This window comes from Felis catus, chromosome C2 (assembly GCF_018350175.1).
Source record: "Felis catus isolate Fca126 chromosome C2, F.catus_Fca126_mat1.0, whole genome shotgun sequence".
In the NCBI taxonomy this organism is placed as follows: Eukaryota; Metazoa; Chordata; class Mammalia; order Carnivora; family Felidae; genus Felis; species Felis catus.
The window spans coordinates 122,320,821-123,396,383 of record NC_058376.1 but is presented as its reverse complement, the minus strand read 5'-3'; the positions used below and the strand labels follow the sequence as shown (position 1 = coordinate 123,396,383).

Below are 1,075,563 nucleotides of genomic sequence, written 5' to 3'. Positions count from 1 at the left end.
CTTAGTCTTCTCTAGGAGGAAGTCTGCCTTCTGGGCACAAAATAGTGTCTCCTAGTGGTAGGAAGTAAGAACCCCACACAATAGCCACACTTACCCTAACCTAAGTAAGGGAGAGGCAGGGGTTGAGAAATCCATCTGGAGAGACAACTAGCTCCTAATATTTTAGAAGGGGGAATACATATCAAGATGAGAGTCATGTCCTTTGCTTGAGGGCATGAAGTGCTACTGGATTATGGGTTTAATGGGGATAAAATTTTTGGTAAGTTTCATCTCTCCTGAATCCTATCACCATGATGGCTCAGGCAGGAGGAAGATTTCACATAAAGCGTGTCTCAGTTTGAGTCCTTTGGAAGCAGATCCTGAGACAAGGATTCAAGTGCAAGCAGCCTATTTGGGAGATACAGGGAACACCAGCAGAAGAATGGAATATGAACGGAGGGAAGGAAAGGCAGGATGCATTGTTAAGCCAGCTACCAGAACAGGTGATTGGAGCTTAATCCTGTGGGAAAACTCTAGAAGTTATTAAAGAACATGCCTCAGAATTATCCCACCCAAGCAAAGGCTGTAAGTGGGAGGTATCTAAAGGGAAGAAAACTGCAACAGACAGATTAGCTCATTTTTGAACATTTTTCAAACTATTTCCAGGCATAAAAATGTGGCTACCCAGTGAGATCAAGCTGTAACACTGTCTGCACTTTCCTTCTATTACCTAACGGTGTTCTGACAAAGTTTCAGTAGGAGCATTTTGGGCAGTAACCAATGTGCAGATGGCTGAGAGTCAGTGTCTCAGGTCTAGAAGTGTGCCCTGAAGGACATTCTGGAAAATCTGCTCTTGGACAGATTATGATAGGACTTTACCTGGGTCAGCCTCTGTGTTTAGATGCGCCCATAACCTTGACTTCTGAGCTCTCATGAGAAAGGGCACACTTTGAGGAAAAGTAACATGAAAAAAAAAAGAGCCTGGTGGACTTTTAAAATGACCGAAGAGGGCAAACTTTTCAATCACTGTAAGCACCTCAGAAGATGGGTGTTTTCTCAGAAGCAGTGAACAGATAATGCCAATGCTGACTCTCTCTTATGTGGCCTCTTGAGCAGGATTCCATGAGAAAACTGTCATTTTGTCAACCTGGCTCCATCAGCCATACTTACTATTGAACTAAAGTGATCCTTTTAAAACATGACACAGTTCCCAGTATGCCTCTAGCTCAGAAGCCCTCAGTGGCTCCCACCACAATTAGGGTCAAATCCCAAGTCCTTCCCAATGGCCCAAGGCCCTCACAAGATCTGCCCCAACAAACTCTTCCTAATATTGTCTCCTGAAAATAACCACTAGGCATTCCTCACCTCTGGTCTCCTTGGCTTTGCTGTTGCTGCTGGAACACACTGGGTCTGTTTGTACCCCAGAGTTACTGCACTGCTGTTCTCACTGATTGAAATGCTACACTCTCCCGACTCTTAAGGTCACTTGCCCAATTCATCGGCTTTCTAATGGTAATCACTACCTAACAACAAACACTGCACACTGCCCCATACATACCACTTGTTAGCTGTCTATGGAATATATTTTTATTTTTTATTTGCATAATAAATAAGTATGAGGTCCAAAAAGAGCTGAGTCTTTATATACATATGTTGTTCCCTAATATATCCCCACACTTAGAACAGTGCCTGCTGCCTGGTAGGTATTTAATAAATATTTGCTGGATGAATCAACCAATTGAATTGAGTGAATGAAAAATATAACCAAAATCAGTAAATACATAGTTCGAAAATATTCTAGAATGTGGACTTTCAACTAATCTAGACTGGATTCCTTTCAGAGAATTGTTGGAGTGTAGAGAGAAAAAATCAAATGAAGTGGTTGAGAAGCATTACATAATTGGACTCACAATTACAGATGAGTATTGGATTGAGGACCTTTGCTGTTTTGTCTTTGACCTGATGTCTGTGTTAAATATTTAAGAAAAGGCTAGCTTGAAAGGCTACATACTCATTTAAAAGTAGTAAGAAGGAAAAGGTTCCCCTAGTTATTTTAATAATTCAGAATGGTGTTCTGTGGCTCCTGGTGGCATGTGAGGGCCCATGATGGTAACTGCTTACCTGAAAATAGAGGCCTTGATCAAATATTTAAGATCTCACTTATTTTCATTTTCTGCATATTTTTTATGCCTGCGTCTCACTTCTTTTTACCCATTCTGCAGCTGCACATTCACACACTAAAGCTAATAGAAATGTTTCATGGATTATTAAATGCAGCTAAGCAATGAGCTTTTGCGAGGACGTAAGGCCAAACTGGGGCCACTTTCCTGTTCTAACAAACTAATTTTTCCTTGAAGGTGCAGCCTATAAATTTACAGAGGGCTCTCCCCTGTATTCTGAAAAATTTTAAGGCAGTTGCACATCTGCTGCAAAGAGATTTTGAAGTGGAAAACAAAGACAGGTTTTACAGTAGCGTGGTTAAGCTGTCTTAGAATCAAGAACAGCTGAAGTCATAGAATTAATAAGTGGACCCTTGAAATTATGGCAAGATGACACTAACTGGTATCTGTTTGCTAATGGAAACATTGTACTCTGGTGTCACCAGCAGTGGCCTGGGTTTGGGTTAGTGTCTACCTAGGCTTAATTGCCTAAAGAATGTTCCAGTACCAGCACCCCAGTGCTGTAAATTATCTTTTCTAATGGAGCTTTCCTATTCTACCCCTGTAGCTAAAACTCTAATTCAGGCTTTGATGTCTGTCTGGGCCCACTTGGTACAAAGAAGTCCTTTGAAGGAGGTCAAAGTCATAATACATTGTTCACCATGGAAAAGTACTTTGGGAATACTCCTCATTTTTCGATGAGGAGAGAGTGCCCAAAGAGGTTAGGTGATTTACTCAAAACTACACACAGCTGGTCAGAGATGGGGCTGGATGGTATCAGTATTTTTTGTTGTTGTTATAAGCAACAGAAACAGTCTCTGCTAACTGAGCAAAAGAAGCTTATTGGGAATACTGGCCCTTCAGAATGTACAGGAAGGTTGGGGACCCAGGCTTAGAAAGGGATGGGAAGAAAGCAGTTCTGAGAAGCTTGAAAGTGAAAACCCTATGTATTATCTCTAAGCAGAAATGGTCTAGTCAGAATGCCACTGCAGGCATAGGTGATTAAATTCCGACCACTTCATGCGTGATTCAAAGTCCTGGGAGAGCCCGTCTGATTGGCCAAGTTGAGGCTGTGCTCCCCTGGCTGTCCTGGGGAGGGCGTATGCAAATCCTTTTGACTTTGGATATTGAGAGGAAGTACCTGACTTTACTCTCACTAAACTCTCCTAGTGGAGAATGGCAAATCCCCTAAAAGAGCCCCAAAGATGCTGTTAGGAGTAATTCAAGGATGTGCAGAGCCAGGATACAATGAAACCCCTATTTAGTTTAGAGTGGTAGACCCCTGTGCAGCTAGAGGTGGCCATGGGAACCAACAGAGATTTGCTTGGGATTAACAGGAAGGAAGGTTTTGCTTTCTGAACACAGGAGTTCCTCGTCCCTTTCCTCTTTCCTTCTCCTGTCTTTGAATGTGGATATAAGCCTGGAGGGCCAAGCAGCCATCTTGAGTCTATGAGGTGACAAGCATGAACTCCAAAGTTACTTGCTAAGTATGGCTGAGTGGATAGATACCTGATATGCTAAATACACCACGGAACTGCTGTCCAGTTCTGAACTGACTACCTGCAGACTTCTTATTTTGTAAGAAGATTAAAAACCAGGCCACTGTACTTGGGTATCAATAATGTGCAAACGTGCATCGTCTGATAACACAAATTGGTCCTCGAACTCTCGATCCCCTATGTAGTGCCATTACTGTTCTGCTTACAAGGACAGGATTCCTACCTTTGAGGAGCTTATGGATGAACTGAGGCTAACATAAGCCTCTTTAGCAAGGAAAGAGCAAGAACCTGTGATGTATAATACATTCCGAGAAGTAATAAAGTTCTAAGGCCAGCCCTTCTGCCCAGTCCACTTCATCCTTCTGTCCCGGGGCTCTGACTGGACTAATGTTCTCTTCTGTATCTTCACCTTCACCTCTTCTTTGCTCCTTCCTCTTTGCTTGTAAGGAGACTGAAGCTTGTAAGGAGACTCCCATCACCAACGGCCTCTCTCACAGTCAGTCTCTTGCCTTCTCTTCTATCCAAACTTCTCAGAGGAGTGATCTGTCCACACCTTTTCCTCTCCCATTTAATCCTCAACCCAGAGCATCTAGTTACTGTCCCTGCCTCCACCATGAAATTGCTCTACTGATTGCTAATTCCTGTTGGTAAACCTTTGTCCTCATTTGACTGGCCCTTGTGTGCTGCCTTTGATAATACTGGCCGCTGCCTTCATAGATCTCCTCATTCGGCTCTGTGACCTCCTTCACCTTCTCCTGGTTCTCTTCTTTCCTCTTAGAATGTGCATATTGTCTTCCAGGACCTCCCAATCAAGGCATCAGACCACACCCTAGCTAATGGGAGGACACTGGACCTCTCCCTAGAAACGGAATCACAAGCAGAGAAACTCACACACTAAAAATGGTGGCATTCTCCCATGTTCATGGTGGTGTCCTTGTGGAGTTGTGGAAGAGCTCATGCCACCCACGGTGCCAGAGTGGCCAGGTTTCTGTCTGCCCCCTGCTTGGTTCTTCAGCTTCTCTGTGGCCTACCCACAAATCTTTTCTCTTATATAATCCAGAGTTAGTTTCTGTTGCTGGTGCCCAAGGAGGCCTGAGTGATGGTCTATGCTCAGATCTCTAAACACACATGTGCAGAGCAGGCCATGGGCCTGGTTTGTACATGTGTCCTTGGGGAGCTCGCTCTTCAAGGCTCAAGTCAAATCCCTCCTTCTCCATGCAGCCCTTCCTGATCCATGTCCTTGCAGTCAAACCATATGTTGTTGCTCCCACTACTTTACTGCCTGGCAAGCTCTTGACCTTCAGTGGTCCCTTGGGCCTGCGGCACTCAATGGCACTTTCATACTCAACTCCAATGCTCACTGTCAGAGTAGCCTGTCCAGGGCCAGTCTGCCCAGCTGGGATATGTCCTAGCCTTCCTCACTAAGCTAGTGTCTCCTAAATGGTGCTGACTCCTCTCAGGTAAGAGCTTTATGGATGATAGGACTCCTTAAGGCATACTCAGCCCTTAACTTGGATCTGTCGTCTTAGAAGGACCTGGCAAGAAACACTCAGACTACAGAGCTCCTAGCATGAGAGGAGCCTGTTCATTCTCTCCTCCCTCCCGCATTCCAGCTGCCCTTCCATGCCTGTTTGGTTTTCCACGCAGGAGACACTGAGAGGGAGTTAAAGGTGCAAAAGGTTTACAGGGGAGTGACACCCATGAGCAAGAAAGGCCAGAAGCAGGATTGGACGGGGCAGCCGGCAGAACATGATGCCGACCCAATAGTCTTGGCAGGCTTGAGCAGCTCTGGAGCTCAGGGTGCCCGCTAGCATTCTGTGTTGGGTAGAAATGGCCAGATATTGGCTGGGGTCTGCCCTGAGAAGAGCTGCACCTTGGCTTGGAGACTGGAGCAGACCCCGAAGAAGCTAACAGCTAGAGGCTGTCAGGAAGCCATGCCCCTCCCGCTAGGGGAGCAATTCTTCTGAGCATCAGGTCTGCCGCACCTTCCACCCTGACCAGTATTTGTCTACAGGAGCTCGTGGAATGGCCTACGGTCCCACATGGCTCGTGGCTCTGTGCCAAAATTTTTGGCAAAGTGAGGCAGGGGTTAGGGCTCTATCTGTAGCAAGGGAAAGGTTTGTCCATATCTCAGACCCTGAAATAATAGCTAGAACTGAAACCTCACCATGGAGTTCTTGTTCCCTAGTATAAAAAGCTCAGCTGTGGATCTTGACTCTGTGTCCTTCCCTCCCCTGCTGGGTCCTACCCTGTCCCCTTGCCTGTTCCTCCTCTGGATGCTGTGCAGGCTGTTAATATCTGAATGGTGTTTTGCTCAGAGGCCTCACTGACTGAATCGGTGAAGGAATGAATGAATTACAGAATGAGTGATGGCCCCAATGAAAGGATCCAAGAATGATGAAATAGCCTGAGAAATTCAGAGCAAATTGAGTAAAGATACTTCAGCAAGAGAACTACCACTTGAGTCACTTAGGGATGAGAGGATCATGTCCAGCCCACAGGGATTCTTTGAAAGAATCACTTGACTATTTCATCTGGTGGTGGAAGCAGTGTCTCTGCTCTGTCCTGCCTATTCCCTGGTGACGACAGCTATTCTCTTTACTCTGAGTCCTCAGCTTTTTGGTTAAGTCACCATTCTTTCCTTGAAGGCAGCTTTGCTAAATGCATGGAGTGCGCAGATTGTCTGTGAAGGCTGTGTGGCTCCCTGGATCTCAGACCAAAGGTGGTAATTGACTGCACTACCCCCGAGCCTTCCTTCCATCCGTCTTTATTGCTTCATGCTTTGCCCAGATGGCACCTGTGCCTCGAGCCTCCAGTTGGTCAGAGCTCAGTGGCCCTCAAGGGGAGAAGAGCAGTCTGACTGCTCCCTTCCACATGGTCCTGTAATGACTTAGAGCCATGCACTAATTGGCCTGCCTCTCCTTGGGCAGTTCCAGAGACTATAATTGGGACTGATTCCGACAGCCTGCCCCATTAGGAGGGCGTGCTTCAGGAATACACCCTAGAGGAGGAGATCATTTTCCCAAGATCGTTTTCAGAAAGGGCAAGTGGGACTTCACACTTTGCTTTGCAAGACTCCTGTTGTTTCCGTCTAAGAGGAAGAAGTAGGAAACACATTAGCAGCTGCCTATGCAGTTTTCACGTACTGAGTCCATCAGCTTAGGCTAAACTATGCTGTGGTAACAACCCCACATCTCAGTGATTTACAAAAGCAAAGGTCTCTTTCTTGCTTAAGCTACATGTCCACTACGGGTCAACCACAGCTCTGTTCCACTTCCCGTTTACACACAGACCTTCTTGGGGACACTGTCTGTGACAGAGGGGAGAGAGATGTGGAAAACCATTAGCTGGCTCTCACCGCTTTTCTGCAGGAGTAACATGGCCTTTCCATCCATGTTTTGTTAACCCAGGCAAGTCATGTGCCATTTCCGAGTTCAACAGGTTCCGGACATATAGTTCTCCTGCAGGTTACAGACCCGATGTAAGAGAGTAGAATCCTCCCCAAGGGAAGGCTAATACTGTGAATCATAGGGTACAGAACCACTTGCATTTACAGCGAGAAGTCAGGCGAGGCAGCCCAGATGATCTAGTGAGATTTCAGGTGTGCCAAAGGCTCTGCACCGGCAGGTGAGATAGATGACGGACCTCTACAAGCGGCATGATTCAGTGACTGAGGGCCTAAGTCTAGTTTGACTTCTACCTCTGCTTGTGTGACCTTGAGCAAATCACCTAGCCCTTCTGAACCTCTAAATGGGCTATTAATATCCACCTCTTAAGGCTGTTGTGAGGCTTAAATAAGGTATTTGGCAGGTGCATAATACATCGGAGATTTTATTGAGATGAAATAGTTCGTGCTTGCCTGGGACAATTTGGGAAACTCGGAAAAAAAGGAAGAAACAAAGAACACTAAAGCATTTCTTGCCACCCCAGAAACAGCCAGTGATAAAATTTTGGCAAGTTTCCTTCAAAAGATGAAAGCATGCCATTTTTAAAGCTGCAGCTGTTTCTGCATTTGGGCGCAAGGACAAGGAAGATATTTGTTTGGGAAGACACCTTAATGGGCTTATTAAGCTCCCCTCCCTCGATTTCTCTGGTGAATCTGGATGGGAAACGTTGCAAGAAAAGTTTTCTGAATTCTCTGCATACTAAGGAAATCGAGTTTTTTTAGTTTTCTGTTGAAAGCAGAGGGGAAGGGAGGTTCCATTTTTGAGGCTCTGGAAATTGGAAAAGGAAGGATGTGAACACAGTGGGACGCCTAAGGTTATGTGAGACAGAGAGACAGAGGAAGAAAGTGAGGGATACCCAGAGAGAGATAAGGACAAAGGGGGATGGAATGGAGACCCAGAAGGATACAAATGGGAGCCAGAAAGAAACAGGAACACTTACACAGGCAGAGGGTGACACCCGGTGACACCAGCATCAGGCTGCCTCTTCAGGGACAAGAAGTTGGGCCGATTTTGCTTGTTGGGGCCGGCATGTCCCAGTAGAACTTCAGAGCCAGAGGCCCAATTTTTAGCTTCCAGCATTTACCCCCCTGCTGCAGCCGACCCTTCCTGTCCTCAAACCTTTAGGGCAAACCGTCTGTTTCACAAAACAGCCTGATGTCGCTGGAGCCCTTGGGGAATGCAGGAGAAGGGTCCTTCTCTCGAGAGATAAAGTGACTTAGGGAGAGGAGCAGGGAAAAGTGGAAATGGGCAGAGATCTCTCAAGTGGATTGATAACTGACCCAAGAGGAGGGTTTGGAATAAGAAGGGACAACCTCTACAAAAGGAAATCCCCCTCCCTTTTTTTTTTTTAAAGAGGGAAATTTTTTTTTTTCAGCGTTTATGTATTTTTGGGACAGAGAGAGACAGAGCATGAACGGGGGAGGGGCAGAGAGAGAGGGAGACACAGAATCGGAACCAGGCTCCAGGCTCCGAGCCATCAGCCCAGAGCCTGACGCGGGGCTCGAACTCACGGACTGCGAGATCGTGACCTGGCTGAAGTCGGACGCTTAACTGACTGTGCCACCCAGGCGCCCCGGAAATCCCCTTTTCTCAGAGAGTCCTCGAAATCTCAGTGAGGAGGATTTGGATCCCTGTGTTTCTGTAAGATTGAGGTTTGAGTTAAATTTAGGTATTTTAAACATTTGTTCATTGATACATATTAAATCTCAAATATAGTAAAATATCATCATGGCTTTATATCGATACATATTTAACATAGTTGAAATCATACTGTCCACATATTGTATATCCTGTTTTTTCTCCTAAGCACTGTACTTAAAACATTTTCTCACATCGTTAAAACCTCTCCATAAACATCAGTTTAGGGCACTTACTTTCCAACAGCCATTATGTTGCCCTCCCTCTGCTTACCCTCCCTGGACCTCCTCCCAGCTCCCCTGACCCACCTGCTTTGTTTTATGAATTCTTCTCAGCGGAGCTAGAGGAGGGGCCTCTGACAAGGTCCTTCTTGGGCTCAATTATGGAAAACATGGCCTGCGTCACGAGATGAATGATTGTCGTGTCCCTCCCGCCTGTTACAGGAGCCATCATGAAGATGCTTCCGGAGTGCGGGCCCCAATTCTGTTATTTGCCATTGTGGTTAATGAAAAGACAAAATTGGAGCCTATGAGCACGACATGTAGGCAGCACCATAATTAGCCCTTTGGAAGGTGAAAGATCCACTTTAAAATAAAAGAAAATAGCTTTACTCCCACAATGAAATGGCTGCAATTTTCCAGCTAATGCAGACCCTGCAGTATTTCTGTAATTCTTTCCCTAGGTCTTCTATTCATTATAATCTCTCCCTTTCTTTTACTCTCTTTTTCCTCTCTCCTTCTTTTTTTTTACTCCTAAGTAAATTCTATTTGGTACAAAGAAGGCTAAATAATATTATTTGCAAACAGGAGGAAAAAGCTCTTATTCACATGATAAATGCATTTTATTTTGAAAGGGAAGAAATAAAAGGCCAAATAATTAAATCCTTACCCTAGCAGAGCTTTACTTTTCTAAAATTCAGCCAGACTGACACGGGTGACACTTAGCGTTGTTTCTTCACGGAAAGACAGGCGCCCTGAGGAGGAAACGTAGATTCGTGGGAGGTGACTGACAGTGGTGGCAGATCACAGGCAGGATGGAGCCACAAGGGTGGTGGGGCCAGACAGCCTGGGCTCTGCCCCAGACCTCAAATCTCTCACCTTGCCTCTCCCTGCCTCAGTTTCCTCACCCGTGAAATGCCTAAAGCCCCCTGCCTTGCAGTCCATTGCCAGAATGGGAAAGTACCCAGCACAGTGCCTGAGTCATGGTCAGGGCTCAACAGCACTCCTTACTCCTTTTACCCTGTGGCCATTGGCTGAATGAACACGTAACTCAGACACAGAGAGCCTGAGCCGAGCGTGACTTACTCACTGGCTTCAGAAGGGTTAGGGCTCCAGGAGTCTAGATGGTGGCCAAAGCAAAAAGCTTTTGATTTTCCCAAAGCAACACCGTGAGGAGCTTTGCAGCAGTCTAGTAAGACAGGTGCTGTTTCTCCGTGTTACTCTTCAGGAGACAGGGACTCAGCAACTTGCCCGAGGCCACGTATCTTGTAAGCGGCAGAGGCAAGACTCACATCCCATTCTAGCTGCTACCAGAGCCTATGCACATTTCTCTGCATCTTTACTCAGATCCTGCCCTGCTTCTACCGTGCACTAATTTTTTATCTGCAAAATGGGTGTGTTGCTCGTTAGCGTGGTCAAGTGCATGGTCTTTGTTATCGAGCAGGCCGGAATTCAAGCTCCAGACCTCCCATCGCCCAGCTGTTCGACTTTGGGCAAGCAACCTAACATCCCTGGGCTCCAACTGTGATGTAAAAACCTGAATAGAACTTATCTCAAAGATGCTGTGAACATAAATGAGATAGTGCTTATAAAGCAAGTGTGTGCCGTGCCTGGCATCTTGTAAGCATCCAGGGAAATAATAGCTTTAGTGCTATCTCCCCCTTTGTTGTTGTAAAGATTCATTGAGGTCGCAGACATAAAAGACTTTCTGACTTGGGAAGTCTAGATCCACATTGGCCCTTATGACAAACGTCATTTCACCAACCATGCCCCTCCTGGTAATCATGGCCCTTATAACTTGGCACGAGAAAACCACCCCCACACCTCTTATGCTCTGAACTACCCCCAGACCTGAAGGGACAGTTACCATATGAAAATGTTTGCATGAGGCTCAGCAGCCAGTGCAGAGGCTTAAGCAACAATCCCTTTCCTGATTAGTTTCACCGCAGAGCCTAGTCAAACAGAGTCCCACTCCCTCAGCACAGACAGCACTGAGACCTGTCAGGGGCAGGGGGAGGGGGAGCGGCTGATCTGTGATTAAAAATTCACCACGGATCATCAGCCAACAAATCGTGCCCTTCGGGAAGACTAAAAATTGACTGCAGTGTCAATTTACTGCCCCAGCCTGGGAATCTGTGCCCTGATCTGGGGATAGAGAAATCGGTGTCATTGCCAGCGCTGAGAGTCAGGTGGTAGTGGAGGTCAGACCAGGTAGGGCTAGAGAGGTGGTATGCAGACTTATGGGGCCAGGATTCCTTCCTTCCTTCCTTCCTTCCTTCCTTCCTTCCTTCCTTCCTTCCTTCCCACAAATAACTTTTTAAAGTCTTTATTTAAATTTCAGTTAGTAAACATACAGTGTATTACTAGTTTCAGGTCTCCCAGGGCTCATCACAAGTGCGCTCCTTAATCCCCATCACCTATTTCACCCATCCCTCCATCCACCTCCCCTCTGGGAACCATCAGTTCCACAAATAATTCTTGAGTCCCGACTGGACCAGGTTGTGGTCTAGGCTCTGAGCTAGGGAATGAATCTGAGCAGTCTGGCCCCGAGGGATACAGAGAGGTAAAGGACAATGACATTCATTGGTCAGCCATGATAAAAATAGGCACAGGTGCCGTGGGAGCCCAGAGGGGAGCTCCGCCTTGGTGGTGGTGTGGGAGATGTCTAGGAAAACCTTCCAGAACACATGACATCTGAGCTGAGATTTGAGGGGTGTTAGACAGGGGTAGAATTTAGAAAAGCCTAGGCAATGACCTGGTGACACTTGGGGCCTACAGATAATTCAGCATGAGTGGAAGGAGAAGTGGCAGAATAGGGACAGCAAGACTGGAAAAGGTAAAGCCAAAGAGTCTGGCTAGGGCTGGCCATGAAGCATCCAATAAGCCAGGCTGTGAGAGGAATGAGTCAGGCCCGTGGCACGTCTGAAAACCTTAGGTCCTAATTCTGCTACCCCGCTGTGTAGCTGTGGGTCAGTTTCTCATGCACAAGGCTTAGTTTCTCATCTATATGAATGGGAATGCTAATATCTACCTCCTAGGGGTAAATCTCCAAGCCAGACACTGGCCCATTTGGACACTCAGCAAATGGTATCTCTTTCTTTTCCCCAAGTGTGAGGACTGGGGACATTGTGGGACAGGAAAACAGCAGACCAGTGCCTGCCCAGGAACCCTTTCCTCCCCGGTAGAATCATCTATTGCCAAGCCCTTTGAAACTCACACTGTAGCTGGAGCCATAGAACCTGTAGTCCCTCAGTGGGCTCCGGGTCTAGCCACTCTGGGAGGTGTGAGGTTGCAGGGGGGGCGCCCTCTGTGTTTGTGCAGCCTAGAGGCAGTACCAGTCATCAGCCAAACTGGTGTGTGTGCCACATGGCTGAGGTCCTTGCCTTAGGAAGAATGGATGTTTACAGGCTGAGGGAACATATATGGGTTTTATTTATATCTTCTCACTAGAACAAAGGATCTTTGAAGGGCCAAACAGGGTGTACTGTAGCACCCAGCAGGCCCTGGAAATAGGTGTTGGGGGTCCCCCCAGCAATGCCTACCCCACTGAGTACTGTGGGAAGCCCAGATCACGGGTCCAGGAGGTCATTCTGGGAAGCAGGTTTTCCCATTACCCTCCCAGTATTCTGCTCCCAACTGCCCCCCAGAGAAGATGGGAGGCTTGGTTAAGCATGCGGGGGTTTGATCCCTCTTCTCGGAAGGGCTCTTTTCCACATTCCGGGTAGCACTGTGCCATCTTGTCATAGCACTGAGGCCTGGGGCAGACAGGTTGTGGGATAGGGGCTTCCTAGAGCCACCAGAGGCCACATCATCCTGCTCTGGTTCCTAATGTGCTGAAGGTCAGTTTTACTCTCTCATGCTTCCAACTGCTTCCGCTCCTCTTTAGGAAGCCCACCCGAACTCTCTTCTGGTCTCCATCCCATTTTTAATAGCAAGGTTTCCAGCTGACCTGTGCTGAGATTTTGTGTGCTCTAGAAGCAATACCTCCAGACCGAAGCTGCATCAGAACTTGCTTCCTGTCCCAAGCCTGGGTCCACCGTTGCCCCTTCACAGCACCTTCAGAGATGACCGCTCACCTGGGTGAGCACAGCCCTCTGCAAGGGGATGGTATGCCTTGAGACGGTGCTTATCAGCTCACACCCCTACCAAGAGGCACAGATCGCAATCCCTGGCCTCTGAGCCCACTCTGCGCCATTGGGCAGTACTCACCTTTCCATTCAGTTTCGATTGTAGGAGGGAAAGACCATGTTCTGTATTTATATTTTATTATTCCCTTAAGGTTAATCACAATGCTGTGCACATCCTAGGGACTGAATGAAGGAATTCATGGCAAAAGAGATCAAAAGTCTTTGGTCATTAAGGACACAATCATATGTTGCATTCCTACTCCCTGGTTAAATGTGTAGACTGTGGCACCAGACAGCCTGTGTTCCAAGCCCAGTTCCACCACCGGGTGTGTGACCTTCAGCAAGTTGTTAACCTCTCTGTGTCTCAGTTTCCATAGCTGTAATTTTGAGATAATGACTTTACATGATTGTTGGATTAAATAATAGGTACAAACACAACAGAGCCTGCATTGTAGTAAGTGCTGCGTAAGTTTGTTATTATAGCTAAAAAAATATTGGGTGTTCATTTTCCAGCTTGACTATTTTGGAAAAGAATAACAAAGGGAAAACACTAGTTGGATCCTGTTCATTCTAGAGGTTTTGAGGTCTAGGCAAATGGTTTTGAGGGTATTTTAACAACTTTGCTGATTAGTGAAAAAAGGAATTGATCGGCGGGCCAAACCTTCCCAATCTTGGCCAAGGTGCAGATTTCATTGTAACTGTGGCTTAAATCCAAGCTCTGGCAGCCCCAAGAAGCACCGGTGATCCCCAGCCCCTGACCCTGGGCCCACGCTAATTTGCCTGCCTGCATTCAACTCAGCAAAATGCAACAAGTCAAAGCAATGAGGATGATAAAGTCAGAAGCATTTTCCCTCCCCTGCATCTAACAGAAGAGTAGAGTCCCTTAATAGAATAAATACATTTCGTTGTCCATTTCTTTAGGACAATCACTAAAATTAAAAAAAAAAAATTGATCTCACATTCCCCAAGCAAGGGAAATTCTGTTGACAAATTCAAGTTACAATAAGAAGGCAGCCTTGACATCTGATGCTGTGGCTGGAAATTTTAAATAAATGGACACGTTTATGAAACAATTCGCCAGCTATCAAATCATATGCTCAGTTTCTATAAACAACTGGAAGAGATATTTCCCTTGTATCCGCATGTCCCCCATTTCATGGGGCAATACTATTCATGGCTGGGCAGAAGGAATTGGGCCTTTCTCTGCTGGAGGGTAATTCCACTCCAGCCAGTCATCTGCTTCTGGTGCAAAAATAGCCAAGATCATTGCAATGGGTAAGAACAGTTTTGGAATAAGTTCTCCCCTACCCGCTTTTAAATCCATAGCATTCATGCCATGTCAAACTCGCTCAGTGCGTGAGCCCCAGGATAGAGACGGTCCTTCCCAGGAGAGCACCCTGCAGGACTGTGTACCCAGTTCATTACAAAATTATGCACCATTTGTGCCATTTGTGGTGCTGCCCAAATTCATAAATCCAAACCAATAAAGGCAAGGCGGAAGTTCTTTAGGAGGGAGCAGGGATTTTCCTTCTAGTACAGAGAAGTTAAGACATATGCATTTGCTAATAGCTGCTTCCCCAGCCAACACATCTCAGCCCAGTTTCCAACTGGGTAGCTCCATGGCCTTAATAAGCTGTAAGGGCGTTCATTTTTGTTAATTTTGCAGTCGACAATTTCTTCACTGGTTTAAGCGGCCTGCAGACTGTGATTTGTTAGTTCTCATTAGAAGGGAAAAGGTGTAGTCCCGCACTCGGCGGCTTTCATAAATCACATTTTCAGGTGGCTTTAGCATGCTAGAACATTTCTGAGCACAGGGCCTGACGTGAATAATCCCAAGGATGTGGCTCTATGCTGGGCAGCAGCACTTGAAGCCCGTCCACGATCCCATCTGTGATTCACCGAACATTCGTGCTGAGGCACAGACAAAGGTGAATTAGTTCCAGACAAAAATGCATCGATGCTCTATTGAATAGTCAATTATTAAGCACATAATGGAATCTGTGGTTAGCAAGGCATGCTGAAGATGTGCCATGTTTGCACAATTTCTAACAGAAAAGGAAGGCTGGCTTGTAGCTTTTGAAAAATGAAACAATTCAGTGGCATTTAAGGCCAACTTGGAAACACACCACTTTCCTTACAGGTGAGTGTGAGCTTTCTGTTCATTATTCACACTTTATTCCATTTCTCCCCTTAAGTAGACCTCATGGCAGTCAACTCTTAAAACTCAACAGTCAGCGAATAAGCGTGGGTTGTCCAAAGTGGTACACCACCCAAAAATCTTTATGTTCTGGGTTTGTTTTGGCCTTTATTCAGCTTATGGGTAAATATGGATGTGTGAGTTCTGAAATTCACAGGGCTTCAAGCAAAAGACTGCACTGTGAAACTTGCCTATCCTTGGTCCCAAATCCTCCAATGGATGCAAAGCATCCCTTAGGAGGCATTCTCTTCAATCTAGGCTGGCTTCCACACTCTGCCTCAGGCCATCCTGGAAGGTGAGAGGGGCCATTCAGCAGTTTGGATTCAGAACGCTGTCCTTGTAGCCTGAGCTGGAGGATTAAAGACAAGGTCAGGTAGAGGTGCTTCCTTTAACGCTGGCAGGAGTCAGCGGATGCCAGTTCTAGGTTCTGCTACGACCTACGTGTCTTTGAAAAAAACACTTCCCCTTTCTGGTTTTACCCATCTGGAAAATGGGCGGGGATGATTAAAAAAAAATCTTTGGTTGTTCATACATACATTGAAAGTCAGATGCCAAGATTTGGGTGCGTGAACGGTTTATCGAATAGTCCTAATATATGGGGTAGAAACATGAGATGTCATATTTCTCTAATCACCGCCCCCAACTGTGATATGCTGACTCTGCTCTGTCCTTAGAAACATCTTGGGCAGATTCTACCACTTTCCTGTCACATTGAGTAATTAGAAATTGAGTCCATTTAAAAAAAATGTTTATTTATTTTTGAGAGAGAGACAGAGAGCTCATGAGTGGGGGTGGGGCAGAGAGAGAGGGAGACACAGGATCCAAAGCAGGCTCCAGGTTCTAAGCCATTAGTGCAGAGCCCTACACGGGGCTTGAACTCAAGAGTTGTGAAATCATGACCTAAGCCATGATTGGTTGGACGCTTAACTGACTGAGCCACCCAGGTGCCCTGGAAATTGAGTCCATTTTAGACATTCAATCTGAAAGTCCATTTAGATCTCTCCTCTCCTCCCTTGTGTATACTTAATGCATGTGGTATATTCTGAATGTTTGTGTCCCTCTAGAAGTCATATGTTGAATCCTAACCCCCAAAGGTTATGGTATTAGTAGGTGGGGCCTTTGGGAGGTGCTGAAGTCATGAGGGTTCCAACTTCACGAATGGAATTAGTCCCTTACAACACGTCCTAAGGAGCTCCCTCACCCTTTTCATCACATGAAGATACAATGGGCAGTCTACAACCTGGAAGAGGGTCCTCACCTGACCTTTGTGACATCATGAACTCAGATTGCCAGCCTCCAGAACTGAGAGAAATTAATGTCTGTTGTGTCTAAGCTACCTGGTCTGTGGTGTTTTCTTAGCAGCCTGATGGACTAAAACACCATGACTCTGGGGACCTATAGAGGGGAAGGGGGTAGGGTTTGCTCTCTGGACTGGTACCTGATCTGAGGGTGTGGAGTTTGCCTTTCAGATACCCGCTCCCCTCCACCTGTTAGGTCCAGGGATGAAGACAAGGAGAAGAAAAGGAGGGAGCAGAAGTCTTCTTCATCCCTGATAACTGGTCAATGGAAGTTGCTGTGTGCTGCTGGCCTTACTGAGATTTGGTCCAGGACTGACTCTGGATGGAGACTAATATGGTGGTCCCCACATCAATAGTGGACACAGGCTCTGGAGGCAGAGTTGAGCTTCTCCAGAAAGGGGGAAAAATAGCATTTCCTTTATTTTATCCATAGTCCATGTTTATTCCTTTCCCAGTGGGACATGCATGGATCATGGCCTCACCTGGGCCATTGGTCACCAGAATGACCCCTAGCTTCTTCATGCTACCACACTATGGTAACAAATAAATCTTCAAATCTCAGTGGCTGAGTGTGACAAGAGTTTACTTTTCACTTAGATAAAGTCTGATATGGGTCAGCAAGGGCTAGCCTCCACCTGGTGACTCAGGGCCCCAGACTCCCTCTGTATGGGATGTCGCCACCCTAACACACATTCTCCGAGATCTTCATGACAGAGGAAGAGTGGAATGGAGCAGGTCTCTTTCTGAGTCAACCTTGGATGCCCTGGGCTTTAATTTCCTTAATGAATGCTACATTTCTTCTTCACAGGCACTCCTAGACATTTGTCATGTGTAAGGGATATTTCTATCTCCACAATAGATTATTGTAATGCACTTGCCCAATAATGTTACAATGAGTTAGGACCAGACTTGTCTGAGCCACATTCGATCTGGTAATGACACTGTGCATTTATATAGCCCTTTTATTTTCCAGGAGCTTTCAGATTTATCATCTCATTTCACTCCTTCAACATCTTTCTGAGGAGTGAAGACCTGCTTCCTCCCTGTACCGTCCAGTTGAAGAATCCAGGTTCAGCAAGACTCTGGGCCTCACCTGTGCCCCAAAGGTGTGGCCGACTGAGCCAATGGTCCAGTGGCACCATGAAATTGGGGTGACAACAGGTGGAGGGACCCTCATGTCCCTCTTGGATCTTCCTCTCCTTTCTGTCTCCCACTTCCTGTTCAGGCTGGTCTTCACCACCTGACTGGCACCTGTCTCTTTGTGTTCACTGCCACCAGCCTGGGTCTTTCAGGGACATCAGTGTCCAATTTAATAATGTAGTAATAATTCCCATTGAATACTTAATTATTACATCCTAAGCGGAACAGAGTTTGAGGTGGAGTGAATGTATCCTTTCTTGAAATTCCCAGAAGAGAAATTTTTTAGGCTCTTATAAAATGTGTTAGAACTGTAAAATGTAAGAAATTTGGCATTTTAAATTGTGAGATACAAATCACAGCTCTGTTTGGTATGAAACAATATAAAATTGCAATTTTTGAAACAAAAGAAATAAAAATAGGGACTTTGAGTTAAACAGGGTAGTTTGCACACATTTGCATTCATCCGTACTGCCTCCTGAAATACCAATAAACGTGGCAGAAAAGGGAATATAAATGGAATACATTTGCCAAGACAAAGGGTTTAGGAGTAAAGAGGACAGTGGACAAGAGAGATTAAGGAATTTGGGAAGATGGGCCGCCAGTGGTGAGATAGCTGAATGCATGTGTCTGTAGCCTGGATGCCTACAAGAACATCAGTCACACCCAGAGCCAGAAGGTTCAGGGATGGGAAGGCCCAGGTATTTCTGAACACAAGAGGAAGACTCAAGACAGGTAGACAGAATACAAGTCTGTGTAAGGAGCAGGCAGACCCCAGACCTCCTCTTTGGTTTGCTATGGGAAATGGCTCTGAAGAAACTCTACCAGGTAGTTCCTAAGTTCAGGACATCTGATACAGAGCAGAGGGGACTCTGGGGATGGCACTGAAAACAGAAGAATCAAGACAAAGTCTGTAATTGATTGGCGACAGCCAAGCCCCCTTCCTTTGCTCAGCCCCTACAAGCATGCTGACTGCCTAGCTTAAAACACCCATACAGAAGGCAGGGAAAGTATTCCAGAAAGGAGAACAAAAAAAGTAGAAATATGATGAAAAAAAGAAAGGAAGGAAGGATGGAAGGGAGGAAGGAAGAAAGGAAGGAAAGGAAGGGAGAAAGGAAAGAAAGAAACAAAGAAACAACATAAGGGAAGAAAGAAAGGAAGGGAGGAAGGAAAAGAAAATCGTGGGCTCACTCAATCTACAAGGTCTAAATCTAACTAATAGGAGTTCCAGAAAGGGAGAACAGAAAAGATTGGTGGGGAGACATTATTGGTGGGGAGTACATTTCCCAGACTGAAGCACTTGAGTTTCAGATAGAAAGGGCTTGTCACATGCCCAGCACAGTGGATGAAAAATGACCCATGCCAAGGCCAGAGCACTAGAGATGAAGCAAAGATCCTAAAATCTTTTAGGGTGGGAGGAGGGAGGGCGACAGAACGCATTACACAAAATAAGTGTGAACCAAAATGGGATCAGACTTCTTAGCAGCAACCCAGGATGCTGGCACATAAGGAGCAATCCTCCAAAATCCTTAGGGAAATGTTCTCCAGTCTAGAATTCTCTGCATGACCAAACTGTCAAGGATAGAACAATGACCCCTCATGCACCCATTTTTCAGAAGGGTGTGCTCAAGAAAAATGAAGGAATCAATAAACAAGCCAAAGCAATAACCATGGGATCTAGGAGACAGAGGAGCCAACAGAGAGGTGAAGGGAAGTTGCAAGCTGCAGACAAAGGATGCCCTTGGTGACAGATGTGCAGCAGCTCCAGACAAGTGCAGGAGGATGGAGGGATCCAGGAAAGATGTTATCAGAAAAAGAAGTGGAGTGTAGAGATTACCTCATACATTTACCTGAGAATTGTTGTACAACCAGGTCAGTGTTTAGCATGAATTAGTGATTGATGCCCAGAAAACAAGCAAACAAAAAAGCAAGGCAATTCTAACTTCAGGAAAAATGAAAATGTGTGCAAGAAAAGATACATGTAATTATAATATGCTATTTGTCTCGGTTGTGAACAATGTCTATGTGGTTCTAGAAATAGACACACTACAGTAATTCATCCAAAAATCGTGATGTGATTCAATCAGGAGGATGGGAAGGAAAGGTTGTGGGATGGCAGGGGGAGAGGGAAGGAGAGAGGGCTCATTTCTCACCTTTTATAATAGGAGTTGATGGATGTTCCCTGAAACAGATCAAGGACTGGCCTTATGAGTGTCTTACTTAGCGAGAGAAAGACACATGCCAGAGAAGATGTGCAGAAGAGTGGGAATTATTTTTCCTCTGAGGAGAAGGGCTAGGGGATGAAGGACTGGGGGTGAGGAGGTCAGAGGGGGGCAGATCTAGGTTTTACAGAACCTGAAACTCACGCTTTGGGGGCCATCTAAGAAAAAGAACTACAAACACAAAATTAGGAGCAAAGATTAAGGAGGGGTTTGTCAAAATGGGAGTCTATGAAGATGAAGCATCAATCATGGTGTCAAGATGCAGACACCTCTTCAGAGGTCAGGGGATGCTATTTATCACTAAATGTTAGGTCATTACTTTTGCTTATTATCATATATGTGTATTCTTTCATGTATATTTTTTATTTTATTTTAAAGTTTATTTACTGAAAGAAAGAGAGAGGGAGAGAGGGAGAGAGAGCAGGGAAGGGGCAGAGAGAGAGGGAGAGAGAGAGAATCCCAAGGAGGCTCCACACTGTCAGCACAGAGCCTGATGTGGGACTCGAACTCTCCAACTGTGAGACCATGACCTGAGCCAAAACCAAGAATCAGATGCTCAACCTACTAAGCCACCCAGGTGCCCCTCTTTTATATCCATTCTTATAAAAAGAAAAATGGTGAACACATTGCTAAAACCCAACTGATGATGTCACTTGAGTGAAACCATTTCTATGTGGTTCTACCTAGTGCTGTTGGGACCAAACCAATCTGTGCCTGTTCACACTTGCTCAGCTCCTGGCACTGCATGGTGCACAAAGTCTTTCCCCTTCCATTTGAAAAGTTTTAAAGTGGTTTTTCTTATAAAGTTTTGTGCCTGTTTAGCCAAGCGCCCTAGCCCTAGTATGTTAAAACAAAATCTGTCCCTCTTCTCTCATGTGCTCTGTACCCAAGGTTCAGGCGTGCAAGGCTCCTTTTGACACAGGGACAACTCCCTTTCGTCCTAACAGCCATCACATCTGTCGGGCTAGTTCCCCTGAGGAGTGGAAATCCTTTTTTCAGAGGAAAGGTCAATTGGCACCATAGAGGTTTTGTTTCAGTCGAAGAACTCAGACCAGAACTCAGGGAAGTAGGCAGGAAGGGGGCATCAGATGGCTAAACATGTGGGTGGGACAGAGATTTCTCCCAAGCACTCCTGTCAGCCCCCTTCCAATAGGCTGCCTACAGTCATCCAAAAAGAAGGCTGTCATTCTGTAAAAATGGTTCAGCTGTATTTGATTATTCAAAATGTTTTAGCCTCATTCAATAGCCATGCATTGAATGTCAACTGTATACAGGGCATCATGCAAGGCCCTGTGCTGGAGGTACCCCAAAACAAGAATTGGAGGGACCCCCACATGAGCAACAAGCTGGCTTTGCCCTTGGAGAGTCTGTGATCCAAGACCCAGCCTTGCCTAGCTCAGTTCAGCTTTGAAGCTGCCCTCCACCTTCCAATATGAATTGGGCCCTTCTGTGTGCCAGACTCTGTCTTCAGAGCTGGAGATTCACACGCAGACAGAAGAGATGAACTTTCTCACCTCTGGGAGGTCACTGTCTTGTCCTCACTAAGTTGTCCCTGCTTCTGAGAAAGCAACAGTCCAAAGGTGAACATAAAGCACACTCGTATAACTCTGTAGCTGGGAGAAACAGAATTCAGAGAAGGTGAATGAAGTGCCTGTAATGAGGGAATTTCTTGTAGACAAGGGTTTTGTCCTTTTTCTTTGACCCAGATTTATAAAGTTTACAAAGAAACGAAGGAAAAAAAAACACTACGTGCAGAGGTATTATGAGCATTATTGATCAAATAAACTTGAACTTGTAGCCACTGCAGTTTCCCCCACTCCTGGGATATGTATTGACTGTGTCCTGAGCCAGGGATGCCTGAATGACTTCTGTTAAATCATTAAGAGCCAGCTTGGGTCCTTCTTCCAGGAAGGCTTCCAGGACATCCAGGTTGAGCCAGCCCTCCCACTGTGCCCCCAAACCTCTTGTGAGACCCTCTATAAAAGCACAGATCGCATGGGACAGAAACCACCTGTTTCCCTCCAGACTGTGATCGATGAAGTTCAAGGAATGGTTGCACGACTGTGGTGCCCAGTCCAGAACCTGGCACATGGTAGATGCTCAGAGGATGCTTCTTACATGGAACAGGGCACAGTCTGATCCCCTGCTCTTGCACATGTAACTGACCTCCCTCGGGCTGGCTGGTGACTGAGGGTGAGGGAATAGGCAGGTGGGTGGAGAACAGGGTGGGGCATAAAAGCTCCCCCCAGGTGTGAGTCATTTCCAATTCTGTTGCCTCTAGAGCAAGTTGGGCCTTTGTCCCACAGGCAGGCACCACTTTTCTTTACTCTCAGGCTGGTTCCCACTTTGCTTGCAAGGCTGTAAGAAACATGGCCAGCACTGATCTCCTTCACATGTCTGGTGAAAAATGGGCATTCAAAAACTCTGGCTTGCAGGACTGAAGCTTAAACTTGTTTTCCTACCAGTTCGTATCTGTCCCTCTGGCTGTGTGATGATCTGTTATTTTCCATCTACACTTTGGGCTAATGTGAAAAATGTGGTGCCATTAGGGGCATGGGAGTCAAAAACATTTTAAAATGAGTATTTCTAGAATTGACGGGTTAAAATATTTACTAATCCTAACGGAATTGGAAGTCAATCTATTTAACGGGTTAAAATTCAAGCAGGCAAATGACCTAATTTAAAAATGGGCAAAGAATCTGGAAAGTTTCCCAAGGAAAATATACAAATGGCCAATTAACACATGAAAAGATGTTCAACATAATTAGCCATTAGGAAAATGCAAATCAAAACCTCGTTGAGATATCACTTCCCACCCACTAGGAGAGCTGTAATCACAAAGGCAGAGAAATGTTGGCAAGGATGTGGAGAAACTGGAACTCTCATACACTTCTGGTAAAAATATAAACTGGTAGGGCCTTTTGGAAACAGTCTGGGTATTTATTCCTCAAAATGTTCAACACAGAGCTACCGTATGACCAGCAATTCCACTCCTAGGTATACACCCAATATGAATGAAAATATGCCCATACAAATACTTGCATCCAAAGGTTCACAGCAGCATTATTCATAAGAGCCAAAAAGTGGAAACAGCCCACATGTTCATCAACTGATGAACGGATACACAACATGTGGTATTTCCATGCAATGGTGCATTAGCTGGCCATAACAAGGAGTAAAATACTGATAGATGTTGTAACGCGGAACATTATGCTAACTGAAAGAAGACAGGGATCAAAGCTCACACACATTGTATGATTTCCTGTGCATGAAACATCCAAAGTAGACAAATTTATAGTGACAGAAAGTAGATCAGAGGTTGCCTAAGGCCGGGGAAGGGAGAGTAGCGAGTGCCTGATAATGGGTACAGGGTTTCTTTCTGGGGTGACGAAAATGTTGGAAAACTAATTGTGATGATGTTTCTGCATAACTGCAAATATGCTAAACAATACTGAATTGTGCACTGTAAGCGGGTGAATTGTGTGGCATATAAATTATATCTCAATAAAGCTGTCATACAAAGGTCTGAGTGGGCATCTCTCTGCAGCCTGCCGTGATTGCACAGGCTCCCTTGCCACTGAATCCACGCAGGGGCTTCTCCCCAGCAAGGGCTCATCTGGTGCCGGGACTCATGTCAGGCACTAGGCTAGTTTCTCCCACTGGATTGTGAGCTCTTTGTGGGGTAAATGTGGTACCTTCTGCTTTGATTCTCCCTTTGAAAGTAAACACAGTGCTGAGCGCCAGGAAAATCACTCGTTGATTGATTGGTAAATATTGATAAGTTGATATATGTCTCTTAAAACGCAGAGAGGGAAAAGAGAAACAATCCTCTACATCTGCCATTATCAACAGGTTGTGTCTGTCAGGGGAAGGGAGGGACATGGCTAGAGCAAGAAAAAGAATGTTTGGATGTTTGAGTGGGAGTTGTTCTCACCTCTGCAATCCTTGTAAAGCTGATGGGCTGGTGGGGGTGGGGGAGAAGAGGACAAACAGTGAGGAATGGAGGGGCCTGTGTTTTCAGTCCAGCTCAGCTGATAGCTGGCCTGCAGCTTGGGTTCTGGGACTCAACTGTCCACCCATGAAAGAAGGGCCTGGAGGCTACATCTCAAGGATGCTTTATAGCCTGCACACTATGTGATTGAGTTTAGGGGATAGATCCTGATTGAGGTCTGGAATGTTAGCTCTGCCACAAGCTTTCAAGGGTTGAAATCCCTTTCCCTGTCTGAGCTATCATTTTCCTATAGGTACTGATCCCGGCTGGGCTTTGGGGACTCTGTCTTCTTCCATCAGTGCCCTTCCAGATGGGAGCACAACCAGATTGAGACCTTGGGCCCTCATCTGCTGGTTGCCACATTGACTTGAGTCAAGGATGTTCCCTTCCGTTCCCCAATCCCAACTTGATTTCTCACTTCTCCTCTTGCAAAAAAAAAAAAAAAAAAAAAAAAAAAGCAAGATAAAGAGGTGTGATTAGAGTAAACCAAGAAGGAGCAGGAGGTGGTGAAGGAGGGGGAGGAGGAAGAAGAAGAGGGAGATGAGGAGAAGGGGAGGAGAAAGAAGAAAAAGCCCCAGTGGCCAGAGCTGCAGGGGGGTGGAGTGGAGCGGCTGGTATTGGCAGCAATGTCTGGCGAGGAATTCGGGGAGGGATGGGGGCTATACTAGGCAGAAGGTGGTGGGCAGCGGTCAGCTATTCTTCGAGCCACTTTGGGTGGATGCACGGCAGCATCCACTTTGAGATGTGGGCTGGTAGCACATGCCTGTCTTTCCCCCCAGATCAAGCATCTGTCCACCTGCCCAGGGTGGTCTTTTGTGCCCTGACTTAACCTGCCTCCACAGGGTCTTCTCTCCCAGGGATATCATAACAAGAGCAGTCACACCCACAGCATCAGTACCAAGCGCTGCAATTCCTTGCCATATCCCCATGAGGCAATTATCATCATCCCTACTTCACGGATGGGGAACCAGAGTGCACCGAGATTAAGGCCTTGTGTGGAAGTGCCACAGAATCCAGGTGTACCTGCTTTTGCAGATCCAGCCACCCCCACCCGTGATGCTGGCCCTCAATGGCCGGGCTGGGCTCTTCCCTCTCCGCACAGGCCCTCCTGCCTGCCAAGCCCACCACCTGTGGACAAAGGCTTTCAGCCAAAATTCGCTGACATTTTAAGGTTTGACCTGGACTTGATCCTGAAGAGACAAGGCTCTAAAAAAGAACTGCCCTGGGGTATATCCTGGAGGGGCCTCATTCATAGTTCCCAACAGAGTGGTGGGCGCTGCCGGAGGAATGACCTCTCATGTAGCCGATCCCGCCTCGAACTCCAGGGAGTATCAGCTGCAGGACAGAGACCTGTAGGGCTTTAGTGTCAAACCAACACCATATTCCCAAAGGGTGCTCCTGAGCCAGTGTCCCTGCTGCCACCAGGGAGGGGGCCGCAGTCACCGGCTACTTGGTTGGAGCGGGGTCAGATTTCACATGCTGACTCTCCAGGGCTACATTCTCCGGTATCCATAATGGAATCTGTCAAAATGCTTGTGAAGACTATTTTTAAAAAGTCCCATTTAGCATGGAAGTGATGCCAGAAATGCAGCTTATAAAGAAAGACGACAAATGATCACTTCCTCTTCCAATTCTGTCCGAGGCCTGAAGCTGGAACACTTACTGCAGAGTCTATTCTTAGATGTTTGAGACAGAAGTTTCTTTTTTTATTATATATTTTTAAAATGCCGATCAGCATGTAATGTTATTAGCACACTTTGAGAGTCAATAGATAGTATGTGAGCCAATGAGGTAGATTATGATCAACAGAAGAACTGTCATTATGGAGATAAAAGCAGAGTGTTATGGCGACATATATATATTGATATGGGTGAAAGCCAGTCTCTAGCTGAATGCCACCTTCCAGTGGTGTCTACGGGGCCTCTGTGGCATGCGAGAGAAGACCCACAAGCGATGTGTCCTGAAGGCCCTAGATGATGGTGGCAAACACTTTTGCCATATTTATATCTTTTAATCCTTATAATCACAACAGTAGGTCAGTACTATTATCTTCATTTTACAGACAAGGAAACAGAGGCTCAGAGAGGTTAAGCAACTTGCCCAAGGTCGCACAGTTGGTATGTGATAGAGCTTGGATTCAAGACCCAGGTTTCATAGTGTGAGCTCTTAACCTGTACACTGGCCATCTCTCAGATGCTCAGATGTATTGTGAAGGTCAGGCCAGCAGGGTCAGCGGAGGGTCCCTGGAGGTGGCGGATGGAGCACAGTAGGAGTACTGTGGCTGGGCGCTGGAAAGGGGGTATCCTGGGCCTGGGCCTTGGGCTCTCTTTTACTATTTTGCTGACCCCACTGTGTTTCTAGCCCTTGTGGCTGGTCTCTCCCCGCCATCTCTCCTTCTTGCTGGCTCCGTCATAGCAGAAGCTCCGTGTTTGTCTGTCTTCTCTATGCCCCTGGCCCCCCACCCACGTTCTGGCCCAGGGATGGAGATCAGTGAACTTGGCTGAATGGAGCTGTTGACAAGAGGTGGAAAGGAGTACAGTAGGCGGCTCAGGGTGCATATGTGAACACAACTATGGCAGTGGGAATGAATGGGGGGTTCGGCAGAGGGTCCGGTGGGAGTAGAGGGTTCATCGGGAGTCTAGGTCAGAGAGGAAAATTGTGGAGACAGGGACTTGAATACGAGGGAGGAATCAAATCCAACAAGGGTAGAGCCACTCTTGAGCACAGGGACTTCAGGCACGTGAACAGTCTGGAAATGTAAACTGATCTTGAGGCCGTGGGGGAACATTGGAGGTGTCTAACCATGGACCATCAAGTGTAGACAAGAGCCCTGTCTAATATCTGTGAGAGGGAGGCTCAGAGGAGAAATCGGAGAAATTGGCAAACTCAGAACAAACTCTAAGTCAGTTAAAAGAAAAAACGGATGGGAACTTGCCCAACTGAGAAACAGGCGATGCCTTCAGTGGAATTTGGGAAGCACTGGCCAAAGTGGCTCGCAGCCGGCCTTCCTCCCTCCCCGCTGCCGCCCTGGGGAGGAGGCCGGGGATTCTGGTCAAAGTCACCACTTGACCAGATCCTGCTGGAGCCCATCAGCCCCACACGGTGTTGCTCTTCGAGGTCACCCTTGCTATCACACCGGCTGTGCCAACAACCCTTCATCTCTTCCCCAGGGCTGCAGCTTCAGACATATTTTCCTCTGGAGAAAGGGACGCAGCTCTTTTATCCCACTCCATCATGCTGGAGTAGGAAAAAATGCTCATCCTCAGCAAAACTGATGCAAATGCCAACTCTGATTTGAAAACAGTCCCGTCATTGGGAAGCTGGGTTTCTCTCCTATGAGATCCTCTCGAGTTCCCAAGGGAAGTAGAATAATCATTTATAAGAATAATAAAATCATTTTCCTGATCTGACAGTGTCTGCTTTCCAGCATGCTCAGCTGTGAAGCAGGTGCTGATCCCCAGGGCTCTGTTGGGCTAACAGACCCTTGCTTTTAAGCACTGGAGTCTTTCCACACTGGAAGCCCATTGCACAACCCAGCTAGTGACTTAGAGGCGGAATTGAGGGCCCCTTGTAGACTATACACATGCTATTCCCTCATCTTTCCAGCTTTGCTAGGATGTCCTCACTGAATGCAGACTGGCCCATCCTCCCCTCTCCCTAGGGCTGTCAACTGCTGGCACTAGTAATAGTAGCTGTAACTATTTACAAAGCACCAGCCATATGCAACTTTGTGGGAAGAGTATTTTTATCTGTGTTTAGGGATACAGACAAGAAGACACAGAAAGGTTATGAGCACAGTGAGTGCAGATCCAGGACGCAGAACAAGGTAGGTGTGTGAGCCATGCCCTTCTGTGCTCTCCTGTCCAGCTCTCTGCAGCATTGCCAAGGTCCTGTCTGATACAAAAAAGGTAGCAGTGGAGGCCATTGTGGTTTCCAGGGAGAAGGTGGTTGTAACAACGTCCAAGGTGGAATGCATATCCTGTTGGTGGAATGAAATGATCTGTGCAATGGCTGATTGAAGACCCCACGTGTGTGTTCATTGTCACATCACTTTAGGATTTTAGAGTACATGACGATACTACTGAATGCAGAACTGACATAGAGACAATTATGGCTAATGTTCACCGAACCCCGGCTACATATTGGGTGCTGTGCGTACATGCCATGTAACTGTTCAAGTGATCCTTTGATGTAGGTTTTGCTAGCATTTCCATTTTACAGTGAAAAGGCTGAGGCCAAGTCCAGTGAAGTAACTTGCTCATGGTCAAGTCTATTAAGTGGCAGAGCCAGGATTAGAAACCAGGCAGTTTACTCCAGGGCCGCCATTAGCAAGCTGATTCTTGTGCCCCTGTGCTTTCCCTCTAGTGGTCTTCCCCTTCTCTCTGCAGTTAGGACCTTGGCTCCCAAGGTGGAGCTCTTTATGCCCTTGAGTTCGTACTTCACCATCATCATCCCTCCACACAGGGCCCCCCTCCAGGTCTGTTTGTTTGCTACTACTTAGCTGTTTATTTCCTCTCCCATCCATCTCTAGTCTCCACACACCCCCCGCCCCAACTCCCAAGAAGTTCTTACTGTGACTAGTTTTATGCAAAAACTTGAATATGCAGGGGTGCCTGGGTGGCTCAGTCAGTTAAGCATCCGACTCTTGGTTTTAGCTCAGGTCGTCATCACAATTTTGTGGGTTTGAGCCCTGTATCAGGCTCTGTCCTGGAAGCACAGAGCCTGCTTGGGATTCTCTCTCCCTTCCTCTCTGCCCTTTCCCCACTTGCACTGTCTCTGTCTCTCTCAAACAAATAAATAAAAACTTAAAAAAAAAAGCTAAATAAATAAAAAACTTGAATATGCATGTCTCCTTGTAAAATACCTGGAGTTATTTTATGCATACTTGGCTTTTAATTTATTTAAAGAGTACCGTGGTGTAAAACCCATTCTGGTTCTGACTCCACCCATTCAAATGCATGCTTTTAAGATCTATCTATGTTGATTTATATGCATCTAGTCTGCAGCTTCTCACTGCTGCTTGGTATTTTATTCTCCAGCACATTTCGCTTAATTATCCCTCCAGTGATGGAGCCCCAAGTTTAAGTTCCTACCACTAGAAATAATAACACTGTTGACAAACATCCTCATACTGGTTCCCTTATTAGATTTGTGGAAAATCTCTGGGTTGTATAAATGGGAGTGGAATTGCCAGATCATGGGACATAAATACCCATAATTTTACTAAATTCTGTCAAATTGCCTTCCAAAACAGCTGTACCAACTTAGAATTCCCAGCAAGCAGTGCACAAGCATTCCTGTTCCTCAAGTCCTCACCTGAACTATGGATTACCCAGTTTTCTAATTTCTGCTACTGTGAGGGCTGCAAAGCACGGTCTCATTCATCATTTAATTTGTATATCTGAGACTACTAGAGAATAATAATATTCACCTCATTATTCATTTTGTGTGAATTGCCTATTCATATCCTTCCTCCTTTAAAAATAGTGGGTTTCCTGTCTTTTTTCTTGATGACTTGGAGTTCTTGTTAGAGTCTAGGGTAGCTTTTAAACCATTATTACTATTAGATAGTGGAATACCTTCTTCTGGTCTATCATTGATCTGTTAACCCTGGCTGTGGTGCCAACAACAAGCTCTTGTTAAACCCCATGATGACCAAATTGTGATGGCTACCTATTTTTGTCTTTTTAGCCCTTACTCTGTGCTTTGGGGTATTTGATTGTAGATATTCAACTACATTTTCTTCTATGGGGTTTATAGTTTTACTTTCCATGGTTAGGTGTTTGTTGTATCTGGAATCTTTTGGCATACGATGACTGTGTAGCATTCTCTGCCTCCTTATGATAAGCCAGTTTCCTAACACCACTGACTACACAATCTTTTCTTTCTCTCAGTATATGTGGTTTTACCTAGATCACCTGTAAACTTCCCATACGTATGTGGGAGCTGCTCCTTGACACAGAGTGCTCCTTCTGATGTAGACAGGCATTTCTTTGTCCTGTGCAGGCAGATCAGGAGAGATCTGCACACTCATGGGTGCCATGATTAGGAAGGACAGCTCTCAGATGGGGCTGCTGACCTCTACACTATTGTAATACACAACAGGATGTTAATAAGGACCTGGGATGGCCTCAGCCTCTAGCTCAAACCTGGCTGCAAAGGAGCAGACTGTGTTTTATACACATGAGTATGTGCAGAGACAGACTTGGATCACAACGACCTGAGTTTGAAGCCCAGCTAGCTGTACCACCTATAACGTGGGTGAACTTGGGCAAAACACTTAATTTCTCTGAATCTTAGTTTTATCACCTCTAAATGAGGGGCTAAGAACACCTATCTCACAGGGCTATCAAGAAGATCAAATCGGGGCGCCTGGGTGGCGCAGTCGGTTGAGCGTCCGACTTCAGCCAGGTCACGATCTCGCGGTCTGTGAGTTCGAGCCCCGCGTCGGGCTCTGGGCTGATGGTTCAGAGCCTGGAGCCTGTTTCCTATGCTGTGTCTCCCTCTCTCTGCCCCTCGCCCATTCATGCTCTGTCTCTCTCTGTCCCAAAAATAAATAAACGTTGAAAAAAAAAAAAAAGAAGATCAAATGAAATACTTTGCACATTTCCTGGCACATGGCAAGTGCTTCACAAATGATAGATACCTGGGTGTCAAAAAAAAAATCTTCACAGAAAAGGTGGTTGTTGAAAGATGAATAGATGTTTGCTAGGCAGCTGTGTAGGCAGAGCTTCTGGGCAGGAGGGAGCAGTAGAACAAAGGCCCTGAGGCACGAAATAGCCTGACATTTCAGGAAACTATAAGTGGTTTGATTTGGCCGGAGCATAACGTAGAGGAGAGAAGGGACATGCCTTGTCCCATAGACACATAGACAGACACATAGACACATAGACAGTTAATTACAGATTTTCTTAGGTGTTGTCTAATTGCTTTGCATGTGAGTCTGTCATCTGGTGAAGACGGCTCTTTCCACGGTTTAGAGGCTCTTGTCTGGTACCCTGCTTGGACGCAGGATCAGTCTGGACATTCCTGACAAGGCTGCCTCTTCAGATTCTGGGCTCAGCCATCAGCAAAGTGAGTGGTGGCTGGGCTGGCAGGGAGGCTTCAGAAGCCTTGGTCTGGGGTAATCTCCCAAATGCTTGACTCTGAGGGACTCCAGCCCACCCCTGGCCAGAGCCTCCAGCTGCCTCTCCACAGTCTGGAGGCAGGTTGCAGTTTGGGGCACCCTTTGACCACATACTTCTTCAGCTACTGCCTGCCATTAGGTTCCAAAGCCAATGCCATTTATTTTTGTTTTCTTCTGTAGCAGCATCACTTCTCCTGCCAATTTCTGTATTAAGACTTAGGAAGTGTCCATGTCCCCACATAAGGGGTTTACTGTAAGAATTAAATTTTTCATAGTTGTGGGTGGAACTGGGAAGTGAAGTTCTGTGTTGTGAGCTGAATTGTGTCCCCCAAATTCACACATCAAATACGAACCCTCAGTACCTCAGAATGTGACTTTAGTTGGAAATAGAGTTTTAAAGAGATGATTAAAGTTAAAATAAAGTCACTAGAGTAGGCTCTAACCCAATCTGATCAGTATCGTTACAAGAAGGGACTAGGACACAGACTCACACAGGGGGAAGAGCAAATGAAGACAAAGAGGGAAGATGACCATCTACAAGTCAAGGAAAGAGGCTTTAGAAGTGAGCAGTCCTGTCAGCACGTTGATCTGAGACTTTCAGTCTTCAGAACTGTGAGAAAATAAATTTCCAAGTCACCCAACCTGTGAGTACTTTGATACAGTAACCTGAGCAAACTAATACAGTCTGGAAGGGGAGGTTGGACGATCATAAAAAGTCATTATCAGGGCTCCTGGGTGGCTCAGTCGGTTGAGCGTCCGACTTTGGCTCAGGTCGTGATCTCATGGTTCGTGAGTTCGGGCCCCGCGTCGGGCTCTGTGCTGACAGCTCAGAGCCTGGAGCCTGCTTCGGATTCTGTGTCTCCCTCTCTTTCTGCCCCTGCCCTGCTCACACTCTGTCTCTGTCTCTCAAAAAAGTGAATAAACATTAAAAAAATATTTAAAAAAAAGAGTCACTATCCATCCTCCGGAAGCACTGATATGGATTGGAAAGTTGGAGCTTGAAAGGAAAACTCTGAGAATCCAGCCAGGTCCCACTGCTGAAGTGGAAATGTGAGGGGGAGGGCATCATGGACAGGTCTGTGGGCCACTGTTGCATCTCTAGCTGCCACCTCTGTGGTTATGAAGAATCTAGTGTTGAGCCTGGGGTCACTGTTGGTGATTTCAGCTAGAAATGGGGAAGAAGAGCTAGCTGGGCACAGAGTCATGGGGAACAATGAGTTGGAGCCCATCAAGCATCTCTGTGTTGTCTGTCACCTTCTCTGACCTCAGAAACCTCTAAGAGAGAAATGGCTATGGCTGCACGTCTACTTCCCAAATCTTGTGCAAGTTCCACTTTTAGCCGACTTGAACTTGGAACCCTAGAGAGGAGATTCTGGGAAACATAGCTTCCAACCCGATCTAGTCAACAAAAGAGTAGTGCATTTGATTGCACTATTGAGATGCTCTGGAAAACAAAGAAAAGGAATCTGAGATCTAACAGGCTGTGTCAAGTACCACAAACTATAATCCTCATCATAGGAACATTAAACACTCTCAAAAGTCTTGTTGAAAAGAGGCCCATTTAATCTTGATCAAGTATTCTTTGTCCACTAACACTTCTGTCTCCTGGGCATAGCGACTATGGACAGCCTGAGCGCACTGGATGAATGAACATTGGGCAATTAGCCACCCTTCTGCTCAATCCCCTTCTTGGCCATGCTCACCTCCCAGATAGCATTTCCTTCCTCAGATGGCCCTTTTGTCCAAGGGTCCTCCCCTGCCTCACCTTGCCAGTTCCTGTCCTGCCCCTGGGGTCACACAGCATTCACCTGAGTGTCGAACCCACCATGCTCTCCTCCAGCCACAGTAAGCATGATGAATGAGGCAAGGCTGAGCAGTACTAACCTTGAGTCCACGGACAGGTCAGGGGAAATCATATGCGTGGAGGGTCTTTGGAGGAACTTGGCCAGTGAGTTACTGGCTGCCCAGTACTCAACACAGTCCGTCCCTAAAAATTGTAGTTGTGACAGATTCACTTTTTGAACAGATTAGAGCAGATTTCTTGCTATTCCCATAACAGCATCATGCTCACTCCCTTGCACGGCAAGATGCTTCCTTGAGTGGGAGAGGATGGCAATGGCCACAGTGGAGTCACGAAGGAACATTCACGTGGCCTAGGGAAGTCCTCGGGAATGTAGTCCACACATGGCTCTTACTCACCATGTGGGTCTAAGTGCAAACAATATGAAGCCCAGCTGTTTTAGACAAATGATAGGGATTGTCATTTGGATAACACTTTAAACAATCAACCAGATGTTTCCAAACATATTGCCTCGGGGCCCAGGTTATTGTGATGTTTATACTTTGTCCTACCAGGTCCTGTGGATCTGAACAAATACATTCTCCATTATCAAAGGTGCCACAAATGCCCGCTGTCAGCCAGTCAGAAATGGGAGCACAGGCTGGCTTTGCGCTCTGTACTGATGCCTCTACTTTCGTTGTCCATTCAAGCACTCATTGAGGACTTTAAAACTAAGTTTTCCCTAAACCTGATCACACCCAGGGATTGGAAAAATGAAAATAAAAAGACAGACATATTTCTGACAAGACTGTAGCAATTGGTTAGCTTGACAGGGCTTTAAATAGCTGTTATTGGGATAGAGCTGAAGAGTCTAAAAAGAGCGCATTCCGGCTCTCCCTCCTGCACCCACTCCCCCAGGGTCAGGGCGGGGGAGCTATAATTACACCTCCAGTGTTTTTAATACAAGGAGGGAATTCTGAAGCCCTAGGTTAGAACAAAAGCAGAGGCCTCTGTTCAGTTGGGCATAGTTCACAAATCTCCTAGCTTTCTCCAGATAAAAACAGTCCCCAGAATTCTTGAGGGACAAGGTTCCCTGGAGGGGGCCAAGAGATGGAAATAGATGCATTTATTTTAAGTAGCTTGTAACTCTGGACTCAAAGGCCATCTCTTCTCCACCCTTAAAATTTGTGTAAATTAGGGCTTGGAAGACAGTGTGTTTGCAGTGATTTTCCGTACTCATAGGGAAAAGTACTCTTGGGTGAAATTCCAGTCTCTTCCTGAGGAACCAATCACTGCAAAGACCCCATGTGTCTGGGTGGCCGACTAGGTGTGTTCAGTACAGGGCCGGAGGGAGAGATGCCAAGCGGTCAGCTTGGCTCACGGCTTTCCCTCAGCCTCCCGGCTGTCCTGCCCAGACCCTGATCAGGAAATCTGTGACGGCCACCCCAGGGACTCCAGAGAAGAGACGGAAAAGAAGAAGGACCTTGTGGAAACTAGCTTTCTAGCATAAAATACCTTCCCTGAGGCCAGTTCAGTCTGGAGCATAGACACCTGCCAAGCGGACGCATTTTCCAAAGAACCAGCAGAGGGAGCTTCGAGTGGAAGCCAACAGCCCCCAAGGGCTTCAGAAGGGACCATTAGCAATTCTGATTTCCATCTGTTTCTCTCTGGTTTCCACAACTCCCAAATAACAAAGGACCCCTCCTCGAAGTTGGAGGTGGGTTTGCAGTATGCAGCTGACGGGAGGCGCTGGTCCCGCTGGGCGGCGGGCTTCTCGCGGAGGACGGCAGCCTTGACCACGCAGTGTCCGGTACGCTGCCAAGCCAAGCTCCGCCCCACTGCCTGATGCTGGGCGTGGGGGACGGGGCATAAGAAGACAGGTGGTGGGTGGGGGGTTGGGGGAGCTGTCCCCACGGTGGAGAGATGGAGAGAAGGGCGTGCTGCCAAGACTGGATCCCTGAGGGACAGGGTGGCCTCTCAAGAAGGAGGCCATTCTGGTAGGCACGTTTTCCAGAACCAATATGAACAGAGCAGGGTGAGCAGGGTGGGAAAGACTCAGCCCCTAGAGGGAGGGATGACACCTTGGATGTCTGGAAGCACCTTCCGCTCAGCTGGGGTGGGTGGGGGCAAGGAGAAGCTTGGGAAAACTTTGATGCAGCTTCATTCTATTATTACTTTTTTCCTTTTTATTTGAGATATAAATATCATAAATGCATAGAACGCACCAATCTTGAGTGCAGAGCTTGATGAGTTTTTACCTTTGTGGATGCCCAAGTGACACTATCCAGATCAAGATATTCAACATTTCTGGCACCCAAAAACTTTCCTTTGTAGAATTTCCCATTAGTACCTACCCTCCAAAGATAATGACTATACTGACTTCATCACTGTTGATAAATTCTGGTAGCTGTTGCATGCATACAGTGTGTTTGCTTTTGTGTCTAGATTTTTTTTTTTTTAGCCCAATTTGACATCAGTGTGATTTGCCCATGTTGTGTTGGGCACCAGTAATTCATTCTTTCCAATGCCAGGTAGCATTCCATTGCAATTTGTTTATCCATTCTTCCAATGATGGACACTCTGGTTGTTATCAGTTGTGACTACTGTGAATAAAGCTGCTATGAACACACATTCTTGTACAAGTCATTGTTTGGACATATGCAATCATTTCTGTTGGGTATATGTTGAAAAATGGAATTGCTAGTTATAGGGTAGGTTTATGCTTAGTTTTAGTCAATATTGCCCAACAGTTTTGTAAAGTGTTGAACCAATTTACACTCCCGCCAGCAGTGAGGGGAATTATACTGGAGAGCATTTAAACCAAGATTGTCATGGCCATACCTCTAATCTGACTCTCCATTGTTTTTCTGGCTCTCCTGCAGGCTCCACCTAGGTCAAGACCTTACTCTAGTCGTGACTAGGATCATGGATAGGGAACTATCCGAATGAACTTCGGAGCACAGTGAGCTCCAGGTGGGGGTCAGTCCTGGTCAGTGCTAGGGATCAGTCTGTGGCCAAGGAGAGAGCAAGCCCGTCTTCTGATCCAGGCACTGAACCAGTCTTTTTGCTGAAACTTGGCGCTCTTCATTCACTGTGATGTTGGTGTCTGGGATGCTGGCGGCTATGGGTACTGCTAACTCAGCCCCTAGCATTGGGCCACTATCTCCTCCAGTCCTCACACTAATTTGATGTGGGGGATAACATTGTTCTTGCTTAAAAACTGAGGAAGCCAAAGCTCAGCAAGGTTAGACAGCCCAACTCAGGTAGTCAGTAGGTAGAAGGGCTGAAATTCATACCCTCATACAAAACTCTTGCTTTTCTTTCCTTTTGTCACGTCACTTATTCTTTGAAAATATGCATTGGGGCGCCTGGGTGGCGCAGTCGGTTAAGCATCCGACTTCAGCCAGGTCACGATCTCGCGGTCCGTGAGTTCGAGCCCCGCGTCAGGCTCTGGGCTGATGGCTCGGAGCCTGGAGCCTGTTTCTGATTCTGTGTGTCCCTCTCTCTCTGCCCCTCCCCTGTTCATGCTCTGTCTCTCTCTGTCCCAAAAATAAATAAAAACGTTGAAAAAAAATTAAAAAAAAAAAGAAAATATGCATTTGGCACAGATTGGAAAGGATACAAATAGAAAACAAAAAGAAAGAGTAAGCTATCCTTCTACCTCCTGTTCCCATCCCATTCTTCTCTCCTAGAGCAAACCAGCATTAACTGATCCTTGGGTGTCCTTCCAGAGATCGTGCATTTATAAACATAGGCAGATATTCAGAACGTTGTTTTTCCCCACGTTGTCCTGCATCTTGTTTTCTTAATTTAACAAAACACACTGGATAGCTTTTCATTTAGGTAGACACAATGACATCTTTTTCACAGCTGTACTATAATTTAATCTTCCTCTTTTGATGGACATTTAGGTTGTTTCCAATTATTTACTATTATAAACAATGCTGCCTCAAATATCCCTGCAACTGTACCACCTTGCACATGTGCAAGTGTATCTGTATGAAAAATATCTGAAAGTCGGATTTCTGGGTCAAGGATGTACACGTCTGATGTTCTAAATATTTCCAACCTGCCCTCTGTTAAGCAAAACCCATGGCTCAACCCCAGATACTCTAGGAGACATTTGATCTCAGAGAATTGAAATCCGCACCATCAATCAATCTGCAGGGTTGGCACATGGTGTTTGTTGAATGTGTGAGCGAAAGAACCACTCCCCTTGGCCAGGCATCAGGAGGGGTTGCTGTAGCTGCTACCAGCTCCCCCAGCACCATGGCTATTCCTTCACTTCTCTCTGATGCTTTGCCCTTGTGGGGTTGTCTCCCAGGTTAGGTAGGAAAAAGACCACTAGAAAAGACAACTTTATCAGGCTCTTGGAAGAATGCAGAAGTTCCTGGTGCCTTTTCTACTCTCCACTCAACCTTCTTAAATTCTCCCAAATTAGAAACAGGATTAGTCTCAAAGATAGGAGTGAGCCCTGAGAGATAAGCCGCCTGTGGGTAGGAATGAATTGAGCCAGTAGTGGTGGGATCTCAGGCACTGTATCAGACAAGTGGCAGAGATACATGGGGTGTGGGGGCTTCTCAGTGCCCCTCAGACCTCATTTACAGATGGCTGTCCATACAAAGGCCCAGCAGGTCTCACCCTCCATCCTGAGCACCTCCCTAAATTGTAGGCTGCAGGAGAAGGAGATACCTCCTCTTCTAGGACAAAAGGTGCCTGCCAATCACAGTCTTCATTTACATTTTGTCGACTTATTAAAGTGAGGTCCAAATGTCTCATTGCTCTCAATTACACTTATTAATGGAAGCTAAAAGCTTCTGAGGGTGAAGCTTATTGGAACATATGGTCAACCTTCCATTCTGAGAGCCTGGGGCTGAGGAGCACAGGGAGGCAAGAGGCTGGGATTTTAATAATTTGGCTTTTCCTGATCCTCTTTTCCCCAAATAATTAAATAAAAAGAGGTCTCCTTCTTAACTTATGAGGGAGTATTGGACAATTTAAATCATAAAAATCAAGAATAAGCTAGGAGATCTACTCAAATAATGTTACTAATACCTGAGGATATAGATTTCAGAGTTATTTCTCAGATTTTGCCTTATTCCTCAATTGTTTTAATACTCAACTGGAGAAAGGTTGTGAATTTTGGGCTCCATAAGAGACTTGATCAGTGCCTCATTCACAGATGAGCAAACTGAGTCTCCAAAAAGTGACCATGTCCAGAGGAAGAGCTCGAACTCTAAGAAAGAGAGAGTGGCTGATGGGTTGGGGTCATCAGGGAAGCTTTTTGGGAGGAGACGGGCTTGGGTTTTGATTTGAAGAATGGATAGAATTTGGTCACATGAAGGGCAAGGAGAAGATACCGAGGTGGGGGACACTGATAGAGCAATTGTGCAGAAACAAGGCCAGGTAAGATGTGTGTGTAGACGATGAACATGACAGTTTAGCTTTAAAAAAAGGTTCATGTGGGGTGATAGGAAATGAAGTTATAAGTGGAGGTTAAGACTTTGGGGGAGATGGGTCTGTGTTTGCATTTTACCTGTGAGTGATATTTTAGGGGCTAGCACGTGGTGGGGTATGGAAACAGATAATCAGGTCATTCATCTTGGATCTTGTCCAGGAAACATTCACACAGCATGCTCCATGTGCCAGGCATTGAGGATGGTACTGAAGACACACACAGGAAAATGCCAAGGCCTAGCCATGAGGAACTTGCAATGTCACGAGGGAGTTTGGTGCAAAGTGGGAGCCAAGGAAGATTAATCAGGAAGAAAGTTGCAGGTGTGAAAAGATGTGGGCTTTTGTAGGTAGTGATGGAAAGGAGGACAGATGGGGGAAGACTCTTGAACAAGGGGCTAGAGGTTAGGGGGGTGATAGGACTTTGATGATGAGGTGAGGGGCTAATGTTATTAGTTATTGAATTAGTTATTGAATGCTTCCTGATAACCCTGTGAGCAGGGTTTCTCATGCTCGGCACTGCTGACAGTTAGGGCTGGATAATTCTTTGTTGTGGAAGCTGTCCTGTACCGTGTAGGATATTTAGCAGCATCCCTAGCCTCTACCTACTAGATGCCAATAGTATTCCCCACAATTGTGACAATCCAAAGTGTCTCCAGACACTGTTAAATGTCTCCTGAGGGTAAACATCACTCCCAGTTGAGACCTTTGCCCTTTGAGGTAGGTGTGTTATAATCCCCACTTTGCAAGTGAGTAAGTTGAGTCTCAGGGAAGTCAAGTGACTTCCCCAGGATCCCTTAGCTAGGAAGCATGGCAAACAGATTTTTTTAATATGAAATTTATTGTCAAGTTGTTTTCCATATAACACCCAGTGCTTATCCCAACAGGTGCCCTCCTCAATGCCCATCACCCACTTTCCCCTCCCTCCCACCCCCAATCAACCCCCTCAGTTTATTCTCAGTTTTTTTTTTTTTGAGAAAATGTCTTACTACCATTTATTTATTTATTTATTTATTTATTTATTTTAATATGAAATTTATTGTAAAATTGGTTTCCATACAACACCCAGTGCTCATCCCAACAGGTTCCCTCCTCAATACCCATCACCCACCCTCCCCTCCTTCCCACCCCCATCAACCCTCAGTTTGTTCTCAGTTTTTAAGAGTCTCATGTTTTGGCTCCCTCCCTCTCTAACCGTTTTTTTCCCCCTTCCCCTCCCCCATGGTCTTCTATTAAGTTTCTCAGGATCCACATAGGAGTGAAAACATACGATATCTGTCTTTCTCTGTATGACTTATTTCACTTAGCGTAACACTCTCTAGTTCCATTCACGTTGCTACAAAAGGCCATATTTCATTCTTTCTCATTGCTAAGTAGTATTCCATTTTATATATAAAGCAGATTTTGAACCTTAGCAGTCTGGCTATGAAGCCTGTGTCTTTAACACATTGAGGTTGTATAAATGGGGGAAATAGAAATGATTTCAGCTAGCATGTCGGAAGTGGCTGCTGAGCCTGCTGCCTTCCAAAAGCCATTCCCTGTCAGTGCACTTGAAATGGGGCTAAGTAGCAGGACAACACAGCCAAGCACGTAAGGAAGAGACAGCTGATCAACTAGAATTCTCCCAAGCTGGTAACTCTGAGCATTAAGGAATCAAAGAGAGAAACATTTATTTTTTCATAAAGCTAGGCTCTCAGGCTTCAGGATATTTGTTACCGATAAGTTGCAATATTTCAGAAGTGATTACCTAGCTTGCTTTGGATTAAAATGCATTTTGTGGTTAAAAAGTTGATAGGCCAAAAGAAAAATATTCTAAATCAGGAGATCATGTTTGTTTCTCCCCAAATCTAATTCAGGCCTCACACTGCCTCTATAAAATCTATTGATCTGTCAGTTCATCTCACATTGAAATAATGTAAAGTAAATTTATAAACTCAAACACCTGGTAAATCAGTTAAAAAGCACATTGCTTCCCAGAGTACCCTCCCTGCCTCTTCCAGCCCATTTCAAGCTGTTTCTTTCTTTTTTTAAAAATTTTTTTAATGTTTATTTATTTTTGAGAGAGAGAGACAGAGCGTGAACAGGGGAGGGACAGAGACAGAGGGAGACACAGAATCTGAAGCAGGCTCCAGGCTCTGAGCTGTCAGCACAGAGCCCAACACTGGGCTCGAACTCATGTACCGCGAGATCATGACCTAAGTTGAAGTTGGATGCTCAATCAACTGAGCCACCCAGGCGCCCCCATTTCATGCTGTTTCCTAGCATTCATTTATTTATTTGACAAATGTGACATTGTGAATTTAATAGCATTTAAGTTTGGAGTTAGAGATATATAGACAAGATACAGTTTCTCCCCTCAGGGAAGTCACAGTCTATTGATCAGTCTGGAGCAAGCACGTGCATGACAGAAGGGGTGTAAGACAGCCCAGAGAGTGGGCACAGCATGTGCAAAAGCCTGAGGCATGACAGACCTGGAGTTTTAGAGGAATTGCATATCTGTTAGGCTGACTGCAAGGCAGAGTATAGGTAAGAACACAGCATGCATTCCAGGCAAGGTTCACCCCACAGGGTCCTCATTCCTTTCTATTCTGGTCTTTGTTTCTGTTTTCTGCCCCACCCCCTCTACCTTCCAATACTTTGCCCCCTTTCAAATATCAAGTCTCCTGTCCACCAAGTCTTCTAAGTACTACCATGTTCCTAGCCCCTTCTCAGGCTCCTCATAGCTCCTAGCGTCCACACCCTCCTTTTGGTAATAATCTAATTTTTATCAATAGACTGAGATGTTTTAAGGGCAGGAGTTATGTCTTGTAATTCTCTGATTTCCCAGCAGACATTTAGGAAAGGGCAGTACTCAGCAAACACTCTATTATTTATGTCTTTCGGAATTTCACATCAACTTGAAGAGTTGGTGCTGTCGTTCTGGGCGAATTTGACTGAACCCCTATTTCTGTGCATTCTGGCTCTATCGGGTACAACCTGATATCACACTCTCCTGGGTTTCCTACCATTTCTTTGGTTTATCCTTCTTGGTCTCCCATGACACCTTTCCTGCTTCCGTATGGCCTGGCATCCCCAAGGATTTTGGCTTTGGATCTGTGGTCTCTTCACTGTCTATCTGCTACCTGGTCAAGTTCCTAGCCCATGGCTTCAGCTACCACTCACTTGCTGAAAACTCAGTCCAGCTGAGGACTCTGCCTGCACCCAGATCTATCTTCACCAGGACTGCTCCTGCTCCCAGGACCTCCAAACTTACCATATGCAAAATAGAATTCATCATCCTCACTACCTCATCTACCCAAGCCTTCTCCTCCTTCTGTATTCTGCAGCCTGACCACTGGCACCATGTAAATTCAAGATGCCAATCCAGGAATGTAGGTAACATAGAATTCTTTTTCCTTTCCCAATTCGACCAGACACAAACCCAACAGAGTCTCCCATCAAACTACTTGTGGAACCGGCACCTATCTCTCCATCTCTCTTTACTATTAGTTTAGAATTCCTTCTCTCCTGCTGACATACTTGCCCTTGACTGCTCTTCCTGTCTCAATGGGAGTCCCACTATCTTTCTGAAAACCAAGGCTGATCTTTCCATTCTTCCATTTAAACATTTCAGGCAAATTTTAGGGATGATATTTAAAGTCCTCAGGTGAAAGCTCATAATCTCACTCTTGTCATCCTTCCCATCACATTACTTGGATGGCAGAGACCATGGAACACAGGGACTCCATAGTGTTTGTTGAATGCATAAACATATTTCCATTCTACTGGCTGTGATGTGAGTGTGTTTTTAGCTTGGGGGTGAATAACATAACCTCCCACCTAGCATCATCTCAGGGTCTTGTTCAGATTAACAGGGTCTGACCTGAGACCTCTCTGCATGTTCTGATACCTCACTATCTGTTCCAGGGAAGGTAAATTTCCTGTCCTGTCATTAGGTCATTGTCCAATGTCCTGCCTTATCATTCAGGGTATGTCAGGGATGAGTGTTCTTCAAAAGGGAACTGGCCTCTTTTTTATTAACAGGCTTGGCTGATTCCATGAAAAGAGGACTTAGAGCCTTACTCTATTGTATTTGTGAGAAAATCAGAACCCTAAGAGATTTTTATTTGGTAGGAATAAATCTGTCTAACCTGGCAATGCTTACTGCAGTATTTATTACTTTGCTAGCAATAATATCTTATGTGTTAATGCTTTCATGATACAAAAGTGCTTTCTCATGCAGTATCTCATTTTTATTGTTGATCTTTGTGTGGTTGGCATGGCAGGTATTACTATCTGAGGAGCAGAACTGGGATTTGGACTTGAGTTCAGTGGACTCCCAGTCCAGTGCTCATTAGACTGGGGCCACAGTGTTGTCTTTGAAAAACAACTCACCTTTGTAACACTGCAGTGTGTGTTTTTCTAGTTTATTTTATTTGAGGAAAAATTTTCACTTTCTGCTTTATTTCTTGATTTCGATCTCATTTTCAGCACTGGTAAGATAGTTGAATAAAATAGTGGCTGAGGTTCTCTTTCTGTTTTAGCATTTTCTGGTGACTAACCAGAGAAACTACTGCCCTGATATCAGTATTTTAGGGACTGTATGGGACTCAAGTCCCTGCCTGCAAATTCTTACCCAAATTTCAGTCATGGGAGATGAAAAAGTTCTAGAGGTCTGTTGCACAACCATGTGCCTATAGTTAACACAATTGTACTGCACACTTAAACGTTGATTAAGAAAATAGATCTTGTGTGCTTTTTTTTTGTTTTGTTTTTTAGCACAATAAAGAAATTCTTACCTGAGCATTTATAGGTATCCTTGCCATATTTGGGCACCAAAAAGCCATTGCAACCCAGAGAACCTAGACAGAAGACTATGCTAGAGGCAGGGCCAAGGAGGACACGTGAGGAACTGCTTAGCAATCCATGTTCACTTTCTCTGTCCTCCAGCTCTGCTGACCAAACTCTAACTCTTCAAAACTCAGCTCAATTATCATCTCTTCTGGGAAATTGTCTCTCATCCTTCAACTCAGAGTGAGTTGCTCCTGCCTGGGTGATCCCATAACACTTTTGGGTTCATCTTTCAGAAAAAGGCAGTGTAGCGTAGGGTCAAAAACTTGGATTCTGCGACTGCGCTTCTGGGTTTGAATCCCAACTCTACCGCGCACTAGCCTTGAGACTCTGGGTGAGTTATTTCACGTCTTGACTTTATTTATGAAATGGAGATGATGATGATGATGACGGTGATGATGATACCACCTATCATACAGAGGTATTGCAGTGAACAACACATACCAGCACCCTGTGACCACCATTATGATTGGCACAGTTTGGCCACTAATAGAACTACTTATGTGAGTCCACTGCACTGAGCACATAATTGATTTAAGAAGGTATTTGTTGAGTTTCACTTTACATAATAGATGCTCAAGAGGCATTTGTTGAATTGTTTATTGGATTTAAATTAATCAAGACTTATACAGGAAAATAGTATTGAATCAGCCAACCAGTCAATGAAAGTTTTGTTAAGTGCTGACCAAGGAATTAGACTGTGAAGACTTGTAGGCCTTAGTATAGTATAAAATGTAGTACTCTCTGTCATATAATTCTGGTGTTTACTATAATTATAAGTAGTAAATTTTTTTAAGGACCAAATTCAGAACAGAAGGGGATACTTCATAGACATTTAAACAAATGTCTAGTGAATTAAATTTTTCTTTGAGTTAAACTAAAAGGATCCACTTATTGAAAAAAACGTCTGAGTCACCCAAACTCTTTCAGGGAATAGTCCCATGTGGCAAATGGTGATAGCTCCATCGTATTATGTGCCATTCACTGAGCAGCATAGAAATTCCTGGTGTCTCTCTTTGATTTTTTTGAATCCTTTTGTTTTAAAATAATGACCAATTCACAGAAAGTTGCAAAGACAGTGCAGAGATGTCCCATGTCCCCTCACTCAGTTTCCCCCAGTGGTTACATGTTTTACGTCCCTCTAGTACAATATGAAAACGAAGCAAATTACATTGGTACAATGTATTAAGTGTAGTTCTCTTTCGGAACCGTGGCCTTGTTTTAACCAAGAAAGCAGGAGGGAAAGCTTCAGTGGAAACAGCACACAGGCCTCCGAGTAGGCACTGGCCTACGAGGCACTGGAGTGGGGGTGTCTGGGCACCCCACATCCTCTAGAGGCCCTGCAGGAGACCTGTTAAGGAGCTTGAAGACTGTCCGGGCTCTCCACCATCAGAAAGGCAGAAATGTGGGTATGGAGGAAGAAGGACATATCAGACCTTGAGATTTGTGTGCTCGTTTGTCCAAACCTTGTCTCAGTTTGCTTTTCCCTCAGCTTAGAGATTAACTGTGTCCCAGGATATAATTCTTCAATGGACCCCCGATCCTAGGCTGGGCTTGGTGCCTTCTGCTAGGCTCATAAACACACTGTTCCAAGAGCCCGAGCCACATTTATGAGAAGGAACCAAGGAAGAGCCAAGTGTGGCTGAGATACCCACAACTCGCCTTGTTTATGAAGCTGCAAATAACCCGCTTACTGAGGTGTCGGCGATGGTATTTTATAGGGGTTTAGAACACCTCATAAAGGACTTTTATTTAGCATGCTTAATTTTAAATAGATCCTTAAATTGTAGGGCATCTAAATGCCAGTGTTCTTTGAATATTTATATACCTTCTCTAAGGAGAAAAACAGCAGAAATGGCCAAGCCAAGGGGAAAGCCCAGGCTGCCATCCCTAGCTGCTTCAAAGGGAAAGCTTTGGGAATGACAGGAGGGAGCTTTCTCTCTTATTAGTGAGTTTGGGGGAGAGATGTGGCTTTTAAGAGCTCTCTGGCATCTGTGTGCTGAGATTGTGGCCGAGAAACGTCATCCTGCAAGTAACATGCCTCGCCTCCCCGAATATGTCTTAACTCATCACCTAGGCAGAGCTCAGTGCCAGGCACATAGAATACATTTGACCAGTGTTAACTCCCATCATTATGGTATTATTATCTTTTATTAAAAACACTTATTGCGGTGCCAGGGTGGCTCAGATACTTAAGTGGCCAATTCTTGATTTCAGCTTAGGTCGTGTTCTCGTGGTTCATGTGTTCGAGCCCTGCACAGGACTCTGCACTGACAGTGTGGAGCCTGCTTGGGATTCTCTCTCTCTCTCTCTCTCTCTCTCTCTCTCTCTCCCCCTCCTCTGCTGTGTGTAAGTGTGCACACATACTTTTCTCTCAAAATAAATAAACTTATTGAGTATTTATTATGTGCTGGGGACTCTTCCAAGCACTTTACAAGTCTTCAATCATTTGGTCATTAGAACAAGCCTATGAAATGGGATCTTTATCATGTTACAGACAGACAGAGGCGAAGGTACAGAGCAGTTAACAGAGTGGCTCAAGATCACACAACTAGGCAAGTGGCAGAGCTGGGGCTCAGACCCAAGCAGTTGGGGTCCAGAGCCTCTGCTCTGAACCACTGCTCTGTGCTGCCTCTGTGTTAGGTTTGCTGCTTCTGGGATCACTGAGTATCAGTGATCTATAAGAACTGCTGGGTCTAGACTTGAACATGCACCAGTATTACCTGGAGGGCTTGTGATACAGATTGCTGCCCCACCCTAGAGTTCCTGATCCAGTGGGTTTGGGGTGAGACCTGAGAATGTCCATTTCTAAGAAGTTCCCAGGTAATGCTGATGCTGCTTGTCTGGGGTTCTTACCTTGAGAACTATGGGTATAGAGTGAAGGCCAGGCTTGTTCTCTCTTGTATCCACCTCTGGGTAGGCTATCATAGACTTTCTCCTCCTCTTGCCTGTTCATGGCTTCCTAGATTTCATCTCCTCCTTGTGTTTACTCTCATAACCTGTTTCACCTGCTCTTCTTTTCTTGACCCTGCAGAGATCCTATGGTTAGTGAACCTCTATCCAGCCCAGGGCCAGCCTTGTGGGTGTAGTCACATAGGGTCCTCCATTTATTTATTTTTTTTTTTAATTTTTTTTTTCAACGTTTATTTATTTTTGGGACAGAGAGAGACAGAGCATGAACGGGGGAGGGGCAGAGAGAGAGGGAGACACAGAATCAGAAACAGGCTCCAGGCTCTGAGCCATCAGCCCAGAGCCCGACGCGGGGCTCGAACTCACGGACCGCGAGATCGTGTAGGGTCCTCCATTTAGAAGGCCCCACACTAGGGGTTTAATGCTCTATGACTGCTGTCTTGAAATTTGTAATAATCTATGTTTGAATTGGTGTTTTGTAAGTGAAGTCCTATGGGACAATGGACTTTGTCTCGTTTTCTCATTCATATATTCATTTACTCATTCAACAAACTTTCACTGACCAGGGATGAGATTTAAGAACAGGGGATATGGAGATGATAGAAAACCCCTCCTCCAGAAGCTCATACTACAGTGGGGAGGGGTGGGGACACAGACAACTAGGCTATAAGACAGTGACACTCTAATAGGGAGGTGCAAGGAAGCATGAAGTGATTAGTCAGCCCCTCGTCTGCCATCCTCCTCTCCTTCCTTCTGCTGGAATGACAGATTTTATGGGGGAGGGAGGGTTTCTCTGTATGTGAATTATCTTCAGAGAAGTGGGAAAGCACTTCCTTGGACCAGGTGCACTCAATCAGGCCTTCATGGCCCTGGTGGTCTAACCACTTCACAGTTTCTCTTGCTTTTGCTGGTGATCCCATGAAGGATGAGAAAGAACACCATCAGGAAGTTACTTTCCTGGGATGTGTTAGAAGAGTAACAAGCAAAGTTAAGGATAATGGATGGCCCCAGTAGAAGAAAGTCCAGGGAGCTTGGCTTCTGGGTGAGGGCACTGTGTGAGGCCCAGACAGAGAAGGGTTGTAGACCTCGTGTCAGGTGGGAGTAGAAGGCATTCAGGTGGGCACCGATGAGAGAGGCAGAAATCTGCCCCAGACTCTGTTCTAGGAAAGTCACTCCGTGAGAGTAGTTATTTATTTATATTAAAAAATTTTTTAATGTTTATTTATTTTTGAGAGAGAGAGACAGAGCGTGAGTTGGGGGAAGGGCAGAGAGAGAGGGAGAAGCAGAATCTTGAGCAGGATCCAGGCTCTGACCTGTCAGCACAGAGCCCGATGCGGGGTTCAAACTCTTGGGCCATGAGATCATGACCTGAGCAGAAGTCAGATGCTTAACCGACTGAGCCACCCAGGTGCCCCAAGAGTTAGTATTTAAATATGGTGTTTGTTGCCTGGAAAGGGGCCCATGACAGCCACACGCTGCTCAGTCACATGGCCACACCTAACTGCAGGAGGGGGAGACACACACTGTCTAGCGTGTGCTCAGAGCAACCATCAGCCAGCTTCTGCCAGGGGTAGCACATGTCACATGAGGTTACCACCACTGTAGCACAGGTCATCCACCCAAGGGAGAGCTGGGAGCCTTTTTATAGAAAGCTGGGAACCTCAAAAAGCACATCAGGTATTATGGTGATGAGAGAGGGATGTGTCACTCTTGGAAGGATCTGTTTTAGTTTCTGCCACCCTTTGCCTACACTAAGGCTTTGGCTATCTTTGTCACCCATTAATTAGCTCATTTAAAAAACAATGTAGTGGCCACCAGCAGGTGTGACAGTGACCCTCAGATGTGTGGGGATGCTGCTGAGCTGTGAGCTCTTCCCTGCCTGTGGAGCTCAGTCTGGTGGAGATAGAGATAGACCTAGAGACAGAGATGGGGAACGGGGATAGAGAAGGGGTGATGCATGCCGTTTGGGACACTCTGTTCCAAGTCTGCCTGGGGGGCTGTGGCGAGGGAAAGGAGAAGCTACTGGCAGGGTCAACAGGAGTCAGGAGAAATCTTGGAAAAGAGGGGAAGCAAGAACTGAGTCTGGAGTGAGGAGAGCCTAGCCATGAAACATTCAAATTTTAAGAGCAGAGAGTTCGTGGTGAAAGAGATCTCAGGCCAGAATCCTAGCTCTGCCACTTAGCTGTGTGGCCCCAGAGAGGTTACTCAACATCTCTAAAGGTCGAGCTCCTCTTCTGTAGAATGGATACAATAAACCACACTTAGCAGTCATAGAGTAATAGTTCTCCTTCCATGGTAGCTCACATGATGACTCAGATGTGGAGGGAGCAGAAAAGGCACCGCAGCTGTGGGAACAGCCAGAGCACGGGTGAGCATAGGGCAGAGGCCAGCGGCAGCTGGAGGGCTGGGTGTAGAGATGAGGGTAGAGTAGGGGCAGAAGGTAATGAAGCTGGATAGAGAGTGTTTCTGAAGGGCTCTGTGGGATGGCGGGTGGGGGTGGGGGTCTTTGAGGGTTTCTTTTTCTCTTTTTATTGATGCATCAATAACAGTGTCCTATTGGTTCTACGTGAACACTATAATGATTCAACAATTCTGTACATTGCTCAGCGCTCATCATGGTAAGAGTACTCTTAACCCTTCATCTACCTCACCCGTCCCCACCCACTTCCCCTCTGGTAGCCACCAGTTCTCTGTATTTAAGAATCTGTTTTTTTGTTTGTCTCTTTTTTTCCCTTTGTTCATGTTTTATTTCTTAAATTCCACATATGACCGAAGTCATATGGTATTTGTCTTTCTCTGACTTCTTTCACTTAGAATTACACTATAGGTTCATTCTCGTTGTTGCAATAGAAACAGCAAGATTCTATTCTTTTTATGACTGAGTGTGTGTATATATATATATATATATATACTCAGTCATTAAAAAATATATACATATATATGTACATATACGGCATCTTCTTTATCCTTCATCTGTTAATGGACACTTGTGTTGCTTCCATATCTTGGCTATTGTAAATAATGCTACAAAGACATGAAAGTACATATGTCCTTTTTTTTTTTTCTTTTTTCACTGGGTGTGAAGCCTAACATGGGGCTGATCTCATAATCCTGAGAGCAAAAATTGGATGCCTAATTGACTGAGCCACCCAGGTGCCCTCAGATGCATATATCTTCTTGAGGTAGTGTTTTTATATTCTTTGGGTAAATACTTAGTAGGGGAATTACTAGATCATATGGTAATTCTATTTTTGATTTTTGAAGGAATCTTCATACCATTTTCCACAGTGCCTGCACCCATATACATTCCCACCAACAGTGCATGAGGGTTCCTTTTTCTCACATCCTTGCCAACACTTGTTATTTCTTGTGTTTTTTACTTTAGCCATTCTAACAGAGGACCTGAATGGGTATTTCTCCAAAGAAGAGACACAGGCGGTCAACTGGCACACAAAAAGATGCTCCACATCACCAATCGTCAGGGAAATGCAAATCAAAACCACAGTGAGATGTCATCTGGCACCTGCCAGAATGGTTCTTTGAGGGTTTTAAGCAAAGGAATGGCACGTCGCGTGAAGCAGCGCTAGCTCTGGATGCTGAATGGCCCCGAAAAGCGCTCTGTCTGGGGCCCTGTTTTCTGGCGGCTGCAGTTGTAGAGAGAGGCTGAAATGAAGGCAAGCACGGCGTCCGTCCTCCCCACCATTGTTGACTTGCCATGCCCACGTTGTGGGTGTATGAGGCAGTTGGTCGGCACGTCCCCGGAAGGGCAGATGGTGTCACAGCATTGCTATATACACCAGGAAAAGCCTCTAGTGGAGCCATTTAGAAGGGAGCCAAGAGCTGGCACACAGAGAGAAGTCAGGCCCAGTTCACTAAATATACCAACTTCAAAACAAACAGAAGATATGGGCTCTGCAAACGGCGTGGGGAAATATCAACATGCATAAACAGGAAGGCATAGGAGCCATATGTTGGCCGCTCTCCACCCACATAACTTCCCCAGAAGCTGGCCGTTCATCCAGTGCCATCTGAGGATGACCGGCAGGGAAGCATACATACGGATCAGAAATGAGCAGACATATCAACTCTACAGCGGCTGCTGTCACCGTGACCCTGTCTCTGCTGTCTATGCCACCGTGGGCAATAGTGCACATGGCAGCCTCTTGCCCAGGTGGGTAGGATGACCCATCTTGGGGGAATTTGTGGGCCCTTCACTTTGGTCAAGCGAGCCCATTACCCACAATCAGAAATGCTGGGTTTAGGAGTTAGTTCTGCCCCTCACTGGAAGGGTAACTTCAGACAGTTCGATGGACCTTTCTGACTGGATTTCCCTTAACTGTAAATGGAGATAATAATCCACCCCCCCCCCCCCCACACACACACAAGTGAGTCACTCATTCTCTCAGCAAATATTTCCTAAGCACTTACTCTGGTTCAGAGCATATACTGGGCCCAAGAAATGGGGGATAAATAAGATAGGCCCACAAGAAACTCCCAGTCTAGAAGGAAAGGCAGCCCCCCAAATAGGTGTTCGTGCTCAGGGCTTCATGGCAGCCCACAGCGGGCGTGTAACCCAGCTTAAGAGGCCACAAAAGAAGCTTCCCGGAGGGTGTCCATTTCTGTGTGAAGCAGGATACAAGAGCTGAGGGCAAGAGGTGTGAGGGGTGGTAGGATCTTAAGGAATATGAGAAGGGTGTGAAATGGATGAAGCACTCAAACAGGGATGGCCAAATGGTGGCCAAGAGAATCATTGGGACAATTGAAGGAAGCTGTATGGATGAAAGCAAGGGATAAACAGGCAGGGGCAACAGTGCTGTCAGTTTTTGCGAAGTGTTATGTTGGAACTTTCTGATATTTCTCTATATGGAACCTTCACTTGGCATACTCATTGGCTACAGTGACCTCACTGCTCTATGTTCCCTGATGCATCCATGTATATTTCTGTCCTGTCCTTTTGTTCACATGCCCTGCTCCCTGTCTCCATTCAGATAAACCCAGCCTATTCTCCAAGCCTCTGCTCTGGGCCTACTTCCTCCAGGAAGCCACCTGGAAGCCACTGTTGCTCTGTCTGCTGTGTGAGTACCTTCTCTTCTGACTGGGGGGTGCAATAGCCCTGGCTGTTAAGACCTCTCACTTGGCTAAGTTCATATTTCCCTGGGTCTCTCTTAGATGGCTTTCTGACTCCAGTGGTGCACCCAGAGACCATGTCTGAGAAGAACTGGCGGGAGGGTCTACCCTCAGAGAGCTGAGTGATGAGGTGGGAGACAGATCATCTCAAGGGCTGTACATCTGTGCGATACAGATTCCTCAGGTCTTGCAGGAGCATGGACCACTTCTTGTCCATCTCTCGCTTCCAGATCCCAGCACACACGAGGAACTCTGCTTCCTCCTTCCCTCTTTTCCTTTTGATTCCCTAAGACTTTGCTGAACACAGACACTATGCAAGGATCAGAGGTTACAGAATTGAAAAAATTGTCCCCCAAACTGTACAGTCTTCACTCCTCTGGTTCCTGGCGTATCATAGCCACTCCCTAAATATTTGTTAAGTTGGATTGAAGTTTCTGCTGAGGAGAAACTTCTGACTATCTCAGGATGAATCCCTGATGCCTCTTCATTTCTACCATCACTCAGCTGACAAAAACACTGGGCTTCTACTCCATGCTCTGGGGTCTTCTGGCTTCGGGGATGAGTAGCCAGTGGGGAGATGGAGCAAGGGCACCAGAACCTCAGAGAGTTGAGCTGTGGGGAATTTTCCCAATGCATAGAGGCTTCTAGAATACCTGAGTATGCCATCAGGGCTACATTTTTTATTCTTCATGCTCTTATCTGCAGGGTATGAGACTCTTGATGGGCTGGGGCACTGGAGGGGGGTGGTTTGCTGAATAGTCTTCGTGCTATTTGAGGAAGCAGGAAGCAGGAAGGTTTAAAACAGGATGTCTGACAGAGAGCAGCAGAGACTCAGCCCCCTCACGGAAGCGTGCACGGGTAAGGACGCGTTTTCCTAAGAGAATGATATACCCAAACACCCCAAGGGCAAAGGGAGTCAGGAGGGAGGGGTATCTCAGTCACTATAATGCAGTACCCAGGGCTTCTAGGGCACCAGCAACATGCTGGGATTATCTTGCTATCTTTCCAGGGAGGTGTCTATATATTGTGGAAAGGAAGCTCAACTTGGAGAAGTGACAGGACCCGTGAGTGGTGGAGCTGGGATGCAGTCCGGTTCTGCCTCAGTCTCCTGAAGACCAGCAGCAAGTCAGAGGGGACTTTAGGCATTAATAGATGCCATGGGACTTGGTTAGGTTAGCAAATCCAGTAAAGAATCAGATTCTGTTTATTATACTTTTGCCACCTAATGGCTCCATTTATTATACTAATGCCTCCATCGATGAATGTAATGGGAGGGGCAGGTGGGGTGGGAACCAGGTCAGAAGGAGAAGGCGGTCCAGCCAAGCCATCTGGGCCACCTGCCACAAGCCCAGTCACATGAGGGAAGGCCGGTGGGCCATGCTGAGGCATGCAGACTGTCCTGAGGGCAGTGGGCCTGTTGAGGGGCGCCTGGGTGGCTCAGTCGATTAAGTGTCCAACTCTTCGTTTCAGCTCAGGTCATGATCTAGTGGTTTGAGAGTTTGAGACCTGTATCAGGCTCTGTGCTACCAGTGTGGAGCCTGCGTGGGATTCTCTCTCTCTCCCTCTCTCTTAAAATCAATAAATAAATTTCCATAAAAAAAAAGAAGAAGAAGACCTGTTGAAGGGTTTTCAGGAGGGGCAGGCAGTGAACGTGATAGTTTTAGGAGGCCCATGGGATGGGAGAGCTGGCAGGGCAAGAGGCTGTGAGATCCATCACGGTACTGTTCTGTGGAGGGTCTACGCCAGGTACTGTGGGGAAACAGGCTTGGAATATCTTGGTCTTGCCCTCACAGCCTGGGGAGCAGACCTGTGCAAATCCCTAACAGATGTTCTCATATTGCAGGTGAGATAGGCCAGGGGAGAGGGTGGAAAACACCTTTAGGATCAGAGGAGAGTGATCAGGGAGGCTTCCCAAAGGAGGGACATTCACACTGAGCACTGGAGCACTGGAGCACTGACAGGTCAACACGGGTAAGACGAAGCTGGCCAGGATAACACAGGAAAGGGGGGAGGCCTGGGGTGTCAGATATGGCTGAAATTGGCAAGGCTTTCTCTTTGGCTAGAGGAGAGCAGAAGGTGACAAAGCTGGTGAGGGGTCTGGGGCCTGCTGAGGAGTCATCATCGTGTGGAAACTGAGAGGCTCAGAAGGGTTCTGAACACTCGAGGGTGTTGTGGGAGGGTGGGTTGGCAGAGGGCAGCAGTGGGGCACTGGGTCGGACAGTCTGGAGGGGAAAGAAAGGCCACACCACACAGGTGGGTGGAGCAAACTGAATGTGCTAATGGCTTTGGAAGTCGTGGCAGCTGCAAGCACTGGTAAGGTGGGATGCAGGACAAAGGGGAGGAGCCTGTCAGCCCACGTTCGAAGCTACTTCCTGGGTGCTGGAGCCACAAGGTTATGCAGTTGTGGCTGGAGATACCAGCTGAAACAGAGAGAGTGAGGGAGATACACAGCCTGGCTTCTGTCTTCCTCCTGTTTTCCCCACTGGCTGAGCCAGTCAGAAGACAGCTGAGCCAGAAACTTGGGAAATGCAGCCCAATGTTCTGTCTTACAGAGCAGAGTGGGGGAAGAGCCAGCATGGGCCCCACCCCAGTCCAAGGCTGTCCATATGGCAGAACCCTCCACAGACACCCTGATGGATATCCTGACTCTTGTGCTCTGGTCTTTGTATGCCATCCTTGGGGGCTGTGGAGTCCTGGGGTGCAGGCTCAGCAGCCTGGTGGTAAGAGAAGACATGGGGGGTGACCCCCCCCCAGGACATAATGATCAATGAGACCTGCCTGTGGGCTCCAGGCCTCACCTTCCCACCACCTCTGGGCTCCTTACTGCCTACACCTCTCACTCCCTTTTTACCCAGTCGGCATTTCCCTGCCTCTTCATAGTAATCACCATTGACAGCTATCGACTGGTGGTGACTGCCTGAAAACTAAAGGTGCAGGAGTGGGCAATTTCCTTGTGTTCTGGTTGTGCTGCCCCAGATGCAACAAAGTGAGGTGCTTATCTCTCGTCCACATCGTGTCCAAGCCTTGTGCTCAATCCCCATTTCTTTTCCTAAAGAGGTCCTCTTTGGTGTCCAGGTAAGGACACCATCACCTCCTCCAGAAAGGCTTCTTTGACTGCTCTAGCCCACAGGGGCATCTTCTCCTCGCTGAAGTCTGACAGTAGGTGTGATCAGCATCAACCCTTTAATGCCAGGACTAGGCTATCTTAAGGCAGAGTTTCCCAAACTCAGTGTGCATCACATCACTGGGAGGCTTTGTTGAACCACAGGCTTCTGGGTCCCACCCTAGGGTCTCTGATTCACTAGGTCCAAAATGGGGCTGGAGAACTTGCATTTCTAACAAATTTCCCCAGTGCTGTTGCTGCTGATGGTCTAAAGTGATAATTACTGCTCAGTGGGCTCTTGCCATTTCCTTAATGACCCTGTAAGAGCTCGTGGGCCCAGGGGACCCTAACTATCAAGAAGGCACTTATCTAGAGCTCTTCTGGTAAAAACAGGTGCTTAATAAGTCATTGTTCATATAGTACCCAGGAAAGGTTTCTTTTTTTTTCCCCTGTGAGTGGCAGGGGCAGGGAAGAGAGAAGACTTTAAGGTTATTGGGCTGAATTTTATGGTTCTGTAAAATCTTGAAACTTACCATGTATAATGTCTCTTTCTTCTTCTACTAAATGAGTTAATATGTGAAGTGTTTAGAATAATGTCTGCAACATGTTAAGCACCACAGAAAGTCTTATCATTATCATTATTGGTGTGTGTGTGATTGTGCTGAACTCCTTGGCTTGAGGCATAATCTCTGTGCCAGGACACATGGTGACAACAAAGGCCGCCTCGGCTTTGGACTAGTTAAGATTTTCTCTTTTCCTGGGTTGAAACATGCCCAAATGTCAGCAGTACCTACCTTCTGAGGGGTGGATTATGGATGATATTTATTTTCTTCTTTATACTTCTCTGCACTTCCCTAATTTTCTACTGCAAACATGTATTATCACCATTAGAAGCAGAAAAATGCTATTTACAAAACCCTGGGCATCTCCCAACACAACAGTACACTAGACTCAAGTTCAATCACTTCACCACCAGCATGAACACTATACTGTTCTATCTGGGGCTAGGGCGCTTCTGATCATTCTTTCTTACTTTCATGTATTCATTTATTCACTTAAAATATTGATTGGGTGTTCAGCACGTGTTACCCCTGTTCTAGGATTCAAAGATACAAAGGCAGTGAAGCAAGCAGTTAAGGACATGACTTTGCATCAGCAAGACCTCTAATCCGAGCTCTGCCCCCTCTAGCTGGGTAACTGAAAAAAATTACTTGCCTTCTTCCTGTCTCAATGTCCTCAACTGTAAATGGAGACCATAATGCTAGCTGCATTACAGGTCTCTGTGAGGATGAGCTGTGGGAAAACCCATGCCCAGCATGTAGCCAGCACTTGGCTAAGAGTCCTTGCCCTGAGAGCTGGTTTCTGTTGCGATGTTGTAGTAACACCAGGGATCCAAGAACACCCACAAAGGTGACTTTCTCCGCCCTCAGAATGCTTGGTTTGGTGGGGATTATTGCCCTCATCTTTGAGGTGGGGACTATGAAGTCTAGGGGGTGAAGGGAGTGACTCAGTGCCACACAAGCCCCCAAATGCCTGGCCTGATGGGAATCCTGTGTCACATCATTGGGCATGTAGGATGACACAGAGTGGCAAACTTTCTCAGCTGATGGCTTTGTGTTTTGCTTTGCATCAAAGAAGTAAGTCAGTTTGGCTGCCTTTTGTGCAAATTCTGCAGCTGCAACATCCACTGAACTAAGGGAGACCTTCCTTTCTAAGAAGTGAAGGCCAGAAGAATGATTCTAACTTAGTCCACATTGGGGACATCCCACACCTGCCACTGCAGAAATGAGGCCTCATGGCACTACATTGTGTTAAGCTGCAACAAAACCCCTTAGGAGCTGAAAGCTGCCACCTGCAACTAAGTATTCTTATCTCACGAGCACAATGAAGCTTAAAACACTAATGAAAACATCCTTCAACATTAATAATAAGATTAGAATAAATTGGGCAGCAATGGCATGCCAATGAAAAAGTAGGTGCCTGGGAATGTTAGAGCCAATGGATTGCGTGCAGAAAGCTTGCTTGCTTCATGTGGGGAGTGGTATTTTAGAGAGGGTGGTGTCATTTCTCCAAGGGAGAGTCCACGTGTGTCCATCCAAGGCCATCCATTGGTGCCTTTCCCAAAGAGGAGCCAACATGGGTAGGTGTAAAACCAACTTCCCCGCAAGGGAGGTGAGAGACCCAGGCTGTGTTCCCAGCTCCAGTACCAACCAGCTATGTATGTGGCTTTGGGTAAGTAAGTCACTTATCTCTGAGACTCAACATTCTTATCTGTAAAATAAGAGTAAAAATGGCATCATCAGAGAGATGTCAGGAGCATGAAATTAGAGAGCGTGTATAGAATTTGCCCGAGACCTAGAGGGCACCATATAAATGCCATTTTTTGTAATAAAAATTTGGTGATGCTTCATTTTTGGTGGTGTTAGGGGCCAAAGTCTCCCAGAAATGAAAATCTTCAGTTAGATGGCACTTATGTGGGTTTTGTGATTTATTCTTTTATTGAGAAAGCTCTTTTCACAATCTCTTGTGGAAGAGATTTTAAGGGAACCTCTTGTGGAAGAGATTTTAAGGGAATCTCTTCCACGCCTCTGCCTTCTTAGGCACTGTCTATTGCTCATTGCTCTTCTGGTCTTTTGCTTCTCTTCACTATGAGGCTGTCAGCTGTGATTTTTTTCTTTTATTTTTCATTATGGAAAATGTCAAACATATACAAAAGTAGAGAACATGGCATAATGAACTCCCATTTGTCCCTAATCCAGCTTCGATACTGATCAATTCATAGCTAGTCTTTTTTCCTCTATACTCTCTACCCACTTCCTTTCCCTCCCCTCTAAGGTATTTGAGAGTGAATTCCAGCTATTGTATCATTTCAACACTAAATATTTCAGGTTATACCCGTTAAGATAAAGACTTAAAAAATCATAGTCACAATACTATTATCACATTATAAAAATTAGCAATAATTCCTTAATTTCATCAAATAACAAACCTGTGGCCAATTTCTCTGAATGGTTCATTCATTTTTAAATAGTTTGAATTGTGATATAAATAAGGTCCAACCATTGTGATGGGTTGATAGAACTCTTTTGTTTTTAATGTTTTTATTTTTTACTTTTTGAGGGAGTACAAGCAAGGGAGGTGCAGAGAGAGGGGGACAGAGGACCTGAAGCAGGCTCCACACTGATAGCAGAGAGCCCAATGTGGGGCTCGAACTCATGAACCATGAGATCATGACCTGAGTCGAAGTCAGACACTCAATTGACTGAACCACTCAGGCACACCATGGGTTGATAGAACCTTTAAGTTTCTTTTTGTCTACAGGTTCTCCTGTATTTTTGTCGCTTACAGTTTACTTATTGGAGACACTAGTCTGGGTCATCTTCCCTGGAAAGTTTATCAAGCTTTGAACTTTGTGGATTGTGTTCATATGCATAGTTTAATAAGTTCCTTTGTTGCATGTATTTCTTGTAAAGTGGTAGTTAGATCTAGAGGCATGATTATATTCAGGTTCAGTTTATATGACCTGTCACAGGTGGTGCTGTATGCTTCCATCAGGAGTCAGAGTGTCTGGCTGTCTCTGTCATGGTAGCAGACAGTGATGTTCGTTGCCTAGATCTGTTAATTCATTGGCAATGGCAAAATGTTGCTACACCAATTCTGTCATGCCGTCTTTGTTCATTAGCTGGAAACATCTATAAATAGATCCTTCTCTTCATCAACTCTGCTGTTACCCTGAGGGATAGTTCATTTAGGAAAAGCAAGATAAATGCTTGATTGTTTCCTCTTCTCTTCACCAATTTTTAAGATAATTAGTTGGCTCATTTGTGCCTTCCAATGATGACTAAATTGCTTATTTTTGATTTTTAGGAACACATGCATTGAAACCTATTTTATATCTATTAATCTATTCCAATTTTTATCATTATTGAAATTCATATTGCCTCCCTACTGGCCAATGGGCCCCGTTTCAGGTTTGCTCCAGAGTCCTTCCTACATGACCCTAGAAGACTTTAAGAGTTTCCTTGCTTAAGTATGACCTACTCTATGCAATTCCTGCCTGAACCTTTAATCAAACATTTCTACAAGAATTCTTGGCTTCTTTTAGTGGGAAATGGGCATGAGGACTGCTCCATGTTGCTGATTTAGTCTTTGTTTCCAGGGTTTTTTAGTGGACTATATACATATATATATATATATACACACACATATATATATATGTGATGAAATATACTGTGAGTTAATGAGTTAATTCAGATATAGGATGATGAAATTATACTTAAGCTCATTGGTCTGATGTCTATATGATTTTTCCTATTGTGAAAAAACCATTTCTTAATGTCACTTCTGTGCTTTATTGTACAACATACACACAACAACCTAAGAATAACAATAAAACACCACCATGAACGTTTGGATTTAAACATGGGTTTAAGCATTTTTTGCGGTTCTTTTTGTCACTAGGGGTGGATGTGGAGTCAAATTGCCCTCTTAAAATTTCATGGATTAATCCCTCTCTGTGTAGTTATGCTACCAACTAAGTATAGAGCTAGGTTCACTTATTTCATTTTGCTTTCGATTTTAAGGGAATTACTTTTCTAAAATTTAATTTTGTTTTCTACTTATGTAAACTATTCACATGGTTCCAAAATTAAATCTATAAAGCAAGGTATGTTTAAAGAAATCTAGCCCTGATTTGCTTTTAATATAAGCAAATATGTTTTACATATATATATATATCTTCCTCTTGTAGATAACTGGAAGAATAGCATACATTTTCTTTGCCTTGCATTTTATACTTAATGTATCCCAGAAATTTCTCCCTAGTAGTGTATGGATTTATTTTTCCTTCCTTTTTATATATGATCCCATTTCTTATCAGTATCCCTATGCCTGTCTCTAGCAATCTATCTTCTGCATTAAAGTGTTGAGTCTTTGTCCCTTGGAGTGTAGATCTCCTAGCTTATGAGGATTGTGTGTTAAATAAGAGTTAACAGATTCTGAGTAAGGACTCATGGAACTCTATAGTAAGGAATTGGTCTCATCTTTCTGCTAGGTATTGGAAATGTACCTCTGGTACATTTATTGCTCAGTAAAAATTAGTTGAATCAAATTGCTTCAAAATGTTTCAGACCATTTTGCAATGATCAGAACAGTCACTGTGACAATAAAAGCCACTACATTCATGTTAGATTTATCCATGGCATTTGGTCCCTTTGGCTGACAGAGACATTGGTGTCTGAAAAATCATTATTTTTCTATTAGAATTTCTTTTGGAAAACCTGTCATATCTGGGGATCATGCAGGCTTAAGGATAAAAAACAGCATTTGGCAGGATTCATCCTAATGAGTTTGTTCTGTAAACCAGGAAGATGTCCATTGTTTTTCTTCCTTAGCATTATTTGACTGATTGATCAATTCATCCATTCACATGTTCACAATTTATAAAACAGTTGTGTGTGTGTGTGTGTGTGTGTGTGTGTATACTACATCGAGATGCCATGTTGGAAATTGGAAGTTTTCTTTCCTCCTGTGAGTACATGAGCATCTGTCCTCATTTTCCTGGGATGTTCCTATATGACCTGTCCATTCTTGGTCCCAGATGCTGATTTCTCCTTCCTTAAGCACACGTTGAAACCCAGGCAGGGGGTGAGGACTGGCTCATGTCTGCAAACACTTGTTCAGATGTAAAGGAGAATATTGGATGCCTTTAGTCATGTGCCTTCAGTTCATCCTGCTGAAAGCATCTGTTTATTTCTCATAGTTAAATCTAGAATGAACTTAAGTCAAATAGATTCAGGTCTTCATAAAGTACTTAGGCTTGTTTTTAAATGAAACTTTTATTGCTTAAGCATTAATAATGTAGTTGTTTGTGGCACGAAATAATTGGCCCTTTTCTAAATATAAACTCTTCTCTGTTTTCTCACAGCTGGCAGGGTCTTCAGTCCTGGGCCACAGTTGCCTCGTCCTCTGCAGAACCAACTTTTTTTCCAATAGAATATAAATGGGTTAGGCATAGTACTGAGATAAGAAAACTGAAGGACTCCATAAAAATCTACTTTTTCCTCCTTTTCTAAATTCTATTTTTGCTAGGACCTGTATCCTATTTTACATGTGCCTCATAATGCAAGTATTGTATGTCTTTCTCGTAAGGGACAAGAAGTTCATGATTTCTTTAGAATAGATAACATCCAAGGAAGCACCAGGTAAGAATTACTGGACAGAGTCATCATATATGTATTCCAGACCACTGGCGCTAGACAACTCAACACTCTGGCTCCAGGGGATAACACCTGAGCCCTCATCTTTGTCCTATTCAGCAACAGACTCTCCATCTCTATGGTAAACCCAAAGGACTGGCTTTGGCAGCAAACTCCAGCCCCAGAAGCAATGTCTGGGAATCAAGGGGGCATACTCTCTGCTCCCCACCTGGGGAAAGTGAGATAGAAAGGGGGCCTGGGACTTGCCCAAAGTCATCCAGGGAGGTCACAGGTGGCTGAGCACAGTCTAGAAGCTGGCTCCCCCCAAAGCTTGGCCAGTCAAGCTTTGCGCTGATGTGACTTGCTTGACACTCCCAGGAAAAGATGCTTGTTTCTGGTTTCTAAACATTTTCTGCCATTAATGAATCCTTTAATCAAACTCATTAGTTGTATTTTTCATTATCTAAAATGACCCCTGGAATAAGGCCCCCTACACTGTTCAGAGGAAGTAGCTGTATATTTTGCATCTCATTTATCAAACTTTTATGAAGTAGCAATTATGTGCATGCTTCACGAGCCAGGCACGCTCTGAAATTGCTGGGAATGTAATTTTTCTGAGCACTATTTCATCGCTGCCTCTCCAAGTGACAGAAAACAAAGCTGATGGTACAAGGGAGACTCTGTCTTCAGAGAGGAAATTAAAGAACCGCTTGCTTAGCGCATGTCCTTTCCCTGGAACACCAGATCTACACTGAGGTTTTGCTCTAGATGAAAGGGATTAAAAAAAATTTTTTTTCAACGTTTATTTATTTTTTTTTGGGACAGAGAGAGACAGAGCATGAACGGGGGAGGGGCAGAGAGAGAGGGAGACACAGAATCGGAAGCAGGCTCCAGGCTCTGAGCCATCAGCCCAGAGCCTGACGCGGGGCTCGAACTCATGGACCGCGAGATCGTGACCTGGCTGAAGTCGGACGCTTAACCGACTGCGCCACCCAGGCGCCCCGAAAGGGATTTAAAAGCCAGTCCCCACACCCTGGCAGGGGCCCCCGCCCTGTGTCAAGTCACACCACATAGAGCCATGGCCACACAGACCGGTCCTGCACCAGCCATCCCTCACCCAGTGGCTCTTTTCAGCCTTCCGGTCAAGGACTTTGAAGGATCTGGAGATAGGAGGTTTTATTAAGAATTATTTTGCATTTATCTGAGTACCCCATGGGTCTCCTGTGTCAGGCCCCTGCTGGCTACTGCGCTGTGAACCCATTTCCCTTCCTTTCTTCTGAGTAGTAGTTCTCAGCGTGTGGTGCCTCTGCCAGCATCAGCCTTACCTGGGAACTCTTCAAAATGCAAACACTCAGGGCCCCAGCCCAGACACACTGAATCAGAACCTGTGGGGACTGGGGCCCACGGCGATCTGTGTTTAACAAGTCCTCCAGGGGCTTCTGATATTTGCTCAGGTTTGAAAACCAATGCTCCAGAAAAGAGGGGGAAAGAGACATATATGTCAGCCCAACGAGCTTTTTCAGAGCTGGACTCAGCTGAGTGATGGAGAAAAAATTCCGTGAGCAGCCATGACCTATTTAGGTGGGGTGGGGGGTAGGATTTGACACACTGATCCATGCTGTGTCACCAGGTGGGGTGCAGTGACAGAGTGGGGCAGTAGAGGGTCCCTTGGCCTCTTCACTGTAAGAGGGCCTGCGAAGAGCCATGCCTAACCCAGGGGCTCTCAAGCTTTGCCACATGTGGGAGTCACCTGGGGACCTTTAAAACTACTGATGCCTGACTCCCACCTCCAGACATTCTGATTTAATTGATATGGGGCGTGTCCTGAGCAATGGGAGTTTTAAAACTCCCCAAGTGATTCTAATGTGCAACCAAGCTTGGGAGCCAGTGGTTTAATGTGTTAGGCACCCTAGTGGTGGCATTTCAGATGGTGGGAAAGGAGGATGTGGAAGGCATTTAGCTGCCTTTCTGCTGCCTCTCCGATTACGTTTAGGAGGTCAACTGTGCTGCCTGTGTAAAAAGCTGGCGTTGGTGGTCAGAGTTACCTCAAACGAATGCACAATGTGTTTAGAGAGGAGGTTCCAGACAAATCATGACTTTTCTGAGATGGAAAACACGTAGCTGCTCACCTTGTTCACGAGGCTGTGGCCGTGCTAAGTCCAGGCTGGCCAGAGGCCCTCGGCAGCACTTCGATGACAAGACTGCTACAGTGTCCTCAGGTGTCCCCAGGTACTTGTTCCTTGTCAGCCATCCCCTGTGGTGGGTGGTATCTTGAAAAGGATGAGGGCTCCGGGGCCCCACTGGCATAGGCCCCCACCCTGCTTCTTTACTCCCCCGAGCTCTGAACCTCTCACTTCAGACCTGAGGAGACTAAAGCCCCCTCACGTGTCTGTTGTAGGGGGAAGGATGAGGTTCGGCTACATCAGTGGTACACCTGGCCCCTTGCAGGTTCCTCCATACCTGTGTGCTGTCCTCCTGTTCTCAGACTGGGCCTACCCTCACCAAGGTGTGGGTGCAGATCTGTTCACATGACTTCGTGGTGGAACACCTAAGGAGTTAAAATGCTCATGCCTGATTCCTGTCCCGCAGGTTCTGATGTAACTGGCCTGCTGTGGCCTGTCCTGGATTTTTAAAATCTCCCTAGGTGTTTTTACTGTGCAGTCAACGTGAAGCATCACTGGTCTGCCAGAATAAAGAATGACCTCCCTTGATGTGCTCCATGATGTCTGAATTAGGACCCAGGGAGTCTCAGCCCAGAGGAGCATGTGAGGGTGGTTTTGGGCTCTGAGGCAAGCCAGAGAGATGGGTATTTGGTAAGAGGGGGCCCTCTTCACCCCCACCTCAACCTCAAAGGCAGTGGCCTCCTCTGCCTTCTCAGAAGGCCAGGCTTGGTTTAGGCATGTGAGGCCGGGCTGATGCCTGACCCCCTAACTACGCTCACATTTTCCAGCTGCCACAGATTGCTGCCTCAGCAGCAGCCTTGCATGACTTCTGATCCAGAGGGCGGGAGGTCCTCACACACCTACATCTGCTGGCATTCTGTGGCCTAGCCAAGTCTCCTCTTCCCTCCTCTGCCCATCCTCACTGTGTGCTGGGGAGACAGGCACTGCTCCCTTTGTTTCTCCTTTGCAGACTTAGCCACGATGCTTCATTTCTGGTTGGTTTGAGAAGAGTGGAGTTACTTTAGGCCAGGTGATCCAAAGCCAGAGTGACATGCAGGAGGACAGTGTTTTAGATATCCCCCAATAGGAAGACGACTTGGATTAGGCCAGCATTGTGGGAAGTCACAAGTACCTTGTGCGTGGAGTTGGTCTAGGGAGGCTTAAAATGAGAACTGATCATTGTTAACCAAGAAGCTTGGGGAAAAACTTCAGCACTGGCAGTTGGATATGCCACAGGAGTCAAGCCCTCATCTGAATCTGGCACAGAGAGAGCATTTCACCAAGTTATTCTGCGATAAATTTGCTGGTTCCCTCTCACTCACCATTGTCCCAGCATCACCACCAATCTGCCCAAACCTCCCTCTGTTATGACAGTGGTATAGAGGGAGGAAGGTCATGGGGAGCTGGATACATTACCTTGCCTTAGACTGAAAGTTTCTGCTCATTTCTCAGTGAGGCTCAAACGTTGGACGTGTTCCCACCTTTGACCTTCCGAAGAGGTCACATCTAAAGGCCTTGGTGCGCACAAACCAAACATCCACACATGAGCTAGAAAGCGGGCACCGGATGTCTGACTCATCCAGGTGTGCCCAGAACTCAGGCTAGGGCCTGGCACATGGTAGATACTAATTGAACATTTGTGAAGGATGGTGGTGGGTGCTCCAGCCATGTATCGACAATAGCATAATGGCGAGGCCATTTGGTCAAACAATTGTACTTGGTGCCTAACTTGTGCCAGGCACTGGGCTAAAGCAGTGAACAAAAACATATCACATCCACACCTTCAGGCAGCTTACAGCTTGGAGGGGAAGGAGGGCAGTGGGCAGATCATCACACAAGTGCAGTTTTCAGGGTGGGTGTCTAGTCTGGTTTGGGGATGGGGATTAAGAAAAGCCCCTGAGGACATGACCTTGGAAGTGAAATATGAAGTGAGGATTAACTGGGTTGAGAGTGGGGTGACAGTTCTCCCTGTGGAGGGAACAGCTTCTGTGAGTACCCTAAGGTAGGAAGAAGCATGGTTCCCTTCATTTCCTTGTGGCTGGAGCACAGACAGCGGAGGAGAGAGTGGGGTGAGATGTAGTTGGAAGGTGGGGACTATAATCTTCAGTGATCTTGAAGGCCATAGACTAGGAGTTTGGTTTTTATCACAGAAACCACTCTCAGCCAGTTCTGTTACTGCAGGTGTTCTGTGTAGGGCTAGACTGTTTGCTGTCACTACAATCCTTTACTCTCCTTCATGCAGGAGGCCTGAGAGTCAATTTGTAAAAAGCCCCCTGTCCCCAGGTGATTCTCATGTATTCCCAAGTTTTGGAACCATTTACTTAATAAATAAATTGCTAACTGAGCCTAGTTAATTCTACTTAGGCTCTACCAAGGGACTACCAAAGAATCGTGGGATACTGTCTCCTGGTAGGTGGGGGCTCATAAGCTCTGGGGCAGAGCCCAGGGCAATTCTGGAGAGAATGGGGCAGCAGGAGCCATTAGCAACCCACACTCACTGCAGTGGGGGATGGGCTCATCCTCCCACCTCCTGGAGCTAATTCAACCCCATTTTTAAAAAGAAATATTTATTTATTTTGAGAGACAGAGAGAGCTTAAGTGGGAGAGAGAGAGAGAGAGAGAGAGAGAGAGAGAGAGAGAGAGAGAATCCCAAGCAGGCTCCATGCTGCCAGCAGAGAGCCTGACGCACAGAGCTCGATCTCTCCAACCCAGGAGATCATGACCTGCGCCGAAACCAAGAGCCAGATGCTCAACCAACTGAGCCACACCAGCGTCCCTCAACTCAATTTGACAGATCCAGATAAGGTTGTTGTACCTTTCCTACACCATACCCCTATCTCCTCAGAAAAAGTTCACACCCTCCCCCTCCAACCCCTACCTCCCTTCCCCGTGAAACCACACCCATCACTCAGGGTAGTACTAGGATGGAGCTGTCACCCCTCAGCGAGACTCCTTTTTGGTTTCTGAGAACTTCCCTGGGACTTGCCAGGATCTGGGTTTCACCTGGGGAAGAACTCCACCTGCCACCGGAAAAGAGATTCTTCCAGGCGGATCTGGGGTTCCACACATGTGATACACACTGGGGAGGCCCCGGTGCTTTCACCCAAGGACAGGGAAAGACCAGGATTGGGAGGCAGGGCCTTGGAGTTCAGTCTTGGTCTTTTGTTGTGCCCCTGGGTGAGACGTTGGTGGCCAGATGTGCTGTGCCTATTTCCTCTTTTATTGATGGCCAGTGAATGGCAGTTTTCATTTTGAGTGATATTTTGGGTTGATTGGCTGTGCTCTCTTTGGAGCAGCACATTTCTGGGCTTAGCTGAAAAGAGTCCCATGGTTGATTAGAGGTGCTGCCATGGCTGAAGGAGAGGCTCCTTTCTAATAATTATTTTCTTAGGTGGTTCTTCCAGCTCAGGCCAACGAAGAACTTCTATGAAACTTTCCTTGACTTGGCCAAAACACATTCTTTGTCCCTTTCCTTGAGCTCATGAAGTTTGTTTGCTTGTTTTTCTTATTCAGGCCCATTGGCAAGTACAAACTACTGCCTAGTGATAGTTCTAGTTCTATTTGGATATATGATTGGACACGTCCATGATTGTGTAATTTTCTTATTTACCATTGGACTCCTTCAGTACATTATAGCTCCCTGGGGGGTAAGTTCTCTGGTTGCCCTACATCCCCTAGATGGCTTCCTACGCAGATGGTCTTTAATACAGGTCTGCTGACAAGGATGTGGAAAGGCCTTTCGGATTTGACTCAGTTTTATCTGACTGTGGTTAATTGTGAAGCACTTGGCACCCAACTGTTTGCAAATTTAATTTATAATTTTTACAATGATGATGGGTGCTGTGGTGCCCTGCTGAGATCCCCTTCACCAGGTGTATGCACCCCAAGTGCTGTGTGTATTGAATTCTCATGGTTCACAGCTGCTGTTTCCCAAAGAATTGCCCTCAGCTGAAAGGGAACCACTTTGTTCAGGAGGCTATATCAGAAACTGTCTACCAAAGACTGACTCTGATTTGGGGGACGCATATACAAATGGGTGGGCCCCTTGACTCAAGGAGGAACTGACTTTCTGGTTCAGTCTGCACTTCAAAGGTCCCCATGGGATGGGGCTGAGACCACAGTGTGCTCAGATCTTCCCCTGTTCCTTGTGCTTCCCTCACTCCTCTTTCCCTGAGGGCACAACCCCAGTGAAGACCCCATCTCCAGCTGTTTTCCTGGGGAGCATGCTCTAAGACAATGTTTTCATTTTAGATTCATTTGACTCTTAATTTCATCCATCAGAGAGAGAGAGGGAAAAAAAAGGATCTATTCAGCCTCCTGTGTTGCTAGTTCTGGGCTAGGATCTGTGGAAAATTTAATGAGAAAGAAGGCCTCGTCAACCTACATATGCGCCTTTCTAGCAAATTCTCATTTGAGACATTTTATACCAGAGTCTCCCTTAATTCTGGAGATGACAAGGAAGTTCAGTATTTCTGCTTGTTCCAGCCTGACCCTTCCAGGCAGCCTCCTCCATTTAGAATTAGCAACCAAAGTCCTTGTCAACCTTAGGTTACCATAGTTATTTCCCTAAATATGGTCACTGTGTGCATTTTCTGAGTTACAAATTGGGACTCGTGGTAAAAATAGAGCAGAACATGTCCCCAGTTTAAAGCTGCAGTACCAGAAAAATTGTGGGGGTGTGGAATCCCTCTGCCCAGGAGACTATGCAGGTGGTTGCTGACCTGTCCAAGCTTTACAGCCCTAGAGATTCCCTGGCTGCCTGAGGCCTATTGATGGGGTGTATACTGCACATGCGTGGGCTGAGGAGGTCAGGGAAGCCAGGGACCTAGACTGGACAACGTTGGAAGAATCCAGACCTCAAGAGCAGGGTATTGGAAGCCCATGGCATCTGCCTAGTTTCAAGCCTTAAACTACACAAATGTGCACATTCCCCATGAAGGCAGAGGCTTCTTGCCAGGGCTGGCTGGGAAGGCTGGTTGGGGTATTCTCCGTTAAGAGAAACCCAGGAATCCCGATGGTTGGAGAAGCCGAGGACCCCTTCAGGCAGCCAGTCCAAATGTGGACTGATGGTCACCACTTTTTTTTTTTTTTTAATTTTTTTTTCAACGTTTTTTATTTATTTTTGGGACAGAGAGAGACAGAGCATGAACGGGGGAGGGGCAGAGAGAGAGGGAGACACAGAATCGGAAACAGGCTCCAGGCTCCGAGCCATCAGCCCAGAGCCTGACGCAGGGCTCGAACTCACGGACCGCGAGATCGTGACCTGGCTGAAGTCGGACGCTTAACCGACTGTGCCACCCAGGCGCCCCTGGTCACCACTTTTAAGCTATATCCTGAAAAAGATTTTTGGGGCTGGGCTCCCTCAGCCCAGAAGGCTATACAGGTGGTCAGGAATGGACTGAGTTTCACAGGCCTTTAGGGCCCAGGCTGCCAGATGACATGTGCATACTACACGTTGGCAGGCAGCACAGGTCATGTTAGCCAGGGACAGTTACAGGTAGTGGTGGGAAAAGCATGGTCATGGGCATGGTTGTTAGGAGTTGGAGGCATCTAGCTTATTCCAAGCTCTAACCTGCACAAATGTGCCTATTCCTCCTGAAGATGGGAGGAGCTGGAGGAAACTGGACCACCTTGCCAGGATGGTGTCAGGCAGACTGACCGACTGACTCAGGGTGTCCTCCAATAAGACACATGTGACAGTCTTAATTACTATAAAAGCCCAGGTCCCCATCAGGAAGCCAGTCCAAAGGTAGACTGATTGTTGACCAGTTTAAAGGTACCACAAAAGAAAGATTATCAGAGGTGGAATCCCTCCACCTAGGAGGATATGTGGGAGGTTGGAGACAAGGTTGAGATCCAAAGGCCTGGAGACCCTTGCTACCCACAGCCATCTGATATGGTGCCTACTATGCACGGGTAGGCTCTGCAGGTTCTTGATACTTGAACATACAAGTATCAGGAGAGGCTGCATCTTGGGAGAGAGCTTTCAAAGTTTTGTCACCCACTTCTTACCATGCTGTGATGTGAGGTCTATACATGGAAACCTCAGGATCTGGGAAAACCTCACATCCTAATAATTAGACTACCCGCACCAGTCTTTCCAAGGCCTGGGATGGCTTAGAAGGTACAAGCAGGAGTGGACAACTGTGGAGAGCCTGTAACTCAACTCAGGACAATGGGTCTGGAAGCCATGCCAGAGGGTGGAGAGGGCTAGCGAAAGAGAGAAGATTGGCAGCTTGGGGCATGGGGAAACCAATGGGGTCACACAGATCTGGGCCCAAATCCCAGCTCTGTCCCTTACTAGCTACATCAACTTTGACAACTCAAATAAATTTTCAGTTTTTTCTATCATGAGATAGGGTAATATCTACTCTGCAGACCAGAATCCAATCTGTTGTATATAAGATGCCTGAGGTATCATAAGTTCTTGACAGATACAACTGGGGCTCTATTTATGGGTCAACCTTTCTAGGCTGGTTTTGTCTGCAGCCACGTCCCTCCCAGTCTGGTCCCTCACACTGCTGACAAAGTGCTTGAGCAAGGCTACAAGGTTTTCTCCATTGTGGGCTGGAGGATGAGGCCCCAATTTACAGAGAAAGGCGCTTGTTTTGATTCTCTGAAGTTGGTTTAGCCCGTGTGGCCCAATGCTGTGGGGTTTGCATTGCTGATAGTCTTGAGATTCCCTGGGTATTTCCCTGGAGTCGGCCCAGGAGAAGAACACCATGGCAGAATGTGGGCAGAATTTAGCCTCACTCTCCTGCCCCAAGGCCTGCAGCAGCTGCTCTCCAATTAAGCATTTGGTTTGGACAAGGCCGCTGACCCTCAGTTCACCCAAGTAAATCCACTTCCTCAGGAATGCTGGGGCCTTCACACAGATCTCACATGGCTTTCCTTGGGGTTTTGAGGTTTAGAGACTTTCTATGATCATAGGCTGGCAGCACTAGTTATTGGGGGTGGCTCTGTCCTCAGAGCCCCAAAGCTGGAAGGGCACACATTTCCCCATCAGCTGAACTATGGCAGTCTGTGGGTGAAGCTTCCTCATCTGAAAGTGGGTCACCCTCTGGAAGATTGTCATGACTTTGCCCGCTCCAGCCTAGTTCACCCTTAGTTCTTGGAGGCCCTTCTCCATGGTCTGAGATGCCCCTCACTAAGGGTCGAAAACTTAGCTCACGGGCCAAATATGGCCCACCACCCATTTTTGTAAATAAAGTTTTATTAGAGTATTGCCATGCCCATTTGTTTACATCTTGTCTGTAGCTGCTTTTATGCTATGACAGCAGAGCAGAGTAGTTGCAACAGATACCATATGGCTGCAAAACCTAAAATATTTACAATCCAGCTCTTTACAGAAAAAGTTTGCCTACCTCTTCACTATATCATTTAGGCAGGCTTAGTACCAAATCATACCCTGGGATAAAGAGGGGATGAGATTGGGTCACAGCTTCCTTTATGACAAGAAGCCTCCTCTCCTGGGAAGCATAATAAACATCTGGCAGAGGAATATCTTAGGCTGCATAATGCAGGCTGTCCAAGGCAAGTTCTGTAGCCCCCTAGTCCTATAAGGTGCCTCCAGATAGAGGGTTTCAAAATCAAAGATGTTCAAGAAACACATTGTTTAACTTCCTCTTGAAGGGTCACAACATATGTTAGTATACTAAAGGCTCTGAGAAGTCCTGTGGGTAACAAACCTATTTACTATGTATAACAATGTTTTTTTAATGGACAGCTGATCACAAAATGTTTTTTTTTAATTTTTTAAAAATGTTTATTTATTTTTGAGACAGAGAGAGACAGAGCATGAATGGGGGAGGGTCAGAGAGAGAGGGAGATACAGAATCTGAAGCAGGCTCCAGGCTCCGGGCTGTCAGCACAGAGCCCGACGTGGGGCTCAAACTCACGGACCGCGAGATCATGACCTGATCTGAAGTCGGATGCTTAACCGACTGAGCCACCCAGGCGCCCCACAAAATGTTTTTTTAAACAAGTATACTCCAACCATAGCCCACAAAATTTAGAAACAGATTTGGGAAACAACTGTTTAAGAGAAAAAGTTGATTTTGGGGGTTTTAGATATTATTTGTTAACCCTCTGGTACTCTCACCTAGTTCTGGAAGAGGGTGGAAAGACCACTAGTACAGTCTTTCCCTACACAAAACCACTTTTGTGGATATTGCAGAGTCTGGGATGCCAAGAGTTCTGTCTTTCTCTTGATGACTTCAGGGAATTAGGGAGGGGCCTCAACACCAGCATTGTGGATGGTGAGGTAGGATGGCAGAGAGAGGTCTTTGCATCTGAGGTCACTTTGGGTCTTCCTGCTCCTCCACTCTCCATGGAGAAGCATGGTGTCTTGAAGGCAGGCAGCCCCACTGGAGAGTGTGCTAGAGGGTGGCATGGGCTGTGCATGTGCCCAGCCCTTCTTGCCAATCTCCCCCATCTCAGATGTTGGCAGGAGCGACTAGGAACTGGAGGAAGGAGACACACCTCTAAAGGGTAGTTCTGGCTGGAGTTTGGGGCTGGACATTCCTATTTGGGACCAAGGATACAGAGAGTACTTCAAGGAATGGACTGTCTGGGTGGGGAGGAAGACTGGTAACGCGATACAACACTGTTCTGGCTGCCAGACCCTGATGCGTGATGCTGTCCCAGAAGTCTTTTAAGATCGTGAGTCAGCAAAGGAGAAACCAGACAGAGCCACAAGATAGACAGTCAAGGCAGGAAAGTGACGACATTTTGCAACCTTTAAACAAGGGCCAGAGAAGGAATTTTGGTTCAGTTCACCACTGTAGGTTCAAGCCCTGTGTCTCTGGAGATTAGATATAAGATACAGGTTATGCAATGGAAAACAAGCAAATCTGCAAAGTGGAATTAAACCCACTGAGAAAATGAGCAGGACAAGTAATTTTAAAAAGCTGAATAAAAGAAGCAATGAGAATCCATTTTATCTGGATCAGAATAGCAAGACTTTTAGAAAGAAAATAAATGTTAGAAAGGCTGCAGAAGCTTGGCCCTGTCCCACACTGCTGATGGGAAGGAACACTGTTGCCACATTTCTCTGCACAGCAAGAGCCTTCAAAATGTTGCTACCTTTTGACCAGATGGTTTCATTTCTAGAAATCTGTCTGAGGGTATGATCAGAAAAGGAGAAGAAAAAGCTTTATGAACAAAGATGTACATGTAATACAATTTATAATATGGAAATATTGGAAGTCTTCTAAGTGTCCAATAGTAGGGGAAGGTTTAAGTAGGTTGACCCTCGCATGCTACGGAATATTTTACAGACTGTAAAATGATGGCTACAAAGATGTTTTTAAGGACCTGAATTTGCACTGATATAGCATTAAATGAAAAGTGCAAAACTGTAGAGAACTATCTTAACCAACTTATATAGGTATAACATGGAAGCTAATAAAACATTAAAAATATGTATTTATGAATGGCAAGACCATGAATAATTTTCAACTTCTTAATGCATTTCCTAGGTTTTCTTCCTTTTTAAAAAATGTTTATTTATTTTTGAGAGAGAAAGACAGCACCACTGGGGGAGGGGCAGAGAGAGAGGGAGACACAGAATCTGAAGCAGCTCCAGGCTCTGAGCTGTCAGCACAGAGCCCGATGTGGGACTCGAACTCACAAACTGTGAGATCATGACCTGAGCCAAAGTTGGATGCTTAATCGACTGAGCCACCCAGGAGCCCCATATTTCCTAGGTTTTCTACAATGATTATATATTATGTTTATAACCAGAATATTTGAACAAATCCTTTAGCAGTTCAGAGATGGGAGAGAATGCTGGCCCAGAGTTATTGCCAGATGCTCCTGAAAGAGCTCAGAGTTGAAAAAGGCTCCATGTAAAATGACTGGTGCTCCCCATGAGGTAGGCCAGGTGGGTCTTAGCGTTCCCACTTGACAGCTATGGAGCCCGAGTCCCATGGGTAATGCTTGCTCAAGGTCACTCACCAGCATTAGTAGTCAAGATGCTACCCCACCTCCCCATTCCAGGCACGTGAGTTTTTCATTAGGCCCAGCTGCCTGGTGACAGGAGGAGCCCACGGGCAGCTGCTGTCATCTCTCAGCCCTCAGCCTCTGATTGTTTATCTGGAGTGACTCGGCAGAAGCCAGCCTGGGATGCCTGCCCCTGGCCAGGCTGCGTTGCTCACGTGCAGCTCCCCGTATGTCTCAGTACCAGCCGCTTGGCATCCCGGGGGCCCCTGGTGGAGCTGGCAGCCTTCAGGAACGCACGACTCCCAGGTTCGCTGAGACTAAATCACCCCCAATGCGTGAGCACAGAACAGGCAAGGTGTGTTTCCATCAACGGTGTCTTATGCCGGGCGTGACTCGGTAGGCCCTGGGGTGCCTTCCAAAAGCAGCTATTTGTTTGAGCAACACTTGATCAGAATGTGCATTCTGGATTTTTTTTTCCTTTTGCAAGGTTTTCTGGGGAAAGCAGAGGGAGAGGCGGTTGCCAGGAAGCTGAATGTGTTGTAAAACAGCCCACAGAAAAAGAGTGGGTGACTTGGTGTGAAGAATAGGAACTTTGGTGGTAGACAGACTTGGGTCTGAGCTCTGCCACAGCCGCCTCCCAGCTGAGGCTCCTTGATCAAGTCACCGAGTCTTTCTGAGCCTCAATTTTCCTTATTTGTCAAATGGGCATGATGATTCCAACCTCACAGAGAGAATTAAGCAATACGGTAAGGATGCTCCATGAATGTTGTACCACGACTAATGACCTTGATGACTTTATTAAAACAAAACAAAACAACTTTGGTACTTACTCTGAAATATAATTGGGTAATATTTGGTTTAATTCTAAACATGTAAGCGAATGGTGCAATGTGGAACACGGAGGCACAGTTTAGATCAGTTGGAGCCATCTCTCCAGGAGACTGTGGGGAGGACGAGCACATTGCAGTGGCTTTGAGGAGGACAGCATTGCTAAGTTGGGGGGGGGCAGTGTAAACCCAAAGGCAGACTGCAGCAGGCCCCAAAGGTCTGCCAAGATCGAAGGACCTATGAAAGGGTCTGAGTTTGCCTTGCGTTGGGTCCTTGCTGCAGGAGGGAAGCAGACGCTATGTCCCTCATTCTGTTCATGGGCCACCTTCCCATCATGTGTCTCTGCTCACATTATGCTCAGCCTGGAGTGGCTTCTTGGCCTCTCTGAGTCCCTTCATCATTCCAGACCTGCTTTTGCTGCTCCTACCCCTGCCTCTCCAGCCAGGGGTCACCAAGTGGGTCTACATGGTTTCCTCCTGTCTCTGCCACTCAAACTATACTTCTGCGTGAGAGGTGGTGCAGGGTAGTGGGACAAGAAGGGGTACCAAAGAGACCCAGACCATCTGCCACATATCCGTTCTGTGGCCAAGGGCAGGTTATGGAACTGCTCTGAGCATCAGTTTTATTATACAAAAATGTGAATCATAATTATAGTTATCAACTCTTGAGCCCTTATTATGTGCCAGGCATGGTACAAAGTGCTGTAAAGTCATTATTTCCCTAAGTCTCAGTGCATACGAAGTAGGCAGTGGTGTGCTGGTAGGTGTTTAACAACTGACTCTCTAAAGAGCAAGCCTTGATGCATAGTTTGCCAATGTCTGGAGTGTAAATATTTTCACCATGGTTAATTTCGACCTGCCGACTTGACGTCACTGATTCCAGAGCTGGGAAAGGGGTACGTGACTGACCCCACAAACCATGAGAGCCGGTATCCAGCATACCTCTGGAAGGAGGGAGGGACATGCCGTCATCCCTGTTCTGTGGGTGAGAGACTGAGTCTCAGAGGCTTCTGTGACCTGCCTGAACTCCCCCAACCAGTGACTGAGACCAAGGCTGTCAGTGTGCATTCCTTCTGCTTCACTCTTCTATGACACTGTTACAGGGATCACATATAATGTGGCACATTGCCCTGCACACAGTAGGTGCTCAAAACCAGTGGCTACTGAAATGATTGTCAATAATAACATCACCAGCCGGTTTTCCAGGCCTCCTTGGCGGATGGGTGTGAGCATCTCTGGAAGAACTGGGGAGGAAGTCTCCCAGGCTGCCCTCCGCCACCCCGCACCCCCCCCCCCAACTCTGCCTCCCTTCTGCAAGAAGGTCCTACCTTTACCTATTTCCCTGGCGAGAACACTGAGAAATGCTTTCTCAGTGGAATAATGACCACTGCAGCTGCATGAGGGCAGTTTGTCATTTGACACCATTTAGCCCAAAGTTTCATAAACACATGTTCAAGAGGATCCATTCTCCAAAGAAAAGAAATGGTCAATAGTCCTGCTGGTCACTGTGGAGTAGGAGAGGAAGAGGGAACACAGTCAGTCCTTGGTGGTCATTGTTGGTGACAGAAGCTTCCCAGGGATCTGTGTGATCACCCCCCTTAGTGATTAAGAGAAGATCTCTTTGTACCCAAGTGTATGCATGCATGTACTCACACACACACGCACGTGCACACACACACACAAACTTCCAAACATAACAGGGTTGGCACTTCTGGTCTCACTATTGAGAAAAGGGTTACGAATATAGACTGAGGGTTCCTTTGAGTATCACCAAGGAAAGTACTGAGGAAACCATATGTGTCCTCATAGTGAAATGTAGATGGGACATGGCTTCCTTTGGCATCTGGGCTGGAAGTGGGATTTTCTCCACGAGAGCAGCTTCCTCCCAGAGATCAGTCTTAGGGCACATGACTCTGAGTTGGGGGAGCCCAGGTAATAGTAAGACCAATGAAAATAAACACACCAGATACCCTGTGAATCACCTGTTTTAATCCTCACCACAGCACAGTGACATAGGGGCTACATTTACCCTTACTTCATGGCTGAGCACACTAAGGTTCATGGATGGAAACAACTTTGCACCAGGTCAGACACACAGGTAAGGACTTTACAAGGACAACATCTCATTGGACTTACCCAGCCCACCATGCAGTTCGTGCTACTGGTTTTCCGTTTGATAAAAATGGGGGCTCAGAAAGGTTATAGTCAACCGCTGAGTCACAGGGCTAATAGTGATGGAGTGAATAGTACCCAGGGGCCTTTGATTCTGGGGTCTGTACACATAATAACCAGCTGGAAACTCCCCTGGAAAACCTGAGATTGTTGACCTCTCCCATGTCCTGGCCTCCAGGCTGCCTTCAGCTATAATGCTGCAGCCCACATTCAGCCTGTGCACGGCCTGGGGGAAAAATGTGTTCTGATTGTTGGATGTTAAACCCCCAAATGCCTTCTCATTGTCTACAGGTGCCACACAGGTTCCATCTCTCTGTCTCCCATAGCATGCCAAGGGGATAAGACCCATTCCTTCCTCGTCAGAAGTATCATTCCAGCCTGGCTAGAGGAAGGCAGTGTATTTCTTTTGTCTCTGGACCCCTTCACTCAGTCAACCTTGTTTTGTGGTAGACCTACAACAATCGTCTACAACCCCAGACCCTGAGCTTAGCCAGTGCCCAGGACTTTGGGAGGCTGGAAAAATGGGTGGTGCTTTCCCAGTGAGAAGGGTCCTTCTCTCCTCATTGGCTCATTCAGTGAGCCCTCATTCAAGCTCCATTATCTCTCACCCAGAACTGGCTGTGTAATTTTCAAGACCCAGTGCAAAGTGAAAATGCAGCTCTTCTTGTTCAACAATTAGTAGGAATTTCTAGACAATGACAGTAGAGCATTAAACCAAGGGTGGTCCTTTCTAAGCTTGGGGCCTGTGCAGTCACACAAGCTCCACACCGATGAAGTCAGCCCTGTCCTGGACAATGACCACTGTCTGCCGACTGATCTTCCTGCCTCCCTTCTCTTGCCCTGTCTTCAAACCATTCTCCACACTGTAGCCACAGTGACAGTCCCTGACTGTACTTTCATGGAAGTCGGTGCACTGATTCATACCTCTAAGGAGTGAAGGCCTGGGTGAACATGGGAGGTACTCCAGAACCGTTCCCTCTAGACCCTGTTTCTTTGCCTCAGCACTATTGACGTGTTGTGCCAGATAATTCTTTGTCATGGCAGGTTGTCCTATGCACTGTAAGATATTTAGCAGCATCTAAATATCTAGATATTTTGCCTCTACCTTCTAAAGGACACTAGCATTCCCCATTCTCTCCCTTGCATATCATGATAATCAAAAATGTCTCCAGACATTGCTGAATGTCTTGGCATGGGGTGGGGGTGCACATGATCCCCAACAGGCCCAGAGGCATGGAGTGGAGCAGAGCTCCTGGGAGGCATGGGTGGCAGGTGAGGAGGGGGTCACGTAGCACTTTGCCCTAGACATCACCGTTCAGTCAGGGTTTGGTTCTGTGGGGGCTTTTTTGGGGGTACAGTTGTGCTTCCTGACATCTCTACCTCCTCACTTATACCTAAACACATCCAGGTAAAACAGCAGGTCTGAGTCCCTAAAACCTTTTTAAAAAATATGTTACAACTTTTGGCTTCTATTATTCTATGGATATTTTAAAGGATTTTAGCGATTGCTTAGATGAGGCCAATCACCTGTGTTATAGATGAGGAAACAGAGTCCCAGGGGGGAGGCACAGTGGGTTTTCAACATGGTAGACATCCAACACTTTTGCTGGCCTTCCCATTCCCCTTATATAAGGTAGCATTGCTGTTATTTTCCTTGAGGAGCTACTTTCTTGGGGGAACCAAATTCCCATGTCAGGTGGTAGGCTTGAGCTAACCCTATCTTCCTGCTTTGGGGGTTATCATCTGGCCCCAAGCTGACCAGTCGGAGTTAATGCTGGAATTTGTGCTGACAATCTTGGGAGTGAGGCCCCTCTTTTCTTCCAGAGTCCTTGCTGAACTGGTAGGATGGAAGCCTGGAGTTGTTGGGGGAGCACACGTGCAGGGAGGCCAAGTGAAAGTGGGCACATGGGGGAAGGCAGAGCTGAGAGACAGCCCGTGTCCTGTAGGCCTCAGGCGACTCCTGAGACTGGTCAGGCTTGCAAGCAGATGTACCACTGCACTTTACAGTTTTGTGAACCCGTAAAATCCTTTTTGTACTGCAGCCAGCTGAGTTGGGTTCCTAACACTTGTATCCAAATGGATCGTGACATACCTCGGGTTGCAAGCTCAGGGCTTATTTACAGCAAGATGCTGCTCATAAAGGCTTGTGAAAAAGCTTTGAAGGGGTCGACTTTGTTGGTGATGGCCCCAGGAATCCGCTCCCGCCCCTGGCAAGGGTCACAACGAGACAGCGCTCTGGTGGCACATACTTACCACGCTGCTGTGAGGTTTCTTTACCACTCGTTAATGCATTCGTAGGGAACATCTACCCAGAGACACAGCAAGGCGCGGGGCTCATAAATCTTTTAAACTGACATGAAAGAAAGGCTTTGATTTTTCCAAATCCAGGGTAGAAAGGGTAGCTTCTCTGTTTCAAAAATATTTATCTTTTAAGCATCTTCAGGTCCAGAGTTCATCAAGTGAATCTTCCTTTTAGCCATTAAAGCGAGCTGTTAAAAGTAGCTTGAATGGAGACCTATTTCTCTTTCATTTTGCTACCCCATGGCTCCAGCTCTTACAATGGGTCCCTTCTCGGCAAGCCCAGACTGTTCTGGCCAGTGCTCTGGGGTTTGCATGATCTTTTCTGGTCCCAGGGCAGCTCCCATCCAGTAGGGGAGACACAGAGTAAATAGGAAATTGAAATACAGGGGGCTGAGTGTGCCTTAGAGGGAAGCATGGCAGCTGTTTGAGCTCAGTGGCTGGATGCCCTGTCCAGCTTGGGCATCAAGAAAGACTTCCTGGCAGAGGTGACAGCTTACTTGAGACTTAGAGGATGGCAGCAATTAGGTAGCTGGAAAAGAGGAGGGCACATTCCAGCCAAATTAATGAGTATGTGAGTCTGTCTGATTGGGGGTAGCCAAGGAGAGCTGTGTTTATTCAGCCCCTTACTGAAAACTCCCTGTGTCCAGCATTTTTGGAGCCCAGTGAAATCTATATCTTTGAAACGAAGCAGGCAGGAGTCATAGCCTTGGTCCCGAAATAGTAGGGCACAGTCTTAAATCTGGTGGGGGTGGATGTGTAGGCAAAATGGACAGGTGACAGCTGGAGGTGCAGGCAGGTGGCAGGTGATTCATTTGTTACCACTGCCAGCCCACATTTGTCACTGTTTACTATAAGCAAGGCCCTGGCTGGGCTCTGGGGACACAGAGACCCTGCCTTCGAGGAATTCACAGACCAAGTGAGTGAACAGATGTCAACACTGTGTGAGGACTCTGGAGGTGTGGGCACCATGTGATGACATGTCTGGCTGTGGCAGGGACAGCATAAGGAGCTTGGGACCCCCAAGGAGGGCAGTCCAATCTGCCTGTAGAAGTCTGAGAAGGCTTCCTGGATGAGGTAGCATCAAATAGAGGCCTGAAAGAGAAATAGGAGTTATCCGGACGAAGAAGAGTGTGCAGAGAGAAACTTACCAGGTATAGGAGGTATGGAGGGCAATGTCCTAGAGAGGAGAGACAAATTTTCCTTCAAGACATTGAAAATGGCTCCATGTAGCAGGAAGGCAGGTTTTTGGGGGGAGGAGCCATGCCTTAGGCCACTTAGGAGTAGACTGGGGTAGATGGTGAAGGACAGCGTGGGGCAGACATGGGAAGAAGGATTGAGAAATGTTACACAGGTCGAATCAGCAGGACTAGGTATTAGGGTCCAGTGCTTGTTAATAAGGAGGGAATGTAGGAGGAGGAGGTTTGGAAGATAGTGGACAAATTCCATTTCACCATGTTGGGCTGAGATGTTGTGGGATATCCCACACTGGTGGCTGGAACTATGGACCAGAAGCTCTGTGGAGGCGAGGGGGAAAGACAAGTGTGTGAGTCATCGTCAGGCAGTGGACGTTGAAGCCAGGAGTCAGCTATGTTCATGCGGTAGAGGATGGGGGATGGAGGGCACCACTGGAATGGAAGCAGATCTGGACACTAGCAAGAGCCAAGTTCTGGAAAAAGATGAGCCAGAGAGGGGATGGGGAAGGAATCAGGAGTGGGGGCCAAAGGCCAAAGAGTGAGTGGCCTCTGGTGTCCATGACCACAGAGAAAGCGGGTATGGGGCCTGGCTTAGGTAGCATTATTCTGCTCAGCAGACAGGCTAGCACTTGGGGTCTGGAAAGTCTGTGTCAGGTCTAGAGGGCACCTGGGGCTTTGTCACATGGTGGGAGCCAGTTTCTAGAACATGCACAAAAAATAGGTGGTTAGCTGCTGATTTGAAGCTGAGTTGCTGAATGACCTAGATGTGGGTGGTGGTTATGGAGTGTCTTCTGGGGGGCGGTCCATTGCTTTTTGACTTCTTCTATTGTTCTTCTCTCCCACATCATGGCATCCTGGCTCTCTCTCTACTTCATTCATTCATTGGCTAATGCTTAGAGAGAGCTTAGAACAGTACTTGGCACATAGTAAGAGCTCAGTAAGTGTTAGCTTTTGAAAAAATTATTTGGGGGCACGTGGGTGACTCAGTAAGTTAAGCGTCCGACTCTTGGTTTCAGCTCAGGTTATGACCTCATGGTTTAGGAGTTCAAGCCCCACATCGGGTTCTGCATTGACAGTGCGAAGCCTGCTTGGGATTCTGTCTTTCTCTCTCTCTCTCCGCCCCTCCCTCACTTGCACTGCCTCTGTCTCCCTCAAAATAAATAAACTTAAAAAAATAAATAAAAAATAAAACATTACTTGTCATTTTGAGTTGCTGATTGTGGCAGACTACTGTAAGGTGATCCCTAGTGAGTCGTTCCCTTGTATTATCCCCTCCTCTTGGGTGCGGGTGGAATTTGTGCCTTGTTTCCACCCAGCAGAATATGGCAAAGGTGATAAGATATCTTTTCTTTGATTAGGTTACATTATCTCAGCAAACGTGATGGGATTAACTCCTGTGGTCATATCAATGATGTTATGTGAGACTCCTTAGCAGATGAGAGGTGGGGGGGAGGGGTTCTCCTGCTGGCCATGAAATAAGAGCAGCTATGACCTTAGTATCTAACATGGCAGGGACACATAAGCCAGCTGTCCCTAGGATCTGAGGCCCTCAGTCCTACAACCACAGGAATTCTGCACAACCATGTGAGCTTGGTAGAGGACCCCAGCTCCAGGCAGGAACACAGTGCGCCTGACACCTTGATTGCAGTTTTGTAAGACCCTGAGCAGGGCATCCTTTGAAGCTGTGCCCAGACTCCTGACCACAGAAACCATGAGGTAATAAATGTATGTCGTTTCAAGTTACTCAAGTAGTAATTTGTTAATGCGGCAACAACAACCTAACACATTGATACTCACTCAGTGAACAAATGGTTATGAAGTGAACATCAACTAGCACAGTGTTGGTTGCATTGCCAGGAGTAGACACATAAGACATAGTGCCTATCATCAGGGGCTCCTAGTGAGCTCCTGAAATAGCAGTTTGCAGAGCAAGAGTTTGCCTGTCTGCAGGACATGAGAGCATTAGGAAAGACTTCTAGGCAAAAGGAAGAGCTTGTAGTAAGGTCCACAGGCCTGAAGAGGCTTGAGGATTCTGTCTGGTGAACACTTTAATGGGGGAAAACTTGGTACTTGGAATACAGCTAAGTGGTCTTCGTGTCTCCTATGGCCTTCATAGCCACACAGAAGCTGCAAGAGTTCTGGGTGGGGAAATGACTGGGGGGAGTGGATGGTGGGTTGAAGGCAGGCAGCTTGGTCTTTGCTGTTGGTGCAAGGCCAGCATGGTGCTGGTCTGCTTTTCCTGAGACATCAGCTATCAGCTCCATGGAGCCCACCAGGCGGGACAAGACCGCGGACAGCTGGAGACTGCACTGTTACCTGTCAGGGTTCTTGGAGCACCCCATGGATGGTCCCTCTTCCCAGAGCTGTGGCTACAGTCAAGGCATTCTGGGTCTTCAGACCTTTCTCGATTGCTGGAGGAAGTGTTTCTACTCTGTGCCACATACAGGAGGGAAGAGATGCATCAAGGAAATCTAGAGGAGGTGATGCTGGCTCCTCACTCTAGCAGCAGGGATACCGGGAGACCTCTCCCTGTCTCTTCCATCAGCTCTCCAGAAATCCAGAAGCAGGTCATGGGTTTCCATGCAGGCATACGGTTTAATGTCTTAACTAAGCCTTTCTTCTCTACCCAGAGCCTCTCTGCTAAGAAGAAACACTGACGCTGAGTCTGCAATGCACAACGCTCTGGTTTCTCTCGCAAAGAAGTATTTACTTCTTGCCAGGACAGGGATGGAGCTGGGGCAGTGTTTCATGGGCATTTACGGGAAGGAGGTGAGCATGAGCTCCGCGCCCGGATCAGATGTCTTCCTCCCACCTCCCCTCACAGGCAGCTGTGCCTGGCTGTGCCTGCTGGATCAGGGTGGCCTGGAATGCAAGCAGGAGGGCCTGGGCCAATGGCCATTGTCTTGCCAGCCCGAGACCGACTGGCAGTTGTTATTTTTGTTTGGAGGTCTTGGTGCTGTCAGACTGGCGTCGCCTCCCGTCTCAGCATGAGCCTTGGGAATCGCACGCTCAGTGGCAGCTGTGTTTCTGTAGATGTGACAGTAAATATCCAGAAAATTGAGTGCTTTCTGGTCCTCAATTTAAGAAGTCATTTGCTGGATAGTGCTAACTAAGAACAGTCATTAAACTTGAGAAAGCACCCTTCTGCCTCACTCCTTAATTAAATGGAAGAGAGAAACAAAAACCCGGCTTCGGGAAGCCCCAGGCTCTGAGCAGAAATGCCTGCAAGGGAGGAGGAGACTCAGATGTGGTGTGGCCACTGCTTCTCTCACAGGTGTGGCTGGCACGGGGGTGAGCAGGCAGGTGGATTCAGACACCGGGGTCCTGCGCGATTGCATGGCTGCAATCACGAGGCAGGGGCAAGATGGTGGCGGGGTGGGCAGGAACGGCCTGAAGAAGCAACTGCTGTGTGCTGGATTGTGTCCTGTCACCATTCATGCCGAGGTCCTAACCCATGGCATGACCGTATTTGGAGATTGGGCCTTTAAGCAGGTAATTAAGGTTACACGAGCTCACAAGGGTGGGGCCCTAATTTCCTAGGACTGGTGTCATTTTAAGAAGAGGAGGAGAAGTCAGGGTGTGTGTAGGACACAGAGAAGTCTGCCATCTGCCAGCCAAGGAGAGAGGCCTCAGGAGACACCGAACCTGCTGACACCCTGATCTTGGACTTGCCAGCTTCCAGAACCGTGAGAAAATAAATTTCTGCTGTTGAAGCTCCCCACCCCCACCCCCACTGCCGTCTGTGGTTATTTTGTTATGGTGACAAGAGCTGAGAGATACAGGAACCATCCCGAGATCAGAGCAGGAAGCAGGGGAGAGCGCAAGGCTTAGAGGGTCAGGCAGGCCTCAGAGGCCAAGTCCAGTGAGACCCCCTCACTCTATCCACAGGTGGGTGGTAAAGGCTTAGGTCTTAGGGGTGGGGATTTTGCTGGGATGGGCATAGGCTTTGAGGCTCTCTGGTTTGCGTGAGGTGTGGCTCCTTCTCTTAGGCTTTCCGTCACCTGCAGTACGTCCTCTTTTGGGAACTGTCTTTGTTGGGCATTCTTCTCTGGTTTGGCTAGCAGAAGAGCCCAGGGTCTGCTCGGCTCAGGAGGACATACCTCTCCTTGCTTGCCTGTGAGAGGCCAGGGAGGAACCCACTCAGGTGTCACTCATGCAGGGAGGCCTGGGGTGCCTGGCTTAGGCCAGTGGTCTTGGGCCGATGGAGGAGTAGGAAGGCCCTGGAGGGCAATACTGGGCCATGGGCCTAGCAAATGGGTTCTGGAGCTGCTGTGGCTTTTATATATTAGTGTGGCTTAATCCGGTCTGTGATCTGAGCAGAAGGAATCTTCCTGCTCTGTGGGGCTGCATGCAAAGGGCTGGGGCTTTCAGTGATAGTGTTATGGGGTTGAGGTAGCCCCTCTGCCCCCTTCCTCAGGAACCTTTGGGAGCGGTGGACACCTGGGGTGGGACACAGGTCATGGGTCCTAGCCATGGCTATTTCTTACTAACGCAGAGATTGTTAGAGGGGGTGTTTCACATATTTCCTTGGGCTACCAGGAGGCTTGTCATATCCAGTGGTATTTGCCTGGTGGCTGCAACACTAGTCAGGGAGACCCTGCCCATCCCCCCCAGGCAGAAGCTTCCTAAAATGAGCAGTCCTGAGGCAGTAGGATGTTTGTGGCCTGGGTACCTGACCTGGACTCCCCACCACTCCAGGGTCCTCAGCAACTCCTTCCTTGACCTTGGGTTTAGCCACTGTGGGCCTGCCTGAGACTGGCTGTCTGACCTCTCTCTACACCCACAGCCAAGTCTCCTCCTCTGCTGTGGGGCCTGGGGGGGGGGGTGAACACGAGATTCAACACCCCGGCTTTGACCTGTAGTGCGGCACGGTGCAATCTCCTGTTTGATCCGGTGATGCGAGCCAACACAACATGGTTTGAGAATGGTTTCTATCAGATAGCATCCTGACAAATCCTGTGAATTTGGGCTCTTTTTTACCTTTGTCTTGTCCTCAAAGTGAGGCTAATACAATGTACCTCAGGAGATGTAGTGGGGATTAAGCAAGTTGCCGTGTGTGCAGTCTGTAGTTGGTCCTTGGACCGACATAGTGATCACTCAAGGAGCTATACCCTTCAGCCATGATCATTAGTGATGCCACGGCACTCTCAGTGCCACTGTCCGTCCAGCCCTTCCCTGTGTTCTCCTCTCTCCGGTCTTTGTGACCCGCCATGGCACCAGTTCTTCCCAAATTGACTTACTACACTCTTGTCATCATCATGTCACCGACGCAGAGGGCACCAGCAGGTGGCTGAGGGTCTGACCCACTCCCTGCTCCTGTGTCTACTGTTCTGACTGCACCCCTACTACACCCAGAGTCCCCGCCTCCTCACCCCTTGGAGGGGCTCACATGATTCTTCCTGACACCCATGCCATCCATGAGAGACATGATAGTTTTCATATTTGGATATATTCTTTCTACAGAGAGTGTACTATTCCAGTGTGTCTGAAAAGATCAGCGTTCTAAGTTGTCTCATGTGAAAAACTGTGAGGTGATAACCTGTGGACTAATGAACACAACACATCAGGCATGAAGTCTTTATCAGTGAACTTTGTGCTTCCTGAAAATATGCTTTTGGTAATAAAATATAACTATTCAAAAATGAAAACAATAGGTATATATTTGTTGGTGAAGTGTCCTGTTGTCTGAATCTTCTTTAAAATAGCTTGGCCAAACTGGGAGTGCCTGGGTGGTTCAGTCGGTTAAGCGTCAACTTCGGCTCAGGTCATGATCTCACAGTTTGTGAGTTCAAGCTTGATGTTGGGCTCTGTGCTGACAGCTCAGAGCCTGGAGCCTGCTTCGGATTCTGTGTCTCCCTCTCTCTTTGCCCCCTCCCCCGTTCATGCCCTGTCTCTGTCTCAAAAATAAAATTAAAAAAACATTTAAAAAAATAGCTTGGCCAAACTATTTGAGAGAGTGAGTAAGCATGAAGAAATTATGTGGCCAAAATGTACCTTGATTATAGATGAGGGTATATGAGTCTTGCTAACACTGTTGGCTTTATTTTCCCTGGGATTCACATTTTCTAAGTTAAATGGGAGAAAAAAAGAAGGGGTGGGTGCCATCAGAGGCAGTGCAGAGTAAAAGTGGGTAATGTTAATTGTCGATAAACATCCAAATCAGGTATACATATATTTTGAAAGTGACACATTTTGTATTAGGCATTTCAGGTATTTTTGTGGAGCCATCTGGCATCTTGAGTCATGTTCTCAGCACTCACAGCTTTACTTCGGAACATTTTGCCCTGACCTATTTCTCCCACCTGCTGTGTTCTGCCGCCCCGTACCCTTGGCTGTGACCTGGCGGCTCATTCTTGTTTTTCTGTCCTTTCCTTCCCTGGCTTTGAAGATGGGTCTTTGGGAGAGTGGACCTAGCTCTTAGAGCTGACCACATGGTCTCTAACGGCCTTAGGTAAAGACCCCAGTCCTGGTGTTGAGAACCTCCTGGTCCTCAGGGGCCTCCAGCTGCACAGACAGAAATGGAACTGCAATTTATATAAATGAAACCAAGTTTTCCAGTGCTTATCTGTTATTGTGTAACAGAAGTGGTAGGTTTGGTTTTCAGCACACTTAGGGAGTATCTTTGGGATGGGCTGCCTTAAAGTACAGGCCACGTGTCCTCTGTAAAAAGGGGGTGACAGGGGGCACCTCAGAGCAGTATACAAACTGCTTCATAGCAGCTGAAAGAAAGAATAAAGAGAGGCCTGGGAATGGCTGGCTGAGGACACACAGCATGTATTGATGCACTGTGGGTCCAGAAAACAAACATAGTTTCCCCCACATACACTCCTAAACCAAACATGGCAAGTGCCGGTCTTCCCAGGTACACAAATTGACTTGTGAGTGAGCCCCGCCACCCCTGCCACCAGGTAGCTTCACACAGCGTGCTCCCGGCTGGGTAGCAGCAAGGACTTCATTCTTACTAATTGTAGACAGTTACAAACAACACAAGGCAAAAGCTGGTGAGAAAGACGGTGAGCCTGGATGTCCCGTAGCACCTCCTCTCAAATGGTGCAGTGTCCAGGTCCAGCTTAGGTCCTCCTCTCCCCAGGAATCCTTCCCTGCCTTCTTGGCTGATGGGGAGTGGTCCCCTGGGCTTCTTGTGCTGTCACTCCCTGTGGCCCATCCCCAGCTGTGGGTCTTGTCCAGAGTGATCATTTTGTGGTTTTCTATCAGTTTGCTGAGATGCCCCGGCTGTCCCTGATGAGTTGGCTTGTCTGCGACAGGACCTTCACCTTGCACAACTTCAGGGGATTCCATTCACATAGAATACAGTGTTGGGAGAAGAAAAAATTGAGAAAAGCCACGTGCACTGTGGCTTATGCAGTGAGGTAGCCCGGGCCCTTGAGGTAGAGCACCTGACCTCTTGAATGTTATAAACAATTTTTAAATTTAATTTTTTTAATGTTTATTTATTTTTGAGAGAGAGAGAGAGTGTGTGTGTGTGTGAGCAGGGGAGGGGCAGAGAGAGAGGGAGAATCTGAAGCAGGCTCCAGGCTCTGAGCTGTTAGCACAGAGCCTGATGTGGGACTTGAACCCATGAACCATGAGGTCATGACCTGAGCTGAAGTCAGACACTCAACCCACTGAGCCACCCAGGTGCCCATCATCTCCTGACTGTTATGCACAATATTGAAATCTACTCCAGTGGTGGAGCTCTTGCCTTGGCTGGCTGCAACCCTTTAGTATCTATCCATCAGCAAAATATAAATGAAACTAGAAAGCACAATCTTCAAGTGGACCCCAGGGTGAGGACGGCGTCCATTCAGAGGTCACAAAGCCTGGGGCTGCAGAGCTCTGCTTTTCTCCTGGCCCTGGATGGCTGTGGCTGCCTGGGACCCTGGTGATCATGGAAGCTGCCCACCCAGAGACAGGAAGACTTGGATTAGGACAACATGTAGGAGAGGCATCTAGTGTGCTGAAGAGTGTCCATTCACACAAACAAGGACTCACTTCCTCTGCCAGAGCTTCTAGGATTGGAAAACAGTCTTTGGGGAGAGGGTATAAATGGCATTTAGGACTGGGATTGTTCTCTTGACAGCCATGTTTTTGAGGAAACCATGCACCCCTGCTTAGAACATAAGATCTGGGAGAGGATTCTTCTCCTCTGTCCACCCAAATCCTGCACATTGATCCACCAGCATTGGCCTTAAAATCTGTGTCTGCCCTCAGGAATGCCTCGTGGGTCCATCCCCAGGGAAAGAGGACTGAGAAGAGGCCCTTGTCCCTGTCCCCATCTTGTTCCCAGAAAAGACACCTGGGACATTGCCCTTCTTAGGTGCTATATTTGATTCCTAAAACTGCTATAATAAATTGCCACAAACTGGTGGCTTAATACAACCAGAATTTATCCTCTCACAGTGCTGGAGGCCAAATGTCTGAAATCAAGCTGCAGGGCCATGCTTTCTTCAAAGGCCTGAGAATCCTTTGCCTCTCCTGGGCTTTGGTGTCTCCAGATATTCCTCATCTTATGGCCATATACTTCAATCTCTTTTGTAAGAGATTTTGTGTCTCTTTTGTAAGAATGCGTATGGTTGAATTTGGGATCTACCCAGATAATCCAGGATAATCCTGCCTCTCAAAATCCTTAACTTAATTACACCTTTTGCCAAATAAGGTAATATTAACGGGTTTTGGGGATTACAACACACGCACATCGTTTGGGGTCCACCATTCAACCCACTACACGTTATTATCTACTGGAGTGGTCTGCATTTTATCATGCTCTCCGTGAGTGAGCACAAGGCCTGGCATTCAGGGAGTATCGTGTGACACTTGTAGAAAGGACGGATGAGTTGCACATCCAGAGGAGCCATGAATCTTAGGAGGCATCAGCGGCTAGAAGGAAGATGGTGTTAGTTCTGTTTCTGTTCCCGTCTTTGACAGAGCAGCCTCCTTTCCTGGTAATAGGTTATGAGACAAAACATGGCTGAGTCTCTCAGAACCATGTTTGAAGCTGTCTTACATTCCACAAGTCATAAATATTTGTGGGGTGGGGGGAGAAAAATCAATTCCTGTAGCAGTTGTGGAGGGCTGGTAAGAGGGATGTTAGATTTTTATTCTGGCCCAATCAAGAGGACATGTGCTGGAATGCAAGATCTTTCTTTGTCTTCCCAGCAGGGCGATGGCTGTACTTTGATCACCTGGGGTAGACTGAAGACTCCCAGGAGGTGGGGCTTGATCTCTGGCCATCCGGCTCCTGGGATGGAGATACCAGCTGTTGGCCCTGGGACCTCTGCCAGCAATGGCTGTCAGGGAAGAATGAGATAGGTAGATGAGATCATCAGGAAAGCCAGGATGGCCATGGGTTTCTGGAGTGGGTTGAGCCTGAGGAAAAATGAGTAGAACCAGAAGTGAGATGGGTGTGGCTTGAAAGGCAAGGCCAGTTGGGAGAAGTTGGTGGGCACAACAGTCCCTGCATACCCCAGAAGATAGAGTTTGACTCCCTCAGCTGCACTGGGTCTCTTCACTGCACACAGCAGCTGGCATGGTTGGGAATGGTAATTCAGCCTCTCTCCTTCTTGGCTGTATGGAGCTGCTACTTGGAATCTATTGTGGTCTCCCCAGATTTGCTGTGTGACCTCTTGAGCCCTAAGCAAGAAGTAGGATGCAAGCCCCTCTGCCTTAGTTTCCCCTTGGCCTCTGTACAATTCTGCCCCATCTGGAAGTGGGGCTCCAAGTAGACCTTCCCATCTGTTTCTATTTGTTCCTCTTTCTGTTTCTCTTATTCACTAAAGATGGGATTCCTCCTGCTGGTTCCTATGTATGTATTTATTTAATTTTAATGTTTATTTATTTTTGAGAGAGACAGACTGTGAGTGGGGGGGGGGGAAGAGGGGGGGTAGGGAGAGACACAGAATCTGAAGCAGGCTCCAGGCTCTGAGCTTGTCAGCACAGAGCTGTACACAGGGCTCAAACTTAAGAACCGTGAGATCATAACCTGAGCCGAAGTTGGACACTTAACCGACTGAGCCACCCAGGTGCCCCTGCTGGTTCCTATTTAAAGGGCTTTTCCCTTATACCATTTCTTCTCCTCCTTTTCTTCCACCATAATTGTTGGCTGGATGCTGTAGAACACCATTAATGCAGAGGAGGGTAAAAAGCACATCAATGTAACATTTTCTAAACATTAACCCTGTTTTTTAAATTTTATCTATGAGGATGTATGGTTGTGTGCTTTACATAGAGTTGTGTCAATGATACTTTCTTTCCTTGAGGGACTCACATTTAGGAAGAAAGGAAGAAAGAACTTTAACTTAAAAAATTTAAAAAAAAAGACAGCAAACATGTAAGGAAAACCAACAGCATAGAGCTAACCATTCTAATCAGGGAGGAGAGCAGAGCTCTTGCTTCTCTGTGGCATAGAATCTCCAGCATGGAATGGAGCTTGGGGTTAAGAGTCAAAAATGATGGTGGCTTCCATCTCCATGTTTGCGATGTGGAGGTACAATAACCAAAACCATTTATGGGGGTTTTCTTGACATCCCATTGTCAAGGGGACTCATTTGCCTCCTTTATATTAGAGGAATATTGCCAATGTATGTGTGATAATGAACTTGTCTTTCCTTGCAAAGATTCTAGTTCAACTGCATGTTCCTGTGGCTAAATGTCTGACCTTCCTAAGGGAAGTATAAACAAAATCTTGACTTCCAAGTATTATGAGCATTCCTGCTGGAGACATACATTGGCTCCTCATACCAACCTTGACTATTAGATTCTTATGGAACACCAGATTAGCTGGTTTGCAGTTAATTCATCCAGTTACAAATTCTTCATAGTCAAGGGCTTAACTATGAATCTGATGCCATATCTATTTCATGCAGTTTTAAGATGGTCCAATTATTTCGCTTAAAGGTTGCACACTATTCAATTGATAATTCACAGCTCAAATGTTTCCAAAAGGGGAAAAAAAGCCATTTCACAAACCAATTTCCCCAACTGTTCAATTTTTTTGTCATGAGTTCTCAATTTAACCACTGGAACTGGATCATTAAAAAAAATCTATTCTCAAATCATAACATCTGAGAGGCCAGGTGTACTCCTTAAAAACAAATGTCAAAATAGTCTTTTAATGTTTCTAATTATTTGCATTTATTTTAAAAAGTTTTTGTGGTCAAGAACAAAGCATGCACATTGTGGAAAAAAGTTAACTATAAAAAAGCACAAACTGATTATCCTTTTGAAATCACTAATAACATATCCACAATTAGCATTTTGGAGGACACCTATCAGGCTTTTTTTTTTCCCCTGTTAGGTTGAACTACATGAAATTGCCAATATTCAATCATGTTTGGTCTACAGAATGGCAGTTTTATACGATTCCACCTAATACAGATACATGCATACAAAGCTCTATATTTATTTCAAAACTTGATTATTTTTGCCTAATATGTCTAAAAAACTTCTCTATGTTTAAAGATACATTTGATAAAAGTTTTTCCTGGATTTTGTTAAATGAATATCATAATTTAATTAGTTTCCTTTTAGTGGACATTTGCTACTCCCTCTCCCCACTTGTAAAATGTCCTGTTGTAAATAAGACTGCAATAAACATTCTGGTTCCCGTCTGACTGTTTTCTAAGGATAACTTTTTGGAGGTAGATTTTCTGGGCCAACAGGTTTGAATGTTTTAAATAATATTGATAGGTGCAGACCAGAACAAGGTGGGTGTCAGGTCTCGGAAAGAGCATTAGACAGGGCTTTGCACACGCCTGGGTTTGAAAGCTGCCTCGGCCAATTGCCTGATTTTATCCTTTGGTAAATGGTGTTATATTGATTTTAAAGAGTTGATAGAAAGGTTAAATATCTTGTATCAAGTGTCTACTGCACTTCTGATCTCTAGAACAAGTTCTGAAGAGGTATCTCCGTTCATACTAAGGCTCACTGGCAAAGACCATCGCAGTGTTTTGTCCAGAGGAAGGTAGCCTTTGATGATGGGACTTCAGATATGATGGAGGCCAGTAGGAGGCCTAATACCTTTTCCTCTTTCTTCTTATTTTTAATGTCTCTTCCTTTGCTCCCAGTTCCCAAATTCCAGAGACCAGTTTTTGTCTCTCTCTCCTCGAATTCTTGGGAGGCTAAGCCTTTCTAGAAATCACCCCACCTCCAACATGAGAAGAAGGAGGCAAAAGCAGTTCAGTGTAGGTTTCACAGCACAGGGATGCCTGGAGCCAAATCCCAACTCACCTGCCCTGAAGCCCTATGATTTTGAGCAGGTGACTTGACTGTTTTATGCTCAATTTCCCTCCTTGTGAAGTAGAAATAAAAATAAGGCCCCTAGATGACCAGAAGAAGTTAGCACAGGTAAAGCACTTAGAAAAATGCCTGGCACATAGTTAGTATCCAATAAATGTCAGTCATTTCCACTCCTCCCTCACCAGAAAACAAATTCTGGAAGAGCAGAGATTTTGACTGTCCTGCTCACTGCCAATTCCCCAGTTCCTACAACAGTGCCCTGCACGCTGCAGGCCTTCAGCCAGTATTTGATGACTAAATGAGCAGTTCTCTGAACATTTTCATTACAAGAACATGGCTGTAGATGCTGTTGGTGCCACATTGTTGTTTTTCACTCATGACAGAGCTATTCTAGAGATATCTCCTAACTTCTTTCTCTGTGGGAGAAAACATATAGTTTCTCAGGCATACATATTTAATGTGTCTTTAGCTGCAGGAGCACATTCCTTTAGTGCATTTGAGTCCCTCCTGTGTCTGCAGTCTAACAGGCACTTGCTGTATGCAACAAGTATTTATTGATCTGATCCCAGTGCAGTGGCCCAGACATTTCACCCATAACATCCTATGGGAGGGCCATCTCTAGTTATCAGACACCTGGCTTTGAGCAGAGCAGACACACACACATGTGCCAACATCTCCTGCCCTCAGTCAGGGCCCAGTCTAATGGGAAGCATTTCTTCTGCTGAGCCACAAATGGCACAAAGGATGATGAGAACAGGAAGAGAATGGCAGAGGGAATTCATGGTGGTGAGCAACATCTCAGAGCACTTTAGCTCAACCAACTCTTCACTGAGTGGTGCCATGTGCCAGGCAGGGACTGAAAATCGGGAAAAGATATGAACAAGACACAGGGATAATTAGGAGTCCAGGGGCACCTGGGTGGCTCAGTCAGTTGGGCTGCCAACTTCAGCTCTGGTCATGATTTCATGGTTCGGGAGTTCAAGCCCCACATCGGGCTCTGTGCTGATGGCTTGCTCAGAGCCTGGACCCTGCTTTAGCTTCTGTGTCTCCCTCTCTCTCTGCCCCTCCCCTGCTTGCATTCTTTCTGTCTCTCTCTAAAATACGTAAAAACTATTTTTTTTTAATTTAAAAAAGTAAGGAGGCCATAAGCCTGCCAAGAGAAGGTACTCTATCTTATTCATCTCTGTATCCCAGGGTCACAGGGTCCCACACAGAGCAGTCTGGAAATGTTGAATAAATATACCAATGCAAAATGAGTGCTCAGCTGTGGCTGGATTGTATGTGTCCCCCAGGTGTGTGAGTGGAAGTGGCATCTGTTTCTGCAGGGATTGGGATGACGCATACCCAAGAAGTTGCCTACGATGCAAGACTCTAAAAGAAAAGTGACCCTGGATTACAAAGAGTCATTTTTTTCCGCCCCCAAAATAATTGGGATGCATGTCTTTTGAAAAAAGAAGATTTTGAATTAGGGCTGTGTGGTAGTCGGAAAAATGTCAAACTGCCCATGTCTTAATCCCTGGAATCTGTGAATGTTTTCATTTTAGCCAAAGGAACTTCAGAGATGTGATTAAGTTGAGGAAAGTGACATGAGGAAATAATCTTAAATTATCTGGTGGGGGGGGGGTGGTTGGTTAATGTAATCACAATGGTGCTAAGAGGGAGGCATGACAGTCATAGTCAGAAAAAGTGATGTGTTGCCAGTGGCAGAGGGAAAGAGACTGGGGATGCTTTGTTGCTGACTTTGAAGACAGAGGAAGGGGCCACCAGCCAAAGAATGTATGAGGCTTCTAGAAGCTAGTAAAAGCCAGGAAACAGATTCTCTCCCAGATTCTCCAGAAGGAATGTAGCCACTTTGATTTCAGGACTTCTGACTTCCAGAAGTGTAAGGGAAAAAAATGGAATTGTTTGATCCACTAAGTTTGTAGTAATTTGTTATAACTGTAAGAGGAAACACATACAGGTTTTCCTGGAAAATCTGGGTATAACACTGATTGTTACAACATATGCATATAACATATGTGTCATGCAAACTGTTTCACATACAGAGAGGTCTGTTTAGGAACTTCGGCTCTTGGGAGGATAGAGTATCTAAGCACAGCCACAAAGAATGGACTGGATTTTAAAGGACAAAGATTGGGATCAAGGGGTGAGGATTTTCAAAGGGGCTGGGTAGTAGGGAAAGAAAGATGCCATCAACATAGAGAGAAATACATATCTTTTTCATTGAGGATGTGCAGGGGTCTTGGGCTTTAGGGTAGTGGCAGTGAGAGATGGACCTGGAAAGATGGGCTGGGATGATTACTGTGGTCCCTAAGTGCCAGGTCAGTATTTTACAGTTAGTTATAATTTCTCTCATTCTTTCCAGAACTCTCCACACTCAGTCTGTCTTTCCCACAATTCCACCAGACTGCTCTTATCCAGGCTACCAATGACTTCCATGTTGCCAGGTCTACTGGATAATTCTCATCTAACGTGACCCATCAGCCCATCAGCCGCATTTCACACAGTGTATGGCTCCTTCCTGGAACTCTTTATCCACTCAGACAACACACTCTCCTGGATTTGTTCCTCCTCCCAGATTCTTCCTTCTCACTCCTCTGCTGATTTCTCCTCATCACCTTAATGATCCCCAAGGCCCAGCTCCTGATCCTCTTTTCTTATCTATCTACACTCACATCCTAATAGATCTCATCCAGTCCCATGATGTAACTACATACTGATAACCTTCAAGTATTTATCTCCAACCAAGACCTCTACCCTGAAGTTTTGGCTCATCTATCCAACTGCCCAATGGATGTCTCTACTTGGATATTTAAAAAGCATCTCAAAATTAACATGCCTCCAATTAAACTCTTTTTACCCTAAAAATGTTCTTCCTACTGTCTTCTTGATCTCAGTAAAGTCCAACTCTATTCTTCCAGTTTCTCAGGTCAAAAATCTAAGAGCCAACCTTGGCCTCTCCTACCTACACACTATATCTAATTCATTAGCAAATATTTTCAGCTCTACCTTTAAAATATAGCCCAGAGTTCTATAAGCTTTAATGACCTTTACTTCTGTGGTTGAAGTCCAAGCACTAGTGAGTTTTTTGCCTGAACTATCATTATGGATTCCTGGTTGTTCTTCTGCTTCTTGCCCTATCCTCCATGGAGCAGTCAATACAACTTTTCTAGAACAAGAGTCAGATATGTTTGTGTTTGGCTCATAATCCTCCAATATACGTGACTCTTACTTAGAATAAAGCTCCTTACATTGCCTTACAACATCCTACGTGAAATTGTCTCCGCTACCTCTCTGCTCTCATCAGTCAGTTCATCCTTTGCTTACTCTGTTCCAACCACATAGGTCTCTGTTCTTCCTCAGGCACACCAAGAATTCATGTTTAATGCACTTTTCCCTCTACCTGGAATGTTTCTCCTTCCACTATCCACCTTACTTCCTCCTTCATTCAGGTGTCTGCTCAAATGTCACCACCCCCCTTTACCCTGAATAAAATAGCACTCCTTTGTTACTATTTCCTCACATTGCTTAATTTTTCTTCATTGATTGTTATCACCTAATGTTTATTTGTGTCGTTACTCTTGTTTCTTTCTATTGGTCTCCAAGCTCTGTGAGAGCAAGGACTTTGGTTCATTGCTTATATCCAGGGTCTAGGTACTTAATAGATCTTTGAGTAACTGAATGAATGAATGAATGAATGATAAGAATAGTAAAAAGTGACCTTTCATTAACTATTTTCAGTGTGCCAGGCACAGTGTTAGATACTTTGGCATACTTTCATTTTATGATGTCATCATCATCATGGAGCTTCTATCAAACAAACCTGAAAAATAGGTAATAATAATCCTATTTTGTACCTGAGGATGTGCTTCATAGGTCATGGGGATCCATCAAAGCATTTTGCACAGAGCAATGATAAGCTCACTTTATTTAGGAAAAGACAACCCAGGGCGGGCAGAGGGAGCAGGTCTGGGGGCAGGAGCACCATGGCCAAGACAACACCATTCTCTAGACAGGAAGGGTGAGGTCCTAGAGTGTGTGAATGGAGGAAACAGATGGACACAAGAGATTTTCCAAAGTGAGAATAATATGAGTTATAAACACAGAATTCAGAAGACATGTTTCTTTGAGGCAAGAGGTAGTCTGATTGAAGCAGAAATAGGAACCCAGGAGAAAATCTTATTTGAGCTTGGTTAGAGGTAGGTTGAGTTTTCGGGGTCTGAAAGACATCCAGGTAGACATGGGAAGAACACAGAGGAACATCAGAAGCTGGAGGAAGTTGGGGACACTGCAGATATAGGTTGGGGAGTTAAGAGGGTATAGGGCAGATGTAAGTGCTAAGGGTACTTAGGACTGGGGAACAGGAGAGGTAAAGGGAAGAGATCAGTCCACCTAGACTACAGTGGTTCTGTTTTCATGATCAGGAACACTCTCAGTTCTGGGCCAATGAGAGTTAGAAACAACACCTCTCTGGATGCTATGTGTGTAGTGGAGAGATGTCAGCAATGGTCAAGACCAGAAAGGGAACCCAGGCTGTGGGCATACAGAGAGAGAACCACCAGAGGGAGTGTGATAAGATGCACTTTCCTTTCAGATCCCTTCTCCAGATATATGAACACCCATGTTGAGTAACTTCCCTCTGAGCATTGTGTGGGCTACACCATGTGGGCATGTGGACTTCATGTTGTTGGATCTTGCAGTCTTACAGGAATATCTAGAAATCTGGATATTAAGGTAATAAATTATTTTAAAAATTTATTAACACTATAGGCAAAAGAAAACATGTCTGTAGACCTAACTGAGCCCTTGGACCACCTATTTTGTAATCTCCACAAAGACCCCCCTTTGGTCTTTTGTGCCATTTTGTGCCAAGCAATTCAATAACCTTAAATAAAATTAGATTTCCCCCAAATTAGCTTTGCTGACTCAGGGGAGTTTTGGGGTGGCTGGGAGCCTCAGGGGTTGCCTCTGATGCTGTGTCTGATTTCAGAGGCCACATTCAATTTACTTATTCAACCAATATTTACTGAGCTGAGCTCAGCATTAAAGATACAACGGTAAATAAGACAAATATGACAAACATGCTTTTAGGAACACAGAGTGTACCAGGAGGCATGTACAACAGGCAACTAATCACATTAATAAATATAATTAAGTGGCACATGCTAGGAATGAAAAGCAGAAGGCGTGAGAGAAGAGTGTAATGAGGATTAAATTTAACCTGGGGAAAATGGCCAGAGAAAGCCTGAGGAAAGCCAGGTGATGAACAAGGAGAACCTTCTGGGCTGGATGGGAATCAGCCTGTCCAGGGCTGGTGTGGGTCTGAGGAATTTGATGAAGAACTAGTGATATCTCAGATGCTGGGGAGCATGGGGAAAGAGAAAAAGAGAAAATGGCTGAACTGGCTCTCCTGTGCCTTGTGGGATGAGGCAGAATTTCAGCAGGGAGAGACCTGATCTACACGCCTCAACAGGCACCGTGATGCTGAGTGTGGAGGAAACAAGAGTGAACGAAGGGAAGATAATGACAGTGGCCCACATGAGAGAGGACAGAGGACAGGACTAGGGTGGGGACATGGAGAGGAATAGAAGTAGTCAGAACATATATTTGGAGTTACAGCAAATTGAACACAGTGATTACTCTATTTCCATTAAATATTACTGCTTGAGATAAGCTAAGAATTGCTTGCTGCTGCTGGCAGCAAAATCCCTGGTTAGACTGGATCCAGGTGGAGGATGATAATTTGCTCTTTATTTCTCAAGTGCTGTAGATGACTCCTCTTTCCTGAGAGGAGCACTTTTGCCCCATGCACCCACAAACCTCAGTACATGCTGGTTCAGTGTCTACAGGTTAACATTTATCTTCTGAATTTGGTGTTAACCAAGTGGTTGCCAAACACTTTACACAGGTATGGGGACACACACCAGAGATTCTCTACTTGTCCAGGAGAGTAGTGATAGTTGTTAGTTCATTAAATGCTTGGCATTGTTCTAAATGCCTAACATATAGTTGACTGATTTAATCAGGCTGTTATCCCCATTTTGCAATGAGAAGACTGAGGTACAGAGAAGCTAATAACTTGCTCTGGCTGGTATGTATAGAAGTTGTCAGCACTGGTAACTGAACCCAAGCAGCCTAGTTCAAAGTCCATGCATTTAAGCCCTACTCTACATCTGTGAGTGATACAGCATTCTTCAGATAATGGGATGTCATGAGTACATTTCACTTTGTATTGCTGTGAAGTGACCTCCATCAGACCACCAGTAATGCAGCCAGAAGGGATTTATCCTGGATATGCCTATCTTGATGTTTGCTTCTGCAGCCAGTCTTTCTGCAGCCCAGCCCGGGGTGCTCTGCCCTACTCCCTGCTGAAAGAAGCAATATGGCGTTGAGCCTCCTGCAGGGGATGCTGCTGATTAGAACAGGGATCAGCACTTGATCCAGGAGGGATCTGTTAATGGGGTGTCAAGAGCCAAGAAGTGGTCAGCAATGAAGGGATGGCCCATCAAGGGGTATGATCCTGAGCTAAGATCATAGCCATTTCCCTGTAGGGCTTTGGCTGGCCCATAACCAGCATTTGCATAACAAATGCAACTGGCCCATAACTAGCAAGAGGCCAACAGGGCAGACACACAGAGTATAGTGAGGAAGATGAGCAAGACAGCAGGCCATACTTCCAGGCTGGAGTTTCCCTTTCCATACATTCCATGTGAACAGCAATGCATTTGTCTGATAATGAGGTTTCTCAAAAGGCTGAAAATGCCTCAGGAGGAGCTATTCTGATAGGATGCTGTAAGGCAAAGGGGCTGCCCATGCAGCCAATAGAGACTGGCCAGCCACTCCAACTTTCATTTCCGGGAAGCTAGTACAGGTGAAATTCCAGACTTCCCAGCAGATGAAATCTAGTTTTCTGATTACAGACCCCTGTGACAGAAGGGCCCGTGTCTTATTATTCCACTAGTGTGGGGTTGATTGGGATGGATGGCCCAACTCCTCAAGCTCCTTGAGTATCATCATTCCTGGGGCAGCGTGCCTTTGACAGAGGCAGTATTTTTGTCATTGTTTTGCATCCTCTTTCAGATCCTTAAGTTTATGAGATGCAACCTTTTGTAAGCTGGTCTAGGACTGTTTTCTAATGTGTTCGATGAAACTCTAGACTTAGGATGTTCCCCCTTTCCATTATTAACCTCCCCCTACCCTTAAGTGTTCCAAGTATAAACAAGTTTGGGAGGCACTGTCTGCTACTTTGCCCTTAGAGACTCACAGAGTACATTAGTGTGTTACATAGCTCTGAATTCCATAACAAGGAAACTTCTTTAAAATTCCTCTCCTAAGGTTCCCCAAATGTAACTGACCACAAAAAAACTTTTTTCATACAATTAGCTATTAATAGCCCATGGAACCAAGATTCTGTGGAATAGACTTTGGAAAATTATACTCTAAGAGATAGCAGGCATAATCATTAAGCATGCAACAGACTACTGTAGCTAGTTCTATCTCAGGCCTTATGCCACTCACAGGGGCCACAAAAACTTCAGGCTCAAACCCTGTTCCTAGGGAGGTCAGCTGGGTGAGGGAGACAAGAGGGAAGAACACAAAGAAGGTGTTTCAAGGCCATCCCGAGGTAGTGAAGGCTTCCTGGAAGAGGGGACACTTGAGATGAGTCTCCAAAGAAAAGAGTATTGCACTAAACAAGGGCCCAAGGTTTACAGGGGCTGTATTCAGCACAGAGGGTATAATTAATACAAATCATTCCAGAATGGACTGAGCGCAATAGTTGTAGTAAATGCTTAACCATCACTTTCCAGTTAATGGGGAAAAACTATAGATTTTGGTTCTCAGCAAAAGCACCTTTAATGATTAAGCTATAGACATTTTTCAGGCTCATTTCCTTTGTAATTGAGAAATCGGCGATTTGGAAGAGCCATCTTGGACCTCTACACAAAACTTACTGACCTGTTTCTGACTTCACTGGAGCATGTGGAGCTGACGTTGCCAAGGGCCAGTTTAGATAAGACTGGTTTAGATAAGACCTGGCACAAACATGTCTGTCTACCTTTGCAGAAAGTGAGCAGATGGAGGGAGAGGTTTATGCTTTCTGGACAGTCATTAATAAGCCATTTAGAAACCATATCAATTCACTCTGCAGAGAACCAATTTGTTCTAAGTGGTTTAGGACAGAATGTAGTATTTCTAATACCTACTATGTACCTAGCACTCTGCTAGATGTTTTCAGACAAGTTATCTCATTTAATTCTCTTAATGATCCTATGGCAGTAGGAAGATAATGTGTTCATTTTATTTGTGAAAAAATTATGGTTTAGAAAATGAAAGTGATTGGCCAAAGGTGTGGCTGGGACTCTGAGGAATGTTTGAGGGCAGATCCAAGTCCCTATCACACTGTCTTATGGTGTCTCTTTGTAAGATAGGGAAGTGGAGGTAGTCAAAGAAAACCCTCTGATTCACACTTTCCTCGAGATGTAGATCAGGTGCACGTGAACAACCATTCCATATCTTGGAAAGCCAGGGCCTAGACTCCAATTTGTCACCCCCTCCTATCTCCTTATGACAGAGGATATTTTGGCCTTTACCCTCCTATACTTTGTGCATATGTGGGTGAACTCTCCCTTGATGTATGAGGTGATTCCTTCTATAAATCTCCCACTTCACCATCAAAAAAATCATCAACACCAACTGTGGTTTATTGGATGCTTTATTGGCATTTAGTGGAGAATTAAGAAAATATTAGAGCCCTTCCTTCATCTCTCTTTTCATTTGTCATGTCTTGGAGGTGAGTGGTATACCTTTATATTTAGCATGCTATTAAGGCTAATTATACCTCCGAATCAAAGGAGATCGTTCAAACTAAATGGGAAATGATTAAGTGCAGCAGAGGCTGATTTTCTAGTAAGAGGAGGCTCCAAAGAAACCTAAATGTAGAGCTGAGATTTCCATCAACTGGGGGAGATGAAGGCATAGCACTCACATGGGCGGAGGGGTGGAGGAAGTGAAGCTGCATTCTCCTGCTGGGTCTCTCTTTGGGATGAGCAGCCCAGAGTTAAGTGCTGTCCTTGGTGCTGAAACACTTTTTCCACAATGATGAGGGAGGGCACAGAAAACCAGGTCAAGAGCTAGGACCTTGGAAAAGTTGGGTTTTCACTTCTCTTATAAAGTCATAGGCTCTCTCTGGAAACAGAAATTAGCTCAGTTTTCCTGATCTGATTGCATTATTCCAACACTATCGACACCTGAATGTCTGAAACCAGGAGGCTTTTGTTGAGTCTGGGGCTCCATGGTACATCTCCCCTCCATAAATACTTCCAATACTTCCATACTTCCAATAGGGAGTCACAAGCTCCAGGAAGTATAACCCAGGTTAGAAGGCACAGACTCTGGGATATGGATGCTGGTTTAATGTTTTCCAATTTGTTTTTAGATGCAGAATAGTTTATTGAAAATCTTAAATAGATTCTCAAGATGTAAAATAAATTATAATTCCCTGCTTTTTTTTGAAGTAGGGGAAGTGTCTGAAGCTGCAGCTACATAGTCATACCCCCAGGAAGCTCCTCAAGAGTTTATGTGGATACCCAATTGATTGATGGTGCAAGCCTGAAAACAAGTAATTTCAGTTCAATCTTTTCCTTGATTTTGACTGCTTGTTTAATTTTTTTCATTTGAAACTAAGCTCAGAGTACCTCCTGTAGGAAGCTTTCCCTGATTTTTACTGCGAGTTAGAGGCTGTGCTCTCCCAGCCCTATACTCCCTATTATCATTACACTGATCACTCTGTTGGGTAACTGTGTGTCTCTTTTACTGGACCTAGAGGTTTTTGAGAGCCAAGATTATGTGCCTGGAACATGGTAGGTATAAAAAGAATACTAATAGGCTGATGTTTAATGAGCCTCCCACTCAAGGCAAAGCGGGAATTCATCTACAGCATTTTCAAGAAATAATTTCACAGCCTCTGCATCCACATCTCCAGAGATAGGGAAATCACACCAAACTGAGGTATCCTTTTCCATATTAAAATTCTTGTGATAGTAAATGTCTTCCTCTTCATATTTAGCCCAAACTCATCTCTCTGGAGCTGCTACTTTCTAGGGTTATATAGAAACTGGTGTCACTCCTATTCCACAACTGGACCTTCAAGTAATTGAGGAGAGGCATCACATTCCTCATGTATGGGCTAAACCCCATCTCTTCCTCATGGGACATTATTTTGAGTCCCTTCACCTATTTGCTATTAGCTCCTGCACACAAAAAGTTTGTCTATTTCCTTCCTAAAACCTGGAGTTGGATTTTGAACGTTGTGTATGTATAAGCATCTCACACTTACTGCTCTTAGCTTGTTGAGGTATTTTTTAGTTTCATCCCATTGCTCCAGTTTAGCATCGCCTCTAGGTTTGCTCCTCTATGCTTTTAAGATCCTTCTCTGTCTCATACTGGAAAACTTTTAAATTCAAAGGTAAGGAGATATCCCATGGCCCTTTGCTTCTTTTAGCAGAGTGACTGTTGGTGTGAAGCCAGTATTTCTTTTATATAGGTTACTTTGAGTTGGAATTAAAAGGCAGGATTGGGACACCTGCGTGGCTCAGTTGGTTAAGCATCTGACTCTTGATTTCAGGTCAAGTCATGATCTCATGGTTCACAGGATGGAGCCCCACATCAGGCTCTGCACTTACAACTCAGGAGCCTGCTTGGGATTCTCTCTCCCTATCTCTCCTGCTCCCCACCCCCCTGTCACTTTCTCTCTCCAAGTAAATAAATAAATATTTTTTAAAAACAGGATCTTTAGGAGCAGGGAGATTTGTCTGCTTTGTTCACTCATATTTCCCCAGTACATTGAAGACTATTGGGTGTTTCCTAGGTGTTCAAGAAATATTTGTTAAATAATTGAAATATGAAACACTAATGCTTCCACTTCCTGGACCCAGACACAATGGAGATGATGCCAGAACTCACGTCAGGAGAATTAATTGACTATCACCCAAGGATCTTCATGCTTCAATATGCAGTGTAAGATCCTCTCCCACCCCTTGCTCATGTCTGCAAGGTGGGGAGGTGCTTAGGACAGGGTTAATTTATTTCCAGCAAATGGTGCTTAACAACATAGGAAAGCCAAATGGAACCTGATGATATGAAATTAGTAGAAGTATTGATAAAAAATACCAAGGCTAGTATATATTTTGGGGTTTTATTATGTATTTAACACTTCACATGCATTTCTCACTTGAATGCTCTTAGTATCCCTATTATTTTAGAGGGACAACATAATTCATGAGTCCACCATGTATTCATAGCACAGATCCCCTCAAGTCCTGACAAGCTATGAGTTTCCTGAGGGCAAGACCTGACTCTAGACTTGGCTGAGTCACTACTATGTCTATGCACAAAGCTGACCTTAGGGAAGATCCATTTGCCTGAGACAAAGAAGATAGATGAGATCAGGGGCAACTGGGGAAAATGATACCTATTGAGAAGGTGTTCATATTCCTGGCATCGGGAATGACAACATGAGAAGAAAGGGAAAAATGTGTTTGTGTGTGTATATGTTGTGTACACACACACACACATACACACACATTTAATAATATATGCAAACATGTTTTCTTATAGCTAGTTTTAGGTAATTGAAATTTAATGCTTTGAAAGACAGTATTGTCTTTTTTTTTTCTAAAGCAAGCATGATCATGGTATAATTTAATACAGAAAATCCACCTCTTTTAAATGTATAGCTCAGTGAATTTCAACAAATGTATGCAGTCATAACTACCTCTACAATCAATATATAGAAAACTCCATCACCTCCAAAAGGTCCTGTGTGTCTCTTTACATCCGATCTTCTCCTACCTCCATCTTCTGGAAACCATTGATCTTATATTTTTCTCTATCATTTTGTCTTTTTCAGAATGCCACATAAATTGAATCACACAGTATGGAGACTTATGTCTGACTTCCTTCACTTAGCATAATGCTTTTTAGATTCATCCATGTTGTTGCATGTATCCGTAGTTTGTTCCTTTTTACTACTGCCTCTTCTATTTTCCAGATGAGATTATGCACTTGGTATCATTTCTTCCTAAAATGTTTTGTAGAATTCTCCTGTGAAGCCATCTGAGCCAGAAAGGTATATTTTGAGGACTGGGAATTCATTGGCTATTTTAGACACTTGGACATTGGGTGCAGGGATCATCATGCCCTTTCTTCCTTCTCCAGGGAGGCTGGAGTGTCCATATATCCCCCGAGGGCCTCCTACTTGCTGCTGGGTGGGTTGCAGATCATAATGTGCAGGGTGGGGACAGGAGAGAAGGGAAGAAACTGGTGGCAAGAGTGAAATGTCAGAGAAATGGCAGCCACGGGTTTCAGAGCAGAATGCAGGAGACAGCAAAACAACAGGCTTCACACCTCCTCATGGCCTGTTTATTTAGGAGAGAATCACATCATCAAGGTCACATTGTTGTTTGTTTGCTATTTCCATCTTCCCTAGAAAGAGAAAAAAGCAAGCTTCAGAAAGAAGCTCCTTCTCAGGAGATTTCCAGCCTCGTGTCCAGATGAAAGTGGTTCGGATGAGCTTTAGATAAATATCTGATTGCTTTTATGGGCTTGGTGAAGCAGAACTTCCAGATGCTTTGAAGTATTCCTGATGCTACTAAAAATTCTCAGTATTTAACACCCTGGGGTCTTCCCAATGGGGACAGTATTGATTTGAACATCCCTGGGCTCGTGTCTTAAGGACAAACCTCTGTGGCTTCTCTCAGGTAAGTTTGCTGATATTCAGGCCCTGGAAAGTACTTCACCAGCTAAAGCTTAACAGGACATGGATTGTGAAGGGATGCCCTACTTGAGTGCTCACGGCAACACATACTGCTGGTGTAAGGTGTGGCCATCTCTGATGTTCTGATTACAGTTTACTGCTCCAGAAGGCAGGGGCTTTTAAGAAATCAACAAGTGTGCTAGACATAGACAACACTAGCCCACTAAGGAAAGGGGTACAGAGGGCATTTGGGCACCAGGACCAAGTATCCTTAGGAAGTTCTCCAGGGATCTTGGTCTCACCTCCTGTCTTACTCTCATCCCTCGCGTTAGCTCCTCACATTCCACCTCCTGCCATTAGTCTCCCATCCACTCTGCCTTCCCAGCTCTTCAATAAAGTTTTCTGGATTTTGGAGGGGAGGGGTTTACTTCCAATAAGCTGTTGCCCAAACATTTATTGAGCAATCCTTCTATTTGTTTGAACCATGCTCCATTAGAAGTCCCATCTTTGTGCTCTCAGAGCATCATCAAGTCATAGCTAAGGAGTAACACACCTCTCCTGGGTACACTTGCCTGGCTGATAGGTAGGCTATTAATAACCCATTAGGATGGCTATTATAAAGTGAAACAAAGTAGAATAAAATATCCATTGGTGGACATTGGAGAAATTAGGACCCTTTCTGCATTTCTGGTGCAGCTGCTGTGAACCATGGTATGACAGGTCCTCAGAAAATTAAGCATACAGTTAGCATATGATCCAGGAATTCCCTTCTGGGGATACACCCAAAAGAATTGAATGCAGGGACTTGAAGAGGTATTTGTGTACCCATGTTCACAGCGGTCTTTTCACAATAGCCAAAAGGTGGAAGCTACCCATAATCAACTGATGAATGCAAAAATGTGGCAGACAATGAAATATTATTCAGTTTTTTAAAGGAAGGAAATTCTGACATGTGCTACAACACGGATGAAACTTTTTAAAGACGTTATCCTAAGTAGAAGTAGTCAGTTACAAAATGATGAATACTGGATGATTCCACTTATGTGAGGCACTTAGAGCAGTCAAATTCATAGAGATAGGAAGTAGAATGGTTGCTGGGCACTGGGGGGCAGGGCTAATGGGGAGTTGGTGTTTAGTGGGAAGAGTTTCAGTTGGGGAAGATGGTGTAAGGCTGTACAATATGAATGTACTTAATGCCACTTCAAAATAGTCAAATTGTCAATTTCATGTTATGTATATTTTACCACAATAAGAAAAAGCAATACATTCAATTGTCTTTCCTCCTCAATAGAAGAGAGAATAAAGGCAGGCTTGCCAAGCTGCTTCTAAATGCTTACTGGGAAAATACATGAGATGAGCTCTCTATCAGTTCTTTAAGTATCAAGTACCATCTAAATAAAAGGAAATAATATAATATATACTAACATATAATACGATTTAATATAATACCCTGGATGGCAGGGGGTATGGATTAGCTAGGATGTTTTGTGTTGCAGTTAATAGAAAATTCAACATAAACTGGCTTAGAAAATAATGGGGATTTCCTGGATTCCTTAAGTAGAAATGTCCAGTGGTAGGTGTAGTTCATCAGGACCCTGACTTGGTATTTCTTTATATTCTTCTATCCTGCCATTCGCTGAGGGATGGCTTCACTATCTTCCAGGTTACCATCAAGTAGCAAAATAACAGTTACCTGAGAAACAGTGTCTCCCATGTGCTGAGGGAAGCAGAGAAAAGAAATGGAGAAACAGTCCTCTTGGACTTTTGCTAGTTTTCCATTCCTGGTTACAGACCTTGTGGTCTCCAGCTGCATTCTTATCCTTAAGTGCTGAGAGCCAACTCACACCCTTAAAATAAATTATTTTTTCTTAAGATGTTATTTTATTTTTATTAAATGTTTATTTATTTTTGAGAGAGAGAGAGAGAGAGAGAGAGAGAGAGAGAGAGAGAGAGAGAGAGGAGGAAGTGGAGGAAGGGCAGAGAGAGGGAAAGAGAGAATCTCAAATAGGTTCCACACCATCAGCGCTGAGCCTGACTAGGGCTCAATCTCACAAACTATGAGATCATGACCTGGGCTGAAACCAAGAGTCAGATGCTCAACTAACTGAGCCATCCAGACACTTCTAAGATTTTATTTTTTTTAAGTAATATCTACACCCAACACGGTGGTCAAATTTACAAACCAGAGATTGTCACACATCCTACTGACAGAGCCAGCCAGGTGTCCCACAAATCCTCTTTTTCTGTTTAATGTAGCCTCAGCCAGTTTTGTTACTTGTAATCAGAGTCCTAACAAACATGGTGAAACTCCTCCTTTAGTTTATATCTTGTTTTCTTTTCTTTTCTTTTCTTTTCTTTTCTTTTCTTTTCTTTTCTTTTCTTTTCTTTTCTTTCTTTCCATTTTTTTTTCTTAATCCTTTTTGTCTAGGCTTCTGAATGAGTTATTTCTGCTAAAAGAAGCAGGCTCTGGAGCCAGTCTATGTTCAGAATTATTCACCACACCCCATGCTCTCCCCAGCATTAAACTGGCTCATTGTCCTACAATCAAACCTGTGTGGTTTGACTTATTTTCTAAGAGGCTTCCAAGCCTCTTGTATTTAAGTGCCCCTACAAAACACAGCCAACTGTCCTCTTGACAATTTTAAAAGGGGCATATTTTAGGATCAGGGTGTGGCCCTTACTAACCATGTCTCCTCAAATTTATGGTAAATCCAGGTGTTGAGTCACCCACTTCCTGCCTCCTCCTAGGGCCCAGCATGGAGTCAATGCCTACAGCTGAATCTAGAGAGAACCAACTGATTGATTAATGATGTAGAGGCAGTGTTACATTTCTGATTTCTCACTAGCAACTGCCTTCCTTTACAAAATAGATCCCTTGGCATGATCGGAAGTTATATTAGTTTAAAGTAATTGCTTACACTATTCAAATTGCTCTGCTTAATTGCTTCTAAAAGTGAATAGAACTCAAGAAGAGAAGAGCTGTAAAGGCTGAGTCTGTTCTCCAGCTGGATCCTCTTACAAGCAAACATGAGTGATTTCTAGTTTGTAAGAACCTGGGTGAATTAACTAGAGTCACGTCTAGTTTCCATTAGGTCCCAAGGGTAATGAAAAAGGGAGGTATCTGTTCTGAACAAAACAATGTTTGGTTGTTTAGTCTCTTGTTATTAAATCAAACTGTGGACCTTCCTCCCTCAGAAAACAAAACAAAACAAAATTTTGTTAGTGATTTGCCCACTCTGACATTGTTCTGTTGTTTCTTTATATTCCTATGGAGCTGGAATCTGGGGGAAACTGGTTCTCATGAATGTGTTTGCCCTATCATCTGTCTATCTATCTATCTATCTATCTATCTATCTATCTATCTATCTATCATCTATGTATCTATCTCCATCATCTGTCTATCTTTCTAATGTTTAATAAACTGAAGTGAATTAAGTATGTAGTTCCATTAAGCAGGTAAGGTAAACTCTTTAGAAGGGGATAGGCAGGCAAATTAGGAAAAGAGTCTGATGAAGTTTTGTGTGCTCAGTCCAGGACTCTTGATCTCAAGATGTGATAAAGTGGAAGGATAGGTCTAGGAATGTAGGAGAAAATAGTAATTGCCTTCTTTGAATTGGAAAGAGAGAGCTGAGAAAGACAGAAGACCTCCCAGAAGTCAGCCTTCATGAGTTTTGAATGTAGTTATCTTGGAAGGATATTAAGAAAATAGGTGGTGGTAATGGGGGTAGGGGGGTAGGGAGAGTTATGGGGAAGATGTTTTTGAAAAACATTAGGAGAGAGAAGAGCAATTTTCAGGCTTTTCTATAGAGTCTAAAGCACAGCTTGTATTTTCTGTGCAAAATGATCAAAGACAAGATTCAGGAGGGAAAAGCCTCAACCAGCCTAATCTTCAGCAAGAGTTCTGGCTGATGATAAAACTTTCCATGGTTGGAAATGACTGAGGTGTCAGCCCAAGTCTTCTTCATCAAAGCCATTACACAGATGTTCATTAGAAGAGGATAGATAACCATCTGCTGGTCATGGTCACACACTCTCCTACTTAGAGAGGACCTGGACAAGGGGGGGGGGGGTGGTCACTGGCCAGACCAGTCTACTTCAGCTGATGAGGTGCCCAGAGAGTGCCTGTAGCCATACACAGAGATTCCAAGGGGTTGTAATTTAGTCTGGGCCTAACCATGTGGGAGCTTGGAAGGGCATGCCCCCACAGAGCCTCCTGGAGAATGAAAGACAGTGTTATGGGGTCCAGGGTTTTGTTGTTTGAGCAGGCAAGGTATGGAGCTTAGATCTCTCCTCTTTCAGAATCAGCCACTCCCAGATAAGAACTATTTCCTGAGAAAACAGGATTTCAATTTTGAATGTAGGTCTCAGTTTCTGTCATCTGTCATATCAAGGTCATCATGTGCCTATATTATGAAGTTGATGTGATGTGAAAAATAAATGAAAACACCTAAAGACTTAGCACATGCTTGGCACATATACGTGCTCAATAAATTTTAGATACTGTTGGTATTACTGTTACTCTAAGTATATAATATTTTCCCCAGGACACTGCCTATCACTCAGAAGAACAGAAAACATTCTAGATCTTTCAAATAGAGGAATTCGATAGGGAATTGCTCATGCAAATCATGGAAGAGCAGAGAAGCCAAACCATGGAATGGTAAGGAACCCCAGAGTTTAGCAACAACAGGAAGTTGCTATCAGTTTCAGTGATGGAGGGGAAAAACGAGGAGAGCCCAGAAGCCAAGGCCATTAGGCTGGATTGAGAAACATGGTGGGGCCTGGCCAGTGGGAGGTGAACAATAAAGGGATAGATTTAACAAGAAATGCACAAGGCCTGCTTGAATAAAGCCATAAAACCTTCCTGTTAGATTTATCCCTCTGTCTCTCCAGAGTTAGTGTCATAGGAAAAAAGTAGCCCTTGTTGCTCTTCCTTGCTGAGACACCACCAGGGTTAATGCAATACAAGAAGGAATACTATGATTTCTTCTTTCTTTCCACCTTCCAGTCTTCTGTTAGTGTTCATATCACCGGAACCTACCTGGGAGTAAGTAGGCAAGGAAGCCTGTGGAGTGCAGCTCAGTATCATACAGAGAAGAACAGAAAAAGAGAAGGGAAAGAATATGGGAGCAAACAAGCCAATGACCTGCATTATTTACAAAGCCTGGAGTGGTGACCCACTGTAATCTTTGGAAGGTGGTAGAGATGGTCTTTAGTCTCCCCAGCCTTTCTGCCTTTTGCCTTGTCCTCTACTGTTATTTCATGTGTGTCTTGCTCATTTAAGCCTACTTTCAGGGCATTTCTTCTCTTTTAGGAGTCAATGGCTGGCAGTGGTTTACAGAGCTGCCTATAGGGAATTTCCACTATAGCCTGAGCATGCTATAGACCATGAGGAAAGGGAAGATGGCCTAATGGTGACATTTCAGGCTTTAAGTGCATGAGAGCATTGTTTGGGTTCTTTCTTTTTATGTTTATTTATTTATTTTGAGAGAGAGAGAGGCAGAGAGAGAGGGAGAGAGAGAACCCCAAGCAGGCTCCATTCTTTCAGTGCAGAGCCCAATGTGGGGCTCATTCCCATGAACCGTGAGATCATGACCTGAGCCAAAATCAAGAGTCAGATACTCAACTGACTGAGCCACCCAGGCTCTCCCAGTTTGGTTTGGTTTTTAATTCTAGAATCCTGAGAATTACAACATCTTTACACTATCTCTCCCCATTCCTATGTTCCTCCAAGCTCTGTTTGTATATACAGATTACTTCATTTGTCATTACAATCCTGTGAGGTAGATAGACAGGGATTGATCTCCCTTTTTTCAAAGAAAGTTCGGTGGGGTGAAGAAAAGTGTTCAGTGTCATATAGCTTTAACTGGTAGAGCTGGGATTCATATCCAGGTTTCTCCATTCCCAAGCTGGGAGTGTCCCCATTTCAAATGATGCTTTTCTCAAGGGAAGAAGATTGGGTTCAAAGACAATGACATTTATTGGAGTAGTTCATTCTTTCTGCTAGTGAAGTGCCTCCTCTATCACGTATTAAATTCATATATATAGTCTCTTTCTGGAATATTTTATTCTCCCCAATTTAATCTATTTATCTAATCCTGGATGAATACGATGCTGTTTTAATTACTTTCATTTTAGAGTATAATATATGGCAGAGAATGTCCCCTCTCCCTTCTCCTTTCCCTTCCTCTTTTTCTTAACATTTTTCTTCATTCTTCTTGCATATTTTCTTCTCCATGATAAACTTGGAATCTGCTCATCAAATTCCAAAATGAAATCTATTGGAATTTTGATTGGAGTATATTGAATAGCAAATTAATTTGAGGAGAATTGTCATCCTTGCAATAGTGAATCTTTCTATGTAACAATATGGGCTATCTCTCCATTTATTCAATTCTTTCTTATATCCCTTGGTGAGGTTTTATGGCTTTATTCAAGCAAGTCTTGCACATTTCTTGTTAGATTTATTCCTGGACTTATTACAGTTTTGGTTGGGGACATGAATAAGGTATTTCTTCCCATGACATTTTGTAATTGGCCATGGCTGATGTAGAGAAAGCTCCTGTTTATTGTATACTTTTGTATCCAATCACCTCCCCAAACTCACTTGGTTTTAATGGCTCTTTAGTGCACTATCCTGGGTTTTCTAGGTAAGGAATCAGATAGTTTCTCCTACCACATTTAAGCTGTTCTTCCTTTTATGCCTTAATTCCCCCACATGTGCTCTATAATTTATCTTATTGCCTTTATATCCTGTCTTGAATTGTAGTAATGTCTGTGTATTTTATTGCCTATAGTAGATTGTCTGAGAGTAGAAATTGTCTTATTTATCTTTATACTATCTCTCCCCATTCCCCCAAGACCCTAGCATATTACTTGGCATAAAGTGTATAGTATATGATCAATAAATGTTTCTATAATAGTTAGGCATGCCTTGTAGTGTAGTGAATTATGCATATTAAAATCAGATTAGATTGTGTGTTAAAATAACATTTTGTTTAAACCAACCATATCATGACTTGATTTCCTTGTATCCTGAAGCTTTTCCCCCAGTTCAGGCACTAAATTGGAATCACATTGCCCTGGAGTGGGAGGGCCTCAGAGTACAACAGAGAAAAAAGATGTCAAATTCTTAGCTTTGAAATTAAAAATTCAGGCCCAGAGAAAAAGGCAAGCTTTGTGGTTCAATGGAATTTCATTTCCCTTCCTACTCAGTCCAACACACACACACACACACACACACACACACACACACACACTCCCTAAGACTAGAACAACATTCTAAGAAGAGGGAAGGGAGGGACAGTGAGGCTGCACAGAAGTCAGCAGAAAGAGCCTGGTGCCTGTAGCTCTGTCAGAGCAGTGCCATTGGTGACCCCAGGGAAGATGTTATTCTTTCTGTGCATGAGCAGAGGACACTGCCCCAGCTGAGGAGCTGTGTTTGTTGCCCTTTAAGATGCAGCCAGGGCATCTGGCTGGCTCAGTCAGTTGAGTGTCTGATTCTTGATTTCGGCTCAAGTCATGATTTCACAGTTCGTGAGTTCAAGCCCTGCATCAAGCTCTGCGGTGACAGCAAAGAGCCTACTTGGGATTCTCTCTCTCCCTCTTTCTCTGCCTTTTCCCCTCTAATTTTCTCAAAATAAATAGATACACATTTAAAAAAAGATACAGCCAAAGAAGATCACCCCTTGGTGTTAGTCAGTAGGTCAATGTTAATGAGTTAACAGGAATGATGTCCTCCTGGGCCCTGAGGCTTTGCTACATCTCCACCCTCCCCTCCCCATGCCAACACTTTGCTTTTCATGGGCTAGGGCACTCCTAAGCTCCCAGAGAGGACAGAAGACCAGTGGCGATGACCTAGAAAGAAAAGCCGTTATGATCTGCAGCAACCCAACCCTTGGCAAGGGACCCTAGAAGAAATCTGCTCCATGCCTCCCACTTGGTGAAGGCAGAGAGAAAACAATCATCTGTTTACAAGTAATCTTTTGAGGGTAGAGATTGACTGAATCAATGGTGATTCCTCCTCTGTATGTGTCCACCACCCTCACAGCCTGGCAAAGGGTCTGGTGCATGAAGGATATTCAGTAGCTATCTGCTAGATGAAGGTGTGAAACTCAGCCCAGGGCTGCTCCAGAGATGCAGGTGGAGGGCTAGCTTAGAACAGCAGGACCAGACACAGCCCCTTCCTCCCCTCCTCAGACCAGCCACTCACCCTACCACTCTGTCCTATAAGGTGTTATCAGGGGATGAAGCTGCTGGCTGTCTGCTGCAAGGGCCTTCCTGGGAGCTGCACTAATGGGTCCAGAACCTCAGTCTCTCTAGCTCTTCAGCCCCAGGGAGGAATTAGCTACAGGGAAGTGGGCCTGGGGGTGGGGGTGGGGTGCAGTGGTACATAGTCTGGGCAATTGAAATGGGTGCCATTAGGGTGTTTCAAAATGACCCACACCCCTAAATAAAAACTTGAGAAAACCAGAGAATGTCTAAACTGGGAGGGCTTCAGAGGTGCTAAGTCCAGCTTAATTCTTGTATTGCTGGGGCCCCATGAGGGGCAGTGGCAGGCCTGTGGTCCCATAGACAGCCAGTGTTACCTCCACACACCACCCTCTAGGCATGAAGCCCTTTCCACCCCTCTGATCACAAAGCAGCCCTAACTGCCTGTCTTTGCCCAAACTATTGCAACTTTGTGTTTCCATCTGCATCACCACAGTACCATGAGAGCAGGGGCATCTTGCCTTCTCTCCTGGAACACCCAGCATGCAGACTAGTGAACAGCCAGAAGTCCATGGGTGTTTGTTGAGTGAGTACATGAACATCACTCCCTCAACTGCTCAGTCAAAATAGGGGGCTGAAAGATGAAACAGAGCCACTCTACCTCTCCCCACCCCTCCCCCGACAATTGTGTGCCCTCAAGTAAGCCAAGTAGCCTCTCAAGGCTTCTTCTGCAAAATGGGAGAAATTGTGGATGCTGCAAGGGCCCAGCGGGAGCAGGCAGCACAGAGTTCCAGGAGTGTCATCTTCCCTGGTATCGGTGCGCTCTTCCTTTTACAAACGTGCATGGCTCTCATGGTAGTGTCCTGGGGCTGCCATTACAAGTGCCACAGATAAGGTGGCTTAAACAACAGACGTTTATTCTCTCGAGATTCAGGAGGCTGGAAGTCTGAAGGCTAGGGGTCAGGGGAACTGCTTCCTTCCAGAGACTTTGAGGGATAGTCAGTCCTTGCCTCTCCTGGTCTCTGCTGGTTGCTGGCAAGCTCTGGCATTCCTTGGCTTCTAGATGCATCACTACAACCTCTGCCTGTCTTTACATCAACTTCTTTTCTGCCTCTCTGTTGTCATTTTCTCTCTTATGAAGGCGCTCTTATTGGATTTAGGGCTGCCCTAATCCAGTATGCTCTTATCTTCTCAATCCTGCCTCTAATTATACCCGCAAAGTTCTTATTTTCAAGTAAGGTCACATTCTACAGTTCCAGGTGGACGTGGATTTTCGGGGACACCATTCAATCCACTGTGAAGTTGTAATTCTATTACCCAGATTTGGTTCTCTGTTCCTGTTCATCCAGGCGCGTGCTTCTAGTGAGAGTCAGGTTTGTGAGTGATAGCCCCCCATGCTTGCAAAGGAGCAGGAGGGGAAGGAGACTGGTGATTGCTTCTTAGGGGTCTACATGTGTCCAGGGCCCCACCAGGCTCTGTACATCCCTTACTTTATTTAATATTCCTAGCAGCCTCCACAGGATATTTCCCTCATCTTCCTAAAGGGAAAAGTACAGGCTTGGAGGAGTGAAAAGGCATCTGAGATTGTACAGGACACACTAAGGTTCAAGCCCAGGTCTGTCTGACCTAAAGTCCATTTATTTCTATTACACCCATTATACAGGAGTGACTTCTGGCTCTAGGGATATGACAAAGGAAAAGGCTCCATAACATGGACCTTACATTTTGTGGCGGGGACAAGCAATGAATACACAGGACGATACTAGGAGGGTATAAGTGCTCTGACAACAACATGCCAGGGTCATGTGACAGGGACCTAGGAAGAGTGGCTCTCAGCAAAGACTTCTCTGAGGAGAGACACCTAAACGGTGTCAAGAAGGAGCCAGACATGGGCACAGTCCAGGCAAGGAAAGTGGGATATGCAAAGGCCCTGAAGTAGAAATAAACTTCACAAGTTAGAAGAGAGAAAAAAAAAAAAAACAGTGGTATTGGGATAAAGTGGGTTGAGAGTGGATTGAAGGAGCCAAAGTTCAGATCAAGCAAGGCCTTATGAGTGGAATAAAGATCTTGCATTTTCTTTGAGGCCTTGAGAAGGACAGCATTGGAGGTGGGGTGTAATGTGCTCTAATAGGTGTTTTAAAAAATTATTCACAGTCTCCTATAGAGAACTGATTACACCAGGCCAAGTGGGGAGCCAGAGGATGGTTAGGAGGCTATAGTGAGTGTCCAGGTGAGAGAAAGCAAGGCCCTGGAGCAGGATGGATGCCGTGTAGATGCCCAGAAGAGGTGGACAGAGAGAGTTTGGGGGCAGAGCCGGGTTGGGTGATGGTTAGATACACACTGTGATTTGAAGGAGGAAACGGGGGTGGCATGTCTGATGAGGGTGAGAATTTGGCCGTGTGTGGGAGGGGGCAAGAGTGGGGATGCAGAGCCATCCCACCTCCCCCATCCTATTTCTCCCCCCCCCCCCCCCGGCAACACTGGAAGACATCAGCCACCATCCACTTCCTAGTGTACATTGGGCCATCACACAGTTTTCCCTTCTGTCAGCTCCCTGAAAGTGGAGTGTGGAAAACCCAAGATGGTGTTGGATGGAAGGTGAAGGGAGGGAGAATTCTGAACCTGGTACAGCTCTGGGAAGCGGTGTGTGGGATGGGGGTGGGGAAAAACTTCTGGGGAAAGTTGAGGGCAGGCACTGGGGCCTTTTGGGAACAGGAGAGCTGTAGGGATGGAAAAGAGGGGCCCAGAACCAGGAAAGTGGGAAGGGGAAGAGCAAATGGCACCAACTGGCTGGTGGCAGCAGGGTCATAAACTGAGAGGGTGGGGAGCAGGCTGGAGGTGGCGGGAGCCACAGTGGCACCAAGAGTTGAGAACTAACACCGGGACCTTTGGCGAGGCAAGGTACACTCTTGGCGTGGTGCTAGCTGAGGGCAGGGTGCAGCCGCTCGAGTGGCCCCATCCCCCGCCCCCGGTAGACCATGCCTCCTGGGGAAGGGATCTGCTGAGCAGAGGTACACCAAGGTGGCCACGTCTGCAACCAGCTTGCGTGTGACACTTCCTCCTTCCCACCTTCTACATTTCCTGAGGGATTTCAAGTTTAACCGGTAACGAAAATGGAAAGCTAGAAGATCAAACTCTAACTGTGGTATATCAGGTGTCAGCCAGCAGCGGGGAAAGTATTATCCCCCACACATGGCGCTCGTCCACACCCCTCAGATCACACCATGCGAGCTGCCAGCCTCCGGCTCCACGTGTGGGTAGGCCTGCTCATCTCTTTCCCCGTGGGAACAGTCTATTAATCGGAACATTTCACTTCCCAAACACACGTTTTCTGTATCAGGAGGGCTGCGTAGACGTTAGGTTGAAACGTAAATATTTAAAAATTGTTATTTATTTGTACCTATTCCCAAAAGGGATCTGAGGCAGCTTATGCATGAATTAGGGCAGTTAAGACAAAGATCTTTAAAAGAGCTTGCCGAAAGTACATAAAAAAAAAAAAAAAAAAAGGAAAGAGGAAACTGCATCAGGAAATCAGAATAGGAAGTAGTGATCTCTAAATTTAGCTTAAAGCTCATGGCATCCCTAGGAGAAAGCTTGTTTATTTAGTTTGCTGTATCAGAACAAGGTGAGGCAACACACAAATAAACATCTGGGGAAGCAATGTGCCCTACTGGCGGGGAAAGTGCTTTCGAGACACACAGAGGTCTAAGATGCAGGTGTGACATTGGAGGAGGCAGTAACTTCTTTGAGCAGGAGGTTCCTTATCCGTAAAAAAAAAAAAAAAAAAAAAAAAAAAAAAAAAAGGCAATTATTGTAAACAGGGTGCCTGGTAGGCACTCTTCCTGTTCCTGGCTCATCATTCTAGGAGGAAACGTGTCATGGAGACCTTATATAAGAGCCAGTGGGTAACACAAGAGACAGTGCCATCTGGTCACATCCACCTCCATTCTGGCCTGATGGCCCAGCCAGCTCTCGGAAGAGCAGCCCTCCCAGAGGAAAGAAAAATACCCCTGGGCCTGGGAACTGGGGGCAGAGAAGAGCTCTGTGCCTGGGGCTGCTGTTTCAGGGCCCCCGGGGCTGCCGAATTGGGGGCGGGGCGCTTGTTTGGGAGCAAAAAGTTAGCAGCACTGGCGGCTGCCACCGGCCCCGCTACTCCTTCGGAAGCCCAGACATAACCGCACTCCTCTGAGGCTGGCCAAGCTTCTCTGTCTGGATCATCCTCCAGGTTCTGTGGAGAGAGAGTGCCTGCTCTCTCTGGCACTTCTGCTGTGGCTGACCATTGTCCTGATGGGACCTCTCTCCCATCCCCTGTTTCATAACAGGCTCCCAGGACAGAAACCCAGTCACAAAATTGTTTCTGCCTGCTCTCCTCTCATTAAAACTGGCCCGCCCTTCTGCCCTTGTTGAGGTCCTGCTCTCTGCTAGGGACATTGAGAAAAAGTATGGAGAAACAAGTTCTCCATAAGGAAATAAGTAACAATAATATTGACAGCCGCCAGCATTTACTGAATGTTCACTGTGCTAAACACTTCATAAAGATTTTCTCGTTGATTCTACCTCCATTTTACATGAAGGGAACTTGAGGCTCAGAGAAGTTCAGCAATTTGCCCCGGGTCACACAGCTGATGCATGGTGGGGAAGGGAGTGAGTTCATGAGTCTAAAGTATTAACCACTTCACTTATCCATGTAGTTACTGGTTACTCCAGGTGTTTCCTACTGGGGACATTTCATTGCAAAAGAGCTTTTCGCTTTTGTCCAAAGAGATGCACTAATGGTAAAATTAGCTATTCGTGGAAGAGGTATCTTGAGTTCATGAACTACCTTCCCAAGCCCTTTAAATAACATCATGGGTATTTAGCCTGTCTGTACCTAGTTTCCTCCTCGATAAAATAGGAACAGTGATATGTACAGATTTCAGGCATTGTGGTGAAGTTTACAGGAGTTACTATGTGTGAAACGCTTATAACAGAGCTGGGACAGGGTAGGTGCTGTGGGAATATGATCATTATCACAGTCACTATGGTCAGGGCAGTGGCTTCCATCTCTTGCCACATCTGAGGGCCATCCTTCTACAGGGGAGCAGGCAGGGAGGACAGTGGTAGCTCCCATCCACACTCCCCTGCCCTGCCTCCTCTAGGCAAACTGATCTTGGCGGCCAGAGGGAGCAACCCAGGAGCTCTGGCCAAACAGGGCGAGAAGGCTCCTCCCCACCAGGCCACTTCCGGTGTTCCTCATCCGGGGACTCAGGCCCCTGGGGCACACATGCTGGGTCATGCTGGATGTTATTTCCTATAGCAAGAAGGGAAGAGGACTCTTTGGTATTCCTTACATCTGAGGGGGGGGAAGATCAGGTCATTCACAGAGCTGACTGTCAGGTGTCACCTCTTCTGTGTCTGAGTCCTGTCTCCTCTCACCCTTGCATTCTTGGTTGCATGGTTTGGTACCTGTGGACAGGGCATGCGATGAAGAAATGTGGGGAAAGGAGAATCTGCTCTCGGTATAGTATCATGGTCTCCCATCCCCCTCACTGTTGGGGTCCACAGCTCAGCGGGTATGGCTCCCTGCTGCTTGAGCTGGGCTCCCACATAAGTCTGGCCCTTCTGGAATACTCTCCTGGCAGCCCTGCATTCATGCACATCTACAACCCAATTGCCAGCTTCTGGGGGTAGCCGTTGAGCATCTGACTCCCACTGTGCACATAGCCCTGAACATCACAGGGCACAGATGACCCTAGGGAGGCTGGGGCTGCAGTGGGCATCAGCACCCCTCCTCTGGGGAGGTGGAGCTATTCTCACAGACCCATACCATATCAGGAAACTAAAAATGCGGGGTCATTCAAACCTGTCACAATTTCCAGATGCTCCTAAATAACCTAATTAGTAAGATCCAGCGGGTCAACCCACCACAGTGCCAGCTCTTTACCTGGATTATTATTCAATTCAGGAAACGCTTCCTGAGTACCCACCACATGACAAGCTCTGCTAGGGCCTGGGATACAGAGTGGAATCAGAGAGGCAAAGATCCCATCCCCTGAGACCTAGAGGAGTGAGGCCCAGTGGGGAGACCTCTGTGGAGGTCTCTGTGGAGACAGAGAAGTGACAGGTGGGAAGCACAGCGCCACGTGCAAGGCTTAGCACGGTGACCAGTGTGTGAACCTTGGGCTGTTGCCAACTGAGAGTCCAGTCCAAGCTCTCCCTCTGTAGTTGTGCAGTCTCGGCAAATGAGGTGGCCTCTCTGAGCTCCAGGCCACACCTGTAGATGAGAACTAATGACACCCCTGCCGTAGCACCGTCGTGAGCAGTATGGGAGCAGGTGTAATGTGTATTAGCTGACTCAAACATCCCAATGGACTCACAGCCTGAGGATTGTTAACCATTTTATTGTACGCTGTGAGTGCATGACACATTTAGTTGCTGCTGCTGTGGCTGTTGTTATTATTATTAATTATTATTACTACTATTGAAGTAAATTCAGATTAAGGAGGACAAATTCTCTTGGTAGATGGTCAGAAAAGATTGCACAGAAGAGGTAAGGTCTTTGCAGAGATTTGCAGGGTGAAAAGACGTTCACCAGGCCGTCGTCAGGGAGAAGGGCATTGGTGTGTTCCAGGAGCCAGGCAGCAGCACTGTGGCCTGGCCAACCACCCCATGGACATTTCAGTCCTTCCCCTCGGGCTTATGGAACTGAAGTGTGGAAACAGCTTCCTGCCCCACTTCTGATAGGAGATTCAGACACCCATCCAGTCCCATGCTGCCTCCCGCACAGGTGGGTTGATGGGTCACTCTGCTGGTGACTTTCCTGTTCTATCAGCTGCTCTATGCGGCTAGCCTGGAGCCCCCGCACAGCCGGCATGGGGACAGCTAATTGGCACTGAGGCATTGCAGGAGGCCCAGCGTCCTGGCCCCTGGCTGTCCCCAACGCAGTGGCAGATGGCCTGCCTTCTCCAGCCCCTCAGAGACGCCCCCTCACAATTACCACTCCACAGCTGCCATGCGCGAAGGTTAGCTTGGTGCTTCAAATGTGTGCCTGGAAGATTATGTAACCTGCTGGCAGGAGAAAGCCGCCACACTTGGTGAGTTTAGCAAGATTAAATGTGTCAACAGTCGGCTTTGAATATGAAATAATGCAAATATCTTCTTAGTCTCATTTGAATTAAAAAACGTCAAGATCAGTTCATGTTCTGTCTAAAATGCTATGGTTTGAGGATGTGTTTTAACTCATCCATTCATTCCACAAATGTACATTAAGGGCTTATTTTGTTCCAGACAATGTGATACATCAAGAATCAAACATAATTAAAGATTCTTGCCTTCAAGGAGCTTACATTCTAGTAGGGTGAGATAGACAATAAATAATAAACACAATAATTGCATGCAATACCTAGTAGAAAGAAGCAGAAAAATGTCATGGAAGAAATTAAAAAATAAAGCAGGGGGAAAGAAATCAGGGGTTCAGAGTAAGGGGAAGATATTGCACAATAAGTAAGGCAGTCAGGTTTCCAATGAGAAAGTGGATTTGACATAGATTGTGGTTAAGGTACTTTTCACTGTCCTGGTTGACAGATGTTTAGTAGGTAAGTCTGGGTGGTCTTGAGACATCTTCCCCAGTGTCATGGCAAGCTTGCTGGGGAGGCTTGGAGAAGTACATCCTCCCCACATAGGGTGACCACCGGTCTTGGGTTGTTTGGGATGGAGGGGTTCCCAGGACATGGGAGATTCAGAGCTAAAACCTAGAAAGTCCCAGGCAATGGGGGCAAATGGTCGTCCTATCCCCACACTAGTGCCTCAGTAGAATCTTACTTCTAATCCAGCCCTGTTGAACCATCAGCCTAGCCACACAAAGTAGACTGGCTGTCTAAGATTCCAGCCTTGTCTTATTCATCTTTAAAATTCCCTAGTGCATTGTTACAAATATTTCTTGTCTTAAGCCCAATCATTTCTTTTGATGGATAAGCTGGTTCAAGATTTCATCAAGATCAAACAGCAGAAGAGCTTTCTCCTCTCCCCCTGTGATTTTTTAGCTTACCTTGGGGCCCACAGAAAGAGGAAAGAAGCACCCATTTCCAGTGTGCTTTTGCAAGTCTCCAGGGAAATTTTACTTGCAGACATTGTGGAACTGAAAACATTTGCCTCCAGTGAAGTTTGAATGTTCCCCAAAGATTCCCATTGTCAAGGCTCCTGTGGAGTCACATACATTCAGGGGTGGATTGACTTCAGAGCTCCTCCAAGAGAGGGATTGCCATGTTCAGCTGAGGGCTTCTGGTGCTGAGCAGAGGGTCTGGCCTCTGGCAGGATGTTAGTCCATACCTTATTGGTCCTATTCTTTCCATCACCCGGGCACTTCAAACTCAGCTTGTTACAAAACAAAACTCAGCAATCCCCATCTCCCTGACCCCTAAATGAGCTCCTTCTCCAAAGCTCCCACTCCAGTGAATGGTCACCATCCTCTAATGAGCCAAACCGGATGCCTGGCCGGTCTTCTTCCACTCACGCCCACAGCCTATGCATCACTCAGCCTTACCTCTCTACTCTGCTTCCTAAATCAGCCTTGCTCTCATCCACATGACAACTGCTTGAGTCTAATCCATCATCATCTGGCCCTTGGATGACAGCAAGGGCCTCCTTATGTCCTCCATGAACCGTCTTCAACACCAACAAAGGGATCTTTTAAACATACTCACTTGATTCTGTCACTTCCTTCAAAGACCTCCAATGGTTTTCCATTATTGATTGGATTAAGTCCAGACTCAGAATGGCATACTGTGCCCTCCAGAATCTTGTCTGATTATCCATCTGGCCTCAATCCAGCCCCATTTCCTCCTGCTCAGTGCTCTGATTGGACTCAGTAACTTGACATTCCTTGGGAGGTTTTGCCAAGCTCTTTTTACTCACACCACTCACTCTGAAGAACCCTCATTTTATCTCTTGTTTCAAGACTCAGCTGATGTCACCCCGGAGGAGACTTGTCCTGATCCTTTTAGTTAGAACTGTGTGCTATGTTACCAACTGTCTGCTGATATTCAATCCCCTCCCTGGTTTTCTAAGCTTATCCTTCTATCACAGAGGCTGAAAGTCTGGAAACTACATTACCCAGATTCCCTTGCCAGGAGAGTTCCAGTTTAAATTCTTCAAATGACAGGCTTGTGCGTGAGATGTGGAAGTCAAAAGAAAAGGATAAATCATCATTTACTTCCAGGAATGGCAGAGAGTTGCATGGGCAGATGGCAGATTTTTGTAGTGCTTTCACTGCCTTATTTTCCTGAAAGGCAGCATTGGTTTTCCATTGTCATTACTTCCCCAGATCTCCCATCAGTTTGACAAGCATTGAATCTTTTGCAATAAATCCCTGCCTCTTGAAATACGGAGAATGGTTTCCATTTCCCTGATATGTGTGTTCCCTACTTTTTTCAAGTGAAATTGGTCTTCACATATCCAGCACCTAGTCCAGTACCTGGCACTTAAATATTAAATATTGTTGTCACTAAGTTAAATTGAGTCATAAGAAGAAATGAAAACACCATGGGTCATTTTACTCTTCAAGGCTGCTCCATGAGGTGTGCCTTTTTGCTCATCTCATTGCATCTGTTTCTTCCCACACTCCCTCTCTGTATTTGCAATGTCATATTGTGTATTGAATGAGAGACAATGAAAAGGGAAAAAATTTTGGAGTATGAGAGTCAGGGGTTCAAATCCCTCATCTATCACTCATTATATGTGTGATCTTGAATAAGTTGTTAGCTTCTCTGAGCCTTAGTTTTCCAATCTGCAGAGTGAGAAAAATTATGCCTTCCAGAGTACTTGTGAGAACAGATGCTCATTGACGTGAATTCCTCTTCTCTTCCCAGGTAGAAGAGACATGGACTTACGATGAAAGTGGCCTTAAAGATTATGTTACCTCATCCCTTGTTTTACAGATGAGGAAACAGAGGTCCATAGAGGAAAATTGACTGGTACAAAATTATAGTTTTTTTTTTTTAATTTTAGAGAGAGAGCACAAGTGGGGAGAGAGGCAGAGAGAGAGGGAGAAAGAGTGAGAGAGAGAAAGAGAGAGAGAATCTCATGCAAGCTCCATGCTCAGTGCAGAGCCTGACATAGGGCTTGATCCCACAACCCTGGGATCATGACCTGAGCCAAAATCAAGAGTCAGATGCTTAAACAGACTGAGCCACCCAGGTGACCCCCCTCCAAATTACACAGTTATTAAGTGGGGGGGGGCAGTACCAAGATAAACTCTTCTGACTCCACCTACAGTTCATTTTCCTACTATAGGCATAGATAATAATGATGAAAACAAAAATAATAATTTTATGATTGCCAGAAGTACCGAGATAGACTTTCCCTCAGTCAAGGTCCCCAGACAAAGGAAATATACAGCAACATACACTTTGTTCCCAGATGTCCTGTGACATACATGAATAAGCACTTACTGTTTGGCTACTGAGATTTTGAGGTTGTTACTACAACATAACCTAGGCTACCCTGAGCAATGCAGGATGTAAGTTGTGTGGGAATCCTTGGCATTTGAGAGATGTGGGATACAGCAACACAGACTGAAGCCACCGTGGGCATTGCAATATGAACTCCTAATGAGATGCCTGGGACTCTGACTTACCAGAAACGTCCATGTTCCCTATGGGAAGTGAGAACTAGAGAGTGAGGTAGGCCTTAGGATTTTCCAATTGTCAGGGCCAGGCATTAATGGAAGAGGAAGGCTTTCTTGTCTCACGTAGTGTTATTTGGAGTCTTGTGTTAAACTGCATCCAGGACCAAGAAAGATACTTGTGAGTCGATCTCACATCCATGTGTGTGATTCACAGGTTCCTGGAGCCACCTCCTCTCTGATGCTCTCAAGCTGGCTTTTGATTATTCTTTGCATGAGGTCTGAATATCCTGGTGGATTCAGGGACCTGAAATGTGGAGTTTTCCTCAGAGAAGTAGAGGATTTTAATCCAGGCATGGACAAAGACGCATGAGGATTCTGGTTATACAAGGCAGATGCCATTTTCCTGGATTAAGGTGCCAAACATTAATAAATGGAATTATTATGAACTCTATGCCTAAGAAAAGAAGTACAAGCTTTAGCTAGATAGATTTTGTGCTAAAAGTTATTGGGGAAGCCCTGCTTGAAGACTGGGGTAGGCTAAAGAATGTTTGCATAGATTGGAAAGGGGAAGAGGAGAACAGCCCTGGGAGAATGAGTGGAGCATAGTCAAGCAAACTTCAAGGCAGGATACCACCAACAGGAAAGGGAGCCTGGCACAAGTTTTGAAGAGATGTTTCAGAAAACACTTGGAATTAGGATTGGCCGGGAAGCCAGGGGGTCCAGGTAGCAGAGTCACGGCTGAGCCAAGTCTAGGTTAGAGATCAGATTGGTCCCCTCCTGAGCGTGAAGCCCGGGAGGGCAGGGACTTGATCCTGTTGGCTGCTGTCTCCCTGCATCCGGGACGCTTTCTAGAGCATAGTGAGTCCTCCATAGATATTCGCTGGATGAATCACTGTTGAGAAGGTGCGTCCTGGCCTCTTTTGCTTCTCAAAGAGGAAGTGACAAAAATAGGCAGGCTATGTTTGCATAATGGATACTTTTGCCTCTAACTTGACCTTCTCTCTTACTATGTGGGGCCACACATAACCACTCAAGAGAAGGCTAGGACCATAAATGTCTGGGGCTGAAAACAAAGAAACAGGAAAACAGAAGAAAGCACTAGGACCTAGCAAACAGCGCTAGCCCTACACAGGGGAGAGAAGGAAAGAGGCGAACTGAAGAGGCAAGTAGACATTTTCAAACTTAGCCTGAAAGGAGTCAGGGAATGCCAGAGAAGATGGAACACCAGAGGGCTATCCCACTGTTGCAGGAGAGGGGGCGGTGGGAAGGAACCAGATGAGGAGAGGTGAGGTTTGGGAAGGAGCCCATGGCACGAAAAGATGGTCTTCTCCAGAAGCTTCAGCAGCAGCTTTGGTTTCTGGTGTTCTTGCAGCTGAGTCAAAAACTAGGGAAAAGGAAAATGCCCTGATATACAGGGCCTTCAAGGCCTGCGCAGGAGTCAGAAACAGCAGTGAATGCGGGGCAAAGGGAGAAAATAATCAGGATACAGGGACAGTGGTAGAGAAGGGGGGGAGGTAAGAAGCAGAGCCGCACGCATTTGGCTTGGGCTGGTTCCTGCTCTCAGGGAGGAAGGGACAGGCAAGACCCATCACACAAAGCTGCCCCAAAGGTACCAGGAACATAAGGCTCTAAGGGATCAGTGGGAATTAGGAGGTTTTATAAATACTGTATGGGTTGGATGCGGCTGAGATGGAAACTCCAGTAAGACATGGAGGTAAGGGGTTGCACCTTGGCCAATGGCAGTCTTACTGGAAATTCTAGTGAGTCTGAAAGCCAGAATACTTTCTTTCTCTGTCTCACATTTGTTTTCTCCATCTCCTTTCCCCCAGATGTCACCAAGCATCTGCTACATCCCAATGGCTGGCAGCAGAAACATGGGTTCTGAGAACATCACGTTACTGTCTAAATTTGGTGGGTGTGGGGCTGGGGCTAAGATATTCTTGGGTGCCCTATTGACTTTCAAACTTTTTGAAAAGCGGGACACATGAGTGATTTGAGATTGGATAAATCTGACCTCCCTGTCCTTCTGGGAGCCACACCCATTGTGGGTAGACCAGGCAGAGAGCAGCTGCTCCTGGAGGAGACACTCAGACTCTAGCTGGGGGAGTTTCACTGGCTGATACCCGGGAAGATTCAAATCCAGATGGGGGAGGGGCTTTTATTTCTTGGGATTTTAATGTGCGAAAGAAAGGGAATGGCAGTCTTGAATTTTGATTTCTCTCTTGGAATTTAATAATGGGGCGGGCTCCACAGAGCTCAAGTTTAGGGTATTTTTAAGTTGCTGGTATGGTGCTCCTTGGGGTATTTTTACGCTATCATGTGGTGTTTGTGGTATGGCTTCCTCTGCTGAGCTATATTGGACAGTGTGGCTTGAAATTTGAGATGGGAAATATAATCGGGGTGAATTTTTGGCCTAGAGTGCAGTGGGGACTTGAAATGATTTTACTTAATACCCTGTTCTGACCATTTCAGGGGCTTCTGGGGGTAACAGCTGAGCCGCCCATCCCAAGACCCTGGGTAGTGATGAGCAGTGTGGCCGGAAGTTGTGAGGGCACAGCTCTTCTGCTGGCCTTCTCCTCCCTGAGAGGACAGGTGTTCCTGGGCTGACCACAGGCTTGGCTGTTCAGCCCATTTGGAGCAGTGGGCAGACTCTGGGGGGAGTTAGGGCAGAACACTATCCTGCCTATCTCCTATTTCCACAGAGAAGAAGCTTCCTCCCTGCCATCTGCTAACTCAGTTGTCTCAAGGACGACAGAGCTGCTAATATTCAGAAGGCCATGTGTTGACCAGGAATAGGAATGTTGAAGATACTGCTCACAGACAACAAGGTGCCTCTGTGTGCATTCAAAAATGATGCCCCATCTGGGTGGGCAAGGTTTGACAGGAACAGGGGTTGGTGTGTAGATGACATATTTGTGCAAGGACAAATGTGCCCTTTTGCTTCCATAGGATGCTTGGTGAATGGAGCTGGGGCTAGACTGCACTCCCACTTGCCCCCTCAGGAAATGCATTTGTGCAGTGCACAACCTGCACAGCCATACACAGCTGCCCTAAGTACCCTTTCCTGTCCTTGCACTGGCCAACCCCCAGTCACCAGGGGCATTTACATTTGAAAGTCTCCATTCTGCAGGGATCATTGCCTTTGGAGGCCCAGCTCAGTGCACTCCTCTCTGTTCAGCTTCTCAGAGGCTGTGGTCTTCCAGTCACAGGAGGACAGTGAAGAATGGCATCGTCTTTGGCCCAGCTCATCCAGGGGCTCTTGTGCCTGACACATGAGTAAAATATCTGCATGTCCCTTCCTAGCTCCATCTCTTGCGATGTTCTCCATCTGCCAGACTCCAAAAGGGCAGGAGGGATGAGAAGAAGAGACCATACTTTGCTCTAATCCCCAGCAATAATAACTAACAATATTTGTCCCTTGTATAGTATCAACGACGGGGTCTTGTGATGTTCAGCCTGTTTGTTTTTTGTTTTTTTTTTAAAGGTAGTTTTATATGTGGCTTCTGTCAGGAATGAATGATGTATAAACCTACACTTGGATCCACTAGGAGAATCACTTTTGCCTCTCCCTGAGCCCTATCACCGCCTGGGCTGCAAAACCCTATTTGTATCATAGGGAACACACTGAGCCTCATTAAGACAGAACTTTATAAAGGAGATGCAGAAGTGGGGGAAGACCAGGGGTAATTAAAGTAGCATTTTAACCAGAATGTTACTCCAAGAGTCAGGCCACGTCCGCTCACATATGACAGGATCCGGGAGGGTTCTTTAATTAAGGACTTGGTGAGGTGGACACAAAACTGTATTGAACGTGACTGAGCCCGGCCCACACAGAGAGAAGAAATAAATACCCTTGTCAGAGTTCTATACATAAACTACAAGCTTCGTCGTGAGGGCTGAGTCCCATTTCCACGTCCCGCGGGAACTCGGCCGAACCTGGGAGCTGGCAGGAACTCCTCCTCCTCCTCCAGCCTCTCCTGTTCACGACTTTGGGGAACCTCCAGAGCTGCCTGCGCTGGGAATTCCACCTTTTCCCTCCAGGCATTCAGTGCCAAGTCCGTGGTCTTTGTTTCTGCAAGTCTTCAACGCTCCTTAGAAGCACAGCCTCTGAGGAGGCTCCGCGGTCCTCCCGTGAGCTTCGCATGATCTGCTGTAGGTTTAATCCGGGAAAGGCGGCTGAGGCTGCGGCTTGCGCTTGTGTCTAACCCGAGTAGCTGGCGGCTGGGGCTGCCAGGGACAGAGAGGCTTCCGGGATAGTTCTTCCGGTCAAGTTCCGGGCCGACCGGCGCGTGGTGGTCACCCTACCGATTACCCGGATTCTCCCCTCATTCTAGCATCTGGGTCCTCTGCACACTGATGATAATTCCCTGTTTGCTAACACCCACCCCCCATCCCCATCTCGCCTTCCCCAAGCGGCTAGCACCTGAAGCCTGAGCACACTGCATATAGCACGCCTGCCTAGGAAGAGTGAATGTGAGTTTGAGTTATCATGGATGAGTAACCTGAGCGGCTTCCTTTTTGTGTTTCCAGCGTCTTACGGAGACAGAATGCCTCCCAGACACAGGTGTTGCTATATAGTCTTCAGGGTCCCGCTGCAAGGCTGATAGAGCCTTGCCTAGGGTTTTGCTTTAGCATGCAGCCCCCTTAGGAACCCGATCAGAAGGTAGAAGTTTTGCTGTGTTTCCCTGGGTTAAAATAGCGTCTCTGCTGCTGCTTTGCAAAACTGGCATTTCTCCCTGTTTCAGATTTATTCCAGGCCAAACATTCTGAGGTTGGCCTGGAGTCCTAACACTTTCCTCAGTTTCTCCTGTTTCCATGGTACTCATATGGCCAACTAGGAAATCCCTAGGCTGTTTGGTTCTTTTCCAGGGGTAAAGGGAGTCTGATCTGTTGCCACGGGCCTAAGGCATAGAGAACCTTGCCGTGGTGAGTAACCACGTGACTTGACCAGGTGGCTCAATGCAATTTATAGGATCTGCCAGGAGTCACGTGGCAAACCCATGCACGTGAGTTTGGGGTGAGTATTGTGCTGATAGCATCAACTTTGGGGCAGGGGTAATCTGTTTGCAATTCTAAACTCATTATTTCTTTATTTGCATTCGGTATCGAAAAGCCAGTCATGAGAAACACATTTTTAAAGCATCATTACTATAAAATTTGTTAAACCAAGTGTAAACATTTTATCAGCAATATGTTCTGGAGGTTTTTTTTTTTTTTTCCTCCCCTTTTATTTTTTTGTTTTTTAACTGAAACATTATTTCACAGCTGCCTGGTTCCTAGGCTGGGTCACAAGTTAATAATGCCTGTACCTTGGAATGAACTTGGGCTGTTGCTGGCTGTCTTGCAAATTAGGCCATGAGTTTTTCATTCCTACAGCTTCGGCAGGAAGCAGTGCATCATTAGGAAGCTTTCTTTTTTGCTTTATCTTGTACCATCAAGTGTAATCAGAGGATTAGGAGGGCCTGTGCTCCTTGGAAGAAGATTGCAGGCACACAAACGTTTGGTTTACTGGTCTCAGTGGGGCCTTGGGGCTCCTCATACAAGGGAGTTTGCGTGGCACAAATGTTATGCAGGCAGCAGAGATGTTCTTGAAAAGAGAGACCTTTCAAAGAGCAGAAGTAGATTCCTGTTTGGCAACGTCCTAGAGCTGAAATGGCTTTGGCTGTTGCCCTATTCCAATGTTACAGCTTAGGTTTATGAGCTTAGAATTCAAGGTTGTGTTAGTCTCTTCCCAGGCACCTTGTTTGCAGATGGAGTGCAGAGCATCATCAGAGGAACAGAGGAATGGATGCTCTGAACAATTTATTTCTTTTGTTTTTTATTTTTTTAAATGTTTTATTTATTTTTGAGAGTAACAGAGCATGAGCAGGAGGGGGCAGAGAGAGAGAGAGGGAGACAGAGAATTGGAAGCAGGCTCCAGGCTCTGAGCTGTCAGCACAGAGCCTGATACGGGGCTCAAACCCATGAACCGGGAGATCATGACCTGAGCTGAAGTCCGACGCTTAACCGACTGATCCACCCAGGTACCCCTAAAAAATGTATTTCTGTGTAAGGGGGAGATAATCGCCAGATTCACCTGAGTTTGAGTCCTGGCAGCATCCAGCTGTGTGACAAGTTACTCAGCCTCTCAGTTTCATTTTCCTCCCCTCCGAAGTAGAGATAATAATGTTCAGCTTAGAGGCTCGCTGCCACATACACATTTCAGCAGCGGTTATTTGCTACTGTTGTTACTCTATCAGCTGCCACCTCTGAGGAGACTCCCAGCGTGCTGCAGGGATCAGCGTGTGCAGGGGCTGTGAGAGCAGGGGGCACGGAGACCATCAAAGATTCGTTACTGAGAATAGCCTCATCTGTTCCAGTCTGTGCAACAACCACAAAAGAGTATTAGCTGCTCCTTATGTTTGTACGATCATTCCGAATGAACTTTCTACACGCACATTCCTCACTCCAGTCCTGTGGGTAGGACAGAACTGATTACCCACATAGGCTTTAAGGGAAGAGATCACTTTGGGGAGAAGCGCACACTTTTATAGATCATTTGGAAAGCACTTGCAGCCAGATAACAGCTAGCTTTACCCTTTGCCTGCAGTTTGAAGAAGGGCCTCGGGGAGTGTGTTCCTTATACTCACGACCTTCACAGGGTTTGGAAACGGAACCCTGGGGTTTTATGCTGGTCTTGAGTTGGTGCAAAGGGGTGTGGGGCTCCAGAGGCTCTGGGGTTGAGTGCAATTATCAGCACTCCATGGAGACTGGCCTTTCCCTGGGGACCCATGTGGTTGCAGGCAAACAACTATAGTCCCAGAGTCCTTGCTTGAGTTCTGGGATGACTGCATCTTTAAAAAAAAAAAATGCTGAGCTTCTGTTCTCAGGATGCTGCTTGCAACGCCATGTCCCAGCCACCAATCCTCAAATGTACCTGTAATGTGTTAGCTGTTGTGCAAAGTGCCAGGGGAATGTGGTCCCTGCCATCAAAGAATTTCTAAGTTGGTGTGGGAGGTATGTATGTAAATATATAATCACCACACAGCATGATAATGCTCGATAAGGGGCATATTATGTTAGGAGAGGGATCTAAAGAGGTCCTGAGAGATCCAGAGAGAACCTATTGAAAGACAAGTTTTCTGAAGACTGGGTGAGAATACGCTAAGTGCAAGAGAGTAAAGGTGTCGTAAAAGGGAAACATATGCACATTTCAGGAGGTGGTGAAAACATGGTGCATTTGAATAATTAAAATTAACTTACTGTAGTTGAAGGACAAGTGCTCCCTGGGGTTTGGAGTGGTGAAGTAGCAAGTGTAGAGGAAAGCAAAGGTCAGGTGATGATGGAATTTATAACAGAGAAAGTTCATTCCATGGTGTGGAGTATGGATGCAGGCTAGAGGTGATGTTGGCCCTAACTAGGGAAATGACAGTGAGTAATGGATAGTGAAGCATAAGTGTATTGATAGGCTGAGGAAGATATAGGAATCAAAAATCAGACCTAGGTTTCTAAACTGAGTTACTGAGAGGTCAGTGGTACAAGATTCCTATTTTGGTTTTGTTTTGTTTTTATTTTGTTTAGATTGTAATTCTCTGGTAAAATGATCCGTATATTTATATATATTTTTCCTTGATCATAATAATTTATTTTAATGTACATGTCTGATAACTCCAATATCTGGATCACTTATGGGCCAATATATTGACTCTTTTATTTTGGGTTTCATAATTGGTCTTATTTCCTGGTATGCCTGGTAAACTAGGTATTGAATTCTGGACATTGTGTTTAAACAGTTTTTGAGACTTGGGATGGTGTTTTCTCTCTTCAGAGAGAAATGTCTTTTTTTCTTCTTCTTTTGTTTTGTTCTGAAACTTTAATGAGAAAAATATACATATCTATGTCAAGTTCAAGAAAATGTGTGTTTGCTGTGTCATTGGGTCACAGGTCAAGTCTGCATATGATAGAGCCAGCAAAACAGGAAGTATATAAGCAAAGATACACATGTCACAGAATGAAAAGCTCGTGCCTGGCATGGTTAAGTGTCAGTCTCCCCATTGCTCAGCGGCATGTTAGAGATCCCACCGGTGATGGAAACAGACTCTGGACATTGCAGAATTCCCTCCGACGTATCTACCTCCTACAGTGTGTGGTGTATCTTCCGCAGAAATTTTTCATCATGCTCATACCTATAGACTGACTATTTGGGCCCCTCTCAAAGTGCCTCCCACTCCACCTTGGGTATCACACATGCTTTAAAGTTGGAGTTGAACACCACGGGGTTGATGCAGACCTCAGTGGCCTGGAGGTGCAGGGGGAAACCATAGCTCCACCTCCCACACATGGGAGCTCAGCAGATTGTGGCAATTTGCTCTCTCCAGGCTGGAACTGGAAAGGGAATAAGTCTTCTTGCAAGCAGATGAGCTATGGCAAAATCACCTCGATTTGGTAGAGACTCTTCTATTTCTGATTTGCCCTTACTCCTAAGAAATAGCTTTCCTGGGGTCTCATGTGAACCCCTGGGTGTTTACCACGGCCTTCCTCATGGTAGGCACCAAACTCCAATTCCTGGCTTTCTAGCACTGGAAGGCTACAACATGCCATGCTTAGACTTTTATTGTCTTGGCAGCTTCTTCCCCTTGGCTTCTCAGTCTTATCCAGCAGGAAGCTTGGAACTCATAAAATGACTCCAGTGAATTCAGACCTAATGTCAGCTTCACCTGTCTGTGGTTCCTTTTTCTTTAGGATCTTGGACCTCACGTCTTGGTTTCTTTGTAACTTGAACTCCGTTTTTGCCTATCAGGCCCAGTGAGACTGCTGTCAGCTCCAGACCACTGCTTCCCTCCCCACCCCCACCCCGCCCCCCGCCAGTCTATATTCTTTGCCAGGAATTGATAATTGACTCAAGGGGAAAAAGACTATGATGAATGCAGTGCTTACCACAAAGCATTTCCTCTTTTCAGAGATCCTTTTACATTATAATTCTCTCGCAAAATGGTGTATATTTTTATATATTGCTTTTTTCAGAGATTTTGGCCCCTCAAGTCTTGGATACTTTGGTTATTCTCTGATGTTTTTGGATTATGGTCCATCTCTTCTAGTCTTTTCTTAGCCATAGAGTTAGTTTGATACATTCTACTCCATCTTATCTGGGAGTGTGAGTCTGGACTTAAATTTAATATATTTCTTAAATGTGTATAATCATAAACTAGATCAAGGTTATTATATTGATAGGCTTATAGAAACAGAAACCAAAACAAATAAATTTAAGCCAATTTAACAAGTTTAATTAACAAATTTAATCAATTTAAAAATCATTAGTTAAAATTATTGTTGATTTAATATGACAAATGATGGATTATGATGTGTGACTGTGTCCTAATATATCAGATTTTTATATCAGATTGTGATACTTCAATTCTCCTATCTTTTTGCTCTATTCCAGCAACTAAATAACTTAAACTCCAATTTATACCATGTGCTGTGACATTATTTGGCCTTAACTTTGCATAAACATTACATTTATGCATAGATTCAAATATGTTACTTTCTGGCTCTGAGCACTTACAATAGTGTTTTTTTGGCACCAACAATTATGGAAATGAACACAAACGTAGGCTCTGAAATGGCAAGGCAGTCCTTGCATATTGGTGGTCATCTTGATATTTCAAGATGTCCTCATGTTAGTGTTCTTAGATGATCAGTGAAATGAACACAAATTTAAAAAATTATCCTTATTGAGGCATTGAAGGCTCTGTGAATACGATAGTGGACTCCAATTATTGAAACCGCTCAACCATGGGCCCCAAATCTCCTACCCTGATCTCAGCCTTTCAAACCCACAGATAAGGAATGCACCAGGCCCAAGAACCCCTTCTTGAGATCCCAGGATCCCTTGAACCAATCTGTACCCAAGAAAACCCTCCCCATACCCAGTCCTTGGCCAGTACCATTTGCTCTTCCTCATTAATAAGGAGCAGGTGGCCGAGGCACTGAGTTTCTCTTCCTGAGAGCCTGGGAGACAGGAATCCCTAGTGAGACCGGTGTCGCTTCTGTCTCAAGCTATTATTTGTCTTCTTTTAATAGGTGTGTGTTTGTGTTAAGCACAGTTAGGTGTGGATTGCGTGTGAGAGAAGGAGAGAAAGAGTGTGATGGGCTGAATTCTGTTCTTCACAATTCTATGTTGAAGCCCTAAGCCCTCAGTAGCTCAGGCTATGTATGACTATATTTGAAGATAGGGCCTTTAAAGAGGTAATTAAGTTAAAATGAGGTCATTAGAGTGGGTCCTAACCCGGTATGCCTAGTTTAAGAGTTTATAAGCATCTATGACCTTATAAGAAGAGATTGGGACACAGACATACACGGAGGAAAGACTGTGTAAAGGCACAAGGAGGGTACAGCCATCTACAAGCCAAAGAGAGAGGCCTCCAAAGAGACAACCTTGCTAACATCTTGACCTTGGGCTTCTGGCCTCCAGAACTGTGAGAAAATTAATTTCTGTTGTTTAAGCCAGGCAGTCGGTGGTATTTTGTGATGGCAGCCCCAGCAATGAAGAGAAAAGATGAGAAAGGGGAGAGAGAGGGAAGTAAAATGAAAAAGGACATGGTCGTGGTGGCTGATGGGTGCAGCAGACAGAGTTCAAGGCTGAGGGTGCATCCCAGTCTGGCTGCTCCCCATCAGTAAGGGTCCATGCTTTCAGAGAAGACAAGACACTGCTTGCATATTCAGGCTGTTATTCTGGGATCTGTTACACAGCAGCAGCAAGAAGTTACGGGCAACCTTGCTGTACCTTGGCCCGTCTCCCTTCTGGGCCTGCCTGACCATGGGATTGAATAGACAGGAGGGAAAAGGCACAAACTTATGACCAAGAGCAGGAAGGAGCAGGGAGAGGCCAAGAAACTAGAGGAAATGGACTTGACCCAGATCTAGGTGCCATTTTTAAAATCTTTTATATATATATATATATATATATATATATATATATATATATATATATATATATTTCACCCATCCTGCTTACCCCCCTCCCCCCCAGGCAACTACCACCTTGTTCTCTGTATGTAAGAGTCTGTTTGTTTTGTTTTTTAGATTCCACATATAAGTGAGATCATGTTCTTCGTCTCTTTACAACTTCACTTAGCATAATACCTTCTATGTCTATCCGTATTGTTGCAAATGGCAAGATCTCATCCTTGTTTAATGGCTGAGTAATCTGCTTCCATATCACCTCAGTTTATCCATGCATCTATCAGTGGGCACTTGGGCTGCTTCCATAATCTGGCTGTTGTGAATAGTGCTACAGTAAACAAAGGGGTGTATGTATCTTTTCAAAATGGTGTTTTTTTCCCCCCTTTGGGTAAATAGTATTGGAATTACTGGGTCACATGCTATTTCTTTTTTACTTTTTTTGAGGGATCTTTATGCTGTTTTCCACAGTGAACCAATTTACATTCCCAGCAACAGTGCACATGGGTTTCCTTTTTCTCCACATCCTCACCAACTCTTGTTATTTCACATTTTTTAAATACAACCCATTCTGACAGGTGTGATGTGATAACTCACATTTTAAAAATAAGCACATTTTAAAAATCATAGCACACACACACATGTAAGCAAATCTCCCATAATGTGGCCATCAGTGGGGGGTAGTGGGAAAAACACTGGTCTTAGAGTCAAGGAGACTTGAATTTAAATTCCAGCGCCGAGACTGACTCGTGTAAACCTTGGGTGAGTGCTTAACCTCTCTGAACATGTGTTTCTGAATTTGTAAACTGGAGGTACTGATGCCTGTTTCACACATTCTGGAGGATTAAGTGAGAAAAAATGGGTGGAAAAGGGCTTAGCCCAGCATCTGGCACATAGTAGGAACTTAGCCGATAAGGACTTTTCTTCTTAGAGCAGAAACAAAGCCTTTCCTTCCACTAGCAAAATGCAGTCCTTACTTTGCAGCAGCTGCTGCGGGGCCCTGGGCTGGCACCCGCAGTGTGACACAGTGGCATACTGATTATTTTGAATCGAAGCTATTTGGGAAACAGCCAGTTCAAGGACACTCAGACCCTCCTGTGTCCCCCTGGAAGCAGAAAACCCATCTCCCATGTGAAAAATGCCCTCCCTGTGCTAAGAAGGGAAAAGACGAACTTTAAAGCTGAGAAAACTATGGAAACAAACCTTGTCACTGTTCTACTAATCTACCACCTTAGCCTAAATTCCACTCAGAATTCCTTACTAAGGCTCCCCACTCTTTGTCTTATCCTGTAAATTCCTCACAAATTTATCATCTCGTTTTCTAAAAGGTATAAAAACGGCCTGCTGTGGTCATTTCTTTGGGTCTCAATTTCCTTATTGGGCCTCTGTGCACGTGTCATAAAACTTTGGTGTTTTTCCTCTTGTTAACCTGTCTCATGTGAATTTAATTTTACGTCCAGGTGGAGGGCCCTGAAGGGGAGAGGAAGAATTCTCCCTCTCCTGCACCACGTTAAAGTGCAAATGAAAGATCCCCGAGCAAAGCTGTGGCGCATCAGGACAGAATACCAGAGTGAGTGCAAGTGGAGGCCGCTGGGCACAGCAGGCAGGTGAGCACTGAGGAGGGAAGAGAAGTCCTGGGGCACCAGGGGGGTGGACTTCACCATCACAACAGCCCAGAGCGGTCATGCAAGGAGCCCCTCTTATACTCCTGCTGAAATACCACAGGGTAGGTATCCCTGGAAGTGAGTGGAGTGAGCTGAGGTGAGCCAGGTGTCAGCACCTTGGGCAGCTGACGGAGAAAGGCCTGGTTGAAGAGTTGAATTGGGCTCAAGCTGGAAAGGGTCCGTCAGGAGAGGGGCACGATCTGGGAGAGCAGGCAGTGGTCTTCGCGTGGTTTCTGACACCTGTCCTCCAAGCGAAATGCTCCATCCAAGGGAGTTAGACGCTCCCTAAGGAAGCCTGGGACAGAGACTGGGCAGAGTCTCTGTCTTAATCACTATTTCTCAGCAGAGAAGGGCAAACATAAACATTAACCTACAGGTAAAACCTATGCTGGTAAAACCACACAAGGGTTGACTGTCACAGTGTTTTCAGTGTAAGAGAAAGCTACTAGTATGAGAGACTCTAAGGTACGTTTGTTATCTTAAGTGTCTTCTTTAAGGGATAAAGAAACCTTGAATAAGGCCCCAGGTTGTCGGGTCTCCAGTGAGACAACCCCAGGTTGTGAATGTAAGGCCCCGAAGATGCGCCTCCATGGGCTGGTGTGGGATTCTGGTGACGGTGTGTCAGTGTGGTGTTCCTGTCCTCCTGTCCAAACGGGAAGGAGACCTAGAGCTGTGATTAGCCAGCACCACTTCTAGTATGTGCTTGTGGGGGTGGTGAGCGAAGGGAAAAATGGGGAGAATGCTTTTCATGTTACTACTCGTGTGTCTGCCCTAGTATCTAGCCTAGGGCCAGGCCCTTGCTAGGTGGTCAGTACTTGCTTGTTGAAGAATGAAGGTGGATGGGCTGTGCAGGGGCAGGAGTAAGGAGCTATCACTAAAATAACTGACATTGACAGAGTGCTTATTATGTGCCACTAGGAGATTTCCAGATATTCACTCTAATCTACCTCTCCCATCATCTTTGTGAGGTAGGATGGTGATGATCATCCCCATTTTATTTTATTTTTTAAAAAATGTTTAATGTTTGTCTTTATTTTTGAGAGAGACAGAGACAGAGCACGAGTCGGGGAGGGGCAGGGAGACAGGGAGACACAGAATCCCAAGCAGGCTCCAGGCTCTGAGCTGTCAGCACAGAAGCACGAGATCTTGAACCATGAGATCATGACCTGAGCTAATGTCAGATGCTTAGCCGACTGAGCCACCCAGGCGCCCCTGTCATCCCCATTTTAAAAATGAGAAAACAAGTACAGGAAAGTTGAGCAATTTGTCTAAACTCTGGGATTGCCAGTAAAATATAGGATGTCCAATTAAGGTGGAATTTCACACCAACAGTGAGCAATTTTTTTTTTTAGTAAGTTGTGTCTTAAATATTGCATGGGAATATTTATACTAAAAAATAATTGTTTATCTAAACTTCCAATTTCACTGGGTGTACTGTATTTTTATTTACTAAATCTGGCCACCATACTCAAGTGCAGCAATCAGTGAGTGGCAGAGCAAGGATTAAAATCAAATCTTTAGTCTCAGCTATCACACTCAGAATTTAAAATGTGCCAACTGGTTTTTTGGGGGGGGGCATCTTTGGCAGCTTAACTTTTTCCCTGTTTTTGTGGTCTGTTTAGGTTTTCTACTCTTTGAGTCAATTTTGGTAATGTATGTTTTCTTAGAAAATCCACCATTACATTTAGATTCTTAAGATAGTTATGATAGTGCATTGCCTTAATTCTAAACTCTTTGTAGTGTTTCTAATTTTTTCTCTTGTTCTCAAGGCATTTACTGTCTTTACTCTTGTGAAAGGCATAGCCTTTCCATTGTCTTAAATAATGAGGTTTGTTCTGGAGAAAAAATTTATGACCATGATTTTGTTTTCTGTATTTCAATAATTTTTCTTTTTTTTTTTTAATTCTGTCTCTTTTCACTTTGCCCTGTACTCCCTCCATTTTCTTGGATTAGAGGTTTAGTTCATTATTTAAAATTTTTCTTATTTCCTAACACATAATGTGAAGGTTATACATTTTCTACTGGATTTCACTATTTGGCTGATTCCCATAAGGTGTTAATATGCAATCATCTTAATATTTTCTAAATAGAATTCTGGTTTTGATTTTTTAAATTCACAGGTGATTTAGAAAAGAGGTTTCAAAATTTCCTAATGGATTTTTTTTTAGTTTACTTTTTACAGATTAAATTTTTCTTGTTATTTTCAATTTTTTTGTATGATATCTATTTATTTGAAAAAAATAGCTGATTTTTTACTTGTGCCCAAATATATAATCAGAGTTCTAAGGATGTTTGAAAAGAATGAACATTTTCTATTTGAGTATGAAATGTGTGTGTGTGTGTGTGTTGTTTATTATTATTCAAGCCCTCTATAATTTTATTTCATATTTATCTACTAAATTTTATAAGTTCTGAGATAAGTGTTTTAAGGTGTATTAGTTTCTTAATAGGATTGTGGATTTGCCTGTTTGTATTTTTGGAAGTTATTGCTTTATATATTTTAAAGTTATGTTACTGGTTCATTAAAGCTTTCCCCCCCCCCCCTCATTTCCTAATTTTCCTCATTTCCTGTCAGAATATCATTATGGATTTTACCTTTTATCTATCATTACAGGATATATACATATATGCATATATATACATACATATATATATATACATATACATACATATATATATGCATATATGTGTGTGTGTATATATATATATATATATAGTTTTAAAATTCACTTTATATGACATAATACTGCCATCCCAGCTTTCCGTTCGTTTGCTCTTACCACCCCTTTTCAACCTCTCTCCACCATTTTCACGTATTTGTACAGATTGTACAGAGCATAAAATTGGAGTGTGCTTTTTCACCCAATCTTAGTCTTTGCTGTTTTTAAAAACAGCTTTATTGAAGAATAACCGATGTACAATAAGCTGTACATATTTAAAGTGCACAATTGTAGACCCATGAAGTAATCACAATGATGATTTTTTTAGTGACCTCCTAATGATTTTTTCATTTTTAATAGGGACAATTAAATACAGTGGCCATAATTGAAATAAAGGACACGTTTGGCCTTATTTTATCCTATTTTGTATTTTTAGCACTACTACGTATTATTTGTTCCTTTCTTTTTTCCTTAAACCAATTTTTACTGCATTGATAGAGTTTTTATTTTTAGTTACTATTTTGGCCTCTGGTGATTTGGAACCTTTTCTAGGTGTTTGTATTTTTAGGGGGGTATGTATGTTTTGAAGAGTATATTCACGTCTGCATTTCTCTATCAATATATTAAATGTCTCAATTTCTCAAGAGGAGACTTTTAGTATAGTTTTTATTCAGTTCAGTTCCAGCCACATACCCCACATGAGAATGAAGCTGTTAGGTTACTTCTCCACTCCCTCTGTCCTTCTTCTCCCTCTAACTCCTGAGTGTTGTAGGACTCCTCTTTTACTCTTTATTTTTGTATCCTTATATTGCAGCTGGAAATCCCCTTACACTCATCTATTCTGATTTAGTTGTCACTGTCACTTGCTCAGTCCTCCCAGTTGCTGTCTTCATGCCTTTATCCTGTTCCCTTGCTTATTGATACTTTAGGCACTGGACTTGCCATTCCATCTTCCCCATTGTGGTCTTCATCACCTGTGCTGGTGACCCAGCCAACACTCTCTGAGTTCATGCCCTCTTCTCCTCCAGTGGAGTTTTCTAGATGTCCCTTCAGTTACTGACTCAGGTGCCCATGCCTAGACTGTCATCATCCATAAGTAAGCTCCGTCAGCCATTGTGATGTCATCTCTCCCTTCAGCCCCTTGCTCTGGTTCTCCTGCTCAACCACTCTCCAGTCGGATCTCACTACTCTTTCTTCTCCATGACCTTCTCATGTCTTCTTCTCCCTACTCTTCCAGCTTGGATTCCATGATCCAGCCCTATATCTTCCTTGCAAATCCTTTTAACTTACTTGCTCCCCCATGCCCCTAATCCCTGCTCCTTGTAGTGAGTTGAAGAGTGACCCCTCCCCAAAGGTATGCCCACATGGAGTCTATAAATTTGAACTAATTTGGAAAAACAAATCTGCGGATGTGATTAAGTTGAGGATCTTGAGATGAGATCATTCTGGATTAGGATGGGCCCTAAATCCAATGACAAGTGCTTAGAAGAGAAGACAAGGGGAAAAAGACACAGAAACCCAAAGAAGAGAAGATGGAGGCAGAGATTGGAGCGATGTGTTTATAAACCAAGGATTGCCAAAGATTGCTGATGGCCACCTGCAACTAGGAGAGGGGCATAGTGTGAATTCTCCTCTAGAGTGTCCAAGAAAGACCCAACTCTGCTGACATGTTGATTTCAGACTTCTGACCACTGGAACTATAAGAGAACAAATCTTGTTTTTAAAAAATATTTTTTTTATGTTTATTTATTTTTGAGAGAGAGAGAGTGTGAGCAGGGGAGGGGCAGAGAGAGAGGGAGACACAGAATCCGAAGCAGGCTTCAGGCTCCCAGCTGTCAGCACAGAGCCCAACTCAGGGCTTGAACTCACGAATTGTGAGATCATGACCTGAACCGAAGTCAGATGCTCAACCAACTGAGCCACACAGGTGCCCCCAAATCTCTGTTGTTTTAAGCCACCAATGTGTTACAGCAGCCCTGGGAAAATAATACATACCTGCTTAAGCACCTGCCTGGAAAAGCCTTGAACTATTTAAACCAACTACTTGCTTACTCCTCACTTACACCCCAACAACCAAACATTACTGGAAAAATCCCACTAAGCTCCTGGGAGCCTGCACTAGCCAGGCTTTTCTCCTACCTCAGTGGTACTCCTTCATCTCCTTTGGATGCCTAAGAAATATCTCAGATTTAACAGGAACAAACAAATCTTAATTTCCCTATTGCAGTTGTCTGCACTTTGGTAAATTACCTCAAATTCATGAGTCATCCTTTCTTCCCCTTTCTTACATCTGATGTTTCTAAAACATCTCTACTTCTAGAATTCCCCCAATGCAATTACTTCATAGCTTCCCATTCTCTAGAGTTCTGCTCTGAGCCACAGTGATGTTTTCTAAGACTATGGCAGTGGCCCCCTGACTGATCAGGAGCCCTGCCTCTAGATTCTAGAATGTAAATCTGATTATGTCATTTCCTTCCTGAACTTCCCCCCCCCCCAACCTCCCCCACACATTCCCATTACACCCTAGCCCTTTCTATTACGCTGGTAGAGAAGTTCAAACTCTATACTGTGGTCTCTCACGATCCTGCCTACCTGTGGTTGTCAGGGTTTGCTACCTGCTGTAATAGATTTGTCTACCTAATACTCAACAATGGCTCAAACAGTGCATTTTTTTTGTTTCTTGCTCACATAGCAGCACTGAGGTAGGTGACCAGGTTGGTGAAGTTTTTCTACACACAACCATTCAGAGATACAGGTTGTCCTCATCTTCAACATGTGGCACTCTTTCAAAGTTACTCTTGGGGCCATTTCCATTCTAACTAGCTGGATGGGGAAAACAAAGAAGAGTGCATATCAGTGGTTTTTAGGGGGATAGAATTGAATGTCACTTCTGTTCACAGTGCTCCGGCTGGAACTCTCATGGCCACACCCCATTTCTAGGCAGGCTAGGAAGGTGGTCTAACCACACGTCCGGGAATAAGAGGAAGAACCAGATTTTAGTGAGCTGATGGCAGTCTCTGCCACAGTGCCTCCTCCCACCCAAGTTTCCCACACACAGCCACAGTGGTTTTCTTTCTGCAAGAAGGGACACACCATACTTCTTTCCTTCTCAGAGACTATGCATCTTCTGCTCAGAGAGCTTTTCTCTAAGTAGGCAAAGTTGCCTCCTCCTTATAGTCCGTTCTCAAATCTAACATTGTCTCCAACTCTGCCAAAACAGCATCAGTGTACTTGTCCCTCTCTTGCTTGGTACCACACTAAATCTTCTTCACAATACTGAGTTTCTGAATAGGAGCTTCTGGAGGGCTCGGTCTTGTCACCACTCTACCCTAGAACAAACTGTGGACTTAATAAAAAATTTTTTTGACTGACTCCTACTTTTTGAATATTTCATTCTACCTTGAGATTTTTTTATTCTGATTTTTGTAAAATTAGAATTCTCCCTAAAGTAATTTACTTAGATATACGCTTGTGTGGCATACCTTTGAGTCTCAATGGATTAAAAAAACCTTTCTCTGCCCATATGAATGTTTTATTGGATTATATAAGATTCTTGGATCACATGATTTTTTTTTTTTTTTTGGAAAACTGTATATTATGCCACTATCTTCTGGTGTCCAAAGTTGCAGATGAGAAATCTGTTGCTTCTCTGATTCTTCTGCCTCTGAAATGCACCTTCTCACTGTGTTTGGAAACCTGTAAGCAAATCTCTTTATCCTGAGTTCAGGAATTTTATCACGTGTGTATCTGATTTTTCATTATTTCTGCCTGACACTATATGTGCCTTTTCAGTATAAAAATGTATATCTTTTTCAACTCAAAAGAATCCTCCCCTCCTTTTTTTACATTCATGCTTCTCCTAGGTCTGTTGATTACCACTTCCTGCAACTCTGCATTTTGCGTCTTCATTCTCCTGGATCTACTCTTCATGTCTTCTGTTCCTTTTACCTTTTTATTTATTTATTTATTTGTATTTTTTTTTTTTTTTTGCTCTTCCATAGTAAGATATTTCTTGGACTTGATTATGAATTCCATGCCCAATTGAATTCTATTTTTTAGTTCTGCGACTGCATTTTTCTTTTTTTTATGTTTATTTTTGAGAGCAAGAAACAGAGCATGAGTGGGGGAGAGGCAGAGAGAGAGGGAGACAAAGAATCTGAAACAGGCTCCAGGCTCTGAGCTGTCCGCACAGAGCTGGACGTGGGGCTCGAACTCACGAACTGTGAGTTCATGACCTGAGCCAGAGTTGTATACTTAACCAACTGAGCCACCCAGGAGCTCCTGCAACTGCATTTTTCAGTGTGTATTTTCAAAAAATTTACTGAAGCTTTGAAATAGGCAGAAGACATGAATAGACACTTTTCCAAAGAAGACATCCAGATGGCCAACAGACACATGAAAAGATGCTCAACATCACTCCTCATCAGGGAAATACAAATCAAAACCACACTAAGATACCACCTCATATTGGTCAGAGTGGCTAAAATTAACAACTCAGGAAACTACAGATGCTGGCGAGGATGTGGAGAAGTGGGAACCCTCTTGCACTGTTGGTGGGAATGCAAATTGATGCAGCCACTCTGGAAAACAGTGTAGAGGTTCCTCAAAAAATTAAAAATAGAACTATCCTACAACCCAGCAATAGCACCACTAAGAATTTTCCAAAGGATACAGGAGTGCTGATTCAGAGGGGCACATGTACCCCAATGTTTATAGCAGCACTTTCAACAATAGCCAAATTATGGAAAGAGCCAAAATGTCCATCAACTGACGAATGGATAAAGAAGATGTAGGTTATATATACAATGGAATACTACTTGGCAATGAGAAAGAATGAAATCCTTTCATTTGCATTAATGTGGATGGGACTGGAAGGTATTATGCTAAGTGAAATGCGTCCGAGAAAGATATCCTATGTTTTCACTCATATGTGGAGCTTGAGAAACTTAACAGAAGACCATGGGGGAAGGGAAGGGAAAGGAATAGTTACAAAGAGGGAGGGAGGCAAACCATAAGAGACTCTTAAATACAGAGAACAAACTGAGGGTTGATGGAGAGGGGGGAGAGGGGAAAATGGGTGATGGGCATTGAGGAGGGCACTTGTTGGGATGAACACTGGGTGTTTTATGTAAGCGATGAACCACAGGAATCTACCCCCAAAACCAAGAGCACACTGCAAACACTGTATGTTTTTATATTAAACAAACAAAAAACCCTCACAAATATCAAAACTGCATACACATGTATATTATATTATAGACTTAGTACGTGCATTTATGTGCATAATTATCTTGTATATTAAAGAATATAAATATATAAATACTTTAAAAAATAAAATTCTCTAATTACATAGTTTTATGCAGTTCTATGATTTTTATTTAATTTTTTTTTCTGTTTCTTTTAGTAAAGCTTCCTCATTAGGAAGTGGTCTGGCTCTTTGCTTGGTCTCTCTTCCCATTCCATCTCTTGACTTGAAATATTCCATGCCCATGCCCATGCCAGTGGGTATGGCTTCCTCTAACACCTGTTCAGATCAGGCTGAGGGTCTCAGACAGCAGAGGGTTGGAGGACTGGAGGGCAAGAAGCAGGAAGAAATGAAGGGCTGTGTTTTTCTCTTGGTGCTGCCAGCAGTGAGTGGGTGGCAGCTCAGTTCTTTGTGTGCCTTGGGGAGCTCGCAGCTCAGTGTCTTGTGCCTGCTCGTGCTGCTGGGTGGTCAGATGTCTTCACCTCAGACTTTTCCAGAAAGGGTCCCTCCTGTCTGATCACTGGGGCCCACATCCTGCAGGTGATAGAAGCACATCCCACTGCCCACACCTTTCCAGTCCCCTTGGAACCTGACACCTCAGACAAGTATCACAGCTCTTTGGGATTCAGCAATAGGGCTACCCCATCTTCATGGTCAGTTTTGCTCACTTGTGTTACTGCTGCAGGGAATTTGGTGAGAGAGGGCAAATATGGGATACAAATGTGGGGTCAGGCTGCTATCTTCTCAGATTTCCCTCTTGGTCCTTGTCCAGCGTGTACTTGTAATCATGTTCCTAACCCCATTCCCTTCAGGTCTGGGCCAAGAACTTGTCAAGAACAAGGACTCTAATGAACCATCACCTTGTTCCACAGGGATGTGAGTGGGATTAAGGGTTAGGGACATAAATGGAAGGAAGAAAGATGGGCAACTTCTGTTGTCTTACTCTCAGGGGTGCTGTGGTCAGACGGGTGTGAGACCTGCTCAATGGGCATTATCCCAGCAGCAACCAGAGAGGCAAACTGGGGCAAGAACAGGACAGTTTCTTGGGCCTCTGGTACAGGACTCAAATCAGAGGGACAGGAGGGGTCCTAGATGTTTCTCACTTTCTAGCCCACTCCCCAGGTAGGGGAGTAGTTGGGAAGCAGTATTTTTCTGAAGTGAATTTTCCTAGAGTTGTCATTCTATTCTGCTTGTAGGATTTAGCAGAAACATATGGGAAGTAGATTGGCCAGAGATTTGGGATGCAAATATTGGCCATCTATCTTAAGAAATGCAACAAAGCTTTCTGACTGCTGAATACAATTGAGAAATGTAATATATTTGGAAAGCAGGTTAAAGTTCATCTGGGAAGAAGAAATTGATTCTTCTTTAGTGTTTATATGTCTTTAAGGCTTAGACAATCTATACAGTTTATCAGAGAAGAAGAAGGCTAATGCTTCTTTCCAAACTACACTGATAAAAATCAAAAGTCAAGGAACCACATTTGTAATAGAAGCTGAAGTAAACACAGATGATCCCCAAGACCTACCAACTCAGGCTCTGCTGGTATCAGTATTCTAACTACATCGACTGTTTAGCTGTCTGTCTCCTGTGTGCCTGGATGTGTGCTACATGCTGAGGATACTGAGATGTGTAAGATGAGATTCCTATATCCAGAATTTCCCATATTGGGACAGGGTATGGATTGGGGAAAAGCAAGAAAATAAAAAAAAAAGTGGGATAATAAAGGGAAGCATGGGATCTTAGAGGATAGGAGACCCAACTCAGTGGGGATCAGGAAGATTTCCACAGATATACTTAGAGTCACTGGGAAAGCCAACTGTGCACCTTTGGGCTGAAGAAACCTGTGATATTATGCACAGGTAAGAAAATAATCCAGCTCAAGAGAATCTGAACTACCTCCCCACAGTTTTACTCTCAGCCCCTATGCAGAGGCACCAGGTAGGTCTGGTCAGTGTTTGGATCCTAGAAGCCTGTGGCTGGGGCCATGCACCTACACAGGTGACCAGGAATGGTGAGCCAAAGGACAAAGAATAGAGCATAAAGGGCTGAGTGCACCCAGAAGCTTAGAGGGCGGAAGCAGGCCAAGAATTCCAGGCAGAGACACGATTTCAGGGCCAAGGACTTGAAGGGGAGCAGGTTGGAGAAGTGGAAGGAGTGTTTGCAATGGCAACTGTCATGATAGTGTTAAGCCACATTGTTGTGTATGCATTAAAGTCATAGGAAAATGACTGGGACCACAAACAAAGAGAGGCTTGAGTTGAATGGTAGTTCCATCCAAGACTCCAAAGGATAGAATGAGTCCTATGTAATACACACTTCTCAAGGGTCAATTTTTAAAAACCTCTTAAGCTTATAAAAACTGCCTGAAAGACCCTAAATATTCTTGAGTTTCCAATAACAATTTTCAAATTTGAGAAAATATTCTCCCCTTTTGGAATTTTTGCTAGTGTCCTGGAGGCACTTGTTAACCTAGGTCTTCTCCTCTTCCTCTTCTTCCTCCTCTTCCTAATGGCTTTACTGAATATAATTTGTATACTATAAACTGCATATATTTATGTGTGAAATTTGATGAGTCTCACCACATGCACACACTCATTTAAGCAGCACCACCAACAACCTCAAAAATTTCATCATGCTCTTTTGTAATCTTTCCCTCTCTCCCACCAATCTCCAGGCAAACACTGGTCAATTTTCTCTCTTAATGTGTTAGTTTACTTTTACTAGAGTTTTATATAAGTGTACTCACACAGTGTGTGCTCTTTTTTTGGTCTGGCTTCTTTCACTCAGCAAAACCATTTTGAGATTCTTCCATGTTGTATGTATCAATAGTAATTCTGTTATATTGCTGAGTAATACTCCATTGTATGGATATACCACATTTTGTTATCCATTCACCTGTGAAGGGGCATTTGGCTCATTTCTAGTTTGGGGATATTACAAGTAAAGGTACAATGAACATTCAAGTACAAGTCTTTGTAAAAACACATATTTTCTTCTCTCGAGTAAATACCTAGGAGTCCAACTGGATCACATGATAAGTGTTAAGTTTGTCTTTTAAGAAATGGCCAAACTGTTTTCTAGGTGGTTCTCCTATTTTACATTACTATCAGTGGTGTGTGAAAATTCTATATCTTTGACAACTCTTGCCATAATGAATATTTTTCGTTTTCGTTATGTTAATGGGTGTGCAGCAGTATTTCATTGTGTTTTTAAAAATATTTTTTAATGCTTATTTTTGAGAGAGATAGGGAGACAGAGTGTGAGCAGGGGAGGGACAGAGAGGGAGACACAGAACCTGAAGCAGGCTCCAGGCTCTGAGCTGTCAGCACAGAGCCCAACTCGGAGCTGGAACTCACAAACCAGGAGATCATTACCTGAGTAGAAGTCAGACACTCAACCAGCTAAGCCACCCAGGTGCCCCATTGTGTTTTTAATGTGTATCTCTTCAATAACAAATGATCCTGAGTTCCTCTTTATGTGTTTTGTAGCCATTTATATATCTTCTTTGGTGAAGTGCCTGCTAAAATCTTTTGTCCGCTGTTAAAATTGTGTTTTTATTTTCTTACTGAATTTTGAAAATTCTTTACATATTATAGATACATGGTTTTTTAAAAATCAAATATATAGTTAGCAAATATTTTCTCCTAATCTTTGGCTTGTCTTTTCATTCTCTTAACTCTGTCTTCTGAAGATTTTAATCTTGATGAACCCCAAACTGTTAACTTTTTTCTTGAATGGTCTATGGTTTTGATGTCATTTCTAAGAAATATTTGCCTAACCCAAGGCACAAGAATTATTTTAAGGAGTTTTGGTGTACAAGCCTGTCCAAAATTAGAACTCAAGTACATTATTCAGGAAAAATCCCAAGTCTCTGATTTATTCCTATTTTCTTTGAAATAGTTGCATTTTCTTGAGACTTGCTTCATAGTCTGGATCAGCCTTTGGAGCTGTCACCCAGAATTATTGCCTCCCAGAGGCTCTGTTATATTCCAGGTTATCAAGAGAAAATGTTCTCTCATGAGGACTAGAATGGGAGCCTTCATGGGCACTGATCCTTGCCTTCCTCTGCTACCCACTCATTCTCATGCCCATACCCCCAATCAGTAGGGAAATAGATCTTATAGAAGAGTGTATGTTAAAGTCTGATGTGCTGTGCCCAGGATTTCCTGGCATGTGCTTTCTTGAGATTTAAGGGACAGGAGGAGGGGAAAAGTGTGCTCCCAGCACTGCGCAGGTCCCTATGCAAAAGTGACCATGTCCATCGAAAGGGAAAAGGGAACCACCGTCACTGAACATCTACTCGGTGAGTCAGCTAATAGAATCCTTGCCATGACCTGTGAAGATAAACATTATTGTTCCTACTACACAGCCAGTACATAGGCTCAGAGATGTGATATAATGCGGGGAAATAGGTTCAACTTTTAAAAATGGGTTAGAAAAAAGCTCAGGGCAAAAAGCCGCCACCATGGGGTGAAAGCACCCAAGGTTAGCTAGTGAGATATTGTAATGGGATCCCGAGAAACTTGTTATGTCACCTGCAGGAAATTACTTTCCATCTGGCGCCAATGTACCTTGATCACAACCTCCACTTGCCCCCCAGACCCTTTGCTTCTTACACGAGTTAATGATTACTGTCTCATTGTTTTCTCCATGTTCACCTGTGTAAGATCTTGTTTTCTTCTCATTCATCACATGGGTAATATCTTGTGAACTCAGTAAATACGGAGATGAAACCCGTTTGGGTCTCTTGTCTCCTCCTGGATATTAGCGTCTCGTATTCAATTCTATATCCGCTCTCTTGCTGGACAAGAGAGAACTTCAGACTCATAGTCTGTGACAATATAATATCTCCAACTTACCCTGAAAATAAGTGGCAGATTTGGGCTAGAACTTGTGTTGCTGTAAAGTCACTCTAACTAGAAAGCTCTTCCTGGGCACATCAAGCTGTTCCAGGGAGTGGTAACCAGTTTGCACTTGATACATTCAAACAGAGGGATATTTAATTACAACTATCCTCAGCGTAGTCCTCTGTTTCCTGTGGCTGTGGACGTTGTCTCTGATTGGGGCCATAGGGCCCATGTAAAGATCACCTGCTGCTACCATTGTTCAGAGCAGGGCAGCGCTCTGGGAAGAGCCTGGGTTTTGGAGTCCCAGAAGTAAGTTCAAACCTCAGTCTCACAATTTATCAGCTGTGTGATCTTGAGTTAGCTTCTTAATGTCTCTGAACCTTGGTCTTCTCAGTTAGAAATAGAAATTTGAGGGGCATCTGGGTAGCTCAGTCAGTTGAGCTTCCAACTTCAATTCAGGTCATGATCTAGCCGTCAGTGAGTTCGAGCCCCACGTCAGGCTCTGTGCTGACAGCTCAGAGCCTGGAGCCTGCTTCAGATTCTCTGTCCCCCCCCCCCCTCAAAAATAAATAACATTAATTTTTTTTAAAAAGAAATAAGGAAATTTGATACATAAGGTCCTGCTGCTTGGAGCAGTGGCTGATGTGAAGCTCCTTTGCATTGGAAGACAGGTGCATGGATGCAGGCACAGGGAGTGCTTCTTGACTGTTTGGAAATATCCAAAACATCACTGCAGACAGGAACTGTGAGCAACCAGTATGCGTTCTTGTTCCAGATAGGAGTTGAGTTCAGAGACAGAGGTTACAAAAGTAAACCTTCCTACTCAACCTGAACCTATAAATAAAAATTCCAAAATCCAAGAGAAAAATCTAATGCTAAGAAATATTGACAATTGTGAGTGAAATCCACGACAGGTGAAACAAAGATGACAGTGTGAAAATTACTTTAAAAAAAGTATATTTAGGATCCTCAAAGAGATAAAGAAATGGCATCTATTAATAAAATAGAAGTTTATGAAATTAAATAGGCAAAATGAAACAGGGCCAGTGGATATGAAAAACAAAACATTTGAAATCCTGTTAATTCAAACAAATAGAACATTAAAACTATTAATGGAATCAACTTCAGATTGAAAGTTGAAGAAACTGGAAGGTAGTAGACTTGAATTCACTTGAAACACAGCATAAAAGGAATAAAATAAAAAGTCAGTTGAGACATGGAGAGGCTTTGAAATGTGTTAGAATTTTTAAGAAAAAAGAGAATAAAGGAAATGTTGGCGCAATTAAGTATGCATCTTAAAAAAAAAAAAAAAACAGAAGAAGAAAACATAGGTGTAAATCTTCCTGACCTTGGATTAGGCAATAATTTCTTATATGGCACCAAAAGCACAAAGCAACAAAAGAAAAAAGTAGATAAATTGAAAATAATTAAACTTAAAAAAACTTTGCGTTGCAAAGGACGTGTCAAGAAGGTGAAAAATTTAACACGTGGGGAAAATTTTTTCCAATTATAGATCAGGTAAGTGACTTTATCTAGAATATATGAAGAATTTCTATAACTCAGTAATAAAAAGTTCTAAAAACATTTAAATGGGCAAAGGATATGAATAGACTTGTGTTCAGAGAGGATACATAAGTGGCCAAAAGCACCTAAAAAGATGCTTAACAACATGAGCCATCAGGGAGGTATGAATCAAAACCACATGAGATAGCACTTCGTACCCCGTAGGCTGGCTAGAAGCAAAAAGCCAGATAGCAAATGTGAGGATGTGGAGAAAATGGCACTCTCCCACCCTGTTAGCTGGAATGTAAAATGGTGCAGCCATTTGGAAAACAGTCCAGCAGTTCCTCAACAAGTTAAATATCTAAATTCTGTTCCTAAGAATACCCAAGAGAAAGGTATATGTTCCCACAATAACTTGTAACTGGATGTTTATAAAAGCATTATTCATAATGACCCCAAAGTGGAAACAATCTCAGTGTTCATCAGCTGATCACTGGATAAATAAAATGTCGTATATCCACACGATGGAATAGTATTTAGCAACAAAAAGGAATGAAGTATTAGTACATGCTATAGCATCAATGCAACTTGAAAACATTATGCGTAGCGAAAGAAGAAGCCAGTTGCAAAAGACCACATAACGTGCGATTCCATTTATAAGAAACGTCAAGTTTAGGCAAATCCATAGAGATAGGCAGTAGATTAAGGTTGCCCAGGGCTGAGAGGTAGGGGTCCAGGGAGAATGGTGAGTGACTGCTACTGGGCATGTGGTTTGTTTTTGTGGTGATGAAATGTTCTAAAATCAATTGGGGTGATGGCTGCACAAATCTGTGAATATATTATAAATCATTGAATTGTACACCCTGAATGGGTAAATTATGTAAGAATTATATCTCAATAAATATTTTTATTATAAGAATTTAAAGGTAAATGTAAATAGAGTAAAGAAGATTAGTCCATAACTTATCAATCACATAAGGGGAAACAGGAAAGAATAAACAAAGCCTGAGTAATTTAACAGAAGACAAGAAAGTCAAGAAAGGAAATTAAAAGAAGCAAAGAAGCAAGCAAATAAAAAATTACCTGGTAATAAATAAGTCTAAATATATCAGCATTTAAAAGTTTAAAATCACCTACCAAAAGTAGAGATAATTGATTTAGTACAAATAATAAAAATCAAGTTTTGTTGTTCATTAAAGACATTTATAACACAAAGTCAGAGGGAATATTTGCAAATAATGAAATGGGCCAGATAAGCCCACCAGTATAAATCAAAAGAAAGAAATCTATATGGCATTTTCAATATAAGAAAACAGAATTTAATGGCAGGAATATTATTAGGAATAAAAAGTCCTACATATTGATCACATATTCCAGTAATAAAACAAAGCAGTCATGAACATATAAGTCATGATGTATTCATATAATGGAATACATCATAGCAATGAAAATGTATCAACATTGATAAATCTAAAAAATGCATTGAGTGAAAAAGCAAGATATATCTAAAAATATAAAGAATGACACTTTTATATCGGTTCTAGAACATGTAACAATGTATATTGTATACAAATAAACATATGGTCCATGACTTTATAATTTTATGACATATTTGAATAAAGGCTTGCATCAAGTCACTGCTCCTTTAATACAGGAATTTCAGGGATTGAAGAAAATGGTCCCCTGCCAACCACCGAATCTACAATCTACAGTCTACAATTTTCACCAATAACTTAATTAAATTTCTACTCTGATTAAAATTCCAGAATGCCTACAACTTCCCTGGTCTGCTGTTCTGTGCTGGGCATAGGGAAGGTGAATGAGATCCAGCCGCTGCCCTGAGGGGCTCCCAAGCATCGGGGCTGAAGGAAAGGTAGGCAAGACGATATGACAGAGAGGAGAATGGGAGAAGTCCAAGAAAGCACATCTGTTTGTCTCTGTGAACTCAGGGAAGGCTTTCTTGAGATGCCTCCTGCACAGTCTTAAAGGATGAGTATAGCTCTCTATGTGAAGGTAGTGAGGGAGGCTGGCATGAAAGCATGCCCCAGAGCAGCATGGGGTATGTAGGTACCTGTACCTACATGGTTTGGTCCCTCTGGTTAGGGTATAAAGTACAAGGTGTAGATAGCAGGGATTGGGGGATCTAGCCAGAGAGATGGGCAGGGGCAGATCGCCAAAGATCACATAGGCATGCCAAAGAACTGGACCTTGAACCTAGGGGTAAAAGGGGCTTCTGCAGGGTTATTAAGCAGGGCAGGAGCACTGCCAGACTTGCGATTTAGATACCTCGTTCAGGCAGCCAGATGAAGGGCTTGGACCAGAAACCAGAGATGCCTTTGAGAGTTGTGGAAGATCTGAAACAGAACCTGGGGCTGGTTGGAGAAGTAGGTAAACTTGATAGGATTTAGTGTGATTGGCATGAGGAGAGGAGGAATCTGGAAATACAACCAGGTTGGGGCTTGGCTGATTGCTATGGGGTCATCAGTACATGGGTGGACGGGGAGAGAAAATCATGAATTCATTTTCTGTTGCTTTACAGTCCTGAAGGTTATGAGGCGTTCAGTCAAACGCCCTCATCTTCATGACTGCCGGTTGTGCAATTTATGCAGGTCAGTGACAAAAAGTGGAGCAGGGGGGAAGTGATTTGTAAATTATTTCAGCTTGTGGCTTTTTGATATTTCCTTGTAATAATTATCTTCAATTCATATTATCTATGACAAGGAACAGTGACACAAGGATTGCAGTGCGAACTTAAGCATCACTGAATTGTATTGGAATCAGAGGATTGCTAACGTGTGTTCCTGACATTTTAGCAGTATCAGATCTGATTTTGTCACATTTACAAGGTACTGTGAGCCGGGATCCAGAGGCGGTGTGTTATCATCGCCTAACATAGTGTTCCTTAATTATCAGCACTCTCACGCTTCCTGCATAGCAGATTGGAATCGCTAGAAATAGCACAAACTTGAAAATTAGAGTTTTTCTCTTAAATAATCAGGATGCTATATTTATAGTGTTCATGGGATGGGTGTCTTAACAAAGGTAAACGAATCTCACACTCAAAGGTGAAGTTTTTTCTCTCTCACAGTGTGATCCCCCCCCCCTTGTCTAGGGTCTTTTTTTTTTTTTTTTCAGTTTCTCAAAATTTCCATAGCATGAATAAGTCTCTCCATTGTCCCCTCCCCAATGGGGTGTTTCTGCGCTTGGCTTGCCCTTGTGATAACTCACTATGTGGGCAAGGAGCCCATGATAGAATGGAAGATTTTGCTTTTCTTTACAGTTATTCACCAGCCTGTGACATTAGCAGTGCTCGATCACATGAATTGCAACAATTTTTAAACTTCAACAGAAGTTCAAGTGCCTTGTCTAGGTCAGTGAGCTCTAAATCACACATAAACTATTGTCCATCACCTGGCAGTTAAGTGAGAGAACAAAAGAAGAAAATTAAACAGGGAATAATGGATGGGCAGAATTCTGAGTGGCCCCTGGTCCAGAAATGAAGTATATGGAATCAGCATTTGGAGGTTCTGTCCCCCTCTGGGTCTTCATCCTTCTTCTGTACCCATGTTATCTTGCATCACAGGCACAGGATACCCTTTAGGGATTCCCCATGCAGGCCCACTTCTCTAACACGAATATCTACTAGAGAAGCCATCCTCCACCACATCAAAGCTGCCTCCTTGCCTTTTGGTTGATACCATTCATCTTCAGAAGGAAGCAACCTTTCGGAACTTACCTATGTCACATGCCTGGCATCGAGCGCCCTAGTGGTTGTCACGTTATAGGAATTTTTCACAGTGGGAAGAGGTGAAGTGAGGAATTTCAAGCCCTGGGAAGAGTAAGATATTCTCGGGGCTTGGAGGCCTTCTTAATGTTATGGAAGCCTTCAGCTAAGCTGTCTGTGCACAAGGCCAGCCTGGGGAGAAGGCACAGCCTGCATTGTCAGCATCACTCACTTTGCACTTACATGTTACACTTGTGCTGTAAGCTTCACCATGAACGATAGGCTCTTTCTGGCAAAGATACTGTGAACTTGAGGGAAGGGATTATAGTTAATACATCTTTGTTTTTGCAATGTGTAGCTGGGCACAGTGCCTGACTGTTGTGGGTGTTCAATAAATAGATGCTGATAATAGAAAGAGAGCAAGACAGAGGCAGAGAATGACAGAAACAGAACAGGGAAGTCTTTCAGATGAGAAGGTAAAGGAATGTTAAAATAGAACATTGCTGAGAAGAAGGGACAAGAGACTAAAAGGAAACATAAGAAAAAGTAAAATATAGGAGTGCCTGGGTGGCTCTGTTGGTTAAGCCTTGGACTCCTGATTTCAGCTCAGGTCATGCTCTCGTGAGTTTGAGCCTCTCATTGGGCTCTGTGTTGACAGCGTGGAGCCTGCTTGGGATTTTCTCTCTCCCTGTCCTTCCCCTGCTCACACTCTGTCTCCCTCTCCCTCTCTCAAATAAATAAAGAAAACAAAACAAAAAAGAAAAAGTAAAATGTAAAACAAAAGAGAAAACTCAAATGATAAGTTCTTAGGCTTACAGCTGGAAGAGACCTGGGGGGCGAGGGGCTGAAATCTTTTCCATTCCAAATCGGGTTTCTGTACCTGAATCTTGGGAGTCTTTGCCTAGTGTCATTAAGAATTCAGCAGGGCCGCATACTCAGGCGGGGTCCCTCTGAAGCTGATGGACATTGTAGGTGTTGGTCACTGGCCCGTGATGTAAGGGCTTCACATGCGGAATCACAACTCTAAAGGGAGGCTGTGGTGAATATTTACTGTTTTTGCTACGTAGCATTATGTCCTAGCACCATGAATTGGGGAACAGTTCACTTCTGGAGGCCCAGCCATCCCTGAACTCAGGCTTGTGTGTTCCATGGCCACTGTGAGTGATTCAGGGATAGGCATACCACCCAATCCCAGTCCTAGACAAAAAACCACAACCTGGTGCTTCTGGAGCTATTGAGGAAGAAGCCCAGCTCCAACCCATCATAAACATAAAAAGTGATGTCAAAATATTGCCTAGCAATTTCCAGCATGGAGGAGCAAAGAGATCTGTAAATCATTTCTTCAAAACACAACTAAGGAATGGGAAAAAACTGTCAAAACAACCATTTCAGAAGTCTGGAAATTGACCAGAGGCAAACAACATATTGAGAAGTGCTTATTCATGCAAACATCCCTGTAAGCACTGTGGGAGTCTGTAGCACTGTTGCCTGGGACTATTCTTGTTCCTCATTTCCCTCATTTTAAGATTGGGTGTCCAGGTGGTTCAACCAGGGTGGGGTATAGCCTGAACATCAGAAGCTTAATCATGCCTGGGAGGAAATATTTGTAAATTATATATATGTAAAAGTTTCATATTCAAAATACATAAAGAAGTTTTACAACTCAATAATAAAATATCAACTCAATTTAAAAACAGGTAAAAGATCTGAGTAGACATTTCACCAAGGAGATATGGTAGATAGCACATGAAAAGGTTGTAGATATCATTAATTATTAATGAAATGTAATTTCAAACCAAAATGGGATATCATTAACCCCACTAGGATGGCTCTAGTCAAAATGACAAAGTCCGGTACTGACAATGATACAGAGAAACAAACCCTGTACGTTGCTGGTGGAAAATAGACTGGTATAACCACTTTGGAAAAGTTTGACACTTAAAAAGTTGAACATAAATACCTTATGACTTTGCAATTCCACTCCTAGATATCTACCCAAAATAAATAAAAATACATGCCCACACAAAGACACATACACAAATTTTCATAGTAGCATTATTTATAACAGCCGAAGGTAGAAACCATCTAAATGTACATCAACCGGTGAATGGATAAACAAAATGTGGTATATCCATAAATGGAATAGTATTTGGCAATGAAAAGGATCAAACTACTGGTAGACTCTACAACGTGGATAGGGATGAACACTGATGGCAGTCTAAGTGAAAGCAGCCAGACACAAAAGACTGCGTATTACATGATTCCATTTATATAAAATGTCCTAAAAGGAAAACCTGAAGCACAAAGCAGATTAGTGGTTGCCTGGAGGTGGGGCAGGAATTGATTACAAACAAGCATGGTGAAACTTTTTGGGGTGAGGAAAAAGTTCTAGAATTGGATTAGGGTGATGGTTGCACAACAATATAAATTTACTAAAAAGTCATTCAACTGTACAGTTGCAATGGATCAATTTTATAGTATGTGCATTATACCTCAAATCTGTAATAAAAAGATGTCTAGCTTCACCAGTGGACAGAGACTTACAAATTAGAGGATCAAAGAAATAACATTTGTCCCCTATCAGATGGCAAAAAAAAAAAAAGTTAAATATCACTGGTAAACATGCAAGGAGAAAGAATAATTGTTTTAGCTTTTTAAAAAATAAATATGGAAATCATGATTATAATGAAAAACATCTATATTCTCTGGCTCTGTAATCCTATACCTAGAACTCAAAATTCCTAGGTATAAAAAAAGATACAGCATCTAAGTCTATATTTTAAAGGGTTTTGTTGCAGCACTATATTTAGCAGCAAAATTAAAAAACGAAACCTAGAAACAAAATGATTGTCTACCAATGTGGAATGAATAAACTGTAATGCTACATTCTGTGGCTGCAGAGTTCAGTTCCAGTTGATTGGAGGAGAAAGGGAGTTGATATGGAGGACTGGGCAGGTGCCCAGTCCTTGGGAGGGCTGGAGGAGTGGGGTCTAGGTTGAGTCTCCAGGAGTGACTCTTAGGACATCAGTCTATAACTTACCCACAATTGTTGCTCTCTGTGCATGAACATAGCAACAGTGGTGGATTGCATTATTCTCAATTATTTGCTCCCCTTCTTTGTTAGAGGATTCTACTTCTCCACTCCATTAGCATTAAGCTTGGCCACATGACTTGCTTTGACCAATGAAATGTCCGTGGGAGGGATGTGTGCCAGTTCCAAATAAAAGCTCTAAGTGCCTTCGTATGGTTCCACCATCTCTCTTTTTAATCTGTCACAATGGCATGTCCTAGATAGGTGCTCCTTGGTCAGCCTGGACCCTAGAATAATGAAGACACAGGGGTAGAGTCAAATCAAACCCACAGCCAGTGCATGATATCAGGGAGAAATCACCCTTTGTCTTAAACTACTAAGAATTTTTTTTAAAACATCATAACCTAGTAAAAGCTAATAAAGCTAGACATTCAGGAAGCTCCAGCTCCAGTTGCTAGATTCAATATACACTGCAGCAGTTGTATAACACAGCAAAATAACTGCCCTGTGCCCTGACCCTTGCAATCCGTGAAGCTAGGCACCAGTCACTGGGATTTCTAGGACAGCTCCCATGTCTCAGCCTCCACGACTGTGCTAAGAGAAGAGGCCAGAGCGAAGTTTTTCCATGCTTTTGGCTTCCAAATCTCTCTCACGGGCCTGTTTGGTAGAAACTCAGTCAAATGAGGAATTTAGTATAGTTAACAGGGAGAAGAGGTAGTTGTTGGCATGTGTCATGTAAGACACACTGAGAGGATTAGAATACAGTTGAGTGGACTCACCTGCAATTTCTGATGTTCATAGCATGAACTATCGTTCAGGCTTTAAAAGAGTGAGCTAACCCTGATCACTTCGGTTGTGTTCTTCAAATGGCATTTCATACTAAGTGGCAGCTATCAAGCATTAATGGTGCATGTCAAGAGAATGCAGGAGCCAATCATAGGGACTCCCATTGGCTAACGTTGGGAAAGCTTGAGTAATTTTTAAAAATTGCAAAAGGTAAAAATGCATCAAATATATGCAAATGAGTTTTAATGATGCTAAAAGAATGTTAATGAAGTGATAGATTTAGGCAGTGGACTCCCCATATCACAGGGTGAAAGGCTTTTGGGAAACTTTATGAAGGATAGGTAGGCTGGCAACACATGAACCACCAATCCATTTCATTGTCACTCAAAGAAAAACAATCACGTGTAATGCCAACAGGAAGCCAAGAGAATTGAATATAAATCTCATCAAGCCTCTAGATCTAACTTCCATTTTATAGGAAATATTCAAGATAGAACAACATGTTAATTGCTACCTTGAGGCTGTGGTCACCTTAGTTCAGAATGTGGCAAATTCTGAGCAAATGACTAGGTTTTTCCACCAAAAAAAAAAAAAAAAGCCTGTTTAGAAGGAGATAAGAGAAAACTTATGAATTAAAAGTGACTTAAGAGAAGTATCAATAAAATGTAACTTGAAGACTTTCTTTAGAACCTGATTAAAAGTCAGAGAAAGAAAGGTATCATATGTTTTCACTCATATGAGAAACTTCAACAGAAGACCATGAGATCTTGAGAAACTTAACAGAAGACCATGGGGGAGGGGGAGGGGAAGGGGAAAAAGTAGTTACAAACAGAGAGGGAGGGAGGCAAACCATAAGAGACTCTTAAACACAGAGAACAGACTGAGGGTTGATGAGGGAGAGCGGAAAGTGGTTGATGGGCATTGAGGAGGGCACTTGTTGGGGTGAGCACTGGGTGTTTTATGTAAGTCAATTCGACAACAAATTATATTTAAAAAAAGAACCTGATTAAGTAAAACAAGTATCAAGAGAGGCTTTTTTTTTTTTTTTAGACACCAAGGAGAATCTGAACACAGACTATTAGATGATGTTAAACAATTATTTATTTTGTAAAGTATAACAGGTATTGTGATTGTTTTTAAAAATCCTCATGTTAAAAATCTATGGTAAGTGAAATATTTATAGGTAAAATACAATGATATCTGAAATTTTGTGTAAAATACTGCAGCACCCACCAGAAAGTAAGGAAAGAGAGAAAGAAGGAAAGGAGAGGGAGAAAGACAGGAAGAAAGAAAAAGAGAGAGAAAGAAAAAGAAGAAAAAGAGAAAGAAAGAAAAGGAAGGAAGGAAGGGAAGAAAGGAGAAAGAATAAAAGGAAAGGGAGGTATATTCATTTTTTTAATTGGGTATATTAGTTTTTCACTGTTGTTGTAATAAATTAACATAAAGTTAGTAGCCCAAAAACTCCTTGGGCTACCTTGCAGTCCTGTAGGTTAGTAGGGTGACCTGGTTCTCCAGGGGCTAACCTCACAGTGTTGTCAGCGCTGTGCTCCCTTCCGGAGGCTCTAGGGAAGAATCCATTTCCTTCTTGTTTCCAGCTCCTAGAGGCCCTGGTTCACTGCCATTTTTATCTTCAGTGCCATCAAGGTTGCATTTCTCTGGTCATTCTTCCACGGTTACATCTTCTCTAACTACAGTCAAGAAAGATTCTCCAATTTTAAGGATTCACATGATGAGGTGGGCCCCCCTAGATAATCCAAGATAATCTCCTCATCTCAGTGTATTTAACATAATCACACCTGCAACATCTTTTTTTGCCATGTAAAGTAACATATTCTTAGAGGATACAATGTGAACACCTTTTGGGGGCTATTATGATGCCTAGCACGAGAAGGATTAATGAAACAAGACTGGCAAAGTGTAAATATTGATAACTGTTGAAGCTGGGTGATGGATACGTGAGAGTTCATTACACTTTTCTCACTTCTTTTGTGTATGTATGAACATTTTCTTAATAAAAAACGTACAAAGAATATGTTAGGTATATTACAGCTGACTACAGAGGATTTACGTAATAAATTATAAAGTGGCAAAAGCAAACTTCAGAGGAGTATAACATAATCCTAGTTTTATAAAATAACGACTAAAATTATGTAGATTTGTCTTCTCTCTCTGTCTCTCTCTCACCTATCTACAATTAAGTGAACCTGGAAAAAGCTAAGATAGGATGTTAAGGTAAGCTATTAATATATAGGTTATGTAAGATGTGTGCATTGGAGTAGGGGAGAAGCAGGCAAAACTCAAGTAAGTTCAATAGAAGCAGTCATTGGATTTAAAAAGCAAATGCATAAGTCCACTTATGAAAATTTTATGTATGAAAATATAAACATATATGCATATATCTTTATATCTGCATATAGAGGTACATGAATGGATGGTCACCTAAATCTCATTATCTCAGGGTAGAAAGTATTTTGGGTGACTTTCATTTCTCTTACACTTTTATGTATTGTTTGAAAATGGTTTACACTACACATATATTGTGAAAAATCCTGACAGATACAGTAAAGGGATTTTAATTGTGGTAAAGAAAACAAATATGGGGCGCCTGGGTGGCTCAGTCGGTTGAGCGTCCGACTTCAGCTCAGGTCATAATCTCCCACTCTGTGAGTTCAAGCCCCACGTCAGGCTCTGTGCTGACAGCTCAGAGCCTGGAGCCTACTTCAGATTCTGTGTCTCCCTCTCTCTCTCTGGCCCTCCCTCATTCATGCTCTGTCTCTCTCTGTCTCAAAAATAAATAAACGTTAAAAAAAAAGAGAAAAAAGAAAAAGGAAAACAAATGTAAGTGAGTGTTCTTGATATTCCTAGTGTCAGAGGCTTGCGCTCCATCCTGTTCCTTTCCTGTCTCCCACCTCCTCAACAGAGTAGATCACCAGTATCAACACTGAAGATGATCCCATGTGGTTTAGAAGGAAGAAAGTATGGCATACCCAAACATTGGACTTTGTTAGAAAATATACCCAATGAAAGATAGGTACTATTAAAATTTTTTGAGCAAACACTTAATAGAAACAGATATTACAACCATCAAACAAAGGACAAAAAAGGGAGGGGGTGAAGAGAAGTCAAATGTAATCAAATCAGTGAATAAAGAGAAGCTCAGAAGAGAGACATTATTGACAGGAAAGACAAGTTAAGCAATAAAAAATATATATTACTAATCTAGGTGTAAAGTTTTTCAACTAACCCGTTAAATACAGGGACTATCATGTTGGCTAAAAATCAAAGTCATAAAATCCATTTGTTTGCTGCTCATAAGAGACACAAATATAGAAAAGTTAAAAATAAAGCATGGAGGGGCACATGGGTAGTTCCATAGGTTAAGCATCCGACTTCAGCTCAGGTCATGATCTCACGGCTCATGAGTTTGAGTCCCACATCAGGCTCTGTGCTGACAGCTCAGAGCCTGGAGCCTGCTTGGGATTCTGTGTCTCCCTCTCTCTCTGTTCCTCCCCCACTCATGTTCTCTCTCTCTCTCTCTCTCTCTCTCTCTCTCTCTCTCTCTCTCCCTCCAAAATAAATAAACATTAAAAAATTATAAAAAAAATAAAGAGTGGAAACAGTCTATCAGGTAGATGCTAGCCCAAAGAAAGCTGCTCTTTGAGACAAAATAGATTTTAAGGTGAAAAGCATTAGATGCTGCATGATTACTGATGTCATTCATCAAGATATAATTATGACCTTACACTCCTAATAACATGACCTAAAAATAGGATTAGAAGGAGAAATGGACAATCCCCAGTCTTAGTAGGAAGTGTTAATAAGGAGCTATTATACACTGCTGGATAAAGCAGACAAAAATCAGTCTGGGGCTCTCAGGCTCATGGGTCCTGTGCACAGAGGCACACTGCCATAGACTGAAGGTTTGTGTCCCCCTCCAATTCGTATGTTGAAACCTAGTCCCTGGTGTGGCGATCTTTGGGGGCGGGGCCTTTGGGAGGTGATTAGGTCATGAGGGTAAAGCTCTCCTGAGTAGGATTAGTGCCTTTGCAGGAGTCCAGAGAGCTCTCCCACTTGAGGACACAATCTGCTCCACTTCTCAGTCTTGGGAAATGTGAGAAATAAATGTGTGGTGTTTGAGCTGCCCTGTCCATGGTATTTTTGTCATTGCAGCCTGAATAGACTAAGACATAAATGGGAGTGGGTAGGGAAAAGAGAGATTTGGGGTCCGTGAAGCCTATTTCCAGTCGCCCCCGGGACATCTCAGTGAAGGTCATATGAGCATCACATTTTATCTTTGCTCTGTGCTCATTCTAGTTGGATTTCTGGAAGAATCTGTCACCCGGTCGTCTAGGAAGGTCAGCCAAGTCTTTAAGGCCAAATCCCAGCCAATCCAGATATTGGAAAACAAATTGAAAAACATTATTTGCCAACCCGATACATTCTTTCAAGTATATATAAGTTTTGGATCAGGGACAGATGAAGGAATGTTTCACTCTGCAAATGAAGGATTGAAAAAAATAGTATTAACATGAATGATGTTTACAATGTGCTGTTAACATTCCTTGTGAGTGAAACTCAAACGCTAGAGTGATTACTCACTCTACAAACAGCTTGCTAGCTTTGCCTTTGCGAATGGTTTGCCACAGGGCACCTTTGAGTAATGAGCTCCTTAGTGCTTTCTGCACAGGGCTCCTGTTCCCAAGGTGCAGCCAGCAGCAGCTCTGGGACCCAGAATCCTCCAGAGGAAGGCACCTTTAATTGTGTACACTTAGATTTTTGCAGAAAGAAGCTGAGTTAGTTTCCTGCCATTGGGAATAGAAACCACAGCCCTGGGACAGGCATTGTCATCAGGCTGCATACTCTAGGTGGTGCTAGGGAGGCAGGGGCCACTGGTGTTCCAAAGTTCCCATCCCTGAATTAATTGGTTACAGGTTATAAGCCCACACAGTAATGAAACTGGAGAGGGTTATGGTTATGATGCCAGCCTTAGCAAAAAGTACCAGGCCAAGGGGATGGGGGGTTTAGAGTCCACCGTGCGTGAAACATTCCTAAAAAAGATGTGTTAGACCGTAATCGGATTGGAAAATCAGGCCCATTTTAATAAGTTTTAAAATTAAATGGATATTAGAGGTCCACTGTGGAAAAATATGAAAATATGGACAAGCAAAAGGAATAAAATATCTTATAATTTTCCACCCAGAGATAGATAATTGCAATTAACATTTTGGTATTTTCATTTAAATTTTTTCTTTTCAATGAATATATATCTCTATAAATTATGTGTGGTTTCTCAAGAAAAGTAGTCTCACACAACATGTTATATTCACCTAACTGTAGAGTAAATATTTCTTGTATACATGTATAATACCATGTATATATGTATAATACGATATTCCATTGCATGGAAATATTATACTTTGTTTCACTCATCTCCTGAAGCTGGACATTTAACTTGTCTCCATTTTTAACTGTTGTGTTAGGTGTACTTAGTCACCTATCTCTGAACACTTCTCGGTTTGCTAAGGGTAAATCCCCAGAAGTATTATGTCCAGGCCAAAGGGAGTGCACATTTGTCAAATCACCATATGAGGAGATTTACCAGTTGGTTCTCTCTCCACCAAATGTGAGAACATCCAACATCATTTCACCAACCCTGTACCTCAACATTTATCTTTCCAGTGACCTGCATTTGTTTAAGTTTGCATTTATTCCACAGCTGCTGAGATTGTGTCATTTCTGAGCGTAGGTGTATTTGTTGCTCTCTTGTACCTCTGCCATCATTATGAGCACATATCCAGGAGTGTGACAGACACATGGAAGAGAGTCAGATCATTCCAGTTGTCTAACAGAGGCCAGCCTGGAGGAGCAAACAGCCAGGTGGCCCCCAGAAGTGTAAAGAAGCCCAGAAAGAGAAACACATACCTGATCCCAGGTATGTGAGCAATGAATGCTTATTTCTGTGAGTATTAAGGTTTTGTGATTGTTTGTTATGCAGCGTGTTAAAAACTGTTACTGAAGGTGGCTGTTGCAAGCGAAATGTGTGTGTGCGGGGGCAGGGGACACCAGAAGGATGGCTGAACACATGTAGCAAAAGCAATAAATGCCCATTATGCTGATACATTAAGGCCTTGCGGCTCATCTTCAGCTGTTGACATTTTGGATGCAGAACCTGAAGGAGGGAAACACTTAACTCCAAGGGATGAATCCATGAAGATGGCATTTCACATGGTGCTGGAGGGAGAGTAGCCTGGTCTCCTTTTGCCAAATTGGGTTTTGTGGCCAGGCCAGCGTTCTTCCAGGGATCCTAAGAACATCATTTAGTGGGGGGTAAAAATGAATAGTGGATGTGCTTTTAGCAGAAGGGCAATAAATTGAGAAAAGATTTTTCTCTCTTCCCACCGAGGAGTCTCTCCTCTTAATGGTCGTGTCGATGGTGTCTCTTAGGAGAGACCTACAGTAAGTGGTATTTTTAGGGAAGCTGATTGCAAAGTTCAGCCCTACGAGCTAGATTCTGAGAGCTAGCTGGGATTAACAAGAGACATAATTACAATCCAGGGGGGAAATCTCTTATTTGAGTTGTGTACATGATGTTAGATTTCTATGGCACTTTACCCCCTTATTTATTTCTCAATTACATAGTACATTTCTTGGAGGAAATGGGATAAAATTGCAGCGAGAGACATTTATGCTACTAATAAGAATTGATTTCATATTGTTATGATCATCAGACTTGGGAAGGGGATTTTGTAGGGCAGTTGTGAAATTTCTCCCCCACGAGGCTCATAAGAACAGGGTCAGCCTTTGGCTGCTCTGGGGGTGGAGGAACTGGTTGGTCAGCTTGGTTGTCATCTTTTCCAGAAGCAGAAACAGAAAGATTGGAGAAACTGGCACCCTAAAATCTCCGCGCCTGCTGTTTCCTCTTCCCGATCCCCACTTTGTTCAGCTCCATTAGATTCTGGGATTCCTTCTCTCTGACCTGCACACCTGCTTCCTAGTAAAGGGCCACTTTTGACCTTTGCTGTTGCTTCCATTTGCACCACAATCTGTTCCCCAAGTTGAGTTTGGGAGCCATGAATGGTGCCACCGTGGACAGAATGGGTTCTGGGCTCAGACCTCCAGTCACCCACATACATTGCATGAGGGCTTGCCATGGGCCAGGGATTGTACACAGCACATGATTCAGAGCAGTATCTTGCCCTCATTCTAATGTGGAAGACAAAAATAAACCAACGAGCGAAAATAGAGGTAATCTGCCAGGTAAGGATAAGTGGTAGAAACGAAGCAGAGGGAAGCATCAAAAATGATAAGTAGAAAATGGTGCATTACAGATAAGATGGTCAAGAAGGCTTTCTTTGGCAGGTCACATGAGCGGAGACCCGAGTGAAGTGATGCATAGGCCTAGTGGAAATGTGAGGAAGCTAGTGCCCGGTCCTGCGGTTAGAATGTCCTGGGAGTGTTGAGGAAACAGCAAGGAGGTCGATGTGGCTGAGCTGGACGAGCAGACCGGAGAGCTCGGATGGGGGCTGGGCCATCTGGGGGCACGTAAGAATTTTGGATTTTGTCCCGAATGATGTGGGACTGAGACCGCTTTGAAGGGTTTTGAGCTGGGAAGTGACGTGATCTGACTCACATTTCCACAGAGCGGGTCTGGCTGTTCTGCGTGTGTGTATGTGGAGGGGGATGGGGAGGCCAGCGAGAAGGTGGTGGCCGCAGTGCAGATGAGCCACCATGTGTGCTTGGGCCAGGGCAACAGCGGGCGAATGATGACTCACTTTGATACTGAGTCTGAATTCTGGCACTGCTTCTTACAAACTGTGACCTTGGGCAAGTTCTTTAGCTTCTCTGAACTTAAATTTCTTCTAGGAAAATCAAGGATGAAGTCGCTTCCTTTTTTACAGTCACTTGGTGCACTGCAGGCCCTCAGGGACCTAGTGACCTGACAGCCCCCCATCCCCCTCCTGGACATTGTCCTTCTCCCCCTGAGAAGGAACCCTTGTAACAGTGTTAAGCCTCGGGTGCAGAGGGTTGAGTTCATACTGGTCATCAGCGTGCGTGGCCCATAACCGTCATGGTGCGTGCAAGGTCCTCCCCACCCCTTGTTTTATTTACTTCTTCTCCATTCCTTTCTCCCACTCTGCTTTCCTTTTACCCCAGCCAATCATCCGAGTGTTCAATGTGTGTCCTCTTGCAAAGGCCTAGAGGTGTTCTGCGTACATGTGTTTTAAATGAACCTACATAGTGTCGTATCATATATTTCACGTTCTCTCTTGTTTTGCCGAACTCTGTGTTTTCCGGATCCATCCTTGCTGCCATGTACCTATTTGGTTCATTGCTCCTCACTGCTGACTGGTACCTATGCATGATGTGCACATCCACCACAACTTACCTAGCCACACTTCCACCCCCTTGCACCCTGGAATAACTCAGCAGCCTCATACTTGGGTCTCTTGGACTCTGTGAGAATTTCTTGGGATATAGACTCAAGGAACAGGGTGGCTGGGTCATAGGTATTTGCATATCTAATTCGACTAAGTACTCACCGAACCTTTCCAGAATGGCTACGCCACTCCCAGCAGCTATACGTGGAAATTTGCATACCCCACAACCCCTCCAGCACTTGGCATTATCCAGTTTTCCAATTTTGCCAGTCTAATAAGTATAAAGAGATGACACTTTGTTAATTAGAATTTCCCTGATTACTAATGAGTTTGAACATCTCTTTACATGCTTATTAGCCTTTTGAATTTTTCTTTCTGTAAATTGCTAAATCATATCCTTTGAACATTTTTAATTTGGGGTTGCTGTCTATATTCCCTTAAATTTACAGGAGTTTCTTGCATATTCTAAATAATGAATTCTCTGTTGATATTAAATGCCACAAGTATGTCCGTTCACTCTGCCATCTATTAACGCCACAATCTCTTTCACTGAGTTGGAAAATACGTAATTTTGATCTGATCAAATCCATCTGACTTTTGCCATGTGGTTTGTGCTTTTGAGGTATTGTTTAGGAATTGCTTTCTTCCTTCTATGTCAAAACAATAGTCTACATCTTATTCATTTTAGATGTTAGTCTTACACATTTAGATCTTTTAACTATTTGGAATAAAGTGATATTAGGTAGGAATCCAACTTTGCTTTTCTTGTGTCCCAATTTCTCAACACTGTTACTAACCAGTATTTTCTTTGATTTATGGTGTTATTTTACCATGTAAGAGGTGTGATAATAGGACTTCCTTGGCTCTCTATTCTGTTCTATTGGCCGTTATCTGCTTGTAGAACAATACCAGACTGTTTTTATTACCAGGGCTTCATAGTATACTATATTATCGGAGAAAGCAAGTTTCTCTTCTTTTTTTAAGGTTGTCCTAATTAACTATAGTTTTTTTTTATCCTTCCATAGAAATTATTGAGGCATAAATCAAAAGTTACATGTAATTTTCAAAATTTATTTAGCTGAATACTTATGATCTTTCCATGTTTTTTATGTGTAAAATTATATCTCAAAAATATACACAAAGAATAAAAGTCCAGAATTAAGCTAAGGCACCCTTAAGATATAGAATAGTCTACCACACCAGAAATTTTTCTTGTGCCCTGTGCCAATTCCATCCCCTGCCATGATTGTTTTAGAACCTCACATGAATGGAGTTAGCCCATAGTCTTTTACATATAGATTCTTTAAAAAATAATTTTAGGGGCGCCTGGGTGGCGCAGTCGGTTAAGCGTCCGACTTCAGCCAGGTCACGATCTCGCGGTCCGTGAGTTCGAGCCCCGCATCAGGCTCTGGGCTGATGGCTCGGAGCCTGGAGCCTGTTTCCGACTCTGTGTCTCTCTCTCTCTGCCCCTCCCCCGTTCATGCTCTGTCTCTTTCTGTCCCAAAAATAAATTAAAAACGTTGAAAAAAATATAAAAAATAATTTTATTGCAGATGTGGTATGAAAAAGAGCAAGAGAGTCTGGGGTAAATCTGTCTATCTCCCAGGGCAGGCATGGACCTTCTGCCAGGCCACTAGTGGGTGGGAAAGGCTGAATAAATCTCACCTCTAATAGAACTGAGTCCAGGGTTTCCTTGTACCTGTAATTTGATTCAGTTACCACTGGTTTCAAAGGGTTGGATCAGGACTTCCCCTTTAGGAGGAATGGGGACCTGGGGACCCAGGGCCCTGAATATCCCTGTACTTTACAGCTCAATTGCCAGCTTTGTGTGCCGAGGGAACTCTCTGCTATGGGGAGTTATCATTGGTCTCCATCCTCTCCCTTTCTTTGTGTCAGAGGAGACCTTTTTCTGTCCTCCTGCCCTGCTCCAGTTTTCAGAGGGCTGACGTGGTGCACCTGCTGAGGCCCAGGGTACTTCAACAGGTTTTAGCTTTTCTGCCCTGTCCTCAGCACATGGCACACACTGCTTGTGAAGGCCCAGAGCTCCTCAGAGTAAATTCTTTCAAGTTTTTTATTTCCATGGAAAGTATAAAGTTTTTTTTTTTAAACCCCACCTGGAAAATTGATTGTAATTGTCTTGAATTTATAGGCTGAGGGGAAAAATTGATATTCTTGTAATATTAAGTTGTCCTATTCATGACCTTGGAATTTATTCATTTACTCAAGTCAGATATGCATGGATTTGTATTTATTAGAATTTAAAATTTTACTTCCTCTGGGTTTTATTTATTCTTACATATTATACAGGTTTTGTTTCTCCTGTGAATTATATCTTTTTAAAAATTATATCTGCTAATTGGTTATTACTGGTGTAAAGAAATGATAGTGATTTTCCGAGGTTGCCCTTAAATCGAGCAATTTTGGCAAGCTCTCTTTCTTATACTGTTTGATTCTGCTGGTGTTTCTAGTTAGGTGTTTATAATATTTCCTACTAGTGAGCATCTGTTTTTCAAAGTCTCTTATCTTCTTTTCTTTGCCACTGGCCAGGACCTTAGTGCTCTGTTGATGAGTAGCGTACAATCATTTTTATGACACCTGACATTTCCCTGCCCCTGCTTCATGCCTTCCTGGCCACAGCTGAATTGAACTAGAAATTAGTGCCTGACCCAAGCTGGGCCAATCAGATCCTCTCCCCCAGGAATTTGAAATTGGAATTTTGAATTGGTGGTCGGTCTCTGCTAGGCAGGTGAGTTGGAAGGTGTGGTCAAAGTCGGATAGGAGCAGCCGCATTTCATCATTTTCAGGGAGAGCAAGAAACAAGCATGTTAAAGGAAACAGTGCAAGAGACAGTGCAGCCAGAGAAAGAGACAGACAGACAGATGGACAGAGACAGATAAAAGCACAGACACTCCTAATGCATGAAGAGAGAAAAAGCAGAGAAATGATCATGGAGTGCGAGACACAGGGAGAGGCACACGCCCACACACGTAGCCACACGTTCGGAATGAGAAAGAGACGCAAAAACCCAAATACTAATAGACATGGAGAAAAATGCAGAGACAGACACAGCAGACGCGGAGAAAGAGAGACGGACACATTGGAGTCGCAGACTCAGTGGGGGCTGTAGGAGTTCGTCGCGTGTACAAAGATGGGAAGGCTGCTTTGGCTCCCGGAGTGCACAGGGCTTGCCAGGCTTACCTGTGCCCTCAGGTTTGGTGACATTCCTCTGAGTCCTCATAACAAACCCCACTTTACTTAAGCTCACCTGAGGGGCTTCTCCCTAACATTCAATGCACAGTTCAGCCCACAGGTCCCCTCCACACTGCAGTTTTGCACAAACATGACTGTACTAGAAGGTTCAAAGACATGAAAAACCCAACCCTTCCAGATCAGAACTCTTGATTGTTCCCTCCAGAACCAGACACCTAGGAGCCACCTTTGATTCTCCCCTTTCCCTCAGCCCCTGCTGCCAATCAGCACTTTGTCCCATTAGTTGTGTCTGATCCACCCTCATTTGTCCATCTCCTGGAGGTGAGGATCTAGCCATCATCATCTCTTACCTCGATTACCATAGGAGCCTCTAAACTGGGCTTCCTCCTTTCATTTTTGCCTCCCATTCTTCACACAGCTGCCAGGAGTTGCCTTTTAACATTTAAATTTTCTTATAATATGCCCCTGCTTACAACCCTTTAATAGCTTCCCATCTCACTTTGCACAAAACCCAGCTCCTACCATGGCTTGCTAGGCCAACATGACCTGCTCCTGCCCCTCTCTGTTCTTACTTCAGGTGGCCCTCCCTCAGTCACTGGGCTCCACCTCAACACATAAATTCACGTTAACCTCAGGGCCCTTGCACATGCTGAACTCTGCCTGGAATGGTACTTCCTATGGCTAACTTTTTATCATTTAGTTCTCCTTTAAGTGTCACCTCCTCAGGGAGAATGGAGAGACAACTTAGTGCAAGGCCATCTGAAGTAGACCTTTCTTTTATAGCTGAAATTTCAATGGCTTCCTTTGCAGCCCTTATCTATATTTACCTTTACTGGTCTTTTTACTTTGTATGTGTGCATGCAAGTGCATGTCTGTGTGTGTGTGTGTGTGTGTGTGTGTGTGTGTGTGTGTGTGTGTGTGTGTCTGTTTACTACTTACAATGCCCTCCCATGTGTCTGGAAGTCCTTGATCCTTGATGGCTGCAAGGTTCCACACACTCCTCAGCTGTTAGGGATCTTACCTCCTCTGAACCCCCAAACCACTTACCTTCTAAGTTCTTGCAATCACACTGGCAAGGGGGTATGTTTTGTCTCCTACGTATGTATGTGTCTGTCTACGTCACAACTTCCTCCTATTTGGACAGAGTGATGCCCTATTGCCACAGGGGTAGGGTCGGGAGCTGGTTATACCATGTGACCCATCTCTACATATCTGCCCCACCGCTGATTGGACCAGGCTGGACAGCTGACCCAAGATGGGACTCCTACTTAGGGCCTGAAAGTCATTGATTTCGGACAGTGTTTTGGGTGTGGCTGGAGCTAAGCATGTGGGACAGCCACATGTGGTCTGTGCTGCAGGGAGTGTTCACCCAGAGGGAAAAATGAGGTGGAAGGAAAGGCAAGGGGGAGCTGCTTCTGGTCTCTTGAACCAGCCCTCAGGGAGGCCCAGCTGCTCGGCCTTTTCCTTGGCCCCTGTCACATCTGAATCCTGACCACAAACACTGTCATGGCTTACATCTGTAACCACTTCTAAACTAATTTGAACAAGCTTCTGCTACTGATGACCACACACCTCTGACTCACTTGGATTTTCACATAGTGTTTTATAGTTACCTCATCTTTCCTCTGCGTGTTAAGGTCCCAGAGGGCAGGAACCTGATTCCATACATCCTTGTATCCTCAGGGGGCCTAGTCCAGTGTGATACAGGTAGTAGGGATTCAGTTACAAATTTGCCAAATAAATGGACTTTTCATAGTAGAAAATATATACAGGCAACCTTATTTTGTCTCTTACAGAGAAGCACATACATAAATAACATTTTTCAAGAAACAGTGGTTAGTATTAAAAATGTTTAGTATTGGGGTGCCTGGCTCAGCCAGTTAAGCGTCTGACTCTTTCAGCTCAGATTATGATCTCACAGTTTGTGAGGTTGAGCCCTGCATCAGGCTCTGTGATGACAGTGCAGAACCTGCTTGGGATTCTCTCTCTCTCTCTCTCTCTCTCTCTCTCTCTCTCTCTCTCTCTCCCTCCCTCCCTCCCTCCCTCCCTCCCTCCCCCACTCACACACGTGTGTGCATTCTCTGTCTCTCAAAATAAATAGACATGAAAAAAATTATTAAAACATGCTTAGTATTGACACAATGGATACTTAAGAAAGTTATCATTTTAATGCAAACTTGGGAAACCATGCCTTATAAGTAACAATTTTGTCAGAATCCCATGCTCCAGTACCTTCGGTGACTTCTAGTGACTACTACACTACATTCAAAGTCCTGGAGCTGAATTCAAGACACCCCCCACCCCCAGCATATGGTCTTGGGTTCCTTTCCATTCTCTCTCTTGCCTCATCCTCCAGGTACCATGGCTCTCACCGTAGCCCTCCTCTTGCCATCTTGCTCAGTCTTGTTTTACTACTTACAATGACCCCTCATCTTTATCTCCCATCTCTTCATGAGGCGTTTTTTGATTGCTAACAATTCAACCAGCTCCCTCTTCCTCCAGAACTTCTCAAAGCAGCGGGCAGAGGACCACAGTAGGGAGGAGAATACACACCCAGGGCAGTGAGCTCAAAGCACTGAAGGGCAAGCAGTGATCCAGACTACAAATATCACATTCCATCAATGAAATAATTCCCATGAACTCTTCTGGAGTCCTTACCATATGCAGACACTGTGTCGATTTGCTAAGGTTTTCCTTAATCTTCCAGGGGCCCCTTCCCAACGATTGTTGATGTGGACAATTGATATTTCCACAATCCTTCGTAAAAGGATAGAAAACTACAGCTTCCAGGGGCCTTTACACACCAGATTGAAGCCCATTAACCCATTCCTGTACAGGCATTCTGTCTTCAGTAAATAAGTCTTCAATAAAAAAGAACTTTAAGGGTTTAAGCACTTGAAACTGTGGGAACACAGAGATGAGACACTACACCTAAGGATACCAGGGAGGACTTCCTGGAAGAAGCCAACTGAATTAAGTTAGAAAATTATGGGCAAGTTTGTTTCCTGGCAACTCATTTTAAAACCTGCCTTTGTGGTCTTCTGACCCCACTGTCTCTCTCCTACCAGGCCTGGAGAGGTGACTGAAGTTTGGGTGGTTCTCCTGCAGACCCCTTAGGTAGACCAAAATTTCCCAGTGACATGTACACGCACACTTAACCTTTCTGGACTTTATTTGCCAAAGTCCAGCATTATGCTGCTAAAGTGCAGCTTAAAGAGCAGCATTGTCTTCTCATTTATTTCTGGTGCTAATTCAGACTTTCAGAAATTGAGTTTGCTGAAGGTGAGGGGCCGCCGGACACAGGGTGACAGTTGGTCAGGATCAGAATCTGATGTTTTCTATATTCAGCATCTTAATGTGGCTGGCAAAAATCCATGCCATGCGGTTGCTGCCTGCAGCACAAGTCTCTTTGGGTCATAGAAAACTCTATAATACTCATTTTTTGGAAATTGAAGGTTTCCCTTCAGGTAACACATCAAGATTTACAGTACCTTGGACAAAATTAGGCATTAGATTAGGAATTCAATGCATGACAATCTATCTTCCTTCCAGAGAGATATTGTTGCACAAATCAGAAAATCATAGCCTGGCTGTATAATCAACAACATTTCATTCCAGAAAGCATATTATAGCTGGAGTGATAAGGCCTATTGAAACTGCAGATGGCATTTCCTGAGGTTTCTGAACAGCTATGCTTTCTGGGAACCCTAGTGGCTTTTCCAAATACATTTGAGGATTTTCAAGTCAGCTCTGTTTCCTTATAACCAGAGCTGATACAGCCAAGGTCGCAGGTTCATTTCAACAGGGGACAGTTTTCTTCACTTTCTACAGCTATATTTTCCATCTCTGAACATGCTCCAGTGAATCTATTCCATGTTAAAAAAAAAACAAAACGAAACATAATTCCATTAACCCCACATCCCATGCTTGCTCCAGTCTTATATTTCAAATCCTTTATGGCCAAGCAGCAGCAATAATATGTGTCCTGTTTACCACAGCTACCCTTTATTCCACACCTACTATTTGTCAAACATATTGTTTTACCTAATTTCACTTAATCACAACAATCCCGTAAGATTGGTATTAATACCCTTATTTCTAGGTTTTAAAAAAATGGAGGTTCAAAGAGGTCAAGAAGTTTGGTCAAGGTGCTGCAGCTAGGACGTTGCACTGTGGGGGGAGGAGTTTCTCCACCTCTTCCCACTCACACTTCACCACATGGCAGCCCAGCTTCTTCTTCCATGGGGCCACTACGGTGGCTCTCCCTGTGGGCACCAGTGCATATTGCTAAATCCAATGGAAAGTGTTCCTTACCTTGGAGGACCTCTCTGCAGCATTTGCCAAGGGCACCTTCCCTCAGCCTCCATGGCCCCAAGACTGTTGGTTTTCTCCATCTTTTCCTGTCCTCTGAGTGACTTTTCTAATTTCTGCTGCCTCTTAATGTTGGTGTTGCTGGGAATTCTGTGCTAGGTCTTCTGCTCATCCCACAGTGTCCCCGTCCTTGGGTGGTCTCACACATTCCATCTACAAGCTTCCAGCTCCCAAGTCTGTGTCCCCAGAGTGGTCTCTCTTTTCTGTCTCAGACCTGAAGCTCCCACCACCCACTGGACATCAATGTCTCAGCTGCCCTGTGGTCACCTGAGGGACAACCCAAAGAGAAACTGTGACACAGCAGTCCTAAGGGGTGATCAGGATTTACCTCATCAGGCCCTCCATCACTGTGGACTTCAGTCACTGGATCTCTTTCCTCATCTCTGTGAGCTCTGTGTGGCCGAGGCTCCCCACTGACTTCCCCCCTTTAGATCTCCCTTGTGCTCCCTCAAAAGCAGAGACCTCTTCTCTGAATGATCCCTCCACCTTCTTGTTCTTGTTGACACCCGATTTTCCTCCAAAGACACGGATTCCTAAGCAGCCTTCTCAAGTGAAGGCCGTCTTTTGCCCTTCAGAACCAAGACTCAAGCCTGATGTCCTCTTTGTCCTTATTCCATTTCCTGATGATCATTTTTTCTTTCTTCCTGGACAGGCCACCACCCTGTTTGACTTGCATATCCTCAGATTATATGCCATCTATCTTGTTTGTTGCAATTATATACTATCCTCTTAGTTGTTTTCAGGTTTCAGTCATCGAAGATTTTTGTCCCTGGCTCACTGTATTTATCTCCTCCACCATTACTACCATCATTTTTGGTGGCTTGGACATTCATGGAAGGAGGCACCCAACTTTTCGACCTCTTAGTTGCTTAACTGCCTCACCTCCAGTGCTATTTTCATCCATTCCACCTCAGTCACCCCTCCCACGGGCACACCAAAGACTTTCTCATTAGTAATCACTGCGCACTCAAAGTCGAAACTCAGAGCATAGCCAACTGACCACTGCCAGCTTTCCAATCAGTTTCCTGTGCTGCCTTCAGTCCACCAATTCTTGGACTCCCTGGGATTCTAACATTGCGTCCTGCCACATTTTCCCTACTCATCAGCCCTACTTTGCTTATTTTCAAACATATGTTTTATTACTATTTACTCTTGAACACACCCTTGCTTTTCTTTCCTTTCATTGTACTTCCCTGGAGGAAACCCAAATCCTGTTGGTCGAAGCCAGCTTTCCATCTATTCTACACATGCAACTAAACAGACAATCATGGCTGGAGAGACACATCAGATCTCACTTCAAATTTATCACTGAAGATCCCGAGTGGGTCCCCAGATTTAGACAGTATTTGCCATGTTCCCTCTTTTCTCAAGCTTCCAGCATCTCCTTACTCCCAGTTTGTAATCATGCACTTGTTTTCACCAAGACAAGAGAAGGAGAAGAGAACTGCTTTGCTCTTCTACCAGAATGCCCATTAACCTTACGTGTCCAAGTGCTCTGCCTTTCTCTCTGTGAAAATGACCTCACTCCTCCTGCTTCTGTTGGAAGCCAACTGTTCTGCCTACAGGCAGAATTTTCTCCTAGGGGTTTCCTTCCTTTCCTTTTTGTAATATGAAAATGCCCTCCTCTACTGACTCATTCCCATGGGTATACAACCCTGCTGCAGTCTTAACAGCAAAACCTTCCCTGACCCCGTATTCCTCTCTACTGCCCTAGTCCTCTGCTCCCTGTTGTAAAGCAAAGGTCTTTGAGAGAGTATACACTCACAGTCTCCACACCTCACCTCCCACTTTTCTGAGCCCACTCCAAATAGTTGCTGTCCTCACCACTTTACTGACTCCACTCGTGTCGACCTCAATCACCTACATGTTGCTGAATCCAATAATCTAGTCTCAGTCTTTGGGTTCCTCTGTCAGCAACATCTGCATTGTCAATCACTCCTTTCTTGAAATCCTCTCTTCACTTGACCTCCAAGACACCAGGTGGACTTTTTGTCCTGAAATCTAGATTATGGCTACCTCTTCAATAGCTCCATTCTTGTGTCTAATTAGCATTCCACGCTTAGCAATATTGTTAATTTCTACCCAATCTTATGTCTGAATCTTGGCTCAGCCACTCAGGAGTTATGACATAGTGGGAAAAAGTGCTTAATGTCTCTGTGCCTCAGTATCTTATTTGTAAATTAAGCATAATAATATTACCTAACATAACATTGTAGTGAGGATTAAATGATGTAATAACATGAAAAGCATTGATCTTAATGCTGGCATATAGTAACAAATAAGTAACAATAAGTAATAAGCAAGACAGTTTTTCTTATGTTCCCTGCTCCACACTGGTGCCTTCTCTTGAGTGTTCTTCATTCAGTGACAGCCATCACTCAGTCACCTGAGTCATAACCTGCTATCACCCTTGATTCTTTACTTCTCCCTAACCTCCCACATCAATTGATAATCAAGAACTCTCAAGTATACCTTTACAATTTTTCTCCCCCCTCCCCTGTTTTCCATTCTTATTGCCCATTCTTCATTTTGCATCTTGTCTGGCTGTAGCTCCCTATTGGTTATCCAGACCTTCCCTCATCCAGCAACCAGAGTGAAGTGATCACTTGAAAATGCATATCTTGGGGCACCTGGGTTTCTCAGTCAGGTAAGCATCCAGTTCTTGGTTTCAGCTCAGGTCATGATCTCATGGTTCATGAATCTGAGCCCTGCATTGGGCTTCACTGCTGACAGCACAGAGTCTGCTTGGGATCCTCTCTCTGTCTCTCTCTCTCTCTGTCTCTGTCTTTCTCTCTCTCTCTCTGCTCCTCCCCCACTCATTCTCTCTGTCTTTCTCAAAATAAATCAATAAACTTTAAAATTCATATTTTCCCATGTCACTCCTCTTCAATGTCTCCCCTTTGACCTCAGGAGAAGATCTAAATTGCTCAGCCTTACTATGCATTACTGTTACAACACAAGGCTTGTCAGAATTTGGCCTTGGCCTCCTTGTCCAGCTTCCCCTCCCATTGTTCCCCATTCGATCTCCAAATTCAGGGTTCAGTTTTTCAGAACCCCTTGCCATCCCCCAAATTTGCCCTGAGTTCTCACCTCAAGGCTTTTATACATATAGTTTCTTTTGTCTACACCATGCTTCCACCCCTCACTTTACCTGGCTAACTCATGTCTGAGACCTCAGTCCAGATATTTCCATTTATAAGAGGCTGGCATTGCTTTCCCTGCTTTGGGTTAACTGCCCCCTCCCACCAGTGCTTATACAGATTCCAGTACTTTGCTTATGATTTCCCATTTAGTTATCTGTTTACTACCATTTAAATTATCTGTTTCCTCACCAGAACTTGAACTCCTAGAGGGAGAGACCTCATGCTCAAAACTCCTGGAAGGATGCACATTTTTAGTCCTTTGACCTTATTAGAAGATTTTCCAGTTTTGTGATATTTTATTTTATTTATTTATTTTAATATGAAATTTATTGTCAAATTGGTTTCCATACAACACCCAGTGCACATCCCAACAGGTGTCCTCCTCAATCCCCATACCCACTCTCCCCTCCCGCCCACCCCCCCACAACCCTCAGTTTATTCTCAGTTTTTAAGTCTCTTATGGTTTACCTCCTTCTGTCTCTGTAACTTTTTCCCCCCTTCCCTTCCCCCATGGTCTTCTGTTAAGTTTCTCAGGATCCACATAGGAGTGAAAACATATGGTACCTGCCTTTCTCTGTATGACTTACTTCACTTGGCATAACACTGTCCAGTTCTACCCATGTTGCTACAAAAGGCCATATTTCATTCTTTCTCATTGCCAAGTAGTATTCCATTGTATATATAAACCACATCTTCTTTATCCATTCATCAGTTGATGGACATTTAAGCTCTTTCCATAATTTGGCTATTGTTGAAATTGCTGCTATAAACATTGGGGTACAAGTGCTCTTATGCATCAGCACTCCTGTATCCCTTGGGTAAATTCCTAGCAGTGCTATTGCTGGGTCATAGGGTAGATCTATTTTTAATTTTTTGAGGAACCTCCACACTGTTTTCCATAGTGGCTGCACCAGTTTGCATTCCCACCAACAGTGCAAGAGAGTTCCCATTTCTCCACTTCCTCGCCAGCATCTATGGTCTCCTGATTTGTTCATTTTAGCCACTCTGACTGGCGTGAGGTGTTATCTCAGTGTGGTTTTGATTTGTATTTCCCTGATGAGAAATGATGTTGAGCATCTTTTCATGTGTCTGTTGGCCATCTGGATGTCTTCTTTAGAGAAGTGTCTATTCATGTTTTCTGCCCATTTCTTCGCTGGATTATTTGTTTTTCGGGTATGGAGTTTGGTGAGTTAATTGAGTGTACTACACAAAGACTGATACGTGTGCCTGGGAATTCATTCTTTCGATATTTGTAATGAGGCTGTGGGATTATATGGTCTCTGGGGTTCTTTTCTAGTCCTAAAATGCCAGTAAGGACTCCATGGTGAGTTGGGCCTGGTGATGGGGCCAGGGTGTCACCCACCAGAATAAAAGGGCTGAGGATGCTGGGGAATTCTGAGACCATCCCTACCTGGTCTAAAATGGATGAGCAATGGACTTACTTTCTACTTTTCCATCCAGTTGTTTACAAACCCTGTGGACATTGTCGAAAAATAAAGTTATTAAATTATTTACTTTGGGGAATGACATACTGTTTCATATTCATTTTCTACCTCAGCTTCTTAGAATAATGGAGAAGGCCAGATAGAACAATTAAATGGTGCCGCTCCCCAAAGGCCACTTGCTCCAGTTTATAATCGTGTTCCTGCCACACGATAGCAAATGATCCTTCCTACAGTGGCTTCCCCCTTGGTGTGTTAACGAGTTTTCATGCTTAGAAACTGATGCTACCACAGGCCTCGCTGACTCTTTGGAGGAGGCTAGGGTTGAGCAGTTGTCTGGCATCTAGATGAAGCTCATGATGGAGAAACAAACTTAGTCATGGGCTTTCAGAGAAATTAACTTATCTATTCCGGATGCCCACTCCATGCTGGGTCTCTGTGTAATTAGTCTGGCAAAAATAAAAGAGAGGGGGTGATAAAAGGGCATTAAAGATAGAGGAAAAGAGGCAAAGCATGTATAGAAGAAGTCTGATATAAGAAAAGATAGCATCAGAGACCTGCATTAATATGCATTTCTCTGAGGAAAGGCGGTAGGTATGGAAAGGGAGGAGAGTCGAGAAGTGACATTAGGGAGCCAAACATGAAGACCTTGTAGGAAATAGGGAATTCTCTGGTGTTAAGAGTCCTCCAGTTTCTAAAATTCTAGGACAAGCTAGTAGTTGGCAGTATTTGGGGCCAAGGTACTCCCTGATAGAATGGTAGGCTGAAGATACTGTAAGATTCTGAGACCATATCTACCTGTTCTAAAGTATCCAGGTAGTTGGTTACACTTTCTCCTTTTCCTATTTAGTTGTTTGAAAACCATGTAGATACTATATGAACAGAAGGTTATCAAGCCGCCACAATGAAGAGATTTGCTTGAATTGTGAAGGCAGTGGAGAACGCTGGAAGATGAAAGAAGGAAGTAGTGCCGTGTATGTGGTCCTGTCCTATCACCTTGGTCACCAGTGTTTCTTCCTGACTGCCCCACCGCTGGTTCTTTGAGCCAGCCCAGTCTACCTTGCCTCAGACCCAAGCTCCTTACCCTCCTGTCCCAATCTGCCCTTCTCCCGCTTGCTCTGTTTTGGACACTGGCATGGCTATCCCTCAACTTCCCAAGTTAGAAGCCTGGCCTGGATTTCTCCCTCCATGGTTTACATCCAACCGACCTCTGAGTTCTGCCAATTTTACTTCCTGAACATTTCTAGATTCCGCTGCCCTCAGTCTAGCCCCTGTTATCCCTGGCCTGGATTACTGCCAAGGATTCCTAGTTATTTGGCCTTCCTAGGCTCACTCTCTCTTTTGGGAGCTAGTCAGTAATACCAGAGGGACTCTTCTCCTGACTCTCCACTTCCTCCTCAGGAGACCATCCAAGCTGTTCAGCGTCTCCTGTAAAGCTCCAGCTCCTGCCCAGCTATTATACCCCCTGCTCTGTGCAGAATGTTCCTGTAGCTCTGGGTGAATTGTCTTTTGTTTCTAAACACTGCTTTGCTTGCTTACAATCTTCCTACTTTTGCTCATGCTGGGTCCTCTTTCTGAGATGCCCTTCTGATTCTCCATATCTCTCTGTACCAAGTTGTTGCTGTTCCCCTTTTAAGGCAGATCAGGAATCAAACTCTCTGAGAAGCCTGGCCTATCCCCAGGCTGGGTCAGGGGACCTTCCTTCATGATCCAACAGCCTCCTGGCTCCCTTTCTCATAGCATCTGCCACCTGTGCTATAACTGCTTTCTCTTCACTCATTGCTTTGTACGTCCCTGAAGGATGGTAATTCTGTTGGGTTTATTCCTGTGAGACCCAGAGCACAGGCTTGACACAGTTTTACTAAGCACTTAATATATATTCGTTGGAGAAATGAATGAAATGACAGGCAACGTGTACTGAAAGCTTCTTGTCTGCCTGTCCTTGTGCTGAGATGATCTCATCAGCCCCATGTCATCCCTGTCAGGGAGGTATTATTACTATTACCCCCTTTATAGGTGAGGAAATGGAGGTTTAGAAGTTTAAGTGTCAGAGCCAGAATTTAAAAATGTTTTTAATTACGTTTATTTTTGAGAGGCAGAGAGAGACCAAGCACAAGTGGGGGAGGGGCAAGAGAGAGGGAGACACAGAATCCGAATCAGGCTCCAGGCTCTGAGCTGGCAGCATACAGCCCAACACGGGGCTCGAACTCAAGAACTGTGAGATCATGACCTGAGCTGAAGTCAGACACTTAACTGACGGAGCCACCCAGGCACCCCTCAGGGCCAGAATGTAGCCCAACCATATCTGCTCTGGAGCTTGCATTCTTTGTCAGAAATGAAGTCCTTCCCTACCACAATGAGGAAGGCTGGGATTCCAAGGCCATTATCACTGCAGAGAAACTGCCCTCTGGAAATAAAACACGGGTGAGAGGACAGGCTCAGGGGCTCGCCTGCCTGGCCTTCAATATCACATAACTGATTGCATATGTGGCTCCCCACCCCCCTTCCTTCTGGGCCACCAGCCTTACTCCTCAGTTCATGTCCAGCCATGACTCACCTCTTCTCCTCCCTCTGCCTCTGGATGGGGTTTTTGAATTGCCCTCTCCCTCCATGTTGCCTCCTTTGAAGGGCTTCTGATGTAACTAGACACAGGCAGACTCTGGGTGAATAGGCTGGAAACGCACTCTAAAGGCTGACATGTTCCCAAATCCCAACCCAGCTGAGGCCAGGGTTGGGATCTACCCGCAGCCTAGTTCATCTTCCTCTCTGGCTAGAGCTATCAGTCCATCCCATTTCTATCTTTTATCCTGTGTACTGCTTAGTCTAGCTCAGGCTTTAGGCACAGCAAGGAGCTCGATAAATACTTGCTGAATTCAATTGAAAACTATCCTGCAAGCAGAGACCTGTGATTTGCTGCCTGGCCTGCTGAGGGATGTTCCAGCCATTCCCAGAAGGGGGTTTTGTGTAAGATGTCCACTGGCTCAGCCTCCCAGCATCTAGGTAGGGTAAACTCCCCATGAGACCCAGAAGATTAACCTCCAAGGAAAATCATCATAATACCTTTATTGTTCCTACTGAAGTCATTTTCACATGTGGGACTCTGTTAAGAAGCAGGATTGAGTCATGTTTATTTCCACATCAGCGAATCAAATCTCAGTTTTTTTTTTTTTATAAGGTTTGCATATCCTGGGGGAAAAAAGTTTGTGTGTGTGCATGTGTGCATGGTGAGTATTTTAAGGCTAAAGGGATTAGTTTTTTTGAGAGCTCAAAATTGGGGGGTTTTGTGTCTATACGTCTGAGGCTCTCCAATATTTGAGATATAATTATTTATTTGATATCCAATCCATGGTCATCTTACTACTTTCTGTAACACATTTGTAATGCAGAATCACTCATTTTAAATTTCTTTTGAAAAGCAACAACCTTCCAACAAGAGGAAAGATTTACATATCATCTTTAGCTTCATTTGGAGTGACCTGCGTTTGCCATAACCTCTTTGTTAGGAAGAAGAAGAGGCCAGCTGCCCACACTGCCGACATGTATACTTCCGTTTGTTTCTAAGCTGCCAAATGGCACAGAGAAAGCTCTAGTCATGAGGCCAGGCTGGGCTCCACAGTTGGGAGGGCGGAGAACCTGAAGCTCTGTGAAGACTATTCTGTCAGACCAGGCTAGGAGGCATCAATGGCCTGCAAAGCACATCACAGTCTGAGGACAGAGGCACAGAGTGGATTCCAGACTGCCTACCACCAAGGGCTTGTGTGGAAATGGCCAAATCAGACACTTCCTCACGCATGGCCAACATCTAACCAGTTTAATTTGGACATCTCTGTCCAATCCACAAGAGCACAGCTTGTCCATAACTGTCTTATCTTTTTTTTGTTACCAGTGTTTCAGGATATGTGCTCTCTTCTTTGAGAGCTGTCAGACCACATTCCATGGGTCAGAACTACCAAATTCATCCCTTTTCAGAAGTCCGTGTTCATCTCCCTCAATGGTGCTCCAATTTTATTTTTATTAAATAGGAAAATTCTGCAACTCTTTCTAGTGCATTTCTCATCCACGGAGGCTTATTTTCCTCTCTAGTCTTTGGGTAGGCATGAGATTTGGAAGTTTCTCTCCAGCTGGGGCCATGTCCACTCTACCAAGAGTAGAGGTGATCTGGAAGGAAGGGTCTTGGCATCAATTAAATCAAGTTGCCTCCTGGACTTTCTCAACATACACCCCATTCTACTCCACTCGCATCTGCTCAACACAGCCAGGAGAGGCTTCCACCTTCCCCTGACTGACTTGATCTTGCCTGTGCAAATGTCCCATGCAGAGATTTAAGCAGAACTGCCATGACACGTCTCAAAACAATGTGCCACTTTGGATATTACCAGACTCATGAGACCATATATTTTCCTAAAACCCCACTTTGTAATTGGATGGGATGTAGTTGGTGATGCAGTGCTTGTAGGAATAATTTGGAGCTGGAATCTTAGTGCCTTACTGTTATTTCTTCAACGGGAAACCTGACTGGAGATCTAGGATCTATAGACGGGGAGTGACATCTGATATGCCTTTGTTTCTGCTGTGATGGCAGCAATCTACCTTCAAATGGCATGTGGCTGCTCTCCTTGGTATTTTAAGAACCTGTCTTGAGCTCTAGTTACTCATTAGTTCCCCACGATGTAATTAAAACCGGCAGGCAACGATGATCTCCTTTTTTCATAGCCTTGATTACACATGGAGCCTGATTCCAGGACAGTTAGCCTCTGGAGTCTGGAATCTTGGAGTCTGGAAGTGAAGTTGTTCTTTTGAGTCAGCCTCTGCTATGAAAGACCCTGGCCCCAGGTTTCAAATCTGAGCTATTTGATTGTTGTTGTCTGTAAAACCTCGTTCGGGGACTCTGCTCCCTCTCTGTTCTTCTGGGAGTCTTGTCTATGCTGGAAGTATCTCTCCCTTGAGCTGGTAACAGCAACCAGCGCACAGCTGTGAAAACAGAGTGGCAGATCTGCTGGATGTGGGATAAGTCTCCTTCAGAAAGTGACAAGGCAGAGACTAAATCTGGAACATGACCATGCTTGCTCCCCTACCGACCTAAGAGTGACAAATTAGGCCGCAGAGAAATGTTGGCTTTTTAGGCCGTTCTCACCCCGTGTCTCCACCAGGCACCCTGTGTCCTGTGGAGGCACTGACAGTTGTCTCCAAAACCCTCTGAGATATATTTGGAAAAGAGATTTTACAAGCCCCATCTGTCCCGCTTTGTGGTTATCCACTGTGCAACTTACTCCAATGTCCCCCAGCTTCCTTGGGAAATGCAGTCTCCTAGTGAGAAACATAGTCCCTCTGCCACCCTGGTCGCTTCTGCCACTCCCGCTACCCTGAAGTCAGCTGCCTGGGCAGAGCAGGACCTGATGATTCCATTAATGGAGCTGAAGGGGCCTGTCATGTGGGCAGTGTATGTTGGGGGGGGTTGTCACATGGGCAGTGGGCAGAGATGCTCAGGAGGGGAGGCGAGGAGAGGAGATGAGACTGGGCTCAGCAGCCCTGATTCCCATCTTCCCATGTTCAGCTTTTCCTTGGAGACTCCTGGCAAGTCAAGGCTGCATCACCACGGCGGCCTCAGGCAGTGTCACTGCCCTTCTGAATCCAGTGACTCGCGGCTCTTTGCTTATTTCCCTGTGGGCGGCAGCTGGCAACAGGCAGGAATAATTTAAGTGAGACTCCACTATAAGTGCCTGGATAACACTAGGGAAATGAACACACAGTAACTGGCAGCTCAGTCCATCCGCGGCCTCTGGGAGGCCTCCAGGACCACCTCCCTTCACCAGAGGCCATCTCTGCCTACCACTCTGGCCAGCACATCCAAATCTCTCGACTCCAGGCTCCTCCAGCCTCCTTCCAAGATACAACCTCTTGTCAGATGACCATCTGCTTCCATGAGCGATGCCCCTCACTGCCTTTCTCAGGTTTCCTGGCCCCCACTCTCATTATTAAAATCCAGCACGAGTTTCCCAGCCTCTCTTGTGTCCACTGAGGAGCAGTGGTGGGAGCAGGGATGAGGGGCAGGTGAGCTCAGAGTGTTTCCTTCTAGAAGAAGTAACTGGCAACCAGTAGGGGTAAGTAGAAGTGGTAAGGTTTGGGTTACCTTCAATTTCTCCTCCCTTCCCTCCTCACTGACCAGACTTTTTCACCCAGACCTTCTTTGGTGTGTGCTGGTAGAAGACTGAAGGTCCTGTTAAAAGCAACTCATTTTTGTAAGAGATGTAACATCGTTAATCATTAGCAATGCTTTAATGCCCTATCCTCTTGTGTCATTGTCTCTTTTCCTGCCTCCCCTTCATGATATGAGACCTTTGTGGGGAAGTTCTGGGGTTCTGTGCTGTTCTTCTCCCTCCCTCCCTCCCTCCCTCCCTCCCTCCCTCCCTTCCTTCCTTCCTTCCTCTTTCTTCTCTTCTCCTCTTCTCTTCTCTTCTCTTCTCTTCTCTTCTCTTCTCTTCTCTTCTCTTCTCTTCTCTTCTCTTCTCTTCTCTTCTCTTCTCTTCTCTTCTCCCCTCTTTCCTTCCTTCCTCCCTTCTTTCCCTCCTTCCTTCCTCCCTCCCCCCTCCTCCCCCCTCTTCCCCTCCCCTTCCCTTCCCTTCCCTTCCCTTCCCTTCCCTTCCCTTCCCTTCCCTTCCCTTCCCTTCCCTTCCCTTCCCTTTCTTTCATCCATTGCCTAAAATACAAATGTTGCCTATGAGAGCTCTCTGCAGACACTACATGAAAAGTCATGACTAGTAGACGATGTTTTGTGATTGTCCTACTGGAACCTGTGGCCTGGAATGGAGATGAGGTTAGGCCACAAAGTGTCTAACAATTAAATTTTAATAATTTATATTGTAGATACTATAACATCTAATTAATAAAAACTTCTTGTGTGTCTAGTCTGTGCTAGATGCTGCAGATAAAGAGGAAGATACTTGGTTCCTACCCTCCAGGGGCTTGCAGCTCTGCAGGATTTTGTCATAATCATTTCTGTGCTTTGCTTTACACTTTTACCATATATGAATCCAACCAGAAGAAATACAATTTCCTTTTGCCAAGGTTTGAGATTTTATGCGAATGGCATAATACCCTAACTCACCAGTCTGTTGTGTTGGGCTTCTGTTGCTCAACATTGTGTTTTGGGGATTTATCCACGGTTTTGCTTTTGAGTGTGTAGCCGTACTTTGTTCATTTTCATGGCTTTATTTTATTCCATTGAGTGAAGATGTTACAATTTGCTTATCCCTGTTGATGTGGATTGACATTTGGGCTGTTTGCAATTGGCAACTGTCACAAATGGTGTGTGGCAATAAGTGCTCTTGTACATGTCTCCTGGTCCACGTGTGCAAGAGTTTCTCCAGGGCAAATATCTATAGAGTAGTGCTTTTGGGTCACTGGGTATGCATCTTCAATTTTTACTCTGTAACGGTTTGTCAAAGAATTGCAGCGCCTTCCACCCCCATCAGTAGGATAAGGTAGTATCATTACTTCAGGTTGTCGTTAATGTTTGATAAGAGCAAACTTTTCTTTTGGACAATCTGCTGGTTATAATTCTCATTATAAATTAGGAAGAGTCTACATATATTTGGGATACTAGACCTTAGTTCAGTTAGATGTACCACAAACATCTCCAGTTGTGACTCCTATTTTCACCCTTTTTATGATACTAGATGAAAACATATGTTTAAGCTAATGTAATCATATTTACTAATTTTTATTTTATGATTAGCATTTCACATACATATGTATTTTTAAAACTCCTCTACCCTTAAGTCATGAAGATATTCTCCTGTATTATCTTCTAAAAACTTTATAGTTTTGCCTTTCATGTAGGTTTTTTATGCACTTGGAATTGGTGTAAGGTAGGGATAGAATTTCATTGGTCTTTCCTTATGCATATCTCATTGTCTCAGCACAATTTATTGAAAAGGTATCAAGTCCTCATTGGCATATCTCTTTATCCATATATCTCTTTATCCATATATGCATGGGTATGTTTCCTTATACTCTATTCTAGTACACTGGGCTGTTTGTCTCTGAGCAAATAGCACTCTATCTTAATTACTATAGCATTATAATAATTCTCAAAAATTTTTTAATGTTTATTATATATTTTTGAGAGAGAGAGAGAGAGACAGAGTGTGAGTGGGGGAGGTGCAGAGAGAGAAGGAGACACAGGATCTGAAGCAGGGTCCAGGCTCTGAGTTGTTAGCACAGAGCCTGACACTGTTTATGGGAGCTCAAACCCACAAACTGTGAGATCATGACCTGAGCTTAAGTGGGACACTTAACTGACTGAACCATCCAGGAGCCTGGCATTATAATAATTCTTGAAACAAGGATTTAACATCTAATTCTTGAAACAAGCATTTAATACCTACCACCTTGTTGTGCAAGAGTGTCTTGGTTTTTATTGGCCCTTTATACTTAATAAATATATTTTAGATAAGGTTATAAAGTCCCACTACATAAACAAATAAATAACCTTTTCAGATTTTTACTGGGATTGCATTGAATTGATATGACAGTTTTTAGAGAGAAATGACATCTTGAATATAGAAAAATACTTTAAATCTCATAACTTGGTATCCCTAAGCATTTATTTCAGTCTATTTAATGTCTCTTGATGTTTTATAACATTCTCTATAGAGGTCTCTTATTATAATTACTCCTAGTTATTTTTTGATGGTTTTTAAAGAAATATTTTTAATTATTGTGGCTTGTATACAGAAAGACAAATGATTTTTGCATTTGTTTTGTATCCAATAATCTTGCTAAAGGCTCTTATTGACTCTAATGATTTTTCTATGGATTTTTTTACTTCCACATTCAGTCATATGATCTGCAAACAATAATTGTTTGTTTCCTTTTTTACCTCCAATCTTTATACCTTCTTCTTCTTTCTTTATTTTTTAAAATCATGTTAAGTCCTCCAGCGCAAAACTGAACAAAAGAAGTGAGGACAGCATCTTTGCCTTATTGTTGGTCACAGAAGAGAAAGCTTGCAGCTTCATAATTAAATATAATGTTTAACATAAGATTAATGCATGTATTAAAATATCATGTTTGATATATATTACATATATAGATATGTATACAGATTACATATGTTCATTTGATGAGGATGTGGAAGTTTCCACCATAGTTTTTATACTCACAGTTTTCTGAGACTTTGTAAAAATCATGAATATATATTGAATTTTAAAAATACCTTCTGCATCTTTTAAATTAGCATTCCACTTATTTCTTTAAATATGTTAATGTAGTAAATTACATTACTCTACTTTCTAAAATAAATGAACCTTGCATTTCTGAAATAAGCACCAATTTTTAATACTCTGTTAGGTCAGCTTGATTATTTTTTTTCTGGAGAAGGGGAATATTTGCATCTGAGTTTACAAGTGAGTTTGTCTTGTAATTTTCGTTGTTCTGTACTGTCCTTATTGGATTTGGTCATCAAGATTATGTATACTAACAAAATGAATTTGGAATCATTTGCTTGCTTTTTTATAATTTAGAAAATTTTATGTAAGATTGGAATGATCAATTCCTTAAAAGTTTATTAAAACATTAGCCGAGCTTTTTGTTGAGAGAAGATTTAAATTACTGGATGACTTCCTATATTGTTTGAGTTAATATTGTTAATTGTGTTTTTATTATAATTCTATTGTATGTAATGTTTACATTGTTCATTTACATTTAAATTATTTTGAAAATTTTCAAACTAGGGGCGCCTGGGTGGCGCAGTCGGTTAAGCGTCTGACTTCAGCCAGGTCACGATCTCGCAGTCCGTGAGCTCGAGCCCCGTGTCAGGCTCTGGGCTGATGGCTCAGAGCCTGGAGCCTGTTTCCGATTCTGTGTCTCCCTCTCTTTCTGCCCCTCCCCCGTTCATGCTCTGTCTCTCTCTGTCTCAAAAATAAATAAACATTAAAAAAAAATAAATGTTTTGAAAATTTTCAAACTATCTAGAAGTTTCAAGAATATCTTAATGAACATTCATGTACCCTTCACCTAGATCCACTGATTGTTAGCATTTTGCCACATTTGTGTTCTGTTTTCATGAACTCCCTCCTCCTCCCCCTCTTCCTCTATCACTCTCAGATACACAGAAACATGCATGACTATGTATACATATACATTTTGTATGTGAGTCACTTAAGAGTTAGCTGTAGATATACTATATCACCCGTGAATCCTTCACCATGTAGTGTTTTCCTATTAGGTCACAGGTAATTTGGTATTGATATTACTCTATTCTCTAATATTCAATAGTATTCACATTTCCCCTAATGTTACAGTAATAGCATTTATAGGTTTAAAAAAAGTTTTAATGTTTATTTATTTTTGAGAGTGGGGGGGGAGGGGCAGAGGGAGAGGGAGACACAGAATCCGAAGCAGGCTCCAAGCTCTGAGCTGTCAGCACAGAGCTCGATGCGGGGCTCAAACTCACCGACTGGACCGCGAGATCATGACCTGAGCCAAAGTTGTATGTTTAACTGACTAAGCCACCCAGGCACCCCTTAAAATTTTTTAAATTGATTTGGTCTCCAAGAAAATAATCACATGTTGCAGTTTTTATTTTTCTTTAGTTTCCTTCTCACTAGAATGATTCCCAAGCCTGTTAAAAATATCTGTCATAATATTGACACTTTGAGGATGATTTTCAGCTTTTTAGGAATTTATTTCATCAGTTTTAAAATTTATCAGCATAAATTGTTTGTAATATCCTCTTATCCTTTTAATGTCTGTAGCACATGTAATTTTGTCTTCCTTTTCATTCTTAATATTGCTTATGTTTAATATTGCTTATGTATTCTCTCTTTTTTTCTGGATTAATTATTTCAGAGTTTTGCCTTGTTCAATAATAGTTTTCAGAGCATGATTCTGGCTTCATTGTTCCTCTTTTTGTTGTGTGCTTTCTATTTAATTGTTTTCTCATTTTATCTTTATTGTTCCTTCTATTTTGCTCGATTTGGAAGCTATTTTAATGTTCTTTGCTTGGCTCATTAAATGTGAATAATTTTATTTTCAAATATAACCACTAAGGGTATAACTTTCCTCTCAGTGCTGCTTTGGCTGTGCCCAAATGTTTGCTATTTAATATTTTTGTTCGGTCTTATAATTTTGGTATGTTTTCTTCTTCGATTTATGAGTGTTTTTGTTGTGACTTCCAGCTTCCAAACATAAAAATTTAAAGCTATTTGTCTTCTTGTATTTTTGCTTTTGTTTTATAACTTAATTGTGTTAAATACAGAGAAAACAGTCATATGTCAGTCTTTTCATTGACTGGAGACTGGCAGTCCTGACTAATGCACAAGGTTCCTGTGTGTTTGAAAGGAATGCATATTCTTTGATTGTTGGGTGTGATGTGCTATAACATCCTTTTTATTCATCTTAGTAGTTTGCGATTTATATCTTCTATACATTTACTCATTTTTTACCTACTTAATGCCTACAAGAAGTTACTAAAAGAAGTCTGGTTAAGTTCCCTACTGTGAATGGTAAATATTTCTTGTTTTCTCTTAGGTCCTTCAACATTTTACCTCGGGGTACTTTGAGGCTCTGTTATTAAGAAACTAGAAGTTTAGGGGCACTTGGGTGGCTCAGTCGGTTAAGCATCTGACTTCAGCTCATGTCATGATCTCACAGTTGGTGAGATCGAGCCCCGCATCGGGCTCTGTGCTGACCACTCAGAGCCTGGAGCCTGCTTCAGATTCTGTGTCTCCCTCTCTCTCTGCCCCTCCCCGACCCTCGCTCTGTCTCTCTCTGTCTCTCAAAAATAAATAAACATTAAAAAAAAAGAAACTGGAAGTTTAGAACTGTTTTGTCTTCTTTGTGAATTGAATGTTTAATATTGATGTAGTGAACCTTTTTATCTGAAAGCCTACTTTGGCAGATGTTAATAGAACTACTTGTGTTCTTTTGGTTAACATTTGCTTCAGCTATCTTTGAATTTCATCTTACCGAGTCCTTATGTTTTAGACAATATGTTTAATTACATCTCCTGAAATCAATATATAGTAGGATTTATTTTCTAATCAGGCAATCCTTGTCTTTTCACTGAAGAATTAGTGACTGAAGAGCTTATGTTTTTAAAAAGTTGAGTTTATGTCTAAGCTCTAAGTATGTACTTTCTATTTGTCCCACTGTTTCTGTTTCTATTCTCTCTTACTCTTTTCTTGACTTCTTTGGATTGACTGAATTGCTGTTGCTAATATTATTTATTCTTCTAATTTTATTTTCATCAGTGTAGCTGTTTGGCAGTTATGTCTTCTGTGTTTACTGTTTTGGTGGTTACACTGCTATTTCAGCATGTGTGCTTAGCAAATTATAAAGAGTTTCTAGTGACTCTTCTACCTGCCCTTTGTCCCACACAGCTGTCCTAGAACCACTGACCAAAGCTGCCTACAGAAGTGTCTAGACTCCCACCGACAGTGGCCTTTCCACTTCCTGTTTTGCAGGAAGCAGCAGCAACTTCCTCTAGCACCTCCCAAATTCTGAGGCTTATGCCCACCTGACTGCGGCCTTTAGTGGCACCCCAGAGGGCAGATGCTAGCAGGTCCTATCAGCACTGCACCTCAGTGAATTCTCTGCTGTCCAGTGAGCCAGGCTTTGCCTTTTCCAGTGGTGTCTGGATCTCAGTTCTGGGGGAAACATGGAGGACTCTTCCTTGGCAATCAAGCCCACCCAAGAGACAGAGGTTGTTTCTTATATCTGCCATTCCTGTATTATTTATAACTCTTTTTCACTCTCACTAGCTAATTCCATATTACTCCAGTAGCCATTAATAATTCTTTATGCCAAATTTTCTGTGTTCAAATCACTGTGATGTTTCTAATCTCCTGTCAGGACTCTGAGTAATATATTCTCTACAGTATGTATGCTATTATTGTCCAATATTTAAATTCAATCCCATTTCCTTCAAAATTGACAATGCTCTTATTATTTTACACTGGGAACATTTGTTTACACATATTTATCAATACCTTTGCTCCTTATTTGTATTAGTTTCCTATTGCTGCTGTAACAATTGGCTGCAAACTCAGTGGCTTTAACAACACAAAGTTATTGTCTTGCATGCAGTTCTATGGTTCAGTTGTATGTGTCTCACTGGGACCCCGATCAAGGTGTCAGCAGAGCTGCATTCTTTCTGGAAGCTCTAGTGAGAATCCATTTCTTTGCCCTTGCCAGCTTCTAGAAGGTGCCCACATTCCTTGGCTCCTGACTGTCTTCCTCTGTCTTCACAGTCAGCATGTTGGGCCAAATCTTTCTCTTGCTTCCGTCTCTCCAGTCTCCTCTTCTGTTCCACATTTACGGACCGCTGTAATTACACTGGGTCCACTCCAATGATCCGGGACGTTCTCCTTATTTTAAGGTCAGCTGAATGGCAGCCTGAATTCCATCTGCTACCGTAATTCTCCTTTGCCATGTTAGGTAATATATTCACAGATCCCAGGATCAGGATGTGGGCATCTTTAGGGGCATTATTCTACCCACCACACCATTTCTTCTTGTAACGAGTTTCCATCTGGGATTATTTCCCTATTCCTTTATAATTTCTGTTAATGAGAGTATTTTTGGTGGTAAGCTTTTTCTTTTTCTTCTTTTTTTGGGTCTGAAAATGGTTTTATTTCATTCTCATTCTTGAAAGACAACTTTGCTGGACATAGAACTATAGCTTGGCATTTCTTTTCTTTCAGCATTTGGCTCCCACTGTTGCTATAGAAAAGTCATCAAACCGTTCCTTGTCTGCTTGCTTTTGAGTCCTCTTTTTCTACAGTGTTCTCACATTTCACTTTGATGTATTTTGACGTGGGCTTCTAAAAATATTTACCTATTTTCAAATTTATTAGAATTTCTATGCTGGAGACTTGGCGACTCTCAACAATTCTGGAGTATTTTCAGAAATTATCTATGTTTACATTATTTCTTCCTTTTTTTTTTTTCCTCTTTTGTCTTCTTCTGGAATTCTAATTATATTGGATTTGCCCTATATCTTTCCTTTATTTTCACTTTTCTTTTATATTTTTTAATTTCATCGTCTCTCTGGCCTGAATTTTTAGTAATTACTGGGATCCAGTTTGCAGTTTGAAATTTCTCTCTTCAGCTACGTGTATTTGTTGATTAATTTTTCCATTAATATGTCCACTTTTGTCTTCTATATCTACAGGTGTACTCTATATTTTCTATTCTGTTGATATTGCCAAGCTTCTTTTTTATTTCCTTAGGCATATTACACATACTTACTCAGATTTTTGTGTCTCTAAATTCCAATGCCTGATGTTTGCGTGTGTCTGTTAACCTGCTATCTGCCATCTGTCATTTGTTTCTGTTAGTTTGTAATCATACTTAGGTGAAAGTCGAGTTTGTGCTGTTTGTCTCACTCCAGACTTTACCTGTGGGGGTCTCTGGGAGACTCAGTCGGCTGAGCATCCGACTCTTGATTTTGGCTCAGGTCATGATCTTGTGGTTTCATGTGTTCAAGCCCCATGTCCTTCTCTGCATGCTGACAGCATGGTGCCTGCTTGGGATGCTCTGTATCCCTCTCTCTCTGCCCCTCCCCTGCTCATGCTCTCTCTGTCTCTCTCAAATTAAAGAAACTTAAAAACACAAAACAAAACTTCACCTGTGGTGATTCTTTGAGGCCTATGTTAAGTGTGACACCTCAGTGTATAAATTTGTTTCTGCCACCTACAGATGCTCCCACCATAGGACTTTCATTTCAATTTTTTGCTTGATTTTTTTTTTTTGAATGCACAGTTAACATATTTCATGTATGCAGGGATAGATTTAGATACCAAAAGTCCTTGCTGTTCCTTTCTGCATGGTCACTTTTATTCCCCATTCTCTCTCATAGTAAAGGTGTGACCTCCTAGACTGGCACAGATGTTAGGTTCTGAGCAGCACGTGCTGGACAGACATGAAGTAAATCATTTAGGGCCAAGCCAACTCTGTTGCTCACACCTTTTCCAGGGGTTCTGGTTTTACTTCATTTTGGATTTTATAGAATCCTTATTTTTGCATCAGTCCTACAATGTATTGAAAACTCTTCTGTTTTGTCCATTACTGAAATACGTAATCTATTATACTGTTGAAGATGGAAACTTTCGATTTTTATTTTATGATTATCATCCTGGATTTTGGTTTTCCCATTTGCTATGAATCTTTTTTATTTTTTCCTTCTTTTATTTATTTTGAGAGGGAGAGAAAGAGAGAGAGCATGAGCAGAGGAGGCACAGAGAGAGAGGGAGAGAGAATCCCAAGCAGTCTCCATGCTGTCAGCGCGGAGCCCAATGCAGGGCTCAATCTCACAAACTGTGAGATCATGATCTGAGCCGAAACCAAGAGTCAGAGGCTTAACTGACTGAGCCACCCAGGGAGCTCTGTGAGTTTTACTTAATTTTATTTAACTGCTATGTAATATCCCATTGCGTGAATATTTCATAACTGATGAACTCATTTTCTGTTGAAGATATTTATATTTTCCTATTTTCTTTAAAAAAAATTTTTTTTTCAACGTTTATTTATTTTTGGGACAGAGAGAGACAGAGCATGAACGGGGGAGGGGCAGAGAGAGAGGGAGACACAGAATCGGAAACAGGCTCCAGGCTCTGGGTCATCAGCCCAGAGCCTGACGCGGGGCTCGAACCCACGGACCGCGAGATCGTGACCTGGCTGAAGTCGGACGCTTAACCGACTGCGCCACCCAGGCGCCCCTATATTTTCCTATTTTCAAAATTATGAAAGATGCTGCAGTGAACATTTATATGCATGTTTTCATGTGTATATTTTAGAATTTGTAACTAACAGATACCTTCCTAAGAAGTCTCCCTAACTCCCCGTACTCAGAGTGTGACCTTATTAAGAAATAGAGTGCTTGTAGGAATGATTAGTTATGGTGAGGTCATCCTGGAGTAGACTGGGCTCGTAATTCAAGAGCACATGAAGATGGCCATGAGAAGACACAGAAACACAGGGAGAAGTCCATGTGAAGACAGTGGCAACATTAGAGTTTGCTGCCACAAGCCAGGGAGCACTTAGGGCTACCAGAAACCCAGAGGGGCAAGAGAGGATCTTCCCCGAGAGGCTTCAGAGAGAGAGAGAGCATGGCCAGATTAACATCTCGATTTCTGACGTCTAGCTTCCAGAATTGTGAGAGAATAAATTTCTGTTGTTTGAAGGTAGCCAGTCTGTGGCACTTTGTTATGGCAGCCCCCGGAAACTACACTAGATTGTAGAAAATATGCATATATTCAGTTTTCATAGCTTCTACCTAATGCTTTCTAAAGTCATTGTACCAATTATATTCCCACTTTCAGTAGGAACATTCCCATTGCTCTCCATTCTCATCAGTGTATGGTATTGTGTACTTTTTAAACTTTTTAAATTTTGATATGTGTGAAATGGTACCTGTTTGGGCCCGTTCAGGCTGCTATAATAAAAGACCACAAACGGGGCAGTTTACAAACAACAGAAATTTATTTCCCACAGTTCTGGAGGCTGACAGTCTGAGATCAGGGCTCCAGTGCCCTCAGGTGAGGGTCTCCTGGGCTGCTGTCTAATCCTTGCATTTTCACCGGGTGGAAGGGGCTTGGGAGCTCCATGGGGGAGGAGGCTCTTTAATAAGGGTGCTAATCCCAGCCCTTAGGACTCAGTCTCTTCCCCAAATCCCCACCTCCAAATACCATCACCTCAGGGGTTATGTTTCAACATACAAACAATGAAGAGACACAAATATTTAGACCAGAGCAGTATTTTCTTATCATTTTAAATTTCTGTTTCCCTGATGACCTGTGATATTGAGCATCTTTTTGTGTTTATTTGCCTTTCAGATTTAGTTTTCTATGAATTGCCAGTTTACAGATTTCCTCTAGTTTCTAATTGCTTAGTTTATTCTTATTGATTTGTAGGAATGCTTCATGTATTCTGGTACCAGTCCTTTGTTAGTCATAGAGTTGAGATTATCAATTTTCCTGTCATGGTTTCACATTTCACTTTATTTATGGTGTCTTCTAATGAACCAAACTTCTTAATTTTAATGTACTAAATGTATCAATACTTTTCTTTATGATTTGTGCTTTTTGTTTTGCATTTAAGAGATTTTCCCTTACTTTTATGTTGTAAAATTATTCTAAAATTTCTTCTAAAATTTGTAATCTTGCATTTTTCAGATGAAGCCCTAGTTCTATCAGGAATTCTTTTATTACCATTGACAAAGTAATCCATCCTTTCCTTCATTGACTTCTAAGCACATGTTCTGTTTTTATACATGTATCGATCTATTTCCGGGCTCTCTATTCTATCCTATTTCTTTGTTTATCTGTTGCTTCAGCAATATCACACAATCCTAAGCACTATCATTGTCCATTTTCTAACTTTTTGTGTTTCATGCTCCACTGAAAACTCTTCAGAATTTTTTCTCTTCCCAAATCACTATTAAATACTATTATTTAAAAATGCCATGTTAGCTACATTCTATAAATACTATTATGTAGTATTTTCACTATTGTTTAGTTCTAAATGCTTTTTAATTTAGGTTTTTATTTTCTCTCGGAGCTATTAACCATTTAGAAGTTTTCTGCTCAATTTCCAAGTATGTGAGCATTTTAAAACATTTTTGTTATTAATTGTATTTTAGCATAATGGTGATAAAAAATGTCTATGTGATGTAGATACCTTAATATTTGTTGCCACTTGCTTTGTGAATATACAATTGTGTTTGAATATTAAATTATATAATTTAATTGTTCATTGCTAGGTTTAAATTGGCCCATTAAGCAGAATTGCTTGTTGTTCAAAAATTCTCTATTCTTACTGAATTTTACAAGTTTGACCTACAAATTGTAAAATGAAGACTCTTTTCTTTCAAAATTTTATTTAAATTCTAGTTAGTTAATATATAGTGCAATATTGGTTTCAACAGAATTCAGTGATTCATCACTTACATACAACACCCAGTGCTCATCCTAGCAAGTGCCTTCCTTAATGCCCATCCCCCATCGAGCCCACCCCCCACCCCAGCCCTCCATCAACCCTCAGTTTGTTCTCTATCTTTAAGAGTCTCCTATGGTTTGTTTCCCTCTTTTTTCCCCTCCCATATGTTCACCTGTTTTGTTTCTTAAATTCTGAATAGTGAAATCACATGGTATTTGTGACTTTCTGTGACTTATTTTGCTTAGCATAATAAACTCTAGTTCCGTTCACATCATTGCAAATGACAAGACTTCACTCTTTTTGATGGTTGAGTAATATTCAATTGTATATATGTACCACAGTTTTATCCATTCATCAGTCAGTGGACATTTGGACTCTCTCCATAGTTTTCCTATTGTTGATAATGCTGCTATAAACACTAGGATGCATGTACCCTTTTGAACCTGTATTTTTGTATCCTTTGGGCAAACACCCAGTAGTGCAATTGCTGGGTAGTGGGGTAGTGCTATTTTTAACTTAAAAAAATTTTTTTTAATGTTTATTTTTGAGAGAGAGAGCATGTGCACAAGCGGGAGAGGGGCAGAGAGAGAGAGAGGGAGACACAGAATCCAAAGCAGGCTCCAGGCTCTGAGCTGTCAGCACAGAGACCAATGTAGGGCTTGAACTCACAGACCATGGGATCATGACCTGAGCCAAAGTCGGTCCTCCAACTGACTGAGCCACCCAGGCACCCCTATTTTTAACATTTTGACGAACCTCCATACTGTTTTCCAGAGTGGCTGTACCATTTGCATTACCACCAACAGTGCAAAAGGGCTCCCCTTTCTCCACATCCTCACCAACTTTTGTTGTTTCTTGTGTCATTGATTTTAGCCATTCTGACAGGTATGATGTGGTGTCTCATTGTGGTTTTGATTTGTATTAAAATTAAGCACCTTTCATTATGATTGCGAATTCATGAATCTTCCTGTAATTCTGTAAATTTTTGCTTTATATATTTTGGGATTATGTTATTAAGTATGCAGAAGATTAGAAATGTTATATCTTCCCGGCAAATTTAACATTTTATCTTAATGCAATGACCCTCATTGTTTTTAGTAATGCTTTTTTATACTGATATGTGAATGTAAAAACACACAGTGTAATTTTCAAGTTTTCTGTGTTTCACTTGTAAACAACTTATGGCAGCATTTAAAAATATCTAATTTTGAATCTCTATTGTTAGTAGGTAAGTTTATACCTTTCATATTTAGTAGTGATATACTTGGGTTTATTATATCAATTTACTTTGTTCTAATAAATATGTATCTTCTATGCATATTTTTTGTTCCTTTGCTGGCATTTATTGAATTGATCAAATTTTCTACTATCCCCCTTTTCTCTAATAATTTTAAAGTTATTCTGTATTTAATCTTTAATTGCTTACCCTTGAAGTTTGAACAAAAACATTTGGTTAGCAGTCTAAATATAATTCCTGTCTCTATTCTACCTTGGAATACATGGAGCCTGAAATATTTTAATTCTGATCTTTCCACTCTAGTTTTCATGTTATTTTTTCCCAGGATTTTCTTGCAATTTTGTTTGTATGCCACTCAAATTATTCATTTTTTAAGTTTATTTATTTATTTTGAGCGAGAGTCGGGGGTGGGGGAGGTTGCAGAGAGAGAGAATCCTGAGCAGGCTCCACGCTGTCAGCACAGATCCCAGTGTGGGACTCAAACTCATGAACTGTGAGATCATGATTTGAGCTGAAACCAAGAGTCAACAGTTTAACCGCCTGAGCCACCCAAGTGCCCCAAATTACTCATTATCTTAACTACTGTTTTTTATTTCCTTTGAATATTGTTTAGATCTCTCAGATGTTCTTTACTGTTCTCTACTTTTTCTTTTATCTGAGAGTTTCCTTCCATGAGGGTCTGCTAGTAAACTAACTCTGGGTGTCTTATAGTGTCCTCATTTCATATCCACCCCTGAATAACAGCTCAGGCATTTAAAGAATTTATTAATTATAGACATGTCTTAAGCATTTTGGAGATACAGGCATCTGATCAGTTTCTATGAAGAGTTTAAAAGAAGCCCTGATCTCTGTTTGTAAAGTAAAAAATTTCATATTCATGTATATGAATCGTGTTATATAAATCCACAGAATCCTTCATCATTGTTTGCGTAGCTGCTCTCTGAAAACCCTTTGTCCCCTCTCTCTCTCTTCTAAGTAGATGCAGTATTAAATCAATCTTTAGACCAATTTTAGGGAAATGTATTTAGTTTGGATTTTAGTAGTCTGATTTAAGAGTATTCATCCTCAAACTCTAAATCCAAAAAATAGCTTAATATTTTTTACAATAAAGTCAGTTTCCAGTATTCAGTTGCTCATGGACTAAAGCAGGAACAGAGCCACAATTTGCTATTTCGCCAAGGCTCGGGTTTTTAATGTCCTTCAATTCCTCCACTGGCGAATACGTACCATTTATCATGTGCCATCCACTCAAAACCGGTTTCTGACATTCCCAGGTGTTGTAGAACATTGTATGAAGGTGATATAATATATCTTGTCCCCTTTAGACACATGATTCACTACACATAACCATGCCAACTTGGAAAAAATTTCTTAAATATTGAGAAATTGAAAGGCATAAAACTTTAAAATACTTAGGTGGACCGATTTCCTTGGAGCAGTCTAGGAAGTCAGCTGTTACCCTTAGTCTAGAAGGCTCTGAAAGTGGAGCAGACATGGGTAGCCTTTTTCTCTGAATTGTGAGAGCAGCAAAATGCTATCCTGTCACTTTCACAGGGACTTCTCCATTGAGATGTTTTGTGTGGAAGGCATTTCCTGACTCCTAGTTCAGTCTGCTCCAGGCATTTTAAGCACTGGCGTTTGTATACTTATTAACCCTCCTTATGTAAGTGGGCATGGTGTAGAGAAAGAGCTCTGAACCAGAACTCCAGACAATGAGAACCTAGTCCAGGGTGTGTGACCCTAAGCCAGGGCGTAACCTGTCTTCACTTCCATTTCTTTGTATATAAAATGAAAACAGTACCTGCACTGCAAACCCCTCAAGATATCCTCTTACTCTCTACCACCACCCACCATCATGGATATTTTGAATTTTCCAGCAAAATGCTCAAGCCTCATGAAAATATCAGTTCTATGTTTTTTATAAGAAGAGTGTACTTTTAAGTGGTTTTGCAACACAGTGTTTGGTGAAATCGAGCGATGCAGAAGAAAAAAATACTCTGTTTAGGGAAGGTAAACCATTTATTCATTTAATAACTCTCTAGCACTCAGGTACCAGGCACATGAGTCTCTCCTCTTCTAAAATCTGTATTATACTGAGAAGAGACAAGAAAACATGAGCAAGTAAATTCATAAGGAACTATCTGGAGAGATGACATTTAAGATGAGATCTGAATGCCATGTGATGGTCAGAGGGAAGTACAATTCCAGGAAAATGTTCACCGTTAAGGCAGAGAAGAGCTTGTCACGTTCATTAGACCAAAGACCAGTGGACAGGAGTGAGGAGTCTGAGAAGCAAGCAAGAGCAGGTCAAGTAGGGCTTTGTGAGTTAGCCTAAAATGTTTTTGTTTGACTTCAGCTTTGATGGAGAGCTTCTAGAAGACTTTAAGATAAATACGTGCTGGAGAGTTAGGAGAGACATGTGTTGAAGGTAGGAGTGAGTGGGCTATGTGGAGAGGAAGAGGGAGAGACTGCAATAGGTGTATTCATTTCCTGAGACTGCCACAACAATGTGCCATTGACTGGATGGCTTAAACAACCTATTTCTTACAATTCTGGAGGCCAGGATCTGAGATCAAGATGTTGGCAATATCGGTTTCTTCTCAGGCCTCTCTTCTTGGCTTGTAGGTGGCTGTCTTCTCCCTGTGTCTTTACATGGTCTTCACTCTGTTCAGTATGTGTGTTGAAATTCCCTTTTCTTATAAGGGCACTGGTTATACTGGATCAAGGTCTATCCTACTGACCTCATTTTACCTTAATTACCTCTTTAAACACCCTCTCTACAAATACAGTCACATTCTGAGGTGCTGGGAGTTAGGATTTCCACATATGAATTTGAGGGGTGGGATTCAATTCAACCCACAGTAGTAGAGGATATAGTGTGAGCTAATGTGTAGAGGCAGGATTGGCATAGAGCTTTTTGACCGACAGTTTAGACAGCATCCAGAAGCATACTTTACACATAATGGAAGTCAGGTTATCAATAGAAGTAAAAGCCAGGCTGGTAAGACTCTTGAATGTAGGTAAGAAACTTTGATCTTCTGTTACAGGTCATGCGGAGCCTTGGGGGATACCTGAGCAGTGGCAGAGGGTTGAGTATCCATAGTTAAGTTGATTGTGTGAACACTGGGTAGTAGGCAGATAGGGATAGGGGAAAACTTGGGGCGTTGGACTCAAGTCAGACCCTTAAAAACAGAAAGGAAAGAAAGTAGGAAGGAACATTCCAGGGAAGACCTGCCAGTGGTGATTTAGGCAGCAAGGAGATAGGACTTTATCGTGGGAAACTGTGAAAGCTTACTGAAAGGCAAAGTCTGCTGTGTAAAACTTGCATGGGTGTTATGGTCAGGATTGACTCAGCAGGACAGCTCACCTGGTCTCTATCCAAACCCAGCACCTAAAGTCATAATGGAAGCTGGACACATTGTCTTATTTGGCTGGAAAAAAATACAACTTCAGAGGCAAGCAGACCTCAGTTCAAATCCCAGCTCCTTCATTTGTAGCAGTATGTGATGGTTAATTTTAAGTGTCAACTTGACTGGGCCATGGGGTATTCTGGGTGTTCCTGTGAGGGTGTTTCTGGATGAGATTGACATTCAAATCGGTGGACTGAGTAAGGCAGATGGCCTTCCCTAATGTGGGTGGCCCTGGTCCAGTCAACTTAAAGCCTGAATAAAACAAAAGGCTGACCCTCCCAGAGTAAGAGAGGATTCCTCTTGCCTGATTACCTTTCAACTGGGGCATTGGTTTTTTCCTGCTTTTGAACTTGAACTAAAATACCGGCTCTTCCTGGGTCTCAAGGCTGTCAGCCTTTGGACTGAAACTATACCATTGACTCTCCTGAGTGTCCAGGACCTAGATCTTTGGACTTATCAGCCTCCACAATTACATGAGCCAATTCCTTATTATAAATCAATTTCTTCTCTCTCTCCATATTTATTATCTATTTATCTATCATCTGTATCAGATATAGATATATAGATATATATATCCATCTCTCTCTCTTTCTCTCTCTCTCTCTCTCTCTCCCCCACCCACCCTTTCCCACTGATACCATTTCTCTGGTGAACCCTCACTAACACACAGTATAACTTAATGTCTTTGAACCTTAGTTTCCCTGGGTGTTTGATAGGAGTAATAAATCACCTTTCTGATCTGTAGGATGACAGAGGTAATGTATACATTGTCTGACTTATAGTAGGTGCTCAGTAAGTGGTAGGTTCCTTCTTATCCCCTTTAGTGGAACAAAGCCCAGAAATGACAGAACAGATACATGTACTGAACTGCTCTGGCAGTGCATGTGGATTGATGCTTTCCTTAGAGTGTTGGCAAAGGTGCCGGTAGGGCTTGAGCTGGTGTGGTGCTATGTGTGGAACCACATTTTGCCTGCATAGGAAACACCAAACCCTGGAGTAAAGATCAGGAAAAAGGCCACCAGCAACCTGTGTGGCCCTGGAGGAGTTCCCACTGTCACTATTGATGGCTCTATTTACTGTATCTCTACCATCTGGCAGGGAAAAGATTCAGCTCTTTATACAATTCATTTAATCTTAAAAACAACCTTATTGGGACGCCTGGGTGGCTCAGTCAGTTAAGTGTGTGACTTTGGCTCAGGTCATGATCTCTTGGTTCATGGGTATGAGTCCCATGGGCTCTGTGCTGACAGCTCAGAGCCTGGAGCTTGCTTTGGATTCTGTGTCTCACTCTCTCTGCCCCGGGCCTGCTTGCGCTTTGTCTCTCTCTCTCAAAAATAAATAAACACTAAAAAAATTAAAAACAGCAAAACAATAACAACAACAACAACCCCACAACCTTATTAGGTTAGTTCCAGTTTGTAGATGAGGAAACTAAGGTCTAAACAGAATAAGTAGCTTTCTGGAGTCATACATGGTTAGAGAATGGTAGAGCTGGGTTTGGAATCTAGGTTTGTCTGATTCTGGAAGTCATCCTCTTTCTACTAAGCTCTGTTATTTTGCCTCTCCAAGTCCTCATATTTGAGCTACAAAATGGAACTAATCACACATGACTTACCTCAGCATACTTTTCTTTCCCTGGTCTTCGTTGCAGGGAACAAATGAAAATATGTTCCGGTTACTCATGATGCATTAGAAACCACCCCAAAACTTAGTGGCATACACAACCATTTTATTGCACTCATGGATTTTGTGGGTCACAAATTTAGGCAGGGCATAGTGGAAATGGCTTCATCCTGTTCCATGATGTCTGAGGCCTCAGCTGAGGAGAGCCAAAGAGCTGGAAGTGAGTCCGTAGCTAAGAAATGGAATTATCTGGAGGCTCTGGGATGACTCAAATGTTGGAATTAGCTGGGGTTGTCAGCCCACCTGTATGCGGTCTTCTTGCATGGCCTGAGATCCTCGTAATATGGCAGCTTCAGGATAGTCGGACCTTGTACCTGGCAGCCCCAGGCTCCAAAAGTGAGCATCCTAGTGAGAAAGGCAGATGCTGCATTGCCTTTATGATCTAGTCTGGGAAGTCACGTAGCCTCACTCCTGCTGAATTCTGTGGGAAGAGGCAGTCACAAGTCGGCTCAGATTCAAGGACAGGAGCAATAGATTCCATCCCTCAATGGGAGAAGTGTCACTGGATTTTATGGCTCTGTTTTTTGTGTTTTGTTTCTTAAACCACCACCACAGGGTACACAGGTCCAAGGGAAGTACAAGAGAGCATACTGGAATAATTCCTTGCTATAATCAATGACATATTTGTTTTTAGTCGGGGCACTCTGCCTTGCCAAGCATAAAACACTCATGTCTAAACAGTGTTGAACATGAACCGGATTTGGTCACGAACAAGCTTGTCTTGCTTTTTCCTGAAGAGAAATGCTTGAACTTTAAAAATCTTCTTTGGCAGTGTCTGCACTAGCATCAAAACATCTGAGAGATGTTGAAAATTCTGTAACCTCTCCAATTGCTTGTGGGTCATAAAGACCTGGCTTTACCTGCCAAGATGGGGGGAGGGGAACAGTAAACAGCTCCAGCTCTTTAAGGATCAGATTTTCAACCTTTCTTTTAAGGTTAAATACTTTTAATGGAATTAAGTCCGGGTCCTGTAGAAAGCCTCTGCTTGATTTTCTTTTTAAAAATAAGTTTCCAAAAGCCGCTATAATTTATTTATTTTCTTCACTTATCCAGCTTAAATTATTCAGGGGCTGTGTTTTGGTGCTTAATTGGGCAAAGCATTAATGACCCTGGTGAAAATGAGAGGGTTTGGCTGGGTTGGTGTCAGGCCTGTTCCTGTTAGATTCTATTTTCTGAAACAGGAGAGTTATTTATTTATTAAAAACTATTGACCCAAATAAATTGTCTGAGATTCATTACTGCACCACCAGGTGGGACCCTGGGCTTGGGGCATAAAGTGACCAAGGCCTTACATCATCCCACTCACAGGTTTTTGAGCCTGGTCTTAAAGGAATATGTGCCAATAACAAGTCAAAAATAAAGGGTACAGCCTGAACAAATTCGGAGATTTGTATTACTACTTTGGTGACAATCGGTTATTTATTACTCAGAGGTGATGGTGAATAAAGCTTTAAAAAAAATCAAATCACCAAAGCTGCCTTTTCTCATATGAAACTATTTTTCATTGCTTACTTTTCCTACAAAACAATGGTGTGTGGGAGAAAGATGGGATTTGGAATTAGGCAGACACTAATTCATATTCTGCATAATTATGTGAATGTAGATAAGTTACTCAAACTTTCTAAGCCAGTAATCTGGTTATAATAAAACTAGAAAAAAAAATACCTGCTGTTGCAAGGATTAAATGAAATGTGGAATGTAAAAGCCCCATTGCAAAGCCTGGCACCGAGTGACACATTAGCTAGTGGGTTGCTTTACCTGCTTTCTGCATCTGCAATGGCCCAGAAGAAGCAGAGGGCACAGCAGTGCTCCACACAGATGACGTGGACTTGAAACTCTTGTGGTCTGAGTACGTCCAAGGCTGAACTTACTCATCTTCATCCCCTCAGTGAGGTTGGTAGCTTTCTCCCAAAGGAAACAGTTATGAGTGGCATTTCAGAGACTTGGGAAATAGGTTTAAGAGGGAGACATTTTTATATTTATTGGATGTTGACTATGTGGCAGGCAACGTACTGAATATCTCACATACATTTTCTCATTTACTTTTTGGAATGACCTTGTGAAGCAGGTGTAATGCTTTTTAATCAACCCCTCCCCAAAACATAGTGGCTTAATACAACCACCATTTATTATTTCTCATGAGTCAGCTGGGTGTGGGCCAGGCTTGGCTGATCTTGCTGGGCTCGTTCATGCCTCTTGTGGTCAGCAGGTGGGTCAATTGCTGTTGACCAGCCTTGGCTGGCCTTGGGTGCCAGCACAGCTCAGCTCTGCTCCTTGCAGTCTCTCAACCTCCTGCGGGTGATGCTGGGCTTGTTCTTATGGCAGTGGCAGGGGTCCAGGAAAGAAAAAGGAAACATGCATGTCACGGTCCTATTGGCCAAAGCAAGTCATATGGCCAAACCCTAAGTTGGGGTGGGAGAGTATATCCAAAGGGAATGGACTCAGGGAGACATGAACAAATGAGTGCCATTAGTGCATTTCATCTCCTGCAAAAGGCATCATTATACACCTATTTGTAGGGGAGGAGATGGAGGCTAGCAGTACTGGGTCGCTTGGTCGCTGGACTGCTCCCTGGTACCTCTCTGTTGTGTTCTTTCTTGGTGATCTACTGTATAGGGTGGGGATGTTTTCCAATCAGCTGTATTTCCTCTTCTTTGTCATTTTTTAGTCTGTGTTTGAAATTTCATGTAAATTTTTCAGGACTAACCAATTGGTCCTAATGAAACTCTGTAGAATGATATCAAGGGACAGTGCAGGTAAGTTACTAAGGTAAGTCTAATGATTAGAGAAAATGAAAGATAGGCAGATATGTAGTTGGATGGAGTGCAAATGGAAGAAAATGAGACAAATTTATATTTCTCCTGTATATGCCGGTTTCCTTGACTTTGCCTGGGTCAGCTTCCCTTTCTCCGTGCCATCCTTTCTCAATTGGATCCCAAATCTTAAAAAGGCAAGATTCTGGTGTTGGCCTAGGCATTTATTAGCCCTTTGATCTTGGGCAAGGAAGTTACCTAACTTACCTTCTTTCCTTATGTGTGAAATGATAATAATAGCACAGATGTTGGTTGTGTAGGTTAGAGGAAACCTGCAGGTGAATGCCCTGCCTGGCCTGAGCCCTACTGCAGCCACCACAGTTCACTGCTGCCCCCTCCCCCACCCACTCCTAAGCACCTCTTTGTGCCTGGAAATGCAGCAGAGTTGGCCTTCACCACTGCATCGGCTCTAGATGAGCTGCCAGGTTGGTGCAAAAAGGCTGAGCAGCGTGAGGGCTGTTAATGCATTTTATGGCTTTGTTGAGCACCCTAAACAACAGTTATTAATTATAGGATGCTGTTTAGACACTGTTGCAATATATACATTTTGTTAATTGATTTGTATAGGCTCATATCTAGCAACATAAAGAATGTGCAGGACCATAACATTTACAAAGCATTGTAATTGCCTTTTACTGCGCTCTCTTGCTTCTCAGATAGGAAACAAAGGCTGTAAGAAGAGGACAGACAACTCTTTTTGGCCATTGGACCCCCAGTATCTAATGAAGTGCCCAGTGGCAGGGTAATACACCCTGTCTAGGTGCTCAGTAAATGTGTTGAATCAATGAATAAGTAACTTTTGTTTCTCTATTTCTCTTATTTCTTTATTCTTTTTTAAATGTTTCTTTTTGAGGGAGAGTGACAGAAAGTGAGTGGGGGAGGGGCAGAGGGGGAGAGGGACAGAGGATCCCAAGCTGATTCTGGGCTGATGGCAGAGTCCCATGTTGGGGTTCCAATGCACAAACCACCAGATCATGACCTGAGTCAAAGTCAGATGCTTAACCCACAGAGGAGCCATCCAGGCACACTTCTTATCTATCCTGTATGAACCTGCAATTGTGTGTGAAGTTTGCACTACATATACCCAAATATGGCCAAGATTTATTCTGAGCCATTAGTTAATGTTAATCGAGTACTTTTATGAACCTTGAGTGGCCTTGGGGTGGTGGGGGATCATCAAGACATGCACAGCCCCTGCTCTCAGGGAACTGATAATTACTCAATGGCATGAAATGTTGCAAGACATGACGTCAGGTGGCATGGTCTCAGATATATGGGAGTGACAACAGAAAGGTGGTAACTTCTTGCTTAGGTACCATACTGCAGGGAAGTTTATGTCCCCACTGCTGCCTCTGCAGGCCCAGAACCCCAAGTTTGCTTTTCGGATCTGGTCCATCAGCCTCGGAGAGCCATAGCTGCACCTGCGTCTCCAAGATGGTGCGGAGTCTGGCCATTGCCTTCCAGGTCCACTGAGATTTACCCTGCCTGGCAGGTCCAGAGCAGCGCTCACGCTCTCCAGCTCTCGCGTGTGCCTGGCGCCCTCCCCAGACCAGGCAGCACGAAGCGTCCAGATGCCTGGCCAAGGGCAGGACCCGCAGCACACGCGCCAGCCCTTCTCCACACGGATGTCAATTCCAAGGGCGTGGCAGGGCAGAATCCCCTGCGCCCCAACAGACGACTCGCAGACTCCAGTGACCACTTTCTGAGGGGGCCTGCCATCCCCCGAGACAGTTATTTGGGGAGACGGAACGGGGGCGCGGGCGGCCCGGCTCCGCGCACCCACCCGCCGCGGTCCTCCGGGAGCCGAGTCCTGCCTGGAGCACCAGCGCCCAGGAGGGTGAGGACGCTGGAGGAAAGTTGGGGGTCGGAGCCGCGGAGCCGGGAGCGCGGAAGCCGGGCCGGTGTCCGCGTCTCATGAATATGCAGGAGCCACCTCCCTCCCTCCGTGACGTCACGGGCCGTCCCGGGGTGAGCGCCGGAGCCGCTCCGGGTCCGCGCCAGTGAGCGCGGCTGCTGGCGGTGAGCGAGCGAGCGGCGCGGCGGCGGGCAGCTGAGGCCGAGCGCGGCGGCGTCCGAAGCGCACCCAGCAGGCAAAGCGAGGCGGCCGCGGCCCGGCGGGCGCCGGAAGGCGAGAGCCGGTGCGGGCAGCAGGCGGCAGCGGCAGCTCGGCGGCGGCGGCGAGGATGTTGACCGGGAGGCTGTGCTGGGTGCCGCTCCTGCTGGCTCTGGGCGTGGGGAGCGGCAGCGGCGGCGGAGGGGGCAGCCGGCGGCGCCGCCTCCTCGCGGCTAAAGGTGGGTGCTGGGGAAGTTTCCTCCTCTCGGAGGAGGGAGGCAGGGCGGTCTGACGGGTGCAAGCGCGGGGACCCGGGCTCACGCTAGATTTGTACGCCCTCCCTTGCTGCAGCTAACCCCGGCTTCTTGCGCCAGGGATCCCCGAAGTGAGCTCCCTGCACCCCGAGAGGCTCCACCTGCAGACGCCGGCCCAGCCCTGGGCGGGGTCCAGGGACCGAGGAGAAGGGGAGGTCTGCGAGGTCGGGACAACTTTGGGGACTGTCTGTGGCGGGGTGGACGCGTAGTGCGGGCGTCGCGGGCCCCAGCCCACGGACAGCTTGAGCAGGGCGCGGGCGCCGGGAGAAGAGGCAGTTGCCTGCTCTCGCCCTGAGGGAGGGCATCGGCGGGGGTGCCTTCAAAGGAGGGAGCAGAGTGTGTCTCCAGCTCGGAGGTGGGTGGAAACTTGTAGGCTCCAGGGAAGGTCCCCCGGCTCGCCCCAGGTTCCCCCAGGGCCGCTGTGACTCTCCTGGGAACGCGCGCCCTCCGGGTGGGCCGTGGAGTCCGGAAGAAGTGCAGGATGTGACGCCCCCCACAGCCTCTCCGACTCGACTCCGCTCCGGCTGGAGCCGGCCGAGGTGCCCACCCGGTGCAGTGGGAGATCCTGACCTCCCCGCTGCTCCCTCCCAGACGGAAGCAGGGTCCGGGTAAACGCCCGGCGCTGTTAGAAGACTGTAGGCTGGCGAGCAGGGCGTACTTTGACAGCTGTCTTGGTGCGTGGAGACAGCGCTGGGTTGGGGGCGACCAGAGGGCGGATCTGAAAGAGAAGGTCACGTGCGGGCAGGACCGTGAGGGGAGGGGCGAGGGGAGAGCGGAGAGGGAGCTGGGTGGCGGTGGGCTCTGGGGAGGTGGTGGGAGAGCTGGGCTGGAGCGCCCAGCTTAATGATAACTTGTTGATTCTTAGCGCTGTTGACGAGGAGGGTGTGCGCTTGGCTTGGGGGCTGTGGCCAAATTTGTCAGGTAACGAGGAGGGGGGCAACGTGGTCCCTGGAATCTTGTCTGACCATCATCAGGGGGCGGAAGGGTTTGCACCTGTAGATAAACAGGCTATTAGAGGCAACATGATTTGCAAGCTGGCTTTGAGCTAGAGCTTACCAGTGGCTCAGGGAGGGAATGTATACCAAGTTTAATTACTCTTGGAGGGTGAAGAGAGTGAGAGGTAGATGGTTTGCCGCCTCTGGACCTCGGGGTTGCTTCTCCCACAACTTGTGAGCGATATATTGAGAATAGAGTTTCTGCTTATTCTCTAACCTTACATTTTTGGTGACATGGTTTTGAAACTATAATCAGACATGCTGGGTTTTTTTGTTTGGTTTGTTTGTTTGTTTGTTTGTTTTCAGCCCCCTCGTGTATCCTTGAGAAGCAGTTTCTTTTTGGGGAAGACAAGGAAAAACTCATTATGAAAATTTCTCAAAGTGTGGTAAAGGAGTCGCTGATAGGAATCATTCTGACAGACTGTTGTTTTGGTAAAACCAAGGAGCTTCCAAACCTTTTGCCCTCCTTCCCCCATATAGGCACTTTGTTTTAAACAGGCAAATGACATGTTTTTGAAGATGTTTCATCATTTTGTAGCAGAGCAAATGGTATATTTATAAGCAGATGTCTGCAAACGGGGGAGCTCGCAGCAAGTAAGGAAAAGGGAAAAGCGGTGTGCTCATGCATTGTGGAGTTCTCAGGTCAGAATAGAAAGCTTTGCAGAGATAAGAGAGAAAGATGAAAAGGAAAAAAAAAATCCAGACTCCCAGTGATTCACGTGTATGTGTATAATTATGTGCATTTGAACCAATACTTTTCATCTTCCTCACTTAGAACATATTCATTTGGCGGTGAAAACAAGCCATTTGTCTTTCCCGTGTAAAAAGTTGATTGGCCCTGGAGGGGTCAGGGTTGCTGTGCGAATCCCCCTTCTTCCTTCTTTCCTGTTCCAGCCACTGGGGGGCTGCAAAGAGCGCTGTTAGCTGCCTCTTTTTTTTTTTTTTTTTTTTTTTTTTTTTTTTAAAGACAAATGTGTAATAGTTGATCAAAACAGAGACATTTATTATGACACGTTAGTTGTTATTTACAGGACTGACTTTCCTTATTACAATGCACTTGTATTTTATGTTTCCAAATCTCACAGATTCTCTGAAGAACATGTGAGACAATAAAGGTATGCTTTCTACTGCCAGTGACGTTGCTGTTTTTAAGGTTCTTATCATTATTACTCCCATCACTGAAAAAGAGAAAAGTCAGGAAGACATGAAGAAGATGGAACAAATAATAGCTTTCTTCCTGAATACAATTCTGTATTCATGTGTAGAAGAAAATTGGGAGCATGGCGTCACGCTGCCTGGCAGAGTTGAACGCGCCCTTTGGACAACTGTCTGGAAGCACGCCTTCCCAGCTTTGGGCTCCTGTAAGATGTTGTGTCTGTGTGCACAGCTCATCTTGCCTTTGCGTTCCTTGCTTCTTGCTGCAGAGAATCGAGGAGCTAATTCTCCACAACTATTTGGGTTTTTCACCAAATCACTCAACTTTCAGTGCAAACGTATTCCTGATTTCTGAATTAATTCAGTGGCCAGGCAGTTATTATAACCGGTTCCCTTTACCTTTCTATATCTTGGCTATTCAAAAACGATGAACACTTCTTAGATTCCTTGAAAAGACCAGATTCCATTCATCCTGAATTGGCTATGGTTACTGGACTGGAATATGCTCATGGATCCTCTGGATTATGTCTTCCGACTAGAAGATCACTTTCCTCGGTCTAATTTCTTCTGTTACTCATCACACAGTCAGGCTTAGACATGGCCTCCTCTAGGAACCTTTCCTGACTGGTCTCCCAGGCTGGTCACCCCCAGAGAACTGTGGCTGTCCCTCTAGCAGGCCTGGGCTTCTTGTCTGGCCCCAGCTCTGCTCTGTGAGCCCTGAGGGCTGGAATCTCCTCCTAACTCTTCCTGTATCTCTAGGGCCATGCTGCTGCCTGGTCTCCAGGTATAAGTGAACCGTCAGTAGGGATGGGTTAGTGACTATACCTGTTTGCAATTAAAGTGCTATCGTTTCTTGATTGAGATGTTTTAGATGTTTTCTCCTCTCCTATATAAAGTGAAAGTTGGGCTTAGAGAAACCTGGGTTCCAATCCTGGTCCTACTGCTTCCTAGCTAGATAATTTAGGGTAAATTTTCCTTATCTATAAAATAGGGATACAAAAATCTACCTTGCACAGTGGTTGCCAGGAGAGGGCTTGGAAATCATTTAGTTCATGGCGTGTAAACGGCACTAAATACACAGTGACTAATTATTTGTCACTTAAACACTAGGTTCTGACGTCTGAGGTTTGGTGAAATCCCCTTTTTGACCTCTTGGCAATTCATTAGCTTTGTTTATATCTTCTCTCAGCTCAACTCTGTTGTGTGTGTGTGTGTGTGTGTGAATTGTGTGTGTGGAAATACTGTATAGAAATATAAGTGCACATTCATACACATTTGGCTTCAATTGTGAGAACATTTACCACTTTCACTAGTCTCTGGATGCCTTCGAGGCCAGGGACCCCTTCTCATTCATCTCAAAAGCCCTGACACTTAATGCAGGGCCAGCCCAGAGTAAGGACTCAGCAATGTGTGCTCCATAAATAAATAAACATGTCTCCATGGGCCAGCTCTGAAGGTGTGGGGGTTCTGGTCTGTGGAGGAAGAACTTCTGTGGTTGATTTGGACTGTTAGGAGAGTTCCCTGCCCTGTCAGCACTTTCTTCCCAGGTGTGCTGTTCCAGGAAGCAGAGAAGCATTCTTGTTTTGCCTAAGGCAACCTCTCTGATGATGCATATTTACATGGAAGGAGGTAACCAAAGGTATGATAACCAAATGGCAGCTTGAAACAGATCATTTGTATTATTTGTTGTCTGGCCCACCACTAACTGGACCCTGTGGAAATGTTTCTGTTGGCGTGATAAATTTGAGATGGACCAAGAGAGCACTGGATCGGGAGAAGGCTGCTGAGCTCCAAGACACATACTAAGTAGGAGAACAGAGGGTCACCATCTTAACCAGTTGGGGCTGTCGTAACAAAAATCCTGTAGACTGGGTGGTTTATAAGCAACAGCAATTTATCTCTCACAGTCTGGAGCCTGGAAGTTGCTCTCAGGGTGCCCTCAGGGTCAGGTTCTGGTGAGAGCCCTTCCAGGTTGCAGATGGTGGACTTCTCATTGTACTCCACAGGGTAGATGGCAGAGAGAGGAAGCAAGCTTTCTCCTGACTTTTACAAGAGCACTATTCCTATTCTTTCGAGCTCCACCCGCATGACCTCATCTAACCCCTTTCATCTCCCAAAGGCCCCACTTCCTAATGCCAATACGTTTGGGGTTGTGTTTCAACATATGAATCTTGGCGGGAGTGGGGGCAAATGTGCATCTGTAACAGCTGTGCTATGAGCTTTGCGGGAGCATCAGGCAGAAGGCAGGGGGGACACTGGTCTGAGAAGGATGCCTTGGGTGAGAGGCCACTGTAAATATGCATGGGCCCTGTTCTTTAGCCTTACCAGCCAGTAGCTACTCCTCAGTCTTCTGTTATTCTCTGTGAGGGGAACAAAAAGATAAAGCAAGTTCCAGATATCAAAGAGTTCACACTCTGTTTAGGGCAAACATCACACATGACATGAACTATTGGAGAACTTCATAGCTGACAGGAAAAGGGTAGATTGTGCACTACAGACATCAGAAAAATCTTGGAGGAAAGGAAGAAATTGGCAAGGATGGGAGAAGTCAGGAAAGATTTATGGAGCAAATGAAAGGAGTTTTGATGGGTGAGTAGGCACTGGGTAAGCAGATAGGAAGGGGCAGGACAGTGAATGCAGGGTGGTAAGAATGTACATGATTGGTATACAGGCAGGAGTGAAGAGGGAGCTCAGCCATGGCCAAATACATTTCTGCATAAGGTTACAGAGCTAATAAAAGAGCGAATGTTTATTGAATGCACACTATGTGCCAGGCACTATTTTTAGCATTTCACATGTCCGTTGGTTTGTTCTTAACCCTAATCCTATGATGCAGGTAGAATTACTGTCCCATCTTACCAGAGGGGAAAATTGAGGCCCAGAGAAGTGAAGTAACTTGCCCAAGGTCTCACAGCTTGGAGACTGTGGAACTGAGATTTGAACCCAGAACAGTGTCGTTGACGTGGATTTCCCATATCACCCAGGCTTACCTACCAGCATGATATGATGTCTGCTCTGGGGAAGGGTCTGAATGAGGTCAGGGAGGCTCTTGATTCCCTGAAAAGGCATCTCCTCAGTGTCTGAGAACATTTGGGTATCACTACAAATTGCTGAAAGAGTCAGTTTCTCTGGAAGCCTCATTCTCTGATTCACTTCTCCACGAGGAGTAAGCATAGCCTCTTTCTTCTGGTCCAGACAGCTTGAAGCCTTCCTCACTTCCTATCATGCTTGACCTCAAGCAGAGAAGATAGCTGTCTGCATTGCATGGTCTGAGATGTGCTTGTCGGGGTCTCCTGCATTAGGAAGAGCTCCCTGGCTGGTCTTTCGTTTGGGTTAAGCATGGCCCTCTTCTGAATCCTTTTGTAAGCATGCAGGGTGAATAAAGGATACCACAAACACTTTCAAGTATATTAGATATACTTGAAGGCTGGACACTGGGGAGAAGGAGGGAGGATGCTGAAGAGTGGGTGTGGCAAGGGTGGGAGGAGATGGTATAGATGGAGTAGCAGGTACCTGACTACTCATAAGGCCTCCTTTTCTTCTAATGTCATAGGATGATTATACGTGTCAATTGTTCTTTTCACAAATACCCATTTTATAGGTTAATAAAGGAACCCCATGGGGCATGCAGCAACAGAGCCACCAGAAAGCAGACCAAGGGGACTTCCAGCTTGTGATTGGTTATGATCCAGCACCAGAGAGCCAGGTGATGTCACTCAGAGCCCACTTCTGCCTCTTCCTAGTGGTTTTCTAATCCTTGGAACAGGCACTTGTTCTTAGGCATTCTTAGGACCTTGCTTGTCTCCAGCTCAGTGCCTTCTGCTTACATCAGTCCTCCAGGGGTATCTCTGGCCCTGACCAATTTTCCTTGTAGCTCATCTTGAGCCCCACTCTGAGACCCACTCATTGTCTGCCCCTGCTCTAGGATGTTCTGGGGTACCACCAGCCCCATGTATGCCCAAACTTTCCCTCCAGGAATCTGCTGCTTACTCAGTGGCCTCCATCTGGGTAAAGGGTACCTCTGTGCACTCACCCAAGTCAGAGCCCCAGGAATCCTCCAGCATGCTTTGCTCTCCTCCTCCACCATGCCCCATCCTTCATCGTGTCCAGTTGATTCTTCTCATAAAGATCTAGAACCTTCCCACATCTCCCCATGCCCATTGCTACTGCCTTATTCAGCAAGTTTTGCATATGGAAGTGCTAAATTTTAATTTGGCCCCCTCCTCACCCCTTCGCTCACACTGCTGTCAGGATGGGTGATACCAACTCCAGTCCCACCAAGCCTGCAAGAAATTCCATCCCAGTCATCATGAATCCATCCTTCACTATCCTTGCTAGGGGCTAGTAGGGTCCCTGGTAGGTTTTGAGAATAGCTTCACACTCTTGGAATTGCTTCAAGTTTTTGTCTCTTGCAGGCTACCACTTGTGATGTCCACTGTCTGGACAGCATGGCCCCTTGATGTCTCCAGCTCTCTACTTCCACAGGTAGCAGTCTCTTTGCTACCAGTGGGGCTCCAGCACTGGAAATCCAATTCCTGTAACACGATTTGTAGCCATTGAACTGGGGTGGGAGAGGGTGCTGTAGGGATAGGAGAGGGAGTAGGAGACCAGTTCCTATTCTGGAGGAAACCAGTCCTTTTCCCAGGTCTGCCTCTTCCATCTCTACCATAACCCCTGCTAGCAGCTCAGATATTCTTAGAACAAAAGCTAGGACAGGAAGTGTCTGTGGAAAACTTATGGCTACATTCTTGCAACCCAAGCCGCCTCTCAAGTGAGGATTCATGAGGGCCCAGTTGCCTTCTGAGAACAGGGAGCCTCACTCGTGATGATGGTTGCTCTCAAGATAGTTCTAAGCTCTCCAGTCTCGCATCAAAGTTGATGGTTTTTCCCCTCAGTTCTCATCTGGCCTCCTCACAGGAACTTTCCAGAAACTTCCAGCCATCAAATACAAACATCTAACAAGAGCTTACTGTGTTTCAGGCAGAGATCTGGGTGCTTTATAGGTATTAATACTCTTTCAGACCTCTAGCCACTCAATCAGATGTGTGCTTTTATTATCCTCACTTTAAAGGTGAGAAAACCAAGGCCAGGAAGGTTAAGCTACTTACCCAGTTCACCCAACTAGTAAAACAGTAGAACTGGGAATCGAATCCACCACATCTAGTTTCAGAGTCTACCCTCTCCTCTCTTGTGTCAGTGATTCTCAGCACCCAGTGTTGAGTGGGTTGAGAACCACTTAGGACAATTGTTAAATAACACCAATGCCTGGAACCCACCCCCAGAGATTAGGCTAGGATCTGGGATTTCCTTTAAAGTTCTCAGGTATTTCTGATGCTCAGCCAAAGCTGAGAAACACTCCCATTGGCTGCTAACAGTTTCCCCAAGGAACCCTTTGTTTCTTTACATGGGTTGCAAGGCTGCTTCCAGGTGGAGACCTTGTTCCTCCATATTTTACCACTTTTAGTTTCCCCCATCAAAGTGCCTGTTGACTTCCTACATCCCTAGGCAGACTGTGAGCCCCTCAAGGGGCAAGCGTCCTGGCCATGTCTTTGTGCCCAGTGGCCAGCACTGTCCAAGGTCCATAGTGAATGCTGAGTGTGGAGGGGGCCGGGAGTGTGTGCCAGGGTGATGCCACCCATGCTGGCTTCGAGGCCCTGAGGGCTCTGCCCTTGCAAATTTCTCCTGCTGAGTGCCCCTTCCTGCTCTAGGTCACTGGTAGGAACTGCTCATCAGGCCTCTCCCCTTTAGTTATCTATCTTTCCAAACCAATTAACAGCACTCACTTTGTAAAAGTTGAAAACACTCAGCTCTATAGATGAGAGAACATTAACCAAAACGTATGAGGGTGTCAAGTCCTGCAGATGCCGTTGGAATTCTCACTGAGAAAGGCTATAAACGCCATTCTCATTGCTTCTAAAAATGCCTAATTGGCTGAAATTTGACTTAAATTTTTCTGATTAAAAAAACAAAACACACATCATTTTAGTGACTTCTGCTTTGCTTTCCCATGATGTCTCTTGTAGTATATAGTTAAATCTGCAGTCTTCAAACAAGTCTGACAGGGTTCACTGTAGAGAACGAAGGAAAGCCTTGTGACCTGGACCCACTGATGAGTGCGAGGCTGGGGGGCAAATCACTCACCCCTTTGGGGTCTGCTTGAGTAGGCCCTCTTCTGCCCAAGAAAGTTCTGAGTATCCACATGGAAGTGGATCACAAAAGAAGGTGATTGGATCTAAGAAATTTGTTTTGAGACTTGGGGACTCTCCCAAACAAAACCCTGCGTCTTTCTCTTTTTACACTGCCTTACCTCTTTAGTTAAGTATATTTTCAGGAGAAGTTTGAATTTAGTGTTAAGTCCCTTCCCAGCTCTTTGATGTACAGCCTGCATATGTCACACAGCTGGTGGTCACCATGGTTACCCAGGAATGCAGCAGCTGCAGGTGCATAAATTTTCAGGGAAGAACCAGTCAAAACTGTTAATATTATGTCAAGCTGATGTGTCATTTTCCAATTTGCATGGATAACTGCATTGCAGCAAATTAATTAAAACAGATAAATGTTAATCTAATGCATGTCTCCTTGTAATTAATGAAATATAGCCATTACAGGGGTGTTTGATTTATGATTTTAATTTATAAAATGCTGAATTCTCCTATAAAGTTAGATATAGTAATAGGAGAAGCTGACCCATATATAGCATTAGGAAAAATAATCACATTTCTATAAATTAATCACTCTCTAAAAGGATATAGTTCATTAACACCATGAACTGAAAGTGTTAGATGTAAATTAGATTAACCTTTTTAGTGACACTTCCATTTATATTGCATATTCTCTTCAAACCCAAAGCACTTTACATATATTAATTCAATTAACCCTCCCCAGACCCTTGTTAAGTAAGTACATATATCAAAGTTGGAAGGGAGGAGAAATGAAACCCTTCAAAGATATTGAAATCCTGGTCTTAGGATGCATTATTTATGATTTCCTCTGCAGAAGTACAGTTTATCCTGGACTTATGGAGCTTGAGAACATGGGTGGGTATACAGGCTCACTCTCTGGGCTGCCACAAAACACTTAGCATGTCGCTCTGTCCCTGAAGCCAGAGACACTTCTCCCTGATGCTCAGGCCACATGCTCAAAGGAAACTTCTATGTATTTCATCAAAGGTACCCCAGTGACCCTGGGTTTGGCTGTGAACAGGGCATCTCCAAGTAGGTGTGGGTGATGAGAACTTAGTTCTCCACTGAGGCATCCATTGGGTCATCTTCCTCTGGGCTGGGTTGTCCCACAACCCCTACCCTTGACCTAGACACTGAGGATGGGGCAGAGAACAAGACCTTGGGATGTGAATGGGAGAAGAAACAATGAGTGACATGGAAATTGAGTTTACCCTTTCATCTGGGGTCTCTCTTCAGGACTGCCTGGGTAGGTGGTAGAGACAGATGTCCCCTCACTTGCTGGGAGAGAGCTCGAGGCCCTGAGAGAGGAAAGATTTGTTCCCTGTCTAGCTGAAAGATGAAAGTTTCCTGAGTGAGGATCTGGGTCTTCTGCTGCAGCTTGTCACCAGGAATGTCCCATCAACATGGGGGCCATGCCTATGTGCAAGACTTACTGTCTTTGCTCCAGTCCTGAAGGCAGGCACACAGGGGAGAGGACAGGGAAGGGGACTTGCATTAGGCAAGCTTACGGAGCATGAGGGATGGAGACTCTAAGCATTTGCTTAGCTTGATTGAATGGTTGTTTGAGGTTCTGAACGTTTATTTTTCCAGCTCTTTCTGCTTCAAGTTCTCAAATCACAGGTGCTCTCTTAGGGGCAGATTCTCCCTATATTCCACACGCCAGACCCTTTTGAAATGCAGCTCATGTCAGGTAACAGCCTGCCCTGTAGCTAGTGGTTCCAAACCTACCATGGGCAACGTTAACCTGAAGGGATGAATCACTAATGGTTAGACGTGAAATAGAGTGGAGAACAAGTTTGGAGTGTGGGAGATTCTTTTTCTTGCCGCTGGAGTTGGAAAATCACTTACTCTAGTCCTTCAGGCTCACATGCAAGGGCAAATTAAGCCCACACAGTTCTAGAATCTCAGCTCATTGTTCTCTGCCAGCACTTCTTGGCACATAGCTCTTTACTGCAACGTGCCCCAGCTTCTTCCCTCCAGACCCTGTCTGGGAGGGGTGAAGAATCAGGACTGAGCCAAGAGCTAAAAGACAAGCCCCCACTCAGAAATACACAGAAACTCTGGGCAGTGAAAGAAGTATTGACTTTGTATTTTAAGAGACTTCCCTCTCTCCTTCCCTCTCTCCTTCCCTCCTTCCCTCCTTCCCTCCTTCCCTCCTTCTTCCCTTCCCTCCTGCCTTCACTCCTTCCCTCCTTGCTTCCCTCCTTGCTTCCCTCCTTCTTCCTTTCCCTCCCCTCCCCTCCCTTCCCCTTAGTTCCTTCCTTCTTTCCTTCACTACCTGTTTCCCTCCCTCCCTCCTTTCTTTCACTTTTTGGTGTTGTTTTTATTTTGCTTGTTTTTGTTTATGGGAGATGGATGGTCATTTGGAGTAGGAGAGGAGGCTGAAATTATTCATAATAGGAGTAGAATTTCAAATCCAAGACCTAGATTTTACCTTTCTGGCTTTTTTGTTGGTAGTTTTTCTAAAGGGAAATCAATGATCTCTGCTTTATTGCACCATCATCAGAGATATCAAGATGGTTATATCTTGATTGATTATTAATTTTGAGACTTTTTAGTGATTTTGTTCTTCTAATTGGATATCATGAATACAGCATTTTTATTTTATTTTATTTTTTCCTCTTTGAAAAACCCCCTGCCTCCTTCCCATCCTAATTTTCCAGTAGTTAAATCCCAGCCCTCCTACCTAGAGGAACTCAGGTCAGAGACCAGCCAAGGATCTTTGCTTGAAACTTTCGCTTTTTCTGGAGTTTTGCTTCCAGACGAGTCCTACCACCTCTTTGTTCTGGAGCCCAGGGGCGGGGGGAAAGGGAAGAGATGACAAAATTGTCCAGTCAGCCTTCAGTACCTCTGTCATTCCACCTTTTCCCCATCCTGTGATTGCTGTTTCTGCTTAACCCCACCCCTCTGGGTTGTCTCTTATCAAGACCTTAGTGGCACTAAGTTCTGCTTTTGGAGGTAGAGTTTGGCAACTCTCAGGAGCCACTCTTTAAAGTACTATGAATAATAGTAGAATCATCATCATTTTCACCTTACAGTTTGTTTTCTTGATCCAGTGGAAAATGTGAGAAATTATCTTTGGAAAACTTTGCTGCTTCTGTTGCCTGGAACTACCCACTCTTACTGAAGACTGAAGACTTGCTATGTAGCCACAGCTTCAAAACAAGTAACCTGGTTCACACGTCCAACTCAATGGGCTCCCAAATGGAGTTTGGGGCCACCATGACTCCTGCCCCAAATCCACAAGACACTGGTGCCTAGAGCTACTTATATCATCTTATCAGAGAGGAAGCACATGTGACTTGCCGGGAAAGTAAGGTAATGAGACATGATGCCTGGTCTCGTTTGGTGATGTTTGCATTTATAGAAAGAGACAGTGCAACTCCACCCATAGGGTTAAACAGTCACAATTGGTGGCATTTAAGACAGCCTGGAGGGTGTAGAGAATGTGTGAAGCAGGTCTCTGTCATGGTGTGATATCGGTTCCTGTGCCCAAATTGTGTGGACCCTCCAGGGATGAGTCTATGAGACATACCTTCTGGCATCTAAAAGTTGATAGTGGCTGGCCACAGATCTTTGGAAACTGGGCTCCTCCCCATGCTGACTGCCAGTGGTGGTGGGTCTTGAGTGCCTTCTCAGTCTTGGGTCCTTGTGTGAGACAAACTGATATTTAGTATGGATAGCTTCTGTGGCTATGGGTGACCCCAGTTCCATGCCTTGTGGGCCTTCCTTGTGCCTCTGTGTTGGTTGCTTCACACCATGCCTTATCTGCTGCTCCACTTTTGCCCTGCCTGGCAGTCTGGCAACACCCCTCAGTGTGGGCACCTTTTCTGGGAATCCATCCGTTTCCCCCTGGCCAAGAGAGGTATTCTTCTTGCCCCATTACGTAGCTGCTGTACAGACTTTCGCAGTGGCACTTATCAGATTGTATTGTTATTTGCTTGCCCGCCCCTCACTAAACTGTGCAGAACTCAAAGTCAGGGTCTATGACATCCCCATTCCTGTGTTCCCAGATGTTTAGGGTGTAGGGAGGGTGGATGAGTGTTGGCTAGAGCTCCCTGGAAGCCACCTCTTTGCCTTATGTGGGATGCAGGCTTGGGATGGAATTTTCCTTGTTAAATCCTTCTCCTTCATCCTCCTGGGTCCCCAGTGCCCTTCTTCCCAGTGCAGACACACCCAGTGCAGAGTAGGGCTGGTGGGGCAGGATGATTTGCTTAGGAAAGGCCAGCATCACATGCTGGCTACTGGCTACCCCTGGCATGTGCTGGTGCATTCCAGGATGGGGGGTGGAGCCAGGCTGGAGATGGGTGACCTTCTGGGTGTGAGGCAGGTAAGGGGGAAGCCAGATGGTTCAGGGCCTTGTACCTCTGAAGCTGATGATGCTGGGGTCCATGGCCAGAGTGTATCTTCTTCTGGGATAAGTAATGTAAATTAACTTTCCCATCAGTGAAATGACTTAGTCATAAGTTCCATCTTTGTAGCATTGAACATTTGGGAGAACATTTTTTCTGTCACTGCACTGATGAGAATTTAGTTGTGGCTATAGACTGCTGTGGGTCTAACACTCTCCCCACCACACTCTTCTGTGTCATCCTGGGGATCCTGCGTGTTCCCATCCACATTCTATTAAACTCTAGACTGTAGAAATCCTACATAATGTAAAGCATGCTTTCTTTTCCAAACAGGTCATTAAAGGCACTTTGCAGTTTATGATGTCAGATGCATGGGTATGTAGAGGCAAGGATGAAGTTTTAAGTAGAAAAGCTTTGTCATCAGTTAAAATGGGACCACCACATGGGACGAGGCCCATGGAGTTCTCCCACCACAGCTAGGGAAGCAGGCAAGCAGGAAGAGGTATTGACTTCCAGCTATGCTGAGATTTCTAGGCCGTGTGTGTAGTCCACAAAAAAATGAGCAATTTGGAATCTCTCCAAAGTCAAAACATTTACTTCTGGATCTAAGGATCTACTGGTTCAGTACTGAGCATTAAAGCTTTGACACTGTGCACAGGGAAACCCCACCTTCCCCAGCCAGACCAGAACCTAGAACTTCTGAGGCTAGCATTGGGAAGGAGAGCTCCTGCCCTCCCCTCCACCTCGCCACAGGGATGTGGGTTGTGGGGCTGGTGGCTAACAGCTCTGACTCTGATCCTGATGTCTCCCTTTAAGGGGTAGGGGTTTTTCTGTGGATAATGCTGCCACTCCCTGCATGTTCTGGGGACCCAGACCAGATGGAGATACCCTCATCCTGGAGCTCTGGCTCAAGTGAGAACATTTCCCTGTATTCCCACACCAAGAATAGAGCTTGGACCCAACAGAGTTTTACTAAAGTCTCAGGGTCCATAACAGGGAAGTAAAGTGAAAGGATTATGGATCCAGACACTGCTTTTCATCCCTGTCAGAACCAACGGCCCCTTTTTACAACAAATATTTTGTAGTGCACCCATTGTTATCCTGCAATGAAATTTACTGATACTATTACCTGCTTGTATACATAATTTAACAAATCAATGTAATGCCTTAACTGAAATATAAAGGAACTCAGAGGAAAACGTATATTAAAATAGTATGTAATGCCCTGGGCCCAACTCTACTGGAGAGAGCAATGAATTAGATGCTTGCTGTGAATCCCACAGCTATAAATGCGCATGAATCCATGTGTGTTGTATTGGCAGTTCAAATGTCATGGGCAGTATTGGAGTGATGTGTTGTTTAGATATAGTGAGATATTTCTGGTGAAGTCCTGAACAAGAAAAGTATGCTCTGGCTTCAATTTATAGGGTGGCTGTATTCCTGGAAAACTCGGGGTTTATTAAAGCTATACAATCAATATTTAGCTGACTCATTCCAGGGCTACTGGCATAAGGAAGAGACTAGGGAGCTCTAGATGATGTGTTGGGGGATATTCAGCCCAAGAGATACCTGGACACCTGCAGTTCACTCACTCACTCACTCACTCACCCACTCACTCACTCACTCACTCACAAATTCCCAGATCTAGGAGACACCAAAGATGGATCCAATATGTACTTACAAGTTGACATTGTCTTAAAGGGTAGACAATTTCTGGAACTATAGTCTTTCTGGGTACCTTTTGGGGGAAAAAGGGAAAATGCCACCTGGACAACTGAAAGAAGTTGTCACATTTCACAAGAAGACCTTCCCAAGAATAAGGCTTCCCAGTGAGGCATGTTGGAAGACCGCATTAAGCCCATCAACCATGTACTGGAACATTATTTAGACCAGTGGAAGAGAGGGCTGCTGCTTTGCCTTGAGTTAAGTATAGAGGTATCTGCTGGTCCTTCCCCTCTTCTGCTACTCTACTCCATAATCACAAGAGCAGGTGGGAGGGGAGGGAAGGGGAGGGGAGGGGGCAGCCACACTGGACCCCTCCATCAGAGACTTGGTAATGCCTTGCCTTTGTAGGGAGGCGGGGAGAATAGATTTTTGGATCAGATGGGAGATTGATGTTAAAAATGACCTGGATTGAGCCTTGGGAACTGAAAGAGAGTGAAAAGCTGTGGAATGGGCTGAATATCCTTGAGGCAGTTCCTACCCAGTGGGAAAGAGGAGGTTGGACATAGCATAGTTGGGGGTGGGGGGGCAAAAATACCATCATTTTGTGTTTATAACCCAATGGGTTAAACTCCAACAAACAGGATAGAGTACTTATTATGGTCAGTATGGATATTTCAGAGTTAAAACCCCGTGTTCTTGGATGGAAAATTCTTCCTTAGTGTTCTCATTGATAATGTAGAGGATGAGCGTTCTTTATTGTGTTGTTTTTAATCCCTAAGTGTCTTATTTTTCACCCTCCCTTCACATAAGCTTGAGGTGTTACTAAGAGAGAGGCTGAATTGCCAAAGAGAGTTTCTGTAACTTTGAGATGAAAATGCATTTTAATAGTTAGATTTCATAGGAAGTGGTATATTCCCTTAATAAGTAGTTCAGTGACATTTGGTAGTTCTGTAATATTTGACTTGGAGTGGAGTTTATAAAAATTTCAGCCCAACAGTAACTTCAGGGCACTAAGGGATGTATGTATTTCTGAAATGAGAAGACCTGGTTGACATTCTGATTCTAAAATCAACATCATCTCTTATGCGTCACCATATTTTCAATTATAATGGACTATAAGCTGTGAATTTAAAAGCAGCTTCCCAGCAAGTTCCCGCACAGACCCAGCTTGTGTGGAATAAAGAGCCTGGGTGGGAGGGAGAGTTCTCACGCCCACTCTTCTAACTTAACTTACTAAAATGCTTCCTTCTCTGAGGCGGCTTTGGTTCCACCCCACCCCCACCACACATTGGTCCCTTGGGGATTTTCTTGAAAGTGGCATCTTTTCTAACTTCATGGGGGAATTTGCATCCTGATTTGCCTGAAATGGTTGAACTTGGGAAAGGTAAAATCATGGCAGTAACAGCCTGAGGTTGTATAAAATACCTCTGACAGCTAGACAAAAGTATTTCTTACAGGAAACTTGGGGATTAAAACAAGTGTCTAGGGCATGGTGTTCTGTTACCTCTTTGGCATTTCAGGATGAGTTCAGACTTTCTCTGCTTACTTGTTTCCCATTTCATCATCATCTCACTCTCCAAGTTAAAAAAAGTGCCCTAAAAGGATTATATCAGGTTCCAGGAGTTGTAGTCTTTGGCAGCAGTTAAGGTCAGGGGTTACCCTTAGGCAGTCCTAGGATGCAGGGGTTTTGTGGAGTACTGTAATTTTTTTTTCTTTGCCAGAAGGCTCAGAAGCAGACCTCTATGCACCAGCGGGTGGTTCCAAAACCATGCCTGTGATGACCAGCCCAGGATGAAGAAGGGCCAGCTCTTTTCCCTATCTACCCCCATTCAGCAGGACTAGAGGAATACAACAGCTATTGAGTTAGGTGAACCTACAACCATTGGCTTGGAATTAGGGGCTCCCTCTCCTGAGGGGATGGCACTCCAGGCTGGAGGTTATGGCAGGCCTTGACCCCCCTCTTTAGCACGTGTTGTCATCAGACTCAATAAGATGCAGGTTGGATAGAGAGACTGAACAGTAGCCGGGGATGTGTGGGGGGAGGGGATTTATGTGGCTGTGGAGGATTGTAATAGACACCATCAGTTCCCTGCCCACATTCCCTCTGCATCTGCCATTTTCATGCTTTCAGTCCCTACTTCCAGCACCAGTGGCCCTTTGTCTATGGCTTTTTCTGGCTACGAGACCCTTCTCTTTCTGTATGTGTGCCAGGTCCGAAGACCAGGAATTAACACCCACAGGAATGGTCCTCCACCAATGACTGACGGGAGTTGGTGGACCAGTACCCTGGCACCCTCGCCCCACTGGTGAGAGAACATCTGCAGCCTTTCACACAGTTCCCTCAGGTCCCTGGAAGCCTGGGCTCCACTTGCCCATGGTGGTGACTTTCTTCCATCCTTTGTTCCTGAGTCACTGCTCCTCTCCCCTACTGGTCTTTCCTGACATCACCTCCCAGATAAACCACCTGCACCCAAAATCCTGGACTCAGGCAGCGCCTGCTTCTGAGGGACCTCAAACTGAAAGTGGAAGTGAACAAGAGAAGGTAATTTGTAGGGGATGTGTGCTGTGCTCTTTCTGGACTCTTCCTCTACACCATCCCCGGGGGAAAGTCTTAGATTTCAGGATCTGAATGCTGGGCTGGGGGGGTCCTTGGCACATCCAGGCAGACTTGCTTGGCAGCTCTGCGTTCTCGAGGGACATTTGGAGGATGCTGCTCACTCCCACCTTGTGTCTCCCTTCAGTGAACGGTGAGCACTCACGTGTAGTGCTTACACACCCCTTCACACCCACTGGGGTTAGGAGGTCTTCCTGCAACAAATGCCCCGTGCAGTGCTCTGCAGCTGGGGCAGGCACCGGGCCCGGCAGTGGTGGCAGCTTTTATTCTGGGCCCAGGACTCTCAAGGCTCCTTGAGGGCGGGGTGGCCCCCAGCTCCTTCCCCAAGATCTGGGCAAAGGTACATCCCTGCCCTCTTGAGGTGACAGGAGTTGAATTAGGCTGAGTGCCTGCAGCACACAATCATTCACGTGTCTGGGGGAACATCTGGCCTCTGCTTGCAGCCAGATTTCTCGAGTGTCTATTTTCAGCATTCTCCCAGAGCACCTATAAGTGAATTTGCAAAGCAGGTACCTCTGTCTGTGGCACTTCCTTCACTGATGTGGAACAGCTGGCAGAAGTGAAAAACCTCCCCCACTACACTCACCTCGCTTGCCCACTGGTCTGAATTCCTGCTGTCATTCTGTTATTTCAGGTGAGGCCCTGCAAAACCTGACTGATACAAATTCTGCCCTTTCTCTGAGAGAGTTAATGCGCTGAGCCATTGTCAGCTGAGCGGTTTGATGTGAATTAGTCCCTCAGCTTAGCTTCGGTCACATGGCCTGGCTCAAGTGCACGGGATTTAGCATTTTTTAATTTTTCTTGACAATAGAATGACTTTATTTCAATGGTGAGTGTTATCAGCATATAAAATGTATGTAAATAGGCCGTTTCAGGTGCTGAACACAACATCTGATTTATTTAAAAAGTTCTCTTAATTCTGAGTGGCTGACTGATGTGCGGTGTATAAATAGCATATGGATCCTGGTGTATGGATTGGTGTATTGGTCCTGATTACGCCACTTAGAAGCTATGTGATCTTGGAAGAGTTGCTTAACTTCTCTGAGAATCAGATTTCTCATCTCTAAAATGGGTATATTAAGTCCTATCTGAAGATGCTGTTATAAAGTGCGTCCAAGGACATAAAACATTTGGTATACAAGAGTCTGGTGTTCTGGTTATCTTCTGCTGCCCAGCAAACTACCTCACAGCTTACTGATACAAGGCAATCATTTTATTATGCTCATAGATCCCCTGGCTCAGAAATTTAGATAAAGGGGAGGGAGGGAGGATAGCCTGCCCCTGTTCCCTGATGTCGGTGGTCTTGAATGACTGGGAATTGGTTGGGATCACCTGGAGGTTTCTTTATTCGTGTGCCTGGGCAGGTAAGGCTCAAGGTCTGAGCTCAGCTGGGACTACTGACCAGAGCCTGAACACGGCCTCCACTGTGGTTCTGCTTCCTGCCTGCGTGAAGACCTTGGGATGGTCATACTTCTCACCTGGTAGCTCAGGGCTCCAGTGCACAGAGTAGAAACTGCATGGCTCTCATGAACCCAGCTGGACCCCTCTCCTGAGTCATCTAGGAACAGGTCCTTCTCACCTCAAGGGTGACTCTCACTAGATGATTCTTCCCTGGTTCTGTTTGTCTCTGACTTTGGCCTTCGCCAGAGCGGTCATGGCTTTCCCATGGCCCAAACAGGAAAGGATAGGGGATGCCTGTTTCCTAGGTACCCTGTGTGGGGGCGAGGGCAGGTGCAGCATGCCTGGCAAAAACTCTGGAGGACAGACAGGTCCCTGTAGGAGGTTGGACCTGAAGGCCAAAGGGGGGTGTGGTAACAGTGGTAAGACTTGGGGGTTAGCTGTCTTTGTCCTAGAGACTTTATACACATCAGCTCACATCACCCTCACAGGAGCCCTGTGATGTGCCTCTCATAACTTCCCCATTTTGTAGGAAGAAGCTGAGTCTCTAAGCTTTAGTAAGTCTGTCAGCACTGGCCTTGGGACTGGAAGCCAGATCTGTCTGACTTCAGAGCCTGTGCCCTTAACATCGCTGTGGTATGCAGCATCCCACTGGATGACATATTTTCCTATTTTATTCTCTACTGTGCATTAATCATTTTCCCTGACTCCTCTTCTGTACTCACTGAGGGCAAGAGTATGTCTTTTCCTCTTCTATTCCCCTCCTGTGCACATGGAAGGCCCTCAGAAAATAACACTGGGGCTTGGCAAAGAGGCCACCATCTCTTTTCAGGGGCCCAGCAAAATGATGGTCTTGTTAGCCACACAAGGTGGGCTCGGGTGGGTTGAGAGCAGAGAAGGCATTGTTGCTTATATCCTAGTCTCCAAAGGAAATTTTGTTCTAGTTTATTGTTGAAGTATGGGTTTTGAAATTGAAACACAGAAGGTCTACTAAAGGGATGTCCTATTTGGAATGGGCTCTCTTTTTTCCCCTGTTTTCAGGTTAAAAGCAATAACCAGGAAGCAAACAGAATGAAAACCCTCTAAAGAATATCGTGAATGGCTCTGACAGGTTAAAGCTGCTGGATAAATGTGGAATTTACATGACAAAAACCTGAGCACAATGCTGATTGTCATTCACCAGTAATAGCATTCCCTGAAAAACTAAAAATCTTAATTAAAAAAAAAAAGACCACATAATTTATATTTGCTGATAAGTGTCCCTTTGCCTGAGGAACTTCTCAGACTAGACTCTGGCTCTCCCCAAATTGAACTTCACCAAGGCTGGCTCATTCCTCCTTGACTCCTCACCCCCACTTCCTCTTCCTGGGTTTGGAAGGCTGCCTAGAGCATAGGAGGCTACCGGAATGATTGCAGAGACAACTCTCTGCCCTCAAGAAGACGTACATTTTAGTGAGGAAACTAATGAGCTGACAGATTAAAATATTAAATGGTGATTCTGAACAGGAGGGCAACACAAGCATTAAGTGAGGCTGGAGTGTCAGGGCTGGTAGAGTTGAGGAAAGGTGAGGAGGGAGAGGATGCCTGCTCTGAGCGGGAGTAGGGGGATGACTGCCAGCCACAGCTGACTCTTAGAGCAGGGGCAGACAATTGTTTTGCCCTCAAGGTCAGCCCCACCTCCTCTGGCTGTAGGACTGGGTGTCCTCCTCTGCTCCCTACCCACAACCTCCATCCCAGATCTGCACTGGTGGAGAGAGATCAAGTCTCCTCTTCTGCTCATCTGGGATTTTCTGTGAAGCTTTACCTTTCTCCTCCCACAGTTGTGCCTGCCCTCACTCTAACCTGTATGTACCTCAAAAAGACTTCAGGCAATCCTTTTTTTTTTTTTTTTTTTTTTTTTAATTTGAAAAACTGAGTTTGCCTACCAGATAGTGGTGAGGTCTGTAAAGAGGCAGAGCTCATGTCTGAATTCATCGATGTTTCCCAGCCTGGTAACCAATTGTCAACTAGGTGAGGGCACAAAGGGATGAATGGATGTTGATTCAAACATGCCTTGGAGTATGTGGGACTCTGAGGGTTCTGGAGAAAGGAAATGGTGTCAGTGAAAGTCCCAAAGTCAAGAGAGAGCATGTGCTGTGTAGGGTACATGCTAATACCGGCCTGTTTGCCACAGGCTTCCATATGAGGCCTGGGAAGAACAGCACCCCCTTTCCAATGTTGGGCTCTAGGGCCCTGAGCTAGCGGGGCTGGGCTAGCATAGGAAATGTTCTCAGGCACAAATGGTCTCAGGAATACCACAGAAGCTCATGTGTCAGACTTATCAAAGGCAAGCACTTTCCCTTGTTTTTCTGGTTCTTTTTTCCTGCTGAGTTACTGCCTGTGAGTTACTTCCCATCAGTGGGGGACCCTGTGTGTTTGATGTTGATCCACTCTGCAGATGAGGCCAGGGCCATACAGAGACAGGGCCTAGTGAGGGTACCAAGGCTGCTTGGTCTCCTTCCCAAAGGGAACCTGGGACCAACTCTAACTCAGAAAGCTGGCCAGAGCACATACTGTTCCTGGCTGATTGTATACATTGTTGTCCTGGGACAGATTATGGCCACCAGAACCCTTACCCCATGGTAATGTCTTGTAGGATATTGGGGGTGTGATACTGTCAATGAGGCCAAGAATATAGCTGACCCACTTTGGGGAGGGCTTACTGGTCACATGGTGTAGGTGCCCCCACCTCCAGCACTTGTCCAAGAGGTATGGGAGTGAGTGATGCATGCTCTTTTTTTTCTGAGCTTTATCTTTCTGCTGTTCATATTTCTCTTTCCTCTGCCTCAGTAGTAACTTTGGTCATTTGGCACAGCATGCATTTTTCTGTACAAAAGACGGAAATGCATTGTAGCACGTGTTGGGGGAAAATGAATAAAATAATAAATTTGATTTTTGCCCAGGGAGGCATGATGAACCTGGAAGATGCTGCTGGCCAAGATGTACTTGGTGGGCTGAGGCAATAAGCCCTGGGGGAGGAAGATGCATTAGGAACCTCTGCACAAATACACCTGGCAGTCCATGCCCCTTCCAAGGGATTGATGTGTATCTCTGTAGAGTCAAGATTGGACAACAGTCTCGTGCAAAGAAAACCCAGCATGTCTGGGAAAGGAGGTACTCTGTGAAGCATTGTGTGTCATGTCTCCATAGGTATACCATATTCATCAATTCTAAGACAATTTTTCTTTCAAATGTTAACGTCTCTAGAATCAGGATGAGTCTTATAATAATGTCATAAATGTCATGAAATGTGATAAACGGCAGGTAGCATCATTCATCTGCCTGTTTGCTGTCAGATCTGTTCCTGCTTTTCTGTTGCTTCACTCTGTATGGCAGGGAACTGTGTTCGCCAGCTGCCTTGCCAATGGCTTCTGGTTAGGTACAACCAGTGGGGGGTACTGGTGGAAGACTGGGGAGAGTGGAAAAGGGAGAAGCCAAGGTATTCCCCCCTCTCTTCCTCTGCCTGGGGTGATCTCATTGCTGCCATATATCTGCCCTTGCTAATTCCCCTCCTGCAGGGGAGGCCTGGCAGGCTTTCAGGTTGGGCTCTGTTGAGCCTTCCTTCCCCACTTGTCCCTCCAGCCCTGGATGGTAGTGGCTTCCTGCCTTGCCATTTGCTGTTTAACTTCCCTATACTCCATTACTTGGGTAACCAATTCTTTGCATTAAACTTCCTTTCTTTGAAACACCTACAGAAGTTATTGTTTTCCTTGTTAGATCCTGACTAATACATTGACATATCATCACAAGATTAAACACTGAAGAACCATTACTTCTCTTCCCCAGATCCTTATATTCTACTGAATCTGGTTATGTTGAGGTTACCAACAGTCCCTTTGATGCCAATCTCAGAAGATTCTTTGAGGTCTGTGGCACTCGACAGTGTAGCTATCCCCTTTTGTTGAATTTCCCTTTTCCCTGTTTCCTGGGGTATCTCCCCTTCTTCCCCTTTGCTTCTTAAATTTCCTCAATCTCCTTTGCCCAGACACCTCTTCTGCAACTCCCTTAAATGTTGGGTTTTACCGATTCCCAGGATTTCTCTGCCCTTTTTTTCACTCCACCTGCCCACACCCACAGCTTTAAATACAACCTTTCTGCAACATGGAACTCTATCCCAAGCTTCAGACACAGAATTCCACTATCCTTGGGTTGTCTTACAGATCTCCAAAATTCAAAATGTTCTTGGATGAACTCCCTTTCTCCATTCCTGACTGTATACCAGCTCATTCTCCTGTATTCAGTATCTCAAGGAATGGAACCTCATCCATCCTGAGATCCAGACTAGAAACATCAGAGATCCTGTAAGACTCTTCTCTCTACCTCCCCAATCCAGCTGGTTTCCAAACTGTATACCCAATGCTGTGTATAAATATTTAACAATCAGCTCTCTCTGATTCATGGCACTTACCAATTTTTTTTAGTGGCAGATACTCCCATCATGGCTGTGATTTTGAGATACCAGTGTGACATCACTGAACATGCATTTGGGAAGGGATGTGCCCAGTCAGTTCTTATGAGCTGGTAAACACCTGCTCCACATACCACTGTACTATTGCCATCCTTACATCCCATCTTCTGTCTCAGCCTTGTCCAGGCCCCTTTTGAGATGCCTCCTTGCTGCCTTTTCAGTCTCTCCCTTCCAAGCATTCTTCACCAGAACTGAGCATATCAGCCCCTAACCAAGAAGCTTTAGGAGTTCCCCATTACTTAGGAGAATCCCAGAGGTGGAGTCTTCTTGGACTTGATCCTGGAGGATGCGGCCATGCCTATTCTCCCAGACCTAACACTGGGCTTGAGTCACTAAGGAGCTGATTCTCTTGATGTTTTGCTTTTCTTTTCCTTCTGTGTCTGTCATCACTTTAGCTGTTTTGAGTGTGCAATCATATATTTGCTTGTGGGCTATGCATTCATGACCATGTAAGAAGTCTGGGGATGATTCAGCTTTGCACCTTGGGGCTGGCAATGCGGCCAGGGGATTCTTATGATAAGGGGGTGGATATTTTGAATATGTCAATCATTTTGGGTGGCTGCAAAGACTCATGAACCAAATTATAGTTTAGAGGGAAATTATTAATCTTTGGGACATTATGCAATAGGTCATGAAAAACTGAAGATTCTCTTCGATATGTGTTACAGTTCGAGAAAACAGATTCAGATGCATAGCCATACCGTCACCTAATTGCTAACCTGTTCTTCTAGAAATAACAAGAATTTGCCAAATGCCTGCTTGGGTTGGGCACTGGAGATACAGAGATGAGCAGGACATGGCTGAAGCTCACAGGCTATTGAGTGACCATGACTCCATGGTCCCAGTACTTCTGTCTCTTGTTCATATAGGAAAGTCAGGGAAAGACTTCTGAAATCAGTTTCAGCCAATTAGCACTTTTGCCTCATTTTCCCCTTTATGCATGCAGCAAAAGTCCCATCAACCCTACCGCCCACCTCCCAGGGTTCTTGTTTTGTTATGGTTTTGATTAAAATAGGAGATGACTCTGAAAAGCTGACTGTGTATAAGAATACAGAATTTTTCATTTGTGTCATCATTGTGTGAGCGAGCATGTGTGCGTGTTCTTACCTCTTTCCTAGATATTATGGCATTGTGGGGTGGGGGTGATGGGAGGTGTAAATGCAGGAAAAGATCCCACCTCTGCCTTTCAAGGGGCTTACACTCAAAATATGGATAGAAATGGAGTTTCAACAAATTGTAGAGTAAAATTAGGTGACAACATATGGTGTGCACCAGTTGGTTCTCTAGGTGGTCTAAAAGTAGAGAAAGGGAAATGGATTCAAGTTACAGAGTGGTAACTTGCAGTGAAGACATTTCTACATTTTCACAGATGCAAGGATTAGAGAAATGCAATCTGGTTCTTATCCCTACAGCAGGGTTTGCTTTTATACGGAACAAGAAAGACTAGAGGGTTTCTTCGAATATTGTTTATTATATTTATTTTGTAATTTAAAAAATACATTCTCCTTGTAGAAACTTAAGGAAATATATGAAAACATAGTAACAATGGTTAAAAATTTGCATGAAAAGATTAAAAATTACCCATATCCCCCATCACTCAGGGATAATCCTAAAAATATTTCAGAGATTTTTCTATGCATATTTTTACATAATTTAGTTCCTACCATATATACAATTTATATCTTGCTTTTTTTCACTTAACATTATCACATAAGTATTTTTCCAAGTTATAGTCCTTATATGCATTGCCTTTAATGGCTACAAAATATTTCAACATGTGAGTATACACTAATTTATTTGAGCAATCATTTTGTCAGATATATTAGTGGTTTCCATTTTATTTTGTTATAAATAATCTTGCAGTGAAAACTTTGTGCTTTTTATGTCTTGGGATACAGGATACAGTTCTAGAAGAGGTTTCAAAGGATAAGGACTTTTAAGGTTCCAGATATGTTTTGCCAAACTGCTCTCCAAAAAGGATCTGTTGGTTTATATTCCTATGTATCTCTCTATTTCTGTATCCTCTCTTATCATTTTTTAACAGGTATAATTGATATATAATAAGCTTCACATATTTCTAGTATACAATTTGATAAATCACGATAGATATATATATACCATGAAGCCAGTGTCACCACAAAGATAATGAGCAAATCTGTCACCTCCCAACTTTTCCTTGTGCCTCTTTGTACTCCCTCCCTGTAGAAAACCAGTGTTCTGCTTTCTGTCACTGCAGGTTCATTGATATTTTCTAGAATATATATAAATAGCATTATACTATATGTATTCTTCTTTTTGTCTGGCTGCTTTACTCAGCATAACTCAGATTCATCTGTCATAGCATATATTAATCATTCATTCCTTTTTATTACTGAGTAGTATTCCGTTGTGTGGATGAGCCACAATTAGTTTATCCATTCAGCTGATGGACATCTGGGTTGTTTGCAAATAAAGCTGCTATGAACATTCATTTACAAGCCTTTAGTGAACATATGCTTTAATTTCTCTTGGGAAAATACCTAGGAATGGAATGGATGAGTCATATGGTACTTGTATGTTTAACGAACTAGCATCTTTTGTTAGTAGTAATTACCTTTTAGGATAAAACATAAATGCATTATAATGATAATAATAATTATTATTTTTAAATGATTTTAGCTAGCTTATTGGACAGTGCACTGGTTCCCTGATCAAAGATGAGGTGAGGGAGGAGTGGAAGTGAGGAGGGGCACAGAGACCCCTTTCCTGCCCCACTTTTAGGTGTTCAGCAGACAGTGACCAAGGGCAATGGTCTGTGCACACTTTCTACAACCTAGTGCTCCCCACAGTGGGTCTGTAGCCCTGGCCCTGCTCATGATACCTCTGGACCCCTCCCCATTTTCCTCAGAAGAACAGACTCAAGTCCTCTGGTCTCTGATTGAGGTATTCTACTTGGGTTCAACTTTCTTTCTCTTTACAGTACTTTGTGATGAAGTGACCTAGACCTTCCCTCATAAGGGAAAAACTAAGCATCATCAGCCGTCAGAGGAGGGAGTGATCAAACCTACCTCCCTTGGGCACTTGGAGAAGGGCTCCTGAAGCAATACAAGCTACAACACAGAACCTTAGATTGTGTGGTTCAGGGAACAATAGCAGAGGAAGGGAACTGCATTTCTTCTTCAGGAAACTTTCTGTACACCATAACATTGCATGGTCATAATAAACACGTGGACTAGATTATCATCTCCATTTTTCTGATGAGGTAATGAGACTCAGAGGGCTTGGGAAATCTGCCCAATGTCCCAGCTAATAGGGAGTGAGCTGACAGAGTACACTCCCTCTTTGAAGGACCGGGGTAGGCCTTGAAATGGCAAGAAAAAGGGTGAGATCATTTTTGTCCTCTAAGTGGTGTGAGAACATTGATCTTTTTCCATTGGTCCTGGGAACATGAACCCCTGTGCTCTGCAGAGGAACGTGCCATGGCTGAAAGGGCCTTTACCTCCTTTTTTTGCTCTTCCTCCTGGGAGCACATTCTGTGGTAGGATGTGAGCTGGGACCGCTCCATCTGGCCACTGAAGTAGCCAGAGAGTGTCCGGCTCCCACATGGCCTACACTGGGGCCCTGCATCCCAGCATCTCTGGGGTTATTTAGGAGCCAGGAAGACAGAGAATGGTATTGTTCCTGTGCCAGTCTTTCTTTATTCTTTTTTGTGTCTTCTCAGAGTCACTCAACACACTGATCCTAGAGACGAGTCTCTGATGTATCTGATAAGCTCTTTTTTGTGAGTTCTGTGAACTGTTTTATGTTTGTTTCTTTGTTTGGGAACTGCAACCCTAACCAGAAGGACTTTGCTTCCTGGCTTCATGTTCTGGCCTGTGGGAAGGACAGTGGCCGTGGTCTGTGTGTCTCTTAGCTTGACAAAGAAGTGTTCCTAGGCAGTGTCTTACACAATACTGGGAAGGGTGCTGGAGCAGGGCCTCGCCCTTGAGAAGCCCATCTGCATGGCCCAGTGCTGAGCACAGGGTCTGGCACTCAGCAGACACAGGAGTAAATAGCCTTGAAGGCTGGTGTGCATACCAACACCAGTACAGGCCTGGGAGCTGTCTCCTGTACTCTCTACACTAACCTCAGGGCACAGATTCCCCCACTTTCTCAGCTCACTGCATCCTTTGGGTCTTGGTAAATTTTTTACAGTATCCCTAGGCAAAAAAAAAAAAAAATACCCAATGGTTGTGTTTATTAAATAGATCAGTCCTCAACATTTGATATGTATTTATGTTCTAACAACTTGTACCTATAGGACACTGAACAGTGTCCCAGACGATGGAATCACAGTGGACATTGCCATACTCATGTTTTGTTCCACACTGGTTTTCACAGAGTACTTGCCTTTTATCATAGCAACCCTGAAATCCAAGGGTCACCAAGATGTGGCATCATGGAAAGAATGCGGCAATCTAATGTTGAAATTGAACTACCTGGAACCAGTCGTTTGCATGGTTTCTGACAGATGTTACCATATTTCCCTTGAAAATCTAAAATTTCCAGTGGCAACTCTGTGAATTTGCTGGGGCTCCCCATGCTGCATCAGCTTGCAGTTTGGGAATGATGGCCCTCATGTCGCTGTCCTCCCTCAGCTCACATGAGTGATTGTCTGGTGCTGACAGTGTCCTCTGTGTCAGGGCTAGAACCCCGCAGAAAGTGCTTGCACGGGTCTCCTAGTCTAGGGGGATAACAATTACATTATAATCCAGTCTTGGCCATGCTGGAGATCAGGGCAGGTGTTATGCAAGACATGTAGAGAGGTCATTCCATCTAAGAGAGTGTGTTGTGGGATAAGGTAGGTGTGGGATATGCGGCCAGCACATGTTCTAATCCAACCTGAGAACCAGACAATGCTTCTGGTGGGGGCAACACTGGAGTTTGTTGTCACGATGTGAACTAGAGGAGGAGCGGAGAGAGTGTTCAGGGATGAATGTGCTTCTGTACCAGCCAGTATGCAGTCAGGCCATCCAGGAGGAGCCAGTGGAGGCTTGGAGTTGGATGGAATCTGCAGTTGGGGTCTGAGCTGCCTTCTGAATAGGGGGTGAGTCAGGCTCATGCCCTGAAGGGCTGAGTCCAGTGTCTTCCCAGAACCTGCCAGCAATATAGCCCCAAACCTTTCCTGTGATGACTCTTTCTTCATTTTTAGTCTGACAAAAGTGAAATGTATTTTGCCAGTGCTGTAAACTGCCTTCCAGGAGGTGTATTTGCATCTCCTAACCACATGTCTTTGGCCCATTGCAGGTGCCTCTTTCTCTCCAATTGGGGAACGACCTGCTTTGTCCTTCAGAACAACAAATTGACAAATACCATCTGATGTCGCTCCCAGGCACCCCCATCCATCTTGATGACAGGCTTGAGACACCACCACCACATTGAGATCTTATACTTTGGGAGTTTTCTTCAGTGATTTCATTTCATGTGTTCATGATTTTTAGTGCCACCTTCTCTTGGTCCCCAGAAAGTTTACGTGATATCTTTTTGGTGAAGAAAACACTTTTCTGCAATTCCATTCAAAGGCTATTTAAAGAATTAATGAAAGGCTCTATCATTTGCCCAAGCCTGGTTGTGGGCAATGGTTCTACAGGTGAGGGATTGGCATTGATTTCTCCTTTGACAACAGAACTGTCTGAACCGACTTCTCCACTTTTGTGCATTGGATGCTGTCTCTCACAAATTTTGCAGTGGCCTGGAAGGGAGGCAGAGAAATAGGAAGGGGGCATTTGGACTTCTGAGCAAGCCATTTGCAGCTCTGGGGCAGAGCCAGTCTTCTCTGTCTCTACTCTTAAGCCCTCCCTGGTGTGGAGTGGGAAAGACCTCCTCCATGCCTGAAACTTGGGCTTCTGGGTTGTGGTGTTGAAGCCTCTGCTCTGGTGAGCACTAAGGGAGAAGGTGGGCAGGTAAATGGCCATGGTCCACCTAGATGCAAGGCAGGGGGACCCCCTCTGTTAAACGGTATCAAGAGACAGAGAAGCAAACCCATTTCTTTCTCAGAGTACCAACCTCAGGTCTGGCACAGCCCTCTTGAGAAGGCACCAGAGCCCAGCTTCCTTCCATTTGGGGGCCCGTCCCTTTCTCTTGCAGGAGCCCAGAGCCCTCACATATTCTCCTGTGTTCTCCAACAGTCTCTTGCATCCTTTTACATTCTCATGAAGCTCCAGTATGTCCCAGCCATATTCTGAGGCATGCTCATTCACACACTACCTATAAATCCCATGCCCTTCTCTCTCTCATGCCTCTCTCTCAAGATCATCTGCCCTGACAACCTGTTGGGCAATGTTTTGATGACTGTCCCATTGAGGTAGCATTGTCTGTTTACCCCTGGAATTTGTGGGAACTTCATCAACACTGATCTGTGGAGGACAGGAAGGTGCTGGAGTAATGGGGGCCAAGAAAATGGACCAGATAGTTGAAGAGGTGCCCTGGGCTCTGACTTACTGATAAATGACAGAGGAATACGTGGGCTCTGCAAGACCAGTGTTGCCATCCAAGTAGGTCTTAGCTGAGGGTGGAGGTGACACTGAATTCTAGTCTCAGTACCCCACCTGGAGTGAGGCATCAGCCCAATACCCAGTTCATAGCTTCTGCGGTCTTCCACAGTCTACATACCATCATCCGCTTTGCAGCCATAGACATCATCCTCTATGCCAGATATCACTGAGCCACTCTTTTGCTTAAGTCCTTTCAGTCACTCCACTTGTATTAAGGATAAAGTCAAATCTCTTTAACCTGTGTCTATGCTCCTTTATGATCAAGCCCCAGTTAACAGTAGGTCCCGTGGTGGTTGGTTGTTCCCATGCATACACCATGATGGCTATTATCCCTGCTCTTGCTTATTCTGTTTCCTCTGCCTGAGATGGCCATTCTTTTCCTCCCTGTCTGCCATCCAAATTGCCTGCTAATTCCTATTCATCTTTTCAGACTCATCAGGCCAGGCTTCCCCCTCTCCAGGAAGCCCTCTCAGGGTGCTGCTAGTTGGGGTTGGAGCCACCTCTCTGAGCTTGCATAGCACTGTGCTATTCCTTGGAGCATGCACCACCCTGAAATCTCATGGTTTATATATTAATTTGTCTCCCTCACTAGAGCATGGGATAGTTGAAGTCAGGCATTGCAATCCTCATAGGTACATATGTGTTTGTTGACAGACTGAGCGAAAGAAGGGAAGATGCTCAGAAGCAGGGCTGTGGCTAAATCATTTTTGGGTCTGTTTGTGTGAAGTGGCTGGCCCTAAGCCAGAGGCTGGGGGATTGAGAAGCAGGGTCCCTAATAACAGTGAGGCAGGGGTCAGCACCTCATCCTGCAGCTGGGATCCTAGGCTGTCACCACTGGGAAACCAGAGTGTAAATCAGGAGAGGAAGCTGTGTAGGGGCATAGACGTGTGTCAGAGTGTTGAGGGTGGAGGAAGCCTGCCTCTTATTAAGGCTCTGCATGAAAAATTGCCACCATCCCTGGTAAAAGACCTTGGTGGGGCTGGCCTTCACACCAGTGCTGCTGAGCACCTGCCCTTGATGATGGAAGAAGCCAGGGACTGACTTGGAAGCCACAGGGATGATGGATGAATGGGATGCAGTTCAGGAGCAGTGGGATAAGGGCTACTTTTGAGAGATCTTGTGAGTAAAAGGCCTCCTGCCATTTCTCTGCCTTCTTCGACCATCAGCCCAACATCAACTTGCAAGGTAACCTTGTCTTTTAAATTGTGCTCATTAGGATGTGATTAATTCAGTTGTTGATGCCTCCACCTGACCTGGGCATTGAGGTCAGATAAGAAGTTGCCAGCAGTGGGTGCTGGCATCTGCACCTCAACAACACTAGGTTTCCGAGGAGGACTGCCAGAGAATGGTCATGACCGTCGTCCATGTTTGCCCTTCAGGAACAAGACAAGGGGATTTGGCATGTGGGGCTCAAGGTGACTATAGAAAAAACTCCCATACATTCCCTGGGAGCCTAACTGTACTTTCTCTGTATGATTTTGTTTCCAAGACTATGAATGCCTTTCTGTCTTCCCCTTTGCTTTAGGAAGGGCTGTTTTGTTATCAAAACTGGAGTGCCAGTTTATTATTTTTTTCCATGAAAAATAACTCTCAGTTTTCTGAGAATAAAATATTCCAATTGTTTTAGATGTTTTGAAATTATGGGCAAATTGTTATTTAAAAATGATGATGTAACTCCAACTCCATGTTTTTACACATCTCACTTATGGAGATTTACTCATGATAACATGCATGCAGTAACAGACGATTCCGGTTTGTTATGAAGATAAAATATGGATGTGTGTATATACATAAAACACATATATACACACATTTACATATATACATATGTGTGTGCATGTGTGTGTGTGTGTGTAGCAGCAAACAATTAAAATATTTGGCGTAATAAAAATACTTAATAATTGGTTATTTGGTTAAGAATAGGTTGAGAACCCCAAAATGGCCTCTCTACTTGAATGGCAGGTATGCCTTCTTGAACTTGTGAAGCCCTTAGAGAATTTAGCACATGGGAGCCACAGGGACTGGGTCCCTTGGAACTCTGGAATGCTCGTTAATGGAATCCCAGGGATAATTGAGAATTACTCTTCAAATCTGTTCTCTTTTGAAGACCCTTTGTGTGTTTTAAGTTTCAAGAACTACAATAGATTGAAGACTCTCTGTATAAATATTATGACCCTTATGGCCACCGTCTTCTAAGAACTCCCATAACTGATTTCTTTCCTCTTAAGATGAAGAGAGAGGGTAACTTTTTTTTTTTTTTTACAACTTTGTGTGCTGGTGAGTTTGGATCTTGAAGTATTCCAGAAACTCAGTACGTAGAATATATTGCCACATAAAATAAGGGGAAAATGTAAAAAGAAATTAAATATATTTTAAGAAACTCAAATGAAAAATTATTGACATTTTAATTCAAATTCATGTTGGTAAGTCTGTTCTCCAGCAGCAGCAAAAGACATAAACTCTTTTAATTTGTTCATAACTTTGAGCTATAAAGACATCATTATTAACATTTTTTTTCTCATATGGTAGCATAGCCTTCAAGTTTAAGAGCTTGGGAAAGTAAAGAGAACATGCAGAGTATTAATAACATGAAATTGTGTGGGGCTTTGTATATAATGCTTTTTTACCCCTCTGGACATTTTCACGTGCGTTTTCTCATTTGAGGCCCCAGCCTGCCTGTGAGATGGGCAGGGAGGGTTTTGTTATTCCCATTCATCAGAGCTGATAATAAGGCATGGAGAGTTAAGTGACTTGCTCAAGGTCACTTAATTAGTAAATGACAAGGCTGCTGACAAAAGCAAGGCCAGACACTGCCAAGTCTAGTCCATTCTGCTATCTGATGGCTCTTACTCCTTCCAGTCTTACTACCCTACCCTGGGTCAGTTATTAATTCTTGGGATGGTTCCATCCTCCTCCCAGGTGAACTTCCAACCCAATCCACCTCATCTCAAATATTTTCTTGTTCTCCAGTAGTCCTTGAGTGCCTCCCCTGTGCCACAGCCATATGACTCTTCCTAGAGCATATCCATACTTACATCATTGCCACTCGGAGGATCTTCAGGGGCTTCCCTTTGCTAAATACATAAATCGTCACTTCCTCCCCACACCCACCTGTCTTCCTACACTGCCTTTTCCTAGTCTCTGGGCATCCTCAAAACCCCAGCCTAAGTGAGCGACTTTCTCCACTTGGTCCTGCCAGCTCTCGGGCCTACCTGCTTTGTGCATGTCGTAAGCTTCACCTGTAAAAGCCACCCTCCACCACCATACCATGGATCTGTGCCTCTGGGCCCCTTTCAAATGAGACTTTCCCAAAGTCCAGAATCTCTCCTCCCTTGAACTCTATAGCCCTTTGGACCCACTTCATGGCATTGATCGACTCTGCCCTGTGACACTGTAGACTGGCTTTGTTCCTCTTATTAGAGTTTGTGGACACTTGAAGCCAGAAACCTCTGGGTAGAGTGGCATAGAGGTTGGGAGGCCAGTTCTGGAGCCAGAGCCATCTGGGGTCAAGTCACCCTGTTCCCCTACTACCAGTCATGGGATCTTCAGCCAGTCATTAGCCCATTACTGTGATCACCTCTGGGCCTTAAAAATATGATTTGCATCTCCCTGTCAGAGATTTGGCTGTAGTTTGGTCTGGGGTGTGGTCTGGACATTAGAATATTAAAAGCTTCTTGATTGATTCTGATTGATTCAGTTTGAGAGGCACAGATTTAACCTGCTTGAGTAAGTAGGCCAGAGTCTCCTCTCGGATACAATGGCTGTCTCTCAGAATTCCTGGCACCATGTGAGATGGAATGCGAAAAGTACCTGGTAGGCTGTGCTCTCCATATGCTGCCCATAAATGGGAGTTGTTATTAGTATGAGCCAATGCTGTAGCCTCCACAGCACCTACATAAGGTCCCAAACAGAGCAGGTGCTGGAAGCCTAGTTCTCAGATAGGAAACAAGAAAAATATGTGCTTTTGTGACAGAGGTGTGACCTGTCAGTAACTCTGGGGGCCATTCTGATGACAACGGCTACCGCAAGTGGTCTCTAAACCACTTTGTGTTGTGCATCCTGAACGTGGCTGCAGTTGGCCATGGTCGGCCTGGGCCGGGCCACCTGTGGGTGCGTGCGGCCAGGCCACCTGAGGCCTCCTTCTGCAGCCCCACATGGGAGATGCTGACTAGGTGCTGACACTGCTGTTTTCAAGGGGAACAGTGGCCTCTTTCTTTTCCAAGTCGTGATGGGCCAGTGGCCACAAGAGGACACACATTTTAAAAATAGCTCTTAAACATAATGGTAGGATTTAGCTTCCGGAAAAGCTAAAGGAACAATGAGGAGACCCATCATCCGCCTGCCCTTTGCCCGTGTCAGATGTTCTGCACCACGTGACGGAGGGCCAATGGTCTTTGTAAACACTTGGGTAGGCGATGTTGCCTTTAATGATGGATTTTTGCCTTGAGGAAATCAATCAAAGGGAAGATGATGGCTTAGAGTTATCAGGCTTTCTTTTTGGTATTCATTTGTTTTTCTCAGGACTGAATAGCTATTAGTAGTCCTTCCTGATGCCAGAGAAAAAAAAATGACCACTGAAGATTTGGGATCTTAGTGCTGTTAAATGAAATGCTTATGGAATAAATAGTACCTCTGATTATGAAGTGTACTGAGGAGCTTCAGTGCTCTGCAGGGCTGGAGAGAAATGGGAGGAGAGGCCTCATAAAAGAGTAGTCAATTATTTTAAAGATGAGTTGGCATCTTTTAATTCTTCTCCGTATAATGAAATATCTATTTGGGCCTGAGGCCGTTGTACCATTTCTGGTATATTCAACAAAATTTATTCAACAATCATTTATTGAGTACGTCTCCGTGCCAGACCTTGGGCTGGGGGCTGACGGTCCACAGAGGAATGAGCCGCAGACACTGTCCATGGAGAGGTCTGTGTCTGCTGGAGAGAGCTTGGGGGTGGTGGTGCAGAGCAGTGTAGACTTCCTGGAGGAGGTGTGGCTAGCTCAGGCTTGAAGAAGTAGAGGGGTTACCCAGGAGGGAAGAGTTGTGAAGTAGGGTAAGGGGTTTAAGTCCCTGTGACCTGGGCTTACCCAGGGATGCACCACTACATTCTCAGCCCATGCGTGGCTGTGGAGTGCAGACCAGGCCCACACCATGCTTATAGGGCTGGGCACAACGCAGCCTCCTTGGTGAGCTTGCAAGGGAGCAAGGAACATAGAAGACACAGAAGCTAGCCCCGGCTTTGCTTCATGGCTGTGTATGACATCATCCACTGAGATCCACTGGACTCCAGTGTCACCATCTGCCCAGTGCAGCCTGTGACAGGCTCTGAATCCCTGACCATAGGTGCCGAAGAGGGTCAAGGAGGCTATATCTGCAGAGGCTTCCTGGAGGAAAGGGTTTGATGGGGCCCTGGGGCATGTAGCTCACAGTCTGGGCTTTATTTTCCTTCAGGCCTCCTGAGAGAATTTCAGTTCTCCACCTTTCCCCCAGGCTCTAGGCAGGGGCTGCATTGCTGAAGGGAGTAATGGTGTTATTGTGAGCATCTCTCGGAGGATCTGAACTCTTTGTAAGTTCTGAGTCTTGAGGAATGGACACAGCATGGGCTATGGATCCCCACAGCAGGTCGCACGGGAAGGTCTGCTGCTGCTGGTGACGCCACCCAGCTCCTCCTCAGAATCTTGCTTTTTCCTCAGTAACATGAGGGTGATCACCATTAAGTAAAGGCTTGTGAGGATTCCATGAGATCATCTATGAAAGCCCTTCGCAGAGGCCACAGTCCATTGCCAGCGCTCAGCGTATTGTGGTCAGTAACATCCATGATGCCATGGCAGTTCTTACGGTGAGGGGGGTGCGTGATGAAGAACGCGGGCAGCAGCGCTTGTGGTGCCTTGCACGGTCTCAGTCCAGGATGAAGAGTGTGAGCGTTGGAGAACCATTGCTTTCTCCTGCCTTGGCCCACAGTTAGCCATTAGCAGTGCTTGTTGAATGAATGACTGGATGGATGGATGAATGAATTAATTAGAAAGAAAAACAAAAAAAAAAACAGAACTGCCCCTCTGGTATTTTTAGCTAGGAATTTTGTCTGCGCATCTGTCTTGATTGTTAGAAATTAATTGCTCCTTTAGTCTACCTTAAAAGTAAAAAGGATTCCTGCAGAGTTTTATATAGGAGTGAGATGCTGGAGAGTGTGATTCTTGGTGAGGCTGGTGGGAAAGGGAACCTGCACTTGTTTGGTACTCACTGCGAGCTGGGCACTGGGGGCCTTCCTCATTCGAGGCCTTGAAGCCGGGGACCCTTGCTTGATCCAGAGGTTTGCAGGCCTGAGGTAGGCTCTGGGCATGGTCTGCCAGGAGCCATCCCCACACCTCTGCTAAGTTTCCTCCATCACTGAGAGGCCACATCTCTGTGACTGGTGTGGAGGAAAGCCTGTGGCTGAGAAGCAAGGCAGGTATCTGAGGCCCCAAGCATTGAGTTCCAGCCATAGCCTCATTAGTAGCTGGCTCAAGTTTGTGGCCTAGACTTAGAAACTCAGCTGAGGACTGGTGGACTCATATCAGATGATGGCTTCAAGAGTGTGTGTGAGTGTGTGTGTGTGTGTGTGTGCGCGCGCGCACGCACACGTGGGGTGTCTAACCTAAAGGCATGGTGTTAGGAGAATGGGGTCGGAGGGGGAAGGATTTATCCTCAGGCACAAGGGACTGTCAGTGGGTCTGGAACACCTGAGATTAGGCTGTGGGGCAGAGGGAGGCTGGGAACTTGGGGTCTGAACCTGCCTGGCATTTTCAAGAGGAGCATTTTCAGGAGGCTGACATGACCTACTCAGGCAGGTTTCTGGGAAAGGATGGGGCCCGTGTTGTGCCTGGCATTTTTGAAGTCTGATGCTGAGATTGTGGTGGAAGCTGCTGAATTATTCATGACAACCCTGCCTTTGTTGTTCCTGTCCCAAGTGGCTGGTTCTGTGGACCTTCCAAGCCCAGGGTGCTGTGACCTGGGAGAAAGCAACTTGACGTAAGCATTCTGAAGAAACCTTGCTATGAGAGGGTGAAGTTGCAGGTGTGGGGCCTTGGGGTAACTCCACTTGCCCTGTGAGAACCAGTTTGGGAATGGGAGCCAGGGGCAAGGACTAAAATCCCTGGTCCTGTGGACCCAACCTGCTGTGAGGCTCTCCCCCTGCAGTTCTGCCTATGTCTAGATCCGGCCCCAGTTACTTTGTCAGCCGTTTTGCTCTGGGGAAAGTGACACCTCAGGCCTCATTTGGACCTTGCCCCTCCCCTGCATTCCCAGAGGTCGCTATGTGATCTCCCAAGAGCCCTGTGAAAGGAAGATGGGGTGTCCACGGAAAAACAACAAAGTCCCTTAGGGAGCTGCATTGGCCGAATTTACATTCATGCTAAATGTGTTACAGTGTATGTTGCACTGAGTAAATTGAAACCGGGCAGGAAGGTTTTTAACCAATTTATCAGTCCAAGTAAACCCCTGTTAAGAGGCAGAAGTGAGCTCTTATGGGGATAATAGCCACAGGAAAACAAAATGCAATAATATTCTTCTCTTTCCAAATTATGTATAAAATCAATTGATGGGCCCCTGCTCACAAGCCTGATGTCTTGCGCTGTAGTTTATTCCAGGAAACCAGGCCTGAGTGGTGTTTGCACCCTGGCAACCCTCTGGGCCATACAGAGGTCTCGGGTGTTTGTCTTAAAGAGATGAGCTGAGGAGGGGGTATGCTGATTGTGTGAGTTCCGCTGGTTGGTAATGGTGTGGCCTCACAGTGGGGCCCCAAGGAGAGATGGAGGTGCTACCTGGCCTTGAGCACTGGCAGGGCACAGCTCATGCTTGATCTCATCCAATTGCTGGAACACTGTCAGTCTTCAGAGTTGGAAGCTGAAGTTCAGATCAAGGAAGTATCTCCCAAAATGCCTCTCAGCTGATGAGGGAGAGCTGAGAGTGGTATCCTCACCCCTGGGCCTAGCTTTGAGAGCTGTAGCTTCCTGGATTCCTAATTGGGGGTGGGATGGGGGGACACGGCTTCAAGAACTGGAGCAGGAGGTACAGGAGCAGCAGGAAGGCTGAAGGACTCTCTGCAAGGCAGACCCTTGGGCAAAAGATCCCTCAGGCACTGGGATGGGGCTATGGGAAGGCTGCTGGGTTTATGCTTGACTGAGCCCTCCTTCAGGGAAGACACCATCTGTTGTGGACCCACTGGCTCCCAAGAGCACGGAGTACATGCTTTTTAAGTGTGAATGAATGAATGAATGAATGAATGAATGAATGATACTGTTGTCTCTAGCGTTGATTGTAAATATGAAATAGGAGCATAGGTACAGATCACTCAACTAGAATCAGGACTAAGGGACTGATGAGGTTTGGGAGATCTTGTTTCTAAGAAAGGACCTGTGGTGTCTGACTCTTAGACACAGTGCTGAGGAGGGAAAGCTACAGGCTTCTGGAAACAGTTTCATGAAGACCAGGAACTAGGTACTGATCATACGAGTGTGCTAGCGTCCAGCCTAGGCTGACACACAGTGGGGCTTGGTGTGTGTGTGTGTGTATGTGTGTGTGTGTGTGTGTGCGCCATAAGCAGGTGAATGAATGGGCCATTTCCCTATCACCTTTCTACATGGAATGCTTCCTCATGGATCAGAATGGCCCCACTGCCATGTGCACAGACCCTTCTCCCTGGTCTCTGGGGATCTAGCTAAATCATGGGCACAGTCATTACAACAGCAGCCACAGCCCAGGAGTTGCCACATTGAGCTCTTACAGTGTACCAGGTGCTTGCCGAGGGTTTCCACGACAGTCAGGAGACAGGTACTGAGACTGAGGTTTGGGGTAGCCCTGAGCTGACTTTTCCACGGTGGGGCAGGGGAGGGGAGGGGAGTTCCAATCAAAAGTCTGCAGAATACAACTAATCAAATTTTTATGACCCCTGTGCATAAATCATTGACACTTCAGAAGCTATCCAAGACCCTGTCACGAAATATTTCTGCAGAACAGTCATGGCCAGCCGACCAGCCCAGAAACTTTGGGAAGAGCCTGTTCTGCTACCCTGAGGTCAGGAATCTCCCGTGTGACTGTGCGCTTGGTTTCTGGGCCCTGATCCCCTTGTCTGGGGCCACCCAAGGATTATAGTTCAGCCTGGATGGACAGAGCCATCTAAATTTGCCACGAATCTGAATGTTAAGGCAAAAAGTACTAGCATCTGCCACTTAAGGGAGCAGCTGCTGTGCTTAAGGACCTGTGCCAGGTGCTGCACATGTGGAGTCTCAAAGAATCCTTAAAACAATGCAGGGAGTAGGTACTGCTCTCTTCAGTGTGCAGATGAGGGAACCTGAGGCACAGGGGACTTAAACAACTTGTCCACGGCCACTCAGCCAATGATATTAGAGCCAGGTTTCAAATTTCAAATGGAGTCTGCCTGAGCCCAAAGTCCTGCCTTTTCCACCCACCCTCACCGTAGTGTGCCATGCACAGTCATGTGATGGATGTACTCCAGGCAGATGACTGGGGCAGAAGATAGAACAATGGTCCTGGCTCCTGGCTCAGCACGTAGCCTGCCTTCCACAAGTCATCTCACTTCTGCAAGCTGCTTCTTCCACATCTGTAATGGAAGGGTGCTCAATATGCTGAGGGTTGATGCATCTGGTGGGGGGGATTGTGCACTGCTATGTGTGTATTGATGTGAGTACATGTACATGTGTGGGCGTGTGCATGCGCACATGTGCACTGGCAGGTTACAGACCTCCAACCCTTCTTGGCAATCATACTTCCTAGAAGAAAAATACGCAGTCTGCTCCTTTGGAGACCTTTAGTAACGAAGTGCCCGCCCCCTCCATCTGCCTCCTCTTCCTGCCGCAGCCACTTGCCACCTGGGCCCCAGCCCTGGGATGGACCACCAGCCACTTGCAAACATGAATCAGTGGGTAGGAAAAGACAAAACTGCCAACCTTCCTGAGCCTGCTCAGCACGCAGCGATAACATTTGATTTGTAGGTTAGAATAGGAGTCAGTGTTATTCCTGCTATTTTCTCAGATCTTCCTGGGTCCTTTTCTGATCTATCATCCCCACCGCATCTGTTCATGAAAGGCTTGGGCACTGCCTCTGAGCCCCGTGGGCAAGCCAGCTGGAGGTTTGTACAGGGCAAGAGATAGATGGAGTAGGAAGGGCCACTGAGAATACCAGCTCACAGTGGGGGGACCCCTACAGGTGGGGCTAGTCTTGGTAAACACCCATGGGCCCTGCCTCCCAAGACTTCCTGAGTCTCACTAGCCTGCCCTCTCTTCTCTTGTTCCTTCCACAATCCCAGATTTGTCTTGAGTGAAATGACAGCATTGGCCATGAACAGTGTCAACTAGTGTGGATTTTGATACTTTCTTCCCTCACTGCTGAGTCTCTGAGGAGCCTGATAGATTAAGTATTCTGGTGTCAGTATTACCGGGTTTCTTCTGTATCATTCCGATTCACACAGTGCAGAATTTGAGGGACCCTCTTTCTTTGTATTGACATTTTAGTGGGTCTGTTTGGCATGCAGGGTGGAGGCAGTGCCTAGACCAGGCAGCCTGGGCACTGAAGAAAAACCACTGCCTGGCATGGAACAGACCTGCCTTTGCTTCTATGTATTGGCCAGGGCAGAGGACAATCACATTATTTTTTATTCTTCACCTGCTGAGAAAATATAGCTTTGGGATTGAGGTTATTTACCCATGCTCTCTGCTCAGCATGTTCTTAATATTTCTCTTGCTGGCATATTTCTGTGACACTTGATGATATGGGAGGGCATTTAGGTATTTCTCATTTTGGCAGTGAAAGGGGCTGGTTCTGAGGAAGGTCCCCCCAAACAGTGGCTTCAGCCTCTGGGGAACCCTTTGTGGAGTTCAAACACCAGAGAAAAGGCTTGTGCAAGGTTGAGAGATGACCAGAAGGGACATTTTGTCTTAGCAGAACTAGGAAGCAGAGAATAGCAAAAGATCCTTTTGAGCTCATCTGTTCAGTAGTTCAAAACACTTGAGTTCAACAAAACAAGTACCTGCTGTTGTCAGGCATGATGCTAGGCCTTTCTCAACCCTACTGGTTATATAACTATTTTTTTTCATGGTATGGTTATAAATTTGTTTTTGAAATATTGCTCTGGGGATAATATCTCCTTTCTGCCTAAAAACTCTCTGATATGTGAGTGCACAGGGCAGAGGGAGTTAGAATGATTGTATAAACTTAAAGTTTACAGGTTTAGGTTCTGTTTAGTTACATGTTTCTGCACAGAAAGCACACAGAGAACAAGAAAGACAGAAATCAAGATAGATCTTACGTTTTGAAAACACATAGTGTTGTACAGAAAAGAGGAAAGTGACTAATGCTTTCATGTGACTTAGCTGTGAATGATATTTACATAATCATAACCATGTCCACACAAAATATTAGGCTAATCAGAATGTAACACAGCTAACTATTGGGAGGATTGAAGATGAGGTGTGTGTGTGTGTGTGTGTGTGTGTGTGTGTGTGTGTGTGTGTGTGTGCATGCCTGTGAGAAGGTGCATGTTTATGTGTGTATATGCATGTACGGGTGTGTCTGCATAGGTGTGTGCATGTGTACGTGTGTTTAGATGTATGGAGGAGAGAGAAAACAAGAGGTAAATCCTCATCTTCCAAAGTGGAAAGTCAATAGATGATGCTGGTGAAAAATGAGGTAGCAACATAAACCTGTGTATTTAGAGATACAGAGGTAAATAATGAAAGAACCATCTAACACAGTTAAAAGTGGTTGCCTCTGGGAAGTGGGAAATAGGGCATGGAAGGTTCAGGATACTGCCATTTTTTTTTTTTTTTAATAACAAGCCCTGTAGAATGATTTGACTCTTTCAACTGTGTGTATGCAGAACTTTGATAAAAAGTAATCACAAATTAAAAAAAAAAAGGATAAACATGAAAGAGTGGATATATTGTACCCAGTGGATCCCCTGCTCCTGCCCCAGGATGTACACGCTGACTTTGGAGGCCCACCCTAGAGCACTGTGAGCCCTTGACATCTGACTCTGAGGCCCCGATGGCAGTGGCCTCTGGTCCACAACAACTGACTGGGGCTCCAGGCCGGTCTGCACTGACTTCCAGGCTCCTGCATCCTGTGAGGGCTTCATTAGCAGTGACTCCTGCCTAACATAGCAGAGCCCCTGAGATTTGTCACCTGTTCACTGAGGGTGTCCAGGGTGGATGTGGGACAAATCTGCTGTCATTTACCGTTTACATTTCCTTGCTCACGAAACTCAAAATAACTTCAGTCCATTTCTTTTGCATCATGCAAGTAGCTGATGACCAGGTTCTTATAGAGTACTCCAGAGGGAGCTTCTTGCTTGCCTCTGTGAGGAAGACTTTTTATTTTTTGAAAATGGAGAAGAGCTGTTTGCGTGCTTTCTACTGCATCACCATCATTGCCTTCATCATCGTTGTCATTGCCATCATCATCGTCGTCATTGGCCAGTATTTATTTCCCACGCTGAGCTCTTGGCTTCTCCTCTCAAGCTTATCATCCCACCCCCTCAGTGACCCCTATTTCAGTCAGGGGACTCCCCTTCCCCCACTTGTTCAGGCCACCTTCTAGTCATCTTTGACTCTTGTCTGTTTCTCTCACTCCACATCTCATCCATCAGGATATCCTATGAGTTCTGCTTTGAAAATGCATCCATAATGTGTCCATTTCTCTCCCCAGACAGTCCCTACCCTCTCCAGGCCACTGTCGTCTCTCACCTGGATGACCGTAGTAGTCTCCTGGCAGTTTCCCTGCTCCCACCTTGGCTCTGCAGTCTGAAAAAAGCAAATCTTAAACTCGAATACCTTCCAGGGACACCTGGGTTAGAATCTAAAGTCTTTACAGTGATTCTCAAGGTTCTACATGATCTGCCCACCTGTGTGGCCTCATTTCCCATCATTCTGTCCCCAGCTTCTTTGCTGTGGCCACATTGCCCTTCTTGAAGTTCCCTGATCACTTCTTCTGCCTCAGGGCCTTTTACCTGCTGTTCCCTGATGGACTCTTCTCCCAGATATCCACATGCCTTGCTCCTTCATTTCATTTAGGTCTCCTCTTAAATGTGAGGTCATCAGAAAAGCCTTCCATGACTATCTTAGGTAAAGTGGTTACCTCTCTTCCCCTGCATATTACTGTCATACCTTTCTGCTTTATATTTCTTCATGGCACTTGACATTTCTATACTATATTATACACGTGTTTATTTATCTTCCCCTTTAGACTATAATCTTCATGAGTCCTTTTGTCCTTTGATCCCCTGATATATCCACAGACCCAGAACAGTGCCATCACACTGTAGGCACTTGGTAGACATTGCTGAACGTCCTAGTGAATGAATTCTGCTTCCAGGCACTACACAGAAGCATTGGACTGGTTTCTGAATCCGATTTGTCACACCCTTGGAGAGTTATGTGACCATGGGGAGTGGCCCATACTGACTTCCAGCAGGAATTGTGAAGGTAGTGTACTGCCTCCTTAGTTCCCTCTTATAACTCTTGCCTGAAGGCTGGAATGAATGGTGTGTGGTATGGGGGTTGGGGCAGAAAATGGAGCAGAGAATTCCCTGCTGTTAGGAAGCCTTTATGAGTGTGTTTGATTGGGCAAATCAAAGTGACCTCTGTCTATGGGTCACCTGCACATATTTGAGTTTACTAATGTATCTCAGTGGTATCATCTCTTTCTCTCAGCCTCTTGGAAAATGTCATTCTTTGAACTGACTTTTTGAGAAAATTTGGCAGAGTGCATGGGGAGTGATACAGCCTCCACTCCCAGATTGCCCTCTGTGAACATGTAGTGATATTTAACAAATATTTTTGAGCATCTGCTGTATTCTTAGCTCTGTTCTAGGCAATAGAGATACAGATGGAACATTAGCCCTGGAGCTCAGGCCTCTTCTCAGGGGCAAGAGTGACCCACAGAAAAGAGCATACGTCTTTGTGGGTATTGGTGCCCTTTGAAAGTATAGGCCTCCCGTGTAACTTTTATCATTGCCTATGCTTCAATATGGCTCTGCCAGGCTTCCATTACTTGGACTTTCTTCTTCAACAAATGGAATACCAGACATTAATTAAATGTCAATGACTATTCCTGCCAGCTCAATTTTCTGGCTCTATCTAATTAGAATTAAATGGTGAGAGAGGTTAGGCAGACTGAATCAAAAGAACAAAAAGAGTTCAGGCTTCCAAACTGTGTCCCTACATTGCTAAATCAATTTCAATTAGTTGTACAAAGCTGTCTGGCTGCCTTGTGAAGCAAGATGGTTGCCTTTTCTGAGAGAATCTCCGTTCTTCCCACTAACTACATTGACTTTGGGCCATCCAGTGGCTTCCTTTGGGCTTGTGATGTAAGATAAGCAGGTGAAAAGGCAGGTTTCTAGACCAGGACACTTAAGTGGGGGAGGCAATTCTGTCTTTTTCCAAGGCTGCCCGCCCTGGCTCTTCCCTATCTTGCTGGTCAATATCTACCCTCAGTACTCAAACATGGCTGGTAGGAGAGTCATCATGATTTGTGCATTCCCTTCCCTCTATTGGCAGATCAAGGAAGAGTAGGCCCAAGAGATGAGGAGCATGATATTCACCCAATAATAATTTATCTGCTGTTTCAGAGAAGCCAAATGCCCTGTGGGCAGCTTTTCACAACCAAATTCGGCATTCATTGGCAAATTAAAACGTGCTACTAATTTCTTGTCTGTGTGTTTGTTTCTGGCTGAATTTTTGTGTTTTCAGGTATTACTGGTATTACTATTCATTTATTTTTAGATTACAGCTGAGCAAATGAATGTATCACATGCTTCAGTTATACTTTAAAAAGTCAGTGTTAATTTTTAATATGTTTGTACTTGTGAACGATAGTATGTCATATTGAGATGTCTTAAATTTTTTTTGAGAGAGAGAACACGAATGGGGAAGAGGGGCAGAGGGAGGGGAGAGAGAGAATCTTGAGCGTCTCTGTGATCAGTACGGAGCCCGATGCAGAGCTCAGTCTTAGAACCGTGAGATCATGACTGGAGCTGAAATCAAGGGTCAGATACTCAACCGACTGATCCACCAAGGTGCCCCTTAAATGTTTTTTTTTCTTCATTTTTTAAAAATGTTTATTTATTTTTGAGAACGATAAAGACAGAGCACAAGTGGGGGAGGGGCAGAGAGAAAAGGAAACACAGAATCCGAAGTAGGTTCCAGGCTCTGAGGTGTCAGCACAGAACCCGATGCGGGGCTCGAACCCACAAAAAATGAGATCATGACCTGAGCCAAAGTCGGACTCTCAATCAACTGAGAGGCACCACCCCAAATGTTTTTGTAATTACACAATTCTCATGGGTTCCTAAGTGAATGTTATACCCTTGGCATTAAAATGCTTCTCTGCAGACTTAATTTCTGCTGATGATTGTTGATGGTTAGAAATGCTGGGTCTTTAACAGTGCTTAGAGGTGCTTTTTTATTTGACATCTGCAACTTAGAAACTTCCATAGATCTGAGAAAGCTTGCACCAGGGTAAAGGCTTGCCAACTCTGCCCCACCACTAGGTGGCAGGATTCAGAACCTAACCTGTTGGTGAACAGAGGTCCATCCATAGTTTCCTAGTGCTGCTACTAAAAATCCTTTTGGGATGTTACTTACATCATGGATAAAGTCTAAAACCAGCTTTTGTTGCCTTCTGGGAAGAAGAAATGTGTATACAAGAGCATAAGAGAAAAAAATCATTAAGGACTATAAAAATTAATAAGAACTAGGTATCACTAAATAATATTAAGGTAAGTTGACTAATGTTGATGTTGAGCAGATTCCAGATCCTGACTCAAAGAAAAATAAGTATCTTGATGTCTGTGCACCCGGGCACAAAACTCCAAAGCAGCTTTTGATAGTTTAGAAACAAAAGCAACAAATAAAAACCTCAGAGATTAACTCTTTCCTATGTAATGTCTGCCTCTCATCGAGTATTTTTTTTCCCCTAAAGTTTCTGGCGGGATTTGGGCTTGGTGTTGGCGCATTCTGTCTGCGTGCTTTCGTAGGCGAAACCTGATTGTGTGTGTTTTACTCACCTTTCATAAGCAGCCACTCATGTGGAAATCTGTTTACAAAAAGAGTGGTGGACTGGAAAGAAAGAAAAAAAAAAGATGGGAAGGATGGTTTTTATCTGATTTAATATAATCTAACTGCATTAAAATCTTAATTAGAAAAGAAATCTTAAGCTGTGGGTCTCATCTGGAGAAATATGCCTGAAAGCACTCCTAAGAGAGAAATGAGCTCTTTTCCTAATTCACTATCATAACTTGGTGCACATATTCCCTCCAAGGCCTTGAAATAATCCCTGATTTTAACCTTACGGCCATGAGACTCAACTGTATTATGAACTTCAGTGATAGGAGACATTATTGCATATTACTAAGACTGTTATCCATTAGATTTCTAAAAACAGAATTTATGTGTAGAGCCTATTTTTATTAAATCTTTAAACACTCATGTGATTTAAATTCTTTGGAGAATCAAGAGGTCACATTTTTTCCACTGCATTATAGTATTAAACTGTATCATTATTTAATACATAAAATTTAATATATTTTACAAGTCAACTCCCAGCTTATTTAGAAGATACTATGCACTTTGTATTGTGTAAAGCACTTCACATTTTAGACGGGAGCTTCCTGATCAATGGCATGTTAGTAACTTTGTATATTTGTAGTAACGTGAAATTAAAATCCAGCAGTCCGATGCTTCTAAAATAATGAATATATAAAGCAGTATTATTCCTTAATCATTTGTAATTTGATTCAAGCTCCTCAAATCTTCTCCTTTCATTATACTTCTTTTTTTCCTCTTGGTTGTCCCTGAGAACCCGACGTAAAATTTTGTGAAGTCCGTCCATGAATTAATCCATGTCTTTAATGAACTGAGCAATGGGCTATTTATAACAATGACATGGTCAAAACACCCCTTATGGAAGTTGAGCTGGGGAGAGGGGGAACTTGTGAGGAAACATGTCTGAAGAATCATTGGGGACCAGAGGTTACAGATACCCATTGTTTGGCAACTGAGGAGATTCACAACTTCTACTCTTAGCCAAGAACCTGGGTTCTTCCAGGAACTATTCTCCAGGATGATCCATGGTCATGGAGGCCACAGGTGGTCAGTGTCCCTCATGAACAAGGGTAGTGTCATCCAAGATGTTGTTCCAAGAGAGTAAAGTACCATCCACCAGCAAGAGATGCATCTAGGTGCTCGATCTGTTCCCTTTCTCCCTCCACCCCATTCCAGTTTGGTGTCTGTACTCACGCACCACTGGCTATGTTCTCTGCTCACTGCCTATTCCAGTGGACCCTTCTCCATTCTTCTATTCCTGGGTTTCTCAGCAGTATTTAACATATATGGCCACCTATTCCTTCCTGACACCACTTTCTCTTTGCTCCTGGGGCACCAGACTTTCTATTCCTCTTCTCTCCCAAATCACTCTGTCCTGGTCACCTTTCCTCTTTCTACCTCCTCTGACCATTTCGTGTGGTTTCTTTGGGCTCTGTTTAAGGTGCTTTTCTCAGCTTTCCCTGTATCACTCCCTAGGGGATCCCATCCAGCCCTGGGATGAGATGTCTTAAATACCATAGCAACATGAAAGTTTCCAAAAGCTACATGTCTCACCCCAGCCTCCTGTCTCCAAGTCTCTGCTTGATATTTCTACTTGGGTCCCAGCTGTGTATCACAAAGTTCAAAGAAGAACTCTTATTCCCCTGCTCTTCATTCAGAATGTACTGTAAGTTCCAGAATGTATTGTAAATTTTAAAGTAAGTTATTACATGTGCATAAAGGTTTTTGTGTGAATCATTACTGTAATTATTAATGATAACAGTTACCTTTTATTACACATCTTCATTGCATGCTTCCGTGGTCCTGGGTATTGTGCTCTGTTATCCATTACTTCTCCCCCTGCCCTTTGAGGATATATGATCTGGTCCCAGAGAGGCTCAGTATCTTATTCACTGTAAGTGGTACTGTTGGGCGTCTATCCTTCCGTTGTCTGCACTCTTGCCGGCAGTCCCTAGTCCCAGCTATCTGTTACTTGATGCAGGGTCCAGTATACTGTGGGGTGGGGGTGTGGTCAGTCCACCTCTGCTGGCCCTCTCAGAGGACCACATTCAGCTTTCTGTCATGTCTAGTGGCAGAGACTTTCTCTGGTTTCCCCTGCCCTTCAGCCCAGAATGTTCAGAGCCTAACTTGAGTTTTCTCTGTTGCTCTGGGTGGGTCTCCACCAACCCTACTTTTCTTCATGGATTGTTCATTCCTTTACTGCTTAATCATGCCATCTCTGCTGTTAGTGGCTGGTCAGTGTTGATGGGCTCCTTCCGGGCTATCGGGAGAGGTATGTCTCTCGGGATCAGCGCAGTCCGGCACCAGAACATGGTGCTCCAGAGAGGTGTGTTAGTACCACCCATTGTGTACTCTGAGGTTGGTTGTGGCCTGGTGTTACTGGGCCATATTTGAAAGTTGGCAGACATGCCTGAGACACAGGTTTGGTATGAGGGCTTGGTGTCCACAGGGAAAGATACATCTAATCCTCAGTGAGGGTTCTTATGCACCTTCTTTGTATCATACACATCTGTTGTTTAGCTCGATGCTGTTTGAAAGATTTCTCCTTGGCATAGCAGTCCTAAAGAGAGAAGGCACCCTTACTGATTTTAGTGCCTGTCTTTTAGAGAGTCAGGTATTCTTAATAGTCCAATTAAAGCACACTGAAAGTATAACTGCATCTTCCTTATATGATGTGAAAAGATGCTAAACAATGACCATGCCCAGTGCTGAGCCCTTACAAACTGCTGGTGACAGGGTGCTTTGGCAGGACGTATCAACTGGTCTTAAAATGTTGCTAGCCCCAGGGGCGCCTGGGTGGCTCAGTCGGTTGAGCATCTGACTTTGGCTCAGGTCATAATCTCTCAGCTCTTGGGTTCAAGCCCTGCGTCAGGCTCTGTGCTGACAGCTCAGAGATTGGAGCCTGCTTCAGAATCTGTCTCTCCCTCTTTCTGCCCCTCCTCCACTCATGCACTATCTCTCTCTCTCTCTCTCTCTCTCTCTCTCTCTCAAATATAAAATAAACATTAATTTTTTTTAAATTGTTGATACCCCTGAATTCAGTACAGTCATACAAATTTACTCTAAGGAAAGAATATGAGAAAGGGGAAAAACTTATATTTTAATAATAATCATGGCATTTTCTACAATAGGAAACACTGGATGGAGATTGGAACCACTAAAAACAGATAACACAGTAGCTGGTTCGGTTCACCCATCCTAGGTTTCAGCCTGCATTTCAAACATTCCCACCTTTCCTGCCACTCAGGATCTTTTGCCAAAGGTTACCTGGCATTATGTCATTTGTTTAGAGCTTATATTTTATAGGTAAGAGAGAAATTAAATAGAAAAGGAAAAGCAAAAAAAAAAAAAAAAAGCGCTTCCTTAAAACTATTTTTCTGCAGCCCAAGAAACAGCCCAGGGATACTGTTGCTGGCAGTGGGATTTATCCACCTTGGGTGGTAGAAGGTTTCCAGGCCTCCAGCCTCCAGCGCCCTTGATCCTCCTGGTGGTCCTATCGAGGTGTCAGGAACACAAAAAGTCAAATTGTGCACCTGGAGGGCAGCAGGTGAGTCACCAAGCCCCTGGTGAGTTCAGCCTCTGAACTGCAGGAAGTGGAATAAATTAAATAGGTTGCTTTCAATTTTGTCCTTGGAAACCTGCATGGCCTGTATAGCAGCTGCAGGTGTTCCTCTGAAGTCCAGAACAGTGAGGAAGAGGGAAGTGACTCTCCCAAGGAATGAGGATGGTCCCTTGGAATTCTCAAAACCATGGAATGGGCTAGATTCCAACGTGGTGCTGAAAGGCCAGTGCTAGATACACCCAGCCTTTCTAGTTGTATTGGCATTGTGCAAATGGCATCTTTTTCTAAAGACATCTTACTGGAAATGCTACTTTGGGGACTTTAAGGACATTTGCAGAGTGGGGATGGAACTGATGTAGCTCCTAACTGCCCTCCATTTTCCCTTTCAGGGAAGCACTGACTTAGAGCCACTAGCAGGGGTGGCAAGCATTTCCTTCACCTTCTTGGGCCCAATTAGACTGTCCCTTTACATTTCATGCATTGAAAATAAATTACAAAGAAACAAGAAAAAAAAAAAGGATAAATCATGCTACCTTCACGAAGATAGGCAACCTGCAGCTAGGTGGAATTTTGAAGCATTATATTGAGAGCAAAGCACTAGCATAATGAAGAGAGCCCCCAAATACGGGGACTCCTTGGTCCCTACCCCCCGTGTTTGTTGAGAATCGTCACACCATTAATTTCCACTTATCACATGTTTATGAAGCATCTATTGTGTACTGGCTGCTCTGTAGATAGTGAGATACGAGAGTGAATCAGAGGTAGTTCTTGCCCCCAAGGATTTCATGGTCTTCACGGGGAGGCTAAGAAGTAAACGGACATATCTGGAGGATATGGGAGCACTGGGGAGGGCACCTGACTTGGCCTGCGTGGTTAGGCAGGCTTCCTGGAAAGGCAGGGAGATAGTCCTTTAGGGAGTAAGGGGTGGGGAGGATTTTAAGCAAAGAAAGTTGCAAGTGGCTATCAGAGAGCATAGTGGGGCTTGAGTATTGGTGGGCTAAGTACTATCCCTGTGCAAATAAAAGTCGATAGCTGCTTGGTGGGGGCCTGCCTGGATTTGAAAATGTTTATATAGGTAAATTCTATCAGCGGTCTGGGGCTTGCAACACAGACGGATTTGCTTTGTAATTACTGAGTCACCCCTGGTAAGCTTAAGGACAGAATGTGATAGACAGATGTCATCTTGTGTGTATAATGTGCAGAGGAGTCCAGCTGCAATCCTGCCTCAGCAGGTACAGGGAAAGCTCTCCTCTCATTTGCCTTACAATTTGGGGAGGGCTGGACTTCTTGTGTTATTCAGTCCACCTCTCACAGCACCTCTCCTCACCTTTGAGGACAGAGACAATAATAGCCCAGGTCACTTGGGCGAAAATGAGCAGGTTGGGTCCAGGACCTTTTTGGGGTTTCAGGTGTGATTTGTAACCCCTCTCAATACCCTGCTCCTGTGGCTATCTTGCCCTTAGGCCTGGCGTGGGTCTGGCAGGCTCCTTCACAGCTACTGGGACCCTTCCTTGCCACGGCAGGGCCAGGATGTCGCTAGTCTGCATCTCATCATAGACGACACTTCCTCTTCTACTCCCTGTTCTCCCTTGCTCTGGGCCTGCAGTTCCTCTCCCTTTGTCTTTTAGAGGCTCTTCACTCCCGTGTGGGTTTTTGCTCTCCACCTGCAGAGAGAAGCTGCCCTCTGCATGCAGCTTGTGCCCCTTACATCCACATGACCTGTCACAGAGCTCCCCCACTGTCTGTCCCTCTGAGCCTGTCTTTGCTCTGTCTGCCCTCATTTCCCTGTGCCTAAAGTAGGGGCTGCCTTCTCCTGGGGCCTGGGCTCTCAGAAACTGCATCGGGGAGAAAGTCTGGAACCTACCTGAGCGCTCCGATTTTTTACCTCTATAAAGGAGATGTGAGAATCAATTGGAATAATATATTCGGCAGTTCTGCCCTGAGCCTTACTGCATCTGAGGTGTCTCCTCTGGCAAGCTCTTTCTCTCCACTTTGCAATTAGTGAGCCCCCTACAAAGTACTACCACAAGGCTTCTCCCATCCACCCTGCAGGTCCATGGTCCTCCCCAGTGTCCTCCCTTCTGAAAGATCCCTGCCAGCAGCAATGCAATCCATATGCAGTTGAATTAGCAGATTTGAAAAATGTGATATAAAAGTTTTAACAATGTCCCTTTATGTACAAATTTGGAAATGATTTGATCCTCCCATTTCTTTTTTCTTACAAATTGCCTGATTTCAAAGCCAGATGGCTGAACTATAAACTGCACTCACCCTTGAGCTGGTAAATAGAAATACCCCATTCTTTGTTCACATCCTGGGAATCCTTTTGTTGCTGGCATGCATTGACAGGCTGTGAGTCATTTTGGTAACCATCGAGCTGTTATTTTAACATGCACTGTTATTATCATTGAAATACATTTTTTATACCCTATAGAGGTATAAATATCATTCAAGTGCTCATTAAGAAGCATTATTAGTCCTGAAAATTATACCTGAATGTCAGTAAGTTTGGTCCAGAAGGCAGACCTGATAAAATACCATGAAGGAGGCCAGACCACCACCGCCATGATATGCTGCCTGGTAATACAGGTACGGGCACTCATGGACCATTAGGGCCAAGCCTGAGAAAATAAATAGCAGCTTTAAAATAAAATATGTGAGAGTGTTTGCAGATTTATGGGCTTCTAGGGTTCATTCCCTTTACTTTGTACTTACCCCTAGGTCTGGAAAGGTACTAGTTTTAAGTTGTATCCTTTGCTTAAAACACAATTGTCCGGCATAATCAAAGAGGTCATCTACCATGTAAAGGTTGTTTCTAACTTTTTACTGCCAGGTTCAGACTCTATCAATAGTAACTCAGTGCTTAATAAAGAGGAGAAATTTCACTATAGGGAGGTCCAAGGTGGAGGCCCCATCTGGTTTGTTAAACAGGTAGAGGACATGTGACACAGGTAGGCTCCGGAAGGTGCCAGACAGGACACCCTTGGAATTCTACTGGGATGGTTTAACTCAAAAGTTTCCCCTAAATGTGCCATTGCTACCACTGTTGGTATGTAAGAGACTTTAAATCAGTAGAGATAAACATTTTTTATGTTAATAGCTATATCTTTATTTTAATATTGTCTTAAAGCATAGCTAGCGTATCAAACTCATGATATAAAGTTTTCTTTTTAAAATAAAATTATTTAAATGAACAAAATGGGCCTATTTAAAGAAACATTGTAAGTAAATAATAGTATAGCAGAAATCATGGGTGTATTATGCAAATAATGAAACGCTGGAAAATGTTGGTTTTATTTAGGTAAATATGGGTGTCAGGTTGACAGAAATCCTGGCAAACACGTATTGTTCTTTTGGGGCAATATATTGCATAATTGGATGTAGTGTTATTTTATATGTGGCTAATTTCAGAAGCTAAAACAACCATATCTATTAAATGCTATTTTATTTGATTAATAAAAATGCTAGATTGTTTTAGGATTGAATAAATATAAAATGCTAATTGGATATAAAATCCTTATTTATGTGATCATGGGCATCACCATAAAACTATAAGACAGTTATTACTGTTTAATATTGCTTTAATTAGAAGTGCTCTTCTAAAAGTTGGAAGACAATAAGCCTCTCCCCACAGCAGCTCCCAAGGAACCAAAGTGATGTCACAATGAGATTGGAAGTCAAAGTAGCACAGAGAGATTTTCTTTTTCCCAAGAAGGCACAGGTTGATGTTATGGTTGTACTTTTCCGGGCCGGTGTTTAAATAGGCTGCCTCAGAATTATTGAATTTAATGTGGTATTTACTTAATGTCTACTATGTACCATGCTCTATTAGGTCCCTGAGGAGGTGGTGATGTTTGTATGAACCAGGATCGTTTGAACCAGCAAGTGACAGAAAACCTGACTCCAACTGGCTCAGACAAACCAAGAATTTATAGGTTCACACAATGAAACATCTAGGCGTGGACTTCAGGCATGGGTGAATCCACGTGCTCAGTCAGTATTATCAGAACTTACAGTCTCCTCCATCTCTCAGCTTGGCTTTCTTCTTTACTCGCTGAGGTTCTGTTCGTGTGGTAGCCCCTAACAATTTGAGGCCAGCATCCACTGGTTTCAGGTATAACAGAAAGCTCTACTCTGTAGTAACTTTGACATAATTCTCAGAACTGAGACTTCTTGGCCAGGGTGCTTGCCTGTTCTGTTTCTGGGGTGAGGATTGGATCACTTGTGTGGACTGAGGGTGGAAGTAGGGTTCTTCTGGTGCTGACAACCAGAAGAATGAGAATGGAAAACAAATTGTTCTGTCTTCAGGGAACTCTTTGACAACTAGGTGGAAGGTGCACTTGAGTCAGTCTTTTAACAAAAGTGCAAGTGTGGAGGGGATTTTAGGAAGAGGGTCAGAAAGCACAAAAGCATGGAGGTATGGATGGGGATGAGGCATCTGGAAAACTAAAAATCAGGGATTTCTAACACTGACTCTAACACTGACTCTCAAGGGTGCCATGTAGTCATAACAGAATCCCCTGGGCATTAAAAGAGTATCCTGCTATTGGACAGCTCCCTACTCTTACCCTGTGAAAGAGTGTGAGAATAGTGGGCACAGAGCCTCAACTGGAGGCTTGGAGTCTGTCTGTACAAAGCTGAAAGGAGAGGGCTCTCCAGAGCCGAAGCTCTCCTGCAGCGGTGCCAGTCTCTTATACTCTTGTTTCTGTAGGCAAAATAGAGAGTCTCAGCCAACAAGTACTTATTGAGCACCTACTATGTTCCAGGCTCACTAATCAAATCAGAGCTTTGCTGCCCCTTTTCTGCTGCACCACCAAGTATGCACCAAGCACCTCTGGGTGCCTGGGAGCCCATGAGATGCCATGGGAGAATCAACCAAGAGAAACAAGGGTAAGGAGATTCATGGGGGGCTGCCAGGAACTCTGGAGAGGAGGAGGAGGCTCTTGGGAGACAGATAACTCAGGACTATGAGAGTTGGAGAGTTGAAGGCTGCTCTCCTCCATACTGCTTTATCTCTTCTCTGCTTCCCTCCTCTCCGTTCCCGTGGAGGAGCCCAGACTACCCTTAAGAGAGGAAGTTCAGAGCCACACTAGCATTCATCAGGGCTCAAGACCACATGGGGTCTAGAAAAGTCCTTGTGTTCCTCCTCTCACTCTTCGCTGTTGCTCTCTCTCAGCCTGCTCCTGTACCCTCTGAGGTGCTCTCTCTTGCATCCTGTCGGGGAGGACAGGGAGTTAATCATTTCAGGTTCTCTTCTTGCTGTTCTGCCTCTCATCCCAAGCCCATTTTCAATTCCCCTGCAAGGGAGGAGGAATGAGGGGTCAGTGCCTGAGATCTTCACTGGGCCACACAGTTCTTGGCGTGTGTGTGTGGAGGGCACTGGGTGACAGGCTGGGGCACAGACCTTCTTTCTGTCTTGTGCCCCCAAGGGAGATCTAGTCTGGTCCCTCCTTCTCTTCTAAGCATGCCATTTGTGGGTGATTTAGGTTCAACCCTCCTTCTGGGCCCAATGGTCTCTCTTTCTCTGTCTGCATGCAGAAGTTCTGGAACACACGGTCCCAAGATTCAGATCCATGTGGCTCTAGCTCCATGGGGCCTGTGCCTCATGTCCCAGCTCAGCCTGCACCACAGCCTCTGTACTGAGGGACACCCAGTGCTCTTTGTATTCCATTACCACTGCTTCTTCACCTGGAGCCTGTAAGGAAGAGGAGGGAGGGAGCAGGGCCAGCCTGGCTAGTCCTGGGTCTGTGGACAGTGAGCAAGTAGGCATCAAAGCCTCACCTTCCACCCCCCGCCCTCTCCTGAGGGCCTTTTGCCTAAACAGTATGTTCCCACTTCTTCCATGCCTCAAAAAGAAATTCATGAACTGTGCCTGCATCCTCTTGCATATTAATTCATTAATTAACACTCAATAGTTTATTAATACAAATACCCCAAACCATGGATAAAAGTGTAGGCTTAGTGGGCACACACGTGTTTCGTTTAAATCCTGACTTTGCCACAAACCAGTATGTGATTCGGGGCCAACTTAAGGCTCAGTTTGCTCATCTGTCAAATAGGGATAAAAGATGGACCTGGTAGGGTTAGGAGGAATCAAAAAAAGTATATGACGAGCAAATGGTAAAGGCAGGCTGCTGCATTACTGAGTCCTGTGATTGGTATAATGAACCTGTAAGAAGCAAGGCCAGTCCCTGCGAGCTGCTTGCTGGGGGCCGCCTGGGGTGGCCCCACTGCTTGCTGTTGCACAACCCACGGGACTTCTGTGGTGGGATCGTCACAGGGATCCAGGGAAGGTCTCCCAGTGAAGCGCTGATGTAGCCTAGCTCAGTCCCCAGGGATGATGGGTCATCTGCCCTTTGTACCTAACAGTGTTGGAAGGGAAGAGAGCAAAGCTGCTCACAGAGATGCTCAGCCAGACCCTGTACTTTTCTGCCGTGCCTGAACCAGCCCAGGTCTTGGGTTTGGGCATTGAGTCTCCCTGGACTGAAATGTGTTCATCTTTAAGAACTTTCAGCTTGTCTATTCCCAATCCCATCTTTGGGTTGGCTTAGAAACTGCCAGTGGCCTTTCCTCCTGTTTCTGTAATGTTCTATTCCTTTCCTTATACCTTCATGTCCATATCACTTGGTCCATACACAACCTTGGTAGGCATTGTACCATTTGAGAGATGAGCAAACTGAGACATAATGTCTTATTTTTAGATTTCCTGATTTCTCATCTCATGCTTACTCCATTTCTCTGAGCCATATCTGGCATTTGGTCTAATTGCCACATGGAAATGAGTTTTTTTGTGACCTCTTACTGCTTTTATTATTCTCAGTTGAGATCCTAGGGCAAGCAGCCCTTCCAGAATGTTGAGAGGACTATCCCCTTAGTGCCCTGCCTTCCCCTTGCTCACCACTCCCTCCCCCGGTCTCTGTTCCTATTCAGTGTTTATATGATGCTAACACTGTGCATGTGATACTAATTCTGTGCATATTTCCTGTGCCTCTTGGATTGTAGAAATTAATTAGGCAATCAGCAGCAGTTAGTGAGAATATATTCTGTTCCATAGACTGCTAGGCCGTGAAGGTGATGTAAGAATTGAGAGATGTTTCCCTTGCCACTATGGGTTTACAAGGAAGAGATGGTTCTTTTGTTAGGGTTTCCTCTCCCCCTTCTCTTCCTTAAAATGTTGATGCTCTTCCTAAAAGACTCAGTTCTCAAGCTCAAAAGAGTTTGGTTTTGAACCAAACTGATGTCTTGGCCTTCATCTGTCTGACATTTGCTGGCTGCTTGTTCTGAGCTGCGGCTCTGACTCTGAGGAGTTTGGGGGGCATTTGAAGAGTTGAAGACCAGCCATATCAGCCATGCCCTTGGGTCTTCTGTGGCATCCACCTTTCCGGGCTAAGCTCTTGCTTGTGGTGAGGGCCTAGGGATGCATTAGAGGAATCACATTTCCTTCCTGAGCTGCGAACATCCAATTTTCCCTCAGGGACCCAAAATGATCCAGTCACCCATGAACAGAGATATTTCTTTGGGAAATTGGTTTCCATTTCCAGCCTCCACACCTCACAGCATAGCATATTTGCCACATGTCAAGCTAAATATGCTGTTGTCTATCCTGATTTTCCCTTCCTCTCAGGAACCAAGCAGGCAAGGGCCTGTGCTCAGGGCTTTGTCAACCAGGGAGCCACGTGGCAGTTTTATGGACTCTGCATCCTACTCTGTCAGCTGACTTTTCTCCTCTCTTGCCTGTGGTCCCTTGAATTCTCCTTCTCTGCATTGCCTAAAGTTCTGGACATGCTGAATGGGCTCCTGGGTACAGAATTTACCCACTTTTGTACATACTTCCTCTCAAGTGACTGTGGGGAGAGCTGTGTGAGAAGGTGGGAGTCATAGCAGGTTCAGTGCTGATACCTGTCACAGTCATGACTAGGAAACGTTGTAGAGTTAACATGGCTGCATATCCATCTGCTACTGATGTTCAGGTGTAATGGGGGCATGGAGAACCTTTGGCTCAAGTTTCCAGTCTGCAGCAGTATAGACAGTAGGTCGGTGCTAGTCATAGATGACAGTGTTCTGACAATCACCAATATTCCATTGTGCATGTATTCCAGATTTGTAAAAACTGGACCTCAAGTGTACAGAATTGGATTAATCATAGTTGTTTTTATGACCCATGTTATCATTGGTTCTCTTTTACTTTTTAAACAATATAATAAACACTTGTAAACCCACAACTCAAATAAAAAATTGTGTATTTTCAGTAACTTAGGTCTACCCATGTGCTCCTTCCCCCATCCCACTATCTGCCTTCCTTACCCCACAGGGGTGATCATGATTCTGAAGGTTGTGATTATTATTCCCTTGTTTGTTTTTTAAAAAGTTTTTTTAATCACACATAACACCTAAACCTTAATTATTTAGTTTTCCTTGTATTGAGCTTAACAAAAGCTCTTACTGATTACCTTTTAAGATAAAAACGGCCTCTGTTTTTCCAGTCAACTTTAAGATTTACTGTGTGTATATGTGTAACATTGCAGTGTGTGAAATATCCACACTTTCTTTGTCCATTATGCTATTGATGGGGTTTTGTTTGGTGACTGTCCAAATTTACAAGACGATGATGCCAAATTGCTTTTCAAAATACTTGTATCATTTTACACTCTTATTGGCAGTGTATAAGATATCCACATTAAGTGGCATTCTTTTGGACATTGAGTATTATCAGACTTGTATTTTTCTAATTGAATGAATGTACAGTGAAATCTCATGATCTTGATTTTCCTATTTCCTCACTGCTATTAAGGCATAACATTTCTTCATATGTTACTGGCGGTTAAGTATTTCCTCTTCTGTGAAAATGTCTGGTAGGGTCTGTTGCTTATTTCTACTGGGTTTTGTATTTTTCTCAGTTTTTGTAGGTACTTTTTATAGATTCTTGATGTTGGTCATTTATTTCACAGATACCTGCTGTGTGTTGCAGTGTGATCTTCCTTTGAGTCCTTCTTTGATGAATAAAAGTTTTTAATTTTAATGAAATCAAATGTATAAATTTTTTCTTTTGTTGCTAGAACTTTCTGAATCTTGTTTAAAAAATCTTTTCCTATCCCAAGATCGGAAAGATACACACACACACACACACACACACACACCACACACACACAAAGTTGATTTTTGTGAATGATGAGTTAGAGATCCAATTTCAATTTTTACACATGGAGAACCACATTTTCCAGTTCTGTGGATTGAATTATCTCCACTTTCCCCTGTGGTGATCATGCTGTGTCTTTCATATATTAAATTTCCAGATAGGTAAGGATCTCTTCCTGGGCTCTCTATTCTGCTTTGCTGGTCATTTTTTTTCTAGTCCTATACCAATACCATTCTATTTTAATTATTATACTTCTATATTTAGTCTTTCATCTGGTAAAATAAGTTCCTTTATTTTTCTTCACAAGTAGTGTGGGTATGCTTTGTCTGTTTCTCTTCAATATACATTTATAATCAATTTGCCAACCTGATTGAAAAAGCTTGTTTTGAATGGAGTTGCATCAAATTTATAGGTCCATTTGGAGAACAGTGACATTTCTCTAAGTATTAAAATTTCCTTTCCATGAATGTGGTATGTCTCTCATCTCTCCATGAAGAGGCTTGGAATTTATAGTTTTCTTAAGACCCTGGAATTACAAAGCACATGTTTAGAAGAGAGTGTCACCTTCTTCCTTCTTGCCATTTGAAAGTTTGTACAGTCTTACAGTAGGAAAAAAAAAAAAAACATTAACAGACATCTGGGCTGTTCAAAAAGTTTTCTTCCTTGTACTCAGGTAGATTGTGAGAATTCAGATGAAATCATGTCCATAGAGGGCCTAGGGAAGTGTCTGGTCCAGGGGGATATCTCAGTAATCAGAACAGAACACGATGCAGGGAAATAAGCCTTCCTGAGCTTAGAAATCAGACAGACCTGGCCTTATTATATCCTTGCACCTACCAACCAAGAGGCCTGGAGTTGGGACTGCACATCCCCACACCCCAGGTTCCTTTATTTAAACTGGGGACAAGAGTGTGTTCAACACAGGGCTTCTGGGAAGGTTCTGTCAAGTATGCAGTTCAATGTTTGGTGCTTGGTACAAGATGGGAGCTCAGTAAAGAGTGGTTCTGTCATTGAGTGTCCAACTTTGGCTCAGGTCATGATCTCACGGTCTGTGGGTTAGAGCCCCACGTCGGGCTTTGCTCTGACAGGGCTAAGCCTGCTTTGGATTCTTGGTGTCCCTCTCTCTCTGCCCCTCCCCTGCTCACATTCTTTCTTAAAAATAAATAAACATTAAAAAAAAACTTAAAAAAAAAAAAAAAGAGTGGTTACCTTCCCTGAATTGAGACCAGGCCAGGCCAGGACATGAACCATCTCCCGTCCGCTTCGGGAGCTGCACAGGTTCTTCCCTTCAGGTCCTTCTACCTGCCCTGGCCTGACCCAGAGTGGTCTCAGAAGCTGACAACCCTCTTTCCTCAGCTGACTTTCTGACTTACATTCTAGTCACACACAAAGGCTACACAAAAAGGTTTCTGGAAACCTTGAGGCCAAGTTTAAAATGAGATTACCTCTGATGGGAAGTGCCAGAGCTTCAGATTCAGCTTTCCTCTTTTGCCTGGACCTTGTGATTTTTTTTTCTTTTTAATTCTGAATCCCCCTATGACCCCATTATGTTTACCTGTCCCCATGGCTTGCCTGGGGCAGATACACTACTGTGCCAGCCCTTTGGAGAGGAGCTGTCTCCAGGCATCAGGCACTTGGGGCAGTCTCTGTGGTGATGGCCTCGGGTGACCTGACATGTTCTGATCCAGACTTCAGGGGACCCTGGGGCTGGGGAATAAATCCTGCATCTCATACGTACCTGCCTTAGGCCCTAGGGCGGGCCTTCTTCCACCTGTGCAACTCTCTAAGGAAGAATCTGAGCCTTGATTGGGGCCCTTGTGGTTAGCTGCTTGGTCAGGGCAAGATAGCTGTTCTGGGCGCCTCAAATCGATCTTAGATATGCCTGCCAAGAATGGGACCCTGACACTAAGATATATCCAAGTAATCTCTGATGTTCTAGCTTACAACCCTAAACCAAATCAGACAGACACATTTGTCTCTTACTTAACTTATATTCAATACATGAAAAGGCACAAGAGGAGTAGATGCTCCTTAGTTTCGTTTTCTGTGTAAATTATATATAATGAATATATGTATATAAATATATGTAAATATGTATATGTGTTATATATTATATATAAATATATATCATATATAAATATATATTACATATATATTTATATATAATATACAATATATATGTGTTATATATTATATATTTATATATGTACTATATATGATTATTATATATTATATATATGTATTATATAATATGTATTTATATATATTGAATATAATATACATTATATATTACATATATATACATATTTTTTCTGAGATCTCCATTGCCACACAAAAGCAGGCAAGAGACAGCATGTTTAATGAGTGTTGACAATGTGTTGATTACTGTGGTGGTCATTTTATATAATTATCTCTTTTAAACTTCACAGCAGCACTGTGGGGATAACGATGGTTAACAACATGACCATGTTGTAGAGGAGAAACTGAGCACCAGACATTACTGTTTAGTTTCAATTAGACCAAGTATAGAAGTTCTTAACATATAGTGGCATTTAACAGATAATACCCATTTCTTGTTGATGAAGAACATTGTTTACTGGGTGAACTTGAGGAAGATATTTAATTAGTATGTATTTTAGAAGGTTGTTGTGATAGATGAGTTAATATGCATGTGAGATGTTAAGATCTAGCACATAGTATGCTCTCATGAAGTATTAGCTATGCATGAAATAATATACAGTAGGTCATAATCAGTAATTAGTATGATCATGAATAATAATACTGAATATTCGAATTACTGCCTTGTCTTATCCATGTGTTGATCCATAAAACACGGACTGCCCAAATGGAGAGGGTCAGATAGGAGGCTTAAGAGTGTCAGGGCCCATGTGATCTCCAGGTACTGGCAAAGGACACTCCTTGCTCTGATAGAGCAGCCCAGGATTTATGTCGTATGCTTCCCAGGCCTACATTATCTCTCTTTTCTCCAGTTTCCCATCCTGTTCCATCTCTTGTTTTGCCTGGGAGATAGGAAAACCCACTCCATGAGTCTGCATCCCTAGTTTTCCATCTTTTACACTACCCAAGTTCTTATGAGCCTGGAAGTCCAGTATTAGGGGCTTTTATTCCAGGGTTCTTCAGTTGTTGGCATGTGTCTTGATCCTGGGGCAGAGATCATTTGGAGAAGCACACACACACACAGAGATAATTTTTCAAAATATCTTGTCCCACATAAAAAAGGCTCCAATATTGGCTGATTTGCTGCCATTTTACATCCAGAAACTGAAGGTCAGAGGAGAAAGGCCACCTACCAGGCATACCATTTACTCATCCAGCAAGTGGTCCCAGAGAAGGTAAGATTCAACCCAGGTCTGTCTGAAGTTAAAACACAGTACAAGTTTCATGACGTGTATTAGACTATTTGGCTGTTTCCCACATATCTCTGATGCTATTATCTCTTTCTCCCCCATTCTTTCTTCATTCTGCACAGTAGTGTGGCTGTTTTTACCTGTCTTGTCATCTACTTTGCCTAGTTTGCTGTCCTGATGAATCCTTAACTTGATACGTTGCATGTTTCAATTGTAAAATGACCTTTTAAAACCTTTCTTACACTTTGCAGTTTCTGTTGCAATTCTGCCTCTTTTCATCCGTTTTCCTCATTTTGCCTTCTGTTTTCAACATGTTAATCATAATTACTTTATTTTCTTTTAATTTAAATTTTAGTTATGTATGGTACACTATTGGTTTCAAGAGTAGAATTCAATGAGTCATCAACTTACATACAACATCCAGTGCTCATCACAAAAAGTACCCACTTAGTCATAATTATTTTAAAGTCTTTGTCTACTAATTCAAATATCTGGATAATCCATGGGTCTGTTTCTACGATCTTTCTTCCCTTGATGATTGGTCTTTTTTTTTTTTTTGGTTCTTCTAATGTCTAGTAATTATTTATTGTATGCTGGTTGTTACATACAAAACACTGTAGAGGCTTTGATATTATTTCCTATCAGATGGGGCTCCCCCTTTTTTCTGTTAGGTACACAGGGTGAGAAAACAGTCACCTCAACCCAATGAAGCATACATGCACACACATTACATACCAACTGGCGTCCAGTGCCTCTTTGAGATTTCTGTGGTCATGCAGTCTTCCTCCTTGCAAGGAGGAAGTTATAGTTTCTTTTACACCAGTTAATTAAACAAGTAGCTTCATTAACATGCAATTCTCTTGTTTAGTCACAGAATTAAAGCAAAAGAGAGAGAGAGTCAAGGTGGCTTTCTTAATGTAAGCAGATGACTAATCTGACCTTGGTTTCCATTTATGACAGGTGCCATCTGGAGAGCCTCTGGGTGGCAGGAGGGGGCGGGGAGGTAGAGACATTGATGAGGTGGGATGTGGGAAAACAGTAAATCTACCTCTGGCCATCTGGATCCAAACAGGGAAACTCCATACAGCAGTCACCACAAAGAGCCCCACACTGGGGCATTTGGAAGGGTGGAGCTTTAGAAATATTTAGGAGGTTTTTCTTTAGAGACCTTCTCTGATGCTGGGGCTCTCCCAGGGACCTAGTCTTCTATCTTCACGGCCTTCCAGTAATTCACTAGCATAATGACGCTCTTCATCTGGGAGTGAATCCTTGGGGAAGATGTTCAAATTGGAAAAACAAACAAATTTATAGTCAGGAAGATCTGGTTTCTAACCCCTTAAACCGATACCAGTAAAACTGTGAAGAGCTTCTTGTACTAATTTGGTTGTAACCTTTGTCCAGTTCGTAAAAGACACACTGGATTTATTTGTAGGGGGCTCCATGGATTTTATTGGGTGCTGAGCAAGTTACAGGAGTCTAAAACTCTTCATCCTAGAGCAGGCACTGTTGTTCAGTGGTCCATTGGAATCAAAGTTTATGATTCATAAACAAGTACCATTGCATTACATAGTCTCCATCTCCTGTGGCCATTGGAGAAGGCTAGAAAAGAGAATGGTAACCAGTAGCTAGCCCTGGATATCACCACAACTGGGAAAGGTAGGGCTTAAGCTGGGTCTCAGGAACCAGGACAAAGGAGCTAAGCACTACACACATTGCCCTGGAGATGCAGGGATTTCTTGGCAGGGTGTTTCTGAGGAGGACAGTGCCCCATGATTTCTTGGCCATCAGAGTGACCTTCAGTGCCCTCATGTCAAGCATGGTCTTGGTCCTAAACCACATGCATGGGTTGATTTGCATCCCCCTCCTTGACTCCAGATTTTCCCAGCTTGTGTTGTGATTATTGCTTACCCTGTTTATAGCCCTTCCTGTCTGTGCTTGCTCTGTGAGGACTTGGCCTCCTTCCCTATCACTGGTGTTAATCTAGCCTCTGGCTACATTTCCCCAGGTTTTCTGAAATAGTCCTACCAGGCTTCTTGATTTTTCTCACCCTCTGCCCACCAGGATTCCCACACAGAGCCCACTACCTTTCTTTGTGTCTCCTTTTGGCCCTAGCAAACCTAAGTGATAGCCTAATGTGTGCTCATCCCTGAGCTGAGTGCAGTGAGAATAAGTGAAACAAAATTCCTGCTGTTGAGCAGCTACATTCTACCTGTGGAGACAAAGTTTTCCCAGTTCTTAAGATGGGGCTATATTGGGTTATGTGCTAAACCATGTAGTGCTGATAAGCGCTAGAGAAAATCTGATGAGAGAAAGTTCATGTGTATTTAAGTGGGAAGAAAAGTAGATCTTGACCTGGTGTGTGTGCTCTGACACACTTCTGAACTTTGGCCAGTGTCATTACCAACTGGCCAGGTGTCTGGCAAACAGCAATGACAAAAGAAATGAAATGATAAACAGAATTTTAGAGGTGCCCATCCACACATAGCAGAATGGTGATAACTCATAGTCTCTACTGTGGACAGCTAACTTTGAACAATAGTGTGATATAGTCCAGAATTAACGGTATCTAAATTCTCTTAGATATCTAATATCTAACGCCGCTGCTAGTATTAGCAAAATTACGGTTTGGGAGCCAGAGTTGATATACTGAATTTCAATATAACATACACATTCTTGAAAAAAGGGCTCTACTTAAATCTACATTGAGCTTTTGTGGTTTCTCAGTGAGGTTTCCATGGATCCCTAGATGTTAACGAGACTGTGGTATTCTTGAGCAGATAAAGAATGCTGACCAATGGCTTGACATCACATTAGGTATTTTTCCTATATTTTGTTTTATTCTTTCTGAAAACTTTAAATTGCCAGAAAAATACTTTTGGTCACATATTTCATAATAATCTTCTCCCCACAAATCTAAAATAATCTCATGAAAAATTCAAAGCCTGGTTTTTAAAATCCCTACCCGGCTTTCTTCAGTACGTGAATCCTCTAGCAAGGGAAGCCTTTCCTTAGTCCTTCCACAGATATCCACAGAAGTGGTTGGTCTGCACAGCCCCCTACAAATCTCTCTGAACCTCTGTAGGAACCATGGGTCCACTCTTAATCTCTGTGGCTGGCTGTGCTTTGCCACGCTTCCCTGTGTCATCTCTGTCCTAAATAGGATGCACACTTGGTCGGTGTTTTCTAATCAAGAGTGGTCCAGTTCACTCCGTGCTGAATTTGTGTCCCCACCACCTCTTATCAGCTGTGGGACACTCCCTATGCTGTTTTCTTTCCATGCCTGCTTCATTTCCCCAATTATTAAATAGGCACATTCCTAACTACTGATGAGACTGTTGTGAGACTTATATATAATTTTTATAAGTACAGTGTCTGGTGTATTACTTATACTCAACAAACAGTAGCTCTATCACTAGGGACTAGAGGCACAACCCACCCCTACTCCCCCCCTGCAGAACTAAAGTAAAATTTTAATGCAGTATTTTAGAAAATCTAAATTTATGTAAAAATCCGTGATGTTAGGGCACCTGGGTGGCTCAGTTGTTTGAGTGTTCAACTCTTGATTTTGGCTCAGGTCATGATCTTATGGTTTTGTGAATCTGGGCCTCGCATTAGGCTCTGTGCTGACAGTGCGGAGCTTTCTTGATTCTCTCTGTCTGTCTGTCTGTCTGTCTCTGCCCCTCCCCTGCTCATGCTGTCTCTGTCTCAAAATAAATAAATAAACTTAAAAAAATAAAAAACTCCATGATGACAAATGTTGAAATTTTAAATAAAAATAAGATCAGTGTTCCTGGTTTTTCCTTTGGCTCCAAAATGACTTGGCATGGCAGTGGTAGTGATGTGTGACTACATGTGGGTACCCATTCCTCACCCTTTGTTCCTGGCCCACCAGGAAGTCCTGTTTCCTTTTCACCTACTAGGGATCTGAACATTGGGTGGAGTGGGTTGGGGGATTGTCCATCTTGCAGGAGTGTTTTCACCAAGCTGTTGGCTTGCTGAAGAAATAGCTTTCAGAAGACCGTGGGTGTGTCCTGGAGCATGTGGGCCTGAGTAGAGACTGAAGAATGAAAAGTGTAAGCCCAGGAGGGTGTAGAAACAGGACACAAGGTAGCAGGAGAGGAGGGTGTGCTGGCAGCTGGTGTGGTGCACGAGTGGTGACAAGGGGGCTGCTGGCCAGGGCTGTGTTCTAAAGGGGAGGCATTTTCCCTTCCCCCATCCCATCCCATCCCATCCCATCCCATCCCATCCCATCCCATCCCAGTTGCTTTTTGAGTTTATGGTAATCCATTTCAGGGAGTGCAGTTGAGTTGCATCATTCATGAATTTAATTCCTTCATTTATTTGTATTACCAACAATTTGAGAAGGAGAGAAAGAGAAACAGTTGTAATAGTGCTGAGAATTCTCTCCACCATTCCACTCTGAACAGGTAGGCCCCAGAGTAAGCATGTGTGGAGGCAGTGGGAGGCCTGGCCTGGCCTGAGTTCCTAGGTACCCACTGCGGTGTGAGAACCTTGTGATGCCCAGTGCATCCTTATGTTTGTGTACTTGTGTGTGCATGTGTGAGACTGTGCACCTGCTAACTCTGTGTGAGCTGGATAGCCAGTTCCTCTGGCTTTCAACAGAAATGCCAATGACCTTGTCCAGTAGTGGAAGAAAGATGCTGGGTGGTTCCATATGTACCTTCTGGGCAATTTAAGGAATTTCTTAGAGGTAACTTAGCCAATCTGTGATTTTCACAGGATGTGGATTTAGTACTCAGCCTTTGGGTGAGATACAGTTTTGTTATTTCATACATTCATCAACTTATTTAACTGCCAATTGGTACTGATTAAGGACTCTTGGTCTAATACTGTGCCAGCTGCAGGGATGCCAAGCCTAGTAGGATATGGTCCCAGCTTCAGGAGCTCATGTTCCAGTAGAGAATGACTATAGTTAAACAGCTGATTCCAGCATAGGTGTTGGGGACATGGTTCTGTGGGGGTGATGGCCTCTCTTCTTTCTTAAGTCTTTTGAGTTTATCCCATAAATAAATGTTTCATGTTTCTTTAAGGTAGCAGCTCTGAGTGTCCAGCTGTCCCCAGGAACTATATAGTCTAGATCCTTGCAGTGTCTGGTATGACCATGCCTCTGGCATCCTTTTCCCTTTGGCCAGTAACCTAAGTCTCAGCTCACCTCCTCTTCCTGCATTGTGCCTCTCCTCATTTCTTTAGCCTCCTATGAACTCTTTCCATGCTGTACTGATTGAGGAGGTGCAGCTTGGTGGGTGGGGCAACCCCAAGAAGGTGGGGGCTGCAATGCTCGTGTGGGGCCTGGGAGGCTACGTAAGATACAGGCAGCTGTTCTTGCAATTGATGGGGGTCTCCAGGGCCCAGAGCCCACCATTTGGCCAGCTTTCCATAGCACCTGCTGTCTGCCTTCTTCAAATCTGCCAGGAGCAGAGCCAATGCTTTGCCTCCATCCAGAGTTTCAAAGTTAACAGAATTGTCCTAATGATATGAACAATCAGAGGATTACAATTTGGCTGCAGAAGGACATCGGAGAGTTGGTAGTGTTTATTTGCCCAGCACTTGTTTTTAGTGATGGTGACAGTGTAGCTGCTGCAATTGTGCCCAGCCACTGCCTTGGTTGTTGAAGGCCACATTCTTTATTATGCTGAAACATCTGGGAGAAATGTGGACCACGCAATCAGTCACCCCAGAAATTGATCCAAATGGCATTTGTCTTGCAGATTTTTCCAAATATTTAGATGTTTGGCATAAATAGACTTTTTTTAATGTGAATTTTTTGGCATCAGACAAACATAAGCCTTGTTGACTTTATTTTTGCATCAATGTGGTTTTCTCTACTAATATTTAACTAATGTGCTGTGTTACAGATAGCTGAATAAATATGAAATATGGAGTGGACTTGTGTAAATAGTTTTTGGCTGTGACATTGAAGGAAGGTTTGTCTCTCTCTGGTGTTTCGGAGAGGAATATTTTCTTATCCATTATACTTTTCCAGCCATGCTATTTTCTGTTCTTTGTTAAGGTCCTATTTCCTCATTATAAGTCTTGAGATTTAAAACTGACCTTGGTGAGGCATTGTTTGCTTTGGAAGGATTTCTTATTTATTCCTTTTTATTGTGCAAGTAATTCATGTGTATTGTACAAAAATTTAGATAGTTTAGATAAGCAGATATAGAAAACAATTTAAAATCACCAATAATCCCATCACCCAGAAATAATGACTCCGAACATTTTGTTTGGTGTTTATCTGTTCAGATATATTTACTTGCCATTCATTCAGCAAATATTTATTGAATTCCTATTTTGTGCTCAATACATGGAATTATCCTATATATATTCTTCGAGACCAGTTTATTTCTTCTAGATGTGTACATATTTCCAAGTCAATAAATGTGTGTTTACATTTTCTTTTTAAATGTTTTTTTTAGTTGCAAGGGCATATTAACATATTTTGTTGTTATTTTTCAGTTTCAATTATTATAGGTTTCTGTTATTATAAACCTTGGTTTATAAGGTCCTTATAAATATTTATTTGCATGCTTATCTGACTAGTTTGGAAGGTTTTTCACATGTATTTATAGCCAAATTATAAAAGAAGGTTAGAATCCAATACAATTATAGCCCCTACCCCCCAAAATACAGCAATATTCATGAGTCACTGGTAACGAATTTGCTGTCTCAGCAATGGGTTTTCACCTATGCTGTTGCCCAGACTCTGCTTCATGAGGTTTCCTTTTGATCATCCTTCAGTTTAAATTAAACATGAGAGAGTCTTTCCTGAGTCTCCATTAGACTGGATTTGTATTATTATTGCTGCCATCCCCAGCCTCAGTAGTGTCTGTACCTCTCCTGTCCTGTTAAGATCACTGCAGATGGGGATTTTGTGTATTGGGCTCACTACTGTCTATGCAGCCAGTTAATGTGCCACTTGGCTTATAACTAGTTGTCAAATGAGTGAAAAAGTAACTGTCTGTGGTTGTCTTATGCTTTTCTTTGATTTTCACTTTTATCTTTGGCAGATTTCTCTGCCCAATTAGGCAGCCTTGGTTTTTACTCTTTGGGTTAGTGTTGGTGTAGAGACTCTTTCTATTGTTACTAAGATGAGAGAATATTGACTCACAAACATGAAAATTCTGGAAGTGGGACTGGCTTCAGGCATGGCTGGATCTGTGTGCTCAGTTACATTCCCAGAAATTCATCTTTCCATTCCTGGGCTTGGCTTTGCTGCAAGCCGATCTCATTCTCTGGCAGACATTCCTCTGGTGAGGGACAACCTTGGTTGTTTTGGGTTTGCATCTTGGTTTTTCCTGAGAATTCCATCAGACATCCCAGGGAGGATTCTGAGAGGCCTGACCAGGATCACAGGCCCTTCCCTGGACCTTCTGTTGTGCGTTTTAGGGAGTCTTCTGGGAACTCCTCCTGGGAACCAGAAACCAGTAGGAAAGAGAAGAAGACAAAATTGATTGTTACTACCATCCAAGCACTTTAAAATTGTTGTGAGATCTTTAGCTGGCCTCTCTGAGCCTGGCTTTGTTGTTGCTGATGGTGTTCATGTAGAAAATTGGAAAAGTAATGCTGGCTTTATCATTGTGGAGACCCAATGAGATAATGAATATGAAGGCACTGTGGCAATTATAACACAATTTGCAAAAAGAAGGTCTCTTCATATTGTAGATTTAGGAATCCTTTTTGTTTTTATTCCCCAGGTACAGCTGAGTGGCCTGTGTGTTCCAGAGATTAATGGGTGTCAGCTAGAGGGCTGGAGTCTGAGCTCTTGGGCAAAGCCAGGTCTTCTCCACCACCTGGCGACATCTCCCTGCATGCAGTTAGAGCATGAGCAGAACCTGTTGGACAGAGCCAGGGACCCCACCCCAGTAGCTCTGGGCTTGAACTGTGGCATGCTAAACTAGTAGCTTGTTTCTAGAAATCTGTGATCTCTGATTGGTGACGTGGCTGTGGGTCTCTTACCATTCCTCCTCTGGTGTTTTGGTGGGTACCTGGCTTTAGGAAGGGGTCTTAGCATAGCTAAGGAGCTAGCAGCAGGGTACAGGGGGAGATGGCTATCCCCTGCTCCAAGACATGCCTGCTAGCAACCTTAACCTGCAGACCACCGGCTCCTGAAATCCATTTCTCTTTACCTCCTACCACCGATCTGCTCCCTATTTGCACTCCTGAATCTCTCTGAACCTTGGAATCCATTCTCTGTAAAACTATCCCAATTGTGCACTTTAAAATGAGATGATACATGGATACCACCTGGTCCAGGGCTTAGTGTGTACTGTTGAGCTTACCCAGTGCTCATTATCTCCCTGGCTAGTCCTTCTGATGACTCCCCACAGGGCTGTTTGTTTCTGGATGATGTGCCAGAATATAATGCTGGTCCTTTCTCAACCTCTGGACTTCGGGGGCCCCTTTCCCTTGCTTCTGTCACCCTCATGGCAGAGTTTTACTAAGTCACGCAGGAGGGGTGGGTGTCTAGGCAGCAGGATCTAAGGGCTGAGCTTGGGGTTGGGTGAGTAGGACAGCGGGTGTGGCCTGGGAGCAGGGGTTGTGAGGGAGAGGACCCCAGCTCTGGAATGGGGAACTGCCCTGGTCAGGAGACTGAGGCCAGAGCAGCCTCTGGGAAACCTGAGGGCCATTGCGGTAGCTCAAGGGAGAGCACTTGAGTTTCTGACTTTGCTCGAGGTGTGCAAGAAACCCTGCGAGAAGGCAAAGAGAACAGGTGGGAGACTTGAGGCTCTGCACTGATGACTACACAAGGTGAAACCTAGCCTGGGCGCTCCCGCAGTGAGTGTGTGGCTGGCTCCTGCTTTCTCTCCGGCCTGCAGTAAAGAGCCTGTGCAGAGTGGGTGCTCAAGAAGCGAGCACCTGCTAAAGCAAGGGTGAGAGGAGGGAGGGAGGAAGAGACAGAACAGGAGAACAATTGAGTAAGAAGGTCTGTAAGCAATGGGAGGGGGCGGAAAGAGGAGAAATAAGAATGAATTCAGTGTATCAGTAAGGATGCTCTCACGGCCAGCCCAGAAAATACAATACCTCTTTATCTCTCAGGATAAACTGGCTGGAGGCAGGCTTGTCCAGAGCTTGAGTGGCAATAATAATGCCACCCAAGTGCCCGGCAGTTTCTTCCTCCTTCACTCTTACAGGGTAGGGTCTTAGTGTGGAAGCAGCTGCCCATACACATCAGTCTTGGGAGAAGAAGGGGGAGAGGCAGTTGAGAGCAGGAGGGATGACCAGCTGCACGGGGGCCACACTTTCAGGAAGGCAAACCTTTCTCAGGCACCTCAGCAAACGTTGGACAGAACCGTGTCTCCTGCCCAAACTACCAGCTGCAAAAAAGAAGGGTCATTAGCTTTTGTAGCCTGTGCAGGGAGGCAGGTGAGTCAGAACGGTTGGAGAAGGCTGGAGAAAGCTGTGTGAGGGACAGGTTCTGTTGATCCCATGGGGTTAAGCCTGGGTGACTGAGGGGCTGCAGCTGAATTCACCCCGTGGGGGAGATTAGGAAGCAGGACGGATTTTACAGGGAAATGGATGAGCCTGAAATTCCCAGGTGCATCTAAATAGAACCAAAGCTGGCACTGGAAATGCAGTGGGCAGGGTGGGGGCGAGGGGATAGATGTGGAGGTGGCCCAGGCGACTGCAGGGTGGGCGTGGCCTTGGAAGAAAGAGTGCTGCCTTTGTCCAGGCAGCTGGAGGGAGAGGGGCCCCAGGCTGTCATGGCAGGACAGGGTGGTGGAGGCTGAGGCAGGAGAGCCTCTCCTCTGGCTGGGTGAGGCCAGCAGCCCAGGAGTGCACCACTGGGGAGAGTGGGGTGCCGGTGGGAAAACCATATCAGTTCGGGCAGAATGTTTTAGAGAGCGCCTAGCTAGAGCGCCTAGCTGGGAATTGAGGCATCACATTCAGGTGGAGGAAAGCCTTAGAAGGGGTGCAGCTCTGTGGGGGGTTGGGGGCAGGGCCGAGGGCAGAATCTGCAGGATGTGCTGTCCAGGGCCCAGCCCGCGGGAGGTGATGAGGTGAGGAAAAGGCTTTGAAGAAGGGCCCTCCTTGTTACCTCTCCCAGTTCTTTGTTTTGGCTCACAAGGATCTGGAGGGCATCGCTGGGAGTGTGGGAATAGAAAGAAGTGCATGGAAACGTGTGGGTGATATGGAAACAAGATGCTTTGGGTGCCAAATATTGAAATATCTTTTCTTTCTGAGGCTTTTGCAACCCAAATATATAAACTGCATATATGAACACACCATGGTACGTTGTAGACAATCTGAAGCTTAGGTCTAAAGTTTTAATTTAAGAAAATTTAATTGCAAAACACTAAAAATAATCGGAAACATAAATAGCAGAGCAAGCCTGTCATGATTGCCAAACTCAAAACCGTAACTGGAAAGAGTATAAGATGCTGTAGAGAATGTACCAGTTGAAAACAATAAGCAGACTTTCAGATGTCGCCAGCCTGTGCTAGAGGTGGGGGGCAGGGTCCTTGTGCCCCTGCAGTTGCCTAAATTACTGTGGTCTGAGCCTCCTTCCAGCTGCCTGGCCAGAACTCAGTGCTGTGCCACATCTCCCTCAGCAAGGATTTCTGCAGCAGCCCGGGGAATGCTGACATTTATACTGTCCAGTGCTAGTCACCCCTTGCTCCCTCTACCAGCCTTGAGGACCGGGCCAGTGCTCTGCCCTTTTGCTGAATAAAAAGCTCCATCCTCTCTCTGCTATTGTGTTCCCTGATGCCATTTCCCCATTGCACAGCTAAGAGAGCCTCAAGTGCACTCCTGAATAATGTCATTGTGAAGACTGGGGCTGGGACCAGGGCAGTTTGCCTGGGGTGAGGGTAGTGGTGACACCTGGTGAACTGATTCAGGAAGGCCATTCTTGAGGAGGGACCTACCCAGTGGGGATCTGGAGGCTCTTTGGGGACCCAGGGGTAAGGAGGTAGTGTTGAGGACATATGGTGGCAGGGAGGATGCAGTTTTAAATAGGAGGCTCAGTTTGGTCTCAGAAGGTGGTGTTGAACAAAGACATGATGGAGGTGAGGGAGTGAGCCATGCAGATGTGAGGAGAAGAGTACCCAGCTAATGGAACAGCAAGTACAAAGGTCCTCAGTAGGGCATGTGCCTAGCGTGCCTGTGTCTGAGGGACCGTGAGGAGGCCATAATGACTGGAGGAGGGTGAAGGATGGGGGAGGAGAGGAGGCATAATGGTGGGTGGGGATGGGCTCATGCATGGCCTTGCAGCCATTGTGGGGACTTCATAGTTCACTGATTGAGATGAGTGTCCTTGCAGGAGTTTGAGTAGAGGACCTGAATTAGATATTAAATTAGGACTCCAAATGCTCAGTGTCAAGAACTGTAAGGGTCTGCTTCCGAGGTAACAGTCTCATCTGCCACAGTTGCACAGATGCTGGCAGACGTGAGACTCCTGGTCAGAGATAAACGGTTTTATTACTCACGGCAGGCAGTGCAGCTTGAGCTTCTTGTTCACGTCGACCCCCCTGCTCCCCAAGTCCCACGTGGGTGATTAGGAGCAGCCCAGGTGGATGCCTTGCACACGGTGGGCCTGCATCACAGTGGAAGAGCCCCCAGTCTTAAAAGGAGCTATTGGCAAACCTGCCCCAACTTGCCCTGGAATCAGATAATATCTTTTTTTTTCTTTAATGTTTATTTTTGAGAGAGAGACAGAATGCGGCAGAAAGAGAGGGAGACAGAGTATCCAAAGCAGACTCTGAGCTGTCAGCACAGAGCCTGACATGGGGCTTGAACCCACGAACCATGAGATCATCTGAGCCAAAGTTGGATGCTTAACCAACTGAGCCACCCAGGTGCCCCTCAGGCAGTATCTTTTTGATCCTGTTCAGGAATCAATCTGCTCTCTCTCCAAGAAGGAGATACTCTTCCTTCTGGGGCATTTGTATATAAACATCCTTGAAATGGCAGTCTAGGACAAACTTGTTACAAAACATACCGAAATGCCAAGAAGAATTACCCTCCAGCACCAGGATGACTACAAACTGGGACGAGGCAGGAAAGCAGGAGGTCCTATCAGGAGACTGTTGCAGTGACCTGAGAAAGAGATGATGGGGCTCAGACCAGGGTCTGAAATAAAAGCCAAATTCTGGTTGCACATTGCAGGTGACGTCAACAGGAGTTCGTGACAGATTACGTGAGAGTGTCAGAAAAGAAAGGGGTGAGGACTCCAAGGGTTTGGCCTGAGCGATGGAAGGATGGAACTGCTGTCAGCTGAGCTGGGGAACGTGGTGGGAGGAACATGTTTGGTGGGAGAGAGCCAAAGTTCTGGACGTGATCAGTTTTTTCCTATTAGTAAATGGCTCAGAAAGCAAGGCTTTGGAAACTGCGGCCAAGGCCCACTGATCAGACCTCTCTGCCCAAAGCAGCGGCTGTCATGATTGTAGCAACACTTGTTCTGGTCAGGAGAGAAGGATGCCAGGCAGGCAGAAGATGCTCTCAGCCACCGCTCCACCTTTCCAGCCACGTGTCCTCTCAGGCCGCTGGGTTGACTTTCCCTTTCAGTTCCCCATCCGATACCTGTAGGGCTGTGCCCAGAGGTGCAGAGCAGGACACCATGCCAACCTAGGAGGTCACGGTGTCTGGTGAAGGTGTGCTGATGAGGTGTGGGGTCTTGGAGGCCTTGAGCTCTTATCTAGGTGCAGCAGTGGGGAGGGCTCCCTAGACAGGTAGTGGTGGGTGTGGTTTGGAGGGGAGCTTGTTCTTTTAAGAGCTACAGGGTCTAGGACTTGCCCCACAGCTCCCAGGCACATGCATAGGGTGGAGCACACAGTGGAGGCCCATACTGCCTTGAGGCACCAAGCGGGGGCAAGAGTGGGAAACGGTGACCCATTAGCCCCTGGACTTTAGTGTGAAGGGACTCCTTCCCAGGATGAGGGATAGGAGTTGGCGTTCCCGAAGCAGCAAAATGGAGAGGAGACCTGGAATGTGATTTTCTTCCTTGTTTGAGCCTCCTGCGATGAGCCAAGGCCACCACAGGTCTGACTCTGGCCTTTCCTTCCACCTGCAAGTGATGTGGGCAAGGGTCCCACTCTGGGTGTCTGCGCCAGGGCCCGGAGCTGCTTTATTGCCTCATCCTGGAATATTTATGAGCACGGGGTCTACGCCAGAGATTGTGTTCCTAAAGGACTCTGGCTGTGGAGGGAGATGCTCTGCAGACCACGCAGAGTACAGTCTGCTTTGGTTTTTGTTTTTCTTCTTTTAAGGAAGGACGGAATAGAGTGGTTTGCCTTTGTGAGGCTGAGTGACGGGTCTACGCTTATGAATAAAGTTTCGGGACACCCCTTTTCTCCACATTTTTAAAGAAAAAAAGTCTGTCTTTCTTTCCTTCCGTTCCATTGTATCTGCTGAACGGCTGGCTGTAGTTGTTGCAAGTGTGCCTCTGGAAGATGCTGTTGATCATGCTTCCCTTCATGTCTACCTGATTGCCAGGTGAAAATCCACTAGCGGCTGTGACATGATACTTCTCTGAATGCATCCTCTGGTCTGAGTGGGATGCTTTAGCCTTAACTTGGGGAACACTGTGTTTATAGCTGTCTTTGCTCAAAGAACCTCTCCTGCGAGGGGATTGGGGTCTGGCTGTAATAAGAAACTTGTACAGAAGCTGGGGAGGTATCTGATCTGGGTTTTTGAAGGAGTGCCTCTTTTAGGGCTGCTCCGTGGGGCGGTGTGGAGCCCTGGGTCTTCAGGAGGAGCTGTGGGTCCCAGAGAATCAGTGTGCTTTGCCGGCTTTCCCGGGAAGAATGTGGGGGTGGGTAGAAGAAAGAAGGTAGCCTGTGGGTTGGCTCAGGTGAAGGCTGAGCTCCTTGCTCACTGCCTGCGTGGCCTTGGGCATGGCCTTTCTGTCTGTGCCTGGTGTTCTTCCTCTGTCTGTGGAGTAAGTCCTACTTAGTGTGTAAAAAGTGCCATTTCTAAGTTAGGGAGGAATTCTCATTCGTCTGTCCTATATACTCTAGATAAGGCCACCTAAGAGGGAAGTGCTGGCCGTGGAGACACAGCTTCAGGACAGGTCTCGCCAGCCCCAGCCATCCTCTTCTTGCTGGATTGCTGCCCTTGAAGGAACTCCTGACCCCACCATGCACACAGGGCCTGGCACCCAGTAGGTATTGGGCCCTGCTTACATCATATGGGGACGCTTAGCTTTTCTGTTCTTTCATATTACTCATTAAAAAAAAATTTTTTTTTACATTTATTTATTTTTGAGAGACAGAGCACAAGTGGGGGAGGGGCAGAGAGAGAAGGAGACACAGAATCTGAAGCAGGCTCCAGGCTTCGAGCTGCCAGCACAGAGCCTGACGCGGGGCTTGAACTCACAAACCATGAGATCATGATCTGAGCCGAAGTCTGACACTCAACCAACTGAGCCACGCAGGCACCCCTCATATTACTCATTTTTAAATGCTTACTGAATTGATTTGCAGTGTGCCTCACCTTCTCAATTAATGGAATGTTACATGTCTGTGCCTTGACCCCATCTGGGCCTCTCTCTTCTCATTGCTGCATGAGAGGCTCTGATCAGATGATCCTGGGGGTCTCTCCATCTCTGAAGGTCTGGCTTCCTCTGCATAGAGATACTCAGGGGACCCTGCACTGGTCATGCAGGAGGGAGGTAAGCACTGCTTGCTTCCTAAGGCCTCAACTCTGTCGTTGTAGAAAAGAGCTAGTGTGATGGTTAGTTGTATGTCAACTTGTTGGGGCCACAGTATGCAGTTATTTGGTCAAACATTATTCTGGATGTTTCTCTGAGGATGTTTTTAGATAAGATTAACATTTAAATCTGTGGACTTTGAATAAAGCAGATTGCTCTCCATAATGCGGGTGGGCCTCATCTAATCAGCTGACGGCCTGACTAGAACAAAGACTGATCTCCCTTGAGCAGGGAATATTCTGCCAGCAGTCAGCCTTTGTACTGTAACTGTAACATCAGTTCTTGTCTGCTCTTTAGCCTCCAGATTTTGGACTTGCCAAACTCCATGATTGTATGATTCAGTTCCTTAACATTTCTGTCCCCCTATTGATTCCTCTGGTTCTGTTTCAGAGGAACCAATTGTTTTTGTTTCTCTGGGAAGCCCTGACTAATATGGACAACATGATTGGGTCTTTTTAAGAAATGTTTGTTAGACTTGTTCCCAGGCCAAGCGGTGTAGCCTCAGCCTGATTTTGGTGGGAGGCATTGAAGAGTTTAAAGCAGAAAAAGGACATGATTGGGCTTATATCTTAGAAGGATGCTGGGGAGGGTCAGGTAGTGGGTGGGGGAGCCTGGTGGGAGGGGGCACCAGTGTACTTACCCAGGTGGGAAATGATGGATTCGATGGCAGAAATGGGGATGGAGAGGGAGGCCGAAGTGGGCAGATGTTGAGGCAGTGGAACCTAATAGGAATCAGGACCCATCGCATGAGGGGTAAAGGAGAGAGTTAGGGTGAGCCTGGTTCCTGGCTCAGGTACCCTGGGGCTGCTGATGCCGAGGGCACAGGGGGGAATTGAGTTGGGGAAGTAGGTGAGGAGGGTGCTGAGTGTTCTGAGGTGCACATCAAATTGGATTAGCCTCTGGGACGTCCTGAGGGAGGTGCCAGGGCAGGGGCACAGATTTCAGAGATGCCCAACTTGGGGGGTTCCGGGTGGGGTATGTAGAGCTTGTCTTTTTCCACCAGAGCATCGTTTGCCATGGGATGGCCGTCCGCGTGCCTTGCCTGGCATGCCCAGGCCTTCACCCAGGGGCCCAAGACAAAGAGCAGGCTGATAATGCCGAGAGGGAACATTCAGTACCTTGTCACTGGGACTCAGCAAAGGTGGTAAACACCATCTGGTGCCAGCCAAGAAAAAAAAAAAAAAAAGACTCTGAGAAGATCCTACGTGGAAGGGAAGAGGTGCACTGGTTGTGCTAGAGGGAGTGGGAGGCGTGTTGACTGTGTGTGTGTGCCCACACTTGTGCCTACTCAGGTGGAGCCCTCATGCGTGTACGCATGTGCACTTATGAATAATTGAATCTCTGTAAACCTACCATCCACTATCTCATTTCAGCTTCCCAGACCTCTTCCCCTGTCCCCTGTGACAGCTGTATTGTGCATTGACAGAGGAAGAGAATGAGGGCCACCTGCCTGCAGAGAGTCTCAGAGTGCTCCAAGGGACAGAGGCAGCGGTTCTGGGCCTAAATCCCTTGGGGTGCACCATGGGCCCATCTCAGGATGGCCTACTCAAGGCCAGACAGGCTCTGGGCTCTCTGGTGTGACCGGGAATGGCATCCCTCCTCCCCCCGGCTGACTGGCCTCCAAGGCAGGACTCTGACACCAGGGTTATAAATGCATCTGTCTGGGTGCATTATCTAAATTGTTATGTATCACCCTGGGTAATGGCAAAAGTAAAAACCGCTGTTAGCTCAGTGAATAAATCCTTGGTGTTGATCAATCATCGCATGGCGTAGACTCTTTTAATAGGCACAATTTACACGGAGGCTTGGCAGACTGCTCCGGCTTCTAATTGCAGATGGAAAACGGATGCCGATCTCTGCTGTGCCGTAAAAATGTAAACTATAAATGACTTAAATGCTCATGTGCTCCCTTCTCCACCCAGCACTCATTTTCACCTCGTATTCAGATACAAATCGGAGAAAAAACTACTCTCCTGCGAGATAATAACTTTTATGATGTGGGGCTCCACGCTCCTCCCATCCGATGCCCCACAGGCTTCCTGGAGCCATGGTCTCCCCAGGTCTCGGTCCTTGGGGGGAAGCATCATCGTTAGCTCTGCAGACAATCCCCAGGCCCTTAAGTGTCATGATGTTATTACAAACTCTTAAGTACTCTGAGTTACTGCCCCTGTGCTCATGAATACTCCTGTGGGCTGAAGGGATGGGAAGCTTTCTGAAGAGTTTAATTCCAGCCTGGAGCCCTGGGAGACAGTGGAGTCTAATGGCAGCTGTGTGCCACTGATGGGCTGAAAACAGGTTAGCACAGTTGACTCAGTGATGTGGTTTACCTGCGGCCTTGCCAGGAGCCAGGCTGTCTTTATTCTGTGTGTAGCTCTCAGACACCAGCAAGCCCCATTCTGTTAGAAAATTTCCCTTCCAGGGTTAGAGCCATGGGGTGTGCCTGATACTCTAACATGGCCTGGGTGGGCTGTGTGTACATGAGTGTGTCCCTGTGTGTTGGGCTGGCTTTGAATTCCTGTTCCAGGAGTGCTAAGGAAGTATGTGTGACCATTCTGGGGTGATTTGGGGTACTATGAAGTCTCCTCTCCTCAGGGCTCCCAAATTTTGACTTACCCACATGCCATTATACTTGATATTCCACCTGGAAGAAATGCATTTCTTTGGGGGTTACGTCTAAAAGACCCCCGCATTGAAATCCGGATAAGAAAGCTACACTTGAGCCCTTCTCCTTGGTTAGTACATTAGTTCAGATTAGAATGTGGAGCCCGGAATGTTAAACACCAGGCTGTGCTGGCCAACATGCTCACTTCTGGGGCAAGAGGCACAAAGACCAGAGAAGGAGTACTCTTCACCCAGCCGTGCGGTGGGCAGAGTGGGGGCCCAGGCACAGCTCTTCTGACATGAGGTCACTGAAGGGCTGTGGGGCCCGCACCAGGCTGTGTTGGTGGGTGAGAGTGAAGGGTCTGTTGGGAACTCTGCGTCCCTTCCAGGGTGGAGGGGACCGGGACACGGAGTAGCCTGTGGCTGAGTAAGCAGCCTGGATGCTTGAGGAAGCTCTGAAAAAGACAGGAGCCCCATGGGCTCTGCTCGTGGGCCCTCCCTCTCCCAGATGCCTCTAGAAGGAGCCTGGCAGTTTCTGGGGATGATGGGGAGGGGGTGGCGGCAGGAGCACAGGCCACACAGAGCCCCAGCCATCCCTGTGTGCAGATGAGAGGAGCAGGAGGACTACTCCTCCTCCTGCATTAACTACGTAGGCTCTGGTCAGCCTCCGACTGTCCCCATGGCTCGCTGAGCGCCTAGCCTCCCTTTCAGGGGCCCCCACTCCTGCTGCACGTGGCCCCAACAAGGAGGGGGCAGACCTCGGTGGGCCCATCAGCCCTTGTGGGCCGTTGGGTTGTTTCCCTGGACTGATGCAACGGTCTGTGTGTGATCTACCAGCAAAAAGGGCTCAAGGACGTTTTTAAGTAAGAATTTTTTAATAAATCAAGTGATTAAACATGGACACATAAAGGGGCCTCATTAAAGAAATGCAACAGATGTTCTTGTGCTCCTTGTATATTTTATAAGCCCCCACACATTTATGAAGGTCAGTTTGTCCCTAGGCCTGGCCCCTCTGGTAGTTTCAGAGCTGCACTGGGCTCCAGCTCTACCTCTTGAGAACGACAGCGGGAGGGACAGAGAGACAGGCAAAGAGTCATCACAGTGTTATGGTGAGTGGCAGGACCAGTCTATGCGTGGTGCGCAGGGAAGCTCTGCAGACCCTAGAGACGGAGGCGAGCTAGCCGGGAGAGGTGCCAGCTGATCAGGGAAACTGGAGGGAGGGTACCCAGCAGAGAGAACTGCATGTGGGGAGGCCCGGACAATATGGCAGTGTGGGCAAGCCGGAGGTCCTAAGGCTGAAGCAGACACTGAGAGACCTGGGGTGTCAGGAGGGGAGGCTGACGGTGAATTAGACAAGGGCTATTTGGTGAGGGTTGCACTTGACATTCAGCATGGAGGTCACGGGGAAGGCTGAGGGGTCTTCAGCGGGAGTGACAGCTCTGCAGAAGGGTACTTGGCCTCGCTGTGTGCAGAACGGGTTGGAAAGTGCGCCAGACCCCTGTAAAATAAGACAAATGCCGGTGTGACTGGTACAATATTAGATGACTTTGTTATCATTGTGATGGCTGGCCGGCCCTGTGACAGCTGGATCATTGACCTCCGCAGCTGGGCCCAGAAGTGGACCTTCTGAAAAGACATGAGAAGTGCTCCCTTCTCCCTGTTTGGGTCCCTCCGAGGGCTGGTGTCCTCCCGACCCCACCAGGACTCCTGCAGTTTAGGGAAGTGCTGAGTGTGGGAGGCAAGTGATGCAGAATTGGGAGGGGAAGGAGTTAGCCTTCCACGGTGACCTCTGCCTGTCGGTGGGAGATGTGCGTCTGGGGGAGCCCCCTCCTGCCCTGCTAGATGCTGTATACCACTACTCACCCAAGAAAAGTGGGTCAGGGAGCATACATGGAGTTTCACAGATCTCACCCCCAGGGAAAGGGACCCAGGCCACGGGCAGCAAGAGGAGAGACTGTCCTGCAGGTCGGAGCTACATTCTGGGAAGCTTTTCAGAGGGTTGCTGGTGCCGCTGTCCAGGCAAGTGATGTTGGTGGCATGAGTGGGGGAGGGCAGCCCTGGAAATCCACTCCCAGGAATAACTCCAGGCTGTGCCAGGCGTCACTGGAAGAAATGCACAATCTCAGAAGGGGTCTTCCCTGAAGACCCACTGGTTTGTGAGATGCATTTCTGGTATGGTTGTGAAAATGTAGTCTCTTTTATTAAAACAAAAACAAAAAGATGATTGGATGCCCACCATGTGCGAGGCTCTGCTAGGCATTGGGGATACACCAGTGACTATGACCCCTACCCACCCTTGCCTTTTTGGGGTAACTGAGTAGTGGGAGAGATGAGGAAACGAACCCCACAAAAGCGATTTGATTACCCCCATGGCACACATCATGATGGTGAAGCCCAGGATCTCATTATTTGTGAGTCTTCTATCTCTTCCTCAAATATGACCAAAGAATGGAGTCACAAGGTGGTGAGGACACTGGGGAGAACCCCACTTCTGAGTGAGGCCCCAGAGCAAGGCTCAGAAGAGGCCATTGCCTTCCCACTTGAGAACTGGACTGGCTCCTGTCCCCACTTTCTTGGCTCTGGACTCCTTTCTGAAATGCAAACGCATTGAAGAGAGTGGGGGGAAGTTCTTCATATGGAAGTGATCTGGTGGTGTTTTCCTTGAATCTTTTTTTTTTTTTTTCTTTAAGAGAGAGAGGCCACAAGTGAGTAAGGGGCAGAGACAGACAGACAAACAGAGAGAAGTAGGGCTCGCCCGGGGCTCATGTTTACTCAAAGCAGGGCTTATGCTCACCCAGTGTGTGACTCGAACTCACCAACTGTGAGATCATGACCAGAGGCTAAGTCAGATGCTTAATGACTGAGCCACCCAGACGCCCATGTTGTCCTTGAATCTTAAAGAAGAATTGCCATTTGGTCCTAGAGTGGCCCTTGCTTTTCTGAGCCTGTGCCCCATTTGTAACAGGAGTGCAGACTAGATGATCCTCCAGGGGTGGAGCTGCTCTGTGTCCCTGACACTCTGGGCACTTGCCTCCCATTTTGTGGGGTCACCTAATGCCCCCATTCCCTCAGGAGGGCTCTGGTCTGGCCCCCAGCACCTCTGTACAATCAGCCTGCAGGGGACAACTTCCCTGTGCTCAGGGTCCTGGTCCTATCTTCATGGGGCAGGCACAGAGCCTGCTTGTATAGCTTTCAGTATCATGGGCTGATTTTGCAGCCCCAGGAGGTGCTAGAACTGGGCACCAGGGCGCCTTTGTGGCATCCAGGGGCCACAGGGGAGCTCTGAGCAGGCTCCTTGTTTACAGGTGGCTTTTCCAGGACACATGGTGTCCCTGCCACCTCCCCTGCCCCATTGGTTTCAGGCACTGTTGCTTCTTGGCAGGAGTCTTGTCCCAGGGAAAATGAGCTCCGGCTGGAAGCTCTTGGTCTCTGCCTGGCATGGAACCTGAGGTTCTGGGCCCTGCCTGCTCCAAGCCTCAGTGCAGCTCTCCTCCTGGATATTAAGCACTCAGCCCCTCAAACCAGATTGCCTGGGTTTGAACTCCAGCTCTGCTAAATGTATAGTGCAGCCAATCTGGGTCTCAGTTTATTCATCTGCAAAATAGGGATAATGATACCTAGTTTGTAGAAGGTGGGGATTTAATGAGGGAGTGTATGTGAAGCCCTTACCACACTTCCTCATGCAGCATTTGTACTCATTAAATGACGGCTGCCTTGTGGTCATTACTAATAAGACCTTGTAAAGTCTGAGAATGGAGGAAGGAGTGCTCCCCAGTGTGGGTGTCCCATGGCACAGGATGCTTCCTACCTGCGGTGCCCACCCGTGACTGTCCCTCACACTGTGGGCAGCCTGGGGACAGTGCTGCCCTCCCCCAGGGAGACCCGGACTAAGCCTCAGGCAGGGCCCACCTCAGCTGGGTGTCCTGTGTCCTGTGAGATGAGGGTTTCTTTTCTCTGGATATCACTGATGGTGTCATATGAGTTTTAAACCTGCTGGGCACCCTTGGCCTGACTCCAGCAGAGGGCCAGGCGCTAGCCGACACCCTGTGGCTGGACCTGAGTCTGGGTGACATACAGCTGGCTGTGTATAACAGCTACTTGTCAGTGCAGGGCAATCCATTTGGAATCTGATGGTGTCTTGTAAGTGAGGGAGATACACACTGTGGACATAGAGATGTGAAGACCCAATTCTCAACTCTGTAGCCTGAAGAGAGTCACATGAGTTTTCTGAGTCTTGGTTTTGTCTTCCATAAAATGGGGTTGGTAACCCTCATCTTACGGGGTTGTTTTAAGATTTAAGACACCGCATGTAAAGCACCTGGCATGCATTTGCTTTCCAATAAATAGTAGTTGCTGCTCTTTTTGTTAAATAAGTATAGCCAATGCCAAGGATTTTACCTCTTTAGAGTAAACCTTAGTGATCACTCACAAAATCATTTGAATTAGACTGAGAATTGTAGAGCTGGAAGCAGACATTTGGCGGAGGAGAAATTAAGGCCCAGAGAGGGTACTTTGTCCAGGGTCTCTCTGGCCAGGAACATTGCTGTTCTCCGATCCTTTGCCTTAAGCTCCCTAGCGTGTGTTTGTCAGCACGGCTTTGAAAGTGACGGCAGTTTTGTTTTTCAAGTGGTTTTGTTTCCACTTACTGTCTTGGGTTCATTAGAAATTTGCTCGGCCAAATCCGCTCGTGGGTATGCTGACCCAAACCAGAGATGTGTGCATCTAGCCGTGGGCCTTCAAACACACCCACAGAAATGAGGGGCGCGCAGAAAGGTGCGCTTTCCTCCAGGTGATCACTTTGCAAGAGTGGAGGTTGGGAGGCTCTGTGTGAGGCTCCTGACTTGCTACTTGGGCAGCTTGTTCAGCAAGTGACTCATCCTGTCTGAGCCTCAGCTCCCGCCTGAGATGAAACCAAACAAACAAAGAGCTCAACCATTTAGAGTTTCCGTTATTGCTATTATGGCTGTTTCTAATCTCTCACTGCCTCCTGATGGATGTTCTTGTTGGTGGGGTTGATACATGACAAGGAAGGCACTAATTTGTTCTTCGTGAGAAAAGCAAGAGGAGGAGAAGAGAGAGATGAGACAGCCGGTGGCCAGAGATGTCCAAGGAAGTTTTGAAAGATGTTTCCAGTGTGATGTATGATGTAGCCCCTCTGAAATCTTTCGTAATATCTGTCTTGTTGGGTGGACTACACGAAGTTGGGTTCACTCTATCGGGATAGGACTGGGCGCAGGAGCAGCTCCAGGGGGCCAGGAGCAGAAGTGATATGTGGCCGGGCTGGGTGCTCGCTCCGGGGAACAGAGGAGGTACGGGGCACAGAGTCAGGGAGGTGAGATTGGGGACTGTGGCTGCCACTCACTGCCAGTAATAAAGGCGATCCTCCCCTCCTTGCAGGTGCCCAGTCCTGCTGGTCCTGTAGGTGGGAGTGACTACAGATGCACCTCTTCTCCAGTCTCTGTTCCCCCTGCAACCCCTTGTGGGGTGGGAGGAGATTAAGTTCCTAACCCCACTGGCAGGGTATTGATGAGTTCTCGTGGATGAATTCAAGCCTCAGCACTTCAGTATTCTTGACATGAGGATATATCGCCATGGAAAATATTGGAGTTGGGAACTATTAAAGTGTTTTCTGAAGCCAGGCTGTGGACCGCAGATTTATAGGGAAGGGTTTTGTTAGGGGGGAAAGTGCCGAGAGCATAAAAGCCGACCATACCCAATATCTTTCCCAGACAGAAATGATATTTCAGTAGGTAAAATAAATAGTATATGGAAAGGCTTGCAAATACATCACCGCGCCCTTTATGTACTGTGTGGGGTGTGTATGTGCTGAATGTGTCCCAAGGCTCAGAAAGCAGAAAAAACTAAACGGACAAAAAAATTTGCCTTTCCATAAAGGGCCATCTTTTCTCAGCTTCCTCTTTCTGTCACAGAATGCTGTGGAATTTGAGGAATGGAACTGCCACTTGTTTCTTGTTGGATTGGTCATAGGGACAGGAGGGTGGTGGCTGGAGTCCATGCCTCGGAAGATCTGGGTCCTCAGGTCCCTCAACTCCTCACTGCAAGGTGGCGCTCCAGGGCTGGATAGGCCGAGTGTAGGACCTTCTCCATTCCCGAGGCCCTCTCCTCTCCATTAGCTCACTGTTCCCAGTCAGGAATGTCTGAGATCCAAGAGCTGGTTCCTTGTTTTACAGATAGGTACAGGGACTCATAGGCAGCTGGTGAGACTCCCCATCTCAGAGGGCTCCCCACTTGACACTCCCCATCCCGAGACACCACCTGCTCTTGATTGAGAGTCCAGATGCCTGAGCCAGAGGCGTGAGAGTGACCGTAGTAACTTCATCCCCCAACCACCATGGGGTGATAACCTTTCCCACAATGAATGGAGCACCAGGGATTACTGCTCATGGCATCAATGGGGCTGGTACTGAAGCTTGCCTTCAGCTGTGTATGTCAGTAGAACTTTGAAAGTGAATGTTGGTTCTTGTGAGGTCAGCCGAGGGACTGCATCACAGCCACACTGACCAGCAGGCTGGGTGGAGGGCGGGACAGTCAGCTTTGCCTTAGACTTAGTAGTGGGTCATCTAGTGTCCCTCTCAATTCATATCCACCTATACCTTGGAAGGTGGGCTTATTTGGAAATAGGGTCTTTGTAGATGTCATTGGCTAAGGTGAGGTCACACTGAATTAAAGTGGGATCTAAATCTAGCTACTGGTATGTTTATAAGAAGAGGAGAGGGTACCTAGAGATACAGGGGAGGTGACCAGGTAGAGATAGAGGCAGGTCCAAGCCAAGGAATGCTGGGAGCCCCTAGAGGTGAGAGGAGGCATAGACGGACCCTTGCCTAGTGCCTTCAGAGGGAACATGGTGCTGACACCTGGGCTTTGGACTTGTGGCCTCCCAAACTGTGAAGGAATATGTTTCTCTTATTTTAAGCCTCCCACTGTGTGGTGATTCGTCACTTCAGCTCCAGACTCTAAACAGGTAGAGAGGGGCAGCTTCTGGGTCTCCCTCCTTGAGGAAGGCAGATGGAGTGTGGGGGCTCTGCCGAGGGGATAAAGTTTGAGAAAACAAGAATGTTCCAAACTGGATTTTCTGTCTTGGAAGTTGTGTTAGGCTTCTTCACGGAAACAGAACCAATGGGATTATATAAATGAAAGGATTCGTTATGAGGAGTTGGCTCATGCAATTACAGAGGATGAATGAGAAGTCCTACGATCTACTGTTTGCAAGCTGGAGCCCCAGCAGAGCCAGTGGTGTTACTGAGTCTGAGTCTGAAGGCCTGAGGACCAGGAGCTCTGAGAGCAAGAGAAGATCCTTGTCTCAGCTCAAGAAGTCAGACAGAAAACAATGAATTCCTCCTTCCTCTGAATTTTGCTCTTTGGACCCTCAGCAGACTGGATGGTACCCACTTGCATTGGGGAGGAAAACTGCTTTACTCAGTTCACCGATTCAGTGCCAGTTTCATCTGGTAATTTCTTCACAGACACATTTCAAAGTGATGTTTTGCCAGCTATCTTGGCACCCTATGACCCAGTCAAGTTGACATATAGATGAACCATCACAGAAGCTATGGTTAATAAGGGCATAACTCCTGTAGAGTGAATGGTGGAGCTTCTATGATACATTTAAAAAATACAGCTGACTAGTGTGGGATAGGTCATGCAGAACACCTAGGCCTTCTTTCTGGAGTTGTATGATGCATCTTGTGGGTTGCTTCCACATTCATGCTGTGTTTTGTTTAAAAATTGTTTCCATTTCCTCGTTTATGCGGGTTCTTCCCCAAAATCTCATAGGATACGGAACATTCTCATTCTGAGAATCCAGTAATTCTCTCAGGCATTCTAGAAGGTTCTTTCAGTCTGTTTGGAGGGAAAATAGGAGTGGTCTGGAATAAATGGAAGAAGGAAGCATTGACTTTTTTTTTTAAGGGAAATGAATTCTCTCCTTTGTTGGTTTTTTTCCTTATATTTTTACATTTTAAGGATGCCAAAAATAATGTTTTTTTTTTGACTAAAAGTCTGGTATACATATGGTATGTATTCACAGTTGGATTTCGATCTGTAGAAGATGCTGGGAAAACAGAAGAACTGATGAGAATATCTGGCTCATGTGTGCAAGGCCTGTGCCCCACATGTTGGTTTTTAACTTTATTGTTTGAAATTTGAAGTCGTTGTCATAAAAACACTGTGAAGCATCAGAACAGTCTTCCTAAAACTATTTAACTCAATGCATTAAGAAGTTGATAGAGAATCTAGGCTTGGGACTATCTATATGTGAGAAATACACAATACAAAAGGGATAAGAAATGCTATAGTACAGATATCGAGATAGTATCAATTGTAAAATTAAATTTCTTCCAAAGCTCTGGAATTTGGAGTATTTTCATTTCTTGTGTCGGAATCATTACTCTTCAATCCTTCTAGGATTCTTCCTTGTTTCTGCTTCCCATCTGATCCCTTTGTATCACCTGATTAGTTAAAATGCAGATCTTTGAAGACCCAAGTTAGAAACAGAGTGACTTTCAGCAGATACCCTGTGGCGTCCCTGAAGGCTGAGTTCAGACAAGCCAAAGCTATTTCTGAGAGGTCACAGCTTAAGTGGGTTCTCTTAGCGTTTCACCTTGGCCCCACCTTTTCTGTTTTCTGTTCAGTGATAAGACGCATTTCCACCACTGCATTCGGCAGCACCAATAATCGTCAGGAGTTGTGTGCTGGCAAAAACAGCAGAGCTGGGAACAGCAGTAGGACCACGGAGAAGAAGTCACCAGTCCCTGTCTGGAGTGCTTCTGAAGTGTTGGCACTATACCAGCTGCCTCACCTCATGTCATGTACCTCTCTCATGAGACAGATGATATGATACCCATCAGAGAGATGGAAGTGAAGAGTTAGGTAACTGCCCCAACGTTCTACCTCCAGTGTCCTCAGAACCCCTGCTCTTTCTTCTTTCCCTGACACCGACTCTCTAAAACTGCATATGTGCTGAGCTCTATCATCAGGAAGCAAGGAAGGAGACAGAAGGTGGGAGTTGTGGTTCACTCTTGCAGGCTCCATTTCTTTCTAAGGAGCCCAGAAGGCTGAATCCCACCACATAGGTGAGAGACTCAGAGCACATTGGGCCAAAGGGACTGTGGAGAACCTGTCCCCCACATGATCCCATGGAGGAAACAGCCTTAGCATGGGAAGTACACAGGGCTAGTCAGGTACCTGGCACACAGTGTTTTTCCACCCCCCTCTTCAAGTCTTTTAACAGGAAAAAGGAAGGGCACCAGGGTGGCTCAGTCAGTTAGGCATCCAACTCTTGGTTTTGGCTCAGGTCTTGATCCATGGTTTGTGGGTTTGAGCCCCACGTCAAGCTCCATGCTGACAGACTGCTCGGTATTCTCTCTCTCCTTCTCTCTATGCCCCTCCCCTGCTTACGTGAGCACACATTCTCTCTCAAAATAAATAAACTTAAAAAAAGAAAAGAAAAAGGATCCTGTCATCTTACGGGAGATAATTTAACTGAAATCAAAACTCCTTAATACACTTTTGGAATTGTTAATTAAAAAATACATGCCCAACAACATTTTCACTAAGTACCCCAAATGGCAGATAAATTGTATCTTCTGCTTTGAATTCCCTTTATTATTAAAGGGAATTATTAAAGTCATTATTATTATTATTATTATTATTATTATTATTATTAAAGTCACATTATTAAAGTCAGAGAAACAGCATAACGGCCCTGCAGCATAAATTAGGCTGAGGGAGAGAGGAGACCCAGACAAATGGATGGATTTTCTTCCTTTTTTCATGTCAGGTCTTCTGCTGGGGAGGCGGGGGGACGTCAGCTTTGACACTGCCTCTTCATACTTTTATTCATCTTGGAAAATCTCAACATGCCATGTCAAAAGGCTAGGACACCCTTCTGCCAAAGATCTCAACAGGCATGCGAATGTTTTTTAAGGGCCTCAAATAAATCCAGTTGAGAGGCTGGCATTCCCAGGAAGCCAATGTGAGTCATGTTTTGCTTCTGTTTGGTTATGCTGTAAACCAAACTAGATTTTACATGTAGTAAAATAGGGGAAGACATTCTGGACCATGAAGATATGAAGAGCCTTGTTTAGTTATTCCTGGTTCTTTATTAATGAGGAGTAACATACAGTTCTCAAGTGGTAGAGGAAAGTAGCCTCCGTATCCCTGAAGTGGCTAAAGTATTGACTCCCTAAGTCATGGTGGCCACTTGGAAGGGTCCCTCGGAGCATCTCGCGTTATCTGAACTTTAGTTATCCAAATTTGGGTTGATTATTTATTTATTTATTTTTAATTTTTAATTTTTTTTTCAACTTTTTTAAATTTATTTTTGGGACAGAGAGAGACAGAGCATGAACGGGGGAGGGGCAGAGAGAGAGGGAGACACAGAATCGGAAACAGGCTCCAGGCTCCGAGCCATCAGCCCAGAGCCTGACGCGGGGCTCGAACTCACGGACCGCGAGATCGTGACCTGGCTGAAGTCGGACGCTTAATCGACTGCGCCACCCAGGCGCCCCTGGGTTGATAATTTAGATAGGGATGCCTGGGTGGCTCAGTTGGTTAAGTGTCCAACTTCAGCTCAGGTCATGATCTCACAGTTGATTAGCTCAAGCCCCGCGTCCGGCTCTGTGCTGACAGCTCAGAGCCTGCAGCCTGCTTCAGATTCTGGGTCTCTCTCTCGCTCTGCTCCTCCCCCACTCATGCTCTGTCTCTGTGTCTCTGTATCAAAAATAAAGGTTAAAAAAATTTAAAAAAAAATTTAGATAAACATTCTGTGGTAGGGGAGGTATCCTTTGCTATCCAAACTCTTACTGCTTTGCTCTCCAACTTTAGGAACTAAATAGATTCAGATAGTTAAGTGACTTTCTATATTTGGGAGAAGCACCCAAGTTCTTGCTATCCAATTGTATAGGTTTGAATATCAAGGGATATTTGTAATTTCCCTCTTCCTGGCATTTCTTGACAATGAGGACAATTTACATGAGTTGGAATTTGGTGTAATGGAGCGAAGACAGACTCAGAAGATCTCTGTTAGAGTTGGGTCCCCACTGCGACAGCTAAATGAGATGGTGCCTCCAAAGCTGGTCCTGGGAAGAAAGCAGGTGGCTTGCAGCTTGCACGATTTGAGATGTGCCAGAGAAGATTCCTATGTCTTCGAGTAACTCTGTGCTAAGCCTGAATGAATTTGTCCAAAGTTGCATGGTTAGTAAGAGGCAAAGCTGGGATTCAAACCAGGCAGTCTGGCTCTATGCCCTCAGCCACTGCACAGCTGACTGATGATCTCGGGCAAGTCGCCCCTCTTTCTGGACGTCCAGGCCCCTCTGTAAAATGGGGAGGTTAGACTCGCGGATTTATTCCCTCTCATAGTCCTAGTACTCTGTGGCTCTGGGAACACTGCAACATGCTGCTGTGTACCCAGAGCAAGCCCAAGGAGAGGTAAGGGGGACCCTTTGACCTCCTTCTCCTGCACCCCAGATAAAAGGAGAACGAAAGGAAGATGCTGCCCCTTAACATATTGCATAGGGCTTGTCGTGAAAATTATGTCTGTGCAAAATGAAAAGGCTTGCTGGGGAGAAGAGGCCCATAAATTTACTCACAGGGAGAAATTAATTTGTTAAAAAATATATTTCACATGTAGCCTTTTTATGAGTCTTCCTAAAATTTATTATTCTTCTGCTTTGTCTTTGCTCCTATCAAGCCTAGTTTCTAGGGCCAGTAAGTATCATAACTGCCTGCCCCCAGCGGGGCATTGGGCATGCTGCAGGATGTACAGTGGCCCAGGGACCAGGAAACCAGCTTCCAGGCCCACATCCACCATTTCCCATCTGTGTGACCTTGGGCAGGTCACTTGGTCTCACTGCCCCTCAAGTTCCCCATTTATGAAATGGAAGTTGAAGTAACAAAATATTCCTCTGGGTATTAGTGCTGTAGGGATGGGAGAGGCATCCTGGCCCTTGGATTAGAGCAAGAGCATTGGAGTCAGGTGGCAGCTGAAGCTGCCCGTACCAGTTATTAGCCGGTAAGCCAGCACGAATCTCTTCACCTCTCTCAGCTTTGGTTTTTTTATTTGTAAAATTGGATTAATGACGCCTACTTTAGAGAGTTGTTTCAGTATTAAAAAGAAGTAGGCCTGGCACATAGTAGTAGTATCTAAAAACTGAGACATGTTCTGAGACACATCTTGAGAGAATACTGGTGTTGCACAGACCTCCTATGTAGACCAAAGGGACAGAGCCTGGTGGTGGGGTCAACATAGGCGCAGCAGGGACCGGGCAGGAATCCGTTGCTGTGTCCGCAAAGACAACAGCTCCACAGTGATTGCCAAAACCTATTTATTGAACACCTACTGTGTGCCAGGGGCTGGGCCGTGGAGAAGAGCCTGCCTTTTCTGCTGTACTTTCTCTGGGATGCCAGGCGTGATGTCTCTCTCTCTCTCTTTTCTCCCATTCTAATGGTGCATTTATCAAAATGTCCCCTCTAGAGGCCATTAGCTGATTTTTAAAGTGTGTGCAGAACACCTGATAATTTAGTTGGTGAGCAGGAAAATAAATACAAACACTGCTCATTCTGCAAGCCTCCTTCATTCAGTACAGATGCCACTAATGAAACAAGCCGCCATCAGTTTAATAAACAAATTAGTGGACTAAGAAAAAAAAAAAAAGAGAGAGGCAGAATATTCTTTAGGGCTCCTAGGCTGTCAGGTGAGCCAGGAAATATATGTGAAATTGTCTTGTATGTCTGTGCAAAATTATCTTTTCTGTGTGCAAATGCGCATACCTGAGTAAAATGATGGATTTTACTGGGGAGAAGGTCCATAGTGCTCTTCATATTCGTAAAGGGCTGAAGATCAAAGATTACATTAATCTACTGAGTCATTATTATTTTTAGACAGGAAGAGATTGAAATAAATCGCTGCATCATAATATATGGAAGAAAACATCTCTCATTAGCCCCTTAACAGCTTTAGGGGGTGCAAACTTTCAAGACTTCACCGATGAACGTTTTCAATTAATGTTGAGTAAATTTGCATTTTGTAAATGTGATAAAATGTGTATGACTCTGTATTAGAAACGTTTCCCAGATCTGACAGAAAGCACAACGCCAGAGCAGGGGGGTTAACACTGGCAATCCCGAGTCAACTCTCTGTTTGTTTTAGAGATAGCTCTGCGGTGCATAGAAATTAATAAGTAATTTTCTTAGTGACAGCCTGAGGCAACTGAATGAATCCTTAAATCCAAGTGTATGCAGTGTGAAAAGGAGCAAATGATTTTTATAGAGAGTGTCTATTGCAGTGGGGGAGAGGGTGGTGCTATGGGGAAGCATCTCATGGGCATTCTCATATTTCAGTCATTAACCTATAACAGGGATGTCATCATTCTGTCAGAGAAAGTGGGAATGAAAATCCCAGAGGCCATAGGAGTCTCAAATGCCAAATCAGAATCAAAGGGTGAAATGGGGCTTGTCCTTGCCATAGAGGTACCCTGTGCTGTTCCTGGGAAATGATCCTCATCCTTCCATAATGCACTGCACATGTAGCATGCCTAAAACTGCTGGGTCTGACCCCAGAGGGCTTGCAGGCTTAGGGGAGGTTGCCCTACTGTCCCCTCCTTCATTGGCATCTTCTTCAGCTGGAAATCTAGCGTGTGGTGTTCCAAGAGAGTGAGGAGCATGGAGGAAGGACCGCGGGTTCGGGGGGCAGTGTTGGAGTTTGACATCCATTGATAGCAATCACCTTTTCCCCTCTAACCTCTTCACTCAATAATTCATTCATTCTAGAGGTGAAGACTCTAAGTCAAATAAAACCTAGATCCAAACACACTTTTTCATCCTTGAAGTGGGGATTGTGATGCCTACCTCTCAGGGTGGCTGTTAGGCATATTACTGATGCAAAGCCCAGGGTGTAGAATAGAAGTTAGAACTGAAAGACTGTTACCCTGTTCTGGGGAAGATGCAATCTATCTGCACCCAAGGCTCCTTCCCTGGGCATTGCCATCCCATTCTTGACCTTCTGCCCCTAGGGGTCTTCATAGGAATTCTCAGGAGCCTACCTTTAACCCAGTTGAGAGATGACTGACACACAAAGGACATTGTTTCTGCGTAATCATACATATTGAAACTCTTCTGAAATAAACATTTTCCTTGTGGGGCTTTGAATTCTGGCCGGAGTGCCAGCCCCATGACTATGTCAGCTAATGAACTTTTACTGAATCTCTGCCTCCTTAGGAATTCTGATCAGTCTCAAGACTGGAAGAGAGCTTGGAGATCCTAGTGGCACCTTATCAAGGGAATGACTAAGTATGGCTTAGTGGCTCAAAAGTTGGAATGTTTTTCTCCATGGTGCTGTAAGCTTTTCGTCAAGTGCATAGGGCAATAGGAAATGGGTGATGTAATAGTCTTTTAGATGATCTTTTCCACCCTGCCCCGGCTGTCCATTGCCAACACTGGTCAGTTGAACATGGAGAAGCGACAGAGCAGCATGGCAAGAGGGCGGGCTTTGGAGTCAGGGTTTGAGTCCAAGCTCTACATCTAACTAGTCACAGGAACTGATGTCTTATTGACACTGGAGTCTTACTGATCTCCTTCTGCCCTGATCACTCCACCTCAGTTTGATAATAGTGCCTGTCTCATAGGGCTGTTACTCAGATTAAGTGAGAGAATCCTTATAATTCTCAGGAGGGTACTGATTCATCGAAGTGCTAGGTGATGTCGGCAATTATTACTATGTTGTCAGTCATCTTCCTACAATGCTTCATTGGCCTAAGACTGAACTTTTTAAAAATTATTTTTATTTTTCTTATTTTAATTCTAGTGTAGTTAACATACAATGTTATATTAGTTTCAGGTGTACAATATAGTGATTCAACAATTCTATACCTTACTCAGTGCTCATCATGATAATTGTACTCTTAATTCCCTTCACCTATTTGACCCATTCCCCCATCACCTCCTCTCTGGTAACCATCAGTTCTCTGTAGTTAAGGGTTTGTTTTTTGGCTTACCTTTTTTTTCTTTGTTTTTCAAATTCCACATATAAGTGAAATCATATGCCATTTGTCTTTCTCTGGCTGACTTATTTTGCTTAGCACTATACTGTCTAGATCTACCCATGTTCTTGCAAATGGCAAGATTCGCATTGATTTTTATGAATACGAACATGAAATTGAATATTCTAATATATTCTAATGTGGTTGAGTATTCTAATACATATGCATAAATTTGTATATGTATGTATGTGTGTATGTATGTGTGTGTGTGTGTGTGTGTGTGTGTATATATATATATATGTATAAATCTCACTTGTTTTTCCATTTGTCTATCGGTGAACACTTGGGCTGCTTCCGTAATTTGGCTATTATAAATAATGCTGCAGTAAACATGGGGGTGCATGTATCCCTTTGAACTGTTTTTGTATTTTTTGGAAGACTGACCTTTGTAATATGGCCTTTAGGTCCCAGTAAGATCTTCCCTCTGCCTCCCTCTAGCCTCATCCTAAGCTCCTCACATGGGGTCCAGTCACATTTGTTGTCTTTTTGTGCCTGGAAATTACTACCCTAGAACAGCTTTTTTCTTCCTGGTGCATTTTCTTCCAACTCACCTTCCTAGCCGCACGGATGGCATGTGATACTTTTATGACTTTCACATCTCAGCTGGAAGAGGTCTTTCCTGAGCATCCGCATGGGGCCAGGCCCCCTGTCATGCTTACACCTTGTTCTTTCTCTTCATGGCTTTTATCACTACTTGTAATTATATACTTGTTTCTTTATTTGATTAAAACCTGTTTCTCCCAGGAAATTGTGAGCTCTGTGAGGGCAGGGGCAGGGTTAATTTGCCTATCATTGTTGCCCAGTGCCTGGCCTGACTAGATGCCGAGTAGTATATGGGGAATGAGTGGTTGAACACTTACCTTCTGAAGCACTAGCAATCATGTACATTATACTTATGTTCTGTTGCACTTTTTACAACTGTTTCCATTCTGTTATCTAAAATATTTACAACCCACCCCAAATCCATAGAGTGATTTATGCTGCTTTTAATGAGAACCAGATCTGAGATAGCTTGCTCAAGCCTAGAGGAAGCCCATGACCTCACCAAGTGTTTGTCCTGGAGAATCAGATGGCACTGTACATCTATACTTTTTCTTATTGATACTTCTGTTTGAAGTAAGTGGGAAATAATGATATCCTGAGGCACTGTCTCATAATACAGATGTGTAGGTAAAAAGCCTGAAATCTGGGTACAACTCAAGACATTTGGAAATGTTTGGATTTGCATTGTAAGATTCTGCTCTTCTTCCTGATGGTGCGTGAAGTGAACACAGTGTCAATGTCCACATCACAGCATCACATCATCACATCATCAAATGCTCTGCTCACTCTCATTACTCTTATCACATCAGTGAGGATGCTAATTTATTTTTATAGGAGGTGGCACACCAGATGAAATGCAAGACATTCTGTCGCTCATCAGAATGTTTCCAATGTTTAGCATATTATCATGAATTTTGACCTACATTTTAGATTATATTGATTTAAAAAAAATTTAATGCTTATTTATTTTTGAGATAGGGAAAGCCACAGAGCGTGAGCAGAGGAGGGGCAGAGAGAGAGAGGGAGACACAGAACCCGAAGCAGGCTTCAGGCTCTGAACTGTCAGCACAGAGCCTGATGTGAGGCTTGACCCCAGGAACCATGAGATCATGACCTGAGCTGAAATCAGATGCTTAACCAACTGAGCCACCCTGGTGCCCCTTATATTATACTGATTTGAGGACAGTCTAATTCTTGAACACTGTAACGCTGCTAGATAAAGCAAGCAATATTTTTTTATTAAAACATATATAATTATATAAAGTACAAAATACAGAAATGTATACAGAAAATAAAAAAGTTACATAATCCCTACACCATGAGATAATTACAGCCTGCATTTTGGAGTATATAATTTGAGTCTTTTCTCTTGTGTTACATACACAACTATATTTATATACTAATCTGAAGTCATGCAGTAAATGCAATTTTATAGGATCTTTTTTTCCTGAAAACGAGTACATTAAGGGCACAATTCAACATTCTTAATTATTATTTTCAAACTTTAGAAAAACTTTTGAACCTGGAGAATTTCAAACATCAATAAGAAAAAAAAGAACACTGTTATAAACCTCTCTGTACCTGTTACCCGGGTCCAGCATTATTGGTTATCTGCGGCTCTCTTGCCTACCATGGAGGTATTTTGAAATACCTGTCAACCATCATATCATTTCCTCCATAAAAATGTGAGCCTGGATCTCTAGAAGATAAGGAGTTAGTGTATTAAATACATACACACGATGCCATTATCTCTCCTAAAACACTAATAGTAATAATTCCTTATGATCACAAAGCATGTAGTCACTGTTTATAAGCCCTGTTGGCTGATAAAAGATTTTTATAGTTTGTTCGAATCAGGTTCCAAATGAAGTCCATAAATTGCAATTGGCTGATAGGTCTCTAAGCATCTTTTAATTTAAAAGTACGCTTTTGAGACACACAAACTCACTCTCCTCTCTCTCTCTCTCTCTCTCTCTCTCTCTGTCTCTTCCTTTCTTGTAGTTTATGTTAATCTATTCTGTAGGGTTTCTCACAATCTGAAATTGTGTCTCGGTGGTATCCTCATAACATATTCCCCTCTGCTCAATATTTCCTGTAAATCGATAGCTAGCTCTGGCAGTTTGCCAGGGTCTGGTACAAAGTTTTGGTAAGATGACCTCATGTGTGGTATAGCATATTTACATGATGGTATGGAAGTCTGATTGTCTTTACTTTTGCTATGTCGGTAGTCAGTGATGCTTATTGCCTAATAAATTATTTTATCGGTGCCTGTGGAATAGTGATATTCCAATTTTATCATTCCTTCTGCACTTAGTAGCTGCAATACCTCTGTTAAGATAAACTTCCCTTCATTAATTATTTGGTGAGCAGTTTTCAAAATAGAGAATTAGTTCCTTAATCTTTTCTCCTGGAAAGAAACTAACACATGTTTTGTGTTCTTCGAATGCATGGATTTAATATATTTGATGTGCTTCAGTCCATTTCAGTTAATATTATTGATGCTCAAATTGTCCCATCTTTGGTTCGTGGAAGCTTCTTAGGATGACACCTGTGTTCTCTGAGACACAGTTCCATAGTCTTTGATGACATCCTTGGTTTCTGTTATGACAGTATATTCTAGGCTTATCTTGTTCATCTTCTGTCCCAGACCTACAATTAGCTGTTTTACTAAGGAGTCTTTTTTTTTTGGAAAATGTTTTTTTTTTTTAATTTTTTAAATATTTATTTATTTTTTTGAGAGAGAGAGAGAGAGAGAGAGAGAGTGAGAGAGAGCGAGCGAGCATGAGTAGGGGAGGGGCAGAGAGAAAGGGAGACAGAATCCAAAGCCGGCTCCAGGCTCTGAGCTGTCAGCACAGAGCTCAACACAGGACTCAAACTCACGAACTGTGAGATCATGACCTGAGCTGAAGTTGGATGCTTAACTGACTGAGCCACCCAGCAGCCCCTGGAAAATATTTTTTTAGATAGTAGGGGTGCTCATGGCTACTGGGTTTTCATTGTTTCTAGTCTTTTCATTAAAGATAGGGAAGATGTATTTGGTTACACTATATGAAATTGTGTTATTGGTTAAAGTGATCCAATATTGACAATTTCACATGGTACAACCAGTTGTTAAGAGAAAGCACATTCTGTGCCAAACTGATCTATCCCAATGAGATTTCTCTTACTTAACTTCATTAATCCCGACCATCTGAGCCACTTATTCCTAGTTATTTGGCAGGCTAGTTCCTACTCCTTGCTTTTCTTTGACAGGTTTTTGTTCATTCGTTCATTCATTCATTGGTTGTGTCATGGGTGTGAGTCCATCACTTGCCTACACCATAATTTATTTAACCCATTTACTTTTCCTGGATATTTTGATTCTAGTTTTTCTTTACTGTAAATGTGGCTGTGGTAAACCATACTTGAATATGAATCTTAGTTGTGAATTTCTGAGTATATTCTTAAGATAAATTACTAAAGTATGGAGTTTCTGGGTCAAGGGGTAGAGAGAAATTTTAAGGCTTTTGGTACATTTTTCCAAATTACTTTCTTCTGCTGCTTCCATTCCTGTGCATGCTTAGGTTTTTGGGTCTAATTCTCTATTCCTTGTCACATGGATATCTCTAGTTTGTACTTCCATCTTTTGTATATTAATATCTTTGTTATTATTACTAACAATATTAAAAATATGCTGACCTATTTGTAAATAAATTAGTTTTTAATGTATTTTAAACCCATGCACCACATTTTCATGGCTAATTCAGATTTAGGGCCTGCCTTAAAAACACTGTTGATTTCCTTCTTCACGACAATGCCCTGATGTCTCTCCACCGCCAACAGGTAGTTTGTGGGGCTGAAGACAATTTGAAGGCTGGATTTTAAGCTCGAGGAGGAAGTTCTGTCTGATGTGTATAGATGTATATTTTATGTGTGTGTATGTGTGTGTGCGTACACATATATAAAGTAAGTGCATATGCATTGTAAAGTATGTAACTCACTAAATAAGTATAAACAGATGAATTAAACCATTTCAACTCAATTGGAAGACAATAGCAACAACAACTTACTAAGGATCACAAATGTTGAACTATGCCTAGATTATTTTGAGTTAAACTGGAACTTTCTTTCCCTTATTTTAAGCTGCTTTAAGAAATCAAAGCTACAGAGGCGCCTGGGTGGCTTAGTTGGTTAAGTGTCCGACTCTTGGCTCAGGTCACGATCTCATGGCTTTGTGGGTTTGAGCCCCACGGGCTCTGTGCTGGCAGTGCGGAGCCTGTTGGGATTCTGTCTCTCTCTCTCTCTGCCCCTTCCCACTCGTGCTCTCTTTCTCTCTCAAAGTAAATAAATAAAAACATGAAAAAATATATAAAGAAATCAAAAGCTACAATATTAAGTATTATTTTGTACAGTAAAATTCCCTGTTCATCTCCTGTAATCCAGACATTGTACTAGATGAACTTACATAACTGACAGTATTGCTTACTAAGCTCCCGATGGTAGAGTGTTTGAATTCATCTAGTCTGAGCCTCCTCTGTCTTGCGCGTCAGCCATTGTCTGTAGCAGGGCCTTCCTTCCCATATCCGGGGAGCAATGTCTTCCTTAAGCAATGCCCTGTGCACACAGCTGGGACAGTCTTCCCCCAAAACAGACTCTACCACTCAATCCAAGTTCTCTTTGGCTCCTTTGTCATTTCTCATAGAAACACATCACAAAAGTTTTCATCAACACTCTTGAGGGACTAATGTGCAAACAAAGGAAACTTTTGAAGGAGCCAGAAGGCTCATTTGCATAGGTGAGATGTGGTCAAATTATTTAATGGAACTGTTACAAGGTATGATATATTCAGAAGCGGATTTCCACCCCTAGTATGATTCTTGTGTGCTCTTTCTGTGCCTGGGAGGTAGAACAAGAAGACCGGAGACTAATGTCCCCACATGTGCACATGTTAGTATTCCTTCACCAAGCAACCTGATCCTCTCGTATCCAGATTTTGCCGGTGGTCTGAATGTTTTTATTCAGTGCTGGTGGCTTTTCCCACTGGTGGAAAGAAAGTTTGAGTAGTCAAGCAATTTGAAGAGATTAAAGAAAATGGAACACTTCTTTAGAAATGTGCCTTTACTCCTATTCAGTTTGAACCCAGTGGCAAGAGAAAAAGAATAAAGTCTTGGCTTGGAGGCTGTTGATAATGCAGTGCGAGTGACAGTCCCAATGAAAGGGAGAGAGTATTTTTCACAATTACAAGGTAGAGTGTGCTGAATCTGGCTGTTGGGCAGACCCAGCTGTGAATCCTTCATGTCTCACATGATGGGGGTGGGGGATGAGGAAGAAAATGGGGCTTTGATATCCAACTTCTGTCATGGGTGGCAGTGATAAATGCAGGAAATAAGCATCCTCCAAATCAGGCAGCCCAAGTGGAGAAGTCTCATAATAGAGCTTGGAGATGCCTTCCACTGGAGCTTCTGTGAGCTCTCCATTCAGTATATTACCCCTGCCATTTATCACATTAAATCCAGAGATCTGGGGAGATGTAACTGTTCATTTTTATCATCTTGAGATGTGCAAGCTGTGACTTTAATTGACTGACTTGAACAACGTTGATTTAAAGCCACTTCCCAACCCTCTGTGAGAGTCACTTGGCCACGTACAGCCAGCTTACGGTTGAGATGGCCACCTCTTCTGTACAACCATTCGGTTCACATCAGCAGGAGAGGTTTCTAGGCAGGCTCTGCTCTTTCCGTGTTCCGAAGGTTGGGAGCCAACAAGAGAACTCACTTCCACCTTAGAAAGATCTTTGGTGAAGACAGTCCCAGAAGAAATGCAGTCTTCCCTTTATGGGGAGAAGTGGGGAGGAGAGATGGGCATCTGGGCCTTGGCAGATGTACCGTCATCAGGGGACCATGGCCCTTCATGCCTCTGTCTGTCTCTCTGGATCCATTCCCTTTGGCACTTATATTCTGTACAAACTCCTGGCAAAGCCTTGGTCCCCTGCCCCTATTGTTCCTTCTACCTAAAGTCATTTCCCCACTTTCTGGACCTGACCATCTCCTGTGAAGTTTTAAAGGCACATCTATATCATTTATGCCATTAGTGTTATTGCTTCTCTCGGTTCACCAGGAAGGAACCTGCACCAAGGCAGAGGCCTTGTCTGTCTGGATTTCCACTGTGTCCACAGTATCCCTAGCCGCAGCATATGCACAAGGGGGTGAGAGAAATCTCTGCTCGGTTGGGGTGAGGAGGCTAAGCTGACCTCAGTCATGGTCCCTCTTTCCTGCTCTATCCAACCCCCCAGCCCTGAGTCTTTTTTTCTTTCATATGACAGCTTTATTAAAATAGAATTCATATGCCATAGAATTAACCCATTTTAAAGAGCATGATTCAGTGATTTTTAATATATTCACAGAGTTCTGCCACTATTAGTACAATCAATTTGAGAACAGTTTAGAATTTCTTGGAACATTTAGAACATCACTAAAACCCATACACATTAGCAGTCAATTCACAGTTAAGTTCATTTGATTCATTATGTATTTGAAACCAGAAAGAAACCCTATACCCATTAGTAATCACCGCCCCCCTTTCCCCATCCCCCCTCCCTCCAAGCCCCTGGCAGTCACTAATCTACTTTCCATCTCTATGAATTTGCTTATTCTGGTCATTTCATAAAAATGGAATCACCTTTTGTGACTGGCTTCTTTTACTTAGCATAATGTTACGGTTCACCTATGTTGTAGCATGTATCAGTACCCTATTCCTTTTTTTTTTTTTTTTTTTTACCAAGTAATATGCCATTGCATGTATACATCATATGTTATCTATCCCTTCATCAGTTGACGGATGCCAACCCTGATTCTTTTTTTTTTAAAGTTTTTTTTTCAACGTTTTTTATTTATTTTTTGGGACAGAGAGAGACAGAGCATGAAGGGGGGAGGGGCAGAGAGAGAGGGAGACACAGAATCGGAAACAGGCTCCAGGCTCCGAGCCATCAGCCCAGAGCCTGACGCGGGGCTCGAACTCACGGACCGCGAGATCGTGACCTGGCTGAAGTCGGACGCTTAACCGACTGCGCCACCCAGGCGCCCCCAACCCTGATTCTTAATGAGGTCTGGTGTCACCTCCCCCAAGAGGGCTTTCCTGGCTCACTTTCTCTGTTTCTCACTCAGACATCACACTGTGTGGGCAGGGGCACACATATCATTTCTACATCCCTGCAACTTGGCAGCTGGTCTAGCGTGGTGTTGCCTCCCATCCCCCCACCTTAGCTGTCCCTTCTTGTGAGTTTTGCACATTTACATACCATCTATGTTATTATTTATGGTGAAAGATTTAGAAAATAAAGGAACAGGCAAGATGTTAAGTAAACATCCATGTTGCTTCCAATCCAGATTGCTAACACAGTGTCAGATTTCCTTCAAGTCTCTGCCTCTCTCTTTAAAAAAAAAAAAAAAGAAATTTAAAAATTTAAATAATTTATGTTTTCTTTGAATATCAGTCATCGTCACAAGCCTTTCTCTTTCCTCTTTATTGTTCATGACAAACACTGTTCTTCTAGTCCCTTTTGTATACCTTTACAAATGCATATATGTAGTCATGAAAAGTATTAGTAGTAGTATTTTGGATATATTTTAAGTTTTCCATAAATGATGCCACTAAATATATATTTCTCTGCAGTGTTCTTTTCATTCAGCTATATGTCTTAACTATATATCCATATTGATACATAGGCCTAGTTCACTCGTTCTAACGGCTGCATAAATTCTACCTGTGCTTTCTATTTACATAATATTTCTTTAATCTACCTTCTTATATAAATTAATTTAAGGAAACTTTGCCAGCCTGACAAATGAGAAATAATTATTACTTGCCTTAAATAATGATACAGAGAAATAAAGAAATGCATGGTTATTAAAGTTAAAGTACAAAGTATAAAAAATTGACCAGAAGGATATTATTCCCATGGCGACCGAGAGGCGAAAGGAGGAGGAAGGAATATGGCTAAGGAATGTGATCTAAAGGGGGACTTAAACTTATCTGAGATATTGTCATGATTTACTTAAATGGAAAGCTGATCTTTCTTGCCTTAAATATTGATATAAGGAAATTTTAAAAATACATGCCTGTTAAAATAGTGTAACTCGTACTGTTGACTTGTGTAGCACAGTTGTACATGGAACATACTTTGGAAGATACAGCCCAGTCCATAGTTAAATGAACGAATGCAAGATTGAATGTTCTGCTGTAGAATTTCGAGCCTTGTGCCAGCATCCCCATGGTGAGCTATGGTGAGACTGAAGGCTTTCCTCAAGTCCTGCTTGTGCACAGGGTGGCCTCAGAGTTGGCCAGCATTCTGCGAGCAGTAATGGCAGCTGACCCAGTGTAGCACTTACCAGGGGCCAGCCCTGTTCACGTGCTTTGCGTATATTAATTTAGTTATCACAATAGCCCTGTTAGTGCTCTTTTTATCATCCCCACTTTACATGTCAGGAAACTGAGGCAGAGAGGTTACATAGATTTCCTAGGGTCACACCACTAGTGAGTAGAGCTGGCTGTGAGCTTGGGCATAGTGACTTCAGGCTCCCGGATCTTTCCCTCCACCCCATTGGGGCCTCTCTCCATCAGTGGGTGGAGCTATGCAGAGCCCCTCCTCTGGTGGTGGTCCCTGGGTTAAAGTCCTCAGAACAGACTAGAGGGGAGCCTGCAGACTCCCTGTCCACTCCTACCCAGGCCAAAGCCCTCCTGCTGCCTCAGTTGGTCCCTGGGGCCCTGCCACACTCAGTGGGAAAGATCAGACTCAGATCCTGCTCATGATTCTGGCTCACCTAGACTTATTTCCTGGTCTCTGGCCTGTTTCATCATCTCCATTCCCTCCTAGTTTGACCAGTGGTGCTTAGCTGGATGGTACTAGTAAGCCCCCCACCCTCCCACCCCACCCCGTGTTGGTCTTTGTACACTGGCCCCATCTCTTGTGTGGGGGGGTGGGGGGCACCTGCAGTTGGGAACTGGAGTTTGAGCCAGAGCAATAATCAAAGGGATCTGGCAGTGTGGGGAATGGGGAGTTCATTCTGACCCATGTGCAGAAAGCGTCTCTAGGGAGGACACAATGACCAGCAGGCCCTGCAGAAGGCCAGTTCTGCGGGGGAATAAAAAGGAATAAATTGTTTTTAACTCACTCCCTCTGAGAGGCCTTTGACTGACTTCTTTGTCTTCTTGAAGCCCGTTGTCAAGGATATCCTGGAATTTAACAGTGAAATCAAGAAAACCATCTTTTAAGGCAAGTTTTCTAACCCAAGGTGCGTAAAATCAATATATGATAAACAGTTTTAGCCTCCCTTCTTAAACCAGTAATTATAATATCCAGATTAGAAATATTATTTCCAGAATGAGGGAACAGAACCAGCCATTTATTAAATGCATATTAGGGGCTACACATTTTATTTTGCCATCTTCTTTCATCTTAGCTCCTCTGAGGGGGCTGTTACCACCCTTCAGGGGTGGGCCCTGAGTGCAGGGGGCCAGGTAAGGGGTCTAGGGTATAGAGCTAGGAGGTACAGGTGCCAGGCATTTTGTCTACTGCATCACTTTAAGAGAAGTGCAGTGGGGTCCCCGGGGATGGACAGGAACTTAGAGTCATGGGAAGGAGATGCTTGAGAAAATGGTGGCTTTGGTGACCCCTTGAAAGGTGACATCCCCTCCCCCAGGGACATTCCCCTCCCTCCAGTAAAGCCTGGCATTATCCAGGCTTACTGACCCCCACCGGTGTGGCCCCATCACCTGTTAAAGCTTTTTTGTCTACCTCATCTTATACTAAATCTGTCAGTGCCAGTGACTGACACAGTGTCAGGGTGAGATAGTTCAGTGGGAAGGAACACGGGCAGAAGAGGCAAGCAGATGTGGGGGATACAATCCATCTTGGATTAAGGGTCTGCAGTCAGGCAACCTGCCCAGTGCTGGGCCCTTACAGTATCTTTTTTAATCTTCAACAAAAGTACGTGAGTTTGTTATTCCCCTCCTGTCCCTCCAGGCTCATTCTCGGCCATGTCTGTGGTCTGCTCTGCGTCCCGGGAGGCTACCTGTGTAGACTCCTTGCCTTTTTGCTTCTGGCTGAGTCTGACCAAAGGGGAGTCCCTGGGTTAGGCGCCAGGGGAAGGTTATTCTTAACTTTCCCAGTCCCTGAAGTCCCCCTTGGTAAAGTGGGTACAGTGGGTAGTCATTTATCTCCGTTTTGATGACTAAATGGGATCCTCTGTATGAACTCTTAGTGCAGTGCCTGGCACACAGGAAGCACTCAGCCTGTCATTATTTTCTCAACCTTACGCTAGATGACCTTGGACACATCTGTGCAGCTTTGAGCCTGTTTCTTGCCTGTGAATGGATGCTAACAACATCTCACCAGGCCTGCCATGTGGCTTGTACAGGGCACAGAGGCCCACTTGGAGGGATTAACTAAAGAGAGTTTAAGGAAGGGACAATTTACTAGGCTGAACCATATAAAATTTCTAGTGATTTGGCCGTTTTTGACCTACAAACAGTAGTTTCACATGGTTCAAAAGTATGGGCAATGTAAGGACACCAGTGAAGGGATAGCCAAACAGCCAGGCTGGCAGTGTAGAAGTCACTAGCACCACGAGGCTGAGGGGAAGGGGTGAGCACAGTTAGCAGGGGCAGTCGCTGGGGCTACAGGAGAGGAACTGGGCTGCAGGAGCTGTGACCCTGTGTGGAAGTACAGGGGACCACCCTGGGACCCACAGAGAGGGGGACAGATCAAGGATCACCCCAGCCTGTCACTCCTCCTGCCCCTCACTTTCCTTCAGGTGCCTCCCTTTGGTCCAACCCAGCCAGAGAAGAGGGCAAGGGAGCTTGGATGAAGCAGCCCCTACATGTCAGCCTCCTGCCCTCAAAAGAGAGAGGTGGGGAATGGGTCTGCAAGGACAAGAAGAAAATCACCAGCTGCCCTGGGCCTAGTGCCGGTGGCTGCTTCCTTGTCATCCTCATTGTTCTTACTGTTAGGTATGGAAGGCCAAGTCGAGGTGAACATGGATGCAAAGGCTCGGTGACATCAAAGAAAGAAACAGCAAGACAAAAGGAGATTTTGGAGGTTGTCCTGGATGTCACACAAGCCTTCAGAGTTCCCAGGCTGGGGCCTGACATGAGCACCCACTCCTTGGCACCCGCCCTCCCCCTGGGCCTCCTTCAATTCCAAGGAAACAGGAAACTTGGCTTCCAATGCCCATTCAAAGCCCAGACTAGGCTGGTAGTGTGAACAGCTTCAAGGTCTTTGGTAGAACTGGGGTTTCAATGGCAAATTGCCCTAGGGAGAGGCTGTCAGGAGAAGCCATCAATCTTGTGGCCTGTGCAATTGGCACAAGTTTGCAGACCTTCAGGACTTTTTCTGATGGATGAGAAACAATCAGACCTGGATGAAATATCACACACCTTTTTGAAGCCCCATTAAAATCAAACTTGGAAGCCCTTTTCCTGCCTTTGGTCAGTTCTGGATCCACCCTTGGCACAGCCACTGTGCATCTTCCTGAGCAGCTCTCCTGTCATTCATCCACGGCCACCTGCATACTTGCTGGGCCCTACCCCACACATGGGGGGAGAAGCAGGAGTAATAGGGCTGGCCGCTGGCCACAAGGATCCATGAGGAGGACGTGTTCACACCTGGGTTTCTCCATCTGTGGTCTTAGTCCAGGCGCTTCACTCCCTGCAAGGACCATGGGATCATCTTTGGAGTACAGTGCTTCTCATCGTGGCCGTACCTGAAAAGCTTCAAAAAAGCACCGAGGCCTGCATCTCACCTCATTTACATCAGAGATGGGGAGGCCCTCGATCTGGAGCGTGGTCTGGGTTTCAGGATTATTGTAGAGCCTCCCCGGGTGACTCTAGCGTGCACGCATTCTTGAGGGCCATTGCCTCAGAGTCCCCTGGCGGGCTTGGAAACACAGATGACTGAGCCTCACCCCCAGATTTGCTGGTGGTTCTGGGGTGGAGCCTGAGAATTTGCATTTCTCTCAAGTTCCCAGGCAGTGCTGATGCTGCTTGTTTGGGGACCACACTCAAGAACCATTGGCTTAGTGGGAACTGAGGGTCAGGTTTAAATTACTTGCTTGAGGTCAAATGCCCCTCAATGGATGGAGAAATGAAGTCTTTATCTCTCTCCAGGCCTGGCTGGTTGAGCCTATATAGAGGACCAATATTTTCTTCAAATGTTTCTGGTATCAAATTATCACAGGGCCCAGATCTGCTTCTCACTCCATTCTTGGTTTATTCTTATAGACCTGTATTTGCCAGATCATAAGTTTTCCTGGGAGGATGGGGAAAGGAAGCCCTTGCTTAAAATCTGTCTTTCTAGCTAGCTGTATCTCCCACTACCATGAAGTGGGTTTGGAAACACCCCATAAGGCACGCATTTGCCTCTCTGAGCTTCCCTTTAGAAGTGTAGCCCTTCCTGCCTCCCTCTTGGAAAATCTTTGGCATGGGCTCTGTAGCCCAACAAGCCTGGATTCTTTCTAAGCACAGGTTCTCAATTCATAAGCTGTGTGGCCGTGGACATGTTACCTAACCTCTCTGAGCCCAATTTCCTTCCCTGACAGCCCCACTCTATACAATGAGGATTTCAGGAAGATTAAAATAGCATGCCTTGGGTGTGGGCACAACATGTAATTTCTCCCTCCCCTGTGCAGGGCAGAAGCAGGCTATGTGGTAGGGACAGACACAGCTGCCATCAAGAAAGCACAGCCAACCATGGACGTACAGGGGTGAGCACAGACCCCTCCTGTAGGTGGGATTGGAAGTCAGGACTTTGATTATATCCCCCTGGGGCTCCCTGTCACTCCTGGGTGCAGGGAGGACACAGGAGCCTGAACACAAACAGTTCCCCACCCAAGAGACCAACCCCTCACAGTCTGCAGCCCCGCTGTGCTCCCATAGTGCCTCTGTTGTCCTCTGAACTCTGGGCAGGAGGTAATTTCACGCCCCTGGCTCTCTGCACTCCGGTGATGAATGTGTGTAAGTGACCTTGGCCCCTCCAGCCACCATCGGCACACATGATGATGTAATTGAATTTGTATACACTGTAAATTTTATTAGAAGAAAGCAATCTAGTTCCAATTCTGATTCTCGGGAGTTACTGGATTGTATTTGAGGATAAACTCGCTGGTCAGCTGGGTGGGGACAGAGATCAGGGCCACAGCAACTCTCTCACTAGGTTTCACTGGGCATGATAAACAAAGTGTGCAGCAAGTCCCAAGAGTGCCAGTGCCTCCAGCATGATGGTGAGCCTTAAGGGGAGGGATGTAGGCAGAGGCCAGTTCAGGGGCTGTTCAAAGCAGGAGCTCAGCAGAGAGAAGAGTCTAGATTTGTCTTTCATGTTTGACTCTCGGAGTTCTGTCTTCGCCACTCACCACCTCCCTCCTCTCTGTCTTCCCTTCCTCCCACTATGGTCTGCTTCCAGTTCTGTCCCTCTGAGCTGTGAGGCTCTGGAAAACAACTAGCTCACCTGCCTGAGCCTCAGTTTCTTCATCTGTGAAAGGGACTCAATAATACCTATCTCAGAGAGCCGTCATAGGGAGGGAATGAGATGATTACTGTAAAGTGCTTGGCACGTAGTAGGGACGCAGTACCTGCAAAGAACCTTTCCTTCCCTTAGCCCCACTCCCCTTGACCTCACTGCCTGCTGCCTCCAGTGATTGAATGCCTTGTCTGTAAGATTCATAGCTACTAATTGCCTGTGACTGAGGCTTGGGCCCAGTGCTCCTGGGTTACTATGGCCAATTCTTGGGCAGCTACAGTCTGCTAGGAAATCCCAACCCCCATGGATGCTTCTCTCTCACAGGACAAGGGTCTGAGTGGTCACAGACAGAGGCTAGTGGTGACCAACCATACCACAGAATGCACGGGAGGGAGATATCCTTGGGGATCCATAGTCAGGGAAGGCTACCTGAAGGAGGTGAAGGTGAGCCGGCCCTTCAAGTTGGGCCAGATGTGGGGAGGGTGAGCACAGCATGGAGGCCAGGCATGTATCCAGAGTGTTCCCTATTCCAAGAACTTTACACTGTCATTTTATTTAGTCCTTACCCTCAACCGAGAAGTAGGCAGGCTTTTCCTTCCTTGACAGGCGCTGAGACATTGGTGATAATGAGAGGGTGGGTGATTACACCCCAAGGGGCTGGGCGAGGAACATATGATATGGAAATCCCAGGGCACGTCTTACTTTCTAACCTGGGAAATGTGGGAGTAACTCTCTGACCTGGATCTGTCTGACCCCACAGACTTTGCTGGAACCACCTCTCATACCATTTACACCCCCACCTGCCCCCTGTCTCTGCCAGAGGTCCTTACCTGGTAACCAGAAGAGGAGACAAAAGCCCCACATACTGAATGACGAGTGTAGGCAGATCTGTCTGTAGGAGAGCCAAGGCACAAGAGTCTGCATTGTGCGTGTGCTTGTGTGCGTGCACGGATATGTGTATGGATGTGCATACATGTGTGTGCATGCACATTGTATGTATACGTGTGCATGTGTGTGTGTTTTCTTCGTAGACAAATTTATTAGAGAGGTTGACTCCCTGAGGGCGCCCCTGTGCACTTGAGCATTTGTTGGCTACTGTTAACTCCCTGTGAAGGACGGCCCTGGTATGGGTGGGCAGGAGGAGTGCGCTTAGGAAGAAAACACCGCTCCTGTTCCATCCCAGTGACAAAGGCAGCTTCCTCATGTGGGTCGTAGGGACTAGTTCATCCCAAGTTTGGTTTCCACCCAAGTTCTTAGAAACACAGCTATTTCTGGAACATTCCTGGGGAAACGCCTGTAGGTTTATGTACTGTTGTTTCTGAACTTGACAGAAAAAGTGGCTTTGATTTTGCTGAAGGTTTTCTGTTTTATTAATGTTGGGTTTTCCCTCCAGATAGGAAGGCAGCTCAGTGATGTGTAAAACCTCCATTTTCATTTTCTTTCCCCCCTCAGAATTTCATTTCACTTCATCACCTGCTGCTTCCTATCTAAGGTTTCTCCGAGATGGATGGCAATGTCCAGAAACCATTTTCTTATTCCTCTTATCTTACTTGCTTAAACCCTGGCTCAGAGGGGCCTACCTCTCCCTTGAGGAGGCCCTGGATTTTCACCTGATTTCGAGCCACCATCGCACGGCAAACAGGTTTTGTTTATCTTTCCAGATTGCAGCATTTAAGCAGGTCTTTGGAGGTAGCAAAGGGCATGCGTTCTTGAGAAAAACTGTGGTGGAGGAAGAAGAGCTTAATTTTCTGATTCACATAGCTATGTTTAAATCCCAGCTTTGCCACTTAACTAGTGGTGAGACCCCCCAACAGGTTAACCAACCTCCTTGAGCCTTGATTTCTGCACATACAGCCAAGGAAATAAAAATGCTTCCCTCAGGGTTGTGGTGGAGGTTAAAAGAGGGATAAAACTAAGGCATCCAGCACAACACCTAGCATGTAATAGACGCTCAGTAAATGATTCCTTTTTTCTTTCAGCCCCTCGAACAAGAAAATAAAACATGCTCTGGTTTCATGCTACTCTTAGAACAGTGGTAACAAGTAGGAAGAAGCATTCATTTCTGGCACCTAGTTAACCATTCTCCCAGGCTTCTCAGTGTCTGGTGTTGTCCTTGGCACAATAAGGTATAAAAGAGAGAGGAAAGTGGGATTGGCTCAAGGGAGTCGAATAGGGATACAAATGAGGAGGTGAGTGAGTGGCCCCAGCAGGAGCAGATGTGCACAGTGGGGTCTGGGGAGAGGCTGAACTTGAGTGTGCCAATGGCTTTGAGTTGAACTCAGATGGGGAGAGAGAGCCTAGAATGGAGGGGGTGTTTTGGGAAGAAAGGCCACATTGGGGAAGTTATGTCAGGGAGGCAGAATGGACACGGGTGTGAGTGACTGGAGTGAGCCACAGGACTCTCAGATTTGGAGGAGTTATGGGAAAATTTAGGAGTATAGCCTCAGTAACTAGCACAGTGCCTGGTACACATAGGAGGATTCGATAAATGATTGCTGACTGATGGCTGGATGAATGGCTGGTTGGATGACCAAGACTCAGCTTAAGTGTCACCTCCTCCAAGAAGCCTTCTCTGACTCTCTTGCCAACCTGTCTGCTGTGCCTGCAGGGTCCCGGGTACACCTGTGTGTCAAAGGCTATGTCCCACAGAGTTAGCCTTATCTGTCTCTGGTCCGTCATCCCCATTGGACTCCTGTCTTCCCTGGGACAGGACTGTGCTCTGTATCCTCGGCCTGGCTCATAGAACCCAAAGGTTGGATCAATGCCCACAGACATGGGTTAGAGTAGGGAGCGGTTCCTGGATGGGAACCGAGAAAGAGGGGCGGGAGAATGTTTGCAAAGCTCAGAGACCCTCAAGGACTACAAACTGGACTGTTTAATGGCAGTGCAATTATGGGCACCTATATAGCTGTGTACCCAGTAAGTCAAGAACAGATCACATTTGGAGAAGTTGAGGCTGTTTAGTTACAAACTGTTTGGGGAAAAAATGTGAACTCTTTTGTAGCCTTGAACAGTGCTGGGTTCCTAAAACTATGCCTTGGAAATTGTTTAGTGAATGCTGTCACTTTATGGACTTTGAAAGCATGGCACCAGTGCCCAAGATCACTTGGCTTGAGCTCAGAGAGTGCAGTGGGGCCCAGGTTCCTGACTCCTGACTCCTTCTTGCTAGAACCCCTGCCTTGTGGCAGAGTCTCCTCCTGCAATAAGAGATGCCTCACGCCCTCCCTACTCTGCAGCTGCAACAGCAATTTCTTCAGGACACTCTGGCCTGCGATTCTCCATACCAGGCAACCTCTGTGCACATTAGCACATGTGATTCTCATAGTCCATGAGGCGGGAAACGTTATCCCCATTTCATAGACACATCAAGCTATGACATCTACCACCGCAGGCCACTCAGCTGTGACTCATGGAGTTGAGATTTGAACCCAGAACTCCTGATTTCTGAGTTAATGCTGTTCTATGAGTGCCACATTGAAAAAAATTATTCAAAACAGCACATGTACAGCAGCCACTCCCGGGAGCATTTATAATGGCAGATGTATCCTAGCTAGGCAGATCACACTGGAAAGAAATGGATGCTTTTCATGGTCGTCTCTGCTCTCCTTGGCTTTCCCTGCCAGTAGCAATGTCTTTTCTTCTTAGATCCCTTTGGTCACTGATGCCACCAAACTGAATTTCTTAGCATGGAAATGTTACATTCAGGAATTGAGTTTCCTGCATAATATTTCTAGAAAAGTTAATCGCCTCATTAGTCATGTTTACATTCTGTTTTTAATTGCATCCTCGAGAGCGAATGTATTCATTTTTCTCCTATGTGATGGTTCTTACTTTAACAACCTCTTAACAAAGCAGAGAGACCATCAGAGCACATGAAGTGTGCCTGGTTTTCTTAAAATACGCCAGCCACCTCCCCAAAATGTAGGGCCCAATTATCACTGCGGCTATAAGCTAATTATTAGGTACAAAATATGGATCACAGCTAATTATCAGGATCTGACCTTATTTCAAAGTCATAGATTCCTGTAAACTAGGTTACCATTACTAACAAAATGGAGATTCAAGTAGGAATTCCAGAACTGCAGTAATGAGTGGGTATGAAATGTTTATATTTCTAACAAATGGCACAGGCAAGAGATAATTTTTCCTAGGTTTATGTCTGGTGAAATTTTCCACAAGTCCAGCCTCTGCAAGGCCTTATTAGTGGGGCCCAGATGATGAAAAAGTCCATTTCATTACCATCCAGGATCTTCTGGGTTTTTTTTTTCCAAATCCTGAACATTTTGTGCCCACTGTTTACAGAGCTCTGTGCTAGATGAAGTGAAAGATTGCAAGCCAGCCAAGGCCACAAGGGGTCTAGTCAGGTAGGTGGAAATGAGATGTGGTCTCAAATTCCCAGCAGGGGAGCACTGGAGTCCCATGTGGGGAGCTGTGGATGAAAGCATTGAGGGAAAACCCTCCTCTAGCTTAGTAACGTTGGAACTGGGGTTTTGATGCATCACTAGGATTTATTAGATGGGAATGAGAGTGGAGGAAGCATCATGGACAGATAACATGGCGTGAGCAGATGTTGGGAGGGGGATGGAAAGACACATGGCATGTTCACAGAATTAAAAAGGAGAATAAGATTTGTGTGTCTATGGCAGAGGTTTTCACAGTGACAGTGTGAGCTGGGACGGTCCAGAAAGCATGTGCTAACTTTGGGAAGAGCTCGTACATGCTACTTTCCTGGGAAGGGCTAACTTTTGTTGACATCTCAAAAAAGCCATTGATTCCACTAAAATTTTAGACCCCCTGGCCTGGAGGATAGCTTTTGTGAACTGAGCATTGGTGAACAGAAGGAGAAATGTAGAAATACATTAGGACAGACTGCAGGGGGCCTTAAACACCAGGGTTATATAACTAGATATTATTTGGGGCTCAGCTCCGGTGGGGTGCAGGACGGAGTAGAGGTTTAAGAGGCGAGGTGGGAGGAACTGGGCATGGGGCTAGAAGAGGCAGGAGGGTCTGAGGGAGGCTACTGTGCTTCCAGAAGGACAGGATGAGGGCCTGAACCAGGCAGAAGGAAGATAGTAGAAGGTAGAGCATGAGTAGGCCAGCAAAGCTGTGGAGGAAAAGATCAAAGGGTTTGATGTCAGAGAAAAAAACAGAGACAGCAGAGTGTGATGGGGGGTTAACTCTGGAGCCAGGTGACTGGTTCAAACCCAGCTCCACTGCTTCCTGCCTGTTCACCCTGGGTAATTTATATAGCCTTCCAGTGCCTCAGTTTCCTTGGCTGTAATACTTCCTCCTCCATCAGAGTTTTGGGTGGGGGGGGGAGCGAGTGAGCGAAGTTTCAAGTATCTGAAACAGCCCGTGATGAGTGCCCAGGAGCATCAGGTCTTATTTCCAGAAGACTGGCAGCTTTATGAAGGCGGGGCTTTGGCGCTGTGTGCAAAGCTGGCTCCGCAGGGCCAGAAACTGTGCTTGGAATACAGCAGGTGTGTGTTCAGTGCTGAATGGAGGATACAGTGTAATGTGGCAGGGGACTGGGACTCAGGCATGCTCTTGGGGGAGGTAAGTGTGCTCATGAGCAGGGCACCAGTGAGAGCTACTTGGGGACCCATGGAGGTCCCAGAGGACCGCAAGGCCCCGACCGGGCTGCCTCCGCAGGCCTGTGCGGTGGGCCCTGGCACACCCGCCATCTTGTCTAATCCTCGTGGTGGCGTCCTTTGAGCATGGCAAGATGGATATGGTTATCCTAGTTTCACGTGAGAGACTGAGCTCTGGGCAGTGAAGAAGCTGACCTGTTGATGCTACTCTCGCTAAGATGGGTCTGGTCTTTGGCCTCGTGTCTTCCTCTTCCCATACTACTTCCATGGATCCTCAGTCTATGATCTCCCAAACTGCAATGGAAGCAATTAGTTCATTAGAAAGCAAATGTCCAAAGACAACATTTTAAACAAAAATTAGGGACTCTTAGTAATGTATAAAGAACTCACGTAGAAAGAATGGCTTTGCTTCATAATAAGGTTAAGAATAACATCATCTCAGACAGATTCAGGAGGAACTGACATTGTAGACTTGCCACTGACCAGCTCTGTGGTCTTTGACAAACTGCTTAATTTCTCTAAGTCTCAGTTTCCTCATCTGCAAAACGAGGATAATGAGACCCCTTTGTGAGCAGCTGGGAGAACTAAGTAGCATGTTTAAAAATAACTCAGAGTCTTGGCATAAAGAAAGAGTTCAATAAAGGGTTGTTATCATTCAATTTTTTATTATTATACCTTGTTTGTGCTGATAGCCTGGCCCCAAAGGGATAATGTGATGGCTGTAAGGCTAGTCCTCCAGATACAGGAGAGTAAATTTGGCATGAGGTCAGGTGGAATATCCCTGGGGGTGTGTGCGAGGATGCGAGAGCAGGAGTCAGAGGAAGGAGGCCTCCCATGACTATTACCAAGGCTGCCCCACTGCCAACTTGCAAAATTGACAAGGAGCTGCCTCAATACACTCCCCAAAGTCCTCTTATGAATGGTCTCTGCGAGGGCAAGGGCCGCCTCAGCTTTCACAGAACTGTGGGAGTCCTGGGCCTCAGGGGGTCCCAGCTCTGCCCCTCCCTGGCTGGCTGAGAGACCTGAACCTCGCATTGGCAGGGCGAGATGGGATGACTGATCTAGTAGGGCCTAATGGATGTCTAGCTCAGTGGAGTTGCTGTGGTCTGGCTGTTAGAGCAAGCCCATCAGTATCTGAGTGCATCTCCAGGGGGCTTCTGAATGTGAGATTCAGAGTAACAAAGCCTGTGGCTGAGCTGGGTAACTGGTGTTAACCTGTGGTGGGCAACACAGGGAACCATTTGGGCTTCATAGACATAACTACTGAGCTCTAGATCTGAGTTTCATGGCTGTGCCATTTGACATTTTCTGAGCATCTCTTGGGACCAGGTCTGTGCCAAGCCAAAGGGACCTGGAAAAAGAGGAATCTTGATCCCTGCCCTCAGTGGGTTTCTAGCCTGAAGAAAGAGGCAGAGGAGTGGACAGACTGTGACTGGACACTAGATCAGTGCTCTGGCAGAGGGAAGCCCTGAGCAGAGGGGGAGAGGAGGAGACACCCCTTACTCAGCCTGGGGACCAAGAAGCAAGATACCCCCATGGTTCTCCACAAAGACTAACCTTCTCAATTCACATGGAAATAGTTAACGATCATTTTCTCAAAGTGAGCTTTCCTGGATCAAATTCTGTTTTGCATCCCATGTGGTAGATAAACCTTCAAGGAGAGGAATTAGAGGCAGGTGGATACATGCATGTGAATGGACAGTTTCCTTTATCTGGAGCAGTAGTCAGTTGCTAACACAGGTTCACAAATCCATTCAAGCCCCCATGCTCTACAATGATGTGAAAGAAAAGAAAAGCTCATAGGGCCCAGCACTGCAGAAACTCAGTTTGTCCATCCCCTATCTGATGTTCCTGACTTTCCAGATGGGGCATCTCTGGATTGCCCTCAAGGGTCCATGGTTGTGGATTGTGAAAAGAAGGCTGGCTTACACTTCCTGACACCAGCCTAGCTTCTCTTCAGGTCTGGAACAAGTATTCTCCTAAGGCTGGAGGTCCAAGTCCCCTGCACCACTTTCCTGGACTGGAACCTTCTCCAAGAACACTCTCCTTACTTTTCCTTTCCTGTCAGAACTACTGTCAGGCTCTAAGACCAGAAGAAAGTCTTCCTCTCTGAGAAATCCCATCCATACTGTTGCAGCCTGCTGGGACATGAACACAGTTGCATTCTGCACTGGGAAGATGGAAAGTACTGCTAACGCCTGAGTGGGCCACGCTATTTCTTGCCGTGGTACCTTTTTGCATGTGTTTTTCTCTAAGCCTGTTCTCCTTTGGCTTCTGTACTTCCTCAGGACTTGGCAAAGTCCCCAGAAGCCTGTGCTTGCTTGCCCCTCCTAACATTGATCACACAGTGTTTAAAATGGTTGTTGATGTAACAGCCTCCCTTATAGACTGAGAGTTCCTGCCTGCTAGTAGTTCCAAGCTATCGGAAATGTTACATCATGATGAGGATGATAATAGTAATAGTTTTATTAATTAGTATTTATTAATAGTTTATTGTTATTAATTAGTGGTGGTGGTGAAGAAGTATAGAGAAAGAATTCCAAGTGAGGGCTCAGCATGAGTGAAATGAGTCTGGCATTCAGGGAAGGCCAGGAGAATGATGGGTATGTGCTGGAAGTCCCAGGAGCCCAGTTTACAAAATGCTGGGTGCAATGATGTCTGTCCTCCCTAAAGAAGTGAATATCCTCCTCTGAAAAACACATTCTGTGTTTGCAAGTTATTGATCTCTGCAATTCTCAGCAAAGAAAAGGACCAAGTTGGGGGCTTCCTATCCTATGGGCAAGCATGAACCCTTGTGAGGTATTAGACTGAGGCACTATATGATCTCCCTAAACGGCTCAAATACAATTACAAAGAACACAAGTACGTGATGTGAGTTTTAACTATAAAGACAAATCAAGCCCCACCACCCTCTCCTGTGGCCACTGAAGGATCATTTAATCTATTACTTGGTTCCACGTGAGCAGACTTCGGGAAAACAAATAATAAATATTTGTAATTGCTGCTCAGAGGGCCTTCCTGGCTGAGCAGGCAGGGCTGCAGACTGTGCAGGCTGGCTTTACATTTCCCTAGTTCCCCCTGCCCTTGGCTGAGCCACGCCCCCTTTCCCAGAGCTGTCACAAGTCTAAGCTGTGACATAAGAGTGAGCTCTGTGCTTACTGCCTGCATCCACATGTCCCCCACTTTCTGTAAGATCATCGCATGCTAGTAGGGTTGCAAGATTTGGGTTCTGGTCTTAACTCTTTTGTGTGACCTTGTGTGGATCACTTCTCCCTTCTGGCCCTATTTCCTCATCCTTGACTGGGGTTCTTCAACATGTTTTTGTACCATGGACCTCTGTAGCAGTCTGGTGAAGCATTTGAACCCCTTCTCAGAATAAAAACTAAAATACATTAGACTATAAAGGAAACGAAGTATATCAAAATAGTTGTCAAAATATTTACATATGATATTGGAATACATACATTTATTTATTAACACATTAAGTGACACAATCTGTTTGTAGGTAGAAGGAGTGATGCATATAAATTATGAAGTAGTGATGCTTATAATTGATATTTTGAGATGTCTGTGATAACTGTGATGTGCCACACAAACACCTCTGATTTCTATTGGTCACAAAGTCCCAGGTCCTAAGTCCATGGCTTACTATGGTCTGTTTCCTGCATGCATAAGGGAGGAAGTTCTAAATTGCTGTGAGATTAGTGAGGATAAAGGTACAAGCGTTTCCTGTCTGAGTTCTACCCATGGATGCCAGTAGTGAACTGCTGGACTAGATTGTGTCTCTGGGCTCTTTCAGCCCAGGCACTTGACTGTATCTGACTCTGCAGGAGTAGGCCAGATCTCCCAGCTTGAGCCCCAAGGTAAAGGGAGAAAGGAGTAAGGGAACTTTCCCAACCCCATGTATATGGAGCCCCTGCCATATGCTGGGCAACCACCTTAAACTTTTCATATGCCCTATAGTCCCCAGGGCTGGGCAAAGTCACCTCTCATCTTAGAAAAAGAGTGTTGGAAATAAGTCATGTAAAGATTGTATTTTCAAGTGATCTCCGCGCCCAACATGGGGCTTGGATACACAACCTCCAGACCAAGAGTCGCATGCCCCACTGACTGAGGCAGCCAGGTGCCCCGGAAATCAGTCATTTAAAAGTTAAATATGGAAACAGAGATTCAAACCCCTGGCATAACTCTACACGCCCATCTTTTACAGTTCCTGCAGAAGTCTGCTCTGAAATAGGCATTTCTAAATCACCGCCAGACCCTTCTGCAGTATCTTGCCACTCTTTTGTAGGTATCATCCTACTCCATCAATCCTGACCTGGAGTAAATTCCTTAATCTCTCTGAGCCTTGGTTTCTTTATCTGTGAAGGGGGCTGGTTACTATTTCATAGGGTGAAACTATACAGTCATGGAGTAGTTCATCCAAAGTGGTATGGACACCTGCCCCATCTGGACAATCTATCTGCGACATCTGGATGCTCTTCTTTCACCTGGACAGCTTGTGTTACAAAGACCCTCCAAAGCCTTTTCTTCTGCTGCTCTGGACCTGCTCTGAAAGATGGGGCACTGACCATCTGCCACCTTACATCTTGTGGGGGGAAGGGGCGTGAGCAAGGAGCAGGGTGCTCTGATGGGTGCATTCACAGTATGACTTGGTGGGGTACCTTTGTGCCTTATTATAGGCCCTACCCCTAGCTGCTAAAATCCTTACACTTGCCTCCCTAGCCCCAGACAAGGCCACCAGTGATTTTGCATTCTGTTTTGCTGAATAAGCATCTTGGAGAGTATCTACTTATGCAGAAGGTTTTGAATCTCATTTTTCCTTTTCTGATTTCAGTGGTAATGCCCTCTGAAGCTTTAGGCTGGTTGCTTAACTTTGCTATGCTTCAGGTTCTTCCTCTCTGAAAAGTGGGGTAAGAATGTCTTCCGTGCCTGTGGAGAATTGTGCTGTAGCACTTACAATGAAAATCAAAGCAAAATAAAACCTAATCACATGGAGAGAAGAAATGAAGCTTTCTTAAATGGCTTTTGGGTACAAATGAAAATCAAAACTACAATTACAGGCTATTAATAGAGCAACGTTATATACCAAAACTTATGGAATGTGACCAAAGCTGTACTTAGAAGCAAATCCATAGCCTTAAATGCTTCATGATCAATGAGAAAGAATGAAAATAAATAAAAATTCAACACAAGAAGCTAAAAAAAAGAGAAATCTGAGGAAATTATGAAGCAATAAACCACAAATATGGTAGAAATTAATGTATTAGAAAATAGAAAAACATTAGAATTTATAAGTGAATCTAAAAGCTGATTCTTTGAAGAAACCAATAAAATGGACATGTTCTTCTTAGGTATAATCAAGAAAATAAGAGAGAAAGCACAATACTAAAGATGAGAAAAGGAGTATAACTGTGGATATGGAATAGATTAAATCAAATTGCAAGAGAATAATACACAGTGCTAGGCTACTGAAGCTAAGATATTAGAAAATTTCCGAAATGTCCTATATTCAGAGAAACTGTATGTTATTGGATTTGAATGAAAAAGTTAACTTGGCTAACAGCCATGGAATCAATTTAAAATAATGTTCAATGAATTATAAAAAAAAATGAGTTTGAGAGAAGGCTCCAAACAGTCTTAGGCAGGATTTTACTGGAGCAGATGAATGGATGAGGCAAGACAGTGAGCAAGCAGTCAAGGTGGAAGGCACTGGGGAATCAGGTGGTCAGGGCCGAGGGCAGGTGTATGGGAGGTGAGGGCAGCTGTGAGCAGGGCCTGGGACATATTGTACCTGGAGATCAATCCCCAGTGTACTTTTGAGACTTAGCTGTGGCCATCTGAGTCCTGTCTCTGTCTCTGTCTCTCTCTCTCTCTATGTTCATGTTCATCCGGGGTGATAGCCCCTCATTACCTACTCACCCCTGAGTTTCAGTGGGAAAGGGTTTGGAAAACTTAAGTACTTGTACAAATGCAATTTTAACAGTAATTTAAGGGAAAGAACTAGCCTCATTGTAGTTAGATTGATTCCTACGAAGCTATTGTATTGGTAACTCTAAGACTTCAAGCGCTTCCTGTATGTTTGAATGTGTTCACCTCAGAGGGGATGCCAAGAGGGCTGGGACAGAGGGAGATGCCCTGGGAAGAAAATTCACTTTTCTTTCTGGATCTTCTCCAGCCTTAACTGGCCTCTCAGACCTCCGTAGAGTCTCCCTGGAACCAGGAGATCAAAAGATGTTGGGATTTTAAAGGCCCAATTCCCAGGGACCATTAAATGCATCACCATTCATTTAAAAGATGCTGTTAGCAGGGCACCTGCATGGCTCAGTCAGTTGAGCGTCTGACTCGGTTTCAGCTCAGGTCATGATCTCACTGTTCACCAGTTGGAGGCCCAATGCACTGACAGCACCGAGCCTGCTTGGGATTCTCTTTCTTTCCCTCTCTCTCTGCCCCTACCCATTCATGCTGTCTCTCTTACAAAATAAATAAGCTGTAGACTTAAAAAAAAAAGCTTTAATAAAAAAAGATGCTATTAGCAAATACAGCCTCAGGAGTGACGGGCACCAGACCTAATGAGCAATAGAAGGCTGCATGGGAGGGGCGCCAGCGTGGCTCAGTTGGTTAAGTGGCTGACTCAGGTCATGACCTCATGGCTTGTGAGTTTGAGCCCTGAGTCAGGCTCTGTGCTGACAGCTCAGAGCCTGCAGCCTGTTGGGTTCTGTGTCTCCCTCTCTTTCTGCCTCTCCCCTGCTTGTGCTGTCTCTTTCAAAATAAATATTAAAAAAAAATTAAAAAGCCTGTATGGGAATATTCTATCTTAGTTGGCTATTTTTAATTGTGTGGTGAACTCTGATAAGTAATAAACTCTGGTCCTATGGAAGGATTAATCTTGTATGATCTGTTCAGCTGTGGTATAGAGAGAAAGGAATAGTTACCAAGTTCTCATGAGATTTGCCACCCACTTGACATTCACTATCCCATATAATGTTCACCTTTGCCAGTGGATATGCAGTCATTATTCTACCTATTCAATAGAATGGGTAACGAAAGAAATTAACTTACCAATGGTCTTTCAGCTGGAAAGTGGCAGGAATGTGGTTTACAGCTCGGGTCTAAAGTCCCCTTGATTTAAAAAAAATTTTTTTTTAATGTTTATTTATTTTTGAGAGAGCAAGAGTGAGAGCGAGTGGAATAGGGACAGGGAGAGAGGGAGACAGAATCCGAAGCAGGCCCCAGGCTCTGAGCTGACAGCTCAGAGCCTGACACAGTGCTTGAACTCACTCACAAGCCATGACCTGAGCCAAAGTTGGACGCTTAACTAACTGAGCCACCTAGGTGCCCCAAGGCCCTTGATTTTTGCACTCCACCATCCTACAATTTTCCAGATAGGCACAAACCCAGAAAGCATATTTTCTGAAATGTTCCATCCTGTCCTCCATGGCGCCTGTCCGGGAGCCCAGAAGCAGCCTGTCTGTTCTCAGGAACAGATGTGAGCTGGAGAAGAAGTCTCTCACTTTCTACTTCTACAGGGAGGCTACACGGCCTCTCTCCTGGTGTTTTTCCAAGACTCTTTCTCCCATCTTTCTCTGATGCCTGAAATTCTGTTTTCAGGCATCAAACTTGTTCCATAATGTGAGAAAAGGCTAAGGGAGGGAAAGGCCCTGTGAAAGGAGACAAATGGCTGTATATTAACATAAAAGCATGACTGATTTCTGGGAGATGCTCTCCGGGAAGAAATTGTAGACAGAAAGGTGATTAGGGCTGAAGGCACCAAACCTCTTATGAAGGAATATTTCCATCAGAACGGAGTAGGAACAAACAGAAGAGGCTGCTGATTGTCAAAACAGACTTCCCATTGTACAACTCTGCCACCTTGGGAGAAAAACCCCTCTACTTGGGCTCCTGGTATTTAGTTAAGCCAAAGGTGTAATGTGTTGTTGGCTTCCATTCATCTGTGATCGCTGTGACCTCCAGATCACCTTCTACTGTACCGCCTTCATTGCCCTTCACCTACAGACACTCACAGATGCTTAGCAGTCAGAAAATGATGGAGAGGAAGTAGGCTGTGCAGCACTGTTCTTTCCCCTTCTGTGACGATCACCCTGGACCAGTTGTCAGTGGCCCTCCTATCACTCACATTTCCATGTCAAGGAGTTTGGTAATTTATCATCAGTGTATTTTAATCAGAGCAAGAGATGCCTGGAGTGCATTTCATCAATCTTGAGGGAGGAGAGGTTTGACCCCCAACACTTCCTGCACCCCCCAGTCTATGTGACTCCATGATGGATTACACAAGGTAATGGAAAGGCATCTTACTGTCTCACAGAGGGATGTGGTAATGTCACATAGGCTCTCTGAGCCATGGCCTCTTCCTCTGTACACCAGGGACACCATGTCTTCTGAGAGGGCCATTCATGTACTGGTACATGATTGGGGCAGAACAGCTTTGAGTTCCTTACCCCTTGTAATTTATGTTTTTAGAACACTTTCTATTGTTTTTCTCTGGAGCTAGCACATTCTTGTCCAGTTATCCTGCTCTATTGATAGGGCATTGCACAGCCTTCATCTGCTTCCCAGTTCTGGACAAATAACTCCCAGCTGGTCTCTGCTGTCCTCTGTCAACAATGCCTCTTCAGCCCCAAGAGGGAACAGCCATACTGAGAACCTACTGTGAACCAAGCATGTTGCATATATGCTCTTATTTAAACCTCCAGGTAGTCCAGGAAAGTGGACATTACACCTGTTTTATAAGGAAAAGATGTAGTCTCAGAAAGGTTAACTGATTTCCCAGTGATCACATATTGTCAAGAGGGATGTAAATTTGAACATATATTTGAGTGTGCCTGACGATTGGCTGCCTGGAATGCAGGCACTGGTACCCCCTCCGATCACAAGGGCTCCCCTGTTGGTGACCCTTTAAAGGAAGGGCACTTGCCTGGGAGAAATGAGCCCGCTTCTGTGGTTGGTATCTGTGCCTCACTGGCTTCAGGTAGTGGAAATACTTGAACACTTGAAATAACCAGTCTCCTCACTTTATCCGGCTACCTTCCTAAAACCAATAAAAAGCAACATGCGTTAGGATAACTCTTTGTTGTTGACATGAAGGCTCTTCCCTTTTGGCAGAGGTTGTGCCTGTACAGTCTTGATACTATTTGTATAAAACTTATTCTTCTATTACAGGTTTGGGGCTGACATTATGGACATAGCTCTGTTATTCTAGGACTCCCACACCCATGGCAGTGGCAGACACATATTCAGATACTCCTCGGGAGATGGTTTCAAGGGAGGCAAAGAGGAGGGCCTTACTCCAGTTATGCAAGAGGCAGGGTCTGTCCTGGGCATATGCCACTCTTTCTGTGGGCACCCGTTGCAGCCAGGTAAAATGTAGTGCTAAAGTTTGGTGGTAAGGGCCTGGAGCCACCTGCCTTTGAATACCATACCTGCTTATAAGCTGATGAGCTCCAGGAATCAAGACAATTCACTTAGCTGCTCTTGACCTTAGAATCTTCATTTATAAATGGACCCAAGGGACACTTTCAGAGTGAAGGTCCAGATAAACTGATACCTGGAGGTTCTTAGCAAATTGTCTGGCACCTGGTAGATTACTCTGAGGCTCTATATGGACTGTTTACCTCTAGTTTATGCCTTTACCTTCTTTTTCCCATCCAGATGGACTTGAAGTTTCTCTGAGTACTTGCATTTTATATGCATTTGATATTCATGTGCATTGTTTCTCTTTCCACTGAAGAACTGTATACATATTTGTTGAATCAAAGTCTACGTTGTGATAATTTGTTTTCTGAGCAGGCATTAGCTGGGGCATGACCTTTTTGAATCATCCTGATGAGATGACCAGTTTCCATTAGGTTGTCTGGTTCCTGATGGAATGACCAGTATTGGAAGATATGTCCAGTTCTTAATGTGATGTCGAGTTGTTAAGAGGCCAATTCCTGATGGGAGGGCCAATTTCTGCCTCAAGAAAGGGCAACTATCATTTATTAAATATCTACCATGGACTTCACCTGGTACAGGCAATGTGTGGATTATATGGGATTTAAAGCATTCCATGAGACTGTCATATAGGTGGATGCAGTTAATAGCCTAGCTTCTAATGTCATATTACCTGGTTACAATTTCATTGTTGCCACTTCAAACATGTAACTTAACCACTGTGTGCCTCTGTGATGATAATAGAATCTCTATCATAGGGTTTTGGGGAGGAATTGTTTCCTGCCACATAGTCCAATAGCATTTAGCAGCCCTTATTTTTATCGGTATCTTGTAGACAGGGAAACCAAGGCTTGGGAAGTGACAGTGGGGGAGTCTTTCTCTTCCAAGAGGAAAATTCAAATTTAAATCTTGCCTGAGATCCAATCTGAATGTCAGAATTGTCCCATATTCATTTTCAGTTCAGGCCAGGTCTTTGCAATGTGAGGACATAACCTCCCACTCAGTGGGAGTGATTCCTATGGGGGGCATCCTGGGTACAGCATGACACTGAGAGCAGGCTAATGGGAGGGCCATGGCAAACCTAAGTATAGACTGGTGATACCCCCACAGAAAACAGACCCTGTTGGTGGGAAAGGGTAGAGTTCAGAGTCTTCATAGGTTTAATGGGTAGAGGCTAAGCTTGACTGGTGCCATTTGGCTGTATGAGAAGTGAGTTACAACCATCCATTGCTAAATAAAAAACTTCTTGTCATAAGAATGACTTTAAGCTTTTGTACATTATTTCTTTTGATCCTTTTAGTCATACTAGGGAGGTATAAGAAATTTACCATAAGAAAGCTGAGGCCAGAGAAGTTCACATTTTGCCTTATGGCACATGTTGGCAAAGGCAAGATTTGAACTTGGGTTTATTGGATCCTTTCGCCTAGGCTCTCCCCCGGCCCCAATTACTGCCTTTTTCCATGAAGATAGTACTTCAGGAGTAGTAAAAAGGGTTCTGGCAGGAGATGAAAGAGCTGTTCGCAGCAGACGGTCCATGATCCTGATAAGCAATTAGGTAGATCAAGGCTCCATAGGAAGGAGGTGACATTGGGCGTGGTATAGAGAGTCTATGATAAGAGGATACCTCAGTCTGAAAGTCCAGGAAAGTTAGAAGAGGGCAAGATTGATGACCTTCTGGGATGCCTGGGCCCTCAGCAGCACTGCCCACATGGACAATGGCAGGAACAAGTGCTCCATAAACCTGGCTCTCGTTCTACTCTCAGCCAGGGCAGGTTGGTGGCTTTCCCTCTCTCTGGCCCCACAGTCAGTATGTTCCCGGTCACCTATATCTGGATTGTTTCAATGCCAAAGTCCTGGCCTTCACCTACCTTCAGTCAGGAGATCTGCTTGCAGCAGGGGAGTGAGCTGGCGGTGATCTCGAGATTCTGCTGAAACCTACACACTCTTCCTAGGAAAATACACTTCCTCACAAATGCTGCCTACAGTTTCAGAGGATATCTAGCTCCCATGAGATTTCACCATCAATCCCAGGAAAGCCTATAGATTTGGTTATAAGCTTTGCATTAAATTGATAGGTTGAACTGGTGGGTTGAACAGGAGTCAATGGGAGCATTTTCATGTGCAGTGTTAATAAATGCAAAAATAAAATACTTCACACAAGAGGAGAAATGTGCACTAGTTATGAAGAAAACTTCAGAATCTTACTTAGAAGCAACAGTGAAACTTTGAATAAGTGGAAAGAAAGAATAGGTTCTTGGATGGTGGGAGTCAACATTTAAAAACGTAAATTCTCCCTTTATTAATCATTTATTTCCAAGCAATCCTAACCCATAGTTCAACAAAAGATTTGGTCATTTAGGTGGGGGTCATTTGGTCATGCTAGGGTTCATTCAGAACAGAGGCTGGCAAACTATGGCTCACCGAAATCCAGCCCACTGCTCGTTTTGTAAATAAAGTTTTATTGGAACACAATCATGCTCAATTGTTTACATATGACCTGTGGCTACTTTCCAGCTACAAAGGCAGATTTGGTAGTTACTGTGGAGGTTGTATGGCCCCCAAAAGCCTAAAATAATTACTGTCTTGTTACGTAAAATTTTGTAGACTTCCGATCTAGAAAATTAAACACATGAGGGGCGCCTGGGTGGCGCAGTCGGTTAAGCGTCCGACTTCAGCCAGGTCACGATCTCGCGGTCCATGAGTTCGAGCCCCGCGTCAGGCTCTGGGCTGATGGCTCAGAGCCTGGAGCCTGCTTCCGATTCTGTGTCTCCCTCTCTCTCTGCCCCTCCCCCGTTCATGCTCTGTCTCTCTCTGTCCCAAAAATAAATAAACGTTGAAAAAAAAATTTTTTTTGAAAATTAAACACATGAAATGTCTATGAAAACATAAGAAAAGATTGATATGGGCAGACTGGCCTTACCAAATTTCAAAGTTTCATAAGTACATACCATTTCAGTCAGTTTGGCATTGGCATATGAATAGAAAATTGTTCAGTGCAACAGAAGGTGCAGAAATAAGTCCAAATAATGAGGGAACTTACATCTAGTATATGATCGGATGACATTTCAAATCAGGAAAAGATGGACTCTTCAATGATCTATGTTGATATCTAGAAAAAGGAAAAAAAATCTCAATACTATCTTCATGGCTTAAATGAAGGAAATTCTAGATGAATGCAATATTAAATGATAATGGAATCCTAAAAATGTTACAAGGAAGCAAAAGTTACAAAGGAAAGAACGTTGATGTGTTTTACTGAAAAACTTTTTTTAAAGCCTACCCAGTAAATTTACTATAGTGAAGCCGAAAGACACGTGAGAAACAAGACAGAGTAACCTTGTCTTGGGAGACAGCACTTGAATACAAAGAGAGCCAACCAATCAATGAGAAAATAATAAAACAACCTAATAGAAAATCAGCAAAGAGCATCAACAGGCAGTTCAGACATACACAATAAAGAAATGAAAAATAGCAAATAAACATATGGAAAAATGCTCATTCTTCTGTTGATTAAAGAAGGGCAAATTAAAACAACTCTGATATATCTTAATTTACCTGTCAGATTAGCAGATTGGCCAAGATGTGAGAAGTGTCAAGGGTGTGTGGAAATAGACATTTGCATACATAGTTTGGAAAGAGTAATTGCAATCTTGTCAGAGGGTAATTTGACTGCACTTATGAACACTGTAAATTCACCTACACTTTGGCCTGGCATTGCCATATTTAGAAGGTTATCTTACAGGTATGCTCACATGCACAAAAATGCTTGGAAGAGGAGATTAATTGCACATTGCTTGTAAAATAACAGGAAACAACCTAGATACCCATCATTAGGGTTTCCTTGAGAAACACTCAGTGTTTCTCAAACCTGAGTACTGTATTGATTCCAGTTAAGGGAAAAAGAAGTTCTCAGAAATTCTTTCTGTTGAATTTAATTACTTTTTATGCTATTTCTCCAAAATGTGGAACCATTACTAAGTACAAGCCTCATAGGTTTATAGTTCTTATAATTCTGTATATCAAAATTGAATGTGTAAATTATATGTGAACAAATAAGAAACCAATAAAATTCAAGATAACAATATTGTTTATAAGATGCATGGTATATTCTGCTGAAATAAAGTGTAGTTGTCAGGGCACCTGGGTGGCTCAGTCAGTTAAGGCTCTAGCTTTGGCTCAGGCCATGATCTCACGGTTCTTGGGTTCAAGCCCCACATCGGGCTCTGTGCTGACATCTCAGAGCCTGGAGCCTGCTTCAGATTCTGTGTCTCCCTCTTTCTCTGCCCCTCCCTGGCTCATGGCCTGTCTCTGTCTCTCAAAAACGAATAAACGTTAAAAAAAAAAAGTTAAAAAAAATAAAGTGTAGATACCAACAGTGGAGTTGTGTACACATGGATTCAATTTTTCAGTCCAATCCCTAATGAAAGGAAGGATTCTTACATAAATGGGCTTTAAAAACTATATTAATACATGTAAACTTTGCTTGTTTGTTCAGGCTACTCAGATCCATGATTAATAAAAACCCTCAAATGCCAGTTTTAATGAGCTGTCATTGATAACCCCATGAAGGTACTCGGTTTATTTGAAGATAAAGTTAGCATCATGGCCTATTGAAATGTGTGTTAAATAGTATTGAATCTAATTATCACTGGAACTGAGTGCAGAAACATTCTTTCTGGGGTATTTATTACCATGCTTGTTGCTAATGAGTTGAGGCACGCTGTCTGGGCATAGGCGCAGGCTGCTGTGAAGGCTGTCATTGAGGCTCTGTTTTTTCCTGTTCTACCAGGAGATCTCAGTTTCCCTCCTTTACTTTTCCCCTTTCAAATGACTCTGAAATCTTTCTTTCGCAGGCTGCCATGATGTGGCGAGGTCTTTACTTGCAGTGGCTCTCCTGGTTAATACAGATGGCTGTGCAGCAACTTTGGGCAGGGGGTGGTGCTTTCTAAAATCATCCTCTGGATGATCCACAACATGGCTTTTTACTCCCTTACTCTGGAGATAACATCAAAATGAAAACTCAGAATCAGCGAAGTCTGAGCTGACTTCCAGGCTCACTGTAATATAGTGAAATCTGAAAGAGAGAAGGCGGGGTGCGGAGTGGAGGGAGAAAGCATTCCCGACTCCAAAGTCCCAGTCACAGGATAGGTTTCCTGGGTAGGCTTGTAGTGTGCCTGTTGACAATGTGCCTGAGCTTTGGAACCAGGACAACATGGGTTCGGGGCTGGGCTCAACCACCTACTCACCAGCTGACTGATTTGGGGCTTGCAGAATGGTGAGTGCCAGAGCTGGCTATGTGGGCACCTCAGAGCCACCCACCTCCTTCTGCCAGGCCTAACTGACTCCAGCTCCTCATTCATGATGACACCCAGCACCCTGCCACTCAGGGTCCCTTAGGGCAGTGGAGGGGTGAGGGAGAAGTGCACCAGGGCTCTCCTTAAAGATTGGGATGACACAGCTCTGGGGGCTTAAGTAGATGTTGGCAGAGAGCATTTAAGCATTTAAAATCCTTACATCAGATGTTTTCATGCACTTCCCTGCCGAGAAGTGCAAAGGGTGCTTGGTTTAACTGTGGTTATTTACAGCCCAAAGAAAGTGGCTGGCACTTCGAGGGAAGCCAAGGGTTTTATTTCTCACTCCTGTTTTCCATTTCTGTGATTTATGGTCCTTGGGCCTGGCAGAACGCTCCTGAAAAGCTCTGAGCTCAGTCCACTCCTGCCCTAGCCCTGTGGAAAGCAGCCCCCCTCTAGAGGCTCAGGAAGGCATTGGGGCTGTGCCTTTGCCAGAGAAAGCCTGGATGCTGGTCCTGCTGCCTGGGGGTGGTTGGTCAGTCAGGCTGTCCTCCTCCATTTCTGACCCTGGAAACACCAGCCCCAGAACTCTTGGTGTGAAAACTGAGGTCAAAGCTGCCACTCGCCATTGGTTTTCTTCCATCTGTCATTTGATCTCTGATTTTCCTTAGGTAAAATGTTTATTTTCAAAAAAAACTGCCACTTTTGCTCAGGGCTATTATTATCCATTTTTGTCTTGATTCTTTGACACTCGAGTATCTGAGAGGTATTTTCTTACCTTGCCTACCCCTTGGCCATGATGGTATTAGACAGGAGGCCCAGTCTGTCGGCCTGGGCATTGACCAAAGATGCCTGTCCCTTCTAGGCAGCTCCTAGACAACCTGGGTGGGACTGGTGGTGTTCTTGGCACATAGGAGGCATTTCATAAAGGACTGCTGAGGGAATGGAGGGGTGAGGGATTACCCGGCTTTCTGGGCCTATTCACAGAAATGCCGTTCTGCCTCCCTGCCCACATTGATACATTAAACTATGTTCATAGAGGTGTAAAAATAATAATCATATTCATAGTAATATTGAAGGCAACTGAGCATGCACCAATCTCTTCTAATGTGCATTACTACCTTGTAAGGGAGGTACTATTATTACTTTCATATTACAGATAAGGAAATAGAGGCTCAGAGAGGTTAAGTAATTTGTACACGGTCACAAAGCTAGCTAGTTGCAGAGATGGGATGCAAACTCCATTCCGTTTGACCCCTACCCTGAACTTATGGCCACTATGAGATACAGTCTTCCTTCAGATCATCTGAGTATCTATGGATAGTAAAAGCACTCATTGTAGGAGCTAGCAGGATTTTACTTTTTTTTCTTTTTTCCTTCTTTTCTTTCCTTTCTCCTTTTTTCTTTCCTTTCCCTTTCCCTTTTCTTTTTCCTATCTTTCAGAGAGAGAGCATGCAAGTGGGGGTGAGGGGCAGAGGGAGAGAGAGAGAAAATCCAAAGCAGGCTTCACGCTGAGCTCAGAGCCCGACGCGGGGCTCGATCCCATGACCCTGGGATCATGACCTGAGCCGAAACCAAGAGTCAGTAGCTCAACTGACTGAACCACCCGGGCGCCCCAGGGTTTTATGTCTGATACCACTTGAGTAGCTTCCATGGCTTCCTAGTTGGGGGCTCTTTCTCCTCTGCACCTCCTGCCTGAAGTACTCACTTGCCCCAAATCTCTCTCTGATACTTTTCATGGACACGTGTCTCTCCCCTGCATCCCTGCATTTTCATCCCTGGAGCAGAGGCCACGGCTTCAACTGTGGGAACACCAGTCATGCTCAGCCACACAAGAAGTTTATCACTTTTATTAGCCTTTTCAAAGAACCTGCTATTGGCTTTCTAGTCCTGCCCTAAATTATGCTTATTATTTTATTAGTGGCTACTTTAATCGTTATTCCTTTTTTTCCCCTTTGGGTTAATTTTACTCTTCTTTTTCCAGTTTAGAGAGATGGATGTTTTAGCTCATTAATGTTTGTCCTTTCTTCACGTGAGGCTCTACATTTTCCTTTAAATTGTGCTTCAGCTGCATCCCACGTGTTTTGATGCATATATTTTTTATATCATTGAATTCAGGATATTTCCTGCTTATGTTATGATTTCTGACTCATGGATTATTCAGAAGCATGTTTCTTGATTTGTAGACAAATGGGGGATTTTTTGGGTTTATCTTTTGGTGACTGATTTCTCCTGAAGTTTCTAATGCACTTACATCCAGCAGAAGCAGGCTCCCGGTGACCACGCCTGACCTGTGGCTCCCTACACCCTCCCTCCTCAGGCAGTGTCTCTTTCTCCAAAGGAACTGACGGTAAAGTCTTTGCCCGATGTCCCTCAGCTTGTGTGCCGGAGTCGTGGGTGTGGAGAGAGGAAGGGGGTCCAGTCAAACCCAGTTCCTCTGGTTTTGAAGCTCAGCTCTGCCCTCTCCTTCTCTCCATTCCACAGTCACTGGGGATGTGAACAAGTGAGAGTTTTAGTGTCCGCGGAGAAATAGGGTCTGCACCGTCATCGCACGGTGGGCACCAACTCCTGCTGCCCTGCAGTCAGTCACCCCTTCACTTTGTGGCTTGTGCTTGCTTTCACTAATGAAAGTTCCCTCTCCAGACTCACGGGGGATTTTTTGAAAACAAACTCAGGTTCTGGTCACTGGCTTTCCTCGTTTCTGCCACCCACCGCAAGGAGCAATGTCCTACAGTCAGAGCAGCAAAAGCGACTTATAAAAATGCAAAAATAGCTTGAAGGAAGGGCCTGCCTTGGGATGTGACATGTCATTTGAGCAGCCGAAGGATGTCAGAGCCAGCCTCCCACACTCCACTTGATGGGCAGACCTGTCGCCAAGTGGCTCCTTTATGATTCCCATCATAAAACAAGTGCATCTGGGTGGTTCATCCTTAGCAAATATTAAGGAGAAAAATGAGGACTCTGGTCATTATTTGGCACACAGGTTTTCATTATTGTGTTGTCCCCCAGCATGTTTTTCTCTGCCCGCTTGGAGGTAATCTCTTTGCTGTCAAATTACTCAAGTCAGCTGGAGAGAGAATTTGCTCCTGTACATGTCCTTTCCAGAGATCATCAATAAATAATAAATAAACTTGAGAGTTTCTAGAGCCTTCTGTTTTATAATGAGGTCATTTGAGCTTGAAGTAGTGAGAGGATAGTTTCTTTAAGGAGAAATGCAGAGGAGAGATGCTCCAGAGATCCTGAGTGTTAGGGATCTAACCTGCCAGGTGTCCATTCTTCAAAAGGCTTTAAATTGGTGGAGTTTGCTGATTCCACAACGGGCCAAGGGCTGGGGCAGGCTTGGGGCAGGTGATCCCAGCTGCAGGGCTGTTCCCAGGGAAGATCATTCTGAATGCCATGGAGCCTTCACTTGCTTTATGTGAGCTAGGCAGGCAGTTTAGTTTGTGGTATTTGTTCAGAGTGTGTATGGGGGTGGGAGGGACTGTTCATTTTTTATTAAAATAATATATATTTTTCTTATACAAAGGGAATGCATATTTTTTGTTTATTTATTTTGAGAGAGAGAGAGAAAGAGAAAGCATGAGCTGGGGAGGTGGAGACACACACACACACACACACACACACACACACACACACACACACAATCCAAAGCAGGCACCAGGCTCTGAGCTGTCAGCACAAAGCCCAATGTGGGGCTCAAACTCACGAACCGCCAGATCATGACCTGAGCTGAAGTTGGACACTCAACTGACTGAGCCATCTAGGTGCCCCTCAAAGTTAATGCATATTAATTCTGGATAACCCTCCTACAGTTTCAGCATTTGCAGATAATCACTTTTGTAGGTAAATTTTTTAGACCTTTCTCAAGGAAAAATATACTTGTACAAAATGGATCTTACTGTGTTCATTTTCTTTTGAATCTTACATTTTCAAGTCACTATATAGTAAAGACATATTTCTTTGTCAGTATATATTCTGGTATAATATGTTAGTGGCTGCATTGTATTTCATTGTATGAATATACTGTAATTTATTTAGCCAGTATTTTATTGTTGGGCTTCCTCTCTCTCTCTTTTTTTTTCTTTCTTCTGTAAACAGTGCTGCAAGAAAGAACCTTAGAGCTAATTAGATATGTACATCTTCACTCTTTGTAACCTTAGGATAAATCCCTAGAATAACTGTTGGATCAGGTAGTCAGCCTTCTTTTTAATGTTTTTGATCTGCAACACTTAAGAGGATTCCATTAGAATGTGAAGAGTCTCTATGTTCTCTGTCCTCAATATCTGACACAATAGACAAACTGGATGAATATTCCCAGGGCTGGTGGGTATGCATGTCCTGAGCACAGCTTCACGATAGCACCTAACACTAAATTGAGCTCATATGCTTACTCCTGTCTCTCCAGCTGGACTAGAAGCTACTTGAGATGAAGGATTCTTATTTATCTTTATAATTTTAGTGCCTGGTACATTGTAGGAGCTCAGTAAATATTATTTTGTTCACTCGTGTCATAAGTATTTACTGAGGGCTGACTATATGCTGGGCATTCTTCTAGGCACGAGAGATACCCCCATGAGTGTCCCTGCTCTCGTGGAGCTTGAGTGGAAGTGCCCTGCGTAGTCAGTGACTGCCCTACCCACAGTGGTGGTTTCTCCACCCTTCAAGGCCCAGCTTCTGACAATGCCCCTGACCCCCACAGGCCACACTGCGCTGCCTGGGAACTCAACAGCAGTGAATGCCTGCATGATTTATTTGGCACTTAGCCTATGCAGTGTGAACTGTTTTCTATATTTTTATAGCTCTCTCTGGCCTCCCCAGCTTGACCAAGGACACCTCGAAGGGTGAGAACACCATGAAAATGGAAACCACAGTGTTTGCATCTGTGGGCTCAGGGCTCCAAACGCTGCCTTACCCGGAGCTGGCTTACCAGGTGATGCTGCGCACGCCCGGCCACACCCAGCCACACATGGTGCTTTGGAACTACAGGTGACCCATCTTCTCTGCTCTAGCTCCTTGGCCTTTGATGCTTCAGTGGCATGTTGTCCCTGGAGCTCCCAAGGACAGTTGGTGCTAATTCCCTCAATGAAAAGGAAGCACAGGAAACTTAGGAGAACCAAACTTAAGCACCAAATGCATCTAACCCACCACCCATGGTGATCATGAGCCCAGAGTTCTCTCGGACAGCCACAGGTAGAGTAGGAGAAGGGCCTGCCCTGCATGGTTGGTGAGGCTTTCCTGTAAAAGCCCATCGTGCTACAGAGGAAAGGGTTTTGTTAGCCTCCCCTTCACTGAGAGAAGAGGAAAGAAGCCCACTCCGTCCTGATGGTTTGAAAGTACTCAGCACTGAGGTACTCTTCCATCCGCTGCCACAAAGCCCTTTCTTCGTGTGTCCTTTAATTTCATATCAAATGCCCACCTAGCTGTAGCTGCCAGCATTTGGAGAGGCTGACTTGCTCCTCTTCTGGGACAAAAGTGTTTGATGATTTACATGTGGACCCTCCTGGAATCCAATCCAGGTCTGAATGTGATTATTCAAGCTTGCAGCTGCATCTCAGGGCAAGTGATTGGAGCTGGAGGGCAATGAACCGACCCTGAGAAGTTGCTAGGATTGGTGGAGACATTCCCCTGCAAAAGATCAACTGAGAACTTTAATTTTTGGGTAACAGGGGTGGAGAGGAGGGAGGGACGATGGAAGAGAGAGTAGGGATTATTGTGTATGCTAGTGCATTTGGGGACTCCTTTGAGCTCTGTCTTCTGGACTCGCAGAACACCCTCCCCCCATCCTCCTGTAGATCAAGGTCAGGAGGGGCTTGCAGCAGCCCCCCTGTGATCAGCTCTTACCCTTAACCTTGCCCCCTGTGTTTGGCTCCTCTCCTCACTAAGGCGGTCAGCACAGAGACACTGAATTAGTTTCTGCTGGTTGATTGCAGAATTAGCAACTCAGATCTGAGGCTATCCAGTGCATGGTGTCTGTCACTGTGGTTTGGGGGAGACGGTTGGAGCAGAAATGACCCATATTTTTGCCAACATGGACCCAAAGTGTGATACAATATACTGCTGTTAGCACGAGAAAATTAAAGGTGACTTTTCAATCAGGATTGCAAGCTGACAGCAGCCTGTCTCAGGAGCTCCGTGTAATGAGTATATTGTCTCCAATAGGGGGCCTTGATGACTGATAGGTGGGAAGCTCCACCCCAGCCTGGAATTATTATGCTCACTCACAGAAGAGGGCGAGTGACAGCGCAGTGATCTATTAGTGCTGTCTGTGGGGTTAATGGCAAGCTTTCCTGCTGCTCGTGGTCTATAAAGAGAGCAAAGAAGAGGGAAATGGTGCGGGGGGGGAAAAATCAATAGTATTAGCAGAGTCATGGTAATAAATGCAATCATTTATTTCTGGGATGGTTTTTATCGAACTGGTTATGAACTTGATACTTCTTTTTAGTTTATAGGTTGGAGAGAATGGGAATTTGGGGGAAAAAACTAACTTTCTCGTAGACACAGCAGCCATGTTGCGTCGATTAAAGCTAATTTTCATAGCCTTTAAAAAGGTGAACGGAAAAATGAATGTATACGCAGATGGAGGAATTCAAGGAATCCTGCGGACGGAATGTGTGATATTTGCTGTCAGAAGGACCTGCTTTTTGAAGCCTGGTTCTGCTTCTTATTAGCTATATAAACATTGGCCAGTTTCTTCATCTCTGTAACAGGATAAGTATATCTCTCTAGCCAGGCTGGTTGTAAGGCTGAAATAGCATCATGCATTTTTGCGAAGGCATCCAACCCTGCACCTACTAGGCAATGGGTACGCGTCAAACCATGGATATGGTTTGCCAGTGCCATCACCATGCTGGTTTAATGACTTCTGGGCCACGAGTTTAATGACTTCTGGGCCACCAGTTTAATGACCTCTGGGCCACAGACCAAGAAAGACTTGGGTGGTATAGGTGACCTTTCGACTCTGTTATTAACAACACTCACATTCATATCTAAAGTTTAAGAAGTCAGCTTCAATCTCTAAGTGATGTAAAAAGTCCCTCTAAAATGTAACAGTAAGCCCTAGAAATACCTCAGCAGAGGCAGAATATTCATATGAGTGCTGTAGAAAAAGATTATGAGGGTGGATGGAAAGCAGGAGTAAGAGTTTGCATACAGATTATTTTTTAAATGAGGTTAAAATAGTTTAAAAAAATGTTTTTAATGTTTATTTATTTCTGAGACAGAGAGAGAGACAGAGCATGAGTAGGGGAGGGGCAGAAAGAGAGACACAGAATCCGAATCTGAGTTGTCAGCACAGAGCCAAAGCGGGGCTCGAACTCACAGACTGCGAGATCATGACCTGGGCTGAGGTCGGACACTTAACCGACTGAGCCACCCAGGCGCCCCTAGAATAGTTTTTAAAAGCTGGAAAAACTGAGGCAAAATGATATGGATTTTCATGTTTAGCTTTTTTTTTTTTAAGTTTATTTATTTTGAGAGAGAGGGAATGGGGGAGGGGCAGGAAGAGAGGGAGAGAGAGAAAATCTCAAATAGGCTTCACGCTTAGCATGGAGCCTGACACAGGGCTCTATCTCACAACCTTGACATCATGACCTGAGTGGATATTAGGAATCAGACGTTTGGGGCCCCTGGGTGGCTCAGTCAGTTGGATGCCTGACTTCCACCCAGATCATGATCTGTGGTTTGTGAGTTTGAACCCCACATTGGGCTTTCTGCTGTCAGCACAGAACCCGCTTTGAATCCTCTGTCTCCCTCTCTCTGTCCCTCCCCTGCTCATGCTCTCTCTCAAAAATAAATAAACATTGAAAGAAAAATAAAGAATCAGATGCTTAACCAACTGAGCCACCCAGATGTCCCCATATGTAGCTTTTTAAATGGTCCAGTGCATAGAAGTTTGAGTATTCTTGATTATGTGGCAGAGAAGAATTAACATACCCTTATGGTGGCAGATGTGTTTATGTATATTATTTTTACAGTTCAGTGATATGAGGCATGCTATCCACATCTTACAGATGAGATTAAGAATGAAATATTTAATGTAGACTCAAGTTGCACAGCTGGAGTGAGGCTGAGGTTCATACTCCAGTCTCTTGGTCGTCTTGCTGCCGTAAGGAAGACGTAAGGGATATTGATACCTTGTCCAGCAGCCTTGCTAAGCTCTGACAGTGTTTGGGTCTTCTGCCGTCACCCCACTTAACTCACTGTATTGTTCTTGTCTGTTCACTAGTCTTAATCTCTAGAGTGAACTCTACAATTGCAAAGATTATGTGCTTATCATCTCTGGACCTCCAGGACCTTCTTGGGGTGGCTGGCAGGTATTAGGTGCCTGGGCAACATTGAGTGAATGTTGGAAGACAGCACCCAGTGTCTAGCTCCCAGCCCTTTCCTTTGAGCCACAGTGGCTCTCCACTTCATCTGTGCAGGGTCCTGTCTGGGCTCATGTTCATCCCAACTCAACCTTTCTTCCCTGGTCCACGGGTCTCTTTTCATCGAGACTAATGCTCTCCCAGCCCAAGGCTCCTTGGGCCTCCTACGATCCTCAACTTATGACCCAACCCCATCTTTCTTTTGGATGTCTCCACTCTGTCCAAGATGCCACCTCCTTCACAGCCTTCCACAACCTTACCTGCCACTTGAGCTTCCTGGCTGGGTCTGCCCATTCCCCACCATGAAGTCTCCAGAAAGCCACCACTCCAGACTCCCTAAAATCGATGCTCTTCCACACAGGCTAGGTGACATCCTTGTTCTGCCATAAGAACAAGATGAGTGCAGGTTTGCCACAGGATAAGTGCAGTCATGTGATGGGGAAGATTTCAACCCACTTCACCACTTCTCATCTGTGGGACACCTAACTCCCTAGCCCCTTTATCCTCATCTGAGAAAGAGGGCCAAAGATCTCTATCGGGCAGTAAGTTTACAAAGCTCGCTTTGATTCCAACACTGTGAGAATACTGGCAGTTCTGTGTGTACAGGTGAGTCCCAAGGGTGGCTGGTGGCTGGCTGACCTCCCACATCCTCAACTCCACAGTATGCACAGTGATCTAAGGGTGGCACGAGCATGCAGTTTCTTTATGGAAAATGGGCCTCCAAAAGAAAGGAAGAAGCTCCTGTTGATGACAGAATGGGACAAGCGGTGGAGATGTGTGAGAAAGTGATGGCTCTCTGCAAGAAAAGAGACATTCAGTGGGGGACATTTTGTACTAAAGTGGCATTTGTCAGTTTGGCTTTTCTCCCCCTTAGGGCAAATCCCTCACGGCTGTCAAGACACTACTAAAAATGAACAAGGAAGAAAATATAGAGAATATGAAAGTGTTGAAAGCATTGGGAAGCTTCATTTGTTTCTTTGTTTGGAAAGATTCTGTTCTGAATGCCAAGGTTGATGTTTCTCCTTCTGCCCGTTTGTCGTTAGTATTCTGCGTGAAAAGTTAAACACTTGAAACGGGTAAAGATTACCTGCCAATGCTTTCCTCATGAATCAGATTGAAAATGCAAACTGTGACATGAGGCAGAGGCATTTATTTTATTTAGTAGGGAATCGGGAGAGGAAATTGCTGGGTCCTTGCACTGAAGCCCCAGGCGCTGGTAGGTCACTCCAGCAAATTCCTCACCCCCCTTCCCTGCCTCCACCCCCACTCATGGCCTCCCCTTCCCTCTTCCCAGCTGTATCCCAGTACTATGCCACCACTATCTCCTTAAGAAGCACTTTTGAAATCTTTAGAGGGGGAGACTACAAGAATCTGTCTGGGGGAGGGAGTTGGGTTTTGTTCATTTCGATCTGCTGGATGTAGCCATCTTTCTGCTCTGGAGGTCAGAGAGAGTTAAGTTATTAAGCTCTATCACTTAATAGTTGTTTGGCCTTCAGCAGGTTGCCAAACCCCTCTGTATTTAGCTTACTTGTTTATTATTATTTTTTGTATGGAATACAGATACAACCACCTATTGTCTGATTCATTTAACTCACTGTACCCCCCCTCTCTTGCTCACCACCCTCCACCTGTCTATAGTTAGCGTCTGGGCAAGGTGTTTCTCCCCAAGCATTTGGAGACCACAAGCCTGTTAGGAATGCTTCAGTAATAAAACACCTTAACTGGAGCAGCAGGTGGAGGCCAAGTACGCTCCAGAATCCCAGCAGGTGGGTGCTCAGTGAGCACCTTTTTGTGCCCCAGGACAGGAAAGTAGTGCAAGAATGTAATCCTGTCTGTTCTTCCATAAGAGGCATCTGTGCAGCACACGGCCGTGGGTAATAACAAGAATGGGAATATTGGTATCCATGTGTCCTGAGCTCAGCAATCGTTTTTGAGGAATTTTTCCCTTCTATCTTTAAAAAAAATGTTTTTAAGTGGTAAACTTTGATCTCCTGCCTCCATTCAGTGAGCATCAAAGATGGAGTCTTGATACTTAAATTTTTGATGTGACACATAAATCAGACGTTGGTGGGAGATATTCTTCGTTGCCTTTAGAAGGCTCTGACCAAAGAGAAGTAATAAGTTTTCTTGACCTGGGATGTAGACTTTTCATGTTGTGTACATCCCCAGAGGAAGAGGAGGTCAAATCCCAATGAGTCAGCATATGTGGTATGTTCTCTGCCTTTCTTGTGGCAAATTGGGTACATGTGCATCTCCCTTCTGCCCTCCTGAGAGGCACCAACACATGCTTGCAGCCTCTCTGTCCTGTCCTGGTGACTAAAAGACAGAGAGGTATGTATCTGGGGCCAAAGGTGAGGATATGATCATAGTAAATAAATAAATACAGCCTCCTTTCTTACTCCCTGAGGAAGTGAGTGGAGTAGTGGGCAGGGGATGGGAGGGTGGGTTTCCTATTCAGTGAAGCCCTTAACCAGCTGTGTGAGCCTTGGCAAGATCTTTAATGTCTGTGGGCTGTCACTAATGTGAGAAGTAGGGGTGTATGTGGATAAATACACATTCATACGTATTCCAGCTGCCTGACAAAAGCTAATTTCCTACAGTAGCTGAGAGTCTGCCAACATCTGTCAGAAAGCAAGCTCATGGACAGCTGCAGTAGAATGTGTTGCTGTTTTGTGGTTATTTTACTCAATTCACAGGTTCAAGGAGATGATATTTGAGAGTTGTCTGGTATACTACATGGTACAAGGCACACTGATGTGGGATACAACCTATTGCTAAACTTGAGAAAATCTAGAAGCAAAAATTCTAGGGCATTTGAGGGAAGCCTGAAGGGAGTCCTTCCATCATATACCAGGATCCCCTCTCCGGTGTCTGCAACAAGCATTTTCTTTCTTTTTTTTTTTAATGTTTATTTATTATTGAGAGACAGAGAGACACAGATCATGAGCAGGGGAGGGGCATGGAGAGGGAGACACAAAAGCCAAAGCAGGCTCCAGGCTCAGGGCTGTCAGCACAGAGACCGATGCGGGGCTCGAACCCACAAACCGCAAGATCATGACCTGAGCCGAAGTCAGACGCCCAACCAACTGAGCCACCCAGGTGCCCCTGCAACAAGCATTTTCTATGCCTCCTTCCCCACCTTCAGTGACAGGGAATATAGTACCCTTCTGATGAAGGCCAGTCACTGTTTGAATTGGGGGTTATGTAAACTGTGTGTGTATGTAAGTATAAGTATGTGTATTTGTATGTAGGTGTGAATATGTGAGTGTGTAATCCATGCATTTGCTTCCAGTGCATATGGCTGAATCTCCTACCATTTACCTTTCTAACATTTCCAAAGAGAAATAGGGTTTTTCTAGGATTGTCAGGTATTTTGGATTCTTGCAGCCTCCTTCTACTGGTACAGTTAATTGAGGGTTGATTTTGTTTGCAAATGTTATGCATTATTCATCCAGGGTCTCTGTGGACACCTCATTTCCTGCCTTAGAAAAGAAATCAACAAACAGATGGGTGTCATTGCTGTTGCATTGTTTGACTGAAAGAAAAATGGTGGATTGGAGTATTTTGTCCCTCTGTTGCACAAGGAGCCTTTTCCTGCCAGCAACTCAAAAGGCTCACTGTCTCCCAGGGAGTTTTTTTGACCAGCATTGGATCTACTTACTTTCCTCATTACGTATATGTATGGAGGGCCGTTGTCTAAGATGATATTTGATATCTGGGGACATTGTTCACAATCCTACTCTCCTGGGACTATCTTCATCCTGAACTGCGGGTGGGGGGCATTTGGGCTCTGGACACCTTTTGTGAGAATCTGAGTCCTCTGAGTACAACTTACTCCATCCAGGGAGCTGACACAATTAATGGTCTGTGTCTGGGTGCTGGGATCTGTCTGGTGACCCTCAGGTGTTATTTTGATGTAACTGGCTCTCAACATCCTGGCCAGGGCTCTGCTTCCACTTGTGCCTCTTGCTCCATTGCTGCCTCCACAGTCTCACAGAAGCCTGGCTAGTTACAGGCTCAATAAAACTATGTTTAGAGACTAAAAACTTGGCCCCTGAAGACTCCCTAGGACTTACAGACCCACAGGAAGTTTTGAACTATGTTCTTCTGTGTTACTCAGTTGTGTATTTGCCAGATCCTATGATTCAGGCCTTTGTGCAGGTCCTTGACCAATCATGCTATACAGAGCCAGCTAAAGTACAAATCATTTGCAATGACCCCTAGAGATCTCCTTAGATGGGCATTGACCCATTCCTGAGATGTATGATGTTTTTACATGTGTTCAACCAGCTACAAATATAGGGCTGTTACCTACCTAATTTATAAGAATACCATCACAGATTTTGCTTACTGCCCTATGGTCATTTGAATATGTTATGCCAATGGCAGGAATGGCAAAAGGATTTCCTCTGGTGTACTGATGCCCATAATTTAGGTTGGGTGCCTCTGAAGTGCTATCTTGAGAAGAATATGGAGGCTGTGTCTCTGGTCAGTGGCAATGAAGGCTGGGATTGATTAGCAGTGTCTGCTGTGGTCGTGTACTAGCAGAGTGGTAGTGTGTGTGCTAGATTTAGTGTCATTCATGGGACACAGGCTCTGGAGCTGCATTTCTTCAATTAGAATCCTCGCTCTGATACTTCTATAGTTACGTGTGATCTTATGCAAATTACTTAAGTCCTCTGTACCTTAGTATTTTCATCTATAAATTGAAGATATTGATAGTACCCACCTCATAGGGCTACCCCCTGGCTTGAATCGCCTAATAGGTGTAAAGTGCTTAGAATGATTCCTGGCACATACTAAGTATAACATAAGTATTTGCTGTTATTATAATTATAAATGCATATGCTTGACATTCAATACAATGAAGGAATTAAGGTTAACCTGGTGTGTTTGACATAAATAAGTCCGTTTTGGGTCTTCAGGATTACCACTTTTTTTTTTCTAAAGTTTTATAAACTGTCTCTTTAAGATATTTCCTACATTTTTCCTTGGCACCATTGTGTATCTTACAACATGTATTTTTGGATCCATGCTTTCTTATTTCTTGAAAATTAAGACTTGTGCCATTGCCTAATCTCTAGGCATTGCTCTCATTCTGTTAGTACACAGGTGTCTTTGCAGATCCTAGTGACATATCAAGTGCCATTGTGTATCACACACAGTTTTAAGAGCTTCTTATTCATTGTCTCATTTACTCCTCAAAATAGTCTTTTCAGGTCGTCACTGTGATCATCTTCATTTTATCATTGAGAACACTTACACACTCCAATATCTCTAAGATTTGGAGAACTTAAATGTCTTGTCTGAGATTGCTTATCTGGGAAATGGCAGACTGTGAATTTGAACCCAGTCATTGCTCACATGAAAAGTAGTTTGAAGACCTTTTGTCTTGTAGAGGAGACCTTAAGAGGATCACAGCTAATATCTGAGACAGGATTTTGGAGCTGGGGTAAAGTTCTGGATCAGGAGCCAGTGTCACTTAAGACCAAGCAGATAAGAATTGTGATGTGCCCATATTGCCTTTGTTGAGTTTAAGGGAAGGAGGTACAAAGAAGATTGTGAAATTAGACTCAGTTTTCCCAGTATCTCAAGGAACAGGTCATGGAAATTAGGACAGAGTCCAGGTAGGGGTATGGTCAAGGATTAGGCACAGGAGCCAATGAAAGTTTAAAGGGGCATGTGGGTGGCTCAGTTGGTTAAGCATTCAGCTCTTGATTTTGGCTCAGGTCATGATCTTTTGGTCATGATATCAAGCCCTACATTAGGTTGCATGCTGAACATGAAGCTTGGGATTCTTTCTTTCTCCCTCTGCCCTTCCCCTGCTCACGTGCTCAAAATAAATAAACTTAAAAAAAAGTTTAAAAATATGAATTTCAGCCATGCTTCTTATTGCATTTATATTTTCTTTTAAATTTTTTTAACGTTTATTTATTTTTGAGACAGAGAGAGACAGAGCATGAATGGGGGAGGGGCAGAGAGGGAGGGAGACACAGAATCGGAAGCAGGCTCCAGGCTCTGAGCCATCAGCTCAGAGCCCGATGCGGGGCTCGAACCCACGGATCTCGAGATCATGACCTGAGCTGAAGTCGGACGCTTAACCGACTGAGCCACCCAGGTGCCCCTGCATTATATTTTTTAAGGTCATAGGTAAATTTATAATAGCCACTGCCTATAGAGCTGTCATCCTGCCTTGGAAGAGTCCATTTTTCTACCTCCAAGAATTAATTCTCTGTGTATATGTTCATCCTTCTACCCACCCAAGTCTTCATCCATTCAGTCACCCTTAAGCTGGGCTGTCATGTTGTGGACACGGAAGTAAGTAAGATATATCCCTGTTTTTTTGGAATGTACTTTTAAAGGTAATCAGAGAAAGCAAAAAAATTAAACTCACTCACATGGTAAGTTGAGGCTTATCTAGAGATCATTGTTAGGTTCTGTGGAGTCCCCAGAGGGAACACCTAACCCATCCAGAGATGGGAGAGGAATGTTACTGAAAGTTTCTCACAAGAGGAAAGGTTTGAGTTAACCTGGTACGATAAGTCATTTGTAGCATGGGAAGGAATTCAAGAAAGCAGCATGTGGCAAGTCAGGGAGATATGGTAATGTTTGGAACATTTGCAAACTGCAAAACGTTGGCATGGTTAGAGTATAAATTGCAAAGGCTAGACTCAAGCCATATCCCTATGAGTCTCTTGGTCCAGGTTAAAGAGTCTGGATTTTAAGGAGTTTGGAGCCTCTGATCTCTGTGAGTTGGATGAAAGGCTGAAGGCAGGAGAGTTTGGTATCTCACCAGCCAATCATTATGCTGTGACACTTCTGACACATTTGATTCTTTTGTGGCCCATTATTTTTCCCCCTAAGAAAACCAGATGCAAACACAATCACTTGTTTAAAATAAGATTTAGAACATTTTTATCACAGAAGAGATGGTGCTATCATAAAAGTCTCTGTCCCACAGGCAACATTTTCTATTAACAGTGGAAGATTTAACAGATGTCCATTATCTGAGAATGGGATTTGTTCTGATAATGGCCAGACAATGAGTTCCAGACACAGTTTATAATCCAGAGTCTCCTTTATTCTTGCACAGAACACGTATATCAAGATTGACTTTTATGTGACACCTGGACATGCCATAACTTGTTGGGGGAGATATTTTTTTTCTGAAAGTCTTATATTTTTAATCTAGAATACAGCTGAGCCACAATCCTCCACCCCACCCCATTTCACATTTATGTCCACCAAGTCTATGCTGACATTCAAGGTCATTTGAGCTGACCTTCATAGAATTATAACTACAGAAAAACAAAGGAAGCCAGCTCTCCATGGCAGCTGTCACTTGGCCCCCTTCTATCACCTACCGTCATCCCAAATATTTCTACCCCAATGTTTCTGAATGCCTGAGAGACTTTCAATACCAGGATAGCTTGACCTGTCACAATGGATGTGTTGATGTCATGAATCATCCCTGAGTCTCTTCCTGGGCTCTCTGGGAGAGAACTTCACAGCTTACAGTAGAATATTTGAAACAAAACTTGCAAATGAGATTTCACTGATGCTTTCTCTGTTCTCCTATTCACTCAATCTCTTTAGGTTTTCCTGGAGACCTGTCAGCTTAAAGGCTACACATGTACAACATAGCCCAAGCTCATAAGCATTTGAGCCCTGCACTGTGCCCACCCTCTCACCTCACATTTCATTTGCCCAGACCTCTTGGCATTCTTACTCAGGGCTTGTTTTCCCATGTGTGGCTTTGTGCCACCCTTCAGAAATCAAGCTTTGTCCTGTTATTTTTGGGTTGACCTCTGTCTTTCCTTCTTGGCCGAGGTTGAAATTTGACCTTGGATTATGTGATCTCTGAGTTCCCTCATTTAAATACTTAGGTGACTCCCTTCAGTACAGGCCTTTAAGTCTATACCCCAACCTTTGCTTCTCCAGGAGAGGACTGGTCCCAGGGGAGCCCTTTGTATGTGCCCAATGGAGAAATGAATAGTAGTTCAGCAGGATGTCCGTACTTAGGACATTCAAAGAGAATTGGAGCCCTACATTTTCAAGTCTACTCCATTTGGGTCTTCCTTTTCAGCTTCTTAAATTGACCATTTTCCTCCACCTAGGATCAATGGGGAAAACTAAGAAAAAAGCAGGGCATTTTTAATGGATGGACAAATGCAAGTCAAGTGCTTGCTGGTGTCTGGCATAGTGTCAGGTGATATGGGGGGGGGGGAGATAGTGAGATGAAGTTATGACACCTTTGCCCTGGGAACTTAAGTCTAATTAGAGACTAGTCTAGGTAGAGACACAGCACTAACACACAGAATGTAATTAGGGCATAGTGAATTCTCATGGGAGGAAATGGCTAGATCATCCAGGTGAAGGTGAAGGAGGTATAGCTGAATGTGATCCTTGAAGGATAGGACAAGCTTAGCCTTGGGAGAGGGGTAAAGTTTCTAAAGGAGAAAATTAAGGTTCGGAGGCAGGCTGGACATAATATGAAAGATAGGAAAGGAGATGGGAGGTGGGGAGGATGCTGTTTAGGAGAGTGAAACAGAGCTTTGTGGTAGAAAGTGGGAAGCCCCCAAATGCCATGTTGTAAAATGTGAATCTGACCATGACAACGGTGAGAAGCTTTGAAGGCATGCAGGTCAGGTAACCTGATGGAGGAATCTTGAGCAACACTGGGCTTCTGGTGTGGTGGAGTGGGTGGAGTAGGGCTCTGTCACCAGCTGTGTTACCTTGGGCAAGTTTTTACCTAGAGCCACTCCCTGTCTTTTGATTTTAAAGTTGGGCTGATGACAGTGACCTCCTGAAGGTGTTGTGGGGATCGCTGTGAACAAACACCGAACACAGAATGTACCACAAAAGATAGTCACTGCTTAATACAAGCTTGGTCCCAATGGCATGGGGTAGACTGTGTGCAGGGAAGCTCAGGGGAGGACAAGATAGACAGGATACTGCAAGGCCAGGTTGCAAAACACGCCTTGGTGACGTGACTTGAACAGAAGCTCTTTAGCTTTAAACAAAGGGTGCAGGATCCCAAGACAGAAAGAAATCTACTCCAGCCATTCTCCTCAGATTTTTGGCTTCCAAGAAGCTATGCCTTTGAACAGGTTTCACATGTTTCATCCACTGGGTAGTGTCAGCCCCCAGATATTTGTGGGAGAAGGAATTTCTAGTAAACATCTGAGCCTGGGTGACATGTGACAGTCAGAGAACCTGAGAACATTTCATTACCAAAATCTGTTTACAGTTTGAAGGCATTTTGAAAACGTTTATGGTAACTTGCTGCACTTCTCTATGAAATCACTTTCCTGAATCACTCAGTGAATGAAACATTTCTTTACTTTCTGTTGTTGAAATGTACCAAGCATGGGCCAACCATGACTCCAGGCCTTGTGTGGCTCCTCTGAGCCAAGCACAAAGCCTCAGAAACGAACACAAAAGGAAAAATATCCTATTAGGGTTTCTGTTGATGTGCCTGAAAGCTATATTGTGTTTTAAAGCTTGATTAGGAATGGGAACAATAGCCCCTGCATTCACCTTTATTGCCCCATCCCATAATAATGCAAAATCCATTCACATTATCTGATTGCTTCACTTCTTGGTATTCCTAGTCCCAAGAAAATGCCCAGTCCGTAATAGGTGCTCAGGAAATGTTTATTAAATAAACAAGGATGAAATTAGTCAAGTCTGGCTGTGCCTCAAAATCACCAGGGGGCTTTTAAAGAGAGCATATCCTGGGCTTCCTTCCTGCCCTCTGGGTCAGCTGCTCCCTCAAAGTCTGTCCATGGAGGTTGCTGTGGAAATGATTCAGGATATCCATCATCAATGAGACTTTGAGTCTCCTGGGAATGCAGTGTGTGCCCCTCAAGCCTCCTGTCCCTACCTGGAAATGTCTAGACCTGGGATGTGGTCTTGCTGTTCAATTCGCTAAGGAATCTTTCCAGAATTGTCACCTGGGAACATGCTTTTGGATAAGCCAGAGATAATCCTACTGGGAAAAAGTACACCTTGGTAAGAGGACAAGGATGACAGTGAGGCTGTGTTCTGTGTCCCGCACACGTGGGCTAGTGATCAGTTCACTTAGCATGTGCTTAGTGTTTACAAATGTTGTTCCTTTCCTCCTGGCAGGAGCCTTAGAGGCAAGTGTTATTGTTTTATCCTGGGGAATCAAGAGGATGAGGGTCTTGCCCAAGGTTGCAGAGCTGGGAGGCAGAGCAGGTGCTCCACTGAGGATATCTGACTCTGGGGCTATGCTCGCCCGCACTGCAGTGTGCTCCAGGCTGGCGGAGTGGAGAGACTGAGATGAAATCACTTTGCAGAGAGCAGTGGGCTGGGAATCAAGACGACCTCTGTCTGATTCCTGCCTCTGTAGCCTTAAACAAGTTAATTACAACATGCGGGGGATGTGCTAACAATGGAGATTGTGCTTGCTATGAGCTCACTCAGTGCTTACTGTCCTTGGACGTGGGAGAAGGGACAGAGCAATAGAGAAGATAATCCTGAGAGAGCTTCCACCCCAGCATTCCCTCCACAGTGTGTCTCTGACCATCACAGGGAAGGGTGGGCTGGGTGCTGCCTGGGATGGATGTTCCTCCTAGCCATGTGTCCTCCTGTCTTAGCTAGCTGGCCAGGGGGCCAAGGAACAGGGATGAGGGGTGGGTGGGCTTCGCTCTGCTCTTCTGGGGGCCAGCAGATCCATCCATCCTTCTCCACGATGTGTGTACAACATCTGGGCTCCTGGAAGGATTTAAGCCCTTCATTACCCTAGGTGGGGGCTATAGAGCTGTACAGAGATTGAAAGGAAAGAGAAAGTCACAGGTTTTAAACCCATTTTGCTACCTAACTGTCAATCCCAGCACAGCCCAGGCTTCCCCAGGTGAGTGGGGGCAGGAACACTGCCCCCTGTGGTTGTTCTCTGAAGCATTATTTCACAGATATGATTATTACTTAAGGCTAAGTAAAAACCAGAGTCTACTTAAAGTCAAGTAAGTGAAAGTCAAGGTAGTAAATAATGGCACCAGGCCATCCAACTAGGAGGTGGCCTTACCGCATGCCCCACCCACCTTGGCCTGAAGGTGTGCTTGCTGTCTCCTCGCATCCCTCTTATCAGTTTCTTCTTTTAATCTGTGTTCCACTGCCCTCCCCATCCTTTCCCCTCTCTACTCTCATCCTTAAAAAATGGAGTCCACTTGCCCTCACGTCCTCTCTGGATTGTGCACAAATTTCATATTCTTGGGTGTTGAGTTTCAGCATCCCCCAAGACCAATGACTGAGGGTTGGCACAGTGAGGGGTGGGTTCTGCTCAGCCTCTGCAGGGTGTGAGGGGTGGCATAGATGTGGCCATTTGAGAGATGAGGTGGGAAGAAACTATGGTTCTCTTTAACTCTCCCCTAGAGAAGTATTTCTGAATGAGCAGTGTGCCAAGTGATTTTGAATGGCACAGGGTGAACATGGGTGATTTATAGTTCTGTATCTAATTATATATTAAAATACATACAAGTAGCATGTCAACCCTATTCTCAGATATAAGTGATAATATCTGAAGGCAAGGGCAACCCAGTAAAGTGGATTTATTCAAGTCAAGTAAATAATAAAAACAAAGAATAAATAAAAGTACGCATAGTGTCCAGTATGGCAAAAATCTAAGAAGGGAATGTCAGAGTCATCCAAGTGTTGAAAACACTGCCCCAGAGGATCCACCGTAAAGGATCTCGTGCCCAGAGGGTGCAGTTGTTTCTGAAGCCAGCCCATTTTTTCCGTGGGAGAAATTCAAACCTTTTTCATTAGCAGAGCTTCTAAATCCAGTATGGAGTGGGGCACAGGACCTTGTCCAGGGTCACAGACTCAGGATCCAATGGGGAAGGGGGTGGAGGACTTTCTCCAGGGTCACACCTTCAGGACCCGGGTTGGGGGTGGGGAGGGGAGCGGAGGACCTTGCCCAGGGTCACAGACTCAGAAAGCAGCAGAGCCAAGTGTCAAATCTGCCTCTGTCTGACTTCAGAACCCATGTCCTTTGTCTTACTTTCCTAGAGGAGCTGTAAAGTCTCTTCAAACTCTATGAAACCTATGACTTGAATTACGGGTATTTTAATTTCTCTCCATGCCCTTTGAAAAATAAAATTGACCTTATATTTTCCCGGGGCTGGCTGATGCCTTAACTCTCACAGGCATTTTAATTAGCATCAATTCCATGTATTCAGGGAAATGAATTTTTATTTCAAATGGTGCAGGAGCCTCTGTAGGGAAGAAAGGAAAAACATATTAGCAAATGAAATGTTCAACGCTCAAAACTCTTTCTAATTTAAAAATGCAACATCATAAGTACCTAAATTAAGCCGCCAGTGTGCTGTGCAATATTAATGCTATATCCTTCATTCTGCATCAGGATTGACAGATGCACGTTGGAAAAAAGCAGAAAACATGCCCCCCCCCCCATATCTGGGCCCCCAGGTTAAACTGTCAGGCTTGAAGCTCCCTTTAGGCATGGAAGTTGGCAGTATTCTGAGGTCTGGTGAAGACACTGTCTTCTTGTGGCAGGTTTCATTTGTAGCAAACTAACTTCTCACGAATGATGTTCTCTAACACGTCAGTGATTCTCCTGCAGCCAGGACTTTGTAGCCACTGCTGAAACCAGTGGGATTATCAACGCCTTTCTGAGGTCTTGGAATAACTTCAATTAAGACCAAGACTGGTTATAGAAATTTAAGGAGATGTTATTGACTGCATGATGTCCCCATATTATGGGAGGCAGGTGGTATCCTCAACCCTACGAGAGACTTTCACGAAGATTTTATGGGCTAAATTTCTTTATCCCTTTCTGATCGGTTCTGTCCCCCTCCCAACACCACACCATAACTGCTCATATATTAAGGATATCTGGGGTTAAGAGCAATAATGGTGGAGAGAGTATTCATGGAGTAATAGAATAAATTAACCTGTAATATCACCTTTTGCTCTGAAAGTTCTCCATGAATTATCACCATGTGTAGAGCATGGTCTTTGAAACTGTCTTGTCAAGTGGCCATGCTCCTTATTTTCATATTCCAGGTTGCTTGACCGTATTCCTTGATGTTCCCAAGCCAAACGTCAAAGTGAAAAATCACTTAGGTCTTACATGTCCTGCTAATGGGGACAACGTGTGTGGGTGTTAAACACAGGAAGGCCAGTGCCACTAGAAAACTGGTGGATCCAGTGGGCTGTTTAAAACTCTTCCATTCCAGATAACGTCAGCTAATGGAGAGCAAGCGACATGCATTTTCTGCCTCACACAATAATTAGCATCAGGCTTTGGCATGGTTATTAATATTATTCCACTTCAACTGAAAACACTCCCACTTTTCATAATGTGTACAGAGACTTTGTCTGATGTCCTGATTATGAGTGTTGGTCATGCTGCATGAAAATTTTTGCACAAAATGGGGAAGGAAGTGTGCGTGGCTGGAGGAGAACACGTGGGGGCTTGGGACAATGTCAATGACCAGTGACAAACATCTGTGTCTCTTCAGTGCTATGTGTTTTCCAAGGACAGTGACAGTCACTCCAAACCCTGTAATATTAGCTTTAGGATTGGAAGTAATTGAGCTACGAGCTGGCACCCACACTGTTGGTGAGTAGGCTGCTGTTTATATGTCTACGACGGGCTCTTGTTACTGATGGTTGTGCAGTTGTGTTGAGCTGCTCTCCTAGGAGACAAAGCACAATGGATGGAGGAGGAAATTTAAGGACCCTGGATGACGATTTAGTCAGCTTCTTGGAAAAACAAAAGCGTCTTTCCCAGAGAACAGATTCTAAGGGAAAGTAATTTGATTTTACTAAATGACTTCAAAGTCCAGTTTCAGAGTTCTCTGACAGCATCATATTTACTCCTGCCTTCTCGCTCCTAAAATCTCATTTTCCCTCAGTGTCCAGGGTTTTCATGATGTCTCCAGTCCCCCAGTTCAGGGCATAACTAATTCTGCTTCCAACCCCTGCCTTTTTCCCTCTCAAGCCAGTGCTGTCTAATGGAAATCATGTTCTTCTTAGAAGTTTCTATGTTTTCCCAGTGGAAGGTTTCAGATAGTCCAATTGACACTAATGAGTCATAGCGCTATAAGAACATGTCCCAAGAGCATTTGTGATGCTCCAGAGGATAAATGTCATAGCTGGAAGGATTGAAGCTCTGATGGCAGGCTGTGGCACTGGAGGTAGGGTGCTGGAGAGAGTCCTGGCAGGAGTACTTTCTTGGTATTCTACACTTTTGTTGAATAGCAGGACCCCATTCCCATGGCTCCTTCTTGTGAGATGAGTGGGAGGAAATCTTCTAGATCTTGGCCCAAGACCATATCTGCTAGGATCTTTAGCTGGCCATGTATTCAGTGCAGGTGGAGATCCACCAAAGCCTCCTTTGTACCCAGAGGTACATATGGCCTATGTTGGAAGCTGGACAGTGGACCTGGGCTCTTGATTCAGAGGGTCTTGTTTCATCTAACAAGGAATCTGTGGTATCTTAGCGTGGAAGTAGTCGGCTATACTGTGGGGCAAACCAGAGAAGAAGGGACAGGTCTCATTGTATGGACTTGGTGTTCTGTTTGGAGACATGAAGTGATAGTGGCAGTAGGCAGGGGTAAACAGAGCCCTCATCTGGGTGCAGGAGCCTGGAACTCTAGCCCTTGCTCTGCCATTAACCTTGAGTAGGCTAGTTCCTGGCTAAATTTGGGTAGTCCAACTTCATTCTCTGAGTCTTAGTTTCTTGATCTGTAGGATGGGAGATTGGATCAGCTGAGCTCTCTAACTCCTTCCAGCCTCAACAATATTATGGGATTATTACCTCAAATAGGTGGATACTTTGAGTACCTATAATGTGCCAGGGCTTTACATGTATTTTTCTAATATAATAACTATGTTATTACCGTGGCTTTATACATGAAGATGCCCAGCATCAGAGGGTTTGGATGACTTAGGCAAGATTACAAAGTAGAAGTCTTCGGCTGTGGCTCAGGTTTGCCTGTCTCCAGGCCCAGTGGTCCTTTCTTCTCTCCACCCCATCCTTAAACTGGAGGGCTATACCACCCATCTGGTTTGCACCTTCTGCTTCTCTGCTTAAGGATTTCTTTTCCCGGCCTTATCTAGGGGCCACATTTCTCTTTTGATAACCATCGTCATCATAATAATCAAAGCAGCTAATCTTCTTTGGTCCTTACTATGTGCCTTTGAGCAGCTTACAGTCAAGTTGAGGAGATAAAGCATGCTAATATGAAATGTTTAGGTAAAACCACACAAATTGTCCAAAAAGATACACAGTTGCACATGTGCTTTCAAATTGTAGAAAAGAAATAGAAAGGGTGGGCCAGAGAGCCCACACGTACCCACTCCTAACTATCTTCACTTCCAGTGCAGTTACAGGGCTGGAAGGCACTAGTATTAAAGTCTACAGATGAGATCCATTGAATAATTTGTGTACTTGTACATTTTCATTGTCACAGGTGTTGGGAGTTTCCAGGAAGTGATTTAAGATCAGGAGATAAAGAATGTAATTATTTTCCCAAAATGCAAATGGGCAGCTTTGATTACATTGGATGTGAGTCCTTGTATTTTTGTTCTCCATCTAAGATACAATGAAACTTTATTTCCTGCTATTCCTCTCACAGAAATGAATTGCCTAAACACTTAGCACAATGCAATGATATAAGACATTGGGCAGAATATTCCTGAAAACAGCATTGGGAAGATAATATAAGTGGAATAAATTCGCCTATTCAGCTTACAGGCCAATAACAGTGAGAGTGCAGATAAAGGAGACACCAATGAGAATCTTTATTCTGTGCAAGTGTGAGAGCCAATCTGAGGTTTCTAGAACCCCACGAAGCAAGCCACATTGTCTTGCAGCTTGGTGGATACCTACTTCTGCAAACTACCATTGTTTTTACAATTGCACTGGGCCTTCCACAATCCAAGTTGGTATTTTCTACCAACTTTGCAAAGATGGTACAATCTGCAAAGTTAGAATAAGCCTTTTCCACACCATTAAATTTTAACATTTCACATTTCCAAGTATTTGGCTACTAACACAGCATTACTTTTAATGAGAAATCTCAAAGCTGATTTCTCGCCAGCTGTCATTGTTAAATTGCTTGACGTTAAATCCTTCAGCAAGACTGAGGGAGAGAGAGAAACAGCTATAAAGTGACATTAATGACTTAATCAAAATATGTTTGTTTGGAAATGTATAGACACTGCATATTTACTATTTTGAAGGCAGTAAATTTTTGTTTTTGCTGGAGATTTTATTCATTACCCTGGCTTTGGAGGCAATTACCAAATACTCAAAATATGCAATCCTCCCTGAATGAACTTCATTGTTTTACGATAGACATGAAGTTCCCCTGTTCTCCTTCCATCTGGCTTCCAAACATCTTATTCCATGGCTCTGCATTACTGAGCTATAGACCCTGTGTTCCTAAAACTATTATTATTATTATTATTATTATTATTATTACTTTATATTCTGCAAAAGCATTAGGAGTTGGCCCACCTAGGAGCAGGGGAAGAGGTAGAATTCACTGGACTGCCATGGCAAAACAAACAAAAAGCAAAGTGAACTTTCCAGGCCAGATCATAAATCCAGAACTAAAGCACAGGTTCGAGCCGTACTGAGAGGTAAGATCATATGTGGACATCTGAGGTGACAAGACTCCCACGTCGGGACAGTTAGCTGAGTGAGGGGTGTGTCAAATGCCACACAATCCAAAGGACCAAGAATCTGCTGGTCCCCATGTGGCCCAGCCAATCTTATCCAATAGAAGCTTTTTCTCCTGGGGCAGGTTTTAATGAACAAAAAGGGTGAGAGAGTGGCTGCCAGCTTTTAAGGAACTCTCTGGAGGTTCCTCTTTATTCATTTCCCTAGGGCTGCTGTAACCAATTATTGTGAGCTGGGTAGCTTAGAACAAGAGAATTTGTTCTCCCACAGCTTGGAGGCTGGAAGTCTGAAATCAAAGTGTTGGTAGGGCTGGGATCCCTCTGAAGGCTCTAAGCAATTCTAGCCTCGCTCTTGCAGTGTGTGGGGGCTCCAGGCACTCCTTGGCTTGTGGCTGTCACTCTAATCTCTGCCTTCGTCTTCACCTGGACTTCTTCTCTTCTCCTCTTCTGCCCTTGGTGTATCTTCAATAACAACACTTGTTATTGGATTTGGGGCCCACCTAGAAAATCCAGGATCATCTCATTTCCAGAGCTTTAATTCAATTACATCTTCAAAGAGCCTTTTTCCAAATAAGGTCACACTCACAGGGTCCTGGATGGGGACACATCTTTGAGGGCCACTCTACTCAACCCATTACACTGACCAAACTGCTTCCTCCATCTCATTGGCAAGAACTGAGCCCCACGGCCTTCCTGGCACATCCCTGTCTACAAAGGAGAAAGAGAGATGCACGTTTTTAGCTGGATGCATTTCTCCTGTGGAATTCCTCTTAATGTAATGCTGCAGGTTCATTTAGAGCTGGTGAAGCAGATGAAATCTATTTTCCAAGCCTAAAGAAAATGCCTGTTGCAGGTTAAGGGGCAAGATGAACACAGGAGCCAAAGGCGGATTTAGAAGACTGGGTCAGTCTGGTCTATTGTCAGCCAGGCTCTGGGTCACACTGTAAAGAGATGCTCCTGGGCAGTAGCACACTGCTCTTGCTACCTAATTTCTTTGAGAATTGGTAATCAGATCTTCCAGAGATCTGTCTAAAGCCTGGCAGTGTTAGACTTTCTCCATCCCTTTTTTCTCCTCCTGGAAGGTTCCACAAAGTCTTCCTTCCTGTCTCCCACAGAAACACATGTTCCCATACACATGCTCAATACCTCTCTCCAGACTCCCACATCACCAGCCTCTATAAATTACATTTATTTTTTTTAACTGTGAAACTTTTGTGAATTCTATTTTGGGAAGTCCCAGCTCTTCCTACTTGTCCAGAGGTCTCCTCTCTTCCTTTCATTTCCCTTCTTGACTCGACATGGAGCTTTTTTCTGTTATTTCTCTCCTCCCTTCACATGATGTGGAAGTGGTTCCTGCCCAAGCCCCTTAGCTTTCTGTGGACTGTACCAAGGTATTAAAATTACCATCTGTGACCCCAAGGCAATGCACCTCATTCTGTACCTATTCACTTTGGGCAGTGATCAAGGTGGACACATTTTTCTTAAGCAAAAGAAAATGATTTAAAATGTTGCTTTCAATATTCACTTTTAAACTCTAAAGATAGGAGGGAAAAACTGGAAACTATTTCTCTTAAATTCTCTTTAAAACATGACCTTGTGATAGGAAAATACAAATTTGCAGTCACTGAAGGTTTTCACTTTCTTCTCTTTCTTAAATGTACTTCTTATTACCCAGCCTCCTACACAACCCAGTGTGCCACTAAGGGTCCAGACTGAATGTGAGGACTCACACACAGTCCTCTCTGTAGGCAGGTAATAATTGCATGTGTGTGACCAGCAGAGGTGGGTTATGAGGCTCACATTCTATCTAACAAAATGTGAGCAGCATCATTGGCCGCCAGGTTGCTGTGGAGTTGGGAGTAGTCTCACAGCTGCCATACACCCCAAAGTGATGCTTCCTGATGGCACCCGTGCCCCTATGTGATTCTGATTTCCCGTCTGCTCTCATCTCGTGTCCCTGATGCTCCTAGAGAGGATGCCAAGACAGTATTTACTGTAGGTTTTCTGATGCCCCTTGTGGTCAGGATGTATCACTGCAGGCCTTTGTAGATGGCAAAGGGAAAGGCAAGGTTATAGGAGCCTGTTAGGAAAAGAAAGCAGGTGTGCTGGGGTGAAACCTGGGTTTCACTCCTGATGTTGGGCACTATCAGTTGTATGTCCTTTAACCATTCTGTCAGTTTTCATTTGTAAAATGGGTTTTTACAAATGGCTACTATCTACTTCCTTATTAAGAATTTTATAAGGATGGTGCACCTGGATGCTCAGTTACTTAAGTGTCTGACTTCAGTTCAGGCCATGATCTCACGGTTGGGGAGTTTGAGCCTCATGTCAGGCTCTGTGCTGACAGCTCAGAGCCTGGAGCCTACTTCAGATTCTGTGTCTCCCTCTCTCTCTGCCTCTTGCCTACTCACGCTCGCTCTCTCTCTCAAAAATAAACATTAAAAACAATTTTTAATGAAAAAAATAAATACACACATAAAAAAGAATTTTATATGGATCAAATGAGGCAGTGTTCCTGGTACACAGTAAATACTCATTAGTTAGGCATGAATTTCTGTCTCCTGCCTTCCCCAGTGGACTGCATTGCTTCATGCTGGCCACAGACTGACCTTGATTGCCATTTTATCAGTCACCAACTAGTAGTCATATTAATGTTAATATGGGTCATCGCTACATCGCCTAAGCTACTGCAATGTGCTAATGTGTGTGTACTCTCTCCTAGGAGATAGTTCAGGGATTCAGGGTTGTTCCATCTTATAGCTGTGCTATCTGGAAGATGTGGCCAAGGAATGTGACAGAATGATAGAAAAGGTGCATTTTGACTGCATTGGCCCAGAAATGACACTACTCAGTTCTGCTCATAGTCCACTGGCCAGAACTACTTTAGTGCAGTTCCAACCCAGTTGTGAGGGAGCCTGAGACGTGTAGGAGAGCACGTGGCTACTTGGTAAACATGGATGATCTCTGCCACACTGCTTCATACCCAGTGTCCCCAACTCCCTGTTATTTTCCCTGAGGCCTTCTTAGTTCAAATTCTTATTTAAGTTTCTTTATTTTCAGAGAGAGAAAAAATGAGCAGGGGAGAGTTAGAGAGAGAGAGAGAGAGAGAGAGAGAGAGAGAGAGAGAGAGAGAGAGGGAGAGAGAGAGAATTCCAAGCAGGCTCCACTCTGTCAGCATGGAGACTGACACAGGGCTCAAACCCACAAACCGTGAGATCATGACCTGAGCTGAAACCCAGAATTGGACACTTAACCAACCGAGCCACCCAGGTGCCCCTCTTAGTTCAAATTCTTAATGAGAGAGGCTACTTTTCCAATTCTTCATTTCAAGCCAGACCACACATGTCATACAGAGGTTGCTGGCTAGTCAGTGGGCTTCCTATAAACAGCTGTCCACCCTTGGGACAATCCTTTGTGACTAGGAGGGTGACAGTCACATGGTCTGCTGCCTCCTTGGCAGATGCTGTGTTAGGAGCATGTTCTCTCAGAAGGAGATACAGGTGGAGCTGGCATTCCCAAAGAGAAGTTGTACCAAGGAGCTTAGTTTGTTCTTCCTAGGGACCATGTAGGACCAATTGTCCAGGATTTGGGGGCAAGAAACCTATTACGTACAGGCATCGTTTCAGGCAACCCAAACCTTCCATGATCATTGCTTTTCTGCAGGCCCTCACTTTAAGCCAGACTGATCTCTGTAGTGACTGAGCAGCCTCCTTTTTTCAGGCCCTGGAAAGCAGAGCAGTGGGCAGATAGACATATTGATTTTGCCTCTGAGTCTAAGTAAAAACTTAAAAAATCTTACTGTGGGTTGCCTAGCAAGATTTCTTGTAAGCAAGAGGTAATTCCCTTGTATAGACAACAAAAACTCAACTGAAAGCTGTCTTCCCATGACCCAAATAACTCCTTTGTTATTTCATGTTCTTAATGATACTGATACCAAAAGCTGGGAAACAGTGACCTTAGCGCCACCTGGGTGTGATGGAATTGCCTTGGGAAGAGAATTCTGTGGTATTCAGAATGGCATATGCAGTAAACCAGGAATTAATACGTAGAATAGCTACATAGTGTCCAATAGTTGAAAGAGCATTGGAGTCAAATTGGGGTCCAATACTTAGATCCAAAACATACTGTGTGATAAACAATCCCTCTGGCCCTTGGTCTCCTTACCTGTCACATAGGGACATTAACAACTATTTTTGTTATGAACATTTCAAACATTTCATTCTCATTGTCTGGAAGAGAATAGCTTCTCATTAAAGTTTGCAGCTGGCATTATTATTTCATAGTCCTTTGAAGGCAGACCTCTCTGGGCCTGACCATGCTCATGGTTCCCAGACATCTGTTACAGCTTAGGCTGTGGGGTTACAACAGCTAGATGGGACACCTGGAGATACCTCCTTTGGGAAAAATCCTGGTCTGTACCTTTAGCCAAACCAGGGATTGCTAACTTCTGCAGTGCCTTCACACTGTCTTCCACACCCTTCACTGCAGAACTGAATGATGGGTGCACAACTGGCCTACTGTGAGTGAAGAAGAGGCAGTTGCACCCTCCACAGTGAGCTTTCAGAGGGGATAGGAAGCCTCCGCCTACAATTTTTGCTCAACCTCCGTGCCAGCCATAGTGCCTACAATTCCACGTCACAGGCTGTGTGTGGCATCGTTTAGAGATTGTGGATTTGTCTTTTCATCAGCAGCATGGATAAGTGAGTTATACATTCATCTTTTTCAGGGCCCTGTGATCTCAGAACTCTAGTCACAATGTAACAAATTAAGTGTAAGCCAGGTAGTATGCTTAACCATGTCCAGATTCTCAAAAATAAAATACAAAGTGATTTTCCAGCAGAGCTACATTCTTTTCCATTGTTTTCCATGGCCTAGCTGGAGTTCTAGAGGATCATACCCAATGTGGCAGGTGCCTACTGTGTACTCAGCCCCAGTTGAGCTCTCCAGGAGGTTTTGCACTAGTTGGAGAGAGAAGATAAACACATGAGGAAAGGATCCACACTGTCACTGTGGGATTCTGATTTCCAGAGAACTGGGGTGTGATTGATGGAGAAGGTAGAGGGAGCTCTGAAAGTTGCTTAGAACTGTATCTTCTCCTTGTTCTTATCAGGGAACAAGGATGTACCTGTTCACATTAAAGGCTGGTAAATTTAGCTGAATGGAAGGAATTGTACAGCTTTAATCAGAATATTGCCAACTCATACAATTCACTATCATGTGGCCAGTAAGGATACCTTTCCCCCCTGCTGACTCCTACAGTGGTAAGGGTCAAACGGGACACTTCAAAGGATGATCTGGATTCTTTCAAAGACAGTCCCTCCCACCTGCCCTCTTCTTCACAGAGCAGTGGGCTAGGGACACCGGAGAAAGAGAACTGTACCCCCCATACTTGAAGATCATTGTTTTTCTCCAAGTGAGAGCTGCCAGCAGAAGAAATTTCTTTCTGTTCCCAGCCCAAATATCAGAGAATACCTAGGATCCTTTTTCTTTGTTTCCAACTCAGTAACACCTAGCTGAGAGGAGCTATGATAGAGTTCTTCTAGCTGACTTAACATTTGACAGCTGTGCAAAATATTATACTTCTAGCTCACCCCAAATGCCCATTGATTTACCCCAGAAAGAGTAGCTGTTCATATTGACAAAAACCCCAAATCCAGGTAGGATAAAAGAGAAACTTGCTGCAACAGAAAACAAAAGGCGAAGGAATCTTTTTCCAGGACAATGACTTGGGGTGGCTTAGAAAGACGTGTTCTATTAGAGTCTTGAGGTATTTCCAGGTTTAGATTAAGCAGTGACTAATAGTTAAGAATTAGTGAGATAAGTACTAAGTTTATCCAGAGGCTTATTTCTTTAAATTTCTCCTCTTAAGATGTATTCTCTTTCAAGAATCCGGGGGTTTTTTGAGGTGCAATTGACACTTAATGTTACATTAGTTTCAGGTGCACAACTTAGTGATTCAACAAGTGTATGCATTATGCCATATTTACCACAAGCAAAGCTACCATCTGCCATCATACGACATTATTACAATACCCTTGACTATATTTCCTGTACCTTTAATCCCATGACTTCCTCATTCTTTAACCGGAAGCCAGTACCTTCTATTCTCCTTCACCCGTTTTGCCCATCCCCTCACCTCCCTCCCTTCTAGCAACCATCAGTTTGTTCTCTTATTTATGGGTCTGTTTATGCTTTTTGTTTATTTATTTATTTTTCCTTATTTTGTTTTTTGGATCCCACATATAAATGAAATTATGTGGTGTTTGTCTTTCTCTGTTTGACTCACTTCACTTAGCATAATACCCTCTAGGTCCATTCACGTTGTTGCAAATGGCAAGATCTCATTCTTTTTCATGGCTGAGTAGTATTCTAGTGTGCGTGTGTGTGTGTGTGTGTATGTGTATGTATGTGTCTCACATCTTCTTTATCCATTCACTATCACTGAACACTTAGGTTGCTTCCATATTTTGGCTGTTGTAAATAATGCTGCAGTAAACATAGGGGTACAGATATCTTTGTGAATTAGTGTTTCTGTTTTCTCTAGGTAAATATCCAATAAAGGAATTATTGGATCATATGGTAATTTTATTTTTAATATTTTGAGAAACTTCAATATTTCTGTAATACTGTACCAATTTATATTTCCACCAACAGTGCATGAGGGTTTTTTTTTCCTCCACACCCTCACCAACACTTGTTATTTCTTGTGTTTTTGGTGCTAGCCATTCTGACAGGTGTAAGGTAATACCTCACTGTGGTTTTGATTTACACTTCCCTGATGATGAGTGATGTTGAGTATCTTTTCATGTGTCTGTTGGCCATCTGTATGTCTTGTTTAGAAAAATGTCTATTCAGGTCTTCTGCCCATTTTTAGTCAGATTATTTGGGTTGTTTTGGTGTTGAGTTATATAAATTCTTTATATATTTTGGGTATTAACCACTGTCGGATACATCATTTGCAAATATCTTCTCCCATTCAGTAGGTTGCCTTTTAATTTTGTTGATTGTTTCCCTTTTTTTTTTTTGCAAAAACTTTTTATTTTGGTATAGTCCCAATAGTTTATTTTTGCTTTTGTTTCTCTTGCCTGAGGAGACATATCTAGAAGAATGTTGCTAAGGCTGATGCCGAAGACATTACTGCCTATGTTTTCTTCTAGGAGTTTTACAGTTTCATGTTTCATGTTTGGGTCTTCAATCTATTTAGAGTTTATTTAAATACTCTATTCTCTTTGACTTTAATCTTTTTTACTGAAGTTATTGACAAAATGCCTTCGTGTGCCTGTTAAGAACTATGCCATGACAGACCTTGGCAGAACGGCAGGCTTTCATCATGGCTCATTCCCCAACAAAACACATAGTTCCCAGAATGAAGGCATCATATTCTAAGCTCCAAATGCTCAACCCAAACATTTAAAGGGCCAGCACATAACACTCATTTTGGTAGTTTTAGTAATAACTAGTAATTGCACAGTAACCTCTGTTCTTCCTCTCCTAGGCATGTGGTCCCCCATGGAAAGGTAACATGTGCATTTCTCCTAAGCTACTTGGTTTTTGTACCTTCTTTCACCTTCAGCACAGTGGAAGGTTTGATGACCAACTCCTGGCATCTACATCAGGCTGATTTCTTAGTCTTCTTGGACAAACCTTTACTGAGCACCTAATCTGTGTCAGGCTCCTTCTGCAATGCAGGTATATCACCCAGGAACATGAGGCAGTGAGGGATGCTGTTTCCTCAGACCCTCAGGCACCCTGGACTTGAGCCTGCTGAAGACTGTGAGATGTAGCAAGCCTTATAGACAGACCCCTGGAAGTGCACATTTTGTGTCCCGGGACAAGCACTTGCTTTCCCTTTGTTCCCTGGCATGTGTACCACTCTTGGAGAGGGCTGCTGTGGGTCAGTTTGCTGCCTTGCAGCACATAGGGCTTCCTTTGAGCAGAAGTCATGTTCAGTAATGTAAGAATTGACAATTATTGGGTCTAGTCTCCTTCAGTGCAAAATCACCCCCTGCTCAGTCTTTGAGGACCCCAGTGGTGGGCCTGGTCTTACCTGTAGAGCACCTGTACAACACAGCAACTTGTGGGCATCTTTTCCTTTTCAAATAGCCACGTATATAGCAGGCATTTGAGGTTGCCTCATAGTATCAGATTTGGTTTTTAAAGTCCATATTTGTTCTATCTCTTTTATATACAGTCCAACTCTGAGAAACTCACCTTCCAGATAGACAGATTCTCTGAGTGATAAGTGACCAGGCCCATTTATGCTCTGGACAGAGGATTCCCCAGATGCCTAGCACTGTCTTTAACATGTGCTTCTTCCTGAGAGCCAGTCCCAGGAACTTTCCCCAGAGCTTGCCAGAATTCTCCAAGGAAGGGGCAGATTTGATCAAAAAGGGGGGCGCCTGGGTGGCTTAGTTGGTTAAGCATCCAACTCTTGATTTGAGCTTGGATCATGATCTCATGGTTTGGAAGTTCAAGCCCTGCATCAGGCACTACATCAGGCACTGACAGTGTGGAGCCTGCTTGGGATTCTCTCTGTCTCCTCTCTCTTTTAAAAAAGGCACCAAATATAAAAAAGAGCTTTCTTCCCACTAGCAGAGTAAGCCCAGAATTGTGTCCAAGTCCTCAGCCTGGACCCAGTAGATCAGAAGACCACTTGCTGTCATCACAGAGGACAGCCTCCCTGACACATGGGCCAGAGCTGGCCATCCCACCCTCAGTTCTCCCTGTGTCTCATGTCCCTCTCTGTCCCCCCACAGTGGCACTACTCACAGCACCAGTTTCTGTCTGGAATTCTAGACATTGGTTCCTTCCGGAAGATAAGGGCCCTCACAGGATGGCCCACAAAGAGGTGGGAGGGTCAGCTAAGTCTCCCAAACCACCACACCACAGAGGACAGTGTACAAGGCCCTTGTTCTTTACACATAATTTATATGGAAGAAAGGCTCCTTCTGAAATGAAGCTTCATAAAAAGCAAGATAGGAAAATCTCATGGTAGATTTTTAAAGCACTGTTATGAAAAATGGAATTAGGAATTATGAAAGCATGTTAATTTTATCTTCTATTTAACAAAAATGGTATTATAATTGCACCTATGTGCTACTCATGCTAAGTCGAGTGTTGAGTATTTTCCCCCAACACTATTGTTAAGCAGCAGGGGGGACATCTGAGTGGGAACTCACCTTCTAAATGACCATTCAATTAATGATGTGACAACTTTTCTTTTTTTACACAACCTCACAGTCCAGGCATTGATGATAAAGATTGTCTTTAAGAGGGCTAGGAATCCTTGTGAATTCTTTCGCTGAGTGCTGAGCCTGCTGGAAAAAGGGCAGACAAGAACAGACTAGAGGTCTCCCTACATCAGCATTTCTGCAGTGCCCACAGGGAATTTCCGCATTGATATGGTCCTTGGTGATAGAAGCTATTGGGGAGCCCCCATGTCCTATCCTGCCCTGGCTCCCCAAGGGTAGCCTGTCTTTGTGGTTCTTTACATTTTTCTCCTACTTCTCAGGTTCTTTCTCACTGTTTTCTCCTAACACAAGGAGGTGTTTCTTTTGCTCCATTCACCTCTTCCCCAGCTCTTCCCAAATTGTCCTTATTTCCTATGGGAGCAGCTCTCAATGTCCCTGTTCCTTATTTGCATACAAAATCATCTTCAGGATGGAGTCTTACAGGGGGCAGATTTTCAGGGGAGAGGTTTCCTGCCTTCCCACCCTTCACACCCAGTGGGAGTGTGAGATGGGACTGTTGGATCAGACATCTACATATGCATCTCTCCAGGGTGACAGTATGATTCTGAGAAAACCTGTATCTCATCCTGCCAGCGCAAGGAAACTTCCCTGCGTATCTCGCTAGCCAGTGGCTCCCCCTTCAGGTGGCATTGCTGAAGTCCATGGGCAGTTGCAAGGTTTGGTTCCTTACCCCTCAGCCTTGGAAATGAACCCAAGGAAAGGTTCAGGAGCCTGGGTACGATCTCATGCTGCTCCCCTTGTTACCCCAAGAGGAGTGGATTCACCATTCTCTTTGGATTCATGACATGATTTTGTTCTCCTCAGTCTTCTAATTTTCTTAAGCCTACAGAGACATGGGTGTTCATCTCCCAATTTGGTAACTGAGAAAATGAAGACTAAAAAAGTTAAGGGAATTCCCTGAGGCAACACAGCCAGACAGTGGCAATACAGGACCTCTAACTGAGCCAAGTGCATAGTTCTTACTGTGCCACCGTGTGCCAGAGCAGTGAAGAGTTAATGAGGGACCCCTCTCACAAAAGAGTGGTCTGGGTGCTCTAGGCAGTCAGTATCCCTCTCTAGTAAGCAAAAAGTACAGAAATTAATTTTTCAGACTGGATCCTCTTCTGAAATTTTAATGTTGACTCTCCTAGTAATTATGCAAATGCAGGTAGAACCACCATATCAACAAGTCTGGGAGCTGACATTAGCCCTTTCAAACCGTCATAACTTGCTTGGGAAAATTGGAGTGGGTTCAGGATAAAATTCGGTTGCTCTTTAAAGTATTAAACCATAGTGCTTAGTATTGTCTGATGTGCAACTGCTTAGAAATAGAAATCTCTGTTATAGTTGCCCAAGCCATAAGGAGAGCTCTTCGGAGATTCCTGGAGCCAGTGGAAGCTGGGAAACCTGCCACAGTGCGAGTGGGGCTGAATCCACCCCTCCCTGTCTCTCTCCCGACTCTTTTCCAGGCACTTCTCTCTCCTGTCAACCCAATGCAGTTCCCATAGCTAGGAGCCCCATCTCTTCTTTCAAGAAACATGCATCTAAATACATTCACTATGTTCCCTCTTTGGACATACTCCCTTTAGAAGGTGAGCCCAGAGAGGGAAGCTCTTCCCTAAAGGGAAAGGAAGAGATCAGCATTTGTTGCAATGCCGCTAGGTGCCAGGCACTGGGAGGACTCCATTTCTATCCTCTCGTCCTGGGGATGAGCTGAGTGTCATTAACTCATTTTAAAGGTGAGGTAAGCGTTCCTCAGAAAGGTTAGCTAACTTGCTTCAGCCAAGCAGCTGTGAAGTCATAAAGCTCAGATTTGAACAGAAGACACTTGGTTCTGTAGCTTGTAACTAAGAAAGTTTGTTCTGGGCATGTGGGTCTCTCATGGGTTTCAGCATGCCATGTATAGAAATGCCTCCTTTCTCTTCCTTGTTCAAATATAACAGGAGAAGGCCATTTGCACCATTGCTCTTTCCCCAGTCTGAGGCTTCTGGCTCAGGATGGCTCTCCCTGATTTCCCATAAATCCATGTCTTGCTGTGGAGGATCCCTCCCCCTGGCAGTGTGTGTCTCTGATTGCTCCCAGGGAAGTCTGAGGCTTGTGCTTGGGAGAAGCCTTAGCTCAGCCTGTGCCCTCAGGAGCCTTGATTGCCTCTAGCTGGAAGCAGTGCTAGTGCTGCCTGACTGAGGGTTGGATAATTGGATCAGGCTTAGATAGAAGTGGGTGGGGAGTGTCTTCCTGTTGGCTCTGGAGGCCAGCGATGGATGTGGCTGGGGCATGAATCTTTCGTGAAAAGATTACTCCTTGGTCTTTTCGGGGCTATTGAGTTTAGGGAAGTCCTAAACTCATGGTGTCAGTGCTCTATTAAAGTCCTGGGTTCTGCACAGTTCTTCAGAAGCACTTGGAGAATTCTGTGGGCACTAGAGAGTCCCCAGGGTTGGTGGAGAGGTTTCTAGCAGAAGAATTTCATAGTGGCACAGAGACAGGACCAAAGGGTCTTCCTAGAGCAAAAGTGATGGCGAGAGCTTCAATTTCATGTGACCTAGTCAGTGGGCCATGTTCTACTTCTGGTTTGGCAGTCAACAGCCAAATGACCTTGGGAAGTTATGCTCTTCTCTGGGGCTCATCTTCTTCAGCAATAATCAAAAGGAACTTGTTAAAGCTTCTCCACATTTCCTCCCAGTTCAGCCATTTGATCACGGACCTCCCTCCAACTCTTGTCATGCTAACCCTCAGCATCCTTCCCAGAGTCATGGTCCTCACTGTGTATGCCAATTTTATATCAGATTTTGCTAAAATATTTATTTTAAAGGGCTGGCAATTTCAAGCCACTATCGCCACTCATCTTAAAGTCTGCAAATACTGGAATAATTCCACCTTAATATTCAGGTTTTATCTTGAATCTCTTAATCCTTTTATTTTGAGGAGCTTGCTACTTAGATGGCTGTATGCTTATTTGAATTCCAAATGGTCATTAAGATGACCAACATCATCCTTAAAGAGCTGCCCACTCCCAAACTGTTAATGCAGGAAATTCAAAAGATTGAGGAATGGACCACACTGCAAGTCAAACATCAGAGTGTATTTGCATGGTAATGTTTTGGCAGTAAGCAAAGAGAGAAATGCAAACATGAAGTACCATGGGCATCGTGTTATTGAGTTAAGAAATTAATTTCTACATTTCTGTGGAGAAGATAGAACTTTAATTCTAAGGTCAGGACTTTTTTCTGTACCTTCTAATTTTATTTGTTCTTTATTATTAGAGAAAAATTTTATTTGTTCTTTATTATTAGAGAAAGATAAGAAAGCTAATTATAGATGTTCTAAAATAATTCCCTTGGAGGGTAGATATGTTGCCTCAAATGTTGGGATTGCTATTATCATTATTGTAGATATAGAAAAGCCGAGGTTGCTCAAGGTTCACTGACCTCAGTCACTCAGAGAGTAAGGGCTTGGCTTTCTGGTTCTTAGTCCTGAGTTGTCCCCACTGGTCCTCTGCCTCTGAGATGACTCCAAGCTGTCTACCTGGGAGCCCTGCCTCCCAGCCACCCACAGTAAGCCTCTCAATGGCTTCTCCTCCTGCTCTCCTTGCAGCCCCTAGATGGGGATGAGACTTGCAGTTGGATCCCAGAAAAAAAGCAGGCTAGTTGAACAGGGCCATTGTCTAGTTTCTGATTGTGCTCCAGAAGGATCCTGGGTTCCTCAACCCTTTCTCCTATTATTCTCAGGGGAGAGAGCTACATATTCAAGGTTCAACGTGTATCCCTCCATGCTTCCCACCTCATGTGCTTGCATTCTTCAGTCACTATTCCAAGGAATAACAGTGACTCTGTTGGATAGTCTGAAGTAGTCCTGTGCTCAGGGATGACATCTCTCTTTATGCTTTATATGTACCCCTGTCCTCACAGACATGGCCCCTGCCCTGTTGTGTGTCTATTATTCTTGCCTTGCCCTCTCTATCTGAGTTTCATTGTTTCTCTTCTCTGGCCAGATCCCTCAGTCCATGGTCAAGAGCTCATAGTTGTGGGTTTGGAAAGACCCCATCTTTGTTAGCCAAGTCAGAGAGGTGATCTGTCCAATGGAAATGTGAGTCACCAGGGCAGGCCACCTGAGGAGATTTCTTACTCTGAGACCACCTCTGAAGCCACGTGTTTGAGGAGCAGAGTCCCTGCTTAGGTCTGATTCAGGATGTCTCCATCTCACACAGGAGACTCTCACTTCCCCCCAAGAGGGCCTCCTTTTTATCTGGGGCCCAGCTGTCTTTCTTCTTGTTCCCACCTGCCGATTCATCAGCACATCAGTTTATAACCCCTTACTTAGCACCTATACTCTGTGTGTTCCTGGGACCTCCAAGGGGAGAAAAATGGCTCAATCCATCAAGCAGTCAAAGCATAATTGAAAGACAGGGTGCATACATTGGATCAGCTAGAGAACTGTAGCAGACTATGAGTCTGCAGTTCTCTCTTGTCCAGTAAGAGAGCAGACACAGGATTGAATACGAGAGAGGCTAATGTCTGGGAGGAGGCAAGAGCCCCAAACAGGGGTTTTGTCTCCTTGTTTATTGAGCACTTAAGATCTTACACACATGGTGATCATAGAGAAAACAATATGATCGTAATCGTTAACTTGTGTGTGTAAGAATCAAAGGGTCTGGGGGACAAGTGAAGTTTGAAGTTGTGATCAAAGTGTATTGGTGCCAGATGGGAAGTAGTTTCCTGCAGGTGGTATAACAAGTTACTCATGATCCCGTCATAATATCTCGTTAACTAACCTTGGGAGCTTTTGTCCTGTGGTGGCGGCTTTCTGCCTTAAGCTTTTTTAACCCATTTATGTAAATATAAGGAATTCTTGAGCCTAGTTCACCACAGAGAACATCATCATCACCCATTATGGAGTGCCTACTGCACCAGCAGCCACTGTACTAAGGGTTTTGCATGCACATCGCCTTTGGCCCTTGAAACATCCCTGGAAAGTAGACTGGCTCTGCAGATGAGAAAACTGAGGGGGAGGGAGTACAAGGGACTTGGCCAAGGCTGCACACCTCCTGGGCTGCAAAACTGGGCTTCAACCCAAACTCTGACCCCCAAGGCCTGTGCTCTGAGTCTTCACTCCACTCCTCTCTCCACACAAAAGTGTATGCAGGGTGTGGAGGTGAAGATGCCAGGTGTCACTGGCATAGCTCAGCTCCAGATCCCCACAAGAGACATGAAGGGGCTTCTTTATTTTGTTGAATCCAAAGTATTCCTTCAAATAGAACCTTCTTTCATTTCCTGCTTAAGAGGAAGAGAAAGAGTCATCTTGATGGAATTCTCCCTTCTGTGAGGAGCGGCAAAGAGAAGAGAAAGCATCCTTTAGCAAGTTGCCTTCTAAGCAGTTCCAGGAACACCCTTATTTTTGAAGTTTAGCTTGCTTTCGATCCCAGAAGTGAGGTAGAAGGACGAGGAACAAATGTTAGAAATGTGTTTTTCACTGCACTCCAAATAATTACTTTTCCCCTAAATTTCCTGGCAAAACATATACATTTTTAAAACCTTCAACAAGGAGGGAGCTTATAATTCACAGGAGCACATCATGGGGAAAACTCAGAGAGTGAGTGGTGGGGAGGCAGGCAGCCACACACTGTGTATCACACACAAGGTCATCAGTTCCTTTGTAAACTCGGTACATGCGAAAGAGTTATTCCACTATGGATGAATATAAGTCTGCAGTCACTCTCACCTCCGGCTTCTCATGGATGCGTTCAAGCCAGGGGAGGTGTTGGGTTTTAACCAAAGGTAGATGAAATTGTGCTAGGACCACATGTCTGACTCGGCGGGCACTGGAGAGGAAGAGTGCACATTCTGCTCTTTAGAGCTCTAGGCACATCTTGCTTATGGACACCATGGAAAGGCACATTTGAAAATCTCTCTGCTTTGTAAACATGCCTTTGGAGACAGAACAAGAGAAGAGCACATCATAAAAATCCCTCTACGGCTCATTTCCATTTAACCAAACTGAAGTATGAATGCTTATTACTGAAAATGGCTCATAATCTGCTTGTGGTAATTTTCTGGAGAGGCCTGGAGATGCCAAATGCATCCTTCTGACGGCTGCCTGAGTGTTCCACTGGAGCCAGCTCTGCCAGCTTGCGGGAACTGATTGTTAAAAATTCTGGAATTTTTGGAGCCAACTTTTAAGCCGTTGATGGCTTAAAATTGGCCATGGTTGGGGTTTTTACACCATGGAAATGGGCAAACACTACGATTGAGGTTTTTGCTGGCCTTCTGGAGGGCCTGTTTACTAGTCACTGTGCCCAACTGACATCAAATTCAGACCATCTAGCCGCTTTCCTCAAAGGTCTGTGGTAACCCTCTGAACCCTGGGGCTACAGCCACAGAGTACCCGCACACCAGGCACAGACCCCAACTTTCTTTCTCAGCACTTCTGGCTCTTGGGTGATCGCTACAGCTGCAGGATGGAGCTGCCCCCAAATCTGTATAGCCAGGGGTTCCCACACTGCATGCACCTGAGTTCCCATATCTGCATGACCCCCAGTGCCTGAGAGATGCCTCTCCTTCTCCTGTGCTCCTCTCGGCCCAGCCGTATTCCTCTCTGCCCCTTTTCCTGCCCTGTTTCTATACCTTCATAGGTGGGAGACAGAGCTGTATGTGGGGTTTAGAGTCTCAGCCACATGATTCCATTAGCCTCAGGTTACATTTTTCAAAGGTTCCTGGGAAGCATCTCATTTACCATCAGAATCACCCTCCAAGTTAAGTTGGTCATGATCATTCCTATTTTATAGGTAAACACGATAAGATGGGGAGCAGTTCGGATGGGGAGGTTGTACAAAATTGTGAAACTGATGGTAGCGGAGGACTCTTCAATTGAGCAAGAAGATTCATTTTAAACAATAAAATGAACGAAACAGATGCACATGTGTGCACCACATAGGAGACAGCGGCATGAGATGTAGGGAGTCACTTGCAGCTGTGGGGAAGGTGCCGGCTGCATGGCATAACTGAGGTGGGTCATGCCAGTGAACCTGGGATGCACTGGGGGTCTATGGCAGTCTGCAGTAGCCTACAGCTGCCTCTGAGCAGACATGGATGGTTATGGTCCATCTAAGTCTCCTTGCTGGCCTTTAGGGTAAGGCCCAGATTCCTTGCTTCTATCTACCAGGCTTCCAAGCACCCCTCCCTGGCAGAGCTCCTGTCACTCTCGGGTGCCTTAAGATTCCCATCCCAGTGCGGTGCTCCCTTCTCCTCCTACACCTGCTCCAGCTTTCCTGAACTGCTCACCTTTACAGCTTCACATCTGTTGTTTCTTTGCTCAGGAAGCTCCCCATTACATCTGTCCTCAGCTGCAGGCTGGGTTAGGTCTACGCTGTGGTGCTCCCACTGCCGCTGGTGGTCACGACCCTCACACACAGCCTCCTGTCTTTTGTCTGTCTCCCGCTCATGCCCATCCCTAGCCTGTAAGTTCTTGGGGGAACAGGTTTGCATGAGGCTAGTCCCTAACGCTGCACCCCCCCCCCCCCAGCTCACGCTTCTCAGTACGTTTGTTTTGGGAGAATGCAGGGATGGTCTTAGACACAAGGATAATAACTCTCACGATAAAATCCATCTGATTTCCCCAGAAGAGCTTGTACATTTCAAGTGAGTGCTTTCCTTCAAACGGCCACTATACCTACTCCAGGTATGTGGGCCACTGGATTCTAAGGATCTTGGAAGCAGAATGTAATACTTCCATCATTTCTATCCCTGGTGCTGGGCACACAGGAGGTGCGTCACTCAGATATGTATTGGATGAACCAAAATAATGAATAACAAATGAATTGGTATTGTTTTCACCATCCCCGCTAGACAACGGCCTTAACCCTTTGTTAACCTGGCTAACATCCTCCAATGTCTGCTTTTCCAGGAGCCATCCCTGGAACCCTCTCCGTCATAGTAGCTGTGGTCTCCCCTCTCCTGCCTGATGTGACTTCCATGTCACCTTTTCCAGACCCACTCCTGGGCCCAGATATTATCTGTTTTCCTTCTTTGTAACAAGGCCTTTGGTTTGGCCAACAATTTACCATTTCCAGTATGCTTTCTGATGATTATATATCGGTTGTTCTCTGAAGGGAGGAAACATCAGCCCATTTTACCATTGAGGAAACTGAGGCTCCAAAAGTTGCAAGACTTACTCCATTATCATATGCTGTGTGCAAGTGAGAGGTGGGTCTGGAAACCATACCTCACTCCTCAGCCTCTAAACCTATTTATGCTCATTCTGCAATTCTGTCTTGGCCTTCCCAATTTCAGGACACTGTAGTCGAGTGCATGACATTTCCTTAAAACATGCATAGCTTTTTTTCTGTCTGCATTTACAGTGTTCAAAGGGATAAAATCACAAAATGCTAGGCAACCTCATTCCTACTTTCAGGGGGAGTCACATATTTCCTGGACCCTCACCCATGCTTCTGCTTACCAGGGCTAGAAAAAGACCTCATTCTTCATTCCTACCGGCACAGGGCTGAGCAGGCAAATGTGAACAAAAGGTCATTTGCAAAGGGCAGACAGAAAAAAAAAAAAAAATCTCTACTTCTGATTAGATTTTCTTCCCAAACCAGCTTGTCCCCTTCTGATCTCTGCACCTCACTGGGCAGGGCAGCCTGGGCCAGAAGCTTTTGTGTTTGAGATCCTTTTCAAGTGAAAGCACCAGGGCCATATCCTCATTGGTCACCAAGGTGTCATGTCCCAAGACACAGGTTGAAACAGTAAGGATGTCTTTACCAAGAAACTGTCCCCATTCTATTGTTCTCACTGAACAGCCACTTGTCAGAGGCTCTCATGCTTCAGGAAATAAAAAGTGGCTTCCTAGGTTTGATCAGAAATCCTCTGTGCAGAGGAGCTTGCCAAAGAGACTGCAAAGATGAGAAACCCTGGGAGCAGCGAGCTTCTGAGATTGTTTCTATGGGAAATGTAAACCCAGTGTCTTTGCCTGAAACAGAAGTCCTGCATTCTGCTGTCCTGGGGCAAGAGTGGCTTCTGGTGTGGTGGCCAGTGTCTGGTGCATTGGGCTTACTGCCAGGGACATGTGCTTCCTTGCCCCTCCCGGACTAACCTGTTCCATTGAAGAAACAGCTGTGCTGGGGAAACCTAGCATTTCCCAGCGGCTTTCACACTCCTGCCTGTATGTTTCCTCATCGGCATATCCTCTGCTCTATTTTTGACTTAATATTTTTCTCCAGTTAAATATATTTTAAGAGGAAACTGCGTATGTCGACCTTGAGTGGAAAACTAATATCGCTTGCTATAAACCTGTGAAAAAAAATATGGTGCACTGAGAGCAATTATTAAATTCTAGCCAGACATTGTTGCCTGTAGGGGGCTGTGAGCTTGAGACCTGCTCACAACCATAGAGAGTGTGGCCGGGTTGGGAAATATACTAGGCTTATTCCTGCAGAAATCAGGGGGATTTGATCATGAATTGAAAGAGGCTGGCTTTCTCCCTGTGAGCAGGGCCAAGAGTAGAGTGAGGTCAAGGTGCTAAATTAAGGAGGCACTCACCCTCCGGCCCATGATTCCCTGGCATCGGTGCTATAAGGGCACACCTCCCTAATTAGCTCCCTGGGCTCCTCACCTGCCTTACTCTGGTTCCAGCCCTCTCTGAATGGGTGTTATTCCACACCAGGTCCCCTGCCCACCTAAATCTGTCACTGGAGTGCCAGCCACAGCCTTGGGAAACCCTGACCTCCTCCAGCGTCCTGCCCAATCAGGAGCGAGTTTGAATTCGCATGTTTGTGCCCAGGTATCTCCTGACTGTGGCTGAACTCTGTTCTAGGTACTCCCTCACCACCTATTTAGTACCCAATAGCAAAGCGCATGGAGTGTTTTTATCAGGTTGTCCAACTCCAGCATCCAGAATCTACCATTTTGCCCCCTTTGAAACCGGGGTACTGCTTGCTTTTGGCCAATCTTCTGGCATCGCTTCTGTATTCCTGATTCCTTCTCTTATGCCTGCTTCAGCTCCCCTCACAGGCAGGGGAACAGTTTGTTAGGATGGCTCTGAGCACACCATGCTGTTTTGTGCCTGCAATGTACAGCCTGAAATTTCTCAGCCTGCTTCCTTCTCAGCCCTCAGAGCCCTGCTCAGGTGTCCCCAGTCCCTTGTGAGCATTCCTCTGCCCAGTGCTTAATGAAGATGACCCCTGCTCAGTCTGCTTCTTCTGTCTTCCATTGTGCATTGCATTTGGCGGCTTCTGCAGCCTGTGATCCCTTCAGAGGTGGGCTTGTGCCTCACACAACTCAGCGCCCCCAGGACACCAGAGCTAGGTCCAGTGCAGGGCCAAGGGCACAGGCTCTAGAATCAGAAGCTGGGGTTGTGCATGCTTGCTGCATATCCAAACCTCCTGAGGCCTGCTTTCCCCACCTGTGAGCCACAGCTGGCAGTACTACTACCTGGGTAATGGCAAGGATGTCCCCAGGCAGAGTGGACAGATCCCTTGACCCAGAATCTGCCCATGACAGCCCCCAGAACTGCTGGCTCCCCCGGAAGCGAGCTAATAGAAGAGGTGGGTCTCTGGTCAGCATAGGGAGGGGCAGGAAGGTTCCATTTTCTGTAAACACTTATCACTGCTTCTCCTTTCAATGGAAATTTTATAACCCACCGTGTGGGTGCAATGCTTTTAGCTTCTCAAAGAACCTTCACAACCGTAGATTTATAGGATTAGCAGAGCAGCTCTGGGACAGGCCAAAAAGGTAGAGTGGTGCCCGTTTTACAAATAAGAAAATCAGGGAAGTGAGGTGAGGGCTCAGAGCAGAGTCAGGCCTGGAATTCACGTCTCCTAACTGGGTTCCATATACCTTGTATTTGGTCCCTTTCCCTCTGGGGAACCTCATTATTGGGATGCCCTGCTCTAAATGCCTCCTTCTTAGGCATATTATGGGCTGAATCATGCCCCCTCAAATTCATATGTTGAAGTTCTAACCCCCTGTACCTCAGAATTTCACTGTGTTTAGAAATAGGATCTTTAAATTGTAAATAAGGTAAAATGAGGTCATACAGGTAAACCCTAATCCAATATAACTTGTGTCCTTATCACAAGAGGAGATTAGGACACAGGCAGGACAACTAAGTGAGAATGCAACAAAAAGGTGGCCATCTGCAAGCTAAGGAGACAAGCCTCAGAAGAAACTAGATCTGCCAACACCTTTATCCTGGACTTTTAGCCTCCAGAATTGTGAAAAAATAAATTTTTGTTGTTTAAGCCATCTCGTCTGTGTTATGGAAGTTTCGTTATGGAAGCACAAACTGACTAATAATATATTAAAAGACAAAAAAAAAAAGGAGGGGTGATGTGGGCCAGGGGCACGAGAGGAAAACTTCTCAGTTCCAGAACAGAGGCTCTCTGACGTATTTCAAAACACTCTGGAGGACCTGGGTGATGCTGAGGCTTGGGAAGGAAACCATTAAGTTTTCTCTCATAATCAACGTGAGGTTAGAAGAGGCAAAAATGAATGTGATTCCACATAGCACAGTCTGAGCCCTCTCTTGGGAGTCAGGGTCAGGTAAAGGACAGGTGGTGATCCTCAGAATGAGTTCTGCTGGGAAGTTTGCACTGGGGTACATATGCTTCCATTTCAGATACTCCTGGGTTTTGAATTACAGACATGGGGCGAGTTACTTAACCTCTTCAATGCTCAGTTTCTTCATGTTTGGAATACGGGCAATGTGTTCTCTCCTAAAGCAGGAATATATGTGTCGTGTCCGGACTAGACCAGAGCCTCTGCAAGTGGTGGCCACCATTGCCATGACCACATTTGTTAACAATTCCTTGGGTCTTGTCCTTGCATTCCCAGGACAGAGAGCACAGGGGTGGAGGGGCTGAAGGCAGAGAAGCAGCCTCAGTGGCCAAAACCCAGCAGAGCAGGCAGGTAGGAGCCAAGGGGGGCACAAGGGAGAGGTAGAGACAGGACCTAGTTCTGCATAGTCATGGGGCCCAGAAGGGTTGAAATGCTTTCTCAGGAAGTGGGGGTGGGGGTGTCATGCTCATGTTTCTTCCTCTGCCCACTGCCTACCTCTCCAAACTGCTTTCTTCTGGTTTAAGAACAGAAAGGACAGGATAGGAGTTCATGGTCCCTGACTTGGCAGAATCCCAGAGTCAAATCAACCCAGGGTCAATCAGAAATTGGTAATGATACCCTTTGTGTGTGCTTAGCTTAGCACTAAACACTGAGAAGCGGAAGCGGGGAGAGGCCTGGGTCCCCCCTGTGACCCGGACGTGGCTGGTGAGATGTCCAGACAAGACACGCTTAAGTGAAATAATGGGTGTAAGCCACCTAGCGCATGATAAATGTTCAGTTCGTGGAAGCTGTGAGTTAGAACACAGTTAATTGCTGGAATGTGTGGGCAGCAAGGCATCCTGTGTCTCAGAGGGAGCGCTGACTTTCAAGTCCTCAGCTGCCACATGGGTACTGAGTGGACGTTCCTTGAGCCTCCATTTCCTCACCCATGAAATGGGTGCATTCAGGACTTTCTCCCTGGGTTTTGAAGTGTGCCCAGTGGAGAGCTCTTTGCCTCCTGGGTTGGAGGACCTCTGTATGGAGGACTGTCCCGTGTACTGCAGGTCACTGGGAATCTCTGTGCCCTGGCCTCTGAACACGCTAGCAGCCAAATATGCCTACATTGTCAATGTCCCTGAGGTGTTGCAGATTACGCACCAGTTGAAAATCGTGATAGAGCACTGTACCAATCTGGGCTCCCATGGCAAACAGATAACACACTCAACTGATGTATTTTGAGGAGAATTTAATAAAAGGATGATTTTGAAATGTGTGGGCAGCACTAGGAAAGCCCCAGGAAATAGTGCAGTACCCGAGGGCTAGTAACAGCGAGGCATTCCCCCTGGGCTAGAAGTGACTAGGGGTGACAGGGAGCTTACGAGGCAGAGGGCTCTCAAGGGGGGTTATGTATGGCCTTCAGTGGATGGGTGCAGCCAGTGCAGAGTGCCCTGCAGGGAGAGACAGGGCAGTCATAGCCCAGCGTGCCTGATGGCTGAACCTAACCAGAAGCCAGAGGCAAGGGAGCCTGCTGATACAGGCTGCACAGGCTGGCCTCCCAGGGCCCAGAGCAGGAGGAGAAGGGCAGAGGGCCAGGTGCAGACCAGCACAAACACCCAACACACCATATGGACTCAACAAATACAAAGTCCTCCCCTCTGGACAGAAACCTTGCAGGGATTCAAAGAAAAGAGAGGCCACGAGAGCAGGCTCCGTTTAAGAATAAGCTGGGCTGGGGCACCTGGGTGGCTCAGTCAGTTAAGTGTCTGACTTCGGCTCAGGTTATGATCTCGCGGTTCAGGAGTTCAAGAGCTCTGTCAGTGCAGACTCCTCTTCAGTTCCTTTGAGCCCCCCTCGGTCTGCCCCCCCCCCCCACTTCAAAAATAAACATTTAAAAAAAAAAGAGGAAGAGGCTGGTTGGGTCTCAAGTCTCAGATCGAGATCTATGAGGTGCTGGGACCACCCCTCCAAATCCTCAGTACCCTTCTCAGCTCTGCTTGAGTGCAAATAGAAGGCCGATGCGGGGACATGCTATGGTCGAGAGAAAAGGCATGTGGCTCAGCTCAGACACTCTTCAGCGAGCAGTTAGCACAAGGCTTGTCACCTGGACCATCTCCCCTGTAGGGGAGGGCCCAGCTCTGCAGATCACTCTGGAAGATTGGGGCCTGGGCGTTCAGGGCGAGGCCTCCAAGGGTGGGCAAGCATGGGAAGGCTGTGGCCTGCTCTTACCTTCCCTCCTGAGAAAACCAATTCTCACCAAGTCTGAACTGGCGGTAAAATACGGAAGCCTGCTGGTTGGAGTTGACAGCAGTAATAGCTGTAGCAAGTGTGAGACAGCAACTGTCGTGGGGCAGGCGGGGGTCGTTAATTACATTTCTGATCCAACCAGGAGCACAGCAAAGCCAAGGGTGCTGCATCCCCTCCAGGTTCTCTGCCCTGTGGTTGTGCCTTGCTGCCCTCGGAAAATCACAGAGGTTTGACTACCATTCCCACTCCCTCGGGTGCACACCAGCTTGCAGCACGTGCTTTGCAGTCGGAGGACATCTCTCCCGGCTGCATGAGCTTGTCAGTGCGTCTTTAACAGTATGAATCTATTAGCTGTGCAGGGTTGGCATTTAGGAGGAGGCAATCCTGGATGGCCCCTCTTAACTTCAAAGCCAGCAAAATGCAGCGGATGGATACGAGGAGAAGAGCATTTGGTATACAACAGAAACTAAACGGCAAGGAGTGGCGGTAACTGCTAATGGAATCACGTTAGCTGAATCATGGACTCCTGGTTCACAATATAACTATTTTATTAGGTCATAAAGAATGTCTTCACTCCCAAGAAATGGATTCTTTGGAAATTCCCATGAAGAAACCTCTTGAGCACTCTGCTATGTACCACATTAGCTCCCCTAATGGGCTGGAGACGTGGAAGTAATGGCTCAGGGCGAGTGTGTGCCACTCTGGGTTACGCGGGAACAGCGTCTGCGTAAGGCGTGGCAGAGCAGTGGGCACAACATGCTCCCCTGAGGGCCACTGAGGCACGGGCATGCCCTCCTCTCACCTTGGTCTTTTTCTGTAAGCTTTTTCTGTAAAGGGTCAGATAATTTTAGGCTTTGCAGGCCATACAGTCTGTCACATACTCTTGTTGATTGTTCCTCCTCCTTCGCTTCCTCCTCCTCCTCTTCCTCCTCTTCTTCTTCCTTATCTTCTTTTACAACCCTTTAAAAATGCAAAAACCACGGGTGACTGGGTGGCTCAATCAGTTGAGTCTGACTCTTGATTTCGGGTCAGGTCATGATCTCATGGTGCGTGAGTTCAAGCCCCACGTGGGGCTCTGTGCTGACAGCGCAGAGCCTGCTTGGGATTGTCTCTCTCTCTCTTTCTCGCTGCCCCTCCCATCCCAAAATAAATAAACTAATTTTTTTTTTTTTAAGTAAAAATGCAGAAACCATTTTTAGCTTATGGGCTGTACAAAACCAGGCCACTGACTGGGTGTGGCCATCGGGCTCTTTGCCCAGACTTTTGTCATGGCGGATGGTGAGCCAGTCAGTCCGTGAGCCTCCCAGGTGGGGGACAGGGCCCTGAAGGAGACCCGTTGGGAAATCAGTCTCTCAGGCAGTATGTCTCCACTGAGTGCCTGGTGCACACCCACCACTGTTCTAGGACATGTGGGGTAGGCCAGTGGGCAAAGTAAACAGAGGTCTCTGCCCTTCTGAATCTCACATTCTAGTGGGGAGGGGGAAACAATTAAAAAGCATACTAAGTGAGCATGTAGGTGGGTGGTAAGTGCTAAGAAGGGTGTAAATGGAACAGTAGGAACTGCTGGACAAGGGTGGATGGGGAAAGGAGGGGTCTGGTCTACCTTGTTTAAAGTCTAGCTTGACTGGTATTTGGCTGTGTGATCTTGGATGATTTTGTTAACCTCTCCGAGTCTCAGTTGCCTTTTCCATGAAAGGAGGATAATCTTCAAGGGCAGTTGTGGAAGTAGATGAGCATGTGAAGTACAGGGCCCCAGTAGGTGACTTTCAACAAATAGTACCAGGTATCATCATTGTCACGTTAGCGGTAGTATTTGTAGCCATAATGGTAGAGTTACCAGTAATACAACACCAGAGTTAAGCTCCCAGATCGTCCACCCATTCATGTCAAGGCTGCCACACCATCACGTGTGGTTGGAGGGCTGATGAAGTCATCATGTTCCAAGTCCTCACTTCACCATCAAAGAAACTGAACCTCTACAGAGTTGGCCTTGCTTAAGGTCACACAGTGAGTCTCAGGGCACCTTCTGCTCCTGGCCCCAGCACATGATACCCCTTTACTCCTATGCTAATAACTTCTCTTTAGCTTCACCCACCACCAAGTGGGCCTGTAGAAGGCATCTCCTCCAGTGCCTTCACCTGAGCGCTAGTCCCCGCCTTGGCATGTGCCAGCTGTAGGACCTTGGGCGAGTGACTTAGTTTCTCTGTGCTTCAGTTTCTTTACCCGTAAAATGGGGATGATGATAACAAATCTAATCTCATGGGATTAGGATGAGGTTGACATATGTTAATATTCGTAACACACTGAAAGCAATTCTTAGAGCATGGAAAGTGCATCGTAAGTCAAACAAAATAGCGCCGTAGAGAAAATAAATAAATGAGGAGGGGAGCCACCAGAAGTGGGTGGCTGCTTTTAGCTACGATGGTCAGGAAAAGCCTCTCTAAGGAGATGGCACTTGGGCTGAAATGTGAATGCTGAATGCTAAGATGTGACCTCTAAAAGATAGAGGAATAGCATCCCAGGCAGAGGGAGCAGCACATCGCAAAGACCTGGATGGAAACTCATCCGGTGTATCGTAAAACAGAAGCCTAAGTGTCTGCTCAGCATTTGGGGGTGGACAGGCAATGAGCTGGAGAAGAAAGCCAGGGCTGAATCAGGGAGGGAGGGCTTCGTAACAGCTGATTTTTATTTCACGTCACCGTGCAAAGGCACTGGTGGTGGTAGCAGACTGCTGCGGGAGGGCCAAGCTGTGGCGGGCAGTGGTGAAGGCAGAGAAAGCAGGTGCCCTCCACTGCAGTAGCCCAGGCACGTGGTGGCAGTGACGTGCACTGGGGTAAAAGCCATAGGAGGTGGTGAGACGTAGATGGATTTGTGGAAGAATTTCAAGGTCGAACCACAGGCCTTGCTGATGAATGAGATGCGCAGACAGCATGGAAAGAGGAGGTAAGGATGACTCCCCAGTGTTTGGTCTGATCGGCTGAGTGCACAGTGGTGCCAATGACCAGGATGAGGCAGACTGGGCCGGAAGCAGTTTCGGGGAAGCAATCGGGAGTCTAGTATTGAGCATGTTGAGGTCCCCATGAGACACCCAAGCAGAGATGTTGGTAGAGACGGCCATTGAATATTCAAGTCTGAGATCAAGCACAGAGATAAAATGGTGCCATCATCAGCATATAGGAGGCACTTAAAACTCATTGCAGCATGAGAATGTGTAGGAAGTGAGCGTGTGTAGAGAAGAGGGCCGGGGGACTAAACCCTCGGCCAACACTGAAGTTAGAAGAGGGTAATCAGCTAGCTATAGAGACAAGGGCCATGGGGTAGGGGGAAGCCCAAGGAAGTGTGGAGACATAGAGGCTTAGAGAGACAGTGTTTCAAGAAAGCCAGTGTGATCCTGTCAGAGGTGAGCTGTGAGAACTGACCCTTGAGTTGAGCAGAAGAGAGATGACTGATGACCATGAAGGATGCACCATCAGTGGAGGAGTGAGAATGGAGCCCTGCTGGAGTGGGCTGAGGAAGGATTGGGGGGGGAGGAAGTGAGAACCATGGTGTTGCCAACTCTTTTGAGAAAGGGTGCAGTGAACAGCAGCGTGGAAATGGGGCAGTGGAGTTGTAGGGTGAGTTATGTTTCAGAGTCAGTGTTAAGGCGTGTTTATGTGTGACTATGGAGTTGACGCCTTCAGAGACAGAGAGCGGTTGCAGGAACAGAGGCCGTAGGTGGGCAAGCAGGATGTATCTAGGGCCCAGCGACAGGGTCGGCCTTAGGAGCAGAGAGGTTCTACTATGATTAAAGGGAAGGTAGGGTACGTAAGAACAAATGCTAGTTAAGTCAGAGAATTTCAGGATGGAGATATGAGGTCGTTCCTGATTCCATCTCTTTGCTTTATGAAATACCAGGCAAAGTTACCAGCTAGAGTGAGGAGGGGGAGGGAGTGTTGGAGATTTTCAGTAGAGAGAGGAGGGTGTGAAATGCTCAGATGCGGAGTGAGACAGTGCATTTGCTGGAGGAATGGCAGCCTGCAGTGCTGAGCACATCTGCCGGAGAGCTGGGTCCCATATACAGACCAAGCCTGGTCAGCACCATCTACCTGGTGATCTCCAGACACATGTACATGGGTGCGGACCAGAGAAAGGGGGGCCCTTGGGTTAAATTGGGGGTGGAGTAAAGCCAGGAGAAAAGGAAGGAAAGAGAGACATGGCTGGTAAGCAGGTTTACAAGGGAAGGTGGTCTAGACAATGGATTCTAAGCAGAATGAGGATGGATATGGGGACACAGGGTAATGGTTGAGGGCCAGTGGTGTCAGAGATTGTTAGTGCATGTACATTGGAGTGAGGAGCAGAAGGGTGAGAAGTGATGGTCAGGAATGGGTGATTGGAATAGAAAGTTCATTATTGGTTCAGTGATTGTACCAGATGATATATGGCCTTAGGAGTAGGTGCTCAAGGTGAGAAGAGAAAAAAAATTAGGTTGAGGAGGTCAAGGGACTGAGAAGCCATGGTTATAGAAGAAGCATTTCCATGGATGTTGGAATCTTCCCATAAGAAGACAGGGAAGCAGTGTAGGGCATCGGTGAATGGCAGGGACCGTGAAGTTGGAAGATGACAGCAGATGACGTGTTTCAGAAAATCTGGGGGGTTTTAATGAGGAAGGCAGGGACAGGGTTTGAAGTGGCAATGGGGACCTGCAGGGTACCTGCTCACCTCCAAACCCTGGGCTGTGAGAAATTTGCCTCTGCTACTAGAAAGGTCTGTATTAAGTGTCCAGAGGGACTTCTAGGGTTCCGTTAGAATAAGAAAGTGGAGGAACTATCCAGTGCTGAGCCCCACCTATGGGATTGAAATGAGTTTGCTTTTGACTTTCTCTAAGTTCCACAGGGCCAGGAGATGGGTTTGAAGATCACAGAAGGATAAGGGGAGGCACAGGCTAGGGTGGTCTCTCCATCACTTGCTTCTCCTTCCAAACCTTTTGCCAGTTTTTCTTTTCTGGTTACCTGGGCCTTTGAAACTTACGGGTCATTCTTTTAAACTTCATTCATATATTCTTGCATACGTTTATTTAAATGTTCAGGGCGCCTGGGTGGCTTGGTCGGTTAAGCGTCCGACTTCGGCTCAGGTCATGATCTCACGGTCCGTGAGTTCGAGCCCCGCGTCGGGCTCTGTGCTGACAGCTCAGAGCCTGGAGCCTGTTTCAGATTCTGTGTCTCCCTTTCTCTCTGCCCCTCCCCTGTTCATGCTCTGTCTCTCTCTGTCTCAAAAATAAATAAACATTAAAAAAAAAATTAAATGTTCGCTAAGGGCCTAGGCTGTGCTGGAGACACAGAGATAGTCATCCCTAGACCTTGCCCAACATTGTGGGCCCCTGATACCGTGTGCAGATGCACAAATGGGTTGGTGTCCCTCAGGAGGTGCCAGGACTGTGTTCCCATTGAAGGCTGAAACAATGCAATTAGCAAATTATTGACTTCAAATAATTTAGAGGCTAATTCAATGTTATCATTATAATGTCAGTCTTCCTCGCTTCCTCCCTTTCATACCAGGATGCATTCTCGAGTGGGGGAGAAAGGGGTGATTCTAGGGCCAGTGGGCTGGGGGATGTGGGAGTGTCCTACAGCATTATCTTAACCCTGGAAGGCTGTAGTAACCTGAGGGCAACCTGTTAGGGTTTAGCTCCCAGATCCACTTCTTAGCCATTTGACCCAGGGTAAATTGCTTAACCTCTGTATCCTCATCATAAAATGGGAATAGTAACAATCTACTTTTTTAAAATTTTTAATGTTTTTATTTATTCTGAGAGAGAGAGAGAGAGAGAGAGAGAGAGAGAAAGAGAGAGAGAGCGAGCGCATAAGTGGAGAAGGGGCAGAGAGAGAGAGGGAGACACAGAATCCGAAGCAGGCTTCAGGCTCTGAGCTGTCAGCACAGAGCCCGACGCAGGGCTTGAAATCGTGAACTGCGAGATCATGACCTGCGCCGAATTCAGATGCTCAACCGACAGAGCCACCCAGATGCCCCGAGAACAGTAACTCTCTTAATGATAGAATTGTCAGGAGGATTAACATAAGTATAATGCTTATGAAATACTTAGGACAGGGCTAGTCCAGTACATAGGAAGTTGTCAATACATTCTGGGTTTAATTATTGTTATTAGCATGCTACAGTCTCTATTCTGAGCCAAGTGTGTCATAGTGGGAAAGATGAACACCACTGGTCTGCCAGCATGCACAATATGCACAAATAGGTGGCTATAAGGCAGACAGCCAAGTGGAGGCATGGTCCTCAAAGCCAAGTGCTATGGAAGTAGGGATGAACAGACTGACAGAAATCTTAGCTCTCAGACCCTTCCTGAGTCCAATTTCCTAGTAAGGAAGTGACTTCCCTGGTCCTCTTGGCCAGAAAGAGCCAGAGTAATCTCAAAAGCTTGAGGAGACTAGGGTACAATAAGAACAGGACTGACATTGTTGTGTGTTTGTGAGCACTGAATGAGTTAATGTTTGTAAAGCAGTTAGGCCAGTGCTGGGCACAGAGTAGGGGCCATATACGAGTTCCTGTTGTTTTTCTCTTCTGTCCTTTATTTTATTTTATTAAAAAAAAAATGTTAATGTTTATTTATTTTTGAAAGAGAGAGAGTACAAGCAGGGGAGGGGCAGAGAGAGAGAGGCAGACACAGAATCCGAAGCAGGCTCCAGCTCTGAGCTGTCAGCCCTGAGCCCAACATGGGGCTCGAACTCACAAACCACAGGATCATGACCTGAGCCAAAGTTGGACCCTTAACCGGATTGAGCCACCCAGGCGCCCCTCTCTTCTGTCCTTTATAAGCTACTAGAATCTGGGTTATGAGATCGGTCTATGAGCTTGAGCCCTGTGTCAGGCTCTGTGCTGACAGCTCAGACCTGGAGGCTGCTTCAGATTCTGTGTCTCTCTCTCTCTCCCCCTCCCTGCTCATGCTCTGTCTCTCTCTCTCTCAAAAATAAATAAACAGAATCTTTGTGTTTCATCCCAGATCCTCGCCATACCGCCTGGACTTGTAAATCCAAGTGACATTCCCATTTAAATCGTCATTCTCGTAATAATAAAGCATTTAGAATTGACTGTGTCTTGAAATTAGGAAGCAAGTGCTCACATTACAATAGGATTCTCTGCTTTAATAAATAATGGATTCATTGCAGGGGGTCTTAACCTGTGGTTTATGAACCAACCACCCCGAAAATTTATGCAAATATTTATGAAAACATGCATTTGTATATTTTTCTAGGGTGAAGGTCTATAGCTTTCATCAAATTTCCTGAGAGATCTTTGTCCCCCAAATAGATTAGAAAACATTGAGCTTTCCCAGTTAACATAGAATTCCATTTGTAAAACCAAAACACAACAATTTAAATACATTTGCCATAAGTGCAACTCTTGGGCAAGTGAAAAGATATTCAGCAGGGTAGCTCCCACCCACTGTGGGCCTGGCCTCACTCTGTGGTCGATACCAGAGGTAATGAAACAATACATGAAATATGGCTTCTGCTCTCAGAGATGGTATCAGACAGCATCCTGGAAGGAAACAGATTGCACCTTCAAATTAGGTAGTTGGAAGAAAGGTTAATAAAGGCATTATTTACAGAAGTGTGGGTAGGATGTTGTGAAGGACGAGAGAGAGGGTGTGGTGCCCTAGTCTAGACGTGGTGGGCATGGCGGCCACCCCCAGACCTGAAGAGGGGGACTCGATAGGGAGCCTGAAGACAAAGCTGGGCAGGGAAGATCTCCTGACAGGAGCCATGGCCTTCCTTTTAGTGGAGGGAGGCAGCCATGTTGTAGCAACCTTGGGAGGGGAGGCCAGGGTCAGTAAAATACCCCAGCTTCGCCTCTCCCCTCCTTCCTTCGGTCCCCACTGCTGAAACCAAACACAAGAGGGCAGGCAAGGGGACTAATTTATGGGGACCATGTGGCCTTGGGGCACAGAGCTAAGCAGAAAAGGGAAGGTTCAGCTGGAGGGGTCCATGGAAGATGTCTAACTCTGAGACCTGAAGAAGGGGGTTGTGTGAGATTAACACACGAGGTCGTCAGAAGTACAGACATGATGCAGAATTAAATTCTCAGCAGGAAGAGTCGATGGTGAGTGTTTCCACAGCAAGGAGGTTTGAGAGCATGAAGTCCTCACATTTTAGGGGATGTGAACTCCTATCTGAAAACTTGTAATCCTAGAATCTGAGTAGCCATCTCGGTTTCTCTTAACAGTGGCAAAGAAAGAGCTGACCCCAATTTGGGTGTTTAGTGTTAAATTAAATTGATTCCTCCCACTTTTTTAAAACTTTTATTTTGAACTAAGTAGAGGCTCCTAAGAAGTTGTAAAGAGAGCACAGCCTCTCCTGTGGTGACATCTTATTTGAGTACAGCGCATTATCAAAATTAGATTCCTGCCAGCTTTTAGAGTATAACTTGTGCCATTGTGTGAGGGTCACATTTGGGGACGGTTTATTCAGAGACACCCACTTTGTAGACCAGAGGCCTGTAAACACGTCTCCTTGCCACTCCCATGGCAGCCCAGTGGGGCTCTTGGGAGACTTGGTGATGCAGCATACCATAGTTTTCATCCCTTTAGTAAGCTGTGTGTCCTTGGTTAAATGTCTTAACCTCTCTGGTCCCTGGTTTCCTCATTTGAAAAACTGGGAAAGTGATATGAGGTTGTCATGAGAATAAAGATGGACAAAGCATGTAGAACATCTGACACATTCTAAGGGACTACTTGTACATAGCTACTATTGTCTGCACGTCTGCAAAGAACTACTGGCAAACTACAGGTTTTTGTTCTGTTCTGTTTTGTTTTCTAATTAGCCATGAGGTCGCGGCTTGGTTAGTTCATCTTTCTTGGTCTTAGTTTTCCCACTCTTTATGTGAAGATTATACCTTACCCCACAGGGAAGTGGTGAAGCGTCAAGGAGACGAAGCACGTACAGTATCTGATACACAGTAAGTGTTCAATAATTAATGCTTTCATTATTGGGTGAAAGGTAGGGACTATAGCTTTCCTCTCTATCTGCGGTATCTAGCGAGCACCGGCTTGGACAGGTGCTCAGTCAGTTGTTAACAAGCGAGGGAATGCATGAGGGACTGGATCTTGAGTGGGTCGGTGTTCTTGAACCCCTAATCAGCCGCCACATCTGCTGGGCCTGGCGTGTTGAAACTCGGTGCCATTCCAAGCCCTTTCTCTTGGAGCCCCATTCATCAATCGTGACTTCTGCGTGCCGGCAGAGCGAGTGATGCATCGCCCAACCCCTTATCACGCGTAGGAAGCCCGCTCTCCAGACCCCCTCTCATGTAAATGCAACCAGAACCCCATTCATCAAGGGGACACCGAGTCTTCCTGGTAAACTGAACTGCCTAATGCACAGAGAACACGAGTTCCCTCCGCAGCATACAGAGCAGCCTAAGCAAGGCGCCCAGTGGGGCGGATGTTGGGTTTGGCTGCTGACATTCAGGAGATAAAACTCCTGCATGTCAGTGTGATTGTCTCTGACACAGGTTTCCAGACGAGGGCAAGGATGAGAAAATGGAGGAGAGCAGGAGCTTTGCAGTTAGAGAGGTGCAGCCAGCTCTCCTCCACTCCTTCCAGTGTGCTCTTGGAAATGCCACACACCCTCTGTGAGCCTCAGATTCCATCTCTGCCTCACGGGAGTGGCAATACCAGACTCTCAGTGTGGCGGTGAAAACCCCTTTTGGGGGGCCTCTGCAGTCACCCTGTAATATGGCTGCTATGCAGTGTGCCCAGATAATGAGCACTCCACCAGGGATTTTTAGGGAGACATTGAGGGTAGCTTTGGTCATGCTCAGAGTACATATTAAAGGCACATTCCAGGAGACCCTCACCAAGGCCCTGCCTGGAATCAGAGATCGTGCCCTCAGGGAAGGTTGCCTGGGGTATAATGCACGAACAGGCATACTTTTCTTCATTCATTCTTTCAGTGAACATACCGAGTTACAAACTATAGGCCACCCTGGGGGGAAAGACATGAATACAATAGCCCCTGCTCTTAGGGCTGGAGTTCTTGTAAAATGTGTCAGCTGGATGAGTGCGGTGATAGAGGGAAGTACAGGGACTGGGTGGGGTGGGGGCCTGGCCCAGCCTACGGTGTCCTCTATCCCAGGAAGCAGGAGTGGGTGGGCGGGTGATGTTTTTCTATATGGAGATGCAGATTTTATACTTGGTCTCTTTGTTTTCAAGAAGTTTTGACCTTTGTAGTTTTGCAGCCTAATTCAAAGCCATGTTTGCATCCTGGGTTTAATTGAGTTCAGCACTGACGGTCTTTTAAGCCACAGTTCTCCATTCTCCACTCTTAGTTTTGCTTCTCTTTGATATGATGGCCCAAGTTCACCCCCATGGATGTACTTCGATACCATCACCACCCAGAAGAGCACATCAGGGACAAGCTTTCTGGGCCCTTATAGACTGAAGGTAACCTTTTCCCTGCCTTGAAGGATGGACATCATGGCTGCTGTTCCTGCTTTGAGTCACAACCACTGTATCCCTTACAACTTGATAGATCTGTGACTGGCAGATAGTGTCCCAGAGGAAAAGTCTGAGGGCACTCTATTTGTCTGGCAGCAAAGCCGTTTTGTCATTTTTGCTTGGGTACTTATTAGACCATGTTTTGTCCTTTCATATCCAAATTTTTGCAGGTTACTAAGAGTGAGTTTCTCCAGGGTTTTTTGTTTTTTAATGCAGTGATCCTCTTAGGTCATTTTTTTTCCCCACTCAGCAAATTTCTTCTTTTATATCTTTATTTGTGGCTTCTACAGAGTATGCTCTGTACTGGTATTTTCTTCTGGAATGTAAGTTATGTGTATGTTTGATGATTGCAGTCATTTGTATTTATCATTTTCTGTATCGTGACTTTTACCTTTTTTGTCCTTTTCTTCTGTATTCCTAAGAGAGGTTGTCAAGTTTGTGCTTCACATCTAGAACGGCCATAGCCCCTTAGAGGCAATAAGCAGACAGTTTTAGCCTGACATTAACAACTTCCAGTGTGATCCTGCTTCTCTCTGTAGATAGTGGAAGGATGGGATGAGGTAAGATGGGCAAGTAATGGCTGGATGGTGAGAGGTCTTATGCCTCGTTGGTGATGGGGAGCCAGTCAAGGCTTTTGTGCAGGGCATGGCTCAGGCAGTTCTATGTTTTAGGAAGCTCACTGTGGCATTTGTGTCTAGGAGGGGAGACTGGAAGGAAAGAGACAGGGGTTGGAACACAAGCACAGAGAAGGCCCTAAAAATTGCCCTACAGTTGACCAGTGTCTTGTCTGAACTGGATGGCAATGGGGAATTAATGTAGACACAGGCAGCGATGTTAAAAACATTGAGGACTAAATAGATCATTGCAGCTATACTTGTGTGTGATTTAAAAGCAAGTGATACAACACCCCCAAAGTAATAAGCTTCTCTGAGAGATGAATTAGGATTCAGTCTGGCAATTACATTAAGGTTTCTGATAGATAGCTCACATGGAGTGCTGCAATTATGATACATATCGCTATTCTGCATGGCGGGCTCACATAACTCATCATGTTGGCTGAAGTTTAACAGGAGGAAAGAATGTAAAAGACTCCTCACTTTGAGGGGAAATGCGTTCCTCTGATTTCTATGATTTTTACCGACAGCACTTAAATAATTGATTCTTTTTTCTATGTTTGAAGGTGAATAATAAATAGATCCATATTTTCTTCTTATTTTTTCAAGCTAATACAGGTAACCTCACTTACAATGCATAAATCTTCTAAAAATACTTTGTAAACCAACTTTGTCTCCCCATAGAGGAAGAGAAAATAATCCTCCTGTGCCTTTGAAATGTAGAGGAGAGAAAGTATGGGATGGGAGCAAATGCTGGGACTGTGGGCTTTGTGGGACCCAATTTCCGGTCCCTGTTCTAGCACTTGCTAGGTGTGGAAAGTTATTTAGGGTGCCTGAAATTCAGTTTCCTGGCTGAAGTTGAGCACAGTAGGACATCATGAGGATTATACCAAATGACACGTGACAGTGTTATGCAAAGTAGGTGATTCAGAGAAGTGAGTTTTTTTAATATTTTAATATGTCTTAAAGTTGAAAAACATTGTTGATAGCAAAAGCCATCTAAAAAACTCTTATAAGAGCAACACAACTAATATCCACAGTTAGAGAATAGTCACTCCCTTGCAATTGTGTCTGTGTTGTTGTGGGTGGCAAAGCCGTCCCCTTTAGTCCACCCCAGGGATGTCCCAGAGGGAAGATACTCCATTGAAAGGTGTGTTCTTGGAAAGTGATATGTTTTTGTCATTTTACAGGATTTCTAAATGTCAAGATGGGGTACATTTTTAAAATGTTTGCTTGGTGGGGCAGGCATCTATCTGCTGACTTTGAAATCACACAGAGGCCTGATTCTGCAGTGGAATCACAAAGTCCTGACCCAGGCCTAGGCTATTTGCATCTATAGCCAAGGTGTCTCCAGAGAGACCTGGAGGCAGCTAACACTTGGTCAACCAATACCCAAGGACTGGGGTAGAAGCATGCCTGAGAAAGGCCCAGGTCACTCCCACACCGTCTGAAGGCTTGACGCCTGGAGAGTGGCAAGGGTGTGGCAGCCAGGAGCCTACCTTCATCACCAGGTTTGAGAGCATACACAGATACTGTCACTAGGAGGCTAACCACATTATACAGTACTGAGCAAGCTTGGGACGTGGGAATACATGTGCCGTTCAGCACAGCAACAGAACTCTTGGGCATTTCTTGGCAGATGAGAGCATAGTGTCTGTCCTTACAAAAATATTCACAGCCCACCATGGAGGCAGCAGTACACATCTGACTACAATTTGGATCTTGAGAAGTCAAAGGTTTGATGGGATATTTCTGTTCCCCACCCACCCCCCCCAACCCATGACCTTTGGGTAACTGGTTGCAGTTAGAGTGACATGAGCAACTGACTTGGAATCAAAGATCTCACCTGGCCTGGAGCCCCATCTCCGAGGGGCTTGCCGATGGTGTCTCCAGGAGATAATGTCACTGCCTCTGAGTCATTGTTTCCTTCATTTATCAAATATTGGTAAGCACTGAAGATGCTTTTATTTTTCCTTCTTGCTTGTATGCTTATACTCTGAACTGGGTATTCCCCATCTGGACATGGAAGAAGTCATTCCACTGGAATTGTACAGTGCTCTGCAGCCTGAGTCTGTCTCCTGCTCAGATGGCTGTCTGCTGTCTTGATGATATCAGACAGGGCAGCTCTTCTCCATGAGACAGGACTGTCTTAGCCCCCACACCAGTCAACTGGCTTCTTGGGAAGAGCAGCCATGCAGAGGGCTCATGAGGCCATCCAAATGGTCTGGACACTCTCCTTGAGATAATGTTTCCATAGAAACATGGCCTGTGCTAACACTGGAAAGCTTGGGGTTTTAATCAGGCCTCTTCGGGCAGAGGGAATTATTATCACTTGGGCTTCAGCTTAGGAGAAGATAGTTTGACCCTTGATGAGTATTGCCTTTACATATTTCTTCCAGTACAGCACAGGGGCCACCAGACAACAGCTTGTGCAATGCAGACCATCAGTGCGGAGCTGGGCTGGGTGGGGCATAGGGAGCAGCTGTCATTTAGTACCTGAGATTCATGTGCTGCCATTCCAGTAATCCATCAGGGAACATCACATTCATCAAACGCTCCAAAATACATGCAGCAAACCCCTCGGTGATGGCTTGTGAAGAATTCCCCAAGCTGAGTTGTAAAAAGAAGGTTGAGAAGTGCATATAAGAATATTTCAGAATGGAGAACACATGGAGTTTCTTGCCCCAGGATGTGTTTGTTTTGCAAAGAAAAATGGGTTCAAGAAAGGTTGAGACAGCTTTTCCAAGAGGTTGTTCCACATAATATCTATAGTCCAAGGTTATACCTTTTAAAGGATTAGCTATATTGGGATATACTGGGTATCATGGTCACTTCTGAGATTTATACAGTGCCTATTTACACATAAAAGACTGAGACCTTTGGTAAAGATGCCTGTTTAATTTTGTTTCATTAGTATTTCCCAAACTTATTAATGCTAGAGCTGTTTGATGTCCCTAATTGCATCCCATCCTTCTTTGTTGGCACATACTTGGGAAACTCTGGACAGTTTCCATCACACTTTTCCTCCATGTGATCCTTGTGGCCAGCCTCAAAGGTAGGATCTGGGCTGAGTGGAGAGTGAGTTGACCCAATGTGTCCTTTCTGAAGTGTTTTTATTCTCATGCTCTTTAAACATGAACTAGTTTGGCTGGGAGAAATTCATGAACACCCAAGCTTCTAGAAATATTGAATAAAAGCATCTGAAGGGGGCACATGGGAGCAGATATCATGGGACCATACGGCCAGCCTGTGTCATTGCCTTATCATACACTGAGAGCAGAACCATAGCAGAACACATGTGATCACGCATGGCATAAACACATTTGGCTTTTTGACAAATGGAGATGTTAATCTGGTGGTGCTGCCTATGATACTGAAGCTGGAGTCTATGTCTCAACCTGTTTTTGATAGCTAAAGCCAGCTTATAAAAGAATGACCTGTGTTGTACGGCTGTCTTCCTGTCCAGGACCGCCTCCATTTTAGGAATGTTACTTAAACCCAAATCCCTAAAATATTATAGCCCCAAACTAAATTATATTCTGCTGTTCACCTTGAGAGCACTGGTGAACGCAGCCCTATGCTTAGGAGATTTAGGTTTCTATCTTGGAGCATTAATATGAGTAAGTCATTATTTATCTTGGACTTAAGAAGATTTGAAGGTTTTAGATTCAGAAAGGCAGAGTGAGGGTCACTGTCATTTTTAATGAGCAGTTTCTTTAGAGCTTATGAAGTACAGTGAGGCTCACTATGCCTGTCAGCCACAGCTTCCTAGAAATGATTTGGATGTATAACAGTGCTCTAGTAATTAAAAATATATATCCCTTTGAGTCCTCAAGCCCCCGTAGGATCTTGGTTTCCTCTTGAAAACAGGCACATCTCCCCACCCAGCCCCCTTCGATTCTTGCTGCATTTGTAGTTGGCACTGAAGTGGTGTGGCAGTAAGGGAACAGGCTTTGGAATCAGTCAGACTTAACTCCACAACTTAGTAGCTGGGCCTTAGAGAAATCACTCAACCTTTCCAAACCTCAGGATCACATGTATAAAAGCGGGGCAACGGTGTTTATCTTCTGGGAATTGCTTCTGGGATTAAGTAAGATGACAGTACCTTGTCTTGTCAGTGGGATGCATGATACACAATATACAGTAGTTTTGTTGCTACTGTTATTATTATTTGGTCTGTGGCCTCCCCCCCCCCCCCCCCGACTTCAGCCCAGGTGGAGGCTTGACCACATGTGCCAGGATTTGGGCTAGCTACAGGGATGCGTTGGTTTATTCTGAAGAGGAAACCATTGAGGAGGGCTAGCTCTGTAATCAGGGGCAAGAAGAAATCCATCTTCCTCCTGTCCCTGCCCCAGCAGAGGCTCAGGAGCCCAGTACTATGAAATCGCTTGGGCAAGAAGCTGAAGACCTTTGCAGATACGAACCTGGGTGGAGCTTCAAGCGGTACATTTGTTCTTTGCTCTGTTTCATTGTACATACTGTTTCTCTGCTTGCTTAGAAAGTTCCCACCATCCCCAGCCTCCCAGCCTGCACCATTCTTATACATCCTCCTGAGAAAAGCTCAAGGGTACCTCTTCCCTTCGTAAAGCCTTCTCGGACCACAGTCTAGGTTAGTTGTCCCTTCTCCGGAACGCACATTCCCTTCCTGCACTTCCTTCCCTCTAGTTTAGCACCCACTACTCAGGGTCCTCTGACTGGACACATCTTCCTCCTAGACCCAAAGCTCTTGATGTGGAGATTCTATCTAGTCCAGGGACTGCAATGTGTTAGGGACAATACCAATGTGATTTGAATGTGTGTGGCTTAGCCTACTTGCAGATCACAAAGAGATGTAATAATGGTAGCTGTTATCATGACTATGCTAACATTTACATAAAGCTTTGCAGTTTACAGAGCACTCCTTCAGTCTTTCCTCACCGAATTCTCACCCTGCCCCAGGAGGCAGACAACATCTGTAGAGCAGGCTCTGTTTCCCTGTCCCCTGTCCTGCAGATGGGGAATCACTAGAGGACTAATTGTGTGGGCTGTGCTGTGTCCCAGTTGGCATTCAAATCCAGGTCCGTGTGGTTCCAAATCCTTTTGCTTTCTCTATTACCGTCATTTGTTTGTTAATTTCCTTACTTCACAGAAGTCTTAAGGAAAGGACACATGCGCAAACATACGACACATGTGCACACACAAAGACCAGTGGGCGGCACAGCAAGCAAGGGGCTCTTCAGTAAGGAATCCCCTAGTCCGGAGCCCTCCTTCCCCTGAATTACTTACCTTGGCTAATTTCCTGAGACCTGGCATTTCTCCATGGGGACAAAAGTCTGAGATCATACAATAGAGCTTGGGTAACAAATATTGCATCTACCCAAAATGGCAATAGCAAATTTCTCCTGAGACCCATGTTGCTTGAAGGGAGGACACAGTAACTTGTACAGGAACAGGGACAGGGAGGAGCTTTGCTGTCCATACAGTGCTGCTTGTCATGGGGCCTTTGCTGTGTTAGACCACCTGTCTGGGCCTTTCCAGGGAAGTGGGGACCCCATGCAGCCACCAGGCTAGTGCTCAGGGAGGAGAATCCTTCTTGGGTCAGAGTCACCTGAGGTATACCTTCCAAATGCCCTGAGACAGCATGGCTGGGGGATACACTGTGATCAAGGCTGAATGAAGCCAAGCAGACATAGGAACCTCAGTTTGAACCTCAAATCTCGAGGACAAATTCACCAAGTGAGGCATTGGGAGACATATCAACACCTATCCTGAACCTGGGGGACCGTGGAAACTCATGGACCCTTGTACTGAGTGGTTTTCTCTCTGAGCCAATTATATCTGTGGGTGATCCTCTGTTCTTACCAAGGTCAATGTGGCTGTCTGCGGTCCTTCTAGGTCAGTGTGGACGTCTGCGGTCCTTCTCTGCTCCCGGTTCAGCCAGGCTTTGAAGAAAAAGTAGAGGAATATGAGAAATTAGAAGTAATAGATGTACCTCTTTCTGGTGCTGAGTTACTTTGTTATGATAGCTCCAAATCAAAGAGCTCCATTTGGAGAGGCCATGTTAGCATTTTCTCATGTCCTCTCTCCCAGAAGGGCAGAATGGGATAGTGGAAAGGGAGCTATATTTAGAACAAAAAAGATGTAGATCCAATTCCAGCTCCATCATTTACTATTAGTTTGATATTGGGCAAGTCAATTATGTTTCTGCCCTTGGGTTTTCTCTTTGTAGAATGTGAAGAATCATACTTATCTGGCAGTGTGGATGCTGAGGATTAGGGATGATGTCATGGGCCTGCAACATAGTAGGTACTTAGTATTGGGCAAAAGGACAGAGAAGCACTCACAACATGCATACTCTTGTAGAAACCCACGGCCAGGGGGCATGTCTCAGCTCAGTTCTGACCCCCCTAAAACTCAGGCAAGCTACTGAACACATCTCAGAATCTCCCAGGGGCAGTTTGGAGTTTTTCTTCCCACAAAGTAGAAGAATAACATTTGCCCTTCCTTTCTCCAAACGTTTTTGTAAAGCCTAAGTGAATTTCAACTCATGAGCTGGCTTTCTGCCTCTTTACTGAGAATGACTGAATCTGTGACCTGGTGAGGAGACCAAAAGGATGAGGGTAGGGATGAAGAAGACACGGGCATGCTTCTGCTTCCTGCCTGACTGTGGACTGTCCACCTGGGTCAGGGGACAGCCGCACATTGGAATCACCTGGGGAGCTTTGACAAGTGCTTGTGTTGGGGTCTCACCCCCTCCCAGAGGTGCTGATGTGATCTATTGGTCTGGCATGCAGTGTGGGTATCTGGAGTTTTCAAAATTCCACAGGTGATTGTCAAATGCGGCCAGGGCTGAAAACCCACTGCTCCTGGCGGTAGCCCATATTTAACTGGCTCTGACTCTATCAGCACATATTGAGTGCCTGCTTTTAAGGCGAGTTCATTACTCTCTGTAATAGCAACCACTCACATCCTTACTGGATTAGATTGAAGTGGACGTTTTCTTGGCTCATGTTTAAGTCAGTGGAACCACACTCTCCTCCTGCACCCAGTGACTTGTCCCTCATGATCATGGTTCTATCATGACTGGTCTGGCCACTGGCCACTTCCTTCAGCTCTGGATCTGAAACCTGGGTAGAGATGAAGGCCATTCCTTCATTTCTGGCTGGGGACAGACTGACATTTATTGAGTGTCTACAAAGATTCTTAAACCTTTTGGTGCATTAGAATCACCCAGAGGCCTTGTTAAAACACAGACCACTAGGCAGGATCCTCAGGTTTTTGATTCAGTGGGTTGGAGGTTGGGTGGAGAATTTGCATTTCTAACAAGTTCCCAGGTGATGCTGATGCTGCTGGTCCAGGGACCACAGTTTGAGAACCCCTAGTGTAGGCAGCCTAGGTCCTTTTATTATTTATCTCTGATTTCCCAAAACTACTTGAGTAGGCACGACAGCCTTCATCTCCAAGAACTAAGTAACTTGTTAAGGGGCACAGCTTTTAAGAGGCAGAGTCAGTACCTGAACTCAGGACCATGTCCCAAATCTGTCCCTCTCCGCATACCACTGTGCCTCTTCACAGGTCAGCATTGGTTCCCGCAAGGATCTCAGGCATGTCCCAGGCACCAGAGAAATGACAAAAGACCCCTCCCTAACTCACTTAATGCCTTTTGTGGTCTCCACCAAGGAAGGAAACTCAGCCACCCCATACACCAAAGCAATAGCAATAGGAGACTGCCAGTGACCCAGTGACCCAGGGCCCAGGGGCTCCTGTCCACCCAGCACCTCCTGTGGAGTGGAGTCAGCTGGGGCAGAGAGGGCTGTGGGTGGCAGAGGTGAGGAGAGGCTCTTGGAGGAGAAGGAGGTAGAGAGAGACTTGAAGGACATGGCATTCTAGGTTCTACCTCTGCTCCGATTGTGGTCAAGGGGCTAGAGTCGTGCCCAGTCCCAGAAGTGGAGCCAGGTGGTCCCTAGCCTGTCGTCCTGCTCAGATGGACCAGGGCACCTCCAGAGCACACCTCCGCATGCAGTGGATGGGGCCTGTGTGTATGGCCCTTGCCTCAGCCTCGCCACCGCCTGAGTCAGAGCCAGTGTCTAAGCTACACCCAACTCCACTGCCACAAAGGACCTTTCCTTGAATCCTGGCAAGGGGTTCCATTGCTTCAGAGCTGTGCTGACCCCAGGAAGAGGTCTTGTCCTGAGTAGTTTCCAGGCTTGTTTCCCTGCTCACTGGAGAAACCAAAAGCTAGAAAGGTAAAAGGAGGTGGGGGCCCCGATTCTAAAGCCCACTTCAGAGCTCTGACATTTTGGACATCTCATTCCTTCTCCTCAGATTTACTTGCCTCACTTGCCTGATGAATACAGTCATTTGTGATCTGTACAAGGGGGTAAATAGGTGAAGGGGAGCACATTCTTTAGGAAACCTCAGCATCCAGATGTGTGTTTGCACAGTCTTACCTTGGCTCTTGTTACCTCCTTTGTGTGGAGACTGAAAGCTGGGCTCGTGGTTTTGCCGTGAATATCATCAGGACTCATGGAGATAGTTGCTGGGGACAAGGGATGGCCAAGAGAGGGGTGCCTGAGAGCACAGAGACTGCTCACAGCGCACCCCCAACCTGAGGTGAAGCATGAAGGACCACGGGGCTGTTCAAGCTACCCAAGCTGTGGAGGGCCTCTCCGTGAGAAAGCTGCACCCCAGGGTGGGAGGGAGCAGGATGTGGTTGGCAAATGCAGGGGAATTGTGCCAAACCAGGCCCACCTAGCCAAACTCGCACCAGCTGCCAGAGACCCCCTCGGGTTCCATCTCCATAAGTTACAGGAAGTGTTGTACACAACCAAGATAGATACACCTGGATTTCTGGCATCATTTTTCTTATTTTCAAATTCACTTACATTTACTGAGAAATAGTATTCCGTCTTTGTCTCCGGGCATTTCTGCTCAAGTCATGACTGGTCTAATGCTATCGAGCCCTTGTGTGACCTGGAGAGAAGTCCCAAGGGGCAGGAACAGAAGCCTCGTGATCCTGGCTTAGCGCATTGCCATCTAGGGTAATAAGCACCTTATCGCTTCGGGCCTCAGTTTCCCAGCTGTAAAATGGCAATAATACTTGTCCCAAGTTAGAGGTGTGATGATCCATTTGAGAGGCCATTGGGATGTTGCAGGCAACTTCAAACTCTACAACGTGAGGAGTAGCAGATCAACCTGTACTTGGAAGCACCTTAATTTTGTGCTAATATTATGACCAATGAGCTCTCGAAGCCCCATTTTCTTATCTGTTTGATGGGGATAACAATACCCTCATTACAACACTGGGCCCTCATTGGGCTGCTATGAATTAAGATTATGTGTGTAAAGCATATAATACGGTGCTTGGCATATAGAATACAAATCTAAAACAACGGCTGCTGTTTGAATGCAGTCACCAGACTGACTATAATGATCACATACATGAATATAGATATTTCCGCCAGGTAAACCCAATTCTTGTGTGGAGTTCCCTTCCCATCTCTTCCACTGCAGTGGTTCTCAGTGCCTCATTTTAAACCTAGAACCCCCCTTGCTAAGCCTTCCCAGGGCCTTGTTGAAGAGCATTGCCTAGAGCCCAGGGTTTACTCTCTGCATCTCACCCCCTTCTGGCGGTTTGGGAAGGACGGGCCTGTGTGCCAGGTGAACCCATTCCCTCTAATGCAGGCTGGGCTCCAGGTGGGAAGCCTGCCTAATCACTAGTGTAGGAACTTAGGATCCTCTGACAGCAAACTTCCAAATGCTTCTTTGCCTGGAATCTTTGGAGGAAGCGTGCAGAACAACATGTTAGGAGTTCAGCTTTGCTAACCGGTGAAGGCACGCAGAGGGTGCTGTGCTAATTAGCATGCTGTCTCCCTCCCCAAGTGCCTTTGTGCTGTCTGTCAGCTTCTGCTTGGTAGATACTAAACACTGTTAAGGCAAATGATATCATGACTGACAACTTAATAGATGTCTTCTTGAGCTGAACGTGCTCCCCAGCGCTCCAGCCAGATAAAATTAACAGAAGCCTTTAAGACCATCCTTTTTCAGGCTGAGGCTTGGGAGAATGAGGTACTTGCAAGAGTCCCCCTACTCGAATGAAAGGCACGGAACTTGGTCCGATTGAAGATTAGGGGATTGGATGTTTGTCAACAGGCTACCAGCTGACTTGCTGGGGAATAGATATTTTCACAGTTATTTCTGATGACAGATAAAAATTATAAGTGGTAGAGACAAATACGATTCTTGTTAATGTTGAGTAGGGCTCCAAATGAGGGCTGACATTAAAAGCAATCCCCTTAGGCGACTGCTCTCTAATTCTGATTACATTGAAAGTACGTACATGTTTTTTTTTTCCTTCTTTTTTAAAAACAGTTGTTTTCAGAGCCCATGAAACCAAAGATACCAAGGCAGTGCGGTTTAAGTTGGCCAGAGTAGGCTCAACGTGCATTTTTTTCTGGAAGTTAGGTGATGCTGGACCCCTCTCTCTCTCTCTCTCTCTCTCTCTCTCTCTCTCTCTCTCTCTCACATACATACATAAACACACACCCATATACCCATGATACCATCACCATAACCAAAGGTGCTAAGTATATTCATTACTTCCAAAATTTTCCTTGTGTTCTTTTGTGGCTTTTTTTTTTGTAAGAACATTTAACATGAGATCTATCCTCAACATATTTCAAAGTGCACTGTATTGTTAACTATAGATGCCATGTTGTACAGGAGATCTCTAGAACTTAATCATCTCGCATATCAGAAACTTTACACCCATTGAAAAACAATTCCCATTTTCCTCACCACAAAGCCCCTGGAAACCAACATTCTGTTCTTTTCTATGAGTTTGACTTATTTCGACACCTCATATAAATGGGATCCTGCAACATTTATCCTTCTGTAACTGGCTTATTTCACTTAGCATAATGTCCTCTGAGCTCATCCATGGTGTCGTAATGGCAGAATTTCCTTTATGAAAGTTGAGTAATAATGGATAAAGAAGGTGTGATGTATATATGCCCTGGGCTCCACTTTACATCCCAGCTCCATGCTACATTGTGCCTGAAATTCAGGTCATACTAAACCATCTCTTATTATTATTATTCTCAAATTAGTTAACATACAGTGTAGTCTTGGCTTCAGGAGTAGAACCCAGTCATTCATCACTTACACCTAACGCTCAGTGCTCATCCCAACAAGTGCCCTCCTTAATGCCCATCACCCATTTAGCCCATCCCCCAACCACCTCCCCTCCAGCAACCCTCAGTTTGTTCTCTGTCTTTGAGAGTCTCTTATGGTTTGCCTCCCTCTCTGTTTTTATCTTATTTTTTTCACCCAACAGGCTGCACATTCTCCTGCCTCTGAGCCTTTGCACACAGCTTTTCTTTTGCCGGAAACTACATCCCTTTTTTTCGGCACTTGATAGCTCCTTGTCATCTTTGAAGAATCATTTCAACTTACATCTTCTGTGAATAAGGTCCCCACCTCCAGTTGTCCCCCAGGAAGACCATTTGCTGCCCCAGTACGCCTGATGTTCCTTGTCCATTCCTTGGCGATTTTGTCATCTTAAGAGTTGAATTATGGGATATTTCCTTACACTGTGATTTCTTTTAGATGAGAGGATATATTTTTACTAAACCCTCTGTAACCTGCTTCTAGCAGAGCATCTGGCACATGGTGTCACCTCAGTAAATGTTTATTCAGTGACTTTAGACAGCTATAAATAGGAAGCATGAGTAGGTGGACAGCCCTTGGGCTATGACAGGACAGAGCCTTGATTTCAGATTCCTTCTCTGGCCCACAGGAGTTGAGGAGCCATGGGGAGACCTCACCGTCTCTGTGCCTCCTGATGCACATGTGGGAGACAGTGATTCCTAAACACATAGGGTTTCTAAGAGAAATAAATGGCATGAATCAGTTGCTCTGCGCAGCACATATGGGCTGTGTAAAGCATTTGCTGGAAAGATCATAGCTTCTCAAGGCAGTTCTCAGAGAGAAGCTCTCCAAATGGTTCCAGAAAGGCTGAATCATTGGAATAAGTGCATAGGCTCCCAAGGGGTTACTTAGAAGCAATCTCTCCCAACTGTTTGAGAGGACGTTGGTATGTGTTGGGAAATGCAGCTTTGCTTCCTACTACCTAGGCTTATGCTCAAACAGCACCTTGCCCAGGGCTGCCCCAGCCCCAGCCCCAAGGTCCTGGTGGCAAATTCTAACATATTTCCAGCTTTGTCTGCATGTTCTGATCAACCCTTTGCAGTTTAACAAGCTCCAGGCAAGTTTCCAACACCTCTTCTAAGCACAGGAAGGTTTCTTGGGTTCAAAGACTATCATTCCTGGAGCTGGCAGAAAGATCTTTCTGACACATTCCACCCATGTGGGGCAGATGGTGTTACAGAACCTTCTGCCTGATGAAAATCATTGCCTGTGATTGAGATTGCCCACCTCCCGTGATGGCCTGCCATTTCAAAAATGCTTTTCCATAAGAAGCCTTCCATAAGAAGGGAGTTGGTTTGAGGCACTTGGACATGTAGCACCAAAACGTTTGGATCCATAGTGCAGACCTGGGAAGACCTTTTCCCAGGATCCCCTGAGCCCACCTGTCACTGCCTGGTGAGGTATATTCCCCATGCTCCCTACTGGTTTAGAAAGTCTGTTGATAAATATATACAAAGGGGCACAGAATCCATTACAGAAATGAGAATAAACAAAACTGGAGACAAGTGGAATTTAATAAGTTCAGCTAAGCATATAATAAGTTACAATAGCTGGGATGCCCTGAAGTTGCTGAACACACAGTAAGGGAGGAGGAATTTAACTGTAGTTAAAATGCAGTGTGCAAAGCAGGTTGTTTTTATTAGGAAAAGGATATTATACAAATAGAAAAAGCTCAGCAAAGCTTTCTTAGGGTGTCTATGAAAAGCAGGAGGGCTAGTTCAGATGAGGCCAGAGAATGAGCAGTGCCCGGGGAAGGGAACTGAAGGGGTTTCACGGAGGAAGCAGTGCTGTGCAGACCAACAGGGAACACCTCACCTCCTCCAAGGCTCCTTGAGGTTTTGCTAAATAAAGCAGGTAGGTAATTCAGAGGAAGTTCAATGGGAGGAAAAGATAACTAGAAAGAAATTGTGTTGCACCTACAAAGTAGCACAAGTAATATAGTAAACATATTACTAGCAACACACAGAAGGAAAGATCTTAATCCAAAAGAGTAACAGCCCTGGGAATAGAGTTTTCATGTGCTAGAATGGAACAACGAGGGAGACCTTGCTGGGCCTTTGGAATATTTAAGTCGGTGTAGAACCTGAGACCAACCACAATGACGTCATCCTCTCCTTCCTCCTGCACCACCTCCTTCCAGCCCTCCAGCAGTAGTGCCTCCTGAGAATGCAGCCCTGTTTGCAGAACACATCCTCAGTCATCTGTGCATTTATTCATCAATGTTATTTAGTACTCTGGGTGACAGGCTCTATTGCAGGTGCTGGATATACAGAGACAAAGTACGCACCTGACACTGTGAAAGGAACTTGTTGACTCTCAATCTGTTGAGTGAATGAATCGAATGAGCGAATGAAAGGTTGAGTGAATGGGTGAGCCTATTTGGTTATTACCCTTCCCTCATAGAGGCCGCAGTCTAATAGATGGAAACAACAAGTACAACCAGACTGCTTCCATGTATTCATATAGGAGTCTGTATAGGACCCAGTAGTCCCCTGGGGAGTGGGCCACTCACCATAAAAAGCCAAGGAGAACATCCCAGAGAGGGAGGGAGGCATCCTGAGGCCAAGCCTTCCAAGATGACCTTCCTATCTTGTGGCCACCTTGGTCCTGTAGTCCCAAACATAGGCACATCCTTGAGGGAATCCTTGATACGTGGAATGGTTCAGCTTTTCTGCTGGACCCTTGGCCCAACTGCTTGCACACTCTGTCCTTTGCCCACTGAGTCTGGCCATTCCAGGGTGACATCTGATCCAGCCTGTGGCCAAAGATCCAGCCCTGGTGCCAGCTCCAAAGTCTACCCATGTGATTGACCCACACTCCCCATAGCTGTGACAAGGTCCCTGCAACATGGCAAGCAGGTAGCTCAGTCACTTTAAAATCATCCTGTGCTGGGGAAGCAAATGAAGATCATTCCAGAGTCATTTGGCACTTATTAAGAGGATCATGGTAAAAGCAAACAGTTGTGTGGGAAAGGACAGGATCAGAGCAGGGGTACAGGGTCTACCACACTGTTTGTGAGCTGCTTCTTGCCACCCACTGTGGCCCCTGGGCTACCTCTGAGGGACCTAGGGCTGCCTAGAACCTTGTGAGGACCACAGAAAGTCCTCCTCTTCCAGCTGGTCACAGGGTGAGGAAGGTGAAGACAGGATTGTTGTCACAGAGCCCTCAGGAGGGTTCAGGGAGTTCACTTAGCTGGTGAGATGGAGGTGGCCTTCTGCTTTTTTCCGAAAGCCTTTAGTTGCTAATGACTTTGAGTGGGATTTGTTCAAGTGATTCTTTGTGTTCAACCTTTTTTTGTTCACAGTCATTACTCACTATGTTTAGTTTGGATATTTGAGACAGCCCAGCCTGGCATATTTCCCATCATGGTACTTTATAAATGTTCATGCTGATTAGAACTTTTATTTTTCATAATGACCCACGAATGTAATGATAATGCAAGTAATAGTCCATATCTAATGGCTTCTTGTCCAAGGGCTAAGGGAATTTATTTAATGCATTTAGTGCCAAACTCCTAAAAGAAAACTATTTAAGCTGTTGCATTCACTTATGCTTTTTTATGAATCTCTACATAATAAAAAGGAATGGCTTATCTCGAAAACTGGGAGAAAAGGAAGTTCGGGTCACTTGTGGTGACATTTTTGGATTATCTGCATACTTTCTTGTCATCACAGAGCAGCTAAGAAGCTGAAGGGACTAGGCCAATGACAGGACTAGGACACTCCAAGTGTGAAGCTGGAGGTTTGCAACACCTGGGTCTTTTCCAGATGTGGGGGAACTACACCACTCAGTAGCCCATATGCAGGTCATGGGTATAGCTGGTTGCTGGTAGGCGGGAGCTTATTGGAGGCATGGGTGGGGGGAGCACCTGGAGTGTTACCCTCCAAGCCAGAGAGAGGAGCCTTTTGAGCAATCCCAAAATACTGGAACCTTCTCCTCCCGGAGCATGACTGAAATAAATGGAGAAGCTCTTGAGACTGCCCCACACACCATGAGCCTTTTCTTCTCATCCTGAGCCCTTCACCCCCTTAGTGTCTGCTTCTGGCCATCCATCGTCTCCATCTCTGCTCTCTTGTGCACATTCCCCAAAACCTGCTCTCAGTAATGTCCTGACGGTGAATAAGTGTAGCTCAGGGGTCCACTCTCGCTGGGGTGCTGGCACAATAAACATGAGCTTTAATGGTGCAGTGAGAAACTTTGGGTGCAGGAAAATGGATTTCAGACTGAGAAAGAGTGGCCCGAGGAAATTTTGTGTCACTGAAGTCATCCTGAGGATAGGGATTCCACTTCACCCTGAGTAGGGTTGCCAGATACAATACCGGGCACAGGGCTAATTTGAATGTCAGCTAAATAGTAAAGGACTTTTTAGTAGGAGCACGTCCCAAATGTTGTATGGGCATACTTAATATTAGAACAATCATTGATTGTCTATTTGAGCATCCAGTTTAACTGGGTATCCTGTATTTTTATTTGTTAAGTTAGAAAACCTCATCCACGAGACCTAGCCTTGGTGCCATCTCCTGAATGTGGCCGAGGATGAGGCACTGTGCGTACAGGCGAGTGGGTACACATGGTGGCACCCTCCTTCACCCCCAGACTGACCTGAGCATACTGCTTCCACCTTTTGATCTCCCGGTTATTTTCATGAAGAGCAGGTACTCATGGGCTACTGTGTGTTCAGGCTATGGTAGGTGAGGGCACACGGTTAAATCCTTACCCACTTACTTGGAAGGAATGAACATTAACAGTAACACAAGCAGAAGGTGTGAAACCAGAACTGAGTTCAAATCCAGCCGTGCAGCTTTGGGCACATGATACTCTCTCCATGACTCATTTTCTCGTCTGTAAAATGGAGATGATATCTACATCTTGGGTCCTCGTAAGTTTTCAAAGGGAAACTTTGAAAGCGGCTGTGTGTCAATCCTGCAATGTGCCACCTAAACGCCCCTTCAATAAAGTACCAGTTGCCCCAGCTGCTGGGAGACTTCTTGGCAGAAACAGCTTTCAGCTGTCAGCTCCTTCAGCCTTGCTGCGGCTGCAGGGGGGCACATTGCCCAAAGTTAACCCCCTTCCTGAGGGCACCCCATCCAGGGACTGATGAATTCAAGGGTGTAAAGGCGCATCCATCTGAGACCAACCCAGGACAACTTGGAAAGAGCCTTTCAAACTCTAGAGCATCACAGCTTCCCTTCCTCCACTGCCCTTCCTGCATCCTCTTCTCTTCTACGGCTGTTGATAGCAAGGGCACTCCTAAAGAAACATCCTACATACTACACCGTCTTAGAGTCTGCTTCCTAGGAAATCCAACTTGTGAGAGCATGGTACGATTCAGCCCTAGCATAGAGTATAGGGGCTGAACCCAGAGACAACTTTAATGACGACAACAAAAGAATGGCAACGGTAGGGTCAAGCGTACAATACCGATCTAGTTTTATTTACACAGCATCTCCTGCGCCTTCTTAAAAAGGGCCTCCTTCCTGGTGGTGATGTCGCTGACATAAGATTGTGATGAATGCAAGGCCTGTGTCTGCCCCTGTGCCTCTCTTGGTGGTAGACACGGGCCTGGAGACACAGCACATGCTCAGTAAGTGCTTGGGCGACATTTACCAGCTTGGCCTCAGAAGATCAGATAGAGATCAAATTCAGGAGAATTTGCCTATCAGCGTGTGCAGAAGAGACTGTGAGTGGCTGCAGCTGAAAATAAGGGGCTTGGGGATACTCTTGGCCCATAAAATAAGGTCATATAGGAAGAGCCCCTAGAAAATGGTGGGTGAGAAGTGTAAGTCAGGGCTGGAGAGAGAGCAAGGCAAACCCAGGAAACGTAAGGTGTCAGAGGAGACGAGGCAATAAGTGGGGGCCAAAGGCAAGTGGAAATTATGAAGTGAAAAGCCTGTGTGCCAGGCTGAGTGTGATCTTTATATCCAGGGTGATGGGGGCTGCTGGAAGGAGGGGAACAGGTGTGGTCCAAATTGTGTTTTAGAGGCTACTCTGCCTGCAGCAGCGAGGATGCCTTGGAGGGTGCAATATGAGAGATGATTGGAGGCAATTGCCACAAACACTTCCACGGTCAGTGACGGGGGGCGGGGCTTGGCCTGGGCAGTGGGCATGGAAAGCAGAAACCCAAGAGACATTTATAGGAGGGACGATATGTAGACAAGGTGAAGGACAGATTAACAGATGGGAGAAGGAGGAGTCGAGGTGGATATCTAGGTTTGGATCTTCCCTCATCTCTTTGCCTACCTAGCTCATCATGCAAGACCTGGCTGAGGTCCAGCCCCACCTCCTGAATGCCTGCAAAAGTAGGTTCATTATTGACTTCCTCTTCCTCTGAAGTTGCTGCAAAACTGTATCTGAGCTCCCCAGTTACACAGAGTTCCGAATCCTCTTCTCAATTTCTTACGTTGTTGGGAGCTTCTCCGAGCATGAAGCCATCCCCTGTCTCCCCATCACACACACTAATTCTATACTTCTTTGTCCAGTAGACCACATTCGGGTCTCTCTCAGAGTCTCTTCCCATGCTGTTCTCTCTTCTGGAATGTCCTTCCATCCCTCTCAGCTTTCGGGTCTCAGTTTACCTATGTCACTTTAAAAAAAATTTTTTTTAATGTTTATTTATTATTAAGAGACAGAGCATGAGTGGGGGAGGGGCAGAGAGAGAGAGAAATACACAGAATCTGAAACAGGCTCCAGGCTCTGAGCTGTCAGCACAGAGCCTGATGCAGGGCTCCAACTCACAGACCACGAGGTCACGACCTGAGCTGAAGTCGGACGCTTAACCGACTGAGCCACCCAGGCACCCCACCTAAGTCACTTTTGAATGGTGGTCCCTCCCAGCACCCCCACATAGGTCACTTCCCTCTAATATATATCCTCATAACATCTTATACTTTTTTTTTTTTTAGCATTTACCCAAATTACTAGTGTAGTTACGTAGTGCTGTATCTCCAACACCTAGCCTAGCCCCTCCCCACTTATCATAGTTACTCATTAAGTAAATATTTCTTAAGTGAAATTGTTTCTTGTGCACTACACTGTGTACATGGGCAGTGGGCATTCACATTCCATTAGCCTGGTCTTATTTGTGGGTGGAAGCCATTTTGCAAGTTACTTTCTGTGAGATGAAGCTACTGCCTCCCTCTCCCTCAACACCCTTGAGTAAGCAGCCCCCATTTCACACAGGTTTGCTTTACAGCTAGTTCCCTTCCCTTATGCTTTAGTAAATCCCATTTTCTCCCATTCCTTACTCAGTCAAGTTGGACATAATCCACATCTCCAAGACATAAATGCTTCATGAATCCGAGAGATACCTCCGGAGAGCCTGTTTTGCACAAGCCCTGGGGACAGGCCCTGAAGCCAAGATTTGTCCCCACATGCACTAACTTCAGCTCAAATGTTCCCAAAGGAGGCCTGAACTACCTGTGACTGGAGCCACATTGGCTGTGGAGCTTGGGTGCCTGCCTGGTTTATGTAGTGTCTCAGAGAGCTTGCTTTGTGAGGATTTTAGAATCGCATGCCAGAACGCGGTGTGGGGCTTGTTAAACTCCTGTAGAAGAGGAGATGAGGTTCCAGCTTACACTGTTGAGAGAAAAGGTCCTGGCACCTTGTCCCCTGTATGCTCCTCTCAGCTTCATTTCCGGTCCCTGTTGCTCAGACTGTGTAGGCAGAGGCTGTTTCATGAAGACATGGGGGTAGAGGAGCAGGTGCACTCATTGGCATGGTGAATACAGGGTGCTGCCAGGCAGTTAAAAAAACAAATCACCCTACATAAAAGCATGGGGATGCTCTGCCTTTGACTGTGTCACTCCTTAGGGCTAGAGTCACCTACCTGTGGTAGGAATTTGGCAAGAGCTCTGGCTTGGAGCTTCAGCATTCTGCCCAGCAGTGGTAAACAGAGAGCTCCCCTCTACAGTGCTGAGGTAGGCTCTGCTAACTGGTCTCCACCAGCTCAGACCATGGATGCTATGGAAAGAGCTATGGGGCCTGAGTGTACCTGTGTGTGTTTGTGGGGCCAGGGGCCAGGGCGGGGCAGGGGTGAGATTAACAAATCAAGGCACAGGTAAATCAAATAGACCAATTTCAAAATCATTACCTCACCCCTGAATTCCTTCTTGGAGAGCCTCATCCTTTGGAGGCTAAAGGACCTTGAAAGTTCTCAGATTCTCTTTGCAGGAAATGGGAGCCTTGAAATGGAGGGTGTCTGAGCATGATCCATCACTGGTACCTTGGGGACAATAGGGAGGGAGGAACAGAGGAGAGTGATGGCAGCATGGGAGATGAGAGAAACATCATGGTGGACATGGGGCTTCCCAGAGGGAGCTGAGCTGAGCTAAAGAAGGGATTTACAAGAAGAAAGGGGCTGGTGTCAGAAAGACATTTTTCTGATCCCACTGATAGTTAGGATGGGTGCTAGTTCATTTACTGACCCAGCACGTATTTACTGGTGCCTTCCATGGGCCAAACACTGTCTCAGCTGTGGAGAAACAGTGATGGACAAAACAGATAAAGCCTCTACTCTCAGGGTTTCTATTCCAAAGGGGGGTGATAGACCATGAAAAAGTCAAGAGTTACAAAGGGTAATTTCAGGTGTGATCATTGTAATGCAAAGAATCAAGGTGTGATAGGATGAGTTGGGCGGTGAGAAGATACTTCAGTGAGAAGATATTTTGAGGTCTTCTGGGAGGGTTTATTTGAGGTCTAAGCTGAGGGCTGAATGATGAGAAGGGACTAGTCATCTCATAGTGGGAAAAACGTTCAGGCAGAGGGAACAGCTAGTACAGATACCTCAAGCTAGGGCTGAGCTTGGTAAATCTGAGGAGCAAAAGGGAAACCACTGTGGCTGGGGCAGAGTGGGTGAGGAAAAGAGGTGGGAGATGAATCAGGAATGGATCTTCTAGACTACAGGAAGAAGTTTGCATTTTGAAATCATCACTCTAGAAACTCTGTGGAAAAAGGATTGTAGGGGACAAGGGTGAAAGCATGGAGGCAAGTTGTGGAGGGTTCTTTGTGAATTTAATCAAGAGATGGTATTGACTGGGGATGGGAGATTGGCAGGTGGGAGAAGAGAAGTCCCACATTCTCTTATGTTGGTATAGAAATGGCAGAACCTGCTGATTGGTTAGTGTGGACAAAGAAGGACTGTTGGTTGGTGAAAGGCAGGAATCAAAGTGCCTCCTGGGGTTTTTGCTTGAATAGCAATAATGGTACCATTTTCTGAGGGGAGGAATAGGCCTGGGTGGGAAATCAGAAGTTGCCTCCTGTTCCCAAGTGGCAGCCAGAGGTGAGGGTTTCCTGAACATTTGAATGGGAATGATAAATTATACCTGGTCAGGGACTCATTTTTAAGAAAAGAGCATGCAACTCAGACTCAAAAGCTTAATTCCTTGATTTCTTCCAAAGCCAGAGGCTGGGTCTAGGGCACCCTGAGTATGCCTAGGAATTCTCTTTGCATTGTGCATTGGAAAACCCTAGAGGATAATAGCTAAATGACCACCATGCAAACATACCTTCAATCTAATTCATTATGCATTTGCTGAGTGCCCATTATCAATGATTCTCACAGTCATGGAATAACTAGTAAGTCAAGGGATTCCAAAATTCTGGGACAGAGGCATGAAGGCTCACTGTACTATGATTATGATCTGTCTCAAAAACAATTTCCAAAATTGTTAGGCCTGAGATATAAGAGTAAGAAGCTGATTTTATATCCTTATCCATGCTTTTTCTCTCTCTTTTCTTAAAACAGATTTAATACCAACCCTCCTGGAGACAATCTTATTTACCTTTGTCTTGTCCTACCTTCTCAGCATAGATACATAGGCTGGATATATAATGTTCTTTGCATTCTGTAGCTCCCCCATTCATTATCCATTACTTCTCCTAGCAGAGAGTTGGCAAATGAGTTTCATCTTATTGATTAGATTTGCTTTTATTGATTTATACAGTTTGTTAGAAACATTGTGTTGGGAAAGAGTCTGAGGTCATGCCCATACTCAGTGGGATTGATTACCCATGCCCCTCATGGACTTGAGAAGAGAGGTTCTGTCCACTTGTTCCAAGATGTCCTAATTACATTTTACCTATGTCAACAAACCCCAGATATTTCTAGGAATATACTTCTCCTCAGTTTCATTGTTCATGCCTAGAATAGAGCTCTGTACATCATAGCTTCTAAGTAAGTATATATTGAATGAATAAATAAAGTTATTGAATGACTAAGTGAATAAATAAATGAGAGAATTTTTTTTTAAAGTTCACTCTGTGGGGGCTGAGAGCACGATCAGGCACCCTGTGTGCCTGGCAGTCATGAGAAAGTGTCTCCTAAACTTCCAGCCACAGGGCAATCAATGAGGGCCCCAGCTGCTAGGTGTTGAGACATCTTGGCTCTGAGGCCATGCCTTCCATAGGCTGTTTCCAGCCAATGACTGAGTGTGGGGATACTGGAGGATCCTGGGACAAACTTACTCCTAGGAGACACGGGATCTGTTTGACTGCTGGCTCTGAGTTGAAGATGGCCTAGGGCCTCAGCTTTATCAAGTTCCACTTAGATTTCATGACAGAATAAGACTCCTTCACCCAGTCTTCTCTTTTCTCCTGCATGGGACTTAAGCTTGCATTAAGGTCTGAAATCATGTCCAGCCTCCTCTGGCCCTTTTCCACTTTTCCCTCATTCAAGTATTTTCCCTTGTAAAATCCTTGCATGTTTAATCCCATCTTGGTATTTTGTTTTCATTTTTTTGAGGGCCTGGACTGACATGTCCTGCTGACATCAGAAGAGACGAGGACTCTGGGCAGCAAGGGAGGGCTTGCTCATGTCCTTTGTGAAGTAGAGTGAGTTCCTGGAAAAATGTCCAATGGGAGGAGGCATCACTGTTGAGAAATCCAATCAATCCTTATTAAAAAAAATGAGAAAATGATGTTGAGAATTAACATGTAACTTTTTATAAATGTCTCAATTTTTGCTAATATACAGGACACCAAATAATCCACTATCAGTGGCATGATACCCATCTTAAATTCAATATAATGAGCTCTGCATAATTAATTCCATTTATCATTCTGTGTTCCTAGGAATCTTTTAGCCTCTCCCAACCCTAAATCAGTTCATTGGTAGTGCATTTGTATTTTGTTGCAGATAATATGCATGTCTTCTTTCCCATCCAAATGTCCTGTGACAATGTGATTCCATAAGATAGGAGTTACTTTTCCTCCTGTGACCTACTCAATTCCATGTAATTCTTCTTATAACATGCTGCACTGCTCCAGGCCATTGTTTATCTTCTGCCAATTTCCTTTATAGACCTTGTCCATCTTTTCTCTTTGTTTTTCTTTTCCTTGTTTCTTCCTTGTTCGGTTATCCCCAGAAGTAGTGTTGGTATATGTGGAAACCAGCATTCTCTTGATCGATCAAACGTTATTCAGAAGTAAATATGTCCAAACCAGAAACGTTGGTTAAGAGAATTTATATTTGGGGAAGCAACATTGTGCATGGGGTCTTCATACAGATAATTGACACAAGCAGAAAGAGCGTATTCATTCATTGAGCTTTTAACACACATGTGTTGACTACCCACCATGTGCCATGTTCCCCTGCTTCCACAGCACCCGGGAGACCAGGGATCTCACCCATCTCTTTTGGGAAGGATGCCTTAAGTAAGCATTGGGAGACTCTTCTAGTTGGCAAATACCTGTTCTATTTACCGCTAGGAGAAATTGACACCTTTAACAGTGGAGTTACCCTTTAAAATCGCTAAGATCATGATTTCTCTTTTGAGACACACTGGTTGCCTCTCAAACACTCTGAAAATTCAGAGTACAGATTTATTTCAGAAATTCATCACGATGCTTTTAACCTTTGATGCCTTTTGCAGGAATGATTTATGAAGTTTGTTTCTTTTTATGGCGGCTTCTCCAACCAGGTTGCAAGAGATATAAGGACTGTGATTTCAGACAATTATTCTCTTGACAGCATGCGCTCAAGTTCATACAGCAAGAGAAGGTGCTTCTCTTGCTTTTTCCAAAAGAATCTGAAGGTCTGTTCTCTGCCCGGTATAGCAACAATTGGTGTGCAAGCAGTTCAGTCAACCAGTTGCTTTTCTTTCACATCCAGAACCAGAGAAAGGACTGATCTTGTCACTATATTGATCAACTTTCCTCCAACTGAGTTGAATCTAAGAATTGATTATGTGAATCTTGCCTTAACAACTTTAGATATCTTTTCTTTCTCTCCCTCTCCTCTATATCCTTGTTCTCTCTCTCCTCTGTCTTCTCCATTCACGTCTGTTCTTTTTCTTCCTACATAAAGAGTATTATGGTGTGAGTCCTTTGCCAGGTCATAGAGCAAATTTGGTCTCAAAACACTTTAACACTCATATCATTGAAAATCCCAAAGAGTTCGTGTTTTTGTGGATTACGCCTATAGCTGTTTATTACATTATTAATTACAGCTGATACAATTTAAAATATGCTTTTATTGATTCAGTTAAAATAATAATAAACCCATATGATATTGACAAAAATACTTTCTCTTAAAAACAACTTTGTTATCCAAAGTAAAAAAATAGTGAAGAGAGTGCTATTGTTTTATAGTTTTGCAACCGTCTGACTTAATAGAAGACAGCTGAATTCTCTTATCTGCTTCTTCATTTAATCTGTTGTGGTATCATGTTATATAACCTCTGGAAAATTCCATAGGGAATGAGAGCAAAGGAATCAAATAGTATCTCAGTACTTTTATGAATATAGTTTTGACTTTGTGAACCCTCAAGGGTCTTAGGGACACCCAAGAGTTCCTGGGCTGTACTTTGAGAACTGCTGTACTGGGGTTAGAGATACAGACATGGAAAACCCAGCATCTTTCCCCACCATCGGCTAGAGGAAAGACACAAAGGATATTTACAGCCCGGTATAGTGCTTACTGTGCTAAGGATAGGAATGGGGCTATGGGAGCACAAAAAGACATAATTCAGTCTTGCGTGCGTCCTCATGGGTGGAGGGAAAGGGGAGGCTCAGTGAATACTTCCCTGAGTCACTGGTGCCTGAGCTGAGCTGAGCAGGTGATACTGTAGACATTTAATTGCAAATGGAACAACCTTGTCTGAAACCCTGCCACTCAGGGCTGATCATGAGGGTGACCTAGGGTATTTAGCTTGCAGCTTTATTAGGATCATGTATTTGGTAGTGGTGGAGGGGAGGCTTTTTTTTTCTTTTTCCCTGTCCTCTGCTATCGATATCCCACAACTTCCCAGAAAGGAGCCAGTTAGCCCACATAAATAAGAAGTGAGATTGGCCTGCCAGTGCTTTCTTTTGGAAGCAGTGAGAAGCAGATGGGCATTTTGCAGTGAATATACTCTAAACCAGATAATTGCCATTCATTGTTCTGAACATCTTGGGATCTAAGGCATGAAATGGAATTTGCAATAAAAATGTATCACACATTTCCTGTCCTCTGGAACAAAGTTGATATCATAAGCCACAAAGGTTTTATTTATTAGTTTGACAGTAGAGAAACAAAAATATAGTGTTTCTATCTGAGGTTAAAAGGAATTTACACTGTCACCTCAAATCCTTTCCCTCATTTTTGAATATAACATTTTAAAAAATTATTCAGTGAGTGTGATGGTTAGTTTTCTGTGTCTATTTGGCTAGGTTATAGTATCTAGTTATTCAATGAAACACTAATCTGGGTGTTGCTATGAAGGTTTTTTGGAAATGTGGCTAACATCTACAATCAATTGGTTTTAAGTAAAGGAGATTACCCTCAATAATGTGGGTGCACCTCATACAATCAGTCAAAAGGCTTGAAGAGCAAAAACTGAGTTTTCCCAGAGAAGAAGAAATTCTTTGTCAAGACTGTAGCCTCAACTGACTGAGCTTTCAGCCTGCAGACCTGCCCCATAGATTTCAGATTTGCCAACCCCCATAGTCATGCAAGCTAGTCCTTTTATATATGCATATATACACATACAGAAATGTATACACACATACGCGTGTTATGTATATGTACATGTATTTATCTATCTCTTTCTAGCCCCTATTGGTTCTGTTTCTCTGGAGAACCCTGATTGTTGTCCCATTGATTTCATTCTTGGCTATTTTGTCCCCTTGTGCTCCCACAGGGCACTTGATCCAAGGCTGGACCCACAGGAGATGGAAACAAATGTGCTGTTGCATTGACCTCTGGACAGGGGGAAGAATAACCCGTTGGGGTGGGACTCTCAGTTCCTCCATTAGGGACCATTTAAGCACTTGACTTGACTGATTTAAGCACTCAGAACCTCCATAACCTCACCCATGAAATGGAGTCTGTGCTTTCCTCTCACAGGGATGGTTGTAAGGATTTAATGAGATTACAGCAATAGAGCCGGTCACATAGTAGCAATTCCTGATTATGTTGAGCAATGGTAATTACAGGAAGAGTTTTAGACAATTAACATTTAGTAGCATAAACTGCAAAGTAAGTGAAGGCTGGTTTTGGGGGTTAAAGATGTTTAAAAAGTAGTGAAGTATGAGATACTGAAGGAATAACACTGTTGGGAAATTAAAGCTGTAGCAATCATTTTGTTCAGAAGGTAAGACATTTTGTGTGGAAAAATGAGTTGGCTCTAGCAGCTGAATGGGAACATTACACTATCACAATCCCTGCCTCCCCCTGCCCTTCTTCCTGTTCCAAAGGATCCTTTTGAGTGGCTCTCAGTCTTCTTCACAGACTTAATCCAATTTCCCCATACCCTGGGAATTCTCTTAGGTCTTTAGGCCACCAATAGGTTTATTGGGTAACTTGAACACTGTCGAGCTGGGGTACACTGGGTCCCATGTGGGTCCTAACCCCAGCCCGTAGGTGTTGAGCTTCAGGATTAAAGGGACTTTACTGTGGACGTACAACATGCTGGTCACTGAGTCAGCTCTGACCCTGGGTCTCGTTTTGTGTTCCTCCCAGGAACCCTGCAGAATTGGTATTGCCTACATTTTATAAAGGAGAGGGAGCAGAGGTCTGGGAGGATTGAAAGACTTGCCTAAGACATCCTGTTGGTTACATGGTGTCAGAACTATGACATGAAGCCCAGTACCCCTTGCGCCCAATCTTGAACTTTGTCTTAGGGCAAACTTTGGGCAGTTGGCTTTGTCCAGATGGCTTATTCAGAGACAGCTAAAACTCATGTTTGTAAGATTACACAATCGTCCAGTGCACATTTCTCCCTAGCTTTGCTCCTGGCTCACATGCTACTACCCAAAGGGATAATGGAATGTGGTTCGTACCCAGGCTGGAGTAAGGACTTTAAGAGAACCCACACTCCAAACAAATGAGTATTCATGAGTGGAAAATGACAGATAGAAGGAAGAAAAAATAGGAATGGTATGAAAGTGGATTGATCGATGGATATAAGGAAAGGAGATAGGAAGGGAAGGAAAGCAACATGCTACCCCCACTGAAAGCACCTATCAAGCAGTTACAGATTAACAACTCAGTCATCTTCTTTTCAAATGCTTTTTAAACCCAATTAAAGCAGTGAAATTTAACTCTCATCTTCTGTGAATATTTGCATGTATGAGTCACACACATGGGATTTGTATTTAAAACTCTCTAATTGGTACCTCTAGCAAGAAAGATTCATTGCCTCTAATTAAGTGATGGCAAATGTCACCTTATGATTTGGGAGGCACACCCTCTTTCTATTTGGGTGATGTAGAAATACCTGCTCATTGGAAGCACAGTGCTGCTAATTGCTTCAGGCATTGGAGGTGCCAGCAAGGCAGAGGTGTGCTCACCTCATTTACCAATGTGCTGGGCACTGTGTTAGGTCCTGTGGATATCATCATGACTCTCCCCTGAAGAGGGCAGGTAAAGAGGGGTAGGGAAACAGCTAATGGCGATGCAGTGGACTTGTAGCATGAGATCAGGTGGTACAGGGTGACGTGGGTGCAGAGGAGGACAATTGGAGGAGGTGGGGCTGGAGGTGAATCTGGAAGGATGCACAAGCAGGAGTCAGGAGAAAGAAAGAGGTGAGGAGTAGAGGGCACAATGAGGGTAAAGATGTGGGTAATCAGGGAACTGGTACCTTTGGGGAGCTTCCTCTGATCTGCTAGTTGAAGGCAGGATTACTACTGATGGATCATAAGCAAGCAAGTGCAGCATCTGATTTGCCTGTAGGCAGGCTGACCTCTCACCTGGACAGGGGCCCTGTCCTATCTACACTTTGGAATTAGGAATAAAAACGCTTTTTAAAATGCTATTACAATTATTATAATTAGGAATCATTTTATTATAACAATAGAGACCCGGCTCAAACTATTACAAATACAAAAAAAAAAAAAAAAAATTGGTGCCTTGGCAGAAAAATTGAAAGGTTTCATTTGACAACTTCAGACCCCCCACAGCAAGCCAATGAGTCCAGTTGGCAACCTCAACCACTCCACAGCAGGCTGAACAGGACATCTACTGGAAAACCAGAGTGGGCGGCCAAACTCTGTACTTCCTACAGCTGCTTGGGGTGCTTCTCTTCTCTCTGCTTCTTGGCTCCCAAATCCTGTCTCCTGGTAGCTTTCTCTCATTTTAATGGCTTCTCAGCTCCCCCTAAACTTTGAGTGATTATTACATGAATACAAGCCCCAACTCCACATGAGCTTTTATCTCAAGTGTCTAACACCAAATAAATTATAGGTTCTGGGCCTGCCTCCTAAATAAAAGTTGAAAGGTCCAACCAGGGGCGTCCGACTTCAGCCAGGTCACGATCTCGCGGTCCGTGAGTTCGAGCCCCACGTCAGGCTCTGGGCTGATGGCTCCGAGCCTGGAGCCTGTTTCCGATTCTGTGTCTCCCTCTCTCTCTGCCCCTCCCCCGTTCATGCTCTGTCTCTCTCTGTCCCAAAAATAAATAAATAAAAAAAAAAAAACGTTAAAAAAAGAAAGGTCCAACCAGTTGGCCCAGCCTACCCCACTCATTGATTTCCCATTGGGATGGATATCCACTCTTTCTAAACACCTCTACCAGGGCACCTAGTCAGAAAGGGGAAGTTGCACATCACAGGCAAAAGACCAGCCTGACTACAAGAATGACCTGGGATATAAGTTAACTTCTCTAGAGGACTTTGTAATCAGTATAGTGTTTTTATTTTACTAACAGAGGGAAGCATTGGAGTTCTGAGGGTCAACTTTAGGATGAGAATAGAAAGATTCAAAGGATAAATCAACAGCTGCTTGGTCCCGCTGCTTGGATTGAGTGTTAATGCACTTTTTCAGAGGTGGAAGCAAGGAGAGGGAGGCAAGGAGTGCTCCTGAGAATGCATCTGCACTCTAGTTAAAGACGCATTGGGTGGCAAGACCTAATTTCTCTGTAAATGGAGCAGAAATATCACACTGGTGTTTCCTCTGTATGAGTGCAAAGACACAGGCATTTTTCCAGATGCTGAAACAGCATGGGAAAGAGGCAAGACAGAGGCAAGAAGCAATCCTAAGGGGGCATGATATGACAGAGTTCAGCCTCAGAAAGAGTTGTGTTGCAAACAGGGATGTTATCTTATGAAGAACTGATAAAAAGTCAGTTCCTCTGAAGTTACATCCAAAGGGAGTAAAGTGTGAGCTGATGGCCTCAGTCTATTGGAACAAAAAAGCAGAACTGTTGTCAGGGGAGGGAACAGATTGCGTAAAGAACAACAGCCAAGGCACAAGCATAAATAGCTATTGCTTCTTTCTGGAAAGAAGATGGTTCTCTGGTATCCCATGAACGCAGCATTTGGAAGTGGCTTCTGGAAGAATCTGTACATGCCAATAAACCCCGAGTGATGTAGATACTATCTATCAGTCCAGACTCTTGGCTGGACTTGCCCCTCAGACTTTGTTCTCAGCTAAACCTAACTATTTACAGTTCCCCTATGGTGCACCAGGTGCTTTTACCATTGGTCTTTGCCCAGGCAGGTCTCTCTGCCTGCGACTTGCACATCCTTTATCCCTGCTTAATTCCTACTACTTATGACTTTGATTCTACTGTCTTTAGGAAGTAATTCTGGATTACCATGGCTGGATTAGTGCTTCTCCTCTCTTTTTCTATAGCACTCTGCTTTTCCTTTGGTTCTCTATCTCTTACCATACTGGTTATCATAGGTCTCTCTCCAGTCTGAGGGTCCCTTGATGGTAAGAAGTTTGTTCTTACCACATATTTAACACCACATTATAAATTACATGTATAATATACATATAATAAAATCCAACCTTTTAAAATGTGCAGATTGCTAAATTTTGCCAAAGGCATGCAGAAATATAACCACCACAACAATCAAGATACAGAACAGTACCATCATTTAGAACTTCCCTTGTGTCCCCTGTACAAGCAAACCCTACTCCATCCCCAGACCCTGGCAACTGCTGACCCATAATCTGTCCTTATATTTTGGCATTTTCTAGAATGTCATATGAATGGCATCAAATAGCATGTAGTCTTTTGTGTCTGGCTTCTTTCGCTTCATTTCACCAGAGAAGTGCTTTGGATATTCAGTCATTTTCTTGTATGGATCAGTAGTTGATTTCTTTTTAGTGCTGAGTCCATTATATAGATACACTGCAATTTGTTTATCCATTCACTAGTTGATGGCCATTTTATTTTCCAGTTTGGCACTATTCTGAATACAGTTTCTCTGAACATTTGCATATAAGTCTTTTTGGATAATTTATGTTTTCATTTCTCTTGGGTAGATCCTAGGAATGGAATTGCTGAGTCATTTTATAAGAAATTGCTAAACAATTTTCCCAAGTAACTGTATTATTTTACGTTCATACCAGCAGTGTATGAGAGTTTCAACTGTTTCACATCTTCATTAGAACTTGGTATTGTCACTCTTATTTTAAACATTCAGGTGGTGGTATGGTGACATCCAATTGTGGCTTTAACTTACACATCCTTGATAACTACTAATGTTGAGCATCCTTTCATGTTCTTATCTCCTCAGGTGACAGGTGTGTTCAAATTTTTGCCTTTTTTGGGGAGCCTGGGTGGCGCAGTCGGTTAAGCGTCCGACTTCAGCCAGGTCATGATCTTGCGGTCCGTGAGTTCGAGCCCCGCGTCAGGCTCTGGGCTGATGGCTCAGAGCCTGGAGCCTGCTTCCGATTCTGTGTCTCCCTCTCTCTCTGCCCCTCCCCCGTTCATGCTCTGTCTCTCTCTGTCCCAAAAATAAATAAACGTTGAAAAAAAATTTTTTTTTAATTTTTGCCTTTTTTTTTTTTTTTTACAGATTATTTTTCGCATTATTGAGTTATAAGAGTTCTTTATGTGTTTGTGGATACAAGTCCTTTGTGAGATATGTCTCTCAAATATTACCTCACAGTCTATGGCTTCAAAAAAATATTTTCTGAAGAGTAAAGAATATAAATGTATAATTTTTGTAAAGTTTGATGTATCAGTTTTATTTTTATTCAGTGCTCTTTTTGTCCCTTGTCATAAATCTTTGCCTAACCCAAGGACACTGAGCTTTTCTTTTATGCTCTCTTTTAAAAGTTTCATAATTTTAAGTCCTACATTTAGGACCATGATCCATTTAGAGATAATTTCTGTGTATCATGTATAGTAGAATTGAAGTTCTTCTTTTTTTAAAATATGGATATCCATTTTTTCCAGAAGCATAAACGAAAGACCATTCTTCATTGAATTTTCTTGGAAAGAAAATTTGTCAGAAATTAATTGACCACATGTATGTCTATTTCTGCACTCTTAATTTTTTTTATGTTGATCTGTAGGTCTATCTTATGTTAATATCATACTACTTGATTAGAGAAACTTTATAATAAATTTTAAAATCGAGTAGTGTGAGTCCTCCAACTTTGCCCTTCTTTTTCAAAATTGTTTTGGCTATATCAGTTATTTAAATTTTCATATAAATTTTAGAATTAGCTTATCCCTTAAAAATCCTATTATTTTGATTTGGGGTGCATTGATCAATTAGGGTAAAATTTATGTTTAATTATATTGAGTCTACTGAACCATGAACACTGTCTGTCTCCATTAAGACTGCTCCAGGTGTTCTTTAAATTTTTTTTTTAACATTTATTCATTTTTTGATACAGACAGAGCGCAAACTGGAGAGGGGCAGAGAGAGAGGGAGACACAGAATGCAAAGCAAGCTCCAGGCTCTGAACTGTCAGCACAGAACCTGATGAGGGGCTCGAACTCATGGACCATGAGATCATGACCTGAGCCAAAGTCGGACGCTCAACCGACTGAGCCACCCAGGCACCCCTGGGTGTTCTTTAAATTCCTTAAGCAATATCTTGGAGTCTTGTGTGTGTAGATCCTACATGTATTTTTTGAAAGTTATTCCTAAGTATCTGTTGGTTGTTGATGTTATCATATTAGTATTTTTTATTTAAATTTTCCTTATTTTATTTTATTTTATTTTATTTTATTTTATTTTATTTTATATGAAATTTATTGTCAAATTGGTTTCCATATTACACCCAGTGCTCATTCCAACAAGTGCCCTCCTCAATGCCCATCACTCACCCTCCCCTCCCTCCCACTCCCCATCAACCCTCACTTTATTCTCAGTTTTTAAGAGTCTCTTATGGTTTGGCTGTCTCCCTCTCTAACTTTTTTTTTCCTTCCCCTCCCCCCTGGTCTTCAGTTAAGTTTCTCAGGATCCACATAAGAGTGAAAACATACGGTATCTGTCTTTCTCTGTATGACTTATTTCACACAGCATAACACTCTCCAGTTCCATCCACGTTGCTCCAAAGAGCATATTTCATTCTTTCTCATTGCCAAGTAGTAGTCCATTGTGTATATAAACCACAATTTCTTTATCCATTCATCAGTTGATGGGCATTTAGGCTCTTTCCATAATTTGGCTATTGTTGAAAGTGCTGCTATAAACATCAGGGAAGTACAAATCAAAACCACACTGAGATACCACCTCACGCCAGTCAGAGTGGCTAAAATGAACAAATCAGGACACTATAGATGCTGGAGAGGATGTGGAGAAATGGGAACTCTTTTATTTAAATTTTCAATAGTTTATTGCTAGTACATAAAAATATAATTGCTTTTTTATGTATTTACTTATTATACAGTGATTTTCCTAAACTCACTTATTAGTTCTAGTAACATTTTCATAGATTCCATAGAATTTGCTTCATTGAGGATCATGTTCTCTGCAAGTAAAGACAATTTTACTTTTTAATTTCCAATCTTATTTTTTTCCTTGTCTTATTGAATGGGTTAGAACCTCCAGTACAATGTGCATAGTACAGTACAAGGTAAGAGTGGACATCCTTGTGTATTCTTTCTGCTCTTGGGAGGGGAGCATTTACTCTTTAACCATAAAGCACAATGTTAGCTTTGGTTCTCTACAAAAGTTCTTTATCAGATTGAGGAAGTTCCCTTCTATTCCCTATTTACTGATTGTTCTGATTATAAATGGAGGCTGAATTTTGTCAAGTGTTTCATTCAGGGACTCTTCCCCAATTTACCTCCCCCACCCCGTGCTTAAGCTGTTCTTGCATATTTTTAGGTGACCCATAAATATTTGTTGAATGAATGGAGTTGGGCTAAATATCTCTGTGAGTGCAAAGCTACACTTTAGCCCCTTAGAAGTGTGAGATGGGCTTAGGGGAACTTAATATTTGAACGCCTATTCATGTCATAGATACTAGATTTGCCTAAATGATCTCATACAATTTTTACAACATTCTTATGAAGTAAGTATCTCCATTTTACAAATGAGGGATGATGAGTAATAGATAGAATGATTAAAAAGCTGTAACATGGTTGGGATTTGGGGAAAAGGTCCTGTGTTTCATAATTCAATAGAATGAAAAAAGATAATCTTTATGTTCATAAAACAAAGAATATACAAAGGAGGATGGTTTCAAATATGATGCAAGTTAAAATAGAGTATGATTTGGTTATCTGATGTCATGAAACTATCAAGAGTCCAGTCGGTCTGGGTACAAGGAATGTCATCCGTGGAATGACAGTTAAACCATTAAGAAGGGAAAGCAATCCTTGCATACACTCAGCTCAGCCATGAACAAAAGCCTCATAGTCAAAATCATGCAAATTTAAGTTATTGGTGTGCAGCCCTGAGGATGTGATCTATAGACAAAGCAAAGAAGATTTAATTTAGCTTACACATGAAAATGCAAATGTTTGTCAACCTTGACAACGAGAAAGTCAAGAAAGATTTGAAGGAAGTTAGAAGGTGGAAGAAAAATGTGGAAACTCTAGGGATGTTAACACTCTTATTTTTCAAAAAGGGAACATTTAAGCCCCTCTGAGCTTCAGTTCCTCACCTGCAAAATGAGCTATAAAGTCTTATATTATGGGGTTGTGATGAGGATTAATGAATGTATGTAAAATGCCTAATATGTGATAGGTACACAACTAGTGATGAGAGGAGAAAAGGACGGCAGGCCTATGGATAAAAGGAAATAAACCCATCCCCACTCTTGATGGGAAACCTCAACTGTAAGGTCTATAAATCCCCACCCTGCTGACACTGTCACTGCTCAGAGAGTAGTGGTCAGTCTGACTAATGAAAGGTCAGGGGCTCTGTGAGATGAGGGTGGTAAGTCTGAGTAATCAAAGGTCAGGGGCTGTGTGTCCAGCCCAGGGCGTCTGAACAGCATGACAACCCTGTGAGTGGAGTCGTTTTCCCCATTTTACAGTTCAGGGAGTTGACACTCTGAGTGGCCAACTGACTCACATAGAAGTGGCCCGAGGTGGCTAAGCCAGGCCTGAAACCCAGCAATCTAGCAACTGGCTCTAGATTCCATTGTCTGCCATCGAGTCAAGTGGCACAGTGAATCTGAAACACTGGATGAGCTTATGGCATATCCTCTATCCACATTTCTAATGAATAGCCCCTAGGTTTAATTAAAGGGGAAAAAAGATTAATTGTTTCTCCCAACAGCTGCAAATTATTTACATTGCGTTTGTGTTGATGGCTAATAAAAGAGCAAAGGTGCTCGGGGACAACCCTGGGTGGCTGTAATTCTTCCAGGGTCCATAATGAAGAACTGGTTCGAATGCCAGCATGTAAGCACGGAGGAGCCTGCTGTCCCATTCAGACCCACAGTGGGCAGAGCCGCTCTCTGACCTGGGCATGATCCAATCCGCAGAAATAGCTCTCAGGAGCCAAGACCTGAGAACAGGCATATGTCCCTGCTCCACTAAACTGCCTCTTGGTTAGTTCGTGATTGCTGTGAAATGGGTGAGAAGGAGCAAAATGGTGGCCAGGTTGAGTCTACCAGCTATCCTAGAGCAACTCTTAGCTGACCTTTTGAAGCATGATGGGGTGGAAAGGGGACAGGAGCCACTGCAACAGAGCTGTTTTCAATCTTATAAGCTCTTGCTTTGCGGTAACTACTGGAAATCATACACTATGATATGTATATATATTTTAATGTGTGTTATATATTATAATGTGCCTGACTTTGTATTATAATATGAATATGTTTATGTACACATGTATGTGTTTTTGGATCTCACCACATATGAGAGAATTGTTGGTCTTCCCAATTGTTAGTTTTCAAGCCTGTGGCCATCCTGGGAAAGTCACACCTTGTGAAAGAAGTTCTTCATCATTTTCATAATGATCACACCTACCTCTTAAGTCCCTGTGGGGAGCATTACGCATGTGACAGCATCATTCAAACTGTGAAGCAGGGTGTGAGGGTTGGCATCAGGACAACTTTGATTATTCTAGGGTTCCCTCTAACCTGTTATTTTGCTTCTTAAGCACCTACCCTGCCCTCAGACTTGTGTGAGTGTATGTAGGGGAATAAAGGACAAACCAAGAAGATCACAGTTGAGGAATCAGATTAATGTTTCAGGGTATTATTCTTAATGCCATAGTAGAGGATGAATTGGAGTGGGATAGGACTTCTTACTGGAAGACCAGTCAGAAGGCCACTACAGGCATGCAGAGAGGTGATGGCAGGGCCAGAACCAATAAAGGAGATGGAATTGACAGACTTGGGGTATTCACACAGGAATATTACACCAACCCTAGTACAAGTCTTATTTAAATTCTCGGCCCTTTATGTGTGGCTGTTGACCATAAGTATCTTGTATTCCTTTGCTAGGCCTGCCTTAAGAAAGTGCTACTAACTTTATGCTTAGAACAACGGAAATTTACTGTCTCACAGTTCTGGAGGCCAGAAGTCTGAAATCAAGTTGTTGGCAGGACCAGGCTTGCTCTGAAAGTACAAGGGATAGATCTGTCCCAAGTGTCTCTTCTGGCTTCTGGTAGTTTCTTGGCTGGTGGCAACAGAACACATTGCACTCGCATGTATGCATGTCTGTCTCTGTGTCCAAATTTCCCCTTTTTATAAGGCACCATTCATTTTGGATTAGGTCCTGCCCAAATGACCTCACTTTAACTTGATTACCCCTATAAAGACCCTCTGTCCACATAAGGTCACTTTCCAAGGTACTGGAGGTCAGGACTCTAACCTCTTTTTTTTTCAGGGCCATAATTCAACCAGTAGCATGTATTTGACGTGTGTTAATTTTCCATTAAATAATATGTTATTCACCTGGTAAAATTACTAAAGAGCAACTTAAACTGCTTAGGCAATTTAGACCATTAAGATAGACACAGTTTTTAAGTGCTAAGAAAGCATTCAAATGTCTGTTGTATCTTTACACATATGTTGGTACATATACAGATATGTATGTATATAAAATGCAGTAACAATTTGTAATGATTAGGTTGAGGTCAGAAATTCCAGCACACAGCCATGACCTGCTAGTTCATTGATTGATAATGAATATTAACCCTGAAACATCTATTAATAGGTGGTAGCATTTGAGAATTAAAGCTTTCAGTCAGTTTTTAAACAGTAGCTATCTACACTGGGCATCCAGGAATAGAAATAGTTGGATTTGGGTCAAGTGAAAGATCCCTGGTCTTGGAGCCCAAAAATCTGCTGCCCAACTTTCTGTGTGCCTCATTGAACTTCTCTCTGAACCTCGCTTCTCTGAAGGTTCCTTAGGTGTAAAATGGGACCATCGAGCTCTTTGTCTCTCATGCGGTTGTTGGATGAGAGCATATGATTGGACAAATGTGCACTATTAATAATATCATTATGGATGAGCTATTCAAGTGGTGATCTTAAAAGTCAATCTTTGTTTCCATTGTGTTCTAGTCAACAAGCACAAGCCATGGATCGAGACCTCATATCACGGAGTCATAACTGAGAACAACGACACAGTGATTTTGGACCCACCACTTGTAGCCCTGGATAAAGATGCACCAGTTCCTTTTGCAGGTGAGATGATGGCTTATTATGGTTGCACTTAGCCCTCTTTTAAACATGTCAGGAAGCCTCCATGGAGCTGAGACTCAGGCTGTCTATAGCTCTTGTCACCCTCTGTGCATCTCTTCATGATCAGTCTGTGATTTCAAAGCTCTGTGCCTCTTCTGACTTCTGGTGTGGTTCTGATTTCTGATTTATGGTTTTTTCCTTTGGTATTGCCTCCAGTGCAAGACCCTTATTTCTTCTTATGAGTGATGGTATATTGCTGAAGTGGCCTCTGGAGTTGGAAAAGCCGGGCTAGTAAGGTCCATAGGGGAATTTTCCCTCTTGAAAGATGACCTATCGACAGATTAAGTGTGTGACCCATTGTCCCCACTACCCATATATCATGGACAGGTGAAGAATTGCAGCTTGGTAGCTTGGCAAGAGAAGAGGGAAAGAAAAAAAGGACCAAGAAATATTTGCTAACGATAGGAGAGGGCTGTGCCCTTGAGATTCACAGTGGGTGTGGCTTTTGGCGGAGGAATCAAAAGACAGTGCCATTTTGCCCTCTGCAGCTTGTGGCTAGAGAGTCTTCTCATTATCATCAAGATAATGACTACTTCCTTCTCTAACCTCCTGTAAGGACCAGCTCTCTGGACCAGTGTGTGAAGAATATGGCTATGTCTCACATTTCCACAGACTCTGGCAAAGAGAAGGGGATGGCTGATGGTAGGGGCAGGAGGGAATGGGCAAAAAATTTCTGAAGATGCCTGCATCATGAGTAATATTGTTAACATTTTATCACTGTCAGGAGAAAGACAGGAAATTTAACGAAGGTTTTCAAGATTTCTAGAAGATTGCTTTATGATAGATGGGTGCCAGGCTGAGGTTTTCACCATGATGAAGTCTATTTTTTTCTGACAGTTTGTCTGCTACATTATGAGCTACTTGGGCAGAAAAAAATGGCTCTTTCACACTTCTAAGAGATAAGCTCTATGAAGGCCCCTTTTTCATTCCAGAACATTGTAAAGTAAGGAGTGAGGGGGTGGGTTCAATGGGGGAAATTCAGCGTTATGTGAAGATAAACCCATAAGTATTCTTACGGAGCATCGGGGAGATACTCTTGACTCTCAGAAGAAGCTTTATCTTTATTTCATGTTAGACTGATTACCACCAAGGGCACCTAACTGTGACTTGCATGGTGTTTTAGAGTGGGGATATTTCCTTACATCTTCCAGCCACCCTCAAAGTTTCCAGCTCAACCAAATTCCACTCGGAAGTGTGAATCCCGTGCTGTCTTTTCCACAAAAGAGGAGTTATCTTTCCCAGACCTTCTTTGCCAGCCTGAGACTATTCCAAAGCATCCCCTTATTGGATATAATTAGATGATATTGGGGTGAATCAGCAATTCTTAACCTCCTAGAAATGAGATTTTAAAACAAGCACTAGCAAAAAATGTTTGGGTTATGGAAATGTTTGGTTTGGAATGCACTGTGTGCTTAACAAAATGGAGACAATATTTAAAAATTGGGAGATTTAGTGTAAGAAGGCAGGATTCTGGTTTATCTTGATGAACCAGATAGGAAATGCAAAGCTGAGTCATGGCTTCCCTCTCTAGGCTGAGCAAATGCTCCTGGCTTCCCTCAGCCCCTTCTCTGCAGCCTGTGTGCATAGTTCTTTCCACCAAGCAGGTCCTCTCATTCGCCTTTCCTTTCAAGTGTGTGACTCTTCTTTGAAACATGACAGAAAAAACCAGTGATACATGAAGCAGGAAGTAAAAGTAAGTTACTTTAGTGTAGTGCGTCTAACATTTTAAAAGATGAGGGATGTGTCTGATTCTTTATTATGTCTACCCTGAATGAAGCCCTGTTCTCCTCTAATAGTGAACTAGGAAACTGAAGTTGTTGAATAAACTGTTCTACCATAAAGTTATAAGCTCTTTAAGGTACAGACCAAAATGGGGGAGGGGGGCACAGTTTAAGCAAATCTGATATTTGGAAGTGTGGATTTACAAAAGATTACTTCTCTTGCTTGGTTTATGGGACTGCAGGACAATTAATAACGTCACCTGAAGATTCACCAAAGTGTTTCATAAACCATAAATCCGTCAAACTTGAATTTGTATTCTGACCATCTGATATGCCCAGTGGTTTTCAGGCACATCTTGAAACTAAGATTTGCTTCTAAGCCAAGCCCTGAGTAGTTATTCCCATCTGAAGAAAATTTCTCTGCTCCTTGATATTTGCAGCTGCATAAAAAAAATCTAGCTTAATGCATCAAAATATAATCTTCCAAGCTCTTCAGAGTAAAAAATAAAGGTGCTTTTTGGAATGGTCAAAGCTATTTTTCTCAGTGTTATTTATGATCAGCTCTAAGACAGGACACAGGCACTCACCATCCATCCATGCTGCAGACGTTTATTTTAAAACATTTATCTTAAAAAGAAAATACTGAAGATTTATTTCAGATCCCTATCATTCTCATAAAATTGAAAAATTCATATCTGCCAGCTCCATCAGTTCTTGAAGTCAACTGTAGCTTTTAGTCCCCCCTTATCAACTGTTTGTGCATTGTCAGTTTTCCACCCCTTTCCCACTGGTCTTTATTTCCAATTTAGCCTGTGAGGTGAGCCATAAGCTTGCTGGGAGATGGTTCCATCCATAACATTTTTGCTCTGTCTCATTTCTTTTGTGATTTCCCTCTTTGAAGAATAAATTTAGAAAAATCTACATAAAATATCACTCACTTAAATAGAAGTCATCATTGCATTTTGCATATAAATGCAAATTCAGGGACATAGAATAGCTTTTCCTGCATATTTCCTGATTATTACAATAAGTGTTGATTGTGGAAAATGTGAGAAATATAGTAAAACACAAAAAGGTGTGAAAAATATGTTTTCTTACCCCCAGAGAGAGCCTCTGTTAACATTTTAGTGTATTTCCTTCCAGTCATTTTTCTACTCTTTTTCTTCTCCAAAAATTGTGATCTCTCCTCGTATTACAATTACTAACAACTTATTTTTCCCACTAAACTAATGAAAATATACCATTTCATTAAATATTAATTCTGCAACTGATTAAATGGCTGTGTGATGTCCTTCTCAATGAATATTCTGTAGCTTACCATTCTTTTTTTTTTCTAGCTTCATTGAGTTACAGTTGACATACAACATTGTCTAAGTTTAAGGTGTACAGTGTATTGATTTGATAAACATCTATATTGGAAAAATGATTATTGCCATAGTGTTATCTAACATCTCCATCACCTCAAATAATTACAATTTCCTTTTTGTGGTGAGAACATGTAAGATCTATTCTCTTAGCAATTTTCAAGGATATAAAACAATGTTGTTAACTATAATCATCATGCTGTACATTAGATCCCCAAAACTTATTTGTCTTGTAACTGAAATTTTCTACCCTTTGGCAACACCTCCCTATTTTCCCCACCCCCAGTGCCTGGTAACTACCATTTACTCCCTGTTTCTGGGTTTGATTTTTTAAAGCTGATTCCACATATAAGGGAATCTACATATAAATGATATCATATATGTGATATAAGTGATTCCACATACAGATTCTATATATAAGTGAGATCATGCAGTATTTGTCTTCTATGTCTGGCTAATTTCACTGACCATGTCCTCAGGGTCCATCTATGTTGTCACAAATGCAGGAATTTCTTCTCTCATGGCTGAATAATACTAATAATGGAGTATTATTTATACAGTTATCAATTTTCTTCTTTATACATTTATCAGTTTATCCGTTGACAGACACTTAGGTTGTTTCCCATATCTTGGCTATTGTGAATTATACTGCAGTGAACATAGGGATACAGATATCTCTTTGAAATTCTGATTTTATTTCCTTTGGATGTATATACAGAAGTAGGGTTGCTGGATGATATGGTATTTATGTTTGTAATTTTTTGAGGATCCTCCATACTGTTTTCCATAGTGGCTGTACCAGTTTACATTCCCACCAACAGTACACAAAGGTTTCCTTTCTCTGCATCCTCGCCAACATTTTATCTCTCATCTTTTTGAAGATAAACATTCTGATGGGTATGAGGTGATAGGCAAATAATCTGTTATAATTCTTTTTTATTATAATTGTCTGCATTTCTGATTCTATCATTTGGATGGATTTCCAGAATTGGAATTAATAGGTCAAACATTTTAAAGTTCTGGAAACATGTTAAATTCCTTTCCAGAATAGTTGTATGAGTCTTCAGTCCTATTCTTACCACTCTAGTCTCATTCCCTGGCCCCTTTATGGCTTATTCTAATGGTGGGATTTAGATGATGTGGTGCAATCACCAGTAACAGTAGCCTCACCATCTTCATCTGTAAAATAATATAAGCTTTCCAAGGTTGTTGTTTTGATTAAATTTAAAGAATGTCTATGATGAATGTTACAGTGATTCGAGGTATAATAGAAGCTTAATAAATTTGAGGGTTTTTTTCCATATCCTCTTCTGTGCCCATTTCATAGCAAGATAACCCAACTCAGAGAGATCTCAGGGCAGGCCAGCCACGGGGCTGGGACTGGAGCCCAGGACTTCTCACCACTTTCTCCGAGTTCTTTTTCCCAGTGATGTTGCCTTTCGATCCCTGCCCGCACTGAGTACTAGAGGTGTCATCAACTCTCAGTCAGTGAATCATCCTCTCTCAGACGTCAGTCAAATCCATTAAACCTAACTCAGTTCTCAACCCAGTGTCTGGGCCCCGTGGACATGACCTTCTTAGAGAATCAGATCCAGAAAAATCCTTGACTAATAATGAAAATCCTGTCCATTGCATGGCAAAAAAATGATAATGAAAGCAAGCTAGGCACGCTGTGAACTTATTAATTTCTACATGAGCCCCACTGAGGCCTGTTAGGAAACTGTGGAGACTTTTAAATTTGAAGGGAATTAGATTGCCTTTCAGAGATAATAGAACTGTTCATTTGTCTACATTGGGCCAGTCTGGACTTGTCTTTAGTAAGGACAGAGCAGCAGAGAGTGATCAGGCATAATTGGCTGGCTTCTCAGGCTGGGTGACTCTCTGAAGGCTGCCTGGAAAATTGCCCAGGATGTGATTTGGCCTGTTTAGATAAGCTGGTTGGAGCTGAAGATTCTCCCCTCTCTGTGGTTAGCTCCATTTGCCCCTCCTTGTGCTGCTCAGCATTTGCCCACCTATTTGTCCCCTTATCTTTGGACCTGCCCAGTGCCCTTTCTGTGCTTTGGGCCCCCTAGGTCCCTGATGGCAGGGATCCTCCCTGAGGGCTTGTGCAGCCCCTGCCTCTTATGGTGGTAGGGGAACGCAGAATGTGAACAGCCACAGGCTTTGACAGGTACACATTGCTGAATATTTACATTCTGCCGTTTCCTAGCTGTGTGGTCTCATATAAGTTACTGAACTCCTCTGAGGGGCAGTTCTCTCATAATTAAAATGAGGGTAAACACAGTATCTACATCTGGGTTAATGTGGATTAAATAAAATACTAATGTCCTGTGCCTAGCGCACTCCCTGGCAGCCAGTAGAGGTCCAGTATGCCACAGTTCTGATAATCCTAGCAATGATAATAATGAGAGTAATCAAAGTAGGTATAATTCTTAGTGTCACCAATAAGCCACAACGTTTTATTTATTTTAGGCTGATTACAATGATGGAATTATAATCGATGATAATGATATTAAAGGGAGGAGAAAAGTGAGTTTGGAGTTTGTTTTAAAGGCTTAATACAGTCACCCATCCAGCTAGGTTTCCTAGACTGGTTATGTGGCAGTGTCGGGACAATCAGTTAAATAATGTAGTGAAAGTAGTTTGTGAATTGTGCAGAACTCTGTAAATCGTTGGTGGGAATGTATTTCCTTGCATTGCACCTGCATTCTATCCCTGTGGAGTAATCCATTAGTTGCAAGATACACGTTTGGATTACTGCAAACCATATGCTCTTTTATTAGAGACGTACACACACGCGCACACACACACACACACACACACACACATACACACACACATGTGCCAGCCACAGCACACACAAAATTATATCCAAGCCTCACACCAACTCTGTGGAACAAGAAGGTCAGCTGTCGTGATTACTGTCTTGCCAATGAGGACATTGAAACTTGAAGAAACATTAAGTAACTATTCAGGGCTACCTCGCTGAGGATGGCTCGGCCCTATCACTCAATCCCAGATGCTCAGACTCCAAGTCCTGCCTTCTTTCCCCTCTGCCCATTGTCCAGTGGTGGATACATGTCTCATTGGCAGTCGAAGATTGACATGGTACCCGGACATAGCGTTAAGGAATGCGGCCTACCGTTCCGGGCTGTTCCCTTTGAAGTTCTTTTTCAATCTCTCTGATGATGTCAAGGAGAAAGGCAGTTGGTGAGGCTCAGCACCTCTCCAGCATTTGCTAATCCCTCTCTCTGACAAAGAAGGAACAAGCTCTTTCTCAAAGCATTCCATAGGCCACCCTGTTGAGGTAGAATGTTAATAGCATTCTGTCGTGTTTTATTTAAGTTCCTTTTTCTTTTTTTCTTTTTCTTACTTTTTTTTTTTTTGAGGCAAGTATTGCTGGCTTTTCAGTTTTGGGGGTTTATTTTTAAAAATATATTCATTTGGGTGTTTTTAAACCCCAATTTAAATGTTTATTTTATTTTTTATTTTTTTTTAAGTTTATTTATTTTCGAGACAGAGAGAGACAGAGCATGAATGGGGGAGGGGCAGAGAGAGAGGGAGACACAGAATCGGAAGCAGGCTCCAGGCTCTGAGCCATCAGCCCAGAGCCCGACGTGGGGCTCGAACTCACGGACCGCGAGATCGTGACCTGGCTGAAGTCGGACGCTTAACCGACTGAGCTACCCAGGTGCCCCAAACCCCAATTTAAAGAAAAATGTAAATAAATAAGTAGGTAGTTCATGGCAATGGCAAAAAAAAAAAAAACAAAAAAACAAAAAACAAAAAACCATGAAAGAGGCCCAGGACTGAGTGCCACATGGGACGCCATGGAATGACCACCTCTGAGCTTCATTCCTCACCCAGCCACCTCAGGGCTACCCACCATCTTCAGTGCCCTTCCCTGCCACAGAGTCTCTGAGGGCTGACCCAGGCAGCCAAGGAGCCACCTACACCAGCCTCACAGTAGATGGTGATTGTGTTCTAGGTGGTTTGTGTGGGGGGTCATTCTTGTGGGCCAGAGGCAGGGTGCCCCCTGGTCTCCCACCCTGGTCTCTGAGCATTTACTTGGCCTCAGCCAGAAGCCAGTCTGGCAGTCCTTGCAGAGAACTGTGGATTCTCTGGAATCCACAATCTGGGTAAATGCCCCGGACCTGACAGAGTTGGAATCAAGAATAAACAGTACCAGGGGCGCCTGGGTGGCTCAGTCAGTTAAACGTCTGACTTTGTCTCAGGTCATGATCTCATAGTTCGTGAGTTCAAGCCCCCTGTTGGCCTCTGTGCTGACAGCTCAGAGCCTGAAGCCTGCTTCGGATTCTGTGTGTGTGTCTCTCTCTGCCCCTTCCCTGCTCACACTCTGACTCTCTCTCTCTCTCTCTCTCAAAAATAAATAAACATTTTAAAAGAATAGACAGGACCAGAAAGACATGGATCAACGTCTGTTAATTCGAGTACATGTGACAATTACTAAAAAGAATAAAGAATAAAACAAAATTAACCTACACTCCTAAGACCCTGCCAGACCTTTTCCTGTTCATATATTAATACACAGTTCTGATTAATTTGGATCACAGTTTATTCGGTACAGAGTCTTTGTGTTTTCATCTTTCATAGACCTTTTCCAAGCTGACTAAAATATATTTTAAAATATTACTGAAGAGTAGAGTACAAAATTATGCTTCATAGATCCCTCTCGTGGTTTATTTAACCATTCTCTTATTTTTGTACATTTAGGTTGTTTACAGTGTTTTTCCAATTAAAAATAACATTGCCATGGGCAACTTGGTAGAAATACCTTTCTTATACAAACATAGGAGTCAGGATTTCATGTTTATGGTTTAGTTCATAGACGGTAAAAAAACAGATGTGTTCTATTTTCAGTGACAGATTGAGATTGTGTTGTCAGATGTTTTTGCCGATATGATCGGTGATCGCCCAATTTTCGAGCATATGGTGTGTTTCCGGATAAACAGGGGAGTAGAAACTGGACTGGCTCCCACACCTGTCCACAGCCTGTGGCGGAGCCTCCATCCTTGTAATGAACCCTCTCCCTCACCATAGTGACTGTCATCTAAGGGTTTCCAGTTTTAGTCAAGGTGTGATTTGAGAACTCATCAGGACAGTACAGAAGTTGCTTTAAAGCTGGGAAAAACTTGCAGGGTGAGGGCACATCAACCAGCAAATAAGCCAGAAGACCTGGTCAAGTGGATGCTCTGGGGAGGACCACCATGACAGCATCCATTTGTAGTCCCCAGGAGCAGCAAGGCCTGTTGGACCACACCCGTGGGCCCGGTCCTGTCGGTGGCAGAGGGGTCTACCAGGCACACTGGGAGAGAAGATAGACCTGGTATATCATTCACCCTGGAACTAAAGTGTTGAGTTAGCTCTGTTCTTGGTGCTCTCTTTTCAGCCAGTTTGGCAGCTTCCAGCCTTGACAGTGATGGGGGCATATTTGGGTCTTTTTCTTGGTTACCCCTCCATGAGCAGTGCATTCACTCTGGTGTTTCCCTTTCACACTTTTTACCCCTCCCTCCTATCTGCTGATGGCCAGGAAGCTCTGGAGGCAGATCTCATCACTGGACAGGGCCTTCCATATATAACCCTCGGGTTCCCAGGGCCTGGGACACAAAGCTCTGGCCTTGCGGAGTAGAGAAGTGAACATCTCTCCTGCCACAGAGGAGGTCGGTAGCCTCTTTCTATGGTGGAACTGTTCTGCTGGAGGGAGAAAAAGGAGCTTCGCAGATTCTCTGCTGCCCATGCATTTGGGGTCTTTGCCCTGAATTTTCTTTCTTGTTAATTATCCTCTTTGCCCACCCCAGACTTTATCTCAGTGTCCCTAAAGCTCTCTGTCTGTATATCGCCAGTCGCTGGGCCTTTTGTTGTTGTTGTTTTCACTTCTCTCATGCTGAAGGCTGTGTATATTTTTGCTTCATGGCAACTCATTTTAGGATGGCCCATCTCATCTGGAAAATTGTACTGTTCACCTCTTCTCCATTATGATCCATGCTTAATCCTGGAGTTCCAGGCATCTCCATAGGAGCCTAGTTGCTCAGGGTTCTTCTGCACCTGAGGCCCTGATGAGTGCAGTCACATAACCTCTTCTCATGCTTAGTGGTCAGAGGCAGGTGCTGAGGGGACACTGTGTCAGGATGGCTGGAGGAGGGACTAGGAGCCAAAGTACAGAGGAAGGAAGGCAGGAGCAAGGTCTGGCCAGGCAAGGAAAAAGAAGAGTGTGGGAGTCCCAGATAAATGCTCACAGCAGGGGTCCCACTCCAGTTCAAACTAATGTTTAAAGGAGAATTAGTGATTACTTGTGGGTCATTTTCCATAATTTAGGCTGAAAAGTGAGGGACACTTAGGGATTCAAACCATACTGGTTTGCCCAGGACTGAGGGTTTCCTGGGACATGGGACTTTCATTGCTATAACCAAGAAGGTCTGGGTAAACTGGAGTGAGTTGGTCACCCCAACAGGAAGGATGTGGAGTTCTAGGATAGAAAGCTTGAGTACTGGCACTAGGTTGCTTGAGAAAAGCCCTTGAAGGTAAGAATCCCAAGTCTTCTGGGATTTGGAGCTAATGGCAGTATTATACTAAAACAGGATGAAAAGTGGACAATGAAATCAATAATAATAGCAGGACTGGTGCCAGCCCATATGGTAACTGTGAAAATTAGAGACAGGTGCTCTTTATTACATATGGACACTGTCCCACACTGGAGCACATGACTTGGCAAATGGAGAAAGAGGCAGATTTCAGCCCCTACTTGTCCCCTCAGTCGTACATCCTTGTACAAAAAGCAACTTGCAGGCAACAGCACTGGAAATTAACATTTATCAAGCACTGACTACATACCAGGCACTGTACTAGGTAGTTTATCATACGTACAAGATACACACATACTGTATCATTTAACTTTTACAACAGTCCTCTGAAGTAAGCACTGTCATTGTTTCTTCTTTACAGAAGGAGAGACTAAAGCTAAACCAGATTCTGTAATTTGCTCAGAACACAGTAGTGATGATAAAATTGTAATTTTAACCAGGTGTCTCAGCTAAGGTATTGCTGTGCAACAACCACCCCAAAACTTAGGAGCATTAAAAATCAGACATTAATTCTTTCTCAAGAAAGATGCTCCCAAGTTTTGGGGTAGTTGTTGGACAGCTCTGCTAATGTGAGCCAGGCTCAGCTGGTCCCAGCTGGGCTTGTCCAGGCACTTGTGGGCTGGTGGGTAGGCTGTAGGCTGGCTTGTCTAGAGTGGCCTTGACTGGATGACACTGTTCTCCCCCATGTATTCTTCTGGAATGCTGGCCCAAGCATGATGGCAGACCAGCCTGAGTATATAGAGCATAAAGAGCACATAGTTGTGCAAGATTTGGCAACTACCTGGCAAGCTACTTGGGACAGGTTTGTTACTGTCCCACTGGCTAAACAAATCATATGGCCAAGCCCAGAGTCAGCGTCATAGCAGACTGCCAATGGCAAAGAGGGGTGACAAGTAGGGTCATCAGTGTGGTCATTCCATCACAGCCTGCCCTTAGGCCACACTATTTACACCCCTTTCTCATAGAAAATATGCTCACTTTATTTTAGGATCCCCAAAAGTGCATCCTATAATGGCATCTGGCTTTGAGGCCAAGATTTTGTGATCTTCCTCAGGTCTGGATGCAGGTCTCTTGGTCCAGAGATCTGTTAGCTAAAAGGGTAAGTTATCTCCCCACCCCCCACCCCAATTTTCAGGGAAGGGAAACCTCAACAACCTCCCATTCAAAGAGAAGAAGAATGGGAAGCACACAGCAATCACTGGGCTGATCTCTAGCAATCCTGTATCCTTCTGGAAAAATGTTGCCAGGTCCCTCCATTCTGAGGGTGATTCTGTTCCCTAGGAGTGGCTCCTAGGCTACTCTTCTCTACAGTTCCCTGTTAACCACTGTTCCCCATCATCATCATTTGGTTCTGCTCCATCCCAAGCTAGTGGACTCAGCAGGAGTGGGCACAGGGTCCTGGCCTCAGTCCTTGGGGACACTTCTAGCTTCATTCATCTCCCCATTAGTGTCCCTGATGCTGTCCAACATTAGCAAAAGACAGTGGGTCAAACTTAACTCCAAAGCCAGGGCTCTGCATACAATAAATCAGGGGAAAAAAATGAAACAAAAAACACACCTTTATTTCTATTGGAGAAACAATTCATAAGACATAGTTATCAAAGCTCCAAGCCCAAACACATCCTGGGGAATCAGTGACTCTCAATCTGTAGCCTTATTGGCAAATGTGATGCAAACATGTTTATGGTGCTTTCTCACTCACTGCCCCTCATGGCCAAATTCTAGGCCACTTGACCCAGACCCTCTCCCCGACTGTGATTGGACCTGAAGTGGGCACATAGCTCAGGCCAGCCAATGAATAAACTAGTTACAGCCTGTGATTGCTACCTGGATAGAAGAGGTCACACAGGCCAATTGGCTTCCTGTTTGAGTGCTAAGGGACCATGTGGGAGAGCAAGGATTATGAATGAAGCTTCTGTGATATGTGCAAATCATGATTTGGTCAGTAGACTGAGGCAAGCCCTTGGTCAGCCAACTGAGGTGAAGCAGCTGGTCCTAGGGAGAAACAGGTGTGCCTGGAGGGAAGGGTCTAAGTGGTTGCTCTTGGAACCATGGCTTCCATTCTTAAGTGGTTCTGGTGTCCAGGTGATCTTGGATTCCCATGAGATTATTTTCATTGCTGCACTTGTATCTCCACTCTCTGCTGAGATGACTCTGCCTCTTTGTCCCTGGAAAGCAAAGAGGCCAAATGAAAACCACCTGTTAATATGGTTTTCTGTATTGAGGGAAGGGGCATTGTATGAGCTAGGGGAGAAAAATGAACCCAAGAATGCTCAGGTAAGTGGGCAGCATAGAGAAGAACGAGCAGGGAATTTGAAAACATTGAAGAAATCCTCATAAAAAGCAGTAGCTGGTGATCATCACAGGGAAATCAATGATGATTGAAAACCAGCTCCAACTGTCAGTAATTGGACTGTTTAATAGCCAAGCTTAGACAAGTTAATACTGATTCAAATCCCTTCTCCAGAAGCCATTTCCGCAGCTTACAACAGTGGCCATATTGAATAGGCCTGGAATCAGAGCCCATCACAAATATTAATTATGAACATGAATTCGTAAGGTCAATGGTTTTACTTTAATAGGAATTTGGGGCCTATGAATGCAAGTCCTAAATGTCTTAGACTTGTTAGAGATTCCAAAGCAAAGAATAGGAGTAGAGCAGGCATTTACAGTTCGTTCTGCTTGGCATCGTGTCCAGCGTGAGATCACTGAATACCTTGGCGTGAATTCAGAGCTCGATTTTATTATCTTGTAGCTGCCTGTAATCACAGATGAGGCATCAAAGGCCAGCTGTCCCCCATGAACCTTGACAGTCTATATAAACTAATTACTTTTTTATGAGCCATCCTTTCAGAGGTTTGGAGAGAGGGCCTATTAAGCCAAGTTCAATATGATCTACAAACTTTAAAAATTATTATTATTTATCTAAGTTCCAGCTGAGTGCCATGGTAAATGACATCGTCTGTAATGGTTGGCTTGGGTGGCCATGGACTTCATTAAAATATAATATTCTGTGTTATCCGTCCGTCGTTCGTTCCTTCCTTCCTTCCTTCCTTCCTTCCTTCCTTCCTTCCTTCCTTCCTTCCTTCCTTCCTCCCTTCCTTCCTCCCTTCCTCCCTTCCTCCCTTCCTCCCTTCCTCCCTTCCTCCCTTCCTTCCTTCCTTCCTCTTTTTCTTTAGTGCAAAGGTAAATCCCAGTGAGGCAGGAGGTCTTTCTGCACATTAACGATACTAATAGCAAAATTTGAAGGGCAAGGAAGAAACCCCACAGATTTCAGAAGTGTGGGAACATTAGCAAAGCCCTTCTCCTGGCTCTATCAGGCTGTGGATTGCAAGGGTAAAGCTTTATGCTCTTTGTCCCTAAGTCCACTGCACAAAGAGCACCCCTTGACCCTTTCTCTTTTTGTGTACCTCTCTCTCAGAGTCCCTAAAGAGGTGGGATAACAGATGTAACACTCACTGAGGCCTGCCCTTAGACCACCCACCTTGGTGCTGTTCCCAGTTGTCTGTCACGTTAGCACTTAGGCCATCTGTGCCGCTCTGCCTCACAGGTGGTGGGCTGGCCATACCATTTGGGGTGCTTTCTATCTCGGCCTCTGCCACTGGGCACTCCATCACTGCCCACCTCCAGATGCTTGCTGCTATGATGTTTTCCTTCCATGTCCGCCATGATAATGAGAGGCCCCGGGTCAGCCCACGTGGCACTCCCCTTCGTCACCTCCCTCCCAGCCCAGGAGAAAATGGCCTTTTTCCTCTTCAGGCCAACTCTTGTTCAGGGCTCCCCACAGAAATGTTGTTTGGACTCCCAATGCTACAATTCTTTCTGTTTTACCATAAACTCTTCCCTTTCCAGAGATGGATGGGTACTCCCAGGATATCTAAGGGATGGGTTCACATACCAGACTGAGTTATGCTATGAGTGATATTCCACTTAGGTGACCCCTGCTGACTCTGCCCTTGTCTCAGTTCCTTCTTTTGTAGCACTTTATTTCCTCTCACAAGCAAAGACACTGCTGCCAGCTCCATGGTTTCACAGGCCCTCTCCATTCACCTCTCCTGTCATCCCCACACACAGTCCATCAGGCATCACTCGAAATGAGTGTGAACCTCATTTACAGAGAGGGGCCCGAGCCAATTGCAAGCCAGAGTGAATAGCCAGATAGCAGGGGAGTGGCTAGAGGGGCTTTATAATTCCACATGCCCCTTATCAGGATCACGTCCACCCCACCAGGACTCCTCCACTGACGGCATGTAAAGGAGACTCTTCTAAGTGGCATCCTCATGGTTCCCATGATGAGTTCTCTCCTCGGCCACGGGACTTGCCACACTGGGCTTCAACTGACAAGCAGAGTCTGAATCCATTTTGTGTCCCTTAGCACCTAGCACTGAGTAGGTGTTCAATTAAAATTGGTGCAATGAATGAAAGACAGATTGATATCATATTACGTGCTTAAGCTAACCTATCACCTTCTCTTACTGCTTTTGACATATTTGCTCCTGGCCTCAGCTGAGTTCTGCAGTACTTTTAATCAATCTATTGAATTATCTGTTCCTCCTACCAGAGCGAGTTTGTTTATACTTATGTCTTGGCATACAACCTAGCTTAGAGGCTCTTAGTAAATATTTGCTAATTTGAGTTGAAAGGATTGAGTGGGCTTCCAACCTACTGCTCACAGCATGGGGGTAGGGAAGGAGGACGCTGGTGTTCAGGGAAGTCTCATCATGGTGCCCACATTGTACACTGCGGGGGCTAAAACTGACTCCCGGTGGCCCTCTGATGCAATTGGGAGCAAAGCCACCCCAGCTAGTATGTTTCCCAGATCACTACTCCCACACTCAATGTAGCCAGTGAAGGAAGATGACTGGTGTACAGAGATCTGGACCCGAGGGGACTGTGGCAATCCAGAGAGATTCTTTGTGGTAGTGGAAAAGTTTCCTTACCTAAGGAAAGAGGCAGCTGCTAGTCAGTGCTGGCTAATTTCTTTTAAGAAGGTTGATTTTTTGGGGGGGCGACTGGGTGGCTCAGTTGGTTTGCATCTGGCTTTGGCTCAGGTCATGATCTCACAGTTTGTGGCTTCGAGCTCCACGTCAGGCTCTGTGCCGACAGCTCAGAACCTGGAACCTGCTTCAGATTCTGTGTCTCCCTCTCTATCTGCTCCTCCCCCAGTCATGCTCTGTCTCTGTTTGTCTCTCAAAAACAAAACAAAACAAAACAAAACAAAACAAAACAAAAAACATTAAAAAATAATTTTTAAAAAGTTGTTTAAAAATCACATTATTTTCAATTTATTGTGTTTTACATACATTATAAGAAATAACATGGAAAGACCCTGTGTACTCTTTACCCAGTCTCCTCCAGTCATAACACCATGAAAAGCCATTGTACATCGCAACCATGACATTGACATTGATAGTTAAGATACAGAACATTTCCGGGGCGCCTGGGTGGCGCAGTCAGTTGAGCGTCCGACTTCAGCCAGGTCACGATCTCGCGGTCCGTGAATTCGAGCCCCGCATCAGGCTCTGGGCTGATGGCTCGGAGCCTGGAGCCTGTTTCCGATTCTGTGTCTCCCTCTCTCTCTGCCCCTCCCCCGTTCATGCTCTGTCTCTCTCTGTCCCAAAAATAAATAAACGTTGAAAAAAAAAAAAAGATACAGAACATTTCCATCACCACAAGGATCCTTTTTGTTACCCTTTTATAGTCTTACCTACTTTCCTCCCACCCACTCCCTCCTTAACTTCCTGGCAACCATTAATCTGTTCCCCTTTGAATAATTTGGTCATTTCCAGTATGTCATATAAATGGAATCATCCAGTAAGCAACCTTCTAGAATTAGCACTTTTGTCACTCAGCACTGTTCTCTGGAAATGCATCCAGGTTGTTACCTGTCTATCCTTTTTATTGCTGAGCAGTGTTCCACAGTATAAATGTACCACCGTTTGTTTAACCATTCATCCACTGAAGGACGTCTGGGTTGTTTCCAGTTTTTAGTTATTATGAACAAAGCTGCTGTAACTATTTGTAGACAGGTTTTTTAATATTAAATATAATTTATTGTCAAATTGGTTTCCATACTACACCTAGTGCTCATCCCAACAGGCGCCCTCCTCAATGCCCATTACCCAGTTTCCCCTCTCCCCCACCCCCCATCAACCCTCAGTTCGTTCTCAGTATTTAAGAGTCTTATGGTCTGCCTCCCTCCCTCTCTGTAACTTTTTTCCCCCTTCCCCTCCCCCCTGGTCTTCTGTTAAGTTTCTCAGGATCCACATATGAGTGAAAACATACAGTATCTGTCTTTCTCTGCCTGACTTATTTCACTTAGCATAATACCCTCGAGTTCCATCCATGTTGCTACAAATGGTGAGATTTCATTCTTTCTCATTGCCAACTAGTATTCCATTGTATATATAAACCATATCTTTATCCATTCATCAGTTGATGGACATTTAGGCTCTTTCCATAATTTGGCTATTGTTGAAAGTGCTGCTATAAACATTGGGGTACAAGTGCCTCTATGCATCAGCATTCCTGTATCCCTTAGGTAAATTCCTAGCAGTGCTATTGCTGGGTCATAGGGTAGATCTATTTTTAATTTTTTGAGGAACCTCCACACTGTTTCCCAGAGCAGCTGTACCAGTTTGCGTTCCCACCAACACTGCGAGAGAGTTCCCGTTTCTACACATCTTCACCAGCATCTATAGTCTCCTGATTTGTTCATTTTAGCCACTCTGACCAGCGTGAGGTGGTATCTCAGTGTGGTTTTGATTTGTATTTCCCTGATGAGGAGTGATGTTGAGCATCTTTTCATGTGTCTGTTGGCCACCTGGATGTCTTTGGAAAAGTGTCTATTCATGTCTTCTTCCCATTTCTTCACTGGATTATTTGTTTTTTGGGTGGTGAGTTTGGTGAGTTCTTTATAGATTTCGGATACTAGCCCTTTATCTGATATGTCATTTGCAAATATCTTTTCCCATTCCTTCAGTTTCCTTTTAGTTTTGTTGATTGTTTCCTTTACAGTGCAGACACTTTTTATCGTGATGAGGTCCCAATAGTTCATTTTTGCTTTTAATTCCCTTGCCTTTGTAGATGTGTCGAGTAAGAAATTGCTGCAGCTGAGGTCAAAGAGTTTTTTTCCTTTCTCCTCTAGGGTTTTGATGGTTTTCTGTCTCACATTCAGGTCCTTCATCCATTTTGAGTTTATTTTTGTGAATGGTGTTAAGAAAATGGTCTAGTTTCATCCTTCTGCATGTTGCTGTCCAGTTCTCCCAGCACTATTTGTTAAAAAGACTGTGTTTTTTCCATTGGATATTCCTTCCTGCTTTGTCAAAGATTGGTTGGCCATACATTTGTGAGTCCAATTCTAGATTCTCTATTCTCTTCCATTGGTCTATGTGTCTGTTTTTGTGCCAATACCATGATGTCTTGCTGATTACAGCTTTGTAGTAGAGGCTAAAGTCTGCGATGGTGATGCCTCCTGCTTTGGTTTTCTTCTTCAATATTACTTTGGCTATTCTGGGCCTTTTGCGATTCCATACAAATTTTAGGATTGCTTATTCTAGCTTGGAGAAGGATGCTGGTGCAGTTTTGATTGGGATTGCATTGAATGTGTAGATTGCTTTGAGTAGTATTGACACTTTAACAATATGTAGTCTATCAGTCCATGAGCATGGAATGTTTTTCCATTTCTTTTTAGGTGAATGTAAGTATTCACTTCCCTGGAAAAAAATGTCAAGGAGTAAAATTGTAGGGTAGGATGATGGTTGCAATGTTTTGTTTTTTAAGAAACTGCTAAGTTGTTTTCCAGAGTGGCTATACCATTTTACTTTCCCATCAGCAATGTATGAGTGATTAAGTTTCTCTGCATTCCTACCAGCATTTGATGCTATCCCTATATTTTATTATAGTCACTCAATTAACTATGTAGCATTATCTCATTGTGGTTCTAATTTGCATTTCTCTAGTAGCTAATGATGTTAGATATCTTTTTATGTGTCCATTTGTCATGTGTACATCATATCCCATGAATTGTTTCCTTATGTCTTTTGCCCACTTTATAATTGGATTGTTTGTGTTTTTACTATTGAGTTTTGGGAGCTCTTTATGTATTATTCTAAATACTCGTTCCTTGTCAGATCCCTGGTTTGTAAATATTTTCTCCCATTGTATAACTTGTTTTTCATCCTATTAGCATGGTATTTCTCAAGGCGAAAGTTTAAAATTTTGGTGAAGTCTAGTTTATCTTTCTATGGATTGAATTTTTGGTGTACGGTTTCAGAACTTTTTGCCTTGCCTTAGATTTTAAAGTGTCTCTAATGTGTTTCTCTAAAAGTTTTGTAGTTTTACATTTTATATTTAAGTAAATAATCCATTTTGAGTTAATTTTTGTATAAGATTATATTAGGTTGAGATTTCTTTCTTTTTCCTCCTCCTTCCTTTTTTTTTTTTTTTTTTTTTTTTTTTTTGTTTGCCGATGGATATTCAGTTGCACACCATTTGTTGTCTAAAAGTGTATCTTTCCTCCATTGTAATGTACTTTCCTCTTAGGATTGCCTTTGCTGCATCCCAAAGGGTTTGGGCTGCTGTGTTTTTATTTTTATTTGCTTCCATGTGTCTTTTAAATTTCTTCTTTAATTTCCTGGTTAACCCATTCATTCTTTATTAGGATGTTCTTTAATCTCCATGTATTTGAAGGCTTTCCAAATTTTTTCTTATGGTTGGTTTCGAGTTTCATTGTGATCTGAAAATATGCATGGGGTGATCTCGATCTCTTTGTACCTGTTTAGATGACATGCAAATTCATGAAGTGTGTCTTTCCTCTATTGAATTGCTCCTGCACCTTTGCCAAGAAAAGTCAGTTGGGCATATTTGTATGTGTCTATTCCTGGGTTCTCTTCACTGTTCCATTAATCTATATGTCTACTGCATCAGAACTACACGGTCTGGATTATTGCAAGTATTTAAGTCTTAACAGGTAAATAAATTAATGACTCCCAGTTTACTTTTCTTTTTTCAAAATTGTATAAACCATTCTAGTTTCTTTTATGTTTCCTATAAATTTTAGAATAATCTTGTCTACATCTACAAAAAAATCCTCCTGAGATTTCAACAGGAATTGAATTAAACTTATTTATCAATCTGGGGAGAATTGACATTTTTACCATGTTGAGTCTTCCAATCCGTGAACATGCTGTGTCTCTTCATTTGTTTCAGTTTTATTTCCTGCATCAATGTTGTTTAGTTTTAGCATAAAAATCCTGCACATGCTTTGTTAGATTTAGACCCAAACATTTCATTTTTGATGACTGTAAGTGGTATTGTGTTTTTAATTTTGTTGTTCATGTGTTCATTTCGGGTATAGAGACATATAGTTGTCCTTTTATGTTTATGTTTTTATGTGTATATCCTCCAACCTTGCTGGACTCCTACAGACAATCGTGCAGTCTGCAATTAGAAACCATTTTATTTCCTTTTATTGTCTTACTGCACTGAATAGAAAGGAGAGAAGATTTTCTTGCCTTATTCCTGATTTAGGGAAAAGGATTCAGCATTTCACCAATAAGCGTAATGAATGTAACCTGTAGAGTTTTAGCAAGTTGAAGTAGTTTTCTGTTTCAAGGTTTCTGAGAGTTGTTTTTTTTTTTTTAATCAAGAATGGTTGTTAAAAAAAAAAAAGAATAGGTATTGATCTTCTTAAATTCTTTTGTTCCAGTATCAATTTATATGAATATATCTTTTTTCTTCTTTGTTTATATGGTGATGGATTGATTGATTTTCATATATTGAACCAACCTTGCATCCTTAAATCCTGTTTAGTCATAGTGTATAATTTTATTTATAGGTTCCTGCATTTGACTTGCTAATAATTTACTCAGGCTTTTTTCATTCACATTCATGAGCAATATTAGTCTGTCATTTTCTTTGTATTGTCATTATCTGTTGTTTTTTTTTAATCAGGGTGATACTAGCTTTATAAAATGAATTGGGAAATGTTCCCTCCTTTTCTGTTTTCTCAAAGAGACTTTGTAGTATTGTCATTATTTTTTTTATAAACATTTGGTAGAATCATCCAGTGAAAACTTTTTGGTGTGATTTTTAAAATGATAAGTGAAATTTCCTTAATAGCTATAAGACAATTCAAATTATCTGTTTCATCTAGGGTTAAGAGGTAGGTTGTGTGGTTGTATTTCTCAAATAATTGGTCCATTTCATATTAGTTGCAGATGTATGTGTATAGAGTTGTTTTTAGTATTCTGTTACCATCCTTTCAATGTCTATAAGGGTCTGTGATGATACACAGTTCAATCACAATACTGGTAATTTATATCTCCTCTCTTTTTTCTTTTGGCATACTTGGTAAAGGTTTGTTAAATTTATTGATCTTTTTGAAGAGCCAACTCATTTAATTGATTTCTTTCACTATTGTTTTTATATTTCTTATTTCATTGATTTTTGTTTCTATTTTTATTACTTACTTCATTCCACTTGTTTGGCTTTGTTATTCTTTAGTCTTTTGAGGTGGGGACTTAGATTATTGATTTGAGATGTTTTCTCTTTTCTAATGTAGGCATTTAATGCTATAAATCTCCTTCTCAGCACTGCCTTAACTGTGTCCTACAAATTTTAATGTGGTGTATTTTTATGTAGTTCAATGTATTAGTTTTATTTTCATTGAGACTTCCTCTTGGAGCCATAGTTATTTAGAACTGTGTTGCTAAGTTTCCAAATGTTCGGAGACTTGCCTGTTTTCTTTCTGCTGTTGATTTCTATTTTGGTTCCTTTGTGGTCAGAGAGCATACTTTGTATGGTTTCAGTTTTTTTAACTTTTTTTTTTTCTGAGGCTTGTTTTATGGTCCAGGATCTATCTCAGTCAGTATATATTCTGTGGGCACTTGAAAATAATTTCCATTTTGCTATTGTTGGGTTAAATGTTTTAAAGATGTCAATTAGTTTCTGCTGGTGGATAGTGTTGTTAATTTTTTTCATATCCTAACTGCTTTTCTGTCCAGTTCTATCAATTATTGAAGGAGGCTGTTGAAGTATTCAACTATAATTATTAACTTGTCTTTTTTTCTCTTAGTTTTCGTTCCACATATCTTGCAGCTCTGTTGTCTAGTGCATACACATTTAGGATTGCTATGTCTTCTTGGTGGGTTGACTTTTTAATTATTATATAATGTCAGTCTCTGTCTCCAGGAATTTTTTTTATTGCTCTTAGGTTTACTTTATCTGATATTAAGATAGCCACTCTGCTTTCCTTTGATTAATTCTTACATGATATATCTTTTTCCATCTTTTACTTTCACTCTACCTCTATTATTTTATTTGAAATTAGTTTCTTATAGACGGTATATTGGATTTAAACTTTTACCAGTCTCTGTCTTTCAATTGATATACTTAGATCTTTTACATTTAATGTAGTTATTGATATGTTAGGCTTTAAGTCTGCCATTTATTTTTTTTTTTTATTTTTGTATGTTTTCTCTGCTTTTTTTAAAAAAAAATCTCTGTTGCAATTGTGGTCTCTCCTTTTAAACTATCTTTCTTTTTCCCCCCTGCCTTTGGTCAGAATTCGTTTTGATTGATTTATAGTGTTTTAAAGTGTATCTTTTTGTATAGCTTTTTTAAGGGTTGTTCTCACTAGTGTATGTACATAACTTATCAGAGTCCACTACTGTCACTATTTTGTTAGTTCAAATGATGTAGAGAAACCTTACCTCTTTTTATTCCCTTTAGCCTCCCTGTGTGTGATTGTATTAAATATTTCTTTTATATACATTTAGAGCCATATCAGACTGTGTTATAACTTTTGCTTCAACTGTCAAATGTAATTTAGAAAACTCAAGAGGAGAAGGAAGGACTATTGTATCTATCCATATTTTTGCTTATCATATTCTTTTTTCCTGCTGTTCCAAAGTTTCCTCTTTTACAGTTTCTTTTTTATTTCAAAAACTTCCTTTAACCATTACTGGAGAATAGGTTTTCTGGTGACAAATTCTCTTAGTTTTCTTTCATCTGAGAATGTCTTGCCTTCCCCTTCACTCCTGAAGCATATTTTTTTCTGGATATACAATTCTGGGTTGACAGTTCTTTTCTTAAAAAGAATTCCTTTTAACTTCCTTGGTTTCTGATTAGGAATCTACTGTCACTCTAACTGCTTTTCCCTTATAGGTGATGTGTTGTTCTAGCTGCTTTCATTGTTTTTTTTTTTTCTATGTCTTTTATTGTCAGAAGTTTAATTATGTCACCTTGCCTTGGACTTCTTTAACTGTATCCTGTTTGATATTCACTAGACTTCTCGAATCTATCGGTTTGTGTCTCTTGTCAAAAAGGGGAGTTTTCAGCCATTGTTTCTTTGAGTACTTTTTTTTTTTTTTTCAGCACTGCTCTTTTTTTTTCTTCTCCTTCTAGGACTCTAATGACATAAATGTTAATCTTTCGATCTTTTGTTACAGTCCTGCAGGTCCCAGAAGCTTCTTTCTCCTCTCTCTTTCTTTCTTTCCCTTTCTTTCTTTCTTTCTTTCTTTCTTTCTTTCTTTCTTTCTTTCTCTCTCTCTCTCTCTCTCTCTCTCTCTTTCTTTCTTTCTTTTTCTTTCTCTTTCTTTCTTTCTTTCTTTCTTTCTTTCTTTCTTTCTTCTTTCCTTTCTTCCTTTCTTCCTTTCTTCTTTTCTTCCTTTTTTCCTTCCTTTCCTTTTCCTTCCTTCCTTCCTCCCTTCCTTCTTTCCTTCCTTCCTTCCTTCTAGTCTATTTTCTCTTTCTTGCTCAGCTTGGGTATTTCTATTTCTCTCTTTTCTAATGCACTGATCCTTTCCTCCCTTTTGCTGATGAGCCCATCCACTGAGCTTTTTATTTAATTTATTGTGTTTTTCCATTCTGAAGTTTCCATTTGGTTCTTCTTTATATCTTCTGTTTCTTTGCTGAGTGTTTTAATTCCTTGCTAGGCTTTATATTTTATTTTGAATCAAGCATGTTCACAATTGAACATTCAAGCATTTTTATCATGACTGCTTTAAAATCTTTGTCACATAATTTTCATATGTCTGTTATCCCATCAGTGTCATTTATTGATTATCTGTTTGTTCAGTTTAAAATCTTCCTGGCTTTTGGTATAATGAGTGATTTTCTACTGAAACTTGCAAAATTTTATATTATTCTCTGAGACTCTGGATCTTATTTAAACCTTCTGTTTTAATTGACTTTTCTGACACTGTTCCAATAGGGGATGGGGCAGTACTACCCCTTTACTGCCAACCAGAGGTGGAAGTCCAAGTTCTGTACATGGCTTTTAATGACATCTCAGTGGGGGGCCTCCTCATTACTGGTGGTTGGGGCGTGGGAACTTCAGCTTCCCACATGGTCTCCAGTGACACTGCAGTGGAGACGGCCTCATTACAGCTGGACAGTGATGAAAGTCCTGACTCTCTCCTAGGCCTCTTTTGACACCACCCTCATGGGGAGGGTAAAGGGTTCCCCATTACTGTCAGGTGAGGGTGGACAGCCAGGCTCCCTACATGGTCTTCACTGACACTTTAGGAGGATCCTTGTAGTGGGCTACTGGGATGAAAGTCCCAGCTGCCTGCTTGATCTTCCCTGATACCACTTTGGCCAAGATATTGGGGTATACCTCATTACAGCCTCATGAGGGTGGAGGTCTAGGATCCCAACTCAACCTTTTGTGGCATAGGTAGAGGTGAGGCCACATTTTTTTTTTTTTTTAATGTAGTGCTTGTCTGAATAGAGTGGCAGTTATCTGAAAGTTATCTGTCTTGGTAGGCTACTCCTGTGCTGGTCCTTTGGCTAGAGAGAGCAAACCTTTTGCTTGGAGTCTTGTTGGTCTGTACCTGTCAGCATTTCTAAGTTGCAGGATTCTTCAGGTCCCAGTTTGGGATTTATGAGGCAAAAAGAAACCTAAGATTCACCACCATGTCATTTCTCAGATCCTGAGCTCCCAAACCAGTCTACCTTGTCTCCAACTTAGAGTCTTCCTGTGTTTATGTATCTCGTCCAGGGCTTTTACTTGTACTTGGTGGGAAGAATAGGTAAAAGTCTAATTTTTTTCATCTATAAACATAGGCCCAGCCTATCAGGTCTTGTCATTTTCCAAAAGAAGTCAGAAATCAAGAGCATTTTTGTGTGAAACTCCCCAATTTTTTCATAAATAATTCAGTTTTATCTATAAAGCAGTGCACAGACAGGCATTCTACAGGTTAAGTAACCCTGATGGCTAACTTTGTTCTCAGACCACTTGCTGGGACCTTTGGTTCAAGCTACCCAGATAATGAAGGATGCGGGGCTATGGGTTTGGTCCACTTGGAGGTTTGCACACTGCCAAAGAAGGGTGGTAACCCTACCCCACATTTACTCATTCATTCATTCATTCATTCATTCATAAGAAATTATCACATATCTACTGTGTGTGAACTAAGTGGTGAATGAGACAAATACTTCTCACCATGGAGCTTACATGAACAAACAAAGCACACTAGACTAGGCATTGTGATGGAGAAGTTTTTGGAAATAGATGTAACTTTATAGGCAGCTACTGAGGTGGGATATCTTTCTCCTGGTTACTCATGGTGAATTTCTTCAGGAATCCAAAGTCATCTTTCTCATTATTTAAAAAGATGGCCTGGGGAAAGCCACATTGGCTCCAGTGACAGCTGGAAGAGAGAGAACAAGTGCCCTTATCTACATCCTTTCCTGGAAGCTGGCTGTGGCCAGACGCACAGAGCTTTCCCAAACTTCACAGTGGAGGAAAGGCAGGGGAGAAAATCCAGAGTGACTCTAATGAAAGTCAAGGAAACAGGAGGGCTGACATCTGGATGTAGGGTTGGAACACGCTTTATCATTGTGTGGACAGGTCCTGGAGGTGTAGGTGAAGGTCAGAGGTTTCACACAGCCTGTTTCTTGCCTGGTCAGACTAGAAGCTGGCACGTAATAGGCACTGTTTGCCATTTCCAGCAGAGAGAGAGAGGACAGGGATGGACCCAAGAAGTCACCAGTACAAATTCCTTTGAACTTCTTCGTCATCAGGGTATGAGATAATCAGTCCTGGTTGTGAAGATGCATATGTGTCTTTAAGTGCCCTGGAATCCCAGCCAGCATAAACACCCATAGTGGGGTAGAAACAGAATGAGGCCACCTGGACAGCAAAAGCTGTCTCATTCTCATGTGTGGCACAGTCTTAGGCTTCTGCACACACATGTTTTACGGTGAAGCCAAAGTTTAAAAACCCCAGAACTGAACTTTCTGTTTAGATTCCTATCTGATCATTTCTATGATCACAGCAGCAGCAGCATGGTTACTTTGTTATGAAAAAGCATTAGTTCTCTCCTGTTACACTTGGGCCTTTTCCATCTCAAAACCTTGAAATCTTCAGAGGTCTTTGGCAATTCCACATTTTTTATGAGTTTCGGCAATAAAAGAAGTTGACTGACTCAGCCAGGAAAAGGATGATAAATACTAATTGAATTTTATTTTGCAGAATCCTGCAGCTGAAGATAAGGAAGCTTAAAGACATGACAAAAACAAACAAATAGCACGTAGTTTGTTTTCCTGTACAGCAAATACAACCCTGCCTGACTTGCAAACGTTCCCCCTTTCCTCCAAATGTGAGAAGGTCACAGTCTCAGCTCACTGCTGCCAAGGTAGCTGTCCCCACTACAAAATGATTGTTCAGTGGCATTTACAGCAAATTGCAGAAAGGAGAAAGAGCTTGCTGGAAATAGACTGGTGTCAGACTATCGCATCTCATAAAAATAATAAAAATAATAGCCACTGCCAGTCTGCTATGTGCCTGGCACTGAACATAACTTCATTTACACTCACCAATCACAGGAGCTTGTACAGTTAGCACTAATTTTACTTGAAAGATAAGGAGACTCGGGTTCAGGAGGTAAGTGACTTGCTGAGATCACATAACCTAGTAAATGGTAGAGCTAGAATTCACATAGACACACTTGTTCACTCAGATCCCTGGCTCTTAACTGGGGTGATTTTGCCCCCAGAGGATGCTCAGCAATATTCAAAAAAAAATTTTTTTTTTTCTAATGGGATGGAGGTTGCTATGGCATCTAGTGGGCAGAGAGCAGGGATGCTGGTAAACATCTGACGATACACGACAGCCCCCGAAAGAGTCATCTGACTCCAAATGTCAGTAATGTTGAGACTGAAAACCCTGCTCTGGAAGACAGGAGGCCACAGTTTTCTGCATCTAACTCCGAGCATAACTTTGGAAAACTTACTTCCTCTTTTTGAGCCTCAGTTTTCTTGTGCCTAAACCAGGGGTTAGGCTGTTAGATTGGATTATCTCTAAGGTATTTCCAGCTTTAATACCCTGTGGATCCTGAGAAACTTTAGCATTTCATCCGTGGCTCTTGAAGTGGCCTTGAAAGTACCCATGAATCATACTGAGGCTTGAAGCAGAGGTCAGGAGAGTTTTTGGAAGGCATAAATAAATCCTGTTGAGAGGATACACACAGACACGTCATGCATTCAGCAATAGAAAAAAAAGTCTTCATACTGTATTCAGGTCTTAGTTGATGGTCCTGTTAAAATTTGACTTCCTACATATTTAGCAACAGATTAAATCTTTCAACCACTTTATGTGGGTTTGCTTTATGAGGATTTAACTTCATCCATTGTTTTATAATTGTGGAGAACAGACCTTTGGTATATTGAGGATCCAGAGCTAGTGCTCTTGCGAAGATCAGGGGAGAAAAAAAAAAGGTAAGAATTTACTTGAATTTTAGACAGGAGGGTATTTGAGTACTGGTAAATTAAACTAGTGAGTTAGACTCTCAGCTCTCTGAATCATGGGGTAGATGGGGCGCCTGGGTGGCTCAGTCTGTTGAGCATCCAACTTGGGTTCGGGTCATGATCACACAGTTCGTAGGTTTGAGCCCCACGTCGGGCTTTTTGTGCTGACAGCTCAGAGCCTGGAGCCTACTTCAGATTCTGTGTTTCCCTCTCTCTTTGCCCTTCCCCTGCTTGCTCTCTGTCTCTCTGTGTGTCTCTCTCTCTCTCAAAAATAAATAAACAAAAAAAAAAAAAAAAGTTTTTAAAAATGAATCATGGGGTAGCATGTAGATGTGGGCACGATTCGGTTCCTGCCTTGAGGGGCCTGGCAGTCTCTTGGTGGGAAGGCACAGCAGAGCTGGGTTGGAGGCCAGTAACACCGCTGTAGCCTTAGATGCCGTGAGGCTGGGCCAGAGTCCTGAGGCTGGTGAGCTTTTTGCAGGCCGCGCTGTTCCTCCATCACCAAGGTTGAGCACAGTGTTAGGCACACAAAGGCCTCAGTGAACACTGCTCAGTACGACAGACCGGCACAGTTGTCTGTCGCAGCTCTACTTCTGCTACATGGAAGGTGTCACTCCACCCTGCTCTGCCTGGACTAGGAACTCTGTGAAGGCAGAAGCCCTGACTTGTTCACCTCCGTGTTGCCTACACCTGGCCCTGAGAATTCCCGAGGAATGGATGAATTCCTGCACAAGTGAGTGATACTCCCAAGGGCGCTGTGTGTCAAGGACTGCATACTCCCTGAGGGCTGGGGACGGTTGGGTGAGGCTCTGTGGATGTCAGGGAAACTGAAAGATGAGGCAGAGAAAAGTAAGTGGAGACTTCCAGAGTGTACGTTGGGCAGGGAGAGGGTTAAGAGTGTCTTTCCCTGGTGCGAATCGGCAGCTCTTCGGTGTCTGAAGGCTTGCATGAATCTTCGCTTGCCGTGTAGCGACGTCCCACAGATTCGGTGGCTTAAAACAACATCCATTTATAATCTCACACGGAGGCAGGAGACCCAGCACAGTGTGGCTGGGTCCTCTGCTCAGGGTCTGAAACGAAGGCATTGGCAGGGCTACATTCCCATCAGGAGCTGAGTCCTCTTCCACGATCCCTGGTGGTTGGCAGAATTCAGTTTCTGTGCCTGTAGGACTCAAGTCCCTTCTTTCTTGATGGCTACCAGCTAGGAGACATTTTCAGGTCCTAAAAGCTCTTATAAAGATACGGCATGTAGTATATGCCAGGCACTTCACACAACTTATTTCATTTAGCCCTCTAAACCAGGGGTCAGCAAACTTTTTCTTAAAGCGTCCAATAGTAAATATTTTAAGCTTTGCAGGGCAAGAGGGTACTTCGAGGTTATTAGGCAGGTACTTAATACAACCACGTCAAATGTAATCATTTACAGATGTAATAACCATCTTTAGCCTGCAGGCTGTGAAAATCCACTGGCTGAATTAGCCTGTGTGATGGGTAGCTTGTTCTCTTCCTGCTCTGGGCACTCTTATTAGGCTAAAATACTGTCATATTTAGAGAGGCGTAAATGGAGACACAGACCCTTTAGGTTACTTGCCAGACTCTCTCAGCACCCAGGCGGGTCTGATTCTGGTTCCCAGATCTGGTTCTGCAAGGCTTGATCAGAACCCACATGTGTAGGGATTCTCCGTTTGCTGATCTTCCTTCTAGATGCTAACTTCCTTTCTCTCAAGTCCCCACAGGGGTGACAGGACCAGAAAAGTAGAAAATCACTCAACCACGTGCCAATTGTGAGGTCTTGGTCTGTAGCCTGTTTCCTGTTCTCTGAAGTAGGTGGGGGCACTGTCTTAGCCTTTGCTCTGGCCCCTTGGCCCCTAGTGGCTGGTGGCTGGAGGAGGAGGTTAGGGTTCTCCTTGGGAGAAAATGAGTGAAAGTCTTTGTAAATGTCCAGGTTTATCCATCAGATAACCCTTCATCTATTCATCTGCACCCTCGCCTGAACATCAGAATCCCCTGGGGAGCTTTCTAAAAATCTAAAAATGTAAAATCAAATTCATGGACTTTGTCCCTAAAACTTCAATCCAGTAGGTCTGGGGTGAACCCGAGAATCAGAGTCGTTTTGAAACTTTCTAGGCAATTCTGATGCAGCACCAGATTTGAAGCCACTAAATATATCAGCGCTTGTAATCAGCTGGATGATAGAGACCCACCAGACGTGCTTTCTCCCAGTCTCCTTCCAGCCTGGAGTCCTCACACGTGCTTACAGCTCGTCTTCTCAGAGATGGGGCTGGTGGGTGAGTTTTGGATAGAGAGATGACTAACAAGCACCACAGGTGAATCTCATGTTCTCAGAAGTCCACCATGCACTGCGATGCACAATCTAGGTCAGCACACCTGGCCATCAGGTGGACTCGGTAGAGTGTGCCTCTAGCAATCACTTAATTAGAACTTAATGACATTTAATCCAAATCAGACACTGGGTGTTAGGCATTGCAAAAGTCTTCCGAGTCTAGTGACACTGAACCCAAACACTGTGACAAATATAGTTCAGGATCTGGCTGGGGGGAATTATTTATGCTAGGATTGGAGCAGCTGGTGGCAGTTTCCAGGTACCTCCTAGGAGACCTTCAGTGCAGACGCAGAGGAGGTTCAGGTCAGAGGAGTCTGTGCTCTACGTATAGCCTCGTGTATCTTTCCCTGGGAGCTTCACTGTAAGCAGGAGCTGTATCTACTAGTATATACTTGTTGCAAGTTTTTCTTTTGTCAAGGTCATCATAAAAGCCAAGATTTGTTTTGTTCTTTCTAATTGGCTTTGGTTGTGATATGGTGCAGTGGTTTGCACATATCTTAAAATCACAGTCCCTGTGATATCTAATGAAAGACACAGAACTTCATTGCCCTGAAGAATACCTGGAGAATTTCACATAAATTTCAAGGGATTCCTGGAGCCTCTAGACCACTCCATCCTTAGACTCCATCCTCACCGGGTGGTGACCCCCAAATGTAGCAGAAAGTCGCAGGAGGGGAAGAGAGAGGGGCTGTGTTTTTTTTAATATGAAATTTATTGTCAAATTGGTTTCCATGCAACACCCAGTGCTCATCCAAACAGGTGCCCTCCTCAATGCCCATCACCCACTTCCCCGTCTCCCCCACCCTCCATCAACCCTCAGTTTATTCTCAGTTTTTAAGAGTCTCTTATGGTTTGGCTCCCTCCCTCTCTAACTTTTTTTTCCCCTTCCCCTCCCCCATCGTCTTTTGTTAAGAAGATGAAGAAGAGCCTAGAATATTTTTCCATTTTTTTGTATCTTCTTCAATTTCCATCATAAGGTTTCTATAGTTTTCAGCATACAGATCTTTTACATCTTTGGTTAGGTTTATTCCTAGGTATTTTATGATTCTTGGTGCAGTCGTGAATGGGATCAGTTTCTTTGTCTTTCTGTTGCTTCATTATTAGTGTATAAGAATACATCTGACTTCTGTACATGAATTTTGTATCCTGCGACTTTGTTGAATTCCTATATCAATTCTAGCAGACTTTTGGTGGAGTCTATTGGGTTTTCCATGTATAATATCATGTCATCTGCAAAAAGTGAAAGCTTGACTTCATCTTTGCCAATTTTGATGCCTTTGATTTCCTTTTGTTGTCTGATTGCTGATGCTAGAACTTCCAACACTATGTTAAACACAAGCGGTGAGAGTGGACATCCCTGTCTTGTTCCTGATCTCAGGGGGAAAGCTCTCAGTTTTTCCCCATTGAGGATGATATTAGCTGTGGGCTTTTCATAAATGGTTTTTATGATGTTTAAGTATGTTCCTTCTATCCCGGCTTTCTCGAGGGTTTTTATGAAGAAAGGATGCTGAATTTTGTCAAATGCTTTTTCTGCATCGATTGACAGGAGGGGCTGTGTTTAAAATAGAGCTAGCTCACCCATCAGTGGTCAACAAGCCACACAGAATTTCCAAGTTTATTTCTAAATCTGTGAAATGGGAGTGCTAATAGCATGGTCTTTGTATCCACATGATACTTGCAAAAAGCAGAATGTATCATGGATGTGAAAGCATCTAAAAGCATTAAAAAGTCTGTTTCAACATGCAGGACCCTGTTACTAGCTTATTAATAAATGTTTAATAATATTAATAATAAAAGTGTCTTTTATTATAAGGCATCACTTTTTCTTTAATCTCATTACAGCATCATGTAGAACCAGACATTTGAAAGTGCATCACAGACAGAACATTTCTCAATGACTGATTTGAATGCAACAAATACTATTGAGTCCCAGGTTGGCCTCTGTTCTAGGATGTCTCTGCTCCCCCCACCTGCCTCTTCTTTTCACTCCTTCTTTAGGCTCTGGCTCAGGTGCCTCCTCCTGTGCTAAGCCTTCCCAGCCCCTCCCCCACCCAAGTGACACATCACTCAGTACCCACTTCTGCAGGACCTTGATCACGACCTGGGAACCCTTTGTTCATCCAGCAGTCTTCTCTCCCATCAGTGACCACCCTGAAGTCGGGGAAGGTGACCCACTTACCCCTGGGTCCCTCATCCTGGCACAGAGCAAATATGTCTGCTAGATGAGACCTGGATAAAGGAGTAGAAAGCCCCATTCTGTTGCTTGAATATAACAAAGGCCCTGCCTCCAAAATATTTATTCAGTGGGGGAAGCAGACGAGAGACTGGCTGGAGACCATGGTGACGTTCAGAGACTGGGGAGGTCTCAGTTCATTTGGGAACATCAGGAGAGCTTCAGTGTGGCTGAGGATTGTTGAAGTGGCCATTGGAAGATGAGTGGGTCCTGGGAGCTGCACTCAAAAGGAGAAAGGAAGCCAGGAACAGAGACAGAGGGAATGAAAAATGTGGCCAAGTTAAGGCTGTGGCTGTCAGTCCCTTTGCCTGGCACACAGGCCATGTGCATGGAAGAAGTGGGAGCCACAGTGAGGGGAAAGAGCAAAGCGACAAAACGTGTGGCATGTTCACTGCCAGGCTGGGAGTTTGCACTTGGTGGGGACTCAGGAAGGTTTTGAGCGACGGGACTGACGTGGAGGCATAGGAAATTGAAGTGGCATTTTGTGGCCACCGTGAGAATAACTATGAACACTCTGTAAATTTGGGAGGTGCAAAACACTAATTATTTACTCAAAAAGTATTTATTGAGCACTCAGTATGTGCTCTTTTCTGGAAACTCAGGATACAAATCAGTGAACCCAAGAGAGTCCTGGGCCTCCTAAAGCTTACGTCCTAGCCAAGGTGAGAGTGAGACACAGATAATCAACAATAGACGTAGCAAATCAGCAAATTATATAGGGGGCCAGATAAAAAATGAAAAGGGAGAAAATCCTGAAAAGGTAGAGCAGGGAGTGGGTGGTTGGGAGTGTCAGGCGTCACTGTGAAGATGCTATTGATGGAAGGGTGGGGTTGTGTGGTGCGTCATCTGGATGGGTGGCTCGCAGGGTATCTCGGGCAGAGAGAACTGTCAGTACAAAGGCCTGGAGCTGGGTTCAGGGAAAGGCTATGGTCATGGCGGGGGGGGGGGGGGGGGTTGGGGGGTGGTACGGGTAGATCAAGCACAGCTTGTGAACCATGGTGACAGCTTTAACTTTTCCTTTGAGTGCTGTGGGAGCCATGGCAGGGCTTGGAGCAGAGTGGTGACATGAATTGGCTTACATTCGGGTAGGACCTCTCTGACTACTGCACGCAGAATAGATCGTAGGAGGGCAAGGGCAGTACCAGGAAGGCCAGGTAGGAGGCTACTGCTGTAATCCAGTTAGGAGTGCTGGTGGCCTGTCTAAGGAGGTGAGAAATAGTGGGATTTTTTGGGTAAGTATGTTTTGAGGGTAAAGCTAATAGGATTTCCTGATATTTGAGGTGTGAGAGATACAAAGGGGTCTCTGGTGGCTGCAGGGTCCAAACAACTCGAATGATGGAGGTGCCATTGCCTGAGTGGGGGCAGTGGGTTTGGGAAGGAGTACTTGGCCTTCACTTTAGAATGTTCAGTTTGCTGTGTCTTCTAGCATCCACGTGGAGATGTGAAGTAAGCAGTTGGACACCCACGTTTAGAGTTTGGGAGAAGGGTCCGACTGGAGGAATAAATTGAGAATTGTTAGTTTACAGCTCGTCTTTGAGGGCATGGACTATTAAGACGTTCAGGAGGAGAGGTAGGACAGGCAAAGGAGACTGACAAGAACTGGCCAGTGAGTTAAGAAGGAAACCAAGAGAGTAAAGTATCTGGAACTAAAGGGTGGGGGGGGACATGGGAGATACCAGGGGGGTACTCCCCAAACTAGTTCCTCTTTTTACCAGGCACATAACTAGACTACATTTCCCACCTTCCCTTGAAATTAGATGCATCCACACGACTGAGTTCTGGATACATGTGGCTGGAAGTGATGTATGCTATCTTCAGTAAAATCTCCTGCTCCCTTGGCCCCAGGCGATGGTGGAACCTCTGGATGGGAGGATCTGGTCCCCTAATGACTGTGTGGAGTAGCAATCACCTTGCCACACACACACACACACACACACACACACACACACACACACACTTTGGAGTGTGTCACAGGTGAGAAATAAACCTTAACTATTTTCAGGCGCTGAGATTTGGGGATTGGTTGTTACAGCAGTTAGTGAACTCTAACAAACACAGGGGGCGATCGAGGACTTCAGACAGGTGAAGGAAAATGAGGACCGAGGAAGGATCATTGTGTGTAGCAACCTGGAGGTCACTAGTGACCTTGAAATGGGAGTTTTAGGGGAAGACGACTGAAACTCTGGGCAGTAAAAAATGGGAAAAAAGAAGTTGGTGACAGTGAGTCCAGATCCACCCCCCCTTGGAAAAGCGAGACTGTGAAGGGGAACATATGGGGCGCTAGCTGATGGGGAAGGAGGGGTCAAGAAAAGGGTTGTTTTGTTTGTTTTAAGATGGGAGAAATAAGCACACCCTGTGCCATTTGTTGGTGGAAAATGTCAGCTCCTTTCCTGAGACCATGGTGCAATTTGGCACATGGCCCGTGCCTCTGCCGCTCACCTGGGACAGTTATTTGTTTCCGCCTGAATAGCAAATGATATCGTTTTGAAAGGCCTCCTGGTGCCTGATTGATTTGTTAGGGAACCTGACAGCCTTAATGGACTTTTCTGACAAGACAATGGCTTCTCTCGGCAGTGCTTGTCTTGGCGAGATTCCAGGGATGGTCATGAACAGCATTATGCTGGAAACAGAGGAGGAAGAGGAGGAGGAGGAAGGGGTAAATGTTGCAGAGAGTTTACTTAAAGTGGAACCCGAAGCATGGGAAGGAAACAAGCCTCAAGGTCCAGTTTAATTGTCAGATGCCAGGGGAGGGAGCAAAAATATGAAAGAAATGTGTCTCATTACGGTTTTGGTTAGTAGGAAAAAACTAGGATCACCCAAGGAGGATATTTCCTTTTGCAGTTAATCTCCATGGATCACCCCTTTCCTTCTTCCCGTTTTCCAAAGGAAAGGTGTCCTTTGGGATGCAGTGTCACATCTTAGACTCAACTTTAAGTTCTTGCTTCGTCACTTCCTGCCTGTGTGATCCTGAGTTTAGTCACCTAACTTTTCAAATCGTCCATTTCCCCTTCTGGAGTATAGAAATGATCATACCTGAAGTAGTTTCTGGCCTGTGGCAGGTGTCCACGAGTGGTGGCTGCTGTTGTTTGGGACCCGAGAAGACGTGATGGCCTAGATAGAGAAGCCGGCCGTCATGGGTTATCATATGGTGCTTTTCCCCAGCCTTCTGCAACTTACCTTGTCTGTGCCTCCTCATCCGTAAAGTGAATGAAGGTAATCACTACACCAACCTCACAGATCTGAGGAATGTATTAGTAAATGAAAGCATGTAAGATACTTAGTGTCTGGCACATAATGACTTCTTGGTGAATTAGCTGTTACAATTATTTGCACACGTGTGTGTGTGTGTGTGTGTGGTTTTGTGTTGATTTGGAGAAAGGCACATCTCCTGGTTGGTTGCTTGTACTTAACATGGAACCTGGGCAGAATGTGGAGATGGGGTGATGGATCTGGAACTAAGGATAACAGTGTGATGGTCAGCCTATCTCTCATTCCAGCTATGCCCAAATGTCCCTTCTTGGAGGAGCCGGATCTGCTGAGGGGGACCTCCATCTTAGGGGTAACATAAGCCACCTTAAGGTCCTTAGGACCTAAGGTTGTCTAAGGTCTTCTTCCCTTGTTACTTCCCCTTCAGGCAGCCAGGTTGCAGTGGTCCTTATGATTGCTCAGGCCTGCCTGTTCCCCATTCTGGCTCTATGAGGCCTTGGGAAGGCACTGGCGATCCCTAAGGACAGTACATTGGTGGACCCCCTGTCATTATTGGCCTGCTAATGATTTTTAGGGGCTCTAAATATGGTGGGGAGTGGGGGAGTAAGGAGATATGTGAGAAGAAGGCAGGCATTATCTTTAAGATGTGGCCTGTGTCCTACCCGTGATGAGGTCAACATTATTATGTAACTCTTAAAGTTAAGGAAATTGAAAATCAGAGAGGTTGTGTAACTTACCCAAGATCATACAGCATCCAAAGGGATTTGCCGGCATCTGAACCAAGGTTCTTCTGACACTGAAATGCTATGTTTTTTAAAAACTTTCAGGGTACCTGGGTAACTCGGTTAAGTGTCTCACTTTTTTTTTTTTTTTTTTTTTTTTTTAGAGAGAGAGAGAGAGTGAGCACGCACATGAGCAGGGGAGGGGAGGAGAGAGGGAGAGAATCTCAAGCAGTCTCTGAGCCGTCAGCATGGAGTCCAATGTGGGTCTTAAACTCACAAACCATGAGATCACGACCTGAGCTGAAATGAAGAGTTGGATGCTTAACTGACTGAGTCACCCAGCTGCCCTGTGTCTGACTCTTGATTTCGGCTCAGGTCATGATCTCCTGGTTTGTGAGTTCAAGCCCCACGTTGGGCTCCTTGCTGACAGTGTGGAGTCTGCTTAGGGATTTTTTCTCTCTCCCTCTCTCTTCCCCTCTTCTGCACTCTCACTCACTCTCTCTCTGTCTCTCTCTCTGTCTCTGAAAATAAATAAACTAAAAAAAATCTTAAAATTTCTTTAACATTATGCCTATGTGTGGCTCAACTCAATTCAAATGTTTATGGAGCTCACACTGAGGCCCCAGTGCTGGTCAGGAGGCAGAAGACATTACACCCACCTGTGAGGAGTGGTCAGCGTAGACAAGAAGGCAGAACATGCTCATGGAGTGCCTGACCATGTGATAAATGTTCAGTGATCAGGTTGACCAAATAATAAAACGGGTTCAGAGAAAAGCGATTCTAAGTACTTCCTGGGTCACACAAGGCAGGAATATCAGAGACATTAAACTGAGGTTGGTGAGCAGATAAGGTTGAGAAAACCGCAGAGGAGGGGTGAGGAGGCAGGATTGGATGCAGTTGCTGCTTGGACCTGACCCCACACAGCCACATTCTCTGCATGTTCCCAAGGCAGGTCTTGGTTAGTCAGTGAGATCACTCAAAACGCCATCTTCCGCCACTCCATGAGGACTAAGCACCTACTGTATGTAGGCGCTGTGTCTGAGACTTGAGCCCAGAGGACCATAAGGCAAGGTTACTGCCCTAAATGGCTGGTACTCCCTGATCAGTACAAACATCCATGCCTCACAAAGCTCCCGACCTGCACTCCCACCAGTCGGCCCTGGGCTGGGTGCGGCTCATGTGGACAGCACCTTGCCATGGGCATACACTGTGCCCCCGGGGCCTGGGAGCTTCATCTTCTGTCCCTGAAGAAAATGCACCAGAATGCACACCAGGAAGGGATTTTGTTATAGATGTAACCTTGAATCCATTCTATTAAAAAAAAAAAGGAAAAGGAAATCATTCACAAACTTCAGAACATTCGCTTTTATTAGTAACAAATTACCGCCTGTGGAAATACTGCTGCTGAGATCTATAGCTATAAACAACTCTAAATTAGTCTGTTCATGGGGCCGGGAGGGCACTTGATCTGGTTGGTAGTGGAGCCAGGGTGTTGAGAGAGGCAAGCAAGGAACCCACAGAGACACCTTCTCCTGACACCCTGCAGAGCCCCTCAGGGCGTCCTCCCCAGCTTGGGGACAGAGGCCAAGGCAGAGGGCAAGGATGAGCAGCAGGGCAGGGATTTGGCAAAGTGGCCCTACGGGAGCAGATTGAGGAACCACGGCCCCAGCCAGCCAGAAATGAGCGTGAAGTGCTCCAGGCGGGTTCTGGCTTTGTGAATACCCGTCTGCTCTTATCAAGGATGAGGACACCTGACACGTGAAAGCCAAACATGACTCTTATCTTCCAGCCCTGAATTAGCTCCCCAAACCAACTCTTCAGGGCTTCTTCTTTTAAATAATGAAGTATCTGATAAATGTGCTGCCAAGTGCAGCTGAGAAGAGCGGCTGAGACCAGGTTTAAAATCTCCCAGGGAAGCACCCTCTGGACCCTCGAGGGAGACATTTGTACCTGTCCTGCTAGAATCTCCGCTTGGGGAGGGTCTGATGGATTGTTCCCTTCCGACGCTGGCTGAGCGCATCCAGGGTCAAGAATGCTCAGGGGCCAACCAGCACGTGGTAGACCTGAAATGGCAGATGTGGGGCCCATGACACAGCTGCCCGAGCCAGGAATTCGGAGCCCCAGAAGGGAAGCTGAGCCTGCCCTGCCTGAGCAGTAGATTAGACAGCTGGTATTGGTTCCCTCCTTCTCCTCTATTCCTACTTCTTCATGCATCCCACAACCACTGCGTGACCAGAGCCCCCAGGGTGAGGAGCAGACTTTGGGATATTCTCAGACCTTTCTTCAGACTTTCCTCAACCTCCTGTTTGTCCATCACAACCGACTCATCACGTGTCCTGTTTCCAGTGTCTAAGGTGCCAGTGTTTTAGCACATAAGCTCACGAAAACAGCAAAGGAAGAGCTTTGAGAACAGATCCTCCTTTCCGGGAATGTCTGTGCCTTAACAGTGAGTTAGTCCAGGAGAAAGTGTCTCAGAATCACCATGTGCACCTCCGTGAGAAACTTCCCCTCTCTGAATCCCAATTATCTACTTTATAAGAGGAAGGAGTTGTTCCAGGTAACCTACCCTTCTCATTCTATTTATGCTTTAATGGCATGATTTCAGACATCAGAGAGAACTTTCTGTGACCTTTAACTCAGACTACCCTACCCTTTTTGTCTTCCAGGCTCTTTAAGTGGGGATAATGATGATAATGCCTTCCTTAGGAACTTGTTTCCAAAATTAAGTAAAATGACACATGCTCTACAAATTCAGAAGGTCAAAACCTGTGGGGACTGACGTTGATGGTGGTTTTTTAAATAACCAAGCACCGGGTAGATAGAGCATTCTCTGCCTGGTGAAAATCCTCCTACCTACATCTTGATGCAATTATTGGATTGTTGCGCTGGGTGAAGTCCTAGCAGATGAATCGGCAGGTCAAATGTATACTCTTAGTATTCTTGGTACCCAGAGCAGAACTGTCTTCCCAGGAAGGAACTGATTTACCAGTAGTTAAGAAAGGAAATGCTCTCTCCCCTGTTTTGCCAATTTAATGAGCAAAATTGTGACCACATTTTAGTTTGCATCTTGTTGATTACTGAGGGTGTGAACATTTCCAAAATCGTTATGAGGTATATGTGTTTTTTGTTTTGTACATTTTATATTCATATATGCTTACAATTGAAGAGATTATTGCTTCCCTATTAAAATGCAAAAATGTCTATCTCTCGCTTCCTCTTTTTAATAGTAACCCATTCATATATCTTTGTTTTGCAGGAAATGTTATTCTTTTGTGCTTTTAAATTTTGATTAGATGGTTTTGGATATAAATTTTAAACGGCATTAGTCATATCCATTAATGTTTTCTTTTATGATTTTTTTTCCCATTACTTTTTGCTCTAAGCAAAAGGAAAAAGGTTCCTCATCCAAAAATCCATACAATACTAACACTTTTTCCCAAGGTTGTATATGGCTCGTTTTTTTTTTTTTTTCAACGTTTATTTATTTTTGGGACAGAGAGAGACAGAGCATGAACGGGGGAGGGGCAGAGAGAGAGGGAGACACAGAATCAGAAACAGGCTCCAGGCTCTGAGCCATCAGCCCAGAGCCCGACGCGGGGCTCAAACTCACGGACCGCGAGATCGTGACCTGGCTGAAGTCGGACGCTTAACCGACTGCGCCACCCAGGCGCCCCAATGTATATGGCTCGTTTTTAAACTAACTCTTTAAACTCTGTGAAATTTGTTTTGATACAGGATTGGAGGTGAGGCTCTAGCTTAATTTCTTATGAGTAGAAATATTTCACTAATCCCCTTGAAAATAATGTCATTAATCTTAATTTAGTAAATCTAGTTGGCTTTATCCAGGAAGGCTTCTTTTCATGGATTTTCTTTCTTTTTATGAAATGCAAGGAGATCTGTTAATCTTACAATTATGATTAATGTTTTTTGTCTGTTTTATTTTAGTCAAGGGAAATTTAGAATATCTTTGTTTATTGATTCCGTTCCCCACAGTTACTGACAATGCTTACAATCTCTGTTCTCCATGTATGATGTGTTCTGACACTGATGTGTGTTTCTTTGGCATTTTCCTGCCTTCTTAGATAGTTTATTTTATTTTTTGCATCAGTTTTACAGTGTTCACTTTGTTTTTTGGGTACTACCAATGCAAATTTTCTTTCCGATGCCATGGTTTTAGGTTCTGTTGCAATCCTTTTTATTTCACTTATCTTTTTTTTAGTTAATTCTGTTGGGTTTTCATATTATTTGTTATCTTTTAACCCAGTTTTACATATAAAGACCCTGTGACTTTGAGCAAGCTGTGGACCTTCTCTGTACTTCCCAGCGGTAATTGGAGAATAAAATGAGTCAATACTAACAAAGCGCTTCTAGCTATGGCTGGCGCAGAGAAAGGGCACAATTAATCTCATTATTATTAACCCCCACCACACTTACTTTACACTTTGAAGAGACACAGTGGATAGAAAATGACAGTTCCCAGTTTGAAGTGCCCCCAGATTCCTTCATAGCTTTGCCACTGTCACAGCACCTTCCTGTGAGAACCATTTATTTAGGAAAAATATGTTATTACCATTCTATCTATTCCACTCATTTCTCGCTCTCAGAATTTTGAAACGTAGAGATTCAGTTATCTGTAGAATAAAGTCCGGTGTGTGTACTGTGGTGGTTGTCAGCAGGGTGGGGATGCAGAGTTGGGGTAATGCTTGGGGGACAGTATTCTGGCTGATCAAACCAGGATCCATTCAGTAGAAAAGAGAGGGCTCAGTGTTTGGGTAGGTATTGACTTTGCATTTCTAGATCAGGGGTCCATGGAGAATGAATGGATTATAGTCCCTCATGCTTTCAGGTCAACAGGTTCACTCCCTTTCAAACACATAGCTTTGGTGCCCGTTAGTGGATTTTTTTCATTTCCATTTCATTGATAGAAGATAGACTTTTCCTCTAAGTTTTGTTAATAGGTTAACTTCCAGGGCCAGATTTCAGTGCATTTGTGAGTGGTGGTCCCTGTGGTGGCTTGGTACGTACTTCCATGGGGTCCTTACTGAGGGAGACTGAGTCCCCTGCTGCTATCCAGGGAGCCTTCCAGAATATATATCCCTGCTGAAGTTCCAGTGGTATCTGCATTGCTGTCTGAACCTGCCGTTGCCCAGGCTGGGAGTTAGAGCACTGTGGGCTTTAGTAACTGAGAAAGTAGCAGTAACAATGCACACTACTCTCTCCTGTGGACTGGCACCGGAGAAGACAAATGGCATAAAGAGGCCCGCATAATGAAAGGGAGTCAACTCTTCGTTCACGTGGTGATGGAAGAGGGTTTTACTGTGGTTCAGCTTTGAAAAGGTGCTAAATTTTTATGTGTAAGTCAGAGGCTTAATTAAATTCTCACTACAAGCATAGATTTCAAGGACTTTTCTAAGCACCTACGTGGCTGCAAATCAGAGGCCATTCGGATTCTCATTCATTCTCTTCCTTATTTATATTTATTGAGCTCCTGACATGTACTAAGTGCTGGCGATACAGTGGTGAACAAGACAGAGCCCTCCCTGTCTCCTCTGAGAAAATCTACTCTTCACTGAACACCTACCGTATCGGATTCATTTATTAGGAGCCTTATATGCATCGCTGCACATGTAATGACTCTGGGAGGTTGCCACCACTGTCCTTATTTTACAAGTGAGGGATTGGGACACAAAGAGCTTTGTGTCATTGGAGGGCCAGGACTCAACCCTCTGTTTGCCTGACACTGAAGCCCTTGGCTCATGATTCCCAAATCCACCAATTCCCACATGCCATGCATGATCAGAATATGTTTGTGAGGATGTGATTCTGCAACCAGAGATGCAGTGTTCAACTTGATAGAAGCAGCCGTAGTTGGAGCATGCTGTACATCTGGATGCTGAGAAACATCTGGAAGCATTACACACTTTTAGGCAGGTGTTTGGCAACAAAGAGCCAGTCAACCCACATGATAATGCACCCAGCGGGAATGAGGCATTCCCACCTGGAGTACAGACTCTTAAAGTCTGAGAGCAATTTTCAGTTTTGCTCTTGTAATCCTATGGGAAATCATGCAGTAGCCTGAGCTAAAGTCATGAAGGCTCAAGGAAACCTCAAGCTGCTGCTTTTTTTTGGTTGGATAACTCATCATTTTGAAGCCACACTGTGTCCTAACCATTCTTTGTACCATTCCTGAGGGAGGGTGCCACTTGTCTCGATGTTTCATCTTGCGTAGATCTTGGTGGGCCCTGTCCATGCAGTGGGTTTGAAGGAGGAAGATTGTTACAGAAACCCGCAGAATAGGCCTACTTACAACTATTGAGGTAGAACCTGGGGACAGGGAGGGAGTTGTAACAAATACTTAGACAGCCATGAAGCCAAGGACAGCTCAGCATTCCCTCCACTTCCTAGGGAGTTTCCAGTCTCCAAATTCATAGCTTTCCCCCTCGCCATCCCAACTATTCCGTGAACAGTAACACCACGTTATTATGAGCATGAGTTTTAAGAGAGGTTCTGCAGACTTAGGGGTGGAGCGGTGTCTCATTCCCTGGACAGGCAGAGTCAGGCTCCTGTAGATGGTCAGCTTGATGGAATGAAAGGGGCTCTGGACTGGCTGTTGGGAGGGCTGGGGCCTCATCCCAGCTCCGCCCTGCACTGGCAGTGTGGCTTTGGTAGATCATTCCCTTCCTGGCCTCAGTTTCCTCCTCCATAAATTGAGCTATTTAGGTCGGTTTGGATTATTTTAAGGAAACTTCCAGCTCTGTTACTTAAGATTCATTCTAGAGTGGTTGGTTTGCAGGGATAAGCAATCTGTTCTCAATTATCCATGACCAATAAACAGAAAAGGAGAGGCCCCAAACCACATAATATATGCTGGGTAATTCATATATATCCAATTAACCCCCATAATAAAAAACTTTAGGTAGTTGTAATAGTTAACAGTGGTACCGTGGAGTTGAATCATCATGCACATTTGATTTACTTGAATGAAACCAGATGTGGATATTGAGAGAGAAATCTTCATTTATCTCCTCTTTACATCCCTGCCCCCACCCTGTTTACCATCTCTCCCTCAGCCTTTCAAACTAGACCTTAACCTCTAGTGAATCCAAAAAAAAAAAAAAAAAAAAAGTAAGAAAAGAAAAAGAATAATAATCAGTGGAAGCTTTGGGGCTTTAAAGTGCCTGGCATTCACAATTTAAAGAGGATTTAAAATTTTGTTGTTTTATTTTTCAGGCACAACATGTGCTTGGTTTTCAATTCCCAGCACACCTGCTGGCTTTTGACCCTAAACCTGAATAGATTTCCCCTGCCTCATCCGTAGTAGCTGTGAAATGAAAACGACAGGCGTCAGGGATTAAGTAACCTGCCATCACAGGTGTGGTGAGGAGCCAGGGTTCAAATGTTGCACCAAATGACCAACTCCGTTCTCAGTCCCTTACAGCCGTGCCCAGCAACTGCATGGACATTTGGTTCCTCAGGAACGTTCTGGGTGCTTGCTGTGGATATTCCCCTGAATGAACAGTCATTTACACTTGGCTTTCTCATGCGTTATGTTAATCATTTTTAGCAGAGATTTCCCTTCTGGATTTGGTTTGGCTCAGCCCAGTGTTAAAAATGAGTTTGAGGCCTAGGGGAGCCTGGTGACTAATGACAGAAAGGCAGCCATCAGTGTCCTATGCAAGAATGGAAAATCATTTTTGGGTTAACGTTTCTCATTTGCCACAGAAAATCCACAAAGCAATTAATCTGCATATAGATAATTATTCATTTGTACCTCTTCAAAAGCAATACTGCGGCTTATGTAAGTAGAAAGCTTATACGCTATGTTCTGAGGACCACCCAGAGCCACCCTTCCCAGAAAACTCCCTTAGCTAGCCTGAAAGACTACCATTAACCTCTCAACCACTTGACATTCTTCAATGGTTCCCCACTGTTTTTAGGGTAAAGTCTCATCTCTTTGATGTGACCCATAGGGCCTCTATTATCTATATTCTGCTTATATCTTTAGATTTGTTCCCCACTGTTCCTCCTACCTCCCAGCAGCTATAACAAACATTTCCTTTTCTCAAGTAGGCCATGCTTCTGTTCACTCCAGACCTTGCTACATATTGTCTGTCACACCTGGAACGCTCATCCCCCACGCTGAGACCCACAAGACCTCAGCCCTCAGGCCCTGGGAAGCCCACACTGTTGCCCCTCACAGCCTTGCTTATACTCGGTTGCGATCGCTGGTTCCTATGCCAGAAGCTTCTTGAGGGGAAGAGCTCTGTCTTCCACCATGCCTTGTATCCTTACCATGCCAGTGCATAGGGGGTGTTCAATGGCTATTGATGAATGAATGACCTGATCATTAATTAAGATTAAACTCGCCATTTTCTATCTGGGAGAATTAGCCTCATAGCCATCAGCATTTTTCCTTTCATTTTCAATACCATAAGTAATACATGAAAATATTCTTCTTGTTAAAAAACATAAGAAGAAGGAAAGAAAAGAAACGTAGCAAATGAAGCTAAACTCTTCTTAACTACCATTTCCAGCCCCCAAATTCTCCCTTATATATTTTTTATTTTTCCTAGCCTCTGTGTGTGTGTATGTGTGTGTGCACATTTTCACATTTGTATTTCTGTACCCACATATCCTACAAAGAAAATGTATAGTATGATATAGAAATACCTATTCGCAGCTTGCTTTGCCAAATTTACAGCTTGTTATGGATTTGATACTGTGTTAGCATCCTTAGCTTTAATTCATTCTTTTTAGAGGCTGTCAAGATTTCAGGCTGTGGATGGAACAATGTATGTAGTCACTCCCCTATTGTCCATCAGAATTTACGTACAGAGTAATCCTGGAGTCTTTTTTTTTGTTTTAATTTTTTTTTTCAATGTTTTTTATCTATTTTTGGGACAGAGAGAGACAGAGCATGAATGGGGGAGGGGCAGAGAGAGAGGGAGACACAGAATCGGAAGCAGGCTCCATGCTCCGAGCCATCAGCCCAGAGCCTGACGCGGGGCTCGAACTCACGGACCGCGAGATCGTGACCTGGCTGAAGTCGGACGCTTAACCGACTGCGCCACCCAGGCGCCCCTATCCTGGAGTCTTTGATAGAGGGGAGGACTTTAGGGATCATATGATCTGATCTTCTCTAGAGACTGGAGTCCCTCCAGGAGGATCCCTGTGCAGATGTCTCCCATTCTTGCTTAGATACTTAAAGGAACAGAATATTCCATACCAGAGAAGGCAACCCTAACTACAACATTTATTCCCACATTAAACTAAAATCTTCCCTCTTTTAATTGCCACCCTCCACTGTTGATTCTTTCATCTGCAACCTCAACCACGAAGTGCACTTCCTCCTCCTCTCCCCTTGCCCTCCAGACTTGTGATGGGAACGGTCTCCCACAAATCATTCTTCTTAGTCCTTTGCCAATTTCTTTAGGATTTTATTCCTAGACCCCATAAACATCAGGCAGCCTTCTGAACGCACCCAGTTTGGAAAAATACTCTCTTAAAGTGTCACTCTTAGGAGAAAAGGCAGCATACTAGATTACAGCCTAACCAGCCCTGGGCTCTTTGGGATTATAATCTCCCTCAAATTAACCACTATGCTTCCATTAATGTCACCCATTATCCTCATAGCTTCTGTCCCCAAGGAAAGAGGGAGCAGGACAAGTAGATTTGGGTCAGACTGGGATGACATTGGGTGAGGAATCTTCTCCTAGAATGTAGGTCTGGGCAGGGGTATGGAGATAATAAGAGGATTCTGAATTCCCCCGGAAAATGCCAGTGAACACAGGGAACAGAATGACCATTTTACTTGGCATGTTCTTGGAGGAAACCAGTCCTCAGAAAGCTGGGGACCCAGCCCTGCCTGCTGATTCTTACTAGAGTAGAGGAGGAGCACCTGGCCCCCCAGGCCTGTGCAGGCAGGCCCAGAGCTGCTCCAGGCTGAAGAGTAGGAGCACTGGGGAGTAGCCCTTGGTGCCCAGTGTCCGTCCTTCTCTGTTCAGTCCTTCAGGACGCCTAGTCTACCCTCATTCACTTATTCTAAAGTCTGACCCTGTGATGGGAAGGTAGGTCCCCATGGTGGGATTAGTAGGAGGGATGAGTTTCACCTTCCTTTACAGAGGATCTGTGTCTTCAGGCAGAACAGGGCTCAAATCCAGCCCCACCCTCCATCAGTCAGCACCCTTTGGTTGTCAGTAACAGGAACAGACCCTGGTGGCTGAAGCAGAAGAGGAATTACTAGAGGGTAATGTGAGCGGAGGGAACTCAAAGACCCCACGGAAGCTTGAAGGCCCAGGTTTGATTCCCATCCTTGAGCCAATCCATTCAAGATTCAGTGATCTGTAAAGGTCATTTGGCCTGGCAACCTGGTTTATGGTTCTAATCTAAAGAGCAACGAGTATAAGGCATCCCCAATGCAACCATTCTAACTCTGTCTTAGATAAGATTATCCCAGCTTCAGTTTCCTTATCTATTAAAAAAAAAAAAAAAAAAAAGGATGAATGTGCCCATCCAATTTGGAAGGTTTTTTGTAGAAGTGCCTACATGGAGCACACCTAGCATGGAGCAGGTGATCAACATTCTTTAACTCCAGCATGCCCCAGGGGACTAGAGTCAGCACTTGTATCCTCTGCCCATAGACTCAGCACTACATTTACCAGCTCCTGACCTCTTTGTAACAGGTCCTCACTGCTTGCAGGCCTTCAGTAAAGAATCTCTTAAGTATTTAAATCGTGTCTTCAAGGATCGCTTCCAGAGATCGAGGGAAAATCCCACCCCAAGTGATTGCTCATGTGGCAGACAGCTTTGAGAACAGGGAGAGACTATCATAGGGGAAGAAATTCAATAACAGCATAATTTAATGAAAGCAATCTTTCTTTGACTGTCTGAAGCTTTATCTGTTTTCTTACACTTTGGGAAAGCACAGACACCACATATTTTTGAATTCTTTATACAACATAATAAAATTAGACTATTTATTATATGTGTGTTAATCAGAATGTATCAAATTTTTATCAAGCAGCCAAAATAGCTAACACTTATGGATTTTGCATTATGATGTAGATCTGGGGCAGAGGGATGAATATTTGAGTAACAACACTTAGTCCTTGCTACGGCAAAGATCTGGATCCCCTGGTAGAAATAGGAGGTGGGAAAAGTCCCTTTTCTGCCTTGCTCTTATATGTGGCTGGTGGTTTGATCAGAAAAAGCTCTCATTCTGCCTTCCTTCTTCTTCCTCTCCTCCTCCCCTGCCTTGTCCTTTTTCCTTATTCTTCTCTTTGCCCCTCCTGCACCATCCACCTTCTCCTCTTTTCCTCATTCCCTCTCTCCTTTTTTTAATTTCCCCCTACTTCTGCCATGTATGACCATAACAAATTATCCCTGGGTCACAAGACCCACCATTCATTCTTTGGAATAAAACAGTTTCCTTGGTAAAATGTAAGAAGTGCATAGAACGGGACAACTTGTTCTTAGACAGACACCCTTTAACTGTAACTGTTTATACATCCTTACATCTGTGGTAGTTCTCTCCATGCAAGAGGCATCAGAGGTTTGGGAAAAGAAACACTGGGTGGAGAGTTAGGAAGGGATGGGAATCCCTGCTTGGCTTTTAACTACCTGTTACTTTGGGAAACCGTAACTCATCCTTCGTTGAAATACTCAGTACAATGCCAGGCACATGGTGAACATTCAGTAACTTAACAGGGTCTATAGAGCCTAGTGATAACCATGCAAAAGGAACTTTTCCTCTCTGTGCCCCAGTTACCATATCTGAAAAATCAGGATAATTGTGCTGCTTTTCAAACTGCATCATTATAAGGATTAAATAAGTTAACTCACATAAAATGCCTAACACAGTGCCTGGCATAAAGTATGTACTCATTGTGTGTTTTCTAATATAAAGTAGGTCTGGGTTTGGTCAGGAAAATGGCAAACACTCTAGATATTTCCAGCACAAAGGGATTTCATAGAGAAGATTTGAGGGCGCAGATCTTTAGAGGAACTAAGGGGATGAAAAATCAGCCACCGCTAGTGTTCAGGAAGTCAGGAGTTGCAGAACCAATGGGGGTAACTTGCAAGAGGACGTCCAAATGCTCCTGGCATCACTCCGTCCCATCTGCCTTCTGCTGGAGAGCCTGCATGGCTGCCCACCACTGCTTAGGAGGGTAGGGACTCAGCACCTCGTTACCTTGCCTCTCTGCTGTTATTCTTACAAAGACAGAAAACCTGTCAACCGCTGGTTAAAATCCCAGGAAATCTAGTTCCCAGGGCTCTAGAACTGTGATACAGGAGAAAGCACAGAGGAGAGAAAATGGCACTAAGTTGCCCAAAACCCATTGGGCAGAGTAAGGAGCATACCCAGGGCTGCTGTGAAGATTATATGAGATTTAGAGTGTAAAAGCATTTTGTAAACTTCAGAGTTCCAGGCGGGTATTAGATTTTGATGATAACGGGAGGGAAGCAGGAGCAATATGCCCCAACAATGAATCCAAGACCGCATAAGAAAACCTAGGAAACCAAGTGACAGTGTACTGAAGTCACATGCCATGGATAATTTGACACATTTAAGAATTTACCGTATGCCAAGTTCTATCATAAAAGCTTTACATGCGCTCAGTCATTTAATCCTTACCAAAACCCATGCAAGAGGTACCATCATACACATTTTACAGATGAGAAATCCTGGTCTGGAGAAGTTAAGTAACTTGCCCAAGGTCACACTGCTTGTAAATGGTCAAGCCAGGATTTGAATCTCAACAGTTTGATTCCGGGACATGGTTTCTTACCTGGTGTGTTGTAGCGGGGAGGAATGCACAGGCTGAGGTTGGCTGATTTCACATTTCCTGGGCACTAGCTCTGACTGTAGCCAAGTGTCTGTTACATCCTCCACTATGATTATTTTTTTTAATTTTTTTCATGTCTTTTTATTTTTGAGAGACTGAGAGAGAGACAGAGCACAAGCATGGGAGGGGCAGAGAGATTGGGAGACACAGAATGGGAAGCAGGCTCCAGGCTATGAGCTGTCAGCACAGAGCCCGACACGGGGTTCGAACTCACGGACCGTGAGATCATGACCTGAGCCGAAGTCAGACGCTTAACTGACTGAGTCACCCAGGCGCCCCTCCGCTATGATTTTTACATCCTCAGAGTAGAGGTTACTTTTTAAAAGCCCAGGTCCTTATTTCTTGCTTCTAGAAGCAGTCTTTTGCCAAGGCTGGGGATGTGCTCTCCTATGAAGAGGAATTTGACAAAATGATTAAGCAACTTTGTCCCATCATGGCTGCTCATGGAGCAGAGTTATAACCCACCCCAAGAACTGCCCCAAGATCCTCATTCAACACAAAGTGGCACATCCTCTGTGGTTTTCTGAGATCCAGGAAAAACTGATTATCATTCAACGGTCAACATAAAAAATTTATTTTTTTAATTTTTTAATTATATTTTAAATGTTTATGTATTTATTTTGAGAGGGAGAGAGAGCGCGTGCACATGAGCCGGGAATGGGCAGAGAGACAGGGAGGGAGAGAGAATCCCAAGCAGGCTGTGTACTGTCGACACAGAGCCCAATGCAGGGCTCAATCTCATGGGCCATGAGATCATGACCTGAGGTGAAATCAAGAGCCAAAGCTTAACCAACTGAGCCACCCAACCACCCCCGCCAAAATTTAATTTTTTTTTAAATTTCAAGTTCATTAATTACTTTGTACGTGACATATATAGGAAATAAGAACATGCAAATAAAGTCCTTTCTCTTCAGTATAATTGATATTTTCTGCACCTTTTCAAGATATAGGAGAAATAGAAATGGTGTCCTGAGAGACAGTTGTGGCTCCAGGATTTGTAGAATGTGACCCATTTCTTCTAATAGCCTTCCTTCATCTTCGGTTTTCTCCATCAGCTGCTTCTAGAACAGAAATGGCCCTATTTACCTTAGAAAGCCAGAGCATTGTTTTTGGACTAGAAAATGAAACTAAGAAAAGTCAAGTACAGAGAAAGCTTAGAAATTACGGTTTGAGATTTTTAAAGTTCTCTACAGCAGAAAGGAAGCAAGAAACCAAACTATGTTCTGCTTCCGCTCAGAAGCACATTAGCTGTGGAATGAACGAGACCCTCCCTGAAACCTTCATCAGTGACTCGGCATACATAAACTGACCTGTTTTCTAGCTGCCCCAACAGGAGGATGACCAGGAATAGGAACGTGCACCTCATCCAAAAAGTCATCAAGGGGCTGGAACTCAGGAGGTAAAAGCAAAACTAGAATGTTGCTAAGAAAATGTAATAGTTATCCCTTTTTTTCATGTTTATTTTTGAGGGAGAGACCGTGTGAGCAGGGGAGGGACAGAGAGAGAGGGGGAGACACCGAATCTGAAGTGGGCTCCAGGCTCCGAGCTGTCAGTACAGAACCTGACTCAGGGCTCAAGCTCATGAACCCCAAGATCATGACCTGAGCCGAAGTCAGATGCTTAACTGACTGAGCCACCCAGATGCCCCAACAGTTATCATTTTTAAAGACGCGCAAAATTTCCCTAGCTGTTGTCAGAAAAAGATGGCTACCCCTATTAACTGAGAGATTCCAACATTTGGGAATAAGACTGTCTGGAGTCCCTGCATATGCTCTTGTTTTGCCTGTATTAACCTCCATGCCATTTAAGCAAAGATGCAACCTCACACAACCCCTTAGTGGCAAAGTTGTAAGGGATTTGGGGTGGTGCTTTCACAGCAGCCCGGTACTCAAGTCTTTGCTCCCTTACTTTATGCTTACTTCTTGGTTTGGAAAGACCCACCCCAGGGCCAAGCAGAAAGTAAAAGTGAGTGTGGAAGACACAGGGGTACTGGGATTGTGCTGAGCTGCAGGGGGGGCTGCTCTCACTGAAAGCAGGACCCAGCCAATTGCTGCCTTGTTTGATTGTCGGTGCATGTTGCTAGGTATTCTGAGTTTTGAGAAGAAACTGAATTGGAAAGGAAAAAAAAAACTCCTGAATTCTAAAGATCAACAACTAGCTGTTTTTGAAACACTGAGTAGGTCGACCTCGCTGGTGTTGGGACCAAATTCAGCCCAGAGGAACCTTCTCCCCAGAGACCTTTCAAGGCAGGTGGCTGCTTTATAAAATAACTAAAGCCCCATGGAATGTGGAGCAAAGCTAATGTTTGGGGTGGGATCTGTTGAGGGAAATGATAATTTGAGTTGGCTTCTAATAACAGATTATGTGGAGTCCCTGCGGGGACAAGGACATCCAAAGAGCCTTCACAAACATGGCCATGTGCAGCAGGACTGAATGGTGCAACCATTCAAACCATCACAGTGAACCACATGAGCAGCGGTGGTAAAGTAGGAATTTATTTTACCACCACCAGTATGTCAACTCCAACCATGTTCTGCCCCATGTGTAAATTGCAGGGATTATGGACATTCCAGAGCCTGGATACATTCATGTCTGAAGAGTAGGGTGTCCAGCCTTTCCTAAAAAATAGGAACAGGAATAGGAGAAGAGGGGGCTTGCATGCAGCGCTGAGGACTTCAGAGTTTCTCATCTCATCAGAGACCTTTTCTGGCCTGTGTTCCCAGAGAGCATGCAGGGGACATCTGGGCTCACACATTAGTTGCGTGTGAGTGAGTTTTAATTAAAGCCCAGGGCTTTAAAAACTCCGTATTTCCCTCAGGTAACCTTTAAAACCACAATTCCTTAATTCAGAGAATTCAAATCTCCTTAAGAAAACAAGGTAGCTTTTTATCTAGGAGTAATGTTGCTTCCAGACTCCTTTTCTTGATGTGTTTTTTTAATGCTTTATGGATGCTGCTCCCTCCTTGTTCAGAGCAAACCCTATCTTGGTATCCTAGAGGCTGGTACATGCAGTTGGAGGGACACCTGTGGTCCCAGGATGGAGAGGTGGTACCCAGCCCTTCAAGACTGTCCAGCAGATTCAGCTCTGGTGTCAGAGGCAGCTGGATCTCCTGCACAAACACTTGGTAAAGAGAAACTTCTAGAAGGCACCTCTTGGAAGCCTGGCTTCCTCCAAGCTTCCTGGCTGACCATGGCACCTCCCTGGGAATGTGCTATGTCAGGTCGTGCGTTACAGAAGTGTCTCCAAAAGGCGCTGTTGTCATTATCATATCTATATTCACCTACGGCTTTCTCTTTGCTTCATACTTTGGCCATAGTTGGTCACTCCACCTTCAGGGCCATGGGGCACTATTTTTGTCCTCACTCTATAGATTGGGGAATAGAGGATGAGAGGGCTTATGTTATGTTCTCAGCATCTGTAAATGGCTTCAGGCCCAGGCAGTTGGCTCTGGATGCTGTGCTCTGACCTACTGTGCTGTTCTGCCCCTCACGGTTCCCTGCAGCCAGGAAAACAACATCCAGATGAGAACAATCAATGCATCAGCTCAACTTTAAGGTGCAGACCGGGCTGTGTCACCTGCCGCTGAACTCCTCAAAGGCCTACAGGCGAGTCTGACCACAGCACCCCCCAGCAGAGGTTGCCCCTTCCAGGTGCCATCCCATATGTTCATGATACTATACACATCAGTGTTATGATGTGTTTAGTCACTAGCCTGCAACACTGGCCGGGGAGAGAGTGCAAGTATCCTGGGAGAATAGAATTGTGGACCACTATGTGGGATTTGGCTCCTTGTCTCCCCACCTGAGTCCCATGGTTAGCTTATGGACAGTTTCCATTTTTAGCCTGAAATTGGCCTAGATGTCTTTAACTTTGGAACCAGGCCTCCTTGCCTGGGCAGCATAGCAAGTACTCCGTCCATGTCCATTATTATTAACTCTCTAAGTCATGGAGAAGATTCGGGGTATATTCAGAGGCAGATTTGCCAAGAGCCGTTTCCATTCAGTTTAACAGCAATGTCTTCAGTGCCCAGTACTGAGCATGCCTGAGCAGAACTGGAGCCTTCTTCCATAATGCTTTCTAATGGAAAATCCAAAAGCAAGGCCCAAGAACTCAGAGAAAGAACACAATACCCAATACCATTTGTGCTGATTGATGATAGAGACAGGGCAGTTTCCATCCAGAGAAGGAAGAAAAGTGAAATTGACAGATGCCTCTGCGTGTCCAGGACTGTGTGCTCAGGACTGTCACCTACGCTGTGGCCTTAGATCCTCACAACTAGCTGGTGAGCTTAATAGTATTATCTGGGGCCAGAGAGGACAGAAAGTGATCTGAGGCACTGGCTCTGTGGGACCATGGGTTTGTGACTACGAGGAGACAAGGTTGAGAGCGGGGGTGGGGGAAGTGGAGAGCAGAAGACAGGTGAGGAGTTAGCCAGGCTCTGGACACACATTACCTTACTGGGTCTGACTTCAAAATGAACAACCACCCAGTCAAAGCAGAAATCATGGACCAAGCCTTGTTCTTCTCTGTACCTCTATAATGGCTGAAAAAAATGTTTTATATTATTGAAAGAATGAATTAATAGTATCATTTGAGGGCTCTTACGGAGCAGAAACATGATGGATACGCAGAAGAATAATAAATTTAAACCCATGATTGCTGTCCTCAAGTCTTTCCCTCTGACTTTAATTCTCAATTATCTCTCCACATGTCTGCAGCTAAGAACTGAACATCTCATTAGAATATGGGACAAATGCTGAAGACACAGAATTCTAGGAGGCAGGAAAACAGGCTAGATCGGGAGCCCCTGAGGGTCTCATTCTAACTCCAGCAAACCCTGGGGCTTCCAGGGACACCTACACCCTTCAGGTGGTTGGGGATGAACAGCACAGAAGGTTGTTTGGTACCTGCTGTGAGACCCAGGTATTTATGGTCTACAAGGCTCACAGGGCAGCCATGACTGGCACATGGCCCCAAAACTAGAATTTATTTGTGCCCCAGAGTTGATCAACACCAAGTGGCTGTCTCACACAGTACCTAAGTACACTGAGGCTGGTGTTAAAACCAGAAGGCCAGCAAGACATAAAAGCAAGAATATAACCAGACCACCACATGTCCAAGACCAGAGTTAGGAGGAAACGTCAGACAACTCACATTTTAATGTTTTTATTCACTTTGAAATTCCATCGTGTCCATCTTTATTCCAAGAGCAGGCCATCCACAGGCCCTGGGCAGGATGTGTTGGAGGGGCACAGTCTCTCCCCTGATTATTTCTCAAGTGGGCAGGGCTCTGTCTTCTGGTTGGCTCTTCGTTTTCATAAGAAAAGACTTCAGCCAAATAAGCGTGTCTAGCTCAGGAAGCACTTTATTAGTAAAGTATCTCTTGTGCCTCTAGGCTCTCACCGGTGTGTATTGCCTTCAGTAGCGTGGGGCCCAGAGTGGAAGGGCACCTTTTTGTATCTCATGTCGAAAGCTTGGATTTTCAGTAGATCTGAACCATAGCCTAGGCCACCACATTAATTGCTTTAACTTCTTACTTCTCATTTTCCTGATGTATAACATGGAAAAATAGCATCAAGTCCAGAAGTTTGGAGTAAGTGGCATGGCATATGAAAGTGGCTGGTGCAGGGCTGAGCCCCAAAACGGGGCCATTCATGGGTTCATTTTAATCACAAGGACAGCCTTCAGTGTCCCCTTGGGCTTCCCCTCCTTCTACTTCCTTCTCAGCAGTTAGAATTCAGACAATGTCTGCAAAGACAGGATTGTGCTCAGAAAGAGTTGACAAATCTTTGAGTGGGCACCAAGCACCAATATTCACAGAGAGGCCCAGTACAGAGGCCCAAATTCCTGCCTCTATTTACCACAAATTCTGACCTACGCAAGGCAAGGGGACTAATAAGTGGTCCTGAACAGGGCAGACCTTGGTCCATCCAGTCTCCTACTGCAAAAATTCCCACATCTTGGTGGCATCTTCATGCAGTTTGGGGGAAGCAGATGTTGACAGATAAGTTGATATTTCCATTCTTGCTAACTTTAGAGCTGGAACCTAGCTTAATTCTTTTATAGACTGAGGATAAATGCTCTTTTGTAGAGCATGAAGAATCTCATGGGGAGAATTTAAGAGCTAGAACTCTAAGGGTTGGGTGAGAGGTTCAGACTCCAGTGGCCCCAGGCCTGAGGGAAGGAGGAATCCAGTCTGCCGATCTGGTAAAGTACAGAGCACAGTGCCTGGCCCACATTCCAAATACTCCTCACTGTTAGCTTTATATCATTGTGACTCTGCGGACTCCTGGCCATGCAGGGCCTGGTAAGGGTCCTGGCACAAAGTAGGACCACAGTAAATGTTTACTGTGAGTGAGTGAGTGGACAGATTTGAATCCCACCCAGCCCTCACTCAGCTGCCTGTAAGTCTGTGATTTCAGAGCCTCGAGAGAGAAGGTCCTTCTTGACCCTTTTTTCACTATGCTTCCCAAGTTGGCCCATGACTATATCAGGCTGCTCACTTCACTTAAAGGAAGAGATCTGTCCAGGAGACCAGCTGTAAAGCAGGAGCCATCACTAGTCCAGGCTAGGTGCAGGACCGGGCACTGTGCACACAGCGTCAGGGACCAGCAAGAAAACCCAGCCAGGCACTGGGCATCAGGCACCTAGCACCTGGCACCAGGCAGGTACTCACAGCTGGAGGCCCTGACCCCTGTAGACCACTGACCATTCCCAGGCTCAGCCTAGAGGCTCCCTGAAGTTTCCTGCACAAGGTCTAGGCAGGAGCCAAGAATCTGCTGCTGAAACAGACCTCCACAGTGAGTCAGGAAAAAGACTGAGGGCTCTGAGTATGGATGGCACCTGATCCAGTGTAGACACAGCAACCTATTGCAGGAGTACCTGTCAGACAGGTCAAAACTCTCTTATCCAAGATTTTAAAAAGCTCTGAATCCTGAAAGCCTTTTCATAAATTTGATGTCAAAACTCACTGGGTGAGAACATTTGACTGAAGTAACAGAAAAGTATTTATAGTATTTATTTATCTCACTTAATGTGAATGTTTCTATATTTAACTACATAAATATTAGCGTGTTTGATTGTGAGACATTGCCCTCAATCCTGCAGGGAGTGGAACATAATATAAATTGTGTGAGCCACATTAGCTTCCTAAATGCCAAAGCGCACCCCCCCCCACACACACACACACAAACCCCAAACAAAACAAAACAAAACAAAACCCCTGAATTCTGCAACCCAATTGGCCTCAAATAGTTTGATTAAGAAAATATACACCTGGAATAGTAAGATTGGCAGCTAGCACTCATACTGGGTCTTACATCTAAATGCCTCACTCTATTCTCTCTTTTAATCCTTGCCAAAATCTTAAAAGGTGGATGCTATCATTTTTATCCCTGTTATAGAGAAGGGAAAACTGAGGCTGAAAGACATAAAATAACTTGCTCAAAGCAGACACAGTAAGCAATAGAGTTAAGAATCAAACCCAGGCAATCTGCTTGAATGTCAGCCTTCTTAACCGCTGTTCTATGCTGAATTGGAGTAATGTTAACTAAGAAATGTCTTACTCACCCAGCGACCTTGTCTGCCTGGGCTAGAGACGATGTTTTACCCGGAGCTGGCAACAAGCCTCCGTCTTTGTCAAACATAAGATGCATGGAAAAATCAACAGGACAATGCATTAATTAGCAATTAGAGTGTACTTACAACACAATCCCTAATCTTAATGATAATTTATTTCATTTATGCTGCTGAGGCAGCTGAACAATTCCTTATCCATTAAAAAAAAAGGGCAGAAGAAGAAGAAGAAAGAAAATTTTTAAAAGTGGAGACTGCTTTTCCCTAAGACAGGGCCATGCCTAAGTCATGTTTGAGAGGCACTCCGCAAAGCCCCCAGCCCCCAGTACCTGGACCAGTCCCTAATGGGACCTGGATCTTGTGGCTGGCCTTTGGGCAAAGCTGTAGGAGACCCTTGAATACTAGGGTGATAAACCGGCCCTTTCTGAGGGATGCACTTCCTGTTTGCAAAGAGGGATCTTGAGAACGCCTTTTTTTGCACCTGGCTTTCCGCCATATCAGCATCCACTTTCCTAGGCGGGTTTGTTTCCTATCTGCCACAGTGCTGGGTAGAAATGTCTAGTAGACACATTACCAACATCAAGAGGTCGAGATGCTCTCTCTTGGGCCTTGGTCTGCTGTGCTGAAATTAATGCTCCTAACTTCCCATTGGGAAGCCTTAGTGATTACTCGATCCCTGGCAAGAACTTCAGCCCCTGCCCCAAACCCTGTTCCTGTGGCTGTTTTATTCTACATGCTTCGGTGTTCAGTGTTGACTCTTGTTTCAAGGAGACCTGCACACAACTTAATGAAGACCAGATCAAGTTTTGCAGGTAAATCTGGTCCTTGGTAATACTACAGTTCCCACAGGCATGTATGGCATGCTCTGCAGCCAGGAAGGTTTTGGGAATGTGTGCTGTCCCCCACACCCTGGAAGGCCACCTCTGAGGATGAGTTCACTTGGAGGAATGGGATGTTTTGGTGGGACCCTCAGGGCTAGTTCCCTTCCGATGAGTGATGCCTGGATGGGTTTTGGATTCATTTATCTACTTACCTGGTCCTTCCTAGAAGCAATGCAGAGAAACAATTACTCGTGTGGGTTGTAGAGTTATATAATCTGGATTCAAGCCGCAGCCTGACCCCCTCTTATCTCTGTGACCATGGGCAAATTATGGAACCGTCTTAACCCTCAGTTTTCTCACCTGTAGAAGGGAATAACAATGAGAACTGGTTCTCAGTATTGTTTTGAGAGTTAAATGGGATAATGGCTGAAAAAAGCTCAGCACAATTCCTAGAACTCAAGAAATAATAGCTATTATTTTTAGTCATGTAACCAGCATTCATTGGGCACTTACTGTGAGCCAGGCACTGTCCTAGACAGTAGAGATACAGCAGGGAACACAACGGAAAGTTCTCTAGCACAGAACTTACCTTTCTGTGTTCATTGCGGTCCTATTCATGCAAGCCTCACAGACAGGAACCCAGTGCGGCAGCCTTCCTCCAAGTGTGACCCAGAACACTTTTGTCTGGGTCCCTGGTCAGATAACTTTTTAAAAAAAAAATCTGATTATAATCTTACAATCAGTAATTATAACTCTCCAGTCTTATAATAATCTGTAGATGCCCCATGCACAGCCTCAGATCAATAGGTCTGGGCCATCCTACAGTAAAGAGGCCTGCTTAACTTTGATTAAACCTGCGTTCCTCGAATTTACATGACCACAAGAAATCGTTGCTAATTCCTGTTAGACTGACGGCCACGGGTCTATGCTCAGAGGAGCACATGAAGGCAGTGCTCAGCTAGAGATGACTGAACAGGCAAGTACAAGATAGAGTGAGGAGTACCTGGGTCTGTACTTCACCGAGCTGCGAAACAAAGCCTTCCCTGCTCTCAGGGGCAGGAGGCTCTCTCCAGTAGCCAGCGCTGGCCTGATGTCAGGGTCTGTCCCAGGTGCATCTGCCTGTGTGTGAATTCAGTATCAACAACTAGAGGAGCATCAGCCTGACCATCCTGGTCCACAGACGCCCAGCTCTGGGGCACAGGCTCACATTTCCCACTGCAGACCTCTCTACTGCAGCCCCTGCACAGGACTCCTTCCCTTGTGGGCCGCTACATTCCTTCCCCACTGGGAGTTACTTGTGGAGAGGCGGGAAGGGCAGGGCTTGAGCCCTAAGTGCTAAACTTTCCCTCCTCTGCAGAGAGGTCCATAAATCTGTAACCAACGTTTGCCCCCTTTGGAATAAACTCCTAATTGATTTCTAAAGATTGCTGTTTGCAAATTAAATTACACTTCCCTTATCCATTATATAAAGAAGCATAAAGCAGTCACCTCTCCTGGGCACACACCCCCTCCTCAGACTCCTGGGGTGTGATTACATTACTTCAATTGCAGGGCTTCCATTCAACTCAAGCTACATGAATTGTTTCTCTTGCTTGTTTAATTGCCCATGTCTTATTACAGAGACAATTTATTGTTTTAGTGCAGCATAAAGTTCAAATATTTTATGCAAGATGAATACGGCCACTGACATTTTTATTCTCTTCTCAAGTTCACACATACAAAATCCACATTGGAAACTTTTCAAAATGTTTGTGGCTAATACTGCAAAATGTCAAAACCTCCATAAGTTGTTTTGTTTTGTTGTTTTTTTTTTTCAAAGAAAAGACTCTAAAGAGTATATTTCCTTTTCTAACATTGCTGGGGATTTTATGGGGTGATACTTACTGGCACAAGCTCATGAAGAACGTCCCCTAGGTGTGAAAATGCCTTTGAAAACACATTGGGAATGAACTGTTGATACACACAACAACTGGAATCACTAGAAAATGGTACTGAATGAAAAAAGCCAATCCCCAAAGGCTACAACCGGCATAACTCCATTCAGATAACATTTTTTGAAAGACAAAATTATTGAAATGGAGAATAGCTTAGTGGTTGCCACAGGTTTCGGAGGGGGAGGAAAGTGAGGATAGTAGGTGTGGCTCTAAAAGGGTAAAGGGAGGGATCCTTGTGGTGATGGAATCTGTATCTTGGCTGCATCCACGTTGATATCGTGGTTGTGATATTGTGCTATAGCTTTGCAAGATGTTGCTACTGGGAAAAGACGAGTAAAGGGTACACAGGATGATTTCTTATAACTGCGTGAGGATCTATAATTATCTCAAAATAAAAGTGTAATCTAAAAAGCACATTGAAAAACACAGAGACGTGACTAGATACATGTATAGCTATGCAACACAACTTGATCCATTGTGCAATTGGGCATTGTACAAATTAGTATGGATATTCATTGTACAATTCTTTCCACTCTTCTCCATCTTCCACAATTTTCACAGTAAGCTATTGGAAAAAATATACTGGAAATGTGAGCAATAGCCCTGACAGGACACTTGTTATATTCTGGTTTTTTTTCTTGTGTTTGTTTGTTTTTTTGATAGCGGCTATCCAAACGTGTAAAGTATAGCTCATGGTGGTTTTCATGTCCTTGATGATTAGTGATGTTGAGAAAATTTTCATACACTTGTTAGTCATTTGTCTTCTTTGAAGAAATGTCTATTCAAATCTTTTTGCCTATTGTCAAGTCAGGTGTTTAGTTTTTTGTTATTGACTTGTAAGAGTTCCTTGTGGTTTTTGGATATTTACCCCTTCCCTGCTATAAGTTTGCAAATAATTTCTCCCATTCTAGACGTTACCTTTTCACTCTGCTGATTGCTTCCTTTGCTACACAGAAGCTTTTTAGTTTAAGATAGTCACACGTGTCTAAGTTTGCTTTTATTTCCTCTGCCTTTGGCGTCATACTCAAGAAAGTATTGCCAAAACCAAACTTATGAAGCAATTGCCCTACATTTTCTTCTAGGGTTTTGTAGTTTCTTACATTTCTGTTCTTACATTTAAGTATTTAATCCCTTTTTAGTTTCTTTTTGTTTATGGTATAAGTGTCCAATTTTATTCTTTGCAGATGGATATCCTGTTTTCCCCAGCATCACTTATTGAAGAGACTGTCTTTTCCCTATTCTCTTCTATCTAGGTATCTATCTGTTCTTTTCTCTATCTCTGTTCTCTCTAAGTATCTAATCTGATTTATGCCAGTACAATCCAGTGTTGATTACTGTAGCTTTATAATATGCTTTGAAATCAGGAAGCTTTGTTCTTTCTCAGGATTATTTTGGCTATTCAGGATCTTTTATGGTTCCACATGAATTTTGGGATTGTGTTTCTATTTCTGCAAAAAGTAACGTTAAAATTCTAAGGAGGCTGCGTTGAATGTACAGAATGATTTGGATAGTGTGGACGTTTTAATATTAAATCTTCCAGTCCATGAAAATAGGATGTCCATTTGTTTTTGTCTCCAATTTCTCTCATCCGTGTCTTGTAGTTTTCAGTGTACAAGTCTTTCACCTAATCAGCTGATCCCTAAGGATTTTATTCTTTTTGGTGTTACCGTAAATGGTATCACTCATTAATATCCTTTTAACATAGTTCAGTGTTAGTGTATAGAAATGCGATTGATTTTTGCATATTGAATTTGTGTTCTCCGACTTTACCAAATTCGTTTGTTAATTCTAACTTTTCAGGGAGAATCTTTAGGGTTTTCTACATATAAGACCATGTTATCTGTAAATGGGGACAATTATACTTCTTCCTTTCTGATTTGAATGCCTTTTATTTCTTTTTCTTGCCTAACTGTCCTGGCTAGGACTTCCAGTACTATGTTAAATAGAAGTGAGAGTGAGCTTCCTTGCCTTGTTCCAGATCGTAGAGGAGAAGCTTTCAGTTTTTCACCTTTGATAATGATGTTTGTTGTGGACTTATATGGCTTATATTATATTGAGGTAATTTCCTTCTATTCCCAGATAGTTGAGCATTTCTTCATGAAAAGGTGTTGAATTTTTTCAAATGCTTTTCCTGTTTCTATGGAGAGGATCGTGTGATTTTTATCCTTCATTCTTTCAAAGTGGTGTATCACATTGGTTGATTTGCATGTGTTGAAACATCCTTGTACCTCAGAGATAAATCCTACTTGGTCATGGTATATGATCCTTTCAAACTGTTGTTGAATTCAACTTGCTAACATATTGTTGAAAATTATTGCATCGATATTTGTCAGACATATTGGCCTGTAGCTTTTTCTATTTTATTTATTTATTTATTTATTTATTTATTCATTTATTTATTTATTTATTTATTTAGTAGTGTCATTGTTTGCTTTAGTATCAGGTTAATGCTGGCCTCATAAAATGAGTTTGGAAGTATTCCCTCCTTTTCAGTTTTTTTGAAAGTTTGAGAAGGATTGCTATAAATTCTACTTTAAATGTTTGGTAGAATTCTCCAGTGAAGCCATCTGGTCCTGGGCTTTTCTTTGTTGAGAAGTTTTTGATTACTGGTTCAATCTCCTTACTAGTCATAGATCTGTTCATATTTTCTATTTCTTCATGATTCAGTCTTGGTAGGTTGTATGTTTCTAATAATTTATCCATTTCCTCTAGGTTAACCACTTTGTTTGGCATATAATTGTTCACAGAAGACTCATCATTCCTATTTCTTTTCTAAAGAAAATATTTATTTATTTTGAGAGAGAGATTGAGAGAGAGAAAAAAAAAAGCATGAGCAGGGGGGAAAGAGAGAGAGAGAGAGAGAGAGAGAGAGAGAGAGAGAGAGAGAGAGAGGGAGAGAGAGGGAGAGAGAGGGAGAATCCCAAGAGACTACACACTCAGTGCAGAGCCCAATGCAAGCCTCAATCTCACGACCGTGAGATCATGACCGGAGCCAAAATCAAGAGTCGGATGCTTAACCAACTGCACCACCCAGGTACCCCCTTTTTTTTTTATTTCTGTGGCATCAGTTGAAATGCCTCTTCTTTCATTTCTAATTTTGTTTGAATTTTTCTCCTTTTTTCTTAGGTAGTCTAGCTAAAGGTTTGTCAATTTTGCTGATCTGTTCAAAAAACCAACTCTTAATTTCATTGATTTTTTTTCTATTCCTTTTCTATTCTCTATTTCATTTATTTCTACTCTAATTTCTATTATTTATTTCCTTCTCCTAATTTTAGGCTTAGTTTATTCTTTTTGTAGTTCATTGAGGCTTAAATTTATGTTGTTTGAGATAATGTAGATGTTTACCACTACAAACTTCACTGTTAGTATTGCTTTTACTGCACCCTATAATTTTTCATGTGTTATGTTTTTATTTTCATTTGTATCAGGACATTTTCTAATTTCCCTTTTGATTTCTCCACTGACTCATTGGTTGTTCAAGAGTATGTTATTTAATTTCCATATACTTGTGTAGTTTGCAATCTTCTGCCATTGATTTCTAGTTTATTTTATTGTGGTCAGAAAAGAAACTTGGTATGATTTCAATTTTCTTAAAGTTAAGACTTTTTTTGTGATCTAACACATAATCTATCCTGAGAATGTTCTGTGTGCACTTGAAGAATATGTATTCTGCTGCTGTTAGGTGGTCTGTCTGTTGGGTCTGTTTAGTCTATAATGTTATTCAAGTCCACTGTTTCTTTATTGATCTTCTATCTGGATGTTCTATCCATTATTGAAAGTGGGGTGTTGAAATCTCCCACTATTATTTTTTCCTACTGTTATTATGTTGCTATTTCTTCCTTCAATTCGGTCAATGTTTGCATAATATATTTGTATAGTGTGATATTAGGTTCATATATACTTACCATTATACCTTCCTGATGAATTTCCCCTTTTATTGTTACATAATGTCTTCTTTATCTTTTGTGACAGTTTTGACTTAAAGTCTATTTTGCCTGACATAAGTATGGCCATCTCTGCTGTCTTTTGGTTGACATTTACATGGAATATATTTTTCCATCCTTTCATTTTCAGCCTGTATTAGTTCTTACTTATAAAGGGAAACTCTAAGATAGCATATAGTTGGATCTTGTTTTCTTTATTTTTTATTTTAGAGGGAGAGATGGCGGGGGGGGGGGGCAGAGGGAGAGAGAGAATCTCAAGCAAGCTCCACTCTCCGTGTGGAGCCCAACACAAGGCTTGATCCAATGACCCTGGGATCATGACCTGAGCCAAAACAAAGAGTCAGACACTCAACTGATTGAGCCACCTAGGTACCCACCCCCTTTAAAAATCTGTTCAGTCATTCCATGTATTTTGATTAGGGAGTTTATTATTTATTTTGAGTAGGCTTTATGCCCAGTGCAGAACCCAATGTGGTACTTGAACTCACAACCCTGAAATCAAGACCTGAGCTGAAATCAAGAGTTGAATGCTTTATTGACTGAGTCACCCTGATATGCCATCTTTTGATTAGGGAGTTTAAATTTTTTACATTTAAAGTAATTACTGATAGAGGGCCACCTGGGTGCCTCAGTCAGTTAAGCGTCCGACTTTGGCTCAGGTCATGATCTTGTAGTCTGTGAGTTTGAGCCCCACATCGGGCTCTGTGCTAACAGCTCAGAGCCTGGAGCCTGCCTCAGATTCTTTGTCTCCCTCTCTCTCTGCCCCTTCCCCACTCACACTCTGTCTCTCTCTCTCTCTCTCTTCCTCAAAAATAAACATTAAAAAATTTTTTAAAGTAATTACTGATAGAAAAGGACTTACTATTGACATTTTGTTCACTATTGACATTTTGTTCATTGTTTTCTGCCTGTCTTATAGAAGGTTTGTTCCTCTTTTTCTCTTTTGCTATCTTTTTTGTGTTTTATTAATTTTTTTTGTAGGGGCATGGTTTGATTGCTGTCTCCTTTTTTTGTATTGTCTATAGGCATTTTCTTTGTGGTTACCATGGGGCATACATAAAACATCTTATAATTATAACAGCTGGGTTTGCATTCACTTTGGATGCAGTGTCCTTTTAACTGGTTTCTGGTGTTCTCACAAAGGAATTGGTTTGCGCGTTGTTGTTGGATCAGTATCTTTATGAGAGAAGGAGGGTCTGGGGATTTCCAGTCCACCAACTTGCTCCCTAGCATCCTGAGTTATCTGTCTTTGACAAAGCAAAAACTGTATTTATGCTCCTCAGGTGGTTATTCAGAAGAGCCAGAAATTATTCAGAGAGGTAAGAAAGTAGGTATCTAAGTAAGTGAAGGGGGAAGTGGGGAAGCCACCATGCTTACTCTGGTAGCCTTCCAATACTATTCCCATCCTCTTCTTCACACATTCCCCCAGGGCTTCTGGGGATTCAGCTCTCCAGGCTTCTCTTTATAAAGATGTTCTCTTACAAAGGCAAATCAAGATCTTGCTCTGTGCAATGTAAATTTCTAATAATAAATTCCTTTCTACCCTGTGGGGACATAGACAGTCTTCAGCTGGCTAGTTCTCTCACAGTGCTCTTGTGATTGTCACGCTGAACAGGATGTGAGGTGGGAGCTCAAACTGGTTTTTTTTTGAGATAAAATTATTATAGAATCTATCACACTATATTAAAATTATTGCTTTCTGATCTGTCTTCTCTAATAGTCTGTGAGCATTTTGAAGGATGTGCCTGATTCATCTCCTTGCCCGCAGGGTAGGGCTTGGTAAAGTAAATGCTTAGCCAGTGTTTCCTGCATGTCTAGGATGGATGGATGGATGGATGGATGGATGGATGGATAGATGGATGGAGCGAGCACTGATGGAATATCAGGCCACAGTGAGCAGGGGCAGGAGGTAGTTCGGGCATTGATTTTTGATGTATGTAACAGTATATCCTAACAGCAGTGACATGAGATGAATATATTTGTTGGAAAGGTTCCACATGGCAATATAGTGTGGTCAAACAGGCAGCTAGCCTAAGTGCAAAGGGATATGTCAAAACCATGGGTATTTTAGACCTACCTGTAATATCCTCAATGAGTAGACATAGTCCAGTCCCTGAAGCATGCCTCAAATAGTAAATACAGCCATTTTAGAAACCACCTTTGAATGTCCTGTAAACCCTACATATGATACCAAACTGATATTTGTAGAGGGAATCCTTCCCAAATCACCCTCAGAATATTATAGTCTCCCTAGAGACAAAGAACCTTATGTAGGATCTCAGGAGACTTTATTAGCAGGTCAGCTTGGCAATTCCTGAAGGCAACAAGATAGCTCAAACTTGGGTTTTAAACAGAGAAATAATTCTCTCATTTATTTTATAAGTCAAGTATTTCTCCATAGTAAAATATTTAATGTAGATTCTCCCCTAATTCAGGCCTTTCTCATCCCCATGACAATCAAAGCCCATGGTGAGCATTGGGAAAGGAGATATTATCAAGAGATAAAGGGGACCAGTAGGATCTTGACTTTTTTAAGGGAGCTCCCACTATGTCAGGATGTCACCCAAGAGTCCTTCATACCTGAAGTAGATATACTGTCTCCCCTTCCTGGCTCCAGAGTTGTTAATATCCTTCCCATCATCCAGCACTGGATGAACTCCACAATTTCATAAATAGTAACCCTCTAAGTTTTAAATATCTAAGTGTATCCCCATCACACACAAAAAAAGAGATTGAAATAAGGTTTTATGATTTAAAAAAAAATGCAGACTGTCTCAGGAGCAGGGAATTAATCATCACAAAAATACCTTCCACAGTAAAACACAAGGGGAGGAGACAAATTCAGGTCAGGCAAGTCTGAAATACCCAGCACTATGCCCTTAAACTAGTTTTCCCATTATAGCTCATCTCAGGTCTAGAGCAGTACTCCACACAGAGGTGTTCAATAAGAACCTGCGTTTCTCTTACCTGGTCCCCAATTCAAGTGTCCTGCACATTCCATCCCTCAACTCTTGTCCCTTGGTTGTCTTTTCTAGATAATATTGAAGAGGTACTGAACTGTAAGATCCATTTAGGTCGGGACTGTAATGTTTCAGTGCATTTTTGAATTGCAACATGGAGCATAATGCCAGGTACGTGATAGTCACCTTATTAGCCTCTGCTGAATTAAAGGCTTAAAGGTTTCAGATTTGAGTTGTATGATGAGGTGGTGAGGAGCACAGGCTTCCTATATTTAAAACCCAGCTCTGTCATTTTCAAGCCATGTAATCTAGGGTGAGTTTTGTTTTTTTTTTAAACAGAGGATAATAATGGTACTGGAGTATTGGTACTGGGTATCACCGGGTTGTCGTGAGAGTTAAATAAGTAAATATTTTCAAAATGTTTATAACGGTGTGTACAGTACCTACTAAATAAATGTTATTCATTTTCTTATTGAAATCTCTGATGTGGCTGATGGAATAGAAGTGCATAGGCTTCAAAAACAAAACAAAACAAGACAAAACACCTCACGGATGTATGTTTCAATGCCACCTCCAAAATCTACTGGCACTGCAAACCTAGTCAAGTTGCTTTTCCCACTGATTCCCAGCTCTCTCTCTCTTTTTTCCCCGTTCTTTTCCATTTTTTTTGTTTTTTTGTTTTGTTTTCTTGTTTGCTTATTTGTTTGTTTTAGTATAATTTATTGTCAAGTTAGCTAACATGCAGTGTATACAGTGTCCCCTTGGTTTCAGGAGTAGATTCCCATGATTTGTCACTTACACATAACACCCAGTGCTCATCCCAACAAGTGCCCTCCTCGATGCCCATCACCCATTTCCCCCCCCCCCCCATCAACCCTCAGTTGGTTCTCTGTATTTAAGAGTCTCTTATGGTTTGCTTCCTTCTCTTATTTGTAAAATAAGAATAATCAGATCCAGACATACAGCTGTTGGAAGCGTTATAGGAGATAGTCCATGTGCCATCCCTGACAATGACTGTTATGTCACTCTTTCTTGGTCCTCCTCCTCTCCTCCTGGGTGTCCTTTCCTTTCCTCATGGTTTCCCTACTCTGTCCAACTCTCCCCAGGAATTCCTCCTAGGTCTTCTGTTCTTCTTACTGTATGCACTCTTTCTGTGTGCTCTCATCGCTACCATGGCTTCTATCACAGTCCCAGTGTTCTAAACTCCTGCCTCTTGCCCTGATCTCTCCCCTAAGTCCCAGTTCCAGTATCTTCACTAGTCTGGCTTACAGCCACAGAAAGTTAACAAGTCCAAAGCTGAAGTCATCACCCCTCTTCCAAACCCAATCCTCCTCTGTATTGAATATTGCACTAAATGACATCAGCACCCACCCAGTTAGTCTGAAACTTGGGTGTCTTCTTAAACACTCTCTCACACCAAGCTTTATCAGATCTAGCTTTTAATTCTTTCTGATACTATTCCCTTCTCTCTGACCCCTGTTAGTAGCTTAGTCAGGGCACCAGCTCTTTCCTAGGTGACTTCCAGAGTGTCTTGAACACTGGCCTCCCTCTATATTGTCACCCCCTTAGTCCCTTCATTGCTATACCAAAGTCTTAATAAAATGTCTTTAGATTAAAAAAAAATTCAGACATTGTTTCTCCTTGGTTTAAAGGGCTTCATTGTACTCCCATTGCCCTAAGAATTGGACCCCCTTTCTTCAGACTGAAAAGGTCTTTGACAGTCTGGCCCGAGATTGTCCGTCACCCCATTTCCCTGCATTTCCTACTTAGACTCAGTTTTCTGGTTCTGCAGTCACGTTGCTTTAAGTTCACATGCTCCTTCCACCTGTAGCCTTTGCACATTTTTCACTCTGCCTCTCCTTCACTTGGTTGACTTTGCATCCTCCAAGACTTGAGATATCAATAGAGGCTTACCTTCTCCCTGATAGCTGCTTCTAATTCCCTTCTCCTGGTCTGTATACGGTGCCCTCCTCCAAGCTCATGTAGTACGTCTTAGCTTTCACCTTTCTAGCGCACACAACATTGGCTCGGGCTGTGTCTTTATACCTTCTTCCCCCTTTGGGTTATGAACTTTCTGAAAACAGGGGAATTACATAATTTATCCTGTATTTATTTATAATATCTGGCATATAGTAGTCACTCAGTAAGGATGAATGAATAAAACAGAATTGATGGAAATTAGTTGACATGCCCTTCTCTTCTGCAGAGCCCGTCTGACAAGAGTTTGACATGAAGGAGCGAAAAAGTTTTCCCTGCCATAAATAGCCTGTTACTGTTCTTCAGTCTGTCAGTACATCTTGTATTCATTCTAGATACTCAGAATCCAAACCTTTCTTGGACTCCTTGGAATGTCCTGCCTCCAGGTGGCTACTAGAATGTCCATTCAAAGAAAAGCATATTTTCTTACCTTGCCCTCCTTTCTACAGCCCCTCTTTGAGAGGGAATATCTGGTGTTCTAGCATTGGGATGGCAAACCATAGCCTGGGAGCCAAATTCAGCTCACCTCCTGTGTTTATAAATAAAGTTTTATTGGAACCCAGCCACGCTGTTCATTTATGTATTGTTTGTGGCTGCTTTCATGCTACAGTGGAAGAGTTGAGTAATCATGACAGAGACCATATGGCCTGCAAAGCCTAAAATATTTCCTCCCTAGTCTTTTATATAAAAGGTTTGACGACACCTGCTCTAGGGCTTTGCTCAAGAGCATCTGGACCCATTCAGCTCTGTGCTGAGATTCAAATATGCAAGACATAAACCAAGAAAGGGTCACAGTCTTAAATCCAATTTCCATGGCTGAAAAGCATTTCTAATACCTTCCCTTTGATAATGCTTTATGTTTTTCTAAGAGCTTTCATATTCATTAAGGAAAAGATCTTCAAATACAAATACTCCTGCTCCCAGGTGAGTCCCACACTGCTGCTCTGCAGATCATACTTCGAGTTACAAGGCCGTAGAGCAAAGGCTCTGGAGTCTCATGTCTAAATCAGGCTTGCTCCTTACCAGTGGTGTATACTTGAGCAAGTAAGGTGCTTGACCCTCTGGGTCTCAGTTTCCTCCTCTGTAAAATGTGCTCAGTGAAAGTGACATATTGCCAAAGTTATAGTGGAGAATAGATGGGGCATGGAAAGATTTTATCAAAGTGTTTGGTTTATTCAAAATGTTTAATAAGTGCCAGCTGTTATGGTCTTATTCAGCTGTGTGCTCAGCACCGTGGTAAGAGATTCCAAGAAGCTCTCCTGGATTTGTTTGTTCCTTCCCAAAAAAGAATAGCTTAGTTATCTAGGAATAGCCAGATACCTAAAACTTCTTTTCTTTATACTACTCCTCCACATGAAATCGTCTGTCTGTCTCAGTGCCCACATGAGAAGATCGTAAAAGGATTGCATCCATTTCATCCACTCTGATCTCATTCCGCCTCTATCACTATCAGTGGGTCTTGTCCCTGCCCTGGTCACTCTTGTTCTTTTGCTTTATTAATGTTGTATCCCTAAGCTTGCCTTCTTTCATCCCTCCTCTCTGCCTGTCTCAAAGCCCAGCAGGCACACCACTTCCTGCAGGAAGCCACCTGTGACTGTGGCCACCACCCACAGTGCTCTCCTCCTGCCTGAGCTCATACAGCGCCAGGAGAGACAACTGCCCTGTGTGTGAAACTTGTCTCCTCAGCTTTTATTTCGCTCTATGACTCACTTAGCCTCTCTAAGCATCAACTTCCTCAACTACAAAGTAGGAATAATAATATTCATACCTCCATGTTGTTGCAAGGATTAACTATAATAATTGTTTCTTGCATGTAGTAAGTTCGAGATATATTCATTTTGTCCTCCATGTTTTTAACACATGACTCTGTATATAGCTGGGCACATGGATTGATTAATGTGCATTGCTGCTCCCTGTTATTGGCCTCTTAGGGCCAGATGGGGGGGCCCTGACAGTTGCACACCAGCATTTTTAACCCTCTTCTTTCCCTGAAGTCTTTGCAGGTCTACCGTGTAACCTCCCAAGAAGAAAGGTGGTGGTAAAGGGGAGCTTAAGTGTGCTGGGTGCAGAAGCGGTGTGTTTGGGGAGAAACTTAAATGCACGCTTGGTGATAACAATTTTAAGTGATAAATCAGGGCTTAAGGTGTGTCCAGTGCTGTGCACCTCTGGAGACCCACCTGTTAGTCTGAGTGGCTTTAATTAATCTTCTAGTTTGTTGTGACTAACAGAGGGTCTGGTCTTACCTTTTCAAATATGCTCCAGTGAGGAGCCCTTGCTGTCTGTTTTTTCTGTGCCAGCAGGCTCCAAAGCTGTTTTGCCAGTGGAACTGGGGGAGGTAGGGGGAGGTAGGGGCCCAGAGGGGTAGCCCCAGAATCTCCCCAGGGATCCTGAGCACCCTCCTAGTGACTAGACCATTGCCTTCACAAGCTGGCAGTGAGTAGGGGGACTTATCTTCATCCAAGATTTAAACTCTGCTTTGAACTAGATGACTATAGATGAGACCACTTTATTTGCTAGAAGGAGGAAAATGAAGAAGAATAAATTGCTTGAGCAAAGCAAATTCTTAGGAGAGTAATTTCTAGGGAAAAGCCACAAATACAAGAAGAAGGTTGCAGTGAAGAGTGATACTTGGGAATGAGGCCGGAGAAAATCAAATGGTTGACCGTGGATAGTGACTATGGCAGATGGTGTCATCAAGAAGACCCATGAGTTATTGGGGTCCCAAAGCTCCCTCTGCCTGTACCTCATTTTTGTCCTTGACCAAGGGTGATCCCAATTCTGAGCCTCAGGGATCAGTCCTGTAAAATCATTGATTTGGATTTGATGATTTCTAAGGGCCTCTTTGCACACCTAAAATTCTGGGATCTTTTGGGAAAGGAAGCCTACAATTGTTTTTGTTTTTGTTTGTTTAATTTACTAAATACTTAAAATAGTACCCACTTTGTGCTAGCCTAAGAATTATAAAATAAAAATATTACCTCTTTTAAACTTTAACACACCCTTACGAGTTAATTCCTATTATATTAAAAAAACAAACAAACAAACTATAAAGATGTTACTCAACTGTCTCCGACTAGTAGACAGACTTTTCTGATGAAAAGTCTGTTCTTAATCTTACCTTTGTTTGTGTGTGTAATAGGCATTTTTTTCTCTGGGTGAATTTAAAGATTTTACTCTTTAATATACTGTGCCTTATGTGTTTTCTTATTTCTTCTCCTTGAGGCTTATTGAGCTTTTTATGAGTTTATAGTTTTCATCAAATTTGTTAAATTTGCAATAATTGTTTCTTCAAACATTTTTTCCATCTCCACTCCTATTTTCTCGGATTCCAATTACAAGTATGTTAGGCTGTTTGATATTGTCCCATAACTCACTGACGCACTGATGCCGTACTAATTTTATTTTTCATTCTTTTCCCCTCTTTATTTCATTTTGGATAATTTCATTGCTATGCCTTCAAGTTCACTGCTCTGCTACAGTATTTAATCTGCTGTTATCTCCCATCCAGTGTATTTTAAACCTCATGTATTTTTTTTCATTTATAGAAGTTCTATGATAAATAGGTATAAAATCATCCTCATGTGTCTACATCTGTTATTTATCTACCTATCTATTCATCTATTTTATTTTCCATCTTTCCTATATCTGCCCATGCTTTTTGAACATATGAGATATATTTATAGTAGTTGTTTTAAATCCTTTGTCTACTAATTCTATCATCTATGTCATTTCTGAGTCTGTTTTTATCAATTGGTTGTTCTTCTCCTATGTTTTCCTGTTTCTTTGCATGCCTGGTAGATTTTTACTGGTTTCTGGACATTGTGAATGTTATGTTGAGTTGCAGCATTTTTTATTATACCTTTAAATATTTGAGGACTTCATTCTGTAACCCAGTTAAGTGATTTGGAATCAGTTCAAGGTGTTCAAGACTTACTTTTAAGTATGGTTAGTTTGGACCACATCAGCCGTAAGTCTACGGATAATTTGTCCCCACACCTAAGCAATACTCCGTGCCTCATGTATTACAAGGTTTTCCTCACTGGATGGTGGGAATGCAAACTACTCCTCGCCCCAGGTGAGTTCCAGGGATTATACTTCCTGTTCCTTTAGTAGTTCTTTCCCCAGCCTTGGTGGTTTTCTTACTCGTGTGTTCTGATTGGGACTCAATCAAAGACCCAAGGGAAGTTCTTTGCTATCTCCAGAGCGTGTTCTCCTTCCCTCTGTCTTTGTCTCTGTGTCTCTTTGTCTTTGTTTCTCTCTGCATCTCCTTCCTTTCTGATACTCTTGCCCACAGATTCTAGCTGCCTTGATCCTCTCAAACTTCTGAATCTGACTTCTTAGCTCAGGGGGGATTGCTGAGCTCTCTCTCTGGACACTCTCTCCCTATGACAAATCCCAGAAACTCTTGCCAAACAGTAAGCTGGGGCATAAGTTTCACCTCATTTCTTTCACTTCTCACAGAGATCTCTATGCAGTGCTGCCTGTTGTGTAGTTTGTGTAGTTAACAACTGAAGTAGCCGCGGATTTGAAATGATGTTTCTAAACTCCAGGCTCTACTGTCTCAAAAGTATTTATATAAAACAAATTAAAGCCTTTATGAATGATTATTTGGTATTTCCCAATTACAGAAGAAAGAAATCAACATGCATTCGCATAAATCCACCCAGCATTCAGAGGGACAGACCCATTCCACGTATCTGTGTGCTCAGAGCTAAACATGGATGCTTTTCCAAGTGTCAGCCTCAATGCTATATTTGCATCCTGTCTCAGATCTGAGGACAGACAACGTTTCTCCTGACCCTTTGGGGCCATAGGATAGATTGCTAGGGCCTCTAGTTGTGGCAGATACTTGTATTGAAGAGAAATACAATCTGACTTTTCACTGCTATCTGGAAAATTCCTGTTTTCAGAGCACAAACCACTTACCCAAACAGTGTAAAGAGATTATGGTTCACTCTCTATGCTGAATTATGCATGGTTTTCAGCTAGGTAAAGTTCTCTGTGTTCTATTTTAAGAACATTTCCTTCACAGAGTGGAAAAAAAATCTATACTGTCCAGAAGAAACTACTTTTAATATATTTCACTTCTACTAGGAACCTCACCCATTTTCTTTGCATCCTGTTTTGTAATTAGTAACCAGAGATTTCTATTCACTTTTAGAAGTGGAACTTTCCTTTCATGTTCCAAGACATTAAGGGAAAAATAGAAGCAAATTTCATCCAAATTTTAAAACATCTGTTGTGGTGTTCTCATTATGACATCTTTTTAGAATTAGGTTGACTAATCCTGCTTAATACATGAGAAGTGTTTGCTATTAAGCCCTGTACCTTCTCAGAACGCCATGTCAAAACCATTATAATTTGAGTTAGGGGTGAGTTTTAAATGTCAGCTTTAAAAGAACTATTTCAAGAATGCCTCAGAGCCTTGGGTTTGGCTACAAAGAAATTTGTGATGCATTGAAAGAACAGAATGATTAAGGCAAGAAGGGATTTGAATTCCAGAGTTTTAGTTCAGCATTCATGGCGTAAAGTACAATGGATGTAGATCTAAAACGGAAGTTAGATTGCCCAGCTAAATTTAACACATTCCTTTGGGGGAAAATAAAAGCGACACATGGAAAAAAATATTTCTGTATATTTTTCATATGTGCTGTACATCTCATCACCTGTCCCAGTAATCTTTTTCTGCATTTGGGTCGTACAAAGTCCTTAATAGACACAATTTTTGCTGCCAGTCTCCCCAGAGGTTGGCTGTGAGGACGGGGCAGGTTGGTCGGTCGCATAAAAAGCAAAATGATAACTCCACAATTCTGGTTCAGTCCAGACCTGTAACTCAGTTTTTCTTTAGGGTTGTAGAATAGACACACGTACACATGTGAATTAACACACAATATGTATGTGAGCTCTACTTATTGGTGCAAAGGTGCCATCAATTTTAAGATGCACCATATTTTTATGTGCCACTAAAAACGGAAAAATGTTGCCAGCTAACCTATGGCTTTCTTGCTACTTTGGATAAAAGTTTATATGTATTAAGAGCTTTAAAATCAGAATACTATTATCACTCCTATGTATACTATAAAACACTAGAAAATATAGCTAAAATTCAGTGCTTGAGCTGTCCACAAGTTATCCTCACATTCAGAGGCTGAAAATTCTAATCAAGTATCATCTATCACTTAGTGCTATCTAAGTCCAACTTTTTCTGTATAGTATCATCCTCGGTACCACTGGAGCATAGCTAGGGCAGCATGTCTTAAAAGTTTCCCATTATTGTATCCAGGATTTTGTTCAAGTGATAAAAGCCATTTTGTAAATTTTGATGTGTATACACTGTCCATGACAACTGCACTATGACTACAGCCTGGCCTGACATTGAGAGATGCCACTGATTCATTGTTTGTAAGATACATCCTGATTTCAATGATGATGAAATATGAAAAAAATACATCTTAAAAGAGATCAAATTATGTATGTATATATATGTGTGTGTGTGTGTGTGTGTGTATATTTGTGTGTATATACACATATATAATAGACATTTTGAAAAGAAAAAAAACATCCTGTATTGTAGAGTTTCACTCCAGAAAAATAGAATATGCTTCTGTCTTTCCCAGGTACAGACATTACATCTGTGCATTTCCCTCTGGCCTTGACATTTCTCTAAGCCCCAGCCCCAGCCATAGAGCTCTACCTTAACTGCAGCTGGATGTTCTGTTTTCTTTTTACAGTAGTGCTTACTGAGCAAGTTATCACGATCAGAGAAAACAAGCATGAGACACTGAATAGCATTGTGGAAAAAGAATGAGATTTGGAAATAAAGGGACAACATTTGAGCCCCGCTGAACTGTAATATCCACTGGCTATGAAACCTTAGTCAAGTTACATACCTTCACAGATCCTCATTTCTTCATTTGAAAGTAATGATACAGTTTGTTGGGAGGGCAGATGAGACAACATTTATACAGATATAAAATGATAACACACATGAATCTCACTTATACTGCCAGTGTGCTGACACAAGTTCTACAGGCCAGGAGGTGAGGCCTTTGCTAATGGTGGATGATCCCTGGGCTTACTCCTAGCAAAGAAGAATAAAGAACTAGGGAGGATGTATGCCAGCTCTGAAAGATTGAAGCAATGAAGACACACCAGGGGATATGGAGTATTCTAAAGATGGTTAAAAGAGGTGGCCAAAGTTTTACAGGGCGCTCCTAGGGTCCCTCCCTTTATACTTGCCGTCTCCATCAGAGAATCTTCCTCTTCCGATGACATGATGACCATCCTTTAGGAGACTCGGAGTGGGGGAAGTGGTATAGGTCCCCGATAATTAGTTGTAATGTATTGACATCCCAGGAGATGAAAAATTGTAACTGTTGACAATGTGACACAACATGAAAAATGATAATGCATGAAATCAGCTGTAGATATAATTTGTAAGTTATTCTATGTGTTGCTTTCCAGTATTTTTAGCAAGATAATTTAAAAAAAAAAGAGGAATATTAACAGTGCCATTTCATGGCGTGACTTACACCTATTATGTCAAATTGTGCCTGCCCATCCCTGTCACTTGTGGTCAGGATGATAAATAGGTTTCTTATCTCCTGTCATTTCATCAGGTGTCAGTGACTACTGGAAGTGCTATGTTGGAAAATATTCTCAGGACATGTTTATGTTCAGCAAGTAAGTGTTCTGTAAGGACTTAAGTATTACTATCTGGCATGGATGAGGGAAAAGAGAATAGACTCAACGTTCCATAAATGCACTTACAGTGGCCTGTGGTCCAGACCACTCATCCAGATCTCTTTGTTTGAATAAACATTTAAGAGCTGGCAGAGGAGGGAGTTGGTCCTTCACTTAGTTCCAACCTTGATATTAATGTCCTGTAACTGTTCCCTGGCATCCTGCTCCAATGCTAGTGTCCCAGACCCTTCTAGCCCAAATGATTAGACTATGAATTCACTCAATCAGTCATAAATTCACTAGAGAAAATTTTTTATATAATTGGTTTTCAGATTGGTTTCCATACAACACCCAGTGCTCATCCCAACAAGTGCCTTCCCCAATGCCCATCACCCACTTTCCCCTCTCCCCCACCCCCATCCACCCTCAGTTTGTGCTCAGTATCCAACAGTCACTTATGGTTTGCCTCTCTCCCTTTCTGTAACTTTATTTTCCCCTTCTCTTCCCCCATGGTCTTCTATTAAGTTTCTCAGGATCCACATATGAGTGAAAACATACAGTATCTGTCTTTCTCTGCCTGACTTATTTCACTTAACATAATACTCTCCTGTTCCAACCACATTGCTGCAAATGGCCAGATTTCATTCTTTCTCATTGCTAAGTAGTATTCCATTGTATATATATACACCACATCTTTTTTATCCATTCATCAGTTGATGGATATTTAGGCTCTTTCCATAATTTGGCTATTGTTGAAAGTGCTGCTGTAAATATTGGGGTACATGTGCCCCTATGCATCAGCACTCCTATATCTTGAGTAAATTCCTAGCATTGCAATTGCTGGGTCTTAGGGTAGTTCTATTTTTAATTTTTTGAGGAACCTCCACACTGTTTTCCAGAATGGCTGTACCAGTTTGCATTCCCACCAACAGTGCAAGAGGGTTCCCGTTTCTACACATCCTCACCAGCATCTATAGTCTCCTCATTTGTTCTTTTTAGCCACTCTGACCGACATGAGGTGGTATCTCAGTGTGGTTTTGATTTATATTTCCCTGATGAGGAGTGATGTTGAGCATCTTTTCATGTGTCTGTTGGCCACCTGGATGTCTTTGGAAAAGTGTCTATTCATGTCTTCTTCCCATTTCTTCACTGGATTATTTGTTTTTTGGGTGGTGAGTTTGGTGAGTTCTTTATAGATTTTGGATACTAGCCCTTTATCTGATATATCATTTACAAATAACTTTTCCCATTCCATCAGTTGACTTTTAGTTTTGTTGATTGTTTCCTTTGCAGTGCAGACACTTTTTATCTTGATGAGGTCCCAATAGTTCATTTTTGCTTTTAATTCCCTTGCCTTTGGAGATGGGTCAAGTAAGACATTGCTGCGACTTAGGTCAAAGAGGTTGTTGCCTGTTTTCTTCTCCAGGGTTTTGATGGTTTCCTGTCTCACATTTAGGTCCTTTATCTATTTTGAGTTTATTTTGGTGTATGGTGTAAGAAAGTTGTCTAGTTTCATTCTTCTGCATGTTGCAGAAGTCTTGTTCTTCCAGCACCATTTGTTAAAGAGACTTTTTTTTCCATTGGATATTCTTTCTTGTTTTGTCAAAGATTACTTGACCATACATTTGTGGGTCCAATTCTGGGTTCTCTATTCTATTCCATTGGTCTATGTGTCTGTTTTTGTGCCAATACCATACTGTCTTGCTGGTTACAGCTTTGTAGTAGAGGTTAAAATCTGGGATGGTGATGCCTCCTGCTTTGGTTTTCTTCTTCACTGTTACTTTGGCTATTCTGGGTCTTGTGTGGTTCCATACAAATTTCAGAATTGTTTGTTCTAGCTTTGAGAAGAATGCTCATGCAATTTTTATTGGGATTGCATTGAATGTGTAGATTACTTTGGGTAGTATTGATGCTTTAACAATATTTATTCTTCCAGTCCATGAGCATGGAATGTTTTTCCATTTCTTTGTGTCTTCTGCAATTTCATTCATAAGCTTTCTAGAGTTTTCAGCAAACAGATCTTTTACATCTTTGGTTAGGTTTATCCCTAGGTATTTTATGGTTCTTGGTGCAATTATAAATGGGAGCAGTTTCTTTATTTCTCTTTCTGTTGCTTCATTATTGGCGTATAAAAATGCAACCAATTTCTGTATATTGATTTTGTACCCTGCAACTTTGCTGAATTCATGTATCAGTTCTAGCAGACTTTTGGCAGAGTCTGTCAGGTTTTCCACGTAGAGTATCATGTCTTCTGTGAAAAGTGAAAGTTTGACTTCCTCTTTGCCAATTTGGATACCTTTTATTTCATTTTGTTGTCTGATTGCTGATGTTAGGACTTCCAACACTATGTTAAACAACAGCGGTGAGAGTGGACATCCCTGTCGTGTTCCTGATCTCAAGGGGAAAGGCTCTCAGTTTTTCCCCACTGAGGATGATTTTAGGTGTGGGCTTTTCATAAATGGCTGTTACAATGTTTAAGTATGTTCCTTCTATCCTTACTTTCTTGAGGGTTTTTATTAAGAAAGGATGCTATATTTTGTCAAATGCTTTTTCTGCATCTATTGACAGGATCTCCTGGTTCTTACCTTTTCTTTTATTAATGTGATGTATCACACTGATTGATTTGCAAATATTGAACCAGCCATGCATCCCAGGAATGAATCCCACTTGATCATGATGAATAATTATTTTTATATGCTGTTGAATTCGATTTGCTAGTACCTTGTTGAGAATTTTTGCATCCACATTCATCAGGGATATTGGCCTGTATATCTTTTTTTGCTGGGTATCTGGTTTGGGAATCAAAGTAATGCTGGTGTGCTAGGAATTCATAGGATTTCAAGGAAATCCAGAAGTTTTCCTTCCATTTCTATTTTTTAGAACAACTTGAGAAGGAGAGGTATTTACTCTGCTTTAAATGTCTGGTAGAATTCCCCAGGGAAGCCATCTGGTCCGGGACTCCTATTTATTGGGAGATTTTTGATAACTGATTCCATTTCCTCACTAGATATGGGTCTGTTCAGAATTTTCTGTTTCTTCCCGTTTGAGTTTTGGTAGTGTATGGGTGTGTAGGAATTTGTCAATTTCTTCCAGGTTGTCCAGTTTGTTGGCATATAATTTTTCATAGCATTCCCTGATTATTGCTTTTCTTTCTGAGGAATTGGTTGTAATAAATCCATTTTCATTCATGATTTTATCTCTTTGGGTCCTCTCTCTTTTCTTTTTGGGAAGCCTGGCTAGAGGTTTATCAATTTTGTTTATTTTTTCAAAAGTCCAACTCTTGGTTTCATTGATCTGTTCTATTTTTTTTTATTCTATATTGTTTATTTCTGCTCTGATCTTTATTATTTCTCTCCTTCTGCTAGGTTTGGGGTGTCTTTGCTATTCCACTTCTAGTTCCTTTAGATGTGCTGTTAGATTTTGTACTGGGGATTTTTCTTGTTTCTTGAGATAGGCCTAGATTGCAATGTATTTTCCTCTTGGGACTGCCTTTGCTGCATCCCAAAGGGTTTGGATTGTTGCATTTTAATCTTTATTTATTTGTTTCCATATATTTTTTAATTTCTTCTCTAATTGCCTGCTTGATCCGTTCATTCTTTAGTAGGATGTTCTTTAACCTCCATGCTTTTGGAAGTTTTCCAGGCTTTTCCTGTGGTTAATTTCAAGTTTCATAGCATTTTGATCTGAAAGTGTACATTGTATGATCTCAATTATTTTATACTTATTGAGAGATATTTTGTGATCCAGTATGTGATCTATCTTGGAGAATGTTCCATGTGCACTCAAGAAGAAAGTATATTCTGCTGCTTTGGGATGTAGAGTTCTAAATATATCTGTCAAGTCCATCTGGTCCAATGTACCATTCAGGGCCATTGTTTCTTTACTGATTCTCTGTCTAGATGATCTGTCCATTGTTGTAAGTAGACTATTAAAGTCCCCTGCAATTACCACATTCTTATCAATAAGGTTGCTATGTTTGTGATTAATTGTTTTATATATTTGGGTGATTCCGAATTTGTTGCATAGACATTTATAATTGTTAGCTCTTCCTGATGGATAGACCGTGTAATTATTATGTAATGCCCTTCTTCATCTCTTGTTACAGCCTTTAACTTAAAGTCTAGTTTGTCTGATATAAGTATGGCTACTCCAGCTTTCTTTTGACTTCCAGTAGCATGATAGATAGTTCTCCATACCCTCACTTTCAATCTGAAGGTGTCCTCAGGTCTCAAATGAGTCTCTTATAGACAGCAAATAGATGGGTCTTATTTTTTTATCCATTCTGATACCCTGTGTCTTTTGGTTGGGTCATTTAGTCCATTTACATTCAGTGTTATTATTGAAAGATACGGGTTGAGTCATTGTGATGTCTGTAGGTTTCATGCTTGTAGTGATGTCTCTGGTACTTGGAGGTCCTTGCAACACTTCACTCACAGAGTCCCCATTAGGATCTCTTGTAGAGCTGGTTCAGTGGTGGTGAATTCCTTCAGTTTTTGTTTGTTTGGGAAAGCCTTTATCTCTCCTTCTGTTTTGAATGACAGACTTGCTGGGAAAGGATTCTTGGCTGCATATGTTTCCTGTTCATCACATTGAAGATTTCCTGCCATTCCTTTCTGGCCTGCCAAGTTTCAGTAGATAGGTCTGCTACTACCCTTATGTGTCTACCTTTTTATGTTAAGGCCCATTTATCCCTAGCTGCCTTCAGAATTCTCTCTTTATCCTTATATTTTGCCAGTTTCACTATGATATGTTGTGCAGAAGATCAATTCAGTTTACATCTGAAGGAAATTCTCTGTGCCTCTTGGATTTCCATGCCTGTTTTCTTCTCCAGATTGGGGAAGTTCTCAGCTATGATTTTTTCAAGTACACCTTCAGCCCCTTTCTCTCTCTTCTTCTTCTGGAATTCCCATGATATGGATACTGTTGCATTTGATTGAATCACTTAGTTCTCTAATTCTCCCCTCATGGTCTGGGATTTTTTTTTTTAATCTCTTTTTCTCAGCTTCCTCTTTTTCCATAATTTTCTCTTCTAATTCACCTATTCTCCCCTCTACCTCTTCAATCTGCACTGCGGCCACCTCCATTTTATTTTGCCCCTCATTTATAGCATTTTTAAATTCATTGTGACTATTTTTTAGTCCCTTGATCTCTGCAGCAATAGATTCTGTGCTGTCTTCTATACTTTTTTCAAGCCCAGCGATTAATTTTATGACTATTATTCTAAACTCTTGTTCAGTTACGTTGTTTATATCTGTTTTGATCAATTCTTTAGCTGTCACTTCTTCCTGCAATTTCTTTTAAGGAGAATTCTTCTGTTTTGTCATTTTTGGCTAGTTTTCTGTCCCTTAAGAGTTTTAAAAGCTTGTTATGTGATCTGCACCTACAAGCACTGCTACCTTAAAGAGGGGGAGGGGGTTCATATACTGTCCAGGACCTAGCCCTTCAGGAGGTGTTTTTTGGAGAGTGTTACTTGTTCTCTCTTGTTGTGACTTTGGTTATTTATTTCCCTACTCATAGTGATGTTTTGGACCCTCCACCAGGTGTGCTTTGATTTGTTCCTTGAAGTAGCCCCATAGCCCATCAAGGATGTCCCAGTGTCTTCCTTTTAGACTCGGTCTCTTTTCCCCCCAGACTCTTGAGGTTCAAAGTCCTTTGGCTTCAGTCCTTCTTTGTTTGAGAGATGTGGGAAATACGGTTTCCCCTACTTCTCTGCCATGTTGGCCCCAGACTCCGCTTGGCAAATTTTGATTGGGTTCTTATTATGTATCAGGAATTGTACTTGAATCTGGGAAATAAACAAGACAGATAAAGGCCCTGGAGTTCTGTCAGGAAGGAATATGGGCCTTCAATAAGCACACAAACTATTTAATATAGTTGCCTTACATGCTGCAGAGGAGAGGACCTATACAGTATATTGTGAATATGTAAAAGTGGGGGAAATTGACCTATTCCAGGAATCAGTGAAGGTTTCATTGAGAAAGACTCATAGAAACCACACCGTGGTTTTAAAATGCATCTTCACTATTTTCAGGAAAACCTGCCTATGAGATATATGAGCAGAAATATGAAGAAAGCGTATCTGAAATATAATATTGAAAAGTGTGGCCATGTGTCTTCCGTGGGCCGACATCTGAGAGTATTTTTTACTTAAGTTTACTTTGCATTTTGAAAGGCTCATGTGCTCAATGCTGAACATCATTCTCTGTGCTCTGGCTTCCCAGAGACCAGGGAAGCTAACTTCTGCCTATACAAGACAGAGATGCAGTCGTCCACCACAGTGACTTCCCACTTGGTTGGTAACTACAGGGTTTTTATGGACCTGGAGGGTTTTGACACTCAGCCATCACCTTCCCACGGGGAAGCTTACAAGCAGCAAGAGCTCACGGGACTCTGAACTTTATGAGAGGACATGACTCCCATTCCCCAGGCTGCCATGTCTGGCATTCACAGAGGCAATGGGGCCTGACGGAGTCCTCACTGCCCAACAGCCTGTGGAGGAAAAGTGCATATTCCCGAAGTGATTCTCTTGGGGATGAACATTGCTGTGTTGCAGGCCCCTCCCCAGATAAAGGGCCTGAGCTTACCCATATCATCCTTCACTCTCCATTCACATAGAGAAGTACATATACGTGCTGCCATGGTTATCTGTACTTTTTATATACTGCTTTTCATCAACACCACTTCTTTTTCTTCCACCTCACTCATTGTGAAGCTCTGATTGTTCTAGAACCCTTGCCAGGGGCGACTATAGCCCACGGTTCTTTTTTCCTTCCCTGATTTTCGGAAGCACGTGTTTCCTATCTATATCAGTCCCATTTTCTCCACCACGCTCTAGGAACAAAAAGCTTCTCAGATCTCATGGCTCAGTCTTTCCCCATCATGTTGGAGTGTAGCACAAAGTCAGTGGGAGGTATATGCATTAAAGCCCCCTACCAATGGACAGGGACAGCAGTGTGCTCTTGGTCTCCCCTTTCCAAGTTAGGATGTGAATGCTCACTGTCGAAAGGCTAATTCAGGGCTCAAAATTTTAATCCAGACTTTAGAAAGAAAGCCATTGCCAGGTAAATGGTCAGCTAGCGGTGTGCTTCCCAGAAGTGTGTTATGCGAGGGTGTTGATGTTTTGGGACATCCTGGGTACTGTTGCTGTCATCTCTCTGTGACATCTCTCAGGGTGATCACAAGATGGCGAATAGGGAGGATGTGTGGCATGTGTATGTATGTGTGCATGACTTTACAGGAGTGCATGATGTGTGGATACCTGTTGTTCCCCCATGTGACTGCGAGTACATAGTGAAAGCACCCCATTTGGACTATATGCAGCTGAGGCAATAGGTAATGATCATAACTATATACAGTGCAGGGCCTCCATAAGTTCCATGGTTTCAGCCTTCCCAGGGAGTGCTAAGAAGTGGGACTGCAGGCTCTGGGAGAGGGAAAAGAGGGTTTTCATGCCTCCTAAAGTGTGGTCCATGGGCCAGCAGTTTCAGCATCACCTGGGAGCTTGTTACATATGCAAAATCTCAGGTCTCCAGATCTACTGAGTCAATCTACATCCTAATGGAGCCTCCAGGTGATTCACAAGCACATGGATGTTTGAGCAGTGCTTGCCTAGAGTCCACTACCTGCATGGCACAGATGATAAGCAGGCCTAGAGTTAACTAACTCCAAAGGCCTAGACTAACGCCAAAGTTAGTCCATGTCAGAGCTGGAACCACAACCAGGCCTGGTAATGCTGAGAGCACACTTTGGTCCTCCTTGGTGTAGCCCAGGTCTGTGCCCATGTTTCTTCTGCCCAGTGTGCAGCTCCTCTCCTATAAGGAGTGTAGTCTGTCCATCAGAAATGCCAGGGGAGTGGAGAGGAAGGCTGTCTGCATTCAGTGCCAGGGAGGAGCGTTAACATCTGACCTCAGTCACGGCTAAGAGGATTAGAGACTTGAGGCCAGGGCTATGCAGCAATATGCCACAGGGCTTCCTGATGCTGCCTGTACCTGGGCGGCCCTCTGGGTGGCAGGCCGACCAGTGTGGCAGGGAATGGAATGGTTGCAGAGTGGAGCTGCCTGACATGGGGTGGGTTTTGTAGTGTGGTTATTATCAAGAGAATGACGTTAGCATGAAGTTAAATTCACATCACAGCCATTCGGGACTTTATGTCATATGAGACCCTGCCTCACACCTGAGGAAATGTCATCTCTCCTTTCCTTCACTCTATATCTATCTAGGAGTCTAGGCTCTTTGTAGGAGGAGTCTCTGTCTTAGGCATCACGTGCCCACATGTGCACACACACACACACACACACACGCACACATTCAGTCGCACACACTTGTACATCTACACTCACATGCTCACAAATCTAGGCACAGCTTTATACTTGATCTGGTATCTGGTTCATCTCTGTGGCCACAGCCCCTGGGATCATGCCTGCCACATAATAGCTGCTCAATACAAGTTTATTGGAGCAAACCCAAGTGCAATAGCAGAACAAAGGAGGACTTTCTCCAAGACAAGGCCTCGCTTACCTTCCTTTATTATTATTTGAGACAGAGAGCACGCACAAAGGAGGGAAAGGAGCAGCAAGAGAGAATCTTGCAGAAAGAGAGCATTTTAAGCAGGTTCCACACTCAGCACAGAGCCCGACGCAAGGCTCTATCCCACGACCTTGGGATCATGACCTGAATTGAAATCAAGAGTCAGACACTCAGTCAATGGAGCCACGCATTTTTTTAAGGCCTCACTTATCTAACGGAGAGGTCAGACCTTTTGAACTTCTTCCTAAACAGATTTTCATTTGTGCTTGTATTTTATTAGGTTTATAGTTCTAGTTTGAGGTTTATTGTAATTTGTTCTCTGTAGCACTTTCTCCTACAGAATGTTAATTTTATTTATATTTTTAAAAGTTCCCGTTGCCCAATAAATTTTGAAATATTAGGGTTTTAAAAGGCCACGGTGTGTGTGGCTACAAGGCTTCTCAGACCTGAGCTGCACGAGCCTGCAGGCTGACTCCCCAGGAAGCAGAACTGTGCAAGGCTCCCCACACTTGCCTCACCACAGATCCTCTTTCTCACAGAGAGTCTTGCTTTCTCAGGAGACACTTTGGGAAATACAAATCGAGTTGTTTTGGTATGCGTGTCACTTGTCTCCTAACTTGGCAACCACGTGTTACGAGGCTGTCGATGTATTTTGTACTTGGCTTTTAGTGTTCAAGGCTGAGGGCATAGTAGGTATTCAAGGAGTGCCTGTTTGAATGATTAATGAGATAAAAGTAAGCTTGTGAGAAAGTCAAACAGAAATAAATTTCAGGGTAAAACATATTCAGTTTAGTTTTAATCCAGTGCAGTGAAATGTGCAGGTAACTGCTTCCATGCCTTGCACGGTGGTAGGCGTGGTGAATACAGAAATGAAGGAAACTCACCTGCACCTCCAGGAGGCTCAAAAGCTTGAAGGAGATACTGCCATTTAAGTGAAGAAATTGCCCAACTGTGGATAAATGGAACAAGTGGTGGATATATGAGGCTTAGAGGCTGCAAAGGAAAAGGAGTGTTTAATCCTTTACCTACACGATGACTAAAGTGGGTTTTAGAAAGGTAAGTTAGTTTACCAGGGTGACAAGCATAGGGGAGAACAATCCAGAGAGAGAGTCCTGGATGGTCAAGGGTTTCTAAACGTTGGTGGAAACACATTGCCATGTCCCCGAGACTAGCGCTTTCCAAAAAGGAAAACGCAAAGACTGACAGATGTTGGAGTTGAGAGTGTCCTTGGTCACAGTGTGTACTTCTTTGCTTTCCTAGAGGCAGTGCAGCTCTGTGGGGACAATGTCTTACTCTGATCCAGGAAGGCACCACACTTCCTGACTTCAGGGATCCGTAGTGGCTTTGGACAGTGGCCTCACCCCTGTGAGCTCACATTGAATTGCTGGTCCAGGACCTGAGGGACGCTGCCATGGCGCATGGCCCCTGCTTTAGCCAGCAGGGCATCTACTGAGGTCATGCGTGCCAGTGAATCTCTCATTTTCTTAAAGTCTTCTTGTTATGCAGTATGATATGCATAATTTTTTTTAACTTGCAATCAATAAACTGTGAATCTCAGTGACTGTAAATAAGACAACTTGTAAAAATGCGTTTACGTTGATACTTCCAACTTAAAATTTATTTTGCTTTTACTTTAGTTTATTTATGAGCCGGGGATGACACTGATGGAGAATCTGTTTCCATACTAATAACACTAAAATAGATTTAGATGCACATCAGATGGAAGCTGAGTATCATTTTTAATTATGATTAAGGTGACGTTTTATTATTTTCCCCGGGAGAGTCATGAATTTTGACTCTGCATGAAATGTTAATTGAATGCACCTCCTGCCCCTTCAATCAGAGGATATTCCTACTAAATAATTGTGGTTCTGAGTGGGCAGTTGCTATCGGGGGAGCTTCCACTGCCATGAGTCCCAAGAATCCCCGGGGATGCCTTTCCCCTTCTGAGCCAGGAGAAGGGCTCAGACACATGTGAATTTGGAAACCAGCCTTCCCATGGGGTAGCTGCACGTGCTTTGATGAGTTACCTCATCTTTCTGAGCCTGAGTTCCCTCAGCTGTGCAGGGGGCATGGTACCCACCTCATATTGCTGTTGTTGTTGTTGTTGTTCTTGTTGTTCTTGTTCTTGTTCTTGTTCTTGTTGTTTTATTGAAGTCTCAGTACAAATGAGAAATCTCAAACTAATAAACCAGTCTCAGGAAGGGCTTGGCAGAGAGGATCGGGGGCACATCTTGGCAGGTAGGAAGGCACGTCTGGAGGAATTTCAGAAGCGGGTGTTAGGCATCCTCACTCCTGAGAGGCAGCATGATGTAGTAGAAAGGGCATGGGCTGTGAATTTAGATACACTTGGAGTCTAATTCTAGAGTTATTAATATGGGTATAATAATGCTATTTTAGTTATTGTTGAGGATTATGAATAATGGATAAAATTGTCATCTAAATTCCTGGTGCCAGGTACCTGGGATCTGTGGTTATGAACTGATACCAGAAAACATAAAATGGGGGACACAACCACCGTAATGGCGTATGAAGATTCCTCTTCAAATTGGAGATGAATTCCATTGAGATTGTGGCTGGTTTTCAGAAAAGTGAGCTGAAGATCATGAAAGGGTGTTGACATAGATCTTGGGATCTTGACTTGGCTATCAATGATATCTGTCCCAAGAGGGTCCGGTTCTTAACTCTGTGTTTCCTTCATGGCCATGTCAAGAATCCAGCAATTGGGACCTAATTCTTGGTAGGGTGACCAACTTGCTAAGTTTTCTTGGGACTTTCCCAGTTTTAGCAGTAAGAGCCCTGTGTCCTGGGAAACAACATCTTCCAGGCAAATTAGATGGTTCATGCCCCTAATTGTTACCCTGCAGATGAGAGGTGACCCTTGTAAAGCCCTGGCATCCTTATGGTGTCCAGAATTACATTTGTGTTAAGTCCCTTTTTACCTAAGCCTAAAAAAAGGTCAACTTCAAACTGGCATATTAGGTTTCTTTCCTTTAAAAAACAACCACAAGAACACAGAACACCTGGGTCTCTAAAACAAAATGATGTGACTTATTTGCCACTGTTCTTCCCTCCTAATGGTTGTTGGTGTGCTCGTTTGTTTGTTTGTTTGTTTGTTTTTGAATGTGTATCACTGAGTTGGAAATGCAGGCATTTTCATGTTTGAAGGGGTGCAGAGCACATGGACAATGAGAAACCCCACCCCTCAAACCTTCCCAAAACCTTCCCAAGACCTTCCTTGTCTCCTCGTATAGCGAGACACGAAGACATGGAGTGTCTGGGCACCCTGCATTCTCCCCCACACCCCTGCCCAGGTAGTACCCCAGAGGCACCATTCTTCCTGCATGCCAGAGCTTTTCAAACATACTGATTCCCAGGGCACACCCTCTGAGACTCTGATTTAATTGATCCCAGGTTGGACCAGGCATTACGATTCCTTAAAAGCTCCCTGAGGTGATTCCAACGTGCTGCCAGAACCGAGATCACTTTTGTAATCAAACAGGATGTATGAACAGTAGGTGGTTCCAAATGCCAGCACATTTCAGACCTGCTACTTCCCAGGCATCTGAGGGCACAAATTAATAGGCACGTGAGAAGGGAACTTCAAAGACCCGTCTGTGGGTATCTGAGGGGAGATGAGAGGCGATGATGTCATTCCCTGAGTCGAACAAAGCATTAGATTTGACATCGCACAGAACAATGGGGGTACAGGTTAAGCCGAAGGGGCCATTTTGAAGTGGAAACACAAGCCGTACTGCTTAGGGGCCCTGCTGGGGAGGGAGTGCCACACATCAGGAACAAGGCTCCCTGTCCTGGACCCTGCAGGCAGTGATAGCTGGGTCTGCAGAATGACAGCATCCCCAAGCACAAAGGAGGAGGTAGTGGTGGTAGAACAGGCTAAGGATCCTTCCCAAATGCTGAGGGCAGCAGACCTTGGCTGAGCCATCATGCGTTAAGTGGAGTTGCTCTCAAATGGGTATGAGACTCACCCAGAGAATGTCCAGCTGTAAGAACTGGCAAGACCTGCATTGGTGGTCAGAAGAGGGGTGGCTGACAAGCTGTGGCTAGGAAGGTGGGACTGAAAGACTAGAGACTAGCTCATTACAGATCCCCAGGGGTTGGGGCCCGGCAACAACAATTTTACCAGTTTTCTGTTGATGCAGGATCAGCATATGAACAAAACGTCCTTACAGCGTTCTTCCAATGGAGGTCCTTCATAATGTTTGAAGATTAATTTATTATAAAATTTTTGTCTGCACACGAGCCAGAAGAAACTGCAGTCTACCGATCTCGAGCTCAGGTTTCAACCTCAGTTCTCCCACTAAGTAATTAAATGACCCTGGGCAAGGTACGTTCCCTCCTTGGGCTTCCATTTGCCCAAGTTTGAAATGAGAAATGTGGCTTAGGTGATATCTAGGAGACCCCTTAGCACTGACACTTTAGGAATTCATGGACTTTTTTTTAGCTCAGTTTCTGTATTAGAGTTCTTCGGAGAAGGAGGGCCAACAGGCATGGATCTATATCTATACATCTATAGATAAATAAATGTGTTATTTTATTTTATTTTATTTTATTTTATTTTATTTTATTTTATTTTATTTTATTTTATTTTCAATATATGAAATTTATTGTCAAATTGGTTTCCCTACAACACCCAGTGCTCATCAAATAAATGTTTATTATGAAGAATTGGTTCGTGTGATTGTGGGGGCTGAGAAGTCTCACAGTCTATAGTTTGCAAGCAGAGAAGTGTCAGAGAAGATGAGGTGAGTTGCCCCAGCACAATCAGTGAGGCATGAAAAAAGGGATGAATTCCTCCTTCCTCTGCCTTTTGGTCTCTTCAGGCCCTGAAGACTTGAATGATGCCCATCTACACTGGAGAGGGCAATCTACTACATTGAGTCTGTCAATTCAAAGGGCAAAATCTCATCTGAAAACACCCTCACAGACATACCCAGAAATAATGTTTCATCCGGGCACCCTGGAGCCAGTCAAGATGACACACAAGTTTACCACAGTATATGGGGTGCCTGAGTGGCTCAGTTGGTTAAGCATCCGACTTCGGCTCAGGTCATAGTCTCGCGGTGATTGAGTTCAAGCCCCGCGCCAGGCTCTGTGTTGACAGCTCAGAGCCTGGAGTCTGTCTCCCTCTCTCTCTGCCTCTCCCCCATTCACACTCTGTCTCTCTCAAAAATAAATAAGCATTAAAGAAATAAATAAAAATAAAATAAATTTACCACAGTATCTTTGTAAAGAGAAAGAGGGTTTTCAGGAAGTGTTTGCCCATGGATCTTTGATTCCTTGCTCTCATTCATAGTCCCCTACTCCATCCCTGCTTCTCCTAAGCACATCCCTGCAACTTCTGGAGCCTCAGAGGGCCTGCGATGCCAGCCAGCTTGGCTCACGTCAAGCCCCGCTACCCCTGTGAAGATGTCATTCCAACAAACAGGGCCCCAAGAGAAACTGTCCTGCCCCTAAAGTTATTTCCCTGCTCAAACAACTCCAGCTGCAAATCTCAGCCTAGATGAAGATAAATTGACACCGACAGCTGTTCTAGCCAGAGCAATTTCCCTACAGCTCACACAAGAACATTGAGTCAACGTGGCCAGCCTGTAGTCTGAGAAGTCTGACAAGGCCGGGGGTTGAGGGAACGCTCGGCAGAGGGCGAATCTGGCACTACACTGCTCTGAGGCCTGAAATGATCAGGGGGAGTCAAGGGGGATGGATTCTGGTTTAACAGGTTGATAGGACCTGAGTGAGCTAGGGGATAACAGCAATGGCTTCCATACCGGGCACCTACTATGTTTCACATACAGTGTAAGCACTTTGCACACTTTATCTCACTTAATTGTCTTCCAGACCCTAGGGCATTATGATCTGTTTCATAGGTGAGAAAATTAAGGCTTGGAGGTTCATAAGGGGAGACTTGATTCGTGCCCCAGTCAGTGTGGCATGAAAGTCTATCCTTATCTGGCTTATAGTCTATCTGGCTATCCTTATTTCACCCACCACTCTTGGAAAACTATAATCCATGGGTGCCAGTCAAGGGAACGTGGGAGTGCAGGAGGTTAGAGACGTCAGTGAGGGGTTTGGAAAGGTGTCAGATTAGGATAGTCACGAAAGAGCCCTGCCCAGAAGGGCAATGGGCTGCAGCAACAGAAGCACTGACACAGCCATGCATCCTGGCTGTAGCCTGTGGCTGGCTGGGAGAGCCCGAAAGACAGCAGTGTGACCTCAGGTGCTAGCCAGGAATCACGTCAATTTAACAAATAGTGAATAACCCCTCTTCGCGAGGTACCTGCTTAATTTCTTTAAACTTGTTCTGCATTCATTTTATGCTGAATTCATTCCTGGGCCATAAGTTTTTTGTTCTTCAGTTTCTTCTGAGACGTATTTTTCTTCTGTGCCATCTCCTCTGGTGGTTTAGGAACAATCTGTTCTTCTTCAGGAAGGATCGTCTCAATGTGACAGGTGGAGCTCATGTATGGATGATTTTACCTATGAGCTCTCTAAGCACAGAGGCCCATCTGGGGGCTCTGTTCATCTGGATGTGCTTTACGATCAAAGGTTCTACATCTAAACTCTTACGTTCAGCATTACTCTGTGCATTTTTAAACACGTACAGGAAAAGCTCAGCACTCGTTTTTGGCCACCGACCCTATGTCCAGCCCTACTGTTTGGCCTGGGCCTACCCACCAGCTCCACCGTGTAAGGAGAGAATGGCACGTACTACATCTGTAAAATGATGTCTTTCAGATACTTGGTAGCTTTTCACATAGGCGTACCCTGATGGCCTGGGCAGTTTCATGAGTGTTCCGAAATTGGACATGAAGAGTTGAACCTCTTGATTTGCGTGATTTTGTGGGATTTTCTGGGTCAAGTGAATAGAGATCCATTTTCAGAGATCACCTCAGGCCACTTATGAGAAGACCTCGTCATTAGAAGGTCTTGGGAATTATTAGAAGCTTGGGAATAATTTGTACTATAGAGGGATCTATGGTAACAAGTCAAACAGACAACATACTAGGAAGACAGGCATCGTTTGGCAACAAGACAGAGCCAGCAGCAAGCATGGGTGAGGGACCGTGCGTGCACTCAGCACGGCTTCACTGGTGCCCACCCTGTGCCCAGTGCCGTACCAGGATGTGGGAACCCTGAGTGAGCCAGGTCCGGCCCTGCCTTCCCAGAGCCATTCTCCTCCAGGGCCTTCCAAAGAATACGCCATGCTCTAATGGTGGAATGGAGGTGGATCCCTTGAGAAGAAGCTGGGGAATATTTCCATGTCAGTCAGTTACAGCTGAGAGTCACAGCTATTTGGCTGGCCTCTTTGGGGGCTTAGGGCTGATGCTTCATGGAGTTTTCATAGGGAAGAAATGAGAAAATCTATTTCAATTACTTTTTAGAAGTCAAATTTACATAATCATTTGATGTAATACTGTTCGTTACGGGCTTCCCTAGAGTGGCATTAGAGCCACTGTCCCTGCAAGTGCATCAGCCCCTGGAGTCGCAGCCAGACGTTTCTCCGCACAGGGAGAGCCAAGCTGCACTCAGCTGCAAGTGGGTGCACCCCCGGCCAGGGATAATTAGGCCAAATGGGTGAGAAAACCCACCTGGGGGGGAGAAAAGAAAGGAAAGTACTCTCTTTAATTAATCACTGTTTTTCCAAAGTTAAGAGTAAAACACTAAAATTAAAATACATTTTAATAATATAGTCTTCATTAAAGTGAAATGTGGTTTTAGGCAGACCTTAATTCAAAGCCTGGTTCCTTAGAAGAAAAGAATATTGCTTCTTGTGTGACCTTTATTAAATCCAAAAATGACAATATGGAATTATAAAGGATTTCTTAAGCAGACGAGTTTTGAGAAGAGCCTTTTCCCCTTTGATTGGTTCTCCATGTGGCAGATGTGTCCATGCTGTGACATTTGTTTCCAGCATATGTTGACTGTGACTCCTGCAGGCTTCATGTGTGTGGGGAAGCATAAGTATTTGTACCTCTCTGTGAGTGCCAGAACCACATCTTCTCTGGCTTTCTCTGTGTCCAGCCTGGTAGGCATTCAGGTACTACAGAAAGGAAGGAACAGAGGAAGGGAGGGAGGGAGGGACGAAGGAACGAAGGAAGGAAGGATGGAAGGAAGGGAGGGAGGGAGGAAGGATGGAAGGAAGGAACAGAGGAAGGAAGGGAGGAAGGAAGGGAGGGAGGCAGGGAGGGAGGAAGGAAAGATGGAAGGAAGGGAGGGAGGAAGGAAGGGAGGGAGGCAGGGAGGGAGGAAGGAAAGATGGAAGGAAGGGAGGGAGGAAGGAAGGAACAGAGGAAGGAAGGGAGGAAGGAAGGGAGGGAGGCAGGGAGGGAGGAAGGAAAGATGGAAGGAAGGGAGGGAGGAAGGAAGGATGGAAGGGAGGAGGGAACAGGAAGGAAGGGAGGGAGGGAGGAAGGAAGGATGGAAGGAAGGAAGTGAGGGAGGAAGGAAGGAAGGGAGGGAGAAAGGAAGGATGGAAGGAAGGAAGGGAGGGAGGAAGGGAGGGAGGGAGGAAGGAAGGATCTAAGGAAGGGAGGGAGGGAGGATGGAAGGGAGGGAGGGAGGAAGGGAGGGAGGAAGGATGGAAGGAAGGAAGCAAAGAACAGAGGAAGGAAGGGAGGAAGGGAGGAAGGAAGGGAGGGAGGGAGGAAGGACATTACCAGAAGGTAATTCCATTGTTCTCAATACTAAAATTTGGCATCTCCTCTGGGGCAAGGCTATTGAGTTTGTTTTTTGTAAGAAATTTTCAAAAAGAATAATCCTAAGTGTCTTCTTCCATTAACATTTTCTCCAGCCTGTATGATTTATTCGGCATCTGTTTCTATACTTTGGTAGTTTGCCTAGTTATTAAATGAATATTTTGTGACTAAGAGTCTGAAGAGCTCGTTTATTTTCTTTGAAAGTCTGACAGGAAAAGTTAAAAATGTTTCATCTAGTTTGGAGATAATGTCTTTACTCAAGCCTGGTGATTGACACCTGGTTCCTTGGCTGGGGTGGCAAGGGAAAGGCCAATCACCAAGGGCTGGTGCTGGGTCCCTCCTTTTCTTCCCTCCCTCCCTCCCTCCCTCAGAGAGTTAGCACTTCTCGGAGCCAAGCCCCATGCCCTATGCTGTCAGTCCACTGTGCATGTGATGGAAGGGACATGCAGCTCCCACCCCCATGGAGCTCTGTCAAGTGAGGGAAACAGAGAAGGAAACAGACAACACAAAGGAATGGACCTAGTACCCCAAGGCAGTGGAATCTGTGCAGCCTGGAAGACTTTCTCTGGTGGAGAAGGGGATAGGCTGGAAGGAGGAGGTTTCAGAGACCACAGCACTATGCTCAAAGCCTGGAGGCAGACAGCCGTGACACGCTGGGATTGCAGGGTGCTAAATTTGCACCAGCTCAGGATAAGAAGACAGCAGTGGGAGGACGTGAGGCTGTGGTGGAGAGACAGGGCCTATGCTACAATGAGCCACAGGTGCCATATTAATAAGTTGGTTTCCTAAGCACAGTGGAGAGGTACTGAAGAATTTTAAGCAAGGGAGTGACCCAATGAGACATGGGTTTGATTTATAAGGAAAACTTTGGAAACAGAACTGGAAGAAGTGGTGATGGATGAGAGTAGACCAGAGACAAGGAAGCTGATTAGGAGGAAGGTTAAATGGAGAGTGGGGGGAAAAGAAGGTGCAGATCCTAGAGTATGACCCAAGGCTTATAATTATACCATGTGTAAAGATTTGAGCACCCCACCCTTGTTGGAGGTCCCAAACTAGCCCACAGAGACACTACTCAAATCACAGCCCACAGGCCAGCCACACGGCCTCCATCTGGGGTTTGTTGGAAACACGGAACCCACCCAGCCCTACTGAATCAGAATCTACATTTTAACAAGCTCTTTGGGTCATTCATGTCTGTGTGAAACTTTGAGAACACGTCTTTAGTGGATCATGGGAAGGAGGAACACAGCTCTGTAAGGTGCAAGCAAATCAGGACAGTATGGTGCACAGGTACATCTTGTTGGATTGATTATGTTGTTTAAGGAAGTAGAAGCTATGGCTCAGAGACTTGAAGGGATATATGGACCAGTGAGAGATTCTGAGAGCTTTTCTTCAGCCTTGACCTGGCCCATTTTATGAAAGCCCTTGACAGCTGGATCTGCTGGCCAGTGTCTGCATGGAAGCCGGGGAGCCCACACCTGCATGCTAAGTTAACACCAATCCCTGGATCTCCCCCACCCCCAGCCTATACTGTGTCACTGTCAGCCAAATGTGCTTTTCCGCCTAAGTCTATCTGTTTATCCATGTGTGAGTTTGATCACTAGGATCTGTCTGACCACCTGGATAGTCCAGGTACACCCGGCAAGGGACAGTGGGAGCTCTACCCAAGGTCAGAAGCAGAGAGTTAGAAGGCAGAAGACAGATGGAGATTACAAAGTTACTGTTGCAAAGACAGAATCAGCAAATCTTGGTCGTGGGCAGGGTGCAGGAGTAAGATGGGGACTAGTTGAGTTCAGCATTTGAGCTCTTCTGTCATCACTGCCAGGTTCTTCAGTGTCGGGGAGGGCGGATCATGGGAGCTACCTCCTCAGGGTACTTGCAGGAGCTGTTTGCATAGCCAGAAACTTGTTGTGAGCCTCTCTGAGCTCAAAGGCGCTGTGCATGTGACACCTGAGTAGTTGATCTCCCTAATTAGTGTTGGCAGCAGCTACATTTGCTTATGACGTTATGTAATCAGATTTGTATAATTGCTCTTTTATAACTCACTTAAAAAATTCAAAAGAGCACAGTTCCGGCAGGGAGACTGTGAGCAGGGTCCCCCTGACAGGTTGGCGTTCCGGGCTGTTCCTCACAAGGGAAGGGTATGTGTGCTGGGAGAGAACACAGCCAGAAACGTGTAGGGGAAGAGCCGTTTCCAAATCTGCCGGAATCATGGATGACTCCCTTCTTTGGGACAGACCTTAGTTGGATTCTTTTCAACGCGAGGAGATACAGAGTTCAAGAACTCAGGACACAGGGATCTACTCAGAGTTTCAGTCTTTGTTTTTTTCCTCCCAGGTAATGCACCATCCAGACGTGACTGTTGCCTTTTTGTTTCTCTGACAGATATGGGATTCTTTGATTGAGTGGCACTCCTGGAATTGGAGCGCCCATGCTTGGTGATGGGGGTGGTGATGGGGGTGTCAGTGTTCTGCTCAAGGCCACAGGCAGCCCTTTGTTAGGGGCAGTTGGATAACTTTCCATAGTGGTCAGGGAGCCATGTTCTGTTTCCTTTGGAACTTTCCTTGAGGCAGAAATTCTAAGTCCCTTACTTAATTTGAGCCTTTACTTAATTTCTCCCCATCCTTTTCTAGAAATCATAAAATAGGTAAGGAGGGACTCGTTACAAGATATTTGCAGACTTCCCGTGTTCTCACCTCTTCTTGCAAATATGTGACAAATCTGAGAAAAGGTGCAGATCCTTACAAACCTTATTTAAGCGATAGAAATAGTCAAATTACTACTCTTGGCTTTCTGCGGGAAGGAAAAATCATCACATATAGGGGTGAGGAGGTCTTGGACTCTGTGGGGGGGACTTCTAGGAGAGTTTCTCATCACTAATTTACAAGAGACTCATTATGGCTTTGGGGATTCCATGAACTATCTGAAATAGTTTTGTTTACAATTTTTGTATACATGCATTTGAACGTTTTTATGGGAAGCAGAATTATACCACTCATAGAATTGCAAAGGCTATATTTTAAAATAGCTTAAGAACTTGGAGAATTTTTAATGATTTGAAGTTTATGAAGGGCCTTTAGATATATACTGTGTAGTCCTCCTGTTCTCCTTAGGAATGGTGCAGAGCAGAGACAATCATCCCTAGTTTATAATGTGAAAACTGAGGCCAAGAAGTGTTCACTGCTCACCACCCACACGCCTGTTGATTGTGAGAAACTGGACACATAACCAGGGTTCCGATTCCTGATCTTTCAATTCTAGCACAGCTTTAGGAACAGAAATTACTGACTCCTTCTACATAATCCAGAACATTTGGACATTTGGAAACATTTAAAATCCTTAAACTCTGAATTTGGAGAACTGATTTCTATGTATGCAAGTCATATTTCTGCCAACTCAAATATTCCCTTCCCCACATTTTGCAGATATGAGGGTCATGGATAGTGTGAGATGAAAAGCTATTCCTAGGTCAAAGTTAGTCCTAGGTATGATGGCTGAAGACAAGAGAGACCTTTGCTCAAAAATACCCATAAGAGCTCCCTCACCCATCCTTTATTCCAGTCCTCTCCTGGACACTGGGACCTCTCCTTTCAAAATGCAGCTGTCTACCCCCTTTTGATGAAGGTAGACCTTAAACTTCATTTTGAGCCATGCTGCTCCAAAAGTAACCATAAGAAATGCCATGTTGTTAATTTTCATGATCAAACTAATTCCTAGAGGAAAATATATATTTGATTAGTTGCAACCTGTTTCAACATATGAATCGAAGTCTGGTAATTCACATCTCTGAGCTCTTGAAAAAGGGTATCATCATATCAACCTTACTGAGTGACTTGTGCAGATTGAATGAGATGAAATTAGAAAGTGTCATCACTATCCCTGGCCCAGAGAAGGGGCACAAAAGTAGTCATTTGCCTTGATATCTCTCAGAGTGAGTTTCAGGTTGATATTTCCCTTCTCTGTCATCCCTGCTTTATATCCTAGAAGAATATTGCTGGATCTGACATTCTAGGGAAGAAATGGTTCTCTAGGCTTTACAGCACCCCCCTTTTGAGCTTGGTTGTCCCCAGGTTAAAAATTCTGATCGTTTGAGACTTCTCTTTGCTTGTGTTCAAAAGAAAGACAACAGATGGATATCATTAACTAAAATATCATCAGAACCATTGCATGACATTTGTAAAGCACTAACCATGAGCTCCATACAGAGCCCAACACGGTGCTTAATCCCGTGACTCTGGGATCATGACCTGAGCCAAAATCAAGAGCTGGACCCCTGGGGCACCTGGGTGGCTCAATCAGTTAAGCATCTGACTTCAGTTCAGGTCATGATCTCACAGTTTGTGAGTTTGAGCCCCACGTCGGGCTTTGTGCTGACAGCTCAGAGCCTGGAGCCTGCTTTGGATTCTATGTGTGTGTGTCTGTCTCTGCCCCTCCTCTGCTTGTGCTCTCTCGCTCTCGAAAATAAATGAATGAACATTAAAAGAAGAAGAAGGAGGAGGAGGAGAGGCTGGACTCTCAACCGACTCAAGCCACCCAGGTGCCCTCAGTTTCAAACTTTTAAAGCAAATATGCTTCAAACTAATACAGTAATGAAGTGTATGCTCCATAAATAGCCTTTGGTTCACACTATAAGTGGAACAGTCTCTGAGGATCACTTAGGACATTAAAATGATTTAATAAGGGGAAGCATTTAGGTGAGAAGGAGAACACCATGATCCAGTGGGCAAGTAATAATCAACAGTAACACAGTCTGCCTGGATAATGAGGAAGGTCTCACAGTACTTGGAGAAATGATGGAAAAAACTTACTATAGATCATATGTGTCACGATAGTATCTTCTTGTATTCAAAATTCATCATTGCTCAGTTGTTTATTAAGAAGAAATTTAAAATCACTGGTAGCCTCACTGGCACAGAGTGACAAACATTGTCAGTATCCCACCATTTATCCTCTTTCTTTCCAGGGTTCGGTGTATATAAGGGTGCACATGCATGGGTGTGCACACACATGTGTGTATCTGTTATGAAGTCACATTCTGTGTACACAATTATTTTTCTAGGGATGCCTGGGTGGCTCAGTCAGTTGGGCATCTGACTTGGGCTCAGGTCATGATCTCGTGGTCTGGGAGTTCGAGCCCCACATCGGGCTCTGTGCTGACAGCTCAGAGCCTGGAGCCTGCTTTGGATTCTGTGTCTCCCTCTCTTTCTGCCCCTTCCCACTCACTCTCTGTCTCTCTCAAAAATAAATAAACATTAAAAAATTCAAAATTGCTTTTCTATATAACATTATTCCCATGTCACTGAAAACATCTTGAAAATGCATTTTTAAAGTTTATTTATTTTGAGAGAGAGAGAGAGAGAATATGTGGGGGCGGGGGGGGAGGGGCAGAGAGAAAGGAGGAAGAATTCCAAGCAAGCTCTATGCCCCGTGTAGAACCCGACATGGGGCTTAATCCCACGAACCGTGAGATCATGACCCAAGCCAAAATCAAGTGTCGGACGCTCAACCAACTGAGCCACCCAAGAGCCCCTTGAAAATGCATTTTTAAATGGCTGCAAACTGCTGATGTATAGATGTGTCATAATTTAATTAACAGTTCTGCTGCTGGCATGTAGGTTGTTTCCAAACCTCTGCAGATACAAACAGAAATGTTTTTTAAAGTATCATAGTGATCACTTTTGTGTCAAAATATTAGTCTCCTTTTAAGATTCTTTTCTTAAGATGAGGTTCTTGCTGAGTCAAAGGATATAAATATCTTTAAGACCCCTCACGTATATTCTTTTCAGATTTGTCATTTTACTTTCCCACCAACAGTGTTCAGGTGCTCTCCCCTTGACAAATTCTGTCAGTATTGAATATTATATATTTTTTCTACGTTGGTAGAAAGAATTATCTTTGTTTTAATTTGTTATTCCTTAATTATTAGTTAAGCACTTTCTCCAATGCTTAATGGCATTTTTAATTTCCTCGTGTATACATTTTTATTCATAGGTTTTCAGCCTCTTTATTGTGTTAGCTCCCTTTTGTAAAATTATTTAAACTATACCTTGAGATTAAGGAAAGAAGGCCCTGTGTGGAAACTTCTCTCTACTAATTTGCTAATTCCACATGGGCAGTGACTTCCTCATAGACGTATGTAGCTGAAATTACTTTAATGCTTTGTGCTTAGGTCAGGTACTTATCCATAGGTGTTTTATTTGACAGCTAATCCATGGCCCAGCTTTGGGAAGGCATTATTTCCTTCATGTGGACATAGATAATGGATGAGGTCATCTCCAATTCATTTGTCTTTTCCTTTTTCCTTCTTCTGGCTCTCTTTAGTCCAATTCTTGGAAAAGCTGTAAATGCACCACCACAGGAATGAAAGTCGTATTTCTGATGCAAGGTTTGTCGTTCCGCATTTGCTGCTCTGATATGTATTCTTTACAAACCTGAAGCGAGGCCGAATTTTCTACTTCAAGTTAAATTTCATTACTTCCTCCTTATTCATCTTCCCCACCCCGCCCTTCCTTTACTGTCTTTTTTTTTTGAAACTTCCATCTTAATATCTTTGAACTGTTTTCTATGGGGTACAAGACCTCTTTGAATTTCAACGATACATTGGAAATTTCCATTATTCTGACATTTGCCAGATGATTACTAGAAGCTGTCTGATGACAAAGCGTACTGAAGAAGAGTCTTCTGTGTAATTATCTTTATTTTCAAAACCTATTCACCATATCAGCTTTCTCACTGATGAAAATCATGATATGCATATAACATCATGACTGTTTATATAGAGGAGGCACTAAGTAACACATAGACATGTCCTTGCAGTAATATATGGATAAGTCTGCAAATTTGGTGCTTGTGAACCATACTTTTGACTCACGTTTGGGTCAGTCCCTTTGGCAATTTTTCTTAGCTTCCATGTATCTTTCATGGCTTATCTTAGCTATCAGAATGTCTTTAGAGCTTGCTCTGCTACTTATGTTTCTGTTCCTTATTAGAACAATAAAACATTCATATTAACTACTCATTGAAAATTCCATGAGGGAGGAAAAATCCCGGAAAGGAAATTTAAGGTGAACTCTGAGTCTGAGAACATTTGCAGATACAATTCTATAGGCATTCATTACAAATGCCATGCTAAATATGTTGCTTTCTTATTTCAAGATCATATACACTCAACCCTCACTATTCACCGATTCTGTATTTGCAAATCTACCTACTTCCTAGAAATTATTTGCAATTCCAATATCATTACTCATGGTGCCTTCACAGTCATTTGAGTACATTCAAAGTGGCAAAATTTAAGTTGCCCAATGTCTACATTTTTAGCTAAGGCTGAACAAGGTGATATTCTGCCTTCTTGTTTTAGCTTTTTGTACTGTAAACAAATGTCCGTGTCATAGTCTATTTAGTGCCTGTTTTTTTTTTCATTTTAGTATTTTTCTGTTGGTGATTTTTCTGTTTAAAATTGCTTTCAAGCATAGTGTTAAATGCTGTCTAGTGTATCTAAGCACAAGAGGCTTTGATGTACCTTATGGAAAAAATATTTGTGTTCGATAAGCTTTGTTCAGGCATGAAATATAGTGCTATTGGTCATGAGTTCAGTGTTAATGAATCAACAGTATGTATTAAAGAAGGTGTCTTTAAACAGAAACACACAAAAACCAGGTTATATATTCATCAGTTGATGAAAATGTGATCAGAGGCTTTCAGGAATCTGACTCTGTATTTCCCTTAGGGGCAATGATTCAGAATTCACTAATCCAGTGTTTGTAGTGATTTGATAGAGCATAACTACTGCACATAACACGAATTGACTGTGGTTGATGATGATTCCCTTTGAGGATGATTTCCTTGCATTGCCTTATGTTGACCTGTAGCAAGAGATCATCTCTAGCCTGTTAGGCAAGTGACCCAGGAGAATGGGACAGAAAGAGACGAAAGGACTGGTCAGTGGTTTTTAGGGCAACTGAGAAGCTGGTGTGGTGGTTCTCGTTGAATGATGGCTATTCAGCGAGAACCAGGCCAGTGGGAGAGAATCTAAGAGTACAGGCCTTCTTCCACACACATTTGTCGACAGTTTTCTCTGTGTCAGACTAGATGTGGAGATTACAGAAGTGATTCGGACGGGGCCGTGTCACCAAGGAGCTCACCATCTTTGATTCCTTACCTCCCCACTCCCAACATTCGCAAAGTGTTGGGTATGTGCTGGTCATCGTTTTAGTGCATTCCACATCACAGTCCACGTAATCTCCCCAATGACTCCACGAGGAAGTTCTATTGTCACTTTTTAGAGGAGGTAACTGAGGCTAGATCACTTGCCTGAGCTGACTCACAACACAGCAGAGCCAGGAACGGGGTCCAAACAGTGGAGCTACAGACAGCCAGCCCTTCAACCATGGGTCTGCCCTGCCCTTCCTGGTTGGGGGACAAGAGTACAAACAAACACGGTCTCGAGCTATGGTTGCATTCCGCAGGCAGTGCTCACAGGGGCTGAGGGAGCTAGGAGCAGGAGCCCTCGGCCAATCTCACCCAGGAGTCTTGGACTCCGGTAGGGATGGGAAGGTGTGAACTAACAACTTGTCAACATAGCAGAGAGGGCTCAGAGACTGGGGGCTAGGCAGACTCCATGGGGTCAGAGATCTGCTGTGCATGGGCCTTCCAAGGCCCTTGTGGCCTGTCTTCAAGAAAACAAATTCTGGCGAAAAAACACAATCATTCCAGCTAGCCTGTCCCCGCTGAGTGTGAATAAGTGCAGTTAGAATGCACTTTCCATCAGCATTGACTTTTAAAAGTGATTCTCCTGCTGAAGATATGAAATAAAAGCCGGCTTTATCTGGAAGAAAAATAAAACCATCAGTGCTTTGAGGTTTCTGAGGTAAGGGCAAGATTCTCCCTGTTCTTCCCACTCCCACACAGAGCTCCTGAAAAGGCAAGTTTGTAAGTCAGCAAGAATGTTACACATCAAAAGGATATTCAGGGTGAGAGGCCCAGGGAAACTAGGCAGGTGGAGGCCTCCGTGCCAGTCTAAGTCTCCCAGTTGTGATCTGTAGCGATGCATTCAGTAGGCATTACCATACTGGGAACATTAGGCTGTGGGGGTCTTGGGCCCCTCACTAGGTGAACACAGCTGGTGCAGACATCAACACTGCCTTGCCTTGATTCACGCAGCTGTGATTCGTGGGTGCTCCTAAGAAACCTTCTAGTGCTGCTCCTCAGTACTGCTCCTGAGTCAGTAGCCTAACGCCAGGAAGCCAGAAACCAGGGGCCTGGATTATTGAGGGTGACTTAACCCATTCTTAGTGTTGGCTTGCTCTTCTTCTCCCCATTAACCTTTGTTTTCCCTCATCACCAGGGAGAATGCAGGGAAGGGGTGGTTCCCTGAGCAGATGCTCCTAAATTCTTAATCTTATAGGTGAATGAAATCAAAGTGTAAATAGGCAGGAAGAGGGTTGAGGGAGAAGGAAGAAGGGAAGGGGAGGGGAGAAGGAAGAAGGGAGAGGGAGGAGTGAAAGAAAAAAGGAAGGAAGGGAGGGAGGAAAGAAGGAAGGAAGGGAAGAAAGAAAACATTGGAAATCCCACAACAGTGAGATCCAAAAAGACAACGGCAAACTTGAAAAAGTATTGAGCTCATATTATAAGAGTGTAGTTTTGGTGTTCTTGTGAAACAAAGAGAGCATCTTCCAAGTTTCCTTTAAGTGTAAGAGATAAATGCCTGGCTGCACCCACGTGTATGCATCCCTGAAGAACAATTCCTGTCCTCAGCTACTAGAGAGCAATCGGAAGATGTATCTGTTGCTATCCTCTTTACATTTTGGTTGCTAAAACTTATCATTTGTTTTAAGTAGGTTGTTCTGCCTTGAATAGAGGCGGAATAAGTGAAAATGTGTCTGGATTTCCACTCTTGTGTTTTGGTTTCATCCATCTAGTGTATGCCAGGTTTCAAAGCTTGGCCAGTTTAGTGTTGAGCTAATGGTCACCACACAGGATGTTGATGAGTCTAAGAAGTGATCATCCTTCACTGTAAGTTTAAATAGACCCAGTTTATAAGCACCACTGGTTGTTCCACCTGGCCGTGGATGTTAACCAGTGACTTGTCCTTAGCTCTATGGAAAGAGCACTGTTGGCATTTCATGTGCCAACTCTGATTGTTAGTTATCGTCTGGAACATTGTGTTGGAAAGAATTCCAAGGCTGAAATTGCCTCAGTAGGAAACAGTGTCATGATCAATTAGCAGTGTCTACCGTGAGTTTAGGTAGAAAGAATTAGGACAAGTGAGACCTGTGTTTTTCTTTCATGGGATCAGAGCTATAAGATTTGGAAGCCAGTGATACCTGGAAATCTGAGGTGGATGGAGAATGGACCATATTCCTCCCAAGCCATCAAGTTGAGTGCGTAGCTGGGAAAGATTGTATATCTTCCTGTCTGTTACAACACTTAGTTCCTCCTGTCAGTCCACCAAGACTTGTCTGAGCACCTGCCAATATCTAGAAGCTTCAGATCCTTCCTTGAGAAGGAGGTAGAGGAGAATGCAGCCTAATGAGCAAAAGTAGATAAATGAGATTTTGGAGCAAACCCAGCTCCGTGTTGCTCTTCTAAGTTTTTGTTTGGTTGTAGAAAGCCTCTGCTCTGGCCTAACCACCTCTCATCCCTGCGTCTGCTGCACATTTCTGGGTTGCAGAGCAAGACGAAAGCCTATGTGCAATCAGGTAACAATGAAGGTCGGGGAATAGAGCTGAACTTCACCAAAATGGAGAGAGTGAAACGATAGCAGTTACCAAAGGAGGCTGAAGGCAGGTGGACACCTGTGCCAGATGGGGACATACCTGCATCCTCGAGGGGCAGTGTGCTTAGAACCACTCTGCTTCCTCCTTCAGGCAGAAGCCACATGGTTTGCCACGCCTCAGGTCAACAGACAGGCAAACCTTTGAGTGTGCGAGGGAAAACCCCAGTGATTTTTGTTTTGGTTGGCCTGAGGAAGGGCTGTGCCATCCTTTTCATACCTCAACGTGTCATTTGCCCTGAGCTTTGGAGGCGTGGGAATTCTGGTACTGCTCAGAAGCCCCAGCATAGGGATAGAACAGTGGGTAAAGGCCTCGGGAGAACACCCCAGAAGACTGCATTCCTAGAAGGTGTAGCAGTTCTTGGACTCTGATTGATTTCTGTGAAATGAAATTATACCCATATCAACATTCATTAGCTCCTGTCACAGAAGCATATTATTTGTCCTTAAGAAACAGACCCCATAGAAGTGGGAAATGAATTGGGGGCACCTGCGTGGCCCAGTTGGTTGAGCGACCAACTTCGGCTCGGGTCATGATCTCGCGGTTTGTGAGTTCGAGCCCCGCGTTGGGCTCTCTACTGACAGCTCAGAGCCTGAAGCCTGCTTCGGATTCTGTGTCTCCCCCTCTCTCTGCCCCTCCCCTGCTCACGCTCTGTGTCCCTCTGTCTCAAAAATAATAAATAAATGTTAAAAGAAAAATTAAAAAAAAAAAAAGTGGGAAATGAATTGAAGGCAGTGGAAAGGGGAGGGAAGTAACATTTAATGCCAGGCTTGGAGCACAGTGGCAAGAAGGCTCCTTGGCCTGAGTCTGTGGCTGCCCTCGCACAGTTGACTTTCTAGTAAGAGCAGGAAGTACACAATGGCCTGAGACCCAGAAGGGAGCGACCGAGGGCCCTGAGTCTTCAGAGGAGGGAAGGGCCATCCAGCAGAGGTCTGGGCCAGGAACCTGTAGTGAAAGGAGCACACCGGGCATGGCGTTCATGCATTCACTCACCCAGCCCTTTGACCAACCTTTTATCCCGTGTTTACGAACCCCGTGTTGGGCTCTGGGGACATACTGATGTGCACCCTGGGAACATCCTCAGGGGAAGGATGGCGCTTTACCCATCAGTAGTGTTACGGGTGCTGAGATCGATCTGACGTGTGAGGAGGTGAGCATGCAGCACTGGCTGCTGCAAGCCACCACGTGGCACTTTGGGACACCTTAGAGAATGACACCTCTTCCGGACAGACACTACCCACAGACATCCCTGTGGCTTGGCAAGCAGAGGCATCGCTGTGCAGATAGAGAAAAGGGTCCCAGTCTCCTGTCTGTCTCAGTATGCGGCCATGGTGTTGACCTAGCCAGTGAACCATGGGAGCCCCTAGGCACCCTTCTGCAAGGTGCAGCCTGCACACCTGTACACGGCACCCCGGTGGCAGCCGGCTGGAAGCATATACGGCCCACGTCTTGACTCTGATGCTGTGTAACCTTACGTGACCCACTTGACCTCCCAAAGTCTCATTTTCTCTATGTGCAGGATGGAAACCATAATATGCACCTACCTTACTTGTCATGAGAAACAAATGACCTAATGTATATAGCGGTGCTTTGGGCCCTGGAAGGCTCAACACAGATGAAATATTATTATTCAGTAGAGATTTGTCTATTGATAAATTAATCAGGGAAATCTTTAATAAATCTGCTAGCAGGTAAACCTTGCATTCCCCAACCTCTTCTGTTTTTGCTTCCCTCTCCCTCCTCTCTCTCCCTTTCTCTCCCCCTCCCCCTCTGTCTGTCTCTCTCACACTCACACCTACCTTCTGCCATCAGCCCTGCCAATTCACAGGCTTACTCTCTCTCTCTGCTGAGAGCCCCTCACCTTTGTTTTCAGGATTTTAGTCAAGAGGTAGGTTTTCCATGGAGTTAGAACTGGACACAACTCAGAACTTAGCGGTGTCCTTTAGGCCATACCTTGCTCAGTTTCTTGCAGAAAGGATTTTTCTTAAAGAGGACACAGAAAATAAACAGTCAAGAAGTGTTTGTCCCCAATAGCTTTATTGGAAAGCATTATTGGGCCAAATGAACCGAGCTGAACATTTGCATTAATTAAATTGACCATAAACCCAGCATAATGTTTCATTTCACCTTTCTCCTGGCATGATGGTGCCTGAGTGTTTTGGAACTCAGATACATACCCGCTGGCAGGGATGGCTGAAAGATCAGCAACAATCAATGTTTGTAATCAAAGAAGATTAAACTTGGTATTAATTAACAGAAATCTAATGATCAACACTCATATGGGGCAGAGTGGCCCAAGCCCGCAGCGCATGCACAGAAATGGAGGTAATTAAACACCGGACCCTTCTGGAAGGAAACACTTTTGCTACTGTTGAGTTAAACTCTTGTGTGCATAGCCCCAATGTTTAACCAATGGAGAATCAAAACGAGTGTTGTCAGAAATCGGGACAGCATGAAATGCAGCCCCTGACCTGCATTTTCTGGGTACTTCTGGCCCCATGGGAATCTGGGCGAGTATTAAGAAAGGGGTCTTACTCCTGGGTTCAAAGCCTAGCCCATCACTAGCTGTGTGATCCTGAGAAAGTTACCAAGCCTCTCTGAGTCTCAGTTTACTCATTTGGTGATCATAATAGTTGTACATATCTCAGAGGGGTTTTGTGAAGATTTGGTAAAGTCTGAAGCGGTGAAGACAGACAAGCAGAAAACAAGGGAGAGGAAATGCAGGATGGTTTCTTGAGCCAATGCTTCTTACCGGGCCCCCATCTTTACAGACAGGAACACATTTAAGCCTCAGAACCAGCATATGAAAGACCTGATATTAAGCCCACCTTCACAGATGAACATGCCAAGGAAATTAGAGTAATACTGGAACTGCATAAATGTCCTAGTGAGGACTTCATGGCTCTCATTCACTGAGAGGACTAACTATGTGGCCTCTACTATGTGCTACTCGTTCGTTGCCTCCTTCATCCCCCTGCCATCCTTGGAACCTCTCGCACACGTGAGGAGAGGGAAACTCAGGTCAAGAGTCCATGCTGGAGCTGGGCTCTCACCCGGATGCTCCACAACCCAGGCTCTGCCCTGGTCGGCTTGGTGGTGTCCACGGGAGGCAGGAGCCTAAGCAGCAGATGGCAGTCATCTACTTGCTCTGTCAACCACCTTTGTGACAAAATGAGACAAGGTCCTTGTTTGGGATGTGCCTATTGTCTGGTTGCGGGAATGGAAGGACACGTGCTATCCGCTGTCAACTCAGTGCAATCCCAGTGTGCCCCACCCAAAGGATTCGTGTGTTAGGCCAGGAAAGAACATGATCCTCTGCGTCGAGGCCAGGTTGTGTGTGTACAGGACAGTGATGCAGGGATCTTCCCTGTCCACCTTGTGGGTCTATGGATCTACAATTGGAAACCCTGGTCCAGGAAATGGCCAGTGCCACAGAAACACTCAGCCATTTCCAAATGATTTCATTGCAGTCCACAGAGTGGTTGAAATGCACATTCATTATCATCTGGCTTCCGATAGCAGATTCTGAAACCTGTGGTCCAGAGTAGTCTCAAGGGAGGGCTTGGCTTGCGGCTCCCTTCCCATCATCACTCCCCTCCAACAGACCCAGGAAGATGTCTGCATCTGACCTTTCATCCTAGCGTGGAGACAAGCTAGCACCATTGGATAGTCTTGCAACAAAGTAATAATTTACGAGGAATTACTCCCTAACATTCTCATGCCAGATAATTCTTTACCAGCGTCTCTGGGTGATTTCCTTCCCAGGGAGCAGCATAATCACTTTGTACTGGCTCACCAAACAGCTGATGGCTCGGTGCATCATTGCCCCCAATCGAATGGATTTAGAGCACCATTGCATTCTGAGATCATTTATCCGCGAATCTCTCAGAGGTCACCTCTGCTCATCAGGGCCCCAGGTACACAAGAGGGCAGAAGTCCCAGTGGCAGCTAGTGTCCAGGCAGGAAAGGGCAAGCTGCAGGTTATCCAGAGTGCTTTTGTCCGCTGGCCTCTCCCCACTCCGGGCTAATTGCTTTATTTCTTTGGAAGTTCTCTGCATTTAGTAGCACATGAAGCTGCTTACCAGGCTTGATTAGTTTCAAAAGAAGGAAAGCCTTTGAAATTCACTAAGTGTGGCTTGTGAATTGCAGATACACAAATGTGTGTGGGTTCCCAGCTGAGGCAAAATGTGTTTACTTAAACCAACGAACACTTAGCTTCTAGAATAAAAGTATAAACAGAAACCAACTCTGCATTCTCCCACCTCCTTCCTTAATATTTCTTGCTTGTCAAGATAATAGTGCTGTGTTTAAAGCAGCTGCCAGGGCTGTTTTTCAAAGTGAAGCCATTAACTCTCTGCCCTTCTAGAATAGAGGTAGGGGGCAAAGGAGAAGCCGGATAAAGGACCACCTTCTCTGTTTGTGTTTTGCCCACATACAAATTCACAAAAGCCTATGGAGTGATGTGGGAAAAGAAAACTCAAGAGCTTTTGAACAAGTACCATCTAGGTTCACATTCCCAAATTTTCCAAGACTAGCTGAGTGACCTTGGTAAAGTTATTTAGTGTCGCTGGCCTCAGTTTCTTCCCCTCTGATATGAGACACAGAATTACAATTTAATCATTATGCGTAGGACATGAATAAGGTCAGCAACAAAATAGCTCATGAGATAAGTGTGAAAAGAATGTCCTGTATAGAAAGGGGCATACAGTAGCCAATGAGATTATAATAGTTAAAAAGATTTAGATTATTTAAAATCTGATATTCTGTATTTTACATCTCATTGTATTGATTACTTGGTGGGAAAATTATATAGTGTTTAAGGAAGGTTAACAATATCCTTTTCAGTCTGGTTCACTTTTGAATCTCAGAGGAAATATCTCTTCTATACACTGACCTGGTTCTTTGGGGGTTCAGACCCTCCCACCCCTATGTTCTCCTTGGTTCTCTCACTCCGTTGTCATTTGTTATATATTCAGATATAGACAAAGAGCACCCAGGATGGGGGGATTATCTCACACTAATTTAAGGGCAAACTTCCTCAAGAATGATGTTGCCCTTGGAATCACACCATCTTTGAATTATTGCTGGTTGGAAAATATACTTATTTCCCTCTCTTTCTTAAAAATATCATTCACCCGGGGCACCTAGGTGGCTCAGTTGGTTAAGCGTCCGACTTTGGCTCTGGTCATGATCTCATGGTTCTCATGGTGAGTTCTAGCCCCTCATCAGGCTCTGTGCTGACAGCTCAGAGCCTGGAGTCTGCTTTGGATTCCATGTCTCCCTCTCTCTGTCCCTCCCCAGCTCACGCTCGGTCTCTCTCTGTCTCAAAAATAAAACATTAAAAAATTTTTTGTTAAATATTTCAATCATCCAAGATGCTGTAAGATACTTTACTTGTGTTAATTTAGTTAATCCTCCCCACAATGTTATGGATGAGGAAACTAAACCCTCATGGGTATATGTGACCTGAGCATTAGCATGACTCCAAAATTTGTAGTTTTTTCCTATATCACATATGCATAAGGATAGTAATATTAAGGTGCAGAGGAGACATATATACAAGCTGTTATGAGGGGTCTGTGAGCTGCTTTCAGAGCCCTGGGGCCTGTCATCACATTCGTCCCTAAGGGATGCTTTTGCTTTTGGATCCTCTCCTCACCCTCCAGGGGCCTCCTCAGAAAGCCCAGCAAATCAGTCCCTCAAAGTCCCTCTCTGTTGACTCATGGTGTGGGCGACAGAGCACTGGAGAGGCTTCCAGAAGTTTACTTCTGATACTTAATTGTAGGAAAGTGCTTTGTAGTTGATCATTTCCTATCACCGGGAAGGGTTTCCTCACCCACTGTCTCCCTGTCCACATGTGCGACTCTTTGAGGGTCTGAGACAGGACTGAAGCAGCTCACAAACCCTCAGAGGATGTTTCGTGGTTAATTTACAGTGCCACAGCAATGAGGTCATTGGCATCCTCAAGTGAGCGAAGGTTACCTTGTAACCCCTGCCCATTGCCAGGGTAAGAGCCAGGAGGAACCCACCTCGAAGACATCTTTCTTGGAAGCACGTGCATGTTGACATTGAGCTTGACACACAAGCCCATCGTGGAGGGTCAGAACATGCAGCATGCGTGCACCAAGCAGAGGCCATGCAGGTCAACACAAAGCTGTTGGAACGTCAGGGGCACAGAAGACTTGGGCACTGTAAGGGACGTCAGGGGCACAGAAGACTTGGGCACTGTTTCTCCAGAGCACCTGAGAAGAGCTCTGACTGAGGACAACTGAGGGGCAGCTCTTGCTGCTTGTGAGGAAGGCTCCCCAAAGTCTGACTGACGCTACCCCAACTCTGTCCATTCAACCAGTTTTGATAGTGGTCATTTATATAAATTGGCTCTATTAGGACTTACCTTATAAAACAGTCAACGGTGAGCTGGCATCTTCACACAGTAACAGCAGGACATTAAGGCAGCAACAGTCATATCCACAGGTTCTGAAAATCCTGATGTCCAGGGTGTTGGGAGAGTTGAGACAGGGCAGACCTGTCATGAGCCAGGATAATTCCCAGCGTGCAGGGTGGGTTATTCCCAGAGCTACCAGAAGTAGCACAGTCAGAGAGAGGGTGTGCTTATCTTCAAGGAGGCAAGCCAGAGGTCTGGGTGCATGGGACAGTAGTGTCATCAGACCTAAGAAGTGAAGAAAAGCTATCACGGGTCAGAGGGCAAAGGGTGGGCACAGATCGTAAGATGAGCTAGGCCAAGTGGGCCAGAATTTAGCTGGGAACTGAGGAAGTGTCAGATACTTGCTTTTACATAGCAGTGACTTTTGTAGCATACGAGGCTTTGCTGTGCCCACGTAGCCAGAGGGGACAGCAGGGGCCCCCTTGGCTGTGGCTCAATGCCAGCACCTGAGTCTCTTCTTTGGCCGACTGTCTTTGGGCTGCTGGAAGCACTTCATCTGCAGAAGTGCCTGGGGACCCATGCTCCCGGGCCCAACACCCTTGAACCAAAGACTGTCTAACAAAATTTGTAAGTCCAGCTCCCTTGCCTCAAGTCAGGACAACTCTAAGCTGTGTGTCATTCTCCAGGTCTTACCTGCGGGATCCGAGTAAAGCCACTCTCTGTGGGGCTTTGCCTGAGATCTCATCCTTGCCCGACTTCCACCTTTCCCTGTCTGGCCATTCCCAGCTCCTACAATCTCCCCGGGGAGGATTTCTTAATGAATCACTTACACAAGAACCTGCATCTCAGGGTCTGCTCCTCAGGAGCACCATCTGAGGGGCCTCTGACTCATGTCCATGATGGCCCATCACCTGACAAGCAGGTTCTGAGCCCCACTGTGTGACCCATGTGGTTCACACAACTATGCTCAGATTCCATCCCTTTGACACTCACCTCTGGCTGGGGAAGCAGCAGAACCGTGAGCCGCAGTGAGTTAATGCGAAGTGGGACACAAGCCGTGGAAAGATTGAGGTTGGTGTGTGCTGTGACCATTCAAGGAGAGCTCATACTTGGGTGATAGGAGCTCATGCTTGGTTGGGTAGGATTTGGAGAGGCTGAGGAGGTTGTAAGCAGAGGGGCCCAAGAACAAAGATACAGAGGCACCGGGGGCCTAGAGAGCAGAGACAAGGGAGGTCTGGTGCCCGGGCTCTCATGTGGGTTGGCTAGGGAACCTGGATGCGGACTGGAGACCTGCCTTCCCATACTCCTCCCAGGAGCAAAGAATGCACCTTGTCTCTCCCACCCAAAGTAGCTCCACATGCGTGGGAACAGTGGAGAATGCACGAAGTGTAAGCAGAAAGAGTCAGGGGGCCCCAGAAAAAGGAAAGATGAGACGTAGCTTTCGGACACAAGAGAAGTCATTTGAAGCCCCAGCTATCTTCTGCAGTCTGTGCCCTCTGGGGTCTACTGGCCCAAGCACAACTCTCGCAGAATTGCCTAGGAGGTGTCAGAATTACAAAGAAACACAAAAACCTTAGGAGTAAAGGATTTAAAAGGGACAAAGAGAATGCAAAATCTAAGTCTCTACCGGGCCTGGAATTAGCCATACCATAACAGAGACAATAAATCAGTGATAAAAATTCCCACTGCTGTTTCCAAAGTGAGGGAAGTTCTGTATTCCTTACTGGAAACCCCATCCAGTTTATACCGGCTCTAGGAGCATGCCCACAGCCCCTTCCCCTTGCCCTGCAGTTACCTCTGCTTTGTTAGAATATTAACACAGGGGGGCCTGGGTGGCTCAGTCGGTTAAGCGTCCGACTTCAGCTCAGGTCATGATCTCACGGTCCGTGAGTTCGAGCCCCGCCTCAGGCTCTATGCTGTCAGTTCAGAGCCTGGAGCCTGCTTCAGATTCTGTGTCTCCCTCGCTCTCCATCCCTCCCCCACTCACACTCTGTCTCTATCAAAAAATGAATAAATGTTAAAAAAAATTCTAAGAATATTAACACAGACACTCAAGGAGGAGGACAAACCTTATTTACATAACACACAGTGTTTTATAGGCATGCTTCCTTAAGGCACATGCATGACCTTATGTTCCCCTGTACCTAGGGTGACAAAGCTCCCCTTTGAATCCAAAGCAGGCTCTGGGCTGTCAGCACAAAGCCTGATGGGGGGCTCGAACTCAACAAACAAACGGTGATATCACACCTGGGTTGGACATTTAACCAGCTGAGCCACCCAGGCACCCCCACTGAATATGAATCCTAACACTAAATAAAAGAAACCCACTCACCCCTACCAGGGGAGTCATGGCTTTGGAAGTTATTCCCCCGGATCTCTTTATTTGCTGCAAACGAAGTATCCTTTGTGTGACCTGTAACTCACCAAGGTGCGAACTCATGTAAATTCAGTCACACAAGGTGGAAACGAGCTCTGGTGTCTGGAGAATGAACCAGCTGACACTGCCCAGAACTGAGGCCGCGGGGTATGCACGTTTCCTTCAACTTGCCCACTGTGGAGTCCCCGAGAGTCTCCTGACTTCCAGCAGGCAGTCTGTCCCATGTGGTTTTATTACCATGCCCCTGCCCACCTCAGCCCACCCTCTTGGCCATTGTGAGAAAGGGTCTGGAGTGGAGGCAAAAGCTAGGGCAGAGGGAAGGAAACACCATGTAGCCAGTGCTCTCTCAGGCTGGGTTTCCCCGGACACAAGGACTTGGATGTAGGAGTGGCCCTAGGAAGCTCAAGTGCAAGAGTGGAGACCTTGAGTCAGGGAAGGGAGAAAAACCCAACAAACAGTAAAGGAATGCACAGGTTACTGCTGTGAGCATCTGGGCCCCATCCCACTGGGGATCTCCTGAGATGTCATTAGGGTGGCCAACCATCCCAGTCAGTCTAGACTGACCCGGCGTTAGCCTCCCAAGAATCCAGTCAGCCCCTTGTAGCCTTGGATGGTTGGTCACTGATATCATGTTGAATGTGCCAAAGGATGGGGGAGTTGGAGTTATTTGTTGACACAAGTCCCTCTTTGGTTGAGTGCTGCCTCTGGGGGGTCAGCACTTCTGGGCTGTTCTCCTAGGCAGCTGAGCAAAAGACAGTGGCAGAAAGTTCTTGGCCAGAGAAGCAGGAAGGTACAGGCTCCTGAGGTAAAAAGCTGTCACCTTACACAGAGCAGTGCGTGGAGCTGCAGGTAAATTCAGACCTGGGCCAGGGGGGATATGGGTAGAAGCACCGGTAAGATCAGCTCTGAGTACCTGGGGTCTCAGATCTCTGTGTATATTAAACCATTTCATTGTTCCTGGAACTCGGGTAGGCAGGGAAGATGAGGTAAGTTGCAAGTTTGAGGAGTTCCATTGCTTCCTCCAAGGTCACTGGCTTTGTTTCCTCCATGTCCTGCATCAAAGCCCCGTGCTCCTTGCCTTTCACCCCCGTAGCCTCCAGTTATCTATTTTTCCTCCAGCCATCTCCAATTGCATCGAGCCCAAGACAGATTCCTTAGGAATAGTTCTGCAGACACTGCTGCAAAGAGAAACTATTGAAAACTTCATGCTAGAATTTAGTTCATAATAGCTCACCTTGAAAAATAACAAGGTTAAGGGGAAAGAATGTTCTATTCAATTCTGTTGTAATTAAGAGAACTTTCCTGCTTTGCATGCTGCATAATTGAATTATACCACGATTAATTTTTTAAATAATTATTTGTAGATTTGTTTCCCCTACTGGTGTACTTTTTTTTTTTTAATAATATACTTTGCCACTTAATAAAGCAGATAAATGCTGGGGGAGAGACATTGGAGAAGATATTGTTTGTGCTCGGTGGTTCCATCATTACTATTGATTGCCTGGTCTTATTATTCACCTCAAAGACACTGCAATTAATAGAAATGGAAATGAAGGAATATCTGTGTTCTGTGAGGCTTTATTGAAGAAGGAAATAAACAATACATGTAGACAAGCAATAATTCTTTGTTGGCCATGACAGTGGTGCTTTCAGAGGAAGGATTAACCTGGATCTTAAGTGAGCAACTTAGACTCTCTCTGCCGATGCTAGATGACATTCCCCATGCAGGCCAGATAGCAGGTCCGAGGCGCACCTTGCTGCAGACCCGGCCCCACTGACCTGTCTGCGGTCTGCTGAATAAGGTGGCAGGCATGATCAGGGTGCTCTGAGAAGGCCCTTCCCAGACCTCCTTCATCTACTTGGTACTCAAGGCTGAGGACTCTACACTGGATTATGTTAAGTCATTCTCTAGATTCCTGGATAGTTGGGGCCTAAATAATGAGGTGAGATAGTAGGAGCAGACCCAAGTGCTCACAGGTGTTCTCAGGCAACGTGGTCCTCACAGCCTGTTCTGGCCCCTGCCTTCCTTCCCAGCCTTGCTTTCGGTCATGCCCTGGTGCAGCAGACTACTCAAGATTCCCCTCCACTCTCCCTTCTCGTAGACCACCTCCTTGTCTGCAGAGCGCTGCCTCTCTTCCTCCTCAGGCCGGTGGCTGCTCACCCTTCAGGACACGGCCAGCTGTCTCCTATCCTCTGGCTGCCTCCCATCCTGATTCAGGGAACATGGCCATCCTTGGCCAGACCTTGAACTCTGCAGGAATGAGCCCTGTGCTTCTTCATTTCCAACCCAGGCCCAGCACAGAGCGTGGGAAAGAATAGCACCCTGAACTCTCTGGTACTTGAGTGAACTTACCTTTGCACACTCACAATGACCTTTTTGCCAATGTCCCAAAGGTTTTGGGTTTTTTTAAATAATTGAGGTATAATTTATATATAGTGAAGTTCAATAATTTTACAGACATAGAAGGATTGTTGTTCACATATACAGTGAAACCTTGGATTGCAAATAACTTGTTCTGCGAATGTTCCACAAGTTAGGCAGACATTTCTAATAAATCTTAAGTTGATGAATGACTGATGTCTTGCAATACAAGTAGTACGTGATGCCAAATGTCACATGATCACAAGTGAGCCGGTGGCTCTTCTCTTCCTCTCTCTCGCACGTGTGTGCTCGCTGTGGGATTGTGGGTCATTGTCAATGCAATGTCACATTTTCATGAAATCCTCAAAAGGAGGCAAAAGCCAGTGTCATTGGATAGGTTCCTTGTTAAAGTGGCATGAAAAGAAAAAGATTCCACAGAGCCAATAGATAGCGGTGGTTCTGTTAACGATAGTGAAAGTCGTCCTACACGATAACCCTCCTCTCTCTTGTCTCTGTCACACCAGCCACGAGGGTTTTCAAAGGTAAGTGCAGGTTGATTTGTTTATTTTTCCTTATATTTTGTATTTTCTTTATTATCTTGTAGTAGATTACCGTAGTCATCGTTATAGGAATATTTTGGAGTGTGGAACGAATCGTCTGAGTTTCCATTATTTCTTATGGGGAAATTTGCTTTGATATACAAGTGCTTTGGATTACAAGCATGTTTTTGGAAAGAATTATGCTCGCAAACCTAGGTTTTACTATATGTACAAGTATGTAGCTCCTGTACAGATAAAGTCTGGCAACACTGTCATCACCCCAGAAAGCCCCCTCTTGCTCCTTCCAGACCTCCTACCTCCCAACCCAGGGTAACCACTCTTGTGATTTCTGTCACCATCCATCAACCTTGTCTGTTGCAGGCCTTTGTAAAACATTGAATCATGTAGCAGAGACACTTGTGTCTTACTTCTTTCCCTCGACATTATGTCTCCGGGGCTTATCCCAGTGGTGTTTTATGAGCCGCGAGCTCATCCACTGTGAGGCTTCCCTATTCAGATGCCTCCAGGGAAGCCCTGACTGGGGAAGGACAGGGACAAGCCCAAGGCTGCAGAACTCCCACCAACTGCTGCAGGCTCAGCACCAGAGTTTGGGACACTTGGATGGTGTTCAGGTCACTTCTGGGTGACCAGGCTTGAGCCAATAAGCTGGAGCTGTCAGAGGCCTGGGTTCATTGAAAAGAGGCAGCCAAGGGGCGCCTGGGTGGCTCAGTCAGTTAAGCATCCGATTTTGGCTCAGGTCATGATCTCGTGGTCCGTGAGTTCGAACGCCGCATCAGGCTCTGTGCTGACAGCTCAAAGCCTGGAGCCTGCTTCTGGTTCTGTGTCTCCCACTGTCTCTGCCCCTCCCCCGCTCACGCTCTGTCTCTCTCACTCTCAAAAATGAATAAATGCTTACTAAAAATTAAAAAAAAGAAAAGCAAAGAGGCAGCCCAGAGTGTACTCCTAGGAGTTGAGCAAGGAATACATGGAGAAAGAAGAAATGGTCAGTGATGGGTATGGGCAGATGGCTATCCTCTCAGGAAACCCCTGATTTGCTCTGCCAAGTCACCGTCTCTTAAGTGACCTGTCTTCTTGATCCCTGTAACAATGTAGCCATCTCTACTCAGGCCCTAACTAGGTGAATTCAAGAAATCTGGTGACATCTGGTGAACTCTAGTGAACACGAGCCTCTCAAGGCCAGTGGTCTGCCTTATTTGTCCCCATGTCTCCAGTACCCATCAGATGCCTGGTGCATAGTATATGCTCAGTAAAATAGCTGCCAAATGAACAAAGAAGGGGGAAAATGAGCAACTAGTCCCCCCTTTTGCTCGTTCAAATACCTTTAAGATGATGATCAGGCCTCCTTCCTCATTCTGCCCTGAGGAACCTACACCCATCAGTGCCCTCTTGATCTGCCCCACAGGTGAGCAGGACCTTGCAGGCGCATAGTGGGCCATCACCTGGCAGTTGGCCCAGCCCCCACTCTCTTGTCCATCCCCATGCAGTGTGTTCATGCCCAGAGTCAGGGCCCTGCCTTGTTCCCCTCTATGCCTATAGCCCTAGCACAGGGCCTGGGCCAGAAAGGGGAGCTTGGGGAATTGTGCAGGCATCAAACTGAAATTTCCATGTCCTCTCCTCAATAAAGGAAAATTTTAGCAAGAAAAAAGAAATCTCCAGAGTAGGCTACACCCTGAGATTCCTGAATCTTACATAATAATATATGTGTGAAAAGAAGTCAATACTACCATTTCAGTACCCACGTTCTCTCCCCTCCTCTGCCCCATAAGTGGAATGCCGGCTCTGTCACATCAGATCCTGTGTCCTTTTGGTACAGAATCACGGCCATGGGTGAGCAGGGCAATCGAGAGGAAGAACGTCAGGCTGGATTTATTTGCATTGAAAAAGACATAGGATTACTGGTGGAAGAGAGTAGGCTGGAACTATGTGGAAGGTATAAGGAGGGAGGACGGCATGAGGCAAGGCGGGCTGGCGCGAGGAGAATTTCCGAGCTAGCAGAGTGAGGAAAGTAACTGAGAAGCAGCTGCCATGCCTGTGAGGAGCTGAGAAAGAGAATGTGCAGGATGTTTTGCTGTGCAGAGTGGACGAACGCTCCTTGCACAGATTCTGAGACAGCTCAGTAGACACTGCATTTCGGCTCAGTTGTTTTAGATGTTGAACTGGAGCACCTTCCAGTGTGCTGTAACACACACGGGGCTGGTGGGGGCGGGGGGGCGGCCAGCTTCCTGCACACTTCACACGCAGGGACACCGGGGCTTGTAGGGGAGGGGCACTGGGCACAGACAGGCCAGTCTTGCTGCAGGGAAACTCTTGAGAATTGGAGCGAATGGCCCGGCACGTCTGAGGACAGCCCCGCCTTTGTATAGTGAGGACTTTGGTATACTCAACTTGATCTGGGATGGCAAATAACTTACATCCATCCCAAGGCCAATTCTGATTGGTTGGTAGTCTTCCTGGGACTGAGAAGGATTTTGAGGTAGGATCGAGGTTCAGTAAAAAGAGTGACATGATTGACGTGATTGGCCAACAATGTCTGTCCCACACACCATGGAGAGCACGTGGCTGTGGTTTAGAGCTTCCCTAAAGCTCCTTTCAAGGCTTAAGGTCGACATGTGACTGTGAGACCGTGTGTGTCCACGTGTATGGCAGACAGCCTCACGAGGAGTGAGTGGCATCATTAAATATGTAAAATCTCATTCCAAGAGCACTTCGTGTAGAGTAGGAACTCTGTAAAATGCTTCTGAGTGAGCTCGTAAATAAATGCACATGGGTTCCTTGAATGCCGGAATCTAATATGAACGAGTTGTTTACATTTTAACAAATATCTAGTGCCAATAATGTCAAAGGTATGGTAGCACCTACCAGGAGGGAGAGGGTTCCTGCCCTCAGTGAGCTCATGGAGTTTGAGAAACTTTCAGAAATTAAAAAATAAAGAAAGAAAACAAAAAAAAAAAAAGAAACAATTAAAATTCTATCAAGCTCATGCTCATCACATCGGCCTCAGGGCTCCTGGTGCCTGGGAAGGGGTGTGTAGGTGGCTTCTCACTTCAGGTGAGGCAGGGTGCAGAGTTGTGTAATCCCCATTATTTTGCCCATTATCTCTTCATCCAGAAGCATGGCAGGGGGGGTTGGGGAAGCACTTCTACCTACTTGATTAGTTTGCTCTGAGAGATACTCCCAGGCCCCCATTCACAGGCCACTCATTGAGATTTTATGGATAAAAGCTCTTCCATTTAAAAAGCTTAGTAGCCTGATTCCTCACCCCACAGCTGATTAGAAGTGGCAAATTTTGAGAGGAGGGGTGGGGGTGAATCCTAGAGCGAGCCCTCTGATAGGGATTAGAAAAGAAACTATCAGACACGGAGACTAGCCTAGAAACCACAAGAAATAGGAAAGTGAACAGAAACCCAGTGACAGCCCAGCCCACCCCTCTCAACCACCAACCGTCCATGCATAAGCTGCTGCATCACATTGGCTAATTAGTCCAAAGAGGACAGGCATGCAGACAGGGATGCTTCCTGGAGGAGGCAGGCAATTGGCCGTGTCAATCCCAGAGAAATAAAGCTCAGCAGTGGGATTCCTTCAGGCACTAAGCACACCAGCCAGAAACTACATATCCTGATTGCCAAGGGATGGTGAGGATATGCCGTTGAACTAGGTCCTTCACTCATATTTCCTTAAAGATCACAAACAGCAGCCTCACCCTCTAGGGATCTGGGTGTGGATGGTGACACAGGGGTTGCAGTGGGCCTGGAGGGGCTGCGATTGGCCGGAGAGCATGTGGTGCCTATAGAACTACCACCTACTACAGCATATGCGAATGAAGGCCAGTGAGGCTGGACTTGGGATTCTCCAACCAGCTGGAAACTGGGGCTTCCCATGAAATCTCCTGAGTGTAAAAATATTGACCAAAAAAAAAAACCCAGTTTTTTAGAACACTTTATAGACCAAAGTAACTTGTCTGTTACTATTTTCTTTTTTTTTTTTTTTTTTTTTGGCCCAAAGATTTCCTTCCTCTCTCTCTTCTTCCTTTGCCCCATGAGTGATCTCTGTCTGCTTAGAGGGGGATTAGTATCCTGTATACATCAAGGATGCCACCTTATGGAGTGGTGTGGTCATTTGCCAAAGTTCCTAGAGCTGGTGGTCAGAGGAACTGAGTTTTGCAGCTAGGTCTGAGTTCATAAGAGACATACATTTCTCTAGTCCACACTGTCTTATAGTGTGTGTATTGCTTTAGAATTTCGGGCACGCCAACTTTTACCATTTGCAACCCATCCTGCCAAAGCTGAACAAGGGAATGTTCCATCGCAAAAGAGTCTCTGAGCTTCGGTTTCCAGAGCGGAAGTGATCATTACTTCTCAAAATGGCTTTCTCTCCTAAAACTGAGCTGTCATCTCCCCCCAAAATGATATACAGGGATGCACAGGAGAGCTGGGGATGAGGTCCCATCTGGCGATTGTCATGGTCTTCAGACCTCATATTTTCCTACTGCAACCAGAGGTTTACCCTTTGTTTTACCCTTTGTTATTTAGATAAGAAGGTAGGGAGGGAAGGAGGGAGGGAGGGAGGGAAGTAAGTCTGTCTGCCGGTCGGTCAGTTGGTCGGTAGGTAGGTGGGTTGGTTGGTTGGTTGGTAGGTGGGGTGGGTAGGTGGATGAATGCATAGAAAGGTGGATGGATGGATGGATGGATGGATGGATGGATGGATGGATGGATGGATGGATTTCATAATACAGAAGTTTCTAAAGACTAATACAACAAAACAGAGTTTTCCTACTACTCAGCTTAAGACAGAAAGCATCACCAGTGCAGATGAAGCCCTGTGTGACCTTCTCTGACCAAATCTTCCAGCTTTCATCAGCTGGAAGTTGGTGTTGACCATTTCCATGCACTCCCTCATCTTTCTGAGAGCCTAAGTCTATGTACTTTAGTAGGTTGCACACATGCACACACAGACACTGGTACACTCACACAATGACATCATGCAGCAGAGCGCATACCCACGTACGCAGGCATTCAGGCCCACACGCAGAGTTTTCACTCCTCCTCACGGATGATCAATGCTTCACTTTCAGCTCCAGATCTTGTCCGGCCTCTCCAGTGAGCAGGTGGGGTCTGTGGGGCTGATTGCATTACCTTTATTTTTTTTTTTTCAACGTTTATTTATTTTTGGGACAGAGAGAGACAGAGCATGAACGGGGGAGGGGCAGAGAGAGAGGGAGACACAGATTCGGAAACAGGCTCCAGGCTCTGAGCCATCAGCCCAGAGTCCGACGCGGGGCTCGAACTCATGGACCGCGAGATGGTGACCTGGCTGAAGTCGGACGCTTAACCGACTGCGCCACCCAGGCGCCCCAACCTTTATTTTTTTAAGGAGGAATAAGGACTTAAGGAGGGTTTAAGAGATGGTCACAAGTCCCCCAGATGGTGGCAGAGCCAGACTTGTACCCTAGGCCTCCTCCGCCTGGTTCTAGGGTGCATCCCCTTCCTGGAACTGCACTGTCTCCTCTTAAATTTTTTTTTTAATGTTTATTTATCTTTGAGAGAGAGAAACAGAGCGTGAGTAGAGGAGGGGCAGAGAGAGAGACACACACACAGAATCCCAAGCAGGGTCCAGGCTCTGGGCTGTCAGCACAGAGCCCGATGTGGGGCTCAAACCACGAACTGTGAGATCACGACCTGAGCCGATGTCAGACGCTTAACCAACTGAGCCACCCAGGTGCCTCTGCACTGTCTCATCTTAGCGCTGGGCCACTGAGAGGCAAAGACAGATGAGTCCAAACAGAGAAATCATTCCTTCTCAGACTGAAAATAACAAGCCTCAGTTGCAGTTTGTTTTTCCAGTTTATTTATGCATTCTTTTTTCCTTTTAACTTCTCTCATTAATTGATAATGTTCCTTCCCAATCAGTTTCTTTGATTGTGTCTCCCTTTAAAGCTTAGGGCTGAGAGCTGGGTGGGTGGCATTTAAGTTATGACTTGTTTAGAAAATTGATATTGGCATTTTCTGCATGGCTTGCCTTTCTTTAGTGAGTTACTTTGCTCTGATTCCTTGGTAGAAGCTCCAACTGTAAAGGAGATACAGGCTAATTAAAAATTGGAAGCTGGTAAATTTCACCTTGGGCAGCTAGTATGTGCTTTTGGCAGGAATTGATGCAATTATTGATCAAATAAAATTGTCATCCAAAAGAACATCTCCTTTTTTTTTAAAGAGAAAGCAGTGAAATACTGATTATTGAAATCAAGCCGTTACTCCAAAGACGCAGTAACAACATATGAAAATCTGGTAGGTTTTTGTCAAAATGAGGAATTATATATATTTATATATATAAATGCTATTAGATTATTTTTAATGAAAGAACAAATTGGGCTTCAAATTATTGCTGAGGTAGAAAGCACCATACTAGGCCCACCATAATTACTCAATAAATGCTTGCCAAATTGAACTGAATTGAAAAGATGTCAAGATACCATCACCCTTAATCAGTTTTTAAGGTAAAACAGCCAATTGTAGGACTGTTCCACACATTGTAGGACAATATTGAGGGAGTTGTAAAGAAAAGAAAACATAAGAGTGGTTTATTTATTTTTTTTTTTTAATTTTTTTTTCAACATTTATTTATTTTTGGGACAGAGAGAGACAGAGCATGAACGGGGAAGGGGCAGAGAGAGTGAGGGAGACACAGAATCGGAAACAGGCTCCAGGCTCCGAGCCATCAGCCCAGAGCCTGACGCGGGGCTTGAACTCACAGACCGCGAGATTGCGACCTGGCTGAAGTCGGCCGCTCAACCGACTGCGCCACCCAGGCTCCCCAAGAGTGATTTTTTTTAAAGAAAATAGCATTATTCACAAACTACAAGGGATTGTGGGAATCAGGATCTCAAATCAAGGCTGTGTGCGGCCACTGTGGATTTCCTAGCTCAAGAGCCACTCTGTCCAGACATGCCCTGCCATGGGGACCTATTTCCTGCGGAAAGAAAAGCTCGAGTAGCACCAGTTTTTTCTCAAAGTCAATGCAAAACTCTGTCCAAAAGGGCTCATTCTGAAGGCTTTCTTCTCCCGTCATCTTCAGGTTACAGTTCTCAGTGTAAAGACTCCATCATCAGCCTGTGTTTGCTGTATCCCTGCAAACACAGGGTAGAGCGTATCCCTGCTTGGCCTGCTCAGCCTGACACCAGGGACAAAGGGATGGTGGGAGCTGGGACCAGCGACGGGGCTGGAGTCGGGACAGGCTCTGCCTTGGGAGCTCCCCGTGCTGTGCCCGCACCCCCACCTCCCATCCCTGCCCCAGGAAAGCTGAGCCCCAGACAAAGGCTTGCATGATTTCAAGGGATGAGATTGAGGAGGCTGGGTGGGGTGCAAGAGGGAGTGAAGAAAAGCCGATGCAATGCAACGTTCTCCAGTTGGTCACCAGTGAGCCGGGCTCTGTGGAATAAGAACTGTCTAGCAGAACTCTCTATGATGCTGAGAATGCGCTCTGTGCTTCCCAGTACAGCATCCACCAGCCACGCGTGGATGACTGAAATGCAGTTCATGAGACTGAGCCACTGAGTTTTTCCTTTATTTCATCGTAATTAATTTTCATTGTGGATTAGGTATAGACTGCGTGGTCAAGTTGCTGGCCGAAGGGGTGGCAAAAGGATCGCTTTCCCACTAGCTCTGTCTCCTGTCGCCTCAGGGGCTATTACTCCCTATGTGGGTGCAGGCAGTTCCTACAGGCACCACCCCAACTTCTCCGGGCAGCACTGCATCAGTTTAGCTACAGGTGCAAAGTAGGAGCTCTTGGGGGTGTAACAGAGGCGGAAGAAGCTGGTGAGACACTCCTGCGTGAGGCTGTTTGCAACAGACGTGGCTAGAGCAGTGGTTCACAAAGCTGAGTGGGCAGCAGGAGGCGCTCCTGGACAGCTTGGTAAAACACAGGTTTCTGATGGCCACCCCTAGGGTTTGTGATGCCCATGCCTCTGGTCGGGTGATCACATTTCCAGGGTCCTTGGGCTAAAGCAAAATGTGGGCCAGAGGATGTGAGTTGAAGCTGCGGTGACCAACCATTCCCATTTGCTTGGGACTGCGGGGGAGGGGATGTCCTGAAACATGACAGTTTCAAGCGTTAAAACCAGAACCGTCCTGGGAACATGGGGACAAGTCAATCCGATCACCCTTGCTGGAGGTGTCTTAGCACACCACCCCCTGTGCCTCAGCGACTTCACCTGCCAAATGGGAAGTTTGGGCACTGTCCTTCTTGCCTCAGGTGTTTGTGGAGAGTCAGGGTGGTGGTGCAGTGCCTGAGAGATTTTAGTGTCGGGCTTTAAGATGAGCTGCTTCTTTGACAGCAGAGTGTTCGAGAGGCCTCTGGAGCCAGAGGCTTGATCTTATCCCCAACCTCTGAGCAGCATCCAGAACTGCAGCCCTGCTGAAGAAACCAGCCTCTCTGTCCAGGTCCCAATTCGAACAGAGGTGACACTGGCAGCCTGCGGATTCATACCTGGCTGTGGGTTTCTTTCATTGTTAGGTGTGGTGTCTTCATGGAGAGCTGGGGAGACTCTTTGGCCTGTTTTTTCCTTCACGAATCAATTAAATATTTATGGATTATCTTCTCCATTTAGCCCTATATAGACAGGGGCAGACAGGAGGTGTATAAAGCTTGCTCCTTGCTCCAGTGATGTCCCTGACAAATTGAAAAGAATGGTTGGATGACCCCCATCCCCATTTCCCGATTGCAGACAGACAGACAGACAGACGTGCACACAGCCTCTTTCTCTCCCTCTATCTTCCATCTACCCACAGGCAGGATGAAGCCCTTGGCTGCCTCCCTGCCCAGCCCTGGACCGTGAGCATCCCAAAGGGGCTGACCATGTCTTGCCTCTCTCCCTATTCCCACGCTCAGCTCACAGCCTGATGTGGAGCTGCCAGTTGGAGGTTGTTGGCTGAAGGGAGGAGGGGCCTGCTTGGTTACGCATGCTGAGTTGTGAGACCTATAGGTTGGGTAGAGGGGCCCAAGGACAGCTGGAGAAGCAGCAGGGCCTGGAGGGGGTAAGGCCGCCACAGAGTGGGTAGGATTTTTAGAGGCGAGGAGGTGAGAGACTGTGTTCCTGGCCATGACCCAGCAATGGCCAAGCCAAGGCATAGACGCTAAAGAGATCCTGGGAAGTGTGGGTGACCGGGAGGCCCGGCCTGGGCTAGAATGAGGAATCAGGCTGGTCAGCAGAGGGGAAAGATACTGGTTCAGTCCAAGGAGCAGATTCATGAAGGGCCTCAATAGTCTAGCAGAGGAATAGACATCATGCATCAAAGGAGACTATAATAGTGAGCAAAAGTTTCTGAGGATGAGAGACAACAAGATCTTTCTGGCTTCCAGATCTCCAGGATGTTGTACATGTTGAGGCGTGCCTTAATGGCTTGAAAAGTACAGTTAAGAAAATATTACTCAGCAATACAAAGCACTAAATTATTGTTCTTCCCAACACCATAGATGAATCTCAAAATCGTTATGCCGAGTGAAAGAAGCTAGGCCAAGCAGGCAAACAAAAGGACACCCGGTGTGACTCCCTTTATATATAGTTTGAGAAAATGGAAACTAATCTCTGAATACAGAATGCAGATCGGTGGTTGCCCGGGGAAGGGAGCAGAGGGAGAAGTGGATTGTAAAGGGGGCATGAGGACGTTTTCGGGCTGATTGAAAATGCTTGTGATCTCAACTGTAGTGATGGTTTCATAGCATACGCACATATCAACACTGGTCAAAATGTACTTTCACTGCGTGCAGTTTCTTAGAGAAACTGGAAAACAGTTTACTTTCTCAAGGAAAAGGCAATGCTTTACATACCAATCTGTGTAATTCTCTCATCATCCAAGGATGTAGATATAAAATTCCCATTCTGGGATGCCTGGGTGGCTCAGTCGATTAAGCATGCGACTCTTAATATCCGCTCAGGTTGTGATCTTGCAGTCGTGAGACTGAGCCCCGCATCAGGCCCTGTGCTGAGAATGAAGTCTGCTTGGGATTCTCTCTCCCTCTCTCTCTCTGCCCCTCCACCGTCCTCTCTCTCTGACTCCTTCTCTCTCTCTCTCTCTGTCTCTGAAAAATAAATAAATAACCTTTAAAAAAAATTCCCATTTTACATTACAGACTCTGAACTGAAGCTCAGAGACGTCCAGTGATTTACAGAGGATCATACAGCTTATGAGTGAGGGTAAAGCCAAAATTCAAACACAGGTCTGTCTAATCTCCAAGTCAGTGTGCTGTTCACTGCATCTGTGCCTCTCAAACTTGAATCTCCTTCTGAGAGCATGTCCCAGTGCTCTGGAGGAGAGAGGGATAAATTGATGAGCCACATAGCACTTCAAAAACTTCATAGGACTCCCTCTCTCATCTTCTAGAATGGGTTTGGCTCAGGCAAGAGTTCTTCCTTATGATTACCCAGGTGTTTTTGCTCGAATTTGTAGCTCAACCACGTGTTCGTCTCAACAGAAAAAAACCCATAACCTTAGTTAGAAAACCAATCGGCAGAACAGGAAACAAGGGGGTTAGAGATGGATGTGGGCAACTTATGTTTCAGATATATACCTACTGTAATCTTTGAATGTTTGATCATTAACACATATCAGATAAAAATAGAAGTAAAAATATGAGGAAAGTAAGAAAGGAGGGTGGGGGAAAAAAGTGGAAGGAAACAAGGAAGGAGGGAGAGAGAAAGGAAGGGAGAGATGATGGGAAAAGATCTCTACTTTGGGGCATATGCCAGGTGTACAGACCAGTTGATCTCCTGGCCCCTCTGCTCTCCACTCAAGACTCTCAACGGTAAGAGTGATGATCTCACAGACCCTCTAGGACCTTCCCAGATACCCAGCTCTTTTGAGGAAGAGTCTATTGTAGTCACTGAACACCATTTCCTGGAAGTTTTAGAAAGATTCCTTCAGTGCTAGCTGGAAAAAAAAAAAATCACAACCGATTGGTCCGCTTTGATTTCCTGAATTTTTTGGTGGAATTTAGCCTCTTAAGTGCAGGACATAATTTCTGAAGTTTGTATATTGGATTGAGAGATGCTAATCGATTGTTTTGATTTTCCTTCTTCTCACCATGCTCCAGTTAGCATCTCCTACTTCCCACCAATACCACTGATACTAATTATTATTTTTAACGCTTCCATTGATGCTGTGGAAGGTCCCATTAACACCTTTCAAGGGATTCATATAAAACAACTGTGAACCAGGCTTAGCCACTAATGAAATAATCCATAAGTTGGGAAAATTCAGCTGCTTCTGAGCTGCATTCTCCACAGCCCCCTGAATGAGCTGGATTCTTTCTATCCATCCTTTCTTCCTACCTCCACTGACCCCAGAAGCCTCCCCAGACACCTCTCCTCCCCCATCCTGGTGCCCTGTTCTTCCTCACCAGGGTCATGCTGCTGCTATTGCATAACTGCCCTATTAACACTGTGCTGAAATCCTCTGGGATCTTTACTGGTCGCTCCCTGAAAATAGGGACCTGTGGCTACTCCTTGTTGTGTCCACAGGACCCAACACCAAGTACCCCAATAGCCAATATGAGTTATTACCATGTGCCAGAAATTATTCCAAGGGCTTTACCTTGTTAAATCCTTTATTCTGCAGAACTGTATGAGATGAACTGTGGTATTGTGCCCATTATATAGATGGGAAAACTGAGGCCCAAAGCAGTTCAGTTACTTGTCCAAGGTCACACAGCTAAGAAGCCAAAGTGCTGGGATTTAAACCCAGACAGCTTGGGGCATGTGGGTGGCTTTTAGTTAAGCATCCGACTCTTGATTTTGGCTCAGGTCATGATCTCAGGGATGTGAAATCAAGCCCCAGTCGGGCTCCATGCTGAGCATGGAATCTGCTTAGGATTCTGTCTCCTCTCTCTGTGCCTCCCCTGCTCATGCACATGCACTCTAAAATAGATAGATAGATAGATAGATAGATAGATAGATAGATAGATAGATAGATAGATAGATTTAAACCCAGACAGCCTGTTTCAGAGTCCAATTTCAAAGTTTGCTGACATCCAATGAGTTGTATGTTTACAAACTGAGGTTTTTCTTCAGGTATCTAGTTAATCTCTGTTTGCAATTGGCCAACAATTTAAGCTGAAGGAATAGCCCATACCGGGGATGGTAGCCTAATTCCATAGCACTGTCCCATCTGTGGCACAATGCCAACCGGACCTCTGTCCTATTTCTGACCCTTGCATGGGTCCTCACTGACTTCAGTATCAAGGCCAAACACTTGGGCCCACCCTTACTCCCTTTCTTCTTTAACAGATAATACTGGCACATCATAGATGATATAATTAACATTTGTTGAATGAACGAATGCACTAAAATTACATCTGTATGAGGACAACGTTTCACAATTGTTTCCTTTCTAAAATCACATCCTGCTAATTTGATCATGAATTAAAAATATAACCCTGTCAATAGTCTCATATATAAGTTTCTTACACATCAGACAAGATTTTAAAAAGCCCAACACATAGGTTTTATCAGGATCCTCATTTATGCTAATGATGACACATTTTCATATTGAGTCAGGCAAAATTGTGTTTTCAGGTTAGAAACAGGGCTTGCGAGGCATGTAAAATAGTCTCTGAAGCCTCTTTGACCAGTCTGCTAGATGCTGAACAGGCATTTTTAAGGCTTTTAAAACAAGACTTTATGTAAAAGGTGGAGAAATAAAGATCAAAAGTCCCTTTAGTGCTCTAATTTTGCTAACAGGCATCAGAAAAGAGTTTCATTATCTTTTTGCATTTTTAAGTTAATGATGGACTCCAGAATTGTCTTGGAACTCCCATTTTATGATTTTTTTTTTAAGCGTGGTTTGCAAAGTACTTGAGTGCATCTTGCATTCACATATTGAGTACCTTTCATGAGTTAAGCACTGCAGTCAGCCCCAGATTGGGGTTTGGGGGGCTGGTAATACAGAGAGATTCAGAGGTGACTAAGAGGACAGAGTCCTGCCTTCAAGGAACTTCCCATTAGTAGCAACACCAGTACGGCTGGAGGGGCCTGCCACGTGATGCAGAACATCCATCAGGAAGGAATGGGTTGATTGGGATGGCCCAATCAATTCAGGACTCTTGGAGGGGAGGCCTTTGAGGTGGGGTTGAGGGATAGGGGGAGAGATTGCTACCGATGAAGAGAAGGAGGAGGTGAGGAAGAAAAAATCCCCATGCCTTCTTCTGAGCTCACGGAACCACAGGAGGAACAGACCCAAACATGCCTGGTCATGTCAATGGGTAACACAGGAAGGGCTCTTCCCTGGCTGAGATCTTCTCAGGGTCCTGGCTCACCCTCCAGTTAGAAGCGTGGCGTGGATAACTCAATGTGCAGGCACAAGTATCCTGGTTCACACTTCATCCCCTGTCCTCAGGCACCTCTCCTTCTCAAGCTGATGACCCCTCCCTTTCTGAGACACCTCTCCCTTGGATTCTGTGATTCCATTGTCTCACTGGACATTCCTTATCAGTCGCTTTGCTGCCTCCTTCCTCTTCTTCCACCAGATAGCCGGGTCTCTGGGAGTCTTTTATTTCCTCTTTTTTACCTTTCCACCCTCTGCAGGCAGGCCCTCTTTTGACCTCCAGGCTGGCATATTGCCCTGTCTACTGGGCATCTCTGCTCCACTGTCTCACAAACACCTTAAACCCAATGTCCAAAGCAGAGCTCTGTCCACTCCACTCACCTCAAATGGCAGTCCCTCAGTCCTCTCCGTCTAAAAATGAGCCACAGTCATCCTGGGCTCCTCTGTGCTATCTGAACAAGACCAGTCTTACCAGAGCAGCTGCAACTTTAAGACCTATCCCAGATCAGTGCACCTGGAGGGCCTTCTAAGCCCCCGGTCTTGTCTCCCTGCTCCCGTGCTTGCCCCCTGCTCCATGCATTCTTCATTCAATGCCACAGGGTTTTTGTATTTTATGTTTTATTTATTTATTTTGAGACAGAGTTTGAGCGGGGTAGGGGGAGGGGCAGAGAAGGGAGGGAGACAGAGAATCCCAAGCAGGCTCTGCACTGCCAGCATGGAGCCCGATGCGGGGCTCAAACCCACAAACTGTGAGATCATGACCTGAGCCGAAATCAAGAGTCAGTGAGCCACCCAGGTGCCCCGCAGGGTCTTTTTAAAGCAAATTCCAAATCATATTTCTCCCTTGTTTAATTCAACTCAAAGAATTCCCAACATCCCAAAGATAAAAACACTCCTCATGCCCCTACAAAGCCCCCTGGCCTGCCTGAGGCCTGCCTCCCACGCTCTACTCTCACTGCTCTTCCCCTTGCTCCAGGGCACTCACACTGTGTGGCTTCTGTCTGTTTCTCCCACAGGCTGGGCCTTTGCACATGCTGCTCCCTCCCTGGGATGCTGTTGCTCTGTTCTTCCCATGGCTGGTATGAATGGTACATTATGAGTATCTTAGCCCAAATAGCTCCTCCTCAGGCCTTGTCTGATTCACCCAGTTAGCTGTGTCATTAATATTTGTTTCTTTTCTAACTGCCCCACGGAAAATCGAGTCCCCCTACACACAAGGTCATTATCTGCCTTGAACACAGCTGTGTCCCGAGCTGGCCATACACTAACTCCTTAGCACGTTTTTGTTGAAGATTGAACCAATTGGTATCCCTACTCACAGGCTGCAACAACCATTTCTCTCTATCCCAGCATTTCTGGGTGCCTATTAGAACAGCCATTACACAGAGAGCAGAATCGTGCAGGATGCAGACTCAAAAGACATGGATGTAAACCCATATTCCACTCTATATTAGTCAAGTGACATTCATAAAGCAGCTTAACTTCTCGGAGGCTCAGTTCCATCATTTGCCAAATAAGGGCAGGAAAAACAATATATCCATCACAGGGTTGCTGGGAGAACTGCACAAGATAATGTCTGTGACTGTGCTTTATAGATTATAGCATGGTTTTTAATGCCCTATATTTCAAATAGCAATAGTGCTTACAGGTAGCTAGTCATGTTCATTTGTAGCCAATGGGAAAGCAGGGACTCCATGAGGCTGGGGACCAATTTTTGTCCCCACCTAGGACATGTGAGTGCATTAACCCCCGCCATCAGGGAGCATTCATTCTGTCTCTCCATCCCTCTCTCCATTCTAAAATGTTATAGCCATATTTAGTTATATATATATATATATATATATATATATATATATATATATATATATATAGTTCTGCCAATTTTCTAGGAAAAAATGATTCCCTGTTTTTCTTTCTATTCATTTTATTATAAGCAAGGATGATCATATGATCATCCTTTCATATGCTGATTGACTATATTTCTTCTGTAAATTGCCTGTTTCCATTGGGGAAGGGGTGATCATTGAACTTGAACTCTTCCTTATGACATTGCAGTTTTGGTCTTAGGAATTTTAGACTTTTATCACCACATAAGTTAAACTATTTCCCCTAGGTTTTGAATTTATCTTTCAACCTTGTTTATCATAGTTTTTCCTTTGTAGAAAGGCTTATTAAAAATTATAAAGGGATTTACCCACCTTTTTGTCGAACATTAATGTGCTTGCATTATTTACATATAAATCCTTGGTCTGTCTGAAACGTATTTTGGTTGAAAAAGCCATGTAAAGATCTAGCTTTCTTTCCCTGAATAGTTAAACAGCTGGCCCAATTTTTCTCTGTTAACTAGTCATCCCAGCCCCCACCACTCTGATGCCATTCCAGCCCTAACACCTGAATTTACTTATGAATTCTCCATGATAATGCCCTGATTCGTTTGTCTTTTCCCATGCCTTCATCTCACAGCTTTCTCCCTTTATCTATCTTAGGATCCAGAAAGATCTTCTGTTCTGAAGCCCCTGGCAGTTCTTATGTATTTATTCTTGAAGATGATCTTTAGGATTTTTAGACTCACTGTGTGAGTTCCCTGAAAACCATCTGGTTGGAAAGTTGATAGAGTTGGGGTATACAGATTTAAGATGTTGACCCATAGTGGCAAGTTGCCCTCTGAGAAGTTTGAACTAATTTACATTCTCACCATCTCCTCATACCTCTGTCCACACCAGGCTCTTCCCCCCTTCCCCCCATTGCTGTAGTGGACTGTGACATTCCCATTATCTTCTCCCTTTGCATTCCTTTGATTACTGTTAAGAGCGAGCATCCTTCCAGATATTTAGAACTCACTTGTAACATTTTTTATGGATTGACACCCTTTCATACTTTAATTGGGATACTCTTTTTCTTACCAACTCTTTGTCATATATAACACAAACGTTTTTAAAATTTGTTGAACATTTATGTAACTTTGTTTTCCCTGTAGACATTTTTGAATTCTTATATCATGCTGACACACAATAGGAGTTTCACAGACATTAGTTGAATGTTGAATTAATAAAGTTAAATCTACCAGTATTTCCTTGATGGTTTCTGGCTCTATCTCCCCTACGAGGGCTGTGCTCTGTTATTTCTAATCATAGCAAAGGCTAGACTGTCACATCCATTTTTCCATTAGTTCCTCATAACCACCCTGTTCGGTAGAAAGAAAAGTTGTAATGGCAGTTAATTCTCAAATTCAGAACATGAGGTTCAGGAGAGAAATGGAGCATGCTGGGACAGAGCCAGCAGGAGTGGCCAAGAGAGCACTGCAGGCAGCCTCTGCCCCCTCTGCTGGATGGACAGATGGGCAGACAAAGGCTGAACTCCTCTCTTGGGTATGCCCAATTTCCTTCAGGTGAAATACAGACCTTCCTGCCACTCCTGTGTGAGGAGCTCTCTAGGCATTACTTAAAGTAATTAACTGCTTCTTAACATTTTGACTAATTAGGAAACATTTGGACTCGATTTGATCTTTTTGTTTGCCAAGTATTTTGGCCAGTTTGGCATTTAGTCAACCAGCCTGTGGTCCTTGAAGTGATCTCTGCATCGCCTATGAGAATTCATCTTGCACAGAAGTCACACAGCCTCTGAGAGGGCTGGAGGACGTAGGACCCACCGTTTTTAAATATGTGCAGAGGACTCTGGGAACCACGGCCACCTCTGGCATCAACTCATAATGAATATTAATAGTTATTATTCATATGAATGCCTTTGTTACTATATCTTCTTTTTCAGAAGATTTCCCCAAACAGCCTTCACTGGATTCCCACAGTAAACTTGCATAGTAATTGCTACAGAGTGTGGGCTCAGCAAACGTTTTTTCAGTAAAGAACCAGATGGTATATATTTTACTTTGGCTTTTCAGGCCAATGGGCAAAGTCAAACAGTCATTTTCTTGGAAGGTTGGATATATATATTTTTTTTTACCTCTGACATTTAAAAATATGGAAACCATTCTTAGCTTGTAGGCTACTCAGAAAGGGGCATGGGGCTGGGTTTGGCCTGGGCACCATAGTTTGCTAATCCCCAACCTACAGTATTTTGTTCAGCGAATAGATAATGAAACTGCGGCTCAGAGCAGCTCTGTGACTCTCCACGAGTCATTGCTCTCGGAGCATGTGGGATGATATGTAGGGCTTTTGAGTGCTGTAATGATGGCTCGGCCTAATAGTTATTCATTCATTCATTCATTACCGACAATTTACTAAGCATCTACTACGTGCTAGGCCTCATACTAAGAGGCTGTGTGACTTTTGTGCAAGATCAATTCTCATAGGTGATGCAGAGACCACTTCAAGAACCAAAGGCTGCCTGACAAAATGCCAAACTGGCCAAAATACTTGGCAAAGAAACAGATCAAATGTGCTAGGCCTCATGGTAAGAGGTTGGATGATGTAAAGAATTTACATGCCCCATGACCTTGAGGAAATCATTTAATATCTGAGCCTCAGTTTTCTCATCCGTAAAATGGGCACAACACAGTTCACCTATAAAATATATGTAATAGCCCACTGGACTATTGTAAATATATAAGGAAATAATCTGTGTGAAGTCTTTAAAACAGTGCCTGGAGGAGCGCCTGGGTGGCTCAGTCGGTTGAGCATCCGACTTTGGCTCAGGTCATGATCTCACGGTCTGTGAGTTCAAGCCCCGCGTCGGGCTCTGTGCTGACAGCTCAGAGCCTGGAGCCTGCTTCGGATTCTGTGTCTCCCTCTCTCTCTGACCCTCCCCCGTTCATTCTCTGTCTCTCTCTGTCTCAAAAATAAACATTAAAAATTTTTTTTAAAAATAAATAAATAAAACAGTGCCCGGAATATAGTGTCCACTAAATGGAAGCTAATATCAATAGTAATGACAACAACTATAGTTGACATTGGCCTGTGAACCTTCAAGGAGCTCACTGTCTCGAGAAAGAGACAAGCATGGAAGCACATAGCTGCAGTACTGTGATACGAAACGCTAAGGACACACAGGGCTGCAGGGAGGTCAGCGGGAAGAAGCTGCTTACGGTGTGTCTGGCGGGGTGAGGAGGGTTTGTGCCAGGAACAGACTGCAGAAAGAGCAGGAAGCTCTGAGCAATTAAGCTCTGGCTGGGGGCCCACGTACCTCCCACCGGGGAGGCCACGGTCCATGGCCGGCTTCCATAGAGGGAAAGACAAAGCCCAGGATCACACAAGGAGGCTCATTCGGCAGTTCACTCGTTCAGCCATAAAGCCCTTACCGGACAGGCAAAGAGCAGGGTAAGGTTTCAAAAAGTTCGTTGTCCGCTGCGGGTGGGAGTGCTGAACGCACAAGGAGCCAGAATATAAAGGGAAGGGGAAACCAGAGAAATGCGAAGGAGCTGCAGCTGGGGTCAAGAGGCAGGAGAGCAGAAACCCACCTGGGCAGCATGGGGACAGCAGGGCACTGGGGCTGAGCGAGGAGGATGAGAGGATTGGAGGGGGCAAGGAAGGCGCTTCATGCCCGAGCAAAGGCTGAGGTGGGGGACCTAGGTCTGGACGTGGGCTGAGTAGGAACGTCTACAGCCGCTGTTTAATCAAGAGACTCTGAATAGTGCGTCACTAGGTGGTGAACACACAGTGAGCACCTAATACAAGACTGGCCCTCAACCTTACCCCTTCTCCTTGGCCTCAACCCCTCCCTACCACCTGGACTCTCCATAGGTTGGGGTGCCCCCTTTCTCCCCTCCACTCAGCCTGATCGCACTGGTTCCCAACAGCCCAGTGCAGAGTGCTCCCTCCTGCAGGAAGTCCTCCCAAATTTCTCCAAGATACAGTTTTCAGTAATTATAGTACATGGCCCAGCTGAGTGGGAACAGGCCCTGTCCTGGCAGCCGAGTTCTGGGAAGGGGCTGTGCCCCTGAACAGCCACTTGCTGGCCAGATCCCAACTTGCATGATTACACGGGCACCTCTGCTTCCCGTTCCTTACTGGTGTCTTTAATAAAAAAAAAAAAAAAGTTTGTTTGAAAGGTTAGTTTAAAATGGACTGTTTTATAATAAATTCCATTCAGTTTACTAAACTACTACTTCAGTCATAACATGTAATCATTGTATGTATGTATCTGTACACAGATTCACAGAGAACGTTCATTCCCGAAATCCTTGCTCATCAGGGAAGTAAGGAAAAACCCTTAGGCAGGTATAGGGCAGTGTAGGTCAGTCTCCACCCTGTCCAGATCTTCTTCTTTGTCTTCTCTGTGTCAGCCACTGATCTTCTGTGTCGCAGGCTGTCCTACGACCCGCTTTGCTGTGTCATGAAGAGTACTGCTCGTTCAAGCGTGGGCAAGTGGTTTGCAGAGACATCCGGCCCTGCCGGCCTTTGCCGAGCTCGCTTACACTAGCGATCTCCCCCTAATTTGGTTTGCACGGACACAGGCGCGGTTCTAGAACTTGGTGTGAGTTATGCAAACTTGCGTGCCGGAGGTCTCAGTGAACGGCTTCTTTCTCCTCTCCTGCAATAATAGTGTTTCTCTTCGTGGACGGGAGAATGCCACCTGGGATGATGGTTTATGTGTACGGCCTCGGCTTCTGAGGGAACGGAGCAACTTCCAAAATGAGAACAGCCTGAAAGGGTTTCCTCTTGTTGCTCCGAAAACTGCAGCCTGACCTCCTGACTTGGAGCTATTGCCCAGAAAGTAGTCTCCCGCCACCTCTGCACCCGTCCCCAGCTCTCTAGGATTTACTGTTTAATTATCCCTGAGGGTAGGGTTCCCAAAGCTACAATTTAGCAAATACCTCAAGGTAGCTTCATGCATAATGTATCAGAATCCACGCACAGGGCTGGGCCAAAATTAGGCCCGCTGTGAATAATTGTGATGAAGAGTTTATAAGCCTTGCTGTGGTCTGGGATGCTGATCAATGTCGTTCAGACCCAAATCCCTACACGACCTTGCTCTCTCACTCACCTCCTTTCCTTGTCGCCTTTCTTCCTTCCTTCAGCGCATACAAAACCTTACAGCTTACAGTTCTCACAGTAAATTCTTCCTGGGTACCAAGCCCTCTCTTTGGCATCGAGAATGCGGGACTGAAAACGCCCAGCTTTGCTGTAGAGAGTCAACGTCGGGAAGTACAGACGAGTAAATCTGTGAATGCAATACTAGGTAGTCAGTGCAATGACAGAGACACCCAGGATGTACTTGGGGCCTGGGGCTCTGAGATCCACTTTCCAGAGGTGTGTTGGAGATGGGTCTGAAGGATGAGTAGAAGCCAGAAAGGCCCATGAAAAGCTGAGGGGCATCCTCAGACATAGTACTCATGCCCTTTGCTCTTGGGACCTCTTTAAATTTCTGAGAATTATTGAGGACCACAAAGAACATATTCATGTAGGTTGGGTCTATCAATACTTACTAAATTTAAAACCAACATGTCTCAGAAATACTTATTAATCCAATAATAACCGACCTCTTACATGTCAACATAACATTTTTTTCTGAAAAACAAAGCGAATCCAAGACGAGCAGCCTGGCTTTACATGACAGTGTATCTCATTAATATGAGATAATAATAGAAGACAGCAGATTCTCACTTCTAATTTTTCACTTCATCTGTTGCAATATTATACCCCATGTAGCTTTGTGTAGTTTGGGAACCTTGCTCTAATTCAAGTGACAAAGACAAAAACGTTCTTCGTGAAATTATGAAAACCGTTTTGAGCTCATGGGCTCTCCCTCCGAAAGGGTCACCGAGAACGCCAGGGGTCCCTGGACTGCACTTCGAGAACTTCTGTTTTAGAGACAGGAAGCTCAGTGATTTAGAATTGGTTAACTTGCTCGACTTTGGGCTTCTGCTGTGCGGGCAGGGGGCTGCCGAGGGCTTTTCCTGGAAACTATGAGTCTGTCGGGCAGCACCTCCCCACTCCTACCCCTTGCCCAATGGGGCAAATGGGAAATATCCAACAGTAAACCTGGCACAGAAATGGAACTCCCTCACACCCTTACAGTGATTGTTTTGGAGAAGAATCTTTGCTATTTGGGTGCTCAGATTTCTGCGAGAGCTTCAGGCCTTTTTTTTTTTTTTAATGTTTATTTATTTTTGAGAGAGAGACCGAGAGTCAGTGGGGGAGGGGAAGAGAGAGAAGGAGGCACAGAATCCAACGCAGGCTCCAGGCTCCAAGCTGTCAGCACAGAGCCCGACGCGGGGCTCAAACCCACGAACTGTGAGATCATGACCTGAGCTGAAGTCAGACGCTCAACCGACTGAGCAACCCAGGCACCCCTCAGGCCTGTTTTTAAAGCAAATGTGTTTTTAAGAAGGCAGATATAAAAATATTCTGTGCGTGGATTAGCTTTTGTTTTCCATCAGTGACATACTTTGTATGCTGTTAGAGAACAGCATTAACATTTTTTTTTATTAAAAAGTCACTAGGCCCAACATCTTAATATTTGGAATGTTGAGATCATTTGAGGCATGGATGAGTCTTGCCAGTTTTTGTTGTTTTTTTCTGGGAAAAAAAAAAAAAATCCCAGAACCAGAGCCGTGACTCTGTTATTGCAAGGCTGGGTGAGCTGTCAGAAGGCCTGTGACATTGGAGACCACTTGTTAGCTGTGCTGACATACAGGGGCCATATTTATGAGCTACATAATTGAATAAAGATGGGTTTATAGACGAAAAAAAGAACGCGAGAGAAAATGGTGAATAACTGTGTTCATTCGGCCCCCTTGGGATTGGGCCTGTTTTCTGCTTCCTTGCTATTAATGAAAAGAAATCCAATTTGTTCTACATGGTGAGATTTGTAATTTAGATGCTTATTAATTCTGGGTTCGCGTAGGAGCTCTTTGAAAAATATGGTCTTCAAAGCATTTACTTTCAAAGGCCAACAAACCTTGGCTGAAAACAAGCCAAACACGTGTGGCTAAAATATTTTCTATGTTTAGCAGAAGCTTATTGCCTACCTTCCATGTGAAAAACCTCACTCTACCTGTGGGGGTGGTTGGGGTTGTAGAAAAAGTACCTTCACTTTAGTCCACCACCCAGTTGGAGGAGCGAGACGGGTGTGCGGAGCAGACAGAGGCCAGGTGGTGAGGCGGAGATGGGATCAGTGGCTTCTAGTTGGAATGTGGACCCAGGTGAGCTCAGGGTTCCAAATGAGGACACAGGCATCCCATTGTGGCCCAATGGTGTGCTAGCCTTGGAGAGGCTCTCGGTCTCAGAGAAGGTGAAGGACTGTGATTCCCCAGCCTCTGCCGAGTCCCCAGCCTCCGTCCATCTCTACAGTGCACACAGCATGGGAGGCAAGAGCGTGGTCAGGGTCCCTACCCTTGAAGCGTGTGCCGTCCCGTTGAGGGTGCTGATGAATGGAGGGGAAATAATGACAGGACACGTGGGGCATTCTTGGATGGAGTCACCCCTTAGGCAGGCAGTTTAGGTTCCGAATATTCACAAGAGGACACAAGCATGTGAGCTTCGTGGAGTTCAGCCATTTGATTCATTTAGCAGACATTTCTTAAGAGCTTATTTTGCACCAAGCACATCACTTACGCCTGGGGAACCAGCGAAGACCAAGCAAGATGTGGTTTCTCTCATTCGGGAACTTGCATCCTCTCCTTTTCCCGTGTGCCTAGCAAGATGTTGAGTACATAAGAGGTGCTCAGTTAGTATTTCACTGACCTGAATCCAAAAAGAAAGTTCAGGCTCTTGTCTCAGCCTAACCTTGCCATCTTTCATAAGTTATTTAACTTCTTTAGGTAGCATTTTACTTAGAGTAAATAATAGAAATAATCCTTCCAGAACTTTCTCCATCTGTGATTATAATAACGTCCTCCAAGCATAGAGCTCTCAACAGTTTACAAAACACTTTCACTTCCAAAATTTAAAATGGATCCGCCTAAAAATCAATTGGGGCGAAGGAGGTAGTTCTCTTCGGGATGTCTTCAAAAAGTGTGAAAACAGATTTGAGCCTGAAGGGATGATTTAGTGGCCAGCCTGACCCTCACCCATTGTGACCTGGCTCCAGAAGCCAGAGGCCCAAAAGGAGGCGGCGTGACCCCTGCATCCTAGCAGGTGTCAGCCTGCTCTGTCTGGAAATGAGAGGAGACCAGCCATAACCAGGAACCCCACTCTGAGCTCACACGGGGTCACCATTCACAGGCCAGGGCTTATGGCCTTAAGGCTTTAAGGATCTGTAATCTTGGGGAAAATGAAGTCTGCAGCAGGAGAATGCCAGTTTTTCTCTATAATTTTAAATAAGTTACTTCTTTCTCTGAGTCTCCTGTTGTTTGTCTTTGAAATGGTGATCAGAAAACCAACTCATTAGGGGAATTGTATGGATTAAATGCACAGTGTGTGTAAAACTCAGAAGAGGATGTGTGTGAGCTGGGTTGTTACCTCGGAAACTGACAGTAGGGAGATTAATGCCCCCAGACTATAACTGCATGGAACTTCATGTCTTTGAATTTTCTACTAACTGTGGCCAGCCTAAAAGCCCTTCATGTTTCTTTCCTCATCCCTGAAAATCTTCCAAAATGCTGGGTTCAGTTCCAATTGGAATCCTTTGCTGACGGCGGGACTCTGACCTGAACCCCACTGGAAGTTTGGAGGCTGCTCGTGCTTCTCCAGGGCTGTGGTGGGAAGGAGGTAGGGAGGAGGCCTCCCACCTCATTGAACCAGTGCAGGGGGTGGAGCTGTGGAGTGGAAAGAAAGCCAGATTTGGGTCCAGGCACATCTGAGTCCCAACCCTAACCCCAACCCCATGACTGAGTAGATGTGTCATTTTGAGCAAAATGCTCAACCTCTCTCTCTCCTCAGGTAAGAGAATCAGACAGTTGTCCTTTCTCTACCTACTGTTAGGAACCCAAAGAAAAATAATCTATATCAAGTGTCTCATGCCCTGCATATCAAGCTATGCACAATAGTTTGCTTCTCCCTGGAGGACAGATCACATGAGCTGTCAAACACACACACACACACACACACACACACACACACACTGTGTAATACCCCCTCCCTCCCCACCTTCGGTACTAATCACCAGGAAGGGAAGCCTCTGTTCTATGCTGAGGATCCTATAAATGGATTCACACTGTCACCATACAAGACAGGGTCAGAAGGGGCTGCATTTATATATTAATAGCCTGATATGCTGATTTCCAACAAGTTGAATTAGAAATTACATCTCTTAATACTTCCAGAAATCTGAAACAGATTCCTTTAAACTCCATTATCTCTAGATAACGTCTCCTAAAATCCTTTAATTTCTGCATTTGTAAGTGAGGGAATTGGGGGGGGGGGGGCGCAGGCATTTCGGGTCCCTTGTCTCCAAAGGAAAAGCACACTCATCTTTTTGTTCCCTTTAGATCACCCCTGGCAAGTCCAGACACTATTGGAGGAAAGAAGGGGGAGCACGGTCAGGCAGCAATGGGAAGGAGACCTGGCTTGTGGAAGTGCCCCGAGAGGAGCCCAGGAAGGCAGTGGTGAACTCCCCTCTCCAGCCCAGAGAGCCGTGTCCTCGTCAGCTGGTGCAGGTCAACATGCTCGCAGGGCCCAAGAATAACTTGGGAGGCCCTAAACAGAGCACCATGCAGCTATGGAAACCCAGATTCTTGCAACTATTTTAGCAGAACAAAATACTTCCAATATGTGTTGCATTGTAAAAAAAAATTAGGCCTTGGGATTGTATATACGGTTTTGTAGCAAATTAGTTTTGGTGGGGTTTTTTTTGTTTGTTTGTTTTTTATTTTTTGGTTTTTTTTAAGTGCACGGAACAAAGCCTGGCAGGGTAGACAGCAAAAACTGAGAGATGACTTTTTAGTTTTTTTCTTTATACTTCTGTCTTTCCAAGGATTTTTTTGCAGTAAACATATGTCACTTTTACAATCAGGGAGGAAATGCTATTTTGCTGTGTCCATCTCTCTACTTTGACTACCCATGATAGGTGGTCATCACCACCCTCAATCAGGTGCTCATGCTGAGCCCCTCTCCCCCACAGAAACTTCTCCTCCTTTCTACATAAATCCAGATTCTGTTCATCTTCCAAGGCCCAGTCTCCTCCAGATTGCCCTTGCCAAGTATACTCACAGCATGCATTTTGTGCAGCACCTAGATTCCCACAGGGCTCCCACCATGTTCACACTGACACAAAGTGCCTAGGACAGTTCTGTGCACATAGATGGCACTCATCAATACTCTCTCAAGGATGAAGCAGGTGCCATGGAGAATCCTTCCTGCTCTTAATGTTTCCCTTTGTTACAGTCACTCACCATGACCTCTTCCAGCAGAAGACATCCTCTTCCCCACAACATTGAACTTTTTTTTTAATGTTCATTTATTTTTGAGAGACAGAGAGAGACAGAGCATGAGTGGGGGAGGAGCAGAGACAGGGGGAGACACAGAATCCGAAGCAGGCTCCAGGCTCTGAGCTGTCAGCACAGAGTCAGACGCGGGGCTCAAACCCACAAACCGTGAGATCGTGACCTGAGCCAAAGTCAGACACTTAACCGACTAAGCCACCCAGGCGCCCCAACTTCTAAGAGGCTGATTGCATGTTTGGAGAAAAGAGCCATAGGCTTTACAGCCAACTGATCCTGGCTCCACTGCTTAGTGGTCTTGGGCAAGTTGCTGAAACCCTGAGTCTCAGTTTCCACCTCTGTCCAATGGAAGCAAAACTCAGGGCCTGATCACAGGACTTGAGAATGAGTGTAATGAGGACAACACTTGCCTTGCACATCTTTGACCCAGGTTTCCTCTTTGCGCAAGGTTTGCTCTATGAAGAGCTGGGGTTCCCTGGGTCGCTGCACATCTTCCAGATCTCCAGTCCTGCTACTGCTCTGACCCTCTGGGCTCAGCACCCACAGAACGTGGCTTTTCCTGCAGATTTATGTATTCGTTGTTGAAATGGCTTTCTACCTACCCGGGTAAATTTGCTTCATCCCCATTATATTTCTGGTGTTCTGGGACCCATTTTTGTTTGTATTTTGTAACCTATTTTTTCATTTCTCCTGTTTCTACATGAACAACACTGAGTAACTCAGAATCCCTCAACCTGTGAGACATCTCCCCTGTAATCTCTCATCATCTGTTTGCAACCTACCCCCCAGGATCCAGTGTTGCTCCCCATTCCAGGCTCCTTGCTCTTCCTCCCGGGGACTCCTGGCCTGACCCCTTTGTCAGGGCGTAGACTGTGCTGCTAAAAACTCATGTCTGTACTCACTTCCCCATGCTGCACAGACAGAAAAGGTGACGCTGATAATCTCTAAATGGTTCCCTCAGGTTGGGCATAAAGTGTGAAGTATATACAATGGGTGTTCCACCATGCTTAGTCACAAGCATAGCACTACGTCAAACCCACGGCATGGAGTGAGTGTCCGTTAAATGTCTGTTTACTGAATGTTTGGGTTTTTTATTGGTTTACTGTCTTGCCCTTTCACTCTCCCCAAGATCCCCTCTATCTGGTTGAAATCAGCTTCCTTAAAATGCCCAGAACCCAGTTAGTGAATTTTATCTTTTCCTCCATGCTATTCATGAGAGCACAAGCATGTCAGCTATTTCTCTTTCTGGAGACTTCCAGTATATTAAAGAATAGAGCAATGCCAAACCAATCAGCAACACCGTGGTGCACTTAAGTGTTTACATTGAATAATTAGAGTCATAATGGGCTTCCTTTGAGGTCTGCTAAGGGTATCCCCTTAACAGGGTCTGCAGATACAACCCCTGTAGGCCCAACAGCAAGTCAATATAAGACTCTTCTTAAAGGTGAAGGATGGTTCAGGGCACCTGGGTGGCTCAGTCAGTTAAGCATCTGACTCTTGATTTTCGCTCTTGATCTCATGGTTGGTGAGATTGAGCCCTGCATCGGGCTCTGTGCCAATAGTGTGAAGTCTGCTTGGGATCCTGTCTCTCCCCTTGCTCTCTGCCCCTCCCCCACTCACACATATGTGTGTGTGCGCTCTCTGTCTCTCTCTCTCTTTCTCTCTCTCCATCAAAATAAATGAATCAACATTTTAAAAAGGGTGAAGGATGGTTCAAAGCACCCCCAACCCCCATTATTTACTGAACTCAGAGCCTGTTAACTCCATCTTGAGACTTTTGAGAAAGTGCACCCAGGGGGTGGCCATTCACCATACGGCATTGGCTCTTGGCATTGATGGAAGGCCACAGATCCCTTAATTCTGGAACACTGACAGTACCAATACCAAGCCAGAAACCAGACAAAATGGAACTGGCGAATGAGCACAGGCTTCAGGGCCAGAGGGCTTCTGGTGCTCAGGCCTGCCACACTCACATTAGATGTTGAGACTCGGACGAGTCACTTAACCTCAATGCAGATGTAAGGGTCACCCGTTCAGAGAGTGTTGTTCAACCCTAAGGGGGAAAATGTGGGTGAAGGACCCGCACAGTCCCAGCACGTGGTAGGCTCTCCATAAATGATCCCCACTGTTATAAATCCTTTGCGGTCTGTCCTGGAATTCATGCTACATTCTGATAAAGAAGTGTGGTGTTCATGGAGGACTCAGCATTTTCCTTGGGAAAGTTTACCTAGTTAATTCTAGCAAGTGCATTTTGGAAGTGAATGAATGCAATTCTAAAGCATTGTGTGAGGTGTTAAAATCAGATTAGTTGGCATACCCCAAGAGAAGTGGTGAATTTTTCAAAACCACCCTGCTTGCTTCTCAGCCAGCTGGAGTGCTGCATGTTCAATGTTGACAGAAGCCCCTCATCGCGCAGTGCCGAATTATTAAACGCTGTGTTTCAGAACCACCATCTCACGGCAGTTTTATGCTAAGCCATCTAGTATTCTCGGAAAACCCACGGTCGTTGGCATGTTAGATCCCTTTCCTCCCTCCAGTATCCCACTGCTTCCCTAAGGGCCGCCCTAATGCAGATCTAAGGGCAAATCTCCACTAAAACTCCTTTCCTAATGGGACTGGCCTGAAGCCTATGCAGAATAGGTGATTTGCGCCCTGAATCAACATTTTATAGGCTGTGTGATCTTTGAGCCACCGTGGCGTTGGCTAAGCCTTCTCTTTGTTCAACACATATTTATTGAGCACGTGCTATGTGCTTGGTTCTATTTTAAGTGCCAGGAATAGAATGGTGAATAGGACCAGCCTGGCTCCTGCCCTCATGGAGTCAGACACTAAGCATGTGATTAAGCAATAGTTATTCGAATTACAATCTTGACAAGTGAGACAAAGCAGAAGTATGGCCTACTGAGAGCACGTAACGGGCGTATCCAAGGGAAGGATTCTGTGAGGAAGCCCCATTTAGGCCCAAACTGAAGACTGAGTAGGAGGTGGAGGCCAGGGCGGGGGCAATGAACAGCCTGTGAAGGGCCCGAGGGGATGAGATGCTCAGGACGTGTTGGTAATAAGAAGATGTGGGGTATGCTTGCTGCTCCCACAGAAGGGTGGCCCCAGGTCAGGCTGCTGAGAGGTGGTTCCAGGTCATGCAGGCCTGGCAGGCCCTGATCAGGACTGTGGTCCGCCCTGGAGAATTGGTTCTGGGGCTGCCTGAGATGAGAAGGTGAGAAAGACCCTGGACGCTGGGTGTCTGAAGAGGGTAAGGAGGCAGGCGCCCCAGGGAGCTCTGGGGGTAGAGCAGGGTGAGGGGAAACTCGAGGAACTGGTCTTACTGTAGATGTGACAGTATTGTGGAGGTCTGGTCTTGTCCCAAGCTGAGCATGGCTGGTGGCAAGAGAGGCAGCCAGAGGGAGCAGGACCTGGGGATCTCAGCAGACCCGCTGGGCACACTGGAGCCTCTCGGTGATCAGGGCATTCAGGCAAGAGTTTCAGGTCACAGCGGCAAGGGCCAGGCAGCCACAGGAGTCACCCCATGTGCCCTACCAGGAGTTATTCCCCAGTGACTCAGTCTCTCGTTTGCCTCTCTGCTCCCTCCCCACACTGCAGGGCCTCCGTGTCCTGAATGTCCGCCTCCTGCTTTGGTATTTGGCCCTCCCATTTTCTCAGGCCTGGCTTCTGCCTCCTTCCCCGTCTCCACAATGCTCATACGAACACACATTCCCAGTTCTTCCAGGACAGACACCTGGGAGTTTGAGCAGGAGTGATGCTTCCGACTCTTGCTGCCTGGAGCATGGTCATCCTGCCAGGGCCCTCTCCGTCACCTCTTCATATCCCCTCCAGGGAAGGTCTGGTCTTAGGGTTCTTGCTTTCCTTGTTCTCTCTCCCCTTCTCCTCCCCCTCCTGCTCTGTCTCCATTTCCTTCTTTGGCCTCCTTCCCTACTGCTACTGTTGTAGGAACTCAGGTCTGAGCATCGTCCCTGAGCTACTAGAGCAGTCTCCCTCCTTTCCTCCTTGTCTCCTGCACGACCAATGCCATCTAGACTCAGTGCTGTAGCCAGAGATATATTTATGAAACATACCTCTGGCTAGCCACTCCAAAGCCTCTGGGGAATACTCAGGCTGGCCCACGGGCCCTCCCTGGTCTGCCTGCCTCCCAGCTCCCCAGCCCCTTTCCCACCGCTCCCTGGCTAGCGACCTCGGCCTAGTTTCATACACTGGTTCATGTCCCAGGCTCTCGTGGGCCTTCATGCTTTCGTAGCTGCCGTTCCTCCTCCTGGAAAGGATCGCCCACTCGCTATAGACAATCTCTAGTGGTCCTTCAGCCCTCACTTCAGGACTCGGTCACCTCTGTGAGACCTTCCTCAGTGTCAACACACAGTGGGGATGCCATTTCTGGGCTGCCGCCATGCCCTCTGCACTCCTCCGTCATGATGTCAACTCACTAACTGTGATGGTCTGTTGATAGACATTTAGGTGAGGATCTGCCATCTGTCCTGTCCCATTCCAATGCATGACACTCCAGCTCCCCCCCACCCACTGTATTCTATTTCATTCCTTTCAAGGAGGAATGGATGTGCGATAATACAAGAAAAGTGTTAAGAATAGTGCCTGTCCAGAGCAAGCACTAAATAAATGTTGGCTATTATTATCATGCCTCAGCACTGTCTTATTTATTATTCCTCATCTTTAAGTCACTTATTGATTCATTAGTTCAATGAATGTTAATCGAGCACCCAGTATAAACCAGCTTCTATGTTAGGTGCTGTGGATTCAAGAACAAACAAAAACAGGTACAGATTCTGCCCGCCTGGAGGGAGCATCCCAGGCTGAGGGAATAGGCTGTGCGAAGGCCCTGTGGAGAGACAGTAGGACAGGCTGGAGAGCCAGGAGCAGAGAGAGGAAGGAAGAGCAGAGAGAGGAAGGAAGAGTTGAGCCAGATGTGGCTGCGATTCAGTAGAGTCATTTTAAAAATGGTGGGAAGTTGTTGAATTGGGGCTAATACGGTCAGATTGACCTAGTCCAGAATTGGGAGCATTGAAAATACCTAATAAATGGTGTTTGAATAAGCAGATGGTGGGGGCGCCTGGGTGGCTCAGCCGGTTAAGCATCCAACTTCGGTTCAGGTCATGATCTCACAGTTGATGAGTTCGAGCCCCACAATGGGCTCTGTGCTGACAGCTCAGAGACTGGAGCCTGCTTGGGATTCTGTGATTCCCTCTCTGTCTTCCCCTCTCCTGCTCATATGTGTGCTCTCTCTCTCTCTCTCAAAAATAAACATTAAAAAAATTTTTAAACAGATGGTGGATGGGTATGTGAATTAATAACGACAACTAAGATTTATGAATACATACTGTGTTCTAGGCACTATAATAAGGGTTGTGTATGTAATAACTCATGTAATCCCCATGAGAACCCTATGAAGTAAGTGCTATTTTAATCATTTTCATCCAGCTGATGAGGCAAGAGAGACACAGAGTTAAGTAACTTGCCGGAATCACACAGCTAGTGAGTGTCGGCCCTGGGTTTCTACCCAGGGACTGGGCCCAGATCCTGGGCTCCGGGTGGATGGAAGGCTGGAAGAACAAGTTTGTACTAACAAACCATCCAGGGAATGAAAAGTCTTATCTGCAGCCACATCTCTAATTATGAAGATTATTCCAGTTACTTCTCTACACATGTGTTGTCAATGTTCCTCAATTCTCATTAGAGTCACTAATTAGAAGTAATCCAATTAAGCTTAGTTTCTGCTTTCTGTGGTTCATTCAGACGCACAGCACTTTCCCTTTCTCCCCTGCAGTCTGTGACTGTCTTCCCCAAATGCTTGGAAGCAATGTAGACATTTATTTTTAATGAGAAGGCCAAGTGTTTCATTAGGACACGAGTCTGAGATCTCCTCCCGGTAGCTGTTTGCTCTGTGCTAGTTTTTCTAACAAGTAATTGGTTTCAGATCGCTAGGTGGGCATTACTTTACAAATCAGGATGCCAGTTACACAAAAGTAAATCATTTCCTCTCTTTCCTTGTGCAAGCCATTTGCACCATTTGAGCGGTGTTACTGTCCCCCACAGGGCTGGCTGGGGAGCTGTCACCTAGTGACTCTGCTCAGCATGGGGCCCTTGACCTCCTCTGTCATCACTGCCTATGAGGAGTCTTTCCTTTCTCTTTATTTTTCTTTCAAGTAGTTTGTCCCCAGGGAAATAAGCAAACTGTTTTGACAGCCGTGGTTATCACCTTCAGTCTACAACTCTTTCCATAGGACTTACACTAAGAGCTTTTTTGAAGTAATCATTCTGTATTGGGAATGTACACAAAAATTTTAAGGCTTCTTTTAAAATAATGAGAAATACGGAAGATGAACACCTTCTGGATCTCTCCTTCTGTCATGTTGCTGGCGTAGTCAAGTGCCAGGATAAGCCAGCAGGTTGCAATCAGCAGTGACGTGAACTCTGTAAAACCACAATGAAATTGTAATTAATTGAGGTCAAGGGAAAATTCAAGGGCTTTTCAGAAGAACACAGTTTGGTTTGCCTTGGTTTTAGAGTCTGACGACAGGTTTATGGGAGAAACAGAGATGAGAATTTACATTTGCTTTGAAAATTGAGAGCCAAACCTTTTAAGGGTTGACATTTTCAGCAATTGGATTTATTTGTTAGCTTGTCTCCAAAGGTCTGCACCCGAATCCTAGGCAATTTCTGTTTTGTGGTATTGGTATTATTTGTTAATTTCTTTTCGAAAATAAGGAAAAGATTTTTTTAAAAGCTACACAAAGACTTAGGGGAAGAAAAAGTTCAGGCAGTTACATTCAGTGAATCCAATAGTGTGCCATCCATAGTGTTGGGTGCTGGGGTTGTAAAGATGGGTGAGTCGGGCACCATCTCCGTCATCTGGAAACTTGTACTCTAGCAGAAGGGACAGGAAAACCAGTGCAAAAAATTATTGTACGACTCTTCTTTGGATCCCTCTGCATGTCAGATGCTGTGCACTTCAGGGTGCTTAATCTTCACAAGAAACCTGCAAATTAGGGACTATTGGTTCTTTTACATAGAAGGAAACTAAGGCTCAGAGAGGTTGGCCAGAGATTCACAGCAAGGTGGTGTGGATACAGGGCTTTCTTTCTTTTCTTTTTTTTTTTTAAACCTTTTTTAATTTACTTTTGAGAAAGAGAGACAGAGAATGAGCAGGGGAGGGGCAGAGAGCGAAGGAGACACAGAATCCAAAGCAGGCTCCAGGCTCTGAGCTGTCAGCACAGAGCCCGATGTGGGGCTTGAACTCACGAACCACGAGATCATGACTTGAGTCGAAGTCAGATGCCTAACCGACTGAGCCACCCAGGTGCCCCTAGGTACAGAGCTTTCTAACTCTGAAGTCCATTGTCCCTTCCACTCCCCAGGGCAGTTCCTGTGTGCAGTGGGAGGCCAAAAGGGGAGGAATCGTTTCTGTCTGGGGAGGGGGTCCCATGAAGTCTTCACAGAAGAGATAGCGGTTCAGTGGAGCACAGTGTCATTTTGAATTATATGACAAATTACCACTGAGACAGGCTGAGAGCAGAGGCGAGCTAAGAGCGCCCAGAAGAGGTGGCAGCTGTGGTCAGTGCTTTGGAAGAAGCACAAATGGGTAATAAAGTTGTAGCAGAGGGGCATAATGACTCCGGGAGCGAGACTCCGCAGAGATTGACAGGGAGGCTTTTACAGCTTTCAAGTGCATCTGTACCAGCTACTCAGAAGCTATTTCTATACTCACAAAGTGAAGTGTGTCATTGGTAAAAAGTCTAGACATCGTAATGGCTTTGTGACACAAAGCACGGTGCACTGATCTCCAAATCACAGCAAATGCCCCTGCAACTTTGCCTGCCATTGGTCCTCGAGCCTTTGGGAAGTTGGCACCTACTAGTTTGGAGACACTGAGGACAGCTCAAAGCTAGAAGAACACACACAGGCCCTACTTTCTGGGCTTGCCCCTTTGCCCTTGACCCACCCCAATCCCAATCCTTGGGTGGCCATGGGACCAAGGGACACCTAGTTCAAGGAAAAGTGCATATGCTTTGGACCTCTGGGAATTTTGACAGTAGCAAACACTTCCACTTGTACGACACACATCAGCAGGTGACAGGCCCTGTACATTTCCCACTGTGGCCTCATGGAACCTCCACAACCATCCCACGAGGTAGTTTTGTCTTATCTCCATCGTCTATTTAAGAAATTAAATAGTCACCCTCAAAGCCAAGCTCCTATGAAAGAGTTGGGTAAAGAGGAAATCTCATGAGTTTAATTCGAAGCCAGTCTCTGGTTCACAATACATGACAACCCCTAGGCCTCCCACCGTGGAGCTCCCCTTAGCTGCAGCCCTGGGGTTGCCCTTGGGTCCATGCCAAGGGTCCTCATGCCAAGACCCCTGGGTTGGAGAAGGCATCCGTATGTCTCTTTGGACCCATAAATTTCATGTGTTCCATTTTATGCATCCTATCTGTTGTCACCTCTTTAATCTTGAGAAGAGCTTTGTTGTCAAGACTTAATCACTGTGGCTTCTCCCCTGGAGACCTGGTAGGACCACTCACGTGGAACAGTCGGATGCTCTTCTCCTCACCTCCATTTTGCCCTGAGGGCCCATGTTTCCATGGCCTAGTGTTTTTGTTTTTGTTTTTATAGTAAACCAATCTTTAAAAATGAAACATACAAGAAAAAACAATAAAAATAGGAGTTTTGACATAAGGCTCTGGATCTCTAACCTTTGAGTAAACCCAGACATCTAGGAACTAGGTTCTGTGCCTGGGCTGGCCCATGGGGCATAGGAATGACTGTAGACGCGTGTCTCCCTAAAGGAAACACACCTTTGCTCCTCAGGACAGAGTCTCTGATCTCACTCGTAGCCACTTTCTAGCACAAAGCAAGCACCACAGAGCATCCTTGATAGAACCGTGATTGAACTAGGTTTCTACTTATCCCAGTTAGATGACAGATCACTTTTCAGCCTGTGGCCAAGGAAACATTAGATTGGCCTCAAAGCTGTAGATGCTTCCTGGTGAGGGCAGGGTGCACAGGACAGGAATAAATCACTGCTGAGAAGAGAAGGGTGAAGTCTCATGGAGGACCACCTTCCCTGGCATTCCCAGATTCTGCCCCAGACCTCAAAACCACCACACACACACCAACCAGGTTTAGAAGCTCAGTGAGCTCCCTGCCCCAGAACTAAGTAAAATGATGGAAACCCTCAGAGTAGGCCCAAACTAAAGTCTAGTTCTGAACAGCACCTGTGATTTCCCAGCCGATCGTGAATCCCGTAAATGGGAACAGTGCATGCCAAGAGGCTTTGCTTGGAAGAAATCATGTCAGGCCTAATTAATGACTCCAGAGCAATCAACCAGGCTCCTCTGATTTAAAGCCCCACAGACCAATCCACGTTAATTGGATTTGATTGTATTTGCTATTTTAATTAGTAGGCAAATTATGAAAATGTTTATTTGTTCCTGTGGATGGTGTTATCCTCTCATACTGTAGCTTTTTTGCCTTCCACACGTGCCACATGTGAGCCCTTTCATTGTCCCTTTGCCTGGGTCCTTTAGCTAAGAAACTTGTTTTCAGTTAGGAAAGGGCGATTAGAAGTTGCAAGTGTCCTGGGGGAGCCTAAATGGAATGGTTGTTTCCTGAATATGGGGTCCCCCCCATAGCAATTTGCCTTCCAGGGGGATCCAGCTAATGCAAAACCCAGCTGTCTCAGCAAAAATCCCAAGTCAGAGGTGATGTCTTTTAGCAAGGTTGCAACCCACCTGTTCTCATCGGTTTTTGGAGCCTGTGCTGTGGAGTCAGCATGGTATAGGGTCTGGGGTAGAGAGTAGGGGGGATAAAAAGTGGAGAGTGTTTGCTCACTGCCTTCAAGATGATTTCTGTCTCACCGGGGCAGTGGACATGGGAGAAGGGGAGCTCAGCGGAAGGAGACAGCGTCAGGATGGGCTTGCCAAGGGTCATGCACTTACCCCAGCTCTGGGGGAATTGTAAGTCTTTCGAATCACTCCCTCAATCTGTGGATATTGGCTGGGTGCCAGCTGTGGGTCAGGCTCTGTGTGAGGCACCCAGGGTATGGTGAGAAATGAAACCCAGCCAGGATCTTCACAATCAGGTCTTCGGACAGACAGATTCACTTATGACTACAGTTCCGTGTGAGCAGTGGTATGGAGGAGAGAAGCCCCTTCTAGAGGCAATACGAGGAATAGGATCTCATCTGGCCCGATTCCTGACCCCAAATCTCAAGTCCTGGAGGAGAACCAAGGACGGGCCTCAGTCTTCTCTGAATTCAGTGGCGTATGTCAAGTGCAGAGCCTGGCATAAGTAATACTTGCTAAATGGTACCTATGCTCTTGCAATTACTGAACATCTTTTCCACAAACCTCCTTCAATTCATACTCTTCTTCTCTCAACATCTCCTATGTCTGTGTCCCCCATTTTGCCTCTCAGTTGTGTACCATTTTAACCATTGGCTACTTGTGCTCCCTAAGGCTGGGTGAGGTGTCTCAGGTCTCTCAGAGCAGTGTGGTCCACAAGCAAGGGCTGAGAGAATGCCTTTTGGGGAGTGACTGACAGAGGGGCTCACACATTTCTCGGGCGTGGTGGTGATGTGTGATCAGAAGCTGTAATTGCCTGGAGGCAAATGATACTCTAATCTGTCACCACGTTTGTGAAGTTAATATTTCATTTCACATAGTTAGTGGAGTCATTGCTAAATTGTTATACCACTCAACTTTTGAAGAGACACCTCATATTAATCTCATCAAACTACTCCAAGTTTTAAACTCACTGTGAATGCAAATAAAGCCTGCCATAGAATAATGCAGGGTAGGCTGTCAGCATGCTGATGGGAAAATTGTCTCACTTCAGAGACAATTCGAGGAAATCAAGAAAATAAGTTCTTAGAGCAAGGCAGAGTCATAATAAAGTGAATTATTAGAAGCATTTCCATCTGAGAGTTTCCGTGATTTCCCCGATTAGTGGATCCTTTGGGAACAACCCTTCTTTATAATGAAGCCGATCCTTTAAAAACAAACAAACAAACAAACAAACAAAGAAAGCAGTATCCATGAATTGTACCGAGGAAGTGTTGAGTGGACCAGATGGCTCAATTATAGACAGGGTTGTGGCTTTTTTGCATCATCCTATGAAAAGGCAGGTAGTAAAGTGTGGGGAATCTTCTGGGAGGGCACTTCTAGTAAGTTGCCTCAGATGGTTGGAAGCCACAGTTTACTGATGCAACCCAAACTAATGGGGTGAGGCTTGAGAGGCCAGAGACCTCCCATCCGGGCCTGCCTCCTCCCCGGAGCGTTCTCACTAGGCCCCAGGCAGTGAGGGCCCCAGCTCTCCTGTCAGACTACCAGTGCCCGGCTGGGTCAGAGGTCACCACCTCTCCAGACTCTCCTATTCCTCACGAGCAGAATAGAAAATCTATCTGCCTGGACTTTCTCTCGGGGTCTCTGAGGCTCAGATGAGAAAGTGTACGTGAAACCTGGAAACTTACGAATTTACTCTCCTGGCACTAGGCAGGCATGTTACTGTTCTCTGACTCCGTGTTCAATTGTGAGAGAAATGGGAAATATCGAAATTCATATTCAAGATGCAGCTGTGACCTCCCTCACAATTCAGGCCAGGTTCGTTGGTTCCCTAGGATGCCTCACAGTCTGCACCTCTTGTAACCAAGGTTCCTCAAAACTGTACGCCCTCGGTTATATCAAGATCCGTGCCAAACATAGCCCTGAGGGGCTCTCACCAGGCCTCTCCCCTTTTGTAGGGACATAGCAGCTGGGGGCCAGCTGGGAGGACGTGGATGGCAGGGAGGAGCCCCGGGAGTCTTGTCACTAAAAGTAATAATACTAACAGTAATAATACTGAATATTAAATATGTATTGTTAATCGATACATACAACCCAGGACTGCTCTGTGAGGCCGTGCCTCACCTCAATAGCACCCTCTAGAGCTGTGCAGCTTATTACATTGTGACCCTGGGCCAGTGCACCTTAACCCCATGGGGCAGGGACTATTACAGCCCCCATTTAAGATGGGGATGGCCAGGGGCACCTGAGTGGCTCAGTCAGTGGGGCATCTGACTTCAGCTCAGGTCATGATCTCACAGTTGGTGAGTTTGAGCCCCGCGTCGGGCTCTGTGCTGACAGCTCAGAGGCGAGGCACAGGAAATGAGTTGACCTATCCAAAGTCACTCACCTTGGGGGTGATGGGGTCTTGTGGACTAGCTATGTCATCCCTCGGGCAGGCTCCTGGGGAATGATGCTACCCAGGCAAATCCCAGGTGCCTTGGGCACAGACGGACATGTGACCCAGTGACGATGCATCAGGGAGAGGGGCAAGGAGGGAGCTTGGACGGCGATGAATTCCAAGGGTTTTGGGGAGAGCAAAGGATGGGGTCAGGGTCAGCAGAGACAGAGCAGGTGTGTCAGGAATCAGGTTTTTTAACAGACGTGATATCAGGATGCTGGGTTTTTGCAGACACTGGCTCATGGTACCCGGGGGGAGCCTCGAGCAGTTACTGAAGAGCTCCTCTGAGACTCCCATCCCTAGGAGATTATCAAGGGTCCCTCAGGTCTCAGGCTGTGGCCTAATATATTAGGGATTCATTGTGAAGATTTTGCTACTGCTGAAAGCTTTTTATTTCCTTTTTACTATTGAATAAACAGGCCTTAGAATAAATGTCTCCACATGCTGAAGATCCAGGAAGTTACTGCACTGCAGGACAGAGGCCCGGCACCTGATGGCCCCTCTCAGAGCCATCATTCCCTGCTGAGGACCTTAGGTGTGTCATTTAATAACACACATTTAGTGCCCGCTCTGTACCTCTCTGAGAAGGAAACTGGAGAAAGAGTAAAGATTTGAATTCTAAAGTAGTTTTTAAAAACAACCTTCCTGCAAAACAAACTATGCTCTGAATCCTTGGGAGACAATATTGATTTAGTGTACTTTTCTTCCCTTCAATGAAGGTGAATTATCAAATTTCCACCTATTATTATTATTATTATTATTATTATTATTATTATTAGAACCTATCTATAGCTGTAATTCAGAGTTTGGGCGTTGGAGTCAAATTATCCTTGAATTTTCACTATTTACTAACTATATAACCTTAGGCAAGTTAATTAGTCCCTTAAACTTTAGTTTATTCATCAGTAAAATGAGGACAATAATAGTCCTAGATCAATTATGACTTTTCCAAGTACGAGAGTGATTCTACTTTACCCTGAATTAGAAATTAAGGAAATGTCTTGTTTCACACTGCAAGGAAGCCCAGCAGCAGGGTGGACAGATCCCACAGCTCAATGATGGTATCAGGGACCCGGGTCTCCATGCCCCTCTGCTCATGGCACCTGCCACGTTAAGGGCGGTTCCCTGAGACCAGGGTGGCCACCACTGGCGCTTGGGTCTATGTGCTACTCCGTTCTCACCCAGCAGGAGAGTGAGAGTGAGAAAGAATCGGTTTCCCCAACCATGGCACATGTGTCCTTTTGCTCAGACTGGGCCATAGTCATGAGCTCCTTTCAGTCAAGTGACGGTGGCCAGAGACACAGCGGGCACTTGTTGGCTTCTTAAGTAATCAGGTGACCCCTGTGGGGCTGGAGCTGGGCTGGCTGCAGACACATGAGGATCCACTTAGGAAGGGTGGCAAGAACATGAATGCTGGGAAGGCAGCCAACGACAATGTCTGCCACAAGTGCCATGATAGAGGTTTGTCACAAAGAACAAAGCGATGACACATCGAAAGTTCTGAGCATGTGCCTCAGCATGATTCTAGATCGCTTCTATAATAAGCAACAGTGTGAACCCTTCTAGGAATTTCCGTCTGTGCCTGTTTCAAATAATAGTCACTGTGCTCTTTTGAAACATGCCCTGGGCACAGCAAGTCAGCTGCTTCCCCTCACAGAAAAAAAAGGCCACTCTGGGGCGCCTGGGTGGCTCAGTCGGTTGGGCGACCGACTTCGGCTCAGGTCATGATCTCACGGTCCATGAGTTCGAGCCCTGCATCAGTCTCTGGGCTGATGGCTCAGAGCCTGGAGCCTGTTTCGGATTCCGTGTCTCCCTCTCTCTCTGACCTTCCCCCATTCATGTTCTGTCTCTCTCTGTCTCTAAAATGAATAAACGTTAAACAAAAAATTAAAAAAAAAAAAGAAAAAAGGCCACTCTTGCTGCAATCTCTTCGCTGCTGCTTTATGCCTTTCCCTTCTTACTGCAGATGCATTCCCAGTGGTCTCTGAACACTGTGTCCAGTATCCTAAACAAATGTCCTTGCTCTGCCATGAAACGGGTTTGCCTCTGAACTATCATCCCAGAGCAAGATGTATGTGCAGGGTCTGACCACAGGGAGCCACATGTCACATCCTCCCCTAGCCTAGCTGTTCGGACAGCCCTTAGGATTGGGTTCTCTTAGGAGCCCTGCGTGACGCAAGCCAGCCAGGAGATCGTGAGAGTAGGTAGAAGCACAGGGTTTGTCGGGACAACCTCCCACCTGAAGGCTATCAGAGATCAGGTACTGGGGACCTTATTAGAATTCACCCCTGTGTGTAGTTTCTAGATTAGGGAATGGGGAAACCAGGTAAGAGATAAGACAAAATGGAAATGGAAAGTAACAGCCCTATCACCGTCTCTCAGAGGAGAGGAAGAGGGTGTGATATGGGTGGTAAGGGAAGATGACAAAGTGGTAAAAGACATGGTCCCAATTTGATGCTTTTCAGATGCAGATGTCACAGGCTTCAGGGCACACTGCTGGCACTGAGCGGATACCTCAGGCCTGACCACACGAAGTCAGGCTAGCAATATCCCTGAGAACTAGGTGGCAGTGAGCAGGCCCTATTTCTAGACACATAATGCCTAGGCTTCCTTTTTGTTGGGGGGCGTTGGTGGTGCTCAGTTTATGGGTATGTTTTGGATTATACAAGATTCAGGAGCATCTTCGTTGTTGGTTAGAGCCCTGAACCGTGTCGAGTAGGACAGAAAGTCCATGTGGGGGGGATGCAGTTGAGCCTTAAGCAGCTCCGGAAAGGCACGAACAAATAAATGGCAGATGTGAGAGGAAGCCGAAACAGAAGGCAAACGCACTGCCTAAGAATCTGGGTTGCTTATGTTTGCCTGACTGTTGGGTGGGAGGTGAGCAGAGGCAACAGAGAAGAGCACCTGACGTCACTTCCACTGGATGCCAGCAAGCGACACTCTACCACGTGGCCCGCATGGACCATAGAACGCCCCCTTATCTCTGGGGGGACGTGTGGCTGAAATCAGTGGGCTTAGTTATGAAGGGAAAAGGGCAAGTGACTGCAATAAACGATGGTGGAAAAGGGCGCTCTCCCTTGGCCGCCTTAGCCAGAGTGCAGCTTGTTTCTGGAATGGGGCCCTGGGGCCTCAAGGACCAGGTTAGGATGGGTCTGCCCCAGGACCCTCCATAGCCTTAAGTCCAGAGTAAGTCCAGACTCATGGTCACTTCACTACCTGGTAGGTGGGGTTAGCCCAGCCAGGTGGTAAGCGTGTACCCCTCAGCCCTAAACCTGTCTCCCCCTCCTTCTCTTGGACCTTCTCAGTTCCCGGCAGTGGCCTGTGTTGTCCAGTGTGTGCACTGCATCCTTCTCTACTTGGTCCCTAAACCCTCAGGCATGGACCCTCCTGAGGCCCACCACCCTCCCTCAGCAGGGTCAGAGACAGACTGCTGGGGGCCTTAGAAGCTAATAACTCAGCAGCCCTTCAAGCTTAGAGTCCTTAAAATGCTGCTGCTCATTTATTTAGAAGTGAAGCTGAAGGCAGATTTGGGGAGCAGCTGGGGGGGGGTGCACACCCTACTGAGAAACCAGAGCCCTCAGATAACCAGAGCCACCCTCCAGAGAAGGCATCACGTCACTCCCAGAAATGACCAGATTGTTCTCGTTGAGAAGGGTTCTGGGAAATACATTTTTCCCCATGTATGCTACTTTTGTGTCCAATGCAGACTGGCATTCAGGGGGTCATGCTTGCTCCTAGCTTCTGGTGAATCCAGACTCTCAGGGAAGGAGGGCCGTGCAGCCACAGCCTGTCCAGTGCACAACTGGCAACTTGGAGCAGGGTGGTTTGACTAGTATCTCGTTCTAGGGCAGATGCCTAGGTCCTCACTGTCACCCTCTATCCCTCTGTGGTTCCATCTCTCCAGACTATAGTCCCACAGGAGAAGTGCAGCCCTGGGGCAGGGATTGTTCTCAGGGACAGAGTCTTAGTCATACCTAAGTCCCAGAACAAGGACCTTGTCAGTGAAGAGAAAGGGACAGGATGTCAGTGCTCAGGAGAGGTGGGAGCTTCCCCTGGACTGCTTTATACACTATTGGTCTCCCCGGGGCTAAGATAATCTGGCTACAAACTTCCCCACCTGAACACTGAGATATGAACTAACACTGGGTCATCTTCCTGGATATTGCTTAGCAGTCATTGAATAAATAATGTATTAAGTACCTATTCCCATGGCAAGCTCCATGCTTAGAGTTGAGAATACCGACCCAATTGTGATAGTTTCTGCTTGAAGGACCTCAGAGTCAGGTGGAGAACATGGACAAGAAAACGGCCACATGGGTTGCACAATGACAGATGCCAAGTGAAGATTATCTGAGGGATTGTGGGAAGTTGGGGGAGGAGCCCCAACCTAAGAGCCCTGACCCTCTTAGGGTAGAGGGTGGTCAGTGACATTTTCTAGAGCAGATGCCAATGAACTGAGTCTTTTAGAATGAACCTTCTCATTATTATTTCTTATCAACCTTAAAAATAAATTAACAAAGAAGATTTGCCCAAATGCAGGTAGCAAAAGACACAGAGTGTGTGAGAGAGATGGTGCACGTATCTCACACTCACATCCATGAGAACGCTATCACTCCTGGAATCTCCCAGTCCCACTTGGAAAGCCTCCAAGGGATTTCTGGGTTACAACATTCTGATGGAATCAGTGAGTCAAAAAATAAACTCCCTATTTGCAAATCAGCATCCCTGTCATGCAAAATCCTGTTTCCCTAAGTGGAAGTTTCTCACTCCCAGAAAATCACGTACATTCTGTGAATTAAAATCTAAGAGAGAAATAAAAAGCATACCTCATGCTGAGTTGATTTTCTCTAATGATCTGATCCATGGCCCTGTTTTGGGTGGGAAGTTATTACAGCCATAAATATTTGTAAGTCTTTCTCTGATGTATTATATTTGTTAACAGCGCCACAGGGTAGATGCTGTGCTAGAGAAAATAAAAACATTGAATGGTGGGGTCTAACTGGAGAACACAGGGATGAGGAGGGGGTTCTCTCCCTGGGCAGACTTCCTCAGTAGTGGGATCCATTGGAGGAAGGTCTGCATCACTGGTCAGGGAACCTAGATTCCAGTTCAGTCTCTGACACCAGCTAGCATTGTGCCTTGGGACAGAGCACTTAAATTTCTGGGACCTGTCCCCTCTTCTACAAGGTATCTGGGGATAGATAAAATAAATGAATAGATGTAAAAAGATTTTATAAAGCAGTGAGCTCCACATATGCACATTTAAACAAATGGTGCAGAAACTAAGGATGCTACCCTCTTCACCCTCACGGACAGTATGCTTGACACTCTTCACTTACCTAATCTATGCATCAGGGAGGCTCCCGACTCACACGCCTATATGGATCTGGGGCAAGTTGTGTAGCTTCTCTGATATTCAGTCTTTTCGTTTGTTCATTGAGGGCAATTGCTGTTCAATTAAAGATAAAATCTGTAACAACTCCATGAGTGGTTGCCATTTTTATGAAATGTGTTTGTTTTACTTTATCAGTTGGGATGCTTTCAGCTACAATTAGTTACAAGTCCAGCACGACCAGAAGAAACAAGGAGGAATATGGCTTTATCATGTAATAAGAAGGCTGATGCCAGGACAGCACCAGGATGAGTTGAATGGCAGCTCAAGGACTTCACCAAGGAGGCAGGTGTCAGTGTTGGCTTTCGCCCTAAGACCAGTCCCTTGCTTTTCTCACAAGGTGGTCCAGCCTCACATCCCCACCCAACAATGTTCACAGGCCAGGAACGATGCCTTCCTGATATTCACAGACAAGGAAATCCACCAGTAAGGAAAATGGGCAGATCTCAGAGGGGCAGCCAGATGGACGTATCTACCACACCTCTTCAAATAAGGCTGAAGGAGTTGGGATGTGATCTTGCATTGTCATATCTCTCCCATACCACCTGGAAAGGTATATGCACACATTAGGCATCACTAAAGTGTTACTACTCATTAAAAGCAGTTAAGCACTGAGTTATTTAAAAATTATCATGTTTAGCAATATTTATCCTTTGTGTAGAAAGTTATCTGTGGTATAATTTCTAAAAGCAAGAAAGAAAAGGAAACACTTGTCTAACAGTAGAAGCACGGTTGAATAATCAATAATGTACTCCTCTATGCAGTATTAAAAATGAGTTTCAGATGACATATAAAAATCCTATAAAATGTTGAGTGAGTAAAATAAAAATACATATACACCACATTATTTCCACTAAGGAAAGCAAACATATGTACAAAACAAAATTATGTGTAGGGGAAAAAACATGCTAGAAGAAACCATACCAAAATGTTGACAGTGGTTTTTCGAGGGTTGTGCAAGCCCAATTGATTGGTCCTCTTTTTCTTTCTCTACAGTGTTCCAGAATTTCTATGATTCACATGTTTAGTCTTTTAACAGGGAGAAAAACAATTTAAAAAATAATGGTGGCTAGCCTGACCACAGAGAATGCCCTCTTGGCATAGATCTGCATGTATATTTATATCATTCTCTTCTATCCAAATCAATGTGAAAAAGCAACTCAGACTGTGTGGGGAAAGCGTCTGCATCTCATGCATTTTTAACAGGCTTATCGAAACAAATGAGAGATGAGGGACAGAACCTCTTGCCCTGAGAACAGGTTATATAAACTATGAGTGATACTAGGGTGGTGGTGCCCACAGAAATGTGGGTTAGGGGACACTTCTGGGACTACAGATGTGTCAAGAAAACGCTAAAAACTTGAGAAACCACAGTTAATGTCTGTGACAAATCAAAGAGGATTGGCATGCATCCTTATGAAGAGATTTATTTTGATTACAAAGAGATTAAAGAGCCAAAGCTGCCTCTAAGACAAGAAGTTTGATGAGGTAGATCAGAAAGCGGGCGATGGGGTTACCAGGGCCAGCTTCAGGGGTAAGTGGACGATGAAGTTTTCTTCACCGTGGGTGGGTTGCTGGTAAAAAACCCCATTCCCCGAGTACCTTGCCCACGTCTTGATACTGAATCCAGTTTTAAGAAGCCAAATGTGTACTTTTTCTCCTTGCAGTCCTACCCCACAATAAAGTGTTAGCCACAAGCAAGAATTACCATTTTAAGTCATTGTCATAAACAGAATTCCACCCCCCGCATATCACATCCAAACTCTCCCCCACTACTAGGTGCTGTATCTGAAACACTACCATTATGGCTTTACTCCTTTAAGCTTTGAATAGTCCCTAGTTTCTTAAGAGTCCTGAAGCAATACCTTCTCCCTGGGGGAAAAAGCTTTCTGCCACTGCCAGAGTGTCTCATGGATTAGTAGTTCGCTGCCAGTAGGGAAGCCTTCTTGGTGTGAAGTCAGGGAAGCAAAGCAAGAAGTAGGCCCCAAAAGGCAAAATCTTCACAATGCTGTACGTGTTGTGCCTGAAGCTTCCAGAGATCATGTTCCTGTTGGGTATTACAGTTATGCAAGGCTGTGAATTACCTGATTCTTCCCTGGGAAGAATGTGTTGAGCATTTCCCGTACATGGTATCATTTTATCATCTTGCTTTTCCTCATTTTCAGAAAATCTACTCTGATTAGTTACGGAAGTTGAAGTTTGCATGTTAATACAGGGCACATGGGAGATTCAAGGCCATGGCTTACTCCTCCAAGCCAGATTCCTCTCGAGGACTCAAGAGCCTAAGAGACAGAAGTCTCCAAAAGCTACCACCCTTTCTGCCCAGATGACCCCTTCATCCAAGCAGGATTTGCCATGGTGCTGCCCGTGGAACTAAACACTGTGACATTGTACCAATTATGAGGGACCAAAGGATTGAAAGAGTGGGGCCTCATTAGAATCTACCTCTGTACCTTCAGACAAAACTCTCTCATTGACCTGTGCAATTTGGTGTGACATTTTCCCAAAGTGCTTTCCGTGACCGTATTTGCTTTAGACATCAATTTTAAGAGTGAAAGGTCGACTTTCTGGATGTGAAATATTTTATACATGACCTTTTATCTGTCATTGCTAAGATTAATACAAAGTATTTGCCCTGAGGAATAACTAAAAATGCAATCAAATAAGATTATCTATTGCATAGAAAAAAAAATAACACCTCATTAAAGTGATTGTGTGTGTAGCTCTTGGCAAACAGGTCAGAAAGCACACAGAAGACAGAGGATGAGTCTATATTATCTCAACCCCGAATGAACCAGGGTTCATTTTATGGAGAAAACCAAATCATTAGAATTGAAGCCAGGCTTACAAGCAGCCATTCAAAGTTTGACGCTCTACCATGCACCATGGTAACAAATGCCCCTATTGCCTTTCACAACATAGCCATCATCCTGTCCTCCCGAGGGAGAGCGACAGGGGGAATAGCCCTAAACACTCAAACCCTGCCCCTGTTGTCCCAGCAACAGGTTAAGTTTTTTGAAGTGCCTTCATGCACAAGAAGGACCCAGAGCCTCCTTGTACTCACGTAAGGTCCGTGTGCTGCTAGTCTCAAGTTTGGGGTTTAAGGTCTCCTGAGTTCTACTAGCCAGACTTCCCTCATACTTGGCCTCAAACTTTAGGAAATGGAGTTGGGGGAAAACTCTCTACACACTGCCTGCTCTACTCAAGAGAATACAGGCTTTCGGGTCAGACAGCTCTCTGTTCATGTACTGACTCCACTGACAAACAGCCAAGCCATCTTGAGCAAGTCACTTCACCTTGATGAACCTCATCTATGAAGTGGGCATATCTGTAAAACTGATCTCCTAGTGATTTTGTGGGAATTAATTGAAATTAGTACCATGCACTCAATTAATGTCAGCTTACTGGCCAATCCATAGAATACGGTGGGATCTGAAGAATTTAGTGTAGCATGTTAATTTCATACTATAGTTTTCAGGCATATGTAGTAACAGACCCGTTTGTTTAATGAAATTATATGTAGAAACACAGCATGTAAACTAGTTGAAAGCTAACCTGTGGGGGTAGGATACCCGGAGTCCCAGTACCTCAGGTCAGTTGTATTTCAATTCCAGTACTCTGAGGGGGTCCCAGAAGCACTTGGGAATTGCAGGAAGATGGCTTATCAATTGTTCTGGATACTCATTCCCCTCACACTAGCCTTACTTCTGTTGTAACTTCTTCAGAAAGAAACTCGGAGTCTTCTCTAACCCAGGCTTGAAAGTTTCAGGAGCTGGATCCTATTCCCAACCTAACCAGTGAAGACAGACATTTCCTGGCATCCTGGAAAGTAAATACATGGGATGTGTGTTTTGATCTTCCCCCAAGTTCCCAGGATGGGACCATACACCAGATCATTAGCACATAGACCGTCCCCTTTAGCCAAGCCCTGTTCGTTTGTCAAAACCCAAGGCAGACCCGCTCTCCGCAGAGAAGTTTCACTGAACTTCCCAGTCCACACAGAGCTCCTCCTTCTTATTGGATTATAAATGCCTGGGATTTGGAGGGGTCAGATTTAAGGGGATCATATGTTAGCTATCTTCCCATGGTTCTCTTCTGTTTTTCCCAACTTTTCCCAAGCTACAAACTCTCCGAAGCTCAGCACATACACGATGTATAGAAGAGAATGGAGACATTTCCTCACTGTGCAATTCTTTAGACTGTTTGTAGTCAGGGAGGCTACAAACATGGGAATATGGAGACTCCTGATGAGAAGCAGTATAGTAGAGTGGTTACAACCATGGACTGTGGATTCATACAGTCTAGATTCAAACCATAGCTCTGTCACTGGGTGACTTTGGGCAAGTTGTAGAACTGCTCCCTGCCTCGGTTTCCTCATGTGTAAAATTAAAATAATTTTATTAAAATAATTTAGTTCTTTCCTTGCAGGGTTGTTGTGAACGTTCAGTAGGTTAGGATGTGTAATAACCTTATTAATTTATTAATAATTTATTAAAATAATTTAGTTCTTTCCTTGCAGGGTTGTTGTGAACGTTCAGTAGGTTAGGATGTGTAATGACCTTAGAACAGTGCCTGGTATGCAGTGTTGCACAAATTTCTCATTGACGCTTTGCCCCGTGTTTGGTAATGAAGTGAGTTAATATGGATTGTCAAAAGAGCACCAGACTGAGAGTCAGGATCTAAATTCTAGTCTTGGTTCCTCCATGCCTCCATCAATTTGGTGTGTGATTTAATCAAGATACTTTTGCTCTTTGGGTCTCAGTTTCCCCCATTTGTATTATCAGTGGGTTGGGGTAGGTTATCTGTAAGGCCTCCTATCTTCTATATCCTTTTTTTTTTAATGTGTAACTGTGGCAAAATATTCCTACCATAATATTTACCATCTTTACCCACTTTCAAGTGTAAGTTAAGTGGTATTAAGTATGTTCACACCGCTGTGCAACCATCACACTATCTGTCTCCATAACGTCTCCATCATCCCAAACTGAAACTATACCCACTAAACAGTAACTCCCCATTCCCCTCCCCCCAGCCCTTGGCGACCACTATTTTACTTTCCACATCTATGAATTTGACTACTCTAGGTACCCCATGTAAGTGTAATCACACAGTTACGGTTTTTTTGTGACCGGCTTATTTCACTTAACGTCCCCAAGGTTTATTCGTGTTATAGCGTGTGTCAGAATCCCCTTCCTTTTTGAGGCGAAATAATATTCCATTGTATGTGTATACCACATTTCCAAATTATCTCATGTATTGACAAACGCTTGGGGTTACTTCTACCTTTTTGGCTATTGTGAATAATGCTGCAGTGAACATGACTATACAAATATCTCTTTGAGTCCCTGCTTCTAATGATTTTTGATGTATACCCAGAAGTGGAATGGCTGGATCACATGCTTATTCTATTTTTAATTTTTTGAGGAGCCTCCATCCTGTCTCCATTAGGAGCTCCACTATTTTACGTTCCCACCAGCGGTGTATAAGGGCTCCAATTTCTCCGTATCCTCACGGCACTTATTATTCTCTAAGTTTGGGGGGTTTTGATTGTGGCCATCCTCATGGGTGTGAGGTGTCTTCTGTATCCTCTGACTTGATGACTTGGTGCCTGATATGGCAGGAATGGCTGGTCCTGGGGTCTGCTGTCCAGCCCCCCGGTAGGTGACTCCTTCCACATCCGTCTCCTATGCCAAGTGCACCTGGAATTGAAAAAGAAATTCTTCCCCTTCCCTTTGATTTTATAGGCATAAGCACTTCAGGCCATATTTATGGGGTTAAGATCCAAGCTCTGATCGATGGCCTCTCCTCTGCTTCCTGTATTCACAGCATGGCCTCAGCAAAGTAGGCATGGGAATCTATGGCTGGGTGCCACTGAAATATAAATGGTCCTTCATTTCTAATGGATGCTGAAGAATGCAGCTTATATCACTACGCCTGCCATAAAATATTAAAAGTAAGTAATTCAGTGTTACTCAAGAGCCAGAGCCGAGCCGATGCCTTTTTCTTCCCCTGTTCAGGAAGTAATGGCCCTGAGTACCCAGCCTGGCAGCCGCACACTGTGGGTGCAGTGTTTACACCTCTATTTCTCATGACTGGAGGCTGCCTTTCTAAGGGTCCCTTGACGCTAACTACCCCAGGGAATGAATGGCAGAGGGCCAAATCTTCATCCAACATTTTGGGCCTCCCCAGGGAAAGAGCCCGAGGGGCTGTTCCTCTTCCCGAAACCCTTCAAGCTAAGAGAGGCTTCCCAATGTGAGATTTTATCTAAGGATAGGCTGCGGCAGATGCTTCCTGTGCCCCACATCCTTCCCCCTCGGCCCACCCGCTTTCAGTGTCGTCACAGTGCACAGTTGAGGGCACGCCATCAGAATCCCACATCCACTGGACCCCACTCGCCTCATACTCACGTGCTGCTCAGAAGTGTGAGATAGGTCATGCTCCCAGTGACACCTCCCAACTAATGGGAGACAGAGGATGGTGGTGGTCAATAAATATCCTGGCTGCTCACCCTATGGAGAGGCAAAGGATGTGCATTTTGATGTGCATTCTACATGTTTCCTCAAATGGTCCCCAGATGGATCAAGCTTCAGTTCGTCCACAGCTATAACTAGCCCAATTCTGTACCTTTCCATACTTCCTTGTCTTGTTTTCCTTGCCCCATTACTCTGCCTTCCTGAGACACCTCCAAGTAAATTACCTGGCCCAAGTTCTCATGCTAGGCTCTGCTTTCAGGGGGACTCATGTCAGGACACAGGCTCACAGCATGGGGAGGGTTTCTGGAAGGGGAAGGTGAACTTTGAGGCTTGAGGACTGACAAATAGGCTGAATACCCCTACAAGTCAAATTCTGTGAAAAGAATTTGGCTTCAGTTGTGCTTCTGGTTCTACATACATCTTTCCTAGCCTGTCACAGTGAGGCTACGGCATGCAGTTGTGCAGGTCAGGCATTGCACAATGGCATCTCATGAAGCAGTTTGAAATTTGGCACTCGTTCTGCTCACCAGGCCACACCCTCAAGTTCTAGGCTGTACCCACCAAAATAAAAGGCTCTTGTTTCTTAGCACAAAGTTACTGATCATTTTCCAGGCCATGTGGCTTCAGTCTGACATCTGCACAAATGGGGTACACCTTCTTCCAGTTCACACAAAGGTGTCTTACAGGCTAACTGTGGTCCTCAGACCCCTCACTGGGAGGGGGGGGGTGTCTTCCCTGTGTTTGATTACTTCTATCCACAAACCTAACACTGTAGCCAGACAGTCTCTCTCTCATGCCTCGTATGACATTTTCATTTCTGCATGTGCCCTTGGTTAATGCTGAACTCTTCCTTCCTTCTTCTCCCAGAGGTACACCTGTGTTCTCCAGCATTTGTTCTTTGGATCCCCACTCATTCTAGTAAGCTTGCAAGCTCACTTGTGCCACTATAGTACTTATTTGGATTTGTCCATTTGTTCATTTATTTATACGTTTATTCTTCAAGAATGTGTTCACTGTTTTCCAATGACGTACTTGGCTCTGGGTCTGGCAGACATGAATCAATCCAACCCCTGTCCTGGGGAAGGACAAAAAAGCAGATAGAGAGAGAACAGTGATCAGTACAATGGTAGAAGAAAGCTCGTGGCCCTGGGGGCCAAAGCAGATAGGTAACCTGAACTGTCTTAATGCTAGGTAAAGGTAGAGGGTGGGAGACATGGAGGGCATTCCAAGAGAGAATGGCAGGTTCAAGGACAAGGAGACAAGAAATGTCCACAGGGGACACTAGATTGTTCAGTGTTGTGGGATTGGAAAAGGGAGAAGTAAGGCTGGACTGGGTTAAAGGTAAGCCAACAGTGGAGAGCCATGGAACCATAGAATTCCATGTTGATTATAAGCACCATCAAGGTACATTTACTGAACCCTACAGAAAGCAAAGAGGCCCGCCTCTTTGCTTTGCTCTTGCTTATGTTCTGTAAACAGTAAGAAATTCAACTGATTTTTTTTCTGCCAAATCTGCTTGCGTTTTTGAATAGAAAGCACATAGAGTGAGGGTCCATTGGGCTGGGATGAATATTTGGCTGTAATGAATGGATGAGAAATGTCATCGATACAGACTTGATCTTGTCAACATGAAAGGTGCTGAGTCAATAAAGAAGATCAGAGTCTGAGATTGCCTCTGCCAACATTTCCCTTTCACATGGTGAACACTGGGTTTCCTGGTCTACATATCTCCCAGGAGGATTTTCTTGTCTTTTCTGGCGAGAAAGTGTACATGAAGGATCCCTTTGCCCTTCCTCTAAACCAGACATGAGACAGGAGCAACAAGAGGAGAAGGAGGCAGTGGGCTGGAGGGAGGAGTTCCATCCCTGTTTGTTTGCTCAAGATCTTTGCAGGATCTTATAAAATATAGGGAGGCTTAGTTGAGAAGAAAGAGCGTGGGATCTTTGTGTCTTACTGACCTGTATTCAAAGCCAGGCTCAGGCTCAGACAAGTTATCAAACTTCTCCAAATCACTAATTTCCTTCCCAGGAGGGTTCGTTCACTCACTAGGTTGTTAGGACAAGTAAAGGGGACGATATGGAGTGCCCGCCACTGAGTCTGACTCTGAAGGTGACCCCAGATGGAGCTCGCTGGATGTTGGCCCATTCCTCTCTACTGGCTCCTCCTTTAGGGGTCTGTTTCCACATCTCTCTGACTCCCTTTCTGTAAATGCATGAGATCTGGGCCAAGGTATATCAGCATCATCTACCTCATCCATCTCTTTACAGATTAATCCATTTCCATGCCTCCACCAGTGATGACCTTCTGAGTCAAAGCTCTGATTGTGCACTTCCTTTGCCAGTAATTCACCATGTGACTGTTAGCAAGTGACATTCCCTTGCCGGGCCTCAGTTTGTCCATCTATCATACAGATGGATGGACCAGATCATTTGTGAAAGTCCTCTCAGCTCTAACATTATATGATTCCATGATTCCATAGTTCCCCACTATCTAGAAAATAAAGCCCAAATGCCTTGGCAGGGTGTGCAAGCTTTGCCCAGAATCCCTGTCTCCATGGTCTGACTATAATTTTACCCTCATTGTCCCTGTCTCCTCTTTGTCACTATCCAGTCCCTTGCCTCATCATCCCAGTGAAATTCTCTGTCACTTCCCTGGACCCCTGCCACACTATGTATCTCATCCCCACTGCCCGGTTTCATCACAACAAAAAACAGTATTAGGCAGAGAGGAGACATACAACAAAGTTTTTTGCTGAGTCAACTTGAAATTTCATGATGAGTGGGTATTACTGAGGGAAACACAAAGAAAGCCTGAAATTATAATCAGAGGTATGGTTGGTGAGGTCACCAGACCAGGCCCTCTAGACAGTTGTTAGGGCAGAAATACCAGCCCCAGAAATACTTGCAGCTCCACATACAGCCTGCTGTTGAGATTGTTATAAGCAGACCAGATAAAAAAAATGATACCTGGGTTTTACATCTGGCTATGTCAGTTTGATCAAGGAGGGGCAGGCTGGTGTCGTGGAAAGTACAACAAAAAGAGGCAGGGATAGAAGCCTCGTTTCAGCTTTATCTTAGCTCACTACGTGACCTTCAGTCCAGCTGCTTAACTTCTTGGGCCTCAGTTTCCTCATCTGCAAAATGAAGATGCTCTTTTTCCTGGGGGCGTATCCCACCCTGATTGAGACATTGCATATAAAGGTGCATTGGGAGAAACATGCAAATGTTGTCCCGAAGGGAGGAAGCATTATCATAAAGTCATTGCTTATCATCCATTACAGAAAGGCTTTCTAGAATGAGCTAAACCAGTCATCCACCCCAGCCACTGAGAAATGACTCACTTTCCTGGATGTGACCTGAATAAACAAAGGAAGTGTGGCAGCTCTAAAACATTAAAATGAAAGAACAGCCTGGTGGTCTCATTGATCACCGCCTGGCTGAAAGTTTCTGCTCTCTGTTACTTGTGCCTTTACTATTCCATGTTCATGCAGGGAGCACACACAACATTTGCTAAAGACCTGCTCTGTGCCAAGCCCTGCCCTGGGCTGTGGAGACACAAATGGAAGGACAGGGCCCCTGCCTTAGGCCACCTCAGAGCCACATGGGGAGGCCCATGAAAGAAAACAATTGCCGTGTGTCCTAATCAGTTACAGAATGAGGGGATGCTCCATGCGAGGCTAAGAAAAGGATTGCTAAGTCATCTAGAGAAATCCAGAAAGGTTCTCAGAGGAAGTGTCATTTAGGACTTTTGCAGGTTGGGTAAGGAATTTGCAGAAGGGGAAGGGGAGAGGAGCCTCAAGTTTGAGTTGAATGTCAACTGGCAGAAGGTACAGCGACGGACTCCTGCAAGCAAGCTTAAAGCCAGGCCACCAGTCTGAAAAGCTGAGCCTGGAAATTCACCTTTTCTTTGCTCCAGAGCCTCAGGAGTGTGTTGTCCGTGTTGCTACTTGTCGCCACCTCTAGGGCAGGCGGGAGCAGGGCCTGAGTCTCCATGGTAGCTGGTTATATCCAGGAGGGTATAAACTCCAACAGAGTGGTCACAGGGGCTTCTTAAAGGAGTAAGTGGCCCCTTACCCCAACCAGACATTTCTTTGGCCGAAGGTTGCCTTGTGAGGACTCTAAAGAATCCAAGGCTGAGGATTATTTGCCCTCTAATGAGGAAAAGCTTGTTCTGTCTCCTCTGTAGAGAGTAAGTTGCATCCTGGTCTTGATTAAAATCCAAGTGTGGGACAGGCAGCCTGTGTCTGATCACCTTTGGACCTGGTGATCCATTTGGTGGCTATGGCAGGAAATGGACCAAGGCACAGGAGCACTCATCTTTTAGGGATCGTATGTTATTAGGATGGTAGTAAGGAAATAGACACTTCTCACCTTCTAACTCTTACAAAAAGTCAATGATGGCAGACAGCAGGTGGGGAGGAAGTTATCAAGGGAACTCAAGCCGTGTGCCCTTGTTCAGAGGATGTGGAAGGAAAAAGAAAGCCCCGTGTGAGACTTGACTTGGCTTTTCTCTGACAGGAGTCAAAGGACTCCGTGCATCCCCGATGCGGAAGACCCTCCCTTCCTCCCTGGGACCACAGTGCTCAAAGGAAGCAGCCTACAGTCTGGCACCCCTGACTGAGACAGGCAGAATCTTGAAGACAGTTAGAGACAGGATACATCAGATTGCAGCACTTAGAGACTGCATTTCTGACTGATTATCGCTATTTTATATTACATTATTGTAACAAAGACAGGAGGGAGAATACAATTACTTACAGAAGTCTTTTCAGGAGGCTACTGAGTTCTGTACCACTGGTGGTAATCCAATCACGCACCTGTAATTTGGGGGCCATGCGTTTCAGCAAGTCAGTTCTTCCAAGAGGAGGGGAGAAGTGAATTTGCAAGACACTTGACTATGACCGTGTGTGTGCACGTACGTGTATGCGTGTGTGTGTGTGTCTGTGTGTGTAGTGAGTGAAGTGGGGGGACGCTGGGAACGGCCTCTTTCCTCTGACCCTCACTGCTATCAGAACAGGTCCCCTGCTCAGAACAGAAGCTGCAGGCAGGCCACATCAGAGTCTAAGTTTTCTAGACACTAGACCAGAAAACCCCTCTTCACCCTCTTACAGTGAAAGTGTTGGACCTGGGAAGCAACGGCGAAGCTAGGTCGAATGAGTCAATTACTGTTTGTCTGTTTGTTTTGCTAATTCTGTCATCATCCAGCAGTTATTTATAGATTGAGTACTATTGGATTTGGTTTTTGATGAACGAGATAAAGATGATCGATACAGCTACCAATGAGTGCCGACTGTGTGTCGAGCACTGCAAAGGCCCTTTGAACATTTTATCTCAAGTCTCCCATTTTACAGAGTTGGAAACTGAGGCTCAGTGTCGTATCCAAGCTCACAAAGCAGGTACATGGTGGAGACAGGATTTGAACTCAGGAACAACCCATTGTTCAGCATTTCTGGAGCCTAATGTGAGAGAGATGAGATGGAACTGTATTTGGAGAGGAATCATGAAGGGTCTGGAGTGCCATCTGACCGGCTTAGCCTTCCTTCTTTCTGGTTTTTCAGGCTCTGCCTGTATACAGGCCCCTCCTCAGCATCCCCTGCAGTGTGGACAAGTCCCGTAGGATGGCACAGCTCCCCCACTGCTCAGCACTTAACCAAGGCGGGGACGGGAACTGACTGTGTGCCAAGTGCACAGCCTACCAGAGCCAGTGTAGACATGCCGAGATCTTGCTGAAAGCCAACTACTTTTAATGTCCAAAAGCTGAAGTCCCAGGGCAGGGGGCTTTTGTGTTTTCTTTCATGCAACCACTTGCTGCTGCCCTGTGTGAATTGTGCTGCGGAAAACCAGCCGCCAAAGGCTTCCATCATCAGCATTCAGTGGGCAGCAGGCTAATGGGGCTGCTGGATACACCCCAGTCATCAAGAACCAAACTGCATGTCTACACAGGCGAGGAAGAGGGAAGGGGGTCCTTACGACACTCACCCTCCTCCCCACCCCCAGAAGACGAACACCTGAGGGAATAACTGAGAACCACCTCTTCCCTATCAGTAGACACATTACTGTCTCCAGAAGGGCTTTTGCCCTCGCTGGTGCTTAGCAGGCCAGATCCAGGATCCAAATTTCAGGAATTTGGAGCTTACTTCTTGGGAATGGTCATTCAGCTCTCCTTCTCTAGTTCTACAGGCCAGTTAATGCCCATTCCATGTCGACAGATGTATTAATTTCCTAGGGCTGCTGTCACAAACACATTTAAAACACTTGGTGTAATTGACTTAACAGAACTTCATTGTCACACAGTTCCGGAAGCTCAAAGTCTGAAATCGAGGCGTTAGCAAGGTTGGTTCCTTCTAAGGGCTGTTTTTGCTCTAATCCTCTCCCTGAGCTTCTGGGGACTTCGGGCATTCATTGGCTTATAGATGGTGTTCTTCTTGTGTCTTTACATCATCTTCTCTTTGTACATGTCTGCCTCTGTGTCCCAATTTCTCCTCTTACCTAGGACACAGTCATGTTGGATTGGGGCCCATCCTAATGACCTCATTGTAACTTGATCATCACATCCCCGGACACCAGGAGTTAGGACTTCAACGTCTTTGGGGAGAAAGCAATTCAACCCATAGCAGCTACAATGCTGCCTTAATTTCCGGGCTCCATGGGAGTAGTGGAAAGGTTGGCTGCCACGGGTAATGGCGGTACACCCAGGTTGTGGGACTGGCCTCACCCGAGGTAGAGAATATAATCACCCTCCATCTAAGTTCCTGAGCCCTGGAGCGACCCCATGAAGAAAGCGTCTCTACCAGGGTGAAATGGAGCCTGAGCCTCTACTGGCTGACCTTTAGTTTGCATTTTCCCTTTCAGTAGCACTTGGATACTAATTGAGCTCTTGCTGTTGGCCTTGAACTAGTTTAAAGGATTTATACATGTTAACTCATTGAACCCTCAGAACATCCACATGAGGTGGACACTAGCACAATACCTGTTTTACACCTAGCAGGAAACTCTCCTAGACTCACTGCAGTGACAGAGTTTATTTCTTTTTTATTATTTTTAATGTTTATTTAATTTTCAGAGTGACACAGAGAGACAGAGTGTGAGCAGGGGAGGGCCAGAGAAAGGGGGAGACACAGAATCTGAAGCAGGCTCCAGGCTCTGAGCTGTCAGCACAGAGCCCGAGGCGGGGCTCGAACCCATGCGCTGTCAGATCATGGCCTGAGCCGAAGTCAGACGCTCAACTGACTGAGCCAGCCAGGTGCCCAAACCGTGACAGAGTTTGGATGAAAACCCAGGCACTCTGACTTCAGAGCTCAAGTTTTTAATCCCAAATTCTCGATAATACAGATTTTTAGGCTTTTCCTCTAGAGTTTGTGATTCAGCAAATCTGAGGCGAGTCCCAGGAATCTGAATTTTAAAAGCACATGCAATGATTCTGATGCAGAGTCCATGGTCCACACTTTGATAAAATGTCCTCCTGTTTCCATGGAAATGATTGTCAATTAGTCTTTTTTTTAAGTTTATTTATTTATTTATTTATTTATTTGGAGAGAGAGAGAGAGCAATTTGAGGAGGAGAAGAGAGAGAGGGAGAGAGCCAGAGTCCCAAGCAGGCCCCACACTGTCAGCATGGAGCTCAACGCGGGGCTCAAACCCACACACCTCAAAATCACGACCTGAGCCGAAACCAAGAGTCGACCCTTGAACCAATTGAGCCATCCAGGCGCTCTGGTCAAAGAGTCTTTAATCCTCTGGCCTCGGGGGTAGCAAGAGTGATCACCGTGGCTCTCCTTCCACTTCTCTGGCTGCTACCTGTGTGTCTCAGCCCCTTAGTGATGGGTCTCCACATACAACCACTCCACTCCCTTGCCCACACTTCGGCTGGAGCAGGAATCTATTTGCAGGGCCAACCTGGGGCCACAGATCTGTCTGTGACCCACAGCTCTTAGACTAAACCCTGAATCCCTAACACTGCCACAGGCCCTCTGGTAGCCATCCCTGCTCCTGCGTGGGTTGAAGTCCCAGCTCTGCCAATGCAGCGAGGGTTTTAATGCCTCTGAGCCTCATCTATGAAGCAGGATTAATAACATCTCCACCAGGGTGGCAGCAAGGATGAAACGTGGCCAAGCACTTAACACGTCGAATTCCACTCTAGGCCCCTAGGGGGTGCTCAGTAAGTGGTGGCTTTTCTATTAAGAGCACCCTCAGAGCTCTGAGGTGCTGTGTGACACGAGCTCATCAGAGAGCTCTCATTCGGGGAGCTGGAGGAGGATCCTAAGGACTGCACAAAAAGCCAGCGCCTTTTGCTGCACCAGGCCTGGAACTGGTTCCTGAGGGGCTTTTCCTGCCTGAGACCTGGGGGAACACACATCTTATAGAACAGACGGGGCAAGTGTGGACCGTTCTCTTCCAGGCCCATAGGTTCTCGGTGCACAGATGCCACATCTTCCCTGTCCTCAGCCTGGCCAGCTGCTCTCTTAATCTCATATGCACCGTGCTTGTCTGCTTTCTCCAAGCAGACAGTGGGGCGGGCTTTATGGGCTCGTAGCTAATGAGGTGGGGGGCAGAGATGAGGGTTCTGGCCGCCTGACACAGACCCACATATGCTGCTCTATTAGGAGAGAATAGGGATGTGTCACTCTGTGCAGTGACTCTCTTAGCGGAGTTGCCCTGTGTCAGCGGGCATGACCAGGACCACAGCATCTGCTTCCTGGGCGGTGCTTTCGGTGTGGGTCTGAGGCGGGCAGTCCAGGTTTAAATGTGGCCCTTGAAACTTTAGTACCTTGTCTGTACCATAAGGAATTGGATTTTCTCTCTCTCCCTCCCTCTCTCTCTTCCTCCAAGGAAAAGTTATTAAGAAGACCAGAAGGGACACCGGGATTAGTGATATCTGTGAAGAGGAATTATGGGGATTTAGTTTGCTAATCAATTCTTCTTAGAATCTTTTTTTTTAATTTTTTTTTTTTTACATTTATTTATGTGTTGAGAGACATAGAGAGACAGAGCACAAGTTGGGGAAGGGCAGAGAGAGGAGACACAGAATCCGAAGCAGGCTCCAGGCTCCGAGCTGTCAGCACAGAGCCCAACGTGGGGCTCGAACTCATAAACCGTGAGATCATGACCCGAGCTGAAGTCAGACGTTTAACAGACTGAGCCAGCCAGACACCCCAGCCTCTTAGAATCTTAAAAGCAGAGGGGACCATCCTTGTCAGTGACTTCTAAATCTGCTGCACACCAGCATCACCTGGGGAACTTGAAAAACACGCCAATTCCCAGGCCATGAACTAGTCCCATTAAATGAGATCTCTGTGGCCGGGGCCCGGGAATCTCTCTATCCAGCTTGGCCTTGTGCTTCCTCTGAGCCATGGGGGCCTTGAAACAGTAGTTTAGAAGTTTTCATCCTTAGCGGAAATATATGTGTCGTGCGGTTGCCCAAAGTGCACAAAGAAGCACTGTACCCCTCGGGTATTCCAACTGTGTAAAAACAAGTAGTTAGGGACACGTGTCACATGCTTAGCAGGTGTTATTCTAAGCAGCCAACTGCAGTTGATCATGTGCTCATCTGGCCTTAGTTTCTTCATCTCCAAAGTTAGACCTGGTCCAGGCAATAGCAGTGCCTTATGAAGGAGAAAGAGCCCGAGTTTCAGAGTTGGACTCGGTTCAGACACTGGCTCAGCCACTCACTGTTTGAATTGTATGACCTTGAGCAAGGTACCCTCACAACCCCAGTTTTCTTTCCAGAAACTGAGGACAAACAGGTAAGCCTTACACGATTTCTGTGGGAATAAAGGAGACGGTGGTGGGTCGCGAGGTGAGCAGGGTGTAATACAATGGCTGGATATGGGTTCTTCTCCCACACCCTCCCTATAGCTGGAGTGTATCCCTTTCTAATCTTGCTGAAACTGGTAACTTGCCTATCAGGTGTCTTTCTACAATATGCATCTAATTTGGTGCAGGGCAATTCGTGAAGTAGACTTGACTTTGAGAAGTTCTAACGTACTTTGTACATGTATTTCACCTTCTCTCACATGTGGAACATTGTAGTAATATATGCTGACTAAATTTGCAAATGAGAGCCAGAGAGTGAATAAAAATAGGGTTAAAAAGATACAGAAGAGCCCTATTTTTTGTTTAAAAATATTGAAATAAAACCGTATATAGAATGATTGTGTATGCAAAGAGAAGACTATTAACCATATTATTAACAACAGTTTTTATCTGGAGGGTACAGTTATAAAAGATGTATAATTCCTTTTTGTTTTTAATAAGCTTTACTTCTTTAGATTTATAGAAAAGTTTACAGAAGTTTTCGATTTACAGAAAAATCTCAAACGATATTGTACAGAAAATTCCCATAAGCCCTACTCTCAGTTTACCACATTATTAACTTTTTACATCAATGTGGCACGTTTGCTACAATTAGTGAACCAATATCGATATATTATTAACTCAAGTCCACACTGTATTCACATTTCCTTACTCTTTACTTAATGTCCATTTTTTTCTGTTCTAGGAGTCACCTAGCGTTCCACATTATGTAGTCATCATGTCTCCTTAGGTTCCTCTTGGCTGAGAAGGTTCTTTGTTTTTGATCGCCTTGAAGGTTTTGAGGGATATTTGATCCAGTATTGGAAGAATGTCCTTAGATTCGGATTTGTCTCATGTTTTTCTCATGATTAGACTGAGTCTATGAGTTTGAGGGGAGGAAGACCACAGAGGTAAAAGGCTATTTTCAGCACATGACATCAGGGACACATACTAGCAACCTGACATACCACCGGTGACGTTGATCTGATCTCCTGGGTGATGTGGTATTTGTCAAGTTCTCCTTTACAAATGTACACTTACCCCCCACCCCCTTTTCCATACTATATTATTTTACTTCATTTTTTTAAAGCTTATTTCTTTATTTTGAGAGAGAGCATGCAAGCAGGGGAGGGGCACAGAGAGGGAGAGAGAAGAATCCCCAAGCAGGCTCCACACTGTCAGCACAGAGCCCGACACAGGGCTTGGACTCACAAACCGTGAGGTATGACCCGAGCTGAAATCGAAGAGTTGGACGCTTAACCGACTGAGGCACCCAGGTGCCCCTATTGCTTTTTTTATTGTTCATATTATCTGAAGGTTTTTTTCTTTTTCTTTCAGCGAGCATAATTACTTTGATAATCATTTTGGGGGAAAAAATGGCAAGGTCTCATAAGACTTTCTCCTTTCTATATATTTTATTTTGGCTTGATTTTCAGGCTATTGCACACCACTCCTCCAGAAGTTTTTGTTGGGAATTTGTCTGGCCACCCAGGTTCCTGACAAGTGTGACTCTGCCCTGGGGCCAGGCTGCCCACCACAAGGAGGGTATATTGTGCAGAGTAACTTCCGATGGCGCTGTGCACGTGCAGGGCCCATAAATCAGCCAGGGAGCTTTGCTCTTGCTATAAAAGTGAAGGGGATTTTCAGCCTCACTTTCAACTTGCTGCCGAAGGTAAACACGGCATAAATCTTGCTAAAGGAGAAGACTCTTATCCAGGCTCTGGAAAGTACCCCAGCCATTTGGAGGACAATCTGCTCCACACCTTTTCATTCAAAACACCCCGCATGCAGCACAGGGCAGGGCACATTGTGCTCAGTTACCAGAGGGGTAAGGGAGTGAATTGGGGCAATTTCCTCCCTCCTTTTGCCCATGGCTTTTTGTCAGAGAAGCTAATGAGCGTGATGCACTGAAATTGGACAGTTTTTCCCACAATAACAGCTTCCTGGCCACCTGCAGCAGAGACACTGTCCTAAAATTTACTATCCTTAGGGAGTTGTTAGTTTGTTTTTGTTGTTGTTGTTTCCAAAAGAAACAGTTCTGAGTGGAGAGCAGGTGGCTAATTGCTATGCTTTAAGGGGAGCAGGGTGCAAAAGGACATCGCTGGGGCTGAGTGCCCTGGGGCAGAGGGCCTGTGGATGGCTTTATGTAACACCTGAAAGGAAAGAGTGTTCAACCACACCTTGTCAGAGCCTTGTTGTCCTGGCCCAGGTAGCCTTCCCCTGTGAAAATGGAAGATTCTTAGCAAATTGTGCGGCTCTGAGTGGTTGCTGTCTTCTAGAGCAGAGATTCTCAGCCTCAGCACTACTGACAGTGTGGACAGAAGAATTTTTTGTGGTGAGGAACTGCCCTGTGCATTCGAGAATGTTTGGTAGCATCCCTGGCCCCAACCCACCACGTGATAGTAGCACCACTCCTCCAAGTATGACAATCACAGATGTCTTCAGGGGCGCCTGGGTGGCTCAGTCGGTTGAGCATCTGACTTCGGCCGAGGTCATGACCTCGAGGTTCATGAGTTCAAGTCCTGCATCGGGCTCGCTGCTGTCAGCACAGAGCCCACTTAAGATTCTTTGGCCCCCCTCTCTCTGTGCCCCTCCCCTGCTCGAGATCTCTCTCTCAAAAATAAATGAACATTAAAAAAAATGTCTTCAGACATTGCAAAATGTCCCCCTAGGGGAAAATCCCCCTCAGTTGAGAACCACTATTCTAAAGGGATGGCTATCTCTTTAGGTCCTGTGCAATGGAATACATCTGCTTACTTCCTGCCTGTGGAGGGCTGATGGCTTGCTAACCATTAATTGCAGAGGTTAACAGGAGAAACCGAGGAGGCAGTCCCCATCATGATTCCTGTTCCAGTTATCTATTGCTGTGCCAAAAAGCACCCCAAACTTAGTGCCATAAAGCAGCAACCATTTCTGGATTCTGTGAAGTTTAGAAGGAGCACAGCAGGGGTGGCTTATCCCTGTACCTGAGGCTTGGAGCCCTCAGTAGGAAGACTCAAAGGCTGAGAGTAACTTCTTACTGGGAACCTGAAATCATCCAAAGCTGTCCTCACTCACATGTCTGGCAGCTGATACTTGCTGTCATCTGGAACTAAGCTGGGGTCTGTAGCCAGAATATCTACTCATGGCCTTTCCGTATGGTCTGGGCTTCCGTTCAACATGGCGGCCTCAGGGCACTCAGATGCTGCATAGTGTCTCTGGTCTCCAAAGGTGACTATCACAAGAGAACCGGGTGGAAACTGTATTGCCTTTCATGACCAAGTCTTGAAACTCCCATGGTGTGGCTTCTGCTGTGGTCAGAAGCATTCCCAGGTGGGAAGAGTGCCCAAGTCACCTTGTAGGAAGAGCACATGGACAGAATATGTTGTGGCTATTGCCCCAGTTCTTTCCCTGACCTTGTCTTTCTGTAGTCAGAAAGACCACCCATCCCATGGACCCTGGCTCCCCACTCTTCTCTCAGGCTCTCTGCTCTCCTCTCATTCACCACAGAGGCTTCCCCAGAATTAAAGAGACTGACATAACATTACCTTCCAGATCTGCTAGAAGAGGATGATTCTGGGGTTTTGTCTGCTTTATTCTCTCTGACTATCCCCAGTGGCTCTGACAACCTTTTGATTCTCAATTCTAGAGGTCTTAAGAATAGCTAGTTCCATTTCAGCCTGAGAAAGCTCATTTTAAGGCAAAACCACAGCATTGGTTATTATGAGGTTGGCTCAATAAAGAATTGTGGTACTGATATACTTGAAATAAGATTGCACATACATCTTTGCTTTTAGGAGACTCCCTTAGAGTGAACTTGCATTTACCAATGTGCAGTGCACAAACTGAGTTCTTAATAAGTGTTTACTGAATAGATATTTCTGATCTCAGTGACTGGGCATTTTATTATACTCAGTATTGTCTACATTAGAGCTTATGAGATTTTTCTTGAACCTGGAATTTCTAGGCAAAATATAATTATAATATGAAGTTTTAATCCTCTTCAGTCTTTATGCAACTTTTGGTTACCCTGAGTGAGTTCATATGATTATTGTGTTAACTGAAAGACTTTTAGGCTATGGCCCCGACTGAAGTTTTGCCTAGAATAGTTTCAAGCCAGTGCTACAAGTATTCTGTCATGCTGATGTATGTGTAGACTATTGTCTGTTCCTGGCTGAGGACTTGTTGGTTTGGTCTTTCACCTGTCTTTACTGAGTAGCTACTGTGTACTCAAAGTTATGTTGTCAGGCATGGGTTACCATCCAAAAGAAGACAGCCTTGGGGCCATTTCTTGCTCCCTTTGTTTATTTCCAGTTAATTATAATCGGCATATTGTCCTTTCCTCAGCTTCTTCTCTTCCCATTCTTTGCCTTGCCTCATGTATCAGTCTGTTTTATTTCTGTAATGCTGTGTAATGAGCTGCCCCAATTCTCACTGGTGTACAGTAATCAGCATTTATTTACTACTCACTTGTGCACCATCATCTAGAGTTTGGCTGATTTACGTTGAGTTCAGTTGACATAGGGTTCAGGCCCGTTCGACACATACCTTGTGGCTGGGCTTGAAGCTATCCAAAATCTGTTTTTCTTGCAAAAGGCAGGGAGCACAAGACAGCAAACCTGACCGTGCAAGCATTTCTTAAGCCTCTGCTCCCATCCCATTTGATGGCATACCAGTAGCCAAAACAAGTCATATCCTCAGCCCAAAGTCACTTTGCATGCCAGTAGACTCCTCCCAGGAGGCAGGGAAGACTGCTTGAGCATATTCTTAACAGTTGTCTAATATATCACAGCCAGTAGTACTTCTATAAGTGCCATGGGCTTTTTGGCCTCTGGGCCGCTGGTATGCCCTCCCTGCTACCTGAAATACTCTCTCCTTCAGGATAAAACTATCCCGCTCCCTAACTCATTCCTACTCAACTTCCGAGATTCTAGTCTGAGGCCACCTCCTCTGGTGGCCCTGATATTATACAGATTCCTGGACTCCCCTCTGGGTTCCCATAACATTCTTCACATGCAGACCTCCTTATCCTGTACAGTGAATGTATCTTTTTGTCTTGATCACCCCCACCGTTTCAGGAGTGTTGAACCACACCTTATTCACTATTATTTCCCCAATATGCACTCAGGCTCAACGGTTTTGAAGAGCAAATATGTGCTGGTATTTGTGGCACTGACCTCTCTATACGGACAGCTCTAGAGGAGCACAGAAAGAACCGGGGTTTTGACATTTCCAAGGAGGAGGGCCATTTGGAATGAACCATATGAGCCGTCTGGGCCCAACTGACTGTGTCCAACAAACACCATCTGCTTTTGAGGCATGTGGAGACTGGGACATCAGTGTAGACCATGTGGCTTAGGATCTGTTCCGATCGGCACCATATCCTCATTTGCCCTTTCTAAATTTTGTTCCCCCTATCTTAACTTAGTTGAGGAGTAGGTCTGACCAGCTGCCAGTTTGCTCCCCAGGCGCTAGTCTTGAAGGATTTGAGGCAGGGAGACATTGGGCAGGTGCAGGCTCTGTTATGCAGGATTTGTCATTGGTTTGTCATTGGTGTTCCTGTGTCGATTGTCTGGTAAAGGGTGGGGCTGAGAGCATAGAGCAGAAGGCCATGCATGTGGTTAAAGGCAGTGACATGTGTGGCTGCCACTCATCGCTGTTTGGATTTTTCCAGAGGCAATAGGGAGGGTGGAAGGGCTGCTTTCAACCCACTGCACACTTCAGTTTCTTCAGAACAGGGCTGGAAATGGGAATTTATATATTTGCCGGGTGGTACTTTAAAGTCACAGCTGCTCCTCATTTAAAGGAATCCAAAGCCTTTCAGTGTGAATGATCATTTTGAAGGTAACTCAATTATCTGTTTGCCGGTTCAATATGGTACTCTTAGATATAATGGCCTATCATCTCAGCTTACTGAAACCATGTATGGCTTCCAAGGCTGGGTCTTCATCCAAAGGAGCGAGTGGAGACATTCAGAAGCCTCTTCCATTCAGAGCGAGTGAAGTATGAGAGAAGGAGGGGATGGCAGAGCCCCAAGGCCTGCCATCTCTTCTGGTGCCATGTCCAACTCCCCTAAGCATGCAGACATTCAGATAAGTCTCACCATCGCAAAGGTGTTTATCCCACGCCAGTTGAATTGACTGTAAAATTCATCAAACAAGATATCACACTGTTTATTCAAATTTAGAATTTCATATTAGCCAAGTCCATGCAGCCATCCTGCATATAACAGCCCAAACAAGTTTTTCTGGGTATTCTCATTTGGAGAAGGGCAACAGGGAGCTATAAGAACTGATGGGATAGGTGCGGTTGTGTCTGTCACCGCCACCTTGTTTTCAGTGATCACCTCTGCTAGCCATTCCCTTTCAACCCGCTCTATGTATCCACATCTCTGTGCTGTGCTTTGCCTGCTCACATTCCCAGTTCTGCCCATTCAGATCTTCTAGGCAGTGTCCCCTGCTGGCACATGTGCCTTACACAGAGGAGTTATTCAATAAGCTTGTAGGACTGAATTACGAGAATTAAGTAGGCAGTGTTGGAACAAGGGTCAAATACCCAGAAACTCTGAACTGAGCCATTTTCAGTCCCTACTTATCTAAAACTGGGGCTGAAAACCTTCATTGCATCTCTACATACAGTCCGCATCCCACTTTCCCCAGTGACCCTCAGCCAATGACTTCACATATCAACCTCTCATGGTACTCACCTACAAAGGTGAGGAAATGATAACCATGAATATGGTTGTGAGGATTATGGGTAATGGACAGAGAGTGAAATGCAGGTGGCCTTTGGCAGATTCTCCAGGATCTAAAATAATGGTTAATATTGGGTCTCTGCACCTATCGATCCACTTAACCTGCCCAATAGTAAACACTAGAAGAATATCTTATATAACCTTTATGTTTTACAATTTTTCTCTCCTGGGACGGATTTCACAACTCTAAAAGTTATGTTTGATTTTCTTTAAAGGGACCCAGATTCTATTTTCTCCTGGAATCATATACACATTTTAAACAGAATTGTTGCTTTGTTGATGGTTTTCTCACAAAATACCATTTACTGAAACAATGAGTAAAATGTATTATTTGGTGTCTCCTAACAGACTATGTATATATATATATTGAACTTTTCCTAATAGACTATGTGTGTATATGTATGTATGTGTGTGTGTATGTATGTATATGTATGTATGTGTGTGTATATATACATACATACATACATACATACCTTTTCCTGGTTAAACAGACATTAAGTCATTCCAGTGACATAGAATGTAAGCGTTGAAGATTCCAAAGAGGTTCTGCAGGACTGCTAAAGCTTGAGTCCACTGTGGTATTGTTTAATGGCTATTTACAAGATGGTGCTCCTGAGTCTGCCATATTGGTGAGTTCTAGTCACTTCCCTGGAGTCCTAAACAAGAGAAGGAACAAAAGTGAATCACCTGGAACCAACTGGAATGGGCTTATTAACTCATCATAGTTCCTCTGGGTTTTTTTTTTTTTTGTTTTTTTTTTTGGTTTTGGTTTTGGTTTTCGTTTTGGTTAAGCAAACCTCAGATCCATCACTAAAACACACACTACAATATTTTTGTCTTGCTGAACATGACTGGAGCTCTGTGTAGATAAGGCCTCAGTGAATCATTTTTCTTCCCAAAGCAACAGAGAGTAAGCAGTCATAGCAAATATACTTTTATGATATCCAGGTAATACTTTCTTCCACCTGCCTCTTAGGAATTGTTAAATGTGTTGACTGTGTGTACTTGTTTTCATGTGAGGTTTTAGCAAATGCTCATAGATCAACTGCATATGTGCTACAGTATCCTACCCTGAATTGTATCCTTCAAGGAAGAAACATAGAGATAGAATCTTTGAAGAATTTATATATGGAACCTCTTCATTGCTTTTGACCAAGAAAAGAAAATAGCTTTTGACTCAAGAGCCAAGTTCAGTCGATTAATTCTGGCAACTTGGAAAGCTGGGTTGAGAAGGATTCTGATGCTAGTATTGGCTCAGTATGGAGGATGCCATGATGAATTAGCACTGACTGTCACTTGGGTAGAAAGGAAGTATGATATAGGTATTGGGTATTGGCTATATCTCCTAGACTTGCAAAGGTTATCAATTATGGTCAAGTTATAGAGCTTCGGCCCTTGGAAAAGTTCTCTTAAATGGTGAAGTTACCGAGGCGCCTGGGTGGCTCAGTCAGTTGAGCGTCCATCTTTGGCTCAGGTCATGATCTCTCGGTTCGTGAGTTCGAGCCCCGTGTCGGGTTCTGTGCTGACAGCTCAGAGCTTGGAGCCTGCTTTGGATTCTGTGTCTACCTCTCTCTTTCTGCCCCTCCCCTGCTCATGCTCTCTCTCTCTCTCTCTCAAAAATGAATAAACTTAAAAGAAAAAGAATTTTACCGACCTCAGCCAGGTCACGATCTCGCGGTCCGTGAGTTCAAGCCCCGCGTCAGGCTCTGGGCTGATGGCTCAGAGCCTGGAGCCTGTTTCCGATTCTGTGTCTCCCTCTCTCTCTGCCCCTCCCCCGTTCATGCTCTGTCTCTCTCTGTCCCAAAAAAAATAAATAAATAAATGTTGGAAAAAAAAAAGAAAAAGAATTTTAAATGGTGAAGTTACCAAAATGAGGCATAGCTCTAGTTCTTTGGCTTCAAACTCTCAGATAGAAACGAAACTGTTCAGTCCAATCCCCCAGCCGTGATGGATAGGTTGAACTCTGTAGTTTCACTACTGGAGCACAGGAGCCCCAAACCAAGGACTTTTCCTTTCTCTGATCACTTTTATAGTCGTGCCTCAATTTAGAGTCAGTCAGCAAACACGATCTTCAGTCGCCTTGCGTTCTCCTTTCTGCCCTGGTGTCCGTGTCAGTCTAGGTACTTCTCCTCCCCACCACGTACCTGCTCCAGTCTGCCCTGGATCCAGAAGGGATCTGCTATCTGTCATTTGCACCTCAGCGTGAGTTTCACTATTTTTCTTTCTCTCAGAGATTCACAGTTTGAAATTTCTCTAAGAAATGAAAGATTGCCCCCTGCCCCCAATGACAGAAAGGTAGGCCACAGTAGCAGATAGGGGAAACAATGTCGTACAGGAAAGCTTTACATGAGGCATTAAGGCATACCCTATATATAATGGCCTAATCCGTCTAATATGTGAGGTCAGCTCTGCTGCTGTGTAACCTGTACTGGAGACAGTTCCTTCCCTAAGGGTCTCATTGTGTCATCACACGCACGCCTACAGGTAAATTCCCTGAGGTCCAGAACTCCAGCCACTCTCTCCCCCTGCTCTCCCACCCCCTCCTCTGTGTCCTCTCTTTTTCCTCCCTGCTATGGCACAGATAGGGTCGCAGTGACTTTGCCCAGACTGACTGCCAGTCATTACTTTGGCTGACTGTACTTCCCTCACACTGTACCGCAAATGTACGCTCTACTTTGTCACTGGGTCAGAATCCAGTTACTTTTAGAATGCCCTGAAGGAATTTAGTTTAGGAGAAAAGCCCATGTTCCTCTTTGTAAAATGAAAATCCTTTCCCAGTAGGAATGATCCACTCATTTATTCAAGAAACATTGGTTGGTTGCTTTTTATACAATCCTGTAGATTCACCCAGAAGATCATAGATGGCGTTACAGTGGGAGTCTAACCTACAGCTGCAGTAATGAGTGACGTATGAGGGCTGGGAATGGCCACATCCAAAATCTGTGAACTGAAAAGTTTGAAATGGTCACTCAGCCTTTTAAGAGTCCAGGTGTTTGAATTGAATTGCGAGACAACAGGCTCTAGAACTGAAGTAACAAGTCCCCACTTACCGTTTGCTGGCTATTTTCCCACCTTGGTTCCAGGTACAAGTTTCCCTCTATAACAAAACTCTACTAATACATGTGGTTAAGGTAGAGTAAGCATCTGCATGCTTCCCCATCACTCCGTGCCAATGGCTGGCTTGTGAGCAGAGCACCAGCATTTTGCACATTTTGCATCATCAAGGTATCTCTCTCCAAAGTCTTCTCTGACTCTCCCTGCCTCTCGCCTTGTGGACACCGCCCATAAGATTGAGGGGGTCATTTGGATGACAGTTTTCGAAACTTTGCCCGAAGTCCAAGAAGGAGAGCTAAGAGTCAGTCAGACGCTGTGGACTGGCCAACCTTTTTCTACACACATGTGCTCTAATCCCCAAGGAAGGTGAATTGACTGCAAGAACAACTGCCATTCAGCCTCTTGGCTTGGTGGCAGCTTAGTGTGGGGGTGGACAGGAAGAAAGATAATGACTTTGGAAAGCCGAAAGGAACACATCCATCCCAAACCAAGTCTTTCTTTATTAATGCCAAGAACACAGCCCGCCGGAAGTCCATGCTAATCTCAGAAGGTAACAATAGCTGGAGGAGTTTCACTTACGCAAACGAACTTGAAAAGGCAGGGATTACATGGAAGCTAAAAAGCCAGTTACAGGTGTCTTCCTTCAGCGCCAAGCTTTGCCATGGCTGGAGGGTTCCTGGATGTCCTGTGCGGAGGGACTAGATCTAATGGAGAAAATGGGAGGTGGGGTAAGAAGAGGGTGTGACTTGGGAAAGCCCCTCTACATGTTTTATGTATGTTTTATGTCTTACTTGTTTCACAAGTAAGACATTGAAGGACACATCAAATAATGAGCGTATCGATGACGTGGTATTATCTCAAAACGGGAACAGTGGCTGCTGCCTGTGATTAGGTTGCATTTACCCACTTACTCCTTCCTTGATAGGAACTTCCTGGGTTCTTTCTTCCCAGATGTCCTAACAACATGCTTCTGAGTTTATGTTAGCCTTTTGCAGACGGAATGCACCTAACGCAGCACTTACTTTGGTATCCTCCTGTGTCCAGGTAGTGCCTGATTTTCTGCCTTTGACTCCAGGTCCCTGAAGCCCAGGGATCCTGGCAGTTCTAAAGGGAGACATGACTCACCCAAGACAGGAAGTCATTGAATCAAGTTGTGGAGAGGCTGATCGGGGTGAAGCAAACCCCTGGATCCCTCAACACCAATCCCGCCCACACCCGAGCCCGTTCTTCTTCAGGCCCTGCAGTAGGTGTAGTGCTTGTTTGTCGGACAGCCCTTGTTCCGCTCCCACGTGGAGAGGACTAGTGCCGGGGAAAGTGCCCTCAGGAGGCTTCAGGTGCACAGAGGGGCGGGTAGCCAGGAAAAGGGGACGACCCACATGAGTGCTGAAGTGTGATGGGAAGTGGATGGAAGAGCTCGTCAAAATAAATTGCTGAAAATGGAGAAAGAGAGGGAAAGAGAGAATGTGTCAGAGCTTTATTTAACTTTTCAAAGGCATAACCAGCAAGATGACAAAATCGGTGCCACAGAAATACGAGAAGTAGTATCGTATATAGTGTGCAAAAACTAAAAAGGAATGCCGAGAAGAGATAGGCAAATGAGATGCAAAGCTAGGTAATTTCTGCAGGGAAATAAAACTATCGCTTTTGCGAATCCTTTCTACCAGCATCTGCCGCCTCCGTCAGTTTTCTGTAAGTTAACCTCTAACTTTTACAGAAGACAAAATATCCGGGCCCTAACTGATAGTAAATAGTGAAGAAAATTCGGTCAAGCCCCCCGACCCCAGCAAGGGTCAGCAAAACATTTATATAAAGACCCAGATAGTAAATATTTCACGCTTTGTGGGCCATAAGGTCCCTATCGTAACTACTCAGTTCTGCCATTGCAGCAAAAAAGCTGCCCTAGACAACATTTACATAAATGGGTGTGGCTGTGTTTTCATAAAACTTTATTTATAAAAACAAGTGGCTGGATTTGGCCTGAAATCTACACTTGACCTCTACTCCAGGATAAACTTAAAGGGTCACAGAATCACCTTTTTAACTTATTTCCAAGTTTTGGTGCTATTTTCCTAGTAGGTTTGCAGTATGGAAAACAGCAAGTGCAAAGACCCTGAGGCCTGAGCTCACGTGTTGTATTTGGGGAGGAAGAAGTGAATAAAAATTCCTGGAGCACTAGCATGGGAGTATTGGCTATACAAAGAGGAATAAAGCTGGATAACTCAGGAGGAAATCGACTATCTTTTTACCTGTAGCAACAAGTGTACCTGAATAATATACCTGGGCAAGAAAAGGAGATGACCTGGGTCTGATTCCAATGAGCGACCTGAGAGGGCTGAAGTAGTCTTACTAACACTTGGTTTTCCTGCTTCAGAAATAAAAATAATATTGGACCTGGCCAGAGGGGTGCTGTGACAGTAAAAAGAGACAGTGCATTTCCCAGTACTCAATAAATGATAGCTTTTGATTATAAAATTATTATTGATATCCTTTATTAATCAAAGGCAAAGGGAGGTCCTAGGCCTACTGTTGAGTCCACACGTAGTCACAAAGGGTAGGTGCTGGGATCGTGAAGGTGTAATGGAGAGTCCTATCACTCACCTCCTTCTCATGAGGTCCTTGGTCCTTGGTCCTTGAGACCTTGTCCTAAAACCAAGGCCATGTTTTCCTTCAATACCCAGCTGGGCTCAGAAGACCAGGGTTTCCTGGAAGTCCTATTAAGAATCTCCTCACCCCCCACCCCCAGTAACAATTTATAAACAACAAGGACTCTGGGGACAATTACCTTGTAAACAAGGACACAGAGAGTGTACTTAGAGCAAAACTCCTGGATTAGCAGCCGTATTTGCATTCAGACAATGGATGCGCTAATTAACAGCGATTCCTACCTATTCATTAAAGCCTTAAGAGATTCTCTAGGAAACATAGCAGCACTTTCTCTTCTGGCCCTGCCAGCAGCATCCGGCGCTTACTCAAAGCCACACTTTAAAATTATACCCATTTTTTTCTCTTTTTCAAGTTTTTATTTAAATTCCACTTCATTGACATACACTGTAATATTAGTTTCAGGTATAGAATGTAGTGATTCATCACTTACATATAACACCCAGTGCTCATCCCAACAAGTGCTCTCCTTAATGCCCATCACCCATTTCAGCCCATCGTCCCCTCCTCCCTCCTCAACCCTCAGTTTGTTCTCTATAGTTGAGTCTGTTTTATGATTTACCTCTCTTTCTCTTCCCCCTCCCACGTTCATCTGTTTTGTTTCTTAAATTCCACATATGAGTGAAATTATATAGTGTTTGTTTTTCTCTGACTTATTTCGCTTAGCATAATGCACTCGAGTTGCATCCACGTTGTTGCAAATGACAAGATTTCATTCTTTTTGATTGCCAAGTGGTATTCTATTGTGTATATATATACCATATCTTCTTTACCCATTCATCAGTCGACGGGCACTGGGGCTCTTTCCAAAATTTAGCTATTATTGATAGCACTACTATAAACATTGGGGTGCATGTGCCCCTTCGAATCATTATTTTTGTATCCTTTTGGTAAATGTCTAGTAGTGCAATTTCTGGATTGTAGGGTAGTTCTATTTTTCACTCTCTGAGGAACCTCTATACTGTTTATTGAAAGGTTTTAGGGGTTTTGTTGGTTGTGTTGTTGTTTTGCTGACTGGGACCAGTTATCTCCTTCAGAGCAGAGGAATTCATCTCTTTCCACCCAACCTCCTGGCATCCTCAGCCCGGCTCCATCTTCTCAGGGGGCTACCTCTGCCTTACTCAGGCTGCTTACTAATACATCTGCCCTCTGCTAGCAGCTCCAAAGCTTACCCAGATGGCCTCCGTAAAATATTAACAAATAATGATCACGACGCATTTACTCCAGGCCACTTGTAGATTTCCTTTTCACTTCTAAACAGCAATACTTTAAGAGTAATGATACTAATGCCATGTGGTGCTGTCATCCATCTTTGCCTGGGTTCAACCAGACAGACTGCCTGGTGATCCCTAAGTGCTGAGGCTGCATCAGACAGCAGGGACCCTGAACCCCACGAGTGGACCAAAGGTGGGTCTCAAGGCAGAGCTTACTGAAAAACAGTCAGCCGGGGAAAACAGTCCCTCTGCATCCATCACACATTAACCACTCAGGAATGTGCTGGCCTGTTCCTTGCATATGGAGAGTAAGTAGGCACATAACCTTCGTAACTAGGCCCAAGGAGAGGTGGAGGAGGTGAGGCTGGAAATAGTTAGGAAGGACCCTCCTGAAAACGGCCAGTGGAGTTTCTGACACCTGACAGTGCCCTGCCTCCAGATGACGGTATCATTCACAGTTGCACCGATCAGGGTCGAACTTTGGGCCACCCAAGGACACTGAATTTCTATCTTGTAACTGAACTAACACTCCAAGGGGTCACTCCTTGGTGAGTCACGGATAAAACTACACCAGGTAGGTTTGTTACACAAAGGAAACTTTACCTGCAGTCACTAAGATCGTGGGGAAATAACTTCCAAAGCCATGACTCCCCAAACAGGGGTAAGTAGGTTCCTTTTACTTAAGGTTAGGATGAATATTCAGAAAGAGGAGTTTGGTCAGCATATGTAGAGGCGGGTAAAAGGTTGCACACGCGTACTCAGGAAATATGCCTCAACACGCATCGTATGTTACGTAAATGAGATTTGCGCTCCTCCTTGGGCAGAGGTTTGAATGCTGTCATGAATGTTACCAGACACTCCATGGTCTATCTGTGCAGGTATGCATCGGTGATCCTGCTCAAACTGGTCTAGGCTGGTTGGAGGTCCTCCTGTTGTTTGCCTCTAAAAGATTAAGTTAATGTTCCTGTGAAGGAGAAGGGGGCTCAGTGCAGGTCTTGCTGGTGACAGTCTGGGAATGGGTTGTATGGCCTTCTGTTGTGTGTCTAGCTTTGTAAGATTATGTATCTTTTGTGGCTACTTTATGCCCTTTAAAATTGTGCAGAAACTTTCCTCCTTTCATCGGCAGCGGATGGTACCTTTCTACCCACCATGTTGCCACCCCCGTGGCAACCGTGTAAACTTTATTTCTGTGTCACTCCATTTGTGACTGCACCCACCTTACCCACAGCGACGGGTGTCCTAGCATTTTGGTGGCGCTGTGCCTGCTCCACAATCCTCCAGACTCCCCGCAGCCCCACGGACAGCTCCTGAGACTCTAGGAGAGTCCGCTTCCAAGGAGATACAACCCCAGCCTGCACTGAGCCACGTGCGTGTCCTTGTGTGCACGTGGAAGGGCGTGCCCCGCCGGGTCAGGATGAGTTAGGGGTGGCCCGTGGTGGGTGGGAATCGAGCGCAGAAAGGCCCATCTCATAACTCCTTTCTGTGAGGAGTCTCCAAGAGAGAGACTGCTTTCTCGCGCCCGCCCTCTACCAGGCCAGCGGTCCTCTGGAGGCACTCGTGGAGAAGGCGCCCCCGATGCCACATGGGTGTCCTCCTGCTCACCAGCACCCACCCTTCAGGGGCCACCGTTTGCTCCAGCCTGTGCCATAGTCCCCCAGGTGTCTGAAGCAGCCCTAGACTGGGACTCCCCTGTGGGATCTAGAATGAGCTGGTAGGGGGAGGCCTCACACCCACCCCTCACCGTGTTGTCAGAAGACAGATAAGCTAACTGGTAAGTCCCAGGTGTTTCACAGAAAGTGGCATTGCTATTAAACCTTGCGTGAGCTTAGGAATTGCCTTTCTTAGATCGGCCTTTCTTATTTAAGAATGGCATTTTTCATTTAATTTTTTAAACTTAAATGGGAGTCTTTACTCTGCTGAATAAATAGATGGGTGCAGGGAATTTGTCATTTCACACGTCTTTTTGGTCATCTGAGCCTTGCTTTCTTTATCTGTAAAATGGGAATGTTAATGTCAATCTCATAGGATTGTTGTGGGGGAAAAAGGGGGAAATGCCCTTGGCATTTAGCATGGCATCTGCCATACAGACGGTGCCCAGTAGGTAAAGGGCTTGCCTATGGAGCACAGTAGGTATGGGTCTCAGACCCAATGCTGAGGCAGCCAGGATATGCTGCCGAATCGCCGGGGTGAAGGCCCAGTGTGGCCGGGGGCAGCCTGGGAGAAGTTTGGAGGCGTCTTGGAGAAGGAAGCTTTTGTGCCACACACTCCCCCGTCGTGGGTCAGGCAGGTCGAAAGGAACCCCGGGGCACGTGGCAGGAGGCAGGCCGGGCTATCAGGCCTGCTCGGCATCTCCCACCCGTGGCAGCTCCCACTCCCAGGACGTCACAGGGGAGGCGTTTGGTTCCAGTCAAGGGCTGCTTTTCTTTCCTTGCTAAGTGAACACCTACCTGTGCGTTGCCTTCAGAAAATGTGAATGAATGTGGGCTTTTGTCCTTGAATACGAATGAATGAAAAGTTAACCATAATATTGTTTGAGCATCTAGCAAAACCCCCACTAGTGATGACACAGCTCAGACTTCACCATCTCCCTACCTGCAGTATCTCCATCTTCTAGCACTTACCACCCTGAATCCTGACCGTCTTTTCCTCCCACTGAGTGGGAGCTCCTCCAGGGAAGAGATTGACCCAGAGCCTTGGACCCACAGCTCAATGCCTATTGGAAATCAAAGACGAACAGCAGAGGGGGCTGGGAGCAGAAAATGCTCTGGGAGTCAGCAGAGCGAGAGATCAGCCCCAATGGACCGATCGGGACTGGATTCACAAAGCAAGCCACCGCTGGGCTTTTCGCTAAAGGTGTCCAGGAGCGACAGCACCTATGACTGGTAAAACTCCCCGCGAGCTAAGACAAGATGGAGGGCTTTTCCCTACAAGGACCTGCGCTGGGTGACACCTAGGAAAACAACTGTCCTCAAAAGGAAAACTGGGTGGCTCAGTCGGTTAAGCATCTGACTCTTGGTTTCAGCCCAGGTCATGATCTCACAGTTTCATGAATTCGAGCACCATGTTGGGCTCTGCACTGGCAGTACAGAGCCTGCTTGGGATTCTCTCTCTCTCCCCCCTCCCTCTCTGCTCCTCCCCCACTCGTGCTCTGTCTCTAAATAAGTAAATAAATACTTAAAAAAAAAAAAAACTTTAAAACATATTACCCTAACACTTATATTATCATTTCAGACGATGGAAAGGGTAAAGAAAACTGAGAATTATCATAAACTGGGTTAACAATTACTCATAGAACCAGCCACGTTACGTGTCCTGTCTCAGTCCTAAGGGTGCACCAGCATGTGGTAGGCACGCCCATTTTGCCGATGAGGAAATGGAGGCTTACGGAGGAACCTGGCCCCGTGCCAGTTAGTAAAAGGCACGGCAGGTCCAAGCTTCGAATTCAGCTCAGCCACGTAACACCTGCCAGTTCTTGAGCGGGTCACTTCCCTGAACCTCAGTCTGGAAAACGGAGAGGAAATAAGGTATTTTCTGCTACAGTTCCTAGCAGAGGGTCAGGGACGTAGTAGGTGTCTGACAGACCTCGGTTTTTGTGAAATGGTCTGAAATGTTGCCAATTAAATTCATTTGGTGCAGTGCATCTTCCAAAGTGGCAACAGCGGTGACTCTCCAAGGGATATTCTATCCGGCGGTGAGAGATTGCCGTGGCAGAAGGAGCTAGAAAGACCGACTGACCCCACGTTTCCGAATGCTGCCCCTGGACCAGCAGCATCCGAGCCACCTCTGTGGGCATGTGCTCCAGACCACCTTTCCCACGGACACACACGCACGCAGTCACACCAGTTACTCCTTCATCTCCAGACACACAGGGGTAAGGTTCACGCACAGAGGCCTGCTCGGAGGGGTTTGCCATGACCTGGAGTGTCCTCCTCTCCTCCTGCCTCGCAGAACCTCCCCGGAGGTCCAGCTGTCGACGGCAAGACGACGAACCCTCTTGGGAGCGTGCCGGGCTGCTCTCTTGGTGACGCTGGCTCCAGCCTCCCAGGGAGCCACATGCGGGGCCAGGCGGGGCAGCTCACTGCTTACAATAGGACGGGACCTGGCAGAGGGCAAATGTGGGAGAAAGGGGCTTGCAGCCCTCCTGCACACTCAGACGGATATGCTCGGTGCCCAGCAGGCCCTGGCAGGAAAGCCAAAGGGCCTAGAAGAGAGCAGGATTTGATCGAAGCCCAGAGCCCCAGAGCCTCCTGAGGCCCAGTCTTGGGTGTTGCCCAGAAGACCTTTTGCCCCAAATTACCCTACCTTTCTCAAATATGAGAATCACAGGTATCATTCAGGCCTACCACCTGCCACCCCACCCAAGATGTTGGCTGTGATGGGAGATGACTCTCCCAGCATTCTCTAAAGACAGAATGCAAGTTCATGGGCACCTTGTAGAACGGGGCAAGGCCTCACCAGGAGGCCGCTAATAGCTGTGCAAGCCCTCCCACCCCCACCAAGCATCATGGAGCACCTCCTGTGCATTCGTCCCCGCTGCTCAGCCATCTCCTCCAGGAAGCCTTCCTGGCCTTAACCTGGGCTGGGTGGGTGCCTTGGGTATGTATCCCCTCCCCAGCATTGAGAGTGTTATTATTCTTGTCACTTTGGCACTTGTCTTATTAACCCAAAACTGTCTCTTTATGTGAGGAAGGCAAGCACAGACAGACACTGAGACTGGACAGAGAAAACGCCTCAGGATACTCTGCTTGTAGCGGCCAGAGCTGAGCGGAGACTCTATGGTCTACCTCATTTTTTACTCTCTCCATGTGCCCTTAGAATGACATTCAGGGATGGGGACACTTGGGATCCAGATGTCTCATGAAGAGAGCAGAGGGGTGTGGTTTGGAGGCCTCTAGACACTATTATTCGCCTGGGGTCACGAAGGTGCTCCGGAGGCTCAGACTTCTCCGTCTGAACTGTAAATCCAGTGCTGGGCTGACCAGCCTCAGCAACTTAATATCGAGGAAAATATACATTTCTGGATTGCATGGCAGAAATGCAGACTCTCTTATGGATTCTGACAGCCCATTAGCCAATAGCAAGGGGTTAAGTGTGAAGTGCCCTAGCAAGAACTTCTCTTCCTGTCAGAGGCTGGCCCTGAGGGAGGCTGTTCCACCACTTCCTTCATCAGAGCTGAGGGCTGGCGGAGCACCTGCTGGGCAGGCCGGGACTCCCTGTGCTCTGTGTGTCACAAGGTGGCCCAATGATGGGTCTCTCCTTGCTCAGAATCCTGTGAAACCAGGCCCTCCTATCTCTCAGAGTGGTGGGGAGATGTGGCCATCCCCCCTCCACCTCCCCTTGAAAACATTTTTCTAAAGCTTCTTGGCTTTAGGGACCAGTTAGAGCTCCTGGACTCCGCTCTGGGCTGGGGTCCTCAGCTTGTCTGCGTTTTGGTTCCAGTTAGCGACTCAATAGCTGGTAACCTTGGGAGAGACTCTGAACTGTATCTAAAATACCTGTCTTACTGCAGTATTAGTATTTAAAGATCATTCTTTAATGAATAGGAAAGCACTTAGGAAAACATAAGGCAATATCAAAGACAAGGCTGAGGAATGCCTTTCAGCCATGGAAATATGATTCCAGATTGTGACCCTTTTTTTAAGTTTATTTATTTATTTTGGGAGGGGGGGAATGTGTGTGCATGTGTATACGAGTGGGAAAGGGGCAGGGAGAGAGAGAGGGAGAGAGAGAGAGAAAGAATCCCAAGCAGGCTTCATGCCATCAGCACAAGGGGCTCGATCTCACCAACTGTTGGTTCACCAACTGACCAAAATCAAGAGTCAGACGCTTAACCAACTGAACACCCAGGTGCCCTTGAACTGTGAGCCTTTCTTGGGTCATACCTTGCATGTTTGAATCTGCACGGACCTGGAGTGGGCCCCAGAGATTATTCTAGATTCGTATTGTTCTAGTTCTCAACTCTGGCAGCTTATCACTGTCACCTGCGAGCTTTTTCAGAAATACCAATCTTCTACCACCACCCCCACCCCACCCACTCTAACCCTGCAACACCCATATTTTGATCCTTTTAGTCTGGGGGTGGGACAAGAGCCCTGTTTTTCAGTGATACAGATGATGTGCACCTGGGGAGGGAGAGGCCGATTTGGAGGCAGAATAAACCCAAGAGCAGAGGTGACAGCCAAGTCACCCTCCCAGGTAGGGCCAGCAACCAAACCTCCTTCTGATATCCAGGCATCTATGCCAAGAGCAAAGATCCTATTGTTCCAAGGTGTTGTCTCTCAGTCTGCAATTACCCATGACTCACCCACAACATCTGCTCAGATGCTGCCCCAGGGAATTAATGCAGCAACAGGAGGTAGCAGTTTATTTGCTGGTATTTGTATGTCTGTATATTTGGAAATACGGACTTCTATTCTGGCTGTCCCTCTGAACTCTGAACTCTTCAGGGCAGGGGCTGAGTCTCCTCATCTTTGCAACCCCCCCCCCCCCCCCGCCGCCCCTGCCATCCCTGGTAGAGGAAAAGTCAAACCAGAAAAAAATGTTTGGTGGATGAGTGAGTGAACAAACAAAAGCATGTGAAGTGCCCGGTACAAGGCTTAAATTTAAACCCTGAACGTCACAAAATGAAACCATTTCTGCACTCGCCTAGCTCTTCTGTCTTAAATTTTAATTGTCAGTGTAAAAATCATTTTGATAGTTAGCCAGGGCTGCACTGATGCTAAACATTATGTGTGCTCACATTCAGAAAGGAAAAGGAAAAAAAAATGGGTCTTTTGATTCTCTGCCTAACTCACAATAAACCATCTATGGTGCTAATTGTTTATAATAACTTAATGACATAATTACCCCCATGTAGGTTTCCTAGAACAGTGAAAACACAGCAGGATCTGAAACCCTTTGAAGGAAATGTAAAAGGAGGGCTGACTCCACCTCTGATCAGTTGGGTGAGGTTGGTCATATGACTTCACCTCTGACCCTCGACAGCCTCATCTTTAAAGGGGGACGATAATATCTATCTTGCTGAGTGATGATGGTGGAGGCATAAGAGACTCACTTCCAATCGTATTCCATTGGCCAGAACTAGTAATCTGGCCCCAGCCTGACTGCAAGGGAGGCTTGGAAATGTGTGGAAATGCCCCCTACCTCTCTATGGGCAGTAAGCTCAGTACACATTAGTTTGCCCACCTACAGCTCCTCCCACCTCCACCCTGGGGACAGGTTTATAATTTAGTTAGAAAGAACAGTGGACTAGAAAATTACCACTCTGGAGTGGTTTGAGGGCCCCAGGTCTGAGGCCTTATCTCCTCCTATGATCCTTCCTTCCTTGCTTCATTCCTTCACTCATTCACCTGCAGATGTTTTTTGAGTTCCTCCCCGTGCTGTGGAGAGAACTGAGGACAGCCAGAGCTTGCATGGCAGTAACATTCTGGCAGGGAAGCCGGAGGTGGGCCTGGAGTGAGAAATGGATGGTAACTAAGTGAGAAAGTGGCTGAACAAATAGAATAAATTCAGATAGTGATAAGTGCTAAGATAAAATGCCACTGACTGACATGATAATAAGTACCTGGAAGGGGGAGAGGCGTTTGAGATGACAGTGACCAAGAAAGCTCTCACAGGGGAGTTGTCATTTTAATAAAAACTCAAACGTCTGAAATGGTCACCTACACAAAGTCTCCTTCACCAAGAAATGAGGATGTGGTAAAAAGTAGAAGAGAATGGTGTGACTTCTGGAATGGTAGAATAAGGAGCTTGGCAAATACTCTCCTCAAGAAGGAACAATAAAACTGGAAAACAAAATTGTCACAAACAACCATTTCAGGACTCTGAAAATTGACCAAAGGCAAACAACAAGCTGGGGAAACATTATGAACAATTTTGTGCCAATAGATTACACAACTTCAACAAAATGGGTCAATCCCCCAAAAGACACAAGAAATTAAAACGGACTCAAAAGAAATAGAACATCTAAACAGACTATGACATCATAAGCATTATCTCTCCCGAGCATCGACGCAAAAATCCTCAAAATACTCAAAATTCAAGTTCAGCAATATATAAAAAAGATTATATATCAGGATTAAGTCAGGTTTATCCCAGGAATAAAATGCTGGTTTAACATCCAAAAGTCAATCAATGTAATATGTCATCTTATTACATGGGCAAAATTAGCCAGGACAAAACTACATGGTCATCTCAACAGAAAAAAAAAAAAAAAAAAAGCATGTAAAAATATTGAACACCCACTTGAACTGAAAAATAGAGGAACTTCCTCAGCCTAACACAGGGCATTTACAAAAAACCTATAGCTAATATCACATTGAATGATGAAAGACTGAATGCTTTTCCCAAAAAATGAAAATGAGGTATGGATACCCACTCCAACCACTCCAATCATTGAACTGATGTTTCTAAGCCTGTTAAATAAGACCAAAAAACAGATATTAAAGACATTCAGACTGGAAAGCAAGAAGTAAAAATTATCTTTATTCACAGACAACACAAAACAGAATGTAGAAAATTTTACAGAATCAACAAAATTCTAGAACTAATGAACAAGTACAGCAAGTTTGCAGATACAAGATCAATGTAAAAAAGTCAATTGTATTTTTATATACTAGCGATGAACAATCCAAAAAAGAAATTAAGAAAACAACTCCATACGAAATAACGTCAAAAATAATAAAATGCCTAGGAAGAAATTTAGCAAAAGAAGGGCAAGACTTGTACACTGCAAACTGTGAAAACATTGCTAAGAAAAAATTTAAAAATACCTAAATAAATGGAAAGACATTCCAAGTTCATGGATTGGAAGAGTCAGCATTACTACAATGGCTTTTCTTCACAAATGGATCTACATATTCAATGCAAGCCCTATCAAAATCTCAGCAGGCTTTTTTGCAGAAATTGACAAGGTGATCCTGGGAATGCAAAGGACCCACAATAGCCAAAACAATTCTGAAAAGAACAAAGTTGAAAGACTTAGACTTTGTGATTTCAAAACTTACTATGTCTACAGTAATCAAAACAGTGGGGAACTGTTGGAAGGATAGGAATATATATCAGTGGAACAAAATTGGAAGTCTAGAAATAAGCCCTTACATTTGTGATCAAGTGATTTTCAGTACAGGTGCCACATTAATTCAATGGGGAAAAGGGTAGTTCTTTCAACAAATGGTGCTAGGATAATTGGATATCCACATACAACAGTGATGAATATGGATCCTTCCCAATAAACACAAAAACTAACTCAAAATGGATCATTAATTAACTTGAATGTAAGAGGTAAAATTATAAACCTTTGGGTGAAAACAGGAGAAAATCTTCATGATCTTGGATTGAGCAAGAAATTTTTAGATATCACACCAAAAGCATGATCTACAAAAAAAATTAATTGACCTTCATCAAAATTAAAAACGGTTTTGCTTCAAAAGACATCATTAAGAATATGCAAAGACAAGCCACAGACTTGAAGAAAACATTTGTAAATCATGTATTGATGAAGGACTCACTTGAATGCAGAATATATAAGAACCCTTACAATTTAATAATAAAAGGTAGGACAACCTAATTTATAAAATAGGCGAAAGGTGTGAATAGACATTTCACCAAAGAAGATTTAAGAATGAAAAGTGAAAAGGTATTCAACATCATTAGTCATTAGGGAGATGCAAATTAAAACCACAGTAAGCTACCACTTCAACATCCCAAGAATGTATGTAATAATGATAATAATAAACAATAAACAATAATAAACCAGACTTAATAACAAATGTTGACAAGAATGTGGAGAAACCGTAACCCTTATATATTGCAGGGTCGGAGTGAGGAAATCATGATCATACAATGACTTTAGAAAACAATTTGTCAGTTTCTCAAAAAGTTAAACATAAACTTACCATATGAGCCCAAAACTCCACTGTTGGGTATTCATCTAAGGTATGAAAAGTATACATCTATATACAGAATATTAATAGTGCCATTATTCATAATAGCTTAAAAGTGGGAACAACCCAAAGTGTCCATCAACTGATGAATAATAAACAAAATATGGTATACCCATACAATGAAACATTATTGATCAATAAGAAGGAATGCTTTACTTATACACAGTATGACATGGATGAGTCTCAAAAACATGCTGTGCAAAAGAAGCTAGTCACAACAGACTATTATATTATTCCATATTATAACAATATTATGATTGCATTTATGTGAAATGTCCAGGAAAGTCAAACTTTTAGAGATAGAAAGTAGATCTGTCTCGGGTGTTGCCCGGGATGAAGGCTGGAAGCCCCCAACATAACTAAAAATGGGCATAAAGGGGATGTCTTGGGGGTGATGGAAATGTTCTCAAACTGGATTGCGATGATAGTTGTGCATCGCTATAAAATTACTAAAAATCATTGCAGTGTACGCTTATGATGGGTGATTTTTAGATCTGTAATTATACCTCAATTAAGTTGTTGAAGAAAAATGAGATCAAAACTTCTGATTCTCGAACCATGGCTGATAGATGGTGGTCTTGGGTTCAGTGACCACTGATAGAGACGCCTGACCAGTTGGTGGGGCCTAACCCGTAGTTCGGATCCTGTCTATGTATTGTTTCTCCCTGCCCTGAATTCCACCAAAACGGGGCTCCTCTGAGCAGACGTGGATGGTGGGTAAAAACAGGAAGGGCAAACAAAATCCTTTGGGACTCTATGCTGAGTACAATGGGCAACAATACAGACTCTAAATTTAGGGGTAACAAGGATTTTACAAAGATCCCCCTAATTGCTCAGTGAAGGATGAACTGGGGATAGGGAGTATGAAGGGCAGGAGGCCAGTGGCCCAAGTTGGAATGGTAAGATGAGTGGGAGGCTGGATTCTGACTGGGAGTCTCAGTGTGACCCTGACCTTCAGTTCCATGTCCCTGACTGACAGCCTCCCCTGGTTTCCTCATCTGCAAACCAAGAGGGGTATAAACTATAGGACCCCAGCACGATCCACAGTGCCTGGTACACGGTTGGCACAAGTCCATGTGTGTTTAATGAACGAGTGTCCCTCTAGGGTCCTTCTGTGCTGCATCTTCTTCTAAGTCCCGAATCTAGACCTCAGGGTGCACGTTCTCAAAGAGTTGCCCATCTAGTCCACTTCCTTCCCATAAGTCAATTCCAAGGGGTGAACTTAATGTTTTTGGTAAAAAAAAAAAAGGCAATCATAGGCATCAGACGCATTCACCCAGAGTTCCATGAGGGGGGCCCTGTAGGAGATCCCTGGAGTTCTGAGTGGCATTGGCCCCTTTCGAGAGTGGACACCTGGGGTTTGATGGGTTCTGTCCTAAGGTATCAAAAGGCCCCATCTCCATCTCCTGCTGAGGAAGGGAGTTTGAGGGAAACTAACAGTTACCATGGAAACTGCCCAAGGTCCCCAGAACTTTACTTTCCCCTCCATGTGCCACTTGGTCTCCTAGTCTGACCTGGTTGTAACCAACTTAAAACTTGTATATGTGAGACTGGTGCCTATTTGAAGGACATTTAAGAGGCAGCAGTGAGGAATACGGGGCACCCCTGTCCAGGGTGCCAGAAACAAGACATAGGGGAGGGGTAGGGCATGAGAAGCTTATGATAGCAATTGGGAAAAGGGGACAAGAGCGGCCAACCCCTGGGGCTTGTGGGGGGGGGATAATGAGGCAGGGGGAGGGCCAGGATAGAAGCAGAGGCCCACCCGTAGAAGGGCATGTGGAAGGTGCTTGATTCAAATCCCATGCCATCACTTACCTTGGAGGGAAATATGGGCTACAATCCACCAGAAATCCATTCATTCATGCATTCATTCATTCAGCAAAGACTAATTGAGTGCCACAGTTGTCCAGGCCCCACCTGGACAGTGGGCACACACTGGGGTCACATTGCTGAATAAGGGGGCTTACAATCCAGTGAGGAAGCCCAAGGAGCTGAGAGCCCCTAGGATGAGCACTTCACCCAAACGTGAGCACGACTCGGGATTGCCCAGGAAGGACAGCACTGGCCAAAGTCCACACGTGTGGTGAACAGTGGTGCCAGAGAGGGGTCTTCAAAATCAAAGCCCCAGAGCCCGTCTTCCTCCCACCATCCTCTCATGTGTCCACCCAATGCTCACTGCGTGCCTGAGACAAGACAGGCCCTGTTCCCGGCTCGGTGCTCTGGAGAGATAGGGAAACAGACAACTGCACGTTCAAAACAAGAACTTTCTCTCTTTTTAAAAAAACTTTTAACCCATTCGCAAAGCTTCCTGAAGCACCTGGGAAATGTCTAGAGAGAAAATGAGGTGCAGCCCCATGCCCTAGCTGGGGGTCTCCCCAGGAGCTTGTGTTCTGTCTCCTGGAGGACCCCGCCCCAGGCCACCTCCTCACCCTGATTCTCAGAAGGAAGCCGCACTTGCAGAACCTGTACAGCTGGCCGGAGACCAGCTGACCCAGGAGGGGAAAAACACGGTGCCGGGGACAGCCTGACATGCTAGGCTGCTACGTGTCACAGAGGCACAGGCATCATGCACACGTTGCCTCCTAGAACCCACCCACGGGATGGATGGGACACAGCGTCTCCACCACCCCCTTCTGCCCCTCCCGCCCAGAAGCCACCGGTTATGATTCATGCTGGAGAAGCCTTGCCAGGTAAACAGAAACACCGTCTGTGTGAGGAGAATGCGACCCATCGGGTGTGGGCAGCGGCCCCAGTCTGGAGCAATCAGCCTAATTACTTCCTTGCTCTGAAACCAGTTTGAGCTGCAGGAGGACCGGAGACAGGATTTGTTCTGCCTTAAGAGAACAGTTAAGAAAGCAGCCGTCAAATATTTAGAAAGAAAAATATATAAGTCAAAATCAAGGCACTGAATTGTGTGGGCCACGGGCTGAGCCACGCAGGGCTGATTTCAGACAGCCTGCAGAGGACCGCACGGGGTCAGACCCACATGCATTGTCATTAGTGCACCCTTGCCTTCCCTCTCTCCTCTGCCCCTGTGAGTCCTGCCTGCCAGGGGCCTAAACCCTCACATCATTCCTTCTTGAATCCTCTCCACGCTGTGCACCGGCTCAGACACCGTCTCTTCCCAGCACCTGCAGAATCCCTCTGCTGGCAGGCACTGATCACTCTCTTCTCAAAACTCCCACCAGATTATTCCTACTCGAGACTTGTCCTTACACTTAGGACCTTTCTTGTGTCTTTGGCTTTTTCCCTTCCAGCTTCTGGGGCCAGCTGGTGACTGGGAAGCGTCAAGGGTGCAAAGACCTGAGTTGGGAATGACCAGGGTGCTCTCACTGGCCAGCCCAGAGTCCAACCAGCACCTGGTGGGGCCTGGGCAACATCTCCAGGAGGGGAGGCAAAGCCAAGCTCCCATGGACTGGCGTGGCCACCTGCAGCCAGGCAGGAAGGTTCTGAGTCCACTCTGCATGCCAAAGGAGCACTCGCTGTGCAGCCTGGCAGCGGGCATGGCGGTAAGAACACGGGTGTTGGGCCCACCACCTGGACTCCACCCCCTCACCTCAGGGCCAGGGGACCCAGCTGGTACCCTGAAGGGGATTCACAATAAGGAGAGACGTTCAGCTTCAGAGAAATGCACCCAGAACTTTATAATTCGAAAACTTAGAATCCTCCATTGTCGGCATTAGTTTTGCATCAGTGTTTTGAGTTACTTCTTTATATTTTGCACTGGGGAGGCTGAGGGCTCCGTAGCATTGTTTAATGCATGAAGGTCCTAACGTATTTATCCCAGTCCTGGATTTACTACTTGAGTTTGTGGCACCGGATATGGTTGGGAACCTCTTGGAAACTCAACTGTAAGCTCTGAGTGCAGGGCCTGGGGTGTAGCGAGTGCTCAGGGCTGCTATTCTGTCTGGGCTCCGGAGGAGGCAATCACGGTACACAGTGCATCACAGGGGTGAAAGGAAAACTCCAGACCCTGAATTCTAAAGCACAGAGGCCCATGGAAGCTTCCAGGTGAGCATTTTTGGAAAAACCAATCAGGGAAAGCCTAGTTAAGGCAGAAAATTGTAACTATGTAAAGTTTATTATTCCAAATTTGAGGGGAAACAGGTCACCCGTGAAATTTAAAATGATGCATTCATGGGTGTGTCCCACACCCCCACACTGAGCCCCTAAACTGAGCGAGTCACAGACACAGGGACACCCATGTTGGCCTGAGGATGGGGTGGTCAGGAAGCTCTCCCAGACAAAGTGGCCTGGCTGCATTTTAAGAGATGAGTAGTGTGTTGGGCTTGTGTGACTATCTGCCCTTTAAAGCCCCCCTTCCTTGCCTTGCTTTGTCCCCTGCTCTCTAGTTTCCAGCTAGTTCGGCCCATGGAGCCAGGCAGGAGCTCAGGGGAGGGAGATCGAGGGACACCAGGTTATTCGCTGCCCCAGCACCCTGCCTGATTGGCCACTGCAGGCTGGATGTGCTCTTGATCAACGGTCAAAGGGTCCATCCTCAGCCTCTGGCCTCAGACCTCTGAAGCTACTTCCTTACTCCCATCCAGGCCTAGGGGTGCTGTCCTGGCTCCCCCAGCCTCTGTAGTTTCTCTGCACTGGAACCACACCCTTTACGCACCTCTCTGGTTTCCTGCTGGGACTGTGACTGGTTATAGGTAAACATGAGACATACAGATGGACGGAAAGAGGAACCCACCACAAGTAAAAAGACTGGAACTGGACCTGGGCTCTACTAGGCCCTCTGCATGGGAGACACCCCGTATCTGGGATGTGGATACGCTGGGGAAGGAAGCAGGGGCCCCCGTGGCAGAGAGTCTTTTGTGCTAAGCTGAAAAGCTTGGAGTTTATTTGAAGGTAAATGCTAACCCCAAAAGGATTTTAAATACCGGGGTAGCAAGATCAAGCTTGGCTTTGTAGAAAGAACTTTCTGGCCATTTTATGGAAGATGGGCTTGAGGGGAGCCAGACTGGAGCTGGAACCCCCAGTAGGAGGCCACTCGGGTGCTCCAGGTGAGAGATTATGAGGACAGGCCAAAACACATGGTGAGATAACAAGGGGGGATTCAAGGGATTAAGTACATGTAAAGTACGAGGGACGAACAAAAAGAAACTTCTCATTGTTCTGGATCAAAAGATTTGGTGGATGATAGTTCCATTTGGCAAGATATTAAAAGCAAAGAAAGTTCTGACGGAAGGAGAATGAATCTTTTATTTTGTTTTGTTTTGTTTTTTTTAAGGTTTACTCTTTTTTATTTTTTTATTATTATTTTTTAATACGAAATTTATTGTCAGATTGGTTTCCATACAACACCCAGTACTCATCCCAACAGGTGCCCTCCTCAATGCCCATCATTCACCTCTCACCCCCCATCCACCCTTACTTTGTTCTTAGTTTTTAAGAGTCTCTTATGGTTTGGCTCCCTCCCCCTCTAACTTTTTTTTTCCTTTCCCCTCCCCCAGGGTCCACATAAGAGTGAAAACATATGGTATCTGTCTTTCTCTGTATGACTTATTTCACTTAGCATAACACTCTCCAGTTCCATCCATGTTGCTACAAAAGGCCGTATTTCGTTCTTTCTCATTGCCAAGTAATACTCCATTGTGTATATAAACCACACTTTCTTTATCCATTCATCAGCTGATGGACATTTAGGCTCTTTCCATAATTTGGCTATTGTTGAAAGTGCTGCTATAAACATTGGGGTACAAGTGCCCCTATGCATCAGCACTCCTGTGTCCCTTGAGTAAATTCCTAGCAGTGCTATTGCTGGGTCATAGGGTAGGTCTATTTTTAATTTTTTGAGGAACCTCCACACTGTTTTCCAGAGTGGCTGCACCAATTTGCATTCCCACCAACAGTGCAAGAGGGTTCCCGTTTCTCCACATCCTCTCCAGCATCTATAGTCTCCTGATTTGTTCATTTTGGCCACTCTGACTGGCGTGAGGTGGTATCTGAGTGTGGTTTTGATTTGTATTTCCCTGATGAGGAGCGACGTTGAGCATCTTTTCATGTGCCTGTTGGCCATCTGGATGTCTTCTTTGGAGAAGTGTCTATTCGTGTCTTCTGCCCATTTCTTCACTGGATTATTTGTTTTTAGGGTGTGGAGTTTGGTGAGCTTGTCTGATATGTCATTTCCAAATATCTTTTCCCATTCCGTCGGTTTTAAAATGATTTTAAAACAAATCCTAATTTTCTTGTGCACAATATAGTTCCTGACAGAAATGCTGAAAGATGGCTACATGGAAAAGGAGCTGTCTCCTCCCCTTGGCACTTTGTGCCATGACCAACCGTACCCCCTTGTCTGACTCTCCTGCTCTTCTCTGACCCGTGGTCTCCCCGATTTCTGTCTCCCAGAACCCATCTCAGTAGCATGGTGATTGTCTGCGAGGCATGGAAGAGGGAGGACACTGTGAGGTCAGATTCTAGAACTGCACTTAGTAGCTGGGTGGACCCGCACCTCATGCTGAACTTCTCTGACCCTCTGTTTCCTCTTCTGTAAAGGAGACCTTCTGTGAGTTGAGCTGAGAATTAAAGAGGATATTTTATAGATACAGCACGTGGCATATGATAGGCACACAACCCCTTCTGCAGAAGCCTGCAGAAGGGGTTGGAGAAGACTGGAAGGGCTTCCTGGAGAAGAAGATTCCATGGCACTAAAACTGGCCTCAGAGATAGATGTCTTGGGCAGGGAGATGTTCAGAGGTGTAGGCAGGACCTCTGCAACGCTGAGAAGAGGCTCAGATGTGGGAATAACCCCATAGAAGGGCATAAGCCATCCTGGCTGGAGGAGACCGTTTTTTCTGGGAAAGGAAGGATGGGGCCCAGAGACATCCAGGCCCTGGAGGACACAATCTTTGGCCTGGGTCAAGCTCCACTACTCAGTGGGTCAAAGCCAGATAGTCCCATCTTCCCTAAGTTGCAGTCAATTCACAACCAGTCCTTGTCTCAACCTGTGCTTCAAGCACCCCCAAGATGATCCATGGGAATCCTCAAAAAGCCATGCAAGCACCTGGGGCAGACTCAGGCCTATAAGTTCTGCCCCTACCCTCCCTCTGCCTCTGCCTTGTTTGCGTAAGAAAGCAGAGAAGTTGCCCTCTCTCTCTAGAGTGCGCACTGCGTGCTGTTCCATTTGCTATGGAAATTTATTTTTTATAGCATCATCATTCATTGATTTGCTTACCGTGTTCTGTGTGAGCTTGAAATGAAAACAATCTGGAAAGCAGTTAGAAGGGTGGGTGGCCCCATCTTGTTCCATAGTCAAGGCTAGCTTGCCTCCCTTACAGCCAGTGCATAATTGAGGCCTTTTAACTGACAATTCACTCTTCTTCTCTAGGAGCATGTAGACCTTGAAGGTGAGGCCCATCTCAAGTAGAGGGTCAGTAGCAGTTTTTAAGTAAGAGAATGAATTTCTGGCCAGACTGTGGCTGTTCTGTTACCAAGCAACATGTAAGACCAGTCGCTTACGTGAGGAAGAATAATTCACAAATTCATCAGCTGGGTTCTAGGCGCCTCAAGTGTTATAGCTTGCTATTTAATGGTCTTGTGTAAAATTCACCAGCAGCCATTAGAAGTCAGTACTGGGGGCGGCCTGGGTGGCTCAGTCGGTTGGGCGGCTGACTTCGGCTCAGGTCGTGGTATCATGGTCCGTGAGTTCGAGCCCCACATTAGGCTCTGGGCTGACAGCTCGGAGCCTGGAGCCTGCTTCAGATTCTGTGTCTTCCTCTCTCTCTGCCCCTTCCCTGCTTGCTCTCTGTCTCTCTCTCTGTCTCTCTCTCTCTCAAAAATAATAAACATTAAAAAAAATTTTTTAGAAGTCAATACTAAGCCGGGCAGAGATATTTTCCCATCTGTGTCTGTGAACGTCGTACTTGTCTGTCACGGCAGGCAGTGGAGGGGTACCAGCAATGCTGCTTTCCTGCCTCTAACATTACTAATTAAGCCAGGGGGCCAGCAGCTCACAGTGATGATCTATCATGGAAGGTCTGTATGTGCATAGAGCCCTGCTTGGCCAGACCGCTTGCTATCCTTTTGGCCTGGAAACCAAATTTGATCGGTTGACATGTCTGACTTGCATTCCCCAGTGTGTTTTTGTGGTGTGTTTGCTTGTTTGTTTTTAATATTTTAAAATTGTATTGGCTTTCCACATTTAAAAACCAAGAGATTTCATTTAAAAATCTTCAGAAAAAAACTCGATGCCCACATAGTTCCCGCTTGGCCACCGTTAGTGGAAGCTATAATGGTCCACCCAGTTTGGGCCCGGCATTAGCACTCCTGTGGCCCCAGCTTCCACCACTGTTTGTCCTTAACTCAGCCTGTTTCATTCACTCCTGGTACCTGGCCCTGTGTTGCCTGCAGGAGGTGAAATGCTGAGCTTCAGATCGTGAAAGAACAGGGCTATAGATGGACACACAGGCCTCACCATGGGGAGCACCATGCAAAGCAGATAGTGGTCCCCCTGCAAGTTGTTTCTGGGGGCCATTTGATATTACAGATGAGTAGCTACAAAATGTGAGACTACATGTGTGTTCTGGGAATTGATAAGGATTACTTTCACAGGGTTGTGGGGTCATGTCTGCAGTCTGAGAGGCCCCTGCTTCACAGAGAGTTGGCTTCCATGTTTTACCTAGAAACAACCCCCTATCAGTCTTGGGAACTAAAGCGAGATGGGATTCAGGGGATAGGACGTGTGAACAGATTATCTAAGGCCCTAGGCTGCCCCAGGGCAGGCTTCTCCACCTACACTCTGCGTTAGATTGCACGGTATGCACTCTCCCCAGAGTCAAGTTCAGTTGCTCTCAGGTGAGGCCTGGTGCGAGTGTATGTAAAAACTGTGTGGTGATTCTCATGAGCAGTCGACCACTGTCCCAAGGAAGGCTGTCTGCTGAAGGTCAGTAATCATGGAACTGAAGTGCAGTCCTGGGTTGAAAGCTTGGGAGTGCTGCCTGCCCCACCAGACTGAAGACCCAAGATGGCTTTGTGCTCATCCTGTGTCTTTCACCAACCAGGCACACAGCATATGTTCCGTATACACTTGTGGAAGGAAAAAAGAAAGGGATTGAGGAAAGGAATTGTCCTGGAAACCTTATGGCCAGGCTTGGCGCTGATTTTGTAGTTCTAGAATAGGATTATTGTGTCAGGTTTGAAGGAGGAAGGAGGAGACGGCGAGATAATTCCCCTGGCCTGAGAGAACTTTATTTACTCAGCATGCCCTCACCCTGGGTGGTCTGAAGTCCAGCTAAGTGGGAAGTACACACAGCTGAGTAAAGAGCGCCATTCAGGGCTTACAGAAGAGCAAATCACATTTCGAGGATGAAGAACCATCTTCTGGGAGCTCAACAGTTTTTGTCAATACCCAGCTCCCAGCAAGGACCACGTGAGACCCATGAGGACTTATTGTTTCCATTAGAATCCCAGGACCACCCCTCACCCACAGCCAACACACACATCCCATCCACCTCTAGTGCCTTGGCCAGGAAAGCATTAGGACTCTAGATATCAAACACCCATCTGAAAGTTTGCGATTTCCACAGGTTTGTGTCTCATAAAAATTTAAACACCTGCTAAGTGAAAACAACACCTTTTGCTGTCTTTCTGGCAAACACCTTCTGCAGAAATTTTCTCACTTCTCAGAGGCAACATATTTCACTGGCAATTCCCCTGGCACTGAAGCTGCTAAAAGATAAAGGGATCCAGGTAAGGCTGCCTTCCAGAAGTCCCAGCAGGTACCTCTGGAGACTGGGATCTGAGAGGGCTTTGGGAAGTGGAGGCGTTCAGGACCTGAGGCAGCATGTAGGTTAATCTTTGAAGATAAGTGACAGCTAGGCCTGGAACACATGGCCTTGGAAGGTTGTTGCAAACAGCCTTCAGAGGATTAAGGAGAAAACATGGTCAGCTGGGGCACAGGGCATTAGGGGGTGGGGGACAAGGAACTATCATGTATTGAGGCCAGGCACACGCCAAGCATCTTTGTGCATAAGCGAGTTTCCCCAAGCCTCACCAATCTTTGATGCAAATGAGACCTCCACACCAGTCACTAGTAACATACTATGAACATACCTATTCATAATATTCTGGCTGCCCATAATACTGGGCTGCAAACCATCAAAAAAGTTCTGCAGTTCCCAGAGGGTCCCATATGAACTTAATGGGTCATCCCACATTCCTCCCTATTATGGGTTAAATTGTGTCCCCCTGACCAATTCATTCACTCAAGTCCTAACCCTCCAGTACCTCAGAATGTGACCTTATGTGCAAATAGGGCCTTTGTAGATATAATTAGTTAAGATGAAGTCATACTGGAGTAGGGTGGGTCTCTAGTTCAATATGACCTATGTCCTTATAAAAAGGGGAAATTGGGGCACAGATGTATGCAGAGAGAATGTCATGTGAAGGTGAGGGCAGAGATAAGGCAATGCCTTCAAACCTCCAGAAGCATGGAGAAAGGCATGAGTATATCCTCCCTCATGCCCCTCAGGAAAACACAACTCTGCCAACACCTTGATCTTAGACTTCTAGCTTCCAGAACTGTGAGACAATTTTCTGTTGTTTATGCCACCCGGTACAGGCTGAGGTAACTGGCTTTCCTTCAGGCCACCAGGTAGCTGCCCCTGGACCCTTCTTGCAAATCAGTCCCTGAGGTCCTGCACTCTAGTTGGCCACAATATCTGGGCATGATGGCTTTGGTCTAAGCTCAGACTAAAGCCTCAGTGTCTATCATCTTTCCGCTAAAGAAAGCCAGAGAAGAAAATTCTATTCATACTAAGTAACTGCAATTCAGAGAAGTTATAGGACCAGCCTAGGGCTACACACTCATTAATTTCAGCGTTTCCCCATCAAACCACTTATGGTATAATAGCCAAATAGCACGTGTTCATCAAATCTGTGGTCAGGGAGCTTCGCATTAGGTGGTGTCACCACCAGTAAGTGGGTGTGCTGTCTGCACCTAACCCTAACCTTAGGGACATACCCACAATGCCCATCTCTCCCTTCCTGGGTGGATGTGAAGGTGTTGTAATACATTGATGCTTCATGATGGGCCTTGGGTGGTTGAAGAGACCAAGCCAGTAACTCCCGCATGGCAACAGGGTTTGTAATTGAGGGATCTGGGTGGAGAAAGAGTAACTGCAAGGACGTAGGATGAATCTGGAGAAGGAAGTGCAGCAGCTGGAGATGCCCCAAGCCTAAGAAATCCCAGAGTAGGGAGAGAGTAATAGGAACTCAGTTTACTCCTAGTGGATGAGGACATAGTGCTCCCCCCCTTTTTCGGGATGACATCCACACTCCTTGCTCCGTAAGAACATCCCTGATCTGGTCCCCACCTCCCTGATGGCCTCATCTCCTGTCGCTTCTCTAAAGTTATCCTTCTCTTCAGCTGTGGTGGGCTGTATGGTCTTCTCCCAAGCATAGCACTCTGTGTCTCTTCTCCCAGCCCTGCCTATGTCCTTTATTCTGCTCTAGCACCTTTTCTCACTTCCCCAGTTAGGTATCACCTCCTTCTGGAAGCCATCTCCGAATGCATGCTTCTTGGACCACGTGAGGTGTCCCTCATCTGCTCTCAAAGCTCTTGGTCCATCCTTCTTTCATAGCATATCACCCAGAAGAGTAATTATATTTTTAGTTCTCTGTCTCTCTCAGTGGACTTGAGATCTTATCCAGGGCAGGGTCTACAACTCACTTTCTACTCAGCACAGTCAGCACTGACTGTTTCCGAATGACTAAATGAGAGGATAGAAGAATGCCTGCATGGGTGGGTAACCAGTGAGCAGCCTTAGTGTGAAATATTCTCCCCCTTTTTATGAGAGGACATTTGGATAACTATGTCAGAGGGAACATAAGGGTACTTGGTAGGAAAGAAAAGAAGGGGAAGGCAGGGAACAAGAGAGGCCTTAGACAACACATTTTGCTGACAACGATAACTTTAGGCCACTTGGTATCACCAGTTATGATGCAATAAAATCCCATTGCATCCATGAGATTCTGTTGGAGAGGCAAATGAGAGAGGTGAGTCTCTCTCACCTCACAGAGACACACAACGCTCAGAGCATGGGTGGCTCATCCACATGGAGGTGAGATGGCCTTTTGACCATTTTCCCTACAGGCACGCTGTAAGCTCTAGTTGCCTGAGATGCTCTACAATAAGGTAGTTCAAGAATGCATCCTCTCTGGATCACTGGTTCTCTTGGAAATGCACAGTATAAATTAGCATATTAAAGGCTCTGAGAAGTATTGCAGTTAAGAAACCTATTGTTAAGTCAGCATTTTCCAAACATGGGTGGCCATAAAGGGAACTGCGTGTATAATGTCCATTAAGAAATGGCAGAGCATACTCTAGCAAAAATGGTCATAACACTATTTCAACAGTGATAATACGAGAGAGAATCTCACTGGAACTTTGAGGACTATTGTTCCTTATTCTTGGGAGAAACTCAGCTCAGCCATCAGGGAAATATGACCTCTTTCCCCTACTGCTTGTGTGACCACCAGGGATTAAAAACGTGCCCAGTGTTAACAACTACATTTCCAAATGGAAAACGATCGACTTTCTGCTTCACTCTGCTCCCACAAAAGGTCCATTCTGAGTGCTGCTTTCTTATGTGCTGTCACGTGGAACAGCAAGAGCCAGAAGAAATCTCTCCCTCTTCACTTGGTTCAGGCTATGGGGCTGCATAGCCAGGGTGTGGAGAGGGTCTTTAGGGGAAAGAGCTCTCTAAGTGCGCAGGGCACTGGCAATCAGTACTGTTGGCTCAAGAGAGAAAGAACTCTATTTTAGGGCAAAGGAACAATCACTCTGACCTACATACACTATCACATGTGAGGCTTCAACAGTGGGAAAGTCAGGAAAGCATAATCGTCTCTTTGAAAAGCAAGGTGGAGTCTGGCTTCCCAATCAGCAGGAGGGAAAGGGGTCAGAGCAAAGAGGCTGGAGGCTCCCTGTCAGTGTTGGAGCATGAAAATGGGCCACTCATCCCTGCCAGAACTTTCTGGACTGGACATGTCACGTGCTCTCAGTTCGTTTCCTTTCCTGGTTGCTCAGCTTCTAGACCCTTCTCCGTTTTCTCTGTAGGCTTCCTGCTGCAGGCCCTCATCACTGGGTTCAAATCGCCCCCATTGCCTGACAGTCTTCATTTTCAGATGCTTTCCCCTCTGCTGCTCTGCAGAGAGGTCCTCCTTCAGGACAGCATCCATCATCTACCAGGCACCTTCAGTAGCCGCCACATCCAACTCCAGGATGTGGCATAAAACCCTTCCCCCTGGCTTTCACATCACAGCCCTTTATGATGGGGCCCTTGTTTACTGTTTAATTCTGTGACCTTAAACCCTATGATAAAAACCAAGTTGATCAACCTGTCTGTTCTGCTCCTTGGCTCAGGACTCCACCCACCCAACCACCCACTCCCAGAAAGTGCAAATATTGCCATTCTTTACAACCTAACTGAAATTTCACATTATGCCTAGTGTGTCTTTAGTGGCCTAGAGTGGCCTCTGGTAGGACTTAGTACAAAATATCCTTGTAACATTAGCCTTCCTCTCTTGTTTTGTTAGCTAATTTTTATAGGTATCATTTTTGCCCTAAAGAGTCTTTCTATTGTACGTCTCTATTCTATTTCATTAATTTCTATTCTTTGCATTTGCTAGTTCTTTGAAAATACTAATGAAACTGATAAAGCTCTGTTAAGGATGACCAAGTGAAGAAAAAAGAAGACATAACCTGTAGTAGGAATGACAGAAGAGAACATCATATGATAAGTGTTAATAAAGTGGTATTATAAATGACTATGCAATACATTTGAAAATTTAACTGACATAAACAAATTTCTAAAAATACAACTTCCTAAATTGATTCAAGAAGAAATGGAAAGCCTAAGTGATCCAATAACCCATAAATAAATGCAATCAGTACTTTTTCATAATAGCATGCCTGTCTCCTTGGTATACAAGGAGCTCTTTGACAGCATCACAGTATATCTCAATATTGCCTGACTGATGTTGGCCGTTGGACCCTTTTCAGTACCCTGGCGAGGGTTGGAAGGAGAGGTCAGGTGCTCACAAACAACTCTCTTCACCCAGTGATTTCCTCTGGCCATATCAGCCCAACCCAAAACTTCTATGCATTTTGCAGAATTTCAGACAGACAGGGCCTTTAGCCTTCTGCCTCCCTTTCTCCATCTAGCAGGCAGGGTATGGTGCTAGATCTTGACACTTGGACTCCCTAATGGACTATATGTATGGGCACTGCTCTTTGCTGTTCACAGAATGTAGTGGAGGGGCTGAGGAAGAGCAGCTGATCTGGCTGCGATCTCACTCCGGTTCATTAAACAAGGGGGCTGGCATGGGAGGGAGGCCCACATTGAAGGAGAGAGGGAAAAAGGAAAGAGGCAAGGATGCATGTCCCGCTCTCCAGCAGCTGGGGGTCTGTCTCCAGAGAACATTGCTCGGGGACCCGTTGCTATGAGAAGACAGTGGTGGGAGGCCTGTGCCCCAGCACAAAGGCCCTGACAGTCTTCGCTCTTGGAAACTCCACCCTTTGGCATGTGCCCCAGGACCAGATGAGCTCTATCTTCTTATCCATTTTGTTTTATTGCCTGATTATCCCAGTTTTATAGTTTGTAGATTATATTCTTTCAGTATTCACTTTGTTCTTTGTTTCTTGTATTTTAATTGTTCTCAGCTGACGACAATTTAATGGCTTTCTTTGATCTCACTTTTACTTTTATCCGTGGCTCATATTTTATCTACTTCTCTCATCATACTCAACTTTTATTTTGAGCTTTATTGTTATGTTGTTCATTTTTATTTCAGCCTTGTTATTTGCCTTTTCTGCTTTTTTTAATGACTTTTGCCTTGATTCATCTTCTTGTTGGTAGCATACTGTTTGTTGGCTTTTATGCTCTCTCATTACAAAATAGCAAGTTTGAAGCAGAGTTGTGCAGAAGCCAATTGTGAGGGCTGTCCAGTGTCTTAGAAAGGACATCGCGAGTGGCCAGAGGCAGCAAGCCACTCAGGCTAACTCCATGCAGCGAAGACTTATTGGAAGAATACAAATATCAAAGAAATGAAGTGTAATAAGGATATTCAAGGCTCATTAGAAATGGAAAATTATCACCAGCAACTGCCTTCTCCATCTGTCTCCCAATCTGGTGATGCTGGTTTCTTTCTCTCTGCTCTTATGGTTCATGCACCCTCTCCAAATAGTGCAGGTCTGCTTTCTCAGGACCCAGCCTAACCACCAAGCTCCAGTCTGCGTGCCTTCCAGTCCAGAACCTACTACCATGTAACAGACTAGCTTCTGTTAACCTCTGCCAAATACCAGGAAGAGAGGATCTGATTTTGCAGTTCACCTTGGCTCAGTTTTCCACTTCCAACCCTAACCACCCCCCCCCCCATCAGTGTTAGCCATCAGGATGGCAGCAAGTAGTACTCACTCAAGGCTGTGCCTTCTAGACTTTGTCAGGCAGCTTCCCCACCTAAGGGCAGTGATGGGCAGGGATGGGAGGGAGGCTGGATGCTTTTCTCCTTCCAGATAATCCTGGGATAACATCATAACTTTCTCCCATAGATTCCCCTTCCTTATGCATCATCCCTCCATCTCTTCCTTCTTCAACTACATATTCAACTAACGAGTTTAAAAATACTTAGCTGAATTATCTGGTAGACAACTGGCCAAAATTCCAAATCCCCTTCCCAAGAGGCAAATCCTACCTGGATTTTGCTTTTAAATGTTGCAACAAAGTTGGTTTTTCATATCACATTCTTTACAGTCTCTATGAGGAGGTGTCCTGTAAATCCAGACTGTGCAACCCCAGAACACTTGGCAAAATGTGCCAACAAGAGAGCAATGTCTCAGTTTCATTGAAATAAGCCACCAGGTTATTTGTAGCATACTCATGAGACTCCTTGGAAAAAGACATAATGAAAGATCTGTGAACTGGGTTTGGGAATGTTTTATCATCATTTCTTGATGAATTCTTAAAGCCAAAAGGAACAACATTCCTGTCCGTTGGACTTATGGGAAAGAACATCTCTTGCTGCTGTGAGTGCTCCCTAATTCCTTTCTCCTGGTAGCAGACCTATATAGGAAGTACTCTGGATGGCATATAGTAGATGCTTAGTAAATATTTGATGAGTGAACCGCAAAGCCATCTGACCCTAATGGGAAAAGGGAACTAATATCTGCTCATAGGTGTTATGTTCCAGGCACTTTACACACTCAAGCTGTATAAAGCCAGCGCCTACAACCTCCTGACTTAATGGACTCTGTCCAAAGACTAAGAGCTCTCTGCTAGAACTAGGAAAGGTGGGACTGGAAATGCAGTAATTCTGTTTATCTCTCTTTGGGGCTATATAATCTGTCTGCTAGAGACCTGGGACCTAGACTTTGTTCACTGGCATGAGGACCCTGTTGTACATTTGAACCTGGCTGTGACACTAGTACCTAAAAGGAGCATCAGTGTAGGAAGCAGACAGATTGTGTCTGAAGCCTGAAGGTCACTTACTGGCTCTGTGGCCTTAGGTGAGTCACGTAACTTCTTCGAACTCCAATTTATTTTTCTCTAAAATTTGGTAAAATAGCTAGCTTTCAGGAGTGTAGACAACATTAAGGATGCTAATATACATGAAATGCCACATTTAGTGTTTGATGTATACTAGGTGCTCATTTATAGATGGCTTTCCCCTCCTGGCCTTCCTGCCACCATCACTGTGATTTAAATCACAGCCTGAGCCTGCTACCTGCTGAAATGCACTTGAAGCCTGCAGTCTTCAGTGGTCAGTGTTGACTGTCCACATTAGCTTAGCAGCTAGGTTTCCCCTGTGAGCATATTCTGCCCCACTCCATTCTATTCCCACCCTGCTGCCTGGAGAGTGAGGTGCTAATTGAAAATCCCCAAAGGGCTGCCACATTCTGGGGGAAGGAAGAAGCAATGATGGGTCACTTTTCCCCTTTAGTTGCTACTGGGTGTCTGCCAACAGGAGCTGAGATCATCTCATTTAGCAAGCAGGAGCCTGCTGTTTCTTGCTCATAGTCTTGGGCACCAGCCTGGCCCAAAAACAAGCAGACAGTCCCAGGACCATATTGAGAAGGATGCACTCCCAGAGTGTCAATGGGGACTGATCCCAGGGAGGTCAAGGTCATGTGGAGGTTGCCAGGAGTGGGAAGGAGGCAACAATGACTCTTCAGAGTAGCTCTTTGGCTGAAACTTGCCAGGGGTCATTGGATAGTCATTCAGCCAGGGTCTACACCACAATTGGGAAGGCTTCTCCATGTCCTGGGAGGCTGTCATTAGGGCAGAGGAGCATTAATGATAAAATGTGTCCTCCTGGTGAGAAGGGAGAAGCAGGAAGCTGCATCTTAAGTAAAAGAGCAAAACACAACAAGAACTTTAAAATATCTATGCCCTTTGACTTAGTATTTCCACTTCCAAGAATTCATCATAATTTGCCAATATTTAAAACTATATATGACAGGGCTCCTGGGTGGCTCAGTTGGTTAAGCATCCAACTCTTGGTTTCAGCTCAAGGCTTGATCTCAAGCCCTGTGTCAGGCTCTGCACTGGGCTGGAGCCTGCTTAAGATTCTCTCTCTCCCCCTCTCCCTTTGGCCCCCACCCCAAAACAACCTACATTTCAATCACTTGGATCCAATCATATATGATAGCTATATCCATAGAATGGAATAGTATGTAGCCATTAAAGTAGTGCTTGCAAAGAGTCTTTAATGAGCTAGGAAAACACTCTTATGATATGAAACAGAGATGTAAGACACAGAATTGTACATAAAACATGATCTCCGCTATTTACAAAAAGTGCACTGGAAGAAAATTGGAAGCAAATATGCCTAAAAGTTACTTTTGATTGCTTCCCAGACGTAGGATTATCATTCTTTTTTTTTAACTTTTATATATTTCTAAATTTTATCTACTGCACATAAAGATAAAAATGGAAAATGAAACAAAAGTAACATCAGGAAATGCCAGCATGGATGATCCAAGCCCAGATAGACTCTAGTGGTGGGATTTCAGGCACTGCCAGGCCTATTGCTGTTGGAATCAGAGCCATCTGGGGCCCGTTCAATCACCCCGCCTGACAGCGGTGTGTATGACTGACCACTGAGCCCACTCTGACAATGCTGGGCTTTGGGGACAGCCAGAAATGTTTGTGAGGGGCAGCTGGGAGTGCATGCCTGTCAGAGAGTCAGGCAAGGCCGCCAAAATCAGCCCCTGTGGGGGATCCCTGCTGGAGGGGGAGCAGGGCCCTCACCACGGCTTGGCCCTGTTTCCTGAGGTGGCCAAACGACATATCCATGTGTGTTCCAAGCCTTGTCCAGCCAGTTGTAAATTGGAATGCTTATCAGATTGGCTCCCTCAAGGGACAGCACATAACAATAAAATAACAGATATATTTATAGCCCTTTTATTGAAGTACTTAAGAATTTCTTTTTTTAATTCTGAAATTTCTCCAACTTTTAGAAACACTGACAAGTAGTTTCTTTCCTCCTGAGAAAATCTGGGCAGAGGCAGGAAACCTAGTTAAGCATCTGCAGTAAACTCTCGACCCCAACCCCTCCACAAATACCCCCAGTCTGTGCCTCACGGGCTAGGCCTCTGTGGCCGACTCTGATGCATAATTCCTCATGTACTTAACAAGCACGCTCGGAGCTTCCCTGTATGCTAGAACCACATCTGCTCACACAGAAGTAATGGAGCAGAAGGGGACACAGATATGAGAACTTCCATGGCTGGACCAGACATTCCTTCCAAGACCTTCTCTCCCTCTTCAGCCTCCAAGGCTCCCACATAGGACCAAGGTGGACTTCAATGGCAGCAGAGGGAAAATGTGGTCACAGGCTTTGTGGCTCAGAAAGTCTATCTGCCTCAGGCTTGGTTTCTATATTAGTGCCCCAGGGTTGCCATAACAAAGTGCCACAAACTGGGTGGCTGAAAACAACAGAAATATGTTGTCTTACTGTCCTGGAGGCTAGAATCTGAAATCGTGATGTCAGCCGGGCCATTGGCTGGCCATCCTTGGCATTCCTTGGCTTGTGGATGCATCTCCCCAGTCACATGGCCACCTTCTGCTCTGTGTTAGCATCTTTCCTCTGTGCATAGCTATCTCTGTGTCCAAATTAACCCCTTTTTATAAGGACACCATCATACTGGATTAGAGCCCGCCCTAATGATGTCATCTTAACTCGCTTACCTTTATAAAGACCCTATTTCCAAATAAACTCACATTCTGAAGTTAGGACTTCAAGGTGTCTTTGGGGGGGCGGGTACACAGTTCAGTCTACAATGATTTCTAAGGCTGACTCAGCCACCCACTAAGTGTATAACCTTGGTAATCACAAAACCTCTCCAAACTTCAGCCACCTCTTACTCTGTTAAACAGAAGTTAAAAAGAACACCTAACTCCAAGGTCGTCGCAAGGTCTATAGGACGTAATATGTGTAAAGCATGCAACATGACACCTAGCTGATTTTAGATGATTTTTTCTCATCATTGTTATGAAGCTACCGCTTCCAGGCCACATAGGCATTCCATTCAGGGGAGAGTCTGGCCTGAGCCAACCAGGGCTGACCCTGCACCTCTAGCTAGCTCCACACTGTAGAGGGTCCAAGGGTGGCATGTCAGCAGAGGTCTCCCAGAATGACCAGCTAGGTGTCCAAGCAAGGAAGAGCGTAGGACCAGACACAGGGCTAGTGATGTATTAAAGTTTGCAGAATCAGCAGTTGGAGCTTGCCATTTTTAAACAACCTCACAGAGGCCACATTTGCCCTGCGTCCTGCTGGGTATAAGAAAGCAAGGGGTCCTGGGGCATCTGGGTGGCTCTGTCAGTTAAATGACCACCTTTTGATTTCAGCTCAGGTCATGATGTCATGGTCATGAGATCAAGCTCCGCGTAGGGCTCCATGCCTACTTAGGATTCTCTTTCTCCCTCTCCCTGGCTTGTGCTCTTTCTCTCTCGAAAGGGAGGGAGGGAGGAAGGAAGGGGTCCTCAAAGAATAAATTTGGGGTCAGACTAGAGAGCCTTGAATTGGAAAAACATGATATGTCCATTCCTACCTCTCTAACTCTTCTCCTGCCACTGACACCGCCATGTTCAGACTCTTTCTGTTCCCTAAGTGGAAGTTTATACCCTTCTACCTCAGGGCCTTCGCACTGTTGTTTCTTCTACCTAAAATACACTACGCAGCTACCCTCCACCCTCCTTACCCATTCCCCAGTTTATCTCATTTCTTTTCGTTCTTTACTCACTCATCCCCTCCCCCAGTTATTTTCCTGTTTATTCCGTTCCTAACAATTAACCCAACTTATAACCATATCTTCAGTCTTGTGTTTAGTCGTTTATATTTGCCATTTTCCATCAGACCAGGTCCCAGACTGCAGGGTCTCTGTCAGTTTTATTCTCCGTGGACTACCTCCCACCCAGCTAAGGTCTTGCACACTGAGAAGGTATTGGGGACTATTTTGTGGTTATCCAATGGATGGAAACAGAAGACACTGCTTCCCCAGACGAGATGTGGCCTCATAAGACTGAGAGAAGCTGATCCTTTGGGGAAAATGAATGACTCATAGCTTCTACTTTCAACCGAGTGATATTTAATCAATGCGATTTGTGAAAGAAGTTGGTTCATTTTCGTGGAAGTTGGCAAGCACCCCTGCAGCCACCACTACCTTTGTGTCTGTGGTCTGTGCTCTGCCTCATTCCTTGGGGGCTCAGGTTAATGGGATAACCCTATTAAAAACCTACGTTCTACAAACACATGGTGTTGCACCAAGAGGAAACACCAGAGGCTGCTATCCTTGGCATAAACTCCATGTTTTCAAGCCTACTTCACACATGCTCTGTGAGAACAGTGAAATGATTGTGTTCCCCCAAGGGGAGAAATGAGGGAAACCCAAGCAAAAGGCTTTGGGGGGTTATCCCCTACCAGGTGACCAGCGAATAGATTCTTCAGCTCAGGGTTGTCACCACAACCAAATCTCCAGGCATTCCTGAGGTCAGTGCCCTTTAGTTCATGGCAAGTTCTTGGCAAGCTAGAGAGGCTGGGCTTCTGACCCTAGCAGAGAATCACGACCCGGGGGAAGGAGAGTAGCCGCGGTGTGGTTTTTAAAATAAATCACAACAGGGCACCCAGGTGGCTCAGTCAGTTGAGTCTGATTCTTGAATTCAGCTCAGGTCATGATCTCAAGGTCATGGGATTGAGCCCTGTCAGGCTTAGCACAGAGCATGGAGCCTGCTTGAGATTCTCTCTCTCTCCTCTCTCTGCCCCTCCCCCACTCATTCATCTCTCTCTCTCTCTCTCTCTCTCTCTCTCTCTCTCTCTCTCTCTCAAATTAAATAAATAAGGGCACTTGAATGGCTCAGTCAGTTAAGTGTCTGACTTTGGCTCAGATCATTATCTCAGTTTGTAAGTTCAAGCTGCATCGGGCTCTGTGCTGATAGCTCAGAGTCTGGACCCTGCTTCAGATACTGTCTCTTCCTCTCTTTCTGTGCCCACCCCCCTCCCATTTTGTGCTCTCTCTCTCTCTCTCAAAAATAAATAACCATTTAAATAAATAAACCTTGGGGCGCCTGGGTGGCGCAGTCGGTTAAGCGTCTGACTTCAGCCAGGTCACGATCTCGCGGTCCGGGAGTTCGAGCCCCGCGTCAGGCTCTGGGCTGATGGCTCAGAGCCTGGAGCCTGTTTCCGATTCTGTGTCTCCCTCTCTCTCTGCCCCTCCCCCGTTCATGCTCTGTCTCTCTCTGTCCCAAAAATAAATAAACGTTGAAAAAAAAATTTAAAAAAAAAATAATAATAAATAAATAAATAAATAAACCTTAAATCACAATAATCAAAGCATATGAGAGATGCTGCATGTGAAAACAGGCAACATTTTAGAGTTGTTTCACAAGAAGAATGATCAGAGCATGTCTGCAACAGCCTAAGCAGTTTGAAAAGTGTTGGTGCAAATAGATTTTGATGTCCATGTTGGATAATCAGTAAGGTGCTGTCTCTGCATGTTCCAGAGACAACAGCAGGTAAATTAACAGCAAGACAGTTCAGCTGGTTCTAGACACAAGTAAGACCACAATGGAGTATGAAGGGTTTTCTGGTCTTCCTAATGAACTCCTAGTTATCCTTCTAGCCCAGTTTAGGAATCTCCTCCTCCAGGAAGCCTTCCCTTACCCCTACAGTTGATTAATTGCTCCCTCCCCTCTTCTCTCTGTTGTATTTATCCTACTCCATTTTAATGAAATGGACGCATGTCTATTTCCTCACTGTGAGGGTAAAGCCGTCAAACTAGAAATAATGCATAAACAGTGCTTTCTCTCTTCGTGGCTGCTTGTGTTGTTTTCCAAACAATAGCAATAAAGTCTTCTTTAGAAATTATTTGAAGTAGAAACAATCAAATCTGCTTAAAATTATGAAGTAAAAATATCACAAGTCTTCCTCAACTCTAGCCAAAATCACGAAGGTGATCCTTGAAAACCTGAGGCTGAGAAACATTGGCGTGAGAGCTCTGAATCTTTCTTCTCTGGTCTAAAGCCCTCGGGTTCCCTGTACACCCAGCTCCTCTTCCTAAGGAGATAGCAGCTTACAGGACAGTGATGGAGTCCCATTCCTTTTGCCTCCTCTGCAGTGTCCAGTATGGAATAGGTGTGCATTCGTGATTCCTAATATCCCATGCATGAAGTGTGATTGGCCGGGAGGATACAAGTAACAAAAGATAGAAGTCGTTGAACTCCAAGCTTGTCATGGAAGTTCTAAGCCAAATACCATTCGGGAAGCTGAAGCAAGATGAAAAACTGAAAAACTACTGCCGATAAATTTGTGTAGAAACATGCAGTGCAGACTTCCCAATCGGTAGAGACATTAATAATTCCGGGGAGCTGCGAAAATGACTCCTTCTGTCAATTTTCCTCTTCTGGGGTATGCCAAATTCTGGAGCTCACTGGGGGTGACATAATTATGTGACCTTCACTGCCGGGAGCCAGGGAATTAAATTCTTCTAGGTCTTCTACAAATACCCCCTACTGAGAGAGGGAGGAATTCTCTCTCTCTTTGCATTTCTGGGTAGCTTAAAAGTGAACTGCATTCACGTAGGTTTTGCATGGAAAGTAAGCAGCAGCATAAGGGTATTTACCGTACGGTGAAATGGATCACGAAGCTGTGATTTATCCTGCACTGGCCCACGGAGGAAATGAAGCATCCTATTAGCATTGCTGGTCCGTGTGAATCACAATAGGCAAATGAGAGCAAGAGCAAAGCACCAATAATACAAATATCCGTGTGCAGCGAAGGAAAATGTCAAAGCAGAGTTTGGCTCTGCTGCAAATGGGTTACATCGAGAATGCATTAGCTCCTGACACCGGGGCCTGGGTAATCTACAGCTCTTTCAACTTATTTACTGTAAACTTGGAAGCAGCCAACCTTTCACATTTGCATTGGCTTTCTCTTGCCAAGGGGGGGGAAAAAAGGTACAGGAAAAGAAAATGAGAGAGCGTCCCAAGTCCGTCGGCTGATAGGGTGGCTCGCTGGAGTGCCTGTCCGTGAACTGGGAGCGTCTCGGCCACCCTGGTTCTCAGTCACGGAGGCTGCTCTACCATTGCATTCTTCTTCCAGCCGATTCCTTGGAAAATAATGGTTTTATTTTGCTCCAGAATTAGAAAATAAAGCAGCTGAACCTGGGAGTTACGAGTCTTAATTATCCTCCCTGGCCTTTTCTTCGGGAACCTAAAATTGATTTTCAAATTTCTCTTCTGAATTTGATTTAACATTTTAATCTGCGTGCCTTCTGTGGGGGCTTTGCCGGCAGTATTGATGACAAGGAGATGAAGAATTAGCCGGCCACGGCGGAGGTGCTTGTTATCAGCCGAGCCGTCCCGGTGTTGATGAGAGGTGCCCGGGGGTCATCTGGGCCATGTGTGAGAAGGCCCTTCATCTCCTACTCACCTTGATCAGAACGAAAGCTGGAATCATGCCTGACAGGCAGCAGCCTCTGAACTTTTGTTTTAAACTCCGAAGCTGTCCCCTGAGATGCTGACTTATTAGCTCCAGGAATTGATAGAACAGTAAAAGAGTCCATATACTTCTGTAATATTGATTGGGCTGCCATTTCTCTTTCTTCTGTGGCTCAAAATATGGATTTTCCTGACACCAGCCTTAATTTGAATTAAACATTTAAAATATGCCTCTGCCCCTTTGGGGTTCCCCACCTGAACATTTGGGAACTTCAGCACAGCATATGGATTATGGGCAAAACTTGTCAGGGAGTGGAAATATGAGGTCTTGTGTACCTGCAGGTCGTTCATCGATTCCAGAGGCTTTGCTATACAAGGAGGTGGCTTGGCGTAGAGTTTGAGTACCAGGACTCGGAAAACGTGGGGCCGGATCCCGGTGTGAATAAGGCATTCAGTTGCTCTGTGCCTCCGATGACGCATCTGCCAAATGGGGTGACTACACCCTGACAGCAGGATCATTGGGGGAGATCATGCAGGCAGCATGAGAGTGTCCGTGGCGAACTGGGGAAGGACAGAGCAGTGGAATCAGCTCAGAAGAAGTAAGTTACAAAGATAAGTACAGGGAGGCGGGCAGACATGAGAGGATCCCTGGTACCTGGAACAGCTGTCCACCGCAGGGGCTCACCGTTCAGGGCCCCAGAAGCAAGCGGGGGTCTGGGACAGGGGCTAAGCAGACCTGCAAATGAGGCTGCTTGAAGGAGGTGGGGTGTGACCGCTGGCAAAGAGAAACCTGGAAGCAGAGTCTTAGTGATGGCCTTGCTGGGATCTTTCTGACACCACATGGTGACCCTCTCAGAGGCTCTTTCTCTCTTGTGAGGTCACAATCAGGAGAAAATGAGTGTCAGCTTCAGCACGAGGAGCTACCACTGAGTTAGCAATTACTGTGCCCTTTCTCTGTGCCAGCCTGCTGATTTTAAACTTGTTGATTTTAAACTTCATAATAGCCCAAGATAGTAGGTTCTGTTTTTGTTCACATTTAATGGACAACGAGACTGAACTTTAGAGAAGTTAATGCATTTTGGCCAATGATCGCAGAGTTAGGGAAGTCGGAGCTCATACTTGAAGACAAGTCATTTCTGATTCCAAGACTCTGGTATTAACCATCATACCACACTCCTTTGAATTGATTGAGACTTTATTTCTTTGACATCCAGCAAGAATTCCCTGAGCACCTCTATTAAGCCAGGCCTTAAACTGGGCAGTAAAGTCAAGGAGATGAGTAAGTACAGATTCTTGCCTCTGGGACCTCTAAAAGGAAAAAATATGTGTGGACACAATTGACAATGCAGGAGGAAATGTGCAGGGAGCCAGGGAAGCATGAGGCAGGGGAGAGCTGCTATCTCAGCCTGAGAAGTCCGCACAGGCTCCTCAAAAGAGGTAATGCTTAAACTGGGTTTTGAAGCTTCTATAGGAGTTCTCCCGATACAAAGAAGTGTTCTTCGTTAGTTGGCCAAGAGCTGCTAGGATGGCTGTTTCTTTTTGTCTTTCTTTTGAGAGAGAGCATGAGTGAGAGGGGGTGGGGCAGAGAGATGGGGAGAGAGAGAATCCCAAGCAGGATTGGCATGCTTAGCATGGAGCCCTACACAGGGCTCCATCCCATGACCGGGAGACCATGACTTGAGCCAAAATCAAGAGTCAGATGCTTAATCAACTGAGTCACCCTGGCGCCCCTCATATTTTTGGCAACAAAGACTGCAAATGGCAGTAACAGCTACTTACTAATCTCTCATTTGGGCAGCTTGCAAGCCTTTCTGTTTCCACGGGTTTCTGTTTGCAGGTAAACTGCAAAGAGCCTGTTTTGGCTCTAAAAAAGAGAGTGTTTTTAGTTCCTCCTTAATTTACAGATTATAAACCTTGAGTATTAATCACCAGTCGGCTCCTTGATAAGTTAACCTTCAAGCAACAGTTTCAAAGCAAGGCTTCTCTCTGCCTGAAGCAGGTATGGAATCACCAGATAAACATGATACATTTTCTTGTAAAGTTAATTCTATTCAAAGACGCAAAGGTAAACAATGTTAATGTCATATTGTATTTAGATAGTTTATAGAGTGAATTGCAAAATTAGCATGATTCTTGAGAAATAAAACATTAGCTTTCTTGGAAATGTCACCGTTGACACGGGCCATTTTTGGGCATAGTAACTCCTTCTCGATCATTAGGAGATAATGAAATATCTGAATGGGCCTCGCATTAAGGTTACCTGCTACTGGGCAGTAGAACAGTTGGGGTCGATCTTTCACCTGCTCAAAAGCTGAACCCTCATACTCTCCCTGTAGAAGGAACCTGGGTCCATTCCCTAGAGTATGATCCCATAAAGTCTGTTCTTTCATAAAGACGGGTGCCACGATGGGTTCACACTTACCAGTAATGGCTGAAATCTTACAGCGCTTTAATGCCATGCTTGAAATTAAAGTAACGGGAGACACAACCATAAGAAACCCGCTATAAGCCGTGTCAAGTCATAAAACTGTAATGCTGTGAAAGCCTAGCAGCCAGAAATCACTGGTGATGTGAAAGGAGCAAAATAAATATCGGCTGGGTTTTTAATTAACTGCCTCTAAATAATGAAAATGAGCCAATCAGACTCCCTTTTAGTAGCGAAATACCATTATAATTTGAATATTCCTATTGATGGACAGCATGGCGCCTTTGATGGAGGCACATAAATCAGGCAGGGCTGTTTTGCGTCTCCTGGAGACCACACACCAGTGAGCCTGCTGCGTCTGCCAGGCTCCGGCCTGACAAGCACAGGCCATGGTTTTTGCCCCTCGGCCTTTGAGAGGGGAAAGCGTGAAGAAGCCAGACCCAGAAGCTCCTACTCTGCGTCTAGCTCCCTTTAATAATCATCGCCATGCTACTGAGAAAAGAGTTGTGATGAAGAGGCATGCTCTGAAGTCCGGGAGATCAGAAGTTAAATCGTTGCTTACGATTACGTTATGACACTGGGCAAGTCTCCCCTCCCTGTGCGCCAACATGCTCATCTCTGTAATGGGAGGAAATTTGGTCCTTGCACAAAGGGTTTCTTCTCTAAAGCCACCGGCACAGTATCTGGCACATAATATGCACTCAAGAACTATCAAGTGGTGAGGACAGGCTTCCTGCCTTGTTCCTGACCTTGGGAAGGAAGGATCTAATATTTCACCATTAGTATGATGTTAGCTGTAAATTTATCACAGGTGCCCCTTATCAGTTTGAACAACTCCTCTTCTATTTGTAGTTTACTGGGAGATTTTACTGGGTATGCATTTTGAATTTTGGCGAATTTTTTTTTTTTTTACATCTATTGAAGGGACCATATGGTTTTTCTCCTTTCTCCTGTTAGTATGGTAAATTACATTGACCGAAACTTGGATTTCTGGGTTAAATTCTACTTAGTCATAATCCTTTTTATAGAGATGGATTACATTTGCTTATACATTGTTGAGGATTTTTGTGTTTATGTTCATGACAGACAGGGGTCTGTAATTTTCTTCACTTGTAGTGTCTCTGCCAGTTTTTGGTATTAGGGTAATGCCAGCCTCTAAAAAGGAGAAAACATTCCCTCCTCCTCTATTTCTTAAAAACAAAATGATATATGATTAGTGTTTTTCTTCTTTGGATGCGTGATAGAAACCAAAGAAACCATCTGGGCCTGGAGTTTCCTTGTGGGAAGATCTTCTACAAAAAAATTTTAAATGATCTAATATGTGATTTAAGTATGGTAATAATCAACAGGGTTTTTTTTTCCTTAACTCACTTTGGATTTGCTTTACTCTTTTAGGACCTTCTTGATTTTAGCTCTTTGTTCTTTTGTAATAGATACATTTAAAGCTATCGGTGTTTATCTAAGCACCAATTTAACAGCATTTCACAAATTTCAATATGTTTGATTTGTAATATTTTCAGTTTTAATTATTTCTCTTTCAATTTCTTCTTTGTGCATGGATTATTTAAATGTGTATTGTTTAATTTCCAAATATCTGGGCTTTCTTTAGATTGCGTATAGTTAAATGTTATTGATTTCCAATTTAGTTCCATTATGGTCAGAGAACATGCTCTAGGATTTCAGCTTTTAAATTCATTGGGTCATTTTATGGCCCATACATGGTCTTTGTGAACATGACATGTGAGGTTGAAATGAGTGTGCATTCTACAGCTGGACGTAATGGTCGATAAATATCAGTTAGGACAAAGCGGTTGATAGCATTGTTTACGTTACCTGTGAGTTTATTGATTTTTTGTGTTTTTATTCTGTCAATTACTAAAATCTTCCTATGATTGCAGAATTGTCTATTTCTTCCTTTCAGTTTGTCCATTTTTGCTTCATGTTTTGAGGCTCTGTAATTAGATGCATGTGCTTTTATAATAGTTATCTCTTCCATTTGTAATTATGAAATGCCCTTCTTTGGCAACATTATTTATTCGACATCAGTTTCATCTGATATTAAATAATCGCCTCCTGCCTTCCTGTGCTTACCATTGTATCAGATATCTTTCCTACCTACTCCTTTTAGCCTATTTGTGTTTTTATACCTAGAGTGCATCTCTTGTAGACAGCACCATATAGTTATTGCTTACATTTTTATTCCGGTAATCTCTGCCTTCTTATTGGAATGTTTCATGTAATTCTTGATGTGGTTGGATTCAGATATACTATTTTATTGTTTGTTACCCATTTAACCTCCCATACTTGTTTCTCTGTTGTTGCTTCTTGCCTGCCTTCTTTGGGATTGTTTGAATATTCTTAGAATTCCACTTTGGTTTATCACTGACTTTTAGCTATACCTCTTTCCCTTTATTTTTAGTGGTTACTTGCTCTCTGTATAGATCTATAAATTTTCACAGGCTTCCTAGAATTTGTATCTTACCACTTTGTACAAACTACAGAAACGCTGCAGCCATATAGATACATTTACCACCTCTCTCTTGGCCATCTTTTATGCTATAGTGCTCGTGTGTTATAATTATATGTATTATAAGCCACGCACACAATGTTGTAATTTTACTTTAAACAATCATGTATATATTTTAAAGAAATAGGAGGAGAAAAATAGTTTCTTAGACTTACCTAGATACTTACATTTCTTGATGATCTTCCTTTATCCCTGAAGACTCATGTTTTCCTAATATCATTTCTCTTTTGCTAGTAAAAAAAAAAAAAAAAAAAATTCCTTTAACATTTCTTACAGACCAGTCTGGTGGAGATGAACTAAAATGTCTTCACTCCACCTTCTTTCTTGAAGGCCATTTTTCTTGTTCTAGAATTATGGGCTAATAGATTTTTTTTTCTTTTAGTCCCTTAAACACAGGGGTCCTATAGCTTCCATGGTTTCTGATCAGTGTGCAGTCATTCACATGTATTTAATGCCAGTTTTTCTGTGGCTGCTTTCTCTTTATCTTCAGATTTATGATACATAGGTATAGTTTCATTCATATTTATTTCTCTTGGGATTTATTGGCTTTTTGAACATGTAAATACATGTCTTTCACCAAAATTGGAAAGGTCTCAGCCATTGTTTGTTTGAATATTATTTTTGCCTCATTCTGCCTCTCTTTTCTTTCTGGGACTCCAATGACTTATTATGTAAGACTTTTTGATATCAACCCATACGTCCCTGAGGTTACATTTTTCTTCAATATTTTTTCTCTTTCTACTTCAGATTTCTTACAGGTCATCAAAGCTCTGTTTCTTTCCTTGCAGTCTTTATTTTCTCTTTTCTTCAAATTGGATACTTTTATATTGATTTATCACACATTCACTTACCTATTCTATCAAGTCCATTCAGTGAGTAATTTATTTCAAATATTACTTTATTTATTTATTTATTTATTTATTTATTTATTTATTTATTTTTGAGAGAGCATGTGTGAGTGGGAGGGGGCAGAGGGGGAGAAAAAGAGAGAATTTCAAGCAGGTTCCACACCCAGAGCAGATCTCTTGGTCATGAGATCATGACCAAAATCAAGGGTCAGATGCTTAGCCAACTGACCCACCCAGGCATCCCAGATACTATCTCTTTTAATTATAGAATTTGTACTAGATTACTTTTTCTATGTTGCATTTGTCTGATGAGATTTGTATCTTTTCCTTCATTCTAAGCATATTTTCTTTTATAGCCTTGAGCATACTTATAAGAATAAATAATATACTTGTTTGAAAATACAAATAGCTGAGCTATCTTGGGGTTGGGCCCTGTTGTCTTTTCCCTCAGGAAAGGGTCACATTTTCCTGACTCCTCATATGGCAATTAAGTTTAGATTATATCCTGGATATTTTGCACATTGGGCCAAGATGGCACTGGATTGTCGGATTCCTTCAAAACAGTTGACGTTTTGTTTTAACAGGCAATTCAGTTCACTTACGTCAGTTCAAACTATAAATTCTCTCTTGCCTCGTATGGACAGTAGTTCAGATCTCAGTGTAGTTGGCTTTCAGTCTGTCCCCCACATGCACAGTTCTGGGGCCGGCCAGAGACTTGGGTATTTGAAACACAGTTTGGGCTGTCCCTTCCCTGGCTGGCTCCTCTCCAAGAGTCCTCCCTCACCTTCCAGAAGTGCCGTTCATCTGGCCAGAAAGATGGCCCGCTCATCTGATAGAAATCAGAGTTTTAGCCCCTTGTTCCACAAGGACTGTGACCGCCCTCAGGGCAAGGGAACAAACAGAAAACTCTTGAATGCACTTAGTAATACTGAACTATACACCCAAAAGTGGTTAAGATGATAAATTTTATGTCATGTGAATTTTATCACCGTTTTTAAGAATTATTAAAAATCCGAGAACTCACCCATTTTTAGTAGCTTTTTCTGCTCCCCTCCAAAATCTGTCATTCCCCAGGCTTCAGGTCTTCAGGAGGGGGGAGCTATTTTTCGAGAGTTAAGGGTATTGTGAGAGGGTCGTGTGTTAGAAGCCTATGCACATCAGAAGCAGAAAACTCCTTAGGTCGCTTTATTTGTACCTTTCACAACCCAAGTTTGCTGTCCTCCCAGTTTCAGGGAAATAAACGCAGTGTATTACGTTTTGTGTGAATTTTAATATTCTAATTAGATAAGAATATTGACATAATATGACCCAACATGCAATATATAATTATTCTTTTATAAGATTATTATTTTACTGTTGATAAAGTACCAATGTAAGATTATTAAATTTATGTTATGAAAATAAAACTTTATTTTTTTTTTAATTTTTTTTTCAACGTTTATTTATTTTTGGGACAGAGAGAGACAGAGCATGAACGGGGCAGGGGCAGAGAGAGGGAGACACAGAATCGGAAACAGGCTCCAGGCTCTGAGCCATCAGCTCAGAGCCTGACGCGGGGCTCGAACTCACGGACCGCGAGATCGTGACCTGGCTGAAGTCGGACGCTTAACCGACTGCGCCACCCAGGCGCCCCTAAAACTTTATTTTTAAAGGATTATACCTTTTTAATTTTGGTGACTAAGTGAATTATAAACTCAAATCCTATTGCCATTCAACCTTAGATGATAATTCACAAAAGCCATTTGTTAGTGCCTACATCTGAATTTCTACAGGTAACCAAGGTGCGATTATTTAAGTATGCAGTGTCATTAAAACTTCAAAGAATTTTCTGTTTTATAATAAAAGCCATCCAAAGTTTTAAGAGGCCATGCTAATTAAAAGCCTGACAGTCAGCACTTGAGGAACTTGAGCTAAATTTGGCTTAATCACCTGAAGAAAGCCAAATGGGCAGTTGTTTTAAGAGGGAGCATTACTCTAAATATTAGGAATAATGCTGAGAAATAAAAATCAGCATTGAAGCAGAACAGTTCTACAGTTATTACAGAATGCATCCTCTCTACTTTATGTTTATTTCTATGGGAAAATTAGCCTTCATGATGTATACTATTAATAAGGCAGAGCAACCCTGTCCAACAGAAATGTAATTCCAGCCACATACATAATTATTTCTTTTCTACTGGCCACATTAAATGAATAAAAAGAAACAGATGAAATTGATTTCAATAATGTGGTATGCAACCCAAAATATCTAACATTATCTTTTCAATATGTTATCAAATAGAAAATCATTTGTGAGAAATTCTCCATGAAACAAGTTTTTCAAATCTGATGTGTATTTTCCACTTACGAGACATCTCAATTTGGACTCTAAATTTTCATTGGAAATACTTGACCTGTCTGTAGATTTTGGATAATTTATAGTTGCAAAAAATTGATTCACATACCCAGACATACTGAAAAGTTTTCCAGTAACTGAATTGAGCAACTATTCTTAAATGAGCAATTCAAAAATGACAAAAATGAAATAAAATTCAAATCCACTTCCTCTGTCACACTAGCCACATAGCAAGTGTTCAAAAGCCATATGGTGGCTTGTGGCTTCTGCCCTGAAAAGTGCAGAGTAGTCACAAGGCATCCTTCGAAGGGAAACCTACATCCCATGTCTATCCAAATTCCTAGAGACACTGTAGATGAGAAAAATTAATTAAAGAAAATCAGGTGGAGAAAAAAACTGGGTGGAGGCAAACAAAACCTTCAGGTTTGTATGGACTAGAACTTCTGACTGGTTCAGTGTTGAGACCATATGTTAAGACCCTGCTTGGACACTGAGAAAAAGGAGACCGGAAGACATTTAAAGGTTTTACCTGTCAGTATGATTTGTACCAATTCTATTTAAACATTAGTCTTCAGGTATTCTCCTGGTTAATTGAGGAGTCTGTAATGTTCCGTTGTTTTATCTTGAGAACTCGTTAGCACTCATTAATTATTTGGTCCTCACAATCCCAGATTTCAAGATATGCTACAGATTCGAGCTGTAGTAATCAAAGCAGTATGGTACTGGCACAAAAATAGGCATATAGATTAATAGAACAGGATAGAAAACCCAGAAATAAACACATACTTATATGGTCAATTAATCAATGACAAAGTATGCTAGAATATACGGTGGGGAAAAGACAGTCTCTTTGATAAATGGTCCTGGGAAAACCAGACAGCTACTTGCAGAAGAATGAAACTGGACCACTTTCTCATACCACACACAAAAATAAACTCAAAATGAATTAAAGACATAAATATGAGACCCGAAACCATAAGACTCCAAGGAGAAAACGTTTCTTTGACATGGACCATAGAAACATTGTTCCAGAAATGTCTCCTTAGGCAAGGGAAACAAAAGCAAAATTAAATTATTGAGACTACACCAAAATGAAAATCTTCTGCACAGTAAAGGAAACCATCAACAAAACAAAAAAGCAACTTACTGAATGGGAGAAGATAATTTCAAATGATATATCTCATAAAGGGTTGGCATCCAAAATAAATAAGAATTTATACAACTCAACACCAATAGTAATAATAATCTGATTAAAAATGGGCAGGAAACCTAAATAGACATTTTTCTAAAGAAGACATCCAGATGGCCAACAAACACATGAAGAGATGCTCAACATCACTCCTCATCAGAGAAGTGCAAATCAAAACACAGTGGGATATCACCTTACACCTGTCAGAATGGCTAAAATAAAAAACACAAGAAATAACAAGTGTTGGCAAAGATGTGCAGAAAAAGGAACCTTCCTGCACTGTTAGTGGAACTGCAGAACTGGTGCAACCACTGTGGAGAACAGCTTGGAGGTTCCTCAAAAAATTAAAATCAGAATTACCCCATGATCCAGTAATTCTACTACTGGATATTTACCCAAAGAAAAGAAAAATACTAATTGATAAAAATATATGCACCCCTATGTTTATGGCAGCATTATTTATAATAGCCAAGATACGAAAGCAACCTAAGTGTCCATGGATAGATGAATGGATAAAGAAAATATGCTATCTGTATCTAGATAGATAGATAGATAGATAGATAATAGAATATATATTGGAATATTACTCAGCCATAAATAAGAATGAAATCTTGCCATTTGCAACAACATGGGTGGATCTGGAGGGTATAATGCTAAGTGAAATAAGTCAGTCAGAAAAAGACAAATAACATATGATTTCATACATATGTGGAATTTAAGAAACAAAAAGCGAAAAAAAAAAAAGAGACCAAAAAAAAAAAAAAAAAAAAGCCAGACTCATAAATACAGAAAACAAACTGGTGGTTACCAGAGGGGAAGTGGGTGGGAGAATGTGTGCAATAGATAAAGGGTATCAAATGTACACATCATGGTGAGACCAGAGCAATGTATAGATTTGTTGAATCATTATAGTGTATGCCTGAAACTAATATAACACTGTATGTTAACTATACTTCGATTAAGTAAAAGAAAAGAGGGGCGCCTGGGTGGCTCAGTCAGTTAAGCACCCAACTTCACTCAGGTCATGATCTCACAGTCATGGGTTCCAGCCTCACGTTGGGCTCTGTGCCGACAGCTCAAAGCCTGGAGCCTGCTTCGGATTCTGTGTCTCCCTCTCTCTCTGGGCCTCCCCCACTCGTGCTATCTCTCTGTCTCTCAAAAATAAATATACATTAAAAAATTTAAAAAGGAAAAGAAAAGAATTATTTGGTCCTACGGATAGCTCCTCTTTCTGAAGTTGTAAGCCCTGGCCCTAATTCTGGGGACCTCAGTATCTCCTAAGATTCCCTCCCTGCAGGAGGTAGATGCTTACAAAAACTTTGTTGATGGAGATAATTGCAGAGTGCTAAAGGGCCATGACATTTGCATAGGACATTTTTCACTCTCCAGGCACTTCAACATCCATTACTTCCCCTAAAGGACAAGTAGGGGTTAGTTGAAGTAGATTCCAGATAATGATCATGGAGTGGATCTGACTGAACTGCACCTAACAGCTGTGGGCAAACAAGAGCCCTTCATTTTTAAGTAAGATTCTCTACCCTTATTTGACAGTCCCCTGTTCCTGTTTGGTGGTGAGAAAGGTGTGTGTTCCCATGTGGTAATTGCATTCAGGTCAGTAATTTTTGAGACACAGAGTTTTAACACATTCTTGGCAAACATTAAAAATTCAGCCATTATGGGGTGTCTGGGTGGCTCAGGCAGGTGAGCGTCCAACTTTGGCTCAGGTGGTAGTCTCACGGTTCATGGGTTCAAGCCCCACATTGGGCTCTGTGCTGACAGCTCAGAGCTTGGAGACTGCTTCGGATTCCCTCTCTCTCTGCCCCTCCCTTCCTGGCACTCTATCTCTTTCTCAAAAATAAATAAACATTATTATTTTTTAATTCAGTCATTATGAACTCAGTCACTATCCTAGTCATTGTGGTTTCCTGGCTCCCTCCCTCATCCTGCCATGTGGCAACACCTGACCAGAACTGTGGACGCCTTGGGATCAACCAGCGAGGTCAGCAGGAGGGCAAGGGTGTGGCTCCCACCGGCAAGGGCACAGCGAACGACAGGACTAGGAAAGAGCCATCTCATAGGCCAGGCAATGACCTGTACTAGCCTTCTGCTAGGAATGAAGGCACAGAAATGCCATTATCAAGAGGCAGACATGACGGGGTCCACAGGCAGGGTCCTGTCCCACCGGTGCTGTTAAGGCTGATATTCTTTCCCCTTGGCAGCCATAACACTCTTCTGTGGTGGCTCCGTGATGGCTCACAACTGTGTCTGGAAGCGTGTAAGGGTGCGATTGACTGGCCATCGTGCTTTGTGTTCTCCCCACACTCAGAACAGACACCTGTTGCAGCCTTTGAGTACTTCATTGTGCTTAATTCTTTAGTCATCTGCCTCCTTCTCCCGTCTGTGAACACAGAGCTAGTTTCTGATTCATCCGGATCTCTATCCCCTGGCCAGGTAGGTCAGCACTTCAAGAGATGCAGGTTGGTTTCACCGTAGGCCAGAGTAAGAGCCTGGTCCATTGTAAATGCTCAATAAATGTGAGCTGCAGTGAATTTTATAAATTATTATTCACTCAGCTGCTTTTAACTATATTATGTATGCCTAGGGAAGGTTGCTGAGTGAATGACGAATACAGCACATTTTTGTACCTGGAGTCCTTCAACGCCAGACCACTGGGCACCAGGCGGAGCAAATGACCGTCTGACATCCCTTTAAGTCCTACTTGACCTCATTGTGACGAGCTGAGCCAGGGGGACTTCTTCAAGTCTCTCAGCATATAGATCGGTTGTTATAGCATTTGTTTGTTCAAGAGACGTTGCCAAATAAGGAAAAATGCGTTGTCTTCATCGCTTTTTCAACAATGCAATAACTAGTGTTAAATCTTCCAAAAGGAAAGGGAATTTTGATCTTGGAATGTAGGAAGATGGCTTTTTAAATAAAAGAGTATGTTTTCTTTTGCTCAATACTAAGTAGACAGAAAGCTATAAATGGTGACACGTCCCCTCCCCCTGACTTTGGTGTCTCAGAGAAATAAGGTACGCTGCCAATATGCATTTAGCCACTTGCAGGCTGGAAGCAGGATTTATTATTATCGCAATAAGAAAAAAGCAGGTAGACCTTTATACTTCGCATGGTGCTTTCACATTTAGTGTGTCGTTGCAGCCTCTTGGCACTTTCAGGATTAGGCATGGTTCATCCTCAGTTATATGAAGAGGGATTTAGGAACCAGCCAAGGTCACACAGCTGAGAAGAACAGAGCCGGGGACCCCAAACAAGGTCATCTTCCTGCCACCCAGGCGCACAAAGGACCAGCAGAAGTGACGATCCATTGAACCTTCCCCTTTAACTTTCTACTTGGGGATATTTTAAATTTTCATCTGGAGCAAGAGGGCTTAAAATCAATCCTTTCTTTTTTAAAGTATAGATTTATCTCTAAATTCAGCCCTGATCGGATATTCTGGGCGTGATGGCCTCTTGATGTGATTGGCATTTGTCCTTTCCCATTTTATTATACTTAAAGTCACTGCAGAAGGCTCCAGCTAGAGGTGTAGGGTCCACTTTCACAAAAGCACACCCTCCCAGCCCTCTGGCAGCGTGGTCAGGGTTCACTGTCTGCTGAGCGTGCCTGCTGGAGGCCACAGCCTGCCGCGGAAAGCAGATGGCATCATCCCCATCTGGAGGCACCTCACCACTCTGGAGGAGAAGCCTTTACAAGGTCTATCATTTTCCGTAGGTCTGGGGCCATGAAACTGAGCTGGCATTAGCTCCAACAGAAGACTGGCTACATGCTTGGGGTACAGTGTTTCTCAAGGGGGGCACCATAGCCATTTTGGATACCATGGTTCTCTGAGCTGACTATTTAGCACCTTTGACTCTTGCACAATAAAGGCCATTAACAACCTCCAGCCACCGAGACAAGCAAAATCAGACAGACAAAGCCAACCTACACCACAAACTCTCCCCGTGAAGCAGTACCGGGCCTGGATGAGACTTTGAGGACACAGGACATAGTCGCTGACCAGGGATGTTCAGGAAAGCAGGTGTGCGTAAGCTGTGGCTGACAGGTGCCAGGTATTTCAAGGAGCAGACTGTTCTTGCATGATTCAAAATATTTCTGCTGATGAAATGATCTCCACATTCAGCCCCTTCAGCTCTCAAACGTGAACAGGGAATTTGCCAGAAGTGGGTGATTTTTCTTCAGTATAATGGCAGTGATAAGGGTTAACACGTATGTAGTACTTAACTTCATAGCAGGCACTATTAAGTGTTTTGTATGTATTAACTCATTTAATCCACCCAACAACCAAAACTGCTGAGGTGACTATTACTAATATCGTCTCATTTTATAGATGAAGAAACAGGCACAGAGAGATCGGTGACTTGCTCAGGGTCACACAGGTAGTTAACCAGACAGGTAGGGTTCGAGTCCAGCGTCTTTGGCTCCAAGAGCCATCAAGTTCTGCCTAGTTGCGCCCACTACAAAACCTTCGATTGCGAGATACAAAGCACGTTGTGTTGCTCTGAGATTCTGAGTTCACTGAGAGGTGGCAGGTTGTGTTTTTAAGCATCAGGAACAGGATATGGAATCATGATCTGGGTGGAAAGCGTAGTTGGTAAATTATAAGAACGGTAATTCTCAAGCTTTCTGGTCTCGGGACCCCTTTACACTCTTAAACAATATTAAGGACCCCCAACAGCTTTTGTCTTTGTGGGTTTGTGTCTATTAATATTTACTGTATAAGAAATTAAAACTGAGAAACTTCCAAGTCCTTATCTATTAATTCACTTAAAAACAACAATAATAAATTCATTACATGTTAACATAAATAACATAGTTTGACTATACTTTCCAAAACAAAATAAGTTAGTGAGAAGAGTGGTATTGTTGTTTACATTTTTTGCAATCTCTTCAATGTGTAGCCTACTGGAAGACAGCGAGATCCTCGTATCTGCACTTACCTTCAGTCTGCTGAGATACATTTGTTTAGGTGAAGTACGCAAGCAGAAAAAAATATAGCCTCACCCAGGTATGTAGTTGGAAAAGGGAGGAAATTTTAAAAACCTTTTCGGTTAATTGTAGATATTCTTCTCGGATACAACACCAGAACTTCATAAGTAATAGTTTCTTAAAGGTTCGTTATAACAAGGAATCTGAAATCGCATCAAGGAACTTACCATATACTGACCACTACATTAAAATGCACTCGCTCTTTTTAAATTTTTTTTAACGTTTATTTATTTTTGAGACAGAGAGAGACAGAGCATGAACGGGGGAGGGGCAGAGAGAGAGGGAGACACAGAATCGGAAGCAGGCTCCAGGCTCTGAGCCATCAGCCCAGAGCCTGACGGGGGGCTCGAACTCTCGGACCGCGAGATCGTGACCTGGATGAAGTCGGACGCTCAACCGACTGAGCCACCCAGGCGCCCCTGTACTCGCTCTTTGAATGGCTCTTTTACCCATAACACGACTGTGCAATACTACACACTGATCGTTTGGAAGACAGTGATTCACTGGCAAGTAGATCTTTCAAAACCCGATGTATTTCATTCTACAATATCACACAGTCACCCTCATTAATACCACTAACCATCTCATCAGAAAAGTATTAATATATTGGTAAATGGTTAAAACTTAATGTGGCAGACACAAGTTTTCCAAATTAAAAGCTCTCATTTTGTCACTGGCGACAAATCCTACCGGTTCTTTTCTTTGGAGTGACAGGCTTACTTTTAAAACAATGTCCGCCACACCCTCCAATCTGAATGAACCTAGTTTGTCTAACAACCATTCTTCCAAGTCAAAAAGGCATTCCATGAAAAAAGGTCCTAGTTCAGCTCCCACTCAACTCACACAAATGCTTTTCTTAGAGCATACTTTGCTGTGCAGGGTCCTTTACGTATACTTTCCATTTTGTTCCACAGAATATTAAAAAGATGTGTACTCAAGAACTGAGATTTAACTAAATCAATAATATTTACTGCATTATTCAAGTCATTGTGTTTTTTTCCAAAAAAGTTTATTATTTTGAGAGAGAGAGAGAGAGAGAGAGAGAGAGAGAGAGAGAGAGAGAGAGAATCCTATGCAGGCTCCTCTGTGGTGTCAGTGCAGATCCGATACTGGGTTCCATCTCACGAAGTCAGATCATGACCTGAGCCAAAATCAAGAGTCAGATGCTTAACCCAATGAACCCCTCGGGTGCCCCTCAAGTCATTCTTAGGTGAAATTGGCTTTTTTTTTTTTTTTTTTTTTTTTTTTTTTTTTACTTTTTTTACTCCAACTCTATGTGGTAAAGAATTCAGCCAGGTCTACTTAAGGCACAGCACGTTTGTTCACTGTTGCTTTTGTACCATCAGTACAAGTTATCACCACAGTGAAAAAGTCAGATAATGCATTAGTGTCAGTAGAGAGCTAATTTTGACTTTGTGGACCCGGCGGAAGGGGTATCGGGGCTCCCAGGGGTCCGGGGATCCCAGGGGTCCACAGATCGCACTTGGAGACCCGGTATCCTAGAATGTCACACTGGCTCAGTGATAGGCAACAAGAAAGAATAAAGAAGGTGCTGGAGTTAGAATCAGAGGGTCTAAATCCGTCCTTGATCTGGTCCTTACTATCACAGTGGCTTTGGGTGAACTAGTTGATCTCTCTGAGACTCAGTTTCCTCAGCTGAAAAATGGAATCAACACAACCTGCTGTTCAAGGGTATTCAAGGTTAGGATCAAAATATATTCTAAAAATCTGTTTCATTCCCCCATTTATGAGTCAATTTCATTCATTTGCCCCAGACTCTTACGGGAGGACTTGAGCAGCAGCTCCGGCAGTGTCTGCCGAGGTGTTGCGAGGGTGCACTATGGGAGGAGAAGGCACCTGTGAGGCAGACAGGGGTGCGGAGGGGCGAGAGCCTCATGCCCCTCCCCCCAGCCCTGCAGGGGCCCATCTTCCGGCCTGGCCTTTCAAGGGGGCCTTTGGGGAAGTCGAGTTCAGCTTCCTGGGGCCACAGTTAGGGCAGGTCACAGCCAGAGGCCTGGCAGCCGAGTGCTGCCGGCCTCACTTCCCCACAGCGCCCACTGCTGGCTGGCGTGCGTGTCCATCACTGCGCTACTCTCCTACCCATGAAAGCACATTAGAAAGCCACTTTTTAGAAGTGACATGTTTACATGGACACCACCACTTATCGTCACCATTACAGACCCTTTATGCACATTGCCCCCCTCCCCGACTGCAGTTCTTTATTAGTAATAACACATTCCAGTGGTAGACCTCACAAAACATGGAGGCAGCCCAGTGAGTCACATACCAGCACCCCAGCCCTCAATTTTAAATATCCTTCCGCCTTCACGCTCCATACCGGGAGCTCCATCCTTCCTTCTACAGGTCCTACAAATTCCTCTCTCAATTTGTGGTCTCTTAATTTGCTACTCGACGCCGTTGTAAGTAAAGACAGATTAGAATGCTAAATTATGGGCATGAATTTTACCATTCATCTATATACTATGCAATGCCAGTTTCAAATGCAAATATAAGAGCAGTTAACTGCTGTGCAGAGTCTCCGAAAATTACAGAATTCACATTTCATAGCTCACGCATGCCTATGTATTCAATTCTTTACCAGAGCATTGTAAATGCCACACAAACACAAACGGCGCTCAACTGTGTTTATTTTGCTTCTTGATGTGCACACATTTTATCCACTCTCTCTACCCTCGGTTTACTGGTAGGAAGGGCAGCCCCAAACAAAAGGAACTGCAGGGTGTCCTAGCTTTCCTCCTCTCTGCCGTCTTCAGCCTAAGTGTTTGACTACTACAGGGAAGTACCATGAGTAAGAAAAGACAAGACAGAGTTCTTTGGTTGGTCATGTTTCTTAAAACATCCCTGCCTTCCTTCCGCATTCAAAGCAATTTTGGTTCGAACAGGAAAGGTACCTCTCGGGATTGTCCGCTGCCTGCTTTCTCAGTCCTAGACACCATACGCTTACCTTCGCACTGCGTCCGCTGAACTCCCACACAGTGTAAGGGCACTGAGTTTCTGTGCTCACTGGGTATCCTGAGCGCTGGAAGTAAATGGGGCAGACAGAACAATGGATCGTTGTCTCCTCTGCTCCCGGACTTGCTGCATTGTCCCATCAGACTTTAGGTACAAAACGCAAGTTCAAAGATAAAATGATTAAGAATTCAAGATGGCAACAACAGAGGTTTAAAGCAAGCTCAGGGTCCTCTTAAGCATGGAGTGCCATGTGGCTCTCAGGTCACATGCCCGTGAAGCTGGCCCTGCCCCAGTGCCTGTGCTCCTGCCACCCTGGCCCCTGTAGGCCTGGTGGCCTCAAGATGTCCCTTCCCGCTGAAGGGCCCCCAGGGCATCTGCCCCTCTGCCTGAAACTCAGTTTCCTCCCTCCTGGCCTGGGCATGTCCCCCCTTCTCCTGGGATCTCAGCTCAGCTGTCGCATCCTTAGGGTAGTGCTCCCCGCCCGGCAGACAGGTCAGAACTGTCTTAGTACCATGGAGCTCTCCTTCAATCACGCATCAAGATCACTGTTCTTTATTTAGGGATGTCATCATCGGATTGCTTATTGGCCCCCCCCCCCCCCCCCCCCCCCCGCTGAACTGCCAGCAGCATATATGCTAGGACTGGGTTTGGTTTTGCTCATCCATGTTTCACCAGTGCTGAGCACGCAGTCCCTAATCAATACCTACAAGGTGAATGAATGGATAAAAAACTGAATGCGTGTTTTTGCAACAGGAGCACAAGTATCAGATGAAGAGGTGGGATGAGGGCCGCATGAATTCTAGCTTTTGTTCAAAAGAGGCTAAATCCTGTCTCATACTGAGCTGGTGAGACTATGTGAGCATCACATACCCTTGTTTCCTTGCTGTCTCCTCTGGGTAATGAGTGCTCAAGGATTAGCCGTCCTTGTGTTATAAGGGATCCAAGTGCTTTCCTTTGTGTCTCTGGTGCCACAGGCAAGTTCCTGGTGCTTGCTCGGCTCTCCGATAGTTCTGGTCCATTGAACTGAACTGAGCTGGACTTGGATGAAATGTGTGGCCCCGAAGCTTCCTATGTCTCTCCCTCCCCTGTGTCTCCTTTTCCTCTGTCCTCTCCTTCCCTCTTGTTAAGGATTTCTGAGTCTTGAGAACCATTTTAGTTGTGATCAAATGTTTCCAACAGAAAATGACCCTCATTTATTTTCAGTTTAACTCGACTCTTCAAAGAAAAATGGTCTGATTGGTCCTATAATCATGCAGTGGTTGGGCACTCCAGAGACTGCCCCAGAGCCAGGTTGGGCACATTCGCTGGTAATATTCCCACATTGGCCTTGATCTTGGGAATCACAAGGCAGGCACTTCAGAGGTTCACGCATTCAACAGCAGCCAACTCAAAGCAGAAATTAAACTCGAGAACCAGATGAAACCTACCCTTCCGCCCTGAGGGCTGCAGGTTTAACCCTGTCCAAGAGGCAGTACAGTGTCACCCCCGACCCTGAACAACAGTGACAGAGTGTGAATTGGCCCTCTTGGTGGGCCCCAGTCTGCAACCTGTCTGTCTTCTCCATGATTCCACACCTACATCTGAGAAATGGCCAGGAGGGGGTGTAGTGAAAATGGAGTGCTCATAATGAAATTGAGGATCGATGAAATAATAAAAAATAAAAGCCTACAGGTCAGATTGGTATTGATTGACCATCTCAGAAAACATTGTTAGTAAGAGATCAGGGCATGCTTCCTATATGTAAAATGGGGGATTTCTCTCCAGAGGGAGACCTGAATGGGAATATAGAATGCTACTGGAAGCAATCCCCAGTGCAGTGCCCTTGAAATTACGGGGCTGCTTATGGATGGTGCGGTGGAGGAGAAAGGGCCCGGCTCAGGGGTCAGCCAGCCATACCTGGGGTTTACACTGTCTTCAGCTCTGTGACCTGGAGCAAGTAATAACCTCTCTGATTCTGATTCTCTTCCTCCTCCTCCTCTTCCTCTTTCTCCTCCTCCTCTAACTCCTCCTCCTCCTTGTTCTTAATTTGACAAATCGGCATAAAGCACCTGCCTCCAGGTTTGCTATGAAGATTGAATAAGGTCACCCAGGTGGAGATCCGGAGCTCGGCACTAGGTACAGAGCAGGTGTGCAGTCATGTTATCCCTTCTCCCCACAGCATCAGGAGACTGTTCCTCTCTGGAACAGCTGGCCAGGGCCTGGTCTAGAGGCAAGAAAACACCTGATTGCCTCCAGAATGAGGACCCCCTTAAATTGTGCACACTAGGCACCTCACCCCGGTGCCAACAGTGTTGGGACGCATCAGAGTAGATGCCCTCCTCCAACACCATCTCCCGGGCCATTTTCTAGGTGACACAACTGAGACCCACAGTCATCATAATTCAACTACAGCAGTGAGTCAAAGTGGAAAACCTAGAACGTGACTCAAAGCCTCCAAGTCTGTGGGAGGTTCCAAGTCTGTGTTGTACCCCCAGCAGCCTAGAGATGAATTCTTTGCTGCCCGTGTCATGTGATGTTTACCACCCCCCCTCCCTTGCACCATGAGTGGTCTTTCTGGACATCTACACACTGTCTCCCTGACAAGTCAGGAAGAGAACGTGTCTCAAGTTTTCAGTATTTCACAAGGCACTTACTACACGGCTTACTTGCAGTCGGGGTTCAAGAAATAAATATCCATCAATTGAGAAAAAGAAGATGTTTTCGTGGCCTCATAATTTTAATGCAGAGAAATAGTTATAATACACATTAACCCAGCTGAGGGGGAGAAATACATTAATTTCACAACATGTTCAGCTCTTTAAGAAGTTAGCTTTTCAGGCTCCACGGGGCTTCTGGAACTCAGACTCACGCCTGCTGTTTTGAGAGAAAATTGCACCTGATTGGTGCCCCTCTTCCGCCAGGGAAGTGGTGGGTGGAGAGACTTAATGGAGGCTGGAGGGGTGGGAAGCTGGCTGCAGCACCATGGGGCATTTAAGCCAGGAGGAAAGGACAGAGCAGAGCGGCTCACATTTAGTGAGCAGACAAATACCTCACCAGGGAACCTGGTTTAAAAAAAAAAAAACACAACAACCTGTAATCTGATTCAGGAGTCCAGGTCAGGCCTGGGAGTCTGTATTTTCAACGAGTTCCCCAGCAATGCTCACGCTGGTGGTTCAAGGGACAAACAATTATGCAAGCTTTGGCCTTTTTCTCCTTCCTCTACAGCCATTTATCTTTAGGCTGTGGGCAAAATCCTTGTTCTCACACCAGGCGAGGGCAAGCGGGAAAGCAGCAAACTAGGACAGTCACCAGCCGCCCCCCACCCCCGCAACCGTGACTCCCCTCCTTTCTGCCGGATACACTTGATGGGTGACATTTCCATGTGTGAAACGCTTCAATTTTACCATCCATGAAATAAGCATGTTGATCTGGGTCTCTGGAGGCCTCTTTTTCCAGTGTGACAATTCTTTGTGTGGAGGAAATGGCCTGGAGGTTTTGGGTTTGCAAATCTGGCCCAAGAGAAGCTCTGTCTTCCGTCTGGCAATTCTCAGGATCCCCATTCACTGTCTTCCATCCTTCTGCAGGGGAAATTTGCGCGTTCAAGATCCACGGCCAGGAGCTGCCCTTTGAGGCCGTGGTGCTCAACAAGACGTCGGGAGAGGGCCGGCTGCGCGCCAAGAGTCCCATCGACTGTGAGCTGCAGAAAGAGTACACGTTCATCATCCAGGCCTACGACTGTGGCGCAGGGCCCCGGGAGACGGCCTGGAAGAAGTCGCACAAGTGAGTGGCCGGAGAGGGATCCCTGCACCCCTACCCCCCACCCCACTTCCCTCCCACCCTTCGGTACCACACCCTGCTCTTCAGATCTGTATACCCAGTGGTCATACCATGGTTCTTCTGCCAGCTCCCCGGGCCCCTGCAGGCATCAGCACAGGCGGAGTCCTCCACCTGCAATACTCTGCCCCTGTGCCTCCCTTGAAAATATTCCCCTTCCGCCATCAGGACTGTGTTCAAGTGTCACGTCTTCCGGGAAGCCTTCCCTGAGCCAGCCCATCCCTGCGGAGCTGGTTGGGACCTCGTTCTGGGTTTCTGCCATGCCACACGCATGTCTCTGTCCTGGCACTTTTTAGTTTGGGTTGTAGCTCTCTCCCATTTGGAGTTTGATTCTGAACCTAACTCAGAGAGTGGTTAAATTCTTTCTGAAAGGAAGAGTGAATGAACAGGGGAGGAGGAGCAGATAAAGGAAAGGGGAAGCAGTCTAGAAGGAATCATTGCTTAAAGCTGGGTAACTGGGGAGGCCAGAGAAGGGGCGGATTCACCTCCAAAGCAGGGCATTGACAGGTAGAAGCGTCTCCAGTGGGAGGGCGGACAGAACACTGAGACAGCAACCATCCTGACTGGCTGTGGTTTCTCTGTTCCTTCGGCCCTGGGACCGACCAGAGTCAGTGCCCACGGGAGGTGTGGGAGGACAGTGTCATTCTCCCTTTACTGCCATCTCTTCCTTCCGGTGTGTGGTCCCAGGGCCGTGGTCCATATCCAGGTGAAGGACGTCAATGAGTTTGCTCCCACCTTCAAAGAGCCAGCCTACAAGGCGGTGGTGACAGAGGGCAAGATCTATGACAGCATCCTACAGGTGGAGGCCGTGGACGAGGACTGCTCCCCTCAGTACAGCCAGATTTGCAACTATGAGATCGTCACAACTGACGTGCCTTTTGCCATTGACAGAAATGGTGAGTGTCCTGAGAGGGCCCCCCCTGGGGGGAGGGGCAGGGAAACAAGTCCACCACCCCCTCTCTGAAGGCCAAGTGAAGGCTCTGAATGTCCATGGCAGGTGATGACTCCCTTGCCATCCATGACCTAGGCTCTGTAACCCAGAACTCAGCCCTGCACTAGAGTGGATGTCCTTAGATTATTAGCACAGCCAGGTCGAAGATACCCCCCAGATACCTCAGAAACCTGCTCAGTGAGTACAGCCCCTAGAACTCATAATGCCACACATCTGGATACTTAAGACAGGATGGCTTTCTAGTAGAATGTTCCATGCCCTCAACTCAGCCATACCTGAGTCCCTTTCCTGCACCGTACGTTGTGGCACTACCCCCCACCCCAGCCGTCTGCTTCCTGCTCCCAGGAAAAAAGAAAAAAATGCTAAAAGAGAAGATGGAGATTTTTGGAAACACCTTCTGAGCTTAGAATCGTTTAAGAATCTTTTATATTCTTGCTAATGTCCTTTGAGAATTTCTACTATAGTGACAACAATGAAAGAATGAAACCTCCCACCACACCCCAGTCCCAAACTAAACTTACCAAACTGAAAACAATCCTATAAAGCCCTTTGTGCATTTCCCCATCACCATTCACAAAACACTTGTAGTGTAAACACCTCAGCCAGAGGCCCAGTCAACTCCGCCCACATTAAATGCAATTTTCAATAACTCCATGTTAATCAGATGATAATTATTTGCCAAGTGTATCATTTGATAGCATGAGTGTGTGCTTATAGGTATATTATCCCCACTCTGTTTCGAATAGGATCATAGAGCACTGCACAAAGAGGCAAAAGTTACAAAACCTGAAGTTCCCCTACCCTGTGAATTATTTACTGAGTGCCAGGCATAGTGCTGGGAACTGGGAACAGAGTGGGAGTGGAGCTCAAAACCGACGGGGGCCTGCCATCCAGTGGAGCTTACCATCCAGTGGAAAGAAAGTCGAAATGAAAACTAGAAAGTCAGGTGGCACGAAGGGTGAGGTTGGTGCATAAAGCATGCCGTGAGCCAGAATTAGGCAGTGGATTAACTGTGACCTTCCGGTAGCCGACGCCTAGAGGGAAGTACCATCAGTGACCTGCTTGCCAGTATTCAGTGCTTCCCATGTTCCTTGACATTGAGATGGGGGGGGGGGGGCGGGGGGACGTGTCCTGGGACCTGGTCTTCTGCATCCTGAGAACTGCAGCAGGTTCCACAGCGGATGGGAGCCAACAAGACACCCTCATCCCTGATCTCCAGTGGTTTGTGATCTGCCTTGGAAGATGAAATAAAGCATTCTTATAACAGACAAAGATAAGGCATTTTCCTCATAAAATGATAAACCACGTGGGAATGTTAGAAACCAGCACATTGCGAGATGCTCACTGTGTGGAACACAAGATCAGTGCCTCAGTGCACAAGAAAGTAAAAGAGAAAATATTGGACTTGAGTTAAAGATTGGTTCAGGACTAAGAAGTAGGTAATTTCAGTTAGTAGGGTCTGTCAGAACTATTTCCTGATGGCTTTTCCTACAAGCCCTGTGAGGCGGCTGGCTTGTCCCTACCACACAGATGTATGTCTCACACACATCAAATACACACACATGCACACACCACCCTATAAAATATACAACAATTGATTTGTATTTTTCTGTTCCCCTATGATCAGCTGTGTGGTCTCTGTCCACAAAAGCTTTGGAACTTGGGGGGCGATGAGTCCTTGGTGAAGAGCGTGACCAAACAAGCGGAGATATCTGTGATGAGTGGTCAGGCTCCACTTGACTTCCTGCCTTAGTTCTGGAAAGCCACAGCCCAATGCGAGTTGAGATGCAAATCCTTTCATCTGAGGGTAAACTGCCCCAGTCATGAAGATAATTACTCACCTTGATGAGCCATTTCGCTAACATATGCCAATTTATTTCCCTAGCTGTCTCATTAAAAGTGAGTAATGGTCTTTTGCCAAGCCTCTGCCTCCAACGTTGGTTTACAACAGAAGATGAAGAGGAGAGTGGGCACTCCCAGGGAGTGTGGGCCCCCGACAGTGAGATTTACAAAAGCGGTTCTCCAAGTAATGAAGGCAGGACCCAGGGACAGACACAGAAGCGGCAGCTCCCCATTCTAATGAGTTTCCCAATTGGCCCTTATCCATCATTTCTCCCAGCGACCTTCCCGTCTCCTTGAAGAAGTTCCTTGTATGCACATCAGAGAAAGTACTGCTGAGTTCAGGGTCCACTCATTGAAACCGCATGATGGCAGGTAGATGGGTCCTGGCTCCTCCAGCTTGCCAAGCTCTTTGCTTGTTGGTGAAGGAAGGGGAACGGGCAGCAGCGAAGATCGAAGACATTCCATGGATTCAGCCTGGGCTGTCTTAACCCAAAACTCAGCCTCTTTCTACTAGAGGTCTTTGGCCTCCCCACCTTGAATTCCTTCCCCATGAAATCATGGTGGGAACCATCCCTGCCCCCTTGTGGGGTTGTGAGGCCTCAGGGAGGCTGTGCCCTGGGGGTGATGTTCACAGGGTACCTGGCACCTAGGGAATGCTCCATTCATGGTGCCATGATTATTAGATGTTTACCTGGGTGGTTGGGACATAAAGCTTATTCACTACTCATCCCCCCCCCCCCACACACACACCCCATAGATTTCCAGGCTGAAATTATAAGCAGGTAACTGAGTCACCACTCCCTCTTAGGAAGTTCCGGATCCTATTCGGATGGCTTCTTGTTTCCCATCTCCTGGCACTTGGCTGGTCTCTTTGAGATCAGTAGGGACCAAATCCTTATTTCCGTTGAACAGATGGAAAAACTGAGTTCTAAAATATTAAGAGCTTGCCTAACGGCACCTGTGACCCTGGTGGCAAAGTTGGGACTGGAGCCCAGATCACCTGAGCATGGGCCTCTCTGCCTTTCCACCAGTCATGTGATCACACTCCTCAGTGATATTTGACAGGAATGCTTGGCTATGGTATTTAAGTTCAAAACTACAAAGTTACATCTTAGTCCTACATCCATTACGTGTGTGTGTGTGTGTGTGTGTGTGTGTGTGTGTGTGTGTGTGTATGGGAGAGAGACAGAGAGAGAGAGAGAGAGATCTTTGATAAGTTACTTAACCCTTGCCTCAGATCCTTCCCGGTAAAATGGGAATTAAATCCCGTGCTCAATGCCATGCCCATGTGAGAGGCTGGGTGCATTGCCAAGAGGGGGCTCGCCAGCGTGTCTGCACAAACCACGCTCTCAGCCACACTTGGGAATGGCCAGAAGGAGAAGCAGGGGTCTCCACGACACGACACCACTTGGCAGACTTTTCTCCTTTTCCAGCAGTTCCGTGGTCGGTCCCCAGGCAGCCTCTCCTGGGCAACAGGGCTGCCCTGGTGAGTCAGGAGACTCCGCCTCCTCTGGGCCAAGTGTGCCCTACAGTTGGCTTATTTGAAAGTAAATGCAAACATTTCTTTTCCATCTGAATAGAAAAGTCACGCTTGCCCCTTGTGCAGGAAATTCGGAAAGCATAGAAAAGTACAAGAAGGAAGTAAATCACCTGTAATCCCACTAAAGATAGCCATTATTGATGTTCTACCAGTACTTTTTCTGTGGGGTTTTTTCTAACAAAAGTAAGGTTACACTCGCCTTGTTTTTCTTTACCCTGCTGTGTTCACTTAACATTCGATAGTATGGATTTTTTCCACCCTTAAAAATGCTTCATAATTACCACGTTCAGCGCTAAAAACATTCTATCTGGTGCACAGACTCTTTTACCTAGCTCTTGCCTTACTATCAGACATCCAGTTTATTATTTTTCACTGTGGGAAATAATGCTTAGATGAACATATTTGCACCTGTATGTGTAATTTTTATCATTTTCCCGGAATCAATTTCTTAGATGTGGAATTGCATGCCCCAAAGGTATGAACAATTGCAAAGTGACTGGCCTGTGTAACTTTCCAAAAGGGTCATTCCGATTTTTTAAATGTTTATTTGCTTATTTTGGGGAAAGAGACAGAGAGAGGATGAGCAGGGGAGGGGCAGAGAGAGAGGGAGGCACAGAATCCAAAGCAGGCTGCAGGCTCTCAGCTGTCCACACAGAGCCTGATGCAGGGCTGGAACCCAAGAACCTTGAGATCGTGACCTGAGCCAAAGTGAGATGCTTAACTGACTGAGCCACCCAGGGGCCCCAGGGGCTATTGTGATTTAAATTCCACTGAAAGGAGGCTGCAGGCCAGTGTGCTTGGCTCCTGGCACTTCCATCAGCCTCAGTTTGAAAAAAAAAAAAAAAGAACACCTTCACTAATATGCATGGTACATACTAACTGTTCTTTGAGAATTAGCTTCCCCAGGTTCATTTAGAGCAGGGAAATGGGCCCAGGAACCCCTAGTCACCTGGGCTAGCTAGGAACTCAGGTCTCCTTCTTAGGCACTGCTGGGAGAAATCATTCAAATATGGAAAGAAGAATACAATTGTAACAGAAGCAAAATGGGTGACTTTTTGAGCTTCCAAAAATTTTTAAGTATGTGTCTTATCCACATAGGACCCTCCCCAACACAATTGGTCACCACATTATACACTCATTTTTGACCTAAGGCTTCAAATTCCGGGCTCTGAAACCCATTCTCCCATGTGTGAGGCCGGCGGTAGCGGAGAAAGTACATTTGTTTCTCAGACAGTTTCATTAGGACTCACTAGGATGTGCGGTTGCTGCAGACTGGGCCAGGGATTGCCGCCTGTGTGTTTGTCTACCACGGTCAATAGCGTTTGGTCTGCTTAATGTCACACGGCTTGTAAACCCTGAGCCTTCCTCTTCCGAGAGGCGTATCTTTTGAGAGCCATTTAACCATAAGGAAAAGGAAAGTTAAAACTTTTTTGTTCAAAATTCAATTTGATGCTGCTGCAACATTGTTCTTGTGGTTATTTTGCAATGCTTCCACCTGCAAGAAATCCTCCCCCGTGAGCACTATAACCACAAGCTAGTTTGCTAACAGAGCCCACAGGGAACATCACCAACCCAACACCTAGCCGCCCCAGTCCTGGGGGGCCCTGAGCTGAGACCGAAGCCAAAAGGTGTGTGTGGGGGGGGGGGGTTAGTGAGAGGGATTCTGAACACCAGGCACGAGGCCAAAAATATATCAAACCCATTTTTATTCAGAGATTTTTGAACGGCTTTGTTAAACTAAATTTTACTTCAAATCAGTGGCTGCGGGTACATTTTTAGAAACGGTCTGGAGCTGACGGTGGAATAAAAGATCCTCATTCTTGGTCCAGTGTCTCAGACGCTGGACTCTCACAGGAGAAGCCCTGCTCAGGGCCTGGTACTGAGGACTGGTTCACTGGTATTAGGTGATGAGTGCACCAGCTCTTCGGATCTTTAAAACATTATGTGACTTTTGTAATTCCCCAGAGGCTGATTCATGTAGTGCCTGTTGCCTCCACTCACATGAGCCATAGACATCAGTTGAAATGGAAGAAAGCTCATTAGGAATTTTTCCCTTAGTTTTAATGAAATTTAAAAATATACCTGAGTCAGCCATTAGCACGTTGGTTTGTTTTTAAGTTTCCATTTTCTTTCTTTTTTTTTTTTTTAATTTATTTTTGAGACAGAGCATGAGCAGGGGAGGGGCAGAAAGAGAGAGACACAGAATCTGAAGCAGGCTCCAGGCTCTGAGCTGTCAGCACAGAGCCCGACGCGGGGCTCGAACTCACGGACTGTGAGATCATGACCTGAGCTGAAGTCGGACACTTAACCGACTGAGCCACCCAGGCGCCCCTAAGTTTCCATTTTCTTAATTTCACTTCTGCTAAAGGATAATGATAACACTGGAGTTCTAATTTGCTGTCAGCTCCACTATCAGAAAAAAAGCAAGAATGAAATTCTTCTCCGCAAAGGAAGACTTCACTCTCTTGGAATCCAAAATTGAGAAGTGTTCAGTGCACACTGGGCTTTTATTCATCCCTTAGAAGCAAAACTGTATTTCAGCAAAAATAATCAATTAGAATTTTGCTCATTAATTATCAAATATTTATTTCTGAATTACAATACCAAACCCACAGGAGCAAAAACACACACATGGCCCAGAAAAACGGTGTGGTCTCTTTCGGAGAAGAGAAATGTCTTTGCCACCAGGGCAAGGAATCTGTTATTCTGTGTAGCTTTCAGAAGAGAGGTCACACGTTTGCTTATTGATTTTACTTCCTATTTGGTAGCAAAATAATGTGAGAAGAGGCAGTGAACATTTCTGGCGATGAGCCCAGATGTTAAAAAATATGTGCCAGGACATTTCTGAATCCCATCTTTTTCCCAGAGATTTCATGGCAGATGAGCCTTGGTGCCCTACATCATCAGGGACACAACCACACGGGCACACTCTAGGAGGGACTTTTCTGACAACCCATGACTAACGAATCCACCAGTTGGGTTCCAGATATGTGCTTGGAATCTCCTAGTAGTCCTTTCCCCCAGCTGAGGTGGCTCCAGCCAGTGGTTCCTGGCAATCTGCCACCAAGGCACAAGCAAGGAAAGGGGTCATTCCATGCCAGTGAAGGTTAGCGGAGCAGAGAAGGGATTTTAAAGAACGGCAGTGTGGTTAACTTGATCCCAAACCATGTTGAATATCCCTGCGTCCTCAGGCAACATCAGAAATACCGAGAAGCTGAGCTATGACAAGCAACGCCAGTACGAGATCCTGGTGACCGCCTACGACTGTGGACAGAAGCCCGCCGCTCAGGACACGCTGGTGCAGGTGGACGTGAAGCCAGTTTGCAAGCCTGGCTGGCAAGGTGGGCCATCTCTTGTTGATGCTGTTGAGCGGGGGCAGCTTGGCCTGGTGTAGAGAAGGTGCTAGACCTATCCCGAAAGCCAACGCAACCTGTGACGAGAGGAATTTCTTACATGCGGTCACTCTGGTGCAAGAAATAAAGTAGCTTGTTTATTCTTACAACTCCTGGGTGATCTATTATCCTCATTTCACTGTTGAGAATGTCCAAGGCAACTTGTCTCATATCATGTGCCCTGTTTGTCCGGCTCACCCTTTCTAAAATCTCATGACACTTTTGAATCGATAGTAATTATACCACCGTGTTCGGGAGAAAGTGCCAGCAAGCCTATTCGCTTTATCTAAGGGAGTGAGTTGAGCCAGTGTGTGTCAAGTTTGAATCATCACTCAGTGCCTGGGGAAGGTTGTCATGTTCTTTGGGCTAGCACAGAAGGTAGGTACACAAGCCGAGGTTGGAGTCCCAGAATCTAGCCTCTAGATTAAGGAGTTTCTCAAGTGTTGGCTCCGGGAATGGAGAAACAATGGCCTTAGATGGAGGTGGGTTTTTGCCCCTGTTCAGCTGTTTGGGTATGCCAAGACGGAGCAAAGGTTCAGGTTACCCTTAGATGACAGAGGTTTATCACTGACCTCAGGCGAAGTGAGGAACGCAAGGCCATGTGCATAGATGGATCTCGCCGAGAATTGGATGGCTTATAGAATAACAATGCCTCTAGTGGTGGCACCAATATTCCAGTGGCCGGGCAGGGATGCTGGACGTATCTCTGGGCCACCATTTTGGTTGGTCACTGGCTTCTGTTTCTGCTTCCTGTGCTGTTGCTGCTACAGCTACCACTCACTCATAACTTTGGGTACTTCTTGGAGTCCTGCTTTGTGGCTTTTGTCTACTGTTTTCTCCATGTGTCTTTAAGCTTCAGAGCCCCTGTTATATTCTACCTGTTTCTCTCCCTCTTTCTCTTCCTCTCCATATATTTCATTCTTAAATTCCACTTGAGAGGATGTCATTAGCTATGGTAATCATCCGTATTTCTATCGGACAGACTGATGCCACGATACCATAGAGGTCACTGGTCAGACTTTGACTGGGCGCCTATTACTCAAGCATTCATTCTCATGGTACACAGCAAGGACCCCTGAGGACCCATCTGGGGTCACTCCCCTCAGAAGGCAGCTCTCAAAAGGCTCCTCCCCTGTGCAACTTTATCTCCTTTACTCTTTCAACTAGAAAAAAATGGGAGGCGGTAATTAAACCCACCTCTGGAGAGAGCCAGAGTCGTTTGCCTTTGAACAAAGTAGAGAAGATGAAATGCCAATAGAGGAGTCACGGGTAAGAATGATGCAACAGAAAGAACAAAATAGATCCACCTATTTTGGGTCAAGCAAAAGACAGAGAAAAAGGAACAAGCCAGAGTGGGAAACTACGTGTCACCAACCTCAGGGAGCCTGGGCTCTGGTTGGTATAATTCACTAAACCCTAAGGGACCTGAGGGCAGGATTCTGTCTCTCTTGTTCACCACTGAATTTCTCAGACTTAGCATACATCTGACCCCAATGATAGGTGCTCAAGAAACAGCCATCGAATGAATGAATGAATGAATGAAAAGCTATTTGAGTAAAGAAGAACTCAGCTTGTTTTATTTTAACTTATAAGGACTAACCCGGTGAAAGTCTAGCTTTTGAAAAGAAAGCCTGGAAAGAATATAAAAGCTTTCTAAGCAGGGAACATGCTCATAATGGGATTTTCAGTGGGGAGAGTAAAACACAAAGCGGTATCTGGAAAAAGATCCCAATGTTTTGTGTCTTTGACAAATGAGACACCTACAGATTTGGGATTACATTTTTGTACCTATATTTAAATGCCATTTCCTAAAAGCGTTTGTACTTGCTTCAGTGTTAAACGTATGCACAGAAAATCATGTTAATAATGTTGGGCTCCGTGTGTGCAGAATGTGTGGGACGCCTATCCTGCTAGTGCCCAATGCTATTTGTAGCCAGACTGTGAGCTCCTGGAGGCAGAGGTCACGCCCATTCGCTGTGTCTCCGGTGCTCAGCGCAGGGCCAGGCACAAGGCAGGTGGTTGGCCAGTGCAGCATGGATGAATGGATGGTACACGGAAATGTACCTTTCTGTGGAATAAAGGAAACAGGGACACAGCGACTCCCTGCATCCCTTCACTGTGTCCGGCAAAGCCATTTAAGCATGTGTAACCTCAGACTCAACTACCTTACGGTGGCTTCTCTGCCCACGTTAGCCAGCCTTTGGTGGCAGAAGCTGACACTGGATTCTGCACCGTGTCCCTCCTCCCTCCAGCTTAGCTCCGGTAGAAGCCACTAGGTCTCTCTCCCCAGCCGTCATCCCAGTAGGTTCTCAGATCATAGCAGGTCACCCAGCTTCTCCGACGTGTGTTAGCAGTGCTCAGACTTCTTTCCGGCTACTCCCATCCCAGCCCCCAGACCTGGAGAGCAATCTTCTCTCCTTCCGGAAGGCTGGTCCACTTTATTCCTCCACTTGGGCAGCCCTCACCTCCAGCTGACCCACCTTGGGGCCGATCCTCTCTTCTACGCCAGGTCAGGGCTGCTGCCTTGTAGCTGGATAGCCCTTTCTCCAGTGAAGAGTATACCTACCACCACTGGCCCCTAGTGGTGGGACCAGTCTACTCCCCTCTCCCAGCTTTGCAGAGCAAACTGGAGTAAGCCAATGTTCACGGGTTTTCTTTTTTTTAACCACAGGGTAAGCAGGCTGCCCCTCACTTGAGGGGTTGTCAGGTCCCTAGGGGAAAGAGCAGGCTCATCTTAAAGTGGGTGTGGGGTGAAGCCGGCCCTGTATAGAATGGGAGAGGAGCACAGAGAGAGGAGGCCTTTCAGGGCACCAGTGAATAGTGTAAGGAAGCCAGTCTGGCTTGCATAGGTGGTTGGGACTGTGGGGAGGTGGGAAGCAAGATTGGAGAGGTCAGGGGTAGGGTATGGCTGGCAGTCAAGGTTTTGAATGCCGGGGTCAAGAGCTGCAATGAACCCAAGCCCCTCAGAGCCAGCCGTGAGTGAGAGGTCTGCGGGTATGTGCCAGAGGTGATTGCCCGGGAGAACAGAGGCTCTTCCCTGAGCTGATTTCCCACAAACAACAAGAGTCACCAAGCAAACACAGTTTGGCAGTTCAAATTCTTGTACCTGTTTTTAGTCATTTCCCTCCAGGCAGGAGCGGGCTGCAGCACAGTGAAAGCAATCCATCATGCTCAGGAACCTCCTGTCTCCCGGGAGCACTCCCAGTCAGCACCATCAGCTTCTCCCAGAAGCTGTCCTGAAGGAGTAAGGGACCCTGCTCACAGCTGGAGCCTTCCTTTCCTTCCCAGGCCAATGAGGGACTGCTCCCAGACTCCCGCGGTGCCCCAGGACATGGCCCCAGTTTTCCATCACAACAACCCCTTCCAGGAGTGTGGGGCTGCAGCTTTCCCAGCATGCTGCTGGCCCTAACCAGCTGTGCACAAGGACATCACAGACCCTGACTCTTCTGCCACCTGCCTTATACACCTTGACCAAGACATGGTCTGCTCGGGCTATGGTTTTCCATTCTCCATCTTTTTTCTATGGCTGGGTCTTGTCTTCCCAGAAATAATATGAGTTCTATCCTCTCTGCTGGGATTCTGAGATTCTCTTCTGAGATTCTGAATAGGTAGTAGGGGTCAGCTCACTCTATGGGGGTAGGTGGAGCTTTACCCAAGGGAATGCCACTCCCATTCTCAGCTTCCCAGAGAAGAAGTTGGTCCTCCAAGGACCAACTAGACCTGTGCGAGTGGAATAGAGAACAAAATCTCCATGTTTTGTCCCGAGCTTGGAGACCTCATGTATCCCTATAGTAGCCCTTACTCATGGAGGTAGAAGATTCTATTAGGAAGCAGGAAAAAAGGTGCCCCTGCAGTAGCCTACAGAAGCCTAAAGGCTGGGTTGTGCCCTGCCTCTCATGCCAGACTTTTGCAGTCTTCTTGGTGTCTGTTTCCCTCTTGCCAAGCCGTTACACGTGCCCGAGCCTGGGCCTATGTGGGCACTGAGGACTTTGGGAAGAATCCACATCTGTTCATGGATCAGAGCGGACAGAGGATATAGTGCCCTCAGAGGCCATCGGGATGATAGTGGCAATGGACCCAGTGGGAGCTGCTCCTGTGGACCCCTCCTTCCAGGGGCCACAGAATGTGTCTTAGAGGGTCATTTGTAATTTGGTTGCTGATTTGGGTTTTGTTTGTTTAGTTGTTACGTTATGTGGAGAAACACATCCCCTCTTTATGCCTTCTTTCGTTGTTCTTTATAATCTCTTAGCCCATCTCTTTCTATGTTGCAAGATGAAAACATTGTCTTCATAACACTTATTTAGTGTATTTTTCCTTTTATCATCGCAAGTCAGATTTTGTGTCTGTTACCTGCTCCGGCCAGTAGAGAAGCAGAGTTCAGTATTTCAAGTCCCTTTATGCAAAACAGTTGCCCTCTGGAGAGAGTCACGGCAGACTTCCCTGGTGGCCCTTCCCCATTTCTTGCCCAGACGTGCAGCCATTCTGGATTGTTCGTGTGCCAGACCAAGTTTCCAGACTCCAGCCCCTGCAGGAACCCCTCTCTCCTTGCCCCCGTCATCGCTGAGCACAAGCCCACGGTGGTCAGCCACGCCTCACCCCGCACCAGTTCAACCAGCACTGTCAGTTCCTAGATCTCCTCTCACGGGCCCAATTCCTGGTCCCTTCACCTTCACAGTAAGCTGCCCTATTTCATATGGAGAGAAAAAAAAGATGCAGCCACATAACAAGCCACTTTTTCTCTGTTCTTTGGGCTTGACTATTTCCCTAGGTACATCAGATGGTCTCAGTGTTTCTGCCATTCCACAAATCAGGCCTTGGTCAGGAAGAAAGGTGGTATCTGATAGAGTAGGGCTTCTGGCTCCCGAATGCGCACAGGAGCACCTGGGAGCCAGGGTACATTGCAGATCCTGACTTCTTCAGTCTGGGGCGCTTCTGGATGTAGCTGGTCCACGGCCTTCACATTGAACAAGAAAGAAGGTCGCACAGAAAAGATTTATGAACACACAGAGTGAGTCTAGGACTTCCATGTTGGAAGGACCGCAGCACGAAAGCTGCTGGTTGAGATGAATTATCCCTTAGTTATTTGCATTGTGAGAGTTGACACACACACTACTCAGGGGGAGACATTGCCGAGTGAATTCATTCACCCTTTACTGAGGCCCGCTGTGTGCTGAAGGCCAGGGATACAGAGACAGACACGACGTACCAGGACCCGTAGTGCAGAAGGAGATGAGGGCAAAGAAGGTACTGAGGACAAAAGGTCTGGTGGAGGTGGCTTTGGGGACACAGAAGAGAGACACTTAACCTTGCAGGGGTCCTGGGGAGATGTACCTGGGCCAAATCTTGAAGGATAATAGTTTCAGCATAGAGAAGACTGTTCCACACTAGGGAGCAGAGGTCAGGAAGGTGGGAAGGAGCATGGTGTGGCTGGGGCATGGGGGGAGGAGGTTGGATGGGCCTATGGGGACCAGGTCATGAAGGCAGGGCCTCCTGTGTTACCTCAAAAGCACTGGGGAGCCTAGAGGCTTTCATGACCCTGTGTGGCGAGGGGGATTTGGGGGGAAAGAAGGACTTCTTGGCCAACCACATAGATGCAGAGACTGGTCAGGAACCAGCTGAAAAGGATGATTTGTCCTGAGAACACTTTTAAATGGATCACTTCTGGAAAAGTACCTAAAATCATGTATTTCTTCAAAAGCAAATCCAAAGTACTGGACAGCAAAGGAAGTTAGATTTGCAGTCAAAGCCCATGAGAGCCCACAGGCAAGGGGATGAGGTTGGCAGCCAAGCACGTCTGAGGTATAATGCTGCTAAGTCTTGTCAAGTATATGTCCCTGTCCCCTTGCAGCCATCCATTTGCCCATCACCCTGCCAAGGAGAAAAAACTCCAGGCCCCAGGGGTCAGCTGGCTTCACCCTGCCCCTTCCAAAATCAGATCAATTATTGGTCAAGTACACAGAAGAGCTGGCTTAGGTTTTACTACATGAAAGGCATTGATTTCAAATCTTAGGGTGATAAGCCCAGAAGGCACCCATATTTGCTTAGAGACAGGCAAGGCTCAGAAAGTGAAACTGTGTCCATCTGAAGCTTGCATGATGGTGCTTCCCTTAATGCAGGCTGACGTACGAGGGCATTGTCAGAATGGCAGAAGAAAGGTTGGCTCCTTGCCCTCAGTCCTGGCCTTCACGGTACTGCCAGTGTGTCCAGTATGCCACCATTCGGGTACCAACTTTTTTGTTCTAAAGGATAACTCCCAGCTTAAAATGTAAATGCCTCTTGGAAGAATCACTATGAACCCAGTGGTCAGCAAAGTATAGCCCGCAAGCCAAATCTAGTTGACCACCTGTCCTTTTACTACTGTGAGTCAGAAAATGGTTTGTGCACCTTAAATCACTGGAAAAAATCAAAGACGAATCATACTTTGGGCCACATGAAATTCACATTTTAGTGCCTATAAATAAAGCTTTATTGGCATCCTGCCATGCTCGTCCATTTCATATCATCTCATGGCTGCTGTTGCACTCTAACAGCAGAGCTGAGCAGTTTCAACAGAGACCAGGTGGTCCTCCAAGCCTAAATGTTTACTTTCTGGCCCTTTACAGAGAATACTTGGTGACACCTGCATGGAGCTATTATCTTCCATTGACACCTTAGTGAGAAGTAATTTATTGGAGCGCCTTGGACAGCCTAGAAAGAATGGAACACCAAATAGACACATTAAGACAGAAGAAAAGGAACACGGAAGTCCAAAAAGTCCTCTGTGTTGCTGCACAAAGGACAGGAACAACCCTGTGAGATATGAAATTCTAGCCCACTTTACAGATAAGGAAAACTTAGGGTTAAGAACGTTTGAGTGACCTTGGTCAATATCTCACAGCTGATGAATGGCATAGATAGAATTCAAAGTTATAACTGCCTATCTCAAAGAATTACTGAAGCGGTAGGAGAAGAAGGCTAGAACAAGGAGGTTGGGAGTTTCCAAAGGGGCACGTTACTAGCTCTAAAAGGGCATCTCAGGAGATTGTTCAGAAGAGAAGCCACCTGAGTACCCTCAGGCAACACATTTCACCTCTCCATCACCTTATCTACAAAAAGGCGATGAGACTTAGCTTGAAAGGGTAGCTCCAGTTCAAGGAAGCACTGTACATGTGGCACCTAAGGGGTCCCCTGACATTCATTGTGCCCTCTCCTTGCCCTGCCCAACGCATCCATCTTTCCTGGATTGATGCTGGTCTGGTGCACCATTGCCTTAAATGACAGCTCATGTGAAAATAAACCCACACTTGCAGACTGTCCATCTCTCAGATACTTTTTGCCTGAACCTGAAGTTGCTTCTGGTGATCACATGGGCCAGAGAAACACAATGTGAGCTTGAGACATATGTGAAACTTCAAACCCAAAGATGACGGACTCAAGCACAGCAACTCACCCCAGAGTAGGGAAGGCTACCTTCCCCTGTAAGAGAACCGAACGTGAAAATTACCCACCTTCCACCCTTCCATTCACCAGTACCTGGCTTTATTTGACGTTCATCCCCAGGGGCTCTGCTCTTTCATCCCATAGGTGTTCTCCACCTTCAGGCTTCTCCTATCCTCTTGACTTTCCCCTTTGTCATATCATCTCCTCTCCCTGTGTCCCTGTTCTCTACAGTCACCCCCTTCCCCTTATTCCTTAGATATCCATCCTCTGAACCCTCCCCAAGGCTGAGGAAGGTGATGGGGTCTGGGGGTGCCGGACTCAGGAACAAACTAGTGACGACAGCACTGAGTGAGAGTGAAAAGGGCTCAGGCCAACCCTTAGCCCTGTCGTGATTGGCCATAGCCTTTGCGGAAGCCACTGCCCTGTCTGAGCCTGGGTTTCCTCAGCTGTTAATGGAGAATCATAACCCTTGGCCTAATCATCTGGCAGGATTGTAAGGAGGCCCAAAGAGGTCCTATGTTTGGAAGTACTTTATAAAACTTAGATTGCCATGCAAATAATGTTATGACTAAAATTGGTAAGATAGGTACCATCATATAAATGGATACATGTGCCTGTGTGCGCACACACACACACACACACACAGAAATTTATAGACTTGAGTAAGGCTGTGTGTCTTGAGCTTTGCAGTCTTGATTTTAGAGCTTTAGATTGGACCAAAGGGAGACAGTGGGGTGGGGTGTGTGGAAAAAGCACAGTCTGGGGGGCTGGGCACACAGGCCTCAGTCCCTCCTCAGCTCTAACCCACGCTGCATCCTCAGGAAAGTCACTCCTGCCTGGTTCAGCTTGCCTACATAGAAACGGACAATAATGCCTTCTCCTGAGGGCCAGAAGCAAGCCTGCCTGTGGAACACCGTGCTCTTAACCACACACACGGGGGCTCAATGAACAGCAGCTCTTTTAGTTCCCTTTATACTGTTGTTTTTTTTTAAGTTACAATGGAGCATTTTCTTCCCAAATAATTGGAAAAGCCATCACTGAAGCCCAATTCCACTGACTCCGGCAGAGTGACCCCGGGGCAGCTGCACCTTGGGTCCGCTCAGATCTGCGAGGAGAGCATCCGAGCTCCTGGCAGAGGGCCTCCAGGGGCACTCCTCCGCGAATAACGACCTGTTTTGACATCACTGACACAGCCGATCATTATGGTGCAACAAATGGCTTCTGTACACGATGCTGATTTACCTACTCGGTGGCGTCTTAATGTGCTTAAAGACCTGCTGGGGAAGCTCGTCTGCTCGAGCCTGTTTCTACCTGGCTCCCCTGTGCCTCCATGTGAACATGAGTGGAAATGGGCTTGGGAAGTTTCTGGGTCTAATCGTCTCAGCCCTGGCGGGGAGGGGGTGCAGGCGGACCGCATTTGTCCCAAACAGAGCTCCATCAGAGTAACGGTCACCAGTGAGTAAGTATTTAATCTTTGCCAAACCCTGTCTAACAGGGATGCGTGTATTGTCCCATTTACTCCTCAGCATATACCCCGAAAGCTGTTTTTTCCCCTTTTGGCAGATGAGAACATTGAGGTTAAGACGCTGGCCTTAACTAGTTATATCCAGGACCTACATCAATCTCAGTCCCATCTGTCTGTAGACACAGATCTCCTGTCTCTTCATCTACAATGTGTCTCCAAGCAAAGGAGAATGCTGACCACCTTTTGAGACCATTGAAGGCTATTTTGAGAAAAATTTTGTAGTTAGAATCCTTCCCTCACGTTGTGAGAAAAATGTGTGATTGGACACCGGGGCAGCCTTGAGCGAGGACTGTGGCTTGTGGAATGGTGTGGGGGAGGTATCACTCTTGCCACACGAGCCCACCTCTGGGACCTGCCTGCATCCAGAGTAGTGAGGCCACCTCTCAGCCTTCTTAGATGACTCCTTGGGGACCGGACTACCGAGGATATGGGGCTTACCCAAGGACACACAGATGCTGAGAGGGAGAACAGTGGATGGTATTGGGTTTTCTGACTTAGAACCCACATGCTCTACCCCATCTCTTTGAAGACACGGGTCTGCCCTGGAACCACACGCGATCAGCCTCTTCGACTGATAGTTCTTTTAAGTTTTTGCAGCCTGCTACAATTGCTCCCTGCAGGGAGTCAGCAGAGGGTGGGGCTTCAGAGGGACGGCTGTGAAGCCAGAAAGAGCAGAGTTCAAATGCAGGTTCTACCATGCCCTCAGCTCAGGGCCATTAGGGGAGCCACGTAACCTCTCTGAACCTTCAGATGTGGCGTCTGCAAAATGAGGCTCTTGTACCTGTCTCAGAGGGTTGTCACGAGGTAGACCTGTGGCCGGCCACCGGAACGGGTCCACGGTACCAATGAGGAGGATGAAGGAAGAGAAGAAAGAGAAGATACTATAGTGGGTTTAGGAGTCGGGCCAACCTCTTGGCATCATTTTCTGACCGTGTGACCTTTGGCAGGTCTTTTGACATCTTAGCATCAGCTCTCTCATCAGTGAAATGCCCCTCCTATGACTCCCTTCCCCACATGGATGCCAGGCGGACTGGGCTTTGTGAGAAGCCCAGCACAAAGACCATTGAATGGTGGTTTTCTTCCAGCTCCCTGCATCCCTGAGTGGGAGGACAGACCTAGCCAGCCCGGGCACCAGTGTCACCACCTGCGTGCCAGCCAGACACTTGGGTTCTAGTGATAAATGTGAACTATGGCAAGCTGCCTACCTCTCCTTGCCACACTTGTCCTCACCTCTAAAGTGGGCAGGAACAGTGTCCTCTTCTCCCCTCATCCGCTTCACATGGTACTTGGGAGATAGAGTGACTACATGTAGTTATGAGTCTTCCCTGGTCTGCCAGGGGGGCCCTGGAGTCACATTGTTGAGCATATCATGTCCCTTCAGATGTCATTACAGGGTTTGGGAGCGTTGACCCTCTATAACCATGCAGAGGGCCAGCCATGGTCCTGGCACAACAGAGAAGCTCTCAAAAGTTCCACTCCACTCACGGAACTCCACTCAGGGTCAACTCTGTGCCAGGCGGATGGTGAGCCCCTAGGGACCGTGAGCTGGAGCAGTGGGGTGAGGGCAAGCAGGTGGACAGGTCAGGAAGAGATCATTCCCAAACAGGGAAGTCAGAGCAGTCGCCAGGGGACCCAGGGGCTAGGAAAGCAGAGAACAGGGGTGCCCAACCCTTTAGAAAGGCTTCCCAGGGAAGGTGACAAGAGGCTGAGACCTGAGGTGTCAGTGCAGTTCTCCAGGTGCACTGAGGGTGTGGGGAAAGGGGCAGTAGTGGAAGGGGTAGGGAGGAGTATCCCCAGGACAGCTTGGTGCTTACAAGCTGCACTTACTTTAGGCATTATGCACTGTCGCGCATCATAAAGCCTCACCACCCCCTCCGCAGCTGCATAATATTCCTTCACAGAAGGTCAGATGTGCTTGTCTGTGTCCTTGCAGTTAGATAGGGTGCAGTGTGATTGACTTTAGCTTGGCTCCATTTTCCTTTTTTGTGCACCAGTAAAGCTCTCTGTGCAAAAGTCTTTGCATTTTGAATCGCTTTCTCGGGAGGATGTCACCTGGGCCCAAGTACATGGGCATTTCCTGGCCTGAGATATGTTTTGCCAAGCGCCAGTCCAATCATTTGTGATGGCCTGTGCGGCCCCGCAGTAGCATGAGTGACAGCCCTCCCCACCTTCACGCACACGCACTCCCGGGCTTCCAGTGTGTGTGACCAACTCTGCAGATGTGTACTGTATTTTCTGAAGAGACGATAATTCGGTTCCAATTTTAGAATGCCGTTCAGTGAAATGAAAAGTCTTCCCGGACTGTAATATCACCCAGAGTCACAGTCTTTTTATTTAAAAAATAAAAAAGTTTTGCGACCGTGTACAAGTGATCTGTAGATTAAGGAGATCTATATCGCCGGAGCAGGAAAAGTATACAGAGGACATCTTTACAAAAAGGCTGAAAATGTGTGCGTGAACAAAACTATAATCCTGCACTGCAGAAGCTTTTCAAAGCCATAAAACTAAAGATTCTTGAAGAATAGCTACTCCATCTTGCACCAATAATACATTTGTCCCAAGATAAGAAAATTGGCTGGAAAATGCTCATGTTTATTGGACGTAAGAGAGAAGAGTTTCTATAAATCCAAGAGAAAGTACCCTGGTTGGTTGAGTTAATGATTTCCCCCTTGGGAGAATTATCCTTCAGAAAAGCTGCTCTTAAATTGCTTGGTTTCCACACCTTTCTAGCATCAATTCTGCCTGCTGTGTTTCTGTTTGGGAGTTGAGAGGCATGTGAGTTGAGAATCTTTGGAGACGAAGGAGTTGGGGAGAAAGTAGCAGCCAAGCTTTGGGTGGGAGTCCTGGTTGCTGAACACCACAGGGTTCTCTTCAATGGCAGCACCGGCTGCTCCCCAACACCCCCAGGGAGCTTGGAGCCAGGGCGAAAGGGGACCACACAGCTTTAAAGAGGTGGTGACCAATACTAGCAAGCTCAGAGGCCTTTTGGGGAACGGAGGCACTGGCACTGGCATCAGAGAGCCACACGGAAGAGAATGGGTCCCCTCACAACACGTGGCTGGCCAGGGGCTAGCTGCACTGGGGCGCGGTGTCCAGGGGCTTGTGCCAAGCATGGGAGCAGAGGAGAGCCCAAAGGCTGTGTGCGGATCCGGGGGCCCTGGAGAAGCAGCACACACAGAGTGGATCCGAGCCTCTTCAGTTCACAGAGGCTGGAGGAAGCAGGAAAATCCACAAGGAATGCATCAAGGAGAAAGTCTGACCAAAGCAGGACGGCCAACGGAATTCCCTGAGCCCCAGAAAGACAGGTGCCTTTCACGAAACATCCTTGCCAGTCCATTTCCCAAATATTCAGTGAGAGGCTGAATTCAGTGAGAGGTCCAGGAAGTGTACCAGGTACTGGAGATTTTAAAACTAAACAGATATAGACTCTGCTCTCGCGGAACTTCTGATGGGGTAGCGGGAGATAGAGAGTTGCAGACAAAAAACAATTACAGAAATAAATGACTAGTTTATTCTTCTGGTCAAAGCCACTTGCATGGCTAAGTCCCAAATCACTGGGAGGAGGGCATGGTCAGGAGTAATCATCCAATGCACATAACCAGCAGTGGCTCTCTCCCCACTGAGAGCCCTGGGTCCCACATTCGTGGTTCTTCTGGGACTAGAACCTGTGCTTTGCCCTGCAGAAGGTAGAGAAAGAAAAGACAGCTTATTGTCCTACCCTGCTGGGTCAGTTTCCAGGCAGTAGACAGGTCTCCCTTTGGGCGTCCTGCGTGGGGGGCAGAAATCCTTTCTCAGCCCCTTGCTGGCTGTTGGGGCATGAATGCAGTGGGAGGAGGAACAGGAGTTCATTGCCCATATTGTTCGGGCTAGTGGCTTCCAAGTCTGTCTGCGCAACCCAGTCACTTAGGGGGATGGTTAAAATGACAGATTCTAGACCCTTGTCCTCAAAACCTTCCACTGGAATCTCCTAAGGTGGTACCCAGGAATTAGTGTCTTCAGAAGTTGTTTCTGGTGATTCTTCTGAGGCTAGCCCTGATCTTGCGCCTGTCTACAGACGATAATTTGGGGAACACAGTGTGAATCCCACATAGATGATGTGCATTGCAAACTCTGTGAATTGGGGAGGAGAGAATGTGGTCCAGCCTGGGGCAATCATGGAGGACTTCCTGGAAGAGGAACTGGTTGTATTGCAGTCAGGCAGCAGTGACCAGTGTAGATTAGAAAGACAAAGAGAGTGAGATAGGAAATTGTCATAGTGATTGGTCCCGGTGAGAAGATATGATGGCCTTAAACTAGAGTGGAGAGACCTTGATCTTGGTAGCCATCTAAAATTCAGAAGCAGGAAGCCTTAACGGCCCTTTGCATGTGGAGTGTAAAATGTTACAATGCTCTGAAGTACTTCCTTCTAGAAATAAAGCCTTTGGAAGTAAGTTTTAGGAAACTGTTAAAATAGGGTATAATCTAGAAGCATGCTTCTTAAATCATCTGTGGTGAAGAACCAGGGGTTTTTTTTTTTTTTTCCCCAATCACTTGTGGACCAGAACTTTATAAAAATGTAATAGAAACAAATTTCTGAGGAAATGAAATAAACAGCGAAGACATTCAAACTCTAAACGCAAATTTTATTTTTATTAGATTCAACAAACATAAACTTCCTCTGCCAAATTGCTAGAAAAGTTTCTAAATGCTTACTGTTGATTTCTCTACTGACCTCATGACAGACATAACAAGCAGTTCAGGGACCAGACCAGTCTGCAGACCACAGTAGCTTTGTTCTGGCAACATGGCCTTGCCCTCGCCCTCCACAAAATCTAAAATGGTTTGGATCATCTTTCCAATTTAGTCTGCTCAGCAAGCCTCCCTCCATGGTCCTTGCCTAATGGCGTGGTTTCTCCTGGTTGACACTGACAGGCTGGGAAGAGGGTATGATAGAAGCTGCTGGCTGCAGCTAGAAGCCGTTGGGCAGAAAGCTGTCTACAGTTTGCCAGGTGTTCCCAGAATAAGGCCTGAAAGTGTTTATGTACATGACTCTGAGATCACCCTGGTGGAGATGTGAGGGTTTTCTCAGGCCAACGAGTCACAGTGTGAATTTGAGACAAAATTAAAACCCCTCTGCCATCGGGAAACCAGAGAGAACTTCATAGGCAGGACACAATTTGAGGACAAATTTCTATTTCATTTGGCATTTATCGTGATGTCGCAAGGGTGAGGGAGGTATTAAAAGGGTTGAAAATACATGAAGTTTTCCAGAGCTGGAGCCATATGTCAATGCACTTTCATCATTATATACACTTGCCCTCAGACACTCACATTCAGGCTGGGGTGTGTGCCTGCACACATATGGACACACACATACAGCAGCCACGTCTCGAATTTTTCCACTTTAATGCCTGGCAGTCTGTCATTTGGGGGCTGGCTGGGGGCTGGGTGGATGACAGACAGGCAAGGTGTGCAGTCTTACATGGTCAGCAACAAGGGTTCCCTGAATCCATATGATTGCCTTCCTCACCTCTGACAGCGAAATCGGAGTGTGTGTGTGCGCGCGCGTGTGTGTGTGTGTGTGTGTGCGTGTGTTGGTTTTTATATACCTAATCGCTCATTACTGAGCACCTGTTATGGGCCAGGCACTGCAGTGATGTATAGGTTATGCTCCAGAGCAGGAATGGGCCAGAAACAAATAAGTAAATAATTCTCCAGAGGGGAGGACAGGCAGGGATTATGTGGAAGCGGGGTGCTGGTCATCAAGGTGAGGCAGAGAAGGCCTTACAAAGTCATGAGTGAGTTGAGGCCTGGAGGCAGAGGAGGACCAGCCACAGGAAGGGCAGGAAGTGAACACCCAGGCAGAGGCAAAGCCTTGAGGCTTAACCGGGGATATGGGTGGGCACAGCGGTGTTTTTCCCCTCCCGTGTTCTCTTTTATAGTTAATTAAGATATCTCTTTTTAGTAAGAATTAAAAGGTAATAAAATGATCTGACTTTGTGAAAGTAAAATATAGTAAATGGAAAGGGTCAGTAATAAAGGAAGAGAGAGGATTCCTTATATTTGTAATTGAGTTCAGAGAGTTTGTGTTTTTGTTTCTTTGTAAATTGTGCCTGTGTAATTGTTTTTAATTGGAGAAGAGAAAGCCACGTAATTTAATGCCTGTTAAATTGTGTAGGGGCCTGTTCTATGTCGGGCACGGGGCTAAGTGGTTTGCATTTATTTTTTTAAAAAAAATTTTTTTCAACGTCTATTTATTTTTGAGACAGAGAGAGAGAGAGACAAAGCATGAACGGGGGAGGGGCAGAGAGAGAGGGAGACACAGAATCGGAAGCAGGCTCCAGGCTCTGGGCCATCAGCCCAGAGCCCGACGCGGGGCTCGAACTCACGGACCGCGAGATCATGACCTGAGCTGAAGTCGGACGCTTAACCGACTGAGCCACCCAGGCGCCCCAGTGGTTTGCATTTATTATCTGACACAAACCCTATCAAGAGCTCTGCATTAGGTGAGCATATAACCAGTGTCTGTCTGCTCAGGCAGAGAGGGAGATGACCAACCCACCATATGTGGTATCAAGTGGGAAACCCAGGATTCACACTTAGGTCTGACCCCAAGGCCCGGGTTCCTCCTTTTAGGGTGGATAACAACAATCCCCATTCTGCAGATGAAGAAACTGAGGCTCTGAAAGGTTAAGGAACATGCCCAAGGCTATTTAGCTGAAAGGCAGGACCAGTTACATAATTTGTGGGTCCCAGATGAAAATAAAAATGGAGGGCCTCTTGTGTGAAAATTATTTAGAATTTCAAGACAGAGACAGCAGAGCATTAAAGCAAGTACAATGCGGGTGCCTGGGTAGCTCAGTCGGTTAAGCGTCCAGCTCTTGGTTTTGGCTCAGGTCATGATCTCACAGTTCATGAGTTCAAGCCCCACATCGGGCTTCGGGCTGGCAGTGCTGAGCCTGTTTGGAATTCACTCTCCCCCTCTCTCTGTGTCCCTCCCCTGCTCACTCTCTGTTTCTTTTTCTAAACAAATAAATAAACCTAAAAGAATTAAAAAATAAAGCAAGCACAAGGCCCTTCTCAGCACGAAGCTAGTCTTAGAGCCAGGATTGGATGTCCCACCTCACTGATTCCTCACCTCCTCCTGTCTCCTTCCAGCTGAATGTCCCTCCCCATAGTTACAGACCTATAGCAGCAGTTCAGGAAATGTAACAAGAAAAAGAATTCAGAAAAGCAAGGAATTCTTTCTGGGGTTTGGCTTTGGAGTCAGGTGGGCCTGGCACAAGTCCCGAGTCTCCCACCTGTATTGTCTCACTTAATCTTCACGACATCCCCAGGAGATGTGGTTGTAATCTCCCCTCATTTTACTTGAGGAAATCGAGGCAGAGTATCTGGCCCAGCGTGCAATAGCTGGTTAACAGAGGAGGGTCTCACACTCTGTTGTCTAAGTGTCATCACGGCCCTACCCAAAACCAGACGAGGGCACAGAAGAACTCACCCCCAGAAGCCACATGGGGAGAGGGGAGAGAAAGTGAGTCTCAGAAGTCAGCTTTTGTTACCATTTTACAAAGGCCTTGGAAGAATCTTTATTTTTTTTTCATTTTTTAACTTTTTTTTTTTCATTTTTTCCCGTTTTTTTATACATATAATTTATTGTCAAATTGGTTTCCATACAACACCCAGTGCTCATCCCAACAGGTGCCCTCCTCAGTGGCCATCACCCACTTTCCCCTCTCCCCCACCCCCCAACAACCCTCAGTTTGTTCTCAGTATTACCTACTCTACAGAAGATCCCTACTCTACAGAAGTTCTGGCCCATGTGACACTACACCCCCTGGAGGACACCCCATGACTCACACAGGTCTGACACTTTCTTTTTTTTTTTTTTTTTTTATTATTTTTAAAAAATTTTTTTCAACATTTTTTATTTATTTTTGGGACAGAGAGAGACAGAGCATGAGCGGGGGAGGGGCAGAGAGAGAGGGAGACACAGAATCAGAAACAGGCTCCAGGCTCTGAGCCATCAGCCCAGAGCCCGACGCGGGGCTCGAACCCACGGACCGCGAGATCGTGACCTGGCTGAAGTCGGACGCTTAACCGACTGCGCCACCCAGGCGCCCCATGACACTTTCTGAGTCATGGCTAGGCTGCTGAGCTGTAGATTGGGGTGGTGGGTACCATCTAAATAGCCTCCTTCCGTCTAAATAGCCTCCTTTGGCCTTGAGAAGCCCCAAGGCCATGGTGGAGACATCCTGGGATTCTATTCTGCTTTCTGGCATTCCCCCTCCTTCTGCAGTTCTGCATTAACCATGCCTTTATTGTCTATATTCTGATGTTTTGATAACTGGGGTCCTGCTGACCCTGGAGGGACTCCCCATCAGGGCTAGCCAATTCCTAGAGATAGGAAACAACTTACCCTTTTGCTTTTCAAATGCAGACCAACCAATCCAGAACCCATACTCCCCCAATCACCCTCTTTATTGGGCTCTCATATCCTGTGCCGCCATATATCACCATCTATCTGCCCTAACCACCCCAGGGCCAGTAGCAGACAACAAGGGACAGCCCCTGTATACCAGAAGCTGCTGAAATTACACAAACTAGCATTTTGGGTGGTCTTTTTTTTTTTAATTTTTTTTTATTTTTGAGAGAGAGAGACAGAGCATGAGTGCAGGAGGAGCAGAGAGAGAGGGAGACACAGAATCACAAGCAGGCTCCAGGCTCTGAGCTGTCAGCACAGAGCCCGACGCAGGGCATGAACCCACGAACCGTGAGATCATGACCTGAGCGGAAGTCGGACGCTTAACCCACTGAGCCACCTGCTTTATAAGACTACATTTTTGGCATTCTTAAACCTGGTTACCATGCTTTGCCCATTCCTTCCCTTGGAAACCACAATAAAGGCCCATGCCCACAGTTTTCCCCTCCTCTGCCTCCTGACTGACCACATTGCTTCTCCCCATGCCCTCAGTGACCTGGCATAGCCCCACTCCTTGGGATCTGTGAGTGTAACAAACGATCTGTTCAATGGAACAGCATCCTGATCTGTTCGCCTTACCTTACTTAAATAAATAAAACCTATATTAAAACAAATGCCCAGGTCACTTCCTCCAGGGAGGCTCCGTTGATCTCTCTACTACTCAGCGTAATTTACTTCTTCTCTGTTCCCTGGGGCCTGCTCTTTGTTCCTCTGTCTGCCTAGAATCTGGCTGCTATCTGTGGCTGCTGCCTTCACTGTGAGCCATCCAGTTAGGGGCTATGAGTCCTACTTCTCAGCCTCCCATGTCTAGGGCTCTGCCTGGCACACAGTAGGTGCTCAGTAAAGACCTGGCAACTGAGAAATGGTAAGAATGATACAAGAATGATAGTAGTAGTAATAACAGTAGCTCTCTGTGCCTGCTGCTCTTCATACCTTTCCCCCAATTCCACAAAGCAACTTTCCCGGGGGTTGTCTTCATTCTACAGATGCAAAATGAGACTCAGAGAGGTTCAGTGATTCATTCAAGGCTACACAGCCAAGAAGTGGCAGAGCTAGGGTTCAAACCTGAGTCTGTCCAGCTGCAGGGTTAACAATCTTGAACTTAATTAAATTGAATCTAACTGAATTGAAGTTAATTCCTCATTGTGTGACCCTGTCGGAGGGTGGCCCTCTGCATGGATTAAGAGGTGGCAATCAGGAGCGTGCTAATGCTCTGAAAATGAACACCAGACATAATCCAGCTGCCAAATGACTTTTTCAAAGCAGAATCTGGATACTTTATGTCCTTACTAAACACCCATTTAAGGCTCTTCACTAGCTTTAAGGTGAAACCCAAACCGCTTACCCTCATCATCTGACCTCTACTTACTTTGCCAGCCCCTCTCTACTTCCTAACCCACCCCCAATTCAGATGCACTGGGTGGTCCTGGGGATAAAGGTGCTTGCTGCTGAGCAAAAGTACCTCCCTAGCTTCTCCCAGTAGGAAAGGAAGTCCCTCGGTGCCCAACTCAAAGTTACCCATCTCCTGGAGAAAGTCCTCAAAGACACCAGATGGCCGACGCCTGCAGAGAATGTGAGAATGTCAGCTGCCTGAACAATCCTGTGCAGGGGGCCACCCCTTCCTGCCCTCCCACGCTCCAGCACCCCCACATCCAGCCAGTCACCTTGCATGAATCCAGCAGTTTTCTAGAACACCTGATGCTTCTTCAGCTGAGGCCACAAAGAGCTGCAGGCCCACGAGCACACAGTTAAGGAGAGAAGCGTGTTTTGACAGACCTGTGTCTTTCCTTTTCATCCTTCGGTGTCACTTGTGAGCCCAGAAGGGGAACAATTCTGAATGTCTTGGATTACAAGAACCCCCAACGCCTGTACTGTCCAGAAGTCTCAGATTTGCTTTTTTCCACCTCTAGGCATCTAATATGAGAGTCCCAAGTGGTTAATATTCTCCTGATAAGAAACATGTGTTCCCCAAATTTAGCAGGAATTATAATAAAATCATTATGTTTCTAAATCCTTAATCCAGGAGGAAGGAGTTTAACTCCTAAAGGCATTCTATTGTTAGCTTTTCCAGGAATACTTATGAGGTAATTGAGCCTGATTTATCAAAACAAGAGGTAGTCTGCTTCCTTTCTCTTCACTTAAGAAAAAAATTGAACCACAGTTCATAAACCAGTCTCCAGGTCCTTTACAAACTGGAAAGACTTTATTTCCGAGCAGTACAGCTCAGAGAAGTGTGGGAAGCTTGTAAAGCAGGGTGTGACACTTTCCTATTGTGAGTCTTCAACTCACAATTTAAGTAAGGCTAAGGGCTTCCACTGTGTTGGGCCCTTAGCCTTCAATGCTCATAACAAGCCCATGAGGAGTAACTAACTTGAATCTGCAGGTGAGGCAGTGGAGACTCAGGAGTCTGGGTATATATATATATATAATATAATATATATATAATATATATAATACATTATATATATTATATAATATATTATATAGTATATATATAATATATATAATACATTATATATATTATATATATACTATATAATATATATATAATATATTATATATATTATATATAATACATACATATTATATATATTATATATATACATACATATTATATGTATACATACTTATATATGTATACATATATAATACATACATATTATATATATTATATATACATATATAATATGTATTATATATATAATATTATATATTATATTATATGTATATATAATATATATAATATGTATGTATTATATATAATATATAATATATGTATTATATATAATATATAATATATATGTATATATAATATATATAAAATATGTATTATATATAATATATAAAATATATATGTATATATAATATATACAATATACATTATATAGATAGATCTGTCCATATCTGTATATCTATATCTATGTCTATATCTTTATCTATCAGTATAAATCAAACATTCAAAAATGAATCTGTAAAAATTACACTTGTTCTCCCTCCTGGCAAATCCTCAGAATCATGGCTGAGCTGCTGCGAAAGAGCTGCATGGCCTTGGGCAAGTCATACCAGCTGTCAACCATGGCTTTCTCATCTGCACAATTAAGTTAATAATCACTGGGCTGTTGGGAGAACCAAACAAAAGAATAGATGTAGAAGTGCTTAGCACCTTGTAGGTGCTTAATAATTGTACGTCCTTTTAGTTCCTGCAATAAGTGCTATTGAATAAATGATAATTTAACAATAATGTATCTATTGAACATAACCCTTGTGTTTGGTGCTAAAACGAGTCTGCATTTAGTCCCTCCCAAATCCTGGGTAGTAGGCACCACTTTCACATAAGAGGAAGCTGAGGCTCAGGGAAGGTAAACATTTTGCGGGAAGGAGTAAGGGTGGGGTTTGAACTCAGGCACACTGAATTTAGAGGTCATAGTCTTAACCATCTTGCTATCCGACCTCCAGGAAATGAGGATGAATAGACATTTCATGTGACAGAGGCTGAATTTGATGATTTGCCTTTTGCTCTCTCATTCCCCATCCCAAATTCCTTCTTGGAAAATGAAAGATGTTTGTGCGAGCTGCCCACTCTCTCAAGGACACTACGCTCAGAAAGCTTCATCGATTTCTTTTATTATATGGTTGCAAATTTGCCTGCTCCTCGTAAACCCTCAAAAGCAAGCCTCATGAGGTCACCAAAGCAGCTGTAGATGTGATGTTCCCAACTGTCTTTTGTACCTGATTTCTTCCCAAAGAGGAAATTTCACCCCTGCCAGGGGATGGGGAGAGGAATGAACCCTCTACTCGGCCTGTGCCTCCACTCACCTTCCCTTCAATATTTATTTGCTTCTTTATTTTCATTCCTTCTAAAAAGGACCTGAAGTAGAATGTCTCATCAAAGATAACCACCAAAATATCTAGATAGCTGCAGTGCCCCCAGAGTAAAAGGAATCAATACCATGGATGGCTTGGGCTTCTCCAATGAAGAGACTTCCAGAAGGAGGCAATGTGGGAGGAGCTTCTACCAGCAGAAGTAGCAGAACCTCAAAAACTGGTCCCTGAGGCTCACACCAAGGCCTGCTACAAAAAACCATTTTCTCCATATTTCTAGCTGCATCTCTAAAGAAAGGGAGGATCCAGGGAAAGAGGGGTGAGGCAGGGAAGGGAAAAAGGCCTCCTCCTCCTTGATACCATTTCTTGTTATCAGGAGGGAGACTCTTCCATCATCAGTTCTGGCCCAGCTTCCTGCCTGAGAACAAAACGAAAACAAACAAACAAAAAGGAACATGTTATGGGCTGCTGTCAGGCTAGGTGGTTCTGTAGGACTGAGGTCGGGGCCAACCAGGGCAGTACCGGCGACAGGGCAGACAGGCCACAAGTTCTTTCTGTGGCTCAAGAAAGGCTGCCACGGCAGCAGTCACGGCTAGGTATCTGTGGCTCCCCAGGTCCACCCTGCGCTGTGACCTCGATGTAGCGTCATCAAAAATAAACATAGCAATCCCTGCCTTTAAGGAGCATCCAGGTGCTGGGGGAGGCAAGCACACAACTGAATCCTACAGGATTCATTCACACTTTCTACCAACATCGAGTGAGCATCTACTCTGTGCCAGGCACCGGGCATGGAGCGTGAGGGGGACTCGGAGGAACCATGAAGCTTGGAGTCTAATACTGTGTCGAAGGCTGAGGGTGTTGTGGAGCACAGAGGAGTGTATCTACCCAGACTAGAGAAAGTCAGAAAGGTTGCATGGAGTTAACAAAACAGAAAGGGATAGAAAGGGAGCTCTCTATAGAAAAAACAGCATGATCAACTGCACAGAGGCATGAAACATTGTACCTAAGACTCAAGGCTTGTCAGGTGTGGACTGTTTCTGACAGCTCTATGACCTTCAGATGCATCTGACAGGACTTCCTGTCCTCCAGCGGCTCATCTTAATTGAACTTGGGACCTCTGGAGCATGGCTCAGAGCAGCTCCATGATCTCATCCTCCAGGAGGTGACGGGCTAGGCCAGACACAGTTCCTGGGGGCTCTGAGGAAAAGCATGCAATCAGGTACATTCTGTTTCGCATGAAGTCCCTATCCCAATATCCTCCCGTGGTAAGTTCCTGGTGACCAGCCTCACAACCCTGTGTGCAGTCTCTGCTCACGGCACACTCTGAGAAAATCAGACTTAAACTCAGATTCCATGGTTATCCGGAATGGAATGCAGGGGACACCTGTCCCCTTGGACTGAACATCTCCTTCCTTTCCTGCATGCCATGCACACTTGAAGCCCTCAGTCCTCCCTCCAAGTCCACACTTGAGATCCGTGCAATGATTGTGTCCTATTTTATTGATGAAGTGTCTGAGGCTTGGAGACCTTCATTAACCTGCCCAAGAACTTCCTGACCAGGCAGAGTCAAACCAAGATCACTGGGGCATCTGCTTCCGACCTGCTTGTCTGAGTCTTCCCACATACGTTCATCCTTGACATTCAGACCTCAGCTCAAACCAGAATTCTCTCCATCTAAAGAGTCTCTCTCTGTCACGACTTTCCCTTTTATAACACTCACCCTCTCAGATAGAATAGCACAGCCCTCCCCCCAACCCTCACCCCTCACCCCAGCTCCGCAAGGCAGGGACCTTTCCTGACTCCTTCACTGCTGCATCCCTGATCCTCCAAACAGAGCCTAGGACATGGAAATCCTGAACAAACGCGTGCTCAGTGAACAAAGGCATCTGGCTCCTCCCCTGGAATTGCTAAATATGGCAGCCAGTGGCCCACTGGGCACTTGTGAAGAACACTGACCCATTCAGGCCAGGCTTTCTCAGTTTCTCACAGGTGAGCGCAGGCAATGTCATAGCTTTTTATTTCTGCTTCAGCAAAAGGATACCTTCTAGCAAGGTTCTGTGTGACAAACATTTGCGATTCATAAACTAATAGTATCCATAGGTCACATTCCTTGATTCTACCCACACGTCTGGCTTAGGGTCGAACAGACCTCTCAGACACGTGTCCTCACAGAGCGTGGTACGCCTGCCGTCGTCAGCAAGAACTGTTGCCGGTCAGTGTGAGCGTTGCCTGGAATCTGCTCTGACTTTCAATTGCTGCTTTTGCTGTTCCGGTCAATTCATGTGTACACTCTCTCTTGGTGTTTATTTTCGTTGATTGCTCTATTTCGTGTGGTGCCATTTTGATCGTGGTTTTGTTCCTCTCCAACACTTGATCACCTCCAAATTATTTTTCCTCTAAAAAGAAGTCATAAGACCATCAGCCCTCCTTAAGTGAGCCTCGGTCCTGAATGCTTGGGAAAGAATCCTCGCTCCCCACCTCATGACCCCAAGTAATCCTGAACTACTGTGCTCTCATATTTTGTGACAAGACATACGCGTTCCTAAAAAGCACCCCGCTAGACAAAATGGGGAACAGGGAGCGAGGGGCATAACACTCAGAAATGTCATCGGTGACAGATAAAAAGGGCACAAAGAAAAAAATATTAGCACAGTTTTACACACGTTAAAGGGTTCAGAAATATCTAAGTACTACAATAAGCACGGCACTTCCCCTTGAAAAGACCTGGTGTTTGTATGTAGAGAGGACGGGGGAGGGTGACAGTTGGGGCAGTACTGTGGCGGGGCGGACGCAGGGCTCTCTGGATGGGATGGAAATTTGCAACTGCCGGTGCAGGTGGATGTGGCTTATAACGCATAGTGGGCTGCGGCACCGAGAGGTGCTGGAGGTGTGTCCACGGGCGTGTTTTGTGCATTCCTACCTGGCTCAGCGCAGCTGGCTGCCGTTTTCTGCATTCGCCTAGTGTTTCTCCAGTAGGAGATTTTGCCTAGGCAAATGTGAAATTCCCATTATCCTCAAGTCATTCCCTAAGATGTCAATTGCATTGGAACAAATTCACATTTTCAAAGACCGTGTTCCATCAGAACTGGCCGTACCTGATTGCCTTTAATGTTTTCCTCGTTTATTCAGACTGGACCAAGAGGATTGAGTATCAGCCTGGCTCGGGGAGCGTGCCGCTTTTCCCCAGCATCCACCTGGAGACATGCGACGGGGCCGTGTCCTCCATCCAGATCACCACGGAGCTGCAGACCAATTACATCGGCAAGGGCTGCGACCGGGAGACCTACTCTGAGAGATCCCTTCAGAAATTGTGTGGTGGGTAAAAATGATATACAAAGCATATCTTATATTATGAAAGAATTAGCCCCTGCCCACCGCATTGGCATATATACCTCCTGGATGATTATTAAGTTTACTTACTATGATTAGGGGTTCAGATGGCACAGGTCTGGGCACCGGGCACACCTGACCAGGTCCCACCATTTACCAACTGTGTGGCTGTGGGCAAGGCATGGGACAAAGCCTCTTCTCTTCATCAGCAATTAATGACACAAGGCACTTAAGACAACCTACCGTGGAGCCTGAAGAAACACGGGCTCTGTTCCACTGTGTTGATTTTAAAGAGGCACCCGATCAGGGGCCAGGGTGAAGGGTGGTGTCTTATCACTCGGGGAGCGGTCGGTTTCCTCTCCCAAAGGACCCCCTCATAATTTGCAGAGCCCAGGCTAAGTGAGAATGTGGGGCTCTTGTTCAGAAACTCGTAAGAATTTTAAGGCTGCAACAGCAAAGCATTAAACCAAGCCAGGGACCCAGGCCAAGCATGGGACCTATGTGACAGCTTAGGTGGCATGCCAGTAAAGCCATCCTGGCCGCCCATACCAGAGAAGAAGAGCTGGCATGGGGGCGGAGGTGGCCCAGGTGAAGGTGTCCCGGTGTGACAGAAAGGACCCACTGCCTCTGTGAGGCGAAGCCACAGGAAAGGAGCTGCCAAGAGCAAGGAAGCAAGACTGATGAAGGTGCGGCACAAGGAAACCACTTTACCAAGCAGCGACTTTGTGCACCTGCTAGGCTCTTCACATGCATCGCTTGATTTAATTCTCTCATCTTCAGTGCGAGGAGGCTGTTATTCATCCAGTTCTAAAGATGGGAAAGTTGAGGCCCAGAGAGGAAAAATGGCTTGCTCACGATCCCAGTTAGAAGGTGACAGAGACAGAATTTGGAGGTAGTTCTACCTGAATGAAGGCTGTTTAGCTCAATATCTGAGGAGACAGGCCAGGCCTTGGGAGCTAGAATGTAAATCTCTTCAGTCAGCCTGTGGAGTGCTCAGTACAGTGGGAATGGTCCCATGTGCTTGGTAAACCAGACCGTTGATGTGTTGGTTGATGGGCCTTGGGGTGAGGTGGGCGACATATATTTCGTTTGTCTCGTGTTCTCACCAAGAATATTCAGGAACTCCCATTTGATTCCCTAGCTGTGCTGCGGGGAGCTTAGAAAAGAGGTTGCTCTTAGACTAGACCTATATTTGGGGGTAACTATATCTCCACAAAAGGAAAAGGACCCTCCTGGATACAATTCAGGCTCCCATCCACTCCTGGTGACCCCTCCACTACTATTGCTGGGACAGTTTCCCTCCCTCAACATTGCTGTGCACACACACACACATGCACTCATGTGTGCGTGCACACACACACACACACACACACACACACGTCTTCACCCACCCTGCTCTTGCCCAAAGAACCAGGTGCAAATTTTAGAAGTGAATGTGGAATGGACCCTCTTTAGGCTATGTCCCATTTATCATGTCACCAGGCTGTCAGGAAGGCCTGCGGGAATGGGGCTTCTCCAGAACAATGCAGTAGGCTGGGGAGAACATCACAACTTCAATATTCCAGACAGCTCCTGCAAAAATGGATGGAAGGGGCCCACAGTATTCAGCAAACTGCCTCCAGCCCACGTGCAGAGAAGCCATCTCAGACATCTTACTCTGAATGAATATGCCCTTTCGCTCCCCATGCACCTGGATTATAAGTCAACTCGACCCGTGCCACGGTGGGTTACAGCCATTTCCTAAACCCCTCCAGGTTAGAAGGAGATGATGGAATCAGGTTGTTAAAGATCAGATGGGCCCAAGGGCACGCACTTGTGATTTGATTTTGAATGTTGCTGGGGAGAGCAAGAAGGATTTTCTCAGGGAAGAAAGTTTAGAGCAAAATTGCATCTGGTTGTTAACACAGCTTATTCCTTCTGGGCTGCCAGCCTCGCCTTGCAGGAGGCACGTTCATTCAATAAGGAGAGCAGGTTTCCCCCAAGATGTGAGCTTACCTGGTTCCAGGAGCAACCCTTTATTGGGGGAGCGGCGGGGGGGGGAGTCTGGGTGTCTTTCTGGTGACCTCCCCGGTAGTGCCGCCCACTGCCCTATGGGGACTCTGTCCTAGTAACAGGATGGGTAGGAACACTCTTGCCTCCATGTTAGGAGTCTGAATCTTGAATTCCATGGAGGGAGAGCTCTGGAAAAAAAGGCAGAAGCAAATGAGTGAAACCCAGATGCGCATCTGCTGCTAGAGTCAGCTTTGGAGAAGGCAGCTCATCGGACCCCATGCTCTTTCCCAACTGCAAGGGAAATGCAGGCTGGGTCACATATAAAACAGAGTCTGGGTTATCATTCCTGCTCCTGTGGGCAGCTTAGGTTCTGGGAACAAGCTTCCGTGTGTTTTCAGTGGATGGTAGACAAGTTGTTTGCAGGCTCTCCCAACTAAGGAGCAGCCATGATACTTTCAGCCTCAGCAGTCATGCATTTTTCATCTTCCAAATCTTTATTGGTTTTGGATGGAAACAGGGAGACCAATTAGGATGTTATTGCCATGGTCTAAGCAAGAGATAATGAGTTCCTAACCAGGGGAGTGGCAGTAGGGATGCCTTTAAGACAGCTTTAGGAGGCAAAATCAGCAAGCTAACCAATGATTGATCAGCTGTCAGTGAGAAAGAAGAAATTAAGATGACTCTAGCATAAGCCTCTAAGTGGACAAGGGTGCCACCAGCCAGAACCAGGAATGCAGGCAAGAGTAGATTTAGAGGGACTCTGAGGTCAGGTGCCTGTGGAACATCCAGATGTGGGTGTCCAATGCTAGCCTGAGTCTGGACGCTCCTGCGGCCCGGCCTCCACCCAGCAGATCCATCGTCAGAGCCGGTTTCTTCCTGATGTTGCACCTCTTCTTGGCCAGGACACCTCCTCTGACCCCGTGCCTAGCTGGCTCTCATCCCTAAATCTTGGCTCATTTTTCTTCCCACTAGAATCTCTCCCCTCTTCGTCGTCCCAAAACTTTCCCTTCAGTCAATATTCTCCTGCCCACTGTACACCAGGGAGGCTGTCCGAGGGGTGCTTCCTGGGTCCCTTTGAGTTCCGGCAGGGGTGTCTCCATGGAGGGGCATCTTGCATGTCTGGTCATTGCCCACCTGCCTCCTCCACTTGTGATACCGGCTCCATTAGGAGCTGTGATAGAATCCTGGTCAAGGGGAAATCTGACAGTAGCTAGCTCAAAGCCAATTGTCAGCAAGTATCTGACAGGTGCAGTAAAAACAAAGGCGTCCCCTTCAGCTTGTAGAACATAGCCTAAGATGATCCCCCACTAGCCTTGCTTTACATAAAGCCAGGCTTCTTGACGAAGTTGGGCAAACTGCTTATCACTTGCTCTGAATTCAGAGATCAAGATGAAGGGCTCTGTCATCTCAATACCAGACTTTCCAGAAGTGAAGTGTCACAGGACTGCCTTGAGTATGAGATGCCCCATGAAGCCCTTAGGAAGACCTCTTGACCAAATTAAATTTGACATTAACATCAGCCCCAGGAAAGGCCCACGGCGCTGCCCCTAAGTCAGTACATATTATAGGAAATAGAAAAGCGGGCTGTGATGCACATGCCTTTCCTAGCCCGGAGGCCAAAGGCTAGTCCTCCTCAGGATCACGAGGCTCCTGGCAGCTGGCCCACACCTCCACACATGTCACCTGGGTCAGCTGCTTTGTCTCTCGAGTCAAGAACTTTGAGGAGAGGCTCTGTTGCAGGAAAGGCCACAGGATGAGAGCATCCTATTAAATCAAGTGGTGATCTGTCAGAGCACTTCAGATCACCAGACATTAAGTTGTTCTCAGGGCTTATTCATTTGAGAGCCCAGGAGATTTTCATAGCTGATTCGCTCATTCATTCTTTCATTCCTTCATTCGTGTTTTAATTTAACAAATATTTGTTGAGTGTCCAAATGCTGCAACTCTTGAGGTTATATAGAAGTTAATAAGACCGCTTAACAATTCAGTCTTCTGGGGGAGACATGTTAAAAAAAAAAAAAAAAGTTAAGAGGCTCCTGGGTGGCTCAGTCGGTAAAAGTCCGACTTAGGCTCAGGTCATGATCTCACAGCTTGTGAGTTTAAGCCCCACGTCGGGCTCTGTGCTAACAACTCAGAGCCTGGAACCTGCTTCGGATTCTGTGTCTCCCTCTTTCTTGCCCCTCCTCCATTCACACTCTGTCTCTCTTTCCTTCAGAAATAAACATTAAAAAACATTTTCTTGGGGGCGCCTGGGTGGCGCAGTCGGTTAAGCGTCCGACTTCAGCCAGGTCACGATCTCGCGGTCCGGGAGTTCGAGCCCCGCGTCAGGCTCTGGGCTGATGGCTCGGAGCCTGGAGCCTGTTTCCGATTCTGTGTCTCCCTCTCTCTCTGCCCCTCCCCCGTTCATGCTCTGTCTCTCTCTGTCCCAAAAATAAATAAAAACGTTGAAAAAAAAATTAAAAAAAAAAAAAACATTTTCTTGGAAAAGAAAAAGTTAAGATCATCTTCTACTATACCATGAAGCTTAACAGAGCTGCTCTCATTCATAATCATGGTCAGAGGCTTTTGTACCCCAAGAATAGCCCAGCTACAGGAAGCTATTGTCAGTTTCTCCAAGATGCCTTTAAAAGGCTGAGCTTCTAGGGGGTGAGTGTCAGAACCCTAGATGTAGCCAGTACTTCCATTCTCAGAGAGCAGCAGTGGGCCTACTGCTTAAAGGAAAATCAGTACACACCTACTGGAAATCAGATTAAAGGGCAAAGGGCTGACTCATAGAGGATAGTGAGTGGGGAGCTTCTCCATGGATATGCTGATTTCTTTGGCATCATTTAAACAGCTGTCTTACAGCAGCCCTCCCATGTTGGGCGTAAGGATTTTACCTGTAGTGGCCTTGCACAAGCTGGTCAGCAACTGAGTCTCTATGGCCCTGCTTCAGGAGCCTGGCTAACCGCCCCTCTTCCAGGGCCCAGTTTGCTTCACCTGGAGATCCAAGTTCCCAATGGCACGGCCTTGCAGGAACCCTTCTTGTCTGGGATTCCAAAGGTGGAATGACACTCTGAGTAGGGACAACAGCGTGTGAGCTCCTGAAAGGACATCAGAAAGTCCTCCCAACATGTCCGTGTCGAAGGCCTCCGGAAGAAGAACTGGGAGTCGTAGGCTCTGATGTCGGTCACTTACGTGGATAATCAGGATCGCAGGTTATACAGCAGTCACCAGTGACTCTAAAATCATATTGGCTATTGTTATTTTATTGGTGTTTATTATTGGCATATTATTATTTTATTACAAAGGTTTATTTATCGTCTCTACCACATGTTCTTCTTGGGTTGACTGTGGCTCTCTTCCACACGGCCTCCCACCGGGATCTAGGCTAACAGGTAGCCTTTATCTAGAGCACTGTTGATCTCATGATGCACGGAAAAGATGTGGAGAGCCATGAACTGTCTCTTAAGGCTTCTGCCCTGAGAGGACACATCACTTGCACTCACATGTTGTTGGTCAGAACAGGTCACATGGCTCTGTGACATCAGTGGGGCAGAGAAGCATGTTGGGAGCAGGGTGCATTCGACCACCACATAGTCCTAGTATAGCATTTGCCAAGAGGGCCTCCCTGTCCTCCCCTGAGACTCTGCCACTGACCTGTTCTACCCACCAATGGTAAAAGATCTTCTACTGGGTCCCAAAAGGTAGGGCCAACTTCTGTTTGGTTCTTTCCTGGCTTCTCGTCACAGTGCCTGGCATAACCTAGACATTACATGAATATTTATTGAAATAGTATGGAGTTGATATTGCAATTGGAAGAGCATGCCACAGAATGAGGCCCGCGTCTTTTAAAAAAAAAAAAGTTGATTTATTTTGAGAGAGAATGAGTGGGGGAGGGACAGAGAGAGAGAGAGAGAGAGAGAGAGAGAGAGAGAGAGAATCCCAAGCAGGCTCTACACTGCCAGCACAGAGCCTGATGTGGGACTCAAACCCATGAACCATGAGATCATGACCTGAACCGAAATCAAGAGTCCGACACTGAACTGACTGAGCCACCCAGGTGCCCCAGAATGAGGCCTGTGTCTTTGATTACAATGATTCCTGGACCCTGAGACCCTCCACTTATTCCTGCCCTGTGGCAGACCCCGAGGAGGCATGACCTGAGGCTCCATGTCAGTTACCATTGCCACAGGCCCAGCTTGAGGTGCTAAGAGCACTGCCCTCACCAAAGTCATCCAGAGCAGAATGCAAACCCTGCAATTAAGAAGTTCAGGGCCCCTGGGCTCCATTTTTGCTTTCACAGCACAGTGTGTCCTGAAATCTATCTCATTCATACATCTTTATCTAATTGCTGGCTCAGAGAGGCTTCCCCATTCTATGCCTCGGGGACCTTGACTCACACCTCAACTCTGGTTCCAAGTCCGCCACGCTTAACCTGCAACTGCTGTGCACCGAAACAGTGTGGACTCTAAGCAGCCGGGTGGGTCCCAGGGACCTTCACAGAGGATTCCCAAAGAGCTCCTTAAATACACCCTGATTCCAGATGATGCGGCACCATCTTTGCAAGTGACGCGTCCTGTTTACCCACAGCTTTCCCTGAGATCCCTTGAGGAGAGGAGAGAGAGAGAGGAACTTTGGGAGAAAGTAAGTCTCTCTTAGTTTGTTTAAGTGCGCCGAGAAATGAAATACAAGCTGTTGAGTTTGGGGAAGTCTGCACCATCTGGTTACTTACAGCTTGATGCTTTCGGGTAGGCAACATCTGTGGGTTAGGCAGGGTGGCCCCGCCGCTCCCCTTGCCATGGAATCAGGGAAGCCTACATCAATGGCCTTACCAGGGCACATGCTGTCTTCACCATGACTGTCTATGGACAGCCACCTGTGTAGGAGGGTGGGATCCCAGGGGCCTATGCTGTGCGCTTGGCAAGACACCATGCTGCATGGTAGAATGAACGTTAGCTGGGCCTGCCTCTAGCTAGCTGTGTGGCTCTGTGACCTTGGTCAAGTCACTTCCCTTCTCTGGGCTTTGATTTCTGTTTATAAAATGTAGCACAGGTTACAAGATCTCCCTCCTGGTTCATTGAGGCGGTGCAGTGGGGAGCCTGGGCTTTGGAGCTGCAAAGCCCTGGTGATGGGCGCACTCAGTAGCTGGTTGTGATCCTGGGCTTACTGAGCCTCAGGTTCTTACCTGTAGACTGGAATCATAATAGTATTCACCATGTAGATGAATGATTAAGCAAAAGCATTGTAGTACTTAATTCAGGTCTGGTGCTCAGTGCCCCAAACCAGTCCTTAGGAAAATAAATAATAGTGGTATGGTGCAAAGCTGGCATTGGCAGCTACCAGGCACACATGTTCGCACTGGTTCTGCTACACTGCACTGGATTCACTGGCCTGAGCTGGAAGTGTAGGAGCCCAGAGCACTCAGCCTGCATCTCTCTGGCCATCTGGAATTTCGAGAACTGACACAATCTCTGAGAGTGCCCCGTCACGGGGCCGTCTTCACACTGGACAAATCCTGGTCTCAGAGCCAACTCACCTGTGGGTCCAAGAAACAGTTGCCATGTTGCATTATTCTGAGGGTTCTAAGAAAATGAAATTGCTCCAAAAGATCACGTATCTCCCACTCCCCAACCACCCTCAAATCTCTGCCTGCTACCACCCATATAGATTTCTTTCCGATACCTTTGGAGGGTGATAACCCTTAAGGCTTTGTAAGGCATTAAAATATTACTGTGAATCAACCTAGCAGAGAAATAAAATACATACCAGACAAGGCTTCAGGGACATTAGATAAGAAGAAGGAAATATTGGGGCTCCTGGGTGGCTCAGTCGGTTGAGCATCCGACTTCGGCTCAGGTCATGATCTTACAGTTTGTGGGTTCGAGCCCCGCATCAAGCTCTGTGCTGACAGCTTGCTCAGAGCCTGCAGCCTGCTTCAGATTCTGTGTCTCCTTCTCTCTCTCTGCCCCTCCCCGGCTCATGCTCTGTCTCTGTCTCTCAAAAATAAATAAATGTTAAAAAAAAATTTTTTTTAAAAAGAACAAGTAAATATTGATGAGAGGTGTGGGGACAGACATAAGGCTGAATGGGCAGGCTTACCTGGGCATTGGATAGATGGCCAGAAGTATCTCATGGAGGCCCTGGGTGGGAAGAAGGGCAGTTATAAACATTAAATGAGTGTCTATTAATGGCACTGTGTATCAGGCATGGTACCAACCCCAAAACCCTAGGAAATACACATGTAAATAATGCAGTCAATACTGCCCACACTTTCTCCTTGATAAGCATAAGCCGCAGGGTGATCATGGATTGGCAGACAGGAATCTCCCACCCTCTCAGACTCTGTGGTTCCTGGAGGCCTGTCCTAGGGTGAGTCCGTCACCCTAAACAAAGCCTCTGGCTCTAAGGATACTTATTTTTCACATAGCATAACTTTCAGCTGCAAACCAACAGGTTCTCAACTCTAGACTTGATCATCTGTTCTAAGGCTAGAGGGAAAACTAACTGCTTGAACCTTTCCCAAGAAGTATATTGGTTTCTAATATGGCACCTTCCTGAAAGGTTCTCAAAGGTCATTTTAACCATAGGAGATGTTGGTGGTAGCTGACTTTGGAACCCAATCCCTAGGTGAGACGAGATTCTGATATACAGAATTCAGATGTCCAGTGACCTCTGACAAAGATCCGGTAATGCACGCAACCACTGTCCATTAAGCCCATCAGCTTTTACGACTGACTGGTTGGAGCCATCCTGGGAGAGCACTGGCTTCCTGCACCATGCACACCTTATTCCCTGACAGTATCAGGAAGCCCCCGATCCTTATCCTTCCCTAAAGAGCTGAGCCCTGCTCCTGTGTGGGACATAAAGATGCAGAGAGCTCTGCTGGCAACTTTTGAGCTTCAATGGGAAGCCGGTGGACCCCCAAGGGTCCTCCCAGCGGAGGCATCCAGTCTTCTCTGCCAGGCTGGCCACCCCTGCCCCCCTCAGCTCTGCCCTCCACAAAGCTGTTGGTGTGAATTTCCTAAGACATAAATCTACCTGGGACACTCCCACTGCTTCAGGCTTAGTCTTCGTGCATTACCCTGGAATCATAACAGTAGCAGAAATAAAAATAGTTACAATAGTAAGGAGAAAGTCACAGGTAACATGGAGTGAGCGCTCACCACGTGGCCAGCATGCTGCTTCAGGCTCTAATGCAGGCTCCCATTCAGTCCTCACAACCACTGGGAAGGGAGATGTCACAGCAGGAGCTGGACAGGCAGAAAGGCTAAGGGACGTGCTCACAGTGCCAAGGTCAGCAAGTCATGTTACAAGGCATCAAATTCAAGTTTGCTAACTTCTGAACCTGTGTTCTCGACCACTGTACCGTTTGGCCTAAACATAATGGTTGTAAAAAAAAAAGAAAAGTGTGGTGGGTACAAAGTGGCTCACACTCCTTATGGCATCGGGACCTAGAACTTTCCCCAATCACAGCCCTGATCACACTGTGTCACAGCTGTGTGTCCACTTGTTGGCTCTGAGCTGCCCCAGGTCAGAGGCTGTGCTGATTCACCTTTACATCACCAGTGCCTAGCAGGGGTCTTGGCACATGGTCGGGGCTCAATAAATGGCTCATGGGTTAATGGATGGATGAATTCATTGGTCCACATCAAACTCTGGCCTTCTCTGGGAACTTCTCTGCTTATGAAAGCCCACCATTCTCATTTCCCTAAATTCCAGCACCGTTTTCCTTATATAATATAGCTCATTGCACCTTATCTTGTCACGTATAACATTTTTGTCTGCATGTTACTGATGCTTTCACCTCTGCAGACCATAAGAAACTCGGGGAGGAGGAGGGCAGGTGTGGCCTTTGGCCTTTTTTTTCCTGACTCACCCAGCTCCAGGTTGGCTTAGATCTCTAAGTAGATACACTGAGTAGTTCATCCTGACCCAGGAGCAGAAAATAGAAGGTGAGGACACCCAGCCCGTGAAGAATAACGCTTTGTTCTTTCTGTCTCCCGTGCACTGCAGGAGCCTCCTCTGGCATCATCGACCTCTTGCCATCCCCCAGCGCGGCCACCAACTGGACAGCAGGACTGCTGGTGGACAGCAGTGAGATGATCTTCAAGTTCGATGGCAGGCAAGGGGCCAAGATCCCTGATGGGATTGTGCCCAAGAACCTGACAGACCAGTTCACCATCACCATGTGGATGAAACATGGCCCCAGCCCCGGTGTGAGAGCCGAGAAGGAAACCATTCTCTGCAACTCGGATAAGACTGGTGAGTCTGGAGCCCACCCCTGCCGGTGGCTGCCCCTTATATCCCAGCTGGTTAGGCACGGACGCAGACACAGAGGATGTGGGAGGAAAGCAGGAGCAGGATGGGGGCCTGGGAAAATATTCTTGTGTCTGGTTTTCTGGCTGCTGATTTTCTGGGCTTGGGGTAGAGCAGGACCAGGAAAGGGGGGAAGAGTAGAGGCACAGACACAAGGCAAAAGCTGAGACTGGTAGTTTTCAAACTGGGTTCTTCAGAACTCCAGCCTCCCCAGAAGTAACCTAGGGCTGCTACACATGAAGGGGGTGGGCGTCGCTGGTGGGGGACACCGCATCCTTACTTCAAGCAAGGCAGCTTCACCTTCACTATGTTATAGACAGTAAGACTTCCAAAGGTTTATTTTCAGTGAAAAGGTCCTGCTCATTTTCAAAGTCACCGAATGGTAGCTGACTTTGGCAAGGCGTTTTCCCCACATTAAGCCTGCACAAGGCAGTTCACAGCTTAGTGGTTAAAAGCATTCCACCCCTTATTGGCCATATGACCTTCAGCAAGTTGTTTAACCTCTCTGTGCCTCACTTTCCCTTTCTATAAAATGGGTATTATAGTGTCATCTACCCATAGGATTTTTATCAGGATTAAATGACTTAATGTACATATAGTGCTTTAGAACAGTACCTGGCACATAGGAAATTCAATCTGTGTTAGATGTTACTGTTCAAGATAGTCTCTTACATCTCTACAAACAAGTTTATGAAAGCATTATTGTGTTTCCCATCTTGAGGATAAGGAAACATCCTTGAGAGGTTAATAACTTTCCCAAGTATATAGCCAGTATCAGAACTGGAATGTAAGCTCAGATCCAGCTGACTCCAGTCCTGTGCACTTGTCACCACACCCCACAGGTACACACATACACACACACACACACACACACACACACACACACGCATGCACACACACAAACCCATGCACATGCATGCAGGCATACACACTTATTTGGGTATCTTATGCAAATTTTACAACTCTATCTTTTTTTTTGATGTTTTTATTTATTTTAGAAAGACAGAGCATGAGTGGGGGAGGGGCAGAGAGAGAGAGGGAGACCCAGAGTCTGAAGCAGGCTCCAGGCTCTGAGTTGTCAGCCAGAAACTGGCGCAGGGCTCGAACTCACAGACCGCGAGGTCAAGACCCGAGCCGAAGTCAGTTGTTCAACCAACTGAGCCACCCAGGCACTCCACCAGCACTCCACGTTTTCTGTTTCAGTCACTCCTTATATTACATGTTAGCGTACTTCCCAGATGCAGAAACTGAAACAGAGTTGTCTGGCTTTTCCTAGTCCTAAAGTAAGTCTGTGTCAGATTGGTTGTGCCGAGGGTCAGTTTTTCTGGGACTTTCATGCCAGAAGGACTCTGTAGACATGCATGAGGTCACACTGAGGTTTGGGACCAGGTTTAGAGCTCAGCCCACAACCCCAGGAATCAGCCTGCGGTGTGGTTCGTGCAGTGCCTGGCAGGGCGCTCCCCGTCACAACCCAGGAACCCGTATCAATAAGACAACAGGACAGGGCTGTAGGTACCAGCGCAAAGCGGCCCCGCCCTGGCTGGGGTTAGCGGCCACACACATATAATCCTTTCTGAAATGTATCAAATACCCCCGGGAGGCAGGTCAGACAGATGTCAGTGTTCCTGCTTACAGAGGAAGAAATTGAAATATCAAAGGTTGAGTCACTGGCCCAGGGTAGCACCGCCGGTTACCCAGAGAAATGGGATCAGACCGGGCCCCCCGGGCCCAAGTTCCACACGCAGGCTCTGGGTCCAGTGGTTCTCAACGGCTACACAGGAGAATAACCTAACCCGGATGCTTGTGAAAGTGCACAGATGCCAGGGCCCCACCCCGGCGCAGTAAGTCAGACTTTCTAGCGGATTCCTTTGTACAGCCATGGCTGAACATGCCACCTTAAATAATGACACTTCACTCTCGTCACACCAGTCCACCCCACGGCACATCGACACCTTCAAGTCAGCGAGACCTGGTGCTCCCGTGCCTTGGCCAAGCATATGCAACAACACTTTGCAAGCAGCTCAACCCTGGCACAGAGAAGCTAGGGAAGGTTTTCTCTAAGTTCTTTGACTTAAAAAATAAATAATCTATAAATACCTTCTTGCCCTAAAAAAAAAAAAAATTTTTTTTCAGGAATGGACTAAAGCTTTATTAGGCTTTTATATATCAGAAACATTTTTTTCAAGGCATGTTTGTATCAGAAAACCTCAAAAAAACACAGAAAAGTATAAAGAGGAATGCACAAATCCCCTAAAACTCTAATACTTAGAGATATCTTCTGATTATATCTGGCATATGTCATTACCAAATAAAATCTTATTTTTATTTCTATGTATATGTAAGATGTCCTTATAATTTTCCATCTATTTTTATAATACATGTGACACTATCATGTTCTCTGGGGTTTTTTTAATGTAACATTACATCCAGATCATTTTTCTTTGTGATAAAGTATTTCTTAAAGATATGAATTACATAACAATCCAAAATTCTGTCAGGGGGCTTTAGTATTTCATTTTTTTAATGTTTATTTATTTATTTTGAGAACAGAGGGAGAGAGAGAATCCCAAGCAGGCTCCACACTGTCAGCATAGAGAATAACACAGGGCTGTGATCTCACAAACTGTGAGGTCATGACCTGAGCTGAAACCAAGAGTCAGATGCTTAACTGACCGAGCCACACAGGCGCCCCTATTATTTCAGTTAACTGGCTTCTTTTTGTTAGACATTTAGCTGCAACAATGACCAGGGGTCATGAGAAGAAATGGAGTCGATTTCTGAGTGTGCCATATCCCTAGCCCACTGAATAAACCAGTGACCTTGGTAGGGATACTGACTCCAGGAACCCAGGCTAACAGAGGGAGAAGGAGGAAGAAATTTCCTAGGCTAGAAAATGCTCCAGACCTCCATTCATTCTTCTTGTTCCCTTCCTCACCCGCAACTTTTCCTGGCTCCAAATAATATTAAATGAGAAAAGTCCTTCTTTCTCTATTTTTCTGACAGTAGACAACAGATAACAGAAATTACTTGGTCACCTGGACCTTGGCCTAGGCCAAACCTACAACACTGGCAACTGCTTTGCACATATTTCCTCACTGTCTCAACTAAGATGCTTTTGGGGTATCTGTGGGGCTCAGTCAGATATGCTTCCAACTTCGGCTCAGGTCATGGTTTCATGGTTCATGAGGTCAAGCCCCGGGTTGGGCTCTGTGCTGACAGCTCAGAGCCTGGAGCCTGCTTCGAATTCTGTGTCTCCCTCTCTCTCTGCCCCTCCCCAGCTCATGCTCCATCTTTCTCTGTCTCTCAAAAATAAACATTAAAAAAAATTTTTAAAGATGGTTTCAGTTATAAGAAATAGGAAATATGGACCAAACTGATATCAAATAATCAAAAAATCAAAATAATAAAGGGAACATAGAGTTCTTTTAATTGAAAATGTCCAGAGCTATGACAGCTTCAGGCGAAGTGTGATCAAGGGCTTGGCCCTTTCTGCTGCAGTTTCTCAGATCTGCCCCATGTGTGTACAATTTCATGTTAGCAAACGTGGCTGAAGCAGCTCCATGCCTCCCACAAATGTAGACAACTTTTAGAGAGAGAGTGTCTCTTCTATTTGCTTTCTGATAAAAGAGAGTTCTTTTTGGGGCACCTAGGTGGCTCAGTTGGTTAAGCATCCAACTCTTAATTTCGGCTCAGTTCATGATCTCAAGCCCTGTGTTGGGATCTGCACTAAGCATGGAGCCTGCTTGGGATTCTCTCTCTCCCTCTCTCTCTCTCTCTCTGTTTCTCTCTCTCTCTGTCTCTCAAAATTAAATAAATAAAACTTAAAAGAAAAAGATTTTTAAAAAAGGAGAGTTCTTTTTTAGAACCACTCAGAAAAGCTCCTGAATCACGGGCTTGAACTGAGTCACTTTCCTGACAGAAGCCCTGGGGCCGGGAGAATGGCCTGCGTTGCCTGACTTGAGCCTGGGTCCCGAACCAATGACTGTGGCAAGGGGACCACCCAGAGCCCATATCTAGAGGTGGAATTGATGTTGAGGTTTGTAGAGGAGGTACAGGAATCAATCTCACTATCCTATTCTCCTGATGCATTAGGATAATCCAGCATCCCTGTCATGACACAGGTAAGGAAACTGAGGCTCTGAGAAGCTAAAAAGTTCTCCCAGAACCATCTGGAGGATACAAGTCCACCCAAAGTCTATCTGACTCTGGGGCCCGTGTTCTTCCTATGACACCTGGTCACCTGCTCATCCATGCGTCATTTATGGATCATGTGCCTCATAGTAGATTTCTGTGTATGCTAACATGTATCTCATGTGAGCTCTTTGAGTATTGGTCAAAGAACAGCTCCTCTCCTCCCAATGGCTGTCATCTTGTGGCTGCAGGACATCATGGCTGGGACCCACGATGTGAGCTTTCCTAAGCAGAAAAGGAAGTCTTTTATATCAGTGGAGGAAAATATCCCATGCACTGTGCATGGGGAGAGAGGTATTTATTCATAGCTTTGGAAAGACATGGAACTATGACTAACGCTGAAAAATCAATCTGCCCCCTCCTCCTAGCAACCAGAAATGAAGCCGCTCCCCCTAACTGCACACCATAAGGTAGAGAAGGAGACATGATCTGTGGTCGCCATTGTCAAGCCTGATGAAATGAAATAAAAGTCTAGCACTCTAGGAGACACCAGCTGTGCTAAAGGAGCCCAGGGTAGCTGACGTGACTGTCAGAGAGCCCCCTTAGCCCTCCCAGAAGTACTTGTATAAAAAATAAACGAAACTTGTTAGCCTATATAATTTTTATCCTGTGTCTGATGCAGTATCTCAGTATAAGTCAGGTTGCTAAGGCCAGATGGCTTCTCTGCCTAAGTTTTGCTGTGGACTTTCTTGCACCTTCCTTTTCCATTTCAGTGAGCTCCACTATGTGTGTTCTAGAACATTCATGAGATCTGATTGTGTAAGGGGAAACCGAAACACCCACCCCTTTCCCCTTTGAGGCGCTCTAAGCGATGTAGCGGGAAGACCCCTCTGGCAGAGACTGATGCAGCGATTCTGCAACCACTCCGATCGCTTTCTGCTTTTCAGAAATGAACCGGCATCACTATGCCCTGTATGTGCACAACTGCCGCCTGGTCTTCCTCTTGCGCAAGGACTTCGACCAGGCCGACACCTTCCGCCCCGCAGAGTTCCACTGGAAGCTGGACCAGGTAGGGCGCTCCCCTCACCCCTCACCCCAGCTCACCCATTGGGAGGGGCGGTAGGTGTGCTCCAGTGACGAGAGCAGCCACGACGCCCCTCAAAGTTCTGCTCACTTGCTGAGTTTGGGAAAAATCAGCTCAGGGAGACACACAGCATCTTAAAGTCACAATAGAAACTGCTGCCTTCAAGACCACCTGGGGGTGGGAGGGCCACACTTCCCAGGCAGGACGGTGCACCTGTCAGTGGACCCGTCGACGTGTATCTTGTCCATTTGCTCCACGTTGAGCTCCTGGGAAGCTGGTTCTCTTGATCTCCAAGCTCAGTTTGTGATCTCTGCTAACACAACTTTTTATCACAAGTGCCCATGTCTCCTCTCTGATGCTCTGTTATCTCCCTTGGGTGACAGTGCAGCCTTGCTTTTTGGTGACACAGGTTGAGAACAAGGGACCCGAGGACCTTGAAGTAAACAGTGACACAGAACACTGAGCAGTGCACGTCCCTTTCTGAAGTGCAAAACCCTATGACCCACTCCAGAGCTTCCTGACTTGTGATCACAAGGGCTACTGTGTCATACTTGTCAATGACAAATCAAGTGTCTCGTTTGAGTGAAAAGCTTTGAAGTGTCTGTTTCCGAGGACTGTGCAGGGCTGAGATTGCAGAAAGGGCGGTCACTTCTCTGGGTGGCTGTGTCCCTGAGGAAGAGTCTGGTAGAAGGCCTGGAGCCAGCCTTCACTTAGACTTGAACTGGGTTAGGAGGTTGGGGGGAAGGCACGTGCAGATTTTTACAAATGGTTTTAGCAGCGTCTGGGTGGCTCAGTTGGTTAAGCATCCGACTTCAGCTCAGGTTGTGATCTCGTGGTTCGTGGGTTTGAGCCCTGCATCAGGCTCTGTGCTGACACCTCAGAGCCGGGAGTCTGCTTTGGATTCTGTGTCCCCCTCTCTTTCTGCCCCTTCCCCACTCGTGCTCTCTCTCTCTCTCTCTCTCTCTCTCTCTCTCTCAAAAATAAACATAAAATAATTTTTTTAATAATAACAAAAATGGTTTTAAACTATCAAGATGGAGAATGCCAGCAGAGCAGGAAGGGGATTGTAGAATGGGTCCTGCTAAAGGAAGCAGATGATATGATGCCCATTCCGCGGTCGTACTGTCTGGAACCCCACCCATATCCTGAGTGCTTCTGGGAACTTCATTCTTCTGCCTTCCCCTAAAACCCACAGTGTGTGCTACCTGCCTCACCTTGTCTAGGGATGAGCGTTCTAGAATCCTTTCCCTACTCACGGGCATCTACCAGACACTCTCCCTGTACTACGTAAGCCCCCAGGCCCAGGTAGGTAGGGCTGGTTTCAGAGAGTGCTACTGGGAAGCAGTCCAGAAGGAAGTCATTTATATTGAGAGGAGAATGGTGGCTGCCCCCTTTCATCCACACAGAAGCAGAGACATATGCTCTTTAAAAGATAGATTCATTAACCTCAGGGAATCCTTCAGTGCTGGAACTCCAGGCAACGGGACAAGGTCAAGGCCGCCAAGCTGATGGAAAGATGTTTTAGGAAGCCCAGTGGCAACTGCCTAATCTATTCCCAGTAAATCTCATCCTGCTGGATCCCAGGGTTTTGCAAATATGGCATCTGGATTCGTATATGTTCCTCTGAAGTAGGAATTCTGGGTATTGCAGAAATTGTGAAATCCTGACGTTGCTTATTTGATTTCCCGGCAACCTCTCAGCTGCCTTCTAAAGTGCCATATGGCTTATATGGGATATATTTAAATACCTAATACAAATTGAGATGAATTAAAATAAATTCCGTATTGTTAGGGGTTTTAATAAGAACAATGCTGTATTGGCCAGGATAATTACAGGTGCCCTGCAGCATTTTCTCAGATGGGTTTGAGAAGTACTGATACAGGCAAACGAAGTCACAGGGTTTGGAATTAAAAATAGGTGAGGAAGGAATTCTGGTTCTACAGAATAATGACTCCAGGAATTCTGAAATCTGCTCTCAAAGGGCTGAATTTAAGGAGGGACTGGGGTTCATGGAAAACCTTCCAGATTCCTCTGATCCCATTTACTACCATTCATTCGCCAGCATCCGCTCTGCACCAGGCACGCTGCCTCTGAGTTCAGTCTCGCCTGCCTGGTAGATGAGATGAGGCAGGGGACCATGGTCTCGTGACCTGCCCAGGGTCATACAGCAAACCACGGCCTGGACCTGCCCTTTGCATTACACTATGCTGTTTCCTTGATGAGCTTGCTAATTTTAAAATGCTCTCATTTTCAAATTTTAAATATTTTTGATTTAGAGATCAGAATTATCCCTGAGATGCAAAATATTTAGAGTCTTGATGAAACTCTTGAAACCGTCAAACCTTCCCTTTGATTAAGCCTTGTCTTCTCCCTTGTCTTAGTCAAGGCAGTCAAGGGGCTGCCATCGCAAAGTATCACAGACCAGGGCCTTGAACAACAGATAATTATTTCTCACAGTTCTGGAGACTGGGAAGTACAAGACCAAGGTGCCAGCTGATTCAGCTCCCTAGTGATGGCCCTCTTCCCGGCCTGTAGACCGCCACCTTCTCACTTTGTCCTCACATGGCAGACAGAGAGAGAGAATGCGAGAGAGCTCGCACGCTGGGATACCTTTTCCTCTTCTTATGAGGCCCTGTGAGATTAAGGCCCCGCCCTTATGAACTCCTTTAACCTTGACCACCTGCTAAAGGCCCTGTCTCTAAATATAGTCACACTAGGGGGCAGTGCTTCAGTCTATGAGTTTTGGGGGGACACAATTCAGTCCATAGCATTCTTATTTTTTATGGCATTCTTTACTAAAGAAATTAACATTGGGGCGCCTGGGTGGCTCAGTCGGTTAAGCGTCCGACTTCGGCTGGGGTCATGATCTCGCGGTCCGTGAGTTCGAGCCCCGCATCGGGCTCTGTGCTGACCGCTCAGAGCCTGGAGCCTGTTTCGGATTCTGTGTCTCCCTCTCTCTCTGCCCCTCCCCCGCTCGTGCTCTCTCTCCCTCTGTCTCAAAAATAAACATTAAAAAAAAAAAGAAATTAACATTAAAAATATTTATCACAAACCCCAGCCCATCGGAACTGTTGCCCTCCCTTTGAAGGGAGCCACAGTGGGTAGGATATAGGAAACCTCAACCACACTCATAGTAGCAATCCAGTGGTACACACAGATGAAGCCCCAGACCCCTCTCTCCCTTATTCAGCTCTCTGTGTAGACAGAACCTTACCAGAAGTTTCTTGGATGTAAATCACTTGGTGTTCAGAATGTACATACTTGATTACGTCTCCTGCCCCAGGAAGCCACCCTGGGTCCCCCTCCACCCCGAGGGGTTTCCCTCTCCCCAGTGCTCCCCAGATTCCATGCAGCATGCAATCTCAGTGCTTACTGTACCCTGGTAACCCATTTATCCTGCTTTCTGCTCCCTTTGCCCTGAGCTCCTCAAGGGCAGTCCTGTGTGGTACTCTCTCCAGCTCCTCAGTGCTTAAGATAGCCCTGAGCACACCATTGGTGCCCAGTAAATGTTTGCTTAACAACGAAGGGATGTCAAGATCAAAAGAAGGGAGAGATGACACGAGGGAGGGAGAGAGGGAAAGAGAGAAGACAAATCCAGGGATTTTTTTTTTTTAAATCTCCTGATGATTAACTGATCTTTTTATTCACTTTATGGAGCATTTTAAATTCTAAAATTTTGCCATTTTTTACTCTGTGGATTTCAGTGTTGTTCCACTTTTATGTTGATATCTAATTTCAAAGGTTTAACTGGATTTGCCACCAATGGCTCTGTAATTATTGTAGAACTTTCTGGTTTGGGCCAGAAAGGGCTCAAGCCAGTCTACCATATTATGTGTATTCAGATTCCTGGCCCACCTTGGGGATCCCAGAAGCATAATAAATGTTCTCATGGCTAATGGGGCTTCATTTCTTTCTTTCTTCAACAGTTTATTCTGAACACAAACTATGTGCCAGGCTCTGTGCTGGGTACCAGGGATCAGCTGCTAGAACAAAAGACCCTGCTCTCTAGAAGGGTCCACTGTCATGAGCAAACTAGCACAGAAACGTTTTACAATCCTATGCAATACATGCTGGGGCAGAGGGCAGGGGCTAGGTCGGGGGAGTCTGCGGGAAACCGTTCTGGAGACACCTGACGTAGACCTGGGAATAGGGGCCTGGAAGAGCCCCTGAGAGGGGACGTTATCTGAATGGAGTGCGGAGGGCTTGGAGGTGTAGAGCCAGGCAGCCAAGATGGCAGGGAGATGAGCAGCACGTCCATCTTCAGGAGACTGTAGGCTTCCGGAGTGGCAGGCCATAGGGATGGGGGGGAGGGGAATAGTTTGGCAGATATTAGGACCCATGTTTAGAGGAGCGGGTGTCAATCAAATCCCAAGAGGCTTTTTATATCCTGTTACTGAGTTGGTACTTTATTCCCCAAAGAATAGGCTACAAGAATTTTATTATTCAAGTAGAATTTAGGGATGGGTAAATGTGAACAATGCTAGTATGACATTCATAAAATGTATCAAATTTAAGTCGATATAGCTCAGGCCAGGTCGTTCAATAGGGCCAGCGACGGGGGCTGCATTAGAACCAGGGTCTCCCCCCTCCCGCCTCCATAGCCAGGCCAGGAGGTTAAGCACTTGACCGATGTTGCTCATGGGCATTGAAACCGGGGCCTGGTACGCACATAGCGTTTCAGGAGTGTGCCCAGGGAGGGAGGCAGTTACCACAGGGGAGCTGTGTGTTTCCAGAAGCCCAGCCCCTTTGCCCCACACCTCAGAAAGCCTTCGCCAGGGTGGACAGACTGCCAGGTAAGTCCATTATCAGGTAGCTCCAGGAAATGTCCCTGACAATCCAGTGTGCCTCACTAAAGGGATCCTAACGATGAGGAGAATGTCATTTTAATGGGATTTTTACTTACGAGCTGCTAATGCAAATCCCTCAAGCCTGCAGCTAGTCATGTGCAAACCCAGACAAGAGCAGAGAACGCCCAGCTGCCAGCTCACACAGGAAAGGTTTATTCATTTGCAGCCCCTCCCGGCCCTAATATTATTTGGATGTGGTTGACTCATTGTCACAAATTCTAATGATCTTCCCCTTGGACTTCTTGGTGCTTGGAGGGAAACCTGCTGATGTTTTACAGCGTGTTCCATTTATTGGAAGACACAGCTTGAGTGACAGCCTCAATCGACCAGCAAGAGGCCAGGTGCCCCCAGCTCATACAAGGGAAAAAAAAAAAAAATGCGTCTCTGAAAAATCACCCTGAACACAAAACGCAGAAGTGAGATTCATCCCATTGGCCATTGCTGTCCCTGTGCCAGAACTTGTAACAGGCACCAGAGAGAGAGAGAGAGGAGGACACAGCCCTGACCTCAGGGAGCTCACGGCCCTGCCCAGTGTACAGGCCCTAGAGAGCATTCTCCTGCAGAGGTCCTGAACTCTCGTGATTGGGGGCGAGGAGAATGACTGAAAATGCTTGGCTGGGTGGAGGTGGGGCCTCATTGAAGATTCAGCCATCACACACACAGCTCCCGGCCATGTAAGAATCTAGCCCTGGTGCCGCCTTTCCGACTGTTCAGAAGTTAGAATCCGATTTTTATGTAAAATCTCCCAATTTTTAGTATTTTCTCACTTAAAACCATTCATCATCAGACCCCACAAATGTTCTGCAGTGTACCTTTTATACCCCGGTCACGGGTTTGAGACCAACAAAAGAATATTCTCATGCAGGGAAACCACACCATAGCACATCTATTTGAGACGTTTGGGTCTTCCTAAGTGAGGCCCACCTGTTCTTTGTAAGCCCCTCCTGCTCTCCTAGCACCGGCCCCTCCCTCCAAGAAGAGCGCGGGGCTTCCAGTGGTGAGGGCGGGAGAGCCTCCCCTCCGACACCTAGGGGAAAGGGCAGGGGTGAGTGGGGCAGGTGCCCTAGACCCAGGCCCCTGGTGGTGGCGGTGGTGGTGGTCTCGCTTCCACCTACACAAAGGAGACAGCAAGGCACAGGCCCAGGTCTTTCCAGAAACAGATGCCAGGGCCAGTATTGGAGCCAAATGCTCTCAAATGTCTTGGGCTGAAGCTTCTGCTGGTCAGATCCTTTCTACTCGCATGGAATTCTGAAGCTCCAGCAGGAAGCTACAAGTGAATAAATCCTTCATTCCTACTGAGGATGAATGTCAGAACGAGGCAGTCAGGCTGCCCGCATCGGCTCCTCCAGCCACACCGGGAGTCAAATGGCTTAGTTCGATCATTATTACAGCCAAGTGCCAAGGAGTTAATTGGAGAATGGTTCGTCCAGGCCAGACCAGTCCTCTTAAAGAGCAGAATAATGGGGCTTTGTCAGCACTCTGTTTCCTCCACCTAAGACAGATTCTCGGCTGCATCAGCCATGTTCTCTCTAATGCAGCGCCCACCCCCAAACTGGCCTCCAGTGATACCTACATTCCTTTAGGAACATGTGTCCTAAACAGAGTGGGAAGAAGGTCCAGAACCTCTTTTTTTTCTCTCTTGTAGGCAGAATCCCAAATGACTTTTTCTAAGATGCCAACTTTGCAGGGTTGTTCTGAATGAAATAGGATGTGGGGAGGGTCACCACTACTCTCCCTTCTCTTTCTCTCTCTAATACCTAAGGGCCCAGGCAAAGCCCTTCTCTCAGAGGCCCTCTCCCTGCCTCTTCCCATCTAATAGATCTCTGGGGAGAACTGACTTCCATGGCTTCGTGGTCATGGCAGAACAGGGTCCTCAGACCCACGTCGGACACTCAGACCTCTCGGTTCAGGACTGTGCAGAGACTGGCTTGTCTGCTCTCTGGAAAGGTGACTTCTGACAGTTAGTGCATGTGTTCAGTTTTCTTTACAGAGGGTGCGACATGCGGGCAGCCGCCATTCTAGCCCATCGCCTGAGCCTTGTTCCCTCCACCAGAACTCCCTTTCTTGGCAGCCCTTCAGGCTGACCCGGGTCCCTGCTGCACTGCTGGCCCTGACCACCCCGTGCCACTACACCTCAGCTGGGCTCCTCGGCTCCCCTGTTGACCACTTGTGATAGACAGAATAATGGCTTCCCAAGATATGCACCCCTAATCCCTCAAACCTGTGAGTATGTTAACTCCCATGACAAGAGTCTCTACAAATGTGATTAAAGATCCTAAACTAGAAGGATTGTCCAGGTGCATCTAATGCAATCACACGGGGAGGCAGGAAGGTTAGAGTCAAAGAAGTGACAAAGGAAACACAGATCAGAGTGATGCGAGGCCTTGAGCCAAGGAATATGGCAGCCTCTCTGAGCTCAAAAAAAAAAAAAAAAAAAAGAGGGAGAAAGAAACATTCGCACTAAGGTCTCCAGAAGAAATATATGCAGCCTGGCCAGTACCTTGATTTTAGCCCACTGAAACTCCTTTCAGACCTCTGACCTCCAAAACTGTAAGATAATAAGTTTATGTTGTTTTAAGTTACCAGGTTGCTGGTAATTTGTTCTAGCAGCAATGGGAAACTGATACATCTCTCGTGAGCCTTGGGGAGGCCCAGAGCTGCCCAGGCTCATAGGTGCAGCAGCCCTCCGCACAGCTTATTGAGGTGACCCTGGGCCAAGCTCTCCAGGCAGACCCAGAGAGCACCCCCTGAGTGTGGCGCCTCTATCCTCTCGGAAAGTGTGGCCCTGAGAGGTAGCGAGGAAGAGGTCCTGTCCTGATGCCCCTCATTGACCACCTGCCCCTCACTCCCCACCGGCCCGCTTCCTGCCAGCCTCCTGTGAAAGATCCCCAGGGAGCAGATTTAGCCTTTCCTCCTGCTCTAGACCATATTCTCCCTCTAGCTTAAGGTGGCAGCTGCCTACCCAGCCATTATACGTGGAAACTACCTTTCTCTGCCTTCAGGGAAGAAACACTGAGTTCTCCAAGCTTTGTTCTGGAAATGCTAAAGCAAACCTGGAAAATCCTCCCTCTCTTGACAGAGGCTCACCCGGAAGGTGAAAGTTGACAAAGCTGATACACAAATGAGATTCTCTAGAAAATACCTGTCCCGCCCCTGAGGCACAGTCACTTGCTTCACTGGAAGGTCCCCCTCAAGCTCACACTGCCCCCACCGTGCCTTTCAGTTTTCTGCCTGAGGGCTTGCTCTAAGGCAAGAGGAACCTCTTGGCTCCCTGGAGCACAGTCCACAAGCAGCCCCGGGAGCACCCCTGGCCCCAGGGCACAGGCGCAGCCAGGCCTGAAGGTAGGGAGTGCCGGTGGGCAGCCACCTGCACTCTCATCAGAAGTCCCAGGGGAAGCAGGCCCCCCACAGCCACAGCACCCACCTTGACTTTGCCCCATTGTTCTGGCGTTCCCCCTTCCCTGACTCACTCTCCACGCGTCTTCTTTCTTCCTCCCTGGAGTCACCCCCTAAATGAACTCTCTGCTCTCCACACCCATGCAGCACAGGTAAAGTGTGTGATCTATAGAGGGAAGTGAGCAAACAGCGCCTGCTATTATCTCTGGGAAGAAAGGCCTGTCTGCAGAGTTTCGGAGGCAGAACTGGGACCAAACAGAGGAAGTTACCAAGAGACCAGAATGAAGTGAACAAAAGGGAGGAAGAGAGGTTAGTGAAGTGCAGATTAGCGTTGTCAAATGTTAGTGAGCGGATTGTATCCATAATCAACAGTGAGATCTGATGACAAGCAGATCATTCCATTTGTGTCTTACTATAGACGTGGTGTCCACAAAATCGCTGAGGGTGTTCAGAGGCTTATTGATCAATATGTTCTGAGCCATTTGCTGGAAGGGCTGACTTCTCAGGGCTCTCTTGGATTCCCATTATTACCCAAAGGGTTTTCTTTACTTTTCCTTCTGAACATCCTGTGCAAAGGGAGAACCCCAACTCTTGCTGAATCCAGAGCTGCAGGAATGTCATTCTCTCCTCTGCCACAATCTCACTGGCTTCCCCCACTTTCTCACCCGGGCTGGAGGCGGAAGGCTATACAACTGTTAAATTTAAACAAGTCAGAGATGCTAACTATTCTATACATTCCTCCCTTAGCTGCCAGACCTGGCTCCTCTCTGATCTCTGTTCCCCCATGAGCACCTGCTCATCAATTCCTTTCATTCCCATGCAATGATTATTTGTGTTCTAGCCTGTACATCTGCCCAGAGGCAATGGATGCATGTTTTTCAGTAGACATCCCATAATACATATTTAAAGTCAGTGTCTCTCATTTTGTTGCTAAAAAAGAAAGAAATTAATGTCAACACAATTGAAAATGCCTAGTAAATCAAATCACCTTTTCAATAATAAATTAAGATGCTTGGGCCTCGGGGTGGTCCCACCGGAAAGCGGTATGAACTCGGTCACTACCCTGGCTGTGCTTTGCTCCTGTCTTTCCAGGCTGCTTCAGGTATTGGTGTCAGTGGGAGGGGAGGGAGACTCCTCCTTGGCATCAAACGCAAATGTCTACATTCATTAAAGGAAAGATATTTTTCTCTGTCACTCCCACACTGTGGAAAGATAAGAAATTGACAAAGCTGAATGCTAATATAAAATGGCAAATTCTTTTTTTTTTCAACGTTTATTTATTTTTGGGACAGAGAGAGACAGAGCATGAACGGGGGCGGGGCAGAGAGAGAGGGAGACACAGAATCGGAAACAGGCTCCAGGCTCTGAGCCATCAGCCCAGAGCCTGACACGGGGCTCGAACTCACGGACGGCGAGATCGTGACCTGGCTGAAGTCAGACGCTTAACCGACTGCTCCACCCAGGCGCCCCTGAAATGGCAAATTCTAATGCTAAGCCCTCCTTTAAGAGAAGTGAAGTTAATTCTAACAAAAATCTTGCAGCTTAGGCATAACACCCAGGTTAAGGATGAAGAATGGGAGACATAGCATCTTATCTAATCTCTTAGATAATAAATCTCTTACCTAATAAATGGAAGAACCTTAAGTATGACCTTAAAACACACATACTTCAAGAGAGCAAAAAAACACCATTGTTGACTTGGAAGGGTTTACAACTTTAGTGGCGACACAAGAAGACAAGAATGAACCGATATCCATGCTAAGACTGAAGTGTTCAGAACAGGGTGTGGGTGTCCATCTAGGAGCACATTCCAAGCTCGGCTTAGGAAGAATCATGATTTAGCATCTTTTAAAGTAAAATAAAGATCAGCTTGCTCCTGAGGCCCAGTGGTGAGTGTGGCTCATCCCATAAAGCAAGAGTAGCCAATGGAGCTGACTTCTCATGGGGAGCCCTCTTCCAAGGAAGTCTTGCACAGCAATAACCCTGGAGGCCCAGCAGTGAGATGAATCAGCTCTACCTTCCCTGCTTTCTCCCAATCCCGAGAGTCATCTGTTTCCATCTTTAATGTCTAAACATGCAAATATTGCTACACTTACTGCTCATTAGTTAGCTAAAGGAAGGGCCCTTTAATTATGCCTTTAAATAATGAACCTCCTCCATCACCTTGACAATCAGTGCCTATTTAGAAGGAAGCAAGGCCTCATTATGAAACAGCTACTGTATCCCTTGGTTACTCAGAAGATGGTAGCTTTCTTGAGGCAATGAAATGGATGTCTAAAGACAAATAAGCCTTGCAATTGCATTAACTCATTCTGGCTTTAGGTTCAACTGTTAGCCAGTGACATATTACATGTGAGGGAAAGAGAGGAAACTAGCGTTTTTTTAAGAGGCCAGTATCTGAGCTCATTGATGTTCACACATGAAGTCTAAACTGCATAGTCACTTTTGAAGTGATTTCTTGTCTCAATTTTATAGATACTGAAATGAGGCTATGAAAGATGAAATAATTTGCTTAAGGTGTTGGACCAAGTCTACCATTCTCCAAAACTCCATGTTCTTTTCCATTATATGTTGATCTAGGTGAGAAGTATTTACATAGCTTGGCAGAACTGGGTTTCCTCTGAGTCTCCACTGGATTTATCCATCTTTCTGCCTCAGCAGAAACTCACAGGAATAGTTTCCTTCAGACAACCCCCAGGCACAGTCAGACTGAACCACACTATGCATGCACCTGTCGGCATGGCTCTGAAAAATAAAACAGAGTATGTCATAGACAAGCAAGTCATTTCCACTATGGACAATTACCTATTTATCTCTCCATACTGGACTCAGGGCTCACATCTTTGATAAAGACTTTCCTGTAACTCCCTCCCCCATAGACAATTGACCTTACTTCCATGGGGGCCCCAGAATTTTGTCACTGCATTTTTCATACCGTATTACACTTATTTGTTTGTTAATTCATTTCCTCCACTACACTGGGATACCATTCTTACTTACACCTTTAATCTTTAACACAGTGTCTCCTACAAATATGTGTTCAACACATGCTTATTAAATTTAAAAAAATGAGTCCTTATCTGTGGTTCCCAAACACTAGTCCATGGACCTATAAGCATCAGTTTGGCTATATATCACCTGAGTGACATTGAAAAAAAGCTGCCAGAAAAAAAAAACCCAGTATGTCCTTTAAAAGGTGAATGAATAAATAACCTATTGTATATCTGTACATGGAATTGTATTCAACAATAAAAAGGGACAAACTATTGGTTCATACAATGTGGATGAATTTCAAAAATATTGTGCTGTGTCAAAAACTAGACAACAAGGACTATATATTGCATGACCTCATTTACATGAAATATCAATAAAAGGCAATTCTGTAGATAGACTGTCAGTGGTTTTCTAGGGCTTGGGTGAGAGCAGGAATCAACTGCAAATGGGCACAGATATCTTTGAATTATGGAAATGTTCTAAAACCAGATTTTTATGATCATTGCCCAAATCTATAAATTTATTAAAATCATTGAATTATACACTTAAATGAATTAATTTTGTGATATGTAAATCATATCTCAATAAAAATATTAAAAATAGGAATTGAAAAATGGCCCATTCTGAGATAGCAGGGTGATATTGACACTGTCTTGTCTCTAAAGAGTTCTAATACAGGCTTAATACCAGAAAGGAGGGACATGTAGGAAGAAATCCCAAAATCAGAATAGAATCTTCCTTCAAGCCCCTTAAATCTTTGGATGACCCCTGAACTGTGTACACACAGGGGAGCCTTCAAGAAACCAGTGAAAAGTAACAGCAAGAAAGACCAAAAAATTGAATAGAGATTTTAGCTACTGCCTACTGCAAAGGAGACTTATTTTAAAATCCCTCCAAGTTTGAAGGGCCAGGAAAACACCTAGAAAACTCTGGGTGAAATACCAGAAGAGACATGAATAAAGATTATATGCCGGGATTAAGGGACTGGCTCAGAATGAAGGGTAAACCCAAACAAACATACTCATATATAGTATAAGACCAACTCTACAGGTACAAGGTGATGATTCAGTAATTTAACAAAAATCAATAACCTCAGAGAAATATAGCAGGATCCAGAGTTTCTGCAATGTATAATGCACAGTTCCCAGGATGAAATATAAATTATTAGACATGTGAGGAAACACAAAAATGTGACCAAAGGTCCAGAGTGAAATTGTTCAAGAGAAACAGACCCTGAAATGATGCAGATGCAGGAATTATCAGAAAATAACCTAAAAGCAACTGTTTTCAATGTGTTTAAAAACTTTAAAGATTGTCATAATGAGTGAGCAGAATCTCCGCAAAGAAATGAAAACTACATAAATGTAAAATCTATGGTGAAAAATACAAAATTTAAAGTGAAAGGGTGGGCTTTGCAGATTGGAGATAGAAGAAAGAGTCAGTGAACTGGAAGGGAGATCAAAAGAAACTGTCCAATATGAGGAAAAATGAAGGGAGAAAGATTTCTTAAAATCTTGAGCCAAAGAGAGAGGGAAGAGAAGAGAGGAGAAGAGAGGAGAGGAAAGTTTAAAAAGAACTCAAGAACAAGAGTGAATGAATGGGGCATAAAAGAATTAATTGAAAAGTGTCTGTTAATTTCTTCTGCCCATTTCTTCACTGGATTACTTGTTTTTTTGGGTGTTGAGTTTGGTAAATTCTTTATAGATTTTGGATACTAACCCTTTACCCTACATGTCGTTTGCAAATATCTTTTCCCATTCTGTCGGGTGCCTTTTAGTTTTGTTGTTTCCTTTGCAGTGCAGAAGCTTTTTATCTTGATGAGGACTCAGTAGTTCATTTTTGCTTTTAATTCCCTTGCCTTTCGAGGTATGTCAAGTAAGAAATTGCTGCTGCTAAGGTCAAAGAAGTTGTTGCCTGCGTTCTCCTCTAGGGTTTCGATGATTTCCTGTTTCACATTTAGGTCTTTCATGCATTTTGAGTTTATTTTTGTGAATGGTGTAAGAAAGTGGTCTCGTTTCATTCTTCTGAACGTTGCTGTTCAGTTCTCCCAGCACCATTTGCTAAAGAGAGTGTCTTTTTTCCATTGGATATTCTTTCCTGCTTTGTCAAAGATTAGTTGGCCATACATCGGTGGGTCCAATTCTGGGTTCTCTATTCTAGTCCGCTGGTCATGTGTCTGTTTTTGTGCCAATACCATACTGTCTTGCTGATTACAGCTTTGTAGTAGAGGCTAAAGTCTGGGATTGTGATGCCTCCCACTCTGGTTTTCTTCTTCAATGTTATTTTGGCAATTCAGGGGTTTTTGTGGTTCCATACAAATTTTAGTGCTGTTTGTTCTAGCTTTGGGAAGAATGCTGGTGCAATTTTGATTGGGATTACTTTGAATGTGTAGATTGCTTTGGGTAGTATTGACATTTTAACAATATTTATTCTTCCATTCCATGAGCATGGAATGTTTTTCCATTTCTCTGTGTCTTATTCAATTTCCTTCATAAGTTTTCTATAGTTTTCAGCATAGAGATCTTGTACATCTTTGGTTAGGTTTATTCCTAGGTATTTTATGGTTCTTGGTGCAATTGTAAACGGGATCAGTTTCTTTATTTCTCTTTCTGTAGCTTCATTATTGTGTATAAAAATACAACTGACTTCTGTACATTGATTTTGTACCCTGCGACTTTGCTGAATTCATGTAACAGCTCTAGAAGTCTTTTGATGGAGAAATGGGCAGAAGACATGAATACACCCTTTTCCAAAGAAGACATCCAGATGGCTAACAGACACATGAAAAGATGCTCAACGTCATTCATCATCAGGGAAATACAAATCAAAACCACACTGAGATACCACCTCACACTGGTCAGAGTGGCTAAAACGAACAACTCAGTAAACTACAGATGCTGGCAAGGATGTGGAGAAGCGGGAACCCTCTTGCACTGTTGGTGGGAATGCTAACTGATGCAGCCACTCTGGAAAAGAGTGTGAAGGTTCCTCAAAAAATTAAAAATAGAACTATCCTATGACCCAGCAATAGCACTACTAGGGATTTATCCAAAGGATACAGGAGTGCTGATTCATAGGGGTACTTGTACCCCAAATGTTTATAGCAGCACTTTCAACAATAGCCAAATTATGGAAAGAGCCTAAATGTCCATCAACTGACAAATGGATAAAGAAGATGTGGTTTATATATACAATGGAATACTACTTGTCAATGAAAAAGAATGAAATCATGCCATTTGCAGCAATGTGGATGGAACTGGAAGGTATTATGCTGAGTGAAATAAGTCATTCAGAGAAAGATACTGTATGTTTTCACTCATATGTGGATCTTGAGAAACTTAACAGAAGACCATGGGGGAAGGGAAGGGGGAAAATAGTTACAAACAGAGAGAGAGGGAGGCAAACCACAAGAGACTCTTAAATACAGGGAACAAACTGAGGGTGGATGGGAGTTGGCAGGGGGAAATGGGTGATAGGCGTTGAAGAGGGCACTTGTTGGGATGAGCACTGGGTGTTGTATGTAAACAATGAATCACGGAGATCTACCCCAAAAACCAAGAGCACACTTTATGTGCTAACTATATGTTAGCCAATTTGACAACAAATTAGATTTTTTAAAAAAAGAATTAATTAGGGGCTCCTGGGTGGCTCATTCAGTTGAGCTCAGGTCATGATCTCGCGGTCTGTGAGTTTGAGCCCTGCGTTGGGCTCTGTGTTGACAGCTCAGAGCCTGAAGCCTGCTTCGCATTCTGTGTCTCCCTCTCTCTCTGCCCCTTCCCTGCTCATGTTGTGTCTCTCTCTCTCTCTGTCAAAAATAAATAAACATTAAAAAAAAATTTTTTTAAGAATTCATTGAAGAACTGATGGCAAAAAAAATGTTTCCAAATTTTGTATAAAACATCATCTTAGGGGCACCTGGGTGGCTTTAGTTGATTAAGTGTCTGTCTTGAACTCAGGTCGTGATCTCATGGTTTGTGAGTTCGAGCCCGCATTGGGCTCTCTGCTGTCAGCACAGAACCCACTTCAGATCCTCTTTGTACCACCCCATGTCTGTCTCTGCCCCACCCCCAGTCCCTCTCTCTCTCTCTCTCAAATAAATAAACATTAAGAAAAATAAAATAAAACATCATCTTAAAGATTGAATAAGATAAGCAAGCTCCAACTGAACAAGTATAAAGGAAACCACACTTAATCATAGCATTGTCAGCCTGTTCAAAAACGAAAAGAGAACATCTTGAAAGCATCCACAGAAAAAGAGAAAAAACATTATATATGGGAGAACAACAATATGAAAGCAGTTGAAATCTTACTGGAAATGATGGAGACCAAAAGGAAATAGGATGACAAAGGAAGTCTTTTTAAGAGCGAAGGGAAATGGTGTCAGATGGGGAAACAGACCTATAAGAGGAAAAGAAGAGTATTAGAAATGGCAAGTATGTGGTTAAGTATGAAAGACTATTTTTTCTTCCTTCTGGATTTCTTTAAATGGCCATGACTTCTAATTCAATAATTATAACAGTGTATTGAGGGCATATAACAAATGTAGATGTAAAACATATGATAATATATGCAGATGTAAGGGTGGAGTTCTAATGCACCAAGGTTCTCACATTGTACGTGGAGTGTTAACTAAGTATTCTGATAAGCTAAAGATGCATATGAAAGAAGGCCTACTTTTAGGCTAGGGAAGTTAAAGGGATACTCAGGAAAAAAGTGCAAGCTCAAGATGAACATTTCTTAAAGTAGATGCCCCCTTCAAAAAAAATGGGCAAAGGTATCACGATGGCAAAGACCTTTTATTGGCAGGTGATGCACAAGGAATAGAGCACTTGAATCTGGAATTTCCAGACAGTGCTCAAGGTGAGTGCTCGAGAGTTGGCATGAATGACGAAGGAGGACCCAATCTGACCTCCCAACCGTGAATTGGAATTGGACATAATATTTCAGAATGTGGAAGTGCTTTTTGCCATGAAACCGGGTTCTAGAGGGCCTAGAGAGAAAAGTCTGAGGTTTAGGTTTCGAAGTAAGCAAGAAAACCAACAGGTATTAAATTTGAGGGATGTGGACAGTGACTTAGGGGTGCAGGGATAGAAAGAAAGGAGGAATTTGCTGCTCTTGGGGCTGCAAGCAAAGGCATCAACTTTGTCTCTGTGTGTATCAAGTCTTTTTTTTTTTTTTTCTGTATTTTGATGCTCTGACATCTTGGGGCCTCATGGACCCAGAGAGGGACTTCCCCTTGCAGTATCGTGCCTTTGATATCCAAACCAACCAATCCTGAGTCCATCCGTCCATCTGCCTCCTTTTATTGGACTCCTTCAGACCAGGACACTATCCACCTGCCCTAAATCATCCGAGGGCCAAGTACTGGACATCTAGGGATACCCACTGAAATTATTCAGACCATCCAGCCCTAAACCTGTTCAGCTTGCTTACAGCTTCACCCATTCCTTCCAAAAAAAACCATAATAAAGCAACCTGCCCACAGTTCTTCTTACTCCCTCTGCCTCTCAACCAACCCCAGTGATTCCCCATGTAGCCCTGCATGGTGTGGTGCCTCCAGTTTCTAGGGATCGGTGAATATAAAACCCTCATCCTTGGGGTGCCTGGATGGCTCAGTCAGTTAAGCATCTGACTCTTGATTTCAGCTCAGGTCACAATCTCATGGTTCATGAGTTCAAGCTCTGCATCAGTCTCCTGCTTGGGATTCTCTTTCTCTGCCCCTTCCCCACTCAGTCTCTCTCTCAAAAATAAATCAACATCCCAAAAACAAAAACAAAAACCAAAAACCTTCCTCCTTCATGACAGTCACTTCTGTGTCTGTGTGTCTTGCCATACCTGATTCAAACAAATCTTGGGGACATTTTAAAACAGTGTATACCTAAGGCCCTAGGAAGTTACAGGCCTGTATGCATCATCTGTATAATCAGCCTCCCTCTGATGGAGTAAGTGTCCTTCTTTCCCTTTTTAAACAGAAATATCACTCTTTGTTCAAATTGTTCATGCTTGTCATGGAAGTAAATACAGTGATAAGTTCTGCAAAAGTAATGATTTTAGCCATAAGTTAGAGGCTCAGAGGGAAATTACAACTATCCTGTGCATGGGGATAGCCACAAAGATCTCAGAAATTATCTCTCATTTGCATCAACAGTGTCCATATTTATTTGGCATTTCCTTGACTCCTCATCTCTCACCTCTAGGCCTTTTGGCCATTTTACCTTCAAGAGTCGAACGAAACCAGCTTCTCAGAACAGCCCAATGAAGGTTTTCCAGTCAACTTTCCTTATGATCTCCTAGGCTACTTACAGGTACAAAACATAGTTTGGTCTCCCCCCCCCCTCTTTATCAGTAGGGATGAGTTGTCATTCTTTCCCACACTGCCTTGGCTCCAGGGTCTGACATGAAGACAGAGGACAGTGGTAGGGTCACCCTTGCATTGACCCCATGGATCCACACGGCTTCTACTCTTTGGCAAGTAGGTGGTAGCTTCCCATGAGAAGAGAGCTCTTTGCTCTCCCAATAGCAAGATCTAGCACCTGCTTCTGGAAAGGACATGAAATATTAGTTACCACAGAGCCATTGTCCTGTTTAGGCTGCCCTGGAAACCAAGAGCTCGGTGTCAGTCTTATAGCGAGGTCTACTCCTGTTAAAAGGACTACATATCTTTCCATCGGACACAACTCTGTCAGATGGTTAATTACAGTCACAAATGCAAGGGGACAAAAAACTTTAGTTATGTGGGCTCAAACCAAAAAGAGAGTCTTCTACCTATTTTTTAGACTCAAATAAAAAGTGAGCCCTCAATCAGGGCACAAATGTGAACTGAGACTTGAGTTACTGGAAGAATTATTATACCCTCTGCCCACTTTTGCATCTGTAAACATATGAATAAAATGAGCCTCATAAGCCAAGAGAAAAAATATACCTTTAGGTTTATTCCAGAATACTGAAAATATCCCTCTGCCATCTAGCAAAAATATGTCAGAGTAGGAACCAAAAAAGAAAAAAAAGAAGAAGAAGAAGGAAAGAAGCACTTGATAGAGGAGCAGAGGGCAGAACTGGGCTGTGTCTACATTCTGCCCCATGAAGTCAGGCATTCATTCACTCAGTCATTCGTCAGCAAATCTCAATCAAGATCAAATTTTAAAGTGAACACATTTACATTCCAAGAGCACATATTCATCGAGGAGCCATGAAAGACATGCAGGCTTTGAAGTCTCTTGGACCTGAGTTTGCAGCTCAGCTCTGCCCTCTATTATCTATGTGACCTTGAATGCATCACTTTACGTCTCTGAGCCTCTGTTTCCTCATCTGTGAAATGAGGATTATTATAAACAGTTTGGGGTGGTTGCAGGGATTACCTGATATGGTCAGCGTCAAGCGAGGTTAGTGAGGGAGTAGCAGCAGAACATGTGACCCATGGAAATATGTTTTTGGGGGGCCAGCACTATCATAATGCATAGGCACTATCACACATATGCATGCATGGTGGATGGATGGATGGATGGATGGATGGATGGATGGATGGATAGATACATAGGCAGACAGACTTCTTCCTTCCTTCCTTTCTTCATTCCCTTCCTTCCTTACCTTCCTTCCTTCCTTTCTTCCTTCCTTCCTTCCCTCCTTCCTTCCTTCCTTCCTTCCTTCCTCTCTCTCCCCCTTCCTTGTTTTCTTCCTTCCTTCCTCTCTCTCCTTCTTTCTTCCTTCTTTCCTTTCTCTCCCTTCTTTCTCTTTCTTTCTTTCTTTCTTTCTTTCTTTCTTTCTTTCTTTCTTTCTCTCTCTCTCTTTCTTTCTTTCCTTCCTTCCTTCTTTCTTTCCTTCCTTCTTTCTTTCTTTCCTTCTTCCTTCCTTCCTTCCTTCCTTCCTTCCTTCCTTCCTTCCTTCTTCCCTCCCTCACACCCTCCTTCCCTCACTCCCTCCCTCCCTTTCTCCCTCCCTCTCTCTCTCTTTCCTTCCTTCCTTCCTTCCTTTCTTTCTTTTTTTCTTTCTTTTCTTTTCTTTTCTTTTCTTTTCTTTTCTTTTTTCTTTTCTTTACTTTTCTTTCTTTACTATGCCATACCAGGCACTGACATGGTGGGAACTGGACATATAGTGGTGAACAGAACTATGACAGGTCTCTGCTCTGATTATCCACACTGTGGTCTTAAAATATCATTTGTACGAAAAGAAACCAGGATTTCTTGAAGAAATAGCTAACTCCAAGTTTAGGGTTGAAAATGAATATTCTGAGCCTGGATCCAATTGCCTATTTGCAGGAGCTACTTTTTAAACTGCATGTGAGTATGCAATTAACAAAATCCAGATAGAGTAACTCTGTAGGTCAGATGTCCTGGGCTTTTTGACAATTAGATTGTAAGGAAAAGAAAGCAATCAAGGAGGAATCTGTAAATTAAAAAAAAAAGAAATGGAACAAGCTAGTTTTTTTAATGGGAAAAAACTATAATGTGCAGAGGCACAGATCTGAGTGGTCAGACTATAGAGAGGCTGTAAAGGTCAGGAGAGTGGGCCTTGCTTGGGGCAGGAGGGTGGTTGGGAGGGTGGGGCCTGGGGGTGTGGACACAAGCAGGGCATCTGGGTGGCTGGAAAAGTTATTTCTCGGCCTGGGCAGTGGCTGTAAAAGTAGCTCACTCTCTAATAGTTCATTCCATTCTACACTTGTTTTGCGTGGCCGTCTGCATCTTGATTTACGTTATCGTAAGAAGTCATGTAAAAGGAAGCGGCGTGTGTTGAGGGCCACTGTGTGTTGCAGCCTTTGTCAGGTGCCAGGGTGATGAGTGGGGCAGGAGCCGATCCTGACCCTGAAGGAGTTTAGTATTTCATGGAAGACAGAGGTAATTCAAATACTGTGATCAGGGCTGGCAGGGAAGGGTGGCCTAACCATCCTGGGCAGCAGCAGAAGCCTTGATGTGAACAAGGCGCCCAGGAAGGACACCTACCATACACTGGTCCATCTGAGGACTCAGGGCGTCCCAGGCACTGCCGGGCTGGTTGGGGCAGCAGGTGGGGGAACCGCTCACGGGCCCGGCACTTTGCTGTTTACTTTCCACAGCTTCCACGCCCCCCACCCCCACCCCGTGTCTCAGTTAACTCCTGCCAGGCACCACGGCCCCATTCCTCAGGTGTAAGGCAACTGTGGCTTTGAGCAGTGGTTAAAAACAACTCACCCTTGGCCAAGTGGCCGGTAAACAGAAGAGTTGAAGATGCAACCAAATCTGCGCTCTTTTTCCAGGGAGGCAGTGTGTCCCTGACAGATAGAGGTAGTTAGTCTGTGGGAGCAGACAGCCCAGGCCTGGAGTTAAAGGGGTTAGCAACAGAAAACGCACATTATAAATTTATAAATTACACAGATTTTTAATTCATTTTTATCCAAGTCAAACAGCCAAGTTGCTTTTAATGAGAATACCCAATATGGTGGGGATGCTAACGGCCAAGTGTAAATTGGCTTGGGCTTGCAGGGGTGGGGGCGGTGGGGCATCCTGAGGCCAGCAGTCCCTTTCCTCAGTGACAAACAAGCCTTTATATTCACATGCCCATGGGAGAAGAAGGAAGGCCGTACATGTGGTAATACTTGGGGGAAATAGAAAGCTTCATGAGGGCAGAGGAAAGTATGTAGAAGCGAGAGCATGGGCTTTAAGCCGAAAACCTCGAGTTCACATCTCATCATGGCTACCCTCCAGCAGTGGGAACTCAGGGACGTGACTCAACTCCTCCAAGTCTTCCCATCCTCATCTGTAAAGTGGGTTAATAAGCATTAGATATATGCGTAGAGCACCTAATTCATGCTAGGTAATAATAAATTGCATTGTTTAATTATTATCCTCATTTTTACCTTTTTGGCCCCCACTAGAGATCAGTCTTGGCTTAGCCAGTTTGACTCTGTCCTAGAGGATTCTAGAATTCAGAACTTTCTGGAAATAAGAAGCCATCCCCTCTGGTGTACTTGGCCATGAGTGGGAGCCTGGCTTAGTTGTTAAGTGCATAGATTTTGGAACCTGATTTCCTGGGTTTGAATCCCAGACCTGCCAAGGTTGTATGGCCTCGGAGAAGGCAACTAAGTTCACTGTGCCTCAGTTCCCCTACCTGTAAAGCCAGGGTAAAATAGCACTTCCCCCACAGGGTTGGGAGGATTAAACATGGCTAACACAGCACATCGCACCTAGCGTAGCTCTGCCTCCAAGCTGTCTGCATTAAGGAGCTGGAGAGAAGCCTTCCCCAAGCATCCAGTAGAGTGGCTCTGAGAGTCTGACTAGAGCCTTCTCTGGGCATCACAGGCTCTCAAGGCTCCAAAGCTCCAGAACCTTTGAGATCCTTGCTCCCATTACAAAGTTTCTCCCTTGGCTTAAGGCTTGACTCAGCGCAGTCTCAAAACACTAAAATTTTAAGTCTCTCTTCAAGACCTTGTTTCCTTCTGCTGCTCAGCCCAGCACGCTGGCAGGAGCGAGCAAGCATGGCAGCCATGGCATCTGCTCTGTGGACTGCATGGGCTCCATACCAGTGACTCTGTGTCTATGCAACCCCCCCCCCCCAGTTCCACGGAGATGCGAGGGGTGGCTACGTCTCCGTATGAAGGAAGGATCCCTTCCTACTGGAGACAGAACTGAACACAAATGCCCCTCGGTGCCTGGGTGTTAGACGCTCATCCCCAGAAGTGGCAGCTAATGGGCAACCCTGAGGAATCATTCAGCACTCAGACTAGGGGCGTCCCACTGATTTCCATTCCAGAACACCGAGGTTGAGCCACAGAGAAGGCTGTCATCCCCGCTGCCATTTGCCCAGGCCCAGTTCTTATTGTGGTACACCCCCTAGGTCACTGTTCCCAGCAGGCAACCAGCTTTTGAGGGCAGGATTCTGTGACTTCCTACCTTTAGGTCGTGGGCAGCCTGTTCACCAAGCAGTGTTGTGGGCTGAACATTGGCAGCACCATCAGCTCAGTCACCACACGACACGACAGACCCCGCACCTTGCAAAGCTGCCACAGGCCAGCCTGGCTGGCCGTGACGTCCGGTGCAGGCTCCCATGTGGCCGACCAAAGAAGCCAGGAGCCTTCCTCATTTCGCTCTGTTTCTACACGCCATCTACCAGCAGCTTATCTAGGGAGAGAGGGGCCGGACATGTAAAGCCTGCTCATTTAATAAGATTTTAGCAGTCTTAACCCCCTGCAAGTCATTTGTCCCTCACACACTTAAAACTTTTTATCTGTGGAGTAAAGCACAATTGGCCTCTTAAAAAATTGAAAAAAACCAGACTTTCTATCACAACTGGAGTCAAGTGTTAATTTGTCTTCCCACGTGTCTGTGCGTCTCGCCAATCTGGCACCCCTCCAGCCTCTTGTCCACTCGGTCACCTCACCTCGGCGATCCTTCTAAAGACATCACAAAGGCCGCAGCACTGCCACCTGGCCCGGGCACATTGTCCGAATACCCGTTTCCCCTTTGTGCCGGGTCTGCGGGCGTAGCTTGCATACCGCTGGCATACAGGAGAGCTAGCCACAGCCAGCATATAATGGGCACTTGAATGTTTCACAGGAATCCATTTATTTAATTTAGGATGTACTCGTATATCACCAGTGATATGAAGGGGGAGATCTTTCAAAACACATACATGAATTTTTAAAAAATTAAACGTTGCCCATTTATTTTAACTTGTAACAGAAAAAAGTGGAACCTGCGCATTACAACCATGATTTCAGAGCTATGGAATGACATACAATTACCTTCCTAAGTCACTTAATTTAAGTAAAAGCGAATTGACTTAAAGAAAACTATTAAGGAAATGATAGTAGAAGTAAGTGGATTTGCACATTTATTTAACAAATCCTTCCTGTGAGTGCCTACTTGTGGCAGGCATTGTTCTGGATGCTGAGGATACACAGTGAGCAAAGCAGACAAAACTCCTGGCCCTCCAAAAGACCCAAAAAAGCACTCCATAGAAATTCTCCAAATGGCCAGTAAGCACATGAAAAGGTGCTCAACTTTATTAGACATCGGGGAAATGCAAGATAGATCCACAACGAGCTCTACTGAACATCCACCGGAATGAAAAAGGAAAGAAAAACAACGATACCAAGATTTGGCAGGAATGTGGAGAGACCGGAACTCTTGTGGACCGCTGGTGGGAATGTAGACTGGTACAGCCATTTTGGGAAACTGCTTGGCAATTTCTCCTAAACTGGACCCAGAAGTTGCACTCGGTGTTGTCTGCCCAACAGAAACTCAGTCATGTGTTCACTAAAGGACATGTACAATATCTGGGGAATGAGTGGGTCTCAGAAAATGCTGGCTGAACGAATTTAAAACCTATTCTGGAATGTTCTATGCAGAGGCAGATAAGACATGGTTGCTGTCGTTGACTAGCCCCAGAGCAGATTCTCTTGACTGAATACACTTCTCCTGAGCGTGTGCTGTTCCGGGTTTGTGCCAGGCGCCAGGCATACAGGGTTACATCAGAGATGGCGCTTACCCCGTCAGAGGTAAGCAGTCACTCACCTCAGCAACCACGTGACCTTGGCCTTTTGCACCTCGCTCAAGGAAATTTGGTTGAATGAGTACCAATATGGACAACGCTGGCTTACGTTCCATAACTACTTGTGTATGTGATTATGTGAACTCCCTCCATGAGAGCAGGAACCTTGTCGGTGTGTCTTCCTGCTGTGTCCCACACAGCCACAGAGAGCAGCACCAGGCTCCAAGTAGGGGGCTCGGCCAGTCTATGCTGGAGCAAGGATGGATGGAAGAAGTTGAATGGAGGTGGGAAGATCTCAGGACTCTGTAGGTAAACTCACTACCCCCATTTCACAGAGAAGACATCTGAGTCTCAGAGCACTGAAGGGGCTTGTGCTAAGCCACAGCGCTCCTGAATGGGTCTCTCCAAAAACTTGTGCCCTTTCCACGACAGCTCACTGCCTTCTGGAGAGGCCCAGGGGCTTGTGCCCACACCTGTGACCCTTACCCACAGCTGTGAATCATGATGCCCATCGCACCAGTCCGAGGAGGGAGGCAAGTCCCTGGGCTCTCTCCACCAGGGTTCCCTGTCTGTTGTCAGCCCCCACTGCAAGCTTGGGCTTCCCACCATGTAAAGAATATTCTGCAAAGAGTTTGACAGACCATACTTGCCTCTTCCAAGGACACTTACCAGCAGTTTCAATTATAACAATCAACCATGGGCTTTTTTTTTTCCACTTAAGACAAAGATTAATATTTCAGGAGAACACGGTTCTAATTTACAGCCGAGACCTTTGGTGTAATCAGCAAAAGGGAAAAAAACGAAGTCTGTGAACATCATTGGCTCACTCATGTTTCCTATTGCACTCCTCGCTGGGTTTACCTCTTTGGCCTTTAATTATTCCATTCTCTCACATGGCTTTATCTCTGACACTTCGGGATGAAAATGTGATTTGCCATTCAGAGGTTTCAGGAAAAATCACACTCCAGTCAGCAAATTGAGAGTCTGATAAAGGAACAGAGGGTTGGGCCGCGGCTTTGAGAGGATGTCTTTAAAGTGTTTTTTAATTAAATCTGTGTTATTATTTAGGATGGTGGAGAATCATTTACATGCATTACAGGGTCTGTTTGGAATCTCTGTCGTGCTGTTCTGAGAACTGTAGCATTAGTCATGGAACCTAAGGGCACTGTGACAAGTTTGCTTCCTCCATCACATATTTTGTGAGCAGCACCCGCTGTGGCTACCTGCTTTATACTAGGCATCAAGCTAGGTCTGGTAGGGGTCACACAGAGGCACCTGGCAGAGCTCTTTTCCTACTGTAGCAGGGGCTAGATGACGTCACCACGTTGCAATACCACAGAAGGGGGAAGAAGAGGGTCAAAGGAATGAACATTACTGAGCCTCGATGCTAGGATCTTCTCTAGGGGCTTTGCCTGCGTTTGCTCTTCTAATCATACAGTGGTCTGCAAAGAAGAATCGTGACCCCATTTCACAGACGGGAGACCTGAGGCTCAGAGCACTGAAGAGGCTTGTCCTAAGCCACACCGCTCCTGAGTGGGTCTCTCCAAAATCTGTGCCCTTTCCACGACAGCACGTTGCCTCCTAGAGAGGCCCAGGGGCTTGTGCCCACACCCATGAAGGGTGGCCTCACCCCAGCTGTGGATCACGATGCCCATCATGGCAGTCGGAGGAGGAGGAGGCATAGCCATAACTGCACTCTCCACCAGGGGTTGCCCACCTGTTGTCAGTCAGCCTTTCCAGACTCCTAGACTCTAGGACCCGCTATTAAAACTGTCACTTCCTGTGCTCCTCCTTCAAAATACTTGTCACAACCTAAAATATACAGTTATTTGTATGATTATTCATTTACCGTGTGTCTCCCCTACAAACTTTGAGCTTTATTTGTGAGGGTAGAAACCTCTTCTGTGTGGTTACACTGAATCTCCAGCATTAGCATAGTCACTGGCACAGAGTATTTATAGAATGAAATAGGAAAAGGGAGGGAGGGAAGGAAAAAGGAAGGGAGGAAGGGTGGTTGGGCCAGAAGGAGGAAGAAAAGAGAGATGGAGGGAGGGAGGGGGAAGGGAAGGAAGGAGGGAAGGAAGAAAAGAAGGGGAGAGAAAAGAGAAATTAGGGCCTCTTTTTTAGGAACCCCTGTGATTACCGTGGCCCTTCCCAATATTCTTTTCCCTGTATTTCATTTCTCTATTCTGTACTAGCATTTGTAGCCAGTAAAAGCAAAAAAGCCAAACAGCCTAGAGTACAGGTGTTCTCCAAACTGACTGAAAGATCAAAAGATCAGATCTCTGGCTCTGGGAACCCCAAACCATGGAACACTTTGAGGGGTTACTTTGAGGGGTCTTCTTGGATAATTTGCCCTGCCAAGTACTTTGCACACATAGCCTGCGTGTGCTTTTTGGATTTCAAATGCTATGATCATTAATAAAATAATATATTCATATAATTATAAACAGTAGCTTTAAGTCGTTGTATTATTCTCTCAGACCATGGATGCAACTGTATGCAAAGCCTGAAATGTTTGAAATCAAAGAGAGACCCTCATTGGTGAAAAAAAAATAGGAGCTACACCTCAAAATACTCTACACATACCTGTGAATTAAGACAGATCATCTGAGAACCATGCTGTACCTGGACTTCCTTCCAGGGACTGTCTCAGAACAGTGTCATCCATAGTAATTTCTACGGGACACTCACTATGTGCTGAGTGTCATATTGAGCCTTCTTCATGCATTATTTTATTTATCCTTATCATGACTCATTTAACAGATGAAGGACACAGAGACGTAGGGAGTTTAATTTGCCTGAGGTAACACATGTAGTCAGTGGCAGAACCGGGAGTCATACGGCAAGCCACACCAGTTCAAAACCCTTGATATTAACCAAACACAATCTCTCTGGCTCTAGGCTCTTGCTGGAGTATACCTCGATGATTCATTTTTCAGGCCACGTCGAAGGGTGTTATAAGAGCCAGCCCCCAAAACTCATTGTTAGACTAATAAAAGGTGAGGTTGAGGTCTCTGCATCACACAATGCCTCCTTTTGAGAACCCACGAGGGAGATTTCAGTCTGGACTCAGTATAAGAAAGAGCTCTGCTTCTCTTTAACCAAAAGGATCCTTTCCTTTTGTGGGCGTGGCAAGACAATATAACACATCAGGTTTCCTCTTTGCACTGGCTGCTACACAGCTTGGAACCACTGGCTGCCCCTCTGCTGAAGAACAGACCCTTCCCACATACATTTAGGGGGCGGGCCACACACATTCCCTCCCACACTTCATCTTAACTTCCTGTCTTCGCCTGAGTCCCTAGAAAGCAAAGTCTGAGGCAAAAGTATATGGGTCTCTCCTTTATAATGAGGAGCGCAATCCCTGGGAATGTGTGTATGGGAAAGGGGAGTGAGGTAGGGATTGAGGGATGTAAATAAAAAGGATGTGGTATCAAGCTGTGCACTGCTTGTAATCAAGTTCAGCTGATTGTTCCTTCGAAGCAAATATTAGCTAGTAGTAACTAGCTGTTAAGTCTTATGGGAGGAGAGAAAAGGAGAAGAATTTGTCCACTGGCACCTGTCTCCCAATAGCTCAATATTTGCCCAAGGAATGTCTATGTCCCCGAATGTTTAAATGGCATTTGTCCTGCTGTGCCTTATGCCTCAGAGACAACTGGGAGCCCCACAGCAGGGTAAGGGGCCATCGGGTTGGGGCTTTGGATGGAACACACAGAGTTATTTGCCACAATGTCAGCTGTAGCCAACCCGTGGCCATGCCCTCTGCCCCACTCCTCCCACAGAGAGATGGTGCCCAGATGTGAGGTGGCCCAGAGAGGTGTCTAAGAGACTCTCCTACCCACATTTTCCCTTCCATGGCTTCTTATTTCCTGACTTTAAAAAAAACTTATCTACTGACTTTATCCTCACAGGCCATGTTCGATATGTTTTGGATGGGCCAGGGCATATACAAAATTCAACATTTTCTGTGTGCTAATCCAGTCTCTCAGTAAGAGTCATATCTTCAAAGCACCTCATGTCTTTTATTCCCTGAAGTGCCCCTGAGAGTGGCTGGAGTGGGTGCTTGAGGGTGAACCCATAGCTGTTGTCACCACCTCTCTTTACGCAACAAGGTGGCCTTGAGCTGTCACGTCTCGTACCAAGTATAAGGCTTTTGTTTCCTGAAGTGTTTCCTCTAAGCCTGGGTTACATTTGTCATTGGAAACCCCAAGGATCCGCAAAGACAGCATGTCCCTGGAATCCCCAACACTGAGCACTCTGTCTGGCATTGTGGGCACTGATGAATGTTTTTCCCGTAAACCAAACAGCAAACAATTACTATAATTATACTATATTGTATTATATATTATATTATATTATATTATATTATATTATATTATATCATATCATATCATATCATATCATATCATATCATATCAATAACTATCTATTGAGCACTTCCTGTATACCCAACACTGCATTAGCTGGTCTACCTTATTTCATCTTCACATAACTCAGCTCTTAGCAGCTATGGCTCAGTCATATAATCTGACGAGGAAACCAGATTTTCTATCCTGATGGATTTTGCCAGAAGAAAAAATTCAAATAGCTTTCTGACTCTGAAAACGTCAACCCATGTTGAGCCCTTAGAGAATCTGCTGTCTCCAGATCCCTCTCACTCTTGGTCTCAAGCTTCACCTCTTCACTGCATGACTCACATGGCCCATCTACTGACTGCGACAGAAACAGTCTGCGTTTCTGGAACCTGGCAGCAAGGTGGCCTTTAATTACCTAATGTCTTTGAGGTCCTTAAAGTGTAATTAGTTTGATTGGACCTTGTAATTAAACGGCTAGCCAACCACATGGGAGGACACCTTCGGCTTGGGCGTTCTTTTCTTTCTTTTTCTGGGCTGTGGGCCTGAGAACTGCAAACCGAGAAACAAAGAGCCACCTGAGTGCTGAGCCACTCCTACGACCCAGGATGCAGGGACACCATTTAGAGGGAGAGAGGCTGATCTTTGTGCAGGGTAGCTCTGCTTACTGGCGGAGTTGTCCCTGGTGTCACGGGCACTCTAATCCAACCACCATCTCTGAATATTTGTCACCGACCATCTCTGATGGCATGCCTAAGGCTCCTGAAGTTCCCCCCTCACTCTGCATGGGGTGCAGACATCTAAGACCCCTGTAAAAACAAAGGTTCCCATTGATGGGAGAGCAAGGTGTGAAAATCAGGGCATTTCATGGGGAGTCAGAGAGCCTCCAGTTTAGGGGCCCCCAGGGAGGGGTTCAGGAATTCAGCATCAGCTTCCGATCCCCAGGGATTCCAGACATAACCATCCCCTCATTCACCCACTCATTCGAAAGGCATTTCTCCTATTTGAAGATTAGAGGCTGGTCGCCAAACCAGCCTCGCTGGTAATTGTTTAAAGACCCAGAAAATATCTGGGAATCGAGAAAAACAACCAAGCAACATATATACATATATATGTGTCCACAGAAGAAAGACAGACTTGAAAATGAGGAAAACACTCAGAATGTGTGAAGGAGAGAAAAACTTCCGAACAGATGTAGGCAGTCCCACCATGGAACCAGAGTAAACCATTCAAGCAGGATTCTCAGTCGTGAATCTGAAACGTGGATTGTGCTGGGACGCCTGGGTGGCTCAGTCAGTTGGGCTGCTGACTTCAGCTCAGGTCATGATCTCGCAATCCGTGAGTTCGAACCCCGCGTCGGGCTCTGTGCTGACAGCTCAGAGCCTGGAGCCTGCTTCGGATTCTGTGTCCCCCCCCCCTCTCTGCCCCTCTCCCACTCGTGCTCTGTCTCATTCTGTCTCTCAAAAATATATGTTAAAAAAAAAAGCTATAAAACATGGATTGTGCTTAACACAATACTCTTAAAGTATGACACTGGGGTAAATGTTCCTGAATCCGAGGGTGGCATCTTCTCCTCTTTGCCCACATTTGATCAGTGCTGTTGATGCAGGCAGGCCAGGTCCAAGGGCCCGGGAGGTGGGGGGGAGGACCCACAGGACTAGCCAAGAGGGTCCTTGGCTTTGTGCAGGATAGAAGTCAAACATGAGCCGGCAGGAAGTGAGAACAGAGTTTTTGAAGATACGGAGAGAGTTCAGGCGCAGACAGAGCGTCTGAAAGACTCAGAAAGGAAAGGAGAGTCTCGTCTTTGCTCAGGGTGTGGGGTTTTCACTGACAGTTGTGGTCTGGTATATGCATCCTCTCAGGCGTCCAGGAACCAGTCAGAACAAGGACAAGCCTCCGGGTGTCCTCCATAAGTCACTTATTGCTTAGAGCCAGGGGTCTTGGCATCGCGGTGTCTGGGTCTGCTGATCTGAAATGCGCATGGATGGCTTCCTCTGCTCATCCTCGCCTGGCCCTTCCTTAGATGTTACCTGTTTCGCTGGAAGACTCCAGAGAAATCATGAACTGCTTGTCCCTTGCAACGAAGACATACACTATTTCTGAGACGTGTGTAAAGTGGGGAAGTGGGTCCTAGCAAGAACACAAGCAGGAAAAGGAGCGAAAGAGCAGATTTTTATGGAGTCATTGGGTTTCTCTATCTCCTTGTGTCATTACTGCTGGCTTGGTTTTCACGTTTATTTGGTTAGTTGGAGGGAATGCCAAGGAAGCGATGGCGTCTAGAATTCAGGAGAACTGGGCTGCGGCCCGGTCCCCTACTCCAGAAGCTGCCTCCGATGAAGTCCCACTTCTGCAGGCCTTACTTTTATCTCTGTAGAACGCGTACAATACTCACCCATTTGTCCTCCCAGGGACTCTGTGGAGTACTTTGAAAATAATAAGTATTATTTCATTAATGGAAAGTGATCAGTGCTGTTGCCATTAATGATGGTTATTAAGTATCTATTATCAATACAAATTCTAAATCCGATGAGGAATGAAGGAGGAATAAAATAAACAAAGAAATAAAGAAATAAATAAAGATCTAAATGGATGAGTTCCAAGGCAGTAAGGATAGTGATTAAGTACCAGTCTCACTCCTCTCACTTCTAAGTGAGTGTTGGGGGGGGGGGGATGGGGAGGGCCCCCTGACCCTGTTTGGAGGGAGCCTGGTTGTGGAGAGCACTTGCCCTTCACTTACCTCCTCTGGTGCACAAGGCGCCTCCTCCCCAAGTCAACCCATCCCCTCCCCCACCTTGCTTTTGTTTTCTCTCTCTCTCTCTCTCTCTCTCTCTCTCCCTCCCTTCCCACCTGCCTCCCACCTTCACACTAGCTAGCTTGCCTGAATTCCCACTCCTTCCTCCTAAGGCTGAGATGTTTGCAAGAGTGGTCCCGATAGCTCTAATGCCCTTTGCAGGCCATCGGCTCCCATGGCCACCACACAAGGACAAACACCTGTGTCAATCCTTCAGCAAACCAGTGGGAGCAGCCCCCTCTGTCTGGTCTGAGAGCTAGGGGCAGAGAGGAGGGACACCCAGGCAGCTAGATGCTTAGGGATTAATGAAATGCTTCCAGAGGCCTCATCTGCCTCTCCCAAGGCCTTCCAGCCTATTTTCACTTGACCTGCAGGAATCCTTCCCAGACACGCTATTCAAGCTCTCATCCAATATGTGCTTATTTTTTTCTTTCTTGGGTGATCCTACCACATAACGGTTTAGAGCTTCTCAAACCTTAATGCACACTGAACACCTAGAGATCTCATTAGACTGCAAATGCCAATTCGGAAGGTCAGAGTGACGTCTGCAACTAGTTTCTGACCGGCTCCCGGGTGATGGCTGTGCTGCTAGGACACGCTGCTGCTGACTGATGGCTCACAGTGATCAGTGAGGTTCTAGACATAAACTCGCTGTGTGACCTTGGGCAAGTTACTTAACCTCTCTGAGCCTCTGCAAGGTGAAGAAAAGAATAGTGTTACTTCCAAGAGTTGCCCCAGCAAATACATAAGAATACATAAGATGGTGTGTGGAAAGTTCTCAGCCCAGGGAGCAGCGCAAAGCAGAGGAGAAAGTGCTGTACACACAGAGGTGGTAATGATCGCAAGATGCTAAGATGGGAGGCTTCTCCTAAGTGGGCCTTTCCCTAAGGAGGCATTTCAAAGAATTCAAAGAGCACAGGGGCACCCGCGTGGCTCTGCTGGTTAAGCGGCCAATTTTGGCTCAGGTCACAATCTCACACTTTGTGGGTTCAAGCCCTGTGACAGGCTCTGTGCTGGCAGCTCCGAGCCTGGAGCCTGCTTCGGATTCTGTGTGTGTGTGTGTGTGTGTGTGTGTGTGTGTGTGTGTGTCTGCCCTCCTGTTCACGCTCTGCCTCTCTCTCAAAAATAAATAAACATTAAAAAATTTTTTAAAAAAAGAATTCAAAGAGCACATCTTTCAGGCTTAGGAATTGCCTGGGGCCCAAGGCAACCGCACATGACTAATTGGAAAGACTTGTCGCGAATGAAACACCTTGGACAGGTTGAGCAGCAGCAGGTGCAGAGGCCTATGTTTGCATAACAGGTGGACAGAGGCCAGCTGCCGAGCTCCCCATGCCGCAGCACGCGGTTCCATGCAGAGGTCTGCGTCATTTCAGGAAAGGAGCCTTATTAAGCAGCAGTTAGTTCCTGGGGAACTCTAGCTTTGGGGAGATGCATTAGGTAGCCAGTTTTGCTCTGCGTGGCCAGACCAGCCCTTCTCAGTATCTAAGGAGGTGTGACTTTTGCTTATTTGTTCATCTACAAGTGGGCATGGGATATGATAATGAGAAACACCCTTCAAAATACGGAGGGGACTCAGGGCCACCTGGGTGGCTCAGTTGGTTAAATGTCTGACTCTTGATCTCAGCTCAGGTCGTGATCTCATGGTTCATGGGACTGAGTCCCGCCTAGGGCTCTGCACTGACAGTGCGGAGCCTCCTTGGGATTCTCTCTCTCTCTCCCTCTCTCCCTTCCCCTCTCCCACTCATTCTCATTGTCTCTCTCAAAAATAAATCAACTTAAAAAAAATACTGAGGAGATTGAGAGGTCAGCATGCTCTGTGCCTGATTTGGGGGGCGGGCGGCCTCGGAGAAGCTGGAGAGGGCACGAAACAGAGGCATGTGTAAGTACGGCACGTAGAACCAAAAGATGACGGTGAAGACATCTTGTGTTTGGAGAAGCAAGGAGCGTGGACTCAGATGCGTGCATCTGTTTTCTATTGTCACCGCACAAGTTACTGCACACTTAGTAGATTCAAACAACACAAATTTATTATCTTACAGTTTGGAGATCAGAAGTCTGAAATGGGTCTCACGGGACTAAAACCAAGGTGTAGGAGGGCAGTGTTCCTTCGGAAGGGTCTGGGGAGAATCGGTTTCCTTGTCCTTTCCCACTACAGAGGCCTCCCACTGTCCTGGGCTCCATCCTTAAAGTCAGTACTCACACCCCCCCGGCCTCTGCCTCTACCACCTCCAGACTTCTCTGACCCGCCTGCCTCCCTCCCTCACTTGTGAACACACTTGTGATTACACTGAGCCCATCTGGATACTCCAGGAAAACTCCCCATCTCAAAATCCTTTACTTCATCACTTCTGGGAAGTCCCTCCGCCACGTGAGGTCACACATGTCACGCAGGTTGCTGGGGTTGGGATGTAGACATCCTTGGGGTGATTATTCTGCCCACATGGTGAGAGCGACTTCAGGGTGGCTGTCTCCCAGGATTTCGTGGGAAATGCAACTCATCAAGGAAGGTTCCTACTAAAGAAAACAAAATGTTTATCCAAGAGTTTGGGAGAGAGGAGAAAAGAATTGTCTGAGACTCAGCTCTATTAGCAGGTCGGTAGGGAGAGCTTCCGCTCACACAGGAACTGAGGACCCATGGTGTGCATGGCATCATGGTAGGTCTCCTTCATCCAGGCCCCGGGAAGAGCCACAGGAGAGGCAGGGCAGCTATGAGGGCCTGGAGAACATGCGGTCCTCGGCCTTCCCTCCTTCTACACAACGCACCTGCCTTACCAGATAAATCCAAACACTGCCTTAGAACCTCAGTGTGTGCAAAGAAAACCCCCTGTGTGCGTCTCCTTTACTCTCTCCCTACGCCACGCTCACAATTCTTCTGATACCAGATGTGCAGGATTTTTCCCACATCAAGCAATGCTTTGAGACACCAGCTGGGTGTCCCACGGTCCAGTTCAACGCTGGCACTGAACTGGAGGTCACGCAGACCCTGCGGCTTAAAAGCTTGGTCCCACGGGATCACCCCTACTTCAGATGCCAGTAAGCAAGTAGGAGGTGCCCAGATTACCCACAACTTCTGTCCAACTTGGCTACAAATCGGAGGTTCCAAAGACACCCCCCTCCTTGGATTCAGTCATTTGCTAGCACAGCTCCCAGAACTCGGGCAAACACTAACTTACATTTATCAGCTTATTAAATAATAAAGCGTATGAGAAAGGGTACAGATGAGCAACCGGATAAAGAACAGCGAGGTCTGGATGGATCCCGAGTGTAGGGGCTTCTTCTGTTCCTGTGGAGTTGGGCTGCACCACCCTCCTGTATTTGGATGTGTTCACCAACCTAGAAACTCCCTGAAGCCCATCCTGTTGGGACTTTTATGGCGATTTCATCATATAGGCATGGCGGGTTACTATTTCCAGCCCCTCTTCCTTGTCCAGAGGATGGCAGGGGGGCACAGGGGAGGCTGAAAGTTCCAAGCTTCCAATCATGACTTGGCCTTTCTGATGACTGACCCCCATCCAGGAGCCCACCCAGAGTTGACTCACTGGGACAAAAGATGCTTCTATTGCCCAGGAAATTCCAAAGGATTTAGGGGCTTACTGTCAGATGCTCCTATCATGCAGAGAATTGCAAAGGTCTTAAGAGTACTGTGTCAGGAACTGTTGCTGAGACTAAATGTTACAACAAAAGAGTCTCCCAATACCCCAATTTACGATGGTTTTTAAGTCAGGAATCGAAGGTAAAGATAGATAGAGATAGAGATTTCTTAGTACTCACACTCAGGCATTCGAATAACTGCTTTGGAAGTGGTCTCAAGTCTGAGCATCTCCCCACTTCTGCCAGATCACTAGAGGAGGAGCCTTAGAGGCCCAGCCTGGCAGAAACAAGTCTCCAAGTTTCCTGCATGGGACCTCTGCTTCTTCCACGTGGAGCAGATGTCTGGTGCACAACAGACTCTGTGCATACTGACTGAATGAATAAATGAATAAGTGAATGAATGAATGAATGAATGAATGAATGAATGAATATGGTCTACAGAACCTTTAATGGGAGGCTTTTATTATTGTATTACTTAACCAGGGATTCCCCTTTTAAAAGTAGCACTTCCTGGGGCATTTGTGTGGCTCAGTCAGTTGAGCATCCGACTCTTGATTACGGCTCAGGTCATTATCCCAGAGTCATGGGATCAAGCCCCACATCTCTCGCTCAATGAAATGAAATGAAATGAAATGAAATAGCACTTCCTGAACACTTATAACAGCTTACTCTTATTATCATACGGGATTCAAAGAGTGTTCTTTCCTCACACCAGAGAATGGTGGTAACTCTAGGTTGCCCCTTTGCAGTTTCTGACGTGGTGAGTGATAGGATGGAATACTGCACACATCCTTTGAGCACTTTCTATGCCCCTACCCCCGCACGGTGAGAACATGGGGGGACCAAGAGAAGGCTGTTATGGACTGAATTGCATCCCTCCAAAAAAGATGTTAAAGCCCTAATGTCCAATAATAGAATGTGACGTTATTTGCAAATAGGTCTGTTGCAAATTAAATTACTTAAGATGAGGTCATACGGGGGTGGGGGGGGGCCCTTACTGCAATATGACTGGTGTCCTTATAAGAAGATGGCCGTGTGAAGACACAAACACACAGGGAGAATACCATGTGAAGACAGGAGGGAAGACTGCACCCATAAGCCAAGAATGCCTGTGGCCACCAGAAGCCAGGAAATAGGCCCAGAACAGATCTTCCCTCAGAACCCACAGAAGGGCCAACCCGCCAACACCTTGCTCTCAGACCTCTGGCCTGCAGAACTGTGAGACTGACAAGTTCCTGCTGTCTGAAGCCAAGGGGGTTGTGCTTTATTGCAGCAGCCCGAGCAAACTAATACGAAGGCCAACACAGAATCGTGGATGTAGACCTTCCCAGTCTTCTTCAAAGATGTGGCAAAACCTGGTACCTGAACGCTGTGGCTCTGACAGAAGCCAGGATGAATGAAACATACTTGCCTCAGTTAACGTAGAGGGCTGTATATATTTTCTGACATCTGCCATCAGGCTGAAGCTTGGAACCAACACATGTGTGGCACCTAACCAGCTCTCAGAAGTCCACACTGAGTCTGGGCGTGGAGCTGGTCAGACTACCCCACCGTCTCTCCAAAGCAAGGCAAGGTCGGTGCTGGGAAGATTTTTGTGTTTCTTTGGGTTGCTTTATTTTAGGGGGGAGGGAGGAGGGTGGATCTTGCTGGATTTTAAACTGTTCCCAAAGCTTTATTATGAAACCAAAAGCCAGGGGTGAAAATTCCACTTGGCAAATATCCTTGACAGACTGGCCTTAAGATCTTGGATGTCCTAATGAATTTCGGCCTGCGACTATTCCCGAAAGGTTCTACAAGTTCTCCCAGACTTCACGGACTGACTTATAGTTCCAAGAATGTACCTGGTTTCTTCGCCAGGAATTCCAAGCAGAGATAACCTATTCACGTGCCTTCCCTGGAGGCCCCCGTGAACTGCAAAGAGGCCTTTCTACAGAAACTGCTCTGCGAGGGGAACAGGTGATCCACACGTGGCTGGGACAGATCTCTTCCGGAGCAGTGACGTCATACGATGACCTGGGCCCGCTAACATTAGCCTTCAATCACACCCAGGCACTCCAAATGCTACCAGAGCAAGATCAGCATGAGAAGCCCATGTGTGTGTGTGTGTATGTGTGTGTGTGTGTGTGTGGTGGGGGGGGTGGTCAACGCTGGAAGTTCAGCCTCTCCTTGTGGGATGCACACTCGTCTCGGTTACCAGAGATCTAACAGACAGTCGAGGTAGGCACGTGGCCGAAGGCGAGGAGGGACAGAGGCCCCGCGGCTGGTGGCTGGAGCCAGTACCGGAGGAGGGCCCAGGGAGATCCGAGACGTGCTTGCTGGCTGACACGTGCTGTGTCTTTGGAGATGGAAGCGCTTAACCAATTCCATTCAGGATCGGCTCAGTTTTCCAAAGGGGCAGAATTTATTATTTGAATTATTCAGGGGAGGTTTATTCGCCAGCACCGAGATATGAGATCTGTCAACTAAATTATAATTATGTTTCTCTAAAGATATCCACTGGGAGAGTCCTTTTTTTTTTTTTATTTAAACTTGCAAGGAGGAGTCAGACTGTGTATTTACGAACAGCCGGGCTCAATATTCTGAGTGGCGGAATGAAAAATTAATTTTCTGCAAATACATTAGTGAATAGTTAACTGCATCTCAGTAACCTATTTGTTTAATATACCGGGGTCCTCTTCAAAGAGCTTATGATTTATTCTCATCTTCGCCAGGAGATAACTTTCAAAAGCACAGGCCTGAGGACGAGAAACAGGAGTTCTGGGCTCCAGCCCCACCGCCAACAAGCTGGGGCTCCTTAAGCCAGCCCCCACCGCTCTCTGGGCCCTGTAGGCACCAGGGGACCCTGTCCTTCGGCAGCTGCCCACAAATGTCACCCTCCCTGAGTGTGAAAAGGGTGATGTGTGACTGCTCACTGCTGCTTATCTAATAAGGAATAAGAAGAGAAATTAAGCACAGAAAGGAACACTTTTGTACCAAAGTGTCCCCCCACCTTGTCTTCCTTCTGCCAACTCTTGCCTCTCCTGCCAAGGTCCTAGGAAATTGAGAGAGCCCTTCTGGGAGAAGCCCCCTCGCCGTCCGTCCATTCCCCTTTCCCTCTGCCTACAGGCAGAAGGCCCAGGGCTCCCAGGATGGGGCCTGTTCCCACGAATCTTCACCACCCCACCGTTCTTTCTTCACATGGTCCTCCTAATGGTGCCTTCTGGGCCTCTAGGTCCGTAAGTGCACCTCTCACCTTCTCTTCGGAAAGGTCATTTGGCACTGGGTACCCAGGATTTGATCCCCATCATGGCTGAAAGGCTGTGTGCCCAGGAACAGAGGAGGAAGCCAAATGAGAGCAGACGGGGGCTTTGCAGAGCATGACTGCTGTTCTCCGTGCATCCATGCTTTTACGTGTGCAATCTGCTTTATCGAGAACCCACCACATACCTGGAGTCCAGACAAGGCCCTGCCCCATGGATCTCAGAGCCAAAGGCTGGCCAGACCAGCAGGATAGCCACTAGCCATGCGTGACTGTTGAGCAGTTGAAATCCGGCCAGTTTGAAGCAAGGTGTGCTGACAATGTAACGTACACAGTGCCCTGCAAAGACTTAGTAAGAAAACCAGAATGTAAAATATGTTATATTTTAAGATTGATTACACGTTGCATGATGAATGGATAGATTGAATTAGAGTATATTATTGTTTTAAGGTTATTATTTTGAGAGAGAGAGAGAGAGAGAGAGAGAGAGAGGGAGAATGAGTGGGCAAGGGGCAGAGAGGGAGAGAGATTCTCAAGCAGACTCCGCCCTGAGCCCAGACATGGGGCTACACCCCAGGATTGTGACATCATGTCCTGAGCCAAAATCAGGAGTCAGACGCTTAACCGGCTGAGCCACCCAGGTGCCCCTGGATTAGAGTGTTATTATTAAAGCTAGTATCACCTGTTCCTTTGTAGTTTTTTAACGTGGCCACTTAAAAAATGTGAAATTACATATGTGCCATGAATGTTGTGAGGGACTTGGGTAAACCCCAGGAGGTAGTTACTATTGTTATTTCCATCGCCTAGATGAAGGAACTGAGGCACAAAGAGGGAATGTGACTGGCCTGGGATCACACAGCCAGGAAGGGGTCAAATTAGAGCGTGAACCCTGGAGGCCTGGCTCCGGAGCCCCAGCGTTGATCTGTCCTAGGCCCCTCTCCAGGCTCAGGCTGAGCGGTGAAGCTGAGTCTGTGGAAGGTGGGCACCCCGCGGGTCTGGAGCCGTGCGGAGACCAGTCTGCAGACACAGGAAGAGTCATCTGGGGGCAGGGAGTTTGGGGTAGACCCAAAGGGGTGCTGGCGGCAGCGGGGCTGAAGGAAGGGCAGAGACTGACGCGTCCATGACACCAGCCCTGCCAAGTCCTCAGCACCACGTCACAAGCTCTCCCGTCCCCTCGGTGCTCCTACCACAGGGCCACTGTCCGTGCCCTTCCCTCCTCCTGGAACCTTCTTACCCCCACCGGCCCTTTCACCTGCCTCCTTTTCCTTCACCCTCACTTCTTCACTGCCACAACTAGCTCCGATCTCCCGACTTGGAGCTCATATGGCACCTTGTACCTCCCCTGCGTAGTATTTCTTTCAGTTAGAACATTACATTTATTTATGCGAGTATTTTCTGTCTACTCCCTTAGGGAAGGAACTGCGTCTGTTTTTGCTCACTTTATACACTCAACACCTAGAACAATTCCTGATCTGTATAGTTGCTACCAATAAATATCCACAGAATAAACAAACCTTCCTGCAACACAGGTGTTCTACCCATTTTACAGATGAAGAAACTGACCACCAAGTTTAAGAAAGTTTGAGAAAATTGCCCCAGGTCCCAGCCCAGGTAAGAGGGTGCAGCTGAAATTTCCTCTGACCTGACTCTTCAAAGCCACTGCCTCTTGGTGGGAACGCACAGAGATGCAGGTACCCCCAGGATGGGCCTTGAAGCCAGAGGCCGTGAGGAGGCCTTCGCGACATGCCTGGGCCCTTCCCTCGTCAGGGTCTTCTCCGGACTCCCCTGTGTCTGATGACCTTCACCCTCCTTCCTTTGCCTCGTCTTCTATCCAGAACTTTCCATGTTTGCTGGACCTTCTCAACCCTGTCTCTTGGACTGCCATCCTGGTGAGCTTGTCAGAATTCTAAATATTTGACACAGACACAGCTTTACCCCCAGAACCGTGCTCCAGCTCTCTGAGCTGGGCCCCCACGTCCCCCTTTTCTAAAGGATCCATTTCCAGTGTCTCTGGCTTTGGCTGGTTTTACTGTAATCATTCATTCGTTCAGTCAGTCGGTCCGTCTACAAGCGCTCACTGTTAAGTGGCCATCACGCCTCTTACGCTGTACCGACCGCGACAGGCTCACAGTCTGGGAGCAGCACCCAACTCGGCCCCAAGCCAAAGCATCTCGCTTTCCACACCCTTCCTGTGTCAGGGCGAGCGACCGGCTTGGTCTTTGTGCAGCTGACTGTGATCAGGGAAAGCACACCTGGGGAGAAATCGTCCCTTTCCTAATTGTCAAATTTAAGACATGTGCTTCCTGGCCTGCCTCCGCAGCTCCAGTGCGCGCCCCGGGGCCCTGACAGGTGTCAGCTGTTCAGTAAATTCATGAGGAAAATATCCCCTGAGGAATTCGATGGCACGTCCTGGAAGCAACAACTGAGGCGGGAGAAAGCTTGGCAAGCTTAAGAGAGGCCTTTTGCTTTGGGGGCAAGGGAATCCTACTGCTCAAAAGGAAGAGCTACAGCCAACGTGTGTGAGCAGAGGCAGGGAAGTCAGTCGGGGACCGGAGGGGCGGGACGGTGGGGGAGGGGAGAGACTAGGGCAAAGGCTGGAAAGTGGGAAGGGACTGGTAGAAATCTTCCTGTTTTGTTCATTGTCACATCCCCAGTGCCCGGAAGTTGCCTGGGACACAGTGGGTACTCTGTTAATATGTGTTCGGTGAACTTAATGAATTTCACAGCATGCGTCTTCTGAGATTTTTTTGTTTGTTTCAGGTGATATTCATAGGTGCCTAACAGGCAAACAGGATAAACGCGGTGAACAAATTTGCTAAACTGACTAGTCTATCGACCACATTAGAGTATTAAATTCTCTGAGGCAAAGGGTCTCAAACTTGACTTGTCTGAACATCCGGAGGGCCTGTTACACAGACTGCTGGGCCCCACCTGCAGGGTTTCTGTTCATTGGATCCGGGGTAGAGCCGGAGAATCTGCATTTCTAGCAAGTTCCTTGGTGACTTCGCTCAGGCTGCCAGAACAAAATACCACAGATTGGGTGGTTTTAACAATAGACGTTTATTCGTCACAGTTCTGGAGGCTGGGAAGTCCAAGTTCAAGGTGCCAGCAGATTCAGTTCTTGGTGGAAACCCACTTCATGGCTTGCAGAAGGTCACCTTCTTCCTGTGTCCTCACAAGCAGAGAAAAAGAGGGGCTCCGGTCTTCCTCTTCTTATAAGGACACAAGCACCACCAGGGGAGACCCACCTTTATGACATCACCTAAACCTAATTACTTCACAAAGACCTCGCCTCCAGATAGCATCACGCTGGGCATTAGGGCTTCACCATATCAATTTGGAGAGGATACAAACATCCAGTCCATAACACTAGCTGGTGCCAATGCTGCTGGTCCAGGGACCACACTTTGAGAACCACTGGTCCGTGGAGTCTTGCTAGAAGAAACCTGATTAACTGTGTAACATGAAGCTTTTCTAATTTTGACCCTGACCCCATTGTTCATGATATATCTTGCAGGACCGTATTTTACAAAATACCCACTTGGGAAAGAAGCCTGAAAGGGTCACACTTTCCCGAGTGATGGCCAAAGAGGGGCCACATCTCCGCTGGTTGGCCCCATTCTTCTTGCTTACTCGTGCGGGAGACCCAGCACCCAGAATGTACAATGCCCACTTCATGTGCAGGTTTGCTGCCCCCACACATCTGGCTCCCCCGTGAAGCTGCCAACCCTACCTCCATGGGGCTTTGTAGAGTTTGCAGATCAGACCCAGGCTGGGGAGAGAAGCTTTGGTTTGGACGAGAGACTAACTGAAGTACCATTTTAACACGTAAAAATGAGGCCATCCATCAGTAAGATCTGGAAGTTAAGGGATCTTCCCAGGGTTGTCCTCCAGGGATGGGCAAGGGAGATCTGACTGGCATTGCTGAAAGGCTGTGGTGGGGAAGAACGAACCGCTGATCCAAGAAGCTGATTATGTTGCGGAATTCTCTACCTCAATATGGGGGGTTCGTTGTTTCACTGCTTCGAAGAATGAAGAGGTGGACACAAAATGAGCAGCAGGCGAAAGCTTATTAGAGTGTAAGATCAGAAAGGAAGAATGGTGTGAAAGCTGTCTGCAGAGAGGGGGCATTCGAAAGGGAATGCCCGTGACTATAGGCAAGGGTCCTTGTTTTATAAGGTTCTAGTCATCTTTCCCTTCCCTTCCCCATCATTCCTTCTCAGGTTCCACCCTTACTGGCTGGATGGCTCTAGGTGCAGGGCTGTCCCTTCCTGATTGGCTCGATTCCATTGCATGAGCGGTGGTCTGTAGCCACATCATTCCTTGTGGGTCATACGCTTTGTGGTCTACTACTTATTTTTAGTTAGGTCTTTTGTCAAATTCCTGAGGGGAACCTCAGGGGGGTAGATGGTGTCTGATACGTTCTTAGGAGGAACTTTACACCCCAGAGGGGTTGCTGTGGTCAGAGACGCCCAGCATTGTTCCAAACTACGTGTTTTTCCACACCCAGGGACCTCAGGTCCTAGCCCTCTCTGCCTATTTTCTCCTATCTTTTCCTATCGTAATTACATATGCAAAAACCATAGCATGGTGCCAGGCATATCATCAGCGCATAATAAAGGTGTATTTTCTCTCCCCCTGGACGAGTTTAAATCGTGGGTGCGAGCAAGTCTTGATTTAAGTGCTCCAGGCACAAACTGCAAGGACAGATTTTCAGGATTGTTTTGGGGATTGGCCCAAATGTTGCTCAACCAAATTGCAAATGGAGGTGGTCTCTTTGACACAAGCTACCTTTCATGTTTCCCGGTCCCCTGGGCTCCACCGCCCTGAGTCAGCAATTGCTTTTTGACAGAAGGCCCAGCGGGTGCTTTCTGAGCTGTCATAATCACCTTCCCCGAAAACACACTGTACTTCTCCCTGCCAGTCTGGAGGTGCAGGTGACCTCCTGGGAAGATCTTAAAGAGATTTGCAAATAAGAGTGGCATCTTTGCTTTGGCATGAGGTTGGTCTTGGCAGTGACCAAAACCTCATCTTTCTAAATGTTCCCAAACAGCGGCCTGAGGCCAAAGGGCCTTGCAAGTCCACAGTGAGAACTCGATTTGCATGGTTTCAACACTCCCGGTTCAGTCACTCTCCGTTTCAGGAAGGGAAGTTTGGTTTTGACTTGCCCTTCAAACATGTCCTGTGGGGCGGGGGCTAGGGGGCTCTGTGTGCCCACTGTCCTCTAATTTGTCACAGGAGGGGGCTGTGGAAGTAAAGAATGGCTTTCTAGAATGCGAGGCGCTACAATAGAGTAGTACATGCATTGGCAGGATGCAAGAGGTCCTCAGGAGCCCAGCCGCCCTGTGGTCCCCTGGGGGGGGGGCCCTCCCCACACACATCTGTCAGTGTCTGTTGGAATATGTCCTTTGATCAGCCATAGAATCCATACACCTCTTTGTTGCTTTATCAAATTCTCGTTGTTCTCTAATCTCATCTATCAGCCTGTTCTCTAATGCCATTGTCAGTTTTCTTGATTTATTTTTATTTCAATAACTATGTCTTTTGTTTCTGGAATTTTTCTTTGATTCTTTTTCAGACCTGTTTTCCTCTATTTCCTTTCTAATTGCTCCATTTTCTGTGGTTCCCTGAATGTGGGTTTGATCATTTGTTTTGTCTGCCTTTTCTCTCACACACAAAGGATTGCTTCCTCTTTGTTTTGTAAATTTTAACCCTGAGCTCAAGGCCAGCAGGAATTGTCCTGCCTAAGCCCTGGGTGGTGAGCATATGTAGAATAGATTCCGACTATGTCTTTGTGGAGGGCCTAGAGACTTTGTGGATGCGTTGTTAAGTTTGCGTCTGAGTTCCAGGTTTCTGCATCAGGCAGGCTGTGTACATTTGGAGCCGATGCACACGCACAGAGTAGGCTTGCGGGTCTAACGTTGCAGAGGTGACCTGTTCCAGAGCCGTTGTCCAACTTCCTCCCTGCCTCCCTCGGTCCATCCATGGCTGCCATTGTCCCAGGACACAGGCTTCAGATGGCCCCTCTGCAGCTGCAGGCTTTATGCAGACGTGTCAGGTCGAGTTTTCCCAGGTGAAGGACCTGAGTCTACATTCCTCTCTCCCACCAGCTTTGAAACCACGGCTGAGAGGGTGGGCTGCATGGGGCACCTGGGTGTCTCAGTCAGTTGAGCGCCTGACTTTGGCTCAGGTCATTATCTCAGGGTTCATGGCTCAAGCCCCGCGTTGGGCTCTGTGCTGACAGCTCCGAGCCTGGAGCCTGCTTTCGATTCTATGTCTCCCTCTCTCTGGCCCTCCCCCGTTCACGCTCTGTCTCACGCTCTCTCTCAAAAATAAATAAACATTAAAAAAATAATAAAAGAAAAAAAAGAAGAAAGGGTGGGCCATAGCCCCTCCGCAGTCATTTGCTTCCAACAACAGTCAGGTGCAGCTTTGGGGGTTTTGTTTGCTTTTTATACCTAAGGACTTCTAACTCTCTTATTCTGTTTTGTCATTATCACTGTTCTGTTTTATGCAGCATCTCAATGTATTTGGAAAAGGAAAGGGGTCTGCATATCTGCTCAGGTTGCAAACACGTGCTTGGCATTGTATATGCTTTATTTTAGCTCCCTTCACACAATAACCCTCTGACTGGGTACTCTTTATTATCCTCACTTTACAGGTGAAGGAGTCAGGATTTAAATTTTTCAATTATTTTCCCAAAGCCCACAACATGCTTCCCCAGAAGGTGTTAAAGCGGGTGTGACCCCTGGCCCATTCTCCCCAGGCTTGGCCTGCACGACTCCCTCCTGCGTCCTCTTGGCTGTCTCTCTCTGGCTCCCCCAGCGCAGCGCCGCCTGCTGGCCACCGGCAGTCTGCAGGCTCTGCCCACCCACACTCACACCAGACCTTTCCGGCCATCCCCCTGCTGCAGATGGGCCTCTCCCCTGGCCCAGGTGCTTTCCCTCTTGCAGTAGCCTGTCAGAGACGCACTCCCTCAACCTCCCCCCCCTCCAGTGCATGTTGTAAATTCTGAGCGGGAGTGAAGGTGGACAGAGGAGAGTGGATGAGAGGGGCGTCATCAGAACTTGGCAGCACGCGGGCAGGAGGGAGGGAAAGAGTGAGGCAGTCTAAAGCAATGCCCAGGGTTCTGGCTTGGACGATACATAGGATGAGGAGCGCTTGCTGAGGCAGGGACACAGGAGGGGGCGAAGGGGGGACTGGCGCATGAGGGGCGTTGGGCTCAATTTTGGACACCCCGTGCGTCCGAAGTGCCTGTAGCACGTCAGGTGGGCCACTCGGGGACAATCTGACACACAAGCCCATCACTCAGGAGGTAAGTGTCTGCACCAGACCCTGATTCGGAGGTGAGTATGCGAAGCTGAGCCACTGGGTGTGTGTGAAACAGAGACACGAGAGGCTGAGTGTGGAAGCCCGAGTGGGGTGCCTGTTACACCTAACTCCCGACATCCGCTCCTCGACATCAGAAACCATATCCTTTCTCTCCCTTTATGTTGTAAAGGTGCCTGTGTCAAACTGGCACTCCTCCTGTATCGGGTTGCAGCGAGGATTCACTAGCGTAAGGAGTATGAAAAGCTTCTTTAAAAGGGAGAAGCATGTTCCAGGATTGACTGTTGTTATGACTACCATCGTCCTCCCCCCTGCCCCAACCCCCCCACACCTCCTGCTGCCTGAAGAATAAAAGCACCTCAGATCCTTGGGCCTCACTTCCCAATCTGTCCCTGTGGCCTCCTCTCCCACCCTGGCCCTTCCCAGACCAGCCTGACCCCTCCATACTGGGTGCCTGTGCTTCTTCCCCCGCCACCCGCCTCCCAATGCGGATATCCTTTAAAGGGCCACAGTGCCAGCTCCGGATTGGTTTTTCCAGGAAATCAGGAATGTTTGAGTGCAGCAATTCAACGTGAGATACTTTTGCCTCCCACCTATTATGTGCCAGGGGCTGCACGCTTTAGAGGATATTTGGACCGACCAGTCAGCAGCCTGATTTTCTCCTCCTCTCTAGTGGGAGGCTTCCATGGCCCGACTCACCCTGGAGTACCCTCCCACTCCCAACACAACCTCCTTTGGCATCGTCTTTGCTACCTACCGTTCCTCAACACGTGTCCCCGGGTCTCTGGTCTCTGGTCTCTGCTTCACTCGCCAGCTAAACAGCATCCCAGCCGTCCATCCTGGGAACACACCTGCAAGTTTTCACAGAGAAAGGGTCTCTGGCCCCACCAAGGTCCTGGGCACCGCCTCAGGGGATGACACGGGACATGCTTGGTGCCAACTGCATTCACCAGTGATTCATCAACAGTCAGGAATTAAAGTTCTTCTCTCCCCCCAGGAAAGGTCACTTTGCCTAATCTTCTCTCACGGTTGAGCCATTGCACTGACACATTTATTTTTGCTGCCTCCTGGCTTGATCATTTTTTTATTACAGTTTGTCCCTCCGACTCTTAACAGAGGGCTAATGCAGGTCTCCTCCTGATCACAGATCCACGTTAGTGAAACCCTAACTAGGCATCTCCTTGGGCAGCCTTCGCAGATTACTTGGTGCCAGAAGTCTGCAAGCATTCGCCTAGTCTGAGCTCGAAGATGCCCAATCAGGAGCTAAGTAGGAAGCTCCCCAGCATTCCTGCCTGCGAGTCTTAGCTCAGGGAGCTCCCCACTCCCAGAAGGCCCTCCCTTTTGACCTTGGAGAATATAAATCTTGCCATCTTTTGTGAACCATCTTAAAATGAGATAAAATGTATCCCCTTTCAAATTGCCAGGATTGTATATTTTATTAACACTCAATGTGGTAAGGGTACAATGCACGAACACTCTTAAGAGTCTGTGGGCAGGAGAACAAAAAGGCACAAACTTCTGCCGGAAAAAAAAAATGACAGTGTGTGTCATGAGCCTTCAAACTACCTCCAACCTTTGACTCGGTAATTGCACTTCCATGAATCTTTCCCAAGGATATAATCAGAAATGCAGGCAAATAATTCATCATAAATAAATATAGTATTAGGTTACAGCATGTTTTATAACTGCTGGTACATAATTAATACGTGATACTAAGGACATATTTAAATATGGTTTAGCATATGCATACTATACAGCCATCTAAACTGAAGTTGGTAAAGGTATTTTAATGCTGACATTAAGTGAAGCCAGCAAACTCAAATCATATACACAGTATGATCCAAATTGACCTTCTCCCACTGTTGTTTCACAGGACACTTACAGGAATGCTATAAATAGAAAAATTCATTTTCCAACAAGGTTGGAAAGTTATTATAGGCATATACTTCATACTTTGAGGCTGCTGGGAGCCTTGGATATGCAAATGAAATGGGAAATCCAAAAAAAAAAACAAGACCCAGTATACATGGTCGCTGTTTTTCTTCAGGGCATCACAGGGGCTGCTGTTCATGAATCATGCTTCGGAAAACTTGGGGGGGTAATACCTAGGAAAAGATTCCTATGTTGAAAGGGGTCACCGCTGCTGTTAGTTATGGAATTATTTTATTTTTCCTTGGAATTTTTTTTTGTCCTACAAAAATGCTGTAAGTATCGTGAAAGGACGCGAGCCAGAGGATCCTTCTCCTCCCAGCATCAGCAGTGTGGAGTGATGTAGAGTCAGTCAGCACACGGGTCCTACACAGCAGTCATGCCTGAGAGGATGGCTGCCAAGAGGGTGGTATGGTGGCCAGGACAGGGGGGCCCCCCGGGCTGCCTGGTTGACTCTCATGCTCTGCCCACATTTCAAAGGGCACGGGATACGGTCAGGGTCACAGCACTGCCACCTGCTCCCACCCCACCCTGGGACTGGCTAGAGATTTCTCCATGCCTCAGAGAACATGAGGCTCTGAAATATGCCTCCTGCCTACTCTTGATTGCAGACTTCAAGTCCAAGGTGCACAGGATGAGCCTGCTTGGATTAGATGCCTCCTCCTTAGCTCCCCACTCTTCCACGACCCCTAGGCTCTGTTTCCAGGTCTTCCTTTGTACCACTCCCACACCACTGGGTCAGCCCTACCCCAGTCACAGGCCCAGCCTAAGAGTCTGCCCCAACCCAGGATGTGGCCTCAGACATGGAGCAGGACGGATGTAAACTTGGTTAGAACCTCATTAGTAGGTACTGAGCTGTACTTGCAGTGGGGTGTAATAGGATTTTGGAAATACTTGCTCGGACACCTCCTGATTACTTTCCAAGGGCCCCTAAAATATTCATCAGCCTTTATCAGGCTAATGGGCTTCAAAAGGAGCAATTTTCTGAGACATGAGACAGGACAATATAAAAAGAACATTAAGGAAAAAATTCCTATTCCAAAATGAAAGGGAAAAGATCATTTAGCATCCCTGTTGGTGTTATCTATTCATGAGAAACAGCACATTTAATCCAGAATGGGCTGTAGGGAGGGCTTTGATGCCCTCACCTTGAGGTCACCTTCATGCAGAACTCATCTGTCTCCGCTGCCACAGATGGCGGGGGCAATGGAGACAAGAAGATACAGATGAGAGGCATTTCAGAGGTGGACTCCACAGGGTGCAGGGTGATTTGAGGGAGAAGAGGGGTGGAGGAGAGGTTTGAATGTGACCCCAAGACACTGGCTTAGGGGATCAGAGAGAAGGGGCACCATTCTCCAGCCTGGCCATCTTACCTCCCTTCCCAAGGCCCACCAGTCTTGGTTTCTATTTTGGATCATGCTGTGAGAGTTCAGCATCTTAAAGTCAGGAATTATGGCTCCATCTAGCCCTCAGCGTCTCTACCCGTCCATTAAAGTTTTGGTTACCACCATAAGATCAGAAATCTCAGGCACAAAAGTTGGGAGAGGCGTTAAGTGTAAGAGTGCCCTGCACTTATCCAGGCCAGGAGGACCATCTGTGGCCCTTCTGTGCCTCCCCAGGAACACTCCAAGGTAGGATTCAGGTGAGTCCCCTTGGAAAGACTATGTTTCTCAGAATGTATTTTGCTCGATTTGAAAGGCCCTGAGGTTACAAGAAGAGCTCCTTGGGCAAGGCTTAAAGTAGAGACAAAAGAATTGGGCGTTTCTACTCTTCTGCATTCCAACTTTCTTCCTCACCCGATGTTCTTCACCTCCTCTCTTGCTCCTTTTGAGCCCCTAATTCTCTGCCATTTTCTTCTTTTTCTTTCCCTTCTTCCTCCCCTTCTCTATCTCCACCTTCACTTCTACTTTCAATCTTAGTATCTTTCTTTTTAGAGCTTCATCTGTCCCCAAGCTTAGGAAAATAATTTCAATTTAACTTTTTTCTCTATTAAAGAACTAAGAAAAATTTTATACAAAGCAAATTTAAGCTGTCAGCCCCACCTGTCCCCCAAGAATTTGCCAGCCTTGACAACTGTTAATTATGTGACCAAGATGCTCTGCCCATGCTCAAATACTTGCCTGATGATTGGAATCTCTGGTGTTCCTCTACTCCATGGTTTGCCCCATGGTGTTGGACATGAGCCTCTCTAACCTCAGTTATAGCAACCATTATATTCATGTGGTTCTTTGCAATAAAAACTGTTCACGCAAAATGTCTTCTCTTCCTTTCATAATTAAAATAAAGGCCTGTTTGATGTTTCATTGCATATTCAATTTTAAGTGTTGCTTTTCTTTCCTTTCATTAGATATGTGACAAAGAATGGCATTACTATGTCATCAACGTGGAGTTTCCTGTGGTTACTTTGTACATGGACGGAGCAACGTACGAACCCTATCTGGTGACCAACGACTGGCCCATTCATCCATCTCACATAGCAATGCAACTTACGGTCGGCGCTTGTTGGCAAGGTAACTATACGTCAAGCCCTTCTCCCTGGCCCATCTGTAAACGGTCCATGAAAGGTACTGATAGAAAAAAGGGGAAAACAAGTGATGTGAGAATTAGCTTCGAAAATTTACTACCCCTTACTAATATGACAGGACTTATAAAAATAAGGATTAATCCAGACACTAAACTCGTGTCATAATAAAGCACTTGGCTGGAGAGCAGATTCTGATTTTAGGTTAACACGAGCAGTTTCATGGTTGCCTCTGAATAGGCTAATGCCTTTTATTGTTCTGGAACCTTACATAGTTTCAAATTGGGACTGTATAGAGAAAAGGCTGAATGTAGAATCCCATATCAAAATTGCCTTTTGGCTCTGTTGAGTGCTAATCAGGAACCAAGGATCTCCTTTTATCCCCACACAAGTTGTCCAAGCCTCCAACCCTCTGCTCTGGGAGCTCACACATATGTAGGGCTATGAGGGGTGGATTGTCTATAGGCGTGAGACAATGGACGGCCACCCTCAAGTTCAGCTCATTGCCTAGCCCCTGCCCTGCTCATTAAGGACAGAGGTTCCTTATTGCCTTCCCACTCAAAGGTCTCTGCTGCCCCCTCAGTGCTGCTGCTGCCTCTCCTGCATTCCCCAAATTGGAAGACTAATCTCCTCTTTGGGAGCAGGAAAACCTGCTCTTTGACCATACATTTAACCCTCTGTCCTTCACTCAGATCTGTTGGAATCTTTGGTTTTGCTCCCTTAAAAGCTAGGGTGCTATAAAGTACCAATGAAAGAACAGAGGGGAAGAAAAACATTCCCCAAATAAGCAGATTAATACTTTGAGATGACCCAACCTCAGGTTGATGGATTCCTCAAAAGCTAAGATTTGTGACTTTGACCATTTGCCATGGGGGCTCAGGGTAGATAGAGATGGGCTGTGGTAGAAGAATATGTCTTCAGAGAACCAGTTAACCAAGGAGCGATCTAGAGGAGATATAGGCCCCTTTGGGTTGAGACAGAGTTCTAGGCCACACCATAAGAGATACGACAGAAAGGTGCACACATAGCTCAGCCCTGGGAACACTAGGGATACACAACCTAGTAAGGAAATAAAGCACAAATGAGGCAAGGGAAGAGAAGATGGATGGATGAATAGATAGATAGATAGATAGATAGATAGATAGATAGATAGATAATTATGACATGAACCAAAATCAGACGCTCAACCAACTGAGCCATCTAGGCACCCTGGGAAGAGAATATAAATAAATAAATAAATAAATAAATAAATAAATAAATAAATACACACACACACACACACACACACACACACACACACACGCATACATATATATTTAATTTTTTAAACATTTATTCATTTTTGAGAGACAGAGCATGAGTGGGGGAAGGGAAGAGAGGGAGGGAGACACAGAATCTGCAGCAGGCTCCAGGCTCCTCCAAGGTGCAGCACAGAGCCTGATGCGGGGCTCGAACCCACAGACTGGGAGATCATGACCTGAGCTGAAGTCAGACACTTAACCAACTGAGCCACCCAGGAGCCCCGAGAATATATTTTTAAGTTGAGGTCACCAATTTAACATCTGATATATGTCATATGATGCTAAAAAGTTCATTGAACATTTCAATAGAACTTGGTAAGAGCTTCATCATTGTTGCAGAATTTCCCAGGAATTCAGAAAAGGGAAACTGGGTCAACTGGCAAGAGTCCATGAAACTCATGAGTACAACAAGCCCCTGATTCAGAGATTACACAGGAATGACTAGTCACTGAACACAGCTATGCCCGAGTGATGGCCCTCATATGGTTCAGCGTCCCAGTTGGACACCACAGCCAGCCTGTGGATATTTTGGGACATAGCCTGGATGCTACCCACAAGTTAAGGGGGCCCCAGTAATGTCCTCACTATGAACCTCACCATGACTCTTCCTCTAGAGGACCTCAGAGAACACATCAGGCTCCCTGTCACACCAGCCTGCAAGGGAAACCTGCCCCCACCTCTGAAGGGCAAGTGTAACCACTGCTGTCCAGCTGCATGCCCATTGGGTGGGGAAAGAGTCCCACCCAAATAAAATGCGATCTTATAAAGAACTAGGATGACCTCTTTGAATCAGTTACAATAGGCTAAGTTGTGCTGCAGTGACAGTCAAGTCCCAATTCTCAGGTGCTTAAAATAATCCTCACTTTACACTTGCTGCAGATCAGTGGGGGGCTTTTCTCTGATTTCTCCTCAGTCTGAGACCCAAGCAGAGAGAGCAGCTGCATTGCTTCGTACTGAGAAACAGGAAAAAGAAAGCATGACGAATGGTGCATGAGCCCTTACAGCTTTCACCTATGAGTGACACCAATCATTTCTAATCACATTTTATTGGCCAAAGCGATTCCTATGTCCACACCTAACCCCAACAAGGCAGGGAAGTAAAATCTATAATGTGTCTGGAAGAAAAACTGAAAATATTTTATGAACAACACTGATGAACACCATGGTCTGTCCACTTACTACTCTACAGCTATTTGACTGTCCTTCCCACATAAAACATAGAACTACCCTTCCCTAATGAGGCAACCCAAAAGTTTGACCTGTTACTGGCTCCAAGCTCAACATCCAGATTCTCTGAGTCCTGGTGATCTGTCCCTTCATCAGGCTGAGTTGCATAGGAGGCTCTATCTCAGGACCAGATGTAGCTCTGCTTGATCTGGAGACTTCTACACTAATAGGGAGAAGTATGTGCTGCCACCACAACCATCACCCCTACACACACTCACACTCATACACACACACACACACACACACACACACACACACACACACACACAATGCAACAGTGGAATCAGTCAGAATAACCAAAAAAAAAAAAAAAAAAAAAACAAACCATTTCCACTAAATAAGAGGAAGAATTAGAGAAACACAGAAGTCTGGTTGCTAGCAATTCTGAACTCCCTCTGGGCAGATGCTTTAAGGGCCCTACCCTAGAATGGAGAGTGTTCTTTGTGGTCCCTGACTCCACTTTCTGGGAGATGTTTCCTTCTCAGTATCCACCTAGGCCACGTCCAAAGACAGCATTGTCATTGCATAAGTAACCGCACTAATACTTTACCTGATTTCAGCTGATTTAAAAACTATTTCTCAAAAATGCTTTTCAAACATTAAACCAAAGTATATGTTTATTTTAAAGGGATGTGGGAGAAAGTGCCAACTAGGGTGTTCACCACCGAGTATTTCTGCCCTCTTCCCAGACAGGGATGCTAGGACTATCTTTGTTGGAGTAAGGTGTGGTCACGTGACTTGCCTTGGCCAATTAAATGTGAGTGGAAGTGCCTGATGTCATTTCCTGGATGAAACTTTAAGAGCCAGTACTGCAAGGAGGTCCTTTACAAACCTGGTGTTTACAGTCCCGTGATAAAAGCGCTATTAGATAAAGCAACTTATAGATAAAGAAACTGAGGCTCTGAGAGGTGAAGTAGCTGACCCTAGGTTACCCAGCCAAACCTGCCTGACCCCAGGTCTTCAAAGCCTGGTTTCTTCTTACTGTGGCTTGCTCCCCCATTGCTAGTTGATCCTTTGTTGATGTGGTTATGTATCTGGGAAAATGCTGGAGCCGATGTGTATTGATACAAACTCTGTCAACCTTTTACCTTCGGACACATCTGACAACTCTGCAATCAAAAAGCCACAGCAACCCTGCTTTGCAATTGCTAATCCCTTGCTGTATACTCCCTTAAGTGACCCTGCACAAAACCAAGGGAAAGGGTTTAGCCTTGGGAGTCAGAAAAGTTTGAGTGTGAGTCAAATCCCAACCCTGCCACTTACTAGCTGTGCGGACCCAGCAGAAACTTCAACTTCCCTGAGCAACTCTTCTCTATTCTATAAAACTAGGCTAACACCTCCCTTGTCATTCTAAGGGTTAGATGATAGGAACATGGAGCGTGCTTGGCATGTTTCAGTTGAATAAATGTATACATTTGAAAACATCTGGTCTCCTCCTCCATCCCTTCTTGTTCCTTGCACCTAAGCCCAATATGGCAGACGGTCTACAAGACCTTTTGGTATGCTCTGACTTCTGTGATTCCAGCCTCCCCGTGACTCCTTGCATGCACCGACTCTATTCCCCTCCCCCAGGATGAACCCTCACACACAGACCCTGCTCCCCCAGGTCCATCTACAGGTCAGAAGGGTCAATGAGGCTGGACACTAGCCAGTCAGAAGACAAGTATTAGAACATGGCCCTTGTGGCACAGGCAGGAACCCGATCGTGTGGTCTTTCAGGCCACGGACATTTGGGTATCTTCCCTGAGAGGAAAGACAATCCATTGGTAAATTTTTAGCATAGGAGAAAATCTTTAAAAGTCTTTAAACTTGGGCTTTATAGGATCGGTAAGAGTTCACTAGCAAGACAGGGAAGGCAAAAGCATATGCCATAGCAGGGAAGCTTCACATAGACATGCTGAGGATGCCCTGTCACTGGAAGGTACATGGACCAGAAAGAGTACAGAAGAGGCTGGAAAGAGGAGTTGAGACACCATACTGCCTTGATAAGGAGCCTGGATTCTCCTGAATACGTACATTCTCCTTGGAGCCATGCTTTGTCTTAGAAGAACACGTCAAAAGACCTTTCAACAGGACATGGTGCTGTGAAATTGACAGCCTATGATGCAGCCCTTATTTTGACATGTTTCTATACTTTCTGAAGTCCACTTACATACATATTATAAGCCTGCTGGATGAGCCTCTAATTGCCTCTGGGCCTGCTATTGTGGGGAGACTTTTTAGGTGCCTCTGAGGTTGGCAAGGAAACTAGTTCCCATTTGTGAAATTTCCAATTGGGGTTTAACAATGGGAATAGAAAATAATTTGATAGCAGCTGCTTGTTGGATGCTCCCGGGAACTGGCTCCAGCACTGTTGCTGGGTAGTGCTTGGCAGCCCCCATTAGCCTACTGTGTCCTGTTAGTGAATTTGAAAGCCAAAGTAATCAGTGGAACTTCATTTACATTGGTATTTTTTCCAGTAATTAAAAAAAAGAGAGAGAGACTTCATGTACACTTAAGAAATATAGCCAGTGCAGCCTCGAGCGCAAAGCATATCTTAATTGTAGAGAAAAGCTTTTGCGGTGAGGACGGACCTCGCATCACAAGAATCCTCTTCCCCTGTGTGGCTGATGCACACCACCTTGACTTCACCTCTGTGCTAAGAGTCACAGTGTTCTCAGGATGCAATCAGACCCTCCTGGGGTTGACTTCAGTCTATGCCAACTCAGAAACTGCTGCCTTTAGGCAAATTCCAGGTTCCTTGTGTCTCTCTGGGTCACACCTTGGGAGAAGATCATTTAAAAGACTAATTAATTTGCCCTCTTCCTTAGATTTCCTACTCATCCATTTCTAACAGCAAAAATTCCGGTTCTACTGGTGTATAATAAAAATTGTATACTCACACCTGCTTCGGCCCTGGACCTCTAAACTGGGGCCACCCACACAGGGACTGGAACCCAGCTGTCCCTGGGAGCGAGTCAGGAAGGCTGCTGATTGCATCAGTCCAGGGTCTTAGGGAGCCCCCAGGGTTTCAGGGAGATGCCTCAGCAGGTGAAAGTCCGGGTCACCCCTCCCCCAATACTACAACCAAAGCAGCTCTGTGTCACCTATTTTCTAGTTCCCATTTGTGAAATGGGCAAGGATTCTTTCAACAAAGGAGCTAACCACGTTTCAGAAGCACAATTCTAGGCACATCCTCAAGAAGCCACCAACCTGCTCCCTCACTGGTCCTCATCTACTCTTGGTGAATCTCATCACAGACTTCCCTACTTGTTGCTCGTCCCCAGCAACCACCTCATCCCTACCTCTGCTGGGGACTCTCCTCCAGTGCTCTGGATCTTGGCCTTCCTAGAGTGTTCAGCTTTGCCTGCCCCTGACTGTGACTTTATCCTGGTCTCAGATGAGGAGAGCTCTTGCTGAGTCCTACCCCCTACTTAAGAAATAAAGCCACAGGAGATACAGAAAGGGATGGTGCTAAAAATTAGAACCTCTTGTTAAAGGACAGATACAGAACTCCCATTGTGGCTTTTGGGAGGAGTCAAGGCAAAGAACAGGAATGGTCAAAAGTGAGATAAAAAGGCAGAAATAACTCTGAGAATGGCAATAATCAATAGTATGTGATCTTCAGAGGCGAGTTGGGGCCACATGTGGTCCTGAGATCTGGTACACGTTTCCGGGTCAACTTGTCGCCAGACACTAAAATTAGTGCAGGGACTTGGAGTACATGCCTTCACCTAATAAGATTGGTCTAATTTAGTACAAATTCTCTTAATAAAGTCTGTGTTGAAATTATTCTGCATCCCCAGGGTCTCTGCTGCTGGAAGCAAGAGGCACGTGCTAACATAGTCTGCCTTACATTCAGGTGGGCATTTCCCAAGGAGGGCTTCATGAAGCTCCAGTTCCATAGGCTGCCCCTTCCACAAGGAGGCCATGGTCAGGTTTGGGAAACTGCATAAATTATCCCCACAGGACCACGTTGGAGAGTCACAATGCTTGATAGCATATTAAAAGCTCTCAAAAGCCCACCAATGAAGCATTCTGTTTGATATTACTTAACCCATGTTTCTCAACCTCATTTCACTATGGAACTCACTCTTTGTAAAATAGCGTTCTTGGAGCACTCTTTGGGAAATTTCTCACTGGAGATGCAGGTCTCCATCCCTACCAGGCCATGAGTTTACAGAAGGCAAGGACTGTCTGCTCTCACAGATTCTCCTCTCCTCACCTTTCCCCCTCCACTAGTAGGTCAATAGCTAATGTTTGTTGAATTACATCCCATTTGTTTTTTTAAAGTTTATTTATTTTGAGAAAGAGAGAGAGAGAGAGAGAGAGAGAGAGAGTGTGTGTGTGTGTGTGTGTGTGTGTGTGTGTGTGAGTGGGAGAGGGGCAGAGAGAAAGGGAGAGACAGAGAATTCTAAGCAGGCTCTGCACTGTCAGCACAGAGCCCAACATGGGGCTTGAACTCACGAGCTGTGAGATCATGACCTGAGCTGAAATCAACAGTCAGATGCTTACCCAACTGGGTCACCCAGGCACCCCACATCCCAGTTTTGAAGCTGTTTTGACAAAGCTATGTGGTTCGTGGTCTGACACACAGGGATGACTAACAAGGTGTTCCTTAGTATTATCTGTATCAACAAATCAAGAGAAGATTGTTCTAGGCAATGGAGTTAATTTGATGCAAGGGCATCTTAGTTTAATAGATGAAATCAGCTTTAAAATTCATGTCTGGAAACACAGTATAACTGGGTTGTAATTCTAACTTTGTATCTTATTCCAAAGATTATATTTTTTTAAGTTTATTTTTGAGAGAGACAGAGACAGAGAGAGGGACAGAGAGACAGAGAGACAGAGCCCAAGTGGAGGAGAGACAGAGAGAGAGGGAGACACAGAATCCGAAGCAGGCTCCAGGCTCTGAGCTGTCAGCACAGAGCCCGATTTGGGGCTCGCATTCATGAACCATGAGATTATGACTAAGCTGAAGTCAGACGTTTAACCAACTGAGCCACCCAGGCTCCCCTTTCCAAAGATTATATTAATAAGAAAATTTGAAAACCCAAAAGATTCCACCAGAAAACTGCTAGAATTGATTCATGAATTCAGCAAAGTTGCGGGATATAAAATCAATACACAGAAATCAGTTGCATTCCTAGACACCAACAATGAAGCAACGGAAAGAGAAACCAAAGAATTGATCCCATTTGCAGTTGCACAAAAAACCATAAAATACCTAGGAATAAATCTAACCAAAAAGGTGAAAAATCTATACACTGAAAACTATAGAAATCTTATGAAAGAAATTGAAGAAGACACAAAAAAATGGAAAAAGATTCCATGCTCCTGGATAGGAAGAACACATATTGTTAAACTGTCGATACTACCCAAGCAATCTACATATTCAATGCAATCCCTATCAAAGTAACACCAGCATTCTTCACAGAGCTAGAACAAATAATCCTAAAATTTGTATGGAACCAGAAAAGACCCCGAATAGCCAAAGAAATCTTGAAAAAGAAAACCAAAGCAGGAGGCATCACGATCCCAGACTTCAAGCTATACTACAAAGCTGTAATCATCAAGACAGTATGGTACTGGTACAAGAACAGACACACAGATCAATGGAACAGAATAGAGAACCCAGAAATGGACCCACAAACGTATGGCCAGCTAATCTTTGACAGAGCAGGAAACAATATCCAATGGAATAAAGACAGTCTCTTCATCAAGTGGTGCTGGGAAAACCGGGCAGTGACATGCAGAAGAATGAACCTGGACCACTTTCTTACACCATACACAAAAATAAACTCAAAATGGATGAAAGACCTCAATGTAAGACAGGAAGCCATCAAAATCCTCGAGGAGAAAGCAGGCAAAAACCTCTGTGATCTTGGCTGCAGCAACTTCTTAATAGGTCTCTGGAGGCAAGGGAAACAAAAGCAAAAATGAACTACTGGGACCTCATCAAAATAAAAAGCTTCTGCACAGCAAAGGAAACAATCACCAAAACTGAAAGGCAACCGACAGAATGAGAGAAGATATTTGCAAGCAACGTATCATATAAAGGGTTAGTATCCAAAATCTATAAAGAACTTATCAAACTCTACACCCAAAAAACAAACAATCCAGTGAAGAAATGGGTGAAAGACATGAATAGACACTTATCCAAGGAAGACATCCAGATGTCCAACCGACACATGAAAAAATGCTCAACATCACTCATCATCAGAGAAATACAAATCAAAACCATACTGAGATACCACTTTACACCTGTCAGAATGGCTAACATTAACAAGTCAGGCAACAACAGATGTTGGCGAGGATGCAGAGAAAGAGGATCTCTTTTGCATTGTTGGTGGGAATGCAAGCTGGTGAAGCCACTCTGGAAAACAGTATGGAGGTTCCTCAAAAAACTAAAAATAGAACTACCCTATGACCCAGCAATTGCACTACTAGGCATTTATCCACAGGATACAGATGTGCTGTTTCGAAAGGACACATGCACCCCCATGTTTATAGCAGCACTATCAACAGTAGCCAAAGTATGGAAAGAGCCCAAATGTCCATCACTGGATGAATGGATTAAGAAAATGTGGTATATATACACAATGGAGTGTTACTCGGCAATCAAAAAGAATGAAGTCTTGCCATTCGCAACTATGTGGATGGATCTGGAGGGTATTATGCTAAGTGAAATTAGTCAGAGAAAGACAAAAATCATAAGACTTCACTCATGTGAGGACTTTAAGAGACGAAACAGATGAACATAAGGGAAGGGAAGCAAAAATAATATAAAAACAGGGAGGGGGACAAAACAGAAGAGACTCATAAATATGGAGGACAAACTGAGGTTTACCAGAGGGGTGGTGGGAGGGGGGATGGGCTAAATGGGTAAGGGGCACTAAGGAATCTACTCCTGAAGTCATTGCTGCACTATATGCTAACTAATTTGGATGCAAATTGTAAAAAATAAAAAATTAAATTAAAAAAAAATAAAATTTGACAAGGGCTTGGAGCAAGAACAGTATTGTCTTAGTTTTTCTAAGAGATACACCAGAAGGAAGGAAAGAGGCCACTGAAGAAAAAGTGAAAACTCACGTGATGTAATCTGATCTTGGAGTTCCTTGGTTCATGCTGTCCCTCTACCACTAGCTGCCATTTTCGAGTACCTGCCCTGTGCCGAGCTAAATGCATGTCTTCCCCTTTTGCAACCCTATTGCCTGGCTGAGAATGGGATCCCCATTTTGCAAATGAAGAAACAGACAGAAGAGAAGTACCTCACTAGGGGTCACACAGAGCCTGGATTTGCACCTGGGCCTCTGCCACCAGAACTCTTATCCTTAATTGCACTGCTACACCACCTCTGCTTCTAGGGACATGTAAAAAGCCAGATGGAGTTTCATACCCAAGTACAGAAGACCAGACAATTCTGAAACCTGGAGCCAAATCACTTGTACAAACCCCCAGGGCATTTTCCCCACACATTGGACAATGTCCAAGCTGAGGCCTAAAAGGAACTACAGGCCCCTCAAGGCTTTGTGGTTCACTGTAGGGAGGGTTGAGTTTGGAGCCATAGGAAGAAAATTCCAGACCCTCACTGCTGCCCTGGGTCTTTGAAAAGTGTCTTGCCTCTATATTTCTTAGTTCTTCATCTGGAGAAGGAAGGGGATATCCTGGATGATATAGGATAATAATAATCCACTCCATGAATTCAGGTCCCCAACCCGACAGAGCTGACTTTGGGCTCATCTATAGTCATATGTTTTGCTCTCTTAGAACATGCCACATATTAAATGTCTGCTGGGACGGCTGGAGGGGGATACATAGAAACAAAAAAGGGTGAGAAACCTGCTGAGAATGGCCGTGGCCGGCCACGACCACAGGTCATCCATCTCCACAAGTCCCCTGCAGCCCCTGGGTTGTGTGGACAGTTGTGAAGCTCCAGCTTGTGGGGGTCTATTACACACTTCACTTAGTCTTTGCGTTCCATGGGTGTCTCCATCACTGACAGGAGGAAATGAGGGAAAGCGAGATTTCAGACGGTCTCGCCATTTGCATTGCTCAAAATTGATACCCAACCATCCGTGAAATTGTGTTCATTGAGGGGCGTCCCCATCAACAAGCCACACATAGAGCAGCATTCGAGTCAAGCAAGAGGGAATGTTGCACCCACTCCACCGTGTGTTTCTCAGACTAAACAGCTGTGGGGATGACGGCGGGAAAGGAAGCACCAGCAGCGTCCTGCACACACCTCACAAAGGGAGGAGACAGCACATTCTCACAACACGGATCTTCTACTTGGAGGGAAGTGGATGTTACTGATTGAAAAGCTATTGAGGTGGGTGGGCCCCACCTCTCAGTTGAAAGAAAGCTGAGGGGGAGTTCATCCCCAACGCAAACTCTGGCTCAGAATACAAGCTACATTAAATCACGTTTGCCAAATACTACTATTTCTCAAGACAACTGCATTTCCCAGAAAACCTGACACAAATCATTGGGAGTTGCTGAACCCAGTGCCCACAGAACCCAATTATTCGGACAGTCTCTCCCGGCATTGTGTCGGTCCCAGCCTGTCCCCATCTTCATGAAGCAGCCCAATTACTACATCCTCCAAGGAGTCCTCTTTGAGCCCTCCCAGCCACATCTATTGTATGGCATGCAGGTCAAAGCCTTGGAAGCAAGCAAGACCTGAGTTTGAATCTAGGCTTCACTAATTCCTGGCTGTGTGGTTTGGGCAAGTTATCTAAATGTGCAACATCATCTGTAAAAAGAGTTATACGTTTAGCAGGTAAGAATCAGAATTCACAAAGAAAAATTATTTTTTCTACATCCATCTTAGTTTCATTTCAAACCCCTATTCCATCTGAGTGGGGGAGATTTAACCTTGGCAAATTAGAAATGTTTCCATTTCCTTGGGGCTGATCGATCTGGGGAGTACTGATGTGGGGCTAGGGCGTTGAGGGGGCCCCCAGCCCTCTCCCCAAGCAGGTGTCCGCTGAAATGGTGCTCGCCTCTTTGGTCCTGTCACTGACGGGCCTTCTGGCCTGGCAGCTCTCTCAGCATTTCCTTGCCTTCCTTGAGGGCACAAAAATATCCTCGCTGCTTCTCATGCTCTCTCTGTAAGACCATCTGTGGTCCATCTGCCTGTCTGTCCAGATGCGACAGGCGGGCATTCCCTCCAGCATCATGCTCCCCAGCCCCAGCTCAGCCCAGGTGGCGGGCTTTAGGTGCCTCACTCGGCACCCCTGTGCCTTATCCCCCTCTGCTGCCTCCCTGCCAGCCTCCCTCCCCAGTCGAGGGCAATATTTTCTCCTCTGGGGGAAGCCAGGTTTTCTTCCTCTATTTTCCCCCAAATGTTGATCCATACCCAGATCTTCTCCATCCTCCTAAGGACTTAGGCTGCTGGAAACAAAACCGAGGAAGAAGCTCAGCTTTGAGCCCGATCTGCTCTTCTCCTTGTCACAACCCTCCCTGTGGCAATGAGCAGAAGCCAGATATGTGTCTAAATGGAGGGTAAGGTGGGAGAAACACTCAGGAAAAAATCAAAAGAATAGACAGATTAAGACCTCAAACGCACTATCCTGCCACTTAAGTATTAAATAAAGTAGAACATGAAAGCACTTGCCATATTTTAAGGGCCTCATAAACAATGGCTATTATTCTTTCCCCTATGATCTGTTGGACGCATCATCTCTGTCATTTGTTTGGAAATTAATCAGGCACTGCCTTAGAACATCTATTCTACTAGCAATTTACTCTTAGATTTTTATCTTCCCATTGTCTACACTTTATTCTCCCAACTAATGTAAGTTCCTAGAGAGCATGGTCTATATCTTATAATTAACTGAATATAACAGAGGGCTAGACATTCAGCAAACACTTTAAAAATGTGTGCAGATCTAGCCTCAAGAATCCAAAATCAGGGGCGCCTGGGTGGCGCAGTCGGTTAAGCGTCCGACTTCAGCCAGGTCACGATCTCGCGGTCCGATCTCGCGGTCCGGGAGTTCGAGCCCCGCGTCGGGCTCTGGGCTAATGGCTCAGAGCCTGGAGCCTGCTTCCGATTCTGTGTCTCCCTCTCTCTCTGCCCCTCCCCCGTTCATGCTCTGTCTCTCTCTGTCCCAAAAATAAATAAAAAACGTTGAAAAAAAAATTTAAAAAAAAAAAAAAAAGAATCCAAAATCACATTCGCAAACATTTAGAGAAAGTTCTTTGTGTAAGAAATCAGGTTACGTTTTTTTTTTTTTCCTTCAAATAATTCATGAGCATGTTTGTGTCTAAATGTTAACAGAGGAGCCATGTGGTTTACGAAGACACCCCAGATATTAAAAAGAGATTTTCAATGTATCTATTATTTTTTAAATCCTGAATCACAACCACCCCTGAGTGCAAATATATTTCAAATTTTATGCTGGCCTCCTATTGCAAAGTGCTAATTGAATTGATTTCCTGGAGCTGCATCACTAATAAATACAGTGCACCACAGATGTGGGATTCTTGAGTGAAAAATACAGAATATGAATGTTTTGCTGAGAGAAAATGGTGCGTTGGAAAATGTCTAAGAATCCAAGAGAGTCACAAAGTTTGGTCTTTAAACATGGAGCTGCAGGGGCGCCTGGGTGGCTCAGTCGGTTAGGCGTCCGACTTCGGCTCAGGTCATGATCTCACAGCTCATGAGTTCAAGCCCCGCATCGGGTTCTGTGCTGACAGCTCAGAGCCTGAAGCCTGCTTCTCATTCTGTGTCTCCCTCTCTCTCTGCTCCTCCCCACCCCCCGCTTGTGCTCTTTCTCTGTCTCTCAAAAATGAATAAATGTAAAAAAAATATTTTTTTAAATAAATAAATAAACTTGGTGCTGCAGAGTGAGCACTTCAGGGGACTGGATGACAGAGGGCTCTCTCTCAGCCTCACTCTGGATGGGGCCGCTGGTACAACAGGATGCCCCAGCTGGCCCCGTGCAGGGGTGAATGTGCTCACAGTGGAGGGGCACATACTTCACTACTGGTGTGGCCTCGGGCCACTAACTTCTCTCTCAATCTGAGTTTGCTCCACTGTTAACGATAGAATAAGTACCTCGTATCCAAGTGTTTAGTGAAGATTCAATAAGATGATGTATCTTGAGGACTTGGCACAGTGTTGGAAACGTAGTTCATATACAGTAAATGATAGTTGCTGTATCTGCTGCTCTAAGAGGACAGTGGGGTGGACAAAGCGGGGAAGAGATGACCCTCTGAATGCCCCGGAGAGTGGCAACTCTGCGACTTGTACCCAAGACACACCCTTCTTCCTGCAGGTCCACAGAAGTGCCCCTTTTGCTAGAATAGGAATATGCTAATGGCACGGAGGACCCTACCCATGGGTGCTTTGATAACTAAGATCAGAAGGCTTCAGGAGGGTTCCCCCATACTCCCAAGTCATTGCCATGTCAGGGCATTCCTCAAAGCCAAATCTCTTTAGAGTTCCCCATGGACTGAGTACTTCAATAGAACCTTCTAGTTTCATTTCCAAAGTGAAGACACTTTCAGCGGCAGGTAACAACAGTGTGAGTCAAAGGGCTTAAGCCATAAAGACGGATGATTGGCTCCCACAGCTGAGGATGCCCTGTGGTAGAGCAGTGAGGAGGTCCACTCAGCACTCTGCTAGGATCCTCCTGGCCCTTCTCTCCTTCATGCGTCACCTTGGTCATCCCTCGTCGGCCTACAAGATGGCTGGAGCAGCTCTTAGCCTTCCATCCTCACGTAATCATCTCCAGGGAAGAGAGCAAGAGCAGGTTCCAGAAACTTTCTGGAGTGAAAATGAAAGCTCTTTTCCCAAAGGCTGCTGGTTAATTTCTCCTCTCAACTCATTGGCCTAATTTGGTCTCATGATTATTCCTGGGCCAGCCTCTGTGATTTAGTGGACGCAGGCACCGATTGGCTTCGTCGTGGTACTGGGTCCCAAGTCGACACCTGAGTCAGTCACTAGAGCAAGGGAAACAGGAAAACCTGATTCGCCGTGACTAAATAGAATCCATCCCTGGACTTCAAGTCCACTCGGCCAAACCTCTGGGCGCTGCGACAAGAAAGCAGAGGAGAGATGGATGTTGGGGAGACACCACAATGCCCGGTACTCTGCTGGCATTAACTCACCATCTCTTTTAGTTCAGGAAACAGTTTTGAAATGTCTGCTGGGTGCCAGGCAGGGTGCAGGATGCTGGGATGACACAGAGGCCCTGTGTTGTTGAGAGGAATAAATGAGTCAACTTATGCAAAGTGCCTGGTGCAGCCCTCGGCCCCTAATACCTGCTCAGTATCATCTTCATTAAAATGAATAATGCATGAGTGCCCCTGCCATCCAGGAGAGAGACTTAAACAAACACATTCTAGCACCGTGCAAAGGGCTGCAAGGGTAAGCCGGCGGGTGGCAGAAAGGAGAGAGATCACACAGGGGCGTGCACGAGGCCCAACCTACGAAGCTTCTAGCCAGTGATTCCTAACCTTGACTTCACGTTTAACACACCTGAGGACCTTCTGAAACTCCCCACGCCAATTAAGTCACAATCTCTCGGGGCAGGACCCAGCACCAGAATCAGGTTGACTTTTTAAAGATCCCCAGATGATTAAAATGCGCAGCCAAGGTTGAGAAGCACAGTAATAGGCTATTGAGGACAGAAAACGCACACGTGTAAACCATTAGCAACACTGGGTTGCGAGGGGATGTGAAAATGAAGTCAGCGCTCCAAGGCGCAGGGCAAGGAGAGGACACAGTGAGCAGGGGGCTCAGGACACAGAGCGTGGTAGGCAGGGTGGCTCATGAAAGGTTTTGTGTGCAGCAGGGGACAGGAGATGGGATCTGCCTAATGTAAGTAGTTTGGAGGCGGTGCCTTAGGGGGAAGAGGAACAAGCGGGAGCAAAGTATGTGTGCAGATGTAGAGGGTGTTGAGTGTGGACTCAATCGGGAGAGAAGAACTACGCCGTAGTTTCAACAGGTAAATACAAAGAATTATTAACTAACGGAGAATTGGAGTAATGAAGGATTAGCCCCTGAGAAGTAGAACTCTGAAGAACAAAGGAAGGCAGGTATTAGAAGTCTCTACTACCCCAGGGCTGAGGTGGGGTGACCAGGGGAGAGCCCTCCCCCCACTCTCCAGCTAAGGTCCAGGCTCTGCTGGCTCAGAGTAGCTTGTTGAGGGCAGAGAAGTCACTGTAGCTTTCTAGTCTAGTAGAACTTGTCAGAAATTCGCCCTCGGTGGTGGTGTCTCACTGGAGCACACTTCCCTGGGGACACACTGCAGGAGACTTCTGAGAGAGGGCGGGAGAGCCAGGAGGCAAAACCCAGAATTGTCCCCTACAAGCAAGCAGAGGCTGAGAATTTGCAAAACCTTCCCCGGGAATTAGCAAGGCTGGAGTTTGACCCACATCCGCGTTTCTTATACATCCTGCCACCCCGCTGAACAAACAGGAGAGCAAGATCAAGGCTGGGCTGTCCGTGTGGGCTGCTCAGAGATGGAACAGGCCTGGGCCCTGGGAAGGCTGTGGGGGAGGCCTCCTGGAGGAGGAAGGCTGTGGGGGAGGAGGATTCCAACAGACCTCAGGGAAGCTTTTAGGGACCTGGAGAAAATGAGAGGAGAGGACTTGAGACCAGCAGCATTAAACAGTCTCACGTGCTGAAGAGCAGGCCTGACCTCAGGACTTGGCCCAGCCGATAGAACAGTGGAGAACGAGATGTAGGCAATGAGAAGAAAGTCAGAGGTAGAACAGAATCAAGGAAGTCCTTCCATGCCAAAGAGCTTGAATTTCAGTGGGTACAAAACCAATTTATTGCAAGAGGGCCAGGGGCCGTGGATGTAGGGCTCTAGGATTCCCTGACTGCCTGCCAGCCTCTTTGTAGAATATAGGGAAGCAAAGGCCAGCTTTGGGGCCAGACAGACTGGGACTAGGGTACCAGCTCCAGCGTTCAGCCGTGTGTCCTGGGGCAAGTCCCTCAACCTTGCTGAGTCTCGGGTTTCTTCAGGTGTCAGTGGGAAACGAGGGTTCCTTCTTTGCAGGCTTGTTGAGATGAAGTCCCTAGCAGACAGCCAGACACACGGCAGGCCTGGCATCAGTGGCCGCTTCCTGCTCCCTCCTACCTTTACTCTCTAGGCCCTTTCTGTCTTCTGAAGCAGTTCATGGCTCTGAAGGCAGCTGCTTAAAATTCAGGAATTCCAGGATTTCTAAATCAGGTGCAGCTGGGGAGTGCCAAGGTATTGGCGGCAGATGATATCCTCTCGACGGCAGTGCGGCCGCTGAGCTCACCGCTCCGAAGGAAACGCTCAGGTTGAGGGGACACAGTCACTGTGTCTTTGGTCCCCTGGCCAGATGGTGGTGGCCTTGAAGTGGTGTTTCATCTCCACAGGGCAAATGACCGTGCTTCTTCCACTTCTAGGAGGAGAAGTCACCAAACCGCGGTTTGCTCAATTCTTCCACGGCAGCCTGGCCAGTCTCACCATCCGCCCTGGCAAAATGGAGAGTCAGAAGGTCATTTCCTGCCTGCAGGCCTGCAAGGAAGGGCTGGATATTAATTCCCTGGAAAGTCTCGGCCAAGGAATAAAGGTAAGGAAGGAGCGGGCATCCCCACCAATAAGACATTGATTTATGGGGCAGTGGCTGCCCAGTGCCAGTGGACTCTGGGAAATGGAGTCCTCAGTGTGGAGTTGCACAGAGATGGTCTGGGGGCAAAGGTGCTGACACGGTGGGGAGATTAGCGACCGTGACTTCCATGATGGGCTTCTGCCGTGTCCTGAAATTCCTAGACGAAGGCCTCCTGTATAATCAGTTCACTACGCAAAAGCAGGCACCTGTCCAATGCCTACCAGAAGGGAATTGTTGTATTTCAGCTGTTCCTGGGTTGGTTGATTGGTTTTTGTTTTATTTGCCAAAGGCTCAGAAGCAGCATGCAGGAATGTATTTCAAAAATATTTAAAAATAGAATAAAAAGTTTGGCCATGTTAAATATAAACTAGGAAAGAAGGTCAGCCTGGGGTGGGCTGGAATTAGAAAGCAGATACAGAGGTCGCCGGGTCTCATGTTGTGAAATTGAAGCACAGATTGGGCTTCGAGCAATCTCTGGCAAAGGGAGTGTGAGGAGATTATGCAAAATAAAAACATTTCGTGTGATCCAAAAGAATCAAAGCTGCATTCTGAGAACAGCGCTTCCTGAGAGGCAAGACATGGCTGACTGTCCTCAGTGAGCGCCCCTCGCCGTCCCCACCCCGGACAGGCAGGGGTAGTTCTGACCTCACCTGGACCTTAGGAGCTTCGGCCAGCAGGGAGCCTCTGGGAACCTGAGCAAAGAGCTGGGTGAACATCATCATAGCTCCTGTTCGATCCTAACACACCCCTGTTAGGGGTCTGCGGTGAGAACAGGCAGCCCACCCTCTACCTCCTGGAGCACAGGACAGCCCCACAAACCATCGCCCCTGCCAAACCGTGGAGGCTTCCTTTACGGGCCATTTCCCAAGGATGGTGTGCCCCCCACCCCCCATCTTGCACCTGGTACAGTCCTAGGATCCTCACCTGCCTCCTGCCCTGGGCCTACCTATCCTGGACCGGGAGTCACCCCTCCAGCAGACAGTGCCTTTATGTCCACTGCCAGTGGGGCCTGTGGGGCTCAGATGTGGGGAGCCCTGGAGGGTCTGGTGATCTGAGCACACCATGCTTTTCTGTAGGCTGCAGTCACTTCAGCAAACATGCCACAGACACCCACGTATGGGTTCAGGGCTGGGTGAGGAGACGTGAAACTGAACACTGCCAGCCTTTTGTCTTTTTGGGAAGTCAGTGGCCTAAGAGGACGTTTATAATCCAGTGTGGTAACCGCCGTGATAATTATGAGCACTGAGGCTCCCCAAGTGCCAGGCATGGTTCTCAATGCTTTACAGGTGTTAACTCATTGAAGCCCAGAACAACCTTATGGCAAAGTTCGTGTGGATATTCCTATTTTGCACATGAGGAATTGAGGACTGCAAGAGAAAGGAAACTTGTCTAAGATCCTAGAATTAGTAATGAGCAGAGCCAGAATAGAAGCCCAGGTAGCCTGCTCCAGAATTCTAGATCCTGGGGAGCAGCAGTTAGGGAAGGCTTCCTGGAGGAGGTGAGGTCTGAGCAGAATATTTGAGGATGGGTAGGCATAGAACAAGAGAAAAGCAGGGGAGGGGAGCTGGGCAGTAATTCTAGGCAGATCTGAGAGCACGAGTGATGGCAGAGGGCTGGGGAGCCCTGCATTGTGCACTGGAACTCCAAGAAGGCCAGTGGAACAGTGCCCAAATTGCAGAAGGAGAGGTAGAAAGTGTGGTCGGAGAGCTGCGCACAGACCACGTCATGGGGCCCCGTAAACTATATTCACGTGTACACATGTTTTCTTCTGTCAGCGACAAGGGAGCCACTGAAGGGCTGTAGGCAAAGGAACGTGATCTGGGCAAGACGCTCACCTTGGAAACTGGGTCAGAGGGGGAAGGTGGGAGCAGTGCTCAGACAGGGTAAGGCAAGAATGGCTTTCCAGAACATTAGATACACACGCACAGGTGCACTCAGTAGTTAATCACTTGCCATTGAAGGACACGTTCGTGACTGCCTCCTATTGGAAAGGCCAACTTTCCCACGGTCTGTTTCGCGGCACATTTCATATAGGCACCCTCACATGTAGAACCTAGGGTTTAATCCTTGACCAACTGTTTGTGTTGTTTCCTTAGCGTTTTGTCAGCCCAGTGATGCAGAAATCTGTCTTCCAACCATCCCCCTCTCTGTCTGATTCTGGGTTTGCTCCCTGTCTCTGAGCTGCATCCGCTCTGCTGTGGAGCATCCCGTTAGACCATAGTTTCAGGATTCCGGCACTACAGAACACATAAACCAAAGATACTGGACTGAAAAGCCACACATTCTTAGGATCATAAATGGAAAGGCATGGCAGTCTCTCCAGAGCAGCCAGAGGCTGTGAAAAGAGGGGGTGTAAACTAAATGGCACACACCACCCTGGAGGGTGGGGAGGCTCTTCCAACTTTCTAGGAGGCCACCTGTTGATAAGCAGTCACCGCAGAGGATCCTTTTCCATCCTTAGAGCACAGCTGGCAAGAAGCAGAGCACTGCGGGGAAGTTAATGATAAGACACACAATTTATGGTGTACCCACTGGGGGCTATTCGAAGTTCATTAGCCCTACTCCTCACAACAGATTAAATGTTATGGCCCCGTTTCAGAAATAAGGAGACTGGGACTCAGGGACTTGCCCAAAATAAGTCTGTGCTCTTTCCTCCACACCAGCAACTCAGAGTAGAAGGCATTCTTGAAAATCACTCAGACTTCCTTCCTCCTTGTCCTTCCTCCATTGATCCCTCATTTCATTCCTGAATACTGTTGTTCTCTCTTACCTGTGCCTCGCCTCTTCCCTCCTCCCTAGCTAGTCAAAGGAAGTGAGGTCGTCTCTAATTAACAAAACTCTCCGTCTGCTCACAGGACTGGCCCGGTTCCTCTTTCCACTTGTTTTCCCCCAGCTCATGCCAATTTCTGAATATTTGTCCAGCCTGGCTGGAGTCATTAGATGGCTGGGGTGGTTACCGTCTCGTACCCATACATGACACTGTGGAATAGCCACATTCCTGAAGAACACCCTGTTCTGATTTTCATAACATACTCCCTGCCAATTTGTCATTTCTACCATGTGGAAGAGTGGGAAAGAGCAAAAACTTTGGGACAAGTTACTCCCAGGTTCAAATCGTAGTACGAATATTTACTAGCTGGGTGACCTTGGGCAAAGGAATGTAATCCTTTAAACTCCAATTCCCTCATGTATAAAGTGTAGTTTGTTGTGATGTTGTGGGAACTGAATTCTATGTATGTTATATATAGATAAACACACACATATAGGGAGAGAGAAAAAGAAAGATACATATGTGTAGATAAGATGATAAATACAGATACAGACATAAAGATCTTCCTTAGCAAATCTAATAAATAAAATCACAGGTCTCTTCTCCAACTGGGCTGGTCTTGCACTTGCCCTTGACGCTGCCCCAGCTTCTTTTGAAAGGTAAACCAGGTGACACTTGTAGCAGAGGAGCCTCAAATGTGGCAAATCTTCATCTGGCCCAACCCAGAGGGGCTGGCAGGCATCCAAGTGAATGGCTAGGTGCCTGGAGTGCCGTGGCCAGCCTTCCCTGGAGGAACAGACCTAGGCTTTGGCCAGGAATTTCACTGATCTCCCAGCCTGCTAGGTGCCTGGTGATATTGGCTGACCCTCTAAGAGAACTATTTCCAAAGGCCATAGCTTTGGGGATGTCTAGTAGTTTCTTAGCTCAAAGAAAGGAATCACCATGGCCACAGCACAGCTTCCTAAAGGAAAGTGGGTGCTATCACGCCTTGCTGGGTTCCCAGGAAGCCATCTCCTGTCCCTGTGTAATGCTAATGCCACTGTGTGTCTTACACAGAGACCTAACCTCAGTCATGCCACAGGGTTGGTAACACTGCAATTTAAATTTTTATGTTTTATATTTGAGAGAGAGAGAGATAGAGCAGGGGAGGGGCAAAGAGACAGAGACAGAACCTGATTTTTTTTTAATTCTTTATGTTTAGTAACACTGCAATTTAAAGCAAACAAAACAGGGGCGCCTGGGTGGCTCAGTCGGTTAAGCGTCCAACTTCAACTCAGGTCACGATCTCACAGTTGGGGAGTTTGAGCCCTGCTTCGGGCTCTGTGCTGACCGCTCAGAACCTGCAGTCTGCTTCGGATTCTGTGTCTCCCTCTCTCTCTGCCCCTCCCATGCTCACGCTCTCTCTTTCTCTCAAAAATAAACAAACATTAAGAAAATTAAAAAACCTAGTTTTGTAGAAGGTTTTGTTGATCCTGCACGAAATTTATTGCTAGTCCAGTGCCCACCTTCATGCCCTGTGGCAGCTCTGGGGATGGTCAGGCAGCCAAACTAGGGTATTAATTGGAGATCCAACACATGGCCTAACCCATCCCCTCCTTAGGTGGCTGCGGTGGGAATGTGCCCCCTGCTGATTGCCACAGTATGCTGCTGCTAAGAGCCTCTGGAAGAACTGTTTAAGGTTCCTGTTCAGCCCTTGTGTGAAGCTTAGAGATCAGCCACCTCCGCAGGGCTTATCATTCCATCTCCTGAGTCTCGTGTGCTAGACCCTGTGGTGACCGTGAGGAAAAGTCTACAGACCCTGCCCTGGAGGTGCTCACAGCTGGCTGGGGGAGACAGACAACAACAGCTCCGTGACTCTGCTATAGCAGGGATGGTGCAGGGCAGGGTTGCGGGGAGGTAGGGGGGCATAAAGAAGTGGGAACAGAAGTGGTATTTTAGAAGAATGAACTTGAATCTCCGAATGACTTCCAAAACACTCAGAACAGGGCAGCTCTATGGCTGAGCACACTAAGCTAGTGAGTCATCCACAGCAAGGGAGACACCAACTGAAAAGATGACTGTGGCATCATCACCTGCATGTATATCCGGGGCTCCCACACCCAACAGAGGGGTTGGTGCTCTGATCTCCCAAATCAGAGAGACCCTGCTCAGGGCATTGAGGGCAGAAGGGAACTAGATCATAGGATAAGAGGAGCAGTGAAGGCTGCGGTATACCTGTGTGGGCCAAGACTCAGGGCAGAAATAACTACAATGTTAAGAATTATAATAAAAGCTATCTAGGACTGAACACCCTTGACACACTAGATTCATTATATACATTATCTCATTTAAGCCCCAGACAGGTAGGTATTAATATCCCCATTACTTTAAATGAGGAGATAAAGTCTGGAAAGGGCAAGTAGTCCAAAGTTGTTGTATCCTATAGTCTGTACTGTAACTGGGGTACTGCAACCCGCACAGCCCATGATCTTTCAAAGATGCCACATAGACTTAGGTAAGCGAGAATCCTGCCTGGGAGGAGCTCAATTTTTCCAAATGGGTTTAAAACAATTGCAGTAGCAAATAACTCCAAAATCCCTATGGTTTTAATGCTTAAAAGTTTATTTTTCTCTGACATCAAGCCAGGGAGGCAGTGTGGGGCTTCCGCCTACAACGCCAGAGCCACCAAAGGGGAGGAAGAAAAAGGCTAGAGCATTCCAGGGGGCTTTGACTGCCCCAGCCCGCAAGCCCCGCCTCACTTCCTCTCACACTTCATTGGCCAGACGTGGTCACGTGGCCCTCCCACACACAGCAGGAGGCCTTTGCAAGTGTAGCCTCCAGGATGCCAAGGATGCAGAGGTGAACAGGGTTTAGCAAGCACTGATGACTCCCACAGAGCCATGACTATGGAAACAGTGACTGAAAAAAAGTCCTTTTGGAGAGTAACCTGGAGATGATAGGAGTAGAATGTGGGCCAAGGGGGAACATTCACTCATTCATCTGATGGGATTATAGGGCACTAGGGCTAGGTTCTGGAATTCAGGGATAGGAGTTGGAGTCCTTGTCTTCTGTGAGCTCGTGGTCACTGTACTAGAGTAATTATACTGCCATTTGATAAGCACTAGAGGAGCCCAGTGGGGACGTAAATGAGTGAAGTTGGGGTGGCCTCAAGGAGGAGGTAACAAAATACTCAAATGATAGTTGAAGGAGGCAAAGTGGAAGCTATTGATTGGCTAGGGGCCATGCTGCAAGACTGTATGCGGGTCAGTATCATCAACAGTGCTCATGGGACATCTACTTCGTTTTACCCTCCAGACACAGAACAGGGAACTCTTAAAAAGGCATCCAAGTCAGGGAAAAGTTCATACAGATGGATTTTTCCTTAATCCCCTGAAAACGTACTCCGTCTCCTTCATGGTAAGATTAAACCTACACTAAATGGTAAATTAAAACTACATGAAGGTAGCATTTATCACCTATCAGGCTGGCAAAAATCTCAAATGACAGCATATTCTGTTGTTGAGGTTTTGAGAAAAGAGGCATTCCCATACACTGGGAGACAGAGCGTGTGTTGATATATATAATCCCTAGCAAGGGGGAATTAGGCAACATTTTTCAAAACTTAAAAGTGCATATACTGTTGGACCTAATAACTTCACATGGAGGGATTTATCCAATACATAGATACTTGCATACATATGAAATGTGTACAAGATTATTCATTGTGGAACTATTAGTAAAAGAATGGAAATAATCCAAATGTAACAAACTGGTTGAAAAAATTACACAGTAGAATATTATACAACTATAAAAAAGTTTATGATGTACTGATACAGAAAGATCTCCAAGATTTGAGCTAAGTGAAGAAACAAAGTACAATAAAGTATGTAAAAAGCTACTTTTGGTTGAAGAAAGGAGAAAAAAGGAAATCTATATTCCTAAGAATGCTTACATATAACTTTCAGGGTAGGCTAAGTCATGCTGCTCTAAAAAGTGACTTAAACATTTCAGTGGCTTATCCAACTTTTTGTTGTCATTGTTCACACCTAATGTCCATTACATAGATTGGCTTCAGCTCTGATCCATATCACCAGCACTGTGAGACCAGGCTGCTGGACCAGTCCCTAAGGGAACTTGGCAGGTTTCATGGCAGAGGGAAAGGGACATGGCAAACCACGAACTAGCTGTGAAATCATCCACATGAGTGTGAACCAAATAATACTTCTGCCCACACTTCATTGGCCAAGCAAGTCACATGACCACTACTGACTACAAAAGGGAAAAATGTGTGTCTTGCAGGGAATGGTTCCATAGGTCACATAATCAAGTCTACTGACAATAGGTCAGGCATGTATAAACCTCCCACTGGGAGGGGAAGCAGGTAATCATGAACAATAATGCAATTTGCCACTAAGAAAGTAATCGAACACTGATTACTTGTGGGACGGGATATTGGAAACTGGGTAAGAGATATGAATAAGATGGACACTTTCACTTAGAACATATATATATTTGAATTATGTGAATATATTATCCAAAAAAATGTTGGCATAAAAATATATCCAGATCAGGGGTGCCTGGGTGGCTCAGTCAGAAGAGCATGTGACTCTGATCTCAGGGTTGTGAGTTCAAGCTCCATGTTGGGTGTAGAGATGATAGATAGATGGATAGATAGATAACCAGATCTCCTTTTCCTCTGATATGAACTTTGGATACATAATCTGAATCCACTGATAAGCTCCTGACATCTTACTGACAACAGTTCCTAATAATTCCTGCTCAGAAGCATGTGAAGATCAGTAAGTCAGACCAGCACCAAAGCGGTTCTCTGTGCTCCATTTGGAGAAGAGTAACTGCTAGGGCTTTGCAGAGAGAAGCTGAAGTCTGTATCTGGTTTATTTGTCTTGAGGATTCAAGTGACTTGGTGGAGAGCATTATAGCCCCGGGGCCTTCACCAAGTATGGGATACCAGGGACTCTGAGTGAAATGAATAGATAACAGACCTGGGACAGCTGGCAACAGTGTAAACAGAAAGTGAGCAAAACTCTTGGGAAGGCAGAGTGGAGCACCAGGAAAAAAAAGACCAGGAATCAGATATAAGGAGAGCCGTTAACTAAAAAAATGAGCTTTAAGGTCAGAAGCTAAGAAGATGGCCATGAATCAGGAAGGGGAGCACAGGGTGAACTGAGGAGGAGTTCAAGCCCAAAGACAAGACCGGTGAAAGGAGCAAAACCCCAAGTTTCCAGGCACTCAGCTGAGGGGGCAGTCTAAGGGCTGAAAGGCTGGTCAGGACCCCACAGCAGCACAGAGCATGGGCCACCCTGCAAGGGCTAGATCACAAGAGACCTGTGATAGGGATCCAGAATCTTATGCTATGGCTTTGGAGTTTATAACCCCTAAAGGTCTTAAAGGGGAGGCCCGGAAGCCCCGCCAGGGGGGCAGGGCGGAGCAGGAATTGTTTGAGGGGTTAAAACACTCATCTGTTGTCATGGCTGCTGCCCTTGCAGACGCTCTGGAGACACCAGGCCTTCGTGGCCTGTCCATGGAGGTGGAGGGCTCCGTCGCTGATCATTCTCCCCCATGATGCCCCTTTCCTCCTCTAGTACCACTTCAACCCCTCGCAGTCCGTCCTGGTGATGGAAGGTGACGATATTGGGAACATCAATCGTGCCCTCCAGAAGGTCTCCTACATCAACTCCAGGCAGTTCCCGACGGCAGGTGTGCGGCGCCTGAGAGTCTCTTCCAAAGTCCAGTGAGTAGACAGGTGCTGGTCTACTAGGGGCCCAGCTGAGGCGGCAGGGATGGGGCATGCTCCCTGGCAAAACAGAATTTACCTTTCTTCAGCTAATTCTCAATTTCTCTGCTGTCCCTGTGAGGGTGCCCCAGTGAATCAGTGTTCTCCCCTTGTTGTTCTTAAAGAAAATGTTCTATTGCTTTGTCAACACCAATCCAGCATTCTCCATTTAATTCAGAATCTGATGTAGTACTGCTTTCTGTAAATTCTCAGAAAGCTTGGTTTTAAGTGGTCTGATCTCAGGGTACCATAGCTGGTGGGTACACAGGTGCTTAACAAATGTTTATTAAATTAGCTTCAAATCGCCCAGCTTTGTAGAGATCTCCTAAGTACCATGAGTCTGAAAAGAGGGTGTGGTTCTTGTCCCCAGGGAATCAGAGTTCAATTAAGGAGATGAGACCGTTTATTAGTGAAATCTGTGGATACCTCCCTTCTTGGCCTGTCAAGCCATCTCTCAGCCACAGCAACTGCCTGGGAGGGCAGCAAAGGGGGGACCCCCAGAAAAACTCCTGAGAGGTGGGAGTGGAGTCACCCAGCCCCTGGAGCCAGGAGAAGAATCCAGAAGGCCAGGAACAAGGCAGGGAAGAATGAGGCTGCTGACTGCCACATTACTGGGCCCTGGGATAGGTGCCATTAGATTAGGCAGCAATTAGATTGAATAGTTGTAGTGACAGAGAAGGTACATCCACCTTCACACTAAGGGCCACCCTTGGAGGCCTGCACCAGGGAGCAAGCACCTCCGGGTCAGCTGCAGTCAAGTAGAGGGACTAGGCTGGCCAGTCTCTACCTCTGGGACCAGGTTTCCATAAACTGATGAGGGACAGGGTACCTTCCGGGGTTGGTGCAGAAAAGGCCAAAGTCGGGAGCAGGAGACAACCACCACTCCCACATCTGGCCCACCCCAAAGAAGATGTGGCTCAGCATGATGTCCACCCAGACTGCACTTCTCTCAGGAACTTTCCCAAGAGATACAAGCTGATGGCCGCCACAGCTGGAGTCAACTCAGCGTTCTCAGAGCAACCATCTGGGCCGCCATTATAGCCTCTGTCTTTGGCCTAAATGAGTGATAGAGTACTAGTGATAGAGCGTGATAAGGGTGTTGGATCCGCCAACATGATGCATGAGCTCCACGGTGCAGGTTCTGGGGTCAGCCTCTTTTCTGTACGTCATCACCTTGAATCCTTCCTACTAAAAGGTAATTAATTATTGTCATCACCATTGTATAGATGGAGAAACTGAGGTTCACAGGAGTCATACCTTGCCCACAGTCACCCAGCCCAGTGGTGGCAGAGCCAGGCCATGGACCCTTATCTAACTTCCCAGGCCTTGCTTGTGTTGTCACACCATTCTGCCTTCTGGATATTTCTGTGGCCGTGCATCAGGAGAAAGGAATGTGGTCAGCAGCACCACAGCTGCAACAGGGACACTGTGAGATGGCCTCAGAGAGAGAGAAAACACACAAAAGCGCAGGAGAGTTTAGCCCCAGGGTCTCAGCAAGGTGCCGCTCCTCAACCAGTTAGACAACAATTTGCTTACCAAATCCTAACGCACATCTGAAGCAGTTGCTATCTTTTTTTTTTTTTTAATTTTTTTTTCAACGTTTATTTTATTTTTGGGACAGAGAGAGACAGAGCATGAATGGGGGAGGGGCAGAGAGAGAGGGAGACACAGAATCGGAAACAGGCTCCAGGCTCCGAGCCATCAGCCCAGAGCCCGACGCGGGGCTCGAACTCACGGACCGCGAGATCGTGACCTGGCTGAAGTCGGACGCTTAACCGACTGCGCCACCCAGGCGCCCCTGAAGCAGTTGCTATCTAATTCATTTTGCCACTGATTACTTTGTTAAAGGATAATTAAAGGTTTAACAGTTACTTGTTGCTGGTATCGAAGATTCCCATTTCTCCCAGAAGCTGATCTTCCTAAGCCCCTAGATTGCTATTGGCTTTGACTTTAATGTGGCTTTAAATCTGAATGTCTGTTGACACAGTCAGAGACTCTGAGGCAGTCAGGATACCTTGTTGAGAAGGAGAGATGGCTGTGTGGATCCTTGTTCACAGCCTCGCGATGGATGGTTTTATCACTCGCTCGTCAGTGCCGTGATTGCGGCTGTTTTCCCAGGTGCTTTGGAGAAGATGTGTGCATCAGCGTCCCCGACGTGGATGCCTATGTGATGGTGCTGCAGGCCATCGAGCCCCAGATCAGCCTCCGTGGCACGGACCGCCTCTGGAGACCCGCCGCCCAGTTTGAAAGTGCCAGAGGGGTGACCCTCTTCCCCGACATCAAGATCGTGAGCACCTTCGCCAAAGCTGAGACCCCGGGTGAGCCGAAGGCCACAGGTACGGATGCACGCTGGGTTGTGGGGCGGGGGCCTTCAGTCCTCACAGTCGCATCAGGTCACACTTGAGAACGACAGCGCTCTTCACCACAGCAGGGAATTTCTAATAGCAAAGCAAACAACCTGGAAACAACGCAGATAAGTAACAGGTGGGAAATGAACCACTTGGCAAATTGGGGTCTGCCCGTATACCCATGTGTTACGATGTTGGAGGGAGGGCACTTACCAAATGGTGGATGAAAGAAGGCAAGATGCAAATTACAGAGTACCGACACATACTCAGAAAAATGCCAGGAAGAAAAGGCGAATGCTAACCGTGCTGTTCTCCAAGAAGCGTAAGAGCCCATTTCTCTCTGTTCCCATTCAGTTTGCGGCAAGTGCAAAAGGTTCTAAGGTGAGCGTGTCTTGTTGTGATAATCAGGAGAAAAGCTAAAGAGGCACAAAGAAAAAATCTAGCTGCACCTTAATACACACATGGTAAAAGGACTTATTCAGCAGCATTGGTCTAAGCTCTTCAGAAACTTCCCGATTGTGCTTTCCAACATGTCCATCATTGGGAGATCCATCTGGTGGAGGTGGAGTAAGTTGAATTATCTGCCAGGGAGAAACACTCAGTTGCGCGGAAAAGCTACAGTGCATTCAGCTGGCAGAGAGTGGTGGGTGACAGGAAGGATAAAGAAAGAAGGAAGGGAAACCCAGGGCCCAGATCTACAGAGGAAATACTTGTTTAACTGTCCTTTGTGGCCTCCTCCAGGAACATACTTCCAGCTCTCCCCCTCCCCCTCCAAAAGCACTGCTGATGATGTGCTGGTGCCTGTGGGCCAGACTGCCTGAGAGGCTGCTCCTGTAATCCCAAATCCTCATTGCCTTAAACCACCCTGGTCCCTAGTGAATGGGGTCCCTCAAAAGGCAGCCCTTCTTAGCTCACAAAAATAGATGGTGTCCTACCGCTTGTCCTGGCAGGGCCATTTCCTAGTTATACTCCAAGGTGCATTCAGTCCTCTGGTCTTCCACCTTCCCCTCATTTGTGGCTACCATCAGACAGAAAAAGGAAGGGCTTGTGACCACCACGGTTGCAGGCTGTAACTGAGAGTGGCTGAATACACTAGGCCTGACACTGGCTGACGGGCAGTGGCCGGAAAAGCAATCACCTGGGTGTCTGTCTTATAAACTTGCTGTTTATGAGACGTGTGGGCAGAGCATAGAGCCACGTGCCCAAGAGTTCTTATTGGTACTTTGTTTATCTTACTCTTATTGTGCCTAGAATAATTATTATGGGTGCCTTCAATAAGCAGGCTAATGGCATTTGCCACCAGGCCTCAGTGACCCACCCCGGCATCATCATCTGCCCCTACCGACTCCCTCCTCTTTGTGCTGTTTCGGTACCAAAGACAGGCAAGTTCCGCATGCCCACCCCTCTCCCTCACACCTCCATGTTCTCACCTTTACTCATGCTCTAGCCTCTGCCTGGAAGGTCCCTCTCCCTTCCCATGTGTGTTACTCTCCCCCCTCCCGCTCTGATCCCTAGTCTGGGCTGGCTCTCCTGCTCGTAAGCCTCCAATAACATGCTTTCCTGTAATGTACATGTGGGCTAGCCCTCAGTGGCAGTTATCTGTTAATTAAGCCAGACCAGGGGCTCCATGAGGGTTCCACTATGGCTGATTTGCCTAAATGCCTGAGCCCACCACAGTCCCTTCAGCACAGTGGGAATCCAGAGAAGTATAGACGCAAGATAGAACCTGTAATGCAGTCATGAAAGAACAAGGAGAAAATAGCCACACCATGCCCCCTACCTAGTGTGAGCAACCAGCCAGCCACATGGGGCAGTAGGGGTAAGGATGACCTTAAGTGACCTGACAAGAAACTCACAAAAATCTCCAGAAACCTCGCAAAGGCCACTTGAAATACAGATACACATACACTATCATTAATGATGGGCCCTAAATGTATATTCATAGACTTTCAGATTTTGCCAGTGATCCATGAAACCATTGGGATTAACAAGCATTTAAAAATTAATCATATGAAATTATTTATAATAATGTATATCCAGTGAGAGCAAAAAGTATTTTTGGTATCACTAAAAAATTAAAAGAGAAAATAATTATTTAAAATAATTCTCCCCTCTTTAGTAAATGCTTTTTAATTTCTATTTTCATAAATGTTTTATAATCCACAAAATATATTAGTCCACTTTATAAATAAATAACCATATTTAAATGATCTTGGTTCAGAAATTTAAAAAAAAAAAGGCTGTGAAATCAAAAACACTTAGACTACTAGCCCAAAGATTATGAATTTATAAACCGTGGAATCAGAAAGTCATGGTTTCTGTACCAGCTTTTCCCCTACTATCTGTATAAGCCTGGGCAGTCCACCCCACCCCTGAACCTTCCATCTCACCATTGGTGAAATAAGGATAATAACGGCACCCCCACTTACTATCTGTTAAGATTGTTTGCACAGTGCCTGATCCATAGCAAGCACTCCATAAATCCCACTTTTTTTTTTAAGCCAGTATAGTTAACATACAGTGTTCTGTTAATTTCAGGTGTACAATACATTGATTCAGCAATTCTATACACTACTCAGTGCTCATCATGATAAGTGCACTCTAACCTCCTTCACCTATTTCACCCATTCCCCCCTCGGATAACCATCAGTTTGTTCTCTACAGTTAAGGGTCTGGTATTTTGGTTTGTCTCTTTGTTCGTTTGTTTCTTAAATTCCACGAGTGAAATCATACAGTATTTGTCTCTGACTTGCTGCACTTCAGGATCCATCCATGTTATAAATGGCAAGATTTAATTCTTAGGTTGAATAATATTCCATAGTTGTGTGTGTGTGTATTATATATGTATATATAATATATATATATATATATATTATATACACATATATAATACACACACACACACACCACCTCTTCTTTATCCTTCCATGTAACAGTGGACACTTGGGTTGCTTCCGTAATTTGGCTATTGTAAATAATGCTTCAATAAAAGTAGGGGTGCGTATGTCTTTTCAAATTAGTATTTATGTATTCTTTGTGTAAATACCCAATAGAATTACTAGATCGTATGGTAATTCTATTTTTAATATTTTGAGGAACCTCTATACTGTTTTCCAGAGCAGCTGCACCAGTTTGCACTCCTACCAACAGTGTGCAAGGGTTCCTCTTCCTCCACATCCTTGCCAACAGTTGTTTTTTTCTTGTGTTTACTTTAGCCATTCTGAGAGATGTGAGGTGATGTATTATTGCAGTTTTTATTTGCATTTCCCTGATAGTGGTGATATGCCTTTTTTCATGTGTCTAATGGGCCATCTGAATGTCTTCTTTGGAAAAAATGTTTGCTCATGTCTTCTGTCCATTTTTTTAATTGGATTATTTATTTTGGGGTATTGAGTTGTGTAAATTCTTTATATATTTTGGATACTAACCCTTTATCATTTGCAAATAACTTCTTCCATTCAGTACATTGTCTTTTAGTTTTGATGATTGCTTCTTTTGCTATGCAGAAGCTTATTTCCATGTAGTCCCAATAGTTCATTTTTGCTTTTGGTTTCCCTTGTTTCAGGAGACATACCTAGAAAAATGGTCCTATAGCCATTGTCAGAGAGATAACTGCCTGTGCTCTCTTCTAGGATTTTTATGGTTTCCAAGTTTTACAGTTAGGTCCTTAGTCCATTTTGATTTCATTTTTGTCTATGGTGTTGGAAAGTAGTCCACTGTCATTCTTTTGCATATAGCCATCCAGTTTTCCAAATACCATTTGTTGAAGAGACCATCATTTTCCCAAAGTATAGTCTTGTCTCCTTTGTCACAGATTGACTTATATGCATGGGTTCATTTCTGGGCTTTCTATTCTGTTCCATTGATCTATGCATCTATTCTGTGCCACTACCATACTGTTTTGATTACTACAGCTCTGTAGTATATCTCAAAATCTGGGATTGTGATACCTCCAGTTCTGTTCTTTTTTTTCAAGACTGCTTTGGCTATTTGGGGTCTTCTGTGATTTCATAAAAATTTTATGATTGTTCTGGTTCTAGTTCTGTTCTAATGCTGTTGGTATTTTGATAGAGATTGCATTAAATCTGTAGATTGCATTAAAATATAGTCATTTTAACATTTCTTCTTCCACTCCATGAGAATGGGATGTCTTTCCCTTTGTGTCATCTTCATTTCTTTCATCAGTGTTTTATAGTTTACAGAGTACAGGTCTTTCATCTCCTTGGTTAAGTTTATTGCTAGGTAGTTTATTATTTTTGGTGCAACTTTAAATGGGATTATTTTCTTAATTTCTTTTTCTGCTGCTTAATTGTGAGTGTATAGAAATTTCTGTTTGTTGATTTTGTATCCTGAGACCTTACTCAATTCCTTTATCAATTCTAGTAGTCTTTTGGTGGAGTCTATAGGGTTTTTTAGATACAGTATCATGTCATCTGCATATAGTGAAAGTTTTACTTCTTCTTTACCAATATGTACTCCTTTTATATCTTTTTGTTGTATGATTGCTGTGGCTAGGACTTCTAGTACTTTGTTGGATAAAAGTGGTGAGAGTGGATATTCTTGTCTTTCCTGATCTTGGGGAAAAATCTCAGTTTTTCACCAATGAGTATGATGTTAGCTGTGGGTTTTTCATCTGTGGTCTTTATTATGTTGAGATATGTTCCCTCTAAACATACTTTGTGGAGGATTTTTATGATGAATGGAATTTTTACCTTGTCAAATGCTTTTTCTTCATCTATTGAAATGATCATATGTTTTTCATTTTTTCTCTTGTTGATGTGATGTGTCTTGTTGATTGTTTTGCAAATATTGAACTACCCTTGCATCCTGGGAATAAAACCAATTTGATCATGGTAAGTGATTTCTTTAATGTATTGTTGGATTCAGTTTGGTAATATTTTGTTAAGGATTTTTGCAACTATGTTCATCAGGGATATTGGCCTGTAGTTTTCCTTTTTGGTAGTGTCTTTATCTGGTTTGGGTATCAGGGTAATGCTGTTCTCAGAATGAATTTGGATGCTTTCCTTCTTTTATTTTTTGGAAGTTTGAGAAGAATATGTATTAACTCTTTAAATGTTTGGTAGAGGGTGCCTGGGTGGCTTGGTCGGTTAAGCGTCCGACTTCGGCTCAGGTCATGATCTCACGGTCTATGAGTTCGAGCCCCGCGTCCGGCTCTGTGCTGACAGCTCAGAGCCTGGAGCCTGTTTCCGATTCTGTGTCTCCCTCTCTCTCTGGCCCTCCCCCGTTCATGCTCTGTCTCTCTCTGTCTCAAAAATAAATAAACGTTAAAAAAAATTAAATAAATGAATGAATGAATGAATGAATGAATGAATGTTTGGTAGAATTCACTTGTGAAGCCATCTGGTACTGGACTCTTGTTTTTTGGGAAGTATCTGATTACTGACTCAATTGCACTGCTAGTGATCAGTCTGTTCAAATTTTCTATTTCTTCCTGATTCCATTTGGGGAGATTATATGTTTACCCATTTCTTCTAGGTTGTCTAACTTGTTGGCATAGGATTTGTCATAATATTCTCTTATAAACCTTTGTATTTCTGTGGTGTTGGTTATTTATCCTCTTTCATTTCTGATTGTTAGTCCTCTTTTTTTCTTTTAATGAGTCCAGCTAAAGGTTTATCGATTTTGTTCATCTTTTCAAAGAACCAGCTCCTGGTTTCACTGAGCTATCCTATTGCTTTTGCAGTTTCTATTTCATTTATTTCTGCTCTAATCTTTATTATTTCTTTGCTTCTACTGGTTTGGGGTTTTGTTTGTTCTTTTTCTAGCTCCTTTAGGTGTAAGGTTGTTTGAGATTTTTCTTCCTGCTTGAGGCGAGCTTATGTTGCCATAAACTTCCCTTTTAGAACAGCTTTTGCTTCATTCCAAACATTTTGGCCCATTATATTTTCATTTGTCTCTATGTATTTTTTTATATTTCCTCTTGGATTTCTTGGTTGACCTTTTCATTGTTTACTAGCACATTCTAATAGCCTGCATGTATTTGTGTTCTTTCCAGGTTTTTTCTTGTGGTTGCTTTCTAGATTCATAGCACTGTGTTTGGAAAAGATGCATGGTATGATTTTGATCTTTATGAATTTATTGAGACTTTATGACTTAATATATACTCTGGAAAATGTTCCAGGTGTAATAGAAAATGTTTATTCTGTTTTAGGATGCACTGTTCTGAATAGATCTATTAGATTCATCTGGCCCAATGTGTCATTCAAAGCCACTGTTTCCTTGTTGATTTTCTGTTTGGATGATCTGTCATTTATGTAAGTGGGGTGTTAAAGTCCCCTACTATTATTTTATTATTCTCAACTAATTGTGCTCACTTCGGCAGCACATATACTAATATTATTCTCCACTAATTCCTTTATGTTTGTTATTGGCTGCTTTATGTATTTGGGTGCTCTCATGTTGGATGCATATTTACAATTGTTATATCTTCTTGTTGGATTGTCCCCTTTATGATTATATAGTGTCCTTTGTCTCTTGTTACAGTCTTTGTTTTAAAGTCTATTTTGTCTGAGAGAAGTATTGCTACCCCAGCTTGCTTTCCACTTCTATTTACATGATAAATGCTTTTCCATCCCTTCACTTGCAGTCAGCATGTTTCTCTAGGTCTGAAATGAGTCTTTTGTAGGCAGCATACAGATGGGTCTTGTTTTTATTTGTTTATCCATTCCATCACCCTGTGTCTTTTTTAGGAGCATTTAGTCCATTTACATTTAATGTAATTATTGGTAAATATGTACTCTCTGCCATTTTGTTACTTGTTTTATAGTTGTTTTTGTAGTTCTTCTCTGTTCTGTTCTTGCTCTCTTCTCTCACGGTTGGTTGGCTTTCTTTAGTGATATGCTTGGATGCCATTCTTTTTATTTTTTACATATCTGTTCTGGTTTTTTTTGATTTGTGGTTACCAGTAGGTTTGTATATAACATCTTCTGCATTTAGCAATCTGTATTAAGTTAATGGTCCCTTATGTTTGAACCCATTCTTGACTCCTCTCCACCCCCCCCCCTATTTTAGGTACATGGTGTCATACTTTATACTCTTTTGTGAGTCCCTTGACTGATTTTTATAGATGTTTTTTACTGCTCTTGTGCTTCCTAAATTTCTTACTGCTACTTATGGTCTTTCCTTTTCACTCAGTGAATCCCCTTTCCCATTTCTTATAGTGCTGATTTAGTCACCACAAATTCATTTATGTTTTGTTTACCTGGGAAACTCTTTCTCTCCTTCTAAATGATAGCCTTGCTAGATAGGGTATTCTTGATTGCAGGGTTTTTTTCCCCTTTAGGCACTTTGAATATATCATGCCACTCCCTCTGGCTTGCAAACTCTCTGCTGAAAAATCAGCTGATAGCTTATGGGGCTTCCTTTGTATCTGTTTTCTTTTTCTTGTTTTAAAAATTGTCACTACTTCTTGCCATTTTAATGATTGTATCTTGGTGTGGGCCTCCTTGGGTTGATTTTATTGGGGGCTCTCTGTGCCTTCTGGATCTGTTTTTCCCCCCACATTTGGGAAGTTTTCAGGTATTACTTCTTTAAGCAAATTCTCTACCCCTTTTCTCTCTTCCCTTGGCATCCCTATAGTGTGAATGTTGTTATGCTTGATGGTGTCACAGAATTCTCCAAGTCTCTTTTCTCTTTCTGTCTCTCCCTCTCTCTCTCCCCCCTGTTCAGGTTTATTGCCTTCCATCACTCTGTCCTCCAGGTTGCTGAGCTCTTCTCCTTCTTCTAGTCTACTATTTATTTCATCTAGTGTATTTTTATTTTCAGCTATTGAGTTCTTCATCTCTGATTGGTGATTTAGGTTTTCTCTTTGTTGAGGAACTCACTGAGGTCCTTTACCCTTCACCAGTCCAGTGAGTATCTCTATGACTATAACTTTAAATTCTGTATCACAGATATTAATCTTCTCATTTTTGTTTAGGTCTCTCGCTGTGATTTAGTCCTGTTCTTTCATTTGGGACATATTCCTCTCATTTTGTCTAACCTTCTGTGTGTAAGCAATGTCAGCTACATGTACTGCTCTTGAAAGTAGTGGCCTTATGAAAAAGAGGTCCTATAGTGCCCTGCAGTGTCCCCTGTTGACTACAACCTGGCACTTCAGGAATGTCTCCTATGTGTGTTGTGTGTGCTCTACTGTGGTGGATAAGCTTTTGCCTTCATCACAGTAGTATCGCACTGCAGGGTTCTTTCCCTGTATTGCCCTCTAAGTAGCTTTTGTTAGTGGATGGGGCCTGCGGTTAGATCAGAGATCTTCCCCCAGCCTACTACTAGGGCTGTAGTCTGGCTGGTATGTGTGATTATCATCCCGTTTTCCAAGGCCAGGAATCACTTTGGAGCAGTGCTAGTCCTTTTGGGGTTGCTTACACACTGCCAGGCTTGTGGCACTACTTTGGATGGGCTCCAGCCAAGGGCATTTTGGAGGGGGCCAGTCAGCAGAATTTGGGGCACGGCACTTGGTTTTAGCAAGGTTTATGTACATCTGCCATGGGAGGGGACATTTCTGTAGGTGAACCTAGGTGCAGTTGCACTGCTAGCAAGTTAGGTACCATGTGTTGGTGCTGTGCTGGTTCCTGTAGGTGTCTGTGTATCTAGGCTGGGGAGCAGGGGAGGGAAATGGTACCCACCAGCTCCTTTGTTCCTAGAGCAGTCTCCCAATGACCTCTGCCCCTCTGCACACACTTTGAGAATAAAAACAAATCTCCCTTCAGTATACCCTGGGCATTTTTCAAACTGTTGCTTCTATATCTCCATGGGCTGTTGTGCTGGTTCTGGAAGGAGAGGGACAGAGTTTCCTCTCACCCTTTGGCTCCCCCAGAGCCAAACCCACTAATTTTTAATGTTCTAGGGGTTAAGCCAATTTTCAGAACTCATGAAATTATACCCAACTGGTTTTCAAAGCCAAATGGTATGGGGATTAATCTTCTCTGTGTAGGTTCCCCATCCCTGGGGTGCCTGGCATGAGCGTCTGTGTTTTTCGCTATCTGTACCCATGGCATCCCTCCCTCCCATGGACTCGTTTAGCTCCTGAGTACATCTCTTCCCTTCCTATCCTCTTCCATGTGGCCTCTTCTCTACATTTAGTTTTGGAGTTTGTTATGCCAGTCTTCAGATTATTTTCTGGGTTATTTACACTAATGTGGTGTTATCAAGGTATATCCCTGGGACAAAGTGAGCTTAGGGTCCTCCTACTCTGCCATCTTCCCCAGAAGTCCCAATCATTTTTAAGTTAGGACTGCCAACCTGTCCAGCATTCAAATATTCAGACATCCCTCTGGGAAATTTGTGGTCATAAAATCAGGCAACGATGGTTAAACTGACCAAAAGCTTGACAACTAACCAGTTTACTTAACCATTTGATTACATTAACAATGCTTCTCTCTTTGAACAATGTGTAGTGATATGCTCCATATGAGCCCCTGGGTTAGATACTGAGGAGTCATTCCTAAAAAACTAGTGCCTCTACCCTTGAAAAACCCAAGGTTTGTTGGGGGTCACAGACACATATACCATGACGCCATGGGGAGAGCTAGGGAAGCATGGTAGAAAGGCACTTACCTTTTGCTTATGAAGCACCTAACTAGATGCCAGACACGATCTTCAATCCTCTCAAGACCCTCACTCTCCTTACAGATGAGGAAAGAGAGAGGTAGGTAGTTTCTCTAACATTATAAGCATCTCTGTAGCAGAGCTGGTATTCACGTATCTTTTGACTATGATTTTCGTGTTTCTCACACAAATCCATGCCCTCCAACCTCAGGGTCTACCTGAGCGTTCATCTGAGCAGTGAAGACAGTGGTTGGGATGGCACAGCCTCTTCTCCTGACCCAGCCTGACCCTGGGGTGTAGTCACAGAGGAGGAAGATGACATACAAGGCCTGCTGTCTGAGTTGTCCTCATGCTTGTGTTTCCCATGTGTCTGTCTTCCCTCAGCCCCCAAATCAGCAGTCTTAGAAGAAATGCTCCATAACCTAGATTTCTGTGACATTTTGGTACTTGGAGGGGACCTGGACCCAAGACAGGAATGCTTAGAGCTCAACCACAGTGAGCTCCATCAGCGACACCTGGATGCCACTAACTCCACCGCAGGTTACTCCATCTATGGTAAGGCCACACTTGGCCCCTTCACCTGGTGGTCTCCTTTCAGAGTGCCTTCATGCAAGAGTCATGAGTGTGATGGCACTCTGGCACCTGTGGAATAGGGGTCATGTGGAGACTCTTGACCTCAGAGCATGGACTTATAGCCCCTCCTTCCATGAATTACTCCAGTATCTTGAGGACCTGACCCACATCTCATTCCTGGGAACAGCTACAGAAAGTAGGTGCATGATTTATCTAATAATGTTTGATCTCAGCAAATATTATAGCAGCATTTGACAGACTGAGGCCAAACATTCTGGTCAGAGACCAATGTATTTGGAAATCCTGTGGGTCAGTTTAATTGGCTCCTTAGAACTTCTGTGCCTACTCATTGCCCTTAAGCACCTCAAAATTCAGGAGATTCACAAGTCTCAGCAGCCACAGCCTGTATCCCCCATCTTCTGCCTTCTTATGACAGGTGTGGTCTCTTGGCACAGGTGTGGGCTCCATGAGCCGCTATGAGCAGGTGCTGCATCACATCCGCTACCGCAACTGGCATCCAGCTTCCCTGGAGTCCCGACGGTTTAGAATCAAGTGCTCAGAACTCAATGGACGTTATACTAGCAATGAGTTCAACCTCGAGGTGAGTGAGCCCTGCTATCATTAGGGAATCTCACACCCACTTGTTCCTCATTTGTCTGGGCCCACCTGCCACTCTTGGTCAGCAGCACCTCTCCCTGCTCTTCCCAGGTCAGCATCCTCCATGAGGTCAGAATGTCAGACAAGGAGCACGTCAGCCACCTTATTGTGCAGCCTCCCTTCCTACAGTCTGTCCACCACCCTGAGTCCCGGAGTAGCATCCAGCGCAGTTCAGGTAGGTGGCCTTGGAGGAAGGACCTCAGGATACCAGGTGGTCACTGTGATTGAAGACCACCCACTAACAGATATGTTGCAGGAGCTACAGGTACCCAGAAATGGGAAAGCTGGGAGCCCTACCTCTCAGATTCTCAGATACTCACAGTCTCAGCGGCCAGTCAGGGAAAGAAGTTACAACATATCATAACAGTTTAGTACAGAGTACTAGGGTGAAATCTTCCAAGTCTTTTAGGCCTCAGAGCCACATCCTGTGTGAAGCTTTCCATGAACCCCTTCATATGCTCACACACATGCATATGTACACCATATTGGGGTCTCCCACCCTTATTTCTGTTCTAGTCTTGCCATTTATATTACTGTCTGGTGGGCCCTCCATCCTTATGAAATTCCACAGTCACCTGCCTGTCAGTGGACGCTGCCCTAGAGTCTGAGGGGGAAAGCCAGAGATAGAATTTACATCAGTTATTTCATTTACTTCCCACAATTACCCATTGTATAGATGAAGAAAATAAAGCCCAGACAGGGTAAGGAGCTGGTCCAGAGTTTTACAGCTGAGAAATGGTAGAGCAGATTTTCACCTACACATGGATGTTTCATTCACACGCCATCCCAAGACTGAGCTGGTCCTTCCGTTCACCATGTCACGTGGATTCCTTCCTTGTTCCAGTGGTCCCAAGCATCGCCACAGTGGTCATCATCATCTCCGTGTGCATGCTGGTGTTTGTCGTGGCCATGGGCGTGTACCGGGTCCGGATCGCCCACCAGCACTTCACCCAGGAGACTGAGGCTGCCAAGGAGGCGGAGATGGATTGGGACGACTCTGCGCTCACTATCACAGTCAACCCCATGGAGGTGATCCCCGTGCAGGGGCTGGGATCTTGGGGCAGGATGCTTCCCCTCCACCAGCTCCACCTTTCCTGTGCTGGAAGCCCTGCCCCAACTAGCCCAGCCCCACTGACCCTTCCCTTTTCTGAGCACCTCCAGCCCACGAAACCTGCATGGACCATACTTTCCTACCAGCTGCATTCACTGATTAAAAACGTGTGAATTGCTCTCACCCTACAAACAGAACCAGACATTTCTTAAGACAAGCAGCCATGTGGTGTCTATCCCTTGCCTCCCCCATAGTATTTAACTCAGAGCTGACTAACACTTAAAAACTGAGTATTGAATTTTTGATTAACAGTGTAAATTAGATGGCTTTGCTCCATACTGCCTGCAGAGCTCATGTAAAGGTTCAGAACAGGTTCAAACAAAAATATAACATCAATACTTGCCATTCAGTGAGGCCCCATTATACCAGACACTGCATAAGGAGCTCTGTTTAATCTTCACAGCCCTCTGTGAAGTAGGAGTCCTCATCCTCACCAAGGTGCGAACCAACTCTGAGAGGAAAGTAAAAGTGCTCAAACTTATACAGCTGGTAATGGCATTGCCAGTATTCAACTCAAGGTTACCAGATCCTAACATTCATAACTTTCAGTTAGCCAGCAACCTCCAGCATCCACCCATGAGGGTCTAAGACCCCAGCTCTGGACATACAAATATCAAAGTACCTTTTGGTCTGCCCATGGGTCCTGGGTGCTAGAGGCAGGGGAAGATCAGGAAAAGTCACTGAGAAATGAAGATTCTCCCAGTTTGGTCCTCAGCGTCCCCCTAAGTTGGCCTCATGCTCCAATTTCATAGCCAGAGTGCCAGTGCAGCTCAGCTTCTTCTAGCACAGGGTGTAGGTATAATGCTGAGTGCACCACTGTGGGAACACCAGCATCTCCCCCTCAGCGAGCTGAGCCTCAGGTGTGGCAAATAAACCACTCTGCCTAGAACAATCTGAGTACCAGGCAAGAGTGTTCTTACCGAGGGCTAACCTGCTGCTTCCAATGGTCAGTGAAGCATGAGTAGGGAGATCCATTGAGGCTCAAGTATTCAGGAAAGATTTCCTGGAGGAGGTTAGCTTGAGAGAGGCCTTGAAGAATGGGGGCAAGGGGCAAAGTAGAAGGGAAGCCACTCCAGGGAGGGGACACAATCACACAACAGCCAACATCAACGCAAAACATAAATCCAAAACTAAGATTTTGCTAGAATCACCAAAAAGCTGGCCAGGAGGGTAGGGGGAATGGAACTGGAAAAGAGTGGGGTTGAGTTTGAGGACACAAGTCTCAGAAGGTGAGGGAAGGCATGGAAAATGAGGACCATGGTCCTTCCCAAAGGAGTATTTCGGAGAGGCAGTACACCTGAGTCTTGGCTTAAAAGACGACCTGCTCCCAGAGAATATAATCTCACCTGGGAACAGGCCGTAAGCTTAAATGCCATTATCTCCTGGAAAAGCAAACACTTAAGGCTTGGAAAGTTCCATATAGACAGGCTTCAGAAATGCCAGAAAGCAAACCTTGGCATAAAAGGCTCACTAAATGATGGAAGGGATGGGCTTCAATGTCTTGTGTTTAAAACACACAATTTACCTTGAGTGCAGATCTTAGAATTTGCTATTTCTTCGCTGTCCTTAGCCCTCCCATTTCCCTTTCACCAGAGGACTGCCCATCCAGGAGGCAGATCTCCAGGCCCAAGGATTTAGCGTGAAGGGAAAGGAATTCAAGGGGCCCAAAATATTCCCTTAGTGGAGGAAGAAACGTCTAGGTTCCAAAGCAGTTTTTGCTCAGCCCCTGATGAGCATATACCTTCTCTCCCTGACATCCAGAAACATGAAGAACCAGGGCATGGAGAAGAAGAGACTGAGGAGGAAGAGGAGGAAGAAGTAGAGGAAGACGTGAGCTCCAGCAGCAGTGACTCAGAGGACAGCGAAGAGGAAGAGGAGGAGGAAGGGATGGGCAGGGGCAGACATGGGCAGAGTGGAGCCAGGCAAGCCCAGCTGGAGTGGGACGACTCCGCCCTTCCCTACTAGTGCCCGGCTGTCTGCGCCCACCCACGTGTCCCTTTTGTAAGCCTCACCCCAGTGTACACCTAAGTCTATCACATGTCGCCTCTGATTTCTAGGACAGGTCTGGGCAGGCCCTCCCCAGTGTCCTGGAAGCCACCCGTTATGCCTTGGGCACTCCCTATGTCCCAGCCCCAGGGTAGTTCCAAGAAGCCCAGGGTCATTAGTGGAGACTTCAAGGTGGACTTTGTCCTGTAGCCCTCACTTTTCCTGCCCTGGGCTCACCCAGCATCCTGCCGGCCAATCTGCAGAGTTCTGCCATTGCTTTTCTCTGCAGGGAAGAAAGTAAGCCTTTATGTCACTCACCTCCCCCAGGTTCCCCATGGCCAGGGACCTTGGGTTCCAGCTCACTGTGCGTGTACCTGACCCAGTCTCCTCTTCCACACAGACCAGCAGGTTCTCTTTACCTGACTCTTCAGGTGGCTTCCCACAGGCAAGGTGGTCTCAGTCCTTAACACTTTAAAGGAAAATCCTTGTTGAGGCAAAATTAAATGTATAGGGAAAGGTTCACACATAGGCGCGTGCACACCCACATGCATACATACACCCTCCCCAGTTTGGAGAACCTTTCCCCTTTATCCTTTTGGAGGCCACATAAAGCTTAGATGAAAAGTCCAAAACCAAGAATAGGTCCTTGACCACAGCAGGGCCTGAACCCCAGCCAAAGCTATCTGCAAACCTACCTGCCTTGGTGCCCTGCTGGGGGCTGCCACCACAGGACATTGCAGAAACCAGGAAGCACGCCACAGAGGCACTGCCCCAGGCGACAGCATGACGAGCCTGCAGGCAGGGACCAGAAGGAAAGGCTGATGAGATGAGCAGCTAGGCGTCATGGTGGGCACAGATCTGGGGGACAGGGGTGAATGGTGTCTCCTGAGCCAGAGGTTAAGAAGGCTCTCAGCATCTAGTCTTAGGGTCCCTCATCACCTGTCTCACACTGTTTTTCCTCTTAAAAAAATACATTCCTCTTGGATGTATTAGGACAAGCATGAACTGTGCTGGATCTAAAATGAAAAGTTTGGAGATCTGAATGCTAGGAATTAGAAGCATATCTGTGATAGTAACAGCCGCTGCTTTATTCTCATAAAAGGAGCAACACTTTGGGTGGAGGGCAAATAGATCTGAAAACCTAATTTCTTTCTTTCTTCTTATTTTAATAAGAAAATCTTTTCCACCTCCATCCTAATGTGGGCACCTCATGACGAGAACTGTTGCTATAGTAACTCATCTGTGCTCTTTTGTGACCAAGAGAATAGCAGGCAAGAAACAGGGCCATCCTAGGACTTCCACGAGGCTCTGAGACCATCTTTGTTTTGAATGTCTCTGGCTTTGTTCTCAGTATGTACAATCTGTCCCCATCCTCCCGCAGTCCCTACCCCATCCCATATTGGCATAGGCACAGAGCTGGCCCCTAGTCACAATGGCATTCAGGTTCAAAAGAAGAGAATCTGTTCATTTTATTGACCATGTCACCAAAACAGAGCATAAGGGGGACCATCATCAGTGTCTTCCACCCAGTGAGGATCCATGATAGGCCTTTGCAAAATTCTGATTCAAGAAAACTACCTTAAGTGGCTTTTTCCACCACTGAAAGTGGTTTTTGCAGATCTGTTCCCTCCTTTGAGCCTCACAATAATTATATCAGGGAGTTGGGATATCTATCGTCAGGAACATTTCCCTTACGAGTAAACTGAGGTTCAGAGATTGAACATCTTGTTCAGAGTCATTCAGAGGCATAGACGAGACTAGACTCCCCACCTTCCACTCTTGGTCCAGTGCCCACCACCCTGCTTCTACTTATATTCATACTTATGCAGCTAACAGGCATTGCTGAGGACCTACTGTGTGCTAAGCACTCAGCCAGCAATGATGGGAAATGATAAAGCTGAGTGAGATGAGCTCCTCCCCCTCAGAGACATAAAAGTTGCAAAGGAGAAACAAATACGCATAGAAATTATACAAGAGACCGACATAGAGTGGGGAGAGAAGTCACAGGAAGAAGAGGAACACAATCACAAGTGCTCTTGTTTTTTCCCTCTTAGGGAAAAATGAAGGGAGAAGTTTGGAATTTTATATTCATTGAATGGAAATAGACACATCTGTGAATTCTCCCAACCAAAAAAAAAACCCTTTTCTATCAGGCTGTCTGCACGTCTACAATGAGAAAATAGGTAACGCTGCTTAGCCCTCCCAATTCCCTTAAAAAATTCTCCAGTTGGGCATTTAGGAGCTAACAGAATTCTCCCAAAATTATGGCAGTAAAAGCCAAATTTATGGTTTAAAACTAAACTTTTGTTATTCATAAGATAATTTGTTTTTACTGTTTCAAGTTTTTATATAAATTCTAGGTAGTTAACATTTAGTGTAATATTAGCTTCAGGAGAATTTAGTGATTCATCACTTACATACCACACCCAGTGCTCATCACAACGAATTCTTTTTAATTGGATTTCCATTTAAAACATTAAGTCTGGTTTTCATAAGAGCACCTTGCTCAGTATGTTCGGATTGGTTGGGGTGGGAAGGTGTTCCTCATGCCCTGTGGCTGTCTCCAATTTCTGCATCACTTACTCAAGGTTGAGTGAGCTATTTGGGGCATACATCAGGGAGGGTATGGGAGAAGCAGGTCAAAGTGGCATTTGGCTAGGGTAGCAGAGTTCAATCATCTGTGACTAGATTGACAGAGGGAAACAAGGGGAACAACACATCAGGACCCTCTCCATCAACTCCTATTGTAGGAGGTCACACTGCATGTCAGCTCCACAAGTGAGACACTTGATGCTGCTAGATCAACGGATGTTTATTACATCCCATGCCCTACTCATCACCATGGATGAGAACAAAGAAGAATGGTTATATAAAAGGAGCAAAAGCATCAGGTGGTATTCAGGTGAGTGGCAAGTAATGTCACTTGCCCTCTACCAGATATTCTAATTACGAGTGAAAAATATCACTAATCAGCCCAGCATTTTCCAGACTCCATATGCTGGTATCAGGGAACCAGAACTCCCAGATGGCCCAGACGCCATGCAGCCTGGCATCTAGACAGCAGCAGCAGCAGATGCAGACTCAGACCCCAGAGGAACAGCTGACCAATCTGGCCACAGGCCAGACCATTGTTTATCTTGCCAAGAGGATGACCAGATTCTGTTCTCTGGAGCTGGAAAATAGGCTAAAACCTCTCAAGTGATTCAGGTGACAGGGAGGAAGAGGAGGTTGAAATGGAAAAAGCCAGTATAGACTGAGTTGCCTCAATGGAGTAAAGGAATCAACCAGTTGGTCACCTGTCTTAAAGAATACTGAAAGTATATTCTAGTAAGTTAATCAAATCCTTTAAGTCTGACCAAGGCCCAAATTTATGTAGATAACAAAAATGTGATTTTAGTGGGATCTTAGTTCATTACCACTTTCTTGAATGTTCTCCATCATCCTATCAAGCAAAGTTTAGACCACACATCTCTGCAGGTAACAAGAGCTGTACCTTGTGGACATGGACCCTCCAGGGAGAGGGCTCCTGGTGGGAAGCAATGTCCTCCGTGCCTGTACATACAGCAGATGTCGGCAAACTCTATCTGTAAAGAGCCAGATAGTAAATATTTTGTACTTTGCAAGGCCATATTGTCTCTGTTGCAAGTATTCAACTCTTCCACCATAACAAGAAACAAGCCACAGACAATACATAAACCAATGGATATGGTATGTTCCAAAGAAAATTATTTATGAATACTAAAAAAGCCGACCATTTGAATTCATGTTTTTACATATCATGAAATTTTATTACTTTTTTTTTTTTTACTTTCAACCTTTTAAAAATTGGAAAACTCTTCTGAGCCCATGGGCCATACAAAACCCAGCAGCCAGCCAGATGTGGTCTGCGGGCTTTAACTTACACACCTCTACCATACGTTCATGAAAAGCAGTCCTCCATTTGCCAAGGAAAAGAAAATTGCTGTCTTAGACCCTTCTTTCGACTACCCAGGGGCCTTTGCCTCCAAAATGAACAGCAACTCCATAGCCCTTAATTAAGCTGTTTTAAATGTCCATGTCCCAGCGAGGAAATGACAACAACCAAAAACCAAAAAACAAAAACAAAAAACACCTGTTACTGGTGGAATTGACTCAAACACAGGCAATCATTCATCATTCATCGAGAACTCCAAGCTCTGGGTCCAGGAACTGACTGACCACTGAGCGCTAACCCCCTAGAGCTCAGGGTCAACTCCCAGGAGCAGCACCTTCCCTACACGACTCAGCCCGTAATGATTTCTAAGCAGGAGTGTTCATTATCTCAGACTGATTTCCATTTTAGCCCTGCTCATGCCATTGCTCTAAAAATGATCCTAAAGACTGTTGACTGAATCAATAGCAACATAATCAGTAGAAAGCCCTACCCAGCACATTTCAAAATTAGCAGTCTACTTGGCTCTATGATTCAATATTAGCAAGAGGAAGAAAAGAGGACTTTTTAACCATACTCTCATTGAAATTAACCAAATCAGTTTTACAAAAAAATTGAGGGAGTGAGTTTAATTCTTTGAAATAATTTACGAGTGAAAAGTAGATGATTTTTAGGTACAATCATTCTCGGGCCTTTGGGGGATCTCCAAAGCCCCTGCAAAATACTTTGGAGGGCTATGGATGGTATAGGTTCCTCTATCTGCATCAGACTTTTATCGAGGCTGACAAGCCAAAGCCCTTGGCACAATTTAATTTTCATGTAATCACTTTCTGCTGCCCTACTCTCAGCAAAGGAAATGAGCAAAGTTTTGAAGTCTACTCCAGACCTTCATTTCCCTGCCTTTATTTACTTTATAAATTTATTCTGTACCTACTTTATAGATCTTGCTCTAGTTTTCCATTTGGCACCAACTACAAAGGAGTGTTGGCTTTATAAGGGCTATGGGCTAGATGTTGAACTTGACTCTCTCCCAGGAAGACACAAAGAGACACAAGAAGTTACCTCCACCAGCACCCCAGAAAGCAATCAAACATTCCCTGGATGCCATTAGCGAACAGATGGGATTCTGTGTTTGCAGCTATGTTCAGTGTAGTTCAGCAAATCCTTGTTGAGCACCCATGGTGTGCCAGGCCCTGTGCCAGAAACAGGGAATGGTGAATGAATGAGGCACGGCCCTGCCCAGGAGGGTCTCCCGGTCTCATGAGCTGTTGGCATGCTTCCCTTACAATGCTGGAGGCTGTCTGAGAGCAGTTGGGAAGTTGAGATGCAGACAGAAGTTTGCAGTTGGGGGATGTGGGTAACTTGCTTTTGCAGTTCTCCATCCTAAGTTAGATGGTAGGTGTGATTCTGAGAGCCCTGACACACATCGCCAAGGCAAGAGAGGAGGAGATCTCTAGGGAAGCAGGCAATGCCCCAACCTGACCCAGGTCACATATGGATGAAAGCCAGTCACCCTGCCCATCAGGTAGATCTCACGTGGCCGTTGATCTGAGGTTCGAAACTAGGCCAAAGGAAGTTCTTAAGTATGAACAACAGGATGAATTCTTACGCATGAATACCTGGAAAGTAACCCAGCTATAGAGGCTGGTATGTGCCAAGTTCCAAAGGCATGAAAAGCCTGATGTGAGGGAGTATCCCTGAGGCCTGAAGTCAGAGCTGAGGAGGGAAGAAGGCCCTAACCTTTCAGGACCAGATAAGGGGCCACAGGACACTGTAGAGCAGAGGTCCTCAAGGTGCATCCCTGGACTAGAGCATCACCCGAGGATGAATGAGAAATGCAAAATCTTGGGATCCACCTGAGAGCTACTACACCACAAACCAGGGATAGAGCCCAGCTGTTTATGTTTTAAGGCTCTCTGATCCTGATGCACACTAAGGTTTGAAAACTGATATAGAGCATGACAGTGACTTCCACGGCACTGGGAAAGGAGGACTAACAGGATGAGAGACTCAGTCACAAGTGTAGAAGCCAGGGGGCTAAAGGAGACTTCCCCCATGAAGCCTCCAGGGCCCTCTAGACTCTAGTCCATAGTCCCTTGAATCAGTGATTTCAAGGAACCTTAAGCCTAGTACCAATTCCACTCCTCCCATGGGGCAGGAGCCTCCTCCTGCTGGTCTGACCCCTTTCATCCTGAGAGAGACACAGTCCAGGAGAGGCTACAGTGAGGTCACCTATCCCTAGGGAGGCTGCCTTCCAGAGTCCCATAGATAAGCAGCCCCCTGAAGGGCCATATTTTAGGGGAAATGATTAAACCGTAGCAGTGTCCTTACATCGCCAGGAGAACTGGCCCCCACACAGCCTCTATGCTGTGGAGCCACCAGGGCCTATACAGTGGAGTTGGGTCATCTAAGGACACTGCCAGATTACTGCAGTGCTGCTCCATATGTAACGGGACCAGGGCATGCAGCATCACAATCCAAACATAAAATTGGACAGAGAATGAACGGCTTTTCTTGGAAGGGCAGTAACTCATTGTGGAGGATACTAAATGTAGGAAGCAAAACCCAAAAACAAACCTGCAGCATTCTCTACAGACATAATCTATGTTGGCCTTGGCATCTCTAAGGCCTGCAAATGTGCCAATCTCCACCAATTCCCTTTTCCCCCACCTCTCAGAAGCCTGAGGTCTGCTGATTATTGATTTAGGTTTTTGATTCATGGCTTAAACTCTGTAAAGGTCTACAACTTTTTTGGGAGAAATTAGTTGGCACTCTATTGGTCATTTACACCTACACGTGGTGCAGAATCTCCTCATAGAAGGATTCCTGACACTAAAAGTCAGAGGACCTGGGCACTGGGTCTTGGGGTAGAAGTTCAGAGGAGGAATGGGCTGGAAGGGAACCCAGACATGTGGTCATGGATAACATGCCCCTGCTGCTTAGTTCCTAAGAACCCACTTCCCTCTTGATCAGAGGCACATTCCTGGTACCATCAGCCATGTCCTTACTGAATCGTCCCAAATTCCCTAAAGGATATCTCTAGCCCAGTTTGTGGAAACATCTACTGATTAAATGCCCAACCAATCCCCTAAGACTACAGTGATCATATCAAGAGCAACCATTGCTAACACATTAGATTACACTAAAAAGAACCAGTAGAGTTTTCCAGTTGTTTGTGAGAGGCATGGGGGGAGCAATCCCAAGAGGTATCCATGTCACTTAGGTCTAGAAGAACTTTCTTTACAGCCTGGCCTCTCTTCGTGAATTCTCTGATGTGACATCTCTCTCCCAAGACCTTAAGACAATTTTGTTTCCCTGAAGTGAAGTCACTTATTATGAAGTCCCCTGTGGGACAAAAGGATAAAGAATGGGATGGTAGGACATGGGTGGAAAGGCTTCAAGTAGTTTTGTTTTCACTGGCAAGCTTAGATCTGTGTACAGTCAGACAGAAGGATCCAGAGCTCTGATCCAGCCAGAACACCAGGCGGGGAGAGTAAGTATGAGAGAAGCTCACTGGGAAGGCTGGGTGTGTCGTTGTGTGGGCCATGCCAGCCATTTGCATTTGTCAGAAACAGTGGAGAGAACTGGGTTCCAACTCCAGTGAGTTCTGAGCAGCAGACAGGAGCTGCTACCTCTGAACCACTGGGGAGATATTTGTCCAGAGTTCTCCTTGATAATGGTCGACTGAATAAGATGGAACCACAGTGCTCAGGCCCCGATAGGGACACTGACCAAGTCCCAGAAAACATGGTTTTGTGAGGTTGTATGCCCCCTCAACTCTTGCCTCCTCTGCTATCACAGACTCCTCTCATGACAAGAAAGGTCACTTACTTGTCACAGCACCATGGGTGCCTAGCACAGCATCTAGCCCACAGCATGAGCTTGATAAATGGTGAATTAAATGCAGTATCAGACATCACCTGACCTCAGCAAAGGATGTGAAAAATTAAGACGCTTCAATGGAAATAGACTCCTCCATCTTCTTAGTATATAGGTTGGGGTCTTTCATAAAATCAGACCAAGGAGGAGTGGAAGTGCATACAGGGGTAGAAAAAAGAACAGGAGTGGGGTTTTTTGGATGGCTATAACCTGTCTATAACCAGTAAAAGGTGCCCCTAAACAGAGAGTAGGGTTAGAGGAGCCTTGATGGGCCCACTAGGTCCACCCGCTAGGTCCTAGGCAGCATCCCGACTGAGGAAAGGAAGCCCTCATCTGTTAATGACCCTAGTGCTGCACTGCTTTGCAGTCCCTTTTACCAGGTTCACTGCAGAGGAGATCCGTCAAGATGAAGCTCAATCCCCAACAGACTAATGAAAAGAGGGCAACAGACATGAGAAGAGCCAAAACACAGACAGTGTATATTAATCACAGGCAATAGAAACATGCCGGCTTTAACATCTGTTTGCTTTTATCTGGAAATTAAAATGCATCTCTGTTGCCCAGACCCTTTTTCCTGAGCATTCCAAAACAGAAATGGGACACATACACACACACACACGTGGTAAGGGAACTTTTCCCCAGCAGAAAGAGCTATCTGAGAAAGGAGCCCATAGATTGTGTCTATTTGCAGGACCAGAGAATGAACCATGGGTCTCAGCTAGAGTCCATGCCCTGTGAAAAAGGGAGGGGAAGGATTCATTAGGGCCTCAGTGACAATGGGCTCCACTTGGGCCTGTGGGTCACAGATAGGAATATAATGTGCACAACCCTGCAGAACACCAGACCATCCATCCTGGGCAATGTGGAACCCACCCATGAGCTCCTTCCTTGGCTGCAAAGGAACTGCTGATGTGCAGGATTCAGAAGAGGACATGCACATCTTTACTTGTAAACTTCAAGTGGTGGAAATAAGGCAAAAGTTTTTTGGAAATTAGGAAGTTAGACTTGATAACCCAGCGCTGATCACTCAAAAGGCAAGGAAAGAGAGACTGAGGAGAAAGCTGACTCAGAGTTAGGGACAGGGAAAGTTGGAGAACAGTGACAGAACAGGAACACCCTCATCTGGGAGGCCAGAGCATTTCTCTGGACTGAAAGGCTCTATCCAAGTTTCAGCAACCTAGGGGGAAGGCTGGCTGTGTGACCACAGAGGCAGTCAAACCAATGCCTCTGAAGTCAGACCTGTTCGAGGATTTCATTCTTAATTGAACTAGTCACAATGGAGCAATCTACCTAGGTGCTTCCAGCCTGACCTTGGTGGCTTCCAAAAAAAGTTGTTGATGCCCTGAGCTGGACACCTTGGAAGGAAATTGAATAAAACCAGCCAGTAAATTTAGAAAAGAAACTGCATGTAGAATTTGGTTGTTTTCAAAGAAAACTGTAGGTATTAGAGGTGGTTGTGTTATGTTGTTGGCATGAACACTGTCAGTAAGGTAAGATTGAGAATGACTTGGTGGGGCATTCTTTGGAAAATTAGTTAATGTGTTAAATATGAGTTATCAGAGATAAGTAGACTAAGGACAGCCAATTATGTGTGGCATATGTGTATACATACACACACACACACACACACACACACACACACACACACAATGCACAAATAAGTAAGAGAATAAAGATGTCAATGGTCCTAAGACATTTTCAATTCCTTAGAAGCACAGGTTTGGATGTTATACTTTTTCTTATTATCCTCATTTACTTTAAGCTCTCAAAGCACTGGGAACAGTGCCTGGCACATAGTAGGAGTTTGGTAAGCACTGAGAAATGGAAAGTCCAGCTTGTCACTACTTGGTAAACACTCGGTACTCACTATACCCCAAATTAAACGAGCCATAGAGAATCAGGCTGGCTACATCCCCCTCTAGACCATCACAATCTAGCTAAGAAGAAGCCTTTAAGCATTCAGAGATTCAGAGCAATATCCAGCCAGCTGCAGGCATTGGGTCTGGCTTTTGCCAGGATGCTGTACATAGTGGGATTGTATCACTTAGGATGATGCACATAGTGGGTCTATTTCACTTAGGATGCTGCACACAGTGGGTCTGTATCACTTAGACCTCATCTGCATAACACCTAACAAGCTATTTCTAGAGGGAACAGGGCTGGGGGCTCCCCTCGTATTGCTTCTGCCATTTCCTAAACACTTGGTGCAATGCTGTTGGGTTTTGCCAACTTTGGGCACAATTCTGGAACTCAATGGAACCATTCTGGGCTGTGTCAGTCTAAAAGGTCTAGTGATTTCTTCTCTCAGCCTTTCCCATCACCCACATCTGGAGATGCCACCTCCGGGGTGGGCCAGTGTGTATCTGCTGCCTCAAAAAATGAATTCTTTTAGTCTAGAAAATGTACTTATTTGCTAAATATACTACTGTGTATGATGTGATACAATGCAAACTTTGGACTATCTTGTTAGGAGGACTTAAGCGTTTATAGAATGTTGAATTTAATTTCAGGAGAGTACATTGTCATCTTGCTCAATGAATCAGGTTGCCCAATCGCAGATGATCAGAGAAAATGCCCCTTCCCCTCCCCACACCTCTCAGCCCTGCCCTAATTGAGCTGTCCTGTCCACTCCAGGCTGATGCAGAGTGAAGGGCACTGAGGATTTCTATGTATATAAAGATATAGGAAGAAAATAAGAGCCACCACAGGAATCTGTTGGGCTTCTTCCCATGACTGTGATTTTACCCATGTTTGAGTCACAAACTTTGAATTTCTAACAGTTAAGATTCTTGCAGTTTCCAAGTAATTTGTTAAATGCCTATTCGACACAGACAGATATTTATTTTCAGCCTTGACTTGTAAATGCCTACAAACTGATTCATGCTGGTGGTCGTTACGACACTTTCTGTGAATTGGTCAATAAATATGATTTTAGAATTTCACAGTAAAGGTGACCTCTGAGAGTTTTTATCCTTCAGACTATTTGATGAGACGCTGAGAATGGCGCAGCCAGGTCAACATTCTCTGGGGCTCTGTCTGAAATCCTTGCATGGGGAAGAGAGGGGTGTGGGACATGAGGGGTGGTGACATGAGCTGGCCCCATTCAGGGCAAACTGTTACACCAGAACACAACTCAGCAGCATTGCTACTGGAGACCAACACAAAGACAATCCTCATGTACTTACCGAGTGCCTACAAAGTGCTGGAGCCCAGTGTGTGTGGTCTTCATTAATCCTTGAAGCAGGCAGTTCTCACTAGTAACATGAAGAAGGGCAGATTCAGAGGAGCTACAGGCATTGCCAGAAGGCAGGTGGGACTCAACACAGATCTGTTTCCTAGCCCATTCCTTCTTGCTCCTCCATGCTGACCTTGCCTCATACCCAGGTGCCCCCTTGGCCCATAAGCCCACTGAGGACGGGCTCCTCTCCCCACCCAGAGCTGCTGGAGAGCCAGAGAACTTCTCCAGGTTCTGTGAGTTATAGTTACAGCTGCCCTTCCCTCCTGTTTCATATTGACCTGATCCAGGGGTTAAGCCTACCCTTTGGTCTCAGAGAGGAGGAGGAAAAATTCAAGAAAAGTTTTCTTATAAGTGTTGGGGTCGTGAGGATGAGCCACGCTGCACATGACACAGTAACCTTCACATATCACAATAGGCAGTGGCTACCCTCCTACAGCCCTGTGCCACCTGCCTACCTGCCCACCCCACCCTTCCCTTTCCTCCCCGTCTCCTCCCCATTCACCCTTCTCGGGATTAAGAGAGGATTTCCACATCTTTTCCTCTTTGAAAAGCAGCTTCCTGCCAAAATCCATGCCCATCCTTCTGCCCCAAACAGTTCACAACCACCTTCTCCCAAATACAGATCATTCACATCCTAAGAGGAGTTCTTCTGCCTGATGTTAAGACAGCATGTTTACTGCACCGAGTGATATTTTTGTATTACATCTCAGCCTAAAAAGGCTTTGCCTGTCTGTCCTTTGTCTGTCTGTCCACACACCCCAACCCTGATGCCCCATCCTTGGGCTTCCCTGGAGCCTAATATAGCAGCTCACTACCAGAGCCCTTACTTCCCCACTCCCTTAATCCCAAAGCAATATGGCCCATGTTCTTGCATCTGAGAGATTCTTCATCTGCCTTCTGTGTCTACTCCCTCTCGTCTCTTTCAAAAGCATCTCCTCATCCCTCAGCACCACAGCCACCTGCTTCCTGGCTTCCCTCCTCAGACCCTGTGCCTGCTGAAGCTCCACTGGCAGGTGGCCTCCCACACCAACAGGCTACAGACTTCTGGGAACCTACCCTTTCTACACCAGCCCCTGGAGCTTTAGGGGCTCCCTGTCCTCAGAGCAAATGAGCTCCATTCTGTAAATTGAAAAAGTCTGGGTTTATCAGGCCTGAGTACAGGGCTTCATAGTGCATTAACCTGATAGAGGGCCCATGGCAAAAACTTACACACACGTACAAAAACCAGCTTCTAAACTACCATACTATGGACAAAAGTCTCAGGTAAAGGTTTCATCTCACTCATGCCTGTGTTCATATTCTAGCACAGAGCCAGGGATAGAAAAGGCTCAGAGAGAATTAAGTAAAACAAATTGAATTAAACTCAAGTCCAAGGTCCTCAGTGATTGGTTTTCATCCTCACATCCCCCAGTTGGCCAAGATGAGTCCCATGTCTCGGTGTTCCCAAACACACGGTGAGCATTCCCATCTCCATGCTGTTGCTCCTGCAGCTCCTGTTCCCTGGAGCTCCATCCCTCCTCCCATATCTGAGACCATGGAAATCTAGAGGAAGCTCCCACTCCCAAGGTCCAGAGTTATCTGCCAGTGATGCCATCCTTGACTTCCCCAGTGGACTGTGATCCTACCACCCTCTGCACCCCCAGAGCACGTTCTTGCCGTATTATGAAGTGCCCTGAGTGGAGGGTGAGGGGAACATGTCACAGGACATGTCGTTCAAAGCCAAATTCAAATGCCTGCAGACGTAAGGCAGGTAGAATGTGCATAACTACCTAGATGGGGCCTGCAGTGAAAAAGAAAATCGCATGCCAAGTCCAGAGGGAAAACTGCCCCTCTGCTCCAACCAACCATGTCAATGCAAGAATGGCCGCCCATTATTGCCAGATTTTCTGATTTTCTCTTTCAAGAGAGTTCTTAACAAGTCCTTATATATATCATATATAAACATGCAAGCACATATAGTATACAGTAAAATAGCATATATTCTGTAATTATAACTATATATTGTATAATTATGTATATATTTATATATGCATAACTAAATCACAAAATTATAATCGTCTATTATATGCCATTAATTATATGTTATATACTATTAATACACTGATACCAATATCAGTACTACATATAGTTCTCAAACCGATTTGACTATGGAACCTTTTCCCTTATAAGGTTTCTTCACCTGAGATAAGGGCCTGAGACTGAGGCACAGAGTTCTTCCTTTTGTTAGTGTCTCATTGGGGAAACCATTCTGAACCAAGCAATTAATTTCATCCTAGACATGACCTCTCTGCAGAGACTTCCATACGTGCATAGGGACTTCACCAAGACACTCTGTGCACATGAAGCCTCACAGCACTGGCTCCCAGTATCACTACCTTCCGACCTCACCCAGGGCCTTCAGCCCAGTTCTTTTCCCTATACAATGAAAAGGTTGTATAGCCTTCTGTAAACTGACCTTGACTTCCATTTCTCAAGGCCACAATGTCAAACCACTTTACCTGTTCTACCCTTCACTCTATCTTTACCCTTCTAATTACCAGAAACATTTAAAGTCATTTATTAATTGCTCAATCATGTCATGAGTGCCTACTGTTTTCTTGGGACTCAGATAAATACCACACACACATGCACACATATGCATATACATACCTTCGCCCTCCTGTTTTCAAGAAACTTAGTAAAACCACCTACTAGTCATGGCATTGCTGCTATGTGGCAATCTCACTGAGCTTTCCTTCCCTTCTTTATAAAATGGTGATAATGGTACCTCTCTTAAAGAAGGTTATGACGATTAAGTCAGATAATGTCTGTGAAGTATCTGCCACAAAGTCTAGCCCTTTAGGCATGCACTAAATAATTACTGTCTCAGCTATGACCTTTACGTTTCAGACGTCCCCTAGCAACAGATAGTGTGGGTCACACCCTCATTCATTCAGTCCTTCCTCAGGCACTCACTCGTTAATTCATCCAATGGTTCTGGGGTCTAGCCTGGACAACATTCTTCATGGGTGACCTCCTCTTTATCTCTTCAGTGTAGGCACTTGCAGAAAGAGGGGGAAGGGAAAGAACAAAGAGAGGTACAAAGATTTGGCGAGCGTTTACTTTGGGCCACACACTTCCCTGGTATTTTCTAATGCAATTCTTCCAGTGATCTTACGTGGCAAGCACCTTCATCCACATTTTATAAACGAAGGAGCTGAGTTCCAGAGAGATTAGGTCTCCTGTCAAGGTCACCCTCAGGTAAGTGGCAGAGCACAGCTTTCTCCACAGATGTGGTATTCTGAATACCATGCTAGTGCTGCTGAACCTAGGTTCTGCCCACATCTATGGAATACCCAGCCTTGAAGAGTGAAATGTTGCCTCTGAAAAGGCAGAGTGTGCAGGTGCCAGAGCCCAGTGACAAATGTGGTTTTCCTTTTTAGCACCTTGGGCTACAACCTGTCCCAAAGCACACACCAGATAGGAACTGAGAAGTCCTGGTTAGACAACTTCAGTTCCAAAAATAAAATGAGTGTTAAAAAAAAAAAAACATAAGCCAGAGAGAGTCTAAAAACCAGCAGAAGAACAAACTACTTAGAAATACACACTTAGAGACATGGGCAAATGGGTCTCTTCTCCCAGAGCAGTAACACCAAAAAGCCATCCCCATGGTCTCGGTTGACTTCTATGTCCTGGAATCTATGACAATCCTGGAGACAAGGAGAAACTGGGGAGTCTTCATTTATTCATGTATTCGTTGTCTAAAGATGTTCCAAAATGCCTTATTCAGTGCTTCCTGTGTTCCATACACTGTGCTAAGCACTGGGGACACCAGCAGTGCCAGCTTCCCACCCTCACTGGATGTACAGTCTAGTGAAGGACAGGAGTGGTTATTAAATAACCCCATAAATAAGTGTACAATTGCACTTATTATGAGCACTGCAAAGGAAGCCCCTCTGGAGCTATGAACATCTATCATAGGCTGAACTGCCATCATCAGGAAGGTCAAAGTTCCCTAAAGAAGAAATAATTAAGCTGAGAGAAGAGAAAGGGGAAGCGTACCAGTCAAGCTTCATAGCTGCAGAGGATGAAGTCACCTTTAGCTAGTTGAAAGCAGCAAGTATTTAGAAACAGACTCATTGGGAAGACTAGAGAATTTAAGTTTCCAGAAATAACTCCCGACAGTGCCTCCTCCAACAGAAATGAACCGTGACAAGAGTACAGACACAGGCTACAGATCTGGAAGGATCCCCACCTTGCTTTGCTTTCTCCATTTCATTCCCTACAACTTTCACTCCAAAATTCTTCCTGCAATTCCACCCTGAAACACGGCATCTCAGCCAGGATCTCACCTGATGGAGAATCAGTGAGTGGGTACAGTAGGCACAGGGATATTTCCAAGTGAGCTCAGATTTTGTCAGTCAAATTTGTGCTATTCCCCTGCTCACAATCCACCAAAAGAGCACCATGACCTCAAGGTAAAGTGATACCTATGGCATGGCTCATGATACTGGTGATGAACTGGCCACAGCCTACATATACTATTTCCTGTGTGGAATTCTGCCTTCCAGAGCTTGTCCACATGGTCATCCTATTTCACTAGGCATGGGGTAAGGCTGCAGAAAGTAAGAAGCAATCCCAAAGAGCAAGCTGCTTTCTGAAAAATGTAGCTACTTATCTGCAATGCTGGTGATGGACAGCCACAAGTCTTCTTGGACACATTCAAAAAATTGAAAAATGACATTGTGTATTTTCCTTGTTAATAAATGATAAAATCACTTCTCACTTTATAAAAATAAGTCAACTCTGTCACTTGGCAAGAGAACACTTTGATTAAAAAGGCCCTCTAGGGGCGCCTGGGTGGCGCAGTCGGTTAAGCGTCCGACTTCAGCCAGGTCACGATCTCGCGGTCCGTGAGTTCGAGCCCCGCGTCGGGCTCTGGGCTGACTGCTCAGAGCCTGGAGCCTGTTTCTGATTCTGTGTCTCCCTCTCTCTCTGCCCCTCCCCCGTTCATGCTCTGTCTCTCTCTGTCCCAAAAATAAATAAACGTTGAAAAAAAAATTAAAAAAAAAAAAAAAGGCCCTCTGGTGCAATCTGTCTCTCAACAATAGCTGGAAGGTTACCATAAAAGCCTGGTTCTAACAGATTTTGACCAAAACACAACTCGAAGCATGCTTCTTCCACTATTAGGTGTCTCTGACTTAGACTATGTTTGGCAGAGGGGCGGTGGCAGGACAGCCTGCTCACTGCCAGGAAACTCAGACAATGCTTTTCATAGATTGGCAACTGTGGGTACGTCCAGCACACCTGCACCAGTTTCCTTACCACACTTTCAACTTGTTCATTTAAGGAAAGATAAAATATGATGTCTAGGCTCAAGGATAAAGGTGGTATCAATGAGTTGTTGTCAATGAGTTGTATTGGAGAATCTCCACTTCTGAAAATTAATTTAAAGTAACAGTTTCAAAACTGTGTGCTGGGAGCTTGGAAAGATGGCAGAGTAGGAGGACCCTGAGCTTACCCTATCCCACATTTACAATTAGATATCACTCACATCCATATAAATAAATCAGACAGCAACCCGAAGACTGGCAGAACTCCACAACTAAATGTAGAGAAAAACTTCATCTGAGAGGTTAGGAAGGGCAGAAATGTGATCAAGAGATGCCCACAGGAGGGAGGGATTTGTGGGCACAACGAGGGGAAAGCACCAAAGAGCTCACACGAAGACACATTCCCATAACATCTGGCTTTGAAAACCAGAAGGGCTGAATCCCCTGACTTTGTGTAACAGTGAACTTGGAGCCTGGACCTTTAAAAGTCAGCTGATTCAGCACTGGGCAAGATAGCTGGTCTCCACCCTTGAAGAAGAGACAACATAGAAGAGACAGTGTGTACAACACCTAGGGCAAATGGGAAGAAGATCTGTTTATTCTGATTTCAGAGCAGGATGAGGGAACAAAGGAGCTGGCAGGCACCATTTTCCTCCCCCACCCCCAGCATAAACACAGGGCCACCTTTGGGAGGCAGCACTGCACAGACACTCGCTACCTAACTTGCTAGCAGTGCACCCCACCTATGTATTCTCCTGAGGTCTCGCCCACTCCAAGCCTGTTGGCCTCGGCAGTGAGCTCACTGCAAATTTTGCTAATAAAGAGTGTGTGCCCTGCCCAGGCACTGCACAGAGCACCCTCCCCACCCCTCACCCCTGGAGCCACGTCCCCTGCAGCTGCCACTGCCCACTGCATCCCCAGCCACTGCTACCCCTGCTTCTCCCTGGCAACCACTGTGCTTTGAGGATCTGGCCTTGTGCTAGAGTCTTAGTGCATATTCTGCTAACAGCACAATCCCACTCCCAAGCTCTACTGCAATCATGCCCCTTCAGAGCCAGCCTGCATGGATCTCATTAACACCACAGAGAGCAAGCATAGCCCACAACAGGCAGAGTCAGTGCAGACATCTAGACTGAAAGGAAAAGTGACTCAGACGCAAAAATAGGATGCAAACAACACACACAGGAGACCCCCCTGAAGTGCCAGGTTCCAGCAAACAGGAGATACCGCACTGGAAGGCACAGGACTTCTTCTTTGTAAAGCAACTACCTCCAAGAGCAGAATACATACCTGCTTTCCTAATACACAGAAACAGACACAAAGAAACAGATGAGATGAGGTGAAGAGGAGTATGTCCCAAATGAAAGAACAGGACAAAACCACAGCAGGAGATCTAAGCAAAACAGAAATAAGTAATAAGCCTGATGGAGAATTTAAAGTAATGATCATAAAGATACTCACTGGACTCCAGAAAAGGGTGGAGGACATCAGTGAGACCCATGACAAAGAGATAAAAACATAACATCAAAGATGAAGAACTCCATAAATGAAAAGTAAAAATACAGCAGATGGAATAAATATAGGCTACAAGAAGCAGAAAAATGTACCAGTAACCTGGAAAACAGAGTAATGGAAAGTAATCAAGCTGACAGGTAAGAGACAAATACTGCATAATGAGAACAGACTTAGAGAACTCAGCGACAACATCAAACATAGTAACAGTCACATTATAGGGATCCCAGAAGGAGAGGAGAGAGAAAAGGGGGCCTAAAATGTATCTGAAGAAATAATAGCTGAAAACTTCCCAAATCTGGGGAGGGAAAAAGAGATCCAGATTCAGGAGGCACAGAGATCCCCCCCCCCAACAAATTCAACCCACGGAGGTGCACACCAAGACACATATTAAATAAAACAGCAAAAATAGTGATAAAGGAAATTATAAAGCTTATAAGAGAAGAGAGGTACATAAAAAGGAAACCCCATAAAATTACCAGCTGATATTTTAGCAGAAACTTAGAAGACCAAAAGGGGGACTCTGTGAGTGGAAAACAGAAAACATAAGTAAGACTAAGAAAAATAAGAGCAAAAGAAGCAAAAAAATTAAGTATACCTGTAAAACGCTGTCAAGAGAAGCACAAAATGAAAGGATATAAAATATGATCCCAAAGTGGAAACACTGAAGGGAGAAAAGATGAGTTTAGAATTAAGCAACCATCAGCCTAACATATACTTCCATATGCAGGTGTTAAACGCACACCTAATGGTAACCACAAATCAAAAAACAGTAATAGCTATACAAAAAATAAAGAGAAAGAAATCCATGTATATCACTAAACAAACTCAGCAAACCATGAAAAAGAGCAAAAGAAGGACCAGAGAACAACTACAAAAACCACCACCAAACAAGTAACAAAATGGGAATACATACCTATTAGTAAGTAGTTGGAACATAAATGGACGAAATGCTCCAACTGGGAGACATAGGGTGACAGAGCGGATTAATCACACACAACACACACACACACACACAACACACACACACACACACACACACACACACACAGACCCATGCATATGCTGCCTATGAGAGATTTATTACAGACCTAAAGACACCTGCAGATTGAAAATGAGGGGATGAAAAACATTTATCATGCAATTGGAGATCAAAAGAAAGCTGGAGTGAGGAATATGGCGGCATAGGAGGATGCTGGGCTCACCGCGTCCTGCTGACCACTTAGATTCCACCCACATCTGCCTAAATAACCCAGAAAACTGCCAGAAGTCTAGCAGAGCGGACTTTCCGGAGCCAAGCGTAAACGAGAGGCCCACAGAAGAGGGTAGGAAGGGTGGAGAGGCGGTGCGTGCTCCATGGACTGGTGAGAGGGAGCTGGGGCGGTGGAGGGCAGCCCACCTGGCAAGGCAGAGCCCCCGAGTCTGACTTGCAAAAGCGGAGGGGCTAGGCGGAGTGTATTCTGACAGCCAGCGGGACTTAACATCTGGAATGTTATAAGTCAAAAGCTCTGCTCCGAGAGCAGGAGGGCTGGAGGAAAATGGGAGGGAGAGTTGTTGAGCCCCGGAGGACAGGGCTCAGCTTGGCGGGGAACAAAGGCGCTCGCCAGTGCCATCTCCTTCACCCACCCCCAGCCAAAATCCCAAAGGGAACCAGTTCCCATCATGGAACTTGCTTGCACCGCACAAACACCCAACGCTGTTCTTCTGTGGATCCATCCCTCCGACGGGTCTGCCTCCCTCCTGGCACCACAGGGCCCCTCCCAAAGTGGACCACTGAAGGCAAAACGACCTGACTCTGCCCCTCCTGCCCCTGTGCACCTTGTGGATCCACCCCGGCTAATATGTCAGATCCCATCAAAGCAGCACCACAAGCCTGGCAGTGTGCAAGTAGCCCAGACAGGGGCCACACCACTCCACAGTGAGTCCTGCCTCCGGGAGAGGGGAAGATAAGGTACACACCAGTCTGACTGTGGCCCCAGCAGTGGGCTGGGGGCAGACATCAGGTCTGACTGCGGCCCTGCCCACCAATGCAAGTTACTCCAGACAGCACAGGGGAAGAGCCCTGCAGTTCTGTGCCACTCCAGGGACTATCCAAAATGACGAAATGGAAGAATTCTCCTCAAAAGAAACTCCAGAAAGTAGCGACAGCTAACGAAGTGATCAAAAATGATTTAAGCAATGTAACAGAAAATGAATTTAAAATAACAGTCATAAAATTAATCACTGGGCTTGAAAAAAGTATAGAGGACAGCAGAGAATCTATTACTACAGAGATCAAGGGACTAAGAAACAGTCAGGAGGAGCTAAAAATGCTATAAATGAGCTGCAAAATAAAACGGAGGGGACCACAGCTCAGATTGAAGAGGCAGAGGAGAGAATAGGTGAATTAGAAGATAAAACTATGGAAAAAGAGGACGCTGAGAAAAGAGAGATAAAAAAATCCAGGAGTATGAGGGGAGAATTAGAGAACTGAGTGACACAATTAAACGCAATAATATACGCATAATTGGTATTCCAGAAGAGGAAGAGAGAGGGAAAGGTGCTGAAGGTGTACTTGAAGAAATCATAGCTGAGAACTTCCCTGATCTGGGGAAGGAAAAAGGCACTGAAATCCAAGAGGCACAGAGAACTCCCTTCTGACGTAACTTGAATCGATCTTCTGTACGACATATCATAGTGAAACTGGCAAAATACAAGCATAAAGAGAAAATTCTGAAAGCAGCTAAGGACAAACATTCTCTAACATATAAAGGGAGACCGATAAGACTAGTGATGGACCTATCTACTGAAACTTGGCAGGCCAGAAAGGAATGGCAGGAAATCTTTAATGTGATGAACAGAAAAAATATGCAGCCGAGAATCCTTTATCCAGCAAGTCTGTCAGATAGAACAGAAGGAGAGATAAAGGTCTTCCCAAACAAACAAAAACTGAAGGAATTCGTCACCACTAAAGAGCCCTACAAGAGATCCTAAGGGGGATCCTGTGAGACAAAGTACCAGAGACATCACTACAAGCATGAAGCCTACAGACATCACAATGACTCTAAACCCTATCTTTCTATAATAACACTGAACGTAAATGGACTAAATGCTCCAACCAAAAGACATAGGGTATCAGAATGGATAAAAATACAAGACCCATCTATTTGCTGTCTGCAAGAGACTCATTTTAGACCTGAGGACACCTTCAGATTGAAAGTGAGGGGATGGAGAACTATCTATCATGCTACTGGAACTCAAAAGAAAGCTGGGGTAGCCATACTTATATCAGACAAACTAGACTTTAAGTTAAAGGCTGTAACAAGAGATGAAGAAGGGCATTATATAATAATTACAGGGTCTATCCATCAGGAAGAGCTAACAATTATAAACGTCTATGCAACGAATTCGGGAGCCCCCAAATATATAAAACAATTAATCACAAACATAAGCAACCTTATTGAGAAGAATGTGGTAATTGCAGGGGACTTTAATACTCTGCTTACACCATTGGATAGATCATCTAGTCACAGGATCAATAAAGAATCAAGGGCCGTGAATGATACACTGGATCAGATGGACTTGACAGATATATTTAGATCTCTGCATCCCAAACCAACAGAATATACTTTCTTCTTGAGTGCACATGAAACATTCTCCAAGATAGATCACATACTGGGTCACAAAACAGCCCTTCATAAGTATACAAGAATTGAGATCATAGCATGCATACTTTCAGACCACAATGCTATGAAGCTTGAAATCAACCACAGGAAAAAGTCTGGAAAACCTCCAAAAGCATGGAGGTTAAAGAACACCCTACTAAAGAATGAATGGGTCAACCAGGCAATTAGAGAAGAAATTAAGAAATATATGGAAACAAATGAAAATGAAAATACAACAATCCAAATGCTTTGGGATGCAGCAAAGGCAGTCTTGAGAGGAAAATACATTGTAATCCAGGCCTACCTCAAGAAACAAGAAAAATCCCAAATACAAAATCTAATAGCACACCTAAAGGAAATAGCAGCAGAACAGCAAGGACACCCCAAACCCAGCAGAAGAGAAATAATAAAGATCAGAGCAGAAATAAACAATATAGAATCTAAAAAAACTGTAGAGCAGATCAATGAAACCAAGAGTTGGTTTTTTGAACAAATAAACAAAATTGATAAACCTCTAGCCAGGCTTCTCAAAAAGAAAAGGGAGATGACCCAAATAAATAAAATCATGAATGAAAATGGAATTATTACAACCAATCCCTCAGAGATACAAGCAATTATCAGGGAATACTATGAAAAACTATATGCCAACAAACTGGACAACCTGGAAGAAATGGACAAATTCCTAAACACCCACACGCTTCCAAAACTCAACCAGGAGGAAACAGAAAGCTTGAACAGACCCATATCCAGCAAAGAAATTGAATCAGTGATCAAAAATCTCCCAACAAATAAGAGTCCAGGACCAGATGGCTTCCCTGGGGAATTCTACCAGACATTTAAAGCAGAGATAATACCTTTCCTTCTTAAGCTATTCCAAAAAATAGAAAGGGAAGGAAAACTTCCAGATTCATTCTATGAAGCCAGTATTACTTTGATTCCTAAACCAGACAGAGACCCAGTAAAAAAAAGAGAACTACAGGCCAATATCCCTGATGAATATGGATGCACAAATTCTCAATAAGATACTAGCAAATCAAATTCAACAGCATATAAGAAGAATTATTTACCATGATCAAGTGGCATTCATTCCTGGGCTGCAGGGCTGGTTCAACATTCACAAATCAATCAACGTGATACATCACATTAATAAAAGAAAAGATAAGAACCATATGATCCTGTCAATCTATGCAGAAAAAGCATTTGAAAAAATTCAGCATCCTTTCTTCATAAAAACCTTCGAGAAAGTCGGGATAGAAGGAACATACTTAAACATCATAAAAAGCCATTTATGAAAAGCCCACAGCTAATATCATTCTCAATGAGGAAAAACTGAGAGCTTTCTCCCTGAGATCAGGAACACAACAGGGATGTCCACTCTCACCGCTGTTGTTTAACATAGTGTTGGAAGTTCTAGCATCAGCAATCAGACAACAAAAGAAAATCAAAGGCATCAAAATTGGCAAAGATGAAGTTAAGCTTTCACTTTTTGCAGATGACATGATACTATACATGGAAAATCCGATAGACTCCACCAAAAGTCTACTAGAGCTGATACATGAATTAAGCAAAGTCACAGGATACAAAATCAATGTACACAAATCAGTTGCATTCTTATTCACTAATAATGAAGCAACAGAAAGACAAATAAAGAAACTGATCCCATTCACAATTGCACCAAGAACCATAAAATACCTAGGAATAAACATAACCAAAGACATAAAAGACCTGTCTGCTGAAAACTATAGAAAGCTTATGAAGAAAATTGAAGAAGATATAAAGAAATGGAAAAAAATTCTGTGCTCATGGATTGGAAGAAGAAATATTGTTAAAATGTCAATACTACCCAAAGCTATCTACACATTCAATGCAATCCCAATCAAAATTGCACCAGCATTCTACTCGAAGCTAGAACAAGCAATCCTAAAATTTGTATGGAACTGCAAAAGGCCTCAAATAGCCAAAGCAATTTTGAAGAAGACCAAAGCAGGAAGCATCACAATCCCAGACTTTAGCCTCTACTACAAAGCTGTCATCATCAAGACAGCATGGTATTGGCACAAAAACAGACACATAGACAATGGAATAGAATAGAAACCCCAGAACTAGACCCACAAAAATATAGCCAACTAATCTTTGACAAAGCAGGAAAGAATATCCAATGGAAAAAAGACAGTCTCTTTAACAAATGGTGCTGGGAGAACTGGACAGCATCATGCATAAGGATGAAACTAGACCACTTTATTACACCATTCACAAAAACAAACTCAGATAAAGGACCTGAATGTGAGACAGGAAGCCATCAAAACCCTAGAGGAGAAAGCAGGAAAAACCCTCTCTGTCCTCAGCTGCAGCAATTTCTTACTTGACACATCCCAAAGGCAAGGGAAGTGAAAGCAAAAATGAACTATTGGGACCTCATGAAGATAAAAAGCTTCTGCACTGCAAAGGAAACAATCAATGAAACTAAAAGGCAACCAGCGGAATGGGAAAAGATAGTTGCAAATGACATATCAGACAAAGGGCTAGTATCCAAAATCTATAAAGAACTCACCAAAATCCATACCTGAAAAACAAATAATCCAGTGAAGAAATGGGCAGAAAACATGAATAGACACTTCTCTAAAGAAGACATCCAGATGGCCAAAAGGCACATGAAAAGATGCTCAACGTCGCTCCTCATCAGGGAAATACAAATCAAAACCACACTCAGATATCACCTCATGCCTGTCAGAGTGGCTAAAATGAACAAATCAGGAGACTATAGATGCTGGAGAGGATGTGGAGAAACGGGAACCCTCTTGCACTGTTGGTGGGAATGCAAATTGGTGCAGCCGCTCTGGAAAACAGTGTGGAGGTTCCTCAAAGAATTAAAAATAGACCTACCCTATGACCCAGCAATAGCACTGCTAGGAATTTACCCAAGGGATACAGGAGTACTGATGCATAGGGGCACTTGTACCCGAATGTTTATAGCAGCACTCTCAACAATAGCCAAATTATGGAAAGAGCATAAATGTCCATCAACTGATGAATGGATAAAGAAATTGTGGTTTATATACACAATGGAATACTACATGGCAATGAGAAAGAAGGACATATGGCCTTTTATAGCAACGTGGATGGAACTGGAGAGTGTTAGGCTAAGTGAAATAAATCATACAGAGAAAGACAGATACCATATGTTTTCACTCTTATGTGGATCCCGAAAAACTTAACAGAAGTCCATGGGGGAGGGGAAGAAAAAAAAAAGAGGTTAGAGTGGGAGAGAGCCAAAGCATAAGAGACTCTTAAAAACTGAGAACAAACTAAGGGTTGATGGGGGGTGGGAGGGAGGGGAGGGGAGGGTGGGTGATGGTAGTGAGGAGGGCACCTTTTGGGATAAGCACTGGGTGTTATATGGAAACCAATTTGACAATAAATTTCATATTTAAAAAAAAAACAACAAAAGAAAGCTGGAGTACCAACACTCATACAGAACAAAACAGACTGTAAAAGAAAGACTGTAACAAAAGACAATGAAGGCCACTATAAAATAAAGGAGACAATCCAACATAAAGTTAAACAATTGGAAATATTTATGCACCCAACATCCAAGAACCCAAATAAGTTCCTAAGAAACATAAAGGAACTAATTGAGAGTAATACAATAATAGGAGGGACTTTAGCACTCCACTTACATAAATGGATACATCATCCAAACAGAAAATCAATAAGGAAACAGTGGCTTTGAATGACACATTGGACCAGATGGATCTAAAAGATATATTCAGAACAGTCCATCTTAAAACAGCAGAATACACATTCTTTTCAAGTGCACATGGACCATTCTTCAGGATAGATCACATATTAGGTCACAAGACAAGCCTCGACATATTCAAAAAGAACGAAGTGAAACCATCCATGTTTTCTGACCATACACTATGAAACTACAATCAACCGCAAGAAGGACCACAAATACATGGAGGTTAAATACCATGCTACTCAACAATTAATGGGTCAACCACGAAATAAAATAGTAAAAAAATGCATGGAAACAAATAAAAACAAAAACACAGTGATTTAAAATCTTTGGGACACAGCAAAAGCACTTCTAAGAGAGAAGTATATAGCAATACAGGACCTCAAGAAGCAAGAAAAATCTCAAATATACAACTAATATTATACCTAAAGAAGCTAGCAAAAGAACAACAAACAAAACCCAAAAACTGCAGAAGGAAGTAAATAATAATAATTAGAGTAAGAATAAATGATATAGAATAAAAAAAATAGATCAAAAAATTCAATGAAACCAGGAAGTTCTTTTAAAAGATCAACAAAATTGATATACCTCTATCCAGAATCATTAGGAGCAAGAAGAGGGCGAAAAACTCAAACAAAATTACAAATGAAACAGGAGAAATAACCACCAACACCACACCAAACAATTGTAAGAGAATATTATGAAAAAACTATATGCCAACAAATTAGACAACCTAGAAGAAATGGGTAAATTCCTAGAAACATAGAACCTGACAAAACTGAAGCAGGAAGAAATTGAAAATTTGAACATGCCAATTACCAGCAATGAAATTGAATCAGTAATCAAAAACCTCCCAATAAACAAAAGTCCAGGATCAGGTAGCTTCACAGGGAAATTCTACCAAACATTTAAAGAAGTGTAAATACCTATTCTTCTCTAACTATTCTGAAAAATAAAAGAGGAAGGAAAACTTCCAAGTTCATTCTATGAGGACAGCATTACCCTATTACCAAAGCCAGATAAAGACACTACAAAAAAAAAAAAAAAAAAAAAAAAAAAAAAAACTATAGGCCAATATCTCTGATGAACACATATGCAAAAATCCTTAACAAACAAACTGAATCCAACAATGCATTAAGGAAATCATTCACCATGATCAAATGGGATTTATTCTCAGGATGTATGAGTGGTTCAGTATCTGCAAACCAACCAATGTGATACATCACATCGATAAGAGAAAGGATAAAAATCATGTGATCATTTCAACAGATGCAGAAAAAGCATATGACAAAGTACAACATCCATTCATGATAAAAACTCTCAACAAAGTAGGCTCATGGGGAACATATCTCAACATAATAAAAACCATAGAGAAAAAATATCTAGCATACTCACTGGTGAAAAACGGAGAGCTTTTTCCTTAAGACTGAGAACAAGACAAGAATATCCATTCTCACCACTTTTATTCAACATAGTACTAGAAGTCCTAGCGACAGCAATCAGGAAATAAATAAATAAAAAGCATCCAAATTGGTAAGGAAGAAGTAAAACTTTCACTAATTGCAGATGACATGATACTGTATCTAGAAAATCCTATGGACTTCACCAAAAAAACTACTAGAACTGATAAATGAATTCACTGAAGTCACAGGATACAAAATCAATGAACAGAAATCCATTGCATTTCTACAGACTAGTAACGAAGCATCAGAAACAGAAATTAAGAAAATAATCCCATTTGTAATTGCACCCAAATAATGAGATATCTAGAAATAAACCTTACCACAGAGGTATAAGGCCTCTACTATGTAAACTTTAAAACACTGATGAAAGAAATGAAGATGACACAAACAAAGGGAAAGACATTCTGTGCTCATGGATTAGAAGAATATTGTTAAAACGTCCATACTACCCAAAGCAATCTACAGATTTAATGCAATCCCTATCAGAATACCATCAGCGGTTTTCATAGAACTAGAACAAACAATCCCAAAACTTATGTGGAACCACAATAGACTCTGAGCAGCCAAAGCAATTTTGAAAAAGAAAAGCATGGCTGGAGGTATCACAAGTTATAATTCAAGTTATATTACAAAGTTACAGCAATCAAAACAGTCTGGTACTAGCACAAATACAGACATAAAAGAGCCCAGTAATAAACCGACAATTGGATGGTCAATTAATCCTCAACAAAGAAGGCTAGAATATGCAATGGGGAAAAGACAGTCTCTTCAACAAATGGTGCTGGGAAACTGGTCAGCAACATGCAAAATAATGAAACTGGACTACTTTCTTACACCATACACAAAAATAAACTCACCATGGAATGTGAGACCCGAAACTGTAAAAAATCCTAGAAGAGAACACAGGCAGATATGTCTTTGGCATTGGCCATAGAAACATTTTTCTAGTTATGTTTCCTGAGGCGAGGGAAACAAAAGCAAAAATGAACTTTGGTAATACATCAAAAAAATTTGTTGCACAGGGAAGGAAATAATAAATAAAACTAAAGGCAACTTATGGAATAGGAGAAGATATTTGCAAATGACATATCCAAGAAAGGGTTATTATCAAAATGTATAAAGAACCTACACAACTCAACACTCTCAACAACAAATAATCCAACTAAAAATGGGCAGAAGACATGAACAGACATTTCTCCAAAGAATACATCCAGATGGCCAACAGCCTCATGAAAAGATACTCAACAGTCACTCATCATTGGGGAAATACACAAATCAAAGCTTCACTATCACCTCACACCTGTCAGAATGGCTAAGATCAAAAACATAAGAAACAACAAGTGTCAGCAAGCATGTGGAGAAAAAGAAACCCTCTTACACTGCTGGTGGGAATGCAAACTGGTGGGGTCACTCTGGGAAAGAGTATGGAGTTTCCTCAAAAAATTAAAAATAAAAATATCATATAATCCAATGATCACACTACTGGGTATTTACCAAAAAATTACAAAAACACCAAATCAAAGGGATACATGCACTCCTAGGTTTATCGCAGCATTATTTACAATAGCAAAATTATGGAAGCAACCCAAGTATCCATCCACAGAGGAATGGATAAAGAAGATATGGTATGTATGTGTATATACACACACATATACACACATACAATGGATTATTCAGCCATAAAAAAGAATAAAATCTTGCCATTTGCAATAATATGGATGGAGCTAGAGACTATAATGCTAAGAGAAATAAGTCAGAGAAAGACAAATACCGTACGATTTCACTCATATGGGAGCATTTAAGAAACAAAACAAAGGAACAAAGAGTAAAAAAAAGGAGGGAGAGACAAACCAAGAAACAGATTCTTAACTATAGAGAACAAAGTAATGGTTAGCAGAGGGGAAGTAGGTGGAGGCATGGGTCAAATAGGTGATGGGGATTAGGGAATGGACTTGTTGTAACGTACGCAACTGACAAATCACTACATTGTATACCTGAAACTAATATAACACTGTAAGTTAAATACACTGGAATTTAATTTTTTTTTAAAAAAAAAGAGCTGTGTGCTAACTGGGGTGGAACGCCTGAATTTTCCTGGGAATAGGGGCACATGCTCACCCTGCACTGTGAGTCCCTCTTAAAGGCCACCTGGGCTCTGCAACAGGACCCCAGGAGGATTTGATCTGTACACAGGGAAAATTTTAACCCAAGACAGATGGGTTTGAATATATTCTTCCCCTGAAATAATCTTCCTGGGCAGAATGCTAAAGCAGACTGCCCTGAGGGTGCTTCTCCCATGGTGGAGGGGAAGTGTGAAGAAAGAGCCTAAGAATGTGCCCACCCAGGATGATGGCACAGTTTATATGCACATCGTATGGTATCCAGGCTGCACATTTCCTGGGATGAAAAAAATACTTCCCCCAAACAGGGCCTTCACTTTTAAACAAAATCATGTGCCTTAAAACATCCCCCAAATCACAGAACTCAGGGCTTCCAGACTCTCATTTTAACTAATATAGTAAAGAGAGAAGGAAAGAGGAAGATAAGAGGGGAGGGAGGTAAAGGTAAGAAAACCAGCCCTCTACCTTCTTTGGCTTTTTTACAGATTTGACTGACTAGAAGATGGTAGTTCTCATCCAGAAATGGTAGATAACACTATACATTTTTCTAGATTTAGATGTAAAAAATATTAGTAGTAATCACAAAGAAATAAGTGAGAGATGGGAAGACAAAAGCAAAAGCAGGTACTCCAAAGAAACTCTCAGTTAAAAACTAACTGGATAGGGGCATCTGGGGGACTCAGAAGTGTCCAACTGAAGTGTCTAACTTCAGCTCCTATCATGATCCCATGGTTCATGGGTTCAAGCCCCACATCAGGCTCTGTGCTGAGAGCTCAGAGCCTGGAGCCTGCTTTCCATTCTGTGTGTGTGTGTGTGTGTGTGTGTGTGTGTGTGTGTGTGTGTGTGTCTGCCCCTCCTCCACTCATGCACTCACTCTCAAAAATAAACATTTTTAAAAAGTTAAGAAAAAAACTGGATGGGATGTTATATAATCTAAGTGATCATTTCTCCAAAAATACTTCATTATAAAAAGCAGTGTGTGTGTGTGAGAAAGAGAGAGAGAGAAGAGAAGAAAGTTAGTTAACACTTGAAATATTCTGAACAGGAATCCCCACTCCAGAGAAAGTTGCTTAAACTCTTTAGATATCTTTATTAAAATCTATACGGGAAGTTGTTTACCAGCTAAAAAGAGACCAGAAATATTTTTTTCAGAACCCAATAGAAAAATGGACAAAGAATATGAACAGACAAGTCACAGAAAAGGAAACCCGAGAGGCTAAAAGGCATATAAAGATACTCTCAAACCCATCAGCAATGATAAAAATGCAAATTTAAACCCAAATCAGACTCACAGACCCATCACTGGCAAAAATTAAAGAGCTGAATCCTGCCGATAGTTGCTGGAGTCCAGAAATAATTGTGCATCACTGGTGGGAAACACAGCAGGGACAGCGCTCTGGAGAGCAAGTTAGCACCATTGCCTGGGCCCCAGGAATTCCCTGCCCATGATCCCCAGACACTCGCTCAGATCTATACAGGAAATGGGGGCGCTGGGTACAACATCCTTCCCTACCAGGAAGCTGAGGCTGTCTGCAGACACAGATGAGGAAGTGAGGTGGGATGTGAAGCAGGGTGGGAAATGTCACACTGGACTTAGAGACCAACTGACAGATAGCATGTGTGCTCTCCAGCCTCTGTCTCCCTTCTCTTTCAGGATAGAGGCAGGCACTCATTCCTCCAGCTCCTGGAGGTGCTGACCACTGATGCTCTTATCTGAGTCCCTCTTAGAAAACTGTTCTCAACCAAAGCAGCCCCTCACTCCTGTCCACCACCTCAGCACTTCCAAGGCACCTCTGCCTCAAATAAGATGTTGATGGCTTGCAGTCTGGCCCCTTGTCTTAGGTCAGGAAAACTTTGCTGAATCACCCCAACTCCAGAGCCCCCCACTAGATCACTGAGATTTGCACCACAAATCAGGGGCTCCCTCTGCCCAGTCCTGCCTCCCTCCCCTCCTGGGGCAGAAAACATTCATAATAAACTTCCTTCATGTTAATCTCTAGCTCAGAATCTGTGCCCTGGGAAACCCAACCTAAGACACATAGCAACATAGGTGGATCATGTAAAAATAGCAAAAAGGGAGGGAAAAAAATAAGTAACAGAATGAGATCCTAAGCCACTAGAATAAATGTAAATTAATAGTAGCTGCACACAAAAATATATGTGCTTTCAAGAACATGTACAGATAAGAGAACACACATTTACACATTAGACAACTTGCCTATGTGAGGAAGGAGGGATCCAGAGTGGGAATGAAGCCTTGAGCCGAGACCAGTGAAGACAGCAGGACATGAGCTGTCGGGCTCACTAAGTCAACACGTTCACACCTGCAGTTCACATTACTACTATTACTAATAACAGTAACCTAATTTGAAGTGATGAAATGAGGAGTGGTTCTTGATATGTGACTGCCTACAGAGATGGTTTGGGTCTCCATGGCCCCTGTGTTAACAGGTAAGCAAGCGAACGCAACAGCCTGCTTTCTTCAGAACAGCGCTGAGGTCTAGAGTCCCATTGCCTCTGTGAACCCCCAGTTTCCAGAGCACTCCATCCAGTCGCTCAACTCTATGGCTGGCTAGTTCTGCCACTGAGTATCTTGAGTACCTCTGGGCCTCCCCTGAGGTGAACGTGCCACTGAAGACACTCATAGAAATCGCTAAGGATAAGGAGGGGGCACTTCCTTATGTATAAGCATAGCTCATGTGACTGTTGTCTAACTTCTTATACATTCACTGGAATTGAGTTTAGAAAATTCTTGTTGTGATAGTTCTGCAACAAAATTGTGGGGGAGAGAAATATAGCCCCACTAAACTCTAATTACCAGACACAACCAGTGTTTGTCAAAAGGACCTGGTAAATATTGAATAGCCTAATCAGCTGTGTGGCAAAGACAGGCCATTTCCCAAATCCCTTCTTCTTCCTGGCCAGCAGTTCCCAGCACCCCCTCCTCACTACAGGGCCCCAGTTAGTGTGGTCCTGTGATGAAGTTCTAGCCAATGGCATGTGCACAGAAGTGATGCCAGCCACTCCAAGTCTGGCCCCTATAAACCTGCTGTGAATAGTTTCCTGAGTTCTTCCCCTCCTGCCACCAAATGCAGATTAACATGCATCCTTGGAAGCAGAGGTGGACAACAGCAGGACTAGAAGATGGGGCACTGGACGGAGAGCTGCCCACTGATCAAGAACACGTGCTTTGCCAAATGTCCATTGACTGATGAATGGATAAAGAAGATGTGCTATGTGCGTATGTATGTGTGTGTGTGTGTGTGTGTGTGTGTGTATTCATACACAATAGAATATTACTTCGTTATTAAAAAGAATGAAATCTTGCCATGTGCAACAACATGGATGGAACTAGAGGGTATAATGCTAAGCAAAGTCAGTCATCAGAGAAAGACAAATATATGACTTTACTCACGTGTGGAATTTAAGATACCAAACAGATGAACATAAAGGAAGAGAAGCAAAAAATAATACAAACACAGGGAGGGATACAAACCATAAGAGACTCTTACATACAGAGAACAAACTGAGGGTTGCTGGAGGGGTTGGGAGTGGGGGGATGGGCTAAATGGGCAAGGGGCATTAAAGAGGGCACTCGTTGGGATGAGCACTGGATGCTATATGTAAGTCAAGAATCACTAAATTCTATTCCTGAAATCATTATTACACTACATGTTAACTAACTTGGATGTAAATTAAAATAATAATAATAATAATAATAATAATAATAATAATAATAAGATGAGAACACCTGCTTTGGCTCTTACACGAGCAAATTCAAAAGGAATTAAAACATAGAACAAAGCTAGGAAAGTTAACATTTCATTGTCTATTAATCATTCTATATGCTTCGGCTTGTGTGTTAAGGCTTCTAGCATTTCCTTAATTAGGCCTGTTCACCTCGTCCTTCTCACCCCACAAATTAACCAAAAGAGTCCTCATTTTATTTTAAAATAACCAAAGCTCCTTTTACTTAAAAAGAGAAAAAGGATAAATACTCAGGTGTCAAATAGAGAAAGCTGTAAGAACATAGCTGAGAAGTGCTCTAAGATAGCTGTCTTTTGGGGAGGAAAATCCTAACAGTGGCCAATTATAAATAAAATGAAGAAGGTTACTCATGCACTGGTCAAATAAATATGGGCATGTGAAGTTTTAAATTACAGAAGTAACTTTAATTCAGGTAAGTTCAGCAGCCCTTGCTAACTGCCTCTTCTGTATCCAGTCCCACATTCTCACTGACAGAACAATTCAAACCATCCAGTCTCCCAGCCCGGGCTGCTAAACATGACCACTTCACTCAGTTCTGGCCAATAAGATGGAGCTGGGGAAGACCCTGGGGAAGATATTCTTGCCTGAATCTCAAAACAAGGCTTTAGGGGCCCATGGGTAGCTCATTTGGTTAAGTGTCTGACTCTTGATTTTGGCTCAGGTCATGATCTCACTACTGTGAGATCGAGCCCCACACTGAAGCCTGCTTGGGATTCTCTCTCTCTCTCTCTCTCTGCCCTTCTTCCATTTGCTCATGCATGCACATGCTCTCTCAAAATAAACAAACACTTTTTAAAAACTTAAAAATTTTTTTAAAAAACACAAAAAAATAAGGCTTTGTAAGTAGGTAGCCTTTGCCTTTCCTGTTCTTCCTGACTGCTGCCAGAACATGAGTGAGAAGCTCTGAAGGACAGCAGCCACCTTGTAACCACACAACACCCAGCTCACGGCGGAGGCGGGCATGCCGAGGGTGACAGTATGGAGCCATGCAAAGAAGCCTGAGCTCCTGGCAGCTGTGCTGAGCCACAGCTACAGCCTGGATCCCTACTGCCTCCCTTTAGAACCCCAGCTTTTTGTGATCTGTTCAGCCAACTCAGTTGAGTTTCTCTTATTTGCTGACAAACGGGTTCCTGATACCATACAGTAGTCTTTCTGCTCCTTTTCAAATACAAAGAATACTGTTTTTAGAACATAGCTGTGAACTTAATGCTCTATAATTTACATAAATGTTCTATAATTTATAGTTTTAAAATGATATTAAGAGATTATAAGTCTCAAAGAGAGAGCAAGACATTGTCTGATAAGTAAGGGCTTCTCCTAAATACGCAATATAAAATATAGGTAATTGAAGGTCTAAAACCTCATTTGTAAAAATGTATTTTAAGAACTTCTTTCAGAAGAGATTGCTGGGAAGATGGCAGAGTAGGACAACCCTAAGCTTACCCTGTCCTATGGACATGACTAGATAACACTCATATCAGTGTCAACAACCCAGAAAATCACCTGAAGACTGGAAAACAAACCCCACACGCTAAATGTCAAGAAGATGTCACACTGAACAGAGCAGGAAGGGTGGGGATGCACTGAGAACTAAAGGGACCCCGGGGACTGTTCCCAGGAGGGAGGAACCCATGGGCAGGGACAGTGGAGAGAAATAGACTGTCACACTGGAAAGCCCACAGAGGGAAGACAAAACCCGTAACATTTGGCCATGAAAACAGAGGAGCTGAACTTAATGAGCTCTTAAAGCCGGCAGGACTTAAAACCTGGAATTTTACAAAAATCACCCTTGCTCAGCTCTGGGAGAGCCGGGAGGGCAAGAAGAAATGGAGTCGCTGCTCTTAAAGAGGTAACAAAACAAATATCCCCACAGAAACACAGCACAGAAGTAGCAGTTTGAAAAACGTGTGGGGCATAGAGAAGGGAGAGTTGTTTATTAATCTCAAAGCTAGTCCTAGAGGGATACAGATCATTAGGAGACTCCTCCGGGAACAAAGGAGAAGGCCAGTTTGATTTCCCTCCCCTGCCCCACAGTATAAACACAGCCAAGTGCAGGAACCACCACAGTACCAACACTTGCTACCTAACTTTGAGTCCTGCCACACCCCACCCTACTTTGGTCCTCCTCCAATCTGGCTTGCCTCAGCCCTGGTGCTGCCGGTTCCTTTCCTCAGAACACCAGTGCAAATCTTTGTAACACCACACTTCCCTCCCCCACACACTTTGCAGAATGATGCCCTCCAATATATTCTTGGCTGGAGCCCATCCAAAGTGGTTGCATACCCTGGCAGTGTGCAAGCAGCCCCAAAAGTGACTAGACCACTTCAAAGTGACTCCTACCCTGGGGAGAGGGCAAGAACCATACATACCAGTCCTACTCCTGCCCCAGCAGTGGACTGCCCCAGCAAAAAGCTGGTCTGACTACAGGCCCTGCCCACCAAACAAACCTTCTCAGACAACAACACAGGGCAAATGCCCTGCAGTTTGGTTCTACTGCACCTCTGGAAAATGCCTGGTATGACTCAACTCAAGGCCAAGGAGGCCCTAGACTGGTCTACTAATACCACAGAGACCAAGACTGCACACAAAGGCAAAGAGAGCCACTTCAGACAACTGGACTGAAGGAAAAAAAAAAAAAAAACAGTTCAGTCACAATAGCAGGGCACAAGCAACACATAGAAGTGACACCCCCAAAGCACCAGGTCCTGGTGAACAGGGGACACTTCACTGTAGAGCACTACAGGACCTCTTTTTCATAAGACCAATACTTTCAAGAGGAAGAGACATAGCTGACTTTCCTAACACAGAGAAACAGACATAGAGATTTAGACAAAATGAAGATACAGAGGAGTATGTCCCAAATGGAAGAACAGGACAAAAACACAGCATGAGACCTAAGTGAAACAGAGAGAAGTAATATGACTGATAGAGTCATTAAAACAATGATCACCAAGATACTCAATGGACATGAAAAGACAGTGGAGAACATCAGTGAGACTCTCAAAGAGATTAAAAAAAAAGAACCAATCAGAGACAAAGAATACCAGAAATGAAACTAAAGATACACTGGATGAAAAAAAATAGTAGACCAGAAGAAGCAGAATAAAGGGTCAGCAAACTATAGGACCAAGAAATAAAAAGTAATCAAGCTAAACAGATGAGAGGAAAAAAAACTGCAAAATGAGAGTAGACTCAGGAAATTTTGCAACACCATCAACATAATAACATTTGCATTATAGGGATCCCAGAAAGAGAAGAGAGAGAAAAGGGAGAAAGTTTACTTGAAGAAATAATAAATGAAGTTTTCCCAAACCTGGATCTCCTCCAGATCCAGGAGATAGAAACCCAAACAAAATCAATCCAAGGAGGTATACTACAAGTCACAGTAATTAAAATGGCAAAAAGTAGTGATAAAGAGAAAAATTTTAAAACAGCAAGAATAAGAAAACAGTTACATACAACAGAAAACCCAAAAGGCTATCAGCTGATTTTTCAGCAAAAAGTGTGCGGGCCAGAAGGGAGTGACATGATATATTCAAGGTGCTAAAAGGAAAAAAAAAAAAAAAACCTGCAACCAAGAATACTCTATCCAGCAAGGCTATCATTCAGAATAGGAGAGAAAGAGTTTCCCCAGGCAAACAAAAGTTGAAGGAATTTATGATGACTAAACCAGCACTACAAGAAACGTGAAAGCAGATTCACTGAGTAGAAAGTAAAGACCATAAGTAGAAGTAATAAATGTAGGAAGCACAAAAGTAATAAAAGTAAGTATATCTATTAAGATCAGTCAAGGGGCTCACAAAATACAAGAGTGTAAAGTATGATACCATGTACCTAAAATGGGGGGGGGGGGACGGGGAGGAGTAAAGAATGGGTTCTGACATAAGGAACCATTAAGTTAATATAGATTACTGTATGCAGAAGGCATTATATATAAACCTAATGGTAAACACAAATCAAAAAACCACAACATATACGCAAAAAATAAGGAAAAAGTAATCAAAGTATCTCACTAAAGAAAGCCAACAAACCATGAGAGAAGAGAGCAAGAGAAGAAAGGAACAGAAAATAACTACACAAACAACCATAAAACAAGTAACAAAATGGCAAAGAGTATTATCTATCAATGATTGATATCAATAATATCTATTGTAATTATTATCTATAATTATCTATCAATAATTACTTTAAATGTAAGTGGATTAAATGCTTCAGTAAAAAGGCACAGCGTGATGGAATGGACTTAAAAAAAAAAAGAAGACCCATCCATATGCTGCTTACAAGAGACTCATTTCAGACTGAAAGACACACACAGATTGCAAGTGAAGGATGGAAAATCATTTATCATGCAAATGGAAGTAAAAAGCAAGCTGGGGTAGTAACACTTATATCAGACAAAATAGACTTTATTTTTTTTTAGTCTTAATTATTTATCTTGAGAGAGAGGGAGAGAGTACAATCTTGGGAGGGGTAGAGAAAGGAAGAGACAGAATCCCAAGCAGGCACCCTGTCATCAGCACAGAGCCTGATTCGGGGCTTGAACCCACAAACCATGAGATTGTGACCTGAGCCGAGGTCTGGAGTCAGACACTTAACTGACTGCGCCACCCAGACACCCCTTGAACAAAACAAACTTTGAAACAAAGACTGTAGGGGCACCTGGGTGGTGCAGTCAGTTGAGCATCTGACTTTGGCTCAGGTCATGATCTCATGGTTCTTGAGTTAGAGCTCTGCATTGGGTTCTGGGCTGACAGCTCAGAGCCTGGAGCTTGCTTCATATTCTGTGTCTCCCTCTCTCTCTGACCCTCCCTCGTTCTCGTTCTCATTCTCTCTCTCTCTCTCTCTCTCTCTCTCTCTCTCTCTCTCTCAAAAATAAATAAACGTTAAAAAAATTATAAAACAAAGACTATAACAAGGGACAAAGAAGGACATTATATAATCATAAAGGAGATGATCCAACAAGAAGATAGAACAATTGTAAATATTTATGCACCCAACATAGAATCACCCAATACATAAAGCAGCTAATAACAAACATAAAGGAAATAAAGTAGAGTAACAGAAAAATAGCAAGGGACTTTAACACTCCTTTTACCGTCAATGGACACATCATCCAAATAGAAAATCAACAAGGAAACAGTGGCTTTGAATGACACATTGGACCAGATGGATCTAACATATATTCAGAACATTCCATCCTAAAACAGCAGAATACATATTCTTTTTAAGTATACATGAAACATTCTCCAGAATAGATCATATACTAAGTCACAAAGAAAACTTTATCAAACTCAAAAAGATCCAAGTGACACCATGCATCTTTTCTGAGCACAATGTTGTGAAACTAGTAACCAACCACAAGAAAAATTCTGGAAAGACCACAAATTCATGGAGGTTAAATGCCATACTACTAGGAGTGTCTGGGTGGCTCAAATGGTTGAGCATCCAACTCTTGATTTCGGCTCAGATAATGATCGTAGGGTTGGTGAGATCGAGCCCTGCGTTGGGCTCTGTGCTGACAGTGCAGAGCCTACTTGGGATTCTCTCTCTCCCTCTCTGTCAAAATAAATAAACAAACATTTAAAAAATACCATACTAGTAAACAATAAATGGGTCAACCAGGAAATAAAAGAATAAAACTATACACAGAAACAAATGAAACATAATGCTCCAAAATCTTTGCGATGCAGCAAATGCTACTCTAAGAGGGAAGTTTATAGCAATACAGGCCTACCTCAAGAAGCAGTAAAAATCTCAAATAAACAACCCAACATTACACCTAAAGGAGATAGAAAAACAACAAACAACCCCAAACCAGCAAAAGGAAGGATAAAATAAAGATGAGAGAAGAAATAAATGAAATAGAAAATAAAAAAATAGAATGGATCAATGACACCAGGAACTGGTTTTTTGAAGAGATCAACAATATTGAAAACTTTTAGCCAAACTCATCAAAAGGGGGGGGGGGGATTCAAATAAAATCAGAAATGAAAGAGGGGAAATAACCAACAAAATAAAAATACAAAGGCTTGTAAGAAAATACTATAAAAAATTATATGCCAACAAATTGGACAACCTAGAAGAAACTTATAAATTCTGAGAAATATAGACCCTCCCAAAATTGAATCAGGAAAATATAATTTTAACATGCCAATTATCAGCAAAGATATTGACTGAATCAGTAATCAAAAAATTACCAAAATTAAAGTCCAGGACCACACAGCTTCACAAGTGAATTCTACCAAACTTTTAAAGAAGAGTTAATACTTATTCACAAATTATTCCAAAAAAAAAAATAGAAGACAAAGGAAAAATTTGAAATTCATCCCATGAGCACAGCATTACCCTGATACCAAAACCAGTTAAAGATACTACAAAAAAGAGAACTACAGGCCAATATCTCTGATAAACAGAGACATAAAAATCCTCAACAATATATTAGCAAACCAAATCTGCCACTACAGATTAAAAAAAAAATCATTCCCCACAATGAGGTGGGATTTATTCATGGGATGCAAGGGTGATTCAATATTCACAAATCAATTAATGTGAGATGATACATCACATCAACAAGCGAAAGGATAAAAACTATATTATCATTTCAATAGAAGCAGAGAAAGCATTTGACAAAGTACAACATCCATTCACAGTGAAAAACCCTCAATAAAGTAAGTGTAGATGGAAGATATCTCAACTTAATAAAGGTCATACAGGAAAAACCCACATCTAACATCATACTCAATGGGGAAAACATGAGACTTTTCCCCTAAGATCAGAAGTGAGAAAAGGATGTCCATTCCCACGACTTTTACTCAACAGAGTACTGGAAGTCCTAGCCACAGCTATCGGATAGGAAAAATGAATAAAAGTCATCCAAATTCGTAAGGAAGAAGCAAAACTTACACTATTTGCAATGGCATGATACTATACAGGAACCCTACAGATTCCTCCCCAAAACTACTAGACTGATAAATGAATTCACTAAAGTCACAGAATACAAAATCAATGAATACACAGAATACAAACTGCACAGAAATCCAATGCATTTCTATACACTAAAAATGAAGTAGCAGAAAAAGAAATTAAGAAAACAATCCCACTAACTGCACCAAAAAAACTGGAGATACCTAAGAATAAACCAAGTAGGTGAAAGACCTGTCTGAAAACTATAAAACACTGAAGAAAGAAATTGAAGAGGACACAAAGAAATGGAAAGACATTCCAGTCTCATGGATTGGAAGAATAAATATTATTAAAATGTCCATACCACCCAAAGCAATCTACAGATTTAACACAATCCCTATCAAAACATCTACATTTTTCACAAAACTAGAATAAACAATTCCAAAATTTATATGGAACCACAAAGGACTCTGAACAGCCAAAGCAAGCTTGAAAAAGTAAAGCTGGAGATATCACAATGCCAGACTTCAAGTTATGTTATATTACAAAGCTACAATAATCAAAACAGTCTGGTACTGGCACAAAAACAGACACATAGATCAACAGAACAGAATAAAGAGGCCAGTAATAAACCCACAATTAGAGGGTCAATTAGTCATCAACAAAGGAGGCAAGAATACACAATGGGGAAAAGGCAGTCTCTTCAACAAATGGTGCTGGGGAAACTGGCAACTACAGGCAAAAGAATGAAACTGGACTACTTTCTTATACAATACACAAAAATAAACTCAATATGAATTAACAACCTAAATGTGAGACCTGAAACCATAAAAATCTAGAAAAAAACATAAACAGTAATTTCTCTGTTGGCCATAACAACATCGTTATAGACAGGTCTCCTGAGGCAATGGAAACAAAAGCAAAAAACAACTAATGGGACTACATCAAAGTAAAAAGTTTCTGCACAGCAAACAACCAACAAAACTAAAATACGACATACCGAATGGGAGAAGATATTTGCAAATGATATCAATAAAAGGTTAGCATTAAAAATATATAATTAAGATATACCTCTCAATACCCAAAAAACTAATAATCTAATTAAAAATGAGCAGAAAACATGAACAGACATTTCTCCATAGTCTTCTTTTAGAAGATATAAAGATGGCCAACAGACACATGAAAAGATGCTCGACATCACTCATCATCATGAAAATGTGAATCAAAACCACAATGAGATACCACCTCATACCTGTCAGAATGACTACAAAAAACTCCACAAGAAACAACAAGTATTGGCAAGGTTATGGGGAAAAAGGAACCCTCTTGCACTGTTGGTGGGAATGCAAACTGGTGCAGCCACTGTGGAAGATAGTATAGAGGTTCCTCAAAAAAATAAAAAATAGAACCACCATATGAGCCAGTAATTGCATTACTGGCTACTTACCCAAAGAATAGGAAAACACTAATTTGAAAAGATATATACAACCTTATGTTTATTGCAGCGTTATTTCCAATAGCTAAATTATGGAAGCAGCCCAAGTATCCATCAATAGATAAATGGATAAAGATGTTGTATAGATACAATGGAATATTATTCAGCTATAATAAGGAATGAAATCTTGCCATTTGCAACAACATGGATGGAGCCAGAGAGTGTTCTGCTAAGCAAAATAAGTCAGAGAAAGACAAATACCAATGATTTCATTCATATTTGGAATTTAAGAAATAAAACAAATGAATAAAGGGAAAAAAGACAAACCAAAAAATAAATTATTAACCACACAGAACAAACTGATGGTTACCAGCGGTGAAGTGGGTGGGGGAATTGGTGAAATAAGTGAAGGGAATTAAGAGTACACTTATCTTGATAAACAATGAATAACATACAGAATTGTTTTATCGTGACATTGTACACCTGAAACTAATAACACTGCATGTTAACAATACTGGAATTAAAATAAAGATTTAAAAAAAAAACTTCATTTAAAGAGTTTCCTTAGATGGGACACCTGGGTGGCTGTTAGTTGAGCTTCTGATTCTTCATCTCAGCTCGGGTCATAATCTGACATTTCATGAGTTCAAGCCCCATGTTGGGCTCTGCACGAATAGTGTGGAGCCTGCATGGGATCCACTCTCTTCCTCTTCCTCTATGCCCCTCCCCTGCTCACACACAAGTGCTCTCTCCCTCTCTCAGAAATTTCTCTCTCTCTCCCTCCCTCCTTCCTTCTCTCTCTCTCTCTGAAATAAATAAACTTAAAACAAGTTTCCTTGAAAATAAATATATTCTGACAGGAAAAAAAGAAATACATGCAAGTATTTGTAAAGAGCTGCAAGTTCCTGACACAGGGTTCCTATACCCTTGTATTTTCTTAATAAGAACACTAAGAGCATGTTTTGTTCTTTTTTTCTTTTTAATTTATATCCCAGTTAATTAGCATATAGTGCAATGATTTCAGGAGTAAAATCCAGTGATTCGTCCCCTACATATAACACTCAGTGCTCATCCTAACAAATGCCTCCTTAATGCCCTTTGCCCGCTTAGCCCATCCCCCACCCAAAACCCCTCCAGCAACCTTCAGTTTGTTCTTCTGTTTTGTCTCCCTCCCTGTTTTTATATTATTTTTGCTTCCCTACCCTTATGTTCATCTATTCTGTATCTTAAATTCCATGAGTGAAGTCATATGATATTTGTCTCTCTCTGACTTATTTCATTTAGCATAATACACTCTAGTTCCATTCACAATGTTGCAAATGGCAAGATTTCATTCTTTGTGATTTCCAAGTAATATTCCATTGTATATATATACCACATCTTCTTTATCCATTCATCAGTCAATGGATATTTGGGCTCTTTCCATATTTTGGCTGTTGTCGATAGTGCTGCTATAAACATTGGGGTGCATGTGCCCCTTCGAAACAGCACATCTGCATCCTTTGGATAAGTACTATCCAAATCCTTTGGACAAACTGCTGAGTCATAGGTAGCTCTATTTTTAATTTTTTGCGGAACCTCCACACTGTTTTCCAGAGTATCTGCACCAATTTGCATTCCCACCAGCAGTGCAAAAGTGTTCCCCTATCTCTGCATCCTTGCCAACGTCTGTTGTTGCCTGAGTTGTTAATTTTAGCCATTCTGACAGGTGTAAGGTGGTGTCTCATCGTGGTTTTGATTTGTATTTCCCTGATGAGTGATGTTAAGCATTTTTTCATGTGTCCATTAGCCATCTGGATGTCTTCTTTGGAGAAATGTCTATTCATGTCTTTTGTCCATTTCTTCACTGGATTATTTGGTTTATTGGGTGTTGAGTTTGATAAGTTCTTTATAGATTTGGATACCAACACTTTATCTGATATGTCATTCTCCCATTCCACTGGTTGCTTTTTAGTTTTGCTGATTGTTTCCTTCAATGTGCAGAAGCTTTTTATCTTGATGAGGTCACAAAAGCTCATTTTTGTTTGTTGCTTATCTCTGGAGACTTGTTGAGTACGAAGTTCCTGTGCCCAAGGTAAATGAGATTTTTGCCCATGTTCTCCTCTAGGATTTTGATGGCTTCCTGTCTTACGTTTAGATCTTTCACCCATTTTGAGCTTATTTTTATGTATGGTGTAAGAAAGTGGTCCATGTCATTATTTTGCATGTCGCTGTCCAGTTTTCCCAGCACCATTTGCTGAAGAGACGGTCTTTATTCCATTGGATATCCTTTGCTGCTTTGTCAAAGATTTGCTGGCCATATGTCTGTGGGTCCATTTCTGGGTTCTCTATCTTGTTCCATTGATCTGTGTGTCTGTTTTTGTGCCCGTACAATACTTTCTTGATGATTACAGCTTTGTAATACAGCTTCAAGTCCGGAATTGCCATGCCTCCAGCTTGGTTTTCTTCTTCAGGATTGCTTTGGCTATTTGAGGTCTTTTCTGATTCCATACAAATTTTAGGATTGTTTGTTCCAACTCTGTGGAGAATGCTGGTGTTATTTTGATAGGGATTGCTTTGAACATGTAGATTGTTTTGGTTAGTATCAATATTTTAATAATATTCTTCCAACCCACGACCATGCAGTATTTTTCCATTTTTTTGTGTCTTCTTCAATTTCTTTCATAAGCTTTCTATAGTTTTCAGTGTATAGATTTTTCACCTCTCTGATTAGGTTTATTCCTAGATATTTTATCAGTTTTGGAGCAACTGTAAACTGGATCAATTCGTTGATTTCTCTTTCTGATGCTTCATTATTGGTGTATAAAAATGCAACTGATTTCTGTACATTGATTTTATAACCTGCTGTTTTGCTGAATTCATGAATCAGTTCTAGCAGTTTTTTTGGTGGAATCTTTTGGGTTTCCCACATACAGTATTTGTTGTCTGTGAAGAGTGAAATTTTGACTTCCTCCTTGACAATTTGGATGCCTTTTATTTCTTTGTGTTGTCTGATTGCTGAGGCTAGGACTTCCAACACTATGTTGAATAACTGTGGCGAGAATGGACATCCCTGTCATGTTCCTGACCTTAGGGGGAAAGCTCTCAGTATATCTCCATTGAGGATGATATTAGCTGTGGGTCTTTCATATATAGTTTTAATGATCTTGAGGTATGATTCTTCTATCCCTACTTTCTTGAGGGTTTTTATCAAGAAACAATATTGTATTTTGTTGAATGCTTTCTCTGCATCTATTGAGAGGATCATGTGGTTCTTGTCCTTTTATTGATGTTATGAATCACAATGATTGTTTTGTGGATATTGAACCAGCCCTGCATCCCAGGTATAAATCCCACTTGGTAACGATGAATAATTCTTTTAACGTATTGTTGGATCTGTTTGGATAGTATCTTGTTGAGAATTTTTGCACACATGTTCATCAGGGAAATCGGTATGTAGTTCTCCTTTTCAGTGGAGTCTTTGTCTGGTTTTGGAAGCAAAGCAATGCTGGCCTCATAGAATGAGTTTGGAAGTTTTCCTTCCATTTCTATTTTTTGGAACATCTTCAAAAGAATAGATGTTAACTCTTCTCTAAATGTTTGATAGAATTCCCCTGGAAAGACATCCGGCCCTGGACTCTTGTTTTTTGGGATATTTTTTTATTAGTAATTCAGTTTCATTCCTGGTTACAGGTCTGTTCAAATTTTCTACATCTTTCTGTTTCAGTTTTGGTAGTTTATATGTTTCTAGGAATTTGTCTATTTCCTCCAGATTGCCTGATTTATTGGCATATAATTGCTCATAATATTCTCTCATTATTGTATTTCTGCAGTGTAAGTTGCGATCTCTCCTCTTTCATTTGTGATCTCATTTATTTGGGTCCTTTCCTTTTTCTTTTTGATCAATCTGGCTAGGAGTTTATCAATTTTGTTAATTCTTTCAAAGAACCAGCTCCTGGTTTCATGGATCTGTTTTTGTTTTCTTTTTTCTTTTTTTGTTATCATTGATTTCTGCTCTAATCTTTAGATTTCCCATCTTCTGCTGTTTGGGGGCTTTATTTGCTGTCCTTTTTCCACCTATTTAAGGTGTAATGTTAGGTTGTGTGTCTGAGACGTTTCTTCCTTCTTTAGGAAGGCGTGGATTGCTTACGACCACCTTTGCTGCATCCCAGAGGTTTTGGGCTATCATGTTATCATTTTCATTGGCTTCCATGTACTTTTTAATGTCCTCTGTAATTTCTTGGTTAACCCATTCATTCTTTAGGAGAATGTTCTTTAATCTCTAAGTATTCATGGTCTTTCCAAATTTTTTCTTGTGGTTGATTTCAAATTTCAAAGCACTGTGTTCTGAAAATATGCATGGTATGATCTCGGGTTTTTTTGTTGTGGTTTTTTTTTTTGTTTTTTGTTTTTTTTTTTTTTGTATTAGTTGAGGGTTGATTTGTGTCCTGTATGTAATCTATTCTGGAGAATGTTCCATATGTGTATTCTGCTACTTTAGGATAAAATGTTCTGAATGTATCTGTTAAGTCCATCTGGTCCAGTGCATCATTCAAAGCCATTGTTTACTTGTTAATTTTCTGCTTAGATGATCTGTCCATTGTTGTAAGTGGGTGTTGAAGTCCCCTACTATTATGGTATTATTATCAATGAGTTTATGTTAATTTATGCATTTGGGTGCTTTCACTTTGAGGCACAAATGTTTACAATTGTTAGATCTTCTCAGTGGACAGATCCTTTAATTATGATATAATGCCCTTCTTCACCTCTTGTTACAGTCTTTATTTTAAAATCTAGTTTGCCTGATATAAGTACAGCTACTCCAGCTTTCTTAGCATGATAGATGGTTCTCCATCCCCTTACTTTCAATCTGAAATTGTCTTTAGGTCTAAAATGGGTCTCTTGTAAGCAGCATACAGATGGGTCTTGTTTTCTTATCCATCCATTTCTGATACCCTAAGTCTTTTGATTGGAGCATTTAGTCAAATGATATTTAAAGTACTGAAAGATACAAATTTATTGTCATTGTGTTGCCTGTCGAGTTGGGAGTTTCTGGTGGTGGTCTCTGGTCCTTTATAGTCTTCCTTGCTTTTGGTCTTTTTTGTTTCATCCTTTCTCCGCTCAGAGAGTCCCCCTTAAAATTTCTTGCAGGGCTGGTTTAGTGGTCACAAACTCCTTTAATTTTTGTTTGTCTGGGAAACTCTGTCTCTCCTTCGATTTTGAATAAGAGCCTTACTGTGTAAAGAATTCGTGGTTGCATATTTTTCCAATTCAGCACATTGAATATATCCTGCCACTCCTTTCTGGCCTGCCAAGTTTCTGTGGATAGGTCTGCTGTGATCCTGATCAGTCTTCCCTTATGGGTTAAGGACTTTTTTTCCCTTGCTGCTTTCATGATTCTTTCCTTGCCTGAGTATTTTGTGAATTTGACTATGATATGCCTTGTTGATGGTCAATTTTTGTTGAATCTAATGGGAGTTCTCTGTGCTTCTTGGATTTTGAGATCTGTGTCTTTCCCCAGATTATGAAAGTTTTCCACTATAACTGACTCACATAAACCTTCTACCCCTTTTTCTCTCTCTTCATCTTCTGGAACTCCTAGGATTCAGATGTTATTCTTTTTTAATAAGTCACTGTGTTCTCTAATTCTTGTATTGTGCTCTTCTGCCTTAGTTTCCCTATTTTTTCTGCTTCATTATTCTCCATAATTTTGTCTTCTATATCACTGATTTTCTGCTCTGTTCCATCCACCCTGCCACCATTGCATCCATTTGAGACTGCATCTCAGTTATAGCATTTTTAATTTCATCCTGACTAGATTTCACTTCTTTTATCTCTGCAGAAAGGGATTCTATGCTTTTCAACCCCAACTACTATTATTATCATGATTCTAAATTCTAGTTCAGACATCTTACTTATATCTGTGGATTAAGCCCCTGGCGGTCATTTATTCCTGTTCTTTGTTTTGGGATGAATTCCTTCATTTTGTCATTTTGGAGGAAGAAAAAGAATGAAATAATATAAAAATTAAAGTTTAAAAATTAAAAATACATAAAATCAAATAAAGGAAGGTAGATCCTAGGTCTGTTTTGTTCTGGTTGTTGAAAGAAGCTTGATAGAATAGAGAAAACAGAGAAAGAAAACAAAAAGAAAAAAAGTAGAAAATAAAATAAGATGAAATGAAGTAAAATAGAATGTTAAAAGTTACCAAAAAATTAAAAGTATAGTTAAAGAATCCAAAAAAATTTTAATGGAAAATAAAAATGTTTCTCTTTCTGTATCCAAGAAAAAAAAACAATTTAAAAGCAAAAACAAAAACGTATAGATGAACTAGCAAACAGAATAAAACCTGAATGAAGTTACATCTAGTTTCCCCTAGAACTCAAGCTATGAAGCACTCTATAGTCTATACAATACACAGTCAGAGAGACTTGTGTTGCTCCTCTAGGGCATGTGCTTGGAGAGCACAATTGGGTGGGGCTTGCTGTAATAGTTCCATTCTCCACTAGGTGGTGCTGATTAGCTTACTGGGGTGTATCAGTAATGAGCATGTGCGCTTGTACGTGCATGCCCGGGAGAGGTGAAAATGCTTACACCCAGCTTCCTAGTTTCTGGCCCAGGAACTCTGTGCTCTCACTGACCAGCAATCAAGCACCCCACCCGTCTCAGGCTTCTGTTCACTCCACACTTCCACACTCTCCGTGTCCAAGCCATCAATCACCCTGCCATGCAGCACCTCCCTCCTGAATCTTACCTCATATGGGGCTCTCACTTCTGGGAACCCTGCAGCTTGGACCTGCTCTGACCCTCGGGGGAGTGCCTCTCTGAGCAATGGCCAGGTACCAGCTTGCCCCAGAGAATGCTCGTGCAATCTGCCTGTGGCAGAGGTTCAGAGACTGTGGTTGGGTGCTGGCTGCCTCACAAAACTTTCATGCCATCAGCAGCGGCAAAGGTTCAAAGATTATGGAAAATCACAACACACAGCCAGCACCAGGTTTCACCACACCGAGCATCTTTGTAGAAATACCAGCAAATGTGGCTGCCCTCTAGGGTCTGCTGGGACCTCTGCCTGTGGGGAGGCTGAATGCCCTCCAAGCAGGGAAACTACTTCTCCTGTGTGGCCCATGAACCCCTCAAACCTCACTGCCTGCTCCTGGGGATTTGCCCCTCCTCCCCACCAGAGCACTGCCAGGTATTGGGCTCTGGAATTTCTGACTCTGCTCTTGTCTATTTATAGAGTCCTAACAGTATTGAACCCCCCCTGATTTCTCCTCATCAATGGTTTTAGGGAACAGATTTCTTATTCAGTCCCTGTGAGTGTTTCCATTATTTCTTTCCAGTTACTTTTTGGGGGAGTTCTTTTCCCGTACTCTTCCAGTGTGACAGAGTCTCCCCCCCCTTCTCTGTCCTCCCTTTGCAAAAACAGCTCTCAAACCTCAGTGGCTTCTCCCCCCACCCCAGCTCACCTTTCTGTACTGCATGCCTGCCAAGTTCTATGGCTCAAAGTATGCAGATTTTTGTGTTAATCCTCAGATCAATTTCCCAGGTGTGCAAAATGATTTGGTGCTGATCTAACTGCATTTCAGGGATGAGAGAAGCCAAGAACTTCCAAAGCATGTTTTGTTCTAATATTCGGTCTTGGACCCTGGTTCCTGACACAGGACTCCTAAATCCCTCGGAATTTCCTGGGTGAGAGGATAGTCTTTTGTTCTACTTAGGTAACTTGGTGGGCTCCTGGATGGGAGCTGCTCACCAGAAAGACTGAATAATGATTAGAAGCTTGGAATTTTCACCCCAGTCCCCATCCTCTGGGAAGGGGAGAGGGGCTTGAGATTTGAGTTAATGGTCAATCAAGCTTATGTGATCCTCCATAAAATTCTCAATACTGGGTTCAGAGAGCTTCTGGGTTGGTAAACACACCTGCATGGCAGGAGAGTGGCACACTCCAATCCCAAAGGGCTAAGAGCTCCTGTGCTCAGAACCCTTCCAGGCCTCACCCTCTCTCTTCATCTGGCTGTTCATTTATATGCTTTTCATATTCTAATAAACTTGTAAACCTAACAGTTTCCCAGAGTCTATCAGCCATTCCAGCAAATTATCAAGCCCAAGGAGAGGACTATAGGAACCCTGATTTATAACCAATCAGAAGTACAGGTGACAACCTGGGACTTGTGATTGGCACCTGAAGTTGGGCAGTCTTATGGGACTGAGCCCTCAGCATGTGGGATCTGATTCTGACTCCAAGTAGATGGTGTCTGAATTGAAATGAACTAGGGGCACCTGGGTGGCTCAGTCGGTTAAGCATCCAACTTTGGCTCCAGTCATGATCTCATGGTCGTGGGTTCAAGCCCTGCGTCAGGCTCTGTGCTGACACCTCAGATCCTGGAGCCTGCTTCAGGTTCTGTGTCTCCCTCTCTCTCTGCCCCTCCCCCACTCGCATTGTCTCTCTCTCAAAAATAAATGGATATTAAAAAAAAACATTCAAATTGAAATGAATTACAGGACACCCAGCCAATGTCACAGAGAATTGTTTGATGTATAGAAAACCCACACATGTGATCAGAAGTGTCCTGAGTGTGTGAGTAAAGGAGACCCAAAGGTTGGGGGGGGGGGTTCTCTTTAGATAGGCCAAAAATCTTTTTTAAAAATGATCAAAGTGTCACTTTCAATATTGGAAATGGTAGATTCTGGGCCCAGAAAAGTAAATGAAACTATCACCTAACTTTTCTTAAAAAAAAAAAAAAAAAAAAAAAAAAAAATCTTACCTATGAGCTTTGTTTTCTCTAAATGATTAGGAATTCCCGACATAGAACTTGGTACTGAATGCTTTTCCTTCCAAATAAAAATGTATTGTATAATAAAACTGGGAAATTTAACATTTCACAGTCTAGTAATTTCCTTATAAATTAGAATGAGAAAAAAATCTGTTGGTGAATTAAGTTTTTGTTGAAACTCAATTTCTTATAAGTGACTGTGTTTTATCTCTGTAGTATTTGTGCACTTATTACAGAAAGCAAAGATAGAAACATATCATGACATATTTAAATTATGTTACGATTGGGTTTTACCACAAAAGCAAAATAGCTAAAACTTTTTTACTGTAATTTTCTCAATTTCCTATACTTACTTTCATATAAAAATAATAAAAAATCCTCTAGTTACTCTTAATTAAATTAATATTGGAAAATATATAAGTGGAATGTCAATGTGGTATTACAATTAATATTACAAATATGATGTCAAAATCTAAATTACTAGGGTTTTAAAAAAATAAATTGCTTCCAATGAAACCAGACATTGTAAAATGATACAGATGCATTTCCATTTGTATTTGTTTAGATAATTTGCAACGAAAGTATTTCATGAATACTTGTTCATATTAATTGGAAGGTATTTTCTTATTGTTTTGTTTCTATTTTCCGACCTACATTGGTTTGGGGGACTTTGGATTTATACAATATTGGGTGTGGCAGAGATACACTGCCCACCATATATGGATGTACTCCTCCACATCCCAACTCCTAGGCAGTTAGATGGGGTTGTGTGACTTGTCTGGGCCAAAGAGCTGGTCATCAAAGCAATACATGACCTTCCGGGACAAAGCACTATAGAGCCAGGGCATGATACAACAGCTCTCTTTTTGTCTGTCCGGTGCTTGAGGAAGCCAAGTGTTCCAAATGGTGGAGCTTCAAGATGATGTACCTTCTGTCAGCCTGGATCCCTGAATAGCCTTAGGGGGCCAAACTCCAACGGACCCTATCCCAGATAGGAATTATGACTGGGAAATAAACTTCTGCTGTGTTAAACTACATAGCATTATTCTAATTAACTGAGATAACGAGTATCTATACTCCTCTACACAGAATACAACACAAAACTACTATTCTAAGAGTTAAATATTGTCATTAGTAAATTCAAATGCATGTGCAAAGTAAATTCACATTTTAGGCCACAGAGATACCTACAGGATCATTGTAGGCAAAACCTCAACATTTTTTGTATTTATCCACATTCTCTGCTAGTTTCAGGAAATGTCTGCCTTAGGTACTGAGAACACTATAGTTGTATAGTCCCTCTGAGATAAAAATAAAAAGAGAATGCAAGTAGTAGAAGTAGTTGGCCCCTCCAATCACCAGATGCTGCCAATGTGGAAAATCACATGGAACTGTAAAAAGGAAAACATGCTTGCTGTTATCTGGCTTTCCCCAAGCTCTGCCTCATCCTCTCCTTTTCCAGGTCATGCCCAAATTCAGGAAAACTTCCCTGGAGACTGATCTTTCTCCTACACTTTACCATTTTCTTCCCAGTGTCCTACACACGCTTCTCTTCTCTGCCTTCAGTATTAGTGTTTTCAGGGTTTGGTGCTATGCCCTTGATTCTCTCACCTCCCACTGACTCCTTCGAGGAGCTCATGCCTGCTTCTGGCTTCACTGACTTGCAAAAGTCATCACTAGGGCAGGTTCCTCACCTGTGCGGTGGGTGTGTTTGAAGACCCTTCACGGGGCATCTTTACTCTAAGAACCTCAAGCAGCTCATCATCTTATCTGCTTCTCTTCCTCTGTCCCCTCATTTGACATCACCATCAACCCGAACACCTGGGTTGTTACCCTTGGAAATCCCCACTCATCCAAAGGTTTTTTCCCCCCTCATTCCTTATTCTTTTTCCTAAAAAAAAAAAAAAAAAACTACTCTACTCATATGCAGCCACTCTCCCACAGGCTATGCACCAACCTAGTCTCTCCCCACTCCTTTCCAATTCCACCCTGCTTCAAGTGAGCCTTCTAAATGCAAATCACACCTGCATCTTCCAGTACCTCCCAGGGCCCATCCTCCCTTTACCATGGTCTCTACGTCCTTTGCCATCCCCCCTCTGCTTTTCTTTTGAACCTCTTTCTTCTCCTCTCCTGGCACTCTGAATTCCAGCCATACCAAACTGCTTGTGCATTCTGTACTCTGCAAACACCCATACCTCTGGGCCCTTGCTCTCAATGTGCCCTCTCCCTGAAATGCCTCTCTCGTCTTTTTATCCAGCTAAGCACTGGCCACCATTTGGGTTTCAGCTTGGACACCATATCCTCAAGGATGCCTTCCCTGCCCTCTCTGCTCAGCTAGGTCCTGCCTCTCTGACTCTCCACTGTCCTTGCTTCCCTCTGACACAGATCCATCTTATCACCCTGCGTGGCCGGTCTCCTAGCCTGGCTCCCTTGCTCCCTCCCTCTTGTATGAGCTCCTATGGGCACCTAAGGTGGATTCCCCAACAAAGCTGAGGGTGCTTTCCTCAGTGCTCCTCACTTGCCTGGCCCCTTCCCAAGACCCTGACGGCAGCCTCAACAATGTGTTCTCATGGTCACATGATTTGTCCAAAATAAGATATGTGAACATAATCAGTTAATAATGCTGTCATTCACCAGCTGACTTCCTCTCTGGGTCATTTCCCTTCCTGTAGGTGGCACTGGAGCAGCTGTGCAATCAGTTTAGTGGGTATTTTACAAAAGGGCTGGGTGGTCACTTACTGCCCACTGTGCTGATCCCTCCAGCCTCTTGTACAAAGGCACAAGTCCAGAGATGACATGTATAAACATGATCCACAGCACCTGGGGGTGGAAGAGAAACCAAGTTCAAAATGCACGGAGTAAGAGCTGGTCTCTTAAACACTCTTACAATCACAGGAAGATTACAATTATAAGTAAAGGCTTCATTGCCTATCCACCCTCTCCTCGGCAGTGCTATCCTAGATAAAAATGTCTCTCTTCTCAGAATACACCTAATAATGTTGTATATACAATGATAAAGTTGGCATACATTTTAAAATTATTTGTTATGGGAATGTAACAAAATAAATTTTGTAATTCTTGTGCTATAGGGCACAAACCTGCAGCAATAATACAAACAGAAAACACGTCTATGTAGAAAACAGCTTTATTTAAATGTCCCCGTGAATCAGGGCATATCTTAGTATATCTGACACAATTTCTCCTCTAAAAAATCTGGAAGTTTCAGATAAAACTGCATACAAATTTACCACGGATGCAGGAAAATGGCCTGAAGAAATTTGCCTGGCTAAACTCCTACACAGTCAATGTAGATCGTATAAAAATAAGTTGATTTCACAATTATGCAAATACAAAGTACTAGCATTTAAAAATATATTTGGATTTCTTTGTGTTCCTTAATTACAGATTTTGTGTATTTTTTGAGAAGTAACGATCATTCCAAAACTCAAATACAACAGAAAGGAAGTATCCTAACAGAAGCCAAAAATATCAACTGAAAGACTAGCAGAGGCCTCAAAACGTCTAAACTTTTTTTTTTCCAGCTGGAGAGAGAAAGAGCACACGTGTGCGCACATGCACGCGCAAGTAGGGAAGGGCACAGAGAGAGAATCCCAAGCAGGTTCCCCACCGTCCACACGGAGCCCAATGCAGGGCTCAAACCTATGAGCCATGAGATCATAACCTGAGCTGACGTCAGATGTTTATCTGACTGAGCCACCCAGGAGCCCCAAAATGTCTAAAGCTCTTACATCGCACTAGATTGAAATGCTGACATTCCAAATGAAGATAAGGAAGGCATCATGGTATCCAAAAAGTGCAGATCATGGACTAACAGAAGAGATTAAAAATATATATATATATGAGGAGGATCAGAACACTACCAAACAAGAAATAAGCAGAAGGAAATACGTTCCATATATTGGACATAGAGAAGTTTTCCAAATTTACAACAATCCTCACCTTTCCATGACATACTCTAATGATTCATGAGGATGAAAAATGTTTTCCTAAACTACCAATAACATACAGCAATGTCTGATAAACTGTGCAAGAGGGGAGACTGAATCACCTTTCTGTCCTCACAGAAAAAAACATTACAAAATTGTCCCCATCTGAATTGACAATCAAAGAATACGCAATCAAAATAGGTTAGTAAAAAAATCTCCAGAGCTGCATCTGGCTGTTAATTCAAGCACATTATTATTTGCCTGTTTTTGTCAGCTTTTAAAATCTGCAATGTCTTTCTTCCTCTAAATAAACATGTACTTTTTACCTACTTTTGTGTTCATCATCTTGTATTATTTTCACCAAAGCTGGGTCCACTGCCAGGTGCATGGGGACTCTGTTTCCACGTTTCTCTCCACTGCTTCACCCTGTGCCTCGCTCAGGAAAGCAAACGGCCGGCTTTGTGAGCCAGCTGTACTGTTACTGCCCTACCTCGAGTCTCCTTAGGTCACTTCTCAGTTTCCCACTCTGCCAACGTCCAGTCCTTTCTTGCCCCAAGGGCTGTGATACCTGGACCTGGGGAAATGCCAGGTCAGAGTGCACACACAGCTGTACATCAGAGAGGAGCCAATACCCTGGGAGCTCTGGTTTTCATGTCCAGAGCCCAACAAAGAGCCCCACCTCCGGGCCTGAATCACTGCAGTCAACCCAGCATCACAGAATTGAATAATCACCTGTAGAACCCCCCTGCTCTGTGCTCCCACTCTGGACAGTCTACAAGCTCGTCTGCTTGTTCATGAAACAGGGCTCCTCACCGTTTGCTAAAGAGGGAAAAACTCTCTCCCCCTCTCCCACCACCACTTCCTTGGAAATGTACGCTCAGTGAGGATGCTCAGGCCTGCATCTGGCCAGGTCCTCACTGCCGCTCTTCCTGCTGGCTGCCTGAGTCCAAGACAAGAGCTGTCCTCCCCCTTGAAGGGCTTTTGGATATTGGTGAAAGCATTTTCTCCTGGGTGCGTTTAAAAGGACCCAGGGCATTGCTTAATGGCTTGCCTCAAACAGTATCTTCCAAAGGGAGGATACCGCTGAGCAGAAGCCATGCGTGGAGCCAGGCCTCCACTACACGGACCAGTTCCACAGGCCAGCACAGAAAAGGCCTTTCCCACGGAGTATGCAGCCGTCAGAAGGAGCTACAGCCTGTGCAGGGACTGTGCCTCGCCTTTCCTGCACTGCTAGTAATAACCAGGGGGCACTTCTAGTAGAATAGCTCTAGGGCAGAAGCACAGCCTAAGTGCCTTATTTTTATGCTTATTCTTCTCAACAACCTTTGAGGTTGTACTATTATTAACCCCATTTTGCAGATGTGGAAATTGAAGTCCAGACGGACTAAGCGATTTGCCCAAGGACAAGCAGCTGGGGATGATATTAAAACAGACATTTAGACCCTGTGTTTAACATTATTTTCTTAATTATAAAATAACAGTGATCACAGCAACCTCATGACCACACGTGTACGTGGTGCCAGCCCCTGGGCAAGGCGATGGCAAGTCACAGTGAGAAAGATATTTTCTTTGCCCAATGCCTGTAAGGAGCCCATGGGGTGGCAGGTGGGGACGGACACAGACATTTGAGGAGGGGATTTACAACACAGGGAAAATGCAAATACAACGTGTGTTAATGGAAGGAGGCTTGGACAAGTAAGGAAATACTCCTAATGCAGGTCTAAAAGAGAGCCATTGGGGCACCTGGGTGGCTCAGTTAAGCATCCAAAACTTTTTTAATGTTTATTTATTTTTGAGAAACAGAGAGCATGCACAAATGGGAGAGAGGAAGAGAGAGGGAGACACAGAATCCTAAGCAGGCTCCAGGCTCTGTCAGCACAGAGCCTCATGTGGGGCTCACACTCCCGAACCGTAAGATCATTACCTGAGCCTAAATCAGATGCTTAACCTACTGAGCCACCCAGGCGCGCCGAGCATCCAAAACTCTTGACTGCAGCTCAGATCGAGATCTCACAGTTTATGACACGCAGCCCCTCCTCCGGCTCCAAGGCTGTCAGCACAGAGCCTGGTGGGATTCTCTCTCCCCCTCCCCCACCCCTTCCCTGCCTGTGTGCTCTTTCTCTCTCTCAAAATAAATAAACTTCTAAAAGAAAATAAAAGGGAGGCGCCTGGGTGGCTCAGTCGGTTAAGCGTCCAACTTCGGCTCAGGTTATGATCTTGCCTCTGTGCTGACAGCTGAGAGCCTGGAGTCTGCTTCAGATTCTGTGTCTCCTCCTCTACCCCTCCTGTGGTCACGCTCTGTCTCCGTCTCTCAAAAATAAATAAACGTTTAGAAAATATATATTTTTAAAGAAAATAAAAGGGAGCTATTTTGCTTCCCATAGTAATTCTCTACAGAAGTCCTTCTGAATTACATCTACAAATGAGCTGATTTTATAGAAGGATGCGACAACAGAGAGGTACAAAACCAGCATCAAATCTTCATTTCTGTGTGTCTTTCCTCATTATTCTTCATAGCAACTCCCATTTCTTTTATTACACCCATTCAATTACCACCATTTCCCAGGCTAAAAAAAAATACTGAAGCTCAAAGAGATAAGGGGACCAGGGTCAGGTCACACAGCACAACCGACATCTGAATGCCCATCTATAAAACTGCCAGGTCCACCCGTTCTCCAGCACCGGCACTGTCTTTTTTTTCCAGAATACAGCCGTTACACCACCAAGGGACCAATGCAGGGCCTGGGACACGACAAACTCCAGGCGGAATCCGGAGATTTTGAGTCCTGCCCTCCTCCTGCTCAACCACAGCTGTTTCACCTCACCAGGCCCAAGATTCATTGCCACCGGCATTCGGGCCTGAGCTCAGCTCTCTGGGGACCACGCCGGAGGAGCTCAGTGACTCAGGGCCTCCACTCTAAATTCCTATTAAGTACTCTAGATTTAATAGCTGCTATTAATACAAATTATGCTTCATTAAGCGTGAAGCTAAGGAGAACTCAGCTCGGAGGCTCCAGTTCAATACAGGGCTGAAGGACAAACAGAGCAGCTATTTTTAATACTGGCAATGTCAGTGGGGAGAGAGCAGCCTGACATTGCATGTGCCTGGCGCTACTGCTGAAATTGAGTTTTTCACATTTTCACATAAATATCTCTTGTTTTCAGCTCAAGGTGTATAACAGAGGCAAACCTTTCCAATTCTTGAGGGATGGTAATACCCAGAACATTCTTCCTTTCAGAAAACATTTTTCTAAGGAACCTGAGAAGGAGGGGGGAGGGAGGAGCTCTCAGTAGGCCTTCTGGCAGACCCTGCCCCACAGCTCCCAGCAGGCTCCACCTGCCACAGGCTGGGGGATTAGCAAGGTCTGTCCTGCTGCCCTTGCAGTCACCTTGCTGGTTGTGTAGGGGTCTCCAGAGGCAACTCAAGAGTAGGCAAAAGTCATACCTGTGGCATCCTTCTAGATTAGGGTCAACAAAGATTTTCTGTCAAAGGCCACAGATGGGGTGCCTGGGAAACTCAGTCGGTTAAACTTCTGACCTCAGCTCAGGTCGTGATCTCACAGTTTGTGAGTTTGAGCTCCACGTCCGGCTCTGTGCTGACAGCCCAGAACCCACTTCGAATCCTCCGTCGCCCTCGTGCTCTGTCGCTCCCCCTTTCTCATGCTCTCTCTCAAAATAAACCAAAAAAGCCAGAAACAAACTATTTTAGACTTCATGGGCCCTGCGATCTCTGTTCCAACTATTCAACCCTGTCATTGTAGCACAAAAACAGCCACAGACTACCATAAAGGAATGAATGCCCAGGACTGTGCTCCAATAAAATTTTATTTACAAAAATTGGGGGGTGGGCCAGATTTGGCTCCCAGGCTATAGAGTCTCCTACCTCTGTTTCAAATTTTCTGTTCCATCCTAATGTTTTTGCAATGGGTATAAACTTAGTCTTATACAAAGTTCTATCACCTCACCTAGATCTGTTTACTCCCTACAAAGTTGCAACCACTGGAAATCATTAATAAACAAGTCTCTACAGGGTACTAGTACAAGATTATGGCATAATCATGTTTGGATTCGTTGAATTTACTCATTATCTCCATTATGCTCAATGAGGTCTGAGATACACATTCACGGGGGTGCAATTTGCTCTTGCTGAGAAGTCAGTGTGCATGCTTTTATATTTTGTATAGCACATGATCATTTTTATTTGTTCTAAGAACCTGCAGTGGGTTCTGCTCATGAAATTCTCCAGTTCATTCACTGTAGTAGGTGTATTAGTCACGGTTCTCCGGAGAAACAGAGCCAATATATATAATGTTGGTTCATGCAATTAAGGAGGCTGAGAAGTTCCATAATCTGCCACGTACAAGCTAGAGAAGCCAGGAAGACCGGTAATGTAGTTCAAAGGCCTGTGAGCCACAGAGCTGATAGGGCAGATTTCAGCTGAGTCTGAAGGCAGAGGACAGAAGATTGATGTTTAGTTCAGCCAGCGGGCAGAGGAAGAATTCTCCCACCCTCTGCCTTTTTGTTCTATTCAACTCCTCAGTGGATTAGAGGGTGCCCACCTATGCTGAGGAGGGCCATCAGCATTACTCTACTCATTCAATTTCTTCTAGAAATGCCCTCACAGACACCCCTAGAAATGTTTACCCATCTGTCTAGGCATCGAATGGCCCAGTTCAGTTGATGCATAAAATTAACCATTTAATAGGTTAGATACTTGTTCAGGTAATATTTATTTCCACATCCTTTGGAGAAGTTCATTGCCCTGGAGTTTGATTTGATTTGCCTTGGCCAATGGGAGGTCAGAGTACATTAAAGGACAAGAGGCTTAAAATCACAGAGTTGTGCCTGCCTTTCACTAGAAGGATGTGCCAGTAAGGTGGTAGAGCATGTGAGGAACAGGTCTACGTAATCCTCAAAAGGTATTTTTTTAATGTTTGTGTATTTTTGAGAAGGAAAGAGTGAGCAGGGGAGGGGCAGAGAGGGATAAACATAATCTGAAGCAGGCTTTAGGTTCTGAGCTGTTAACACAGAGCCCAGTACGGGGCTCGAACCCACAAAACAGGAGATTATGACCTGAGCCGAAGTCAGATGCTCAACCGACTGAGCCTCCCAGGTACCCCCTCAATAAAAGGTATTTTAAAAAAGAATGCTTCGGGGTGCCTGGGTGGCGCAGTCGGTTAAGCGTCCGACTTCAGCCAGGTCACGATCTCGCGGTCCGGGAGTTCGAGCCCCGCGTCAGGCTCTGGGCTGATGGCTCGGAGCCTGGAGCCTGTTTCCGATTCTGTGTCTCCCTCTCTCTCTGCCCCTACCCCGTTCATGCTCTGTCTCTCTCTGTCCCAAAAATAAAAAATAAAAAAACGTTGGAAAAAAAAAAAAAGAATGCTTCAATAAGATTTCCAGGAAAAAACAAAAACAAAAGAAATTCTTTAAAAAGGATTGCTAGGCCAGATGCAAAACTAGTTACTGTTCTACAGAGCAATAAAACCATAATCTGTGGGGGGTTTGTTTTCTATCAAGCAGAACTCAAGTTAGCAAGTAACTTTACAATATCTGAGCTTTAATAAATGGTAAAACACAAGGTCAAACACAGGAACATCTCATAAACAATAATTCTTGGTTGAGCCTGTTAATTTAAAATGTCCCATATTTTTGCCTTATTTTCAAGCTTCAAGAAAACTTTCTTTACCCTTGTTTGAGGGGTACACCACAATCAAGGAGAACAGCCTTGGGTTATAAAGGAAACACGGTATCCTGAACAAGGAAGCCCAGGAACGCCTTAGGTAGAGCAGACCTGGTGATGCTCCTGCTGATACATCACACTATGCAGATAAACTACACGTTGTGCGTTCCTTGTTGCCTTGGCTATTCCAGCAGGAGCAGGAGATGGATGGGAAGAAACCCTAAGGAGAAGGACTCCCTGGACTGACCACTGTGGTAGCCTGCAGCTCTGCTGGGTTCCTTGACCTTGGGGCCACCTAGAAGCATGTGCTGATACAAATGTGTTAGGATGAGTGGTCAGCGGCTTTTACTGGCTTTACTCTAACTAGATGTCACCAAAGCAAATAATGTAACACCCCAAAACCTTCACAAAGATGCAAATAATCACAAATATTTTATTGTTTCTAATATGACACTGTCTTTAGTTCTTTCCCTTCCTAGTGACATAACATCTCAGAGGGAATTAATGGGGCACACGTCAATGCTGAACCTCACTCAGCCTGTCAGACCCAGGCAAAGTTAAGTGCACTTAGATTTATCTTGGTAAATGGATAAGCATCATGAAGACCTCACACACCCCGAACAGGTATAAGGGGTGCAGGAAAGTTTCCTGAATCTCTCAGGGCTCTACCAAAATTCATATGTTTCTTCTCAGTAAACTGAAGACCAAACTTTTACTGCAAAGGGTCAGACGGCAAATATTTTGGGCTTTGAGGGCCATACCATCTCCAGTACAACTACCCAATTTTGGCGATACAAAATGTAAACCAACAAATAACTGTAATTGAAGTCCAGTAATTCACAACAGGTGGCAGGCTAATCTGGGGCCATAGTTTGCCAACCCCTATTCCAGACTATAGCAGCCTCCCTAAACCAACAGGACAAAGCCGCCTCCCGTGGTTGCACAGCCCTGATAAGCCCACTTCCTACACCTCCGTACCTGTGTCCCTAAAGCTTAAAGCAAAATCAACTCATGGTTGCTTTTCCCACCATCTGTGGGAGCTCATCATGTACAAGCAATTAGCACAGAGGTGAGGGGCTGCACACAACATTACCTCCTTAAAAGTGGCCAAGGGAAAGGAGAAGGCTCAGAAACTGCTGCAGCCTGAGTGGCTGGGAGCTACAGCCCCACTCACCAGAGGGCGACTGGACCCAGTTATGGCCCCCAAGGCCAGGCTCAGGGGCAGGTGCATGGGTGGAGCCCTGAGGGGCTGTAGGGCGGAGGCAGTCCTCGGCCAGCCCCACACAATGGGCCAGCAGCGACAATGACAGGGATGTGAAGGTGGAAGCAGTCAGAGGCTGGGATCGGGCTTGAGCAGAAGCCCAAAGCTGACCGTCCTGGAAAGACCCCTGGACTGTGAGGAGGGGGTAATGCTCCCGCGGCAGCAGCCAGAGCCCCTCTTCACTTAAACAGCAGCAGACCCGAAGTTGGAAACAACTGGCAAAGGAGACGTCACGCAGCCCTATCACTACCTACCTTCAAATACCCTTAAGGGTGCCTGGCTCAGTCGGTTGAGTCTGAGACTTCCCCTCACATCATGATCTCATGGTTGATGGGTTCCAGCCCTGCGTTGGGCTCTGTGCTGATAGCTCAGAGCCTGGAGTCTGCTTTGGATTCTGTGTCTTCTTCTCTCTGCCCCTCCTCCATTTGTGTGCGCTCTCTCTCTCTCTCTCTCAAAAGTAAATAAGCATTTAAAAAAACTCTAGTAAATTGCACAAAACTAACTTGTCTTGGGGGAAGCGGGGTGGAAAGAAAAAAATTCTGGAAACAAGGCCTTTGAAATGCTGAACTCCAATTCCCTTGGAAAAACTGCTAGTAAACAACCTGTATAGAACTTTCTTTTAACTTTGAAGGAAAAGGGAGAAATGAATTCTGAAAACAAAGCCTTTGAAAGAAAGTCTTGGAAACAGCCTCACCTCTACTCCTAAAACTCAGCCCGCCAGTCTACAAAAGCCAGGGATCAACAAATACCAGCAGGTTAAACTAAGTAAGTGCCTTGTTGTTCTGATCTGTAACATAGGCCTTCCCACGGGAAAGAGACAAAGCTCTGATTCCCCTCACTCTCCAGCCCCCTCCTCACCCCATGCCCATGAAGTTCCTAATGGGCAAGCAAGGCGGGTTCATGGGTCAGTGTATTCGTATCCTACCTCTGTCATTTCCAAGTAGGAAATCACGCTCCATTTAAATTAACCAAGACTAAATATTGACCCTCACAACTGCCATGATGAAGCCAGTTCAAGTTCTAAGTGACGAAAATTCATGGTTTTAGGGGTGATTTTGGAATTCTAATCTTATGGAAGGTCCATTTGCGCTACAGTCTCAGCCCTCAAATGTTAATAACCTGAATGTACAAGTGTGGCCTTGTAAGTTGAACATTATCTTGTTGAGAGTGTTTGTGTCTTGTTGATTGGAGCTTCACCTGTTTTAAACCTAAGTCCAATGTTTATCTTGTTGAGGGTGTTTGTGTCCTGGTGATTGGAGCTTCAGCTAGTTTAGGCCGGAAGTGAACGTGCATCTTGTTGAGGGTGTTTGTGTCCTGTTGATTGGAGCTTTGGCTGGTTTAAGCCCGAAGTGAACGTGTATCCTGTTGAGAGTGTTTGTGTCCTGGTGATTGGAGCTTTGGCTGGTTAAAGCCCAAACTGAACGTGTATCCTGTTGAGGATGTTTGTGTCCTGGTGATTGGAGCTTTGGCTGGTTAAAGCCCAAAGTGAACGTGTATCCTGTCGAGGGTGTTTGTGTCCTGGTGATTCAAGCTACACCTGGTTAAGCCTAAATTGAACGTGCATCTTGTTGATGGTGTTTGTATCCTATTGATTGGAGCTTTGGCTGGTTTAAGCCCGAAGTGAACGTGCATCCTGTTGAGGGTGTTTGTGTCCTGGTGATTGGAGCTTTGGCTGGTTTAAGCCCGAAGTGAATGTGCATCCTGTTGAGGGTGTTTGTGTCATGGTGATTGGAGCTTCAGCTAGTTTAGGCCCGAAGTGAACGTGCATCCTGTTGAGGGTGTTTCCTGTTGATTGGAGCTTTGGCTAGTTTAGGCCCTAAGTGAACGTGTATCTTGTTGAGGGTGTTTGTGTCCAATTAATTGGAACTTTGGCTGGTTTAAGCCCGAAGTGAACGTGTATCCTGTTGAGGGTGTTTGTGTCACGGTGATTCAAGCTACACCAGGTTTAAGCCTAAATTGAATGTGTATCTTGTCGAGGGTGTTTGTGTCCTGGTGATTGGAGCTTTGGCTGGTTTAAGCCCGAAGTGAATGTGCATCTTGTTGATGGTGTTTGTGTCCTATTGATTGGAGCTTTGGCTGGTTTAAGCCCGAGGTGAACGTGGATCCTGTCGAGGGTGTTTTTTGTCCTGGTGATTGGAGCTTCGGCTAGTTTAGGACCTAAGTGAACGTGCAACTTGTTGAGGGTGTTTGTGTCCTGGTGATTGGAGCTTTGGCTGGTTTAAGCCCGAAGTGAACGTGCATCTTGTTGAGGGTGTTTGTTTCCTGGTGATTGGAGCTTTGGCTGGTTTAAGCCCGAAGTGAACGTGCATCCTGTCGAGGGTGTTTGTGTCCTGGTGATTCAAGCTACACCAGGTTTAAGCCTAAATTGAATGTGTATCTTGTCGAGGGTGTTTGTGTCCTGGTGATTGGAGCTTTGGCTGGTTTAAGCCCGAAGTGAATGTGCATCTTGTTGATGGTGTTTGTGTCCTATTGATTGGAGCTTTGGCTGGTTTAAGCCCGAAGTGAATGTGTATCCTGTCGAGGGTGTTTTTTGTCCTGGTGATTGGAGCTTCGGCTAGTTTAGGACCTAAGTGAACGTGCAACTTGAGGGTGTTTGTGTCCTGGTGATTGGAGCTTTGGCTGGTTTAAGCCCGAAGTGAACGTGCATCTTGTTGAAGGTGTTTTTGTCCTATTGATTGGAGCTTCGGCTGGTTTAAGCCCGAAGTGAACGTGCATCCTATTGAGGGTGTTTGTGTCCTGTTGATTGGAGCTTTGGCTGGTTTAAGCCCGAAGTGAACGTGCATCCTATTGAGGGTGTTTGTGTCCTGTTGATTGGAGCTTTGGCTGGTTTAAGCCCGAAGTGAACGTGCATCCTGTTGAGGGTGTTTGTGTCCTGGTGATTGGAGCTTTGGCTGGTTTGAGCCCGAAGTGAACGTGCATCCTGTTGAGGGTGTTTGTGTCCTGGTGATTGGAGCTTCAGCTAGTTTAGGACCGAAGTGAACGTGCATCTTGTTGAGGGTGTTTGTGTCCTGGTGATTGGAGCTTCGGCTGGTTTAAGCCCAAAGTGAACGTGTATCCTGTTGAGACTGTTTGTGTCATGGTGATTCAAGCTACACCTGGTTTAAGCCTTACATCCATATAGGTTATAAATGGTGACTCTCTTCTTTATCCTTCTGGCCCACATCCATGAGTTAATTTGTGTTAGTTTGATCATTTGCCCAAGACACAACTCACATCCCATAATTCCAAATAGACAGAGGACTGGGACTTGGATCCAGACAGCATTATAGGGGTTCCTGGGTGGCTCTGTCAGTTGAGACTCCGACTTCAGTTCAAGTTACAATCTCACAGTTCATGAGTTTAAGTCCCATATCAGGCTCTCTGCTGTCAGCACAGAGCCTGCTTCAGATCCTCTGTCCCCCTCTCTCTGCCCTTCCCCTGCTTGTGCTCTCCCAAAAATAAATAAATATTTTTTTTAAAAAGATAGCATTGTACAAATTGGTGCGGCCACTCTGGAAAACAGTGTGGAGGTTCCTCAAAACATTCAAAATAGACCTACCCTATAACCCAGCAATAGCACTGCTAGGAATTTACCCAAGGGATACAGGAGTACTGATGCATAGGGGCACTTGTACCCCAATGTTTATAGCAGCACTCTCAGCAATAACCAAATTATGGAAAGAGCCTAAATGTCCATCAACTGATGAATGGATAAAAAAAATTGTGGTTTATATACACAATGGAATACTACGTGGCAATGAGAAAGAATGAAATATGGCCCTTTGTAGCAACACGGATGGAACTGGAGAGTGTTAGGCTAAGTGAAATAAGCCATAGAGAGAAAGACAGATACCATATGTTTTCACTCTTATGTGGATCCTGAGAAACTTAACAGAAACCCATGGGGGACGGGAAGACAAAAAAAAAGAGGTTAGAGTGGGAGAGAGCCAAAGCATAAGAGACTCTTAAAAACTGAGAACAGGGGCGCCTGGGTGGCGCAGTCGGTTAAGCGTCCGACTTCAGCCAGGTCACGATCTCACGGTCCGTGAGTTCGAGCCCCGCGTCGGGCTCTGGGCTGATGGCTCAGAGCCTGGAGCCTGTTTCCGATTCTGTGTCTCTCTCTCTCTCTGCCCCTCCCCCGTTCATGCTCTGTCTCTCTCTGTCCCAAAAATAAATAAACGTTGAAAAAAAAAATTAAAAAAAAAAAAAACTGAGAACAAACTGAGGGTTGATGGGGGGTGGGAGGAAGGGGAGGGTGGGTGATGGGTATTGAGGAGGGCACCTTTTGGGATGAGCACTGGGTGTTGTATGGAAACCAATTTGACAATAAACTTCATATATTGAAAAAATAAAAAAAATTTTAAATAAAAAATAAAAAGATAGCATTGTAAGTACATCGTTTGAAGCCACTTTCCTTACCTCCAATCTGAGCACATGTTAATGACAGATGAAATATAAAAATAAATATAAAAAAATTATAGCCAAAATCAAGATGACTGTGTCTATGGATGTGAATTGGAGGAGAAATCCAAGGTGGTGACTAAAAGCTGGAACTGGGGCGCCTGGGTGGCGCAGTCGGTTAAGCGTCCGACTTCAGCCAGGTCACGATCTCGCGGTCCGTGAGTTCAAGCCCCGCGTCAGGCTCTGGGCTGATGGCTCAGAGCCTGGAGCCTGTTTCCGATTCTGTGTCTCCCTCTCTCTCTGCCCCTCCCCCGTTCATGCTCTGTCTCTCTGTCCCAAAAATAAAAATAAACGTTGAAAAAAAAAAAATTAAAAGCTGGAACTGCTGTCTTGCTAAGCTCTCAATGAGTCTGGGATGTCTGAGAGTTTTGTTCTTGCACAGCAGGCAGGCAATATATGCGTTGAACACCAGGTGAAGGACCCAAATCAGGCTCACTGCTCAGGGCTTCTGGGAAAGGTTTTCTTCCAAATAAAGCATTTGTGGGGAAAAAAACTGCTGTCTTCTGCTTATATCTCCCATGTTACCTGGGATGTTATTATGCAATGACATGATGCCAGAAGCTGAGACAGCCTCTTGCAACTGCTGAAGAAAAGGAAAGATACTGACCTGGAATCCTGATGTTGTTGGACCACTTAATGAACCTGGGACCACCCATCCTCTGTACTCCTAAAGTCAGTAATACATTTCATATGGTTTAACCAGTGTTGGTTGGATTTCCTCCTACATGAAGTCAAATGCATCCTCACTGAAATACCTTCCAAGGATAGGGAGGTGGGCAAGACCTTGCTCTTAAGATGAGCCTGCACACAAAAATTCCAGTACAAATGAGGAAATCAAATTCGATAAAAGACTCAAAACAAAATACACTAATAAATTACCAAACATGAATTTACTCCAAACAAAAGTAAAATTATAATCTGAAAATGGCTTTAAATAATATGTCTAGGATCCTCTGTGAGAAGAAATGATCAATAAAGAGACAGAAATTAGGAGACAAAATCAGGCAGAAAGTAAAATAACAATAAACTATTGAAAAAATAATTTGAAACCCTGAAAATGAAATCTATACTCATTGAAATATACTTAATAGGCAAAGTGTACAAGAGACTGGACACAGGGGCACCTGGGTGGCGCAGTCGGTTAAGCCTCCGACTTCAGCCAGGTCACGATCTCGCGGTCTGTGAGTTCGAGCCCCGCGTCAGGCTCTGGGCTGATGGCTCAGAGCCTGGAGCCTGCTTCCGATTCTGTGTCTCCCTCTCTCTCTGCCCCTCCCCCGTTCATGCTCTGTCTCTCTCTGTCCCAAAAATAAATAAACGTTGAAAAAAAAAAAAAAAGAGACTGGACACAGTGTGAAAATGGACTCAGAGGAAGTGAACTGTAGGAAAACCATAACAAGGATAATTATCAGAAAAATCTGTTAAGAGACATGGGTGAGAGTGAAGAAGCAATACTTGAGAGAGGAAATTAGAACATTTCTAAGATTTAAGAGAGACATAAATTCTCAAAAGTTTGCTCTGAGCACAAAGCAGGATTGACACAAATTAATCCAAAAGTTGATATGAAAAAGATAAAGAGAAAAATCTTTAAAATACCCAGACAAAAAAAGATCGCTAAATAAATAAGGCATGGTGATTAGACTGCCCTGGGGTGTGGCTGCAAACTCTCCTTTCTCATCCTGAGCTGTCCTCACTGCTCTGACTTCTGTACATTATCTTTGCTAACACCCTCTCAAATCTTGATCCTGTCCTTAATTTCTTATCCCTCCCCCCACCCTGTTCCCCACATTTCTTCAATATTCAAAGCCCACTTCCCTCCCATTTCAGCTTTTTTGTTCATATCCCCTCTTGCTCAACTCCACATCAGCCATGCTCCCTCAAAACATCATCTTTTTTTTTCATTTATATCTCTATTATTTTTCCAAATAAGATTTGTGGTGCTTTGAAATCTGTATACAATAGACAAAAACAGAGTAATTGATTAGCAACCATCAGAATAAGGCACTGAAGCCACAATTCCTAAAAATGGACATTACATAGTCCTTCACTCTTACTAAGGTCACACAATTCGATGGGAGCTTCCAAGTGACCAAAGCAAAAAGAGAAATACATTCAGCACAATATTTTTACTTTCCATAAAATACAAGTGTACTAGTTGGTAAGGAGAAGTATTTCCATACAAAAGTCAGGCATATGGGACCATGTTACAAGCCCTCTCTTGCTCTCACCCTCAATACCATTTCTGTGGCACCAAGCAGGGTGGGCAGGTGTTAAGTCACAGAAACGCAATTCAATTCCTACTGAAGCCTCTGAAGGACTCCGGCTGGAACAAGAGCATGATTTGGCGATCCTGTCTTCTCCCACCAAGCAAGCTGCAGCTGACCAGAGCACGCAGTTCCTCTGAATGTGCTTCTTTGGCAAATAGATATTTATCACACGTGCAATTCTTCATATTCAATGTATCTGTGTAGCTCCTTTAGAGCCTTTTAAATTTTTCATTTTTTTTCTCATTCACTTATTTTTAAGCATTTTAAATATGCTTTGGTCAATTCCTCTCAGGGCATATCAGTTGGATTGGGTAAAAATCTTTGACATATTAAAGAAGACAGGAGATAAAACGATGTCTCAAAGAATGTAGAAATTATATACAGAACCAGTTGTAATACTAATTACATACACTGTCCAATTTTGTGATGTTAAGCACGAATAAATTTAAGCACATATGTCATCAGATGACACAACAATCCTAAAAATTTACGTGACATTCCAAAAATAAATTATTAAGCCAAAAAAACATATCTAAAATTATCAATAATAAAAAGGAAATTTGAATCAGCCATGCTGGAGGAAAGACTCAATTACCATTTAATTCTGTCTGTAAACAGTGATATTACAAAATTATTGACATGTGAAAAGTCAATCAAAGAGTATATAGCCAAAAAAGTAGCAAGAAAACTCCCTTCTAACTTACAAAAGTTTTGCTGAGAAATCAGCTCATAGTCTTATGGGTTTACCCTGGTAGGTAAACTTTCTGTTTCTCTCTTGCAGCTTTTAGGATTCTATCTTTAACCTTTGACATTTTAATGACTATGTACCATGGTGTGGACATGCTTGGGTTCGTTTTTATTTGCCATTCTCTCTGTGCTGCTTGGGTTTGGACATCTATTTCCCTCCTTAGGCTAGGGAGTTTTCAGTTGTTATTTCTTGAAATAACTTTTCTATACCATTCTTGCTCTTCTTCTGGGACCCTTATAATGTTTGTTCACTTGATGTTGTCCAAGAGATCTCTTAATCTATCCTCATCTTTTTTTTTTTTTTTTTTTGCATCTTTTTTTCTTTTTGCTGTTCAGCTTGCATGCTTTCCATTACCCTGTCTTCCACATCACTGGCATATTCTTCTGCATCCTGTAATCTGCTGTTGATTCCTTCTGGTGTGATTTTTATTTGTTATTGTATTCTTCGACTCTGATTGGTTCTCTTTAACATTTTCTATCTCTTTATTGACAGTGTCATTGAGTTCTTCCATTCTCTTCTCCAGCCCAATGAGTATCTTTATAATCATTACTTTGAATTCTTTATCAGGCATATTGCTTATCTCTTGCATTTAATTCTTTTACTGAGGATTTTTCTTATTCTTTCTTTTGGAGCACATTCCTCTGTCTCCCCAATTTGCTTGGCTTTCTGTTTGTTTCTATGAATTAGGAAAAATGACTATTTCTCCTAAAGTTGAAGGAATGGTCTTGTATATGGTGACCCCTACAAAGACTGGGTATACTTGATGACTTTTGGTCGCTGGCTGGAGCTATGACTATATATATGCTAGTTATTACTCTTTTAAACCATGACTTTTTACACAAAGAATAAAGTGATAATAATAATGTAGAAAAAATAAAATAATAGAAAAAAAAAGAAAAAAGAACAAGAAAGAATAAAGCCAAAATGAGAAAAAAATAAGAACAAAGCAAGATAAATTCTAAAAAAGTCAAAAAAATACAATAAAACAGTAAAAGCAAAGCAAAACACAAAATCACAGCTTCTTGGTGCCCCAGCACCACAGGGTGGCTAGTGTGGACTTGTGGACCCCAGACTCACTGAGGTCACAAGCTTGCCAGGAGCTGGACCCTGCTAAGGTAGAGGAAAAGAGAACATTCCTGCAGTTCCTCAGCCCTTTGAATCTACAGCATGCATTTATTTATTTATTTATTTATTTATCTATCTATCTATCTATCTATCTATCTATTTATTTATTTATTTATTTATTTATTTATTTTGTGCTTCAGTGTGACTAAGGCTGGTGTGAGCCTGCAGACCCTGGGCTTGCTAAGGTCCCAAGCCCTCTGTGATGATCTGACCTGCCAGTTATGGCATCGGGACCCTCAGATTATGGCCTCTGAACCTGCCCTTTATGGCAGCCAGACCCTGCTCTGGTCTGAACTCTTGATGGAGGGAGAGACCACAGTTCCCCAGTTCCCCAGCACCTCTAAACCACAGCTTTTCCTCTGTCCAGTGCATCTAGGACTGGTGTGGGCCTGTGGACCCTGGGCTCACTAAAGGTGCAATCCACAGACACGCCTGGACCCGCCCGCCAGAGTGTCCGGACCCTGCTCCAATCCAAGCTTCGCCAGTGAGGTGGGAATAGAAACTGCGTCATTCTCCGGTCCCTCTGACCTGCAGAGATTTCCTGGGGCTCCTCCGCCGCTTGGCAGAGTCCTAGTGTTATCTCTGTTATATGCTAGTTGCTCTTTTAAACTGCAGCTTTTTTCTGTGCCCAAGGACAGAAGAATCTCTTCTGCTCCTGTTCCCTCAGTGTTGTCCCTCCCCACTGCTGCTCGCAGCACTGGGGGTGGGGGGTTCCCTTTGTTACCATGTGTCCACCTCTCTTGCTGTTCTTTTGCTGTTCTTTCCGTCTTTGGTCCTTCAACAGCAGTTCAGTCTGCCCTCAGCTCTTCATGGTATTATTTGGCGTGTTCCATGGAGGAGGTGAGTTCATAGTCTTCCTATGACACAATCTTGAACTGGAATTCCCACCTTGAAGCCTGCATTCACAAATGAGGGATATGCATGCAGACTAAGGTATTCTGTCCATTCACCAAACACTACCAAAGACTTGTAGCCAGGTGACATTTCCACTCACTGACTCAAAAGTTTTAGCCGTCAAGGCCATTGGCCTTTTGGCTTTTAACCCAGAGGCCTGTACTGATTGTTGAAGTTGTCCAAGCAGCAGCAAATGGCCCAGCTTCAGCCTTTCCCTTGAAAATTATTGTGTTAAGGTTACAGAGTCCGAAACACAGGCTGCTCCCCTCCATTTCTCAGTTCGCTAGGTGTTTGGCGGGGTTGTGTTCTAAAGACAACTCATATGGAATATAGTCCCCAAATGTAAGACAGCTAATCATAGCTCAGACAATCAGTGCTCCAGACCCCAAAGGAAGTTACTTCTCCATTATAGGCCTTCAGACCCCAACCATAATCTACACCATTGGATCTCTGGTTCACAGACCTTCAAAGTACACCACTGGCCTTCCTGAGTACTCCAGTTTGCAGAGGATCATGGGACTTTTCAGCCTCCCAATCTCATAAGCCAATACCCTCTAATAAATATCTTTATTCAGTTATTCATTCTGATTATATATATAAAATACATATATATTCTTATTATGTATATGATAGATAGATAGATAGATAGATAGATAGATAGATAGATAGATGATAGACCGATCTTCTACTGATTCTGTTTCTCTGGAGAACCCCGACTAATACACCCACCACAGTGCATAAACTGGGGCATCTCACTAGTAGAACTCATTGTGGTGCACTCATTGCCAGATTCCTAGAATAAATAAAAATGATCATATACTACATAAAAAAACTAAATTCCACCCCCAAGGAATACGTACCACAGACTAGGTTGAGCATAGTGGAAATAATAAGGAAATTACCAACTGCGATAATTTTATGTGTCAGCTTGGCTGGGCTACAGTGCCCAGATATTTGGTCAAACATTACTCTGGATGTTTCTATGACAGTGCTTTTGAATGAGGGTAACATTTAAATCGGTAGACTTTGAGTAAAGCACAATGTCCTCCTTCGTGTGGGTGGGCCTCGTCCAATCAGTTGAAGGTCTCCTCTGTGAAAGACGGCGTTGTGCAGCAGACAGCCTTCAGACTTGAACCGCAACACTGGCTCTCTCCTGGGTCTCTATAGCCTCAACAACCAATTCCTTAAATAAATCTCCATCTCTTTCTCCTACATACACACACCCTATTGATTCTATTTATCTGGAAAACCCTAATACACCAATGAAGATGGTTTAAAGTAGCATATGATCCAAAACTCCAATACAATATGTCACATCTTTGAACATAGCCTATGGCAAATTCCTTTTTGTTGTTGTTGTTGTTCTTAATATCACATTACAATAAAATTATGTAGACCAGATGTTGCAAATTTGGGGCCTAATCTAACCCACAATGTGCTTCGTTAGACTCCCAATGCAAAGTTTTTGTTAATTTTGAAAGTTATTTAACAGTTAAAACTCAGGATATTTCACTGCTGCGTTCACTTTTAGATTCAGATTCCTGCTTCTCTTGGAAAACCAAGGGAGCTAGCCACATGGAGCTGGCACTCGTGTTTGGCAAAACTTGGCTGGAGCTGAGGAGCTGCTGATTTAGACGGGGTACATCCCCCACAGCTCAGCCCCCACAGCCCCACCCTCCTGTCTGACCCTCTCTATCTCCCTCTTCTACAACACCTACCTGGCTCCTGAAGGCATTTAGGTGTGTGATCCCTGATAACAACAAGAGGATAAGGAAGCCAGGGTAAGACTAAGAGGAAAAAGAAGACAGGGGGTCCTGCCTTTCTATCCATCTTCTATCAGAATCAGTGCTCACTGGCTGGGTGACTTTTGACAAGTCTGTAACTTTTAGGAGACTTGCTTTTCTCCTGGGTAAAATAGGGCTAATGGTATAGATCCTGCACGATGTTTATGAGGATGAAATTGTATAATGTTTGCACAACACCTGGTAGCTATTATTATGATTTAGTTTATTCAGACGCAAGCCATATACTCTATCCAGGAAATATGGGGCTAAGCCAGCCAGAGCCTCGCACAGATCAGAAACCTGCTGTGAATGCTGCTTCCTTATGCAACTTGAGCAATGTGGAGTTTGAAAATGCAGTGTTCGATATTCTGTTAGTGCCTCACAATGATCTTGGGAGGTTGCTATTGCTGTCACCCACATTTAATAGATGAAAGTGCTGAGGTTCAACAGTCCTGGCCCCAGTTCTCTCCTGCCTACATCTTTGTATCACAGCCCTCACCAAATGCATTATGACAATTACTTATGCCCATGTCTGCTTTTCCCCCTGGGCAGTGAGAACCTTGAAATGAGTCGCACCACAGCCCTGGCGAGTCACAGAGGGCCAGGCTCAGGAAAATACTTGGCCAAATCAGTCAGTCCATCAACAGAGGAAGGGGCCCAGGTCAGACAATCAGCACAAGTCCCCGAGGCAGATGCTGCCCTGGCCTGGCTCTGAGACCACTGTTCTCTCTCCTTGACAAAAACAGCAATGTTTTCCCTTCTACCTCTTCCATCTGCTCTGGGGCTCACTACTCCTTAACCAGCTAGCCATTGGGGGTTTCACCTGGGCAGTCAAATGTGGATCCCAGGTAGTGATGGGGACTCCAGCAGAAAGAAATGTGACATCACACTCCCATGATGTGCTAGAGAAGTGGAAACCTTCCAGAGAGTTGCTGGCACCTGGGCAACCCAGGCTGCAGACCTCCAACCTCACCATACCCCACCGCCTCCCTAACCCAGGTCCTACAGCACTCCTCCACCCGATTCCCTGCACAACAACACGAAAACCTTGTATCAACACAATAGATGCTTCAACAATTTTAAAAATCAGATTTATTGCAGTGTAACTTACAAAAAGTCACTCATTTTAAGTGCACAGTGTGGTGAGTTCTGACAAAAGTGTGCAATCTTGTAACTACCACCACAGTCAAGATATATAGTTGACCCTTGAACAACATCGGGGGTTAGGACTGCCAACCCCCGCCCACAGTTGAAAATCCCAGTATAACTTTTGACTCCCCCAAAACTGAACTAATAGCCTATGGTTGATCAGAAGCCTTATCAATAACATACACAGTCAACACCACATATTCTGTATGTTATACATATTATATACTGTATTCTTCCAATAACATAAGCTACCGAAAAGAAAATGTCATTAAGAAGATTGCAAGGAAGATGGGGCGCCTGGGTGGCTCAGCTGGTTAAGCCTCCGACTTCAGCTCAGGTCATGATCTCACAGCTTGTGGGCTCGAGCCCTGTGTCGGGCTCTGTGCTGACAGCTCAGAGCCTGGAGCCTGCTTCAGATTCTGTGTCTCCCTCTCTCTCTATTCCTCCCCTGCTCTCACTCTGTGTGTCTCTCTCTCTCTCAAAAATAAAGATTAAAAAAAAAATTTTTTTAAAGAAAATTTCAAGGAACAAAACATACATTTACAATATTGTACTTTATTTATTAAAAAAATATCCGTGTATAGGTGGGCCCCACAGTGCAAAAGTTCCCTGCTTCAGGCTACTGATGTGCATCCTGTCTCTACACTTTGGCTCTTTCTAAAATGTCATAAAATGGAAGGTTAAAGTGTATAGTTTTTGGAGTCCTCCTTCTTTTGCTTACCATAGTGCTTCAGCTCGGGTCATGATCTCGCGGTCCGTGAGTTCGAGCCCTGCGTCGGGCTCTGTGCTGACAGCTCAGAGCCTGGAGCCTGTTTCAGATTCTGTGTCTCCCTCTCTCTGACCCTCCCCCGTTCATGCTCTGTCTCTGTCTCAAAAATAAAAAAACGTTAAAAAAATTAAAAAATATATATGAAAAAAATAAATAAATAAAATTCAATTCCATTCTTGCATCTACCATTAGCTTGTTCCTCTTTATTGCTGAGTAGTACTCCATTGGGTGAATATACAACAGTTCATTTCTCCATCACCTGACAGACATTTGTGCTGTTTCCAGGCTTTGTCTATTTTGAATAAAGCTGTTATGAACTTTATGTAAAAACATTTATTCAGGATACGTTTTTATTTCTCAAGGATGAATATCCAACACTGCAATGGCTGGGTCATATGGTAGATGTATGTTTCACATTATAAGAAAATAGCAAACTATTTTCCAAAGTGGCAATGACATTTTGCTCTCCCCCTAGCAATTGACAAGCAGGCCGGTTGTTCCACGTCCTCTGTGGCACTTGGCACAGACAGTCTTTTAAAAAAAAATTTTTTTTTTTAAGTTTATTTATTATCGAGAGACAGAGCATGACCATGGGAGGGGCCGAGAGACAAGGAGACACAGAATGGGAAGCAAGCTCCAGGCTCTGAGTTGTCAGCACAGAGCCTGATGCGGGGCTTGAACTCACAGACCATGAGATGATGACCTGAGTCAAAGTCAGATGCTTAACTGACTGAGCCACCCAGGGGCCCCTCTCAACCAGTTTTAATTTGAATTTCCATTAGGAAATGTCCTTTAGGACAACTGATGTTAATCATCCTTTCATATGTTTATTTGCTATACCTATATCTTCTTTGGTAAAAAGGGTCTTACTAAATCTTTGTCCATTTTTTTTTAACTGGGTTGTTTGGATTCCCAATACTAAGTTTTAACAGATCTTTAAATATTCTGAATCCAAGTCCTTTACCCAATATATGGTTGACAAATATTTTCTCCCAGTCTGAGGCTTGTGTTGCCCTTTTCTTAACAGGGTTTTTCAAAGGGCAAAAAGTTTCATTTTCATGAAGTCCAATTTATCAATCTTTTTCTTTTATAGTTTCTACTTTTTTGTGCTTTATCTAAGAAATCTTTACCTAAGCCAGGGTCGCAAACATTTTCTGTTTACTTCTAGAAATTTCATATAGTTATAGCTTTTATATGACAGTATGACCCATTTTGGGTTCCTATTTATATATTATATGAGGTCAAGATGAAGGTTCATTTTTTTTTCCATATAACTATCCAATTACTTCCACTCCATTTGTTGAAAAGACTAGATTTTCTCCAGTGAATTTTCACAGCACCTTGTTGAAAATCAATTGAACATGTATATGTGTGTCCATTTCTGAATTTTTCCTTCCATTTCATTGAGTTATATGTCTATCTTTATGACAAATCCACACTACCTTCATTACTGTAGTTTTGTGTAGTGAGTTTGGAAATCAGGTACTGTGCATTCTCCCCTGTTATTCTTCTCTGCAAAAATGGCTTTGGTTATTCTAGGTTTTTTGAATTTCTATAAAAATTATAGAATGAGCTTGTGAAAGAAGCTGTAAGGAGCCTACTATGATTTTGATTAGAATTGTTTTGGATCTACAGATCAATTTCAGGAGAATGGACATTGTAACAACACTAAGTCTTCAAATTCATAAACCTACTCATATTACTCTATTTCTTAAATCTTTTTTAAGCATACATAAGCATATATATACATATAAGATACATACACAGGCATGTATAATCAAATACAATAGAAATCACTTTTTAATATTTTATTTTTTTCTGAGAGACAGAGACAGATGGAGCATGAGTGGGGGAGGGGCAGAGAGAGAGAGGGAGACCCAGAATCCAATACAGACTCCAGGCTCTGAGCTGTCAGCACAGAGCCCGACACGGGGCTTGAACCCACGAACCGTGAGATCATGACCTGAGCTGAAGTCAGATGCTTCACCAGCTAAGCCACCCAGGCGCCCCTATGACACAAGTCATTTTAAATGAACTGTTACCTATTAGATCAATTAAAAATAAGAAAAATAAGTTTTTATTTTACCTTCATGTATTCCTTCTTCAGTATTTTCCTTCCTCAGTATTCTTGTTTAGATCCAAGTTACTGATCTATGTACTATTTTTCCTCTCTCTAAAAAACTTCTTTTAACATTTCTTGCAAGGTAGGTATACTGGAAACACATTATCTCAATTTCTGTTTGTCTGAGAAAGTCTTAATTTCTCCTTCACTTTTGAAGGATAATTTCACAGGGTACAGAATTCTAGGTCAATTTTTTTCCTCAAGATTTTAAATATTTCACTACACTCTCCTTGCTCTCATGGTTTCTGAGACGTCAGATGTAATCTTGTTCTTTTATAGATAAGATTTCTTCCCCCTCAGGCTTCTTTCAGAATTTTTCATTATCTTTGATTTTCTGTAGTTTGAAAATAATATGCCTATGTGTAGCTTTTTGGCATTTATCCTGCTTGGTGTTTTCTAAGCTTTCTGGATCTGTGGTTTGATGCCTGACATTAATTTGGGAAATTTTCTGTCACTATTGCTTAAAATATTTTTTCTGTTCCTTTCAATCTCCCTTCCCTCCTGGTACTACCATTATTTGTATTTTATACCTTTTGTAGTTGTCCTATAGTCCTTGGATATCCTGTTCCGTTTTTTCCAGTCTTTGTTCTCTTTGCTTTTCAGTCTTGAAGGACTCCACTGAAATTGCCTCTAGCTACAGATTCTTTCCTCAGCTGTATCCAATCTACTAATAAGCCCATCAAAGCAATCTAAATTTCTCTTACAGTGTTCTTCATCTCTAGCATTTCTTTTTGGTTCTTTCTTATGACTTCGATGTCTCTGCTTACATATACCATCTGTTCTTGCATAAAGTCAATTTTATCCATTAGCTTCCCTTAACATAACATAACATAACATAACATAACATAACATAACATAACATAACATAACATAACATAACAACATAACATAAAAAAATAAATAAAATAAAATAAAATAATAAAATAAAATAAAATATCATAATCATTTTAAATCCTTGGTGTGATAATTCCAACATCCCTGACATGTCTGGTTCTGATGCTTGCTCTCTCAAAGTGTGTTTTTTGCCTCTTGGTATGCCTTGTGATTTTTTCTTGATAGCTGGATATGATGTACTGGGTAGAAGGAACTGCTGTAAATAGGCCTTTAGTAATGTGGTCATGAGGTGTGATGGGAGGGAAAGCTTTCTACAGTCCTGTGATTAGGTCTTAGTCTTTTAGTGAGCCTGGGCCTCTTGACTTTGAACTTCACATGCGTTTCTTGGTTTTTTCTTCCCCACCTGAGGTGGGACAAGACTGCTACAGCCAGCTAGAACTCGTGCTCTCCCTTTCCCCCAGTCTGAAAAATACCCCAGCAAAAGTTAAGCTCTGGTTAACTAGTTTCCCCTGAGTGCAGACCTTGTTAAGAACAGAGTACCCAGGCATATTTCAAAATGATTCCTTTTCCCTTCTGCCTGCCAGAATCACAAGGGGACTTTTCCTGGATATTTACTGTGGGAAAGTAGTCTAACTCCTAGAGATAAATCTCATAGAATTATGAGATCCTCCCCTATGACTGGGGTCCTCCTGGAGTTTTTAACTCTCATACTTTTCCACACTGAGCCTCCAGCAGTTTGTCAATTATAGTTCAGGGTTTCCTACCCCGGCACTGGTTCCTGTGCTGGTTTCTAGTCATGACTCCCTGCATTTGCATGTCTGCCTCACAAGTCTTGGGTGTAGTAACTGGCCCTGTGTCCTGTGTCCTCCCCTCTCCTATGGATCTAAGAAGAGTTGTTGATTTTTTGCTCATTTAGCTTTTTACCTGTTGTTAGGACAGAGTGGAGACTTCCAATATCTTTACTACAGAACCATAAACTGGAAGTCTCTTAAGTCTTTAAAAATTTTTCTCAGCAAATATTTTTCAGTACACTAAAAATATATTCAATAAGTACAGATTTGTGTGTAAATGTTTTCCATAAATATTTTATATTTTCTCTAAATGATTTTATATTTTTGATGTTATTTTAAAAGGCACTATTAATTTCAAGTCTGATACTTTTGTTGCTAATATAGGGAAATACAATTTATCTTTGTACATTTTGTACATTTTGACCTTATGTCCTACAAGCCCATAAAATTACTTAGTTGTTCTAATAGCTTTTTAATAGATTTATTAAGATTTTCTATGGAGACAATTATGTCATCTGGGAATAGTTTATTTCTTTCCCAATATATGTCATCTCTTACTTCTTTTTCCTGTCTTATTGCACTGGCTATGACTTCCAGTACAATGTCAAATAGATGTGGTGAAAGTGGTCATGCTTTTCCTTATTTCCCAACCTAGAGGGAAATTATTCAATCTTTCACCAGTAAATATGATGTTAACTGCAGGTCTTTCATAAATGCTCTGTCAGGTTGAGGAAATTCCATTTATCCCTGGTTTCCTGAGAGTTTTCATCACATGTTGTTGTATTTTCTCAAATGTTTTTTTCTGCATCTACTGGGATGAATAAATTTTATTTCTTTGTTAGTCTTTTGCAATGGTGAATTATAGTGATACATTTTAAATAATAAACTGACATACTGCTTTATTTCAAACTGAAATGGCCCATATATCAATAGGACAATGGTTTAAAAAATGTGACTTACATACATACACTTCTCCTTTATTCTCTATTGTATCAGCAACAAGAAGGCAAGAAATTTAAAAAATACAAACAATATACATGGGGAAATCACAGGAAAGGAAACCCCAAGTTATTGACGAGTTTATGAATTTTTTTTTTTTTTTTTTTACCTCACTGGTAACCAGAGAAGTGAAAAAAGAAAATGCCATGTTTTTTTTTTTTAATTTTTTTTTTCAACATTTATTTATTTTTGGGACAGAGAGAGACAGAGCATGAACAGGGGAGGGGCAGAGAGAGAGGGAGACACAGAATCCGAAACAGGCTCCAGGCTCTGAGCCATCAGCCCAGAGCCCGACGCGGGGCTCGAACTCACGGACCGCGAGATCGTGACCTGGCTGAAGTCGGACGCTTAACCGACTGCGCCACCCAGGCGCCCCGAAAATGCCATGTTTTATCCAGTGATCTCAATAGTCATGAGCTTCTGGTTACTTCCCCCCCAGGAGGACACAAGATTTGATGCCATGATAAGACACCCATTTATTGACAAAAAATTAAACAATTACTATCTAATGCCTGGCTGAGAAAAGAGTAACTGGTGTTGCTGTGTTTGAGGGGGCACACAGCAGACATGATTGACAAGCAGCGGCCCCACACCTTCGTCCTTACCTGGAAGAAACTCTTACACAATCCGAGGACAAGGATAACCACGCAAGAATGTTTATCACTGTGTTGTTTGTGATAGTCATGGCACTGAGACCCCGCATCTACTGAATAGAAGTTTTTCATGGGAGCTTGTGGACTGAATTGCTTCTACTTACTTGTATCCATTCCTCCATTGCCCTGCTTTCTGGTCTACGCAGCATGGCTCCCTCTTCCCAACACTCTCAGATCACTCACTGTCCTAGAACAAATTCGCCATTCTATGTTCACTCTAAAATATGTGAAACAACAATAATTAATATTTCATGATTAATAGTTTCCTTTCCTTCTTGGAAATTTGATGAGCTTTTGAGGAATCACTTGGTTAGCCTGAGTCTGTTAATAAAAGATGCCCAAAGAAATTTATGCTGAAATTTATTTTTCACCCCGTAAAGTTTTGCACTGCAAGAAGATGCAGTCCAACATCTTTGAAGCTATGGGTATTTCCCTTAGAATTTCAATGATGAGGTGGCGTCTCTCCCACTGAAACCATTAGTAAAAGGCTTGCTCAGCATTTCATGCCTTTATCCTCTCTTACCTCCTTCCTCAGGTCAGGTGCTCAGATTCAGATGGAAAGTAAGCTAATGGGAAACAATAATGTATTTTCCAAAGGTTTCTCTTCCTTTTTCTGTCAATGGGCTGACTTGGCATTTTGTTGGCAGCCTTCAAAGCACTTCACACTTCCCTGGAAAGTGTTGAAAGCTTGTAAGTTCTCAGCACATATAATAAATAGGTTTTCAAAACAATCTCTTTTAAAATTGCCAACAATATATAGACTGGGTGAGACACTGTTTCTTCTCTGCTGGTTTTCCCTGGGAGATATTACCAAATAATTATAAAGACCATAGGGATTGAGGTAGCAGTTCAGCCACGATAAATCACTGAAGTTCTGTGACAGGCTTGTCATTGCACAAAGAAAAATATGTTCCAGAAATGACAATACACTGACATGAAATTACTTCTCTCAAGCTGGTTTTAGGTCTAGAAGTTCAAAATTTTTGGTCAGATCAGGTGTGGTGAATACCTACAGCTTTTGCCCCACCCTCACCCCCACCACCCGTTTGCCACTCTGCTCCTAACTAACCCCTGCCTCCCTCTGGAGAACTAGCCCCTCCCACACTGAGACCCCCATCCTCTGAGTCCGAGCCAACCCCAGCTCCAGGGCTGAACATAAAACTTGAGTCTAAGCCAATCAGCACACTGCATTTCCATGGCCCTAGCCATTTGCTTAGGAATGGTCACATGAGCCAACAAGAGCCAATAAAAATGTAGTTAAGCTTCGGGGAAACAGGTATTTTCATTTCTGGATTTAAACTGTGGGGAGGAAAGCATTGGAGATTTGTTCCCACCATCATGTTATACCACAAGAAACCTGAGGCTCTAGTCAAGACAGAAAGAGGCAGAGCAGAGATGTGGAAAGAAACTGAGTCCTTAAATTCAGCAATGTCTGAAACTATAACTGTACGGTCCTGTTAAATGAAACAATTTTTTTCTTTTTTCTACTTAAGCAGGTTTTTTTTAAAGCTTATTTATTTATTTTGAGAAAGAGAGAACCAGAAAGGATGGGCAGAGAGGGGGGTTGACCGAGGATCTGAAGCAGGCTCTGTGCTGACAGCACAGAGCCAGACGTGAGGCTCGAACTCACAAACCCTGAGACCACGACCTGAGCCAATGCTTAACGAACTAAGCCACCCAGATGCTCCATAGCAGGTTTTGATATGATATTCTTTTACTTCAAAATCAAACCAAACAGAGACTGTTAAAAACTGAGAACAAACTGAGGGTTGATGGGGGGTGGGAGGGAGGGGAGGGTGGGTGATGGGTATTGAGGAGGGCACCTTTTGGGATGAGCACTGGGTGTTGTATGGAAACCAATTTGACAATAAATTTCATATATTAAAAAAAATAAAATAAAATAAAATAAAATAAAATAAAATAAAATAAAATAACAAAAAAAAATCAAACCAAACAAAACCCCTCAGTGTTCCACCATATACCCTGATATTAGGTTTGAAAAATAGATTCAGTGTAGGTAAAAGTATAAATTAAGTGATGTGATAAAGAGCCTGTATTTCTACATTTCCCAAAGCAGCAAGCACATCCTGGCCACACTCTAGCTTTCCAAGATGGGGTGTGTGTGTGTGTGTGTGTGTGTGTGTGTGTGTGTGTGTGTGTGTTGGACTGACTGAGTGGGCCCAGAAAGAATAATTCTGTTGGGAATAATTCATGTCAACTGTTAGGGAATCCCTGGGTTTCAAAGCAACAATCACTGGAATTTGGAAGTTCTCTAGTAAATATGCAACTGCTTGTCAATGCTCAATGAGTAGAACTCACTAAAAGCTGAGCCACAGAATAAAATGTCTGTGAGCAAGAAGGCTCTCACTGACCATCTCCTGGCAAGGCCACCTATCTCCCTGAAACAGGAACTCTGACAAACCTGAGAGAAGGCCCCTCCCATCCCCACCTCCACATTGCAGATGCACCCCCGGAGCAGTGAAAACTCAGAGTCAGGGCCTCAGAATGCCTTTCACATCAAAGGGATGTGAGGGTGAGAGCTGACATGGGCAGCACGAGTTTACGGAAGAAACTCATGCAGAGCCTGAGGTACATAGCAGGAAGAAGCTGGCTTTCTCCTGACAGTGCAAGTTCAGCATTCTCAGCAATTCAAAACTCTTTCTAGACAGGGAAGGCACAGGACTCCAGAAAGAGGAGTCCTCATGAGACCTAGAATTGAAGGAAGAACCGAGACTTGAACAGGAATGGCTTCAGAAAACTATAAACTGAGCAAAGTTCTGTTCTCACTACTGAAGCCTGTGTCCCTTATCAGCACCTCCTTCCCAGAGGTCCAGGGCTCTTCCATGGCTTCAGTCACTGAAGAGATGAGTCAGAGACTTCTTTGTACAAAGGAGTTAGAAATCAGTGTGAGCAAAGGGACACGAAGGAAGGAAGGAAGGGAGGGAGGGAGGGAGGGAGGGAGGGAGGGAGGAAGGAAGGAAGGAAGGAAGGAAGGAAGGAAGGAAGGAAGGAAGGAAGGAAGGAAGGAAGGAAGGAAGGAAGGAAGAAATAGAGTGGAGAGAGAGGAAGGAGGGAAAGAAGGAAGGAGGGAAAGAGGGATGCAGACGGTATAGTGAGCCTTCGGATGAACTCAAGTGGTGAAACTTCTCAGGCATTGACAACATTCTCAGGCACTTCCCCAACTTCCTTCTCTATATAAGGAATGAAATTCCACTGCTGGAGTTGTATTCCTTTAGCTTTTGGCTTTAATCTCATTAAGATACAGATGTCTTTGGAAAGAAAGTGGTTCAGACATTAAACTGTTGCTCCTCTGTGTGAAAGCTTTTTTATTACAGAAGAAAGTGTGATATCTAGGAACAAAAATACAAGAGGAAGACAAAGAAATGGGATGCCAAAGAGGGGAAATGGTATTTGGGCAAGTGGTACCCTGGGATGGGCAAAGCACAGACTTTGGAGTCAGAAAGACATGAATTCAAATCTTGATTCTCTTACCTACTAACCTTTACATTTGGCTAGTTACTTCACTTCTTTGAAATTCTACTACCTTCTTTGTGAAATAGATATATATATGCCATCTCTGTGCCTTAGATCATTGCATCCTCTCTGTGGGACTATGCCCACATAGTCCTTGCCATTTGCCTGCTGACTCCTACCCAGGCTATATTTGATCCGTGTCTTCCTCAGGAAGACTGGACTACAGCATCCACTTACACAGAACAGAGGCAACATCAGTTGTAACCATTGCTATTCCACACTGTGACCTCTCCCTTTGACTGTCTCCACTACAGTGAGATGGCTTTGAGACCCAGGGTCTGTGTGTCACTCACTGGTGCATCCCCAGTGCTTAGGAAATCTGAAAACATCAGGGAAAGGGATCTGGAGAGCTCTCTCCTAGGAGAGATGGAGACACTGGTCTTGAGTGAGCCAGGGGAGAAGCAGGGACCCCTGTGGAAGGCTGTTCCTCCACCACATGGGGAAACAAAAAACAATGTCGACAGAGCTGAGAGAGGGATAGGCAGCCATACCACTTTTCCTTTCCCCAAACCAGCTTCTTAACCTGGAGCAGAAGCCTGAACAGAGACAAGGCAGGAATTGTGACCAGTGTTATTAGACAAAGTTGAATTCAAGGTCAAAAGCACTGTGTGCGGCCACTCCACAATGATGAAGGATGCAATCCACAGTGGAGATAATACTGTCATGATCCATTAGGAATCGAATAACAAAACATCAACATCAGTAAAGTAAAACCATAGGAAATACAAAGAGAAATTGACAAAAATATGAAAGTAATAGAAGGTTTTAATACACGCTTCAGAGCTCTGACAGATCAAGTATATGAAAATAAGTAAAGATATAAAATATGTTAAGGATATAATTAAAATTATGTCTTTCTAGGTTGCTATGGTGCATTTACAAAAGTTATCATCTTTTGGGCATAAATTCCAAGGTGTTATAATGCGAAGAACTACATTCTAAGATTGCAATACAATAAAACAATAAATAAGTAGCAAACAGAAACATGGAAGAGTCAAATACTTGCAGATTTGGGGGAAAACATCTCTCCTAATTAACTCTTCGGTCACAGGTAATAGATAAATTACAACTATCAAATATTTAAAAAATAAAATAATAGCATTACCAATTAGAACTGGGAAACGTTCATGGTCCCTGGGTGGCTAAACGTCTGACTCTTGGTTTCAGATCAGGTCATGATCTCATGGTTCATGAGTTGAGCCCCATGTGGAGCCCCTGGTGGAGCCCTGCTTTGAGCTCTGCTCCAACACTGCAGAGCCAGCTTAGGAATCTCTCTCTGCCCCTCCCCCACTCGTGCACACTCTATCCCTCTCTCTGTCTCAAAATAAATGAACAACTTTAAAAAAATAAAAAGAACTAGGATACATTCAAAATTGTACTTACAGGGAAATTCACAACTTCAAACACTTATACTATTAAACAAGAATAAAAATAAATAAGCATTCAACATAAAAAAGTTCAAAGATAAAGAAAAAAGAAGAAAAATATAAACTCACAAGACCATGAATCTGTGATCAACAAATAGTAGAATTAAATTAAGAGCAGTTTCTTTGGGGAAAAAAAATCAATACAACGAATACATCATTGGGCAGCCTAATCAGGAATGAAAGAGAGAAAGTGCAAAATTATAACCTTAAGAATCAATAAAGGAGAAAACACAAATGCAGAGAAAAATCCAAAGATACATAGGAGAGCAGTTTGCCCAACACTGTATTAGCAACTTTGAAAATATGAATAGAACATATCTTTCCTTATCCCAAAATGTCATATTAGTTTTCTTTCCCACAGGCTTGCTGCTTCTGGATGACAGTCTCACATCATAATGGTGACTCCTCACAGACCAGACATCGTGGGAAATTCCGCAGCATCTCACTGATAGGTAAAAATGGCCCATGAGGTAGGCATTCCTATCATCATCCTTCTGATTTCGCAGATGAACAAACAGTAACTTTGAGAAATTAAATGGTTCATCCAAAACTACATAGCTAATTAGGAACCATACTGAAACTTGACCCCAAGCAGCCTGACTCAAAAGCCACAGCAGCGTGCCTCCAGCTGGATGCACTGGTGCTGCTGGTCCAGAGCCCACACTTGCAGCGCAACGCAAGGCTCCATCCTGCCTCCCAGCAGACTGTCCACCGACTGGCACCTGCCACAAGACCGACAGGGCACAAGACGTTCTACAGATTCTACTTACTTCATTGCCATGACCATCCTAACACTCATAGGTATTATTATAATTCCCATTTGGGGGGGGGGGGGGGGGAGTGAGGCCTAGAGAGTTAAGTGCTTATCTAAAGTAAGACAAATCTAAGAGGCAGAGGCAGGATTCACACCCAGATCTGGGAAACCCCCAAACTGGTTTTTTTTTTTTTTTTACACTTCACCAGGCACTCTCATCTACTTGTCTCCACGGGAACTGCCAGGTTTATTCACGGTGTGGTAGTTCATGGGATCAAGAAATGAAACACTGCCCAAGAAAATTAGGAGGCCACGGCCAATAATAACTACATAAGAAATACTGCCACAAACTGTGGTGCTTTTGATAATTCTCTCAAGAGAAGATGCATTATGTTAGTTTATCATTTTAAATAAATTCTCAACAAGCTCTTTACCTGTCAGTCTGTATCTGTGGAGACGGTTTTTGTAACATCAGATAAATGAGCAATTAGAGACTTTAAAAGGCTCTTAAATGTGGTGGAGCTTATAAACCTAAACTCCCAGGGACAGTAAATGTCACATCAAATGGCTTCAGTACACATTTCCTATCTACCCTTTGTTTCAACAGCTGTAATATGGCACTCCATATCCCAGTCTGAACATATCTGCCTTTGAGCGGGATGTAATGGGAAAATTGGGGACCTGGGACATAGGTCACCTGGACTCTAGACCCACCTGTCCTTGGATGACCTTGACCAAGTCAACATTTCTCTCAGTTATTTGCTAATAAAATGAGAGGGTTGCAACTAGAATATTATGAACAGCTCTCCAAGCTCCAATGGTCTATAGCTTCACAAACCTATGACTTTGACTATGCACAGCATCATTCTTTATACTTTTCTATGCAGAATCCTACACAAAGGCAAGTTTAGCCCTTGATAAGTATTAGTTATCATTGTCATCATCATTATTACCTGATGAAGTCATAAAGTCTACCCATAGCAAAAGAAGCAGAACGAGGATCTAAAATTCTACCATTACAGACTCATTCCTTTGGTTTTAAAAGGTTCTAAAATATCTCATATAGGAAAAATGCTCTAAAAATTTATTGTTTTTAAGAAGCAGTCATCTTTTTTTTTTAAGTAAAACTCTTTAATGAGCCCCGATATACAAACAATGGATACTGAGTTTTTCTGGATGAAGTGGGGAATGGAGCAGGGACAGGGCGGGAATGGGCGCGGATACCTGGAAGTTTCTCCACTTATTTCTTTCATTCACATGGACACCAAGGCACTGCCTCAAAAACCTGTGATTCCTCAGAAGACCATTTACAATTCATTTCTTTAAGCCAATACCACTTTCCCTCTTTACAGATTAAGGAGCCAATAAAGATTAAGCTGAGTGATTGAAAATGGAGAACAGCGGGGCAGTCGCAGAGGAGGCCAGACTCTAGGACGGAAGGGAGAGGAAAGAAGCTAACCTTTACTGAGGGTCTTCTGTGCGTTGTGTATTTTGCTAGATCCTTTAAATATGCAATAAGGGGAAAGCATTTAAATGATACATATTTACCAAGGCGCGGTTCCCACGTCAATCCCTTTTCTTGTGTACCAGATCCCATCCTCGCTTCTCTACTCAGGACACTGCTCTCTTCTAAATCAGTATCTCCCACCTGAGTCACAGCTGTGGCTTCCTGCCTCCCACCAATCCGCAGTGTGCTGTCAGCGTGGCACTCTGACCAGAACCTGCAATCCCTGTGCTCAGAGTAAAAGCCAAAATCCTCCACTGGCCTCCAAGGGATGCGTGGTCTGGGCCTGATGCTATCTGGCCTCATCTCCTGGTTCACCCCCTCACACTCTGCTGCAGGCACGCTGGCTCCCTGCTCCTCTGGGAAGATCCCAGGCACGCTTCTGCCACAGTACCTTTGCACCAGCTGTCCCCTCTACCCGGGACACCCTTCTACAGACATCCACGTGGCCCTCTCTCTACCTCCAGCAAGCCTTCTCTCCAACCCCCTCTCAACAAGTTTCCCTATTTAACACGACTGACCACTCACCCGCTTGGGCATTTCAACCTCCCCTCCTGTTAAGCCAATTCATACACTGAAGTCTGAACACCCAGTAGCTCTGAATGTGACCTTATTGGAAATAGGGTCATTGTCAATGTAATTAGTTAGGGTGAAGTCATGCTGGAGTCACGTGGACCCCTGATTCAACATAACCGGTGTCCTTATAAAAAGAGGAAATTGGGACGCAGAGATGGACATGCCCACAGGGAGAAAGCCATGTGAAGACTGAGGTGTTGCTACCACCAGCCAAGGAACAACCAAAAGCCAGGAGAGCCACCTGGCCCACAGATCCTTCCCAGACCCCTGGCCTCCAGAGGTGACGGCAAGGAATTTCTGTTGCTTGCACTACTCAGTCTGTGATACTTTGTTACCACAGCCCTGGAAACTAACTCACTCCTTCTGTTCTGCTTTTCCTGTTTCCCATGGGACTTTCTAATGTGTCACACAGTATCACTTCTTGCTGTTTTTTAAATATATTGTCAAGTTAGCTAATATGCAGTGTATACAGTGTGCTCTTGGCTTCGGGGGTAGATTCCCATGATTTGTCACTTACACCCAGTGCTCTTCCCAGCAAGTGCCCTCCTCAATGCCCATCACCCATTTTCCCCCTCCCCCTTCAACCCTTAGTTTGTTCTCTGTATTTAAGAGCCTCTATGGTTTGCCTCCCTCTCTGTTTGAAACTATTTTTTTCCTTTTCCCTTTCCCTTTCCCTCTCCCCATGGGCTTCTGTTAAGTTTCTCAAATTCCACATATAAGTGAAAACATGTATCTTTCTCTGACTTATTTCACGTAGCATAATACCCTCCAGTTCCATCCACGTTGTTGCAAATGGCAAAATTTTATTCTTTCTCATTGCCAAGTAGTGTTCTATTGCAAATATAAATCACATGTTTTCTATCCATTTTTCCTAAAATTTGTGTGAAACCACAGAACACCCTGAATAGCCAAAGTAATACTTAAGAAGAAAACCAAAGCAGGAGGCATCACAATCCTAGACTTTAGCCTCTACTACAAAGCTATAACTATAATCATCAACACAGTATGGTATTGGCACAAAAACAGACACATAGACCAATGGAATAGGATAGAGAATCCAGAAATGAACCCACAAATGTATGGCCAACTAATCTTTGACAAAGCAGGAAAGAGTATCCAATGGAAAAAAAAAAAAAAAAGGCAGTCTCTTCAGCAAATGGTGCTGGGAGAACTAGACAGCAGCATGCAAAAGAATGAAACTGGACCACTTTCTTACACCATTCACAAAAATAAACTCAAAATGGCTGAAAGACCTAAATGTGAAACAGGAAACCATCAAAACCCTAGAGCAGAAAACAGGTAAAAACCTCTTTGACCTGAGCCACAGCAACTTCTTACTCAACAGGTCTGCAAAGGCAAGGGAATTAAAAGCAAAAAGGAACTATTGGGGCTTCATCAAGATAAAAAGCTTCTGCACTGCAAAGAAACAATCAACAAAACTAAAAGGCAACCAACAGAATGGGAGAAGATATTTGCAAATGACGTATCGGATAAAAAGGGTTAGTATCCAAAATCTATAAAGAACTTACCAAACTCCACACCCGAAAAACAAATAATCATTTCTTTCTTTTAATGTCTATTGTCTTATCTCCTCCTTCTGGATTATAACATAACCTCTAAAGGGGCACAGATCTTGGTCTACTTTACTCACTGATGTCTAATGTAAGTGGATTAAGCAAATGCTTCCAAATGAATGATTAAACAAATACATTTACCTCCTTTCTTCTATTTCCTCCAGAAACTAGCATTAAATTTGGCCTTACTCTTGTGTGCCTTAGTTCTCAGACTTATCTTCCTGACCGACAGCCCTCCCCCACTTTACCCACTCTCACTACCCATCTTCCCACCTGGAGGGACAATAAGAACATGTTGAGGGGCGCCTGGGTGGCGCAGTCGGTTAAGCGTCCGACTTCAGCCAGGTCACGATCTCGCGGTCCATGAGTTCGAGCCCCGCGTCAGGCTCTGGGCTGATGGCTCGGAGCCTGGAGCCTGTTTCCGATTCTGTGTCTCCCTCTCTCTCTGCCCCTCCCCCGTTCATGCTCTGTCTCTCTCTGTCCCAAAAATTAAAAAAAAAAAAAAACAAAAAAAAACAAAACAAAACAAAAAAAAAACGTTGAAAAAAAAATTTAAAAAAAAATTTAAAAAAAAAATTTAAAAAAAAAGAACATGTTGAGAGGGATGAGGCCCACGAGGGTGCAATTACACTGATGTTGCACATATTTAATCGTCATGTGAGCCCTGTGAAGCAGACGTTGCAATCCCATTATATGGATAAGGAAACTGAGGTTCATAAAAGTCAAGTAATATGCCCCTAGCATCCTGTGTGGAAAACACTTACACATGTTGACCTACTCTCTTCCTTCTTTAGCATGGCAGCTTCCGAGGGGCAGGAACAGCAATGGTCATCTCTGTGTCGCAAGCACGCAGGCCAGACCGGCACACAACAGGTGCTTCGTGAACACTGCTGGACTCTCCACTGTGACACCACTGGCAAGCGGCAAAGCTGGACTGCAGCGCAGGCTGGCCCCACGGCCATATAGCCCACCTGGCCGGCGGAACATGGGCACATCACAGCTGCCTTTTATTTTTCCTAAGTTTTTCAGCGGCCCCATCTCCCCACCATCCACCCAAAGCACTTTCCCACTCCCCCCGGCCCCAAGTAACCATGTTAATAACACCTGCTGAACACACTCCCATATACACAAATGCAAATGTGCCTACGTAGAATTTTTGCCGGTTTTCTTTTTTTTTTAATGAGGTCTCCTCCATTCATGTGTGCATCTTGCTTTTCTCATTCAGCAACAACATTCCTGAAAACTCATCTAAGGTGAACTGGTTTGCCTCCGAATATTTCCTTGTAATGACTGCATGGTGTCACAATTTATTCAACCATATGTCACTGTTGGGGATTCAGCTTATTTGCAGAATCTTTTTTCTCTTGTGTTAGTTTTGCTACATTAAACATTCATACATGGATAACACCTATGGATAGATTCCCAGGAGTGAGATTATTATATTAAAAATTAAATGTATCAGGGCCCCTATGTGTCTACGTTGGTTGAGAATTCAACTCTTGATTTCGTCTCAGGTCATGATCCAGGGATGTGGGATTGAGTCCCATGTCAGGCTCCACCCTGAGTGGGGAGCCTGCTTGAGAATCTCTCTCTTTGCCCCCACTCGCTCTCCCTCTCTCTCTAAAATTAATTAATTAGTTAATTAATTTAAAATGTCTCTCTCAAAAAAAAAATTAAGTGTATACATGCTTCTATTACTTATAATGGAAATTCTCAAACATATAAAAGTAAAGGACCAAATAATGAGCCCCCCTAAACCTAATGCTCACAGCTTCAATGGTTATGAAATCATGGCCAATCTGGTTTCATCAAATCCATTACCCACAGTCTAGAATGTTTTGGAGGAAAACTGATATTCTATCACATAATCTGTAAATATTTCTGCCTGTATCTCTAAACGTTGAGGACTTTTTAAAATAATACTACCAGAATATTATTATCAAACCTAAAAAATTAACAATTATTTCTTCCTATCATCCAGTCTTCAGGCAGTGTTAAAATTCCCTGACTGAACCAAAAACAATATTTTTACAGTTTGCTCAAACCAGAATCTTATTAAGTTTCAAGAATTACAATTGGTTAATATGTTTCTTGTCTCTTAAGTCCCTTTAATTTATAAATGTTCCCCTTCATATGTGTGTGTGTGTGTGTGTGTGTGTGTGTGTGTGTCCCTTGCAATGTCTTTGTTGAAAAAACAATGGTCATGGGATGCCTGGGTGATTCAGTCAGTTAAGCCTCTGGCTGTTGATCTCACAGTTCATGAAATCGAGCCCCATATTGGCTCTGTGCTGACAGCAGAGACTGCTTGGGATTCTCTCTCTCTCTCTCTCTCTCTCTCTCTCTCTCTCTCTCTCTCTCTCTCTCTCTCCCCCTGCCCTTCCCCTGCTTGTGCCCTCTCTCTCTCTCTCCCCCTCTCTCTCACTCATACAAAATATAAATAAACTTTTAAAAAATGTTTAAAAAAAAAGTCACATGCTTAAATGCAGGCCTAGGCCACTCTCCCCTATTATGATTTTACCCTGCATGCTCGCTCTCTCTCTCTTTCTCTCTCTCTCTCTCAAAATAAATAAACATTAAAAAGAAACAAAGAAAGAAAAAAGAAAAAACAGTCATTTGTCCTAAACAGTTTTCCACAGTCTTCATTTTACAAATTGCCTCACCCCAATATCATCTTGTCCCCAACAACTGGTATTTAGATCTAGAAGCTTGATCAGATTCAGGCTGGAACTCTTTGCAAGAACACTTCATCGGTGGTGCTGTATACTTCCATCCGGAGCACACAATGTCTGGTTGTCCCTCTTGTGCTATTAGCAGTCACCGATAATATTGCCTAGATTCATCTTTTCTGTAGGAGATAAATGTAAATGGATGGAATCTTAAGTTCATCATTCTTCATTTCTCAGCTGGCATACTTCGATAAAGAGAAAACTCCCCTTACCAACTCATTTATTATCCTAAGGCACAATCCATATAACCAAGTCTGGATAAATTATTCTTTCCCTTTATTTGCCAGGTTTCAAAATAACAAGGTAGTTTTCTAGTATCACCTAAATGAGGGTTGTTGGGATTTTTGTTCTGTTTCAATTATCTTTACAAACTTGCGGGTTTTCAAATGCAAATATAGGGTTAACAAATTCATTCTCCTTTTCTATGGAAAACTGACCTTGGGTTAACTTTCTAGCTCTGTTCCCCTGGAAACCTAATAAAGGTGGAATGCCATCTATGTTTCCAGGCAACATTGCTCATGGTAAAAATGACCTCTAATTAGTAAACTATACCTGGCCTGGGAGGACTGTGAATTAACTATAAATACCCAGTGAGAATCCATAGTTTGAACTCCTCTGGATGCAGTGCATTCTTGCAACTGGGTATGTCCCTTGCTAGGCCTCCTGAAAGCTATTCCCGTGGGAGGAAATAAAACATATTGGCTCATATGGGGAGTGGAGCTTATAAACCAGAATAGCACCTATACTCATTCACGTGGGCCAGATTCCACCAAGAAACAGACTATGAAATGGAGATTTGTGCACAGGAGGTTTATTGGAGAGGGCTCTCAGGGAGTGAGGGAAATCAGATTTTGCAGAGGAAAAAGCTAAACTACAGTATAGTTTCAACTGTAAACCTCAGCCAATCCAATCGGACTTCCTCAGTAGCTGGGATGGCCATTTAAAGTCCTAATTTAGGAAGCTCCCTGCTCCCTGAATAGGGGCGTACTCTTGGGCAAGGCAGCTTTTTTCCACAGAACGCAATCCCCAGAGATTGGTTCAAGTGTGAACTGTGCGCAGCCAGCACTCATACAACTGGGGGAACAATTATCTGGGTTTTGACAAGGATCCCCAGGCTCAAGTACCACAGCATCACTACACCTGCTCATTTGGTCTCATTCCTTCACACCTGAGCCATCACACCTGCCTCTGCCCTGCTGAAAAGCTGTCCTTCCTGTCCTACCTCGACCAGCACAGCTAACAAACGGATGCCACAGGGGACCTGTTCAGTTTTGGGAAACGTAGATCTAAACCCACATTTACCTTGTACATTTCCTGCCCCACATCTGGTATCATCCATTTCTCCAAAGAGCCTGGCTTCTTTTCAGTAATATTCAGGACCACAATCCAGGAGACGGAGGGCGCATTACTACTGGTTAAGTCATGGTTTCTGGGACTTTTCAGTGGCTGGAGTTAAGAAATATGTTGCTGTTTGGTTTTTTTTTTTTTTTTTTCCCCAGATAAGATACGTCATGAGTTTCATATTCAGGACTACATAATTTTCTTAACTTCATCAGTTGTCCATCTGTATGCCCCTTCCCGTTGTCCAAAATGGTGATTCTCACTGACACCAAGCTAATTCCTTGTTTGCTTTACTGTACAAACAAAGCCTTACCCGCATAAGATTTCCAGAATAAGAACACCAACACTACATTACTGAAAGAATTTAACTTCTCTTTGCTTTGTTTTATTTGTTTGTTTTGTTTCCCCTTAGGGATTAATGCCCCCTCCCAGGGATATATCACCAAATTACTGTGTTTTAAACTAACTTAAAATAATTCCTCTTCATATGTGCCACAAATTCACTTCACAGATTCATTTGTTTCATTTTGCTTTAATTTTTAGGATTGGGCTTTTTAGTTTAATTTTGTTCTATAATTATGTAAAATATTTAAGTAGTTTCAAAATCAATTCTATAAATTAGGTCGTATAGGCCCCTCAATCTTTTTTCTGCCCTCCCTCATAAATCTAATCTTGTGGTTTATTTTTCAATATCATAGGGAAAGATTAACCAGTGACTTAAGACCTTTCTTGAAATGAATAGTAGCATATTACATGCACATTTCTACACCTGGCTTTTTGTACTCAACAATATATTTGAGAAATCATTTTGAAACAGTCAACAGAGGTCTTTTTCATTGGTTTATATAACTGCATTAGACAGTGGATGTACCTGTGTGGATATGTTTCGGTTTGTGTAGATATATGTTAGTTTATTTGATCAGTTCCCTATTGATGGGTATTTGGATTGTTTCTCATTTTATGCTCTCAAAATAGTGCTATTATAAGTAACACAATGAGTGAAACTCTCTTCTTTGTGGTTTTTTTTTTTTTTTTTTTTTTTGCCAGTATATCTTTGGGAGAGATTCTTATCACTGGAATTGCTAGGTAAGGAGATGTAATTTTGAGATTCCACTTTCATGCCCACTATGATGGCTATAATAATAATAATTTTAGGAGAACAATAACAAATTTTTGTGAGGGTGTAGAGAAATTATAACTCATATATTGCTGACAGGAACGGAAAGATGTAAAATCCATCTGTTTTGGATGCACAGTTTGGCATTTCCTCAAAAAGTTAAACACAGAGTTACCATATGACCCAGCAATTCCACTTCTAGGTGTATACTCAAAAGAACTGAAAACATGTTCATACAAAAACCTGAACACAAATGTTCACAGCAACATTACTCATAATAGTCAAGAAGTAGGAAAAACACCTATGACCATCAATGGATAAGCAAAATGTTGTATACACCTACAATGTTATTCAGCCATAAAAAAATAAAACACCGATACATGGTAAAACATGGATGACCCTTGAACACATTATGCTAAGAAGCCAGATACAAAAAGCCATATGCTATATGATTCCATTTATATGAAATGTCCAAAATAGACAAATCCATAGAGACACAAAGTAGATATATGGTTGCCCAGAGATGTGGGAAGGGGGCATAGAAAGTGATGGGTAATGGGCACAGGGTATCTTTTTGGGGTGATGGAAATATTCTGGATTTAGCAAGTGGTGATGGTTGCACAGTCTTGTGAATATACTAAAAACCATCGAATTGTTCACTTTAAAATGGTGATTTTCATGGTAATTAAACTATATCTCAATAAAAAATTTAAAAAAAAAAAACTAAAACAACAAGGAGCCTTACACAGACCAGTGATGAAAACGTACTATAAATCCAGGAGTAAAACTCAAACCTCTGTGCCTGGAGGATAGAGAAGAATATTTGAGAAAATTGGGAAAATGGGGGTGGGGGGGAAGCATCTCCCATGCATTGTTGGTGTCAGTAGAAACTGACACATTCATTTAAATAAGTAATTTAATAGTAATCTATCAAAAAATAATAATAAAACACACACCCTATGATCCAGAATTTCCATTTGTAGGAACTTAAAATCAATGTGTGGCTGGCACAGTTAGCACTCAGTGAATGTTCTTTCCTAATATAAAGGTGATAATCACAGGGAGAGATAATAAATTACACAATAAACTCCTACAGCCAAATTCAGCTCTCGCTTCTGCTCCCTTTTGGAAAAATACTGAGACAGTGTTTGTACCATAGGGTAGTATGATCATGAAACCTTTCTCTTTTAATCTTTGCAAGCTGCATAAAGTAAAGGAAAGCGAAATTCTCCCCTAAAATATAAGGCCATTTCTAGAAATACTGAGCATATACTAAAAGCAAAGTTAAAGATGATCATGTAGAGTTCCAGCCTCTTGATAAAAGGGAGATCACGGGGAGGAAAACAGCTTGAGCCTCAGCCAAACACCATGAAGCTACAAAAAAGCCAAGAAATATTTAGAGTGACATATGCATGAAGCCTCCTGAAACTCAGCAATGACTATGCAGCAATTGACAAACTCAATGACTACTGAAAGGCATGCCTAAGTGAACTTCTATCTTTTTTTCCCTTTAATTCTTTCTCCAAATGTTGATTTCCCTTAAATGTGGCATTGCCATGATTTGTAAATACAGTGCTTTGTTCATTGCATTAAGAGTTTAATCAAGGCAGAAAAGCCCAGGGAGAGGAACATCATGTCAGTCCACTCCCAATTAACCATTCCAGACCTTTCAGTCCATGAAGACATACCCTGAAGTCAACTAGCCCAAGCGGCAGGGAAAACCTCAAGCAAAGAGAAATAGCTTCTTGAATCCACCCCATAACCCAAAAGGTGACAAACCTCCAGGATGCTGTTTGCATCAACCCTACTCTGGACCTGATCCTGTGGAAGCACGGAGTGTCCTTCAGCAGCCCCTGCCACTAGCCCCAACATCTCACCCACCCAGCATAGTGAGACATGGTGGGGAGACAGGGATTGTGACATAAGCAAATGGCCTCAGACTGATATAGGTAAATGCCAACCCAGGAGCTTCCTAGTAGGGACGCTGCCTGTAAAGTCTCACGACAGCCAACCTCTTGCAACCTCCAAGCTGAGGACCTCATCAGAGGGAGGAGGGACTCCTGCCTGGGAGCCCACTGGATTCTGGTAGAGAAGGCGTCAAGAGCTCTGGGCAGCCGGTAGCCATCATGTAGGCGCCATGGAGACTGCCATGTGTGTTTGCTCTCCATGTTGTACATGGCAGAGATGTTGTCCTCAACTATGCTCCTGTCTGTGCTGCAAGTTCCTCTTCACCTCAGAGCGGAACTGCACCTGCTTCCCCTGCCCTTACAAAGATGAGCGCAATTGCCAGTGCTGCCACTGCACCTGCTCTGAGAACCCCAACTGCCACTGGTGCTGCTGCTCCTGGGCCAATGACCCCAACTGCAAGTGCTGCTGCACGACCAGCAGCAACCTCCAGTGCTACTACTACGAGAGCCGCTGCTGCCGCAATGCCACCATCACGTTCCACAAGGGCCGCCTCAGGAGCATCCGTACCTCGTAAGTGCCGGGCGCCCGACGGGGCCCTTGCCAGCTGTGGGCTCCATACGTACCCCCGCCCCAAGTCCCTTTCTCCCTCTGAAAAAAGGAGGCCAAGAACTTTGTAGCAATTAAGCCTGTCCTAAATAGCCAGTGACCACATCTAGCCCTGAGTCCCACATGCACGCCCCACCAGCTGTGTGAATAGGCACTGGGCTCTCTCACCTGCACTAAATAGTAGTGGCTAATACTCAGCGTGTAAGCCACTTGCCAGGCACTGTGTGCCCCCCAGCAACCCTCACAGCACGCCCACCACACCAACGAGGAAACGGAGCCTTTGGAAGGTGAAGTTGCCCAGGATCACACAGCTAGTAAGACGCAGCCAGATTTTGAACCCGGAATCTGTGTCTTAAAAATGTTGCACTGCAAAGTGGAGAGTATAGGATCTGTTGTGATTCGGTGGGTTTGGGGATTAACGTATGCACCTTGTAATCTGTTACGGGATTTAAAAATATAAGTTGCCCTTTCTCTTCCTCCTCTGAACTTTTGATACCTTCAACACTTATTGGAAAAGTAGTAACTTCCACAGGCCACTTTTGACCCCTATGTCCTTTATAAGTACCCCGGACCAACTCCTGCCAGCCTTCTCATTCTTCCCACCTGGAAGTCATGCATCTCAGGGTCTCAGTTACTCACGTGGGGCATGAATGCTCTGTGACAAGCAACTGCATATTCTCTTCCTGCTCTGACCAAGGCAGTCCTTTTATGTCACATGTGAGGGGAGTTTGGAGTAGCAAGGGCAGACTTCTTAGAGAAGGAAAGATCACAGCTCAGAACCATAAGAGGAGAGCTTTTGGAGAGGCAGAAAAATGAGACGCAGGTTTGAAGCCTTTCAGGCTGGAAAAACAATTCTGTGAGTAAAGTTTCAGGGAATTCAGGAGAAGGATATGATCCATCTTGCAGTTCAGCACTTAGGAGATGCTTAACAGACACTACTCTCCATTCAGGGAGCTCTTGTGGTGTTTGCATGAGTAGAGGATCCAGGGGTTCTGGATGCAAGTCCAGAGGTTCTCAGGTGCAGAAAGTAGCATCCACATTCCTCTCTCCTAACTCAACGCCCCATTTCCTGCATATCAGCCATGGCGAGTCACTGGCCACAGTTCAACGGAGGAGGGATGACATTGGTGTTGTGGGAAGATGTCTTAGGTCAGTAACTCCCAAACTTTGCTTTACAGGAATCACCTGGGGGTCTTTACAAAGGTCCTCACTGCCAGACATTCTGATTTCATTGGTCTGGGGGATCACCTGGACATCAGAATTGTAAAAGCCACCCCAAGTGATACTAAAATGCAGATGGCCTGGAGGGATCAGGAGGGAAGCCAGGAGACCTTCCGGGTGACACAGTGAGAACCCAGGTGCTAGGGGAACAGGCCTGAATTGGAGGGAGGGTGTGTGCAGAGGAGGAGAGGCCAGATATCTCAGCAAGAAGGCAAGGCTGCTGGGTCTGGTGGCTGTTTGGGCGTGGAGCCACAGCCACTGAATGCCCGGGTCCAAGCCTGAGGCTTTCAGAGGATAGTCAGAGATGCTATTGCAAGTGTCAGGAGGTGGGCAGTGGGTACACTGAGGCTTGTCTTCCATCTGGCCTCTCTCCTGGTTTCTGAATCCCTGCCTCCCCCTGCTCCTCATCACCACTTCCTGCTCAACACCTTGCTCATCCAGCCCACTCTGGTCTCAAGCATCTCTTTCTGACTTTCTCATTTCTTTCCCACTTCCTTTTTGACCTCCACCCAAACTCCCTGGGCTGCCTCTCAGCCCTGCTGTTTCTTCTACCAATGTCACCTTCCCTCCCGCTTTATATTACACCATGCCATCTCCCTCTTTATATTACACCATGATTCTCAGAATCCTACCTTATCAAACTAAAGAGGTTCATCCAGCTACCACGTGTACAACTCACTGTGCCTCCAGTGACCCCTTTAGGGCCCAGGCAGGAGACCGAGAAAGCAGAGAGGAAATGAGATGAGAACATCGAGGCCAGCAGGCCTAGGACCCAGCATCCAAATCCCTAAGGGATGAACTTTCCAGGAGCCTGAGTGCCACAAGAGGCATTCTCTGCCACCACAGGGCCACTCCCTTTCAGTATGCTTTGGCAACACCTTTGACTGTCTGGGCTCTGAGACATAGGTCCATGGGGAAGGAGATAGGAGCATACAGGAACCTCAAGAAGTCCGAAGCAGAAGAAAATACAGCCACAATGTCACGATCAACACCCAAATTATCACTAACGTGAACAGAAGATAAGAGACAGGATCAGTCACAAATTGTGTATCTGTTTACCTCCATCCCCACAGCTAATTCATTTATTTTCATAAACTGCTTTTGCCCTGATTGTAGCTTCTTAAAATATGCAATTGAATTTTACAAGTATGCTTTTACCTCATCCATGGTTCCTACAATTAAATATATGAAATCCACCTCAGATATTAGACAAATAAAGAATCAACACACACACACACACACACACACACACACACACACACACACAAATAATAGAAGCATATACTTCTCATGGACGTGACCACTCTTTTCCTCTACTGTGGACATTAGCTGGCCAGTACCAGAGGGGAGTAATTGCCGAGGCCACATTTATTGAGTCCTTACTATGTATCAGCAGTTAGGCACTTTATCATGGGTTACCTCATGTAGACTTTGTAAAATTCTCATGAAGGAAATAGTATTGTTAGCTTTGACCATTGGATTACAGATGAGAAAAGTGAGAATGGGAGGGATTAAGAAATTCGTCTCAAAGGTGCAGCTCTAAAGGGGTACATTCCACCATGAACAATCTGTCCCTAGAGCCTAGACCCTTAACTCTTACCTGTCGGTCTGCTGGTTCTAGACTTAGTTCAAGGGACTGACCTCCTGGTGTCCTGAGGACACTTTACCCACCCTCTTCTGTGTTCTACCCTATATACTGTAATACTGATGATGCCAATGCCTGCCAAGCAAGAACATGCTTGTAGGTGGACAGGATTGGATTTACTGAGCCACTGCACCAAGTGAGAACATACACCATGGTTAAGAGTAAGGTGTCTCGGTAAGAAGGCATCTGCAAGTTATTATGAAATTTAGGCTCATTTCAGGTGAGGAAGTGGGGGTAAATCTATCAGGTATCTTAATAAAAATCTGGTTTACAAGATGGGAAGGTCACAGGGCACCATATGCTGCAATCGATGAAAAAGCAGCAGTCGCTCCCATGAACCAGGACAGGCGAGATCTGGTCGTTTTGTGGTTTGGACGATGTTCTTGTCTTGCCTGCGTTCAAACAGGAGGAAGTGGTCTTATTTCTGCTTTGCTCCATCACAGTCCCAGAATGGCTTTGTCGGGTGTTGGTGTTCTGTAACTTTGCTGATGGGCAACAGAGCACTGAGGCCCCACTGATGGTGCCAGACCAGTCTGTCCTGCTTTCTCGTCTTCAAGATTCACAATGTGCAGTCGTTCAGCACTTACTGTGTTCCCGGGACTGCTCTCAGTCAAGCTTTGTAGGTATTAAATGTAGTTTTAGTCTCCTCAAGAAACTATAATGTGACTACTAATTTTATAACGAGGCAAAAGGCAGAGAGAGGTCAATTAACTGCCCTGAGGTCACCCAGCTAAAGGATGTTGGAGGCAGGCTTAGAACCCCAGTGCCCTGGCACAGAGCCTGTGCTCCCCACCATCACACTGGCCTGCCTGGCAGTGACCCCCAGTTCTTCCAGAGGCCAGAAATGGGGTGAGCTCTGGAGCCGGCCTCCTGAAGTCCTCCCGTGTCCGCTTCTCCTTCCAGCTCCAAGACCGCGCTGCGCATCGGCAGCAGCGACACCCAGGTCGATGAGGTGAAGACGATGCCCGCCAACAGCAACCTGGTGCACCATCTCTCGTGCCCCCTGTGTCACCGGCTGCACCTGCACTCGTTCATGCTGCCCTGCAACCACAGCCTGTGCGAGAAGTGCCTGCGGCAGCTGCAGAAGCACGCCGAGGTCACCGAGAACTTCTTCATCCTCGTCTGCCCCGTGTGCAGCCGCTCGCACTGCATGCCCTACAGCCACAAGATGCAGCTGCCCGAGAACTACCTGCGCGGGCGCCTCACCAAGCGCTACATGCAGCAGCACGGCTACCTCAAGTGGCGCTTCGACCGCTCCACCGGGCCCACCCTTTGCCAGGTGTGCCGCAGTCGGCGCATCGCCTACAAGCGCTGCATCACGTGCCGCCTCAACCTCTGCAACGACTGCCTCAAGGCCTTCCACTCGGACGTGGCCATGCAGGACCACGTCTTCGTGGACACCAGCTCCGAGGACCAGGACGAGAAGATCTGCATCCACCACCCGTCCAGCCGCATCGTCGAGTACTGCAGCCAGGACAACCAGCTGCTCTGCACCTTCTGCAAGACGGCATTCCACAACGGCCACGACACCGTCAACCTCATCGACGCCTGCTCCGAGAGGGCGGCCGCCCTCTTCAGCGCCATCGCCAAGTTCAAAGCAGGTCCTGGTCCCCTCCCCTCCCCTGCACAGGCACCCCTAGTTCAGGTACTGATGGGGAGAACGGCTCCAGGCAGTCCACTTGGTGAGAGCCTCCCCCACCTGGTGGGCCAGTCCAAGCACTGGGAAACACTGAGCCAGGCTGCCAGGCACTGGCCTGGTGTGCACGCCGGGCAACCATCACCAGCCTCCTAACCTCCCTGGGCCTTGGCTTTCTCATCTATAAAACGGGCATAGCGGTAGTAACTCCACTGGGTGATTGTGAGGATTAAATGGGTTATTCTATGTGAAGCAGGCAAAAAAGTATCTAGCACATAATCAGTGCAGAAAGATTCTATAATCTTGGTTATAATCTTCATGACCTTGGGCCTCATTTCCTCCTTTGGAAAATGATGAGTTTGATCTTCCAGTATCCTGAAGTTCTGTGAGCCTTTCTAAAGGGTTTTGTCACAAAAGTTGAGTATCTTCGGTGTTTTCCCAATTTGCAGAGGGAAAAAATTAAATCGATGTTGAGAATTATTTCAATTTAAAATTTTCCCCGACAGCATTTTCCCCAAAACTTGCAAACATCAAAGTAAACAAACTGGTAACAAACACATAATAACAGAAAAACTCAGAAATAGCCAATAACATTCTGGTCAATGGCTGGTTTTTCCTCTGCATGCCTGCTCAAGGTTATTGTAGATTGGTTACCTATAAAATAGTACATTTTTGTTAAGGGAAACTGAGCCTAGTTTCCATGCTGGAACCCAGTACAACAATATCTTGCAGGGTTCAGTCAAGAGCCTCATAATTTCTGGGTGTGGATCCACTTGATTAGACATGAGGATCTCCGGCATCCTTTTAGGGCTCTTAGCCCCTGGGAATAGCTTCCTTGAATAGAGGCCTACTTTGCCCAGGCCCTTTAGAAGAAGTATGCCTGGTCTCCTCACTCCTCCTGCAGTACAGGAACTGAAATTCCCTCCATGAATAAGACAATGGGGATTCCATGAATTCACTGGCACAAGGCAACTTGTAAATGGCAGACCCAATCTATCTGACTCCAACATCCATGTTAAATCCATAACATTCCTTTGACAACCTTCTCTGTGCTAAACAGCAACCAGAATCTAAAGACTGGAGGACTGGAACACAACAGAAACCACCACCACCACTACCACCCTCACAATCTGTGGTCTATCTCATTTCCTTAAGGACCGGCCTGCATCAAGTGACCAAAGTGCCCCAGATCACCCCAGCCCTTTCCCTTTGTGTCCATGTGTAAATATGCCCGAACATATGAGTGGGAGAGTTTTTCTCTGAGCTGCACATAAAGGTCCTATTGGATGTAGAGATGGGTCAGAGATGGACTTTGCTAACTCTGTCACCTAGGACCTCTCACCAGCATGGGTGTTTCGGGAATACCTTCATTTCTCAATTGCTTATACTAGGAAACACTGTTTGTCGATTGATATTTATTCTGTTTTGGAACCACCATCAGGGAAGTCTCTATATTAGAGAAACTCTATAGGAGCCACATTACCAAGCAAATGGGTAGTCCCACTGGTTCCCAGAGGGTTTCTTAAGGTGGACTCACTGCCTGGGCTCAGCTGGATTCTCTGGGGCCTCAGCATGGGAAGGGGTTGCTGCCTATAGTCTGCTGTGCCCCCCATGCAACTATAAGAGGCCTGGGCCTTTAACACAGGAGAAACCTAGGATAGTTTTCTCAGAGTCCAGAGCACCTAGAAGCCAGACAATGAAATTCAATTCAATATGAGGGGACATCAGTTCAAATTCCAAAGAGCCCAGCAATTGGAAGGACACAGGGGTCACCTTCATGGCATATCCATTTATTTATTTTTTTAATTTACATCCAAATTAGTTAGCAGATAGTGCAACAATGATTTCAGGAGTAGATTCCTTAATGCCCTTACCCATTTAGCCCATCCCCCCCCCCAACACCTCCAGTAACCCTCTGTTTGTTCTCCATATTTAAGAGTCTCTTCTGTTTTGTCCCCCTCCCTGTTTTTATATTATTTTTGCTTCCTTTCCCTTATGTTCATCTGTTCTGTGTCTTAAAGTCCTCATATGAGTGAAGTTATATGATGTTTGTCTTTCTCTGACTAATTTCACTTAGCATAATACCCTCTAGTTCCATCCACGTAGTTGCAAATGGCAAGATTTCATTCTTTTTGATTGCTGAGTAACACTCCATTGTGTACATATATACCACATCTTCTTTATCCATTCATCCATCAGTGGACATGTGGGCTCTCTCCATACTTTGGCTATTGTAGATAGTGCTTCTATAAACATGGGGGTGCATGTGTCCCTTTGAAACAGCATACCTGTATCCCTTGGATAAATACCTAGTAGTGCAATTACTGGGTCCTTAGGTAGTTCTATTTTTTATTTTTTGAAGAACCTCCATACTGTTTTCCAGAGTGGCAGCACCAGCTTTCATTGCCACCAGCAGCGCAAAAGAGATCCTCTTTATCTGCATCCTTGCCAACATCTATTGTTGCCTGAGTTGTTAATGTTAGCCATTCTGACAGGTGTAATGTGGTATCTCATTGTGGTTTTGATTTGTATTTCCCTGATGATGAGTGAAGTGAAGCATTTTTTCATGTGTCTATTGGCCATCTGGATGTCTTCTTTGGAGAAGTGTCTGTTCATGTCTTTTGCCCATTTCTTCACTGGATTATTTGTTTTTTTGGGTGTTGAGTTGGTAAGTTCTTTATAGATTTTGGATACTAACCCTTTATCTGATATGTCATTTGCAAATTCTGTCAGTTGCCTTTAGTTTTGCTGATTATTTCCTTTGCTATGCAGAACCTTTTTATTTTGACAGGTCCCAATAGTTCATTTTTGCTTTTGTTTCCCTCATATGGAATATCCATTTATATGTAGGTAGAGAATTTACCCTGTCCATCCTTTCTGAGGGAACCCCCTCACCCACCCCTCAAATATTTTTAATTAAAAAAATTTTTTTTAATGTTTATTTATTTTTGGGGCGCCTGGGTGGCGCAGTCGGTTAAACGTCCAACTTCAGCCAGGTCACGATCTCGCGCTCCGTGAGTTCGAGCCCCGCGTTGGGCTCTGGGCTGATGGCTCAGAGCCTGGAGCCTGTTTCCAATTCTGTGTCTCCCTCTCTCTCTGCCCCTCCCCCGTTCATGCTCTGCCTCTCTCTGTCCCAAAAATAAATAAACGTTGAAAAAAAAAATTAAAAAAAAAAATAAATGTTTATTTATTTTTGAGATAGAGAGGGAGAGAAACAGAGCATGAGTGGGGGGCAGGGTGGGGGGAGGGAGGGCAGAGAAAGAGGGATGCACAGATTCCAAAGCAGGATCCAGGCTCTGAGCTATCAGCACTGAGTCCAATGTGGGACTCGAACTCACACACCATCAGATCATGACCTGAGCTGAAGTCAGACTCTGAACTGACTGAAAGGTGCCTCCACCCCTCAAATTTTTTTTAACCAGAGTTCAAACTTGCTTTTAAGGACTCAACTTATTTTGGGGGAAGGTGCCATAAATCTACATTTTAAATAAATCTTCAAGTAATTCAAAATCAGGTGATCTGACAATACACTGAGAAACTCTGGGTCCTGGAGGAAAGATCTAGTTTGGGTCGATTGAAGCTGTGGTGTCGACCCCCAGGTGCACACTGGAACCCCCTGGAGAGCTTTACTAACTAGGGCCAGCAGCAATGACACCATCCAGGAGCCCGGTAGGCATGCAGAACCTCAGGCCTCACCCATACCGATTTTGTGGGAATCTGCACTTTTAACAAGATACCCCAGAAGATTCCCGGCAGCTGCTAACTGCCTCACCTGGATTCCTGAGCCCCAACTCAGGCCAATTCATAATCTCAGCAAGTGAGGCCAAGAGGAGAGTTTTCTTTAAAGTTCTCCCAGAAGATTCTGGTGCTCACAGAGGACTGAGAACCATGACTGGAACAATTAAGAACATAGGCTTTGGACTCAGATAAACAGAATTAGAGACAGGCCTTGGTTTCTCCCATATACTTGCTGTGTGACACTGGACAGTAACTTAATCTCCCTGAGCCTTAGTTTCCTTATCTATCAATAGGAACAATATCTTCCTCATAGGAAGATACATGTAATATATTATAATAGAGAGATATGATCCATAATATGTGAATTATATAGATCTGGCCCATAATATTTAATAAATAATAGCTACTTTTAGTGTATTTCCTGAGAGAGATATGGACTTAACTTTGCTCTAGGACCAGCTCTTGCACAGCTGCCATATTTGTAAGATGGGAGGAGGGGTGCTTCTGGCCTCCTCCTTCTTTTCTCGTGGTGCTGCCTCTTTCCCCCTCACCTAAGGAATTTTTATGCTACCTCTCGGGACTTTACATAAACTTAATTAATCTCTAATGAAGCAAGGAATTTCCTATGCAAGATTCTTTGGCAGTGAATAACAATTGAATAGTCAAAGAAATTAATGAACAAAGTGGAATTTCAGCTGCCATAAGCCACAGTAGGGCTTGCACTGGGGAGGGCAGGAAGCATTTCTCAGCTCCTCTGCAATCACCCTGATAGTTTCCTGTTCAGCCCCTGTCTGCATTGCTTCCTCATCCCTTGTGTGCCAGCCTGAGGGAGGAGGTGGGCAGAGGAAATAGCAGCTTCACAAAATAGGCCGGAGAGTAACACTTACCCCAATGATGTCAGAAAACAGGACAGAATGGCTTTCACTCAATAAATACCTTTCAAGCCCTTCTACACACCCTAGTCATAGTGATAACTAAGAGAGCCATGCTCCCTGTTCTCATGGTCTGACAGGACTCCTGGGTTTCTCTTACTCAAATGCACATCATTGTTAAAATGGCCACAACTCACAAAGGTCCAGCTTACTGTGCACCTGGGAATATGTTAAGAACAAAGTACAAAAAAATCTTGGGCACGCCTACTCCTGAGTAAAATCTGATGAGGATTATAGCCCATCAATTCACTACAAAGTTGGCCTATCAAGGGAGGACCTTACCTTTAGACTAGGCCACAGAAGGTTGACATGTCTTCACATCACTGTCACTGCCTGATGCCTAAATCACTGTAAAGCCAACAAAGGTACTCATTTCAGAGAGATGTACCACATACTCTCAATCATAGCATCCTCTACACTATAGTATCCTTGGATTTATGAGTCTCTTGAGCATCGGTGCCCTCTCATATTCATATCTGTATCCCTAGTACCTTGGAAGGCATGTGACATAGGTATCCAGTAAATGTTTGTTGAATGACTGAGTGAACTTAAAATCCAAAAACCATGTAAGAGGATCCAGAACAAACTGGGTTCTCTTTGAAGTGCAACAGCAGACTCTTTTTTAGAAAGAAATGAGGAAAAGGCAAGAGAGGAAGCCCAGCTGATTTCCTACTGTTGTCTAGGGCTGGGTTTTGGTGAATGAGGCAAGGCAGCATTTAGAAGAAGTCATCAGAAATTTAGTTCTTTCTCTTGCCCCTGCAGAAGCTTAGCTTTCACACAGGGAAAACCAGTCACTTTGAGACATCACCTCTTCTCAAGTCCAACATGCTGACACGTGATGTCTGAAACTCATATCAAGGGTGGCCTTGAACTTTCAATTCCAACCCAGAGCCGCAGGGATTACTATAGCTATAACTATGCCAAGGAAAGAAAGGCTGGGACTCCTGAGGGAAGTATTAGACAAGGAGGCGGCGGTGGGGGGGGATCCTGAGGGAGGCCAGATGCATCTCATAAACCTGTTCAGGCCTATTGCAGTTCAACTACAAGTGCCCTCCCTCCCTCTCCACCCACTTTCATGGAATCTGAGGGAATTCCCTGCAGTCAGCTTTGACACCTGGGGAGATGAAAATTTTAACCAAAGTAACTAACCTGGTTGTTTTGCAGTCCGCTATGAGATTGATAACGACCTAATGGAGTTCAACATTTTAAAAAATAGCTTTAAAGCGGACAAGGAGATGAAGCGAAAAGAGATTCGAAATGGATTTCTCAAGCTGCGCAACATTCTACAGGAGAAGGAGAAGTACATCATGGAGCAGCTAGAGAATCTAGAGGTGTCCAGGCAGAAGGAGATTGAAAAATACGTGTACGTCACAACCATGAAAGTGAACGAAATGGATGGTCTGATCGCCTATTCCAAGGAAGCACTGAAGGAGACAGGCCAGGTGGCATTCCTGCAGTCGGCCAAAATTCTGGTGGACCAGATCGAGGATGGCATCCAGAGCACTTTTAGGCCTGACCCACAACTCCGGCTACACTCCTTGCACTGCATGCCCTTGGACTTTGCTGAGCTCTCCAGTGCCATCCACGAGCTCTTCCCCACAGGGCCCAAGAAGGTATGCTCCTCAGGGGAGTCCCTGCCCTCCCCTTATCCCATGCACTCAGAAATGATGATCTCCAGGAAGGTCACTTTCAGCACTCACAGCTTTGGCAACCAGCAGATATACCAGCGAAGTTCCTCCTTGCTGTCCTTCAACACCACCAGTGGTGAGAAGGCCAAAATGGGTCTGGAAGCCTATGGGCGAGCCCAGTCAGCCACACCTGCCAAACCCACAGATGGCCTCTGTACATACTGGAGCGCAGGGGCAGAAAACCAGCCTGTGCAGAACAGCAGCAGCTTCCACAACTGGTACTCATTCAATGATGATTCTGTGAAGACCCCAGGCCCAATTGTCATCTACCAGACTCTGGTGTATCCTAGAGCTGCCAAGGTAAGGAAGGCTCTGGGCCCATGAGGAAGGCAGGAGGATGGGTGGTATGGAATGGAGGTGGGTAGTCAGAAAAGGTTGCACTTACCTCTTTGACCTCTGGGGTTCAGTCACTCAAATCTGCTCCTAAATTCCTAAAATCTTAAGTAGCACAATATTGGCTTAAACCAAATCATGTATTTAACTCATAGTCAAAAATCTATCTGAAGGCCCCAACCCCATTTCAAATGCAACCCAATTTGGGAACCAAAGTAATTTGAAGAGACTGCTTGGAGGGTGTAATGTTTCCCAGGGGCAAAGCCTGTAATTGTAGAGAGAACATAGAAAATCCAATTAGAAATATAGGCTCCATTATCTATCAGCAGTGATTCCTCTAAATTGCTACCTTTCCTAAAGAAAGTATTCATACTCTCTATGATTTGGAAAGAATAGAAGGATAATCCCCAATGGAATTCCAATTCTAATCTCATAAGATTTAGTTTTAGAGGGAGGGAGTGTTGATCTCTCACAGACCTCTACAACTGCCATCATCTGACTTCAGGAGACATGACTCCTCCTTGACCCTCTTGACCTAACACAGACAAATAACCTTTCCCTTAACATTCCATTCAAATCCAGCTGAACCTAAATCAAACTGTTTATAGAATGTGTTATTAAAGTTCAAGGAAGGAAAAAGATTAACTTGCAATTAGAGATCCTGTTAGAGCATAACTTGCCTCTCTTGGGGTTCCCTACAGGGACATCTCCCAGGCCAGCCCATGGCCTGCTTTCATGTGGCAGAGCCCATCTTTTGCCCTCATAATCTGAAAACATTCCCAAAGACTTTTAGCATCCTTGAAGTCTAAACCATTGGTTCTCAAACATTAATGTGCACCTGGAGGTCTTGTTAAAATGCAGATTCTGTTTTAGTGGGTCTCAGGGGGCCCTGAAATTCTGTTTCTAACAACCTTCCAGGTGCTGCCATTGCTGCCAGTCTGCACACCACACTTTAGTATCAAGGGTCTAAAAACAAGAAAATGAAAGCCAGACACTGACCAAGCTTTACTTTGCTGTTCTCCTGAGACATCATAATCTATGTTTTAGAGTCTATAATCAACAGCAAGAATGACCTTACTCTGAAAAGTAGAATATACCTTCTCATGGGCTATCAGACACAGCAAAGTATCTCTACCCTTCATATAAGAGACACCTACAACTGAGTAACCGAACCTTCATTTCCAAATGATACCAGATCAGCAAAGCCTCCAGTGTATGTGACATTAGCTCAGTGATGGCATTAGGTCTCTCCATGCAACTTAGACCTGGGAGATTGACAGTTTCTCGCTCTGCTGATGTCTGCCCCATAATTGGGCTTGGAAAACAGTCACCCCATGCCACTGGTTAGTGGTCCCTGCAAGAGCCCAAGAAAGGGGCCTAGGAAAGTCAAGTCATTGCCTGTCAAGAGAGGACACCTAAATCTACTGCCAAATAGTGGTATTTGATGTGAAGATATCAGTGATCCCTATTAGGATCATGGAATGGAAATCATACAGGAATCCTAGTGTTTAATGATGCCGAAGATGAAATCTGTGCTGACTTCTCTCTCAAATGATGGTTGACTAATAGCCCACTTTAGGCTTTTGGCATAGAAAACATTCTCAAAGTTAGTCTTATAACTTGTCAAATACGTATCTTAAAAATCCTAAGGATTTTTTCCTAAAAACTCAATTTTATTTCTAGAAAACTTTCCCAGAGAAATGATTAAAAATTCAGGTGAAGATTCATGCCCCCAAAGTCCTCATTGCATCATTATTTATCGGAGTGTAAAATTAGAAACAACCTAAATGTTCGACTACTGAAAGATTAAATCACTTATGGGACAGCTATTAAAATGGTGCTTTACTAAGTTTTTAATAATATAGGGAAATGTATAAAATATAAAAAATGAAAGGAAGCAGGAATCAAAGCAATATAATCCAAATTGTATGCATTTCTGTATTTGTGAATGTTCTAAAATTGGAAGGAAATGAATTTTGAACTGAATTTTGGGATTATAAGTGATGTTTATTTTTGTCCCTTGTATTTTTTCTGCATTTTCCAAGTCTTTAATAATGAGTATGTTTGTTTTGATACTCAGAAAAAAATAAGTTAATTTTTACTGACAAGTTATACAAATTTATAAAAAGTTTTAAAAGTATAAATATATAAAAATAACTACAAAGTAATTATAAATTCACAAAACTTTATGCACTTAGGAGTAATTTTAAATTAACTTTATAAACATAATAACATTTAAATTTGTTAAAGCTTAAAGAATACAATATCTGTTTAGAAATATAATCATTTCAAAATATTTGTGTGCCAGACACAATCTGCTAATTGATATTTGTTAATATATCTCTTTCCGAAAGCTGATATATTATGTTTTGAGTGTGAATATATATTCTTCATGCCTTGGGTAAGCCCTTGCACCTCTCTGGTACTCTACTTCCTTATGTGTAAAATACAGGCTTGGAACAGATACACTTTTCATTGTCTAGTAGTCTGTGGTTCTATTGGAATTTGCTAAATGTAACCTTTCTGAGCCTCAACTGTAAAATGGGATAATAAAATCTCCCTTCCAGGGAGTTGTGATGACTAGGTGAGTTAGGCAATGTCTGACACAGAATCTGATGCATAGAAGGTATTAAATAAATGGCAGCTACCTTGGTTAATGGTGTCAAGAGAACAATGGTCACTGCCATGTTGACTGATGGTAACAGAACCCAGAGGAGCATTCTTTTGTTCTTGAAATGCATTATGAGCATCATGTCAGGTCTTATCAGGTAGCCTTTCAAGACTGCTGCACATAGTCCACATTGAAGTCCTCAGCAGCTAGAGGAGATGGGGTCAGCTTAAATCTGCCCCACTGATAGTTAATGACACAAATCTTTACGGGAAAGAAAACTGAATGGTGTATATTAGTACCACACCCATATGTTCATTGCTTCATAGGTTTATTGGACATGCCCAACAGAAGATGTGGACTCTTTTGAGATGGAATTTTATGAACTCGTTACTACCCCTCCCAACAATGTACAGACAGAGCTCTGTGGGCAAATTCGGGATATAATGCAGCAGAATCTGGAGCTGCACAACCTGACCCCCAACACTGAGTATCTGTTTAAAGTTAGAGCCATCAACAATAATGGTCCTGGACAATGGAGTGACATCTGCAAGGTACTGTGCATATTTTTTTTCTCAGACTTTCTTTGTAAGCTCTGGATGCAGCTCTGTCAGGATGATCACAAGATCACAGAACCCACAGTGTGACTGCCCCCTCTATTCCCAGAAAACTTGTTAACTCAGAGTCAAAGAGAGGGCTGCTGGCCTCAACCAACTTGGCAAATGAGGCCTAAGAATTGTTAGTTCAGTTTGATTCAAAAAACATTTGGGCCAGGCATTCCGTTAGGATGTAGAGATTCTGAGGAAAATAAGGCATAATCCTTACCTTCAAGGAGCTCAGGGTCTATTAAACAAATAATTGTGGTATGAGAAGGACAAAAAAAGAGTTCATTGTTAATCCCAGTGGTGATTCAAAACAAGCATAGGGTGCCAGATTTAACAGACATAAATAGAGGGCACATACAACAAATAATTTTTAATGTAAGTATGTCCCATGCAATATTTTATTTGTTGCTTATCTGAAAGTCAAGGAGTAACCACTGAGCATGTCAGAATGGTATCCCCCAGAAAAAGGGACATGATTATTCCTATCTTTCTTTGTGATTCGAAGCTGACTCTTCTTTATATCTCTGGGGGATATACGTTCATGAGTATAATTTTATTGATACTCAAAGGAGAAAAGGAAGAAAAATACCAAGGGCTATCGTACTGTAGAACCATAATGATGTTCTTTGGGATACCAGTAGATTATGGCTTAATCAGGAATTCTTTAGAGGAAAGACAGTAAGTTCATTCATTTCAGCTTTTGAAAAGGGAAATGTATGGTACAGAGAAAGAGGAGTCTCATGAGACCACTTCCAGCCAGGACAAACATCTAATCCTCAAGGGAACTAGAAAGCCATCAGTTTCTCTCCCTTCCTCTGTCCATCTCTCTGTCGCTGTCTCTGTCTCTCTGTCCTCCCTCTGCCCACACTTCCACGTCTGCTTCTGTCTGAATCTGCACCACTTTCAGCTAGTTTGTAGTATTTCCTCCCCCAAATTCAGCTTTGCTTGTGGCTTTGGATTGTCCTGGCCCAACTTCAGTGTGACCAACACAGTCTAACTAGCAACCCTCCCTTTGTCTCAGGACAAATGTTTGCAGAAGAGAATCTGATTGGTTGCTACTTCTAGTGATGAGGGAAGCACAAGGGAGGGTGGGGGCAGGATTATGCTGTAGGTCATTGTACCAGTAGCAAATCAGCTGAAGGCAGAGGCTCTCTAGTCCATCTGGACTGCTTCTGGAGCCAGCACCCACATGAACCCCTTCCCACTCTCATGGAGGCCAGATACTCACCTGGGCAGGAGGCAGAAGGAGAAAGTCGGCCTGCCTGCTCCTCTCACTCTACCCCAGCCAGCTACCCTGTCAATCGCCCAATTCTTGTTGCCACCCTTCTTTCCCAAGCATGGAACACCCACAGCTGCTACCATATTTTGCAGCATGTCCTTTCGACTATGGATTTTTCCTTCATCTAATTCCATCCGCCTTCTCATTTTTTAGAAATTCCTCAGACATGCCTTGCCCATGAAAGGCACTCAGTGCTGTTACTAATATTTTTAAATGCATCTCCTGTCGTTTTTACATGCTAGGCACAAGGACAGGGAGTGGAGAGACTGAAGTGTGTCGGCCTGTCTTAAGTAGATGTTTTGTCCTCCCTCTTAAGCTCTGAACTCCTGAGAACAAACTTCACATCTAATTCATCTCTCTTTCCCCCGCAATGCTTACCACAGCAATGTGCATATCACAGGTTCTTAATGGTTATTGAATGAATACATGACTGAAAATGTGATCAAACAAATGAATATATGAATGAATGTCTAAATTAAAGAGTAAAGAAATAAATGGATGAATAAAATTAATAATTACAAAGTACCATAAGATGCCCAAAAGCTAAGTGTTTTATGCAATCAGTCAAGAAGTAACATTCCCCCTAAAATTGTGTTTATGCGATTAATTTGTACTCCCTATATGGGAAGGAAACTCATTCCAGTTTCTTTGCTTTTTAACACAATTTCTAAATGAGCAGAGCACTAATTAATGAGGTTTTCTGGAAGCTTCATTTTTATCTGACTTGCAGAGCTGCAATATAGATTTTTCCTTCAGAAGTAATTCTTCCTCCCTCTTTGTGATTATATTAGCATTCTAGGGGAAACACTGGTTTCCTTAACATTTGTCATGATTTGCATAAGTAAAGGCTTCAATAGCAAATGAAAATAAGATGGTGTGTTTGAATGACATTTATAAAGCTTCATAAAAGTAATGACTTCAGTTCTTTCCCATAAAATCGAAATACTTTTCCTTTGGCATCGGTCCTATGCAGGTATTCCTGAAAGGTTTCATTTAAAATGCTGTAATGAGGTAGCAGAATCATTTCTTATCCAAAATACAATATTTCCATCATACATACTTTTGAAAAGGAAGCGAAATAACACCTTTCATATTTGATTTTCATAGTCTGTGACTTGCTGATTTTTTTAAGGGATTTTATTTGAAGTATAATATACAAAGCATGAAAATTAACGTGAATGCATTTTAAAGGTCCCATTTATTGAAGGCCGACTCCCTGTCAGATACTGTGTATTTGTTACCACTGATCATGCCAACCACTGGAGGTGGGGAATTATTGCCTCTATTTTACAGATGAGGAAACTTAGGCTCAAGAGGGAAGGTGCTCTCATGTAACTGAAGAAAGAGGTGAGTGGGAACTCAGTTCTCATCCAAGGCTGGAGCTCTTTGTTCTCCTGCACCACAGTCACATTCAGCTAAATCTGGGCCAGTGGGCCCCACCCTGGGGACCTGGCACCTCATTCTGGGAGATATTGTCAAAGCCAACAGCTGTGAGAGCAGGAGTTTTTCTCTGAGAGGCAAGATTGAGCATTGGACTTGACCTGGTGTGCCATGGCCCAAGGCCCAACTCCACTAGGCTGTAAGCCCAAGGTGGACAGGTGCCTTGCTGGCCTTCCTCACTCCTCTCGGTCCACAACCTTCAGCCAAGAGCCTCTTACATCCAAGAGCCTGATAGTTTTGAAGGAATGAAGAAATGTGTTTTTAGGCAAGTCATATATCCTTGATCCTCAGTTTCTCTTCCTATTCTTCCTCTAATCCGCAGGGTACCTCCTGACCACCATCCACATTTCTGAAAAGAGCCTCCTTACTTTGTCTGCCTCTGACTTCAAATCTCTGCTAACTTCCAGGAAGTCTTCCCATGACAAACCTAACTTTCTATCTGTGCATTGGTTTCCCATTGCCACCATAACAAATCAGCAGCTTAAGCAATACAAACTTACTTATTATCTTACAATTCTAGAGATCAGAACTTCAAAATGGGTGTCACCCAGTAAAATCAAGGTGTGAGCAGGGCTGTGTTCCTTCTGAAGACTCGGAAAAGTTTATTTTCTTGCCTTCTCCAGCTGCTAGCAGCAGCCCACATTCCTGGGCTCATGGCCCCTTCCTGCATTTTCCAAGGTAGCAACATCAGGTTGAGTCCTTCTTACACCTTCATCTCTCTGGCTCTCTTCTGGCTCCCTCTTTCTTTGAAGGACTCTTGTGATAACATTGGACCAACCTGATGATTCAGCATAATCTCTGTCTTAAAGCCAGCTGACTAGGAACTTTAATTCCCCTTTACTGTGACACATAACACATCCACATGTTCCCAAGATCACAACGTGGATATCTTTGGGGGCCAAAATTCTGCCTACCGCAGTCTATAAACCAGATATCCCCAGCTACATCACATTTGGAGGTAAAAATTCAGGCCTAACAATAGTCACAAACTGCTACTTTTCTGGGCTTTTCCTGATTACCTCTTCAGGAAATGCACCCATTCCTGCCCCCACTCATCCCCGCAAATTCCTCCCCAGTCTGTATTGGGGGTCACCTCTGGTGTCTACCATGTGCTCAGGAAACAGCCCTGCCAACTACTCTCAGTCTCTGCAGTGCTGACCCCTTCCTGCCCAGGCTGGAACTCTAGGCACAGAGCCAGGCTGCCTGGCCTTCCTGGGCATCTTACCTGGGTTTCATGAAATCCCCTACTGGTTTTACCTCTGTCTCTATTTCAGACCTCCTGTCCAGGCTGAGATATGCATCTTCAGGAGGTGGGGTTGCAGGGCAATCTGAGAGACCAACACTATCCCACACTATCATACACTCAGAATAACTGCCCCAAACCTACCTCACCCACCCACATACTCACAGCCACCCCCTGCCCTGAAATGAGAGAAAAATGGTTTGCACTCCCTATCTCCTTAGGATTTATTCTTTTCCAAATTGCTGCTTGATCGTTCATGCAAATAGAGAATCCTATCACCTGCTCTCTACTTGCTCTGCAGAAAGACATGAACCCTGGAGTGAGGATAATTTAGATCAAGCTGGACCTATTACTTTTAACTTCATACACAGAGGGTTGAATTAATCATACACTTCAGTTCATGGTCCATTTTCAACAATGGCCTATGCAAGGCCCTTTTCTTGTCTATGTATGTATTCCCTTCTGCAGCCATTCCTTCCCAGACATCCATTCTAATACGTTTCATGTATATCTTATTGCTTTTATGAGTTCTTACATGGTATGTATTGTTTTGAATGTGCTGGTAATTTGCACAAATAGTGTTGTGCTACTTAACCCTACTTTGTTTCTCACCTTTTCTCCCAGAACACTGTGTTTTTTATGCTGTAGCAATGGAGTTATACACATTTAGTCCCTTACTCCTAATGCGGCCTCATCTTTCACAATGTGCATTTGGGCACCATATTTCACCTGTTCACTTAGCCAAGACAGACACCCAGATGATCTCCAGTAATGATGCGGTGAACAGCCTCATTCGTGGCACTTTGTGGGCAGGATAGGGGTATGAGAATTTCTCTGGAACATTGTATTTGTTTGCTAGGACTGCCATACTAAAATGCTACAGGTTGGCTGGCTTACACAACAGAAATTTAGTTTCTCACAGTTCTGGAAACCAGAAGTCCAAAATCATGATGTCGGCAGGTCTGGTTTCTTCTGAGGCCTCTCTCCTTGGCTGGAGACACTTGCCTTTTCCCTGAGTCCCTCACATGGCCTTTTCTCTATGCCAGTGCACCTTTGGCAGGTCTCTGTGTGTCCACATTTCCTCCTTTTATAAGGACACCAGTCAGATTGGATTAGGGCCCTCCCTAATGACCCCATTTTAACTTAATCACTTCTTTAAAGGGCCTCTCTCCAAATACAGTTGACCCTTGAACAACATAGGTTTGAACTGTGTGGGTTTACTTATACACTGACTTTTTACAGTACAGTACTATATTTTCTCTTCCTTATGATTTTCTTAATAACATTTTATTTTCCCTATCTTACTTTATAGTAAGAATACAGTGTATAGTAAATACATAAAATATGTTAATTGACCATGTTAATGGACCAATTGACCAAGTCATCAGTATGGCTTCTGGTCAGCAGTAGGCTAATAATAGTTAAGTTCTGGGGGAGTCAAAAGTTATACATGGATCTTTGACTGCATGGGGGTCAGTGCCCCTAAGCCCCGCATTGTTCAATGGTCAACTATACAGGCACATTCTGAAGTACTTGGTGTAGGACTTCAACATATGAATTTTGGGAGGACATATTTCAGCCCTTATTAGAATATACCATGAGTGAAATTGCTGGATCACAGAGTATGTGCATACTTGATTTAAATGTGGGAATGAATGAGGGACCCTATAGCCTAAGCCCCACCTGTATGTGGCATGGTCCAGCTTTCTACTATTTTGTTAATCCAATGGGTACAAAATGCGATAATCTCCTTACTGTTTGAAATTTCATTTCACATGCTTGTTAGTTTTCAGGATTTCCTCTTCTGTAAATAGCCTGCTAAATATCTTTCACCCATTTTTCTATTGCATTTGTTCTTTTTCTAGGTGATTTGCAGTATGTTCTTAAATATTCCAGATAATGCTTTTAGACATTGCTAATATCTTCTCTGTTCTGACATTTGCCTATTAACTTTGTTCATAGTGTATTTCATGAAACAACAGAAAACTTCCATTTTGATATGACTGAAGTCATCAATTGTTTTTTTCTTCTGGTTTGACCTTTTGAAGTTTTATTTAAGAAAGTCCTTCCATAGGCTTAGTTCACAAAGATAATCTTCCTCATATTCTTTTATTGTTCTTTTATTAACTTTCACTTTACCTGTCAAACTTAGGACTTTAATCCATCCAGAGCCCATCTTTGTGTGTAGTGCCAGGTAATGATGCACATTTTTGACCGTCTAGTGAGGCAGTTTTTCCAATAGCATCTACCAAGCAATGTCTTTTCCATTAGTATATGGTAAATGTACCACTGCGATCTTATATTAAAGTGCCATATATTCAAAAGTTGTCTCTGAGCTCTCTATAGTCTCCTGTTGGTCTATTTGTCTGCTTCTATGTCAATACCACACTGGTTTTATTGTTTAACCTTAGCTTTCTGCTTTGTCTTGATGAACTGCTAAGGTAAGTCTACCCATTACCCTTCTTTCTATTTTAAGGTTTATTTATCTAATCATAGGAATTTGTTCCTTCATATAAATTTTGCAGCGAGTAATTGAATTCCTAAAAAAAAAAAAAAAAAAATCCAGATAGAATTTGATTAAGATAGCATTAGGTCTCTAAGTTAATTTGGAGACATTTGATATTTTTGTAATAGGTCTGACATTTATTAAATCATCTTCAATGTGCTTTACTAGGGATTTTAAATTCTTCTCATAGAGGTACTATATGTTCCTGGTTAACCAGATAGTTGACAGACTTTGTAGATATTATGAATGTTATCTTATATTTGATTATATTTTCTAATGTATTGCTGGTTTAGAATAAAAGCCATTGGTGTTTGGAGGTTAATCTTGATTCTAGAAATCCTGATAAACTCTCTTATTATTCTGAGAGTCTATCTGTTGATTTTGCTTGCTTTTCCAGGCTATGGTCCTATCATTTATGAATAATGATAGTTATATCTCTTTCTCACAATCCTTGAACCTCTATTTCGTTTCTTTCCCTATACCTTTGGCCAGGGCCATGAGTCCTACAGAAAATAGAGGCTGAAATACTTGATATCCTTGTCTTATTCCTAATCTTAATGTTTCTCCATTGAGTTATGATGATTTTTAATTTAGTTTTTGTGGTGTATAATTCTCATTGAGTTAAGGAAATTTCCTTCCACTTCTGAATTGCTGAGAGCTTGTACAACCTTATGCAATTTTTTTTGTATTATTTGAGACAATCATATGATTCTTCTCCTTTAGGCATTAATGAAATGAATTACATTGATTTTCTGATGTTAATCTTGACTTGCATTCATGGAATTAACCCCATGTGATCATGCTGTGATTATTTAATATACTTGGTTTTACTTAGCTCATATTTTATTTTGGATTATTGTATCTATGATCATAAGTGAACTAGCCCTATAATGTCTTGCCTATATTGTTTTTATCTGGCTCCAGAATCAATATCTTATTAGCTTAATAAAATGAGGTAGGAAGCTTTTGCTCTTTTCCTGCTTTCTAGAACAAACTTTTCTTAAAAGTTTCTTAGAATTCATTTGGAAAACCATCTGAGCATTTTGGGTAAGGAAGGGGATGTCAATTATTTCAATTACTTCAGTATCTCATAGACTGTTCTCTGTTTCTTTTGTCCTTTTTCATATGATCCCCTTGTTCATAGACACGCCCCAATCCTTACTGCTCCATCCACACATCACACATGATCTTTGTCTCTGGATACCCTGACTATGACAAAATTCAACTCCCCTATGTTGTATGAGTCAATTCCCAACTCTGCCACAACACTGTTATTCCTTCATTATCACCCACCCCCATTGCTCAGTGTGTTTCTTTAACACTATTTTTATTACCCTTACCAGGGCTGTCTCTTTGTGTTATCTCAATTTTTATCCAGCAATGGGTAACATAAAGACTTACTAGCTTTGTATATAGGGACATTGTACAAACATCGCTCTTTGCCACCCAAACCACACCTCCACCCCATCTGCCCTGTGAGTCCTGATTCATCTAGACAGAGCCTACTGATCCAGTGGGCTCTCATTCCTGGATCTCAGCCTCACTCCCTAACCGCCTCTTCAGTCAATGTGTACAGGGAAGGAACGGGAATGCTGCCAGACCAGAGGCATGGAGAAACCTAGCACCTTCAAAGAAAAGCGGGGAGATCCACGTGTAAAGCTGAGTCGGTTAGACTTGTAAGAAACTTGCTCAGTGCAGTCTCCCCTTTCCAGGTAGTTCTGACCACTCACTGCGATCACAGACAGTGTGAACCATCAGAGGGAGGCAACTGGCAGATATACATATTGTGGTTCTATTCACCTTGCATCCACTTCTCTAAGAAGCTTCTCTTTACCATAGCCAATGTTGGGATTACAGAGATGAAAGATGGTCACTTCCCCCACACCCCAGTCAGAATGCTCAGTCTGTTAAGAGTCAAACACATTTGATGGAATTTACAAATGATAAGAGCTACGACAGAAGCAATCTCCAGGGGCTGGGGGTCACCTGGAGAGCTATTCTATGGTGAAGCCCACCTGGGGTCACAGCATGCAGTTAAATGAGGTGCCTTTTAAGGAAATGGAACCTGGTCTGTGAAATCCCAGTCTCACCACATATTAGGTATGTGACTTTAGAAAAGTGAGAAGTTATCCAGTCCTTCTGAGCCTCAGTTTCCTCTCACTCATACAGTGGGGTCAGTGGCACCTGCTTCATGAAGACTTAATGAGATGTTGTGTGTAGGGTCTGGTGCACAGCAGTGGCCAAGCTCCTGGAAGCTGCTGTTTCCCTTGTGACTGGTGCCATGGTTCTCTGCTCCTGATTGCAGGTGGTAACCCCAGATGGGCATGGGAAGAACCGAGCTAAGTGGGGCCTGCTGAAGAACATCCAGACTGCCCTCCAGAAGCGCTTCTGAGCTCCTCGCAGAGCAGGAAGCAACCTCAGCAATGTACCACAGATAGACATATATACACACATACATACGTATTTTTCTCAACACATGCTTCAGTGAGGCTATCACTGTAGGCAATGTTCCCAGGACCTCTGAGTCTTCTAAGAGCTAATAAAAGGAAATGCCTGATGTCATGGCTTGCTGTTTGCTGATTACTTTGAAACTAAGATGGAAAACAGTCCACAAGTCTCTATGCCTCCAGTAGCTCTGAGCCTAACCCTTGGCTCAGAATTCTGTGGTGTTGTGTACATGGCAGCCACGGGGCCTCGGGGTGGTAAAAGGGGTGGTCTTTTTGCAGTCAGTTCCTGTGGGTATGCATTCTGACCCTAGTCTAACTAGATTTTAGTGTTTGAGCAAGTCAATGATTGATGAGAAGCTCATTACCTCACCCTGTTGTCTATTTGAACAATAAGCAGCCAACATTGTTAGAATGCTCTTCCTAACTATGGAGTCTGGACTTGCCTTCCCATAACTTTCCCCATGCTCTGAAGCTTGCCCCTGACCCATAAAAAATGAGAGCACTCCCTCCCCTCCATACTTCTGCTGGTCCCCAGAGCAAAGAACAGTAGAATGCTTGGTTGGAGGCTCCTCTATGGTCCTTGAAATCAAGGTAAGAAAGAATGGCAGAGTCACAAGTCAGCTCCAGCCTGTCAGAACTTGCCCTGGCCCTTCAGACAATAAGAGGCCCCCAGGGTCTCTTGACTGACAAGGCCCTATCTGCCTAGAATGACCTTCTCCTGAACCCCACCTCATTTCTGCTGGTAAAACACCACCAGTCTTTAAAGACCCAGTTCAACCATTTCTGGGAAGCCTTTGCTGATTTTCTAGGTAGGGATGACACCTCCTTCCTCCCCTGGATCCTCACTAAACAAATTCTCCTCCCCCACTCTCATCCCCCACAGAGATACCTATTCCAGCCCTTGAAACTCAGGCACTTGCATTTGTCCCCAGTCTGTAGGGCAGAGATGGGACCTCATTAATTCTGTTCTCAGTGCCTGGCTTGGTGAGGCTCACATTGCACATCAGTACTGGGGAGGGAAAGAGTATGGCTAGAAGGCAGGCACACAGAATAACCCTCCTCTGAACCTCCCCACGTCAATCTGCATGACGAGGGTCTACACACAGAAGTGGGAGTGGGTGTGGAAAGGCACATGCAGTCACTGGTCTCCACCTTCTCTAATCCCATTCTTTTCATGAGCTGTTCCATAAAACAGGTGTGGCCATCCCATCTAGCTTCACCCATAGGACCACTGCTTTGCAATCCTTTATTTTGCCCTGAGACTCAGCATCAAAGGCAGAAAAGGCCCTTTCCCACAAGAGGTGCCCTGTGAGGATCTTCTAATAATGTAGGATAAAGTCGAGCAGATTCCTGCCCCGCTCCATAACAGTATTACAAGAAGAAATTCCCCAGGGAGCTTCGTTATGATCCTATTACTGTAAATGATGGCTTGAATCCACCATCAGATTTGGTATTACCATATAATCATTTCTGTAAAAGGCTTCAGAATCATCATTAGCACAGGGAGCAAATTAAATGACATGCCAGCAGGGATTTTAGTACTGATAAACTAAAATGAAATTAAACTTAAAAAAACAGAGTGGTATGAATATTGCATTACAATGATCACACCTACACACAGAAAAGCAAATACAGCCAGAATTGGATAAGCCACGGCACCCAGACCTTCCTTCTCTAGAGGACACATAGCCTTGCCTTCAGTGACCACAAGAGTTGGCTGGATTCTCTGAGAGGTCCACTTAACCAGTAGCCAAGCCATCCTACCAAATGCAAGGTAGGATTTCTAAATAGCATCGAACCCCTTACACGTCATGCAGAGGCCCCCTTCCCAGGACCCTTCCTGAGGTACAAAAATGGAAGCAAGGATCTGGTTTTAACACCAGCTCTTTCTGAACTTGAGGAACTTGAGGAAGTCTCGCTCTCACACTGGGTGTCAGCTTCTTTGTCTGTACAATGATGCGGTTTGATGTGAGATTTTACAAGTGATCTTTAATAAAATGAGAATAATGCTCCTTTCCCTGACTCCTAGGATTGTTGTTGGATTCAAATGAGCAATACAGCTGACAGCATATTACAAAGTGGAAAATGCTGGTAAGAGGAAGAGGTTTTATAAGATGAAAAGATGTATATGCACCGAAGTATATATACATAAACATGTATGCCACTTATAAGCAAGAAATTCACAGGTATATGCCACTGTGTTGAGCCATAATCTCTCTGTATATCTACCTATTTCAACATCCCTATTAGTCTTTCCTCAGAGAAGAGTTTAGGGCTACACGAACAGATAATTAGTGGTCACATCTATTCTAAAACAGCTTGTAGCTGTACAGTTGCTAGCTAAGTAAGCCGTGATTTATTTACACCTCTCCTCTTTTTCCTTTTTTTCTTTTCTCTTCTTTTTTTCCTTTGATATCCACTCTACATTTATTCATTCATTAGGCACATCTGTACTGAGACCTGGGTGCAAGGCGTGGGAATACAGTGGTAAATTAAGCAGACACAGTCCCTGCCCCATGTATTTTACACTATAATGAGGGAGGACAGATAAAGATATAGATATGTTGATGACTGGAAATAATGACAATTACTACGAAGGAAAGCAGTATGGAGCCTGGGAAGTACCAACTCTAAAGAGGGTCCAGTGGACTAAGTATTTGTGCCCCCCCCTCCAAATTCATATGTTGAAACCCTAATCCCAAGGTAATCGTATTTCAAGGTGGGGCCTCGATTAGGTTGTGAGGGTAGAGCCTTCATGAACAGGATTAGTGCCCTTTATAAGAGAGCTAGCTCACTGTCTTTCTACCATGTAAGGATATAAGAAGCCAGCCGTCTGCAAGCCAGAAGAGGGCCTTGCCTGGATCCTGACCATGCTGGCACCCTGACCTTGGATTTCTAGCCTCTAGAGGCTAGAAATACATTTCTATTGTTTATAAGACACCCAGTCTATGACACTTTGTTATGGCAGCCCTCCCTGTTAAAACAAAGGATGTCAGTGAATGGTTCCCCAGGAGGTAAATTTAAAGTTATTTCCTTAAGAATGGGGAAGAGCCAGCCATAATGACAAACAGAGGAGAAAAGCATTCCAGATAGAAGGCAGTAGATGCCAAGGTCCTAAGGCAGAAAAGAGCTTGGCATGTTCAAGAAACAGGAACACAGCTGGGGAAGCTGGTGTGTAGGAAAGGAGGAAAGACAGACAGGAAAGTGGCCTTGGCAGGATCTATGGGTCATCACAGAAGGTATGTGCCTCAGGAGGCTGTTGAAAGATATTAAGCTACACAATATAACATCCTATTTATATTTCAAAAGTAGTAGTACTTTTGATTCTGGGTAGGAAATGAGTTGTGAGGGGCCAAGAGAAAAGGCAAGAGGACTGTTAGTACAAGCATGGATACCTGGGCTGGGAGAGATTCAAGGTGGAATCACAGCCCCTTCTAACCAATGGAAGGGGGGGATGGGGTGGGTGCAGGTGAGCAGGAGAGAGGAATGAAGCATGGTGCCCAAGATTCTGGATTAAGCACTGAACGGATGGCAGATCCAGGCAGCGGAAATTGGACAAGCTCTGGAGAATATCACAGTTCTGACTCGAATGGGTGAAGATCTTGAAGGACTGGTGAATCAAAGAGCAGCAGCTATGTGTTGCTATCAGTTGGGTTCAGCTTGGAAAACAAACACCACACCAGCCCTTTTAACAGAAAACTGAACATAGTGGCTAGCTGAACAGACTGGAGGACTGATGATAGGAAAGGGACACTGAAAAGACACAGGCCAAAGAGAAGGCTACCATGAGGATGGCCTGCAGAAGAGCAAGAAGGAATGGCCCCTAATAGGTACAGAGAAAGCACTCACTGGTTTGGGTTGTTAGACTCTGAATTTGCCATGTATTTCCCTCTTTTTGTTTTGAGAAATAATAAGAAACAGGGTATGTGGGGAAATGTTGATATAATTTAAATTGCTGATATCATTTCAACAGCTGCTCTACCCCAAAGTAAATACGGAGGTATATGCAGAAAACAAAGACAGATAATACGACTACCAATGTGCTGGGAGAACACCTACATATAAGCGTCCCTAATTCTGCCTACTGCCATGACTTCCTAGTATAAGCTATCACCAGTACCCAGCCCCGCATACTCAGCTATGCCACATACACACACACTCAGACACACAAGCACATATGTACATATATATCAACATACACAGGCACACACACACACACACATACACACATATGCTTGTATCCATATATCTGTGTGGACACACATATGCTCATGCACACACACACTAGTACGCACACATACACTTGTATGGACATGTATACACAGGTGTGTGTGTGTGTGCATACACACAGGCACATTCCACATTCATTGCCTCTGAGCCACATCATCCAATCTGAGGTCAGTGAAAACTTCCTGAACTAATAGGGGCTTGCCTTGAGGCCTGAAGGACTAGAAGATCAAATAGACATGGTTCTGAGAGAACACTTCAATATCTGCTATGGGAAGTAGGACAGGGAGGAAGGGTAGGTGACAAGAAGGAAGGGGGTAAGGTGAGACATTTCCACGGCCACCCTGGTCTCCAAATGATCCGTGAGGACATTCTGGTTTGACATCAAAGGGTTTCTTTGCCAGAAGATGACCAGAAGAATCCAGTTTTGTAGAGGTTCTCAGAAAAACTAATACAGTCCAAGGCAAATAATTGACTGAAACCAGGAAAAAATGCAATTTGGGGAAAAGCCCAAGGGACACGTGTTACTGCAAAGCTGAAGTGGGCCCAGAAGCTTGAATTTTTTATACCAAGTTGTAGAAGTGAGCAAAATAGGGTCCAAAACAGAGTTCTTCAGATGCTGTGAATCTATGCATGACTTCATTTCCATTCCCTTAATTCCACCAGGAGCCACAATTTCTAAATTTTCCTTCAGGAAAAAAATCATTTAGCTCAGAAATAATGCTTTCTATATAAAACTGTAGCAGTTTCAGGGTTTATTTCTTTGATTTTGTTTCCTTCCAAGAAAATAAGAATAAAAGGAGTATTTCATCTTAATAAAGAGAGACGTGGGAAGTTTCTCTCTGAGCACCGACGCAGACAACAAATTCACTCAGGAAAACATGACCAAGTGCTGCGCCCATCTGGCCGTGGGCACATGGAGTAGACAGGTGTGCCTTCCATGGGTTTCCACACATGAAAGCACGGGAGAAAATCAAGTCCTACCCCTATGTGGACTTTGGTGTCCAGGCCAGGTTTCACAGAAGGAGTGGGGCCCTTCATGATGTCCCTGGGGTGATGAAGATTAAAGGGAATTGAAGTAGCGGAGAATGAAAAGTAGGCATAGTAGGTAGAGGAACAGTGTGAATAAAGGTGCAGAGGCTGGACTAGCATGTCAGATATATGAACGCAAGACAGTAAGAAATATATATCAGTCTCTGCCCCAGGTTCCTGACACAGGGCTCCTAAACCCCTATAGTTTCCTAAGCAATAAGAGCACTAGGAACATCTTTTGTTCTAATATTTGGTCTTGGACCCTGGTTCCTGACACAGGGCTCCTAAATCTCTTGGAATATGCTGGGTGATAGGAGTGTCTTTTGTTCTAATGAGAGAGTTCAGTGGGCTCCTGGTTGGGGGCTGATCACCAGAAAGACCAAGCTATGATTCAAAGTTTGGAATTCAGTCCCACCCCTCATTCTCCAGAGTTAATAACCAGTCATGCCTATATGGTGAAGCCCCCATAAAAATCCCAATAGTATGAGGCTCAAGGAGCTTCTGGGTTGGTAGACACATCCACATGCTGGAAGGGTGGCACACGCCAACTCCATAGAACCAGAAGTTCCTATGCTTAGGACCTTCCCAGACCTTGCCCTGTATACCTCTTCACCTGGATATTCTTCTGTATCTTTTATCATATCCTTTATTATATCATAAACTGGTAAATATAAGTATTTTCCTGAGTCCTGTGAGCTATTCTAGCAAATGACTGAACCCAAGGAGGAGTTGTAGGAACCCTGATTTATAGCCGGTAGGTCAGAGTACATGTGACCTAGGATGTGTGAATGGTGTCTGAAGTGGGGCGGTCTTGTGGGACTGAGCCCTTAAGGCTGTGGGATCTGACGCTGATTCCAAGCTGATCACGTCAGAATTGAAGCAAGTGACAGGACACCAGCTGATGTCACAGAGAATCACTTGGTGTGAGAACTGCCCCACACATGTGGCATCAGAAGTGAAGCGTGGCAGCAGTGTGAGAGAGAAGGAGAAATACACAAGAACATGTTTTTACTCTTCAAAAGTGATAAGCCTAGATAGGATTTGAGGCACATTATAGGAGTCAATGAAAAATAGATTTTGAGTTTATCCTATCACTAATGAGAAGCATACATAGGTTGTTGGGTTGGAAATGAATAGTCATTATAGTAGTAATGGCTAACATTTATGACATTACAGGCACTGTACAAAGCATGTCACATGTACTGGCTATGTAGTTCGCACAAAAGCCCTTTGAGGTAGGCACTACTAGGATCGCCACTTCACTGATGAAAATGAGGCCCAGAGGGGTCAAGTAATTTGCCCAGCGTCACACAACTTCTAAGTGGCACAGAGAGGTTGAGGTAGAATGCAGCCCCTGTCCTGGAGGGTGTGATGGGTGATGGTCCCACTGTACCTTCCCTCTGTGCCCTGTCTCACAGAGAGCTTGTCTGAGGATGAGGCTGAAACACGAGAGAAGCTGAGGTGAGAGGTGGCGGGGGTGGGGGTTGGCGATCCGGGGTCTGGATCAGGATCAGGATGCACCCCTGCCTTCTTGAATCCTCTCTTGTGTCTTCAGCTAATTGGAGTAGGGGTTCTGCCACTTACAACATGCCTTCCCTTCACCTTTTATAAGTACCAGATTGGGGCTTGTCTGTACCTTCTTTAGCAGCACCCTACTAAGTACTTGCTAAGTGCTGGGGACACTAAGATAAGGGAGACAGTGCCCCATCCTCAGGATGGAAACCATGTAGAAAGGGGCACAGCATTCAGGGCAGGGTGGGTCACAGCGGGACCAGGAGGGCCCAAGATGCTCCAGCCAGTCAAGGAAGTCTCCTAGGGGAAGCAACATGTGGCAGCACAGAGGGTGCATGGAGTTTGCCGGGTGGCACAGGGTAAAGACGCTGGAAGAGAGACCCAAGTGCTCGCCTAGGCTGAGGGACACCCAGCAAGATCCTGTGACAAGGTCCAGACAGCCCCTTCCCTTGCATGGTTGCCTCATGTCAGTAGAGGCTTTTGGGGCCCATCTCCCCACAAAGAATAGTAACAGAAAGGCCACTGATATCCAAGTGCCAGACACTCAGTGTCCCTAACTAAATTGTTTCCCAGTTAAAAAAAAAAAAAAAAAAAGCTGCAGGTCTTATGCAGTTAAAAGTGAATGGCTATAGTTTAGAGAACTACATAAGCTTCTTTCTGCACCAGCCCAGAACCTCTGTAGGTTTAAAGGCAAGACTCTACCTGTCAGGTTGGAGGGACCTCACCTCAGGCCTCACCTGTGAATACTGGGTTTTCTCAGTGGATCAGCTCTAACTATGAAAACAAGGTCTTCCCCCTGGCCCCAGCTCTCCAGGAATAGCCAGGAAGGGAAAGTGAAGTCTCCGATGCATTTGCAGCATCACCAGGAGGACACCTCCTTTGAGCAACTGTCACCTTCCCAAGGTGATACCCCAAGAGAGCACCAGCATCGAGGAAACCAGACCTGGGCCCATGTCCCTTCTCTACCACTCTGTTCCTATATGACTCTGTCCAGGTATTTATACTCTCTGGGCCCCAGGACTTCACTCTGTAAAAGGGGATATATATGAACTCCCACTGGGAAGGATAGTCATGAAGACTACGGGGGTGTAAAATGAGAATATATCCCTACAGTCTCAAGCATAGTGCCTGGCCTGTGACAGATGCTCAGCAATTGAGATTTGTTGCTACAATTGCAGTGATAATGCACACGACTGCCATTATTCCGTTCAACTGTGTCTTGATGCAGCCTGCCTCTTTTAAAGCAGAGCAGTTCTAACTTTTTCCAAATTACTGGGCTCTTTTTGAGAATCTGCAGAAATGACAGACCCTAACGAAAGCACAAACACACGAGATTTTGCACAGGATTTCAGTGAAGTCAAGAAGACCCAAATTCTAAATATTTAAAAAAGAAAAAAAAATTAACAAGCCCCAAATTCCACGTCCACGCCTCACCCTGCAGGAGTCCAGGGCCACAAGTTCTGAGGCCCCACATCTGGAGATCTAGCCTATCTCTGATCTGATTTATTTTGCACCGAGATAAAAGTGAGATGGACTCTGCACTTTCCCAGAGCAGTGCTGGGCGATCGGTCGTTCATCTGCCATGAACGGCTCACAGAGATCTCCTGGCCCAGAGAGGCCCAGCACTGGGCCACCGAGCAAACAAGGAGCTCCAGGAATCGGCATGTACATCAAGCACTGTTTGCAGCCTGTGAAAAATAGCAGCGCCTATCCCATGCATGAACTTGCTTGCGTTTTTCAAATGTGGGAAGCTGCTGCGGCAATGAACAAAGAGTTACTACAAGCACAAGCACCAACCTGTGGAGGTACCAGAAATATTTTGCCATTTATGAAGACCCTCAAACTTGACAAGGTCAGAAATCCCTGCTGTGGTCCAACTGCCCTTCCCCAGCCCCCAGGCCATGTCAGCATCCATGACAGAAGGTTGCCTAGGCAATGCCTGCACGGTTGGCCTGCTGTGCCAACTGATATGATTAAAGTAGAAATCTTTTCCAGCACAGTTTAAACAGAAGTGAATCATGCTACAACCAACGGCCCCTTTATTTAGCTTCTGCAAATAAACCCCATTTCCAGGGTCCCTGGGTCACGGTGTCTGCTCAGAGCCACTTGGCCAGTTCTCCACATCTAGCCTCTCACACAAAAAGAGAAGGTTTAGGTTGAGTTGTTTGTCTTTGTTTTTTCTTCTATATTGCTCTCTTAAAGTCACAGAAACTAAAGTTAGATAAAAAGAGTAGTTTTGCCTGATTCTCAAATTCAAGAAGCCTGTGTTCCACTTTGCTCCCAACTGCTACTCAATCAAAATAGCAGGTTTAAACTGTCTTCCACCTACTATGCTTTAGCTGATGAAAACATGTTTTTACAACTGTAACAAGTACAGATGCCTTACGGCAAGAGAGGTGAATGAATAAAACTCTTTCAAAGCCCCTCCATCACATCTGTGTTCTTCCTCTGATCCCAAGCCTATGCTTCTTCCCTCCTCCCTCACCCCTCTTCCTCTCACTTAATATCCAAAGGCTTTTGTCTTGAAATAAAGTTGAACAAATCTATCATTCCCTTTCCTTCATTTCTTCCTTTGAAATGATTGGTCACCTGTATAACCTGCAATTCAGGAAGGCTCCACCAGGGGATGATACTCCATTATTACAGACTCAGCAATAACATTTGTCTAAGTCAGAGTCAAAACACCAACATTTGTTCTATAAGCTTCTAGGTGGTAGGATTATGAGGTAAATATGTTTCTACACCTCCGTGCTTTCCCTCTACTTTTGAAAAAGAATATATTTCTTTGATAATCAAGAAAGAAGTTTATTTAAAACATTTTAAAGTTATTACAATGTAATAGTATTATTCAAATACAAAGAGCAAAACGAATGCTGGGGCATTACCTTTTGCTATTATTAAATATAATGGTGTGCATATGATGAATTCAGGTACTCTGATGCAACCACAGTCTATAGCTTGCCCACCCTATTAAAAGGCTATTTATTATTTGAATGCTCATCCTTGTCACCCCTGCACTCAGCATGTTAATTTGCCTCTGAAGAAAGATACCAAATGCTGCTATTGCAAAGAATGTGAATCCCAGAAACTCCAATGACTGGTCTCACCTTTGGCCTTAAGACATCTTTTCAATCTGTCACTGTTGGTCAGTGTGTGCACAGCAAAATTAAGAGAAAGGAAAAGGGACAACTGAGATGTCTCTCTTGCCTTTATCTCCTTAACTCTTCTCAGATTTATCATTGGGATTTTCCATTTTCCCATCAGAATTGCCAGTCTGAAAATATTCTAAAGAATAATAATGCTTCCGGCAATAGCAGTTGTAAAGAAATGTTATATGAACATGTTGTGTTGAGTTTTAATTTCTCCACACAAAACTAAAAGACCTTTTTCTGGGGTTTATTGCTAACCCAGCAATCCTGCTTTTAGCAATATATTCTGTGGAAATAAAACAAATATATAAAGATGCCTGTCAAGGAGGCTTGTTTGCAAAGAAGTTCAAAATAACAAAATAAATAAGTAAAAGCAAACTAAATGTCTACCATTTAAGAGCTTGGTTATTTAAATATATCTTTATACTTGGAAACACTATAAAGTCATTAAAAGGAGTGAAAGTAGCATTTATGTGCTGGCATGGAAAGATGTCCACTGATAGGTATAAGGGGGAAAAACAAAAGGAGCTAGTATGAGAGGAACTATAGCATCATCCAGTAGAAAGAGACTAGTTAATTGGACTTTTCCATTGGTTGATGTAAGCTCCAAAGCTGAGAACAAAAGGTGATACATATACATCCATTCTAAAGAGAATTCCTAGACACATCCATACAGGCCTTGCTGAAAGGCAGTGAAGCCAGTCCAGAAACAAATATTCCATCCTGGTTATAAATGAGAAGATGAGGGGCACCTGGGTGGCTCAGTTGGTTGAACGTCCGACTTCAGCTCAGGTCACGGTCTCGCAGTTTGTGAGTTCGAGCCCTGCATCGGGCTCTGTGCTAACAAACAGCTCAGAGCCTGGAGCCTGCTTTGGATTCTGTATCTCTCTCTCTCTCTCTCCCCCTCCCCTGCTCATGCTCTGCCTCTCTCTGTCTCTCAAAAATAAATAAATGTTTAAAAGTAAATAAATAAATAATAAATAAATGAGAAGATGAGTCATTCAGATAGAGTTCATTGAACATGAAGTAGGATTAGTGAGTTGGTTTCCTCTCTTCATCTGTAGTGGAGAGGGTGTCCCCAGGAAGATAACTGTTTGAAGAGACTGGGGGTGCTTGTGAGAAGCAGGGCTACTCATTTGCTTACCACCTAGAAACTGAGTTGTAAAAATGGAGACCCATCTCAGTGATTGTGGTAAATGAGATCTCTACTGAGCAAATATTCCCTCCAATCAACCATCTACATGGGAGTGTTCTTTCCCATCCCAAGTGTTGGGCTTGGTCATGTGACTTGCTTTGGCCCCCAGGTGAGCAGAGTATATGTACCGTTAGACTTTGCACTCAGTCATGGGACTTGCTCAGGCCAACGAGATACACAGAGGTTTGACAGGTACATACATGGTTTAGTTTGTTCCCTTACACTTCTGTCATCTTCTGGGTATAGCTCCCCTAGATAGCTGCTTCTTCTTTAGCTTTGGCCTAGAAGAAACACACATGGAACAAACCTAGGCCAACCAGCAACAAGGAGCCAAGGCCAGCAAGAACCACCACTTAAAGCCAAGCTTCCCAGAAAAGGCCAACTTGTCAATCAGCTGAATTGCAGCCCAATGAGCATGAGAATAAGAACTTATTCTTCCACACCACTGCGTTTAGGGGTGGTTTGTTATATAGTGCTATTGCACCAAGAGCTAACCAGTACAACAGTGGGTTCTTCAGACCTTTGATAATTGAAGAGTTTGTGACTTAGTAAGCCTACAGACTCATGTTTGATTCCTGTCTGGAAACTTATGAGGACTGAATCTAGCAGAAGTTGCCCATAATGTCCATACAAGAAGAGTTGGGACAGAGTTGGACAAGAACAAGGTTGTATGTCCAGGGTAACACCCAGGGTGTCAAATGGACACAGAGGTTAGTGGGTTTGAGCCATCCTGGTGGAATTTTACTCAAAAGTAGAGTCTACCAGGTGGGGAAATCCAATGAGAAGAGGCTGTGGGTATACCTTTGAGGGGCAAGAGTAGAGGGCACAACAGGCAGCAATCAGGGATGTGGAAACACAACAAGGAAGAGCAGAAAGGTCATCATTCCCCCTTTTCCACTGTAGATCCCAAGCCTGGGTCATTGTAAACTGGACAAACAAGTGAAATGGGAGATAAGGGCTTTATTTAGATTTGGCTAGACCTTTTAATACCTGAAAACAGAATGACCAGAGCTATGGAATTTTGAGGTTACATTATGGGGAAAGAAACAAATCTGACAGACCATATGAGATGACAGTGACGGGGACTTTATTCAATAAAATGGTGACACCCACTATATAAATTATGTAATACATATAATATATTAAGCATGTCAATAGACAGATTTATATTTTTATTTCTATTTTGGTAAAACAAATGGCCAGGGGTGGGTCTGAGCCAGGGCTGTTTGTCAGGTAAGGGGCTTCTGCAGTGGAAACAGACTGCAGGCTTCTCCTCTCCTTAGTTCCCTCGGCTCTAACAATACAGCTCATTCCTCAGCAAATTTCCCTTCAAATGTTCAGCCTGTGGCAATGAGATATTTTTATAGCTTTTTATTTAACATCCCCCTGAGAATTATCATTTGCTTTTACGCAGTATTATCAAGAAACAAAAGCAACAAAAACGCATTTTAATTGTTCAAACTATTTGGCTCTTCTTTCAGACAGTGGACAAATCAGAACCCTGTAGGGCAGAGAACTAAATCCCAGAGGCAGAAGACAGGGATTCTTGTCAGGTTGGTGGCCTGAACTCCCCCATGGGACCTAAAGCAAGGCTCTCAACTTTCTGGGCTTCATTTTCCTCTCATGTAGATCCTCTGCAAGATATGCCCCCAAATCCTATGTGTCAGGGTATCTTTTGTTATGGAAAAATCTGAAGCTACATTAATTAGAACATCTGTGTTCTAGTCCTTCCTATTTTGCCAAGGAGCACTATGATCTAAGCAAAGGATTTAGTGTCATTGAGCATCAGTTTGTTATCTTTAAAACAAAAAAATAAGTCATGCCCTCCTTCTCTCCTTCCCTCCTTCCCTCCCTCCCAGGTTTTACTGTTGTTTTTATGGTTTGGTTATCTAGTGCTGTGTTAACATACTACCACAAAAGATAGTGGTTAAAAACAACCATCTATTTTGCTCATGATTATATGGGTCAAAGATCTGGGGAAGGATGCAGCTGGATGGTTTATCTTAGCCTTGCATGGGATCGGCTGGGGCTTCTGGGGCTGGAGGATTCAGTTCCAGAATTCTGCCTCATTCATGTATCTAGCACACTTCTTGATCTCTCTCTCTCTCTCTCTCTGTCTCTCTCTTTCTCTCTCTCTATCTATCTATCTCCCCTCTCCCCTGCCTCCACATGGTATCCCAGAACCTAAACACAGCAGTCAGGAAGCAGAAACTTCCAGCCAATTAATAGCTACTTCCAGAACTAGCACAACATAATTTCCACTGTATTTATTCTATTGGTCCAAGTATTCACAGTCCCACCTAGAATCCAGGATGGAGAAATCAACTTCATCTCTTGATGGAGGAACAAGAACATCACATTGCAGAAGAGCAAATGGGATGATAGATAATTGGAAAATAGAATTTGTCACATTTTGTTTTTGTTGTTATTCTGAACAAAAATTATGATATAGAAACTCTGAAAAATAAATCTCTGTGCACCTATCAAGTGCCATTATGATCCCTACTTCAATTTTCCATTTTTAATCTACTCTGGTTAGTGTTACTGTGAGGTAAGTAATAGACCCATTCCAAATCTGGCCACAGTGGCCACCAAAGCATTATCTGTCCCAAAATCAAAGCCAATTAGAGACCCAGGTAATTCCTTCAATAGGAGACACAGGGTTCCTTTGGTTGAACAGAGACATGACAGATATGCCAGATTACGATCTAGTAACTAACAACCCCAAAATCGATGTCTTAAGATAAGAAAATATAACTCTCTCTTGCTGCGTACCTGTCACAGGTCCTCTGGGGTTCTGGGGTTCTGAGACACGGCTGATAGAGCATGTCCTATCTGAGCCTTGTTGGGCACCTCAGCAAAGGGACGGAGCGTGGCTTCCACAAAGTAAGACATGTCACTTCCACTCATATTTCATTGGCCAATGCAAGTCACATGGCCACATGTGACCTCAAAGGGGCAGGTGTGTAAAACCTTGCCATGCCTCAGAAGGAGGAAAACCAAGATTACTGGAGAACTGCATTCCTAATGACCACATCTGGATTAGAGTTTTTCAGGATTCTGTTCAAGGACATTTTCAGAGCCCTTTCTTAATGCACAAGCACCTATATGAAGATGAAGAGAGAAAATGCATGGTGTTATCCTATATTCTTCTGCTCTAATATGTTGTATTTTTTTTTTGCCAAGCTTTTCGTTGCTCCTTCTTGTAAGGACATTTCCCAGGGAAGTGACAGTGGTTGAAATCCTGACCTTGCCTAGAGATTCACAGAGAACAAAACGCTCCCCGGGGTATTCACAATCATATCCATCTGCTAGCTCCATGGAACACATGGAGATGCCACATGTGACCCATATCAGTAAGTTTCTACCCAGAGGTTCATTTTCTTGGCTTAGACTATGGTGTGTTAGTAAGAGTCAGCACAGCAGAGTGGAAAGAGCAGCGTAGTGGGTATCACAGTGTGTGGGTTGAAAACTACCACCTCTAGCATGTGACTATGAACAACTTTTTCAACTTCTTTGAGCCTCAGTTTCCTCAGCTGTAAAATGACAATAGTAATAGTACTTCAGAGACTGTCGTGAGAATCAAAAGACATAATTTGTGTAAAACACTTAGAACAGTGCCGAGGACTTTTTACATTGCTCTTCTTGCTGTTGTTGGTGTTGTCATTTGGCCTGGCTCTGCAAGCCTCCCTGCCTGCTGTTCAATCTCGTGCAGGAACTAATGGTCATACTCATATTGCCAGGTGCTCGGTGCTCACAAAGGAGCACACGGCCAGTAAGTGCTATAAGAACAGGATGAAAAAAGGTGTGAACATCAGAGATCCCCTGCATTTGTGATAGGATGAGACAGTTTTGTGCATGGAACAAGGTGGTAGTTACCCTTCTTACCCAAAATGTCTCCCCTGCCAAGCTGCCAAGATGCCTGATATTTTGTCATTAGAAATTAATTCCCTTGGTTTAACCATTATCTGGTCTAAGTGCATTACAAACATCACTAAGTGTAGGAGGCTTAGAGGGAAAGGGCATAAAGGGGCTAGCCAAGGTATTTCTAACATAGAGTTGGTGAAAAGGGTTAGAAAGTTCTCCTTCACAGTAATTTCCTAGTTACCCAACAAGAGTAACTAAGATTTCACCATGAGTGATGACATGTTAAATTCTTATTAAATGATTTTTTTAACTGTATCACTGAAATCATTTCTGAACCAGCATGCTTATTTCCAATCAACCTCCTCTAATTATAGCCTCTAAATTACTGCTAGGGTGGGAGAGGGGAAAGTGGGTGATGGGCATTGAGGAGGGGACCTATTAGGATGAGCACTGGGTATTGTATGGAACCAATTTGAAAATTAATTAATTAATTAATTACTGCCAGGATAATCTCTACAAATAGATGTGATCATGTTGTATTGGGTTTTGGTGAGGCATGGGAGGTTTCAATCATCACACTCTTGGCCCCCACTTTAGCCTTGTATTTCACTGCTACCACTACCCCCAACTCTTTCATACCAATCAACATTCTAACCCATACACACAGACTGACTCACCTGGAAGCATCACATTCTTACTTTTCCTGTCACCTTTATCAAAGTTATCCTCTTTGCTTCCATCACATTAAATGGAAATTGCAGTCTGGAGGGTACTTTCCTCCCTCAGCATTATCACGTGATTCCTGTGGGACCTATGATCACAAGACTCATTCCTTCTAGATATAGGAATGGGCATGTGACTCGGGCTCAGTCAATCAGAGAAGTACATTTCCCCCTGGAAATAACATTGGGCCAGGTATGGCCAAGTGATCCAAATAAGGAAAATCAGATCCTTGCCTTTTGATGTTATTAAATGAAGAGAAGTATGTCTTATCTCTTCAGTCAGATAGAATAATGTACACCAAGGGCTGCCAAAAGCCATCCTTTCCCCCCTGCCTCCAAGGTGGAGCGATCGTTAGCTGGAGAAACTAAAGTGGAAAAGTTAGCAGGAGAGAGAGAGAGAGAGAGAGAAGGAATGACAGACCTCATTTTCATCCCTAGATCTGGTGAATTTAGAATATGTTAACAAATTATCTGATACTTCTCCCTTCAACAGGTGGAGCCCAACTCCCCTCTCCTTGTGTATGAGCCAGATTTAGTGTCTTGTTTCTGATGAATCAACTGAATGGAATCGAAATTACAGAACATGACTTTGAGCATAGGTCTTAAAAGCATTGGTGGCTTCTATCCTGCTCCCTCTTGGATCATTTGCTGTGGGAGAAGCCAGCTGCAATATCAGAAGACATTCAAGCACCCCTCTAGGAAGGCCCACATGGTGAGAAATTGAGGCCTCCTGCCAACAGCCAGAGAGGAACTGAAGGCCTTTGCCCATAGCATGAGAGTGAGCCATCTTGGAAGTGGATCTTGCAGCTGTAGTCAAGCCTTCAGATGCCCCAGCCAATGTCTTATCTGCAACCTCATGAGAGGCTCTGAGCCAAAACCACACAGCTAAGCTGTTCCCAAAATCCTAACCCTCAGAAACTGTGAGACAATAAATGTTTGTTGTTTTAAGTCACAAAGTGTTGTGGTAATTTCTTTCTCAACACTAGGTAATTAATACATGAAGCATCTCCAGCTCTACCTTAGACATCCTATACCATACTTTTTTCTGTAGTTGGGATTCTATCTTTCACATCTCAAATCTCCCTATTTACAGTATCATCTTTCTCTGCCCTCCCAACTTCTTCACCAGGCTAAGTCCCTACTATGCTCAGATCCTTACTGAGTATCACCTCCTCTGGGAAACCTTACCTATCCTGCTCCCCATGCTCTACCTCTCCAAGCTAGGTGAGGATCCCTTCTCTGAGTCCCCCATGCTTCCTTCCATTCAACACAGCCATTGTCATCTATGTGGGTATCCCCAAGTAGATTCTGGGCTCCTGGAGGCAGAAACTACTGCATTCCCATTACCAAGAAGAGTTTTCCCACATCAAGATCCTCAGTCAATGTGGTAGACACTGTCACTGCCCCACTCAGGTACCTTTACTGCCCAGTATGGTGCACAACTTGTGCCAGACTTCCCAAGACTTTCCAGGTTTTGGCACCAAGAATCCCACATCTGGGAAACTCCTCAATTCTGGGCAAATCAAAATGGCTGGTCACCCTTAAGTGTCATTTACACCAGCTTCAAGAGCTGGTACCAAAAGCTTACTTATGTGACCATCTCCAGTGAATGGCCTTTGGCTGACAGCAGCTGCTTTGCCCAGAGGCACTAGGAGATTACACCACATGCAGGGGCACAGTAACTGGCTGATACAGGGGTATGAACACAGAGCTCTCTTGCCTCAAGATAGGGCAACTCTATGAAGCTGTTTATGGTCCAGAGCCCCCAAAGTGTTTTAGGCCAAGGCAAGACTACACCTGACACACCACATCATTGCTCATTCCTTTCCTCTGCCTATCCTGCTTCCCCCACTTCCTTGTATGATTCTCCTGAGAGCATTCCCTCAATACATCACATATGCCCAATCCCTGCATTAGGCTCTGCTTCAAGGAACACAAACTAAGACGGTAATTGTTATTGAATGAATAAAGAGAATCTTAGTCACTTAACATCTCTGAGCCTCAGTTCCTGACCTATAAACAGAGATAGTAATACTCAACTTACAGACCTACCATGAGAAGTAAAGGAAGGTCTCTTTGCAAAGTACTTGGAGCTGTGTCTGCCCTCATGAAGAGTTATTCAATAGCAACTCTTAAGCAACCTTCCCCATGTGAAAGTCCACTGCATGGGTGGTCCCCCCACTCTGCCCTTTGTTAAGCCAGTCCCTTCCCTTTGCCCACAGTGAACTACAGCTTTCCTGAGTCTAACCCAATCCACAGGAGATTGAGGTTGTTCCTGAATTTAAAGGAGGTGCTGTCTCTGAAAAAAGCTAGACAGGTAGACAGGGAGTGACTGTCAGGCCATCTGATAGCAGGTTTAGGTTGAAAGCTGTTTTGGTTGAAACACATCTCATTTGTTCCTTGAAGATAAAGTGAGCCTGCCAAGAACCTACTAGCAGGGAAGTGTAAGTTCCATCTTGGAGAGAGGAGACGCCCAGACTTTTCCCACTTTAAACTTCTCCAAGTTTATTGCCTCTGTTGGTAAAGAGACATGGGATGTACCCAGGATCCTGGTGACAGTAGCAGGCTGCATGTAGAGTAGTGGATGGAACCCAGCCCCCCACCCGGCTGCCCCAGAGGCACCTGCCTGCCAGACTATGGACCTGTGGTTTGCCTCCCTGGGAAAATCCATTCTGATTGGATGTTTAACAGAGGAAGACCCCTGCCCTTGCTCTGGACCACAGGACTCTGAAGAGATGGACAATGGGCTCTGGTTATGGCCCTTCAAGGGAAATTGTCACTCCTCCACCACCTAAAAGTGTGTGGCAGGTCTCTGGTGCTAACTCGTGAGATGGGGGAAGAAGTAACCCCAGAAAAATGCTTAGGTCCCAGATAAAAGAGACCCCACTCAGAATCAAGCAGAAATGGACACAAACCTGGCCCTGTTCTATTGGCTCTCTGACCTTGGGTGAAGTCACATCTCCATATCTCTGAGCCTTTGTTTACTCATCTATAAAGTGGGTACAATCAACTCTGCTTCAAAGGCTGTGGTGAAGATGAGCAAACACCACAGCTATGGAGCGCTGGGCTCACCAAAGGCACTCATGATGCAGAAGCCATGCCCTCCTTGAGCCTGACAGCTGAGCCAGGGCATTCAGGCTGCATTTTCAATCCACATGATCTAACTTCACAATCCCCCAAGCTATCCCCCTGCCCATCCCCTTCCCTCATCCACGTGTGCAAGGCTTCAGGCAACAATGGACCCTAACCCCAGTAAAACCTGAGATAATATGGACCTCATATTTTAAAAGGGGAATCCAGATAGCTTAATATCTAACCCAAGGAAATAAATTTGTCCATGATGGAATTTCCACACAATAATAAATGTTGGATCTTGATGGTTACCATTATTTATTACTGCTTAACAAACAAATGCAAAATATAAGTGCTTAAAACAAAACTCCCTATATATGTATGTGTGTGTGTGTGTGTATATATATGTATATATGTATATATATATACATATATATGTATATATGTATATATATATACATATATATATAATATATTGTAATATATACTATATATATAATTATCTTCTTGGTTCTAAGGGTTGACTGCAGGGGCGCCTGGGTGGCTCAGTCTGTTGGGTGGCCGACTTCTGCTCAGGTCATGATCTCGCGGTCATGAGTTTGAGCCCCGCATCGGGCTCTGTGCTGATGGCTCAGAGCCTGGAGCCTGTTTCGGATTCTGTGTCTCCCTCTCTCTGACCCTACCCCGTTCATGCTCTGTCTCTCTCTCTCTGTCTCAAAAATAAATAAACGTTAAGGGTTGACTGCATAGCTCTCACTTGGGGTCTCTCACACAGTGGCTAGGGTTAGAGCCATCTGAAGGCTTGACTATGCCAGATGTACAAGATAACTCATTCACATGGCTGACAGTTGATGCTGGCTTTGCCTGGGAGTTCAGCTGGAGCTGTCATCTGGAGCAACTACATATACATCCTCTCCATATAATGATGGCAGCTGGGTTCTGAGAGCCTGCAACCCAAGAGCAAGCCCTTCAGGAGGCCCAAGGGAAGCCGCAAGTCTCTGGCTTCTGGTAACCTAGCCTTAGAAATCACACGGCATCACTTCCACTGCACTCTGCTAGTCAAGTGCCAGTCACACCCAGCCCAGATTCTAGATGTGGATGTCAGGAGGTCTTACTCATGGGAAGCCATCTTTGAAGACCAATTACCACGGAAATAAATGTTAAGGATGAGAAGAGGAAGATCAGCATTTATGAAGTGCCTGCTGTGTGCCAGGCCTTTAAACAATAGCACCTTCTATAGTCCTCACAACAATCCAGAAAGGTGATCTTGCCCCCATTTTAAAGAAAAGGCAACAGAGGTTCAGAGAGGTTATTTGTTTACCCAGGGTCACAAAACCACAGGGTGGCCAGGCCAGAGTTTGAACTCAAGTCTGTGGGCTTCCAAGCCTGTGGCTCTCCTCAGATCAGCCTGGGCTATGGAGATTGCCCAGGCAACCATTTCTGGCCTTCTGCCTCAAGAAACTGAAGATTTCACATGCAGATAATTCTCCTTTCCACATGAACAAGTTGTCCTTTCATTGGAAGGGAAAATGACTTCTGGCTCCATCTGGGAAAGCCCCCAGCTCCATGCTCTGCCCATGGAGACAGAGAGGCCCATCCACCACTGAGACCTGACTCGCCTGGCCCCTTATTACTGCATTAGCTCAGACCCCTAGGTCAGCCAGGAGGACAGACAGCCCTGCTGCTGGCTCCTCCCCAACTTTCCTCCTCCCCCTCCCACTCTGAGTCCCCATTTCTCCGTGGATCTCCCAGTCTTCTCTGCCGACTGGCTTCACTAAGGTTCCCTGACTTTCATAGACATAAACCAGAGCTGAGTCATTAAGCCTGAATCTTTTGAAATCCCAGAGATTCATTATCCAATATTATGTCTGTCGTGAGTAAGGAGGGAAGTATACATGACCTGGCATTATAGATTCAAAGCCTCTGGGAATATGAAACCCCCTGGGAGGATGGGGTTAACTCCAAGGGACCCCAGAGTCTGAAGACCAGAATATGCTGTAACTCTTTGCCAAGTATTCCTGTGTAACCAGCTATGAGTAAGGCCTGTGGGGGACCCAAGAGAAGAGTCAAGAGCCCTGCCTCCAAGATCTTTGAGTTCAGCAGAGTCCTGACATACGGATATCCGTTGATAAGTGCATGAAAGAATGAATGAGTGAATGAACCTTATATAGCACAATAGCAGATTTTAAAGGAGCATAGGAGAGGCACCTGGATGGCTCAGTCAGTTGAGTGTCCGACTTTGATTCACGTCATGATCTCACAGTCCGTGATTTTGAGCCCTTCATCAGCTCTCTGCTGTCAGCACAGAGCCTGCTTCAGATCCTCTCTCCCCCATTCCCTCCACCATTCCCCAACTCATGTGTGCGCTCTCTCTCTCTCTCTCTCAAAAATAAACATTTTAAAAAATAAAAATATTTTAAAAAAATAAATAAGGGAATATAGGAAATACCCCCGGAAGGTATTATGGTAGGGGAAAAAAAAACTAATTCTATTCATTTCAATTCGAGCAGCTATTTTATGTCTCCACCATTAGAATGCTCTTACCGACTTAACGGTCCGAAGTGCAGAAAAGATCGTGGTGGCCAGAAGCTGAGCAAGCCAGCTCTGCTCAAGTGAGCTTGCACATGGGCCACGGGCAGAGAGGGACCCACTGCCTTTGGACACGGGATGTGACAGAGAAGCATGCCTACAGGCCCTCTAAGACATGGTGGCCCTGACCCTACTAACATGACCCCTCTGACCCAGGTGCTAATTAATCACACTAGCAGAGGAAATCAAAGCAGGATGGAGAGTGGGTTTCAAATGTCCCTCCTCAATACCTCCCTAATAGGCAAAGGCTGAAATATGAGAAGAATGTGAGAGCTTTCCCTATCCCCTGTGCACAGAAGTGACAGCCAAACCAGGAAGTACCGCAATGCCAAGGACTATTCACAAAGGCACCTCTCCTTGGGTAGAGACCGTGGGGCACGTGCCTGAGCTAAATGGTCTACCTGTGGGTGTAAAGTCATCAGTATCCTCAAGCAGTGTTCCCCTCCTTGGGTTTGAGTCCATGTTCCTGGAGCCCATAGGGAAGGCCTAATGGAGAAGAAAGGATGCACATCCTTCCATGGGGCTCATTTGTAATTCTGGTTCCAGGAATTACTCTGTTTTCCCCAAATTAGGACACTAATGCCCTTGCCTCTTGCCCTGGATGGCAGGGCCCTGGGAAAGTAAAATTACCCTATTACCCTTCCCAGCCTGTTTCTCCCAAGAACACAGAGCACCTTCCTAACTATAAGAACACATGTGCTCATATTATCCCTATTTTATGCTAAAATTAAGCTGTTCTCGTTCACTTGCCTCATCCTCTTGATGAGATATTGAGCTAAATAAAGGCTCCTCCCAGGCCTTAAAGCCATGATTTTTATGTCAGAGTGATGGAGTGAAGTTAAAATGGATTCACCCATAGAGAATTACCTATAATTTTTTCCATTAGTGCTATTCTCTGCTTCTTCAATCCCAGGAATCATTATGCTTCACCAGTACTGGTCTCAGTCCCTGCTCCTCCACTGTGTCACCTTGGGCAAGTTGCTTCACAGCTCTGAGGCTCCCCTCCTCAGGTGAACATGGGGCTGAAGTTAGCTGACTCATGATGTCACTACAAAGATCAAATGAGATAATGTCTGCAAAGCACCTAGTTCACAATGCACTCAGAAGACGCTCAGCAAATGTTAATTCTCTTCTAGTCCCTCCAGCATTCCCTGCTGGGAAAGAAATCTCCACAGGAACATTCTCAACCTTGCTATAGGAGTAAGATTTCTTCTGTTCCATCCATGACTGGCTGTTCACATCTCTTCCCAACCCTGCATTCAATGACCTCATATGGGCAGTCTGAGATCGGCTGTAGCAGGAGGATTTATACTACAGTAGTCAGCAATGCCAAAAATCAAAGCCCCATCCCCCTGGAGCCAGTTTAGCTCCACACCCCCGCTGGCAGGCTACACTTCTCCACCATCCTACCCATCCAGGTCCACCAGGGTGCACAGAGGCAAGAGGCTAGACATTATGGGGAACAATAGGCCTAAAGCACAGCTTCCTCTGTACAAAACAGTTTTTCAACAGCTTACATGGGGCACCCAGAGGCCCACTGATAGCCAGCTGCCATTGATTTTTCCAAAAAGAGGAAAAACCAGCAAAAAGAACATGTGCTCAGAGGCCAGTCAATCTTTTATCGGATCAGATGAACCCAAGTGAAAAAGAACTGCCAAAAAGCTTTTGACCAGGACAGCATAATAGGGACTGTTTCTGAAATAAAACCACTTTGTTGTTCAAATGTACTAAGTTGACAGGTTCTTTTCTCCCCACGAACTGAAAAAAAAAAAATTTCTAAAGAAAATTTAAAAACAGGTAACTCATGAGGAAATGGCAAAAAAAATTCAAGGCCACAGATTGTTCATAATAATAACTCATACACATATATGGCCTTTATTGCTCACCAGGCCTTGTTTTTAGCACTTTACAAAAATTAACTCAGTAAATCCTCATGATAACCCTGTGAGATACTAGCATTATCCCCATTTTATAGATGAAGAAACTGAGGCAAAGAGAGAAACTCTGTGAATTCGAGATCTACAGCCTTTGACAAGGTAACCCCTGACAGGCTTTGCTGAGCCTTTTGTTGAAGGAAGGGGAGGTGGGATGAGAGGGGCGGCCCTAGCATGCTTGTGGCCTCCCTAAATCGTTCCCTTTCTGTAGCAATCTTCTCTGCCTGGACCACCATCCTCCTCTTCAGTCTGGCAAACGCCCATTAATCTTTGCTTTCCATTTTGTGGGCTGTGGCATAAGGAGGTGTGCTTTGCCTCTTTTGGCCTTCTTTCCTTCCCACTTACTCCTTCCTGGAGAACAGATAAGAATCACAATATCCCGTCAAAGTAATGCTGGAAAATGCCACTGACACTAGGAAGAAAAAGGTTTGCTTGTCTTGTGGGGTTCCCTGGAAGGCCCTGAATGCTCTGTATTTCCTGCAAGTCACACAACTCAAAGTTTTCCAGCAGCACTTCCAGGAAGGGTGCGATGCTATAGAAGATGGCAAAAAAGAAGGAAAGTCTGAGGCAGGAGGGAACCCCCGAACACCCACTGTGACAAACCTGAGAGACTCATCAGTGACTCCATAAGGACAGTGGGGACAGATTTTGCATCAATGCCCTCAAATCCTGAGTGTGAGCTTCATCTGCTAACACAAAGACTCATGGGTGTTGTGACACAGCTGAGCGGTTACAAACAAATCCATCCAAACCGGATGTAAACTGAAATGTGAAAATCAAGAATGTATTAAAGATTATTTATGTAAAAAGAAAAAAAAAACTATGGAAGGATCAAGGAATATTAAAGAATATAAAACTTTAATAAGTCACCCAAGCATTGATTTTTACGTGAATAGGGAAATTAATCTAAAAGAATAAGAAAATGGAAAAATCAATATTCAATGATCATGCCTAAAAGCTATATTTTAAATACTGAGCCATAAATCAAGAAAAAATGGAATGAATAATCTCATTTGGGCTTTTACTTGATGACTATGCTATTTTCACGAAATCAGTAATATCACTTAAGAATCAAATTTTGGAACAATTATATATCAAAATTGTATTGGGATTGTTCCTATAAAAATATATGTCTCTGCTACTTCTTTTCACTTTTTTTTCACATTAAAAAATACAGTATTCTTTCATTTGAAAAAAATTAAGTCCCTATTTAATCTTGCCCTGGTTCCCAGGAGAATTATAGGACTTTCAGGCTCATTTCTTCATTCACATACACATAGTGTTTTCCACATAATAGGAATCATACTCTATATATTATTCTGTGACTTAATGTCTTAAAAAATCTCCCTGTCAATACGCACAGATTGACAGAAGTTTTATTCGCCATTACATTGCATTCCATGATGCAATCATTCCCTATTGAAGAACCATTAAATGGCTTCCAATTCTCTAGTAACATAAACTATTGCAATGAACCTTGTGCTCATTTAAGCATTGCCAGAGGAGACTTTCCTAAACATGGAATTGCTAGGTCAAAAGGTGTGATATGGTAGATACTGCCAAATCTCTTTCCAATAATGAGGTTGCAACAAATCTCACACTAAGAGTGAATGTGGATTATTGAATCTGTAAAATAATTTGAGGACAATTGTCACCTTTAAGATATCATGTCCTCTCATCTAGAAACGTGGTATGTATGTTGGTTATTTCAAAGCTCTGTCACATAGTCTTTTGATGGGTTTATTCCTCAGCATTCAGACTTCCTAACTTGCTACCAGTTCTAACAGTTTCTCAATTGACTTCACTACATTTTATGTTAAAAATACCCACTTTTAGGAGTACCTGGGTGGCTCAGCCAGTTAAGCTTCTGACTTTGGCTCAAGTCATGATCTCATGGTTTGTGGGTTTGAGCCTCGCAGGGGGCTTGGGCTCTGTGCTGACAGCTCAGAGCCTGGAGCCTGCTTTGGATTCTGTGTCTCCCTCTTTCTCTGCCCCTCCCCCACTCTCACTCTGTCTCTGCCTCTCAAAACAATGAAAAAACATTTTAAAAAAATTGAAAGACTTCCAGCAGCAGCATTTAGAGCAGCCGAAGCAAGATGGGTCAAAGTCAGAGTGGTGATCATGGCCCTGGAGGTGGCAAGAAGGATGACAAGGACAAGAAAAAGAAATACAAACCTCCTGCACCAACTAGAGTGGGGAAAAAGAAGAAAACAAAGGGACCAGATGCTGCCAGCAAGCTGCCACTGGTGACACCTCACAGTCAGTGCCTGTTAAAATTACCAAAGTTAGAGAGAATTAAAGACTATCTTCTCATGGAGGAAGAATTCATTAGAAACCAGGAACAAATGAAGCCTTTAGAAGAAAAGCAAGAGGAGGAAAGATCAAAGGTGGATGATCTGAGGGGGACCCCAATGTCAGTAGGAATGTTGGAAGAGATCATTGATGATAATCATGCCATTATGTCCACACCTGTGGGCTCAGAACTCTACATCAGCATTCTTCCCTTTGTAGACAAGGATCTGCTGGAACCAGGCTGCTCAGTCCTGCTCAGACACAAGGTTCATGCTGTCATAGAGGTGTTCAGGGATGACACAGAGCCCTTGGCCACAGCAATGAAGGTAGAGAAGACCTCCCAGGAAATCTATGCAGATATGGGGGGGGGGGGGACAACCAAATTCAGGAAATTAAGGAATCTGTGGAGCTTCTTCTCACTCATCCTGAATATTATGAAAACATGGATATAAAGCTCCAAAGGGGTCATTCTCTATGGTCCACCTGGCACAGGTAAAGCCTTATTAGCCAAAGCAGTAGCAAACCAAACCACAGCCAGTTTCTTGTTTTTAAAAAATTTTTTTAATGTTTATTCATTGAGAGAGGAGAGAGAGAAAGAGAGCACGAGAAGGGGAGGGACAGAGAAAGAGAGGGAGACACAGAATCCAAAGCAGTCTCCCACAGCCCAGGGAAGAGAAATTCTGTATGGCTCTCTAAAGCCAACCAACTTTGGAGCCACTCTAGAAAAATAACCCAGAAAACTACTAGACAATCAAGGCTACCGCCTAGTCAGTCAAATGCATACACTTTAGACCTGCATAAAGGAAGCCAACTCACAATACTCTCATGAAATCAGCAAAGTGCAAAGACGTCCCTGAGGAGTCAGCCTGCCTTGTCACACCTGCCTACTCTCCCCAGGTGCTCAGATTTCTCACATTTCAATCCTTTTGTTCTTCTCTACCATGGCAATAGACTCTCAGGAGAAAGGGCTATCAGGAATTTACTCTGTCAAAGGTTTGAAACCTTAACTTAGTTTTTAATAGTAAGATGAAAGACTTCTCCTCTGCAGAAGGAATTTCCAGCATCAGAGAAAAACGGGGGGCTTCCTACAGCTCATGCAAGCAAATAGTGAGGCCCTTTTCTCTTTTTTCTCACAAAGGAAATGTTCAGTGTCAACCAGAGATTTCTTTCCCCAGAAATGTATTTCCATTTCAGGCATCTTCAGCTGAATGAAGATTCTGCTAAAGATCTGTCTTCCCCCCTCCATCTCTTGTTGCTGCCAACACCTGCTATGCTTGCTTAACAACCCATGGCATCTGGGACTCCAGCTGTAGGAGTGGCAGCCTTGGGGAGCCAAGGTAAAGAGGACAGGTGTAAAGCAAGGTCCGAAAGACTTTGTGATCCAAATCCAAAATCTGGACTCTCCTTGCCTTACAGGGGCTCCGTCAGTGGCTTTCTGCCTGCCTGTTGGCCTCATCCCCAGCCATGAAGGCAGGAGGGAAGAGCCAAAGCTCACCCAACCCCCTGCCACTTCCAGGCACCCATCCTCCTTCCATATGGCTCTTAACTCATTCCTTGACAGGTTTGATAGATCATGGACAATATTGAGATACTGCAAAACACTTTAAATTCAAGGAAAATAAGAACTAACAGCAATATTTGGGAGACCAAAACAGGCCAGAGAGGGAAATAATTCAGGGCAGGGAAGTCTCCCAGGTGACCTCTAAATCATACCAAATAGGCAATGATATCTCTTCTTTGTATGTGTTCTACTGGGCAAATACATTGTCCTTCAGGCCTTGTCTGTTTTTACTTAAGGACAATTGAGGGATTCACTTCAATCAAGGTTCCCAAGATGCACTGCTTCTGGCCACCCACCAGATGACTCCTCCAGGCACATTGCTCTCCATGCCCTTGAGCCCTTCCAGAGTCAGATCTGTGTAGCTATGCATGGCCTCAGGATATGAGTCGTTAGGAGTCTCATAAGGACTGTGGGACTTGGCACCTATGGTAGGGGTTTGGGTTTTCCAAACCCAGCCAACCCTGCAAAGATTGGCTGGCACTAATTTAGAAACTTTAGCAGGTGACTTTATCTTCCTAAACCTTACTTTTCCCATGGGAAACCTGGGAATAATGCCTCTTAGAGATTTTGAAAAACTACTGAAATACATATGTAAAATGCATACCACAGTGACTATTATATATCAGGCACTCAATAAATGTACCTATTCTTATTGTTATTTACAGTAATATTAATACAAATTCATGCTGCTAATTTATAGATTATGGTCTAAAATCATAATCTACAGCTATCTGAGAAAAGTAATGACCCACAAAACTCTCTTTTTATGTGTTGCTATTAAACATCTCCCAGCCCTTTGAATATGGAGCAATGTTTTACTTTGCTTGCTCTTCAACACACAAATATCTACCAAGTGCTTGCTGTGTGCAGGAAACACAACAAGCTCAAAGTATCGAGCTTGCCCTCAAAGGAATTACCACCTCAGTGAGGAGTCGAGAAACAACAGCACTGAAAAAGGTGGATCACACTCACATCCCTCAGTGCTCACTGGGTCAAAAGCATTTCCAGAATTCAGAGGTCTTTGTCCTTGGGACAGGAGATGGCACAAAAAAAAAACCTCCTGGCAACTGGACCTTGAAGAAAGGGTAAGTTATGAATATGTGGAGAAGGGTAGAGGTGTCCTACATCAAGACCTTGGTGCAAACAGAAGAATTCTTGGGAATTTATGCAGGAGACATTTTCTCTATTTGTCCTTAGCTCCTTTTCTGTCAGACACCAAGATGGCACAGGGGCTGGGGTGCCTGGTGAGCTCCACAGTTCTGTAAATCGGCACCGCAGTGAGCTGTGTGAGAAGCTCAGTCTGCAAGCTGATTTGCCAATTTGTGCGGAAACTACTCCTTCCAACATGCCTAGCCCTTCTTAGCCAGCTGAGCGAAGGAAATGTCTTGGAATTTGCTTTCTGAAACAGATTTTCTCAATTCAAATTAGCTACAGTGGTGTTGTTAATCCCCTTGTTATGGGATTAGAATGTATTACTGCATTGAGATTAGAACCTGACAGATATGTTGGAGGAGTTTGGATTCAACTCAAAGTTCCAAGCATGTGGGCTCCCCAACAGGCTCTGTGGGCTTTGGCTGGAACAATGGCGCCACCTAGTGGCCAAAAGGGTCTCCATTTGGAAGGGTTTCTTTTTGGGCACGTTTCAACTCTTGAGGCCTTCTGTGTGCTGGGGCCAGAAATGCAAGGATGACTAAAGTAAGCTAACTCTTCCCTCAATGGGGCTTGCAGGTTGGGGCTCACTAGTCCAGATCCCATAGGCTCTATCAAATTCAGCCCCAGGGACTGCCTGGTGGGCAGCATGAGCTAGCCTGTCTGAACCCCAGAGCTGACTTTGAGGTAGATGTCTACAGAGTAGGACTTCAGCATTTATAAAGTGGCCTCTTGGATCCACCTACTCTCTAGTGCCTTAATTCCCTTTCACAGTTGAGAAAACCTGTTTCTATGCCTACACATTTATTCAGCATATATTTACCATTTGCTTCTATGAACCACACACTATACTTAGGACTAAGACATAGACATGTTAAAGACCAACCCCTACCTTTCACACATGGCCAAAGAGATAAAGACATGCCCTCCCACTATCCCCTGCAAGAAACTTGGAGCCCTCTTCCAGGCTACCAAAGCCCTGCATCACCTTAGCCCTGCATCACTTTCCATCCCACGTCACCAAAACAACACTGCCTCTGCCCCACTCTTTGCTGTTCCTTTCTGGGCCCAGCCCTACCACCATGCCTTTTCATGGCTCTCCACCTGGAGGAAATTATCTTTCCTCTCTCTTCAAGGATGGTTGTGCTGAAGGCTCTGGGCAGGGAAGACCAACCTACCACAGTCAGAAAAAAATGACTTCCAACAGCACATACTGACATGAGCAGCTGCAAATAGGCTGCAACTCCAGGTGGACCTGTGGAGAACAGAGACAGCAGCCCCAGAGACAGAGATAGAGAAGGGGGTGTCCCACAGACTAAGGCTCCAGTTCCACTCAGGGACTATAGAGGCATTGGGAATAACAAGAGGGTTTGCATCCAGCAGCTACTAACCATGAGAAAATGGGAGGACCCTGTGTTTTACTCTGAAACTCAAGAGGGGATAGGAAAGGGAGAGAGGGGCAGATGGTAAGGGGTGAGGGGACTCTGTGGGGTGAAGAATGATGATCTAGGGAAATGTCCCTAGATATGATGACCACAGATAGTTTAAGTGTAGGAGTGGCTAATGTCAAACCCTAGACTATCTGCGTCACTGGATGGAAACCCATCTTCAACGTACCTCCAAATCCTCCAGGAAGGCAACTACATTCACATTAGCGTGAATAGGTTTGATTTAAAGTCTGACATTACCTAAGAAATGTGTTTCCATGCCCATGTCAATGTTGTGCCGCATGGAGAAAGTATCCAGAGGCCCAAGAACCTGAGTGACAAGGAGACAATGGGCACATAAGCGCCCTGGAAATGCACAACATCCTGAGGAGGGCTATGAGCTCCCACAAGGCCTGGAACACATTCTAAGCCAATCCAAGGTCCTAGGAGCCAAGAATCCTAGAAGATAGCAGATTCACCCATATTATTTGTACAACCTTTCTCAGATGCAGACATTCTGGGCCCGTTTTCCTGTCTATCATTTCTGCTTTATCCTTGCTGACAACCTCATCTCGAGATGTGTTGCTATGTGAAGGGACTAGCGTGGTGTTATGAAATCAATAAAGGCTTTAGAACAAGAAATATGGGGATGCCAGTCCTGTTTCCATTCATCCTGTCTACATGGCCTTAGCAAATTGCTCAACCTGTATGAGCCTCAATTCCACTTCTGTAAGATGGGGTTGCTAGAAGGCTGAGAGGTAATGTACAGAAGCAATGTTTTTGATGGACAGCAGTTTCATCAGTGTGGCTGGAAGCTCCTGGTTTATGGTGAATACTACCTAGTGAGGATCCAGTCCAAGGAGGGAAAAGGGGACTGGGTTTGGAGGAAGAGGTGATGTCCCCAAAATTAAATCAACAGTACAAGGTCTAAGAATGCGGTGGCAAGCATCTAGGTAGGTCTGGTCACAGCTCCACATGGAATCAGAAATACATGATCTCTGTCCGTCATAATCCCCTTTTCATAAGTAGGTATTTACGGGTTTCATTGTCAGAATTTGAATTTCAACATGGCAGAAGTCACTGAGCTTGTTATCCATTTATGGCATGAATCTGAGCTCTCCCTAGCAATGTAATGCCTTTCTAGAAATTGAGCCTTCCTCCGCCACCCATATGGTTGCAGCAGAAGTTTGGTGTGATGATACAAACCACCCCCTACCTACCATGGACTGGTCTAGGGAAGGGCATTGCATTTGGGGAAGACGTCAGACTCTTTCTGGGTATCTGATGGTGGTGACCATGAGACCACCATGAGAACTGGGAAAGAAGAAGGCTGGGCCACAGCAAGACAGAAGAACGAAGAGCAACATGAATAAATGACACAAAGTAAAGATTCCCAGCTCAGGATAACACTCCAGGCCAGCTCTGGTCCCACTTCCTGGCTTTATCTCTAACACTGAATTCAGCAACACATCCTGAAATTCTTGCAAGTTCTTTCTCACTTGAAGTAGATGGAGTGAGTTTCCACAGCCAACATCCAGAAGAGGCCCAACTCACATGCAAAGCAAGGTTTCATTTAGAGGAGAGGTGGGACAATGATGTTGAATGTGTGTCCCCCCAGATGATGAAAAGCTGCCCCCAAGCTCGGCAGTTTGAGAAAACCCACTCTGGGTATTGTACACCTGCAAAGCTAATGCTTCCCCCGGATGATAATTTCACTCAGGCACAGCAGTAACATTTTACTATTTAATGGGCTGCTTGTAGAGATTTCCTTCCACAATGAGAACGTTTCCTATTACAGGAACAAAATGAAAAAGGAGTCATTCATTCCACATGAAAAACAGGGACTTTAAAAAATGGAAACACTGTCAATCATGCTGAATCACAAGCTGTGATTAGAGCCCCTAGACTTTTTCCCATTAGTGTGAACACATTTGATTTTAGCCTAACACTGTGCCTGTATTATAGAACATCTGATATATTCAGCTTTGAACGTAATGCCAAACATGTCTTAAATGTAAAATACTTATCACCCAAGTTCAAGAAAATTTAGGTCTTTTATTCATGAAACAGTCACAGCACCTCATTTACAACCTTAACTCAAAACTAGGTCTTCCTAATCAGGGAAACGAAGATAAAGCTGGAGTCTATTATTGTTCTGCTGGTGCCTGAAGTATTGTCGGTGAAAGAGAAGCCAGACACTTCTGGAAAAGGCAAGTTTCTCTTCCCAGCCCACACTTCTGTGGCCAGCGATGGATTCATCTTGCCATATCATTTCAAACAATGACAGAGCCCCCTGGGCTAGGTGCTGGAAATATAAGACATGGTCCCTGCCCTCAGGTATTCACCCCCTCGTGAAGGATGACCCTTAAAAGAGAGGGACATTAACTTTAACCACGAGGCTGTGAGCACACAGAGGAGAGGCATGGGATGGGAGGGGCTGCCAAGGAAAGCCTCCAAGGATGAGTAACAATAGTCCTCAGAAGAGGGGGAAGGTCTTCCAGGCCCAAGAGCAGCATGAGCAAGGGCACAAGAGTGAGGAGCCTAGCACACTGGGCATGTCTAGCGGGGCAGCTCTCCACCTGCCCACACTTACCCAGGGGCATGCAGTGACCTGCGCCCAGCACTTGTGAGACCCAGTGACTCAGGGGGCATTTCTGCCCTGAGAGGCAGGGGTGTCCTGAAGGGCAGGCAAGGCTGAAGACAAGAGAAGCAGACAAGAGCCTCGTGCTTCCTTAGTGATCTGATGAGCTTGCAGACATGCTTCTGGTCCAACTGGTGGGACAGCTAAAGAGGAGGTCAGAGGATATTCGTCCAATGTTCAGAATTGAAGGGAGTGACCAGGTAATGTCTCAGCTCAAAACCTATCAGTTTTGACCCCTATGCAGCAGGTACCACTGCTGATTTCAGAGACAGCAGAATCACCACTTCCTACGAGATCAGGGCATCTTCCCTGAATCCACTCCCCCTTTCGTACCCCTCCCCTAGCATTCATCAGCAATTCATCTCACCTCTACCTCCAAAGTGTTCCCCACCTTTGCCCACGTGTATCTCCCATTCCAGGCTCCCTTTGCCTCCCATTCCAGGCTACCATCAGCTTTCATTCGGACAACTGCATCAAATGGACATTGTATTCCGTTATAAACAAAATCACAATGTTCCCCTCCTCAACACCCCCCCCCCAAAGATTTTTCTTCCCACTCAGAATAAGTCTAAGCTCTTTTCTGTGGCCTACAGGCCCTACCTTTTCAGGGCCCCAGCCCACCACAGTCCAGGCTCACCACAGAACACCCTGACATGCTCTCCAGGCTCAACCCCATCACCCTCCTTTCTGTACCCATCTGCCCTAGCTCTTTCCTCTGCCTAGAACATACTCATCACCTAACATTACTGCCTCAAGAAGCCAACACAATGCCTCACTGTCTTCACACAACTTACCTCCATTTCCTTACTGTCTATTCTCCCAACCAGGATACACCAAAGGCCCCATTAGAGGAGGATCTTGTAAACCTGCATCCTTCATGACTGTATTCCTAGAACAAGATTCATCTCATAAAGGGTGTTCAATGCACATTTGCTGAATGAACAATTGCATGCCTCTACCAGTACCCCTCAAAGCTTGGGGACTTGTGAAAACCATGTTTCCTGGAATGTGCCAGGCCAGGGAAGTGTTGTTCTTGTGGGGCCTGATCTGACACCAGGAAGGGGTTCATGTGCCCGAAGGACTCCCAAGCAATGAGATCAAAGGCCATCTTTCCTGTCTTAGCAGAGCCTTTGTGATAGCGCACTCAGACCTCTGCCTCCATGCTGATCACTCTACTCCATAATTGTGCTATATTAGTCAGGGCTCTCCAGAGAAACAAAATCAACAGGATAGCACTCTCGCGCTCGCTCTCTCTCTCTCTCTCTCTCTCTCTCTCTCTCTCTCTGAATGTCAGCTATTGTTGCCACTGGTTTTAGGAAACTCCAAGGAGGACAACCAAACCCTTCTCCAAGGGTTTACCCCACCAACCCACCCAAATCTCAGAGCTCATCCTCTCCCTCACTCACATACTCATTCAATGTATTTATTGACCATCTGCTATGTATGCGGTCCTGTATAGGGCAAAACAACATAATCTGTGACCTCATATAGTTTATAGTTCAGTGGGAACATCAACTCTAAACAGATAAAGGTACGAAAATTTTCACTCAACTGTGGTATGTGCTGCGAGAGAGAAACGTAGGGTATCTATTCATTTGTCCTCTAGATACTGACTGGGCACTAAAACAGGCAAAACCTTATCCTAGGATAAGGTTATTGGAACATATACCAAGACAAAAGCAGGGAGGTAGGAGATGGTCGCCTGAGGAAATGTCACTCAAGCTGATACCTAAAGGACATGTAGGAGGTCACCTGACAAGAAGATGGGGAGAGCATGCTAGTCAGAGGAACACCATACTGGGGTCCTGGAGCAGGACATGGCTGCAAGAAGGGAAAATGAGTCCAGTGGGCCTGGAGCATGGGGTGGCATTGGAGGGCTGGAGCACGGTGCAGTGCAGCTGGACCAGGGGGCAGCCCCAAGGCTCACCAGGCTCTGTGGGCTCCACTGAGAGCTGCCGCTTGATCCTAAGGGCAGGAAGAAACTTCTGAGGAGCTTTAACCTGAGAGGTACTGTTCCCATCATTAACACTGCATGTTGCATTCTCCTCTTTATGAAAGTCTTAGAACAGGTCAAATTTCAGCATGCCATCGTTGAAAGACAATGTCAGGTAAATTCATATTTGAGGTATGATGCACTGCATACCTCTGTGCCTTTTAACACACTGTTCCCCCTGCTTTGTGTTTTGTTCTTTTCTTCCTTGTAAACCCCTATTCACACTTCAAAATTCAGTCTGGCCATTGCCTCATCTGTAAAGCAATCTGATTTCCCGAGGTTTAGATAGCAACTTTCGCTCACCTCCAAATAACAATCAACTCAGAGTATCGGTCTTGACCAGGGACAGTCCCAAACTGTTTGTTACCCATAAACATGAGGCAAGTACAGAAAGTGAGAATAAACATTTAGAAACTTTCAGAGCAATTACACACAACAATTTTATGGCTGTTAAATCTAATAAAAAAAATAGGGCTTGGATTTTGTGTCTTTTATTTCATTTTTTATAATGATTCATTTTTATTATATTTTATAAAAGTATTGATCCATGAAGGATTGAAATTTATTAAAAATGGGGGGAGAGGAGCTTGACCACAGTTTGAGAAACACTTTCCAGAGTGCCTGCTGCTGAAGGCCATCCTCTTCACCCTCGTTCCTCTTCCCCATGTACCCGACCACTGCAAAATAATTCCTTCATTTAAGCCACACAACAGCCTTACAAGGAAAGCAAGTCCTAGCTTGCCTTCCCTTCCCTTTGGAAACGAGCTAACTGAAGCTAAGAGGGGGAAAGCAACATGCTGGTATGAGCTTCCTGTTGCTACTGTAACAAAGTACCTCAAACTTTCTGGCTTCAAACTATACAAATGTATTCTCTTACGGTTCTGGAGGTCAGAGAGTCTAAATGGGTTTCACTGGGCTAAAATCAAGATGTCGGCAGACTCACACTCATTCAGAGGTTCTAAGAGGGAAATCGTCTTCCTTGCCTTTTCCAGCAGCTCCAGGCCTCTTGCATTCCTTGGCTCCTGACTCCTTTGTCCATCTGCAGAGCCAGCAGCATAACATTTTCCAGTATTCTCATTCTCTATCTCCCTCCCTGCCTCACCTTCATCATTCCATCTCCTTCTCGTCTCTCCTTGTAAGGACGCTTATGATTACATTGCACCCACCCAATCCAAGATCATCTCCCCATCTCACAATTCTTCGTGCAGTCCCATCAGCTAAGTGCCTTCTGCCGTTTGAGATAGCGTATGCAAAGATTCCAGGAATTAGGACACGCATTCTTCAAGGGCCATTCCTTTATCTACCACAACGGCCAAATCACACTATTACCAGGGCAAATATTTCCGGGATTCAAACCCAGGTCTTGGTCTCAAAATCCATGTTTCCTCTTCTGTTTTGTTTCCCTGACCAGTCCCCTCCACCTTCATATGTATACATGAAGAAACAGTAGCTGTGTCTTCATATATATATATATATATATATATATATATATATACACACACACACACACGTATATATGTATATGTATACATGTATATACATGTATATACATGTATATACATGTATATACATGTATATACATGTATATACATGTATACATATATATATGTGTGTGTATATATATATATATATATATACACACACATATATACGGATATAGGTAGAAATACTTTGTTTTAAAGCATTAGGAAATTGAGAGCAAGCCGTCATCCTGCAGACAGACAGAGGATCCATACAATCACATCTCCCTCAGCTGTGGAGGTAGCTGAGTCCCTGCGGACAGTCCTGGCAAACACCAGGGGCTGCCCCATTGAAACTCCCACCCAGACAGAGCGTCGGGGCCCAGGAAGACCCGTGATAAGTCACCCGGAGGGCACACGCATATATCTCAGAAAAGACAGGATTTTCTCCAGCAAGGACGATGTTCCTTGGCAGTGTTGAATTTTTGTTCCCAGGCAGATAGATAAATAGATATGCGATTCTTATTAGCAAGAAGAATAACCTGCACAGAGTTTCTCCAGGAAGACATTAAGATAATCCAGCAGTGGCAATCCACTGCCAGCCCCAATCAATTCTTTGTAGTAAACTTGTATAAATCAAACACACAAGACTCAGAATCCCTCAAGAGCTTGTTCTGTGATGTGTTTGGCTGATGCAAATGCTGACACAATACACTGTGTGGGGTTGTTAAATCACGGTGTTTTCCTTGCCCCATCAATTCCAGCTTCTCTCACCTCCAGCCCCAAAACCATCAGCCCCTCCCAGATGCCGTGACCACCTCCCAGAGCAGCACACTGGGGGAGGAGAGCCGAGATGGCTGCTGGAAGCACAGGACCTGCCGTCCCTCTTTGCTCTGCTCCTTAGGCCAGGAGCTGAGCTGTCATCCCTGCCCTGCCCTGCCGTGCCCTGACCTGACCTGACAATTGGGGTTGGGGTCCTGGGGCCTGAGCAGAAGCAGATGTGCCGCACTTCCTATCTGTGCGGTGCAAGGAGCCGAGGGGCTGCCAAGGGACTGCTAAGCCAAACCCAGGCCTCACCCCAACAGGCCAGGCAAGGCACAGGACCAAAACACAAAGGCAGATGGGGCCAAGTCAGGGCTAGTGGTTGGAGGAGACAGGAGATGGCCGTTCCTGACTGTCAGGAAGCCGAAAGCCCTGGGCTTGGGCAGTCCCGGAGCATTTAAAGAGGCCCTCTGGAGCCTCCTTACTGCCACATTCTGCCTCTTATGGCAGCGCTCACTTCCGTCATAATGAATCCTGTTGTTTATATTAAAATGTCTTTACTTGTCTGCTATTTATGACGTTCAGACTGTGCACTACAAGGGCACCACATCCTTGCCATTGCAATCTAGACATCTACTCACTTATCTGCTCACTGTGTAGACTGCCACCTCCTAGCCACTGTGTGTGCTGGGACAGTAGCCATGAGCCGCCTCCAACATAAACCTGCTATGGGCACAGCCAGTCTTGTACACACTTCCCTGGCTCACCCACATTTATGCACCTGTTCCCTGTTCCTGATCGCACTTCAGGCCTTTCCTAACATCACTTCTCTTGCCTATCCATTGCTCTGGGAGATGCAATTCTACTCCCAGAACCCCTATTCAGACTCTGATCCTGACTCAGTTGCTTCCTAAGGGATAGGGGACAGGCAGGGATCTTGGTATCCAGGGTGGTAGGTGGGTGTGGGTGTGTCTGCAGCCACAGGTGCCAGAAAGTTCCCCCAGGTGGAGACACAGCTGCTGGACAGCACCATTCAGGTGGAACAGTGTATACACTTACTGATTTTTCTTTTTTAAAGAAAAAAAAAAACGCCTTTTTCTTCATAAAGCAGAAACACTTTTTAAGTTTTCAGAAAGGTGCCTTATGCTGCAGCAGTGACCTTGTTTGTCTCCCCGCCCCCTAAGTCGACTGTAAGTTCATGGAGTTTGGATTAGGTACTACTTACTGCCTCCAACTACCAGCAGGTGACTGGCTCTTAGACTGACTTATGAGCAGAAGGAGGGAAGAAAAGAAAGAAAGAGGAAAGTAGGTAGGGATGGAGGAAAGAAGGGAGGGAGGAGGATGGATAGATGGATGAATTTCCTAAACCCATTAGACACAGCCTCCTCTCCCCTGGTCCTTCTGTTCTGACCATTTCGGGTCACCCCTACCACTCTGCCCTTCTCTCCTGCCTCTCTCACACCCTCTGGGCTATCCCCTGAATCCACATCTTCTAGACTGAATCATTGCTGGGGTCCGTGAACGGCCCCTCCACACATGTGGCCTGGACTATCTCCCTACTCTGCTAAGGGAGCCCAGCCCTGGGAGCTAGATCCTCTGTCCACAGCACTCATTCCCAGCAAGTCAGTGAGTCTTCCTCTCCCATAATCCCTGGGCAGCATGGTACCCCAGGAGGATCTTGCTGCTACTACCTCCCTCCTGGAATAGAGAACTTCCTTTTCTGCCCAGCCCAGTCTACCCAAACCCTACCTGCACCCTCAGCTGGTTCTTTCATTGGGGAGATTTATTTCCCTGAACATTCTTAGTGCCTAGTGCTGTGAGACTTTCTTAGGTACCCTGTTCCAGAGAACACTGAGCATTTTCAAGGCTCAAAGATGTTGACTGCAAAATTAATTCCCTCAAGGGGCTCCCAATGGGCACTTGACAGTCTGAAGCTGGGGAAGGTATTTTTTGAACCCCTAATCTGTGTCAGACATTGTCCTATGCCCTGGGAACTGCAGTGGATAAGAGAGATCCCAATTCTCCTTGAATAAATAATGAATAAATATTGGCACGGGTCACATCATACAGGATGGACAGTGCTTGTGGTGAGGGCCAGGGAGGCTCTTGAACCCAGGTGGTCTCTGCAGAGATGACTTCAGACTTGAGACCTGAGTGATAAAGTGGAGCCATCGAGTGCAGAGGCAAGGGACAGGAGAGGAGGGAAAAGACTTGGACACTTGGGAATAAATGGAGGCCAGTGTGGGCTGGGCACCACAAGCGAAAGAAAATGAGAGGGACAGAGGTGACAGGGGGACAGGCTGAACACAGTTACATTACTTACATTAATGACTATTCTGTATTGAGTGCTTGCTGTGGGCCCAACACTGTAAGGCCTTCACCAACGTGATGTCATTTAGTTGTCGCAACAACCTCAGAGATGGCAATGATTAGCCCGATTAACAGATACTAAGAATAATAATGTGCACTGAGTACCTATTATGGGCCATGCACTGAGTTGAATGCTTCATGTGCATCATCTCATTGATTCCTCTTGACAACTTTACAATGTACAGGTACTCCTACTTCTCCCATTGCACAGGTGAGAAAACTGAGGCCTGAAGCATTTGAGCAACTTGTTAAAGGTCTCACCACTGTGTTGGATTAGAGTGATATGGGCTTACAACTGTCTACAGCACATGGGTTCTCCCAGTCTACGTCACCGCCCTCTTGTCTGCTTATACTTCAGGTTAGCCTCGATGTTTGGCTTTGGAAAAACAAGTGGCATGATTCCCACGAGAGGAAAACATTGGGAGCGTGTAAGGATTTGTCCAGCTGGGCTCTTTCTAGGGCCCTGAAATGGACACTGTAGAAAAAAGCCCAGAGAAGCCCATGGTGGGGGAGGCCCAGTGTCCTCTCCAGACAGCTATGGCTATAGGCCTTCCCAAAAGTGGGCTTGGAGATTCAATCCAATCCACCACTGCCTTTGAGACCTCTGCCACACTGGAGGACTAGTCTGCCTCTGGAGAAAATCTCCAGAGCAACAGCATTTTCATTCTTCTCTGTCACAACCCAGACCAAGCCCAATCGACTTTAAAGCGATTTGCCTCCCAGAACTCTTCCAGTCCTCCCCGACAGTGTTCAGACCAATAGATCATTTGAAATGTTTTTATAACATAAAAATCCAATCCTTTATAGCGGGCAATCATCAGTCTTAAAATAATTACCCATAACTAAAGAGAAACCAAAGTAAGATCAAATGAAATCTGATTAATGGGTGATGAAGACCAATGTTCTTTAAATAATTCCTTAAAGTAAATTTCAATGGGATAATCTCCCCATGAAGATATTTCTTTAGGGGCTTAAGATAAATAGACTTTTTTTTTCCAAAGCACCTCAAAACTAAATTACATAACATTTTGGGGAGGTTCTGGTTATTTTTCCTAAGTAGAGAATTTTCTGTGTGCTTCTATTTTCCCTCAAGGTTATCACAGAAAGAGAATAAAATTTCATTTTCCTTCTGCAATTATGTAGCCGTATTATTTTTGTAATAAGCTTACAAAGAACAAGCTCCCAAAACACAATTCTCGATCTGAAGTTCACCAGGATGAAATTGAGAGATAAATCCTCTTTGCTTCTAAATGAACTTTTTTTAAGTTCAGTACTGATGACAATTCAGAAAACTCAACTTCTCCTTAGGTGCCAAGTTTCTAAGGCACACCTGGTAGAAATCTGGTGCAGGGCCAACCTGGTGTATGAGAGTGAGGTGGAGAGCTGGGAATGCTAATGCATCCCAGCCCTGGCCTTCACTGGCCTTGTGCCTTGAGCTCTGAAGTAATATAAGGTAGGGGTTGGGGACCTTAAAAATAGGGAAACTGAGAAGGAGTCTGGAGCTAATGAGAAGATGAGGGGTTGATGGTGATCAAAGGACCCTTCCAAGAGGTCGAGAAGAATGAATGGTGTTGTTCAGGTAAAGGGAACAGAATATGCAAACACCAGAAGAGGAAGCTGAGACCCAGCTGGAGCAAGTGGCCCTATACCACTTTTTCCCCATGAGACCAGAGGGAAAGTGACAAAGCTGGTGGGGATGCAGGTAGGTTTGGAAGGTGGAGCAAGAACCCCCTTCTGAGTATCTACTCTCTCATCTCAGTGGGAGGTCATGTCAGTCCCCAGTGGTGAAGGGAGAGGTATTGACAAAGAGGGTTTAAAGGGAGAGGATAAAGCGTGAATGAGAGAGAGCACTGCCAGGAAAACAAGATCTTCCTGTGTGGATTTGAGCACCTAACTCAAGTAATGGTCCAGAAGTTTCTGGTGGCCCAATCTGCAAAATTGGGTGTACCCAACAGTGCTTGGCAACCTATCAATGGAGTGGAGAAGGTAGAGAGCCAGACTGACCCAGTATGGAGGGTGCACGCCGCATGGGTGGCACCGAAGGGCCAATTAGGTAAAGGGAGGGAATATATTGGCAGGAGAGACATTTAAGTGATGGTGGGGATAGACTGGGATAGAGGTGACCAAATGTTGAAAGCAGTAACCACAATTCAGGACATCAGAGTGGAGGAGATCCAAGGGAGAACCAGGGCATGGCTATGAGAACAGGTAGCCAAAATAGAAGACGAAATCTTCTTGTATTAAGGAGACCAAGACCCTGAGGGGGGCAAAGCAAGGAATGGACCACCCATGAGCAGGCTGAAGTCCCCAAGAATGACAGCAGGATGGCAAAGGGAGAAAACTCTGCCCAGTGTACTGGTGGAATCTTGGGACAATCCAATCCACTTTGAGGAGCAGAGACCCACCCTCCTCCCACCCCCAATTCAAACAGGCATTTTTGTAACAGAACTTTCTCCCTTTGATCAACAAACTATATCATAGGGGCACCTGGGTGGCTCAGTCAGTTAAGCGTCTGACTCTTGATTTCGGCTCAGGTCATGATCCCACGGTTCGTAAGATCCGGCTCCAAGTCAGGCTCTGTGCTGACAGCATGGCACCTGCTTAGTGTTCTCTCTCTCGCTCCCTCTCTCTGCCCCTCCCCCACCCACACATGTGCACACATTCGTACTCTCCCTCAAAATAAATAATTAAAACATTTTTAAAAATGTTTTGGGGTGCCTGGGTGGTTCAGTCAGTTGGGCGTTCGACTTCGGCTCAGGTCATGATCTCACAGTCCATGGGTTCGAGCTCTGCATCAGGCTCTGTGCTGACAGCTCAGAGCCTAGAGCCTCATTTGGATTCTGTGTCTCCCTCTCTCTGTCTCAAGAATAAATGCCCCTCCCCTGTTTACGCTCTGTCTCTGTCTCAAGAATAAATAAAAACATCAAAAAAAATTTTTTAATGTTTTAAAACTCTATCATAAATTACCTGAAGCCTCTAGGCCTTAAACTAAAAGCAAGAGCACACAATTAGATTAACAAGGTAGGAGACTCGAATTTAAAACAAAGTGCTATGTTTGAAATGTTACCTCCTAAATATGTCTTAAACCTCACAGCGTCTCCCAATCTGCACATCCCCTGGTCCCTGGTCCGAGCTACCACCACCTTCTGTTCTTCCAATGGCTTCTCACTGGCCCTCCTACTCTGGCACCCTCACCCAAAAAATCCTTCTCTACACTTCAGTGCACTCAGTCTTAAAATGCAGGTCTGGTCATCTACCACATTGGTGGTTCCCTAACACCCCCTACCCTGCTGGCATCTTATATGGAACTTACCTAAATAGCATAAGAATGTGAAATGTCTTGGTTGACAAGGGATAGGGACTTTAGAGACCTCTGCATAAATAGCCCCACCTTCCCTTGCCCATCCACATCCCCATGAGCCTTTATGCTTATTTTTATGTTCACATGCATGAAACAAAAGACCACATAAGAAGAATGGTATTAACACTCGACACAAAATAGTAGAGGAGATACCATCATTTTACAGTATGGGCAGTGCTTCAGAGGTTTGGGATACAGGCACTGGGTTTGAGGTGTGTGATCCTCCCAAGTGACCTAATCTCTTAGTTCCCCATTTTGCACTATAGTTAAATGACAATAAAAACAGTACTTAATAAGTTAATAACTTACACCTACCAACCTTGCTAAACATTCTCAGGCCTTACTTCCCAGCAATGTCAAAAAGATATTGGCAGCTCTGCTACCTTTGCAGAATGGGATGTGCATGCCAAGAGGGACCTGGTTTGCTGGTCCTTCTCCAGGGTCCCATGATGGTTCAGAGGGTTAACCCTACCTTCTGGACTTTTCAGAGGCCCCAGACACCCAGAACCACCATGAATACATAAGACGGAGGAAGCCTACACTCAGATCAATGGAACAGAATAGAGAACCCAGAAATGGACCCACAAACGTATGGCCAACTGATCTTTGATAAAGCAGGAATAAAGACAGTCTCTTCAGCAAGTGGTGCTGGGAAAACTGGACACTGACATGCCGAAGAATGAACCTGGACCACTTTCTTACACCAGACAAAAATAAACTCAAAATGGATGAAAGACCTCAATGTGAGACAGGGAGCCATCAAATTCCTCAAGGAGAAAGCAGGCAAAAACCTCTTTGATCTTGGCTGCAGCAACTTCTTACTCAACACGTCTCTAGAGCCAAGGGAAACAAAAGCAAAAATGAACTACTGGGACCTCATCAAAATAAAAAGCTTCTGCACAGTGAAGGAAACAATCACCAAAACTAAAAGGCAACCGACAGAATGGGAAAAGATATTTGCAAATGACGTATCAGATAAAGGGTTAGTATCCAAAATCTATAAAGAACTTATTAAACTCGAGACCCAAAAAACAAATAATCCAGTGAAGAAATGGGCAAAAGACATGAATAGACACTTCTCCAAGGAAGACATCCAGATGGCCAACAAACACATGAAAAAATGCTCAACATCATTCATCATCAGGGAAATACAAATCAAAACTACCACGAGATACCACCTTACACCTGTCAGAATGGCTAATATTAACAACTCAGGCAACAACAGATGTTGGCGAGGATGCAGAGAAAGAGGATCTTTTTTGTATTGGTGGTGGGAATGCAAGCTGGTGCAGCCACTCTGGAAAACAGTAGGGAGGTTCCTCAAAAAACTAAAAATAGAACTACCCTACGACCCAGCAATTGCACTACTAGGCATTTATCCAAGGGATACAGGTGCGCTGTTTCGAAGGGACATGTGCACCCCCATGTTTATAGCAGCACTATCGACAATAGCCAAAGTATGGAAAGAGCCCAAATGTCCATCAATGGATGAATGGATAAAGAAGATGTGGTATATGTATACAATGGAGTATTACTTGGCAATCAAAAAGAATGAAATCTTGCCATTTGCAACTACGTGGATGGACCCAGAGGGTATTAAGCTAAGTGAAATTAGTCAGTCAGAGAAAGACAAAAATCATATGACTTCACTCATATGAGGACTTTAAGAGACAAAACAGATGAACATAAGGGAAGGGAAACAAAAATAATATAAAAACAGGGAGGGGGACAAAACAGAAGAGACTCATAAATATGGAGAACAAACTGGGGGTTACTTGGAGGGGTTGTGGAAGGGAGGATGGGCTCAATGCATAAGGGGCACTAAGGAATCTACTCCTGAAGTCATTGCTGCACGATATGCTAATTTGGATGCAAATTTTAAAAAATAAAAAATAAAATTTAAAAAAAAGATGGAAGAAGCCTTGGAGACACATTTCTTGACCCTTTTGAGAGGCTTTTCTCTGACCCTCTCTCCCAAAGCCCAGTGTTGTCAAATCCTGATCACCTCACCCTGTGACCCATCATGACAGTTAACAGACCCACTGCTGTCCAAGGGCTGGGATTCACTCTCAGAATTTTTTATCTTTCCTATAATTTCATGGCTGACTATTCCTTTCTGTCTTGGCCCAGGCTGCTGTAACAACATGCCATAGTCTGGGTGGCTCTAACAACAAGCATTTATTTCACACAGTTCTATAGGCCAGTAAGTCCGAGATCGAGATGCTGGCAGTTTGGGTTTGTGGTGAGAGTCCTCTTTCTGGCTTTCAGATGGCTGTCTTCTTTCTGGGTCCACATATGGTAAAGAGAGAAAGAGCTCTGGCTTCTCTTCCCCTTCTTATAAGGACACTAATCCCATCATGGGGGCCCCATGCCCTCATCTTCATGCCCTCATCTTCATGCCCTTCATGCCCTCATCTAAACCCAATTATTCCCCAAAGGCCCCACCTCCAAGTATCATCACAAAGGGGACTAAAGCTTCAACATATCAATTTGGGAGAACATAAACATTACATTCAGTCCATAAGACCTTTCCTTTACCTTCCTTTTCTCCCCAACTCCTCCATTGGGGGTGGGGGGGTTACCTCTGCAAAAGGACTCAATTACTAAACCCCAAATTCTGATGAAAACTAGCAAGAATACACAGAAACAAAAAGTGCATCTCATGGAGTGTAAACATACGGTGGAAGAGCATGAACTAAAGATACAAGGCTGGGTTGGAGCCCAGCTCAGCCACTAGCTTGCCCTGGGTCTTTGGGTAAGTTTTTCATTGGGGCCCACTGTCTCACCTGTGATAGGACAATAAGAATACTTACTTCCTAGGATTTCTATAAGGATTTATAACTAAGTTGACATAAAATGCTTAGAACAGTGCTTGGCATATGATAAGTGCTAGATATATGTTTTCATCATGCTGAGGCTACGAGTGAGCAATGCAAATGTTGGTGAATCAACACAAAAAAGCAAGGAGCAAGTGGCCAAAGTGAGTCCAATCCCTGACTCCCAGAAGGGGCACTATCTAGAGAACTCAGTTCAGGAGGCTAAGCTTGCTACCTGTCCCAGTTTGGGTTGTCCCTAGGGGGTGGGGGGGGTGCATGCAGCAGGGGTAGGAAAGAGGGTGAGTGGTATGGGAGACAAGGACAATCCGTAAAGGCACATTATTAAGCCAACAACCACAATGTAAGATTAACACTTAACCCCATGTGGAAATTGAAACATGACACAAAAATATGACTCAGAATTATCTGGCCAGGGCTCCAGGGGACTGGGAGACTCTTGCCTGAACATCCAGTGGTTAAGGATGACTCTTGCCAATGGTTAAGGGCTGACCCTAGGGGGAAGTTAATTCATAGGTATTTCCAGCTAGCTGTGCACAGGGATGAGGAGATTCCGGTAGCCTCAGGGCAAACACCAACAAAGATGTAGGTGCTGGCTGCCATAGGTGGAAATGGTGAAAGCATCTGAGTAGATAGAGGCAGGGCACCCACTGCAGCTACACCTGTCAAACTTGAATGGGCGTCCTCAATGGGATCGTAATTCTGGTGCAGCTGTCATAAGGTGCAAATGTTCTTAACTATCAGCTCAAACCCTGCCCTCTACTTCCCTCAAGACCCATGTGATTGAATTCAGTTTTTCCATGTAGTGCTCGCTCTGCCCCAGTTGTCGATACTGCTGAGAACACTCAGTGTGAAAACTCCAGGGGTTTCCATCAGTAAAGGTGAACGTGTGCGCAAAGAAGTCCTCCACACGGATGCACTGATACTGCGACTTGAGTGTTCAATGTCATATTCCTCACAATTCCAGTCAGGGGCAAGGTGGGGGAAGAACCAGCAGTAAGAGAAAGGGAATCATACTTGCTGAGCACCTACTATGTGCGAGTGCTGAGCTGGGTCTCCCCACTTCACTGAATCCACAGCCAGCCCGGCAAGTGGCAGTGAAGGGACACCCTTTCCCCCCCACCCTTGCCAACCCTAGAGCCAGCCACCATGAAGGATGACAATGGATTTATCTCAGGGTTGTTTTGATTTGAGTCTGTCTGCTTATAAATGAGGTTGGACAGCGTTTCAGGATTATTGTTCCCTGGCTTTTTAGTCTGTACATCATCGCCTTCCTCAGCATACATATGCCACTTCCTCACCTGTTTGTAACAATGTTCTCCTGGGAAAACCAACTTCTGATCCAACATGCAGTTTTGAGGAGCCAGCTATATTTCAAGCCTGCTTGTGCTCACAAAAGAACCAATCCCAAAGGGCAGAAAAGGAGGTCAAGACAGCAGTTTCTGCAGTGCTTCAGAGATTGAGCCCCTGCAACCCCTGACACCGAACTTGAAGACTGAAGCCAAAGGCTGACCTGCCTGTGCTGATTATTCCCCACTTACAACCGCCCTCCCTGTGCTTTCTGCCCTGCCCTGTGCCCGGACGCTGGCCCAAGGGACACAAAGCTGCTCCTTCACTGGCTGGTTTCCAGGTGGGTCTGGCCAGTGAGAGGCACCATCATGAGAAGAAGGCAGGAGGACAGAGCTGAAGGAATTTTTCCATCATCTTTGATTGGTTCCCTAGGGTTGCCATAACAAATTACCATAGATTGGGATGGCTTAAATCAACAAAAATGTATTCTGCCACAGTTCTGGAGGGTGGAAGTCCAAAATCAAGGTATCAGTGGGAACCAACCTGTACAGGAGAACCTGTTCTATGCTTCTCTCCTACTGTTGGAGGTTCCTGTTGTCCTTGGTGCTCCTTGTCTCATAGATGCATCTAATCTCTGCCTCCATCTCCATGTGGCATTATACTCTCTGGGTCTGGGTCTCTCCTCTTCTTATAAGGACACCAGTCATACTGCATTAGAGCTTACTCTAATGACCTCATCTTAACTTGATTATATCTGCAGAGACCCTATTTCCAAATAAGGTCACATTCACAGGTGCTGAAGGTTAGGACTTCAACATAGTTTTTGATGGGGCGGGGGCACAATTCAACCCATACCATACCCCACCTGGTCACCACTCTGGCTCTGGCTCATTCCTCCGAGCCACCACATCTGTCCAGCAGCCTGTCTTCCATAAGTACACTGTTCCCTCCCAGACCCCTTTGGGGCATGGTGCTGGTATCTAAGAGTTTTGCCATCTTTTGTCTTCACCCTGCCACACCTCTGTCCATAGGCCCTTCACTAAACCTTAGAGTTGCACTCTAAGGGCACACAGCCAAATTGTGAAATCAAGAAAATCCAAAATGGCATCACAAGAACCATTTGGGAAGGCTGACTTGCACCACTGGTGTCTGACAGGTACCAAGACAGGTACAACACCTAGGTCTAAAAATGTGTATGAGAGACTTGGCTTCAAGCAGCCCTCCACCAACAGCGGAGCAGAAATGTGTGTTATATTTCACCCTCTGGGCTTCATCATGGAAGCGGAATGGGTCATTATGAAAAGACCAAAACTGCCTTCTATCTCAGGACAAGGCAACCTCTGTAAGCAAAAACTTTCAGATAAGCTTTCCTACCCCTTATCTTACATCCAACTCGGAAGGAGCAAGAGGCAGTCTGAGAAGGAGGGTAGGGGTGGTTAGAAGAGCAATTCAAGGATAAAGAGATGCTGGCCATAGATGCTGGCTGTACCCCTACACTGCAACCCCCAACAAGATTCCCATCCCAAAGCAGGCTCAAAGCTGAAGAAGTCTAACCTAGAAGAAAGTTCTGAATTTTGGTTACTGCTCCAGAATGAACACTGTAATTATTAAGATGAGACTGTTCTTGTGGTTGAACATCAATAAAAGCTGTTTGTCCTTAACGGTGACAAGAAAAGTTATGGAAATTCACAGCAATGTTCATTCAAGGCGCAAGGAACTATGGTCCACAGAGCAGGTCTGATGGGACAGTGGGAGGAAAGAATAAATATATATAAATACTTGTCTCCTGCCAGCACCCTATTGGGTGCTACTCCTTCTGTGTGCTTAATAGAAGGAGCTAGAGCTAGGGATATGACTAATCACATATATCAGATAAAATCATGAAACAAGAAGTGTAAATACAACAGAAAGATGAATAGAGGACAGCATACATAAATATGGGGTTCACAGGGTCAAACACTGGTAAAAAAAAAAAAATGAACTGCAAATATGTCTCTGAGTTTCCTGGCAGCCAAAGCAAGACAATCAATTACAAAATTGAATCTGTCCACAAAAAATAAAGCACAGTAGTTTTCTAGATGAAACAATGCCTTTCTTGTACTCAAGCTTTAAATTTTTCATGTGGCTCTTCAAACAAGGTCCACTGATTTAGTGGACAATATCCTCACCAACAAGCTACGATAAATACCCTAGAGGATTTCACCCACCCATTTCTTACATCATCCATCAAAGGAAGCCAAGAGCAAGGCAAAAAAAAAAAAAAAATAAAGCATGTTAGTAGAAGTTAACACAATTGGACGCAAGTAGGTAGCTCCCCGTGGTCTGGCTTACTAGGTTTTTACTGTTTGGGTTGTAGCAGCCTTTACAACAGTGCACACCTGATGAATTTCACAGCAGGAAAAGGGAGCAAAAAGAACAGATGGAAGGGTCCCTTGCAAGCAGCGGGGTCACCATTTTTCATCATCCACCTTCCTCCATGCCCAGGAAGGAAAATGCATCCATCATTCATAGCGAACGCTGGCACAAATGGCCTAAACAGTTCAGCCCATTGAAGCAAAATCTCAGGATTTCCAGGGTACCCAGAAGGCACCATATATAAGAAGCCTATTTTCTTTTTGAGGCAAATTTTTAAGTTTTTTTCTAGGCTTTGATTCACAAAACACAATTAGGAGCTCAGTCATGCTAATTCTGGCTACAATCGAACACCGAAGCTGAATGGTGTCAACAAATGGAATGATATTCCACCAAGATTAAATATGTGTGTCCTGAAAGACTATGTTTCAAAAGTATAGAGTAATTCTAACAAGGAATTGATTTGGATATACAAGTATACTATTATTCAAATAACTTTCAAACATAACGGAGCTTAAAGAAAAATGTCATTTTCTACCTCAGCAGAGCATGTAATGGTTTGTCACTGCATGTAAAGTTTAATTTGTACAAAGGCTCAATATGTCTTCCCTCTCTGAGACCCACATCGGGTAACATGAACCTCCTTTCTCCTTTCTGTCTGCCTATGATGTTTTAGGAATGAATGAAAGAGTAGGAGAAAGTATGTCACCAGCTGGGCTGCTCCCAATTCATTTAAACTAAAAGAAAGATGAAAGGTGGTCTTTGGGAGGAAATCCCCAAACCTCATGGGCATCACCATGGTCAGAAACCATGTAAGAGTCAGCTGGATGGGGGGGGGGGGGAGGGTGCAGTGGGGGCAAGTCAGCAGGAGGGCACAAGAGGGCATCCAGGCCAAGAGACTGCAGAGCACTGAGGCCACAATGCTTTCAGGGATCTGAGAGGTTCCATGTATGTGGAGGTTCCTGGAGCACCCAAGGGCCAGGAAATGGGGCTACAGTGATGGGCAGTGGTCAGATTTCAAAGGGCTGTCCTTTTGTGTCCTACAAAAGTTAGGTTTTCTTTCTCCTGAAGGTGACCAGAGACAGACCAGGGAAGGGTTTTGATCAGAGGAATGACACTGATAATCAGAAAGCCTGACCAAGCATGTCCACAGACAGTACACAAAATCTAAAATACCAGCTGTGTCGCACACTCCAGCACATCCTCCCTGTCCATTTGGTCATTTGTTTACAATTATCTCAGGTGTCAGCTCCCAGAGGCAGGAGCCAGATGTTTATCTGAGTTCCCAGAAGTCCTGGCCCCACAGTCATGCTCCTTTGACGTTGAGTTCTATCTCTTTGTCCACATAACCTTGGATTACCCTCCAGCCTCACTTCAGGATTAGAGTAGTCTATTCCCTTCTTTGGCTCCACGAGTAAGCTGGAACTTTCTCGGGAGGCCAGTGCCTTTGTTGTAATTACCAAAAGGCATCCCTCCTTCAGGGCTCCTTCCCTGGATGCACACAGCCAGGGCATGTGCTTGGGCAACAGGAGACAGGCAGGGTGCTCCTGGAGCAAGCAGAGCCTGCCCAACCATACAGCAGCCCTATTTCTCTAGGCCAGGCCACCGAGCCTTATTTCCCCACCTTAAGTGACTAATACAGCATCACACCAAGCCACAGACACACACAAATACTTGATGAATAATTGTTCAAAATCCTTCAAACCAATACATGGGATGATTTGGGGGAAAAAATCTGCTTCGTTTGTAGTTTGGATGTTTTTGTTTATATATACATTTAGCCTAGAAGGATACAGAGCTCTTATAAGAGGTTATCCTGGGGGAGTGATTTTGGAAAGAAGGGAGTTTTATTTTACTGTTTTTTTTTTATAAGAAGCATATGTAACTTTTATAATGCAATTTTTTAAAGTTTATTTATTTATTTTGAGAGAGGGGGAGAGAGAAAGAATCCCAAGCAGGTTCCACACTGTCAGTGCAGAGCCCAATGTAAGGCTCGAACTCACAAACAGTGAAATCATGACCTGAGTCAAAGTCAGACACTTAACCAACTGAGCCACCCAGGAACCTCAGCAATTTTTAACTTAAAAAAAAAATTCCCTGAAAGCTTAGGTCAGGCCTCAACTCCTGCAGGAAACCTCTTTCAACTGCCAGATCTGTTGTCCTATCCTATCTCTGAACACCCCTTGAGCACAGTGGACACCCCCAGCCAAGTCCATTACCATGTGTTCTGATGCTGCCCATTCATCTCCACATGAACAGAAGGTTGAATGAGATTTTCCTGCTTAGCTCAGAATCACAGCCCCATGGCTGAGGGTCTTCGGTGTTAAGTGTCCCCAATTATGAAGAAAGCACCAAGGTGTTTGTTAAGAAACAATCTAGTGGTCCTGTAACCTTGACCCCACCACTAAGGAGGGTGTTATTGGGGGAGATGGCTGTGAAGAGGAGGGATATTCTGGTCCAACCCAGGCCAGATGAAAAGGGTTCTTGGGGCACCACTCAGAAAGAAGGGATGCTGCCAAAAGGGAACCTGGCCACCCCTCTCCAGCCAGATCCCTGCCACAAGGCTGCTTGGCACAGAATGTGGAGAGAACATTTTTTGGGAAGACTGGCTGAGAGTTGCCTGGACCCTGGGAGAGAGGGGCAACATTCTCCTAGGTGTCAACTGGAGAACTTTATGCAAAGTTTCTGGACCTAGGCAGTGAGAAGCCCCCTCCTGAGGGGCTTCTGAAAAGCCCACACATTTACCTCTAAGAGAGCTAGCATGTCCCTGGAGACCATCTACAGCCAAGCAGGAATAATAGCAGAGCCCATTAAGCAAGTAGACTTTGGACATTTTCTTTCTTCTTTTAAAAAATGTTTCTATTTATTTTTGAGGGGTGGAGGGGCAGAGAGAGGGAAACACAGAATCTGAAACAGGCTTCAGGCTCTGAGCTGTCAGCACAGAGCCCTACACAGGTCTCAGACTCATAAATCACGAGATCATGACCTGAGCCGAAGTCAGACGTCAACCGACTGAACCACCAAGGCACCCCTGGCCCTTTTCTTGAATCCTTCGTTCTCCTACCTACCCAAGAAGAACTGAGGCCTGAGTCAGAGACCACAGCTGAACTGGGGGTGGGAGAAGCTTTGGATGAGAAAGATGCTGAAAGGGACTTGTGCCACCTGCATGTCAGTCTTGATCATCAAAATGACCCTTCCTATAGTTAAAGGGACTATCAAATTATGGAGTCTGCAGAACTGTTATCAAGAGGTGGGAATACAACGAGCATGTTTGAAGGCTGTGACTGGAAAAAAATAATTTTTGTTTTGTGTCCCCAAGAGTTCAGACTATCTGAGACTCCAGTTAAGTATGAGTTTTCCCGGGGCGCCTGGGTGGCGCAGTCGGTTTAAGCATCCGACTTCAGCCAGGTCACAATCTCACGGTCCGGGAGTTCGAGCCCCGCGTCAGGCTCTGGGCTGATGGCTCGGAGCCTGGAGCCTGTTTCCGATTCTGTGTCTCCCTCTCTCTCTGCCCCTCCCCCGTTCATGCTCTGTCTCTCTCTCTGTCCCAAAAATAAATAAAAACGTTGAAAAAAAAAGAAAAAAAAATTTAAGTATGAGTTTTCCCAACAAGATATGCTATCTTGGTGGGAAAGGATTGTGTAGCCTAGTCTCTGGCCTCACCTTGTCCAGCACGGGGAACCTATGAAGGGCCTGAGAAATCTGTGTTGATAAGAGGGTGGTGACCAGACTCAGTAGCACTCACAACCCAGAAAGTCTCCTCCAGCCCCAATTTGGACATCCTGACCTCAGCCAAACAATATGTAACATTTTTAATTAGAAGACCCTACAGAGCCTCTACCATGATGCTATACATCTCTACTCTCCTAGAGGGGAATGAAATATGGGACTTTCTCAAACTCATCTACCTCCCAAACATTCCTTTTGTTAGAATCTTTAATAAGTTCTCAGAAAACAGCTGAGGAAGTTTAGAAACTACTGCCCTAAGCATCACTGACCCAGCATTTGCCAGAGACAGCATCTCCCAGCCCCCAGATGTGGGACCCTGCTTCTCCTGCCCATTCATTTGCTGCAGAAACAGTAGCATGTGTATGCTGCAGCAATGTGCTAGGGGCTGGAGATACAGCAGAGGACAAGACGGACACTGTTGTTTTCCTTCTGGAGCATATGCCCTAGCGAGCGACGGTGATGGTGCACAGGAACAATGAATGGGAATGGAGACATAAGCAATGAGGAGAGCTGGGAGCCATGGAACCCATTATGGGATGGCCTGATCCCACCAGGGGTGTCAGAGTAGTTGTCCCTGAGGAAGGGACACTCAAACTGAGAACTAGAGGAAGAATATAAAGTAGTGGAGAAGAGAGAGAATCAGAGGGAATTCCAGGTTGAAAACAGCAGCACACACAGGGACAGGAAAAATCTTGGCTATATTCCAAACCCATGTTTCAACACTCAAACCCAATTCCACCAGACACTCTGGAGGGGGAAAAAATGCAGAAAAGGAAAACTACACTTTAGAAGTTTCTTGAAAGTTGAAATGTACATCAACAACCTCTTTGTTTTGCAGGAACTACTAACATTTTTCCACATTCCTCTTCTGTGCAGTCTGTCAACTTTAAATTACTTCCTGGCACCCTCCCTGCCAGTCGGGGCATCTAATATCTCCTCAGGTGAGGAGGCATTGATGGATGTGCCACAGTTTTCCTTTATTGCATGGCCCAATCTATCATAATGTGTTTTATAAATTAGTATTCTTAAATTCCCATCGTAAGTCCGTGCCTTTTGATTTATATAATACGGATCTGATTTATGGATCATTGCTGTAATTTATAGCTCAGATAACTAATTTGTCGACCCAGCACCAAAATGGATAAGTCACCTACCACTTTTCTCAATGACATAGATGGGTCCTAAATGATTTGGGTGATTTATATTGGCAGGGGACTAGTTCAGGGAATTAAACCATGGAAAGCCCTAGTTTTCGATCACTCTGAGGATCACTCTTCTCCTCAAAGGTCCCAGAGGAAGGTGGTCAAATGCCCTTGAACCCACACATTCTACTCCCAGGAATTTACCCTAATAGAAATAAATAGTCTAGAAGAAAGTAATGGCTATAAGCACAATTCTTGAGGTGCAATTCAGAATGGCAAAATGTTGGAAATAATATAAATGTCCTGTAATAAGAACTAATTTGGCAAAGTATGAGTCTTCAACTAAATGTTATAATGTTAGGATGCAAATAAAAATGTTTTCCAAAACTCTGGGGTGCCTGGGTGGCGCAGTCGGTTAAGCGTCCGACTTCAGCCAGGTCACGATCTCGCGGTCCGGGAGTTCGAGCCCCGCGTCAGGCTCTGGGCTGATGGCTCGGAGCCTGGAGCCTGTTTCCGATTCTGTGTCTCCCTCTCTCTCTGCCCCTCCCCCGTTCATGCTCTGTCTCTCTCTGTCCCAAAAATAAATAAAAAACGTTGAAAAAAAAATTTTTTTAAAAAAATGTTTTCCAAAACTCAGTGGATCTAAACCAGGAATAATTTTGCCTTCCAGAGAACATTTGGCAACATCTGGAGACATTTTTGATTGTCACAACTTGGGGTTTGGGGCCTGCTGGAATCTAGTTAGTAGAGGCCAGGAGTGTTGCTAAGAATCCTGTAGAGTGCAGGACAGCTCCTCACAACAAATAATGATCTGAGGCAAAATGTCAATACCAAGGTTGAGAAACTTTGCTATAATTACATGCAACATAAACAAGGTGTTTCACTGATATGAGAAGACAACCAGAACACAAAATTATATCCATGCTGTAACTTCAGCTATAAAAATTGTATATGCAGATGAACCAGGACCACAGAATGACACATAAGAAGAAAGCAGATGTATTGTTAGGAGGGTGAAACTATGGGCAATTCTTCAAAACTTATTTTACTTTCGCAAATAAGTTTTTTAAGAAATAAAAATGGAAAAAGTACTTTATGGCAAATGCATGATGTTAGAGAGGAAGGAGATAGATGAGAGCTGAAAGGGAGATACAAAATAAAATAAAAAGTAAAAATACAGAATCCAAACACAAAACAGCTGATTTAGGCAAATAGTTTACCAACCTGACTAACTTCACAGTCCTTTGTAGATATGTTTAAACAAAAACATAGCCCCTCACTATGAAATGACCCTTTTATCTATGGAAATGCTCCTTATGTGATATTATATACCCACATCAGTTTTCATAAGCTTAGTGTTTGCAGAGCACATATCTTTCTTCCTTTTACTTCCACCTGCTTGTGTCTTTGTAGCTGAAGTGTGTATCTTTTAAACAGCATAGGTTTGTGTCTTGCTTTCCTATCCAGTCTGAGAATCTCTGTCTTTTGAACAGAATGTTTAGTCCATTTACATCTAATATAATTCTTTCCACTTATCTATTCTGTTCTCTCTCCCTTTGTTCTTCCTTTCGTTTGGGTTAATCAAGCATTTTTTAGTTCTATATTCTGTGTTTTCCATGGACTATCTAGCTATAACTCATTTTGTTTATGTTTTACAGTTGCTCTCATAATTAAAATATGCATCCTTATCATATTCTGCCTATAAGTAATATTACACCACTTCCTTTATAATAAAAAATTTGCAAAGTGTAATTGTCTTTATACTCCCTCCTACCCTTACACCATCACTGTTGTACATTTCGCTTCTACATATGTTTTATTTTTTATGAAGTATTTTTTTTTAATTTGTATTTATTTATTTTGAGAGAGACAGAGAGAGACAGAGAGAGAGAGAGGCAGGGGCAGAGAGAGAGAGACAGAGAGACAGAGAGAGAGAAAATGAGAATCCCAAGCAGGCTCCATGCTGTCAGCACAGAGCCCAACATGGGACTCAATCTCACAAACCATGAGACCATGACCTGAGTCAAAAGCAAGAGTTGGATACTTAACCAACTAAGCCACCAAGGTGCCCCTTGCCTCCATTCTTGAAGGATATTTTTTCCTAGACATTTTAAGATTTGTTCCACTGTCTTCTGGCCTCCATTGTTTTCTGAAGGCAAGTCAGTGGAAGTTTGGATTATTGTTACCCCATATATACTGAATCTTCTTTCCCTAGACACTTTTAAGGTGTTTTTTCTTTATTTTTGTTACTTAGCAATTTGACAATGATGTGTCTAGGCATGATTTGCCTTGTATTTATCTTGCCTAGAGTTTGATGAGCCTCCTGGATTTGATACTGCTTGTTTTCATCAACTTTAACAAATTTTCAGTCACTATCTCTTCAAAAAAATGTTTCTGCCCCATTCTGTCTTTCATTCTGGAACTACAGTTACATATATTTTAGACCATCTGCTGCTTATCCCACAGGTCACTGTGTTTCTGTTAAAAATTTTTTCCACCCTTTTACACTCTGCTTCTGTTAAGATGCTCTTATTGATATGTCTTCATATTCATTGGCCCTTTCTTCAGTTGTGTGCCAATCAACTGTTCCTTTTAGTTAAATGTCATATATATATAATATTAATATGTTAATATTATATATTATCTATTAATAATATGTTAATAATATATATAATACATACAATTTTAACATTTCCACTTGGTTCTTTTTTAGTTTTTACATCTCTGAAATCCTCCAATCCCTTTACCCATAATATCCATCTTTTGCTATAATTTCTTTAACATATTTATCATAGTTATTTTGAAGTTTCCATTTGCTAATTCTGATATCTGAGTCATTTTTGATCTGTCTCTATTGACTGATTTTTCTATTGTCTATGGTTCCCATTCTCCTGTTTCTTCATATTTCTTATAATTTTTTTTATTATATTCCAGGTATTGTTTCTAAAGTAACAGTAGGATCTAAAGCATATTAAATGTGTGCTTTTGTTAAGCAGCTAGGAGGTCTGATCTAATGGTCTGACCCGTTTGAGCTCACTAGTAGTTGATCTAGTTTGAGGTGACACTGCAACTTTACTCCCTCTAGCAGGACTTTGGAATTGAAACACCGGCAGTCTATGAAAATAACTCTTTGCTTTTGATCCTAGGCTCCAACTTCTAGGACAACCAAGGTCCATTTATCTCATCAGAAAGTGTGCTATTTGTTCAGGGTGAACATTTGATTGCAGCTTTGATTAGGCTTAGTTCTCATCTGTCTTCAAATACTTTGAAGTTAAATTCAGGTCTCTCCCTAAACCACCACAAGGCTACTAGACTCAGTGCTGTGAAATCACAAGACTGTGAGAGAGCACACACTGTATGACACTATGGGACCTCAGAATCTCAGGGCCAGGAAAGCTCAAACCCACAAGATGGAGATATCATGACTTCAAGATCACAATATTTGAACACTGTAAGACTGTAAAATCACCCAAGATCTCTCTGCTTTCCAGCCGTGCCCCAGCCTTTGTTTACTCCACAGAATTTCTATGTCAGAGAATTAAATGTGAATTGTCTTCACATTTAAGACTTTTCCATATCCAAATCCAAATGTCAACCATAGATTTGCCAAAAGTTTGGCTATTTGCCCTCATCCTAGCAAAAACTCTATTTATCTAGCAGTCTTACTCCTTTGTCCATAATACCCCTAACCTCAGCAAATGACCCTAGGTATGAATGTCTCCTCTATCCTTTACTCACCTAGGACTGATCTTTCTGGGCTTAGTTCTTTTAAATTTCTTTGTACCCAAAGCTTTTTGATGGCTTTAAAAATATGACTCATTCTGTGGTTTATCCAGTGATTTCTTTAACAGTGATAGTGAAGGTCTTTTTCACCTTCATTAATCCAATCTGAAACAAAAATCTCCCTCCTGTTCATTTTTGCTCCAAAATGTTGTATGTACATTCCTCCTTATCTTTTGTTTTCCCACTCCCCTTACCATGGAAAACTTTCTGGAATTTGTCTTAAGAGAGTGTCCCGAGACATCATCATTCATGTGTAGAGGAAGAGGATATAACCCCTGAAACCATAAGGCTGGAGTCATGATGGGGAAGTTTGTGCCCAAAGAAGTTTGGTCATCCCCAGTGATGCCAATGCCTCAGCCCAGCACTCACCCTCAGTGACCTCTCAGGGGTCTGTTATACTGGAATTTTACTTCTTTTAAGATTATTTCTGTTACTGGCTTGAAATAATGGGTTCCTCAAATTTCTTCCATTCCGTGAAGACTTCTCCCCATTCTAAGTTTATCCCTTTCAGTCTTTGAGGAAAATCCTCTAATCTATTATGATTCAGTTTCAAAGCACCTGGGTGGCTCAGTTGGTTAAGCTTCTGACTCTTGATTTCAGCTCAGGTCATGATATCATGGTTCATTAGATCAAGCCCCACATTGAGCTCTGCAGGCATGGAGCCCGCTTAGTATTCTCTGTCTCCCTCTCTCTCTTCCCTGCTAGTGTGCACATGCGCTCGCTCGCTCTCTCCCTCTCTCTCTCTCTCTCTCTCTTAAAATAAATAAATATTTTTTAAGAAAGGATTCAGTTTCAGACTCCTACCTCATCATAGGAAATTCATTTCATACACACGCAAGGCATGTATGCCAACCTCACTCCATTCCCTCCCAATGCTATGGTCCCAAGCCTGTCTTGGGCCACTGCAGCAGAAACTGCTTAGATGTTAAACCTAGCTCTGCCACCTACTGGTCAGGTGACCTTGGTTAGCTTCTTAGCCTGTCTGTGCATCAGTTTTCTCATCTGCAAAATGAGAATAAATATAGTAATGCCTACCCCTTCGTATCACTCTGAGCAATCACACATTGCTATTTGTCAAACGTGTTATGTGTCAGGAGCTGTACTCATTATTCCTCATCCATTTTCTCATTTCAACTTACAACCATCCTTTGAGGTATGTGCTATTATAATCCCTGCTTAGCCATTGAGCAGAATGCCATTTAGACAGACAAAGTAATTTGCCCAATGTCCCATAACAAATAAGTGAAAGAGTCTAGAATCAAACCCAAGTCTGACCAGAGCCTAATCTCTTAACTACTCTGCAAATGTTCCCCAGATTACCAGAGTTTAAGAATCCCTTGGGCCCAAAGTAAAAATACAGATCCCCATGCCTCATTCCAGACCCACTGAATCATCTTTCTGGTGGGACCTAGGAGTCTGTATTTTAGCAAGGACCCCAGGTGACTCTTATTAGAAAGTCTGGAAAGCACTTTCGAATAAGCACTCCAAAGCATAAGCTCTACCCATATGTACCTGTAACACTCCCACTAAGGACAGCCCTCTCCTCTGTTTAAACAATGGGTGCTGCATGACAGTTCATGGAAAACCAGACGGGTACATGTATAATTAATTCTGCAAAATGTTTTCATTCCATTTATAGAGGCAAGCGTGGGCATTCTGGGAGCACAGAGGCGGGACTGTCGGCTCACAGGGAGGAATTCTCAAAAGAAGCAGTGCCTGAGCTGAATCTCAAAAGAAATACAGAACTTATTCTGTAAAGGCAGTAAAGGCATTCCAGGTCAAATTCACAGCACAGGCAAAGGTACAGAGCCATAGACATATGCTTCTATGTTCAGGAGACCTACGTTCAGGGAACACATGTAGTTAAGTAGCCAGAAATCAGGCAGAGACATAGATGAGGCCCAGGCCTGCAGGGCCACTGACTTGGTTTCACATGACCACTGCCTATCTCTTGCTGCTTCACACAGTGCAAATACAAGAACCCTCATGAGAACAAGCCATACATCTTTTACATCTCTTTTTCTCTCTCGCAGTCAGCTTTATGTGAAATTGGTGGACCGTGCCTCACCACTCCTCCTCCCCATCCCAAGCTAGGCCCTGTCTCTCACCCCCTTTCCTGTCTGAGAAAATCACAGTTACAGGAAACCCTCAATCAAATCCCTCTATGGGACCCTATGCTTTCACCATGGCATCATTTTTCCCTCTAACTTGAAATTGATAGAATTTAACAGGCTATGGCTAATTTTTACTGCCCTTAAGCAAAACTCATCAAAGATCTATGTACTCATTCCCAGGAGACAAGGCAATTTCAACACAGGAAAGGAACATGTAATGTTGGCATAGTTAGTGCAAGCCACCCATCCCCCTTTCTCTACTATTAAAGGAAGGGGAGGGGCGCCTGGGTGGCGCAGTCGGTTAAGCGTCCGACTTCAGCCAGGTCACGATCTCGCACTCCGTGAGTTCGAGCCCCGCGTCGGGCTCTGGGCTGATGGCTCAGAGCCTGGAGCCTGTTTCCGATTCTGTGTCTCCCTCTCTCTCTGCCCCTCTCCCGTTCATGCTCTGTCTCTCTCTGTCCCAAAAATAAATAAAAAACGTTGAAAAAAAAATTTTTTTAAATAAAAAAAAAAAAAAGGAAGGGGAAACATGTCAATTTAATATTACCAGCTGCACAAAATTCCTGCCCCAAAAAAGCAATAAGGAGAGTGCCAACCCCTCCGACTTTAAGATGAGTGCTGGTAACGACTCAGAGCAGAGAGCAGCTACCCACTCTGCTGCCCACCTGAGGACCAACAGCAGTAACAGCAAACCCTCACACAGCATTTACTCCATACCAGGCACTGTTCTAAGAACATCACATGTTAGCTCACTGATCCCTTCAACAACCCTATGAAGAAGGTGTACGTGTTAAGTATTTTACAGGTAAAGACATGGAGACACAGAAAGTAAGTGACTTGCCCAATGATACACACTAGCAAGTGGCAGAGCTGGGATTTGAGCCTCTACTCTACTCTTTGAGTCTCTACTCTGAGGCACTCAAGCATCCAGGTAAGTGACCACCTGGCAGCCTGAATGACAGCCAGTTAGGACCTGACTTGGTTGTAGCTTGGTCTGTCCTTTAGCTCTCTAAATGGGCAGAATAAGTGATGTGGCCAAGAGAAGGGAGTTCTGAAACCCCCACTGAAAGGTGAGTGATGGCAAACACCAGAGCAAAGCTTTTTTGATCTTTAATAAAGGAGAGTCAGGATGAAAGGGATAAAGGGATGAAAGGAATAAAGGGGTTTTGAGTATGATCCAGAGAGTCTGAAAAGATCTGGAGTTGAGTGTGGGAGGGAATGAAGGTCTAAACAGTCCTACTAAAGTCACCCCACATGGGCACTGCACTCACTGTGGCTATGTTCACCATGCCTGTCTATATGGGATTCCATGGTGTTCAATTTAACTGAATTCCATTCACATTTACTGAGCACCCACTATGTATTAGAGAATTTATTATGTGTTATGAGTAAGGGCTTGGACACAGTCCTCCTAAAGCTCAGGACCTGGGGGTAGGGAGTGGTCAACGGCACTTGTTTATAGTAACAAAATATTGAAAATAAAGTAAATGTCTATGAATAGGGGATCAATAAAATGCGGTACCTCCATGAAGTACTAAGCTGCTATAGAAAAGGATGAAGATGCTTTCAACATAGTGCTATGGGAAGGGCTCCATGATATATTAAATGAAAAAAATCAAGGTACAGAATAGAGTATGTTAACATTCATATAAAAATGCAGAGAAATTAGAACGTATATTAAAGTTTGCTTATATAAGCACAAAGACACTCTGGAAGGACACCCAGAAATCTAATAACAGTGGTTCGTTCCTATGGTTGAAATTGGAACGTGCGCAGATTGGGCAGGGGCTGACAGTGGAAAAGGAAAGTTTCACTTGTTTGTCTTTAATATTATTTTATAACTGAATTTTACAACTATTCAAAAAAACTGAATTAAAAAATAGATGTCATTACAGACAATGGAAAGCCTTAGCGCTGCCTCCCCATGTAAAGAATACCCGTTCTTTCTTCCTTTTCCATCACACCCCAGTGTTTGGTCCCTGAAAAATGATAATAAACAGCAGTGAAGAGACAGTAAACAGGGCACTGGCTTTACCCCATGTAGGAGAGGTCAGATTCCCATCAATCTGACACCCCCTGAGCGATGGTCAGTCTGAAATGGTGGTGTACCAGCTCCCTCAAAACCATCCCTGCAGCTCCTTTCTCATTAACTTCCTGACCCTGTCAACAGTGCAAGAGGATGATTTCAAGGCAAACCCTCAGAGCCTGCTGGACTCTCAAAGGCAACAGAGGACGCTGAAGTCCATGCTCAGCTAAATATTTTTGCTTCTTGCCTCTTTCCTCTTTAATTACAGCATAATTTGCATTTATATGATTTCATTCTGCCATTTTGTGGGCAGCGTTGATGATGATCAACACTCCATAACTTCCCATCATAGTTGGAGAGTCAGGAGGGCGGCTGCCGTCTCCGATAAAATCCTTTCCAATTAAACAGTTCATTGGACATGTCATGGTTTGGGGTTCTCGTTATCCTCTGATGTGCACGTCTCATGGATATTTCTTTACACCCATCACCATAATAAGGTCTTAGTGCAGAAGACGCTCAGAATATTATGCTCCCCCACTGAGTGACTGTAATGACATTGACTTGAAAATGGGCCTCCTTAAACTTGCATGAGAAGCAGAGCTATTACTTTGACTGGAACATTCTGGGCTTTACTTTGCCATGTCTTGTATCCAAGTGGTATCAGATGCTCCACATGATGAAACATGCCAAAGATACAGACAAAATAATGCCGGACCATTAGCAGAGTATACCTGCGGAGGGCAAATGTGTCTGAAGTTTTCTCCAATAACAGCCCAGCTTGAGGTCCTTGCTTTGGATGGTAGTTCACCTGGCTGATGTGATTCACCTAGCTGATATGGCTTACCTGGTCAGCTCACCTGGTTGAAAATACAAAGTCAAAAACTGTCTATCTACAACCAAAATTCCGGGAAGGAAATTCACCAAAATTTTAATAAGTTATCTCTAGGTGGGTATGATTACTGGTGCATTTCTATTTTCCTCTCAATTCTTTTTTGTGCTTTCCAAGTTGTTGGGGTTTTTTAACCATTTAGCACATTGTATTTTTATAATAAAATACTTTAAAATCATACTTACCCTATAAAAGGAAAAAAAGAACAAATTGAAAATGTTTTCATTTACAACTAACTCTATAGCCACAACTGTGACAAAGAGAAAGGGAAATAAACACCAAGAGACCCCTTTAATATTGTCTGATTGGATCTTGTACCCTTAGTTCCACCTCAAAAGCCTCTCTTCATCAGTACCCTATCCAACAAACGTAAACCTCACATGCACCAATGCTGACCAGCAACCACCCATGACCATTTCACTTTGTTCCAGAACCAGTTCTGTTTCTTTGACATCCAGCCTGACTCCTGATCGTCCATTCAGACCCCTTTTACATCCTTTCCCCTATACCATAGTCTTGGTGTTGATTCTGCCTCTGACTCAGACACTGGTCTCTGGTTCTTTCTACCCAAGACCACTGCAAGCGGCCCCTCCCAGTACTGGCCCCTGGTTGGACACTGGCTATCATAGGTGAGATTTTGCCAAATGGCTTGAATCAGGCTGTCTGAGGACCCTAATTACTGAACTGCTTACTCAGAAAAAAAGGCTCAAATGCAGCTTTTCTTAACTTCCTCCTCCAAACACTCATTATGGCTCTTCTTCAAACTTGAGGCCTCAGTGAGAAGGGTTACAAAAGAAAGTGTTGCCTCGGAGGAACCCCAGGGAGAGACTGAAAAGTTTGTGAGGGTTAGATATGTCTAATGCTTTAGGGCCCACCAACCCTGGGGCTACCCCTCTCCCTGGACTAAGTGGTGCTTCAATTATTTTTAATTAGGATAAAATGAAAGTTTTCAAAACCCTAGGTGACAGAAACTGGCCAAAGGGTATCACATGCCTTTTAATTCTGTCAAATGCAAAATCCAAGCAATATCTTGCTATAACCTGCATCCTGCCCAACCATTTCCTTAAACAGCAGAATATTCTCTGATCTGAAAGTCCTTGACCCCAGATTCAACATTTCTCCCTCAGTGACAGAAGGCACTAACAAAGGGGTTGCCTACACCCTACAGTTGAAGCCCCATAAGCCCAAGCAAATTTTTTTCAGGAAAAGGTGGACTTGAATGTCATGACCCTTTGTATTACTTCCTCTGTGCAAAAACTGTGGGTTCAAGGCAAACTCCAGTTGCAACTCTCTTTTGCTTTACTTGGGAGTCAGAGGAAGACATTTCTCTTTAATTTATTACTTTGGAACAAAGGAGCTTTAAACAGGATAACAAGAATGATGTTCTCCCTCCCCCAGTTTGGATGTATAGCAAACATTCCAAGCTAGGGTACAAGAGTCTAAAATTATTAATACTGTTTGTTCTTATATGAAGGAAAAATCATATTTGGCCACATCAGGATTTTCAGGCCCCATTCGGGCAGTCAACTAAAGAGCTTATATAACACCAACAATAGCCTTTGGCTACTGCAACCACAAACTACCATTTACACCTCAGCAGATGTCATGATTTAAGCAAAAATCTCATTCTTGTCAAGTATATGGTAGCAAATGACACATAAAGCATGTTCCAAAAACAAATATAAATCTGTTTATAAATGATCAAGGAATTCACTTCTAGTCTTTTTTGTGAAATCAGGCCCCCCCTATTTCTCTGTGGCACACTCTATTCAGGGTCCCACTCACCAGCATGTTCTGTTCACTAGCAGAAGCACAAATAAGGGCACTCAACTCTCAGGCAGCAGCACAGTCCAATGCCCTAGCAACATCTCTAAAATCACAGTTGTCTGGAAATTCAAGTGCCAACCCAAATGAATTAGGTCTACTACCTCAACACTCTCTCCCACTGGGCACAGCTAAAAATTCAGCCAAAATACAAAAAAGCAACTACTTGCAGACTCTGAAAAGTTGACAAAAGTAAGTAGATTGATGAGCCAACACTTAAATAGTGATCCACATCAAAGGATGAGGTTCCTAGTTTTTTCCTCTTTTATCTTCTGACTTTGACTGAAGAATGGTCCCACTGCAGGACTTTGCAGTAGACAGGGGTCCTAAAACATGGAGAGAAAACCAGAGCAGAGGACATGGAAAAGGGCCCTTGGGGGCTAAAATAGTATGGAGGAAATCTTAGAGAAGAGAGTGCTGAGGAAGGAGATCCCTTTATTCTGTCATAAGTCCAAGGGTCACCTCTGAGCTGTGCATGCACAAAGATCAAATCAAAACACATAGCAAAGACCGAAATCTGAACTTCAGTATCATCTACTGCCCATGTTCCAGAGAGGCGCATGCATGGAACAGACCCAAAGCAGCTTAACAGAAGTTGTGAAAACCAGATGAACATTGGAACCACTGCCCACAGATGGCAAGAGAGAACTTGCAGTTTGCACTCAATCAGACTGATTGCTTGCTAAAACAATGAACTCAATATGCTACAGAGAACTTGAAAGGACTCAAAGGTTCACAATGTAGTGTTTCAAATGTCCAAAATACAATTAAAAAGTACTCAACATACAAACAATTGGGACAATGTGACCACTTCTCAACAGAAAATGCAACTAACAGATGTCAACTCTGAGATGACCCAGATGTTGGAGTCATCAGACAAATATTTTAAAGTAACTATTATAAACATGCTCCATGACATAAAGGTAAACACTCTTGAAATGAAATGGAAAGGTAGACATTCTTAGCAGAAAAATAAAAACTATTTTTAAAATGTAAATTTTAGAACTAAAAAACCTAATATGACTATGTGAAAATTAAAAGTTACACTGAATGAGCTCCAGAGCAGAGTGGAGATGACAAGAGAAAGAGTCAACAAACTTAAAAACAGATCAGTTGAAATTATCTGATCTAAACAACAAAACAAATACAATACCTTAAGAAAATGAGTACAGCCTCAGGAACCTAGGAGACAGTACTAAAAGGTCTAATATTTGTGACATCAGAGTGCCAGAATTAGAAGAGAAAGAGTTTGGTGCAGAAAAAAAAAAATATGTGAAGAAATAATGACCAAAAACGTACTAAATTTTGTGAAACATATGGGAACCAACCTCTCCCTATGAATGGGCACAGAATGGAAAGATACATATTATGATCCATGTGAATGCTCACCAAAGAATATCCACTGCAGAGGAGACCTTATAACATGGACAAGATGAAATGTTCTGTGGAAGGAAGCCAACACTTAAAGAGTTATCCACATCACCCCAGTGTTAGCTCAATAGATGTACAAACTGGGCATGTTGGCAAGGATGGCAACTCTAAACAGGCCCAACAACATGGACTCCCTCTCACCAGGGCTGACATAGCTATTGCTACTACCAAAGATCTAACTTGCCAAAAGCAGAGCCCAACCCTGAGCCCCTAGCATGGCACAAGTCTCCGAAGGGGCTGGCTGACCACCCAGTGGCTTACACTGCACCCACTTCATCGAGTGGGCAGCAGTATATGCTCACTAGACTGGGTATATATTTTGGATATGAGTTGGTCTTCTCTAATTGTGATGCCTCTGCCAATTCGGCAGTTTCTTACAAAATGAAACATACTCTTACCATATGATTCAGCAATTGCACTCCTTGGTATTTATCCAGAGGAACTGAAAACAGGTCCACACAAAACCGGCTCATAGATGTTTATAGCAGCTTTATTCATATTTGCCAAAACTTGGAAGTAACCAAGATGTCCTTTAGCAGGTGAAGGGATAAATAAACTGGCACATCCAGACAATGGAATATTATTTGGTGCTATAAGGAATGAGTTATCAAGCCAGGAAGATACAGAGGAACCATAAATGCTTCTTACTAAGTGGAAGCATTGATTCCAGCTTCCAGGAAGTCATATGATTACAGCTATATGACATTCTGGAAAAGAAAAATTTGTGGAAACAATAAAAAGATCAGTGGCTGCCAAGAATTCAGAAGGAGAAAGAGATGAATAGGAGGACGAAGGATTTTTAGGATAGCAAAACTACTCTGTATGATGCTGTGTCACGGTGGATACATGTCATTATACATTTGTCCAAACCCAGAGAATGTACCACTGGGAGTGAACCCTAATGTAAATTACATGCTTTGGGTGATAAGGGTGTGTCAATACAAGTTCATCTATTGTAGCATATGTAACACTCCGGAGCAGGAGCCCAGGGAGAACAGAAGTGAGCCAGAGACAGAAAAGGACAGAGTGAAAATTCCTCCCTCCCATTAACCAGTGGCATCACCACATGTGCCCTCACTCACCCTGACTTAATTCAGCCATGTTTACTTCCTTCGTCACGCTCCTACCCAGGCAGATATGGGGTCCTGGTGGATCTTCCATCCTGATGTCTCTAGCACCTCTCTCTTCCTTGCTTTTGCATTGCCACTTCCCCTGGTAATGACTGTATCCACTGCAGAGCCCATTATCCCATGTCCCCAGCCCTAAGTCCTCAAATGCTGTGCACAATGACTATCTTAGGTCAGGTTTCCTAGAGCCTAATATGGGGATTCTTATTCAAGTGACTTACTGGGGGAGTACTCTCAAAGAAGGGGGGTGAGGAAAGCAGGATAGGGAAAACAAAGGAACTATGCAACGATATTGGTCTAAGCTTGATCCTGATTCCTCAGGTAAGTTCAAGGGCACCAACATGAGAAATATTTGTGCAGGGTACCAACAGTATCCACTACAATGACCCTCTTAACAAACTTACTTGACTTCATCATGTCTTTGATTAAAACTGTCAGATGACCCCAACTGCACTGGGCTGGGGTGGGGACATACGGCCCTAACTCTCCATCTTCATATAAGACCACCATGGTCCCATCCAAATCAAATCAACCTTCTGATATCTTTGTCTCTGTCTCCTCTCTCTCTCTGTCTCTCTCGCTGACAGAGGTGAAGTAGGCTAGTGAATAGAAGCAATCATCCAGATAATTCAATTTCTTAAGCCATGCATTTTAGAGTAATCCAAACTGCCTTGTGTGGGGTTCATCAAATAAAGCTGATAAGAGCATCCCCTACTCTATCACTTTGACTCTGAGGATGCTGTCACCAAGGCCCTGTTTTCTTGCTTCCAGCCTGATGGGTTTGGAGAAGGTGTCCTGGCATATGAATGGACCGTCAGGCTACCAGGCGTGACATTCCAGCCTGATGCTCTTTTATCCCACATGTCTAATTGGGCTTCGTCATGATCACAGCCTTCTCAGGAGGATGGAAGGTAATGCAGTCTGATGGAAATCAGAAGGCACTGTCAGCTCCTGTCTCTGGGGCCTCAGGACTATGTGAACATGCTGGTCCCAGACCAAGGCCACAGCCTTGCACAGGGACATCATCATGCTGGAAGCAGACATTTACACCACGCAGAGCCATCACTTAAAGGTGGCAATATGCCATTCAGAAAAGTGCTGGTAGCCTGCATCAGGAGAACAAACCTGTCTCCTGGGAGCTGGCAGAGCTGGCCACTCAGCCCAGCCTCTCTGGCATCAAATGCCTACACAGCACAGCCCAAATTTTGAACAATCACAGCCTCCCTTTTATAAAGTGTATTTCCTGAATCCTTGTGCCATATCATGCAGTGGATGCTGTTTCCTTTTCACAGGGCGGAAACCTGAGGCTTGGAGAGATGAAGCCACCTGCTAGCCCCCGCCCCCAGGAACTGAGATTCACATTCAAACCTTTTTTTTTTCCTTCTAATCATTCTACTCCTGAGAAAAGAAAACATGACAGAAGAGGAAACAGAAAGGCTTAGTCAAGAAGAACTAGGTCCATGTGATTCTTCTTAGCCCAGGCACGAAGGAGGCATTGAAAGGGGGGTTTAATGGCCCCATCACTGCCCTTCTGTATTGTTCTTCATGAAGTGGGGACGAGAGAGGGCTGTCTTTGTACAGCTTTGGGATCCATGGAAGGAAGGCCGGGAGAGGGCCTGCTACAGGAGGAAAGCAAAGGCACAAAGTGTGGGACGAGCCTGTTGGTGTATTCCGGGGAGAATTTGGAGGAAAGCACAGCAGCAGGCAGGGTGAGGCAGTGCCAGACAGGAAAGACTTTGCAGGGAAAAGCACAAGTCTTTGACCAGCAGGACCTCCAGAAGTTATAGGCCACTGCTTCTTCTTTGCCATCATCAAGCACAGTACCTGGCATATACAAGACAATAAATGAGTAAGTGAAGGGAGAATTCTGTGGATACAGATAAAGATGTGGTTGCCGAAAGATATGCCCTGCTGAGAGCCAATCCCATTTAGCACATCATTTACCAGAGAAGATTCTTCTGCAGACAAGGTGGAACTGGGGTTGCTGCCCCCCTAAACCAGCAGGCCTGTTCTGCAAGTCAGGGCCCAGGCCAGCTGCTTGCTAAGGAGTCCTGTCGGTTGCCTCCTATCACCTTTAATGAGATGTGATTGCTAAAGGGAAGCAGCTAATTGCATGATGTTTTATTAATCCTTTCTCCATGAAATATTAATCGTGAGCTTTCACAAATACAAAGATCTGTCTGCTTTTTAATGGCTCGAGTTTGCAGTCTCTCCAGATGATTGTCTGAGAGTTTCCTGTTGAGGGACCATGGTGACAAGCATGATGCCAGATCCTGCAGAAGGAGCACAGCTGACAACCCAAAACACATGAGGATGTCAAAAACACTTCCCTCAGTGAGCCGCCCTGCCCAGCAGCCAGGCCTCTGTCCACAGTTGCCAGGAACATAGCTACTTGTTGCCATGCATTGAATTAGACTAAGGAGAGATTTATGTCCAAATACTCAGCCCATTTGGGCCAGAAAGAGGTAGGACATCTACAAGAGGAAGCTATTAGCACCAGCACAGCAAAGATTGTGTTGTGACACTTACCTCTTCCTTCCTCTCTTCTCATGAGATCGGTTCACATGGAAGGGCAAGCATCAAAGAGCAACATGAGCATTAAGCCAGACATGTTGACTGAATTCTGAGGGTGGGGTTTCCCAGAGGCAAGAGGCAAGAAACTGGCTTCTAGCGAGGAACTGGGACAGCTGGAGACAACTCTATGAGGAGCCTCAGCCCATTTTCTTCCTAGTCCTGGAAGGCTGCAGAGGGATGCTTGCTGGCCTGAGGCCAGGACCCAAGCACATATCCTCCCAAAGGGGTGTCCACAAGACTGGAAGAAGTAAGAATGGCCACTCCCCTAACCATCCCCACAGCCGGGACCCAGCACCAGACACAGAGGCTAGTTCTACAGAAACAGGACAGAAATAGGACAGACATGGTTCCAGGGCCATGTGAGAGGATGCCCAGCCTGGCAAAAGGATCACTGGAAGATACCACCAGGAGCCAAAGGGAGGAAGCCTACCCCTCTGACAGGCTCCCAAGAGATGAAGGGGCCATGGTGAGCACTGCCCTAAAACAGCACACAGCACTGTCATGGAGACAACCAATAAAGGCCTCAGCAATAGCTGAAGCCAGCCTGAAGCAGAGTCGTGCATGTGACATTAACCACGGCAGACATGCAGGAGGCTGAAGAGGGAGACTTCAGCTCCCCAAATCTCTTTCCTGCCCTGAAACCCCTGACGAAATACATTTGGAGGTAGGGGGATAATCTTAGGACCACATCACACACCCCCTACTCAATCTAAAAAGGCAGGGCCACAGCTCTAACCTCCACTGGAGAAAGAGAAGAATCTGTACAAAAAGACTGAGACCAAAGTTTTTAAAATAATACATAGGAATTAAGCTTTGACTTCTAGAATGAATAGAACCTGTGAGCGCTAGAAAGTGTTAGAATAGGACAAAAGATCATGTTTACAGATCCATAAAGGGAAAAGGGGCACTTGCCACTCTAAGTGTGGTCCATACATCAGCAACCCTGGCTTGTTAGAAAAGCAGAATTTCTGCCCCTAACCCAAACTAGTTGAACCAGAATCTGCACTGTAACATGGTGATTCACAAGCACATTAAAGCTGGAGAATCACAAGTACAGGTGGATGAAATAAAACATTTAATGTTTACACCTCAATGAATTGAGGTTCTCAATGAATTGATTATACTAGACAAGATCTGTTTCTGTTGCTTGTGATGAACAACCTTAAGCTGAAAAAGAAACTATCACTTGTTACTATGAATAGTGTGCCTCCCAGGATCAGGCCTTCTCAAAGCAATAAGGGGAAGAAGTTGGTCTTAGAGAACATTGAAGCTATCTTGGAGCCTTCCTGATGTCCAGTGCTTTCATCCTGTTACCCCCAGGCCAGAGTACATTCTACATCACACCCACCCAGAGTCACCCCAGGGTCACAGAATGTAATTGCACAACTCTGGAACCACGGTCTGAATCAACATGGCAGGCCTGCTCTTCACCCTCCTGGAAACCTGCTCTAACATTGACTTTTGTAAAAAAACAAAGAGTAAAATTAGTATCAGACCACAAAATTGCATTTCTCAGCTCAGATTTCTCTCCCATACAAAGCTGCAGACACTCCAACCTCCCTTCATAGCACCCCCACCCCAGGGTGTGCCTCAGGCATGTGCATGAATAGTCTCCTCAGTCACCCTTTGGAGTCCTCCATGTTGCTTTTCTCTGCTCGGTTCCCTGCAGTGCTCCCTGCAGACCCAGGGCACAGCAGTGTGCTCAGTGGAGCTGCACTGGAAGGCTTTTTTGTTTTTTAATAGATGTATAATTAATATGCCATGTTATATTAGTTTTGACTGAAGCTACCTCTCACCGAGTCTGGGCACAGGCCTGCAGGGGAGAAGCCAGACAACAATCTCAGTTGTAGATCCTAAGGTGTTCCCCAATTACTTCCACTGGAAACTTCATTTCAAAGGATGCACTGTTTTCCAAAAATATATATGGGGGCAGGTTAACCATTGTTATTCAGCAACCAACCACATTGCCTGACACAGAGTAGGTGCTCAACCAACACTTATTGAATGAATAAATTGATAACTGAATTTCTTGCATAAATAAAAACTTCCCACTTTCGGGGCGCCCGGGTGGCGCAGTCGGTTAAGCGTCCGACTTCAGCTAGGTCACGATCTCGCGGTCCGTGAGTTCAAGCCCCATGTCAGGCTCTGGGCTGATGGCTCAGAGCCTGGAGCCTGTTTCCGATTCTGTGTCTCCCTCTCTCTCTGCCCCTCCCCCGTTCATGCTCTGTCTCTCTCTGTCCCAAAAATAAATAAACATTGAAAAAACAAAAAAATTTAAAAAAAAAAAACAACTTCCCACTTTCAACAAATCACAACCACTCTGGTCTTGGTTTCTCTATCTGTATAATAGAGATTAGAGTATCCAACTGAGATGGTTGTCAGGAAGCTAAGCTCTGTCTATAAAAATGGCTAGCACAGGACTTAGTACCAAGTAGACTTTCAAAAATATTTGTTTATTATTTATGTAATGTTGGTGAAGTGGTATCAGTTGCATATCTAAAACAGTGCTCATCAGGGGCACCTGGGTGGCTCAGTCGGTTGAGCGCCCGACTTCAGCTCAGGTCATGATCTCACGGCTCGTGAGTTTGAGCCCTGCATCAGGCTCTGTGCTGACAGCTCGGAGCCTGGAGCCTGCTTCCGATTCTGTGTCTCCTTCTCTCTCTTCCCCTAACCCACTCACATTCTGTCTCTGTCTCTCTCAAAAATAAATAAACATTATAACAGTTCTCATCAAATGCCAAGTTAAGACCTAAAGAAGCATGTCTGCACGATACAACAGAATGTCACCTCTTCTCTGATAGCACCTTTCTTAGATACCATTAGCTCTGCCTTCTTGGTGTTACCTCCACACTTTATAAGGATCTCTACTAAAGCACTCACCATGTTCCCTATACCCAGCCCTTTATGACCATGACCTTCCTGAGGCCAGACCCTTGTCCTTCACACCCCTGCAGGCACCACACTTGAATGAATGAATAAATGAATGAAAGAACAAATGGCCTCAGGCCTCCTCTCTGCTTTCCACTAGCTTTTTATGTTGAGAAACATACATATTCATTTTGAACATGGGCTCTGAAATCTGACAATCCTGAACTTGAACCCAGAACCAACTAATGACTAGTTATGTGACTTGGGCAAATTTCCTAACTGCTCCATACCTCCACTTTGTATGTAATGTAGGGTTAATAACACCTAACTCTCAGAAAGTTTTGGAGAATTCAGTTATATTTTATATCTCACATGGCTAAAACAATGTTGGTCATTTATTAAATGCTCCATCAACTAAAACTATTACTCATACCAGGTATACTAATCTGCACTTCAATGTGAATTATAAATGAGTCCTCAAGTTGCTTTCATTCCTAGAGAATTTATAAAGTTCACCTCAAGTATTCTAAATTAAACATATTTGCCTGGTCTTTACAAATAAATCAGGAATAGTGAAAATATGGGTATTTAACTGATACATGTTTAGAATGTCATTAACACTTCTTTTGGCTGGCAATAACATTAATATATTCACCAATGAATATTTTCAAAGCCTCTACCACACCTTTAGGGGGAGCTGAGAGGAGGTGAAGGATGGATACAAAGATGTGGGCAGTGTGATGCTCACCTTCAATGAGGCTAAAAGAATATAAGAGCAATACGAATAGAGTGAATTCACATCTCAGGACTATTCAGCCACTCCCTCCTGTAAGTTCCCATAGCACTAGTACATATGTCAATTACCGTGTATTTTAAAAATAATTTTAGAATTATATTAACCAACATTTATCTAGCACTTAGCACATACCAAGCACCGATCTAAGCAATTCTCAACTTTTAACTTTTTAACCTCCCCATCAACCTTCGGAGGTAGCTATTATTATTATATTCCATTTTACAGGTGGGAAGTGGTAGGACAGAGACGTTAAGTCGCTTCCTGAGATCTCACAGGTAATAAATGGCACAGCCAGGATGTATGCTCCCAGCCTGGGTCATCATCCTGCCTCTGCCTAGCTCCTGCCACTTCTGATCAACACTAGTGGGGATGATGTTGAAGATGAAAAGGACAGATGACAAATTCCTCATAGGCAAACAAGTCTTACAGAAGACTTTTAGATGTCTTCAGCAAGAAAAGATAACCATACCTCCATCCTATACATCATCAAAATTAAAATTATAGTACTCAGTGAAAATCACAAAATGTTCATGTACACTGAAAATTAAAATAGCTTTTCTCTAGATACGATGATTGCAGATTCTGGAGTAGTTAATTCAAGCTGAACCTTTTGCAATGTTTTTCCCAGCACCCTACTTGTCTGATTTGGTGCCTCGCATCCCTGACAGTAGGGTCCAGTCCAACCACTGCTATTTCCCCAGTGCCTAGTTCAGCGCCTCACATGCTCCTTCTCTAGAAGAGTTTACTGAATGAATGTTTACCTGTTTTTGGACTTTAATGTTTTGGTAAAATACAGGATGCCTCATTAAACTTGGATTTCAGACAAACAACTAATCATCGCTTAAGGTAAGTATATCCCACATAATATTTAACTGGCATGCTGTATTTTTGTTGGCTGAATCTGGTAACTCTACTCTCTAGATATAAGAGGAACTCAGGTAAGGGAGACTGAGTGCGGCTTGGAGCTGAGGAAGGAGCTGTCATGAAAGACATAGAACCTGAGCTGTCTCTGGAAAGAAGCAAAAAGTACACTGTTAATGGTACCCCCTGGAGTTGTGCAACCCAGTGATCCTGAGAGACGGAAGGCATTTCTAGAAAGCAGGGAAACCAGCATAATTAAAGGCTAAGAGACTGAAATGAGCTTTCAGGATGAAGGACAGTGAGGAGGACAACTGCCCGGAGCACATAGAAAACAGCATTTGCAAACAACTTCCACCCCACCCCCCATTGTCCATTTCCCTTCATGCTCTTCCTACCACCAAGCCTTTGACCATGTAGTCCCTCTAGAATTCCTTCCCCTCCTCTCTGCCTGGCCATCTCCTTGTGCACTAAAAAACTCTGGTATATCAGCTGACTCATCTCTGCCCCAAATCTTTATGTGTCCATCTTAACCACTCAATGCTTGCATGATTTTCCTGTAATCTTCCAGTATACCTCCACCAATAGTTAAAGGAAGTAGAAGGGGAATCATGCAATGACCATGTGTGGCCATCATTTAGGTCCTGCCTACCCAGGTAAAGCCCCCTGAGACTGATACAGTCCTCCTCTCCAGACATGAAGCTAACAGCAATGGGTTTCAAAACCATCTTGAGAATCCTTCTTCAAAAATGTTCACTGTGAGGTCTTACTTAATAAGCCCAAGATCTGATCTACACAGTTAAATGCTATCTTGAACCATTCTGACTGGGTCATTTTTTTAATGTTTATTTATTTTTGAGAGAGAGAGAGAGACAGAGAGAGAGCACAAGCTGGGGAGAGGCAGAGAGAGAGAGAGACAGACAGAATCCGAAGCAGGCTCCAGGCTCTGAGCTGTCAGCACAGAGCCCAACATGGGGCTTGAACCCACGAACCATGAGCTCATGACCTGAGCTGAAGTGGGACACTCAATCAGCTGAGCCACTCAGGCACCCCCTGACTGGGCTATTTTTGAATTCATGACCACTTCACCAAAGCCCTTATGCTACCCGACATTCATGTCTCACAGCCTAGTCCATGCTCTCCCACTCTCCTAAACAGTCACTTAGCTTCTCTTCTCTCCCCACACTGGCATCTCCCATCCTCATTCCCATGTGAGAACCCAGCTTCTCACTGCACTGAGAGAATGAAAGCTGTAAGAAGAGACTTCCTGTGTTACCCCCACAGCCCCTACCACCTGCCCTGCTGTTGCAGGAGTGAGTTATCCCTGCTCCCAGCCACTTGCTCAGCAGATCCCATGCTCTCTCACCTGTCCAGCATGGCTCCTGCAGCTGTTACTCTCCTCCACCATCATCATAATTTCCCCTCTCTGCTGGATCATTCCCATGAGCACACAAACATGCCTCTTTTCTTCCACTTGGAAATACACTCCCTTGACCCCACTTTCCCTACCAGCTATAGCCTCATTTCTCTTCCATGCTCCCCACCACCACCACCACCTCTCACCCCAACAGCTCTCTCTCTCTTCCACCTGGCAAGCTACCATCATCTCCTGCCTGGACAACTGCAACAGTCTCCTAACTGATCTCCCTTCCACTCTTGCGCCTCTATTATCAGATCTCCACACTGCAGCCAAAAGGATCCTCTTGAATGTAGATCTTGCATGGAACAAGACTCTACTTTATCCAGCCCACAAGTGCCCCCACAACCTCACCCATCTCCGCTCTTTTCCTAGATGTCTAGCCGCCTGGCCTTTCTACAGTTTCTGAAAGAGCCCTCACACACATCCTCCAAGGGAGTCATTGCTCTAGCCACATGACTCCCTCCTCCAATTCATCAGTTTTTGTTCCAAGTCACCTTGACAGAGATGCCCAGATCTCCCTATTTAAAATAGTCCACATTCACACACACATACAAGAACATATTTTCTATCGTCTGTTTCTTTTCTTTCCATAATACCCAATATACCATATATTTTTATTTATTCATTCATGGTCTGCTCATTCTGACTCAAATGTAAGCTCTATGAGATCAGGTGCTTTGCCCATTTGGTCTACAGCTGTTTGCTTTACAGAGCCTGAAATACTGTTTAAGCCATAAAACTGCTCAAAAACTATTTATTGACTGAATAAATTGATTGCCTGTGTGTGGCAGTAGTAGCAGCCAAAGGTAGCCAATTCTGATATTTCTTTTCATATCTCCCCTCAATAAGATGAAGTGCCTGTGCAATCTGTTCCCATAGCATCCTATATTCTTATTTCAAGATATTTGCCACCTCATATTGTACTTTTGTCTTCCTTATAAGACTGTATATTTTCTGAAGAGGCATATAGAATTCTCCAATAAATACCTGTTGAATGAATGAATGAATGAATGAATGAAGTTAAGAGAACAGTGTGTAAACCGTGAAGTTGTAGCTAAGGGAACTGAGCTTAGAATCCAGAAAGAGAGAGAATTGAAAGGAGCGAGGATGGACTGAAAAGCTTGGAGTGTTTCACAATAAGAAAAGAGGAAAGGAAGGAAGGAGGGAGAAGAAGGGAGGAAGACACGGAAGAGGGAAGAGGGACAAAGGGAGGAAATCTGTTTGGTGTCCCTGCCAAATATCAGCAAACTAACTTTGGCCCTAGCAATGTCTGCACACACAAGCTAGCTGGCATGATCTGGTCAAATGACCTGCTCCATGTAGCCTACAGCACCTACATATCTAGCTTATTGAATTCACTTTTCCACCTGCCATTCTGATGAGATGTTCCTATGGGAATTCTCTTCCTCTCGGCAGGGTACCCCAATGGGGAATGGGATCGACTGACGCCAGAGGGAATGTGGAAAGGAGAAGAGGTGCACAGCAAGACTCTTGCACGTTTTGAAATTCTGCAGGCCACCTGCAAGCCTTCTCTTGTACTCATTGACTGCCTATCTAACCTCATTTCTCTCCTTCAATCTATATCCTCAAACTGAGGAAATACAGCCTGTCTCATCTCACTCAAGCCTTTCCACTAAGACCCAGCACAGGCCTACCCTCTATTGAGAACTTCCAGACAAGCCAGCCATACATATCTCTCCTTTCTCTGACCTTATCAGCATTTGTTTTGAAATATGCTCTATAAATAATTTCTTAGTACATTCTTTTGGTATGCATATAGTGTTAGATAAACAATAGCAATTAGTATCAATAACACATAATTAAAATTAATATGGTTTTCTTCCCAACTAAACAGTAGGCTCATCAAGGGTCAAGATCATATATTTTCTTTCTTTTGAACCCTCAGAGAAACTTACCCCAGGGCTGAACAAAACTAAGTACCCAGAAAATACTTCTCTAAACCTGTCTTGTTTAAAGTTATTGTAGAATAAAACCAAGGAGCCACAGAAATGGTTTCCCTTTTGTAAGTAAAGGGATGCTATCTCAAAGATGTCTTTAAGATGCTGTCTGTTGCCCTGGCCCTATCTGAGGAGTGCATGGTTTATTCCAGGGGAGAAGCCATAATGGATGGAAGGTACGTTTCTGCTGAGTTAAGGGTTATCATGTTCTCTGCATCCAGGCGCCAGATTGATGGGATATGCCTCTATGATTTATAATACACTAATCTCACTGGAGAGTGAAGCACAATTAATCTTAGAATCTTGCAGCTTGCACTTAACAACTTTAGAACCTTCCCTGTGTACTTGGACTGCATAGCAAACGTCTGCGCCTCCCCCAGATGCCAGGGAAACTGGGCATTGAGAACACAAAACATCCTTCTCTGTAAGGCAGAGAATGCTGTGGCAAATGTTTTCCTTAGACTTTCCATGGTCTTTCCAAATAAAAGAGTTGATATGATGGTAGCCTTTTAAATTAGAGTTACGATGTTCAATTACAATAATACCCTTATGCATGTGTAAAATCAAAACTACAAAAACACCTGCTGTGTCAGAAATGTAACTAATCAACTTCCTTTCCCTTTTATGTTCCTACCAAATGTCAGCAAACTGACTACTGTGCTACCAATACCCCACACACAACCTAGTTGGCAAAATCTGGTCAACTGCCCTTCTCTGTGTAGACTACAGCACCTGCCTATCTAGCTGTTCTGCATTAATCACTTTTCCATCCACCATTTTGATGAGCTGTTCTCATAGGAAGAATTCTCTTCCTCTAGGAATGAGGCAGCTGAGATCCAAGAAACAGGGGATTCCTAAGCAACTACAGCAGATATCACAAAGGTCTGTGCAGTGAGTATCACTTTACTCATGGGAGAGTCCCTCATGTCATACCCAAAGTATATTTACTTTTACTTTAAATACTTTATATAATGCCAGCAATATGTATATGTGTCATATATATTACACTTTATAATATACAATATAAATACTTATTTATATTTATAACATTTATATATTGTGTATAATATTTATAACATATTATATACATTTTTATATAATTCCAGCCACCTTTTTTTGAATTCTGAGCCTTTACCAAATCCAAAGAAGAAGGGCTATGATAGGCAAACACAGTAACAGCTGTAAGAAAGGGCACCTAAAGAAATCTACTCACAAGAAAAAAAGGGGGAGGGAGGGAAACTATATATGACAAATGAACAAACATACATTTTGGAGCCTCTTTTGATGGAAGTCAACACTCTTCTTCAATGTAATAACCATGTTTTAGTACAATATAGTCATAATAACCCTTAGTATCCAATCATCCACACAGAGTAGTTTCTTTAAGCTACAAGAAAGCAAAAAGTATGTTCATGCTTAGAAATACATCCTTCCAAAATAGTTCAAATGGAAAAGTTTAGTGCTTAAAGTTTTAACTCAGATTTAGCAAAGAATGTATTCCTGGACTTTCTGGACAGCAAAGACCATCCAGGTTGTTCAAATCTATAATCTTATTTATTACTAAATTGGGGAAGGGGAAGGGAAAGTCTGACAAAGACGTTAAATATCAATTCTTCAGCATTTCATGACAAGAAAAGTCCATGATGGTACATAACTTTAAAATCATCCTAAAAGGGGGCACCTGGGTGGCTCAGTTGGTTAAGTGTCCAACGTCGGCTCATGTCATGATCTCACAGTTCATGGGTTTGAGCCCCGCCTCGGGCTCTGTGCTGACAGCTCAGAGCCTGAGCCTGCTTCGGATTCTGTGCCTCCCTCTCTCTCTGTTCTTCCCTTGGTCCTTCTGTCTCTCAAAATAAATAAAAAATATTAAATTTTTTTAAAAAATAAAAATAACAATAAAAAAATAAAATCATCGTAGGGGCTCCTATAGTAAGATGGCTGCATGTATCAGCTTATTTGTCCATCCTCTTCATAAAATCACATGAAAGGAGCAAAGAGAATAGAAAAAATATCGAAAAACTCCATTTTCAGTGATACTAGAAGCCAAATATAATCTGCAGATTCCAAAATATGCTTAAGGGTTGACAAAAGCAACTGAAATCAGACTGAAACCACATGGGAAGAAAGAGAAAAGAAGAAAATTGAGTTGTGAGAAAACTTAATGATGGCAGATCTCAAAAGTGCCAGCAGAGATAAAACTCCTGAAGGCAGAGATAAAACTCACCACGAACTGTGTAAGCTACAGACCCTACAGCAAAGTGCAGGACCTGAAGAAAGCAGGAACCACAGAGCGAGTCCCCTGGAATTTAGGGAAACAAAGAAGGTAAGTCCACAGAAAGAATAACAGTCAAACTCTATTTCCAAAAATCAGTCTTTTTTTGAGAACAGCAAAGAAAGAAAGCTTTGAGTTGTGAAGAGTTGCATCAAGAACCTTGTGTAATAGCCGGAACTGAAGAATTCAACTCACTTAATGATAAGTGATTTTAAAAAATGAACTGGCATAGCATCTATACAAAGTTACTATAAAGTAAAAGTTTAAAAAGAATAGCAAAATGTGCCAAAAGATGAACTGCATTCATCAAAAAAAAAGTTGCTATGAGACAAAAGAAAAAAGTACATAAATATTTCACCATGATGTTTAAAAAATTAATAAACCAACCATCTCTCTAAAAGAATACCACAAAATAGAAATGCCAGAATTCAGGGAAGTTGTAGCAAGAAAATAGGAGGAAATTAGCTGTGATCTTACAGAATCCTACCTAGAAAGCAACTGACAAAAAAATTTTTTAAGCCATTGGAGAAATGAAGATAAAACTGGAATATTTATACGACAGACTATATACTGTAGAAAAGATGTTGAAGGATATAAAAGACAGATACAAGAAAAACAAGCAGGATTAAATGAAACAAAGATAGAATTAAAGGGGATTAGAGAGAAGATACAGCCACTATAGGCAAAGGTGATCTGCCATACACATAATTAGAGTCCATAAAGAAGAAAATAGAAACTGTGAAACTGAATAAATTAAACAAAACTTGACTCTACATATTAAAAAGGCACACCATGGACCAAGGGAAATTAAACCAGTACAGTCAACTATCAGACATATCCTGTAAGGTTGGAGAGAGTGAAATGGAAAGAGAAAGAGAAGAGAGGAAGGCAGAAAGAACACAGGGAAAAGGTAGGGGATGGAGGGATGAAGGAAGGGAACGAGGGAAAGAATCTTTGGGGCATCCAAGCAAAAAGGTAATTCATTAAATAGGAGGAAATTCAGACATGCCTCAGATTTCTCCAAAGCAACATTCAAAACAAGATGATGTAGATAACATCTATGAGATAGCCAAAGAAAGACTTGTGAACCAAGAATTCTATATCCAGCAAAGAATGTCCTTGCAAAAGCAAACAAAGCTACTAACAGTTTTGAAATCTTAAACTAACGTAATACTGTCCCATGAACCCTTGTTGAGGAATCTTCAAGAGATCAAACATCACCCAGCCAAGAGATAATAGAGGAGACAAACTACAACAAAAAGACAGGTGATGTGCATTATATACCAGAGCCGCAAAATCAACATTAAACAAACCTGGAGACTGAGGTGATAGAATGTAAATGTTGTATGTCCCAACAATGCATAATATACAACTGATTTTTTAAAAATGGAAAAGGGAAGGGGTAGAAAAATAGAGTGGTTTTGCAGATCATTACATTTCTCCTAGTGGGAGCCAAAAAATATGATTCAAAGCTGACAAACCAAGTAAGGAGCACCTGTAAACATTTTTAACATGATAATGGTAAACACTAAGATAATGAAAATTGTGTGATGTAACAGAAGGGAGAAGGTAGGAAATGAATTTTATCATTAGCAATACAAAGGAACTAATCACTACTGTCTAGAGAAATAAAGCACTAACAAATATAATTATAAAGGTAGCCATGAGAACAAAATACTGATCCTCCTGAAACTACAATTGTTTTAAGAGGCAAAAAAAACTTCATTGTGTAAAAACTTGCTAATAAACAGTTAAATAGAAACATAACATAAAGTAATATGCCATACTAAGATCAAAAATAGCTGTCATATGTGACATTAATACATGTAAATGGGATTAACTCATCTATTTAAAAATAAATTTCAGATATGATTATAAAGCAAAGCTAAACTCTAGGTTATATAAAAAAGATATACAATAAACAAAGTGGTTCAGAAAAAATTTAAATAAAAGGATGGGCAAACGTATAACAGGAAAATGTGAATGTAGAAAAAAAAGCAGAGAACGTAACACAAATATCACACAAAGTTAAGTTCAGAGGATACGGCATTAAACAATACAAAGAAGGGCACTGTTTATAAGGTTAGCGGGTACAACTTGCAATGAATATACAACACTTATGAATACTTATGCAACAAAGGACATAGAAGCAACAAAAAAAAATAGTTATTATATCACTTGCAAGGAGAAATAGCTTAAAAAACAGATTGGTGGTAGGCAGATCTTAATTCTCCCAATCTATAACAGGTCCAGCAAATAAGAATATTAAATCAGTATATAGATGACCTAAATAGCATAAATAAGCAGTAGACCTGCATGATATATATTGAGTACTATACTCTGAAATGCTCTTAGAACACACACAAAAACCAATCACAATTTAAGTCACAAAGAAAACAGCAAGAATTCTAACACATAGAAATGAACAGACAATACCTTCTAATCACAATATGATAAAATTAGAAATTAAGAATATCAGAAAGCGGTAGATTTTAAAATTTTTTTTAAATTCTAAACTGCTTGAATAAATACTAGGTATTTATCCAACGGATACATGTATGCTATTTCAAAGGGGCACATACACCCCAATGTTTATAGCAGCACCATCAACAATAGCCAAAGTATGGAAAGAGCCCAGATGTCCATCGATGGATGAATGGATAAAGAAGATGTGGTATATATATATACAACAGAGTGTTACTCGGCAATCAAAAAGAATGAAATCTTGCCATTTGCAACTACATGGATGGAACTAGAGGGTATTATGCTAAGTGAAATAAGTTAGTCAGAGAAAGACAGATATCATATGACTTCACTTATATGAGGACTTTAAGATACAAAACAGATGAACATAAGGGAAGGGAAGCAAAAATAATATAAAAACAGGGAGGGAGACAAAAACATAAGAGACTCTAAAATATGGAGAACAGAGGATTACTGGAAGGGTTGTGGGACGGGGGGATGGGCTAAATGGGTAAGGGGCACTAAGGAATCTACTCCTGAAATCATTGTTGCACGATATGCTAACTAACTTGGATGTAAATTTAAAAAATAATTTAAATAAAAATTTTTTTAAAAATTCTAAACTGCTGGTTCAAAGAAGGAATGAAACAATTTTCAGAATTTCCAAAAAACAAAATGCATAAAATCTTTACACACTAGCACCTATGGGATAAAATTAATTTAATTCATTAATTCAGACCAATTCAAATATTTAAATTATTCTACAAATAGAACATAATAATCAAAATTAATGAATCAAGCATCTCATTTAAATAACTTTAAAATTAAAAAAACAATATAAATATAAAGAAAGTAAAAAGATGGGGTGATTAAAGATAAAAAGCTGAAATTGACTTTGAAAAGAGGAAACTAGACCAAGAGATTAATTCAAAAGTCAGTTCTCATGATCCCTACTTTACGTACAAAATGTACATTTTTACATACATACAGTAGTACATACATATATACATTACATATACACATCACACACAAAAATTAACACAAAACGGATCAAAGACCTACATGTAAGGGCTAAAACTATTAAAGTCTTAGAAGAAGGCAAAGGCATGCATCTTTGTGACTCGGATTGAGCAATGGTGTCTTAGAAAAGGCAACAAAAGCACAGGCAAAAATACAGAGTAAGTTGGACATCATTAAAATGTAAACCTTTTGTGCTTCAAAGAACCCCACCAAGAAAGTGAGAAGATAACCCATAGAGCAGGAAGAAAAGTTTGCAAATCATATATCTGATAAGGGACTTGTATCTATACACACACACACATAAACACCTTAAAATTCAACAACAAAAAGACCAAATAAAACCAATTTAAAAATAGGCAAAGAACCTCAATAGATATTTCTCCAAAGGAGACACACCAGCAGCCAACAAGCACAAGCAAATATGTTTAACATCATTAGCCACGAGGGACATTCAAATCAAAACCACGAGATACCACTCTCTAAAATAGCTAAAATCCAAAAGATAAATGATAGTAAGTGTTGATAAGGATGTGGAGAAATCAGAACCCTCACACTGAGGGAAGGTGAAATGGTGCACTCACTTTGGAAAACAGTCTGGCTCTTCCTCAAAAGGTTAAACATAGAGTTACCATATGACCCAGCAAATCTACTTCTAGGTAAACATATGTTGAAAACACATGTTCATACAAAAACTTGTACACAAATGTTTACAACAGCTTTACACATAATAGCCAAAAAGTGTATCAAGTGATGAACAAATAAATAAAATGTGCTGTATCCATGCAATAGAAGAGTATTAGGCAATACAAAGAAATTAAATACTGATACATACTGAAATATGGATTAACCTTGAAAACATGATGCCAAGTGGAAAAAAGCCAGTCACAAAAGACCACATATTGTATGGCTCTCCATTTATATGAAATGCCCAAAATAGGCAAATCCGCAGAGACAGAAAGTAGATTAGTGGTTTCTGGGGATGAGGAGGTTGGGGGAAAATGGGAAGTTACTGCTGATGGTTATGGGGTTTCTTTCTGTGGTGAGGAAGATGTTCTAAAATTGAGGGTGGTAATGATTGCTTGAATCTGTGAATATACTGAAAAACATTGAATTAGGCACTTTGAGTGAATTATAGGGGATGTGAGTTATATCTCAAAAAAGCTGTCACTAAAAGTAACAATAATATGGAGCTTCAAAGTGGGAATACAGTAAAAGTATTATTCAGCTAAATGTGACCACTCCAGATGTTTTCTCAATTGTTTCAAGTCATTAAAATGTTATGAAAATAGTGAAATCACTAACATTAGCTTGCAGATGAGCAAGATAGAGGTTTGGCAAAAGAATATGGTAAGGGGTGGGAGGGAACAACCTACTTTTAGCCTAATGCTGAATATGTGATGTTTTTAAACGCTTACATTCCCAATTACACGACTCATACTAATACTAAAATAATTTTGGTACTCTGTCACAGCAGGTGGCCCAGCACATGAGCTTAGATTTAACAGTGGCCAGAGATAATTCTCAAAAGCAAATTCTTTATTATGATAATTATCATTCTTTATTATGATAATTCTTTATCATAATTCTTTGATAATTCTCAAATTCTCTATAATTTTCACTGAACACCAAAGTTAAAATCCTATGAGGGTAAAAATGGCAGAGTTTATTGCCCAGTCAGGAGGACTGGGTGAGCCCCATACCATAGATTCTTTTCAACAAATGACTTCCTTCTGTGGAAAAGTTCTGTAAATGAAAGAGGGGAGAAAGAGGAAAGAGAGAGGAGGAAGTGTGGAGAAAACCATCTGACCCAAAGACATGGATGAAGACCACTATCTCTCTTAGCAAGGTAGCAGCATAGTAGCGATCTTCCTATCTCTGACCTCCCCTCTGAGGCCCACCCTAACCCCAGCCCCTCTTCAACATGCCCTTCTACCTGCCCTCTGCTGCTTCTGGATGCTCACCTGCTGGCCATAATATTGATGGCTGGAAAGAACTAAAATGCCTCCTCCCCACATTTGCATGTCCCCAGGTGTCTTTGTGAGCCAGAGAAATGAATTCCCAGCCTGTGCTTCAGACCTCTTGGCCAGCAGGCAGGAGGAGAGGATTTGTGAGCCTATGTCTCTTGCTTCTCAGCTATCACTGCCTTCTTCCTCATCCCCTGGCTAAGCTCAGGAAACTCACACATTGTTTGGCCAAGTTAGATGATGCTGTTTCCGTGGCTGTCATCTGTTCACCTGGAAACTCCCTGAGGACAGGAAGCACATCTTTCATCTCTATATTCCCGGTGCTGAACACACTCTGAATCTTAACAATCACCATATAAAGGCATGTGTTATGGACTGAATGTTCGTGTCCTTCCAAAATTCATATGTTGAAACCTAGTCTCCCATGTGATGGTACTCAGAGCTGGGGCCTTTGGAAGGTCATTAGGTTTAAAGGAGATCATGAAGGTAGAGTCCCCACAATGGGATTAATGTCTTTGTAAGAAGCAGAAGAGAGACTGGAACTTGCTCTCTCCACAATGTGGGGACACAGCAAGCCAGAAAGAGGGCTTTCACCAGGAACCAACTCTGTTTGACACCTTGATCTTGGATTTACCAGACTCCTGAACTATGAGACATAAGTGTCTGCTGTTTATGCCACCCAGTCTATGGTACAGATAGTCTGTACAGATAGTCTGTATTAGTTAATGGATGTAGGTTTTGGATCATTTAGGAATTTTTGTGCTTCACACTCAAGAGACATCTTATCCAAACCCAGTAAAGTGGTAAGAAAAGTACAGCGTTGGTATTCAGACAGCGTGCCCCAGGCCACCTGGCCCAAAAAGATGGAGAGAGGCCTGGAGCCCGGCTCTCCGATGTCCTGCAAAGAGCCTTTCCCATGTCACTGTGCTGCTTGCCTGGGTAACAAGGGTCAAATGAAATGCAGGAATGGGACTCACAACAGCTGGTCACAGGATACCCCTCCATGATATCCAAAATAGCCAAGATATCCCTTCATGAGCCAAATGCCTATGTAGGGAGCCAATGAGTACACTTTGCTTGGAGATCTTCATTTTATAAGTCATATCTCTCCCTGAACCTCAGTTTCCCCATCTGTACAACCTGGGTATAGGAGATCTATGTACTCTAAATTTTCCCAATACAAAGACTGACTAGAAAAGAGTAATCAACACAATTATCTTTTTCCTGACCCCTATAGATAAGCCAAAGTGTCTGGACTCAGTGGTTGCCTGGGTGAGAAATTGAAAGGGAGCTTCCTGAACAAAGAGGACAGAGAAATGTCACTGAGTTATCACCGCCCAGTGCCACTCCATTTTTGCCTCAAATGCAAAACATAAAAATAAAAAAGTAAATGTCACTGAGTTAGCACTGGCCAGTGTCATTCCATTTTTGTCTCAAATGCAAAAACTAATTTTTTTTTTAAGTTACGCTCAGTTGACTATGAAGCTATTTGCCCCTGACTGCCCATTTATCCATTCCTGGGAGGTACACCACAGAGGAGCTTACACCAGCTGTGGGAGCAGGGTCAGGCCAACTGGAAGATTAATTCTGAATAGGCAGTTCTTTGAATACACTTATCTGTCAAAACTGAGAAGCCGCCCTGTGATCAGAAAAAGAGGAAAAGGCCCTGAAAGACTCCCAGAATCAGGAATTCCTCCATGGGTTTCTGAGAAAATCAGCCACCAGATATTGAGCAATGCCACATCTCCCTTCTTGTCCCCACACCCACCTCAGATATCAATAAACAATTAGGGGTGCTCCAAGCACTAGAAACTCAGCATTCTCAAATTCCCAGAGCCTATGGGGGCAGATGGAGCCACATGAACAAAAATGCCTACAGCCCCTCCCCAGCCTTCTCGTCAGGAATTCCAACCCCCTGCCAAGTTACCCTTGATGTCTGGTTCTACCAGGAGCTGTATCGTGCATGCTTCTCAACAGCAGAGACAGTTAACTACTGGCAGACCCCACTCCTGCCCTACCCATATCCACCAGGCACCTACCTGCCAGCCATCATCGATGGGCATCTGCCAGCTAATTCAACACAAGCAGGAGTGCCAGGCATCATGCAGTCTTTGGTATGAATGAAAGAGACCATGATGCACAAGAATCGCTCCATTGTTCCAGAAACCAAGGGTCCAGCTCATCATTCCTGGCTCCTTTTTTCCTTAAATGAATTTGTTCAAGAATCTCCAAAGGCATCATGCAAATGGACTTTTGGCAGGCCTGTTCGATTCATGCTCCAGGCATGCTTAATTTCTCACTTAGACTCTGGCTTTAAAACTCCCCATCTGACTCCCCTGCTCAGAACTATCCAGCAGCTCCCCATGTCTTCAGATTGAATTTCAACTCCCTGAGGTGGCACACAGAGCCCCACTATATGTTTGGTACTAGAGGTGCACAGAAGGTGAGAAGGGCTCTCTGGGATGCAATGCGGTATGCTGGTTAGCATCCAGCTCCACCTCCTAACAACTGGTTGGCTGCCCCAAGTCCTTTGTTTTTTAGGATGTCCTCTCAACGTCAAGGTCCTGCTTCCCGTTGACTCCTGTAGGCCCTGGGGCCACTTTGACCAACTCAATTACTCACCCACCAGCTTCTGAAGTAAGGAGCAACCTCCGGAGCCCAAGAAATCTGCCACCAGGGACCTCCAACTTGGGTTGAGACCAAGGCTCACTTTTAACTGTTGATCATGGTGGCCACGCATGGTGGGAGGCTAACCAAGTGGTGTCCACAATGGATGGATACTAGATACTCTTCTTGAGCACACTTAACATATAATTCTATGTAAATAATGCACAATCAGCCCTCCTCCAGTATCAGGTCTGTCCAGTCAGGGTTTATGATTTTATTGCCCCTTTTCCATATCTTACACACTGGCAGAAGGGAGGGAACAGGACAGTGGCATACAGGCATCATGCATGTGATGCTACACAGTACTCCCCTGAGGCTTGTGGGACTTCAGACATGTGTTCCGGGTGCTGACTTTCACATCCATTGATCTAGTCACTCATGTCTCTCTAACCTCACTTTCTTCATCAATAAAGTAATGTAAATATAGAAACCACATGTGCCTATTGTGAGGATAACATAATATAATATTAAGTCATTAGGAGCCAGATTATGGGAAGCCTCATATGCTGAACCTGTGCTAACAATAGAAATATAAAAATCAAGCCACGTGTTAACTTTAGACTGTGTAATATTCCCATAAAAAAAATTAAGTAAAAGTTGTTAGCTTTAGGGGCACCTGGGTGGCTCAATCAGTTAAGCGTCCAACTTCGGCTCAGGCCATGAGCCCATGGTTCCTGAGTTCGACCCCTGCATCCGGCTCTGGGCTGACAGCTCTGAGTTCAGAACCTGGAGCCTGCTTCTGATTCTGTGTCTCCCTCTCTCTCTGCCCCTCCCCCACTCACGCTCTGCCTCTCTCTCTCAAAAATAAATAAACATTTAAAAAAATATTTTAAGTTATTAATTTTAATAATACTTTAATCCTATGTATTCAAAATATTATTTCAACCTGTAATTAATAAAAAACCTAATGAGTCATTTCATATTCTCTTTTTTCTTCTTTTGTACTAGGTATCTGAAATTCTGTATCTATTATACACTTACCACATATCTCAATTCAGAACGCACACATTTCAGGTGCTCAATAGCTATATGTGGCAATGGGTACCACATTGGACAGCACACCTCTAGACTAAAGTTGGACTTCATTCTATGGACAACAGACAGCCATGATAGATTTTTTTCCAGAGAAGTGAAATATACCAAAAAAATCAGTTTAGAGAGCTTTAATATAGCCTTGGGCTAGGGGCACAGCTGTTCTGCCTCAATGGTCCAAGCAATAGACCGAGAGACAGCAGCTCTATTTTCTGTCTCCCTGGCGCCTACACAAGACTTGACAGAGAGTCCTTGGTAATTGGATTGAATGAAACAATCAATCAACAATCACCAGGACAGGGCTGCTGCCTGGATCTATAGAGCAAGTTAAAGAGAAGAGTCTAGATGAGTCTGAAGGTTACAGCCTAGGGTCAAGACAGAAAGATGGGGCTCTGCAGGAAATAAACAGTCTGGAAAAGGAACTGAGGAGGTGGCAGAAAGACCTTCACCTTATACCTGATAGTTGTCAACATGACAGAAGGCTGCTGAGGCTAAGAGGCTAGATATGGAGAATGAGGAGCTGGAGCTCAGAAGGTATAAGTTACTCAGGCAGCAATCATTAGGTGACTGGGAGGCCACAGGTACTCCTAAGCCCTAGGAGGGGAGTGGACATAGTAAAGAAGTGAGATGGAAGGGGCATCTGGGTGGCTCAGTCAGTTAAGCATCTGACTCTTGATTTTCGCTTAGGTCATGATTTCATGGTTCATGAGTTTGAGCTCTGCGTTGGGCTCTGGGCTGAAAGCATGGAGCCTACTTGGGATTCTCTCTCTCTTTCTCTCTCTGTGCCTCCCCCACTCTCTCTCTCCCTCTCAAAATAAATAAACATTTAAAAAAATGAAATGAAATGACAGTGGAGGTTTAAACGCACGTAACAACAAGGGGGAAAATCCAAGTTCATGTAGACATTCAACGGTTCAGATCCTTGGACCTGCAGGGAGGGGGGTGGCTGGAGGTAGGAAAGACCATTTGGAGAAGTGGCAAGAGGCAGGCTTGCACAGCCAGCATTTCCTGAGGCAGGCAGGGCATCCTTCACCGGCAGAGCTCTGGCCAGACCATTTGCATTTCATTATCCAGCCGCATTGTGGGGAAGGGGGTGCCTGGGGTGAGACTGCTCAGCAAAAGCAGCTGCTGTCACTTTCAACAGTTTTAGATCAAAGCCTGTGGCACACAAGCTCTCCGTGTGACACTGGTAATGAAGAAGAAAGTTCCCCCAGCAGCTCAAAGAAAAAAAAATATTGAAAATAAAAGGCTTTGACGCTTATCCAGAAAAAACTTGCTTCTCGATATTCGCGATTTCCGTGAGCGTGTGTGTCAAGGACGGGAAATGTCAGGGGCAATGAGCCAGCGGTACAGGTCATTCCAGGATCTGAGCATGCTCAGGGAGCTGCCCATGACAGGGACACCATCAGGACTCCCTCACTCTCTGCCTCTTGTCTCTGCATCTCTGGCTTTGTACTCTCAGACCAGCTGCCCCAGCGCTGCAAGCGAACATCCTTACCGCCTCACAACTAATTAGGAATGAAAGTCTTTTCCTGCCAACCTCAGTTAGCAGAACCTCAGCGGCACACTCAGGTTGACCAGGCTTGGGTCACATGCCCATTCCTGGGCCATAGAGAACCACTGCTGGCCCAACCAAGTCCACATACTTCATCCACTCCCCCCACCCACCCCAGATGTGTTTCCAGACTAAATAAGAGGAAGAGGTGCTGGGCAACCAAAACAGTAGCCTCTACAGTCACTGAGAGAAAGGCAACAACAAACTGAGGCCAGAAGACCAATCTTCTGGCTTAGACATCATCCATTAGTATTGATTCAACAGGTACATATTGCATTAGGTACTTTGCAATAACCAAAACAGATGTGAGCCCTGGCCTCGTGGGCACACAATCTAGTAAGAGAGGCAGACAATAAGCCAGTAAACAGATAAATAACTGCAAATTGTGACAAGTGCCATGAGGGAAACCAACGGGGTGAAGTAACAAAGAAAATTAGGCAGCTATTCAGAGAGGATGTTTAGAAAAGGTTCTCAGAGGAGCCACTCAGCTGTGACCAAGACTGAAAAGGGGCTAGCCAGGGGGAGTAAGAGGGAGACAGTCCCAGGCTCAGGGAGGGAGCTATGTGTGCTGTGGCCCTGAAACTAGGAAGACTCTGTCCGGTGTGGGAGACCAAGAGAGGTCGGCGTGACTAGGGCATGGTAGGCACGGTGAGAGATCCTCACCTGGAGAGAGGGTCTGCCACACCCTGGAAAGCAGCTCAGATTTTACTGTGAGGTCCTGCAAGGGCACTGAAGGATCTTTACACCTCAGCATACTATGAAATTATTTGTATTTTAATAGAGTGGAAACAGAGAGACTGGGTAAGGGGCTGAGATTATAGCGATCCCAGCAAGTTGATGGGGCTGAAACCACAAGCAGTGGCAGTGGAAATGGACAAACTGGACAAGTGGAAAGTACATTTAGGGGGAGGAAAGAGACAGGCTTATAGGAGTGAGTGCTTCGTTTGAGGGAGAGGAAAAAAATCACAGGACATCCCCAGGACTGAGCAAGTGGCTTCTTGGGAGCAGGGGTGGGGGCGGGTGGAGTGAGAGGGCAAATTGGAGTTAAACAGTTTGAATATGGTAGAGAGCTCTCATTTTGGGTAAGAATTCTGAGTTACTGTGAGATATCAAAGTGGTAAGCAGGCATTTGGATATTTAAGTCTGGGGGGTTCATGAGAAATTTTGGCTGGTGAAAGAAATTTAGACGATCTCAAAATATAGATGATATTTAAAACTGAGGGCATCAGGCACCTGGGTGGGTCAGTCAGTTAAGCATCTGACTTCAGTTCAGGTCATGATCTCATGGTATGTGAGTTCGAGCCCCGCTTCAGGTGACCACAAGCCCTGCTTTGGGTAAAAACAAGAGCCCCACTTTAGGTGAGTACCTCTTCTCTCTCTCTCTTTCTCACTCTTCCCCCCCACCACTCCCCACCCCTTGCTCACTTGCACCCTCTCTCGCTCTCAAAAAAAAAAAAAAATCAATGAGTAATCAATGAGATTACTTAGGAAATGTCTATGGAAGTAAATGAGAAGACCTAAGACTGACTCATAGGAAACTCAAAACATAGAAGAGGAGAGCCAATAGAAGAGATGGAGGATCAGACAAATCAGCAGGAAACCAGGAGAGAAGTGTTCCACAGACACCAAAGATGAGTGTGTTTCTAGGAAGAAGCAGTTGTGCCACAGCTGGCAGGAGGTCAGGTAGAATGAAAACAGAAGGACAACTGTGCCCAGACCCATTCTGATGGAAGATGGGGTGCATCCGGACAGGGGGTTGGAGACGGAGTAGGAGCACAGAGAACGGAGACAGGTTATGTACATAATCTACCATCTCAAGTCTTGTAAGAGAAGTAGAGAAGCAGAATGGTAGCTAGAAAGAGTTTGGGAGCCAAAGAATATTTTTAAGGAATTGGAAATAGATACAAAGAAGCACTTTTTGCGTCTGCTTTAGAAATTTGCTACTGGTCAGAAGTTCTCATTAGAACATAGTGTTCTCAGGTTTTAAAAAGTATATTTGACAGGACTAGATGTTCCCCCAAAGTTCCTTCCGTATCTGTCATTCTAAAATTCTGCAAGTATTCCTTTTTCAAAGGTCAGAAAGAAAATATCCAGGACTGCTGTCTTAGTCCATTCACACTGCTATTAACATACAACCATATGCTGGGTGACTTACACGACAAACATTCATTTCTCACAGTTGTGGAGCCTGGAAATCCAAGATCAAGGTGCCAGCAGATTTGATATTGAATGCTGGCTGTCTTCCTGGTTCATAGACAGTTCCTCAAGTGGTTAAAGGGCAAGAGAGATCCCTGGGGTCTCTTGCATAAGGGTACTAATTCCATTCATGAGAGCTCCAACGTCATGACCTAATCACTTCCCAAAGGCTCCACCTCCTAAACCATCACATTGGGGATCGGGTTTCAACACAGAAATTCTGAAGGGGCACAAACCTTCATTCTATAGCCACTGGAATCCAAGCAGCAACTCTTCCTTATCTTCTCAATTCATTTAGTCATTAATTTATTAATTTATTTCCCTACAAACTGAGCGCCGCAAGGGCAAGGGCTTTTGCTGCAGTTCACAGATGGGCACACAGCAAGCACTCAATAAATATTTGACGAATGAATAAAGAAGTGGGTGGGTTCAATAAGTAGTCACAGAGTGACCACACCACATGTGGAATTCATTCAACATACACTCAACAAACATTAAGCATCAGACATGTGCAAGCTGTATGCTAAGCACACCTTAACTCCTCCTTAAAGTGGAAGAAATAAGACTCTGTTCTGCCTTCCTCACAAGACCATTAGGAGAATCATATGAGAAATATGGGCTTAAAAATAAAACTCCATGTTATTATTAAACATGGTTTCTGCCCTCAAGGAGCCTACAGTGAAATTGAAGAAATGAGAAAGAAACACGGGAAGTGGATGGAATCACTCTTTAGTGGGCACCATTGTATGCGTCAGGCACTGGGGTGCTTTACATGCTTCCTCTCACCTGTTAACCCCATACCCCGGGGTTGGCATCATTACCCCCATGATGTAGATGCAGAGAGAGATGTCTGAGAGGTTATATAAATTGGAGAAACTATTCCATAAGAGACAAAAATAGATGAAAATCTAGGTCTGTCTACTTCCAAAACCCTTACCCTTTCAAAAATATTTTCTTTCACCCAAAAGTAAATCTAAGAAAGTATTTAAAATCATGTTCCTGAATACTGGGAGTAAGATGGGTGAGGGAGGCAGTAACTACTATTTACTGCATATTTATTGAACACTAAACTCTGTATATGTTACATCATTTCTTATTCGTTATATAGAGTCTACCCCTATTTTGCATACTAACACAAATGTCAGCTGAAGCCCCGATCCACTGATATTTAACTAAAGTTGACTCAAGCAGCTCCTCTCATTCCATAGAAAACCCTTTGCTATTTTCCAGATTTTTGAAAATTCCCAGGTAGTTCACATTCTTGAAGAAAATTCTAGTTCTAAGCACATTTACCTCACCACATCCACATTTTGCAACCTACCTCTCCCTTCTACTAGGCACCAATCAGGGTGTAAGACAGAAACTTTCATTCCACCCGAATCACTCACACAGGCATTCAAAAGCATAGGACAGGCTTTGCAGCGTGTCTGAAGACACAGAGTAGTTTTACATCCCAGCAAAGAAAACAGCTTAAGATTCACTATCAGACCTCCCTGTTTATCACACCCTGTTCTGGTGTCTCTTGGGGTTTCTCACTGTCCAGCTTTCCCTGAGGACTCCAGCCTTTCCCCCAAAACACTCCTTACATGTGAATTCCCATAGTAAACTCGTATGGAATTACCTCCTAGCACCTCTTATTCTAAATCTCCACCCCCTTATCCTTCTATATGGATCCTGGGGGGCTACAGAGTTTTTACATGACCCTAGGTGATTGGTCAAAGTGTGGGCATCTATTCCATGTTCAGCCAGTGAGACCTTTTCCTGGGTTTTGTAGAATCGAGACCAGAGAGAAAATCAGTTCAGGCCTGTAACATGTCACTGTGGTCACTAAGGCTGTAACACGTAACCCTCTGGAGGTGCCATGTTTCAGCAGATGAAGAAAGCCAATTTTCAGGAAGAAAATGAAGCATATTTGCCAAAAGGAGCCACGAGGTGAAGTAATAAGAGAAGAAAAAGAGGAGGAGGAGGAGGAGGAGGAGGAGGAGGAGGAGGAGGAGGAGGAGGAGAGAGAGTTACACTCATAGCAAATGTCTGAGACACCGGCTTCAGAGTTCCTGGAGCCCAGCCACACTCCTGTTCTTCGAGTCCATCTCTCCAGCTCTTGTCTTCTAGCAGCAAGAACTGTGGGAGGATCTGAAATGCTGACCTTCTTCTCTCCTCCACCAGCCTCCACCACATGTAAATTTGAGCAGTAGAGACATTTGTCTCCTTCCCCCATATGAACTGGGCCAGTCAGGTTAGAAGACAGAATCTGTTTACTCTGAAGAAAGCTAGGGCACACTAACGCTTCCCACCAGGCATCCCCACCTGGCACGAGGGAGAGTCAAGTGTTAGGTTTTTACCAACCCAAACCACCCTGTTCTCTGTAACTGCTGTGGTAGCCTTGTCTGTCATCCCACGACACACAAAAGGGAACAGAATCTCCAGGAATTTAAAGAATCTGCCAAAGTCACATCGGGTAAGAAGCAGAAGTTGAAACCAGGCCTGTGTGTGTTTTGCTAACATCATGTTGGGACAGAAATGCAGGCCCAGGAGAGCATGTCTAGGGTATAGGGATGGAAGAAACCCATCCATCAGGTGTCTACAGAGCTTTGCTTTTTCTATGTCCGTTCTTCCTTTTTCTCCTTCCTTCTTTTCTCTCCTCCTACCACTCCCATTTTTCCTCCTCCTTCCTTCTTCTCCAAACCTTCTGGGACCCCAGGACTCTAACCAGCATGAAGGGACAGAGGTGCCCCCACTCTGACTGCTGACCATCTCCCCGGGGCCCGTCAGGAGACTCCGACCACTGGCTTATTCCAGAGAACAAGACAACCTTAGTGCAGTGGTCACTGTGCTCCACTAAAGCCAGGTCACCACAGAGAAAATCCTGAGTAAGAAAACAAAATTCTAAGTAAGACTGGAAAGAGGGCAGCACTTTGCCTACCACAGTCCTTGGATGGCCTTCCGTGGCCTTCTCTGGATCCTCTCTCTTCTCATTCTTTGAAGGGTAAAAACTAGTAAGTTATACAATCTACTATCTATTAAGCAAAATGGTTATGCTTAGTCCTGATACCATGATCCCAGCTTCCATCCTGGTTTCCACAGTGGCAATCTGGGGGCCTTTGGAAAGCCACTTAAGAAAAAACCAAAAAATCCAGTGTGTATTGATGTGTGCTTGTACAAAAGAAAAAGACCAAAATAAAATGCATGAAAACGCTGTGTGGTGGGGAGGGGATTTCAAGTAATTTCCTCTTACACTTTTCTATATTTTCCAGAGTGTACAATAAACCTGTATTACTTTATAATTAGAAATTCCTCATTGAATATTTCTGGGCTTTAGTCTCCAAAGGTATCAAGTGTGGATCAGGCCTGTTTTGTTTCTGTCATAGTGCCATTTTGAGAATGATGAGATAAGGCCTCAAACTACATGATCCACATAACCAGCTGAGGCTACAAACATGAGCACGTTTCTTTCATTTTTCCAATTAATCATTCGAGCAGCTGCAAGCCCTTGTTAGGAAACCCTCTTAGGCCTCTCCCTTGTGGCACTTAGAATGGGTTCTACTGAAGGGGCACCTGGGTGTCTCAGTCGGTGAAGCGTCCCACTTCAGCTCAGGTCATGATCTCGTAGTTTGTGAGTTCGAGCCCCATGTTGGGATCTGTGCTGACAGCTCAAAGCCTAAAGCCTGCTTTGGATTCTGTGTCTCCCTCTCTTCCCCTCCCCCTGCTCACACTCTATGTCTCTCTCAAGAATAAATAAACATTAAAAAAAACATTTTTTTTTAAAGAATGGGTTCTACTGTAAGCATCAGGAAACCCAATTAACAGTGGGTTAATAACACAAAAGAGATGTATTTCTCTCCCATTACAACAAATCCAGAGTTAGGCAGCCCAGGGCTGAACCACTGCTTGAAAATATCCTCAAGGATCCAGGCTTCTGGTTCAGCATCCTTAAGTTTGTCATTCATTCTTATGGTCACAGGAAGGCTGCTGTGCCTCCTGGTGGGAAGAAGGGGGAAGAGCAAAGGGCAAAGAGGTTTTGCCTTTTCACCTGAAATGGGAACTCTGCCTACATCCTATTGGCTAGAAGTAGATCATATGACCATAGCTGCAAGGGAAGCTGGGAAGTTGAGAAAGTTCATCACCCTCTTTGTAGAGACAACAAGAGAAGAGGAAGTTGTAAATATTTTTTGGTTAACCAAGCCCCTGAGTCTACCATACCACTGGAGTATATTCAGCCTGAGGGGTCCAGTTCTACTTCTGAAGGCAAGGTGCAGTGAGGACTGGAAAGTCTCACCTGTCCACAAGGAGGCCCCAGTTTTCATCTGTCACTGAGTGTGTTTGTGCCTCACAGGGCTGCTGTAAACAACTGGCCCCACATAGTCGGTGGATCCTCTGTCCATATGGAGGTGGTGCTGTTATTGTTCCAGTTCCCTGTACAGGCCACGTAGGCTCTTATGCTTGGTTTCCCATGCTGTGGTCCCTCAGGTTACACCTCAGGCACAGCCAGTATTTCTCAACTTTAACTCTAGTGAAAGGGAGGCTGGGTCACAAAGGGCTTCTCATCTCAGCCATATGCTGTGTCAGAAATGGCCCCTCCAGGGGCACCTGGGTGGCTCAGTCAGGTAAGCTTCCGATCTTGATTTCGGCTCATGTCATGATCTCACAGTTTGTGAGTTCAAGTCCCACGTAGGGCTCTGTACTAACAGCTCGGAGCCTGCTTGGGATTCTCTGTCTCCCTCTCCCCTCTGTCTATCCACACCTCCCCAACTCACGTTCCCTCTCTCTCTCTCTCTCTCTCTCTCAAAATAAATAAACTTTAAAAAATCATCCTTTATTTAAAAAAAAAATAAAAAAAAAAAAATAAAGAAATGGCCCTTTTGTGACCTCCTCAGTGTTGCACCTGGGTCACCATTCCAGACTCTCTAGATGATGGCTACTTTTTTACTGGCAGACCTCAGACTACATCATCCTAATCCCTCAGAGAAGGTTTAGTACAGCTGAACCTCTCAATGCAGACAATCAGAATCTGCATGCTTTCCCCTACAGGAGACTCCTTGACCCTTCTGCAAATTTGCACAGCTTTTCTCCCCAAATCAGCTTTGCATGTGAGAATCATTGATAGGGTTTGTCTCCATCAGCCACATCAGGCCCTATTCCATCCTTTTACCAGGTCACTGGGAGACTCATGCTTCTATAACTAAAATAGCCCACACCAGGGCTTTCCCTGAACACAAATCTACCCCAAAGTGACTTGTCATAAACACCTAGACAGAGAAACACCTATGCTAAAAAGTTTGTATTCCACTGGATGCATCTGCTACATGCATGCAAAAGTGATTTAAGACAGAAGGAGGCCCAAGACTTCTAGGTCTGCAATATGGTGGACTCTTGTGAGCCATCCTCAAAGAAACAGCAGGAATTCTAGAGAATACATCACAAATATTCTTTTACCTTCTCAGCTGAATTATCAAAAGAAGAAGAAGAGGAAGAAGAAGGAGGAGGAGGAGGAGGAAGAGGAGGAGGAGGAGGAGGAGGAGGAGGAGGAAGAAGAAGAAAGAGAAAAAGAAAGAAAGAAAGAAAGAAAGAAAGAAAGAAAGAAAGAAAGAAAGAAAGAAAGAAAAGAAAAGAAAAGAAAAGAAAAGAAAAGAAAAGAAAAGAAAAGAAAAGAAAAGAAAAGAAAACCTCCAAGCCCTAAAAACAGAAAGGAACTCAAAACCAGAGAGGCAAACATGTTAGTTACCTTATAGCTGCTCAGGGAGGCTGGATATGGGGTGTCTTAGTTTTTGTTTACTTTTTTATCGAGGCAAAATTAGCATACAGCAATTGGGCAATTCTTAAGCTTAGAGATTAATGAATTTTTACATAAGTGTACAACCATGTAACTAAACTTCACCCAGATCAGAATATAGAATATATCCACAGAAGTCTTCCTCAAACCCCCCTTGAGTCAATATCTCCACTCAGGTATAACCACTACTATGATTCATCACCAAAGAGTAGTGTTTTGTCTGTTCTATAATTCTATAGGAATGGGACCATACATTGACTATTCTTTTTTATCTGGCTTCTTTTATTATATAGTATGTCTATGACATACATCCATCTTATTGCATGTATCGGCAGTTTGTTCTTGTTCATTGCTGTGTAGTATTCCACTATAAAAATAATCTGGTATTTACTTATCAATTCCATAGTTAATGGGCATTTGGGTTGTTTCCAATTCAGAACTATTATGAATAAAGTTGCTATAAACACTTGTATATGTCTTCTGGTGGACATATGCAGGGTTTGGGTTTCAAGGTCATCTGAGGACACTGTGATATGAGACCATCAGCCTAAGCAAAGAGATGAAATATAAAAGCCCACATGAAGCTAGGACCGTCAAAGGGCTATACTCTTGGTGATTATGTAGACTAGGAAAAAAATCTACCCTTAATTACAGGGAGAAAAGAGGATACCTATCTGCCTCTGAGATCTGCATGGGAAAAAAAAATCCTCCCTGGGAATTTATAAGCACAGCCCCATACTTCACATAGCTTTATAGTTAAAATGTACACTATCATTAAAATCCAGAAAAACACAAGCTAATAAATTAGCATGGAAATTTGTTACAAGCTGGCAATATCCCTGGGGCCCCTGATAGAAGTAACTAAAAAACTATTGCAGACAGACATAATTTCTTCCCACACTGTGAGTGATCCTAACAGATAAATGTCCACTGAAGATAAGCTCAAAATTAAAAGGCAAATGAGGAACCAACCCACCTTGGGTGAGAGTCAGCAAACAAATACAATTTAAAGGAAAAAAAAATAATGCTTAAACTCACAAGAGCTTCAGATAATAACATAATAAGGATTATAAATGTGTTTAAATTAATAACCCAAAATAAATAAATTGGGTTAAATAAAAGGAGAACAAGGCATTTTTTTTTAAAGCAGGCAAGTTTTTAGAATAAACAAATGGAATTCTTGGACATTAAAAATTCAGCCATTTATATTAAGAACCATTGAATTGTACACTTCACCAATATTGGGTATATTATGTGGTATATGAAGTACATCTCAATACAGCTTTTTTTAAAAATAGCAACCATCAAAATAATGTTTAAAAAACTTGAGACAGATTTAACAAAACAGTACTAGACAAAGCTGAATGGAGAAGCAGTGAACTGAAATATGACCCTCAGGAAATTCTACAGATTCAGCACAAAGAAACAGAGAGATGTAAAAATATGAAAGAGCACTTAAGAGAGCTAAGGATAGAATGACAATGTCCACCTACATCTAATAGGATTTCCAGAAGGAAAAGATATGAATGAGGGAGGTAATATTTGAAGAAATGATAAGAAATAATAGCTGAGAATTTTCGAGACTTGATGAAGACACGGATTCCCAGATTTAAGAACCATAATGAGTATGAAGAAAATAAAATCTAAACAAATCTAAACCTATACACAGAGTGAAACTACAGAATTCCCAAGATGTAGAGAAAATCTTATAAGACCTAGAGATAAGAAAACAAATTTCCAGCAAAATAATACCAATTACACTGCTATAGACTTCAAAATAACAGATTTCCTGCAAAATAATAATAATTAAGCAGTACATCATCAACAATACCATCAACAAATGTCAGGAGATTATGGGAAAACAGCTTCAAAATGCTGAGACAGTACTATTGTCAACCTATGACACTGTGCTCAGCTAAACTAGTATTTCACAGTGAGATTATTTCAAACAAATAAGGACTGAGTTCACCACTTGAGATTCAACTTGGGAAAAAAAAAATGAAAAATATACTAAAGACAAAGGAAATTAAACACAGAAAGAAGCTACAATAAATAATTATGCTTATTATATTTTCCCATGGATTTATAATGTTTTTTTAATGTTTGTTAATTTATTTTTGAGAGACAGGGAGAGCACACGTGCATGAGCAGGGGAGAAACAAAGAGAGAAGGAGACAGAGAATCCCAAGCAGGTTCTGCACTGTCAGCCCGGAGCCAGATGCAGGGCTCACACTCACAAACCATGAGATCATGACCTGAGCCAAATTCAAGAGTCAGAAGCTTAACCAACTGAACCACCCTGGTGCCCCTATAACATTTTATATTTATGATTAAGAGAGAGAGAGAGAGAGAGAGAGTGTGTGTGTGTGTGTGTGTGTGTGTGTGTGTGTGTGTTAAGAAAGAGAGACAGAGCCTAAGAGTGCTCTCTACATGACATATATAATGATTATTAATATTGTCTATTTGGGGAAACTGTCCCCTTCCAGGCCAGACACTTATAATTACACATATCATGGTAGGGGTGCCCGAGTGGCTCAGTCAGTTAAGCTGAAGAAACTTGACTTCAGCTCAGGTCATGATCTCATGGTTCATGAGTATCATGTTGGGCCATGTGCTGAGCACAGAGCCTGCTTAGGATTCTCTCTCCCTCTCTCTCTGCCCCTCCCATCCTCAAAATAAATAAATAAACTTAAAAAAATGAAAAAACAGCACATCATGGTAAAGTGGTGTGGCTTTAGAGACTATAAGCAGACACATGAGTGGAGTAGGGGAAAAGTCAAATCATTTCATGGTGCAGAGACACAAAAGCGAGTAAACATAAGGACAGAGCCAGGCATTGCTAAGAAGCTGATAGGATGCAATATGGGGGAAAGGCCAGCCTGAGGCAACAGCAACAGAATTCATAACTCTGCCCCACCTCATAGAACAAAGATGACAAAGAAGTCTGTTCTACCAAGCAATACAGGCAGGTAGGCATCTGGATATACCACAAAGGGATATGGACGCAGGAGAAACTATTGGTGTTATCACTGTCGGATCAGAGACTGACTCCAGGCCTCACATAAAAAGCATCCAGAATTTTTGATAGCCTGACCTGATGCCCTCTCCTCGATTCTAGACAGGTAAAGCCACATGCCAGTGGTTGAGAGTTCCCTGTGGCCTGCTGGGATGAAACAGAACAAGGCAGATCCAATAAATGAGAACTTATCTCTCCCACTGATGCAAAAATCATATCTAACTGAGAGGAAACTATGGAACCATGTCTTTGGACCCAGAAGCACTTTTAAAATTAAGATGTAAAATGATAAGAAAACTGAATACACGTTTCTGAACTAAGCAAAGAGGTTTTAGTTAGCTGGATGATTAACAGAGGTGAAGGCCCTAAGATGAGACATAACCTCACTCAGCTCTGTATTTAGGTGCCGAGTCCCCTTTCGTATGTTATCTTCTTGTGTTACAGAGCTCATCTTTACTCATCTAAACGATATCCCATTATTTGTATAGATGTCTGAGCGTGGGGGTGCCTGGGTGGCTCAATCGGTTAAGCATCTGACTCTTGATTTTGGCTCAGGTCATGATCTCACAGTTCAGTTCATGAGTTCAAGTTCCACATCGGGCTCTGCTCTCACAGTGCAGAGCCTGCTTGAGATTCTTTTTCTCTCTCACTCTCTCTGTCCCTCCCCTGCTTGCTCTCTCTCTCTCAAAAATAAAAAGGAAGATGTCTAAGTGTGAAAGTTGTTTAAGAAAATTGTGGAAAGCCGTAAAACTTGATAAGAGTAGGAGATACTCATAGTTCATTAATGGTATTTATGACTTCTCATAAATTGAGATGTTAACTCAAAATGAACATTTTAAAATTATTTTCCTGCCTCATACAATCCCAGCCATCTTCATTTTTGTAATAGGCAATTATAATTTGATTTCCCTTCTGAAGAAGTTTATGATAAATTTAAACAAAATTAAACAAAAAATCTATTTTCTAGATATAAATACAATGCAGAGCTTTTTCAAACATTTCCCTCTTGTTACCATGATAGCACCTGAATCAGGTGGGATTTGAATTTTGTAATATAGCTCTGGACCAGGCATCTTCAGGCATGAGACCTGTTCTTACATCTCTACTGCATCTTGTGTCCTTGTGATTAGGTGGAGGTCATGGGTAGAGAGCTGTCCTCATGAGACAGTGGGAAAGGTAGACAGGTCACCACCCATACCTCTCCATACAGCCTATCTGCCCCATTACTGACTGGCTTCCTCTATACCAGGAAATAGTTTTTCATTCTGCAATTAGTGAAGGTAGTGATTCAAATTCATATATTAAATTATTCATTAAGAGCAAATTGTGCTGGAATCAGGGAAGGAAGAATCGAGTGCTTAATTTATACAGACTCCAAATAAGGCACATTGCTGCTAAATGTCTCCATCCTTCCAAAATTCAAATTTGTTGTTGTTTTAATTTTTTTTAATGTTTATTTATTTTTGATGGGGGGGGGCGGTGGGTAGGGTAGGCAGAGAGAGAGGGAGACACAGAATCCAAAGCAGGCTTCAGGCTATGAGCTGTCAGCACAGAGTCCAACACAGGGCTCAAACCCACAAACTGCAAGATCATGACCTGAGCCAAAGTCAGACGCTTAACTGACTGAGCCACCCAGGTGCCCCTGTTGTTGTTTATTTTAAAGAGAGAGGGAGAGAGAGCACAAGCAAGAGAGAGGGGCAGAGAGAGAGAAGCAGGCTGCACACTCAGCAGGGCTCTATCCCATGATCCTGGGATCATGACCTAAGCCAAAATCAAGATGCTCAACCAACTGAGCCACCCAGGTGTCCCCCAAATTCAAATGTTAAATCCTAACCCCCTATGTGACAGTATCAGCCTTTGGGAGGTGACTAGGTTATGAGGGTGGAGCACTCATGAATGGGATTAGTACGCTTTTAAAAGAGACCTCAGAGATCTCTCTTGCCTCTTCTCCCATGTGAGGACACAAGAAATGGCCACCTACAAACCAGCTGGAGAGCCCTCACCAAACAATGAATCTATTGACACCTGGATCTTAAACCTCCAGCCAGAACTATGAGAAATATATTTCGGTTGTTTATAAACCACTCAGTCTATGGTAGTTTGTTATAGCAGTCTGACGGACTAAGACACACATGCATTGCCTTTCTCCAGTACCCACAAGCCTGCGAGGTAGACAATATTAATATTCCCATTATACAGATGAGAACTCCAAAGCCTAGAAATGATCAGTGACCCTCTGTAGGTCCCACAGCCGGCGAAGATAGAATAGGGACTTGAAGCCAGTTGCAGGCTCTTAGCTGGCATGTTGGACCTTGAGAAATGGCCTAGGAAACAGCATATGCAAACTCATCCCGTCCAGGCTAGGTGTGCAGTTGAGAAGGTGCAAGATGAGCATGTTGGGCTGGTCAGGAAGGCTTTCTCAGTTGCCTGTGCCTACGCTCTGTGTCTGCTTCTGCACACTGGAAATGCTTTTCATACATTTTTTACTCGAATGTCATTCGAATTCACAACTGCGGAAGTCACCGATTGTTTGCCTAGCTTGAATTTCCTGAGAAGGGGCTGCTCCTTGGCCCACCTTGGGGCACTGGAGGGCCTCCTCCCTGCCCCACAGAACCAAAAGTAATGAGAGAAGGTGAGATTCTTCCCTTTTTCTTGGTATCACTGTTTAAGTCCAAAGCCCAGGGGAAAGGCAATAAATTCTCCAACATTCCCAGTTCAGAAAGTCCCCAGCGGCCGGTGGCGGGGGACAGGGACAGCACTCTTCACAGAGCCTTCTGAAGTTTCTGTCCCAATACTCACCTCCCCCTGCCACTCCCACAACTGCAGTCAGTGGAAGAAATGAATGACAGGTGTGGGTTCCTCAGATTTTGGAGACACATAGTGACCACAGAGCGAAGCTATTTCCGGCCCAGCCCTTGAGGCCCTCTCCCCCACTGAAACCCCGGTAGGAGTGGAGATCCACGCTGCAGGCCTCTACTGGGAATGGTCTGAGAAGGGGGCTGCCCTGGCTGGGTCTCAGGGTTAGTGGGAGATGTCAGGTGGAGCCAGGTCTCCAACATCAGAGAGAGTTGTGGTGTGAGAAGATCCCACAGGGCCTCCCAAAGAACTCAGTAAAGGATCCCCAAAGACAGCCTGTGTTTGGGTGTTCTCCACACAGAGGGCACTAAACAGCCAGCTGCGTTGACCGGAAAAGCAGCACTGACCAACAGAGGGGTCCGCGGTCTTCTCACCAAATAAGCAGACAGGTGCCCTCTCATTCCCCTCCCCACCAGAGAAGCCAGAACGTAGAACAGAAAATGGGGTGGTCACTGATGACACAGCCTCTCCCCTTATATGGCCCGCAAAAAAAAAAAAAAAAACAAAACACACACACACGTTTAGAGACACAGCTCTGGGAGAAGAGTCTTGAATCAATATGAGATTGCATTTTTTAAGTGAATAGGATTCAGTCTTTAATACTGGCACAAAACACTTCTAATAACTGGAAGTAGTTGAAAACATTTATAATCTGGTTCAGATGTTGATAAAGGGACAGCCATTGCCATCTGGAAGAAAGGGGAGGTCAACATAGCACAGCTGGAGAGCAGTTATTAGAAAAAGTTATCTTGGGGGGCCTGGGTGGCTCAGTTGGCTAAGCATCTGACTTCAGCTCAGGTCATGATCTCATGGTTTGTGAGTTCAAGCCCCATGTTGGGCTTTGTGCTGACAGCACTGAGCCTGCTTTGGATTCTCTGTCTCCCTCTTGCTCTGACCCTCCTCTGTTCTCTCTCTCTCTCAAAAATAAGTACATATTTTTAAAAAAAAAAATTTTAATAAGAAAAAGTTATCTTGGGGCACCTGGATGGCTCAGTCGATTGAGTGTCTGGTTCAGGTCATGATCTTACAGTTCGTGGGTTCGAACCCCACATCAGGCTCTGTGCTGACACTGTGGGGCCTACTTGGGATTCTCTTTCTCTCTCTCTCTCTGACCCTCCCCCACTATCTCTCTAAATAAATAAGTAAATAAACTTTTTTAAAGAAGTTTCTTTGTGGGGCGCCTGGGTGGCGCAGTTGGTTAAACGTCCGACTTCAGCCAGGTCACGATCTCGCGGTCCGTGAGTTCGAGCCCCGCGTCAGGCTCTGGGCTGATGGCTCAGAGCCTGGAGCCTGTTTCCAACTCTGTGTCTCCCTCTCTCTCTGCCCCTCCCCCGTTCATGCTCTGTCTCTCTCTGTCCCAAAAATAAAATAAACGTTGGAAAAAAAAAAATTTAAAGAAGTTTCTTTGCACTCCAATAGTTGAGATGCCTCAAAAACTGGAGATGTCCACCTCACACTCATTAAAATAAAAACTTCAATTTTAAAATTTTTTTAATGTTTATTTTTAGTTTTGAGAGAGAGACAGGGTGTGAGTGGGGGAGGGGCAGAGAGAGAGAGAGAGAGAGAGAGAGAGAGAGAGAGAGACAGAATCTGAGGCAGGCTCCAGGCTCTAAGCTGTCAGCACAGAGCCTGACGGGGATGCGGGGCTTGAACTCACCAACTGTGAGATCAAGACCTGAGCTGAAGTCAGACGCTTAACCCAATGGGCCACCCAGGTGACCCTAGAATAAAAACTTCAAATAATAACAAGGATTAGCAAGGATGCAGAGAAATCAGAACTGTCATTTGTTGCCGGTGGGAATGTAAAATGGTATAGCTACTTTGGAAAACAGTGCAACCATTTGTCAAAAAGTTAAACAGAGAGTCACCGTTTGACCAGAAATTCCACTCCTAGGTACATCATATCCAAGACAACGAAGACACGTCCATACAAAAACTTGAATGTAATGTTCACAGCAGCACTACTCATAACAAATAAAAAGTCGAAACAACCCAAATGTCCATTAACCGGTAACTGTGATATACCCAAACGCTGGGATAACACCCAGCCATAAAAAGGGATGACACTGATGCTACAACATGGGTGAACGTTGACAACATTACGCTATGGGAAAGACGCCAATCACAAAAGACCACAGATAAGTGACTCTTAAAAACTGAGAACAAACTGAGGGTTGATGGGAGTGGGAGGGAGGGGAGGGTGGGTGATGGGTATCGAGGACGGCACCTGTTGGGATGAGCACTGGGTGTTGTAGGGAAACCAATTTGACAATAAATTTCATATTAAAAAAAAAAAGCCCACGGACAATTCCATTTACACGAGTCCCCCTATGACCCGAGGGTTACGTTCCGGGTCCCACAGCGGACACCTGAAACCGCAGACAGTAACAAACCACGCTGTTTTTTCCTTTACACACATACCTCTTATGAAGTTTAATTTGCAAATCAGGCACAGTAAGAAACTAACAACAATCACTAAAAATAAAATAGAAGAACAATTTTGACAGAATACTGCAATAAAAGTTACGTGAATGTAATCTCTCTCAAAGTATCGCGTTACACCGTACTCACTCTTGCCACGCTGTGCGATAAAAAGCCTACGTGAGGGGATGACGTGAGGAGAACGGCGCGGGCACTGTGACGTAGAGTTAGGCTACTATTGACCTTCTGCAGATTCGTCAGAAGGAGAATTCTCTGCTCCAGGACTGCGGGTAACCGAAACTGCGGAAAATGAAACCACAGATAAAGGAGTCTGCTGTATATGAGACGTGGGAATAGGTAAATCTGTACAGGTAGAATAGTGGTCCCTGGGGCTAGAAGGGCTGGAGGATACCAGCTGCAGGGTACAGGGGTTCTTATGGGGGGTGAGGACAATGTTCTAAATTAACTGTGGTGATGATTGAACAATTCTGTGAATATATTAAAAGCCAAGCCACTAACTAGCACACTTTGTATTTAAAGTGAATTGTGTGGTATGTGAATTGTATCTCAATAAAGCTGTTATTGAAAACAATGGTGGCTTAATGGAAGACAACTGGACAAAAAAGAGAAGTGGGTTGGGTGGATGGAGGGATCTGCCTTGAGCAGTGGTTCTCACACTGAGAGTGCCCAGGAGTCCACTCCAGTGGGCCTGGCCCGCACTATTAGCTGGCCCCACATGGTCCACCTACAGAGTACCCTGACCACCGTGGAGAGTACAGCCCCAAGGTCTGCCGTCAGGGCGGGCGGACCTGACTCGGACTAAGAGGCAGGAGAAGGTGAGAGAAAACAGCTGACCTTTGGACAACTGGGAGTCTTTGCACGTTAGTTCCTTCCTCTGAGCCTCAGCTCTATTATCTGTGTCGTGCTACTCAGTATGCACCCAGGAGCAGCATGAGCAGGCATGATCAATGTGCAGAATCTCAGGCCATGCCCCAGACCTACTGAACCAGGATCTGCATTTTATTACACCGTGGAAATAACAATACCTCTTTCTAAAAGATTTTGTAGGGATCCTTATTAAGAGTGTTATGCCCAGAATTCATGATCCCCAAAGACCACCAAGGAGCCGAGTCCAATGCAAAAGCAAAAGAGCCTTTTTATTCGAGCTAGCTCGAGCTCAATCCCCTACCTGCACCGACGCAGCGGTGAGATACCAGAGAGAGAGAGAGTTTCAAAAGCACAAAGGTTTTATAGGGGTCTAGGGGCAGTTGGTGAGGTAATGGCTGTGGCCTCAGCCAATTGGCTGGGGAAGGGTCGTGGCCTCTGCCGATTGGCTGGGGAAGGGTCGGAGTCCTGTGATGCAGGTCGCCGGGCGTGTTTTGATCGGAAGTTTGAACCGGTAATCGGGAGGTTATTCAAGGGGAGGAGGCGTGGTCTGAGGTTTCTGCGATTTTCTCGGAAAGGGGGCATGTCAGGGACATAGTCATTCAAGGTGGAGGACATAGAACAAGATGGAGTCAGCTGGAGTAGGTCCGCCCTTTCAAGAGTAACTACTGCCGTTGACTTGACACACTTTATGTGCTAGATACTGGGATAATATGAAGAGCTGCCTAACTCAGTGCCTGCACATAGTAAGTGTTCAATGTGTGGCAGCTACTATGTGAAAGAGTCTGACTTGGGAGGAGGGAAGACTCTGAATGCTGGCATCTGGCACACCTGGTCCTCATTCTGGCCCCTCTCTGACACTGAGACTTTGGGCCAGTGACTTTACTGGTCTGGGCCTCACCTGACTGATCTGTAGTAAACTGGGCTTACCTGAGATTAAGAGAAGAAACATGTCTGGTGGCTGCCCCACACCTAACAGCATATAGAAACCCAGGAGATGTTCAGTCACTTCCTCCTCCCTACAACCAGATCTCACAGGGAAGTACTATGGAAGAGACCCAACCATGTTGAATCCTCCTTAATCATGCACCCAGCCCTGTTTTTCTATTATTCAGTCACTTATCCACTGGGCAAATTCTTCCTGAGCACCTACTATGTGCCAGCCACTGTGCTGGGAGTGCAGACCTTGCAGCTGTGGTCCCTGAGTCATGAAGCCTGCCAGATCTGGCCTTGCAGAGGATTGAATGAGCCTGTTTACGCACCTGCTTTGAGAGTTGTAAAAACAAAGCCCATTGTCTCTCAGCAGCCATCTGAAACAATTAGTCTCAACTCACAACCCTAATGTGCTTCCACCCTGTGAAAAAGCACTTTTTCAAGGGGGGGCAGGAGACATAAATTAGTGTAATAATGCAATTAAAATGCATTTTCTTTCCATTTATTTAAATTACTCCTCTTTACATCTTGAGAAAATGCATCCTCCCTTGGAGGTATTTAAGGAAATTCAAAGAGGCTATTGCCACAAAGCAAGAAATGTCCCCCGCAGAAAACACAAATACCCTACCCTGTAGGCCAAGGAAAGCCACCCTCCCTGGTGATGACTGCCCATATAAGACACTCAGCACTTTGGGGCTCCACAAAGGCCCTTGGATGGAATTTGCCCTGACAGGTCACTGGCTCTCTGTAAACGCTCATTTCCTTCATTCATTCGTCAACAATTTTTTCCCGCACCTCTTCCATGCCCAGCAGTAGAAATAACCCAAGAACGATGGGACATGGCTCCTACCCTCATAGGGGGACTGTCTAGGAGAAAGTCACTCACGCAAAAAAGGCACTAGAGCCACCAGTACTCTGACAGCCAGATGCATGAAGAAGAGACCCCACCCAGCCTGGACATAGGGGAAGGGGAGCAGAGGCCCCAGGATCAGGACGAATTAACCAGTGGGGGAGGGGAGAAAGGCTCCTCCAGGCAGAGACACCAGCAGGGACAAAGGCATGGAATGTAGGAGAGCATTGTTAGTAGAGCATGCAACATTAAGTCACTTGAGAAGATTACGAGGCAGGAATAGAGGAGGAGCAAAGGAAGCAGGAACTCACTCAGGTGTCCAGAAGGGTCTGGGCGAGGCTAAAGGCTGGGACTTTGTCCCGACAGCCTTAAGAAACCAGGGTGATCCCCAGGTAGAAGGGGTGGAGAATCCAGTAGCCTAGAAATCACAAGAGGAAACCAGACACCCACCCTGCCAAGGAAACAGCAGCAGAAGCACGAACTGGTATTCTGAGTTCATTGGTTTTGTGTCGCTACCTACTGGCAAGATTTCCTCAGTGCTGCTGATTCAACAAAATGTTCCAAGAGAGAGAATCTTTTTAAAAAGTATTAACAGTTACAGGGAGCTTTCTTGGATTTACAAAAGGCCAAATTAGAGTAACACAGTATAGAAAGAATGCTATTAGTTTCATTAAAAAAAAAAAAAACTGAGAGGAGAGCATCATCTGAGAGTCAGGGGTTCAAATCCCAGTTCTGCCATTTATTATGTGGAAAAATCGTTTCACTTCTTTGGGCTTTGTTTATAACATCCATAAAGCAGAGATAATATCTAACTCACAGTTGCTGAGGGGAATAAAAGATATCAGTTGTGTAAAGAGAAATATAATGGGAGCAGGAGTTAAAGTGGTAGGAAACCAGCATATGACCTGTCGCCACCTTCACCACCCCCATCACCTCAGCCATTGTCCATGCTGGAAAGATCTGCTTCCTCTTTTAGGCCCAAGACATGAGTAAATGCACACAGCACCACAACCGCACCCCAGGCAGGACCACTTCCTGTTCTCTTTTTCTTTCCTACAGACTTGGCAGCCCCCTCTCTGCCCCATGACCTCCACCTTCAGCCTGGCTGCCTCATGGGCCAGGGTTTCCCCATTGTCCCTCTTCCCACACTTCCAGTGACACGTACTGAGATCTGACTGGCTGATAACCCTAAGGAAACAGGGAGCAGCTGAAAGGGCAGAGGAATGACCAAGCTGAAGAAATCTATATCTTACCCTCTGAGGTAGTAACAACAGATACGCTGCAACTCACTGAACCCCAATTTCCTCCTCTGGAAAAAGGAGACAACATATGGCCATGTGACAACTCATGTAAAGTGGCTGGCACAGCACTATGACACAGGAGACCTTCAAATATGGAAGTACTATTAGAATTGTGGAATTGTGGAGGGGTGCCTGGGTGGCTCAGTTGGTTAAGAATCCGACTTCAGCTCAGGTCCTGATCTCAAAGTTCACGAGTTCGATCTCTGTGCTAACAGTTCAGAGCGTGGAGCCTGCTTCAGATTCTGTGTCTCCTTCTCTCCCTCTCTCTCTGCCATTCCCTTGCTCACTCTCTCAAAAATAAACATAGAAAATTTTTTTTAGAATTATGGTAATCTTTTTTTAAGTTTTCATTTATTTTTGAGACAGAGAGAGAGAGAGAGAGAGAGAGAGAACATGAACTGGGGAGGGCATAGAGAGAGAGGGAGACACAGAATCTGAAGCAGGCTCCAGGCTCTGAGCTGTCAGCACAGAGCCCGCCGCAGGTTTCAAACTCAAGAACCGTGAAATCATGACCTGAGTCGAAGTCAGATGCTTAACCAACTGAGCCACCCAGGCGCCCCATGGTGGATAATCTTATTGTAAAAGGGCTTCAAATATCAGATTGAGGGGAGGTAGGGAGGTATATTATCGTTTTGGCGTTTCCCCACCTGAACTTGACTCCAATATTTTAAATCATCTTGCACATTTGGAAATGGAGCACAAGACAGGTCAAGTGGTTTTTTTTTTAATGTTTATTTATTGTGAGAGAGAGAGAGAGAGAGAGAGAGAATCCCAAGCAGATTCCTAGCTTTCAGAGTGGAGCCCAATGTGGGGTTCGATCTCACAAAGCACGAGATCATGACCTGAGCCAAAATGAAGAGTTGGTCGCTTAACTGACTGAGCTACCCAGGTGCCCCTCAAGTTTTATATTGACAGAAAAAGAGCCCAATGTTTAGGACCTTGCCAGGGTGACTCATATAGAAATTTGTAGCACTGGGGTTTCTGGAGGAAGAGGGCACTGGAGTTTCCGGAGCCCTGAAAGGAAATGTGCAGTAAGAGATGATCATATCGGTCAACACCACTTCACCCAGACACCCAAGCTACGAGTTTAGTAGCAATACGACTACCACATATTGCACCTTACTTACGTCTCCCTGTGCTAAGCCTTTGTATGTAATTAACTCGTTAACTTAATGCTCTCAACCTCACCTTGTGAGGTAAATACTCTTACTCCCATTTTACAAATGAGAAACTGGGCTTGGAGACATTAAGTGGCTAGTCAGTACAGCTGAGCTATGAGGACAGGCTTTCATTGCTACCCAGCTCCAGAGCCTTTGTGCTATCTGCCTTCTTCACTGCCACTAGGTTCTATCCACGCTTTCTTCCAAATGTCCCAAAGGCTTCTCCTTCCACTCCGTTTTCTGAAGTTCAGAAAATCCATGTCACAAGTGTACTCCAGGCTCCCAATTGATGGTCTTGCTCCATACTCTACTACATTCCTTTCTACCACCACAGACTCTAGACCACTTAAATGCAACAGAACTTCCTGCAAAGATGAAAATGTTCCAGGCAAGCACCGTCCAATATGCCAGCCACTGGCCACATGTGGCTACTGAGCATTTAAAGTGTGGCTATTGAGTCTTGCAAATTTTTTTATTTTAATTGATTTAAGTTTAAATAGGCACATGTGGGCAGTGGCTACCATACTGGATAGTGCGATGTTAGGCGGTCCAGATGCACCCTAGGTAGAGCGGGACTTCATAGAAAATGTGAACTGTGTAACAGTTTAAGCCTGATAATCCACCACAACCCAAAATGATGGTTTGTGCTCTTTCTCTTCATGGAACTTATAGAAATATCTGCAAGGCCCCTTGGCCTAAACAATCATTTTTTGATACGAATATCTGCCTTTGGTTGAGCACTTCCCTTGCCCTAGCCTCTGTATCAGGTACTTGACGTGTGTTATCCAAAGCTTACAACACCCCTGCAAAATAGGTATTATTACCTTCTTTCAATCATATAGCCAATAAGCATTTATTGAGCACCTACTGTCAGACATAAGTCAGGCACTGAAAATATTGGAATTAATAACACAGACACCTCTGAGTTTACATTCTATGAATAAGAGGGCTGGAAAAAAAAAAAAAAGAAGAAGGCTAAGGCTCCATACAGTTAGGTAACTTGCTTTCTGTCACATCACTGAAATTGGAACCCAGGCTACCTGACCTCACTGTTTCTTGACTCCTCCTTCCTCCCAGGCTAAAACTCAAATCAAGGCTCAATGCTTCTCCCTGTGAGGAAAAGGGTGGTCCAAAAAGATAACAAACATTGAATTTTTGCAAGAGTAAATATAAAGACACCCACTCCTGTCTACAGAAATAAAATTAAGTAGGCAACAGTTTTCATGGAAAAATATATATATACCAAGAATGGGGTTGACTGTCTACAAACTCAACACGAAGAACTGTGTAATGCAGACAGATGCTATACAGAAGCAAGTGCAGAGTCCAATCCTAACAAAAAATATTCCCACTCTTCTCTGGGTTTGTTAGGCTACATGTAGAGCCTGGAGCCATGTCTCAAGACAGGCATTGACCAACTTTGAGTTTTGGTCAAAACTCAAAACAAAACCACTGGTACACACAACACAGATGAATCTCACAGACATGGCACTGAATGAAGGAGGCCAGAAACAAAACATTACATAATATATTATTCCATATATATAGAATTTAAGAACAGTTAAAACCACTCTAAGGTGATAGAAGTTAGAAGAGTGGTCACCTTTGGAGTGAGAAAGGCAGAAAGGTTTAGGAGAGAGGCTTCTGGGGAGCTGAATGGGAGTGTGCACTTGGGAACAATTCAATGAACTGTGTACTTAATATTGTGCACTTTACTGTATGTATCTTTTAATTCAATAGAACAGTTCATGAGAAGAGAGGAAGAGGAGTAAAGGTGAGGATACTGTCAAATAAAAATGGTGGTAATTCATTGCCAATAGATCTTCACAAAAATACTACTAAAGGATGCACATTAGGAGGAAAGAAAGATATCCCAGAAGAAAGATCTGATGTGCTGGAAGGGATGGTGGGCAAAGAAAGTAGGAAATATATGGGTAAATCTAAACAAGCATCAATTATGTAAAAGAATGATAAATAATGTCCAATTTGTAGGGCTAACATAATAATACAAATTAGATTTTTTTTTCTTTACAATTTTTTATTTACATTCTAGTTTGTTAACATACAGTGCAATACTGGTTTCAGAAGTAGAATCCAGTAATTCATCACTTACATACAACACCCAGTGCTAATCATAATAAATGCCCTCCTTAGTACCCATCAGCCATCTAGCCCATCCCCCATCCACCTCCCTCCATCAACCCTCAGTTTGTTCGATATTGCCAAGAGTCTCCTATGGTTTGTTTCCCCCTTCCCATATATTCATCTGTTTTGTTTCTTTAATTCCACATATGAGTGAAATCATATGGTATTTGGTCTTTCTCTGATTTATTTCACTTAGCATAATATACTACAGCTCCGTCCACATTGTTACAAATGGCAAGACCTCATTTTTTTGATGGCTGATAAATATTCCATAATATACATACCACATCTTCTTTATCCATTCATCAGTCAGTAGACATTTGGGCTCTTCCCATAGTTTGGCTATTGTTGATAATGCTGCTGTAAACATTGGGGAGCGTGTACCCCTTTGGATCTGTATTTTTTTTATCCTTTGAGTAAAAGATACTTTACCTTTGCTGAATTGTAGGGTAGTTCTATTTTCAACTTTTTGAGGAACCTCCAGACAGTTCTCCAGAGTGGCTGCACCAGTTTGCATTCCCACCAACAGTGCAAGAGAGTTCCCCTTTCTCCGCATCCTTGCCAACACCTGTTGTTTCTTGTGTTGTTAATGTTAGCTATTCTGACAGGTGTGAGGTGGTATCTCATCAGGGTTTTTATTTGTATTTCCATGATGATGACTAATGTTGAGCATATTTTCATGTGTCTGTTAGCCATCTGGATGCTTTCTTTGGAAAAATGTCTATTCATGTCTTCTGCCCATACCTTAACTGGATTATTTATTTTTTGGGTGCTGAGTTTGATAAGTTCTTTATAGATTTTTGGATGCTAACCCTTTATCCAATATGTCATTTGCAAATACCTTCTCCCATTCTGTGGGCTGCCTTTTAGTTTTGTTGATTGTTGCCTTTATTGTGCAGAAGCTTTTCCTCTTGATGAGGTCCCACTAGTTCATGTTTGCTTTTGTTCCCTTTGCCTCTGGCAACATATCTAGCAAGAAGTTGCTTTGACTGAGGTCAAAGAGGTTGCTGCCTATGTTCTCCTCTAGGATTTTCCAATATAAAATCTGGAAGAATCTTGATAATCCTGATATTCTGAGGTTGGTCCATTATATTGATGATATCACATTAATTAGACGTGGTGACTAGGAAGTGACAAGCACTCGGGACATCCCAGAAAGATACATTCATACCAGAGAGTATAAAATAAACCCTAACAAAGGTTCAGACACCTGGCTCAACGGTGAAGTTTTTAGGAGTCCATAGTCTGGAATATGCCAAAACATCCTCTCCAAAGTAAAGGACAAGCTATTGAACTTTGTGCCAGCTACCACTAAGAAAAAAACACACTGCTTGATTCAAACTTTGGATATAGCATACACAACACTTGGAAATACTGCCTGAACCCATTTTAGGTGATATGGAAGGCTTCTAATCTTGAGTGGGACCCAAAGCAAGAGGGAACTTTGTAGTGAGGCTGCAGTACAAACAGCCCTACTGCTTGGGCATATGTTCTGGGTGATCCAGTGATGCCAGAGGCATCGGTGGCAGTTAAGGACACTCTATGGAGTGAGTCTTTGGCAAGCCCTTAGTGGAGAGTTGAGCCTAGACCCCCAAAGTTCTGGAGCAAGGCCATGCTGTCTATAGCAGAGAACTATTTGACCCTCAAAAAACAGCTTCCGGCACAATACTGGACCCTGAGAGAAACTGAGGGACCATAGAACATCATAAACTAGAACAGTTATCAGACCTACCAGATCCTAAGCTGAGACAGGCAAAATTGCAACCTATTATACAACGAAAGTAATACATTTGGAATCAGGCTCAAGCAGGTATGGAGGAAACAAGTAAATTGGATGACAGGTGGTCCACAGCTGTTGTAGGGTGTACAACAGGGTGTAGGTCCTGATGTACCCTGCCTCTCTTGCACTGCTGCCTCACCATCATCCCACATCTATGGCCCCTGGGGACTTCTCTACAACCAGTCGACAGAAAAGAAAAATAAAATAAAAGGCCTGATAATGGTTAGGTCTGCACAATATGTTGGTGTAAGCCAAGAATGGATTGCTGCTACACAGAAGGGCCCTGGAAAAGAGTGGTGAGAGAAATCATCCCAGGGGGCAGAGTATAAAGCACAACTGGCCACGGCCTTTGTGTGAAGAAGCAGTGGCCTGAAGTGAGAAATACACAAACTTCCAAGTAATGGCAATGGCTTGGCTGCTTGGTCAAGGGGCTGGAGGGAACAAGATTGGAAGACTGGAAACAAGGATGTCTGAGGAAGAGGCATGTGGATAGAGCTATGGGAATGAGCACATGGAGTGTGGATCTTTTGAGTCCCACATCAATGCATACCAGAAAGCATTGTGGCAGAAGAAGCACTAAATAAGACACCTTGTAGACAGGATGACTCATCCAGTGAATGCCAGTGAGCCTCTGTCCTCAGCCACTTCAATCCTTACAAAGCCCATGAATGAATGGATTAGTCATGGTAGCCTAACATGATGAGTACCCTTTCACCAAGGCTGATCTAACTACCATGCTGAATGCCTAACCATCAGCTGTACTGAACAATGCTAAGCCCTTGAAATGGTTCAATCCCTCAAGGACATAAGCAGGCTTTGATGGCAAGTTCATTACCTTGGATCTCTTCTACCCTGGAGGGAGAAAAAATTCATTCTTCCTAGAAATAATACATATTCTGATTATGGGTTTGCCTTCTCTGCTCATAGTGCATTGGCCAGCCTAATTATCTGCAAGCCAGAGATTGCCTGCTTCTGGGGAAACCAAATCCTAGGCACCAACAAATCAAAAAGTTGGTTCTTTGATAGGTCTAATAAAATATACAGTATTCTGGCAAGATCAGAGGAAGAACAAATAAACAATATTGCAAATAAAAAAGAAAAACTATGCATTCTGTTGAGATATAAAGGGACTAAGATAAATAACTGGAGGAGAAGGGGAATTTCTTTTTACAAGAGAATGCCACGTAATAAATATAGGAGGAATCCAGGTGTTAAAAAATCATTATATTGTAACCATTTATAGTAAGGACTGGTACAGACAAGAATCAAAAATGGATGCTAAAACACCTGTGAAAGTTTGATGAGGAATAGGGTGTTTCCACTGTTTTGAAGTATCTCCCACGAATTAATTGTTTAATAGAGAGAATAAAATAGTAACTGTACACTGGAGAAAACTGTTGGACCCCACCCTAACCACGTGATCAAAGTTAACATCACAAATCAACATCAGTTGACTGGTGATGTTCACACCAGTAACCAAAAGAGAAATAGAGCAGATAAGCATGGCTGCAATTCTTTTTCCCAAATCTGCCCATTCTCAGAATGCCATCTGCCACCTTGTTTCTGTAAGGTGATACTCATGCTTGACCCAGTGATGACCAAGTGCTAATTTAGTAGTTTTGCAGGAGCTCAAGGTTTACCTCCTCTTAGAGCACTAACAAAATGAAATTGACTCACCCCCATTTAGCAACTTCCTTTGTCTGATCTTGAGTCAAGTGGCTGTTTGCCCCTTTACCTGGACCCTTTTCAGCTTGCTTTTAAAAATCCCTGACTCTCCCTCTTAGGGAGGCAGATTTGAGGCCTCTCCTGGTGTCCTCATTTGGCAGCCTTTCAAATTAACTCTTGCCTTGCTGATCACTTGATGTCTCTGGTGCACCAAGGACAGGAACCTGAGTTCCAAGGTTATACACTAGGAAGCAAACAACATTATGTAGCACTCCTACAAAAACATACATAACTTAGATCTTACTTGCCATGAGGAAACAGACATTCAGCGTGAGACATCTACAAAACAACCACCATGTACTCTCCAAAACGGAAATGTCATGACAGAGAGAGGAGTCCCTGAGGCACTATTCCAGGTGAAAGGAAATCTAAGAAGGATGACAACAAAATGTAACCTTGAATCGGATCGTGGACCAGAAAAAATAATGCTATTGCAGGCGACAAAAAAAATAATTTTTCCCCTACCCTTCTAGATTCTTGGCTGAGACCCTCTGTGATAATACAGATTAACAGGAGAAAAACAAGAAGTTTAATAACATGTATACCTCCTGTATACACAGGAGATACCCAAGAAAACTGAGAAATTCCCCCAAAGAAATGGTCCAAACCACTACCTTACTAAATACCATCTCCGGCTAAAAACAAAAGACGTTGGGCAGTAGGTAGGGGGGAGCCAATTATGGGAGGTTACCAGGAAAAGTACAGTAGATGAGAGGAAGGTCGTTAGACTTGAGTCATTGCCTTCTCCACGGATAAGAGCTTCTAGAGATTTTCAGTCCTCCTTCCCTTACAAATAAAGATTTCCCTTATAAATGTAAATGTCTTTTACAAAAGTATAATATCTCCTCAGTTTTCAGAGCTTTTCTTTTTCTGCTTAACATAATCAGTCTAAAATAATCCTTACACCAAAGAGGCAGGTACTGGGGAGACAAATTCTGGTCCCCTTTGCTATAGAAGACATGATTGGGACAACTAGCAAAAGTAGAATGTGAGCTATATATTAGATAATGCCAAATAGTGTAACATTTAGATAAATTTCCTGAGTTCATTAAATTTCCTATAATTATGTAAAAGAGTCCCTTATTCTTGGAAAATAAGTATGGAAGTACTAAGGTTTGAAGGGGCATGATACAGCAACTTACTCTGAAATGATTCAGGGGAAAAAATAGAGAAATAATAAAGTAAATGTGGCAAAATATTAACAGTAGGTACATCTAAATACAGGATATAGCTCTTTAGTATTATTCTTAAGTTTTTCTGTAAGTTTGAAATTATCTCAAAAAATAAAAATTTAAGTAAACTTTAAAAATCAAGGAATAAGAAGATATTATGAACAATATTATATGAGTACATTTTAAAATATAAGTGAAATTATTAAATTCCCAGAAAAACTCGATGAGGAAAAAAAACTCTCTAAGGGCCTGAGATATAAGGGAAGCCAGTTTATATTTCTTTTTTCTTTCTTCTTTTTTAAAGTTTTTTATTTATTTTGAGAGAGAGAGAGAGAGAGAAAGAGAGAGAGAGAGAGAGCACACACACATGTGCACACAAATAGTGGAAAGGCAGAGAGAAGGAGAGAGAGAATCCCAAGCAGGCTCCACACTATCAGCACACAGCCAGATGTGGGGCTTGAGCTAACCAACCATGAGATCGTGATCTGAGTCAAAATCAAGAGCCAAAAGCTTGGGCGCCTGGGTGGCTCAGTCAGTTAAGTGTTGGACTTTGGCTCAGGTCATGATCTCACTGTTCATGAGTATGAGCCCTGCGTCGGGCTCTGTGCTGACAGCTCGGAGCCTGGAGCCTGCATTGGTTTCTGTGTCTCCCTCTCTCTCTGCCCCTCTCCCACTCACACTCTGTCTCTCCCTCCCAAAAATAAATAAACATTAAAAAAGATTTTTTAAAAAGTCAGAAGCTTAACCAACTGAGCCACCCAGGTGCTCCTAGATTTGTTTCTAAGTCACCATGACTGTACATAAACTTTGTGTAAATCAAAAGCCTGATTTATGGCCCACCAAGCATACATTGTATACCTGCTTTGTAAATGAGTGGCCTAAAGGAAAACCATCTTGTCCTTAAGATATTGATTAATGCTCCTGCTCCCTGCATTCCTTGACGTTAACACTTGTGCTTCCTGCCTATATGTTAATCTATAATATTTTGCACTTTTGCAAGATGTAAAAAGGTATATAACCTTGTAAAAACTGTTCATTCTCTGTAGCCCTTTCTTCCCTGTGAAAAGTGTGTTTCTCAGGCAGCTGTCCTAACGAGGGCTCAAATAAAACTCTTTCTTAATTTTAGAGATCCTAAAAGTTTTGTTCATTTTGTGTCAACAGGCCTGATAAAACTGACCAACCTAGAAATTTTAAATAGATGTATAGTCACTAAATAACTCAAGTCAGTAGTTTAAAATGTTCCCCAAAATTCAATACCATACCAGAACAGATGGAGTTATAAGTGAGTTCTAAAGGAAAAGATATTGCAAACTCATTTTTATTCTTTGAAGCTATCATAACCTTAATACCAAAAGCATACATTGACAAAATAAAGTTAACATAGATCAAAAAAAATTACAAAAAAAAAATTACAAATGGGGCACCTGGGTGGCTCAGTTGGTTGGGTGTCTGACTTTTGATTTGGGCTAAAGCCATGATCCCAGGGTCATGGGATGGAGCCCCGATTTGAGCTCCACACTGAGCATGGAGCCTGCTTGGGATTCTCTCTTTCCCTCTGCCCCTCTTCCCGACTCACACACTCTCACTTTCTTTCTCTCTCTTTCAAAAAATAGTAATAATAATAATAATAATAATAACATTTAAAAAAATTATAATAAAATGTTGGCAAACTGAATCCGGAAATCCATGAAAGATATATTCATTACCAAGTTGAATTCTATTCTATTCTATTCTATTCTATTCTATTCTATTCTAGGAATTCAAAGTATATTTAATATTCAAAAATAAGTAATATAATCACGAAATTAAAATATTAAAGGAAAAATAATAATACACATTTTCTTATAGTTGCAAAAATGAGTAAGTAATTTCTGTGTAATTAAGAATCTGGCTGGCCTTTGTCTCCCATTGCTGAGAAGTAGCCTCTAAACCCTGAGAGTTTCCTAAGTGCTAGGGAGTCTTTGTTATTCATCAGGCCCTTTAGACCACCTCTGAAATTATAAAATGACTTAGAAGATGACTCATGGTAAGCCATTAAATAGTTTATGCTAATATGACGACTCCCGTAGAGGCTCAGGCTACTCAGAAAGACCAACCGTGTAATTAGAGGATTAATGCTTTGAACCGGGCAATATCAACCAAAACTGAGGGCATGAAGGATGGAGGGGAAATACCACTAATTTAATCACATGGCCCATGAGTCCATCAGCCATGTCTATGAAACGAAATCCCAACAAAACTTAGTAACGTGTGACTTGAGTGAGTGAGGTTGACAACACTCTGCATATCACTAGACATCAAATACCTGGTAAGGTGAGTTGTCCTCGCTCCTTACAAGGGCAAAACACCACAAGCTTGCCATTTAGGGTCCTCCCGGCCCTCACCCCATGCATACCTTCTTTTGGCTGATTGTGATTTGTATCCTTTTTGCCATAATAAAACTGTAATTATGAATAGAGCCCTCTCTGAGCTCTGTGAGTCACTCTAACAAATTATCAAGCCTGTGGAGGAGGGGAGTTATGAAAACCCCCAAATGTAGCCAATTATTCAGAAGTGAGGGTGGTCCTGGAAACTCCCTAGCTGGTGGCTGGTGTCCAAAGTGAGGCTGATCTGTGGGGCAATATACTCTTAACCTCTGATGTTTGGCCTAACTCTGGGTACTTAGTGTCAGAAATCATTACAGCAATGAACAGATAAATCAAAACTAACTAATAAATGGGCCTATAAAAAGGGATGAGGAGAACAGATGGGCTGAGATGAGCTAGAAAGTAGCCTTCTCTGAATGTTCCTTGTTTTATGGTGTCAAAAGGAAGACAACAGACCAGAAATGGAGTCACTTATGCTAAGCCCCATATCACCAGAGACTTAATTATAACTTTGGCTCTCCCATATATGGAATCTTAAACCGATCATTCAGGAATCACTTCATTAGCACTAGTTAGGTAATCTGACTGATAGAACCTGATCCAACCCCTAGAGGAAAGTAATCTTGCAAAAACCAATCCACTTTTTAGTCTACTCTAACATCCTTGTTCCTGCTCCTTTCTGCCTACCTTATGTACAGCTCCTCAGAGTTTCTTTCTATCTGCTAGGTTGGATGCTACTTAATTCATGAATTGTTGAATAAAGTCAATAATATCTTTATATTTTGCTCAGTTAAGTTTTGGGTTTTTTTAATTTTTTAACATTTTTTAAAGTTTATTTATTTTTGAGAGAGAGACAGAGAGAGCGGGGAGAGGCAGAGAGAAAGGGAGAGAGAGAATCCCAAGCAAGCTTTGCACTATCAGCACAAAGGAGCTGGAACTCATAAACCATGAGATCATGACCCAAACAGAAACCAAGAGTCAGAAGCTTAACTGACTGAGCCACCCAGGCAGCCCGAGTTTTGTTTTTTATTTTTTATTTTATTTTTTTAAATATGAAATTTATTGTCAAATTGGTTTCCATACAACACCCAGTGCTCATCCCAACAGGTGCCCTCCTCAATGCCCATCACCCACTTTCCCCTCCATCCCACCCCCTATCAACCCTCAGTTTATTCTCAGTCTTTAAGAGTCTCTTATGGTTTGCCTCCCTCACTCTCTTTTTTTTTCCCCTTCCCCTCCCCCATGGTCTTCTGTCAAGTTTCTCAGGATTCACATAAGAGTGAAAACATATGGTATCTTTCTCTGTATGACTTATTTCACTTAGCCTAACACTCTCCAGTTCCATCCACGTTGCTACAAAAGGCCATATTTCATTCTTTCTCATTGCCAAGTAGTATTCCATTGTATACATAAACCACGGCTTCTTTACCCATTCATCAGTTGATGGACATTTAGGCTCTTTCCATAATTTGGCAGTTGTTGAAAGTGCTGCTATAAACATTGGGGTACAAGTGCCCCTATGCATCAGCACTCCTGTATCCCTTCAGTAAATTCCTAGCAGTGCTATTTCTGGGTCATAGGGTAGATCTATTCTTAATTTTTTGAGGAACCTCCACGGCTTTCCAGAGCAGCCTGAGTTTTGTTTTTTAACATTGGTTTGACTTTGGAATCATGTAAATGTTTTACATAATTAAAACAGAAAATTGAATAGAAAAATGAAAGGCAATCCCATAAAAGTAAAAACTAAAACAAAGCAACCTAACTCTATATCAGTTTTGTAGCCTAACCACACATAATTATTCCAAGTGACTTTAAACATAGTATATTGACTGTACATCCCCAGTAGGATAAACTAAAAGGTCAAAACAAAACAAAACAAAACTAATCAAAACTGCATTCAGGTGTCTTGTTGTCAGTTGTAATATCAGTATTGCTATTTTAAAAAGAGGTAGTATTAATAAATACACCTCTAACCCCAAGATTATGGTCTCTAAATGTTAATACCCTTTTTTTTTCTAAGTTTATTTTTTTTATTTATTTTGAGAGAGAGAGACAGAGCATGAGCGGGCTCCACACTGTCAGCACAGAGCCCAACACAGGGCTCAATCTCATGACCCGTGAGATCAGGACCTGAGCCAAGATCAAGAGTCGGATGCTTAACCAACTGAGCCACCCAGGTGCCCCAATATTATTACCTTAAAATGAACCAAAACTTTTTGGAAAAATAATCGCCCCACATCTGCAGAAAGAAATATACAAAACAGCATGGTACATCTTGTCATAACAGAAATCAAAGAACTTGTATCAAAGACTACTGGGGGGGGGGGGCACATCAGTAGCACATTGGCACCAACTTGAAGGAATTTCCACTGACCAAAGATGGGATAATTTGAGCATCAGAAATAATAATGATTTCAGCAGGTTGAGACACACCAATATGTAAAAATATACTTTAAAAAACACAACAAATATATAAAAATTCATTGATTTATAATGATAATTTTATGCCATCATTAATGTCTTTAGAGGTTGCTAGGATGCCAACTCATCCTGAAACTGATACACAAAAGAAAAGAATCAAGCGTTTATCCCTTCTTTCCTATTCAGACTGTTTTTTCAGGGTAACCAAATAATTGATTAAGGTTCTTCTTTATAGAAGAAATCACAGCTAATAAATGTAGGAAGAGTTAATGACTTAGAAAATCACTATTTTGCAATCTCTAATGAAATCACTGACACAGATAATGATCAACAATGTCTGCCAACTGGGTGAAAGGGAGATGGGAAACTTTATAAGGGATGGATTAGGCTGGCACGTTCAGAACCAGATGACCAGTATTAAGATCACTGAAAGAGGAACAACTAGGTATTATTTACCTCCTGATGTGAGACAATGGAAAGTGCACAGCACCACCTACAGAGGAATTTTGTCAAATAAACATTTCAAATTTTTAAACATTTTTAAAAAGGAAAAGGAAAAGCCTAAATCTAATGAAGTCTTTGGTTCTAATTATTACTCTTCAGAAATACAAGGTATAGAAGAACATGTAAAATAACAGCTCAAAAATTAAATCAGATAAATCAGAAGGCAAGAAATTCTACAGCACAAATGATTGTTCTCATCAAATAGCATTTTTAAAAAGAAAACTTTAATAGGCTAAAAGAGATTTAAGGAACTATGTTTGAAAGAGGGAAGAGTATTTCTTCCTCTGAGGCAAAAGGAAAAAAAAGAAAAGAAACATTAACCAAATGAAATTATGTACTTTTTTGCATTCTAGTTAAATAAACCAAGAGTAAAATTACAATCATTTAGAAAATCAGGGGAGCCTGGGTGGTTTAGCAGGTTAAGCATCAGACTCTTGATTTCTGCTCAGGTCATGATCTCAGGGCTGGTTGTGAGATCAAGCCCCATGTCAGGCTCCCTGCGGAGCGTGGAGCCTGCTTGGAATTCTGTCTCTGCCCATCCCCCACTCGTGCTCACTTGCTCTTTCTCTTTCTCTCTCTCAAAATAAATAAATTAAAAAAAAATAGTTTGGAGGGGTGCCTCAGTGGCTCAACTGAGCGTCTGACTTAGGCTCAGATCATGCTCTCACATGCTCTCACAGCTGGTGAGTTCGAGCCCTGAGTTGGGCTCTGTGCTGACAGCTCTGAGCCTGGAGCCTGCTTCAGATTCTGTGTCCCCCTCTCACTTTGCCCCTTCCCAATCGTGTTCTGTCTGTCTCTCAAAAATAAATAAACATTAAAAAAATTTTTTTTAAATAGTCTGGAAAATCAGGAAAAAATGAACTCAGACTATTAGGTGATATTAAGAAATTGTTATATGGGAGGTAATCATGAGTGTTGTGGCTATGCTTCTTAAAAGTCCTTATCTGCTGGAGGTATGCACCACTGTACTTACAGATTAAATGATATGATGCCTGGGAATTACTTTCAAATAGCCAAACCAACAAAAGAGTAGAGAGAAGAGATAGTACAAGAATGGCAGGAAACTGATCATTGTTGAAGTTGGGTGATGAGTCATGACAATTCATGATAACATTCTCTGTTTTTGTATAAGTTTAAAAATCTCTCTAATAAAAAGTAAAACATATGATCACCTTAATAGTTGCAGAAAAAGCTGATTTCATCACATTCCACACCCCTTCATAATTGTGATTCTTAGCAAACTAAAAATAAGAGAGAATTTATTTAACTTAAAAAATGTGCCTATCAAAACTTACAGCAAACATCATAGTTAATAATGAAACAGAAGTAATTTTTAAAATCTGGAATACAATAAGGATGCCCCTACCATTAACCACCTCTTGGCAACATTGAACCAGAAAACTTAATTTGTATAATAACTCGAGAAAAAGAAATAAGAGATATATAAGGATCAGAAAGGAAAAAAATATGAGTTAATTTTCTCAAATGGAATGAGTGCATAGAAAAACCCCAAGGGACAATAAACAAATTATTAGAATAATTCTCAGAATAACTATAAGTTTAGCAAGGGAATGATAAAGTAAACAGTGGCATCTACCCTCAATGGAGCAAGAGAGGATTCAGCTGGGATAGGGCACAGACAGCTTTCAAAAGTATTGGTTGGGAATGCAAGGTGGTGCAGCCACTCCGGAAAACAGTATGGAGGTTCCTCAAAAAACTAAAAATAGAACCACCCTATGACCCAGCAATTGCACTACTAGGCATTTATCCATAGGATACAGGTGTGCTGTTTCGAAGGGACACATGCACCCCCATGTTTATAGCAGCACTATCAACAATAGGCAAAGTATGGAAAGAGCCCATATGTCCATCAATGGATAAATGGATAAAGAAGATATGGCATATATATACAATGGAGTATTACGTGGCAATCAGAAAGAATGAAATCTTGCTATTTGCAACTACATGGATGGACCTGGAGGGTATTAAGCTAAGTGAAATTAGTCAGAGAAAGACAAGTATCATATGACTTCACTCATATGAAGACTTTAAGAGACAAAACAGATGAACATAAGGGAAGGGAAACAAAAATAATACAAAAACAGGGAGGGGGACAAAACAGAAGAGACTCATAAATATGGAGAACAAACTGAGGGTTACTGAAGGGGTTGTGGGAGGGGGGATGGGCTAAATGGGTAAGGCGCACTAAAGAATCTACTCCTGAAATCATTGTTGCACTATATGCTAACTAATTTGGATGTAAATTTATAAAAATAAAAAATAAAATTTAAAAAGTATTGGTAATGTTCTATTTCTTAAGATGGATGGTGGAGAAAATAATTATTTGGTTATTCTATACACCTTATAATATGTGTGTGTGTGATTTTATTTATATGAAATACTACATAATAAAAAATTAAAAGCTGGGGCACCTGGGTGGCTCTGTTGGCTATGCCTCTGACTTCAGCTCAGGTCATGATCTCCTGGTCTGTGAGTTTGAGCCCCACATCGGGCTCCGTGCTGACAGCTCAGAGCCTGGAACCTGCTTCAGATTCTGTGTCTCACTCTCTCACTGCCCTTCCCCTGCTTACCCTTTCTCTCTCTCTCTCTCTCTCTTTCTCTCTCTCTCTCTCTCTCTCTCAAAAATAAATACATATTTAAAAAAATTTTTTTTTAATTAAAAGCAAAAAAAAAATAATGGATTCTCTATTTCTAGAACTTCTAAAGCATGAACATACGGCCATATCTTTTGGAGGTGTTGTAGAGATAATTCTTGCTTTGGGAAAATCAAGTAGCTTGGGCTTGAATGTCATTTGCCATTTTCAAAATTTCTCTTAAAATCATATCACTGGATTGTTGTCGTGTGACAGTGTGAACTTGGGGTTGCCCAATATTCAGATATTACCAAAAAGCTGGAAATAATTTTTTTTATGTATGCAAATACTTTGAAACACTGTGAAGGCCAAAAGAAAGGCATCTATCTGTAGGCTGCTAGGCTATGTCCTCTGTTCTAGACTCCAAGTTTTAGAGATAGCCTTCGACCCTGAATGAGTAGGATCATTTCAGTTAGGCCCGAGTCCTCCAGTCCACTCCACACCTCTGTTCTCACATCCTGCCTTCATTCTGTGTTTCCTGCCTGAGCCAGCAGGTGGCTGAGTTTGTGAACCCGTCTTCCAGTATCCATGGCATGGAGAAGAATCTTCCTGTATTTCCCCCAATTCACCATCAGAGGGCAGGCACGCAAAATAGGAGGAGAAAACCCGTAGCTTTTGCTACTACTGGTACTTTCAGGGAAAGGAATCCAGGGATTAACTATGCAGGATTAACCATGTTTATCTGAATTTTAACCATGAAAATACTGTGTGTTTATCTGAATTTAGAAGTATTCTGCAAACATAAGGTATGCGGGTGGGAATGTTTATGTCTCGCTAGAGCTCATCAAAAATCAGTAGCAACAGTGGGACGTCTATAGAGATGAAGCTCTGAGAATCAGAGCCTGGTACTGCTCAGACATTTGGCTCAGGAGGACAAGCAGGAACTTGGCTTATTTCAGAAATCTTTACAAACGAGTGAATGATTCAGTATCCTCCTTCACAGTCACATCTGTCTGTTGAACATATCTCTTGGAGACACTGTCTCCAGGTCTGCTGTCCTCAAGATAGGAAATGAGGAGATAGTCTGTATGGGGCAAGGAGAGGGCAAGCTAGACTCTGTTACAGACAGTGGGCAGTTACACAGGGTGAGGCGTACTGGGAAATGTTTGACAACCAGTTTGCAAAACAAACAAAAAAGCTCTAATCTGCAGCATGTGCCATCTCCACAGTGTAAATACTCCTACTTGGCCAACTTTAAGGAACTCACATTGCAACACTAAACACAGTTGGGAAAAGATACACAATAGACTCTCCTATAGAGAGTCACAATAGACCACCTAGAACAAACCAGCTTTATCATCCTACTGACTCCACCTACTCTCCACCCCCATTTCAAAGTAAAGTCTTAACTGTAGAAACAGGCCCACCCCAACATTTTCAAAGTTTAGGGTGAGGGTACAAATAGAGGCCCATATACTTTATGTCTAAATATTTAAGTTATAAATCAAACTAACACATTGCTAATTAAAATATGTCTTATCCTGCTGCCATGACAAATGTACCTTCATAACTATCTGGAAATCCAGGTTTAAATTTAGAATTCTAGGCCTAATATGGCAAGGCAGAAGAAGCCATCCCTGGCCCTCTATCCCAGGCCCACCCCCTTTTCTTCTCACCCCCAGCACACACAAGCACTAGACCACACTCTGTTTCATCTTGCAGGCAGCTCTCCCTTGGCCATCCCTTGGGCCCAATGTGGTCTGTGGACAGGAGAACAGGCCCAGGGAAGAGTCCACACCAGTGTAAAAATGGACTTGAGGTATTTGGGTTGGTAATTATGGAGTCCCAAGACCTGAAACATGGAAAATGGGGTTAGTCTCCAAGTAGACATGTCCCCACTGTCCTATGGATTCTTCAACTCTTAGAGAGGGCAAAGCCAGACTTGAACCCAAGCAGGCGCTTTAAAGTATAGGACTCAGGGGTGCCTGGGTGGTTCAGTCGGTTGAGCGTCTGACTTCAGCTCAGGTCATGATCTCATGGCTCGTGAGTTCGAGCCCTGCGTCAGGCTCTGTGCTGACAGCCTGGAGCCTGCTTCGGATTCTGTGCCTCCCTCTCTCTCTGCCTTAACCCACTCGCATTCTGTCTCTGTCTCTCTCAAAAATAAATAAACATTAAATTACAGGACTCAGGGCAGGAAGCCTCCCCTCCCAGGCCTGAGAGCAATTACTGCACAGAAGCCTCTCTTGCTGTGCAGGTCTTCTGATGATTTTCAGCATTTAAAATTCCTACACTGACAGGACTCCAGAAATTTCAATCACTCAGGCAGAGTACTGAGCACTTACTATTGGCTGGGACTGAGCTGTAAGGTGAAGAAATGAAAAGAACGTTCTGCCCCAACATTCCCAAAAGGGTAATTCATTACATTCTTTGTTTATACTTTAGAGAAGCCTCAGCAAATCAGGACACAAGGGCCAAGTCCTGTCAGGTTGTTTTTGTACGGCCCATAAGCTTACAATGGGTTTTATGTTTTGCAAGAGCTGGCGGGGGGGGGGGGGGGGGGAGGAAAGAAAAATAAGAAGAGGAATATTTCATGACATGGGAAAATTACATAAAATTCTAATTTCAGGGTCCATAAATAAAGTTTTATAGGAACACAGCCCTGCCCATTTGTTTATATGTTGTCTATGGCTACTTTCACACTACAACAGCAGAACTGAATGGCTCTGTCAGAGACTATGGCCACAGAGCCCAAATTATTTACTCTCTGATCCTTTACAGAAAAAACTTACCAATTCCTGCTTTAGAGTTAAGTTTCTTTCCTATGTTTCTCCAGAGAAGATTGGTGGTAGGTAGAGTAGGAAGGGCAGGGAGGGTACAAGGAAAAGGAGAGAACAGAAGTTGACTGAGTTCTGACTGCAGAACTTTGCCTCCTTTCCCTTTGAAAAGAGAAGCTGTACAAGGCAGACGGGGACTGCCAAGAGGGCACTTGAGAGGACAGGAGAAGTGGGCATAGTGCTCTCTAGCATCCAGGCCAAGCTTTGCCTTTGTTTTCCCATTAATCTCAGTTATAGGGGCACCTGTAACTCAGTTATAGGCTATTAATCTCACTTATAGGGTGGCTCAGTCAGTTAAGCGGTTAAGCGTCTCTTGGTTTTGGTTCAGGTCATGATCTCACAGTTCGTGAGTTTGAGCCCCACATCTGGCTTTGCGCTGACAGCGTGGAACCTGCTTGGAATTCTCCCTCTCCTTCTCTCTTTGCCCCTCTCCTGCTTGCGCTCTCTCTGTCTCTCTCCCAAAATAAATAAATAAACTTAAAAATAATTATTTTAAATCTCACTTACAGCCTCCACTGAATTAGAACATTAAATCTCAACAGTGAAAATCACTACAGTTCCTTTGCTCGGTGAATCTTTGTATTGAAGATGGCAATGAGCACGCATCATTAAAATATCTAGAACAGTGCTGTCTACCAGAAATACAATGTAATCCAGAATATAATTTTAAATTTTCTGGTAACCACATTACAAATGTAAGGGGAAGTAATGATATTAATAAAGTATTTTATTTAATACAAAGTATCCAAAATATTATGAATTCAATATGTAAGCAATTCAAGGTTATTAATGAGATACTCTGTATTCTTTTTCTGTACTAAGTCTTTTAAATCTGGCGGATATTTTACACTTACAGCCCATCTCAATTTGAAAATCCTGTGATCAATTTTTTCAGAAATACCCGATTCTGTGTTTTATGAAACTCACAGTGGAAAAAGTAAATCATATACTCAAATCGTTCTAAACATACTTAAACACGTTCTAATTGAGCCAAATTTCAGTTTTTAAGCATAAATTGAAATGAAACGAAATTAAAATTCAGTTCTTCGGTTGTGCTAACCACATGGTAGGAGCTCAGTAGTTACATCTGGCCAGGGACCACTACACAGAGCAGAGCAGCTCTACCCAAATCCACAGCACAGAGCTGCCGTGCGTTGTTCTCCAGGACTGGTTTCTATCAACAACAGGTAAACACTAAACTAGTACACAGCACTTGTTCTCTCCTGTTAAGCTCTCCAAACAACAAGGAAACAAGATCTGTAATTTCTCCATGTTAACTACCTACAAAGGTGACCCTCCTTGGGATCATCCACTTAGAGGAAATGGCTTATTTCCTATGACCCCCAAAGAGCCACCAGGAAGAAGGAAGTGTCTTTTTTTTTTTTTTGCCAACCTAGTTTCCAAAGGGCAAAGCCTCCAAAAATCCCAAAGATTGTAATATTTCCATACTTCCCATAAAATTCATAAACAAGCCTTGCTGGCTTTGTCTTTAAAATACAAATTTTAGGGGCGCCTGGGTGGCGCAGTCGGTTAAGCGTCCGACTTCAGCCAGGTCACGATCTCGCGGTCCGTGAGTTCAAGCCCCGCGTCAGGCTCTGGGCTGATGGCTCAGAGCCTGGAGCCTGTTTCCGATTCTGTGTCTCCCTCTCTCTCTGCCCCTCCCCCGTTCATGCTCTGTCTCTCTCTGTCCCAAAAATAAATAAACGTTGAAAAAAAAAATTTTTTTTAATAAAATACAAATTTTAGTTGAGGGACTCACACTCCCCAGTTTTAAAACCTACTACAAAGCTACAGTAATCAAGACAAGGCAATAACGGGCATAAGGATACTATATGTAATAAATATATTTATTACTATATTGACATATACTATAAAACACACATATTGTATAGATACACCATCACCTTTTATTCACCTGCAAAAGCCTCCTAACTTCGCTCTTGCCTTCACTCCTACCCGCTAAAGCCCACTCTTCACACAGCAGCCAACCTAATTTGTATGTGTGTGTGTGCATGTACATAAATGTGTGTGTGATTTTTTAAATGTATTCATTTATTATGTGCCTTTATATTTTGTAATAAATCCATGCTTATTAAAAAGTTGCAAAAATAGTACAAAGAGTTCCCATGTACCCATCACCAAGCTTCCCCATCTTACATAACTGTAGAATAATGATCAACACTTAGAAATTTATACTGCCCTACGAGCTAATCTATAGACCTTATTTAAATTTCACCAGTTGTCCCATCACTGTCTTTTCCTGTTCCAGAATCCAATCCAGGACCCCTACTGCATTTAGTTGTCCTGTCTCCTTAGCCTCCAACAATTTGAGACAGTTCCTCAGTCTGTCCATGTCTTTCATAATCTTGATACCTTTGAGGAATACAGGCTGGTTATTCTGTAGAAGGCATCTCTGTTTGGATTTGTCTGATGTTTCATCACGATTAATTTCAAGTTATGCATTTGGGGCAAGAACACCACAGAAGTGATGCTGTGCTCTTCGTGGTCATCTTATCAGAAAGCACATGGTGTAGATTTTTCCATTTACTAATGATCATTCAGGTAAGGGAATGTCTCCAGGTTTCTCCTCCATAAATTCACGAGTTGTCCCCTTGTAACATGAATCTTGTGGGAGATACTACTAGACTCTGCAAATAGCCCTCTTTCTCATCATACTTTTGCCCACTAAATTTAGTATTGGTTGATGATTCTTTCCTGCACAAATTATTATCATGTTTGTCAAATGATTTTTCTATATTCATCATTTCTTCTATATTAATTAATTAATCTCCTATAAGGAAGAGCTGTTCCATTTATTTGTTTGTTCAGTATGAACACACAGGTATTTATTTTATTCTGTGAGATACAACTCATTATCATCACTCTTTATTTTGTTGTATCAATTGTCCTGGATTTGTTTGTTGGGAGCTCTTTCTTTTTCTTTTTTTTTTTTTTAAGTTTACTTATTTATTTTCAGGGGAGGGGAAAAGCAGGGGAGGGACTAAGAGAAGGAGAGGCAGAATCCCCAGCAGGCTCCACACCACCAGTGCAGAACCTGATGTGGGGGTCGAACTCACAGTGTGAGATCAAGAGTTGAACGCTTAACTGACTGAGCCACCAAGGCGCCCCAGTTAGGAGCTCTTTCAAGTTGGCTCCTGTGCCTTTTGAAAACTCCCATCTCTTCCTGAATACTTCTTTGCCTTCTGGCACTGCAAAATATTCCAGGCTCATCTTGCACTTTCCCCGGCCCAGGCCTGCAGCCTCATCCTTTTGAAAGATAGTCTTGGCCAGGTCACCCCCTGCTTCATACCCCTCAATGACTCCTCAGAGAATAAAATCCTTACTGTGGTCTCAAGGCCCCTTTTCACTTCTCAAGCTTTGATTCCTGCTGCTCTCTCCCATCGCTTACTTGTGCTCTGGGTTACTTGGTGTTCTGACAGCTACCAGGACATGCCCAGCTATTCCGACCTCAGGGCCTTTGCACGGCTGGGGCTTGGTGCCCCTTTGGCTTCAGCACCCATCACCTCTACAGAAAGGATTCCTTGACCTCTCTACCTACCTAACAGAGCTCCCAGGCTCCCATCCTCCAATTATCATCTCACTGCCCACCTCCCCTTAGCAACTGGGTGTAATCTCTGCTGTGTTTGCTTTAAAATATACATATTGTCAACACTTTTTCTTTGTTTTCTGCACTTAAAAATCAGGATTAAATGAACACAAATACAGCAGTTGTAAATGTAGATTGTTAAGGAAAGTTGAACCAAGCATCAACTCTGACAGTGTTGCCAACAGTGACATGATTTCCAACACCTTGAGCAACCCTTGGTGAAGTTCCAAACAAAACAAACTACTTTCTTCTTTGACTTACACAATAGTTGTACCCCTGGCAAATGCAGTGTTCATTAAAATCGAGCAGAAAATACTTTTGTGTTTACATATTAAACAGGATTAGGTTTTAGGCTCAGAGCATTATAAAGAAGTTTTTCACCTACTTGAATGTCAGGCAGGGCACTTGAGAGTCATGTGCATTTTTCCATTGAGCCAGACTGTCCCAGGCTTTGCAGGATATTCAGCATCCCTGACCTTGCCAGCAGATCTCCCAAATGCTGTGCCAGTCAAATGGATTACTATTTGAGATTTCTAAAGCATTTAGATTTCTGAACCCATATGCTTCAGATTTCTACAACGCTTCCTGGGGTGGTGAAGGGCAGTGTTTTTTTAGATGCCATGATGCAGGACTGAGCCCCATTGACAAGGTGAGCAGAGGAACCATGGGGTAGGGGGGCTTGGCTTGTGTATGATCACTCCACCTCACCACAGTAGTTGCCACTAGGTTAGAAGCAGGGGCTGTAACTGCCGGGAAGACACTGCCATGCAAGAAGCAAAGAGAGCATCCTGATCCCAACGAAGAATCACCTCTTCTTCCTCTGATCTTCCCATAACTCAGCTCCTCTGCTGAGCCACTGAGGGCTTCTGCTTTGTATTACTGTTGTGCAGGCACACAGGCATCCTCCCTATTAGCCTCCAGGCCCCAGGAAAGCTTCATCTGATCGACTCCTGCACCTCCAGCATCCAGAATGGAACCCAGCAAGTACTCTACCAATGTCTATGGTAAAAATAAATGTGTATGCACTTTAACCAGGCAACAATGGGAGACAGAGCAGGACAGAGGGAAGTTCTCTCCCAGAGCCGCTCCTAAGTGCACCACTGGCCAGCGGGGAGTCCTGAGCCTCCATTGTGTGCCAGGCTCTGGGCTGGACCTTGTGATGCAGAGATGAACAAAATGAGCAAGCTGCCTACCCTTGGGGAGGAAGCAGATCCCCACGCCTATGGCAACTGTGGCAACTGAGGAATGCATGAGCCTGGGGAATGCTGAAGGGGAGCAACTAAGTCTGCCTGGGTCAGCTAGGGCCCAGGAACAGGTGTGTGGGATAGTGTCTGAGAGGAATTAGTAGGAGTTAGCCCAGGTGAGGGCAGATTGTTCCACACAGAGGGAGCCAAGCTTGCAAAGTCATGTTAGGAGAACTCCAATAACGCACTCCCTCAGCACTGCCTTCCTCTGGTCACCACCATGTCAGGGAGGCAGGGAGAGTTCAGGAGACAGACCAGGGGCAAGTTCCAGAGTATAACTTACTTATTTATGTATTTATTTTAAATTCAGAGAGAGAGAGAGAGAGAAAATGTGTACATGAGCTGGGGAGAGGGGCAGAGGGAGAGAAAGGGAGAATCTCAAGTAGGCTCCAAGCTCAGCGTGGAACCTGACATGGGGCTCAGTCTCATGACCCTAGAATCATGACTGGAGTCAAAAATCAAGAGTCAGATACTCAACTGACTAAGTCACCCAGGTCCCCCTGAGCATAACTTACTTTAAAAGACAAACAAGCTATTTATACAGCAGCCAGCCCTGCCTCTCCCTCACCAAGCCTCAAGAACTGACCAAGTTTTTACAGGGCTTAGAAAAGTCCTCTTGGCTTCCTGAGGATTCCACCTCTCGGATATAACTTTTCCTTGGGGATATCATGCTCCCAGGCCAAAATCTATTTTAAAAGTATAACGTGGGGGGAGGAGCCAAGATGCCGGAACAGCATGGAAGTTTTTTGTGTGTCTCTCGTCCATGAAGTACAGCCAGACCAACACTAAACCATCCTGCACACCTAGAAAACTGATTGGAGGATTAACACAACAATCTGCAGAACCTGAACCACAGAATTCAACAGGTACATGACGTGGAGAAGTGAACTCGGGGAGCGAGAAGGTGCAGAAAGGGAGGTGTTTTGTGAGCGGAGAGATGATGGAGACTGGGGGCGGGGGGGGGGGGGGGGGGGGGGAGAATTCAGGAAAAGCACCACTCCCCGAAAGCAGCTGGAGAGAAAGTGGAAAATTGGAAACAGCTGCAGGGACTAAACTAAAAAGGGAGAAAGGAGAAAGGAGAGGGTTTAAATTCCATTAAGACTGTAAGCAAAGGGAGTACAGAGTCTGCAACTCTGCAGCTTGATACCTGGTGGTGCTCTGGTGGGAAGGGTGAATCCCCAGGAACAGAGTGGGGTCCTGGAGGTTCTCAGACCACAAGGGGAGAACCAGTTCCACCGCTGGAAGGACTTTTGGTAGAGACTGTTGAAGCAACCTGGTCCCAGCAGACCCCAGAAAACGGCCACATTGGCTGGTGCTGGAACAAGGTCGTTAAGGGTGAAGCCTGGTGCCAGATGTGTGTTGTGAGTTTCCATAAGCCCTGAAACGCTGCTGCTACACTATCTCCCGAACTGTTTCTGGGACGGGCTGGCACCTGGCTGCAGTTTCAGGGCGCTGACAGCAGCAGCAGGGTCCAGCATGTTCCTGGGTGCAGCCAACATTTGGCCATTGCTCAGTGAGACCCTCCTATAGAGGGGTGGAATGGGTCAAAGCCGCAGTCCTTCAGAAGTAAGGGGCCAGGGAAAACAGATGCATCTGAGACAAAACTCAGGAGAGAGGTACTGCCTGGGGCCTGGTCACAGACAGTGAAAAATCAGGGAGTGGACGAAAGCTGCAGACAGAGGACGGGTGCATGATTGCTGATCAGGGAGAACAGAGTTCTGATACTAGAGACTGGGTAACTGGGTGACACCATTTTCAATGCTCCCACGCATGCGCGTATGCATCTACAAGCGCCACATCACTCCACCCCAGTGGGCTAGCAGCACCATCTAGTGGGGAGCAGAGCTGTTACATTGAGCCCCGCCTAACTGGGCCAACCTCGTGCTTCAAGAACACAAATCTCACCGCCTGCTTAGTTTATGGACTATAAAGCACTTCATAGTCTGACGTCTAGGGGAAAATGAAGTAATTTCCATCCTATTTCAATCTGTTAGCAGGTCCATCTAGTCAATTTTCTTTCTTTCTTTTTTTTTCTTTTTCACTTCTATTCTTTTTCTTGAATACAAAAAGAGAAAAAATTCATTTTTTATTTTCCATTTTTATTAAAAATATTTTTCTTTAATTTTTAAAAATATTTTTTACTTTTGTGTAAATTTTTTCAAATCCTAGTTAACTTCCATCATTTCATTTTAGTCTACTTCAGTGTATTCATTTTTTCAAATTCTCAAACGATTTCCTTTTTTTCCCCCCTTTTTTCTCTAATCTATCAAACCACTTTCAACACCCAGACCAACACACACCTAGGATCTAGCATCATTTATTCGATTTGTGTGTGTGTGTGTGTGTGTGTGTTTAATTTTTTAATTTTAAATTTTTTAATTTTAATTTTTTTTAATTTTAATTTTTCTACCTCATTAATTCCTTTTCTCCCTTAAAAATAACAAAATGAAGGAATTCACCCCAAAAGAAAGAGCATGAAGAAACGACAGCCAGGGATTTAACTAACACAGAAACAAGCAAGATGTCTGAACCAGAATTTAGAATCATGACAATAAGAATACTAGCTGGAGTGAAAATAGATTAGAATCCCTTTCCGCGGAGATAAAAGAAGTAAAAACTAGTCAGGATGAAATAAAAAATGTTATAACTGAGTTGCAATCATGGATGGATGCCACAGTGGCAAGGATGGATGAGGCAGAACAGAGAATCAGTGATATAGAGGACAAACTTATGGAGAATAATGAAGCAGAAAAAAAGAGGGACATTAAGGCAAATAACACGATTTAAGAATTAGAGAAATCAGTGACTCATTAAAAAGGAACAACATCAGAATCATAGGGGTCCCAGAAGAGGAAGAAAGAGAATAGGGGTAGAAGGGTTATGTGAGCAAATCATAGTGTAAAATGTTCCTAACCTGGGGAAAGACACAGACATCAGAATCCAGGAAGCACAGAGGACCCCCCATTAGATTCAACAAAAACCGACCATCAACAAGGCATATCATAGTCAAATTCACAAAATACTCACTCAAGGAGAGAATCATGAAAGCATCAAGGGAAAAAAAGTCCCTAACCTACAAGGGAAGACAGGTCAGGTTTGCAGCAGACCCATGCACAGAAACTTGGCAGGCCAGAAAGGAGTGGCAGGATATATTCAGTGTGCTGAATCAGAAAAATATGCAGCCAAGAATTCTTTATCCAGCAAGGCTGTCATTCAAAATAGAAGGAGAGATAAAAAGTTTCCCAGATAAACAAAAATTAAAGGAATTTGTGACCCCTAAAGAAATGTGACTCCCCTGCAAGAAATTTTAAGGGGGACTTTCTGAAGGGAGAAAAGATGAAAATATAAATACATACATACATACATACATACATAAAGACAAAAAGGCAACAAAGATTAGAAAGGACCAGAGAACACCACCAGAAACTTCAACTCTACAAGGATCATAATGGCAATAAATTCATATCTTTCAGTACTCACTCTAAACCTCAATGGACTCAATGCTCCAATCAAAAGACATAGGGTAACAGAATGGATAAGAAAACAAGATCCATCTATATGCTGTTTACAAGACAACCACTTTAGACCTAATGACACCTTCAGATTGAAAGTAAGGGGATGGAGAACCATCTATCATGCTAATGGTCAACAAAAGAAAGCCGGAGTAGCCATACTTATATCAGACAATCTAGACTTTAAAATAAAGACTGTATCAAGAGATTCAGAAGGGCATTATATCATAATCAAGGGGTCTATCCATCAAGAAGACCTAACAATTGTAAACATTAATGTGCCTAATGTGGAAACACCCAAATATATACATCAATTAATCACAAACATAAACTCATTGATAGTAATACCATAATAGTAGGGGACTTCAGCACCCCACTGACAGCAATGGACAGATCATCTAATCAAAAAATCAACAAGGAAACAATGGCTTTGAATGACACACTGGACCAGATGGACTTAACAGATATATTCAGAACATTTCATCCTAAAGCAGCGGAATATACATTCTTCTCCAGTGCACATGGAATGTTCTCCAGAATAGAGACCACATACTGGGACACAAATCAGCTCTCAACAAGTACAAAAAGATCGAGATCATACCGTGCATATTTTCAGACCACAATGCTGTGAAATTCAAAATCAACCACAAGAAAAAATTAGGAAAGGTAACAAATATTTGAAGACTGAAGAACATCCTACTAAATAATGAATGGGCTAACCAAACAGTTAAAGAGGAAATTAAAAAGTATATGGAAGTCAATGAAAATGATAACACCACAACCCAAAACCTCTGGGACGCAGCAAAGGCAGTCATAAGAGGAAAGTATATAGCAATCCAGGCCTTCCTAAAGAAGGAAGAAAGGCCTCAGATATACAACCTAACCTGATGTCTTAAGGAGCTGGAGAAAGAGCAGCAAATAAAACCCCAAACCAGCAGAAGACAGGGAATAATAAAGATTAGAGCAGAAATTAATGCTTTTGAAACCAAGAAAACAGTAGAACAGATCAGTGAAACCAGAAGCTAGTTCTTTGAAAAAATTAACAAAATTGATAGCCCACTAGCCAGTTTGATCAAGAAGAAAAAGGAAAGGACCCAAATAAATAAAATCAAAAATGAAAGAGGAGAGATCACAACCAACACAGCAGAAGTAAAAATAATAATAAGAGAATATTATGAGCAATCATATGCCAATAAAATGGGCAATCTGGAAGAAATGGACAAATTTCTAGAAACATATACACTACCAAAACTGAAACAGAAAGAAATAGAAAATTTGAACAGACCCAGAACCAGTAAGAAAATCGAATTAGTAATAAAAAATCTGCCAAAAAACAAGAGCCCAGGGCCAGATGGCTTTCCAGGGGGAATTCTACCAAACATTTAAGGAAGAGTTAACACCTATTCTCTTGAAGCCATTCCAAAAAATAGGAATGGAAGGAAAACCTCCAAACTCTTTCTATGAAGCCAGCATTACCTTGATTCCAAAACTAGACAGAGACCCCACTAAAAAGGAGAACTATAAACCAATTTCCCTGATGAACATGGATGCAAAAATCCTCAACAAGATAATAGCCAACCGGATCCAACAATACATTAACAAAAATTATTCACCACGACCAAGTGGGATTTATATCCAGGATGCAGGGCTGGTTCAATATCTGCAAAACAATTAACGTGATTCATCACATCGCTAAAAGAAAGGACAAGAACCATATTATCTTGCCAATAGATGCAGAGAAAGCATTTGGCAAAATACAGCATTCTTCCTTGTTAAAAACCCTCAAGAAAGTAGGGATAGAAGGAGCATACCTCGAGATCATAAAAGCCATATATGAATGACCCAACACTAATATCATCCTCAATGAGGAAAAATTGAGCGCTTTCCCCCTAAGATCAGGAACAAAACAGGGATGTCCACTCTCACCACTGTTATTCAACATAGTGTTGGAAGTCTTTGCCTCTGCAATCAGACAACATAAAGAAATAAACGGCATCCAAGTCGGCCAGGAAGAGGTCAAACTTTCACTCTTTGCAGATGGCATGATACTCTATATGGAAAACCCTAAAGATCCCACCAAAAACTGCTAGAATTGATTCATGAATTCAGCAAAGTTGTAGGATATAAAATCAACGCACAGAAATTGGTTGTGTTCCTAGGCACCAACAATGAAGCAACAGAAAGAGAAATCAAAGAATTGATCCCGTTTACAGTTGCACCAAAAACTATGAAATACTTAGGAATAAATCTAACTGAAGAGGTGAAAAATCTATACACTGAAAACTATAGAAAGCTTATGAAAGAAATTGAAGAAGGCACAAAAAAATGGAAAAAGATTCCATGCTCCTGGATAGGAAGAACAAATATTGTTAAAATGTCAATACTACCCAAAGCAATCTACATATTCAATGCAATCCCTATCAAAATAACAACAGCATTCTTCACAGAGCTAGAACAAATAATCCTAAAATTTGTATGGAACCACAAAAGACCCCGAACAGCCAAAGCAATCTTGAAAAAAAAACCAAAGCAGAAGGCATCACAATCCCAGACTACAAGCTGTATTACAAAGCTGTAATCATCAAGACAGTATGGTACTGGCACAAGAACAGACACTCAGATCAATGGAACAGAATAGAGAACCCAGAAACATATGGCCAACTAATCTTTGACAAAGCAGAAAAGAATATCCAGTAGAATAAAGAAAGTTTCTCCAGCAAGTGGTGCTGGGAAAACTGGACAGCAACACACAGAAGAATGAACCTGGACCACTTTCTTACACCAGACACAAAAAATAAACTCAACGTGGATAAAAGACCTAAATGTAAGACAGGAAGCCATCAAAATCCTCGAGGAGAAAGCAGGCAAAAACTTCTTTGATCTTGGCTGCAGCAACTTCTTACTCAACATATCTCCAGAGGCAAGGGAAACAAAAACAAAAATGAACTACTGGGACCTCATCAAAATAAAAAGCTTCTGCATAGCGAAGGAAACAATCAGCAAAACTAAAAGGCAACTGACAGAATGGGAGAAGATATTTGCAAATGACATATCAGACAAAGGGTTAGTATCCAAAATCTATAAAGAACTTATCAAACTCAACACCCAAAAAACAAATAATCCAGTGAAGAAATGGGCAAAAGACAGGAATAGACACTTCTCCAAGGAAGACATCCAAATGGCCAACTGACACATGAAAAAATGCTCAACATCACTCATCATCAAGGAAATACAAATCAAAACCACACTGAGATCCCACCTTACACCTGTCAGAATGGCTAACATTAACAACTCAGACAACAACAGATGTTGACGAAGATGCAGAGAAAGAGGATCTCTTTTGCATTGGTGGTGGAATGCAAGCTGGTGAAGCCACTCTGGAAAACAGTAGGGAGGTTCCTCAAAAATTAAAAATAGAACTACCCTATGACCTAGCAATTGCACCACCAGGCATTTATCCAAGGGATACAGGTGTGCTGTTTCGAAGGGACACATGCACCCCAATGTTTATAGCAGCACCATCAACAATAGCCAAAGTATGGAAAGAGCCCAAATGTCCATTGATGGATGAATGGATAAAGAAGATGTGGCATATATATACAATGGAGTGTTACTTGGCAATCTAAAAGAATGAAATCTTGCCATTTGCAACTACGTGGATGGACCCAAAGGGTATTAAGCTAAGTGAAATTAGTCAGAGAAAGAAAAATATCATAGGACTTCACTCACATGAGGACTTTAAGAGACAAAACAGATGAACATAAGGGAAGGGAAACAAAAATAATATAAAAACAGGGAGGGGGACAAAACAGAAGAGACTCATAAATATGGAGAACAAACTGAGGGTTGCTGGAGGGGTTGTGGGAGGGAGGATGGGCTAAATGGGTAAGGGGCAATAAGGAATCTACTCCTGAAATTATTGTTGCGCTATATGCTAACTAATTTGGATGTAAATTAAAAAAAATAAAAAATAAAATTTAAAAAAAAGTATAATGTGATTCACTTAGCCAATCACATTCTCTTCCCTGGCCCACCTTTGTGGGAAAGGTGGAGGCACCTCAGGTTTACAGAGCTCCTACTCTGTACTGGATGTGATTTTAGATGCTCCACATAGGTCACCTTGTGTATCCCTCCTAACACACCACAGAGCAGGCATTAATAGTTTTATTTACTAAAGAGGAACCTGAGGCTCAGAGAGGTCATGCCACTTGCCCTATATCACATAGCTCCTACATGGCATACCAATCTTCCCCATCCCCATGCCCTTGCTTCAGGCTGCTAACAATTTCACAGTGGCTGAAGGGGTGAATAAGTTATCCTTGTGAGGACATTGAGAGCAAAAAGTCCCCTTGACCAGGAAGAGGAATTGGCCCAGTCTGTGACAGAGGTGCAGTCTGGCTCAGTTGACTCAGTAAAACACAAAAGATACCCACCTCTAGGACGCTTGTGTGCCTTAAATGGGTGAATGCCTGGCCTATGGTAGAGGCTCACTCCTGTGCATTCCCCACTCCACTGTCCTGATCTGACCACACTGTCGTTATCCGTGGATACTTTGGTTTCCAGCCTTTGCCCACAGTTGGTGCCTCTGTGTATCAGTTGCGCTCCCAGCAGGAGACAGGCCGTGTGCTCAAACGACTTAACTGAAGAGATTTTACAAAGGCACTAACAGGCAGGGGTAAGGCAACCGACAAGAGCTACTGAAGTACTAGCTGTGCAGAGAAGCCCTTTCTACCCCCAGACCTGAAAGGCAGAGGAAGGGGACAGAATTACTGGAGTCTAGTAAGAGCAGGGACTGAAGAGGGAGGTCCGCAGTTCCACCAGGAACTGTGGCCATACATCAGCAGTTCTCAAACTTCAGAGACAATCAGAATCACCTTGGAGGGCTTGTTAGGACACCAAGGGTGTGCCCTAACCAAGGGGTGCCTGGAATCAAGAGGCCTGGAACTTGCATTTCTAACTGGCTCCCAGGACATGCATCTTCTGCTGAGGTAATGCCCACTGCCATGAAGGAACAGACCACAGTGGGGAGAGGAGAGGGCAGTATAAACACCCTGTCTCCCCTTCCACCTGCAGTCTTCTGCTAGTGTTTCCCATTGGCTGGACCCAGCCTGACACTAGGGAACAAGGAGCAGAGTGGTGGTGGCTGGGGAGGTCCTGCCGCTGGGACCCAAAGCCAGGAAGACAATGGGGCTGAGAGGTGGAGAACAAGGGCCACCAGAGACTGTCCCAAACTTCCCCTTGCCCTCCGTTCCACCAGTCCAGTAAGCAGAGGACCCCATTCTCATCCAATACTGTTTTCTGCCCTCTGGCTTCTTTGAGTATTATTCTTGAGTGCTAGAATACATTATATTTTGCTCAGAGGCCTAAAGAAAATTATGACTCTCCCGACTCAATTAAATGAATAAGCTCTCATGTGTTGTTACCCTGCAGTAACTTTACCCATTTCTTACATTGAGAGATTCACATCTGGAATAAAACTTTCTTTGTTAACCCCCCTCATTTCAGCCTTTTCCTCACAGCTGTTTCCAGGGGGCCTGTTTTCTGATTAATATATGGTATTTTTTTCTTAGAATTTGGGTGGCTTTTTTCAAAACTAAGGAAATGATAATAAAATAGTACTTCTTGAACTTCCTCACCCTTTTGCTTCTTTTTTTAAGTTTACTTATTTATTGAGAGACAGAGAGA

At 44.5% G+C, this 1,075,563-nt stretch overlaps 2 protein-coding genes, 5 long non-coding RNA genes and 1 pseudogene across 11 annotated transcripts; 3 read left to right on the top strand and 5 right to left on the bottom strand.

Moving 5' to 3' along the window:
• Positions 1 to 206,895: 206,895 nt before the first annotated feature.
• Positions 206,896 to 823,497, top strand: CLSTN2 (calsyntenin 2). Of its 3 annotated transcripts, none has more exons than XM_003992052.6 (17): positions 206,896 to 207,160; positions 430,914 to 431,036; positions 673,379 to 673,574; positions 674,316 to 674,524; positions 681,154 to 681,303; positions 705,708 to 705,893; positions 715,896 to 716,144; positions 721,277 to 721,398; positions 770,696 to 770,858; positions 787,772 to 787,938; positions 796,330 to 796,478; positions 798,639 to 798,856; positions 808,817 to 808,987; positions 809,461 to 809,606; positions 809,714 to 809,837; positions 810,507 to 810,691; positions 812,535 to 823,497. In XM_003992052.6, the coding sequence occupies exons 1-17, from the start codon at positions 207,052 to 207,054 to the stop codon at positions 812,736 to 812,738; spliced, it is 2,871 nt and encodes a 956-aa protein (XP_003992101.1). In that variant the 5' UTR covers positions 206,896 to 207,051; the 3' UTR covers positions 812,739 to 823,497. The 3 variants fall into 3 exon arrangements, with proteins under 3 accessions (XP_003992101.1, XP_019666198.2, XP_019666201.1); XM_019810639.3 differs by lacking the exon at positions 206,896 to 207,160 and adding an exon at positions 411,278 to 411,464; XM_019810642.3 differs by lacking the exons at positions 206,896 to 207,160; positions 430,914 to 431,036 and adding an exon at positions 653,413 to 653,792.
• On the bottom strand, positions 484,038 to 497,369 carry LOC102899976. Of its 2 annotated transcripts, XR_006585457.1 has the most exons (6): positions 497,085 to 497,369; positions 495,239 to 495,285; positions 487,873 to 487,987; positions 487,496 to 487,643; positions 486,457 to 486,520; positions 484,038 to 484,635 (listed from the first exon to the last, which is right to left on the bottom strand). It is a non-coding gene; the product is annotated as an uncharacterized LOC102899976 (long non-coding RNA). The 2 variants fall into 2 exon arrangements; XR_002144859.3 differs by lacking the exon at positions 495,239 to 495,285 and having other exon boundaries at positions 497,085 to 497,366.
• On the bottom strand, positions 650,428 to 653,364 carry LOC123380113. Its single transcript, XR_006585459.1, has 2 exons — positions 653,169 to 653,364; positions 650,428 to 653,074 (listed from the first exon to the last, which is right to left on the bottom strand). It is a non-coding gene; the product is annotated as an uncharacterized LOC123380113 (long non-coding RNA).
• On the bottom strand, positions 754,267 to 759,626 carry LOC109491481. The gene is made up of 3 exons (XR_002144857.3): positions 759,279 to 759,626; positions 756,033 to 756,224; positions 754,267 to 754,775 (listed from the first exon to the last, which is right to left on the bottom strand). It is a non-coding gene; the product is annotated as an uncharacterized LOC109491481 (long non-coding RNA).
• Positions 798,841 to 810,562, bottom strand: LOC123380112. Its single transcript, XR_006585458.1, has 4 exons — positions 810,422 to 810,562; positions 799,804 to 799,886; positions 799,082 to 799,449; positions 798,841 to 798,978 (listed from the first exon to the last, which is right to left on the bottom strand). It is a non-coding gene; the product is annotated as an uncharacterized LOC123380112 (long non-coding RNA).
• A 54,562-nt stretch (positions 823,498 to 878,059) lies between the features above and the next one.
• LOC102899943 lies at positions 878,060 to 908,366 on the bottom strand. Of its 2 annotated transcripts, none has more exons than XR_002745430.2 (6): positions 908,228 to 908,365; positions 905,293 to 905,436; positions 903,925 to 904,109; positions 892,419 to 892,565; positions 892,000 to 892,112; positions 878,060 to 878,564 (listed from the first exon to the last, which is right to left on the bottom strand). It is a non-coding gene; the product is annotated as an uncharacterized LOC102899943 (long non-coding RNA). The 2 variants fall into 2 exon arrangements; XR_441166.5 differs by lacking the exon at positions 878,060 to 878,564 and adding an exon at positions 888,479 to 891,054 and having other exon boundaries at positions 908,228 to 908,366.
• A 58-nt stretch (positions 908,367 to 908,424) lies between these two features.
• TRIM42 (tripartite motif containing 42) lies at positions 908,425 to 932,393 on the top strand. The gene is made up of 5 exons (XM_003992051.5): positions 908,425 to 908,926; positions 912,732 to 913,429; positions 919,299 to 920,122; positions 923,093 to 923,317; positions 932,142 to 932,393. The coding sequence occupies exons 1-5, from the start codon at positions 908,586 to 908,588 to the stop codon at positions 932,226 to 932,228; spliced, it is 2,175 nt and encodes a 724-aa protein (XP_003992100.1). The 5' UTR covers positions 908,425 to 908,585; the 3' UTR covers positions 932,229 to 932,393.
• Positions 932,394 to 957,678: 25,285 nt separating this feature from the next.
• On the top strand, positions 957,679 to 960,798 carry LOC101099072 (annotated as a pseudogene).
• The last annotated feature ends 114,765 nt before the right edge of the window (positions 960,799 to 1,075,563 follow it).

Bases quoted from the DNA above. Each gene is read 5' to 3' on its own strand.
- TRIM42 (XM_003992051.5), top strand. From the start codon at position 908,586: ATGGAGACTGCCATGTGTGTTTGCTCTCCATGTTGTACATGGCAGAGA. The intron at 913,430-919,298 runs GTCCTGGTCCCC...GTTGTTTTGCAG, and splicing joins CATCGCCAAGTTCAAAGCAG to TCCGCTATGAGATTGATAAC. The intron at 920,123-923,092 runs GTAAGGAAGGCT...ATTGCTTCATAG, and splicing joins TGTATCCTAGAGCTGCCAAG to GTTTATTGGACATGCCCAAC.
- CLSTN2 (XM_019810639.3), top strand. From the start codon at position 411,293: ATGAATGCAAGGCCTGTGTCTGCCCCTGTGCCTCTCTTGGTGGTAGAC. The intron at 411,465-430,913 runs GTGAGTGGCTGC...ATTGTGTTCTAG, and splicing joins CAGCGTGTGCAGAAGAGACT to TCAACAAGCACAAGCCATGG. The intron at 809,607-809,713 runs GTGAGTGAGCCC...TGCTCTTCCCAG, and splicing joins GCAATGAGTTCAACCTCGAG to GTCAGCATCCTCCATGAGGT.